The sequence below is a fragment of the Ciona robusta genome, chromosome 14 (genome assembly GCF_009617815.1).
Source record: "Ciona robusta chromosome 14, ASM961781v2".
Classification (NCBI taxonomy): Eukaryota; Metazoa; Chordata; class Ascidiacea; order Phlebobranchia; family Cionidae; genus Ciona; species Ciona robusta.
Genome location: NC_143248.1, coordinates 71 through 916097, shown reverse-complemented (window position 1 = coordinate 916097; position 916027 = coordinate 71). Strand labels below are relative to the sequence as shown.

The 916027-nt window shown below is 36.0% G+C and overlaps 100 protein-coding genes, 8 long non-coding RNA genes, 2 other non-coding genes and 1 pseudogene across 202 annotated transcripts; 62 read left to right on the top strand and 49 right to left on the bottom strand.

Moving 5' to 3' along the window:
- The first annotated feature begins 2068 nt into the window (after positions 1 to 2068).
- LOC149724712 (calcium-activated potassium channel subunit alpha-1-like) lies at positions 2069 to 22997 on the top strand. Of its 7 annotated transcripts, none has more exons than XM_089892016.1 (30): positions 2069 to 2380; positions 3214 to 3371; positions 6612 to 6783; positions 7109 to 7170; positions 7331 to 7424; positions 7810 to 7921; positions 8209 to 8360; positions 9268 to 9348; positions 9749 to 9930; positions 10167 to 10277; positions 10771 to 10959; positions 11298 to 11403; positions 11738 to 11857; positions 12160 to 12269; positions 12567 to 12635; positions 12887 to 12901; positions 13747 to 13833; positions 14320 to 14411; positions 14923 to 14973; positions 15582 to 15641; positions 16868 to 16985; positions 17346 to 17499; positions 17963 to 18187; positions 18587 to 18779; positions 19487 to 19576; positions 19928 to 20058; positions 20322 to 20516; positions 20686 to 20759; positions 21087 to 21236; positions 21772 to 22177. In XM_089892016.1, the coding sequence occupies exons 1-30, from the start codon at positions 2312 to 2314 to the stop codon at positions 22130 to 22132; spliced, it is 3783 nt and encodes a 1260-aa protein (XP_089748142.1). In that variant the 5' UTR covers positions 2069 to 2311; the 3' UTR covers positions 22133 to 22177. The 7 variants fall into 7 exon arrangements, with proteins under 7 accessions (XP_089748142.1, XP_089748144.1, XP_089748146.1 ...); XM_089892022.1 differs by lacking the exon at positions 21772 to 22177 and adding an exon at positions 22277 to 22997 and having other exon boundaries at positions 2071 to 2380; XM_089892019.1 differs by lacking the exon at positions 21772 to 22177 and adding an exon at positions 22184 to 22997 and having other exon boundaries at positions 2071 to 2380.
- Positions 22998 to 23026: 29 nt separating this feature from the next.
- On the bottom strand, positions 23027 to 24960 carry LOC149724711 (uncharacterized). The gene is made up of 4 exons (XM_089892125.1): positions 24728 to 24960; positions 24211 to 24314; positions 24015 to 24154; positions 23027 to 23609 (listed from the first exon to the last, which is right to left on the bottom strand). Exons 1-4 carry the CDS (start codon positions 24806 to 24808, stop codon positions 23410 to 23412), a joined length of 525 nt encoding a protein of 174 aa, XP_089748251.1. The 5' UTR covers positions 24809 to 24960; the 3' UTR covers positions 23027 to 23409.
- Positions 24961 to 25074: 114 nt separating this feature from the next.
- Positions 25075 to 29277, bottom strand: LOC149724710 (uncharacterized). The gene is made up of 8 exons (XM_089892081.1): positions 28884 to 29277; positions 28256 to 28446; positions 27830 to 28019; positions 27316 to 27469; positions 26919 to 27048; positions 26561 to 26670; positions 26078 to 26181; positions 25075 to 25603 (listed from the first exon to the last, which is right to left on the bottom strand). The coding sequence occupies exons 1-8, from the start codon at positions 28950 to 28952 to the stop codon at positions 25316 to 25318; spliced, it is 1236 nt and encodes a 411-aa protein (XP_089748207.1). The 5' UTR covers positions 28953 to 29277; the 3' UTR covers positions 25075 to 25315.
- Positions 29278 to 29408: 131 nt separating this feature from the next.
- LOC149724709 (uncharacterized) lies at positions 29409 to 38948 on the bottom strand. Of its 2 annotated transcripts, XM_089892054.1 has the most exons (15): positions 38807 to 38948; positions 38513 to 38607; positions 36830 to 36900; positions 35248 to 35368; positions 34604 to 34681; positions 34055 to 34175; positions 33393 to 33523; positions 32920 to 33083; positions 32514 to 32643; positions 31987 to 32119; positions 31694 to 31782; positions 31258 to 31332; positions 30870 to 30964; positions 30362 to 30536; positions 29409 to 30092 (listed from the first exon to the last, which is right to left on the bottom strand). In XM_089892054.1, exons 1-15 carry the CDS (start codon positions 38913 to 38915, stop codon positions 29823 to 29825), a joined length of 1857 nt encoding a protein of 618 aa, XP_089748180.1. In that variant the 5' UTR covers positions 38916 to 38948; the 3' UTR covers positions 29409 to 29822. The 2 variants fall into 2 exon arrangements, with proteins under 2 accessions (XP_089748180.1, XP_089748179.1); XM_089892053.1 differs by lacking the exons at positions 38513 to 38607; positions 38807 to 38948 and adding an exon at positions 37326 to 38217.
- Positions 38949 to 39666: 718 nt separating this feature from the next.
- On the bottom strand, positions 39667 to 44290 carry LOC149724708 (uncharacterized). The gene is made up of 6 exons (XM_089892037.1): positions 43142 to 44290; positions 42645 to 42813; positions 42263 to 42425; positions 41966 to 42085; positions 41475 to 41604; positions 39667 to 41228 (listed from the first exon to the last, which is right to left on the bottom strand). Exons 1-6 carry the CDS (start codon positions 44250 to 44252, stop codon positions 40402 to 40404), a joined length of 2520 nt encoding a protein of 839 aa, XP_089748163.1. The 5' UTR covers positions 44253 to 44290; the 3' UTR covers positions 39667 to 40401.
- Positions 44291 to 46171: 1881 nt separating this feature from the next.
- Positions 46172 to 55029, top strand: LOC149724707 (uncharacterized). Of its 10 annotated transcripts, XM_089892003.1 has the most exons (36): positions 46183 to 46607; positions 47096 to 47566; positions 47815 to 47928; positions 47995 to 48108; positions 48176 to 48289; positions 48355 to 48468; positions 48534 to 48647; positions 48713 to 48826; positions 48892 to 49005; positions 49072 to 49185; positions 49252 to 49365; positions 49431 to 49544; positions 49611 to 49724; positions 49790 to 49903; positions 49952 to 50056; positions 50105 to 50212; positions 50263 to 50490; positions 50686 to 50853; positions 50984 to 51112; positions 51578 to 51674; positions 51733 to 51788; positions 51867 to 51997; positions 52058 to 52103; positions 52172 to 52227; positions 52363 to 52461; positions 52725 to 52853; positions 52911 to 53053; positions 53365 to 53494; positions 53769 to 53860; positions 53914 to 53957; positions 54023 to 54078; positions 54130 to 54222; positions 54297 to 54407; positions 54454 to 54569; positions 54621 to 54732; positions 54820 to 55029. In XM_089892003.1, the coding sequence occupies exons 1-36, from the start codon at positions 46241 to 46243 to the stop codon at positions 54895 to 54897; spliced, it is 4533 nt and encodes a 1510-aa protein (XP_089748129.1). In that variant the 5' UTR covers positions 46183 to 46240; the 3' UTR covers positions 54898 to 55029. The 10 variants fall into 10 exon arrangements, with proteins under 10 accessions (XP_089748139.1, XP_089748138.1, XP_089748134.1 ...); XM_089892008.1 differs by lacking the exon at positions 47995 to 48108 and having other exon boundaries at positions 46178 to 46607; XM_089892007.1 differs by lacking the exon at positions 49072 to 49185 and having other exon boundaries at positions 46179 to 46607.
- A 433-nt stretch (positions 55030 to 55462) lies between these two features.
- Positions 55463 to 60337, bottom strand: LOC149724706 (exosome complex component 10-like). The gene is made up of 9 exons (XM_089892038.1): positions 60028 to 60337; positions 59582 to 59739; positions 59255 to 59344; positions 58886 to 59034; positions 58447 to 58612; positions 57959 to 58112; positions 57539 to 57716; positions 57126 to 57271; positions 55463 to 56871 (listed from the first exon to the last, which is right to left on the bottom strand). Exons 1-9 carry the CDS (start codon positions 60250 to 60252, stop codon positions 55570 to 55572), a joined length of 2568 nt encoding a protein of 855 aa, XP_089748164.1. The 5' UTR covers positions 60253 to 60337; the 3' UTR covers positions 55463 to 55569.
- Positions 60338 to 60791: 454 nt separating this feature from the next.
- Positions 60792 to 74237, top strand: LOC149724703 (N-acetylgalactosaminyltransferase 7-like). The gene is made up of 11 exons (XM_089892057.1): positions 60792 to 61033; positions 61320 to 61729; positions 62158 to 62324; positions 62754 to 62970; positions 63410 to 63592; positions 69182 to 69299; positions 69680 to 69802; positions 70494 to 70598; positions 72029 to 72142; positions 72825 to 73049; positions 73303 to 74237. Exons 1-11 carry the CDS (start codon positions 60938 to 60940, stop codon positions 73438 to 73440), a joined length of 1896 nt encoding a protein of 631 aa, XP_089748183.1. The 5' UTR covers positions 60792 to 60937; the 3' UTR covers positions 73441 to 74237.
- On the bottom strand, positions 63588 to 68137 carry LOC149724705 (uncharacterized). Its single transcript, XM_089892079.1, has 4 exons — positions 67149 to 68137; positions 66612 to 66799; positions 64974 to 65141; positions 63588 to 64620 (listed from the first exon to the last, which is right to left on the bottom strand). The coding sequence occupies exons 1-4, from the start codon at positions 67504 to 67506 to the stop codon at positions 64045 to 64047; spliced, it is 1290 nt and encodes a 429-aa protein (XP_089748205.1). The 5' UTR covers positions 67507 to 68137; the 3' UTR covers positions 63588 to 64044.
- Trnap-agg (transfer RNA proline (anticodon AGG)) lies at positions 72481 to 72552 on the bottom strand. The gene has a single exon. It is a non-coding gene; the product is annotated as a tRNA-Pro (tRNA).
- A 4631-nt stretch (positions 74238 to 78868) lies between the features above and the next one.
- LOC149724702 (uncharacterized) lies at positions 78869 to 83554 on the top strand. The gene is made up of 6 exons (XM_089892091.1): positions 78869 to 79018; positions 80412 to 80561; positions 81410 to 81643; positions 82000 to 82179; positions 82682 to 82855; positions 83084 to 83554. Exons 1-6 carry the CDS (start codon positions 78946 to 78948, stop codon positions 83392 to 83394), a joined length of 1122 nt encoding a protein of 373 aa, XP_089748217.1. The 5' UTR covers positions 78869 to 78945; the 3' UTR covers positions 83395 to 83554.
- Positions 83555 to 83655: 101 nt separating this feature from the next.
- Positions 83656 to 89442, bottom strand: LOC149724701 (uncharacterized). Of its 2 annotated transcripts, none has more exons than XM_089892084.1 (7): positions 89210 to 89442; positions 88723 to 88910; positions 87716 to 87908; positions 86918 to 87062; positions 86170 to 86346; positions 84834 to 84910; positions 83656 to 84339 (listed from the first exon to the last, which is right to left on the bottom strand). In XM_089892084.1, exons 1-7 carry the CDS (start codon positions 89315 to 89317, stop codon positions 84028 to 84030), a joined length of 1200 nt encoding a protein of 399 aa, XP_089748210.1. In that variant the 5' UTR covers positions 89318 to 89442; the 3' UTR covers positions 83656 to 84027. The 2 variants fall into 2 exon arrangements, with proteins under 2 accessions (XP_089748210.1, XP_089748211.1); XM_089892085.1 differs by having other exon boundaries at positions 84834 to 84904.
- Positions 85241 to 93925, top strand: LOC149724700 (uncharacterized). Its single transcript, XM_089892099.1, has 7 exons — positions 85241 to 85374; positions 90947 to 91070; positions 91932 to 92122; positions 92396 to 92604; positions 92778 to 92862; positions 93212 to 93339; positions 93587 to 93925. The coding sequence occupies exons 2-7, from the start codon at positions 90969 to 90971 to the stop codon at positions 93811 to 93813; spliced, it is 942 nt and encodes a 313-aa protein (XP_089748225.1). The 5' UTR covers positions 85241 to 85374; positions 90947 to 90968; the 3' UTR covers positions 93814 to 93925.
- Positions 93926 to 93959: 34 nt separating this feature from the next.
- On the top strand, positions 93960 to 94991 carry LOC149724699 (uncharacterized). The gene is made up of 3 exons (XM_089892126.1): positions 93960 to 94100; positions 94283 to 94398; positions 94731 to 94991. Exons 1-3 carry the CDS (start codon positions 94054 to 94056, stop codon positions 94958 to 94960), a joined length of 393 nt encoding a protein of 130 aa, XP_089748252.1. The 5' UTR covers positions 93960 to 94053; the 3' UTR covers positions 94961 to 94991.
- Positions 94992 to 95440: 449 nt separating this feature from the next.
- Positions 95441 to 102776, top strand: LOC149724697 (coiled-coil domain-containing protein 138-like). Of its 2 annotated transcripts, XM_089892050.1 has the most exons (16): positions 95441 to 95599; positions 95782 to 95910; positions 96103 to 96162; positions 96623 to 96745; positions 96889 to 96940; positions 97140 to 97377; positions 97744 to 97954; positions 98229 to 98348; positions 98751 to 98870; positions 99415 to 99495; positions 99787 to 99930; positions 100670 to 100818; positions 101048 to 101244; positions 101519 to 101698; positions 102026 to 102164; positions 102527 to 102776. In XM_089892050.1, the coding sequence occupies exons 2-16, from the start codon at positions 95794 to 95796 to the stop codon at positions 102675 to 102677; spliced, it is 2082 nt and encodes a 693-aa protein (XP_089748176.1). In that variant the 5' UTR covers positions 95441 to 95599; positions 95782 to 95793; the 3' UTR covers positions 102678 to 102776. The 2 variants fall into 2 exon arrangements, with proteins under 2 accessions (XP_089748176.1, XP_089748175.1); XM_089892049.1 differs by lacking the exon at positions 95441 to 95599 and having other exon boundaries at positions 95720 to 95910.
- LOC149724698 (uncharacterized) lies at positions 97591 to 98782 on the bottom strand. Its single transcript, XR_016386473.1, has 2 exons — positions 98698 to 98782; positions 97591 to 97992 (listed from the first exon to the last, which is right to left on the bottom strand). It is a non-coding gene; the product is annotated as an uncharacterized LOC149724698 (long non-coding RNA).
- On the bottom strand, positions 102711 to 105963 carry LOC149724696 (spermatogenesis-associated protein 4-like). Its single transcript, XM_089892107.1, has 7 exons — positions 105753 to 105963; positions 105197 to 105326; positions 104765 to 104883; positions 104371 to 104425; positions 103983 to 104090; positions 103602 to 103767; positions 102711 to 103168 (listed from the first exon to the last, which is right to left on the bottom strand). Exons 1-7 carry the CDS (start codon positions 105866 to 105868, stop codon positions 103020 to 103022), a joined length of 843 nt encoding a protein of 280 aa, XP_089748233.1. The 5' UTR covers positions 105869 to 105963; the 3' UTR covers positions 102711 to 103019.
- Positions 105964 to 106601: 638 nt separating this feature from the next.
- LOC149724695 (histone acetyltransferase p300-like) lies at positions 106602 to 132222 on the top strand. 4 transcript variants are annotated; one of them, XM_089891965.1, is made up of 37 exons: positions 106602 to 108476; positions 108859 to 108906; positions 109199 to 110016; positions 110247 to 110501; positions 110655 to 110738; positions 111035 to 111202; positions 111607 to 111706; positions 112141 to 112362; positions 112623 to 112760; positions 113173 to 113224; positions 113518 to 113625; positions 113991 to 114108; positions 114445 to 114526; positions 114781 to 115046; positions 115377 to 115475; positions 115748 to 116209; positions 116640 to 116802; positions 117371 to 117489; positions 117765 to 118004; positions 119633 to 119721; positions 120164 to 120274; positions 120779 to 120913; positions 121181 to 121402; positions 121680 to 121791; positions 122319 to 122467; positions 122696 to 122834; positions 124600 to 124794; positions 125179 to 125379; positions 125742 to 125906; positions 126383 to 126493; positions 126727 to 126945; positions 127361 to 127462; positions 127777 to 128745; positions 129269 to 129391; positions 130020 to 130160; positions 130549 to 130662; positions 130820 to 132222. In XM_089891965.1, the coding sequence occupies exons 2-37, from the start codon at positions 108864 to 108866 to the stop codon at positions 131360 to 131362; spliced, it is 7377 nt and encodes a 2458-aa protein (XP_089748091.1). In that variant the 5' UTR covers positions 106602 to 108476; positions 108859 to 108863; the 3' UTR covers positions 131363 to 132222. The 4 variants fall into 4 exon arrangements, with proteins under 4 accessions (XP_089748091.1, XP_089748093.1, XP_089748092.1 ...); XM_089891967.1 differs by having other exon boundaries at positions 106602 to 108488; positions 125230 to 125379; XM_089891966.1 differs by having other exon boundaries at positions 106602 to 108488; positions 130023 to 130160.
- Positions 132223 to 132901: 679 nt separating this feature from the next.
- On the bottom strand, positions 132902 to 134869 carry LOC149724694 (uncharacterized). Its single transcript, XM_089891985.1, has 4 exons — positions 134490 to 134869; positions 133970 to 134102; positions 133448 to 133710; positions 132902 to 133159 (listed from the first exon to the last, which is right to left on the bottom strand). The coding sequence occupies exons 1-4, from the start codon at positions 134637 to 134639 to the stop codon at positions 133076 to 133078; spliced, it is 630 nt and encodes a 209-aa protein (XP_089748111.1). The 5' UTR covers positions 134640 to 134869; the 3' UTR covers positions 132902 to 133075.
- A 138-nt stretch (positions 134870 to 135007) lies between these two features.
- Positions 135008 to 136962, bottom strand: LOC149724693 (uncharacterized). Of its 2 annotated transcripts, none has more exons than XM_089891984.1 (4): positions 136692 to 136962; positions 136051 to 136273; positions 135664 to 135821; positions 135008 to 135275 (listed from the first exon to the last, which is right to left on the bottom strand). In XM_089891984.1, exons 1-4 carry the CDS (start codon positions 136848 to 136850, stop codon positions 135195 to 135197), a joined length of 621 nt encoding a protein of 206 aa, XP_089748110.1. In that variant the 5' UTR covers positions 136851 to 136962; the 3' UTR covers positions 135008 to 135194. The 2 variants fall into 2 exon arrangements, with proteins under 2 accessions (XP_089748110.1, XP_089748109.1); XM_089891983.1 differs by having other exon boundaries at positions 135664 to 135851; positions 136692 to 136950.
- A 643-nt stretch (positions 136963 to 137605) lies between these two features.
- LOC149724691 (transcription initiation factor TFIID subunit 1-like) lies at positions 137606 to 166282 on the top strand. Of its 2 annotated transcripts, none has more exons than XM_089891970.1 (42): positions 137606 to 137792; positions 138120 to 138231; positions 138390 to 138500; positions 138815 to 138905; positions 139243 to 139406; positions 139829 to 139989; positions 140310 to 140507; positions 140994 to 141179; positions 141502 to 141642; positions 141993 to 142037; positions 142303 to 142438; positions 142849 to 143041; positions 143279 to 143349; positions 143829 to 143959; positions 144537 to 144703; positions 145180 to 145360; positions 145733 to 145923; positions 146450 to 146564; positions 146827 to 146968; positions 147507 to 147609; positions 148047 to 148146; positions 148659 to 148739; positions 149114 to 149194; positions 149620 to 149742; positions 150156 to 150331; positions 156175 to 156298; positions 156942 to 157097; positions 158022 to 158144; positions 158878 to 159078; positions 159381 to 159595; positions 159935 to 160058; positions 160437 to 160565; positions 161164 to 161244; positions 161609 to 161770; positions 162344 to 162469; positions 162647 to 162768; positions 163277 to 163502; positions 163738 to 163806; positions 164104 to 164187; positions 164639 to 164780; positions 165307 to 165399; positions 165600 to 166282. In XM_089891970.1, exons 1-42 carry the CDS (start codon positions 137688 to 137690, stop codon positions 165845 to 165847), a joined length of 5730 nt encoding a protein of 1909 aa, XP_089748096.1. In that variant the 5' UTR covers positions 137606 to 137687; the 3' UTR covers positions 165848 to 166282. The 2 variants fall into 2 exon arrangements, with proteins under 2 accessions (XP_089748096.1, XP_089748095.1); XM_089891969.1 differs by having other exon boundaries at positions 137607 to 137792; positions 139240 to 139406.
- LOC149724692 (uncharacterized) lies at positions 150665 to 152529 on the bottom strand. Its single transcript, XM_089891986.1, has 2 exons — positions 152340 to 152529; positions 150665 to 151869 (listed from the first exon to the last, which is right to left on the bottom strand). Exons 1-2 carry the CDS (start codon positions 152464 to 152466, stop codon positions 151439 to 151441), a joined length of 558 nt encoding a protein of 185 aa, XP_089748112.1. The 5' UTR covers positions 152467 to 152529; the 3' UTR covers positions 150665 to 151438.
- Positions 166283 to 166600: 318 nt separating the features above from the next.
- On the top strand, positions 166601 to 191138 carry LOC149724690 (uncharacterized). 7 transcript variants are annotated; one of them, XM_089891980.1, is made up of 12 exons: positions 166601 to 167436; positions 167692 to 167848; positions 168103 to 168212; positions 168631 to 168742; positions 169163 to 169344; positions 169681 to 169801; positions 170155 to 170305; positions 170612 to 172470; positions 172830 to 173044; positions 173194 to 173423; positions 173865 to 173974; positions 174251 to 191138. In XM_089891980.1, exons 1-8 carry the CDS (start codon positions 167127 to 167129, stop codon positions 170798 to 170800), a joined length of 1332 nt encoding a protein of 443 aa, XP_089748106.1. In that variant the 5' UTR covers positions 166601 to 167126; the 3' UTR covers positions 170801 to 172470; positions 172830 to 173044; positions 173194 to 173423; positions 173865 to 173974; positions 174251 to 191138. The 7 variants fall into 7 exon arrangements, with proteins under 7 accessions (XP_089748106.1, XP_089748105.1, XP_089748101.1 ...); XM_089891979.1 differs by having other exon boundaries at positions 174038 to 191138; XM_089891975.1 differs by having other exon boundaries at positions 166601 to 166863; positions 167104 to 167436; positions 173194 to 191138.
- Positions 191139 to 192306: 1168 nt separating this feature from the next.
- Positions 192307 to 194768, bottom strand: LOC149724689 (uncharacterized). The gene is made up of 5 exons (XM_089891981.1): positions 194385 to 194768; positions 193649 to 193879; positions 193229 to 193388; positions 192793 to 192866; positions 192307 to 192696 (listed from the first exon to the last, which is right to left on the bottom strand). Exons 1-5 carry the CDS (start codon positions 194671 to 194673, stop codon positions 192311 to 192313), a joined length of 1140 nt encoding a protein of 379 aa, XP_089748107.1. The 5' UTR covers positions 194674 to 194768; the 3' UTR covers positions 192307 to 192310.
- Positions 194769 to 196322: 1554 nt separating this feature from the next.
- LOC149724688 (actin-related protein 2/3 complex subunit 3-A-like) lies at positions 196323 to 197874 on the top strand. The gene has a single exon (XM_089891987.1). It carries the CDS (start codon positions 196754 to 196756, stop codon positions 197291 to 197293), a length of 540 nt encoding a protein of 179 aa, XP_089748113.1. The 5' UTR covers positions 196323 to 196753; the 3' UTR covers positions 197294 to 197874.
- Positions 197828 to 205485, top strand: LOC149724687 (uncharacterized). Of its 3 annotated transcripts, none has more exons than XM_089891973.1 (17): positions 197828 to 197967; positions 198274 to 198373; positions 198761 to 198820; positions 199130 to 199293; positions 199864 to 200005; positions 200249 to 200320; positions 200630 to 200804; positions 201168 to 201244; positions 201480 to 201807; positions 202058 to 202171; positions 202481 to 202594; positions 202867 to 202924; positions 203087 to 203312; positions 203507 to 204065; positions 204114 to 204187; positions 204531 to 204650; positions 205230 to 205485. In XM_089891973.1, the coding sequence occupies exons 1-17, from the start codon at positions 197933 to 197935 to the stop codon at positions 205350 to 205352; spliced, it is 2541 nt and encodes an 846-aa protein (XP_089748099.1). In that variant the 5' UTR covers positions 197828 to 197932; the 3' UTR covers positions 205353 to 205485. The 3 variants fall into 3 exon arrangements, with proteins under 3 accessions (XP_089748099.1, XP_089748098.1, XP_089748097.1); XM_089891972.1 differs by having other exon boundaries at positions 204105 to 204187; XM_089891971.1 differs by having other exon boundaries at positions 203507 to 204187.
- A 6669-nt stretch (positions 205486 to 212154) lies between these two features.
- On the top strand, positions 212155 to 250294 carry LOC149724686 (protocadherin Fat 4-like). Its single transcript, XM_089892283.1, has 59 exons — positions 212155 to 212517; positions 213588 to 213831; positions 214256 to 214426; positions 214765 to 214962; positions 215405 to 215643; positions 215905 to 216103; positions 216315 to 216571; positions 216954 to 220378; positions 221414 to 221574; positions 222445 to 222639; positions 223623 to 223713; positions 224260 to 224433; positions 224954 to 225166; positions 225548 to 225679; positions 225848 to 226000; positions 226906 to 227155; positions 227415 to 227485; positions 227773 to 227913; positions 228272 to 228520; positions 228905 to 229116; positions 229618 to 229825; positions 230227 to 230407; positions 230723 to 230856; positions 231183 to 231296; positions 231706 to 231872; positions 232195 to 232405; positions 232727 to 232887; positions 233145 to 233265; positions 233711 to 233831; positions 234233 to 234398; positions 234767 to 234909; positions 235201 to 235293; positions 235680 to 235785; positions 236065 to 236164; positions 236417 to 236601; positions 237042 to 237283; positions 237461 to 237575; positions 237939 to 238068; positions 238241 to 238388; positions 239026 to 239182; positions 239718 to 239850; positions 240359 to 240475; positions 240724 to 240939; positions 241251 to 241442; positions 241874 to 242023; positions 242720 to 242834; positions 243306 to 243549; positions 243843 to 244091; positions 244288 to 244423; positions 244714 to 244802; positions 245197 to 245418; positions 245499 to 245734; positions 246079 to 246251; positions 246852 to 247130; positions 247480 to 247661; positions 247822 to 248231; positions 248589 to 248703; positions 248898 to 249412; positions 249711 to 250294. Exons 1-59 carry the CDS (start codon positions 212378 to 212380, stop codon positions 249883 to 249885), a joined length of 13866 nt encoding a protein of 4621 aa, XP_089748409.1. The 5' UTR covers positions 212155 to 212377; the 3' UTR covers positions 249886 to 250294.
- A 140-nt stretch (positions 250295 to 250434) lies between these two features.
- Positions 250435 to 256034, top strand: LOC149724685 (uncharacterized). Its single transcript, XM_089892299.1, has 8 exons — positions 250435 to 251595; positions 252144 to 252219; positions 252852 to 253008; positions 253396 to 253478; positions 254017 to 254278; positions 254931 to 255060; positions 255319 to 255436; positions 255710 to 256034. The coding sequence occupies exons 1-8, from the start codon at positions 251049 to 251051 to the stop codon at positions 255846 to 255848; spliced, it is 1512 nt and encodes a 503-aa protein (XP_089748425.1). The 5' UTR covers positions 250435 to 251048; the 3' UTR covers positions 255849 to 256034.
- A 1110-nt stretch (positions 256035 to 257144) lies between these two features.
- LOC149724684 (DNA topoisomerase 3-alpha-like) lies at positions 257145 to 269420 on the top strand. Of its 2 annotated transcripts, none has more exons than XM_089892288.1 (19): positions 257145 to 257257; positions 258198 to 258331; positions 258657 to 258732; positions 259404 to 259564; positions 260048 to 260139; positions 260714 to 260884; positions 261264 to 261543; positions 261723 to 261933; positions 262366 to 262434; positions 262741 to 262857; positions 263288 to 263417; positions 263845 to 263958; positions 264406 to 264571; positions 265126 to 265269; positions 265527 to 265649; positions 266653 to 266760; positions 267296 to 267823; positions 268333 to 268490; positions 269002 to 269420. In XM_089892288.1, the coding sequence occupies exons 2-19, from the start codon at positions 258246 to 258248 to the stop codon at positions 269121 to 269123; spliced, it is 2856 nt and encodes a 951-aa protein (XP_089748414.1). In that variant the 5' UTR covers positions 257145 to 257257; positions 258198 to 258245; the 3' UTR covers positions 269124 to 269420. The 2 variants fall into 2 exon arrangements, with proteins under 2 accessions (XP_089748414.1, XP_089748413.1); XM_089892287.1 differs by lacking the exon at positions 257145 to 257257 and adding an exon at positions 257424 to 257607.
- A 201-nt stretch (positions 269421 to 269621) lies between these two features.
- On the bottom strand, positions 269622 to 274226 carry LOC149724683 (tyrosine-protein kinase receptor TYRO3-like). The gene has a single exon (XM_089892286.1). The coding sequence runs from the start codon at positions 273633 to 273635 to the stop codon at positions 270459 to 270461; it is 3177 nt and encodes a 1058-aa protein (XP_089748412.1). The 5' UTR covers positions 273636 to 274226; the 3' UTR covers positions 269622 to 270458.
- A 785-nt stretch (positions 274227 to 275011) lies between these two features.
- LOC149724682 (ribonuclease MRP protein subunit p24-like) lies at positions 275012 to 276246 on the top strand. The gene has a single exon (XM_089892301.1). It carries the CDS (start codon positions 275384 to 275386, stop codon positions 276002 to 276004), a length of 621 nt encoding a protein of 206 aa, XP_089748427.1. The 5' UTR covers positions 275012 to 275383; the 3' UTR covers positions 276005 to 276246.
- LOC149724681 (periodic tryptophan protein 2 homolog) lies at positions 276157 to 287258 on the top strand. The gene is made up of 21 exons (XM_089892289.1): positions 276157 to 276297; positions 276564 to 276676; positions 276994 to 277088; positions 277500 to 277581; positions 277970 to 278131; positions 278745 to 278851; positions 279113 to 279227; positions 279469 to 279561; positions 279909 to 280052; positions 281557 to 281764; positions 282271 to 282419; positions 282637 to 282794; positions 283488 to 283628; positions 283837 to 283951; positions 284242 to 284357; positions 284781 to 284878; positions 285029 to 285191; positions 285687 to 285811; positions 286163 to 286256; positions 286719 to 286944; positions 287105 to 287258. The coding sequence occupies exons 1-21, from the start codon at positions 276280 to 276282 to the stop codon at positions 287226 to 287228; spliced, it is 2646 nt and encodes an 881-aa protein (XP_089748415.1). The 5' UTR covers positions 276157 to 276279; the 3' UTR covers positions 287229 to 287258.
- A 17-nt stretch (positions 287259 to 287275) lies between these two features.
- Positions 287276 to 300649, top strand: LOC149724680 (E3 ubiquitin-protein ligase SH3RF1-like). Of its 3 annotated transcripts, XR_016386486.1 has the most exons (19): positions 287276 to 287880; positions 288309 to 288528; positions 289073 to 289224; positions 289869 to 289930; positions 290758 to 290872; positions 293362 to 293463; positions 293879 to 293974; positions 294291 to 294474; positions 295084 to 295208; positions 295588 to 295731; positions 296487 to 296569; positions 296754 to 296924; positions 297199 to 297253; positions 297637 to 297751; positions 298147 to 298214; positions 298498 to 298595; positions 299022 to 299111; positions 299731 to 300082; positions 300126 to 300649. XR_016386486.1 is itself a non-coding variant. In XM_089892294.1 (18 exons), the coding sequence occupies exons 1-18, from the start codon at positions 287809 to 287811 to the stop codon at positions 299906 to 299908; spliced, it is 2130 nt and encodes a 709-aa protein (XP_089748420.1). In that variant the 5' UTR covers positions 287276 to 287808; the 3' UTR covers positions 299909 to 300649. The 3 variants fall into 3 exon arrangements, 2 of the variants coding, with proteins under 2 accessions (XP_089748420.1, XP_089748421.1); XM_089892294.1 differs by having other exon boundaries at positions 299731 to 300649; XM_089892295.1 differs by lacking the exon at positions 299022 to 299111 and having other exon boundaries at positions 299731 to 300649.
- A 156-nt stretch (positions 300650 to 300805) lies between these two features.
- On the top strand, positions 300806 to 307799 carry LOC149724679 (NAD-dependent protein deacylase sirtuin-6-like). The gene is made up of 8 exons (XM_089892300.1): positions 300806 to 301302; positions 301913 to 302000; positions 302347 to 302505; positions 302883 to 303006; positions 304849 to 304932; positions 306206 to 306332; positions 306649 to 306761; positions 307162 to 307799. Exons 1-8 carry the CDS (start codon positions 301237 to 301239, stop codon positions 307454 to 307456), a joined length of 1056 nt encoding a protein of 351 aa, XP_089748426.1. The 5' UTR covers positions 300806 to 301236; the 3' UTR covers positions 307457 to 307799.
- On the top strand, positions 307795 to 309568 carry LOC149724678 (UDP-N-acetylglucosamine transferase subunit ALG13-like). The gene is made up of 4 exons (XM_089892302.1): positions 307795 to 307931; positions 308288 to 308450; positions 308858 to 308996; positions 309397 to 309568. The coding sequence occupies exons 1-4, from the start codon at positions 307854 to 307856 to the stop codon at positions 309503 to 309505; spliced, it is 489 nt and encodes a 162-aa protein (XP_089748428.1). The 5' UTR covers positions 307795 to 307853; the 3' UTR covers positions 309506 to 309568.
- LOC149724677 (uncharacterized) lies at positions 309565 to 318293 on the bottom strand. Of its 2 annotated transcripts, none has more exons than XM_089892296.1 (14): positions 318115 to 318293; positions 316632 to 316819; positions 316133 to 316237; positions 315632 to 315763; positions 314890 to 315092; positions 314438 to 314578; positions 313742 to 313937; positions 313097 to 313353; positions 312567 to 312663; positions 311945 to 312080; positions 311524 to 311675; positions 310753 to 310858; positions 310332 to 310409; positions 309565 to 309916 (listed from the first exon to the last, which is right to left on the bottom strand). In XM_089892296.1, the coding sequence occupies exons 1-14, from the start codon at positions 318206 to 318208 to the stop codon at positions 309714 to 309716; spliced, it is 2088 nt and encodes a 695-aa protein (XP_089748422.1). In that variant the 5' UTR covers positions 318209 to 318293; the 3' UTR covers positions 309565 to 309713. The 2 variants fall into 2 exon arrangements, with proteins under 2 accessions (XP_089748422.1, XP_089748423.1); XM_089892297.1 differs by lacking the exon at positions 318115 to 318293 and adding an exon at positions 316881 to 317167.
- On the top strand, positions 315627 to 329333 carry LOC149724676 (uncharacterized). The gene is made up of 15 exons (XM_089892291.1): positions 315627 to 315766; positions 319916 to 319989; positions 320765 to 320882; positions 321837 to 322017; positions 322865 to 323039; positions 323334 to 323490; positions 323984 to 324188; positions 324770 to 324975; positions 325319 to 325351; positions 325623 to 325829; positions 326065 to 326204; positions 326793 to 327041; positions 327504 to 327586; positions 327874 to 328228; positions 328372 to 329333. Exons 2-15 carry the CDS (start codon positions 319957 to 319959, stop codon positions 328837 to 328839), a joined length of 2610 nt encoding a protein of 869 aa, XP_089748417.1. The 5' UTR covers positions 315627 to 315766; positions 319916 to 319956; the 3' UTR covers positions 328840 to 329333.
- A 210-nt stretch (positions 329334 to 329543) lies between these two features.
- Positions 329544 to 345881, top strand: LOC149724675 (transmembrane channel-like protein 3). 2 transcript variants are annotated; one of them, XM_089892285.1, is made up of 30 exons: positions 329544 to 329727; positions 330173 to 330319; positions 330972 to 331047; positions 331565 to 331646; positions 332049 to 332155; positions 332468 to 332558; positions 332992 to 333133; positions 333402 to 333549; positions 333979 to 334022; positions 334199 to 334352; positions 334676 to 334777; positions 335106 to 335223; positions 335687 to 335844; positions 336273 to 336401; positions 336956 to 337086; positions 337790 to 337846; positions 338453 to 338592; positions 338774 to 338867; positions 339125 to 339246; positions 339516 to 339583; positions 340485 to 340568; positions 340623 to 340745; positions 341222 to 341307; positions 341800 to 341888; positions 342231 to 342321; positions 342822 to 342907; positions 343147 to 343233; positions 343692 to 343803; positions 344316 to 344409; positions 344687 to 345881. In XM_089892285.1, the coding sequence occupies exons 1-30, from the start codon at positions 329615 to 329617 to the stop codon at positions 345116 to 345118; spliced, it is 3507 nt and encodes a 1168-aa protein (XP_089748411.1). In that variant the 5' UTR covers positions 329544 to 329614; the 3' UTR covers positions 345119 to 345881. The 2 variants fall into 2 exon arrangements, with proteins under 2 accessions (XP_089748411.1, XP_089748410.1); XM_089892284.1 differs by having other exon boundaries at positions 336956 to 337095.
- A 33-nt stretch (positions 345882 to 345914) lies between these two features.
- Positions 345915 to 354901, top strand: LOC149724674 (proton channel OTOP2-like). 2 transcript variants are annotated; one of them, XM_089892293.1, is made up of 14 exons: positions 345915 to 346213; positions 346352 to 346421; positions 346673 to 346811; positions 347078 to 347231; positions 347686 to 347833; positions 348256 to 348460; positions 348990 to 349093; positions 349612 to 349686; positions 350365 to 350559; positions 351970 to 352109; positions 352383 to 352628; positions 353062 to 353144; positions 353507 to 353742; positions 354192 to 354901. In XM_089892293.1, the coding sequence occupies exons 1-14, from the start codon at positions 346196 to 346198 to the stop codon at positions 354596 to 354598; spliced, it is 2220 nt and encodes a 739-aa protein (XP_089748419.1). In that variant the 5' UTR covers positions 345915 to 346195; the 3' UTR covers positions 354599 to 354901. The 2 variants fall into 2 exon arrangements, with proteins under 2 accessions (XP_089748419.1, XP_089748418.1); XM_089892292.1 differs by having other exon boundaries at positions 345916 to 346213; positions 347686 to 347836; positions 348259 to 348460.
- Positions 354902 to 372839: 17938 nt separating this feature from the next.
- On the bottom strand, positions 372840 to 379092 carry LOC149724673 (proton channel OTOP2-like). The gene is made up of 9 exons (XM_089892298.1): positions 378951 to 379092; positions 378322 to 378526; positions 377066 to 377175; positions 376700 to 376786; positions 375909 to 376121; positions 375172 to 375311; positions 374056 to 374310; positions 373661 to 373743; positions 372840 to 373486 (listed from the first exon to the last, which is right to left on the bottom strand). Exons 2-9 carry the CDS (start codon positions 378480 to 378482, stop codon positions 372874 to 372876), a joined length of 1662 nt encoding a protein of 553 aa, XP_089748424.1. The 5' UTR covers positions 378483 to 378526; positions 378951 to 379092; the 3' UTR covers positions 372840 to 372873.
- A 6627-nt stretch (positions 379093 to 385719) lies between these two features.
- On the bottom strand, positions 385720 to 389800 carry LOC149724672 (uncharacterized). Of its 2 annotated transcripts, XR_016386459.1 has the most exons (6): positions 388779 to 389800; positions 388486 to 388571; positions 388246 to 388314; positions 387766 to 387844; positions 387327 to 387435; positions 385720 to 386840 (listed from the first exon to the last, which is right to left on the bottom strand). It is a non-coding gene; the product is annotated as an uncharacterized LOC149724672 (long non-coding RNA). The 2 variants fall into 2 exon arrangements; XR_016386460.1 differs by lacking the exons at positions 388486 to 388571; positions 388779 to 389800 and having other exon boundaries at positions 388246 to 388369.
- Positions 389801 to 389934: 134 nt separating this feature from the next.
- On the bottom strand, positions 389935 to 417502 carry LOC149724669 (F-box/WD repeat-containing protein 7-like). Of its 5 annotated transcripts, none has more exons than XM_089891915.1 (16): positions 417467 to 417502; positions 405039 to 405100; positions 404209 to 404328; positions 403571 to 403800; positions 400881 to 400948; positions 399525 to 399644; positions 398014 to 398112; positions 397139 to 397280; positions 396517 to 396789; positions 395661 to 395774; positions 395135 to 395249; positions 394161 to 394227; positions 393634 to 393859; positions 391095 to 391305; positions 390742 to 390851; positions 389935 to 390406 (listed from the first exon to the last, which is right to left on the bottom strand). In XM_089891915.1, the coding sequence occupies exons 2-16, from the start codon at positions 405052 to 405054 to the stop codon at positions 390248 to 390250; spliced, it is 2070 nt and encodes a 689-aa protein (XP_089748041.1). In that variant the 5' UTR covers positions 405055 to 405100; positions 417467 to 417502; the 3' UTR covers positions 389935 to 390247. The 5 variants fall into 5 exon arrangements, with proteins under 5 accessions (XP_089748041.1, XP_089748040.1, XP_089748043.1 ...); XM_089891914.1 differs by lacking the exon at positions 417467 to 417502 and adding an exon at positions 405483 to 405604; XM_089891917.1 differs by lacking the exons at positions 405039 to 405100; positions 417467 to 417502 and adding an exon at positions 404381 to 404519.
- Positions 405557 to 407754, bottom strand: LOC149724671 (galactose-1-phosphate uridylyltransferase pseudogene; annotated as a pseudogene). The gene has a single exon (XR_016386456.1). The product of XR_016386456.1 is annotated as a galactose-1-phosphate uridylyltransferase pseudogene (transcript).
- LOC149724670 (NLR family CARD domain-containing protein 3-like) lies at positions 408410 to 417460 on the bottom strand. Of its 2 annotated transcripts, XM_089891908.1 has the most exons (11): positions 416390 to 417460; positions 415916 to 416118; positions 415631 to 415762; positions 415119 to 415488; positions 412673 to 414402; positions 412149 to 412319; positions 411922 to 412080; positions 411540 to 411656; positions 410774 to 410941; positions 410218 to 410373; positions 408410 to 409654 (listed from the first exon to the last, which is right to left on the bottom strand). In XM_089891908.1, exons 4-11 carry the CDS (start codon positions 415402 to 415404, stop codon positions 409574 to 409576), a joined length of 2868 nt encoding a protein of 955 aa, XP_089748034.1. In that variant the 5' UTR covers positions 415405 to 415488; positions 415631 to 415762; positions 415916 to 416118; positions 416390 to 417460; the 3' UTR covers positions 408410 to 409573. The 2 variants fall into 2 exon arrangements, with proteins under 2 accessions (XP_089748034.1, XP_089748033.1); XM_089891907.1 differs by lacking the exon at positions 415916 to 416118.
- Positions 417503 to 417540: 38 nt separating the features above from the next.
- Positions 417541 to 419444, bottom strand: LOC149724668 (galactose-1-phosphate uridylyltransferase-like). Its single transcript, XM_089891935.1, has one exon. The coding sequence runs from the start codon at positions 419305 to 419307 to the stop codon at positions 418255 to 418257; it is 1053 nt and encodes a 350-aa protein (XP_089748061.1). The 5' UTR covers positions 419308 to 419444; the 3' UTR covers positions 417541 to 418254.
- A 1220-nt stretch (positions 419445 to 420664) lies between these two features.
- Positions 420665 to 435340, bottom strand: LOC149724667 (uncharacterized). Of its 6 annotated transcripts, XM_089891894.1 has the most exons (17): positions 435276 to 435340; positions 434394 to 434481; positions 433606 to 433737; positions 433036 to 433453; positions 430449 to 432175; positions 426930 to 427103; positions 426714 to 426872; positions 426333 to 426443; positions 425571 to 425741; positions 425355 to 425513; positions 424982 to 425092; positions 424214 to 424384; positions 423998 to 424156; positions 423622 to 423732; positions 422962 to 423132; positions 422380 to 422535; positions 420665 to 421766 (listed from the first exon to the last, which is right to left on the bottom strand). In XM_089891894.1, the coding sequence occupies exons 2-17, from the start codon at positions 434439 to 434441 to the stop codon at positions 421683 to 421685; spliced, it is 4062 nt and encodes a 1353-aa protein (XP_089748020.1). In that variant the 5' UTR covers positions 434442 to 434481; positions 435276 to 435340; the 3' UTR covers positions 420665 to 421682. The 6 variants fall into 6 exon arrangements, with proteins under 6 accessions (XP_089748020.1, XP_089748019.1, XP_089748022.1 ...); XM_089891893.1 differs by lacking the exon at positions 435276 to 435340 and having other exon boundaries at positions 434394 to 435256; XM_089891896.1 differs by lacking the exons at positions 424214 to 424384; positions 424982 to 425092; positions 425355 to 425513; positions 435276 to 435340 and having other exon boundaries at positions 434394 to 435257.
- Positions 435341 to 435488: 148 nt separating this feature from the next.
- Positions 435489 to 436429, top strand: LOC149724666 (uncharacterized). The gene is made up of 2 exons (XR_016386461.1): positions 435489 to 435762; positions 436221 to 436429. It is a non-coding gene; the product is annotated as an uncharacterized LOC149724666 (long non-coding RNA).
- On the bottom strand, positions 436197 to 446539 carry LOC149724665 (uncharacterized). Of its 5 annotated transcripts, XM_089891901.1 has the most exons (13): positions 445576 to 446539; positions 445196 to 445358; positions 444171 to 444300; positions 442135 to 443876; positions 441618 to 441788; positions 441402 to 441560; positions 441012 to 441122; positions 440115 to 440309; positions 439899 to 440057; positions 439078 to 439188; positions 438484 to 438681; positions 437897 to 438052; positions 436197 to 437457 (listed from the first exon to the last, which is right to left on the bottom strand). In XM_089891901.1, the coding sequence occupies exons 2-13, from the start codon at positions 445286 to 445288 to the stop codon at positions 437374 to 437376; spliced, it is 3309 nt and encodes a 1102-aa protein (XP_089748027.1). In that variant the 5' UTR covers positions 445289 to 445358; positions 445576 to 446539; the 3' UTR covers positions 436197 to 437373. The 5 variants fall into 5 exon arrangements, with proteins under 5 accessions (XP_089748027.1, XP_089748032.1, XP_089748031.1 ...); XM_089891906.1 differs by lacking the exons at positions 439078 to 439188; positions 439899 to 440057 and having other exon boundaries at positions 438484 to 438553; positions 440212 to 440309; XM_089891904.1 differs by lacking the exons at positions 436197 to 437457; positions 437897 to 438052; positions 438484 to 438681 and adding an exon at positions 439378 to 439619.
- On the top strand, positions 446522 to 449664 carry LOC149724664 (toll-like receptor 4). The gene has a single exon (XM_089891909.1). It carries the CDS (start codon positions 446627 to 446629, stop codon positions 449273 to 449275), a length of 2649 nt encoding a protein of 882 aa, XP_089748035.1. The 5' UTR covers positions 446522 to 446626; the 3' UTR covers positions 449276 to 449664.
- Positions 449582 to 465541, bottom strand: LOC149724663 (FHF complex subunit HOOK-interacting protein 1B-like). 2 transcript variants are annotated; one of them, XM_089891899.1, is made up of 24 exons: positions 465332 to 465541; positions 464369 to 464519; positions 463920 to 464032; positions 463436 to 463542; positions 462743 to 462901; positions 461436 to 461547; positions 460720 to 460878; positions 460346 to 460432; positions 459944 to 459973; positions 459236 to 459403; positions 458525 to 458604; positions 457933 to 458119; positions 457322 to 457514; positions 456170 to 456326; positions 455776 to 455855; positions 454683 to 455408; positions 454021 to 454136; positions 453720 to 453809; positions 453059 to 453201; positions 452548 to 452690; positions 452041 to 452219; positions 451282 to 451453; positions 450729 to 450817; positions 449582 to 450373 (listed from the first exon to the last, which is right to left on the bottom strand). In XM_089891899.1, the coding sequence occupies exons 1-24, from the start codon at positions 465440 to 465442 to the stop codon at positions 450131 to 450133; spliced, it is 3795 nt and encodes a 1264-aa protein (XP_089748025.1). In that variant the 5' UTR covers positions 465443 to 465541; the 3' UTR covers positions 449582 to 450130. The 2 variants fall into 2 exon arrangements, with proteins under 2 accessions (XP_089748025.1, XP_089748026.1); XM_089891900.1 differs by lacking the exon at positions 459944 to 459973 and having other exon boundaries at positions 465332 to 465540.
- A 1320-nt stretch (positions 465542 to 466861) lies between these two features.
- LOC149724661 (uncharacterized) lies at positions 466862 to 483490 on the bottom strand. Its single transcript, XM_089892385.1, has 9 exons — positions 483381 to 483490; positions 482892 to 482966; positions 469657 to 469758; positions 469271 to 469361; positions 468846 to 468985; positions 468513 to 468587; positions 468172 to 468232; positions 467795 to 467914; positions 466862 to 467530 (listed from the first exon to the last, which is right to left on the bottom strand). The coding sequence occupies exons 1-9, from the start codon at positions 483488 to 483490 to the stop codon at positions 467228 to 467230; spliced, it is 1077 nt and encodes a 358-aa protein (XP_089748511.1). The 3' UTR covers positions 466862 to 467227.
- On the bottom strand, positions 470545 to 478850 carry LOC149724662 (uncharacterized). Its single transcript, XM_089891910.1, has 7 exons — positions 478828 to 478850; positions 476436 to 476603; positions 475084 to 475210; positions 474783 to 474896; positions 473525 to 474489; positions 472928 to 473293; positions 470545 to 472559 (listed from the first exon to the last, which is right to left on the bottom strand). The coding sequence occupies exons 5-7, from the start codon at positions 474485 to 474487 to the stop codon at positions 471420 to 471422; spliced, it is 2469 nt and encodes an 822-aa protein (XP_089748036.1). The 5' UTR covers positions 474488 to 474489; positions 474783 to 474896; positions 475084 to 475210; positions 476436 to 476603; positions 478828 to 478850; the 3' UTR covers positions 470545 to 471419.
- Positions 483491 to 483524: 34 nt separating the features above from the next.
- LOC149724660 (uncharacterized) lies at positions 483525 to 485688 on the bottom strand. 2 transcript variants are annotated; one of them, XM_089891941.1, is made up of 4 exons: positions 485516 to 485688; positions 485244 to 485306; positions 484823 to 484939; positions 483525 to 484323 (listed from the first exon to the last, which is right to left on the bottom strand). In XM_089891941.1, the coding sequence occupies exons 1-4, from the start codon at positions 485633 to 485635 to the stop codon at positions 484261 to 484263; spliced, it is 363 nt and encodes a 120-aa protein (XP_089748067.1). In that variant the 5' UTR covers positions 485636 to 485688; the 3' UTR covers positions 483525 to 484260. The 2 variants fall into 2 exon arrangements, with proteins under 2 accessions (XP_089748067.1, XP_089748068.1); XM_089891942.1 differs by having other exon boundaries at positions 484823 to 484930.
- On the bottom strand, positions 485654 to 487417 carry LOC149724659 (flap endonuclease 1-like). The gene has a single exon (XM_089891934.1). The coding sequence runs from the start codon at positions 487348 to 487350 to the stop codon at positions 486208 to 486210; it is 1143 nt and encodes a 380-aa protein (XP_089748060.1). The 5' UTR covers positions 487351 to 487417; the 3' UTR covers positions 485654 to 486207.
- Positions 487418 to 488018: 601 nt separating this feature from the next.
- LOC149724658 (uncharacterized) lies at positions 488019 to 491231 on the top strand. Its single transcript, XM_089891937.1, has 4 exons — positions 488019 to 488486; positions 488931 to 489205; positions 489748 to 489898; positions 490413 to 491231. The coding sequence occupies exons 1-4, from the start codon at positions 488426 to 488428 to the stop codon at positions 490673 to 490675; spliced, it is 750 nt and encodes a 249-aa protein (XP_089748063.1). The 5' UTR covers positions 488019 to 488425; the 3' UTR covers positions 490676 to 491231.
- Positions 491232 to 491301: 70 nt separating this feature from the next.
- Positions 491302 to 492021, top strand: LOC149724657 (large ribosomal subunit protein eL14-like). The gene has a single exon (XM_089891940.1). The coding sequence runs from the start codon at positions 491575 to 491577 to the stop codon at positions 491986 to 491988; it is 414 nt and encodes a 137-aa protein (XP_089748066.1). The 5' UTR covers positions 491302 to 491574; the 3' UTR covers positions 491989 to 492021.
- LOC149724656 (protein WWC2-like) lies at positions 491552 to 504795 on the bottom strand. Its single transcript, XM_089891920.1, has 11 exons — positions 504380 to 504795; positions 503873 to 503941; positions 503262 to 503356; positions 499670 to 499726; positions 499481 to 499538; positions 498881 to 499061; positions 498326 to 498457; positions 497463 to 497660; positions 496119 to 496247; positions 495532 to 495773; positions 491552 to 495281 (listed from the first exon to the last, which is right to left on the bottom strand). Exons 1-11 carry the CDS (start codon positions 504543 to 504545, stop codon positions 494725 to 494727), a joined length of 1884 nt encoding a protein of 627 aa, XP_089748046.1. The 5' UTR covers positions 504546 to 504795; the 3' UTR covers positions 491552 to 494724.
- A 575-nt stretch (positions 504796 to 505370) lies between these two features.
- LOC149724654 (uncharacterized) lies at positions 505371 to 516276 on the top strand. The gene is made up of 10 exons (XM_089891921.1): positions 505371 to 505682; positions 505989 to 506143; positions 506474 to 506613; positions 506885 to 507117; positions 507277 to 507399; positions 507676 to 507791; positions 508017 to 508210; positions 514052 to 514237; positions 514462 to 514700; positions 515203 to 516276. The coding sequence occupies exons 1-10, from the start codon at positions 505416 to 505418 to the stop codon at positions 515404 to 515406; spliced, it is 1857 nt and encodes a 618-aa protein (XP_089748047.1). The 5' UTR covers positions 505371 to 505415; the 3' UTR covers positions 515407 to 516276.
- Positions 512198 to 514037, bottom strand: LOC149724655 (uncharacterized). Its single transcript, XM_089891927.1, has one exon. It carries the CDS (start codon positions 513998 to 514000, stop codon positions 512624 to 512626), a length of 1377 nt encoding a protein of 458 aa, XP_089748053.1. The 5' UTR covers positions 514001 to 514037; the 3' UTR covers positions 512198 to 512623.
- Positions 516277 to 516409: 133 nt separating the features above from the next.
- Positions 516410 to 521965, bottom strand: LOC149724653 (tubulin polyglutamylase TTLL11-like). 3 transcript variants are annotated; one of them, XM_089891924.1, is made up of 10 exons: positions 521347 to 521965; positions 520730 to 520860; positions 520065 to 520188; positions 519439 to 519560; positions 518961 to 519062; positions 518613 to 518756; positions 518018 to 518151; positions 517563 to 517710; positions 517062 to 517192; positions 516808 to 516936 (listed from the first exon to the last, which is right to left on the bottom strand). In XM_089891924.1, exons 1-10 carry the CDS (start codon positions 521471 to 521473, stop codon positions 516933 to 516935), a joined length of 1167 nt encoding a protein of 388 aa, XP_089748050.1. In that variant the 5' UTR covers positions 521474 to 521965; the 3' UTR covers positions 516808 to 516932. The 3 variants fall into 3 exon arrangements, with proteins under 3 accessions (XP_089748048.1, XP_089748049.1, XP_089748050.1); XM_089891922.1 differs by having other exon boundaries at positions 516410 to 517192; XM_089891923.1 differs by lacking the exon at positions 521347 to 521965 and having other exon boundaries at positions 516410 to 517192; positions 520065 to 520204; positions 520730 to 520856.
- A 760-nt stretch (positions 521966 to 522725) lies between these two features.
- LOC149724652 (dynactin subunit 4-like) lies at positions 522726 to 528288 on the bottom strand. 2 transcript variants are annotated; one of them, XM_089891925.1, is made up of 11 exons: positions 528097 to 528288; positions 527724 to 527794; positions 527140 to 527318; positions 526608 to 526651; positions 525955 to 526059; positions 525386 to 525590; positions 524959 to 525068; positions 524568 to 524641; positions 524211 to 524364; positions 523850 to 523947; positions 522726 to 523460 (listed from the first exon to the last, which is right to left on the bottom strand). In XM_089891925.1, exons 1-11 carry the CDS (start codon positions 528229 to 528231, stop codon positions 523223 to 523225), a joined length of 1413 nt encoding a protein of 470 aa, XP_089748051.1. In that variant the 5' UTR covers positions 528232 to 528288; the 3' UTR covers positions 522726 to 523222. The 2 variants fall into 2 exon arrangements, with proteins under 2 accessions (XP_089748051.1, XP_089748052.1); XM_089891926.1 differs by having other exon boundaries at positions 528214 to 528256.
- A 1249-nt stretch (positions 528289 to 529537) lies between these two features.
- Positions 529538 to 536486, top strand: LOC149724651 (phosphatidylinositol 3,4,5-trisphosphate 3-phosphatase and dual-specificity protein phosphatase PTEN-like). 4 transcript variants are annotated; one of them, XM_089891930.1, is made up of 4 exons: positions 529542 to 529665; positions 531518 to 531631; positions 533801 to 533899; positions 534295 to 536486. In XM_089891930.1, exon 4 carries the CDS (start codon positions 534337 to 534339, stop codon positions 535630 to 535632), a length of 1296 nt encoding a protein of 431 aa, XP_089748056.1. In that variant the 5' UTR covers positions 529542 to 529665; positions 531518 to 531631; positions 533801 to 533899; positions 534295 to 534336; the 3' UTR covers positions 535633 to 536486. The 4 variants fall into 4 exon arrangements, with proteins under 4 accessions (XP_089748057.1, XP_089748056.1, XP_089748055.1 ...); XM_089891929.1 differs by having other exon boundaries at positions 533798 to 533899; XM_089891931.1 differs by lacking the exon at positions 531518 to 531631 and having other exon boundaries at positions 529538 to 529665; positions 533798 to 533899.
- Positions 536487 to 538017: 1531 nt separating this feature from the next.
- On the top strand, positions 538018 to 549017 carry LOC149724650 (tyrosine-protein kinase Tec-like). Of its 2 annotated transcripts, XM_089891912.1 has the most exons (15): positions 538018 to 538249; positions 538796 to 538891; positions 540040 to 540121; positions 540519 to 540680; positions 541052 to 541507; positions 542438 to 542499; positions 542776 to 542939; positions 543378 to 543515; positions 544324 to 544454; positions 544878 to 545009; positions 545620 to 545737; positions 546251 to 546416; positions 547205 to 547323; positions 548088 to 548233; positions 548343 to 549017. In XM_089891912.1, the coding sequence occupies exons 1-15, from the start codon at positions 538112 to 538114 to the stop codon at positions 548579 to 548581; spliced, it is 2349 nt and encodes a 782-aa protein (XP_089748038.1). In that variant the 5' UTR covers positions 538018 to 538111; the 3' UTR covers positions 548582 to 549017. The 2 variants fall into 2 exon arrangements, with proteins under 2 accessions (XP_089748038.1, XP_089748039.1); XM_089891913.1 differs by lacking the exon at positions 541052 to 541507 and having other exon boundaries at positions 538019 to 538249.
- Positions 548956 to 550653, bottom strand: LOC149724649 (steroid receptor RNA activator 1-like). The gene is made up of 3 exons (XM_089891938.1): positions 550318 to 550653; positions 549843 to 550022; positions 548956 to 549391 (listed from the first exon to the last, which is right to left on the bottom strand). The coding sequence occupies exons 1-3, from the start codon at positions 550639 to 550641 to the stop codon at positions 549329 to 549331; spliced, it is 567 nt and encodes a 188-aa protein (XP_089748064.1). The 5' UTR covers positions 550642 to 550653; the 3' UTR covers positions 548956 to 549328.
- A 10-nt stretch (positions 550654 to 550663) lies between these two features.
- LOC149724648 (elongation factor 1-gamma-A-like) lies at positions 550664 to 552244 on the bottom strand. Its single transcript, XM_089891933.1, has one exon. The coding sequence runs from the start codon at positions 552125 to 552127 to the stop codon at positions 550886 to 550888; it is 1242 nt and encodes a 413-aa protein (XP_089748059.1). The 5' UTR covers positions 552128 to 552244; the 3' UTR covers positions 550664 to 550885.
- A 3792-nt stretch (positions 552245 to 556036) lies between these two features.
- LOC149724647 (uncharacterized) lies at positions 556037 to 556981 on the bottom strand. Its single transcript, XM_089891936.1, has one exon. It carries the CDS (start codon positions 556979 to 556981, stop codon positions 556121 to 556123), a length of 861 nt encoding a protein of 286 aa, XP_089748062.1. The 3' UTR covers positions 556037 to 556120.
- Positions 556982 to 557689: 708 nt separating this feature from the next.
- Positions 557690 to 560444, top strand: LOC149724646 (uncharacterized). Of its 2 annotated transcripts, XR_016386458.1 has the most exons (4): positions 557690 to 558309; positions 558379 to 558435; positions 558490 to 558527; positions 558874 to 560443. It is a non-coding gene; the product is annotated as an uncharacterized LOC149724646 (long non-coding RNA). The 2 variants fall into 2 exon arrangements; XR_016386457.1 differs by having other exon boundaries at positions 558148 to 558309; positions 558379 to 558527; positions 558874 to 560444.
- A 961-nt stretch (positions 560445 to 561405) lies between these two features.
- On the top strand, positions 561406 to 576818 carry LOC149724645 (uncharacterized). The gene is given in 18 exon segments (XM_089891776.1): positions 561406 to 561564; positions 562038 to 562205; positions 562438 to 562528; positions 564762 to 564878; positions 565204 to 565382; positions 565652 to 565754; positions 566177 to 566222; positions 567206 to 567307; positions 567577 to 567766; positions 567984 to 568057; positions 568815 to 568956; positions 569384 to 569552; positions 569957 to 570062; positions 570670 to 570698; positions 570700 to 570853; positions 571201 to 571386; positions 572529 to 572649; positions 572888 to 576818. Coding segments are annotated over 16 exon segments (5220 nt in total). The 5' UTR covers positions 561406 to 561564; positions 562038 to 562205; positions 562438 to 562442; the 3' UTR covers positions 576304 to 576818.
- A 5862-nt stretch (positions 576819 to 582680) lies between these two features.
- LOC149724644 (guanidinoacetate N-methyltransferase-like) lies at positions 582681 to 585256 on the top strand. Its single transcript, XM_089892622.1, has 5 exons — positions 582681 to 582859; positions 583739 to 583884; positions 584073 to 584136; positions 584503 to 584681; positions 584776 to 585256. The coding sequence occupies exons 1-5, from the start codon at positions 582691 to 582693 to the stop codon at positions 584914 to 584916; spliced, it is 699 nt and encodes a 232-aa protein (XP_089748748.1). The 5' UTR covers positions 582681 to 582690; the 3' UTR covers positions 584917 to 585256.
- Positions 585257 to 586405: 1149 nt separating this feature from the next.
- Positions 586406 to 591393, top strand: LOC149724643 (uncharacterized). Of its 2 annotated transcripts, XM_089892617.1 has the most exons (6): positions 586408 to 586619; positions 586978 to 587125; positions 588158 to 588294; positions 588851 to 588970; positions 590144 to 590221; positions 590688 to 591393. In XM_089892617.1, exons 1-6 carry the CDS (start codon positions 586517 to 586519, stop codon positions 590987 to 590989), a joined length of 888 nt encoding a protein of 295 aa, XP_089748743.1. In that variant the 5' UTR covers positions 586408 to 586516; the 3' UTR covers positions 590990 to 591393. The 2 variants fall into 2 exon arrangements, with proteins under 2 accessions (XP_089748744.1, XP_089748743.1); XM_089892618.1 differs by lacking the exon at positions 588851 to 588970 and having other exon boundaries at positions 586406 to 586619.
- A 911-nt stretch (positions 591394 to 592304) lies between these two features.
- LOC149724642 (guanidinoacetate N-methyltransferase-like) lies at positions 592305 to 596337 on the top strand. Its single transcript, XM_089892620.1, has 6 exons — positions 592305 to 592601; positions 592694 to 592982; positions 593672 to 593817; positions 594309 to 594372; positions 595406 to 595584; positions 596056 to 596337. The coding sequence occupies exons 2-6, from the start codon at positions 592709 to 592711 to the stop codon at positions 596194 to 596196; spliced, it is 804 nt and encodes a 267-aa protein (XP_089748746.1). The 5' UTR covers positions 592305 to 592601; positions 592694 to 592708; the 3' UTR covers positions 596197 to 596337.
- A 900-nt stretch (positions 596338 to 597237) lies between these two features.
- LOC149724641 (uncharacterized) lies at positions 597238 to 598760 on the bottom strand. The gene is made up of 3 exons (XR_016386502.1): positions 598068 to 598760; positions 597920 to 597995; positions 597238 to 597701 (listed from the first exon to the last, which is right to left on the bottom strand). It is a non-coding gene; the product is annotated as an uncharacterized LOC149724641 (long non-coding RNA).
- A 2504-nt stretch (positions 598761 to 601264) lies between these two features.
- On the top strand, positions 601265 to 627021 carry LOC149724640 (uncharacterized). Of its 8 annotated transcripts, none has more exons than XM_089892604.1 (25): positions 601265 to 601476; positions 602211 to 602359; positions 606027 to 606235; positions 606382 to 606475; positions 611660 to 612440; positions 612667 to 613361; positions 613654 to 613759; positions 614216 to 614346; positions 614840 to 614959; positions 615246 to 615332; positions 615745 to 615912; positions 616362 to 616478; positions 616675 to 616770; positions 617080 to 617213; positions 617780 to 617844; positions 618068 to 618135; positions 618487 to 618612; positions 618899 to 619522; positions 619747 to 620047; positions 620218 to 620349; positions 620692 to 620807; positions 624561 to 624723; positions 624955 to 625227; positions 626135 to 626263; positions 626590 to 627021. In XM_089892604.1, the coding sequence occupies exons 1-25, from the start codon at positions 601372 to 601374 to the stop codon at positions 626749 to 626751; spliced, it is 5151 nt and encodes a 1716-aa protein (XP_089748730.1). In that variant the 5' UTR covers positions 601265 to 601371; the 3' UTR covers positions 626752 to 627021. The 8 variants fall into 8 exon arrangements, with proteins under 8 accessions (XP_089748730.1, XP_089748731.1, XP_089748729.1 ...); XM_089892605.1 differs by having other exon boundaries at positions 617080 to 617216; positions 618490 to 618612; XM_089892603.1 differs by having other exon boundaries at positions 617080 to 617216.
- Positions 627022 to 629381: 2360 nt separating this feature from the next.
- LOC149724639 (protein Shroom3-like) lies at positions 629382 to 631239 on the bottom strand. The gene is made up of 5 exons (XM_089892619.1): positions 631073 to 631239; positions 630713 to 630872; positions 630204 to 630476; positions 629941 to 630069; positions 629382 to 629746 (listed from the first exon to the last, which is right to left on the bottom strand). The coding sequence occupies exons 1-5, from the start codon at positions 631159 to 631161 to the stop codon at positions 629585 to 629587; spliced, it is 813 nt and encodes a 270-aa protein (XP_089748745.1). The 5' UTR covers positions 631162 to 631239; the 3' UTR covers positions 629382 to 629584.
- A 2484-nt stretch (positions 631240 to 633723) lies between these two features.
- On the top strand, positions 633724 to 641759 carry LOC149724638 (transcription factor HLF-like). Of its 2 annotated transcripts, none has more exons than XM_089892615.1 (7): positions 633724 to 633899; positions 637314 to 637477; positions 637872 to 637938; positions 639063 to 639565; positions 639858 to 639974; positions 640289 to 640440; positions 640899 to 641759. In XM_089892615.1, exons 1-7 carry the CDS (start codon positions 633794 to 633796, stop codon positions 640957 to 640959), a joined length of 1170 nt encoding a protein of 389 aa, XP_089748741.1. In that variant the 5' UTR covers positions 633724 to 633793; the 3' UTR covers positions 640960 to 641759. The 2 variants fall into 2 exon arrangements, with proteins under 2 accessions (XP_089748741.1, XP_089748742.1); XM_089892616.1 differs by lacking the exon at positions 633724 to 633899 and adding an exon at positions 634931 to 635063.
- Positions 641760 to 641863: 104 nt separating this feature from the next.
- LOC149724637 (putative divalent cation/proton antiporter TMEM165) lies at positions 641864 to 643981 on the top strand. The gene is made up of 5 exons (XM_089892384.1): positions 641864 to 642026; positions 642577 to 642728; positions 642947 to 643003; positions 643454 to 643634; positions 643911 to 643981. Exons 1-5 carry the CDS (start codon positions 641864 to 641866, stop codon positions 643979 to 643981), a joined length of 624 nt encoding a protein of 207 aa, XP_089748510.1.
- A 540-nt stretch (positions 643982 to 644521) lies between these two features.
- LOC149724636 (integrin beta-2-like) lies at positions 644522 to 655418 on the top strand. 2 transcript variants are annotated; one of them, XM_089892613.1, is made up of 21 exons: positions 644522 to 644736; positions 645521 to 645650; positions 645955 to 646106; positions 646375 to 646487; positions 646949 to 647064; positions 647483 to 647666; positions 647994 to 648131; positions 648523 to 648669; positions 649004 to 649093; positions 649430 to 649564; positions 650389 to 650500; positions 650804 to 650883; positions 651128 to 651246; positions 651448 to 651560; positions 652334 to 652527; positions 652766 to 652885; positions 653229 to 653356; positions 653730 to 653854; positions 653974 to 654137; positions 654552 to 654708; positions 654761 to 655418. In XM_089892613.1, exons 1-20 carry the CDS (start codon positions 644646 to 644648, stop codon positions 654678 to 654680), a joined length of 2580 nt encoding a protein of 859 aa, XP_089748739.1. In that variant the 5' UTR covers positions 644522 to 644645; the 3' UTR covers positions 654681 to 654708; positions 654761 to 655418. The 2 variants fall into 2 exon arrangements, with proteins under 2 accessions (XP_089748739.1, XP_089748738.1); XM_089892612.1 differs by having other exon boundaries at positions 654552 to 655418.
- LOC149724635 (uncharacterized) lies at positions 655344 to 659059 on the bottom strand. The gene is made up of 5 exons (XM_089892614.1): positions 658595 to 659059; positions 658137 to 658412; positions 657657 to 657841; positions 657007 to 657321; positions 655344 to 655565 (listed from the first exon to the last, which is right to left on the bottom strand). The coding sequence occupies exons 1-5, from the start codon at positions 658946 to 658948 to the stop codon at positions 655421 to 655423; spliced, it is 1275 nt and encodes a 424-aa protein (XP_089748740.1). The 5' UTR covers positions 658949 to 659059; the 3' UTR covers positions 655344 to 655420.
- Positions 659060 to 661076: 2017 nt separating this feature from the next.
- LOC149724634 (nucleoprotein TPR-like) lies at positions 661077 to 685481 on the top strand. 4 transcript variants are annotated; one of them, XM_089892887.1, is made up of 49 exons: positions 661077 to 661300; positions 661464 to 661568; positions 661970 to 662140; positions 662317 to 662378; positions 662597 to 662752; positions 662984 to 663127; positions 663476 to 663644; positions 663889 to 663961; positions 664024 to 664165; positions 664648 to 664740; positions 665049 to 665261; positions 665480 to 665890; positions 666129 to 666334; positions 667034 to 667172; positions 667439 to 667561; positions 667907 to 668068; positions 668886 to 668990; positions 669260 to 669442; positions 669741 to 669899; positions 670172 to 670316; positions 670373 to 670506; positions 671111 to 671197; positions 671517 to 671667; positions 671958 to 672187; positions 672717 to 672821; positions 673146 to 673361; positions 673745 to 673914; positions 674322 to 674484; positions 674731 to 674793; positions 675289 to 675477; positions 675736 to 675834; positions 676068 to 676163; positions 676657 to 676755; positions 677168 to 677348; positions 677749 to 677799; positions 678246 to 678472; positions 678707 to 678862; positions 679219 to 679314; positions 679459 to 679554; positions 679956 to 680147; positions 680331 to 680433; positions 681002 to 681168; positions 681479 to 681572; positions 681961 to 682130; positions 682766 to 682940; positions 683264 to 683418; positions 684289 to 684344; positions 684741 to 684847; positions 685336 to 685481. In XM_089892887.1, the coding sequence occupies exons 1-49, from the start codon at positions 661147 to 661149 to the stop codon at positions 685392 to 685394; spliced, it is 7002 nt and encodes a 2333-aa protein (XP_089749013.1). In that variant the 5' UTR covers positions 661077 to 661146; the 3' UTR covers positions 685395 to 685481. The 4 variants fall into 4 exon arrangements, with proteins under 4 accessions (XP_089749013.1, XP_089749014.1, XP_089749016.1 ...); XM_089892888.1 differs by having other exon boundaries at positions 661078 to 661300; positions 681479 to 681554; XM_089892890.1 differs by lacking the exon at positions 679956 to 680147 and having other exon boundaries at positions 661078 to 661300; positions 681479 to 681554.
- On the bottom strand, positions 685335 to 692109 carry LOC149724633 (pinopsin-like). The gene is made up of 8 exons (XM_089892892.1): positions 691094 to 692109; positions 690658 to 690820; positions 690420 to 690524; positions 688465 to 688588; positions 688073 to 688172; positions 687755 to 687901; positions 687429 to 687518; positions 685335 to 686974 (listed from the first exon to the last, which is right to left on the bottom strand). Exons 1-8 carry the CDS (start codon positions 691286 to 691288, stop codon positions 686852 to 686854), a joined length of 1047 nt encoding a protein of 348 aa, XP_089749018.1. The 5' UTR covers positions 691289 to 692109; the 3' UTR covers positions 685335 to 686851.
- A 67-nt stretch (positions 692110 to 692176) lies between these two features.
- On the top strand, positions 692177 to 694082 carry LOC149724632 (uncharacterized). Its single transcript, XM_089892893.1, has one exon. The coding sequence runs from the start codon at positions 693282 to 693284 to the stop codon at positions 693960 to 693962; it is 681 nt and encodes a 226-aa protein (XP_089749019.1). The 5' UTR covers positions 692177 to 693281; the 3' UTR covers positions 693963 to 694082.
- Positions 694083 to 694650: 568 nt separating this feature from the next.
- On the bottom strand, positions 694651 to 698077 carry LOC149724631 (alpha-(1,3)-fucosyltransferase 7-like). The gene is made up of 5 exons (XM_089892891.1): positions 697129 to 698077; positions 696673 to 696855; positions 696390 to 696545; positions 695676 to 695858; positions 694651 to 695367 (listed from the first exon to the last, which is right to left on the bottom strand). The coding sequence occupies exons 1-5, from the start codon at positions 697293 to 697295 to the stop codon at positions 694791 to 694793; spliced, it is 1266 nt and encodes a 421-aa protein (XP_089749017.1). The 5' UTR covers positions 697296 to 698077; the 3' UTR covers positions 694651 to 694790.
- A 2581-nt stretch (positions 698078 to 700658) lies between these two features.
- On the top strand, positions 700659 to 714799 carry LOC149724630 (uncharacterized). 3 transcript variants are annotated; one of them, XM_089892212.1, is made up of 22 exons: positions 700672 to 700977; positions 701103 to 701309; positions 701527 to 701656; positions 701946 to 703681; positions 704008 to 704178; positions 704236 to 704394; positions 705378 to 705488; positions 705980 to 706150; positions 706208 to 706366; positions 706633 to 706743; positions 707235 to 707405; positions 707463 to 707621; positions 707884 to 707994; positions 708486 to 708656; positions 708714 to 708872; positions 709135 to 709245; positions 709737 to 709907; positions 709965 to 710123; positions 710386 to 710496; positions 710988 to 711158; positions 711594 to 711749; positions 712253 to 714799. In XM_089892212.1, the coding sequence occupies exons 2-22, from the start codon at positions 701190 to 701192 to the stop codon at positions 712334 to 712336; spliced, it is 4602 nt and encodes a 1533-aa protein (XP_089748338.1). In that variant the 5' UTR covers positions 700672 to 700977; positions 701103 to 701189; the 3' UTR covers positions 712337 to 714799. The 3 variants fall into 3 exon arrangements, with proteins under 3 accessions (XP_089748340.1, XP_089748339.1, XP_089748338.1); XM_089892213.1 differs by lacking the exons at positions 711594 to 711749; positions 712253 to 714799 and adding an exon at positions 711216 to 711433 and having other exon boundaries at positions 700666 to 700977; XM_089892214.1 differs by lacking the exons at positions 709965 to 710123; positions 710386 to 710496; positions 710988 to 711158 and having other exon boundaries at positions 700659 to 700977.
- Positions 714800 to 714939: 140 nt separating this feature from the next.
- LOC149724629 (putative divalent cation/proton antiporter TMEM165) lies at positions 714940 to 720531 on the top strand. The gene is made up of 7 exons (XM_089892225.1): positions 714940 to 716027; positions 716430 to 716562; positions 716916 to 717098; positions 717826 to 718001; positions 718189 to 718368; positions 718723 to 718828; positions 719608 to 720531. Exons 1-7 carry the CDS (start codon positions 715938 to 715940, stop codon positions 719676 to 719678), a joined length of 939 nt encoding a protein of 312 aa, XP_089748351.1. The 5' UTR covers positions 714940 to 715937; the 3' UTR covers positions 719679 to 720531.
- Positions 720447 to 723448, bottom strand: LOC149724628 (vacuolar protein sorting-associated protein 26C-like). Of its 2 annotated transcripts, XM_089892226.1 has the most exons (6): positions 723289 to 723448; positions 722885 to 723075; positions 722469 to 722574; positions 721929 to 722081; positions 721454 to 721631; positions 720447 to 721135 (listed from the first exon to the last, which is right to left on the bottom strand). In XM_089892226.1, exons 1-6 carry the CDS (start codon positions 723340 to 723342, stop codon positions 720927 to 720929), a joined length of 891 nt encoding a protein of 296 aa, XP_089748352.1. In that variant the 5' UTR covers positions 723343 to 723448; the 3' UTR covers positions 720447 to 720926. The 2 variants fall into 2 exon arrangements, with proteins under 2 accessions (XP_089748352.1, XP_089748354.1); XM_089892228.1 differs by lacking the exon at positions 721929 to 722081.
- A 3379-nt stretch (positions 723449 to 726827) lies between these two features.
- On the top strand, positions 726828 to 774183 carry LOC149724627 (FRAS1-related extracellular matrix protein 2-like). Its single transcript, XM_089892211.1, has 44 exons — positions 726828 to 727703; positions 727956 to 728396; positions 728731 to 728924; positions 729770 to 729860; positions 730267 to 730527; positions 730841 to 731014; positions 731274 to 731418; positions 732597 to 732772; positions 733022 to 733232; positions 733294 to 733535; positions 734025 to 734682; positions 736481 to 736647; positions 736973 to 737236; positions 739849 to 740017; positions 742833 to 743000; positions 743303 to 743443; positions 744174 to 744380; positions 744560 to 745060; positions 747172 to 747261; positions 756862 to 757008; positions 757558 to 757676; positions 757935 to 758046; positions 758366 to 758491; positions 759216 to 759300; positions 759600 to 759763; positions 760680 to 760829; positions 761903 to 762112; positions 762361 to 762558; positions 763910 to 764074; positions 765350 to 765532; positions 765809 to 765939; positions 766944 to 767096; positions 767323 to 767408; positions 767647 to 767849; positions 768156 to 768387; positions 768702 to 768848; positions 769159 to 769258; positions 769769 to 769958; positions 770183 to 770415; positions 770687 to 770821; positions 771161 to 771287; positions 771692 to 771879; positions 772157 to 772303; positions 772642 to 774183. Exons 1-44 carry the CDS (start codon positions 726936 to 726938, stop codon positions 773170 to 773172), a joined length of 9330 nt encoding a protein of 3109 aa, XP_089748337.1. The 5' UTR covers positions 726828 to 726935; the 3' UTR covers positions 773173 to 774183.
- Positions 774184 to 774577: 394 nt separating this feature from the next.
- Positions 774578 to 778074, top strand: LOC149724626 (atlastin-2-like). 2 transcript variants are annotated; one of them, XR_016386478.1, is made up of 11 exons: positions 774578 to 774986; positions 775583 to 775627; positions 775688 to 775910; positions 775999 to 776189; positions 776369 to 776461; positions 776865 to 777053; positions 777106 to 777177; positions 777262 to 777450; positions 777513 to 777584; positions 777697 to 777796; positions 777940 to 777956. XR_016386478.1 is itself a non-coding variant. In XM_089892224.1 (11 exons), exons 1-10 carry the CDS (start codon positions 774789 to 774791, stop codon positions 777756 to 777758), a joined length of 1311 nt encoding a protein of 436 aa, XP_089748350.1. In that variant the 5' UTR covers positions 774578 to 774788; the 3' UTR covers positions 777759 to 777796; positions 777940 to 778074. The 2 variants fall into 2 exon arrangements, 1 of the variants encoding a protein (XP_089748350.1); XM_089892224.1 differs by having other exon boundaries at positions 777720 to 777796; positions 777940 to 778074.
- A 1375-nt stretch (positions 778075 to 779449) lies between these two features.
- On the top strand, positions 779450 to 787248 carry LOC149724625 (uncharacterized). The gene is made up of 19 exons (XM_089892231.1): positions 779450 to 779690; positions 779808 to 779969; positions 780403 to 780468; positions 780529 to 780757; positions 780899 to 781083; positions 782695 to 782769; positions 782820 to 783014; positions 783068 to 783139; positions 783481 to 783669; positions 783734 to 783805; positions 783941 to 784168; positions 785008 to 785082; positions 785133 to 785321; positions 785383 to 785454; positions 785600 to 785788; positions 785853 to 785924; positions 786046 to 786264; positions 786589 to 786660; positions 786785 to 787248. The coding sequence occupies exons 2-19, from the start codon at positions 779826 to 779828 to the stop codon at positions 787118 to 787120; spliced, it is 2679 nt and encodes an 892-aa protein (XP_089748357.1). The 5' UTR covers positions 779450 to 779690; positions 779808 to 779825; the 3' UTR covers positions 787121 to 787248.
- A 912-nt stretch (positions 787249 to 788160) lies between these two features.
- On the top strand, positions 788161 to 793599 carry LOC149724624 (NEDD4 family-interacting protein 1-like). The gene is made up of 6 exons (XM_089892229.1): positions 788161 to 788327; positions 790481 to 790586; positions 791189 to 791349; positions 791615 to 791812; positions 792521 to 792590; positions 792864 to 793599. The coding sequence occupies exons 1-6, from the start codon at positions 788286 to 788288 to the stop codon at positions 792965 to 792967; spliced, it is 681 nt and encodes a 226-aa protein (XP_089748355.1). The 5' UTR covers positions 788161 to 788285; the 3' UTR covers positions 792968 to 793599.
- A 1251-nt stretch (positions 793600 to 794850) lies between these two features.
- Positions 794851 to 811061, top strand: LOC149724623 (protein diaphanous homolog 2-like). 6 transcript variants are annotated; one of them, XR_016386476.1, is made up of 23 exons: positions 794851 to 795083; positions 795292 to 795462; positions 796842 to 796949; positions 798892 to 799037; positions 800090 to 800234; positions 800885 to 801015; positions 801367 to 801649; positions 801985 to 802103; positions 802414 to 802530; positions 802772 to 802849; positions 803068 to 803173; positions 803294 to 803419; positions 803642 to 804212; positions 804444 to 804637; positions 805090 to 805226; positions 805444 to 805546; positions 805681 to 805822; positions 806053 to 806178; positions 806362 to 806525; positions 806735 to 806873; positions 807289 to 807390; positions 808365 to 808819; positions 809172 to 809377. XR_016386476.1 is itself a non-coding variant. In XM_089892216.1 (23 exons), exons 1-23 carry the CDS (start codon positions 795048 to 795050, stop codon positions 810444 to 810446), a joined length of 3699 nt encoding a protein of 1232 aa, XP_089748342.1. In that variant the 5' UTR covers positions 794851 to 795047; the 3' UTR covers positions 810447 to 811061. The 6 variants fall into 6 exon arrangements, 5 of the variants coding, with proteins under 5 accessions (XP_089748342.1, XP_089748343.1, XP_089748346.1 ...); XM_089892216.1 differs by lacking the exons at positions 808365 to 808819; positions 809172 to 809377 and adding exons at positions 807722 to 807901; positions 810172 to 811061; XM_089892217.1 differs by lacking the exon at positions 808365 to 808819 and adding an exon at positions 807722 to 807901 and having other exon boundaries at positions 809172 to 809753.
- A 432-nt stretch (positions 811062 to 811493) lies between these two features.
- LOC149724622 (coiled-coil-helix-coiled-coil-helix domain-containing protein 2-like) lies at positions 811494 to 812185 on the bottom strand. The gene has a single exon (XM_089892230.1). It carries the CDS (start codon positions 812105 to 812107, stop codon positions 811667 to 811669), a length of 441 nt encoding a protein of 146 aa, XP_089748356.1. The 5' UTR covers positions 812108 to 812185; the 3' UTR covers positions 811494 to 811666.
- A 354-nt stretch (positions 812186 to 812539) lies between these two features.
- On the bottom strand, positions 812540 to 820309 carry LOC149724619 (uncharacterized). The gene is made up of 16 exons (XM_089892221.1): positions 820167 to 820309; positions 819785 to 819889; positions 819317 to 819454; positions 818999 to 819125; positions 818743 to 818875; positions 818342 to 818476; positions 818097 to 818260; positions 817900 to 818035; positions 815501 to 815605; positions 815010 to 815186; positions 814766 to 814949; positions 814515 to 814653; positions 814168 to 814304; positions 813710 to 813875; positions 813488 to 813608; positions 812540 to 813254 (listed from the first exon to the last, which is right to left on the bottom strand). The coding sequence occupies exons 1-16, from the start codon at positions 820307 to 820309 to the stop codon at positions 812995 to 812997; spliced, it is 2370 nt and encodes a 789-aa protein (XP_089748347.1). The 3' UTR covers positions 812540 to 812994.
- Positions 814335 to 814406, top strand: Trnat-cgu (transfer RNA threonine (anticodon CGU)). The gene has a single exon. It is a non-coding gene; the product is annotated as a tRNA-Thr (tRNA).
- LOC149724620 (uncharacterized) lies at positions 818140 to 818581 on the top strand. The gene is made up of 2 exons (XR_016386479.1): positions 818140 to 818281; positions 818366 to 818581. It is a non-coding gene; the product is annotated as an uncharacterized LOC149724620 (long non-coding RNA).
- Positions 820310 to 820494: 185 nt separating the features above from the next.
- LOC149724618 (alpha-(1,6)-fucosyltransferase-like) lies at positions 820495 to 823348 on the bottom strand. 2 transcript variants are annotated; one of them, XM_089892222.1, is made up of 9 exons: positions 823192 to 823348; positions 823060 to 823136; positions 822843 to 822999; positions 822417 to 822525; positions 822000 to 822237; positions 821694 to 821937; positions 821327 to 821527; positions 821019 to 821172; positions 820495 to 820966 (listed from the first exon to the last, which is right to left on the bottom strand). In XM_089892222.1, exons 1-9 carry the CDS (start codon positions 823263 to 823265, stop codon positions 820640 to 820642), a joined length of 1581 nt encoding a protein of 526 aa, XP_089748348.1. In that variant the 5' UTR covers positions 823266 to 823348; the 3' UTR covers positions 820495 to 820639. The 2 variants fall into 2 exon arrangements, with proteins under 2 accessions (XP_089748348.1, XP_089748349.1); XM_089892223.1 differs by having other exon boundaries at positions 821327 to 821461.
- A 2336-nt stretch (positions 823349 to 825684) lies between these two features.
- LOC149724616 (uncharacterized) lies at positions 825685 to 848744 on the top strand. 3 transcript variants are annotated; one of them, XM_089891944.1, is made up of 17 exons: positions 825685 to 825861; positions 826439 to 826582; positions 830195 to 830316; positions 831642 to 831778; positions 833279 to 833379; positions 842142 to 842206; positions 842648 to 842838; positions 843006 to 843071; positions 843272 to 843457; positions 843830 to 843947; positions 844122 to 844273; positions 844412 to 844759; positions 844963 to 845167; positions 845327 to 845441; positions 845622 to 845829; positions 845989 to 846970; positions 847181 to 848744. In XM_089891944.1, exons 3-17 carry the CDS (start codon positions 830260 to 830262, stop codon positions 848027 to 848029), a joined length of 3780 nt encoding a protein of 1259 aa, XP_089748070.1. In that variant the 5' UTR covers positions 825685 to 825861; positions 826439 to 826582; positions 830195 to 830259; the 3' UTR covers positions 848030 to 848744. The 3 variants fall into 3 exon arrangements, with proteins under 3 accessions (XP_089748070.1, XP_089748071.1, XP_089748072.1); XM_089891945.1 differs by lacking the exon at positions 826439 to 826582; XM_089891946.1 differs by lacking the exons at positions 825685 to 825861; positions 826439 to 826582; positions 830195 to 830316; positions 831642 to 831778; positions 833279 to 833379 and adding an exon at positions 833952 to 839989.
- On the bottom strand, positions 827809 to 829872 carry LOC149724617 (small ribosomal subunit protein eS6-like). Its single transcript, XM_089891962.1, has 7 exons — positions 829721 to 829872; positions 829308 to 829439; positions 829140 to 829238; positions 828955 to 829066; positions 828574 to 828723; positions 828193 to 828350; positions 827809 to 827945 (listed from the first exon to the last, which is right to left on the bottom strand). Exons 1-7 carry the CDS (start codon positions 829724 to 829726, stop codon positions 827856 to 827858), a joined length of 747 nt encoding a protein of 248 aa, XP_089748088.1. The 5' UTR covers positions 829727 to 829872; the 3' UTR covers positions 827809 to 827855.
- Positions 848745 to 850684: 1940 nt separating the features above from the next.
- LOC149724615 (uncharacterized) lies at positions 850685 to 853212 on the top strand. Its single transcript, XM_089891954.1, has 3 exons — positions 850685 to 851496; positions 851937 to 852107; positions 852413 to 853212. Exons 1-3 carry the CDS (start codon positions 850921 to 850923, stop codon positions 853127 to 853129), a joined length of 1464 nt encoding a protein of 487 aa, XP_089748080.1. The 5' UTR covers positions 850685 to 850920; the 3' UTR covers positions 853130 to 853212.
- Positions 853213 to 853816: 604 nt separating this feature from the next.
- On the top strand, positions 853817 to 858488 carry LOC149724614 (uncharacterized). The gene is made up of 5 exons (XM_089891961.1): positions 853817 to 855754; positions 855958 to 856033; positions 856210 to 856404; positions 857176 to 857770; positions 857970 to 858488. Exons 1-5 carry the CDS (start codon positions 855716 to 855718, stop codon positions 857983 to 857985), a joined length of 921 nt encoding a protein of 306 aa, XP_089748087.1. The 5' UTR covers positions 853817 to 855715; the 3' UTR covers positions 857986 to 858488.
- A 235-nt stretch (positions 858489 to 858723) lies between these two features.
- Positions 858724 to 860810, bottom strand: LOC149724613 (dolichyl-diphosphooligosaccharide--protein glycosyltransferase subunit TUSC3-like). 2 transcript variants are annotated; one of them, XM_089891959.1, is made up of 7 exons: positions 860634 to 860805; positions 860441 to 860535; positions 860024 to 860216; positions 859804 to 859944; positions 859494 to 859634; positions 859191 to 859419; positions 858724 to 859010 (listed from the first exon to the last, which is right to left on the bottom strand). In XM_089891959.1, exons 1-7 carry the CDS (start codon positions 860703 to 860705, stop codon positions 858904 to 858906), a joined length of 978 nt encoding a protein of 325 aa, XP_089748085.1. In that variant the 5' UTR covers positions 860706 to 860805; the 3' UTR covers positions 858724 to 858903. The 2 variants fall into 2 exon arrangements, with proteins under 2 accessions (XP_089748085.1, XP_089748086.1); XM_089891960.1 differs by lacking the exon at positions 859494 to 859634 and having other exon boundaries at positions 860634 to 860810.
- A 148-nt stretch (positions 860811 to 860958) lies between these two features.
- LOC149724612 (uncharacterized) lies at positions 860959 to 863579 on the top strand. Its single transcript, XR_016386466.1, has 4 exons — positions 860959 to 861916; positions 861981 to 862038; positions 862092 to 862129; positions 862280 to 863579. It is a non-coding gene; the product is annotated as an uncharacterized LOC149724612 (long non-coding RNA).
- A 1369-nt stretch (positions 863580 to 864948) lies between these two features.
- LOC149724611 (large ribosomal subunit protein uL1m-like) lies at positions 864949 to 868403 on the top strand. 2 transcript variants are annotated; one of them, XM_089891957.1, is made up of 6 exons: positions 864951 to 865195; positions 866144 to 866330; positions 866491 to 866713; positions 866931 to 867083; positions 867439 to 867663; positions 868016 to 868403. In XM_089891957.1, the coding sequence occupies exons 1-6, from the start codon at positions 865126 to 865128 to the stop codon at positions 868217 to 868219; spliced, it is 1062 nt and encodes a 353-aa protein (XP_089748083.1). In that variant the 5' UTR covers positions 864951 to 865125; the 3' UTR covers positions 868220 to 868403. The 2 variants fall into 2 exon arrangements, with proteins under 2 accessions (XP_089748084.1, XP_089748083.1); XM_089891958.1 differs by lacking the exon at positions 866931 to 867083 and having other exon boundaries at positions 864949 to 865195.
- On the top strand, positions 868320 to 872984 carry LOC149724610 (ubiquitin carboxyl-terminal hydrolase 39-like). The gene is made up of 13 exons (XM_089891953.1): positions 868320 to 868459; positions 868675 to 868844; positions 869040 to 869133; positions 869367 to 869504; positions 869711 to 869863; positions 870158 to 870261; positions 870437 to 870482; positions 870548 to 870701; positions 871369 to 871436; positions 871625 to 871813; positions 871939 to 872081; positions 872280 to 872415; positions 872587 to 872984. The coding sequence occupies exons 1-13, from the start codon at positions 868430 to 868432 to the stop codon at positions 872725 to 872727; spliced, it is 1566 nt and encodes a 521-aa protein (XP_089748079.1). The 5' UTR covers positions 868320 to 868429; the 3' UTR covers positions 872728 to 872984.
- Positions 872985 to 873134: 150 nt separating this feature from the next.
- Positions 873135 to 876648, top strand: LOC149724609 (uncharacterized). The gene has a single exon (XM_089891948.1). It carries the CDS (start codon positions 873374 to 873376, stop codon positions 876023 to 876025), a length of 2652 nt encoding a protein of 883 aa, XP_089748074.1. The 5' UTR covers positions 873135 to 873373; the 3' UTR covers positions 876026 to 876648.
- Positions 876649 to 876772: 124 nt separating this feature from the next.
- Positions 876773 to 884549, top strand: LOC149724608 (uncharacterized). Of its 2 annotated transcripts, none has more exons than XM_089891951.1 (14): positions 876773 to 876985; positions 877726 to 877893; positions 878079 to 878109; positions 878176 to 878241; positions 878524 to 878840; positions 879016 to 879373; positions 879650 to 879823; positions 880623 to 880757; positions 880880 to 881016; positions 881188 to 881290; positions 881431 to 881496; positions 881554 to 881606; positions 883814 to 883905; positions 884195 to 884489. In XM_089891951.1, exons 1-14 carry the CDS (start codon positions 876884 to 876886, stop codon positions 884304 to 884306), a joined length of 1914 nt encoding a protein of 637 aa, XP_089748077.1. In that variant the 5' UTR covers positions 876773 to 876883; the 3' UTR covers positions 884307 to 884489. The 2 variants fall into 2 exon arrangements, with proteins under 2 accessions (XP_089748077.1, XP_089748076.1); XM_089891950.1 differs by having other exon boundaries at positions 876774 to 876985; positions 883814 to 883900; positions 884195 to 884549.
- LOC149724607 (double-stranded RNA-specific editase 1-like) lies at positions 884532 to 889257 on the bottom strand. Its single transcript, XM_089891949.1, has 18 exons — positions 888989 to 889257; positions 888757 to 888859; positions 888367 to 888534; positions 888060 to 888227; positions 887763 to 887907; positions 887547 to 887706; positions 887293 to 887380; positions 887030 to 887178; positions 886780 to 886899; positions 886582 to 886708; positions 886394 to 886473; positions 886252 to 886340; positions 886048 to 886178; positions 885670 to 885862; positions 885319 to 885536; positions 885123 to 885209; positions 884838 to 885004; positions 884532 to 884736 (listed from the first exon to the last, which is right to left on the bottom strand). Exons 1-18 carry the CDS (start codon positions 889106 to 889108, stop codon positions 884641 to 884643), a joined length of 2409 nt encoding a protein of 802 aa, XP_089748075.1. The 5' UTR covers positions 889109 to 889257; the 3' UTR covers positions 884532 to 884640.
- Positions 889258 to 889402: 145 nt separating this feature from the next.
- LOC149724606 (zinc finger matrin-type protein 2-like) lies at positions 889403 to 896001 on the top strand. The gene is made up of 5 exons (XM_089891963.1): positions 889403 to 889569; positions 894034 to 894121; positions 894477 to 894671; positions 894788 to 894933; positions 895537 to 896001. Exons 1-5 carry the CDS (start codon positions 889546 to 889548, stop codon positions 895666 to 895668), a joined length of 585 nt encoding a protein of 194 aa, XP_089748089.1. The 5' UTR covers positions 889403 to 889545; the 3' UTR covers positions 895669 to 896001.
- A 30-nt stretch (positions 896002 to 896031) lies between these two features.
- On the top strand, positions 896032 to 898966 carry LOC149724605 (natural resistance-associated macrophage protein 2-like). The gene has a single exon (XM_089891952.1). It carries the CDS (start codon positions 896181 to 896183, stop codon positions 897972 to 897974), a length of 1794 nt encoding a protein of 597 aa, XP_089748078.1. The 5' UTR covers positions 896032 to 896180; the 3' UTR covers positions 897975 to 898966.
- A 16-nt stretch (positions 898967 to 898982) lies between these two features.
- Positions 898983 to 900565, top strand: LOC149724604 (AP-4 complex subunit mu-1-like). Its single transcript, XM_089891955.1, has one exon. It carries the CDS (start codon positions 898986 to 898988, stop codon positions 900315 to 900317), a length of 1332 nt encoding a protein of 443 aa, XP_089748081.1. The 5' UTR covers positions 898983 to 898985; the 3' UTR covers positions 900318 to 900565.
- A 75-nt stretch (positions 900566 to 900640) lies between these two features.
- On the bottom strand, positions 900641 to 905327 carry LOC149724603 (carbohydrate sulfotransferase 1-like). Its single transcript, XM_089891956.1, has 5 exons — positions 904644 to 905327; positions 904114 to 904272; positions 903813 to 903944; positions 902338 to 902526; positions 900641 to 902117 (listed from the first exon to the last, which is right to left on the bottom strand). The coding sequence occupies exons 1-5, from the start codon at positions 905090 to 905092 to the stop codon at positions 901814 to 901816; spliced, it is 1233 nt and encodes a 410-aa protein (XP_089748082.1). The 5' UTR covers positions 905093 to 905327; the 3' UTR covers positions 900641 to 901813.
- Positions 905328 to 906187: 860 nt separating this feature from the next.
- LOC149724602 (uncharacterized) lies at positions 906188 to 914967 on the top strand. 2 transcript variants are annotated; one of them, XR_016386465.1, is made up of 3 exons: positions 906207 to 906422; positions 911005 to 913303; positions 914008 to 914967. It is a non-coding gene; the product is annotated as an uncharacterized LOC149724602 (long non-coding RNA). The 2 variants fall into 2 exon arrangements; XR_016386464.1 differs by lacking the exon at positions 914008 to 914967 and having other exon boundaries at positions 906188 to 906422; positions 911005 to 912011.
- The last annotated feature ends 1060 nt before the right edge of the window (positions 914968 to 916027 follow it).

Genomic DNA, 916027 nt, shown 5'->3' with positions numbered 1-916027 from the left:
TCCCTACCAAAATGTAATGTACCATCTTACCCCTGGACTAACAATACGGAACGGAAGTAAATTTCCAATATTATGTTTTATTTATTTACGTTCTGTTTGCTGGTCCTATTGGTACAAATTCAAGTAATCAAAGGATGGTATTACTTTCTTTTCATTAATTGATCAGTAAACAAAGCCGAATCATATTTACTCGACACAGGTTTCAAAATTCGTTCGCAGACTTTTTTTAGTCCTGAAAAGTAGTCTATTCTTGAGATAGGCTCTTTCTATGGCCATAATCAGAGCCATAGAAATACCGAGTAGTCCAACCCATTGTTACGTAAAACACAAATTGAACGGCAATTTGGTTCCAAAATAACACAGTAGGTATAGGGAAAATGTATGTTTTTCGGTAAATTACAGAAAAACTTGGGCCTAAAAACAAATTTAAAGGTTGAAAAATGTAAAAAACATGTGGTATTTGTTTTCTGTGTCAAAAAAAGTCAAAAATTAGAATTAGAAGCGGTTGATTTGCGACATTTTAGTCATTTAATGCGGCTAAATTTATACATTTTTTCTAAAAAATGTTTGGTAAGGTAAATAGAAGCTGTTTTACACCTTCCCACAATAGGAAAACACAAACAAAACTTAACAAGTTCGTTTAAACCCATTGTCAAAGTCACCACTTTTGCTCTATTTTGGACACACATAGACGGCAGTTGGACTACTCGGTGTTTATACGACTCTGGCCATAATAACTACGGTGGTAAATTTTGCTCTCTTGTTAATTACATAACAGATAAAAGATTTGCCTGCCATTAGTTTTTATTATTTTGATAAATTTTAAATTTAATACGTATATTTGCGCTTGAATTTAACAAGCTTAAAACACTCAAAGAAAAATGTGACCTAAATTGTCCGCAAACGATACATGTTCCTGGAAGTAATAACTGACACGCATTTTTTAGATTTATAACAGAGTAAACAAGAAGAAAGGGTTTCCCTTTAACACTTGGATCTAAAACCTGCCTATATCCTATGTACAATCTCGTTAAGTCCATTGCCCTTGGAAAGTAGTTAATGGCCTTCTCCCGTCTTGGACACAGTCGCTATAAATGTATTGCGCGCGGCCCGAGTCAGACGTTGACATGGCTCGACAGCTTTGCTTGTCGCTACCGCCGTGTTGTTTACGCATTGAATCGTTCTCGGAACGGCTTACATTTTTAACACCTGGTGAGCTCTGATCAAAGTAGTTCAGCGTTAATGTGTTGTACTTCTATATGCAAGTTATTAAGTTTTAATTGCAGCCATTTTAAAGACAGTCTGTGTTGCTGAATTCGCATGTTACGTATATAGAATAGAAACTTTGCTAGTTAAGTTAGTTTCTATATTATAAGTTAACGCTTAACTGACGTAGCTTTGCGTCTCAGCAGTGACCCATAGTAAAAACACGTCAGTGCATTACAATAAAGGCTTTGTACTAGTACTAGTCATGTCGAATTAAACAATTTATTCTTGAATTTAAAGCAAAAATACTGTATGGCAATATTTCTTACCCAAGTTATACTTTCTATTGCATATACTTTGTATTGTCTTATTTATTTGTGCTGTAAACCAATTAAGGTTACATGGTAGTTGTGTAAATTAAATAGGCAGTGATACATAAAATTGTTGTTTTGTTTAATCCAAGTCCAAGACCTACAAAACTGGAGCTCAAGTGACAACCTTCAGGGGTCGCGAAAAGTATAACAGTTTTGAACAGTCTTTACATATTATTCTACTAATCGTAAAGAGTCTCAAAATATAGGAGATTTAAAAGGGGTTGCAAGCGAAACAGTTTTGAAAGCTGTGGTTTAGCGTAGTATCCGTATTTGTAAACCTTAAATTGAAAGTGTTTGTCAGTTTAATAAAGAAGCAAAGAATAAAACACTTCATATGTATAAGTCAGATAAAAAAGTTACCAAAAAAGCAATTTTTCTGCAGTATAGGTGATTCATAGTATTTTTACCCACAGCGTGTGTATAACGACTGTCGTTTTATTGCGAATTCTCTTATGATGATAATGTGTATAATCACTAACAATTTTATTACTAACAGGAGTATAGAAATAGGTTAAACTATTGGTGTTTAAATTAGTATAACCTGGTTATAGCATTGCATTAATTAAGCTTATTCTTTCTCAAGCATCAAACAGATGTTTAAGCATTCAATTATTAATGGATTGGATTACTGCAAATGGATGTAACATAGTCAGCTGCATCACAAGGGTTTGACATTTTTATTTTCGCGAATTATGAAATTTTTCTGCTGAATAAAAACACTTTCAAGAATTATGGCAACTGATGTTTTAACGGGCATCTGCAACTGCAGCAGTGGGGATAGTATTACATTTTCTGTGCTGGTAATATATTATTCATGTAAATAGCAGATTGTTTTATAGTATAAGCTACTGAATTGTTGTTAAGTTTGTATTGGAAATGCAGTAGCCCACCACTATATTTAGTCAGTTAAAAAAATATTTCAATAGCACAAAATTCGGATAACAAAATAGTTAAATCTGTTATAACACTGCAGTCAACCAAGTACTGTAAGATAATAAAACATCAAGCAGTGATTTCACTAAAAGGAATCAAATCCAGTTTATGTTTAAAGTCTTAGCTGCTTTTCACTTAGCAGTCCATTTGTTTAATTATCTTTTTACTCCTGAATTCTCATTTATTATATATATATTATATATACATAATTAAGTTTTGGACTATAAATGAATATTGTATGAATAACAAAATTTCAAAGTTTCAAACAGTTGAAGGCCTAGTTATTTTAAAGATAGAACTAACTAATGGCATGGTATAGTGGTTAGCTCGCCTGCCCCTAACCAAAAGGTTATGGGTTCAAGGCTTGCTGCTGCTACTATTGTGGGTGCATTTTTGTCATTGGGCAAGACACTTACTGGCAATTGTTTCACACCACAATACATGGTAGCTTGAAGCAGGCACGGGGTGTATAAAAAAACAGGCATGACGCACAATCATCAATGATATAACAACTGCTCCGTTGCCCCACCATGCGAGGATAAAACAAGTTACATTCATTTAATAGACCTATGGATTGTATAAATTCACAGCCTTTATATTAAAACAGTTTCAAATTTATAACAAATATTCACCCACAAAGTTGCATACATGGTAACTCGCAAAACAAGTCGCCTTTATTTAACATTAAATTTTCTTTCAGTCCAAACAAAGTACAGTTGGTGTATCAATCAGTGCAACATGCGAAGGCACGCGGATGTGGTATGCGTTTCTTTCATCATCGCTTGTTACTTTCTTCGGTGGTTTGTTGGTTATCCTGGTTTGGAGGATATTTAACTACATGTGTTGCCCTGGATACAGGTTTGTATATTTGCACTAGTTATCTGTGGTACATAAACTTTTTGTGTGTTTACTATGTGTGCATAATCAAGCATTGATAAACTTCTCTATTTAAATATTATAGGTATTATAGGTATACATATATAAACTGAGTTAGGATATTTTATGAAACAAATTTATATGAAATATGATTTGGAGTATGTTTTTGTTTTATTAGTTGGCTTTGTTAAGCTACAGTCTGTGTTAGTTTTGATTGACGCGTTCCTCCAGTTTTTATTATTGTAATATTCATGTTTATTATTTGGTGTTGTTGATTGCATAATAATATCACAAATTGTTCATCGTAAAAGTTAGTCAGTTGTTAATTGGTTACCTGAGCGGTAAACAGTATTTAAAGTAGAAACTGCAATTTCTGTCATTTGTAGCCTACAAACGAATCAGTATTTAGTTAAAGTAAACAGGCTACAGCTGTCAGCTGGTTACTATTATTGTTTCAGAATTCATTTCTAAGAAATATTATTGATATACATAATTATGTATTATTTGTCATTAAGTTATCTGAATATTTTGTGTATTTTGAAATATATATATAATATATAAAAATTTTCGATAACATGATTTACAAAAGAAGTTTTAAATGTCAGATCCAAATGTTACATAGGCTGGGAGTTAAATGCCCTATATATTGTTATAGCCTATAACCTGGGAGTTGAAAAATAATATGTTGTGCTGTCTGCTACTTTTGTATTTGGCTGTGAAACTGTTATATATATTGTGTGATAAAAAAATTGCCCAAAATTTATGGTATATATACGCACAACCCACAAAGTTACATATGTGGTAACTCGTTAGCTAGCTCGATGTGTATGAAACAGAACACCCGTGTTATAATGACTGTCAGTGCCTTGCAAGCATAAAGCAAGTTACATTCATTCGTTTATCCGATGTTTCTTGAATCATAGATTAAAAATTATTTGCATTCCATTAGTTGCAAATTAACTTGCTTGATCAATTCTAATCTTATACTTAATGGTAAGACAGCAAATTGAGCAAAAGAATCTTTAACCCTTTGGAGACAAGATTAGTTTTTTCTCCTTTTGACGAACTGTCACTTATTGCTCTCTAGCAACACAGGTGTTGAAACTTGTGCAAGTCAACATAAACATCAGATAAAATCTCTTCGTTATTTTGTGTAAAAAAGTTACTTTTCAAACAAAACCAATTTTAAAAATAACTTTAGCAGTTTTGTGAACACCTGTTTCTGAATGCAATTTTTATGGTCTCAAAGGGTTAATTTAAATTTTGCTGTTGCAATGTTTAGCCCATTTAAATCTAGAATACCAAACTGTGGTTTGTAGTAACTACACAATGTGACCATTTCTATGCCTTGTGGCTTTAAGAGTCACCATTGAAAACGCAGAAGTACAATACCTAATAACTATTGTATTGGTTGTTGACTTCTTGTATGTGTTATAAGTCAAAGTGTAAAAGGGATTTCCCAGCATTTTTGTTTTGTGTTCTTAGACTCTTCTAAGTAAACATTAGTTCTTTAAAATCGCAAAAACAAAAACGCTAAAAGACTCTTTCACACTTATAATACTGTGGGGTAAGATGGGTCAGTTAGCACCTAAATACTATATTTCCCAATGGTGTTTTCAAAGAGCATTATTATTTATTACCATACATATGCACTTATCTTTTGGAAAACTCAAGATGCTCTTTAGGCAATATGCCCAAGTTATTACTTTTAATTGGTGCGTCATTCCCGAATCCCAATTAACCTGTTACTATGTGTGTGTGCCCAGATTATTCACATAGGGTATCATAACCAACTTCAGGGCATTCATGCATACCAATGTTAGGCACCTATAATTACAAAGTAGGACAGCTCAAAAAGCTGCTATCGCTTACATTAAGAAAGCAGCTTTAGCTTTAATCTTACAAGAATTGAAAGCTTGTGTTCTCTTCCATTCAAAAGGCTTTTCAGACCACATACGGCCCAAGGGAGCAAGTTAGGCTTAGTCTAAACTTAAACTAAGATATTGATTTGTTGTTCAAGGTAACGGATGTATTGAAAATGTGTTTAATGTACTGAACTAATGATAATGCATTATTCACAATGTGTTTATCTTAAGAAACTATAACGCCAATACCATAGTGGCAATTTTATAAAATACCAAGGGTGCGACTGTAAAAGTGTGAATAAATTTATATTTTTTTAAAGATAATTTAAGCATAATTTGCTTTTATAATTAGAAAATCTAGAATTCAGGATGTTACATTACAATAACAATATAACAAAAATACATTTTTTCTCTTTATTTATGGTAGCAAAATTGAAAATTAGTTTCGTCTGCCATTATCAAGACTTTATCAGGTTTTTGTTTATAATTATCAGTCTGTTGCAACTTTTATTAAAAATATATTTAGAAAATATTTCTTCAATCACATCATGCCCAACCCTTCATTTAAATTGATCTATCAAAGCAGGATTTTTCTGATAAATTATTTATTCCTAATCGTGGTATTCTACTGTACAGAGTTTAAGGTACTTGCATTGTCGTACAGGTCTAGAGGTATATTGTTATAATATATATTCAGGTCATTAATGACATCTCCATGCACCTTTATTGGCATTTTCGCTCTAAATGTTTGTTTTAACTTCTGACATTACTAAAAATAGTTTTGGTTTTGAAACCGAAACGATTGAGATAAAATTGTATCTTACATTTGGATTTGGTTTGTAACTTTGTACTGAAACTTACCAGAAAAAAACAAAGTGTTATGCATGACACATGTATTAATGACTAAATTTTAAAGTTAAACATGTATATTCCTTAAAGATAATATATGCTGCATTTATGCTCTTAAAGATATTTATACTAATTTCGCTACGTAAAGTTACTAGTTATATACGTTCAGATGAGATCTTGATGCTGCCACCATTATAGGCATGTGTGTATTTTTCATAGTATGTTTTACTCTATACATATATCATAGGTTTTGAAATTTTACACAAACGGTTTTTGGCTGTTTAAAACATATTGCGTTAATTGGCTGTAAACAGTTGTATTCTACGTATGTTTTACACATTATACATTTCTACTCTGTACTATTCCTTAGCCAATATATTTTACTCGTCCAAATAATACAATACATTCCTCATAGTATATATATTGTACGTTTTAACGCATTATTTTTTACACAATATATTCTGTATTATGTATCGAAAAAAAAACACATACAATGTATTTTCCACAGCCAAATAATAATCAAAAGCGAGGATCAGAAAGTGATGGAGGAATCTGAAGATGAAGATGAAAAGAAGGATGAAGTCCAGGGAGGAAGAGCCATGGAAGTTGGCTGGATGACGGCCGTCAAAGATTGGGCCGGCGTTATGATATCTGCGCAAACATTAATCGGCAGAATCCTGGTATTTACATTACAATTAATTTTGAATAATATATATAATATATATATATATATCTATATGTATATTATGTAGTATATAAAAATAATTATGTAATTGACAAAAAATTGTTGAAATTTTCTATTCGAATACAGTACTGAAGTTTAATTTGGTTAAAACAATGAAGAGAAGGAAGTAACAACAAAATGACAGTCATTAAAAACACGCTTTGGCTAACAACTACTTGAATAAAAGTTCCAAATAAAAGCGTGGCTGCTAGAAACCCACAATACAACATGATACAGTATAGCTACCTAATTGAAAAAACCTTGATTATAAATCTTTCTAGGTGGTTTTGGTCTTCATGCTAAGCATTGGAGCATTGATCATTTATTTCATTGACTCAGCTGAGTAAGTTAATATTATCCAACATTTCTTGAATGAGTATTCAATATTTTTAAGTTATTTTTTAGCTCAAATTTTATGAATTTTGATTTATTTTCTTGGATTCATTTAAGTTTTCTCAAAATGTTTTATTTTTATCAATTTATTTTTATTGTTATTTTTTCAGCCCAATTGAGACTTGCAAAAACTTTTTCACTGATAAGACTTTGCAGATTGATCTCGCGTTTAACCTGTTTTTCCTGCTCTACTTTGGGCTAAGGGTAAGTTGAAATAAGAAGGGATTCTCAGTATAAAAATGGTGGCCCATAGGCCCATGTAAATGCTATGACTTTCATTTTAAACTTTCAATATAAATGAAATTCTTTAAATAATCTTTGTTTACTACCAAATTCGATGAGAAAAAAGATGAAAACTTGTCCCATCTTGGATTTTACCCCAACCTAGTATATATTGTTTTATTTTGTGTTTGTTTGTTACTTTCATTTTAAACCTTTCGTTTTAAATAAATCTTTGGAGTGTTACGGTTTACAGATTACATAATTCTGTAAATATTCTTTGTTTACCACCAAAGGAGACGAAAAAGTGAATGAAAACCTCCCATCTTAACCTAACCTACTGTACATTGTTTTAATTTTATTTTATCAGTTTATTGCGGCGAATGACAAGCTTCTATTCTGGTTGGAAGTAAATTCAATTGTTGACTTTTTCACGGTTCCACCAGTCTTTGTGTCGGTATATCTTAACAGAACTTGGTTGGGTTAGTTGTTGTTGTATTAAATTGGCATGACATTCTCAGTGGTGTATTTAGGGGGGTCAGGGGTCTGGACTCCTGTTTTTGTGTAAATTAAGGCATGAAACAACCATGCTTCATTTCACATTTGGTTTTAATGTTAGTTTAAACAATTTTTAAAGAGAGAGATGCCCCTCTATTTGTAAATTTCTTGATACAGCCCTGAACTATTTATAAAACGTTGTTGTTTAATCAACAATATATATGTATTTATTTTAAACTAAAAATAAAAATATTTACCCAACTTTTTATAGGGCTGCGTTTTCTTCGCGCGTTACGACTTCTACAATTTTCGGAAATCCTTCAATTTGTGAACATTTTGAAAACAAGCAACAGCATCAAGCTTGTGAACCTGGTGTCTATTTTCCTGAGCATATGGTTAACTGGGGCAGGGTTTATCCATCTGGTAAGAAGTTTAATTAAAAATAAACTTTAAAGCTTTTAAAATTAACATAACATAGCAAAAAAATGTTGACATAAGAAATAAAAAAAGTCATGTTTTTTGAAACGAGCCAATATCATAGAATTTTAGAAATATTTAAATAACGAAGAATTAGCAGCAAAACAACATCGTTAAAACATGATTTATCTATTTGGATTTAATGATGAAAACACCAAGCCAGGGAATTAAACATAGGCGTCCTTTTAATACGTCCCTTAACATTATTTTTCAAAAAAACTAGTGAAGATCATATTATTTAAACAACGAAGAGAAGGGAATCAACAGCAAAACAACAGTCGTTAAAACATGCTATGGATTGAAAAGAGCAGTTGTAAAAAGCGAGACACCTCTCGTCGTAAATAGTTGTCAAAACCGCGATAAGTCTAGGGTTTATTAAATTTAAATGTCACTCAATGTAAAATACCTAAATTTACTTAACACAAAAACCAGCAGTGCATGAAATTAAACAGAGCATTAGCAGTGCTGTTGTAATTGCTGTAGCGTTGTATAAACAAAAAATCCACAATAGTAACTACTTGTGCGTATTTAATATTCCTAATCAAGGAATTGCCTCCACAAAAACAGGCATGCTGTAAATTGTATATTCTTTTATGCCTACTAACTTTATTAAAGTTATTTACTAGTTGTCACATTATTAACTTGTAATTTGGAAATAGACGAATCATTGCACTATCACCACTGTATAGTGTTTATTTTAAGACATGTTTGTAAGATGGGCTATCTAAATCATATGTATATTGTAATTGTATGGGTTTCCTGGGTACCTTGATATTCCCAGGGCATCCATGCATACCCTGCTTACCCATATTAGGTGCCTATACTTACTATTAATTTTGATGTTTCTCTTCAGGTTGAAAACACCGGGGATCCGTGGCTAAACTTCTCCAACCCACAAAAGATAACTTACTGGGAGAGCGTTTATCTCTTAATGGTTTGTTATTATTGCTGTTTCTTATTTTTATACTGTTTATTGAGTTGGTGATTTTACATTTATTGCACAATTATAAATGAATGTAACCTATTTATCCTTGTGTGCGGGGCAATGACGGTTGTTATATTCCAGATGTTCTGTTTCATACACCTCGTGCCCGCTTTCGAGTTTCCACATATGTAACTTTGTGGGTGGTTATTTTTAAGAGTTTTTTTTATTTTCGTGTTATAATGTATAGCTGGTAATTTAGACAACCCATAAAGAACCCATGGGTTGAAGGAATTACTCTTAAATTTCCAAGGACACATACGCCCATACTAAACTGTGGGCTATAGGCAGGCGTGCTAACCACTGTGGCACAGCACCAACTTATAATTTTTCCTAAAATTCTTTCACTTAGGTTACCATGTCAACAGTTGGATACGGTGACATTGCAGCGAAAACGACGCTCGGCAGATTTTTTATGATTTTCTTTATATTTGGTGGCCTTGCCATGTTTGCAAGCTATGTGCCTGAAATTATTGAACTAATCGGAACACGCAAGAAATATGGAGGAGCTTACACTTCTGTTAGCGGGCGAAAGTACGTTAAGATTACTTTTTTTCAGTTTTCATTTTAATGTTTTAAACATTCTAATTTTAAATCTAACACCAAGTTTAAAAAATGATTAAAACATTTTTTTTGCAGTTAAAAAAAAATTTTTTTTTTTACAATTTTTTACAGTTGAAAGTAAAAAAAAAACAATTATTATATACATATAAAAAAAGTTGTTTTTTTACAAGTTTTACAGCTTTTTGCATCTTTGTTTTCATCCATAGGCATATAGTGGTGTGTGGGCATATTACACTTGAAAGCGTTTCTTACTTTCTGAAGGATTTCCTCCATAAAGATCGTGATGACGTTAACATAGAGGTTTTATTTTTGCACAGGTTTGTAAAATCATTAATATAAAAAAATATCTTTGTAATTTTCCGCTGCTATAGCAAAGGGATTTGTGCGACTGCCTCTAGCCCAGAGTTTATGGGTTCAAGGCTCGGCGCTGCCCCACTTCTGGGCGTATGTGTCTTTGTGCAAAAAAACTTAACACCACCTGCTCCAATCCAGTAGTCCCTTATGTGTTGTCTAAACTGTCGGCCATACTTAAAATTTCTTTAAAAAAAAAATTTTTTTAAATTAAAAAAAAAAAAATTAAAATTTCTAAAATATTATCACCAACAAAATTGCATACGTGGCGCAATAAAGCATGGTTATTTCATGTCTCTTTTCACACAAAAAAGCGAGTTCACACCCCCCGTGACTAAACCCCTGGCGATGATAAGATAACTAATTTTTATAGTCCAGTACTCTAGTTCTAGTCTAAAAAATTTTACTTGTAACCATGCATAGCATTCCTATATTACACCAAACCATTTTATATTACAGCATACCACCTAACCTTGAACTGGAAGCTTTATTCAAGAGGCATTTCACGCAAGTTGAGTTTTTTGAGGGCTCGGTCCTCAATTCTAATGATTTGTCTCGTGTTAAAATGGAAGGAGCAGATTCGTGCGTTATACTCGCAAACAAATATTGTACGGACGCAGATGCTGAAGATGCCTCTAATATCATGCGGTGAATGATTGAAACTTATTTATCTTCATGTGGCGGGAAATAAACTCATTATAAACGGGTGCTATGAATGTAACTTATATTGCGCATAGAAAGGTGGGGGGGAAGAATTATACCTGTTGTAACAAGGGGTAGTGTTTTATACACCTATGACCGCTAACGAGTTACCACGGATGTAACTTTTTTTTTATTTTTGGATGTTTGTTTTTGTTCGTGATTGTGTGTTGTTGCACAAAACCCTAATAATGACAAATGGCAGACCAAACTAAAATACTTCTTTTATGTTACAGATAGACTGATAAAAGATGATTTAATGTCTAAAAATTTGATCTTTTTTTCAGGGTGATCTCCATTAAAAACTACCATCCAAAAGTTCGGATAATCATTCAGATCATGCAGTATCACAACAAGGCTCATCTGCTTAATATTCCAAGTTGGAATGTAAAGGTATTTACTTCAATGTTTTTCCAAGTTTTAACTGCAAATTCATCTATAGTAAATTATAACACACACACATATATATTATATATATATATAGTACTGTGGGATAAGATGAGATACTTTTGGGACCTAAATTCCTTCTCCTGATCGTGCTTTGCACAATTAACACAGATCTTTTGAGTAATGAAGGATAAGGTTTTATATTTCTGTAAATATTCTTTGTTTACTACCAAATGGGACAAGAAAATAAAATAAAAGGTGTCCCATCTTACCCCACCCTTCCATAGAACCAAATTTAAGTTTGTTTATAAAATGTTATAAATTATTGATGGTCATGCAGGGTGGTGATGATGTCATTTGTTTATCGGAACTTAAACTCGGGTTTATAGCTCAATCATGTTTGGCGCCCGGCTTCTCTAGTTTAATGGCAAACCTGTTCTCCATGAGATCAACTATGAAGGTAAGAAAAAAAAAGTTTTGATTACTAACTTACATGGAAAAAAGAGAAGAAAAAAGGGGGTTTTTAGATTGTTTTTCGAATAAACCACCATTTAAACATGCTTTTTACACCTTTATTGACAGGCCGTATAATGAGAAAAAAATAAACTTTGTTAAAATAAAGAAATTGCCGCAGTAGGTTGAGGTACCATGACAATTATGTTGTAAATTTCATGGACTGAAAAGAGTCCAGAGCCAATTTAATTACTTTACCACAAAAAATGGAAATATACTTTACCATTGAATTTTAACTTTGTACTTTAGTTTGATGGAGATTCTTGGCAAAAACATTATCTTGCTGGTGTTGGCTCAGAAATGTACACAGAGTATTTATCGTCTTCTTTCGTTAATTATTCCTTCCCCAAAGTTTGCGAGTGAGTTTATATTTCAACAACTTTAGAAACAAGTTTTTAAATTTATGATGACCAACAGTAAGCAAGTTGATGTGGTGGTAAATATTTGTAAAATGGTTAAAAATGTATACATATATATATATATATATAAAAGTGTGTATATATTATGTAAAAAAGTGTATTTATATTTAAATATATATGTAAAATGGTTAAAACTTAAAAGTGCATATATAAATGTAAAAAATGTATTTATAAAATATAAATACAAATAAGTAAATGGTCACAATTTAGGTAAAAGTCCAAAATATTTGTTTTTAGACTTTGTTACAAAAATTTAAATTTGCTCCTTGTTGCTGTTGAAGTAAAATATGAGAATGAAGAATCAAGGTAATTATTATTATTTATTTATTTATAATATTTTCATACTTTTTTGCAGTCTTGGTTTAAAAAAAGTGAGGAAAATACATTTGTTGGCAATTTGCCGATTTAATATTACTGTATGAAAAAACCTGTTTTGCTAGCTTTATTTTTTAAGTTTTAGAGGTAATTTCCACAGATATATGTAACCAAGCATGGGCAATAAATTTTTGGTTTACGTTTTTAATTTGTTTCATTTATTTTGTTTATTTTTGTGATAGGAGTGGCATTGACCGGTTAGTACAGCGTGTCCGTGGGTTTCTGTTTTCCACTAATTGCATTCCACATCTAACTAATGCTTTTTACCAGGGATACACAAGATTGGTTTATTTCTGCAGAAACCTTTTTAAACCCCCCTAAAAAAACTTACTGCATCTTTTTTAAAAGTGCTAAAATATTCTGCTAAATTTTTTTGAGTAACCTTGGCCTACATGCTAAGCTTCTTTAAAGTTAAAGCAATGCTTCTCTATACGTCTAAACAAATACGTTTTCATTTTACGGCATATGTCGTACACAAACATTATGTATCCCTGGTTATTGCTAAGTATTAAACGCTTGAATGCAAAACAGCTTTTATAAAAATTTGCTTTTTTGCATTATTTACCTGAATAGACCAAAATATATTTAGGCAGAGGAGGTGTTTTGCATTTGTATTATCCCTGCTGGCAAGAGTTGATATATTGAATGCATGGTTTATAATGGGTGCTTGCTTCAATGCTTGTGTATTTTGTGTAGTTATTTCTTAAAATAAAGTAATAATTAATATAAAGGTTTATGTAAACATAGGCGCCAAACTTTTTAAAAAGCTGGGGAGGCAGGGATATTTAGTTACACACGCAATCCTGTGAAAAAAATTTAAATGGTTGTAATGTTTACTGATTAATGCATTGCAAAAAAACCCTAGGTTTGGCGCCTATTTTTAAAAAATGCAATATTTCATATCCTAAACTTTTTCTTATACCATCAAATTTTGGGAATATAACCATTTCTTTTGAATTTTATAACGTTTTTTTCAGATTGGTACATTTGTATTACATTTACTTGGTATAGTATTTACATTAATTTGTTACTAAATGTTTAGCATTTTGATCAATCCGGGAAATCATGTGAAAATACAAGAAGGAACTTTGGGTTTTTTTATCGCTCAATCTGCAAAAGAAGTTAAAAGGTGTGAAATAAATATGTTGCATTAATTTTAACTAATTTCCCACCTTATGTTAGTTGATTCACCTACAAAGCTACATACATTTTCCCTCCATGCGAGGATAAACAAGTTACATACGTGGTAACTCGCAAGCGGACACTCGGTGTATGGAACAGAACACCTGTGTTACGACTGCCGTTTTTTTTTTCGGCCATGTGACGATAAACAAGTTACATTCATTCATTCAATTACGAACTGTTACCAGAAGTAAGACCTTTTATTTTAGAGCCTATATATACTGCATTGAATGCCACAACCCAATAAAGAACTTGAATAAAATGCAGCCATGTAGTTGTAACAGACGTAAGCATAAACTATTGCATTATTGCATGCCCTTCCATAATTTAAAAAATATTTTACCAATAATTTGAAAACGGTTTTGTTGACTAATCCGAATATTGATATAATTCTGTTTAATTAATCATTTTTTGCGAAATTATTTCAACACAGAGCTTTGCTCTACTGTAAGTCTTGCCATGAAGATGTCACAAACCCTGACTTGATTAAATCTTGTGAATGCAAGCGAAAAAAAGATGGTACAAGTAAGTTGTTGGACGGTAATTGTTAGCGTTTCTGCATCCATTGCCATCATGTTGTAATCAGTTTAATCTGTGTGGTGAAAATGATCATTCAATGAAACTGTGTCGAATGATTTACATTAGGTGTGTAAGATCAGAGGCGTATTCAGGGGGGTAGGGGAGTCTCAAACTCCCCTTTTTTTGTTTAATACATAAAATAAACTTTTTTTTGCGACGCACATTACGTTTTCGTGTTTTACTGTAAGAAATGTTTTAAAATAGTGTTGGACCCCCTTTTTGTAAAAAATAAGGCATAAAAACAATGTTTTTGCCCCACCTGGTTTTGCGCGTTAAGTAAAAAAAAAATGCAGGTAAAAATTAGAAAATTCCTGCATATGCCTCTGTTTAAATTTTAAACTAGTGTGGTATGGTAGTGTAATGAATAGAAAGGTGTACATGCATGAATTACATGTGTGAACATAGTGTTATGCATGTATTACTAGTGTGTTGTCATACATGGTGTTGCATGTTGCAGGCAAAAGAACGATACTTTCATTGCTGGGATTATCCAGTAAACCCCTCAGAGGTAAGGTTTCAGAAAACATAATTTTCCACATACCGTACAATAGTATTACATGTGGGTAGCATGTATTTATCACTTAATTTTTGCATCTGATTTAAATTAGAGTCTTTATTTTTTTAATTATTTTTGTTTAGCATTGTATATGTCCCTTTGCATGTATATGTCCTTTGATTCTATGTAGCTTAAATGAGAACACTTATTGTTAGATCTGATTAGTGTTGTTTTTAATATAGTAGGGTGGAAACATGTTTTCTCTATTTTCTCCTTCCATTTGGTAGTAAACAAAGAATATTCACAGTATTTTATTACTTTGGCCCGTGACTCTAAAATAGCTTTGTTAATTGTCAAAAGACAATTAGGAAATATGGGATTTGGGTGCCAACGGTATCCCATCTTACCCCAAAGTACTATACATTGGGTCCCTTTAATTAGTGAATGTCCACTATGTCCACATTATTCACTACATAGTGGACACGGCGAATATTGTGGACATAGCGGACATGCACTAATTAAAGGGATCGCTATACATAGGTGTTTTTTTTCTCAAAAGCTCTTTTTTTGTTTTATGACTTTTTTAATAAGTTTAATTAGTTAGTATGTTGTATACACAGTTGACCCAAGCAAGGTACCACTGTGGGTACCTTATGAACAAAACACTAAGTCATATAAAGGTAAGTATATCACGCATATAATATTCAATCAATAACATTGCTTGATACACTCCATAAACTAAGTGTTGTTCCTTATCATATTCATGTACAATGCTTCCCTGATTATCTAGTTTAAAAACGAACTAATAAATTCAACAGATATGTGTATAGTGTGGCCACTGTTAACAATGCATAACCAGGGGCCAATTAGTTGCTCAAGCGTTCATTTTTGTAGCAGACAATATGTTAATCTAACTTGATGTAACAATGGTAATTATGATGTAATATATAGACCTGTTGCGCAATCCAAGCCAAAATTTCAAAAATTACCACTCACACAAATGTATTTACCATGTTTATGATGAGTAGCTAGTATTAAAGGATCGTAATATTACTTTGGTTGCAATGTTTACTAATAATGAAGGGTAGAAAATTCTGGGGTAAGCTTGCCCACCTTGCCGCACCTGGTTTGGTGCCTAGATATTCAAGGAAACATTGTATTTATATATAGTAGGGTGGGGGAAGATGGGACACCTTTTCATTCTATTTTCTCGTCCCATTTAGTTGAAATCAATGAGCATTCAAAGAGTTATAAAACCGTATCCTCACGACTCCCATATACTGTTGTTAATTGTTTAAAACACAGTCAGGATATTTGAATATTATGTGCTAAAGGTGTCCCATCTTCCCCCATCCTATTATACATTATATAACACAGTCCTTAAAATTAGAATATTACCATTTTAATTTATATTTCATTTGTAACCCAGTATGGATGTATTATGTTAATGTTATGTCTTATATTTGCATGGTGTTAGCATGTATGTAGTAATGTCTGTTTATGTGGTTTGCCAAAACAAAACCTTTTTAAGTCTTCCATGTTTTGTACTTTTTTAATAGTTTTAGTGGGAATTCTTGTATAGTAACCTTAATAATTAGTTATTTTATTAGAAACTGTCCATGTTAATATTTCTTAGGGCAGTGGTTGTCAAACTCTTTACAGTCACTGGACACCTAAATCTGTTAGCAACAAATCTAAATTTAAACAGAAAAGAATGTTTTTTCTAATTTTTTTTTGATAAAAAGTTACCAAAATTTTAGAAATTCAGATTATAGTTTTAAAACTTTTTTAAGTAAAATTTATTTAAAACTTCAAAACTTAGCTACAAACATTTTAATCCAATGTATATTTAATATAAAGCTGAGCCCCAACAAATATTTTAATCCAATGTTTATTTAATATAAAGCTGAGCCCCAACCACCGTCGTACCACAGTGTGACAAGTAAAAGGAATAGTTCGGTTTCTAACAAAGCTAATCCAACAACTGCCAGCAAACAAAGGCCTTCAGATGCATCGCGTATTAGGTTGGTTAATCCAACTGTGTATTTATTGAATTTTATATATTTGTAAAATGCAATATCTTTGTATATATAGTAGGGTGGGGAAGATGGGGCATCTTTTCATTCTATTTTTGTCATTCCATTTGGTAGTAAACAAAGAACAATCAAAGAATTATAAAATCGTATCCTCACAACTCCCATGGACCATTGTTAATTGTTTGAAGATCAAGATATTTAAATATTATGTGCTAAAGGTGTCCCGCTTCCCCCACCCTACTATATATAATATTTGTATGTTAGTGTTTGAAAATTTGGTATTTACTGACCAAAAAACATGTTTTTGAACCAATAAATTTAAGTTATGTCATACTCCTTGTGTTCCAGGAAAGAATCGGGTTCAAGCCACGTCATCCCAACAGCCCTTCCCCCAGTCACATCCGGTCAAGTTCAGCAACACGATGGTGATTCTTCCATGAAGTATGATGTCACAGGGATGTTTCACTGGTGTCCCAACCGTGATATTAATAAGTGTATGCTGGTACGCAAACTATTTATATCTCTATTCAAGAATGATTTCCGACTTTTCCTGTTAAACAGGTCGTTATCGTAATTTAACCTTCATGCGGGTCGTAGTTCAGACTTCGCGTGCATCGTATTTAGCGACCGCTACAAACATTTTCAGACTTTTTGAACAAACTTTATTCTTATGCATGTGTATAATGGGTAACTACTGGGTTGGTTAGGTTACGTGAAAAGACTTATAAGTTGCCTTGGGGTTAGGTAATTGGCCAACTCTCCTTTAAATTTTTGGTTCTTGACAAGGACTTTATCTATCCCACCTGTGTAAGTTTTGAACCCGTAACCTCTGTGATAGAAGCAAGCCCACTAACTAAAAAACAAATTTATTCCACTGTATTTAATAAACGTATGACAAGAAAAACAAATAGAAACAAATATTCAACAAACTTGTTTAATAAACAAAGTTTCCATTTTCATTACAGAGTCGTGATAAAGCTGCAATGACAGTGCTGAGCAGACACATAGTGCTTTGTATATTTGGTGATGGTAAAAGTCCATTGCTTGGTCTTCGTAACTTTGTCATGCCATTACGTGCTTCCAATTTCCATTACCACGAACTCAAACAAATTATTTTACTTGGAGATCTGGATTTCTTACGTCGAGAATGGGACACAGTCTGCAATTTCCCGAAAATATCAATCTTGCCGGTAATATATGTTGTTTTTTAAATGATTAAATGTTAAATATATATTCTCGGCAACGAATTTTCTAAAAATCTTAATTGAATGGATAACATGTTTGCAGTTTGTAAATTCCCGAAAAGATCAATTTTACCGATACAAAACTATGTTTGTTGAATGTTTAAATGATTGTAAGGTATTTATTATCTTCTGGTAAACACACTGTGTTGGAGCAATTGCAGTTAAGTGTCTTGCCCATAGACACATACGCCAACAATGGTAGCAGCATCAAGCATTAAACCCATAACCTCTAATTCAAAAGCAGGCGCCCTAACCACTATGCCACAGTGCTAAGTTGATAAACCACAAAATAAATAAATATTATTTATCAAATTATTATTATAATAAAATTTGTTTTTTTTTCAGGGTTCACCGTTAAGTCGTGCTGATCTACGAGCAGTTAACGTCAACCTATGCGATATGTGCGTGATATTGTCGGCCAACCAAAACTCCATTGATGATCCCTCTTTACAAGATAAGGAATCGATCCTCGCGTCTTTAAATATAAAGTCAATGCAGTTTGATGACAGTATAGGGGTGTTACAAGCAAGCTCGCATGGTAAAATATGTTTAATAAGTAAACATATCTTTTATAACCAGAGCCGTACCCAGGAATTCACATAGTCATGTCTTCTATTGAACTTATTTTTTAAAGTCCCAAAATACAGAATTTAAAACCCTTGTTTTGGTGCGATGTTAAGATGAATTATGGTTTCATTGGACATAAAAGGCTCAAAATAAGACAAGCATATCATAACAACTGTTAAAGGAATTATAAGATAGAATGGTTGTTTTAGTTAAAAGGAATATATCTTACCATTTCATAACCAGAGCGGTATCCAGGGATTTACATAGGGGTTTAACTGTATTTTGAAATTTCATTTTTACCATTTTATTGTTAAAACGCGACTAGGAAATATGGAACTTAGGTGCTAACGGGATCCATCTTAACCTGCAGTAGACAGTATCATATATTTATATATATAGTAGGGTGAGGGAAGATGGGACAACTTTTCATTCTGTTTTTCCGACCCATTTGGTAGTAAACTAAGAACATTCAGAGAATTATAAAACTGTATCCCCACGACTCCCATAGACCGTTGTTAATTGTTTGAAACATGATCAGGATATTTATATATTATGTGCTAAAGATGTCCCATCTTCCCCCCTATATATTCATAAATTTTAGTATAAATGTTGAAAATTAGAGCCGCATAATTAGCAAATAACATTCACCCATATTAAACAATACATATTGTTGTGCAGGTTTTCCCCCGTTCTTACAAAACACCGACAAATCAACGCCAGCAAAAGGAATCACCAGTGGTGCAAATATACCAATGATAACTGAACTAAGTAAGTCTGTTTAATATCCGTAGCACTTGCACTGTATTGTAACATCATTTTGGGGTAATGCACAAATCGTGGCTTAATTCTCAGGTCCCATGGCGTGCCTCATTGTAGGACTTCACCAATATAGAATAGAATGTGCATATACAATGTTGGGGTAATGGGCCAACTCTGGCCTAAACCCCACGTCCCACAGTGTGCCTCACTGTAGGACCTTACCCATATAGAATAGAATGTGCATATACAATGTTGGGGTAATGAGACAACCCTGGCTAAAATATTCGGTCCCATTGTGCCTCGCTTTTTTTACTTTTTTTATTTAAATTTTTAAAAAAAATAATATAAAATTATTTTCAGTCAACGACACAAACGTTCAGTTCCTCGACCAGGACGACGACGACGACCCAAACACCGAGCTTTACCTGACGCAACCCTTTGCGTGTGGGACAGCGTTTGCTGTCAGTGTGTTGGACTCGCTTGTTAGCGCTGTACGTATTATTTCATCATTTATTTCAGTAAAATATGTTTTTGTTACATTTTTTTCGGAAAATATTTGTTTAGTTTTTTTTAGCTTGAGTGAATGTAATGGCTGAGAATTTAGACAACCCACTAAGTTGAAGCAATATTTGTTTGGTGTTTTGTATAAGAAGGACAAGGGTAGCAACATCAAACTTTAAACCTAAACCTCTTTGTTTTAGGCTGACCACTATCCCAGCACCAACATAATTTTTTCATTTAATTTTTTTTTCAGGCCTATTTTAACAGCAACGCATTAACGTTGATTCGTACTTTAATCACCGGAGGTGCTACGCCTGAACTAGAAGCTATATTAGCTGAAGGAAATGCTTTACGCGGTGGCTTCAGCACCAGTGAGACACTTGCAAGCAGGGATAGATGTAGGGTGGCCCAACTTGCAATATTTGATGGACCATTTGCAGAACTAGGGGTAACATTAACATTTTGCATAGAAGCTTTTTTTTTAAAAAAGTTTAGTTTGAATTTTTTTTTCTAAAATCTTTTTAAATGTATAAGCATTTTGCATTTATTTTTTATACTACAAAACGTTTTAGCTGGTAGATTAACATTAATTTTTTTGTGGCATTTTTTATGTACAGAATGGTGGATATTATGGAGATTTATTTGTGAAAGCTTTGCAGACGTACAACTTATTATGCTTTGGTATATACAGGTAACATGAATTGTTTTGTCATAATAACCAACTTTGTAAGTTATCTGAATAATGAATGGTAAGCAGCATATTCATGTTTATAATAAATCAAATTAATTGTAATTGCTTAACCAGGCACGGGGTGTATGGAACAGAACACCTGCGTTATAATAACTGTCATTGCCCCGCCATACAAGGGTAACAAGTTACACATAGCTGTAGCTTGTAAGCTGGCGTGAGGTGTATGAAACAGACCACCCATATCATAACAACTGTTCCCCCGCCACGCGAGGATAAACAAGTTACATGCATCACCACTATCAAGTCTTAGCATTGAAACTGACACAGATTCCGAGATGTAAACGACCCGGTAGCGAACCCTACTTCCAAGCGATACGTCATATCTAGCCCTCCAGATAAGTTCGTGTTGGTTTCATCCGACTTGATCTTCTGTTTGATGCAGTTTGATTATTGCGCCGGTAATAGTTCAATCACGAGGTTAGTTTGAAATGTGTTTTACTCAATTTTAAAATCCATTTTTTGTCTCATTTTTTACTCATTCTTTCTCTATCACAAACATTTTTACTTGCTTACATACAGAATCCATTTTTAATCTCATCTTTTTACTCTTGTTTCAAATTCAACCCTTGTTAAATCTAATTTAAATCCATTTTCACCCTTTATTTTTACCACATCTCGAAATCCACTGTCATCTCTTTTTTACCCTTGCTTCGAAATTTATGTTCACTTTTTTGCTCATTTTTTTGGATTCCATTGTTTCTCTATATAAAATCCATTTTCACTCTTCAGTTTTACTATACCTCAAAATCCATTCCCAATCTCATCTGTTTACTTTTGTTTCAAATTTAACCTTTTTTTTAATCTATCTTAAATCCGTCTTCATTAATTAATTTCCAAGTTCTTTTTCACTTTTCAATTTTACTTCAAATCCATTTCTAACTCATCTTTAACCTTTTTCAAATAATCTCTCTCACTTTTTTCACTCTGTTTCAAAATTTCTCTTTCCTCCCAGCCACCCTGACACCTCAGTCAAATGTTTGCTTCATCCTTTCCTATCTCGTGTAACTTCCCATCCTACATTACACCACACCACAACAACATCAACTTCCCCAACCATCAAGCCACACAAGGAATCATTATCACGAAAACTAGACCGACGCCGCCCATCCACCCCCCTCCCTGAAAGTCTCATCCAAACAACACCAATCGAATCGCCATCGAATAAACTTTACGTCGATACAAGCAAAATATTCCAAAATACATCATCACGACGTTCCTTCACCCCTTTTTCCGACTCTTCTTCCAATTCATCTCTCCTTCCTCCCGATTCACCCCAAAACCGCGGTGATTTCAAAACCTCAAAGCAAATGTAACCAACTCCAACCCATACTAACCAATACTTCATCAATCAACATCGCTTGCAGAAAATCTTCCATTGCTTCATATCATGGACGAGCTATATTGCCAGCTATAGATTTACATGAGGTATCCGTTAACCCAACCAACCCCCAACCTAGACACACCAGATCAAGTAAAGGCTCGTCCTCGGCCACATTAAACAACAACCGACACACACAATCCCGCTTAGCCGCCCCTGCCCCGCCCAGGTACTCAGATGATGACGATTGGGACAACGCCCACCAAGCGACCAATCACACGCATGCAGACAATAATACAAGGCAGCAAGCGCGTAAGAGATCAAACAAGTATGACGTCATAGTAGCGTGATGTGTATAGTACTATGGGGTAAGATGGGATATCGTTAGCATCTGAATCCCATATTTCCTAATCGTGTTATAAACAATCAACAAAACTCTCTTAGAGTTACGGCGCTACGTTCATATAATTCTTTAAATATTCTTTATTTACTACCAAATGGGATGAGAAAAGAGAAAGATAACATGTCCCATCTTACCCCGCCCTACTATATAGTACATAGGTGTTTCACCCGTTTAAAGGTACGGTAATGAAATACACCTTGACGCAGCGTCGTTAACATTATTTTTGTAGGTGTTGTGGTTTTAGAATTTTTCCGAATTAGTCTCTGTTTCTTTATCGCAGTAATTGGTATCTTATGGTACAAAGTACATTATGATTTGCACACACCCCTATGCTGTATATCTTTGCCGTGCTGATCTAGCTGCCTGATAACAGGCAGTCTTAACGTTGTTGTGCTAATCCCGTCTATATTTACGGTCACTTGCTGAAATAAACCAATTGATTTTTGTTACCGTATAACATGCTCGTTTAAACTCAAACTGAATTACTCAAGCATGAATGCATTCTGTATTCGCTAATTGAACCTTTAACGCATTAGAATACTGGGCTGCCAAAAATTTAAAGTATTTGACGGTTAGACTATATTTTAAATATTTAACTGGAAAGATACAAATTGGACAATTAAAAACGTGACTTTTAAAAATTTCGAATATTTTACGAATAAAAATGTAAAATACTTGAACGGTTTGACCAAAAAATGTTTGACCAAAAAACGTAAAATATTGGACGGGTAAAAACGTGAATGGTAAAAATGAACGATTTTACGCTTAAAGGTGTATAAGTGGTTGGGAAAATTTAAAATAAATAAATGGTAAAATACTTGACTGAAAAAATGCAAAATAAAAATGTAAGTAATTGGTTTGGTAAAACTCTATCGTTGCCATTGCTGTAGAATCCCCGCCACTACAGACGGTGAGCGCGCAACTTCTTCACGAACTGCGTTAACGTGTTTTACTTCTTCATGTTTACTCCATTGAGGATCAACTAGAGACTCTTGTTCTTGTAAAACCAACCCGCGACTCCATAGTTTTCTACCACCAGCAGATTCAACGAACTTTTCGTGCTCAATAACTAAAAATGATGTTTTTAGTTGGTATAACAAAAAGGAGGAGTGGGGTAAGATGGGATACTGTTAGAACAAAATTTCCAAATCGTGTTTGAACAATAAAAAGCTCTTTTAGAGTCGCTGGTCCACGGTTATATAATTATGTCAATATTCTTTGTTTACTACAAAACGGAACGAGAAAAGTTAATGAAAACATGTCCTATCTTGCCTCACCCTACTACAATGGGGCCCCGACACAGTTTCATACCTGGTAACTTGTAAGAACAAATACGTACGTGGTAACTGGTAAGCGGGCACAAGGTATATGATCCAAAAAGCTCGTACTATAACGACTGTCGTTTCCACACATTTCGCAATGTTTTAATGTTTTTTTTTTTATAATCCGACCACTATAAGTTTATTAAGTATACCTTCCTGCGTCGGTAAACTACAGCGCACTCTCGTCGTTGTATTTCGCATTAACTCCGGGTTATAACGTCCAATATCTTGTAGGAAAAGCGGTAATGTCGCATCTATTTTATGGGACAGATCTGTCTCTCTTGGGCGACACCTACCGGATAGATATTTTTAGGAAAAAAGTTCTAAAGAAATGCCAACCAACTTTACTTGCGGTATTTTTTCATTTCAAAACTGAGTCCGTTAATGTGTTGTTGGTATCGAAAATACCGCGGACATGACGTAATCAACTTTGTCGTATTATCTTCTTCTACCTGTATAAGTACAGTGGTTAGAACGCCTGTTTGTATATAGCCCTATAGGTTACGGGTTCGGGGCTTGACGTTGCCACTATTATGGGCGTATGTGTTCTTGGGCAAGACACTTGACGGCAATTGCTTCAACCCAGTGGTCACTTATAGGTTGTCTAAATTGTCAGTCATACATTCCAAAGAAAAATCAAAAAATCCCAAAAAATAATTATACACAAAACATGTAAGTGTGGCTTGTAAGTGTAGTAACACTAAAACGCATGTCGTTACCCCACCACGCGAGGATGAAACAAGTTACATTCTTTTACTTTATTTTTTGATTAGTATAGAAGCACCTATAAAACATACCAGTATTTCTAAGTATTAAATGAAACGCATATACATCCGTTTTAGCTTTATAAAAGTGTATAACTTACCTTTTTGCGAGATTTCTGCCATAACTGTAAAGTACTACTGGACAATTTCTCAGGTAAATTCGTTTCTTCGCATTCAAACATAGTCAAATTAAAATAATTTCCAAACTATACCTAACAGTCATGGCTTCAATAACGCAACAAAGGCTATTGTTCGTTATATTGTTAGCATAAGCCATAACTCAACTTATACAAAACAAACATTTTCGCAAAGTGAGGTCTTTAAATTCAACACATAGTTTCTGTACTGCCTTGTAGCTTTTATAAGACATGTGTATTATAACACAGCAAGCTGTGTAGGTGTATTTATTTGCTATGACTTATCATATCAATTGTTATTTAACACCATACACAGTTCCGTAACAATGTAGGATAATGTATCACAATGGTTTAATTGTTTTGTGTACACTGTAAAACTAAGTTCGGTGTGTACCATAATAATACAGTACAATTAAAACATTACAGGTTTAATAGACCAAAAAAGTTTAATTTTGACTTAAACCAACGGTACACATATGTACCGTTGCTTAAACTATGATTAAAGTTGACTTAAAAATATAAGTTTGACTTGAAAAACATGATTAATTTTACTTAGGGTCGACTTATAATAAATTTTCTTGTACAATCGCAATGCATCACCAAACGGGTAGTAGCTTCTCTTAAACCGGATAAATACTTCAGCAACAAAATAGGGGAACTGACACTATACACAAATAAAGCTGTGTACGCTGTTAAAGATATGGAAATTGGAAAAGGTTCTTCTGGTACTTTTATAACATCGTACATAAATATTCCGATTTGTGGAATAGTGCATGTTATAGCTGTCAGGGCTAAATAGATAACTAACTCCATTGAAGGACTTAAAAACTTTGCTGGTGACTGCAAAAAAATTAAATTTAATTTGGTAGGATACTATAAGGCTATTTAAACCAAAAAACTACCCGTTTTCCACAAAAAATCGGTAGGTTATTTAAACCAGACTAAAAACGACAGTCTTTATAACACGGTGTTCTGTTTCATACACCTCGTGCCCGCTTACGAGTTACCACGTATGTAACTCTGTGTGTGATTGTTTCGTAGAGATTTTTGAAATATATAGCTGACAATTTAAACAACCCATAAGTGACCACTGGGACACAAATGCCCGTGTCTTTTGTTCACAAAACTAAATTAAGATACATTTCTGATTTTGTTTAATATAGTAGGGTGGGGTAAGATGATATACTTAACCGTATCCCCAGCACCCCAATAGAGTGTTGTTAATTAATCAAAACACGATCGGAAATAATAGGATTCAGGTGCTAACGATATCCCATCTTACCCCACATTATTATATTGTTACAATTAAATTACCTCGCCCATCTTTTTTCTTCGGTCGTTTGTTTCATTGGATTGAACAACATTATTTGGATTTGTTTCAATTATTCCGGTTTCGTTTGTACGTTGTTCGTTGATGACTGTAGTCACAGACTTGTTAGGTTTTAAATAATAAGGTACTTGCATATAATTGAATACGCAAAATAATAGCTATTATATTGGACTGTCACTTTTCCGTTGAAACGGGTGTTCTGTTCGGACACCTCGTGCCCGCTTACGAGTTACCACGTGTGCAAAAATACTGCTAAAAGAATAAATATTTGATGTGTATCTTTTTATTTTTAACAAAATTATGGCTGATAATTTACACAACCCATTAGTGACCACTGGGTTGGAGTAATTGCCGTTAAGTGTTTTACCCAAGAACACATATACGCCCACAATGGTAAATGTTTGATGCAATTTTATAAGTTTGAAAAAAAATTTTTCATTTAAACAACTCAAAATATTCCAGCTTACCCTTTGGCTTGACGTATTTAAGTGTGATGTCCCTGGGTGTTAGATGGGGAACCCTTAATGTAGCAACAGAATTTACAAGAGTAGCAGCATATTTCATAAATAACATGTTCCTGTAAAATGAATGTAACTTGATTTATCCTCGCGTGGCGGAGCAACGACAGTCGTTATAACACCGGTGCTCTGTTTCACACACCTCGTGTCTGCTCACGAGTTACCACGTATCTAACTTTGTGAGTAATTTTGATTTTCTGTATGACTAGCTATTTCCGTTAAGTGTCCTGCCCAAGGACACATACGCCCACAATGGTAGCAGTCGCTGACGTATTTGACACGACATGTTATTATACAGTCCTCCCACCTTCTGAGTGTTTTGATTTGTTGAAATATAGCTGTAATTAGAAACACAACAGCCAACAACCAACTCGCAGAAACAACAATCAGAAAACTTTTTGAAACTGGAAGATATTCAACCGAACACAGATTGTTATCTGGTGGAAATAAACGTATAGTAGAACATAGTAAGTTGGGATATTGTTAACACCCAAAATTCTTATTATGTAATCTTGTTTTTAACAATTATCCACACGCTCTTTTGTAGATTATACATTTCTTTGAATTTTCTTTGTTTACTACCAAATGAGATGAGAAAATGAGAATAAAAATGTCTCATGTTATCCCTAATCTCTAACCCTAAAAAGCCTAAGTCCCTTGGAGACGTGGCGTTTAAATTATTGAAGAATCTATAATAAGCAAACCTGGTGCTTTACAAAATGCATGCTCATAATACGCAGGGAGACATTTGCAGTGCTCGAAACAGTTGAGTGAAAACGTTGCTATGAGTGAATATACGATTGGAACTCCCCACGTTGCTCCAATAACTAATACTGTTTTCGGTCGTTTTCCATTACGCTGTAAGAATGAATAAATGTAAATTAAATATCCTCGTGTGGCAAGGCAATGACAGGTATTGTAACATGGCTGTCCTGTTTCGTACACCTCTTGCCAGTGACCACTAGGTTGGAGCAATCGCCATTAACTGTCTTGCCTAAGGAGGCATATACGCTCACAATGGTATAGCAACGACGAGCCTTGAGTCCATAACCTCTGAGTTCGAGGCGCAAGCGCGCTATAACCAATGTACCACAGCCCCAGAAATTAAAATTTAGCGTTAGTTTCAACTTTTAGCAACAAGGTTCAATACAATAAATATATATAATAAAATTAAATTAGCTTCATTCATTAACCAGCATTTAGCACCACGTTTCTTACGTTGTTTTCAGTTTGAAACAGTGAAGAATTGTGCGATTGTGGCGTACTTGGGAAATACATTGTTTCCTTTAAACCAAATATTACACCAACCACGCTAAAACAACCAGCCAACGCAATACAAACTGTAAACGACTTTTGGAAGGTCCACCATTCCATGATAGTGCGGTGGGTTGGGTTAGTAGGGTCGAATCTATAAAATATATAAAATAGATTTTGAATTAATGAATGTATAATTTATCTACACTCGCACAGCGAGGGAACGACAGTGGTTATAACACGGGTGTTCTGTTTCATACACCTTGTGTCCGCTTAAGTTAAAGTTTTTTGAGACTGCATTAAAATTGAAAAAAAACTCGTAAATGATATATAAGTTCACCAGAATGTACATACATACAGTATATACATAACAGTGTATAATTTACCTACCTATGATTATTCTGTTCATTGCTTGGTCTTTCAAACACTAACACGAAGTTAAGCATTGTGTAAAATACGAACAACGCTAAAGCTACATTCGCCAGTAATGTGTTAGCCACATGAATGTAAACACTCTTCAATCGAACCAATTGTTTATGGTTTGTTAAAATAGCGATGAGTGGAACCATATTGACAACGATCTGTAAAACAAAAAACACGTTTAATTTTGAAATACAGCATGAAAAACCATGTTAAATGGTGATAGACTCAAGGTGTATTATTGTAGTGGCCGCCTCTAGCCTAGACTGTACAGGTTCGAGACTCGACAGTGCTACCATTGTGGCATGCGTGTCGCCGTGCTGTCCATGGGCAATAAGACACCCAGCGTAAACTAAAAATTGCTTAAAAGCAGTGGTCCCTTATGTTTAAACCGTCATCAGTATGTTACAAAAAGATGTAAAGAAACCAACTAAGTCAATCACCCACAAAGTCCCATACGTGGTATTTGGTATAAGCAAGCACGAGGTGTATAAAACAGTACACCCGTGTAATGACAACTGTCCTTGCCCCGCCACGTAAAGATAAATAAATTACATTCATATTTAACGACTATTTCTTTTAAACAACGTTGTATCACCTGTATCGATGGTAAGATCAACCCGTATTTCAATCCCGCGGCAGTTGAAGGGATACAAGAGTTGTTCATTTGATTTATGTTTGAACGACCAATAATACACTATACCAGTAATATCTGTTAAAAATTACTAAAACTTGTTACTAAAACACGTCTTACTAATAGTACTTTGGGGTAAGATGGGATACCGTTAGTGTATAAACTCCATATTTCTTTATTGTGTGTTTTAACAATAAACAACGCTTTTCTAGAGACGTGAGAATACGGTTATATATTTCTGTAAATATTCTTTGTTTTCTACCAAATGGGACGAGAAACAAAAGTATCCCATTTTACCCCAACCTACTATATAACTAAATTGCCGTCTATTTATTGGCAGTAGAATATTTTTCTACATGTAATTCTATTTAATGTACAATGCTAACGACCCTTTTCTAAAAAATTATAGTATACGTTTAGTTCATTAATGCAACACTTCTATATAATGGCTAATCTAAGTATAAGTATAAAACTAACTGAAACAACATGCGATGTATAAGTTATGTTTATTATAATGACAACACAATATATTCACGTGTGACGTAACAAACGCCTACGATACTATACCACATATAGTATACGAAGGCGTGGAAATGTTATTATTTCCAAACCAAAATAATTTGAATATTATAACAACAAATAGCACTTCGGGGTAAAATGGGATACCGTTTCGAATAATTACCGACAAAAAAAAAGAAAAATAAAACGTCCCATCTTACCTCAGCCTATTATGACATAACTAATTATCTATCTCTTCAAAAACAATAGCAAAAATCGAGTCCAACTATTTGTAAAAAAAAAATATTTGAGCGGACACGAGGTGTATAATGAAACAATAAAACACCCGTGTTATGACCACTGTAATTGCCCCGTTATATGCGGATAAAACAAATTACAAAACAGTTACATTACTACAGAACTACTGGTTTTATCTTTCTTTTCCAATACATGCTTAACAACGTCTTTTTTAAAACTTTTCCACTGGTTTAGTTCTCTGAGTTGTTCCCTTATATAAGCTTCTGTCGGATACCTTCCGACTAAAGCTCCAATCATCCTTAAACTACGGGGTGTAGCTCGCTTCAGGAACATTTTCTTGGATATGAAGATGCATTCTGCCCCATTGCTTATCAATGTCAACTGGAGTTCGGTTCGTTGCATCATTTCTTCCAAACCCTGGACGTAGAATGTCCGGTACAATGTTGTTACGAATATAAGTCTATTGGTCAAGTGGTTAGACCGCCTGCCTTTTAGCCAAGAAGTTACAGGTTCAAGGCTCGTTTCTGCTACCGTTGTGAGCATGTGTGTCCTAATAGAAACAAGCACAGACGGTAGCGCAACTACCCTTAACCCAGATGTTGTAGGTTCAAGGCTCATCGTTGCTATTTTTGTGGGAGTGCAGCGACAATATTAAAACAACTACTCGTACAAATATCTTTACTTACAAACACACATCCTGGAGTTAAAGTTGCTATTTGTGCAAAATGTCGATTTGATGACGTAACCTTCTTCATCAGCGCAAGTTTAGTAGCTCGTTTCCATCGGTCACGTGATGGGATATGGTTTGTGACGGCATAAGGCGTGTCTTCCACTATTGATGCTCTGATTGTTCGAGGTGTTCTGTCATAATATGCATTGCTAAATTAGAAAAGATAGTTTTATTTTTATTCAACAGTTTTGGGGTGTTATATACATGTGGCACTGTGGGCAAAATGGGCCAAAAATGGACAAAAATAGACAAAACAGGGACAAAACATATCCTGATCGTTTTAAACAATTAACAACTGTTTATGCTGGGAGTCGTGGGGATACGGTTTTATAATTCTTTAAAAGTTCTTTGTTTACTACCAATTGGGGCAAGAATATAGATTCTTAATAATATAGAATGAAAAGGTGTCCCACCTCCCCCCACCCTAATATATATATAAATAGAATGTTAGTGAAATAACAAACCGAATAGGTCGTGTGATCTCCGGTATATCTCCCATATCCAATAAACGGTCATGTTGGAAACCACGTTTATTGTTGCCCATCATTTTTAAGGTTTCCTGGAATGAACAAAAGCAATCCAACGTATAATTTATATCAAAATATTTTGGTGTTTACAGAATATAACTGTTTCATATTGGCAACATATTACTTTGTGCTTGTTTAAATCTAGACATTGGTATATATAATAAAAACTATAACGAGGTATTTTCCTGAGTTTCACCACTAAGCAAAACATATATAAGCTGATAAGGCAAAGTTATTTTTATCTCTTCGAAAACGACAGCAAAGATCAGAATAATAAACCAATAAAGAGAAAGGGAACAGCAAACCGAAACTTCGTAATTGTCACCATTATAATTTGTCGTTTTCTTTCTCGAATTTCTTTGCTAATATCTCTGTGGCCGTTTGTGTGCGTTCCACCTGTCTATAGAGTAAGTTGGTAAAGCTATACTTGACAAATCTTATGAATAAATCGCATCTATCCTCACATGTCGGGGTAGCTACAGTCGTTAACATAGGTGTTCGGTTTCATACACCTCATGCCCACTTACAAGTTACCACATGTGTAACTTTGTTGGTGATATTTTGACCTTTTTTAAGTTTGGCTAACAATTCCTTAGAATAGGCTAACTATTTAGAGTTTAGACAATTGCTGTTAAGTGCTTTGCCTAAGGACACACGCACGTGCATCACAATGGTAGTAGCGACGAGCACTAAACCTGCTCCTAAAAGTTGGCGAGCTAACCATTGTGTCACATCGCCGGCATTATGTCCAATATACCTACCGAGTGCGCAAGCATGCGACCAACAAAGGCAGGTTGGTACTTGATTGATTTTCTGTCGGCATGGTTGATTAACTGGTAGCCCAGCGATTCTATTTATTAGAAATGAATAAATGAAAGGATGAAAGAATGAATATAATGATAATGAATAAATAAATACAGTTATAATGAATAAATGAATGAATGTAATCAGTAAAAACTAATGAACACGTAACTATAATGAATGAATACATATATTACACTACAAAAACAATCACTTTCAATTAATACACGAATATACCAATACACCAACTTACTGCTTCTTGTTTTAAGCGCCGATGATTCATTTAAAGTGGGGAGTTTTATTTCGGTGTCGACACTTCTTCTTCGGACGGTTTTTCGACTTTCAGTGATTTGATTTCGATCACCAAGCGTACAAATCACTCGGCACTTTAAATAAAATGGTTTTATGAAAATTTACTGCTTAACTAATGAATCTTAACCTATATTGTCAAACGAGCTGTTATGAGTTTGTTTTTTCTTTATTGACTGACGATTTATAAAACGTATAAAGAACCATCACCGGGTTAGAGGAATAGTCGTTAAGTAACTTGCCCATCGACATGTAAGCCTATAATGGCAGTAACATCGCGTCAGTGGTTATTATGGGTTGTCTAAATTCTTAGCAAAAATATTTATACAAAATAATCACCCACAAAGTTACATACGTGGTAACCCGTAAACGGGCACAAGGCGTATGAAACAGAACACCCATGTTATAACGACTGTCGTTTCCCCGCCATGCCCGCAGAATAAATAAGTTACATTCATTCATTCTTCATACCTCGCCGGATTTTATAATAACAAGAAAGTTTGAAGCGAAGTTACTTCGAACAACCGTCGCCCCTTTACGGAAATATTGATATTGAAAGTTGACGAAAGATGCTGTTGTTAGATCTTCAACCGGCCAATAACTGGAACAATGATAATATAGCAGGGTGATGTTAGACATGACCCACCCAATACGTTGCGTAAGCCATGGGCAGGGTGGGACACCTTTCATTCACTTTTCCCCGTCTCATTTGGTAGTAAACAAAGAATATTTACAGTTTTTATTTTTTTATACCCGTATAGCCTCACGAATCCAAAATATTTTTGTCAATTGTCCAAAACATGATTGGGAAACATTGGATTTAAATGCTAACAGTATTCTATCCTCCCTATAGTGCTTATATATAGTGCTTATATACCTTAATATATGGAGTGAATGGCAGTATTTTATAACTTCTTCTCTTTGCTTGTATATTGGACCTCTAATGATTGCATCAAAGTCTTCCTTGGATACAACCAACAGTTCAACGTCGTCTTTGCAAACGACTGAAGCTGTTCGGGTCGTGTGGTTTAACAACGCCACCTATGTAGATGAATGAATGTAATTTGAAATTTATTTCGTCTTCAGTCACGATAACGAAGACAAGAGAGTTTTCAAAAGCGAAAAGACGGGTAGTAACGGTAAAACAGCAACAGTCGTTTCTTGTCAGTTAAACTGGCAGCCATAGATTAAAATAATACAAAAAAAAATCCCAAAAAACAATCACCCACAAAGTTACATTTATGGTAACTTTGACACGAGGTGTATAAAACAGAACACTAGTGTTGTAATGACTGTCGTTGCCCCGCCACATGAGGATAAATAAGTTACATTCATAGCATCTGCTCATACCTCCCCGAAAACGTCCCCACTTTGTATTTCATTGATAGTCTGAACACTTTCACAGCCAGATTCAACAGCAACACACTCGTTCACCAAACATGTTCCAGACAATATGATGTAAAAGGCGGACGGAGGGTGACCTGGAAGCGATATATGTTTGGTGTTGTTACAGCTTATATAGTAGAGGGAAATAACATGGCGTAAAATGGTCTTGTATAGTAGGTGGGGTAAAAATAATTTCTCGGAGGGTGACCTGGAAGTGGTATATGTTTGGTGCTGCAGAATATATGTTTGGTGTTGTTACAGCTTATATAGTAGAGGGAAATAACATGGCGTAAAATGGTCTTGTATAGTAGGTGGGGTAAAAATAATTTCTCGGAGGGTGACCTGGAAGTGGTATATGTTTGGTGCTGCAGAATATATGTTTGGTGTTGTTACAGCTTATATAGTAGAGGGAAATAACATGGCGTAAAATGGTCTTGTATAGTGGGTGGGGTAAAAATATTTTCTTATCCCATTTGGTAGTAAACGAAGAATGTTTACAGAATTATATAACCGTATCCCAACGTCTCTAAGAGAGTGTTGTTAATCGCTCAAAACACGACCAAAAACATGTGAATTAGGTGCTCACAATATTCCATCTTACCCCACAGTTCTATATATGACGTTACCTTGTTTTATTATAACACGTCTCGCTTCGTAAGCTTGGTAGATCATGACTTGGCACATCTTCAACTGGATATGGACGGGGTGTTTGGAAAATGCATTTTTATTTTGTACCAGGTTGTGGATCTGTTGAGAAAATTCATGGGGATTGTAAAATGTGGAATTTAAGGTGAATTAAAGTGATTAAATTAAAAGTTATTGTGGGCGTATGATGTGTCCTTGGGGAAGAAACTTAACGACATTTGCTTCAATCCAGTGATAAGCGGACACGAGGTGTATGAAACAGAACACCCGTGTTATAACGACTGCCGCTGCCCGCCATGCAAGGATAAATAAGTTACATATGTGGTAACTCGTAAGCGGGCACGAGGTGTATGAAACAGAACACCCGTGTTATAACGACTGCCGCTGCCCGCCATGCAAGGATAAATAAGTTACATATGTGGTAACTCGTAAGCGGGCACGAGGTGTATGAAACAGAACACCCGTGTTATATTCACTTTATAGTTGCCCCCGCCATGCGCAAATAAAACAAGTTACATTCATTCATTCACCATTTTAACATGGCGTTTACTTCTAGCATCTGGTGATATAGCAAGAAGTTTCTTTAGTTTGCTGCTTCCTTTGTTTGCCTGGGAAAAAACGTTATTATTTTATTAAAAAAATTGCTTAGGAAAAAAGTAATTACAATGCATAAAGCGCAGTATCTTAACAGATCACACCTTTCGTTTGTTTAAAACTTTAATGTCGTTTAATTAAATGGTTTATCACGTTATACTGCTGTAGGAATGTAGGATGTAGCGGTCACGCCTTTTATCGATTAAGTATTGTACTTCTTTTTATTTATTTTTTTTATTTACCTTTTTTTGTTTTATTTTATTTTTTAATCCAGGGTAGGGTCCTTGTCAAGGACCTTAGATTTAGGCCACATTTGGCCCATTACCCCAACACCCGGGATGCCCATTTAAGTATTTTATGCAACAGGGGCTTAACTATGCAACATCGCTGGGTTGGGGCAATGTCCGTTAAGTGTCCTGTCCAAGAACACATACGCTTGTTTTATCAATAAGCATGTTATAACGACTGTTGTTCTACCCTTACTTCCCTTCTTGCTTTTGTAAACTTGTCCGATCTTCGTTATCGTGACCGAAGCGACAAAATATAGAAATTCAATCGTTAATTCATTCCAAGCACTTACAATGTATGACGCGCAATAATAACGGGGATTGAAACTTAATTTTTCATTGAAGTCGTTTTGTAAATTCATTTGCATTTCAACCAACGAGAGTTTCTCGTCTTTCTCTTTGTCTTCGACGCATCTGTATATAATTATATCAGTATCAAGTAACTATATAGTAGGGTGGGAAGATAGGACACCTTTAGCACATAATATCCCATATTTCCTGATCTTGTTTTAAACAATTAACAACGGTATATGGAAGTCGTGAGGATATGGTTATATAATCACTAAATGTTTTGAAGCCTAATTCTTTGAAATGTCTTTGTTTACTATTAAATGGGGCGAAAAAGTAGAATGGAAGGTGTCCCGTCTTCCCCCACCCTTCTTATGGTATGTTAGGTTAAAATGGGACATGTATTCATTCTGTTTTATTGTCCCATTTGGTACTAAATAAAACATATTTACTGAAATAATATAACCGTATCGTAATAACTTTGAACGAGCGTTGTTAATTGTTAAAAACACGATCAGCAAATATGATAATTCGATGCTAAAGGCTGTATCCCGTGTTTTATATAATCGTGTTTTGAAAAATTAACAACAGGCTCTCCGTAGTGTATTCCGCCTCTTGAAATACAATGCATTCCGGCGCCTTTAATTAATGCACAGCGCGCCGTCTTGTAATCTACACTCCTGCGTTTCTCGCATTTTGTTCTGCAAGTTACTCAGTTTCCTTGTGTTGCTTTGCCAGTAGTGCTGTAGTTAAGTTAGTGTATGCGTTTAGTTTGTCTTTAATTATTTTAATTGTTTGTTTTAACGAAGGTTGCTGTCGGACTATGTAGTTGCGTTTTGAGTTCGTTTAAGCCTTATTAAATGAATCGTTATTTTTAGTCGTGAGGATACGGTATACAGTAGGGTGGGGGAAGATGGGACACCTTTTAACTCTGTTTCCTCGTCCCATTTAGTAGTAAACAATGAACAATCAAACATTTATAAATCTATATCTTCACGACTCCTATAGACCGTTGTTAGTTGTTTAAAACACGATCAGGATATCTGGATATTATGTGCTAAAGATGTCCCATCTTCCCCCACCCTACTATATATTTAGAAACGTTCTTTGTTTACTACCGAATGAGACGATAAAGAGAATGAAACTATGTCTCATCCTACCCCAGCCAATACTATATAGTAGGGTGGGGGAAGATAGGACACCTTTTCATTGTATTTTCTCGTTCTATTTGGTAGTAAACAAAGAACATTCACTGAATTATAAAACCGTATCCTCACGACTCCCATAGACTGTTGTTAATTGTCTAAAACACGATCAGGTTATTTATATATTATGTGCTAAAGGTGTCCCATCTCCCCCCCACCCCACTATATGTATGAATGAATGTAACTAATGTATCCTCGTGTGGTAGGGAACGACAATTGTTATAACACAGATGTCCTGTTTCATGCACCTCTTGCCCGCTTACAAGTTACCACGACTCGTGTATTATTTAAAGGGCACGTATACGTCTACAATAGTAGCAGCTATGAGCCTTGAACATATAACCTGTAGATTACAAATAGAAAATAGTGCGAATGTACCAACCGTTTTAGGGCGAGGCAAACTTCAACGATAATACGAATGCTTCTGAGTATTCGACGAAATTTCTCAATCGGCTGGAAAAATATTTAGCATTATTATTTACTTTAAACACATTTTTGTCAAGCCATTGGTTATAATACTATAGTACAAGTAGGCTTTCCATGTAACTATATGATAAATTCTGTAAAAATGTTCCTGCTCTATACAGTGCTCGTGTGGTTGGATGATGTCATATATAGCTTTATCATTTATTGCTTATTTTGCAAAGATCATGATGTCATTTTAGGTGAAATTAATAACGTAGACTACAACTTAATTTTGTCGGCTACACATTTCGAGGCATTCGATCGTATGGATTATGATTTGCCCAAGGACACATGCGCCCACAACGGTAGCAGCATCGAACCTCGGACCTTATCTCTGAGCTAGAGGCAGGCGTGCTAACCACTTTGCCACTGCACAATACAGATCATGCTTATGTATGGTCGTTTTGCGTCACCTTTTCTGTCGGTTCTGCCTGCTGTAAAGTTTGGATTTTCGCTTTCTTTGTTCTTTTAAACGATCGGGCATGAAACGAAGTGTTCCTGTCATGGTAGACTCTTAACTTGGATCTTACGCCAGCAGAAACTGACCGACGTCTAAGGTAAGTGTTTTTTATTCTCATTCTTTTATCCGCTTGCGATAAATTGCATTCTGTATCGTGTTCTGAACTCAATGACGTCAACCTGGTTTGTGACGTCATCACGGTGTGTGACGCCACTCCTGCGTCATGTAAATGGCGCGTAATGTCGGATTCAGATGACGTCATTTTATAAACATAAATTTTTGTAACTATGATATTTCGAGCTGCATTTCTTATTCTGAAGACTTGCGAATTAAATATATAGCAGTTAAATTCTTAAGGTATAGAACTGTGGGGTAAGATGGGATACCGTTAGCACCTAAAACAAACATTTCCTGATCGTGTTTTTAACAATTACTGAAACGCTATTTTAGATTCGCGGTGCTACAGTTTTATATAATGCTGTAAATATTCTTTGTTTAGTGCCAAGGTGGAACATCGGAAACATGTCCCATCTTACCCCACCCTACTATGCCGCGTCTAAACAATTTTTCTATTATGCGTCAATTCGGTACATTTTCGTATCTGTAACTGAAATGGCACGCCTGCCCAAAACTTCATACGTACATACGTGCCGTATCCAGTCAAAATTGGATTACAATAACTCGCTAAACAAAAAGCCTATTATTCACCGAGACTAAATATTGATCAAGTTAGAATTGTAAAGGTTTCAATGCTTGTCCAATATTACCTTAATGCTCGCCTACAATACATGTCTACAATGACACTTTGCGTCCAAAAAGTTTCACAGGAATAATAATAAGAATGATAATTTTTATTTGTCGCTTCGATTACGAAAGCTAAGAATAAAAAATGGTTAAAACCAGAAGACAGGATATAGCGACAAAACAACAGTGGCTGAAACACGCCTACGATAAAAACGTATTTGTAGAACTGTGGGGTAAGATGGTATACCGTTAGCACCTAAATCCCATATTTTCTGATCGTGTTTTTTAAAATAAACAATGCTCTTTTACTGCGTGCTTTGCAACCGTTTGAAGAGATAAATAAAATAATATTATATCTGGATACTGGGAAAAGACGATACAAAATATTTAACTTACGCTTAACCCAAAGTCGCGAATTGGTGTTATTCGACAATGGGATAACCTGTGACGTTTCAACCCTCCTTGCCGCTGTCGAGCATTAAGCGGTGTGGCTGGAAAACATAATGAACGAAGGTAATGAATGAATGTAATTTGTTTATTCTCGCGTGGCGGGGCAACGACATTCGTTATAACACGGGTGTTCTGTTTCATACACCTCGTGCCCGCTTACAAGTTACCACGTATGTAACTTTGCGGGTGATTTGAAAAGTAAAAAAAAAGTAAAAAAGCAGAAAGTTTAATAAAACTTACACGACTTGGATGACTGTTGTTTATGGTTTGAAGTATTCGCCACATCTGGAATTAATAACATCTGGTTTTCCACGTCGGTAGATGGCGTTAAAGACACTAATGACGCCATTTTTACCTTTGTTTAAATCTAAACGAAAACGTGTATTACGGTGGGGTAAGATGGGATACCGTAAGCGTAAACAATATCCCCCATTTTATGATCGCGTTTCAAACAACAGAAAAATAAATTAGAGTCGCCGGGATACGGTTATACAATTCTGTAAATATTTTTTGTTTACTACTAAATGCGACGAGAAAAGAAAACATGTACCATCTTACCCCACTCTATATTTCTGAAAGACCTTATTTATTTCAATCTAAAAAAATTCTAACTTTTTTCTGAACATCGAAAGTATCACAACACACTTTACGTAACTATCAGATAAGTAATTTAATTCACATTCATTGTCCAGAGTGAATCCCATTTTGTGTTTATTTTATAACAATGGACATTATGTCGAGTTATGATAACATATCGTTATAAGTGTTAAGGTATGTACGTATTATAAGCGACAATGATAATAAGCGTTTAACGATAAATATACGCTTATGTCAACGTTGTAGAGTTTGCTGTTTTAAACCTCATTCAGTTAAAACGAAATCATAATAAAGCAAAACACTTGAATGTGTTAAGCTTGTCGCTAATAAGTATCCTAAAGCTAGAGCTAAAAGGTCCAGTTTTTATTCGGGAAATGTTATAACGACTGCCACAAAACTACATACGTGGTAACCCCCTAAGCGTGCACGAGGTGTATGAAACATAACACCCGTGTTATAACGATTGCCGTTGCCCCGCCACTCGATGATAAATAAGTTAACTCTTTGGTAAGAGGTATTAACACGTTTTATTAAATGCAATAGTAGTTCGATTTGCAAATTCTAAGTTTACTACAATCCAATACTTCTGATATAATAATGTGAGGTAAGATGGGATACCGTTAGCACCAAAATACTATTTTTTGATTTGTGTTTTAAACAATTGACAACTTTTCGAGTTACGGGGCTACGGTTATATAATTTGTTGAATGTTCTTTGTTTACTACCAAATGGGACAAGAAATAGAACGAAAACTTATCCCATCTTACCCCACCCTACTATACCCACAGTGTTAACATAAAAATATATTTAACATCTTTAATCTCGTGTTATTACACTCACAGTTTAAAATAACAAGCAATATAAGGTACTGCAAAAACGAGTCTAGTATATGTTTTCTATTTACTCGAATATAAAATTAAAATGAAGCATTACTAGACACATACGTTGTGCAAATATATTAAATCAAAAAAAGAATACAAAAAAGTACAAAGTTTTAGGACTACTGGGTAAAGTGGAACGCGGGGCAATATGGGCCCTTTTCTTTTTTCTGTAACAGACCCATTTGATTATAAAAAATAAAAATATTACAAAATTACTCGCACTTTTTTCATATATAACAGTATTCGGTTATTAACTTGCAAAAATCGGTGTTAAGATATGGGAGAACATGTCTCTGACGTCATCGGAAGGTGTCCCAATTACCCCCACCCTACTAAATAGCTAGTTAATAGTTATCGTTAATACATTTCATCATTGTAGTGAATTCCGATGACGTCAGAGACGTCTTTTTCGTCTGTCGTACACAACCTTGTTTTTTCTTGATTTTGATTTTCTTTGTTCAATTCCTGAGATAATGCACTCTGTAAACTTGATGATCCTTTTGCGATTGGTAATTGGATATTACCGTCTGTATTCAACTCTGTTTCAGGAAGATAGGATGGAGCTTTATTTACTTTATCAGTTCTTGGTTGTAGCTTAAAGTTTCTTCCATATTTCTGCTTTTTTATTGGACTGTTAGCCAACAGTTTCTTAGCATTACTTAAAACTTTTTCTGCGTCCTTAATTTCCGAGCACAATTTTTGTGTGACAACAGAACTTCCGGAAACACTGGAGTTTGTATAGACTCGATTTAAATTATGCAGCACTGGTCCCATATTAACAGAAGGTGCAGATTGAGATGGTAAACTATGAACTTGAATGTTATCCAATTTTTCACAACCCAACATATTCAATTCCGCCACCCTTGATGCCAATGAAGCAGCCGCACTCGTTTCATTCACAAATTCTTTGTATCTGTCATCGAACCTAGAGCCAACTTGGTTTAAAAAACCAGGATTTTTTGACTCTGTGTTACGCCTCAATGAATCACATAGCGTAACTTTTGAAACTGAAAAGTCATTCCTTGAATATTGAGGCACGTAACAAGCTTCACTATAGGGTTGAGGTGTTTCTGGTTTATCTTTAATAATTGAACTTTTGAAGTCAAACGGAAAGTGACTTGTGTGTGCGGTGCAATCATTTTCAAGGACAAAGACTTGGGACTCGTCAGAAGTTTTTTGTCTGCCTAAGGAATGAATGTAACTTGTTTATCCTCCCGTGGGGAAAACCACAATTGTTATAACAGGGGTGTTACATACATCTTGTGACACTTAAACCATATTCAAAAATTTGGGGGTAAACATATAATATATTTTTGGCTGACTATTTGGACAACACACACGCGAACACCGAGTTAGGGCAATGTCCGTTAGTACCTTTCACAAGGACACATGCCCACACAATCACCAGAACAATACTGAATCTAACTTACTACTTGTATAACTGGTTGAGCTTGGTATGCATGTCATGTCCGATGTGTTTATTCTTTCAACTTCAGCTTCTCGTAACTTGTTGTTCCAATCTTGAGGAAGTTTCATTGTTTCAACTTCAATAATTATCTCCTATAAGTTGAAAATAATTTAAAAATCCTGGAAGATCTTCAAGTACAAGGTGTAACACATTTCGCAGCTATGGAACTGTCTACAATACATTACAAAAAAATATTAAGAATGAAATAAACAGTCACTGATAATTTCACAAAGTTACATACATGGTTACTCATATGTGGGCATGAAACGTATGAAATAGAACATCCGTGTTATTACAGCTGTCGTTGCCCCGCCATGCGAGATAAAAGTTACATACGTGGTAACTGGTAAGCGGGCATGAGTTGTATATAAAAGGTAACCAAATAACATGTTATAACAACTGTCGATGCCACGCCATGCGAGCAAGTTACATTCATTAATTTAACCTACGAACTTTAAATGACGGTCGATTAACGTACGACGCGTTCCAACATTTCCCGATTAATTTGTGAAATGAATGTGGAAGACTAGATGGTAGATGCAATCTCTCCCCACGACGCACCATTTCAAATATCTACAACAAGATTTTACAATAATAATTTATTTAATTTAAATTACAGACATAAAAAGTGTCAACAGCAAAATGCCAGTTGTTAAAACACACTATGATTTAAAGGTCCAGAAAAGAGCGTCAGTGAAAAAGTGTGACCATTGAACCCAATATAAGGTAAACATTAATATATGTAATTACCTGAAAAGTTGATTTTCCTTTTGTGGGACTTTCTGCAGTTGCCATTTCCCATAACAAAACAGCAAAGGCATAAACATCAATCTTAGTTGTCAGGTGTGAGGGATATTCCAGTAACTCAGGGGCTATATAAGCCATGTAGTTTGAACCAAGCATGCAATAATCCCTGGGAAAAACATCCAATATGACTTGTTCCATAACACAATGGGTAAATGAATTAACCTTGTTTTTAGCGTGTTTGCTCACCCTTAACAACATCTGTAAATTTGTGGGTGATTCTTTTGGGGGGATTTTATTGAATTGTTTTAAAGTAAGGTTAAGAAATTAGACAACCCATAAGGACCACTTGGTAGCAGCAACTGTTGTTAAATTTGCAAAATATTACCTCAGTTTTGCAAAGCCATAATCCGATACTTTGGAACATCCTGATGAATCAATAAGAACATTGGATGGTTTTATATTAAGATGCAGAATGGGTGGTTTCTGGTTGTGTAGGAATGCCAACCCTTGAGATATATCACGCACAGTTTTATAGTAATGAACCTCATCCAAACCTGTAAAGAATTATAAACATGAATTGTGGTAAAAACATGATGGTAAGTTTATATTTATGGGTTGGCTAGATTGCCAGCCATTATAATAAAAAAATTCCAAAAAATATTCACTCACAAAATTACATACATGATAACTTGTAAGTGGGCACAAGGTGTATGAAACCTAAAAACCCACGTTATAACGACTGTCATTGCCCCACCAGGTGAGGTTAAAAGTTATTTTAATCATTTATTCAACTTATAAAGCAAAAACTTTACTCACTGTGTTAGACTAATACAAAACTGGTATAATAAAATAAATATAAAACAGTCTTTCTTCCCCATATACCTTGATTTGCAATGAGATCTTTTAAAGTTTTCCCATGAACCATCTCGGTAATGATAAGAGGGGTAACAGCAGAAGAAGAAACTCCATATAGGCGAACTATATTTCGATGATTAAGACCAACCAGCAACCCAGCTTCAGCGCTTATATAACTTCGATCTGATGTTGTTATCATGCATGATTGCACAAACTTCTTAACAGCCACAGCTTTTCCATTATAAGTGCCACAGTATACATTCGTCAATTTTCCTTCGCCTACTAAATTTGAAGTATAGAAACTCACTTCATGTAATGGTATTTCTATGGATTTACGGCTCGTTTGGCGTCGTTTAAGAACTCTCATTTCAGATTCCAACTTCTGAACCTTTCTTTTATATTTCTCTTTTTTGTTGTTGAGCTTTTTGATGACCCCCATTTGGTAATCTTTGCTTGACTCTGATGCAAGTTGGGAATAAACTGTAAAATTGTTGCTTCTGTCTTGAAGGGGGTTGAATTTTCTTTGTACATCCACTTTTATTACAGGGTTATTTACAGCAGAAAATGTGCCCATTTTTTCAGGATTTCCATTAGTTTTATAGATTTCTGGATTCTCGCATATTTTCTCTGCTGGTGGACAAAATAATTTTGAAGATTCATTTTCAAGATCATTGCAGTCTTTGTTTTTTGAGGTTAGTTCATCAGAATGAGGAGAAACATCACCAATATTTTCACTTGCATTTGGCCGAGAATAAACTTGAACGGCAGAATTAATGATTTCATTTCCACCATTGCCGCAATCTGTTTCACTAAAAGACGTTTTAACTTTTCTTCTTTTACTTCGTTTTCCCAATATTTTTCTCTGCGTTTCTGCTTTACTAGGAACAACTTTTTGTTGATACGATAACGTAGGTTTCAAAAAACCGGTCCCTTTTACAGGCTTCGAGTCCGAATCCCTGGCTTTCTTCAGCATTTTAGAATCAATTTGTTTGAACTGCTTATATTCACAACACAAGTATTGAAAAAAGTGTATGTTAGCAAAACTGTATCGATATAAACACAAGACCGTTACTAATAATACTCGAATCCATTCAACTAAATTTTTAAACTTTACCGGGCAACAGAATTTTCTTAGCATACAAGAGAGCAGAGCGGAAATACTTGACTGCGTTGAGTACAGATTTAATGATATATTATGGTAGGGGAAGATGAGACACATTTTTATTTGATTTTCTCGTCATATTCGGAATTAATCAATGAACATTCAAAGAATTCTTAAGTCGTATCTTCGCGACTCCCATATACTGTTGTTAATTGTTTAAAACACGAATAGCATAGTTGAATATTATGTGCTAAAGGTGTCCCATCTTCCCCACCCCACCCCATCGCATATATAGGTGCTAATTTAAGTTTATGTTTTAATAAAAAAACCATCTGATTTACGCCGAAGTACCGAAGGAGAAAAAGTTTGAACAAGATAATCAACAAGCGATAACTGAAAAAACATTTAGTTCATGCTGGGGTAAACACTGTGATTGGTGACGTCACTAATAACAATGTCACAGCCTCCCATGACGTAACAGAACACTTAGAAGTATTTTCAAGCGAAGAAGATGACGTCACTCCACCACTACTAATTTATCCTCGCGTGGCGGCTCAACGACATTCGTTATAACTTGTTCTTTTTGTACTTTGCATTATTTATTTACACTGTGTATTAAAACCTAACTTTTAATAACGTGCACATTCATTATAGCTATGCATTTATTTAACGCCAAACGTTATTTTTCAATAAAAAATAAATTCAAAAGAATGTGAAATGGTATTTAGTTTTGTACAGTAGGACGGGGTAAAGTGGGACACTTTTAAAATAAATTTTCAAGGGAACCCATTTGATAATGAATCACCCATCTAGTATCTCAGTTTACTAAAACGAACTAAGTTTGCTTCATCGAATGTTAAACGATCGGTTGGTCCTTTGTTGTAGAAAGTAAAGTTATAGTGAGGTGGGGTAAGATGGGACATTTTTATCTTTTCTCGTGCCATTTAGTAGTATATCAATTTTATAGAATTATATAACTGTATTCCCGCGACTTTTAGAGAGCATTGATAGTTCAATAAAAACGCGATCAGAAAGTATGGGGTTTAGGTGCCAACGGTAAATCCATCTTACTCTATACAGTACTAAATACCCGGGATGAATTACTATTCGCATATAGACGTAAAATTGCAGCAAAAGCATCTCGATTCTTGGAACACTCGTGCTGTCATAACTTTCGTTTTAACGATAATTTAATGTTGACTTTTATTATCGTTTGTTTGTTTGGTGACATTTGATTTAAACACCGATGAAGTTAATTATTGCACAAATTCAATTAAGGTGTTCGTATGATTGGCACAACGTTCATTACAGCTTGTTTAGCAATTGTATTTCAAGCATAAATTTATTGCATTTGATTTAACAAATGTTTTTAGTCAAGTTTTGGGAAAAGGTTTGAATTATTTGTTGAAATTTTTACGTTTGTGTTTATTGGGTTCCAGAATAAAATGTTGATGTCCGGTATTTTGTTTTCTTTTCTGATTGTTTCAGCTACATCACAAAGTGGTAAGATTTTTTACTTGTTTTTACTTGTTTGTTTAATATATATTAGGGTGGGGTAAAATGGACACGTCTTTATTCTTTTTTCTTGTCCAATTTGGTAGTAAACAAAAAATAATCGTAGCCCAGCGTCGCTAAAATAGCGTTGTTGATTGTTAACAACAAAATTAGAAAATTTGGAATTCAGGTATTCCATTTCCCCCGCAAATTATATAGTAGAGGGAATATGGGACACCTTTTCACTCTCTTTTCTCGTCCCGTTTAGTAGTAAACAATAAACATTTAAAGAAGTATAAAATCGTATCCCTACGACTCCCATAGACCGTTGTTAATTGTTTAAAACACGATCAGAAAATGTGGGATTTAGGTGCTCACGGTATCCCATCCCCCCCCCCCAATTATGTTTTAACATTGCTTGTTATACAGTGCCGGATGCAGTTGTTGTCCATGGTGAATACGAATTCACTTTTTACAACCCAACTATTGCAAACGATCGTTTAAGCTTCGATGATGCAAACCAAGTTTGTATGGATGGGGGCGGTAGATTGGCTGATATAAAATCACATGATGTTCAAGGTATGATTACAAACCAACTCCAGGGGATGGATTTGAATGAAGATGGTTGGAGTGGTTGGGATCGGGGTTATTGGGTTGGTGGGAAGTGTGAGGGTGGTGTATATGATTGGGTGTGGGGAGATGGGACAGGCATTTCTGTGAATAATACTGCCTATGAGCATTGGTACGGTGGTTGTGGGAGATACGAACCACTTCATAGCCATCCTACAAGTCGAGTTATTGTGTACGGTTTCGATTCATATGGAAGTTGTCAAGTATTGGGAACGTGGGGAGGTACTCACGATAATTATTATAAGAAGAACTGGATTTGTATGAAAGGTTAGTTTGGATATGTGTATTTAAATGTGCTAATGCAATAAACTACATATGTTTTTTGTAAATGTAAGATAATGAGACTCTTAGTGCTTTTATACAACTGCGATAAAACAATGATATTCACTACCTGAATGTAACTTACTTTATCCTCGCGTGGCCGGAAAACGACAATCGTTATAACACGGGTTTAACACCTCGTGCCAGCTTACGAGTTGCCATGTATGTTACTTTGTGGGTGATTATTTTTTTTGTTGATTTTTTGATTTTTTTTATGTATGGCTGATAATTTGGACAACCCATTAGTGACCACTGGGTTGAAGCAATTGTCGTTAAGTGTCTTGCCCAAGGACACATACGCCCACAATGGTAGCAGCGACAAGCCTTGAACCCATTACTTAATGGTTACAGGCAGGCGCGCTAACCACTACGCCACGGCGCCGGACAAACCTCTTAATACTTTGTCTAACAAAACACAACTATTTAAATTCCAGATTTCCCAACAGAAGTTATCTACAATGGATATAAATTCACTTTCTACAACCCAATTAATGCTACCAATCGTTTGAGCTTCGATGATGCAAACCAAGTTTGTATCGATGGTGGCGGTAGATTGGCTGATATAAAATCACATGATGTTCAAGATATGATTACAAACCAACTTGGTGGTTTGGATTTGCATGAAGATGGTTGGGGTGGTTGGGAGCGTGGTTATTGGGTTGGTGGGAAGTGTGAGGGTGGTGTATATGATTGGGTGTGGGGAGATGGAACAGGCATTTCTGTGAATGGAAGTTCTAACGAGAACTGGTATCATGATTGTGGGAGATACGAACCACTTCATAGCCATCCTACAAGTCGAGTTATTTTGTACGGGTTCGATTCTTATGGAAGTTGTACCAATGTATTGGGAACGTGGGGAGGTACTCATGATAATTATTATAAGAAGAACTGGATTTGTATGAAAGGTTAGTTTGGATATGTGTATTTAAATGTGCTAATGCAATAAACTACATATGTTTTTGTAAATGTAAGATAATGAGACTCTTGGTGCTTTTATACAACTGCGATAAAACAATGATATTCACTACCTCTTAATACTTTGTCTAACAAAACACAACTAATATCTCTTAGTGTTTTGGTGTGGGGTGTATGTGGATTAATGCCCATATGCAATGCCATTCTAATCGGTGATAGTTAAACCATTACTTTACAGACATAGATGACTGTGCCTCAACGCCTTGTCTTAATGGTGGGACCTGCACAGATGGGGTGGCTAGTTTCACTTGTGCATGTGTTAATGGGTATACAGGAGCTGACTGTTCGACAAGTAATTTACTTTTTCATTTTCCATTTTAATTGTTTACCTAGCATAGTACTAAACCTTTTTTTGCAGACATAGACTACTGTGCCTCAACGCCTTGTCTTAATGGTGGGACCTGCTCAGATGGGGTAGCTAGTTTCACTTGTGCATGTGTTAATGGGTATACAGGAGCTGACTGTTCAACAAGTAATTTACTTTTTCTTTTTCCATCATGACTGTTTTCTTAGCAGTGCATTAAAGTATTTTTTAACAGACATAGACGACTGTGCCTCAATGCCTTGTCTTAATGGTGGAACCTGCACAGATGGGGTGTCTAGTTTCACTTGTGCATGTGTTAATGGGTATACAGGAGCTGACTGTTCAACAAGTAATTTATTTTTAATTTTCCATCATGACTGTTTACCTAGCAATGCACAAAACTGTTTTTTACAGACATAGACGAATGTGCCTCAATGCCTTGTGCTAATGGTGGGACCTGCACAGATGGGGTGGCTAGTTTCACTTGTGCATGTGTTAATGGGTATACAGGAGCTGACTGTTCGACAAGTACTTGACTTTTTCATTTTCCATTTTAACTGTTTACCTAGCATAGTATTAAACCTTTTTTACAGACATAGACGAATGTGCCTCAACGCCTTGTCTTAATGGTGGGACCTGCACAGATGGGGTGGCTAGTTTCACTTGTGCATGTGTTAATGGGTATACAGGAGCTGACTGTTCAACAAGTAATTTATTTTTAATTTTCCATCATGACTGTTTACCTAGCAATGCACAAAACTGTTTTTTACAGACATAGACGAATGTGCCTCAATGCCTTGTGCTAATGGTGGGACCTGCACAGATGGGGTGGCTAGTTTCACTTGTGCATGTGTTAATGGGTATACAGGAGCTGACTGTTCGACAAGTACTTGACTTTTTCATTTTCCATTTTAACTGTTTACCTAGCATAGTATTAAACCTTTTTTACAGACATAGACGAATGTGCCTCAACGCCTTGTCTTAATGGTGGGACCTGCACAGATGGGGTGGCTAGTTTCACTTGTGCATGTGTTAATGGATATACAGGAGCTGACTGTTCAACAAGTAATTTATTTTTTATTTTTCCAGCTCAACTGTTTACTTAGCAAAGCATTAAAGTATTTTTTACAGATATAGACAACTGTGCATCAACGCCTTGTCTTAATGGCGGGACCTGCACAGATGGGGTGGCTAGTTTCACTTGTGCATGTGTTAATGGGTATACAGGAGCTGACTGTTCGACAAGTAATTTACTTTTCTTTTTCCATCATGACTGTTTTCTTAGCAGTGCATTGAAGTATTTTTTAACAGACATAGACGACTGTGCCTCAATGCCTTGTCTTAATGGTGGGACCTGCACAGATGGGGTGGCTAGTTTCACTTGTGCATGTGTTAATGGATATACAGGAGCTGACTGTTCAACAAGTAATTTATTTTTTATTTTCCAGCTCAACTGTTTACTTAGCAAAGCATTAAAGTATTTTTTACAGATATAGACAACTGTGCCTCAATGCCTTGTCTTAATGGTGGGACCTGCACAGATGGGGTGGCTAGTTTCACTTGTGCATGTGTTAATGGGTATACAGGAGCTGACTGTTCGACGAGTAATTTACTTTTCTTTTTCCATCATGACTGTTTTCTTAGCAGTGCATTGAAGTATTTTTTAACAGACATAGACGACTGTGCCTCAATGCCTTGTCTTAATGGTGGGACCTGCACAGATGGGGTGGCTAGTTTCACTTGTGCATGTGTTAATGGATATACAGGAGCTGACTGTTCAACAAGTAATTTATTTTTTATTTTCCAGCTCAACTGTTTACTTAGCAAAGCATTAAAGTATTTTTTACAGATATAGACAACTGTGCCTCAATGCCTTGTCTTAATGGTGGGACCTGCACAGATGGGGTGGCTAGTTTCACTTGTGCATGTGTTAATGGGTATATTGGTGATATATGTGAGACAGGTAAAAATATATTTATGAGTTGTTATCATCATTAACACTTGATGTTAGATCTATGCCAACCCAACCCATGCAACCATGGAACATGTAACCACGCACATGCTGGATATCAATGTATATGCCAAGATGGATATGTTGGTGATCATTGTGAAACAGGTTACAATCATTTGTTTGTTTGTTCTTGTTTAACCAAGTTATGAACAGATCTGTGCGAACCCAACCCATGTAATAACAGTGGTAGTTGTGTGAGGGCTGTTGAAAGTTTTACTTGTGATTGTCAACCTGCTTTTACGGGACAACTTTGTACTGAAGGTTTGTTTTTATTTCCAACAATCACATTATCTTATTTGTCGATGTTTCAGCTAAATTTGAAGAAAATGATTTAAATGAAAACCTTTTTCATATAAATTATCAAGCCAGCAGTTTGTCGTCGTTTTCCAGATCAAGCGATCTGTGTGAATTAAACAAACAAGCTGGGCTTGTTATTATAAAAGATTTGCAAACACAACAAGTTATTGAAAATCAAACAAGTTCAATGTATAATGGTAAAGAGGTGCAACTGTGGATCGGAGCCAAGAACACGAACGATGGTAAAATATTCATAATTAAGTTGGTTTTATATATACTGTCGCTGTCAGGCATATTTTTAATATTTTGAAGTGTCACACCCTATTAAAGACGACCTGAATGGGACGTTAAAACGTTGGTTAGCAATTATTTTGCTGGAAGAGCCAAAATACAGGTTTAAGTTTGTTTTGTTTAAAAGTTGTTGTCGTTGGTTCCAGGTTGGTTCTGGTTGGATGGAAGTCACATGACCTTCCAATACTGGAGTGAAACAGGAAGTGATGTCATAGGGAGTTGTTTAAAGATGGTCAGCCAATCAGGAAGCAAGGAATTACGATGGCTTCCCGGGGATTGTGATGAAACAATGGGCTATATTTGTGAACAACCAGGTATTTGTTTGAATGTTTATTTATTTAAGTTATTGGTGAAGAATCTTTTCATTATGTTATCTGCTAACCCCTAACAAATAACCTCCCCCATAACCCCTAACTGCCTAAAGTTATGAAATATATTTTGCAGTAAACCTTGTTGATCCTTGTGAAGTGATAGAATGTTACAACAGTGGGACGTGTACAAGTAGTGGGGCTCATTATCATTGTCAATGTGTGGAGGGATATGGAGGGGAGGATTGCGCAACAAAAATATCAGGTATTTACTTCATAATCACACTTGTGACATCATATTCACACTTATTCATAGGACTAACTTTTTTTAAGCTTCACACAAAAGCTGGGGTGACATTGTTAAAATACAGTTACACTCATAGTTGTCAAACATACGGAACCTGATTGATTAATATGGTGAACGCAATATACTTTGGCTCTGTTTGTATAGACACCTAACAGCAGGGTAAAATATGTTGTGACATTGTTAAAATACAGTTTCACTCATAGTTGTCAAACATAGTGAACCTCATTGATTAATGTGGTGAATGCAATATACTTTGGCTCTGCTTGTTTGTATAGACACCTAACAGCAGGGTAAAATCTGGAGTGACAATGTTAAAATGCAGTTACACTCATAGTTGTCAAACATAAAGAACCTCATTGAATAATGTGGTGAATGTAATATACTTTAACCCTGCTTGTTTTTATTAACGTGATGTAACAACAGACCCATCTTCAACACAATTGACCATAGTTATCGCGCTGAGTTGCGTTATTGGATTTCTATTACTGGTTGTCATAGCAACAGTGTTGTACTTCGTCAGGTAAGCAGTGTTTCCAGGTAAATACTTCACCAGTGTTGCGAGTTTATTTTTTCCACAGGAGACAACCTGTTGTTGATAAAACTGTTGGTCAACACCGCAATAAAGCGTTCAAGGGTAAAAAAATTAAATTTAAATTAAATTTTTTATATTTTAATCTAATTTTAAATCAAACTTTTTTATATTTCCCACTAGATGATGTTTTGTATGAATATATTGAAGATGTTTATGTCAGTTACAATATTGAGAAAAACAAACTTTTGGAACGATTCGAAGAGTTGAGTTCTAACTTCAATTTTGGGTTAATGGCTCAATTTGTGGATATGGTATTTCTATATATATGTTTAATTGTTATTTCTATCTTTTATGTCAAATTTTTCTTCCAGCCGAAAAAAGCAGATTTTAAGAAAAACGTTGGCCCGAATAAGATTTGTAAGTTTTTTTTACTTTGTGATTTTGTTTCCATGTTTATTGCTCTAATACCCGAACTTGTTTTTCAGTCAAGATAATTTCCGAGACATTAGAAGGGGCATATGTAAATGAGGGAAATCCCCAGGTAAATGGGTTATCTTTTACCCCGACTATTTTTACCCAATTATTTTTACCCAATTATTTTTAACCAATTTTTTTATCCCAATTATATTTACCCTGATAATTTATCCAAATTATTTTTATTCAAATATTAACCCAGGTTTTTATCGCAAGCCGTGTCGATAGTTCGAAGTTGTGGGATTCGATTATGATGCAACAATGCCGCGTGGTTGTTGGGTTTCCGGAAACAAACGAAAAGGTTATTGTGATGTAACAATAAAAGTGATTGTCGCAATTAAGCATGGAAATAACATTATTATTAATATGCTGCTGTTGCTACTATGCATGATATTATATTAGCTCTTTATTATACGAAAGTTTCTTTTGCAAAAAAACGGCTATTTCCTATATTACGTGATGACTGGTATCAGCAAAAGCAGAATACTAATAATGTTATATCGATGCCCAAAAATAATTTTTCTGAAAGTTCAATTTCTAATATTATGTTATTCTTGTTTCCAGTTTTACCCCGGAGTGAGACTTATTGCAACCTATGGAAGCATCAAAGTTTTAACAGTCGAGAAAAAATGTTTCAAATATTTTTCGATCGTTGAAATTGAGGCTTCGAACCAGACTAGTGAATATGAAAGTGTAAGTTTATTTTTATATTTTTGTTTGTTTATTATAATTATTTATGTTTTTCTTTAGGTTTCTCGTAAGATAAAACTGTTTCAGTTCAAGAATTGGTCTGATTGTGACATCATCAATAGTAGATTTGTTTGGTTCTCAAACAAAGTTTTGGAAAGTTTGTCAAAACTTTCCGATCGTTCGTCAGTCATTGTGTACGGAAGGTATGTAACAATTGTAACAATGGGTGATTGTCTTCTCTTAAATATCATCAACTCAATGTAATGTGTAGGGTTCAACAGCCACCCTTGTAGTTGACTTTTTACAAAAGAAATTTTTACCCATACCGTATTTTTAATGAATGTTTTTTTAGATTTTTTAGCAGCAAAAATTTACATATATCTATTGCCTAGCACAAGTAACAGAATATTTTGTTGCTAATTCCCTCCTTTTTTGTTTTAATTAATTTGATCTTTGCTATTGTATTTCAAAATGCTTGTGTTATTACTTTCACTATGACATCACAATGTTTCAGTGACTCAGCAACTTCATTGTTTGTCGCTTATCAACAACTTACTCGTTGTTTAAAACATGAAAATCAAATCAACATCTTTCAACATGTTGTTCAACTCAGAAAACTAAACGCTGCGTTCTTCGCAAATTTGGTATGTTGTTTTAAGGATTGGGTTCAATGCTAGATGCTGCCACCATTGTGGATATGTGTATTCTTCCAGTTCTTGGGCGAGATACTTAACAGCTCCAACCCAGTGGTCACTACTGGGCTGTCTGAATTAAAAAAAATAATTCTTTACGAAGTTACATATGTGGTAATTCGTAAGCAAACATGAGGTGCATAAGACAGAATACCAACGACTGTCGTTTTCCAAGTTACATTCATTCATATTTATGTTTGTATTTAACCAGTGTTGCACATTCCAGGAATTATACATTCTGCTCCACCAGTTATTAGTTGAACAACACCACCTTGGCAACACTGACCTTCATCTAGCAGATTCTCAGGAGGAATCAAAGTTGTTTCTTTAATTAACTTATTTAAATCGTTAATTGGTAAATTACTTTCCAGATCAACCAGGATTCAACGAGAATTCGATTTTCTTCAAAAGACAGGTAACTATAGTAACCTTGGTGACATATATTGTTACATTACAATCAACTTTATCAATGTTGTTCAGTCAAGCACGAAGTTCACGCATCAGTGACTTTAACCGGTGGTTGTGGACCAACAACGGTAATTATGACATCACAGTCAGCACATGGTATATTGTTTCTATGATCGCAGGTTTGCCTGACTCCTGTGGAAAAAGTCGAAAACTTTTGGACAAAAGTTTTTGTTGAGAATCCTGATTTGATTATCAGTTGTGACAAAACAAAGGTCTGTTGTGATGTCATCAACCCTATTATGATGTCATCAACCTTATTGTGATGTAGTGTTGTTAATTGTTACAGAGTTTGAAAGATTTTGGACTTGCTGGTAAATTGAAACAAATATTGGGAGAAACATCATTGGAATGGAAACCTGATGCGAATTTAATAAAAATAAGAAAGAATAATACCACGGTAATTTATTAACTTAGTTGTGATTGTTTAACCAAAGTATGTTTAGCGTACAGTTGCAATAACATTTTTGGAAACAATGCGGAGTGCTGAAGATTTGATTCAAATTTCGAATATTTTCCGACAATCTTGTGAAAACCTTTCGAGGGTTGTCGTGGTAACCAGGTAATTACATCATACTGTGTTGAGTATGATGTCATAATGATTTGTTTATAGTTGGGAAAGCGTAACAATGGTGGCATTGTCCCAACTAATTGAAAGAATCGAGTCCGAATCAAAAGTTGACATTTTTCGCATCGTTCGTGATCTGAGATTGTTCATCACAATGGTAGGGTGTGTGATGTCATAATGTGTGATGTGATGTCATAATATGTGATGGCTTAATGCGTGATGGCATACTGTATTATTCATCCAGGAACAATACGAGTTACTTTACAAGTGTTTGTTACATCACAATCATGAAGCGAATCTTTATGCCAACTCTATTTGTTGAAGATTTTAATTTGTTCTAATATGATGCAATGTTCAACATTGTCACTGTTATTTTGACATAAACATTGCTGAATATTATTAATTGTTGTTCGAACCACCTATGCTGCGCAATAATATAATTATTTAAAGTTTATTAGTTGGCCTGTTCCTGGTGTGTTTTGATTAAGCAGGGTTGACTGTCGTTGCGACAACCCGCAAAAATAAATAGGTGGTCCATGAACGACTTGCTTTATTCCTGCGTGGCTGGCAGCGACAGTCGTTATAACACGAATGCTGTGGCGGCGTGACGCAGTGGTTTGGGCAGAAGCTCAACGTTTCTAAATTAAATATCTTTTCATACTATACCTGTTTTACAGCTTCTTGCCACCATTTTGGTTGTGTGTGTTCTTGGGCAATAGTCTACATTTAAACATCTTTCCCAAGGACACACACGATCAAAATGGCTACATTCAGCCTTGAACCCTTAACTCCTGTGCTACCACTATTGTTCAAATACCGCAGTTTTATTATAGATACTAATACTGCAGCTTTTTGTTTTCTATTTTAAAACAACATAACACAATAAACACGCTGTTTCTCTTTGTATTAAGAAGCGACCAGATTAACCAATACAAGTAATACAATTAAGCAGCATTAATAAGTTTACAGTCTTTACCCAACACAACCAATCAAATTAGTTTCTTTTAAATTTCCGTTTTCTAAAATCACCCCTTGGTTTTGACTTTTGGAACTTCTTATAATCGCCGTCCGTATACTCGTGTGGGGTGAAGGGTCGCTTTTGTGGGCTAGCTTGTACATTCTTACCACGAGGTGAATGATAGCCACCTCGTTTCCGACCCTTGTAATGGTCGGGCACAAACTCACTTACTCTCTCACGTAACGAACCAACCGGTGTTTCCGGCAAACTTGAAGAATGCCGAGTGTTTAGACCTTTATTCAAACCACCACGTTGTTTGACCAATTTCCTCAAAACCTGTGTTTGTCGTTGAGTATCATGATACGCATCTGATGGAACATCAAGGATCTTCCCGAACGTCTTCGGCTCTTCTTTGACGACCTTTTTCTCCTCTTCCTGTCCGGGAAGCTTCTTCAGTTTCCACACAAAGTTACCCGAGAGCATATTTTTGAGGGTAAGTCTTTGACTGGCATCGCTTTCCGACAAACTTCTCTTTACCTTCCCATCTGCTTCATCAGTAGGCATGTAGATAAGGAAAGGATTCCAACCTGCTTTATTTATCCTTTCAACCTTTTGTTTTATCTCCGGAGTCGCTACCTCGCTTTGCGTGCTCACAATATTCAATGATTTGTCGCCATCTGAAACATTCCCATCTTCACTAAAACTTCCCAACAAGCTTGAATTCTTAACCAACGAATACTCTGATTCCGAACTTTTCATATTCATTGATGAATCAGTTTCCATGCGTGATTGAAATGATAAATCATGTGGGCAGTGTAATAAGTTTGAATAATCATCTTCCAACTTAGCTGGGGCTGGGAACCTGGTTTCAACTTTCTCCAGCCCTCCATTATCTGACTTAAACACCTTATTCCTTGCTTCTACTACAAGTTGATGAACAGCCAACACATGTTGGCGCAGCAATGGTGGGATGGGGTTACAACAAGCCAGAACACCTTGTGCTTCACGTGGTAATATCTCCGCTATCTGCAGCAGCATATGGTTGGGCAACACATACCCACAACTCTCATCCTCCTGCCTAGCGAGTCCATCCCTCCATGCAAATATCAACCTCAGCGCTTCTATTTGCTGCGGCCTGAAATCTTTTTTTCCTCCCCTTCTTTTATGTTTTTCCAGCAGAACAAGATGAGAGGTGTCATTCGTGATGGGTTTTTCATATTTTAAACAACAGATATCACGGCTTTTATCAATTACTTTGTGCAGTAACCCAGGATCCCCAGTTTTAACAAGATCCAACCTCATCATGTCATATACATATAACAGGTAATGAGTGTCTCCCTATAAAAGAAAAATAGAATTACAATGTTTTGTAACATAACATTATAATATAATATAAGAGGGTGAAAGAAGAGACATTTCTGTTTTCATTTTCTTTTCTCAGCCCAAAAAATTTAACAGAATTATATAACTGCAGCCCAGCGGCTTTAATTTTTTAAAAGATTCTTCACTAAAAAAAGAACACCCTTGTTATACCGACTGTTGTTGCCTCGCCATGTGAAGATAAATAAATTACATGCATGGTAAATGATCACCTGTGCATATAGAAGCATCTCTTTAGGTAAAGGTCTAATCCTCCAATCAGCTAGCTGGTACTTCTTATCAGCTTGTACATTGCAATAATGTGTAAGAAGATAATCAAGAGAATGTCTTTGAAGGCCTAATGCTCTTGCTGCTTGACCTGGTATAATGGATGAAGTTACATAAGCAGAAATACAAAATGAAATCTCATGCTGATTGTTTATCTGTATGGCTGACAGTTTAGAGTTTAGACAACCCATTAGTGACCACTGGGTTGAAGCAATTACCAACAAGTGTCTTGCCTGATGACACATATGCCCACAATGGTGGCAGCGACAAGCCATGAACCCACTACCTCTTGGTTCAGGGCAAGCGCTAACCACTATGGCAAATCACCTTGATCTACAAAACAACCATAACTGCTTACCCGTATCGAATAGATTTACAACATAAATCCCAAAGTCACGTTGTAACCAAATAATATCCGAGTCTGCTCCATGGAAAACTTTAATGATGTTAGGATTTGCAAAAACTTGGTTCAAAATATTCAATTCTGCTCTTAATGCAATTGTGTCAACAATGTAGTCTTTCGTTCGTGTGGACACCTGGAAATCAAGTTTTACTCATTTAATCTAAATATTTGAGTGTTTTTTCAAGGTTTTAACACAATAGTAATAAGGCTTGAACAGGTAACTTCTGAATTATAAGCAGGCGGTTAACTACTGCGCTTGGTGCTGGACAAAAAAATAACCTGAAAACGTATATATATTCATGGATATCCATTTTGTTCTACTTCTTGTGAATAACGCCTGCCATGCGAGAATAAAATAATCGCCCAACAACGAACCTGCATCAAGCAAGTTATTCCTTGATACGAACGATATGAATGAGCTTCCAAATCAACAGCTATCTCTGATGCTTCCTTCAGTTCATCCATTAACTTATGTAGTGCATTTACTTCATCAACAAATATACAGGAATCTGGATCTATTGGGCCATACCTGTGTGAAAGTAAAAGGGATGATATTAAAAAGATGAAAACTTGGAATTTCTCGGCAGTTTCAATACAAACATGGCAGTCCATATGTAAGATACAATTTTCATTTGTAAGGTTTCACGAAAGCATTTATGGGTTGTCTAAATTATCAGCCAGCATACCTAAAAAATCCTCTTGAAACGATTACCCACAAAGTTACATACGTGGTAACTCGTAAGCAGGCACAAAGTGTATAAAACAGAACACTCGTATTATAACGACTGTCAATATGCCTCGCCACGCAAGAGTAAATAAGTTACATTCATTCATTAATCCACACACTCATATAAACTACATACTTGACAGGGGTTGGTTTTTCCAGTTGTGAGGACGAGGGTTTAAAATGTTGAAGTTCATATTTATACGGATGATCATATATTGCTAAGTCTCCAGCTTTAGAATGTCGTACTTGTTGTATAAGGTTGGATATAGCGAGTGAATTGCCTTCATTTTCACTTAAGTTGTCTAAAATAACAGATTCTGCTTTAGATTTCAAAACAGCCTATTCTACAAGGCCTCTTTGCTATAATATTCAAAATTATTTATTAAAAGATTTAAGGTTGTTATGCTTGCTTAAAATTGTGAGAAATTGCTTTTTTATGTCTTCGATTGCGGCAGAGAAGATTGAAAAATAGTTAACAGCGTAGTTTGCAAAATATTAAACACATGTTTAAGGTTATGCCCATAATTGTATTACTTCTACTTATAATTATGATCCATACATAATGTAGCTAGTACCTTGTGAATGAATATCAATAAGTTCCTTTGGTAATGGTTGTAATGCATGTGGTTTGGTTGATATCTTTGGTAGGAATGGTGCGTTGGTATTATCAATTGTGTCTTTAAACTTCAATTGTGGTCGCATTATATTGTATGCATGGAACAATCTGTTAAAACTCAATTTTTAAATTACTTGGATTTTTATTTACACTAAATACAAAACACTAACAGTGTCATACACCAGCAGATTGGAAGTCTATTGAGTAATGCACTATAATTTGTTTTGAATCAATTGTAGCAAAGCAACTCTGTGTGAGTTCATCATGTTTTATGTAATAAGTTATTCAGTATACTAAGTAATAATGTATGAATGTTTGAAATACGAACCGAAAAGTTTTACTTTTCCCGCTTTTACCGACTTTATTCCACGATGAAACCACAGTTTGTTGTTGACTTGTGTTCGCAGCAGCAGGAACGCTATATAAAAAGTTGTTATTATAATTTATTTATATTATAAACAACTTTTGATCAAAACAATATTTTATTAAAACTAACACTCTATAGGGAAAATATTACCTGAAAGTTAAAGAAACATTTTAGTAATTTTGTTCGAGTAAAAACTAAAAAACTTGTTTGAGTAAAAAAATAGGTAAAAGAAACTAAAAACAGAAAACTGCAACATAAAACATTGTATTATAATAAGGTTCCACATACACAGGTTCATCTTGTCCATTGTTACCAGCAGTTTTAGTGATTGATTGATGATCCAACATTGCTGTAACTCTCTCCATAACTCCATCATTGCATTCAACCAGTTGATCTGTTAGATCATCAATGTCGTTCAAACCGTCCATGTTGGTTCCAAAGTTGTTCTTGGAAGTAAAATTTCATGTGAATATGTATATATTACATATACAGTTGTATGTGTATAGCCTATTGTTTTTCATGTTTATTGACACAGCCCTATTAAAACAAGTATTGTGCCAAACTTATTTATCCTTCCTTGCATGGCAGGGCAACGACAGACATTATAACACAGGTGTTCAGTTCCATACACATCGTGCCCGCTTACCCTGTATATATAAATTAGTTTATTTTATAATGTTACTGAATTATTCAAAATAAGTAATTACGTATATATTTCACTTTAAACAAATTACTTTGAGTCCTTGATTTTTTAGCAGAGTTCTCATGTTTTTAATCAGTCTTGTTTTCTGTTGCGTAGAAAAATCCCGAAAACCGGCAAAACTTGTGTAGAATTCATGATCATCTCCTGCAGATGGGAGGCCATGGCTTGATTTAATGAACTGCATCAATGAACCAAGACATTGCTTCGAAAATTCATTCACATTTTGAATTTTGGCTGCAGGCTGGTCTTCGTCCATATTTTAATAAATTTTATTTTACAACACTTATTCTTGGATAGTTTGGTTCTGAAAAATTTCTATAACAAAATTTTTAATTTCTATTAAAGATCGTATTTTAAACAACGAACAGAAGGAAATCAACAGCAAAACGACAGAACTTTAAACCCGATTCGTATAAATTGTAAATATATAAATTTTGTCTGGCCTGTTCAAATATAATAAAAGCAATATTAAGATTAATCTCTAAACTGCATGGCTGGCAAAATTAATTAATTTATTCAAAAATTACAAAAAAAACATAAACGCGTGCAAAAAATTGTAAACGGTGATTTCCCTTGAGAGAGGGAGAATACTAACTTATAGAAATATCAAACAGTATAAATAAATTATTTTTTACTTTATAATTTTGTTAGTTAGCAGACTATAATAGATATAAATACGAACTACAGTAATTTTTAGTAAAATCATTTTTTGTTTCACTTTATCTATACTTAAAATTCGCCGTAAAAAGCTAAGCCAAAACACGCAAGCATAGATGTATATTTCTAGATTTATTTATTCGGGGTTTGGATTCAATCGGACAGAGATTAGTCAGTTCATATTTCGTGTTGTTATTTGACACGTTGCTTATTGGTAGTCAGCTATATACATTGTATGGTTTGAGCTTACTTTAAAAACTTCAGCTGCAGTGTCCGCCTGGAAAATGAGATTTAAAATCGCATCAGTTTTGAAATTCGCTATTGCTTTGGCAATTTTCTATTGCGCATTTATTGTACTACCGAAAACATTCAAAAAACAGGTAAGATAATCGTTTTCTATAAGCTTTATATTATACTATAAGCTCAAATACCCACTTTCTCTTCGCTTTTTAAGTACAATGATTTTCGCTATCATATTCAAAGAGATAAATGAAAATTTAGGTTATAATTTGTTATTTAGTAACCAGTTTAATTTTTGCACATCTATAGTTTGGCTTCAGATTTTATGTTATGTTAATTTATGTTTCTCTTTTTAAATAATATGATCATCGTTTTCGAAGAGACAATTATTAAATTATGTTGTGTTAAGATATATTTACGTTGCAGCCCCCACCCCCTTTTGAAAGAATCGAGAACGAACCCCAAGTAAAGCTTCCAGATTCCGAAAGCAATAATCTTGAGTTTCCAGCTGTTGATGGAGTTGAGGTGGACTTGCAAGATGGGAGCCGACATTTAATCAAACACATTAAGTTTGAACCAAATGAAGTAGTAGCACCTATCAAGCCAGTTGTGAAAGAAGATTTTTCGAATTATCCGCAGCTAAACTGGAGGAAGCTTGGTAACTACGAAGAAAGTTTAGCAAGGAGAAACGGGCCGGGGGAATATGGGGTAGCTGTCCATGCTACTAATGATGAAAAGGAAGCTGTGGCAGCATCGATAAAAGAGTTTGGTTTTAATATGGTGAACAGCGACAAGATATCACTTGATCGACTGCCGAAAGATCTGAGGCACGATGAGTAAGTGAAGTTTATTCAGTTTTTTAAAGGTCTTGTTTTAAATGTTTCATTTTGGGACATATGTACAGCATATGTAGTCCTGTTTTTTAAACATTAAACAAAATCTGGGATGACATTTGCTACAATAATAGGTTGTCTAAATTGGCAGCCATACGCAAAAAAAAAAAAGACCACAAAAGTAAATAAGTGGTAACCTGTAAGCGGTACGAGGTGTATGAAACAGAACACCTGTATTAAATGACTGTTGTTGCCACCTCATGCAAGAATAAACAAGCTACATATGTGGTAACTCGTTAGCAGACATGAGGTGTATGTAACAGAAAGCCATGTTATATCGTCTGTCGTTGTCCACCACGCGGGAATAATAAGTTACATTCATACATTGTTTAAAAAATAATAATGTTCAAAGTCTATATTGTTTTAAATAGATGCCGGCACTGGGACTACCCTAGTGATCTTCCAGATATAAGCGTCATTATTGTGTTTCATAACGAGGGTTGGTCAACACTGGTAAGAACCGTGCATTCTGTTATCAATCTAACACCGAAGAAACTGCTTTATGAGATTGTAATGATTGATGACCATAGTAATAAAGGTATGGAATCTAATTCACTCTGGTGAATTTGGAGAGATAATTTGTTTATGTTTGGCCAACACAGCAAGACACTTAACGACAATTGCTCCAACCCAGTGGTCCCTAATTGGTCGTCTAAATTAGCCGCAATGCAAAAAAACAAAAAATAAATAAAAACTGCTTAGTTTTTTTGTAGGCTAATGTTATAATGTAGACCTATGATTCATAGGTGTGTACAAAATGTATCAAATAAGAGAAAATGTTATAAAACTCATGAATGAGTAAGAGTACTAACTTTGTAACTTGCTTAATTCCACGACAGTTGTTATAACACTGGTGTTCTGTTTCATACACCTTGTACTCGCTTACAAGTTACCACAAATGTAACGCTGTGTTGAATTATTTGTGTTATAGCTGACAATTTATATAATGATACAAATCCTTTTTTAGAGCATTTGGGACAGAAATTGACTGAGTACATCCAAAGATTTAACGGGCTTGTCAAACTGTATCGTAATGAGAGGCGTGAAGGTTTGATTAGAGCGCGAAGTATTGGAGCGCAGAAATCCACACCTGCAGATGGTAGAGTACTGGTTTACCTCGATGCTCATTGTGAAGTTGGCTACAATTGGTTGCCTCCACTAATCATGCCTATAGTTAATAACAGGTTAGTGGGTGAGATTATATGCATTAATTCACAGAGAATGTGACAATAAGTTGGATTTATTTCACAGAAATGTGCAATCTTTAAAAGTTTAGCGTCTATGTTGGTGGTTGTTATGTTTCTCTGTTTGTTTCTTGGCAGCTGTTTAGTTCACACACTTACACTACAACTTAAGCTTTGTTCACACAACATTAAGAGTATTAGACATGTTAATTATGTTGTTGCAGTTAAAAGCCATTAACTACTTCCCTAGTCTATTTACCATTATTTTAATTCTTTAACGGTAAAATATTGGCAATATTTATTTAGAATTTAATTTGTTTTCTTCCCCTTTCTCGTCTCTTTTGATTTGTTGGCTGGTGGTGAACCTTGACATTGGGTTGGCATATACTGATAGTAAAACGGCTCAAACTTGTTTGTAACCATGCTTTATGTTTCATAGGAAAGTGACAACGGTTCCGCTCATAGATGTGATCAACGGACAGGATTACACGTTTACCTCCCAAGCTGGTGGTGATGCCAACGGATTTGCACGCGGTGCTTGGGATTGGAGCATGTTGTGGAAAAGAGTCCCGCTCACTAAGGAGGAACACAACAGAAGGAAACACACAACTGACCCATACAGGTGAAGTGATTTTGTATTTTATTTTTATCAAAGTGAAATATAACGAGTGAATTTCATGAATCTAACCCTGGTCTGGTGCTCATAGAGTTGGATTAATTTTTGTGATGCCGTTACGCGATGTACATATATCTGTTGTACAATTGGTTGGACTTGATTTCGTAACACCAGATCCATATAACTAGTCGCGCTGGTTTTCTAAAATAGCTGGGTCACAGGGGTCACAGGCAATAAAATGTGTTGGCTTTTATGTAAGTTTGTATTTTTCTGGGGATATGAAAATCTAGGGGTTTCTGCCCCGCTAAATATCTCAAGAGCAGGCTTGTATACCCTGCACCATAAATAAACGCAACTGTGTATAACCACAGCATAAGAAATAAGCATTGTAGATATAACAGTTCAATAACTTAAAAATTTCAAAAAATTCAAGAAATATAAGATTGTTATAGAAAGTCTTATTCAGTAATTAACTCAGAGTTTCTTACAGCTTCAAAATTGTTAGTTTTCCTTATACAGTTTACACACCATTTAAATTCCTCTGGCCATAACAAGCGTTTTCCTTTCCCTGCCACAGCGGGGTTATGCCACAACATACAACTTGTTGAGTTCGTTAATTGTTTATTCACCGCATGCGTTGTTTGCTTATTCCTCGTCAACTCCATGTTCAAACTTATCAACAATCGATCCGTCGGCGTAACAGCGGAGTTACATCCACTCTCCTCACTCCTCATGGATGAGGAGCAACTTCTTGACTGCTCCGAGCAGGAAAACGTATTGTTCGTCTTCCATCTTCCTCTATAACGATCCTGCTCCGCATCCTTTGATAAAGCTGCCCATGACTTTCTCGTCGACTCCATAGCTTGCTCCGTAGGACTTCTCTCCTCCACCTGGTATCCTAATCTTCCTTGCGCCCTCATCTGGTTGATCCCTGGACACACGACTTCTCCGTTGTCTCCCAACATCTTGGACACAACGTGGATTAGTTGGGGTTTGTTGGAGAGAGATCCTTGTTCGATAGTGAAAGGCAGCAACTGCAAACACAAAGGGTTGCATTAGTATAGCAACTACGATACAAAGCATTAGATTAATTCAATATAATTAGCAAGATTCAGTGTAGTTAGGAAGAACAAAATTAGGTTTATCAGGCAGTTAATGAGCTAAAACACCTTTAGCACATAATATTTAAATATTATGGCCGTATTTTAAACAATTAACAATGGTCTATGTGAGTTGTGAGGATACAGTTTTATAATTCTTTGTTTTTTTTTGTTTACTTCTAAATGGAATAAGAAAATAGAACGAAAAGGTGTCCCATCTTCCCCCACTCTACTGTATCATATTTTTTACCAAAAACACAAATTCGGCAGTTAGCTTTCAAACGAACCTGCAATTTATAAGTCCCCTTTTTCTTATCAAGTACGAGTCTCAAGGCCGTGTTATGCTTAATTATATCCGGGTCCTGGATCACAGTTGGTTCAATAATAACGAGTCTTTCTCCATGTTTCCCACCACAACTTGTGACTTCCTTGATGCTGATTCGATCCTGGTATACCTGGGCCACATATGACGTCGTTAATATGCGTTGATACATTTAACATAAGCGGTGTATTTGGACTGAGTGGAGAGTGGAGTGGAGTGGAAATGGAATTAATTCGCTCAACGTAACTTTTATTTGTGATTGGGGAAAATGAGTATACGGCTATGATTTTCCTGATTTAAAAACGACGAAAACGCGGTGCTTTAAAAACTACTCTCGTTATGACACGCAGCAAATAAAATACGCAAACAAACTATTATTTACAAAATAGGACTGTTAAACCCAAGGTATTATAAAAATTATTAAAAATTAGGATTAAACTGTAATGACATTTTTCCCCGTAGGATAGTTTACGTAACGGTATTACATATTTCCTGATTGTGTTTTTAACTATAAACAACGGTCTAGTAAAGTCGTGATAATACGGTTTTATAATTCTTTGAATGTTCTTTGTTTACTACCAAAGAGGACGATAAAATAGAAAGAAAACATGTTTAAATATAACTGATAACTCGTTTTATTAATTGGCCAAAATGGCGACTAAACCTCCGTTATTCGAAATCCAAAGTACGTTAAACCGGATGCTATGTACTCGTATCCTTATAAGGAGTCATGACGCGTTATTCTCACACCGCATGAAGAATGTTGTTTTAGCGGATCGTAACTTGATGCGGAGTTACTTTAGGTTTTCGTATGAACACTTACACGTTAGTTTTGGGGGGCTTACGGTAGGGTAAAACAATAATGTGACGCGTAAAACGAAAATAATTTTAGATATAGCAGGTTGGGGTAAGATGGTACATGTTTTCATTTTTTTTCTCGTCCCATTTAGTGTTAACATAAAACAGTTACAGAATTATATAACTGTATCCTCAAGACTACCAAACAAACTGGATTTGCCTAATACTGTAGTAGTTTCTATCCATAGCGCGTTTTAACAGCCGTTTTGCATTTGATTCTCGTCTCTTTGTTGTTTTCGATATTTTAATTTAGAATTGTTTATTTGAGTTTTGCGGGTTTAAAATAAGCGCCTTAATTTTTACGGCTTTGATGTTGCTTGCGGCTACGAACTATTTCAGGAATTCGCGCTTTTGGATTAACGGCTTAAATTTGTCGGGAAACAACACGAGTCTGCTTATTACATAAACAAACCTGTACTAAAAGTCTTTTGTGGGGGTTCACCCACATAGAATAGAATGTGCATATACAATGTTGGGATAATGGGACAACTCTGGTCTAAACCCCAGGTCCCATGGCCATGCCTCACTGTATAGGACCTCACCAATATAGAATAGAATATGCATATTTGCATATACAATGTTGGGATAATAAGCCAACTCTGGCCTAAACCCCAGGTCCCATGGCATGCCTCACTGTAGGACCTCACCCATATAGAATGGAATTTACAATAAATAATGGGCCAACTCTGGCATAAATTCCAGGCCCTCAAACACCTTTTCTATATAAGAAAAAAACAGCACAAACCTGCAAGATTTCGTTCTCCAGTCGGTTGTTGCAATAAGCTCGTTTCCTCCTTCCCAACCCGTCGCATTCATCGGATAGATCGTGAAACTTCCAGCCTCCTTTCCTCTTGCAACCGCGCCCTCTACCGGTTGGTGTGACGGGGGTTGTCGGCTTCGGGGGCGAGTTAGCTTTACACGGCTCACGGCGGTCTAAAGTTTGCGAGTATTAAATTACTTGTAAAAAAATTCCGTCTTAAGTTTAGAGTTCTTAAATTGCTTGTAAACTGTACGAAAATGTGTACACACATTGCCCAGCGCCGTGGTTAGTGCGCATACTTCTAGCTTAGAGTTTTCGTGTTTGAGGCTTTATGCTGCTACCATTGCGGGCGTATATGTACTTCGACAAGACGTTTAAAATTATATTTCTCCAACCCACTGTTCACTAATACGTTGTCTAAGTTGTCAGTCAGTCATATTTAAATTATATTGCACACAAAAGTTATTTTTTTATTTAAAAAAAACAAGATTGTATTCCTTTACCAGCAAATAAAATATTTACCTTTCATGCCAGTCATGAAATTAAAATGTCCTTCTCTCCTTCCCCGCTTTAACGTGGGTGAGGTATCGAAACTTGGCGATGCAGGGCTCGCTATACTTGGCACTAACCCATTTTGCTGGGAGAATAAACTGTCCAAAACAACCAGCCTTGCCGCTGCATTCTCTAGCTTTGTAGCGCCAGATGTTCCACCATCAAACAAAAGGGCCACTGGCGAATTCTGCTTCGTATCCGACGTGTTGCCAGTGTAGCCATGGCAGTTGCTATTATAGCCGACCGTTTCATACTTCTGATTTAAACAACTTTTGATGCTAAGGTCTGTCGGTCTTGGTATTGGCACCAACTTGTCTACTTGCGCCATAATATAGGAATATAACCTAGATCTGTGAAGTTATAATTCACCGTAAATGTATATAGTAAAAAATTACCAACGCTTTTATAGAGTCATAAAAATACACCTATATTATTCTGTAAATATTTTTTATTTACTACCAAATAGGGGGAAATACAATCAAAACCTGTCCCACTTTACCCCACCCTACAATATACCTTTTTGTAACCTAAATCACAAATATAGCTGTCAGTTTATGCCAGCCTAATGTCAAGGTACTGTTCGCCACCAACCAACTAACGAAATGCGAATGACTTCCTTTGCATGATTGCCAGAAGGCTGCGTTCCATCGTGGGAACTTAATCTACACTGCTCTGATAGGCATACCAACAATAACTACTCACCAAATACATAACTTCAACTGCTCGTAACGTGCTAAACAATCCGCACACACACGCGCACGCGCACACGAATAATGTAAAGAATTCCACAGCTATTTACAGCAATATAGCAGATTTCACTCTCGTTCTAATTACTGAGTCGAACCAATTGCGTCTGATGCGTAACGTTGCTTCGCACAAGTCATACCATATTTGGTAAAGTGCGTCGGTTGAGAGCGGCTGATAATACCCAGCGACAATTCGTTTAATGCCCATATAAGGATCACGCAATCGTTACGCAATAACGCTTCTAGCGCACAACAGAAACCGCCACCTCCTGCCCACTTACCTACCTACCGTATATAAAACTACTTTCCCCACCACTTTCCTTTGAATAATAGTAGGTGGGGTAAGACGGAACATGTTTCATTCTAATTTCTCATCCCATTTAAACAAAGAATATTTACAGAGTTGTATAACCGTATCCTCGCGACTCTAAAAGAGCCTTGTTTATTGTTAAAAACACGATTAAGTATAATATGGGATTTAGATGCTAACAGTTTCCTATCTTACCCCACAGTACTATAAAACTTCACCGCGTATACACCACACATTACAAGCCACTAGCCAAGCTGGTATATATTGCTCGAAGCGTCTTAACCATTGTGACGCCCATCTCAAATATTCTAACGATCCGCAGAATTAAATCTCGCGCCTTACAAGTACAAACTACATAACATCGTCCCGATGAAGCGTTGCCCAAATACGGCCATCCACTTTGCACCACCATAACTAGCTTATAATATACCGTAGGGAATATCTCTAATGTTTCCTATGCTACCACATATATGCTAACATAATACAGCGCATATCATATCTCTCTTATCTGCCCTGCTGCCTGTCGCGTGGCGTAAAGAATTTCTTTTGTTTGGCTACCAGATAATACGTTCTTGAAATATTACTTATCCATTGTTGCACCGTATGTCCTCGCGCGCTTTGTAATATAATTCTGCTACGACAATTAACACACAATAAATAGAGTATTGATTTACGAACATTCTTTCTTACAGTTAAATCAGGTAAAAATTACTTCGTAGCTTTTATTACATGCTTTGAAAGTTTTGTTTTTAACTCATAAATTATTTTGATAATTAACACTTTGAAGTTATGTCGTTTTTTATTGCCAAACTTAGGAACGGGGTTTGAAAAAAAAAGAAAAAAAAGGGTTTGTTTTTAAGTAATTTATTTTTAATAATTATTTTTACGCATTTCGTGGCACTTGACCCTGGATATTATTTTATGATTAATCTCCCTCCATTCACCAGGTCTCCCGCAATGGCTGGCGGATTATTCGCGATAGAACGTCAATATTTCTTCGATATCGGTCTTTATGATCCTGGTTTAGAAATTTGGGGAGGAGAGAATTTCGAAATGTCGTTCAAGGTGTTGTTATGTTTTATTGATTGACATTTCTATCAGCATCCGCGTGTTAGTGTTTTAACGTTTTTTTATATTTAAACAAAAAATCTTTAAACTTTTTTGTTTTTAAACAAAAATATGTTTTAAAAATAAATAAATAAATAAACGTTTATTAATTTTAAGCCTAGCAAATAACACGTACATTGCCCCTACTTCATATAAACACAACTTCTTATACAGATTTTAATCACCCACACGGTTACATATGTGGTAATTCGCACGACCATTGCCCCACCATGCGAGGATACATAAGTTACATTCATTCAGTATTTCATTTCACATGGTTAAAACAGTTTACATTCATCGATTTATTCTTATATCCTGGACTATAACTTCTTATTCAGATTTGGATGTGTGAAGGCGAGGTATTGTTCGTACCATGCTCACGGGTGGGACACGTATACAGACTACCCGGTTGGAGCGGCAATCCGCCACCCGAATATGTGCCTTCCAATCCAAGTCTCAGGGTCGGTTATTGTTTATTATGGTCGTTATATTTTGTATTAATTAATTATACTGTTTTTATTAATTATACCATAGTTTTATTGCTCGTTGTATATTGACATTGAGTTATTATTCTATTTTGTCTGCTGTATTAATATATAGTAGGATGGGGGAAGATGGGACACATTTAGCACATATTATCCAAATATCCTGATCGTGTTTTAAAACAATTAACAGCGGTCTACGGGACTCATAAGGATACAGTTTTATAATTTTTTAAATGTTTCTAAATGTTCTTTGGTTTTTTTTACCAAATTGGACGAAAAAATAAAATAAAAAGGTGTCCCATCTTCCCCCATCCTACAATGACTAAATATTTGTATTATTAAATATTAATTTGTATTTTATTTATTGTTTGTTAATATATATTATATTTTGCAGCTAATATATTATGCTTAATCGTTACTGTTGAGACACATTGCGCATATTTGGCATCGTCAGTCTTCTGTTCAAATTAATCTCTATTGTTTGCATGAGAATATTGTATATTACGTATTTCGTAGCGCTTGTTTCTGAATGTCATTTCGTTACAAGAATCGCCCCAACATGAGAATTCAATCATTTTTTTCCACATGTCATAACATAATGTTATATTGTCATTTTTTCCACATGTCATTACATTATTATAATATCATTGCCTTTCCCAACCCGCAGAACTACATACGTGTGGTAGAAACATGGTGGGACGAATATAAGGATTATTTCTACGCAAGCAGACCTGAAACATTGAATATGCCGTATGGAGATATTAGCGCTCAGGTATTTATGTTTGTCTCTATGTATATATGTATAGTAGGGTGGGGTAAGACGGGACACTTTTAGCAAACAATATTTAAATATTGTTTTAAACAACTAACAACGATCTATTTTATGGAAGTCGTGAGGATACGGTTTCATAATTCCTCGAATATTCTTTGTTTACTACCAAATGGGACAAGAAAATATGATAAAAACATGTCCCATCTTACCCCACCCCATAAAATGTGCCATGGCTTACTAGTCCAAAAATATATTTATAGCATGCCATTACTTATATTACTTTCATTATAATACAATTCTTCTACACAGGCGTACCATAGTAAACATATATATAATATAACATACACAGACTAAAATTTTAACTTGCGTATTTAAACTTTATATAGCAAAACACATCAATTTGTACTGCTCATTATCATTAACCGATAAAGCATTTCTACTTCCGTATATTTCTACGTTGTCATAGTTCGTTTATTGCGTAATAATAATCGTTATGACTAATGCAGAAATACGTCGTTATTGCGTAAGTCTAAATACGGAACTTGCAGTATAATTATAACCATTGGCCAAGTATTGTTTATAAATTTTTCATTTACGAAACTAAAATAGAATTTTCGTGTTATTTGTCCTCGCTGGGGAAAATCCTATTCTATCGCTGTCTTTGTACAACACGAATATATTCATAACGTTGCCGTTTTATTTCTAAAACTGAAACTTTTACTGTAATTTTTGCACAGTTTTAGCAACGGCGACTTAAAACTGGTTACAGATATTTGTGTAGAACGTTTTGAACGCGCGTAACTTTTAATTAAATGTAATTTAAATGACCCTAAAAGCAAAACTTAAGAATTTTTGCGCAAATTTTAGCAACGATGGCTTTAAACGGCATATACATGTTTGTATATTTGGTTTACTTCGTTATTGCGTGACGATGTAATTAAATTTATTATAAATGTGTCGACTTTTCTGCTAAAGTTATGCCATTTACCATATATGGAAATAAATTCGTGTTGCATTTATGTGAATGTCAAAAGCTGTAGTTTATAATTTCCTAAACGCATGGAATGCTGGAAACAGAACGACTGTTGTGCCCCACCATGCGAGGATAAATAAGTTACATATACGTGGTAACTCGTAAGCTGACACGAGGTGTATGAAACAGAACACCTGTGTTATAAGACTGTCGTTACCCCGTCATACGAGGATAAATAAGTTACATATACGTGGTAACTCGTAAGCAGGCACAAGGTGTATGAAACAGAACACCTGTGTTATAACGACTGTCATTACCCCACCGCGTGGACATAAATCGGTTACATTTATATATTCAAACTTAAAAAACTAAAATGGTTACCCATTTCCCCGCAACGTAAAATAATTTTAACCATAATATACAATTATGTACTTAACACATATATATATAAATACAGGTGAAATACAGACAAGAACACAACTGTAAAAGTTTCAAATGGTTCATGGAAAACATTGCTTACGACATCGTGGAGCATTATCCGTTGCCACCCAAGAATAAAGAGTGGGGAGAGGTATGGTTTGTTAATAATATACATTGTAACACCTCATACAGAAATATAGTAGGGTGGGAAAGATGGGACAGCTTTTCATTATATTTTCTCGTCCCATTTGGTAGAAAACAAAGAACATTCAAATAATTATAAAACCGTATCCTCACGACTCTCATGGACCGTTATTAATTGTTTAAAATACGATCAGGATATCATGTGCTGAAGGTGTCCCATCTTTTCCCACTCTACCCTACTATATTATTACACGTCCTACTAGATATACGTATAATTTGCAGCGCGAGTTTTTAGTAGGTTTTAAAAAGTTAAATTAAACAAAATATTTGAGCAAAATTACATTCGGGCTCGTCCGGGAATTGAACCCGGGACCTCTCGCACCCTAAGCGAGAATCATACCTCTAGACCAACGAGCCACACGGACTTGCTTGTTGAAATCTCGCTTTTAAACCACGGCTCGGCATAGCAGGTTATCGTGTGACTTTTAATAAGATGGGAAATGTTTCAATCACTTTTCTCGACACATTTGATAGTAAGCCATAGAATATTTACGAAATATTTGTATAGCCGTATCCTCATGACCGCAAATAAGCGTTATAAAACACGGTAATAAAACATAGGTTTTAGGCGTATCCCATCTTACCCCACAGAATTATACATGTTGTACCAGCCAAATATTTTTATACAGGTTCGTGGTGTTGATACGAACCAGTGTTTGGATAGCATGGGTCATAAGAACGGTGATGGTGCATTAGAATCAGGTTACTGCCATCGTATGGGCGGTAATCAACTATTCCGACTCAGCGAGGCTAATCAGCTGGCACAGTATGATCAATGCGTCACAATACAACGGGGTGTCGTCACAGTGATGCATTGTGACACAACACAGTTCAGGGAATGGGACCACGATTTGGTCAGTTCAATGAATAAAACCTGTTTTGTAGGCAAAGAATAAATGTAACTTATTTATCCTCGTGTGACGGGCAATGATAGTCGTTATAACATGGACGTTCTGTTTCATACACCTCGTGCCCACTTATTAGTTACCATGTATGTAACTTTGTGGGTGATTATTTTCTCTATGGCTGACAATTTGACAATTGGACAACCCATAGGAACCACTTGGTTGGCTACGATACGTAATCACGAAATTTCGATTTTTGCAGATTAACAAATCAGTTCGTCATACAACGAGTGGCAAATGTTTAGAACGTGGCGAACTTGTACACAAAGTGTTCCTTGCTTTATGCGATGCAAACAAGCCAACGCAACGATGGGAAATCAATCAAATACAATCCAAATAAACCTATACCTACAGCGGCGTCTAGCGGTTACAAAAAGATTCTCTAAATCGAAAAATTGCGTAAACACTTTGTAAAGTGCAATAATTAAAATTCCCAACAAAGCGAAGACGATATGCAGTATATTGCTGAAGCTGTGCTGTTCAAGGATACTTGAAACATGTAGTTTAACTATAGGAGAACGGTAGCGTACATAATTATTTAAATATTTAGCTGATTAATTTATATTTACCATTAGTTGTTATTATAATTGCAGTAAAAAAAAGTGATTTTTCTTTTTTCTCTTGAACAAAATCCCGATATTTAAACGCGTGTATAAATTTAATGTAGAATCAAACTAAGGTATTACATCTTTTTGACCTTTTACGGTAATTCGTATTTACTGGAACATTTAATTTACTTGTACTTGTTTAATCGGGGTAAGATGGGACATGTTTTTAGTCTCTTTTCACGTTCCATTTGGTAGCAAACAAATGATATTTACATAATAGTTAGAACGTATCTTCACGACTCTTAAAAACAGCGTTGTTAAGTGTTCAAAACACAATATGGAAATATAAGATTTGGGTCCTAACAGTATCCCATCTTACCCCCACAGTAGTATATCTTTCATTTGGTATTGCAGTGTTTTATAATATGCGTAGATATATGTTACGAATGGAAAGTGAAATTTAAGTTCAAATGCATGTTGAACTTTGCGTTTTGCACACGGCACACACAAAGAAAAAAATGAAACTTTTCGATCATTCACCTTGTGTTAAACGTTCTTAAAACCGATTAAATGTTGATGCAATTTTTAAGAGTAATGGGCCAACTCTGACCTAAATCCCAGGTCCCATGGCGTGCCTCACTGTAGGACCTCACCCATATAGAATAGAATGTGAATATACAATGTTGGGGTAATGGGCCAACTCTGACCTAAATCCCAGGTTCCATGGCATGCCTCACTGTAGAATCTCACCCATATAGAATAGAATGCGCATATACAATGTTGGGGAAATGGGCCAACTCTGGCTTAAATCCCAGGTCCCATGGCATGCCTCACTGTAGGACTTCGCCCATATAGAATAGAATGTGAATATACAATGTTGGGGTAATGGACCAATCGCTGGGCTAAACCCCAGGCTCCTTGGCGTTCATCACGTCTTTATCTGTAGACACAAGCAAGATACAATTTTCACTGTCTGTCGAAGCAATATAGTGGGGGAAAATGGGACGCATTTTCATTCTATTTTCTCGTTCAATTTGGTAGTAAACAAAGAACATTCAAAAAATTATAAAACCGTATCCCATAGACCGTTGGTAATTGTTTAAAATACGATCAAAATATTTGGATTTTTGTGCTAAAGATGTCCCATCTTACCCCACAGAACTAAATGCTTAATACGTCATAATGTCTCACGATATTGAAACGGCTATCCCAGGTAGCATGAGGCACGTTCTTAATTGATTCCAACGCTCGTGAGATAGTTTAACACGTATACGTCACACGACGGAAATAAGATGCATAACGTCACCACAACTTGACGTATTACACCCAAGCACGTTCAACGTATTTTGCCAAATCCTTAGCGACGTTTTATCCCAAACGTCGCTAAACTGATAATGCATCGTGCTAGGAATGCATGCGTATTGAAAATATCGATTCTATATTGATTGTAATTAGGGGGTCCGTATTTTAAACTTTTACATTTTCGTGATTAAATTTATTCCAAGTTGTTTGCATTTCACGTCAAACTAAATCAGGATTTTCAATTTTATCCTTTGATCTCCCACTTAAGCACGCACGGGGGTTTCAAATCTAATATCATATCATCACATGGCGGGGCAACGACAGTCGATATACCACGAGTGTTCTGTTTCATACACCGCGTGGCCGCTTACGAGTTACCACGCATGTAAGTTTTAGCAGTCCATCGTCTTCGCCACTCGGCCACCTCGTTTTCGATAAAACACTGGATTTAACTGATTTACTTTCGGGAGTTGTTGACAATTCAAGAGAATAATTTCAGTGACATCCCAGTGGTTGATAAGTTTCGGTATGCCGGACCATTTAGACAACCCATTAGTGACCACTGGGTTGGAGCAATTGCCGATAGGAGGACACACCCAAGGTCATATACGCCCACAGGCCACAATGATAGCAGCGTCGAAACCTCTAGCTACGACGCGAACGCTGCAGCCACATTTCTGCCACGCCCCCGGAAATTTTTATTTGTCATCGGATGTTGCAACGATATAACTTTAATTCAAGTCTGCCATGATTGCTTGTCACAATTTATTCCATGTCTCGTTTAATTTAACCCAGACCATGATTAAAGCAACTCAATCAACATTAAGACAATTCGTTTCACTTTTGAAGCGTAACTCCCGGCACCCGGATACAAGGTGTCGGATAACATACGTCATACTGCTTACGTCATATGCAATACGTCACAGGTGCAACAAAGGACAATCGGCGTGATTTTGTCAACATCTCAATAACATAGAATTATATAACCATATCCTCGCGAATCTAATATATAAAAAATAGTATTATGTGCTACACGGCCTTCTATACATATTTGTAGTACGCCATGTGGGCTAAAGGTATTCGTATTACTTCACAGTGTTATGCACTATATAATAGTGGTTTTTACCCATAGCTAAACAACGTGAAAGCCCGGTAGCGTATAACCCCGCAACCCCGCCACGTTGCAAAGAAGAATAATTATAACTCGACGTGTGATGCGTGATTAGACAGCTCACGGTGAGGTAAACTCTGCACGAGAACATCAATCAGTCGCCTTCATGTAACGTTGAAGCTTGTTGATGTTCACTGGACAAGATACGTGAAGATCTATTAGTGGGTTGTAAGTTTGACCCGGCGGGGCTACTATATAGTACTGTGGGGTAAGATGGGAAACTGTTAGCACCTAAATCCCATATGCCCTGACCGTGTTTTTACCTAATAAAAAACGCTCTTTTAGAGTCGTGAGGATACGGCTATATAGTTCTGTAAATATTCTTTGTTTACTACCAAATGGGACGATAAAAGAGAATGAAAATTCCATCCCATATCTCAACCTACTATAGTAACTATAGCGGTATTTTTATAAATGCTGAGGTCAGCACAAAAAAGAGCAGACGTGCGTCAGGGCACACGCAAAATATTTTTACACTCAATGAGCTATATTAAATACAAACGTGCTATGAAACACCACTTGTTGAAACCGAAATACAAAACTTCGGACAAAAATAGTTAAAGTTATTCGTGGTTGTAAAAAGTGGAAGTTCGTTCTCACGTCTTTCGTGCAAGTTTCATATTTTACCGTATATACATATAGATATATATGTAATGAAAAAGTTGCTTTTTCTATATTTTTACTATACATTTGTAACGACTAACCATTTAAAGTATAACCACTAATTCGCTCAAGGTTCAACAGCACTATGAAGCGTATTTTTGCATTGCTTTGTCACGCGGTAGAGTTTTAAATAACGTTATTATAGTGGGGTGGGTCGTTGAGTGGGGTAAGATGGGACATGTTTTTATTTTTATTTCCCTAACCCATTTGGTAGTAAACAAAAACTATTTACCGAATTATAAAACCCCAGCAGCGCGATTCTAAACGAGAGTTGCTAATTGTTTAAAACACGATCAGTATATATTGGACACTATATGACATAGGTGCTAACGGTATTCATTGTGATAATAATTCACTCTTTACCTCGTTTCGTCTAGACTCTAGATAGCATTCCGACGCTTTTAATTCCTGCCGCACGCGCGGAGTAATTTACGCTTTGCTGTGTTGTGTTGTGCGTAATTGGTCGCCGCTTTAGTTTAGCTAGTACAGCAGTAGTTACTCTGGTATAGCGTCTACTTTAAGCTGTGATGTTTTATGGTTTATTATTTGTTTGTATCCATCGTTTTAGTTTCAACTTGAAAAAAATAAGGTACCAATTACAGTATATGTAACCGCTATATAAAGTACACGCTTTACATACTTTTTCACGCCTATCTTACCCCACAGACTGCTTAAGTAAACCGTATTCTTCATAATTCAAGCGATAGTTTATGTCACGTATAAGTTCTACAGTTAATTTCCTCCCATGACCCAGTTAGTTGATTGCATGTGTGTATTACGAATATCAGATCGATTTTTCATGAGTCACGCAATCCGTCACACGACTTTTGCATTAACGTTCGTAAATTCGCTAATTTGACATTAAGGCTTCGGTTTATTACTCGAACCTGCTACATTGTGACGTCATAAGCAAGTGATTATTGCGCGATAATGTCGTTGTCGAGTTCTTTATTAAAGGGAAGTCGCGAGCGGGTGCAAGGCGGGGATTAGTTTGACACGCAACATTGCAGTAGACTGTCTCAATTGTCAGCCCTATATTAAAACAATCACCTTTACAAAGTTACATACGTGGTAACTTCTAAAGGTGGCTGTACACAGTATCCGGCGTGCGAATTCGCATGCGAAGTCGTATGCAAACCCGTGTCCAATTCCGCATGCGGCAACGAAATCCGGACAAAACTGACGAATTCCGGATATTGTGTACAGCCACCGTAAGCCGGCACGAGGTGTATGAAACAGAACACCTGTGTTGTAACGATAGTCGTTACCCCGCCATGCGTGGATAAACAAGTCACATTCGTACATTACGGTATCGCAGTAGACATTACGTAGCTTTGCATATGTTTCTAATAGGTCATTCGTGGGCTTACTGCGTAATAACACGAGGTGACGTCATCATATGTAAAAATGAATGAAGTAAGACGTTCCGTTCAAGTAGTTCGACCGCACGTTTGTTGCCTCTATATAAAGCGAGCAACGAATAGCGATCGGCAGAAGCAAAGATAATTTGTGACGCGTGAATAGCAATTTTGATGTCATATAGATTAACCGATTGCTTACGCTCTTCAAAGTTAAAGTAATTTGAAAATAATTTAAAGCGATATTTGACCTGTAATGAGAAACGGTTGGGTTTTATAAGTTTTACAAATTTTTAGCTGAATGTAATTGCTTTCTTTACGTCGTATTTCCGATAAAGAGACACATTTGCGTAGGTTGTCGTTCAATTGTAAGACTGAACTTGAGTGTGTATACTTTATATAATAGTTCTGCGTGGGCCGTATATGGCCTACCATATACAAGTATATTTTACTAGTCGTCTCGTCTCTATATAAGAACCGAACTGAAGTAAAATATCTTTTAGTATTGCGTGTAACTCAGGGAGTATAGACGTACTTTTTTCATGGATATATTGGGCAATTACAATACTATAATAAGTACCAACATAAATGCACTTTTTAAACTTTCTACAAAGACTTATTGAATTAAATATTTTGCAGTTTATAAGACGTTTTATATATATTTTTTTTGGGGGGGGGGGGGGGGGGGATTTTCTTGCTAAACCGAAATTTTAAAGCCTAAAAAATATTTTATTTTGATTTCATGTTTTTTATGTTGCAGATTTCGTATAAGTGTTAAATATTCAATTTTGATTTAAATCGTCATGAGTCTGACATCCATCATTATATTGTTCGCATGCTGCATTGCTGTTTCTGAACAACGTGGCCTAATGAGAGGTAAGATGGGACGTTTTGATGTATAATAAAGTGGGGTAAGATGGGACATTTTTAGGAATTCGGGTACTAACGTTAATACATGTTACCCCATGGTAATATATTTAGCGATTTTGTGAAAAAAATCGTTCCCCACAGAGTACATATACGTGGTAACTTGTAAGCGGGCACGAGGTGAATGAAACAGAACACCCGTGTTATAACGACTGTCATTGCCCCGCCATGCGAGGATAAGTTACAACATGGTCCAAAACGCCAGGGGTCTTACAAAATTTACAAGCTAGTTTTACCCCCTTACTAAACCATAAACGTTGCTTATTTTATCTTACTATAAAAGGAAATTAAACTTATGACCCGCGTTGTCCTGTCAGCGATTAAACATTCATTCGTAGAAATTATGAATCTCGCTTTCACGGAATTTATCTTTCCGCGAAAGTACGTGATGCGGCCATGATGTTTAGACAGCTGAGCTTGCACGATGTTTATGAAGTGACATAACGTTTGTCTGGACGTGTTGTTTATAGCGCGGACACTTAACGATGTCTGTCCTTTATGCCTAACTTTGGCAACACGTTTATACACACATGCTCAAGCGATAATAACGTGTTTTATGCTACCGTATTACGTTATCTCATATTTATAGTAGGCTTAGGTAAAATGGGACATTTCATTCTTTTCTCGTCCCCTTTGGTAATAAACAAAATCTATTTACATAATTAGATAACTGTATCCTTAAACACCGTTGTTAATTGTTTAAAACACGATCAGGAAATATGGGATTTAGGTGTCGACAGTATCCCATCTTACCCCACAGACTGTGCATATAGGTGCGTTTAATTGGATGCAACTCAACCATGTATGGTATATTAGGTCACCGATCTGTTTTTAGATACTAATTTTAAGCAAGAATGTTAGATCAATAAAACCAGATTATCCCAGCTTGATCCAGATTGTTACGGATTTTTTAAATCGGAAGCTTATTAAACGAACACGTTGTGTCAGATTGAACAATTATAAACATATAAATAAAAACGATTTTGATTATCCTTGTGGGAATGTGTAATCTTACACGATATAAGCATTTCATTTACAGTCATAATATCGGCGCGCCAATGGCTTATACAACAGTAATACATACCATTGCTGTTTCAATTACAGTTTCTCTATGTTGTAAGATATGGGATACACCATTAGCACATGAATATCCTATATTTTCTAATCGTGTTTGACAACGCTTTCACTTGCTAGGCTACAAGCATTTAATTCTGTAAATATTCTTTGTTTACTACCAAATTGGACGAGAAAAGAATGAAAGGATGTGCGACCTTACCCCACCGTACTATATGTTATAAAATTTCCCTATTTTTGCACGTTTTTAATACGATATATTCCACAGGCGAGTGCATGGTCCAACCAAACCGTCGTATTGAGTGCGGGCATTCAGGGATCACTAAATTTCGATGTCTTGCCCAACACTGTTGCTATGACAACTCGATCTTGGGCGCCATCTCGTGTTTTGAAAGCAAAGCTACAGTTACTCCATTAGGTAAACTAAAAATATTTTTTTAACAATTTAAAATTCCACGAGTACACCTGTTTAAAAAGTTTATTATAACATCTATATTTTAATATATAAATATACATTGACGTTAGTTCAAATTTGAGTTCTGTTTTTTTTCCCCAGTGTAAAACTCCAGGTGTATACACCCGTTTGACATTTGTGCGTTTATTGCATAAAATTAAATTAATTTTCGCGATATTTGGTTACGTCTGCTACTATGACTCATTCCCTTTCATCTTTAATACGTCATAATAGCTTCTATCAGCAAACACAGGGTGTGCCAGGAGTGTCTAAGAGTCAATTTATTTTGATAACAGCAAACGCTAATTTGACTAAAATTGCTTCGTAACCGTCTAGCACTGGTAGGAAATGTTTTTATAGCTGGTTTATAAAATAAAGCCCCCACTTTAGAATTACTCGATTGCTACAGACTCGTTTAACATTGCTTTTATTTGGTGTTTTCTAACCGGAGCACTTGATCATTCTGCCGTAGGCAATGTGTTTTACCTCTTTATGTTATAAACCTTAACAGATCATGGTTGCCACTCCCAAGATTTTTCACTGACGATTTTTCACACGCATTTTATCCATAGCGTGTGTTAAACAACTGTCGTTTTGTTGTTGATTCCCTTCTCTTTTAGATTTTAAATAACATGGTCTTTGTTACCATTTCAAAAAGATAAATTATAAATTATTTTATCTATTTTTCGACTAAAGCTCTTTCCCACATTATTTATCCATAGCATGTTTACCTTCGTTTTTTTAAAATAATATGATCTTCGCTACTATTTTCGAAAAGATAATCAACAAATTATGTTATCTTCTGCAAACAGGCCAAGCCCCAGCCGTTGTAACATTAGAGATTCTCAACAACCAAGCTAACGACGAACTGTATTCCCCACAACCCCATTCAAACAATCCAGATAAATCAACTGTTCGGACTTGTTCTGCCGCCCCAATAGATAGAGTTGAATGCGGTTGGTCAAGCATTTCTCGTCAGTCGTGTGAAGCCAGAGGTTGCTGCTTTGACAGATCAGTACGGGGCGTCCCTTGGTGCTTTCAAGCAGGTACATATACATTTCTAGGTGTGGCGACCGCGGTTTTTATCTAAATAAATGAATGAATGTAACTTGCTTTAACCTCGCGTGGCCGGAAAACGACAGTTGTTATATCACGAGTGTTCTGTTTCATACACCTCGTGCCCGCTTACGAGTTACCATGTATGTAACTTTTTGGGTGAACATATTTTTTGGGGGGGTGGTTTCAAACAGATATAGATACAATTTAAGGTGTATAGCAGCCTCGACTTTTTCATTCAATTAAATGTAAACATATTTTAACCGTAAGCGTATTCTAACACCTGTTTTTAATGCCCCGTTGTCTCATAAACAAACGTGTGGTAATGTTTAATTTTTTATTCCAGATTCTTTACTGATCAGCCGAAAAATGAAATCAGTTCTTGAATGCGCATGGGAATGTTCTCGTAAATCGTGGCGTAAAATAGCTGCTGGTTATACCAAGTGTGGGACGAACGTAGTTTGCTGGATGACGTTGATCGGCCAAACACCGGGTTCTTGCGTGTCTGCATGTAAAACTACATACGGTAAGTTGTTCAGCATAAAAAAAGGAATAAATATATTTATTGGGTATAAATACTTTGGTTCAATTGCCATGCTTTTAAACTAACGCTCTTAATTTCTTACGCGTTTTATACATACTGTATTTTCGCGAGTGTCGCTTTGCTGTTGATTTCCTTCTCTTCGGTGTTTAAATACCAAGATCTTCGTCATCCTTTTTAGAGAGTTAAATAAAATACCATTTATTGGTATAGTGAGGTGGGGTAAGATGGGACACCTTTAGCACGAAATATATAAATATCCTGATCGCATTTTAAACAATTACCAATGGTCTATGAAAGTCGCGATGACAAGGTTTTATAATTCCTTGAATGTTTTTTGTTTGCTACCAACATGTACAAGAAAATAGAATGAAAAGGTGTCCCATCTTCCCCCATCCTACTATAAAAACATTCATTAATTAGCCAAACCGTCATGAAAAATAAATTAGAATGATTGGCTAACGTTTAATTTGAAATGTTATTTCAGAAATCGATGTTTTCAAATCCAACGTGTCTGTTTGCCTCGGCCTTGGTACAGAAACAGCTCGATCAGCTTCCACAGAATGCGACACGGACCTTCCGTGTTGGATAGATAGGTTCGGAAACCGGGCTCTACATTGTTTCAGACTTTACCAAATGACTGGTCAAAGCTTTGTCGTAGGTAAGTCATTGGTTTCAATTTTCTACGATAAAAACAAAACTGTACCAAAATTGACAAATTTTCTATAAAACGTTACATAAACGATTCGCCTACAGAGTTACATACATGGCAACTCGTAAGCTGGTGGCACGAGGTGTATGAAACAGAAAACCCTTGTTATAACGACCGACACTACCCCGCTCTTAAATAAGCATTTACTTATTTATTCATTATTTTTACACAAAACAGAAATTCCATCAACTGAAGAACCATTGCTGCCACAAGAGGAGCCAGAACTTCCACTGACGTCATCACGACCCACACCAATCATACAAAGAGAAGAAATAACGAGAGAAGAGCCAGAGATCGAACCGGAGGAACCGGAAGAAGGGAACTCTCCTCCCCCGCCAGAGGAAGAACACAGGAGGACAAATCTTAACGTTGAGATCAGCTCCGGGGGACAAACGGAGAACAGGAGCGTTGGGAATGATGTTCCTCCTTCGGAAGAACAAGAGGAGAGAATCCCAGAGGAGAGGATCGAAGAGGAAAATTCGCGATGAGGAGGATAAAATATTGATTAAGTTTGAATCATCGGGATTAGAATGAAGGGTTGGAGCCCGTATATACATAGCCACTGTTAATTGTTTCATAGATTCGCAACATAAAACAATCCGCTTGGTACATTTGTTGTATTTAAATAAACGATGAAATATTGTCGAATATTCTTGTATCTTATATAGATTATCCGTGGAATATTAATATTCACAGTGTTTTTACTTTATAGCAATCGCCTCTTAACCAGATAACTCTGGGTTAGTCCTTGGGCAAGACACTGAACAGCAGTTTTTGCTACAACCCATCAGAAACTAAAGGGTTGTCCAAATTGTCCAAACATACAGAAAATTAAAGAACAATTATAAAAAGAATAACGACTGCTCACAAAATTGCGGGGACGGGGTGTATCGGAACAAAATACGACTTGTTTTATGTCGACGGTAGTTGCCCCGCCACGCGAGGATAAATACGTTACATATTTGGTAACTGGTAAGGGGGCACGAGGTGTATAGGAACAGAACACCCGTGTTATGATGACTGTCGTTGCCCCGCCACACGATGATAGTAAGTTACATACGCGGTAACTTGTAAGTGGGCAAGAAGTGTATTTTGTATTGAGCGGTGGTTACACGGCCACACTAACTAGTTGGAAACGATCGCACCCTGTTCACAGTGGTTACTGATGTACAATCACAAGGCAACAATATACTTATCACAGCAGTACGAAGCCTAGGCATATACATTATAAGCAAGATAGGGCATATGAAGCTGTATACTACTACTAGCACAGATGCAAGAGTTGCTACAAGGCTTGCTACCTTTGCAGTCCCAATGTTAGATATTGGATCCAGCATCAGGTAGAACATAACAGGAGCTGTACATAGGGTGTAAGATACAGCAAGGAATATCAGCAGCTTGATTGATGTGTGCAAAGGCAAACGTTTTCTGGTCTGAAAAAATGTTGTATATAGTAGGGTGGAGGAAGATGGGACATCTTTCGGTTAGTTTTCTCTTTTCATTTGGTAGTAAACAAAGAACATTCAATGAATTATAAAACCGTATCTTCACGACTTCCACAGACCGTTGTTAATTGTTTAAAACACGATCAGGATATTTTGATATTATGTGTTAAAGGTGTCCCATCTTCCACCACTCTACTATATATTGTATTGTAATAAAAGTAGCTATTATATAGAATAGGGGATAATAGGTATTCATTGTAATACATTTATCTGTATTTATTTAACATGCTGTGGAGTAAGATCGGATACCGTTAGCATAAAATCCAATATTACAGGTAGTAACACGCCTTTAGAGTCGTGAGAATGCGGTTATATAATTGTGTAAATATTCTCCTTGTTTTCTACCAAATGGGTGACGAAAAGATAATGAAAATATGCACAATCTTACCAAACCCTAGTGTACACACGTATTTCGCACTAACCTTTACTTGAGTGACTTCCGCTTCGTATTTCTCATCTTGCGCAACATTTCCATCTTCACTCATTTCGCATTCTGAAACTAAACATAGTTTAATTAATACAGTGCGGTATAACAATGCTATGTTGGAGTAGTGAGGATACGGTTATATAATAATTATGCAAGTATCGTTTGTTTACTATATACGAAACGAGGCGATAAAAAGCGCGCGTCTTACATTCCACGTTAATTGCAATTTGTAATTCTACGTTTTCTTGTGCTTCGTCTGGCCTTGCGTTCGTCTTTTTAGTTCATTCAGTGTTGGCTGTGCAGCCGTAAGGTTCTAGTTTGTGTTTTAGTCGTTCAGGTTTTAATCTAACCGTTTTCTTTCTATACTTGAAAACTGCCTGGCTTAGCCTATGTGATTAGAGAATTTTAATTTCCGTTTCTCTACCAAAGCAATTGTTGTTGGGATTGTGGATGTTCGTGCTAAAGCTGCGTTTCTGTTGGAATCACATTCGGGTTATTGTTCATTAAGGCTTGGCTTGAATGTTGCCGGTTGTTGAGTAGGTTATAGTGTTTTGAGGTTAGATAGTTTATGTTTTCATTTCATTATCTTGTCCCGTTTGGTAGTGAACAACCAATATTTAAAGAAATATATAACCGCTTATCCACACCAGTTGTTAATTGCTTTTCCCATTCTGTCCCACAGTACTATATCCTATGCATTGCTTAATAATTATCACGTCGATTAATCCTTTAGTAATGAGCGCATATAACAACGCGCAAACGCATCTGCGTATATTGTAAGTGATTTTATGCGCAGTATAGTTAACGTGCTTGGCGGTCTACTGCGTTTAATGAGAAGCGTAAAATAGGCTGGTATTGATTGCATCAACCCAGCGGTGACTAATAGCTTGTATAACCTCTCAGTCACACATCAGGAAAACAATCGCCCATGCACAGTTATATTGATAATTCGTAAACTGGCACGAGGTGTATGAAACAGAACCCCCGAGTTAAAACGACTGTCGTTGCCCCGTCATGCGAGGATAAATAAGTTACAAACGTACTGGTAACTCGTAAACTGACACGACGTGTATGAAATAGAACATCCAAGTTAAAACGATTGTCGTTGCCCCGTCATGCGAGGATAAATAAGTTACAAACGTGGTAACTCGTAAACTGACACGACGTGTATGAAATAGAACATCCAAGTTAAAACGATTGTCGTTGCCCCGTCATGCGAGGATAAATAATTTACATTCATACACCCATATACATACAAAGCCTACATATCATACAACACCGTCATTTCCACGGTTACTAATAAAACCGCAATAAGCCATCACCCCATATACCTTTGTCCGTAGTTATTGATGGTTGAGAAACTTGGGCAGTTCTGTAGTATTTTTTCACAGTCATGACCAACAGTATGATAATTATTATCAGTAAAATCAGCCACACCAACCCAGCAATTAACAAATGGCATTTTGTCATCGGGTACCAAAGATTTGAGCAGAGTTCGGGGTATCTTACTGCAAATATATAAATTTTATTGTCACGTAACTACACCTGTGTTTTTTGGTTTGAATATTTAATTACATTTAAGTATGAATGGATGAATGTAACTTATTTATCCCCGCATGGCAGGGCAGTGACAAAGTTTTATTGTCACGAATATAAATCTGTCTACATTTGTGTACTTTAATATTTACTCAACCGGTAAAGATTGTATTTTTGGTTTGAATACCTTATTACATTTTTAGTTAAGTACAAATGATATTTTGGTCTTCGCATATATAGCTGTAGCGGGGCAGTAACGTTTGTTATAACACAGGTGTTGTTTCATACCCCTCGTGCCCACTTACGAGTTACCACGTATGTAACTTATTTATCCTCGCATGCAACGACAGTCGCTATAACACAGGTGATCTGTTCCATACACCGCGTGCCCACTTACGAGTTACCACGTATACGTAACTTATTTATCCACGCCTGAGATGGCAGCGACAGCCGTCATAACACGGGTGTTCTATTTCATACACCTCGTGTCCGCTTACAAGTTACCATAAATATAACTTATCGTTGTTTATTTTAAGAAGTCACCAGAAATACAATAATAGTCGGCGTAATATCCTGGCAAGCATGAGCAATATTCCAAACAGTTCCAGCCACTCAACGAAGGGATGCAATACATGATGGGAAGTAACCAGGTCACTGCAATGCTTAAGTAAACCTTTCGTCGACGAGTCTGAAATATAAAACCGTGGCGTGTAATAACATATAAAGTAGGATGGGTGGAGAAATGGGACACCTTTAGCACTTATGTCCAAAATATCGTGTTTTAAATTAACAAACTCTATATGAGAGCCGCCAGAATGCGGTTTTAAAATTGTTCGAATGTTCCTTGTTTACTACCAAATACTGTATAACGAAAAAAACAGAATGAAAAGGTTTCCCATCTTCTCCCACCCAGCTAGATAAATTACAGTATAGGGTATGTACCAAAAATATGTATTATTGTATTGAGTTATATATGGTACTGTGGGATCAGGGATAAGATAACGTTCGCATCTTGACCGTGCTGTTTATAACAATTATCCTACCCCACCCACGTTGATCTCACCCAATAATTAAAAAAGTAACTTCTTTGTCCTTACGTAGCGGTGCGACGATGGCGGATGAAATACCACTAATTTAAGTTACCAGGTATTTGTAACTTAGAAGGCGATACACACACACACATTGAACACAATAATACTATACATTAATAACAGCAGCGACGCTTTGTTACGTAACTATATCATACCACTGTACTGGGTACGGTATATTTTAACATGTGGCCATCAATAGATATATACACATTAACACATACATATATTGAAAGTCTTTAAATTTTATTACCATGATTCCTTCAGTTATTGATTTAGTTCCTGTGCTACCGCCCATCCTCCCGACAAAGTATGTGCTTGTAGAAATGCCTTTGATCAAAGCGGCCACATTTCCACTGAATGTTAAGAATAAACCCATAGTGAAAGTTTTCCGTAGCGACCACCAAGTCATAATTGAGTTTTGACTTTTATTGTTCGCATCGTACCTGGTGCAGATTAAGTTAAGTTTGGAATATTGGCGGGCTAACAATTTACATTATTAACGAACTGAAAACTTGTTATACAGTAGAGTGGGGGGAGATGGGACACATTTTAACTCCATTTTCTTGTCCCATTCGGTAATAAACAAATTTTTTTTTAAAGAATTATAAAAATATATCACCACGACTTCCAAGGACCGTTGTTAATTAATTAGAAAACGATCAGAATATTTGGATAATATGTGCTAAAGGTGTCCCATCTTCCCCCACCCCACTATATATAGTAGGTTGGGGAAAGATGGGACACGTTTATCACATAATATTTAAATATCTTGATCCTGTTTTTAACAATTAACAAAGATCTATGGAAGCCGTAAAGTTATGGTTTTATAATTCTTTGAATGTTCTTTGTTTACTACCAAATGTGACCAGTAAATAGAATGAAAAAGTGTCCCATCTTTCCCCGCCCTACTATAGTAAGATGAAAACATTCAGTTATAGCGACCAAATCCCCTTTCTGGTCGTGTTTTAAACAATTAACAGCCGTGCGGATCCGGTATTTAAAAATATACAGTAGGCCTACAATATATATAGATGTTCTTCGTTTATTACCAAAGTAAGACGAGACGAAAATCAAGCGTACCATATTACCCCACTGTACACAGTATCCGGCATGCGAAGTCGTATGCAAACCCATTACCGAGTTCCGCATGCGGCAACGAAATCCGGACAAAACAGACAAAACGGACGAATTTCGGATACTGTGTACAGCCCCTTTTAACAAGTAAATTCAAGCCTGCAATTATATATATACATGTACCTGTCGTCCCCAGTAAATGGATAGGGTCGTTCAAACATTAGTAAATAATTTAGCATGGTGTAAAACAACGTAATCCCCAATACGACGTTTGCCATTACCATACTAGTCACGTGGGCGTATACGTAGTTATGACGTAGCTTTTTCCGGTTTACCCATGTCGCTATCACTATGACAATGTTCAGTATTATCTGTAAAGGAAATAAATAATTGAAATACGAACATGAATATGTATGTTACTTTTATTTATCCTCGCATGGCGGGGCAACGACAGTTGTTATAACATGGATGTTCTGTTTCATACACCTCGTGTCAGCACACACAAGTAACAAAGATGGAAAAAGTTTACAAAAAAAGAAAGAATAAAACGAAAGTCGTTATTACTCTCTTTTGAATAAAACAGAATTACACAACTTTTTTTCGATACAAGACACCCTACGAACAATACAACGTAAAAACTTGAATTAAACAACATTTAAACGAAAATTACCTCTAAAAGAATAAAACATGAGAATGCGATGAGGTCCAACCGTTTTTCTCTTGTGCATGTGGCGTTACTGATAACTTCTGTTGCTGAGGTATAAGCTCGTGTTGTCATAATGCACTTTATGCCAAATAAACAATCTAAAATTTAAACACATTGGTCTATTTAACACAGGTGGATTATCTGCCTAAACAATGCAAACAAATCTAACACTATATATATCATTTACCAACCTATACATATATACTACCCTATATCATATATATCAGCTTGCGTACATTGTACAGGATATATAACCCGCAACTAAACCATTCCAGGGAAAATATGGGAAGCGTCGTTTAACCCGAATCAAAACAATATACTCGGACACTAAGGATATAAAGTAGGGCAATAATGCGGATGTTTATTCGTGTGTTTCTGCTATACATGTATGTAACATTACATAGTAGGCTGGGGAGGATGGGACACCTTTTCATTTTATTTCTGCTCCTATTTGGTAGTAAACGAAAGAACATTTAAAGAATTATTAAACGGTATCCTCATGACCTCCATATACCGTTATTAATTGTTTAAAACACGGTCAGAATATTTGGCTATTATGTGCTAAAGGTGTCCCATTTTACCCCATATTACTATATATGTAACATCTACATTTATATATGCCGTAGGCCTGTCCTTGCTTTACCTTAATGGCAGTATATGCATAACACGCAACTAAACCTTCATTACTAGTAAAACATAGGAAAGCCAATGACGTAACTTCTGTTTACTCAACGTAACAAACATAAAACAAGTGGGAATATAAAGCATAGACAATGCATACAACATGCAAAGAATTTTTCTTGTTATACGCCTCTGCAGTCGCCACAATGGCACGCTGCATCTACGTCATACCCGCATATAGTAGTATCGACGTATGTATCGGTTGGGAGTGTATATATGTCCATATGCGTTATGGTTGCGATCAATATAATAACATACGTGTTAATTGTAAAATCAAACAGACGAAGCGATACAGACCTGGTTTATTACATTGGCTCATATTCACGTTAGTTTTACGAATCAGTTTGAATAAATTTTTATATGGTAGGGTGTTGGGACACCTTTTCATTCTGTTTTTTCGTAGTAAACAAAGAACGTTCAAAGAATTGTAAACGACTTTGTATCCTCACGAATCCCATAGACCGTTGTTAGTTGTTTAAAACACGATCCGAGTGTTTGGATATTACGTGCTAGATTTTAACGCTTTTACTCACGTAGTTTACTACCAAATAAGACGAAAAACACTATGACCATCTTTGAAAGAGTATTTTTCACATGGATTGTAAAGTAAAGTGCTGAACGAATATACATCATACTACATGTATTTGTGGTCAATGGTCAACAATTGCAGTAGCTCAAAGAAGTCCCGATTTAGCCATGATTAAAACCAAGATTACCTTATAGGTGTCCGAAAAACCAAGATCTTATGTAGTTTTTTTTATTCTTTCGCTTTAACGCCATTATTTAATCACATTACTGCAACGTAGTTTATTTTGGGGGCATTTAAAAAACTTGCGCCACTTTCCCGAATGATTGCCAAAGGGAAATCCCCGTTAAAACAAGCGCGTCGGCAAAACTTGATGACGTGTGGATGTGAAAACACAGTTTTGAAAAAGCGCAGTGAAAGTTGTTATGTGTAATTTGATTCTGAAATGGTAAGAATTAATTAAGTTACAAGTTAAATATTCTGTTAATCTTTAGATTTTAACTTATCGCCCAAAATATGGAGACTAAACTGACCGTAAAAGAGTTGAAAAACCGAACAGATGAAAACGAAATGGATCTAAGCTTGCTTGGTATAACTAAAGTTCCAGTCAAAGAAATTGTAAGTTTAGCGTTGCTGTGTATGTATAAATAATGTGATGTTGCTATATATGTATAATATCTTTGTCAAAAGTTAAAAGAGTATGTATAGTAGGGTAGGAGAGACGGGACACCATTAGCACATAATACCGAAATATCACGATCTTGTTTTAAACAATTAACAACGGTCTATGGAAGTCATGAGGAAATGACTATTTATTTGAATATTTTTGGTTTACTACCAAATAGGACGGAAAAATAGATTGAAAAAATTACATGGAGCTATACAGAGAAGACGGAAAAATTTTTCCGCTAGGAGGCGATGACAAATTCGTTTCTCTATTTTATGGGGAGCAGTTAGTTTCACGGTTTATACACATAAGATATAAACCCCTAACACTAACCCCTAACTCCTAACCCCAAACTCGTCAAACAAAAAAAACTTGAAAAAAAATATAAAAAAAAGTATTCCACTGTGCGGGACTCGAACCCGGTAAAAATGAAACAAAGAGAGTTTACGACCGCACGCAAACCGCTACACCACAGACTCGACGACAGTAAACACAACGAAAGAGCGTATATAACCGACCTAATGTGGAAAATATGTTCTTACTAGTGTTTTATGTATTTAGAAAGCTATTTTTATTATTTAATTAATTTGTTTTACACTTATTAACACTTTGTAGTGCTGTTTTGTTCGTTTTTCCGTAATTTTTAATTTAAATAATTACCGCCTCTAGCGGAAAAAATTTTCCGTCTTCTTTGTATAGTCCCATGTGAAAAAATTACCCATCTTTCCCCACCAATCTTAAAGTTAATCTGTTATAGGTAATCTTAAAGTTAATCTGTTATAGGTAATCTTAAAGTTAATCTGTTATTTTAGGCAGCTGTTACTAAAGCCAATTCCCTGGATTTGTCGTGTAATCGCATTGTCTTGCTACCTGCTGGGTTTTGTGGAATGTTGCAACATCTAATCAAACTTGATCTGAGCAAAAATCAGCTTGAAAATTTACCGGAGGATATCGGAAAATTGCAACAACTTCAACACCTTGACCTTTATCAGAATAAACTAAAGTAGTCAAATTATTTAAATTAATGAAACTTATTTGGCGTAATGTGGGTGGGGCTTGGGGCGACGGTATTCATTATAACATGGGTGTTCTGATTCATACACCTCATGCCCGCTTAAAACTTAACACTTATCTAACTTTGTGGGTAAATTTTATTTTTATTTTTTTAAATATTGTCTACGAATATTTTATTTTAGTTTAATTTCTAGTATTTATGTATAAAATTACTTTCATATATCATTAATATCATGTTCATTTGTTCTTATTTGTTTCTTAGGAAGATTCCAATTAGTTTTAGTCAGTTGAAGAACCTGAGGTGGCTTGACTTAAAAGAAAATAACTTTGATTCAAGTTATTTGAATATTGTTGGTGATTGTTTGGATGACAAGCAATGTCGTACTTGTGCCGTGAATGTTGTTAAAGCAATGAAAAGTGCGGCTTCTGACCAGGAAAGAAAAAGACAACAAGAACTAAAAATTAAAAGAGGTTTGGTTTCAATTTAAAAGTTAGGAAAACTTTTGTATTTTAAAAAAGATTGTTTTTAAATGGAAACTTTGTGTCGGTACAAAGTGGTAGTAACTACTAGTAATAGAATATATGTTTCTGTGCCATTCTAATCTAAAATGTTCTTTTCTAATTTTTGTAATCTTTTTAACCAGAGGAAGAAGCAGCCAAGAAAAAAGAGGAAGAAATGATTGCACTTGAGAAAAAACGAACAAAGAAATTGGAGAAGGAAAGAAGAAAGTAAGTTTGAATACAATGTGTTTACTGTCATGATCTATTAGGAACCTTACTGTTTGGAAAACCCTTTAGTGGCCACTGGGTTGGAGCAATTGTTGTTAAGTGTCCTTACCAAAGGACACTTACAAGTTACAATAATGGCAGCGACAAACCTTGAACCTGTAAACTCTGGGTTAGAAACTTGCATGCTAACTACTGTACCATGGCAGCAGTCATTTTAGCTGTCATGATTCTGTTTCATTGGAACTTCTTTTAAAAAAAGAACAAACATTTTTTGTTTAAATCTCCCCATTATCTTTTTTGGGTTGCGCCACTGCTTACATCTGTTACATAGCAAACTTTGTGTTTACAGAATACAGTGGGAAGAGGAACAGAAGCTAAAAGAACTTGCAGCTCCTCTGGAGGAAGTTGATAATACTAGGAATGTATCTGTGGAGAGTGAGGTGTTTGAAACTATTGAAGAAACTAAGTCTTCTAAAAGTAAGTTAAAACACGTGTATGTGTCTTCCCAAGCGGGCACGAGGTGTATGGAACAGAACACATGTGCTTTAGTGGCTGTCGTTGTCCCGCCATGCGAGGAAGAAGTTACAGGGTTTATAATATAGATGTTATTACTTTAAACAGATGTAAGGATATTTAAATGGCATTTAGTTTTCATTGTTTGTCCTCTTAGTTTCATTGTTTGTCCTCTTATTTATAGGTTGTATAAATTTAAAATATTTTACAGGTTGCTTTGGAAGCTGCATCATGGCTTTGTTCATTGCAGTAACTGCTGTCACTGTTGGGGTTTATTTTTATTGTGAAAATCATTCTTCAGATCAGAACTGTATTGTGCTGAATCAAACTACTGAAAAAATTTACGATGTTTTGAAAACCTGGCTTAAATCTACTTTGGAAATGTTTAATTTATTTGTTGACTCTTTAAAAGACAAAGTTCAGCATGTAACAAATTAAAAATGATTTTATCTGCAGCTGCTTACAGCTTTATTGTGCAATGGGGTTTTGATGATGTTTAGTTTTGTTAAATTTCATTGATTCTTTATTAAAATATCAACCAAATGGGTGATGCCGTGTTTGTTTTTAACTTTTGTTGCCAAAATATAAAGTAGATTTTAAGTTAATAAACAGTTTTATGTAATTGTAGGTGATAAGTGTAGCATAATAATTCCTTTTAATTTGTGATTAATAAAAATAATGAATTTACGAAGTCGTATGAAAAAAGAAAAATCCAAGAAACAGAGGTATTATAATTTAACCAACGTTCTATAAAAAAAATACCACAAACATAATTGAATTTTAAAGTGTAAAGTGTAAGTGTAAAGGTGTTTTAACTAAATGATGGAATATCAGAATTTCACTTTTTTTTGATACTCTTTGTTTTTCAAAGTAATTTAGGATAAACCACATTCCCTACCATTACTAGGGGTTCGTGGAAAAAAAATGTTGAAAATTTGAATGAATCGAATGAAGAAAGTTTAAGTTCAGAAGATGAGAAAGAAAACGTGGAACTTCCAGTTGAACAAGAATCTTCAAATCATTGTAAGTTGTTTATTTGTTGATTTCAATTTTTAAATGTGACTTATACAACCTCTTGTGACCGGAGTACGACAGTTGTTATAATACAGGTGCTCTGTTTTAGGCATTGCAGACAATTGAGACAAAAAAACAATAGCTAAATTAAAAAACAGATAAAAAAGTGTCTAAGTAGTAAATAAAATCTATGTTATAAAAAATTTGATGTTAAGGTATTCTTTTAGACTGCATTTATACTGATGTGTAACTGTTTATTGAAAAACAGACAAAAGTATCTGTTGGTCATTATTTGTTTACATAATGTATTATATTAATACACTTTGTTTTTTATTTTTCAGGTGTTTTCTTATTTCTTCTCATCACTTTATTTGTGTTTCTCCTGGTTATAAGTTGGGTTTATATTTGTTGTGAGGATTACACAAGATACCCGGACTGCTCAAAAGTAAACCCTGTTTGCGTGGAACACCAAAACCAACCACATAAGATATTGTTACATGGACTTAATCAGTTCCGCAAGATTTTCTATGACAGATATGGACGCCGTATTGAATCGTTGTTTAATTTTTAATGTTATTAAATTTTATGATGAAATATTGCAATTTTGTGTCTCTACCTTTTACAAAGCAAATACAATCAATCCGTAGATACCTATATGTTTAGGTATATATAAGGAAACTGCAGAGTGTTAAAGGCGTGAATGCATATATCTCATTTGTATGAAAATTGGGTCTTCGTTTACATATTTGCGACCTTTGTAGGTGTGTGTAATTGGGCAATACAGAGCAGCTAAAAGCTAAATTGTCAGCAAAAAAACAATTGTCAGATTTACGTCTGAATGAAAGCAACACACATGTATAAATATATGTATATATATATATCCCAAATTTATAAAAATATTGAAATATTATTTTTAGATGTAACAAAACCGCCCAAAAGCTATGTGAAAAAATATAAAAAATGCACGGGGACAAATATTGATACGGTCCGTTGATTCCTATTAGTCGGCTATTTACCGGGTAAATTCGAACGAATTAGTTTTGTTGATGTGTAATTACAATGTGTTCTGTTAGCAGTTTAGCTAATTTACAGTAAAAATTTAAGCATTAAATTAGTTATATGTGCTAGCTATATCGTTATTTCATATTTAAATGAACGTGTGAAACGGATATAACGAGTTATAACTCCGATTTTTAAGCGACCTTTTGAGGTAAATTTTTGAACAAAAATCCAGCCGGTGTCAGTAAGAAAAAATCTACTAAGACATAACTTTTAACCGGTTAGCAACTAAAGAAATTTTCCTTTTTTTACAAGTTAAACTACCCATTCAAATTTTACAAGTTAAACTAGCCATTTTAATTAAGTTAAACTAGCCATTCATATTGTAAGCAGATATTTAAAACTATGAGTAACTCAACAAGTGTAGAAGAACCATTATCAAGCGGTTCTCAAACCGACAGCGAATATGACCCGTATGTGGAACATTTAAGGAGGAAGTATTTACATTCTGTCGCTTCTACAGTGAGTATTTTGTATATATCATTCCAATTATGTTTAACTTGGTTAGAAAAAAAACATCAATTTTTAAACATCAATATCATAACTTTATGCACGAGGCTCAGTGTTGCACTGTAATAGTTTGCAATCACTGGATGGTTGTAGCTTTAAACGAACACAACACTCTTTTTATAAATTTATCATAATAATTCACAGGAACCTTCCACGTTGAATTCAAACTTCACAACCACTGACGACTCTCCTGCAGATTTCGTGGTAAGCAGCCAACTATGGGATTGTGCAAAGATTAACTTTACACTGTTGAAAATGTTGTAACTTGTAACATTATTTTCTTCTAGAATTTGCCGTAGGTATTCTATTCGACTTGTAACAGCTACATCATTTAGTAGCCCCATGTGTGCATTTCTATGAAACGTCGTTTCGAATCTTACTCTTTAATGCCGTGTAGAAAATCTCAGGGTTTGCCTGCTGCCCCAGATTTGGCTCCTATAGTTAGTTTTCATTGTTTATAGGGTTATATTAGTTACAGTACAGTGTCACTACAAACGTTTTGACTTAACTTTGACGGCGCTACATTTTGACTTCGCTCATAATATTTAAAATCATTTTACCTACTATTTATAGGATTATGTTATATTATTGGTTACAGCACAGCTACACACATAAATGGTGTATCGGTACAATCATTTTAAAACATTTTACCCCCTTTTTATAGGATTGTTCACCGTCCTCCTCTTTAACATTAAGTGAAAGATTGCATTACAACCAAGCCATGGATGATTTACGGTTGTTGTTGAGTAAAGGACCAAAGCATGAAGAAAGCTTAACTGAATCAAAAGTAATTGTTATGTTGTATTTAGTTACGCGAGGTGTAGTATGAGTAGTTTGAGTACCCACTTCACTTTAGTGTTTTTATTTAACCAATATAAATTAGGTATATATATGTGAATTAGCCTACTAATATGAATTTTTGTGTTTTAGAAAACTGAGGTAACAGATGGGACGTCAGTCAAACACACTGATCTAAGTCTTGGTATGTAGTTTGTTAGTTATATGTTATGTGCATTAGAATAAGTTGGAAATTTACCAACACGTAATGCGTTAAAAATATCACTGCTATTTTCTAACCTTCTTATTGATTGCAGTTTTATTAATACTGTTTCTTCTATAAATCTACATATTGCTACACAGCTACATATTGCAGTTATATTAATACTGTCCATCATATACAGACCACACACTCACCAATTCAACCACATTACCCACGTTACCATCTGACATTACTACCACCACTTTTGGCAACAACAAGTCACAGAAATCGGTCCGAATATCCCTCGAGCCCACCACACTACAGGAATATTCGCACACAATAGATGGTGTATGGCCAGGCCCTAGTATTCTCAGGTCAGGGAAAGCACCCCGTTCAACTGATGTGAAAGTCATTCATAACGAACTCATGAACATACACAGGTCCGTTTGTTGTTGTAAAGTGTTGTAGTTTGACATAACAATATTTCAATACAAATATGACTGCCTATTCAACAGGTTTGTACTCTAAGCTATTAGTTTAATGAACTTTTTTTACACTTTTTTTATACAAGTTTTTATATAGTTTTTATACAGTTCTACCATCTACTTTTCTTGCAATAAAATAAACATTTGTTTTAATTAACTTAATATGAGTTTGTATTGTGGGTAATGAGTACGACATTCACACCTTTTTTATAACACTTTTACTTGAGTAGTTTCTGCTTGTATCGTTTTTTACTGATTGTCGTTTTTATTTTCCTTCTCGTCATTCTTTTAATGATATTTTTTAACTGAAAAAATCTGCAGAAAATTGAATGAAAAAAGCCAACAGTTAACGGAAGACAAAATGCTCCTTGATGAGCGGGAGCAGGAGCTGCTGTTGAGAGAGGAAAGTGTCCGGATGCGGGAAGATGTGCTTGAGGAGGAGGAGGCAAGTGTGAGGAGGGATCAGGAGGTTATGATGAGGCTGCAGGGAGTCGAATCCGAGGTTCAGGAGAAATTTGAGATTCTGCGAGAAGTAAGTGTTGTTCATAAATCTGGTTTAAATCCAAAGCCCTTTAACAAGGAAAGGCATAGGTTGTTTGGCTACCATGCGAGGATAAATAAGTTACATATGTGGTAGCTCGTAAGCAGGCATGGGGTGTATAAAACAGAACACCCAAGTTATCCCTGCTAGGCGAGGATACATAAGTTACATTCATTCATTATTTCATTTCACATAAAAGAAAAATCACTTCAAGAACTTATTTTATGTATATTTGTTGTTTTTAACTTCAACATTTGTTCCCCAGCATCATACGGATGAAATGAACAGAGTAAGTCAAGCACTGGCTGATAAACTAAAAGATTTAAAACGATTGAAAAGTTCCTTTGATGTTATAAAGAACCAAAACGATGAAATGAAACAACAGGTTTGAGAATATTTTGTTTATTTATGTTTCTGTATTTACAGTTGTGCTAATAGGGTTGAATGATTTTTGTGCAAAGAATTGCAAGCCAATTTTTCTCCATTATAACTTGCAATATCTTGAATACAGGCATTACTTAATTAATACTGATCATTTCATACGTTTCGCTATAGTGACAAATATCGGTATCCGTAAAAGCTAAAAATATCGGTATCGGTGGTAAAAATTGATATTGGTCGGTCTCTACAAAGAAGTCCAGACAGGATCTGGTGCCAAGAAAACATAACAGACAAAAATCAAGTCCAACCAGTTGTATAATAAAAATAAAATATTTATATTTCGCATAAATGACCTCATCAGTCTCCTATCCAAATAAAATCTTAATAAATGTTAATTATTCCCTAGATCTTGGATCTTACTGACCAAACTCAGAAACTACAGACACAGAATGTAAAGTTAAAGAAAAGATGCGAAAACTTGCAACGTAAAAATGAATACAATTCACATAAGAAGACTTCTAATAATGTGAGTGAATATATCTTTGTGTTTCAATGTCCTTTATTTAATAATTTACATTGGATATATATTTAATACATATGTATACACACATATATATATTTACTTTTGTATATATTAATGTAAAATAATGTAAATAATTCTTTGTGTTTTAATAAAAACTAATATTACATAGTGCTAAGCATCCATCAATTCAACAGTAAATAAAAGTATTCCATACATTGCTATTAAATACAGAACAAGAATTCTTGTAATAAATCAATTATGATAGTTTTATATAGTAGGGTGGGGGAAGATGGGACACCTTTAGCAAACAATATCCAAATATCCTGATTGTGTTTTAAACAATTAACAATAGTCTATGGGAGTTCTAAGGATGTAGTTTTATAATTCTTTGAGTGTTCTTGGTTTACTATTAAATGGGATGAGAAAATAGATTTAAAGGGTGTCCCATCTTCCCCCACCCTACTATATCTTTGTTTTAGAATTTTATTACTTATTTCAGTAAATTGATTTAATCAAAAACTCCAAATTAAATGATGACTTTATTCAGGTATTAAGTGAACAACAGAATAGGAAACTTGATGACAAACCTGTGGCTCAACCAACTAAAAGTGTGGAGAAGAATCCCAAAGTATGTAGTGGTTTAGTTTACTGAACTATTGTGAAGTTATAATACAGTTATAATATTGAACAGTAGGTCAGGGTAATAGGGGACCTGTTTCACTCTCTTTTATCGTTACATTTAGAATTTGGTAGTAAACAAAGTTTGTTTACAGAACTATATAACTGTCTTCCAACTAGTGTTACTATTCTAAAAGAGGGTTGTTAATTGTTTAAAACATGTCCCGAAAATATGGGATATAATGTGCTAATGGTGTATTCATCTTGGTTCACAATACTATATATGTGTTTTTGTTTTCAGGTTTGGGGAAATTGCCTCGAAGCTTTGTCAGTCACACTTGAATGGGTTTGTAGCGCTCATTTAAAACCCCTCGCCAATAAAAGTGAATCTGGTGTAGCAGTGTTGCATAGGAGTAGGGAATATATTGGGGATAACTGCTTAAAGGTGAGGAAGATTTAATTTTATGTTTGGCAATCTGAAACAATGTGGACGATAGAGATATCATGGGGTTGTCAAATAATAGCTGCAGTATTTTAAAATTTTGCCTCAGTTAGACTATTTTAGGCTTTAACATTGTGTGTTGTATTAAATGTCAGCCATACAGTAATAAAAAGGCCAACAAAGTTACATACGTGGTAACTTGTAAGCAGGCATGAGGTGTATAAAACAGAACACCCGTGTTATAATGACTGTCACCCCGCCATGCGAGGATAAATAAGTTACATACATGATACATGGTAACTGGTAAACAGGCACAAGGTGTATGAAACAGAACACCTGTTATTGCTCCCAATGAAAGGATAAATAAGTTACATACGTGGTAACTCGTAAGCAGGCACAAGGTGTATGAAACAGAACACCCTTGGTATAACGACTGTAATTGCCCGCCATGCGAGAATAAATTAGTTACATACATGGTAACTGGTAAGCAGGCACAAGGTGTATGAAACAGAACACCCATGTTATAATGACCGTAATTCCCTCCATACGAGGATAAATAAGTTACATATGTGGTAACTTGTAAGCGGACACAAGGTGTATGAAACAGAATACTCGTGTTATAACGACTGTCGTTGTCCGGCCATGTGACGCTAAATAAGTTACATTCATCAATCCAATATTAAACGCTAAATCAAATAAGTTCATATTTACCTATATTTACTGTATTTATTTATATTCTCAGGTATTACCGTTATTGGTTGAAGTGATTCGATATCTACCGTTATTTACATCTCAAGTGAAACATCATCTACCGTACATAAGGTTCATATATTGGTCATTACATCACCTTGAAGACACACACCATGCACTCCTATCTTCTACTGCTAGAAGGTTGGTTGTTACTTGTGTTATAATGCTTAGGCGCCAAACCTGGGGTGGCAGAATGGGCAGGCTTACCCTGGAATCTTTCACACTAAGCTAAGCAGTAAACATTGCAACCAAAAAGATTTGTGTAATAGGAAAACTATTTCTGCCTCCCATGTAATGTAGAAGTTGTCACCTATGTTCGTATCTTAGTTACAGGCTGTCACACAGTATTTACTACATGATGCATTTCCAGGCTTGGTGAAGAGTTAATGAGATCTTCCCCAACGAAACCAACAACAGACATCTCATCCAGTATGATCAACACTACATTACAACATTCACTTACGACTACTGAAGTTAAACCTCAGAAACAAAACTCATTTTTCCGAAGCACAAACACAGAAGTCCGAATGTTGTCTTGTTTCGTTATCTTGAAGACTTTACACCAAGGTTATTATTATTAAGAAAAATTAGGACAAGAATGAATGTAACTTGTTTTTTCTTTCAATGGCTCGAAAGCAACAGTCAATATAACACTTCTATTTCTATTTCATACACCTCGTGCCTGCTTACCAGTTACCATGTATCTTATTTATCCTTACATGGCGGGCAATGACAGTAGTTATAACATGGGTATTCTATTTCATACATTTCGTGCCCGCTTACGAGTTACCGCGCATGCAACTTTCAATTATTGATTAAAACCTCATTCCCATCACATTAGTTGACATGTTGGCGCAAGTATTCGATCAACTGAAACGAGATTTAAAAGACGAGAGAGGAAGAGAAACTTTCCTTGAATACTCAGCCACACAAGCTGTGTTGCCGTTCATGACGTACAAAACTAACAAAGCGTTGTTGGGCAGTGCCGTGGATGTTATGTTACAAATGGCCATGGAATCACGTATGAAGTTTAATCTTAATGTCAAATTATTTTTTGTTATGCCAAAAAAAGACTGGAGACCACTAATTGGACCTAATTTTGGTATTTGCTGTATTTTATACATATTTAATTTATTAAATAGTTAACGTATTGAATTATTACCAATTACTTTGTGTTTTCAAGTTGTTGAATAGTTATCATAGTAAATTTAAAACCAATTCTGAATAAATATTTTACACAAGAAACTGCAGAACATCATCAAACCTGAAAACAGTCAAAACCGGTTTGATGAATGTGATACAGTTAAATACTTGTTGTGGTAAATCCTTCTATTTGTGTTGTTTACAGCGTTGCTTGCATCCTACCTTGATCTATGTAGTTGCGAAAGTTGGTTTCGTGCCGTAACGTCGTCCGTTCGATCGTCAACCACAGATAATTCAACACTTGAAAAACTTAGCATTATTTTGCAGAAACTTTCAAAGATCAAGTAATATTTTAAGCAGCACTGTTTTGCATGGTTCCTTTAACCTGAATCTCTGTTCTATAATATGATACACACAGGGGGGTTGAGCTTATTTAAACATATTTGGCGTTTCATATTTCGCACAATGATAACAACCTCAAAAAGTCTTTTTAAAAAGCTATGACTTCAACCACAATGTTCTCAACCTTTTTATAGTAAAACTGACTCATTTTTTTATTTTTACTATAAAGAATTTTCTGTTTAAATGATTATTTAATACTAACTGACCAGAAATTTGTGTTTTATTAACTATTTAATACAACCAGGAGCAATCAGTAAAATAACCATACTATGTCTATGTTTCACTAATTAACATTTTTCAACAGGGGAAACCGAAAATTATTTGAAACGTTTTCACTTGGAAGAATCCTTCAGGAAAAATATCGCGAATGTGATCCTGATAACTCGTTCCTGTCACTCAACCTACGTTCCATATTATTCAACCTCAATCTGCTAAAAACTTCTACCACAACATAGAAATCCTATATGTAGTGTTACATAGACACAATATATATCATGACATATATTTTTGTAATCGTTGATTTTATAGCCACAAAATACACTTTGAATAGTAGAGTTGGTGGTATGGATAGGGTACAGTGATTATAGAGAATACAGCACTGTGGGGCAAGATAGATACTGTTAGCGTATATTATCCTAAATTTTGTAATCTGGTTTTAAACAATTAATAATGTTCTTTTAGAATCCATATCATTGAATTAAAATTCTTTGTTTGCTACTACATGGGATGTGAAAAAAGAATAAAAAGTCCCATCTTACCCCACCCCACTATAATGTATAGATGCCACTGTTTATTGTTTACTGTGTGAACACAGGTGTCTGTATGGTATGTATGCTCCCTGGTTTCACCGACATTTGTGAAGATTTATTCATTTGTTGAACTTGGATTTCCCTGAATTGAACACTGCTAGTTTTTTGCTCTCTACCAGCTGCACTGAATGGCGAATCTGGATTGGAATTATTGACAAGTCTTAATATATTGGCAGCAATGGCAGGTTATGGTGTCATTTATTTAGAATAATCATTAAAAAAGCTAAGTTTGCTCCAACTCGGTGGTCACTACAGGGTTGTTTAAAATAACAATCACCCACAAAGGTATGTGTGGTAGCTCGTAAGCGGGTACGAGGTGTATGAAACTAAACACTGGTGTTGAAACTATCACATGGGAATAAAGCAAGTCACATTTATTCATTCCTAACTCTTCCATACGCCCTGCTATGCGATTCAATCACCCACAAAGTAACACACATGGTACCTATTAGGGGGCACAACCAAAGGTGTAAGTAACAGAACACCCGTGTTATAACGACTGTCATTGCCCCGCCAACGCAAGGGTAAATAGGTCATACATTAACTTTTTCACACTAGTCCACCATCTACCTTTCTTTTGTTCACTTGACCAAACTTCATTGGATGCTTCATCTCCTTGTAATGGAGCCAACCTGACTGCCAGCTCACCAATGGTTGGTCGAATATTGAACCTGGTTGGATCTTCCATTCTATCAAGGTTACGATGCTCAAGGTGACGATTTATTATCGCGTGTGCCTGGTTTCGTGGTTAAGTCATGTTAAAGGGGATATCATTGTAAAGTTGAAATTTGTGTATTGATAGAAATGTCCAAAAGCGATCTAAAATACCACCAAAGTTTACCTTTTTAGTAATCATATTAAAACTTATTCATCATAAATCAGAACGAATATATTTTTTCAACAAGAATATTGTATCTATTAAACAGTAGGCCAATGTGGTAATAAAATTACTTTTTGTTTGTTGGTGATGATGTTGGGTTCAGTCATGCACTCGGTTATCTTCAAGTTGTTCTTGATTGCATGGGAGGCAGTGGATCGAGCATGCATTGGGAGATGAACCTGACATGGAATTTAGGTTGAAATTGGAGATAGACCTAAGTTACATAAACATGAATTACAAAAAAGGTTGCAAAAAACACATAATTTTTACTTATCTATTCAGAAACAGTAACAAAGATCAGATTAGTTAAAACAACCAATAGTAGGCAATTAGCAACAAAACAACATTCAAAACTCAAAGTGTCAAATAAAAACGCATGGCTGCTAAACCATTCCTCGACATACGACCTCACCAATATGATTATGAATAGAATACAAATAATCAGAGAAATAAACAAACCTGATATTTACGATCTGTGAAATCGACTTCTTGTTCGGAAGTTAGAGTTCGAACCCTAAACGATGGAATAAATATCATTTTGTCTTTTCGGTCAGGATAACAAAGAGCGGGAGAGTTTACAAAAGTAAAAAGACAGGTAGTAACGGTAAACCAACAGTTGTTAAAACATGCTTATTGATTAAAAAAAACGCTGTTTTGGATAAAAGGTGGATTGTAACACCTTATCTTACTCTGAAATATAAACAGTAAATATACATTCCTATAACAGTTCTTACAGCACAAATTATATTATATCTGGCAACGGTTTAAACGTGATGAATATTGGTTGAATATCAAATCAAAATATGACTAATTAATAAACGTGATCAGTAAAGTAACAATTTAGATCACTTACAATCTGTTGGTTAAAAGTGAATAAATGGTTTGAACGAGCAATTCTGCTGCTCCACGTTTGCAATGTATTGTCCCATCTATCATTTCTTTTGGGATGTCAAGCTTTTTCTTTGTAAAGAACTGAAAGTACAAGGTGGATATAACACCCTATGAATTGTAACTTATTTATCCATATGAGGAGATGAAGGTGTATAAGTCCAACTTATTTATCCTTGCATAGCGAAGCAAAGACAGTCTTTTTAAAACGTGTGTTATGTTTCATACAGGTCGGAATTACTGTTAAAAGTTTTGCCTAGAGACATATATGCCCACAATCGTACCAGCATCAAGCCTCGATTTTGTAAACTCTGGACTAGTGTCAGACACGCTTACCAATTTGTCATAGCGTTATCTAAAAGGAATAAAAATTAGATATAATTAAAATTAAACTAACTCTTTCAAGTTGTGACCAGTTCCCAAGTTTAGTTGGCAGTGAAGTTCCATTATCATATGAATGCATCTGGATGTCTTTGGGAAAATACCAAGAAAAGATTTCAGCAACAAGAAACCCGTTTGCTAGATCTCTGAAACAAAACATTGAAACTCAATATAGGTTTTTTAAGTTTATTTTGTATACGTCAAAGTGTTGGAGGTTAGATGCTCGCATTGAAACCAAGGGGTATTGGGTTCAGTGCTCGGTGCTGCTACTGTGTGTGTTCCTGGACAAAACATTTAATGTTCATTGCTTTAACCTAGTGGTCACTAATGATTTAACAAAATTGTCACAAACATAAATAAAAAAATACTACAATACACATGTCCTCAACATATACAGTTGTGCAAATGGCAACTCATAAGCTGACATCTATGTTACAATCTTGTTGTCCCCCCCTCCTCGCAATCAGAATAAATAAGTGACAAATTAAAAACGGCAATTTAAAACTCAATTGCAGTAGAAATTTACTAAAACTTAATCACAATGTTTTAAACTCTACAATATGTTTTTATACCTTCTTGTATTCTTGATCGAATATGTTAAATCTAAGCTTTGAATCCATTTTAAAACTTCTCTAGGAACGCCACATTTTCTTGGGATATCCTTAACAATTGGTTTATTTGAAGGCATTTTAAACTTTTTCAAACATGTAAATTATAAACTCTAACGATGGACGATGTTTTAATCTGATGCACAAACAAACATATCTGAAAAATAATATAAACGTAAATTTGAATGTAAATTTTGATTAAATGCTTTACATTTGTATTACTATATAATGGGATCTAATAAACAATTATTTGGGTAAGATTCTAGTCTTGTTTTAAACTCACCAATCTAATAATTATAGAAAAGAAACAGTTATATATTTTGTCCTGAAAAAGTTTATGTAAATTGATCGATTTTAGCTTTCATGGCAACGAGTTTAAAGTTCCTAGAAACCACAAAAACCACATTAATACATTTTACTATTTCTATTATGTTCGAACAAAATACAAATGGAAAGTGTTTTTTATACGATTGTAACGCAAATACTTTAAAGCTAAATTTGATCGTAATTTTTAATTTTAATCGGTTTAAAGACTGTATGAAAGGAGATTAAATGAAACCGTTATTCCAATTAAATGAATTAAAATCAATGGATTTAAAACTGCCAAATTTTCCCTTGTGTGTTTGAACGATAGATTGTGTATAATAATAAACAATAAATATAGTTTCAGTAACTTATAACTTCGATACAGTTTGTGTGGTTTGAATCATTGGTGACCAAGCAATATTGGGGACAACTCCTATATCAAGCGCGCCACTAGTGCCAAAAATTTAAGAGGCACCTTTGACCCCTTTTATGATGTCCCGGATGTAGAGGTAACAACAGCCGCCATCTTAACGGAAGAATTGGTCGTAGTATTTATGTTTACAATAGCTTAACTAAATAACTATATCAATTTTTACTTTTTTTCTCAAAAAAAGTTGAATATTTAGTCAGTTTATACAGAATATCCAAAGCAGCGTAAAAAGTGAAATTATCGCTTTTAAAAGTATTTTTAGGGCTCGATTGCGAATCTCGTAAAAATAAATCGCTATTACGCCAAATTATACCGGTGTAATAATGAACTGATACCGAATTTAACTGGGTCTTGTCCTTAACGTCCGTACAGTAAGTGAAAGTGGCCAGAAAGTAAGCGGTATAATAAGAATTGAGACAACTTTTAAATTTAATAATTTTTATTTTCGCACGCAGTTAGTTCGCGCTCCCCAGTCGGCGTTTAAGAAATTTTCGAATTTTTTTGGTTTGACAAAGCGAAAGTTTGTAATGTTAAATGTCATTTTAATAGACAGTGTGCCTACTAACTAAATATTTGGGTAATAACAGAACAAAGTTTTATTTAGTTACATTTTTAGCTGATTTAAAAATATTTTTTCTTGGTATGTGTTATATTAATGTACATAGTCATGTAATGTGCACATGTGTAATTTGTTCTTGCCAAGACAGATTAGGACATTTTAGTAGACTATAAATGTATGTAGCATTGTGATTAGGTTTGGTGTAATTTGTTATGTTTTATAAGTTAGTGTAAGCTTTGTAATGCAAAACATGGCTCCTTTATATATAGGTAACTTAATAACAATTGGCAAAGTTCCTAAAATTAAGGGTTTATTAGTTATTACAAAGCTGAATGTTTGGAATAAATTAATTGGTTGAATTATTTCGTACGCTAAAACATGTGGTGGATTCGCGCATATTTTTAAATATCAATGTTTATTTTTCCGACATATTACACTGCAATTCTGTATAGACTGCTAACAAAATATCATGGATTGGTTTACTGATGATAAAACACATTTACTATTTATTATGCCAGTTCCAGATTACATATGAAATTATTTTGCCATGTTTGTAACTTTTTGTTACTTTGAGCATTGTTAAGGTTTTACTTGTTGTTCGTTTTAGATAAATTTTGTTCCTATGTTTCTAACATTGTTTCAACTTAACTTAATCCTATAACTTAATCTGCCATGTGCAACTACTACAAGATCATTTCCACATGTCATAATACTTCTACTTCACTTAATCCCTACTATTTGTTGCAACGCACCAGTGATTTATTAACAACCTTTACTACAAAAATTGTATCTTTTGCTACAAACAAAAAGTAATAATAGAAATGTCAGTGAATATGCCACCAGCATTTCTTTCCTTTATATTCGCGATTGATGTTTGGGTTTTGACATTTAGTAAAACATTTTACTTAACATTAAAACAGTAAAGCCTGCTATGTATTACTTTTAAATAATACTCCACATCGTTGCAATGGAAAGTTTAGGACCTAATGTTTTAGTTTAGCTAGCTTATGTATACCAGTATGTACATTAACAAAATGGCCGTGTTCGTTAACTTTGTGGTGCTGTGCGATATAATTTCTTCCATAGTACACAGTAGTTAATGTAATAATAAGCAACATCTTTAAGGAGTTTGGTGTTTTTTGCTGAACTGTTTTTTATGCATGTTGTGTTTCACCAATTGCGTTTTGTACTAGAAATACCAGTACTATGTTGCAAGCGGTAGATTTTGTAAAAAACAAGCAGATTTTTGTAAAAAATGTAAACTGAGTGCTTTTCACAGGTTTTGTAAATATTTCAACTAATAGTATCCGATAAAACTATGTAATAGACCGTAAGTTTTAATAATGACAAGGATGAATAAATTTCACTTCTTGAAAAACGTTTTGTGATTTCTGTAAGTTGCAAAGTAAGTATGAACAGTGTGTAGGCGTTAAGCTTTTTTAAATCAGGATGTACATAAATTTCAAATGGTAAGAGCTTATGCTGGAGAAGCATATTCTTTTCCATGCGTAACGTTAATAAAGTTATTTGCTAGTTGTCACATTATTAATTTGTTATTTGGAAATAGACGAATCATTGCACTATCACCACTGTATAGTGTTTATTTTAAGACATGTTTCTAAGATTTAAATCGTGTGTGCATTTCTACTAGAGTGGGTACCCATGAATACCTTGATATATCCTGGGTATGGACACTTGCATAGCATACCCATGTTAGGCACCTATAGTGCATTGTATTTGTAAATGTTCTAATTTTAATCTTGTTTTTATTGTAGTAACCATGGCTGATGGTTCACCACCTTCGAAAAGACAAAAAACCTCAGGTAGATTTTTTTTGATAAATCTTAGATTAAATTTCTAATGTATTTATGCTAAAAGTTTCTATGATTTATGACTTGACTGTGAGTGTAGATTTTTTTTATTTTTGGGGGGATTTGCATGTAAAATGTTAATCATTATTTATTTACAAAATAAGGCTAGATTCTATCTTCTCAAAATTAAATATTGTCATTGTTTTTAAAACTTGACCGTTACGTGTTTTGCCAATTATTGATTCACTATTTCTCTGAAACAGTATCAATCTTTTCTAAAATTCGGATTTTTCCTTATTTCCAGATATATTTAGTCTGGAAAATGAACTACCAGAAGAACTCCTCTGTGGTACCCCAAGTGGGTTAACAAATGGGCCAACGGTGTCCACAGCGGCACCTCCGGTCCCCACCACCATCAATAATGGCCAAACCCAACCCACACCCCCCCAACCTCTTCCCACCCAAGCAAACACCCCTTCCATGCCCGCTCCTGCTTCCACAGCTTCAATGCAAAACAAACAAGTCACACAGCTACTGCAGACAGGCAGGGGGTCACCCAAGTACCCAGGAGGGACCCCATCCCCCGTAAACACAGGCACAAGTAGCCCCCGACCGTCCCGTGCCTCCCAACCACAACAAAGCCCCGCCTCTAACTCCTTAATGTCGATGCAAAGCCCCACAGGAGGCTCCAATATTAACAACATCAAATCACCAATGAATTCCTCAATGTCCGTTTCGATCTCACGATCAGGCGGCAACATGCGAACCACTCCCTCCCCTCGTGTCCAATCCACTTTAACATCATCCAACCCAACTATGATAAATGCAAGCTTGCCGACCACGGGTGTCTACAATAGAAACACTATAACTCCTCAGCAAATGACTCAACAAAACAATATGAACCAAGTTCAAAATGCAACCATGCAACAACAACAACAACAGCAACAACAATTACAACAACAACAACAACAACCACAGGTGTTTATAAATGGTCCAATGCGGCCTCAGATGTGCATGGCAACTGTACCAGGTATGAACGTAATGACCAGAGCCGGCCAACCACAAAATACAATGCAGATGCAAACCATGCAAGCCACTCCTGGTGTCACCAATAACATGCAGGTAATTTTAATTCAATTTATTCTGATTTTGTTTGTTTTTTTTTTCACTGTAAACTCTGAATAAATGAAGTGCACAATAATCTACATACTAAATTATATTTAATGATTGCTGCAACAATTTAGAGCCTAAATGCAATGCTAGATAATTTTTAACCTAATTCTTTACCAACCAGCATTAGTATTCTGTACTAACCAACTTTTAACCCCAATTCTGTACTAATTCACGATCAGACGCGAATGGCATTTCCACGTCCCAACAACAATCGTATTCTTGGAAATACCACGATGGTTAACAGCATGGTGCTCGGTACCCAACCCCAACAACCCAACAATATACCAATGAACAGCCAAACTGTGGTGGGATCCAACATGCAGCCCATGCATATAATAAACTCACATGATGGGATGCCCATTCGACAAAACATGTACCAGCAAAAGAATATGAACATGGGGCAACCCCAGTTTAATATCAACAACATGCAACAGGTTGGAATATTCGTTATTTAGAAAAACTTTAAAATAAAAAATCTAAACTCTTTATTAATTTTTTCGTTTTCTGTACAATATTAGCAGCATGTAGTAGGTTTGAATATTAGTTATTGTGAATAAATCTAGTTTATCATTTTTTTTTTCTACTAGAACCAAATGACGAACGTAACCATGCAGCATCCACAACAAAACCCAAACCCAATGATGCGAACGACACAGATGAATCCTATGCAGGTAATGTTTCTGGTCTGGCTAACCCAGAGGTTACGGGTTCAAGTTACATACGTGGTAACTTGTAAGCGGGCATGGGGTGTATAAAATAGAACACCCATGTTATAACGACTGTCATTGCCCCGTCATGTGAGGATAAATAAGTTACATACGTGGTAACTTATAAGTGGGCACGAGGTGTATGAAACAGAACACCCGTGTTATACCCACTGTTGTTGCCCCGCCATGCGAGGATAAATAAGTTACATTTGGACTCACCTATGTAAATTTGCTCTTATCTAATCCCATGCATTTCCCAGAATGTCCAGCAAACAGGAGGAATGGTTCAATCAGGGATGCAGCAAGTTCCACCTGCAGGTAACCGCATGCAATCAAGTGGCGGTGGGGTTGTGGACCCCGAGAAAAGGAAGTTAATACAACAACAACTATTCCTACTGTTACATGCACACCGATGCCTTAAAAATGCAGTAAGTTGATCTTAATATGATATATATATATATATATGCTAAGTTATCAATGATAAACTGTTATAAGCGAGTTTTTATATAAATTGTTTAAGTATATTCAAGTAAATATTCTTTAAATGTTATTTCGTTAAATACTTTAAAAATAATAAACTGTTATATGCTAAGTTTTTTTTTAAATTACCAAAATTCTCCAGTTAAGCCATGGATTAATTGGCACCACTTTCAATAGTTTTATTACTAATGCCAGTTGCCAATAGTTTAAATGAAGGTTTTAAACAAGGTTTGTTTTTTTGTAGTTGTTATCTAAACCCACATTCAGATAGTGTAATTTAAAGTTCAAATATACTTTATTGTATTGTATTTGAATGTGATTTTGCTAAATTTAATAATCCTAAACATTTCAGTCAACGAATGAGCCAAGCACATGTGCAGTACCTCACTGCCGAACGATGAAAAACGTACTTCAGCATATGAATACTTGTACCGAGGGGAAGCAATGCCAAAGTAAGATGTCTTGCCTTCGTCGGTTACAAACTTTTCTTGTTGACACTAATATGATATTTTATTCTGATTAGCATATGGGAACTTACCTTTAGGTTATCCCCCATTGCAAACCAATTCAGTTTATAACCTATATAACTGTGAAGTAAGATGATACAGTTAGCATGATATGCAAAATGCAATATTATCTACCAATTGGTTTAAGAAAACATGTCTCGTCTTACCCCATCTTACTATATTCATTCATTCCCCATATATCTAAATATGTATATAAATATATTGAAACATTTCTTATCTTACCCCAACCTACAATATAATAATTCTGATCTTTACCTTTACAGTTGCGCATTGTGCTTACTAGTGCAGTATGTTCAACTATTCATTCCTCCCCTTTGTTTAAAAACGTTTGTCTTTAATTCCAATCACCACCTTCACAGTTGCGCATTGTGCGTCCTCTCGCCAAATCATCTCCCATTGGAAGCAATGTAAACGTGAAGATTGTTCTGTGTGTCTTCCTCTTAAACAAAACCAGTCCAACTCAAACAACCCGAACGCGATGCACGATGTGACGCATAACAAACCAGGGATGTTTAACAGCCAGATAAACACCGCACTTCAATCTGTCCCTACACCACAGCAGAACCAATCCATGTTTATTGGTAACTATTACAAACTTTATACATTTAACTGGGTAATCAATAGGTTTGGACACCACTTGTGTGAAAAATAGGGCCTAAAATAGTTTAAATATAGTGTGTTATTACCACTGAACTTGTTGCTATGTGTAAAAAGATTCACATAGGTTATCCTAATAGATTCCAGGGCATATATGTTCCCATGTTAGACCCATCTGATTATAACGTTTTGACCTTTATAACTAGCGTAAACTATATATATTTTCAATGTTTTCCTTTGATAGGTCGTGGCAATGTAGGTGAGCCCCAACAACAACCTGGGCAACAAATAACTAAGAACTCCCATACTACCATGGCCCTTGATAAAAATAAAGTGCAAGAAGTTCTTGGCCTTAACAGCTCATGGAAACCTGCTCCTTCTGGTAAGTTTATGTTCTGTATGGGTCAGGTCCTACAGTGAGGCATGCCATGGGACCTTGGATTTAGACCAGAGTTGGCCCATATTACCCCAACATTGTAAATGCACATTCTATTCTGTACGTGTGAGGTCCTACAGCAAGGCTTGCCATGGGGCCTGGGATTTAGGCCACAGTTGGCCCATTACCCCAACATTGTATATGCACATTCCATTTTATATGGTTGAGGTCCTACAGTGAGGCATGCCATGGGCCTGGGCTTTAGGCCAGAATTTAATTCTTATTCAAGTTGCGAAACATTGTTGTATAACTTATGATAATAACAACTATCTAGAGTATTATCTCTAATATTATACTGGAACAAGTTTACAACAGCATATAATTAAGTAAAGACAAGCTAACAAGAATATTTCCGCAGGTGGAGCATTATCTACCCCTAGTTCCGTGCAAAACTCTGAAATAACTTCCACGTAAGTTGACTTGTATTATTCTGTATAGCAAAAGTAGGTTGGGGTAAGATGGGGCAGTAAGCAAAGTCTGTTTAACAAATTATGTAACCGTATCCTCATGCCTCTAAAGGGCATTGTTAGTTGTAAAAACACTATCAGGAAATATTGGATTTTGGTGCTACTGCTTAGTATATTGTGCGTCTATTCGCTAAATAGTAAACTATCCGAACGTGGTTTTAAGTTAAGAAATATGAAATGCCGACTGCAATTACCCTGCCATGCAGGATAAATAAGTTACATTCCTTCATTTATAGATCTGGTCAAGAAATGGCGGGTGTAGGACCCATGGCACAACCACGTACTGTACACCAATGGCATTCACAAGTGAAAGAAGAACTTCGAAATTATTTGGTGCAGAAGTTGTAAGTACACATGTTATTGATGGGTTAGGGTATTGTTTAGGATAAAAGCCATTAAATACAAGGAAACTTAACGTTTAGTGAAAGGCTAAGTTTTTATAGAAATTGCCATAATTATGCTCTTGTAATGTTTTCTTACGTGTCTCTTTTTTTATATTTCATTCTCTGTTTGATATTCAAATTGTCAAGCACAGGTTAAATAGGAAAAGTGTGATTTACATTTATAAGTATTTTCATTGCCTGGTAATTATACCAGTTGTGTTTATTTTAGAACGATTTTAATGCTTATGTGTTTATATAAGGTAACCTGATATATTGTGGTAGTATCTACATTATTATCTAAACTTGCATACTTGTTTTTTTTCCAGAGTTCAAAATATTTTCCCCACCCCGGATAAAATTTCAATGACGGATGTTCGAATGATTAAACTTCTTTCATTCGCTCGTAAAGTAGAGGGGTCGATGTATGAACAAGCCAGCTCAAGGGTGAAATATTGTTTATATTCGATATGTGCACTGTGGGAAAGTGGTTAGCACTCCTGCCTCTGAACCAGAAGTTACGGGTTCAAGGCTCGTCGCTGCTACTATTGTGGAAGTATGTGTCCTTGGGCAAGACAATTAATATCCAATACTCCAACCCAGTGGTCACTTATGGGTTGTTTATATTGTCAGCCATACAGAAAAAAACAATCACCCAATGATAACTTGTAAGCAGACACAAGGTGTATGAAACAGAACACCTGTGTTATAACAACTGTCGTTGCCCCCGTTATGCGAAGATAAAAAGTAACATTCTTCCATTCATTCACTTTTATTTATTAGGAGGAGTATTATCACCTTCTTGCCGAAAAGATTTATAAAATACAAAAAGAACTGGAAGAAAAAAGGCAAAAGAAGCCGCTAGGTATGGGTTTTTATCATTATATACATAGGTGCCCACTTTCCTAAAAACCAGGGTTGTCTTAAGGCGGCATGCTCATGTTAATACCTTTAATTGGTGTGTTATTACCAATTAACCTGTTACTATTTGTGTGTACCCATTATTCACACAGGATATCATAATTCATTCCAGAGTATTCATGCATAAGTACCAATGTTAGGTGCCTATGATTGTTGGCATAATTAACCCAACTAACTTAAATATCTTCCCCACCCCAGGTGCCATGAATGGACCTACCAGTGTTAGCCAACAACAACAACAACAACAACAGCAACAGCAACAGCAACAGCAACACAGATTGGCTGGTGGTTTCATGAACAAAGCTCCTGGTGGTCCAAGCCAACTACGGATGGTGAACCAAGTTAACAATGTTAACTATATGGATCAATCTCAAGTCAACCCAGCCAGTAATATCAACATGCCAACTAATGGTGTTGTAAACAACAATAATCCGAATACTCCACTGTCCGGAACAATACGCCAGGTTAGTTTGTTTGCTGTTGTGTTAATCTAAAGACACAAATTTAAAGTCTCAATTTTGGAACATTTTTACGCGACGCCCCAAGAATAGTTACAAAATTATATAACGGTATTCTTGCAACTTTAAAAGAGCGTTAATTGTTTAAAAAATATTGGATATTATGTGCAATTGTATCCATTTACCCCACAGTATTATATTAGTGAATAAAACAATAGTTAATACAACATTCCATTTTATATGGGTAAAGTCCCGCAGCCTGACACGCCATTGGTCCTAGGATTTATCCCAAGTTGCCCCATTACTCCAGTCAATATAACATTCTATTATTTGTAGTTTGCCCTCGCAATGAAGGAAATTGATTCTTCGAATGCAAATCGCCCTCCTATGACATCACCACCATTATCCAACAGCCCAATGACCATCACCAACCAAGTAAGTATTTAAATGTTTCGAGGATTCTATTCTGTATGGGTGAGGACCAAGGATTAGGCCAGGTTTTACAATTACACGAACAACGTTTGTCCGAAAGTAACGTGGGCGCAAAAGTTAAGATCTGATACTTAAAAAAGATACTTTTGTTTCTATTATTTACACTTACATCTGTAAAAATGGTTAAAAATGAAAAAAGGTATAAATAAGAAAATTTACTTTCAGATATGTTTATGTATAGATTTTGTTTTTAATGTGTACAAAAAAATTCGCAGCAATTTGGGACTACATCATTCTCAAACCAAATTCAAATCCCTGGAATGAACAACCAATGTCCTCCTCTTAACTCCTCCGATCCCAACATCCAACCTCCCAACAACAACTCCATGATGAATGAAACAACGCAAGATAATTCATTCATCCAACGCAGCCAACCAGGGATGAACAACAACTTCCAAAACTCCTTGCCCAACGTTACAACACAACAGCAAGGAAACCAAATGATGGCTGACGGAAACCTACCAGCTACTATGGGGTCAATAAACAACATGAAACCTGCAGTAAACATGCAGACTACTACCACTACCTCTATGATAAGCACCAGTTCAACTGAAACTGGGTCCCCGCTATCGTTTGTAACAATTCCCACGCCCACTAGCACCAAAGTCTCACCAACTCCATTTATAAATAGGAAGCCATCCACTGAAGCAGGGAAATCCATGGGAAAATCCATAAAGGTAACTTATGTAAAAATATTGAAGAATTGATATGCATTTTGCCAACTTAAGTTAAGGCTTTTTAAACTGGGGGTAACAAGCTTTAGGGGTCACCGAAAGTTCACCAATTTTCCACTAAGTATTTCATATATAGTAGGGTGGGGAAGATGGGATACCTTTAGCACAGAATATCCAAATATCCTGATTCCTGATCGTGTTTTAAACAACTAACACCAGTCTATGGAAGTCAAGGAGATACGGTTTTATAATTCTTTGAATTTTCTTTGTTTACTACCAAATGTTACGAGAAAACAGAATGAAACCCTACTATATTAAGCAATTAACCGTGAAGGGTTGTGGAAAAGTACAGTAGATTCAAACTAAAGGGTCACGACATAAAAGTAAAATATTCTCATATCTATAAGTTTTCTTGACCCAATATACTACACAGATGGAACCAGACGCTGATGGTAAACCAATAGGAAGTACAATGAACAACACATCAGCATCTGCCACCTTTATTAAAACAGAACCAAACATCAAAAGTGAATCAACGACAACCACTGTTGCAACTAAAGCTGCTGCTTCTACCAAAGTTCCACGACCTGCAAAAGGTTTGTTTGGTGCTTTTTTACATCTGATATACAATGTATTAAGCTAGGGATGTCTCTGGCTTTTTACCCCTTGATTGCCGTACTTTGGTATAATGAGAAATTACTGTCTCCAAACAAATAACTAGTCAATGAAAAATAAATTTCCTACACACATTCATCAAGTTATAGCCACAAACTGTCAGCTGTTTAAATGTAACTGCAATTTTAACACTGTTATCTCAAGTTATTGCTTAAAAAAAAAAAAACGTGACACCTATACACATAGCAACACCATTAACACATACTTACCCTCACCTACAGTGCTATAGCAACAAAACAAGAGTTATTTAACTTAACTGCATGTTAACAGCGTATTGGGATATCTTGTGTCATTTAACTTCTGCCCAACATTTTCTTTACTCTGTGTTAGACAATATGGTTCTTAGTAGTTCTGCAGTGGTACTATTTCTATTCCTTTTTATTTTATTGTTTTTCCATCTTTAATGTGATTTTACTTCAATTTTGAAAACTTTGTAACTTAACAATGTCACCCCAACCCACATACTTACTTTACCCCACCCTCCCACAGTGTTTCCCCCGAACGAATTACTCCAAGTCTTAATGCCGATAGTTGAGAAATTGTTCAAGCAAGACCCAGAATCCATTCCTTTCCGTTATCCGGTGGATCCAGATAGACTCAATATACCAGTAAGTTGTATTATTTTAAACCATAGGCGCCAAACTTTTTCTAATTCAGGGGAGGCAGGGATAGTTTCACTGTATTATAAATCTACTTTTTTGGTTGTAAAGTTAACTTGTAATAAATTCTGCGAATCTGACCCTGATCTGGTGCTCATAGAGTTGAACGATTCTTGTGTAAAGTAATACAGTAAGAATTTGGTGCGTTGTTACATTTTCGTAGCAGGAAATAGTAAACAGCAGAAAAGTTAAATATTTTCATTAAATGTTGTTTTAATTTTCAGGATTATTATGACATCGTGAAGAATCCTATTGATCTCACAACTATTCGTAAAAAGCTTGAAGTTGGAGAATACCAGGAGCCATGGGAGTTTGTGAACGATGTGTGGTTGATGTTTCACAATGCTTGGTTGTATAATCGCAAAACATCAAGGGTGTATAAATACTGCACGAGGTTAAAGGAGATCTTTGAACAAGAGATCGATCCAGTTATGCAAGAGCTTGGTTACTGTTGTGGTAGAAAGGTGAGATTATGTTTATTGGTGTAATGTTATTGGTTCATGTCAGAATTCACCTCAACTTTTAAAACGGGGGTGCTAAATCATATGAAATCACCCCAGTTTCATTGGTCTAACCCGTGTTATATTAGGGGTTCATTTCACCCGAACTTTTAAAACAGGGGTGATATTATATGTTTTCGCATCTCAGTTTTATAGTTCTATTGTTATTGGTGCCTAGGATGGTATGTCATCATAACTTTTGAAACAGGGGTGACATTTTATGTGTTAGAGACCCAGTTTTGGGTGTGAAACAGCTTTATTCTGCTGTTATGTCTATACAATAGGGATGGGCCGAATCGAATCCGAATCCGAATATTCGGCGTTGTTCGACGCATTTTTAGGTATTCGATCGAATCCGAATATGCGTGGTCGAATCCGAATACTTTCTATTGCCCACGAAATACCACACACATACTACTAAATTCGCCAAAACAGTAATTTCGTGATCGTCTGAATATAAAAAATCTTGATTTTACAACCAACAATTACGCGGGTTTCACATTAGAGTTTATAACGTAACTCAGTTCACACAAATTTCGTTCGAATTTACTCTAAGAAAGTAACGAATCGCAGCGCCTACGAACTACTTAATGGCCTATGTTTCCGCGTATGATTTGGTAATTAAAAGCGAAAAATCGTAAAACTATTTTTATTTTAATATTGCAAAATCTTCTGTAACAGTTATAAATAAATGTTGTTTAAATTTTGTTAACTTGAATTAACCAGTAGCAGTAGTTAATTCTACATCTCGTAACAGTGCAATTCACGAAACTCGTAGTCTTGTGCGGTCTCTTTGATCGTGAACCACGTGTTCGTTTGATCGGAAACCACGTGTTTTGTGGAATTTTTATTAACGCGCCTTCAGACTAAAACCGAACTTGTTCGCGTGCGCCTTTTCTCCTTAATGACGTTATTAGCTTTCGGCCTCCGCCTATTCTTTATGGCGCACTCTCAGAAGCTTAGCTTTATACAATGTCCGATTCCATATTTAAAAATTAACGAAACTATTACAATTTATAAATTTTACATGCCTGGCTACAGGTAAAATACGATAAAACAAAATATGAATTAAATTCGACCGTATTCATAACGAAAAATCTACTGGTCAATACAACGTTTTAACTTTGTACTTCTGGATCCTATAATGGTGTAGAAATCGAGTAAACCTTTGATGGCATGTGGCCAATAGCCGGTGCGTCGCCTTTTATATGCACTGCCGGCGTTGATTGACAGGTTTTTAATTAATTTCTCGGCTCGCAGATAACGCTACGATAGAACGCTACCAATAGAAACGACGCTGGATATGCACCGGTTATACAATTTCATTTGTTTCACCGCAGTAAATTAGTTGAATGACGTCATCGAATATTCGGATTCGATCGAATATTAGACCCTAGATATTCGGATTCGTCGAATCCGAATAGTTTTGATCTCAGCCCATCCCTACTATACAAACTATTATTTTTATTTGGTTTCCGACTAAATTTTGTTATGATTTAAAGAAAGGTTAAATAAGCTTAAAATAAAACTAAACAAAGCATTCATATAATATATATAGTTTTAAAATTTTAAACTTAATTTTTATTTTCTAGCTTGAGTTTATGCCAATGACGTTGTGTTGTTATGGGAAAGCATTGTGTACGATACAGACTGGTGCTGTATATTATGAATATCAGAACAGGTAAGAATGAGCAGCATGAAGAATATGTGTTTTGCCATAATTATAGAACACATAACGTTAGAATTTTATTAACTTTTGGCTAATTTATTTTATAATCACCCACAAAGTTACGCCTGTTGTAACTTGTAAGCGGGCACGAGTTTTACGAAACCGAAAACCTGTGTTTTACGACAGTTATTGCTTCGTCATGTGATAAAAAAGGTTACATACGTGGTAATTAGTAAGCAAACACAAGGTGTACGGAACAGAATACCTGTGTTATAACGACAGTCATTTTCCTGCCATGCGAGGATAATTAAGTTACATACATGGTAATTCGCAAGTAAACACGAAGTGTATGACACAGAACATTTATGTCACAACGACTGTCGTTGCCCCGCCATGAGAGAATAAACAAGTTCCACATGCACCCATACACATGATAATTCCTTTATTTTTCAAGTTCCCCAAAATATGGTTTGTTATCGGATCGTTACGATTTCTGTGAGAAATGTTTCAACGACATCCAGGGTGACCTCGTCTCACTAAGTGATGAACCTGGCCAAGGATCAAAGTAAGTTGTATTTATTTCTTGTGTGTTATCTAGGGTTCGGTTACTTTTACAAATAAAAACTTTAAATTTTTTTAACTTTCTACATTTTAATATTTTCATTTATTTTTTCATCCCATTTTTCAGTAAACAAACACTATATAACCGTATCCCTGCCACTCTAAAAGAGCGTTGTTAATTGTTCAACACATCCAGGCAATTTGAGATATTGTGTGCCCAGTATCCACCTTACTCCACAGTACTATGTATCTTTCTAGTTCAGTACCTAAGCCTATATATAGTAGGGTGGGGGAAGATGGGACACTTTTGGCGCATAATATCCAAATATCCTGATCGTGTTTTAAACAATTAACAACGGTCTATGTTAGTCATGAGGATACAGTTTTATAATTCTTTGAATGTTCCTTGTTTACTACCAAATGGAACGAGAAAATAGAGGTTAAATGTGTCCCAACTTCCCCATCCCACTATGTATATATTTAGTTTCAATATTTAATTTTTTTTTAGTTCGGTGCCAAAACGAGATTTTATGAAGAAGAAAAATGACGTTCTTGATCCCGAACCGTTTGTCCAATGTGATGAATGCGGAAGGAAGCTACACACCATATGTGTGTTATATAATCCACAAATATGGCCGGAAGGGTGGGTCTTTTTAAAGATATTACAATTTTACAGATAAAGCAATTTATTATAAAAAGCGTAAAAAATTGTTAAAAAATTATTTAATCCTAATGTACACCTAAATAAATGTTTTAATTAACATGGTGAAATATACACTGGGAATGTATATTTAAAAACCAATATAAAATTAGGCTTCTTTCTTGTGAAAACGATCAAATATTTAGTTTGTAAAATGTTTTGACTTAAATTTAAAGTAGGTAAAAACTGACTAAACCATATCCCCTCCAGGTTTGTGTGTGACAATTGTCACCGGAGCCGTGGCAGCCAGCGGAAGCCGAACAGGTTCATGGCAAGCAAGTTGCCACACAACAAACTTAGTGAGCACATTGAACACAGAGTGAACAGCTATCTCAAGCGACATGATACAAATAACGAAGCTGGTTATATTCACATTCGTTCAGTCTACAGTGGAGAGAAAACGGTTGAAGTAAAACCTGGGATGAAGTCAAAGTAAGATAGATGTTCTATTGGGTTTATTACTATTCTATATGGTTGCCGTATTACAGTAAGCTATGTCATGGGACCTGGGACTTGGTCCATTACCCAAACATTGTATATGAACATTCTATTCTATATGGGTGAGGTCCTATAGAGTTGGTCTATTACCCCAACATTGTATATGAACATTCTATTCTATATGGGTGAGGTCCTATAGAGTTGGTCTATTACCCCAACATTGTATATGCACATTCTGTTCTAAATCACCTAACCAACTTTTAAACTTCAGGTTCGTTGATTCAAAAGAAATGCCGGAGACTTTCCCCTACAAGGCCAAGGCTTTCTTTGCGTTTGAGGAAATAGATGGGGTCGATATCTGTTTCTTTGGTGTCCATGTGCAGGTAACAACTAATGTATATTACTGTAGTGGTAGTAACAGTGTTTAATATGCAATGTAGATAAAAGTAATTACGCAATACCAAATGTGACCCACCAAGTTTTAGTCGCCAAAATCATTTAGTGGCTGCATCCGGCATGAAAACATGAACGTTTTTTTGCGCAATGTTTTCGCTCATATATATATTTATTGTTGCGTTACATTTCCTGATGAAGTCTTGTCGAAGGGCAGATGAAACAGTTTTAGCCGCTAAAAGATTATTTACATTATGCCTGGTAGCAGAAGTAACAGAATATTTGCTGTTTTTAAACTTTGCAAATGCTATGAAAATTGCAAATTCGTTACACACCAGATAAAAGGATTATATATTATGCCTGGTAGCAGAAGTAACAGAATATTTGATAATTTTAAACTATGGAAATTTGCTGCTATGTTATGAAATTTATTTATATACTAGATGAAATATTATTTACATTATGCCTGGTAGCAGAAGTAACATAACATATACCTTAATACTTTACCTTTCACCAGGAATACGGGTCTGACGCTCCAATACCAAACCAAAGACGAGTGTATCTATCGTATCTTGACTCAGTTCATTTCTTCCGTCCACGACACCTAAGAACGGCTGTCTATCATGAGATTCTGATCGGATATTTTGAATACTGCAAGAATTTGGGGTAAATTAGTTTCAATCTGATAAAAAGTTGTTATTTTAGTTATATATATATATATATAGGCTATAGTAAATTGATTCTAATTTTTTTGTAATTTGCTTTTTTGTTTATTGTTTGAAAGTAAAACTACTTTTTATATTAGATGCATTTTTGTTTGTTTTTTTGGATAAAAATTGATTTTTTTATGTTTTGAAATTTTAATTTTCCTAACTAGACACCATTGTTTTTTAGATACGAGTTCGCCCATATTTGGGCTTGTCCTCCAAGCGAAGGAGATGATTACGTCTTCCATTGCCATCCTCCGGAGCAAAAGATCCCAAAACCAAAGCGATTACAAGAATGGTACAAGAAAATGCTGGACAAAGCAATTGTAAGCGTTAATATTACTTTATATTGTAGCGGTTGCAGAATGTTGTATTGGAGCGGTAAGCTAAGAGGGTGAATGACCACAAGGCGCGGTATTTATACGGAAGATAAACGTGAGAAAAAGGCACTCGAGTACGCGTCGGCGCACACACAAGTGGCGGGCCGCCACAATATTATATTTTGTTTGGGGATGTTTTATAATTTGTTGTGATTTTATTTTGGTGGAGATTGGAACAATTTTAAAGTGTTCAATAAGCTATGTCTAATATACTGTCTTGGCAAATAGGAGGGGTGTTGTAGATAAAGTTAAATAAAGCATATGTGTCTTAAACTCTTAAGTGTTATTAGTTTATGTATCTAATTCTTAAGTAATAATGTGTGTAATTTTTTACCTCATCAATCATTGTATTTGATCATTAATGTTACCTAAACTACCTTTTCTAATGCATAACAGCAGTAAAATATATTCAAAATCGATATAAATGTTACCCACAGTACTATACATTTGGAGTTATCTAATTATCTACATGTTACTGTCTAAGAAAATATTGCTGTATAAAAAATGCACTTTAAATTAGGGATGGGCTGAGATCAAAACTATTCGGATTCGACGAATCCGAATATCTAGGGTCTAATATTCGATCGAATCCGAATATTCGATGACGTCATTCAACTAATTTACTGCGGTGAAACAAATGAAATTGTATAACCGGTGCATATCCAGCGTCGTTTCTATTGGTAGCGTTCTATCGTAGCGTTATCTGCGAGCCGAGAAATTAATTAAAAACCTGTCAATCAACGCCGGCCGAGTGCATATAAAAGGCGACGCACCGGCTATTGGCCACATGCCATCAAAGGTTTACTCGATTTCTACACCATTATAGGATCCAGAAGTACAAAGTTAAAACGTTGTATTGACCAGTAGATTTTTCGTTATGAATACGGTCGAATTTAATTCATATTTTGTTTTATCGTATTTTACCTGTAGCCAGGCATGTAAAATTTATAAATTGTAATAGTTTCGTTAATTTTTAAATATGGAATCGGACATTGTATAAAGCTAAGCTTCTGAGAGTGCGCCATAAAGAATAGGCGGAGGCCGAAAGCTAATAACGTCATTAAGGAGAAAAGGCGCACGCGAACAAGTTCGGTTTTAGTCTGAAGGCGCGTTAATAAAAATTCCACAAAACACGTGGTTTCCGATCAAACGAACACGTGGTTCACGATCAAAGAGACCGCACAAGACTACGAGTTTCGTGAATTGCACTGTTACGAGATGTAGAATTAACTACTGCTACTGGTTAATTCAAGTTAACAAAATTTAAACAACATTTATTTATAACTGTTACAGAAGATTTTGCAATATTAAAATAAAAATAGTTTTACGATTTTTCGCTTTTAATTACCAAATCATACGCGGAAACATAGGCCATTAAGTAGTTCGTAGGCGCTGCGATTCGTTACTTTCTTAGAGTAAATTCGAACGAAATTTGTGTGAACTGAGTTACGTTATAAACTCTAATGTGAAACCCGCGTAATTGTTGGTTGTAAAATCAAGATTTTTTATATTCAGACGATCACGAAATTACTGTTTTGGCGAATTTAGTAGTATGTGTGTGGTATTTCGTGGGCAATAGAAAGTATTCGGATTCGACCACGCATATTCGGATTCGATCGAATACCTAAAAATGCGTCGAACAACGCCGAATATTCGGATTCGGATTCGATTCGGCCCATCCCTACTTTAAATTAAACATTGTATTCACCAGGTTGACCAGGTAGTGCTTGAATACAAGGATATTTATAAACAAGCCAAGGACGATCGCTTACAAGCTGCGAGGGAACTCCCGTATTTCGAGGGCGACTTCTGGCCCAATGTATTAGAGGAGAGTATCAAGGAGTTAGAACAGGAGGAGGAAGATCGGAAACAAGCGGAGGCGAATGAACAAGCTGCTGCTGAAGAGGTGGGTTCATGGTGGTTGTCTGATTGTGATAATCAATATTTTACTCATTGCTGTATCGACTTCATCTTAAAAGTAGACTAAGGTTAAATGCAGACAAAGCAATGTTTATGTACATCTTACATCTGTACCCAAATTGTCTTTTTAGTGTATCATAATTTTACCTGTTATGTCTTGAATGAATGTAACTTGCATGCATGGCTGTGAAAACGACAGTCGTTATAACACGGGTGTTTTGTTTTATACACTTCGTGCCCACTAAGGTACACCTTAAGTGTAGACCAGACTTATATATAGGTTTTGTGACTGTTATTATTATATGACAAGCCGTGGTATATGCTGAGCTAAGCTTTGCATAAAGTCCATCGATTGCCGTTTTTACCACAGGCCTCACGCCATGCACGATTATTCAAGTTCACCCCCCTTCAATCCGAACAGGGCCCCCCAAACTCGAAGAACGATAAAAAACAGAAGACAAAGAAAGCAACCACAAAGAAAGCTTCACAAAGAAGCGCGAAAAAGAAAATCCCACAAGTGGCGAACGATTTGACCGATAAACTTTATCAAATCATGGAAAAACATAAAGAAGTGAGATTGTGTTGATGTAAATAGGGAGTTGCCACATACATTATCAACTGATAACAATGGTTACTTAACGAATCCTTCTTAGTTTATAATGCAACAAAACGCGGCACTGAGGCTTGAACAACATGCAGTAAATGAATCAAAAAATTAGTTTTCAAAAATTCAGTAGCAATTAGATTCAAAAAAAATGTGAATACCTAATAAGTTGAACAGAATCTTTCACTCCATGTTTTGTTTATGTTAAGACTTTATATAACTGGAAGGTTTTGGTGTGTTACCCCCAAAAATTATGTCAAAAAATGTGTAGCCCCCCTGTCTTTATAAATATGTTGAAAAGTTGTTAACCCAGTTTTTTTTCACCCCAGGTTTTCTTTGTTATCCGTTTACAAGCTGCCGACACGATAAGTAAGCTTGGTTCGATAGCCGACCCCGATCCGCTGATGCCGTGCGAGTTGATGGACGGGAGAGATTCATTCTTAACACTGGCTCGCGAGAAACATTATGAATTCTCATCGCTACGGAGGACAAAGGTAAGTGTGGGGTTATAATACATGGTTGTTGGCAGTTGTGCAGCCAGGGGAGGTTTAGGGGGTCACCCCCCTTTTAACCCCCCCAAAAAAAAAAAAAATTTGAACATTTTTTTATTTTAACCCTCCTTCCCTTTTTTTTCTGTCTGCGCCACTGGCTGTGGGTGTATGAAACATGGAAAAATGAACAAAAGTAATTGACTTGTTGTTATTGTGGTAAATATGTACCTTTAAATTTCCCCTGTAACTTTGTGGGTGCTTTTTGTGAAGATTTTTTTATTTTGCAGAATTGATCACAGTTCTTGTATTTAAAAATAAATTGGTTTTGTATATTATGCTTGTAGAATATAATAGATACGTAATTGATACAATTATTATAACCCAGCTAGATATACAAGAATGAAAAACAAAAATTCCTATTTTTGTATATATTAGTTGTAAAATACTTTTGATGTTCATTTTTTGCTGTTATATTCCAGTGGTCAACAATGGCTATGTTGGTGGAACTCCATGTTCAAGGGAAGTTCGATTATACTTGTAATAATTGTAAGAACAGGATAGAAGCTCCATATCACTGCACAGTGTGCGAGGTATGTATATCTTTATATTTGCGGGAATTATCTTTTCTTGTAGAAAATATAATTTTTTAGGCTTTTTTGTATTTTCTAAAAGTGAGTTTCTATAGTAAAGAGTTGTTTGATTTATTTTTAGACTTTTGTTTTTGAACATTTTTTTAGTTTTTTTTTAGTTTTATACATTTTTGGACTTTTTGTTTTAGAGTTTACTCGTTTACAGTTTTTAACCAAATTATGTCTATTTTCAGGACTTTGATCTATGTAGTACGTGTTGGGGTCAAATCGGGCACGAGCATAAGATGGAACAAATGGGTCTCGCATTGGGTGTTGGGTCCCCTGGCCCCGGGAGTGGTAACTTGGAAACGGGGCGTACACGCGCTGTGCAACAATGCATTAACTCCCTTGTACATGCTTGCCAATGTAGAAATGCTAACTGTAACTTACCTGCTTGCCCAAGGATGAAAAAGGTAGTTATTTTATTAAGTTTATTTTAACTTAATAGGCAAAATCGTAACCCAGCTAGAATGGTGGTTATCTTACTACGTTTTGATACTTTAACTTAGAGTTCTAGTCAAGCTAAATGTTAATATAAGTTTCAATTCAAACGTGACATCTCCTATGTAAGATACAATTTTCATTAATTTTTAAACATTTTGTTTAAACTTGTCCTTTTTTCTGGTCAGTTTTAATACTAACTCATGTAAGAAAAAATTTTCTTTTGTTTCTCATTAAAAAAAACACCCATTTTCAGCAATGGGTGTTGTGTATATATAAGTTATCATCGCTTATTAATGTTAATTTTATTTTATTTATAGTTACACATTTGTTGAATAGCTTTGGTGACAATATATATAGGAGTTTACTTACTTATTAATATTACAGATTGTGACACACACGAAGAGCTGTAAGAGGAAAACCATTGGAGGTTGTCCGATTTGTAAACAAGTTATTGCTCTGTGCGTTTACCACGCCAAGATTTGCCAGGTTTGTGATTCACACATTGAATGTATTGTTAGAATTTGGTCGAATAAAACTAGAACCAACTTTGAATAAAAATAACAAAAGTAAAAAAATACATTGGGCCAAGTGTGGCCTAAATCCTTAAGGACTTTACCCATATTGAATAGAAAAGAAAATAGTAGGTATTTCACCTCAGGAACCTAAATGTACTGAACAAAACCGTTTTATTTTGCGGCAAAACATTAAAGAAACTGTAACACATGATTAATGCTCAATGTACAGTCTGGAGGTTTATCAATAATTATCTTTAGTTTTATGTTAAATCTATTTGATCCCAGGAACCTAAATGCGCCGTTCCATTCTGCTACAACCTCAAGATGCGAATGAAGAGACAGGAGAAGCAACATCGGAGACAGGAGTCCTTCCTTATGAGGAGGAGGATGGCCATCATGTCGGCAACATCCGCACAACAAGGACCCCACACACCGGGTGCGGATGTTAACGCAGCCCCCGCTACACCAAAGCAAGAACAACCTGCAACCCCTATCAATAACATGGTGGGGCCTGGAACCCCTGGCTCGCAGCATGGGGGACCTGGAACCCCCAACGCAGGGGGAATGGGAATGGCTAAGCAGTTACCTGGTACCCATTTAGTCTCGCCCCATGGGGGAAAAGGCATGCCGCAACCCACTATGCCCCAACAGCAGATTAGAACGAATGGTCCAATGGGCATGATGAACCAGATGTCCGGTGGTTTAGCTTCACCAATGTCGATGCAACACCAGATACAGATGCCACAAAACCAGATGAACATGATCAGTCCATCGCATCCCAACGTACCAACTTCCTACCAAGGCAATGTTAGGTTTGGTCCCCCACGTGAGGCAGTAATGGCTGCGAAACACGCAGAGGAACTTGCCAGAGCATCAGCTAACTCTGGCCCCCGCGCTACTGCCCCTGTGCAAGGGGGTTTCCCTCGCGCAGTGGGTCAAACGATGACCCAACGCCCAATGATGAACCCCAACACCATGCAGGGGCAGTGGGGCGGCCAACCGCAAGCCACTAACAACTTTAACTTGCGTCAATCCTCCATGGCGAACATGGCAAACGTAGCTTCTACCAACCAGCAGAATATCGGGATTCCCCGTGGGGTAAGTCCCGGTCCCAGCATGCCAGTTATGAAACCGGGGAATTCCGACAAACTTCGGAAATTAATAACGAAGAACCCGGAACTTGCTGCGAGAGTGATTCAACAAACTCGTCAAAACCGACACCAACCCCACCAGAATGTACTTACTGTACAGCAGGTAATGTTAGCCATACATGTTTATATGTGTGTTATATATACTACCTTTGGGGTGATGGGCAATTTCTGGCCTAAATCCTGCCTTTGAAAGTCTGCAAAACTTGTAATAAATTCCGCGAATCTGACCCTGATCTGATGTACAAATAGTTGAACGATTCTAGTATAGTGAAATGCAGTAATGATCTGGTGCTACGAAAACATAACCAACAAAAATCAAGTCCAACCACTAGTAGTACTCATGTGATTTCTGTTGGTTACGTTTTCGTAGCACCAGATCATTTAAGTCTGCATTGAACAAATCGTTATACTAGTATACTTTATCATGGGTGTTTGTATAAAACCGCATTCATGGATAAAAGTATTGTTGGTAAAAATGATAAATTTACTTCATTATACACTTTTAACTCGCATAAAGTTTTTCAATGTTTTGGTTTAACTGTTGGCTAAAAAGTAACAGTAACATACTTGTTTAACTGTTTATTTCATGTTCCACAGTTTTAGTTTAACCAGTTAACATTACACAGGGTGGAGTTGGGGGGAATATGGGTCAAAACATCGTCCACACGAACGCACCGATGGGACAAAACATCCGGATGCCGAACATGAATCAACAAACTGGGAACATGAACCTTCAACAAATGCCACAGGTTTGTGTTTGAAATTGTCCAACTATGGCGTAACTTGCTTTACTGTAGAACCTTACCCATATAGAATAGAATGTGCATATACAGTGTTGGGGTGATGGGCCAACTCTGGTCTAAATCCCAGGTCCCATGACATGCCTCACTGTAGGACCTCACCCATATAAAATAGAATGTGCATATACAATGTTGAGGTAATGGGACAACTCTGGCCTAAATCCCAGGTCCCATAGCATGTCTCATTGTAAGACCTCACCCATATAAAATAGAATGTGCATATACAATGTTGGGGTAATGGGACAACTCTGGCCTAAATCCCAGGTCCCATAGCATGTCTCACTGTAGGACTTCACCCATATAGAATAGAATGTGCATATACAGTGTTGGGGTAATGGACCAAAAGGTTTAATTTCGTGCTGGTTTGACATTGTCTATAAATGGTGTAGCTACCACGCTTCTTTATCCAAATAAATGTAAATAAATGACATTATGTTTCATCCAAAAGCAAGTTTTTAGCACTTTTTGTTTTTCAACAGTCAAAGTTTACAAATCATATTCAAGTGAATATTTTAAAATATAATCTCATTTTACTATTGTTGCAACAACATGGAATAACAATGACTATTATTCCCAGCAGATCCAAGGTCAAATGAACAACGTGCAACATATGCAACAACGACAACGGTGGTTACAACAACAACAACAACAGCAACAACAACAACAACATCAAGGCCAACCACAACAATTCCAACAACCAGCACCCCCATATTCACAGGTGGGAATAACTGATTGTGTTCGATGAATTGTGTTTTTAAACTCCTGGTATAAATGGGTGCCGTGGCACAGTGATTAGCGCACCTGTCCCTAGCCGAAAGGATTACAGGGTCAAGGCCCAATGCAACTACTATTGTGGACCTGTTTGCACTTGTACAAGATACTTAATGGCAATTGCTCCAACCCAGTGATCACTTATGGGTTGTCTAAATTTTCAGCCATACATAAAAACAAAGGAATCACAAAATTACACACATGGTAACTCAGAAGCACAAGGTGTATGAACACCGGTGTTATAACGACTGCCGTTGTCCCACAAGATTGCATGTCATCTTGTTGCTTCAAACACATAGTAACTTGATTTTGTTCGTAACGTTATTGTTTCACAGGCTGTTGCGAACCAACGCATGGTGCCGGGTGCCAACACAACAACTGCCATGCAAATAAGGTTACAACAACAACAACAACAGCAACAACAACAGAGGATAGTTAGAAGCCAGAATGTAAGTTGAAGAAAAGAAAATTAATGTAACTTATTTATCTTCGCGTGGTTGGGCAGCGAGTCGTTATACCACGCTTCTGTTTCATATTTTCATGCCTTTTTTGTGTTGTTTTTCAATTGTGTAATTGAAGGGTTTTAAATAACTTGTTGTTTATTAGATGGGAATGCGAATGCAGAATAACATGGGGCAGATAATGCAAACACAGATGCCACAGAGTATGAACAGTTTAAACCAACCTACCATGATGGGACAACAGGGCGGTCAACCTCACCAAGTTATGATGCAACAAAATGTGGCAAACCAACACCAGCAGATGAACATGCAGGGCATGCAGAGTGGCATCGTGCACCAGAACGTGCCGCCGTCGCGGCCTCCCTCACAACCCATGCCACAGGGCAGGTTGCCACAGATGTCGCCACATGCCACGGGTAATACAAGGACGACCCCTCTTTCAGGGCAGGTGCAAATGGTGAACCAACCTGCTGGTATGATGCACGGAACCATGGGAGGTGCACCTATGGAACAACACTTCAACAACAACCAGCCTATGATGTCTGGCTTCACTAGGACTATGGGTGGCATGAACAACACGATGGGTCATAATATGGTGTTTGCTGATGGCAGCAACCAGCTTTCATCAGGGCAAGACATGATGGCAAGCAGTGATGGGTTGGAGAAGTTTGTTACGAATAATGAATAAGCAATACTGATATCTAGTGTTGCTGGCCACTTATTTTTTCTTCTTTCTTCTAATTTATGCAGGTTTTTCTATCGAACGTCAGAGCAACTCCTGTTTTTCTAAGCCATGATGTTCATTCATTTATGAAAAAGTTTTGTTTTATTTTTTATGCATCTTACGAATCGGCCTGCGAGTTTATAAAATGGCGCCATGTTTTTCTTTGTATAAATAGCAGAATACTGTTGTTGCTTTTGGAACATTTCAGAGCATTTCTATTCTATAATTGTTGGATTTTTATTTTCGCCGAAAACTGTTGCTTGCCTCGCTAGCAGTGAGGATGAACAAACAAGGGATCCCCTGTCGTGGCATGACGTCCTTCAAGTGACTGTTATTGAAAATGATGCCGATCATTTTCTGCGGTTATTTATTTTTGTACAGTGGCTCCCAATTGCACGCCAGGTCGGATGTGATACTGTGTTACACTTTGCTTTTAATCAACCCATTGTACTCGAACATGGATTAACACTCGGAAACATTGGTACTTTCAACTCTATTTATTGGCACCCTGGCTAGAGGTGCTTGTATCCCAACATAATAAGCAATATACAAAAGGCAGCCGAGTTGTTACACTGCCCCACTTCGTTTTTACCAGATATTCATATTTTTTCTTGGTTGACAAAAACGCTTATTTTAATGCAGTCACCAATCTAAGTCAGTGGTGTGTTGCGCAATTTGCTGGCTCCTCTTCATGTAGCCAGTTCGTAACTTGCGTAAAATGAAATCGTGCAACACTTTCTAAACTTTTTTCGTATTATTTCTTTTTAAGATTATATTAAATGCCTGAAATAAAGTGTACATTAAATTGGCAAGGGCCTTCAAAATTTATTGTGTTATTGTTTGGTAATGAAACTTACCAAGTCAGTTAATACTCAATTAAATGGTTTATTATTTTGTTAAAGTCTTAAAACTTAGTGTATGCTAACCGTCAGAATTTCGATTGTATTTAGACGTGTGTATTGCTAATCTAGCAGTTGTTGTTTGGGTTATTTGTGTATGGTATATATCAGTATTGCTTAAATGACTGTTTTTAGAAGTTATCTTGTCAGATCTGAATATTAAAGTTCGCCATTTATGTTTTGTGGGGTTCTACAGTGGACATGCTATGGGACCTGGGATTTAGACCAGAGTTGGCCCATTACCCCAACATAGTATATACACATTCTATATGGTTGAGGTCCTACAGTGAGGCATGTACTATTCTATATGGGTGAGGTCCTTGTCGAGGACCTGGGATTTAGGCCCTACAGTGGGTAACACTATGGAACCTGGGATTTAGGCCAGAGTTGGCCCATTACCCCAACATAGTATATGCACATTCTATATGGTTGAGGTCCCACAGTGAGGCATGCCATGGGACCTGGATTTAGGCCAGAGTTGGCTCATTACCCTAACATTGAGGTCCTACAAAGGGTAATGCCACGGACCTAGGAACGCCCCATTAATCCACCTATTCAAGTTTGCTACCTCCATACATAACTTGTTGAGTAGTATTTATACAACTTTAAAAATAATATAAAACTTTATTCAACATTCATGACAACAACAAGTAAAACAAGTGGTAGAATATATGGCAGTGTTCTGATCAGAGTTGAACAGAATATTCAAATACATAATTGTCTGTAAACAGCACATATCTCTTTAAACTCATGATGTGACCACATATTGTACTTTACGTCACTTTATTGCCAACAGTTGTTTTCTTGGTTTTTTTGAAAGTTCTTGTTCTAATTCACCCACACGCTGTTGCATGCCAAATAACTGGAAATAATAAGCAATAAAAGTTAGTGTAATAAAGGGTAGCAACACTTGCAAGTGTATGTATAAATAAATAGAACTTGTGTCTCCTTGCGTGGTGGGGCAACAACGGTCTTTATAAAAAGGGTGTTGTGTTTTATACACTTTACGCCCGCTTACGAGTTACCGCGTATATAACTAATTTATCCTTGCGTGGTGGGGCAAAGACAGTCATTATAAAATGGATGTTATGTTTTAAAATGCTTTTCCCAAGTTACCATGTATGTAACTTTGTGTATAATTTATCTTTACCTGGTGTTGCAAGTAATCCACTTCCTTCTGCAAACAATCACATCTTGTGCATTGAACGCTCACTTCATATCCCTCGAAATCAAAATCCAAGAAATTAATTTGTTTTGTTTTCTTATCTTGTTTTATGATTTGACGTTTTGATCTTCTTTTCCTTGATTTGTTAACTGTTACAACGCGTCTTTCTTGTATTTCATCCTGTTTGTCTTTTTCTATTTCTTCTTTTATTTTCTCTTTCTTTAGGAGTGACATTGCATTACTAAGCACTGCATAAAAACAGTATTAATTATATAAGATTGTAAAAAGGAAATTTCCGACGTTTTTGTGATCTTAAAGGCCCTTAATCACTAGAACAAAAATGCCGGTAGACTCCTTGCAAATATGTTTAAAACATAGCCTACTTGGCCGCAACATCATATACTGTTACATTTACTTTTTAAATGCAGCAGATTTAAATTAATATACAGTATGTAATTACTAAATAGCACACGTTTCAACAACTAAATTTAGATGCATTACATTAACCTTTTGCACGAGGTGTTCTTTTAACTAATTCTTCACAGTTTGAATTATGATGAAACTTTGTAGGAACTGCATCTCGCTTTAACTTACGCGCTCCGTCTTCATTTGTTTTGAATTGGTTTGGTTCAAAATGATGCTACGGTAAAACATGAACGCATTAAATCATTTATCCTTAAATAGTAGGGCAAGGGAACAAGTTATCACCTGTGTAACTTTTAGGTGGTTATTTTTTGGTGTGTTTTTGGGGGGTATTTTAGATTTTTAAAAAAAAATTTAGACAACCCATAAGGGACAACTGTGTTGGCACCATTTGTGGAGAATGAATGTTCAAATAACTTGACTTGAGCAAAAACAACCCAAATTTGCCCATTTGTTTCAATACTCATAAAGGGACCCCTGGGACCCAAAACTAAATACATATTTATACCGTTTTAACTTCGAATCCCAGAACAAAATATAAATTTACCAACTGTCAATAACTGATACAATAAATATTATGTGGTATTAAGTGATAGGGACCTACCTGGCATACTTTACAATTAGCGCCAGGCTCCCAACCCTCTATTGCGCAGTTTGCGAGCCAGGAGACTCTCCTTTCGCCGTAAGGGAACCTGTACATTTTATCTCCTTTACGAGAATTGCCCGTGCATGTTGGAATAGAACAACCAACCATATTAATACGCTTATGCTTGCTATAATTGTTTACGCAGATATACGATGTATATGCTTACGCAAAAGTGCCGATTTTGCGTGTCACGTGATACCGCTTTACGCGTGAGTGCGTTTGCAAAGACTTTCTGTTACAAGCGTATTTACCTGCGGCGGACTAATGGTCTCTAACTTTTGTTGCACCAACCCGTGTTGTAACGACTATTGTTGCCCCGCCATTGTCGGAAACATAAGTTATATTCATTCATTAGTGTGCCGTATTCTGTTTTTATACAATCCCGCCTAGGCGTTTATAACGGTTAATTGACAAATAGTATTTACCTATATTTATTGCAGCTGTGTATTATTGTGAGTTAATCATACAATTGGTCCTTTAGTAGTAAATCTTGGCATTTATATTTGGCGCCAAATTCAACACGACAATAGTTACAATAAAAAAACATATCCAACAAGAATGCAACAAACGTTTTTCTTTTCACAATTTTATCTTCACATAGATAAACTTTAGACAGAACGCTATGATTATTGTTTTCCACTCGGCAGTTATGACGAATATTTATCACGATTCTGTTTGTTTTTGTGCCAGCAAAGCAAGAAACTTAATTTCCATCTTGTCCAACTTTTGCTCCGTGTACAGTAACTGATGAAGATTGGTATTATTATATGACATTATAATAAACACTATTATTGGTATTATTATGATATTATAATAAACACTATTTGAGCAGGATATGGTTTAAACCTGATAATAAAGTTGTAAAATCTGAAAAATGTTTAAATTGTGCCATTCATTACAGAAAGAAAAAAATCACATGTACATAGGTGGTAACTCGTAAGCGGGTACGAGGTGTATGAAACGGAACACCCGTGTTGTAACAACTGTAGTAGCCCCGCCATGCGAGGATAAATAAGTTACATATGTGGTAACTTGTGAGCGGGCACGCAGTTTATGAAACGGAACAAATCAGTTGGCCCAGTATGCAAACTAAATACGTTTTATTCATTCATTTATTAAGTTTAATTCCTACCTGTTTTCTCATTTCTTCAATTTCTAAATAAAGTTTATGACATTGCTCACAATCCACAATTACTTCACATTTATCAATCTCAAGTTCAAGTGAAGAGTTTATCGTTTCAGCTGTTTCATTGTTTGTTTCCTCATTTTCATTCTGTTTGGTTTTTACCTCTTTGCCATAAGAATGGTCAAATCGGTGAACTAATATATTTAAAAGTTAAAAAAGATGACAACAATAATAAGTTTTGTAGTTTTACAAAATACACATAAAATCTTTTTATGTTATCTATTTAGTACTTTAATTTACAAAAACTTAATTTTGTTTTAGCGTTTTTTGATGATTTGTGTAGACATATTTGTAAACCAATAATAAACAAACAAAATAAAGATTTATAATTACTTTTATTCACAGTGATATAATTAAGTCTATTTCCGCTATTCATTGATTCAGTTTTAATTTTCTGCAAAGCGCGGCGCTTCTTTTTCTTATTGGTGAATTTATTCCGCAGTTGTAATTCTTCAGAGTTAGAATTGAACTGAAATAACGTGGGGATTGCATTTGGTTTTAATTTCTTAAATCCATCAGCTCTGTGTTGCTCATATTGCTCTGATGAGAAGTGGTGCTGTGAAACAACATAATAATAATAACGAGTCAACGACTGTCGTTTTCCGGCCACGCAAGGATAAAGCAAGTTAAATTCATTTATTCAATATTATACCAAATTTTGTTTGTCTCTTTAGTGTTACAGTAACAAAGATTGAAAAAAAACAGCCAGAAAAAGATGTCAATTGTTTATTCTGAGCAGTAGGATTGGTTTTAAAGGTCTGTGACAATAAAATGGGTTATTTGCAAGTAGGTTTTCATTCGTTTAGGGATATTTTATGGTTAAATTGCTTTTAAATCTAAGATTATAATGAAACATAATGAAGTATACACAATATACATGTGCTTAATGGTTTAAAAGCAATAAACAAACAAAAATATTGCTCGATTTTAAACGTTTTACAAATGGCCCAACACCGAAAGGCGGTAATTCTTACCTCACAAAGACGACTTTTAAATGTCGGCGTCCAACCCCAATGTTCAATTCTACAATTGTCAATCCATACTTTGCGTCTTTCTGCATTAACGGGGAATACGAATAATCTATCTCCTTTTCGGTTGTTTCCCGTACAATTTGGTAAAGAACATCCACCCATTGTCAATTAATATGCACAGTTGACTGGAATATATGGGAGCAGGAGAACTTTTATCATTTCGTATTCGGGACCGCTGGTTTGGTATCGTGGCGTCTGGTTTATTTTCGTGGCATCTTTCAAACGCCACAAGTTTTTATAGCTTTTGCGGCTTTTCTTAAAGTAAAATGCACATTTAAATGTTTAGTCAGTTGTAAATAAAGACCATGTAAAACATTTTGAATAGTTCTACCTTTACTTATAACACAAACTTGCCAAACACTTTATAGTCCAAAACAGCCATTAATGTTCATTTTTGCATTATCAAAATAATTTGTGAGTGCTGCATTCAATTTATGTTATACTGTAGGATCATTTATAACTGCGGTAAAGAGATCAGTAAACAACTATTTCTTGTATTGCGCCAGGTGTTTGTATAATTATGGTCCCCAATTTAAACAAGCAAACATATGAAACTTGCCACTACGAGCCTAGTCTCCGTTGTATTTACTATATATTTTTGCAGGTTACGGATTTATTAGTATTTAAAAATAATTTTTAGTCGGAATTACTTTTAATAGCGTGCTTTGTATTTCCTGGCTCCAGCAGAGCTTGTATGGCTTCATAATACTGTGGTGTGTAAACACCACGATTTACAGTATTGGCGCCATTCGCATAAATCAAAATAAAGTGTGTGTACGTTTGTTGTTTGTATACACATGTAGTAGGGGACCGAACGTTAATCTTGCAGTTTATAGCAGGCAATATTACATTTTCAAATATAATATTATCGATTTTTACCTATATTACCAGTAGTTTACAAAACACATCTATTATAGTTTTGACGTTAACTGACCAAAGATGTCCGACTCGGATTCTGACGGCGATAATTCAACAGGGCTTGTTGGCTTTATGTTTGGGAACATTGACAAACATGGACATTTGGAAACTGATATTTTAGATGAAGTAAGTACTGAAGTGCATGTTAAAATCAATATTATGTACAAGCTATGCATATTAGCATATATAGGCCATCGTTTGCAAATCAAAGATGCTCTTTAGGTCATATTCCAATGGTATTACTTTTAATTGTTGCCTTATTACCAATTACCTGTTCCTATGTGTGTGTACCCAGATTATTCACAAAGTGTATTATAACCAACTCCAGGGCATTCATACATACCCTGCATACCCATGTTAGGCACCTATGCAATCATCTAATATATAGTAGGGTAAGATAGGACATATTTATTTATCTAATGTGTAAATCATGCTTGTTGTGTTTTATTTCAGAAATCCAAAAACCATCTTGTCCAGCTAAGCACCCTTGCTGGTTTGGGTGAATTTGTGAATGAAATAACCAAAGATGAGCAGCATAGTGGAAGTACAAGTAATGTGGGGGAAGGTAGGCAGCTGGAGATGCTTGTGTGCATACCATTTCGGAAAAATCACTTTATCTGCTTTATTTCTTGGAAATAATACTTTTGCTCATTTTCGGGCCGATTTTTGTGCCCATTTATAGCCTGTATAATTTCTGTTTAAAAAGATTGGAATAATTTTCAGAGAAAATCAGTTCTGCCCCGGATGCGATTGATTATTCTAATATAAATGAGCTTGCTGATGATGAAGGGACTTCCCCCGATATGAAATTACTGACATCATCATTCACTCACGGTAACTTTTAATCTAATAACATTATTCTAAATTTCTATCATATTTCGGATTCTAAACGTCTGGAAAACATGGTTCGTCTGTCGTCTAAGTAATCACCCACAAAGTTATATAAGTTTTAACTTATAATTGGGCTTGGGGTGTATGAAACAGAACACTCGTGGTATAACGACTGCCGTTGCCCCGCCACACGAGGATAAATAAGTTACATTTATGATCATCTTTACCTATATAAATTGAATATATAAGTGTCTGTATATGTCTTACTTACAACATGACTGAATTATCTCCTAATATAAGTTATATGAACCAAACAGCCAGCCATAAAGATGATGTTGAAGATTATGACGAAGACGACAAAAGTAATTTGTTCCAACCAACGTTCCAACCTGTGGCATCGAATAAAACGTAAGTCCCAAATCATGGTTTTTTAACTGTGTATTTATTTATACGAATTATTGTTGAAAAAATTAGAAATGAAATTAAAATATCTTGACTACTCAGAGTGACGTTCAAAGCTGGCAAAATAAAGAAAAAGATTTCAAAACTAGTTGAAAATTAAAAAATTCTTATTTTTTAACAATTCAAAATTTAAGATGTTAATTCTATAATTTAAACATTATTCAGAAATTTAAAGCGAAAAAAGCTTGAAGATTTTAAAACTTGCAGAAAAATTAAAAATTATAATATTTCGCATATAATTCTGAATTTAAGATTTTTAACTTTAATTTTTCAAATCCAGAAGTTTGAAACCAAATGATGAAATAAAGATGAAAGGAGCATCCGATGACTTCATTCTCCCATCCATCGTGACGCACACCACAAGGACATCGGGCTCTTCACCGGAACGTAAATCATCGGATCCTGAATATAAGCGACAAAGTGGAAGTTTTGATAAGAAGAAGACAGGTATTTTATGTTCAATATATGATGGTGTTATGGTACAGTGGTTAGGGTGCTAGGTTCAAGGCTTGACGCTGCTACTACTAAGACTCTTAACAGCAATTGATCCAACCCAGTGGTCATTGGTCACCAATGGGTTATCTAAATTGTCAACCATACAACAATATAAAAAAAACAGTTACCCACAAAGTTACATATGTGGTAACTCACAAGTGGGCACGAGGTGTATGAACACCCGTGTTATAAAGACCGTCGTTTTTACGGCCACGTGAGGATAAAGTAAGTTACATACGTAGGAAATCGTAACCTGACACAAGGTGTATGAAACATAACATCTGCGGTATAACGACTGTCGTTTTAATGTTGAAATCTTTCTCTTCAGTTTTTAAGTATAAATGATAAAGAAATAAATCAAGAATGATGTTTAGGGTTATCCAAACAAGAAAGGAGAAAGAGGCGAAAAGAGAAACTGCATCAAAACCAGTTATCAGAAGAAGATATTATATTTGAACAAAAACTTAAAGCTCTGGAGAATAAAGTGAACAACACTGATATCCAGGAACTGTTTCCAGAGTTTCGTCCGAACCAGGTTCTGTTTCTTTTGTAATTATCGTAATTCAACCATTTTCAATGCGTCTTTAACTATCCCGTCTTTTAATACGTTGTTGAAACCAGGATTTCAACCTTAATTTAAAGCAGTTGCTATTGTTAAACCTTAACTTTAACCAACAGTCCAACTTTCAACACCTTATAGTCCTTTTAACATTAATTTCAAATTTTATAATCTCTTTTTATAAATACCTATTCAATACAAGCTTGTAGCGCTGGAGCTTATAACTGATTAAAATGTGTTTTTTTTTAATTTTTTGGTTTTTAACTTTATTTTAAAATGTACAACATCCGATGCAGGTCCTTCGGTTTCTCCGTCTCTTTGGAGCACGCAAGCAATCCTCTCTTCCCAACATCTGGAGGAACTGTAGGAGCAGGAAGAAGAAGAGGAATCGAGCGGATGGTTCCAAGGATCAACATGAGGATCCTAAACCTCCTCCATGGGAAGTGGAAGATGGGAGGACACCGAGTAAAGAGGAATGTTTAACCGATGAAGAGGTTAGTGGGATTAATTGTGGGGGGTCAGGATTAATTTTGGGGGTTAGGATTTATTTGTGGGGGGTCAGGATTTATTGTGGAGGGGGGTTAGAATTTATTGTGGGGGGGTCAGGATTTATTGTGGGGGATAGAATTTATTGTGGGGGTTAGAATTTATTGTGGGGGAGGGGTCAGGATTTATTGTTGGGGGTTAGAATTTATTGGACTTTTCTTCTCTAAGTTTATTAATTTTAACAAACTTATCACACCTTAAGGTTATGACTTCATGTTACCCAGTTTTAATTAATTGAACCAAGGAATACACAATATCCGCAACTAATTTTTAAACTTTGATAGAAGTTTTTTACCAAGTTAATGTTTTCGTCTTATTCCCGGCTCCCGTCCAAGTCTGCTCGTGATCCTGAATATTACACACTCTTTTTTCTCTCCAAAGTAGACATGCCTTGTTTAAAATTAAATTCTTACGATGAATATTCATTTTCCTAGTTAACAATGATGAAACCAATCAAAGCCAAGAAAGTAACGAACCAGGTAATTACGAGACATAATGGGTCAACTAAATCTGACATCCCTGAATGGAGGTTCGGACCCGCTGCGTTATGGTATGATATGCTGGGGGTCCCGGATACTGGGGAGGGGTTTGATTATGGATTCAAACTAAAGAAACCTGATGTGAGTTTTGTTTGGGCCAATATTTTTTAAATATTTTTTTGTAAAAAAATTTGTTGTCTAGATTTTGTAAAGTTTGGTTGTAAAGTATTGTTAAACATTTGTTTGTAAGAATTTGTTTGTAATTTTTGTCTCATAAAAAGTTCACAATTTAGCTACAACATCACTTTTTAATATAAACTGTATTCTAACATTAAGTAATCGCGTGTAGCATTTACAAAGTGATGAAAGATATTTTGTAAAATAACAAGTAAAAAAAACAAATTTTCTACCAGAATTCAATATACATTAAGCTATCATTAAATCCTGCATGTAACACATACAGAGTGATGCATTCAATGGTACCAAGTCAATGATTGGAGCTCCAGGTTTCCCATCACCTGATCACTTCTATATGGTATCCCAGGTGAAATGGGAAGATGACATAATATGGAACGCTGACGATATAAGACATAAAGTGGGAAAGGTAAATTTGGTATGATTTTTGTGTTAGTTTAAACACTTTATTGTTTTTTTTCATTGCTACAAGTTACTGTCTTACAAATTACCAACACATTATAAGCCAATGAAGCCTGTTTGTCCTCTAATGGTACGTTTGATGTGATTTTTATGTTATTTTTAATAGTTTAGTGCTTTTTTATCGGTACAACTTTTGTCTTGAAAATTACCGGACCAGTTCTAGGTCATGAAAAACTCTAATATTTATGCTTTCACATTTTATATATATATATATGTTTCTTTTAAATATATTTTTTTTTTTTAGTTTTTTATATAGTTTAAATAAACCACCTCATTTACATTACACTTGTATCACAGAACATACAAACCACTCCTGATTCGGAAGAGAAATATAAACTTAGGGTAAGATTAAGATGAAACATAAGATCTTATTCTTACTTGTACTGTATTTATTATTTCACCCGTTTGTTACATTATTTTATCGTTTTTTTCGCTTAACAATTGGATTTTTAGTATATATATAAATATATATTACATACAGATATATTTTTTTAACTTTTTATTCTTTTTTACTTTTTTAAACTTTTTGTTTGGTCTTGACTCTTGACCCCTCATGGCTGCCAACCTGCCATTGTATGACATCATAATGATATCTATGACGCCACAGGTTGATAGAGCCGCACAAGCAGGTTGGGTTCCGACCAGCACACAACGCACAGCATTACCCCATGGGGTTGGTGGGGTGAAGACACCTGTTACGCTTACTATGGAAAAACCAGTTGGTTTGTTAAAGGAAAATAAAGGTGATTTGTTTTATTAAATGATAAAATAAAAGATATAGTTTATACCAAGTTCATAATATGCCTGGTTAACTATCAACAGTTAAAAAACGCAATTGTTGAAATAAAGTAAAGGTACTTTGTTTAATGTAATAGTGTAAAAAAGTTTAGATGTATTTTGCTTTAATATAATGTGTTAACTTGGGTTAATATTCATGTATTACTTCAACCCAGTGGTCACTAATAGGTTGTCTTTATTGTTATTCATGCATTAAAACAAAATAACCAAAAAAATAACGATCACCCACAAAGTTACATGCATGGTAACTTGTAAGCAGGCATGAGGTGTATGAAACAGAACACCTGTGGTATAAAAGAGAAATGCAGATAAACAAGTTACATTCATTCACTCATTCAACCTTTTATATTCCCAGCTTCAACAAACAGCGATAAAACAGTGAGTTCCATCTTCCCCATTGATAATTATGAGTTAATATACGGGAACTGGGAGAAAGATATAATATGGGACGATCAGAATATGGATACTATACCGACCCCTACTGTGTTTAAGTTTGACCCAAATGATGAAAATATATTTCTATCAATCCCAGAGGAGCCAAAATCTTGGTGAGTTAGTAATATTTAGTTATATTTATTGTTTTGGAATATTTTATTATATTTATTTTTTAGTAATATTTTAATTTAACTGTTCTGAACATTTTTGAATGTCCTCAAATTAGTCTTTTCTCCATAAAGTAAAATCCACACTTTTTACAGATTAATTAAGGGTTAAATAAACAGTGATTAAAGTTAGCGTTTTTATCATATATACAAATACATGTAAACTGATTTATTTCATTACAGTAACAGCCCTCAATCAAAAGATTCTAAAAAAGAAGCACAGAAAAAAGCTAAACTATTACTTGGAAAGTCAGGTAACTGTTTACTTTTATGAAATTGTAAATAAACATTTAATAACAGTGATAGAAGGATACCTCTATCTGTACTGCTTCAAATTCAAGCCCAAAGATAACTGCAGTACACTAAATAATGGCTAGGATAAGCGCACACTTTTTTTCTGGGGACTAATTGCAACAGTATTTTAAATGATAATTATACAAGTCGGTAAATGAACCATTTCCGTAAATGCTGCGAAAATAAAAACAAGTCCCACTTTGCACTAACTATATGTAAGTTGTACAGCTTAAAATCTGACTCTAGTTCTGTTACAACAACTTTTATGGATGGCTGCCAAGTTTATTTTGAAGCAAGAATATTCATTCCAAAATATAAGTCCGACATATAAGTTTCAACAAAGTAGAGTCGGGCCCCCCTATGTAAATTCATGGATACCTCCCAGTTGATGCTTTTAGATTTACGACTTTAAACATAATATAAGTTGTATTTATTGCAGGCAACAATAAGGAGCCTGAAGATAATTTAACAAAGAAAGATGTTTGGAATCTTTCCAACGATAATTTCTACGATCCAAGGAAGGCAGTGTCAGATTCATTGTCTATTGGTTTAATGAGTAGTGTGTTGCAGGTGGGAGGTTGTATGTATTAGTATGATGTTGAATATTGTCACTTGTTTGTTCTTGTGTGGCGGGACATAGACAGTTGTTAGGACACAGGTGTTTTGTTTCATACACCTTGTACCCGCTTGCATGTTACCAAGTTTGTAACTTATGTATCCTCGCATGGCGGGGCAATGACAGTCGTTGTAACACGGGTGTTCTGTTTCATACACCTCGTACCCACTTACAAGTTACCACGTATGTAACTTTATTGGTGAGTTTTTTCTGGAAGAGTATGGCAGATAATTTATACTACACAAAGTATGCAAGGAACTTATACACACCATGTACAATACATCCATGTAAAACACTTATAGATATCCTACTAACCCCCCCCCCATATATATACATTAGTAAACTATCATACCATGCAGACACACATACACATCCATGTTAGTAACTTATCTATCCCACTAACACACACATATACATATAAGCATTCAGGAGAGCATGAAAGTTGTTGAGATGGTTAAACAATACTAAACTATCACCCCTACACACCCATGTTAGGCACTTATACCCCACTAACCCATATGTATACCTCAGCATTCAATACCAGCCATGGAGTTACAGCCCATGTTCTTCCCCACGTTTATGAATCTAACCAAACTACAATTCTTCCACCGACCGCAATTCCGTCGATACCAACACGGGCCGATGACCAAACCAGGTTTCCATAACGTTCACTGTGTTATGAAACATCTGAGGAAAAAGTAAGTGGTGTTTAATGTGTTTGTTTGTGTAAAATAGAGATCGAAATAAACATTTTACAACAAAATTAAATTGTGAAATGGGATATAGTTGTGTTAAACAGTAATTCAACAAGTGAGTGATAATGTAATGTGTGTGCGTGCGTGCGTGCGTGCGTGCGTGCGTGCGTGCGTGCGTGCGTGTGTGTGTGTAAATGAGGATAATTTAATATTATACAGTACTTAGATTACTTAGAGGGTACTGACATCACTTACTGGGTGTTGGAGTAATGAGTCAACTCTGACCTAAATCCCAGGCCCCATGACATGCCTCACTGTAGAACCTCTCCCATATAGAATAGAATGTACATATACAATGTTGGGGTAATGGGCCAAAATGGCCCAAATCTAAGGCCCTCACTTGCTTGCATAAAATAAAGTAGAGTAATAAACGGGACTCTAGCTTGGAAAGTAGTTTAAATTTAATCTTCATCTTCCAGAGCGAAACAGCGGGAGCAGGAGCGAGCAGCATCCGGAGGAGGTGAAGTCTTTTTTATGAGGAGTCTTCATGATCTATCTGCACTTGATGGTCATCTTATATTAGCTGAGTATAGTGAGGAATATCCACCCCTGTTATCACAAGTGGGAATGGCTGTTAAAGTAAAGAATTATCATAAAAGGGTGGGTGGTGATTGAATGTAACTTGTTTATCCTCGCATGACAGGCAACGACAATTGTTATAATACGTTCCTATTATATATCGTTGGATATGAGGTGGTTTGTACGGTCGAAAACGACAGTCGTTTTTCTGTTTCATACACCTCGTGCCTGTTTACAAGTTACCACGTATGTAACTTATTTATCCTCGCATGGCGGGGCAATGACAATTGTTATAAAACGGGTGTTCTGTTTCATACTCCTTGTGCCTGATAAAGTCCTACCGAACGATACACTATACAGTTAAAAAAAACATATTTTTATACCAGATTTGCTCAAAAAAAATAATTTACATTTTGACTGGTAGCAGAAGTAACACAATAACATACCCCCTAGAAACCCGACAAGGACTCCGACCCACCCCGCTACAGATACGGGGAAACCGTCTTCTCCCATTCTTCACCCTTCCTTGGCCCCCTAGCCCCGGGACAATCCCTACAAGCATTCGAGTGTAACATGTACCGAGCCCCGATATATGAGCATCGATCATGCGGAACCGATTTTCTTATTATTCGAAGCCGCCACAAGTAAGATTGTTTTAGATCCAAAATTTTAAGTAAATTTGTTGTTTTTTTAACTTCTTACTTTGTTGAGGATGTTTTTTAACCTGAAACGTATATAAAAATGGTATGTATTATATATATGGGTTATCATGTGAATAGGCTATTATATGTATGAGGCTATCATGTGAATAGGCTATTATATGTATGAGGCTATCATGTGAATAAGCTATTATATGTATGAGGCTATCATGTGAATAGGCTATTATATGTATGGGGCTATCATGTGAATAGGCTATTATATGTATGGGGCTATAGCATATCAGATGAATATTTATTATAAGATTGATCAGAAAAAGTTCTTTATGAACCTCTGTAAATTTGTTTTTGTTTTAAAATTTTTGTTTTTGTTTAAAGTTGTGTTATTTTTTATAAAGTTTGAAAGATTTTTTATCAAAACTGTTTAACAATATTATTAAGAGGCAATAGTCAACTCTGGCTTGCATCTCAAACTAGAATAAATGTTAATAAAGCCACCTAATTCCACCCCCAGCTACTTCATACGCCATGTGCCCTACATATTTACCATCGGTCAGTTATGTCCACTTATGGAGGTTCCAGGTCCCAACTCTAAGAAGGCCACAAATCATGTTAGGGATTTTCTTCAGGTTAGTTCGAATAAAAAGGTTAACCTTTTTATATTGTGTTGGTTATATACAGATGACAAGTTTGTTTAATTAAATTTTTTCATATTTATTTAAGCGGAAGGGACATATTTTGTTTGATTTTTTTTTTTTTTTCTACGCTGAATGAATGATTGCAACTTATTTATCCCGGCTTGGCAAGGCAACAACAGTCGTTATACCACGGGTGTTCTGTCTTTTTGTTTTTTATTTTATTTATTTTTGGTTTTACTTTATTTTTTCTTAGGTATTTATTTACCGAATGTTTGCCAAAAGTTCGGACAAACCAAAGAAAATACGAATGGAGGAAATTAGGAAAGCGTTTCCCAACCACTCTGAGAGTAGTATTCGCAAACGTTTGAAACTTTGTGCAGATTTCCACAGAACAGGTAAGGATAAGATATTGTTTGTTTGGTATTTATTAAATAAAATATAAACAATTATTAAGTGCATTTATAACTATGATAAATTCTGTTAATCCTGCCCTGAACTATAGTGCTTAAAAAGTTGGACGATTCTAATAACCGAATAACTTTCGAATCAAGTGCTACGAAATATGCAACAGACAAAAGTCAAACATGACCATATAATTATAACCACTGTTGTAACGTCTTCCAAACATATTTTAACACAAAAGTAATTCTTGGTATATAAGACTAATCTATTATTATCGATATTTAGCACTAATTTAACAGTATGATATTAATATTTGGCACCAATAAATTAATATTGATATTCATACTCAGTGACGCTGCCAGAAAAAAAAATAAAGGGTGGGGGTTTTAATCAAAAAAATTTCAATTTTTTATTTTATTTTATTATTTTAAATTAATTTTTTAGGGGATTTAAAAGGGGGGTCGCGACACCCTAACCCCCCCGGCTGCGCCACTGTTCATACTAATATAACACCAATACCTTCCCCCTTAGGTCAAGACAGTAACTGGTGGGTGATCAAGAATGACTTTAGATTACCAACAGAAGAAGAGATGCGAGCCATGGTGTCGCCGGAACAAACTTGTTCGTTTTACAGGTTCGTGTTGGTTTATTGCGTGTAGTGCCATTATATAAACATAGTAATGCGCTTTGTGGTTATTGTTTGTTATTGTCGGCTAGTCTCACATACTTAATGTTGGTAATATGCCAACTCTTGCCTAAATCCTAGGTCCCATAGCATGCCTTACTGTAGGACATCATTTGTATAGAATAGAATGTGCATATACAATGTTGGGGTAATGGGCCAACTCTGGTCTATATCCCAGGCCCCATGACATGCCTTACTGTAGGACCTCATCCATATAGAATGGAATGTGCATATACAATGTTGGGGTAATGGGCTAACTCTGGCCTAAATCTCAAGTTTCATGGCCTGTCTCACTGTAGGACCTCACCCGCATAGAATAGGATACCTTCACTAAACCACAAGTCCACAATATACATAATACCTCATTAACCCCCATACCCTCACAGCATGATAGCTGCTGAACAAAGGTTGAAAGATGCAGGTTATGGTGAGAAGACAATGTTGTATCAACCTGAAGATGATAATGAGGAAGAACATCAGTTGAAAGTAATTTTCATCATTATAATGTCAACCTAATAATAACCTAGGCCGGACATTATAATGTCAACCTTTTTACCCATGTGTGCCTGCTATGTGAAGTGTGGTGTAAAATAATTGCCCACAAAGTTACATGCGTGGTAACTTGTAAGCGGGCACGAGGTGTATGAAACAGAACACTTGTGTTATAAAGACTGTCATTGCCCCGCCATGCGAGGATAAATAAGTTACAATCATTTTATCAACCACTACTCACCTAGCAGCACTTGTTATGTAAAACGTATTTTACCACTCATGTAATATAGATCTTATTACTATAACCCAGCGCCATGGTATAGTGGTTGGAGTGGTTAACGTGGCTGCCTCTAACCAAGAGGTTACAGGTTAAATGCAAAACATTTAACAGCAATTGCTATTAGTATTCCTCTACTTGGTAATTGGCATCTATATTTTATAAATACGTGCCCGATAATAGCCATTATAGATACGTGCCCAATAATAGCCACCAATATAATATCCAGGTGGATGAAGAAGTATTGAACGCACCCTGGAACACAACCCGTGCTTTCTTATCAGCTATTAAAGGGAAGTGTTTACTCCAGGTTTGTGCATAGATACTTTAGCGTTGATATTTCAATTTTTCTCAAAAATTAAACCAATTTTTCCACAATTTTGGGAGTATTTACTATGATAATTTTTTAATAATCCATGTCAATTTTTTCATAAAAATTAAAACAATTTTCGTGGGATAACATGCGCCTTGACTAAGACGACATTAAACTCTTTGGGTGTTAATTATTTCTATTGGTCATAAATTGGCAACATAAGCTTGGGGTTTGTTCTTCTCGTGTGTGTTTTTATTGTAGGGAATTTTAATTAAACAAGTTTTCGTACAATTTAATTTTTATCAGTAAGAAATATTTATGAACTTAATATTTACATGCAACTTTATTCTAAATAATGAATTGAACCCCAGGTCACAGGACCTGCAGATCCCACAGGGTGCGGCGAAGGATTCTCTTATGTTAAAGTTCCAATGAAGCCTCAACAATCAAAGGTGAAAATACCCAGCAGTTGATTTACAAATATCATGTTTTCTTTATTATTTTATAAAACAATATAATGTTTATTTTATATTTTTACAATTGTTGTAATGAGACAACTTTGGCATAAAACTAAATCCCAGTTTCTCGGGTGCAGTGTGCTAAATCATCTAACACCGTGCACTATGGTTAACACCCCTCCTCCCAAATTTTTACCAGTTTTTATAAGTAACTTTTATCACCATAAGTAATTAACTAGTTTTAATTATTTTTTATAATAATTTTTTTTCGATTAAAAAAAAAATTCCATGAAAACTTTACTTGTGTTGGAGTTTGTTTTTTCAATGATATAAAAAAAATAATATTTTTTGATTTTTTAATTCTTACAATGAAAGCAATTCACACATATAACTTAACATTCATATTTTTAACCCCTCAGCAAGCAGAATCCGCACCTGCCCCTCCCAAGAAGCTCGTCACAGGAACGGACGCCGACCTTCGTAGATTGTCGCTATCCAATGCTAAACAATTGCTTAAGAAATTTGGTGTTCCAGATGAAGAGGTGAGATTATTGAGCACGTAGTGGGAATATTGAGCACGTAATGAGATTAATGAGCACGTAGTGGTTGTATAATATTATGAGCACGTAGTGGTTTTATTTAAACCATAGTGGTTGTGTTATATTTTTTGGCAGCCTAACTTTTATTTAAAGCTTACTGAATTAGTTTTTACTGAATTAAAATTTACCTGCAACTATTTTTACTTGCCCTGTTTAGCTGCTAATTGTGTTCTATTGCACAACATATGTGATGACTTTCATGTATGAGTTATCTAATATGCATCATTTGGGGTAACTTCCTTCCCTTTAAAAAAATACTTTGTTAAAATATATTTGGGGGGGTTAAAATTTCCCTCCTTACTTTTTTGCTGTAGCACCACTGACCCTATTAGTTAAACACCACATTTTAACAATAGATACGAAAGTTATCGCGTTGGGAAGTGATTGATGTCGTTCGTACGATGTCCACGGAACAAGCCCGAGCGGGGGAAGGTGGGATGAGTAAGTTCGCTCGTGGCACGAGGTTCTCTGTGGCCGAACACCAAGAAAAATATAAAGAGGAATGCCAACGGATATTCGATTTACAGAACAAGTTAGTTGCTTCTTTATTTTGATGCTTTATTTACTATATGCAAGGGAATAGTCAGGTGGTCTAATTATAACATGAGTGTTTTATTTCTTACACAGTGTGCATGCTGGGAAATTACCTCATATCTGACTTCGTGGGTGATTGTTTTTCTATTTTTCTTTTTCTTAAACTAATACAATTAAACTAATATGCCATACATGCGTTCTTACTGTATACATATATATAACCCCAGCAACAAAAACCCAAATTAAAATCCTTTTTTTTTTAAAACAAAAGACAATTGATGTATATATATTCATTTATCCTAACAAACTCCTTGCTTCCAACACCGCACTCTATATATCATTGTTTAATATCAAAACAGCACATACAATATTCGGCATAAAATATCAAAATCTTTATTTCGGAAGTTTGTACTTATTATTCGGAAACATAATGTACAGTATGAAGGTCACCAGATAAAATTGCACGACAATATTTTAAATATAAAATGGTCTGTAATGCTTCAGCACCATAATACGTGTGTTATGCAAGTAATAATATAAACAAAGTTTAATTTGGAGTAGGATAGGGTAAGATGGGACATATTTTTATTTTCTTTCCTTGTTCCATTTGGCAGTAAACAAAGACAATTTACAGAATTAAATAATGGTAGCCATGGACTTTAAACTATTGTTGTTAATTGTTAAAAACACAATTGAAAATATGGGGAGATTTATGTGATAACGGCACCCATCTTACCCCACAGTACTTTATATATAACTTGGTGTGTGGACCATCTTGTTAGTAAAGCTGAATACATCATATTATAAGCGCCAAACCAGGGGTGGCAGGGTGGCAGGCTTAAAAACATCTGCTTGCCATTAATCAGTAAACGTTACAACCAATAAGTTCGATTTGTTTTATATAAATGTAAAAACAATGAAACATTGCAATAGGAATACGATAACAGTAAGCGTTACAACCAATAAGTTAGAACAGGCTCCTAGAAATGAATTAATCGGTAAACATGAGAACCAAGAAGTTAGATTTGTCACATTATGGTGTATCTAACTATCCCGCCTCCCCTGCATTTTCAAAAGTTTGGCGCCCATGCATAATAAAGTCCCTTCATCCAAACATCATCTGTATATTGGGCACGACCACCCGTACAATGGTTACCACAATCAGTGTTACCCCGATCGCTGAGCAAAACATTCCCCGACAAATAAAGCCGGCGATTCGTTCGTTTTTAATCCCTGGAGGGCGATAGCAAGTCATACACAGCGCGAGCCACCCCCCAACAACGCCACCTAGTGCGAATTGTGTGTGAACGAGCGCTTCCGACAATCGAGGTTGTTTGTTGAACGATTGATATTTATCGATGATAAAAACGGCCACTGCGAAAATATTTGCGAGTCCAATCCAAGCACAAGAAACAGCGATTATCATCAATGTTTGTCGATGCGGGTCGCTCCTTGCCACTATATGCATGGTAAGCATGCATATGCCCATCATTACCACCCAGAACATTAGGAATAGAACAACCTGGCCACATCCACCTGCAGTAAACACAATGTTCAATATACCAATGTAATTTGATTTATCCACGCATGGCTGGGCAAAGCAAGTCATTATAACACGGGTGTTCTGTTTCATACACCTCATGCCCGCTTACAAGTTACCACGTTTGTAACTTATTTATCCTCTCATGCAGGGTAACGACAGTCGTTATAACACGGGTGTTCTGTTCCATACGCCTTGTGCCCGCTTACAAGTTACTACATATGTAATTGCCTGTCTTGAACAAGAGTAAACCACAATTAAAATACCATTACAAATGATGCTAATCACAAAAATGCCTAAATGTCTCTGATACAATATTAAGTTTTATGTTTATAATCTGCTCACTCGTGGTTTCTCTAATGTTATCTAATTTGTCAGCCACACATTAAAACAAAAAATACCCAAAAGCGATTTTAAGATCACAAAAACAAAACGCATTAACTTAATACATCCAGTACAAACTGACCCATTAATCCTGACTTAGCTTTAGTGATCTTCAATTTATGAAGTTCAACTTTTTCATCTCCATCGCTTAAACTTTCTTCATCAAATTCATCTTCAACCAATTTCATTGAATCAGATTTTCTGTCCATTTTAATATTTTAATCGAATAAATTTTAAACTAATTTCTAAAAAATGATATTAGAAATTTTCATTAAAAAAAAATCTTTCTAAATTTAAATAAAACTTGTACAAAATAGTTTTTATTTAAAAAAATGTCTAATAAAATCATAATTTAAAAGTATTTTTTCAGCAGCATATGTTTGACCATTTAATAACAATAATTTAGTAATATACTTTGCTTAAATAAAATTCATTTACATAAATTTTTGTAGGAACCTGATAATTTTAAATCAGCTTGTACTAACAAAAACGAATATATATACATATTATACTGAATTTTTTTTTTATAAAAACTTTCCCACAACCAAGTAGTCCAACACGTCACACAATGAACATATTAATTCATTTCTGTTTATTTATTTATTACATTTTATTATTTTAAAGTAGATGATAAACGAAGCTCAAATATTGGCACACTTCAACTCCTATATTGTTTGCGCTCTGTCTGTCAATTGTTTTATTAAACCTATAACCCGTTGCTTATAATCTGCTATCCAGTTACTATAATGAGCATTTTAATATAAAAAAACTTTTTCTCCTGATTTTTATGTAAGCCTATATAATCTGACCATAGTCTGTCAATTGCTTTAGTGGAATATATTTCCTGTTGCCCATAATCTGCTATCTGGTTACTTAAATATACATTTTATTTAATATTTTTTCCCCTTGATTTTAACCAAGTCTAGTTCATATAATCTGCCAACAGTTTGTCAATTGTAACATTAGATACCTGTTTCCGGTTGCTTATAATCTGATATCCAGTTATTTTAATAGAAATTTCTTCAGGTATAATTCTTTTCCCTGATTTTATTTTAGTCAATATAATCAGGCCACAGTCTGACAATCGTTTTACATTAGACCTATATCTAATCAAGTTAATTAAATGGACGTTTCTTTCTGTAATATTATGTAATTCCTTTGTCCTTCATTTTTATTTAAGTCAATTTAATCTGGTAACAGTCTGACAATCGTTTTACATTAGACCTATATCTAATCAAGTTAATTAAATGGACGTTTCTTTCTGTAATATTATGTAATTCCTTTGTCCTGATTTTTATTCAAGTCAATTTAATCTGGTAACAGTCTGACAATTGTTTAACATTAGACCTACATCCTATGCCACTAATCTACTGTCCAGTTGCCTTTATACCCCAATTCCCAACCATGAGTCATCTCAAGTTTTCTTGAGTGTTTAACTTTCACATAAACCCCATACACCTCGCATTATGTAACTTGTTTACTTAGTTCTCCCATATTCAATATAACCATCATCCAACTAAACAAACATAAAAGCCAAACCAACTTAAAACGCGTTACGCTCGTTTCACAGCAAAGTAAAGCACACGTGAGCCCCTGTGTGCCAAGAATATTTGTTAACTCGTCTTTATTCAAGCATATCGCAATCATTCATGCTTATATTTCTGGGATTTATCAAACCCAGAACCATTTCCATACATATTATGTTACTTCTGCTACCAGGCATAATGTAATTAATCTTGTAGCGGCTCAACTGATAATACGTAGTTTACAAATGTTTTTAATACCAGAAAAGCTGCTAAAATATTTGTTCTAATATTCCTTAATGTTTACATAACTGACAGCTCATATAATATATAATTAAATTTCTAATGATTTCCATCTTGGCTGATAATTACATTACCTTACAAAGCTAAACACAAATACACCTTTAATAAAACACATACACATTTAAACTGATGGTTCACATTTTACATTATGTTTTTACTTTATATACCTTTCCTTTATATTTACACTTAACATTACATTATATACCTCTACTTTACATTTACATTATAACATTTCCGTATCATTTACATTATATAGGCTACCTTTACATTATACACGCAACACCTTCATATTATATAAAACGCAACCCCACGCAACCTGATGATTCAACACACGCACAACGCGCCACAAACTTCCACTTCATGCCTCAATAAGTCCACGTAACACTATACCATATGTCTCCTTTACTTTACACAACAGCCCACAATACTATTTACATAAACCCTTTTATTCACAACTCATATATAACCAGCTACTGTCCTGCTTTACTGTATTCCTACTCAAACATATGGCATACCACCGTTTAAATACAGTATATATTGAACTTACTGTGCATGCACATGCTAACAATACAGCATACAGATACAACAATAATGTCAATTCTTAATAATTGGCATAATCACAATTCATATATATCCAACTTCTGTCCTGCTATATTTCTTACGTAAACATATACATAACACTAGTTGAACACAATGTATATTGAATTGCTTCACATTCATACATGCTTACAGTATAGCATACAACACTAGTGTTAACATATGTTGTTCTAATTCCTAATATTAGATACCAGTCATGCAGATAAAACACTTGTAACGTTTTCTCTTACTTAGATATTAAATATTTTCACATTTAATTACAATATACCGTATGTTTGTACTGCTGTACATTCATATATTTTAACAATACAACATACAATCTTGGAGATAGCGCTTGTAGTCAGTTCTATTTAACTTAAATATTGGATATTTAAACAACATTTTTTTAACCTATTAAACTGCTGTACATTCATATATTTTAACAATACAACATACACCAATCTTGCAGATAACACGCTTGTAGTCAGTTCTATTTAACTTAAATATTAAATATTTAAACAGCTAGTTTTCACCATATTAAACTCCTGCACATTCATACATGCTTACAGTACAGTATAGAACCCTACAATGTGGTTGCAATGCCTATCATAGAGGAAATACTGATCACTGTGGTTGCTTCCTGTTTCAATGATGAACTGATATCCATTCCTCACTAAGCCCCAAACCATTTGTTACTAATTATAACTTAATTAAAATGAACATAATAATTAAACAGCCAAATCACTATGATTTAAAACAAAGCTGAGATATTTATTTATATTTTGAAATGCTTTATTTAAAACCAATTAGTTCTAATTTAAAAAAATATAGAAGGGGGGGGGGGGGAAATGGGACACCTTTAGCACACAATATCCAAATACCCTGTTCGTGTTTTAAACAATTAACAACTGTCCATAAGAATTGTGAGAATACAGTTTTATAATTCTTTGAATGTTCTTTATTTACTACTAACCGGGACGAGAAAATACAATGTTTAGGTGTCCCATCTTCCCCCACCCCACTGTTTATATTATTTATACTAATTTTTAATTTTTCCTTTATTATTCCTTGTTATTTATAGTTATGCTAAAGCAACATTTTATATTTAATTTTTTGGAGTTATGATATAGGAATAGTTTTTATAAAAACTGACACTTTTAATATGATGTGATTCATTTTTAATTTACATTTTTTTTTTTGCATCACTTACTGTTTATAGAAATAGTTAAGTCTTGTTATTTAGAGTTGTGATATTCATATACCAATTACCAACATATTATATATCATTATTTAGAAATATGCCAGATCAACATGGTATATCTTGCTATTAATTTTACAATATATCAACCAGTGTTTTATCCAATTATCTTTTTCCATGTTTTTTACTTCATGTTATGTATAGTTATGATATAGGAACAATTTATATCTTAATATTTATTTTCAAATTTTGTTATATACAATTAAGATACAGCAACGGTCTATATTTATTTATTAATCCCCACATACCACACGCAGAGTTCTATCTTCGCGAGACATCCTTTCAACTGATGAAGACAGTAGTTCCGCTGATGACTCAGATTTTGAAGAAATGGGAAAAAATATTGAAAATCTACTTAGTAATAAAAAGTCAACAGTGCAGGTAATCTAAGTGTAAGGAATGCATCTTAACTTTGTGGTGATAAATATTACGCAAAGTTGTCATTACACCTGCCACTAGCCCAGAGGTAATGTGTTCAAGGCTCGTTGCTGCTACCAATGGGCGTATGTGTCCTTGGGCAAGACATTTACCGGCAATTGCTCCAACCCAGTGGTCATTAGTGTGCTGTCTATGGTGTTGCGTTGAAGGAAGAGATTCATATATTAAGCATACTATGATACTAATTATATGCAGACAAAATCCCTCAAAGAATTTGTCTATAGGTGCCTAACAAGGATATGAATGCCATTGTATCAATTATGATATTTTATGTGAATAATATGGGCACACACACATAGTAACAGGTTAACTGGTAATAAAACGCAATTAAGGCTAAATCCCTAAACAATATTTCACTAAATGCGCCTAACATGGGTATGCAGGGTATACATGTATGCCTTGGAATCAATTATGATACCCTATGTGGATAAAATGGGTAAACATATAGTAACTGATAAACAAGGCATAATACAGGGTTACAGGGTATGCTCCATGCACTGGAATGTGGAATCAATTATGATACACTATGTGAAGAAGATAGGTAAATATTGTAACAAGTTAATTAGTAATAACACACAAATACCAGATATCGCATGAGAAAGAGGAACAGGAGCGCAAAGAGTTGATGAAAATGATAAGCGAAGACAGAAGCACGGAATCGATTTCAAGGAGTAGTTCAGGATCGGGGTTACGAATGAAGAAAGAAGAAGAAGGGGCGGCGGGGTCCAATTTATCCTCTATGGTAAAATATAAATGTTTTATTGCACAAAGTACTTTGGTTTTTTGGGATGATTCAGTAACCTCCACATTAAACAGAGATTTTATATCACAAATATCATGAGTATCACAAATATCACAAATATCATGAGTATCACGAATATCACGAACATCACAAATATCACGAACATCACGAATATTACGAATATCACGAATATCACGAACATCACGAACATCACGAGCATCTCGAACATCACGAACATCACGAACATCACAAATATCACGAATATCACGAACATCACGAACATCACGAACATCACGAACATCACGAACATCACGAACATCACGAACATCACGAACATCACGAATAACACGAATAACACGAACATCACGAACATCACGAACATCACGAACATCACGAACATCACGAACATCACGAACATCACGAATATCACGAACATCACGAACATCACAAATATCACGAGTATCACGAACATCACGAACATCACGAACATCACGAACATCACGAACATCACGAACATCACGAACATCACGAACATCACGAACATCACGAACATCACGAACATCACGAACATCACGAACATCACGAACATCACGAACATCACGAATAACACTGCTTACAGTTTAGTTTTGTTTGAAACATCAATGTAAATTAAACCTCAACGTTCAAGTTGATTCAACCAGTGATTTTAGTTTTCACCAACCTATAATGTAAAGTTGACGTGTACATTGAAACTTAGTATTATTAAAACTTTATTACCTGCTAAAATTGACTTATTTTTATTACATCTGCTTTTCTCACACAGGCGCACCCCACTGCATAAATATGTGAACACAAGCAACCAATTTGTTTTTAAATTTTTATTAAAGTTGTACTGATTATTAAAAATTATATTAAGTCTAAAATTTACCCTCAATATTCAACCAGACCGGCCGTTGTTTAAGAATCCGCCGAAAGTTCCGAAACGATGACGGAACGGAATATGTTCGCTCGGAGATGGTCCGCAAACCAGAGGTGGTCGATGCTTATGTTAAGATAAGATCCTCTAAGGTGGGTGGATTAAGGAAGAATGGTTTTGTTTTTTTGGGGGGGGCTGTTGTGTTTGTTTGTTGCTTGGTGGTGTCTTTATATTATGTTTAGTTTGTATCAGATTATATAATAAGATCTTTTAAGGGTGGATTAAGAAAGGATGATTTTGTTGTTGGTTTTTTTTGAGAAGCTGTTTTGTTTTTTATAGCTACCTTCATAGGAATATTGGACTGTATAATAAGATCTTCTGAGGTGTACAAAGAAATACTATTTTTTGTTCTAGTGGTTTTATTTGGCGCGATTTCTTCACAAGCTGTGACTATTTTTTCTGTATTAAGAAGAAACCTTTTTGTTTACCTTTTTTGACCCAATTTTTTAGGAGCGATTTTGTTTTTTCAACTTTGTTGGTATCTTTAGGTTACATTTAAGCATCTCTATTCATGTGGCTTAGTGGTATGACTATTTCTTTGATGACCAAGGAGCAGACACCCTAATAAAGTATATATCATTGGTGCACCAAAAATTAAACACTCTGATTTAAGACAATAATAAATTTAAATTATAACAAATCTGTTTCAAAATTTAACACAAGGAAAATTTATTGTTTAATTTTTGCCTTGAAAACTATAGAGCAGACAACTAAATAAAGTATGTGTCATTGATGCAGCAAAAATTAAACAAATTAAAACAAGTTAAATTAAAACTTTTTGTGAAATTAAGAAACCTGCCAGGAAAAAATTCAAAATTGTTGCAGAATGAAGATTTTATCAAGAAGTTCATGATGATGGATGAACAACACAGAGAGGAAATGAGAAGGGAGAAGAGGAGACTCCAGGAGCAACTGAGGAGGATTAAGAGGAACCAGGAGAAGGAGAGGATAAGTAATGATAAAGAGAAGAAGAAAGAGAAAGATCGGAAGTTAAAAGATATAAAGATGGAGAATATTAAAGCTTCGGTGAGTATTTTGTAGTTCGTATATACGGGCCAACTCTGGCATTAAATCTTAGGTCCCATGGCGTGCCTCACTGTAGAACCTCACCCATATAGAATAGAAGAGTTTCAATATATTTCATACAATATGAATTCCCAGCAAATGAAGTGTGGTGTGAAATGAAGTAACTAAAACACTATTCCGTTTAGAATTCCCGTAGACAAAATTTAGTATTGTGGTGTAAGATGAATACCATTAGCACATAATATCCCATACACCCTAGTCATGCTTTAACTGAATAACAACGCTCCGACAAAATATCCCAGCAAATGAAGTGTGGCGCATGTGGACAACTGGGACACATGCGTACCAACCGATATTGTCCCATGAACATAACTAAGTCGGGGAATCCTCCCGATCAACCGGTAGCCCTCACTGAGGAGCAAGAGGAAGACATGGAGCGAAAGATGTTGATGGACTCTGAGAACCTCATTAAAGTAGACGGGACCAAGATCACGCTGTCCAAGGATTTGTTTAAAAGGTGACGGGTTCTAGAATGAATAAATGTAACTCGTTTTATCCTGACACGACGGGGCAACAACAATTGTTATAACATGGATGTTCTGTTTCATACACCGCGTGCCCGCTTACTAATTACTTTATAGATTATAAATGGCAAATGTTCCAAATCAGTAGTCACTAATGAGTTTGTCAACCGTACAGAAAATAAAAAAAAATTCACAAAGTTCATGCTTATCAATGTATAATCTATATATGAAGTGTATTAAACAACTGCAATGTACATTACCTCTTATTTGTTCCATTATGTGATGATAATTAAGTGACTTACATATACAAATAATATTCCCCCCCCCAACAGCGCCGAGATGGTGCGTCGTAAATCCCTCGTTCTTAAATTCAAGAACCCTGACCCCTCCACCTCCCACCAACTCCCAGCAACCAACACAAGTTTCAATACTTCAAAGAGGAAAAGGAAATACCAGGTCAGCTTTTGTTTGTTTTACGTTTATTTACATGCTTTTATTTAAATTCTAAAATTTGTTTGTTTAAATCTAAAAAAAATATTCTAAAATATGAATTAAATCAGCACTTGTAAGCCAAAAATATTTTATTTGTCTATTTTCGATTATTATTTTGGAAAAACAATCAAATCTGATGTTATTTTTTTATTTAAATGTGAATAATTTTTTTTAAATTTAATTTTTTTTTTCCAAAATTCAAATTAAATCAGAAATATAAGCATAAAATAATTTATTTGTTTATTTTCTATCATTAAAATAAATTAACGAACACTTTCCTAAAACCCCTAAGTAGCAATTATATGTTACACCAAACTAAATTTTCTGCTTTTTCTTACACAGGGTTCAGTCACACATTGCGATTATTTAACACGAATTGCAAAGAAAAAAGAGCGAATTCGTGCCGATCCTACCGTCACTTTATCAACCTTGTTTGAAAGTGTGTTGAACAAAATAAGAGACATTCCTGATGTAAGTTGTAATCTGTGGATAAATTCTTTGTATATTTAATGTCATAGTATGGGACACATGCACTTGATTTTATTAGGGGGGAAAATCTATTTTCCCTGTCACAACTTTGATTTTTTTTTGGGGGGGGGAGGCAAAATCTATTCTCTTTTTATCAGAATTCATGTTGTCTTATTACAGGGGTTCCCTAACTTATAAAATTGCAGGCGAATATGTAAAATAATAATTATGCGACAGGCCGCCAGTCGCAGAAGTTTTCCTCTCTTTAATTGCGGTTTTGGTAACCCTGTCCCATTACCACAAAATTTACTGTCGCCATGATGTCTGCCACTGGTCATAATGTGTGAATTTATAGCTTGTTGTGTAATTAACTTAAAAAATCCATGAAGCTTATGTTCTTCTAGGTCACAAAACAAAAATTAAAATCGCCAAAAAATCCCTTGCTTATATCTTATATCTACATTAATCTAATTAGAATATAATTACAAAAGCTGAATCAAATAAATGTTAACTCTTTAATTAATATTCATAACTTAACTTTACATAATATCGCATATGTGAATTTAATTCATTGTTTGTTAAATTCAACCTCACTCAACAGACCGTTCCCTTCCACGTTCCAGTCAACTCTAAGATGGTAAAGGATTATTACAAGATTGTGGAAAAACCAATGGACTTGCAAGTATGTGATGTTTTATTTAAAATTTTGTGCATTTATTTATAGTAAGATAACATATGTATTACTGGGCGCTGCTACCGCTGTGGGTGTATGTGTCATTGTACAAGACACCTAACAGCAATTGCCCCAACCCAGTGGTCCCTAATGCGGGTCAGGTCTTTGTCTGTCCACGTTGGTATAATATGACAACTATGTTATAACTTGACAGTATAGTGTATTACTTAATGAATGTAGTGCATGGTGTATATGTGTTCTATTCTAGTGGGTCCTTATCTAAGACCTTGGATTTGGGCCAGATTTGGTTACTAATATTAGTTAGTAATGTATAATAGTATATATGAGTTAGTAACATATTTAAATTTCACAGACGATGCGTGAGAATTTACGCCGACACACATATTTATCGCGATCCGACTTCCGTGAACACATAGATCTTATCGTACAAAACTCTCGTATATACAATGGTAACGATAGTCCCCTCACCAAAGCTGCGCAACGTATGCTACAGTTTACTGATGACCAATTCAAGGTAAACCTGTGTACTAGGATAGTGTTTTGTCAGGACACTTAAACCTGGCATTGCTTTCATTGTAGCATGTCCAACAAGCTGTAAAAAAGTTCAAAGTAGTCACCTTGTAGGATATGTTGTAACTGGTAATCAGGCATAAGGTGTATGAAACAAAACACCCATGTTGACTGTCGTTGCCCGCCAAGCAAGATAAATAGTTACATACGTGGTAACTTGTAAGCGAGCACGAGGTGTATGAAACAGAACACCTATGTTATAACGACTGTCGTTGCCCGCCATGCGAGGATAAATAAGTTACATACGTGGTAACTTGTAAGTGGGCACAAAGTGTATGAAACAGAACAACCGTGTTTTAACATGCCCTGCCATGCGAGGATAAATAAGTTACATACGTGGTAACTTGTAAGTGGGCACAAAGTGTATGAAACAGAACAACCGTGTTTTAACATGCCCTGCCATGCGAGGATAAATAAGTTACATAGGTAGTTTTCCAACTATTCCTGCCTACCTTGTAATTAAAAAATTAAATGTTTGTATCTATGCATATCATGTAATATACTTCTAACACCCCAGTTAATGGAGGATAAGTTGATGAGATTGGAGAAAGCCATCAACCCCCTCCTTGATGATGATGATCAAGTTGCTTTTAGTTTCATCCTAGATAACATCCTTACACAGAAGATGATGGTGGTTCCCGATGTGAGGACACCAAAACATTTATTAAACTTTTTCATAACTTAAAATAAATTGAAAATTTTTTTTTGTGAATTTTTTTTTTTCAAGTTTTAAATTTTTTTTTTTGAGAAAATTTTTGCATTATTTTTTTTTTGTTTCAATATAATTTTTTTTTATTGTACCTTAATTTTTTTTAAACAGTCATGGCCGTTCCACAACCCAGTAAACAGAAAGTTCGTGCCCGATTATTACAACGTGATTGAGCGGCCCATGGATTTAGGAACACTTCGTAAAAATGTTCAAAAACATCTCTATCAGAACAGGTTTGTTTAAAGCAGTCGTTAGCTCACTTTTATGTTGCATTTGGAATTTTTGGAAAAGTTAACTCGACTTACAATTTTTTTAAATCTAAAACATTTCTTCTGTCAGTTTGTGCTGACACTAAAAACTAATTAGGACATGTGTATTAGAACAGGTTTTGTTTAAAACAGTGATAACGCTTACTTTTATGTTATTGCACATTTAAACACATTTGCTGGGTTTGGCAGCGATGGCAACAACAGTCATTATATAACACACACATGCCCACAATGGGAGCAGTCGCCCGATGATCATTCTAAAGCAAGGATTCCCAAACTTTTTTGATCGCAACCACTTTTAACCTCCTAAAGTTACCACTTTATGTAACATTGATAAACTCTCGTGACCCCTGAAGTTTGTTACATAACCCAAGTTTGGGAAGCACCGATCGAAAACAACCATTTGTTTTATGTTATGCCTGGAGCAGTTGTTTAACATCAATATTATATCTAAAACAGCTTTTCATTTTAGAGGTCAATTCATGGAGCATGTTGAGCTTATCATGAGTAACAGTATTCGTTTTAACGGAGCGGAATCTAACTTTACCAACACTGCCAAGAAAGTCATTGAGGTGTGCCGTACGACTTTAGATGAATATAATGAACATCTCACGCAACTGGAAAACGACATCGCTGCAGCCAAGAAAGCGGCCGAAGCAGAAGCTGCCGACATAGATGATGTTTCAACCAGTATGGGGGTATGAATGCTATTATTCTTGTGGGGATTAGATTGAATTTCTTAGTTTCAATACATATGACATATAATGTTCACAGTGATGCAGTTTTTTAGAATTTTTACATAAAAGAAAACTTTATTTGTACGACCACTTTCTTAAAAAGGAAACTTGTACATATATATATAGAAATATATAAATTTGAAGTGTTAAATAAAGTAAATTCAGATATTAACTTTTTCCTGTATAATACATACAGGCAATGGACGATGGATTGGAGATAGACGAAGACAGCAATATGTCTATGATGGGTTCCGATGATAAAATGGTGAAAAAGTTGACTTTTTTATACAGTTTAATGTGTTTCTAGCGGCAAGCGTGCTAATCATTGTGTTATAACACGGGTGTTCTGTTTCAAACACCTCGGGCCAGCTTACGAGTTACCACGTATGTAATTTAGTGGGTAATTTTTCATTAAACTGCGCTTGTCAATTAAATTGGTTGTTAATGATTTTTATACATGAACATTATATGATATCCAACACTTGATTCTTTATACGACATCTATGAATTACGATATCCATGCATTAATATACGACACTTATTAACCTTGTTGTATGCCCAGGGCCGAGGTGATTCCGACGTCGACGTGGAAACAACAGACGGGAACGATAATCCATCAGCCACGATGGATCAACAACTTAGTATGGTGGGTTATGCAGGGGCGCGATGCCAAATATGGGGAGGAATTGTTTAACAAAAATTAATCAGAGTTTAAATAGAAGAATGTAACTGCATCACATTTTATCATTTAGTTAAAGTTGCTGACTGTACATTGAGATTCTTCATGTTTGGTATTTTGCGTTATTTTGTATATATTGATTTATTTACATATGGTCTTTTATCAGAGTTTAAATAGAAGAATTTAACTGTAATCATTTCATTAAAACGCTGCTGACAATACATTTTGTAAGTTATGCAGGCCAACTCTGGGATGTTTCTGCACTATATTAATCAGTAAACATTGGAGCCAAATTTGTTGGGATCTTGCATCTAACTATCCCACTTTTAAAGCCATTAATATTTTCATTTTTTATTATTTCATTTAGTGTTTGCCATATTTCTATCCATTTGACTCCAACTACAATGTTTCATCACAGGCGTTTGAAGCTACCGGAGCACAAGGTGATCAAACGGAGATGGAGGAAGGGAAGAGTCGACTCCTGGAGGATTTATTGATGTCTGATGGTGAGATATCCGACGGGGAGAGCGAGGATGAAGGAGATAACCCGTTCGCTAATCGTAAGTTTATGCAATGTTGATTGTCATTTATTTGTTTTTATATTTTTTTAAACAACTGTTATTTTGTCGATACATCCTGTCTTTTGGATTTACATATTTCTAAATCTTTGCTACCTTAATTAAAGAGACAAATAAAGTTTCAATATTGTTTTATGTTATTACATAGTGCGGCAACGTGTATAACACATTAAATAAATGGTCATTCAGTAGAAAGTAGCCATGGAGCAGGTGGCTGGCGGTTACGGGTTCTTTTACTAATAAAGAGTTTGATGAATGTAGCTTTAATTTCTTGGTGGTTGTGGGGGAGTCGTTGGAACACTAACAAGTTATCGCATATATAACTTTTTAGGAATAGGAATGTTATTTAGTATATGGTTGGCAAATTGGACAACCCATGAGGAACCACTGGGTTGGAGCAATTGCCGTTAATCGTCTTGCCCAAGGAAACATACGCCTACAATATTAACAGCGTTGAGCTTTGAACCCGGTACCCTAGATGTTTAAATATTACCACCCATCCACATAGGTTCCGACAGCGATAACAGTGAAGACGGCCGGGATGAAAACACAATTCCTTCAAAACAAGAAACCAAAGTTACAGCTGCTACAACTAACAGAAGTAAATACAGCAATTTAACTTTTACTGTAGTAAACTTTTTTCAACTGATTAAAAACAATTTTTTTTAACTAAATGGAAAAATAATTTGAATATTAAATACCTTTTAAACGTTTTTATTAATAAAACTATTTTTTTTATTCTATATTAAAAAAGTACTACCTTTTTTATTATATTTTTCTCTATTCAAACCTATTATCCAGATGAAGAGTCTTCTGCGTTCGATTCTGTGACCTCATACTTAGATGCTGCGTTGATGCAAGTCAATAATGGCAGCAACATTAACCCCGAGCCCCCTAAATCAGACCCCCCACCCAAACCCGTCGACCCCGCGCTTGATCTTGCGTTAAGTTCCGATGGGGAGGACAGTGTGGCGGTTGGAAGCGGCGAAAGTTTCGTGTCGGTTGGTGGGGAGGTTGTCAGTGACAGTGACTTGTCAGATGACGTTTGAACATAAAGTTACAAGTCCTAATGATACATGAGATTTCTATAGTATGACGTCATGTGACATGAGTACGACGTCTCACTAATTACTAAGTCCCAAAATGCCATGAGATGGTTTCTATGTGATGACGTAGGTATGACGTCAAAGGAGTCAATGTGATTGATCAAGTTGAAGAATATCGAACCAATATATAGTACGGTGGGGTAAGATGGGACCTGTTTTCATTCTCTTTGCTGGTCCCACTTAGTAGTAAATAAATAATATTTACAGAATTAAAACCGTATCCTAACGACTCTAGAACAGCGTTGTTAATTTTTCAAAACACGATCGAGAAATAATAAATTTATGTGCTAACGGTTTCCCATCTTACCCCACAGTACTATATGCACGAAGTTACGATTGTTGAATTATAAATACAGCAAACTGCAATTATCAATGTAACTTAAAGGTCGTTCATTAAAGATTAATGTTACGCCTGGTAATCCCCACTATAATGACGTCATCATACAGCGGATGTTCATAAATTGGTGGAAATGTTCACGTCACAATCCCCATTGTTAACGCTCAATATGGTTTGTGACGTAATAGTAAGCCCATTGAAAGTTGCTTGTATGTTATGTAGGGTTGGCTGGAGGCGCGCAGGGTTTAGATTTATAAGCGAGCTATTTAAGTAATTTGGAAAGCAAAAAAAGCTAGCATGAAAGTGAATTTTTTGTGGGAAATTGTTTTTTTGTCTTACATGAGCGAGGAAGTATTTTTACCGTGTATATAAATAAATAACGTATATATTTTTAACGTATATAAATAAATAAATGAAACTTATTCTATTATCGCGTGGCGAATAAATAACAGTCGTTATAACGCGGGTGTTTTGTTTCATACACTTCATGCCCGCTTTCGAGTTACCACGTATTTAACTTTGTAAGTGATTCTTATTTTTTTGTAGTGTATACCTGACAATTTAGACAACCCATAAGAGACGACGACCGGGTTGGAGCAATTGCCACGAGGGGAGAAATAAAGTAAATTTATAGTAGGGTGGGGAAAGATGGGACACCTTTAGCACATGATATCCTGATCGTGGTTTAAACAATTAACAACAGTCTATGGGAATCATGAAGATACGGTTTCATAATTCTGTGTTTAAATGTTCTTCGTTTACTTCTAAATGGGACGAGAAAATAGAATGATAAGGTGTCCCATCTTCTCCCACCCTACTATATTTATATTTAAAAACACAATATAACATTCGTTTTTTTTAGGTTTCAAGTTTAATTTGTTAAACATGTCTAACAACACGAACTACACAGCCACCCCAACGTCCATGTGTATGTTGATCAGGACATACACCTCTAATGAAACTTTGTTTAACAACGAACATAGCACAGTGATTATCAGAATCTCACTATCGACACTCGTGTTCATGATCAACTCAATGCTTGTTGCTGGTTTGGTCAAAAGTTGGTCAAAGTTTCGCCAAAATATTTATATTTTCGTCCTCGCCATTGTGACATGTGATGCCCTGCTTGGATTGGTGAACGCGGCTAATGGAATACATCACTTAGCAGCTGGAAATATTCTGGATAAATCTGGAGGTACATATGGTGGACTTTTTGTCTGGTACGCTTTCGTAGCACCAGATCCCTACTGTTCAAATGCTGTTATTGATTATCTTTGCGCGGTTGTGCAAAGACATTCGTTATAACACAGGTGTTCTATTTTATACACCTCGTGCCCGATTAGGAGTTACCACGTATGTAATTAGTCAGGAATTGTTTTAAAAGTTTTTTTTAATTTATTTTATTATTATTACACTTTTAAAAAAAAGACGTGTTTCTGTATCATTTCAGCCCGATACCGATACGAAACAGCTTGGTTCTACATGATAAAGTCTTCCATATTTATGGCGGCTGAGGTGTTTACAGCTGGCCATACAGCTTTGATTGCTCTTGCTTTCTCTCGGTATATTTCAGCTCAATCGCATCAACATATGGAACAATTACACAAGTAGGATAAATTAATTTAACTGCTTTATTAAAACGCGGCTGGTTCTGCTTCATACACCACGTGCCCGCTTACAAGTTACCACGTATGTAACTTTTTTATCTTCGCGTGATGGGGCAACGACAGTAGTCGCGTTATAACACGGGTGTTCTGTTTCATACACCTCGTGCCCGCTTAGAGGTTACCAATTGTGTAACTTTGTTAGTGAATATAAATTAGCTTACACAGAAAACTCAATCTTACTCTGTAAATAACAGACGTAACACAGCTCCTGGCAGTTCCTCTCAAATGAACAAGTCTCTTCTTTTATCTCGGAGGAAAAGTTGGATTTTGTCGCTAAATGTTTTCGTTCTCTCCGTAGCGATTTGTAAGTTTTTGAATGTATAAATTACTTTATCCTTCCGTGGCTGGAAAACGACAGTCGTAATCGCACGGGTTTAACACCTCGTGTCAGCTTACGAGTTACCATGTACGTTACTTTGTGGGCAATCATTTTTTTAGTTTTTTTAAAAAAAATTTTTTTATGTATGGCTGATAATTTAGACAACCCATTAGTGACCACTAGTTGGAGCAATTGCCGTTAAGTCCCAAGAACACATACGCCCACAATGGTACCAGCGTCAAGCCTTGAACCCATTACGTCTGGGTTACAGGTAGGCGCGATAATCACTACAATCTGTGTTTTAAACATTATAGCGGATACCGGATACCTAGTTATAGGAAAACCCTTCTATTCAAATACATTCACCATTTTCCAACCAAATTCGTATTCGTTCCCGTTCCAGTTATAATCGGTCTATGTTGGAACTGCACATCAACCTGTTCATGTTTCTTCGATAATGGGAAACTTAGCCGAACAATGGCCGCTCATGATTGCCATCGACATTTTCAATGCAGGTAAGTGTTTATGAATAAATGGAACTTATTTACCTCACGTGGCAGGGCAACAACAGTCGTTATAACACTTCTGTTTGGTTAATACAGGTGGTAAAATAACTTATATATTCAATAACTAAGTATAAAGCAGCAAACTTTTTCTCGTCTTTTTTTTTCTCGTCCGCGCGCCGTCTTTTAATTTACACTCCTGCGTTTCTCGCATTTTGTTCTGCAAGTTACTCAGTTTCCTTGTGTTGCTTTGCCAGTAGTACTGTAGTTAAGTCAGTGTATGCATTTAGTTTGGCTTCTATAACCTTAAATTGTTTGTTTTAACGTAGGTTACTGTCGAACTATATAAGTTGGGTTTTGAGTATGTATAAGTCTAAGTTGATAAAATAGCAACTGATCGTTTTATACGGTGACAAATATTTTACTTTGCAGCTTTCTCTACCCTTCGTTGAAGATATACCACGTAATCGCTTGCGTCATTGCCTTCCTCGTAGCTTTGCTGATAGTTCTCGTTATGTGTGTTGGGACCATACATCGAACTGGGGGGCTGGCCGCCATCTTGCCTTACAGAATTCATCTAAGTTTGCTCAGAAGAAACAGAAGAAAGAAAAAAGGTGGATACATCTTTTGTGTATAGGCGCCGTGGCCGTGGTTAGTGTGCCCGGTTACAGGTTCAAGGCTCATCGCTACTGTCACTTTCAGCGCTGTGTGTTTCTCGACAAGCCACTTAACGGCAATTGCTACAACCCAAAACAATCGCTCACAAAGTTAAATACATGGTAACACGTAAGCGGGCACGAGGTGTATGAAACAGAACACCCGTGTTATAACGACTGTCGTTGCCCCGGCACGCGTGGATAAATAAGTTACAGGATTGATAAAACAACCGTGTTTTATGTTAAAGTTGTATAAATTATAAAAGACACGATTAACAAACACACCAATTACAGATGAGACCGACGACACAGCTGGTGCAATGGCGCTTCATAGAAAACATTCGATACAACTTTCGTACATGAGAAACATGACGCACTTTATCCTATCCGTGTCAATAGTGTACGTGGTTTGCAGGTAAGAAAATGACTTTAATTTGTATGGATAGTAGGGTGGGATAGAATAGGATATGGTTTCATATCTCCTTTTCCGTCACCACTTATCTTATGGCTAAGGAGGGCATGTTTTCAGTTTATTTAAATCTTCCAATTTAGTAGTTAACAATTAATATTCCATATAGCCGTATCCTCATGACTCTAAAGTTAAGAGCTTCGTTAAATGTCCAAAACAAGATTAGGATATTTGGTTTTTAAGCGCTAACGGTATTACATCTGACCATGTCCCTTCTTACCCCGTGTCCCCTCTTACGCCACCATACTATAATGATACATGAACCATCTTACCCCACCTTACAATATAATACATTCCAGATTCCCAGCTAATATTGTTCTTCTGTTGGATTCCCTCCAAATACCAATAACAATATCACCTGTTGGGCTTGCAGCTATTGGAACAATTGCTTTCTCCCACTCGCTACTTAACCCAATTGTGTTCTACGTTACATTACAACCAATGCGAAAAGTAAGTTGGAAAAATGTTTTGTTTATCAATAATTAAAAAAAAGCTGCTTTAGGAAACAAACACACGAAGATTTATTTAGCAGTTCGCACACCAGGTGCTATTTTAGCCATTTAAAAACAGGCCAGGTAAGATGGGACACTTCAAAATACTTGTAATTTTAAAACAATAAGTAAATAGGATTTATAAAGTGGGGTTCATTAATACCACAGGCGGTTCGGCTTGATTTTTTCAGCTCTTTATTTAGTCGCACTTATTTTTTTACTGTGTTACTCTAGCAAATCATTATTTAATTTTTTAACCCCACAGGCGGTCCATCATCTTTTCCAACCATGTTGTACTAGAACCATTGAAACGAAGAGGGGAACCACCACAACTGATCCCACAAACACAAACATAACATCAGCGTTGGCTCAAAACAGAAAGCGTTCACAACTTAGTGCGCGCATAAGTGTAGTGTCCACCATTTCGATTAATCAGAACGAAACTACGTTTTAAACTGGATGGAGAAAATGGGAAACAACATGGCCTGCTATATGCTATGGTGGGAAAAGATGGAACACCTTCACATAGCATCCAAATATCATGGTCGTGTTTTAAACAATTACCAACGGTCTATGGAAGTCGTGAGGATACGGTTTTAAAATTCTTTGAATGTTCTTTGTTTATTACCAAATTGAACGAGAAAATAGAATGAAAAGGTGTCCCATCCTCCCACCCTACTATATTATAGATGCCAAATATAGAGACAAAGACATGAAGTTCATTAATGACAATAATTGACTATTATAGTGAGGTGGGGAAGATGGGGCACCTTTAAGCACAACATATCCCAATATCTTGATCGTGTTTTAAATAATAATTAACAACGCTCGTTTAGGTTCGCAGGGCTACGGTTATATAATTCTGTGAATGTTCTTTGTGTACTACCAATTGGAACGAGAAAACAGAACGAAAATATGTCCCATCTTAACCCACCCTACTTTGAGTTTACTTTTCTGCCTCAATCTTTAAATGTCCGTGTTTTATCGGGCAGTCACATGACCACTTATCACCTATATTGATAGATTAATGTGAAGTCACATCGGTACTACCTCTAACGTTATCACACGCAAGGAAGAAGTAGGTCACACATCCGTTAGTTACTGTGGACTTTCACAGCAGTAACATCTGGTTAACTTTTGTTGTTTTTGCAAGTTTCTAAGACAGCTGATTAAATTAAACAATTAGACTGTCCCAGGGCCTGTTAAGTTTTTGAATACGGGTCACGCACCGATTATAGCACGTCAATAGCCTCTGGCTAAAATCACTAAAAATGTTTTGAAACAAAACATAATATCGCCAAATGAGTTCTCAAAAACGTATTTATACACACCTTATAACCGTGTTATAATAATTTGTGTCCATTTATTAAAGCTTAGCTCTCTCGTTGTTTTGTTTATTATTTAATATTGTAATAGAAATACACAGTGGTTGGCTGATTTTGGCAAATGTTTTGAATTCGTTACCATAAATAAAGTGTCGAAATGCAACTTTGGCTATCTAGTTCAAGTTTTTGTTTATTGCACAAACATGTTGAAATGTAAATTCTCCTGATTGACAGATCTGTTTATGACGTACTCGTGACGCATAAACTAAATTTAATTGACCAATCGGAGAGCTCTGTATTGCATCATATGATGTAATCTAAATCGATGTTACTCCGCCGAATTAAATACAACGAATAAACCTAAATAATATAGTTTTATAAAGTAATTTTAAACAATATAGTAGATACAGTGTGTTTAATAAAGTTTTATAACAAAAAAATGGTAACTTATTGAGGTTTTTAAGAAAATAGGTCGACCGATTTCGCGGAGTACTATCTTACGTCACTTCCTGCCAACGTCAGCTGCGTAAAGAAAGAAGGGCATTTGGTTCAAAACAAGCCATTGTGTTGACGTTTTAGATTACATTGGTGTTCGTTTGGAGTTCGTTTATGTCTGATTTGTAAAAATGCGGAAGAAGTTAAAGTATTCTAGTCTTGATATGCGCGTCGACGACGGCTTAAACCGAGTTTTTTTGATTTGTGAAAATCAAGTAATATGAAAGAGCGGCTATTATATTTTAACGTTCGCACGTTTGAATAAAATTTGCGTGAAATGAAGACGAAAGAAGAATAGAGCTGGGTAAGTGGTCTAAACATTTTAAGTTTTGTTCATAGTTATGTGGTTTACTGTTAGCGTGGATTCTTACTTATAAATGAAATAGGCATATATATACTTTAAATTAATGGTTTACTGTTATGCTAAATGTTCGTTTCAAATTCACTTTTTTGCCTATAATTTGCTTTTATTTCTTCCTATAATCTACTGTTAACTATTTTCTTGGCGCATACAGACAAAATAATATTTTTGGCGCATAATTTATAAGTATTTAGGTATATTTTTACATGAATTTGTTACCTCTTTGGAAGCGTGCCGACAAAATGACTGTTCATATTACCGTATATTTTGCTGTGTGTTGACAAATCATAATCAACCTGCAGGTATCAGAGGTCCAATGGTAATGAGTTTTTGAAGTCTTTTGTTGTTGACTTGTGATGTCTGATTCTTGAAACATACAATGGGCCGCGTATAACTACTGTATTGGAGATTGCGCGGCTTTCTTTGCGAAGAGTGTGTACTAATGAAATGGGCTATTTCTGTATACCTTTTTAGTGTATAACTGAAACTATAGCCAACCCGCTGTCAGGATTTAAAGGTTTGTGTTCTTTCTGCTTCATTTATTGTTCTTGAAGGACTTCATTCCCGATAAAAAAGTCTTCATTCTCGATAAAAATGTGAAAAATCTAAAATTTAAACTTTCATGTTTTAAACCAAGCTTATCGGTATTAATGTTTAAATCTACAGATACAAATAAAGGTTCAAACAGAGCGCGCTTCTTAATGTTAAAATCCGATGGCAGATGATGCAGATATTAGGATTCTAATGATGCGATTGTGGGCGATTTATGATTATTCGATTGATTAATAGGACGAGTCTACATCTGTTTAAGGGATCGGAACCACAACCGCTATTTATTAGGGTTGCAGAAAAATCATGAGAGTGTTATATACGGTGGATCCTATAATTTCAAGCAGGTTAACCTAACCCGAGAGCGCGTGAGCGCCAAGACATTTTCACTGCTTTGTTACTATGTTCTTGCCTATACTAGTTTAAAAACAAGTTTAAAAGTTCTTGTTGTATGTGGTATGCAAGTTACAGAAAAATACCGCTGGTTTCTATGTGTCTTAAAGGTTGGGACTCTTAAGATTTCAATGTTTGCTGTAGTGATGTTTTATTCTTGAGTAGATAGAGATGTAATACGTGTAACTTATTTTCTGAATGTGGGTGACTGCCTTTTAAGAAAATACCAAAACTAACAAGAAATCTACTTAAATCAATACAAAATCAATATTTATTTCAAAATCAATCTTTAGTTAAAAGATCCAATTAATTTCAGCGGGCAAAGCATATTCCATGCAGCCAGACTGCTTTGATCTTGTAAGCAAAGTAAATTTTAATTGTTTCCTTCGTAATAGTTCACTGAAACCGAAGTTATTTCTATGCGTTATGGAATTTAAATGACATCCTGTTATCCCTGTGGTTGATTTGAAATCCTGAAGAAACCAATTTAATTTGTATAATAAAGGTGTTTACTTTGTAGAAATCTATATTAGTTAAAAAGCTTGCTAAAAAACATATTGTCATATAGATTCATTAGAGCGAATCCAATTGTGGAATAAATCCTGAATTTCCAGACAATGGGTTTAAAATTGCTCCTACAAAGAGTTATGTTGTGTAAGACTCCAGAAAACAAGTTGCATGAATTCCCAAGCACAAGATTCTAAAGTTATCATAGCTTAATTTCGTGTGAAGTAATGTTTTTAGGTCAAGTGTTGTCCAACTATTTTTAATGTCTATGCAGAATACTTATGGAGACCAACATTCAAGAGGAAAGCTTTTGGAAAATGTGGCAAATTATTCAGATAACTGGATTTATAAACTTTGATACAATAGAGATATTTAAAATGAAGCCTGTTCTAAAGTTTTTGCTTTATTTTAAGCCTGGTTTCCCTGGTGTTAGTCTTAGATTAAGCTAAGTTGGTAAAGCATTCAAAATATTTCGTAGTTTAAAAACTAGGCTTAGTGCAAACAACTATTCAAAGTAGTTACAGACCACCGGTGATTAGACACGCTGCTCTTGGAAAACAACATAAACTGCGACTTCTTTAGATGGAGTTATAACTACTACACGCTCGGACACGCTCGGGTTCAATTCAAACTTGTCCACAACCTAATTTGGTTCGAGTGGTAAATAGGCGGTAATATTTTGCAAATCCATTTTCATGAGTTACAGAGTTTTTATCGAAAAACTGCGCAACAAATCGTAACCTGGATTTATAGAAGCAAATGGTAGTTGTGTGGAAATCTTTCGTTCTCCTGGTAACAAAATTAATCGGGTATTGTTTCTGTCTTTACTACTTGTACCAATTATCTGGCAAAACAAAATTAGTTCAAAGACAATTTAGTGATGTTTTATGCGCACTTAGTCTAAAAGATGATTAAATGGGTTTATACCAGTAAACTATTATGGCAACAACATTTTTCAAGTGATTTGCAGGATTTGTTTTTCCACTCTGACACTTATGAAAGCAAATATATGTGATGAACTCTTCTCTATTGTGAGTGATGTATATATATCTGTGTATGTGTGCTTAAAGTTAAAGAGGAAAATTTAACAAATTTGATGTAATACAAAGTTTATGAACATATTTTTTGCGAAATATAAAGTAGTTACTATAGGTTTAGTGTAGTGCAAACACTATTTTAAAGTAGTTGCAGAATACTTGCGAAAAGCAATGATAAAAGCGGGAAACAACTCGAAAAATGTGGACGCTTATTGTGATGACTGGAGAAAGGATTCAACGCTTACTACGCTTTCATTCAAATCGACCTTGTCAAAAATGCGATTGGTTCAATTGGTAAACAAATTGGTTGTGTGAAAATCCATATTGTATGAATTACAGATTTGCTAATGTGCGTCATCTGAAAACCTTCGCAATCTATCATAGCTTGGATCCATTGAAGCAAATAATAATCGCTACAAATATCTTTCATGTTGCTGGTAAACATTTGCGTTCACATGTTCAGTATTTGTTATATAATTGTTAAAATGTATAGTTTAAAACTAGGCTTAGTGCAAACAACTATTCAAAGTAGTTACAGACCACGGGTGATCAGACACGCTGCTCTTGGAAAACAACATATACTGCGACCTTTTTAGATGGAGTTATAACTACTACACGCTCGGGTTCAATTCAAACTTGTCCACGATTTAATTTGGTCCGAGTGGTAAATAGGCGGTAATATTTTGCAAATCCATTTTCATGAGTTACAGAGTTTTTAATCGAAAAAACTGCGCAACAAATCGTCACCCGGATTTATAAAAGCAAATGGTAGTTGTGTGGAAATCCTTCGTTCTCCTGGTAACAAGATTAATCGGGTATTGTTTCCATCTTTACTACATGTACCAGTTATCTGGCGAAACAAAATTATTTCATGAACAATTTAGTGATGTATTATGCGCACTTTCAAGTCTAAATGATGATTAAATGGGTTTATACCAGTAAACTAGTATGGCAACAACATTTTTTCAAGTGATTTGCAGGATTTGTTTTTCCACTCTGACACTTATGAAAGCAAATATATGTGATGAGCTCTTCTCTATTGTGAGTGATGTGTATATATCTGTGTATGTGTGCTTAGATATAACGACCAGTTATCACTTTGATCTAAAATTTATTGTAATACGAAGTTGAGCAATTTTTTGCGAAATCTAAAATAGTTACAATAGGTTTAGTGTAGTGCAAACACTATTTTAAAGTAGTTGCAGAATACTTGCGAAAAGCAATGATAAAAGCGGAAAACAACTCGAAAAATGTGGACGCTTATTGTGATGACTGGAGAAAGGATTCAACGCTTACTACGCTTTCATTCAAATCGACCTTGTTAAAAATGCGATCGGTTCAATTGGTAAACAAATTGGTTGTGTGAAAATCCATATTGTATGAATTACAGATTTGCTAATGTGCGTCATCTGAAAACCTTCGCAATCTATCATAACTTGGATCTATTGAAGCAAATAGTAATCGCTACGAATAACTTACATGTTGCTGGTAAACATTTTTGTTGTTGAGTAGTTGTTATATAAATGTTGAAATATTTAGTTTAAACTAGGCTTAGTGCAAACAACTATTCAAAGTAGTTACAGACCACCGGTGATTAGACACGCTGCTCTTGGAAAACAACATAAACTGCGACTTCTTTAGATGGAGTTATAACTACTACACGCTCGGGTTCAATTCAAACTTGTCCACAACCTAATTTGGTCCGAGTGGTAAATAGGCGGTAATATTTTGCAAAACCATTTTTCATGAGTTACAGAGTTTTTAATCGAAAAACTGCGCAACAAATCGTCACCCGGGTTTATAGAAGCAAATGGTAGTTGTGTGGAAATCCTCTGTTCTCCTGGTAACAAAATTAATCGGGTATTGTTTCCATCTTTACTACATGTATCAGTTATCTGGGGAAACAAAATTATTTCAAGAACAATTTAGTGATGTATTATGCGCACTTTCAAGTCTAAATGATGATTAAATGGGTTTATACCAGTAAACTAGTATGGCAACAACATTTTTCAAGTGATTTGCAGGATTTGTTTTTCCACTCTGACACTTATGAAAGCAAATATATGTGATGAACTCTTCTCTATTGTGAGTGATGTATATATATCTGTGTATGTGTGCTTGAAGTTAAAGAGGAAAATTTAACAAATTTGATGTAATACAAAGTTTATGAACATATTTTTTGCGAAATATAAAGTAGTTACAATAGGTTTAGTGTAGTGCAAACACTATTTTAAAGTAGTTGCAGAATACTTGCGAAAAGCAATGATAAAAGCGGGAAACAACTCGAAAAATGTGGACGCTTATTGTGATGACTGGAGAAAGGATTCAACGCTTACTACGCTTTCATTCAAATCAACCTTGTCAAAAATGCGAACGGTTCAATCGGTAAACAAATTGGTTGTGTGAAAATCCATATTGTATGAATTACAGATTTGCTAATGTGCGTCATCTGAAAACCTTCGCAATCTATCATAACTTGGATCTATTGAAGCAAATAGTAATCGCTACGAATAACTTACATGTTGCTGGTAAACATTTTTGTTGTTGAGTAGTTGTTATATAAATGTTGAAATATTTAGTTTAAACTAGGCTTAGTGCAAACAACTATTCAAAGTAGTTACAGACCACCGGTGATTAGACACGCTGCTCTTGGAAAACAACATAAACTGCGACTTCTTTAGATGGAGTTATAACTACTACACGCTCGGGTTCAATTCAAACTTGTCCACAACCTAATTTGGTCCGAGTGGTAAATAGGCGGTAATATTTTGCAAATCCATTTTTCATGAGTTACAGAGTTTTTAATCGAAAAACTGCGCAACAAATCGTCACCCGGGTTTATAGAAGCAAATGGTAGTTGTGTGGAAATCCTCCGTTCTCCTGGTAACAAAATTAATCGGGTATTGTTTCCATCTTTACTACATGTATCAGTTATCTGGGGAAACAAAATTATTTCAAGAACAATTTAGTGATGTATTATGCGCACTTTCAAGTCTAAATGATGATTAAATGGGTTTATACCAGTAAACTAGTATGGCAACAACATTTTTCAAGTGATTTGCAGGATTTGTTTTTCCACTTTGACACTTATGAAAGCAAATATATGTGATGAACTCTTCTCTATTGTGAGTGATGTATATATATCTGTGTATGTGTGCTTGAAGTTAAAGAGGAAAATTTAACAAATTTGATGTAATACAAAGTTTATGAACATATTTTTTGCGAAATATAAAGTAGTTACAATAGGTTTAGTGTAGTGCAAACACTATTTTAAAGTAGTTGCAGAATACTTGCGAAAAGCAATGATAAAAGCGGGAAACAACTCGAAAAATGTGGACGCTTATTGTGATGACTGGAGAAAGGATTCAACGCTTACTACGCTTTCATTCAAATCAACCTTGTCAAAAATGCGAACGGTTCAATCGGTAAACAAATTGGTTGTGTGAAAATCCATATTGTATGAATTACAGATTTGCTAATGTGCGTCATCTGAAAACCTTCGCAATCTATCATAACTTGGATCTATTGAAGCAAATAGTAATCGCTACGAATATCTTTCATGTTGCTGGTAAACATTTGCGTTCACATGTTCAGTATTTGTTGTATAATTGTTGAAACGTATAGTTTAAAACTAGGCTTAGTGCAAACAACTATTTAAAGTAGTTACAGACCACCGGTGATTAGACACGCTGCTCTTGGAAAACAACATATACTGCGACTTCTTTAGATGGAGTTATCCTATTACACGCTCGGGTTCAATTCAAACTTGTCCACGATTTAATTTGGTCTGAGTGGTAAATAGGCGGTAATATTTTGCAAATCCATTTTTCATGAGTTACAGAGTTTTTAATCGAAAAACTGCGCAACAAATCGTCACCCGGATTTATAGAAGCAAATGGTAGTTGTGTGGAAATCCTCCGTTCTTCTGGTAACAAATTTAATTGGGTATCATTTTCATCTTTACTACTTGTACCGATTATCTGGCGAAACAAAATTAGTTCATGAACAATTTAGTGATGTTTTATGCGCACTTTCAAGTCTAAATGATGATTAAATGTGTTTATACCAGTAAACTAGTATTGGAACAACATTTTTCAAATGATTTGCAGGATTTGTTTTTAACTCTGACTGTTATGAAAGCAAATATATGGGATGAGCTCTTCTCTATTGTGAGTGATGTATATATATCTGTGTATGTGTGCTTAAAAATAACGGAAATGTTAAACAAATTTAATGTAATACAAAGTTGAACATGTTTTTGTGAAATATAAAATAACCACAATAGGTTTAGTGTAGTGCAAACACTATTTTAAAGTAATTGCAGAATACTTGCGAAAAGCAATGATAAAAGCGGGAAAGGACTCGAAAAATGTGGACACTTTTTGTGATGACTGGAGAAAGGATTCAACGCTTACTACGCTTTCATTCAAATCGACCTTGTCAAAAATGCGAACGGTTCAATCGGTAAACAAATTGGTTGTGTGAAAATCCATATTGTATGAATTACAGATTTGCTAATGTGCGTCATCTGAAAACCTTCGCAATCTATCATAACTTGGATCTATTGAAGCAAATAATAATCGCTACGAATACCTTTCATGTTGCTGGTAAACATTTGCGTTCACATGTTCAGTATTTGTTATATAATTGTTAAAATGTATAGTTTAAAACTAGGCTTAGTGCAAACAGCTATTCAAAGTAGTTACAGACCACCGGTGATCAGACACGCTGCTCTTGGAAAACAAGATATACTGCGACCTTTTTAGATGGAGTTATAACTACTACACGCTCGGGTTCAATTCAAACTTGTCCACGATTTAATTTGGTCCGAGTGGTAAATAGGCGGTAATATTTTGCAAATCCATTTTTCATGAGTTACAGAGTTTTTATCGAAAAACTGCGCAACAAATCGTCACCCGGATTTATAGAAGCAAATGGTAGTTGTGTGGAAATCCTTCGTTCTCCTGGTAACAAAATTAATTGGGTATAGTTACCATCTTTACTACTTGTACCGATTATCTGGCGAAACAAAATTATTTCAAAGACAATTTAGTGATGTTTTATGCGCACTTAGTCTAAAAGATGATTAAATGGGTTTATACCAGTAAACTAGTATGGCAACAACATTTTTCAAGTGATTTGCAGGATTTGTTTTTCCACTCTGACACTTATGAAAGCAAATATATGTGATGAACTCTTCTCTATTGTGAGTGATGTATATATATCTGTGTATGTGTGCTTAAAGTTAAAGAGGAAAATTTAACAAATTTGATGTAATACAAAGTTTATGAACATATTTTTTGCGAAATATAAAGTAGTTACAATAGGTTTAGTGTAGTGCAAACACTATTTTAAAGTAGTTGCAGAATACTTGCGAAAAGCAATGATAAAAGCGGGAAACAACTCGAAAAATGTGGACGCTTATTGTGATGACTGGAGAAAGGATTCAACGCTTACTACGCTTTCATTCAAATCAACCTTGTCAAAAATGCGAACGGTTCAATCGGTAAACAAATTGGTTGTGTGAAAATCCATATTGTATGAATTACAGATTTGCTAATGTGCGTCATCTGAAAACCTTCGCAATCTATCATAACTTGGATCTATTGAAGCAAATAGTAATCGCTACGAATATCTTTCATGTTGCTGGTAAACATTTGCGTTCACATGTTCAGTATTTGTTGTATAATTGTTGAAACGTATAGTTTAAAACTAGGCTTAGTGCAAACAACTATTTAAAGTAGTTACAGACCACCGGTGATTAGACACGCTGCTCTTGGAAAACAACATATACTGCGACTTCTTTAGATGGAGTTATCCTATTACACGCTCGGGTTCAATTCAAACTTGTCCACGATTTAATTTGGTCTGAGTGGTAAATAGGCGGTAATATTTTGCAAATCCATTTTTCATGAGTTACAGAGTTTTTAATCGAAAAACTGCGCAACAAATCGTCACCCGGATTTATAGAAGCAAATGGTAGTTGTGTGGAAATCCTTCGTTCTCCTGGTAACAAAATTAATTGGGTATAGTTACCATCTTTACTACTTGTACCGATTATCTGGCGAAACAAAATTATTTCAAAGACAATTTAGTGATGTTTTATGCGCACTTAGTCTAAAAGATGATTAAATGGGTTTATACCAGTAAACTAGTATGGCAACAACATTTTTCAAGTGATTTGCAGGATTTGTTTTTCCACTCTGACACTTATGAAAGCAAATATATGTGATGAACTCTTCTCTATTGTGAGTGATGTATATATATCTGTGTATGTGTGCTTAAAGTTAAAGAGGAAAATTTAACAAATTTGATGTAATACAAAGTTTATGAACATATTTTTTGCGAAATATAAAGTAGTTACTATAGGTTTAGTGTAGTGCAAACACTATTTTAAAGTAGTTGCAGAATACTTGCGAAAAGAAATGATAAAAGCGGGAAACAACTCGAAAAATGTGGACGCTTATTGTGATGACTGGAGAAAGGATTTAACGCTTACTACGCTTTCATTCAAATCGACCTTGTCAAAAATGCGATCGGTTCAATTGGTAAACAAATTGGTTGTGTGAAAATCCATATTGTATGAATTACAGATTTGCTAATGTGCGTCATCTGAAAACCTTCGCAATCTATCATAGCTTGGATCTATTGAAGCAGATAATAATCGCTACGAATAACTTACATGTTGCTGGTAAACATTTTCGTTGTTGAGTAGTTGTTATATAATTGTTGAAACGTTTAGTTTAAACTAGGCTTAGTGCAAACAACTATTCAAAGTAGTTACAGACCACCGGTGATCAGACACGCTGCTCTTGGAAAACAACATAAACTGCGACTTCTTTAGATGGAGTTATAACTACTACACGCTCGGGTTCAATTCAAACTGGTCCATGATCTAATTTGGTCCGAGTGGTAAATAGGCGGTAATATTTTGCAAATCCATTTTTCATGAGTTACAGAGTTTTTAATCGAAAAACTGCGCAACAAATCGTCACCCGGATTTATAGAAGCAAAAGGTAGTTGTGTGGAAATCCTTCGTTCTCGTGGTAACAAAACTAATTGGGTATAGTTTCCATCTTTACTACTTGTACCGATTATTTGGCGAAACAAAATTATTTCATGGACAATTTAGTGATGTTTTATGCGCACTTTCAAGTGTAAAAGATGATTAAATGGGTTCATACCAGTAAACTAGTATGGCAACAACATTTTTTAAGTGATTTGCAGGATTTGTTTTTCCACTCTGACACTTATGAAAGCAAATATATGTGATGAGCTCTTCTTTATTGTGAGTGATAATATATCTGTGTATGTGTGCTTAAAGTTAAAGAGGAAAATTTAACAAATTTGATGTAATACAAAGTTTATGAACATATTTTTTTGCGAAATATAAAGTAGTTACTATAGGTTTAGTGTAGTGCAAACACTATTTTAAAGTAGTTGCAGAATACTTGCGAAAAGCAATGATAAAAGCGGGAAACAACTCGAAAAATGTGGACGCTTATTGTGATGACTGGAGAAAGGATTCAACGCTTACTACGCTTTCATTCAAATCAACCTTGTCAAAAATGCGATTGGTTCAATTGGTAAACAAATTGGTTGTGTGAAAATCCATATTGTATGAATTACAGATTTGCTAATGTGCGTCATCTGAAAACCTTCGCAATCTATCATAGCTTGGATCCATTGAAGCAAATAATAATCGCTACGAATATCTTTCATGTTGCTGGTAAACATTTGCGTTCACATGTTCAGTATTTGTTGTATAATTGTTGAAACGTATAGTTTAAAACTAGGCTTAGTGCAAACAACTATTTAAAGTAGTTACAGACCACCGGTGATTAGACACGCTGCTCTTGGAAAACAACATATACTGCGACTTCTTTAGATGGAGTTATCCTATTACACGCTCGGGTTCAATTCAAACTTGTCCACGATTTAATTTGGTCTGAGTGGTAAATAGGCGGTAATATTTTGCAAATCCATTTTTCATGAGTTACAGAGTTTTTAATCGAAAAACTGCGCAACAAATCGTCACCCGGATTTATAGAAGCAAATGGTAGTTGTGTGGAAATCCTCCGTTCTTCTGGTAACAAATTTAATTGGGTATCATTTTCATCTTTACTACTTGTACCGATTATCTGGCGAAACAAAATTAGTTCATGAACAATTTAGTGATGTTTTATGCGCACTTTCAAGTCTAAATGATGATTAAATGTGTTTATACCAGTAAACTAGTATTGGAACAACATTTTTCAAATGATTTGCAGGATTTGTTTTTAACTCTGACTGTTATGAAAGCAAATATATGGGATGAGCTCTTCTCTATTGTGAGTGATGTATATATATCTGTGTATGTGTGCTTAAAAATAACGGAAATGTTAAACAAATTTAATGTAATACAAAGTTGAACATGTTTTTGTGAAATATAAAATAACCACAATAGGTTTAGTGTAGTGCAAACACTATTTTAAAGTAATTGCAGAATACTTGCGAAAAGCAATGATAAAAGCGGGAAAGGACTCGAAAAATGTGGACACTTTTTGTGATGACTGGAGAAAGGATTCAACGCTTACTACGCTTTCATTCAAATCGACCTTGTCAAAAATGCGAACGGTTCAATCGGTAAACAAATTGGTTGTGTGAAAATCCATATTGTATGAATTACAGATTTGCTAATGTGCGTCATCTGAAAACCTTCGCAATCTATCATAACTTGGATCTATTGAAGCAAATAATAATCGCTACGAATACCTTTCATGTTGCTGGTAAACATTTGCGTTCACATGTTCAGTATTTGTTGTATAATTGTTGAAACGTATAGTTTAAAACTAGGCTTAGTGCAAACAACTATTCAAAGTAGTTACAGACCACCAGTGATCAGACACGCTGCTCTTGGAAAACAACATAAACTGTGACTTCTTTAGATGAAGTTATAACTACTACACGCTCGGGTTCAATTCAAACTTGTCCATGATCTAATTTCGTCTGAGTGGTAAATAGGCGGTAATATTTTGCAAATCTATTTTTCATAAGTTACAGAGTTTTTCATCGAAAAAACTGCGCAACAAATCGTCACCCGGATTTATAGAAGCAAATGGTAGTTGTGTGGAAATCCTTCGTTCTCGTGGTAACAAAACTAATTGGATATAGTTTCCATCTTTACTACTTGTACCGATTATCTGGCGTAACAAAATTATTTCAAAGACAATTTAGTGATGTTTTATGCGCACTTAGTCTAAAAGATGATTAAATGGGTTTATACCAGTAAACTAGTATGGCAACAACATTTTTTAAGTGATTTGCAGGATTTGTTTTTCCACTCTGACACTTATGAAAGCAAATATATGTGATGAGCTCTTCTCTATTGTGAGTGATGTGTATATATCTGTGTATGTGTGCTTAGATATAACGACCAGTTATCACTTTGATCTAAAATTTATTGTAATACGAAGTTGAGCAATTTTTTGCGAAATCTAAAATAGTTACAATAGGTTTAGTGTAGTGCAAACACTATTTTAAAGTAGTTGCAGAATACTTGCGAAAAGCAATGATAAAAGTGGGAAACAACTCGAAAAATGTGGACGCTTATTGTGATGACTGGAGAAAGGATTCAACGCTTACTACGCTTTCATTCAAATCGACCTTGTCAAAAATGCGATCGGTTCAATTGGTAAACAAATTGGTTGTGTGAAAATCCATATTGTATGAATTACAGATTTGCTAATGTGCGTCATCTGAAAACCTTCGCAATCTATCATAACTTGGATCTATTGAAGCAAATAGTAATCGCTACGAATAACTTACATGTTGCTGGTAAACATTTGCGTTCACATGTTCAGTATTTGTTATATAATTGTTGAAATGTATAGTTTAAAACTAGGCTTAGTGCAAACAACTATTCAAAGTAGTTACAGACCACCGGTGATTAGACACGCTGCTCTTGGAAAACAACATATACTGCGACCTTTTTAGATGGAGTTATAACTACTACACGCTCGGGTTCAATTCAAACTTGTCCACAACCTAATTTGGTCTGAGTGGTAAATAGGCGGTAATATTTTGCAAATCCATTTTCATGAGTTACAGAGTTTTTAATACTTGGCCATCGAAAAACTGCGCAACAAATCGACACCCGGATTTATAGAAGCAAATGGTAGTTGTGTGGAAATCCTCCGTTCTCCTGGTAACAAAATTAATTGGGTATTGTTTCCATCTTTACTACTTGTACCAATTATCTGGCGAATCAAAATGTGTTCATACATAACTAGTGAAGTTTTATGTGCATTTTCAAGTCTAAAAGATGATTAAATGGGTTTATACCAGTAAACTAGTATTGGAACAACATTTTTCAAGTGATTTGCAGGATTTGTTTTTCCACTCTGACACTTATGAAAGCAAATATATGTGATGAACTCTTCTCTATTGTGAGTGGTGTATATATATCTGTGTATGTGTGCTTAAAGTTAAAGAGGAAAATTAACAAATTTAATGTAATACAAAGTTTATAAGCATATTTTTTGCGAAATATAAAGTAGTTACAATAGGTTTAGCGTAGTGCAAACGCTATTTTAAAGTAGTTGCAGAATACTTGCGAAAAGCAATGATAAAAGCGGGAAACAACTCGAAAAATGTGGACGCTTATTGTGATGACTGGAGAAAGGATTCAACGCTTACTACGCTTTCATTCAAATCGACCTTGTCAAAAATGCGATCGGTTCAATTGGTAAACAAATTGGTTGTGTGAAAATCCATATTGTATGAATTACAGATTTGCTAATGTGCGTTATCTGAAAACCTTCGCAATCTATCATAACTTGGATCTATTGAAGCAAATAGTAATCGCTACGAATAACTTACATGTTGCTGGTAAACATTTGCGTTCACATGTTCAGTATTTGTTATATAATTGTTGAAATGTATAGTTTAAAACTAGGCTTAGTGCAAACAACTATTCAAAGTAGTTACAGACCACCGGTGATTAGACACGCTGCTCTTGGAAAACAACATATACTGCGACCTTTTTAGATGGAGTTATAACTACTACACGCTCGGGTTCAATTCAAACTTGTCCACAACCTAATTTTGGTCTGAGTGGTAAATAGGCGGTAATATTTTGCAAATCCATTTTCATGAGTTACAGAGTTTTTAATACTTGGCCATCAAAAAACTGCGCAACAAATCGTCACCCGGATTTATAGAAGCAAATGGTAGTTGTGTGGAAATCCTTCGTTCTCCTGGTAACAAAATTAATTGGGTATCGTTTCCATCTTTACTACTTGTACCAATTATCTGGCGAAACAAAATGTGTTCATACATAACTAGTAAAGTTTTATGTGCATTTTCAAGTCTAAAAGATGATTAAATGTGTTTATACCAGTAAACTAGTATGGCAACAACATTTTTCAAGTGATTTGCAGGATTTGTTTTTAACTCTGACTGTTATGAAAGCAAATATATGTGATGAACTCTTCTCTATTGTGAGTGATGTATATATATATCTGTGTATGTGTGCTTAAAGTTAAAGAGGAAAATTTAACAAATTTAATGTAATACAAAGTTCATAAGCATATTTTTTGCGAAATATGAAGTAGTTACAATAGGTTTAGTGTAGTGCAAACACTATTTTAAAGTAGTTGCAGAATACTTGCGAAAAGCAATGATAAAAGCGGAAAACAACTCGAAAAATGTGGACGCTTATTGTGATGACTGGAGAAAGGATTCAACGCTTACTACGCTTTCATTCAAATCGACCTTGTCAAAAATGCGATTGGTTCAATCGGTAAACAAATTGGTTGTGTGAAAATCCATATTGTATGAATTACAGATTTGCTAATGTGCGTCATCTGAAAACCTTCGCAATCTATCATAGCTTGGATCTATTAAAGCAAATAGTAATCGCTACGAATAACTTACATGTTGCTGGTAAACATTTTCGTTGTTGAGTAGTTGTTATATAATTGTTGAAATGTTTAGTTTAAACTAGCCTTAGTGCAAACAACTATTCAAAGTAGTTACAGACCACCGGTGATTAGACACGCTGCTCTTGGAAAACAACATAAACTGCGACTTCTTTAGATGGAGTTATAACTACTACACGCTCGGGTTCAATTCAAACTTGTCCACAACCTAATTTGGTCTGAGTGGTAAATAGGCGGTAATATTTTGCAAATCCATTTTCATGAGTTACAGAGTTTTTAATACTTGGCCATCGAAACACTGCGCAACAAATCGTCACCCGGATTTATAGAAGCAAATGGTAGTTGTGTGGAAATCCTTGGTTCTCCTGGTAACAAAATTAATTGGGTATCGTTTCCATCTTTACTACTTGTACCAATTATCTGGCGAAACAAAATGTGTTCATACATAACTAGTGAAGTTTTATGTGCATTTTCAAGTCTAAAAGATGATTAAATGTGTTTATACCAGTAAACTAGTATGGCAACAACATTTTTCAAGTGATTTGCAGGATTTGTTTTTAACTCTGACTGTTATGAAAGCAAATATATGTGATGAACTCTTCTCTATTGTGAGTGATGTATATATATCTGTGTATGTGTGCTTAAAGTTAAAGAGGAAAATTTAACAAATTTAATGTAATACAAAGTTTATAAGCATATTTTTTGCGAAATATGAAGTAGTTACAATAGGTTTAGTGTAGTGCAAACACTATTTTAAAGTAGTTGCAGAATACTTGCGAAAAGCAATGATAAAAGCGGGAAACAACTCGAAAAATGTGGACGCTTATTGTGATGACTGGAGAAAGGATTCAACGCTTACTACGCTTTCATTCAAATCGACCTTGTCAAAAATGCGATCGGTTCAATTGGTAAACAAATTGGTTGTGTGAAAATCCATATTGTATGAATTACAGATTTGCTAATGTGCGTCATCTGAGAACCTTCGCAATCTATCATAACTTGGATCTATTGAAGCAAATAATAATCGCTACGAATACCTTTCATGTTGCTGGTAAACATTTGCGTTCACATGTTCAGTATTTGTTATATAATTGTTGAAACGTATAGTTTAAAACTAGGCTTAGTGCAAACAACTATTCAAAGTAGTTACAGACCACCGGTGATCAGACACGCTGCTCTTGGAAAACAACATATACTGCGACCTTTTTAGATGGAGTTATAACTACTACACGCTCGGGTTCAATTCAAACTTGTCCACGATTTAATTTGGTCCGAGTGGTAAATAGGCGGTAATATTTTGCAAATCCATTTTTCATGAGTTACAGAGTTTTTATCGAAAAACTGCGCAAAAAATCGTCACCCGGATTTATAGAAGCAAATGGTAGTTGTGTGTAAATCTTTCGTTCTCCTGGTAACAAAATTAATTGGGTATGGTTTCCATCTTTACTACATGTACCAGTTATCTGGCGAAACAAAATTATTTCATGAACAATTTAGTGATGTATTATGCGCACTTTCAAGTCTAAATGATGATTAAATGGGTTTATACCAGTAAACTAGTATGGCAACAACATTTTTTCAAGTGATTTGCAGGATTTGTTTTTCCACTCTGACACTTATGAAAGCAAATATATGTGATGAGCTCTTCTCTATTGTGAGTGATGTGTATATATCTGTGTATGTGTGCTTAGATATAACGACCAGTTATCACTTTGATCTAAAATTTATTGTAATACGAAGTTGAGCAATTTTTTGCGAAATCTAAAATAGTTACAATAGGTTTAGTGTAGTGCAAACACTATTTTAAAGTAGTTGCAGAATACTTGCGAAAAGCAATGATAAAAGCGGGAAACAACTCGAAAAATGTGGACGCTTATTGTGATGACTGGAGAAAGGATTCAACGCTTACTACGCTTTCATTCAAATCGACCTTGTCAAAAATGCGATCGGTTCAATTGGTAAACAAATTGGTTGTGTGAAAATCCATATTGTATGAATTACAGATTTGCTAATGTGCGTCATCTGAAAACCTTCGCAATCTATCATAACTTGGATCTATTGAAGCAAATAATAATCGCTACGAATACCTTTCATGTTGCTGGTAAACATTTGCGTTCACATGTTCAGTATTTGTTATATAATTGTTGAAATGTATGGTTTAAAACTAGGCTTAGTGCAAACAACTATTCAAAGTAGTTACAGACCACCGGTGATTAGACACGCTGCTCTTGGAAAACAACATATACTGCGACCTTTTTAGATGGAGTTATAACTACTACACGCTCGGGTTCAATTCAAACTTGTCCACAACCTAATTTGGTCTGAGTGGTAAATAGGCGGTAATATTTTGCAAATCCATTTTTTTATGAGTTACAGAGTTTTTGATACTTGGGCATCGAAAAACTGCGCAACAAATCGTCACCCGGATTTATAGAAGCAAATGGTAGTTGTGTGGAAATCCTTCGTTCTCCTGGTAACTAATTTAATCGGGTATTGTTTCCATCTTTACTACTTGTACCGATTATCTGGCGAAACAAAATTATTTCATGAACATTTTAGTGGTGTATTATGCGCACTTTCAAGTCTAAAAGATGATTAAATGTGTTTATACCAGTAAACTAGTATTGGAACAACATTTTTCAAGTGATTTGCTGGATTTGTTTTTAACTCTGACTGTTATGAAAGCAAATATATGTGATGAGCTCTTCTCTATTGTGAGTGATATATAAATATCTGTGCACCAATTATCCCCCTAAATCATCCAGTCAAGCCAATTCCACCCTGTGGTCATAGGTTATTTATTGATGTTATTTAGTAATTGCGAAAACCTTGATAAAAAGGACTTGAGAGTGGTGAAATGATTGACTGTGTACAGTTACATTTTTTATGTTTAGCGACAATTTTTCGAAGCATTAATTGTTCTTTAGTTTTAATTAGGACTTATGTATTGGGTGTTATTCTGTTTGCATGTATGCTTAGTTGTTATAGTGGCAGAAATATCATTCAGCAAATTTTGTTACATATTTTATTTTAGCCCACCTTGTGTGTTTTAATTTATCGGTTGTTTGTTGTGTGCACCAGATTTTCATGTAATGTAATGAACGCTTTGTCAGACTTTTTTATCCAACATTGCCAGATAGTTTCTTGGCTAAAGTCAATTTGTTAATGCAGAACTTGTGTACTTTAATTGATTTATTTTAATAATTGTTTGTTGTGTGCATCTAATTTTCATGCAATATCACTTTGTCAGATTTCTGTTTTATGTTTATCATTGCAAGATAATATCTTGGCTAAAGTTATTATATCATTTGTTGATACTGTTAATGCTGTGCATTCATTTCATATATTTAGTAACATAACATTTATTTGTAAACCATGTTTAATTGTTATTGATTGGCTTTTAGGTGCGACAAATGACTTTTTATTCAAGTTTAGTTTTAATTTTAGGTTTTTTTTTGACTAACGACTTTGGTTTTATTTATAAACCTTGTTTTTGGATGTATTAATTTTATTTGTAAACCATGTTCAATTTTGATGGTTTAGCTTTTAGATGCGTTTTTTACCAATGACATAAGTTTTATTTAAAAACTTTGTTTGTAAACCTTGTTTGTTTTAATTAATGTTAGGTACGTTTTTGACACAAGTTTTATTTGTTAATTTTTTGGATGATTAGCCGGTAGGTGCGTTTTTGACAGAAGTTTTATTTGTGTATTTTGGTTGTTTAAAATTTTTGTGCATTTTATAGAAATGCCCCAGTCTTTTCCTTGCATGGCTATGGTGTCTAACTATGCAAGGGTTTCTCCTGGTTGCGAGAAACCCACTGCTGTGACTGGAACCTTGACGCGGTGCAGTGGCTTTCCACCAATACCAGTCGACACCATTAAACTAATTAATGCCCAGTATATATTTCCCCTTTTTGTCGTTAGTTTTTTACCAGTTACACCTCTTTAAAACAATGCTCATTAATATGTTTGTTAACAAAGCAGCATTTTTCTCAAAAACTTAGTCTAACGCTTTAAACAAATCCCAATATTCAACTCTCCAACTTTGAAACACGAAAGATTATACACTAATTGAAAGATCAACCGATAACTTTGGTTTTGTTTAATTTGTGAAATTTTATCAAATTTTAATTTTTATCAAATTACGTTTTATTTATTGATGTGGTGTAAACATACTGAAAAATAAAAGTTCCATTTAGAAATTAGTAATTTGTTATGGTGACTTACAAGTATTGTAAAAAAAACGGAGCATAGCTTAATAAATGGGCGCATTTCTATATTACAAAAACCGCTGTTACTTCAGGATATTTGGATATATAGTAGAGTGGGGGAAGTCGGGACACCTTCAGCGTAAAATGTCCTAATTGTGTTTTTAACAATGATCCGTGGTAGACGCGAGAATACGGTTTTATAATTCTTTAAATGTTCTTTGTATACTACCAAATGGGAGGAAAAATTAGAATGAAAAGGTGTCCTATCTTCCCTCACCCTACCATACGAGAGGGACGAAATCCCACATTAATACACCAGTACTTGGTCAAAACAAATATGTCCATCTGTTCTTATTAATTAATCGATCACCTGATTCTGGTTTTTAATTAATAACTTTTCGTAATGTTTCGGACTAATCCGCTGACAAGAATCTTTAATTACTTTTTATTTACAGCCTGCTGGTTGCTTTTAAATACACCCAAACAAATGTATATTATAATACGTATATGCCATGTCTTCACTCGTAACGACGTTTATCAGCCATATGTGCTGTATTTAGTCTTGTTGAGGTATCTTATCTATATATAGTAGGGTGGGGAAGATGGGACACTTTGTCAGACGAGGATTTTTTTGATTTTCTTTTTACGGAATCCCATTTAATAATAACCAGGAAAATAAGGTTACAGAATTATTCGACAGTATTATCACGGCTTTATAAAACGCCCGTCAAAGCTGATTACTGTTTTTAAATATTAAAAAAATATGCAAAATAAAGACAAGGTCTGAATCCCGTGTGATGAAACATGGTAAAAACGGTAGTATAGGGTGGGGTAGGAATGTAACATGTTTTATTTTATATTTTCTCATCCCATTTGGTAGAAAACAAAGAATATTTACACAATCGTATATAACAGTACCCTCACGACTCTAAAAAGCGTTGTTAATTGTTAGAAACACGACCGGAAACTTATGTGTTAACGGTATCCCATCTTAAAACCAATGTATATTCCTATATAATTAAGTATAAACCATGATGTTACCACACGCATATGATATGGTATATAGTCCTGGGTATATATTTGTGGGCCGTTTAACAGCATAAAATAGAACCGGTCCCAATAAATGCCGTACAACATATATATATATATATATGGCTGAGTGGTTATTGGTTTGGTTTTTGTGTTTTTGCTGTTTTGTTCACTTGGCTGTAAATCGGGGCATGCGTTTCTTGTGTCGTCGTATCGTCTGTGACGTCATCAGCCATATTGTAAATGTCATCTTGAGTACTTGTGTCGTCATCTTGAGTGCTTGTGACATCACCGGCCATGTTGTAAACGTCATCTCGGGTACTTGTGTCGTCATCTTGCGTATTTGTGTCGTCATCTGGAGTGCTTGTGACGTCATCTTGAGTATTTGTGACGTCATCTTCACGTTTCCCACCACGAGGCACGCTGTACACGTCATCCTGATTGATTGTGACGTCATTTTGAACGTTTGTTGCTTCACCTATACTACTGTATATAACTTCTTGCTGTCCCGGATTTTGATCTGAAAACAAGAAATTAACTCATTCTATCTTTTTTTATGATTGTTCAATATCTAAACACAAATGTATATAGGTCAACAATTTGTTATCCTTAATACCTGAACTAGTGCCTTGGTAGTCCGGCTCTTGAGTGACATCTAATGTGCTTGAATCTTTCCCGCTGTTCTTTTTCCTAAAAAAACGTTTAAATATTTTTACGCTATTTTTGCATACATGTTATATCTTCTAAAAATGTGGCACAACAGTTGTTAGGGTCGTCACTTTTCGGCCCCTGGGCAAAAAATTAACGACAATTGCCCCAACCCAGCAGTGGAAACTAGTAGGTTGTCCAAATTGTCAGTCATACATTTCATCCACCCACAAAGTAGTCACATACGTGGTAACTCGTAAGCTGGTTGGAGGTGCATGAAACAGAACACCCCTGTTATAACGACTGTCGTTGCTCCGCCATGCGAGGATAAATAAGTTACATACATGGTAATTCGTAAGATAGCAGGAGGGTACGAAACAAGACACGTAACCCTTGTTACCTACCTTAGCTTTATACAAATTATCAATAATATCACTGCGGCCGCCATTCCCAACACTATACCGATCACGAAATAAGGCGGCGTCGTCCCTCCGTATTTGCTTGTTATCGGCATTGACGTCATGTGTGTGATGACGTCGGTGGTGACGTCAGTTGTTACGTTAACTTTAATAAAACGGTGAAATAATTAGGAAAAGCATAGTTCAGATTGTGTATGTCGCAGTGGAAATAAAGAAATATGGGATAAAGACGGAATTGCTATCCCGTCTTACCCCACATTACACCATGTGAACAACACAACATGCAAAACAGTTATAATATCCGCCCTATAATAACAATACATAACTCGTAAGCGGGCACGAGGTGTAAGAAACAGAACAGAGCTACACAGTAAACTATTAATTAATATTGCATTCTATATTCACCTGCTTTTCGCTGACAAATGTAATATCTTTTTTGATGACACGGAATATCATTCCATTTGTAATTGCTTGTAGATCTTATCTCAACACAATATTCATCACCAGATGAGTTGTTTGGCTCCTTATGGTCCCAATTTGCATAACCTGGTGACACCATCGTTCCGTCATCCCAATGGAAACTTGAATTACGCATTCGTTTCAAACCGATGAACCAAGCATCACGATAACTTGTGCCTGATAACAAACATAAAATACATAGTATAACTTTTTATTTATCTTTTCGAATACGAGAGCGGAGATTGTAACTTCTTACTTAATCCTCGCGTAACGACAGTCGTTATTACATGGGTGTTCTGTTTCATACACTTCGTGCCCGCTTACGAGTTACCACGTATGTAACTTTGTGTGTGATTGTTTTTCTGTATGGCTTAGAATTTGGACAACCTCGGGCTCATAATATTTATAGATCAAACAGAATGGAATTAACAGCAAAATGATCAATGTTCGTAGGTTATTTAGTATAGGGTGGGGAAAGATGGGACACCTATATCACATAAAATCCAAATATCCTGATCATGTTTTATACAATTAACAACAGTATATGGAAGTCGTGAGGGTACGGTTTTATATTGTTTTGAATATTCTTAGTTTGCTACCAAATGAGACGAGAAAATACATTGAAAAGCTGTCCTATCTTCCCCCACTCTACTATTCATATATGAGTATACTAAATAAATACCTTTCGGTATCAGTTTCTCCAAAAAAGTTTGAATCTCTTGAGTTTTGATTTGTGCAAGTTTAGCGTCCATTGACTCACACGCAATAGTTGCATTATGGTAGGTAACTCTACTACCATTGTGTATATAATACTTCCATGCACCAAGTTCATGCCAAACTGGTTGCATGTCTTCGCTTCCAGTTGCTCTTGCTCCACCAACCAGAAAAACAAATAACACGAAATACAGTTTATCCATCTGATGGTCCAATACTATAACCGCATCATACACCACCATATACGTTGCAAACATATATTGTTGATCGCACACTGCGACTTAATAAACTTAAATTGCCTATAGGTGTTGTAGCCAAACTTTAATCGGAAGCATAAGACACTATTATGCTCACTTCCGCCAAACAATAGGTTATAGATCGTTTGTTTGAGCGATCATTTCCTTTTATATAATCCAAAATATAAATAGGTAAGTGTGTAACTTAAGTTCACAATTAAACAGGTACGTTCGTTTAAAGTTAAGGCTGGGGGTTGGGAGAATGAATGCAAGTCACAAAAAAATGCAACCGTTAATTGCTCCAATTACAAAAAAACTTGTGGCAAGGCTTTACTTTTTTGTCGCCTACTATGTAGGTTGTTATATATGTATTATCTATGGTTGTACACCCGTGTTATGAAGTACTTCTGCCAAGCGAGTGGAAACAATTAACATTCATTTCTTTAGCCCGTTGTTTGTTTGTACTGGATTGACGTAGTGTTATACTAAAATCTTATACTTATCACCCACAAAGTGTCATACGTGAGTCGTAAGTGGGAACAAAATGTATGAAACAGAACGCCAACTGTCCTTGCCCCGCCATGCGAGGATAAATAAGTTACAGTCGTTTTATTACTTTAATTTCATTATTACACCATTCATTGCAAAATGGTGCTCCCACAACTTAATAATTGTAGATCAAATATTATTTATCCCCTTTTTTTTATTAACTTCAGTATTTTCGCCATATAAAGTTTGGGCAGTTGATTCGCCAAAACAAATGAGGAAGTGCCAAAAGATTAACAGTTGGTATAATTCTGTGTTTTCTGTCTGCACAAAACTGTATTAGTATGAATGAATGTAACTTACTTTATCCTCGCGTGGCCGGAAAACGACAGTCGTTATCACACGGGTTTAACACCTCGTGCCAACTTACGAGTTACCATGTATGTTACTTTGTGAGTGATTATTTTTTTGGGATTTTTTTTCTTCATTTTTTATGTTTGGCTGATAATTTGGACAACCCATTAGTGACCACTGGGTTGGAGCAATTGTCGTTAAGTGTCTTGCCCAAGGACACATACGCCCACAATGGTAGCAGCGACAGGCCTTGAACCCATTACCTAATGGTGGTAATCCTTTAGCTGGTGGCCACCTGAAATTTTTGTTTCAAAATGTTCCTTAGGTCTCCCTGATACCCACTGTATAATTTTGTTTTGAAAAAACTCGGGCGTTCGTGTCGAAAATTAACTTTAAAAGTGCACGAAATCATGCTGCGTCACCGTATTTTCCACACCAGCCGTTATGAATTAAACCAAGGTTGGATTATAAGTCATAGAATGCGTATTGTTACGTTTGATTCCTACGTTAAAACAGTGGGAAAAAACAAGGCTGTAACGTATGTAATATACCACTATTGTGACGTAACAGACCGCGATTGTGACGTAATAAATCGTTAACCTTACGCAAATCAGACGAATTACGGTGACAAAGCATGTTTTCGCGCATTTTTAAAGTTAATTTTCGACACAAACGCCCGACTTTTTTGAAAAAAAAATTAGACAGCAGGTATCAGTGAGGGCTATAGAACATTTTGAAACCAAAATTTCAGGTGGCCACCAGCTAAATGATTACCCCTAATGGTTACAGGCAGGCGCGCTAACCACTATGCCACGGCGAACGTAAATTATATACGAACCTGCTAATTATACAAAGTACAAAGCTTTAGATCAGTTAAAGTGCTGTGCAAAAATAACACAGAGAGCACAGAAACCTACGATGATCATACAAAGAAACGAATGAATTGCGGGCTTGACTTTATACTTAACGTATATTATCAGTGTGCATAGTATAATGTATGCGACTTGATAATTACTTGCACTATTATATACAAACGTTAATGCAAACTCGGTGCTAGTGAAAAGTCTTCCCCCCACCTTATTTGCTAACCACTAACACCTATAACCACTAACTACTAGCCCCTATAACCACCAACCACTAACACTTTCCACCAGCCTATTCTGCTATGTACCGGAGGATTCTTCACTAGTGCCCTGTATTCTAATAGCTTTTATTTCACTCAGATAATTTCATTGTTATTAGATAAAGACAGTGTAACATTATGCCTGCTTATCATTCTGCTCAAACTTTTCAAAAATCCATTGGCAACCTTGCGTTGGTTCCAATTAAGTGTCCAACCAAATACAAAGGCCCGGCACCGCGTCTGCCAAATGATGCCACGGATATCATTGATGAAACGATCGGGTTCTTTCGTGCAAACATCTTCTTCCGGAATTACGACATAAAATCTGACGCAGATCGTACACTTATCTACATCACATTATACATCCAGGAATGCCTGAAAAAGCTGCAAAGGTGTGCCAATAAAGAGCAAGGAAGAAAGGAGTTATACACCTTGGCTGTTTCTCCATATGACATACCTGGTGACCCAGGTTTCCCATTAAATGCCATGTATTCCAAGCCACAAAGCCGTGCGGAAGCCGACCAAATGAAGGCTTACATCGGCCAGCTTAGATTGGAAATTGGTGACCGTTTGCTTGAGAAAGTTATCGACCAGGAAACTGGCAAACCAAGCAAGTGGTGGATGTGTTACTCCAAGAGAAAGTTTATGGAGAAAAGTCTCTCAGCACCTGGAAAATAATAACACTGGTCAAAAAAACAATAAACGCTGATCTAATAGACAGTATAAACAAGCTGCAAATGTTATCGATATATACTTATTATAAATTAACTGGTTATCGCAATCAAAACCTATAATCATATATAGTAACTTGTGTTGATTTTTTCAAATTGATTAAACCGAAATGCTATAGCATAATTCCGCTTTCTACGCCTATTCAGAACACAAATTTAAATTAAGAATTTATAAACCTTAATTCGCAGGTCTTAACCCAGTTGCTCTAAACTGGGGACATAAAATTTGCGCCTTTAGATTGTCAAGACACTAAAAGCATATTATTTCAAGTGTAAAATCTATTCAACGTGTTCTGATGTCGTGTTTAGAAATATTTTAATTACAAATCATAAGCATTATCCATACTTGCTATAAATAGAAATATTGTGTTACATCTTTGCACTTATATTTTGATCCACAAAATAGTTATTTTAATTGAAATTGGAACATTTAGTCGGTTAAAAAATAAAAACTTTTTTCATGGAATGTTTTTGTGTGCCGCTGTATATTCATTGTAAGCTATATACGGAAACAAGCTTCTATTTAGATTTCTATAGGTTGTCGAATATGTTAAGTTTAAATACTTTTGCTGGATGATTGTGAAATATGGCTACATTGATTGAATTGAACAAACATGGATGGTAAACACGATATATTTAATTATTTTATTTTAAATTGACATTCCGTGAAATAAACCTTAAGCATGACAATTTTTTGTTTGAATAAATGACTCTCATTTATTTATCCTCACACGATGAAGAGATTTTATTTAAATAAAAGACTGGCGATGTCATTTGGGCGAAATATATCAGCGAAAATTGCAGCTAGCATGATGAATTGGTAATACAGGAGTGCGTATTCATGTCTTCCGATATTTAAATAAGTTCAACGCTTATGCCCATAAACCACAATGGTAGCACCAGGTTTTCATGTTTATGTTCTCCCAGGCATCTTACTAGTGAAGGCCTGGATAAATGCAAACAGGAGCTTACTGCAGTTAATAAATCTGCAACAAATATTAAAGACATAATCTCAACTGCACTGAATGTAGGTAGCATGTGTACAACTGTTGATAAAATGTTTGATATATTTTGCGGAGTCAATTTAACTAACTTACGATTGTGAAAATATTTTTTCCACTATTTATTTTTGTCATAATAAAGTGGAATTTGAACATAAGTTTTGATACTGGTGTATTGTAATATGAATTGTTATAACTTATCTATCCTCGCATGGCGGGGCAACGACAGTCGTTATAACACGGGTGTTCTGTTTCATACACCTTGTGCCTGCTTATGAGTTTCTGTGGATGTAACTTTGTGGGTAAATAATGTTGGCGTTTTTTTTATGTAATGCATGCCTGACAATTTAAACAAATATAAATTAAAACAATGTTTACTAATATTCAAGTTAAAACAATCCTATTTAATACAGTTCGACATCGTGGGGATTGGAGATAAATATTTTCCTGATGATATCAACAAGTTAAACGAGGTAAGTGAAGTAACAGTTGTTGTAACATTGTGCTATTGTTATGGGGGACGGAGTGGCTGTATGGATTATTTATTGTCCAAAAATTCTTTCTGTTATTTATCATAACATATTTTTTTCTTATGGCATGCAAGTTAGACAACCCATCAGTGACCACTGGGTTGAAGCAATTGCCCTGTCTTGCCCAAAGACACATATGCCTGCAATGGTAGCAGCATCCGGCCTCCAACTTATATTCTTTGGGTTTAGAGGCAGGCGTGCTAATCACTTTGACACGTTGTTTAAAATAATGACTTCTTATTCTAATCGCAGGTCCCTTGTTTACCATGCGTTTTACAAGTTGTTAAAACCCGTAATATATCGGCACCAAAGTCAAATGAAGAGTCGAATCATTCGCCTCGTATGTTACAAATCCATCTTAGTGATGGAAGCAAATGTGTGGTGGGGATTGAACACGAACATATCAACAAAATATGGTTCGTTTTTATGCTTATCTTAAAGTAGTATATTTAAAATTTTGATGCTTATAGGTCAATTTTTAATAATTCTTTTCAACTTCTAAAAAAATGTATTTAAACCAGAAAAGCCACATAATGTAGCTGAAAATAAACATTTTAACTTTTAATATCACTGATATAGTTTCAGTTTTTAACTGAATGTTTGAGATAAAAATTGTATTTACCCATGGGCTGTGACTGACACATTTGCATGTGTCATACATATGTGTGTTTTTTCATCCAGAAAAATGCATCTATTAGTAAATGGCATATAACAAACTTGGTAACATGTAAGCATGCATGAGGTGTATGAAACAGAACACCCGTGTTATACAACTGTTTTTGCCCCTCCATTCGAGAATAAATAAGTTTCATACGTGGTAACTTTGTAAGCGGGCACAAGGTGTATGAAACAGAATACCCGTGTTATAACGACTGTCGTTTCCTGGCATGCGAAGATAACGTAAGTAAGTTGCATTTTATTTATTCATTATCTGAAAGTTCAATTTTATTTTTGCTTCTCATTATGGTTAATTTTGTTATTACCAGTCTAGACACTCCACCTGGTGCAAAAATTCGAATCCACTCGAAAGTTATTGTTAAGAATGGCTTCTTATTGCTGAACCCAATGAACACAGAAGTACTTGGGGGTAAAGTGGAAAGTTTATACAACAAGTGGAAGGCGGGAAAGGTGAAGAAATTGTTGTTTAAAAATATATGAGTGTGTTTTGTCTACATAGTGGCCTGTATACAAACCCATATATTTTAAAACATGGAAACATTGGGTGTGTACATAGGCACCCATCATTTGGAAAACAAGGGTGCTCTTTACAGGAACCACCCAATGATAATGTGAAGATAGGATTACAGTTTTCTTGATCTCTTTTTTGTCACTTTAACCAACATTATCTTAACTTGTTTCAATATTTGATAGGAAGGTTGTGGTTTTGCCCGTGGGAATAATATTGAAGATGAAACTTCCCCACCATTTGTTCCATTTGGACAAGTAAGAAATATCTTCATGTTTAACTGAATATTATTTTTATCCTCGCATGGCGGGCAACAGTCATTATAACACGGGTGTTCTGTTTCATACAACTCGTGCCTGCTTACAAGTTACCACGTATGTAACTTATTTATCCTTGCATGGCGGGGCAACGACAGTCATTATAACACGGGTGGTCTGTTTCATACACCTCGTGCCCACTTAAGACCACGTTTGTAACTTTGTAGGTGATTATTTTTATGAGAATTTGTGTATGGTTTTTTTACATAGAGGAAATGATGATGGTTATTAGCTTATTTTCTCGCACAGAAAATCGCCAAGCATTACAATGCAAACAAACCGTCATTAAAACCAAGTGAAACCTCCAACCCTGAAGCTTCAAGTGGATTTCGGGATCATCGTGAAGCTGCAATTGCTGAAGTGAAGACACAAGAATCTTCAACAAGGGTGTTCGCTGCTTCCGCTTCCCCACAGATCAATATTGGTTTGTTTCTAAATATTTTTACATCTTATATATATATGTGTATGTAGCATACCATAAAATTTTGCGCTTTCAAGATAAACCACAGTAGTTAAAACAAGTGGCAGCTTTTATAAGAAACACACTCTACATAGGCGCCAAACCTGGGGTGGCAGGGTGGGCAGACTAACCCAACATTTTCTGCACTGAGTTAATCAGTAAATATTAGAACCTATAAATTAGATTTATTTCCCAGATTCCCCAACTACTTTTAGCTCAAAAACTGGCCTACTTTTTATAAAGTTTTAAAGCTTTTTTTTTTAAATATCTTTCAGGTCAAAAATCGCTTCTTTATTTTACACAAATTATATAGCTTTTTGTTTCCAGACCAAAGTTCCACTCGTAGCAATTACCATGGGAAACAAGAGAACAGTCGGTACAAAGGACAAGACAACAAACACAAGGTTCAAACTTGTTTAAATTATAGAAAAAGTTTGGCTATTACACCCTTTGTCCTTGGGCAAGACTTAGACACTTAACAACAATTGCTTCAACCCAGTGGCCACTAATGTGTTGTCTAAATTGTCGGCTACACATAAAAAAATCACCCACAAAGTTACCTATGACTGTCGTTTTCTGGCGACGCAAGATAAAGCAATTTACATTCATTCATTAATTGTATTTATAAATTATTTCCAGCCACCAATAAAAATTGATGAGAAGGTTTGTGAACAACTGATGCAAATGGGGTTTGGTAGCCACGAGGTGGAGGTTGCTGTTGCGAGGTCCATGAATAACTTTGAGGCAGCTTTGGAGGATTTACTCGCATCTAAGGAGGGTGGGATAGGAAGGGGAGAAGATGGGAGGAATGAGAGAGGGAGGGGAGGGAGAGGAGATGATGGGAGGAGTGAGAGAGGGAGAGGAGGTGGAAGAGGTAGTAGGAGTGATAGAGGTGGAAGGGGTGGAGGAAGAGGAGAAGATGCGAGATGGAGTGGGAGAGGAGGAAGAGGAGAAAGAGCAGGGAGAGGTATGTATTCTAATGTTTACTTTGGGTTTATTGCAATAGCATTTAGCTACAACTTCTTGGGTTCTACAATCCTAGTAATTATTAGTTTAAAAGCATATCACTAACATTCCTGTGCTTTCTTCATTCATTTCACTGCGTGTTTGTTTCATTATTAGAATCATTCAACTTCATGAGCTCTGTGGTTCAGGGTTAGATTCACAGAATTTATGATCATTAAAATAAATATTTCACTACATTAATTACAACACAGGTGGAAGAAGTCGTCGGCATCGTGATAATGATGATGAAGAACAACATGCTTCAAACAAAAACACAACTTTATTTGATTTTCTGGAAACCAAGATTCAACCAACAGAGCCAAAACGTTTGTATTTCTAAGCATGGTTGGGTTTTTGTGCAATGTGATGTTGAATGTATGTAACTTCGCATGGCGGGGCAACGACAATGGTATAACATGGGTGTTTTGTTTCATATACCACGTGTCAGCTTACAAGCTTCCACGTATGTAATTGTGTGGGTGATTGTTTTTCTGTATGGCTGATAATTGAACAACCCATTAGTGACCACTGGGTTGGAGCAATTGCCGTTAAGTGTCTTGCCCAAGTACACACAGGCCCACAATGGTAGCACTTTTAGTGACAAATAACACGTACTTACCAATTATCCCATGTAGGACCTGAGAAAGCCACTGTGGATACTGAAGATCAAATGCATGATGATGATCATATTATCGAATATGTTAAACAACTAAGTTTGGTTGAAACTGGTGGGAAGTCGGACAGAACAGGTGATTTATTAACCATTGGTGTCCAACCTTTACATTGTGGAGACTGGTAAATATTTTCATTAAAAGATTTTTTCTGTTACTTTTGCTACCAGGCATAATGTAGTTAATCTTTTAACTGCAGTGTATTTTTAACTTTTCGACCCCCATCTGGCAAGACTTGAGTTGCTGAAAAGAATATTTAGATGTTCGTATTCTTTTTTTCACTTATACTTTGTGAAGTTTTTATATTTGTAATGTAGTTATTTTAAATTATTTCTTTTATTTTATCACAGAAAATTCCCGGTCATCTGATGCAAGTTATTCAAACAGAAGACCCCAGAATTATTCAAAGTTAGTATAAATTAATTTGTAACAAAAACTTTATTTTTAAAGTACATGTGTTAATATAAATGATTGTACGTTTTGAGAATGTGTATTTAGTTCTTTGAAATTTTAATTTAAAAAAAAAACAATTTTTTTTTAATATTTGCGTAAAATTTTTTTGTTTTACAGGAATCCACCATTTAATGATCACACCCCCAATGATAAAAGCTCATACAGGCAAGGGTATAGTTTCAATGCAAAGAAAAGTCAGAACAGATTCGACACAAACAGAGATCAATCTCGTCAACAAAACGAACGAACGGATAAGCATAGACTGTGGAATGAAGAAAAATTGTCCGAAAAAGTTTTGTATCCAAAAGCGGTTGCGCCACGATTCACCAAAGACAAATCTTGGGTTTGTAAACTTTATATAGTAGGGTGGGGTGGGGAATTTAAGGGAAAATAGGTGTTTTGTTCCCTTTTATCATCCCATTTGAGGGTAAACAAAGAATATTTTAGAATTATATTTTTACAACTCTAGAATAGTGTTGTTAACTGGGCCTGTGTACATACGTTTTAAACCAGGTTACAAATATAAGTTGTATTCAGTACGAGGACAAACCAAACGAGCAAGTTGATTCGAATCGACAACGACCGCCAGAGATGAACTTTTACCAACTACCTTCGCAACGTAATGGGCAACAACAACAGAAACAACATCAACACCACTATCAACAACCACATAAACAACAACCGCAACAACTGCCACAACGTAATGTGCAAAAACAACCACAGGAACAACAACAACCCCCGTCACAACTTAAAGGGCAACAACAACAACAAAAACAACAACGACAACAGCAACCACATCAACAACGTAATGGGCAACAACAACAACAATATCAACAACAGAAACAACAACAACAATATCAACAACAGAAACAACAACAACAACAATATCAACAACTGAAACAACAACAGAAACAACAACAACAACCACCACCTACAAACTCTGGCAAACAGATGACTTTGGGTGAAACGGCTGAAAGAATGAAATCACAAGGAAGGAAAGTCAATGTTGAACAACATAAGTATAAACATACGCAGCAACAACATGCGCAACAACAACACGCGCAGCAACAACATGGGCAACAACAACATGCGCAACATACGCAGCAACAACATGGGCAACAACAACATGCGCAACCTGCGCAACCTGCGCAACAAGCAATGGAATGCAAGTGGAGCAAGGGTTCGTTTTGCCAAGCCAAATACTGGGAAGATGACAAGGTAGTTTGTGATGCAACTGCATAGTGGTTAGCGTGGCTGCCTCTAACCCAGAGGTTATGGGTTCAAGGCTTCACGCTGCTACCATTGTTCAGCAAGATAATTAGCCGTAATTGTAAACAATAAAAAAGTAATTATCCACAAAGTTACATATGTGGTAACTCGTAAGCAGGTACGAGGTGTATGAAACATAACAGCCGTATTATAAAGACTGTCGTTGCCCCGCCATGCGAAGATAAACAAGTTAAATTCATACACTATTATGTATATCATATACTGTGAAGCTGTCCACCTTTGTTTAACATTGCTAAACTATATGCATTATCATAATATTCATGTGTTGCAGTTTTACAAAGCAAAGATAATGAACATCCATCCAAGCAAGTCAACGGCTGTCGTTGTTTTCCTCGACTACGGGAATTATGAAGAAGTTCAATTGAAAGATCTCGTACCACTCAGTAATATGGTTGGTTGGTTTTAACAAAATTCATCAGATCATAGTTCATGTCTAATTAATATTAAAAAGAGAACTGTATTACTTTTTTTCAACAACGACTGGCGCCAAGGCAGCGATAAGCTTGCCAAGAATCTAGAGGTAACTGGTTCAAGGCTTAACGCTGCTATTGTGGGTGTATGTGTCTTCGGGGGAAGACACTTTAAAAATATTTGAAACAAAGGACAGGTTATTTAGTGACAAAATAGCATTTGTTAAAACTCACTTATAGTCTGGCTGTTATCATTATGGAAGTATGTATTCTTGATCAAGACACATACAGCAATCGCTCTAACCCATTGGTCACTTATTGGTTCTCCAAATTTTCATCTACATAAAAAAAATCACAAAATAATCAGCCACAAAGTGTATCTCGTAAGCTGGCACGCGGTGTATGAACACCCAGGTTATAACGACATGTTGTTTTCCGCCACAGGAGGATAAACTAAGTTACATTAATTTGTTCAATCATAGTTAAAAACCGATTTACAATTTATTGTAAGAAAAAAACGTGTTCGGCGATCATTCTTTCAATATATTATGTATTCATAGGTTAGTCATCCCAATGTGACGTCATATACGGGTCCAATCGCCGGGTTAGAGTTCACGAAAGGTCACCAGGGACCGACAAGATATCCTCAATATAACGACACATACCGTGATAACGCGAGATAATAAAATCAAACGTTTGGCCGTTAGGTGGTGCTCGTGTGTCTTTGCCGTGATTCCTTGTGGCGTCACAAATTCCCCTGTGACGTCATATTTATCAACGCTTCTGAAATGCCTTTGATAATAAAATTTTCGAATCCAGATCATCAATTGTTTGTATCAGCAAAAAAATTAACAGCGTTGACTTGGATACGAATTAATAAAGCTGGAAAAATGTTACAAAAAAAAAACAATTTTGCAAGTGGCCTTTTTATGCCACATGTAAAGAAAACGGTAACTACTGAAGTACACGATTTGTTCACAATAATAACTTTGTGGAAACGGAGCTCAGTTTAAGTTAAATTGAGCAAAACGTTCAACACTCTGTTTGATACAATAAGTTTAAATCAACGTCATTCTGTTACTTCTGCTACCAGGCATAGTACAAACAAATATATCAGTGGCGAAGTCTCGCCGTATGGCAGACGAAACGTTGGAAATACACTATACGTTTTTATACCAGATGAGCCACTGATATATTGTTTTTAAATCAACGTGGAGTTATATTCTCACATAATTTTTATTTCTTCGAATACAGTAGTAAAGATCAAGTTAAATGATGTATAAAGGAAATTAGCAGCAAAACGAGAGTTGTTATAACACGCTATACAAGAAAAAACAACTTGAGTAAAAGCGTGGCTGCTAAACCTACAAAACACACCGCGTTTTATTTCAAGATATCGCATTTCTCTTTGTTAGTTTTGGTATTTGATGAAATAGGAAGCTGTTAGTCAATTGGAACTTGATATGTGTTTCGTAAGTTGAGGTTGTGGTGTAAAGTTTATACAGATATATTACTGTAGGTTAAGATGGGATACTGTTACCAGCCATATTTCCTAATCTGTTTTTAACGACGTGAAAAGAGAGTGAAAACCATCTACTTCCTACTATATCTGCTTAGTTGCATAGTATTGTTGGGACAAACCTAACACAATTGTTTATTTATTTCCTCGATTAGGCTATAGTGACGAATACCAGGTAATTACCAAAATAACAGTCGATGAAAAGCTGGAGTAAAACTTGAGTAAAAGTGTCAGATGAAGTCTAAAGCAAGTAAACTCACAGTGAGTTTTAGTTAATTAATTAAAACAACGAAGAGAAAGGAATTAGCAGCGAAACGAGGCATATCTAATGTTTAGAATATGCTTATTAAATTTTGTGTTTTATATAATTTGAGTTAGGTCGTTATGTGTATACAGGATTTAATATTAAATGGCATAGTATCGTTTTACATAGACGTATAGTTTAAATCAGATCAGACTGAATAGCAACCGGGGGATTTTTATTTGATCTGCACGAATTAAATTTTAATCCAGACGATCGACTGAAATATTCATGAGTTTTAATTTTTGTTTTGACAATTATATCAGCCTTAATTCAGAGTAACGACTACGTTTTGATCGACTTTCGGATAACCCTGCTGGATTTTCCAAACCAGTGACTCACCATCGCATAAGACGTCCCACGGTCCCAGCACTAAACGTCTCCCAAATTAATTGATCGGCTCGCTTCCCCAACTTTATTTACCCGACTATAGGATCCAGCTAAGTAGTCCTTTCCCCACAGCGCTACTGCGTAGTTAAGTACCATCAACTCGATTGGCGAATTTTTTAGTTGCTCCCAATAGAATCAAAGTAGGGAGGAAATGTATGGATAAACTCCATTGTTATTATTTAAAACTCGCTTCTCGTTAAGTCGCTGGTCCCGTCCGCCGTCTTAATGAAGGGCTTTGGTTAGAAGTGCGCTTGTACATAGTGAAAAACAGTAGCTTTTTAGTATATGTTTTGTGGTATGTATTATTGCAGTTACAACGTATTAGTTTGGGGTGATATAGTTTATGTTTTCATTCTATTAAATATTGTTGGCAGTAAACAAGAAATATATGCAGATTTATATAGCCGTATCCGCTCGACTAAAAACACGATTAGAAAATATGAAATATAGTACGTGAAGTAAAATGAATATACCGTTAGTAACAAGATCGAATATTTCCTGATCGTGTTTTGAACAATTATATAGTAGGGTGAGGGGAGATCGGAAACCTTTAACACATAATATCCAAATAGCCTGATCGTATTTTAACGAATTTACAACGGTCTGTGGAAGTCGTAAGGATACGGTTTTATAATTCATTAAATGTTCTTTGTTTACTACCAAATGGAAAGAGAAAACAAAATGAAAAGGTGTCCCATCTTCCCCCACCCTAATATACCAAGTCTCATTTAGAGTCGCAAAGATACTGTTCTAATTCTGTGGTGTATGTTTTGTTTAAAAAAGAGAAAACAACCGGTTTCATCTTATCATACCGTATGTACTACATTGTGTGTTAACGGGTTCCACCTTATACCCTGTTGTATTATACGCCAGTAATAAATATTCCAGAGGTAAGTCTGCGTTTATTTTAAATAGATCTCTTTTGTTACATCGTTTGTAGCCCATGTTTCGCAACTACTGTTTAGTGTATTTATATAAAACTCGACAAAGCGCATGATGTCATGTTCCTTTTGTGTTGGCAACAAATTGTAAGTTACCCCGCATGGGAAAGTATCACTTGGATTAAGGTAATTGCTACCGTGGTTTGCTTCCCAATCACAGCGATATGCCATCAATAACGACTGCTTACGTGGAAATCGAAGTGTTGTCACGCGGCTAATCAATAGAAAGAACGTGTTAAGAAGTTGAACACCAGCTTTCAAGTAATATGCCATATATTTTTGTTTGTATTTTCGCATAAATTACGGTGGCGAAGATCATATATTAATTAAAAAAGCGTAGAGACGGTAATTTGCAACAAAACGATAGTCGTTAAAAAAGTGTAAAAACTTCTCGAGTAAAAGTGTAAAATACTAAACCGGCTAACATTATTCTAATGTTTAAAAAACATTGCTTTATTTTGCTTATTTATTCGGTATTTCCCGTAGGTTTGTCGATCCTTATTAAAATCAATATGAGGCCCATTAAAAGTGTTTCATGTATAAAAGTAGGGAGCCGTCTCTCCACACGTTCCTTAAGTTTTTTCAACTTTCGATCCAGACCTCGTGTTGCAGATCGATCACTGTCTTTGTTTGACCACAAACCGACGTCGAATGGCGAACGTGATTTTTAACATCAACATTTATATTTCTAATGACCCAACACATATAGTACTGTGGGGTAAGATGGGATGAATGCACATAAACCGTGCATTTAAACCCATATTTTCCGATAGTGTTTTCAACAGTTAACAAAGTTTTTTTTAAAGTCATGATGATGCGGTTTGCAACTTAAACATATGCATTAATAAATGAATGTAACTTACAAGTTACCACGTATGTAACTTATTAATCCATGCGTGGAGGGAAAACGACAGTCGTTATAACACCAATGTTCTGTTACATACACCTTGTGCCCGCTTACGAGTTACGAGGTATGTTATAAAACGTCATGTCAACTGCAATACGGTGAAAATATTGTGTTCTGTAGAGCCTATTACAGTACTTTTACACGTTAATATATTTGTTTTTATAAGCGTGATTACAGCGTACAACTTCCTAAATTCCTAAATCCTTTCAATGTTTTCTTGTCCATCAAGCATAACACAGTAAAAGGGAAAGCGATGCTTTTAACACGTGATGTATTGTTACCTACCATTACTATCATCGCTACATCGAACGTGAATAAACGACTTGACGTGGTTCCCATAGCTGGCTATTATAGATATCTATTCAAGAAATTGTTGTTTTAATATTAGAATAATCCAGGGGTGAAATAATGGTAATGGTATGTATGATACTGTAGGGTAAGATGGAAACCGTTAGCACCAAAATCCTTTATATCCTGATCGTGTTTTAAACAGTAGACAACGCTCTTCTTGAAAATACAGTTGTATAATTCTGTAAATATTTTTCGTTTACCACGAATGGGACGAGAAAAGAGAATGAAAACATGTCTCATCTTACCCCACCCTACTATATAAACTATAGGGGTAAATTCATATATTAAACTAGAACTATAAATTTGACCGGTTCACAACGGCTAACATTATTTATCCCTTAATATTAGTGACCGATTTAATTTAAAACGTCGGACGTCTCTCCAATGCTGTTGAATATAAACCCCTCGTTGAAACGTCGACAAAATTATAATGGACGTCTTAAAATTGGTTTCGGTTTAATCTTTCATGATTGAGATTTAAAACGCATGAATGAGTGAGATCTCTTGTATTCATCATCATCGTAATGCATTAGATCCTGTTATAGTAAGACCCGCATGCTTATCTGGTTGAAGACCTCTGTGTTTCGGCTGTGCATGGTGGAAGTATATATAGTAGGGTGAGGGAAGATGGGACACCTTTAGCACATAATATCTAAATATCCTGATCGTGTTTTAAACAATTACTAACCGTCAATGGGAGTCATGGGCTTATGGTTTAATAATTTCTTAAATGTTCTTTGTTTACTACTAAACGGGGCGAGAAAATAGAGGTAAAATGTGTCCCGTCTTTCCCCACCCAACTGTATAGCATATTGAACAGATGGGTATAGTTTAAAGGATAGGTTCGCATATAAGTTCGTAACATAGTTATTGCCAGTATTTTGTTCCTGTATAGCAATGTAGGGTAAGATGGTATACTTTCAGAGCCCGATATCGCATCCTTCTTGATCGTGTTTCTAACAATTAACAACGCTTTTTTAGAATCGTGAGGATACAGTTATATAACTCTTAGTAAATTCGTTGTTTACTACTTAAGTACCAGCGTATCTACTATATATGTATCAGCATACAGTAGCAGTTTAACACGTAAATTAAGCCTACTTAATCGTCGTATTTGATTGTAATGGCGTTTACATGAATACTAAGCCTTAGTATTTGCTAACCAGGTTTTATTCTTTACTTTCGTGTCTTTGTAATTCCAAGCACAATCCAACTCATTGTTGTTAAGCACACAAATACGAAACAAAAGATCCAAAGCTTCCATTGCTTCAGTATGGTTGACGACGAATTACCAGGCCGTTTTAAAGATCGTTATCAAGTAACTTATGTAATATATGAAACAATTTGTACAGTATTGTAGGGTAAGATACCGTTAGCACATAAATCCCACATTTCCTGATCGTTTTTTGAGCTACCAACAACGTTCTTTAGAGTCGTGAGGATACAGATTTATAATTCGTTGAATATTATTTGTTTACTACCAATTGAGACGAAAGAATGAATGAATGAATGAATGAATGAATGAATGAATGAATGAATGAATGAATGAATGTAACTTGCACTCCGCATACATTTTAGTGGCCAAAAGTCATGATCGAAATACGTCCCACAGCGAGCTATGACATGCCGTCCACTTATAATGTTAAGTAGATGATTTCAAGTTATTCGGAAAAGTGGGCGGGTAGACTTGAGGTGTTATTGTTAGCTTAGAATTCAGGTTTCATCAGAAAGTTTGAGTTTTATAGCGATAGTTTTAGGAAAAACCATTATATAGTACTGTGGAGTAAGATGGGACACCTTTAGCACATATTATCTAAATATCCTGATCGTGTTTTAAACAATTAACAATGGTCTATGGGAGTCGTTATTGGATACAGTTTGATAATTCTTTGAATATTCTTTGTTTACTACCAAATGAGACGATAAAATAGTATGAATAGGAGTCCCATCTTCCCCCACCCTACTTAAACGCCATAACCAATTTTTGTTTATCTCTTCGAAAACGAGAGCGAAGATCAAATTAATTAAAACAACGAAGAGAAGGGGATTAACAGCAAAAATGACAGTCGTTAAAACACACTATATGAATACGTGAAATATGGTTTATAAATTCGGTCCTAATAAAACTATTGTTGTTTCAATCTATACGCTTGCTTGTTTCGTTCGCAAACACGAATATACTGTACAGTATTATACGAAGAAAGCAATCGCTTTATATAGAAGAGCGTTTTACAGACGGGGCGGGTAATAAGATTATGTTCCTTGCGTGAAGGGTGGCCAGCTGTAACGCAGTGCGCTGTTTCGTTTCACGCGAAGATTACTTTACATTAACCGAGCGCGCAGTAAGTTATGCTCTAGGACGTTTTACTGAGAGTTGACTTGAAACGCAAGGCGTGGATTTAATTATTGTTCTCGCGGACCACGCAGACGTGTACACTGCTTAGATTCGAGCGCATAATTATACACGATGTTATGCATGCACTGCTGGAATGGTGGTTTGCTAGTAAAGCTGATCTTTTAAGTCATCAGTACGTTCAGTGTAGAAACTGTTTACTAATAAACAAACTGTTTACTGTGAAGTCTTGTAAGTTACAGATAACTGTATAGATAGAACAGGAATTGTAGAGAATTTGTAACTTTTTTTTATTTCTTAATTTATCAATTATGGTTTTAGTTTTTAAACCGAAACGTTTGGAATGAAAGTAGGTTCTTATATACAAGCTGTCAGGTTTATATTAAGGGAATTTTGTGAACTTTACTAATCTTTATTTGTATACATTTAATTATAAATGATTCTAGCTTATAGTAACATACGGTCATGCATATGGTCACATATAGTAGGGTGGGAAAAATGGGACAACTTTTCATTCTATTTCTCGTCCCATTCGGTAGTAAACAAAGAACATTCAAAGAAATATAAAGTCGTATCCTCACGACTCCTATAGACTGTTGTTAATTGTTTAAAACACGATGAGGATATTTGGAAATTATGTGCTAAAGGTGTCCCATCTTCCTCCACAGTACCATATGTATTGAGACGTAAAGATGTATTTACAATTATCTAAAAGTGTCTTCCATAAAATGCTCTGTGAAAAGGTCTAATTAACTCTGATCGATAGTTGGTAGTTTATGCGGCTAAGTGTTGTAACTTTACTGAGATAGATTATAGCGGGTGTTAGAATTACTTAATTAAATATCGACAGCTTGTTTTTATCAACAGGACGTTTAATATCTAAGCTATGTGTTAATGAAGCATGTGTCACAAGTACTTAAAGTGTGGTGGCTAGCGTGGCCACATTATGAAGACCTGCCTTGTGTTAACATTGGGAGTATTGATAAGCATAACCCGAGTGTGGTCGCTTAATTTTCAAGTTTTTGAAGAAGGTAACGCGGATGAGATCGTTGGCAATATTCCACAGCAGAATGGACAAACTTACCGGTAGGATGGTGTTTTACATTATATATAGTAGGGTGGGGAAGACGGGACATCTTTAGCACATAATATCCAAATATCCTGATCGTGTTTTAAACAATTAACAACGGTCTACAGGAGTCGTGAGTATACGATTTTATAATTCTTTGAATATTCTTTGTTTACAACCAAATGGGACAAGAAAAAGAATGAAAAGGTGTCCCATCTTCCCCCAACATACTATATATGTATTCGATAGTTTTTTTGTGTTAGTTGCTAAACACTTAAACATTTTTCCAAACTTTCGTTTTATGCCAAAAATTTACTTTATATAGAATTATGGGGCAAGAGCATGTTTTGAACGACTAACAACGCCATTTTGGCGGCACGGGATTACGATTGTTCGTAAATATTCTTTGTTTATTACCAAATGGGACGAGAAAATGAATTGAAAACACGCCCGTCTTACCAAAACCTACTATATAAAACTATTTCGATCGAATATTTAGGAAATAAAATAAAGTTTTCAGTTAAACTTGTTGTTAATTTTGTATAATTGACGCGATGCCGGCTGTAAATCGCTTCCACCGTGAAGTGTAATTATGATATTGCGTATCGATTCTTGTATTCCCCAACCCCCAGTGTGGTCGTCTTGCAGCAGATGCGACAAACAACATAAATCGTCTATAGGATGGTGTCGTGAAAACTGGGATTTACTTTTCATTAAATATATCGGCCCATAGAAACACTCCGTAAACACCGAACAAATTCATGTTTAACGTCGGTCGTTCTACTGCTAATTACCCTTTCTTTCGCCGTTTTAATTAATCTGGCCTTCGCTACGGAATTCGATGAGATAAATAACAATTTATCCTACGTTTAGATATATGATGTACTAGGGTAAAAATAGGATATGTTTTATTCTTTTTTTCTTGTCACATTTGGTAGTAAACCAAGAACATTTACAAAATTATAACCCTAGCCACGTGACTCTTAAAGAGCTTGTTATACTTGAAAAACATGGGATTTAGGTGCTAACAGTACCCTACCTTACCCACAGTACTATATGTTTTAATATAATCTTATATTGCCAACAGTCTCTCGGAGCCTTCCAGCTTTTTCACACTGATTGAAGCAACCGGGGAGTTAAAAACTACGCAAGGAATTGACCGAGAAGCGATATCCAATGACGTCATTCAACTTATTGCTGTCTCCACGGCTTCAGTTGCTCCAGTTGAAATAAATGTTCAAGTAGTCGATATAAACGATAATGCTCCGATCTTCAACCAACCAGCACATGTTGATGTCGATATACCAGAAAGCACAGAAGCTGGCGCTCAGGTTTGTTAAACAAAACCCAGAGTTTATCGGTTCAAGGCTCGTCGCTGCTACGATTGTGGACGTGTGTGTATCATGAGTGAATTGCCAGCCAAACGTAAAATAATCACCCGCAAAGTTACATACGTGGTAACTCGTAAGCGGGCACGACGTGTATGAAACAGAACACCTGTGTTATAACGGCTGTCGTTTCCCCGCCTTGCGAGGATAAATAAGACTCATTCAATCATTCATTCAAACCTAATTTATTATTTGTTCAAAATCATCCAAAATACTGAATACTTTGTAACATGTAATCCTGCACGAGGTGTATGAAGCCTTCACATTAGATGCGCAATATGACACCCAGGTTAAGACTTGAGTTGCCCCAAGGATAAATAAGTAATCACCAATAATTGCATGTAGTTTAACCTTTCGTTTTGAACAGTATTTTCTACCAACGGCCACCGACCGCGACTCGCCAGCAAACAGTGTTTCCGCAAAGTATTCGATCGTTGAAGGAGATACAAACAAGTTCGGCTTGTTGGTGGATTCTTCCCCTGGTCAGGAAACACTGCTGTTTCTCGTGACCAAAACCAAGTTCAACAGAGAGATACAAGTACGTTCAAAATTAACATAAACTGTAGGGGAAGTGGGATACCGTTAGCACCTAAATCCTATATTTCCTAAACGTGTTTTTACTAATTAACAACGCTGTTTTAAAGTATATAACCTTCCCGTAAATAGTAAATACTCAAAACAAGCATAAAACACATTCCCGTAACCTTCCCGTAACTGGTATAAGCTTAAAACACATTTCCGTAACTGGACGAGAAAAGTTAATGAAAACATATCTCACCTTATACCCCGTCCTACTATATGTGTTTTAATCGCAAACATTGGCAATAAAGGCTTTGTTTAAATATGAAATATTAGTTTAACTTGTTCAATCCTTAGGAAATCTACCACCTAAATATATCAGCAACTGACGATGGGACGCCATCTTTGTCGGGTTATTTGTCTGTTACTATTAATATAATCGACAACAACGACAATGAACCGGTGTTTGATATGAGTGAATATACAGCTACAGTAAATGAGAATGCAACGGTTGGAACTCATATTCTTACTGTACATGCAAGTGACCTTGATAAGGTATCATAGATTGACCATTCAACATACATGTATATATATATATATATTATATATATAACCGACTTGTGTATTAATGTAACTTAATTATCCTCACGTGGCGGGGCAATGACGGTTGCTATAACACGGGTGTTCTGTTTCATACACCTCGTGCCCGCTTACGAGTTACCACGTGTGTAATTTATTTAACCCTGCATAGTAGGGCAACGACAGTGGTTATAACACGGGTGTTCTGTTTTATACACCTTGTGCCCATTTATACGAGTTACTACGCTTGTAACTTTGTGGGTGATTATTTTAGCATATAGCATCAAAACCTCTTTTTAATTGACGCCGATACGTCATTTCTGTTTAACTCTGAGTTAATTTTCTGCTCTCCTTTCTGCTTCATTAATCAAATTTCTAAAGGCCGATTTCATTGAAGCGTGTACGTTATTATCGACAGGGCGCCAACGGAGATGTGAGTTATAGAATCAGCGAACGCTCGGATTCGAACAACTTATTCTCTGTGAATACATTAAGCGGGGTTATAACTTTGCGTGGACAACTCGATTACGAGATTGCCACGAGCCACAGACTCTCACTGGAGGCCTTCGACGGTGGAGAACCAGAATTATTTGGACGAGCATTCGTTACGATAACAGTTGTAAATGTGAACGACAACAACCCCGTTATCAGTTTTAGGTTTGTTAACAAACTTTTAGTAGGGTGGGGAAAGATGGGCCACCTTTAGCACATAATATCCAAATATCTTAATCCAGTTTTAAACAATTAACAACGGTATATGAAAGTAGTGAGAATACAGTTTTATAATTCTTTGACTGTTCCTTGTTTACTACCAAATGGAACAAGAAAGGAGATTGAAATCATGTCCAAAATATTTTTTTAGGTTAAAAAAATTAGGTTATAAAAGGAATACTTGATTAAAACATCAAATTTGTTTAGATTCGTCCCACCTTCTGCCACCATTGCATCGGTGGAAGACGGCGCAGCATCTGGTACGCTAATAGCTTTGGTAACGGCGACCGACCGAGATAACGCCAGATCATCAAATAGTCAGCTTGACTTGGAAATAGTATCCGGAAATGAATTAGGAAACTTCCGTCTGTTGATTGTGCCACGGATTAATATAGGAAGGCTTCAGGTAAATACTATATAGATGTTTAACGGGGAACTATATACGTGTATAAAGAATACACGTATGTAACTTATTTATTCTCGCGTGGCAGGGGAACGAGTCGTTATAACACGAGTGTTGTGTTTCATACACCTCATGCCCGTTTACAGGTTATCATGCATGTATCTTGGTCTTGTACATCCCGTTCATGTGATTCAACATACACGTGTATTGTTAGGTTGTAGGCAAGATTGACGGAAATCAAGTGGACCGGTACAATTTAACTTTCCGTGCGGGAGACAGAGGCTACCCGACCCCGCGGTATTCCTACAAATACCTCGAGGTCGTTGTCAACTCTCCAAACCAACACCCACCAATCTTCACGGCCGAAGTATATCGAGCAGAAATCTCTGAAATCTCACCAACTGGTTCTTTTGTCGTCGCTGTTAAAGCCTTCGATGCCGACAGAGGGATAACTGGACGGCTAACTTACAGGTAAGACTTCTTCTGGTATCATCATAATATAAATATTACGGTCTGTTGTAACACTCTTGAATGAATGAATGAATGAATGAATGTAATTTACTTTATCCTCGCGGGGCAGGAAAACGACAGTCGTTATAACACGAGTGTTCTGTTTCATACACCTCGTGACCGCTTACGAGTTACAACGTATGTAACTTCACCCAATCACCCACATAGTAACATACATGGTAACTCGTAAGCTGGCACGAGGTGTTAAACCCGTGTGATAACGACTGTCGTTTTCCGGCCACGCGAGGATAAAAGTAAAGTAAGTAAGTAAACTTTACTTTATCCACGCGGGGCTTTTGCTATCGTTTTCGAAGGGATTCTAATAATGTTATTATCATTACAGTATCGTGGAGGGAAACATCAACAATTGGTTCAATATAGACCAACACACCGGCCTAATAACCACGAACTCAAGAATACACTTCGAACACATTACCAATGGGCACATTAACATCATAGTAACTGCACAAGACGAAAGTGCTTCACCCAGAATCGCTAATACTTCAGTGATCGTTAGTGTAACAGATGAAAACGACCATCCACCAGTTTTTACACAAGCAGTAACTTCTATTAGCGTTACAGACAACAAAAGTCCAGGTTTATTATTAACTGTCCGTGCGACTGATATTGATACAGGACAAGCTGGAAAATTCGAGTATTCCATAATCAGCGTTTATGACGTAAATAACCGTTACGTCACAGAGGATTTGTTCGCTATCAATGCAACCACAGGAGAGATACGGAATGTGGTTATTTTGAATTCTGAAGTTTCCCAAAGTTACAAGATAACTGTAGAAGCCGCGAACCAGCTAGCAACCATTTGTGTTGTGCATGTCACTATCAACTCAGCAGTTACAACACCTCCTGTGATTTACCCACGGAAATATTTTACAACGATTCAAACAGGTTCATACATGGGGTTTACACTAACTAGAGTAAATGTACTCTCCGAAAACACCGGTGTTCTTAATTTCCGAATGACATCTGCACACACGGGTGTTAGGGTCGGATCCCACACTGGTGATGTCATAATCACTGGTGTTTGGTCACAACCAGTGACGTTTTCGTTTGAAATTGAAGTTTCTGATTCAGCTCGTGAAACTTCACAAGAGCCAGCGACTATAAATGTTGTTGTAACTGACCACGTCTCCCCGATCAGCTTTAAACGATCGGAGTTTCAGTTCTGGGTGATGGAGAATTCACCAAGTGGTTTTCATATTGGAAATATCAACATAAAACAAGAGAATGTTACATACGAGATTTTGGACGGCGATCCGGACGGTGTGTTCGCTGTAAATAACACTGGAGACTTAACATTATCAACAGCGGTGGATTACGAAGCATTGCAGATGTATAATCTAACATTGAGTGCATCACGTTATACATTAAGCTCCACGCTGGAGTACACCACAACACAAATTATAATCCTTCTAAGAGATGAAAATGACAACAAACCAATGTTTCTCAACGCTTTACCAATCAAAGGACAATCCAGAAATCCACTTCTATCGAAATATTCAGCAAACATTAATTTTGACTTACCCACAAACCATGGGAATGTACATACAGTTATATATAATGCAACGGCCGTAGACGACGACTCTGGTGTAAACGGTCTCCTCATTTATAGCCTGCTGGATCCAATGAATATATTGAAGATTAACGAAACAGGAATTGTTTCGGTTGAAAGTATATTTACTGTGGCGAACCCAATGAAAAATCTAGTATTAATCACCACATGTGATAAAGGGTCACCTCAACGTTGCTCCCAACTTAATTTAACAATGAACATCCGACCAAGACTAGGATATGATGTCATCGAATCCAAAATACGTAGAAACTATCACGTGATTCTATCTGAAGATACGAAAACGAACACTCGATTTTTTGATCTGTCGTTACTACAGCCATCGATATGTGCTACACCAGTTCAAGTCGCAAGTCATGGTTCTTTGATTACAGTGGCAACATATAGTTTTATAAGCGGTAATATAGATCAGGCGTTTGCCATTTTCCCGGACGGCCAGCTCTATTTGAAATACAGTCGGCTAAACCGGGAAAATGTTGCAAGTTATGACATAAAGATCTTGGCAAAATGCGAAGCAAACTTCCAAGAATTCGACCAAAAAGTTACAGTCAACATTGAAGTATCTGATGTCAATGATAATCCACCTTATTTCTCGGTTCCAAAATACACTTTCTACTTGTTCGAAAATCAGGAGAAAAATACCGAGATCGGAACGGTTCGAGCGTTTGATTGTGACACTGGTATTCATAGTACTATAATGTATTCAATGATGACTGGGAATAATACAGTTCCACTGCCCTTTGCGGTGAATGCATTCAATGGGAAAATAATCAACAGTGCGAAGTTAGACGCTGAGACTTTATCAAGGTATTGGAACGTGCGCAACAATACGTTTGTGTTTGCGATTCGCGCGACTGATAATAACGGTTCGTACGTCACAAACCACCCAACGTTTCACACTGACGTCACAATTGAAATTGTCGTTCGTGACGTCAACGAATTCGCGCCACAATGTTTGAGACAGTTATACGTCGCGAAGATTCCAGAAAACAGCGTGAACGGCACAACAGTGGCCCATATCACAAGTACAGATATGGATTACCAGCAAAACAACTTTGAATACAAGTTACTACCCTCAGATGCCACACCACCTTTCATAATTGAGCGCACAACTGGTCGACTAATTGTGTCGGATGGGAGGTACTTGGACCGAGAAGTGAAAGAGATTCACACACTTAAAATTCAAGTGTCAGACACCCCAACCCCGACATTATCGAGTGAATGCCTTGTTGAGATTCAACTTACCGATGTTAACGACAACCCGCCTGTGTTTCAAACTAACTCTTTAAGTTGGTCAGTATCTGAATCCAGCCCGCCCTACACTGTAGTGGGCCAACTTCATGCTGTGGATCCAGATGCTGCTGGTTTGAACAATCTTGTCCAATATTCCATGTCTCCCACAAATACAGCGGATGTAGTGAATAATTTTGCTGTAGAAGAATCATCCGGAAACATCGTTCTACTTCGGAACCTTGACCGTGAGAGTGTGAGCTCTTATGACGTCGTTGTGACGTCATCGGATTCGAGTCCAACATCACCAATGACGTCAACCAGTACATGTACTATAACAGTCGAAGATGCGAATGATAATGCTCCGGTTTTCATTGGCCAGATGGAATTCCACGTGACCGAAGGTGAATACGTCACACCAACGTCATTCGGTACCATAGAAACCAATGACGATGACGTAGGTGCCAACGGAATCGTCACATATCGGATATTACGTCAGGAAACGCAATCTGATCAACTTGGTATCACCATTGACCCAAGTACCGGAGAACTTCGTGTTCGCGGAACATTGGACCGGGAAAAATATCTCCCCGATGGACTTTTCCGCATTACTGTACTAGCTACTGATAGCGCGCCATTGATTTCAAACCAACTGTCCAAAATGGGCATTGTTAACGTCATAGTGGATGATATCAATGACGTCACCCCGGAGTTTACGAATGCTGATACCTTCCTTGTTCCGCCAAACTCCATCGCCAATGTTGGTTACGTGGTAGGCAGGGTACATGCCATGGATACGGACGCAGGGGTGAATGGTGAGGTTGTTTACAGCTTGGACACCGAATCCTCTATATTCACCATCAACCAACAAACCGGGGTCATCCGGATTTCGAATCCAATTCAAGGACCTGGGGTATTATACCAAGTTGAAATAGTCGCAAAAGACAAAGGTGATTTAGATATAGCAGTTTGGGGTGAGATCGTATATATAGTAGTTTGGGGTGAAATCGTATAATATAGTAGGGTAATGGGGTTAGATCGTACGCGATGCTGTTCTTTTTTATCGTTTAATTTGGTAAGTAAAAAAACTCATAAAAACTACATAACCGTAACCCAAAATTGCCGCAACCCAGCGGTTCTAAATATAACTTTGTTATATCTGTTAAAAGCACAATTCGGAAATATAAAACATGATATGCTAAATGTATCCATCTTGCCCTACAGTACGACACACGTATGCAATAACCGGTTCCCATTTATTTATTAAAATCTAATTTAGAGACTCTTACACCGACGGTTGAATGACATAAATGCATTTCTCTGATCCCATTGACAAACCGTATTAGTTTTTATTGCTTTGAAATTGGATAACTCGTCAGGACGTTACGCCCGTTGACAGGCTTAAGAAAAATCGAATGTTGATTGAAAATCTTTTCGCTGTTTATCCACTTTTAAGACAATAAGATTTTAAATATTTTTCAGAAGAAGCTTTAATTCTTTTTTATTTGAATGCCCGTTTTATACTATAGCAGGTTGGGATAAAATATAGTAGAGTGGGGGAAGATGGGACACCTTTTTATTCTATTTTATCGTCTCAATTTGTAGTAAACAAAGAACATTCAAAGAATTATTAAACCGCATGCTCACGACTTCCATAGACTGCATGCTGTTAATTGTTTAAAACAAGATCAGGATATTTGGTTATTATGTGCTAAAGGTGTCCCATCTTTCCCCACCCTACCATAGAACAGGTTTTGAATATCTTTTATTGTCTTTTTTGGTAGTAAACAAGCAATATTTATACAGAATTATTTACCCATATTCTCACGACTGTAAAAAAGCGTTGTTGATTGTTCAAATCACGATCAGGAATTTTGGGATTTGTGTGCCAACGGCATCTTATCTTACCCCACAGTACTATATATAGCCATTCCTGATCTTAATTTATTCTTTCCAATAAACTTTATTTCCAATTTAATATCCAGGGACACCAGCCAGGTCAAATACAATGGTATTAAATGTGATTGTGGGGAGGACTGACTCTAATAACGGTCCTGTGTTCGAACGTAGCTCATACACTGCTAGTATAGTGGAAAACATGGCGGCCGGAACAAACCTTGTTACTGTAACCGCAACTGGAAATCAGGTTCGTGTTGTTCAATATAAATTACAAACGATAACATCATATAATAGGGTGGGGGAAAATGGGACACTTTTCATTCTATTTGGTCGTCCAATTTGGTAGTAAATAAAGAACATTCAAAGAATTATAAAACCTTGTCCTCGCGACTTTAATAGACCATTGTTAAGACACGATCATGATATTTATATATTTTGTGCTAAAGATGTCCCATCTTCCCCACCCCACTATATGCTAATGTGTCCCGTCTTCCCCACCCCACTATACGTAGTCATAGGTTTTAGAGGAAATGTAGTCATTTTTAGGGTTTAGCAAAAATAAAAAAATGCTATTTGGGTTTAGCAAAAGTATGTAGTTATTTTTACACTGTTGTTACAAAATATTATTATTAAACTAATGGACCTTTTTTCTGGCTATATCAGGCCAGAGTTGGCCCATTACCCCAACATTGTATATGCACATTCTATTCCATATGGGTGAGGTCCTACAGTGAGGCATGCCATTGAACCTGGGGTTTACACCAGAGTTGGCCCATTAGCCCATCATTGTATATGCACATTCTATTCCATATGGGTGAGGTCCTACAGTGAGGCATGCCATGGGACCCGGGATTTACACCAGAGTTGGCCCATTACCCCATCATTGTATATGCACATTCTATTTCATATGAGGGAGGTTCTACAGTTAGGTACGCCATGGGGCCATGCCAAAACTACAGAATCCCCCTTAGTTTTAAATGAATGAATGAATGTAACTTACTTTATCTTTGCATGGCCGGAAAACGACAGTCGATCGTTATAACACAGGTGTACGAGTTACCATGTATCTTACTTTGCGTGGTTTTATTGGTTAAGTTTTATAACCGGCTCCTCACAGGTCGCATACTACATAACGTCAACCACAAGTAACAGCGAATCCACCATCCGTCCCTTTACAATTCATTACACAACTGGTATCATCAGTAACTTGATGACGTTGGACCGTGAGAACGGTGTGACGTCATACACGGTTCAAGTTGTAGCGGTGGATATGACGTCAAATGTAAACAATCCAAGAATTACTTCGACAAACGTAAGAAAACAATTTGGATTTTTGGTAAAATATGCTTTTAAATAAAGATTGCTTGTTAAGAAAACTTTTAAATCTGAACGAATGTAACTTATTTATCCTCACTTGACGGGGCAACAACAGTCGTCATAACACGTGTGTTTTCTCGTGCTCGCTTACAAGTTACCACATATTTTACTTTGTGGGGAATTGCATTTTCATGGCCGACAATTTTACAACCCTTTAGTTTTAAAAGTCGTTGTTTTCCAATATTGCTTATTCGTTACGTTTCGCAAGTTAGTTTTTGACAGCCTCCAAATTGCAATGATCAGTATTAATTACACTTATTGCTTATTTTCCCTCTAATTATCGCGACGGATACAAAGACGACGTTGATAAATTGAATTCCTAAGACCTCGTGACGTGCAGGTCGTAGGGGAATAACCGCAAGTCGTTAAAATGCGTTTCTTATCATAATCAGGTTGTGTGAAAGATCGATACGTCTTTTGAATGCTTATAAATACCACGCCTCTCGTTGCTTTTAATAACTGAAACCATTTTTCATAATCTGTGTATTTATTTTTAGTCTTCAGGAAATTTACATCACTTAAAAAGTTTTCTTGTGATTTATATCATGCACTTTATATTCAAAGTCAAAATTTTATTTCACACGATTTTTCACAATCTGTTTTTTTATTCTTAATTTTCATAAAATCAATCATACTTAAATAAATAGGTATTTTTTTATTTAAGATGGGATAACTTTCGCAAACAATATCCAAATATCTTTATCGTGTTTTTGACAACTAACAACGCTCTTTTAGAGTCACGAAAACACGGTTATATATTTCTGTAAATATTCTGTATTTCTACCAAATGGGGAACAATAAAAAAGAATGAAAAGACATCCCATCCTCCCCCACCCTACTGTATAAAATATACTAAACATTTAAGATTCCCATAACAATTACATTGTTATAAAACGCCAACTAAAACTTTATTTCCAGGTCGTCGTTTCAATCCTCGACTTCAACGACAATCCCCCATTGTTTGCCGAACCTTTCGTCCAAGTATTTGTAGCAGAATCTGCAGCACAAGGTTTAACATTAACTTTTATTTTCATAATAATAGTCCTGCTGGGAAGATGGGACACCTTTAGCACATAATATCCAAATATCCTGATCGTGTTTTAAACAATTAACAACGGTCCATGGGTCATAAGCATACAGTTTTATAATTCTTTGAATTTTATTTGTTTCTACTCAATGGGACAAGGACATAAAATGAGTAGGTGTATTATATTCTCCCACCCTATAGTATAGTATGGTGTGGGAAGATGGCACACCTGTTAATTCGATTTTCTCCTTCAATTTGGTAGTAAGCAAAAAACATTTAAAGAATTATTAAACTGTATGTTCACAGCTCCTGTGCACCGTTGTTAAATGTTTAAAACACGATCACGATATTTATATATTATGTGTTACATCTTCCCCCACCCTACTATATATAATATTATTTTTTTATTTCTTTTTGATTATGGTAGCAAAAATTTAAAAATATTTAAAACAAATAAGAAAGAATATCGACAAAACAATAGTTATTAAAACGCGTATGGTCAAAAACCTATTTGAATTTAATTTAAAGGTTACGTCATATCGCAAGCTACAGCACAAGATATTGACCAATCGTCTGTTATAACTTACTCATTACAAGAAACAAGCAATTCCGATCTTTTCCGAATTAATCCGAGGAATGCCGAAGTCACCCTCGGGCCAAATGGTCTCGATCGAGAATTACAATCACTATATACGCTTTATGGTGAGTAAATACATATAGCATAAGTTTTTTTGTTTATCTATTTGAAAACAAAAGTGAAGATCAAATTAATTAAAACAACGAACAGGGAATTGGCAGCAAAACGACAGTAGATTATTTATCCTCGCATGGCGGGCCACTGACAGTGGTTGTAATACGGGTGTTCTGTTTTTCATACACCTCATGCCTGCTTACAAGTTACCATGTATGTAACTTATGTATCCACATATGGCGGGCAACGACAGTCGTTATAACACGGATGTTCTGTTCCATACACCTTGAGCCTGCTTTGAATTACCACAGCATGTATAACTTTGAGGGCGACTGTTTTGGAAAACTTGATTATTTTAACGTATGGCTGACATATTAGAGAAGCCATTAGATACCATAGGGTTCGAGCAAATGACAATCTTGCCCAAGGACGCATACGCCAACATTGGTAGCAGCGACGAGCCTTGAACCCGAAAACTATAGGTCTAATTATAAAAACAAGCTAAACAACTTATAGCCGTTTTATTTTTAGTTGTAGCCGCTGATGAAATCCACCAGTCAGTAATGGAGCTCCTAATACACGTTGTGGACGTTGACGATAACTACCCGGTATTTTCCAAATCGGAATATGTATTTTCAATTACTGAAGGCTCTCCTACACCACCTAGCAGCGGTCGATATATTGGCTCAATCAAAGCGACCGATTCAGATGAAACTTCACAAATCACGTATTTCTTTGGCAACGGTACGCTTTATAATAAAAGCAGTATTTGTATAATGTTTAACACCTAAGGTTTCTTGTTTTGCGACAATACGATATATTACAGCAATAGTAGCGATATTTTCAATCTCGTTTTAAGGAGAATAAATGTAACTTGCTTTATCCTCGCGTGGCCAGAAAACCACAGTCGTAACAACACGGATGTTCTGGTTAAAGCACCTCGTGTCAGTTTACAAGTTACTAAGTATATTACCTTGGGAGTATTCACATAGATACACGCATACGCGTGTCCACAAACTAACCGTGCGAATTTTGTATTTCCTTTAAATACTTACACCTAGCCTACCGTACTGTGAAGTTATTTCGACAGGATTGCTATTAGTTAAAAGTTATATTTCGTTTTAGGAAGCGACTTCGGTCGTTTTGTTCTTGATCGGCAAACTGGTTCTATCAGGTTAAATCCGCTTTATACCGGTTCGTTTGACCGGGAAATTCAAGATTTTTACTCGTTGATCGTCCACGCTTCTGACGCCGCAGGTTTGTCGTTTTGTTGCTTGTTATATGTTTATTCAACATAGATACCGTTTACACATATATAAATGAATGAATTAGCGTGGCCGGAAAACGACAGTTATCACACGGGTTTAACACCTTGTGCCAGCTTACGAGTTACCATGTATGTTACTTTGTGGGTGATACATGCAGGGCACACCGCAGAGGCGAGGGCATACATCAACATTATCGATATCAATGATAATTCACCAATATTCCAACACCACACCCCACGTGTGCAAATCAATGAAGACGTCACTATTGACCATTATGTTGCTACAATGCAAGCAGAGGACGCAGATTTAGGTAATTTAATATTTTTAATCCAACTATTTCAATAAAGTAAATATTTTGCATAAAAAACTGCAAAACGTGAAACTAAATGAACACTTTACAAAATAAACTGCAAAACATTAAATCTCAATTTTGGGCAGATTTGGGTAAATTATTATTTTAAAAAAACTTCCTATCAACTACTAGTTAACATGCAGCCCCTAACCTAGAGATTCAAATATTTTACAATATAAAAACATGATTAAATTTCAATGTGCAGTAAGAACTGATGATAAACTTTGATGCAGTTGTAAACATTATTCAGTTTTTTTAAATATATATTTTATTAATTTCTAATGTTTTATGAAATCTATTTTTTATTGAAATTTTGTTTTATTGAATTTTTTAAAATTCCATATGTTTTATGATAATTATTTTTAATCAGTAATCTGAAGTATAATATTTAAATTCTAATTTGAAATAATCCCACATAAGAGACTGTGAATATTGCACCAATATCCTGGGTTTAGTGATAATTCTACATAAACCTTTTGTGATAAGAAAACCTAATAATCCTAATAATAGGCAATTGCTTTTCTAGAGCGTTTAATGTCTAGGATTACTATGGAAAATGCATAACACTTGACCTATAGTAAAGTGTCATAATCTAGAGTTGGTAAATATGTAAATAAATTGGGAATTGGCCATCTGTATACTTATATATAATAACCATTTCTCTAATTTGTGATCCTTATAAGTGGTAGTTATCCAAATGTGGCCTAAATCCTAGACCCCTGATGGCACTCACATAAAATAGAAAAAATGTTTAGCAAAAAATAGGTTGTATGGTACGGCAAGTTAAGCACACAATAACCGAACTGTATAAAACATTTCATCTTATTGCTTATAATAATTCTTAATGTTTATATTCCGAACAGGTTTCAATAGCATTGTTGAGTATTACATAGTGGCTGGGGATCCAGATGGGTATTTCAAGGTTGCCCCCGACAGTGGGGTTATATCTGTCGCAAAGTTGCTCGACAGCGAGCATCAGGGACAATACAACCTTGTTGTTATGGCAACCGATGTGGGACCAATATCGTCACGACAACGAACATATAGTGACATCATAATTGAAGTTCTAGACGTCAATGATAATACCCCACAGTTGATAGTTCCTTCCCAGATGTAAGTTACAAACTTTATTTAAACTAAATGTAGCCTGTACTCCTGGTTTTGTTTTTTTAGCATCATTTTTTATACTGTAACTTGTTTTTCATTGGTTTAAATAATCTGATTTTACTATATTTAAAGGGTAAATAAAAATTATATTGTCCTCTGTTATGTGATTTTTAAAACACTAAAACAAAAAAACAAAAACCAAAATCTTTCACACCATTGTATGTTAAAATATCTTGTTTTTATTCAAATATTGATTTTTTTGCAGTTATATAGGAGAAGACACAGTTCCAGGAGATTCTGTTTTCAAAGTTGGTGCTATTGATGCAGACATATCAGGTATTTCACTTCTTAATTTATCATTTTAAAACATTCCTATTTTCCTTAGAATTACATCAACATTTGTTTAAATACAACTCCGTATGAGTTAATTTAATGGGTATTGTTGGTTAAGCAGCCAAGCTTTAATCTGATACTTTTTGAGCAGTTTTTACCCTCTGTGTATTTAAGATCACTGTAACTTTGCTGGTAATTCTTTCTCTTTTCTAATTAATTGCTCTAATTATTTTAAAATATTTAAAAAGATGAATAATTTATGTTATACACCACTTTTCCGCCCTGTCCAGATACTAACTTTGCATTTTCGATGACACCTGATTACTCAGCATTTTCCATTGACCCATACACAGGTCAAGTCAGTGTTGCCAATGTTTTGAACATAGATATAACAAAGAAATATAATATTTCTATTCAAGTGCAGGAGAGGGGTAAGAAATTAATCCAATTTCATATTTGATTGTGTAATAAGTTGTTTTGGTTATGAAACGTATTTGTTTTATTCAAATCATCTTTTTGTTTTTATATTTTGAGGTCTGTGTTTAGTAAAGTACATGTTTTAGGTAATGGGCCAAACCTGGCCTAAATCCCAGGTCCCTGACAAGGACCTCACCCTTAAAGAATAGAATAAGTAAAGTTAAACACTATTAGCACATTCCTCTGTTTCTTCTTACCGTAGCATCCCTTGGCCCTTTACCCCAATCCTAAAGCTACATATGCCCCTTTTCATAAGACCAGTTTTAATTCCTTTCTTGACTAGCTATCATTTTTAAACCTTTTTATTTCTAGACATTTCCAACCCATTCTCATCGTCACAAAACTTTGAAATAATTCTCCTCGACGCTAACAACCATGCTCCGTTGTTCACTACTCCCCCCGGTGGATATTCTGTGAGAATATCCAAAGATCTCCCAGTGGGAAGTTTAGTGATCAACATCGAAGCAAGAGATATGGATGATGGTTTAAATGGAAAAGTTAAATATAAGATTGTGGGGTTTGATAAACCTCATCAACTCTTCACTGTGGATGCATATACTGGTAAAAAATTATTGTTTTCCTTTTTGTTATATAATATGCGTGCCAATAGACAAAAGATTTTAACCAGTCCAGCACAATGGTAAAGTGATTAGTGTGCCTGCCTGTAGCCAACAGTCAAGACTCGAGACTGCTACTAATGTGGGCTTATGTTTCCTTGGGCAAGACACTTAACAGCAATTGCTCCAACCCAGTGGTCACAAATGGGTTGTCCAAATTATCAGCCATTCTTTGCAGTTTATTAAGATGGAAATTTGTTCAGTCGAAGCTCGTAGAATAGTTTGTTAATATTTTCCAGCACTTTAAATCATATAAACTTGCTAAATGGTTTAAACATACCCATGTTCTTTTTTAGGCCCAACCATTTAAAACTATCTTTATATGCAGGTTCCATTTACCTTGTTGGAAACTTGGATTACGACCAATCCCCAAACCACTTGGTCACCATTGAAGCTTGTGACCAGGGCAATCCACCACTTTGTTCAATAATGAATATCACTGTTGAGTTGGACGATGTAAATGATATGCCACCTGTTGTGTTGCCTTCATCAACCACTGTTGAAGTAATGGAAGGAATTACTAATGTTATTGTTGCCCAGGTAAGGTTAACTATATACTGTAATTCCTGCAGGCAGCTGTGTATTTATTGTGTATGTGTCTTTGGATAATCACTTAACAGCAGACACTAATGGTGTTTAGTTTTGCTGTATGGCAGACAAAACTCATAAAGTTACATACGTGGTAACATGAAGCAAGCACAAGATGTTTAAAACATAACCTCAAGTTGTGACGATTGTCATTCTCCGCTGTCCGAGGATAAATAAGTTACATTCATACATTCATGATTGTTAGTTATAAATGTATGTATACATATATGTTAAATAATTCATCTTTGTACAATACCTTATCAGGATCACTCATGCGAAGATAAACAAGTTACATTAATTCAAATATTAAGTTTTATTCCGTTATAAGAGAGACCCCGTGTATGTATTTTCTGTTTTATGTATGAAACAGAACACTCATGGTATAGAAATTGTCATTGCCCCCCAGCCAGGTATAAATAAGTTTCACTTATTTAATTTTACTTTTATTTCTAGTTGACGGCATCAGATGGCGACACAAGTGAAGGCGGAAATGTTGACTTTCGTAATATAGTTGTGGTGGCCGTTGATAATGATGATGTTTCCACCACTATAAGTGACTCTCCATTCACTTTATCCCATGATGGTGTTGTTATGTTGGTTGGGTCAATAAACAGGGAGGAAGTCCGACATTATTCACTTGTAGTTACTGCTGTAGACAGAGGTAAATATTAAGATTTCTATAAAATTCGTAACTGATAAAAATAAAAGTCCAACGAATCGTATTCTGTATATTATATATGTTTTGGTTAAACTGGAAAAATTGTTTTCTGCAAAAAAAGCAGTATAGTGATGAGAGCAAGACCAGGACCAGATTCGTGACATTTATTACAGTTATTTACTTTCATTGTTTGCTTCTTGAACTTTATCTTTATTAACTTATAGTTAGGGAGCCTACTTGGGTTAAAAAGGCCATTTTTATTAGGTTGTTAGTGTTAGGGGTCCAGGATTGCATTTTGGTTAAAAAGGTGCAATAATCAGTTGTATTGTAAAGATATTTTCATTATTTAATAATCTAAAACTTACTTATTTAGTTATTTTTAAAACAATTGCTTTTTCAACCAGGCCAACCCACATTAACTGGCACAGCGTCTATCATTGTAAAAGTGGGCGATAAAAATGAGTTCCCGCCCGTATTTCAACCCGTTAGTTATCGAGTGAATATCAGTGAAGATGTTGATGTTGGTACACCAGTGGTTACCGTGGCAACCGTGGATAGAGATGCGGGGGATTATGGTGTGGTCAGGTATGGTTGGGTTCCTGTTTAAGTAATGCTTTTAAATATATAAACAATAATAGATGTATATATATTTATATATAATATTACGATATTGTACAATGCCAAATATTACAGCATAAATTCCATAGATTTTAACATTGGGTTAAAAGCTGCTTCAGAATGCTATATAAGCATGCATATTATGATTTGATTTTAGTCCAGGATATTGGGTATGAGACAAGAATAAATAACAAATAAACGATGTATATGACCACTTACATGCCCAACTATTTGCAACTTTTTTTAAAAATTCGGTAACATAAACTGACATTCCCTGTTTAGGTATTCAATATCTAATATTGAGAACGTTCCTTTCGTTATCAATCCAAGCACGGGACTCATAAGCACAAGGTCAAGATTAGACCGAGAAACTCAGGGAAGTTATATCCTTCAAGTTGTGGCAAGTGACAGCCAAGGTACGTAACCTCTTCCAGCTACATATGAGCTGTGGTCTGTTAGTTAATGTCTGTCTTTAACCCAGTGGTCAATTATGGGTTAAATATGAAAAAATACCTTTAAAACACCCCGAAGTAACATACATGGTAACTCGTAAGCTGCACGAAGTGTACAAAAAAAAGTCTGTTATTACGACTGCCGTTGCCATGCCATTCGATGATAAATAAGTTACATACATGGTAACTCATAAGCAGGAAAGAGGTGTATGAAACAGAACAGTGTTGTCACGACTGTCGTTCGTCCGCCATGCAAAGATGAAAAACTTTATTCTTTTTCTTCTTTATAGTTGAATCTAACAGAAGAACATCCACCACTGAAGTGATGATAACATTGGATGATGAAAATGATAATCCACCAATGTTTGAAAATCTTGTTTATGAATTCTACACTCACACTTTAGGTAGGCAGAGTTAATTCATTATAACTAATTAACTATTACTTACATTTTACTTTAATTACATGTTTACCTAATATTCTTATATGTATATAATAGTGTGTATTAACAAATAATTAATAAAACAATTATCCACAAAATTGCATATGTGGTAACTCGTAAGTAGGCACAAGGTGTATGGAACAAAACACCTGCGTTATAACAACTGTTGTTGCCCCGCAATGCGAGGACCACAAAGTTAAATACGTGGTAACTAGTAAGCTGGCACGAGGTGTATGAAACAGAACACCCATGTTCTAACGGCTGTCGGTTTCTTTTTATAACGACTGTCGTTTCGACTGACGTAACTTACATAATAAAATAAAGCAAATTACATTCAGTCTAGTTGTATTTATTTATAATGTTATTCCCACAGTATCACAATGCGGGGTCGTGTTTGCATCGGATGCTGACATAGGTTTCAATGGGGATGTCACTTACTCCATCATTCCAACTCCTACCTTCCTTCCATTCAATATTCATCAACAAACTGGGGTCATAAGAAGCACTTCAACTCTCACCTCACCCATATATAACTTCACTGTAAGTGTTTAGTTTGGTGGTGTAAATTCACTAGCTAATTCACTAGCTTTGCTGACTAGTATATATGACTCTTTTTGTCTATGTATTCTAGCTTTTCATTTTATTTATTTTTTTATCCTAATCGAAGCGACAAATAAATGGCTTTTTAAAATTAAGTAGAAAAAGCATTAGATTTTTCAAAAACTTCTACAAAAATTTAATTTAAATTGATTAATTTTAAATTTTAAAAGAAATTTCAATTTAACTCTTCAATTTCAATTTAAAAAAAAAGCAGTTAAGTTGTAGTTTTTCTATCTAATCCAATTAACAAATGTTATTACAGATTACAGCCAGCGACGGTGGCGTTCCAGCGTTAACTAGTTCTACAAACGTGCTGATCAGAACAACCAATGCAGCTAAACCTGTGTTCACACAATCACCCACCACACCCGTGTCAATACATGAGAATTCACCAATGGATGGGAACATTATTGCCGAGTTTCAAGCAACAACAGCTAGAGTTGGGGCTGGAAATATTGAATATTATCTGCGTGGTAAGTTTCGTTTCCGTCTTATTTTTTAACATGAGAAATTCTAAGCAACAAATTAGAAATGTTTAAATATATAATGTAGGCCTACACCCGGCAGCAATTACACATTTGTGTTTGGCTTAAAATTTCCTAAATGTTTTCTACAAATTGTAAATTTGTTTTCTTTATTATGCAGGTGGTAACTTATACATCTCATTTTCACTGAAATCTTATTTTAACGTGAAAAACTGTAAGCCATAAAGCAAAATTGTATAAAACAACATATATTTTATGTTTAGCTTAAAATCCCTTAAATTTTTTCTACAAATTTTCTTTTTTATAAAGGTGGCAACTTATACAACTCATTTTCACTGGACCGAAACACTGGTCAACTTGTGTTGAATAACAATCTGGATTTTGAAAAAACCTCATCATTTCATCTCATTGTTGAAGCGCAAGACACAGGGTTGCCCCCAGTTTCAAGCTTGGCCAATTTAACAATAAATGTAATTTATATATTTATATATATATATAGATACATTGTTTTTTAAATTATATAAAATATGCATGTTCATCAACAAATTTAATTCATATTCAGTTATATTAAGTTAAATAAAAAGTAAAAAAATTCAATGCTGTTTGGCAAATTCGAAATAAATGTTATTTATTTATGTATTAAATTAAAAAACTCTGCAATTTCAATACTTTTTGGCATTTATAAACATAAATCAAAACATAAATATAAAAATGTAATTTTTTTCAGGTTGTTGATAGAAATGACAATCCACCAATCTTCACCAAACATCTTTACACTGGCCATGTATTGGAGAATGGAGCAACAAACCAAGTCATAACTGCAGTATTGGCATCAGATCTAGATACAGGTACTTTGGTTTCTATTTAAATAAAAAAACTGGCAATGCCATTTATCCCAATTTTATTTGTCTTTATATTGTACAATTTTTATGGACTTGATTTTGTCAGCTATGTATTAGCACTTGATCCTTGCAGGTTCATTTTACCTGTGTGTTTTTTATAATTGAAATATTATACAATGCTTCTACAAACCATAAAGTTACAACGGCAACCCAGTGGAATCACGTTGGAAAAACAAGTTACATACTTGGTAACTCGTAACTGGTACGAATTGTAGGAAATAAAACACCTGTGTTACAACGACTGTTGTTGCCCCGCCATGTGAGGATAATTAAGTTACATATGTGGTAACTTGTAAGCCGGCACGAGGTGTATGAAACAGAACACCCGTGTTATAACGATTGTCATTGCCCCCAATGCCAGGATAAATATGTTTCATTCATTTATTTAAAGGAAGAGGTTGTATGGTGAGGTATTCATTGAGGCGAGATGAAGATTCTGACAAGTTTCAAATCGATCCAAACGTTGGAACCATTAGGAACCTGGTCTCATTTGATAGAGAGGAAAAGCAATCGTGAGTTTAACATCTTGTTGTTCAATTAATGTTTTTTTGCTGCTAATTCTACTTCTTTGTGTTAAAAACAAATGCCACAAGCCAGTAGTCCCTTATGTATTGTCCGAATTGCCATGCATGTATTACTAAAACAACTTAAAAAATCTCTGAAAACAATCACACAAAAAGTTACATACATGGTAACTAGTAAGTGGACACGAGGTGTATAAAACAGAACACCCGTGTTATAACCACTGTCGTTGCCCCACTATGCAAGGTTAAATAAGTCACACACGTGGTAACTCGTAAGCGAGCACGAGGTGTATGAAACAGAAAACCCGTGTTATAACAACTGTCATTGCCCCGCCACACAACAACCCAAGAATAAACAAGCAACATTCATTCATTCACTGCATTTACAGATATTTTTTGACCGTTGTTGCGAAGGACGAAGGTTCTCCTGTGCTCTCTACCACCACTGGTGTTCGTATTATTATTGAAGATATCAATGATGAATCACCTTTCTTCACCAAGCTATTCAGCGCAACTGTGAGGGAAGATGCAGCCATCGGGGATTATGTAATTCAAGTAGGTGTATAGTTGATAAGTTTTTCATTTTACTGTGTGTATTAGGTTTAACATTATCAAAGTCACAAACCACGGGTGTTGTTCAATTTAAACAAATGTTGAAAAATTCTGACCGTGTTGAAAAGAGCATCAGTTAAAAAGCAGGGCTGTGGAACCCCAAAAACATAATTAGCAAATACATAATAATAATAATCACCTACAAAGTCACATACTTGGTAACTTGTAAGCTGGCACGAGGTGTTAAACCCGTGTTATAAGGACTGTCGTTTTCCGGCCTTGTGAGGATAGAGTAAGTTACATTCATTTATACATTCAATACACAAATAAATACAATAATTAATAAAAAATAATAATAATTTTAATAACAGGTGACATCAACTGATAAAGACAGTGAGCAATTCTCAATGAACCGATACCGACTAAGAAACAACGAAAACCAAACCTTCTCCATCAATCCTTTGTCAGGGTGGGTGGTGGTGAACAAATTACTGGATGCTGAAACACAGCAATTGTAAGTTAGTTTATAATTTAATGTAACTTATTTATCCTCGCATTGTGGGCAATGGCAGTTGTTATAACACGGGTGTTCTGTTTCATACACCGCATGCCCGCTTACGAGTTTCCCTGTATGTAACTTATTGGTCCTCGCATGGCATGGCAGGGCAGCGACAGTCGTTTTAACACGGATGTTCTGTTTCATACACCTCGTGCCCGCTAACCAGCTACCATATATGTAACACAATCATTCTATTAACATATGTTATTATTTATTATTCCATCTGATTATAAATACTGTGTGCAGATACCAGCTTGAAGTTGAAGTCTATGACGATGCATGGTCTACACATACATCTATTCATATTAATGTGATCAACATAAACGACAATCCACCAAGGTAGATGCATGTGAACATTGTAATACATAGCGGAACCATAGTATATAATCCTTTTTATACTATGTTGATTTCTACATTCTATTCTATATGGGCGAGGTCCTTAGTGAAGCACACCATGGTGCCTGGAGTTTTGGCCAGAGTTGGCCTATTACCCTAACATTGTATATGTTCGTTCTATTCTATATGGGTGAGATCCTACAGTGAGGCACGCCATGGAACCTGGGATTTAGGCCAGAGTTGGCCCATTACCCCAACATTGTATATGCACATTCCATTTTATATGGGTGAGGTCCTACAGTGAGGCGTTTTATGTATAATTAAATTTGTGAATGTTTATCAGAAATACCACAAACAATAGTGACCACTTTATAATATTGCATAATTAGATTCACAACAAGCAGCCCAGTGGTTGATGTTCCAACACACACCACCAGTGGTACACAGTTGACGATTGTCTCAGCAGTTGACGCAGATGTTGGACCAAGACAAAATGTAAGTTCTGCATTCCACTCTCAATGTTTGCACTTATCTAATTTGAAGAATGAAGTTGTTGTATTCTCTTATCATATCAAACAAAACGTATAAACTTTCTTTATATACAGTTAATATGTCTAATTAACTCGAATAAATAAATTTATTCACATCATATTTTGTGTTGTGGCATAGTGGTTGGCAGGCCTGCCTCTAACCCAGAGGTTACAGACTCGAGGCTCATCGCTGCCACCATTGCGTACATATGTGTCTTTCATAATTATCATATGTTTCACACAGATCGTTTACAAAATGGAAACTCCTAATGACTTGTTACGTATCGACCAATTATCGGGAGAAGTTTTCGCAAACCAAGATTTAACCTGCAGTCTTACACCAGGTCTGTTATTTAAATAAATATGGTTGATGTCTTCAATTAAATGTGGATGACCCACAAAGTTACATACATGGTAACTTGTAAGTGGGCATGAGGTGTATGAAACAGAACACCTGTGTTATAACGACTGTCGTTGCCCCGTCATGCGAGGATAAATAAGTTACATATGTGGTAACTTGTAAGCGGGCATGAGGTGCATAAAACAGTTAATTTAAAATTGTTTTTTTTTCACCAACCCCCTTTTATACACGACAGGATACAAAGACTCGTGCCCCTACACGACCACCACCACTATATCAGCATCAGACACAGGATCACCTCCCCTATCTTCATCTATGATCCTAACCATCCACATCCGACCACCCAACCTCCATCCTCCTGTATTCCAAACCCCAACATCAACTATCGCTCTTCTGAGGACATCACCTATCGGAACTCAAGTAAGATAATAAAAATTAAAAAAATGTTTTCTTTACATACTGTTTAGTAAATGTTAGTATGGATATTTTTGTAAAATTATTTTCTAACTAACAAAAAAACACGTTATATTTTGAATGAATTACATAAGTGGTAACCAGCAGGCACGAGGTGTATGAAACCGAACATCCATGTTATAACGACTTTCGTTACCCCGCCATGCGAGGTTAAATAAGTTACATACGTGGTAACTTGTAAGCTGGCACGAGGTGTATAAAACAGAACACCCGTGTTATAACGACTTTCGTTGCCCCGCCATGCGAGGTTAAATAAGTTACATACGTGGTAACTTGTAAGTGGGCACGAGGTGTATGAAACAAAACACCTGTGTTATAACAACTGTCATTGACCCATACTTTAAGATAAATCAATTACATTCATTCATTCATTCATCTTCCTCCAGGCTGCCACCATCCATGCTACAGATGATGATCATAACTCGATACTTTCCTATCAAATATCAGGACAGCATTCATCTTATTTCACGATCAATGAAACCACCGGTTTAATAACTACAACAAGGAACATTGGTTTCAATTCGAGAAGTAAACTGAATATAGTTGTCACGGCAACGGATAATGGCATACCACCCAGATTTAGTGAAAGGAATTTACAATTTGAAGTCTCAGAAACCAACTCATACGGGTAACTTATTATTTCCATTTGAATGTAACATTATTGTACAACAGTTTTTTGACCTATCTGACACAGTGCCATTAAAAGATCACTATTTATTTTTTTTAAACTTAAAAGTAAAAAACAAAGTTACATTAAAAACTAAATTTATTTTTTTTAAAAACATTAATGAAACAATTGTTTTAGTCCGAATTTTTCCCGCCATCTCTTCACGGCATCTTCATTACCGGAAAACTCAAGAATCGGACGAAAAGTTTTTGTGGCGCAAGCTCTTGACAATGATCTGGGAATCAATGGGGAGGTAGGAAGCATTGGTGGTTTATTTAGATATGTAACTTATTTATCCTAGCATGGTGGGGCAAGGACAGTCAACACGGGTGTTCTGTTTCATAAACCTCGTGCCTGCTTACGAGTTACCACGTATGTAACCTATTTATCCTAGCATGGTGGGATAACGACAGTCAACACAGGTGTTCTGTTTCATAAACCTCATGCCACGAGTTACTACCAATGACACTTTTGTTGATTACTGGCTATTAATTTAGACAACCCATTAGTGACCACTGGGTTGAAGCATTTGTCAATAAGTGTCTTGCCCAAGGACATATCCAGGATAAAACAAGTTTCATTCATTCATTTAATACTACAACTGTTGTTCACCCAGGTTTGGTACAGCTTCGATAATATAGTTGATTCTTCCAAACCATTCTCTATTGATGCTAACAATGGATCGATTGTGACAACACAAGCATTGGATTATGAAGAAGTTCAATCGTATTCCCTCACCATCATAGGTGAATACAGATATAGAAAATAAGTTCATTTATCTTTTTTATGTTTTGACAAGCGAAATAATGTCATTCAGTCTTTTATTCACCTTTATTTATGTATTAACATGGTTTGAAGCTAAACTTAATAAATACATATTGATAAAAAGCTAATTACTCTTTTTTTATTTTGCTTCAGCCACTGACCGCTCGGTGTCACCAAGGAGCACCCACGCCACGCTGATTATCCCGATCACAGATGTTGATGACAACCCGCCGAAGTTTAATTCATCGTGTTATATCGGTTACATCCCCGAGAATTCCCCGCCAGAAACTGTGATAATGAGGTGATTATTATTACTTGTAATATTTTGTTAATTCTGCTACCGGGCACAATGTAAATAGTTTTTCAACGGCTCATCTGCTATGAAAATGGAGATTTCATGATAAAATCTTGCAGTATGGCAGCCGAAACTTCGGAAATACACTACATTTTTGCACCAGATGAGCTGTTGAAGGATTATTTAATATGATGCCCCTACAAGGTTATTTACAGCTATTTTCTGATATACAAATTATTCACAATTATCAGCACGAGGTGTATGAAACAGAACACCCTTTTTTTTAATGACTGTCGTTGCTCGCCATGCGGGGTTAAATAAGTTACATACGTGGTAACTTGCGAGCACGAGGTGTATGAAACAGAACACCCGTGTTATAACGACAGTCGTTGCCCCGCCATGTGAGGATAAATAAGTAACATACGTGGTAACTTGCGAGCACGAGGTGTATGAAACAGAACACCCGTGTTTTAAGGGCTGTCGTTGCCCTACCATGCAAGGATAAATAAGTTACATATGTGGTAACTTGTAAGCAGGCACGAGGTGTATGAAACAGAACACCCATGTTATACCATTGTCGTTGCCCCGCCATGTGAGAATAAATAAACTGCATTCATTCTTTCATTCAATTTATTATTCACAGATTATCAGCAATGGATATAGACACAGGAGAGAACGCCATTATACAATACAGTGTTCACCCTCAACAGTTAATACTTGTGCGGTCGCTTACTGGTGACATATATACTTCACCTGGCACTGCATTAGATTATGAAACACAAAACTCTTTTCATTTAACTGTAAGTACATATTAAAAAACTATTGTGAATTTTTCTGCTTGGATATATGTACTTGGTGCTTGTTAAACTTAATATTTGTGAGTGACTTTCTGGTGGATCTGCATTTATTTATCGTTTCACCGGTTTCTCTTATTTATAAGATTATTATTGGGTTAGGCATTAAATTACTATAACGCCTAATGCATTAGATTTTTGAAACTGTTTTCTAACAAGATTGAATAATTAGGAAATTCCTCGAAAGCTAAGTTGTACGCTGTAGTTTGTCTACAACTATCTAACAAAAAAATGTTGCAATTTTCTACAGGTCACATATTAGTCTGTACATAATTTAATTTGAAGTTTAAATTATTGTAAATGTAAAAGAATCTTCCTGTGTGTTTGTTTTGTAATCATAAAGAACGTTTGTTACTCTATATGAGATCACTGTTTGCCGTTAAGTGTCTTGCCAAAATTCTTTCCATGCTTGTAGTACATACACTTACAGCAACAACATATACATGTTTTATTCAATATTAAACTAAACTTAACATCTCAGGTAACAGCGGAAAGCGATTCCTTAACAAGCCCACCAAGTTCTTTGATCATTCAAGTTACTGGAATCAATGAGTTTAAACCACAATTAGTTTCTTCAACTTTAAACCTGGTGTCTTCTGTCACTGGAAACCAAGGTAATATATGTATGAATGATTGTGACTTGCTTTATCTTTGTGTAGCCGGAAAACGACAGTTGATATAACAAAGGTGTTCTGTTTCATATACCATGTACTCGCTTACAAGTTACCACGTATGTAACCTATTAATCCTTGCATGGTGGGGTAATGGCATTCGTTATGACACAGGTGTTCTGTTTCATACACCATGTGCTCGCTTACAAATTACCACGTATGTAACTTGTGGGTGATTGTTTCTTCTGTAAGTCTGACAATTTGAACTACCCATTAGTGACCACTGTATCTTGCACAAGGTTTTGTCTAAGTAATTATACAAGTAAAGTAATTATGCTATATACATACACAGTGGCGCAGCCGGAAAAAAAATGAAGGGGGAGGGGGGTTTTAATTAAAATAATCTTTTTTGGTGGGTTTAAAAAGGGGGGTCGCGACTCCTTAAACCCCCCTGGCTGCGCCACTATATATATATATATATATAAAGTAAAATACGAGGTATTATATACAGGCAAAGTAATAGGAAGATTGGAAGCCACAGATCCAGATGGCGGACAAGATGGAAAGATTTCCTTTTACTTGGCAGGATGGAGTGAAGGGTTGGGGTTTGTGGTCAATTCAACAACAGGTAGAATTTATAACCTCAAATAAAGTTGGTGGTGTGTTAAAGATGAACTCACATAGGTGCTTCACGTGTTAGTTCATGTTTAAACATTTTGCATGCCATGTGTTGATTTGAATATGTTTGTTATTTATGTAAGTTTTCCTCTATTTTTGTTACCAAACCAACTAAAACATGCCAATCTTTTTAACTCTGTATATGCTTCAGACTGATTGTATTAGCGTTACAAATTATTAAGACATGTGTTTGTACAGGAGATATCTCTGTCAGCCAAGGTGCTATGTTAACACTTGGTGAACAAATAAGTTTAACAGTATTTGTCAAAAATCCGGGGTTGTCAAATTCAAGTGACATCTCACAAGCGTCAGTTGTAGTCACCGTTGTCACTGATGAATGCATTAGAAGTCCTTGTATGAACGGTGCTGTTTGTGAAGACAGGATAAATACTTTTGCATGTGTGTGCGCACCAGGTAAGACAAATGTAACATGAAAAAATTTGTAATGAATGTGTTTTATTCTTGCGTAACAGGGAAACAACAGTCGTTAAACACAATGTTGTGTTTCATACACCTCGTACACGCTTACAAGTTGTCGCAGGTGTTACTTCGTGGGTGATATTTTCTGTATACTGAGCAATTTAAACAACCTATTTGTGACCACTGGGTTGGAGCAATTGCCGTTAAGTGCCCAAGGACACATACGCCCACAATGATATATCAATAATGAGCCTTGAACTTTATTTCCCATTAAGATCAATTAATTTTATCATTTACCCTTACAGGTTACAGCGGTTCTGTTTGTGAGACGGAGATCGATGAATGTTCGTCCAACCCATGTTTAAATGGAGGTTCATGCGCCGATCAAGTCGCATCGTTCACTTGCGTATGTGCACCTGGTTATACTGGCCATACATGCGACACTGATATTGATTATTGCCAAGATGAACCTTGTTTCAATGGAGGTTCTTGCATAGGTAAACTAATGTATGTGGCGTAATATCCTTTGTTGCAGTTTCCACTATTTAAAAGTAGACATTCTCTTGAACTTATTTAATATTCAATGTATGACCCCTTGCTTATACATTATCCTAACTTAAATATAGTTGGGTGGGGGAAGATGGGACACCTTTTTATTCTATTTTCTCGTCCTATATGGCAGTAAACGAAGAACAGTCAAAGAATTATAAAATCGTATCCTCACGACTCCCATGGACCGTTGTTAATTGTTTAAAACACAATCAGGATATTTGGATATTCAGGGCTAAAGGTGTCCCATCTTCCCCCACCCTACTATATATTATTCTAAAGTAAATTTAGTTATAACTTAAGATATGTCAACTTATACTTATAAAGATACAGTATTTAATTATACAAGACATCTTATAATTACTAAACTGCATTACAGATCACATTTTAACCTACACATGCGTTTGCCAATTTGGTACAACTGGAAGAAATTGTGAAGTCAACAGTTTAGGATTTGAACCTTTAGCATATCTTGGCATGCCAACACTTAACAGCCAATCCAACACAATTTTCTTGGAATTTGCAACAGGTTTGTTGAAATAACCTTTTATCCTGTTACCTTGGTGTATGAATGTTAATGTTTAGTGGAAATAAAACACTTAATTAACATTCTGTTACTTCTGCTACCAGGCATAATGTTAATGATCTTTTAGTGGCTTGCTGGTATAAAAACAGTGTATTTTGGAGGTTTCTTTTGCTGATGAAGCTTTGGTATAAAAAAAGTATCATTTGGTATGAAAAACGTATCATTTAGTATGAAAACGTAATGTATTTCCAATGTTTCGTCTGCCATTCGGCAAGACTTCATCAAGGATGAGTCGTTCTACATTACGGAAATACACTACGTTTTTTTCATACCAGATGAGCCGTTGGAAGATTATTTATATTATGCCTGGTAGCAACAAGTTTGTTTAAAGTTTAAATGTTTTGAAATCTTGGGTATTTTATATCAGGTACACAATAATGGCAATCGTGATTCTCATTTAAAATCACCATTTCAAAGGTAAAACGGTTTAACAGGTTAAGTATTAAAATTGCCAATCCTTACAACTGTAAAAGAGCTTTGGGAATTGTTAAAAACACGATTAGGAAATATGGGATTTAGGTGCTAACAGTATCCCATCTTACCCCACAGTACTATAGCTATACCGATACAACGACTGTTATACAACAAATTACCCCACACTAATGTATTGGTGTTAGTTACAACATGTTTCCAACACAGTGTCATCTTCTGCCCTTATCTTGTACAACCATGGTGGAAACTCAAGTGCTTTGTTTGTTGCCATGGAATTATTACGAGGAACATTACGTGTGTCATACAGCTTCAATAATATTAGGTAGGTTGCATTTTAAAGTGTGTAAATGAATCTTCTGTAAAAAGGTAGGTTGCATTTTATAGCAGTATAGAAATCTTTTAACTACCAAGTTACTGCCTGTGCCCGATAATCATATAAGCAATTTGTAGTTTGTTGAACTCGGTGTGTTGTACTTCATTGAGGTTACAAATAAATCTTTTAAAGTGTTTAACTAACTTAATGTGTAACATATATTTGGGAAATTAATATGTTATAGATAAGTTACATTTGTGGTAACTTGTAAGCAAGCACTAGTTGTATGAAACAGAACACCCATGTTATAACGACTGCCGTTGCCCCGCCATGCGGAAAATAAATAAGTTACATTTGTGGTAACTTGTAAGCAAGCACAATGTGTATGAAACAAAACAACCATGTTATAAGGACTGTCGTTGCCCCGCAATGCGAGAATAAAAAAGTTAGATTCATTTGTTTATGATTTTAATCCCACAGAATATACCGACACAGCGTCGGTACGAACCTCAACGATGGAATCTTCCATTCCGTGAGATTTACTCTCAGCCAATCAGGCGCCTCGATTAATTTGGACAATTGTTTGATAACAAACGACATTGCGGGTGATTGTTCCATCACAGTTGCCCACACACCACATGAACCATTGTTAGATTTATCGACACAACCATTATACATCGGTGGGGTGCCTCATGTTCAGGATATATTGGACCATCCTGGTCAGGTAATACAGAAAAACTTATTACATTTTACCAAAAAATATAGATATTCCATATTTATGAACAAGTAAAAAGACATGTTTCATTCCCCCCTTTGTAGTTACATTTGGTGGTAAACAAATAATATTTACAGTAATATATAACTATAGTTGCGACTCTAAAAAAACGCTGATAATTGTTAAAAACACGATTAGAAAATATGGGATTTGGTGCTAAAGGTATCCCATCTTACCCCACTGTACTATAATTTAAGATCTCAATGCGTTCTCTGACTTCAAACTAATAATATCTTGACAAGGTTTCATCCATGGATTACGTCGGTTGCATTCGCTCAATGGTTATCAACTCAATGAGCATTTATTCTGTGTCCTCACATTTTATCGACCAATCAAGCGGTGTCACTGATGGCTGCGTGAGGTCTAACAGCACATCTGGTGTTGGCTGTGTAGAAGATACGTGCGGTGCAGGACAATGTACCGATGCGTGGTCCGATGTAATATGTGATTGTCCTGTAGGTACGGCGGGGAAAAACTGCAAGGAGAAACAGGTAAATTATTGTTGCATTTTAATATAATTTTTAATATATTAAATTAATATAAAGTTTAATATAAGTTATATTAATTAAATATAACTGGTTTAAAATTAATTTGAAAATATAAATAGCGTTATAGATAAATGAATTTACTAAATTATTTAAAATAATAAATTAATTTATTTTAAATGTAACAAAAACTTTCACCCAGATTGGAACTACATTTTCTGGTTCAAATTATCTTTCGTTTGCTTTCCAACCTTCTTATGTCCGTGAAAGCTTGCTAGCGACATCCGGTGCTTTATATAGTGGAGGTAATAGGAAGAAACGAAGCACGCAAGTAATAGGTAGGTCAGGTGTGAGAGGGTACGGGTTCAAACCCAGAAGGTATCAGCTCGCTGTTGCCTTGAACCTAAATGTCTAGTCATGAGCGTTAAAATGATAAATGTTATATAAAAAAAATATAAATAAATGGATAGATGTTATATAGTTACGGTATGATATAATACCAATAATACAAAATTAATATACATAAAATATTACAAAATTCAAATAATACAATTTTGTAAATCAAAATATAATGTATATAATGTAATATACATTAATACAAAATTGTAAAATGAATTAATTTTATCAGAATCTTCTGTTGAAATTACGTTTCGAACACGAATGTCCGGGCTTCTACTATTTATTAACTCAACATCAAACGACTTCATCTCTTTATATGTAAGTTTGAATGTTGTGTTATATTTAAACAACATGTAGTAGGGTGGGGAAGATAGGGCATGTTTTTATTCTATTTTCTAGTGTCTAGTGCTATTTGGTAGTAAACAAAGAACATTTAAAGACTTATAAAACCGTATCCCATGACTCCCGTAGACCGTTGTTAATTGTTTAAAACACGATCAGGATATTTGGATATTCTGTGCTAAAGGTGTCTTATCTTATCCCACGAATATTTACAGGATTATAACCATAGCCCTGTGACTTGTACCAACCATTGAAATTTATAAAAGCCGTAGTATTTAATCAACATAAACTGTTGTGTAACTTATAAATGATCTTTAATTTGAATGTCCCAAACTTATCGTTGAAAGTTATTTTACCATTAATTATTCAGGTAAACAAATCAGACGTTTATTTTCATTACGAAACCAGCAGTGGGGTAGAAGTGCAAAAAGTTGAAGCTTCTGTGAGCGATGGAGCTTGGCATAGTGTTAGGTTGCAAGCCACCCAAGTTGCTGGAGCTGCCACCTTCAATTTGAGCTTGGACGGGATTTCTAAACTTTATGAATCTTTCATGGGGAAAATCACAGCCTTTACTGATCCAAGTCTGGTTCAGGTAGAGTTGAGATAATGGGAATATAAACTGTTTATATTGCTGAATGTATGATGAGGTATTCTATAAACATGTAATTTCAGAATATATACGTTGGTGGCGCACCTGAGACTTTATCAAATACATGGTCACCGTTAAATGGTTGTATTTTACATTTCTTATTAAACAATCAACAACAACCACTAAGTTATGACATCACAAGTGGATTGTTGGTTCTGGAGCAAACTGTTGGTTTGAGTTCTACAATGCCGGGTTGTCGTGGCAACGATGTGTGTGCGTCGAACCCATGCCCACACGATCAATACTGCAACGATATCTGGTAATTCATAAATCTATTAACGTGATATTTGTTATATTAATATAAAAATTAATGTTGCTTCACCACTTCGAAATATAGTATCTTATACACTCACTAAATATTACAACGAGATTTGGTACTTTATAAAATGATTTAGTGAGGAATCTGTTTAAAGTTTTTCTTCTGAATGACAAAAATTAGATAACTTATTAGAGACCACTGGGTTGAAGCAATTGCCCTTGATTGATGTTCTTTGTTTACTACTAAATGGGACGAGAAAATAGGGGTTAAAAAGTGTCCCATCTCCCTCCCACCGTACTCTACAATACTGAAATTTTTATTAAATATATTTATAATATTTAAAGGGAAAAGTTTGAATGTATTCCTCTTGGTGGTTGTGCTTCTTCACCTTGTCTCAACCAAGCCTCTTGCATTCCATTCAACAATGGTAGCTACGCATGCTCGTGTTCAACTTATTATATGGGCAACTTATGTGAGACGTATATACCATGTTTAATGGTGGATTGTAGCACAACAGGTAAAAACACTATGTTTTTTTACATCTTCTTCTGTTACAAAAAAAAAAACATATAAAAGAAGTCTATTGAAACAAAAAGATTGCCTTTTTACATAAGCATATATACTATGTTGTGTATTGTATAAAAACACCATTTTACATTTTTTCTGAAACACCTTTTTACATCCCCAACACTATGTTGTGTGTTTTTATATATTTTCATCTGATACTTGTTTTTACATGTTTTTCTGTTACATAAAAATACTAAAAAGAAGCCCAATGCAATAAAAAAGATTGCTTTTTAGAAGCATATTAAACCACAACACATATCTGCCAATATTATGTTGCAGGTGCAAAAAAAGGTTGCAACACTTTTTACATCTTTTCAGTCACATAAGACTTTTTCCATGCAATATTTTGAAACTAATTAATCAATTATTGTTACATGTGCTTCAGTTTAACATATTTATCGTTTTGCTGCTAATTCCCTTCTTTTCATTGTTTTATTAGTTAATCTCATCTTTGCTTCTGTATTCGAAGGGATAAACCAAATTTATGTTATGTTTTGCGCTACTCAGTTTATATATTACATGTATTTTAATTTAACATGTTTATCCTCAGGAACAAACCAAGTTTGCGTTTCTAATGGTTTACCTGGAGGTACAACATGCGCCTGCAAAAGTGGTTACTTTGATCTGAACGACTCATGTGTCCCTGTATCGGTTGCTACGGCTGGTATTGGATGGTGGGTGTACGTGGTCATTGGGCTGGCTGGGTTGCTTGTGTTTGCACTCGCTATATGGTGTGTAAGACGCAGATACTTCAATTTGGAACAAAAGGGTGAAAACGGAAATCTACAAAACAGGAAGAAACCGCAGACCATTACACCCAAGTTAAATGGTAGGTCGAATAAATGATTAAATGTAACTTATTTATCCTTGCGCGAAGGAAAAACGACAGTTGTTAGACCCGCGGGTGTTTTGTTTCATACACCCCGTACCCGCTTATAAGTTACCACATATGTAACTTATTTATCCTCGTATGGTAGAAAACGAAACCCATTATAACACGAATGTTCTGTCCCGTGCACCTCGAGTCTAATTTGCGATTTAAAACATATAGAACTTTGTGGGTTTTTTTTGGTAAAATATTTGAACAAAAACTTTTATTTAAAACAATACTGATTTTTTTGTTGAAAACATTGATAATTTTTCAGAATATTTAAACGCAAACATTGCTTATACATCAGGTAACAATACAAATGGACGAAACAACTCCAGTTATGAGTTTGACACGATAACTCGAACGCAACTTCCATCTTTACCTCGTCCCGATATTTTATCTGAAGATGTTCTTATAGTAGATGAGGAAGCCTTCAGTAATTACGCCGAGTGTCATAATGATGTTTGTGACGATTCACCTACACCACAGGTTTGTCAACTTTTGTTTTTTCAGGATTCCGAGCTAAATCAAATAAAATTGTTTTATTATTAAATTTTTTTTCATAATAAAAAAAAGGAAAATTTCCTAAAAAAAAAAAAATCAAAACTGTCTTAAATTAAATGAGACCAATTTAATTGATCATTCCCAGATTGCTGACCACAACGACAACATCCCAAACACCGAGGAGGAAGCAACCAAACGTTCGTCCCCCCTCCCCACGTACTCCGTTGTGATGAACAGCAGAGGACCACCCACACTTCCCCCAATGTATGAGAGCGAGCGTGATTCGAACCTCGAACAAGCGTACAAGACCACACAAGGCCTCAACCACGCATATAACACCACACAAGGCCTCAATAATGCATATAAGACAACCACAAGTCCTCCTCTCAGCATTATCAGCTCTTCCTCAATAGCTCGTCCATCTCCCCCGTCTTCAAGATCATCAACAAGCCAACATCGTATCAGCGATCGCATGGGTGCTTCCCCACCACCGAGAATGCCACTGTTAAAACACAAACCACCAGTCCATGCAAATCAACCAACCAACACATTAAGGTAATTATGTATTTAAAACTAATTGCTGCCATTGTAGGCCTTGAGCAAGAAACCTAATGACAATTGCTTCAACCAAGTGGTCAATAATAGTTTTAAATTGTTAGCTATACACTATGAAACACAGTTATGCCCCCAAAGTTACATGCGTGGTAACTCTTAAGCGGGCACGAGGTGTATGAAACAGAACACTCGTGTTATAACGAATGTCGTTGGCCCGCCATGCAGGGATAAATAAGTTACATACGTGGTAACTCGTAAGCAGCACGAGGTGTATGAAACAGAACACTCGTGTTATAACGAATGTCGATGGCCACGCATGATGAATAAGTTACATTCATTCATTCCTAAATATTCCAGACAAACTCCATCCAGAACCCGCCATGTCTCGGGATCAGCTGCGTCGTCAACAACAACAACATCATCAATATCACAAGACAACATTCAACCAGCTTCTATTGAAGATATGGTGCAGGTAGGGTTACAACCAGGGGCGGAAAAACTTTAATATATTGGGAGACGAAAGAGATTTATTGTTATTGAGGTGTAAAGGGTGGGACAAATTTTTTAGGAACCATTTTTCTAATAAAACACTTCCTTTTAAGCCTTATTAACATTCTTGTTCTAAAAATTTTAACGGAGACTTAATATTTCTTATTAACTTCCCAGCATTTAAACGGCCTGGTCGGCCTAACTAGAGAAGAGATTGAACTTTTAAACGAAAACCCCGGGAACCCGCCAAGTTACCCCAGCTCCACCACCGGGAGCGTGATGAGCAGTTACCCCCCATCTGTCGAACCCCCGCGATCTCGGAAACCATCCGCGCTGCAAGGGGGGATCGCTCGTCCCTCCTCGCTTCCTGGAAGAAGGATCGACCGCATCCATCTCTCTGGGAGGAGCAGGACACCCATGATGATGCCACCATCTTATGAAATGAAGTACAAGATCCCTCTTGATCTCCAGCCATCCCAGTTCCTCCAACCTCCGGACACAAGCTCCGACGAGGAGGATTTTGATTCCTTTAAGATCAACTCCGGATGTGAGACAGAGACTCCGAGAGTTGACCCGAACATTAACTTGGAGAAGCTGATAAGTTTAGGTCCGCATAAATACGAAGCACTCGCCGCAGTATTTGCTGATCTTTCGATGCTGCCAAGGATTGATGAAACTGAATCCCTGCCAAGGTGGGTTATTATTATAACACGCACCTAATATAATGTTTTGTAAACTAATTATATCTTGTATCTTATATAATGTTTTCATAACGTATTATAACTTGTATTCTATAATGTTTTGTAAACCTAATATAGTTGGTAATAATATGTTTGTGTTACACTAGTTACCTAAAGCAGGGCCCTTGTTGAGCAATTACACCAGTGGAATAGAGTTTGAATTGTCCGCCATGCAAAGTTATATAAACAATTCTTATGAAATAACAACAATAATAGAGACCTTCACCGTAACATGTATGATTCATTTCAGTAAACACGTCGTGACGTCATCGCCCTTCCATAACATGACGTCACCGACGTCATCAGTTACTTCATACCAATCAAAACACCGGATTTCGTTTTCTTCTGGATCGAACGCTTCCGGGTCTAGAACGTCATCAAGAACGGGACATGGCCAACGGACAAGACAGGAACATTACGTGTAATATGCTACGTATAATATAGTACTGTGTGGTAAGCTGGGCATGTTTTCGTTCTCTTTCCCGTCCTATTTGATAGTAAAAATAGAATGTTCAATGAATTATATAACCGTATCCTTAACGGCTCTTAAGTCGAGACCATTGTCAATTATTCAAAACACGATCAGTAAACACGGGATTTCGATGCTAACGGTATCCCATCTTACCGCACAGTACTTTAACATAAGTCTTCCGCAGTGCAAAGTGCAATGCAGACTTCCTTTTGCTTGACTCTTCATTATGGTTCCGTCTGCCTCTTATTATTTCGACCATACACAGCTTTGTTGCCCTTGCCTACAATTGCATTGTAAACTTTTCGTTATTTTATATTTCGTCCTATGTTATTTTGATACCAAAGATCTAAGTTCACGTAGAACTGTTGTGTTATGAAAACATCAGGATATAGTTCATATATTATAAAGTTACGCTTAGCAGGATCAATTATTTGCACTTACCTGGTAGGGGGGGTCGCAAAATGTGCGTCTGCGTTTCGAATTTTCTTGCGCTTTTTGCAGCTGTAAGAAAAAGGCAATTCGTTTTAAATCCGACGTTCTGCGTGGTCACGATACAGTATTATCACGTTTAGATGTTATGTTAGGTGCCCTGTGTCACAACTTTACTACTGAGTTTCAGGAAAATGTGCAACACGTGTATTGCTGGTGTAAGCTGACATTCGAATGCACTGTAGTTCAATTGACAGTTAAATTGACAAATGTGTTAGAACTACATTATCGAATGTAGAATCATATACGTTATATCGTATTACGTTGAGGGTACAGAAAGGCTATCATCTTGTCGATTCGTTGTCACAATAATGCATGTAGTCACGACAGGGTGTTCTTATCTACATTCAGCAGTTTGACATTTTCTTACCTCAGTTAATATTGGCGGCGAAGTAAATGCAATACTGATGTGGTCAGGATGAGACACTTGTTATTATTTTTTTGGTAGTAAATAAAGAATATTTACAGTGTTATATAACGGTAGCACCGTGACTTTATAGAGCGTTGTTAATTGTTTAAAAACATGATCATGAAAAATGAGAGCTGTGGGTGCTAACGGTATCCATCTTACCGCAGTTTATTATAAGGCTTCGCTCAAAAGTAAGCTTTTGAACGTGGTTTTAGGTTATGACGTTTTTGATTATGCCATGCGTAAAGTGCATGTCAAGTCACGGTCTGCTAGTAATATGGTATATTGCACCAAGTTCTCCAATTGGTCGTGGTTTTATGCAAACTTACTTGACTGCATTAAATATTCCGCGAATTCACGTCATACTGATTATATTTATACAGTCTCTTTTTTCGAGGAAATATATAGAACGGCCGGCGATGACTGAGGTGGGTTTAAACTTTAGCTTTTGTGGCGAAGAAGCCAAGTTATTAACGGAAGCCAACTTCACGAAATGCGGCCGACAAGTGTTTTGTGGGACTTTGGTGTTTTGCGAATACGAAGCAATGATGAATACGTCGCTCAATTTCAACGCAAGTTTGAAGTGTAGCACAGCCGGGCTTATTATCAACCTTGTGATTATGTCTCTTCTGTCGTTTATAATCATAGTCGGGAACGGGTTGGTAATTTATATTATGATCAAGAAAAGACAATTTCACAATTTTCAAATGTGCAAAATGTCGCTTGCTTTTGCTGATATACTTATGGGGCTCATAGTAATACCGGGTAAGTAACTTATGCAGATAATAGTATAGTGATGTGGGGTGAGGTGGGACACGGGGTAATGTGGTACAATTTTTTATTTTCTTTTACGCCCTTAATTCTCACGACTGCTTTAAGCGCGCCTAAGCCGATTACTAACATTAACCAATAAACATGTGTGGGTTAACATTAAAATATACTTTAAATATGAGAGAATATGTGCCCTGGTATTCAATCGTACACCACCATATTATATAGTACTGCAGGGGAAGATGGGACACCTTTAACCCATAACATACAAATATCCTGATGGTGTTTTAAACAATTAACAACGGTCTATGGAAGTCGTTAGGATACAGCTTTATATTTCTTTGAATCTTCTTTGTTTACTACTAAATGGGAAGGGAAAATAGATTGAAAAGGTGTACCATCTCCCCCACCCTACCATACATGAAATTAACCAACTATTTTTGCATGGAAGTAAAGTTACATGCTCAGCCTGTTGACACCAAAACATTATCGACCCGCATATTGATATACATAATGAAAATGATTCCTCCATTTTTATCCAGGCCTTATAGAGAGTATGGTGCTGATGTTTTTCCGAGCAAACCCTGAAGGACTTTCATTCTTGTGTCTCTATGAAAGGTATATATGGTTGTGAATCTTATTATTCTATGTTGTATTATTTACCACGTTAATGTATGATTAAGCTATATAGTAGGGTGGGGTAAGATGGAACACGTTTTTATTCTATTTTTCCCGTCCCATTTGGTAGTAAACAAAGAACATTCCATAAATTATAAAACCGTATCCTCACGACTTTCATAAACGTTTTTAATTGTTTAAAACACGATCAGGTTATTTGGATGTTATGTGCTAAAGGTCTTCCCCAACCCTACTATATACAGTGTTCAACATTGAATGTATGAACGTCAGTTGTTTAACTGTGTGTGGCGGGTAAATGGCCTCTTGCGAAGGCTTTAACTTTATGTTCAACTTTGTTTTGCAAGAACACACACGCCCACAATGATAACTTTGAAGCCATATATCCTCTTTTTCAATGTAAATTTATTTGCGTTCACGTGACCGGGCAACGGCAGACGTTATACCAGGTTTTAAGTCGAAATAGCATGTTTTAAACCTCGTGCTCTATTATGAGTATCACGTCTGTAGCAGCGACGGGGTTAGAGGTAGTCTAGCAAACACAATTACAGTAAGCGGCCCCACGTTTGTGCCACAGAACCGTTCAAAACTAAAACCCACACATATTTCCAAAGGCAATCGCAGGCTCACAGGGGGAAGATCGTTTTATACGGCGGCGCTGCCACGGGATCTGTCGCCGCGAGTTTGTACAGCCTGCTAGTGCTTAGTGGTGATCGTTTCTTTGCTGTTGTTCGTCCGTTCATTTATCAAAGAGTGATCGCACCCAAAAGGGTAAGATTACTATAACTTAATTTTAATGTAAACTCTGGTTTAGAGACAGGCGCGTTAACCACAGCGGTCATGCAACAATCTGTCTTGTTATAATGCTATTTAACGTTTACTTTACAATATATATGCAAATAGGTCACAAGAAAATTGCTATAAATAGCTCGCCCAATGTGTTTTCGCTATATTGCTGTATGCTCTAGTGAGTTATTTATACAACGTGTGCGACTACAGCTACACTACCCTCTTATAGCCAGTCAACTCATGCCTATTTTTAATACAGAGTCATCGCACTACCATATTCCCCAAGACCTATTGTTATATCAATTAACCCGTCCGCGCGATACCTAGCTAACCGCATTATATCCGCTGTTGACTGAAATATTCTTTTAGCACATTGTAAAGATCATTTTAATTGTCGTGTGGATGGTTTCCATTTTCCTGACGTCCATACCGCTGTTTTGGGATGACATCACGTAAGTAAATAACATATGTTTCGTAGTAAACAAGGAATTTCTACAGAATTATATAACCGTGTTATCACTGCGCTAAAAGAGCGTTGATAATTTTGAAAACCAGATCAGAAAATATGGGATTTAGGTGCTAACAGTATCCCATCTTACCACACAATAATATATGTTTCTGTCCGTTTTCTAAGCGTAATTACGTATATAACTTAATTGGAGATCTCTTTATATCTGACTGACAAGTTGACAACCCCTTAGTCGCCCCTTACAGGTTCAATAATTGCCGAGGAGTGTCTTGCCCACGTTTTGGATACATGTACCTTATATCCCAACTTATACAGTTGGGTGGGGGAGATGGGACATCTTTTCATTCTATTTTCTTGTCGCATTTGGTAGTAAACGAAGAAAATTCAAAGAATTATAAAACTCTATCTTCACGAATCCCATAGACCGTTGTTAATTGTTTACATCACGATAAGGAAATTTGGATATTATGAGCTAAAGGTGTCCCGTCTCCCCCCACCCTACTATATATATATTAATACAGTTACCGATTACCGATATGGATGTTCGCTTCCGCACCTTTGGGCAGCCCATGCAACATGATAGCGTCAGTGTTTCCCATCGTGGTGCTCGCTATACCGTACGGGGCGACGGTGGGTCTCACACTGGCAACACTGAAGATTACAACCAGAAACTTGGCAGAGGCAGAAGCGAAACGTGGGATGGGCAGAGGTAGTTTGGTTCGTAAGGAAAGTTTGGTATCCACTCGATTCTCTGCATTTCAAAATAATTCTGAAACAAGACAGGTGACGTATAAATCATTCATGGGAAAATTTTCGTTGATAATATGCATTCATGGTATACTGGCTATCACCCTTGCAAACAAATTGGTGGCTGTGACCGTCTGTTTTGGTTACAGTTTAGATTTCCTGCTAAGATCTATAAATATTAAACCAGGGTGGTATTTATATAACTTCTGTTGGGTCGAAATTCGAAAGTCTTGATCCATTTACCCCGGGTTCATAGGTGAAAACCCATGTGCCACAATGCAGTACTGTTGCAATGTCATATTTTTTGTACAAAAACTATGATCCATACAGTGTCATATATGTATTTGTACCTGTGAGTAAACTTATGTCCAAAGTGGAGCCATTCCTTTTGTATGAGTGCCAACCTATTTTTAACAGAAGCTGTGATACACATATATGTAGTTTTAGCTGAAGCTGGTTTACAAAATCACGTCTTTAAAATAATCTTCATATATAACGTTACTTCGTTGTAATACGAGCCGTTAACTTGTAAGATTGGAACTTGTTTAATTAACTAAAATAATGAATGTAACTTATTCATCCCCGTATATGGCGGGCAACGACAGTCATAACACGGGTTTTCTGTTTCATACACCTCGTGCCTTCTTGAGTTACCATGTATGTAACTTTGTGGTGATTATTTCCACAGTTGATGATAACAGTTGCGATCATGATAACCTTTTTCTCCATGATGATGTTACCGTTCACTATCATGATGCCTCTCATATATTCCACTATCATGCCATGCAGGGAACTGAACTGGCTCAAGTTAGTTGCAAGTAAGCTACATCGGGATTCAACGAGATTTTCGGCGGGGATCGGCAGCGCCAATTCCCGCAAAAATATTGTAACTTTTTGCTGTAATCTTTGGATTCTGTTCTTTCGTTGTTTTAAGAAGTCTGATTTTTGAAACTGTATCCGAATATGTAAAAAAATCATGCCTTTTCAGATAGATAAAAAATTATGCATTTAATAAAAAAATAATAAAAACTATGTCTTTGCAAAAATTAATAACAAATATGTGTATTATTTTACAGGTGAATTTCTCATGGCGAACAGTTGCGTAAACTTCATCGTGTACAATGTACGTAACAAGGACTTCAGGGAAAGCGTGAAAGCCACGTTGCGTTTGGTGTTTAGATATGCATCTTATAGGTAAACCCATGTTAAGTGAATGCAACTTATTCATCCTCGTGTGGTCGGAAAACTTCAACAGCTAAAGACGGGTGTTCTTTTTCATATGCCTGAACACATCCAAAAACATATACGTGGAAACTTGTGAGCTGGCATAAGTGGTTAAGCGGGCACGAGGTGTAGTAAACAGAACATGCGCGTTATAAACACTGTCATGGCCCCACCATGCGAGGATAAACAAGTTACATATGTAGTACATTCATTCAATCATTTATTCATTGATATTTCTAACAGGCGCGATAAACGAAAATCGTCCAAGTTTCGTAAATCAGTTCATCGTATCAGTCGAATCGTCCCATCCTTACCAACAACCACCGAAGTAAATGATGATATGGAGTCTACAACTGCTTATCTGCCGAAGCCAAATAATTAATAATCTTTGGGACTGTGTCTATAAAAAAGAGCTCGAGTCGTAATCAGAAGGTACTGGATTCAAAGCTCGATGATGCCAATCTTTTGGCATGTGTGCACTTGTAAAAACACAGCAGTAATTGCTCCAACTCAGAGATTACTCATTAGTTGTCCAAGTTATCGTTTATTTATTAAAAGGTGCACATTTCTTGTGTTTTACTTTTGAGTCGCCTGACACGCGCGAGGGTAAGTAAATACAATTTGTTTACTGACAAATGGAACGTGGAAGAGAATGAAAACATGTTAGATCCTACTAACATTTAATTAAATACAACTTATTTAAACTTTCAAATTAAAATGTTCCAAAGTAACTGCTTAACTGTAATTTTTGTCAAAGTTTTAAAAATGAAATATTTTAATAGCAGGTTAAAATATATGCTACTAGATAACATCTTGTTGAGTTTAATAAACTGAACGCGTAGCGGTTGAATGCTTCGGCCAAGTTTGAAATTTAATCCCACAGGTCGCCTTAGCGCCGTAACAAAACCATTAATAATTGATTGTAAAGTTTGTGAGTGATCCAAATCTTTATTACGCATTATTCAAGGTCGCAAATAAGTTCACTGTCGTCTTCATCAGATGGTTGAGAAATATCCAAGCGATTCCGCTTCAGTTTAGCAAGAGCTATCACGTATTGGTTTTGATAGAAGTTGGTGTCCATTCTAAATAAATATGGTGTGTTAATGGATACACCATCTGTTATCCAAGTTACATAAATGTTAACTCGTAAGTGGGCATGAGGTGTATCAAATAGAACAGCTGTGTTATAACAACTGTCGTTGCCCGTCATGTGAGGATAAGTAAGTTACATAAATGTTAACTCGTAAGCGGGCACGAGGTGTATAAATACATTGAGTAGGCCATGAACACAGTTACATAAACAGTTGAACGACTGTCATTGCCCCGCCACGTGAGGATAAATAACTTACATAAATTCAATAAAACAAAGTTTGAATGAAAATTAGAGAGATGTAATAACAAATGCATACTAGATTATCATGATTGCACTTAATTAATTTCATATATAATATCTATAATTATAAAGCAATTAGGTTATTTGTTCAAGATATAATATGTTTTTGGTAATAGAACTCTTTTAATTGTTAAAATACAGAAACACGGCTCGCACAGGTTCACTGGTTTGTTCTTTCGAAAACGTACCGATCTCTTTGCAATTATCTCTTATTTTACTAGCTCTCTTGTTTTTATTTTTTTTACCGCGAAATCTCAATATTGACTGTAGGGGATTTCCCTTATTTTGGTTTCATGTTTTGTTCGTACATAGAAAGTGTGGAGGTTACTACGTATATACCGTTTGACTACATTTGTATTAACTGTTACTAGTTACGGTAATTCTTTAGCTAGTGGAAGGTAAAAATTTTGGTCTAAAAATGTTTTTAAGTCTCACTGATACCCGCTCTAATTTTCGCGCATTTTAAAATCAATTTTTGCCACGAACGCCTGACTTCTCCACAAAAAGTATACAACGGGTAACATTAAGGCGTAAGAAACATTTTGAGACCAAAGATTTGAATGGTCACCGGTTAAAGTTTAACCTTTATTTTCCAGTTATGTTTTACAAAGCTGCTTTTATAGTTTTAACTCATCATAGAATATTAATGGCACGACACGCGTCTACTTTTAAAGTGTTGAGTGTGGCTGAGAAGAATGACGCTGCTAAAAGAATATCAGATATTTTATCAGGGCATCAATATCAAGTGGTAATGTATTAAATATTTATTTAAAATCTGGCACTAGTGAAGAATCCTCAGGATGTTACATACTAGTGAACAATCCGGTAATACTGCCGCTGGTGACCAGTGAAAATTTTGGTCTTAAAATGTTCCTTACGTCTCCCTGATACTCGCTGTATAATTAAAAAAAAAATTTGGGCGTTCGTATTGAAAATTAACTTTAAAAATGCGCGAAATCGTGCTGCGTCACATTATTACCGAAGAATCCTCGGTATGTTAGTACATATTAGGCTGGGAGAATTGTTAGAGGTTGGTAGTTAGGGTTAGCAAATAATGTAGGGGGAGGATTCTTCACTACAAACACATTTGGTTAAATGGCCACACTTTCAAACAACATTTATTTTGATGCAACAGCACAGCTTTTTAACCAACACTCTTTTCCACACCTATTATCCATAGCGTGTTTTAACAACTGTTATTTTGCTGTTGATTTCCTTTTCTGAAGTATTTTAATAACATGATCTTCGCAATTATATGTAAACATTCTATATAAACAATAAATGCTTCTTCTGCAACTAACAATATGTATCGACTAACAAGTGTTGTTTTACTTTTAGAGAAATGGGTTTTCGAAATACAACAAGATCTACGAGTTCAGCTACCACATGCTGGGGCAAAACTGCGCAATGTCCGTTACTTCTCTATCTGGCCATCTGCTTAATTACAACTTTGCTGGAATTTATAAGAAATGGTAAATATTTCTGGTCCCTTTAATTAGTGCATGTTTGGTATGTCCACTATGTAGTGAATGTTGTGGACATAGCGGACATGCACTAAAGGGACCCAATATTTCTATCTGATTGTGGCCTTTTATTATTGTATTGTATATATTCTCCAGTAATCTTCACGCCCCTTGCAGTGACTTTTAAACATGTGACTATGTGTTTGCATGTTGTGTTGTGGTGAGAATGAAACGAGTTGTGTTGACAAACAGACATGACGCTCTAAACACGAGACTGTTGTGCTAGAGTGCTTGATAGATAATAATTGATTTAATGTATTGTCAACTTTCAAAGGCATTCTTGTCATCCTCTAAGTTTATTTGATGTTGAAGTGGAAAAGATAGTGACAGAAAACATGGTGGATATCAAGGTTTGTTTTATATGTAACTTTTATTTTCTATTTTAACCATTCTTTTTTACAACAAATTTGACCTGTAAATAGGGATGCACATTACAGAATTTCGAATCCTTTTGTATTCGAATCTAATTACGGGATTAGGTATTGTGTTTAATGATGTCATCACACGTCATCTCATAATGTGTATTAACAACTTTTGAAACTTAATAATTTTAAAAAATAATATTTTTGTGTTTGTGGGACTTTCGAGAGTAAACGTTTTACAACGTCTTTTCATAGCCTGCTAAACGTTTCGTGACGCAACAAACGTGAACAATAGTACAATTTTTGATCATTTAACAGCTCATGACCCAACAAGGCTACTATTGAAGGGTCAATAAACTGACTTATGTGGGTAAAATTATTTTTTTTCTAAATATAAAAAGATTCGAAATTCTAGATTCGAAATTCTAGATTCGAAATAAAGTATTCTAGGATATCCTAAAATACCTAATTATTCTGTAATGTGCATCCCTACCTGTAAAATATTCTGTAAACTGTTCCATTTCCAACCATTATTGTTTATTATAACATTCTGCCTATGGTACATTCATAACTGTAAACTCATTTCTATAAATTTTTATGGAAAAAATCATTTTACCAAATGTTAACATTAGGTGTTTATATATTGTCTTTAATGATAGAGAACATTGGAAAGAGAAGTTCGGAACAGCCAAGCGTTAGTAATTTGGACGGATTGTGATCGGGAGGGAGAAAATATTGGATTCGAAATCATTAATATTTGTCAAAATATTAAACCGAATATACCCGTGTATAGAGCACGATTTTCTGAGATAACTGACAGGTGAATTGGTATATGTTACATTTATTATGGGTGTCGGGATAATAATGGGCCAACTCTGGTCTTAATCAAGAAGTTCTAGCCTGCCTTGCCACAAGACCTCAACTATATAGAATAGAATTATGTGTGTTAAGTTAAAAAGCCAACTGTGTAGCCGCTTACAAGTAACTACGTATGTAACGTTGTTGGCGAAAGTTTTCTGTGTGGCTGACAACTTGGGCAACCCCCTAATGACCACTGAGTTAAAGAAATTGCCGATAAGTGTCTTTTCAAAGGAGAAATACACCCATAATGGTAGCAGCGACGAGCCTTGAACCCATGTTTGTTATAATGTTCCACATTTCTATGCAGAAATATAATGTAGCATTAATTTATTGGTTTCAAAATTTCCTGTAATGTTACACATACTTGCAAATGTGGTGAATGTTCATTTTAAACATTATGGTTATTGCTGTACTCCTATAATCTTCAGGTTTATTTTATTAGATCAATAAAATCGGCGTGTCGTAATCTGCAACAACCCGATCAAAACACGAGCGATGCAGTTGATGTTCGACAGGAACTCGATCTTAGAATCGGTAAACTTTGTGTTTAAACATCATCTTTATTATCTTGTGATTTTTATATTTATCATCCTGTGTGTTTTCATCTGTAGTATCTTGTGATTTGTTATAATTGTATATATGGTGGGGTTGGGAAAGGTGGGACATCTTTTAGCTCTATTTTCTTGTCCCATTTGGTAGAAAACAAAGAACATTCAAAGAATTATAAAACTATATCCTTACGACTTCCACAAACGTTGTTAATTGTTTAAAACTCAAATAGAATATTTGGATATTATGTTCTGAAGATGTCTCATCTTCCCCCACTTTACTATATATATTTACTATCACACATCGTGAAGACAGCCAGTTTTAGGTTTGTCATGCTTTTATTTGACACGGTTACTAAAGTTGTTTTTACAGTGTTTTATCAACTGCTGTTCTGTTGCTAATTTACTTCTCTTCGTTATGTTAACTAACCTGATCTGAGATTAAAAACCACTATGTTGTTATGGTGAGCCCTAAGCCATTCTTGTTGTCTAAAAACCAAAATACTTAGGTTTGGAATCATAAAACTTAATATTTTAATATTTGTTATTCATTTTAACAGGAGCTGCTTTCACCAGATTTCAAACCCTTCGTCTGCAGAAAGTTTTCCCTCATGTTTTATCGGATAAGCTGATAAGTTACGGGAGTTGTCAGTTTCCTACATTAGGGTTTGTGGTGGAAAGATACAAAGCAAGGGAGCAGTTCCAACCTGAAGACTTCTGGAAGATTGAAGGTAAAGATGAACATGAATTTAACTTGGTTACAGTTAATTATTTTCTATTTAACTATTATTTTTTCATTATTACAAATTTAACCTGTAAAATATTCCATTTCTCACTATTTTTACGTATTATAATATTCTGAGTATGTTTAAAGGTATTTAACCTTGTACCATTGTTTGTATACCCTGCGCCGTGGCACAATGGTTGGTGCGCCTGCCTTTTAAAAAGACACACACTCACCCACAAAGTTACATTCGTGGTTACTGGTAAGCGGGCACAAGGTGAGCAGCACTCATGTTATACGACCGTCGTTGCCCTGCCATGCGAAGATAAATGAGTTCCATTTGTGGTAACTCGTAAATTTTATTAAACATAATATTATCCCAATAGTGACCCACACCACCACCCAACATAATGATGATGGGCCTGTCACCAGCACGTTCTCATGGAAAAGAAATCGTTTGTTTAACGAGCTTGCGTGTCGTGTGTTGTACGCTAACTGCATGGAACCCCCAGTTGTTGCCACGGTAACCAACGTATCGAGTCGCCCCCGGAGTAAATGGCGTCCTGTTGCTATGGAGACAGTAGAGTTGGAGAAATTGGCTTCTCGGAAATTAAGGATAAGCGCAAAAGAAACAATGAAAATTGCAGAAACATTGTATACACAAGGGTAAATGTATAAGATGATACTTTTTTTCACTGTGTTAGCGTATTAAACAAAAAGCAAGTCTAGAAATTATAATTATTCGATAATATTTCCATAAAAATATAAATTAATAAATAAAATAAATGGTTATATTCTCAATATGCTTAGAGTTGTTTAACTTCTTATATTCAATTTATTTCCAGATACATCAGTTACCCTCGTACTGAAACAAACATTTTCCCAAAAGATTTTGACCTTGAAAGGTTGGTTGGTGAACAAACGAATCACCCAGCGTGGGGAAACTTTGCAAGAGATTTACTCGCTTTAGAAGGAGGACCACAACCCAGGAACGGACACAAATCTGACCAAGCCCACCCCCCCATCCATCCAACTAAAGCTGCACCTAATCTATCTGTAAGTGATAAGTATCATCATAGTTTCAGTTTGTATGAACCATCATCTGTATCAAATATTCCATTTGTAATTTTAAACTCATTTGTTTGGGAAGAAAATAGTATCATACAGATGGCTATCATATATGTGTTAACTTGTAAGCAAGCACAAGGTGTATGAAACAAAACACCTGTGTTATAACAACTGTCATTGCCCCACCATGCAAGAACAATTAAGTTACATACGTGGTAACTCGTAAGCTGGCACGAGGTGTATGGAACAGAACATCCGTGTTATAACAACTGTCGTTGCCTCGTCATGCGACTTATGCGAATATAAATAAATGACATTTTTTTATTATAATAAAGATAACTTACAATTTCAGGTTCACAACTTATACTTGTATTTAACTTTTATTACTTGATAATTTATGTTTCCACTTTTGCACCACAGGGCAACAATGCAAGGATTTATGAGTTGATTGCGCGCCATTTCCTTGCTTGCTGTCACCGAGACGCGAAGGTAAAATATTTTTTTTCTATTTGATATTTAAAACTATTTTTTGTCAGATAAAAGCAATTACGCACAAAGTTAGATATGTGGTAACTTGCTGGCATGAGGTGCATGAAACAGGACGTCCATGTTATAACGACTGTTGTTGCCCCGCCATACGAGGATAAATAAGTTACATACATGGTAACTTATAAGCTGGCCTAAGGTGTATGAAACAGAGCGTCCATGTTATAACGACTGTTGTTGCCCCGCCATATACGGGGATAAATAAGTTACATACGTGGTAATTCGTAAAGTGTCTTTGTTGCTCCCCAGGGCCATGAAACGACAGTAGACATAATACTTGGTGGTGAGGAGTTTAACGCACAAGGTTTGATGATTATTGAGCGGAATTACCTTGAAGTTTATCCTTACGACCGTTGGAACGGGAAGGTATTAATGTACTGTCCATAAATTTTCCCATTGTATTAACCAATTGCCACTGCATACTTTTTATAAAATATTTTTTATTATGTAAAATATACTGGTCATAAGACTCATAAAGTTACTTTAAAATTACTAAATACGTTTTAAAGGGAGCGCAGCCTAATATGTTTATATACTGTTAGAATTTACCATGAGAAAAATAAATTCTATTCTGGTACTCATCCAGATTAGGTGCTACTACATACGCAGCAAACAAAAATCAGGCCCAACTTAAATTTTTTTTTTATTAAAAATTGTAACCAACAGAATGAACAGATAATAGTTGTATTGAATAAATTATAAACTGATATAGATTAGGTGCTATCACATATGCAGCAATCAAAGATTTTTTTTTATTAAAAGTTTTTAATTTTTTATTGAAAATTGTAATGAACAGATAATAGCAGTTTACAATATTGGAGATGAATTTGAACCCACTGGTATAAACATGCCTGGTGGAAGAACTACAGCTCCTCCATTGTTAACTGAAGCGGATCTTATTGCATTAATGGATAAGCATGGGATCGGTAATTTCATGTTTTAGGATTTTTTAGTTTTGGGCGATTGACAGTCATTATAACAAGAGTGTTCTGTTTTGTACACATTGTGCCCTCTTAAGGTGGCTGTACACAGTATCCGGCATGCGTATTTGCGTGTAAAGTCGTATGCAAACCCATTACCGAGTTCCGCATGCGGTAGCGAAATTCGGACAAAACGGACGAATTCCCAATACTGTGTACAGGCACCTTTAGGAATTACCACGTATGTAACTTATTTATCCTCATATGGCGGAAAAAACAACAGTTATTATAACATGGGTGTTCTGTTTTGTCTATCTGGAAGCTTTTTACTGTGTTTTCACATTAAAATACGGGCATAATCTGTTTTCTAAAGTAAACGCAGGTTTTATTGTTTTGTACATAATGTCATAATGATGTCATAATTGGTTCCCAGGTACCGACGCCACTCATGCGGAACACATAGAGACAATAAAACAACGAATGTACGTTGGGTTAACAAGCGATCAACGATTTCTACCGGGGGAATTAGGGATGGGGTTGGTGGAAGGTACGATGTGGTTTAATTACTTTATTCTATGTGGGTGGGGTGGTTGCTACCCAAACTATTACCTTAACATTTTATATGCACATTCTGTTCTATATGGGTGAGGTCCTACAGTGAGGCATGCCATGGGACCTGGGATTTAGACCAGAGTTGGCCCATTACCCCAACATTGTATATGCACATTCTATTCTATATGGGTGAGGTCCTACAGTGAGGCATGCCATGGGATCTGGGATTTAGACCAGAGTTGGCCCATTACCCCAACATTGTATATGTACATTCTATTCTATATGGGTAAGGTCCTACAGTGAGGCACGCCATAGGACCTGAGAATTAGGCCAGAGTTGGCTCATTACTGAAAGTTTCCGGAAAAAATATTATTTCACATTATGGCTGGTAGCAGAAGTAACATAATGTTTAGACTACGTAAGTTCAAATAAATCACCTCAGGATACAACTTGATGGGATATGAAATGTCACGCCCAGAACTAAGGGCAGAACTTGAAGCAGATTTAGGACGAATCTGTGAAGGAAATGCACGGAAAGCTGATGTTCTGCAACGACATATCGCAAAATATAGAGCTGTGTTCGAAGCTGCAGTACAGAATGCACAAAAGTAAGGAATTGTTTGTTTTATTTAGAAAGTGTTTCTGTTAGTTTGAACAGCCTTGTTATAGTGATTGTTATTTAGCCCACTCAAAGATGAGTAAGTTACATACGTGGTAACTTGTGGGCGGACACAAGGTGTATGAAATGGAACACCCAGGTTATTATAACGACTGTCGTTGCCATGCCATGCAAGGATAAACCAAGTTACATTTTTTCAATCAAGTCCCATGGTAGAATTTGGATGTTAGATTATTGGTCAAACAATATATTAGACTACTTTATATTTTGTCTGTTTGGTTGATATGCAATACGAAAATCTTTCGATATGAATTGAGTTTATTCTTGCATGGCGGGGCAACAACAGTCGTTATAACACGAGTGTTCTGTTTCATACACCTCGTGCCCGCTTACGAGTTACCACATATGTTACTTATTTATCCTATCATGGCGGGGCAACAACAGTCGTTATAAGTTGATAACACGGGTGTTCTGTTTCATACACCCCATGCCCGCTTATAAGCCACCACATAAGTAACATACGTATTTATATTTTTTACCCAGATTAGACGAAGCCCTTTCCTCGTACTTTGGAAACGCGACGCAGGTCCAACCGTCTTTACTTAATCCATCGGGTGCTTCCCCTCCTGTGAGACCATGTCCAGTATGTGGCAAAGATATGATTATAAAGACAAAGAGAGATGGAGGGTTAGTGTCTCTTGTTGTTATTTAGTTTAAATTAAACTTTTTAACAAAAAGTGCCGTTTTGCTGTTAATACAAACGCTGTTGTTTTGATGTTGATTTGCTTCTCTTCTTCTTTTTAAATATTATGATCTTCGCTATCGTTTTCGGAGAGATAAATGAAAAGTTATGTTTTTTTCATACAGATATATCATTTATATAGAATATAAATCTCATTTGCAGAAGCAAATGAATTTAATATTAAAACAAGCCCTATATTCAGCTTCATGATGTCATGCACTGGTTACCCTGATTGTATGAATGCAATGTTCTTCCCAACCTCAATAAGCGAGATTAATGTTGATGCATCAGTTTGTACAACATGTCAGCCATCACCCGTACATAGGTTTGTTTGTGACATTAATTGTTGTTGTGTGTGTTTTATGTTATTTGTTGTTATTGGCCATATTATTGTTTTGTACATTAGCTATATTATTGGCCATATTAGCCATATTATTAGCCATATTATTAGCCATATTATTGGCCATATTATTGGCCATATTGTTGGCCATATTATTGTTTCGTGCATTAGCAACAAACCTTCATGTAGTGTAGACAGCAGGTGGAGTAACATAATTGTATATCTCGGCGCCGTGGCGTAGTGGTTAGCGTGCCTGCCTGTAACCATTAGGTAATGGGTTCAAGGCTCGTCGCTGCTACCATTGTGGGCGTATGTGTCCTTGGGCAAGACACTTAACGACAATTGCTCCAACCCAGTGGCCACTAATGGGTTGTCCAAATTATCAGCCATACATTAAAAAAAAATCCCAAAAAAAATAATCACCCACAAAGTAACAAACATGGTAACTCGTAAGCTGGCACGAGGTAATAAACCCGTGTGATAACCTCTGTCGTTTTCCGGCCACGCGAGGATAAAGTAAGTTACATTCATTCATTCATTCATCTCATATTGCTGGTAAAAACTTATATTTTTCACTTGGATGGTGTAAAATAAAATAATACAAACTTGTTAAACCCTGTGAAGCAATATTCAGGCAACACACATTGCTTAACTGTAGTTATTAAAAAGAAATTTCAAGAAACTTCCTGTAATTTTTTTTGTGGCTATTGTTTATAAATATCTTCGATGTTTTAGAAGTAATAAAGATTATTGTAACTTTTCCACAGTCACTTACAAAGTTACATACATGGTAACTGGTAAGCAGGCATGAGGTCTATGAAACAGAACACCCTTGTTATAACGAAGGTCATTGCCCCCCATGCGAGGATAAATAAGTTACATACGTGGTAACTGCTAAGCAGGCATGAGGTGTATGAAACAGAACACCCTTGTTATAACGGCTGACACTGGGCCGCCAAAAATAAATTACATTAATTCATATCCGCAGAGTTCATGTAAAGATTAAACCCGGGTCGGTTCCCGTTTACTTTAGCTTGGATCAAGTGGTTTGTATCGGGGGTTGCGATGAGGATGTGAACAATGCACTCGGGCTCAGGTTTGTATGTGGATATATACATTTGTGCAATATATGTATGTGATCACACTTATATAACACATTTGTATGTGGTTGTATACACTTGTATGGAACGATTCATAAGTAGTTTATTAAATAAGGTTTAAATAAACTCAATCATAGAAACCTAAAAGAAACAAAGAGTTAAAGTAGTTAAAGACAACTTAACGCGCACTCGAACTTAACTGCTGTACAAATGGCAAATAACACATGCAAACTGAGTAACATGACACATTAGGAAATACGGGAGAAACGTAGGAATGTTAATTAGCAGCGACACACTTAAAGCGGCGCGTAACTATAATAAGAAAGAAGGAATTCAGCAAAGGAATTCACTACATTGTATACCATATTTGTGTTTTGGCTATTTTGTGCCAGGAATTGCTGAATTTTTAAAAACCTTAATTTGTATTCCTGCTTTTTTAACATATGCCCATATATATATATATATAGTGTTATTAAGTTAAGTATAATATGTCTGGTAAAACCATTACATATAAACCGGTTTTGGTTCCAGATACACGAACAATCAACATACTGCAAGTAACCAACATAGAGGTGCAAGTAATGCAAGGCAGGGTAATGCCCACAGGGGTGCGGGATCAAGACCTGGTGCTGGTGGCTCAGGAGGTTTTGGTGGTAATGGCCCAAGGGGTGGGGGATCAAGACCTGGTGCTGGTGGCTCAGGAGGTTTTGGTGGTAATGGCCCAAGGGGTGGCGGATCAAGACCTGGTGGTGGTAGTGGTGGTCACACAGGTGGTGGTCCAGGTGTTTTGAGTTCCAGAGGTTCTAGAGGAGGTGTTAAGAAAGGTGGGACAAGGAAGAAATCAACGTTAGCAGCGACACGAAGCGATGAAAACGTTCCCGCTTGTCAGTGTGGGGAGGTTTCTATTGTTCTTACTGTGAGGAAAGATGGACCAAATACTGGAAGGGAGTTTTATAAATGTGGGAAGCAGAATGGAGGGTGTGACTTCTTTATGTGGGTTGATAATAACAACCAATCTACTCAACAACAAACCAGCTTTACCTCTGGGTTAAATAATAGGCAAGTTTTTATTAGATATCATATGTGGGTGAGGTTATTGTTGATACCCCTGGGGTTTAGGATGAATTTGGCAATTTGGGACCCCCTGGTATATTCTATATGGGTGAAGTCCTACAGTGAGGCAAGCCATGGGACCTGGGATTTAGGCCAGAGTTGGCCCATTACCCCAACATTGTATATGCACATTCTATTCTATATGTGTGAGGTCCTACAGTGAGACATGCTATGGGACCTGGGATTCAGGCCAAAGTTGGCTGATTACCCCAACATTGTATATGCACATTCTATTCTATATGGGTGAGGTCCTACAGTGAGACACAGCATGGGACCTGGGTTTAGACTATGCACATTCTATTCTATATGTGTGAGGTCCTACAGTGAGACATGCTATGGGACCTGGGATTTAGACCAAAGTTGGCTGATTACGCCAACATTCTCTTTTATTCCTATGCTTATGTAATATTTTGACACTAATCAGTTTTACCTTTTGTATTTAATATTAAATCTAGCATAAGAGTATCAGGCGATGTGATGTGTAAATGTGATATTCCCGCAACCCAACGCACTGTACAGAAGGAAGGGGCAAATAAAGGGAGGATGTTTTACACTTGTGACAAACCCAGGGACGCACAATGCGGTTTCTTTGAGTGGTGCGACTCAATGCAAAGTAAGATGAAACTGAATATTTATTTTTATACATTTGTGAAAATTTGTAAACTGCTGGAAATAAAAGCATGTCATGGCGTCGGACAAATTACCAATATCGTATTTTCCTCTAGGTGTATTTCTTACTGTTTTTATTACAGTTTGGTTCAACAGCCACACTTTTTTAACTAACACTCTTTCTGACATCTTCTATCCAATCCATATAGCGTGTTTTAATGAATGCCATTTTGCTGTTGATTCCCTTTTCATTATTTAAATAACATGGTCTTACTTAATGTTTTGAAAAGATATATAATAATAATGTTGCGGTCACTAATCCAGTGGTCACTGATGGGTTGTCCAATTATCAGCCATAATAAAAAAAAAAAATCCACAAAAAAATTTTTAACCGCAAAGTAACATTCATGGTAACTTGTAAGCTGAGGTGTTGAACCTGTGTGATAACGACTGTCTTTTTCCGGCCGCGCGAGTATTAAGTAAGTTACATTCATTTATTCAATGTTATGTTCCAGATACAGCTCCAACTCCCAGTACTTCTTACAATCAGCCACGAGCCCCAAAGCGAAAACGACCCCCCACATGTGGATTATGCAAAGAAGTTGGCCACACTAAGAGAGGATGTCCGAATAAATAACTTTTATTTCTATTTTTTACACTATTGCTGCCAGAATTTTTATATTTGTTTTCTGTTTACACAAACGAAATTTCATTTTAATTCCAATTTTACTATATCGTGATTTTACTGTTTTTAGCCTTTTTTTGGTAAAACTGTTCTCTTTTTTTCGTTTTAAACCATTCTAAACACCTTGAATTTTATCTCTACCTGAGTTTTATATAGATATACCATTTCATTTTTAGTAGTTGTGTTAAAATGGGAATTTTGTTATTGAGGGAAATGCATTTGCAAGTAAAACTGCACACATGTAGTGTATTGGTCACAGTTTTTTTGAAAACTAACCTAATTGAAACATTTTAATCTTTATAAATATGTGCCTATCTTTTCAGTGGGACTTGTGATCTTTTTAATTTTAGTAAACAATATCTTTTGTACAGGGTATAACAGTATAAACAATACTGAAGTTAAATATATGTTTGTTTGTAAACTTATCCTGCCCCCAAGCAACAACACTGGTAAGTTAGATTGAATTTATTTAACTTTACATTCAAAGCATAATGCAGATAATAATAAACATTAGCAACACCAATTTTAAAACGAGTAACTGTTAGGTTGCATATTAAATAATAAACAAAAAGCAACTTTACTGCCACATGCATATTTACATAGCAATATCTTGTTTTACAATCCTTAAACATTGGCAGCAGTAACACTTTAAACAGTAGAAAGAAGTTTTAGTTACAATATTACTGCATATAATACTTTGAAATTGTGAAAATCAAATTGTTTTTCAATATGAAACGCGTTGAATATTATTAGCAAAATAATGTGCAATAGATTTTGTTTAAACAAGTAAATGCAATTTTAATTTAGAAAATATAATGTCATTTATACATATAACAGTATTAATGGAATATATGAAGTTACAAAAACGTGTTATGTATTACAAATAGTATAAATACACTGCGTGTAGTATAAAGGTGTCTAACTTACTGCTTTATAAAAAGCTTCATATGAAAAATTACAAAAAGGCACTAAAAAACTAAAGGCACCAATTTTTGCTATTTAAAATGGTTAGATTGGTCAATTAGATTTGCGGAAACATAAGGTCAAAAGAATAATGATCAACTATAGGTTACATTTTGGGTAATAGAACAATCCAGGCCTAAATCCTAGGACCCATTGCTTGCTACACTGTAGGACCACACTGCTTTTGAATGTGCATATACAATGTTGGGGTAATGGGCCAATTCTAGCCAGAATCCTCGGCCCCATGGTGTGTCACTGGCACTGGACCTCACCCACATAGGAGAAACATCTTACATTTTGTTTCGTTAAATTTGTACAAAGTGATCACAGGTCAACTACTTCATCATCACACGATGTTGCTCTCGTGTGGATTAATGGCTTCATTGATATATTGTCGTCAGCCATGTTATATAACCCAGCTCCTCCTCCTGCCTTTTCTCCCACTTCTCCCACTCCTCCTGGCTCCTCATATTCGCTCCCCGATAAACATGATGCAGATTGAACAATAGGAGTTTCAATATCCTCAGTTGGATTACAAGTTATCTCACTCAAAACTTCAACAAGTTTATCAAAAGTAATCCGATCTTTCACCTGTACAGTCCAGCACGGGAAAACGACGCTGAACCAAACTTTGGAAGGGCAGTGCGCGGGTTTATTAAGCCGAGTTCCGTTTCGTAAAAGTTGATATACCTCGTGGTTACCAACGCCAGGATATGGGCTTTGACCCATTGTAAGTATTTCCCAAACAGTGACACCAAAGGACCAAACATCAGACAAAGGGGTAAATATATTATCAGCCAAGCTTTCCAAAGCCATCCATTTAACTGGCATTTTTGAGATGTGTGTTTGTCTGTAATAACTTTCCGAATATACAGTCCGTGAAAGACCGAAATCTGAAACAACAACTTTGTTATTCTCATCCAGCATACAATTTCTTGCAGCTAAATCTCGATGAATGAAATTTCTATTAGAAAGATACTGCATTCCTTTTGCTACATCCAATGCGAATAAAAGCAACTTTTGAACCGTAAATTTCTCGGACAAACCCGCCGTTCGCATTGAAAACAGATAGGAACGTAAATCACCATTTGGCATGTATGGTAGGACAACTAATGGGGACGCAGGTTTATTTAAATCTTCCGCTGTGAAAGCGATTCCAATCAAGGCCATAACATTAGGGTGGTCCAAATCTTTCATGCGAAGACCTTCTTTTACGAATCCCTCCACTTCTGTATAAGTGTGCCCAGTTACTTTAATTGATTTCACAGCAACATGACCCTGTACTGTTGCAGTCTGGTTGCTGTTATTGTTGCTATTAGCATCAGCACTTATTGTAGCTTTGTACACAAATCCAAATTCACCCTCCCCTAATATTTTACCAAGTTTTAGTCGTTTGTTTTCGATCAAAACATCCTGCACCAATTCTTCCAACTGTTGTACAATAGAAATAGATCCAGTTGAAGACATGGATGTGTAATAAGCATTCTCTGAACGCAGGGTATTACCAGTGGCCACTGGTCCATAAGTGACATTAGGATTAGCTGTCACACTTTGTTTTGTTAACCTTTTTCTATAAAAATGCCGGAACGCGGCCGCCAAAATTATTACAATTATAGCAAGTGATACAACAACAGCTATTATGATAATGGTTGCATCATCTTTGACATTTGCTATGGGACTACTTGTAGCTGAAGTCAGAGTTGTAGATGTAATAATAAATGAATTACTGCTTGAAACTCCACAGCCAGACACAGTACAGGCATACACAAAAGCTGAACTTTTTCCAGGTTCAATTGAGCTTAAAATAATGTAACTTTGTGTTGTGTTACTACACTTATGCTGAGAGAGGCCTAAGACACAAACTTTGTAATACATAGAAGCATTGTTGACCACCATGTTATCAACTGAGTCCCAAGTAATATTTACACTTGTATCATTTATAACTGCAGCGGATACATGGCTCGGACTTGCTGTTGGAATTTCTGGCAGTGTTTGAAAAGTGAAAGTTTTACTAGGATTTGATTTCCCTGCTTTACTGATACAAGTGACACTACAATTGTAGGAAGTGTATGGCATCAAACCTGAAAGCATAATGATGTTTCGACTTGATGTGTAAGGAGTCTTTATGTTCAGCAGGCTGTTGGTTGTAAGTGTTGCAGTGTAACTTGTAATGTCATGACTTCCATGCGAAGGTAAGGATATGTTGACTACGGCAGAATTAATTCCAATTTGAAGTAGAAATACGTTGGGGGTGCTTGGGGGAATAAAAATTGGGACATGGAATGTCTGAAGATTAGAAAATGGTCCTTTTTTCAACCCTGCCATGCCACATATGCGAACACCATATTCCATATTTGTTGAAAGGCCATACAGCATAGCTGATAAATTGTCAGGTGTTAAATTGTGCGTAGTTTTCGAAGAGCTTCTTACATCATAAAGTTCCAATTTATAACCTGTTAATTGTCCTTTAACTGGATTGGGCGATACACGCCAGGTAACATAGGTTATATTTGGTCGAAAATGAACTGAAACATTTTGTGGAGGTATTAAGTTTGTTGCAGGTGAGAAAGTATACGGTTCACTCCATTCTGAATACCCGATATAGTTGTGACATTTAACTCGTGCTGTATACTGCTGTGTTGCATCCAGGTTTCGAACAGTAAACACATTATATGGAGCAGGTACTTCAGTTGATGCAAATAAAGTATTTCTGTCTTCAATAACTCGAACAATGCAAACTTGTACGTCAGAATAATCGACCATCCATTGGATTTCTGCTGTAGAACTTCCTAAAATTACGCTCATAATAAGTGGAGTGGCTGGCACCCTTACAACATACACTGTAGCTACGCTTGATGTAACTGAGCCACGGGAATTATTGGCAGTACATGAAATATCATACTGTGTCACACTATGGTTTATTGCAATATTTACGGCAGGAAGTTTTGGTAGGTATTGTTGGTTTGTTTCGAACTCACCACTGTGTACTGGTGTCCCATCATTCGCAAACATGGTGTAGTCCCAAGTAACCGATGTAATATCTGGAGGTCCTTCAGCAACACATGGGATATTAATGGATGAATTATGCAAAGTTGAATGGATATCTGTAGGCCCTTGAATAATAACAGGGGGCCCTAGTATGGTAACGCTTGCAGCGTGCGATACCACAGTTCTACTTAACCTATCAGTTGCCACACAAGTATAACTTGCCGTGTCATGTCTGGTTAAGCTTTGAAACTGTAAAGTACTTAATAAAGTTTGGCTGTTTTTTTCTGTGTTCCACTGAGTAATATGGTTTAATGAAGATAAACCACGTCCATTCTTCTGCCATCTTATAGATATAGGCTGTGCACCTTCAGCTACACATCTAAGTTGGGAACCAGTGCTATTAATATCCCATGATACACTGCTTGGATGTCTTGATATTCTTAATCTTCCCTCAACACACAAGGGCAGAGCAAAAGCTATGCAGAATATACAACTTTTCATAAGAGAGCCCATAGCTAAACAAACAAATTATGTACCGGTCAATTTCAATCCATATTCATACACTTGCAATTTATGGTAAGTTTTAACTCTTCACACCTGAAAAGTCGTATAGTTCTGTGGGGTAAGACGGGATAGTGTTAAACATAAAATCCCATATTTCCCGATCATGTTTTGAACAATTAACAACGTTCTTTTGGAACCATGAGATACGGTTATGCAATTCCGTAAATACTCTTTGTTTACGACCAAATAAGATACAAAACTAGAACAAAAACGCGTCCCATCTTACCCCAGCCTACTATTACGTGATGTCCCATCTCTCCCCACCCTACAATTTTTTTTTAAAAAAGAATCTAGGCTTACAGTTAAAGCATAACGACTGTACAGGTTTTACACTTTGCATACACCTGGTATGTCTGTTACAGATAACTTACGGCGACAATAAGAAAAAGGAAATATCTCTTCGTCGAATCTCAAGTATTGCGGTTACGTCACGCTACGAATTTATAAAACAGGTTTGGATGCGTTTGGGGGTGCGGTACATAAGTTCAAGCTTGTACTAATGACTAATCTTTACGTGTAAAGTAGAGTAGGGTGGGGGGAGATGGGGCACCTTTTACCTCTATTATCTCTCGTCCCATTTGGTAATAGACGAAAAACATTCGAAGAATTATAAAACTGTATTCTCGCGACTTTCATAGCCCGTTGTTAATTGTTTAAAACGCGATCAGGATATTTGAGTATTATGTGCTAAAGGTGTCCCATCTTTCCCCGCCCTACTGTATATATATACGTTCAACGTAACGACTCCATAATGCAAGATCGACAACTTGTTGGGCAAACATGCGACGAGCGACATCAAGCAAGGGGGAAACGTGAGAACAGCAAGAGCATAAGAAAGCTCATACTGACCTTTCAACACAGAACATGGGAGGGATTTTATGGCATAAAGCACGCGAAAGAGATAATGAACGTCAAAGAAAAGCCTATTTTCACATATTTTGTTATGCTGTTTAGAAACATGTCTTTCTGCGTATAATAAGAATTCGTTTTGTTTTATTCTGGTTTGCGCATTTTTTTATACAAAACAAAGGCACAGGCTTCGATAGAATAGGAATAGATCTGTTAAGTTTGGTAAAAGGGAGTACAAGATTTACTGTGTACTTTACAGCTTTACATCGATGCGCTGGCGAGGCAGCATGTTTGAATATAGAAGTTCTTAAAACGTAAGAGAATCTCTCGCTTTGGATTAAGCCGGAAAAAAGGTTCAGAAGCAATACGTAAACTTACTACGAGAGTATTAAGGGAGAGAGGGCAAAAGAAGAAGGCCGGAAAAAACCCCCACGCCATGTGTGAAGCAACAATATAAAACCTCGTGTTTAGAATCAGCTGATAGATATGTGTTGCCTTTTTTGCAATAGTAAAACGTTTTCGGTAAAAATGGTGTTGTTTATGGTTTAGTAGCTACGATTTAGCACTTTGTTCAAGTAGTTTTCACCCGCAGGTATCTCGTTTTGCTGTTAATTCCCTTCTCTTTGTTGTATCAATTAATCTGAATGAATGAATGAATGTAGCGTACTCTATCTTGGCGTGGACGGAAAACGACAGTGGTTATAACACGGGTGTTAATACACCTCGTGCCAGCTTACGAGTTACCATGTATGATGTATGTTACTTTGTGGGTGATTAGGCTACGTTATTGTATTCGAAGATGTAAATGAACTAATGTTATGTTTTCTCTATAGGCATTATATCTTAGTATGGATCAAACCGACTTATTAAGATTTCAAAAAAAGTCTATGAAATATCGCTGGCAAGCCGGACAGTTACTGACGCAAATATCAACAAATACAAGTCGGGCATTAATGTCTTCGTTCGTTGAAACAGTTGAATATTCCCACCATGAATGCACAGAAGCAACTAGCCGAATATGCCAGCACTGTAGATCTGTTTACTTGCCAGATAATCATGAAGTGAAGCTACAACCAAAAGTTAAATTGACAAGAAACATTCAAAAATCTATGAAACGACAAATTCGTAAAAAGGGGGCTTTGGCACGGAAAGACAAACGGAATTTAAAGGATTATTTTGAGTCTTCATCAAGTGTTAATATTAAATGTAAACAATGCAATAAAATAAGCAAAATTCCCACAAGAACTAGAGAACAAATAAATTCTACAAAGAAAACAGACTTTAAAAGCCCTGCACAAAATTTCAATAAGCCGTCTTTGCCCATTACCCCATGCACTACCCCTACATTGAGTAAATCACAAAAAGCAAAGCGAAAACGATCATCTTCACAGTTAATGTATTTAATGAAAGAACAATCCAGGGAGTCTCCCACCACTGCAAAGTTACATGACTTTCTTTCCTCACTTTAATTTTATTGTAATGAGAATTTAACTATTCTGCCTCCCTGATTAACTGTGTACTTGGAGTAAAAAGTTGTTTTTTTGCACCTTCTTTGTCTGAAAATTTTGAGGAAATTTTCGTCAGTAAAATGTTTTTTGAATAATTTTTTTTTCCTAAATTATTATTAAGGTATAATACACGAATATTGATTACAAAAGTTTTTCGGTTATTCCTTAAAAAAACTTATTATATTTTGCGTTTATATTTCCAGGAGTTTAAGATAATGTGTTGCATTTAGTTGAAAATGAAGTTTAATTACAAGGTTTGTGGATATTGTTGTAATAACACATTTATATAAATACATAACAGTTGCTGCTAGGTGTTATAAAACATAAGTTTGATTAAGCTGTTCCGACCAATTTATTTTCACATCAACATTCAGTGAAAAGAGTCGTAACGTTCCAAACAATTGACTAAACGTAGTTACTAAAAATAAATTAAACAAAAGAAAATAGAAGGCGGGCGCTAACTACTGTACCACGACGCTGGTGTTTGTTAACAAATATTAATTTATTTCAATTTCTCCAGTTTTCCAACTTGGTGGGCACTGTATATCGGACAGGAAATATCTCATTTCTAAAAGATGGTGACACAGTGATTAGTCCCGTGGGGAATCGAGTATCTCTGTTTGATCTGAAAAAGTAAAACCGAGAGTTTTAAAATATAAAGCAAAACATTATTATTTTAAATTGTAATTTCAGCAAAAAAATATTGCTATTTTAAATAATATAATAATTTCACAAAAAATAATACTGTTCTATTTCTGTATTACTAATATTATAATAACTTTACAAAAAAGGGTTATGTTTCCAGCAAAATATTTGACTTTTTTCATTTTTTATATATTTAGGCCTATGTATAATATTAACTTTACAAAAGATATTACTGTTCGATCTCATCTTAAAAAGTAAAATTATAAGCTTGTTAAAACAAACATTAATATTTTGTATTGTTTCAGCAACAAATCTGAGACGTTACCGATCACAACGAAATATAATATCGTCACCGTAGCCGTTGCACCTAATGGATGTAGTGCTATTCTTGTGGATGAGGGTAAGATGGTTTAGTTAACGACAGAATAAATGTAACTTATTTATCCTCACATGGCGGGGCAACGACAGTTGTTATAACACAGGTGTTCTGTTTCATACACCTCGTGCCCGCTTACAAGTTACCATGTATGTAACTTGTTTATCCTTGCATGGCGGGGCAACGACAGTCGTTATAACACGTGTGTTCTATTTCATACACCTCGTACCCGCTTCAACTTACCATGAATGTAACTTATTTATCCTCACATGGCGGAGCAATGACAGTTGTTATAACACGGGTGTTCTGTTTCATACACCTCGTGCTCGCTTCAAGTTACCATTTATGTAACTTTGTGGGTGATTTGTTTATTACAGTTCATTAAAGACTGTTTGTAAAAGTAAGTCTAACTTCAAATTATATTTCCAATTAAAGAGGGAGAAGCGACACTAGTAAGTCTCATCAGCAAATCTGTTTTACATCGACATCACTTCAGGAAACCAATTAAATGCATCAAGTTAGTAGACTAGGATTTAATCCGCTTTTTTGGCAGTTGTTTTTTTTCATATAGTAATATTTTTTGGTGTAATGCAAATATGTATAACATAATTTATTTAGTATTGTTTCCAAGTTTTATGTGTTTATAAAATTGTATATGAGTGAGATCCTTGTTAAGGACCTGGGAATTTAGGATCGATTTGACCATTACCCCAACACCCAGGCTGCTTTTATCTTTGTCCTGGACCCAAGAACTATAATAATAACTTTATTTGTTTGTTCTTTTCTGGTAGCGAAGATTTAAAAATATTTTAAACAAATTTACAGGATATTGCACTCTTGCAGCTTATGATATAGACCAATATATTTAAGGTAGAACATTTCACCCCAATTTCATCTTACCCCAGATATAGCCCCGATGGCCGCAAGTTTGCCGTCACTAAAGATAATCTTGTATTGGTGTACCATGCTCCTGGTATGTCAAGAGATTTGAACCCGTTCCAATTACAAAGAACATTTTATGGAGCGTACGGTGAAACTACATGTATAGATTGGACAACTGATAGCAGGTGTTTGTTTAAGCTTTATATAGTAGGGTGGGGAAGATGACACCTTATCGTTCTATTTTCTCTTCACATTTGTTAGTAAACAAAGAAAATTCAAATATACTAATTATAAAACTGTATCCTCACAACTCGCATACACCGTTATAAATTGATTTAAACCGATCTGTATATTTGGATATTATGTGCTAAAGGTGTCCCATCTTTCCCCACCATACATATGTTCATTTAAACAATGAATGCATATAATATATATATATATATATAGATTGAGGATTTCTTTTTCTACAAAATTCAATTCGTAAAAACAGTTGGTAGAGTAATAAACCAACAAGAATATTTTATATATGATATAAATATAACTCAAGTATAATAGATGCATAAAACATGGATTTTCTGGACAAATTTAATAAATGACAGCCTATATATAAGGTACCATTTTCCATAAACCATTATTCCAACATGTTGAGTCATATTTAGAATTTTCCACTTACTTATTAATGAAGAGCGAAAATTTACCTTAAGCTGAGTAAAGCCTGGCCTAGAATTTAAAAAGCTCTGTTAACCTCCGTACCCCTGTTTTTGATTCTTTTTCTTTTTTATATTTTCATTCATTTAGAGCCTTCGCTGTTGGTGGTAGTGACATGAACACACGAGTGTACGCTGCTATGAAATGTGACAATCTGGTCGTGTATTCACTTGGTGCTCATAAAGATGAAATTATTGGTAAATATATTTTGTGTTCAACAGCCACACTTTTTAGCTAACATTCTTTCCCACACCTATAATTCAAATTATCATCCATTGTTAAAACAACCAACCACAGAGTTACATACGTGGTAACTTGTAAGTGGGCATGAGGTGTTTGAAACAGAACACTTGTGTTATAACGGCTGTCGTTTCACAGCCATGCGAGGATATATAAAAGTTACATTGATTCATTTATGTTGTGTTTAAATCTTATTATAACATTTATTTTTATAACAGGTTGTTTCTTCGAAGCCAATTCACTTGACATATACACAGTAAGTAGAGATGGAACACTTAATGTATGGGAGTCAAATACTGAACTTAAAGATTTAAAAACTCCAAATATTGAAAAGTAAGTTTGGAAGTTGCTCCATTTTTTCTTTCTCTTTTATTTCTCCATTTGGTAGTAAACAAAGAATATTTACAGAATTGTATAACCGTATCCTCACAACTCTAAAAGAGCGTTGTTAATTGTTAAAAACAAGATCAGGAAATATGTGATTTATTTGATAACGTAATGGTATCCTATCTTACTGCACAGCACCATATTCAAATATGATTGTGTGCATAATAACAGCATTATTACATCACAGAGAAACTAAAGAAGAAGATTCTGATGTCACAAATAGTGATGAAGAACAAATTGAAGAAAAGAAATCAAAAATTTTGTACAAAAGAATCGCAAAGTTAGTTAAATATCTTAATATAAACTGTTTCTGTCTGGAAGAATTTAGAGCTAGGCTGCCTAAGCTGGGTGGGCAAGTCTACCCTTCAATTTACTGCACAACTTATAAGTTAGATAAAAAAGTGGTCTATTTACATTCCTGCCTCCCCTGTATTATATACAGTTTGGTGCCCATGCTTCAATGTAACATTTTTAAAGACACACACCGCACACAGTGATATTTAAGGTCACCAAAACAAACAAGCCTGGAAATCTCTTTCCCACTTATAATACATACACCTGGCAGCAATAACATAATAATATAGCCTATATATTCTTAAACTTCTGTCTTAAATCACTTATTTTTAGATATTTTTTCAACAAAGAAGGCGAATTCAACAGCGTAACCAGCACAGCATACCACACAAAAACACATGTGTTGGTCACAGGGTTGGCAACCGGAGCTTTCCATATTCATGAATTGCCCGATTTCAATCTTATACATTCATTAAGGTAAAGTTTATTGTCAGAAATTGTGTTTTGCCTTTGTTGTTATTGGCCAGAAGCCATTACAGCAAGTGTGAGATAACATCGTGCATTATGACGTGTGTCATTGTGTTGTCAGAAACGTGGCAGTTGTTTTTTGGAGAGATTTGGTAACTTTTGGCTTGGGTATAAAACTTATTATTATAATAAAAGCTTGTAGAAGCACTGCAGGGCGTTCTTAATTGAGAGACGCGAAATTCTTGCGTGCGACAGTTATAACATTAGGGGTGGATTTTGAAAAAGGGATGACATCATTGTATATTCACTATATATTAGTTATATATCAGAGGTCACAGCTCCTGTGTAGTTTGCATGCGGTGTACCAGCGGTTTCCAAACTGTAGTTCTGTGGTTTCTAAACTGTAGTTCTGCGGTTTCCAAACTGTAGTTCTGCGGTTTCCAAACTGTAGTTCTGTGGTTTCCAAACTGTAGTTCTGTGGTTTCCAAACTGTAGTTCTGTGGTTTCTAAACTGTAGTTCTGCGGTTTCCAAACTGTAGTTCTGCGGTTTCCAAACTGTAGTTCTGTGGTTTCCAAACTGTAGTTCTGCGGTTTCCAAACTGTAGTTCTGCGGTTTCCAAACTGTAGTTCTGTGGTTTCCAAACTGTAGTTCTGCGGTTTCCAAACTGTAGTTCTGTGGTTTCCAAACTGTAGTTCTGTGGTTTCCAAACTGTAGTTCTGTGGTTTCCAAACTGTAGTTCTGCGGTTTCCAAACTGTAGTTCTGTGGTTTCCAAACTGTAGTTCTGCGGTTTCCAAACTGTAGTTCTGTGGTTTCCAAACTGTAGTTCTGCGGTTTCCAAACTGTAGTTCTGTGGTTTCCAAACTGTAGTTCTGTGGTTTCCAAACTGTAGTTCTGTGGTTTAGCGTATTTGGTAGTTTTTGCTTTTTCTTTCATTGGTGTGGTTTTTGCATTTTTCCCCACCTACCCCAACACAACAACATAATGTATATTAAATCATCTTTCCCCAAAACAGCAGCATCTACAAAGAGGACCCCTAAATGTTTTTGCTCAACATTGGTGTGTTTTTCTTCTATTGGTGTGGTTTTTACTTTTTCTTTCATTCTTGTGGTTTTTGCATCTTTCCCGTAGCATTCTTTGAATATATAGAACCAAAAAGTATCCAAATATATTTTTTTATAAAGTTTAGGAACCGCAGGTGTACACAGTACTTTCTAGTGGGAAATGATGAGTTTTGTTTATAAATTTTTTAAATAAAAAACAGCAGCAATTACAAATAGGACACCTAAATGTAATTGCTTCAACCCAGTGGTACAAGATTAAGGCTTTATGATATAACTGCACTAACTGAAAAAATATTTATATTACAAAACACTGCAAAACATGATTGAATCTTAAAATATAAAGCTCGGAGTGTTTTAACCAAATGACGAAACATGATGCAGTTACATTCTTATATTTAAGCTCTTATTTTGATTATTTTCTGTTCTTTTAATGTTTTGTTGCACTTTCAGTATTTCGGAGCACCGTATAACCGCAGCAGCTTTTAACAACACTGGCGATTGGTTGGCTTTAGCTTCCAGTGCGTTGGGTCAGTTACTAGTATGGGAGTGGCAGAGTGAATCTTATATATTGAAACAACAAGGCCATTATAGTGGAATGACATGTCTGGATTATTCACCTGATGGAAGATACATTGTAACAGGGGGAGAAGATGGAAAGGTGAAGGCTGTTATATATATATGTGTGTTTATTATCAGCTAGGGGCTTCATTAGTACTAAAAATTAGGAGTTTTTATATATATTTATCATGATTATTATTATCGATATATAATCGTATTATTGGGATAATCGTAAATAATTCAATGTTCATTAACATCAGCGTAACATTAGTTGATTAAACCAAACTGGCAAAGGAGAGTCGCTATGAAAAGAGTGATGGTTAAAAGAAGTTGACATAATATAGTAGGGTGGAAAGATGGGACACCTTTTAACTCTATTTTCCCCTCTCATTTAGTATTAAACAAAGAACATTCAAACAATTATAAAACTGTATTCTCACGGTTTCTATAGATCGTTGTTAATTGTTAAAAATACAATCAGAATATTTGGATATTTTGTGCTAAAGATGTCCCTTTTTACCCCACAGTATATATATATTGTTTATGTTAAAACACTAAGTTAGGCCTACTATAGATATTGTTAATCAATCAATTATTGAATCACAGGTTAAAGTTTGGAACACGAGCAATGGATTTTGTTTCGTGACTTTCTCGGAACATAAATCGAATGTTACGGGTGTTCGCTTCACTTCATCTGGTCATGTGATCATATCTTCGTCACTGGATGGCACTGTGAGGGCGTTCGATTTGCACAGGTGGGTATGTTTTTCATTACTAGTTGAACGTGAAAATAAAAATATCATATTTTATCTTTTTTTTCAATGGAAAAAAGATAAATTTTACTAAATGAAAGAAATTATATATATATATATTATAAATACATGCAAATTATAAAAAAAAATTTTTAAGAGATATTATTTATTATAAATACATGGACTTTATAAATAAAGCATCTATATTATTAACAAACAGATATCGAAACTTTCGAACGTTCACGTCGCCCCGACCGACACAGTTCGTTTGCTTGTCAGTAGATGGCAGTGGTGAGCTAGTGGCCGCTGGGTCACGTGACACATTCGAGGTGTTTGTGTGGTCGATTAGAACCGGTCGTTTGCTCGATATTCTTGCAGGTAATATTAGATGATGGTTGGTTGAATGAATGTAACTTATTTATCCTTACGTGGCGTTATAACATGAGTGTTCTGCTTCATACACCTCGTGCCCGCTTACAAGTTACCTTGTATGTAACTTTGTGGGTGACTGTTTTTTTGTTTAGCCAACAATTTGGACAAATTATCACCCTAATATGCTACTTGTGTTTTGGCTCTTCCGGCAAAAATTTTAAGACATAATTATGGATCATAGAAGTATATGAAAAGTATAACCAAAAGTTGACAAATACCAGTATAATAAAACCAGCTTATACCCTAGGCCTAACATATATTGTGCTTTTTTGTTTTGGCTCTTTAATAATTTTGCATGTATTAATACCCAAAGCAGAACAAAAGTATTTGTTATTTATAGAACACCCTAGCATGGCCCACTTTTGTTATCATCTTAATATATATTGTGCTACTTGTATTTTGGGTCTTCTGGCAAAAACGTTGCATGTATTGTCATATACAGCATGTATTATATATATATATATATAAGTATGCAAGTATAATACATTGGAACATTACTATAGAGTACACAAGTAAAATAACATGTTAATTATTGAGTACAGAAGTAAAATAAAATGTTAATTATAAAGTAAACAAGTAAAATGGCGTGTTAACTTTTGAGTACTTAAGTATAACATAGCCTACTTACCCCACCTCCAGCCCACGAAGCCCCGGTATCCTCCCTCGCATTCTCACCAACGGAGTCGATACTAGCGAGTGGCTCGTGGGATCATAGCGTCATCGTGTGGAGAATCGGGGACGAGAAAGGAGCAAGAGAATCGTTCGACGTTTGCCATGATGGTATGTTGTAGTTTATATGTGTTGCTTAATAGAAGCCTTATTTGAAAAACTAGAGTATTTCATGTTGTTATCTTTAAACGTTACATTAATATGAATTAACCTGTTTATTCACATTAGCCATAAAATATCGGAATTATTTTTTAAGGATTGTCACAACATTTTAGTTGTTTGCTGATCAAGTATTTAACATTAAACTTTTTCTCATTAGTTATGGCGATAACGTTCAGATCAGATGGTAAAGAGCTCGCCGTATCAACACTTAACGCGGAGATAACTTTCTGGGATGTTAAGACAGTTACACAAACTGGATCCGTGGATTGCAGGTCGGGGGTGTAAGCTTGGTGTTATTTATATCGAAAAAGAATAAAAGTAATAATCACCTACAAAGTTACTAACGCGAACACGAGGTGTTTGAAGTCAGTTAAATTTTGGGTTTTTAGTTTTTTGAAAACATAACGAAATGCATGTATAATTCACTAAATATTCTTCCAAATTGGACGATAAATAGAATACAAAAATGTACTATTTTATTGATGGTCGTTAAGTCAATAAGAACAAATACCATTATTATTATTAGTAATTATAAAAAATATTTATATCTGATTTCCCACAGGTTTGATATAGGCAGTGGAAGAAGCGAATTAGATAGAGTTACCGCAAAAACAAATTCTTTTGGAAAATCATTCGATACATTATGTTATACTGCAGATGGATCGGCAATTATTGCAGGTACTTTTGTTTACCTTACTTATTCATCAGAAATAAAAGATTCAACATATCCAAAATAAACTGTTGTATCTGTTTGGATAATAGACTGACGATGCCATTTAGGCGAAATGTATATCTTTATATAAATATATACATTATGCACACTTTTCTTCCAATTATATCTTAATTTGTTTTTATAAATACAACTAACTATGAGTTAATTTGTACTGTATTGTGGCTTGTGGGTTTAGCAGCCACTTTTATATAACGCGTTTACTCAAGTAGTTTTTACTTGTAGCGTGTTTTAACGACTTTTGTTTTGCTGCTAATTTCCTTCTCTTCGTTGTTTTCATTAATTTGATCTTCACTATTGTATTCGAAGAGATAAATAGCATTTTTGTTATGAATCACAATTTAAAATACTTTACCAACAATGTATTCTAGGTGGTCGAACAAAGAACGTATGTGTCTACCACGTTAATAATAAACTATTGATGAAGAAATTTGAAATTTCAAGCAATTACTCGTTTGATGCTATGGAGGTAAAAATGTTATTGACAAATATTTTTAGCTGAATTAAAATAAACAGACCAGAAATTTGGTATAATTGCCAATAAAGTTACAAAACAGGGAATTTGTTATTAAATTTTTAGAGGTGTAAACAAATTACATTCATTCATTCACTCATCCAGGAATTTCTTGATAAACGGAAAATGACGGAGTTTGGTCCATCAGCAATGATTGACACAGTTGAAGAAACGACAATCAAACTACCAGGTGTACGAAGTGGAGATATGTGCGCTCGTGCGTTTAAACCTGAAGTGAGGGTGTTCGATGCTAAATTCTCCCCAACTGGTAAGTACTATTGTAAATATTACACTATAGTTTTAGTAGTAGTATGTAGTAAAAAGCTCATAAAAGTATTTCTTGCTGTTTATTATAAATATTACTGTCCGCTTTTTTAGGATTATTTGTTTAAAAAAACATATAAAAGTATTTTCTATTATTTTCTATACTTATTACAGTCCATATTTTTAGACAAAATTATAAAAAAATTCAGTTGCTAATTAGTAAATTACAACCCACGATTTTAATCATTAAAAAGTAAAAAAAAAAGGTCTTTCTTATTGGAAATCCCATGCATTGTATTTCTTTTATATTCTTTTCCTATAACACAGTGGATTGTAATATATTATTACTGATATTTATAAAATAAATAAAAAATGTGACAGTCCACTTTTTAGCAGTAATAAAAAGATTATAAAGTAAAATCTTCGCCATGGCTCCAAAATAATAAATAAGTTTATGATATATTATATATAACTTGTTTTAACTTGTATAATAACACAGGGCGTGAATGGGCTGCTGTAAGCACAGAAGGATTGCTCATATATTCACTTGACGCAAACCTTAATTTTGATCCATTTGATCTTGATATTGATATAACACCAGACAGCATACGACAAGCGGTTGAGGTAAAACTGTTATATACTGAAATAAATTATATTTATCATATATTATTATCAAAATATGATAAATATAAATAAACTTTAAAAAATCTTTTTTTTAATACCTTTATTTCTTATTAAGCCAACATGACATTTTCTAAATGCAACACCAATTAACCACTGGATTTCACCATCTACTAATATAAGGTTGTTATTACATTTTAGATTTGATTCGTTACATAACTAAATACATATTTTACAAAAAAACAACTGCAAAACATGATTGAATCTCAAAATGTACAGACTGGAGCATTTAAACCAAATGATTAAATGTAATACAGTATATACAAATTGATTCGTTACATGTATCACTCACAGAACAAGGAATACAGCACAGCTATTATGATGAGTCTTCGACTTAATGAGAAATTATTAACCAGAGAAGTTATCGAATCGATACCAAGCGATAATAGTAAGGTTTAATATAATTACCAGGCCTTTATAGTTTATTAGTAGGCCAAGTTATCATTGTAGTTATGCTATAATACAGACTACGGAAATTTTTAGTTGTCAATAATTGAAAATATTTTTGACCAAAATGTAGTTTTGTTTCTTTGTTTCATAATATAATATACTTGTTTTATATCTGCGATTCTGACATGCATATAGATGGTCAAATTTTGGGTTTGAGAAATGTCATTGCAGCAAACATTGTTACCCACTATAAAACAGTCAAGTGGTAAATACAAAATTCTTTGAAGTACTGACTTTATGTTATAAATGTCGGGTAATGGGCCAATCCTTGCCTAAATCCCAGGACCCATGGCTTGCCACGCCGCGGGGTCTCACTCATATAAGATAGATATGTATTAAAGATATTGTGTTTTCTATGTTTAATAAATTACAATCATCCCCATTAATCCACCATCCGCAGTTGAACTGATCAGCCAAAACCTGCCAATCAAATATGTTGACAAGATCCTCATATTTCTTGCATCGGAGCTTGAGACATCCGGTCACATCCACTTCATCCTGATGTGGATCCGGTTCCTTCTCACCAAACATGGTCCCGCACTCAAATCTGACTCCAACCACATGATGGCAGCAATGAGACATCTCCAGAAAAATTTGACGCGAAAATCTGACACTATTTTAAAATTGTGAGCGTTTTGTGATATAGTTATTTATCCTCACGTGGCTGGGCAATGACAGTCGTTATAACTGTGTTCTATTTGATACACCTCGTGCCCGCTTACAAGTTAACATTTATGTAACTTGGATAACAGATGGTTTATCCATTAACACACCATATTTATTTAGAATGGACGCCAACTTCTATCAAAACCAATACGTGATAGCTCTTGCTAAACTGAAGCTGAATCGCTTGGATATTTGTCAACCATCTGATGAAGACGACAGTGAACTTATTTGCGACCTTGAATAATGCGTAATAAAGATTTGGATCACTCACAAACTTTACAATCAATTATTAATTGTTTCTGTTAGTGTGGCGATATATTTGTTCCGCATGTTGAATTTGTACCGAGCGCTACTGCGCCGACGTAGAAGGTAAAAACGATATTATAATGACCACCCGTTTTAACTTTAATACCAGAGTTCGTATATAAACATGTTTATATACGGACTCTGTTTAATACGACCCTACGCTGAAAACAGTCCGCACAGAACGTTTACATGTTTAAAAAAGTGCAATAGATATGTGTTGCCGTATAGAAGAGAATAGAACTTTTCAGAAATCGCCAAGGCTCACAACTTTGCAGTACTGTAGTCGGTTAAAAATAGACACTTGATTTAACGGATACAGCTCTCTTGTTATATACAAAAACAAACAGCGACCACTAACGGACCAATGATTTCATTATTTTATCCATTCCAACTTTCGTTCGTATGTGTGTTTGTTACAGTTTGTACTGTAAGGAACTTTATTTGTTGATTGTGTTTTTGTTGTAGATACCACCAGCCGTTTTTATTTAGGCCTACATATATATTTCGACTTAAATATCATGAATTCTGAGTTTATTAATGATTTATTGGAATGTTCTGTCTGTTTGAAACCGCTGGATCAACAGAATAAGGTAAAAATGTTTGGTACAGTTCTACCTTGATTTAAATAAAGATTTTACAAAAGAAACTGCAAAACATGATTAATAAATCTAAATGAACAGCCAGAAGATTTAACTAAATAATGAAGTTTGATATAGTAGTTCAGATTGAACTTATTTTTCTATTGCGAATTTGCGACTATAAACTGATTGAATCTTAAAATGTTCATAGTTACGATTTAGGAGACTAAATTAGTATGTATATACTGTTATACAGTAAGGAGCCTTTTAACTAAATATGAATGGGTGCTAGCGAAGAATCCTGAACCGCAATAACCACCTCTAACACTTCCCACCAGCCTAATCTGTAACGTATCCGAGAATTCTTCACTAGTGCCAAAAAGTGAAATGAAATGCAAACACCGTTACATAAACATTTAACAGCGCAATCCCACCCCCAGGTCCTCCCATGTCAACATACGTTCTGTAAATCTTGTCTTTTTTCCATTGTGCGCTCACACAAGGAGTTGCGTTGTCCTGAGTGTCGGGTCCTCGTTAAACAAAAAGTTGACGATCTCCCGGCAAACATTCTCCTCATTCGTTTATTAGACGGAATCAAATCACAAGAATCTAACAAACCACAGCAACCCGCTGAAAAACCGGAGTTTCGTCGACATTCGGGTATTTTAATCTTCTATTAACTTATGTACATAATACATATTATGTTACTTCTACTACCATGCATAATGTAAATATTATTTTAGCGACTCATCTGGTAAAAAACAAAGTTATTTCCAATTTTCTAACCTAAGTTATTTCCAATTTTCTAACTGAAGTGGCGTATCAAAAATACCTGATGCCGTATGAAAAATAAACTAGGTTTTATACCAAATGGTCCGCTGAAAGGATATTAACTTAACTTGTAACCCCTAACCCCTAAGGCATGGGCTTTAAAATAAATAAGTAGATAAGAGATAGGCTATTGTTTACTTATGCATTTAATCCATTTATATCACAATCATTTTCTCTGTAAAATTTAATGTTAATTTGACAATATTACTACATTATACAGCTATGGAAAGTCTATGTAAACCTTTTTTGTGGCAATTTACACATATATATATAATAATAATAACATGTCTGTTTAGACATTTTACCTAAAAATATTTCTGGCAAGGATTTAATTCATTACAATGTGACCACTCAGTTATTCCTTTTTATTTAGTTGAAGGTATACTAACCTCCTCCATACCCGCAAGTGGTGGGGCAAAGGATGGTGGTAATGGGGAGGGGGGGAGGATAAGTACAAGGAGGAACAACAGACATACCGTGCACGAGCGAGCTGGTAGTGAACCTCACACTACAAGTGGTTTGCAGGTATTTATGGTAGAACTGGTGTTCATTATTATTTTACAAACTGTAACCATAAAATGCCTAAATGGTTAATATATACATATATTGTATATATAATTTAGAATGTGATCAGACAATACTAGTGGTTTACAGGTATATATGATTGAATTGGATGTTCGTTATTATTACCATTATTATTGTCTGATATGCAAACATAAAATGGTTTATAATTATATTTTAGATATTTTTTTAAAAAATGATCAGACAATACTAGTGATTTACAAGTATATAGTAGAGGGGGATTGGAATATTGAATATAAATATACATTTATTATTTGATAACATTTTTATAATGCGTTAAATTTCTACTTTTTAACTTGGGTATTAGTAACTCATTTATCAATAACATTTTTATTGTTTAGGAATGTTTCCGTAATGGTTTGCAAGGTTTTAAAATATATTTTTTTTAAACAATTTGTTTAAACTGTATATATATTACTTTAGTTTTCTAACTTGAATCTTAGTAAAGTTTAATATGAAAATACTTTAATATTTTGAAAATTACACTTTCGTTATGTTTACAAAATTTCCTCTTTTTTTTCTCATTTTCTTGTAAGGTTTTCAAATTGTTTTCAAGGAACTAAATTATTTATGCCTTTTCTTATTAGATTCCCACACAAAGCCGACCTCATGCAAGAGCAATACACAACTATGATTCCCAAGTACCAAGGTAGAATAGACAAACTATGAATATTTAAAAAGCTTAAAACTAATATATAGATATTCGATATATAAAATGTTTTAACGCTATATATTACAGCCCTGGGCCCATGTAGAATATTTGAAAATTTCTTATTTAACTTTATAAACTTTTAAAGTTTATTCAAATTATCTTATAAGATGTTTAGTAGGGTGGGGGAAGATGGGACACCTTTTCATTATATTTTCTCGTCCCATGTGGTAGTAAACAAAGAACATTTAAGGCATCATAAAACTATATCCTCACGACTCCCACAGACCATTGTTAATTGTTTAAAACTTGATCAGAATATTTAGATATTATGCACTAAAGGTGTCCCAACTTCTCCCACAGTACTATATGCGTTGTGGAACAAAAATTATTATATAGTTGTTTATAATTAAGATATAGTTTTTCCAAAATTGGTGTTCAACCCTTATAATATAGCAGTCTGTGTGGGTGGTAGCAATATCATACAATATGAACAAAGACAGTGCCGATAAATAACCGTATCGTGTTACAAGATGTTTCGAATTCCAATAAGATCACATTCACAAAACTACAATCTATTTCAATCGGCTCAACGTTGCTACCATTGTGGGCGTATGTGTCATTGGGCAAGACACGTACTAACATTTTTAACCCAGTGGTCACTAATAGGTTGTCCAAATTATCAGCAATACATTAAAATAATCCACAAAACCTTAATCATCCACAAACAAAAAGTTACATATGGGGTGTTTGGAACAGAACTCCCGTGTTATAACAACTGACGTTGCCCTTCCATGCGAAGATAAACAATTTATGTTATTTTTCAGTGATCTTTCATTTAAGAAAGGTGACCTAATAATGTTGATTAAGAAGATAGATGAAAACTGGACGAGTGGGGAATGCCATGGGAAGATGGGAGTGTTTCCAACTAATTATGTGGAGGTAATTCATTATTTTAATCTTAAACAGAAACTCCACAAAGCTTAGGTTATATACTCATAAAACCAAACATGAAAAACATATATAGTAGGGTGGGGGTGGATTGGTAGTAAACAAACGTTTAACAATTTTTTATAAAACTTTATCCTCACGGCTCCCATAGACAGTTGTTAAATGTTTAAAACATGATCAGGATATTTGGTTATTAGGTGTGAAAGGTGTCCCATCTTCCCCCACCCCACTATATACAAAAAACAATGGGGACAAAGTTAAGGAGTTTAAAGGGGACACAAACATACAACTTAAAGGGGGCAACATATATACAGCTTTGGAATTTTATAGGGGACAAAAAAATGGTTTGAGAAGTAATGGGAGATTAACACATAGGCAATTTTAAAATAAAATTTTATTAATTTGAAAAAAAATTAATTCAAAAAAATATTAATTATGAATATTAATAATTTAATATTCTTCATTATAGTCAGCTAACATGGGTATGTAGGCCTTGAAATCTATCATGAATATTCTGGTTGCACACATAGTCACAAGCAAACTGGTCATATTGCACAAACTAAACCCATATTAATTTTCTAAAATTTGTTTCAACCCATTTAATAGTATAATATATGAAGTACTTTGTGTATATTTGGTGAACTCTCGGTGACCCCTGAAGTTTGTTATACATTGTTTAAACACAAATTACTTGTAATGGATAAGCATAACCTTCCTATACCGCACCATATGTTGGATAACTGAATCTAATTTTACTAAATTTGTGTTTCTGTAGTATATTTCATTTCTTATGCCAATAAATTAGGGATTTAGTGTTTGACACGAAATCAATTTTATTGAAATCAGAAGATTATCTAACAAAATTAATGCTGTTTAAGTGGGGTTGTCACTTACTAATCTATGGTTTATATGCAATAATCCACAGTGTTTGCACTCTAATTGCAGATATGTGATTACAATTTAGAGATGCACATTACAGAATTTCGAATCCGTTTGTATTCGAATCTTATTACGGGATTCGGTATTCTGTTTAATGACGTCATTACACGTCATCTCATATACTATATTAACAATTTTTAAACGTTTCGTAACGTCTTTTCATAGCCTGCTATACGTTTCATGACGCAAAAACTACCCAATAGTACAATTTTTGATCATTTTACAGCTCATGACCCAACAAGGCTGCTATGAAAGGGTCAATAAACTGACTTTTGTGGGTAAAATTTCTTTTTCCTATAAATATGAAAAGATTCGAAATTCTAGATTCGGAATTCTAGATTCGAAATAAAGTATTCTAGGATATCCTAGAATACCTAATTATTCTGTAATGTGCATCCCTAGATTACATAAGTGTATTGATAATAATCCAAAGGATATACTGATATTTAGTTACATTACATTACATTAGCGATATAATTATAATATTACAGTCATTTAGCTAAAAAATGATAACACTATATTAGATTTGTAATAATGTAAAGCTTAGCATATATTTTTTACACTGGTGTTTTATTATTAATAAAGGCTTTTATTTGATATCTCATAATCGGTGGCGCAGCCAGAAAAAAAATTAGGGGGGGAGGGTTTTAATCGAAAAAGTTTCAAAATTTTTTTTTATTTTTTTTTATTTTTTGGGGGTTTAAAAAGGGGGGGTTGTGACCCCCTAAACCCCCCTGGCTGCGCCACTGCTCATAACACAAGACTTAAATACGTGAATGAATATTTGTTTCTGTGTTGTCTGTGTACATAAGATATTGACATCTGGTTTTTACATTTACAGTAAAAGTTATAATGTAAACATAACAGATATTATGTAAAACATAATTTTCATTTCAAATGTTTTCGTTTAAAGCAAATAAACCTGACAAGATGGTTTAGGGTTTTTAATGGTACTGTTCGAAATGAAAATTCTATCATATATATGGGCTCTCATGTTTGTATTAAACTGACCAGAAAACCCATGTTTTATGCACCGCAGTAAGAAGTTTTATGCACCGCAGTAAGAATGTTGGTACTTAAATAATTTCACACACAAAGATTGTGTTAACTGTTCACAATAGGTGTATGAAACAGAACACTCTTGTTATAACGACGCCATGCGAGGATAAATAAGTTGCATACGTGGTAACTTGTAAGCAGGCACGAGGTGTATGAAACAGAACACCCATGTTATAACGACTGTCAATGCCCCGCAATGCGATGATAAATAAGTTACATACGTGGTAACTTTTAAGCGGACACAAAGTGTATGAAACAGAACACCCGTGTTATAGCGACTGTCGATGCCCCGCCATGCGATGATAAATAAGTTACATACGTGGTAACTTTTAAGCGGACACAAAGTGTATGAAACAGAACACCTGTGTTATAGCGAATGTCGTTGCCCCGCCATGCGAGGATTAATCAAAGTTTGATAATAACAATTAATTTTACATAATAATGATGAATGATAAAGCATTCTAACTTAATTTGTTTACCAGATAATCCACCCTTTACCCACCGAGAGACCTTATTGTTTTGCTTTGTATGATTTTGAATCGAGCGATGCAGAGAAAGATAGAGACTGTCTCACTTTTTCAAAGGTAACTGTGCCATCTTACCCCACAGAGCTATGTAATGTCTTGTTATGTAGTTTTTACACAATAATAATAATCCTGTAATTTTCTTTATTTCCGTTGGTATGCAATGAGATAAACTTTGTACATTATGCTTACCTATTTACTTTCTATGTAAATATTTCTAATGAAAAATAATATTAAATAAACAATAAAAATCATGTAAAGTAAATTTTTTTATTCTATTGGTTTAGAATGTGAAGAATTTAGCAGATTAAAAAAAACCATAATAGTTTCAATGTATCGTCTAATAAAAAATATTAATAAATAAAAATAAATAACAATCAGGCTATGTAATTTTTTTTATTACATTTGTAGAGCCCTGATAGTAAATAGAGAGTAAAAATCACGTTGTGTAATCATCTTTATTCCATTGGTTTAGAACGAAAAGATCCTGGTAATACGAAGAGTTGATGAGAATTGGGTTGAAGGAATGTTGAGAGATAAGATTGGGATATTTCCTCTATCTTTTGTTAAGGTGGGTAATATGGGATAGTTACAATACCATTACAACTGTATTGTACCTAGTGTGCAAATAACATACAATACCATTACAAAAATAAAATTACAATACCGTTACAACTATATTGTATCTAGTGTGCAAATAACAACAACAACAATAGTTTAAAATCCTAAAAGTTTCCTGGTTAAGTATGTTTTTGCTGAAAGTGTTCTTGCTATTCACCATGTTAAAAAATTCCCAAAATCCCATTGTTAATACTTATTTTTTAAAACTCTGTTTTTTTAAAATTTATTTTGATTATCTAATAAACCAAATAAACCCTTTTCCCCAGTTAAGTGAGGAAGCTCGTAAGTTGTTCGAAGATCTCCACATCTCGGATCCGCATCCTGGGAGCAAGAACGATGGTGATGGTAAAGATAAAGGAACATTGGGAGCAGCAGCACGGAAGATCTTAAGTAGCAAACCTGGATATAAAAGTAACAAGAAACGACATTCGTTTCCAACATTTCAAGCAGGTGTGTGGTTATAACACGACAAGTGGCGCAGCCAGGGGGGTTAGGGTGTTGTGACCTCCTTCTTAAACCGCCTCCCCCCCCCAAAAATAAAATCGTTTTTTTTTATTAATCCCCACCTCCCCCCCTTATTTTTTTTCTAGATGCGCCACTGAACACGACAAGTTGTTTTATGATATTTTTGTATACTTGCATACCCATGTCAAACCCCTTTAGATACCTGCATATTATGTTAGCTACGTTTGTGCAAATAAAGATAGGCACCAACATGCGTACACTGAGTTTTAACAAGGTCTGCACTCATAAAAATATAAGTTATTCCTGTTCCAAACTGTCTAGCCTGTACTGCCACTACTGCCGCATGTAAAGGTTAGAATAACAATGTTTATGCCAAGCGTTTTTGCCTTTTTGTTAGTTTGTACCTGTCTTGGTTACGAATGTCACGACCATAAACCTTCTGTCTAAGTGATTTAAAAAAAAAGGTTAATTTTAAAAAAAAAAAAAAGATTTTAGTTTTTCCGATAATTTTAATGTATTTTATTAAGTTTAAAACCCGATCCCATTTAAAACCTTTGATGCAACATGTGACACTTATTCACTATCCACCCACAGCTAAAGCATCGGGTGAAGCCGTACCTCCCACCACATACAGACATTCCATGGAGTTAGGAGCATCAGCAAGTATTCCAACTTCTAAACATGGAACAACATCTAATACAAATCCAACAGTGGATTCAGTAAGTTTAACTTTGTATTATTTGGGTATTTTTTGTATATATATATATATATATATCTATAATTTTATTTTTTGTGATATTTATTTGTACTTTTTCCTGTATATATATATCTATGTATTATTTTTATTTTTTTATATACCTTAAGGGAATTTTAGTTTTATACATATATTATATTTGGTATGTCTGGTAACAACAGCAGCTGTATATGAAATGACAATAATATCTACATAACTACATTACACCTGAAACAATATTATACACGAATACACTTAGTGTATAATGTATTATTAAGTACTTGGTTGGACCACATAATAGCATGCTAGGATATAAATAATAAATGTTTGATCCTGAATTTTTCATAATCTTCTCTTTAAATTAGGATTTCCAAAATCCAACAAATCCAAGTCAGACTTCCCGTGTTGATAATACTGTGAGGGGGGGTGGTGGTGAAATAAACATAGCAAGCTCTCCTACAAGTATAAAGATGCCGATGAGGGTTTCTTCCAATGTTCATATACTACAGGTAGGGTTTAAGATGTGCTTGCGCTCGATTTCGTTCACATCGCTTCAAACACGACTTTAAACATCTGTATCTCGGGAACGCGTAACCCGATCGGGCTAATTCTTTCGCCAAAAAAGTTGTACAAATTAAAACTATTCTGCAGTATAAATAGTTTCTATTTATAGATGACCGTGTCACATGCACTTTAAGATGCGATTATTTAAATACAGCTTAATATAGTAAGGATCTGGTGCTTTGAAAATGTAACAATAATCATGTTGGTCTGCCACGTTTTCATAGCACCAGGTTCTTACTGTGTTTCATATAGTTTGGTCATATAGCATAGATATGGATTAAGGTGGGATGTTTCATTTAAATTAAACTTGATATAAATATGGGATATGTAATGTAACTACTTAAGTGAGGATTCGTTTGCAATTCTGTTTTAAATTTTATATCTTAAATGAAATGACCGCATAGCTATTAAGGTGGGTTTATATCATTTAAATACAACATAATATACACACATGTAAATTACCCCTGTTTTTTAACAACTGTTGTTTTGCTGCGGATTCCATTAGCCAGTATTGTGAATTCTAACCTGTAAGACTGTATTACATTCCCAATGATTTATAACGAATCTTGAAATATTATGACTATGATTTTCAGCTTTTATACTCGCGTTTCAATTTATTTACAAGGTCTTAGCCAAGCCAATTTAAATGTTCACCAACGTATCTAAACCTTCATATCTAACCTGTTATACTTGTATTTAGTGTCGTACTGGTAACGGTGATCATGGTAAACCAACTGAACGATCGCCACGTGCGTCAATTCCGTTACCAAGCTCTGGGAAAATGTAAGGAAATCATTATATTAAACAATATATGTATATTTTTAGTTTTTTTTAGTATTTATAATTTTTTACATTTAAAAAATCTATTCCTTTTTTTATTTTTTAAAAATATTTTTTTATTTTATAATTGAAAATTTTAATACTTTTTTATAATTTGTTTTTCATAATAACAATAAATATAATACAGAGTGACAGCTTCATACTCGTACCATGCTGAGAAACCCGATGAATTAGAATTATTGAAGGGTGAAAGTTATCAAATAACTGAGATATGCAACGATGGCTGGTGCAGAGGGGTTCATATCAAGAGTGGAAAGTCTGGTGTTTTTCCTGGCAATTATGTGACAAGCAATATAAAGTATGTTTGCATTATAATTTAAAAGGGCTTACAAACTAAAAAGATATATAAAAATTGGGTTTGGCAAAAAGGGGAGAAAGGGGCATAAAAACTAAACTAGTATTTGTTTATTGATAGAAATGCTCAAATATGTTTTAAAGACCCAACAAAGTTTCAAACAACCAAAACATCTGAATCCATAGATAAATTTAACTTTATATTTTTGTTATGCATCTGGCCCAGGAAACAGCACTTCAAACATATAAACATACAATGTAAACAATATTTGTTGCAGAAGCCAACCAAGCCAATCAACCAAACCTGACAACTCAACACCAAACAACCCAACCGTATGTATTATAATGTCAGTTTATTCTGTTTCTTTAAGCCAATGGTACAAAAACTTTTTTAGAGCTTCAAGTTTTTGTGAAAACCCCCGTATACACAGAGTTTTTATTCAAAACATGTTTAACACCTACGAATAAAACTTCTTCAATCTTTTTTATAACCATAAATATGCAATAACATATGCAGATTTTTTACTTTAAAATCATCTCTTCCCACTTACAAGAATAAACAATGCAATGACATTTTTTTAAAACATCTTCAAAACAATTTTTTTCAAAACATCTATTAACCCTTTTTCACTATTTTTTTACCTAGGGATATTCCTGCAACATCATATATGTTTTTTTATAATCATTTCTTCCCACTTACAAAATATATGATGCAGATGACACAGGATCAACAAGGATCATCCAAACATCCGCCTCCACGACCTAAGGTTCCTCCCATTAAGATCCCAACATCTAATGGAGGATCAAGAGCAGAGTCATCCTCATCATCAGGTTTAGATGAAATTACTTAATAACACGGCTGTTCTGTTTCATACACCTCGTGGTCGCTTACAAGTTACCACGTATGTAGCTTATTTATCCCCGCATGGCGGGGCAACGACAGTTGTTATAACACGGGTGTTCTGTTTTATACACTCCATGCCCGCTTACAAGTTACCATGTATGTAACTTGTTTATCCTCGCATTGCGGGACGACAGTCGTTATAACACGGGTGTTCTGTTTTATACACCTCATGCCTGCTTACAATTTACCACGAATGTAACTTTGTTGGTGATTATTTAAATTAAACAATCCCTTTGCCACTGGGTTTTTGCGGTTAGTTAGTGTCTTGCCCATGGACACATACGCACATAATGGAATCAACAATCATAGTTATATTATACAGAACCTTCATCATCACGTGGTATACGCAGCCCAACATCAGCACGTCAGCATCCCATGAAGAAAGTTCCGGTAACAATCTCGTATTTATTGATTTACATTTAAATTTATCCCCTAAAATACATCGTATATTTTCGTACAATCTGGGGTAATAGGCCAACCCCAAATCCTAGGACCCATGGCGTGCCTCACTGTAGGACCTCACCTATATAGAATAGAATGTGAATATACGATGTTGGGGCAATGGACCAACTCTGGCCTAAATCCCAGGTCCCATGGCGTGCCTCATTGTAGGACCTCACCCATATAGAATAGAAATCGTGAAATCCTCATATAGTCATATATTGGCCAACAGGTTCAAGGTAAAAAGGATAAGAGCAGCAATCTCCTGTTGAAGATGATTGGAGGAGGAAAGAAGTCCCGATCGTCATCTTTACCTACAACTCCTGCAAGGTGAGCTGGGGGTCAAGTTTGGATGGGAAATGTGATAAATAATTATAAAAGAATTTTATATACCAAAAATATTTTTTTTATAATAAAAAATAATTTATATAAATAGATAAATATATTATAGTAATAGTGTATATAACAAAAACTGATAAACATATAGTAGGGTGGGGTAAGATGGGACAAGCTTTTATTATCTTTTCTTGTCCAATAGTACACAAGGAATATTTAGAAATTATACAACTGTATACTCAGGACTCTCACTGTTGGTCTTACAGAATAGCAGACGAAACCTGAAATAAAATTTACTTTTTTATACCAAACTAGCCGAAAAAAAAATACCTTCTTATTACCCATACAAATATTATTAATATGATTGAACCATGATATAAACTTGTTTGAACTTCTGTATTGCTTGGTTTTCCACCTTAGCCCAACAGCATTAAACGATCCGTTCAAAAGTCAGAAAAGTCCGGATACGCAAAAGAAACCCCCTGCTGTTAAACCTCTTACAAGAGACAGGTTGGAATTTTATATAAATATGTAAATATTTAGGTTTTAACATTTTATGTTGGAAACCTATATTATAGTTTAGGTTTTAAAATTTTGTATAGGATTCAATTATATAATTACAATTGTTTTTTTCCCCATTTCCTCATCTTTACAACCCATTGTGCGATGCAAGGCCCACATGCCAATTGTATAAGAAAATACGATTGGTAAGACTTGATATTTGTCTGTTACGTATTTTCGTAGCACCAGATCCTTACTGTATTTCTTTACACAAGAATCGTTCAACTCTATGGGCCCCAAATCAGGGTCAGATTCACAAATTTATGACAAATTAACTTTAAACAAATTTACACATATAGTTCTGTGGTATATGTTATAACTTTTAATATTATCAAGATATTATGCTGTGATAATAGGGATCTTTAATTTTGCCCTTTTTTTATTTATTTTTACCAAAAGTTACCTGAACACTTACAAATTTTTGAATCAACCAAACCTACAGTTTTATGTTTATTTGATAACAATTGATTGGATTGAAGTTTTGCCTGTTTGATTTCAAAGCCCCAGACCCTTACTATGGTTCAATATATAATTTATTCATAACTTTTAATATATCAATATATAAAAGATATTACGCTGTGATGAGTTACCCGGCTAATGGACCAGATGAAATGAATTTGAACGAAGGTGACGTAATAATGGTCCACCATCGTAGACCTGATGGCTGGTTAAAAGGAACGCATCTTAAAACTGGAAAGACAGGGCATTTCCCGAGTACTTTTGTCGAGCGCGTTCCCAATTTATGAGATTATTATTTCCAGTGGTCTTTGCTATTATTTAAGTCACTGTATTTTTTAACACTTTTGTGAACTCTGCTGTAGTGAAGGTGCCATAAGTCAATTCTGTAACATATAGTAAGTTGGGGTAAGATGGGACGTATTGCTTTTTTTCTCACTTCATTTTGTAGTAAACAAAGAATAGTTACAGAATAATACAACTGTATCCTCACGACTCTAAAAAAAGAATACAGAATAATACAACTGTATCCTCACGACTCTAAAAAAGCGTTGATAGTTGTTTAAAACACGATCAGGAAATATAGGATTTGATTTCCAGCGGTGTCCCATCTTACCCCATAGTACTACACATGCAACAATCTTCATCCGTAATAACCGCTACCTCTGAAATGCCATTTAAACAACATACATTTTATGGTACAGTATTCAGAATTAAGAATACCTAAAATTTGATCAACTAAACTTTTTGTTGCAGCTTATTTTATCATGTTCTTTTATTTGGTTGAATTCCAAATGCACAAACCATGCTTGTTAGTTTTGTCCCATGTAAATACTATGTAATAACTTGCAATCTAATTTTTCTTCTTTTTAAAAGTATTAAATACTGTACAGCGCAAGTTTGTTTTGCTAAGCTGCTCAAATTAATTACGTTGTCAAATCCTGTATACGTTTGCTACATAAAGCAACGTGTTGTTAGAAATGATTTGATAACTGAATCGCATAGGTAATACATCCGTACACACTGTATAATGGCCAATGTTTCGACTGATAGATATCTTTGTCCTTTAGCAGCTGTGGGAAGCAAGTTGTTACCATTGTGGCTTAATTTAAACTGGTAGTTTTAATAAAAAGATAATAAAAAGAAAAAGATTAGTAGGGTTGGAGAAGATGGGACACCTTTTATTCCGTTTTCTCGTCCCGTTTAATAGTAAACAAAGAACATTCAACGAATTATAAAACCGTATCACAATGAACAACATTGTTAATTGTTTAAAACGCGGTTTGGATATTACGTGGTAAGATTGTTCCATCTGCCGTTCAGAATCTGTGTCATATGGATGCACCATAGCGTGTTTTAACGATTGTCGCTTTGCTCTTGGTTCCCTTTTCGTCGGTGTTTAAGTAATGTGATCTTCGCTATCGTTTCAGCGAGATAAAACAATAAATCTATGGTATTTTTGCGCCACGACACTAATATGACACGGACCAAATTTAATATAACCCTTTATTGAAAACGGTGTGTGCATATTAAAGCACATTGGATCCCAACATTGCACCACTTGCCACATTGTGCACCACCGGGCGTTTGTAGTTAACCGCACAGTTTGGTTGTTGAGATGTCGGTGAACTATTCTGCAGGTTTGTCTCCATATGAAAACAAAGGCAAATGCGGCTTACCTGAGGTATAGTTTGACACACTTGTGCTTACTATGGCAGAGCTTATGTTTTGTTGGTGATTTAAACTATTTTAATTTCACGCAATTCCTCGTAAAACAACCAACATCTTAAAAGTTTTATTTCCGAATCGCAAATTCTGAATCGTAATAATTGAAAGTTTGGACACTACACCAGTAAAGATTTCGGTGCTAGTGAAGAGTCTTCCCCCCACCTTATTTGCTAATCCCTATAACCACTAACTACTAACCCATATAACCAATAACCCCCTAACCATCAACACCTAACCCCCTAAACTAGGGGTTAGTGGTTAGCAAATAAGGTGGGAAGAATGATTCTTGACTAGCACCAGGATTTCTCCATTACATAGCAGAATAGGCTGGTGGAACGTGTGTTAGAGGTTGGTGGTTGGTTAGGGGGTTCGTGTTTATGAGGGTCAGTATTGCAGTATATATGGGTTAGTAGTTGGAAGTTAATAGGTAGGGGTTTATTAACGATTGTTGGGGGTTAATGGTTATAGGGGTTAGGGGTTAGCAAATAAGGTGGGGTGGGAATTCTTCACTAGCACCAAAGTTTAATCAAGATAAAGTTATTCTTTTAAACTGATTATATTTGTAGATAAAAGACCCTCCTGAAGTAGTTAAAGAAAAAGCTGAAGAGTTGGCAAACCTGATTAAAACCAGCAAACTTGTGGTAGTACATACAGGTACATTGCGTCTATCTGTACATTGTTTATCAAGGATTTTGTTCATGCACTCGTATTACTTCATGATGCTATGATAAAAAACTCGTTGTTTGTTACCTGCTGGGTGTAGCGACTAGCTGACAAGCTTATTTCTTCCAATTAAATGTAAATATGTTTGTTTTAACCATTGTTGTTTTGTCGTTATTTATATATATATTTGTTGGTATTTTAATATATAACGACTGTTGTTTTATTGCTATATCTGTTTTTTCAATTATGTTCTAATCTTTACTACCATAATTGATAAGACAAATAAAAGAATAAAAACCTAGATTGAATAATCTGTATAGTGTCCTTATATAAATAGGTGCAGGGATTAGCACAGCAGCGGGTATCCCTGATTTTAGGGGTCCTAACGGAGTATGGACGTTGGAGAAAGCTGGTAAATCACCGCAATTCGACGTCACATTCGACCAAGCGATTCCTACTTTTACACATAGAGCTTTGGTGGAACTTGAAAGACAAGGTTCGTATTTGATGTGTTTGGTACATTCTATACACTGTGTTATATTTGTTAGAATTTGAATGAATAATTATTTTAACTTTTAAATTAAAAAGTTTACTTTATTCAGGGGAGTATCGAGGAACTCATACAAACTATGTTTTAAACATAAATTTACGTGGACTAAAACCATATTTGTAGCGCAATGAAGCATGGTTGTTTCATGTCATATTTTTCATAAAAAAGAGTTCTAGAACACGTCCAACTTTTTGGTTCCAATGTTTACTTCTTAATACAGTGCAGAAAATTCCAGGGTTAGCCTACCCACCCTGCCACCCCAGGTTTGGTGCCTATAAGGCTGCCGTTCTGTACCAGGCATGCTACAGTAATTTTATTTCCAGGTCAAATACATTTCATCGTTTCTCAAAATGTCGATGGACTTCATATTCGATCTGGATTTCCTCGAGATAGGTTGGCTGAACTACACGGTAACATGTTCGCACAACGCTGCCCACGTTGCAACAAGTATGATAAATAATTTGCGCTAGGAATCCTTATAAGATTAAACTTCTATTCTTTAAGGGTGAGGTTCTTAAGAACCTTGAATTTAAACCAAATTTTGCCCATTACCCCAGTTATACTGCTATACTAAAATTTGATTATTCAGTACTACCACAGAACAGTGTTTAAGGCTTAATGACCCAATTGTAGGTTGTTATTTATTAGGGATGTGCCGAGCCGAGCCCGAACTCAAAAGCTCGTGCCCGAGCGTCTCCTTTTTTGACGCTCGGCGCTCGGCTGAAAACTGGGCCGAGCGCCGAGCCTTTTGCTATAATGTTGCACGCGAGAGCGAAAAATATTAAAAATGAAAAAAGTGAAGCTACTAAAAGATAACGAGACTAGTCAACGTAGCTTTCTCTTTAATTATTTTTCGTTCGTTGTGAATTTGCTCTCTCGCAAGTAACGAATCGCTACGTCAGCGAATTTGCCCGTATCGAATTACAGCAGGTGTCGAATTACACGAGCGCCCAATGTTTTCGTATCACATTTTAAATAAAAAGCCAAAAACTCTTAAACTTTTTTATAATGAAATAATATAAATTGCTGCAACCACGGTTTTGCAACCACAGGGTTTTGCAACCCCTAAGCCACCTTTACCGCAGACACGCACGCAGCCAGAAAGTGCTAAGACGCACACACACGCGTTGCATTCAATATAACATTCCTTCGCTTGGAATTAAAACAATTTTTCATTCAATTGTTACGTCACGTGTCCTATCGCAACGTAACTATTAATTATGAAGTTTTATAATATAACAATCGGGAGGAATGTGCCCACTGCCCAAGTTGGGCAGCCCAACCAACCACGAGATCAAAACATCGTGTATCAGCGTCACATTTTTACACTCTGCGCCAGCGTAGGAAATAAAGAAAGACGCATGCGGTAGCATACATTCCACACGTAACAAACGAAGCAATCGTTGTGAATTTATTCTTGTGAAAAATGACGTAATGAAACTCTGGTTCTCGTGCGGCGCCATCAAACGATGTTTTTTGGCTTCTGTCCAAGCTCGACCGGGACGATACTTTGTAATATCATATTACAATTTATGTTGGTTCCAATTTACTGATAGCGTCGCTCCTCTCTCTTATATTTCCACCAGTTAAAATTCACATAATCGCGATTTACCTGCATTAAACTAATCATCAGAAACAAAAATTATACACAAACTACAGATCGTATGGAAGCGAATAAAACACGATTGTTTTCCAACAATCTCGTTTGTGATGTAACGATCGTAAAGGTTTATTCTGACGTAAATAATCCTTACTTTATCCAAGATGAACATGCGTAGAAACTTGCTAGTTGTGCCACTGGCTGTAACAGTTATAAATATTTTTTTAATTAAATATTTTTTGTATGAATTTTACATTTTGCAACAGTAGGAATTATGAAAAGCGAGACGCGTCTTTAACCGCAAACCACGTGTTCTGTATTATTTTGATTAGCGGCGCTTTTCGGCTGAATAGGAACGCATTCTCGTACGCCTTTCTCCTTGATGACGTCATAGGTGCTCGGGCTCGGGCTCGTGCCGAGCTTTTCGTTGAAGCTCGGCGCTCGGCGAACCCGAGCTTTTTCAACTTCAGCACATCCCTATTATTTATTACCACTGTTGTTGCATTGCCACAGGAGGATAAATAAGTTACATTCATGTATTCATTCATGGACATCTTAAAAAAACATAAATATCTTTTGTTCCGTCAATGGCACTTGATCTGAAATGATTTAAGTAAATTTGTTATCATTTTGTCAGTAGCTAGTACTCAAAACTTTACTCAACTTATTAAAATTTTAAAACTCTATAGAGAATATGTGATGGATCATGTCTCACCAACCATGGGTTTAAAACAAACAGGGAAGAAATGTGCCGAGCAGAAGACTGGGGGAAGGTAGGATGTTGTTTGTGCTGTGGTAATTATCAGGTTCCACATGGGCGCCGATCTTTTAAAATTGCAGGGTAGGCAGGAATACTTACAGGCAAGAAAAGACACACAAAACTATATGCTGATGGTTTTGCATCATTAAAGTTAGATACATGGTAACTCATGAACAAACGAGGTGTATGAAACAGAACGCCTGTGTTATAAGGACTGCTGTTTCCCAGCCATGCGAGGATAAATAAGTTACAAACATGGTAACTTCTAAGCAAGCACGAGGTGTATAAAACAAAACACCTGTGTTATAACAACTGTTGTTGCCTCGCCATGCGAGGATAAATAAGTTACATACGTGGTAACTTGTAAGCGGGCATGAGGTGTATAAAACAGAACACCCATGTTATGACGACTGTTGTTGCCCAGCCATGCGAGGATAAATAAGTTACATACGTGGTAACTTGTAGGCAGGCACGAGGTGTATGAAACAGAACACCCATGTTATGACGACTGTTGTTGCCCAGCCATGCGAGGATAAATAAGTTACATACGTGGTAACTTGTAAGCGGGCATGAGGTGTATAAAACAGAACACCCATGTTATGACGACTGTATGTTGCCTCGCCATGCGAGGATAAATAAGTTACATACGTGGTAACTTGTAAGCGGGCATGAGGTGTATAAAACAGAACACCCATGTTATGACGACTGTTGTTGCCCAGCCATGCGAGGATAAATAAGTTACATACGTGGTAACTTGTAGGCAGGCACGAGGTGTATGAAACAGAACACCCGTGTTATAACGACTGTTGTTGCCCAGCCATGCGAGGATAAATAAGTTACATACGTGGTAACTTGTAGGCAGGCACGAGGTGTATAAAACAGAACACCCATGTTATGACGACTGTTGTTGCCCAGCCATGCGAGGATAAATAAGTTACATACGTGGTAACTTGTAAGCAGGCACGAGGTGTATGAAACAGAACACCCGTGTTATGACGACTGTTGTTGCCCAGCCATGCGAGGATAAATAAGTTACATACGTGGTAACTTGTAAGCAGGCACGAGGTGTATGAAACAGAACACCCGTGTTATGACGACTGTTGTTGCCCAGCCATGCGAGGATAAATAAGTTACATACGTGGTAACTTGTAAGCAGGCACGAGGTGTATGAAACAGAACAGCCGTGTTATAACGACTAGTTTTCTGCCAGGTTAATAGTTACATTCATTCATTCTTTACATCAATCATATTTTATAAGTTTAATTTATTTTAATTCCTGGTCATAGATGCCGGGGCGTATTATGCGACACAATATTAGACTGGGAAGATTCACTACCAACCGACCAACTTAATTTATCCGATAAGTTTTGTAAAGCAGCTGATCTAGCAATTACAATTGGTTCATCACTGCAAGTAGGTTTTGTTAGTTTTTAACTGCTTGTGGCATATTTGGATTTTTTAAACGTTTATTTAGGAAGATGGGGTTAAATGCATGATAGTTGCTGAATAATCCCAATTTATTAAAACAATACTGACAGTTGTTCTAACGAATGTTCTGTTCCATACACCTCATATTGTATAAATTGTAACTTTGTTGGTGATTGTTTTTTAACATGGCTGACAGTTTAGACAACTCATTAGGGACCACTGGGTTGGAGCAATTGTCGTTGTGTCTGCTTTTTTAAAATAAATTCAATACAACAAGTAACTTTTTTCTGCATTGCACTAGATTGTACCTGCAGCCAACTTACCTCTTCTAACAAAGAAAAATGGAGGGAAAGTCGTGATTATCAATCTACAACAAACCAAACATGATAAGAAAGCAGATTTGTTAATAAGAGGGTGAGGTTTGGGACTTGTATGTCTGTAACTTGTTTAACCTCGCATGGCGGGGCAACGACAGTCGTTATAACACAGGTGTTCTGTGCCATATACCTTGTTCCCGCTTACGAGTTACCACGTATGTAACTTTGTGGTTTCTATTTTCCTGCATAGCTGACAATCTGGACGACCCATTAATGATCTGGGTTGAAGCAATGACCAAGGAGCGTTAAATATTTGTCCAAACATACACATATATCCCCACAATGGTAGCAGCTATAAATTAACATATTCCTCGTTTTGCAGAAACTAATGATACTATTTTGTAAATTACACATATTTTAGCACGTGATGCTTTAACTAGCAAGTTAATAAGATGCAGTATTGGTCTTTCTTTATATCAACAATGACTTTTATCCAGGTATGCTGATGACATAATGCGCATTGTGATGAACAAACTCAACATTTTAGTTCCTTCTTACACGAAACCTGTTGTACGTTTGTGTTCGGATAATAAAATACCAGATTCCGTTAATCTGGATACAAGAAAAAGGAGAAAAAGAAAATCAACAGATATTAAAAAGAAAAATGAAACATCTGAAATTATACAAACAGATATTAAAGAACCAAATGTTAAACTATTGAAAGAAACAAAAACAGAAACTGAAAATAAATTCAATCTTGCATCAAGTAATGTGAAAATAGAAAATGATTGAAAAACAATGAGCAAATTTAGTGCTGTTTTATTACTGTTGTTGCAGGGTACGTCATTTGAATATTGCAAACAGTTTGGAATTTTGTTGTTCTGTATATTATATTACTGATAACTACATAGGCGCCAAACCTGGGGTGGCAGGGTGGGCAGGCCAACCCTTGAATTTTCTGCTCTGCATTAATCAGTAAACATTACAACCGATAAGTTAGATTTGTTTCACAGGATTGTGTGTCTAACTATCCCTGCCTCCCCTGTGTTTTAAAAACTTAGTCCTTTGGTTAAGTTTTGGCCTCAATCATTGCCATTTTACAACTACTTCTATTAAACTCTCTTTCCTCTATTAGTTTGGTATAGGCTGTATTAGGTAACTTTGATCTGATGTGACTTTATAAACAAAGATGTCAATCTTCGTTACCGTGGGAACGACTTCTTTTGATGAATTAACTGAAACAATCACCAGTAAACCAGTTCAAAAAGTTAGTTAGTCTATAAATAAATGATGAATAAATGTAACTTAAATATTCTCGCGTGGCGGGGCAATGTCAGTCGTTATAACACCGGTGTTCTGTTTTATACACCTCATGACCGCTTACAAGTTCCACGTATATAACTAATTTATCCTTGCATGGTAGGCAATAACGGTCCTTATAACACAGGTGTTCCGTTTCATACACCTCGTGCCCGCTTACGAGTTACCACGTATGTAACTTTGTGGGTGATTAGTTTGGGCGATATTTATTAGTGTACAAGTTACCATGTATGTAACGTATTATGTATTTTGAATAAATGAATGTAACTTGTTTAACCTCGCATACAACTTATATATCAACAGGTTTTACAAAGTCAAGGTTATGATAAAGTAACCATCCAGTATGGAAGGGGTAAACATGAAGTGGAAAATATTAAGTCATCAAGTTATTCAGTAGTTGCGTTCCGATACAAAGATTCAATTGCTGAAGATATCGCTTCTGCTGATTTGGTTATAAGCCATGCAGGTAAGAATTATAAATATAACAATTTGGAAAATTTTTTGGATGTTTTAACAACGGTTTATTCTTCCTTTATTCGTTGTTTCAATAATATGATCAGCTAACGTTTTTTAAAGAGTTAAAAAAACATTATGTTGTAATGTAACGATATTATATTGAGAACAAATTAATGGAGTGTTATTTTATTTACATTTCAATTTCAGATCCAATTTATGTAATTTGATCTTCACTATCTTTTCAAAAAGTTAAATAAAAATTTATGTTAAAATCTAATATTATATTAGGAAGAAATTTATAAATGTGTTTTTATTTTATTCAACTTTCACTTTTAGATTAATTTAAAAATGATTTTCACTATCGAATATCATATTTCAAAAATTCTATATGTTTGTTATTTACATCCAATTTAACAGGGGCAGGCAGTTGTTTAGAAGTATTGGGCTCTAACAAACCATTATTAGTTGTTGTGAACGAGATGTTAATGGATAATCACCAGATTGAGTTGGCAACCCAGTTGTACAGGGATGGCCATCTATTTTATTGTACATGCAGGTGACATTCATGTAAAGTTTAAATATTTTCCACATAACTTAAGATAGAACCTTAATGTTGTTTATTTAAATGGCTTAAATACATTTACTGTTTGTTGGGTAAAGCAGTCACGCTTATTTGCTTTTTTTATTTTGCAAACTTTTGTTACCGAGACTGAACGGACAAAAAAGTCCCTCATTTATTTAAGGTAGAAATCATTTTTATTGATTGAGTATTTAGTTTTATTTAGGTTTTTTAACTGAAACTCTTTCCCAAACATTTTACCCACACTGTGTTTTAACGACTGTCGTTTTGCTGTTGATTCCCTTCTCTTCTTTTTTAATTAATATGATTTTGGTTACCGTTTACTTAGAGATAAATAAAAATATTATATTAATAAACTAAAATATATTTTCCTCAGCACATTGCTGGAAACTTTGAAATCTATGGATCTTTCTGCATTGAAGCCTTTACCCTCGCCTAAAACTAATGAATTCGCCGAAAATATTGTTTCTTATTTTAAATTATAGCAACATTTTTTTAATGATTTTTAAGTGCAATAACCTCTTACCTAATAAAGAAATTTCACTAGATTTTTTCATGTGTATTTTACTCGGTGAAAAACAAAACAATTTTTTCGGTTGCATGTTTTATGCATATAGTGAATCTTATTTACATTGTATTCTAAATATTTTTTTTTTGATAAAAATAGGAAGTAAATATTTTCATGGTGCCTTTTTATCCGATGGTTCTACCAGGAAATTCTAGCAGGTATTTATTTTGATAAAACTGTGGCCGCCTGTTGTAATCGGCAAGTACTTCTGCATAATTAGCAAGCAACCAGGTACGGAAATGGGCTGTTGTTGAACCTCTGTTGGGTTGGATCGGTATTTGACTGTGCGATGTTTGAACCAGTGTTCTGCCGTCACCAGTTGAAACGCCTGGATGAATGAATGTGTTTATTGCCTTGACTTCTATTATGAATTCTTGAGCAAGATGAATAAATGAATGAATATTTATCCTCACATGGCGGCAACACTCGTTATAATATGATTGTTTAGTTTCATACACCTCGTGTTCGCTTACAAGTTACCATGTATGTAACTTGTTTATCCTCGCTTGGGGACAGTGACTGTCGTTATAACATGAGTTTTCTGTTTGATACACCTCATGCTTGCTTACAAGTTACCACTTACGTAACTTATTTAGCGTCACATGGCGAAGGAACGACAGTTGTTATAACATGAGTGTTCTGTTTCATACACCTTGTGCCTGCTTCTGATCTACTACGTATGTAACTTTGTGTTGGTGATTGTTTCACTGTATGCATTAGTGAATATAACTTTTTATACAAACCTGGATACCAGTCTCCTGGGTGGCAAGTTCCTGGATAAGTTCCATTGCTGTCAATACGAGCTCCAGACAGTGACCCTCCTGAAATTATTGAAGTTGTCGTTTTGTAAAAATAACTTTACTTTGTCAAAAAATTTTTTTTGTAGTAATAACTGTTTTGTAAATAAACATAACTTATTTTGTAGAAATAACATTTTGGAACTATAATTTTTTTTATAATAATAACTCATTTGTAAACAAAATATCTTTATCTGCATATGGCGGGACAGTGAAATTTTAGCTGGTGAAGTAAAAAAGCATAAATGGTTTTGGTAACTATTTTGCTGGTAAAATTTAAAAAAGCATGCGTAGTTTAAGACCTTAAGATTTTACTTGTGAAATTAACAAGAGCGTATATAGTTGAAAGTCTGAATATCCAACTTACTTCGTCGAACAATTCTGGTCAACAAAAACATTCCTGTATCAGCATGAACAGTGTTGTGACAATGGGTCACTGTCTTTCCTCTGTAATGGCGCGGTATGAACCGGATCTGCGTTACAAGCATTAATGTGATACTGTGCGAATAAATTTATGTCATGTGTGTGAAATGTGACAAAACAGGATTTTAAAAACTGTGTTGCATTTCACCTAAATGACAATTAAGAAGGTTGATGATTACAACGGAATGGCGTTCTAGTAGTGTATATAGATTTTAAACCCAGGCAATAAATTGAAGTACTTTGTTATCTGAATTAAGTTAAAGTTTCAGTCTTTAATTTAAATCCCAACCAGTATAGTAATGATAACATTTCAGGTTTCTAATTGCATTTTTTGGTATTTTGATTTTAATTGACATTACCACCATACATCATCAGGGTTTGCCATTAAGTATATACAGACAGTTATGCAGAATCGTGTCGCTCGAGTAAGAACATAAATAAAGGACTTTAGTATCGCGAGCACGTCACTTTTAGACATAAAAGGGTGTTGGGGTGATGGGCCAACTCTGGTTTAAATCCCAGGTCCCGTGGCTTGCCTCACTGTAGGACCTTACCCATATAGAATGTGCATATACAATGTTGGGGTAATGGCCAACTCTGGCCTAAATCCCAGGTCCCATGGCATGCCTCACTGTAGGACCTCACCCATATAGAATGTGCATGTACAAGACATTATCAGGGTTTACAGTTAAGTATATACAGTTATATTACTTACAGTTATGTTGCTATGAGGAGGTACCGGCATAGTGTCCATGTAGTCACCGACTTGTGCGTACCCCAGGGTTCCTTGTGTGTTGTTGTACCTTTCATCGTGGCCGAGGTAGAAGAGGTTTTGAGTCATGTCAATCCCGTCAGTTGTTGCGCTTTCTGGGGAAGCGTTTAAACTTAGTTATCAAGACATATGTGTTCTATTTCATACATCTCGTGCCCGCTTACAAATTACTAGGTGTGTAACTTTGCAAGTGATTGTTTTTTGTTCCATATGGTAGACAAAAATTTATCCACAAAGTTACATACGTGGTAACTTGTAAGCTGGCACGAGGAATATGAAACAGAACACCCTTGTTATATAACTGTCATTTTCTGGCCTTGTGGTTAAAGCAAGTTACATTCATTGCATCCAAGGCCATTTGTACCTGGGTTGTAACCTTGCCATTGAAACTGACAATGGAAGCCATTCTGGTCAACCAGCCTTGTGCGTACGATGTCAAAGTCATTTGGATCAAACTCAGCAACAGCTACAGGGCCGGTGTATCGGTTGTAACTGATCACCTGGCAATATATTTAAAGAGAAGAGTTTGGATTTTAGAAGTGAATAAAAGACTGAAGATGCAATTTAGGCGAAATGTATATCTTTTATTATACAATTTGTTTGACTTTATTCTTGTTTGTTACCTATTTCCTAGCACTTACAAAAGGGTCTCTTTTAATTAGTGCATGTCCACAATATTTACTACATAAGCGAATATTGTGGACATAGCGGATACACTAATTAAAAAGACCGCTTACAAAATACTGATTCTCGAATAAGAGACTGATGATGCCATTTTTGACGAATTTATATCTTTTGGAGAATACAATTAAGCTATAGTGTAACAGGAAAACATTGCTATTTTAATAACTTGTAACAAATTCCTCGATTCTGACAATAATCTGCTGCTCATATAGTAAGAAATATTTATTTTGCCCAAGATTGTATTGTCAGTCTTATTTAAATAAAATCATCGGTAACCTAATGAACATATTTCGTGTTATTACCTGGAAATGATTGACGTGGATATGTAATGGATGCAACAGGAAAGGGCTCATGTTAATAATATGCCATTCTTGTACCTCACGCAACCTCATCTTGTGCCTAAGAAAAATGGTATTAGTTAATTTAATGTTGATAATCAAATACCAAATGTTATATTTGATAATAGGGCATAACATCTTTTTGTGTCTCCTCTTCAATTACTGCAGCGCAGATTATAAAAAGATAAAACGAAAAGACAGGATATAGCGCCAAACGACAGTCGATAGTGCACGCTTATTGTTAAAAACACGTTTACATTTGATCAGTTTTATGAAAGAAATAGTAAAAACGACAAAAGACAAAATATAGCAACAAAACGACAGTTGTTTCAACATACTTATTGTTAAAACATGTTTACATTTATTTAGTTTTATGAAAGGAATAGTTAAAGGAAAAAATACAACAACAAATGGCAGTCTTTGAAAAACGCTTAGGTTCAAACATATTAACTTTCAGTTAGTCATATAAAAGAATAAGAATGTTGTGTTTATACCTGATTTGTGTAGATGTATCAGCAGGAAACAACTCTCTATTTATTGTATGTTCGGGGCCAAACTCATAGATATATTTCCTGACGTTTTGTTCCGTTGCAGTTAGATCTGGATAGTTGCTTGGTAACTGCGGCAGGTTAGATGGGAAATCCCATGTAGGTGCGTCGTTTGCTTCTACATGTATGGTGGCGATTAAACCATTGAATCGATCGAACATGGCCATTGATGGGTTGTTCTGTGGCTTCACTGACGAAAAGAGCTGAAAGTAAAAACACAATTAAATGTTTAGAAATCAAATACTTCTATTAATACCCTATAAACAACAAGTAAATTCTAGCCCACTATTTATTGTGTGGATTTACTGACGAAAATATCTGGAAGTAAAATGATGAAACATATAGTTAACATGGCAAGTTTATATTTGTTAAAAGTCTAACTTAGAACTAATTTAATATAAAAAGCTTATTGTTTGTCCGGTAGATATAACGACCACGCTTCTTTTTTCTAATTAAATATAAATGTGTTTTACCATAAAAATATTTTAATGACTGTCGTTTTGATGTTCTCTTTTACGTTTAAGTAATATGATCTTCGCTATGGTTTTCAAAAGTATTTACTAAACAAATTTGTAATAAAGATCCCAATACCTGGTGCTCCCCCACTCCACACTTGATCATCCAATCAACTCTTCCACCTGGAAGGATCAGGGTTTGGTTCGCACGCGGGAATCTTGGTTGTTTCAAATAAACTCCGTCGAGAGCAATCTCCCTCCATTCGCATGGTGAACCTGATATAGTACGAACCTCAAGCTCCAACGCATGCGCGCCGCCGGCATTCACCATTCTGTTCATTAAGTAATATAACATACATATTTGATGGTAACTGTAGAACATGTATATTATAATGGTTACTGTAGAACTTATATATTATAATGGTAACTGGCAAGGCATAAAACAATTTTTTTTTACTTAACATAAATTATATATAATAATATATAATCGGATTTAATTTTGTTCATAATGTGTTTAGTTTTTTCTATTTCTTCGACGTTTTAAAAAAACATTGAACAAAGCGATATTATTTATCCACAAATTGGCAACAAGGGCCCTTGAACCTTTAATACAGGTAGTCTTGCTAACCAATAGGTTAGAGAGCTGGGTTATAATAATAAGACCTAGGTAAGAGGTCAAATACATTTCAGATAACAAATGGCTGCATACATAAGTAGTGGGTAAACTCTGGGCTAGAAGAAAGCATGCTAACCACTATACCACATGCCGAGTATATGACATCCCACCTCGGCACAGTGATAGTACATACACGGGTACAGGACCACATGTCACCTTAATCGCTTCATTGTTCCTGCAGTGAATGTCATGTTGGGATGAAGTTGTCCGTTCACCGTAAAATAATTCATCCCGTTCATGGGGTCCATCATCCATTCAGCAAGTGTTGAGCCATCAGGAAGAACATATTGGTCATGTCTTTAATGAAAATATTTGAAATTTATATAAAAATACTTATGTTTTAAATTATTATATTTTAAAGCAGTAAATCAACAAAGGATATTTGTATCCTGTTAATAGTGACACTAGTTGCATGAAAGACTTGGGTGTTTGGGTAACGGAACAACTCTGTCTTAGATCCCCCAGTTTTTAAATAACCCTCTTCCCAACAGCTTTTATCCATACATGTTTTAACCACTGTCATTTTTCTGTTGATTTTTCTTACCTGGTATTTTAAATGATATGATGTTTACTTTAAGAAGATAAATAAAACGAAATTTAATATTTACCTAAATTCTGGGTAATCTTGAATTTGTCTTTGCAGATTCCCAAACATAACGGGGATAGATTCTTCACTGTATTGTAGAGTTGGAGCAATAACTAACGGGATGTCGTTCTCGCAGTAGTTGGGACAAGAACACTTCTCCAGTTCCTCAGGTAACTCCCAATATTCATCTTGTACAACTATCATACCAGCCATACCACTCAATACCTGGGGAAGTTAAAACACAATACAATATTTTATTTATTTTCAATAAATGAGAGATATAGAGAAAAGGAGAGATTTCTTTGAATAGCTATTACAGCCATTTTTACTTTAAAATACTTCTATATATACATCATAAAAACTTTTATTAAGTAAAAGCTTATAAAAAACATCTAAAATTTTAAGATAACGACTAAACACGATTACTAAAATCTTTAGATTTATTTATTTTCGGGACATTAGCGAAAATTATATTATTTAAAGATTAAAAAAAGGGAATTAACAGCAATATGACAGTCGATGAAGCACTATGGATAAAAGGTTACAAACGTGGCTGTTGAACTATGTAAGGATATTGCTCTTATGTGAGCTTGATTGAATGTAACTTGTTTATCCTCGCATAAGGGGGCAACGACAGTCGTTTTAACACGGATGTTCTGTTTCATACATCTCGTGTCCACTTATGAGTTACTATGTATGTAACTTTGTAGTGATTGTTTTTTTCTGTTACTGACAATAGTAAATCTATATTTCATGTTTGAAACCTGGAAATTTGAGGAGCCATGAAAATGTGGATGATACCAAAAGGTTCCTGTAGCGTGGTCCTCATCTATGTGGAAGACATATCTTTGTTTCTGTCCTGGTCCAACCTCAAGGAATACATTGTCTGCATTGCCCTGGTAAGTTGGATGAATGTTAGCTTATTTATCCTCGCATGGCAGGGTAATGACAGTCATTATAACACCTTGTCCCTGCTTACATGTAACAACGTATGAATAAAGGAATGAAACTTACTCAGTTCTGCTTGGCAGAGCAAAGTCAGTTATTGTAGTACGGGTAGACCTATTCTGTTTTATACACCTCGTTCTTATTACGAATAACCATGTATGTAACTTTGCGAACATTTTGTAGAATAATTTTTTAAATAAAAAAACAGCAAACGTGATAAATAAATACAAACATAAATAACAGACCGTGTTACAGAACTGAAATTTACAGATCAAAATTTAGTGGTTGATTGCATATATACATAGATCCATGTTTACCTTTGGTGAAATATGCAACCCGTGTGTGTGTATGTTGGTTGTGTTAGGTTTGTGGGGGGTGTTGTGGCCCGTTTCATTCACTGGGTTCGCTCCAAGTCTGTTTCTCTGTAATTAAAGCGTTAGTTAAAAAAATTACTTAAAAAGGTTTGAAATGTTTCAATACAAAACAACATTTCACATTGAAAAAGTATTAGCTTATATAATATAAAGGCCGACTCGTAGCAAAATGACAGCGGTTAAAATATGTACTCTTAATTTATTTGCATGCTGTTTAATATAAGGTTTCGAAATGTTCATTGTTTTTATTCTACAAACATGTTTATGATTTATATGATCGAACTTACTATTTAACTTATAAACTTAACTTGTTCATCCTCACATGGCGGGGCAATGACAGTCGTTATAACACGGGTGTTCTGTTTCATACTTTGTGCCCGCTTACAAGTTACCACGTATGTAAATTTGTGGGTGATAAATAATATATATATTTAGTAATTACCAGTTTCATGTATATGGTATCTCCCCGATGAACCCACAATGTCGGTCCCACCATTCGTTCATTGTAAGTTCTTCTCCACACCGTTAACCAGTCGTACTGGTATTGGTTCACATCTACGTCTAATGTAACCCTCAAACTACCAAAGAAATTGCTGGTTAATCCTTCCAGGTGTTCAAATTCATCTCCACCTTTAAAAGTATTTTCTTCAAACTTTAGTTACTTTGTAACATGTAAGCGCCCAAACCCTACCAGCCAAACACCATATCGTTTCCATCATATTTGTATAGTGACTTGATCGTTAAGTTTGGTGAACTTTATTTAGATTACTGTTATACTGTAAGCATATTGAATGTAACTTGCGCTATTCTCGCTTGCGAGAAAACGACAGTCGTTATAACACGGGTTATGACGTAAGTAACTTTGTGGGTGATTGTTTTTTTTCTGCATGGGCAACAATTTAGAAAACCCATTAGTGACCACTGGGTTGGAGCAATTGCGGTTATTCGTCATGCGCAAAGATACATACGCCCATAACGGTAGCAGCGACGAGCCATGAACCCAAAACCACTGCGTTGATGTAGGCTCAAACCACTGCATTACGGCGCTGAAAAACGACAGTCGTTATAAATTGGTGTTCTGATGACGTAACATCTGATCATTTTAGAATCGCAGTACATTTTCTGCCATACCGGAAATGTACATCACGCACGTTATATTAGTTGTGGAAATAAACATGCAAAAGTCGTGATTGGTAATGTGGCACGAACCTATAACTCGTACTTTAATGTCGTCTTTGCGCATTGATCAACACACGCGTTGCAACACCAGAGAAGACATTACATGTAATAACGTGGGGTAAATGGGACAAAAAAAGGAACAAAATTTCCCACATTTTCTGGTCGTGTTTCAATTAACGACGCTCTTTTAGTGTTGCATGTCTATGGTTTTATATTTCTGTAATTATTTTTTGTATACTACCAAATGGGGTGGGAAAATTAAAAACTTTTTTAACCCTAACGTTCTATTTTACACCCCTATGATTTACGTTCAGCAAACGCACAGTTTTAACAACCTGTTTAAGAGCTGTTGTGGTTACCTTAATTTTGTTTAATGGTTCAAACGGGTAATTTAAATATCTAAAAATACACAGAAAACAAATATAGAACCGCGGATAATATACGTTACCGTTGACACCCAAATCTCATATTTTCTAATCGTGTTTTGAACAATTAACAACGCGCCCAACTGACAGTATGAATTAAATATATATTTTAGCTGTAGGGCGGGGGAAGATGAGACACGTTTTTATTCTATTTTCTTGTCCCGATCGATAGTATACACTCAAAGAATTTTAAAACCGTATCCTCATGACTCCCATAAACCGTTGTTAATTGTTTGAAACACGATCGGGATATTTAGATATTATGTGCTGAATATGTCCCATCTTCCCCCACCCTACTATATATAGATGCAGGCTACATACCTCTTAAATTTACACACGGGTTCGTGTGGTTGCACTGTTGGGTACTGAGGTGAAACACACAGGAAATAATCAAGAATCGAAGAAGATCCTTCATTCTTTATATTCCCTACAAATTTCTGCTAAATTATAAAAAACAATTCTATCTATTTCTTCCAATGCGGTAACGAAAGTAGAATAAAAAAGAAAAACAACAATTAAAGACGGCCAAAAACACGATAAAAACGCGTTAAAACACGCCCTGGTAAAAACTACTTGCGAAAAAGTGTGAGATAAAGCGTGACTGCCAAACCCAACGTACAATAAACTTACAGTGAGTTGTGTATAATTAATTAAAACAACGTCAGGAAAGTAATTAGTAACAAATGACGTTTCAAGTGGCGTCTGGAACGTGAAATAAATCAAAATTCACCCGCTTACACATAATGTTAAAGATGACAATTCACGGTAAGGGTGTTTTTGTTTTTATCAAACATTTGTATATACTTGAATACCATTATCATGACGTGATGTAAGATATCGATCAAGTTTGTGTAAACGAAATAAAAGCTTAAAATCAAAAATATTTTATGTTTACTTAGTGAGACATACAACGAAAATTATTTTGCGCTTATCGCTTCTGAGTTTGAACCGCCGTATATTAGGATGGGACATGTTTTCGTTTCCCCATTTTCTCGTCCAATTTGACAGGAAAAAAGAGAAAATTTATTTAACCGTAACTTTGCCATTCTAAAACAGCGTTGTTACCCCACGATACCAGTGATATCTGATCGGTATTTTCCGTCTTCGTTTTTGCATATTAGTACAAACTTCGTTACCGTCACCGAATTGTTATGCTATGTGTGTTTGTGCGTAAATTACATGCAGAGCATGACTTACAATATAGTAGGATGGGGAAGATGGAACACCTTTAGCACACAATATCCAAATATCCTGATTGTGTTTTAAATTATTAACAATGGTCTATTGGAGTCGTGAGGATGTGGTTTTATGATTCCCGTGTGTTTATTCGGTGCATACTTGGTATAATTATTGCACATAAAACAAAACAAATATTACATAATTCGTGCGCGCTACCCCAATACAAGAATGCAATGTCATGTAAACCGCCGGCATTTTACGGGTTCAAGGCTCGTCGCTGCCACCACAATGGGCATATATCTGTCCTTGAGCAGTCAATAATGGGTTATCTAAGTTGTTGGTCATAAAGAAAAACAACATCCACAAAGTTAAATACGTGGTAACTTGTAAGGGGGACGAGGTGTGTGAACAAGTTTAATTTAATTGTTCAAGTATAAGATGTTGGCAATCCATAGTTTACCATTTCTTTGTATGTTTTAACATAGACAACTTCATACACATTAATTTACCAATCTATATATAACCGTGCCCTCACGACTGTAACAGGGCGCTGTTTACCGTTCAAATCACGACCGGAAAATATGGGATTTTGGTGCCAGCGGTATCCCATCTTACCCCGCAGTATTATGATACCTGTTTATTGGTCTGGACTTCGGTACGTGACAACGGCGTGGGCGATATCTGGATGTCAATGGGTTTGATAGAATGATTTATGCGCTGTGCGATTGGTGGCTGCGCCGGCCATCAAATTTACGAGTTTGCTTTTACATGGGATAGTTGATGCCATACCGTAGGTAACTTTGCAGGGCGGCAAGTGGTTTGCTCGGTCACTTATAGCACTACGTTCGTGGCATACTATCAGGTCTAACTATAGTAAGCAGTGGCTGCCATTTGTTCAATCCAAAAAAAAGTTTAACGTGATTTTGCGTATATTTATATCTAGATACTTAGAGACTTGAAACATCCATTTGACAAACGAGAAGAATGCAACAATTTCCGGCCGAAAATCTAGCAGAGGTATTTTATAGCTTGTTTTTACGAGGTTGTGGGACTTCGTAAAAATTTCATCACGTTTGCTGATAAATATGTTGGAACTATTAACAACTAAAGGTGTATGACCTCGGCGTTGCTACACCTCAATATGCTTGTACAACATTGTTTATGCGCTATAAAAGTCATTTAAAAACAAGAATATTAGTTTCTTTGCACGCAATCCATAGTCAAATGGGACATAAACATACACAAACATACTTATATATATCGGGGAGCTTTAAATAAAACTTCCAGATCCTGAGCAGTCGCTGAGAGTTGAGTTATATATAGTAGGGTGGGGGAAGATGGGACACTTTTAGCACATAATATCCAAATATCCTGATCGTGTTTTAAACAATTACCAACGGCCAATGGGAGTCGTAAGGATGTAGTTTTATAATTTCTTGAATGTTCTTTGTTTACTACTAAACGGGGCGAGAAAATAGAGGTAAAAGGTGTCCCGTCTTCCCTCACCCTACTGTTTACCAAATAGTACCGTGGGGTAGGAGGGTTCATGTTTTTATATTATCGTATACCATTTAGTAGTAAACAAAGATGATTTACAAAATTCTATAACCATATCCCAACGACTCTAAAAGTGATTAATTTTTTAAAACACGACTTTGAAATACGGGATTTAGGTGCTAACGGTATCCCATCTTACCCCAACCTAATATACAAAAAGATTGGTTATGTAAAGGCAGAACTGAAATAACAGTATTAGTTTCCCTGCGTATTCAATAAATGTTTGTTATTATAGCAGGAAGCGGATCCTCCGGTTGAGAGAACTGAGGATACGAATTGTTTTGAAGAACTTAGTTTGAATAACTGGAGTTTTGTCGGGAGAGGGCGTCGTAGAGACTCTATTTCAGTTATCGGTAAGTTTGCGTGGGAAAATAGTTAACTCTCTATTACAAAAAATTAGGCTGGGGGAAAATGGGACACCCTTTCTTTTTATTTTCTCAGTCGGTAGTAAACAAAGATCATTCAGAGAAATATAAAACCGTATCCCACGACTCCCATAGACCGTTGTTAATTGTTTAAAACACGATAGGAATATTTAAATATTATGTGCATGATAAAGCTGTCCCGTTTCCCCCACCCTACTGTTTAATTAAATTTTAAGAAAATTTAAATGATTTTTAAGAAACATTTACAAAACTATGTGCACCTTTTTCATTACTGACGTTGAATTTTTGCCTTCGTATATTTTTGCATACGTGTACGTACACCAAATGGAAAATAGCGGTACTCACTAATTATTCTTTAATTAAAAATTTTACGTTTTTTGCCAAAGGCGTCTAAATGACCAAAGTTTTTTTAAAATTCTGAAACAAAATTTGAATTACTGTTTTAATGAACTTTAAAATTTTCGTTTGTTATGAATGTTTGGATCTAATTACTCGGCATTACAGTATGTATATGAATGGGACATATTTGTAATTATACTAGTTGTAATAAACTGTTTGGGCAGCGATATAAAAAAATATTAATATTTTGGGCAAAATACTGATATACTATAGTCAATAGTGTATTTGCCAGTAATGCTAGAAGTGAAAATACTTATTTTGAAAATAATATTCAGCAATTAAACTAGCGTGGTCTTATACTCACAACATTAGTCGTCAAATATCGGCCAATACTGGTAGTTGAGCAACGATATGCGGTTAGGAAGGGCTTCAGAAGTGTTGCTCTCAATCTTCTGTGAGTTGGGGGTCAATGTCATTCACTTCGTGTTCGGTTCGGGTCTGAGTGGAAAAATTGAGTCGGGCTAGTTCTCAATATAGCAGAAAAATCGGGGCTATGGTTAAGCGACCATATGATCTTTTCAGATCAACTAAGTGGTTTCGCAGACAGCGGAATATCAACATCAAGAAAGCAACGAAGAATGTCCGGAAGTGTCTTTTCTAATCCGGCATTCGAAAGAGGGTCCGGGGACTCGAATGATGACGTCACACCACTGGGTAATAACAAGTACATGATCCAACGGAGAGGAACAAAGATATTTATTCAGTGAGTTGAGTTACCTATCTATCATCGAATGGCGGGGAAATGACAGTCGTTATAACATGGGTGTTCTGTTTCATACACCTCGTGTCCGTTTACGAGTTACCACGTATGTAACTTATTTATCCTCGCATGGCGGGGCAACGACAGTCGTTATAACACGGGTGTTCTGTTTCATACACCTCGTGTCCGTTTACGAGTTACCACGTATGTAACTTATTTATCCTCGTATGGTGGGGCAACGACAGTCGTTATATAACACGGGTGTTTTGTTTTGTAAACTTCTCTCCTGACTTACCACGTAACGTTACAGGAATATTTAAAAAGTATATCCGCTATGAAAGTCAGCAGGGGAAGTTTTGTGATTGGGCGTCTCGTCACGTCCAATGTTATCCACACAATGGGATTCCCGACACAAGCTCACTTTAAACGTACAACCGCACAGCTGTGTAAACACTTGGGGGTTATTGATGTGCTGAGAGAAGTTGATGTATACGTGATATGATACGAAACGGATTATCGTATTTAAATATACTTTTAGTTGCAAAATGATATTTTTGTTGGGGTGGTGTTTCACTTAAATTTACAGTACAGTTGGGTAAGATGGGGCGTGTTTTTATTCGCTTTATCGTCTTATTTAGCAGTAAACGCGAAGAACATTCACAGAATTATATAACCGTAGTTCCACGATTCTAAAAAAGCGTTAATTGTTAACTGTTCAAAACACGATTAGGAAATATTGGGATTTAGGTGCGGTATCCCATCTTACCCCACAGTACTATGTTTTTATTCCTGAAATAGTTAGGATGGAAGCTTTGTCAGTTTTATAAGCGCCAACCAATTGCATTGTCAGTGGTTTCCCGAAACTGGAAGGCGAAGGGCAAATTGAACGAGGGGAGGAAATAAATATTGAAGAAACGGAAAACAAAATGGCTGACTCGTTTTCATGGTTAATGTCAGGGCTTTATGGACTTCATATTGTTCTGCTTGCTTTGGTGCTGAAAGTGACGCAGTTCGTGACAGAGGACGTGAGTGTGATTGTAGTGAGTTTGTGGATCAGGGCTTATTTAACTTAAAATCGAAAATGCAAATTTTTACTAAATTTCGGAAATGAATGTTATTACTAAAATTTTAAAACGCTTTTTGTACTAAAATTTTGAAATGAATATTTTTATTAAAAATCGGACATAATTATTTATGTATAAATCATTTAAATACTCACCATTATATAACACTTTTCACCAATATTCAGATTAATTTTTTAAAAAATCCCTTTAATTTTTTTTTTTTATTAACCATCACGTTATTTCACCCACATTCAGATAACCCCAGCGATCATCGATTATTACTACCTCTTCCTCTACTCGCTAGCAGCGGTGCTCATGATAGGATACCAACCTTTGGTGACGTACTGCTACACGAAGAAGGAACACATCGGGTTCGCGAAGAGCCATCATGTGAACAATAGATGGCTTAAAGGTAAGTATATATAGCAGGGTAGGATGGGGTAAAGTGGAACATGTCTTTATTTTCTAATCGCCCCATTTATAATAAACAGAAGAGTATTTGAGGAATTGTGCAGCCGTATTCTTACGACTCGAAAAGAGCGTTGTTGTTTGTTCAAAATACCGTTAGTTCTAATTCAATTAAAAATAAACCACAATGGAAAAACAGGAACAAATTAAAAAAAACCGTTCACCTTTGTTCACCAATGTTAAACAAGCGCCATGTACATTGGTGTCTGAATTCATATAGTAGGTTGGGGAAAGATGGAACACCTTTTCATTCTATTTTCTCGCCCAATTTGGTAGTCAACTAAGAAAATGCAAAGAATTATAAAAGCGTATCATAACGACTTCCCTAGACCATTGTTAATTGTTTAAAACATCAAGACATTTAGATATTATGTGTTAAAGGTGTCCCATCTTTTCCCACCCTACTCTATATATAACATCACCTATATACACCATAGGTGTGGTAGCAACGTTCGGCCTTGCTATTGTAATCAAGGATGGCCTGGAATTCATTGCATTCCTCGGTATTGATAGTTCCATGTGTCCTGACAAAGCTTTGTACGCTTCGGTGCCAATATTACACGGGTTGTTCATTATTGTACAAGTCAGTTTCTTATTCCATTATTCCAAAGTATTCATTCAAGATTTCCCATCTTTATCAAGGTGAGACGTTTGCCTCAGTAATATGTTATTTTATTAAATTGGTTATAATAGGGTTGGGGAAGATGGGACACCTTTTCATCCCATTTTCTCACCCCCTTGTTACTTAGCAAAGAACATTGAAAGAATTATAAAACCGCATCCTCACGAGATATTATATGCTAAAGATGTCCTATCTTACCCCACAGTACTATATACTGTTTGCATATAGTGCAACAACAGACACGCCTTTAAACCATCGTTTTATCGTTGCTTTCCTACTTGTTCGCTTTTGTAAACTTTTCCGATCTTTGTGAACGCGGCCGAAGAGATAAATAAACTCATTTAAAGTCATTTAGGACGAGGTGTATGAAACAGAACAGCCGTGTTTTAATAATTGTCGTTGCCCCGTCATGCGAAGATAATTAAGTTACATACGTGGTAACTTGTAAGTGAGCACGAAGTGTATGAAACAGAACACCCGTGTTATAACGATTGTCGTTGCCCTGTCACGCGAGAACAAACAAGTTACATTTATTATTTTTTTACATACAATTATTTATTCGTTCATTCAATGTTAACCAACAGAATAACTTGATTCCCAGGTTTGGAGTTATGCACGTAGTGGCCACCAACCTCTCCATATGGACTGCTACCATCATAGACGAAACTGCTGGGGCGTTACTTGGGCATGACGAAGGAACAACAGCAACACCAACTGGACCAACCCCGCATTTAAACCATGATAATGTCTCACATAATGTACCAACTTATCATGCTTATAGCGGTCTAAGAGCTAGAACGCCGTTCAGTAAGCATTTTGGTATTTCAGTCTATATATGTGCATGTGACATTGTGGGCGTATGAGTTCTTGGGTAAGACACTTAGATTTAATTTCTTCAACCCAGTGGCCACTTATAGGTGTCTAAATTATCAGCCATACAGAAAAAAATAACAAATAAAAAATACCCACAAAGTTACATACGTGGTAACTCGTAAGCGGGCACAAGGTGTATGAAACAAAACACCCGTGTTATAACGACTGTCGTTTCCGGTCCCGCCATGTGAGGATAAATAACTTACATTAATTCACTCACGTTATGTTGCGATGTAGATGTACTTGTATATAAACAGCTGAACCAAATTAATTACAGGCGTGACAGGTGCATCGACTTCCCATGGAATAGGTAAACATTATAATATTTATAATCATAAATTATAATATTAAAAATGACTAATTATATTATTGTAAAAACTTGCAAATATTTAAATTATATGTTTTTTGTATTGCAAAACATCAAATCCAAGATCCCATTGCGTGCCTCGCTGTAGAACCTCACTCATATAAAATAGAATGTGCATACACAAATGAAAATTCCAAAACAAGGGGGTCTATTTTGTGCACTCGTGATGTTTATATGTCTGTGCATTAGGTAATAACATAAACCGATTTTACAGATCTTCTGTTTACCGGCAATTGCACTTGCGACCAGGAGTTCTGCAAAACGATATCAGTTGCAGAGTCGTTTCTGTTCCCATTTCTAATCGAGTTCAGTCTTGTAGCGTGTTGCCTTTTATACGTAACGTGGAAGAATGTTGGAAAAGACCCGCCCGCGTGCCAACACATCGTCAAACCAAGCTATAAACTGTACAGGTCGTATCGAGGTGACGTCAAACTTAATGTTATGGCAGTTGTTAAACCTTAATGGTATTTACTTGGAGATAATCGTGAATAGGCATAAAACGCAGCGGTTAAAAACATATTTGCCAACCATAAGAACGATTGGCACAAACATAAATTGTCACGCTATCGGAAACTTCTTTTTTATCGTGACGTGTATCACCTAGTACCGTTTTCGATTTTTATGTTAATATTAACATGTTATTAATATGTTTATAGGGGTTATAGCTGGCTGTGCCGTGTTGTTCGCTACAGTTGTCATTATCATTGTACTTGCCACCACATCGTCTGGTCTGCCTAAGGAACAACGAACATATTACACAGAAAACAATTTCCTACTAATTTATAATGTGTTTATGGTAAGATTTAGTTTGACAAATGTGATTGAATGAACCCCTTGCTTTATCCTCATCACATGGCGAAACAATGATGGTCTTTATAACACGGGTGTTCTGTTTCATACACCTCCCGGCTAAGCGAGTTACCCCGAAAGTGATTGATTTTTTGTCTATATGGTTGACAGTTTAGTCAACATAAGAAACCACTTGGTTTATTAGGGTAATTGCCGTGTCTTGACCAAGGACACATTTGCACAGTGGTAGCAGCAACACGCCTCAAATTCCCGCACTCCAGCTATCAAAGGCGAGCTATCTACTTAATTAAAAATTACAAAAAAGATAATCACCCACTAAGTAACATACATGGTAACTCGTAAGCTGGCATGAGTTGTTAAACCCGTGTTATAACGACTGTCGTTTTCCGGCCACGCGAGGATAAAGTAAGTTACATTCATACATTCATTCATACTTTGGCAAGACGTTAGACAACAAGTTGTTGCAATACTGAATCACAATGTGCGGTTTATGTAGCTTATTATTAAAATTCTACCTTGATAATTTATCTCTAAAAAGAAACACAACATAAACTTAAAAATCGTGTTTGTTTAGGTCACGATCCAATCATTAATGACATTGGCTTGTGTTTGTGGTTTCTATTTGTTCTGGAAAACATCGCACGAGCAGAAACAAGAGGGCGAGGATCTGGACGCTGCTCTGCTACTAATATGCCTGGTTGGGCCGATCCTTGTCGAAACTTTCTCAGTGTTAGCAATTATAGTGGGAGACGACAATAAAATATACGGATGGATTATGAGCCTTGGTTATCCGATTTCTGACTCCATACAATGCGTTGGGCAGGTAAATATACGATTTCTATAAACTAATCGCCTGCCTCTAGTAGGGTGGGGTAGAATGGGACACCTTGAGCACATAATATCCCATTCCAATCGTGTTTTAAACAACTAACAACGGTCTATGGGAGTCGTGGGGATACGTTTTTATAATTCTTTGAATTTTATTTGTTTACTACCAAATGTGACAAGAAATGAGACTAAAAAGGTGTCCCATTTTCCCCCACCCTACTATATAGTAGAACGGGGTATAGGATACATAATTTTAGCTCATAATATCACATGTTTTCGATCGTGTTTTAACAACCAACAACACTCTTTTTGAGTTATGGTACTACAGTTATTTATTTGTTTGAATATTCTTTGTTTACTACAAAATTGGACAAGAAATTTGTTTTGGCAATTTTGTGTGGCATAACAGATTTTAATATATAGGGCACGCTGTAAATATGATATAATTTGTATGCAGGTTATCTTTATATTGTATGGGTTGAAACGAGAGCCACTGAACACAATAGAAACTAAAGAAACAGCGGAAGAAGTTCACAGAAGGTATGGAATATCATTATAGAACATAGCAAACCTGGAGGTTATGGGTTCAAGGCTCGTCACTGCTACCATTGTGGGCGTATGTGACCTTGGGCAAGACACTTAACGGCAATTGCTCCAACCCAGTGGTCACTAATGGGTTAAATTGTCTCACACAGAAAAAACAATCACCCAAACGAGGTGTATGAAACAGAACACCCGTGTTATAACGACTGCTGTTGCCCCGCCATGCGAGGATGAATAAGTTACATTAATTCAATCAACTTATAAATATTTTAATTCTTTCACAGTGTTAGTCACGCAAACGCGTTAAGCACGTTGTCTGAAATAGACGAGGAGGGATACGACTCTGAATGCGACGTTTTTGATGAATCTGTATCAAACATTGGGGGCCGAACGTCTTCGTTACCGTACCAGCACCAGCGACGTGATTCTGTAGCTATGTATGCGGCGAATGTGGCTTCTGCATATTCAAACGTGGAGCGTGGAAGGTCCCGGCATTTCAACAGAGCAGTGAAGCTGAAGGCGAGTATTTGTGAGAATTCGGACGACGAACCAGCACCCGCGGAAACCAACTTTTCAAGCGAAGATTTGGAGCAGAATCAACCAACCGTGGCCGTGGTTGGTCCAATGCGAAACGAAAAGGTGAATGAATGTAACTTATTTAATCGCATGGCGGGGAAGCGACAGTTGTTATAACACAGGTGTTGTGTTTCATACACCTTGTGCCTGCTTACAATTTACCACGTACATTACTTTATGGGTGATTGTCTTTTGGGGGACTTTAGGTATCGGTGCAGCAGGGAACAGAAGGCGGGGAAATCACAACTAGTTCAACTGACGCCAAAGTTATTGAGACCATAGAACAACCGAAACGACAGCATTTGGTGTCGATTACTACACGCAGCGACGAGCAAGATGAAACATCAACTTCTCGCCAACGAAAGAACACTCTTGCAAGCCTGCCACCGAAGAGTTTAGCCAAGTCAGTTAAAATTGTGGCTGAAACGAAAATCCCGGATCCCAACAAAACACGGCTGATGCTTCGGGACATTATTATGTTCCTACTGATCGCAAATGCTTGCTTGTGGATGTTTTGGTCGTTGGAAGGCACAGCTTTTGTAATATACACATATCCATACGTATACTATGGACACAGCGCATGGACAACTATTGCTATGGTATGCAAACCGTTGCTTATATTCTTTCGTATGCATTCAGCCGCTTGTTTATTTGAAATGTGGTCATTTGCATAATAAGTATTCACTCTCATGTTGAAGCAAAGTGGGGCAAGATGGGACATGTTTTTTCTCTTTTATCCTTACAATTGACAGCAAACAATTTTTTTTACAGTTTAGCCAACTGCGTTTTTTATCACAAAATATGGGATTTAGGAGCTAACGATGTCCCATCTTACCCACAGTGCAATGTCTCGCTTTTCCCCACTGTTGTTAATTTACAATTCACTTACACGCCCATGTCACCATAATCGTCACTACCACTTATTTCTTCTGTTAATACAACTCATAATACACGATTAAAACCTCGAAATCTCTTTATAGAATATTCCGTAAACACATAGCTATATATAGCCCGCTTCTCACGGGTTGTCACGTGCAAAGAAGGGCTGTCAAGATATTTTCACTCGGCTGGATGAGATATTTCCAAGGGAACTCGAAAATCAATGTAAACAACGTGTCTCGCATACCTTGTTATAATTAACACACGTCCGAATAAATGTGCCAGAACATTTGTTTTAATCAGTACGAACATTAAAACTGATCGATTGGAAACGTCGTTATAAGAACGCCACGGTCGCTTATTTCAATGTGACTTGTTTTATTTATCGTGGCATGACGGGGCAACGACAGTCGTTATAACACGGGTGTTCTGTTTCATACACCTCGTGCCTGCTTACAAGTTACCACGTATATAATTTTGTGGGTGGTTGTTTTATATTGTGTTTTGTATCATTTTATACGATTGTTTAAAGACCTTGTATTAGGTAGAAGTTAAGCTTTGTTCATCATTATGTCATCTCGAAGATCGACAAAAAGAAAACAACCACGAAGACAGCGAACATTGAATAAGAACGTTCGTCGTTCAAGCCTCCCTAATACATACGTTGCTGCGTTGGAAGACGAGTAAGTTGTATAGTAGGGCGCGCTTTAACTTATATAAAAACACTTTGTGTTTGAGTTTTATTTACCTTGGTAAAGACGGCCTGTTTAGGGCATCGAAAAAACGATACGCAAATAAATGTTAAAAGAGCTCTATAGTTTTTTAAGTGTTTGTAGCGAATCCCGCCTCTTGCAATGCAATGCATTCCGGCGCTTTTAATTTCGCACCGCGCGCTGCATTGTAATCTACATTCCTGCGTTTCTCGCATTTTGTTCTGCATGTTACTCAGTTTCCGTGTGTTGCTTTGCCAGTAGTACTGTAGTTAAGTTAGTGTATGCGTTTGGTTTGTTTTTAATTATTTTACTTGTTTGTTTTCACGTATAGGTCACTGTCGAAATAGTAGTTACATTTTTAGTTCCTTTAAGCCTTATTAAATAAAATAACAACTGATCAGATTTATTGTTTCAGAGACAGCGACGTAGAGTTAATCACAGACGATGACGTATCAGACAACGACCCGAAGGAAATTCTTGAGAAAATTCAAGAACAGAAAGATATCATCGCTAACGTGAGGTCACGACCCTGGCCCATGAAAAAGAAGTTGAAAGTTTTGGAGTAAGTGTGTAAAGCACTGTGGGTAAGATGGATACCGTTAGAATAAAATCACATATTTCCTGATCTCGTTTTGAACAAATATCAACACTTTACAGTCGCGGGGATACGGTTATAGAACTATGTAAATAAATATTCTTTAAACACGTTCAGGAAAAATGGGATTTAGTTGCGAACAGTATATTCACCTTACCCCACAGTACTATATATGAAAAGTCATGTTATGAAGTTCATCTCTGCCACGAAACGCTAAATTGTCATGAACAACACACAACCTATGCGTTCTCGGGCATGTTGACATACCAAGCAAATAATTAGACCGGTGAACCAACTTTATATACTTTGTTTACTCACCGCGTAGCAATACGTTGCAATCAGAGCAAACAAAACGTTTGTTACATATGGGCTTCATATAATACTGTGGGGTAAGATGGGATACCGTTGGCACACAAATCCCAAATTTAATGATTGTGTTTTAAACAATTAACAACGCTCTTTAAGAGTCATGAAGATACGGTTAAATAATTCTGTATAATATTCTTTGTTTACTTCCAAATGGGACGATAAAACAGAATGAAAATATGTTCCATCTTACCCCACTCTACTATATTGCTTCATGTCCCATCTCACCTCACTTTTTACAAACTTCATTCAGGGCAGCGAGACGCTACGTTGAGAAACACGAAGGAAGATTGTCGAAAAGTAAAGAATACAGCGAAGCTGGAAAGGAGGTAAAAACATTATTTTGTGTTATTAACATATATGAGTTTAGAACCCCCGGAGCAGTACATATGTCGTGTCAAGGTGTTACGGTTACGCACTTTATCAAAAATGTTGTGCTCATGTTACCATTCGTATTAAAACGACTGTAATTTCACTCTTAGTTTCTGTTTGTTCGTTTTTTTTTCGGATCTTGATTAGAAACCCTGACCGAAGAAACGAATTAATATTGCTTTATTTTATATAATTCACGTCTTAAAATGTGAAGTAAAAAAGTCCTTATTACCACCGGTTACTTGTTTCTACCAAGCTAATATATATATAGTAGGGTGGGGGAAGATGGGACACCTTTTCGTTTAGTTTTCTCTTTTTATTTGGTAGTAAGCAAAGAACATTCAATGAATTATAAACCATATCTTCACGACTTCCACAGACCGTTGTTAATTGTTTAAAACACGATCAGGCTATTTCGATATTAGGTGTTAAAGGTGTCCCATCTTCCCCCACTCTACTATAACTAATTTCCAGGCATGGCGGAAACTGAAACGAGTAGTGAACAACATTGGTGTAGCGCTTACACCCTGGGATATGAGGATAAAAAGAATTGAAAGTAAGTTCTGTAGCGCCCACACGCGGCTGAGAACAGGTGGTTGCAATGTCTGTGCCTTGGCAAACTGGTTTTATAGTATGCCTGTCCCAGAGGTTGTTGGTTCAAAACTTAATATTGCTACTATTCTGGGCGTATGCGTCTTTGGCCTCAACTCAGTTGTCACTGAAAACAATCACCCACAAAGTTACATACCTGGTAACTCGTGTTATAACGACTGCCATTACCCCGCCACGCGAGGATAAATAAGTGACATACGTGGTAACTTGTAAGCGGGTACGATGTGTATATGAAACCGAACACCCAAGTTATAACGACCTTCATTACTCCACCATGCGAGGATAAGCAGCTTACATTCAATCATGCTGTTGTTGTGTTTAGTCACGCAAATAACTTTCCTTAAAGGTTATTTCGGTTCCGGAGTCGCTTCTTATTTTATTTTCCTTCGTTGGCTTGTTCAAATCAACGTCACAATGGGGATTATTACGACTGCGTTCCTGGTTGTTCCAGAGGTAGAAAAATTATTTAACTCTAGATGCTCATGTAATGTCACAATAAGAACTTAAATATTGTGTAATTAACTGATTTTTTATTGTGTTGCTTAGCGGATGTAACGGGCACCCTTTTATCTAATCATTTTTTTGGTTTTACCCATAAGCGTGTTACAACGACTGTCGTTCTACCGTTATACTGTCCCGTTTCGCTTTTGTAAACTTTTCGATCTTCTTTACCGTTACCAAAAAAAATCTTATATATGGGCTTTCACATTTGTATTAAAACTGGCCCAAAATCCGTGTTTCAACTTAATTTACAAATTTCAACAGATTCTGGTCGGTAATGATTCAGCAACGTATAAACAAATTCCCACCAGCGAAAAGCATGACACGTGGAATTTACATACGATTTGGTCGCTTGGTATGTTTTGCTACGTTTCATATTAACCCAAACATATAATAAACTCTTCACTTGTGGCGCATCCCATATTTCCTCATCGTGTTTTTAACAATTAAAAACGCTCTTTTAGACTCGCGGGGCTACGGTTTTATATTTCTGTAAATAATCGTTGTTTACTACGAAATGGGACGATAAAATATAATGAAAACATAGACCATCTTACCCCACTCTATGCTATATATTGGGGTGGAGAAAATGGGACACCTTTAGCACATAATATCCAAATATCCTGATCCTGTTTTAAACAATTACCAACAATCTATGGAAGTCATGAGGATACAGTTTTATAATTCTTTGAAAGTTCTTTGTTTACTACCATAAATGGGACGAGTAAAATAGAATGAAAACGTGTTCCATCTTACCCCACCACACAACATGATAAACCAATTTGCAGGCGGTCATTTACAACACTCAGTCTTGTTTTACGGCTACTACACCAACGACAGGGTGGTTGGGAACGGCTACAGGATCCCTCTCGCTTACTTTCTTGTTGGTATCGCAACGTTCGCGTACAGTTTTATGGCTTTACTGAGAAAGTGAGTAGAATGTTGGGTTATGGTACTGTGGGGTAAGATGGGGTACCGTTTGCACATAAATCTTTTTCGGTTGTCCATCTTGACAGCCATACAAAAACATAAAAAAATACAAAATATAATCACCCACAAAGTTACATACGTGGTTACTCGTAAGCGGGCACGAGATGTATGAAACAAAAAAAAAACAGAAAACCCGTGTTATAAAGACTGTCATTACCCCGCACGTCACGCTAGAGATAAATATGCTACATGTATTCATTCTTTGTAGAATGGCCAAAAACTCTCGCTTGAACGGGAATTCTTCTTCGGAGGACGATTACACATTCTCGTGGCGGCTTTTCTCTTCTTGGGATTACACGATTGGAAACCAAGAAACCGCTGAAAACAAATCAGCGGCGATTACAACGGTTCTAAGGGTCAGTGAATAAATGATTCATGAATAAATGAAACTTATTTATCCTGGCATGGCGGGGCAACTGCAGTCTATATAACACGGGTGTTCTGTTTCATACACCTCGTGCCCGCTTACAAGTATATGTAATTTGGCGGGAGTTTGGTTTTTGGGGAATTTTGAATTTTTGAAATGTAAACTTTGGACAATCTGTAAAGGACCACTGCAGTTGCTGTTCATTGTCTTGCCGAAGGACATATACGTCAGCAATCCTAGCTGCGTCGAGCCTCGAACCCAAAACTCTAGGCTAGAGGGTGTACCAAAACAGTTTATCAATAGCTTAACACTATTAATTCAACTAAAGTTTTTTACAAATAAAAAGTTGTTTACAGAAGAAACGGGTCTTATGACAAGTCTTGTTTACTGAACTGGTTAATATGTATTTGATTGACAGGAGGCCATTGTGGAAGAGCAAGAAAAAGAGAAGAAAGAAGACAGGTGAAATTATCTTAAAATTGCTTGGTTGCACATAATAAAATTGTTTCCGTTTTAAAATATGGGTTTGTGTTTTTAATTTGCATCAGAAGAATAAAATATAGATGTCACAATAAAGAATGTTAAAATATAAACTAAATAATAAAAAATAATGAAACCTATATTTTACATGTTTCTAGCAAGAGGAATCTTCTTATATTCCTACGCATTGTCGCAAATATCCTCGTGTTGCTGCTATTGGCTGGAAGTCTGTATAGCATTCAGTTTGCCGTGAGTCGCGCACAGGAACTTGAATTGGAAGGAGGGGGGTCTAATTTTTGGGAACAGAATGAGGTGAATGATTTGACTGAGAAATACCTGCTGTCTAGAACAGTGATTTAACCCAGTGGTCACTAATGGGTTGTTTAAATTTTCAGCCAAACATTAAAAAAACAGTCACCCACAAAGTAACATACATTGTAACTTGTAAGCACAAGGTGTATGAAACATAACATCCGTGCTATAACGATTGTCGTTAAGCACCAAACAGCAATAAATTTTCATTCTGTGGCCCAGAATTTAAAAAACATTGCTATATTAAAAATATTGATTGGTATAATATATGATCATACTTGTAAATATTACTTTTTAATTATATTTGCTTCCATACATTTTAGGTCAGTATTGTGGTGACAGCCGTTACAATGATCACGCCATCATTGTTTGAGGTTATTGGTTCAATGGAGAAATATCATCCAAGGAACACATTAAGAATACAGGTAAATATAACTTTGTTATTCAGGAGGTAAATCTAACTTTGTGGGCCCTTAATTGTTACCCCAACACCAAGCTTTTGTGGCCCATTACCCCAACACCAAGGGATTTGGGCCAGATTATAAACATCAAACATCGGCACCTATCTTTTGCATACACTTAACGGCAATTGCTCCTTTAAGGGATTTAGGCTTTTACCCACAAATTTTTAGGATTCATTTGTCTAAACTCTGTGCTGAACAAAGTGTTTCTATAATGCCATGGACTATTATTTGCCACCAACGCCCTCAAATTTCACTTTGTTACAATTTTCAATCCATGTTTTATCTTTAGTTGGCGAGAATACTCATGTTGTATCTTGGCAATCTTTATTCTCTAATGATCGGGTTACTTGGCCATGTTGCTGAAGCCACTGCTCAAATACACCTGGAAGATACGGAGCTTCATTCAAGTAAGATAACTTACTGTTTAAAAGGATTTGGATTTAAATATTGGAATATACATTATATTTATACCGCTGTGGCACAATGGTAGCGTCGCATCTTGTAACCTAGAGGTTGATGGTTCAAGGTTCGTCTCCGCTACCATTGTGGGCGTGTGTGTGTTTTTAAGCAAGACAGTAACGGCAATTGCTCCAACCCAGTGGTCACTAATAAGTTGTCCAAATTGTCACCCATACATTATAAAACTAAAAATTAATCAGCTACAAAATTACATACTTACATAGGTTGTAACACTGAGTCAAGTAAGTGTATAAAACAAAACATGTGGACACTGAGTCAAGTAAGTGTATAAAACAAAACATGTGTGTTACAACTAATATCAGTGCTTCGCCATGCGGAAGTTAAACCAGTTACATTCATTTATTAATAAATAAGTTGAATATATATTTATCTTCCACTAATCATTCACAGGTAACACAACTGAAACTCCAAGAAACCAAACCTTGGTTGAAAAGTTGATGTTTTACCAAGACGTGAATGTTTCTCAAGGTGGCGAATATGAAGCAATGAACAACGGAAGTCGAAGTCCTGGACAAAGAACTGAATGTTGGGAAACTTACGTTGGACAAGTAAGAAAAGCAAGAGAGCATGGCTCTAATGAATAGTCACGTTACATTATAAAAATATTAATATAAAAGTTATTAAATTTATTGTAGCTTGCTTTATCTTGGCGTGATGGGAAATCGACAGTAGTTAAACACAAGTGTTCTGTTTCATGCACTTCGTACCAGCTTACATGTTACTTTTAAACTTATATTTCTTTGAATAAAGTATCATTTAGTAGCAAAAAAAGGGAATTAGTAGCAAAACCACAATCATTAAAACATGCTAAAGGTAAAACTATTTGGGTAAAAGTGTCTAAAATAGCTTGACTGCTAAATCCTAATAAGCATTGTGTTTCAGACCCCTCATCCCTTGCTTACAAAAAAGCTCTAACAACTGTGTCATATTAACTGCTATGCATACGTGTTATAATTCTAATCCATTATATTCATAGGAACTGATGAAGCTATCTGTCATTGATCTCATATCAACGCTGCTTACGATATTAATTGTTGATTTTATCCGAGCTTTGTTCGTTCGTTATGTCAACAGATGTTGTTGTTGGGATATGGAAAGTCAGTTTGTGAGTACATCATATTAACCAATAATTAGTAATTGTAACTTGTTTACATAAAACAATGTTATTTTAATTATTTATCAAGTTTAACTTATTTATTCTTGCGTTGTGAGGGCACTAACAGTCATTACAACACAGGTGTTCTGTTTCATGCACCTCGTGTCCACTTACCATTTACCACAAATGTAACTTGACACATATGCCCACAATGGTAGCAGTGATGAGCCTTGAACCATTACCTTTAGATGAAAGGTAGGCCCACTAACCACTACGAGGCATAAAATAATGTTATTTTAATTATTTATCAAGTTTAACTTATTTATTCTTGCGTTGTGAGGGCACTAACAGTCATTACAACACAGGTGTTCTGTTTCATGCACCTCGTGTCCACTTACCATTTACCACAAATGTAACTTGACACATATGCCCACAATGGTAGCAGTGATGAGCCTTGAACCATTACCTTTAGATAAAGGTAGGCCCACTAACCACTACGAGACATAAAATAATGTTTTAATATAAACCAATAAACAATTTAAAGTTGTTTTTATTATTCACAGCCGGAATACGGAGAATTCAAAATTGCAGAAAATGTTTTACACCTCATTTACAACCAAGGCATTACATGGGTTGGGTCGTTCTTCTGCCCGGTGTTGCCGACTATTAATGTCATCAAGCTCACACTAATGATGTATGTCAGGTAGGAACACCAATTTCAAACTTGCTTTTTTTGTTCTATATGGGTGAGGTCCTTGTCGATGACCTGGGATTTAAACTAGAGTTGGTCCATTACCCCAACACCAAGCTTTTGTGGCCCATTACCCCAACACCAAGCTTTTGTGGCCCATTACCCCAACACCAAGCTTTTGTGGTCCATTACCCCAACATCAAGCTTTTGTGGCCCATTACCCCAACACCCAGGGATTTAGGCCAGATAATAAACATCAATCATCGGGACCTATCTTTTGCATACCAGGGGGCTCTTTAGACAGTATGCCATGTTAACACTTAACGGCAATTGCTCCAACCTAGTTGTCCCTAATGGGTTGTCCAAATTAAATTACATAAAAAAATCCTCCCAAAAAAATAATCACCCACAAAGTAACATACATGTGACTCTTAAGCTGGTCCAAGGTGTATGAACACTCGTGTTTATCGACTGTCGTTTTCCAACCACGCGAGGATAGTTACGTACATACATTGATACATCTACATTCATTAATAGTAATACCTGTTTAATTGATGCGTTATTACCAATATTTTGTACCCACATTATTCACATAGGATGTCATATTGATTCCTGGGCATACATGTATACCCTGCATACCCATGTTGGGCGATCATGCTACCACCATGTATTTAAACCTTGGTTAACCTGTACATTTATGTCACAGAAGTTGGGCAGTGGTCACATGTAATGTTCCGCATCAAAGAGTGTTTAGAGCTTCAAGGTAGGAAACATAATGATCAACATAACTATGATAAATCCCATGAATCTGACTTTTTTATAAGCATGTAGATTATAACTGTGATGAATTTGTGGAATCTGGCCCTGTTCTAGTGCTCATGAAGTTAGGGAATAGTAAAGCCGTTTCTTTAGTAGGCCGTGAATGTAACTGGTGAATTCAGTAAAAATGGTCCTGATATATATAGTGCTCATGAAGTTGGGCGATTCTCGTAACAAAAACAGTCAGGTTCAAGTACCACGAAATATGTAACAAACCAAAATCAAGTCCGAAAAACTGTATTTTGTAGGAGATAAATTTTGTCTAAACTAGCACCATCAGGCTCTTATTTAAAAGGAGTCAATTTAAATAATTATTTTACAAAAAAAACTTTAAAAAAAAAAAAAAATTTAGAAAAAAACTTGCAAAAAAAAACAAAAATGTATCCAATTCCCAATGTACAGTTAGGAAAGTTTGAATAAGGATTTCAAATAAATTTTATTTGAATAAAAGACTGATAGTGCCAGTTTAAACAATACATATTTCTTTACTAAATACAAGTCTTACACACTACTACAATGTTGGCAGCATCAAGCTTCTAATATTTTTCAGATCCAACAACTTTTACCTGTCCATGTTATTGTTCATGTTGTTTCTATCATTGTTACCGACAGTGTGGGTGATAGTGAAACATCCTCCATCGAGCTGCGGACCTTTCCGCAACCGGGAATGGATGCATACCATAGTTACAGGTTAGATTTCAGTATTCAATTCAAACAATTCAATTACATCATATCTTAGACAAATACGTGGTAACTCAAAAGCGGACACAAGGTGTATGAAACAGAACAACCGTGTTATAAGGACTGTCGTTGCCCCGCCATGCGAGGATAAATAAGTTACATGTAAGTAGATTAACCTAAGTTTTTCTAGAAACCTTGGAAAAAGATGTTCCATCTTGGCTGAATGAAGCGTTGGGTTATCTCACTACACCTGTGGTGGTTCTGCCAGCAATCCTTCTGCTTTTGTAAGTAATATTATATATAAAATGAACTAATGAATAAATGTAACTTATTTATCCTTTGTGGTGGGGCAATAACAGTCGTTATAACAGGGGTGTTCTATTTCATACACCTCATGCCCTAACGTTGAGAGTGATTATTTACTTTTTTTTATTTATATATGTTATAATGAGGTTTAACTTTTATATAATATGTTATTTTGTTTATATGTGTTTTGTTTAGCATAAAAATATGTTTTTTTAGAAAAATATCTTTTGTTTAGCATGATCATCTACTATCTACAAGCTGTTGCCCGATCTTCCAAGGAAGCCAACGCGAGGCTAAAACTTCAGCTTCATTATGAAAGGAAGGAAGGGAAGAAGAGTGTTTTCCTGTTGGGTGCAGGTATAAATGTAACTTATTTATTCTTGCATGGCGGGCAACAACAGTCGTTATAACACGGGTGTTCTGTTTCATACACTTCGTGCCCGCTTACGAGTTCCCACGTATGTAACATTGTGGGTGATTGTTTATCTGTATGGCTAAGTATTTCGAAGTCACAGCTGGGTTGAATCAATTTAAAAAGTTAAATCTTGAGCACGAGGTGTATGAAACAGAACAGCCGTGTTATAACGACTGTTAAGGATAAACAAGTTACATTCATTATTTTAAAGGAAAGCGACAACAACAGAAGCAGATGCGATGCGAAAATATTGATTCTGAGTTTAAGCCTTCACTCACAGTATGTTGTTTTGTATTGTAATAGTGTAAGAAACTAACTCTATGTTGTATAAAATTTATATATCCTTTTGTGGTGGGGCAACAACAGTTGTTCTAACAAAGAGACATATGCCCACTATGGTAGAAGCATCAAGCCTTACCCTGTTAACTTCCAGCTAGAGGATATTGTATTAGTTTGGTATATACTAAAACTAGGGCTGTGGAAAAGTTAACCGGTTAACCGCTAACGAAAAGTTCAAGTCGTTAACCGAACTATGACGTCATAGGGCATAAACGTATATCAATATCTGTCTTATTTACACGAAAGGCACGTGTTCGTGTTCGTTGATTGTTGTTTTGCAATAAGACAGAGTGCGCAGGGACGCTGTTGCTTTGATCGTGGACTGCAACGGCGATTACGTCGTCAATCTTGATTGTTAATACCGCAGGCTAACTAGTTTTGCAACATTATATTGGTGTAATACACAACTTAAATGTTTTCCTCAGCCAAGCAGCATGTTTATTACGAAAAAAGCAGGCATTCACACGTGGATTCATTGCATCATAATAGCGATTGTTTGACCTGGCAATTGATTACGACATAATAGCAATTCACACGTTAATAACTGCGTCATAATTGCAATTCACACGTTGATTATTTAGACGGCAGGTGTTTTAAAACAGGTTTGAATTTGAATAAGAAAGCATTACTTTGACCTTAAGAACGTTTGCCCGTGTATTGCAAGCATAGTCCATACGTTCGTCGTAAAGTTGCATTTAAATTCGCGAAAAAAAAGCGATAAACAAGACGCTTTTTTATTATAGGATTACACTTGTATCGGTTAACCGGTTAAAACTGAACGGTTAACGGTTAAACAAAAATAGGGAAAATCCACAGCCCTAACTAAAACATTTTATTTTAGCCCATTATAGAAGCTAGAACATCTTCTCCTGAAGTAAAACCAATAAAAAAAGTCGAAACTACACAAGTAAAGCCATTTAAAAAGGTAATCCTGCTATTATATAATAATGTAAACTTTACTAACTAATATATTGAACAGAAAAATAGACAATCTATTCGTTTGTCAAAGTTGAATGAACCAGAAGTTAAATATGTTGACCACGAAAAGCATAAAGTTCTTTTTGAAGCTGCAGCAAATAGTAATACCTCAGACGCAGACATGGTATGATTGCTTTTATCATTGTATGTGCCTACCAAAAATATGTTACTTTTTTATATGTTTATATAATATTTGTTTACAGTATAGCATGGTATATAACACAGGCCCACAATTAACCCAATTCTTAATTATGCTATTTTGTTTGTAAAAAAAAGGATGTTATGGATGACATAAATTGTCCCTCCATGAGAGGATAAATAAGTTACATAGGTATCTGTTTTAATAAATAATGCTAAATAAGAAATATAATTTTATAACTTAGATTTATGCATTAGGTAACATATATATATATATATATATATATATCTATATATATATGTTGCTGCCAGGCTTAGGTGTATGTTTTGTAAGTGAGATCTTCCAGCATATTTATGCAAGCACAAAACAATTACACCAACAATTTTCTTCCACGTTTACCATATTAATATACATTTGTAAATCGTAATAATTCAATAAACTAATCAACTTTAATTTTAAAGGATAAATGTGACATGGGATCTTCCATGGAACACCAAGTTATTGTTCATAACAATCATCAAAGTAATGACCAAGATAACTATTTTAAGTAAGCAGATAATATTGTTATTACTAATGTTCCAAACTTGAATATAACGTATGTTACTTGCTTTATCTCGCATGGCCAGAAAACGACATTCGTTATAACACGGGTGTTCTGTTTCATAAGCCTCGTACTCGCTTAAGAATACAATGTATGTAACTTATTTACCCTCGCTTGGCGGGGCAACGACAGTCGTTATAACACGAGTGTTCTGTTTCATACACCTCGTGCCCGCTTACAAGTTACCACGTATATAACTTATTTATCCTCGCATGGAGGGGCAACGACAGTCGTTATAACACGGGTGTTCTGTTTCATACACCTCGTGCCCGCTTACAAGTTACCACGTATGCAACGTGGGTGATTGTTTTGTTAAAAAATTTTAGTTTTTCTAATGTCTGGCTGACAAATAATCCAGCTCGCTGGTGCTATAGCAATTTTCATGGCCCTCCAATTTCAATTGTAAATATGTGGTGAAAAATTTTTTTAATATTTTAGCGAACAAAAAAGCTTGAGAAACGAAACTGCACAAATACTCCAGGATAAACTGAGTCGATATTTGGAAGAATCTACTGACGTGTTGGAAGGTATGTAGCTTAATTTGGTGTAAAACAGGCAAAATATGGTTTAAATTGTTCAACAGCTATTATTTGGTAAATGGTGTAAATATAAAAATATGATTTAATGGTGAAAACATTAAAACAGGTTTTTTTTGGTATGCCAAAAATTTAAAGTTGCTAATTTCAAAATTACGGTAAAAAATAATAAAAAAATAAGGTATGGGTTGAGGTAATGGCCAAACCTGGCCTAAAACCCAAGTCTTCAACAAGGACCCTAACCTATATAGAATGGAAAAGTTGTTGGTTGGGCAATAAGAACTAAGGATTAGAAAATGATTGGTTTATTTCACATGAAACCTCCAACTGTAGAATGTGAAGAGACAGGTTCTTCCGTAAGCAACATTGTAAGAACATCTATAAAGCAACAGGGGAGTCGGATTGAATCACCACATCAACAAAGGTAAAATACTATTCACTTATTTACTATGGTCGTTGCTGTTACTTTTAAGTATGTTTCTGAAAAATCGTATTATTAGCAATATTACTTGAAACGTAAAACCCCACACCACAACACCGTTTGTTTTAATGTATGACGCCTACTTTGACAACCAATTAGTGACCACTGGGTTGGAGCAATTGCCGTTAAGTGTCTTGCCCAAGGACACATACGCCCACAACAACACGTCTTGAACCCATACCCTCTTAGTTAAAACCTTGCATGCTAACCACTGTGCTGGTTATTGACTGCTTATTTTAAATAATCTATTAACCGCTTATCTGGTATAAAAATGTAGTGTGTTTCCGACATTTTGTCTGCCATCAGGCAAGACCTCAGAAGACCTCTGTTTTTTATACAAGATGAGCGGCTAAATTATTAATTTACATTATGCCCGGTAGCAGACGTACCAGAATAATTGCTTATTTTAAATTACTTGTAACTTGGTTTTTGGTTCCACACAGGAAAACACCCCCACATGGTTGTCAATTGAAGAATATAAACCCCAACAAATTATCAAGAATTGTCCATGAAACTGGGATTCCTACAGGTAACAAAGTAAAACTAATGTTTTCACATAGATTTTAAACTTTATTAAAAACATTTTAAAATTATTTTTTCACATAGATTTTAAAATTTATTAAAAACATTTAAAAATTTTTTTTTTTACATAGATTTTAAAATTTATTAAAAACATTTTAAAATTATCTTTACATAGATTTATCTTGATTGGTTTACGGATATTTGAAACAAAATTTATTTTTATTCATATAATAATTTTGTTTTTAGGCCCATATGTATTGTTAAAAGATCTGCAAAAAGACAACCATAGCGATACTAGTGAAACACATCAAGGAGAAAATCCCCATCAACCTGGTAAGCTCTAATTGTGTTTGAGCAAATAAAAGAAGAAGTTTATTGAATCAATGACACTTATTTAAACACGGGTGTTCTGTTTCATACACCTTATGCACGCTAATAAATTACTACATATGTAACTTATTGTTCTTCGCATGGCGGGGTAACGACAGTCGTTATAACACAAGTGTTCTGTTTCATACACCTCGTGCCCGCTTACAAGTTACCACGTATGTAACTTATTTATCCTCGCATGGCCAGGTAACGACAGTCGTTATAACAGGGTGTTCTGTTTCATACACCTCGTGCCCGGTGACAAGTTATATAAATATTTAGTTCCAAGCCTCCAACTGTTTTCCAGTTTCTTTTGTGAAAATATTTATTCAATTAACTAAACAATATTTATTGAACCAACGATATTTATTTGATTAACTAACAATATTTATCAAGTTAACGTAACAATATCTGCGTTCCAGCTCCCCCCACCTCACCCATGCTTGTGCGAGTTGACCCCCCAATACCCCGCCCACGAACGATGGATTTACACGAGAAGGTTATTCTACCTGATCAGTATCTTATTGTGGAAAGGTTGGTGCATGAGTTTCATTTGTAAAGTAAACTGGTCATGTTGAAAGGGCATTCCAATGAAAAGACAAAATTTGTGTTCAAGTATTTTACTGAAGCACAACTCAATAGGTTAGTTTTTACCCGTAGCGTGTTTTAACGACTGCCGTTTTGCTGCTAATCCCCTTTTCTTCGTTGTTTTTATTAATCTGATCTTAATTACTGTGTTTCATGTGTAAAAATATGCCAGCCATGTTAAAGATACCAACAAAAAAACAAAGTTTGTATATTGGTGTTTCACAAAAAATACAACTCATTAGAAGTTTACTTAAATCGAGTTTCAACAATTATCATTTTGTTGCTAATTTCCTTCTCTTCGCAGTTTTAATCAATTTGTTTTTTGTTACCATGTTTGAACAAATTTTGAAATAAAATTCATAAAATTTTAAAGAAATTTAGAAAAAAGTTTATGTTAAAATACTAAGCAATGATATATTATGTTTGTATTTAAACACAACGACAATGTTTATTCCCAGATCCCCGATACATGAAGAAAGTGTTGTTCAGTTCAACCGACCACAGTTTATTAAACGACATCATTTCCAATATGCGTCATCATCAGAAACACAGGTAGAAGCTTGTAAATGAATATTTATAATTAAATTTGGGTTTAGATCAGAGCTTCCGAAAATACTTTGCTTCCAACCCTTTTTAATGGCTTTCATTTCTGTTATCTCAAAATCCCTTTTATTCTTGTAAAGTTTTCCGCAACCCTTCATGGATAATAGCTTAATATATGAAGTACTTTGTGTGAAATTGGTGAAATCTCGGTCACCCTTGAGGTTTGTTACCCCAGTTTGAGAAGCCGATAAAAAATAAGTAAATAAACTAAAACACTTTGAAACAGGAACCATCAGAAACTGAGAGTTTGAGCCCACTACGCTATGCTACAACAGATAGGTATCAAAAGTATAGAAAGTCGTTCGCGATACCTAGTGAGGGCAAACCTCATTGTTTTTATGATGGAGACCTCGTTTATACGTCTGACGGTGCAAGCTATCGAAGAGTGTCGTGTCATCCGGACCCTGGAAGATACCATGGGAGTCCCATCCCTATAAGAAGGGAGAGATATACAGTGTTAACAGAGACAGGTTCATTGTCTTCACGGAGAAGTTCGTTTAATACAGTTCCCTTAACAAAAGCTTCAGTATCAAAACAGATGGATTATAAAGACCAAGTGCACAAGCGACGAGGTTTATTGCGGTCGCAAGCTACTATAGATACAGGAGATGATGCAGACACCGATGAAACTGCTGATGGAGAAAAACAAGTTCAGTAAAATGAGGTTCTTGTGCATTGGTGACTCAAGGTTCATGGGAATTATGGAAATTTTGATACTTTTGTATCGTTAAACTTGTGAACAAACTCGGTTATTGGTGCCCTGGCAGTGTTGTATCATGTGGGACTCTTACTTACACTCCACAAGCTTGTCACTGCTACTATTGTGGGTGCATGTGTCCTTGGACAAGACACTTGACAGCAATTGCTCCAACCCAGTGGTTACTAATAGGTTGTCTAAATTGTCAACTATACAAAGAATGGCCTAAATGTTAATCACCTACTAAATTACATTTGTGATAACTTATAAGCTGGCACGAGGTGTATGTAACAGAGCACCCATGTTATAACGACTGCCGTTGCCTCGCCATGTGAGGCTAAATAATTTACATATGTAGTAACTCGTAAGCAGGCACGAGGTGGGTGAAACAGAACACCTATGTTATAACGACTGCGGTTTATCAGTCATAAATCGAATCTTACATATATTTAATTACGGATAAAACAAATTGCATTTCTTTATTTATACAGCAAGACTATTTTTTCTGAAATTTGGGAACAAAGTTTCATGAAAATAATACTAACTGATAATTTTGTGTGAATATATGTTTGTTTTTTAATTGTGGATATACATTAAGAAAACATGTTTTATAAATTGAAGTTGTTAACATTTATTTGGGTTAAACAAAACCAGAAATAAAAGTGATGTAGAAAAAAATTCTAGTAAAAAAATTGAGGATTTTTTACTTTTATGTGGATAAAACTTGTGTTATTGCCAATTTTTTGAACTATGGATTTATTATACCAATACAGGGTGCCGAGTAAGTAGGTCTTTTTGAGAAAAAGTCAATATAAGGAGAACAAAACATGTGCAAACAAATAACAGGCCTAAGTTAATGTTTCACCACAAGTTGTGCTGGGAATCCAGGGATGAAGCTCAAACATCCGTATATATCCTTGTGTGTGCACAGTGCTGTGCACTGTAAATTAAAACTTCTGTGATGTATGTAATCTATATAAATGAGGTTCTGTCAAGTTTTGTGGGGATTTATTTCAAGACGAAGTGAAAGAACGAAAGATGTCAAAATTAATAGAGGTATATATTGTTTATTGACTTACTGTGACCTGACCAATGACAGTTTGTCATTTCCACAAATTGGTGCAAATATCAATGTTGTTTTTAGCTCAATGTAGCAGTATATATAAATTTTTAAACTTATTTTTGCATTTTTAGGAAGTAGTTCATTTGGGATTGGCTGCGGAGAAAAAGAATCAAAATTTTACAAAGGAAAGCCTATCAGCAGGTAGAGTTAAAAAGATTGTCCACTATATCATACTTATTTTGTTATATGTATCACGACTGTTTTGCTGTTAATTCCATGTTTTGTTGTTAATTTACATATATACAAGCATTCTGTTGTAATTGGTCTGATCTTTATCAGTATATTTAAAGAGATTGTATTATGTTTTGTATTGTGCTATACATATGTTGTATCAAACTAAACATTTTTTGTACCAAACTTAATATAAATCTATTGAAAATCATTTGTTGAAGCTTTAGCGATGGCTGACATTGAGGACAAAAGTGGGACAACCAATCTTACAAATGGAACCGTTGGTTCAAACTTGCCCATTGAGAGAGTAGAGGACGGCCATTATGCTTACAGGAGAGGTTCAACTACTGTACATGTTCAGTAAGTTAGTGTGGTGTTGTGTTTAAAGTATAATAATAAAGTATTTTGATGTAAATTACCACCAAATTGCATACGTGGTAACTCGTAAGCTGGCACGAGGTGTATTAAACTGAACATCCGTGTTATAACGACTGTCGTTGCCCTCCTGCCACCAGTGTTAAAGTATTTAAATTTGAAAATCTTCTGTAAAAGTTAAAATGTTTAAATTAAAAATGCTCAAACATGTCTTTTACGATTTAACACATTTGATTCACTGTAACATTCAGGGCGTACGCTGCTTCATCAGCTGGGGATGTGATCGGTCCAAATATATTCACTGAAAGAAGAAATGCTGCTTTGAATCTTTGGTCAGGACTCCAAGCCATGATTGTGGTTATTATTACATTAGTGATCAAAATCTCTGCAACCCTGGCAACATCGGTATGTCAAATACAAAAGTTTTTTGGGTTTAAAAATTTTGACGGAAAATTTTATTAATTTTTTAATTTAAAAAATATTATTTATTAAATATAATCAAATTAAAGTATGATAAAAATGCTATAACAAAAACAATAACAAAAAATTAAAGCATTTTTATCATACTTTAATTTTTTGTTATCGTTTAAAAAGTTTTTATTTTAACTTCTGACATCACTGAAAATGGTTTAGTCTAAACAAATATCATATCATACATATGGGCTGTTATGTTTGGGTTGAAACTGACCAGAAAATTCGTGTTTTATGGAACCATTATACCTGAGTAGTACATATTATAATACTCTTAACTGATTCGTTACCCAATGAACTGTTTTATGCACCCATGTTAAAAATAGAACTTTTGGAGAAAAAAATAAATAATAAAAAATATAAATAACTCGCCCAAGTTATTATTTAGATCACCGAGCGCACAGAGAACGAGTACATGCTCTCCCTTTATGTTTCTGGCTTCCTGTGGTTCACGTACTACATTCTGAAAGGAGTTTTCCGTCAAGCACAAATCAAGTTTTCAAAAACTAACCGAAGCAGCAACCGATGGCTGAAAGGTGGTTATTAAATGTCTTGAAACATAAAATAATCACCTACTAAGTTACATAGTCAGGACCCGGTGCTACGAAAATGTAATCGACAAAGAATTAAGCCCAACAAGCGTTGTACTAGAGAGATATATTTCGTCTAATTGGCATCGTCAGACTCTTATTCAAACAGAAAAAAGTTACACAAAGTAACATACGTGGTAACTTGTAAGCGGGCACGAGGTGTATGAAACAGAACACCCGTGTTATAACAACTGTTGTTGCCCCGCCATGCTAGGATAAATAAGTTACATATGTGGTAACTTGTAAGCGGGCACGGGGTGTATGAAACAGAACACCCGTGTTATAACGACTGTCGTTGCCATGCAAGAATAAAACAATTTACAATTATTCATCTTTAATATAATAAGTGACATTTATTCATACAACAGGAGTTCTTGTATTGTTTGGCTTAGCAGTTGTTATGATGGATGGTTTACAGTTCCTATCTTATCTTATGGTCAACACATCTACATGTAAAGATATTCAGATCAAAATAGCTGTTTCATTCTTCCATGCTTTGTTTATTGTGGTTCAAGTGAAATATCTTTTCAAATATTCAAAGGTTTACATTCAAAACTGCTCTTCTGGCTCACGGTAAGTTACTTCTTGTGTGTGTAGTGCATTATATATATAGTAGGATGGGGAAAGATGGGACATCTTTATCACATAATATCCAAATATCCTGATCGTGTTTTAAACAATTAACAACGGTCTACTGCAGTCGTGAGGATACGGTTTTATAATTCTTTGAATTTTATTTATTTGCTACCAAATGGGACGAGAAAATAGAATGAAAGGTGTCCCATCTTCTCCCATACCACTATATAGTTTATTTACATTTGTATTGTGTATATATAGCAATATTTAAATAGTAATATTTACATGTGTATTGTGTGTATATAGAAATATTTACCTTTCTGTATTTTTTCCATTTTTTTACTAATATCCATACATATAAAATAAATATATTTATCTCCTTCATTTTTGAATAAATGAATATAACTTGTTTATCCTCGCATGGCGGGGAAACGACAGTTATAACACGAGTGTAGCGTTTCATACACTTCTGTTTTATAGGAGAGTATAAATATTACAAACACTTTCTAAAATAAATATATTGTAGCACTGGTTTGATGTACATTATCGCCGTCAACCTGTCATTCTGGATCGCTGCCATAATTGATGAAACTGTCGCGGCGTTGAATAAAACAACCAACCCAGAACCTGGTAAGTTAAACTACCATATATCTATATTAAGCTGGGGGAAGATGGGACACCTTTAGCACATAATATTCAAATATTCTGATCGTGTTTTAAACAATTAACATCGGTCTATGGGAGTCGTCAGGATACGCTTTTATAATTCTTTGAATGTTCTTTGTTTACTATCAAATGGAACAAGAAAATAGAATGAAAAGGTGTCCCATCTTCCCCGCCCTGCTATATGGTAGTTTATGTTCTGAATATTGTTTTATATTTTAGTTTGTTTAGCTTACTATTTACTTAGGAGAGAAATATTGTACGTCTCATTAAATAAATAAATATTAAGTGTTGTTGGCACAGTGGTTACTATGTTAGCTCAGAGTTTCTGGGTTCAAGGCTCGTTACTGCTACCATTGTGGGCGTATTTGTGCACAATTAACAACAATTACTCCAACTTAGTGGTCACTAATTGGTTTTCCAAATTGTCAGCAAAATATTACATTACAATTTATAACTCAATAATATTTATTTGATCCATACAGTCGCCACCACCACTATATCACCTCATCATTATGCTGGAACGAACTCCACCGGTTCAAAAGCTGCTGATAGTCATTGTGAGTATGATGGATATGACAGTTACATTATATGTGAATTTGCTGCCTCATGTTAATTTCAACAGCCACCCTTTTTAGCTAACGGTTCTTTCCACACGTTTTATTCATAGCGCGTTTTAACGACTGTCGTTTTTATAATATTCTGGTAAAAATATAAAGGTAATTGGTTTACTTAAATGACAAATACGTTTTACTGACGTCACAATAAAGGGAAAGCGGGTACGGCTGCAAACATGATCATACAAACGGGCATAATGTATATATTGGCTTAAAATCGACATTTTTGCATCGTCATGCCCGTTGTACTTTGTCATACAATTCATATTTGTATAGGTTGGCGGGGATTGGCGATGCTTATTCCCGCCAAAAAGGGATAAGATCGTCATTGGTAATATTCGTGTTTCATATTGTACAAGCAACATTACATACGCTAGTTAAGAGTTCATCCGCAATGACATATAGTATTGTGTTCTGTTTCAAACACCCCGTGCCGCTTACAAGTTACCACATATGTAACTTTGCGGGTGATTGTTTTTATGTATGGCTGATAATTTAGACAGCCCATTAATGGCAACAGGGTTGTAGCAATTGCCGTTAAATGTCTTTCCCAAGGACACATACACCCACAATGGAAGCAACGACGTCTTTGAGGTTAAGTTTAAATTATTCCACTTGCAGCTGACCCGTGTGCATGTCACACCACTTTCTGCACAACTGTTCACGCCGCTGAGAAATTCCTTTTCCCCTTTGCTATTGAGTTCAGCTTAGTGGCTTCGTCCCTACTGTACATAACATGGGCAAATATTGGAAAGCGGTCGCCGCCGTGCGAGGGAGTCGTAAAACCAAGTTACAAGTTCTATGCCGCATATACGGGTAAGTTATAAGGCCATGGGTGAATGAATGTAACTTATTTGTTCCCCTAGTGGTGGGGCATTGACAGGGACACCGTTAGCACATAATATCCAAATATCCTTGTTGTGTTTTGAGCAATTAAGAACGGTCTATGGAGTCGCAAGGATACGGTTTAAAAATTCTTTGAATACAACCAAATGGGACAAGAAAATAGATCGAAAAGGTGTCCCATATTTCCCCATTCTACCCTAATTACAACTAGGGATGGGCTGAGATCCAAACTATCTACGGTATAATATTCGATCGAATCCGAATATTCGATGACGTCATTTAACCTAATTCACTGTGGTGAAACAAATGAAATTGTATAACCGGTGCATATCACTTTCGTTTCTTTTGGTAACGTTCTATCGTAGCGTTATCTGCGCGCCGAGAAATTAATTAAAAACATGTCAATCAACGCTGGCCGAATGCAGATAAAAGGTGGAGCACCGCTTTTGGCCACATGCCATCAAAAGTTTACTCGATTTTTAAACTATTATAGAATCCAGAATTAAAAATTTGACAGATTAAAACGTTGTATTGACGAGTAGATCTCGTTATAACTACGGTCGAATTTAATTCACATTTCGTTTTTTTGGTAGTATACCTGAACCCTGAAGCCAGGCATGTAAAATGTTTAAATCGTGATGGTTTCGTTAACTTTTAAATATTTGGAATCGGACATTGTATAAAGCTAACCCTCTGCGAGTGCGGCCATAAAGAATAGCCGCAGTCCGAAAGCTAATGACGTCATCAAGGAGAAAAGGCGCACGCACACAGGTTCGGTTTTAGTCGGACGGAGCCGTTAATCAAAATAGCACAAAACACGTGGTTTCCGATCAAACGAACACGTGGTTCACGATCAAAGAGACCGCACGAGACGACGAGTTTCGTGAACTACAGTGTTACAAGAAGTAAAATTAATGTAAAAAAATTAAACAGCATTTATTTATAACTGTTACAGAAGATTTTGCAATGTTAAAATAAAAGATAGTTTTACAATCGTTCACTTTTAATTACCAAATCATACGCGGAAACATAGGCCATTAAGTAGTTCGTAGGCGCTGCGATTCCTTACTTTCCTAGAGTAAATTCCTAACGAACGAAATTTGTTTGGAGTTAGTTACGTTACAAACTCTAATGTGAAATCTGCGTGATTGTTGGTTGTAAAATCAAGAATTTTTATATTCATTCGGCCACGAAATTACTGTTTTGGCGCATTTAGTAGTGTTTGTGTGGCATTTCATGGGCAACAGAAAGTATTCGGATTCGACTACGCATATTCGGATTCGATCGAATACCAAAAAATGCATCGAACAACGCCGAATATTTGGAACCGGATTCGATTCGGCCCATCCCTAATTACAACCACATATTTGTTGAACATAGGGGCTGCGGTCGGTGGATTCGCACTATTTGTAGCTGTCGTTATTGTGATAATTCTTGGGACGACTTCTTCAAGTTTGAGCCCGGAGGATCGAAGTTACTTCAGTGAGATATCAAACCTAGTTGTCTATCAATCGTTTTTGGTGAGTTTTGAAACATACAATTTTATTTATCATTACATACGCGGTAACTTGGTAGCGGGCACGAGGTGTATGAAACAGAACACCTGTCGTATAACGACTGTTGTTGCCCGCCATGTGACGATAAAGCAAATTACACTAATTTGTTCATTTCATATACTTCCAGAAAACACATTATTTTGGAATTTATTGCAATTATTTTTTCATATCAGACTCATATTAAATTACAAGTGCAGTAACTTTTAAATATATTCAAACACTTTACGTTTCTTACAGATTGGTTTAGAAACGAGCATGTTACTTGCGTGTTTCTATGGGTTCTACTTATTCCGTATAATATGTCGACCGTTGGAAAAATCTGAGTTTCTGGACCAAATACTTCTCATCATATGTCTCATCGGGCCAATGGTGTCCAACATATTTTCGTTGCTCGCTGTAATAGCTGGGCCCGATAATAAAGTGACGTCATGGGGCGTGACGTTGGCTGGCCCACTCGTTGATATTCTGCAGTGCATTTTCCAGGTGCGTGTTTGCAATAGTTGCATTTAATATTATGCATATTAATATAATACAGCCCAATTTTAAAGAAGTCCATTATAATTTTGTCGACGTTTCAACGGGGGGGGTTTATATTCAACAGCATTGGAGAGACGTCCGACGTTTTAAATTAAATCGGTCACTAATATTAAGAGATAAATAATGTTAATTAGCCGCTGTGAATCAGGTCAAATTCAGTTCTAGTTTAATATATGAATTTACCCCTATAGTTTATATAGCAGAGTGGGGTAAGATGAGACATGTTTTCATTCTCTTTTCTCGTTCTATTCGTAGTAAACGAAGAATATTTAAAAATTATATAACCGTATCCTTACAACTCTAAAAAACGCTGTCTTTACTTTAAATAAAGTCTATAAGTAGTAGTTAGTAGGTTACACTTATTATCACTGTGTTGTAGATTGTATTTCTTCTCTATGGTTTACAACGTGAGCCAATAGTTTCAGTGTCTTCCAAAGAAATTGCCGAAGAGTTAAAAAAGGGGTAAGCATACCAAGACAACTACATTTATATTACTTGTAGTTTCTTTCTAATTTGGTGGCAAACAAAAAAATTTATAAAATTATATAACCGTACATTCTCACGACTCTAAAAGATTAATTGTTAAAAATTTTAATTGTTAAAAACACGATCAGGAAATTAGGGTTTTATGTGCTAACGGTATTCCATCTTACCCCACAGTATTCCTTACTACGTGGTAGCGGATTAACTTATAGCAGATTCATTGTTGCTTGCATAATATGGTACACGCATATTAACACCGACGATCTTATCACTTTCTGGCCGGAATAGGCACCGCCAATCCCCGCCAACAAATATAAATCGTGCGTCAATTTATTTCTCAGAATCACCGACCATTTAAAAGGAACCAACAACGACGACGGCGATGGCTCCAGTATTGTGTCCGGGTTCGATAACAACGCTTACCTTAGAAGTAGGCGAGCTTCTATCACCTCGGTTGTTTCAGCACTCGCCAACAACCAACCAAGATATCAAACCACTGAGCTAGCTATGAACCATAACACAACGTTATCTGTTCAACCGCAGAACACAACATGCAAAGAACCAGCAGCTGGCAGCGGTAAGTTATAAGCTACAGTTGTTAGAATAATATATAGTAGGGTGGGGGAAGATAGGTCACCTTTTCGTTCTATTTTCTCGTCCCATTTGACTGAAGAACATTTAAAGAATTATAAAACCGTATTCTCACGACTCTCGTATACCGTTGTTAATTGTTTAAAACACGATCAAGATATTTGGATAATATGTGCTAAAGGTGTCCAATCCTTACACTGGGCGTGTTCTTAACAAGTGCTGTTTTACTGCTATTTCCATTCTCTTTTTTTATAGTGGGTTGATACAGGACATGTTTTCGTTGTCTTTTCTCGTTCAATTTTTACTAAACAGAGAATGTTTACAGAGTTGTCTAACCAAAAATTACCCCAAAGTTATATATCCATTAATTCATTCCTACCCTTATAATATTGTGTTAAACAATATGTAAAAAATCTATGTTTTATTTTAACACAGAGACAATAGACACGCCACAGATCGTGATAACGTCAGACGGCGATGAAGAAACTGAGAAACAAGATGTTCAGAGTAATGAAGACACGATACCCGGTGATCTGGAGCTTGAGGTGCCTGCTCCCATTACTAAAGAATCAATTCTAAAAATCGTGAAAGAGACGAGAGTCGCCCGACCAGATAAACTGCGGTGTCGCCTCCGTGATATTGTAATGTTTCTGTTGATCACGAACGCTACTCTGTGGGTTTTCATGTCACTTGATGGAACCGCGTTTGTAATGTATCCATATCAAACGATATTTTTTGGTAGCAGTGCATGGACAACAATTATAATGGTATGTCGTCCACTTAGTATTTTCTATCGCATGCATTCCGCTGGATGCCTCTTCGAGATTTGGTCCTTTGCCTAAAGGCTTCCAATGGAAATGACATGCTGCATCTAAGATGTAGTAGGGTGGGGGAAGTTGGGACACATTTGAACTCAATTTTCTCAGCCAATGTGGTAGTAAACAAGGAACTCCCAAAGAATTATAAAACTATATGCCCAAGACTCCCATAGACCGTTGTTAACTGTTTAAAACACGATCAGGATATTCGGATATTATGCGCCGAAGGTGTCCCATCTTCTCCCATCCTACTATACAACGTTTAATTTAAACATTTCGGTTTTAAATTAAACCTCTTTAGTGATCTTATTTTTAACACAAAATGTGTGAAGTGAAAAACGTGTCTTACTTATGGAACATTTACTTTAAAACTGGCAAACAATCGTTGTTTTATGCACTTAATAAAAAAGTTTCATGTACGCAAATGTATCATAGTAATGTAGCACGTCTTTTATTACGAAGTATATATATGTGTGTAATCATATACTTGTACAAAAATAAACCAATGCAGAGTTAAATGGAGTTTTATTTTATCTTGAAATTAAAAAAAAACTTAGACAAATATGGCATGGTATTCAACAAGTATTTTATTACGAAGTATATATATGTGTGTAATCATATACTTGTACAAAAATAAACAATGCAGAGTTAATGGAGTTTTATTTTATCTTGAAATTCAACAAATATGGCAGTATTCAACAAGTATATATATGGGACATTATATTCAACATATATTCAACAAGTATATATATGGGACATTATATTCAACAAGTATATATATGGGACATTATATTCAACAAGTATATATATATGGGACATTATATTCAACAAGTATATATATGGGACATTATATTCAACAAGTATATATATGGGACATTATATTCAACAAGTATATATATATGGGACATTTTATTCAACAAGTATATATATATGGGACATTTTATTCAACAAGTATATATATATGGGACATTGTATTCACCAAGTATATATATATGGGACATTATATTCAACAAGTATATATATATGGACATTATATTCAACAAGTATATATATATGGGACATTATATTCAACAAGTATATATATGGGACATTTTATTCAACAAGTATATATATATGGGACATTTTATTCAACAAGTATATATATGGGACATTTTATTCAACAAGTATATATATGGGACATTATATTCAATAAGTATATATATGGGACATTATATTCAACAAGTATATATATGGGACATTATATTCAACAAGTATATATATATGGGACATTATATTCAACAAGTATATATATATGGGACATTATATTCAACAAGTATATATATGGGACATTATATTCAACAAGTATATATATGGGACATTATATTCAACAAGTATATATATATGGGACATTATATTCACAAGTATATATATATGGGACATTATATTCAACAAGTATATATATATGGGACATTATATTCACCAAGTATATATATATGGGACATTATATTCAACAAGTATATATATGGGACATTATATTCACCAAGTATATATATGGGACATTATATTCACCAAGTATATATATATGGGACATTATATTCACCAAGTATATATATATGGGACATTATATTCACCAAGTATATATATATGGGACATTATATTCACCAAGTATATATATGGGACATTATATTCAACAAGTATATATATGGGACATTATATTCAACAAGTATATATATGGGACATTATATTCAACAAGTATATATATGGGACATTATATTCAACAAGTATATATATGGGACATTATATTCAACAAGTATATATATATGGGACATTATATTCAACAAGTATATATATGGGACATTATATTCAACAAGTATATATATATGGGACATTATATTCAACAAGTATATATATGGGACATTATATTCAACAAGTATATATATGGGACATTATATTCAACAAGTATATATATATGGGACATTATATTCACCAAGTATATATATGGGACATTATATTCACCAAGTATATATATATGGGACATTATATTCACCAAGTATATATATATGGGACATTATATTCACCAAGTATATATATGGGACATTATATTCACCAAGTATATATATGGGACATTATATTCACAAGTATATATATGGGACATTATATTCACCAAGTATATATATGGGACATTATATTCATCAAGTATATATATGGGACATTATATTCACCAAGTATATATATATGGGACATTATATTCACCAAGTATATATATGGGACATTATATTCACCAAGTATATATATATGGGACATTATATTCAACAAGTATATATATATGGGACATTTTATTCAACAAGTATATATATATGGGACATTTTATTCAACAAGTATATATATATGGGACATTTTATTCAACAAGTATATATATATGGGACATTATATTCAACAAGTATATATATGGGACATTATATTCAACAAGTATATATATGGGACATTATATTCAACAAGTATATATATGGGACATTATATTCAACAAGTATATATATGGGACATTATATTCAACAAGTATATATATATGGGACATTATATTCAACAAGTATATATATGGGACATTATATTCAACAAGTATATATATATGGGACATTATATTCAACAAGTATATATATGGGACATTATATTCAACAAGTATATATATGGGACATTATATTCAACAAGTATATATATATGGGACATTATATTTAACAAGTATATATATATGGGACATTATATTTAACAAGTATATATATGGGACATTATATTTAACAAGTATATATATGGGACATTATATTCAACAAGTATATATATATGGAACATTATATTTAACAAGTATATATATGGGACATTATATTTAACAAGTATATATATGGGACATTATATTTAACAAGTATATATATGGGACATTATATTCAACAAGTATATATATGGGACATTATATTCAACAAGTATATATATGGAACATTATATTTAACAAGTATATATATGGGACATTATATTTAACAAGTATATATATGGGACATTATATTCAACAAGTATATATATATGGGACATTATATTCAACAAGTATATATATGGAACATTATATTTAACAAGTATATATATGGGACATTATATTCAACAAGTATATATATATATGGGACATTATATTCAACAAGTATATATATGGGACATTATATTCAACAAGTATATATATGGGACATTATATTCAACAAGTATATATATGGGACATTTTATTCAACAAGTATATATATATGGGACATTTTATTCAACAAGTATATATATGGGACATTTTATTCAACAAGTATATATATGGGACATTATATTCAACAAGTATATATATATATATGGGACATTTATTCAACAAGTATATATATGGGACATTTTATTCAACAAGTATATATATGGGACATTATATTCAACAAGTATATATATGGGACATTATATTCAACAAGTATATATATATGGGACATTTTATTCAACAAGTATATATATGGGACATTATATTCAACAAGTATATATATGGGACATTATATTCAACAAGTATATATATGGGACATTTTATTCAACAAGTATATATATGGGACATTATATTCAACAAGTATATATATATGGGACATTATATTCAACAAGTATATATATATTTTATTCAACAAGTATATATATGGGACATTATATTCAACAAGTATATATATGGGACATTATATTCAACAAGTATATATATGGGACATTATATTCAACAAGTATATATATGGGACATTATATTCAACAAGTATATATATGGGACATTATATTCAACAAGTATATATATGGGACATTATATTCAACAAGTATATATATGGGACATTTTATTCAACAAGTATATATATATATGGGACATTTTATTCAACAAGTATATATATATATGGGACATTTTATTCAACAAGTATATATATATGGGACATTTTATTCAACAAGTATATATATGGGACATTATATTCAACAAGTATATATATGGGACATTTATTCAACAAGTATATATATGGGACATTATATTCAACAAGTATATATATGGGACATTATATTCAACAAGTATATATATGGGACATTTTATTCAACAAGTATATATATGGGACATTTTATTCAACAAGTATATATATGGGACATTTTATTCAACAAGTATATATATGGGACATTATATTCAACAAGTATATATATGGGACATTTTATTCAACAAGTATATATATGGGACATTATATTCAACAAGTATATATATGGGACATTATATTCAACAAGTATATATATATGGGACATTATATTCAACAAGTATATATATGGGACATTATATTCAACAAGTATATATATGGGACATTATATTCAACAAGTATATATATGGGACATTATATTCAACAAGTATATATATGGGACATTTTATTCAACAAGTATATATATGGGACATTATATTCAACAAGTATATATATGGGACATTATATTAACAAGTATATATATGGGACATTATATTAACAAGTATATATATGGGACATTATTTAACAAGTATATATATATGGGACATTATATTCACATAGTATATATATATGGGACATTATATTCAACAAGTATATATATGGGACATTATATTCAACAAGTATATATATATGGGACATTATATTCAACAAGTATATATATATGGGACATTATATTCAACAAGTATATATATATATGGGACATTATATTCAACAAGTATATATATATATGGGACATTATATTCAACAAGTATATATATATATATGGGACATTATATTCAACAAGTATATATATATATATGGGACATTATATTCAATAAGTATATATATGGGACATTATATTCAACAAGTATATATATATATGGGACATTATATTCAAGTAATATATATATGGGACATTATATTCAACAAGTATATATATATATGGGACATTATATTCAACAAGTATATATATATGGGACATTATATTCAACAAGTATATATATATATGGGACATTATATTCAACAAGTATATATATATATGGGACATTTTATTCAAGTAAGTATATATATGGGACATTTTATTCAACAAGTATATATATGGGACATTTTATTCAACAAGTATATATATGGGACATTATATTCAACAAGTATATATATGGGACATTATATTCAACAAGTATATATATATGGGACATTATATTCAACAAGTATATATATATATGGGACATTATATTCAACAAGTATATATATATGGGACATTATATTCAACAAGTATATATATATGGGACATTATATTCAACAAGTATATATATATATGGGACATTTTATTCAACAAGTATATATATATGGGACATTTTATTCAACAAGTATATATATATGGGACATTTTATTCAACAAGTATATATATATGGGACATTTTATTCAACAAGTATATATATATGGGACATTATATTCAACAAGTATATATATATGGGACATTATATTCAACAAGTATATATATGGGACATTATATTCAACAAGTATATATATATGGGACATTATATTCAACAAGTATATATATGGGACATTATATTCAACAAGTATATATATGGGACATTATATTCAACAAGTATATATATATGGGACATTTATATTCAACAAGTATATATATGGGACATATATTCAACAAGTATATATATGGGACATTTATTCAACAAGTATATATATGGGACATTATATTCAACAAGTATATATATGGGACATTATATTCAACAAGTATATATATATATGGGACATTTATTCAACAAGTATATATATGGGACATTATATTCAACAAGTATATATATATATATGGGACATTATATTCAACAAGTATATATATGGGACATTTATTCAACAAGTATATATATATGGGACATTATATTCAACAAGTATATATATGGGACATTTATTCAACAAGTATATATATGGGACATTATATTCAACAAGTATATATATGGGACATTTTATTCAACAAGTATATATATGGGACATTATATTCAACAAGTATATATATATGGGACATTATATTAACAAGTATATATATGGGACATTATATTAACAAGTATATATATGGGACATTATATTTAACAAGTATATATATATGGGACATTATATTAACAAGTATATATATATGGGACATTATATTCAACAAGTATATATATATGGGACATTATATTCAACAAGTATATATATATGGGACATTATATTCAACAAGTATATATATATGGGACATTATATTCAACAAGTATATATATATGGGACATTATATTCAACAAGTATATATATATATGGGACATTATATTCAACAAGTATATATATATGGGACATTATATTCAACAAGTATATATATATATGGGACATTATATTCAACAAGTATATATATATGGGACATTATATTCAACAAGTATATATATGGGACATTATATTCAACAAGTATATATATATATGGGACATTATATTCAACAAGTATATATATATATGGGACATTTATTCAACAAGTATATATATATATGGGACATTTTATTCAACAAGTATATATATATGGGACATTTTATTCAACAAGTATATATATATGGGACATTTATTCAACAAGTATATATATGGGACATTATATTCAACAAGTATATATATATGGGACATTATATTCAACAAGTATATATATGGGACATTATATTCAACAAGTATATATATATATGGGACATTTTATTCAACAAGTATATATATATATGGGACATTATATTCAACAAGTATATATATATATGGGACATTTATTCAACAAGTATATATATATGGGACATTTTATTCAACAAGTATATATATATGGGACATTTTATTCAACAAGTATATATATATGGGACATTTTATTCAACAAGTATATATATATGGACATTTTATTCAAAAAGTATATATATGGGACATTTTATTCAACAAGTATATATATGGGACATTTTATTCAACAAGTATATATATGGGACATTATATTCAACAAACAAGTATATATATGGGACATTATATTCAACATATATATATATGGGACATTATATTCAACAAGTATATATATGGGACATTATATTCAACAAGTATATATATATGGACATTATATTCACATAGTATATATATGGGACATTATATTACAAGTATATATATATGGGACATTATATTCAACAAGTATATATATATATGGACATTATATTCAACAATATATATATATATGACATTTATCAACAAGTATATATATATATGGGACATTATATTCAACAAGTATATATATATATATATATGGGACATTATATTCAACAAGTATATATATGGGACATTATATTCAACAAGTATATATATGGGACATTATATTCAACAAGTATATATATGGGACATTATATTCAACAAGTATATATATATGGGACATTATATTCACATAGTATATATATATGGGACATTATATTCAACAAGTATATATATATGGGACATTATATTCAACAAGTATATATATATGGGACATTATATTCAACAAGTATATATATGAGACATTATATTCAACAAGTATATATATTATGGGACATTATATTCAACAAGTATATATATGGGACATTATATTCAACAAGTATATATATATGGGACATTATATTCAACAAGTATATATATGGGACATTATATTCAACAAGTATATATATGGGACATTATATTCAACAAGTATATATATATGGGACATTATATTCACATAGTATATATATATGGACATTATATTCAACAAGTATATATATATGGACATTATATTCAACAAGTATATATATATGGGACATTATATTCAACAAGTATATGTATGGGACATTATATTCAACAAGTATATATATGGGACATTTATATTCAACAAGTATATATATGGGACATTTTATTCAACAAGTATATATATGGGACATTTTATTCAACAAGTATATATATGGGACATTTTATTCAACAAGTATTTATATGGAACATTATATTCAACAAGTATATATATATGGGACATTATATTCAACAAGTATATATATGAGACATTTTATTTAACAAGTATATATATATGGGACATTATATTCACCAAGTATATGTATGGGACATTATATTCAACAAGTATATATATATGGGACATTATATACATGGGACATTTTATTCAACAAGTATATATATGGGACATTATATTCAACAAGTATATATATGGGACATTTTATTCAACAAGTATATATATGGGACATTATATTCAACAAGTATATATATGGGACATTATATTCAACAAGTATATATATGGGACATTATATTCAACAAGTATATATATATATGGGACATTTTATTCAACAAGTATATATATATATGGGACATTATATTCAACAAGTATATATATATGGGACATTATATTCAACAAGTATATATATATATGGGACATTATATTCAATAAGTATATATATGGGACATTATATTCAACAAGTATATATATATATGGGACATTTTATTCAACAAGTATATATATATATGGGACATTTTATTCAACAAGTATATATATGGGACATTTTATTCAACAAGTATATATATGGGACATTATATTCAACAAGTATATATATGGGACATTATATTCAACAAGTATATATATATGGGACATTATATTCAACAAGTATATATATATATGGGACATTATATTCAACAAGTATATATATATATGGGACATTATATTCAACAAGTATATATATATGGGACATTATATTCAACAAGTATATATATATATGGGACATTTTATTCAACAAGTATATATATATGGGACATTTTATTCAACAAGTATATATATATGGGACATTTTATTCAACAAGTATATATATATGGGACATTTTATTCAACAAGTATATATATGGGACATTATATTCAACAAGTATATATATATGGGACATTATATTCAACAAGTATATATATGGGACATTATATTCAACAAGTATATATATGGGACATTATATTCAACAAGTATATATATATGGGACATTATATTCAACAAGTATATATATGGGACATTATATTCAACAAGTATATATATATGGGACATTTTATTCAACAAGTATATATATGGGACAATATATTCAAAAAGTATATATATGGGACATTATATTCAACAAGTATATATATATATATGGGACATTTTATTCAACAAGTATATATATGGGACATTATATTCAACAAGTATATATATATATGGGACATTATATTCAACAAGTATATATATGGGACATTTTATTCAACAAGTATATATATATATATGGGACATTATATTCAACAAGTATATATATGGGACATTTTATTCAACAAGTATATATATATGGGACATTATATTCAACAAGTATATATATAGGACATTTTATTCAACAAGTATATATATGGGACATTATATTCAACAAGTATATATATATATATGGGACATTTTATTCAACAAGTATATATATGGGACATTATATTCAACAAGTATATATATATGGGACATTATATTTAACAAGTATATATATATGGGACATTATATTATACAAGTATATATATGAGACATTTTATTTAACAAGTATATATATGGGACATTATATTTAACAAGTATATATATATGGGACATTATATTCAACAAGTATATATATATATGGGACATTATATTCAACAAGTATATATATATGGGACATTATATTCAACAAGTATATATATATGGGACATTATATTCAACAAGTATATATATATGGGACATTATATTCAACAAGTATATATATATGGGACATTATATTCAACAAGTATATATATATGGGACATTATATTCAACAAGTATATATATATGGGACATTATATTCAACAAGTATATATATATATGGGACATTATATTCAACAAGTATATATATGGGACATTATATTCAACAAGTATATATATGGGACATTATATTCAACAAGTATATATATATATGGGACATTTTATTCAACAAGTATATATATATATGGGACATTTTATTCAACAAGTATATATATGGGACATTTTATTCAACAAGTATATATATTCCACATTATATTCAACAAGTATATATATGGGACATTATATTCAACAAGTATATATATATGGGACATTATATTCAACAAGTATATATATATATGGGACATTATATTCAACAAGTATATATATATATGGGACATTATATTCAACAAGTATATATATATGGGACATTATATTCAACAAGTATATATATATATGGGACATTTTATTCAACAAGTATATATATATGGGACATTTTATTCAACAAGTATATATATATGGGACATTTTATTCAACAAGTATATATATATGGGACATTTTATTCAACAAGTATATATATGGGACATTTTATTCAACAAGTATATATATGGGACAATATATTCAAAAAGTATATATATGGGACATTATATTCAACAAGTATATATATATATATGGGACATTTTATTCAACAAGTATATATATGGGGCATTATATTCAACAAGTATATATATATGGGACATTATATTCACATAGTATATATATGGGACATTATATTCACATAGTATATATATATGGGACATTATATTCAACAAGTATATATATATGGGACATTATATTCAACAAGTATATATATGAGACATTATATTCAACAAGTATATATATATATGGGACATTATATTCAACAAGTATATATATGGGACATTATATTCAACAAGTATATATATATATGGGACATTATATTCAACAAGTATATATATGGGACATTATATTCAACAAGTATATATATATATGGGACATTATATTCAACAAGTATATATATGGGACATTATATTCAACAAGTATATATATGGGACATTATATTCAACAAGTATATATATATGGGACATTATATTCACATAGTATATATATATGGGACATTATATTCAACAAGTATATATATATGGGACATTATATTCAACAAGTATATATATATGGGACATTATATTCAACAAGTATATATATGAGACATTATATTCAACAAGTATATATATATATGGGACATTATATTCAACAAGTATATATATGGGACATTATATTCAACAAGTATATATATATATGGGACATTATATTCAACAAGTATATATATGGGACATTATATTCAACAAGTATATATATGGGACATTATATTCAACAAGTATATATATATGGGACATTATATTCACATAGTATATATATATGGGACATTATATTCAACAAGTATATATATATGGGACATTATATTCAACAAGTATATATATATGGGACATTATATTCAACAAGTATATGTATGGGACATTATATTCAACAAGTATATATATGGGACATTATATTCAACAAGTATATATATGGGACATTTTATTCAACAAGTATATATATGGGACATTTTATTCAACAAGTATATATATGGGACATTTTATTCAACAAGTATTTATATGGAACATTATATTCAACAAGTATATATATATGGGACATTATATTCAACAAGTATATATATGAGACATTTTATTTAACAAGTATATATATATGGGACATTATATTCACCAAGTATATGTATGGGACATTATATTCAACAAGTATATATATGGGACATTATATTTAACAAGTATATGTATGAGACATTTTATTCAACAAGTATATATATATGGGACATTATATTCAACAAGTATATATATGGGACATTATATTCAACAAGTATATATATGGGACATTATATTCAACAAGTATATATATATGGGATATTATATTCAACAAGTATATATATGAGACATTTTATTCAACAAGTATATATATATGGGACATTATATTCAACAAGTATATATATGGGACATTATATTCAACAAGTATATATATGGGACATTATATTCACATAGTATATATATATGGGACATTATATTCAACAAGTATATACATGGGACATTTTATTCAACAAGTATATATATGGGACATTATATTCAACAAGTATATATATATGGGACATTATATTCAACAAGTATATATATGGGACATTATATTCACATAGTATATATATATGGGACATTATATTCAACAAGTATATATATGGGACATTATATTTAACAAGTATATGTATGAGACATTTTATTCAACAAGTATATATATATGGGACATTATATTCAACAAGTATATATATGGGACATTATATTCAACAAGTATATATATGGGACATTATATTCAACAAGTATATATATATGGGATATTATATTCAACAAGTATATATATGAGACATTTTATTCAACAAGTATATATATATGGGACATTATATTCAACAAGTATATATATGGGACATTATATTCAACAAGTATATATATGGGACATTATATTCACATAGTATATATATATGGGACATTATATTCAACAAGTATATATATGGGACATTATATTTAACAAGTATATGTATGAGACATTATATTCAACAAGTATATATATGGGACATTATATTCAACAAGTATATACATAGGGGACATTATATTCAACAAGTATATATATGGGACATTATATTCAACAAGTATATATATGGGACATTATATTCAACAAGTATATATATATGGGACATTATATTCAACAAGTATATATATGGGACATTATATTCAACAAGTATATATATATGGGACATTATATTCAACAAGTATATATATGGGACATTATATTCAACAAGTATATATATATGGGACATTATATTCAACAAGTATATATATGGGACATTATATTCAACAAGTATATATATATGGGACATTATATTCAACAAGTATATATATGGGACATTATATTCAACAAGTATATATATATGGGACATTATATTCAACAAGTATATATATATGGCACATTATATTCAACAAGTATATATATATGGGACATTATATTCAACAAGTATATATATATGGGACATTATATTCAACAAGTATATATATGGGACATTATATTCAACAAGTATATATATGGGACATTATATTCAACAAGTATATATATGGGACATTATATTCAACAAGTATATATATATATGGGACATTTTATTCAACAAGTATATATATATGGGACATTATATTCAACAAGTATATATATATATGGGACATTTTATTCAACAAGTATATATATATGGGACATTTTATTCAACAAGTATATATATATGGGACATTTTATTCAACAAGTATATATATATGGGACATTTTATTCAACAAGTATATATATGGGACATTATATTCAACAAGTATATATATATGGGACATTATATTCAACAAGTATATATATGGGACATTATATTCAACAAGTATATATATGGGACATTATATTCAACAAGTATATATATATGGGACATTATATTCAACAAGTATATATATGGGACATTATATTCAACAAGTATATATATATGGGACATTTTATTCAACAAGTATATATATGGGACAATATATTCAAAAAGTATATATATGGGACATTATATTCAACAAGTATATATATATATGGGACATTTTATTCAACAAGTATATATATGGGACATTATATTCAACAAGTATATATATATATGGGACATTATATTCAACAAGTATATATATGGGACATTTTATTCAACAAGTATATATATATATATGGGACATTATATTCAACAAGTATATATATGGGACATTTTATTCAACAAGTATATATATATGGGACATTATATTCAACAAGTATATATATAGGACATTTTATTCAACAAGTATATATATGGGACATTATATTCAACAAGTATATATATATATATGGGACATTTTATTCAACAAGTATATATATGGGACATTATATTCAACAAGTATATATATATGGGACATTATATTTAACAAGTATATATATATGGGACATTATATTATACAAGTATATATATGAGACATTTTATTTAACAAGTATATATATGGGACATTATATTTAACAAGTATATATATATGGGACATTATATTCAACAAGTATATATATATATGGGACATTATATTCAACAAGTATATATATATGGGACATTATATTCAACAAGTATATATATATATGGGACATTATATTCAACAAGTATATATATATGGGACATTATATTCAACAAGTATATATATATATGGGACATTATATTCAACAAGTATATATATATATGGGACATTATATTCAACAAGTATATATATATGGGACATTATATTCAACAAGTATATATATATATGGGACATTATATTCAACAAGTATATATATGGGACATTATATTCAACAAGTATATATATGGGACATTATATTCAACAAGTATATATATATATGGGACATTTTATTCAACAAGTATATATATATATGGGACATTTTATTCAACAAGTATATATATGGGACATTTTATTCAACAAGTATATATATTCCACATTATATTCAACAAGTATATATATGGGACATTATATTCAACAAGTATATATATATGGGACATTATATTCAACAAGTATATATATATATGGGACATTATATTCAACAAGTATATATATATATGGGACATTATATTCAACAAGTATATATATATGGGACATTATATTCAACAAGTATATATATATGGGACATTTTATTCAACAAGTATATATATATGGGACATTTTATTCAACAAGTATATATATATGGGACATTTTATTCAACAAGTATATATATATGGGACATTTTATTCAACAAGTATATATATGGGACATTTTATTCAACAAGTATATATATGGGACAATATATTCAAAAAGTATATATATGGGACATTATATTCAACAAGTATATATATATATGGGACATTTTATTCAACAAGTATATATATGGGGCATTATATTCAACAAGTATATATATATGGGACATTATATTCACATAGTATATATATGGGACATTATATTCACATAGTATATATATATGGGACATTATATTCAACAAGTATATATATGAGACATTATATTCAACAAGTATATATATATATGGGACATTATATTCAACAAGTATATATATGGGACATTATATTCAACAAGTATATATATATATGGGACATTATATTCAACAAGTATATATATGGGACATTATATTCAACAAGTATATATATATGGGACATTATATTCAACAAGTATATATATGGGACATTATATTCAACAAGTATATATATATATGGGACATTATATTCAACAAGTATATATATGGGACATTATATTCAACAAGTATATATATGGGACATTATATTCAACAAGTATATATATATGGGACATTATATTCAACAAGTATATATATGAGACATTATATTCAACAAGTATATATATATATGGGACATTATATTCAACAAGTATATATATGGGACATTATATTCAACAAGTATATATATATATGGGACATTATATTCAACAAGTATATATATGGGACATTATATTCAACAAGTATATATATATATGGGACATTATATTCAACAAGTATATATATGGGACATTATATTCAACAAGTATATATATGGGACATTATATTCAACAAGTATATATATATGGGACATTATATTCACATAGTATATATATATGGGACATTATATTCAACAAGTATATATATATGGGACATTATATTCAACAAGTATATATATATGGGACATTATATTCAACAAGTATATATATGAGACATTATATTCAACAAGTATATATATATATGGGACATTATATTCAACAAGTATATATATGGGACATTATATTCAACAAGTATATATATATATGGGACATTATATTCAACAAGTATATATATGGGACATTATATTCAACAAGTATATATATGGGACATTATATTCAACAAGTATATATATATGGGACATTATATTCACATAGTATATATATATGGGACATTATATTCAACAAGTATATATATATGGGACATTATATTCAACAAGTATATATATATGGGACATTATATTCAACAAGTATATGTATGGGACATTATATTCAACAAGTATATATATGGGACATTATATTCAACAAGTATATATATGGGACATTTTATTCAACAAGTATATATATGGGACATTTTATTCAACAAGTATATATATGGGACATTTTATTCAACAAGTATTTATATGGAACATTATATTCAACAAGTATATATATATGGGACATTATATTCAACAAGTATATATATGAGACATTTTATTTAACAAGTATATATATATGGGACATTATATTCACCAAGTATATGTATGGGACATTATATTCAACAAGTATATATATGGGACATTATATTTAACAAGTATATGTATGAGACATTTTATTCAACAAGTATATATATATGGGACATTATATTCAACAAGTATATATATGGGACATTATATTCAACAAGTATATATATGGGACATTATATTCAACAAGTATATATATATGGGATATTATATTCAACAAGTATATATATGAGACATTTTATTCAACAAGTATATATATATGGGACATTATATTCAACAAGTATATATATGGGACATTATATTCAACAAGTATATATATGGGACATTATATTCACATAGTATATATATATGGGACATTATATTCAACAAGTATATACATGGGACATTTTATTCAACAAGTATATATATGGGACATTATATTCAACAAGTATATATATGGGACATTTTATTCAACAAGTATATATATGGGACATTATATTCAACAAGTATATATATGGGACATTATATTCAACAAGTATATATATGGGACATTATATTCACATAGTATATATATATGGGACATTATATTCAACAAGTATATATATGGGACATTATATTTAACAAGTATATGTATGAGACATTTTATTCAACAAGTATATATATATGGGACATTATATTCAACAAGTATATATATGGGACATTATATTCAACAAGTATATATATGGGACATTATATTCAACAAGTATATATATATGGGATATTATATTCAACAAGTATATATATGAGACATTTTATTCAACAAGTATATATATATGGGACATTATATTCAACAAGTATATATATGGGACATTATATTCAACAAGTATATATATGGGACATTATATTCACATAGTATATATATATGGGACATTATATTCAACAAGTATATATATGGGACATTATATTTAACAAGTATATGTATGAGACATTATATTCAACAAGTATATATATGGGACATTATATTCAACAAGTATATACATAGGGGACATTATATTCAACAAGTATATATATGGGACATTATATTCAACAAGTATATATATGGGACATTATATTCAACAAGTATATATATATGGGACATTATATTCAACAAGTATATATATGGGACATTATATTCAACAAGTATATATATATGGGACATTATATTCAACAAGTATATATATGGGACATTATATTCAACAAGTATATATATATGGGACATTATATTCAACAAGTATATATATGGGACATTATATTCAACAAGTATATATATATGGGACATTATATTCAACAAGTATATATATATGGGACATTATATTCAACAAGTATATATATATGGGACATTATATTCAACAAGTATATATATATGGCACATTATATTCAACAAGTATATACATAGGGGACATTTTATTCAACAAGTATATATATGAGACATTATATTCAACAAGTATATATATGGGACATTATATTCAACAAGTATATATATGGGACATTATACTCAACAAGTATATATATGGGACATTATATTCAACAAGTATATACATAGGGGACTTTTAATTCAACAAGTATATATATGGGACATTATATTCAACAAGTATATATATGGGACATTATATTCAACAAGTATATATATGGGACATTATATTCAACAAGTATATATATATGGGACATTTCGAAAACTCGTTTCCGAAACAAAATTTCGTTTCGAAAAAACGTTTCGAAAACAAAATTTCATTTCGAAAAAACGTTTCCGAAACAAAATTTCGTTTCGAAAAAACGTTTCCGAAACAAAATTTCGTTTCGAAAACAAAACTTCGTTTCGATAAAAGTTTCGAAAACAAAATTTCGTTTCGAAAAATCGTTTCCGGAAACAAAATTTCGTTTCGAAAAATCGTTTCCGAAACAAAATTTCGTTTTGAAAAAAACGTTTCGAAAACAAAATTTCGTTTCGAAAAGAACGTTTCCGAAACACAATTTCGTTTCGAAAAATCGTTTAGGAAACAAAATGTCGTTTTAAAAAACGTTTTAAAACCAAAAAAATACCTAATCTCATACAGATTAAAATACGAGAGCCATATATATTGGAATCGGTATTTATTACAGATTTCTATAATCAGGCAAACGACCATATTTCAAAGAGACAACCAGCAGAATGCATGCGAAAGAAAATACTTAAAGGTCGGCATATCATTAGTATTGTTGTCCACACGCTTGCACCAAAGAAATGGTGTTGGTATAAATGCGTGGTAAACGCAGTGCCGTCCAACGACATATACATCCATAAACAAGCGTTTGTTATCAGAAGAAACATGCTGACGTCACGTAGCACAAGCCTGCCACCTCGCGGATGGGAAACTTTGGATTGCGAGACGATTTTAATGATCGATTTTCGATTGTCAATTTCGTCGTGATTGTTTTCTGACTGAGATTCGGCGGCAACAACTCCGTTGGCTGTGATTTGGGGCAGTGGACGTTCAGTATTTGGCGAATCGACCGAAACTTCACCAATATTGACATTTCGTGAAATCGAGATTCTGCTTGGCACCCTTGTGAGTGGGTTGTTTCGTGAGATCCCGTTATTGGTTGGAGGATGCTGATGAAACAAAGCTGACAAGACATAGTTAATAGAGTTATGGTGACTCCTCAAGTATGTGTGGGCTATATGTTGCATTTCGTCCCCGGGTTCCAGGTCTTCGTCGTCACTGCATTGATTTGCTTCTTGAAAACTATAAAAAAATAAATAAAGTGTTTTATAAAAAAAAAAGAAAAAGAAAAATATTTTTTTTAGTTTTTTATATAAAAATATTTTGTTAAAGTTATACATATGTCCCATCTTACCCAACAGTAATATATACAACGTATCCCATCGTGTCCAACAGTAATATATACAACGTCATTACCTTTTTTTAATCTCTTCCACCGTTTCCTTCGCAAGATCTGTTGTTTCAGGTTCACGTTGAAGACCAAACAGAATCAAAACCACCTTGGCAAATGTAATCTCATTAATAAAAAGCTGAATAAATGTAACTTGTTTATCCTCGCACAGCGTGGCAACGAGTCGTTATAACACAGGTGTTCCGTTTCATACACCTCGTACCCGCTTACGAGTTACCACGTTTGTAATTATTTAGATTTTTTTTGTTAATTTGGACAACTCATTAGTGACTACTGAGTTGAGTTGAAGCAATTATTGTTAAAGGTGTCTTGACCAAGGACACATACGCCCAGAATGGTCGCAGCCATGAGTCATCAGTCGTCTAGAAATTAACAATATATTAAACACAACAGCTTGTACCTGTAATAGACATTGGAATGTGTCGCAAATTGGATAAATCAAAGTCATGACCCAGCGCTCATCCGTTTTATTATCGGTTCCAGCAATCACAGCGAGCAAGGAGAAACAGTTGGACACCAGAGGACCAAGGATACAAATCAATAGAAGAACTTCATCAAGGAGGGCTGAGGACTCCATCACCACTGGACGTTCATTGATATAAAAGATATAGAAGCCAACCAAACAAGCCAGTATCATGCATATCTCGACTGCAACCTATAATAGGTAATCAATTAACCGTATAATCGCATCTTATTATTTAGTGTCCGCACCAAATCACTTAGCAACGAGCTGTACAATTTCAATGATGACGTCATAGTTACATAAATACGTCTTCCAACTTTCCCATATGACGTCAAAAGTGAGACAGCGATAATTATAAAACACTCTCAAACCATTGGTTTTAATCTCTTTGCTCAGTGTATACTGTTATATATGGGACATAGTATTCAACAAGTATATGGGACATTATATTTAACAAGTATATATATGGGACATTTTATTCAACAAGTATATATATATGAGACATTATATTCAACAAGTATATATATGGGACATTATATTCAACAAGTATATATATGGGACATTATATTTTACAAGTATATGGGACATTATATTCAACAAGTATATATATGGGACATTATATTCAACAAGTATATATATGGGACATTTTATTCAACAAGTATATATATGGGACATTATATTCAACAAGTATATATATGGGACATTATATTCAACAAGTATATATATGGGACATTATATTCAACAAGTATATATATGGGACATTATATTCAACAAGTATATATATGGGACATTATATTCAACAAGAATATATATGGGACATTATATTTAACAAGTATATATATGGGACATTTTATTCAACAAGTATATATATGGGACATTATATTCAACAAGTATATATATGGGACATTATATTCAACAAGTATATATATTGGACATTATATTCAACAAGTATATATATATGGGACATTATATTCAACAAGTATATATATGGGACATTATATTCACCAAGTATATATATGGGACATGGTATATATATATATATTAGTTTTTTACCAAGTATGAGTTATTAATAAGCAGCGTATGAAGTTCTGTGAAATAACTTCGATGTTTCAGTTCAACAGGTGAGGTTCTTGTAGCGAGGACAATTATTACAATGACTGTTGCGAACGATGCAATCGAACCCAAGCTTACACCTGTATCAATGGAAATGTAAAGTGTATATTTTAATGCATATAGTGCATATAATATGTAGAAATATAGTATAACATGTATAGCGCTGTATGGGGTAATACGGAATGGCGTTGGCACCTTAATTTTATCTTGTTGTATCGTATTTTCAACAATTAACAACGCTCGTTTAGAGGCGTGGGGATACGGTTATACAACTCTGTAAATATACTCTGTTTACTAACTAATAGGATGCAGAATTAAACATGTCTCATCTTACCCCACCCTAATATAAATCGACAGCGATACTTTGAAATACCCGGTTTGTTGACAAAGTTTTGAAAATAAATATTCAGACGAAACTCGCGTAAATTTCCCAGAAATGTACAAACAATATCAATAATTTAGGTTGTGTTTACTTTAGTTTTGATTTATCGTCGCAAACCGGGGTCACTTCATAGCGTTCCTAAATCATTCGCTGGAATTCACTCACCCGATTTTTTTTTCGTTTTTTATATTTTTTCGATAATTTTTCTCGTAATTTTTACCACGAAAAAGAAGCAATGTCCATTAAGTGTCTTGCTCAAGGACACATACGACAATTAGTTTGGTATCGTACTCACCGAAATATGACCCGAATAGTTGGTAACTCGGTTTCACAACCCCTTCGTATGGTGGAGGAAGCCTCCCGATGTTCCTCCATGTAACGTACAGCATACAAGACGCTACAAGACTGAACTCAACCAGGAATGGGAACATAAACTTCTCGGCAACGTGAACGGTGTTGCATAAAGATGAATGACAACTACACGAATCAGTGTCGACTGCGACCATGGCTAAACATAAACAAAAAATAAACAAAAAATAGTTTATTTTTTTTAAATAGTCGACTGACAATGCCATGGGAGAAATATAAATATTTTATTATACAAAAGTTAGTCGACTGCGACCATGGCTAAAAACGAACAAAAAATTAGTTCATACTACTTGAACAGGGCACTGACGATTTCACTCAAATAAATATCTTTTAAACTAGTGATTGAACATTGGTTTTTTGTCCGTTACGTTTTCGTAGCACCACCAAGAACCTTACGATATTTCTTTGCACAAGAATCGTCCTGCTATATGAGCACCAGATCAGGGTCAGATTCGCGGAACTTATTACAGTGCTAAATACACCAAACAGATTTACCGGCCAAATCAATCTTAATGTCCCACAAAGTTACATACTTGGTAACTTGTAAACTGACACGAGGTGTATACATGTATGAAACAGAACACCCGTGTTATAACGACTGTCGTTACCCCGCCATGCAAAGATAAACAGGTTTAATTCATTTATAAATCATTTTGTTTTACTTAATTTAGTGTATCTTCAGTTCAAGTCGGCAAGTTTAAAATACATTGTTCCCACCTGTTGTGTGAGGATAAGTAACTCCAGATCCGTAATCACTTATATTGGATTCAACATAAGTTGGGACGTGAGACGTTGTGGAGGTTTCTAAATATGGTTGGGGTAAGGTAATACATGTTTCATTCTCTTTTATCATCTCATTTGGTTGTAAACAAAGAATATTTACAAAAATATATACTCATAGTCCCACGACTCAAAAAAAGGTTGATAATTGCTTAAAACACGAACAGTAAATATGGTATTTAGGTGCAAACGGCATCCCATCTTACCCTCCAAGTACTATATATGATACAATGTGTTAAATGTTCAAATCAACCTTCCCGTCTCATCTTACCCCACAGTAAATATTTCCTTTAAACAGCTCACCTTCGGAACGATGGCCGGCAGATGATGGGTTCAACGCTACGACTGTTTCTGTCACGACAGATTCAATCCACGTTGAGAGGTTGGTAGCTATTATAAACATTATACCGGTTCTGTAGAAAGAATAATTATATGTGATATCAAACTGTGGGGTAAGATGGGATACCGTTATCAACTAAATCCCATGTTTACTGATCGTGTTTTGACAATTGCTATTTTAGAGTCGTGAGAATACGGTTTTATAATTCTGTAAATATTCTTTGTTTTCTACCAAATGGGAAAATAAAATAAAACAAAATAAAGACATAAACCATCATTACTATTTGTATGACACTATTTTTGTTTCAAGCCTTTTGGTTTAAAAACCAAAATCATTTTCTGTGATGACAAATGTTTTTAATTTAAAACACAAAACCGAAGTTGACAAGTTAAGCCTGTTACGTCATATCTAATGTTACGAAAATTTACCGCATTATTTGACGTTAATGATCGTTATAAGTGGATTTAAAATTAGGCACAAAAATAAATTATCTATAGTGGGGCGGAGGAAGATGGGACACCTTTTTGTTTTATTTTCTCTTTTCATTTGGTATTAAACAAAGTACATTCAAAGAATTACAAAACCGTATAAACGATCAGGACATTTGGATATCATGTGTTAAAGGTGTCCCATCTTCCCCCCCACGGTACTATATATACGAAAATGTTTTTTACTGACAAACCAACTTTGAAAAATAAACTGTTTTTCGGTATTGTCAAAAGGCAGACGAATATTGAAATAAAGATTATGTATGTTATATATATAGCAGTGCGGGTAAAGTGGGACGTGCGTTTGTGTGTTAAAGATGTTTCCTTTATATTGATAATTATTATTTCAGTGCTTCATTTTAAATGTACTTCGCGAATAATAACGTCATGTATAGTAGATGGATTCAACGCTACGACTGTTTCTGTCACGACAGATTCAATCCACGTTGAGAGGTTGGTAGCTATTATAAACATTATACCGGTTCTGTAGAATAAATAATTATATGTGATATCAAACTGTGGGGGAAGATGGGACACCTTTAACACCTAATATCAAAATAGCCTGATCGTGTTTTAAACAATTATCAACGGTCTGTGGAAGTCGTGAAGATACGGTTTTATAATTCATTGAATGTTCTTTGTTTACAGCCAAATGAAAAGAGAAAACTAAACGAAAAGGTGTCCCATCTTCCCCCACCCTACCTTATTACAAAACTATTTTTAACCCTCACCTGGGGAGCAAAAAGTTGTTTGGAATGAATAGTTTCGTGTATCTGAATATAAACACACTCTGGTTCAAAATAAAGAAGAGATGCAACGCCGATATGACCGCTGATAAATAATGGGCTTCGCATTCTTCGCTGTCATCTACTGTGTGAGATAAAAACTCCATGCTATCCTTCAGTACAATAGCGGTTCCGAATATTATGATAACCCCTGCCGATAAATATATGTTGTAAGAAGCCTGGTAATTGATCAGTTCACTGCACGTGTGTTACGTATCCGCCCACTAGACGTGAATACAAGTTGTAAGAAATATCTATAAATGTCTAACATTATATAAATAAATGGCTTTCGGAATTTACTACATTCAATGCATATTAAGTCGCGAACCGTATTTTTTGTGATAAAACAACAAAAAATCTATGTGTTGTCTAAATATTTCTGCTGCTTTAAATCCTAAGCTAAGTCATAACACAAGTTCGCACTTTCCAACAGCTGCCAAAACAAGAACCACAAATTTAATGGATTAATCGGCGGTCGAGTCCGTTACAATCGATTTTTCGTTAGCTTTTCCACAGGGGGAAAATGGGTTTAAGTTGAAAGCATACCTTATTACAAAACTATTTTTAACCCTCACCTGGGGAGCAAAAAGTTGTTTGGAATGAATAGTTTCGTGTATCTGAATATAAACACACTCTGGTTCAAAATAAAGAAGAGATGCAACGCCGATATGACCGCTGATAAATAATGGGCTTCGCATTCTTCGCTGTCATCTACTGTGTGAGATAAAAACTCCATGCTATCCTTCAGTACAATAGCGGTTCCGAATATTATGATAACCCCTGCCGATAAATATATGTTGTAAGAAGCCTGGTAATTGATCAGTTCACTGCACGTGTGTTACGTATCCGCCCACTAGACGTGAATACAAGTTGTAAGAAATATCTATAAATGTCTAACATTATATAAATAAATGGCTTTCGGAATTTACTACATTCAATGCATATTAAGTCGCGAACCGTATTTTTTGTGATAAAACAACAAAAAATCTATGTGTTGTCTAAATATTTCTGCTGCTTTAAATCCTAAGCTAAGTCATAACACAAGTTCGCACTTTCCAACAGCTGCCAAAACAAGAACCACAAATTTAATGGATTAATCGGCGGTCGAGTCCGTTACAATCGATTTTTCGTTAGCTTTTCCACAGGGGGAAAATGGGTTTAAGTTGAAAGCATACCCACAACAAAGTAAGGGTAATTGAATTAGGAGATTTTGATTTGACCTCAACCACACACTACCTTTTAGCCATCGATTCGTAGATTGGTTGGTCTTAGCAATTCGTGAAAACACGCCCCCACACAAGCTTGATAAGACGTTATAATACAATGTCCACAGAATGCAAATCCCATACAACATGATCATATAAGTATCAACGTCGTTCGTTGTTATCTAAGAATTTTAGAAAGTAGGTTTTTTTTATTACAGCAATTTAAATAAATGAATATAACTTATTTAACCTCACATAGCGACCTTAGTTATAACACGAATGTTCTGTTTCATACACATCGTGCCTGCTTACAAATTACCGTGGATGTACCATTTTAATATCACTTACTCGTGTGGTAATAGCTTCTGATAGCTTTATAACAAGAGTGACGACTACAATTATCATCGCAAGGATTCCTGAGAAAAACGACGACACCCCACTTTTAAGAAAGACGTTGCTTTTAGCTTTAATAATATCTTCCGCTTGCTGTGCATCATATGTCCTGTGGAAAATATGTTTAGTAGAGTGGGGTAAAATGGGACATCTCTTGACTTTATTTTCCCGTCCCAATTTGGTAGTAAATAAAGAACATTCAAAGAATTATATGACCGTATCCTCACGACTCCCATAGACCGTTTTTAACTTCTACTACGTAATGGCATAACGTAAATACACTACATTTTTTATACCAGATGAGCCGCTGAACGATAATCAACTTACTGCACATGTACGCGTGTGTTTCCTCTCCTGTAAACAACATGGTTATCAGCAATGCGCTCGGCAGGCGCAGAAGGCAGTCTTATCCCGGGTGAATCACTTGACATTTTTAAACAGACTTGATTAAGATAAACTAACTCAGTAAGTCTATTATGATAATATAGTAGAGTGGTTTCATTTAGTAGTAAACAAAGAATATTTACAGATTTATATAACCGTATCGCGACTTTAAAATAGCGTTGTTAATTGTTTAAAACACGATCAGGAAATTTGGGCTTATGTGCTAACACTATTGCGAAAATTAAAAAAAAAAACAGAAAAAAATCCTTAAAACAGAAAGACATGATATAGCGTCAAAACGACAGTTTTTAAAACACGTCTACGTTTAAAAACATGCTCTAGTTGATGCCATACAATATAAACCGCTTGCTGTCTAAAATAAAACATTCAAAACTACAATAACGTCACCTGAAACCTCATACTTATATCTATTCGTTTTGATTCACCAGATCTAGCTTGAAACGAATACATTTTGTTTAGGGTCTGGACTTCTTCACAACTGAAACATTATAACACTTGTGACTGTCATTGCCTAAGGGCTCTCCTTTTACGCCGCAATCCGTTTCTACTAAATTGTGTAACCTGAAATCTGGTCAACCAGGTGCAAACACGCGGTATTGGCGCAATTCAACCTAAATGTTCGCTGATGTGAATTGATCTATTTTCCATTTGATCGATATTTTAAATCGGAGACAAAACGAAAATGAATTTGCGAATCAACTTTCAATTTTGTGGAAAGCGGTGACATAACTAAAACGTAAAAGCTTATTAAACGTAATATCGATTGTAACATGCAGTGTATATATAGTTAATATACCAATGCACCAACACGTTCCTGTATTAAACATGACAATAATTTAAATATATTGCTTTGTTATTACTATATATTATTATAAATAAGTTGTAAATTAAAAAAAAAACAATAAATTCAAATTATTTATCCTCCCATGGCAGGGTAACAACAGTTCATTTTTTGGCTTAATTTTAATTAAAAATGTGACTAACAATTGGTCGAAAAGTAGACCTGACGACCCTTTGTCTTGTTCCATTTACGCTGATCGCCGGACAAATTGATCTTAATTTTCAACAAATTGCAGTTAGGAGTCCAAGAGATTAAATATAGTGGGATGGGAGAAGATGGGACACTTAAAATAATTATTGATATTTAAATACCCCGATCTTTTTTCAAACAAATAACAACGGTCTATGGAAGTAATGCGGATACCGTTTGATAAATCTTTGAATGCCCATTGTTACCTATCAAATCCGACAAAAAAATGAATGAAAAAGTGTCCCATCTCCCCCCAGCCTACTGTATTACGTTAAAATGAAACATTCATTTATAAGCTGTATTAGTCATGGTAGGCTTTATTTGTTTAGTGAAACAGCTATACGCTTTTAACTTATATTTCGATCCACACTTAGCTACGATATATTAACTGGCTCTTTTGCACGCCTTTTATCAATAGCGCGTTTTATCGCTTTGTTGCAACTTGCATTCTACTTACTGTTTTAATATTATAATTCTATTTATAGTCCGGCGCCGTAGCACAGTTGGTTAGCGCGCACGCCTAGGATCTGGAGGTAATGCGTTCAAGGCCCTTCCCCGCTACTAATGTGGGCGTATGTGCCCTTGTAGTAGGGTAACATGCTTAGTAACTCGTAAGCTATCTGGCACGAGGTGTAAGAAACAGAACACCCATGTTAGGGTAAAGTTAAAGTCATGTACACTTAACTCTCACCTCGTAACAGGACTCTATTTGTTGCAGGTTTCTTACGTCTTCTTCGATGTACAGTATTACTTTTTAATTTTATCTGAAGTGAGGGTAGGGAAAGATGGGACACCTTTTCTGTTCGGCGCCGTGGCGTAGTGGTTAGCGCGCCTGCCTCTAACCCAGAGGTAATGGGTTCAAGGCTCGTCGCTGCTACCATTGTGGGCGTATGTGGGGTATTTAAGTATTATAAAGCCCCAAAGTTAGTTGGGCTCCCAGTGATCTCAAAGTAACATACTTGGTAACTCGTAAGCTGGCGCGAGGTGCACACCCGTGTTATAACGACTGTCGTTTTCCGGCCACGCGAGGATAAAGTAAGTTTCATTCTTTCATTCATTCACTACTCCCATAGACCGTTGTTAATTGTTTAAACACACTTTCAAGACCCCCAGTATTTTTTTAGAAGATACTTAAATAGGATTTGCTAAAGGTGTCCCATCTCACCCCACAGTACTATACTAAAGATAAAATTTACATACACATGAAAATTAACAAGAAAATTAACAAACAAATAGATTTTTTTTATAAGATTTTTTTTATATGTTTTTTTATAAAGAATGATTTTTATTTTCACAGATTGACAGCCAGGATCTCAAAGTCGAGCGAGGATCTCAAAGTCGTCTTCGATAAGTGCCTTTTAATCCAGTAAGATCCAGAGGTTGAAAATATACCCAGATATCTTAATGCTTGAATGAGGGATGTGATGTTAAATTACTTGCAAGAATTGCTACTTGTTTGGTGCATGTTAGCGTTGGCTAACCATTGGTTCTATAAGTGATTGTTTTAAGTTTTGGGACAGCGAGTGTTTTTTTCATGCAGTTTATATTCTTTATTGGTTTAATTGCTTGCAACCCCTGCTCTTTTATTTTGAAATGAAAATGCAATTACTATATATGTGAATTTATAATTAATTTTAGTCATATTAGTGTTTTGACCAGGCATGGATACTGCGATATACAACGTGTTGGGAAGGTTTATTTATGTTAGGAGTATCCTTGTTAATTGTTTGAAACACGATCAGCATATTTTGATGTTATGTGCTAAAGGGTGTCCCATCTTCCCCCATCACCCTACTATATTACAATATAGCTTGAAAACGAGCAGCGATATATAATAAATTCTGTTGTTCCATTTAATAAATGATCTTCCTGATAAAAACGTTTAATGCACTAACATTTTATCTGCCATAACACCAGGTCATCAACATATGATATTGAGGTTTACAACAGAATAAACATTGGTACAATAAAGTCATTACCAAAAGGTTCATTTAATATTAGTTTAATTATTTTACACGAAGATTCCAACCACGCCCAGGAGGCTGCTTCGCTTGTGGTCGTTGAGGTTTTTTTTACCAGGACCTCTCGCCAGTAGCCCTAGTTATACCTGGGCCTTGATCTTGTTTTAAAAGATCAAGGCACGCTAGGCAGCGATCGACGCCACCCAACGGTTTTCGAAGCGCGTAACGAGACCGCGAAACACGCACAATACACATAATCAAGAACTGCAACCTGGACTGACCGTCTCATAAACTGAACTTACACCTCCCAACACACCATCGTTATACGTGGCTTACCGCGTTAAGAGGCGTACTGTGAGAAATTGGACACAGGACACAAGAAATTGGACACGGCACACACTTCTGACCTGGCATTGGCTGATCCAATGAATTAAGATATAAAAATATAGAAGGGGTGAGCTGTAGCACCTAACCATTCGCATCACATTTGTTTATATGTTTGTATGTGATTGTTTTGGTGTAAAGTGAAGTGTAGAACTGTATATTCTGAGTCACCATGGTTGGACATGCTAGAGCCCCAATAGTTAGTTGGGCTTCCAGAGTTAAGTATTATGAAGCCCCAATATTTAGTTGGGCTCCCAGTGTTAAGTATTATGAAGCCCCAAAGTTAGTTGGCTTCCAGTGTTAAGTATTATGAAGCCCCGAAGTTAGTTGGGCTTCCAGTGTTAGGTATTATAAAGCCCCAAAGTTAGTTGGGCTTCCAGGATTAAGTATTATGAAGCCCCAAAGTTAGTTGGGCTCCCAGTGTTAGGTATTATAAAGCCCCAAAGTTAGTTGGGCTTCCAGTGTTAAGTATTATGAAGCCCCAAAGTTAGTTGGGCTCCCAGTGTTAAGTATTATAAAGCCCCAAAGTTAGTTGGCTTCCAGTGTTAGATATTGCTCCCAGTGTTAGGTATTATAAAGCCCCAAAGTTAGTTGGGCTCCCAGTGTTAATTATTATAAAAGCCCCAAAGTTAGTTGGGCTCCCAGTGTTAGGTATTATGAAGCCCCAAAGTTAGTTGGGCTCCCAGTGTTAGGTATTATGAAGCCCCAAAGTTAGTTGGGCTTCCAGTGTTAAGTATTATGAAGCCCCAAAGTTAGTTGGGCTCCCAGTGTTAAGTATTATGAAGCCCCAAAGTTAGTTGGGCTCCCAGTGTTAAGTATTATGAAGCCCCAAAGTTAGTTGGGCTTCCAGTGTTAAGTATTATGAAGCCCCAAAGTTAGTTGGGCTCCCAGTGTTAAGTATTATAAAGCCCCAAAGTTAGTTGGCTTCCAGTGTTAAGTATTATAAAGCCCCAAAGTTAGTTGGGCTTCCAGTGTGAAAGTATTATGAAGCCCCAAAAGTTAGTTGGGCTTCCAGTGTGAAGTATTATGAAGCCCCAAAGTTAGTTGGCTTCCAGTGTTAGTATTAGAAAGCCCCAAAGTTAGTTGGCTTCCAGTGTTAAGTATTATAAAGCCCCAAAGTTAGTTGGCTCCCAGTGTTAAGTATTATGAAGCCCCAAAGTTAGTTGGGCTCCCAGTGTTAAGTATTATGAAGCCCCAAAGTTAGTTGGCTTCCAGTGTTAAGTATTATGAAGCCCCAAAGTTAGTTGGGCTCCCAGTGTTAAGTATTATAAAGCCCAATATTTAGTTGGGCTCCCAGGGTTACTGCCACATCATTGGAGTGGAGGTTGCATAGAGATTACGAACACGCATAACATCTGTACGAAATCAATTCTCCTTCATTGGCATTTTTGCGAAGAAAAAAAAGAAAAAATTAAAACAAAAACGAAAACGGAGCTCCGCGCAACGTGAACGTAAAAATAAAATGAAAAAGCGTGAACGGGTAAAAAAAGACAAAAAATTACGTAAAAATCGGTACCGAACGCATAAAAAAATAAAAATGCCATTGATTGAGGATTAATACGCACATCATGTATGCAAAAACGTCCGACACCCCATGCAACCCTCTTATCCGCCGCAATGACAACCCCATTTATTTAAAGGACTCAACATCGGCCATTAAGTAAGACAACAGTAGACTGTATATAGATAGGCAACAGTAGACGGTAGACAATATATAATAGACTTAAAACCCAAAAGGTACAATGACACGTGTTGTGTCGGCCCAGCGCGGTGTCCCAGCCCTATTTTACTTAAATAGACAGGCAATAGTAGACGGTATATATATGTATACAATAGTAGATACATAGATTTCAGAGACGTTTAGCCAATAATACACAGCCCAGTAACATATTTTTAATTACAGCAAGCTTGAAGCAATCTGTTTTTCAGTCCTATTTTACGTCACTGTTTATGACGTAATAAACACTAAGGATAACGTCACTTTATTGGCACAGAAATGCCCACACCATGGATTTATCAGAATATAACAGTTTACTTTGTGTGTAGTGTAAGTGTGTATCAATTCATACAATAAACACCACAATCCCCAACACCACCATACCCCACCCCATACAATAAGCACAGCAACACAGTATTCTCTATGGGCCAATACAATAATAATAAATATTAAACCGTGTTATTTGCCGCCACAAACCGTCGCAGTAACTAGTTGTTTACGAAGTGGGGAAACTGCATAAGAACGGATTTGGGAGCTAACTATATCTTGCTTTAACGCAAGATTGATCGAACCGAGTGATCCTAGGAATCACTTTATCCGCCGCAACAGCGTCGACTTTGCGTCGCATTTTCGCGCTTGTTGTCGATTCAAAAAAGGAATGACAACATAAACTGATTATAGAAAAAACATTTATTTGGTTAGTAGTTTTAGGGGACCTAACAGGGGGCTAACATTTTTGTAATTTTTGATCCCTACCCTAGTCGCAAGTTTGGCGCCTAATTGTTTTGCAGTTGGAACCCGCCAGCTTTCGCCGACCGGACTTTTAACCAACCGGCGTGTAAGGGTTTTCGCAAACCAGGACGGTCTGCTGTATAGGCCTGGGTGCAATGACACGTGTTGTGTCGGCCCGGTGCAGTGTCCCAGTTCTGTCTAACTTAAACTTCCTAACAGCGATCCCTAGTTATAGCGATGTCACTTCTATCTATCTCATGCCGACTGTCCGGCCTTGCTGATAAGTGACACCAGGAGTATGGGTTAAAGTTGGAAATCTGACCTGCGCGCACCGTTCTTATGCAGGTTGTTTACACACACACACACATGGAGAAATAAAACCCGAGATTCCCAACCACGTTACATTACTAACGTGTACAAAGGTGGACTTTAAACATTTGGTCTTCCCCACCCCACAGCACACCACACACAGTGTACCACATAAACATTCTATTTTAAACAAGCATTCAATAAAGGGGACTTTTTATGCTACAGCTCACATAAGTTAGTATTTACATCGACTAAGAATAAATCTTAGTCTGGGTATGCTATGGCTCCATCTTCGTTCTTGAGCTTTTCGTTCCATCTTTGTCACTTTTCTGTAAAAGTAATAACACGTTAGATTTGTTACTCATCTCGCTATATTTCATACTAACTTCACCACCAACATGAATATATGAATGAATGAAACTTGCTTTACCTGGCGGGACCGGACAACGACAGTCGTTATAACACGGGTGTTCTGTTTCATACACCTCGTGCCTGCTTACAAGTTACCACGTATGTAACTTTGTGGGTGATTGTTAATATTTTTTTAGCTAATAATTTGGACAACCCATTAGTTACCAATAAAGCATACATATGTAGCATAACAGTTATTTACTACAAACGTAAAAGTTTGACATTCCCGCATCTTGTCTCAGTGCAGCTTCTTAAGCTCGTTTAGTGTTAACATGCGTATTTTGTTTAATATTGTAAACGTGTGTGTAATACGCTAGATTAAATGAACAAGTGCTAACACGATTACGTCGTTCTGTAAATCGTTTGACTTCCGAGATAAAAGTTAAAGCAATCGTTGTATTTACCTTCGTCTTTTCTTCCTCCAGCAATTCTTTCGTTTCACGTAATAATTTTCAAACCATTATATGCTCATAGAACCAGCTGAGTGACGTTGTGTGAACTGTGACGTCATATCTGTGGCGTAAAATTTGAAGTTTAGAATAAATTGAGGATTTAAATATTGCGAGCACAGTATTGATTACTATTAAAATAAGTTGGGGTATAAGACGATAATTGTTTTTTTGCTCGTCCCATTTAATTCGTAAAGTAAATTAGAGAAAAAAGTAAAGACTCTAAAATGGCGTTGGTAATAGTTTAAACATAATTGGGAAATATGGGACATCGTTGCTAAATATCCCATCTTACCCCGTAGTATTTACAATGGGACTGGAATTAATTAAACTCAACGCGAATAGACGACAATGTTTGCAACAGTTGCACAAGTTCGGTATTTAATCAACTTACCGAAATCTTATCAGCGGTTCACGGAGACAGCTTCGTACCAAACTCGTATATAGTGGAGTAGATGGCGTAGTGTCTGAATCTGTAATGTTAAAACAACGATTAGTTTAAAATTAAATACAAAATGTTAAGTTAATTATAAGAGGGTGAGGAAAAACGGGACACCTTTAGCACGTGGTAATAAAATATCCTGATCGTGTTTCAAACAATTAACAACGGTCTATGAGAGTCATGAGGACATTTTATGTTTCTTTGAATGTTCTTGGTTTACTACCAAATGGTTCGAGGAAGGCGTCCCATCTTCCCCACCCTACTATATGATACACGGAGCTGCATTTTATATACGCCATGGCTCCCAATGAAAAGTGTAACAATATTGGCTTACAAACTAACTATAAGACATAAGCGAAGTTTACTTAGCAATACAGAATTTAATTTATTTTATTTTTAAGCACGTAGAACAGCGGATATAATCTTACTCACCCCAACAATGTGGATCACATGTGTTGGTTCTACGGAGCATTTCAAGATGATCCTGCTTCGAACAGAACTCTGTGATGGTAAAACTTGCGTTAATAAAATTCAAGTTTCCCACAAACTTACATACGTGGTAACTCGTAAGCGGTCACGAGGTGTATGAAGCAGAACACCCGTGTTATAACTGTCACTCTTGTAGACATGTAATACACACGCGTACAGTCGTTAAAATATATTTGCACTTACCGGTTATGCAGGTCAACTGTGCGGTAACGAACTTGTGGATATGTCGTTTCGGAGTTAGTATATCATTCTCCTTGTATGTTGGATTGCTGTAATAACAATATCGGTTAAACGAATAAGAACAAACGTGCATTCATTTAACGAAGTTTAATACAATGTATAGAAATTACTGTATTTTCTCTGCAGTCGCGTTATTTATGAGACACGAATAGCCGAAATATTGTCACAAAACGAGCTACGAGCAATTGTTGGCTTCAATAAGAAACACCCAGTTCGATAAAAAAATACAAACTCACTTTTAACGTTGCCAATCCGAAGCTGTATCGGCGGCTGTCACTCAAGGCATCTTTATTCGTGAGCGAGATAACATTGATGTGATTTAAACACAAGACTTCTTGTTTCAGTGTAAATTCAAATAATTCAAACTTTTAAAGAATTATTTTTAAAATATCCAGCTGTAAATAAATGTTAAATATCAATAAAACAAATAAATGCATAATATTGCTCGTATATTGCATATTCAATGCTAAAACAAGCCCTTATGACAACCTAGCTGCCCTCACATAACTACATTATAACTTCGAACTGCTTAGCACCTTTTCGAAAACGTGGCAAACCAAAAAGAACCAACCGATCCCAAAACTCACATGAGCAAAAACGAAAACGTGTTGATCACGTGGGAAGCTGGGGACTGATTGGTTAATTGGTAGGAGCGACGCTGCGAATTGTGACGTAACAATGCCAAATTGTAATTCTCGCGAATGCCAAGCGCACAGTGCTGCCTCTAGTAAAAGATCCAAACTGAGTCTTAAGACAGGATTTCATAAGCAGTATTTCAACATCAGGTAACACCGAATCTATTTATAGTAACAGCGGATTGTGAAAATTACAGCAATAATTATTTTTGCCGGAATTTCTTCAACTTGTGTGAATAAGCAGTAAACAACCAAGCCGCAACATACTGCACTGTTGCGCAATATATACTGCACTGTATGAAATATTAGTTTCGAAAACTATATATTTATATAGTAGGGTGGGGGAAGATGGAACACATTTTCATTCTATTTTCTCGTCCTATTTAGTAGTAAACAAAGAACATTCAATGAATTATAAAACCGTATCTTCACGACTCCCATAGACCGTTGTTAATTGTTTAAATGTTTTAACGACTGTCGTTTTGCTGTTGATTCCTTTTTCTTCGTTTTTTTAGTTAACATGATCTTCGCTATTGTTTTCGAAGACCAGACATAAAGTAAATATATAATCTTTTAGCCAATTTGGCGGCTTAACTGAAATAAAAATGTAGAAAATCGTTTCCTGATTAAGTCTTGCCGGATGACGAAACGTTGAAAATATGCTACGTTTTGTCATACCAGGTGAGTTGCTAAAATATTATTTACATAATGCCTGGTAGCAGAAGTAACAGAACAGATAAAACTTTGTATAAACCACTCGCAATTTTTTTGACATTTACTGCACAAAGCCAACGGTAAACAAACCATATCGCAACGATGAATAAGCTAATGATACCATGCACTCTAGTACAGTTGGAAGCACAAATGGAATAAACCGAACATTCGTCCAAGACGCTAAAACGAATAGTTTTCAAGACGTTTTTTAAAACGCATCAGCAAGAATGGGTGATGAGGTATAAAAATTGAGAAATAAAAAAATCTTAATATTGACACGCGTTTTAAAGCATGGAAATAACACGCTTGAGTTCTACATGCGATGATTTTCACACGTCACGTTTGAAGTTGAAACGTTATTTTGGTTCTGAGTCAAAATCGAGCACAAGTAGTTTGGTTTCTTCAGTCCCGTTCCTGCTACCCACCGCACACACAAGTTTAGTTTGCGACGCTCGTATCCGCCACACCACGCCACCGGAACCACGAGAATCTAACGTAACTAAGTCTCGAACAACCTAGAAATATATTAAGTTTTTTATAATTTATAACATGAAAATATTCTAAGACTTTTTTAAATATACATTTTTTCCTAAAAACATACTACGTTTTAAGTTGGTAATAATTCGTGACACAAACAGTGCAAATTTTATACAGCTTTTTTAGTTCATTTCTAAAGATATAGTAAATTTATAAAACTCTTCTGGTAAAATAATTTCTAAAGTAATTTTTGTTACTTGTGACATATTGTAAATGTAATACAGCAACAGCTGTTCTAGTCAATTTATTCTCCATGCTTGGATTATCTTAAGTTATTGATAAATATATTACAGATCTGTAACCAATACCTCACCTTCCCAGTTTTAACATCCCATAACTTAACAGTTCCATCATCAGAACTCGTAATCACAAATTTCCCGTAGAATTGAAGGCAAGTAACCGCGCTGTGATGTTTATTTGAACCTAGGAGTGATAAATAATATTTTAAAACTTAATAAACAAAGTTGTCCGACGCCGTGGCAGAGTGGTTAGCGCACCTGGGTCTAATCTAGAGGTTACAGGGCCATGCGAGAATAAATAAGTTACATTCGTGGTAACTTGTAAGCCGGCACGAGGTGTACGAAACAGAACATCCGTGTTATAACGAATGTCCCACCAAGCAAAGAGAAACTGGATGAAAAAAGTTACATTCATTGAAATTCTCACCTTCCAAAGTCTTCAAGCATTCCCCAGTTAAAATATCCCAAACTTTCACGGTTGAATCAGCGTTACCCGACACTAATATATTATCCCGTAGTTCCATCCCTGATGTTAACGACTGATGTCCCATCAACGTATGTAAACAAGTTCCTCGCTCAATCTCCCAAACTTTGATAGAAGTATCGAGGCTTCCACTTACAACATAATGGCCGTCGAACTGCAAAGTAACAATATAAGTCCCGCGGCACAATGGTTAGCGCACCTGTCTCTAACCCAGAGGTAATGGGTTCAAGGCTCTTCGCCGCTACAATTGTGGGCGTATGTGTCCTTGAGCATCACTCACAGAGTAAAGTACAAGGTAGTTCATAAGCGGTAGGGATGTGCCGAGCCGAGCCCGAACTCAAAAGCTCGTGCCCGAGCGTCTCCTTTTTTGACGCTCGGCGCTCGGCTGAAATCTGGGCCGAGCGCCGAGCCTCATATGCTATTGCTATAATGTTGCACGCGAGAAAAAACTATAACTATACTGAAAATACTGAAAATGAAAAAAAGTGAAGCTACTAAGAGAAGATAACGAGAACAGTCAGCGTAGCTTCCTTTTTAATTATTTTTCGTTCGTTGTGAATTTGCTCTTTCGCAAGTAACGAATCGCAACGTTAGTGAAATTGCCCGTATGGAATTACAGCCGGTGTCAAATTACACGAGCGCGCAATGTTCCTGTATCTGATTTTAAATAAAAAGCTAATAACTCTTAAACTTTTTTATAATGAAATAAATGAACTGCTGCAACCATGGGGGCTGTTTGTGTTGTAATGACAGATCCCATTTCCGCACACACACACGCACCCAGACAGAAAGTGTTAAAACAGGCGTTGCATTCAATATTACTTTCTTTCGCTGGGAATTGGAACATGTTTCGTTTAATTGTTACGTCACTTGTCCTATAACAACAACTATAAATTATGACGTTTCATAATATAACAATCGGGAAGAAGTTCCCACTCCCAACCAACCACAAGTTCGAAACCTCGTGTATGAGCGTCACATTTTTACGCTCTGCGCCGGTGTAGGATATAAAGGAAGACGCATGCGGTAGCATACATTCTACACCTAACAAACGAAGCAATCGTTGTGAACTTATTCTCGTGAATAATGACGTAATGAAACTCCGGTTCTCGTGCGGTGCCATCAAACGATGTTTTTTGGCCTCTGTCCAAGCTCGACCGGGACGATACTATGTAATATCATATTGCAATCTCTGTTGGTTCCAATTTACTGATATCGTCGCTCTTCGCTTTTATATTTGTATCAATTAAAATTTACATAATCGCGATTTACCTGCATTTAAACTAATCATCAGAAACAAAAATTATACACAAACTACAGATCGTATGGAAGCGAATAAAACACGATTGTTTTATAACAATCTCGTTTGTAATGTAACAATCGTAATGGTTTATTAAAGTTATTCTGGCGTGAATAATCGTTAGATTATCCACGATGGACATGCGTAAAACTTACACCAATGTTTCATTTATTAAAAAGACGTTTCTAATTAAGTATAAATAATGTAATATTGGTCCTAATTTACCGCATAAAGTAGAATAAAAAGTGTGCAAAACCAATATCTAAAGCGTTTATTTCGCTTTAGAGATAACGTTGTTTTTATCTGTATGACAGACCCCTTTTGAACGCGCTAGTTGCACCACTGGCTGCAAAAGTTATAAATACTTTTTAATTAAATATTTTTTATTGGAAATTACGAAACGAGACGTCTTTTTAACCGCAAACCACGTGCTCTGTAATATTTAAATTAGCGACGCTTTTCGACTGAATATGAACGCGTTCTCGTACGCCTTTCTCCTTGATGACGTCATAGGTGCTCGGGCTCGTGCCGAGCTTTTCGTTGAAGCTCGGCGCTCGGCGAACCCGAGCTTTTACAACTTCAGCACATCCCTAATAAGCGGGCATGAGGTGTATGAAACAGAACACCCATGTTATAACGACTGAGTTGCCCCGCCATGCGAGGATTAATAAGTTACATACGTGGTAACTTTAAGCAAGCACGAGGTGTATGAAACAGAACACCCATGTTATAACGACTGAGTTGACTTTAAAAATAACAAAACATTATAAAGTGTAAAACCTATCCAAATAAAAAGAAACAAACATTACAAAATTATGTCCGATTCTGCGAGGTTCACAGTGACACTCTCTATGGGTCCTAGGATTTAGGCAAGGATTGGCCCATTATACTAACATAATGAAATAGTAAAATTGCATTATTTACAAATAAATTAATTCCTGTTATGCCTGGACTTTGTCCGTTTTGGGCTTGTTAATACGACTGTGGCGACGTCATTGATTATTCGTTAGTAGTTTTAATGCGCCAAAAATACAAAATTTTAACATAACAATAATAATTTTTTTGGAAATTTTGTAGTTTTTCTATTTCTATTACAATTACCTGAAGTAAGTATACGTAATTAGTCATTGATTGTGTTAGTATTTATGAGCACAAAATTACAAAATTTAGACATAAAATCACCTGAAGTGAGTAGACACGATTAGTGTGTCCTTGTAAAGTATGCAGACATTCCTCCGTCTCTGGATCCCAGACTTTCACCATGTAATCGTAAGCCCCCGATACAACTCGTTCCCCGTCGTAACAAACGCAACGAACGGCTGCCATGTGACCCACAAGACAATGCGTGCATTCACCCGTGTCAATGTTCCAAGCACGCAATGTTGCGTCACGTGAACCACTAACAACGCTGTGGGTGTTGGACATAAGATTAAGTATGTAGAAAAAAGTAAATAAACAACTTTTGAAAGTAAATAAAAATAAACTAACAGTAGTATCTAATATGTTACTGTAGACGTTTAAAGGTTTAAAGTTGATTCAATTTAAACAAGACACTGTTGGCATCCAACACCAAATTTAGTATATTGACACAAAAATTAAATAATGAAACTTCAAAATCAACTGCAGTATGCAATTCTAAAAACACATTGATTTTCCCACATAACAGTTTACATATGTTATACACCAGGTAGCAACAAATTCAAACTTACATATTATCATGAAGTGCTAAGCATCTTACAGTTGATGTATGACCATATAATGTGTGGACACAAAGACCTGAAAATATATTGACATTAAATAATTATTCCAATATCTAAATATATGTGGTTGGCTCGCCAAACCTGGAGGTAATGGGTTCAAGGCTCATTGCTGCCATTGTGGGCGTATGTGTACTTTGGCAAGACACTTAACAGCAATTGCTGCAACCTAGTGGACACTAATGGGTTGTCTAAATTATCAGCCATATAAAAAAAAAACAATCACCCACAAAGTTACATATGTGGAAACTTGTAAGTGGACATGAGGTGTATGAAACAGAACACTCGTGTTATACCGACTGTTGTTGCCCGCCATGCGAGGATAAATAAGTTACATACATGGTAACTTGTAAGCGGGCACGAGGAGTATGAAACAGAACACCCGTGTTATAACGACTGTCGTTGCCTCGCCATGCAAGGATAAATAAGTTACATACGTGGTAACTTGTAAGCGGGCACGAGGAGTATGAAACAGAACACCCGTGTTATAATGACTGTCGTTGCCCCGCCACACGAGGATAAATAAGTTACATACGTGGTAACTTGTAAGCGGGCACGAGGAGTATGAAACAGAACACCCGTGTTATAACGACTGTCGTTGCCTCGCCACACGAGGATAAATAAGTTACATACGTGGTAACTTGTAAGCAGGCACGAGGAGTATGAAACAGAACACCCGTGTTATAATGACTGTCGTTGCCCCGCCACGTGAGGATAAATAAGTTACATACATGGTAACTTGTAAGCGGGCACGAGGAGTATGAAACAGAACACCCGTGTTATAATGACTGTCGTTGCCTCGCCACACGAGGATAAATAAGTTACATACATGGTAACTTGTAAGCGGGCACGAGGAGTATGAAACAGAACACCCGTGTTATAATGACTGTCGTTGCCCCGAAGTTACATACAACAAACACAATTACCAGTATCTGCATTCCATATTTTCAACGTTCGATCGGTTGACCCGCTTATAATGAGATTCTTCCTCATCTGTGAAGCCCACACCCCCCCTGTGTGGCCGGTAAGTGTTCGAAGGCACTGCAATGTTCAGAGAGTTTTGTTTTTTATATTATACAGTAGGATGGCTGAAGATAGAACACTTTTTAACTCTAATTTTTCGTCCCATTTAGTAGTAAACAAAGAACATTCAAAGAAACATAAAATGTCCTCATGACTCTCATAGACCGTTGTTTAAAACATGATCAGGATACTTAGATACTATGTGCTAAAGGTGTTTCATCTTCCCCCACCCTACTATATATATATATATATTATTTTTTTTAAATATAATAATTTCAGTGTTTGTATTTTTATAAAAAAAAAATTATAAAAAATCATTGTTTTGTAAAATATTTTATAAAAATTATAAAAAAAACATTGTTTTGTAAAAAAGTTTCTAAACTTTTATTGTTTATTTTTTATTGTAGATTAAACGTTTGAACATTTTACCTTTCCAGAAATAGCTGACCAAACTTTAAGTGTATTGTCATCAGATCCACTCACGATTCGTGAGCCGTTAAATTGAAGACAAGTTATCACGTGATCGTCGTGACCCTTTAGTAACTGTGATGCATGAATATAATTATTGTGATGTGAAAATTAAGGTAAAACTCTTTTACAGACTATATAATACAAATTAATATCTACACATAAAAAATGTTTTTAACCTAAAACACTTTTTCTTATAATTTTTTTGAATAAATAAAACCAGCTTAAACAGCAATTGAAATAGAACATTAAAATTTAGGTTTGAAAAATTAATTAGTATAAAAAAAACAATATAAAAGTAAATTCTAAACAAATGATTATTTTGGTATATTTTGCGTCACACCAACCGCAAATAACTTAACATACATTTGGTTTTGGTGTCTTAACTGCCTACATTGATAGTGGTCTTGTTAGTTTTAAAAGTAAAAACTTATGTTTCAGCAGTTATACTTATTTGAGTATAGTCTAATACAGTCTCACCAGGTGTGCACGGACCACCCTAGGTTGCACAAAAATATGCCCGGGGTGCACCAGTACAAAAGTGTATACAAGGATGCATCACAAACTTCAACAATTTTCAGCAATAATATTCAGTTTTGAACATTTTTAACAAATTTAGCCACTTTCCTACAGTTTTTATATGAATTCTATATCTTGTATCACTGGGAATCGAGAAGCGTCATTGGTTTTACGTTAAATCAATCAGGGGTGCATGAGTTCGTCGCAACAACTTTAGGTGTTCACCAACCCAGGAAAGGTTGAAGAGCACTGGTATAATAATCTACATTCTGTTGTAGCAATAAACAAGTAAACATACCTTTGGTGTTTTAGTGTTCCCGCTTCTCCAGTTCGCTTCAATCCTTGCATGGCGTAAGAACGAAGCTTTCCACGTACTTCCACAACCAACGCTGCGTTTGGATTTCCAATTATTCCTCATAATCTTCGTCATGTAAGGTTCGCTGATTCCTTCCTCCAAACACTTCTCTCTCCACATTAAATTATCTTCAGACAAAATCCTCCAGAATTTACAAGTTTGAGCGGCGATTAGAAGATCTTGTGGTTGGAGGAAGCTCAGGACATAGAGCGCAAGCTGAAAAATTGTTTTTATAATTATTTAATACACAATCATACATAAATTTTTTTTTTTTTGAAGATGAATTTAAAGAAAATCAAATATAGTACTGTGGGGTAAGATGGGATACTGTCAGCACCTAAATCCCATATTTCCTGATCGTGTTTTTAAGTCTCAAGGATTCGAAATATGTTCCATCTTACCCCATCGATGAAGATAAAACTGCCTCATACTTTATTTAAATTGTTATAACCATAAACATTAAAAAATTGGCACAAAAACTTAAACTTTCGTATAAGTTGTATGTTATCTGCAAGCAAAAGCTTTGAGACAAAACTCCCACACCATAAACAAGTTCAAGTCCCACCTCCTTGGGTAAAAGTGAAATAAAATCTCGTTGAAACTGAGGTTCAATAACTTCCAACATATGTCTAACTTCATGTGGTTGACACACGCCGATCAAATTCTCCAGAACTTGGATCTTGTCGCGGGCATTCCATTGTAGGAACCTTGAATATAAATTATTGTAGGAACCTTGAATAGTTATATATATTTGTTAAATTACATCAATTTCATTATCAATGAGTCTATTATCGGCCAACGTTTATCCATGCCTAGCAGAGCAAACGCAATCCTGTTCTGTTACATTAGTATTTTTTTCAAACATAACTATATTGTAACCAACTAGAAATTTAAATTTCATTAAACAAGAAACGTGCGAGCATATGAGCACCAGATCAGGGTTTAAATTGGAGAAATTTATTACAGGTTAACTATCACTAAGGGTGTCACTTTATGAAGAAAAGCATAACCAAATTGGTCATACCATCATAACAACAATATAGTCTGACTCTCACATCAATCTTAACAAAGCAACTATGCTTGTAGTCACGCTTCAATGAGCATGAGAAGCATCTTACTAAATATTGTGATTTACAAAAAGTGATTCTCACCTTTAATGATATGGTTACAATTTTAAAACGTATATAGTTATGTGGGTAAAATGGGATCCCTGGATACTTTCATCCTATTTTTACAGGTATTTAACTCTGTAAATATCTTTTGATAACAGCTATATGGAACGAGAAAAGAGAATAAAACGTGTCCCATTTTACCCCAGCCTACTTTTTTAAATTAACAAACAATTTGGTTTTGATTGTAACATATTCAATGACATAAAGTTATTTACAAGTAGTTTAAAACAAGATTAAAACACAAACCAGACATTGAAACATCACCAACCTTTGCAACCATTCATTATTACCAGGTGGTGTTTGGTTAACTTTGGTTGGCGTGGTTGGTGCTGTGATCATCCCATTGCTTTCCACAGGCGGAGCATCACTATATATATATGTGGTTAATTTAAACACAAGATTTGCAGAACTCAAAATCAAAGGAAGCCCAAATCTAAACACCTTTTTGGAGCTCTACTTTACTTTTAGACATATTTTGGTTCAAATTAATTCAATAATATTAATTAAAGATAGAATCAGCTTTTTCGATATATAAATCTGTAGCATATTAGTTTATACAGTAGGGTATTAAAATCCAAGGTCTCATGGCATGCCTCACTGTAGGACCTCACCCATATAGAATAGAATGTGCATATACAATGTTTGGGTAATGGGCCAACTCTGGCTTAAATCCCAGGTCCCATGGCATGCCTCACTGTAGAACCTCACCCATATAGAATAGAATGTGCATATACAATGTTGGGGTAATGGCCAACTCTGGCTTAAATCCCAGGTCCCATGGCATGCCTCACTGTAGGAGCTCATCCATATAGAATAGAATGTGCTTATACAATGTTGGGGTGATGGGCCAACTCTGGTCTAAATCCCAGATCCCATGACATGCCTCACTGTAGAACCTCACCCATATAGAATAGAATGTGCATATACAATGTTGGGGTAATGGCCAACTCTGGCTTAAATCCCAGGTCCCATGGCATGCCTCACTGTAGGAGCTCATCCATATAGAATAGAATGTTGCATATAAAATGTTGGGGTAATGGCCAACTCTGGCCTAAATCCCAGGTCCCATGACATGCCTCACTGTAGGACCTCACCCATATAGAATAGAATGTGCATATACAATGTTGGGGTAATGGCCAACTCTGGCCTAAATCCCAGGTCCCATGAAATGCCTCACTGTAGGACCTCACCCATATAGAATAGAATGTTGCATATACAATGTTGGGGTAATGGCCAACTCTGGCCTAAATCCCAGGTCCCATGACATGCCTCACTGTAGAACCTCACCCATATAGAATAGAATGTGCATATACAATGTTGGGGTAATGGCCAACTCTGGCCTAAATCCCAGGTCCCATGACATGCCTCACTGTAGGACCTCACCCATATAGAATAGAATGTGCATATACAATGTTGGGGTAATGAGCCAACTCTGGCCTAAATCCCAGGTCCCATGACATGCCTCACTGTAGGAACTCACCCATATAGAATAGAATGTGCATATACAATGTTGGGGTAATGGCCAACTCTGGCTTAAATCCCAGGTCCCATGGCATGCCTCACTGTAGGAACTCTTCCATATAGAATAGAATGTGCATATAAAATGTTGGGGTAATGGCCAACTCTGGCCTAAATCCCAGGTTCCATGGCTTGCCTCACTGTAGGACCTCACCCATATAGAATAGAATGTTGCATATAAAATGTTGGGGTAATGGACCAACTCTGGCTTAAATATTAGAATATTGGGTTCAATTCTTATATATAGAACAAACAACCTACCTGTTACTCCCATCTGATACAAGTCTGGTTCTCCGTGTTGAAGTTGTTCTTGTAACAGCTTTGTGTGGAACGGGTGACGCAAGTGGAAGGATGGCGGTTCGTGTTGCAACGATACTTCTGCTGTAGAAGTATGAAAAGTTTAATCAACAAGAAAATTTCTTTAACAAAGACAAAAAACAAACAGGGCGAATGCCAAGTTCAAATTGGAGAAAAAATGGACAAAAGAGAAAGGTTAATAATATGCCAGACACTATATTAATATTACTGTGGTAAGTATGACAAGTTTAATTCAAGGAAAACTTTTGAAACAAATAGGACGGAAACTATATAGGCGAAATAATGGGAATATAAAATACAATGGTACGGACAAAAACAAATCCAGTGAAATGTATAATATCGGATATAGTTGGGTGGGGAAGATGAAACACCTATTTATTATATTTTCTCATTTGGTTATAACCAAAAAACATTCAAAGAATTATAAAACCGTATCCTCACCACTCCCATGGACCGTTGTTAATTTTTAAAACATGATCAGAATATTTGGATGTTATGTGCTAAAGGTGTCCCATCTTACCCCACTCTACTCTTATATTTGACAAATCATTGGACAGGATTTTTTTCTGTTACATTAAATTTCGGTAACACTTTATCCTGCTAAAAAGGCTTTATACTAATAATTATAACTCATACCTAAGTAGAGATAATAATGAGAAGTCTATTCATCAGATACAAACTTAAACAACTGGCCATAAGATGGGTATTAACCTATATATCAAAACCGCCAAGTTTTGCTTTATTCATGGGGTGGCCGGCTATAGTGACTAAAAATCACGTGACAGAACAATCATTATGATGTCATATATGATGTCAAAAGCCATGCCACCCCAACACTGCATAACTTGGCCTCTATAACATATATATATATATTGTTCCTGGCGGCAACTATCTATATAGGGTAATGTTTGCTGCTTTACAAGACAGATACAACATGGATGTCCATGTATAACTTAATAGTAAATATTGACCACCAAAGTTTATGAGTTAATAAATAGCAAGGTATTAATTAATTACCACACTCATACTATACAACTACTTAACATAATAAACTTAAAAATTAGAAAATTTTTATCATAAAAAAGATACATTATATAGGCTACAAAATATATTTATATATTATATACTATAAAAATATATGATTTTATTCAAATAATCAAGAAACATATATATATACAAGGTAATATACTTTTTGCAAATACTATATTTTATAAGTTATACTTGCCTGCCAAGTGAACCATAATAACATAACTAGTAAAGCACCAAGTAGCTAACATATCAACATAAGTAGCTACATACCCATGTATTGACTTGCACGCCTTCTTTTCAGGTGATTTCTCTGAATCCAGTTCATGCTTTCTTTTCATCTGAATAAAACCCAGTGTTAAATCACAACCTAATAATAACATGCAGTATATATATATATATACGTACATATATATGTATGTAATATGTAAGGTATATTTTTACCTGTGAATACCGAAGCCTATGTGTCACTCCATTTATAACACGTAGTTTTTTACTTTCCCTCATGGCAGTCCCATATATGAACCACAGCTACTAAGCCTAAACACCCTTATCTATAAAATATTTATAATACATGAGACATGTCTTAGCAGACAGACTGCACACTTGTTACATGCGCGAGTAGTTGTAGGCCGAAGTTGTAAAGTCTGCTCGTATTCTGTTCTTGCTCGCTGGCGGCTCAACTAACTATAGTAGTATTGACGCTCAGCAATGTACTTATTACTTCGCAACGGCCCATATTTCGATTACTTTTTTGCGCCGTTATTCCTATTCTACAGTTTATCAGACGCAAAGCGCGAGTCTGCATATTTTAATCTAATTTCGCTACAATTAAATTGAGTTAACTCTCCACACACGATGTGGGGTTTGCACCAAATCGCACGAATACATGTTCAATATCGCGCTGAGCGTGCGCGAGATGGAAACACACAAGCGGGAGTGTGTGTGCGTGCACGCGAAGTAGCACCGGCCACGCATCAGCAGACAGCATACATCAACGTTGAAACAACCTAACGTTTAATTCGGTATGTTGCCTGGTCTCACTTACAAACAATACGATCTATTTTAATGCTTAATGCTGATGCCGAAACACACGTGTATTATATTCAATTAGATACATGAAACCAAATGTTTTTATGCATATTACATTGTAGAATATGTTTTTAACCGTAGGCGTGTTTTTTACGACTATATCCTGTCTTTTTGTTTAACTATACTTCAATCTTTGCTACCGTAATCAACGAGAAAAGTAACAGGTAATATTATTATTGCGATAAATGTCCAATAACAACAGTAGTCAAGTGCCAACCCTAACAACAAAGCTGTCACGTAATGAACAAACGTATAACAACGGACCGCGCAGATTAGTAAGTGCATATAATTCCACACGGTACTTGCCGTTGGGTATACAGCTGGCCGATAACAGCTTTCGTTTAATTTCTAACTTCCTACAAACTGAAGATACTTTAACATAAACTAGGAAAGTAACATATAAAGCATATGTAAGCCAAGTAGATGTGTTCTATTACTCTCTAAAGATCTCACAGCAATATCAACATACGTGGTAACTTGCAAGCTTACACGAGGTGTATGAAACAGAACACTCGTGTTATAACTTATAACGACTGTCATTACCCCGCCATGCAAGGATAAATAAGTTACATACGTGGTAACTTGCAAGCTTACACGAGGTGTATGAAACAGAACACTCGTGTTATAACTTATAACGACTGTCTTTGCTGCCCCGCCATTCGAGGATAAATAAGTTGCACTACTTATGTTTAAAGATGAACAGCTGCAATAAGCTTTGACACTTGTTATTATATGATTATATGGCATATGCTACCTATAACAGTGGTTCTCAATATTTCTATATTAAGCTTTGTATGCAATAGTAATCTGGGAGAAGACAGGATACTGTAGCACATAAACCTAATAATTTCTTATCCTATTTTTAACAATACTCTTTTAGTGTTGTAAGGATACAGTTATACAATTCTTTAATTTTTTTGTTTTCTAACAAATGGTATGAGAAAAGAAAATGGAAGCATGGATCATTTTATCCCACCCTGCTATAAAACTTTTTTTGCAACACATACCAAAACTTTTTCATAAACTACTGCTGAAAAATAGTCATATTTTGTCTATTTAACTTCTTATGCACTTTGTGGTAGATACCTGTAAACTAAACATTAAATAAGCAATGGGAATAAATAAAACGTAACTGACAAGACAACAATAACTCCAACAAATGTTCTGCAGTTAAATTTTACAACTATAGTTATAAAAACAAAATTGTTCTGTTGTTCTGTTGTTCTGAGGTAGTTTGCTGGTAACTTCAGTTTAAACATTTGAAAGATAACAGAGTGAGGCTTGTACTGACATGGTAGCATAATAACACAAGGTATTACCTGATACCAGGTGTCTGATATCAAATATTGACATTGCACAATATACGTCAGGGTTTCGAGGGTAGTGAAATAGGCTGGCTAACTTTTACTAATGGAATATTACTTAAAAGTTTTAGCACGTGTTCTATATTACGTGGGTGAGGCCCCGCAGGATAGCACGCCATGGGTCCTAGGATTGAATTGGCCCATTACCCTAAAATCTGTTGCTTCAAATTTGATTTCAGCATGTGTTGGGTAAAAAATATATTTAAGAAATTTTGCTTCTGCAGCATAACAGTCAACCTGATGCTGTACCTAAACAGTAAACACCTAAACAGAAAACAACACCTACATACAACTAACACATGACGATAAATTTCAATATAACTTAAATAAATAATAACGACTTGCTTTCACCAATTATAGTACGATGGTATCTATACAAACAAAGTTTGTTTCATAGACATGCGCGTCTAACTATCCCTTTATCTCCCTGCATAGCTGCATTATTAAAACACTGGCACATATGGCTTCACCATCCATAAGTACTGTATTATGGGGTAAATAACTTACCACAAATTTCCTCGTTTGATCTGAAGAACTTCCAGCAACAACAGATTTTTTTGAGTTTTTTAATCGAACAGAGCCACTCAGTTCGAAGTTTAAACTCTCTGAAGATATTTGTTTCAAGCGATTCATTTGCCCACGCGTTATACGTCCGATTGAAAACACAGAGTTGATGTCGGTGTCCCCGACCGAGTCTGCAAGTTTATCTGACAGTCGTCTACTTCGGGTCATGTTTTCTGGAACAAAATATTAATGTCAGATTTTGTGTCAATCAAGATCAAATACAACAAAATTCGAAACATACAAAATTAAGTCCAAATAATATAAGAGATTAGACTATCTAATGTCTAATTTAGATATATATATATATATATATATATATATTTCATGTAAATAGCATCGTCAGTCTGTTATACAAACAGAATCTGTGTGCTATTAATACCATGATAAAATATAAAATTGGTAATATATTATCATACAATGTATTTTGGCTTTTCTATGATAAAGCATAAAATACCAACACTGCAACACATCATGATAAAACAATAACCTAATAGGCCAAATTTTGCATATATCCCAGGTCTTTATAAAGACCTCGTCCTCACCCATACAGAGAATAGCCTCTTAGTAATATATTATATTACTTGTATCAGAACTTGAATCAGAGGAGCTTGAAGAAGCAGCTGAGTTGGAACTTTTGGAGGACGAACATTTTTCTCGTTTCCCCCGAGTTTCCCTTTTGTTACAATCACCTTCACCTCCACCTGACACAAATACTGTGTTATAAAGTTATATAACACACTATAGGCGCCAAACCTGGGGTGGCAGGGTGGGCAGGTTTACCCTTAAATTTTCTACACTGCCACCAAACTTGCTATAAACAAACGCACGTCTAACTATCCCTGCCCTCCCTACACTCTAAAAATTTTGTCACCTATTTGTATTATACACAATATTTAAACGAAAATACCTTCCTCAGCCAATTATAAATAGTAAGTAGTCTGTTTTAAATAATGTATGGCGTCTTTGTCCCACACTGTATAAGAAACACTTGGGATAGACACGCAGCTGCACATTTGCAGTTATCGTCAAGAGAATTCAATACCAACAGCAGTTTCTATGACGTCATAATCAGAACAGTGCGTCACAGATGATAAACAAGACTTTAAATTTACTATAACTTTTGATTAAAAAAACATTTTTAAAATTGTTTTACACAGGCATGGTCTATAAAATAGGCCATGCATGATAGAATTCTATAAACATATGTTTTAAAACATAGATGTAAAATTAAATAAAAGAGAAAGCATTCATGCTGTTCTTAATCTGTTGTATGGCATTTTTGTGAATTAATGACTCATTTACATTGTATTTAATGAGTCCCTTGTGGACCATGATCTAAATATAACCACAAACATCTGTGTAATTCATAATAAATTTGTGTGAATATTTTCTTGTTTAAATTTAAACTCACGTTTATTGCCGAACATTGTTCAAAAAATCAGATGAACATGATCACCAACCTTCAGCAAACATCTGGAACAAAAGATTTTAAATTAATATTTGTCTTTCATTGTTTAATTTAATTGTTTTAAATTGTCATTAATACTTGTATTTGGTAGTACACACTAATGGTAGAGTGGGGAAGACGGGACACATTTATCGCATAATATCCAGAAACCCTGATCATATTTTAAACAATTAACAACGGTCTATGGAAGTCTTAAGGATACGGTTTTATAATTCTTTTAATGCTCATTGATTTCAACTGAATGGGACGGGAAAATAGAATGAAAGGTGTCCCAACTTCCCCCACCCCACTGTATTATGCACATGTAAACTAAAAATAAAAAGAAATAAAAACGGAATCTATGTCAAGTCACCTGAAGTCCAAACAAAACATTAAAAGTATTTTTACCTGAATATATCAAATGTACGACCTACTATAGTTATTACTCCAAGAATAAAAACAAATTATATCTTGCCCTAATGTCTGTGGATTTAAACACAATTAAGTTAGAGAACAAGTTCAGTTTCAACAATTTGCATAAAAATTAAAAACGAAATGAAATATCGCAGAAATATTAAGTAAATATTAAAAATTAAAGATATTTTGAATTAGCTACCAAATGTAATTAAGAAAATCATAAAAAACACAGTTTATTTTTTGACAAATATAAATAAAAGAACCGATTATAACATTGAAGAATGGGTGATAAAGTTAAGTGGATCCTAACTGTTCAATACGCTTATTATATTTTAGGAGATTCTTTTTTACTTTGTTGTGTGTTTAAGCCAGCTTTTAAGCTGCTTTATATCAGCTCAATTACAAGCTTTCTTAAGTAACATATCTACCAATACACAATGTATGATTTTTCGTTGGTATGCCCCTTTAAGTATCATACTTATCAATAGGCTATGAATCACCACGCATCATAACAATATAAATCATAAGAAATTTATATGGCGGTGTATTGAGATAAATATTTAAAAATAAAAATTAAACAAAATATGATGACAATTAGAAAGAACTAAATAAAACATTTTTAAACAAATTTAAAGAGTATAAATTACTAAAATTAGGAAAATAAATCCATTCAAATAGTTACTTAAAACTCAATAAAACGTTTCTTTAAATTGACTAAACTAGTATAAAATTAGGAAACTGTAACTTAGAAGACTTATACAGTTTATTTTGTGCTAACACTATAATGCACATCTGGAAGAGATTTTAAATTTTCGGCAGCCTTTTCGGGCGTGATGTCTCGCTGTGGTAGAGCTAACATTTCATAACCAACCATAAATTTTTGAACAGTAGCGGACCTTAACAATGGGGGATAATAATGTGCATGTAACTGCCAGTGGCTTGCATCACTTTCAAGCTCTGGCCCAGTTGGTGCTCCATGCCAACCCATACTGTAAGGGAAAGAAACTTTGAATAAATTATCATATTTGGTAAGCAGGAGTTTCATTGCTTCAGCCAGTGACTGTTTTTCCACATCTTCTAGATCTGTCATCCTTAAAATATGACGTTTAGGCAACAACATGGTTTGGTAGGGCCACGTAGCCCAGTATGGAACGACTGCAATCCAATTATTGTTTTCCACGACCGTGCGTTCACCAGATTTCGATTCCCTTGCAGCATAATCAACCAACATCGGAGAACCGTATTTCAGGAAATAACTTTTCTGGGTTTTATCCGAAACACGGGGTTCATTTGGGAGAAAAGAACTCGCCCACACCTGGCAATGAGGGTGGGGGTTTGAACATCCCATTATTGCACCTTTGTTTTCAAATATTTGAACCCATTTGTATTTTGCTGCCATTTCCTTTATAATTGATATCCACTCATTTATAACGTTAAGTATTTCTTCCTTTTTCATGACAGGTAACGTCACGTTTGAATGAGGATGGAAACACATCACTTTACATTCGCCACTAGCTGGTGCCATCTTAAACAATGGATCCTCAGAACATGCAGGGGCGACTACATCACTCATCAAAGCTGGGAAATCATTGTTAAATACATACGTGGATGTATATTGTTCATTCTGCTTTCCACTTGACCGAATGTTTCCTGGACACAGTGGATTCTTTGGATCATATTCAGGAATTTGTGTTTCTTCATTTTCTTCTACTTTCCCAGCCCACGGTCGTTTCAATCGATGAGGTGACACAAGGACCCATTCATCCTTTAATGGATTATATCTGAGGTGCTGATGCTCGTTTGCATTAAATTCCATACTGATTTAAAACAAATAATATAGATAGATATAAATATATAGATAGGCCTATGTAAATAAAACTATATATATATATACAGTATATTTATGTTACTATGGCATATCTGATTTTACCGCATAATATCTTTGACCAATGTATTAGGTCCTAAACTAGTGTTTTTCTTCACTTTACTATGTTCAAAAACACTGTTACTGCACTGAAACCTAGTTATGATGAAAACGCACACAAACGACTACGAAATCTCAATCAATACAAAATCATCGTCAAAGTTTCGGTACAAACTGCAATTTGTAACTAGAATTTTTCACCACTCACAGTACAACCTAATGTTCATCCTTTCAATGTCATTTTTTCTCGCATTCTCTCTCGAATTAATTCGCTAGTGTTGGGGCTAAATCAGTACAAATTTTAACAAGAATAAAATTTAAATAAGATTATAAGTTGTATTTTTTATGTCACAAGTTTTTTCATTTTAGGCCTACACCACAACTTGAGTTATATTTAACAGCGCAAATTATATTATAGAAAAAGGCACACTGTAGAGTTAGATAAAATGTGACTAGTGTTCTGCCACAAACACAAAACGGTAAAACGTTATCTCTTTCTGCAGAATTTGTACACGTAGCCATGCAGTCACGTACAACTGATGTCTTCATTTCCCTAATCCCTGTCAAGTTACCACGTATGTAACTTTGTGAGTCCTAGTTTATATTATGTGACTGACAATTTAAACAACTCAAAAGTGACCACTCGACTGGAGTCGGCGTTGGATACAAACGCCCACTATGATAGAAGCGACGAGCCTTGAACCCATAACGTCTGGTTTAGAGGCAGGCGCGCTAGCCACAGTGCCAGATATAGTAGGGTGGAGTAAGATGGTACATCCCATTAGGGAACAAACAGAATATTTACACAAATATTATAACCGTAGACCCGCGGCTCTAAAACAACTTTGTTAATCGTGTGAGGTCAAATAAATGGGCATCTATTTTTACAATAAGACCCAATGGGTTACATACGTGGTAATTCATAAACAGACACGAGGTGTGTGAAAGAGAACACCTGTGTTTTAATGACTGTCGTTGACCCACCATGCGAAAATAAAACAAGTTTTTTATTTTGCATAAATAAAGATTAGTAGAAACAAAGCAAGGATCAAAGCTGTAAAAACGGTAATTATAAAGAAGAACAAATCTAAATGAAATGATCAACTTTATATTGGAATATGGGTGTAAGCTGCTACAAAACACATCTAAATACAAGGGAATTTATATGAAATATTATACGGTAAGCACGGGAATATGATATCAGTGGTTAACATGCTACAAACACAATATTCATTAAAAGTTTTATCAAAACATGAACAAAATAATTGAAGTATATGAAATAAGGCTTGGAACATTTTATGTAACTATTGCTCGACAGCAACCTACGTGAAAACAAACGGTTAAAAGTAAATAAAGACAAACAAAACGAAATAATTGAAGAAGTAAGTGAAACGATTAGTTGCTGATATATTATATAAGGGTAAAACGAACTTATACGTAATTACATAGTTTGATAGTCCTACATGAAAACAAACAATTAAAAGTAATTAAAGACAAACTAAACGCATGCACTAACTTAACTACATTATAACTGGCAAAGCAACACAAGGAAACTGAGTAACGTGGCAATAGAACAACAAGAGAGAGAGCGCAATTAATCAAAGTCATTTTTGTTCCATCACAATGTGATTGTTGATACATAATCATGTGGGATAATAGTGATTATGACATCATCAAATAAAACAATGGATGGTTAAACATTGAATCGAGAGAAGATAAAAATAAATCATTTCTTTCATCGGTTTTAAAACTTAATGAACAACTCAGTGGTCACTATGATCTTAATATACAACAGTATTCTTAACTGGGTGAATACATTTTGCAAGAGTGAATGCAGAGGGGTGAATGGAATGTTCATGTGCACATTGATAATTAGACACATATTTTGTTGCACACATGATGTTTCATGGTTTTCTATCATAGATGTGCGTTGATATCTTATGTTGGTATAAACAAATATGCTGCACAGTGAAGTTTGTTACTTTATGGAAGGGATGAAATTGAAAGAACTGTTGGAAAACGCAACTAAAATTTAATGATTTTGTTTGAATTAAATTTTGTTCCATCAGTATTTTCTAAACATTTCCTTTAAATATAATTCGTGTGTTATAGTGTTGGGGAAATATAGAAATACGGGAAGAATTTAAAAATCAAGTCATTACTGCCAAAATTCTTTATACTGAGCCAAATACTGATCCTTATCAGTATGTACATCAACTATTTCCTCCAAGACAAAATCCTGAAAAACAAACGATAATTTAGGATTGTTATTTAAAATAGTATATGGTTACAAAATCCATTTACCGCAACCGCAAAGTAAAGGCATATAATATAAGAGGGAGTTTCCCTGGACGCGATATTTATTGTAAACCTCCGTTTTTGAGTTTTTAATCCAATAAAACTGGTTAAAAACATTTTTTTAAGGGAGCAACCGCTCCCTTGTGGAATAATATAGATAATATCTTTACTTTTAATATCTTTACTCTTTAATATATAACGGCAAATGCTCTAACCCAGTGGTCACTAAAAACATAAAAATCCCACAAAAAACAATCACCCACAAAGTTACATACGTAGTAACTCGGGCCTCGGGGGGTGTTATAAGTTATAACGACTGTCATTTTCTGGCCATCCGAGGATAAATAAGTTACATTTATTCACATTCATATAAAAAAGGAGGGCATAGCCATAATAAATACATTCATAATGGATTTCTGCACTGATATGATTATAAGAAAACAGTAAAAAATGGTTGTAATAAACGGATTATTTATTCGAATATACAAGATATATTTGTTAAACCTGTGGAGAATGTAATCGTTGAATTGCTTCTTCCAGTAAACGATTGTTTTCACTTGTAAGATGTTTCATACCAAGATATAGTTTCGATATTTTATCAAGACATTGGAACAATGGTCTTACATGTTTGACTGCAGGACCCTCCATCCATATTTGTATCTAAGCAGTTTAGTTAAAGTTAGAATAAATATGATACACACCAACTCATGTACAATAATATAATGGTAGCCGTAAAAACTATTTGTGGTTGTTACTATTATACAAGCCATCTTTCTATTGCTGAAGTTACGACACCAAGCTGTAATGGAGCGTGGGTAAGCAAGATGTAACAAAGTGCATTCATATTGTAACAATGCAGATTGTGATGCAGAAAAGAGATAAAGATGGCAGATACAATGTACCATTGAATGTGTCGGGGTAATGTAAAGCAAAGATAGGAACAAGTAAATTATATACGCATTGTGATTATATCTAATATGGTTGAGATCAGTGATTTTTTTATCTATAATGACAGATAATATTATGAAATAAATTAAGATTTTTCAAGCATTATTTATACTTTGTTTTGCCGATCCATTATTTTCCTGGATATATCTTCTATGTAGGGGTTCAGGTTCATGTCATTGTACACAGATACCAAACCAAGCTTATCCATCACATCAAGATGAGGAAGAAGGGCTTGTGTCGTTGAATCTGTCATCCGAACACAGATGTTCAATATTTCAATCTAAAGTAGAAACAACATATTTATGTTGGTTAATATATTTGTATCATCCATAGAAACTACAAAGACAGCAACAACATGATTATGATTGTCTACTATCATCACAATATTCACATTCATAGTGAGTAAAGCTGCTTTTTACACAACTAACCACAACATTGGGTGGCAATAAAGCAGGGATGTAGTCTGGGGTTTCTACAATTGTGCAAAAACATTACTTGCATAAAAATAATCACAACCGATGTTTCAATCTAAGATAACGCAAGGTTTGGAACACAATCGTGGGTAACGAGGTGTATGAAGCCACCATGTATGGTGTGCAACACCCGTGTATTAAACCCCTTGGTTTCCCACCCCGAGAATAAACATGAAAGTATCCTAACTTGACAGTGAGCATGAGGTGTATGAAGCCACCATGTATGGTGTGCAACACCCGTGTATTAACCCAGAGTTGCCCCACCATGTGAGGGTAAATAAGTGATGATGAAAGCAGTGATACAAGTGTTCAAACCATATGCAGATCATGATTTACCTTTAACTGATCAATAATAATCTGCAATACATGTTTGATAATCTAACTGAATATTTTCATGGTTCTTACTTTTCCAAGTGGAAGTTGTAAGATTTGCATTACATTATCTGGTTGATCTAAATGATCTCCATACAATACCCAATACTTTGACCATCGATCACCATTGACGTCATTCACTGTTAAATCCTAAATAATTGGAGCAATTAAAACTAGAGTGTCAGATAATATAAAACCAGATATATTGGGTATCATGTGTGCAAATGAAGTTTGTTTTCATGTAAACATTATAGATGCCACTTTGTGACAAATGAAGTTGGAGGTGCATGTCTTACTATTTAGATGTCACAACATTAATTGTAGTATGTACAATAGCTAAGTAAGTATAAGTTGATTAGATAGGAGCGAGATTAAATAACATTCCACTTCTAAGAAGAAAATGAAACACACTAACTTGTGGGTTTGTTAGTCGTTCAACAGCTTCATGTAAGATGATACGATTTTGTGCAGAAAGTTCCTCCTCATCTATTTCTAAGTCACTCACATTAGAAAGACACCAGGCTAACCAGTGTGTAGCATTCTCATCCAGTGGTGCAGATATATCAAGCTGTATCTATATAATGACAAATAATGTTGTAATAACTTGTAAAATAAAATAAAACTTTCAATCATTATTTATACTTTGTTTTGCCGATCCATTATTTTCCTGGATATATCTTCCATGTAGGGGTTCAGGTTCATGTCATTGGACCAAGATTTCAAACCAAGCTTATCCATCACATCAAGATGTGGGAGAAGGGCTTGTGTCGTTGAATCTGTCATTCGCACATCTTCGATCTTTAATCTTTTAATCTAAAATATAAACAACATATTTACGTTGGTTAATAAAATAATATATTTCAAACGTTATTTCAACAAGTCTATTATTATTAGATCTGACAAAGTTTCAAAGGCTTTATAGTGAAAGCTGCAGGAGTTTTGGGGCAAAAATGGTTTCCTACTGACCCAACACTTTTTTAACATTCATGAATTATTGTTTAAAACAAAACTTAGCAAATCATTACCAAAGCAAGATAAAAATATTTTTATTTAAAAAATTAAGTGATATTTCTATGTTTACAAAACATCAAGCGATTTCACCACCTAACCTTCTATTGTTACATCACATAGACTTCATTCAATGAAACAAACATTTTCAATTTTACCTTTGCTTGACTTTTATGCAATCCTCGAAGCAAAGTTTCAGCTGAAGCTTCATCTAAACTTTCCATGTTGAGTTTTAGGTCGTGAGGAGTTGTGAAGGTGTTGAATGCGAACACAACATCAGAGGCTTCTGTGGGATACCTAAGTATTGTCTTTATAAGCTGTGGCATGCACTCTTGAAACCTTTGTGTTATTTTTTCATCGTGGGCTTCATGCACCCAACCTGACAATGTTATCACATCTTGATCTTGTGAAATTAAAGACTTGAGGATAATCTTCTTCTCCTTGTAATCTTTAATCATGGAAGCTGGGAAAATCACTTTTAGATCTTCATATGAAGTGGAGTTACAAATACCATACATAAATCGTGTCACGACTTCCCAATGTGGATCATAGAAAGTGTCCATACAGCTGCGGAATTCTTCTTGTGTCATGAACAACATTAAGTGCAAAGCGGCGTAAAACTCGTGCGAGGTGAGATGGGTGAAGTAACTTCGTTTCTTTCCTTCCAAGATTCTCATTTTTAAATGATGGGACTTTTCAACATAGGTGTGCAGAAATATATCAACAGTTTGTTTGTTGATTCCTACTTCTTCAAAGTCGGCTTGCTTAAACACCAACTTTCTTTCAGCAAGTCCTTTGTATGCAAGGTGAGCAAGTTTAACCAGTTCTTGTCCAATTTCTCGTTCTGACATGTTTGTTTTTACATGATCTGAAGCTTTGTAGTTGGTAAGAGTATGAATGAACACATCAGTCATTGAGTTGATATCACGACCCGATGACACGCTTGAATGGAGACAAGCTACAATCTGAATACAGTTGACTGGAATTGAACACAAAGCATCCAAGTTTGGACGATCTGCCAAATATTTTTCCACAGTTTCAGTATTAGCTTCACCACACATCTGTTTAGTAAGATCCTTCTTTGCAGATTTATCCATACCACGCACCTCAGAAACCAAACCTTGTCGATAATCAGGGTGAAGCTTGTAAAACTGACCTGGTCTTGATGTGATAAATTTCACAGCATTAGGTAGAAGATTACCCATCAACAAGTTCTTGACAAAGACCTCTGGAATTTCCTTGCTATCCAGTTGACACTCATGGAGCCTTTCATTGGCTTGTTCTGTATACAGTTCATCCCATCCATCAATCGAAATAACAACATTTGGATTGTTGTACAGGAAATGAACCAAAGCTTTGTTCTCTTCATCAGAATGATTCCACTCACTCAAGTTGCCATACAGAAGAAATTCCAACAGAGTAACTTTCTTCTTTGGGTTAAATTTCTTCAGTGAGACGTGGAACAAAAACTGTGTATCTGGTTTTACTGATTTATCTACAACAATACAGTTGATCATCATCTTTAAAAGAGTGCTCTTACCAACCCCAGGTAGTCCAACCGCACAAACAATGTTACCATATCTTACTACATGCATGGCTTTGGCTTCAGGTGTGTTGCACTTCTCGTCTGCTTCTTGTTGAGCCACTTGTTTTGCAACATCAAACAGTTCCTCAATCAGTATAGAACCTTCTGGTGTGTACATACGTTGCAAGTCCTCACGTTGGTTTCTATGTAGCTTCCATTCATCATCTAATATTTGTCGGACCTTGGTTATTAAAAGTGGAACAGGCTTGGTGATACGACCTGGAACTGAAACTCCCGCTGGCAAGAGGGTTTCTCCACGAAGTTCTTCTATTATTCTTCTTAATAGCCGTATTAATTTTTCAACTGCAGAAATATTTGACAACCAATAATAAATAAATAATCTAAATAATATAACATGGTAGTTTTATCTCTGATATACACACCAGAAACCTTTAAGTCATTGTCACACACTGTTTCACTTTTCACAGTAACACAGCTTGTGAAATTCTCACTTTAAAAATCTTACAACAGACAACATGACAACTTAACTCTACACTCTTTACCATATTTTTCATTGCTGAATAAGACTACTTAAATGAATGAATGAATGTAACTTACTTTATCCTCGCAGGCCGGAAAACGACAGTCATTAAACACGGGTGTTCTGTTTCATACACCTCGTGCCAGCTTACGAGTTACCAAGCATGTTACTTTGTGGGTGATTATTGTATGGGTTTTTAATTTTTTTTATGTGTGTTCCTGATAATTTGGACAACCCATAAGTGACCACAGAGTTGGAGCAATTGCCGTTAAGTGTCTTGCCCAAGAACACATACGCCCACAATGGTAGCAGCGACGAGCCTTAATTGAACCCATTACCTCTAGGTTAGAGGCAGGTGCGCTAACCAACTGTGCTACTGTGCCGGACTTATACACATGGGAACAATAGCTCGGACATGCGGTGTTATATTTACAGGATATAGCACCAACAGACAAACAATAGACCATTTGACCCCAGACCTTATTTTAAACACAAAAAACACATTTGTGACATTGATACTACCAACCATTAAACATACCGAGTATATCAATAAGTTGTGGTTGGTTGGTTGCTTGTAGTTGGTTGGTTGCTTGTGGTTGGTTGGTTGCTTGTGGTTGGTTGGCTGCTTGTGATTGGTTGGTTGCTTGTGGTTGGTTGGTTGCTTGTGGTTGGTTGGTTGCTTGTGGTTGGCCTTCCTGTGTGAGTTGTTGCTGTGGATTATGGTAGTGGTAGTGGTGGTGGTGCACATTTTGTGTTTGGTGGTGAAGATGGAATTCATTTTGTGTTTGCTGGTGAAAATGAACATCTTCTGGGTTGTTTATCATCACAGGTCGTTGCTGATCATTTGTTGTGCCGGGGGCAGTGGTTGGGGGGGCAGTTGTAGAAAATGAAGCCAAATCTGTTCCTGCCTGTAAAAAATCGTAAAAAGGATAGAAACAGCACCACATTGGATATAAAGCAGCAACAAACTCTGCGACCCACTGCTGCACATAATATATACAAGATAACCAAAACAGAGTTAACATCCAATGAATGAAGATTGTAATTCACCTGAGTGGAGTTAGGAGCAGGTATGGACACATATTGTGAAGAAACAGTAGGTTGAGGTTCACTTATTGAAGGATGGTTGGTGTCATCGTTGCTTGATGTAAAAGCTGCATGAGAGCTTCCTGCTACTTTAGGCTGGTTGAAATAAGGATGTTTGAATAATAAATTTTATATGTTTCTTTAGGATCGCACATTAAAAAAATGGAAACTAACGAAAAATCAGGAATACAGGAATATATTGGTTGATTCATTGTATTAGATTATTTTACATAGCCCTATTTTCGTTACCGTTGTTCTTTGGTGTTTTTTCGTTACGCTAGCATTGAAGCCATTAGGTCACAAACGTCCGAGGGTGTAGTCAGCCCAGCATTTTGGTGGGGGCCAAATGTTTTATGGTTGTATTTTAAGTAGTCAGAAACATAACTGCAGCACATAGCAGTTTTTGACGAGGTCTCGCACGCGAGGGCGATTATTTTTCGGTTGCTCGCATGCTATTAATAAAAATAAAGCAAGACGGTTATTTTTGAGTGCTATTCTTAAAAATTGCTGCGCAAAGCATGTACATTTTCAAAACACATTCGGAAATCCTACTTAATTTGATACAGATTTGGTTTGTTGTTTAATTAATTGGAGTGCGTGGGACAAATTATGGTGCGCATAACCAAAAGTTTGTAAACATAAACATGCACCTGCCATACTCTGCAGATTGGGACAATTCAGAGAGACACTATATAAGGTGCCGTAAAATGTATACAATCTTACTGGTGTTTCATCCTGGGTATTTCTGGTTTCATTTCTTCTCCTTTCCATGGCATCCACTATATTTGATCCTTCACAATATTTTGTTCATCTGTGAAATTTGCGCTGCGTTTACATCAAACGTTTTGTAAAGACCAAATTCACGTTATCCTAGTAACAAGGGTAGCAACTAAAGTTTTACAGTTGCATAAGTTATCTTTTTTGTTGTAACTCAACATTCTATTTTTGTGCCGTACACTACCAATTGTGTGTTGTTTGTAGCAAACTCTTACAGTTATAAAAGACATAATTTTTTTTAATTTTTCGTTTAAACTAAAAAACTATGCGACTGTATGAGTTCTATTAAATAAACGACACATCAGCTGTAAAAATGTTGCTGAAACGCCCTGAAACTGTAAGGGTTCTAGTTCTACTAAATAAACGACCTACACAGTCAGTGCACCGCTTAAAAATAAAATCCTGTTGCTGTCAGTCATATTTCGGTCAGCAAAATATTGGCAAATTTTGGGCCAGATGAGCCAAAACACATGTTTAATATGTCTGGCAGAAACAGAATATATTACTATCATTAAGCTTAAAAACTGACATTTTGTTTAGTAAAGTATTTAACAATGCTGAACTAAATATATTAGATCAGAAAACTCCTGCATATTATAGCAGGGATTCTTGAACAGCACAACAGGGCCATAGCTCACTTGGATTCTATAAATCTGTTTGCGGCACAATAAATTATACTTCAGATAACAAATGCATTTTCCCATAAATTATTGTAAATTAGTGAAAGTTTTTTGGTAACCTTTCAGAAACTATGATCTAGTCTAGGGGACCATTAAGAAAATAAGCTATATAACAGTACTCAGTACACACTACATATGTTGTTACTACTTAAAAGTGGCTGGACACAGACTCTGCATTCGTTACTGTGAATGAATCGCAAGTGAAACGTTCTAAAAGTTTCTTCTCCGCCCGATAAAGGTTTGGTTGGGAAATATATTATGCGTGTGTAAACTAAAAACGAACAAGAAAGAAATCTGTGTCAATTCACTTTAAGTCTAAACAAAACATTAAAAGTATTTCTACCTGAATAAATCAAATGTACAACCTACTAAAGTTATTGCTCCAAGAATAAAAACAAATTATATCTTGCCCTAATGTCTGTGGATTTAAACAGAATTAAGTTAGAGAACAAGTTTAGTTTCAACAATTTGCATAAAAACGAATTGAAATATCGCAGAAATATTGAGTGAATATTGAAAAATAAAAATATTTTGAACTAGCTACCAAATGCAATTAAGAAAATCATAAAAAACACAGTTTATTTTTTGACAAATATAAATAAAGAAACTGATTATAATATTGAAGAATGGGTGATATAGTGAAGTGGTAACTCTAAATATGCTTATAATGATTTAGGAGATTCTATCTTACTTTGCTGTGTGGTTATGACAGCTTTTAAGCTGCTTTTATATAAAGTGTATTTCATGCTTTCTTAAGTATCATACTTATCAATATTACCCATCAATCATCATGTATCATATTAATATGAATCATCATGCATCATATTAATATGAATCATCATGTATCATATTAATATGAATCATCATATTAATATTAATCATCCATCATCATGCATCATATTAATATAAATCAAAAGTACTTTGTATGGCGGTGTATTAAGATAAATAATTTAAATAAAAACTAAACGAAATATGATGACAATAAGAGAGAACTGAACAAAACAGATTTAAAGAATATGAAATTAGGAAAATAAATCAATTCAAATAGTTACTCAAAACTTTATACATTTCTTTAAATTAACTAAACTAATATGAAATAAGGAAAATATTAACTTAGTAGGATTATACAGTTTATATATTGCTAACACTATAATGCACATCTGGAAGAGATTTTAAATTTTCGGCAGCCTTTTCGGGCGTGATGTCTCGCTGTGGTAGAGCTAACATTTCATAACCAACCATAAATTTTTGAACAGTAGCGGACCTTAACAATGGGGGATAATAATGTGCATGTAACTGCCAGTGGTTTACATCACTTTCAAGCTCTGGCCCAGTTGGTGCTCCATGCCAACCCATACTGTAAGGGAAAGAAACTTTAAATAAATTATCATATTTGGTAAGCAGGAGTTTCATTGCTTCAGCAAGTGACTGTTTTTCCACTTCTTCTAGATCTGTCATTCTTAAAATATGACGTTTAGGCAACAACATGGTTTGGTAGGGCCATGTAGCCCAGTATGGAACGACTGCAATCCAATGATTATTTTCCACGACCGTGCGTTCACCAGATTTTGATTCCCTTGCAGCATAATCAACCAACATCGGAGAACCGTATTTCAGGAAATAACTTTTCTGGTTTTTATCCGAAACACGGGGTTCATTTGGGAGAAAAGAGCTCGCCCACACCTGGCAGTGAGGGTGGGGGTTTGAACATCCCATTATTGCACCTTTGTTTTCAAATATTTGAATCCATTTGTATTTTGCTGCCATTTCCTTTATAATTGATATCCACTCATTTATAACGTTAAGTATTTCTTCCTTTTTCATGACAGGTAACGTCACGTTTGAATGAGGATGGAAACACATCACTTTACATTCGCCGCTAGCTGGTGCCATCTTAAACAATGGATCCTCAGAACATGCAGGGGCGACTACATCACTCATCAAAGCTGGGAAATCATTGTTAAATACATACGTGGATGTATATTGTTCATTCTGCTTTCCACTTGACCGAATGTTTCCTGGACACAGTGGATTCTTTGGATCATATTCAGGAATTTGTGTTTCTTCATTTTCTTCTACTTTCCCAGCCCACGGTCGTTTCAATCGATGAGGTGACACAAGGACCCATTCATCCTTTAATGGATTATATCTGAGGTGCTGATGCTCGTTTGCATTAAATTCCATACTGATTTAAAACAAATAATATAGATAGACTTATGTAAATAAAACTATATATATATATATATACAGTATATTTATTTTACTATGGCATATCTGAAACAAAGTAAAGCTATGTTGTAAAGTATAGTCATACTTGTTTAAGCAACAAAAATTAATAAAACTATTTAGTATATTTTTGTTATTATGTTCATTTAGTCTAATCTTGGAACAAAACTTTAAAGTCATTAGTCAACCCATTGTTATATTCATGTCTTTATGCACATTTTTCTTTCAACTAAAACAAATTAATGTTGTATTATTCAATGTCTTTTTCTGTCATATTGTCTGTTGGGTCTTGGGTGTAACGGTAAAGGTAACGTCTTTTGTCCAATGTATCAGGTCTTAAACTAGCGTTTATTTTCACTTTACTATGTTCAAAACATTGTTACTGCACTGAAAACTAGTTATGATGAAAACGCACACGAACGACTACGAAATCTCAATCAGTACAACCTTATCGTCAAAGTTTCGGTACAAACTGCAAGTTGTAACTAGAATTTTACACCACTCACAGTATAACATTATGTTCATCCTTTCAAGATCATTTTTTTCTCGCATTCTCTCTCAAATTAAATCGCTATTATTCGGGCCAAATCTGTACAAAATTTAACAAGAATAAAATTCAATAAAAATTACAAGTTGTATCATTTTTTATATCACAAGTAATTTTATTTTAAGCCTACATCACAACTTGTATTAGTTTTAACAGCGCAAATGATATTATAGAAAAAGGCACACTGCAGAGTTAGATAAAATGTGACTATTGCTCTGCCACAGGCACACAAATACAAAACGGTAAAACGTTATCTCTTTCCAAAGAATTTGTACACGTAGCCATGCAGTCACGTACAACTGATGTCTTCATTCCTCTATCCCCTGTCAAGTTACCACTTATGTAACTTTGTGAGTTTTTTTTCTTGCCCAAGGACACATACGCTCACAATGATAGCAGCGACGAGCCTTGAACCCATAACGTCTGGATTAGAGGCAGGCGCGCTAACCAACTGTACCACGGCGCCAGATATAGTAGGGTGGGGTAAGATGGTACATCCCACCCGCGACTCTAAAACAACGTTGTTAATCGTGTGAGGTCAAATAAATAAGCACTTTTTTTTACAATAAGATCCACTGAGTTACACACGTGCTAACTCATAAACAGACACGAGGTGAGTGAAAAAGAACACGCGTGTTTTAATGACTGTCGTTGACCCACCATGCGAAAATAAAACAAGTTTTTTATTTTGCATAAATAAAGATTAGTAGAAACAAAGCAAGGATCAAAGCTGTAAAACGGTAATTATAAAGAAGAACAAAATCTAAATGAAATGACCAACTTTATATTGGAATATTGGTGTAAGCTGCTACAAAACACATCTAAATGCAAGGGAATTTATATGAAATTTTATAAGATAAGCATGCAATATAATATCAGTGGTTAACATGATACAAACATGATATTCATATGAGTTTTATCAAAAATAAACAAAACATCAATGAAATAATTGAACTTTGGGGGAGTAGATGAAACGATCAGTGGCTGATTTATTAAATAAGGCTTGGAACTTTTTATGTAACTATGGCTCGACAGCAACCTACGTGAAAACAAACGGTCAAAAGGAATTAAAGACAAACAAAACGAAATAATTGAAGAAGTATGTGAAACGATTAGTCACTAATATATTATGTAAGGGTAAAACGAACCTAAACAGTAACCTACGTGATAACAACCCGTTAACTACAGTAGAACTGGCAAAGCAACACAAGGAAACTGAGTAACGTGGCAATAGAACAACAAGAGAGAGAGCGCAAATTAATCAAAGTCATTTTTGTTCCATCACAATGTGATTGTTGATACATAATCATGTGGGATAATGGTGATTATGACATCATCAAATAAACAATGGATGGTTAAACATTGAATCGAGGGGAGATAAAAATAAATCATTTCTTTCATCAGTTTTAAAACTTAATGAACAACTCAGTGGTCACTATGATCTTAATATACAACAGTATTCTTAACTGGGTGAATAGATTTTGCAAGAGTGAATGCAGAGGGGTGAATGGAATGTTCATGTGCACATTGATAATTAGACACATATTTTGTTGCACACATGATGTTTCATGGTTTTCTATCATAGATGTGCGTTGATATCTTATGTTGGTATAAACAAATATGCTGCTCAGTGAAGTTTGTTACTTTATGGAAGGAATGAAATTGGAAGAACTGTTGGAATTCGCAACCAAACTTATATTCCATGATTTTGTTTAAAATAATTCAGGATATTTCAGACGAGTTATAATGTTGTAGAAATAAAAAAAGAGAAAATGTAAAAATCAAGTCATTGGTTCCAAAATTCTTTATACTGAGCCAAATACTGATCCTCATCAGTATCTACATCAGCTATTTCCTCCAAGACAAAATCCTGAAAAACAAACGATAATTTATGATTGTTATTTAAAAGAGAATATAATGTTACATCAACAAAGACATGTTTACTTTATGAATAATACAGTAAACCCCCCCTTTTGAGTTTTTAATCCATTAAAAAAGGTAAATAAATTATTTTTAGGGGAGCAACCGTCCCCCTTGTGGCTGGAATAATATGACAATTAACTTTTGTTATATCATAGTAGATTGACATGGATTTACAAAGATACATCATGTTAAAATAAGTTCAATTTGCAAAGTTCAATTAAAGGGAACTATATTGATTTCCATTGTTATACATGCAGTCTTCACTGTATACTAACACTCATTTACAATGTCTTTAATATAGGATGTTTAAAATAGTTAAATATGTGGCAACTTGTGAGCGGGCACGAGGTGTATGAAATAGAACACCCGTGTTTTAACGACTGTCGTTTTCTAGGAATGCAAGGATAAATAAGTTACATTCATATAAAAAAGGGAGGGCATAGCCATAATAAATACATTCATAACGGATTTCTGCACTGATATGGTTAGAAGAAAAACAGAAAAAAATAGTTGTAATAAACGGATTATTTATTCGAATATACAAGATATATTTGTTAAACCTGTGGAGAATGTAAACGTTGAATTGCTTCTTCCAGTAAACGATTGTTTTCACTTGTAAGTTGTTCCATATCAAGACAGAGTTTCGATATTTTATCAAGACATTGGAACAATGGTCTCACATGTTCGACTGCAGGACCATACATCCATATTTGTATCTAAGCAGTTTAGTTAAAGTTAGAATAAATATGATACACACCAACTCATGTACAATAATATAATGGTAGCCGTACAAACTATTTGTGGTTGTTACTATTATACAAGCCATCTTTCTATTGCTGAAGTTACGACACCAAGCTGTAATGGAGTGTGGGTAAGCAAGATGTAACAAAGTGCATTCATATTGTAACAATGCAGATTGTGATGCAGAAAAAAGATAAAGATGGCAGTTACAATGTACCATTGAATGTTTTGGGGTAACGTAAAGCAAAGATAGGAACAAGTAAATTATATATCCATTGTGATTATATATAATATGGTTGAGATCGGTAATTTTTTTTATAACAGAACCAGCGCAATCATTACTGTTACTATCAGTATCTATAATGACAGATAATATTATGAAATAACTCAATTATTTATACTTTGTTTTGCCGATCCATTATTTTCCTGGATATATCTTCCATGTAGAGGTTCAGGTTCATGTCATTGTGTACAGATACCAAACCAAGCTTATCCATCACATCAAGATGAGGAAGAAGGGCTTGTGTCGTTGAATCTGTCATCCACAATCTGAAGATATTTAATCCTTTGATCTAAAATAGAAACAACATATTTATGTTGGTTAATATATTTGTATCATCCATAGAAACTACAAAGACAGCAACAACATGATTATGATTGTCTACTATCATCACAATATTCACATTCATAGTGAGTAAAGCTGCTTTTTACACAACTAACCACAACATTGGGTGGCAATAAAGCAGGGATGTAGTCTGGGGTTTTTACAATTGTGCACAAACATTACTTGCATAAAAATAATTACAACCGATGTTTCAATCTAAGATAACGCAAGGTTTGGAACACAATCGTGGGTAACGAGGTGTATGAAGCCAGCATATATGGTGTGCAACACCCGTGTATAACCACAGTTGCCCCACCAAGTGAAGACAAATAAGTGATGATGAAAGCAGTGATACAAGTGTTCAAACCATATGCAGATCATGATTTACCTTTAATTGATAAATAATAATCTGCAATACATGTTTGATAATCTAACTGAATATTTTCATGGTTCTTACTTTTCCAGGTGGAAGTTGTAGGATTTGCATTACATCATCATCTGGTTGGTGTTCATACAATCCCCAATACTTTGACCATCGATCACCATTGATGTCATTCACTGTCAAACCCTAAATAGTTGAAGCAATTAAAACTAGAGTGTCAGATAATATAAAACCATATATATTGGGTATAATGAGTGCCAATGAAGTTTGTTTTTATGTAAACATTATAGATGCCACTTTGTGACAAATGAAGTTGGAGGTGCATGTCTTACTATTTAGATGTCACAACATTAATTGCAGTATGTACAATAGCTAAGTAAGTATAAGTTGATTAGATAGGAGCGAGATTAAATAACATTCCACTTCTAAGATGAAAATTAAACACACTAACTTGTGGGTTTGTTAGTCGTTCAACAGCTTCATGTAAGATGATAAGATTTTGTGCAGAAAGTTTCTCCTCACTTATTGTTAAGTCACTCACATTAGAAAGACACCGGGCTAACCAGTGTGTAGCATTCTCATCCAGTTGTGCATCTATACCAAGCTGTATCTATAATGACAGATAATTTTATGAAATAAATTAAAACTTTTCAATCATTATTTATACTTTGCTTTGCCGATCTATTATTTTCCTGGATATATCTTCCATGTAGGGGTTCAGGTTTATGTCATTGTGTACCGATACCAAACCAAGCTTATCCATCACATCAAGATGAGGAAGAAGGGCTTGTGTCGTTGAATCTGTCATCCGCACATCTTTGATATTTAATCGTTCGATCTAAAATAGAAACAACATATTTATGTTAGTTAATATATTTGTATCATCCATAGAAACTACAAAGACAGCAACAACATGATTATGATTGTCTACTATCATCACAATATTCACATTCATAGTGAGTAAAGCTACTTTTACACAACCAACCACAACATAGGGTGGCAATAAAGCAGGGATGTAGTCTGGGGTTTCTACAATTGTGCACAAACATTACTTGCATAAAAATAATCACAAGCGATGTTTCAATCTAAGATAACACAAGGTTTAGAACACAATCGTGGGTAACGAGGTGTATGAAGCTACCATGTTCGGTGTGCAACACCCGTGTATTAAACCCCTTGGCTTCCCACCCTGAAGATAAATAGGAAAGTATGCTAAATCGACAGCTAGCATGAGATGTATGAAGCCACCATGTATGGTGTGCAACACCCGTGTATTAACCCAGAGTTGCCCGACCACGTGAAGATAAATAAGTGATGATGAAAGCAGTGATACAAGTGTTCAAACCATATGCAGATCATATTTTACTCTTAATTGATAAATAATAATCTGCAATACATGTTTGATAATCTAACTGAATATTTTCATGGTTCTTACTTTTCCAGGTGAAAGTTGTAAGATTTGCATTACATCATCATCTGGTTGATGTTCATACAATCTCCAATACTTTGACCATCGATCACCATTGATGTCATTCACTGTCAAACCCTAAATTGTTGGAGCAATTAAAACTAGAGTGTCAGATAATATAAAACCAGAAATATTGGGTACCATGAGTGCCAATGAAGTTTGTTTTCATGTAAACATTATGGATGCCACTTTATGACAAATGAAGTTGGAGGTGCATGTCTTATTATGATGTCACAACACTAATTGCAGTATGTACAATAGCTAAGTAAGTATAAGTTGATTAGATAGGAGCGAGATTAAACAACATTCCACTGCTAAGATGAAAATTAAACACACTAACTTGTGGGTTTGTTAGTTGTTCAACAGCTTCATGTAAGATGATAAGATTTTGTGCAGAAAGTTTCTCCTCATTTATTGTTAAGTCACTCACATTAGAAAGACACCGGGCTAACCAGTGTGTAACATTCTCACCCAGTGTTTCATCTATACCAAGCTGTATCTATAATGACAGATAATATTGTAAAATAAATTAAAACTTTTCAACCATTATTTATACTTTGTTTTGCCGATCCATTATTTTCCTGGATATGTCTTCCATGTAGGGGTTCAGGTTCATGTCATTGAACCTAGATTCCAAACCAAGCTTATCCATCACATCAAGATGAGGAAGAAGGGCTTGTGTCGTTGAATCTGTCATCGGCACATTTTGCATGTTTAATCTTTTGATCTAAAATAGAAACAACATATTTATGTTGGTTAATATATTTGTATCATCCATAGAAACTACAAAGACAGCAACAACATGATTATGATTGTCTACTATCATCACAATATTCACATTCATAGTGAGTAAAGCTGCTTTTTACACAACTAACCACAACATTGGGTGGCAATAAAGCAGGGATGTAGTCTGGGGTTTCTACAATTGTGCACAAACATTACTTGCATGAAAATAATCACAAGCGATGTTTCAATCTAAGATAACGCAAGGTTTGGAACACAATCGTGGGTAACGAGGTGTATGAAGGCACCATGTATGGTATGCAACACCAGTGTATTAAACCCCTTGGTTTCCCACCCCGAGGATAAACATGAAAGTATTCTAACTTGACAGTGAGCATGAGGTGTATGAAGCCACCATGTATGGTGTGCAACACCCATGTATTAACCCAGAGTTGCCCCACCACGTGAGGATAAATAAGTGATGATGAAAGCAGTGATACAAGTGTTCAAACCATATGCAGATCACGATTTACCTTTAAATAATAATCTGCAATACATGTTTGATAATCTAACTGAACATTTTCATGGTTCTTACTTTTCCAGGTGGAAGTTGTAAGATTTGCATTACATCATCATCTGGTTGATGTCCATACAATCCCCAACAAATTGGCCATTGATCACCATTGATGTCATTCACTGTCAAACCCTAAAATAAATAGTTGAAGGAATTAAAACTAGAGTGTTAGATAATATAAAACCAGATATATTGGGTATCATGAGTGCCAATGAAGTTCGTTCTTACATAAACATTATAGATGTTACTTTGTGACAAATGAAGTTGGAGGTGCATGTCTTACTATTTAGATGTCACAACATTAATTGCAGTATGTACAATAGCTAAGTAAGTATAAGTTGATTAGATAGGAGCGAGATTAAATAACATTCCACTTCTAAGATGAAAATTAAACACACTAACTTGTGGGTTTGTTAGTCGTTCAACAGCTTCATGTAAGATGATACGATTTTTTGCAGAAAGTTTCTCCTCACTTATTGTTAAGTCACTCACATTAGAAAGACACCGGACTAACCAGTGTGTAGCATTCTCATCCAGTAGTGCATTTATATTAAGCTGTATCTATAATGACAGATAATAATATGAAACAAATTAAAACTTTTTAATCATTATTTATACTTTGTTTTGCCGATCCATTATTTTCCTGGATATATCTTCCATGTAGGGGTTCAGGTTCATGAGATTAAACATGGAAAATACCAAACAAAGCTTATCCATCACATCAAGATGAGGAAGAAGGGCTTGTGTCGTTGAATCTGTCATCCACACATCTTGCATGTTTAATCTTTTGATCTAAAATAGAAACAACATATTTATGTTGGTTAATATATTTGTATCATCCATAGAAACTACAAAGACAGCAACCATTCAAGGGATGCCATTCATTTTGGATACTGACGCTAGTGGCACCGCCATAGGAGGTGTTCTGTCTCGGAAGATGGGTGGGAAAGAAAAGGTTCTAGCTTACTTCAGCAGTACACTTGCGAGCGCTATTACTGCGTCACTTATCGAGAGCTGCTCGCTGTGGTGAGAACTGTAAAGAAGTTCCGGTGTCCCAAAAAAATCGTTCTCATTGTACAAACTGCGCATGCGCATGAAGTGGTGGTCACGTGATTAGCATTTTCCACAGCGTCGATGAAATATTTATTCCGCTTGCAAGATGCACTTCATTTTATATACATGTGCTAAATGTTGTCAGGAATACCTATTTATGTTTTTTCGTTGTTAACGTATTGAGTGTCATGGCATTCTCGCACTGGTAGATGTTAGATTTAGTTGGAGGTATAAGCACAAATTTTTACGAGTGGCCTCTCTCATCTGTGGTATAAGTCTATAAGCTTTTTACCGCTTTTGTGTTATTAGACCAGAACACTTATAGGCCTACTCTACGCGCGAACCTTACAATTAAACCCAAAGTCCAATCCAGGCACAACCAAACCAATAAACAAACTATTGAATAAACTTTTAACAAATGGAAAAGAAAAATGAAATGATGATTAATTAACAGTTAATGCAGTCATATAAATAAATGCTGCCAAATTTTACTTTTGTAACATAAACGTCACAATAATAATTCGAACGTACGTAACAAAGGTTTGTATGTTGTCATCAACTTTATTAAAATATTAAGCACATTTTACATGTACAGTCAATCCCGTAGTTTATACACAATATGTTTCATAAGAGATAAAAGTATATATTAAAAATAAGGCAGATGAAAAAAATTGCATATTGTTGTATATGCAACGGCGTATTTAGTCGTTGGAGTGGAACTGTTTTTACGAATGTCGTCATCAAGGGTCAAAGGTCAATGGGAACGATTTTTGCGGGGAAACGATTTTTTTCTGACACCGGCCTTACTTGTGGGGAACCAAGTTTGTAATTCGAACTGATCATGCCTCGTTGAAATGGTTGATGGCGTTCAAGGAACCTGAAGGTATGTTGGCTCGCTGGATATCTATGTTGAGTGGTTACGACTTTGAAATCGTACATCGGGCGGGAGCGAAACATTTAAACGCGGACGGTCTATCCCGACAACGATGTCGCCGTTCCGAGTGTGTAGATTCGATTGCTGCCAGAATGGCACAAAAGTCCCAAAGGTTTTCTCTCTGGTCCACGTGAGAGCGATCAATGCAGCGAAATGTAACTGGCTAGATACCTGGGATAATACGTTGGTAAGGGAGTGGCAAAATCAAGATGTTCCAATTTCAAATTCATCACGGCTTAAAAGTCAAAGTCAATATCCACCCTCTAATTTAGGTTTATTTAACTCTGCTACTCGAAAATTACTTTTACAGTGGAACCTGTTGGAGGTTCGCAACGGATTGCTGTACCGACTATGGTATAGCAATATTGACGATGATGATCCATCTTATGTATTGGTCGCTCCGGGGCCTATTCGTCACAACATATTTCGTCATCTGCATGAGTTTCGAACCGCAGGTCATTTAGGAATAACTAGAACCATTTATAGAATTCGACGTCGCTTCTATTGGCCTGGCCTTAGCCAGGATGTAAAGCAGTGGTGTCGCTGGTGCATACCTTGTTCGAGACGCAAGCCATATCACGGGAGACGACGATGGACGTTAAATCAGGATCTTGCAAGTGTACCGATGGAGAGGGTGGCTATAGATTTCATGGGACCTCTTCCGCGAACCAAACGGGGCAACGAATACATTCTGGTGGTATCCGATTATTTTACAAAATAGACTGAATGTTTTCCGTTGCCGAATCAACAAGCCATAACGACAGCTGCAGTTTTAGTAACCCAATTCTTTTCTAGGTTTGGTGTTCCTCAGTTTATTCATTCCGATCAAGGAAGGGATTTCGAAGCCAATGTTTTCAAGGAGATGTGTCGTCTTCTTGGCATCAACAAAACGCGAACCACTCTGTACAGGCCACAGTCAGATGGTTTGGTGGAACGTTTTAATAGAACACTACAAATGATGCTTTCCACGTACGTTAATAATCACCATGATGATTGGGACGACCATCTACCGTATGTATGTATGGATGGATTATGGAAGCTCGGTTCAAGAATCGACGCATTTCACTCCGAACAAATTAATGTTAGGGAGAGAAACTACACTACCTATTGACCGGTTAATTGGCACTTCAACATATATATACTTCAACATATGAGAAAAGCAGCCGTTCGCCAAAAGAGAAACTACGACAAGCAGGTCCAATCTCAGTCGTTTGCTGCAGGGGATTGGGTTTGGTATTATTATCCACCAGCTGGTCGCAAGAAACTTTGTCAAGGGTGGACGGGTCCCTATCCCATCACGGCGAAAATTTCTTCGTGTTTATACCGAATACAAGCTTCTCCACAATCCCGGTCGAAAATTATCCATGTCGATAATCTTCGGCAATATTCTGCCGAAAGGATGCCACGAAATTGGCTCACTAGTGATCTCCCAATACGTGTTGCTTCGCCTCCCAGGGTAAACAATAACTACCGGACTATGATAATGATGTGTATAACTTTGAGGGATATCTAATGCCAATTTTCCGTGTTTTATTATGTCGCCTCCTTGTCTTATGTCCCCCCCTTTGTCTAATGCCGCCCCCTTGTCTAATGTCTCCTCCTTATTTTATGTCGCCCCTTGTCTTATGTCGCCCCCCTGTCTTATGTCGCCCCCTTGTCTTATGTCACCCCCTTGTCTTATGTCGCCCCCTTGTCTTATGTCGCCCCCTTGTCTAATGCCGCCCCCTTGTCTAATGTCGCCCCCTTGTCTTATTTCGCCCCCTTGTCTTATGTCGCCTCTTGTCTTATGTTAATGCTGCATTTTGTCATAATTTATATGATGTTGAGTATACCTTTTTTTACTCTTAATTTTATTGTTATTATTTTTTAATTGTTGTTTGGGGACAAACTGTGTTTCAGATGGGGGGATTGTAATGATATGTTGTAATGATGTGTTCGTATGGTACCTTACTGTTTTATATTTTCATGATCTTTATGTTTTACGTGAACCGTTGTGTTTTAAGAGTCGATCGCATGGTTTTGTTAAGTGACATTCAGTTTCCCCTTGGTTGCGTGATCGCGTGCATGGGTCGATTGGTAATAAAAAGAGATTGAACGTTAGAGTTATATTACATAGACTTCATTCAATGAAACAAACATTTCAATTTTACCTTTGCTTGACTTCCATGCAATCTTCGAAGCAAAGTTACAGCTGAAGTTTCATCTAAATCAACCATGTCTAGGTCCAGGTCGTGAGGAGTTGTGAAGGTGTTGAATGCGAACACAACATCAGAGACTTCTGTGGGATAACTAAGTGTTGTCTTTATAAGCTGTGGCATGCACTCTTGAAACCTTTGTGATATTTCTGCATCGTTGGCTTCATGCACCCAACCTGACAATGTGATCACATCTTGATCTTCATGTGAAATTAAAGACTTGAGAATATTCTTCTTCTCCTTGTAATCTTTAATCATCGAAGCTGGGAAAATCACTTTTAGATCTTCATATGAAGCTGAGTTACAAATACCAAATAAAAATCGTGTCACGACTTCCCAATGTGGATCATAGAAAGTGTCCATACATCTGCGGAATTCTTCTTGTGACATGAACAGCATTAGATGAAATGCTGAGTAAAACTCGTGCGAGGTGAGATGGGTGAAGTAACTTCGTTTCTTTCCTTCCAAGATTCTCATTTTTAAATGATGGGACTTTTCGACATAGGTGTGCAGAAATATATCAACAGTTTGTTCGTTGATTCCCACTTCTTCAAAGTCGGCTTGCTGAAACACCAACTTTCTTTCAGCAAGTCCCTTGTATGCAAGGTGAGCAAGTTTAACCAGTTCTTGCCCAATTTCCCGTTCTGACATGTTTGTTCTTACATGATCTGAAGCTTTGTAGTTGGTAAGAGTATGAATGAACACATCAGTCATTGAGTTGATCTCACGACCCGATGACACGCTTGAATGGAGACAAGCTACAATCTGAATACAGTTGACTGGAATTGAACACAAAGCATCCAAGTTTGGACGCTCTGCCAAATATTTTTCCACAGTTTCAAGATTGGCTTCACCACACATCTGTTTAGTAAGATCCTTCTTTGCAGGTTTATCCATACCACGCACCTCAGAAACCAAACCTTGTCGATAATCAGGGTGAAGCTCGTAAAACTGACCTGGTCTTGATGTGATAAATTTCACAGCATTAGGTAGAAGATTACCCATCAACAAGTTCTTGACAAAGACCTCTGGTATTTGCTCGCTATCCAGTTGACACTCATGGAGCCTTTTGTTGGCTTGTTTTGTATACAGTTCATCCCATCCATCAATCGAAATGACAACATTTGGATTGTTGTACAGGAAATGAACCAAAGCTTTGTTCTCTTCATCAGAATGATTCCACTCACTCAAGTTGCCATATAGAAGAAATTCTAACAGAGTAACTTTCTCCTTTGGGTTAAATTTCTTCAGTGAGACGTGGAACAAAAACTGTGTATCTGGTTTCACAGATTTATCTACAACAATACAGTTGATCATCTGCTTTAAAAGAGTGCTCTTACCAACCCCAGGTAGTCCAACCGCACAAACAATGTTACCATATCTTACTACATGCATAGCCTTTGCTTCAGGTGTATTACACTTGTGGTCTGCTTCTTGTTGTGCCACTTGTTTTGCAACATCAAACAGTTCCTCAATCCGTATAGAACCTTCTGGTGTGTACATACGTTGTAAGTCCTTACGTTGGTTTCTATGTAGCTTCCATTCATCATCCAATATTTGTCGGACCTTGGTTATTAGAAGTGGAACAGGCTTGGTGATACGACCTGGAACTCCCGCTGGCAAGAGGGCTTCTCCACGAAGTTCTTCTATTATTCTTCTTAATAGCCGTATTAATTCTTCAACTGCAGAAATATTTGACAACCAATAATCAATAAATAATCTAAATAATATAACATGGTAGTTTTATCTCTGATATACAGACTAGAAACTTTTGAAGTGATTGTCACACACCATTTCACTTTTCACAGTAACATAGTTTTGTGGAATTCTGACTTTAAAAATCTTACAACAGACAACACACTAGTGCTTTATTCCTAACACAACGACTTTATTCCTAACACACAAACCCATTCGAATAGAATTACAGGTTAAAATAATTACAAACTTTCATAGAAACATAGAACAAATGACAGTAAACTTTAAGCCCATCATGACAACTTAACTCCATAATCTTTACAATATTTTTCATTGCGGAATAAGACGACTACTTAAATGAATGAATGAATGTTACTTACTTTATCCTCACATGACTTTATCCTCGAAACGACAGTCGTTATAACACAGATGTTCTGTTTCATACACCTTGTGCCAGCTTACGAGTTACTAAGTATGTCAATTTGTGGGCGATTATATTTTTGGGATTTTTTCATTTTTTATGTATGTTCCTAATAATTTGGAGAACCTACATTAGTGACCACTGGGTTGGAGCAATTGCCGTTAAGTGTCTTGCCCAAGGACACATACGCCCACAATGGTAGCAGCGACGAGCCTTGAACCCATTACCTCTGAGTTAGAGGCAGGCGCGCTAACCAACTGTGCTACGACGCCAGACTTATACATATGAGAACTATGGCTCAGCCATGCGGTGTTATATTTACAGGATATAACACCAACAGACAAACAATAGAACATTTGACCCCAGACCTTATTTTAAACACAAAAACACATTTTTGACATTAATACTAGCAACCATTAAACATACCAAGTATATCAATAAGTTGTGGTTGGTTGGTTGCTTGTGGTTGGTTGGTTGCTTGTGGTTGATTGGTTGCTTGTGGTTGGTTGGTTGCTTGTGGTTGGTTGGTTGCTTGTGGTTGGCCTTCCTGTGTGAGGTGTTGCTGTGGATTATGGTAGTGGTGGTGGTGGTGCATACTTTGTGTTTGGTGAAGATGGAACTCATTTTGTGTTTGTTGGTGAAGATGAAGTTCATTTTGTGTTAGCTGGTGAAGGTGGAGTTCATTTTGTGTTTGCTGGTGAAGGTGGAGTTCATTTTGTGTTTGCTGGTGAAAATGAACATCTTCTGGGTTGTTTATCGTCACAGGTCGTTGCTGATCATTTGTTGTGGCGGGGGTAGTGGTTGGGGGGGCAGTTGTAGGAACTGAAACCAAATCTGTTCCTTCCTGTAAAAAAACGTAAAAAGGATATAAAGCACCACATTGTATAAAACGCAGCAACAAACCAGCAACAAACCACTCTGACCCACTGCTGTACATAATATATACAAGACAACCAAAACAGGGTTAACATCCAATGAATGAAGATTGTAATTCACCTGAGTGGAGTTAGGAGCAGGTATGGACACATCTTGTGAAGAAACAGTAGGTTGAGGTTCACTTATTGAAGGATGGCTGGTGTTATCGTTGCTTGATGTAAAAGCTGCATGAGAGCTTCCTGCTACTTTAGGCTGGTTGAAATAAGGATGTTTGAATAATAAATTTTATTTGTTTCTTTAGGATCGCACATTAAAAAAAAGGAAACTAACGAAAAGACAGGATATGGTGACAAATGACAGTTGTTAAAACAAGTTTGCGATTAAAAGAACAAAATTCGAATATAATGGTTGATTCCTTGTAGAAGATTATCTTGTATTAGATTATTTTACATAGCCTTATTTTCGCGACCGTTGTTCTTCGGTATTTTTTCGTTACGTTAGCATTGAAGCCATTAGGTCACAATTGTCTGAGGGTGTAGCCAGCCCAGCATTTTGTTTTATGGTTGTTTTGTTTTATGGTTGTATTTTGGGTGGCAAGAAACATAACTGCAGCATATAGCAGTTTTTGACGAGATCTCACTCGAGCAAGACGGTTATTTTTTGCGCGTGAGTACTATTCTTAAAAATTGCTGCGCAAAGCATGTACATTTTCAAAACACATTCGGAAATCCTACTTAATTTGATACAGATTTGGTTTGTTGTTTAATTAATTGGCGTGTGTCGGCCAAATTATGGCGTACACATAACCAAAAGTTTGTAAACATAAACATGCGCCTGCCATACTCTGCAGACTGGGACAATTCAGAGGGGACCCTATATAAGGTGCAGTAAAATGTATAAAATCTTACTGGTGTTTCATCCTGGGTATTTCTGGTTTCATTTCTTCTCCTTTCCATGGCATCCACTATATTTGATCCTTCACAATATTTTGTTCATCTGTGGAATTTGCAGGCTGCGTTTACAACAAACGTTTTGTAAAGACCAAATACACGTTATCCTAGTAACAAGGGTAGCAACTAAAGTTTTACAGTTGCATAAGTTATCTTTTTTGTTGTAACTCAACATTCTATTTTTGTGCCGTGTACTACCAATTGCGTGTTGTTTGTAGCAAACTCTTACAGTTATAAAAGACATAATTTTTTTTAATTTTTCGTTTAAACTAAAAAACTATGCGACTGTATGAGTTCTATTAAATAAACGACACATCAGCTGTAAAAATGTTGCTGAAACGCCCTGAAACTGTAAGGGTTCTAGTTCTACTAAATAAACGACCTACACAGTCAGTGCACCGCTTAAAAATAAAATCCTGTTGCTGTCAGTCATATTTCGGTCAGCAAAATATTGGCAAATTTTGGGCCAGATGAGCCAAAACACAAGTTTAATATGTCTGGCAGAAACAGAATATATTACTATCATTAAGCTTAAAAACTGAAATTTTGTTTAGTAAAGTATTTAACAATTCTGAACTAAATATATTAGATCAGAAAACTCCTGCATATTATAGCAGGGATTCTTGAACAGCACAACAGGGCCATAGCTCACTTGGATTCTATAAATCTGTTTGCGGCACAATAAATTATACTTTAGATAACAAATGCATTTTCCCATAAATTATTGTAAATTAGTGAAAGTTTTTTGGTAACCTTTCAGAAACTATGATCTAGTCTAGGGGACCATTAAGAAAATAAGGGTATTTTCAGTATTTAAGTAATTTGTTTTACACTTATTACCAATTTAAAAGGTTTCTTTGTGTATTTTTTCAAAATTTTAAACTTAATTAGAGCGCCCACTTGTGAAAAAGAGAGTGAAATTCGGATAATAAGTTGTAACTAGAATTTTTCACCACTCACAGTACAACGTTATGTTCATCCTTTCAATGTCATTTTTTCTCGCATTCTCTCTCGAATTAATTCGCTAGTGTTGGGGCTAAATCAGTACAAATTTTAACAAGATTAAAATTTAAATAAGATTATAAGTTGTATTTTTTATGTCACAAGTTTTTTCATTTTAGGCCTACACCACAACTTGAGTTATATTTAACAGCGCAAATTATATTATAGAAAAAGGCACACTGTAGAGTTAGATAAATTGTGACTAGTGTTCTGCCACAAATACAAAACGGTAAAACGTTATCTCTTTCTGCAGAATTTGTACACGTAGCCATGCAGTCACGTACAACTGATGTCTTCATTTCCCTAATCCCTGTCAAGTTACCACGTATGTAACTTTGTGAGTCATAGTTTATATTGTGTGACTGACAATTTAAACAACTCAAAAGTGACCACTTGACTGGGCCGGAGTCGGATACACACGCCCACTATAATAGAAGCGACGAGCCTTGAATCCAAAACGTCTGGTTTAGAGGCAGGCGCGCTAACCACTGTGCCACAGTGCCAGATATAGTAGGGTGGAGTAAGATGGTACATCCCATTAGGTAGAAAACAGAATATTTACACAAATATTAAATATATAACCGTAGACCCGCGGCTCTAAAACAACTTTGTTAATCGTGTGAGGTCAAATAAATGGGCACCTATTTTTACAATAAGACCCACTGGGTTACATACGTGCTAACTCATAAACAGACACGAGGTGTGTGAATAAGAACACCCATGTTTTAAAACGACTGTCGTTGACCCACCATGCGAAAATAAAACAAGTTTTTTATTTTGCAGAAATAAAGATTAGTAGAAACAAAGCAAGGATCAAGGCGGTAAAAACGGTAATTATAAAGAAGAACAAAATCTAAATGAAATTACCAACATTATATTGGAATATTGGTGTAAGCTGCTACAAAACACATCTAAATGCAAGGGAATTTATATGAAATATTATAAGATAAGCAGGCAATATAATATCAGTGCTTAACATGATACAAACATGATATTCATATGAGTTTTCTCAAAACATTAACGAAATAATTGAAGTATATAAAATAAGGCAAACAAAAATAAGCTGCTACACCACACGTCTAAATACAAAGGAAATTCATATGAAATATTATACGATAAGCAGGCAATATAATATCACGGGTTAACATGATACAAACACAATATTCATTAAAAGTTTTATCAAAACATGAACAAAATAATTGAAGTATATGAAATAAGGTTTGGAACATTTTATGTAACTATGGCTCGATGTAACTAAGACAAACAAAACGAAATAATTGAAGAAGTAAGTAAAACGATTAGTTGCTGATATAACAACCAGTTAACTACAGTACAACTGGCAAAGCAACACAAGGAAACTGAGTAACATGGCAATAGAACAACAAGAGAGAGAGAGAGCAAATTAATTAAAGTCATTTTTGTTCCATCACAATGTGATTGTTGATACATAATCATGTGGGATAATAGTGATTATGACATCATCAAATAAAATAATGGATGGTTAAACATTGAATCGAGGGGAGATAAAAATAAATCATTTCTTTCATCAGTATTAAAACTTAATGAACAACTCAGTGGTCACTATGATCTTAATATACAACAGTATTCTTAACTGGGTGAATACATTTTGCAAGAGTGAATGCAGAGGGGTGAATGGAATGTTCATGTGCACATTGATAATTAGACACATATTTTGTTGCACACATGATGTTTCATGGTTTTCTATCATAGATGTGCGTTGATATCTTATGTTGGTATAAACAAATATGCTGCACAGTGAAGTTTGTTACTTTATGGAAGGGATGAATGAAATTGAAAGAACTGTTGGAATACGCAACCAAACTTATATTCCATGATTTTGTTTAAAATAATTCAGGATATTTTAGACGAGTTGTAATGTTATAGAAATAAAAAAAGAGAAAATACAAAAATCAAGTCATTGGTCCCAAAATTCCTTATGCTGATCCCAATGCTGATCCCAATCAGCATCTGCATCAACTATTTCCTCCAAGACAAAATCCTGAAAAAACAAACGATAATTTATGATTGTTATTTAAAAGAGAATATATTGTTGCATCAACAAAGACATGTTTACTTTATGAATAATATAACAACGTATTTAATTTATTGGGAGGATCCATTTATTCTTATCGCAACCACAGAGTAAGGGCATATAATATAAGAGGGACTTTCCCTAGTGGATTGACACGGATTTATAAACAAACATCATGTTAAAATAAGTTCAATTTGCAAAGTTCAATTTAAAGAAACCAGAGTCATTTTTAATGATAGATATGCAAGGGATTTTATTATATGAAGAAGGCAGGGCATATTGATAATAAATACATTCATTATGGTTTTCTGCACTGATATGATTATAAAAAAAAAAACAGAAAAAAATGGTTGTAATAAATAGATTAATTCTCTTTATTCGAATATACAAGATATATTTGTTAAACCTGTGGAGAATGTAATCGTTGAATTGCTTCTTCCAGCAAACGATTATCTTCACTTGTAAGATATTCCATACCAAGATATAGTTTCGATATTTTATCAAGACATTGGAACAATGGTCTCACATGTTCGACTGCAGGACCCTCCATCCATATTTGTATCTAAGCAGTTTGGTTAAAGTTAGAATAAATATGATACACACCAACTCATGTACGATAATATAATGGTAGCCGTACAAACTATTTGTAGTTGTTACTATTATACAAGCCATCTTTCTATTGCTGAAGTTACGACACCAAGCTGTAATGGAGCGTGGGTAAGCAAGATGTAACAAAGTGCATTCATATTGTAACAATGCAGATTGTGATGCAGAAAAGAGATAAAGATGGCAGATACAATGTACCACTGGGTGTTTTGGGGTAATGTAAAGCAAAGATAGGAACAAGTAAATTATATACCCATTGTGATTATAAAGACACCGGGCTAACCAGTGTGTAGCATTCTCATCCAGTGGTGCATATATATCAAGCTGTATCTATAATGACAGATAATATTGTAAAATAAATTAAAACTTTTTAATCATTATTTATACTTTGTTTTGCCGATCCATTATTTTCCTGGATATATCTTCCATGTAGAGGTTCAGGTTCATGTCATTGGACCTAAATAGCAGGTTCATGACATTGGACTCAGATCCCAAACCAAGCTTATCCATTACATCAAGATGAGGAAGAAGGGCTTGTGTCGTTGAATCTGTCATCCGCACATCTTTGATATCTAATCTTTTGATCTAAAATAGAAACAACATATTTGTGTTGGTTAATATATTTGTATCATCCATAGAAAGTACAAAGACAGCAACAACATGATTATGATTGTCTACTATCATCACAATATTTACATTCACATATACTACATCTATGATGTAACAAACACTGGTAGTCCTGATGATGAAATATATTTTTTATCAGTTCAAGGTTTGGAATTACATACTAGTGCTTGTTTACAGCAGTACATTATCAATTTAAATCAAATTGACAAAGTTTTAGTTAGAGTGTCAGGTTTACTATCCAGTAAAAGCACATGTGTTCAAACCATATGCAGATCATAATTTACCTTTAATTGATAAATAATAATCTGCAATACATGTTTTTATAATCTAACTGAATATTTTCATGATTCTTACTTTTCCAAGTGGAAGTTGTAAGATTTGCATTACATCATCATCTGGTTGATCTTTATACAATCCCCAATACTTTGGCCATCGATCACCATTGATATCATTCACTGTCAAACCCTAAATAGTTGGAGCAATTAAAACTAGAGTGTCAGATAATATAAAACCAGATATATTGGGTATCATGGGTGCCAATAAAGTTTGAATGAATGAATGAATGAATGTAACTTACTTTATCCTCGCGTGGCCGGAAAACGACAGTCGTTATAACACGGGTGTTCATACACCTCGTGCCAGCTTACGAGTTACCTTGTATGTTACTTTGTGGGTGATTATTTTTTGGGTGATTTTTTCATTTTTTTTTTGTGTATGGCTGATAATTTGGACAACCCATTAGTGACCACTGGGTTGGAGCAATTGCCGTTAAGTGTCTTGCCCAACGACACATACGCCCACATTTTTGTTTGCATTACATCATATTTTTGTTGATGATTATACAATCCCCAATACTTTGACCATCCATCACCATTGATGTCATTCACTGTCAAACCCTAAATAGTTGGAGCAATTAAAACTAGAGTGTCAGATAATATAAAACCAGATATATTGGGTATCATGAGTGCCAATGAAGTTTGTTTTCATGTAAACATTATAGATGCCACTTTGTGACAAATGAAGAGGTCATACTATGATGTCATACTTGTCAGTGTAAAATTATTTAGATGTCATAACAATAATTGTAGTACAATAGCAAAGTAAGAATAAGTTGATTAGATAGGAGCGAGATTAAATAACATTCCACTTCTAAGATGAAAATTAAACACACTAACTTGTGGGTTTGTTAGTCGTTCAACAGCCTCATGTAAGATGATACGATTTTGTGCAGAAAGTTTCTCCTCACTTATTGTTAAGTCACTCACATTAGAAAGACACCGGGCTAACCAGTGTGTAGCATTCTCATCCAGTGGTGCACCTATATCAAGTTGTATCTATAATGACAGATAATATTGTAAAATAAAGTAAAACTTTTCAATCATTATTTATACTTTGTTTTGCCGATCCATTATTTTCCTGGATATATCTTCCATGTAGGGGTTCAGGTTTATGTCATTGGACCTAAATAGCAGGTTCATGACATTGGACCCAGATCCCAAACCAAGCTTATCCATCACATCAAGATGAGGAAGAAGGGCTTGTGTCGCTGAATCTGTCATCCGCACATTGGTATTTAATCTTTTGATCTAAAATAGAAACAACATATTTATGTTGGTTAATATATTTGTATCATCCATAGAAACTACAAAGACAGCAACAACATGATTATGATTGTCTACTATCATCACAATATTCACATTCATAGTGAGTAAAGCTGCTTTTTACACAACTAACCACAACATTGGGTGGCAATAAAGCAGGGATGTAGTCTGGGGTTTCTACAATTGTGCACAAACATTACTTGCATAAGAACAATCACAAGCGATGTTTCAATCTAAGATAACACAAGGTTTGGAACACAATCGTGGGTAACGAGGTGTATGAAGCCACCATGTATGGTGTGCAACACATGTGTATTAAACTCTTTGGTTTCCAACCCCGAGGATAAGCATGAAAGTATCCTAACTTGACAGCGAGCATGAGGTGTATGAAGCCACCATGTATGGCGTGCAACACATGTGTATTAAACCCCTTGGTTTTTCAACCCCGAGGATAAACATGAAAGTATCCTAACTGGACAGCGAGCATGAGGTGTATGAAGCCACCATGTACGGTGTGCAATACACGTGTAATATCACACAGTTGCCCCACCAAGGATAAATAAGTGATGATGAAAGCAGTGATACAAGTGTTCAAACCATATGCAGATCATGATTTAGCTTTAATTGATAAATAATAATCTGCAATACATGTTTGATAATCTAACTGAATATTTTCATGGTTCTTACTTTTCCAAGTGGAAGTTGTAAGATTTGCATTACATCATCATCTGGTTGATCTCCACACAATTCCCAATACTTTGGCCATCGATCACCATTGATGTCATTCACTGTCAAACCCTAAATAGTTGAAGCAATTAAAACTAGAGTGTCAGATAATATAAAACCAGATATATTGGGTATCATGAGTGCCAATGAAGTTTGTTTTATATAAACATTATAGATGCCACTTTGTGACAAATGAAGAGGTCTTACTATGATGTCATACTTGTCAGTGTAAAATTATTTATGATGTCATAACAATAATTGTAGTACAATAGCAAAGTAAGAATAAGTTGATTAGATAGGACCGAGATTAAATAACACTCCACTTCTAAGATGAAAATTAAACACACTAACTTGTGGGTTTGTTAGTCGTTCAACAGCCTCATGTAAGATGATACGATTTTGTGCAGAAAGTTTCTCCTCACTTATTGTTAAGTCACTCACATTAGAAAGACACCGGGTTAACCAGTGTGTAGCATTCTCATCCAGTGATGCAACTATATAAAGCTGTATCTATAATGACAGATAATATTGTAAAATAAAGTAAAACTTTTCAATCCTTATTTATACTTTGTTTTGCCGATCCATTATTTTCCTGGATATATCTTCCATGTAGGGGTTCAGGTTCATGACATCGAGCCAAGATCCCAAACCAAGCTTATCCATCACAACAAGATGAGGAAGAAGGGCTTGTGTCGTTGAATCTGTCATGCGCACCCTTTTGATACCTAATTCTTTGATCTAAAATAGAAACAATATATTTATGTTGTTTAATAAAAAAATATATTTCAAATGTTATTTCAACAAGTCTATTATTATTAGATCTGACAAAGTTTCAAAGCGCTTAATAGTGAAAAAAGTTTTTGGCCCAAAATGGTTTCCTACTGACCAAACACTTTGAACATTCATGAATTGTTGCTTGAAACAAAACTTAACAAATCATTACCAAAGCAAGACAAAAATATTTTTATTTATAAAAATAAAATGATATTTCTATGTTTACGAACATCAAGCCATTTCACCACCTAACCTGCTATTGTTACATCACATAGACTTCATTCAATGAAACAAATGTTTTTAATTTTACCTTTGTTTGACTTCCATGCAATCCTCGAAGCAAAGTTTCAGCTGAAGCTTCATCTAAACCATCCATGTTGAGGTCCAGGTAGTGAGGAGTTGTGAAGGTGCGGAATGCGAACACAACATCAGAGGCTTCTGTGGGATAACTAAGTGATGTGCTTATAAGCTGTGGCATGCACTCTTGAAACCTTTGCGATATTTCTGCATCGTTGGCTTCATGTACCCAACCTGACAATCTGATCACATCTTTACTTGTATCATGTTTAAGTAAAATTAAAGACTTGAGAATATTCTTCTTCTCCTTGTAATCTTTAATCATCGAAGCTGGGAAAATCACTTTCAGATCTTCATATGAAGTGGAGTTACAAATACCAAATAAAAATCGGGTCACGACTTCCCAATGTGGATCTTTGAAAGTGTCCATACATCTGCGGAATTCTTCTTGTGACATGAACAACATTAAGTGCAAAGCGGCGTAAAACTCGTGCGAGGTGAGATGGGTGAAGTAACTTCGTTTCTTTCCTTCCAAGATTCTCATTTTTAAATGATGGGACTTTTCAACATAGGTGTGCAGAAATATATCAACAGTTTGTTTGTTGATTCTTACTTCTTCAAAGTCAGCTTGCTGAAACACCAACTTTCTTTCGGTGAGCCCTTTGTATGCAAGGTGAGCAAGTTTAACCAGTTCCTGTCCAATTGCTCGTTCTGACATGTTTGTTTTTACATGATCTGAAGCTTTGTAGTTGGTAAGAGTATGAATGAACACATCAGTCATTGAGTTGATCTCACGACCAGATGACACGCTTGAATGGAGACAAGCTACAATCTGAATACAGTTGACTGGAATTGAACACAAAGCATCCAAGTTTGGACGATCTGCCAAATATTTTTCCACAGTTTCAAGATTGGCTTCACCACACATCTGTTTAGTAAGATCCCACTTTGCAGGTTTATCCATACCACGCACCTCAGAAACCAAACCTTGTCGATAATCAGGGTGAAGCTCGTAAAACTGACCTGGTCTTGATGTGATAAATTTCACAGCATTAGGTAGAAGATTACCCATCAACAAGTTCTTGACAAAGACCTCTGGTATTTGCTTGCTATCCAGTTGACACTCATGGAGCCTTTTGTTGGCTTGTTTTGTATACAGTTCATCCCATCCATCAATCAAAATAACAACATTTGGATTGTTGTACAGGAAATGAACCAAAGCTTTGTTCTCTTCATCAGAATGATTCCACTCACTCAAGTTGCCATATAGAAGAAATTCTAACAGAGTAACTTTCTTCTTTGGGTTAAATTTCTTCAGTGAGACGTGGAACAAAAACTGTGTATCTGGTTTCACTGATTTATCTACAACAATACAGTTGATCAACATCTTTAAAAGAGTGCTTTTACCAACCCCAGGTAGTCCAACTGCACAAACAATGTTACCATACTTTACTACATGCATGGCCTTGGCTTCAGGTGTATTACACATCTTGTCTGCTTCTTGTTGAGCCACTTGTTTTGCAAAATCAAACAGTTCCTCAATCAGTATAGAACCTTCTGGTGTGTACATTTGTTGCAAGTCCTTACGTTGGTTTCTATGTAGCTTCCATTCATCATCTAATATTTGTCGGACCTTGGTTATTAGAAGTGGAACAGGCTTGGTGATACGACCTGGAACTAAAACTCCCGCTGGCAAGAGGGCTTCCCCACGAAGTTCTTTTATTATTTTGCTTAATATTCTTATTAATTCTTCAACTGCGGAAATATTTGACAAAAAAATTAACAACAGCTAACATAGACATAATATAAATCAAACAAACTGTTTAGTAAATTAACAGATTTTGATTTAAAGTGATCCTTATTCAGATAAAAAAGATTAAGATAAAGAGAAAAAGGAGATTGCATTGACACTAGTAAACAATGTGGAATGAAGAAATAAACAATTTGGGCGACAGTGTACATACCAGACGCATGTTTATCAAGTTTATTCTTTATATTAAAACAATAACAGGACAGTTACATGAGTTATGTTCTTATTCTAAAACTCACCAAGTGTTTGAACATCAACATTGGTTGGTGGGGGTCGGTTGTAAAAGTAAACTTCATTTGGGTTGTTTATTATCACTGGTTGTTGATCATTTGATCTTGAAGCGGCAACCACAACTCCATCTATTTCCTCCTGTAAAGACAACAATTTAGCTCAAAGGATTAACCCTAAACGAATCCTGAGAATCGAGGCAATATTTTCAATGTACAATTGGAATTAAATTCTAATGCTTGTTTATTTAGGTTGCCATACAATTCCCATTTGTAGGACCCAAAAATCTCAGGGATTGGCAGTGCCTATTCCCACCCTAAATGGATGGGATCGCTGGTGTTAATACGCGCGTATAAATTTTTTTTATGAGCGTTTGCACTGTTGCATCTTAATAAATAGCAGCCAGTGGATGTTCAATCAATCTTACTATCAAATCCAAGAAACATGCTGAATTTGCTAAAATAAGACTACATTAATTACTATGACTTCGCACTGCACCCCAGAGGTAAAAAATCATAGATATCGGAAAGTAATAGGTAGAACAAGATCCACATTCAATGTTGCTTGAAAAATATGGTGTACGCGCATATATGAACACCTGCGACCCCATGGCTTTCCGGCAGGATCAGGCACCGCTAATTATTGCAATTTTGGTGCGAATTCTATAGATTGGAGTGCGCAAAAGGGTAATTGAATGGCAACTGTTTCTCTACACCTATTGCCCCAGAATATATACTTCGCTAACAAGCAAAACTTCAATACAAACAGTAGATCAACCAATACTTTACTACAAGCGTAATAACACATCTGTACAAAGTATATCAAGTGCCCAAGTGGTAAGCATTAATTATCTAATATTCATTGAATTGCTAGGGTAAATTACTAGCGAAGAATGTTGTGACAATAAAGCCTGAGCTGTATATATTAATGTAACTTAAACCTTGGCTTTGTAACAGGGGCCTCTATCCATTTAATAGTGTAGCAGTATTTTAAAACGGCAGATTGAATTAAAATAAATGAATGAATAAAATCTTACTGTTGTTTGAACCCGGGGATCCCTGGCTTCATTTCTTCTCCTTCTTCTAAACACCCTTCGTAACCTTCTGAAGGCATTTCCCAACCTTTCCATGATATCAACTATATATGATGCTTATTTTGTTCATCTGTGTGATTTGCAGAGTTTGCAACGAATGTGTCTCCTGGAATATTATCACGGTATTAAACAAGTTATTTTACATACATGTGCTCTAGCTCTACTCTTTACACCTTGGAACCGATAACAATATATATATCTATCTCTCCCCCATAAATCCAAGTTTGTCCGACCATAGTTACAACTAAACGAACACAAAAACTCAATCAAATAAAGCAGTATAACAGTATCGTACACACTATAGTACCAGGCAGTTTTATCACCTTGTGTTTGCCAATCCAGGGTTTATTACAAGTGTATATCAGTAGGACAGTAGATATTACATATAATCATGGTCACCATAGTTGTCAATAATTATTACACTTCTTTAACGTTTTGTAAAAACTAAATAAACGAATTGGTCACCTAAGTTATAACATGGGTAACAATTAAAGATTAAAGTTGTAAAATTATAAATTTTTGTGCGGGCAGACGTTTGCAGCAAAACTCTTACAGCTATAAAATACATTTGTTTAATTTTTATCTTTTAAACTCAAAAGTTAATTGCGAGTTGCGACTGTATGAGTTCTACTAAATAAAGGACACACCAGGTGTAAAAATGTTGCTGAAACGCCCTGAAACCGTAAGGGTTCTAGTTCTAGTTCTACTAATAAACGACCAACACTGTCAGTGAACCGCTTACAAATGAAAGGTGACTTTCAGGGGACGCCGTTAGTTGCTAGGTTACCGCAGTCTAGCGCCACCGTTTGGTTGCTTTGCACTAATATAATAAACTTTTCATTCTCTGCGGGGAGTCCTAGAAACTCAAACATGCGTTGGCGGGTAAAATTGAAACGATAATACAAAAAATGGAAAATATAAATTCATTTATACCTACACTTGCATAAAATATTGCGTAATTTCCTTTCTTTCTTACGTTAAATAATATGACCTTCGCTATCGTTTTCGAAGAGTTAAAATATACGTTATGTTATAACCAAGCTGAAACAATGGATCAACGATGAGGAATCTATAAGACCGTTAACTTGTCAATTAAAAGGTGACTGACGTATCTATATTATAGTCGTACGGATAGTTCTTGTTAAACCATAGTGGTCATTTGGGAATGGTGTATGATACAGAACATCCGTGTTATAACGAGTTTCGTTGCCCCGCCATGCGAGAATAAATAAGTTACATGTATTTCATGCATTCCTTCGTCTACTACGCCCTACAGCGTGATATATTTAAGCCTTCAAGATATAAGCGTATTTAGGCGGGACCAATATACACGGATGTGGGTGGGGACGCACACCAGTCTAGCGGTCTGTAGCTATGTATATGTGCAGTGATATGTATGTACGACTACTACTTCTTATAGTTTGTGCAAAATTATCCAGTTCATACAAAGTAAGTGGTTCACCAACATGGCGCTCGTCGAATTGTTCAATGTTAAAACTACCAGGTCAGGATATCAACCCGTTGTACAAGGTCCGATGCTTTGGATTGTCTGTTATACCAACAGGAACTTTGCCTCCAGTAGAAATAATGGATTTATCTGGAAACAGTTTAACGCAGATTGAATCTCGAAGCTTCCAGTTTTGCTGTGCATCAGTCAGCTACACAACGTGGCTCAGTTTCGCGAATAATTTCTTAACAAAAGTCGGCAATGGTTCGTTCGATTGTTTTGTTTCATTGAAGAATCTGTCGCTTCAGTTAAACAGTCTCGTTCAGTTGGAAGCTGGAACTTTCCATGGTCTTTACGGCCTTGAAACATTACTACTAAAGTCAAATCTGTTCAAGGAAATTCCCTACGAATCCCTGAAACGGTTGGATAATCTAGAAACACTCGATTTAAGCGGGAATAGTTTCAACAGTTTTGCTTTTGGCGATTATTTCTCTCAAAAAAACAAACCAAGATCGTTAAAGAAACTTTATCTGGCCGACATGGACGATTTAAACATACATAAAGCTCCTGAAAGTTGTTGTGGGGGTTCATGCCGAACTTACTACGAAGTGCTGGATTTTAGACAGTTATATAATGTCAAAATGGACACGGAGTTATTTCGTTGTTACCATATCGATAATTTGTATTTCTCTGACTTTCCTACGCTTTACGAACCATCAATACTGGATGCACTGCGATGTTCACACGTAAACAACCTGCATGTAAATACGGGTGGCGAGCAAGCAAAATCAAGCTCTCTTGTTCTCACAGATGCGTCGTTCAAGAGCCTAACTTACCAAAATTGCAACGAGACGTTTGTTCGACGGATTGGACTTAACTTCGTACGGCTGGTTGAAGTTCGCAAGTTTGTGTTTTCCAACATAAAAGGACTGGAATACATCGACTTGTCTAAGAACCAAATCCACCGAGTAGACCCCGAGGCGTTTGCGAACGTAGACAATCTACGCGGAATAAATATCTCGCACAACAATCTACAATCTGTACCGATGATAAAATACACGTACAATGTAACTTTGATTGAATATATTGATCTGTCATGGAACAAAATATTTCAAGACAAAATTTCTATTGGAATTGTACCAAAGCGTTTTAAATCAATATACAGTCAAACTAAGTCGGTTGTTCTTGCGGGGAGTTGGTTCACTTATGCATTTGCCGATTACGGCGTGTCTGCTTTAGAAAGCTTGAACATTTCACATTGTAAAATTGGCTGGTTCGATCTCGGACACATATCGCAATTAAGCGCATTACCATTGCGGGTTATGGACGTCAGCTATAACAATCTATTGGAAATACCAATTGACTGGTTAAAATATTTGCACCATTTGGAATATTTTGATTTCAGTGGCAATCATGTTGTATATAACGATGAGGTTAATAACGCATTCAAACATCACGTTAATTTGACTTGCATTAAATTTAACCAAGTTCTAAACATCGAGCAAGGATTGAACACGGGCATCATGTTCTCAGGGTTAATGGTAAAACAACTTTACTTCATTCGTTCCAACATTAGAAGCATTTCATCCTCTGCTTTTACTGGTTCTGTTCATTTGCGACTTCTTGATGTATCTTATAACAAGATTACAGGTTTAGAAAAAGATATTTTCCAAACAAACCATTTGCTGGAGGAACTAAATCTTCGCGGGAATCAAATCCGTGTCCTGGATCCTGCCACGTTTTCTTCGCTTGTAAATCTCAGGTCCCTTGACATTGAAAACAACAGATTCCTTTGCAATTGTGACATTATACCGCTTCAACAATGGATCATAGACAACTTATATTTAACAGTGGGCAGAAGTCGCATATTATTAAGAAACGTCACTTGCTTTCTGCACAGTAGTCGTAGTTATGTTGATATTATAGAATGGGATTCGGAAGCATTGTGCTGGAAGAAAGCAACCAAAATTGTCGGTATAGTTCTCGGCTGTTTGTTACTTTCAACTGCTTGTGCTGTATTTGGTTTCTCGGTAAGATTCCAAGCTTTGTTCTGGTATGAGATGATCAAATCGAAAGTTTCCTACCATAAAGCATTACCAAGGAATAGAAGTGACGTTTATGAATACCAGGCGTATTTGTCTTGCGTTCCTGATTCAGTGGACGAAGCGTGGGTGGTACGGCAGTTACTTTGCGCTATCGAGAACCCGCCATACGAACTAACTCCCATGAAACTTTGCTTTCCTTCCCGTGATTTTAAACCCGGTTGTCCAAAAATGGTTTCAGCTGCTAATAATTTAAGATTAAGCAAACACGCGTTGGTCATTCTGTCAAAGGACTACGTAGCCAACAGCTGGACAAGGTTTGAACTGTCCATGGTATCTGAGATGTGGCGAAACAGTGAGCGATCGGCAGAATCTTTGATCGTTGTTTATTTGAAACGACACGGTGAAAGTTTAGTTGGCGTTGAACGACTCCCAGTATTAGGTGTGAGGAGAAACGCTTGGTTGGTTTGGCCGACCGATGTAGCGGATCGTCCATCGTTCTGGATGAAGCTGAGGCGAAGTCTTGCAAAATAAACAAATAAAAGCCTGGTTGGCGTTGTGTAGGAGATGGATGAATGTGACCTGTTTTGTTCTCTGTTTCCACCTCGTGCCCGCTTACGAGTTACCGCACTGGTACCTTGTGTGTAATTTTTGTGGTTGATTTTTTTGCAATGTATGGCTGACAATTTAGACAACCCAAAAGAATTGTCGTCAAGTGTCTTGCCAAAGGACACATGCGTCCACAATGGTAGCAAACATAAAACCCAAGTCTAACTAAGCAATTTCAAATATACAAGTTTTTTTTCCTCGTAGCTTTACCGTATACCTGTATTATTCAAGTATGTTTATGGTTTAATGTATTGACTCAATTAAAGTATCGGTGCATGTCGTACCAATGTAAAATAAATGCTATTTAACCACGACACATAGTAGTTGAGCTTATAGGCGTACAGTACCTTGCACAAATGTCACATGCATAGCTTTCGGGGCTAAGGCACAACGCTTAGGGATTGTAGCGATAAATAATAAATAGCCTTAAAACAAGTAATAATGTCTCTGTGTGGTTGTGTGCGTTAAAAGTCGAGTAAAACTCATAAAACAGCAGTTATTCGGCAATATAGTACTGTGGGGTAAGATGGGATACCGGTAGCACCTAAACCAATATTTCCTAAACGTGTTTTTAACAATTAACAACGCTATTTTAGAGTCACGTGGCTACGGTTCTGTAAATACTTGTTAAAAACCAAATGGGACAAGTAAACAGAATGAAAATGTCCCATCTTACCCCACCTTACTATAAAACTAATAAAAACACGATTGCAATCCATCATATAGAAGAAATAATGTGGTTAATAAGATAGGTTGAAGGTATAAGAAACATTCGTAATATTACAAGATATTAGAAACCGCATGTTCTTGCGCAACTGCTGCTAGCTCTTTGAGAAATTCAGCCAATACGATGCACGCGTACACAGCGTTCTTCGTTTTTAATTCTCTCATTTTCCGTTGCTCTCGTTCTCTTTCTTGCACACGCTGTTTCACGTAAAACAACGAACCCGACTCAGCAGCGCCGTCTGACGGATGTGGTTTGGCGTCCGTAGTTGACGCTGAACTCGCTGATCTATCTCGTCGCTGTGATTCAATTTTGCATTATACGGTCAAATATAGGGATTTAAATTTACATTTTCCCCCTACAACTATAATGACATAGCATTCATTCAAATTAGCAAACAGTCCAGCGCTGTGGCACAGTGGTTAGCACGCATGACTATAGCGCAGCGGTTATGGGTTCAAGGCTCGATGCTGCCACCATTACGCTTCTTGAAAAAGACACTTAACAGCAAACCCTCATGAAGTCTCATTGTATGGTAGAAAAATCTTAGTCCTTTAAGATTGTAAAACAAAATGCAGAACAATCCTTCTCACACTCATAATACATACACATGGCAGCAACAACATATACATATAATACCAATACAATGTTTACCTCTAAAAGTGATTCAAGTTTTGGAAGAAGCGGTTTCCTTTTTCTTTCTTTCCTTCTCACAAACATGTCTCCAAGCGTTTTCGTTTTCACTAAATAAAGGAAAGGTATTTTACCTCGAAAAATAATTGATGTATGGTACTACCTATTTGTACTACTACCATAAAATAATACAATGTTTCTCAATCATAAGTTTATTAAAAAAGTGAAAAGTGAATAGATGGCATCTTGTGTTGGCAATGACAGTCGTTATAACACGGGTGTTCTGTTTCATACACCTCGTGCACGCTTACAAGTTACCACGTATGTAACTTATTTATCCTCGCATGGGGGGCAATGACAGTCGTTATAACACGTGTTCTGTTTCATACACCTCGTGCCCGCTTACAAGTTACCACGTATGTAACTTGTTTATCCTTGCATGGTGGAGCAACACAGTCATTATAACACGGGTGTTCTGTTTCATACACCTCGTGCCTTATTACAACGTATGTTACTTTGTGGGTGAATATTTCCTAAAAAGTTTCAACCACCAGCCTATAACAAAAAGACAAACCTTTAGGAACCGGCATTGGTTTTTCTCGGACAATATTTCGACTACGTGCGTCACCAGAGAGCGGTAGAGTGCCACGAGCGAGGAGATACTTCTGTGCGCGACGAACAAGGATCGTAAAGTCGGAAACTTCTTTGGCGTAATTGTTGATCTTGTTTCGTGCACTGTTCAATACCTGTAATATTAATGGTTTATATTTAAGTTGGGATAAACTTATATTAGAGGCCGTGGTACAGTTGTTTTAACACGGGTGTTCTGTTTTATAAAACTTGCACCTGTGTGTTACTTTGTAGGAGTTTGTTTACATGAACTTTTTTATGAATGGCTAATAATTTGGACAACTCATTAGTGACCACTGGGTTGAAGAAATTGCCATTAAGTGTCTTGCCCAAGGATATATACGCCCACGATAGTAGCAGCGATGAGACTTGAACCCGTAACCTCTCTATAAAAGGCAGGCACGCTAACCAACTGCACTACAGCGTATTTATTACAAAATATCGGGTTAAACGAGATTTGCATGAGATATAAAACTATATGTTGGCAATTTTTTCAAGTTAACAAAACAACTTTATTATTATTAATTTTTAAACTTAGATTGTTTAATGTCATTCAAATTTTTTTAAAACAATGTTTAAAATCCAAACTATACATTGGTACATGGTTGGGCGCCTGCTTCTAACCAAGGGAGGAACATGGTAGCTTTATACGTCTCATGCCCCTTACAATGTTATAAGTTATAAACATATTACACACACATACCTGGTATAACGACCTCACTGAAGGATGGAAAACCATCTGTGTATTAAGTAGGAACGACCTCAACAATGGTTGGGGGTAGATAGCCAACCTTGTTATAATACCAGTCAATAATAAATTCTCATAAAGTGAATTGCTGATCATTTGATCAAGTTTGGCAAATAATGTTCCCATTAGAGGACCTGGTGAGAATATAAATAATTTAATCTACAAACAATATTAATAATACTTTGTTTGAAATGAATAAAAACTGTAGGGTAAGATCACTAAGATGGGACGTCGTTAGAATAAATCCAATATTTCGCGTTTTAAACAATTACCAACACTTTTAGGAGTCGCGAGGATTATATAATTCTGTAAATATTCATTAGTTGCAACCAAATTGGGGGGGAAATGGGAATTAAGACATGTCCCATCTTACCCCACCCTACTATAAACGTTATTAAATATGGCTGTTAGACTTATATTAAAACAAAGCAAGATGTGATCAATTAACAATAAGCTACCCACCAGTGTAAGGTATTCCTTGTAACTTAAGTGGGGTATTCGAAGGAACGGAAACTTCTGTCGGTGTGTAGTCTTCGCATACTTCGTAAAACGATGATGTCATCGATGCTGAGTCATCGAATTCATCGTCTGTGTCATCCATGAAACTATGACACAGCAAAATTTTATGACACAAAAATATGAGATAAAAATGTTTATGCAATTACACTTATGATAAATCTTTTAAATAAATGTTGAAATTTGGTAATTTATCACTTCTGCCATCATTAAAGACAGTTTTAGTTTTTAAACATTTCCGAAAAAAAATCGTATCTTACATATGGGTTGTCATGTTTGTATTGAAACTGGCCAGAAAAAAAACAACTTGAAAACAAAAGTCGTTATGTGACACCAAAAGTGAAATATCGGCAAAGCTATACACACACAGCAGCTGTCTTAATACTAACATAACAGCAAATATCTGATCAAAAAAGGTGTTTAAAAACTTTTAGTCCCTGTTCAAACACCAAAGCACCTGTAATGTTGCAGTTTAGTTGTCTCTTCAAATTCTTTGATGTCGTTTTCCACGAGAAGTTGCTCCTTGGTTGGCTGGTTATCTACGTCATTGGTATTTCTGGAAGATTCACTGATGGTGTCTTCACTGTGGTGACTTGTGTGCTGTGTGTGTTGTGCGCATTAAGTTGTAAAATATAACATGAAAGTAGTAGCAATGATCTGGTGCTACGAAAACGTAACAAACAAAAATCAAGTCCAACCACTAGTTATTAATAGAGAAATATATTTCGCCCAAATGGCATCGTCAGTCTCTTATTCAAATAGAATGATTAAAGCGGTAGGTTTTAATTTCCTATTTTTAACACAAGCCCACAATGGTAGCAGCGATATGACTTGAACCCATAACATCTGGGTTAGAGGCGAGGTGATTGAAATGATACAAGAACTTAGTTTGAACTTACAAATACAGGTATCCAGGAATTTACATAAGGAAGTCCAACTAAATATATCTTTACCAGATATGCAGCGCATTGAAACATCGTTATTTCACGACTTATTTAAGTTAACTTACAAAAAGAAGGAACGGAAACGTTTTATGAATTTTATCAATCTAGACCTGTCTGTGATTATAAGCTGTGATATTTTTGCAAAACAATAATTATGTTAATTGTTATTTCTACCTTGTGATCATGATCGTCATTCCCGTATTGGGGAATGTCCCCATCCGATGAAACTTCGATGCCCGATTCAATGTCGTCATCGATTGATAACTGAAAAATGTTTTTTAATGAAATTTGGTTTTATGTGTTTTTTTAGAAATTTGTCAAAAACTTTTTATCCTGAATTTTTGTTTTATATTCTGTATAGATAGATATGCCTCAATGTGATCTAAAGTTACCACCAAAGTTTAAAAACCAAATAGCTGCTAATATATTAAAAATCATTCCTGGCATAACAAGCCCATACACAACTCCCACTTACTTTATGAAACGTTTTCTTTTCAACTTTTTCTCGTGTAGTTTTTGGGACAATTTCCATCAAACTTCGGAAGAACTCGTCAACTGTGGATTGTGGGTTACTGTGGCCACGTGGTTTGCCTTGGGATGATGAATGTTTCAATTAATATGTTTGTTAGTTACTAAAACAACTTTATAATTATTAACTTTTAATTTTTTCAAGTTACTAAAACAACTTTTTTAATATTAATTTTTAAACTGTTTTTTTTTGGTTATTTTTTTCACATTACTAAAACAGCTTTTTATTATTAATTTTTAAACTAAAACTGTCCATTTTTTTAAATTACGAAAATAACTTTATTATTACTATTTTTTAAACTTAGATTATTTAATGTCATTCAATTTTTTTTAAAACAATGTTTAAAATCCAAACTATACGTTGGTGCATGGTTGGGCACCTGCTTCTAACCAAGGGACGAACATGGTAGCTTTATACGTCTCATGCCCCTTATAATGTTATGAAAAGTATGGAATTTTGTAAATATTTTTAAGTGTTTTGCCCAAGGACACATACACCACAATGGTAGCAACGAGAGGCTTTGAACCTATTACTTCTGCCTCTTACTAAGTTCACTATGATGATTTTAAAGCCAATAACATTATTTTATTCACAATTAGCGAAACTACCTGATAAAGATGATGTTGTTGTTGTTGTTGTTGTTGAATTACTTTCAAGATCCTTTTTCTCTTGTTGGTTAAAATTTTCATCCAAATCAACTTTCTGGTTTTCACCGTGAACAACATTATGAACTTCATGAGTGGTATCACGATGAGTAGCATCATAATGAGTGGTATCACGATGAGTAGCATCACGATGAGTGGTATCACGATGAGTAGCATCACGATGAGTGGTATCACGATGAGTAGCATCATGATGAGTGGTATCACGATGAGTAGCATCATGATGAGTGGTATCACGATGAGTAGCATCATGATGAGTGGTATCACGATGAGTAGCATCATGATGAGTGGTATCACGATGAGTAGCATCACGATGAGTGGTATCACGATGAGTAGCATCATGATGAGTGGTATCACGATGAGTAGCATCATGATGAGTGGTATCACGATGAGTAGCATCATGATGAGTGGTATCACGATGAGTAGCATCATGATGAGTGGTATCACGATGAGTAGCATCATGATGAGTGGTATCACGACGAGCTGTACCATCTGCTGTAGTTTCATGAACATCACATGAAGACAAATCATCGGTCAAAGCACGAGCGGTGATATTAATAGCTTGGTATGCGGCTGATAAAGCCTTCATTGCAGATTCGGAACCAGTTTTTAAATCTGTGGTTTCCCCGTTTGTATGTTCATGTAATATTGATGTTTCTTGTTTCAAGGAATCTGGAAATTAATGTTTAGTTTATTATGAATAAATGTAACTTATTTATCCTCGCATGGCGGGACAGTCGTTATAACACGGGTGTTCTGTTTCATACACCTTGTGCCTGCTTACAAGTTACCACGATTGTAACTTATTTATCCTCGCATGGGAAACAACAACAGTCGTTATAACACGGGTGTTCTGTTTCATACACCTTGTGCCTGCTGACAAATTATTGTTTAGTTTATTATTAATGAATGAAGGAGTAAATGTATATTGTTTAATTTCCAAAATATTTGAAAATATAAGTTAAAAAATAACAAAATGGATAAAATGTTTTTAAAAAAAAACAAATAAAAAAGACTAAATGTCCCAAACAAGATTCACCTCCTCGTTGAAGTAAATTCGAAACCCCTTCATTATCCTCCGTTCCATCGTATTTAACCGACCAACCACAGCAAGCATCTCTGTGTGGGAATAAAAACTTTAAAAAACATTAGGCCTGCTTAGAGGTTACTGTGTATGTAACTTATTTATCCTTACATGGCGAGGCAAGGACAGTTTTATACTCGGTGTTTCTCATTATAGTAGAGAAAAATCAAGGTAAAAAAGTTGGGGGTCAGGCAAAGGAGGGCAGCGGTATATTTAACTAAAATTTTGCAACAAAAAACAACATTAAAATAAATTAGAAATTTTTAAACTTGGGAATTGTTGTTAATTTATGGAAGGCATTAAGAATATACTATAATATGATCAATATATAAACTACAAATAACCGTACTGGCATTGTTGTATGGCGTATCTTGCATCTTCCAAATAATCCATATAACTTGTGTTTAGAGCAAGTTGTGATTTAAGATCAGGCCCAAACTCAGCCATCGTGCTCGGGCTGGTGATGGTTTGCGAGTGAGTGGATGATTCCTTGTCTTCAGGTGTGTCTGGTTGTGTAGGGTATTTAAAGTTGTTTCATAATGCTTTTCAATACATATTTAATAAAGTTTATTTATTATTGTTTATTTATTTAAAATAGAAATTCAGATCAACTATTTAATAAAGCATATTTTATAAAGATTTATAGAAATCTTAAGTTAAGACCATTTAAACATTTGTAAATTAAAAGTTTGATGAGAAAATAAAACAAATTAAAACAAACAATTGCCTTGATTTGGACAAATTTAAATAAACAATAAATTAAGAGTGGATTTAACAAACATGTGTGTGACATAGGCACCACACCTGGGGTGGCACGGTGGGCAGGCCAACCCTGGAATTTTCTGACTTCCATTAATCAATAAACATTGGAATGAAATTTGTTATAATAGAATGCGTGTCTAACTATCCTTGCTTTCCCGGCACTAAAAACTTTAAAAAAATTTGAAAAAAATGCGCCTAAATTGCATGAGAATTACTGGTAAAATAAAAATTGATGAAAATAATTATTTGGCATGTAGTGGGTACCCAGGAATTTGTATTAGGGTCCAACTATGCTTGGAAACAATTTATTCTTTACGGTTAACAGTATAATATACGAAGTACTTTGTGTGAAATTTGCAACATCTCGGAATGAACAAATGTAACTTATATTACTTATTTATTGTTGCAAATTTATTTAATATTTTGATTAATGTGTGAATGTAAATTAATGACTGAATAAGTAGTATGTGTAAAACTGGTGAACTCTCAGTGACCCCTGGAGTTTGCTACATGATCCAAGTTTGGGAAGCCCCGATTTTTTAACAATAAGATTGTTTGTTTCTGTTTGCGACATGCCAAATTTAAACAACTGAACTTTCGCAGTTTTATTCCAATTTATTCCTAGGCGTACATTGATGCATCCCCTGCTACGTATGTTGAAGTTTGAACCTCCAGTTCAAAAATCCGTAATTTAAACAATTAAATAATTATCTGTTTTGATAAACCAATCAAATTAAACCTCCATGCATGTTGATTGTGACGGATAAATCCTCATTAACTGTGTATTGTGAAAGAGCATTTGAATGTTTGATACTTGGGTCATAGGATGTGTCTTGTATATGGGGCGCGTGGTGGGTAGCCATGTCAGCATTGCTCCCATCATTGCTTGGTGTTTCATTGATGTTATGGGGAGATGTGGTTGAACTAGTCGCCTGTGAAAATGTATAAAATATTTAAAAAAATAGTTATAGCATGGTGGGGGAAGATGGGACACCTTTAGCACATTATATCCAAACCACCTTGACCGTGATTTAAACAATTAATAACGGTCTATGGGAGTCGCAAAAATACAGTTTTATAATTCTTTGAATGTTCTTTGTTTACTACCAAATGGGACAAGAAAATATAAAGAAACAGTCTCCCTTCTTCCCCACCCTATTGTATACATGTATATATCTATAAAAATATAAATTTGAGGATCTGGTTCTACATCGACGCTTTCTAAACTTTTTACTTGCAATCTTTTTTAATCCTTTAAATTTCGATGACCGTTTATGCAGCATTTTTTACATTTACAAACAATGTAAGATGCAGCAAAAGGGTTTATGAGTTTATGGCCTACATATTTACCTCTTGTTGCTCATTAGTTTGATTGACAGGTCTCAATATTTGGTCTTCGTTCCCGTTTTCCGAGACTTCCATGGCACAAGCATCGGGTGTAAGAGCAAGGAATCGTGACGCAGATGCGTTATAAAGATCAACGTCCCGTATCGCTCGACGCTGGCTACCCAGGATGTGTTGGCACGGTAGTAGGTGGCTGGGGGTGGAAGTAACTTGTTTATTCTTCGCGTTGCGGGGCAACGACATTCGTTATAACACGGGTGTTCTGTTTCATACACCTTGTGCCCGCTTACGAGTTACCACATATGTAACTTATTTATTCTTCGCATAGAGTGCATGACAGTCGTTATAACACAAGTGTTCTGTTTCATACACCTCGTGCCCGCTTACAAGTTATCACGTATACAACTTTGTGGGTGATTGTTTATTTTAGGTATATTTTTTTAATATATTTAAACCATCCATAAGTTACAACTGGAAGGAGCAATTGTTGTTAAGTATCTTGTGCCAGGAAACGACATTTAGGGCAATTGGCCAATATACATAGTGTAGGTAATGTCAAGGAATATGTATTAACAAAATTAGCTTTAAAATAATTTACCTGAAGACAAGTTGTAACATGAGATCTTCACAATTTAAATCGACCAATGTTCGTATTAGGGATAATGATACTAAGGCCAACTGTAATATAATAACAATAAGTATTTTAAATAACTCATGAAGGACTGTTTGGTTGGGGAGATATGGGAATTTATGCAGAGTTCACCTATTACTATAAAAGCAATATTTGATGAACTTTTGGCAACAATTAGTTATTTAAAACAATAAACCTGATTATTGCTGACTATTTTATTGCTAGAGTTGGCCTATTACTCCTAAAGGTGGCTGTACACAGTATCCGGCGTGCAAATTCGCTTGCGAAGTCGTATGCAAACCCGTGTCCAATTCCGCATGCGGCAGTGAAATCCAGACAAAACAGACAAAACGGAGGAATTCCGGATACTGTGTACAGCCACCTTAAAGAGTAGTTTATGGGATTTTTTTCTTAAATTTGATGATTGAAACCAACATATCCCAAACCTAATTACTGTGTTATTTGGATATTTTATTCTATAACCATGGGACATGCTATGGAATTTGGGAAGAATTGGCCCATTTTTTCAAAGGGTCAAAAAATATTTTGCTAAAACTAGATAATCAACAACAGACCTCCAAAAGCTTTATTGGACTTTTTGGAAAAATATTTAGTAAAGTTTACCAGATTTTTTGCTTGAAACTTGATGATAAAATAAACAAAAAAAACTCAACATACCCTGTTATTGCTTGCGATTCTTTGTATCAATGTATTTATGATGAGCGAACTATCATGCCGATGTGTTAGTAAGAACTTAAGGAAACATCTCATGAGAGCTGGTGCCGTAACTGATCGTAGAAACAAGTTAAGGTAAGCGGTCGTCACCACAACCTCACCCGCTGATGTCTGAGGAGAAATATTTTATTTTAATTTTTTCTTTAATTTTAAGTTTTTTAGTTTTAAAAGGATTTTTCTATCGTTTGTTTTTATTGCTAAAATTTTTTTTTTTTTTTTAATTTTTTGATAATTTTTGCAGTTGACATTGCTTGTTCAATTATCGGCTCGTGTACAAAATGGACTTATGTGAAAATAATGGAATAAATTAGATTTTACATCTCTAATCTATATTTCACATTTTTGTTTCAGTTTAATTATATTTGATTTGTTAACTGGTTGATTTTGATTATTCTGAGTTTCTGATTATCATTCTTGCCCAATATATATCATACTTTATAGTTCAAATTTTAGTTCAATTATGTTTTGCCCCGAATTTGGATGATTCTTGTTAACCAGTTTCTTTGCTTAAAGTAAATTTCAAAAGTAGATAATGAGAACAAATTACACACATGCCAATATACAGGCACTAATATAGTTGTTATTATAAATTAACTGAAATAAGATCCCAGATTTATAGAATTATCGAAAACTTACAACCTGTCCACTTACATAACTTTTATTTTCTTCACTTTTATTTTTCTAATAATATTAAAATAAAAATTGTTTCAGTTTAAAAATAATTTAACCAAAAAAGTAGACTCATTGTACGATGTACATAAATAGATTAAATAAAACTAGACACGTTAACAAATTTGGTCACTAGTCACTACCTAAAAAAACATTCTAAATCATGGACATAGAAGCATTTCCAAAAAGCAGTAGGCCTATTATTTATACTTTTTTTGGTGGAAAATAAGGACAAAACAGTCAACAAAAAGTACGTAAACATCTGGGTGTTTTGAGCATTTCAACAAAATTAAAAACAAAGCATTGGTTTATATGGTTTTGCATGCAAAGTGTTAATACAGAACATACAACTTATATTTAATTGATCAGGCCTTATATTTTTACCTTGTGTAATGAAGGTCCAAACACAGATACAAGAAATCCATTGTAAACAAAATCCAACAATTGTTCACTAACTTGTGGGTGGGCAACCTGGGAAGTATCATGGTATTATTATATGAGATAACCATAGTTACCTAACATATGTATATAGTAAGGTTGGGGTAAGATGGGATATATTTGTATTTTCTCGCTTATTTGGTAGTAAAACTGTAGCTCAAAAAGTGATGTTAATTGTTAAAACCTGATCAAGAAATATGAGAATTTGGTACAAATGCTATCCCATCTTACCCCACAGTAATACATATATAACTGATTAACTGCCCTTGAAGGGATTTTTAATATTTTTTTTAACTGTGACACCAGTAACGTGCATGTACCTCAATTACAGAGTTACAAAACTCGAACGAATTCATGAAATTTGTGAGTTCCGTCACATTTGTCCAATCGCTTCGTTGCAAACAATGCCAATCATCCGCTCGGACTTCCATGTGTCGCGGTAATGTGGAGTACAAACCACTTAAGCCAGTTGCTAGGACCTGTTAAAGGATTTTGACTCAGCAGGCTATATAGAAACCAGTGCATTACATCTATATATACGTTGTATGCAAGGATCCTGGAATTTACAACAGGGTCCAACTGTATTTTGAAACTTTTTCACGGCCTGCGAAACCAGATGAGTGGCGCAATGAAACATTGGGTATTTCAATATTTAAAGCCTTATTTTTTACAAAAACGGGTGTCTAAGTCACCCAACAAACGCCCTGAATACTCCCTTGTTTTTGCTACTCATAAAATAAGCTACTAGTATCAGAAGAATCTTGGCGGCAGAAAACGTAAGACACAATAAATATAAATCAGGATATTTTGACCTTTAGATGCGTTAGTTCATGATGCGCAAACAACAATGATTTTTATAAATTGGTTTGAATCAGCAACATGTTTGTTCTTACAACATTAAATCATAAGCTGTACAGCATATGTCACAACTTAGATGAGAATTACAAATACAACAACTATTAAAACGATTCACAATTTGCAAAATACTAATTCGCACCTAAAACATTATAATGCACAATATATTTATCTAACTCACTGGGCAGAAGTTTGAGTTATTGACGATATATTCGGCCACGCTTTCATTCTCTGATGATAACGCCATACATAGAAGTAACGCATCTCTTGCTTGTTGTCCAACAGATCCTTCTCTGTGAATAAATAGATAAAAGGTAAACACAAAATACAGATGTACAGCCTCGTTGCTGCTACCATTGTGGGGGTATGTGTCCTTGGGCAAGACACTTTACAGTGATTCCTCAAACCCAGTGGTCACTAACGAGTTGTCCCAATTATCAGCCACACAAAAAAAAAAAAAAATCACATAAAAATAATCACCTTCAAAGTACATACATGGTAACTCGTAAGCTGGGGCAAGGTGTATGAACACCCGTGTTATAACGACTGTCATTTTCCAGTCAAGCGAGGATAAAGCAAGTTACATTCATTTAGCAACCAATGTAAAAAAAAACATACTGGGTACTCAATAGAATAAGCTACACCGCTTACAGACTGGTAAATCCCGGGTCACAGATTGGCACAGACTGGTTTACAACTAAGCAAAACGCTTTACTGAAGCAAGGTACTTTACAATGTTTTGTTTTTTTACTGTGACATTAAAACGCACTAAAGGTAAACTTTATTTCAGTTAGCCTTTCTGGAAAACAAACAGAGCCAAAGTATATTGCATTCACCACATTAATCAATGAGGTTCCCTATGTTTGACAACTATGAGTGTAACAGTATTTTAACAATGTCACCCCAGATTTTACCATGCTGTTAGGTGTCTATACAAACAAACAGAGCCAAAGTATATTGCATTCACCACATTAATCAATGAGGTTCCCTATGTTTGACAACTATGAGTCTAACTGTATTTTAACAATGTCACCCCAGATTTTACCCTGCTGTTAGGTGTCTATACAAACAAGCAGAACCAAAGTATATTGCATTCACCACATTAATCAATGAGGTTCCCTATGTTTGACAACTATGAGTGTAACTGTATTTTAACAATATCACCCCAGATTTTACCCTGCTGTTAGGTGTCTATACAAACAAGCAGAGCCAAAGTATATTGCATTCACCACATTAATCAATGAGGTTCCCTATGTTTGACAAATATGAGTGTAACTGTTTTTAACAATGTCACCCCAGATTATGAGTGTAACTAAAACAGCAATGCCTTACATTGGTCAGTAAGATTAAAAAGGTTCTGAATTCTCTGCAATACAACTGCATACATAACATGCATAACTTATGCATGGTGAAAAAGATTAATAATTAACATCATGTAATATATATAGCAACGCGGATAAAGGTACAGGGCGGGCGCAAACAACTCACCTGTGAACGTATTCAATAAGGTTGGAAAACAAGAAGAAGTTGGCCGGGCCTTGTGATTCTGATGCATTGAAAAATACAAGCAACAAACTCGGGTCTCGGTTCACCCAAACGCACAACAGATTCAGCAGCAAAACTATGTGATGGTCGAGCTCTTCAGTTCTGTAGTGCCATCATAGCATGAGGTTTATATATAAAAAAACTTTAGTTTGCATACTAACTGTTGCTGTCATGCCTTTTATAGTACTGTGGGGTAAGATGGGATACCGAGGCACCGAAATCTAATATTTCCTAAACTTTAGTATTATTTTATTTTCTTATTTAGTATTAAACAAAGCATATATGCCGAAATATATAACTGTATCTTACTGACTGTCGTTGTTAATTGTTAATACAGGGATCAGCAAACATGGAAATTAGGTGCTAACGGTATCCCATCTTACCCACAGTACTATACAAACGAACTTTAGTGAATATCAGTTGTTGCTGTCATTCATTATGGCCTAGTAATGTCGGTCAGGATGAAATACAAGTTTGTCTGATTAAGTCCTTCAAATTTCATGTAAAAAAAATCAAAATACAATCTTGTAGGAAATTTTCCATAAAATAAATGACTAATTGATCGTTTTCAGCGACCACAAACACCTGTGTCGCTAGAGAGCAATATGTGACAGCCCATCAAACATTCAACCTTACCTAGGTTGATGGTTTGATGATAATAGTTTCAACATTGGCCCAACCAGCTGTTTATGATGTAACAACGAGTGTTGTGCCTGGCTGATCAACACCTCGTAAATCTTCATCTGGAAAAATAGAATTACTCAGTAAGACTTGTTGCGGTAAATTATAAACCAATTTAAGGAATAAACAGATAAACCATTTCAGTTAAATGAGATACCGAAAATCTAAAACGCAATATAATTAATAAACACCCCTTTTACCGGTCTTAAAGAGGCATACCTATGAAAAATAAAAATTTGTATATAGGGGAGAATGGAAAGATGCTCAAATGTAATCTAAAGGTAGTAACAAAGTTATAAGGAACAGAAGAAAAAATTAAGTGAAATTGAAGGAAAAAAATCCTAGTTTCTGAACTACTGAAGTTTTTTTCTGATTTGTTCCAATTGTAGAACAAGGGATAAAACATTCTCAATACAGAAACAACTTAGAAATAACTTACCAAGTTCAACATGATGTCTTGTTTAAATGAGGATGAATAATTCCACCAAGTGTATAATTTCTCAAACACGTTTTTGGTGATGGCATATTCAAGAAGAGGTCCCATCAGTTGGCCTATAACATGAATAAATGGAAGAGTGTATGAGTGACTATTTTTGTTTCCAATCTGGGTAACTAAAATCGGAAAAGTTTACAAAAGCGAAAAGACGAGAACTAAGGGTAAAAATAAAGTCGTTATAACACGGCTATGAATGCAGCATAAGTCTAAAACTTATTTAATAAAAGGCATATCATACTCTATTTAATTTGACACAATTAAAATTTGAATTACCCGAGAAACAAAAAAATGATGTTCACCACTTTTGTACAATTTGTTAAAATAGAATATAATATATATAGAAGTACATAATAGATTTTTTATTTTTTTAACTTGACACAAATTCCAATTACCTGAGCTTTGCTCTTCTACCAACAAATAAATCATTTGTTCCAATAAATTCCTCACAATATCTACATCATCTATAGTGATATTGTCAATAAACGAATTGTTGCTTCCATCGTATGCATTGTGTGGCGTTGTGGCTTCTATTACTCCATTTACCTGACAATGTCAACATATTATGGTACTTTATACTTTTGTATACATGGATAACTTGTATTTGTCTCTGCAAAACGATAATAAAGAATATGTTAGACTGAAGCGAAGGGAATCAACGGCAAAACTACAGTCGTTAAAGTACGCTAAAAATTTTGATTCATCTCCTAATATACAATAGTAAATGAAGATTAGATTAATTACAACAATGAAGGGAGTTAGCAGCAAAACACACTGTGAAACTGTTAAACCAGCATAGAATGTAGGAAATTAAATTACATAAAACAACATTAAATTTTCGAAACATGAATAATTTATGCAACGAAATATTTGACCTTTCCTTGCATTTTGTCGCAAAATCTTTCCTTTTTTAAAATACCAGATTAAGGTTGAAATGGTCATTATATACAGTGTGATGATTAAAAGTGGGTGGTTTAAATTGTCAGCCATACAAATTAAATAAAAATAAACCCCTACGAAGTTACATACGTGGTAACTTGTCAGTGGGCACAAGGTGTATGAAACAGAACACCCGTGTTATAACGACTTTTGTTGCCCCATCATACGCAGATAAACAAGTTACATACAAGGTAACTCGTAAGCGAGCACAAGGTGTATGAAACAGAACAACCGTGTTATAACGACTGCCTTTGCCCTGCCATGCAAGGATCAATAAATTACATACGTAGTAACTCGTAAGCGTCACAAGGTGTATGAAACAGAACACCCGTGTTATACATGCGAGGAACAATAAGTTACATCAAACGAAAATCAAGCAAGTTACATTTATATTATTTGTTAAAGTAACCACAACTAACCTGAAGCCAGTGAGACTTGAAAGCTTCCAAACAGACTTGAGTAACATCAGGTTGTGTTTGAACACGGTTCTGATTATCTCTCCCTGTTAACTTCTTCTTTAACCAGCTCATAATATTGTACAAACACTTTGCATTGAGTTATTAGAAACTTAAAATATCGATAAAATGTCATACAAAGTAAAATCCACTACAAAACAAAAGTGAAAGTTATTACTATATATAGTACTGTGGGGTGAGATGGATATTTTAGCACATGAATCCCATATTTTCTAATCGTTAAATCATTCTACTACTCCTACTTTTTCATTTATTAGTTATCTGATTCTGAAGTTTTATGTGTATTAATTTTACGTTTGTATTCTTGCTGACAAGACACGCGCTTTTAAACTTTTTCAGTATATTAAAACTGTTTAAAATATACATATCAATATCATGATAACATAAAAGATAATGAAATCGAAAATTTTACAGCTGAGACGGAATATTTCAGTGTTTACGAATGAATTTTCAGCAATAAATCCTCTTTTTTTAATTCTCTCTTTAGCCTTTTTCCTTTTTTATTACGGGAGAGCGATAATTAGAAGTCGGCGCTCCCATGACACGTATGTGGGCTGTGAATGTATTCTAGGTTCGATTCTAATGGTAAACACCACATTCGTGTCTACGGTAGACACGCCGGGCCGAATATTATGACCACCCGGAACAAATTTTATACCACCTTCTGTGAAATACGGTCCGTGCACAGAATACACTTGGTATCTATGCTGGAATAAAGTTTTAATTTTTCGATAGATGGTATTCCCCCATGAGTGTCTTGCCCAAAGACATGGTAGCAGCACTGAGCCTTGAACTCGTCGCTAATGGGATAGAGGCAAGTGCACTAATCACTGTGCCACGCCAAATCCAATGTAGAGCACGTGGTTAAAGTATATTAACATCTGATGACAAATTCTTAATTATAAAGTAGAGATCCATGGTGGCCCAGTGTTGCCATACGTTTTTTTATCTCTTAACATTAAAAAAGAACAAAAAAAACGAAAATGAAAACGAAATCGAAAACGATAATATATTGCATCGCGGCCACACATTGGAAAACGGTGTCTCAAAAAACGTCTAACATTTTACATATATTGTAATATTATAAAAAATAATAAAACTCTACGACTTAGTGATCGTATATACACAGGAAGTTTGCGGCTGTGGTTATTACGAAAAATATATAAACACGAGGTGTCGCTGATGAGCCTTTAAACTTAATTTTGGGCATGTTTTGTGACGAAAAGCTCGCAATATGTTGGAACTTGGAAAACCCGTTTCGCGATGCTAAGCGATTTAAAAAATTACGTTTTAAAGATACACCTGCAACAAAACAACCTACTTTACTAAAACGCAACACAGATTTTCCTGGAATTAAAAGAAAAATGTCTTTCCGTTCGTGTAGTAACTCGTTCGTAACAGTAATTCGATAGTTTAATAACTGAAGTAACAAAGGGAAATGACAAACCCATTCAATTCATTAAACGTCAAATACTCATTCGAATCAACTTAGTTTATTACGCACAAGAACAAAATAAGTCTCGAAAGATCAGTTGACACGAATTGGCGAATACAAAAATAATGCGTGCATGAACTAATACGTTGGGAATAACAATCGTGAACAGTTAATAACAGGTTTCATATTCACAAGTTGGTATAGTAGGTTGGGGAAGATGGTGTAAGCTTATATTTTCTTTTACAGCCTCATTTGGTAGTAAACAAAGAACATTCAAAAAATTAAAAAACCGAATCCTCACGACTCTAAATGAACGTTGTTAACTGTTTGAAACAGGATCAGAGAACATGAGATAAATGTGCTAACAGTAGCCATCTTACCCCACCCTATTAAACAATCCCACACTAGTCCTCTGATTCAAGGACGTCGTACATCTTTCTTAATTGCTTCGATATCGCTGCAGGGAGTTTCCCTGCTGACGTCATCTTGATCCCACCCATCAAAACTTTACTTCTTGGGACTTTTTCTCTTTGTATCTTCTTATCCGGGCCCTTCCCTACTGTCCATTCCAACCACTTTGTAGAATAAGAGCCAGTGAACCAAATGACGTCCAAAGAACGTTTTGTCGAAGTCACAACTTTTGCCAGCAGAGGTCGCTCGCGGTACTTACTCAACGGCTTGAAGGCGACAAACTCGTTCTGTTTCACCTTAAAACACAAGTATAGTAAGGTGGGGGGGGGATTTGGACACTTAAGCGCATATTTTAACCCAGATTTTTAAAAGGTAATAATATTAATCGGCTATGGCGCTATATACGGTCTCGAGAATACTGTAAATTATTCTGTAACATTTTAGTTGTTTATCATTATATTACCCAATGTCCCACTTTTCCCACATGTCCCATATTACCCAACCCCACAATATATTATGACACAACTAACCCCACACCTCATATACACAACAACACGAACCTCAATTGAAAAACTTTCTTCATCGTTTGGAATAATATCCCCCATGTCACGTGACTTCTCTCCTTTCTTCAACCTCGATGTAGAAGTTGGTTCGTCCACGGATTTTAACAAAACTTCATTCTGTAAAAGTATTCCTAATTATTATTTTTTAGATTTTTTTGTGTTTAATATTTTTTTAGATTTTGTTGTGTTTAATATTTTTTAGCTTTTTGTTACCACTGGGGTAGAACAAATTACTGTTAAGCGGGAACGGGGTGAAACAGAACATCTGTTTTATAATTAACGACCGTCGTTTTCTGGCCACGCTATGATAAACAAGTTATTTAAATATTTAACAGTATAACAAAAGTTTAGAAGTTTAATTGACGGTCATTTACCTTATCATCCGTGTCGTTGCTTTGGTCAGATGAATCCAAATCAGCTTCAGTGTATGAAGGTCTGAAAATGATTGGTTCAGTTTTTACAACTGGGTTTATAAATATAGCACTGTGGGGTAAGATGGGATAGCGTTAGCACCTAAACCAATATTTCCTAAACGTGTTTTAAGCAACTACCAACGCTCTTTTAGAGTCGTAAGGTTATAGTTATATAATTCTGTAAATATTCTTTGTATACTTTCAAACGGGAAAAGTAAAGAGAATGAAACATGTCCCATCTTACCCCAACCTGTTATAACTTACAGAGCTTTTTAAATATTTTGAAAAGAATCCAATCTTACGTTTGTTTCGGTGTTTTCGGAGATTTTCCAAAATCCTCAAGTCGTTTCGGCATCTTCCGCACCCGTGATATGGATCTGGAAACACCGTCAATAACTCAATAGATAACTCTAAATACACTAACCAAGATCATAGTAATTAAAACAACAAAGAGAAGGGAACTAGCAACAAAACGAAGGTTGTTAAACCCACTAAGGGTAAAAACTACTTGAAAAATAAGTTAAATATAAACCCGTGGCTGCTAAACCTCAAATACATTATAAGTTAACTCATATGGAGTAGTATTTAACTTGTATAAATAAACAGTGATGTCTCGTTAATGACGTCATAATCACCTTCGCTCCTCGGAAATCGTTTTAAAATCTTTTGTGACGTCATAATCGTCGTCGTCATCAGAATTATTTATGTTCGGGAATTCCCCCTCGCTAACAACGTCATCAGAATAAGTTTTTACTAAAACCCTTTTCCGCGTAACCTGTTGTAACGTCTTATTCAAACATTTATCATAATTATGGAAACAATGGTTAGCTAGCCTGCATCTAAACCAGAGGGTAAAGGGTTCGAGGCTCGTCGCTGCTACCATTGTGGGCAAGTGTCTTTAGGAAAGATACCTAACGCCTCCCACAAAGTTTCAAACGTGGTAACTTGTAAGCGTGCACAAGGTGTATGAAACAGAACAACCTTGGTATAAAGAGTGTCATTGCCCCACCATGCGAGGATAAACAAGTTGCATTAATTCAAAACACCAAACGTAACGCACCCGTTTAGACTTGGCATCAGTTCGAACAACCTTCGGTTCATTTTCCACCGCAAGCAAATCTTCCGCTGAATCGTCGTCGCTGATGTTTAAGCTGTAATGTATTGGAATGACGTCACGTAGTAATGACGTCGCATTGTAATGACATCATATTGAAATGACGTCACGTAGTAATAACGTCACATTGTAATAAACGCCACGATATAATGACGTCACATTGTAATGAGGTCACATTGTAATGACGTCATAATGTAATGATACCGAGTTGAAATTACGTTATAGTGTAAGAACGTCATAAAGATTGAAATGACATCGCATTATGATAGCGTCAGGTTTTAATGACGTCACATTGTACAACGTCACTCATATATTATACGTCACGTGATTACCGCTTGGTGGGCACAGCTCCAGGGCGGCCACGTGATTTCCTTGTTCTTGGAGGTTTCGGTTTCTTAGTTATTTTCGGCTCGTCAGGACTTGTGTTTAAATACCTGTGGTTTATATAAGAATTAAAATGATATGTTTATACAGCTAAGTGGTAAACAGCGAGCGCCAAATAATCGTTTTAAACATTTTTTAAAACAATCGTTTCTGTGTGAATGCATTTTGTGTTTTGGCATAAATATTACAAAAATTTAGAAATTATGTTGTAACGATATCCCATCTTGCCCCAGAGTAATTTGATTATTCAAACCTAAAGCGTCTTCGTTTCGGGTTAATTTGTGTGAAATGGTGGCGCAAAATAATGGAACAATTTATTAGAGCTTTTAGTGGTGCCGTTGGGCAAGACGATAAATGCATCTTCTACTTTGGTGATAATATGCGTGCTATTTACCGTATCCAGTGACGTAGCACTTCTTTGTGAGGTAATAAATAGTTGAAACAAGTTCAACTTGCGGGTTCAGGCGAGTTTTTTCGGTTTATTGCTCGACCATGTTGATTATAATGATAATATGATTTGCAACATCGGCAATAAATTGTCTTGTGTTATTATATGGAATATATATTTTATATTTCGACGTGAACATTATCGTTTACTGCACGTTTATCAGCAATGAGAAATATTGTGAATGTTGTTCCTCGGTTTTGATGTCGTGTTGTTATGTTTCAAAACTGACCAGAAAAATGCAACTAAAATATTTCTTGTGTATTATAAATGTATATAAGAATACACAAACTGTATTACAGCTAATAGCATTAAAACCATGTCTACGAGACTTTTTTCCCGTTGTACTGGAACTGCTTTCTGATTCAAAACCAACAAAAATATCCAAACATTTTGTTATTATTAAAATTTATTCTTATACCCGATTGTCGTCTTTACGAAATTAATAGCGTTCGTATTAAGGTAATACAAAAAAGAAACGGTGATGGGAGGGGAAATGTATATATAGGTAATTGTGGTGATGAGGTATCTTGCAACGCGAACAAAATGGCTCAAGCCATGTATGAGGTAAAAATATAACGAGGGCACAAAATGGGCGGTAATGTTATTTCCATGTTTGTTTAAGTCGGCATGCAAATAACGATGACGTTGCAACGGATAAGTCAAAACTACAAGTCTCCAGTTTGGCAACATGATGTATCTTTGCGAGATTATTCGACCTGAGAAATATTGCGAAGAAAGCTTGCGATAGGCAGCGTATTTGTGTCCATGTTATTATGAAGCATGGAAGTAATAGTTAGTGATTGCTACTATATTGAGGTAAAAGCAAGCAGCTACTGAAGACAATTGTCAGGCAAGCGAGGCTTGAAGAGCGCCATCAAGCGGTTGCGGCTGACAAACAACATAATCCCTGACGTCACAATACAATATAAAGACGATGATTAGTCAAAACGCAAAATGTTAATTCGGTTAGATCGAATAATAAGAAATATTTACAAAAGAATGAACTTGGTATAATAGGGAGGTTGGCAAACCACGTCCATTACTCAATATATACAACTTGTATATAGTAGGGTGGGGTAAGATGGGACACGTTTCATTTTCTTTTCTCGTCCCATTCGGAAGCAAACAAAGAATATTTACAGACTTGTATAACCGTATTGATTTGCTCAAAGCCTAAAACACAGTAAGAAAATATGGGATTTAGGTGCAAACGGTATCCCATCTTACCCAACAATACTATATATGATACAATGTGTTAAATGTTCAAGCCAGTTTGCTCGTCTCCAGAGGCCGACTATTGAACAGGTTAAACGGGGAGGAAAAACCTCTCGGTGACATCATATCTTCGGCCCCATCACGTGGGGATGACGTCAGAGTTTCCGATGACACGTCAGAGGCACGTGACCGGAGGGGTGACACGTGATCAACGATACTAGAACTGACGTCAGGCTCGCTGGAGCAGAACGACCTTGTTGACGAACGAGGTGAACCAGCTATCCCGCTATCGACTGCACTCGAAGCAAGCGGACTTAAAGACCCGGTGTCAGGTTTGCATTCACCAGAAGATGATGTTCTTCGTGTTGGTTGCGCTCCCTTGCGTCGATTCCTCTTCTCCTCGACGTGGTTCCATGTTCCAGTGAAGTCTTCGCTAATTGGGGACTCAGGGTGATCCGATTGTGGGGATTTGTTAACAGAGTAAGCAGGGGCGGGGGGTTCAATGTGCTCCTGGTGGTTATCGTTACCGTGCGCCTTGGCGTAGTAGTTTTGTAGCAGCGGTAAGCAGTTTAACTTGTGTTGGCCGAGCGCTTTTGATAGAAGCTCCTTCTGTGCGAGTATTGAGTTAGTTGTGCTTGTCCTTAACATATGAGCCGCTAACTTCTGCGACTCGATGCTTGTAATGTATTGCTGGTATGACGTAGGTGTGGAAAAAGTTGGAGAATTCCCGGATAATTTTGAAGCAGCTTGGCTGGCGCGTTGTCGACCTTTTGCGGACCATCTGTTGTTGTTGTTGTTGCCATGGTTTTGATGCTGACGGAGCAGATCTTCCTCAATGAAGTCATCCTGGTTAAACATGTCCTCCAGGGAGTAAACCCCGTGGTTGCTGCGGATGGGAGTCGATCCTTCATCGTCGGATTTCTCCTCTAACAGTAAAGCCTCCATGACTGCTGCGGGATCCTCCACCAGTTTCACGCCATTGAATAAATGACTCGGGATTCCGGTTTTTACTCTGCCAGTCACAAGGTCGAACACCTCAGCCAAATCCTTGCGATATCTGAATCCGGAATCTTGGGCGTACCGAGACACTAGTGTATTCTGACGCAACAATAGCTCGTGGGGAATAGCAGTAATGTTGACGGTCCAATAGTTTCCTTTGGCGGTTGGTCGGTACGGGTTCTTTAATACCTAGAAAAAGTTGTTACAATTAAAAGTAGTCAACGATTTTCCACAAGTTCAAACCATATCTCTGTGCATGGTATTTAACAGACAATATAACATATATATGCCAAATATACACTTATTATTATATAAAAAATGTCCACAAATTACATAGGTGGTAACACTGGTGCATTGTAAGCAAGCACGAGGTGCATGAAACAGAACACCCGTGTTATAATCACTATCGTTTCCCCGGCATGCATAAATAAATTACATTTAGTTCATTTACATACACCGATAAGTCTACAGTTTACTTTGCCGGCTATGGATTGACACGTAGGGTGGAAATATCTGCCCCATATGTCGGTTTATTTCAAGCAATGCTACTTAATTACCTTCACGAAACATTCGTTCTGGGAAAGATTGTGTCGCACTGAGTCGCGCCAGCCCTGGTACGAACCGTTGAAGAACGGAAACATTTCAGATATCCTTTTCAAAATCTGTGACAGTCGAAGCTTTTTCTCGGGAGAGGAAAGGATGGATAATGTTATGAGTGACACGTAAGAGTACGGGGGCTTGGCGTAACGTTTGTACCGTTTACCGCTCGGGCCGCTGTTTGAGGTTGGGGTTGAATGGGACGGCGAACTGTTGCTTCGAGATGCATTGGGAGATATAGGAACTTGGGTGGGCAAGTATATCTCTTTCTGATTGTGCACGAAAGGATTAAACACGACTCGTGAACGCTGTTGGTTGATATCGTCCTGTAATATTAAATTTTGGTTAGAAATTTAATCATTAACAGTCATATATAGTACTGTGGGGTAAGATGGATACCGTTAGCAACTACATCCCGCATTTCCGGTGTTTTTGTTTGTGTTTTAAACAATTAACAACGCTCATTTTTTTTACCACTAAATTAGACTAGAAATGTAAATGAAAACCTGTACCATTCTACCCCACTCTACTATAAGTTGAATGATATTTAAACTTACCGTTTTCTTTCGCTTTTTCGGTGGTTGTTGGTTGGCAGCGGTTTGCTGCTGTGCGGCAAGCAACCACTTCTGCAAATAGGCAGGTGGCAGTCCATTCGCAACCATGTTTTGCATTGGTTGGTAGCTTTGACCGTACATCGCTTGCAGGGCGGGGTTTCCGCTTGCTTGTAAGTAAGGACCGAGGGCTGCAAGTTGCTGCGCGTTGAAGCCGCTGAAAGGGGAACTGTTCGGCGGCATCGGAGGGACGAACTCGTTCGGTTTGTTGGGAACAACATCCAGCTTTTTCTGAGGTGTGCTCTGTAGGTTAGGTTTCCACGACATAAGTTTGTCTTCGCCTTCCGATGATTCGGTTGTTCTTCGTCTTTTATTGCTGGTTGTTAAATCTAAAGGCTGATTCTTGTTTGAGGTATCTTTAATATCAGGTGAGACGATCGGGTTATATCGTTGCTCAATGTCGCTCGTCTTTGAAAGGTCTAGAACGGCTGATATGTTGCTCACAGTATTTGATGATGTAGCTTGTATAGTGGTAGACATGGGGATCAGTGGGGGTGGGGGGAGAAGCTCTGGGTATGAGGCGGGGCGGTTGGCGGCCATTGCTGCAAGACTGGGCCAAGGTAGGTTGGTAGGTGATTGGTCGTTCGTACCAGATATTAACTTTTGCATAATTTGTTTTGCTTCTTCTATGTTCACTTCAGGTGTTGGGTTCGTGTAGTTGAGTTGTTGTTGTTGTTGTTCTTGCGATTTGTTCTGTTGGTACTGTAGGACTCGCGCCCAGTACATTTCGAGTCGCTGTTTCAATGCAGAGTTGAGCACAGTTTGTTCGTCGGGAGGAGAAGTGACTTGTTGGATCGTGAACTTAACATCGGAGTTCGTGTGCTGGTTGGCAAATGGAAACACATCTTCGTTCGACCATTTTGATCCAGTGAGAGTAATCACTGAAGCATCGTCGCTGCATGACGTCATCGCTGATGATGTAACGCGTGTTTAAATTACCTCAAATACTTTTTGCGTGGGTTTTAATAAAACACTTTATAATCGCATGAGTCATTTTAAATCGAAACCCCCTTTTTTATATGGAAATCGGTGGTAAAAATAATAAAAAATGTGAAAATATATAAACATAAACTTTTTCCCTTCGCGTCAGATTCAGTACCTCGCTTTTTTATTTGGAAATCGGTGAAAAAAACAACAAAAATATAAATAAATAACACAACAACATTTAAAAATATGTATATATACATAAAAAAATATTTTTTACCTAAGTGCGCCAGAATCGGTGTTGGCACGAGCGCTCACAGCTCGATTCTTGATTTCTTTGATTCGTTGTGATCGTTGGCTTGCTTCAGATATTTTAGGTTCTGATGGCGCCGCACTGTAACATAGATTGCTTAGAAACGACGGCAAATACACGGAAACTGCGATGTTTCAAACACGCAACAAACTTTCAGGCAACACAACAAACATCTAGATATTTTGTTCGACATTTTCTCACAACTCTTGTCGTTAAGTTTCGGCGAAAACATTTCAAACATAATACATGTTAATGTTATATCAGCTACCTCACTGAGTGTTTCTTATTTGCAATCAACGGTTTGTAATTCTGCTGTGTTTTATCAATTATCACATCAACTACATCAGCTTGTATTAAATCGAGTGAAGAACTCGGTTTGTTCGGCTCACCACCACCTGTCAATCAAATATGTCATAATTATTAAATAAATTAAAACAAAATAATTGCAAGTTGTAAAAAAAAAACATTTTCATATTTTGCTAGTTAGAATTTAAAATATATTAGAGTAAGGTAAGATGGGACCTGTTTTCATCTTTTTTTATCGTCCCATTTGGTAGTAAAGAAAGAATATTTGCAGAGTTATATTACCGTATCTTCACGGCTCTAAAACGGCGTTGTTAGTTGTTTAAAACACGATCAGGAAATATGGGTTTCATGTGCTAACAGTATCCCATCTTACCCCACAATAATATATTTGACATGTAATAAATTCATTTAACTTTTCGATTACGAAGATTATATTAATTCAAAACAAAAGAGACGCCGCATAACGACAGTCGTTAAAACAATGAATACAATAATGAGGTAAAGTAATTGTTAAAAAGTAACACCTTACATACAACTATTTCATTAAAACAATTTACAAGTGACGTACAAGTTCAACGCCAACTTCTAAATAATAATAACACTCATCCGGGTACACGGGTTATAAACAAGCCCTCTAATATAGTTTTGTGTGCAAACAAACTAACATATAAGCTAAACTAGCTCGAACTTCTAATCTGCCGGTGTCTATTTCATAGATAGTTTAACTCGTATTTAGAGCGTTGTGTTTGTATTATAATTACGAATATCTAAAACAAATTAGAGGCATGAGATATTGGGAATATGTTTAGCTTTAAATAATTCTAATTATTAACCAAACTGCGGGGAAATTACACAACTTATGTACAAAGTGATATTTATATGGATTTTACGAAATTATTACAACAATTTAAAAATCAAAACACACGCTGTGTCTCAGTACGTATAATGTGTTTTATACATACTCTCCATTATGCATAGTAATTTTAACAAAAGGTAAAACAACATTAACATAATATTACTAAGCGATAAAAACATGCTATTTTATAGTTTTATCAATATCGTTTAAAGTTCGCCCTAAACCAATACATATACTTTACTAATAATGGCGTGTTTTAAGGAAAATCGTATTTGTGTGGGTAAGATGGGACGTGTTTTATTCTATTTTATTGTCCCGTTTGGTAGTAAACAATTATATTAAGGGAATAACCATATAAATATATCGGACTTAGGTGCCAATGGTTTCCATCTTACCCCATAGTAGTATAAGTTTATAAAACCTAATATAATGTATATCTAATATGCAATAAAACTTACGTAGAGCGTTGAGTTGACACTTAAGCTGATGATATTTATCGTGAACTGCAGTCAGTTGTCCAATGCTGTCTTCATCCAGTAATCTTGATAATAATGTAAACTCCGCTGCCGAGTTTGAAGTGCTTTCAGTCAGCAGATCTTCCTCGCTATCCTGGTTATATAGATCTTCTGCAATAAAGAGAGATTTCGTTGAAACAGAGCGATCGGATGTAAGCATGTCAAGACACATCATACATATCCTCGGTAAAGAACATCTCCAAGAAAAAGTCTTACTTTGCTACACAACATATGCGAATTAAGACAGGCGAGGATATCCACGTTTCAATCGCTTACGATTCGTACGAACTATGAGGGTTGACGAAACTTTGATTAGCGAGAGCGCGTATGAGCATTAACCACACGAAGTGAGTCAAGGCGACAAATGATTTATCGTCGATGACCAAACGAGTAGGAAGCAATAATGTTCTTGGCTGGCTTTCGCCAAGCACCGACAAATAGAAGCTTCTTGATCTTAAATTATTTACAAGAGATTTTATCGCAACGCCAACTCGATGATGACGTAATAATCAAGCGTCACGTGTCATTGTCTCACGGCCCGTAGGACAAATAAAACACGATCACTGGGTATTGGCTCACAGTGAGTCACAATGGACCGTTGTAAAATACACAAATGTGATTCCGGACGGTGCCGGATCCGCTTGGCTTGGCAGCAAAATTAAGCGCCTTGAATGAACGGCCGGCCATAGGAAACCGGACTTTGCAAACGGCTGGTTTTATACGCGTGTAGGAAATAGCAGGTCAAGCATTGAAATAGCGGTTACCAAGTATTGACGACCAACAAACCGAAACGAAAGTTATAACTTAGTAATATATATATAATTAAAAAAAAAACATAATAAACTACCGCGAAATTATACCTTACTGTTTCTATTATACTTATATATTGTTTAAGAATAAACGTTACACTGCCTCGCATTAATAATACATCAACCACGCATAACCAAGACATTTACCTGATACGCATGCACCTCGTAAACCACTAACCGCAAGATATGCCCACCACATACCTGTTTGTACTATACATAGGCTTTCGTCAAGGCGCGCTTTAACAAAAAAGAAAAAGGTTTCTCCTCTCTGTGATAGTGAGGCTTGCTAGACACGAAGGCGCGAGCGCGAAAAAATGCGCGGAGTCAAATAAACACAATTTTGAAAGCACAGGTGGTATTTAACGTCAAGGTCACAATTAACAAGATTCGATCCAAAGGTACAAAGCTGCAAAGTCAGTTAGTTAAACAAACGTACGAGACAAGCAAGAACGAGGATAATATGCGACGGGTTGAACATTCCAATTTCAAAATGTAAGAGAGAAAGGAGAGAACGGTCAGCAGTTACGAGCACGCGTGTGGAACGGCTCATATCAAAGCGAGGAGCGCCACCACCTCAATACACGCATCTTAAGCCTTATAACTGACCGTTCGGAAATATGTTACACCCCCTCGGGCCTTAAGACTTTATATCGATAAAGATTTGCTGTAACGCAACCTTAGCGTTGAAGAAGCAGATGAATCAGCGGACATTTCATTCGAAACAACGATTTACTCGGAAACCGCCGGCCATAACGCCAAGTCCACAAACCACGGACACAAAGTGGATCATTTAACATTATATTGCATACGACACCAAGCTACATATATACACAATTACCACATCAATGCATTATGAATGAAAACAAACAGACACGAGATATTTCCCCGAAACAACTTAATGTTTATTGATTAATGTTACTCTGCCCGAATACTTACGATACAAACTTTAATATTATAAAACTTAAATTCCATTTTGTCGCCATTCAAACGCAAGACCAGTAAAACAACAACATTCTTCTTGAATACATTAAAGTCACGCTAGTTTTGCCCTACAAGCCGCATGATGACGTCAGCGGTTTAAAATCAAGAAAGAAAAGCTCGCGTTCCTCCAAGGTGAAAAACAAACTCGGAAAAACAAACCTTGTTCTCCCTAATACACAAACCGTACTTAGGCAAACACAGCGTGCACTGTACCGTGTTTATACTGGTATTAGAATAGGTTTATTGTAACGATGTATATTTATAAACTGACTTTAATTTAAATAGTACTGTGGGGTAAGATGGGATACCGTTAGTACTTAAATTCTATATTTCTTGATCGTGTTTTTTAACAATTAACAACGTTTTTTTATAGTTGTGAGTATACTGCATATAATTCTGTAATTGTTGTTTTACTACTGGGACGACGGCACGATAAAAAAGAATAAAAACGTCTCATCTTACTCTAACCTTTTGAAACATGTCCCACGTTACCCACCCTACTATAGTGTGGTGTCCCATATTACCCCACCATACTAAATAAAAACCTTATATTCAAGTGAATCCTCAAAGGTTGGTAGATTCGCACGACCTTTAAACTTAAAGCACAAATTCCACCATGGTAACGACATACAACAATATCCCTTGTGGTTTCTAATTACTCGCTATACTACAAGCAACCAATAACAATGTTCACTGGATAACTAGTTTAGAAGCATACGCTCGCAACTTTCTACGCGCTAAACAACTGGTTAGACGTCGGTATGAACTAAACTATCCATCAGTAAATAACACATTTTATCTCATGCGTTCGAGGGCGCTTTTTGACCGCCAGCAAAATGAACTAAACTAAACTATTTCGAGCATATGAACTAAACCATAGACCAGTAAATAACATTTGATCGTTCTCATAAACTACTTGAAGAGTCGGTTTAACTGGCATGGCACCCGTGCCCGAATAAGCAATGTGTCCACTTAGTGGTCCTTGTCAAACGCTCAGCTTTATATGCGGGTGAGGCTTAGGTACTAGGAAAGAATGGAGAGCTCAATATTCGCATTTGTTTAATAGCGGTGGCCGGCTGCGGTTGGTCGCGGAATACGGGATTGTCAAAACATTCTACTTGGAAACGATGCGATCATGTTTATTGTAGTGGGGACGCTTTGTTATTTTATCTAGTAGCTGGAATAATGCTAATGAATTATGGATAAGTATAACAATATGTAGGTAAACATGCGGCACAAAGCGGCATCTATACCGCATTTAATCTAAGTTCATTAGAAATTGCACTTTAAGACATAAACACATGAAATATCAAACACGCTTTCCGCGGATTACGAGTTAAAGTGGTAAAGGTCGGTAGTAATGAACGGTTCAAGTTTGGATTTGTGGGAAGAAGTTTGTTAAGTAGACGGCAGAAGATTTGGCCGATTGTGATGAAACAAGCGGGATTATGTGGCAAGATTTTGTTGCGTAATACAATTTCTACTGCTGGGAATGTTCGGTGTAGTGATTACACGTTTAGCTGGCTTTGCGGCTTTCACATTCCAACGGTGACCAGCGTTAAATGGGCGGAACATTGCGTGCGCTGGGCCCCGATAGCCACGGCGGCGTGACCGGGCTGGCTTTAGAATAACCAGAAGTCTTGCTTAAGGCAATACACAGTCTAAGCTAACGGTGCGGAACGGAGAGCTAAAAGGAGCGAAGCGAACTGGACTCCTATAGTTAACTCGACAAGCGAGCATTAAAGAGAGAACCGGTGTCAGGTAAATGGTTCATGCCCAAAGCGGGCTGGGTTTGCGTTCTATTCAACACTGAACAATGTGAATCGCCAAAGAGGTAAGTAGAGAAATAAAATCTTAAAAGTCCCAACATATAAATTACTGGACGATATTCTAACAATAACGGAGTTATAGTTTTGTTGGTTGCTGGAGCGAAGAGTTTCATGAACTGGTGGATTTGAAAAGCACACAAAGGGCAACGGTATGGGAGTGGCACACCTGCTACGCCGTGTATTGGCTCATAACACAAACACAACGAAACTGAGCGTTTTTTTTTTGAAAACTTGTAAAAGTATTGAAGTCTGAATACCGGTGTATTGGTTTAGAATAAAATTATGTTAAATGGCATTTTTAAAAATTCTGCAAGTTTGGCGAATGCGATGTCGACTTCGTAGAAGCGTCGGTCAAAATTGGTGTTGCTTCGCGTCAACAGGCGATTCTCGGAAGTCAGCGACCGCTATTGCTACGTCATAATGCGCATTGAAGCGTGGGCAGCGAAATTTAGGCTTAAAGCGGGAAGAGAAAAACACGCGGTTTTGTGTTTTCTGCCGCCGTACACCCGCGAGGCATGTTAGCAAATATCATCCACTGACCAACGTTCTGTGTAGCGACCGCAATTAATCTCCGATGTCGGTCCGCATTTTTCAATTATATTAGGACAGAGTTGGCCTATTACCCCAAAATGATATAATATGTATGCTGTATTCTATATGAGTGAGGTCCTATAGTGAGGCACGTCATGTGCCCTAAATTTAGGTAAAAGTTGGCCCATTACCACAACATTGTATATGCCCATTCTGTTATATATGGGTGAGGTCCTACAACGTGGTACAGGAGCTAACGGTATCCATCTTACCCCACAGTAATATGTGAATAGATGTTATGACTCGACTCACAACATAAGAATCAAACAACATTCCAGAAGAGGAAACAATTGAACAAACATTATGCATACTTCAACTAAATAGACGTCACAAAATTTGTTTTTTAATATTTATGGAAAATAATCAAATTTTTACGACGTCCTAACATGACGCTTTACGTAGTGAATGTATCACGTGTGTTCGGATTAATCATGACCAAACTAACCGCACTGTGACGTCACACACCGCAAACAACAGGTCTAGTGTTACAATAAAGAAAATTTCAGTCTTCGGAATAATTATTACGATAAAAGTAATATGAGACAAATACAATAGTAATCATATTTGATCGCTAACTCATAGATAGCGGCAAAGATAAATCAAGAAATTGAAAAACGGTAAATATAAGACCGTGGGGTAAAATGGGATACCGTTAGCACATAAACTCATATTTCCTAATCGTGTTTTGAACAATTACCGACGATCTTCCTCTTTAAAAGACGTGAGGATATATAACGGTTGTATAATTCTGTAAATATTTCTTCGTTTATTATCAAATCAGATGAGAAAGAGGAATCAACCATCTTACGCCCAACCTACTATACTGTAGTGTCCCATATTACCCCACCTTATTACACAATAGAAATCACATTAAACGACTTACCCATCGACAACGGGGAGGGGTAAGCCACAAACTCGAACATCTGATATTTCTTCACCATCGTCATCATGACGTAATCTGCATCTAGATGCTTGTGTGACGTCACTTCCTGGTGAAGCTCAACGAAATCCTTCCAGCAACTTAACGGCATCCTTACTTTAAGCTTGGGCTCGTGTTTTTGGGTGAGGTAGAGCGAATACATTGTGTAAACAGCACCTACTCGTACCTGGGGATCGTTGTTATGTGATGTCACACTAAAATGTGTGACGTAAGCGCCAACGTGACGTCACACTAAATTTGGTGACGTCAGCAAAATTGAGCATAAAACGCTCCGCATGTCTTTAAAATGTATGTTTTAAAGATCAAAAATATAAACATCAAAAACGTAAAAAATCAAAATTAAAAAAAATAAAATCAAAAAGCACGAAAAAGTTAAAAAAAGCAAAAACCACCGATTTCCATGTTCGTTAGTTAAAAGCACAAAGGTTTAGAAAACGCCGCGTCATTTTCAATCAAATCACATTTGATGCATATACTGATCAATCAGCATCCCGAAAGCATAATCGTCACTGTTGTAACGTATTTGCGTCAAATGCAATCACAATTCTAATATAATGCAGGTTGAAACACCACTTGTGACGCTCAAGTAGTTTTTCGGCGTGCTAGAGTCGCAAAAACCATTTAATCATGGGGAAAATACGCAATTCCGTAAAGCAGCAAAAAGTCGATATCGCTTTGTGTCTTGCTATTCAATATTATGTAGTGGAGTGAAGAGTATTCGAAGCTAATGCGCGTAGATGGCCAACGACTTATCCAGGTCGTATTGGTATTATCTGACAGCTGGCGGGAAAAACGACCTGCCTGTGAATTGATCCTTATATAAAACTAATTGGGTGTAACAGGCACGCCTTTTAACTGACGAACTTTTCTACACTTTTTTGTTTTAATGACTGTCGTTTTGCTGTTAAATCCTTTCTCTTCATTGCTTAATAATAATATTCTTCGCTAACGTTTCGAAGAGATAAATAAAAAATTCTGTTGCCTTTTACAATAATTCCACAGGGTGCTCCAACTGACAGCTAAGGACTAAACTACTAATGGCTGGCGTAACTAAAAAAGTATAGCTTTTAAAACCAGGTGTTATACAACAATTTGTTAAGATTAAAAAAAATTAAAAAACAATCACCAACAAAGTAACATACGTGGTAACTTGTAAGCTATGGTACGAAGTGTTAAACCTGTGTTATAACGACTGTCTTAGCCCACCAATGCGAAGGTAAATAAGTTACATTCATTCATTCATTCATACCTGAAGACTGTACGGTGGCAATACAAACTTAAGAATAATTTTGAAACTTTCGTCCAAAAATTCTCGTTTTTCTCTCATTCCCTCCCGCCCCGCATGTATCAACGTGAAGTTTGCTTCTCGCCATAGTCTGGAGAACTCTTCGAATCTATAATGAAGTTTTAACATAAGAACCAGATGGAGCAAAATATAATGGCAACAATATATACACGTCGCATTTGTTTTAAACGAAGAATATTTACAGGCCGTAGCCTTTCGACTTTAAAATTGAGTTGTTAATTGTTTAAAACACGTTTAAAAAACACGTCGGGAAACATTGGATATTATGTGCTAAAGTTATCCGTCTTACCCCACAGTACTATAATTCGCAAGCGGGCACGCGGTGTATTAAATAGAACGACTATTGTTTCCCCTCTATGTGAGAATAAAAAAGGTACATTTCTTCACGTACTAGATAGGGTAATATAAGATACAAGTTGTGAACATCAATACCTGATGCTTTTTGTGTCCACAAACTTTTGAAGTAGCGTTTCAACATCGGACAGCATCCCGGTAGCGGGGTAGAGAAAGCGACGCGGTACTCGCTTCTTTTGCAGTTTCATATTTATAAACAATAAATATCCTATTAATGCAAAATCTGAAACAGAACGCAAAATAAAGTATTGCAACAATTATTTGAGGGTAAATTTTTTACTAATCTAATTGATGCTTAGTGAGTAAGATGTTTGAAATAATGACCTCTAGCGCCACCACTCGGCGGCAAAAATAAACAGTAATTGACCGTTGGAGTAAATGAAGGAGAAAAACAAAACAGTGAACACATTTATAGGTGAAATTCAACCTTGTGTTGCAAGAAACTAATTTAAGTATAAAGACTTTAAAGAGAACACTTGATATTAAAATAAATTACGATATAGTAGGTTGGGGTAAAATGGGACATGTTTTCATTCTCTTTTCATGTCCAACTTAAACAAAAAATATTTACAGAATTGTATAACCGTATTCTCAAACACTGTTGTTAATTGTTAAAAACATGATCAGGAAATAGGGGATTTAGGTGCTAACAGTATCCCATCTTACCCCACATAAAATATGTTACAATATGTTCATTAATCAGTCACATAATAGTTTGTAATTTTTAACAGTGTAAACTGTCTAAACATTAACAAATTGAAACTGGGTAAAAGTATTGCCATTAGCAACACTTTGTGATTTTTTTTTTGGTAGGAATTTTGCCAAACCACAATTATCGTTGGAAAAGCCAAAACATAAGTATAATGTTCATGGTATACATTAATATAGACAAGTGTTGAAGTGATATAATATCCCTGGCAGCTACAGTATATAACATGAACAACACTTGTATGTTGCTTTATACAACCCATGGGTTGTTATCATTTCCATCATCTGTTGTTTCAAGGGTGATATCTTGATCCTACAACAACAATAAATGAACAAACTAATGTTATATCTTCAATTCAATGCAAACATGGCAGTCCATATGTTCAACACGATTGTGATTTCAAATGTTTCAGATAAAAAAACTATACGAATTTAAAATAACTAATACACCACATATACGTGGTTACTTATAAGTGGCAAACGAGTATAAAGGCATACAACACATGTGATACAAATTAATTATAACAAATGTTGTTGCCCCGCCATGCGAGGATAAATAAGTTACATACGTGGTAACTCGTTAGCGGGCACGAGGTGTATGAAACAGAACACCCGTGTTATACCTACTGCCGTTGCCCCGCCATGCGAGGATAAACAAGTTACATACGTCACATGCAACTTATTATTAATATTGTCTCTTCGGTTACAACATCAGCAACAACGTTTATAAAAAAACAACAAAGTTTAAGTAAATACTAAATTAAATTTATTCATTTTGAACCTGTAATAACAACTACTGAACAAAGTTTTACCTCAATCCCAGGGTTTTGCTCCTCAGGAGAATCCGGGAACCGGTTTCCCGTTTCTTCTTCCTCCTCACTTTCATCCGATTCTGCTTCCCCTTCTCCCTCCGTTAGTGTCTGAAGATACTTCAAACTTAGCTTGTACTTGTATGTATACAGGGGTTGTACAAGGGGTCGGGTTAAATAAATATATATATAATAATGTTGGATGGATGGATGGGACACCTTTAGCACATAATATCCAAATATCCTGAATTCCTGATCGTGTTTCAAACAATTAACAACGGTCTATGGCAGTTGTGAGGATACGGTTTTATAATTCTTTGTATGTTATTTGTTTACTACCAAATAGGAGGAGAAAATAGAATGAACAGCTGCCCCATCTTCCCTACCCTAATATATTATAACGGTAAACATGCACCCAACTTACTACTGTTTCAGGTTTTTTCCCAATAAAGTGAGTATCCTTGTCTTTTTCCACGGCGCCTCGTATCTGTATGAAATACTTGTCAATAAACCAAACTGGCTAGCCTATAGGCATTTCATCTTTTAAGCTTCGAGAACATAGGTTTAAACTAGTAGCTGCTACCATCCAGCACGTACTTAATGGTAAACCCGAATGATATCTTGGCATACAAAAGTTTTTAAAGATATAAATAAAAAATATGTCATATCAACATAGTAAACAAACATACTACACACCCATTTTGCGTATTTCTTCTCCAAAAAGCTGAGTTCAAACTCATCCACAACAGAATCACCCATACTGAACCATAGAGGGTCCAAAGTTTTGGGGGTAAAGGAAGGGAACGTGGTAGACATATCTTTATTATATTAATATCTGAAACATAGGGTTCTTGAGATCGGCACCAAACTCTAAAAAATGCAGGGTAGGCTGAGGTGGCTAGACACATTATTTGTTGTAATGTTTATGGAATATTACGATGCAGAAAATTCTAGGCTAGGCTTGCCCACCCTGCCACCCCAGGTTTGGTGCCTATATTGTCATGACACATCATATGTACAACTGTGGCAGTGGTAGCACAGTATCATTGAAACAGAATACCCATTATCATAAAAAAAGTTCATTAATTTAACTAACATGGCAGTTTGTGAAGTTTCATTTGTTTTATGTTGGTATCATGATAAATATAAAAAAGGCGCCGAAATATAGAAAAAACAACAGCTTTTGAGTGTTAGGTGCTATGAATTTTATAAGATGTCGCAACAAGCAACATCTAAGATATATAGCCAATAAGGACAGAACTAAAAAGCTGTCACTTCTAATTAGCAAGCTTTTTACACAATCCTTTTAGTTGGACATAAAAATCGTTGCTTTCAGATGGAAATAGCCAAGTATGTAGGAACATATTTTAAGCGCAACCAGTAAAACTTCAGCGCTTTCGAAAACCTGATCCTCCTTTTGCTCGTTTTTTTGCGGACTCGGATTTTATCTTCGTGTCGGATTTCCGTTTCTTTGTCTTTGGAGTCGAAGGAAGTACTTTGAAGAAATCATCTAATCTTCCTTGAGTACTCTTCTGACGATTTTGTAAGATCTTCTTGATCCCGCTTCTAACTCGATCCTCGTTGAACCCTTTTTCCTCAACCATAAATTTAACAATACCCTCCTCATCTGGGTCGTTCCATTTTAGCTCCACATCTTCCGAAGCAGCAACATCCGGAGCAAGGAAGAGTTGCCGCGCATCTTTATAAACCCAACCATCAGGAACTGTGTACTTCTTCAAATCAATATTCTTCAATATTTCGTCAATACTACGATATTGCTTAATAAGATCATACGCCCGTTTTGGCCCAACACCTCTTATATGCTCACAATAATCACATCCGAGTAAAATACACAAATCTACAAACTGTTCGTGCGTCATCTCCATTTCTTCCAATACTTTTTCATAAACGAACTCCTGAATTGGCATTTTTCTCGCTTCACTGAATGTAAGATGTCTTAGAAGTCGGCTTGAATGGAAAGTTAGAGCATCCATGTCTTCTGTAGCCGTCGCATACACCTTACCTGACTTGACAAGCGATGCACATTGAGCTTCAGCCTCCGTCGGCGCCTCAACGACAGGTATCCCCATCAAACGTAACAGCTTCTTACAATCATCCATGTGTTCTCGCGTCACTTTCACCAAACGACGAGAATATTTTTCCACGTCTGCCGCCTCTCCACTTTCCTGTGCCTTTGCAAGTTCTTTTTCAGCTTGTTCCCTTCGTTCTGCTCTCTTTGCCAGTTCCCCTGACTTCATCTGCGGAGGTTTACCATCAAACACAAACACAGGCTTAATGCCATTCCCAAGCAAACGTATGGTGCGGTAAAACAACCCAGCGATATGACTCGTTACTTCACCATCCTCGTTCGTTAGTTGGTTCCCGTCTTGACGAATTGCAATAAGAAACTGATAAACCGCCATCGACGCGTCAATCGCGACTTTACGGCCGAAATAATTCTTTATTTCATTCTCTTTTACTGCAGACGGCGCTTTGTCGCAAATAAGTTTGGAAAGTCCAAGAATTCCCATGATAGTTGTAATTCCTAACCTCAAAACCTGTTATAAAAAAAACTTAACAAATTAGTTAGGAGTGAAATACTTTTAGCACATGTGCCACATGAATCCCATATAACCTGATCGTGTTTTCACTGTTTTGAACCAATCGACAACGCTTTTTAAAGGGCCTGATGATACGGTAATATAACTCTGTAGATATTCTTTGTTTGCTACCAAATTGGACGAGAAAAAGAATGAAAACAGGTCCCATCTTACCCCACCCTGCTGTGTATATTAAAACATTTTCGGCTTCAATTACATTCTAAACAGAAACACACGAACGTAATGTATAAATATTAACCGCTAGGTGGTTTTAAGTTCGCGGCAATTTCGGTGAGTTGTAACGTTTGTAACCACAGGTTGACACAAAATGTTGCCATAATTTAATTTATTATAGAACGCACAAATAACACATTAAAAGATTTTTTGTTTATCTGTTTACATGCGATAGCAAAGATCATATTTAAACAAAAGAGATGAGAGCAAAACGACAATCGTTAAAACACGCGGTGAATAAAAAGTGTGGGAAAGAGGGTCAGCTAAAATTACAGTAGCCCAGCGCATGTTTTTCGTTCAGGCTGTAATTGGGTTATGTAAGATTAATATTTCGTAAAAAAACAAGATTAATATTTTGAGGTTTTACTGAGTTTTGCCATAGGATACTAAAGTTTTGTTCACAAAAATGGTTATCACCTCGTAAAAAGTATATACAAAACATTAAAATACATAAGCTTGACCTTAAAACAGATTTTTAGGTTGATGCGAACACCCATTATGTCATTGTAACATAGACTACCGTTGTGTCTTCACAATCCTATACTACCGCTTATTAAATAAACAGAACAATAAGTATACATAAATTTGTGACAACAATTTACGGCTTAGAGCGAAGAAAACTTTGTCGTGTTGATATTTCTCAGTAAGTTAATAACGTGACGCTGATAAAACGTAGTTTTGTTCTAAACACGGACACTTGTAAGATTAATCGCTTAATGTAGTTGAAAGATAAATATGTATATCTGAGATTGTATGTGGTCTATATGTAGCGATGATTTTAAACAAATTTTCACTTTTGGTTGTGTTTATTGTTACTTTGATTCGGATAACAGGTTCGTACATCAAATGATGCATGCAACTTTACTTAAATGATTGAATATATGTATGTAACTTATTTATCCTCGCGTGGCGGGGCAATGGCAGTCGTTATAACACGGGTGTTTTGTTTCATACACCTCGTGCCTGTTTACTAGTTACCATGTATGTAACTTGTTTATCCTCGCATGGCGGGGCAACGACAATCGTTATAACACGCCCGTTCTGTTTCATACACCTCGTGCCCGCTAACGAATTACCACGTACGTAACTTTGTAGGTCCATCATTTTTTTTAATTTTATATTTTCTTTATGTATGTCTGCCACATTTAAAATAATAAGTTACACCCGCCTTAGCGTTGATTGGCGCCTGTATTTTTTTTATTTTTACTTTGATTGCGTTATTTTTTGTTATTTACTTTTTATTTGAGTTTTTCTTTTTTACTTTCACTTTTCTGCAGTCTCGTTAAGAACGATCCCATACTCGATTCAACCATACCAACTACCGTACCTCAGCATTGGAGCGATCGATACACAAGCTTACTTGGTGGAGGAATTCCAACAGTTCTACATCCACGTGGACGATGATAATGGTGAAGTGCAATTGGAGTCAATGCAATATAAGGGTCGTTACTTGAGGCATAAACTGTGGAGATATTACGTAGAAGAATTCGACGGTTCGGCTACTTTTTGGCCAGATACAAAACATCGGTTTAAACAAAACGAGTTCTACCCTGTGAGTTTTCTGTGATAATTATTTCCAATAATAAATAGTTTATTAAAGCGCGCCTGCGTTCGGTCTGGAGTGTGCGGGGTAGGGCTCCATGTCGCTACCGTTGTGGGCGTTGGTGTGCTTGGGCAAGACAAGGCCACTAATGGCTTGTCCAAATTAGCAGGCGTTCATTACAAACACTAAAAAACAACAAAAATAGTGTTTACCCACAAAAAATAATTTACATACGTGGCAACTCATAAGTGTATGCACGAGGTGTATGAAATTGAACACTTGTGTTATAACGACTGTCGTTGCCCCGCAATGCGAGGATGAATAAGTTACATACGTGGTAACTCGTGAGCAGGCACGAAGTGTATGAAACAGAACACTTGTGTTATAATGACTGTCGTTGCCTCGCCATGCGAGAATAAATAAGTTATATACGTGGTAACTTGTAAGCGGGCACGCGAGGTATATGAAACAGAACACCTGTGTTATAACGACTGTCGTTGCCCCGCCATGCGAGGATAAAAGATAAATTACATTCTTTATTCACAATACAGGGTTTCGTATCATTTGAATCGGTGTTGTTTCCTGGATATTTCCTACACCATCGCGGGGAAAACCGAGTGCTCAAAATAGCGGCTCCCGATGGTTCCGAAAGTTTTAACGAATCTGCATCATTTAAACTCACATTCCCACCTTCAGAACCAGGTATTGTAATGTGTACGCAATACATTACTTCAACCCAGTGGTCATTAATAGGTTGTCTAAATTGTCAGCCACACATAAAAACAATCGCCAACAAGTTGCATACGTGGTAAGTGCTGGTAAGCGAGCACGAGGTGTATGAAACAGAACATCCGTTTTCCGTCACGCGTGGATAAGATAAATAAGTCACAGTCATTCATTCTATATGTGGGTGAGGTTCCTCATTGTATAGCACCTCTAGTGTCAATTACGATTTAGGCCAGGATTGACCCATTACCCCAAAATTACATTCATTCATATAGTAGGCTGGGGGAAGATGGGACACCTTTAGCACATAATACCCAAACATCCTAATCGTATTTTAAACAATTAACAATGGTCTATGGGAGTCGTGAGGATACGGTTTTATAATTCTTTAAATGTTCTTTGTTTACGACAAAATGAGACGAGAAAATAGAATGAAAAGGTGTCTTATCTTCCCCAACCCTAATATATTATCAATCGCATTGTATTTTAGTTGGCCCTGCTGATATTCTACCAGAGTTCCAACCTTGCCCACCAATAGATGCGATGACAACTTCACCTTTGGTTGAAACAACGCATGAACCAACTAACCAACCGACCATAAACACGACAACAACAAATAACATAACAACACCACCAACAAATAATGAAAAATCAACCACAAAACAACCGGATAATGAGACAACGAATGCGCCAACGCCACCAAATGTTGTTGGTGGTGGGGGTATTCTCAACCCAGTCGAACAAAACAGATAATCGAAAGGTTGATCAGATTCGAAATTCCAAACTTTTTTTACCAACACAACTACAACTGTACTGTGGTCGGACACTTTTATCACATAATATCCAAATATCCTGATCGTGTTTAAACAATTAACAACGGTTTATATGGGGTCGTGAAGATACAGTTTTATAATTCTTTAAATGTTGCTTGTTTACTACCAAATGGAATGAGGAAACAGTTTGAAAGGTGTCCCATCTTCCCCACCCTAACTATACCAACAAGTATACATCGATTCTGCGAAAAACAGCTAGTTAAATCTGCTCATTATTGTTCGATTTTCGTGGCTCAGTTACATTTCCCCTATAGCTTTATGTCTTACTTATGCAAACATGTTCTTCGGAGTTTCAATAATCAGAATACTAACTGAACAAATTCTATTACACATAATACTAATTTCAACAATGAAGCGACAGTTGTTTAACAATATTTTATATTGCTACACTTCATTTGAAACTTTAAATGTAACCATGTATATATTGCCTTTATTCGTTGACAAACATTACAAGAAAATTAAAGTCAAATTAAGCTTTACCGTTGTAAATAAACGAATTCGTTTTGTATGTGATTATTTAGTGCAATGCAAAGTTAAGAATTGTCGTGCATATTAATGATATTTTGCACTGTTAGACAAAACAATAACAAACCAAATTTCAACAAAATTTAGCTATAAAAACTATTTGGGCAAAGTCGAAACACTACCAATGTTTATACTTTCTAAGTAATCTGGAAGTGTATATTTAGCCTGGCTTTCTTGTTTTCCCGCGTTTTTATAATATTTCTATAAAGCACCAATCGCAGTGAAAATACGCCACCATGCAAATCAGTGAAGCGAATCCGAAATTTCGCTCTTTTTCGTTGGACGATCTGCAAGATGGTGTATAAGAAGTTTATTGAAATTGGTACGGTTGTTTACATCAACCTAGGGCCCCACGCAGGGAAATTAGCTGCTATAGTAAACGTAGTTGACCAAAACCGACTTTTGGTTAACGGGCCATGCAGCAAAGTGCCGAGATGCGTCGTTAATCTGAAGCAGATCAAGATCACACAATTCAGGATTAAGATGCCGTTTGGAGCTCGCGCCGGGGTCGTCGCAAAGGCTTGGGAAAAGGCCAATATCAACGCTCTGTGGGCCGAGACGAAGTGGGCAAAGAAAATCGAGTCAAAAGAGAAGAAAGCGTCGCTTTCCGATTACGACCGTTACAAATTAATGAAAATCCGGCAGAAGAGAAGTAAGATCATTGCTGCTGAAGTTCGCCGACTCAAAAAAAGTGCAAAATCGCAATAATGTGATTGGATGAAATAAAATTCGCACTTTTAATGCTTGTGTTTTGGTATTTCTTACAAAAAGAAAGTTACAATACCTTTAAATCAGGTTAGGTTAAAACCTTGGTCATTGTTGTGCATACATGCTGTTAAGTGGTTTATTTTATCATAACAAAATTAATAACTGGGCCAACAGTTAACAAGGTTCGCACTCATCAGGGTTATTTGAGGTTTTCGTATTTACTTTCGCTGAATAAGTTAAATGTCCATAGACTACATATCTCCACATACATGGAGGGGTTTCGCCAGTCTCAAACCTATATTTAAAAAATGACATGAAACAACATTGCTATACAGTTGGAGCACTATTTGTACTGAAACTGAAACCCGCTTATTTAATACAGGGCCCAGTGTGATGCAAATTTAAAAATGTAGATCTGCAACATCATTAGATTCATTACAATAGTAGTAATGTATAGTAATACATCTGAAAAAGTTTATCTGATGCAATAGAAAAGTGGACTTAAGGGTACTTCCTTTTAGAGGAACCAATTAGTGACCACTGTTTGTCGGGCGCCGTGGTGTAGTGGTTAGCGCGCCTGCCTCTAACCCAGAGGTAATGGGTACAAGGCTCGAGGCTGCTACCATTGTGGGCGCATGTGTCCTTGGGCAAGACACTTAACGGCATTTGCTCCAACCCAGTGGTCACTAATGGGTTGTCTAAATTATCAGCCATACATAAAAAAAAAAAGAAAAAAAATATATTTAATTACCCACAAAGTAATATACATGGTAACTCGTAAGCTGGCACGAGGTGTTAACTCATGTGATAATGACTGTCGTTTTCCGGCCACGCGTGGATAAAGTAAGTTACATTCATTCATTCACTGGGTTTTAATGTTTAAAACTGTGGTATTCAGCAGTCTATTAACCCACTATTTCACTGCAGAACACATACACCCACAATGGAAGCAGGGTCAATATCATGCTGTTGTTACAAGGCAATAGTTTTAGGCGTATGTGTCCTTAGGCAAGACACTTAACAGCAATTTCTCCAAACCAGTAGTCACTATTGGGTTGTCTACATAAACATAATCCTGAAAAATATTTTCTACAATGTTTGTTTAGTAACTAAAAAGTTAATGGTTACTAAAACAATCGAAGGCATAAGGTGCATGAACCTGAATACTGGCGCTGCAGCCATGTTATAAAGACTCTCGTTGCCCAAGCCCCTCCAACTACATAAATAAATAAGTTACGTACGTGGTAACTTGTAAGCGTGCACAAGGTGTATAAAAAAGAACACTCGTGTTGCAACAACTGACGTTGCCCCGCCATGCAAGGATGAATAAGTTACATACATTTGTATAACTATTTCTACAACTGTGGTATATGGTAGCATTGGCATTTTTTTTAAAATCAGGTGAAAGAACTTAAATCGGTGCTCAAATTAATGTTCAACCCGCCTAGACCCAAATACATATGGTGTCTCTCGTCTGTCTCGCTATTTAACCATTAGTGAGTATTTTTAGGTTAACAAGTTTTAGATTTAATTAAAGGAATGTAACAATTCATACAAACAAGAAGCTATCACTGAATTGGAGCAATTGCTGGTAGGTGTCTTGCCCATAGACAGATACTGTGAGATACACCATAGTAGTGATACCGATAGGCCTTGAACCCAAAACCTCTGGCTAACCCTGTGCCAAACCAATTTATATATATATGCACTCCAATTACATTTAATATATATCATTGACATCCAAATTGAGTGAATGACTAAAAGATAGCTGGCAGCATTGACTCCAGCAGAATAAGACTACAGCTACGCAGCCAGACACACATACAACACACAACATCTATTTATAAACTCTATACTGAATAACCAAATCTAAAACATACTGAATCACTGAAATGCTTACCTTATCTAAAACAGTTTTTATGTAACACATAACCTAGTTAAGATACAACAGCCACGCTTTTATGATCTTAGCTATCGTTTTCGAAGATATAAATACAGTATTCTGTAATATGTATTTACTTACAAGGCACCATTACAGGGGCTTTCCCCGAACGCCCACACTACACCAAAAGTGAGCAGAACTGTTCTGGTGCTATCATTAAAGTAGCAACTTAAATATTACTGTTTGTAATCCGCTGCCTTTGGAATGAATGAATATTATCTATCCGTACATGGCGGGGCAACGACAGTCGTTATAACACAGATGTTCTGTTTCATACACCTCGTGCCCACTTACAAGTTACGTAACTGTGTGGGTGATTGTGTTTCTGTATGGCTGACAATTTGGACAACCCATTAGTGACCACTGGGTTGGTGAAATTGCGGTTAAGTGCCTATAGACCACATATCTGTAGTAGGCAGTGCAAGGACACAAACGATTACAATGTTAGCAACGTCGAGATTCGAACCAAAGGATTGCCAGCGGAGTTTGGATCTTGCAGCAAGTGTGCCAAGGTATATTTTGAGCTTACCACCTTAAAAAGGTGGTCTTGTAATCAGAAACCTAAAAGAAACACGAATTTGTCTTATTATATTTATTTTTCACGTTTAAATATTCGATTCGTCGATTGCACTGAGACGGAATCCCAGTGTCCACCAAACTCGTTCACAGTGTTACCGCCACCTAACGGCGAGGTAGATCATCATTTCAACCTATAGGACAAGGTAAACGACATGGCAATTAGAAGGCGCGGGGATGATCTACAATTTGTGGGGTTTTCGGCGGAATTTTTATGACTACATCAGGATTTCTGTAACATAGTTTTTAGGTTGCTCCGTCGACGGTGAACAATCGTTCAGTTTTCTGGCCGCGAACTCTTTAGTTAGTTCGTGATAGTCTGGCAACTTCGGCCGGGGGTAAGGGTTGGCTAACTCGGCAAAATTTGGCGAATTCGACAAAATAAATTCGCGACTGTCTGGATTTGATAATCGAGCTGTTGACATCATTGATGGGGTGGGCGTGGCTTCGTCTATTACACCAAGCGAGTTGATGGAAGATCCACGACTTATAAGTGAGCTCTTACTCGACGTCAGGGACGTTGAATGACTTCCGTTGCTGCTTATACTCAGCGTGCTACCGGGGAGGGTGGTCGTCGTGGTAACTGTGGTCGTTGTGCGACTCCTTGTGGTGAAAGGGTTGCGATCAGTATCGTCGTAAGGTGGCGTTTGTGGCGTGGAACCAATCGAAGAGACTTCTCCAGTAGAGGAAGGACCAGACGATGAAAAAGCGGAGTCCGAGTTGGCCGATGATGACGAACCAAGTTGGTTGGGTGACGTTTTCGTTGGGACACCGTCTGTAATGAAAGTTTTAAATATATGATAATGTGGGGTAAGATGGATACCGTTAGCACATTTTTATCCCATATTTCCTGATCGTGTTTTTAACAAGTAACAACGCTCTTTTAGAGTGGTGGGGATACCGTTATATAATTTTGTAAATGTTCTTTGTTTACTTTCATATGGGACGAAAAAGAGAGTGAAAACATAAACCACCTTCAAAATGAAAAAAATAAAAATGAAAATAAGTGAAAAAACATAACTTACTTCGATCAGGGTGGCCGTTATGTTTTCTTATACTCCGTCTCACAACTTGAGCTTGTAATTTTGTCATCGAGTTATTACGTCGTGTGAACGATTGTGGTCGTCGCTGGGTGGCGGTAGAGTTGCCACAACATAGCGATGATACTTCGCAACTGACTGATCGACCAGATTGCGCCAAAGTTGTGAGCGCTGTTACCGAGCCATGACTTGAAGCGGACGAAATGGACATACTGCTGGCTGATAAACTGCGGAATATAACGTTTATATCTATTGGCATTATCATCCTTATTTGCTCCAACCTAGTGGCCACTAATGGGTTGTTTAAATTGCCAAAAATATTCACCATCAAGGTTACATACGTGGTAACTTGTAAGCGTGAACGAGGTGTATGAAACAGAACAACCGTGTTATAACGACTGTCGTTGCCCCACCATGCGAGGTTAAATAAGTTACATACGTGATAACTTGTAAGCGTGAACGAGGTGTATAAAACAGAACACCTGTGTTATAACAGCTGTCGTTGCCCCGCCATGCAAGAGTAAAAGTTACATTCATTCAATCAGTTAGTTTATATCCAAAATAGGAAATACCTCCTAAGTTTGGTTTCAATACGGCTGGCAAGTTCCCTCGTATCTTTAAGCTGCTTGTGTACGCTCTCATGTCGCTCCACACGTTTCAATCTTTCGCCAAGTTCACGGTTGTTAAAATCCTTGGCATTCCTGCCAACAAAAACAAGTAATTTTATCGAAACCGTAATATAATTGGACATCGGAGGTAAAACACAGTCGGTATTTATCCTTTACGTTGTGGCAAGCTACGATAAAGCACAATAGTTACGTCACAGTGATGTGTTGTTTACCGAACAATGGTTAACAAGCGCCCCCCCTGAGTTAGGAATGTTATATGAATAAGCTTCTCACACAAACATGTATGACTTTGTATGTTACATCCATTCAACGCAAGTTTTACAGACTTAATATTTTCCACGCGGCATTCGCGCAAAATACGGCGCATTTTTAACCAACTTTTTAGGAAAACTAATTTTAAATATTTTTAAAGAATACGCGTTTGTTGTTTTACCATTAATTCCTACGTCTTGGTTGTTTTAAATATCTAAAGATAAAAAAAATGAATTTTTTTAATGCTAAAAAAAACTTCAAAAAAAAAATTGATTTAAATTTTTTTCCAAGCAAGATAATAAAACAACCATGTTATTAAATTTCACAAAATACACGCCAATTTATTAGCCACGCTGCTTAAACAAATGGTTTCCGTTACTTGCCAACCTCTAACAGACATGAAGTAATAAAAGGGTTGGCAGACGACCAACTGATTATCCCGACTTTAAACCGAGTAAATTTGAAAGTTGAAATTATCTTTTAAAGGTTGGTATACTATAACGAGTAAGGAGAAAATGTTGCTATACTGAACATTTGAGACACTTTGTTATTAGTATTCTTGGAATAGTAGGGCGGATGTACAAAACTAACTGTTTATATATTATTATATGCAATTGTTCATTCTTAACTTTAAACATTTATGGGCATTATTAATATTTAAGATGAATGAAACACTTTCGTGCGTAATTTGGTAATTGTGGAGTTTCTGTATATTTGTATAAAGAATAGAAATTGTATTGAATATTGTATACGTCATATGTATGTCATCATATACAATAGAATCATATACATATATGTTAAATATATACACATATGTGCTATAACAGTTATACTTTGTTCAGATCACAAGTGAAATACCAACAATGTAGAAGAATTCATAAACAAAAAATTAATCGAGATTATGCAGAATAATTTAAACAATGATCACAACTTTTCCACTTTTAATTAAAAGCTTCCGATTGTTCATTAAGATTCAGTCATTTTTATTTGTTGTTATAAATAAAACATTTTTATTTGATTAAAAGTCCCACAAACCTTAGTTCTTTTTCCAACTTCTTGCATTTATTGTTCGCTGACCTCCGTTCGATATCAGAAGATGTCACTCCAACATTAGTTGCGTATAGTTCGTTCAATTGTTCTTCTTTCTCCGATATAAGAAGAAGGGTGTTCGGGTTCCCATCCGCCGAACCCATCTCCTCCAATGATCTTAACTCTTCTCGAAGATGTGCGATCCTGGAAAATATTGGATGAATGTGAATTTATCTTTGCATGGCCAGAAAACAACAGGCGTTATAACACAGGTGTTCTGTTTCATACACCTTGTGCCCGCTTACAAGTTACCATGTATGTAACAAATTTATCCTCGCATGGCAGGAAAACAACAGTCGTTATAACACGGGTGTTCTGTTTCATACACCTCGTGCCCGCTTACAAGTTACCATGTTTGTAACAAATATGTCCTTGCATGGCGGGGCATCAACAGCCGTTATAACACAGGTGTTCTTTTTCATACACCTTATATCCATGTTATTACATTTAATTGGTGCTTTAATACCAATTAATATGTTACTATGTGTACCCAGATTATTCACATATGGTATCTTAACTTATTCCATAGCATACCCATGTTAGGCGTCTGTGAATGCTTTCCATTATAAAAAATCCACATCCAGGCATAGTGTTAATAATCTTTATAAATGTGGAGGTTTCCATTATAAAAATCCACAATACTAAACTTAATAACCTTTTAGCGGCTAATTTGGTGGAAAAAACCTTGGTGTATTGTAGACGTTTCATCCACCATTTGGCAAGACTAAATCAGGAAACGCATAAATTTAAATTTACAAAGATTTTTTATACTATGCCTGGTAGCAGAAGTAACATAATACTTAACTTACTTATCATTAGTGTTTTGCAGTTGGTTGATCAATCTCTCTCTTTCTTCATCATCCGATGACTTACTCGGTAAATCTCGTTGTACAGAAGTTGCGTCAAACACCTCCAATCCTTCATCACTACGGAACGCACTCCTGTTCGTAAAATCAAACTGAATCAATACAAACATGACACATATGTATAGTAGGGTGGAGGAAGATGAGACACCTTTTCGTTCTATTTTTTGTCGCATTTGGTAGTAAACAAAGAACATTCAATAAATTACACCTTATCCTCACTACGTACATAGACCATTGTTGAATTGTTTAAAACGCGATCAGGATATTTAAATATTATGTGCTAAAAGTGTTCCATCTTCCCCCACAGTACTCTACACTTTTTTTTTTAAATTCCATTTTTAGCGACGTAAAAAGTAAAAAAAAATATTTGTTTTTTATTCAATTTTTTAAGTTCTTACATCAAGATGTATTTTTTAACATAATATAGAAAGTAGGTGCTAACAGTGTCCCACCTTACCCCACAGTACTATATACACACATTATGTTAACTTAACGTACCAATGCTTTTTCCAATGTTGATGTTTACTCCTTGCATTTGTAAGATCGACTTCCGCATCGGATAATTCTCTCCTCAACTTAACAACCCTCTTTTTCATCGCATCAAGTTCACTTCTCACCTGCTCGGGGTCGTATTTCGTACAAATCGACCAATTCGAACATGAGGTTTCAGCGCTGTTTACTGTTGTAGAAGATGTGTGTTTAGTTTATGATTACGATTTGGTTTGGTGGCATGGCACAGTGACTACTGATTAGTTTGCCCGATCTAAAACAATCAACCACAAAGTTACAAACGTGAAAACTCCTAAGTAGGAACGAGGTGTATGAAACAGAAGGCCCGTGTTATAACAACTGTCGTTGCCCCGCCATGTGGGGATAAATAAGTTACATACGTGGTAACTTGTAAGCTGGCACGAGGTGTATGAAACAGAACACCCGTGTTATAACAACTGTTGTTTCCCTGCCATGTGAGGATGAACAAGTTACGTTCATGCATTTATTATGTATCGGGCAATGTTTAGAGCCTTTTTAGCTGTAGCAATTGGATATTTGAAAACACAGAAGGTTTTAAAAACAAACTATAACTCAATGTTAACTTACAACTTCTATTCGATTTCGCGCTTTCTGTTCTGATCACTCGGTTTTTTAAATTATGCATCTGCAAGTTGAAGATAAAATGTGAGAAATTAAGGTACAGAGTACAAAAAAGATACATAAATGTATATTTAACAAAATAATAAACTGCTTTTTAGCTCAAACGTTAACCTGATAATTTACAAAATATTCTACCTGCTTTTTTGCAAGTTCAATTTCAACGGCTTTTTCATTCACAGCTTCTTCTTTTAACTAAAAATTACAAATTTTTTTAAAAAAGCGATATATATATATTAATATATATATAATTGTTAAAACACGCTTATGGTTAAAAAATGCTTTTATTTAATTGGTAGAAAGAAGCGTGGTCGCTACATCTAGCAGACAAACAATGAGCGATTTATGTTCAATTATTTTGAAGTTAAACTTCTAAAAATGTGCATTTAAATAATAAATTTAGATTATATTTATATATATATGGAGAAATAGAATATTACATTATGGTGATTTTAGATTGTGTAGTGTTGAAGCCACATACCAGTTAGTGGGTGTGTTATTAATATCCTTATGAGATACTACGGCATTGGAATGATAAGTGGTGCTACAAACATAAGGGGGCTTGGAATTCTCAAGCATACTTCAGCCATCACTTATGGAAGGCATGAAAAAGTAGCTCGGGGAGAATATATCGTTAAAACCACACTATTGGTCTTGTGCTAAGTAAGATGATGCTTTATGTGCGAACGATTCAAAAATACTAATTGTAATGTATGTCTCATAAATAAAACTCAAAATGCAATAATATAATTTAAAAACATAAATTAAATGTTATGTAAAATTCAAAATATTAGGCAAAATGTAAAAAATACTTTAAAGTAAAAACTAAACGCAAATACAATAAAACATATACATAAATGAATCCTCAAAAGGTACAAAAACTAAGCAAACTTTTTACAAATCTTAACACACGTTCATAGTTTCATACAAGACATAGGAATTATTGTCACATTACATACCAGGCAAATATTTCAACAATGATTAATAGTTGTATACAAGTTGTTAAATACCACCAATTGTTAGACCATATATTACAGTCATGAGTTGTAATGTCTGGTCACAAACTAAATATTCTATTTGGAATCTGGATCAAGAATTGCAAATATTTTCCTTTGAAAAAATAATGATCAGGAATATTTATCCTACTGGTTTGCCTTAACTTGCAGTTAGTTTATTATAAAATTAAAAAATTAAAATTCAATTATAGTGGCTACCGTGCATATTAATTTGAAAGTTAAAAATTCAATTTTCCTTTAACTGTATTTCTATTGGGTAAGTTTTTCCTTTAACACTGTAAGTAAAGTAAAGAGGGGTAAGATGGGACTTGTTAGTAGTAAACAAAGAATATTTAAACTAAAAGAGCGTTTTTAATTGTTAAAAACAAGATCAGGAAATATGTGTTTAGGTGCTAACAGTATCCCATCTTACCCCATATTAATATAAAGATAAAAGAAACCAGTTGTAAATTAGAATATTAAGTACACTGGCCCTACTAAGTATACTGAATTGAAAGTTAGAAAAAAAGACAAAGATAAAAGGGACCAGTTGCGCAACAAACAATGTTGTAAAGTCACAATAACGAGAAGAGCGAACTTTCAATTGTGGATGGTGAAACAATCTCGTGTTACAACGCAGGAATTCCTTATGACATCATTGAATAGCGCTCGCATATTATGAAGTAACAGACAATGGAAGATTGTTTAAATTAAGCTATTGAAAGAGCATTGGAATATCAAATTCAAACCATATATGTATGCGGGAAATATGAAGAAATGGTATTTGGATTAAGTTAAGTATAAAGCAACATCGTAAAATGAGATTATAACAGTTGGGTTCCTGGTTAAATAAACCAGGTTTATTTCCAGACATTACAGAATGGTCCAACAATCCCTCATGAATTACCACCTACACAAACAGACTAACTCAACAAATACGTTGAGTATTCAATTACTGGTCAACAATGGAGTTAACAAACACATGTAACGAATAAAAAGCCATTCAGACATTTTTTATCGTTAACTTTTGTTTGTTATTAGTCATCTAGTCATGTCACTCATTGCTGTGATAACTAAATAAACTGTATTTCTATTGGGTAAGTTGTAATAAATAGGTGTTATAACATTTTTTATATGAATGCAACTATGCAAGACATTTTATTTAAAATGTTTTTTAATAATTTTAAATTTGTTTTTAAGAAAATTACATATATTTTGCCGAGCTTAACAAAAATAAACAAACTATAATAGTGGCGAGAGGCAAACCCTGCTAAAACAACACAAGCATAAAACAAATGTCATTGATTTTCCTTTAACACTGTACAGCTGTGATGTAAGAAATGAATGCGAGTGAATTTAACAACGGGAGAACTGGTTATTTAAAGCAGTTTATAAATTTAGTTAAATCGATCCTGGTTTACAACGAATCTTAATCATGTTTTGTTTCTTTTGTAAAATAGATATAATATAAATATAAATGCCTTTTAATCTATCTTTAAATACCTATTTAACTTTAGAAAAATTATGGATCGCCCAACGTAAATGTTTATTCTATTTAGTTATTTAGAGAGAGAGGTGGAATTTTTCTTTGAGTGGACTCTTATGGGCACCACACACAACTAATGCCAGCCAACAAGTTAGAGCCATCGGAAAATTCCACTGACAGTGACAGACTTGATTGTTTATGTTACAGCAGCAAACGGCCAGGGGCTATACAGTTGACTGGGAGTCACCTTATAACACAGGGGCACTTGTGTGATTAGACTGTTTCAACAACTAGGTTTGGTTGTGTGATACCTAATTATAATATTGCTAACCATTTAAAGAAGACTTCTAAAACATTGCACAAAATACTATAACCTGCACCACAATATGTTATTACAAATGGTACAAGTCTAATATTATTACATCAGTAATAACCAATGATATTTAATATAGGTAAAGCACAAGATTTCCAATGTATATTTTTACAACTGCGCACAATACATAGGACAGTTCACAACTTCTACAAAATATTTTTTAAAATCAAATAAATCTAAAACTATTACCTTAGCATACTATTACTTAATTTTCAATAACAAATGATATAAATATATAGACACAAAACAAAACAATATTTTTAACGCAACAATTAAAAAAGGCCCCAAAACAGCGAAAACAAACAAGCCGGAAGGAATTTTTATTACATAAGAATTCAGGCTAAATAAATTTAGTTTATTGAGTCAGCTGTTACTATTGGTCATGCCAATTGAGTTAATGATTTATGGGCTTTTAATATTTGATTTGTAATACAGAGGGGTCTTTATACCAGGTATACACACGATAAATAACTTGAATACGTCATCACGTTATCTCATGTTTGATATTTACGCTGATCTCCTTTATGCTCAGAAGCAATTGAAAGCATTTTCTATTTTAGCTTCCGAAAATATTGAAAAATTAATTTGAATCTTTGAAACTTATTTTGGATTTAAGAAAATAATGAAAAATACATTAAAGGAGTATTGACTTATACAAAAATATAAGTAACTGAATTGACTTACAAAAATATTTGAAAATAGTTTTGGCTCACGAAAATATTAAAAATAGTTTGTTGCTTTGTAAACAAAACAACTCTACTTTCTCTATATATATTTTTTACTTTCTCTATATATATTAATATTTGAAAATACAATAACACCTTAACACCAAGTATGTAGTGCATGAAATGTTTAATATAATAAGTTTATTCCAACCTGTACGTCATGTTTGGTGGATTCTAAGTAATCTTCCAGCATCTTCTGTTGGTGAGCGTGCCATACCTGACGAGGGTCTTCACGCTGGTTTGATTCTGGGAAAGTTAAATTTGTAATAACTTTGAAATGGATATTTGTTAGTGATCAATAAATGTAAAAACTAAATATTAATGAATTTTAAACTTTTTCCAATATTTCAATCAAAATATTTTTCAAACTTATTTTTATCTTTCTTGTTTAAAGCAGCCATGTAGAAATAGGAAAAACATTAGCCCAGCAAACAAGTTATATATATATAGAATAAATTAAATGCTATCAAAACTCAATGTGGCGCCCACTGAACGAATGTAAAGTATAAACATATGTAGGTATGGGGATGAAATGTAAGATCTGAAATTAACAATGATTTTAGAAAGTAAAAACTAGGGTTTGAAAGTTAGAGAGGCCACTCATAACGGCCGGCTAGAAGTAGACTTGCTCTATGACCTCACAGAACACAACTGCTACACCTGGTCACAAAAATGCAAACATCGAATTAAACAAAGTGAAAAATGAGACATGCGCTGCTAATCCGACCCCTGCTAAACATTATCTGTATCACTAGAACTTACGATTTAAATGATCAATGTAATAAACCCCAAACTCCTTGTCTTGAAATTCTTCCCAACCAATCGGAAGTTCTGTACGAGAACATAAAAATAACATTAATGTATGAATGAGTTTCTATATATAGCCCATATATAATAGCTTTTCGGTAACGGTACTAAAGCTCGAAAAAGTTTACAAAATTTAAAAGATGGGTAACTATAAAACTAGTCATTTTAACACGCTTACAGATAACAGAAGTACATACAAAACTTGATCAATACAATATTACTATGCAATGTGAAACCTTTTAAACTATGGGATACTGATTAGAAACCAGCCAGGAAGTTGTTAAAATGATTAAGGAAGTCGTTCAACATACTCTGACACAAACGTTTGGCAGAGTAAAATAACTAAACCATCTTCATTGATGAAAGAAGTTAATATACACATAAATACGAATTTTTTTATAATTTAAAATCAAAGTTTCTTAAAATAATATCTTTGTAATATCAAAAACGAATCTCATTCACCTGTGCTTATACAATCAGCGAAAGTGTGAGGTTTTGTCAATCTGTCTCTAGGGTCGATCCATGAAGTTCTTTGCAAGTTATGATCAATGTAATAAACCCTCCCGTCAAAATCAATGGCTTCCTCCCATCCAGGGGGGAGGGGGAGCTCGCGACATGTATCTCCCATATTTATAATTCCATTGATATCTTTGCTTGGTTAAACTTGATCTTGCTTCGTGTGAATAGATTTATACAATACAGTTGCTGTTGTGTGGAAACAAAGATAGGTTTATTATAATGGGATTCACACTTTTTGAACTTTTAACAAAATCTGGGGTGACATTGTTAAAATACAGTTACACTCATAGTTGTCAAACATAGGGAACCTCATTGATTAATGTGGTGAATACAATATACTTTGGCTCTGTTTGTTTGTATAGACACCTAACAGCAGGGTAAAATCTGGGGTGACATTGTTAAAACACAGTTACACTCATAGTTGTCAAACATAGGAAACCTCATTGATTAATGTGGTGAATGCAATATACTTTGGCTCTGCTTGTTTGTATAGACACCTAACAGCAGGGTAAAATCTGGGAGTATTAAATTGTAAAACTAGGGAACTAAAACACATTATGTCACCCCAGTTTTTAAATTGTGTGACATGCCACCCCAGGCACACCTGACGCTTATTAAATAAACTTAATCAGATGAAGTGAAATTTCAAACACTAAAATAATTTCAAATACTTATTTCTATTAAAAATTTTTTTCACTGATAAAAACATATAGGTCTGCATATCTTAAGCATTAAACGTTGATATATATTTACTAATAGCGACAGTTACTAATCGATTCACTTTTCTGCTACTACATCTGCAAACATTTATTGAAATTCTCGGGCGCGACTTCAACATTTACTTTTAGCATTCTTGGAGATTTTTATGAGAAAAGATTACTAGCGCCGTTAGTGGCGCTTTTTGTTACGTCATAAATACGTCATATAGAGACATCTTTATATTTTGAAAATATAAATAAAATTGCGAAGAAATTAAAGAATGGACATTATTTGGTTGGTTTGGATATTTATTAGCACTGCAAAAGTTTCATCGAGTAATATAGAATGCCCCAAAACACCTGAAATGAAATTTCTTGATGTTTTTAAAAACTTGAATGTCTCTATAAACTGCCCGTTGTGTGATAGTGAAACCACAGAAGCGAGGAAGGAGAAAAGTACTTTGTTGAAAAATGTCAAACTATGGACCACCCTTCTTGTAGCGGGAGACGGTCTATCTCAATGGATTCTCGCTCTCATTGACAGTAAAGTGAGATTTTTGCAACGTTGTGTCTTTTCGCTGTAAATATAAAACCTTTAACTTTTGTAAGAATGAAGGAATAACTTATCATTCATTTAATCTCTCATGGCGGGTTAACGCCAGTCGTTATAACATGGGTGTTCTGTTTCATACACCTTGTGCCGAGTTATACCACATATATGTAACTTTTATAAAACGCACACATGCCCGCTATGATAGCAGTATCGAGCCCCGAACCTATAACCTATGAGATTGGGAAATATGCGCTAACTACTTTGCCACGGCACTGGGCAAATACTTTAATATGTACAACAGAATACTAACCGAGACAATGCTGACAACGCCATCTTGTCGCAAAGCGGTAACGCCGAGGGCTCACCATGTGCTTTCCCATTCAAAGTACAAGACAAAAATATCACTCGATTTCATTTCACTTGTGCAGATTCCGGTAGAGAAGACAGGCGATGCTGGTAAATATTATTAACGTATCACAATACTACAAAGATTATACATTAAAAACTCACAAAGCTTCATAGGTGGTAACGCATAAGCGTGCACGAGGTGTATAAAACAGAACACTCTTGTTATAACGACTGTGTTGCCCTGCCATGCGAGGATAAATAAGTTACATACGTGGTAACTTGTAAGCAGACATGAGGTGTATGAAACAGAACACTCATGGTATAACGACTGCCGTTGTCCGCCAACATTGTATCTATTCGCGATGACTTTGTGCTCCTCGGTAACGCAACAACTTTAAGTATAAAATGTGCAAAGTAAACTCCATCTTATTCTTTCAGGTGTTCCACGCAGCAGGAATTTTCCGATGATGGTAAATGGGGATTCTGTCCCTGTGCAAAACCTCGACCTGGAGTTCGACTGTTAGCGGAATACGGGACGTCGCCTGGAGACCCATGTCATTTCCCGTTTACCTATAAAGGTGGAGAATTATTAATTATAAGTGTGTATACAGTGTTATTGCGCAATCAACATATTCTATAGTGGGGGGTAAAACAAGACATGTTATCAATCCGCTGTCCCATTTCGTGGAAAATAAAAGAATATCCAAAAAATTATATAATAGTATCCCCACGAATCTAAAAGAACGTCGTTAAATTGTTCAAAACACGATCAGGAAATATGGGATAACATGTGCTAACGGTATCCATCTTACTCCACAGTATTAAATTATATCATTCTGTACCCGTCAGGCCGAACCTACGATTCGTGTATAACGGAGCACCGTGGCAGCTGTTGGTGTGGAACTACCTCGGATGTAGACGTGGACCAAAAGTGGGGGTTTTGTCCATGCGATGGTCCCTCGTACTCTGGCACATGGGGTGTGTGGGGTGCTTGGAGCACGATGAGGCCTGGCAATGCATATCACAGATGTCAATGCGGCGAAATAAGGTTTCGAAAAAGAGCCTGCGACCCACCGACCGAGGTATGTGAGTTTTTACCCGTAGCGTGTATTTAACGACTGTCGTTTTGTTGCTAATTCCCTTCTCTTCGTTGGGTTAATTGATCTGATATTCGTAACTGAATTCGAAGAGATAAATAAAAAAAAACATGTGTTGCGTTATATTAACCTGTTTCTATGCAGTTAAAGTTTTTCGTAACTGGCCGCGAGGTGGTGTGCGAGGGCAAATCGGTCGACGCTGAGATATGTTCTTGTCTGCATGAACGATTGACTGCTGGGAAATACAAACATGTACTTGACGTTAGGGTTAGTATATTACTGTGGGGTAAGCTGGGACTGATAGCATATGGTGTCCCATATTTCCGTGTTTTTAAACAATTAACAACGCTTATTTGGGGTGGTGAGGATACGGTTATATTATTCTGTAAATATTCTATGTTTACTACAAAGTGGGACAAGAAAGTATATTAAAATATGTCCCATCTTACCCCACCCTACTATATAAGTGGCCATTCAAATTTGTTTATCCGCAATGCAAGAAATAATTGCAACCAAACGTTTTGTATATTTGTATATATATAGGACCGAACAAAGATTATAGATAATGTTAAGAAACAAAACTACACCGAGCTACGTATTACGAAACTTCAAGTGGAAGATTCTGGAATCTGGATCTGCAACATAGCTGCGTTAAACAGGTATTTGTTTGTATGAATATAAATAATACATTACGTATATTTTACCATATGGTACAGTGGGGTAAGATAAGACATATGGGGTAAGATAGGACAAATTATATAGTACGGTGGGGCAAGATGGGACATGTCTTTATTATATTTTCGTCCTATTTGGTAGTAAACAAAGAATATTTACAGAATTTACCGTTACCGAAAACACGAAATTAAATTCGTTTAATATTTCAGGCACGTTCAAATGCATCGGTTAGCGGTGTACCATCTTAACGTGGTAGACGTGCTGCATATGCAAACTATATACCTTGATGCTGATGAACAACCACATGATAACGGTCGATATGGCATAGATTGGATTACATGGCATTGGACAGCGTGGCAGGAATGTGATCGCTGTGACGTGGCGGGCGAACGACGTAGATATGGTAAGGGAGATAATTAAATGAATGAATGTAACCAGTTTATCCTCGCATAGCCGGGCAACGACAGTCGTTATAACACGGGTGTTCTGTTTTATACACCTTGTGCCCGCTTACGAGTTACCACGTATGTGACCTTTTATCCTCGCGTGGTGGGGCAACGACAGTTATTATAATACGGTAGTTCTGTTGTATCATGCACCTCGTGCCCGCTTACGAGACCACATATAACTTAGTGGGCGATTGCTTTTATGTATGGCTGACTATTTCAACAATTCATTAGTGACCACTGGGTTGAAGCAATTGCTGTTAAGTGTTTTGCCCAATGACACATACGTCAACAATGGTAGCAACGACGAGCCTTGATCGATACGTGGTAACTTGTAAGCGGGCACGAGGTGTATGAAACAGAACACCCGTGTTATAACGACTGTCATTTCCCCGTCACGCGAGGACAAATAAGTTAAATTCATTTATACACGTCATAGGATTCTGTTACTTTTTTTTTTTTTTTTTTTTTTTTTTTTTTTTTTTTATTGCATATAAAGTTTACAACACGATAGTGATAATAACACAACAGCGACAAATTGTAACGAAAACGATTGTAGCGAACAAACGATACTTAAAATTAACGCAAGTTTGCGTTCCACTTCAGTTTGTATTGCAATAACTTGTTATGTTTTATTGCAACAGCCTTTTCATTGGCCCTGCTGCGATTCATTGCATAGATAAACATTTCTATATTTGGCTTCAAGTTTTGAATCCGACATTTGTATATAACAAATCTGGCAACTACAAGCATGCAATTCATTAAATTTAAAACACATTTTTCAAGGCAATCATTGTGAATTCCGAAGAGCTTTACGGTATTGCTTATAATTGTTTTATGGCACAAAACACTGTCCATCCAGGCACTGACGCTTTCCCAGTATACCTGGACATGTTTACATTCACAAAATAGATGGTATATTGTTTCTTTGTTTACACCGCAAAAAGTGCACACATCAGTCTCAATAATCCCGAAGCCATGGAGCTTATCGTTTAGGACGATGGCTCTCAGATTAATTTTAACTTGAAAGGAGCGCAGCTTCGTTTCAAACGTACAGTCGTATAAGTTTTTGTAAATTTCTGACCAGTTCAGAGGTCCCCGTTGTAAGGTTACTTCCCATTTATTTTGTTGTTTGGTCGGCTTTTGTTTATTGGGAGATACAAAATATTCGTATGCGTTTTTGGCTGTAGGCAAATTGTCGCTTATCCCCTTCCTTAGTCTGTCGATGGCAGTTTTTCGTTCCGGTCTGTCCGTCGTATACGTTTCCCAAGTTGTTGGAATGGCTGCAATAAGGCGCTGGTAGTCCGCGTGGTTTTGATTGTTGTTTGTCAACGTATACTTTTCGCATAATATTTTAAAGCTGCAATAGTCCGAGTTGTTGTCTATGATTTGTTGGTACATTAATATACCAGATTTTATAAAATTTTCGTAGGCGATCGGTTTCCGTTTGAAAAGAACTTTTTTGTTTAGCCAAATAGCGCAATTGTAAACTTTGTCCTGGGGCCAAAATTGGGAGACACATTCTCTCCACAATTCGATCGATGACCAGAATGTCGAGAGAGGCGTTTGTTTGGTGATTTCCTTATGCGTAAGTTTTAAATCGGAGGCGGCTACACAAATCATGGTATTTAGGGAGGTAATTTTAGTTTCAATATTTTTCCAATGCGATTCGTGATTTGTATCTAGTAGTTTTCGTATCCAAGAGAAGCGTATTGATTTTGCGTACGCCTCCAGGTCTATCATTTCCAGGCCACCCTCTTTTATGTTACTGCATAGTGTTTTTCTTCCTACTCTCTCCCAGTTGGAGCCCCACAAAAATGTAAACAGTTTTCTTTTAATTTCTTTGAAAAATTGTTTGGGTAGACTGACCGGCAACACGCTAAGTTTGTAGAGTAGCTTTGGTATCGCTAGGGCTTTAATAATCGTAACTCGCCCTAGTAATGAAAGTGACCTTGCCAGCCAAGGCTTAGTTACAGCTTGAATTTCCTTTCCTATTGATTCAAAATTAATTGTAAACAAGTTGGTTTTGTTCCTATTTACTGGGATATTAACCCCGAGGTATTTTATAAACGTGTTTGGCCAAGAAAGACCTTGCGAAGAGAGGTGGTGAGGTGAGTTAGGTTGTTTTTTACCTATATACATGGCATTGGATTTCGCGATATTAATTTTGCAGCCCGAGTGGTTCCCGAATTCTGTTGCTTCTGCAAATGCTGCACGAAAGCTTTTTTCTGAACCATCCAAAAATAGCAGCGCGTCATCCGCAAAAAGTGAGATTTTAATGTCTTGTGAGACAATTGGGATTCCCTTTACGCTTTTATTTCTTTTAATTGCTAGTGACAGAAATTCTATGGCCAACAAAAATAGAGAAGGGGACAAGGGGTCTCCCTGTCGCACGCCTCTTTCAACTCTAAATGGAGTAGACATGTGGTTGTTGTTAATAATTAGGCATTTTGCGTCAACATAAAAAGTTCTTATCCATCTCGACAGATCTTTCCCAAAGCCAAAACTAGAACATGCTGCGTTAACAAAGTCCCAATTTACTGAGTCAAAGGCTTTACGTATGTCTAAAAACAAGAGGGCTCCATGCAAGCCTTGATCAGTGGTGTGATCCCAGACGTTAAAAAGAGTTCTAATGTTGTCTCCTATGTATCTTCCTTTTATAAACCCCGTCTGTTCAGGGGCTATAATTGTAGTGAGTACGTTTTTTATACGGTTGTTAATTGCTTTTGCGGCTATTTTATAGTCAGCGTTTAATAATGTAATTGGCCGGTAGTTTTCTGGGTACAAAAGGTCTTTTTCAGGTTTAGGAATTAGAGTTACGACCCCCCAATTCATTTGACCAGAGAAAGCACCTTTTTCAAATGCATGGTTAAATGCGTTGACTAATGTGGAATTTATTTCATTCCAGAATACTTTGTAAAATTCGGCCGGAAAACCGTCTAATCCGGGAGATTTGTTGTTTTGCATAGTCTTTAGCGCTTCGTAGCATTTGCCGACGGTCAGTTTACCCTCACATTCGTTTGCTTTTTCCGCGTCGAGTCTTGGACACATTAAGCTGTTTGTATACTCTTTTATTTTACTTTTGCTCGTGCGGCCCGGGTTATTACTTGAGCTATACAAGGTTTCAAAATATTCTTTTAGGAGCCGTAAAATAGCCTGCTGGTCCGTTTCTATATTGGCATTTGAATTTAGTCTATTAATGGCCTTTTTCTCCATCCTACGTTTTTCTAGATTAAGAAAATAGGCGTTATTTTTACCCCCATATTCTGCCCATCGAACCCTGCTTCGGACTATTGCGCTCTTACTGTAGCTTTCGATAATATCGTCGTATTGTTCTTGAGTTTGTACAATTTTACCCATCGTGCACTCATCGTGAGGTTGGGGTAGGTTTTGAAGATCCGCGAGTTTATTTTCTAGGTTTGTCTGTCTAGCTTTTATTTTTTTGTTATTTTCGGAGGCGTATTTGATAATATAGCCCCGTATATTACATTTTAGTGCTTCCCAGAGAACTTGGGGGGATACGGCACCATTGTCGTTGTTTATCAGAAATTCCGCGATCCATTTTTTAGTGTTTTCGACGAATTTTGCATCTTCTAGCAAGGACGTATTCATTTTCCAGTAGCCTCTGCCCCTGGGTATTTTATCAAGGTTGAGTACAAGTTTGACGATACAATGGTCCGACTGCGTGCTTGGAACAATTTGGATTTGAGTGGTCTTTTGTAATATTTCGCTTGTGGCGAGAACAAAGTCAAGCCGACTCGCAGTGTGCGGGCGTTTTTGCATGCGGGTGTATTGCTTAGAGTTTGGATGTTTGATGCGGAACACGTCGTATAGCTCGAGGTCATTCATTGCCTGTAATATGGTAGTTTTTGCGCGCCGGTTCCCGTGTTTTTCTCTCCCGCCGGTTTTGTCTAATTTATCATTAAGGACACAGTTAAAGTCACCGGATATAATACAGTTTTCTATCCCGCTTTCCGCTTGTCTTTTTGTTAATAGCGTAAATAGGTTGCCGTAAAACTGAGGGCTGTCTTGGTTTGGTCCATAGACATTACATAGCGTTAACCGCTGGTCAGTTATTTCGAGGTTCATGATTATATATCGTCCGAAGTTATCGACACATACGTCTTGTTTTGAGTAAGACAGTTTTTTTGAAAACAAAACCGCGACTCCTTTGCTTTTAGTTGAGCCATGTGAGGCTAAGATTTCTCCACCCCATTCTAATTCCCATTGCCTGAGACATGATGCTGTTGTGTGCGTCTCTTGCAGGCAAATAATATCAAACTTTTTTTGGCGTAGAAAATAAAAAATACTGCGTCGTTTCCGAGGGTTTTGCAACCCTGCAACATTGTATGTGATTAAACTAAGAGGCATTAAGAACGTTCTACCCCTATATAAATATCGTATTCGTACTCGAAACCACATTCGCACTGATACGGTTTGTCCGGTTCTAGATTTTGACACGTTTTTTTCCCGCAGCTACAGTGGACTAGTGTAGCATTGCAGGCATTATTAGTACAGTTAGATGTCATGGTTCGTTTTGGGATAGAATTTACTGTTTTACATATACAAGTCATTGAGTACCTTTTGCACTGTATGCATTCGAATGTTCCTTCATCGGTCTGAAACTCCGGTTGAAATGTGTGGCAGCAGGGCATTTTTCTCATTGGTAGGTGGCAGGTGGAGCAGTTGGTTGTTACCTCCTTGTTCGGGACAAGAAATTTATCGTTATCGTTGCAGCACGCTGTCGCAATTCTAAATTCCGATGAACATTTCCAGCAGAAGAAGTTGGTGTTTTGGTCTGTTACATAGCTCTCTTCCTCACATTTTGGACATGAAACTGGTATTTTAAGTTCGCTGAGGCTTATCGACTTTGCTTGGTGGAGGTTAATTTCGGTTGGACTTCTTTCCTGGCGTTTCCTTGAAACTTTAGGCATTGGTTCCATTTCGATGTTTTGATTTTTATCAGGTAGTATTGGTTTTAGGTTGTTACTTTCGCCGGAAGCGGCAGTGGTGCTGTGGTCGAGTTGTTCTCCATTCTGCTTGCTTCTCTCCTTTATTTCTCCTCCTGCGGCGGACAATTTGCTACCACTCTTATCGGTTTCGGGGCATTCGGCGTCTTCTTGGTTTTTCTCGTTTCTTTTATTGATAAGCTTTGGATAGTCTTGTTTCCTTTTAGGGCAGTTTTGTTGCTTGTGTCCAGATTTTGTGCAATACTTACACGTTATCTGTTGCCCGTTATACGTGCAGTAGAACTCGTAGTTGTTAATGGTAATATAGCTTGGGATTGGGTTTTTTTCAATATCGGCCCTATCCAGTGTGAGAATTCGCATTCCTGTTAGTAAGCCATTTCTGTCCTTTCTATGTTGAATATGCTTAACTTCTCCGCATCTGTTCTGGAATTCGGATTTAATGACCTCATTAGGGAAAGGTATTGGCACCCATCCTACCGCCACGTTCACTTTATCTGACTCATAAAGTCTCACCGAGTATAGTGCATCTACTTTGATCAGTAATTCGTACAAATCCAATACAGCTTTTCTCGTAGTGCATGTGACATCTATTAGGTTTCCTTTTCTTTCCGTGATTCCGATCAAATTTTTAACTGAAAATTTTTCTTTTTCTATGATTTTGATAACATCTTCTCTTTTGCATTGATCCTTAGTTTTGAAGCTAAGGCAGGTGGGTCTCTTCAAATAACCTCCACCCTTTTGGTGCACAACTTGCGCAAAGCTTGGACCTTTATCCATGCCCTTTGGTGTCCGCTCGCTACGAGCGCTAACGTAGAATCAGTATCATAGGATTCTGTTACACCAGCGAAACCTCGCTCGATGACGTCATAGGGCGCCGTCTACCGTGTAGATCACGCTTACTCCCCGAAGTTAAACGACAACGGTTGATGCGGTTTCATGATTATGTTGCCATCGCGTCATGCACGTCTAGATGTAAGAAGAAGCCCGACCATTATTACGTTGATGCTAATACGGGTAAGTTATATGGTAGGGTGGGGTAGGATGGATACCTTTAGCACGTATTATCCAAATATCCTGACCGTGTTTTAGCAATAAACAACGGTCTATGGGAGTCGTGAGAATACGGTTTATTAATTCTTTGAATTGTCTTTGTTTACTACTAAATGGGACAAAGAAAATAGAATGAAAAGTGTCCCGACTTCCCCCATCCTACCATATGAACAATCTGTTTCTAACAGGCAAGCTACCTGTAGTTCCACATCAAGTCACTCGACAATTGATCCAACAAACCATTGGTTCAAGCGTTAATTTATCATGTACTGATGCCAGCCCCAACTCAGCGGTCGGTTGGCAGTTTATTAATGGTAGCATGGGAAATGTGGTCCACCTTACTAAATATGCGGTGAATAGGAAACAACTGCTGCATATTGCAACTAGCATACGTCAAGATGACTCGCTCTATATTGAGTCAATATCCGTGAGTGTGTCGGTTGTTTAATGCATCGCCTACTCAATACACGGCCTAGGAATTCACCTAAACTGCTCAGAAAATAAGAGGCCTATTGACGCAAACAATATACCCATTGTAATTCATTGTTTCGTCACTGTTTTATAAGTTTAGGTGTATTCCTATAGTATTGCGTAAGTCATGTTAAATATCATTGTGTTTGAATATTTTCAACTTTACGTTGAATAATGTTGCATGCGATTTCTATTTTGATACTGCTTGTTTGTGGCATAAAACAGCGGCCATGCTTATTTCTTTCAATTAAATGTAAATGTACCGTAATATATATAAAATCACCCACAAAGTTACATTACGTGGTAACTTGTAAGCGGGCACAAGGTGTATGAAACAGAACACCCGTGTTACAGCGGATGTTATGCCCTGCCATGTCAGGATAATATTTGTCATTCATTTATAAATGATGCAGCTACTTTAGAAACACCTCAACAATTAACATGTTTCCCATTTCTAGAACACCAATAAAGGATATTACGTTTGTTACGCGGACCAACAACTGGTAGCAAGTTATCGACTTCAAGTTACAAGTGGTTTGTTCGACCTAAATATGTTCCTTGATTCCCTGATATACCTTGTGTTGTTTATTGTAATATTAGTTTTTGTTATGACAGCAATAGCAGTAATAAGGTCAGGGCTGTTCCGTGATACAAAATATTAAATTGTGAATATAAGTATTATATGTAAGGCTATACATTGGAGGAGTTTTTAATCAAGCCAAAAAACATGTGTATTGCACTGTAAGGTAAGATGGGGTACTTTTAGCACATAAATCCCACATTTTCTGGTGGCGTACGCAAGGAATACGCAAAAACGATAATCAAATTTGGAAAACGAACTATGTACAAATAATAGACTACAGTTATAATAGTGATAAAAAAAAACATAAACGAACACAAATAGTGATAAAAGAAAGAAACCATAAAATGTAAAAACTGTGTTGGTGTCAAATTTTAACGTTAACCCCGCGACATTACAGTCTTAATTTAATAACTTCGAACTCTAAAAACCTTAAGTGAAGTAATGTACTACATCTATTTTACCCGAAGTAATGTTTCAATATGGTAGGGTGTGGTCCCGTTTTTTACTGAAGTATCCGACCAAGAATAGGATTCTTGGTTAGTTTCCAATATTTCTGATGAACACTTGGCTTAGAATCACATCGCTGTCAATCGAATCAAGGAAGCCATCATCAAAATAGGATGTATAGTCTATACCCAACTGAGGATGTCTTAAGATTTCTCTCCAACAAAGTGCGCATACTCTATAGTTCGAATAACTTCCACCCTAAAGCGCATTGGAAGCCATTGCTACCCGAGACGGGTTCCGGTAAAATGTGGAGTCAATTGAACCCTAATAACAGTATATTCACACTTTTTTCGGAAGTTATCAAAAGTTGAGTTTTAAGACGTTTTCTGTTATAAACTTATTGGGGCTCCCTGGAGTTGGTACTCTTTACCAGTGAGGAAGTTATTGCAATGCAAAAGAATATAAAAGGCGTGTATCTTGCTGAAACTTCACAAGTTGATAAACAACTATAGAAGATGGATCGAAGACTTCTTACCATTCTGCTTATTGGGCTCGTCTGCTTCGTTGGGCTGGGAGAGAGTTACGGCTATCGTTATTATCACGGAAATAAGAAGGGGAATTGAAAGCAATGTATATACGTGTGACTTTGCATGTTTAATCAAATGCGTACAAAGCAATGAAAAGCATGGAGGGAGGGGGAAACATTTTGTTATTTTGTATAGTAGTGTAGGGTAAGATGGATACGGTTAGCCATAGTCCACTATAAAGATATCTTTAGTGGGCCATGGGTTAGCACATAAATCCCATGTTTCCTCATCGTTGTTTTAACAATTAAGAACTCTCTTTTATAGAATCGTAAGGGTATACAGGTATATAGTCCTGTAAGTATTCCTTTTACTACCAAATGGGGGTAAAATGGGACCACACAAAGAAAATATGAGTATGTACCATCCTACCCCAGCCTCTTTTGTTTAACTTAGTTTCTATGACAGTTTTTGTCGTAATATTCTTCCGCTAAATAGTTCCAACAAAAGCTCCATAAATCCTTGAAAGGAAAGTTCTTCGTGATAATTACAATCAGCAAACTTGGTGACGTAATGAAGGTACGTTTTCCACTTCCGTAGTTTGGTTTTGTATAAAGCAGTAACATCGTCCAAATCATCTATGGACAAATATGCCATCAAACTTTGAAATGAATCAAGGTCGATGGTCAGACTCCTTTTCTTGTTGAATTTGTTGAATAATTCAGCAGCTTTGCAGACAACTAAAACGTCATTACAAACAAACCGCTTGTAATCTTCATCATCGATATATTGATTGTCCCTGCTTGCTGGGAACACTTTCTCCAAGAAGGAAGTTTCTTTGCAATTGGGGTCGGTGAGTATTTTCAGTAAATCTCGATGTAGATTGAATGCAATCTGTGAGGGGATGATGACGTGGTCAATTATAGATTGTCTAAATTGTCGGCCATACACTGCAAAAGTTTCCAAACAAGAACTCCAAAATGACATACGTGGTAACTGGTAAGCGGACACGAGATGCGGGGTAAGATGGGATACCTTTAGCATATAAATCCCTTAATTTTCAATCGTGTTTTTTAATGTTAACTGACGCTATTTTACAGTCGTATACGATACGCGGTTATAATTCTGAAAATATTCGTTGTTTACTATTAATTTAGGGCGTGAAACAAAATGAAAACGTGTCTATTTTACCCCACCTCTAAACTATGGTATCCCATCTTACCCCACCCTATTATATTTGTATTTTGTCTGAACTTATTAAAACCTCAGCTACTGGTTGTAGGAACAGCCGACTCTCCCTTCCACCCTCAAGTGTCGGATAATAACTTCGTATTCTCGGGTCGTTCATTTCAATGAACTTTACTTCCAAGTCTGACGTCACCATCGTATCGACCCCGATGATTTGGAACGATCTGATAAAACATGTTATAGTAAGGGGTAAGATGGGATACCACGATAAAAGGGTGGGGTAAGATGGGATACCACGATAAAAGGGTGGGGTAAGATGGGATATCACGATATAGTAGGGTGAGGTATTTTCATTTTCTTTTATCGTCCAATTTGGTAGTAAACAAAAAGTTTACAGAATTAAAAAACTCAAAAAGCGTTGTGAAATGTTAAAAAGCAGATTTGGAAATATGGGACGTATGGCTAACGGTATCCATCTTACCCTACAGTACTATACAAAATAACGAAATGTTTTCCTACAGTTATTATTACTTGGTATTTTCCCTTCCTGTCATCGCATTCTGCCAAACCATTAAATCAGGAATAACAGCAATGATCGCTTTCAGAGAAGAAATTACTATTTTTCGTTCAACCTCGTCCGCGTCGTGCCCGTTTTGTTTCAACATCTGTTAATATTATTCTGTTACTACCAGGCATAGTGTAAATAACCGTTGAGCGGATCATATTGTATTTAACAGAGTGTATTTCCAACGCTTTGTCTGCCATCCGCCAAGCCAAGGCCCGTTGCTGCTACCATTGTGGGCGTGTGTGACCTTGTGCAAGATACTTAGCCGCAATTGCTCCAACTCAGTGGTCACTAATGGGCTGTCAAAAGTATCAGCTATACATAAAAAAATCCCTCCCAAAAAAAAAAGTGGTCGATTGTTTCAGTAAATGAGAACATGTCTATTTTACCAACTCTGGCTTGGCCGAATGGCAGACTATTGACCGGTAAAATACATTACGATTCATTACCAGAATGAGACTCAAAAGATTATTCACATTATGCATGTTTAAAATCTCACAGTACAGTGCGAATTTTAAAATACGTTGCAGAAAAAGTAGAAAAGTAGAAACATGCGGTAACCTGTTTCATTTCAAGCAAACTTTTGCATCGCGCAGGATCAAATTTTCCTTCTTTATTGTTGACACTGAAGTTGGATAGGTGTTGGGACGTGTCAGAAAAATTGTCAACATCGTATCGGATCGCACAAAGACGGCAGAATGATCCCTAAAAATAAATAACGTATAGTAGTGTGGGGTAAAATGAGATATTGTTAGCACCTAAATCCCATATTTTATGATCGTGTTTTAACAATTAACAATTCTTTTAGAATCGTGAGAATACCGTCATATATTTTGTAAATGTTCTTTGTTTACTCTTTTTTAAATTTACTTTCAGAAAAAAAAACAAATGAAAAAAATTTAAGATTACCTTTGCGTAATAAATTTCCAATGGTTTTAAACTCATGATGACGAAAAACGATCGAATGTCAAATTTGTAACCATTCCATAACAGGGGGGTTTCAATGTATTTCTGTCAAAATTAAAATTAGTAAATCTTGAATGAAACTTACTTTATCCTGGCGCGGCGGGAAACGACAGTTGTTTTAACATGGCATACAAGTTATATCGTTACGCCGTGGGTGATTTAATAGTCGAATTTTTCATTACTTTCTGTATGGCTGACAATTTAGACAACCCATTAGTGACCACTGGGTTGGAGCAATTTTTTTGTGTCTTGTCCAAGGACACACATACGCCCATAATGGTAGCAACGACAAGTGTATATATGTGTAAGACTTGTAAACAAACGTTAAATAAGTCAGTCAAAGAGATTATAACCATCTTTTTCAGTCAGTCATTCATATTTCATTGCCGATGCAAATTTTAGATAAAACAATTCAAATTACCTGCACTACAGCGGGGGTGTCTTTAGTTATTTCCTCAAGTAGGGCAGGGTCGTTAAAAAACTTAATCCCATTCCCCCTACACTCGTGATCTGGTTTGTAAACATAGGAGGGAACACTGATGCCTGGAAGTGCATAATAAGTGATTGTATGAATGTAACCAAATCCTTGCATGGCGGGGCAACGGCAGTCGTTATAACACGGGTGTTTTATTTCATACACCTCGTGCCCACTTACAAGTTACCACATATGTAACTTATTTATCCTCGCATGGCGGGGCAACCACGGTCATTATAACACGGGTGTTCTGTTTCATACACCTCGTGCCCGCTTACAAGTTACCACGTATGTAACTTATTTATCCTCGCATGGCGGGGCAACCACGGTCGTTATAACACGGGTGTTCTGTTTTATACACCTCGTGCCTGCTTACGAGCTACCACGTATGTAACTTTGTGGGTGATTGAATTTCTGTATGGCTGATAGTTTAAACAACCCATTAGTGACCACTGGGTTGGAGCAATTGCTGTTACGCGTCTTGCCCAAGGACACATACGCCCACAATGGTAGCAACCAATTAAGTAGCAATTGAATGAGCATTAGGTGTTTGAAATATTATTTAAACTGACCTGCGTGGTTACCAACGCTTGGCATTTCTTTCATCTCATGGGGAAATATCCAGGTTTGGGGGTAAAAGTCAAAATGTCCCGAAAATAGTTTTGACATTGTTCGAAGCGCTAACGTCGTATCAACCTAAATGAAATATATACTACGCATTTGTTATTTATCTCTTCGAAGACGATGACAAAGATCCTGTGATTAAAAAAACGAAGAGAAGGAAATCAACATAAAAACAACAGTCGGTGAAACACGCTTTGGTTAAAAATGTGGAAAAGAATGTCAGTTATAGCTCGGCTGTTGAACCAAAACAGTTGTTGTTTAATTTCAAGAAAAACAGGCGGAAACACAAAAGCATTTTTAACATAATAAATCATGTCGTTGTACCGCCACCGTATTTTGCTTTCGTAAGATTGCCCGATCTTTGTTGCCGTGACCCGAGAGACAATAATGCATAGTAGGATGGGGGTAAGATGGGACACCTTTCTAATTTATTTTCTCATCCCATTTGGTAGAAAACGAAGAACTATAAAACTGTATCCTCCGATAGACTGTTGTTAGTTGTTTAAAACACGTTCATGATATTTAGATATTATGTGCTTAAGGTGTCCCATCTTCCCCCACAGTACCATATTTCATTCAGAGGTTAACATTATTTTACACAAACAAAACAAACCTTTTTCTCAACAACCGCGAACCCTGGGATATTGTTTACAACGTTGCAACCGTGATTGGTGTAATATCCTTTATCTATATGTTTGATACTTTGTATGTTTCCCCAGTAAATACATTTATCGTTATCGTGGTCTGTTAAATAAATGAACGAATAAAATTTGCTTTGTTCTCGCGTGGCCGGAAAACGACATCCGCCATAACACGGGTGTTTTGTTTCATACACCTCGTGCTCGCTCACAAGTTATTACGTATGTAATTTATTTATCCTTGCATGGCGGGGCAACGACAGTCGTTATAACACGGGTGTTCTGTTTCATACACCTCGTGCTCGCTTACAAGTTACCACGTATGTAATTTATTTATCCTCGCATGGCGGGGCAACGACAGTCGTTATAACACGGGTGTTTTGTTTCATACACCTCGTGCTCGCTCACAAGTTTCCACGTATGTAATTTATTTATCCTCGCATGGCGGGGCAACGACAGTCGTTATAACACGGATGTTCTGTTTCATACACCTCGTCGCTTACGAGTTAACGTATGTAGCTTGGGTTGTTTTAGAGTCATAAAGCTACGGTTATAATATAATTCTGTAAATATTCGTTACATTTTTCGTCACCTTTTTCACAGATTGTAGATACAACGTTCCACCCGAACTCTTTTGCCGCCTCCTTTAAAATTTCCGTCGTGCTCTCGTATGCGTTTATGGTGTTTATTGTCCAATCATGGTTATTGACCGATTCCATTTAAACTGAGGTGTTAGTTATTACTTAAAATTTTCTAAAAGGATCTCACCCTGCTATATAGTACTGTGAGGGAGGTGGGACGCCTTTTCAATCTATTTCTCGACCCATTTAGTAGTAAACAAAGAACATTCAAATAATTATGAAACCATATATACTCACGATTCAAATATACCGTTGTAAATTGTTTAAAACTCGATCATGATATTTGGGATATTATGTGATAAAGGTGTCCCGTTTCCCCACCCTACTATACATTACTTTCTATATAGCACTGTGGGGAAAATGGAATACCGTTAGCATCCAAACCCAATAATTAATGAACGCTCTTTTCGAGTCGCAGCTACGTTTTATAATTTTGCAAATATTCCTTATTTTCTACTAAATGTGACGAGAAAACGAGTGTAGTCAGTGTCCATCTTACCCCACCCTTTTATAACTAACTTTATAATCCATAAACTACTCTCAACATAGCGTTCTTAGTAGCTGTTATTATAATGCTAATTTATGAATGGTGATGTGTATTATATGCGATGTGTTCTTGATATGTGCTGGTTCGGAAGGATGGGGATATCACATGTCTTTATTGATTGAAATAAACCGCGTTTGGCGTTTCCGCGAAATTTAGCAATTGGTATTTTGTAAACAAGTCGATTATAACTGCGATATATTCTGTGAATTCGTCCTGATCTATATGGTACTCTAATGCTCATGAAGTTGGATGATTCTCGTGATCAAGTACTATGAAATATGTAACAAATAAAAATCTATTTCAATGAACTGCATGTAGATAGCTCATAGATTAAGATACAGATATTGTATTTTATTGGATATATAGTAGGGTGGGGGAGATGGAACACTTTATCATTCTGTTTTCTCTTACTATCATTCTGTTTTCTCTTAATTTGGTAGTAAACAAAGGACATTCAATGAAATATAAAACCGTATCCTCATGACTCCCATAGACCGTTGTTAATTGTTTGAAACACGATCAGGATATTTGAATATTACGTGTTAAATGTGTAGCATCTCCCTCCACAGAAAGACTATATGTTTTCCCAGACTGGCATTATCAACCTCATACCACTTGATCCAGGTTTAATGAGAAGACGTATTTATAAACTTATATGCGAAGTTATACACAAGGTTTATAGAAATGGTTCTCAAAAGTAAAGAATTCCCGGAGCCATTTGGCATGAAACAGAACACCCGTGTGATAAACGTCTTCGTTTTCCGGCCACGCAAGGATAAATAATTTACATTCATTCATATTTATTACGTAATGTCAACAAACGATAGACGTAAACAGGCATATTAAGGTTTGTTAATAACGTTTTAGCGGCTCACCTTACAGTATAAAAACATAGTGTATTTCCGACGTTTAAAGTCTTGCCAGGTTGCAGACAAAATGTCGAAAATACACTATGTTTTATACCAGCAAGCCGCTAAAAGGTTATTAACATTATGCCCGGTAGCAGAGGTTACAGAATGTTACTGCGTTTTATTTCCACTACACATTAACATTCATGCGACGAGTTACACAGAATTAACTGCATGCAAAACATGCAACGTTATATAAAGTACTGTGGGGTAAGATGGGATACGGGGTAGGATGGGATACGGTACCACTTTAAACAATTAACAACACTTAGTAATTTTCTTTTGATTCTTACCAAACGGTACAAAAAAATAAAACCACGTACCATCTTACCCCAACCTACTATATTGAAAACAATATCCAACCAAACAACTCTATTCTAATGAACTTTGAATTTTTCCGAAACTGATGAAAACTGAATGCGTCAGCCAGTTAGGCTCCGGTTCTTTTTCTACCTCTCCTCCTTTCAACAACAAAGCAAGAGGAGCGCTTCCATAATGTTCATGTTTGAACCGCATACCAACCCATACATTATCACCAGGTGAAAGGGCGGGGTCGGGCGTGCAATGAACGTAAAACCCAACTTTATTGCCACGACGGAACGCAATGATGCTTGAAAGTTATTCAACAAGTTTTATTCAGTTTAAATTATATTTAAGTTAATAGGAATGAAAATGCTTAAATAGTTGTATTACTAACATAGGCGTCAAACTTTTTGGAATGCAGGGAAGGCAGGGATAGTTAGATTAATCTTTTAATGATTAAAAACAAATTTGGTTCCATTGTTTAATGCAGTGCAGAACCTCTAGGGTTGGCCTATATACCCTGTTTGATCCCCTATGCATACATAACTCTAAAAATACAGGCGAGGCAGGGATAGTTAGATGGGTCCTTCAAGGAAACAAATTGGTTCCAATGTTTACTGAATCATGTAATGCATAAAATTGAGGGTTAGCCTGCCCACCCTGCCACCCCAGGTTTGGCGCCTTTATCATACTAACCTTGCGTCATCAGTATTGTTTGTTGAAGTAAGTTGATCAACAAACTCAGCAGCGTCGTCAAACTTTCCCACAACTATATCGCATGTTGGAAGCTCTATCTATTGTATGGGAGTTTCAATATTTAAAGAAATCGTTTACAGAAGTGTTTACAATAACTGGGTAGCAGGTGTATGAAACAGAACACTCGTGTTATAACAACTGTAGTTGCCCCGCCATGCGAGGATAAATAAGTCACGTTAGTATTCCATTAATTATCCATTGGTTGCGAATGGGTAACACAAACACCACTATTATTGATCTGATGTTATGTAGTTCAAACATTCAATCAGTTTGATATAAAATAAAAACCACTTTATGAAACCTTTGCGTTTATCTGATGTTTAGTTTCCTCCATTGGTAGGAAGGTTGCGTGTATGACGTGCTCCGTTGGGTTTGTGATTGACAGGACGAACTGACAACGTTCACCAGCGCGCAATGTTGATGGTTTGCTGATCCTTATATCAGGTATGTGGTTTCTGTAAAAAAATTGGGTTTTGAAAAAATAATTCTATATTTTTTCTATATTTAGAAATCTGGTATGTTGATTTAAAGCATTACAATGTTTTTATTTACACCATTATTAAAAAAAATCTTACTTTTTCCGTTCGCTTTCATTTAGCCAAAAAAAAAATACTTAAAAAATAAGTTGTTTAACATTTGCAACACAGTATAAACTTACAATGCGATGAGATGAATTTTAAACTTGATGGAAGTTGGACTGTACTCGGGCTTGATAATGTTGTGATCACAAATCTAAATGTAATGTGTTGCAGAGGTTATGGGTTCAAGGCTCATCGCTGCTATCATTGTGGGCGTATGTTTCCTTGGGCAAGACACATAAACGCAATTGCTTCAACCCAGTGGTCACTAATGAGTTGCATAAATTATCGGCGGTAGAGAAATTCAATCACCCACAAAGTTACATACCTGGTAAACTCGTAAGCGGGCACGAGGTGTATGAAACAGAACACCCGTGTTATAAAGACTGTTGTTGCCCCGCTATGCGAGGATAAATAAGTTACATCCATATATTCCCCACAAAGTTACATTCACCATCAATTAAACCTGACCTTGCATCTGAGCGATTGTTTCATAAACATTTGCGATCTTCTTGGAGCTAAATCCGAACATTCAATAATTTGATTCCCTGGTTGGTCCAAGCGCTGAGCAGTTGATGTCACTAAAATAAATTTTATCGACTTATTAATATTTTCTAAACAAGTACTGTTAAAAAACGAATCATAAAAAGTATAAGCCACAAATGGGGTTAAATTTTTTGCATATACCAAAAAAGTGCATAAGTAAGTAATTGATCGAATGTAACTCATTTATCCTTGCTTGGTGGGGCAATGTCAGTCGTTATAACACGGGTGTTCTGTTTCATACACCTCGTGCCTGCTAAAGAGTTACCATGTATGTAACTTTGTGAGGTTTCTTTTAAAAATTATGATCTGTGTTTTTTTGCAAAGAAAAACAAACTTCATAAAAATTTCTTACTTGCTGTGAATTGAACAGGCTTGTAAACATCCGTGTTTAACTTTTCTACATCATCCAGTGCAAGTGTGGAAGATGCGTCGATTGAAACGTCTTTTAAACTCGAAACATCTTTCAACCGTAAGCTTGACAATGCACCACTAAGCGAATCGCCAAACATAGATTTCTTCCCAGGCGAATGCTTGCTGGATGTATATTTCTGTTTCAACTGAAAATAATAAATGAATAAAAAAAAACAAACAGATTGAAAGATTTAGGTCAAAACATTGAATAAAATACTTTAGTCTCTTCCCATCACGATAACGAAGATCGAATAGTTTACAAAAGTAAAAAAAAATGTGAAGTAACCGTAAAACGACAGTCGTAATAACGACAGTCATAATAGTAAAACGACAGTCGTAATAAGTCGTAATGAGAAGAAGCTTATGAATAAAAAAGTAGATAACTTATTTGATAAAGTTGTGACTGATTTTAGTGGTTCTATTACACATATATATAAATTTAAAGAAAAACCTAGATCATTTATATATTAACATTAAGTGTATCCTTGAATATACAAACACATTAACTACCTGCATTGTAACCGACATCAACTCCTTTTTGATCGGCGATTTTCGTGCTTGTTCAACTTTTTCTTTATGTTCAAGATACTTGTAATACTCAAGCAGTTTATTTATCTGTGAGTGAGATAAGTGAAAGTTGACTCAAAGTCGCTGAAAGTCATGCCAGGTTTTAATAGCGGGCATGACATGGATATTGGGGTAATGGGCAACTCTGGCCTAAATCCCAGGTCCCATGGCGTGGCTTACTGTAGGACCTCACCCATATAGAATAAAATGTGCATATACAATGTTGGGGTGATAGGCCAACTCTGGCCTAAATCCCGGGTCCCATGGCATGTCTCACTGTAGGACCTCACCCATATAGAATGGAATGTGCATATATAATGTTGGGGTAATGGGCCAACTCTGGCCAAAATCCCAGGTCCCATGGCATGCCTCATTGTAGGACCTCACCCATATAGAATAAAATGTGCATACAGCATATAAAATGTTGGGGTAATGGGGCAAACTCTGGTCTAAAGCCCAGGACCTCAAAGACCTCACACATATAAAATAAAAAAAATGACATGGGTTTGCAGAGTATGCCCTGGAATATGTGCCTAATACGGGAATGTTTCATGGAATGTATTGGTGTAGCTACACATTATATTGAAGTAACTTACCCGAGGTAAACTAGGATTTGCTTTTTCCATCCATGCGTCATTTGCTGTTAAACAAGAACAAAGAATAAAAATCACAAAATACAAAAAAACTTGACAGGTAATAATATTCTCATTTAGCATTAAACTTCTGGTGGCCTTCTATGGTTATATTATTAACAGGGGCGTATCCGTGAAATTAAAAAGGGTTCAATCAGCTATATTTTAAAACCAATAGTACAGCGAAAAAAGATATAGAAGGCAATAATTTTTTTAAAACACCCGAAGGGCATGACATTATTTTAAGAATAATTTTACTCGATTTCTTGCAATAATGTTCAAGGGACAAGACAAGGCTGTGCATGGATCAAGCGCTGGGAAACAAAAACAAATAATGCTGTTTGGTTATTTTTACCAGGCGGGCTGTCCAACTACATTTGAACTTTTTTTGTTTTACAAGAAGCATGCACATTTAAGAAAAACTAATAGCCTAGACATTAGTACAAGTTTTTTTAACATAAAACAACTGTGACAAAGTTTAAACAAACATTCTTACCAACTTCCTTGTCATCGATACCAACAGACCGTGTCGACCACCGGCAGAATGTACACGATTGATAATAAACAGTTTTTACAGTTGGTTTATTTGAGTCAGTGATGGGGGGGGATATCGTGCTTGTAGCTCTGGTTGATAATGTGTGTAAGCACGCAGGGCACCTCCATGAGTTGGAACACCTGGATAAAAGTTTTGTTGGTGTTTCATGCTGATGTGATAAATATAATGTTATATATAAACGAATGTATGTAACTTATTTATCCTTGCCCCTCATGTACGCTTACCAATTACCCATGTACAGGGCAACACCGGGTTAAAAACATGCATGGCCACTCAGTGTGTCACGCCGCTGTTTCAGTGTGTCGCCTGTAATATTTTCCGAATTGTATAAAGTTTCTTCTTCACTCTGTGACATTCCTATATTCTATGCCACTATTGATTGTAAGTTCACATGTTTGAAACTTGTTTTCATTAATTTTACATTTTTGAGAATAATTAAGTGCCGTTGAGCACAAGAGTTGTGGTACATTCATACAAATAAACAAATAAACACGACATTAAGTATAAACCAAACATTAACTCACTTGTTTTTCCTCGATACAGCCTCAGCTGACGCCAAGCTATCTAAGGCTTGAGGACAGAAGTGAGAATCATCCTGAAAATAAATTCATTATTTTAAGTACTTGCAATACCATAATACACATTCATCCTGTTATGTACGTTTAAATTACCCAGTTGTTGCAATAACTTACATATATACATGCAGCATTCCGGTATAAATTATTATAATTTGCCATATTTTAAAATTCATCAACAATCACCCATAAAGTTACATACGTGAGTAGGCATAAGCGAGCACGAGGTGTATGAAACACCCGTGTTAGAACGACTGTTGTTGCCCCGCCATGCGAGGATAAATAAGTTACATTCATTCATTCAATACACTATAATACGAACCTCGTGCAATAGGTTATGCGACGAACGAAGACCGAGGCAATAAATGCAGAAGTAAAGTCGAGATAAAGACTGGGAATCCTGGGTGTCGACGTCAAATACGTACTGAACCCGGTCTACCTGCAGTAAGCTCGCCATTTCGATGCAGGTAAAATCTTTTTAATAAAATCCAACTGAAGCACTAAACCGTAATTTTGACAAAAAAATAAACTATATGAACAAAAGTGTTGCCAAATAAAAAAATTACAATGTTATCGCAAAACAGAAAATGTGGCATTACTTTGAAATCGTATTTAATACCAGCTCTCCACTAAACAAACAAATTTATTGCTACATCTGATACAAACAAAAGTGTAATTTCTATAGACTTTGGGGTAAACAATCCGCAAAGTTAGCCTCATTCGGTTGCCCCAGAGCCATAGAAATACCGAGTAGTCCAACCCATTGTTACGTAAAACACAAATTGAACGGCAATTTGGGTCCAAAATAACACAGTAGGTATAGGGAAAATGTATGTTTTTCGGTAAATTACAGAAAAACTTGGACCTAAAAACAAATTTAAAGGTTGAAAAATGTAAAAAACATGTGTTATTTGTTTTCTGTGTCAAAAAACGTCAAAAATTAGAATTAGAAGCGGTTGATTTGCGACATTTTAGTCATTTAATGCGGCTAAATTTATACATTTTTTCTAAAAAATGTTTGGTAAGGTAAATAGAAGCTGTTTTACACCTTCCCACAATAGGAAAACACAAACAAAACTTAACAAGTTCGGTTAAATCCATTGTCAAAGTCACCACTTTTGCTCTATTTTGGACACACATAGACGGCAGTTGGACTACTCGGTGTTTATACGACTCTGGGTTGCCCTGTAAAATTTCTATGGTGATGAAATAACTTATGTTTATATACGGACTCTTCGGGGAAATGAGATCTATATGAATCAGAGTCTGTTTATATACGGACTCTGATATGAATGAATGAATGTAACTTACTTTATCCTCGCGTGGCCGGAAAACGACAGTCGAATGAATGAATGAATGAATGAATGAATGAATGAATAAATGAATGAATAAATGAATGAATGAATGAATGAATGAATGAATAAATGAATGAATGTAACTTACTTTATCCTCGCGTGGCCGGAAAACGACAATCGTTATCACACGGGTTTAACACCTCATGCCAGCTTACGAGTTACCATGTATGTTACTGTGTGGGTATATGGCCACATACGTGGTCAATTAGGAACAACATGCTTGTTTAAGTAATGAATTTGACACGGTTTATATATCTTAGCTATATGTAGGATCTTCGCCTTGTCAAATACGTAATTACAAATTGCATTTTTTAAATTTTAATACATTAGTTTGAGCTCTGCTCTCTTGTTGATTTTATATCCTATTATTTCCCGCTATAATGGATGACACGGAAACACTGAGTTGGACAATGAAAATAGCAAGCGCTGCGACTTCCGGATCTATAGACGTATCTTACGTCGTTGGTGATTTATTTATTTTATGACCGTAGTGAAACCGTCATCTCCATATTTAAACGGAAATAGCTTGTCCCCAGGTAGTCCTAGTTACTCATACTTAATTTATGTTTATTTGTCAGAATAATGCATGGTTCAATGGTTGCAAGTGCACATTTACAATATATTATGTTTTAAAGCTGACTGAGTGTGTAGGTATACAGCTTATTTTGCAAGAAGTATATACACTCATATTATAAGAAATGTTTAGTATTTTTAATTTATTTTAAACAATATATATTTTATTTTAAAGCAAAGCAAACTGTGTGTGTATATGTATACCACTTATATTGCAAAAAGTGTTTGTATATACAAATTATACAGAAATGTTTTGTATTTTATTATATGAAGTTTTATACGTGAGGAACATGGCACCCAGTCTGCAAAGTATGGCAGTTCCTGACGAGATCTCGCGCGTGCAAGACGGTTATTTTTCGCGTGCGCGCGTGCTATCATTAAAAATCTGCGTGCAAAGCATGTACATTTTCAAGCCACGTTAGGAAATCTTACTTAATTTAATACGTATTTTTTTCTTTGTTTAATTAATTCGCGTGCGTAGGACAAATTGTGGCGTGCAAAAGCCGTGCATAACCGAAAGTCTGTAAAAAAATCGCGGGTGCACCTGCCATACTCTGCAGTCTGGCATGGCACTATAGCAACAAACGTTAACAATGTACAAAAACAGTTTGTAGAGGTATTGCTGCAAAATTTTTAGCAAGTGAAATATTTTGCAGTTTTGGATATTTAAAGTTATGTAAATAAAAATCGTTTTAACCGTATCAATAAAAAACGTTTTAAATGCATTTTCAATATTCTTCAGTATGATATTGCATCCTTAAAAACAGTAATGAGGTAAATTGCCGTGGTAGGTTGAGTTTCCGTGGTAATTATGTTACGGTGATGTGAATGTTAGGATTGTTTATCTATATGCAACTATAGGGACCCAAAAGCGGTATAAAACTATGATTAGACCAAACAATAAAAAATCGAGACTGCACTTATGATGCATGAGATTTAAGTTTTATTCTTTCCTGTGCAGCGTAGAACCATTTTAATAAATGAATGGTTGATCAAATTCAAGGTGCTAGTGCTAGTGAAGTACCCTTCCCATTAACCCAAACCATAGATTGAAAGTATTGCTTAATCTCTAATGTAACAGAGGATTCTTTACCACTACCGCTTAAACAATCTACTGTGGGGTAAGATGGGATCTGTTAGAACCAAATCACAGATTTAATGATCTTGTTTGTTTTTTTTTATGGGATGATAAAAGAGAATGAAAACATGTTGTTGTTATCTAACCCAACTATAAAGATAACCAAGCACCAAGTGTCATGATATGATATAATAATGTTATCATTTAGTGTTAATCTGTTTCATATTCATGAATTTACTAATGGGGGACCAATTCTGTTTTAAATTTAAAACATTCGATTACATAATGTGCAAATCTGATGTGCGACGCAATGAAGCATTATTGTTTCAGAGAGAGAGAGATGCGGAGGGGTAGAGAGATAGACCGCTTAACCCCCCTGAATATGCCCCTTAAACAAATGTATGAGAATGTAACTTATTATCCTCGCGTGACTGGAAAATGACAGTCGTTTTAACACGGGTGTTCATACACCTTGCGCCAGCTTACGAGGTACCATGTACGTAACTTCGTGGCTGATTGTTTTTCTGTATGGCTGATGTTTTGAACAAGTATTAGTGTCCACTGGGTTGCAACAATTGTCGTTAAGTGTCTTGCCCAAGGACACATACGGCCACATTGGTAGCAGCGACGAGCCTTGAACACATTACCTCTAGGTTACAGACAGGCACGCTAACCACTTTGCCACGGCACCCTCACCTGTTAAAATCATGTTTTAAACTGCGTTGCATTTCTTACAGGATGTAAGATTAATATTTTGGCAAATATATATAAAACACCAACTGTTAACTGCAACATTTGAATACTCCAAAACTTGAACTGTTTAAAGTTTTATTGTTGGATTTAAAATGAAAGTAAGTTTTTTGAATGTTGCTTGTTTATGTTTTATTTTGTTTGGTCTTTAAATAATTGTGTAAGTGTTATAAACATAGGCGCCTATGTTTGAAAAACCAGGGTGCTCTTTAGGCTGTATAAACGCACTAGAATGTTTGCCCTATTTTAACACAGACAAACATTAGACACACATATAATGTATGTATATAAATGCATGTCGTTTATCATAAGATGCAAATATTTCTCATTTAAAAACTAAATGAAGTTTATGAACAATTGTCATTATGGTATAAATGGATCCTATTTTATCCTTGGATGATGGGGCAACAGCAGTTGTTGTAACACGACTGTTTTGTTTAATACACCCCAACTAAAAAGTAAACTGAATATACATTTAATGTAAAAGTGTTGAACAGTAAACGTAGGTTAGTTACTTTTTTCTATATATTGTTTTACCACTACTACACTATCACTGTTGTATGGGTGTTGCTTTATGTGTTTACATTATCGCGACCTGGGCAAAATAATATTTAAATCTATGATGCTTTGATGCCATAATAAACAATGTTTTTCTATTTCCATGAATAAAAGGTATAGGCTATATAGTAGGCTGGGGGAAGACGGGACACCTTTAGCACATAATATTGAAATATCTCTATCGCGTTTCAAACAATAAACAACTGTCTATGGGAGTTGTGAGGATACGATTTAGATTTTATAATTTCTTGAATGTTGCTTGCTTACTATCAATTGGGACGAAAAAATAGAATGAAACGGTGTCCCATCTTTCCCCACCATACTATATATATATGTATAAATTAGTTTTCTTTTCTACAATTTTTTTTTTAATTTGTTTGCTAAATTTTATTTTGTTAAAAATTTGAACATTATTAAAAATTTTTAAAACTATATATTTTTAACCGTTACAAAAGTGATTTGTGTTATAATACACTAAACAAGGTCCTGTATGACATCACATATGAGTCATAACAACCTGTGTTCTACCTATTCCATGTAACATAGGATGATTGTATTAAAAACAATATTAACCCACTTATCTAGTGTGTGGGAGTTATTTTGTTTAGTTAAAAACATAATAGTGTTATTATATTCAAAATCAAATGTTTAACTTAATTCTTATGGATTATCTAAATATTTATGCAAAAGAAGAGTTTTTTTTATAGGTATACACAATAATCTGGTTCATACAGTAACAGGTCAATTGCCAATAAAGCACCAATTAAATGTAATAACTTATATTATATATGACCTAAAAAACAACCTGATTTTCTGGTTTTTTAAAAGATAGATGTACATCAGCACATGTTTATGCTATCTTTACCTGACAGCAACAAATAATACAAACAATTTCACATTTGTTTTGAAAAATTGCTCATTTTATTTTATTCGTTTATATATCCTCTTGCTACCAGGCATATTATACTTGTTTCATAAATCAGCACTTATGATATTTATTTGCATACCATCCTCCTATGCAGGTCATCATCAATCAGGGTGAATTATGATGTCATTGTTGAGTGCCCTGTATAATATGCCTGCCAGCAAAAATATAAAGGCGAAATACTGTTAATATTCACCTTAATATTAATTTTTTTTTTAGAAACTGTTTTTATGTGTTGTTTTTTACTTTTTTTGTTTATGAAACAAGTTGCCTGCCAGCAACAGTATATACACTGTTGTTGTTTGGGTTTATAGAAACTGTTTTTATAGAAACTGTTTATATATTTCGATTTACCAATGAAGTGTAATGCAACTGGTAGCAGCACTATTAATACTTTTATTTTTTGGCTTTACTGTCAGGATGTATTTTATTTACGAAACAAGTATAATTATTATGTCTATTACCTGCAACAGCATAAATGCACTGTAATTACGTGTTTTGATTTAAAATTTAAGATTCATATTTTTTGAAGAAACAGTATATCTATGAATATAAACAATTATTTTAATTCAGATCAAGTATAATAAGCCTATTGCCCACAGAAATAAAAAAGAGTAGAACGCGCAACTGCCCAAAACCGTGATATATTCTTTTTTCTATTCACGTGACCGCCAACTCCGTCCCCATTTCGCTTGGTCTCCATTGTAAAAGATAGGCGCACAAAGGTTTTAGGTGTTTATTTCAAAAACTGTTTATTTCTATAAATAATATTTCTCAATGTCAGCAGTGAAAGCCAATGAACCAATGGAAGAAGTGACGAGTCATCAATCCTTGAACCTTCTTCATTAGTTTTGCTGATTCATTGTTTCAGTGAGTTGAACAAAAGGTCGGTTTAAATAGATTTTTATATTGTGTGGCGTGTTTTTGTATAGTCTTGTTATTTACCATATTTGGGTAGAAATCGTTTTTTTTTCAAGGTTTTTAAAAATTTGAAGCTGAGTTCACCTAAGTTACATAATATAAGGTAACTCGTAAGCTAGCATGAGGTGTATCAAACAGAACATCCGTGTTATAACAACTGTCGTTGCACCCAACACAAACACAAGGATAAACAAGTTAGACTTGTTCGATCAGTCATTAGGATACAGTTCTATAATTATGTAAATATGCTTTGTTTACTGCCAAATGAGAAAAGAATAAAAACACGTATCATCTTACTTACCCAGCCTACTATATCAACTGTGTACCATCTTACCCCAACCTACTAAATCATTTTTTTAGGAAAGTCGTTCATCCACCCAACAGCATCAGTTGTTCATCAAAATGTCGAAGATTAAACGTCTTGTAAGTAAAAACAAGCGTCGTCACATTGAAGATGGATATGACCTTGATCTCACTTATATTTGCCCTAATATATTAGCCATGGGTTTCCCTGCTGAAAAAGTGGAAGGATTTTACCGCAATAATATAGATGATGTTGTGCGTTTCTTGGAGAATAAACATGGAAGCAACTATAAGGTTTATAATTTATGTTCCGAGCGTACGTACGACACCAAGAAGTTCCACGGCCGTGTAGCAGCTTATCCATTCGATGATCATAATCCACCAAGGTTCGAACTGATTAAGCCGTTTTGTGAAGACCTTGATCAATGGTTAGGCATGCATAAGGATAACATTGCTGCCATCCATTGCAAAGCTGGTAAAGGTAGAACAGGAGTCATGATCTGCTGCTATCTCCTACACAGGCGTAGGTTCGCCAAGCCTTCCGATGCACTTCATTTCTATGGCCTCGCAAGAACCAATAACATGAAAGGTGTAACCATCCCGTCCCAGCAGCGATACGTTGGCTACTATTGGCAGCTGCTTCAATCCAGCTTAATCTACAAACCAAAGACATTGCTGCTACACAGCATTCAGTTTGAAACCCTCCCTTTGCAGCACAATGCCAGTTTATTTTTCGTGGTAAACCAGTTGAAAGTGAAGCTCTATACATCTAACCCAGACCTTGTGATACGAGGAGATGATTTCCTTATTTTCGACATGCCGCAACCTCTGCCTTTATGTGGAGACATCAAGATTGAAGTCTTCAATAAACCAGTCATGAGGAAAGACAAAGTCTTCCACTTCTGGTTCAACACATTCTTTGTACAGCATGGAGCGGGTTCAAACCTCAGTGAGACCACTCCTTCTACAGGGAAATCTAACGGCAACGCTCAGCAATATTACCGCTGTTCTCACTTACCCAAGGAAAAAGATATGATAGTGCTGCCATTCAACAAGAAGGAGCTTGACCGTGCAAACAAAGATGAAGCAAATAAACTCTTTTCTGCTAACTTCCGAGTGATTCTCATCTTTAGTCAGATGGATGCTCTTCCCACCGCATCTAAGTCCCCTCTTCTTCAAGCAATATCGGGCCAGAAATCTTCGGCCCTTCAACCCAGTGATCCATACGACCAATACTCTGTCGGAACACCAGTGAATTCCTCCATATGTTCCGACACAGAGAACGAAGATGGAAGTTTATCGGATACTGATGACGAGGATGACTGGGATGGAATCGTGGATGAAAATGTCATCCGTTCATCATTCATGCCCCCCAACCATAAATCCCTACAATAAGCCATCATCCACAGCAGCCTAGATGTTCCTATATATTATTCAGTAAAATTGTGCAACATATTTAAATGTTTTCCTTTAGATTCGTTTGGTCTGCATCATTGTACTTAACTTTGTATTTTTTTTTACAACACCTGTAATTTGGTTGGTCAGATTGACGAATCAATATAAGCTCCTGCTGTGCAATTCCCACACATTCTGCTCCTGCTACCCCCAACCCAATTAATGTCCGGCTATTTCATTTAAATGTTTTTGGAAAAAATGGAAATTTAACTCATTTTCGGATTTTTTTCATTTTTTGGAAATAAATGAAATTTTTGTTTTCAAAATAACAAAACAATTTTTTTTCTCAATTGCTTTTTTTATAGCATTAGCAGAAAAACCTGGAGTTTTATTTTGTTTGCTTTTTTTAAATCCATGTATCTTATTGTACCTCTAATTCATTGTTTTATCTTATTTTGGATCAAAAGTTTGAAAGATGTACCCAGATGTATTTGTGCCTTTAAGGAGCAAGGATATTTACTTGCTATTATGTCGAATCGCTGTTTGTGGATTGGAATCCCTGTTAATTCCTGCATACATTTTAAATGGCGCTAATGGAATTCCTCTCTTATTTAAGCAGAAGTTCAGTGCTACGCCACACACTGCAAATCCAGATATTTCTGTGCTTAATTAATAAGCTTTTTACCTGCCCAATTTTGCAGTTTACAATTGAAAGCACAGCGTACCACGGCAGGCCACAAACCTGTTATTTGTTATTCTATTAATCAAGACTCGTTTTTTTACTTGAACATAGATCGCCTTAATAGCATTGGCATTCAATTGTGTGTGATAATATAATTCACGTTATGTCACAATGTGTTTCAAGCAGCTCAAACACTTGGTGTTAATAACCTATATGAGGAATAGCACTTGCTAACCTACAGGTTCGGATTCTGACTTCACGCTACCATTATGAGCGTATGTGTCCTTGGGCAAGACACCTGACAGCAATTGCTCCAACCCAGTGGTCACTAATGGGTTGTCTAAATTGTCAGCCTTACATAAAAACAATCACCCACAAAGTTACGTAAATAGTAAGTGGACATGAGGTGTATATAACAGAACGGCCGAGTTATACCAATGTCGTTTACCGGAAAGATAAATTAGCTACATTAATATGCTTCCTGGCAATTGCTCAAACTCAGTGGGAACTAATGGGTGTTTAAATTATTAGCAATACTACTAGATCACAAACTGTGGAGCTATGTGGGGAGATTTACCGGCGCCGTGGCGTAGTGGTTAGCGCTCCTGCTTGTAGCCCAGAGATAATGGGTTTAAGGCTCGTCGCTGCAACCATTGTGGGCGTATGTGTCCTTGGGCAAGACACTTAACGGCGATTGCTCCAACCAAGTGTTCACTAATGGGTTGTCCAAATTAACAGCAATATAAAAAAAAATCCAAAAAAATAATCACCTACAAAATAACATAGGCTACACAAAGTAACATACATGGTAACTCGTAAGCTGGCACGAGGTGTTAAACCCGTGTGATAAAGACTCGTTTTCCGGCCACGCGAGGATAAAGTAAGTTACATTCTTCGGTCTATTTTCCCGTCCCATATTTAGTAAGCAAAAAACACTTATAGAATTATAAAACCGTGTTTTCTACGACTCCAGTAGACCGTTGGTAACTGTTTAAAACACGTTGGTAGTTGTTTAAAAGATATGAAAACTTAAATATTGTGTGGTGAAGATGTCCCATTTTACCCCACCTTACTGTATGACATGTTTACTGAGAAACAATATTTTAAATCTTAACTAATCGTTAAATGTAGCGGTAAAATTGTGTATACTTGAATGCCGTTGCCTCAATCGTTAAACAGATTCACAATATTACAAATTCACAGAAAATGCGCTAACATATTTACTTTTACAGTTGCTCAAACGTAACGAGCAAAAATACCTTCCATGTTTTTATATTTCTATGGTAAACGTGCCCATCCATTAAAGCCCAGCTCTCTTGTTATTTTCATTTTAACAATTCGTCAGCAAACAAAGTTATAACTTTCACTTTCGTGATTCTTTTTCAGTATATATTTTTCAGTAAGGGGCTTCTGTATATACAATGCTTGTTTGGACCGTTTTTGTTGATACGCGGTTTTAGGTAAAATTATTAAAAATGTCTTTTAGTTACTATTTGTTTTCGTTTAAATTAAAGGCACTAGTGAAGAATCCTCCGGTACATAACAGAATAGGCTGGTGGAAAGTGTTAGAGGTTGGTGGTTAGGGGTTAGTGGTTAAGGGGGTTAGGAGTTAGTGGTTGGGGGTTGATGGTTAGTGGTTATAGGAGTTAGGGGTTAGCAAATAAGGTGGGGGAGGATTTTTTACTAGCACCAAGTTATTTTTAGATTACTAAACTATTCTTTTTTTTAGACAAAATGGATTTATGTTGGTAATCTTCACCACATTGTATATTAGTATTTGTGAACTATTCTATAAATATGGAAGAAAATGAAATTAAAGTTGGAATGATGACCAAACGATCGCAGCAAAAGAAAAGTTATGGCCCCGTAAACTACAAGGAGCGAGTGTTTGTTCTTACATCGAGTAAACTTGCTTATTATGAAGGAACTATTTATGTGAGTATAATATTTGTTATTTTAACTTGTTGGGTTCAACATCTTAGCGTTCAACATCTTAGCTTTTGATCCAAATACACCATAAATAATCTTGCATTTGCTTTCCAACCCCTTTATTCATACAATGCTGTCGATTTGCTGTGATTCCCTTCGTCGTTGTTGTTTTAATCATATGATCTGTCGTTTTTGATGAGATAAATAAAGTATTTGACATTTATTTCCCATTGTGCATTTAATATTACAACTTGGTGTCCAATCTCAAGCAATTTTAAAACACATACAAAGTTTTTAGTTTAAAACTGTGAAGCAGATCTTCTGGAGATTTTTTAGTGGTTCTAAATTCAAAGGGAACTGAAGTCAAATTTTATCGTTTGTGTTTTGTGTAGATAGTCTTCACTAAGCTGAATTTACAATTTTTTTCGTTCAAAACTGTAGAAATACAAAGTAATAATCATGGGGGCTTCCTAATTAATCATGTGCGGTCTATCTTTTATGGCCACGCAAACTGAGTTATTTATTTAACTTGTATACTGTTTTTATTAACAGAAAAGAGGGAAAGTTAAAGGTAGTTTCCCTGTTTCAACCATTTCATTTGTTGGTCCAATAACTGACCGCGCTCTGAATAGGACAAGTGCTTTTCAGGTAAAAAAATGTGATTCTGTTATTTACCAGGCATAATGTAAATAACTTTTAGCAGTTTATCTGGTATAAAAATGTAGTGTATTTCCGATGTTTTAGCACCCTAGTTTTACAACTTAATAGAGCTATTGGTTTATTACCCTGCTGTTAGGTGTCTATACAAACAAGCAGAGCCAAAGTAAATTGCATTCACCACATTAATCAATGAGGTTCCCTATGTTTGACAACTATGAGTGTAATTGTATTTTAACAATGTCACCCCAGATTTTACCCTGCTGTTCGGTGTCTATACAAACAAGCAGAGCCAAAGTATATTGCATTCACCACATTAATCAATGAGGTTCCCTATGTTTGACAACTATGAGTGTAATTGTATTTTAACAATGTCACCCCAGATTTTACCCTGCTGTTAGGTGTCTATACAAACAAGCAGAGCCAAAGTATATTGCATTCACCACATTAATCAATGAGGTTCCCTATGTTTGACAACTGGATTTGGCTACTGAATAATGTCACCCCAGATTTTGTTAAATTTAATTAAACAATATGACACATTCACACATACATTAGTTTCTGTACCAATTCCTCCTCAATACAATAAGTGGGGGGTTTAGTTGTGAATGACCACCGTCATATAATTTGTAAAGTGAAAGTATTGTTGTCACACACCTGACGTTAGTAACTAGTATTGAAGAATCTTTTTAAAGGAAATGTCCCTAAAATAACCTGAATACAATTGAATGGTAGCTTGTGCTATTGTATCCACCATACAAGGCTGCTACCACACCAAGTTGGAGTATGTAATGTATATATAGTTCATTGTAGTTTTTCCAATAGTTAAATTACCATACAGCAACATTTTTTAATAAATTGTTTAAATATATATACTTTGTTAAACAAAGTATATATTTATTAACGTCACGGATTATTGTTAATTAACGTCAGATGTTTCAATTGAATTACTGATCGAACTACTATATTTTAAGTGCGCACGTCCTCCAGACAAACCCACGCAGGAGAGATTTTAAGCGCACAAGTTAACACCCCCAGTGTCCGCCGTTGCTTTGTTTATTACCAAATGGGATAAGAAAACAGAATGAACATGAACCATCTTACCCCGTTCATTTAATGAACTTTTATTTTATTTTCAGATAATTCATAATGATTGTTATTTATATTGTTGCGCTAAAAGCCTGGATGAAAGAGATGATTGGATGAACGCAATAAAACAAGGTACTACATAGGTTGCATGCACAAGTGAATATATCTTTATTGTACTGCGTTGTGGCACAGTGGTTAAGGAGCTTGCCACTAGCTCAGAACTTCTGGTTCCAAGCTTGATGCTGCTACCATTGTGGGTGTATGTGTCTTCGGGCAAAAAACTTAACAGCAATTTCCTCTAGTGGTCATAAGGTGTATGAGCAGAACACTTGTGTTATATTGACTATTGGTGCCTGCCATAGTAGGCAAAAAAACTTACATTTATTTTACCTTATTTTTTAAAATTCATTTTACATGCCATGCAAAAACTCAGAATTTTTTTTCTTATGCCGTCTTCGAAAAATGTGCTGTCCTAAAACCCCCTTAAACAACCCCCTATATCCACATTTGATTTAGTTATCATTGACAGCTTGTAGCATGCAAAGAAACTTCCTCCACAATCAGTACCACCCCAACATTTACAATGGAGGTATGTGGCAGTGCTGTGGGAAGCCGGAGAAGAATGCCAAAGGTTGCCAAACCAGCAGTGCTGATCATAGTGGACCAAGGTTGAACAAACCGCTCCCTCAAGGTATTTAGTTCAAGTTGAAATGTTTATTATATGTTGTTGCTGTAGGGTGTATGTTGTTTAAGTGTGAAAGAATCTTTTGACGTTTTGTTTTTGTGTTATTTACAAACACAGATTTAAACAGAAACATGTGGTTTATATGTACATGTTGTTGCTGCAATGTTTATGTGTTATAAGTGCGGAAATATCTTATGGCATTTTGTTTTATAATCATGAATATTATTGCGTGGATTAAGTGTCTTTTGGACGAGACACTTAAAAATATACTTTCAAATATAATTTGGAGGGAAATATTAATATGGTTTAAATTAAAATTTCTCTCCAAATCGTGTTTGTAAACTTGGCGAGAACAGTTAAAACCCCTTTATTACAAGATCATTTCCCACCAATGACAAAATACCCTGCTGGTGGTGTTGGGGTAATGGGGGGGTATTTTAAACACGAAGATGAGCCACCCCCTGTTCAACCACGGCAACACCATCATACCCCATTCCCCCCTATGCGTGATTACCCCCAAGAAGACGAGACACCCCCAGCACCCCCTGTACGGGTGGAGAAACCAAACAAACCGGTTGGTGATTCATCTTACCCCTGCAAGTCAAATAATCTCCGATTCTCGTCCCATCAACCTCAGCACCACGCACCATGGCATGCGCAGCCTCAACCCCAAGCCTCAAACCATCATCATCATCAAAACTCACGAGACAATTTACTACTCGAGCCACCCGTAAGATCCTATGGTGCCGGGTCACAGTATAAAGAATCGCTCACGCAAGCACAAACCATTAAGCCGGCTCTGCTTAAAAATTATCTCCCAGTAAAGTTGAAAGGTCAGCAAAATCAAGGGTTTTATTTTCAAAGATAAAGAATGATTTTGTTCGTAAACTTGCGTGGGTTTAGTTTTGATTTCTAAGTAATTCGTTATCATAGTGCATGCAGTGAGACATACTACTTTCATTGGCTTGCGTCGTAGTGGTTAATTCAACCAGGAAGTAAATGGCATGAATTTAATCATCACTGTGTGTGTGTGTATGTGTGCGTGTGTGTGCGTGTGTGCATAGGCGCCAAACATGGGGGGCAGGGTGGGCACGCCTACCCTCAATTTTTTACACTTATTCAGAAAACTTTGAAACAAATTTAATTATTCATGCCTCTCCTGCATTTTAAAAGTTATATATTTGTGTGCGTGTGCATACATGTGTGTGGGAGTTATTAACTTTGTTTGTTTTTTAGTTTTTAAGATACATTGATTTGTAATTGATTGTAGTGATTTAATAATTCTTTTTTTCGCATGCAATTTTCTTTTGTTGTGAAAAATAAAATAAAAATAATTAAAGACATTCATGTAGTTTATAATTTCTATTATATGCATTGTATAATTCTATGTTTTGGTATGATATCGTAAATTATTATTTTGTTATTATGGAATTGTTATAAGTTGTTATTTGTTTAAATTGGTTAGTGACTTTTATCATATGTTGTTATAGATTATTATAATATTATTATTATAGTGTGGTGGGGGAAGATGGAACACCTTGAGCGCATAATATCCAAACATCCTGATCCTGTTTTAAACAATTAACAACGGTATATGGGAGTCGTGAGGATACGGTTTTATAATTCCTTAAATGTTCTTTGTTTACTACCAAATGGACGAAAAAACAGAATAAAAAGATGTCCCATTTTCCCCGCCCTACTATATTATATCATCTATTATTATATATATTACATACAATCATTCATGCATTATATCATTATAGATTTGAAAGTGACACAACAACAAGATGAGACCGATAGCGTTGTTGCTTTGTATGATTTTGAGGTAAGCTATATATTTAAGAACAATATATTTATATATGTATAAAATTTTAGATTTTTTATGATATTTTATACCAAAGTGTTTAATATACTTTAATAAGAAAATATGCACTGAAGGATTCTGCGCAATTTTAAAGTTTATTTTAAAAAAAAAATATTTAAAAAAGGTTATATATATATATATTGTATTTTTTATAAAATATTTTTCATTACTCGTTTTATTTTAAACTTTATACCTCTTTTAAAGAACTGAAAAAAATTTAAATAACTTGACTCTCAGCCCCAAGAAGCTGGTGATGTAGGATTAGTAGCGGATGAGGTTTACACTGTGTTGGAAACAAGTCGACCACATTGGTGGAAGGTTCGCAACAAACGAGGGGAGGAGGGGTACGTGCCGGCAAATTATGTGAAGTATCGGACGAAAGATGGTTTAGAAACAATGAGGTGAGAAGCATGTTTATAATTTTCGGTTAAAAATAACTTGTTTTTGGGTCAAAAATAACTTGTTTTTGGGTTAAGAATGACTTTGTTTTTGGTTAAGAATCATATTTTATGATTTTTGGTTAACTAAGTAGTTTAAGGGTTAAGAATATGTTGAAAGTTTTTCGATAAAAATCTATTTCATGTTAGTGGATGATTAGTTAGGATTGCTCCTCAACATGTGCGGTTATCTTTCAGGAAACCAGAGTGTTCTGTATGTTATGTTTGTTGGTCAGTTTTAATACAAACATAACAGCCCATACGTATGACACGATCTTCTATTTAAACGTTTCAAATTAAAAATTAAAACCAATTTCAGTGATGTGAAAAGTTGTTCAACTAGTAGTCATGTTTGTATTGAAATCTAAATTTAATTCATTTTGTTTATTTTTTTACCCACAGTTGGTTTCAGCGCGATATGACTCGACAACGAGCCGAATATTTATTAAAGCAAGATGGAAAAGAAGGGAATTTTATCGTTCGTAATTCATCCCAGCCCTCCGTGGTTTATACTTTATCTATCGTTACTAAAGGAGGACAGTAAGTTATAGGGCTATGATTTCCTGATGTAACTCATTTATCTTGGCATGGCGGGGTGTTGTTTAAATATCATTTTAAAAAAGGGGGCATTCGTGTTGAAAATTAGGATTAAATATGTGGCAAAGTCTTGCGTCAGTGTATTTTTCCATAGAAATAAAATAATGAACAATTTCGAGCGTCTTTATGCTTTAATTTAAATTGATTTTAGCATAGAGACGTTTGTGTTTCTATTTACAAATTGGGATTTTTTTCATGGTATGCCCCTTCAAAGTTTCATTGTGTTTATACCGGATACAAAACAATGATTATGCAACTTACTTTATAACAAAGGGTACCGGGTTCAAAGCTTGATGCTGCTAGTGCTACCATTGTGGGATTTAAATTTAATTAGAGGTCAAACAACCAAGTATTACAAGTGGAAGATAAACCCACAAACTTCTGTACCTGATTCTTGTCTCACTATTTCCTATAACTTTGAGCTGTGTGGGTTATTATTTCTTTGATATTTTAACATTTTACTTGAGTAAAGAAAATGGTTGAGCCGATAAATAAACATATAGTAGTGTGGGGAAGATGGGACACCTTTTCTTTCTATTTTACTGTTCCATTTGCTAGTAAACAAAAAACATTCAAAGAAATATAAAAACCATATCCTCACGGCTACCATAGACCGTTGTTAATTGTTTAAAACACGTTCATGATATTTAAATGTTATGTGCTGAAGGTGTCCCATCTTCCCAAACACTGCTATATATTTTACAAAAAGTTGATTAAATCACAACTTACAATTTATTCATATTTTGCACAGAATTAATGGACCAGCTATCGTGAAGCATTACCATATAAGAAAAAATCAAAATGATGAATTTTATCTTTCGGAAAAACATTTCTTGCCAACTATAAAGGAATTGATCAACTACCACAAACATAACGCTGGAGGTGTGGACATAATGTTTACATCTTGCTATACATCAATATTTGATTAAGTTGTGCAAACAACAAACCAAAACTACATTGTGTAACGTTGTGTAAATAAGTGACTGTACAGGTTTTATGCTGTTTTATAAATGCAGCCACAGCCAGGAAAAGTATTGGTTTAAAAAACGTTGAACTCTTTTTAATAAATTCCTCTTTTTGCCAAAAACTGCCTTTCACACTTTGATTGATGTACTTTCGTGAGAAATAACTAAACCTTACAAAACAATATGATGTTTATTTTAAAACTTATGGTATGTTATGAAAGGCCAACCTTGGATTAAGTTAAAGCATAAATCCCATAACCCCAACAAAGACCTCTTGTAGTGTGTGAATACACAATACAATATTATTGAGACACACAATTAAAATCAACTTTACATACAGGTTTAGTTACGAGGCTACGGCAAGCTCCAGTATCAATAGCGGGGAATTCCCAGCCAGCCACCCATCTGTTCAGCAACTCACATTGGGAGATTGATATCAACGAACTACAGTTCATGAAAGAACTTGGAAGCGGTAGGTTAATATTGTGTTTATGGTGGAACAGTGGAAACATTGTTTTTATTGGTTTAATTGGTTAATTGTAGTTTTTCTTTTAATTTCTTATTGTGTTAGTTTATCTGATGTTTGTTACTGTAATCAAATAAATGTATGGTATTTATTATTAACGCTCTTTTAGAGTCATGTGTTCACAGGTAAATAAAATTCTGTAAATACTTCTTTGTGTACTACGACTACCAAATGGAATTAAAAATAAAATGAAAACTTGTCCCATCTTACCTCACCCTACTGTATTGTAATATCCTATATTACCCCATCCTACTATACGTGGCATCCCATCTTACCTCACCCTACTATATTGTGGTTACTTATATTACCCCACCCTACTATTTTGTAATATCCCATATTACCCCACCCTACTATATTGTAATATCCCATATTACCCCACCCTACTATATTGTAATATCCCATATTACCCCACCCTACTATATTGTAATATCCCATATTACCCCACCCTAATATTTTGTAGTATCCCATATTACCCCACCCTACTATATTGTAGTATCCCATATTACCCCACCCTTATATCGTGATATCCCATATTACCCCACCCTACCAAACACAGGACAGTTTGGTGTGGTTCAACTTGCATCAATACGTGGCAAACAACTGGTTGCTGTGAAAATAATGAAGGAAGGGACGATGGAGGAGGATCATTTTATTGAAGAGGCCGAAGTTATGACGTATGTGTTTGGATTATTCTTGTTTTATGTCGATCATTATATTGTTTTGTTTATTCTGGCGTAGCGATGCTATACTAAAAGTTATGTGTCCTGCTATGCACTCAACATGGGTACCAAAAAACAACAGCCCAGATTTTCTGCACTTAATTAATTAATAAACATTGAAACAAAATTTGTTCCACAACCATATGCATCCAACTGTCTCTACCTAAGTTTGGTGCCTATGATGCTAGAAATAAAAACAGCGACCAGAAACCTCAAAATTTTAGCAGTTGGCGTCATAAATTTTCTGCCATTGCAGTTGTTATCACTGCGGGGAAGTTGCTTTAAGTTTGTGTCTTGCCCAAAACTTACAATGTGTGTCAGTTTAGCATTCAATTTTGATTCAACACTTTTGCCCAAGTAGTTTTTACTCTTAGCGTGTTATAAGAACTGTCGTTTCCCCGCCAGTCATGTACGAAACCACCGATATTCATTCATTCAACAACTTGATATTTATCTTACTTTGTTCAGTAAACTGACCCACCCGAACCTTGTTGAGTTATACGGGGTTGTCGTGAAACAGCGACCGATCTGTATTGTCACTGAGTTTATGGAAGAAGGTTGTTTGCTGGATTATATTCGGAAACATACGCACCTACAGAACCATCCGGAAACTTTACTAGATATGTCTTGCCAGGTATAATATATATGCTACCTACTATAGGCACATGTACATTACATTTGCTAGGAAAATGTACAGGGGGTATACACAATAAATTTACACAACATTTGCTAGTTGCTACCATATGTACATATGCACCACATTTGGCACCAAAGGGAGTTTCAAATTTTGAAAGAAGTCAAGCCAATGTTTGCTACTAGGGCAAGACAATTGACAATAATTTCACTTTAGCAACACAAGACATAGTTTAAACTGAAACAGATATTCCGGCTTCCTGCAAATAGATTTGACCAGAACATGTCAGTTTTTAAAGTCAATTCCAAAGATATGTTTTGTGATTCACTTTCGTGATATACCAAATTTCACCCAAAACACACTTTCATTTTAAAACCTTTTTCCTTATTAAACAAAGTAAACTGTTAATCAAACATAAGGGCTGAAAAATTATTGATAGAATGTAAAACAGACATTTTATATCAATAACACAATCAATTGAAAGTAAATATAAATTTTATTTTTAAATCATGAATGGCCTAACATGGAAAATAAAATATTTGAATCTTGTCAATCTATGAATATGCATTTGAGTTGCCACGTATGTAACTTTTTGGGTGATTGTGTTTTGTTTTTTTTATGTATGGATGACATTTAGACAACCCTTTCTGTTCTATGTGGGTGAGGTCCTGCAGCATGGGACACCATAGTGCTGGTTAAGCACTCATAAATGGACCACTATACTGACTAAGAGGTGTAATAAAGCATTCATGCATAATATATATCCTTACATGAGCTTTATATTCCAGATATGTTCTGCTATGAAATATCTTGAAACAAATAATTTAATTCATCGTGATCTGGCTGCAAGGAATTGCTTGGTTGGGAAAAACATGTTGGTGAAAGTAGCCGACTTTGGTCTGACCAGGTACATTGTGTGTGAATGTATGTAACTTATTTATCCTCACATGGCGGGGCAATGACAGTCTTATAACACGGGTGTTCTGTTTTATACACCTCGTGCCCGCTTACAAGTTACCACGTATGTAACTTATTTATCCTCACATGGCGGGACAACGGCAGTCATTATAACACAGGTTTTCTGTTTCATACACCTTGTGCAAGCTTACAAGTTACCACGTATGTAACTTATTTATTCTCGCTGGTGGGGCAACGACAGCCGTTATAACACGGGTGTTTTGTTTCATACACCTTGTGCCCGCTTACGAGTTACCTCGTATGTAACTTATTTATCCTCACATGGCGGGACAACGACAGTCATTATAACACAGGTTTTCTGTTTCATACACATCGTGCAAGCTTACAAGTTATCACGTATGTAACTTATTTATTCTCGCTGGTGGGGCAACGACAGCCGTTATAACACGGGTGTTTTGTTTCATACACCTTGTGCCCGCTTACGAGTTACCTCGTATGTAACTTATTTATCCTTGCAAGGCGGGGCAAAGACAGTCGTTATAACACAGGTGTTTTGTTTCATACACCTCGTGCCCGCTTACGAATTACCACGTTTGTAACTTATTTATATTGGCGGGGCAACGACAGTCTTAAAATGCATGGCGGGACAATGACAGTCGTAAAACACAGGGGTTCTGTTTTAAACACCTTGTGCCCACCTATGTAAATTTGTGAATGTTGTTTTTTCATGTATTTTTCATAACATTCCACCAGATATGTTCTTGATGATGAATACACCAGCTCGCTTGGGAGCAAATTCCCCATCAAATGGGCGGCCCCGGAAGTTTTGAACTTTACTAAATTTAGCTCAAAGTCGGATGTTTGGGCATTTGGAATTCTAATGTGGGAACTTTTTACAGGTAGGCGTGTTGCAAATCTTGATTTTTATCCTTACCTTGTATTTTCCACCATGAAGCCCATTTTACTCTAAAGCTTAGCACATGTGTTATTAATTTTAATTTTTTACAGGAGGCAAAATGCCGTACAGAGCATTAAGCAACACTGAGGTTGTAGAACGAGTTGCCGTCGGTCATCGGTTGGAACGACCACAAAGTTGCCCTCATGATGTTTATCTACTTATGTTGAAAACATGGGACATGGAGCCAGAAAAACGGCCGTCGTTTGAAATCCTTTCAATGGAAATTGAAGATATTGTTGACGTTGTGAATGCAGCGTGCATGCCAGAGGGAATGTACGATGTGGAGTGAACAGAAATAGTTATGCAGAAAAAAGGTTTAAAAACTTTTAGCGTCTCATCTTGTACACCGGTGTGTATTTTACATTCACTGATAAAGTCTTGACAGATGGTGGACAAAAGTAAGAAATACTATGTTAATTCCAGATGAGCCGCTAATAGATTATTTACATCATGCCTGGTAGCAGAAGTAACATAATCAAGTTTGAACCAGCATTTCTTCAATTGCACTTTTACTGTGTTTTGTGCAACTAGATTGCACATTATATTTCATTTGATGTTTTAAGGTTATTATTTTTTATGTTGGTTTCTTAATGTTTATTTTTAATTGAACTCCAGCAAATGATTGCTGGGTACGTAGAAGGTACCATTGTTATTACTGTGCAATTAAGCGATTAGATTTATTCAGTGCAATTTGAAATCAATAAATCCTGGTTACTAATTGAAAACCTTGAATATATAAAGTCTTGATTGGTAGGAAATATATATATTTAAGTGCAGAGGTAATCGATCAATTCAGCAGAGCATTCAGCAGTTGTTGTAGTGTTATTCGCTACTGCTGCAGGAAAAAATACTAAACTACTAATTGTTTAATGCATATTAGAGTTGTTTAAAATGCATTTTCAATTTTCTTGAGAATGATATTGCAACTTCAAAAACAGGCATGAGGAAAATTGCCGTGGTAGGTTGAGTTTTCGTGGCAATTATGTTGCTGCTTTGATGCGAGGTGAATTTCAAGAGTGAAATGTTTTAGATGACTTTAGTTTTTTAGATTCCTTAATTCACTGATTAATCTTTTGACTCCAACCATCCAGTTTCGAACCTGCAACAAATAACAAGATCAATCGTCATTGTGTTGTATGTGTCCTTCAGCAAGATACAGCAATTGCTCCAACCCAGTGCTCCCTTAAGGGTTGTCTAAATTATCAGCTACATATACAAAAACAATTACAATTACTAAAACTCGTAAGCGGGCACGAGGTGTATGATACAGAACACCCGTGTTAAAACAACCGCCGTTGCCCCGCCATGCGAGGATAAATAAGTTACATTCGTGGTAACTCATAAGCGGGCACAAGGTGTATGAAACAGGGCACCTGTGTTATAACGACTGTCGTTGCCCCGCCATGCGAGGATAAATAAGTTACATTCGTGGTAACTCATAAGCAGGCACGAGGTGTATGAAATAGAACACCCGTGTTATAACGGCTGTCGTTTCCCCGCCATGCGAGGATAAATAAGATCCATTCGTATAAATTTAGGAACTTTCTTACTTCTGACACATGATTACACATTAATTCAACATGAATATCCCAAGCTTGTTGGTAATTATGGCCAAGTAATTCTTTAGTTAACATTTCCATCTTTGTAACCACATCCTTTGACACATCTCCTGCATCCATGCTGTTTTGTAGAAGTTCAAGTTTCTTTCTTATATCTTGTGCACCCGATGTCTAGGGTAAACATGCATTGTGAATATGAATGTAACTTGCTTAACCTCGCATGGCGGGGCAACAACAGTCATTATACCCTGGGTGTTCTGTTTCATACACCAAATATTTTAGTGGGTGATTGTTTTTCTGTATGGTTTTCCATTTGCACTAATACATAAACGCCCACAATGGTAGCAGCGACCAGCCCTGAACCCATGCCATCTTGGTCATGCCAACCTTTATGTCAGGGCACTGGTCAAGTGTAGTTATATGTCTCACATAAGAAAGCATAGGCTGGTTGTACTAAAACACATACCGTGCATTGCTCTTCACAAATTTGTGTCAAATTTAACAATTCACCGACAATATCCACAGGTTCTAAACCATCATCATCAGCATGTTCAGGTGTTTTATCATCTACAGTACTTGTGATGCCACTTGATACGTTCTCGGGCAACATAATCGTAACTTTGCTGTTTACGTCGCTTATAGTTGGTGTAAATAATGGCACAGCTGAAGTCACAGCTTTCGTTTCATCAGTCAGATGCGAAACCCTTTTATTCAGTAAGTTACGACGTTTGGGTGCGTTTGCATAAGCTAGTTTTGGTGGATCATTCCATCCAGGCCCACCAGCCTCCATTTTAATCCTACTGCTTAACAACCTGCCATAAACAAACAAACCACCACTTTAAACTGTTACCACTTTTTACTAGATTTCAATATTTAAACAGTTGCACAAAATATTGGAACATATCAAAACGCGTATTTACCATTATACAACGAACGAAATAAAAATTTGAAGGCATTTTTAAATCACCATTTTCATGCGACATTTTCACAATTAACCCAGCGGTTCAAATAACCCAATTTTTCAAACAGTAAAGTTATTTATACATTTTCCCGTCAATGTAGTTTCTTCCTTCAAAATCACCCTCGCATGCGAAGAATTCTTTGATAGTTTTCTCATCCGCTGCGTTGTCTAAGTCGAGCTTCGACCATTTGTAACTTTCGTAATCTGTTTTCCAGTCTTCACACAACTCAAAAGCCAGTTTGTCGCCCAACCAAACCCAAATGCCGTCAATGTCAAATTTTTTGTCTTTTTCCAGAACTAAAACAACTGCAAAAGCATTTTTGCGCATCTTTTCCAGTCGTTGAAAAGTACCACCGATTAAATTGGACGCCATAAAATCCTGTTTAAGTTGATCAGAGTATTGGTATTTGCCTCTCCAGATCGAGTAGGTTTCTTTGGGAAAATTTTCGATGAAGTACTTCCATGCAACAGGGGCATCCTGATTAGAATAACATCTCTTCCAAGCATCCATATCGAATGTGGGTTTTGGAGAATCAGCCCACGGGTCTTTCTTTTTCTCTGGTGCCGGCTCCGCTGGTGCAGCAGCTGGTTTAGAATCCCCTGCTGCTTTTTCTTTCTTCTCGGCTGGTTTCTTAGGAGTTGGCTCCTTCTTTGCCGGTTTCCCAGATATTTCGTTGAACTTTTTGGAATCGAACTGCGCCATCTTCGTACAAAGATTGACCTCTCCGAGGACGGACTTAAATTCTGGCTGATTGATCAAGGTAACAAACCAGCGGTTAACGTTCCCGAATGGGGCGCGGAAATCTGGGTCCATTACATTTTTGTACAACATAATCAATGTACAAGCCATTGAAATATCTGCTTGGGTAATTCTTTCACCAACTAAATACGTGCGGGTAAGCAAGTGGTTATTTACCATTTCCATGAGTGATTTGACGTCCTGCTTCGCTTTTTCTGTAGCTTGCTTATTGTATTGCATTATACCGAGCGTTGGGAACACCCACGTGCACGCAGACGGCAAGAACTCGTTGTCGGCGATTCCAATCCATTGCAGAACCTCAGCTTCGTTATTGTTGCCTCTAGTAACTTCATTCCCAACATAATACGCAATCGCATTTGTGTCAAACAATTTTACATCTCCGTTTTCGTACGCCGGCACTCGGCCCAACGGGAACTTTTTCAGAAAATCTGGGCATTTGTTTGTTTCGCCGGCAACGAACTCTGCTAACTCCAACTTCACCCCGCTGTATTGAGCTGCAATTTGGATCTTTTGTGCGCGAAAATTGTCTGGGTACGTATAAAGCTTTGCGGACATTTTTACCAGCTTATACACGACACTTTTGAACAGAAAAAAATCTTCAAGCGTTGACACGTGTAACGTATTGAACACGGATGAATGGTCGAAGTCGGATCGACAGAAAAACGCAAAAAGTTTGCGCAATCCAGTGGTTCCGTGTTTAAATATAATATATATATTTTTTATTTATCTCTACGAATACAGTAACAAAGATCAGATTATTTAAAACAACGAACACAAGAGAATTAGCAGCAAAACGACAGACTCTATATACATGCTACGGGTAAAAACTACTTCAAAATTGTCAAAATTCATAAATTCTTGTTTGTTAGCACAAGTATAAATAAGCATGAGATGTAATTAACGTTTAATTAACGAAAAATTAACATATGCTATTTTGCAGACTTGTTTAAAAATGTATATTCGTTATCGCAGAGAATATTCTTGTATTGCACCATAGAATACTGAACATAGAAAGCCGACCTCATTGTTGTTGCATTATGACGAAATTTTCGTTACGGTTGAATGACACTCATTCCTATAATTACGCTTAGTATTGGAACAATACGTCAATACGTGCATATAATATTAGATTAATCGGTTTACATACAGAAATACTATGGCTCCTTCTCATTGTTCGGTTCCGGGTTGTTGCTACAGTCATAGCAGATCAAAAGTATTAAAGGAAAGTTGCAGGGCTCTTTTTTGTATAAGAAGACCCGAATTAGCCAAAGATAACGCTGAGCGTTGCCATCGAGAAACACTGACTAATTTCATCTTGTCAATGCGTGATGTGAAGGGGGGAGATGTGATTAACGAAATGTTGAAAAAAGAATCGTAAGTTTACGTTTATTTATTTTCTTGGTTAAACTAATGAAGTAAAAACAACCAGACTAATAAGTTTTGTCATAATCCTATTTAGGGCTGCCATATGTGAGAATCACTTTTTAGAAAGTGACATTATAGTGAAAGGTGTAAGAAAACAGCTTAAGATTGGTGCAAAACCAAGAAAAAATTTACCGAAGGTATCTGGACAATTTACTGGTTGTCCAAGAAAAGAGCCAGCAGTGCGTGAAGATCTACCACAAAAACTCAGATACAGTTGTGTAGCTGATTTACAGAAAGCAGCAAACAAACTGTCAGAAAAAGTGAAAGGTACAGGTTTATTTTATACATAACAAACAATCATTTCATTAAATCTGCAGTTAAAGTGTTATGGAATCTTTATTGTGTTTTTTTCTATAATATGTAATTATATTATGAATCACTAAATTTCAGAACATTGGATTTATTATGCCTGGAAGTCATTTTTTATTTTGGAATATAAAGAACAGGACACAATACTGCCTCGAATCCGGTAAATCAATACTTTGGTTGATTCTCTTTTTGAAATTATTTTTATTCTAATTGTATGTTTTTAGAATTGAATTTGATTCTAATGCTCACATCACTGCTGTAGCATTGTCTGGATGGAAAGTTTCCAATGCCATAAGTCTTTTGGGTAATGGTCAACTTGACACTTTGTACAATGTGCTATGTAAGTATTGTAAAAGCTAAATTTTAGAAGAATTTTGCTTATCACAACCTATGTTCTAGGTGAAGCAGAACGTCTGACCTTGTGCCAAGGCATTGAAAAACATATCAAGGGTTCTTTGGAACACCCACAGCTGGTATGGGATGGGAACAAAATTGAGACGTCAAATATAATTAGGTCATCTAAATGCAATATTATAGGTAATATGTGTGTACTTCTAAGATACAAGTTAAAGCAATCTCACTATGATTGTTTCTTCATTTGATTCTTTAGTGTCATCGCTTCGTGATGTTCCTGTATGTGTTGAGTGCTCAAAGTATGCAAATGTCCAAGATGTTCAAAGCCAAGTTGAAGTTGACAATCAAATACATGAAACTATTAAGGTTTGTGGTTAGGATTATTTTGTTCATTGATTCACTGGGTTTGTGTTTAGGTTGTCTATGGAGAAGAAGAAAAGAGTCTGAATAATTGGCACAAGATGTTTTACAAAAATCAAATCAGCAATGCATCACTGTCTATACATGCAAGGAGATATCATCCCGATGTAGTGCGTTGGGCACTTGAGTTATACTGTCGCTCTCCTGCTGCATATGAGCACATAAGAAGTAGCAAAGCTCTGGTGTTGCCATCAATATCCACTATAAAAAGTTACAGGTACAGATTTAACTTATTTTGCCATTCTAACATTTACTATAAAGAATAGTTTAACAAGGGGTGTGATAACTTATTTTCGGTAGAAATTGCATACCTTCAACATCTGGGATCAGTTCAATTGCATTGGCTGAAATTGAACGCGTGGCAAAAGATAATGAAGAGCTTATAGGTTACCTTACATTGGATGAGATGAAAAGTAAGTTGCTGCTGTAAGGTGTACTCCATGTGTATTATTGTCATGTATTTTTAGTACGAGAAAATGTTGTTATTCGCGATGGAATGTTGGTGGGATTTTCAGAGCTACAGCCACTTTCAGACAAACCTACTTTAGCAAGTCACATACTAGGTATTCTATGGCATTATACTAATATTTCAACAAATTCAATATGTAATTTTTTTAGTGTTTTATGTAAGAACTGTGAAGAGAGAAGTGTCTATTCCACTAGCTTGGTATCCTACAAATGTTACACCGGCATATCAGATGGCAATTATTTTTTGGGAGCTCTTGAATGAATGCGAAAAGCGGGGTCTACAGATCCATGCTGTTGTAGCTGATGGTATGTCAGTTAACAGACGCTTTTTTAAACTTGTTAGTGGAAGTTCCACAATTCCATTGGATCAGCCATTCACTGCTCCAAATCCTCATGCCCCAAGTCGACCGATTTTTCTCTGCTCGGATCCATCTCATTTGCTCAAAGTAAAGCATATTTTCAACTTATATGATTCAGTGTAGTTAGTTTTATCTTTACAGACCACAAGAAATTCTCTCTTGTCCTCGAAACCAGGTGGTACAAGGTATATGAACATGAGCGGCTTTGATGTACTGTGGACACATGTTATTGACCTGTATAAAGAAGATCAAGCTTCTGAGATTCTTTCAAAAAGTCTCCTTACATCAGAGCACATTCACCTCACCCCTTACTCAAAAGTAATCTAATTTAGGGTATCACTGTAATTTTTTTAATTTTTAATTTGTGCAGATGAGAGTTAACCTGGCAAGAGATGTTCTCAGCTGGCGTGTTGGCAAATGCCTTAGTACTATGGTGGGAGCGCAGGGGACATCAGAATTTATTCTCATGTTTGCGAAGTAAATATTCTTCGTAGTCTTATTATTTTTGTGTAGCATTTGTCCCAACATCTAGTTTTAAACCACATTTGAAATTAACTTTACAGATGGTTTGATATTGTCAACTGTAATGCATCGTGCCCTATACGTGATCCTAAAGACAGCAGACTTTTATGGTTGCAAGATAACTTTGTGAAATGTTTGATTGATTGGATGGTAATATCGTGTTATTGTTTCACTGAGGTGTTTAGGACTTACTGAGATTTATTTCTTAGGTTGATGTCAAAACGCACCATCGTGGGGAGGGTAAAAGGCTTATGGCAAAACCTACGTTAGAGGGACTTATATTTACCACACAAAATTTCATTTCTTTAACAAAACGTTTGCTGTCAAGTAGTTCATTGGAATATGTATGCTTGCATTCTTTTACTCAAGATGTACTTGAAGCATTCTTTGGAAACTTGGTATGAAAAATGACGTATTGAATTGCGATTAAAAATATTCTCAACTAAAGTTAACAAAAGTTTTTATTTTTAAGCGTCAAATTGGTCGAAGATCTGGAAACCCTGATGTTTCACAGGCTGCATATGGAATTCAGCATATTACTGTTCGGAAGGTGATAAAAAAAGTCAAGGGTTTAAATGGTAGCACTACTTTTGGCAAAGAAAATGCATGGACAGAAGTTAGTGATATTCCACTCCCAAAACGCCCAAGAAAATGAAAATGCAAATTGGTAACAACAGTATTTTTAACTTCTTTACATTTTATTTAGTTCTTTTCTAAGACTATGTGTTTGCCGGTTGCAGGTTTTAGACAATCTTTCAAATAACTTTTTGGAAAAAGCATAAGATAGTAATCGTATAAATAAAGTAACAAGATAAGTTGTTAATTTTAAGACAACATTATTTTCTACCTCACTTCGATCAACTATTCGGTCAACAAAGTGGCTGAATGTAACATCGTGTAAAATTTTACAAGTAATCTTTTTAAAGTCTACAGATGAAATATCACTGCACTGCTGTTTCACCAAGTTATATGTGTACAGCAGAAGATGGTGGTATTCTGTTGATGGATTCCTTAATGATCCAATCCTTTGTTCAAGCAGGGGTATCATTGATCCTGATGGATTTGTGGTGCAAAATGAATTAATGACACTGTAATCGTTTTCAAATTTTTTAGATGCCTTTTTTAATGTGAAGCCTCCAATATACTCAATGACATCCTGTTCTAGTTCTGTAATTTCAGTCTGTAATACTGTGCTTTCTTTTTGTATTGGCTTTACAATTTGCTTCATCATACTCAAAATTGCCACTGATGCCTGCCCATTTTCTATTTTTGATAAAAAAAAACTTGAAGCATTTGTACAAATCAAAGGATATTGTTTTATAATATGTTCCTCATTTTTATTTTTTGCAAATTCCATTATCCAAGTTGTTACTTTTTGTAATCCAAATTGTGAAAGTGTAAAGTCGGGGTTCAGAACTTGATTAACATACGTTATGTCTTCCTCTCTAATAGTGGGATCAGGAGTCGTGGATTGCACTGATGACGATAAATTACTTTCAGTATCCACGTCGGTAAATAGCAGTTCTACAATAACGTCCTCTTGTACATCCATTAGGACCAATACTGCACCAAATATTAACTACTACTGCTGCTGTTGGATGCATGAAATACAGTGCGTTAATGTATTTTTAACACCGGTAACAGTTTATTAAAATAAGTAAATTAGTTTGAGTATAATTTCGAAGCTACACGGAATACTATAACATACCAACAGGTAAAACCATAGTCCGTATATAAACATGTCTGGGTCAAACGATATTTATTGCAGACGGCTATTCTGGCAATCTCATTCTGCTGAGTGTCACTCAACCGTGACCGAGACAATGGAGCATGGTCGGTTGGCTTTCTATGTTCAGTATTCTATGATTGCACCTATACATCTATTTGACGATCTTTTCTGTGCACGTAGTGACAATACAAATTCATTTTTCGTCAAACAGTTTTTTTTCCGTGATTTTTCCGCATGTCTTAATCAATATTAATTCTCGCATAGTCTTTATTCTCATGACGAAGTAAAATCAATGTGCATAAATTCATGAATTTGGAATAAATTTAAAGACTTATAATCGCTTACAATATAAATCCAAATCACGAAACATTGTGCGTTTAGTTTGTTACGTCACAATGTTGAATTGACGTCACATTCAGGCCGCCATCCAACCCACGAAGCTGATTGGTCAGATATCCCAATTAGTCGCTGCCTCGCACCAGCTGATTGCTCCTCGCATAAAACGCCTCTTCTTAAACGAGTTACTGCCACGTTTCAGTTTAGATGAAGTTGGTTCCACACCAGGTTGCAAGTTGGAAGGGTTGAACAAGTTTTATGGCGAGACTTGAGTTAAGTATTGTTTCATTTCATTAGTAGTTAATATGAAATATTATACATTATTACTTTATACTATAATACAGTAACGCTAATGTATCACGTTATATACAATAACATTATGTTACAAGTTTTGTGCCTTGTTTAAATTATTCCGAATCTCGACGGTTCTTTATTACGTCACACGTTATATCTCGGTCCGAAATCGCTGCGTTCTGTTACGTCACAAACCGACATAATCGTTTCGAATTCGCATTCTACCGCTCGCGTTAATGTTATGTGTCGTCATAGGTCTCGTTACGTCATAACTGAACAACATGCGATTTTTCTACGCTTTCGTTTCACGACGATTTTCTTTTTCATGGGGCCCCATGCGCGTAAAGGCACATTACTTGTATATTCAAATTTTATTTTCGCTATGAGCGCGAAGCAAGAAGATTAAAGAATTGGTAAAGTATAAATCACAATTGGCATTATTACGTACATAAGCTCTTTTCTAGAAACATCGATGATGTGACGTCACGAAGTGGTGATGAGGCAACAGAAGAACCCACTTCGTAAGTTCATTGTTTCGTCAGAAACTTTTGTGTCAACATGGCAGGTTTTAACTTTAATGATTTCTGCAGAATGGTATGTGACGTCACAGAGGATCAAGCGGACCATGGCGTTATGGCAGAATGAAGGTATTTATGACGTAATAATATTAACCAAGTGGTTTAACGATCATATTTTTGCAGAAAAGTCAGCGAATAAAGCTGTCGAAGAAAAGCGCAAGGTATTGTATATTATCATTGTTTGTTAGTTTATTGCTAAAAACGGAAAAGGCAGAAGAAAAATGTTGTTAACATACAATTTATATATTAAAACTTGGATGTTAACAGTGTCTCACCTTACCGCACAGAACTATATTAATCAGGTATAGCAGGGTGGGGAAGATGGGACACCTTTTCATTCTATTTTCTCGTCTCATTTGGTAGTAAACAAAGAACATTCAAAGAATTATAAAGCTGTATCCTGACTATCATAGACCGTTGTTAATTGTTTAAAACACGATTTGGATGTTATGCGCTAGTTTTCCGCATTCCCTATAAGCCTGTTACGCAACTATTAATGTTTTGCAGGCGAAGAACAAAGACGAAGACGCCGATAAAGGATACACGGTTTGAGGTTTGAGTATTACAAGTATGAGTTGTGTGTTGTATGTGTGTCTTGTCTGCGCTGCTGTATTCTTATTCTGCTGGACCTAATGTTGCCAGCTATTTTTAGTCAGTCACTACTATAGTGCATTTTGCATGTCTATGAAATATATACAATGAAAATATGGCGATTATCTTGCTGGATCAGATTTTGTTGTTGTACACTCTATTGGGTACTTCGTCTACAAAGGTCGAACCCTTCAGCGATTCTGTATTGTCCTGATCGCTTGGTGAGAACGCTGTGTTGGTACACAAATACTCGAGTAATATCAACACGCCGTATAATATGCGCGTAAATAATAAGTACATAATTTCCTATTAAATATTTAATAAAAATAGACTTCTCCATCTCTGTAAATAAATATACAAACGTCATGTAGCGTGATTGGGACGATGGCCACGTCACAATTACGCTACGACGTCGATACGGTGGGTCAGAGCATTGTCATGACCCTGCGTTCGGTGCGGTTACGTCAGTTTTGATTGAGTTACTTAACGGTCAGGTTGTTGCGTGGGCGTCGCCGCAAGTGATGCTACGCTACATATTTAGGTCACTATCGGCAGAGTGATGCTACGCTCCGTTTAGGTCACTGTCAATGCGGTTCGTAACAACCTGATACAGTTTCGTAGCGGTCGATGCGATGCGTAACATCCGGACGATATTATATTGTGTGAAGATACGACGAGAGTATCGCGGTACCAACATGGCGACTTACCTTTTGATTGCTTGGGACATGTGGAGCTGTTGTTGGCTTCGACTCCTTGCGGTCGGACATTCAATATGGTGTACACTGCAGATGATTATCCTTCAGGATGTGAACCATATTTTATTTGTAGATGTTTCAATGATTATGTTCGCGTTAATTACTTTTTGACTGCCTCCCCTTTTTGTATGATTGAGCTGTTGTGTTTGTTGCATGTTTGGCACATGTATGTCACTGCACTCGTTGTACTATTTCTGTCTTTTTGTTAGTGTGTTCTTTACTATTTTTGTCTGACGGTTAGTTTAACCTTGCTTTGGGTAAGGTCTATCCAGCAAAGGGTTTCTCACCAGAGTAGAAACCCACTACCATTGGCTGGGGGCTTGTCGTGCCGTAGTGGCTTTCCACCAACGCCAGCCACATAAACTATAAAGGTATTTTAATCCTAGTATTTTAATCCTGTTCCTATTTTCCAGAAAGATAATCAACGGCGAAAGATATTTTAATATTAACGTTTTAGTAATGTTGTGTGAATCGTTTAATAAACTTTAATCAAAAAAACATGAATCTGTTTTAGCGTTACCAACAAATACTCCCTTTGCCAAATAATTCTCTTTTCCTCGTTGTTTTAAAAAAATGGCCCAAATATTTCCAACCAGCAAACACAAATCATTTCTACAACCTTTAAAACGTTATATTTAGGTTGAAAAACACCAAATTAAGCGTTGATTGTATAGTCCAGGGTAAAACGTTTTGTTTAGACGGTTATTTTGGCATGAAACTCCAGCTTTAGTGTGGTATATACAAGTATAAGCATATGTGTATAAAGTTTAAACTATATAGTAGGGTGGGAAAGATGGGACACATTTTCATTCTCCCATAGACCCTTGTTAATTGCTTAAAACACGATCAGGATATTTAGATATTATGTGCTAAAGGTGTCCCATATTCCCCCACAGTACTATATATACAGTGTATAGATTTGCGTACTCCGAGTAATAAAAAAATGATTCTGTTCCTCGCGAGCCAAGTAAACTTCCTACATTAGGAACCCGTTAGTAACATAGCCCTTTGGACTTTGTTTAAGTTACAGCGCAAATAAATAACTCGACGAGAATATTAACCGTATACCCTATCTGTCGATAAAAGAAAACAAAATATTCGAACCGCTGCGCGATTAACGAAACATATATATAGTATAGGGTGGGGAAAGATATGACACCTTTTGATTCTATTTCTCGTCACATTTGATAGTAAACAAAGAACAGTCAATGAATTATAAAACTGTATGCTCACGACTCCCATAGACCGTTGTTGAATATTTAAAACAAGGTCAGAATACTTGGATATTATGTGCTAAAGGTGTCCCATCTTCCCCCATCTTACTATATAGCTTAAATATTCAATGAATGAATGTAAATTACTTTATCCCCGCGTGGCTGAAAAACGACAGTCGTTATCACACGGGTGTTCTGTTTCATACACATCGTACCCGCTTACAAGTTACCACGAATGTTACTTGCACACATACGGCCACAATGGTAGCAGCGGCGAGTCTTGGACCCAACAAATTTAAAGCGTTGATAATTGTGCAAAACACGATTAGGAGTTATGAGAACAGTATCCCATCTTACCCCAATAACGATATCCATCTTACCCCACAGGGCCAATTCATGGTGTTTATACGACTCTATCATGCCTATCTGTATATCATAGGGGATTGCCTTTGGAGAGATAGCTGTTTCGCTCCGTTGAATATCGTTTTGGATGGCTGGCTTTGAATTGTTATCAACAAACCAGCCGTTACCAGGAATTTGCAAAATTCGCGTGTTGTTCGAGCTATTGCATTGCGTACACATTACTACTATGACTGGTGTTTTCTCGTGATAAGTCAAGTTGAAGATACGTCTTTAAGGTATGTATATTTATATACTAGTAATCTGTCGTAGTTAATTATATTTATTGCATTTACCGATGTACGTCCGACGTATGTTATAGAATAACAATAAGTTTATTTGTTTTCTGTATGCGTGTTAAGAGTGTATTCTATTTGTATAAAACGCGTATGTATAACGAATGTTATTTTACTTGCATATGTTATTCTATAAATGAGAACTGCAAATGCATTTGCATTTTTCTCTTTATTTTGTTTGTTGTTTTTGTGGAACACAGTAGTTGAACAATACGAATTAAAATTAATTTAAAACTGATAGCTGATTTATATAATGAATAATCTTACTGCTAACATAATTACACTAATTCATATACCCCTAACCTAATAAACCCCTAATAATAATAACCCCTAACCCCTAATAATAATAATAACCCCTAAACCCTAATAATAATAATAACAACCCCTAAGCTCCAACCTCCAACACTTTCCACCAGCCAAATCTGTAACACACCGAAAGATTCTTCACTAGTTCTGAATAACCTACAAAAATGATTGTATCGCTGATGTAGAAATGATGTTCCTTATATTATAGACCCCACCAACAATGGTAACTTTATGTGAATGAACTGAAGTCTTATAATTTGTGGAACCTAACGCATCAGGTATTAAGTTAATTGTCTTAACTATAAAATATAATATGCTTCTTTTCATTTTGTTGAACTTGCTAGGCTGATTAATTAAATAAATGTACAGAAAAACACTGATGGGGTTGCATACATAATAACTTGTAAGTAGGTATAAGGTGTAAGAAACAGAACACCTGTGTTATAACGACTGTCGTTGAGGATAAACCAAGTTACATTTACTCAACATTTTAAAATGTTTGTTTTTTAGTGAAAATGACTTCAATAGCTTCAGTAAAAAAGAAGTTACTGAATGGTTGGGAAGTAAGGTTGGGACTTAATGGAAGAGTTTATTATTACAGGTATGTGTTGTGAATATTATAAAACGTATTTGTTTTTATGAAACATAGTTGTTTTATTAGCGTGATTTTTGTTTTATTTCTCTGTGTCCATGTTAAGTTTCAGTGTGTGTGTTATACATGTGTTAATTTTGGCGTTGGCGCATCGCTTTTTTTATTTCACATTGTTGTTTATAAGTTGTTAACCTATTTCAAGTTCATTGTAAAGCTACCTTGTGTGCAATGTACCATGTGGTATTGAAGTAATAGTAACGATTGTGACAAATAGCTTCAATGATGATGTAACAAACCGTATTTAACATTACCAAATGGTGCTCTTCCGCTTTTTACAATAATCGTCCAATTATAACATTCTTTTCGGTGGTGCCCTCGATTACGTTATTTACATTTTTGAGGTAAAGAATAAACTGGTTGATTGTGGTTGAGTTCGTTAGCGGTCTTACATTGTTTAAATATGAAACCTACAGTACCAATGTTTGCTAGCTAAACAAATCATAGTCTGTGACCACAAATATCATTTCTTGTGGTCTATCTACTCTGTATGATCCTTTGTTACATTTAATTATCTATTCCCACAACCCCTTTGTTCGCTGTTTATTTAATATGTTATAAAATACTTGAAATGTATTGTACAGACATTGTACATATGATACAAAAAATCTTTGTAAATATGATACAAAGAACTAATTACACTTCCAAGGATTATATTGTTGTATTAATATGAGTGTATGGAATATAAGACGCATCTTAAAGTAACATATGGTGGCAACCACAAACCAATTGTATTCCATAATACATAAATCAATTCAATGCATAAAATAAACTGTGTCAAGTGTCTTACTACAATACAATCAATTATTTGTTTTGCCATTAATTGCATAAAAGTAATAAGGATTATTTTCCATACAGTAGGAAGATGGGACACTTTTAACTTTATTTTCTTTTTTTTATATATCTCTTTATTATATATAGTTGTAAACAAAGAACATACAAAGAATTAAAAAACTGTATCCTCATGACTTCCATAGACCGTTATTAATTGTTTAAAACACGATCAGGATATTTGGATATTATGTGCTAAAGGTGTCCCATCTTACCCCACCTCACTATATAATTATTTATGTTTTGACTTTTGACGAACCTGAATATTCTTTAAAAACTGATTGTTTTAATAATGTATTATATATAGCATGGTGGGGTAAGATGGGACACCTTTAGCACATAATATCCAAATATCCTGATCCTGTTTTAAACAATTAACAACGGTCTACGGGAGTTGTGAGGATATGTTTTATTATTCTTTGTATGTTCTTTGTTTACTACCAAATGGGAGAGGAAAATAGAATGAAAAGCGTCCCATCTTCCCCCCACCCCACTGTATATCTAATAACTGTTATCTTAGGTTCCTTAAGCCTAATTTTTTGGTCGGTTTTGATACAAACATTGCAGTCTATGCCCATATGTTAGATTTGATTTTCATTTTAAATATTACGGTTAAAAAACTTAAACCTTCAATTCTTAAGGGATGTAACAAGTTATACTGTTTATTTTACTATTATTTACTTTTAGCATGAATGAATATGGTTTTAGTTTTTAATTTAAAATGTTTGAGATAGAAATCATATGTTACTTGTGAGCTGTCATGTTAGTATTGAAAATGTTCAGAAAATATAAGAAGTTAAATATTTATATTTACAAACTTAAAGATAGTTTCTTTAATATGAAACATTGAAATGAAAATGGTATCTTACATATGGACTGCCATGTTTGTATTGAAATTTAATGTCATTGTCTCAAAAGTGATCTTCATAAATCTTATAAAAACAATAAAGCAAGCTACTTTAATGTGCTCAAGTATTTGAAATACTTCAATTCATCCCCCACGGTTACTACTCATTATTGTCCTTTATAAAACATGGTGATTTATGGGAGAATTCATATTAACTTTCACTCTTTACTACCCAATAGTAATTTGGTTTTGCAGTTGTTTATTGTTTGTTTTTGTTTTACTATGTTTTGTTTGTTATATAGGCTGCACTGTGTAAAGTAGTTACATGATCTTATCGTTTTTGGTTACTGTTAGTTTAGTTTGATTTAATCATGTTTTTATCAATTTTTTTAAAATATTTTTTTTAAGTCAAAGTTATGTATTGTTATTAACATAGAGTAATTTAACAGTTTTAAGCTGTCCCATCTTACCCCACCCTACTATATATTATCATGGATTGTTTCACAGTGGTCACAGTCACACGATACAAATACTCCCCCCGCCCGAAGCCTGGGACTGCGAGTATAATCTTCCTTATGGTTACGAGATGGCGGTCGATTATTCGGACCGAGTTTACTTTCTCAAGTGAGTGGTTGATGTAATAATTATACCAAGCATTTCCTGTGTTTTTATAATGACCACTGGGTTGGAGCAATTGCCGTTAAGTGTCTTGCCCAAGAACACATACGCCCACAATGGTAGCAGTGCAAGCTTTGAACCATCAACCCCTGGGTTACAGGCAGGCTTGCTAACCACAATTTGGACAACTTATTAGTGACCACTGGATTGAAGCAATTGCCGTTAAGTGTCTTGCCCAAGTATATATATGCCCACAATGGCAGCAGCATTGCTTCATGCTGTGTTGAATTTTAATAATTGCATCCGTTTTAACAACCATCCACATTTCCAGCCACATCGCACAGCGAGTGTCGTACAACGACCCACGTGTCGGCCAAGATAACGAAGATCAGGGTCTCACAGAGGACGTCCCACTACCCCGACACTATGTTATTAAACGTGATGAACAACTTGGCTTTGGATTTATTGCTGGCAGTGAGAAACCTGTTATTGTGCGTTCTGTTTCACCAGGTTTGATTTTTTACTAATAAATTTTGGGGATATATATTTCTATGTGTATATATAAATAGATAAAGTTTTAGTAGCCTTGTTTGTCCATTCTTTTTTTCTCATTTTCGGTGGTAAACAAAGAGTATTCACAGAATTATGTACCTGTGGCCTGTAGTGATTCCAAAGCGCAAAGTTTTTAATATTTCATCTGCCAAAAAATACAACAGACTATAATTAAACTGTGTGTACTTGTTTATCCCGTAATTAATTAATATATTAATATATTGCAGGTGGTCCTTCAGAAAATAAGTTGCAGCCTGGTGACCAGATCATTAAAATTGGCAGCGAGCACGTAAAAGAGTCGGCTCGGGAGAGGGTTATTGATTTAATCAAGTATGACGTGCTTCTGGTTTTGTTTAACTTTATTGTTTATTAATTTTAATACAACAGGGTATTTGGAATGTGAGCAAATTCTTCTTTATACATTAGTTAATGAAATATTAAGTAACATAAATTAATTTGTATAATAATGTTACGTTATCTCTCTCGTCTCTGTTACTAAGCATATTGAAACAAAGTTGCGTCAAACGCTGATAAAGTTTTACAGAATGCAAACGAAGGGTTAACATTTTTGTATATCAGTTTTTATGTTTTTATATATATACCTTTTTTTTTAAATTATATGTATATATATATACATACCTTTTTTATGTATACCATTTTTTAAATGTTTATAGCGTTTTATACCAGATGAACCCGTAAGTATAATTAACTTATGCCTTGTGGCAGAAGTTACATAATACACTGCATTCCAGGTACAGTACAGATGAAGTAGACCTTACTGTGTTACAGCCAAGCAGGGTAAGACATTGTTCGTTGTAGTGGAAACAACAATGAGTGTGGATTTTTAACACAATTAACATGAATGTACAGATTAGGGGGCGTAGGGGATTCAGTTTCATCTTGCTATACAGAAAATATAGTAGGGCGGGGTAAGATGAGACAACAATTTGGTAGAAAACAAAGAATTTTTGCACAACTGTGTCCTCATGAATCTAAAAGAGCTTTGTTAATTGTTAAAAATACGATCAGGAAATATGGGATTTAGTTGCTAATGGTATCCCATCTTACCCCACAGTAATATATGGTTGGTAAACTACACTGTGTACACATCCCGCACACAAACATAATATATACAACTATAATGGGCACGTATATCTCGGTATCAAATGTATTTCTTAAAAATTACTTTTGTGTTTGGTTTGTTATAATACATTTATTGAAACAATACTTTTAACTGAATATTTTGAAATTAAAATTATTGGTTAAATTTGACCTGCCTAATTAAGCTATTAATTAGCATTTTTAATCAATATAGGAGCATACACATATATATGTATTTGTTTGGCCATTATATTGTGTTGTTACTTAATTTTTGTATTTACTATTTATGTTTTTATCATTTTTCAAGTTATATTTACGTGCCCATTTACTTATTTGTCATCTTTATATCGAACATATTAAATTAGGAATGTTGTTGGTAATGATTAACTTGTGCAGAGCTTGTGGACAACATAGTTGTTACAACATAGCACGGTTGCAGTACTAACTTATAGTGTTTTAAGGTTTAGTTTTGAAAGAATGTATTTTAACGTTTCTCTCCTTTTTTGGAAGAAACTTCTTTTTGAATGATTGTAACTTGTATTTACTTATTTATCCTCGCATGGAAGGGGCAACAACAGTCTTTATAACACGGGTGTTCTGTTTCATACACCTCGTTCCAGTTTACAAGTTTCCATAAATGTTTCGTTCCAGATTTATTTTTTTTTTAATAAACATACCAGGTTGCAAGTTCTTCTTTCTTGAAACCGGGACGCAAATCGAAAGGAATGAATCGACCGCGTGTCAGGTTTGCTGATAATGATGCAACGAGCACCGATGTCAAGGTAGGATAGGTTGAATCTAACTGATTTATCCAAGATTTAGGTTTTGAATGAGTGTAAAATTATAAAAGTGTGTGTAACTTGGCGTTTTTCTGAGTAATCGTCGGCAACAGTCATTATAACATGGGTGTTCCGTTGTATATACCTTGTGCCTGCTTACAAGTAACATGTAACTTTGTGGGTGATTGTTTTTAATCCGTGTATTTTATCATTCGTTGTGTAAACATTTTTATTAAATAACTATTAATAAAAGTTATTCTTTATTTTAACAGAGTGAGACATACAGCAAGTTGTTATGCAGGCCAGGGGTGTTGCGTGTTGTATTAGAAGTTGGGGAAACCAGTTCATTCAAGTTTGATCTGGATACCACAGCTGGGGATATTGTGGGCGCATTGTGCGAGAAATTGGAATTCAAAGACACTTCGTTGTATTCGCTGGTGTTGAAACCACCAGATGTAACAGGTAAATTGTGAATGGCATGTTTTTACAACTCTAAAAAAAGATTATAGTCTTAAACTACCATTAGAGTCCTAAAAACTCATTTAGACAATAGTTGCGTTAACTAGTTGTTGTGATAGTAAGGAGTTTTGATAAAAAACGGGTTTTATTAATTAAAATATTTTATTAAACAATATCTTTATTAAAAATTAACGTGTAGTTCCACATTATGTTTATACAGATGAAGCGAATGGTGCAACGGATGTGAATGAATTAAATGAAGTGGTGTTGGCTCCGTGGGACCAAATATCAAAGGTAAGATTACTGTGTACTAAACATACTGTGTATTAAACATACTGTGTACTAAACATACTGTGTATTAAACATACTGTGTACTAAACATACTGTGTATTAAACATACTGTGTACTAAACATACTGTGTATTAAACATACTGTGTATTAAACTTACTGTGTACTAAACTTACTGTGTACTAAACATACTGTGTACTAAACATACTGTGTATTAAACTTCATATGACAGTCGTTACGTTGCCACATTTTTGAAACAGAAACTAGAGGGCTTATATAAACAAATCACCTGTTCCAATACAAACATAACAGTCCATATTTTGATAGTTATGCTGGCAGTCATTTTAACTTTTGACATCACCAAATAGTTTTGATTTTAGACCATAATGTTTGAAATAAAATATTTCGTACCTATAGGCTGGCATGCTTGTGTTGAAAATGAGCTTCTATTGTCTCATTATTATAAAAGCATTCTCAAGAGATTAACTGCCATCTGAATTTCCGTATAATTATTACCTCGTAAACTGGTACGGGGTGTATGAAACAGAAAAAACACCCGTGTTATAACAACTGTCATTACCCCGCTTCGCGAGGTTAAAAATAAGTTACATACGTGGTAACTGGTAAGCAGTCAAGAGGTGTATGAAACAGAACACCATTGTTATAACGATCGTCGTTGCCCCGCCATGTGAGGATAAATAAGTTACTTTCATTCACCATCGAATCCAGTTAAATATTGAAATATTCCACGATTACGTTACAGGTCGTCACAAACCCTGCTGTCAAACATCACGAATGTTGTTTTCGTTTAACCTTCGTTTCCAAGGATATTCACAAATTATCGCGCGAGGATTCAAAGTCGTTTCAGTATCATTACCAACAATCTGTCAATGATGTTGTCTCAGGTGAGTGGAAAATATTGTTATCTTGAAAATCATTGTTTATTGTTTGTTTTTGTTAAGTTGAAAAATATCTTTTTTGGAAAATAATGTTTTTCTTTGTTTTTTTTCAAATTATCAATTAGGTTTTTTTTCTTGAACTGCAATCAAATGCTTGTATATTCCCAATAAACAATAAACACCTAGACATAATCATTAATCACATTCTGTGTTTTCCTATTTCTTTTGAACTAAAATGAGGTAAAAGTAGAATAAAAGTAGAATAAAAATTAGAAAAAACAAAACAAAAAAAATCAGAAAAAAACTAAAAAAATAAATTAGAAAAATTACATTTGGAAAACAGAAAAAAAATTAAAACGTAGAAACAAAATTTCCCAAAAAATAAAAATTAGAAAATGTTGTGGCATTTGAATCTAACTGTATTGTCGCCCAGGTGTTCTATACAAGGGGTGTATGTCGACAGACGAGTTGTTACGCATGGCTGCTTTCCATATGCTTGAAACTGTGATGTCACAATCGCACGTAACGCTTGAAACAACTAAATGGACCGGAAAGAAAAAATCGTTTCAAATCCCGAATAAAATTACGCTTAAACAGATTGAGTAAGTTGTGTGTTAGGGGTAACGGGTTTAAGGCCCGTCGTTGCTACCATTGTGGGCATATGTGTCCTTGGGCAAGACACTTAACGGCAATTGCTCCAACCCAGTGGTCACTAATGGGTTGTCTAAATTGGTAACTGTACACAATAAAAATCCATGCAAAGTTACATACGTGATAACGTAAGCAGGCACGAGGTGTATGAAGCAGAACACCCCTGTTATAACGACTGTCATTGCCCCGCCATGCGAGGATAAATAAAGTTACATACGTGGTAACTTGTGAGCGGGCACGAGGTGTATGAAACAGAACACTTGTGTTATAACGGCTGTCGCTGCCCCGCCATGCGAGGATAAATAAGTTACATACGTTCACTCATCCATTACAAATAAAATATTGATTTTGACAGAAAGGATTTTGGTTTGCACAACTTCCTTCCACACAATATGGTGGCCATGGTCAATTCTAATCATAATAATAAGGAACACAGGAAGAAGCTGCAGCAATATTTGAAGGTTTATTACAACTATTAAAACTCGCACATGACTGTTATACCACCGTGGGTAATGGGTTCAATGCTCCTCGCTGCTACCATTGTGGGCGTATGTGTCCTTGGGCAAAACACTTTAGGGCAATTGCTCCAACCCAGTGGTCACTAATGGGTTGTCCAAATTGTAAGCTATACAGAAAAAGACAATCAACCACTAAGTTATATATACGTGGTAACTTGTAAACGGGCACAAGGTGTATGAAACAGAACACCTGTGTTATAACGACTGTCGTTGCCCCGTCATGCGAGGATAAATAAGTTACATACGTGGTAATTTGTAAACGGGCACAAGATGTATGAAACAGAACACCCGTGTTATAACGACTGTCGTTGCCCCGCCATGTGAGGATAAATAAGTAACATACGTGGTAACTTGCGAGCATGAGGTGTATGAAACAGAACACCCGTGTTATAACGACTGTCGTTGCCCTGCCATGCAAAGATCAATAAATTACATATGTGGTAACCTTTTCAGTGGGCAGACGGTGTATGAAACAGAACACCTGTGTCCTAACTTTCGTTGCCACAAACACAAATAAATCATTTTCATCATAAACCATGTATCACCCCAGACAAGTTACGTACACCATGTGATTGGAAACCACGAGCCCCACCCCCCTCCCCCCCACATCACCGACCCCCCATAAACCCGGGGTCGGAACGGAGAACGCTCTACTTAAGTTAAGGATGCAATATTTGAAGATATTGCTTCCCCAACATTTGTATGGGGGGAGGTACTTTGATGCCACTATCATGGTAGGTTGGTTGCGGTAACGCGACAAATCTTGTCTAAATCTCAGCCCCTCGTCCTCCAGGACCTCACCCGTACAGAATAGAAGAAAATAGGCTAGGTTTATACTTCTAAACACAAGTTTTGTAATTATTTGTCATTTTTTTACACTAGTGCGAAGCTTTGATTAAATAGTTTAGATTTTAATAAAAGTTTTTTTACACCACTATCTGCAGTTTGAAAATACAATCAAAATTTTAAGCTAAAAAATTATGTCAAATATAAAAAATAATAAAATCTTCTTTTTAATTAAAAAAAAGTTCATAAAATAAAAAAAACAAGTTAAATTTATAATTGCTTCATTGTTTTGTAGGCACTACCTGAATCTGACATCACGTTATTAGTCGGTCACCATTATGGTGTGAGTCAACTTGTGAATTCGAAAACCAAGATGTCGTTCATGTTCGCTGACTTCACCGTCGTTAAATCTGTTGAAGTTGCACCTTGTTTGCCCGATTCAAGAAAAACAAACGTTCGCGTAGATTTTAAAGACTTGCCAGTGAGTTGTTGTCTCTGCAAAAATTCTTAGTATTTATAAAAAAAAGTTAAGATATGTTAAAATAAATTTTTAAAAGTTACCCAGAGGTTGGGGGTTTTAAGGCTCGTCACTGCTATCATTGTGCGCGTATGTGTTCTTGGAGAAGACACTTAATTTTGCTTCAACCTAGTGGTCACTAATACATACAGTAAAATAATCACTCACTAAGTTACATACCTGGTAACTTGTAAGCGAGCACGAGGTGTATGAAACAAAACACCCGTGTCATAACGACTGTTGTTGCCCCGCCATGCGAGGATAAATAAGTTACATACTGGTAACTTGTTAGCAGGCGTGAGGTGTATGAAACAGAACACCCGTGTTATAATGACTGTCGTTGCCCCGCCATGCGAGGATAAATAAATTACATACGTGGTAACTTGTAAGCGAGCACGAGGTGTATGAAACAGAACACCCGTGTTATAATGACTGTCGTTGCCCCGCCATGCGAGGATAAATAAATTACATACGTGGTAACTCGTAAGCGGACACAAGGTGTATGAAACAAAACACCCGTGTCATAACGACTGTTGTTGCCCCGCCATGCGAGGATAAATAAGTTACATACGTGGTAACTTGTGAGCGGGCACGAGGTGTATGAAACAGAATACTCGTGTTATAACGACTGTCGTTGCCCGTCACGTGAGGATAAATAAGTTACATACGTGGTAACTTGTAAGCGGGCACGAGGTGTATGAAATAGAACAACCGTGTTATAACGACTGTTGTTGCCCCGCCATGCGAGGATAAATAAGTTATATACGTGGTAACTTGTAAGCAGGCACAAGGTGTATGAAATAGAACAACCGTGTTATAACGACTGTCATTGCCCTGCCATGCGAGGATAAATAAGTTACATACCTGGTAACTTGTAAGCGAGCACGAGGTGTATGAAACAAAACACCCGTGTCATAAAGACTGTTGTTGCCCCGCCGTGCGAAGATAAATAAGTTACATACGTGGTAACTTGTAAGTGGGCACGAGGTGTATGAAACAGAACATCAGTGTTATAACGACTGTTGTTTCCCCGCCATGCGAATATAAATAAGTTACATTCATCATATTTTCCAATATTATTTCACAATACCCCGATTTTCCCCCAGCCACTGGTTCTTGCCATGCACCCGGTATCTGCTCAAAACTTTGCGTTCATGATATCTGGATATTGTCGTGTCCACGGGAACAATGAGATGATGTTGACTTTGCCGATCGCTGATAATTTGGGTGGGTGGGCTGGTTATAAAGTACTCTATTTAAGTTGGTAATTTTGTAAACTTGTAAAGTATTTTTTAAGTAAAGTATATTTATATATATAATTTTTATAACATGTATATATATGTTACATTGTATATTTATTCAAGTACTTTATTAAGTATTTTATTTGATTTAAGTGTTTTATTAAACTATTTTCTATGCATTGTAAAGTATTTCAACTATATTAATCTCCCCCCCCCCCTAACAGCTCCTGAATACTTTGGTTCCCACAAAGTGAAACCTTCGTTATGGAATTACCCCCCAAACCACGCATCACAAGCTGTGTTCTGCGACTTCTCGGAACCGGTAACATCGACTTTAATCTGCCAAGAAATTCCCGACGAAGTCCGAGCTATGTACCAACAAAGTTTCATCGAACGGGAGACGCATCAAACTTCACACACGACGGACGATGAAGGGGTGGCCACGCCCAACACCGATCTATCTCCGCTGTCGTCTGCATCGTCGATGACATCATCAGCTATGACATCATCATCATCACCGTCGTCAGGTATAGGTTCTGTAACATCGAAGAATGATAAGCCAACATTGGATGAAGTTCCGGCAGCGAACGACGATAACGAATGGGATGAGCTGATGGTGGCATTGTACACCGATAATGAGCTGCCGCATTCACCTTTAAGTCCTCCGGAAACAAATAACGAAACATTGGATGATAATAAACAACAAATAGTCTCCGTTAGCGATCAAGAAGACTCCTTCGTTGAAAATAAAGATGTTGTTTCCAGCATGGAAGATTATGTTGTCACACACGATAGGATAACACCTCCTGAAAATAATGCGGAAGTAATTCAGTCCTTAGAATGCAATGGTGATAATAATAATGGAACTATTGAAGAAACAAGCACTGAGTTTGATGGAAAAGATATTTCTAAAGACATCGCAGTAAACATAACGGAGGAAACTACTTATGTGTCACCTACTTCATCAGTTGGTGAAACACAGCAAAAAGATGAAGCTGTGGTCGTTAAACGTCCGCGATTTTCATCGTTTAAACCAAGCAGTCACGAGAATTCTTTGTCACCTGACCCCATGTTGCAAGAGAACGCGATAACAAGCGACCAGTTACAAGCTCGTATTGATCCGCTGACACTGGATGTCGCTGGTGCTACGTTTGACATCGAAAACGAAGAAATTGTGACGTCACCTTTGCCAGTTACTGATTTAGCGAGAGATTTGCAGAAGAAAAAAAGGCGGTCGTGGATTTCTGTCAGCGCGAAAAAGAGCGAGGGTAAAAAAAATAAATCTTTTATCCGAGGATTGTTTTCACCGTCAAGATCGTATGCTTTGAATAGGAAGAATGAAAGCGAAACCAACAGCGCGAAAAAATGGAAGTTCGGAAATATTTTTAAATCTTCACCAGAGCGCGGATCTCGCTTCTTCTCATTTAAAGCTTTTAGTCGCCGTAAGCGAAGCCACACACTCAACACGTCTGCAACAAATTCACCCGAAGGTAATCAAGTTTATTCAGTTTTCCCCACAGAGGAACCCGGGCAACTCCAGCGATCATTTTCCGTCGAAAACGTGAGTTTACGACCGCGTGCTAAACCAACCAACCCCAGACCTGTAAGTTTCATGACGTTTCTACCGCTCAACGGGAATGTGGAAAATGTTGAGGACGATGAAACAACACCCGCTTCCGCACCTCCGGAGATGAACGATTTTTCTTCCAAGGTTAAGGAATCAGAAGATCTTGAAATTGAGCGTAAATCTGCTCCCGCGAAACCACAACGACCATCCTTGCAACATTCAGTAGATGAAGTTGCCGAGATAATCATCCCAACTTCTAAGAAGAAGAAGCGGGCTCCCATGTGTCCGGAGGATGTTGTTTATCATGCGGGAAACGAGGACCAAAAGTTGGGTCGCGATTCTGTGAAAGTTGAAGATTGTGACGTTACTGTGCACGAGACTTATGTTGAAAATGTTGTTGAAACACCTGTGCAACATAATGAAAAACAAAACGAAATAATAAAGCAAGCGGTGTATGAGAATGTGGCAGTTGAAACAACGGTTGTTGTTGAAAAAGTTCATGAAGAAATTGTTGATGAAGAAAAACAAATTGTTGAAAAACAAGATTTTGTTGAAGAACCCAGTTATAACGTTACAATGCAGCAATCGGAATCACTCGATATAAACAGTTTCGAGGTCGATCTGGATGACGATCTTACGATTGATCCAACGTTGAATGAAGTTACAATGGGAAGAGATGAAAGTATTTTGGTCGAGGAGATTTTCGCGTATCTAGACGCACCCGTCGATAAATCAAGTTACAGTTTGTCGAGTGATGGTAGTTCAGGTGAAGATCGACAGCTTGATTTATGTGAGGAACACGATACTAAAGAACCTGATCAACTAGTTCAAACAACTGTACTTGAAAAACCTGTGGAACTTGTTGAAAAATTTGAAAATCTTGAAACAGCCGTTGAAAAACCAGAACAACAGAAAGTTGTTGAAAGTGCGGAATCTTTTGTTGAAAAAGAAGAAACTGTCGGACAAACTGAGTTTTCTTTTAAAAAAGTTCCAGAAGAAGAACAATTTGTTGAAAGGCAAGAGTTTGTTGAAAAAGAAAATCGAGTTGTTGAAACGCCCGAATCCTTCATTGAAAAACAAAATGAAATTTTTGATGAAGAAAAACTTGTTGAAAGTGTAGTTGATGTTAAAAAGCCGCAAGTTGTTGAAACAGCTGATTCTGTTTATGAAAAACCTGATTCTGTTGTTCAAACGGAATTTAATGAAAGTCAAGAAATTGTTGTTGAAAAAGAAACAGAAATTGTTGAAGAAAACCCATTTGTTGAAAATCAAGAATCTCCTATTGAAAATTTTCACGAAGAGAAAGAATTTGTTGAAAAAGAAAACCAAAATGTTGAAAAACCTGGAATTATGGTTAAAAAACAAAACGAAATTGTTGAAGAAAAAAAAGAATTTGTTAAAAGTCAAATAATTGTTACTGAAAAGCTACTAGTTGCTGAAAAGGATAATATTGATCAGGAAGAACAACTTGTTGAAAAACCTAAACCGTTTGTTGAAAAAGACAAGAAGTTTAATCTTGAAAAACAAGAATTGATGGAAAATCATGAAACTGCTATTCCACTCGTGAATGGTAATAAAGAATTAGTGGGGAAGATGGGACAAACGAAAGTTCACGCAAGTTTGGTCGGCATTCAAAGCTCCGGTGATATCCCATGTGACCATTCACTTGATGGAAAAGATTGCCAGGAAATCGACGCCAATAATTCTGACGAACAAACACCGCGACGCGCTAATGACGTCATAAACGGCCCATTCATTTCCGCCAAACAAGTGAATTCAGTCAATACCACTACGTCACAAACCGCGGAATTACATGAAATAATCGAAAGTGAAACTGAAAAGCGGAATTCCAAACCGACGAATGTTACGCCCCACGCAGCAACGTTACGACCTAGTTACCACTCCCTAATTTCGCCAAGAATTTTCCAACATTCTAAAGAAAGAAAAGTTTTCTCCAGCATCAAGCCGCCTGTAATGAACAGCCAACGCAAAACCAACGGGACAGGACCGAGGAAAATATCCAGTGTTTCTGTAACACGTCCTGTCGTGCCGCCCAAACCTTCGTATTTATAATATGTGTGTAGTAGGGTGGGGTAAGATGGGACGCGTTTTGGGGTAAAGTGAGACACGTTTTACTTAAATAGCTATTTCCCCGCGACTTTAAAAGAGCGTTGTTAATGGTAAAACACGATCATAAAATATGGGATTTATGTGCTAACGGTATCCCATCTTACCCCACAGTTCTATATTGTAAATAGCTTTTCACCGAATTGTTCATTCCACGTTTTCTATTATCATGCAGTTGATGCGCAGAAGTTTTCATCCATTTCATCACAATCGGTATTATGACGTAGCAAATTCTATAATAACGTTGCAATTTTTACCTCTTTATAAATTACACATCTTCACACGCTCCCATGTTCAACACAGCACTGTTCCAGTTAATTTTACCTACTTTTCTCCAATACCTGTATATCTTCAGATACGACACGTTCGAACAACGAGACATAGGTTCTGTATCATTAAGGTTCTAATGTTTTCTTCACAATTATATTGTTTGCAAATAAATCCACGAACAATTAAATAAACGTGTGTTTATAGCTTATAAATATAAGTTATCGACCTTTACGTATGTCGTAGTTTAGCCTGCCCGTTCGTCTTGTTTAATTTTCACGTGGGTCGTAGTTTAGCCTTTTTAAGGGTGTCGACTGTCGTAGTTTACGTTTAGTATTCACGTTGGTCGTCACTCCAAAGTTGTTTAAGAAAACCAACACATATAACGTTACCTACTGAGAACGTTCATAACAACCATTTTTTATTTATTATAACTTGCAATATCGGGAATACAGTTATTATTAATTTTGATTAATACTGATCATTTTATATGTTTCGTTAGAGTGTCAATTATCGGTTTCAACGGAAAAAGATCATTTCGGTCGGTCTCTACTAAATCCAGACGAAGCGTGTGGAAAAAATATTTTTTTAGCAAGAGCGCCGAGCTGAGTGATGATGACGTTTTCAAGGAGAAAGGCGTACGAGAATCTTACCTGATTAATCGAAAAGCAACGCTAATCAAAAAAAACATACAGAACACGTGGTTTACGTTCAAACGCTGCTTGATAAAGACCGCAAGAGAAGACGCGTTTGTGAATTCCAGTATGGCGAGATGCGGAACTCGTATAAAAAATGATATTTGTAATAATTGTTAATAACAGAAGTTTTTTACGGGAGTTAATATAAGCAAGCTACATTGCCGCTCACTTTGTATTACTATCTTTTCTCCTATGTTCTAAAGAACAGCGTTTTTGGCTTCAAGCCAACGATTTCTCGTGCGGTGCTGATCGTGGACCGCAGCGCACCAACGTTCTGCCCCGATCAAAGCACGATTGCCGCTACGCTCATCTGGTGCGATTCTTTACTTTCCAGAAAAAAATTCACAACGAACGAAAAATAATTAAAGATAAAGTCAAGCTCATTTTAGTTGCTTTTCTATCTTCAATTTTTGTATTTTTCGCTCCCGCGTGTATTTTTCTAATGAAAATTGGTTATCCTTGGTTAACACGACCATGAAGCCCTGCTGCGCTTGACGGATTATTTTTAATTAACGTCAGCTTAACCATTTGAATTACTGATCGTAACGTTATTTGCACAAGTGCGCACGTCCTCCAGACAATCCCGCGCAGGAGAGATTTTAAGCGTGCAAGTTAGCACTTCTATTGTTTATTTTTTGGGGATGTTTGGCACTCGCTGGCACCCCAGTGTCCGCCGTTGTTTATAGGAACATTGGGAATCTAAATTTGACAAAGTTTTCAAGTAGGGTTAAGCCATGTTTCATCTAGCATTTAACGTAAGACGAGCTGTGTATTAGGTTATACTAGGGTGGGGCAACATGGGACATGTTTTCAGTTTCTTTTATTGTCCCATTTGGCAGTAAATAAAAAAGTTGCCAGAATTAAATAACCTTGTCCTCACGGCTCTAAAGGAACGTTGTTAATTGTTAAAACACGATCATAAAAGATGGGACATTATGCGCTAATGGTGTCCCATCTTACCCCGTACACTATATTGGACGTTATCTATTTTTATTTAAACAATTAAATAATAAACCAATCTTACTCATTGTCTTTGTTTAAATATTTAGAAATTTTGTTCAATCCTTTGACTAAAAGTGGAACAAAATACATAAATACATCGAGAGTAATTAATGGGATATTAAGTCAAACATTCAGTTTCATAGAAAATAAACCGGTTTCAAGAAGGGCATGCGATATTAAACGATAATTTTGGTCACTTTACTCGTTAATAATATAATATAACTTAGTTTTTGGTGCGTCACATATTTTAAAAGGCGATAATTATATTTAGCTATTCCAACCAAAATGATGAAACTGAAATAGTAACATCGTATGAAAATAACTTTCACAGCTTTATTTATCTATAGTTGCAAAACGTGGGACCGGTTGTGCAAAGTGCTGCTATGTATTTCGGTTTATGACTCGTGACGTCGAGTTACACGCGTATAAGGCCGACGTGACTATACAACTTTTGTTTTATGAATGGGCCGGCAAAAGTGTCCATTCATCAAATCACCAGCGCTGTCCCGCCTAAATATAACTGGGTTTTCTATTTCCAGCGCCCGGCTGTTGTAAATATACCTTCCGACCCATCGAACTGAAAGTATGGTAAAAATACAACAACCATGCCAGGTTAATCATGAAAGTACAAAGTCGAAAATACTATAACATGACACGTGATAAAAGTGCTGTTTATAATAATTAATTATGTTTGACGGTTTGTTATTACACGTGTGTTACGTTGACTAGAATTAGATTTCTAATTATTGTTATATATATATATGCTGTCTCTGTGACTTTACTTGCATCTTAACCGAAACTTTCGATGCTCGTTGCTGCTACCATTGTGGGCGTATGTTTCCTTTTCGGCAAGAGATTTAACCGTATTTGCTCCAACCCAGTGGTCACTAATGGTTTGTCGAAATTGTCAGCCATACAGAAAAACAATCGGCCAAAGTTCCAAACATGGCAGCATAGCCAGACACGATGCGTAAGTAAGCGGGCACGGTGTTTGGGGTAATATGGGCCGAATTCGATCCAAACCCCGGGTCCTCGACCTCACCCATATAAAAAGTATGAATCTGCTTTGTAATGTAGAAATTAAATCCATACGCGCATGTTGTCCACACTTAACGTTTGTTAAACAACGTCCGTAATGATAAATAACGTTTTTACTGTCTTTAGATATGAGCTAAATTAAGGTTGTAATGACGTGTTGCATTCTGACGCAAATAACACAGCTGCTTAAATATAAGTGTGCGGCGGTTCTCTGCATTGCACATTTCGTTGACGCTTAATTGCAAATGTTTCAAACCATTAATACTTTAATGATTTCCGCGTCTCAAACTGTTCTGGAAAGTTGGGAATTTTGTGGGATTCGTACGTGATGTTTGTATGCATTCGGGTGTAGTGTCACTGTGTTAGCATATGAGGGGTAACTGACAGGCAGACACGTGAGCGTGATTGTGTATTACGTGTTTATCACGTCATTAACAACCTGTAACTTACCGTTTATGGTCGCGTAACTATTTTTAGCGTTCTGTATGTTATACTTAGATAATGTATGGTTATGATTTTAAGTTTCGTTCTAGTATATAGGTGATGAGAAACGCGTAAGTCCCCGCCTTTCTGTCGCCCCTATTTGAAATTTACAACAAAATCTACATGTGCGCGTTATACAAGTATGCGTCATCACTCAATAGAGTGGGTGCTATACAAATATACGTCATCGTGTGTTATTAACGCTATAGTAATCATATTTATAACAACGGTCAGTACATTTGTACTTTGTGTATCGCATTTAAGTTTATACACACCAAAACAAAGTTTGCAATCAGATATTACTCAGTTAAAAGCAAATCGTAGAAAATGTACGTTCATAGTAATTGCGTGATTTAACGTTTTACGTGCGTTATAAAGTTCAATCTAAACCACTTAATAAATCACGCTTTAATAAAGAAAACTTGTATTTCGCTAAATATGGTTTATTAGGGCGCGTGCATCGTGTTGCGTAAGATCGTTCCAGGATGTAATTAACATTCGCAGGCACGCTTTATACAAGTGTCTGTGATCTAGTTATAGTGGGGACTCGAGCAACAATTAGTTTTATATCGACCATTCGTTTGCTTTGTGATAATTTACCTGTACATATTCGGTTTCTTATCGAAAATGAGATATCTGCGTAAAGCAATGGATATCATCTTTGTTTCAGTTAATGCGCCCACGGTGTGACGTAACTTTGCGTCGGTGTTTGCGTGCGCGTCAGGATCGGCGAAAATACCCTCACGCACAGATAATAGTATATATATAAGACCGACTGCAGCTTTCCAGGCATTCAAACGAAAGACAGTTAAAGTGATAACACTAATCGTGAAACTATTAAGCAGATAATGTCAGTATCTCTGAGAAATCTACTCATTGCTATCTTTGTTGTAACGCTGAAAGTGGTTGTGGGGAGAGCAGTGTCTTTGAGAGGAATGGCGGGTTTATCGTTAAAGAAACGAAGCACATGTGAGCCGACCACGTTTCAATGCTATTTCTTGATTGGGGACAAATATGGGGTTCCAAGTGGAAACAAAATAAGATTTCAAACAACCGTTGACGACGGATCGTGGACTTGTCATCGTTATATCGGTTGCAGCCCAGCTGGGGTCCAATCAAGTGCTTGTTCGGGTGGAAATCAATGCTACATTGTTAACCGGATGGACGCTACAGGAATTACAAGGAGTATTTCAATATACGGGACCCTTATGCACACCAGTGACGTGAGATACACCACGCTGGCCATGAGGTATCATAACTTACTCGGAAAAAACGTTCTGGCTTCGGCACTTTACCCGGGTTACGTTTTCCATGAGCAAGTAAACCAGCTGACGGTTCGAACGCCCGGCGCCTATACGGGATCAAACGAGGCGAAGCTTATCAGGGCGACCTAATGGAACATTGGATGTTTACTTCGACCACAAATTAAAGTTCATGAAATTATTTCTTACTTATTGATATGTATTGTACTCCCTTGTGATGCTCTGGTACTTTTTTATATTTTTACCTTTTCTTGCACGTTTTTATACTTTCTATAAAATTGCGTATTTTTTTTATTTCAACCATAGTACAGACACTCGTACTTATGGTTGCACGGATTATGCAAAGTGATTTTAATAAATAGTGCAATATTTTACGTGTCTAAGTATATATATATATGTCACAGGCTGCGCACGAAAAAGGGAATGTTTTTAAAGTATGAATACGACCGATTCAACCAATAGTATAGTGGGTAAGATGGGATACCGTTAGCACAAAAGCCTCATTTCTTAATCGTGTTTTTAACAATTAACAACGCGATTTTAGAGTCGTGAGGATACGGTTATATAATTTCTGTAAATATTCTTTGCTTACTATACCAAACGGAACGAGAAAAGAAAATGAAAGATTTTCCATCTTACCCCGCCCAGTTATACCAATGTTTTGTCTGTCATACGACGAGACCTCACTTATAAAACAACAATCAAAAGACGTATAGATTCAAAATAGTTTAAAAAAGCTGATAATAGCGTCATATTTTCGTTCTTTTATCAAGCGGAAGAATACAGAAAGTTTTGCCTTGCGTCATAGTACGGTTGTTAGCACGCCTGCTCTAGCCCAGGGTGTACAGGTTCAAGGCTCTTCGCTGCTACCATTGTGGGTAAATGTGTTCTTTGGACAAGACACTTTACAACAATTGGATGATTATTTTTATATTTGGTTTTAATGTTTTGCAGAAGATTGTGACAATCCATTAGTGACCACTGGGTTGTTTCCTCAGTCCAACCCACTTTATCAAATTTAATCAGCAGATAAAAATAGTCTGACCATTTGCGTATTCAATCGAGCTAAAATTTATAGCAAAAACAAAACACCCTCTTTTTATACATAATTTTTTGTAATATTACAGATTCTTAGATCATATTTTGGAATTTAAGTCCAATAAATTCGTGATATATTTTTAGACAAGTGAACTATAAGTCATATTTTTTAAAAATAAGATATTTATGTAAATTCCTATGACGCGAGGCCACGTGGAAAATTGACGTCTGTATCAAAGTTTGCAACAAAATGAAATGGAATTTTGTGTGTTGTATATAAAAAGGTATCAGCCGAAAAGTACCTTGTAAGTTGCCAATTATAGTTACTAATATCAAAGTCTATAGTGACTTGCATGGACTTTGCTACTATATCTATATATGGCATAAAATGTACAACGTCGAAACTCGTTCTCAGTTTATCGCAACGCACATTTTGGATTCGGATATTTTCGTTCGGATATTTAAAGAAATGACCTGCTTAAAATATATCACCCACAAATGGACGAAAATAACCTATTCAACGTAGGTGTTAGAGAAACCTAAATATGGCTGAAACAATCTTTAACCAAGGCGAGGATTGCAAACCGTCGTGGACATCTGCCGGTGCTGATTATAATGAGAAAGACACCCATCTAGAAATCATGGGGAAACCTGTTATGGAGAGATGGGAGACGCCGTACATGCATTTACTTGCTACCATTGCTTCTAGTAAAGGTTGGGATACATTTTATCATCATATTATTATACTTATATATAAAAAAATATAACTAGGCCCTTTTTTTTCTAAAACACCTTCTTTTACAGTTTTACACACCTGATTGGTACACCTTAATATAAAGATAAATTACCTAACTGTTAAATGTTAAAACAAAGAGCTAAATGTAACCGGTCCCTTTAATTAGTGCATACCCGCTATGTAGTGGACAATTGCGGACATGCACTAATTAAAGGGACCCAATGTAGCTACTGCAGTTTAATCGGAAAATATTTAAATTAAAATCCTTTTATTCCAAAAATGGGGGGGGGCACTCCCCAACATCCCGGTGCTATTCGCTGATCACGTAAAATACCAACATTAGATATTAAAAACTAAACAGAATTACAATGATATTACATAACCAATAATGGGTGGTACTATAAGGTCACTTTATTTAGTACATGTCCACAGTATTCACTACAGTGGACATAGCGAACATAGTGGACAAAGTTGACATGCGCTAGTTAAAAGGACCGGAACTATATGATCGGTTGGAATGGGGCATGTTTTAATCTACTGCATGTCCGCTATGTCCACATGACTCCACAATATCACTACATTGTGGATATTGTGCACTTAGCTGACATGCACTAATTAAAGGACCCGATGTTTTATTTCCATTTATCATTTTGTTTGATGGAATCAAAGAATATTTGCAAAATTTTACAACCGTATCTTTACGACTCTAAAAGAGCGTTTGAAATTGTTAAAACCGACCTGAAAATATTGGATTTAGGTGCTAAAGTTATTTATTTTACCCACAGTTCTGTATATATACTTTCCATTAACAAGATTTATAACAGGATTACAGTAAGTTACTATGCTGTATAAAACAGGTGGGAAAGTTTTAGAGATTGGTTTTGGAATGGCAATCGCAGCGAGTAAAATTCAGTCACGTAAAATATCCGAACATTGGATAATTGAATGTAACGCTGGCGTGTTTGATCGGCTTCAAACATGGGGCAAAGATCAACCTCATACAGTAAGTTGTGTTTTGCAATATGTTCATATGAATATTAAGAAACTGTAAGAAAAGTGAAAATGGTAAATTAGAATCAATTATTATATATATAGTGATACTGAAAAAACAACTTAACACTAAAGGAGAAAAGTCAAAAATTCTAATGTAATTTTAAAGTATATATAAAATACTGAGAAACTTTAACTCAGGTTGTTCCATTAAAAGGAATGTGGGAAGAAGTTGTTCCAATATTACCAAGCGGTCATTTTGATGGTAAATTGTAATAAGTTATGATGAATGTATGTGTGGTATAATAAGAAACTGCAAAACATTGAATCGCAATGTACAGTCAGGAGCTTTTAAATGATGAAATGTGATACAGTTGCAAACATTGAATGAAAGTAACGACAGTCTTTATAACCCGGGTGTTCTGTTTCATACACCCCGTGCTCGCTTTCGAGTTACCATGTATGTAACTTTGTGATTGATTATTTTAAGTATGGCTGACAATTTGGACAACCCATTAGTGGCTGCTGGAATAAATATGAAGTATGAACAATGTTTTAGGTATACTGTATGATACATATCCAGGTATACTGTATAATATATATCCAGGTATACTGTATGATGCATATCCAGGTATACTGTATGATACATATCCACTATCTGAGGAAGACTGGCACACTCACCAGTTTGCTTTCATCAAAAATCACGCGAAACGTTTGTTAAAGCCGGGTGGTGTGCTCACTTATTGTAATCTTACATCATGGGGGGAATTAATGAAGAACAAATATACCGACATTGAACAAATGTTCCAGGTTTGGTGTTTTATTATTTTATTTTTTGTCAAATTTTTTAAAGTTGTTTTTTTTGTATTTTTTTGTAAATGATTTGGATTTTTTTCTTGACCAGGAAACTCAAGTACCCCACCTAGTTGAAGCAGGGTTTATGAAAAACAAGATCACAACTCAAGTTATTGATAATAAACCACCTCAGGATTGTAAATACTATTCAACGTCAAAAATGATCGGACCTACCATTATTAACGAGTAATGTATAGTAGGGTGGGGTAAGATGGGGCAGGTTTTTGGGTAACATGAGACACTTGTCATTAATTTTTTATTTAGTATGGTGATAAACAGAGTATATTACTATAATCGTGTACTCACAACTGTGAAATACCGTTGCAAATTGTTGAAAATACCATCTTAAAATGTGGGATATTATGTAGTAACGGTATCCCATCTTACCCCACTACTATATTGTTATTTTCGCCTTTGATTGTGGTAAAGTTCTTTACAAAACTTTCTTTTCGTGTTTTTGATAAATTTCGTTGTAAAATGTTAAGTTCGTTGCAATACATAATTGTTTTTCTTTTTTTCAAATACGATAAGTTAGAATGGTTAGATCAACTCAATTGAAACAATATTCAAACGAAACAGAATTTAGCAGCAAAACGACAGTCGTTAAAACACGCTACGGGAAAAAATTAAAAGCGTGGCTACTAAACCCACAATACAGTATAAGTTAACTCATATTAAGTTGTAATTTATAAAACTAACTAAAATGTAACTGTAAGAAAACTGCGCTTATAAAGAAAACGCGATACAACTTCAACCCAGCAGTGTTTGTTGTTTGGCGCCTAGGATCGCTTGCCTCTAATTAAAAAAGCACATTCATACCCGGCGTATGATATTAGTGTTGTAAGTTGCCGCCACTCGAGGATAAAGTAAGGTACATTGAGCCACCTAAAATAGTAATATATATATATATAAGTAATTCACAACCGGTGCATGAGGTAACAGCGCATAATGTTAGTAGTTGCCATGCAAGGATGATTAGGTAATACGCTTGTAACATACTGTACTGTTTAGTCATCAGCCACATCACATGACAAGTATAAAGTGAAATAGACTATTATGGTAAACGATACTTACGTGTGAGGTGGGGTAAGACGGGACACGTTTTCATTCTTTTTTTATCGTCCCATTTGTTTTTTTTTAAAAACAACAATTCCAGAGTTGTGTAACCATATTCCCACGATTCCAAGAGACTTGGTAATTGTTAACATTATCAGGAACTATCAAATGTAGGTGCATCCTATCTTGCCCCACAGTATCCTATAGTAGGGTGGGGAAGACGGGACACAGTTAGCACATAATATTAAAATATCCTGATCGTGTTTCAAACAATTAACAATGGTCTAGGGGAGTCGTGAGGATACGATTTTAAAATTCTTCGAATGTTCTTTGTTTACTACCGAATGGGACGAAAAAAATAGGATGAAAATATGTCCCATCTTCTCCCACTCTACTATATGTATAAATGAGTATGAATGTTCTTATATAAGAAAATAATCCTCGTTGCCGTGTCGATTCTTTCATTAAATATTCATCGCTTTACCGTCCGATGTTTGAGCTTTGGCTACTATGGCTGGCGCTTTAAATACGACCTTCTGTTTTTACGCAAGAGTTCAACGACCCAGAGTGACCTCACGGTATAGTGGTGCGCGTGAGACAGGTCTGACGCAATTTCCGGTGTAGAGTAATCCGTTCTGTCCACAGCTTTATTGTACATATTGATAGGGTAGGCTACAGTTGCAGTTAAGAGTTTTGCCCAAAGTTCATTGGTGTACAGTACAAGCAAGAAAGTTATGAAAATCAGCACAACTTATTATTCAATCTACATTATTAGTTTAATCATTGCTTCAGTTACAACTCAAGCTTTTTCTTCACGATTAGAAGTTTCATACCAAGGTAAAGTAGCCAAGTTATCTAATGTAATTTTTGTTTTAATTTGTTATTAAACCGGTTTAAACATCAAAATATTTTGATCTTAGAGTATAAATATTGGCAAATATAACCGTGTCGTTACATTTAGTAGGGCGGGGTAAGATTGGACATGTTTTCATCCCCTTTTCTCGTTCCATTTGGTAGCAAACAACGAATATTTACAGAATTGTATAACCCTATCCACACGAAAGTAGGTTTGTTATTTGTTCAAAACGTGATTAATAAATATGGGATATTATGAGCCAGCATTGTCCCATCTACCACAGTATACTTGTACTACGTGAGGATATACAAGTTACATTCATTATTTATTACTGTGTAGTGAACCCGAGGTTCCGTCGAACACCAATAGATTTCCACCACGCTATAGAATGTCACCAACCTGAAGTCATTATACTGGGAACATATGGGAAGTACGGTTGTTACTGTGGGTTCGGTGGAAGTGGGACACCTGTGGATGCAACTGACAGGTAATATTGTAGGGTTGGGTAAGATGAGACAGGTATCATAATAGTAGGGTGGGGTAAGATGGGACATGTATCATTATAGAAGGGTGGGGTAAGATGGGGCATGTATCATTATAGTAGGGTGGGGTAAGATGGTCCATGTTTTCATTCACTCATCTCGTCATATTTGGTAGTAAACAACGAATATTTACTGAATTATATAACCGTATCCTTGCGTTCAAAACACGATTAGGAAATATGGGATTTAGGTGCTAACGGTATCCATCTTTTACCCCACAGTATTATATGCTGGGTGTATGAAACAGAACACTCGTGTTATAACGACTGTCGTTGCCCCGCCATGCGAGGATAAATATGTTGCATACGTGGTAACTTGTAAGCGAGCACAAGGTGTATGAAACAGAACACCCATGTTATAACGACTGTCGTTGCCCGCCATGCGAGGATAAATAAGTTACATACATGGTAACTTGTAAGCGGACACGAGGTGTATGAAACAGAACACCTATGTTATAACGACTGTCGTTGCCCCGCCATGCGAGGATAAATAAGTTACATACGTGGTAACTGGTAAGCTGGCATAGGTGTATGAAACAGAACACCCGTGTTACAATGACTGTCATTGGCCCGCCAAGCGAGGATAAATAAGTTACATACGTGGTAACTTGTAAGCGGGCACGAGGTGTATGAAACAGAACACCCGTGTCATAACGACTGTCGTTGCCCCGCCATGCGGGATAAATAAGTTACATACGTGGTAACTGGTAAGCTGGCATAGGTGTATGAAACAGAACACCCGTGTTACAATGACTGTCATTGGCCCGCCAAGCGAGGATAAATAAGTTACATACGTGGTAACTTGTAAGCGGGCACGAGGTGTATGAAACAGAACACCCGTGTCATAACGACTGTCGTTGCCCCGCCATGCGGGATAAATAAGTTACATACGTGATAACTTGTAAGCGGGCATGATTCATTGTTACACTCATTCTAAACTTCATTTTTTATCCAAACTCGATTTCATATTTGTTGTAGATGTTGTCAGTTACACGACCTGTGCTATGAAGAAGCGGACGAGATGGAAAAGTCGCTGAAGGAAAAACTTTTTTCGTTGATTGGGACAATCATGAACACTTACAATAGTTCGTGCATCGATGGTCAAGTCGTTTGCAGTAAGCCGTTATTGGTTATTTAAGTTAGGGTGGGGTGGGAGGAGACGGGACACCTTTAGCACATAATATCTAAATATCCTGATCGTGTTTTAAACAATTAACATCGGTCCATGGGAGTTTTGAGGAAACGGTTTTATAATTCTTTGAATGTTCTTTGTTTACTACCAAATGGGACGGTAAAAGAGAATGAAAACATGTTCCCACCCTACTATGCATACCGTGTTTTTTATTTATCTTTTTAAATATAGCAGCGAAGATCAGTTTAATTAAACAACGATGAGATGGGAATTAGCAATAATATTGTCGTTAAAACACATTATAGGTAAAAACTTCGTCAGTAAAGTCGTCAGATAAAACATGACTGCTAAACCCACAATACAGTATAGGTTTACTTAAGTTCAGTTTGGTACATATATTATTTTAATAATAACTTTGAATCAATGTAAATTATTTATCCTCGCATGGCGGGGCAACGACAGTAGTTATAACACGGGTGTTCTGATTCATTTTTGTCATACGCAATTCATTAAGTGTGTTTTATTTATTTGTCCCCCAGTGGAAAACTCTCCCTTCAAAGATAAAGTTTGCAACTGCGATAAAGATGCAGCGCGTTGCTTATATCGGGCGAAACCATCATATAATTCAACGTATTATGGTTTAGATACTACGAAATATTGTAAGTTATTGTTGTAAATATTGCAACTTTGATTTCACCCTATTTTTAGAAGCTGTTTCATTTTTTGAAAAATGGTGGTATCTTTAAGTTATCATTTCAGCATTTATATAAAAATTTTGGTTTTCTTTGGTCTGTCCCTTTAACTCCTTAGGGACGAGTAGTGCAAATATGCATTTTGAAACAGGTGTTCACATAAAAGTTCATAATTTTGTTTATAGTAGGTAAAATTTCTTACAGTTGGTTTTATTTGAAAGAGGAAGGAATTATCCACCAATATAACGTTTGAAAAAGGCATCATAGCATTTAAAAGTTTTTACCAAACTTGATTTGAAAACCGTAATGTATTTTTTAAGAAGATGGTCTATATTCTGCCCAAAAATCAAGGTTTTAACGTCATTCTGTCCAATAAAAGCGATTTTATTTGATCTCTATGTTGCTCTGGGGCTTCCCCGTCTAAGTTACCGGTTAAAAATGTGGTTTTGCGTAAAAACGGCTATGTCAGCTGTTTTTGCAAGTTTTTTAGGTATTCTGAAGCAATTTTTACATAAATTATGTTTTTGTGTGTATTATCTAACTTCATTTTGCTTCTGCATGTTGTTTCTACCTTTACATTCATAATAAATCGGTTTTGGCAAGTTTTGTTACGATTTTAGCGAAAATGAACTTTCAAAAAATGACGTCATCAGGTTATAAGTGACGTAATTGACCCCTTAGACGTCACCAATTCAAACAATCATTTTAGTTAGGTAGTAAACAAACCAGGAATCAACTTTGCACTAGATTCCTTATGTATTTTTTACCTAAAAACCCAAATTACACATAAATACAAGATTTCTGATGACGTCATTCAAAATTTGATGACGTCATCAAAAAAATCAAAATACAATCTTGTAGCAATTTTTCCAAAGAACAAAAGTCTAATTGATCTTATTTCGCCAGCACAAACACCTGTGTCGCTAGAGAGCAATATGTGACAGTCGGTCAAAAATGAAAATTTGTTAAAATATATCTCGTCCCCAAAGGGTTAATAGTATACAAATCTAATGGGTACGGTTATATACTTCTGCATACATATTTTTTACCTATTACCAAATGTAACGATAAAAGATAAAAACATGGACTGTCTTATCCCACCCTACACTATTTTGTTTAACATCCCAATCCTACATATAGGCCAAGGAAGAAACATGTGGAATGAGAGCGTTGATGGGAAAGACGTTTCAAGTGACACAAACTATTTTATAGTGGAAGGTGTGTTGTTGTCATGCGATGGTTTTAACTTGTGTTTTGTTATATACACTTCGTACCTGCACACTAGTTATAAATAAGTTACCACGTATGTAACTTATTTATTCTCGTAGCGGGCCAACGACAGTCGTTATAACACGATAAATAAGTTGCATACGTGGTAACTTGTAAGCTGGCACGAGGTATACGAAACAGAACATCCGTGTTATAACTGTCGTTGCCCCGCCACGGGATAAAGTTTTATTCTTTCATTCAATAACACGAAAGGGCGATACAGAAAATTGTACACAAAATCTATATAATATATTAGGGTGGGGGAAATGGGACTATGTCAGGCGGGACTTTTTTAATTTTCTTTTTACTGACGCCCATTATAAACAAGTTACAATCGTTCGTGTTCTTGCCTTCTTGGGACGATCTATACCTGCCAACGAAATTAATTAAATATTTACAAATTGTATTTTTTTAGAGAATACGACAACTGAGGAAACATTAACTAATTATGAAGATGCGAAAAACAAAAGCGATGACTTCATATATGAAATTAAAGATCCGGCACCGTCGGATTTAGACGTTGATGTTGAAATGGATGAACAGAATGTAATAAAAAGTTCAGTTGTTTCTATCTCGGCGTTAAGTTCTCAAAACGAAATGAATTCTGATGAAAATAGAAACAAAATACACAACGGTTGCAACGCAAGAACATCATTACCATTGTTAACTTTCAATTTAAGTTTAATCGTCACTGTGTTTATGTTGATTACTTTTTAACGTTGGCGATCATATGGTGCTGTGGGGTAAGATGGGATTATGTCAGAACCCGATTCCCATATTTCGTAATCGTGTTTTTAACAATTAACAGCGATCTTTAAAAGCCATGAAGATACAGTTAAATAATTTGCAAATAGCATTTGTTTACTACCAAATGGAACTAGAACAAAATGAAATATTCCCCTTCCTACCCCACTCTACTATATATATTGTTTTTAAATAGCCAACTAAGTTTTATTACTAGAAAAATTAGACAAATTATTAGGTTCAGTTTGTATGCAATTATCGTCTAGCTTATTTTACCCACAAGTTCAACACCATAGCAGCATTGGGATTTGTTATCGGTGGATATTTTTATTTGGTGCACCTTTGTTAAATTACAATCGTTTAAAATTCGAAGATGATTATGACTATTTATTCGTTTGGATCCGTTTAATTAACGATATATTGTAGGGTGGGGTAAATTGGGTCTCACTTTTTAGGTATCCATTCAATGACAGACGAAAGTAAACATTATACAACGGTATTATCATGGCCCAGAGGGAACAGCAAGGGCGGTTACTGTTGATAAGTATGAAAATACGGTGTTGAACGAATACAACATATTTTTAATAGCTTAAAAAACAAGAATAATAAGATGCGAGTTTGAAACATCAATTTAGTATCGTAGTTTAATATAAAACAGGGCGAAACATTTTGTATAGTTTGATTTTGTATTATAAAATCAGTTTTAGTTTTGCGGGTGTGGTAGTAATTTACCGCTAACTCGTCTCGCCTCGATCACATTCCGGCGCTTTTATTCCTGCTGCCCGCGCCGAGTAATTAACGCTTTTGTTGTGTCGTGTTGTACGCAGTCACCAGTTAGTTTAGTTGGTACTGCAGTATACTTAGGTTGTATAGCGTTTACTTTAGGTTCATTATGATGTATTATATCGTTATTATATGTTTGTAAATATCCATCGTTTTAGTTTGTTAAACCCAAATATAATAAGTTACTTTATCACAGCGGGAAAAACTGTTACATGTACAAAAGCATTGTAAAGTTATATATTTAGAGAGATAATTCAATATAATAATCTTAAGCCCTTATAAAACTATCATTAAAAAATATCATTTCTCTTTTTCTTTGCAATCTATCTTGACACGCGTTCAACCAGTATTGCGATTTACATTGGTAAAACGTATCTAAAGTTTGGCGTGCGTCCCGAACTTGTGAGCCACACTGATGATTTACTTTGTACTGTTGCTAAAGCGTGACGAAAAAACAAATCGAATTACTTCGATTTCTATGGGCTGTGGTGACGTCACTATACGAATTGCTGCACTTTGACCGAACTCACATGTTGTGAAATTCGAAACCAGCGCAGCTAAAGTATCGAGAATAGCGTTGATAAGCAGGCATAGATAATATTTACGAATAGCCACAGGTTTCTTGGGACTAAAATGTCTATGAGTGCTAGTAAAGAATCCTCTCTTCACGTTATTTGCTAACCCCTGTAGCTACCAACAACCTCTAAGCTCTAAAACTTCCCCTTAGCTGAATCAGGTTACAGAGAATTATTCCCGATTGGCCATTAATCTATTCATACTGTAACATACATGATAATAAATCGTAAGTGAGCATGATGTGTATGAAATAAGACGTTATAAAATCTGGTACCTGTTGTTCCAGAATAAATCATACATTCTCTTATTATTCTACAGTTCACATATTTCATCATGAATAAAAGTATTAACATTTTACACAAGATTGTGTCAGCTGCAAAATACTCAAATCAAGTGAGAGATAAATTAATCGGAACTGCAGCGCGAACAATGTCGACCTCGCAGAATAAAATCTTTAACCAAGGCGAGGATTGCAAACCGTTATGGACATCTGCTGGTGCTGATTATAATGAGAAAGACACCCATCTAGAAATCATGGGGAAACCTGTTATGGAGAGATGGGAGACGCCGTACATGCATTTACTTGCTACCATTGCTTCTAGTAAAGGTTGGGATACATTGTATCATCATATTATTATACTTATAAACCATCAGTACATCATAATTATGGTGATGCTTAGTTGGGAGTATGATGCTTGTGTTTGGAATATATCATTTTCTAGCCTTTATATTTCTACATAGTCGTCAAACATAGGGAACCTCATTGATTAATGTGGTGAATGCAATATACTTTGACTTTGCTTGTTTGTATAGACACCTAACAGCAGGGTAAAATCTGGGGTGTATTTTAAAATACAGTTACATTTATAGTTGTCAAACATAGGGAACCTCATTGATTAATGTGGTGAATGCAATATACTTTGGCTCTGTTTGTTTGTGTAGACACCTAACAGCAGGGTAAAATCTGGGGTGACATTGTTAAAATACAGTTACATTTATAGTTGTCAAACATAGGGAACCTCATTGATTAATGTGGTGAATGCAATATACTTCGCCTCTGCCTGTTTGTATAGACACCTAATTCACCAACCTAACCCTAATAGCAGGGTAAAAGCTGTCAGTTTAAAATGATGTAACTTTAATTTCAAAAGTTGGGGTGACCTGGCACTTAACATTATAGTGAAAACTTTTGCTAAGTAAATTTATAAAATCACATTTAAACCAGTATATATATGCCTATGGTTTTTTGTGTGTAAAATACAACAGAATTACTGAATGATATACTTTACAAAACAGGTGGAAAAGTTTTAGAGATTGGTTTTGGAATGGCCATCGCAGCGAGTAAAATTCAGTCACGTGCAATATCCGAACATTGGATAATTGAATGTAACGCTGGCGTGTTTGATCGACTGCAAACATGGGGCAAAGATCAACCTCATACAGTAAGTTTAATGATTAATATTAACTTAAGTTAGCTATTCATCGACTAGTGCAGTCATTGCCAATATATTGATTAACTTTTAATATTTAATAAATGATATATATCTGAGTAAGGTTGCCAAATAGGGAGGTCGAGTTAAAACATCACATTTCCTGTTTTGCGAAGGATAAATCGTTCTTTTAAACAGTTACCAAACATTTAAAACCCACAGTGAACTTTTCGTACAACAAGGTACTTGCAATAGGGCTTAATACTGATGGATTGTTTAACTTCTGGTAATATAGACGACATTATAAACCATTAAACCCTATAATGGGACGTAGATAATACATTAAACAAATGTAAAGTATAAACATGGGTGGGTATGAGTAATTAAAACTTGCAGAAAAAAAGCTTTAAATTTAAAGATGAACAAATTTTCATAAGTTACATTTATTTATATCTATTGGTAAATGTAATTGAAAATATTTATTGCGAACATTTGTTTTCAAGGTTGTTCCATTAAAAGGGATGTGGGAGGAAGTTGTTCCAATATTACCAAGCGGTCATTTTGATGGTAAATTGTAACAAGTTATATATATTACATGTGTGTGCTATTTTTGTAATTAAAATAATGTGTTAATACGTACATGCATTCCAAAACCTTAGCGATTTTAAAAAGTAGACGTAGAAAAATTGATCTTATGCATTTTTGGTTTTAAGTATACTGTATGATACATATCCAGGTATACTGTATGATACATATCCAGGTATACTGTATGATACATATCCAGGTATACTGTATGATGCATATCCAGGTATACTGTATGATACATATCCAGGTATACTGTATGATACATATCCAGGTATACTGTGTGATACATATCCAGGTATACTGTATGATACATATCCAGGTATACTGTATGATACATATCCAGGTATACTGTATGATACATATCCAGGTATACTGTATGATGCATATCCAGGTATACTGTATGATACATATCCAGGTATACTGTATGATACATATCCAGGTATACTGTATGATACATATCCAGGTATACTGTATGATACATATCCAGGTATACTGTATGATACATATCCAGGTATACTGTATGATATATATCCAGGTATACTGTATGATACATATCCAGGTATACTGTATGATACATATCCAGGTATACTGTATGATACATATCCAGGTATACTGTATGATATATATCCAGGTATACTGTATGATACATATCCAGGTATACTGTATGATACATATCCAGGTATACTGTATGATACATATCCAGGTATACTGTATGATACATATCCAGGTATACTGTATGATACATATCCAGGTATACTGTGTGATACATATCCAGGTATACTGTATGATGCATATCCAGGTATACTGTATGATACATATCCAGGTATACTGTATGATACATATCCAAGTATACTGTATGATACATATCCAGGTATACTGTATGATACATATCCAGGTATACTGTATGATGCATATCCAGGTATACTGTATGATACATATCCAGGTATACTGTATGATACATATCCAGGTATACTGTATGATGCATATCCAGGTATACTGTATGATACATATCCAGGTATACTGTATGATACATATCCACTATCTGAGGAAGACTGGCACACTCACCAGTTTGCTTTCATCAAAAATCACGCGAAACGTTTGTTAAAGCCTGGTGGTGTGCTCACTTATTGTAATCTTACATCATGGGGGGAATTAATGAAGAACAAATACACCGACATTGAACAAATGTTTCAGGTTTGATGTTACGTGTATTGTGTGTCTAAAAGCTATTTTATGTCAAACAGTTGTTTTGGTTTCGCATATATCTTGTTAATCCTGTTTTCATCTTGTTAATTTTAACATGGGTGTTATGGCACAATGATTAGCGTGTCTTCCTCTGGCCCAGAGTTCAGAGGTTACAGTTTCGAGGTTTGATGCTGCTACCATTGTGGGTATATGTGTCCTTGGGCAAGACACTTAACACCAATTGCTCCAACCCAGTGGTCACTAATTAGTTGTCTAAATTGTTAGCCATACATAAAACAATCACCCACAAAGTTACATATGTGGTAAGCGGACACGAGGTGTATGAAACAGAACAGTCGTGGTGCTGTCGATGGCACTCCACGCGAGGATAAACAAGCTACATTTATTCATTCATATTCAATTATGTTTTGTAGAATCTTTTGTGAATTTTTAAATGATTTGAATATTTTTCTTGACCAGGAAACTCAAGTACCCCACCTAGTAGAAGCAGGGTTTATGAAAAACAAGATCACAACTCAAGTTATTGATAATAAACCACCTCAGGATTGTAAATATTATTCAACGTCAAAAATGATCGGACCTACCATTATTAACGAGTAATTTTCTATTTCCAAACATGCTGTATTTTAATGCCCTACTGTAATTTGTTTTCGTTTTTACAATTTTTTTTTTTAATTTTAAAGTTAATAAAAGTTCATATACATGACATTTGTTGTTAAAAATAAAGCAATTGATTCGTTATTATATCGTAATGGTTTTGGTCGCGGTACAGTTACTAAGCGTGTTTGCCTCTAACCCAGAGAAAGTTAATTCAAGGCTTAACGCTGCTGCAATTGTAGGTGTATGTGTCCTTTATGACGGCAATTGTTACAACACGATGCTCACTAATATCCAAATTGTCAAGTCAAATGGAACGGGAAGAGAAAACGAAAACAATTCCCATATCCCCCCCCTACAATGCATGTGTTCTGTCCTACCATCTGTACATTACGTACACATTTTACACATTTGGTGAGGTCACTTGTTGTCGTTACATTATTTCCACATAAAACATTTCATGTTATCGTTACCACTTACCACCTGCTGTTCACCGAGTAATTGGGTTTGAAGTGTGTAAGTGGTTTATTCGCGGAAAATAATATACGCACGGTGGCGCAGACGAGTCGCACCGATGGTGCATGTGTCAGCGCTGCTACCATTGTGGGCATATGTATCCTTGGGCAAGACACTTAAAGAGTCTGGACCACGCTCATACAAGTTGGTTTTAATTGAAAATTTACACTTAATAAATACTATCTGTGGTATTTTTTTGTGAAAAAAATATTTAGTTTGGCCAAAAAAACGTTTTAAAAAGTGCCAAAAAATTCGCCTATTGTTGCGTCACTCGCGGGCACTATGACGTAAATTACGTCACGATCTTTTTTAATCGATCAGCTGATTTAGGCTTTGCTGTTTGCAGCAAAACAGAGTGTACCGTCGACATAGCATTTTTGTTACTTTTAAATTAAGAAATATGCGTAGGTAATGCCGTGGCCTGATTTTAGTTTAAAATTAATATTTTTTAAAATTGTTTGTAAGTGTATTACAGTATTACGCTATTTAAATTTGTCAGTTAACAATAATGTAAAAGTAGTATTTCATCTGATGAAGTGACATAAGCGAAGATCCTAGTCCACTAGCAATAGGTATTGAGCCTTTCCAGTTTGAACCTGTACTTTCCGCAAGTGTTGGGGAAGTAGACAGGCCAAGACCATGGAAAATAAGTGAAGCTGAGCAAATCAACAACACAATTTGGTGGGTTGACCAAGAATAGCATTTATTAAAAAATGTGACATTTAATAAGTCTGTTGGCTAAAGTGTTGCACAGTCTTTTTTCCTGAATTGGTTGAAATTTGTGTAAACAGATATGTGTTGGACATATGATATTCTTGACTGAGACCCGAGCATGGAATACAAATTTAGTGAAATCAATTTACTCTAGTCTAGTATTTATTGTTGGCCTTCATACCAAAAAGATGGTCAATCACATGTTTATAGTGTTTATTTTGTTTAGATAGTATCGCCACACAGCTGATCAGAACTTTGTTCGATAGGTACGGGAATGACTGGAAAAGGAAAACAGAAAGGTTCAACATTATAGGGACAGTTCAACATTATAGTGACAAAGAATTTTTCATCATTCAGTTTTGAATGGTCTTGTTTCATACAAAATGTGATTCATGCAAGAGTTATGTTGTTTTAAATTAAGTACATTCAACATTACAAGAAATACATATTTAAGTATTGGATTATTTTCATTGTTTTAAATAAAGAATACTTGTACCAGATGGTGGATCTGTTCTTCTGTGCTCTCCAAATACATGCTGCTTACTTGATCTGAACAAGTTTCCTTGCATATCCTAATTAGAACATATCATAGTAAAGCAATCTGAAGTAAAATGTGCACTACAAATATGAGATGACCAGCATACCAATGTAATGTTGCTTGCTTTTTCCTAAGCCCCACTCTTCCTTTTGAAAATGAAAACACACACATATCTATATTATATACACTTATCGCTTTACAGTCATTCTTGTCTTGCTATTTTAAACACAGCACCTATCAGGCATGATTACTCGGCTTATGGTAAACTCCTATATGGTAACTTTAAACTCCTATATGGTAACTTTAAATACAGATATAAATATAGTCTATGCCATATAGGGAAGAAACAAAAAGAATTTAAAATCTGAACCCTAGAAAGTCACGAAAACTAATTCTCCACTAAGCTTGGTAGGCTATTTTGTTTGGTTATACGCTGATCCCTAGGAAATAGCTTCTAATAAGTTGCTGAAGCCATAGGTATTGTTAATACCTTAAAAAACGTTTTGATTTGCTTATCTATCAAAATTGCACCAATAAACGATAAACCGCTGATAGGCCGGGTTTTCCCCATAAACGAAATATTGCATTGTGACGTCACAGTGCCCGCGAGTGACGTTTTTTACAACTTTGAAATTTGATTTTTTAAACGTTCATAACTTTTAAATTAAAGCGAATTTTCACAAACTGGCTGTGAATTTAGCATCAGTAGACATAAAACTTTATTCTTATGCAAAAAACTGCGCAACCATGAGAACCGTGGGCCGGACTCTTTAACGGTAATTGCTCCAACCCAGTGGTCACAAATCAATCATCTTAATTGTCAGCCATACCCTAAAAAATACCCACAAAGTTACATACGTGGTAACTCGTAAGCGGGCATGAGGTGTATGCAACAGGACGCTCGAGTTAAAAGGACTTCCGTTTTTCTGCCATGCGACGATAAATACGATTTATTCAATCAATTGCTTAAGCTCTGCGGTTTCTGTTATGTATATATAGTAGGGTGGGGTGGGGTAAGATGAGATATGGGGTAAGATAGGATACTCATTTAAATGTCCCTTCACAAGTAGCCATTTAATGATGGACGCCCAAATAATTAACAGTAATATTCGACAGTATTAACGCAGTCAAACAAAGTGCGCGATAAAGGCGGTTACGGTTGTATTCAAATTCGACGTTGAACGAATACAACAAAACAATTGATGTATCTTGCTCAAGAACACGTACGTCCACAAAGATAGCAGCGACGATCCTTGAACCATTACCCTCTTGGTTAAAGGCAGGCCATAACCACATATCGTTCATTCACGAATTTAGGCAAAGAGATTAAAATCAATGGGGTAAAAAACAGAAAAACAAAACCAATAGTTTTAATCTTTTTTGGTATCTATGGATAAATACGAAAAGAACTGTAAGTGCAGTGACGTGCCCAACAACATGAAAAAATGTAAATTTCGTGTTGAATTGACAATTGATGTTGTTAGATTGTAAAATTAAGGAGAAAACTTGGTTATGTGAATTAATTTTGTACGGTGCGAATATTTAACGTGCTTTTGTAATGCCTTTTAAATTGTAAACACCCTTGTTATAATTACGTTGCCCGTCACGCGAGGATAAATAAGTTAGCTTATATTCATTCATTGTTTATTTTGTAAACGTGTTGTTAATTGCTCTAAATTTGAAGATACAGTTTTACTGCAGCCTTAGGAAGTTATATAAAGGTATTGTTTTTTTAAAGACATAATGTAGCTATATGACATTCTTAGTTGTTATTGAATTGTTTTAGTTCTGTGTTTCTGTCATTGGCTTTATTTATATGACTTATTTTTGAATTTGTTGATACAAGTTTTTATATTGGAGATAATTCTCTGGTATATTACATATTACAGATTTTAGGGGTTAGGGTAAGAATATGTTACTGGCACCTAATATTGTAACAGATTTTTTGGGGACAATTTTGGTACGCATTAGGCCAATGTAGAAATTCAATTTTAAGTGTTTCGAAATAACAAAGTGTATATATACATAAAATGGTTGTTTATTTAAATATAGATACTAAATATTAGAGTAGTCTTGTTATTATGAATAGATTATTGTTCTATTTTAGTTTCAAATTCATTTTGTTCAGTTATTTCAATGAATCTTTAGAAATAGTTATAGTATGGTTTTGTTTGTCAAAAGTTGAGCCTAACTACTTCCCTGTGTTTCTATAATTTAAAAAGGCGCGTGTGTCGAACAAAACTATTCATCAATATTAGTGAGACCTAAGAAACATTTTAAGACCAAAAATTAACTAGTCACCAGCCAACGGATTATCCTGGTTCCTGAATCTAATGTATAGGCCTAGTTTACAAAGGAAAATAATGCTTGTTTTGACACAGTATAGATTCACACGTTGATTGTTTGCATCATAATATTAGTTGATCAAAATTTGAATTGTTTATAACTTAGTATGAATTGATTGGCTGATTATTTACATCACAATAACAATCGGGGGCTCATAATTTGGAACGGATGAGTGTTGTAACTGATTTACAGTTGCAGTACGTTTACGTTTGCGAACGTTTTATAGTTTTAACATTGTTTTATCAAAAGCTTGACAATGTTGTGTTGAAATTTAGACGTGATTAAACGAGCCGTAGTTTGCGTATTGTGATCTGCTAATTTGAACCTTGACTATTATAAATAGAACAGGTGTTTCAATACAAACAGGACGGCCCATAATTATGTATGATATGATTTTCATTCCAAACATTTTGGTTGAAAAACTTGGGCCCTCTTCAATGATTCAAGAGATTGAAATTAAAATAGTTAACAACAGGTTTTTTTTTTGTTTTTTTTGTTGTTGTTTTTTTTGAGAAATGTGCTGGGAACTTTCTTACTGCCTTGTTTTGTTTATATAAAATTTGAGGCTTGATGTATGAAGGTTGTTTTGTATATACAACTAATTGTTTAATTATGCGTGGCAAATCCTGTTTATCTAATTTAAATCACAAAGTGGCAAGAATTATGTGACCAGCAATTTGTGGTGTCTTATTTCAAACAGCTAGACTTCTCGTCTTCTCATGTTATGTTATGTGTTTAATATATAAAAAGTAGTTAATATAATTTCAGCTTACTGTATTCATTCATTTATTTACCAAATAGGCCTATCTATGGTACAATTAGTATAAAATTAAATAGGACATCATTACAACTATAAGAACGTTGTTGATTGTTTAAAACATGACTAGGAAACATGGGTTAAGCTAAAGGTCTTGTTAGATCTTACAAAAGTACTTCTTATTAAATGATGTTGAATTTTTTATGATATTGAATTTCAGCTTACTCTATTTATTTGTTTTACTCCATATTTCTGGTTCAAGTAAAATATTCGTAACATAATGAGTGATTGAAATATATTATGTGAGATGTCAAGACGAGAACGGATAGAAATAACATTACATGGTGGCCGCCCGTGGGGTTTCTCTATTAAAGGTGGATGGGAAAGCAATAAACCACTCGTTATTTCTAAGGTAAGTTTACAAAAAACATATATATTAATTTATATGTACAATGTATATGTATATATCATGGAAAAAAATAACAAATTTTGTTTTTTATGCCGAAATATATATAACATATATATATATTTAAGTTAACAAAACCAAACAGATTTCTGCAGAAAAGTTTTATTTTTCTCACATTCAGAATTTTTCCAATTTATAATAAAATTCATAATAATTTCGGGGGAATTTTGGAACTTAAATATAAATTTCTAACACAGCAATATACTTGTAAAGTTAAAGGTCCGGAAATAGTTGGTATAATTTTCATTTTAATACCAGTATTACTTCCTGTGCAAGCCTAATTGTTTCCTTGTGTCACAGCTTCCAAAACTTTTTACTGGGGACTCATTTTATTTCCCAAACTTTTTCGCTACCTTTACAGTTACTGGTGTTAGTGTGTTGCTAGGGCTAATGCTATACAATACATGCCTCATTTAAGAAAAATAGTTTTTAAGAAAAAAAATCGCTAATACGCCAGTTTTAACAACTATAATTTCCTTAACATTCTCTGTTCATCTTTATGCTCTACTATTTAACTAAATTAGCAGTATAAAGAATTATATATTTATAATATATGTATCATGGGTGCATATAGGAGGAGGGTGGGATCACCCTTTGAATATTGTTTTAAAAAAAATAATAAGCTCGTACTCTTTTTTTTGTTTGTAATTTATTTAAAAATTAAAGTAACTTTGTTTCAGTTGGAGATTGGAGGCAAAGCTGAGGGTGGGGGTTTATTTGTTGGGGATGTCGTTCATAGCATTAATAATGTTTTACTCAATGGGATGAGGGATGAAGCAATACAACTTGTGAAAGCTTCCCAACAAAACCTTGTGATGGAGATTGAAAGGTACGGGCATTACATATAGTAGGGTGAGGGAAGATGGGACACCTTTTTATTCTAATTTCTTATCTTATTTGTAGTAAACAAAGAAAAAATTCAAAGGTTCCTAAACCCCCCGACTTCCATAGACCATTGTTAATTGTTTAAAATGTGATCAGGATATTTAGATATTAGGTGCTAAAGTTGTCCCATCTTTCCACACCTATATAAGCTATATATATCAAATCAATTAAATAGCTGCGAAAATTTTCAAAATATATGGTGACAAATCCAAATAAATCTGTGACAGACTGTGAGACTTGGACTACATTTGATTTGTATGCGACAAAATTCTGTTTGTTTTGTTTTATTTGCGCATCATAAACATGCTTTATGGAGAAGGGGTAATTTAATTCTGGTAACAAGTGATTCTAGTAATCAAAGATACACAATGTACGCTGATCAGTCACTCTGCCATGGCGTTTGCTTGTGATTAATCTTGTGCTTTGGTTTATAATATTTTAGTTTTAGTTCACAAAATGTTTGTAATAAGTAAATATGAGACTCTTTTAAATCAAAGTATTTTACCAAAATACAGAAATATTCTATAGCGTTGCAACTGTTGTGCTTGAATGTAGTTAAACTTGCATAAAAACCGAATGCTTTTATGACATTTTATGGCGGTATTACAGAGTAGTACTATTGTTAATGTGCTGACTTGGTTATTTCTTGGAAATTTGTGTTGTTTAAAATTGCAAGACAAGCTTTCAAATTATGCAAGCCCAACTTTTGTCAAAGTTAGTTTTCCTGTTATTAATATTAGGGTGTATGTGTCCTTGGGCAAGACACTTAATAATAATAACAATTGTTCCAACCCAGTGGTCTCTAATGGGTTGTCTTAACTGTTATCTATACATTACAAAAAATATCCCCTAAATCAATCATCCACCAAGTTACATACGTGGTAACTTGTAAGCAGGCACAAGGTGTATGAAACAGAACACCCGTGTTATAACGACTGTCGTGGACCCGCCACTTTTTATTTAAAGTAAAATATAGTAGGATGGGGTAAGATGGTTCATGTTTTTATTCTCTTTTCTTATCGCATTTGGTGGTAAACAGTATTTACAGAATTATATAACGTCGCTTCAGGACACGCAGCATTGTTAAAAATTCTTGCAGTGTTCCATCTTACCTCGCAGGCCGCAGTTCTCTACATGTATGATAGAGACAGAGTCTATATTATATATAGGCTATAAGCTACATATGTATATACATATTCTTTTACAATCATGGTTTGAATCCATAAATCACTTAAATGCAATCATTTTTAAAAATACACACAAATAAACAATTAATATTTTTCTAATTCTTTAAAATTAATGATTCCTATGCTGATTATGCAGAAGTGTTATGGTGACGTTTTAACAGTTTACTTGAAACCCTTGTACCTTTCCACAACATTGTATTGATGTGTAATGCTTTATAACTTCCAACTTCACTGCGCCAGTCGTTGTAATTCCAACGTGTGTATTTAGTCCATGACGTCATTATTTACCCAAGAAATACATTCGTGTGTGCGAGGTATTAGTTGAATATGGTTCCCATGTGATGTGTTGCTTTGTTATTTAAAGGCATTGTAATGTTAGGTAGCTGGCTGAATGTTGTATACATATAAATTTCTTTGTAGACAGATAAAACGTTGCAAGTTTTTAGGATGTTTTTATAAAAAGATGGAAAATTGTAATGTTTTGCAGCCAATTGGCTTTAAATGTTATATATAAGTTGTTTTATATAGACAAGTTAGCTATTACAAGTCTTTTTATAGAAAAATGAAAAATTGTAATGGTTTGTATTTAGTTATGCACAACATTTTTATAATTGTTTGTATATGTTACTTTATAAACAGGTTATATATTATAAGTTCTGAATACGTTTTATAAAAAGATTTAAAAGTATAAAAGCTATTGAACCGTGCCATAATATCTATTGTTACCTCATAGATAAAATGTGTTACGTCACAACTAACAATGTGAATTGAAATTTTCGTAATAATGAACTTTTACTTGAATTCTATTCTGGACATAATGCGTGGTTGTCTACGTCATACATAGTTATGAATTGTATTGTTACGTCGTGAGGCGTAGCTTTGTATGTAAGCTGCTATGTTTGTTGGATATAACACACGTTGTTGGATGGCAACTTGTTATGTTTTCAATGATATGTAGCCAGACATATATATGGCATCATAAAGTTAGTTAAATATTAACTAAACCGTGGAAAGTGTCGTCATTATTCTTACAGTTAGTCTGTGTACTTATGTTTAAGCTATTCCCGTCATAAATACGTCATAGAACTAATATGTTATGATTATTGTTATGTGATTGTGACGTAATGGATGAATGGACGCATCCTGATTGTTTACGTAGCACAAGTGACATCATATTCGATGTATATAACAGGTAAATTTAAAAAGTTTTTAAGATATAGTAGGGTGGGGTGAGAGGGTCCATGGTGTTATTCTCGTTTATCGTCCCATTTTGTAGTAAACAAAGAATATTTACAGAATTGTATAACCGTATCCTCACGACTCTAAAAGAACGTCGTTAGTTAGTTGAATTAGATCAGAAAATACGGGAATTCAGGTGCTAGCGGTATCCCATCTTACCCCACACTACTATATGTTAACATGACAAATATATTTTTCTATTTATCTTTTCAAATACAATAACAAAGGTCAGGTTAATTTAAAAAAAAAAAGAAGAGAAGGAAATTAGCAGCAAAACGACAGTCGTTAAGACACGATGTGGGTAAAAACTACTCGGGTAAAAGTTTTTAAATTGTAGAACAAATCAGCAATTATAGCAATCTTATAAGTAAGACGTTTGTTGTGAATCCGAACCCCGATACATTATTTTGCTTGCGTGTTATTGAAACCAATTAACAATCAACCAAGTTATTTGCGCTCGTGGGAAAGCGTCGCGTTAATAATCGCCATTGTTGGCAAACCAAGTTCCATTGTCTCGAACAATGGACGCCACCAGCGCTGGTTACACGAACCGTAACATTTCCTATTTCCCAGTGATAACACTTCATATTAATTTATTTATGTTATGTATTGACATTTTTTGATCATTAATTATTTAAATAAAACACTGATGGCATCTAGGCGAAATATGTAACTTTTATTATACAATTGTTTAGACTTGATTTTTGTCTGTTACGTTTTCGTAACACCAGATCATTTTAGTATTGGTAAAATTATAATACCCAGTGTTCTAAAATTTGTTAGTTTAAAATGACGTCATTGGAATTTCTAGACGTCATGAAAAAAATAAAAATTTGAACCGCACACACGTCGTCTTTTTCGTTAATGGTAGAGCGGTTGTTAATGTTTCACTACAAAACTATAAACCACATTTTAACATTACGTAATGTTTCTGCATGATTATAAATGCAGCGATAGCGATTCAACAGCAGTCGTCATAACACGGGTGTTCTGTTTCATACACCTTGTGCTTGCTTACGAGTTACCATGTATGTAACTTTGTAGGGGGTTGTTTTTTTTGTATGGCTTGCAGTTAAGACAACCCATTAGTGACCACTGGGTTGGAGCACCGTTAAGTTTCTAGCCCAAGGACACATATGCCCACAATGGTAGCAGCATGTTTAATACATCTATTGTTCCTTACAGGGGTATACCACCTGCTCACCCCTCGTATCCCCTACGTCATGAAAGACACGATTATTACATCACCAAACCTAGTTATACGTATCAAGAGGCACCCCGACGTACAATCGAAAACGAATACGATTCGTCAAGAGACGAGCTCGTGACGTCACAATCGTCACTTCACCGTTTTGATGATGATTACACGACACCTGATGTCGCTACAACCCAAGGTACTTAACTTATATAGGGGTAAGATGGTCCATAGTAGGTTGGGGTAAGATGGGACGTGTTTTCACTCTCTTTTTCATCTTAGCCCACAGTAATATAGAAGGCATAGAAATATAATAAATGAAAACCCTGGTTGATTTTATTGCAGCTCCTTATCCACCAAGTGGTAGGAACGAGCGACTAGAACAACCCAGCACTTCTGACGTCACACAAGGACCGCCAGTCAAACTACGAGCTCGAAAGTAAGTTTCTAATTATGGTATATTGTTATATATATGGGTGGGCCCTGTAGTGAGACAAGCCATTGGGGCATGTGATTTAGACCATAGTTGGCCTATTATCCCAACATTGTATTCTATATGGGGGAAGACCTATAGTGAGGCACGCCATTGGGTTTGACATTTAGGACAAAGTTTGCCCATTGCCCAAACAACAAAGCTGTACTGCATGGACCTCACCCGGCGACAGCAGCTTTAATGTCAATGGATGGGAGATCCTCCCTTGACAGCTCGAACAAGCTTACATGTTCCGTCTTGCCCACTTTAATTATAACATTCAGTTACCACAACCGAATTGTACATCAAATGAACGTATTATTAAATGAAACGTCTCCAGAAAGTTTTAATTTACTTTCCAAGCGAATACAATAGCAAAGTCACTCGCATAATATTGGCCTTTACACATTGTGCCCAATCATTAGGTATTATGACATCACAAACCATTGTAAGGAAAATATCGATTAAGTCGTACGTGTTAAGTAGCCTTGAAATACTTGTTACTCGGGAGACTTTGAGTTTCGTGGCGCAATTGCTAGCGTGGTATTTCAAGTAGGCTCAAGCGGTTTCAACCCACGATAATTTAGCTATGTGCGTCACAATTGCCTTGCTATGTCATGTGAATATGTAGTAGGTTCCGGGTAAGATGGGACATCTTTTAAATCTATTTTCTTGTCCCATTTGGCGGTGAACAAAGAATATTCAAAGAATCATAAAACTGTATCCTCACGGCTCTAAAATTGTTGTTAATTGTTTGAAACACGATCAGAAAATGTGGGATTTAAGTGCTAACGGTATCCCATCTTACCCCACAGTACTATATGTTATACCCGTCGCAAGTACGGTTTATAACTCATTGAATATTGGTTGTTAAATCGTAGTCTTAACCGTGTATCGGATAACAACTCTTACAATTCCTTTTATTCTGAATGTTTAATTACCCCCGGCCATTACACGCCTTTTTCATTAGCACTCGTTTCACGACGAAATGAGAGATTATTTCACCCCTATTCATGCTGCTTGTTATACCAACATAATTGGCAAGTGTACGAACCATTGTGAGAAAGTGTATTATGTTATTCTTTTATTTAACGTGGTGTTGAACGTTTTAAACAAGCGACTAGTACAATTGGTTTGTGAGAGGCCAACACTTCAGATTTTGTTGTTTCGCCAAACAATGTCGCGTTTCTTCGTTGACTTAAACAGATCCCACGTTACTGGTAAGAACAGCAGTGGAACAGTATTACCCGCATGGCAGATTTATTATCCCAAGAAACCTGCAAGGGAAAGTATGGAAGCGGTGTATAAAGTAGATTAGTGATTAGGTATGTCTTTGGATTATACACGGACTATTGGACCGAATATACGCGTCACTCGTGCTAGGAGTACATTGTGTAGACACTTATCAATTGCCAGGTAATGTATTACAATGCATTTATTACATTTATAGGAATTATGGTATAATTTTGTATTTTCCTATTTTATATTATAGTTCTGTAGGGTAAGATGGGATACCGTTAGCACATACGTCCCATATTTTCTAATCGTGCTTTGAACAATTAACAACGGTATTTTAGAGTCGTGAGGATAAGGTTATATAATTCTGTAAATATTTATTGTTTACCAACATTATATTTAATGTTTTCATACATATGCGATTGACATTACAACATAATTTCACCCGTTTTAATTCGACCTGCTTTAAACTCAAATCAAAGTTATTTTATCCCCGCTTAAAAGATTCCGCGCACGATTGTCATTACGTGTAATTCACCGTAAACTGTTGGTGTCTTATGTTCGCAATTATAAAGCAAATTCTGCCCAATCTTTTGTCTGCTGCTGAATAACAAGACTTGGAATGTTACGTTTTGGTGGTTTTCAATAAATTCAAGATCTTGTTACTGTTAAGACATCTATTCTTGTGGTCGTCACTCTGTTAGATTGCTGGAAATTGATACCCAACTCTGTTACTAAAAGTATCCAGACCAAAACCTTGATTTTTATTGAAAATTCAAGTTAAACCATCCATACTTGCGAAGTTTTGCAAAAAATCAACCAAAACTGTTTTTTTTTAATAATCTGTTAAAAAATTTGACATTTTTTAAAAATGTTTTGAATAAAGAAATTAAAAGAATAATTTTTGAATAAAATCAAAAACAAAAATTTTACAACAAAAAGTTTTTTTTTCTATTTTAGAATAATTCTATACCACTTATATTTTCAACACTTGATGGATAGCGAAACCACACGTTATAACCCATGTATGGAATGCGACGATCGATATTTTGAACCTCTGTGGATTCCGATCGTGTTTACCTTGCAGAACACACATGGCGTCGCGGTGACTGCTGATAGAAAACTGATAAATATGTTGATAAAAAAATGAAAAAAATAAAATAATTATCAAAAGCTGATACAAAACGAAATACAAATGATAAAAAAAAGCTTAAAAAAAATCTAAAATTCTTTTATTTCCAACGATTATGACGTAATAGTATTGTGCGAAACAGCGGGAAACCACTTGAGAAAAAAACAACAGACGGTTTTCATCTCATACCTGGAAACTGGTTTTATATAGTAGAGTGGGGTAAGATGGGAGATTTTTTTTTATAAATAAAAATAGTTACAGAAATATATATCCGATTTCTCGCGAGTCTGCGACTCTAAATAAGAGTTGTTAATTGTTGAAAACCCGTTGGGGAATATGGGATACTATCGGCTAACGGTGTCCCATCTTACCCTACAGTACTATAGTGCATATCTAATATATATATAAATGACGTCGCAAATATATATGTATACCACCTAGCTACGAGATGTATCATTCAACTATGGAACCTGAAATACCACATATTACATTAGTTGTTATAATACCGTAACTTCGATAATTTACTCCATACTACGTCGGATAAATAAACTGTCGGCATAAAATTGACACTTATGTGTTGTATTGTAATCAACATTGAAAGGCCTTTGATGTTGTTTTCTTTAACAAATACAGCGTGTCGCCGGCAATGATGAAAGTCATTGCCTGTTAAGCTGTGTGGTAGTGTGGGGTAAGATGGGATATTGCTAGCACATAATATCCCATATTTCCCAATCAAATTATCAACGCTTTTTAAAGTTGCGATAAGACGGTTTTTATAACTCTGTAAATATTTTCTGTTTACTTCCAAATGAGATAGGAAAGGAGAATCAAAAGGTGTCCCATCTTTCCCCACCCTACTATACGTTCTGTAAATCCCAATTCGCACTGTAGTTCCTTGTTTATGATTCATCTTGAAATTATTTTGCGCTCGGGTTTAGTTTCGCACTGGAACAAAACATAGGGGTGTCATATTGCTGAAACATTGGTTTATATTTGTACAACATATTGACGGAATGATCGTATAACATCTGTACAGTATGTGTTGCGTGTATCTGTATGAGTGTGGCCACATATTTGTCAGCTTTAGTTCAGTCAGTTTCAGTTGATATGAGGAAAGCAATAGTGAAGTTAGAAGATATATTAGGATAGGGTAAGATGGTCAATCGTCAATGTTTTCATTATTTTTCGTCCAACTTAGTGGTAAACTGGTAATATCTACAGAATTATTTAACCGTTTCCTTACGTGTAAAAGGCGTTATTAGTTGTTAAAAACGAGGCTAGGAAATATGGGATATTATGTGCTATCATTATCCATCTTACCCCACAGTACTATATACATCATTTCGATTCGAAAAAGTGAGATACTGGCTGGGCATTGAGGCGTGTTAAGGCAAACAATCGTAGCTTAGTCGCCTCACAGACCGACAGACATATTACTTAGTTGTATTGCCCACGGCAAATGCAAAGTAATGACCTTAGTCCAGACTGTTGAGCGGGAATTAGAGCTTTAATTGCGTTTGGATTTGTATTAGGAGCTCCTGAGGAACCCGCAATGCTCTATCCTGTATTATATAGCTTGTTAATGGTAGGGGGGCAAAGGAGAAGCAGAAGTGTGACCGCAGGAGAAGAGACGATTTTATGTGATTTGCCCCATGAGTCAGAATTGTTGAATAAACGCTTAGAAAAACACAAGTGAGACGAACGTCGGTGTCTGGTTAGAAACGTCTGCGTTCATGTTTTACTTGTTTGGGGAACGTTCGAATATGTTTAGTTGGAAAATATGGATTGTAGGGTGAAGTAGACGAGCGTTCTGCTTGGTTAGCGTCAGTTGAATGTTTTGTAACTGTATATCAGTATGTATTGTAAACCATATGTATTTGTCTCTACAGTTATAATAGCTATATAGTTGTTTCTACATAGTTAATATAGTTATAAAGTAAACAATAAGCGAACATCTACGATTTCGTTTAGCGCTAGTCGATTGTTTTGTTGCTGTATATTTACAGCTAGTGTTTTGTAAATCCATTTCTTTTCATCTGCCGTAACGATAATTAGTTTCAAAACCTAGTGACGTTAGAATGGTCGCTGCAAGCGTTTAGTAAATAGCAGTAGACGTATATTAAATGCGCGTATACATATTAACTAACTCACCAAGAATGCTTTAGTTGCTCATAAGCCGATTATCACTTAGTATTATATCGCGTATATGGGCGTATATGTGGTAATACATGTGGTGAAGGTTTTTGGTTTGAGTACAAACGCATGTGCTTATGTGTGACGTATATTCGCGTCATAGGAAACCGTAGAATTCAGTGGTTCACTACATCATTGTCAAACTATGTTTAAACTGAATCTAGTTACGCATGCTTTTCTAAAACTAACTAATTTTGTCTCGTTTTAACTTTTTGTCTTTTTTTACTATTAAAAAAAATATTTTTGAGCTTTTTTTTCTATTTGAAAATTATTTTACATAACTTTTATTATGATGTTGTGTGTTTGTCTTTGCATTTATTAAAGTTCAATTCTGTAAACCTGTAGAATATATCTGACATAATACTACAACTGTTTGGGAATATATATGTAGCAAGGTGGGGTAAAATGGGACATCTCTCATTCTCTTTTCATAAGATTTAAAAAGAGCCCCGTAAAACATAATAAGGACATGAGATGTAGATGCTATTGGTATCCCATCTTACCCCACCCTACTATAGAACTGTTTGAAAAACCACATATTCATATTCCAATACTAGCTTTTTAATGTCGCATCCACATCCATTATACAGGGCTAGGGACAGAGGGGTTCCCACTGAACGACCGAGATCGTGGCACGCATCAAAACATCCCGATGATACAACATATATGCATGACGATCGTAAGAACATGAGATCACCTGGCTACCCTGGTAGTCCCGCATCACAACCAAGATTCCACCTTCTATCTCAACCACAACGGAGGTCTAAGGGCTGGTACGAGTCAGGAGATTTGAAATCAGCGATTCGGGGCGATGTGAACGGGTCAAAAGATTCTCTCATATCAGAACACTCGCAACATTCTTATCGCAGCGGTCGGTTGAGCGTCTCAAGCTCCAGAAGTTCCGGCACAATGTCTAGCTCGCGTGGAAGCTTAGATAACTTGGATAAACCGCATCGAGCGGATATCGGCTCCAACCGAGCAACGAGTAAGCGAAAATCTCCGTCAAAACCCGTCGCTGGTATTGTGACGCAGCAGAAAAACGTTTTCGAGAAACTTTCGCATCATCCTCCGTACGAGGAAGGTGTTCGAGTTCCGGATGCGGGAAGAAGTAGTCTCGCAAGGAAGTCACCGTTCCATGATAATGAGCCTCGTTATAGCAGGGGTGAAAAAGGTGACGAAACTTTAACATCGCCCCCTCACGCTCGTAGCGGGGGTGAAGGGTTGGAAATGGAGAATTTACCGGAGTTTAAATATTGTGATGCGAAAATCGTGAAAACCAATCATACTCGTGATGTACCTGACCCTCCTGCCCGTGATATATCAAGCGTGCAAGCCATGAAGAATTATCATGCGAGAAGTCATGTGATGCAGGTGAGTATTCAACTACAAAGTTACTTGGACTGCTACTATTGTGTGGGTGTGCCTAGTGGTCATTAATGGGTTGTCCAAAATCATCCACAAAGTTACATATGTGGTAACTTGTAAGCGGGCACAAGGTGTATGAAACAGAACACCTGTGTTATAACAACTGTCGTTGCCCCGCCCACTCAAAAATAAACAATCCACATTCATTCTCTCAGTGATGTTTGTTTCATAGGACGACCAACACACTTCCACCCACAATTTACCATCAAGTGAAAAAACGAGACAAGAGCGAGTATTTGGTGTTATGTCCGTTGGTAATTCACGTAACGTGGTGACCACAAGCGTTACCGTGTCGCCTAACAGTGAAAAACACGACATAGAACGATCGCCAACGTATCAACATTTAAGAGACGCGACAAGTTATTCGGAAATTGCGACACCGGATCAAAAAGTTCAAACAACAGGGGAGTATGACAGGTCCCCAGAACACGCTCGTAGTGGTTCAAACGAACTATCTGACCAGTCTGACCCTTTCAAGGGAAAGCACAAATATGGGGTGATTTGGAAGACACCCCAAACGCACCGTCGAACTAAATCTTCCGATTTTAGCAGTGTTTTACAAAACTGGTCATCGCAAAACCAGCAGCCGAAGTTATCAGTTAGCAAATCTAAGGACGACATTGTAAATGTTGACCAAGCTGAAGACTGGAATAAAAACGTCCACAAAGAACCTAATGTTGCAACAAACGACAATCTCCCTTCTATTCTACGTTCCTTACAACATTCCAGTGTTGGCCAGCGACAATATAAAGAACTTGAACCGAAAACGAGCGAGAATTATGAACTACTATGGTTTTCTGAAAGTCCGAGGCCTTCTGTTGAACCAGCTGTTCAAAATAAAGTGGAATCTGGAAAGAGGGACAGCAGGTGATGTTTTTATTATTAATTTCAAAATAAAAATTTAATTTCAATAGGTAAATATTTTAATTCATGTTATATATATATATATACATGTTTTCTTACACGGCAACACTTATTTTTTATATTTTTAACTTAATAATTTATTTGTCGTTATAACACTGGTGTTCTGTTTCATACACTTTGTGCTACATTTGAGTTACCATGTATGTAACAGAACATCTGTCTTATAACGATATAACAACTGTTGTTTTCCCGCCATACAAGGATAATTAAGTTACATTCATTCATTAATTCACAGGAACTGGCCCACTGGTTACAAGGAGGTTGATCTTGATAATCAAGACGACGCGTTTGGAGCCCCAGATGAAACGTATTGTAATAATATTAAAGACATGTCGCGCAAGGTAAGACGAATATTTTCGAGACAACTTTAGCGTAATCCAAGGTCCTATTACGTGACTTGCTACAGGACCATAAATGGGAATTTTATGGTCGCAGGCTCCTAACATAAAAATGCATGCATGGAATCTGTTATAATACTCTACGTGAATAAATAATCTGGGTACATCGTACACAATTACATGGTAACAAGGTTAATTAGTAATAAAGAACCAATCAAAGGTAATAACTTAAGGATATGGACAGGTTTTGCAAACGAAACACAAGCTGTCAATGTAGACAGCCAACCCTGGAATTCCTAAATTGCATTAATTATGTATCTTATAAGTTAAAGTATTGCTTGTCAGGTTTATGTATTGATACAGTGAGAAAATTCCAGGGTTGATCTGCCTACCCTGCCACCCCAGGTTTGGCGCCTATGCCCCCAGAAGACTATTTATAGATTGATAATTTTATCCCAGGTGTTACGAGTGACTTCATTCACTCGGAAAGATTTGACAGCTTCCCAATCTTACCAGTCATTTGAAGATAAACGAAAGCACTTTCTGTTCCCGACACAAAAACAATCTCACCCAGCTGTAATACATTCCAGGTTCAGAGAATTTCTTCCAAATTTTGTTAATGTTTTATTTAAGCTATAACTATAGGTGTCACAATTTTAATTACGGATACCATCCAGGCCCTAGGGTAACATTGCTTGTATTTAAATAAGATACTGACGATGCCATTTAGGCGAAATATATTTCTCTATTAATAACAATTGGTTGGACTTGATTTTTGTTGGTTACGTTTTCGTAGCATCAGATCATTGCTGTAATGTAGTTTAATTTATAGCATGAAACATAGGTAACTAACTTCATTGATTAATGTGGTGAATACGGTGTAATGTCGCCCTGCCCATTTGTATAGACACATGGTAACAGCAGAGTAAATTCTGTAGGATACCCTTGTCTAAAATCTGGATACATATAGACTTAGTAATGGTTAATTGGTAACAAAGCACCAATTAAACAGGTAACACCTTCAGGATATGGCCTAAAAATCTGATAGGCATCCTATGTTCCAAACTCTTATTTCCAATTCAGATCCCGTTCCCATGGCAACGAGATTGATGAAACCAGTCCGCAGATCACAAGCAAATGTGCCGACAATAAAACGCCGAATGAAACGAGGCCTCGTCCAAAATCTGCGGGCGTTCGTGCTAAGTAAGTTACCCAGCATGAAATACGAATGGATGTAATTTATTCATCCTCACATGGCGGAGTATCGGCGTTCCTTATAACAAGGGTGTTTTGTTTTATACACCTCGTGTTTGTAATTATTTCTGGTTATTTTTTTGACAATATATAACGGACAATACAAACAACCCATTAGTGACAACTGGGTTAGAGCAATTGCCGTTAAGTGTCTTTACATACGCCAACATTGGTTGAACCGCATGATTTTCTTTTCTTAAGTTGCATGATCCTTAATTCCTGCATGTTTCATCAGGCATGCCCCCGCACACCGCACCACTCCACCTTGTCCTACTTATTACAGTAGGAAGGCAGAATCTTTGCCTCGTAATTTGTTGCCAAGGTAGTTCTTGTTAATTATTTATTTGTTTGTTACTTCTATTACACTACTTCTTTTAGACTTCAATTAATTACCCATAACGCTATGTTACTTCTGCCACGCACAATGGAAAATATTATTTTTGGCTGTATTTAAAAACATTTATTTTATCCCGACATTTGGTTCAACAAGAACGCAGTTAAATCTAGTATAGCCCTCTATATAAAAGGTTAATTTTCTTTCTTCACCACTTGGCTATCTATATACAAACCATTGCATTAGGCACGAAAATGTTTAAACTTTATTTCATATTATTCTGTGTGCAATTTCCATAAGTGACATGAATATCCTTGTTTATAAACTTAATTCTACATTGCATAATATTCTACCAACACACGTTGCGTTCAAACATAATATTAATAACAATATTACTTAGTTACACATCCGATGAATCAAGTTCACCAAATATGGTGCTTTCGCCACAAAATCGGAGAATTTCGATCGACGTTAAACCTGAGTTGACACCGACAAATGCAGGGAAAGACATTGAAAAGCGGAAAGCAGTTTTTGAATATATTTCCAAAGCTAAACGTGGGGGCGAAAGGTAAGCATGTTTTCTATTTTACAGTGATCGCCTGGTTTTTTCATTAAAGTTGATATATAGTGGTGTGGGGGAAGATACCCTTTAGCACATAATATCCAAATATCCTTATCGTGTTTTAAACAATTAACAACGGTGCATGGGAGTTGTGAACATACAGTTTTATAATTCTTTAAATGTTTTTTGCTTACTACCAAATTGGAAGAGAAAATAGAATGATCAGGTGTCCCATCTTCCCCCACCCTACCATACCAAAACATAACATCAATTCATTTAGTTGTTTCAATAAGATAGCGAAGATTAAATCAAATAAAACAAGCAAGAGAAGGGAATTACCTGCAAAGCTACAGTTAGTTCTTGTTCGAACCTGGCAATTTTTACTGACTTGCCACCAAATTCAGTTTTCTTTTTAAAATAAAATAAGAAATACAATGTTTGTTTGTACTTGACAGCAACCAGCTTGGAGCATCTTACGTTTCCTCAACGAGTCTTTTCACATCACATAGCGATGAAACAGATAAACATCGGACCAGGGACAGCGTGGATATGAGTGAGAATAGAAAACCGAGGTATTTTTAATAAAAAATGGTTTTCATAAAAAACTCTTGAATATTGCCCCGCCATGCGAGGATAAATAATGTTACATACGTGGTAACTTGTAAGCGGGCACAAGGTGTATAAAATAGAACACCCGTGTTATAACGACTGTCATTGCCCCGCCATACCAGGATATACAATTTACATACGCCCTTTCATCCCCTGTAGTAGCAGCCACCGTTCCACCCCCCAGCCATATATGGAACACATTGGTAGCGTGAGGAAGAAAAGTAACTTCAAGGAAACACGCGCAAAGTTTGACAGGCAAGTTTTATAATAAACATAATATAGACATCATATCATAGGCGCCTAACATGGGTATGCAGGGTATGCATGCATGCCCCAGAATCATTTATGATACTTTATATAAATAATAATCCACAAGTACATATAGTAACATGGTAATTGGTAATGTGGTTTTTCAAGGTTTTAACTTTATTCTGTCATAAAAAAGCAATTCTATTTTATCTTTAAGTAGCTCAGGAACTTCCATTCTAAGTTCCTGTTAAAAACGCGATGTTTTATATAAATGACTAATCCTTAATGACTGATGACTGAGTTCGTTTCCTCCAGAATCCCGAGAACAAAATCGACTTCATCTTTATTGGAGGAGATTGATGAACCTCGTAAGAGGAGCCGATCCTCCGTGAACATCCATGAACAACACGCCAACATCCATGACACAGATGATGCGTTGAACGCGACAGGTGGTGGGCTGTTTGGTTCTTGGATGTGAATGAACTTATTTATCCTCGCATGGCGGGCAACGACAGTCGTTATAACACAGGTGTTCTGTTTCATACACCTCGTGCCTGCTTACAAGTTACCACGTATGTAACTTTTTTATCCTCGCATGGTGGGGCAACAACAGTCGTTATAACACAGGTGTTCTGTTTCATACACCTCGTGCTTGCTTACAAGTTACCACGTATGTAACTTATTTATCCTCGCATGGCGGGGCAACGACAGTCGTTATAACACAGGTGTTCTGTTTCATACACATCATGCCTGCTTACAAGTTACCACGTATGTAACTTGTTTATCCTCGCATGGTGGGGCAACAACAGTCGTTATAACACAGGTGTTCTGTTTCATACACATCATGCCAGCTTACAAGTTACCACGTATGTAACAGTTTGTATTCTGTTGGTTCATTTCGTAAGCTGACATGAGGTGTATGTAACAGAACATACAAGTTACAATGACCGTCATTTCCCTTTCACGGGGAGTTTAAAAATATTAAATTTAAATTTAAATTCCTTTATTTCCACAGCCCCAGTTATAACAAGCGAACACAGCAATAGTGAGGAGCTTCACAAACCAACCCGTGAGGATGAGGTAACATTATTTAGGTTTCGGATCAAAATATAATCTTGTAGAAAATTATCCAAAAAACAAAATGACTAATTGATCGTTTTCGCTACCACAAACACCTGTGGCGCTAGAGAGCAATATGTGACAGTCGGTAAAAAACGAAAACCTTGTTGTGTTTAATTCTTCTACTTAAACTTGAATTAATCTTTCCTCTATTACACAAATTAAACATATATTTCCACCACAGCGTATACCTCTGATGGAAAAGATCAAAGCTCCTCCTCGAAGACATCCAAGACATAGATATTCTAACAGGTATTTAATGTTGCTTAAACACTATGTATGGATGAATGAATAAATGTATTTTTTATATTTGTTTATTCTATGTGGGTGAGGTCCTTGTTGTGTACCTGGGGTTTAATCCAGAGTTGGTTCATTACCCCAACATTGTATATGCACATTCTATTATATATGTGTGAGGTCCTTGTTGAGGACATGGGATTTAGACCAAATTTGGCCATTACCCCAACACCCAAAAGTCCCTGAAAAATGAAACAACGTAACTTGTTTATCCTCGCATAGCGTTGGCATTGCCCCCCATACCAGGATTAATAAATTACAATCACTTATATATTGCCCATATTACCAAGTTCCATCCACCCACAGCAGCAGTGCATCATCGGCCACCACCATCAGCACTTTATCATCTTTCTCTTCAACATCGTCAACTTCTATCGGGAAGATGGCTGCGTTGGGGGAAGAACATTTCCCACCACCACATGAAGCAACGGGGTGAGTGTTGTGTGTAACTTGTTTATCCAGCAATGACAGTCGGGTGTTGTGTTTTCTACACCTCGTGCTAGCTTACAAGTTACCACATATGTAAATTTGTGGGTGATTCTTTTTTTGTATTGCTCACAATTTTGACAACTAATTAGTGACCACTGAGTTGAAGCAATTGCCGTTAAGTTTCTTCCACATATGTTACCATGCATGTAAATTTGATGATTGTTTTTTTCAAATTCCTATTTCTCGTCATAATTTTCATTATTTTTCATACGATTATATTTATTTATAGAACCACTGCTTCTGTGCCTTCCTCCGATGTTTGCAACAAATCATCAGATCCAATAATTACTTCCAAGCAGCCCGATGTAAAAGTTACCGCGATCGACACAAAAGTACTAAATACTGAACCAACAGTCGCAGAAAATGAGCCAAAAGTTCCAGATAATGAACCCAAGGTTGAACCCAAGGAGTCGGAAAACGAAGTAATAGTTTTGGAAACAATCCCAAAGCTTCCAAAAACCGAAACTGAACTTTTAAAGGACGATTCAAAAACTGTTCCCGTACAAAAAAGCTCAAAAAAATCTTCCCTGGCAATTGACACCGGCACTTATAGAGTCGCACGAGGAAAAAAGAAAACAAAAGATGAGAAAAAGATTCGCTCTTCTCTCGAACTGCAAATTAATTCTCCTGTAAAGTCCCCCAAAGATGATGAGAAAGTAGTCACAAAAGTCCGATCGTCTTCATCTAATCGTATCATCACCCCAAGCCACAAGCTCCCTCCACCCCCACCCCCACCTCCTAAACAAGTGGATGAAAAAACTGAAAAACTTATTCGAAGATTTTCCGAGCGCAGGAGATCCCAGCACTTTCCCCCTCCCCCTCATTTACCCGGCAAACCTCCAACAAATGTCATGTAAGTTAAAATTTACCAAATTATATTAAATTTTATTCATTCTGTTACCTATGCTACCAGGCGAAACATAAAATAATGTTTTTTCAGCTCATTGGGTATAAAAACGTTAAAATATTCCAACGATTTTGACCGTCATTCCCAGCCTTCAAGGTTTGACGCAACCATATTTTTTTACCTTATTTTATTGTTAACTTTTCATTCACGAAAAAGTTTCTCTTTTTTAGAGAATTATTGGATGAAGAATTGAAAGAAACCGCAACAACAGATGCAACAGTGACGTCACAAACGCTACCTGTTGCCCATAGCAACGGTATTTCTACCCCACCAACCATAGACACCTACAATGAAGTTACATACTTATTAGACACTGATTCCGACTCCAGTGCGACACCTAGCGATAGGAAAACCGACGGATATGAAAACGTTCACGCCGTCGGGGAACGCAAGGATTATGAGAATGTATTTACCATCGAAGCTCCACCGGAAGATGGCGGTAAAGAGCAGGCTGAGAAGTCTCCAGTTAAGGTACGAGTTTATAAACGTAACTTATTTATCCTCGCATAGCGGGACAACGACAGTCGTTATGACACGGGTGTTCTGTTTCATACACCTTGTGCCCGATTACGAGTTACCATGTATGTAACTTTGTGAGTGATTATTTTCTCCGATATATTTCTTATAATATTTTACCCCAGGTAACCCCCGAAGTCTCCCAAGAACCCTTGTTACCCGATGTAACATTATTACCCGAAGTCCCCCCTGCTATTAATGACCAACATTCTTATTTAACAACGAAGATAATGAATGGTGATAAGAAGCTTGCACAGGTATGTGTTGTTCATCTGGTGCGGTGGAACAGTGGGTTAGCATGAATGTTTCTAGTCTAGAAGTTATGGGTTCGAGGCTTGATGCTGCTACCATTGCGAGCGTATGTGCCCTTGGGCAAGACACTTAACGGCAATTGCTCCAACCCAGTGGTCACTAACGGGTTGTCTAAATTTTCGGCTATGCTGAAAAATAAACATACATGGTAACTAGTAAGCGGACACGAGGTGTATGAAACAGAACATCCGTGTTATAACGGCTGTCGTTGCCCCGCCATGCGAGGACAAATAAGTTACATTCATTCATTACGTTTGACGTTTGACTAACCCCTATATTTTATCCAGTTCCTAACAGCAAGCAACACAAAATCCTTCATAAAAGGAATTCTTCCAACGAACGAAATCGCTGACGAGGGAATGAGATATCGTAGAAGGAAAGCCCAACAAAGCCATGTTCAAATGTAAGTTAATTTATAAAGGGGAAAAGGCGGGACGTGTTATCATATATAGTAGGGTGAGGTATGATAGGATGGTTTTCATTGTTTTTTTCCGTAAACAAAGAAAATTTACAAAAATATAAAACCGTATTTTCACGACTCTAAAAGAATGTTGTTAAAACACGATGTGGAAATATGGGATATTATGTGGTAACAGTATCCCATCTTGCCCCACAATATTATATGTTGTATTCATTATGACGTAGTATGATCATGAAGTGCATTGTTTATCGGTATCTTATTACACTGGTGGTGTTTTGAATACAAACATAGTAATGAAAATAATGGTTTAATAATTGTCTTCTGATCAATCATAATTTATTCATTTACGCAACTGGTTTACCAAACAAAAGACATAACGTTAATTTAATAAGGAATTACCATAGTGTTTAGGAGGTTGAGTTTTTCTGCTGTTATTGGAATATAGGTTGGTGTTTGTTTACTTTAGAGTAATTTCACATATGCATTGAAGTGGTTAGATCACTGATGTTTTCTATATTTTCGAAACACATGTTGTATATGCTTTCTGTTGTAATTTGACCTTTAGATAATTACTACTTGTCTGATTGGCATGATTACGAAGGGCATTGACGTATGTGGACCTTATGCGCCTGTCGAACTAACGTGTGGTCTAGATTAACTTTGTTAAATGGATGAGCTTATTTATCCTCGCATGGCGGGGCAACGCAGTTGTTATAACACGGGTGTTCTGTTCCATACATCTCGTGCCCGCTTACAAGTTACCACGTGTGTAAGTAGTTTATCCTCGCATGGCGGGGCAACGACAGTTGTTATAACACGGTTGTTTTGTTCCATACACCTCGTGCCCGCTTACAAGTTACCACGTGTGTAAGTAATTTATCCTCGCATGGCGGGGCAACGACAGTTGTTATAACACGGTTGTTTTGTTCCATACACCTCGTGCCCGCTTACAAGTTACCACGTGTGTAAGTAATTTATCCTCGCATGGAGGGGCAACGACAGTCGTTATGTTCTGTTTCATACACCTTGTACCCGCTTACAAGTTACCACGTATGTAACTTTGTGGGAGATATTTTTAGGGGATTTTTTAATTAGTAACCACTGGGTTGGAAAAATTGTCGTTAAGTGTTTTGCCCAAACACGCATACGCCCATATTAATGATTTATTGGATTATTGTTTATTTTTATTAACACAACACACGAACTTGAATAACAAAACCTAACCGTCACGATGCAGTTTTAACTGGAAACCTATTTCTTATACTTGTTTGCTATTTTCACAACGATTGAATACAACTTAAACACACGCTGTCACCAGTACGTGTGAATTAAACCTGCTAATAACGTTACACCTGAAAACGTGAGTGTAAACGACATCACGTTTAATGCATCGCTACATAGTTAAGTCACGCCAAAAGTAATCTTGGGCTATAAATGACGTCACATGCCGATTAATGACAATCGTATCAACAACGTCACACCTTTTACCAAATCGCTTGCTGTTAATTTATCGCGTAAATTTGCACCTTGTGCCTTCTGTGTGACGTAACAGAACGTATTATGACGACGTTTATATCCTGTCTTCGTATTTTTTTTACCGAAATCGAAATCGAAGAGACAGATAAAAGTTATGATAATACTGGGGGCCATTTCAAATCGACGTATTGTTTTAAAACAAAATATCAACGTAATATTTTAATATTCACATTACCACTACACTAGTAAACAAGCACAAAATTTAGTCAGTGTTACTTTTGTAAATTAAATATTATATTTCATACACGATGTTATTTAATGCAATATGCGCGTTCACTTAGCTGAACACGGTTGGGAAATACGGGATGTTATGTAATAACAATAACCATCTTACCCCACAGTACTATATGTTATTTGTTGCAATAATACGTCCTCGTTATGGTTTGTGACAACCGTAATTGGTTTTGAATATATTGTGTTGGTATTTATACCTTTTATACATGACTGCATCACAGTGCCAATTATTCGATCATGTTCGGCTATTATGACGTAACAATTCGATTTACACAACACGTTTTGACGCCAGTGGTTTATGTGACGTAAGATGTCAATCTTAATAAAAAGAGAGCGGTGATTTAATGAATGGCCACGTAGAATAAAACTTTATCTGTAGAATATTTGTGAAAATATATATTATACAAATTCACCCTGCTGTTAGGTGTCTATACAAACAAGCAGAGCCAAAGTATATTGCATTCACCACATTAATCAATGAGGTTTCCTATGTTTGACAATTATGAGTGTAACTGTATTTTAACAATGTCACCCCAGATTTTGTTTAAAAAAAATGTAAAAAAAAAACTTTTGTAGAAAATATAAAAAATAAATTCGTGTGAAAAACATGAGGCCAATGCATGTGTGTGGCCAAATAGAATCTGCACTTACGTGTCCAATAACATTGGTTTGTAGCAAGGTGATGATTTGACACAAATTACTGCAGCTGTCACTTTAGGTTTGACACGCGGTTACACCATGTATGGCTTGTGGCTGTTGACAGGTTGTTTTCATGACGTTATAATACAATATATCGGCGCCGTGGTAGAGTGGTGTCTCGAACTCTCAGGGGTTACGGGGTATAAAACAGAATATCCGGGCACGAGGTGCATGAAACAAAACACCTGTGTTATAACGACTGTCGTTGACCCGCCTTGCGAGGATAAATAAGTTACATTCATTCATTCATTCTCAGTAAAGAGGAGAATGTACGTTGGAAGTCCAAAGCAATTTAAATTACTTTCAATGGCTTGCCACTTACTACTTGAATGTCCAATGTCAAATTACATTCAAACGTCTCGTTTCTACTTTAAACTTGGCTTTGAAGTATTTATAATGACGTCATACCATGATTGATTTACCCACAAGCTTTAGTTTATTGATCCCGCGCCGTCTTTAAAGTCAAAGGACATAATTTAAAATCGTTTTATGAGATTACCGCAATTCGTGTCTATTTTGTATTTTAGAGTTAGAATTAAATTTTGATGTTGGACCAGTTGCAAATCACGAGATAGCTTTTGTATTCGTCGTGTGTTCTGGTTCCTTAATGCACAACCAAATTGTGGAATTCCTTTATTATTTAAAACTGTCCAGTCTCGTCATCAGACATTTTCCAATTTAATGCCCAAGTAGAAAATTACCAACTTTTCCATTCCGTTTTGTTGTTTTGTTCAGTAAGCTGTTGCATAATGAGTGACGCGTCGCGTATTATCCTAAACCTGACCGGCGGTAATTGGTTCGTCTTGTCTGTGTCTGTGTTACGGCGCGCCTTGCAACGAGAAAGTTGTTGGCGCCACGGAACAGCGGTTAGTGCACCTGTCTCTTACCCGGAGGTTATGGCTGGTGCAACCATTGGCTTATGTGTTCTTGGGCAAGATACTCGATCGCCCCAAACCAGTGACCCCTTTATAAATTGTCAGCCATACATTTAAAAAACAATCACCTACAAAGTTACATATGTGGTAACTTGTAAGTGGGCACGAGGTGTATGAAACAGAACACCTGTGTTTAACGACTGTCGATGCCTCGCCATGCAAGGATAAATAAGTTACATACATGGTAACTTGTAAGCGGGCACGAGGTGTATGAAACAGAACACCCGTGTTATAACGACTGTCGTTGCCCCGTCATGCGAGGATAAAGTTTTATATGTTTGTTCACATATACCATCAATCAATGTAATTAACTTGTTATATTATTCCACAGCACTGATAGCAAGAATAACGACACGCTACCCGCATCATCTAATTATTACAAGACCTCAGCTTCAAAAGCAAAGATCTTAAACTTAATCAAAGAAAAGATTGCGGACGGTGAGATCTCATCGGAGGAAGATCAAGACGACGTGGAAGACATCAACTCGAAGAAGGTAACGAATCATACATGTCTACTCATGGTAGGGTGGGGGGAGATGGTACAATCTATTTTCTCGTCCCATTTGGTGGTAAACAAAGAATATTCACAGAAATTATAAAACCGTATTCTCACGACTTCAAAAGAACGTTGATAATTGTTCAAAACACGACGAGGAAATATGTGATATTATGCTCTAACAATATCCATCTTACACCACAGTATTTTCTAACCGACTTGTTCGCAGATGGAACTTGTGTTAAGCATCAAGACAAAGCTGGATGAACTTGACAGCATGAAAGATTTACTTCAAGTTGAAATGCGCGAGAATGAAAGCTTGGGAAGACAGGTCCTTAAGAGTGTACAAGATGTTTGCACGGATCGTGAGGAGGAAAAATACAACAGCTTTGTTCATGATGTTGATATGATCATCAATCTGCTTCTCTCGCTGTCAGGGAGGATGGCGCGCGTGGAGAACACGATACAGATGTTACACCCGGACACTGAGGACCAAGAACGGGTAAGATCATGATATTAAATGGGGTTTTTGGTGTCTGGGTTCGGTGGTGTGCCAAAGTGTTTAGCCATGTCTCTAGCCGAAGGTATGGGTTCGATCCGAGGCCCGTCGCTGCTACCAACATTGTGGGCGTATGTGTCCTTGGGCAAAGACACTTACCGGCAATTGCTTCAACCCAGTGGTCACTAATGGGTTGTCCAAATTATCAGCCATACATAAAACAATCACCACAAAGTTAAGCTAGCACGAGGTGTATGAAACAGAACAACCGTGTTATAACGACTGTCGTTGCCCCGCCATGCAAGGCCAAATAAGTTACATACGTGGTAACTCCTTAGCGGGGATGAGGTGTATGAAACAGAACAACCGTGTTATAACGACTGTCGTTGCCCCGCCATGTGATGATAAATAAGTTACATACGTGGTATCTCGTAAGCTAGCACGAGGTGTATGAAACAGAACAACCGTGTTATAACGACTGTCGTTGCCCCGCCATGCGAGGATAAATAAGTTACATACGTGGTAACTCCTTAGCGGGCATGAGGTGTATGAAACAGAACAACCGTGTTATAACGACTGTCGTTGCCCCGCCATGTGATGATAAATAAGTTACATACGTGGTATCTCGTAAGCTAGCACGAGGTGTATGAAACAAAACACCCCTGTTATAACGACTGTCGTTGCCCCGCCATGCGAGGATAAACAAGTTACATACGTGGTATCTCGTAAGCAGGCATGATGTGTATGAAACAAAACATCCGTGTTATAACAACTGTCGTTGCCCCGCCATGCGAGGATAAATAAGTTACATACGTGGTAACTTGTAAGCGGACACGAGGTGTATGAACCAAAAAAAACGACTGTCGTTTTCGACCGTACAAACCAACTCACATCCGATGATATATTACAGGAACAGCTTGTTGAGAAACGACGCAAGTTATCGGATCAACACGAAGAAGCGAAGCAATTGAAAGCGAACATCGATCGTCGGCAGAAAACTGTGTCGGAAATTCTCGCTGGTTATTTTAATCAAGAACAGGTGTGTGTATGTTGTACACATGATGTATTTCATTGACTGAGGTTTAGTTTTTGATATTAGGGTGAATAAAGTACTGGTCAATTATAACAAATATTGTATAGTCAAAACAATAAAAAAAATGAAAATTTTGTTTAGCACAGCGGGGTAGGATGGGCAAAGAAAATTTACGAAGTTATGGAATGTATGTACTAACAACATCCCATTCTGCCGCACGTTTTTTTAGTTTGCGAATTACGAGTTACCACGTATGTAACTTTATGGGTGATTGTTTTGGGTGATTTCTTTATTGAAAGTACAAAGTTGTAATCGACGTATATTTGTTGTAGTTTGCGGATTACGAACATTACATCAAGATGAAGTCGGCACTTATAATGGAGCAAAGGGAACTTGATGATAAAGCGAAGTTAGGCGACGAACAGATGCATGATTTGATGGAGAGTTTGCCTGACGACTTGCAACAGAAACTACAATCGCTTATGAACGAATGAGAATTAGAACCGAGTTGATTTCGGTTTTGGTCGCCAACTATATAGTGTTTAACGGGTTTAAAATTCCTTGCTTTTTAAAATCGTATACTTTGACCATACATTGTATATCTGTTATTGTTACTGGGCCTTTGAATCTTATGTTTTTTTTGTTAATTTTAAGTCATTTTTATTCTTTCTATCCCTGTTTAACTGCCAGCCTTACACCGGTGGGATGCTACACTTGTATTCTGTTCCATGCGGCCAAAGTAATAAAATAGCTTACTAGTTCAACATGACTCTTGTAATTGAAATACTGTTGCTGTCAAGTTTAAAATAAGTCAACAAAAACAGTTTAGTTCGAAAACACGGATTTTCTAGTCAGTTGTAATCAAATGTTTCTGTTAAAAAAAGATGTTTTTTATATGGATGGCTGATCAATTAGTCACAATTGTTATTATGTTGCGTCATAAATTATACGCGTCATCCATCGTTATTTAGATTTCGAAGCTTGGTCCAAAAAAAAATAACAGAAAATTTTTGTTTTTTACCGTCTTGCAATTTTGAAGTTGTTGCAGTTAAGTCTAGACTTTATTTATCTGAAACGCTTTGTCGAAGAACGTTTACATCGGCGCGTCATTCATCAAGACGTAACGATGCAGAACTGCACCGGCGGCGTGGAACATAGGTGGTTAGCGCACCTGTCTCTAAACCAGACGTAACGGGTTCATCTTGGTTGTCTATTTTGGCTTTCTTCTTCTTTGAATAACTTTGGTTTCTAAACGCCTAAAAAAGATTTCGTTTTATTTAAGAAACAAACAGTGATCAACTATGGATTTTCTAAACTATATATACTAGAAATTTTGTAACTTAATTTAATACTATTAACACTGTGTTTAAACACCCCCCGCCACAAACAAACAAAACAAATCGCCCATAGTGGTTCCGGCAAACACTTTCTCGCTGGTTCTTTGTCGTGGTGCAGTGTCTTTAAAACCAAACCCAACGTATAACTGCCATATACTATATATATTAGGGTGGGGAAAGATGGGATACCGTCTTCCCCCAGCCTACTCTATACGAGTGAATGCAACATGCTTTATCATCGCGTGGCCGGAAACGACAGTCGTCTTGCTATATTATATTCCGCTTTTAATTTCAAATGTTTTACATTCTTTGCATTAACGTTATATTTATAGATAATGTCGTAACGAAACCGATATATTGGAGAAACAATCGATTTAATTATTTTTACACGACATGAAAGGAAGTAAACGCTGGTGGAGACGGGTGACTTACTTTTCAATAACGCTTGACGTTCGAATAACTAATATGACAGAGAATCAACGGCAAAAAATGCGGAAATTGTGAATCGTATTTCAAGGTCTTGCTGCTAGCTTGTTTATGTGGATTCCTTGTGCTGTAACCCATATGTAAGTCTATAGGAGGGTGGGGTAAGAAAGGGAGTTCATTCTTTTTTCTCGCCGCATTTAACATGCTCAATGTGGCTCAAAGGTCCCACTAAAATTTAAAAAGCGAAACAGGTTTTGAAAATATCGTGCGAAATTGAACTGCGGAATGAAAAATGCTGGCGCGGCGCAAATTTAATTTTGAGCATCCTTCATCGATAACAAAATGTTGGCTTATTTCTCCCTGATGATACACGCTGTATCCCCCAACAAACCGTGGTTTTTGGTTAGAGTTGGGGATTTACGTTGTTCTGCAGCCTCGGGCGTGTTTTCGACAACAACACGAATATATTATAAGACTAAATCTTTAGGCAGGTTATGTAAAACTTGCTGTGTGGTAGATTAAGCTTACGTGTTATTATCGCGTTTCTAATCGTGGTCTGTAGATTGAAAACTGTTAACCATGAAAATCTAAATCCAATAATCCACCAGCAAGTTACATAAGGTGAATTTGCACGAGGTGTATGGAACCGAACACTCGTGTTACAACGACTGTCGTTTTCTGAGCAAGCGAAGATAAAATATATAAAAGAAACTGCATTTAACTCTGCATTCATTCACTTCTAGTGAAAGAAAAGTTTAAAATGTTAAAAACCAAATTATTTTCAAAATTCGGACGCTTGTTTTTTACCTATATTATGTCTTGCAAACTGCTACAATGTAGGCGTCGTAAAAAGTGGGCGTTGTCCTACGGTCCCGCCACCCCTATAACTCACCGATCCATAACGGTATGATTTCGTATCGCGTGTTTTGACAACTTTCAACTGAAAGTTTTTCTAAACATCAAAATGTCTTACAATATTTTATCTTCTACTGGGCAAGACAATTTCCAAACAATATTTACTTTCCATGTAGTCTGTGGGGTAAGATGGTACACTATGGGGTAAGATGGTACACTGTGAAGTAAAACGGGACAATGTGGGGGTAAGATGGGACACTGTAGGGTAAGATGGGACATTGTGGCAGAAGATGGGATGTTATGGGGATAAGATGGGATGCTGTGGGGTAAGATGGGATACTGTGGGGGTAAGATGGGATACCGTATCAACTAAATCCCATATTTCCTAATCTTGTTTATAACAATTAACAAAGTCGTGAGAAAATGGTTATTTAATTCTGTAAGATTCTTTGTTTACCACTCCAGCTCATACCCTTTCCTGCTATACTTTACATATAACAAAAGTATTTTTATAGAATGTCATTTTATTTAACACGAAATAAATAAACAAAAAACACAAGAAATAACGAAAAATGAATAGTTTGTTTTTCCTTCCATCTCATTCCACGTCATGCCCCGCTGCTTCGCTTCGAAAACTCCTTTAAAAGATTTCTTCTCTCCTTCAATTTCTAGCTCGGGTTGTAGTCGCTCCGGTCTCACAATTTGTTTCTCATTCGTTCATAAGCGATTGTAGTTTCTGTTGCAAGTCGTCAGGCAAACTATCCATCAAATCATGCATCTGTTCGTCGCCTAACTTCGCTTTATCATCAAGTTCCCTTTGCTCCATTATAAGTGCCGACTTCATCTTGATGTAGTGTTCGTAATCCGCAAACTACAACAAATATACGTCGATTACAACTTTGTAGTTTAAATAAAGAAATCACCCAAAACAATCACCCACAAAGTTACATATATGGTAACTTGTAAGCTAGCACGAGGTGTATGAAACAGAACACCCGTGTTATAACGACTGTCGTTGCCCCCCGAACAAAGATAAATAAGTTACATTCATATTACATGCCTCACCTGTTCGTGTGTTAGCTTTAATCGTAACAGTCGTGTGAATGCAACACTCCTTCTGTTTATGTATTGTCTCAATTGTTGAGCGTCTTCTAATTGAGCTGATAATTGGTTTCGCTTCAGCAAAAGAAGTTTCTGTTTGAAAAATTAAATAATGAGTTAATAACTTTATTTTGTCGATTCGGTAGATAGGATTCGCTTACAAGTATTTTGTTAGGTTTTGCATTTACAAAATTATTTAAATTTTTCATTATTTTTAGTTAACCTACCATTTCGCGCTCCTGTCCTCCCGGATGTAACATCTGTATCGTATTCTCCACGCGCGCCATCCTCCCTGACAGCGAGAGAAGCAGATTGATGATCATATCAACATCATGAACAAAGCTGTTGTATTTTTCCTCCTCACGATCCGTGCAAACATCTTGTACACTCTTAAGGACCTGTCCTCCCAAGCTTTCATTCTCGCGCATTTCAACTTGAAGTAAATCTTTCATGCTGTCAAGTTCATCCAGCTTTGTCTTGATGCTTAACACAAGTTCCATCTGCGAACAAGTCGGTTAGAAAATACTGTGGTGTAAGATGGATATTGTTAGAGCATAATATCACATATTTCCTCGTCGTGTTTTGAACAATTATCAACATTCTTTTGGAGTCGTGAGAATACGGTTTTATAATTTCTGTAAAAGTTCTTTGTTTACTACCAAATGGGACGAGAAAATAGATTGTACCATCTCCCCCCACCCTACCCTACCATGAGTAGACATGTATGATTCGTTACCTTCTTCGAGTTGATGTCTTCCACGTCGTCTTGATCTTCCTCCGATGAGATCTCACCGTCCGCAATCTTTTCTTTGATTAAGTTTAAGATCTTTGCTTTTGAAGCTGAGGTCTTGTAATAATTAGATGATGCGGGTAGCGTGTCTTGTTTATTTGCTCTCCTGCAAAAATAAGTATTTCTGATTAATCCACCATTACTATACACGTACGACATAACCTAACGTTTTAAACCGATATCCAAGATCACATAATTAAAACAACGAAGAGAAAGGATTCAAAAGCAAAACTACAGTCGTTAAAACTAATGCAGGTTGTTGTACCAAGGTTTTATAAAATGCTGTTCAATACAATTTGAACTCACCTTAAAAAGTTGGATCGTTTTACTTCAGTGATAGTTGACGTCGCCGCACAGCACTGCGCGTATATCACGGTGCCCGTTCTAGGTGCCATAGTAACAAATTGCTCAGTAAAGATTTCAAACTACACAACGCAAATCTGCAATAAATGTATTGTTAAAAGTTGCTGCACAACATCAGCTATTACTCAAACCAAGCTAAACTTGTTCTAACGCTTGCTGTTGCATGTTCAAGTATTTATACGCCGAGAGTTCTTGCTAAAGAAAAAGTTGGTAGTGTTGGAATTTACTTCGCGTGCGTCGGGTTATCGCCCGCTTGCTTCTCTTGCATTTGTAACTCTCTCGTCTTATCTCATATTTTCCCGACAAGTGAACCTGTCCGATCTAAACGTTTGCACGCGAGCTGTAGCGCCTGTCTGCTTTGCTTAGGATCCGTTCTAATTTGTTTACATAGTTTGACTCCCTGTTGTCACGCGAGTAGCTTTTAGCACAATAACTACACTATCACAAGGCAGCTATGGGCAAACACTGTAAGTAAGTCGGGGTAAGATGGTACACCCTTTCATGCCATTTTATTGTCCCATTTGTTAACAAGCAAATATCATTCAAACAGTTATATAACCGTATCCCCACGACTTTAAAAGCACATTAAAACACGATCAGAGAATACGAAATATTACGTGCAAACAGTATCCACCTTACCCTTACTGAACTAATGTACAATAACTTATGTTTTCTCATTTCATTCATAATAACTGACTTAGGGTGTTGTATAATTGGCCTTTACGGGATACAGATTAACTTTTGATTTGATACCAAGAGAAAATCGTTAAATAATTTAATAACATTAGCTTTAAATTCTCGCGTACCTTTAGCCGTTACGCCCATTTCATAAGTGACCATTTGGTTTTAATTGTACTTCATGATTACCATATACGTCGTATAATTATTATCTTGTTCAAGTAACTGGCTGATGCCAGGAAATACTTTCGTCTGCTTGAAAATCGCCCTCACTGTCGATCTGTAAGATAAGAATATAGCGCTGTCATGACAAAAAGGTTTTAAATCCTAGTTCGCGTAAGGGTGTGAACTATATCTGCAGCAAGCTGCGATCACAACTCAGTTGATTATCGAACTCGATGTCAATGTAAAAAAATCCACTTTCTTTAAAACGTGATTGTTTCGATAAAATTGTGCGTCATTGATTAAGATAATATAGAGTAGGGTGGGGGAAGATGGGACACCTTTATCACATAATATTTAAATATCCTGATCTTTTTTCAAACAATTAACAACGGTCTATGGGAGTCGTGAGGATACGATTTTAGATTTTTTTGAATGTTCTTTGTTTACTACTAAATGGAGAAAATAGAAAGTAAAATATATTTCGTATTCCCCCGCTGCTGCACGCTAACTTAGTCGTGAGTCTATAAACTAAATTATTATAGTAAGATCTGCAACATAACGTTAATGTAAATTTAAAGATAATTCCATGTTTGCAATTTAGCTTCAGGCAACCATGTAATAGCAGGGCGAAGCTGTATTCTGGAAACCGCATTGAGCGAAACCCATCAGTTTACTTGGTATATGTGTTGTATGTCATTACAGTTTCGGGTTATGTTACTTACTTGGAATAAATAAGACGAAAGAGTAATGATAATTAGGTCAATACTTTCTTATCAATCAGAACCAATTAATATAACTTCACAACAGAACGCCCTAGATTGAAAGCAACGACAAAGACGAAGCCTTATCGTCTAATCTAAGAAACAAAGTTATTATACTGACAAGTAGGGGCTTAACTTATTTTTATTAACATTTTTTTTATTATATTTAAACCCCCCTCCCCCCCCCACAAACAACACAAATTGCCCACGTTGGTTCAGGCAAACATTTTCCACTGCAATGCGCTGGTACCTTGTCGTGGTGCAGTGGCTACACTATATACACACGCGTATAACTACACTATACGGGTTCAAAGCTCGTCGCTGCTACCGTGGTGCGCGTATGTGTCCTTGGGCAAAATACTATTCTATTGACTAAAAGTCACAAATGTATCTTTCAAAATCCCGTTGTTGAGTGTTTTTGATCCAGAAAACAAATTAGGTGCCCAATTTTTACGCTTTCGAACCTATTTACTTGGTTTTGCCATGGCTTTGGTCTGCGGTTCTTGTAACATTTATGGTAGATTGCTACACACATGCCTTTCCACTAATATGTCGGTTTCATTGTACCGATGTAGCAGAGATTTTAACAAGAAGTTCTAGACCCAAGAACCCGCTTATAAATTAACAGCTGTCACCCAAACCCAAACGCCCGACAGAGGCGCTCTACGCTTGCATAAAGTATTTTTACATTGCGGCAATTAAGTAGAGCGCTGCAGTTATGTAGTGTCATTGATTTAAACATGAGCTGTATAGTTTTAAATTTGAATACAGGTTTAAGTAGTTTAACAGCCACATATTTTAATACAAACAGTTTTACTAATAACTAGCTAAAGGAATACTTAATTAATAAACATAAATATATTGCAGTGTCAGCTCTTATGGTAGAGTAATAAAATAATAGAGTTCGACTCTTGTTATCCATAGCGTTATAAAAAGTGAAAAGAAGAATAAAAATTATGTTCTGTACATTAACTAAGCTATTCTATATATATTACATATAACGCAACCATTTTCCAGTAGCAGTAATTAGTTAACATGAAGATATAATATTCAAGTTATAATGGAGTTAAGCGCAAGTGCAAACGATGAAGAGGAACTCTCTCTCACGCTTCAGTTCTTGTTGGAAAACCCAGCGTTGCTTGGTCATCAGGATGTAAATAATAATGGTATGTTTTGTTCATGCTTTCTTAAAAGATAAAATGTACACTGGTATTTCATCGCTGCTACGGCAAAGTGGTTAGCGTGCCTGCCTCTAACCTAGAAGTTACAGGTTCAAGGTTCACCGCTGCTACCATTCCGGGAGTGTGTCTTTTTGCAAAACATTTATAGGCACTTGTTTAACCTAGAGGTCACAAACGACTAAAGCTTGGTTTCAAAGTTGTTAACTCAGATTTTCGTTTTGTAAGGTAGTTTGTCTTATAAACTAGGCAAACCTCAACTTTTGCTCATATTATTCAATTTATTTTCTATCTGAGATTTTCCGCACTTGTGATAATGAGATACATGAAGTCTGCTTTCACTTGATGACCATTCTTGTGTTTATTGGCAGCAGTTTCCCAAAGTGCAGAGACATTTCAGAATAAAATGTACCAGTTGGTATTTTCTCATTGAAAGTAAATGAATAATAAGTAATATTTATAAAATTAACTTTAGTTTTGTCTTATCTCCCAGAGCAGTCTTTGGTTGAATTATCATTGATTTATAATAATCCCAACAACAAACAACGGTTTATATACATTCTTGATTCACCAGTTGACCATACTGCCAACAATTAAAACTTGTGCGTTTCATCTGTGCCAGTCTAATAAAGAATGAACCGCAAACATATTTTCCATAAATGGAAGAGGAGTCTATTGTACAAAACTACATATTAGGCTCATTCGGCAGAAATTAGATTTATGCCAGAGTTTGCCTATTACCCCAACACCTAAGAAACCTTATTTAAGTTTTTCATGCAATTGATGTAACTCTGTCAAACAACCACAGCACACTTAAATTACCGATATCTTTGACCTTTGGTCTGATTCCCAACTTGTTTTAAAGTGCAATACCACAGCATCTGTTATGACGGATATTTATTTTCCAATATTGATTCCACCTTTTCTTTGTGTGACAGTTGTTCAGTATTGATATCCAGTGTAAGTGTAATGTTTGTATTTGTCATAAGGTCTTCCAGTAGATATAGTTGTTTCTCTCATCATGGTACCTTATGTGAATTATCTCATTATGTTAGTACTGGTTAGGATAGTTATCTGTTATCTGAATATTTGTGACTTTAAGAGCAAGGCTGCGAACTTATAACCTGCACAAATTACACCTGATGTTGCGTGGTAATGTACAGTAACTAAAATGCAGATATATATCTGTATTATACTTGTTTTATGGACATTTTCTGGCAACAGTTTTTCAAACTTAATATTTGATTAAGTGCCATTTGCTTTGATAAAGACCAACTGAATATGACGTTAAAACATATAAATTAGCACAATTTTTGCCGGAAGAGCTAAAAATACAAGTATAAATGCAACATGTATTATGCTACTCGGTGTATATGGTGAGCATTTGGTTTAAAAATAGATTAAATGAGGTTTCAATGTCAGAAATACAGTAATGATCTGGTGCTACGAAAATGTAACAGGTAAAATCAAGCCCTACCAATTGTTTAATAACAGATCACAGATGTATATATTATATATATTTCGCGGAAATTACGTTTTTTCGTACCAGATGGGCCGTTGAAAGATTCTTTATTTGTATAATAATTTTCCAGCAAGACCAGATGTTTAAAACAGCACTGTTTAGGGATGCACATTACAGAATTTCGAATCCTTTTGTATTCGAATCTAATTACGGGATTCGGTATTTTGTTTAATGACGTTATCACACGTCATCTCATATACTATATTAACAATTTTTAAAACTTAATAATTTAAAAAAAAATTTTTGTGTGTTTGTGGGACTTTCGAGAGTAAGCGTTTCGTAACGTCTTTTCATAGCCTGCTATACGTTTCATGACGCAAAAACTACCCAATAGTACAATTTTTGATCATTTTACAACTCATGATCCAACAAGGCTGCTATGAAAGAGTCAATAAACTGACTTTTGTGGGTAAAATTATTTTTTCCCATAAATATAAAAAGATTTGAAATTCTAGATTCCGAATTTTAGATTCGAAATAAAGTATTCTAGGATATCCTAGAATACCTAATTATTCTGTAATGTGCATCCCTAGCACTGTTATGTAGGGCTGAAACATGCTATTATATCTATCCTGTTTGTTGGGTTTGAATCCTCGTAAAGTAGACTTTTATGGAATCTACACTTGTTTTTTAATGTAATTCATGGTTTTACACATATTATATTTATATCTATATAACTCAAATAACATCACTATATATTAAAGTACAGTTTAAACAAATTTATTTAGATTCAAATAACAGCATTGAACTACACAGTTTTGCTATGATGAAAACATTAGAACCATATTCAACCATATTATATATTTAGACACACTGTCACTACGACTGCTATATCTAATAGTTTGCGAATATATCCCCCACGTTACCTGCAGACAAGAGACAGCAATTATCATATTGCAGATATGGCGGGAAAATGTGCATGGATTGTTTAGTTTTGGCGCGGCGCCAGGTGATATTATATTTCCTTTCAACAATGGGTTTAATGAAGGGTTGAAACAATGGCGTTCGCTATTTGTGATACGATTCCACCTACGTGTTATGAATCAACCATGGAATTTCAATGCATTATGTAAATATGATTGGCAGGCATTATACACAAACTGCTATATATTGATATGAAATGAAAGTTTGCATCATTTTCGTGCCTTAACAGAATGAACGTTTACCAAGATAAGCAGTTTGTGAGTCTGACTAGAAACAGTTTTTGTTCAAACCAGTTCAGCCAACATAGTTACCAATACTCAGCCCACAGCTGCCAGCATTACCAATGCATGCGGACGCACCAGATGGCACCAGGTTTATGGGATCAGACAAATTATAGAAAAGAAGTTAGAAATAAATGTTCGGGTGATTCCTTACTACATGATCAATATACAAATAGATCCCGATGTTTTGTTCCATGTAATATAATTATTTCTAAATATTTCAATAATTTAGACCAAAGTGCAAAAACAGAAAGGCTGCAGACCCCATTGTTTAAGTATTTTTTTACATTTTTTTCTGTTTACTTTAAAATAATCCATAAAACCTGTCATTTTTACAGCTTAAATTTGAAAATTGCTCCGCTTAGTTTGTTTTATGTTTTCTGCTTATTACATTTATAACAGATGTTAAACACTGTTTGTCTACGTGCAACAACCGTGCTAACGGCTGCTGTTTTGACTTATAACCTATATTTTTGTTCAAGCTCCGCTACCGTATTCGGAGTGACAAATACAAGGTTTTGTTATTATATTATGAATATTAATTTATTATTTATGCAGTTAATAAAACAAAACTGCTTTAAATTAAAAAAAGTCCAAAAATCTATATTTTTATTATTACAGAATACTTTTTGTTTTATTGCAAAGTATACCATTATGCTATCATTGTTTATACAGATGAAAAATGCGAAGAAAAGTGTGGAGAAGCGAGCGAACAGACTGACCTTGCATCGGCCTACCTTGGACCACAGATATGGAACGATATGCTGTTGTCAGATGATCTGAAACTTGAACCTGTGGACCTGGATGATTTATTGAAGGAAAATGACGTAAATGGAGAGGTGAGGATTTGTAATATATTATATAGGATAGTTATTGTTAAGTAATCCTTTAACTAGTGATCGGTAAAAATTTTGATCTCAAAATGTTCCTTATGCCCGATACCGAAAATTTTGGCGAATAAAAGTCAAGAGTTTGCAGAACCGCTTTAGTAATATGCGGAACATGACTTTTATCTCTTCGAAATCTACAGTGGAAATTAGGCAAGACACTTTGCAAACATTGCTACAAGATTAGAATCAAAGGTTAGAATGGGGGCCATGTTGGTTTTAAGTAGCACCCTGGATGTTAATAAGCCAACTCTGGCCTAAAAGTCCTATGTAATATCCTGCTGCAGGACCCATATAGAATAGCTATATACACTCATATATATAATATACCCTTCATGATTTCCAGACAAGTGAGTTTCAGTTCCAGATGTCACCAGCATCTTCATGTGTTTCAACCACCAGCTCATCTGCAGGTAAATTATATTACAAAGCAAATCAATTCTTAAACCTAAATATACTATGGGGTAAGATGGGATTTAGCACTTAAGTCCCATGTTTCCTAATCATGTTTTTGACAATTAACAATATACTGGTGTGGGGCAAGATGGGATACTGTTTTATATTAGCATATAAGCCCCATATTTCCTGATAATGTTTTAAGCAAATAACAAGTACTCGAGATTGTATGTAGGAACGTTCTTTGCTGATATGTATTTTGTCATATAGGAAATACAAAATTATAATATAAGACATATATATATATATTTGATACAACTTTATACATAAGCATGAATTATATGAATTAGTAGAATTTGTTACAAAAATAGAAACTATAATTGCTTTATTTACTTGATAGATCTTACATTGTGTGTAAACCGTGTGGTTTTATATCACAATTCCACTCAATTGTTTCATTAGTGATATCATATTGACAGTTTCATGATATGTGTGTCAACACTTATAGCTCGCATTAAACTAAGTTGAGAGGTTTATTAACTACAGGGCGATAACAGAAGAATGAATTTAATTTGACCAGTTGTTTGTACTTGGGTGGCTTGCATACGCCTCAGGCATGTTAAGTCATGTTAGCGCTTATAATCACGTTAAAGAGACTCTAAGATAAATAAGTTAGACCCCAATAACAAGTCACTTATTTTAAATTCGTTCAATTTTTGGATTAAAACTGACTTATTTTTTATGAATTTTATTATTAAAAAGACGTTGTTCGCCAAATACGCATACGAACAACAATGGTACCTCGAAAAACATGAATGCTGATGAGAACCGTTAACGGGTTTGACTGCCTGATTTTGCCAGTTTCATAACCGCATGAACGATAGGCAGCAGCTTTGGCAAACTTTAATAGTCGCCGTTATTGTTACTGCTGCCATGGAAAGTATAGTTTAATCGTGTTTTGGCGCGAGTGATAAAAACTCGCAAATACCGTATTTTCCTAATTTCTGCAAAACGAAGGATGTCATCATAAACGCGGCCTCTTTAAAATCGGCGCCTCTGATTCCAAACATGTTTCATCTTACCCCAACCTACTATACAATTGGCCTAATTGTTTATTCAGGAATTTATATTTGATTTCCAGAACCTCAGGATTCGAGTCAGTTGTACCAGGACATGCCTGGACTTGTACCCGAGCAAACATTCAGTGCAGCCACATATAACCAGCAGTGGATCCACAACTCATTCAAAAGCTCACAAACACCGTTGCAAAACCTCCCCAGTAAAGTAGATTATACACAGAATGTTTACGCTAGAAGTCCAGATCACTACCCTAACTATAAGATGGAAAGCAACAAGCTTCGTGAGCAACAGATGGCAATTTACGCCGATATAATGGCGGCATCACACACGATCAATATTCCACCTTCGCCAACAATGGAAAAACAACAACAACAACAACCATCAACGTCCCATGCAACAGAAGCATCGGATACAACATCGAATGACAACCATAAGCCTCCCACGTACAAGTATAACCCCGCTCCATTGATATCAATACCACCGATTGAAATACGATTACCGACGCCGGTTAAAGTGGATTTCACGCCGAGCTCGGCAGATGTTCTTATTTCGACCCCACAGTCGGTATGAAACATAATCAACTATTTATATATTGTAACTCCTTATTTTCCATAACACACATAACAGCAATTGTTCCAACCCAGTAGTGGCCTGTTAAACGCATTCAACTTATTTATAACACATTATTTTCCACTGCATAGTTTTGCACAATAATATATCTGTGTTTATATGTTTAAAATATTTCCTAAAAATTTTTAAAGGCTTATCTGGTATGAAATAGGTTGAAAATACACCATGTTTTCATACCAGATGAATTTAGAATACGCCTGGTATCAGGGTAACAGGATATTTTCAGGAAAGTGGTGAAATCAATGAATTCAATCCATGCACACGTCAGTTCACGGATGATGAATTGAAACCAAAACCGATGGTTCGCAAATCCCGGAAAGTTCACGTTTCATCCGACAGTAAGGTACTTTCAGATAACTTGTTTTATTAACTTTTTTTTTAATTTTAAAATTTTGAGGGTTTTTTTAAATTTTAGAAATTTAACTTTTTTTCTGTTTAGATTTTTTGTTCCAATTGATGTGTCATTGTAATTTAATGTAATTTTTTTTATGAAAAGATTTTGTTTAAATTTTGAGCAACATTAAAATTTATGGCAGGAAGTCTGTTTTCCTATACATGTCGTATAAAGTTTGTATTTGAAACTTTCCTTCAAATTGATTTTTTAATGATGTTTAAAACCAAAATTGTTTGAAAACACTTTACTACCTTGTATGGAAGGATGTAAAATACTGGAATCGTCGCAATAAAAATAACGTGGCAGCAAAACGGTCACGGGAAGCGCGGAGAATTAAGGAGAACCAGATCGCGATGAGAGCAAACTTTCTTGAGAAGGAAAACGAGTCGTTGAAGATGGAAGTGGCTGATCTGAGGTGGGTTGTTTAGTCGGTGGTTGTACTTTGTTAGTGGTGCATACTTATCAATGAACATCGTATTTTATATGGGTGAGGTCATGTATAAGCATTGCCCACTTTAAAAGAGCATTGTTAATTGTTATAACATGACCCTAAAAGAACGCTGGTATTTGTTCAAAATACAACTTTTAAAGAGCGTTGTTAGATGATAAAAACAAGATCAGGGAATATGGGATTTAGATGCTAACGGTATCCCATCTTACCCCACACTACTTATTAGTAATTATTTCTATATATGTTTCATAACACACCCCTCTTGCCAAGTGTGTTTGGCAAGCCTGGTAAATATTTCAAACGTTGCGCAACAAAATAAAGTTAAAGTACAACAGGCTTGGAATCAAAATATTCTGTTTTATTTTTTATGTTTCCTAATTCTTCACCATATGCTTAAAGTAAAACATGAATTTAATCTTTAGATCTGAATTAAAGCGAGTTATGAACACACTGCGGATTTACGAGAAGGAAATCATCCACTAATGTATTGCCCTGTACAAATTATTCTGCTTTCAATCTGTTGCATCTGATCACGAAGACATGATAGTGTTCCACTAATTGTAACTTTATTTTGTGCCTACTTTTTCTGCTTTGTACAAATTATGTGTACGTTGCCACAGTTCAGAAATATGTATATATCGTCAGAAATAATGAGCTTAATGTGTTAAGAATATTAGTGACAATAGGCGCCTAACATGGGTATGCAGAGTATGCATTCATGCCCCGGAATGAATTATGATATCTATGTGAATAATCTGGCTGCACATAGTAACATGTTAATTGCTGATAACTTAATATTCCAAATACCCTGGTTTTCCAAAGGATCAGCGCTCATGTAAGTAAAACTTTCTCAGCCCAATTTATTCCATAATTTTCTTGCAATCTTTTCTTGAGTAATTGTACTGTTATAATTCCATTTAAAGATTTTGTTATAATTTATTTTAACTCTTTTTTTTTCTATACCTATATGCTTGATTAGGGTATATAATACAACAAAACTTACATGTTTATATAATTTTGTTAAAAATCTCAAGATCAAAAGTTTTTAACAACTTTCACGCTTTGTATATTAAGCTCACAGCAAAACAAGAGCCACAAAACACGGATGTCGTAAACCAATCAACAGTTTACTGAAAATGAAAATTTTTTATTTTGAATGTGAGATATTTTTTCTAAATAGGCGCCTAACTTAATGTAATTAAGTTACATTCATAACATAATTATTATTTATCTCTTTGAATACGATAGCGAAGATCCGATTAATTAATACACCAAAAAGAGCAGAAAAACGACAGTCGTTATACACTGATATAAACCACTAAAGTGAAAGTGTCGAAAAGCTGCTAAACCTACAATACAGTATGAGTTAATTCATATTGAGTCAGTTATGTCGCTTGAAGTTTTCGTCACTACGTTTGGGTTGGTAGTAACATCAGAATTAGGAGACAAAAGTTTCCTGATCGCTGCAGCCGCTTCTATGCGATATCAAAGCAAGATAACGGTGTTGTTGGCTTCGTTTGTTGCGTTGATATTTATGTCCTTACAAGCAGGCGAGTGATATGTATTGTGTCGTCATAGTTTATGTTTTGGTAGCAGTTCTAGCTCCAACTGCCCCGTGGCGAGTATCAACTTTCATGAGATTGCATTTGAATTAAATGTACGCATATAACTTGTTTATCTTTGTATGGTGGGGCAACGACAGTCGTACACACCGTGCTCGGATATTATACTTATAGTAGGGTGAGGAAAGATGAGACACCTTTCAATTTCATTTTCTTGTCCCATTTGGTAATAAACAAAGAGCATTCAAAGAATTATAAAACCGTTTCCTGACGACTCCTTAAACCGTTTTTAAATGTTTTTTTTTTTTAATGGTCAGGATATCTGGGTATTATGTGCTAATGGTGTCCCATCTTCCCCTACTATATGTTTTAACACCGAGCCCATATAGCAGTTCGTGTTTAAATATGCTACATATCGGCAAGGTCAATAACATATAACGAAAGGAGAAAATATACAAATGGAAATTAAGTCTCGACTTGTGGCGCCTTTTGCCTCATAAAACATCTATGAAAATAACAATAAAACTTTCATTCGCAGTCGTAATCGCCAATTTAACTGTTTCGTTCACACGATTCGGGAAAACGGTTTTCATCAAATACATTGTTCACATTATCCTTGGTATATTTGGCTTTGGGTTGTTACGAGATGCAAGGTTAACTACGGCTTGCGATACTGAACAATGTGACCAGGTGAATATTCACATGCGTGTATTAATTATGGTCTATGGAGAATGCGCCTAATTCACATATTTTCTAACGATGTTTTTAACAATTAACAACGATCTTTTAGAGATGATGTATTTCTGGAGGCACTTTTTACTTATTGCTAAATGGGACAAGAAAAAAGAATGAAAACATGTCCCTTCTTGCCCCACCACACAATACGTTAACTTAATTTTTTATTTTAGGGGGAAATTGAAGTTAAAAGCGAAAATGGGAACTTTTGTGTTACTGCATTTTGGAAGGTTGTATAATCTGCTTTATATTTGCATTGAATGAATGTAACCTATTTATCCTCGCATGGCGGGGCAACGACAGTTTTTATAACACGGGTGTTCTGTTTCATACACCTCGTGCCCGCTTACGAGTTACCATGAATGTAACTTTGTGGGTGATATTATGATTGACTGGTTTCAATTTATAGCCCATGATTAGAATAACGCTTACTTTTTTAGCCTTATATAGTAGGGTGGGGGGAGATGGGACACCTTTTACACATAATATCCAAATATCCTGATCGTGTTTAAACAATTAAAACGGTTTATGGGAGTCGTAACGCTATGTTTTTTAATTCTTTGAATGGTCTTCGTTTACTACCAAATGGGACGACGAAGTATATTGAAAAGGTGTCCCATCTTCCCCCGTCTTTATATATGTTGTACAATACATGTTTAAACTCGTGTTACAAATCCCAGATCTTCATGCTGACTTGTGTAGCAGAGATGGGCGATCGCTCACAAGTAACAACGTTTCTTTTGTCCACCTGCAAAGACAACGCTAGTTTACTCATTGGCGCCGCGTGTGGCTACTTACTATCGACTTTGCTTGCCGTTTACGGCGCTAATGAGCTTACAAAACGATTACCTACGAAAGCAGGTATGCTGGCGTAGAAAATAAATGTATCTTTTCGCATGGCTAGAAAACGAGTCGCTATAACGCGGGTTATCTGTTTCATACACCTCGTGCCCGCTTACAAGTTACCACGTATGTAACTTATTTATATTCGCATGGCGGGGCAACGAAAGTCGTTATAACACGGGTGTTCTGTTTCATACACCTCGTGCCCGCTTACAAGTTACCACGTATGTAACTTATTTATCCTCACGTGGTGGGAAAACGTGAGACATTGTTTTAACAAATATTGCATTACAGCGACCCTGCTTGGTGGAATCATCCTGTTATCGACATCAATATCAAATCTCATGATGTTGGAGAAATATTAATCTAACGGCGGTTTTATCATAGTATACTAAAGCGTACTATGGTTCTCTTCTGTGTGCTTGGGGTCACGAGGACTTCAGATTGACGGTATTTGACCCCTTACCCCAAACACCCAGGGATTTCTGAAGCCAGTTTACGACGCGGTCCGGTCAAGCCGGCTGGCCATATTAAACTAAACAATGTTTGTTTACTTTTATATTTTAATGCATATTGTCCCTCGCATGTGTTTTTATATGCAAATTATTAAGTCAGCTGTACGTTAAATCACAATAAATAAATACTCCCACAGCTTTGCAAAGTTACATACGTGGTTACTAGTAAGCGGGCACGAGGTGTATGGAACAGAACACCCGTGTTATAACGACTGTCGTTGCCCGCCATGTGATGATGAATAAGTTACATTAATTGATTCATTTAAGCGCAACCGTTGAGTAATAATTATCACCTGATACTCATGCATACGTTGTCTCGTGTTTCCCGGAAATATTGTGGGTGGTTTGGAATACAGGACGCCTATACGTCAGGTTATAACAACAACATATAGGTTGTGTATCCGCACACACAGGTTTGAACAACGCAGAGTTGTGCAATTGTAAAGATAGGTTACAAGTAGAATTATAATTGAAAAGAAAACTTTTTAAAGGAATATTGTTTATTTTGTTGATAATGGCAAATGTACTACTGACTATTTTACTTATATTAAGCTGTGGGTTCAGTTTTCCGAGTGGGGGGAATGCGCAAAGTAATCTGACTGACGGTAAGCATTATATATTGTATTATTGGGTAAGATAAATACCGTTAGCGCATAATAGAATTTCGTCATTGTGTTTTTAACAAATAACAAAACTCTATTAGAATCGCGGGCTACGGTCACATAAAGTTTTGGAAAATCGACTCGTGAGCGTTGTCATAATTGTAGTATTAGCTTGTTGCAGCTATAGTATACACACTGCCAGCTTCGGAAGCAATCACGCATGGCTTGAAATATAATATTAACAACCACAATTTAGCCGTAATATTTTGCCTTAATTACTTTTTGTCGCGGAAAGTTCTTTATATTATAGGAATACGGGTCTATTAATATCTTTCTTATCATTGGTGTATTACTGGTGGTTTAGTCCCGTGTATTTAGGCAGAAGTAGCTGTTTTATTTTTGACACAAGTTATCACTCCACAAGTCTACGTTATGTAAATTTTTACTGCTCAACCCCTTTGGCGACCATAGAAATTAGATATCTATGTTCATTGTTGTCGCATAATGCATATGATTGTGGCGATTTGGCGCCAAATAAATTGAATGAATGTAACTTGCTTTATCCTCACATGGCGGGGAAACAACAGTCCTTATTACACGGATGTTTGTTTCATACACCTCATGCCCACTTACGAGTTACCACGCATGTACTTTATTCTTTTTTTTATCCTTACATGGCGGGGCAACAACAGTCTTCTCTTACACGTTAATAAGTTACCATGTATGTAACTTTGTGGGTGATTGTATTTACTGTATGATTGAGAACTTTTCTTATGTTTTTAAAAAGCTGAGATCGGTAAACAGTGTTCCTCTGCACAACTATCATGCAAACAATGCATTACAACAAACCCCAGGTGTACGTGGTGCAACGACAACAGGGTACCGACAGCTATTCGCAAGAACTGCAAACTAGACAGGTATATGTTAATAACTTGTAACAGAAACAGTAGCCTAATATTTCGGATAAACAAAAATGTTATTTATAAATGTTGTTTCTAACAATACGTGGTGCAACAACCACGCTTTATAACTAACGCCATTTCCCACACCTTTTCCCATAGCTTGTTTTAACGATTTTAGCTTTTGAGGTTTGTGATTTCCTTCTGTTTGTTGTAATAATAATATGATCTTCGCTATCGTTTTTTAAGAGATAAAAGCTATGTTAAGTATGCGAGATTTGTTTAACATTTTTCCCTAAATTTTTTAAACTTTTCCCCTCAGAGAAAACAACCAGACATGCAGCGTCGGTGTCAACTCCCCACAAACATTAATTAACAAAACTATTAATGAAGAATTCACGGCAGAAAACAAGACAAATGTGACGCATCCAATACAACTGAGACCACAGGAAATATCATTGAAACTGAGAATAGGTTTGTCATGTTTCATTTTTTCCAAAAGGGTTTGAATTGTTTATTTATTGTGTGTTTTAATAACTTTCACTTTGCTGTTGATTTCCTTTTTTTTGGTTGTTTTAAATAATATGATCTTCGCTATTGTTGTCGAATAGATAAACAATAATTATGTTTTATAACTTGCAAGATATAGTTTCCCCATTGGTTAGGTGCTCGCCTTTAACAAGTATGTTCTCATATAATTATCTGTATCCAATGTTCAATATTATGTTTCCTCAACCACCAGGCCAACCAACCAAAGTTAACATCACGTTTCATAAACTTATTGACTTCCCACTTGATTTGTATTACGTCATGGACCTTTCATTATCGATGCGCGACGACCTTGCCCAACTTAAGGTAGGCTATCAAGTATCAACATTATTAATTTATATAGGGGCTGTTGATAGTTAATTAATGTATAAATGTAAATTAATTAATAAATAAGGACTTTGTGTAAAATTAGTGAAATCTTGGCGGCCCCTGAAGTTTGCTACGTTACCCCAGTTTAAGAAGCCCGGTTCAAGAACAAGTAGAATGTCTGTTAATGTTAACGACATGCCAAACTTAAACAAATGAAGTTTTGCTGTTTTGTGTATCACATCTTATCACATCTGTTTATTACTAAAGTGCTGCAACCTGCAACAAAATGTAACTTTTTATGACACTGGTGTGCCGAGGTACATAATTCAGAGGGCCAACATTAAATTGCACCTAGTATGTTTCTATAGTTCATTAGTTTACGATAATATGTATATTGCATTGCATTAGTGTATATTTGTATAGAAATATTTACTTAATTAAGCAATGTTTGAACTCAGATTCTTGGTAGTTCTTTGATTGATGTTCTTCGTAATGTTACCGTCAATACACGACTTGGGTTTGGAACTTTCGTTGATAAAGTCATTGCTCCATTTGCTTCAGATAACAAATACATGTGAGTATTTACCTTTGTACGGAACAATAACAGTCTGCTCATAACCTAGAGGCCAAGTTCAAAGCTTGATGCTGCTACCATTCTGGGCATTTCTGTTCTGGGCAAGACATTTAAACGCAATTGCTTCAAACTAGTGGTCACTAATGAGTTGTCAAAAAATTGATACATACAGAATTAAAAAATAAACAATCACCCACTAAATTACAAGTGGCAACTGGTAAGCGGGCACGAGGTGTATAAAACAGAACACTCGTGTTATAATGACTGTCATTGCCCCGCCATGCAAAGATAAATAAGTTAAAGTTACATACGTGGTAACTTGTAAGCGGGCACTAGGTGTATGAAACAGAACACCCGTGTTATAACGACTGCGTTTACCTGGCATGCGAGGATAAACAAGCTACATTCATCCACACAGAGTTAAGGACGCTTGTGATTCAGTGAGCACAACATGTGTTGAACCCTTTGGTTTCCACCACCAACTCAAGATGTCATCGGACACCACCAAGTTCAAACAAGCTGTTGAAGAAACCATCATCTCCACCAATATTGATGAACCGGAAGGTGGTTTTGATGCCTTGATGCAAATAGCTGTGTGCCAGGTGGACATCTTGCTTATTGTTGTGTTTTTGTGCAACAACTACTCATATATTAATATGCGCTGAACCTGCAATTTCCTACACTGCATTAATTAGTAAACATTACAACCAAAAATTTATATTGTTTTTGCAGGAACTATCCCTGCCTCCCCTGTGTTTTAAAAACTTGGCTTCTATGGTTTTAACTGGCACTCTTTCCCACCTTTTATCCATAGCGTGTTTTAACGACTGTCAAATTGATGTTTCTCCCTCTTTTCGTTTTTAAACCTTATAATTCAGCGTGCTTTGCAACCACTTATGCATATATACTAGCTTAAAATTCTTCACAAGGATATTATTGGTTGGAGGAAAGAATCGTTAAAAGTCGTTTTGTTCACGTCGGATGACTCGCCACATATTGCGTTGGATGGGAGACTAGTTCGAATTTTGAAACCAAATGATATGAAATGTCACATGGACTTAATAAAGGTTAGTACGCAATGTTAAGTTATAGAAAAACAAATTAAATGCAAAAACACCCCTCTGTTTACTGTTTAGGTTGTTTTAGTATCTAACACTGTACACTACATTATATGAGTCGTGTTTTTAAGCAAACTTTTCTTCCAATTCCAACTTGATTTGTTTAAATTGACTCAACATGAGTTAACTTATACTGTATTGTAAGTTTAGCGGCCAAGCTTTAATTGACACTTTTATTCAAATAGTTTTTACCCGTATAGAGTGTTTTTATTTGTCGTTTTGCTGCTAATTCCCTTCTTTTCGTTGTTTAAATTGCTAAGATCTTTGTTACTGTATTCGAAAGAATAAACACAAATTTATGTAAATAAATGGTAACTAATTTTATGTTTTAATTCCCCAGTCCTCTGACCCCAATAAGCAGATATGGGAATATACAGAAAGCAAAACACAGGATTACCCATCACTTGGCCAACTTAAACATGTACTTGAACAAAATAAAGTTCAAACTATATTCGCTGTCACACAGAAAATGAGGTCGATGTACGAGGTATTTATGTTTAACTTTATGTGGTAGTTTTGTGATTAAATAAGAGACTGACGGTGCCATTAAGGACAAATATATCTTTAAATCAACAATTGTTTGGACTTGATTTTTGTCTGTTACGTCAAGTTGCGAAGTTTAGTCTTTCAACTCTTTTTTGATTACCTCTACCTAGTTTAACAATTGAAAAACAATATCCTTAATATTATATTTTAATCTGGTTTTAACTGTTGAGTTCGACTACTTTATATTTATTCTGTTTGTTCATTGTATAATATGATATTTGTTATGGTTTTATATTATGATGTGTATAGGTTGACACTTCAACATTTCGTTGCAGGATATTCACTCTCTACTTCCCAACGCGCACATTGCAACGTTGAACACAGATTCGAGCAACATTCAAGACATTATATCAAGCTCGTATGATGTAAGTTGTTTGTTATGAATGTTTCAATTTTATTTTTTATTTTACTTTTATACTCATTACATCCTATGGGCTGTCGTGTTTATATTAAAAGCGTCCAGAAAATCCGTATTTTATAATTTTTTATATACAGTAGTGTTGGGAAAGACGGGACACCCTTTCATTCTATTTTCTCATCTCATTTGGTAGTAAACAAAGAACATTTAAAGAATTACAAAACCATAACTGTACAACTCCTATTGACCGTTGTTAATTGTTTAAAACACGATCAGGATATTTGGATATTATGTGCTAAAGGTGTCCCATCTCCCCCACCTATTATATATGATGTTCTTGCAGAAAATTCGAAGTCGTTTTGCTTTCAATAAACCGACTGCAGTTAAAGGTTTGGACATCAAACACCGAGTGTTGTGCCATGGAACGGATACTTGGTCAACCAGTTTGTTGTGTGAGAATACTAAACAAGGACAAGAGGTTGGTGTTAAAACATTTGGTTATTTTTACATTGAATGAATGAATGAATGTAACTTCTTTATTCTCGCATGACGGGGCAAGGACAAAATACTTGTGTTATAACAACTGTCCTTGCCCCACCATGCGAGGATAAATAAGTTACGTATGTGGTAACTTGTAAGCGGGCATGAGGTGTATTAAACAAACACCCGTGTTATAACGACTGCCGTTGCCTCACTATGCGAGGATAAGAAAGTTACATACGTGGTAACTTGTAAGCGAGCACGAGGTGTATGAAACAGAACACCTGTGTTATAACGACTGTCGTTGCCCCGCCATGCGAGGATAAATAAGTTACATACGTGGTAACTTGTAAGCGGGCACGAGGTGTATGAAACAGAACCACCGTGTTATAACGACTGTCGTTGCCTCACTATGCGAGGATAAATAAGTTACATACGTGGTAACTTGTAAGCTGGCACGAGGTGTATGAAACAGAACACCTGTGTTATAACGACTGTCGTTGCCCCGCCATGCGAGGATAAATAAGTTACATACGTGGTAACTTGTAAGCTAGCATGAGGTGTATAGCACAGAACACCCGTGTTATAACGACTGTCTTTGACTCATCATGCGAGGATAAATAAGTTACATACGTGGTAACTTGTAAGTAGGCACGAGGTGTATTAAACAAAACACCCGTGTTATAAGACTGTGGTTGCCCCGCTATGCGAGGATAAATAAGTCACATACATTTAGCAATCACTGGGTTGTACTAATTATTTTTCTTGCGTTTAAAAAAAGCTTTTATTAAAGCATTGATGATGCCGTATCATATATTGCAGGTTATAATAGAACTGGAAATCACTGCAAATGAATGTCCATCAAGTGGGAGCCAGACGGATGTAATTAAAGTTACTTCCGATCAGATTAGTGACGTGGCCACCATTAACGTGGGTGGGTACAACATTATGTAACTTGTTTATCCTCGCGTGGTGGGCAACCACAGCCGTTATAGCACGGGTGTTCTGTTTCATACACCTCGTGCCCGCTTACAAATTACCACGTATGCAACTTATTTATCCTCGCATGACGGGGCAACAACGATCGTTATAACACAGGTGTTCTGTTTCATACACCTCGTGCCTGCTTACAAGTTACCATGTATGTAACTTATTCTGATTAGAATTTTACCATATCTTTATTTAATCTCATTGTATGATCTTTATTTAATCTCATTGTATACTCCTTATATTACAGACTACCATTGTAAATGTAGTTGCGAGGATGAAATAGCTTCGAACAATCGATCTCTATGCAGCTTCAATGGAGATTTCTTGGTAAGAACTTGAATAAACAATTAATATAAATAATAAAATATCCGGTGTCGTGGCAAATTGGTTAGCCCGCCTTCCCCTCAGAGGTAATGGGTTCAAGGCTCGTCGCTGCTACCATTGTGAGTGTATGTGTCCTTGGGCAAAGACGCTTAACAACTATTGCTTTAACCCAGCGTTGACTAATGGGTTTTCTTAAAACAACACTAGTGTAATAACTTTAATGATAACTACCAATATTATGATACAGTGTGGAATGTGCAACTGTGACAGTGGTCACACAGGATCGTATTGTCAGTGTGAAGCAACAACAACTATTAATATGAATGTGAACTGTACTGACCCTAAATCACCAAACGGGATATGCAAGTATAAACATTTGATTTGTGGATTCTTTTCACATCTTTTCTGTATTACTGCATAGATAATTAATCCATAGTGTTTTTCACTTGAAAATTATTAGATGTTATTTTAAAACAATAAACGTAAAAAATAATGGTATTTCATAATATAAATTTAAAAATTTGTTTTTTATAAGCAGTAAATTTAAAAAAGAGTTATTTTCGACAGTAACAATGGTATGTGCGACTGTGGAGAATGCATATGCAGCCCGTCATACAACGGAACATTTTGTGAATGCAGTTCTACTGGTTGTCCTTCTGCAAGTGGAAGCATGTGTGGTGGTAAGCTATGTATTGATGATGGTCACTTGGTTATCCTCGCATGGCGGGGCAACGACAGTCGATATAACACGGGTGTTCTGTTTCATACACCTTGTGCCCGCTTACAAGTTACCATGTTTGTAACTTATTTATCCTCGCATGGCGGGGCATGACAGTCGTTATAACACAGGTGTTCTGTTTCATACACCTCGTGCCCGCTTACAAGTTACCATGTATGTAACTTATTTATCCTCGCATGGCGGGGCATGACAGTCGTTATAACACAGGTGTTCTGTTTCATACACCTCGTGCCCGCTTACAAGTTACCATGTATGTAACTTGTTTATCCTTGCATGGTGGGGCATGACAGTCGTTATAACACGGGTGTTCTGTTTCATAAACCTCGTGCCCGCTTACAAGTTACCATGTATGTAACTTGTTTATCCTTGCATGGTGGGGCATGACAGTCATTATAACACGGGTGTTCTGTTTCATACACCTTGTGCCTGCTTACGAGTTACCACGTATGTAACTTGTTTATCTGTTCTATTGACCTCAAGTGATTGTTTTTATGTACGGCTGACAATTTGGACAACGCATTAGTGACCACTGGGTTGGAGCAATTGTCATTAAGTGTCTTGCCCAAGGATACATACACCCACAATAGTAGCAGCCACCAGCCTTGAACCCAATACCTCTGGGTTGGAGGCAGGTGTGCTAACCAACTGTGCCATGGCGCCAGAACAAGTCTGGATTCTGTGATTAATTAGACTTCACGATTATCATATTTCCAGGTTCTGATAAAGGAAGATGTGAGAATTGCTACGGCAACAAGCAGTGTGTTTGTAACACCAACGATGGATGGTATCTTGACCAATCAGGAGAGTGCACATGTAATAATCGTTCATGCATGGCAGCGGGGAGTAACGTGACATGTTCGGGTCATGGCACATGCGACTGTTCTACTTGTACCTGCTCCGAAAACATAGTAATTCATAATTAGGTTATCATATATGTAATTTGTAAGCGGGCACGAGGTATATGAAACAGAACACCTGTGTTATAACGACTGTCTTTGCCCCGCCATGCGAGGATAAATAAGTTACATACATGGTAACTTGTAAGCGGGCACGAGAGGTGGTTTTCAGACTGAGGACAAATAAGTTACTTATACACTAGGAAAACCTTATCTACCAAATACATCACTTATTTATTTCTTTACCCAGTTATACTGGGAAGGAAATCATTGCAACCGATGCATTCACCCCGCTTGTAACTTACTTAACATAAACGCAACATGTGATGATGAACAACTACAAGCGTGCGCAAAGTGTATTTGTTACAAGGTTGGTATATTTATACGATGTGCTGCGAGTGCATGCTAAGGTTGTACTGGGTTATGAAAAAACTGTGGAAAAGAAGTTTTGGGAATATAATAATTGCTTAATATAAAAAAGATCAAACTTCTTAACCTGCCAACACCTTTTTTTATTATTTATTAGTAATACCAAATATTCATTTTACTTAAATACATGCCCTGAATGTTATGGTCTATCTGTGGAGATTTTTTACAGTGGCGTACCCAAGGATGGATAATACTTGAGATGTCTTACTAAATCTTTATTGCCCACTAAGTTAAGTTACTTTTATAGTAAGTATTTTTAATATATGTTTGCATTATTCATACAGGCTGAATCAGATTGTAAGGAAGTTTGTCTGGATAAAGATATCCGAACACGCGTGTTGTCTTCTGTTGCGCAATGTGACAAATGTAAAGAATCGTATACAGACGCGTGCAAACATTGTTTAAATGATGAGTAAGCATTAATGGATAAGACACTTATTATTGGATTTGGTTGGAAGATTGACGATGCCATTAATGCGATATATATAACAGTATAGAACTTGTTGGTCATATATTTCATAGCATCGGGTTCAAAGCTTGACGCTGCTACCATTGAATTTGTGGGCATACGTGTTCTTGAGTAAGATACTCAAAAGCAATTGCTCCAACCCAGTGGTCACTAATGGCTTGTTTAAATTGCTAGCTATACAGAAAATACAATTACCCACAAAATAAGTAGTAACTCATAAGCGGGCACGAGGTGTATGAAACAGAACACCTTTTTACCCCTAAATTATGCGTTAGATTAAACAATCAAGTGATTTAACATTCCATTCTTCTAACAGTGATCGACACGACCCAGTACATTGTCAGGTGAGTGACGGCCAATGTTCGGTCACCTACAACATATTGTGGCATCCATCGCTTAAAACATATTATCTGCTCGTTAAATCAAGGAACTCAGATCTTGGTAAATATTTTTAACTACGAGAAAATTTAATAAAATATGTGATTATATTCAATCAAATATACATCTTAATTATAGTCCAAAGAATATATAAGGAATATATCTGGTTGCTTTTGTTGCAGATTGTGAATACCTGAACCCGTTGATCATAGCCTTGCCAACCATTGGAGGCGTGTTGTTGACCAGTATGATCGCGTTACTTGTGGCAAAAATATTGAAAACAAATTACGACAAACGGAAATATGAGGAGTTTCAAGCGGATGTCAAGAAAAGTAAATGGACAGAAGTGAGTGGTTGTTGGGTTTTGATTGTTAGAGTTTGGTTTGTGCCACTGATAGGTTGCCATCAGCCATACAGAAAAAAAATTTCCCACAAAGGTACATACGTGGTAACTTGTAAGCGAGCACAAGGTGTATGAAACAGAACACCCATGTTATAACGACTGTCGTTGCCCCGCCATGCGAGGATAAATAAGTTACGTACGTGAACGTGGTAACTTCATAAAGCAAGCCACACTTAATTAAAATATACCAAACAATAACTTTCTCTTTTTATCGTTAGGATACGGTAATATGATTCTAAAATATTCTTTGTTTTTTACTAAATGGGACGAGGAAAAGAATGAAAACGGGTCCCATCTTGCCCCACCCTAATATATTTTAAAGTATATTCTTTCAGCATCACTTAATTATTCTTGCAGTCGAACAACCCAATCCACCGTGAAGCGAAACAAACGTTCGTTAACCCGAGATTTATTGGAAACATCGATGATCTTTCCCCCAGCTCTACAAATACGCATGAAGAACTTGCAAAAGAAATGCAAATATAAACAACTGATATCAAATGTATACCCTAAGGTAATTCTGCAAAAACGTAAAATTAAAACAGCCTTAAAAGTGAACTTAATAGGATGTCACAAAGTAATATGAAGCTAATTGTCTAAATAATCCAAAGTGATGGAACACCCTTTACCTTTTTTTCTCGTCCCATTTGGGACGTTTATTTATAATGATTAAACTTTATCAAAAAGTTAGAACATTGAATTGTAATATGTTTTTAACTCAAAGCAAGTTTTAATAACTGTCTTTTTGTAATTATGTGTGTTTTCCTAATCTTTACTGCATAAGTTTATTAAGACAAAACGTTATTATTGTGACATATTTTTTGTATTATCTTTGTAAAACACAGTATGTATTGAACTTTCTTGATTATGTTGCTTTATTTTCCCCTTTTGACCGTAATGTCTGCTTGTTTAATGTTATTATATTGTATATAGTAGTCTTGTTTAGTGTTTTTTTGACTAGTTATTTTTATGGGCTTACATGAATACTTAAAAGCTTGTTTCCAAATACTCAATAATATTCTAGATTTGTTTTTGGTAATTTATGTTCTTTGGATTAGTTACCACGTATGTAAATTTGTGGGCGATTATTTTTTGTTTTTTTATTTATAAACCATTGGGCCAGAGATATTTTTCTGCTTGTTCAAAGAATTATTTACATAACTATTTATTTTTAAAGAAACGCATTTACAATAACGCCGAAATAAAATATGAACAACAAATCTTTTTCAATGCAATTTAGTTTTGCGTAAGTTTCGATGTGTGCTCGATGGTGGTGTCCGCCACTCCTCGTTGAAGTAACGATCCTCGTAATGTTCCCACTTGTTGGAGTCGTAACTCAACCTGATGTCGCTCAGGTCGCCGATCGAACATCTGTTGGAAGGATTGAATTAGAAACGCTTTTAAATTAAATGCATTTAACTTATTTATCCTCGCATGGCGGGTCAACGACATTCGTTATAACACAGGTGTTCTGTTTCATACACCTTGTGCCCGCTTACAAGTTACCACGCATGTAACTTATTTATCCTCGCATGGCGGGTCAACGACAGTCGTTATAACACAGGTGTTCTGTTTCATACACCTTGTGCCCGCTTACAAGTTACCACGCATGTAACTTATTTATCCTCGCATGGCGGGGCAACGACAGTCGTTATAACACAGGTGTTCTGTTTCATACACCTTGTGCCCGCTTACAAGTTACCACGTATGTAACTTTGTGAGCAATTATTTTTTGTATTGCTGACAGTTTTTAGCCAACTCATTAGTGACCACTGGGTTGAAGCAATTATGGTTAAGTGTCTTGCCCAAAGGACACATACGCCCACAATGGTAGCAGCATTGAATTCGTTGTTTTCAACGCAAACGTTTCTACGTTTTAAAATTAGCACGGAGCCAAATGTTGTCACAATATGATGCGCTTATTGTTATTTTTACAAAATCGGAATTGTTATTCTGCAATGACGTGTTAGAACGCGTGGGGTAAGATTTTAAATTAACCCACATCGGCGCCTAAAATCTCACCAAAATAGAGGATTGCAAATTTATTAAAAAGCTCCACATGAGTTAAACCTGACAAGTTTCGGTTGTTTGTTATTAAATTGGTTCAACTGTCACAACACCAAAGGTTTCATCGATTTTTTCGATCTGCCTTCTATTGTGACGTCACATGCGCCACATTGCATTAAGCCCTTAAGTCGAACTGAAAAGCTTTGGTTGTCCCTTATTAGAGGACTTTATTTAAAAAGTCGGAAAAGCTGACTTTTTGTTTAAGCGAATCAATACCACATTGACAAGTTACGTTACATGTGAACTTGTGGGGTAAGATGGGTTACCGTTGCCCCACGTAATATCCCATGTTTCTTAATCGTGCTTTGAACAATTAACAAAACCCTTTTAGAGTCGTAAGGATATGGTTATATAATTCATTAAATATCCTATTTTTACTACCAAATGGGACGATAAATATGAATGAAATCACGTCCTATTTTCCCCAACTATCTACCTGTTTGTATACCATTATTAATATTTGTTTTTATGCATCCTATATATATTTAACCGGTACGTTGGTTATATTAGGCGCATTTTAGTAAACCATATTTAGATCGGAGGGAAATTCCTTCAACTCTTGTTTAGTTTGTGACGTCTCGCTTATAAAATCTGCTTTTCGCTCACCTTTAAAGGTAATTTTCAAAACGAATGTCCGCGTTTTTTGAAAAAAATATACAGCGGGTATCAGGGAGACCTAAGGAATATTTTGAGACCAAAATTTTTCATTGGTCACCAGCGGCAGCAGGAATATTTTTAGTTTCACCTTTTATCAGCAGTTTGTTGCAGTGTTTCCATCACTCGTTTCTCAAACGCTGGGGTCATCGCCCCCTCTCTACGCTTCAGTGAGCCGACCAATGAGGTGAGAGAAGCGGATCGAATTTTCAAAATCCGACAAATCTCGGGTCGGTTCCTTTCAACAGTGGAGGGCGTGAGACTTTGCGCTCGTTGTGCCGAATGGAGGAAGTTGGTGTACTTGACGTTATCCACTGACGCAATCTCCCACGGCGTGGCACCAGTCACACAATATATAGCAAGGATAGCCAGCGACCAATTGTCAGAGGCGGGGGATGCGATGTACCTTTGTAGCCAAAACATAAATCACTATTTTTTTCTGCAAAAACTATACAGAGAAACTTTTATGAATAAAACAAGGAAGAAAAAAGCATCAACAGCAAAACGACAGTCGTTAAAACACGCTATGGGTAAAACCTACTTTTGTTAAAAATCTAAATAAATACTTTTGACAAGTTGAAGTGTTGAAAAAAGCGTAGCTGTTAAATCCAATATGAAATAAACAAATATGAGTTGTAGTTAATTTAAACAAGAAAGATAGTTGCCAACTGAATGGCTATCATTAAAACACGCTATGGGTAAAAACTGCTTAAACAAGAATGTCAATTGAAAGCGATGTACCTTGTAGCGTTTACTAACTCTGGTGCAGTGAAAGCTTGTGAAAAGATTTCCGAGTTTAGTTCCCTTTTCATGTCGCCCACTGTATACTCATGAAACTCAGTCGGCGTGCAAGTGTTTCTACGTATTGAAGATGGCCTTCTTTTTAGGGGGGAGTTGTTGGGTGAAAGACAGACGCTGATGTCTTCCTATAACATAAGCATAACATATCTAATTAAATATACAGTTAAGGTGATGCCTACGCAAACTAATTGTAAGTCTCTATATGTGATTACAAGCCCCAAACTCCAAATCCTTAAAAAAATATTATATATATTATAGCTATACACATTTTTATGCGTTTATTAAACATAGTAGGGTTGGGTAAGAACATGTGATGGTGTTAGATGTAAATGCTAACGGCATTCCACCTACAAAGCACTTTTCACAACAAATTATTCGGGGATTTTAAAAGAAAGCACTTTATTTTAAATTGAACTTTACCTCTTGGTCGATTCGATCCAGATTTATTGAAGGTCGTCGCTTACGTAGGAATGACGTAAAGTGACGTAAATGATGCCGCCATGACGTATGTTGGGAGCCATTCATGCTCCCTGGTTTGGAATTCATTTTCACGCACGATCCGATATTGTGGGCTTTGCTGAAGTTACATAGCTTAATGTTGCATCGGCTTGTGCAAGACATGAGTATATTCTCGGGTCGCAAGTCACCGTGTATGATGTGGATCGTGTCGTGGAGGTAGCTTATGACTTGGTGAAGCTGGAAGAATAAATGTAACTTGTATATGTGGGGCAATGTCCCACTTGATAGTAAACAAAGAATAATTACAGATTATAAGATGCCCATATATCCTCACCGAAAATATGTGGTAACTCATAAGCGGGCACAATGTGTATAAAACAGAACACCCGTGTTATACCGCAATAACTTCCACAACTCACTTGCCGCATGATACACTTCGTAGCTTCATCTGGAAGTCCTATATCCTTCACCACAAGATGTCGCAAGTTACCCTCCATGACGTATTCCATGGCATACTGGTAGCACGTGGTAGATGATGGCAACACCCCCATAAACCTAACTATGGCAGGATGGGAAGATACACGCATATGGCATGTAATCTGTCGCTCAAAAGTCTCACGGTCTCGCATGGAAACTCTCTTGGCCGCCAGGTGTGTGCCCCGTTTCACATCTTGTACCAGCAGTACCCCTGTGCCGTATCTTCCACGTGAAAGCTCCGTTATTGGGTGAAGGTGTTCGTAACCTTTGTACTCGTATGCTTTGGATTGAAACATCTTTATAATGCTGGGGTTAGCATCCACGCTTTATCTGACACTTTTGTTCAAGTAGATTTTACCCGGTGCGTGTTTCAACGACTGTCGTTTTGCTGCTAATCTTCGCTATCGTTTTCTAAAAGATAAATAACAAATTATGTTATTAGTTTTTCGAATCTCCTATCTTTATAAAACTAGTAAATTTGTTATAATGCAGTATATACATAGAGACGTATACCATGCACTGCGTTGACTGTCCTTGTATTTTATCCGACTTTAAAAAAATTAAAATGTATTCAAATAACTTTAGTTTCATAATAATAATTATTTTCCGCGTCTGACTTTATATACTTATATTACTGATTATAATTAAAGCACTTAAACAATTCAACAATTCTATGAATATTTAATTCAATTCTATGGTATAAACATTTGAAAGTCATGTGTTCAAAAAGTTTTCTTGTTTAGTGTCTTAACACCCGGCACCTGACACCAACTCGTCTTTTAACAACGTGTAACAACCTTCTATACCGACCCTCACCTATATATACATGTAGATACAACTGCGTAACAATCCCCTTATTTAACCGCCACACGCGTTTGCAAGCTGCTGACGTCATGTTTTGCGCACCCGAGGTAAAAAATCATTGAAAATCTAGTTTTTATCGAATTTGTCAAAATCACACCAATTTTCCGCCTACCTGCGCGCAAAGAAATCAAAGTAAAGAAATTGAATTAAAACCGAAGAGTTTGAACCTCGCGCGGCTTAATTACTCCGCGGGATTTTTTTCTTTATTTTCTCCTTTCAAGAACTCGTATCGATTGCGAAGTGAAATCAATACTCCAACAAACATCTCCTAGAAGAATTAACCAAGAAATTAGAACCGCGAGACATGTGTGCATGCCTAATTAGTGTATACCATGCCGATGCTGGAACATATAATGGGGTGGGGAAGATGGGACAGCATTTCCGTCCAATTTTTCGTCCCATTTGCCAGTAAACAAAAACATTCAAAGAATTATAAAAAAACGTGCCCTCAAGACTTCCATAGGCCGCTTTTAATTATTTAAAACAAGATCAGGATATTTGGACATTATGTGCTACAGCTGGTGTCCTTTCCCCACAGTACTGTATTAGAGTTGGCCATCTTTATAATAAAAACGCCTATTTATGGCAGGTTATTTGAATAAAAGTCGTCGAATTTTATTGACTTTGAATTTACATTATAGCGCCGAACTTTATAATGAATTTATAATGCATATACTGATTAATATTATTTAAATTCAAATTAGATCTGACGTTATGAAATTTAACTTTTCGCAAATAATTTATTAAATAATGTCAGATGCACTTTGCAAAGAATATAAGGTACGCCACGCCTGGTAAAAAACAAGGCACGAATAAAAAATGACAATTACTATATTCATGCTAGAGTAACGGGGCAACGATAGTTGTTACCGCACGCACCCAATTTCATTGGTACATACACCTCGTGCCCGCGTACCAGTTATGTTTTTTCGAAAACATTTCATTAGTGACCAATCGGTTGGAACACTGTCCGCTGAGTACCTGAGGGCACACATGGTCACATTGTTATTGGCATTGTAGCAAATATGCTACGGTTACGAGGCGAGCGCTACAATCGTATAGAGTACTGTGGGGTAAAATGGCATACCGTTTGCACCTAAATCTAATATTTCCTGGTGTATGTATTCGGGGACACAAATACAAATTTATGTTATGACTTGCTGCATCGCCCATTAAGTATGTGACTATTGGTCAAATTAATGTATTTCAACAATAACGTTTCGTCTGGTTTTACAAGTTTGGTGACCATCTTAAAAGTGGCGTCAACACGATTTGGAGTCACGGTAAACAGACGACATGGCGTCTCTAACGCCATGACAATTGACAACTGTATACCATGTGGCACACAGCGAAAATCGGCGGCATATCTTTAAATTGGATTGCGTGTTTTGGTAAATTAAAGTTTTAGTTAGGTTTATTTGGTTTACCAGCCACGCTTTTAAAGAAACGCTCTTAATTACATCTTTTAACCCATAGCGTGTTCTAACAACTGTCGTTTTGTTGTTAATTATAATTTATAATTCCCTTCTCTTTGTTGTTTAAATAATATGATCTTCGCTATTGTATAATTAATATACTTATCGTGTTTAGATATATTGTTACTAATGATTTGTGCCATTAATGCGTCACCATGGACGAAGATTTATTGCTTCAAGTTTTCTCTAAGGAAGATTTAAGTTCGTTGTCACAAGAACAAAGCTCCAAGTTTGAAAAACATTTGAAATCCAAGCAGGAGCATGCTGTGGCATTGGAAGGAAAAATACAGAAGCTCAAAGCTGACTATGGTTTGTTATTAAAATGCTGACTAAACAGTTAAACTGAAATGTTTATTAAAGATGCATAATAAAGGACACCTGTGTTGAAATATAAACTGTAAAATTATATATTTATTTTATAAAGCGGATATTGATATATATATACAAACATATTTTTTTCTTACTTGATCAGAACAAAAATGTTACGACCTGGACAAGAAGTTGATTGAAAGCGGAACAAGGTTGAATAATGAGGCTTCGATGCTCGCAAAGTCAACTGAGCAATGCAAGAGTCTTGGTGGGAACTTAGTTGTTACGAATCACCCACAAAGTTACATAGGTGGTAACTTTAAGCGGGCACGAGGTGTATGAAACAGAACACCCGTGTTATAACGAATGTTGTTGCCCGGCCATGCGAGGATAAATAAGTTGCTTACGTGGTAACTTGTAAGCGGGCACGAGGTGTATGAAACAGAACACCCGTGTTATAACGAATGTTGTTGCCCCGCCATTTGAGGTTAAATAAGTTACATAGAGGTAACTTGTAACGGGCACGAGGTGTATAAAACAGAACACCTGTGTTTGAATGAATCTGGAAAAATGGTTTCAATTCGTTCATATTGAAAACATAAAAAAAACATTTAAATACATGCTTTATCGATACGGATCATTTGATATGATAACCGTTTGTGTTTTTAGAAACTGCCAAGTTAGAATCCGAGCGTAAATGTGAAGCATTAGAGCAAGAGGTTCACGAAGCCAGGATGAAAATAACTTCGTTGAAACGAATAACGGAGGGATGGGATGAAGAGCGGATGAATCTGCAACATGTGATTGAAAAAAGAGATTTGGAAATTACAAGATTAAATGGTAGTTGATTGTTTTTTATATATGTTTTTTTCTTTATATATATATATATATTTAATATTTCATTGAGTTAATTCTATTCTAGGTTTCATTTTATTTTAGTTTATATTTGATTCTATACTAGATAAATAGTTGAAGATGACACCCATTTATTACCATGGACCTAATTGTTATTTTAGACGAATGGAAAACACTTTGTGACAGAATGAGTGAAGCCATTTCAGTGAAGAATGAATTGCAGGTAATTTATCTTTGAAAAAAAATAATAAACTCCACAAATCTTACCCTGATCTGGTGCTATAAAAAGACACAAGTCCAACAAATTGTTGTATTAGATATATATTTCGTCTAAATGGGATCACTAGTCTTTGCAAAAGAAGCAATGAGCACCAGATCAGAGCTAACTCCGTGGAATTTATTGAAAGTTATTTCTTTTATTCTTTACATTTTAATTTCCAGATAAAACTTGATGAATTATCAAGTTCAAATGTCACCGAGCATTATCATTCGAAGAGGGTGGAACAAGAAAACGAACTTTTAACGAACGAGAATCAACTTATTAACCAACAATTAACCGAGAAAAATAATGAACTGCTTGCTTTGAGGAAAGAAAAGGTAAATTGTGTAGAATGTTGGCAGTAGTAATGTGTGTCTGCTGATGTGTTAAAAAAGCTGCTATATTTTGGAAGAAATTTTCTAAGAAATGATCAAAGCTTCATTTTATGTATTATGTATGTGTTGTATTATATGCAGTAATACCATTCATATTTATACATGCTTGAAAAATATAGCAGAGTTGTGACATATTTCCAAATAGTTTCTTATATTTATCAACATATTGCACAGGGCGATGAAATAGTATCGCTGCAGGGAAGATTGGAGATGAACAGAAACGAAAATCATCAACTTAAACAAATTGTTACTAATCTTAAAACCAATGAAACTACAATGTCCGACAAACTCAATCAGATGCTCGAAAAATCCACCAAGGTTGCAAAACAAATGGTTTTGTTATTCTGTTGTTAAAAAAAGAAGAAAAAACACCCTGTTCCCAAAAAAACATGTTTAGACCTTATTTTACAATAAACAGTAAACAGTAAACACAACAATATTTTACTCTTCTACCAAAAACAAACACATGATAACACCGTCTGTTTTTATAAAAAAGGAAAAACTGCAATTATTAAATTAGATTTGTTTCATGGAAATGAGGTCCAACTATCCCCTGCCCCCCCCCCTGTATTTTATTCACCTGCGACCCTTTTGTTTGAAGCTATAGTTTCTGCCATACTATGAGCATTATATACAAATTACAACAAATATCTTCATGAATTACAGGCAGACGAGGATCACCGATCCATGGAAGAACTTCATCGTTGTGAACTTCAATCCCAAACACGCTTAGCTGAGTTGTATAAGTCGTCCGCTGAAGATGGGGAGAGAAAGGCAGAGGAGTTGTTGTCCGCTGTTGAAGAATTGCAAAGTATCGTCAAATCAGAAGCAGAAAGTAAGAAACGTTTGGGTTAATTTATATTTAATGCATAGCTTACCATTGTGTAAATTATTCTAAAAAATTAATATTATATTTAATTAAACTAATCCTGGAAAGCATGAAAATGTATTGAATAAACCTTAGTATAAATGGCAAATTTAAAAACAAAGAACTAGATATCAAGCCTTTATTTTTAATCATATTAAAAACCTTAACATAACAGCGCTAACAAACTAAAGTTTGAATATTTTTCACTCAGGAAATGATATTTTACAAGCAAAGTTGAACGAAATAGAAACCCAAAACACCGAACAGACCATTCAAATAGAACGGTATGTTTAATATTTGTTCCTCCGTTCAAACATGAGCTTATACAGTTGTTTTCTTACCATAGATTGAAGAAAGAATTAGAAACAGCGAATGATATGATCACTGCCAGCAAACGAAGAGAGTTAAGTCACGATGAGTTAGCGGAGATGTGCCCAACCGCTGCGATGACAAGCAAGTTTATTAAATCTGGGATGACACTGACACAGGTGTGTAACTTGTGTGATATGAATGAATGTAACTTATCCTCGCATGGCGGGGTAATGACAGTGGTCATAACACGGGTGTTCTGTTTCATACACCTCGTGCCCGCTTACAAGTTACCACGTATGTAACTTGTTTATCCTTGCATGGTGGAGCAACACAGTCGTTATAACACGGGTGTTTTGTTTCATACACCTCGTGCTTGCTTACAAGTTACCACATAGTAACTGTATAAATATTTTACAAAAGAATTGCAAAACCTGATTGAATATCAAAATATACAGTCCAGAACATTTTAACTAAATCATAAAATGTGATGGAGTTACATTCTTCTATTTAAACTCTGAATAATTTATTTTCATAATTTCATGCTGTTTCAATGAGTTATAAAGATGTGGGTTTGATATTATCAGGGGGCTTATCTGTATTTGCTGTCTGTAGGCAGTTTCATATTTATATACCTTAACTGTTACATTGTTATCTGTAGATATATTCACAATATGTTGAACAATCTGATGAGCTTGAGGTTGTAAAGGAAGAAAATAAAAGATTGAACGAAGCCATGGATTCTATATTAGAGGTGCTGTGTCTAAATACAATTGTATAAAGTAATACAGCATACATAGCCACAGTATTGTGCATGTATATGGGTCTGCATGCTGTGATAGTAGCTTTACTCGTTGATATACACAACATATTTTTAACAAACTTGGAGGCGACATTGTTAAAATACAGTTACATCCATAGTTGTCAAACATAGGGAACTTCATTGATTAATGTGACAAATGCAATATATTTGGCAAAAAGCTTTAAAAAAACTATGGCAAAGAAAACTAGTCAGTGCATATTGTTTCTTTAATTTATCCTGTCTCTAATTTTCTTCTTCAGGAATTGAACGCGAAGGCTCCAATATTGAAACGTCAGCGCGAGGATTATGAGCGTGCCCTCACGACTATCAACCAACTGACCTCGCAAACCGATGAAGCAGCCATGGAGTTCCACCAGTTGAGACAAGACGCTGACGATGCAAAACGTAAAGCTGGTCATCTGACTCGGGAGAATCAACGTTATAATAAAGAGACGGCCGATCTTTCAAAACAAGTGAGAACTGCTGTTCTTTTCAAATAAATATCCTTTTTTAAATTCATTCTGGAATTTAGGGGACTGTTGGAAAGGTCCAGGTTTTTGCGACACATTTGAATTTGAAATAAAGATATTTTATTTTCTAAAAATATACATACTTACCGATTACCGTGACAAAATTAATAAAAAAATTGTTGTGTGTTTTGTTGTGTTCTTACTTTTACATTTTCTACCAGGTTCGTTACTTGCTTAAAGAGGTTGAAGAATTGCGAGGAAGAAGAGTCAACATGTCTCCTCAGAAGATCGGAGATAAATCGCTCCTTGTCGTGAATGAAGATGGATCGTGTAACGATGTCAGCAGCTCTTCCGAACTTATATCGCAAACTCTCGTCACTTTCAAGGACATCGGAGAACTCCAGGAGCAAAACAAGAAGTTGCTGAAAGTGATCCGGGAGCTGAGTGATAAGCAGGAGGAGGCGGAGGTGGAGGGGATCGATGTGAGGAGCAGGGAGCTTCAGGAGGAACTGGAGGTTGTAAAAGATGAGTTGATGCATTTGAAGGAGGACCGAACACGACAGTCGTTGTTGGTGGAAGGGATTGTTAGACAAAGAGATATGTATCGCGTGTTGCTTGCACAAAACCCACAAGTAAGTTGAGCTTAAGGTTAAATGGGGGAGGACCTCACTCATACTGTAGGACCTCATTCAATAGAATGTGCATACTAGATATACAATGTTGAGGTAATGAAACTCTGGCACAAACTAAACTTAGGCTCACTTGCTTAAAATAGAGTAAAATAAGTCTGAATCCTAGAACTCATGACATGCCTTGCTGTAAGACCTCACCCACATGCAATAGATTTAACAATATTGGATTTCTATGTAGAGTGGATTGCCCCCTAGTGTTCTCGCAAGCCCCTCGCTTCTCATTGACCAATCCATGATGAACGCAACATCCATCTCCACCCCTGCTACTCCAGGGAAGCCAACCACCCCCCATGAGACTGGATCCCCACAAACCACCAAGAAAGCTTTGCTTCAACTTCAAGATGAATACGCCGAATATAAAGTAGATGTCATCAAGAATAATAAGTAAGATTTTAATATTTTTTTTACCTTAAACTATTAAATGACAAGTCACTGGTGAGGAATAGTAGATCAGTGCTCTTCCACCGGTGTGCACGGTGCACCCTAGGGTGTACCAAAATATGCCAGGGGTGCACCAGTGAAAAAGCATTACTGGGAAATGTGAAACTAGTCTTCTCTTTAACCGCAAGCCACATGTTCCCAATTGATTTTGATTAGCAGTGCTTTTCGATTAAACAGGGATGTATTCTCGTACGCATTTCTCCTAGATGACGTCATTAGTTTTACGTTAAAGTAATCAGGGGTGCATGAGTTTGTAGCAACAACTTTAGGGGTTCACCAACCCCAAAAAGGTTGAAGAGCACTGTCGTAGATGATGGAAACATACACAACAACTGTAAACATCTAGGAGTGATTGCAACATTGTTACGCAATATACCACGTGGCGTTGAATAGTAATATACTCTTTTTGAATGGTAAAATATTGATGCGAATAGCATAGTGTAACAACCAACCTTCTACAGCAGATAACAAGCTTACGACGATATGCTTTGTTAACTTTGTTTTCGCAAGTAAATATGCAAGTACTTACGCCCACAATAGTAACCATGCAAATAGGGTAATATCGTGACATAATAGCTTCAATGCTAATGTAAAGAAAATATTCTTCTGCCTTCTATTCATTTTCCCAAATATTTAACACAGGGTGTATGAAGACAAGCAGGAAGACCTTCAAGCTAAATTATCCGAAGTCCGAATATCCAACGGTAAACTGGAGGCACAGGTGGAGTTTTCCAAGGAGAGATACGAGATGGTTAAAAAGAATGAAGAAAGTTCTAAAAAGGTTGGTTTTCTTTTGCTATGGTTTTTATGTACAGAATATAATATAATGCATAGTACTGTGGGGGGATAGGGTATCGTTATTATTCTGCTAACAGGCAACTGATCCAAACACTGTTCGTTGTCCAAGTTTTGAATCAATAATAGTTTTTTTACCTTAAATTTGCAGGGAAGTGGATGATATTTTATTTATTACATATATATATAAATACATATATGTATTTATTTTTGTATTTTTAACCACAAACAACATTTTTTGTTTGTTTGTAGGAATGTGATGTTTTGCGTGAAAAGAACAAACAACTATACAGCGCCATGCAACAACATGAACGTACGATAAGTAACCTTAACATGGAGTTGCATTCGGCTCAAGAACTCACCATTAAATATCAGGTGATTGTTCATATTTACATGTTGTAGCCGATCTACAAGTGTAAATATATACTTGTTGTCTTTTTGTTCATAGAATGTTACATATGGTAATGCATGTGTGAATATATATATATATGTGTTAATGTATGTACACACAAAAGTGAAGATAGGATTTTACGTAAAAATTTGTGTTTTAAACCTTTTGTACTTTTAATCGACTGATGTGACCCCTTGTTTTCTCAACACTTATATTACTCACTTTAATTTACATAAAAATATTGGTGTCCCCCCATATTTTCAAGCTTGCACCCATGGTTACTATGTTACACTTAACTGTTTTAATTTACATTAAAAAAATCCCCACAGTCGAGATGCGACTCCATTAAGAGTCAGCTTGACATCAGCAAGAGATGCGAGGATCGGTTGAACGCGGAGAACCAATCACTACAAAGAGAGCAAAGCAACTTATCTATGTTGTTGAGCAACTTGCAGAAGATGCAGCAAAGCATGGAAGGACAAGCGTTTGAAGTAAGACTTGCAATGATTATAACACGTTCTATTCTATGTGAGGACTTTGTTGAGGACCTGGAATTTAAGCCAAGTTTGGCTCATTACCCCAACAACCAAAGATTTGGGCCAGATTAGCCTTGTTGTTGTATAAGAATGAACCAACTTTCCCGGGTCCCATGGCATGCCTGACTGTAGGACCTTACCCATATAGAATAGAATGTGCATACTGCATATACAATGTTGGGGTAATGGGCAACTTTGGTTTAAACCCCAGGTCCCATGGCATGCCTCACTGTAGGACCGCAGCCATATAGAATAGAATGTGCATATACAATGTTGGGGTAATGGGTCAACTTTGGCCTAAATCCGAGCTCCCATGGCGTGCCTCACTGTAGGCCCTCACCCATATAGAATAGAATGTGCATATACAATGTTGGGGTAATGGGCCAACTCTGGCCTAAATCCCAGGTCCCATGGCATGCCTCACTGTAGGACCCCACCCATATAGAATAGAATGTGCATATACAATGTTGGGGTAATGGGCAACTCTGGCCTAAATCCCAGGCCCCATGGCATGCCTCACTGTAGGCCCTCACCCATATAGAATAGAATGTGCATATACAATGTTGGGGTAATGGGTCAACTTTGGCCTAAATCCGAGCTCCCATGGCGTGCCTCACTGTAGGCCCTCACCCATATAGAATAGAATGTGCATATACAATGTTGGGGTAATGGGTCAACTTTGGCCTAAATCCGAGCTCCCATGGCGTGCCTCACTGTAGAACCTCACCCATATAGAATAAACCACATATTTATCCACATATTCAACACCTAGGTCCGATCACAACTCCACAGTCGATTGGAATCCCAGGATCGTGAGTTGATTGTTTTGAAACAAAGGGTTAATGATGTCACACAGGAGAAACAAGATGCTGTACAGGTATGGGGCTCGTAAAGTTTTTAAATAATTTTTTTCAATATTTTTAACCTGTTAAAAAAAATTATATATTAGTTTTTTTATTAACTGTTTTGTTACATTGGTTTTAAACAATTAAAAAAATTGGTACATATATGTTTTAAACATGATGTTTTTTTTTAATAAAAAAAAAAAGAAATGTTTTGTTTGAATTGTAATATTGGCATTGTTGGTATTAGTACTTTAATGTCAATGGGTTTGTTTTTTACCCAATTTTATTATTTTACTTTTAGAGCATAGAGAAACAACTGCAGGTGTTGCAAAAGGCGCTCGAAAATGAGAAGATGAATTCAAACAAGTTATCGGAAGATTTGAAACAAACGAAACTTGACCTTGAAACTTTGGATCAGGATAAAATGGAAGCTGAGACCAAGTTACAAATTGTTGAGGAGAGGCTTGCTAGTTTGGGGGGGGAGGTAAATGAATTATATTGTTTGTTGAACGAACATATATTTGTGATGAATATGATGCGGGATTGCAAATAGGACGAAGTTTTCCAAAGCTCGTCGCTGCTACCTATTGTGGGCCTATGTGTCTTTGGACAAGACACTTAAAAACATTGCTCCAACCTAAATTGTCAGTCTTACAGAAAATAAAAATATACGTGGTAACTTGTAAGTAGGCACGAGGTGTATGGAACAGAACACTTGTGTTATAACGACTGTCGTTGTCCCGCGATAAGTTAAATAACAATCATCCATACACCTCCATCAGGACACAGATGAGGACACCACATCACTCCTCCAGCTGCGTAGAGAGATCAAACAAAAGTCGGACGAGATCATCAACCTCACTACAAGACTGGAGAAAGCTCGTCGTCACGCTGACCATTATAAAGAGGTGGCATCGGCTTCCGAAGATTCACTCAGACAAGTAAGTTTTTTATATATGTTGTTTTTGAGGGGTAGGATGGGACATGCTTTCATTTTGTTTACGGATCCCATTAGGTTGTTTATATAATCTAATTCTCACAACTTTGAAAAAACTGTTGTTAACTGTTCAAAACACGATCAGGAAATATGGGATATAATGTGGTTTTATTAAGTATTATAGCAGGTGACTTAAATAGCAAGTTAATAACATGAAATAAACATTGTAAAGTAATTGTTGTTGTTTATCTTTACATAACAACACACCACACACAGGCTGCTTCATCCAACAAGGAGCTGATGACCACACTTGAAACTCGACTGCAACAATCAAACGAACAACAAACCAAACTTGAACAGGACTTAGCCAAGCTACAGGAAGAACACCAATCGCTAAAGATGGAGAAATATACAATGACTGGTAAAGTATAAATTTAAATATTAATTACATAATTTTATTTTACAATAAAACTCCAGGCGAAGTAGAGCGCCAAACAGCAGACCTCCGCAAGCAACTCGTATCCGTGCAATCAGAGTTTGAATCTTCCATGCGAAGAACAACGGAGGCGATCACCAATGAACGGATCGCTCGTGAGGATAGAAGCCAACAGGTGATGTTTATAATAATGTGTTACATGTATGTATGTATTACTTATATTGTTGAATAAATCTATATATTCTGTTTATTTGGTCTTTATAACAATGTAAATAATGTTACTTATTACTGCTGTATATGTATTGTTGTTATTGTATGCTTATATATATCAATATACACCTTTATATTAGATTTCACTTATAACATTATATCATTCTGAATATTCAATTTAACAATTTATTCTTTTGGTTAAATTAACAGTTAACAATTTCCATGTATTTGTGGCATATGAATTTACTATTTTATTAAATTGTGTTTACCAATTTCTCCCAAGTTCACTAAGCTTAATCAAAATAAACATCAATTCTTATAAACGTATGAAATACTTATTAATATGCACAGGTATTATGTTTCGCTTAACGCATTATATTATTTTGAATATTTAGTCTCTATTAGTTCTTCTAAAACTTTGGTTCTTGATAGATGGTAAATAACTAAACATTACTTCTAAGTTCTAATAAATATATTCATAGCTTTCTACATAACCCAAGCTGTTAGATGAATATACTGTATCGATAAATTAAACACGACTCTTTGTAACATATTCAATACACACGTAGGTGGCGAAAGCAGAAGAAGCAAACGATAACTATCAACGTGAGATGATCCTTCATTCAAACGCCATGAAAGAACTGATTCAGATTAAAGTAAGAATATGTCGTGTAATATAGTAGGGTATGGGAAGACGAGACACCTTTAGCACAAAATATTGAAATTTCCTGATGGTGTTTTAAACAATTGACAACGATCTATGGGAGTCGGGAAGATACAGTTTTATAATTCTTTGAATATTCTTTTTTTACCACCAAATGAAAGAGAAAAAAGAATGAGAACCATCTTTCTCTAGCCTACTACGAATAACATTTCTACAAAACAGGAAAATTCTAGATACATTTCTCTTTTTTATTAATCATCACATTCCTATAAAAATATGATATTGACAAAAAAAACGTTTGTCCAAAACAGGAGAAATTGAAATCGAGCGATGCCGAGCATCAAAAACTTCGGTTGGAATTATCGGCAGCTGAGAATTCATTGAAAGATAAAGAGGAAAGTTGGAAGTGTGTGGAGGAGAAACTACAAAGTGAAAACCAACAACAAGTTGTCAGAGTACAAGGTGATTGTTGTTGTGTGGTGCTTTGGGGTAAGATAAGATGCCTATAACACCTGTATCCCACATATCTTGATCGTTTTTTGATCAATTAAGAACTTTCTTTAGAATTTTTTTAGGATTTTTTGCATCTTTTTATGTAAGATCTTTAAAAAAAGTAACAAAAATGTCAACTAGTCAAAGTCTTGGCTCCGAACGTAACATCTCCCCTAATTATTGCGTAGCATCATGAAAGATTTTGAAAAAAAAGTTAAAAAATTGAAATTAAAACAATCAAAGTTTTAACTTTCTTTTAGAAATTGAGAAACAAAACGAAACACTTCACGCACAAATACAAACCATGAGTGGCCAGTTGGTGGAGCTACAGAGCAAGGTGTCAAAAACATTAAGTCCCCAAAAACTTTACCCCTCTCGCGACCCAGTGGCTGCAGCAGAAGGTGGGGGGGCTGGGTCGTCCAACCAACAGCTGCTCGATGTGATCAAGTTCTTGAGGAGAGAGAAAGAAATATCGGACACTAAGTGTGAAGTGGGTGTTTCAAATGTGTATTTGTTTGTTTATATTAGTGTATATGTGTACGTATTTATGGGGGTTTGGTAAACTGGCCCACTGTTTAGCGCACCTGTCAGTAACCCAAAGGTATTGGGTTCAAAGTTCCATGCTGCTACTATTGTTGGCGTATGTGTTCTTGAGCAACACAGTTAACGGTAATTGCTCCAACCTAAATTGTCAGCCACCAAGTTACATACATGGTAACTCGTAAGCGGGCACGAGGTGTATGAAACAGAACACCCGTTTTATAACGACTGACGTTGCCCGCCATACGAAGATAAATAAGTTACATGCGCGGTAACTTGTAAGCAGGCACGAGGTGTATGAAACAGAACACCCGTGTTATAACGACTGTCGTTGCCTCACTATACGAGGATAAATAAGTTAAATACGTGGTAACTAGTAAGTGGACACGAGGTGCATAAAACAGAACACCATTGTTAAATAAGTAACATGTTATTTTACTGTTGATTTCAATTGATAATATTCCCCATATACACAACAGTTGGTCCAAGCAGAAGTGGTAAGGTGCAAACACCAGCTGCAACATGCAGATGAACAAATGAAACAACTACAAACACAACTCTCTGATCAACAACTTAAAGTTGAGGTATGTATGTTTTGTTACAAACTAATTTATTCATTTTGTTTCTAATATAATAGAAATACACCAAAGATTGTTGTTGCTCAATACATGTTTATTCCATAATTGATATTCCATGTTTGCAAGCAAATTGCATTTTTTATTTCAAACATTTTTATGCAAACAATTAATACCAAGGATAATAGTCATAACTATTGGTATATTATAAAATTAAAACTTTTTTTAAGTTATAAATATTTTGTTCACAAAAGAAACAGACTTGGCAGAATTAGTGGCAAATTTAGATGTAATTTTTAAAAATTGTTTATTTACCTTTGTTTTAAATTGCAGGAACAATCATCTAAACTATCGGAGCACGAATCGTTGAAACGCGAGATCTCCCATCTCAGGTCGGTGGAAGAGAGGAACAAGATGTTACAGGAGGAGAGGGATCAACTTGATGTTGATCTTCGATCAACCAATACCAGGTTGTCAGGTCTACAAGCCGATCTTGCCCCACTGCAAACCAAGAATCGAGAATTATCGGCTCATTGTGCCGCACTACAGGTAAGGGGGGGCTGGGGGTTTCAAACTTATATTTAACTGAAAAGTTAAATTGGACACAATTGTTAAACTTGGCCCAGCACAGAGGTGATTATTCAGCTGCTAAAGTCGTAAATAATCAATGCTTTTATTTTAATTTGTTTTTTAATAACTTATTATTTAATTTAAATTGTTGGGTAATATTAAAGAAAACTAAAAGTGTTTGAAGCTGTAAATAAATAGGATTGTGTTCTGTCTGTTAGAAAACTAGTAAATTTGCATAACAGAAATGAGGTTATCTTTTTAAAAGATATGGTTGTTACTAATATTGACAATATATCTTAAAAATACCTCCTAGAAAGTTCACTTATTTACAAAAAAAATACTTGTAATTTTTGTTCTCTTAGACTGAGAAGAAAGCTTACGCTGACGACGTCACACGATGGAAGGAGAGAGTCCAGCAGATGACGCAATCACCACGACGACAAGATCCTGAGGAATATCGGAGGTTGATCAACGAGAAAACAACGCTGGCCAAAAATCTTGAGACAATGAACACGGAACTAACGGAGCTTAAGTATGTGTTGGTGGTGGGATGGGGTGGGGTAATGGTCTAACTTGGGTGTTGGGGTAATATCCTAACTCTGGTATAAATCCCAGGTCCTTGACAAAGCTTCGCACATAGAATAGAAAATCTTGATAGAATTAATACAGAAGTTAATTATGTTTATCTATGATTGATTGTTTATTTTATCTTTAGGTTAAATTAGTGGCTGTTAAACAACAGTTGTTAAACCAGGGATGGCCTGTCGTAAATACCGTGTGTAGGGGTTTTATAAGGACACAAAACTCACATTTGTAGCAGAGTCAAGCCTTGAACCTGGCGTCCTTTAGTTATGATAAAATCCCTGTTAAGTGCTTGGCAATTAGAATGGTTGACTTATATTATATAACAATGCATTTAATATTCTACATTTTTCACAGATCCGAGTGTTCTGCATTGAAAGGTCAAATACGCAACTTACAAACCAACCTTCAAACGACTAAATCGAACTCGACAACCTTGGAGGGACAAGTTGCTTCGAAGGAGGACGAGATTAAGAATCTCAAAGAATCCGCTGAAAAACAACTGCAAACCATGAGCAAGGTATGATGTATTAACAATAATTTCTGATGTCGTTTAACTGTGGGGTAAGATGGGATACCGTTAGCACCTAAATCACATATTTTCTAACGTTGTTTTTAACATTTAACAAATATCAATTATATAATTCTGAAAATTAACTTTGTTAACTATCAAATGGAACGAAAATGAAAATGAAAACACGTACCATCTTACCCCACCGTACCATCTGTTAAATACCATTTACCCATATCATGATATGTTCCACAGATACGAAAAGTTGGAAGGAAATTTAAACTTCAATACGAGGAATTGCTCGCCAAGCAGCAGAAGGTTAGTTTACTTAGTTGTAAGGAAACTTTCACCCCTCAACCCAACACCCAGGGTGCTTCACTTTACCAGATGTTGATGTCATCATTACAAGATAAAAGATAATACATATTTATATCATGTTAACATGTTGTTGGTCTATTTCGAACCCCTGGGAGGTTCGGCACATCCCTGGGAGACCTCTCCAGGTATTTAGATAAACGATGACGTCACCTTTAGTATCTATCATGTGTTTGTATTGTTGTTCTTCCTTGGTTCTAGGTGTATGATCACGTTTTGTGTATTTGGTGACGTTTAAATTCCTATATAGCCAGTAACCTTATGTTTATATTATATAGTAGGGTGGGATTTATAAATCCAAATCCTTACAACTCCCATAGACCGTTGTTAAATTGTTCAAAACATGATCAGGATATTTAGATATTATGTACTGAAGGTGTCCCATCTTTTCCCACCCTACTATATACCATACGTTGTTATTGTTGATAATTGTTCCAGATGGATGCGGAGGCAAAAGCTGCTGGTGATGCGGTTGCCGTGGCAGCGGAAGATTCGGATGCTGTGAAGAGAGCAGAGGAGAGATGCTCCAAAGCTGAGGAAGATAAGATGAAAATAGAGGAAGAGGTTGGGAGGTTGAGGGAGGAGAACCAACTATTGAAGTCAAAGCAAGAAGAAGTTGAGAAAAACGTGGGTGTTTGGGTTGGGGTTTATGGGAATGTAAAAGTAAATTATATTCTTATGCAACATGTTTACATGAAGTATTTCTTGTTTGTTGTGTGTTTATTGTGGTTTGCTATTTATTAGTTCCTAAATGATGCAGAGATGATTTGATGTAAATTTGTGTTAATTTATCTATGTTTATTAAACAATGAAAATACCTGATTTTTAATGGCTATCTAGTTTAGTAGACTTAACTTTTTTTATTCAAGTTTATTATTTTTCAAGGTTTTGAAAACTGATGATGAATCGAAAGGTTTGTCGACGGAAAACGAAGGATTGAAGAACGAAGTGGAAAGTTTGAAGGTGGCCTTGGATGAGAAAAAGGTTGGTGGTTATTGGTGTTTGTATGTTTGTAAATATGGTGTTTTATTAAACAGGATTCCACTAATCCATATTTTGGGTTTAAATGCAAATTTTCTACCAAAAAAGTCTATGTTTAACCAGCAATAAATAATCAAAACTATTAATAATATTCTTAAACCTACATCTTATTAACTAAGGTATTTCAAAAGTTGCCGAAAATGTGAAATAAACTTTTCATATTTTGTACTTTATAGAAGCAAGTGGATGAAATATTAGAAAAGGAGAAACGCTTCAGCACTTTGTTAAGTTTGGCCAAGTCACAAATAGAAAAGTTGAGAAAGGATAATCAGGTACGTATCAATGTGATTGAAAGCTTTCTCTTATACATGGAGGATGTCCCTATGGACCTGAGACTCAGATTTTGTCCATTACCCCAACACCTAGGAATTTAGGTTAGAGTTGGCCCATTACCCCAAACTACTTTTCAATCAGTTGTGAAAGAAAGTCCCGTTTTCTGTTTAGACCCCTGTCTTGTCTGTACTTAGGTGTTACTTATTGTGCAGTTGAATGTTCGCTACTTATTATTGGAAAGACATTGATTATTATGCTGCAATAAAACAATTTAATTATACACGAATATCACAAATATAGTGAGCGTGGCATGATTGGAAATTATGGTGCTTACAGTTTAATGCCGATGTTAATTATGTGATAGTTCGGCGTGGAACTATTCTGAACATCGATATTCATTTTTACTGTCATTTTATTTGAATTGTCATAATTTAATAGATAAGTTTCAATCTAGTTTGGATTAAAAATTCTTAAAAGTTGATATTTCATTAGGAATCAAACAAAGAAAGGGAGCGACTGAATAATGAGCTAAAGAAAATGGAAGCCGATCGAAAAACGGAGTCGGATCAACGAACTGAACTTCAAAATAAGGTGAAAATATTTAAATATAAAAGATGCGGTTTAAATAATAGGTGAAATATTTCCTACAACCCAAGTTTCCATGATATGCCTTGGTTTTTTTTCGTAGTTTTTTATACTCGTGTATTTTTACCCTCGGCGCAACGTACAATGTGCTCCCCCTATGTTTTGCAGTGGTTCCCTTGCATATATACAATATACATATATATTTATATTTTTACTGAGCGGCCACATCATATGGTGTGGTTAGGAATACAGTTCACCTTTACCACATTATATTCAAATAATGGAGTCGTGAGGTTATAGTTTTATAATTCTTTAATATTCTTTGTTTACTACCAAATGGCACAAGGAAATAGAATGAAAATGTGTCCCATCTCCCCCCACCCTACTATATATATAATCCCTATATAAACCATCACAGATAGAGGAATTACAGCGGCAACTACTAGAGGGTAGACATCCAACACAAGTACCTGAGATTCGAAAAACAAGGTCGACCACGCAGCGGCAACGTGTCAACCAAGTCACCCCGATGCGCGTTACACGGACCGCGCGTGTGATGCCCGAGCCACAACAAGAGGCACAGGATGTGGAAAGACCAGGTTTATAAATTGTGGCGAGTTTTTTAAACTGATCTTTACTTCTAACACTTTTTTTCTTTTCAAGTTTTCTTATTTTGTTTCATTTTAGTTTTTTCTAAATATTTCACTTTAATGTTTTCCAAATTTTACTTAAAAATGAAGATTTTTAAGCAATTTCGCTAGAGGTCGACAGTTATATGCGATGGTATAATGAATGGTACATACACTCAACAGTCTACATTATGATACGACATAACATCTTTAACGTCTTTATAAATTTAGTTACAATCTAGAAATAAATAACACAAACAACAAAATATCAACTCAACCATAATAAAACTAATTCTTAATTTTGTTAAAACATTTTTAAACCGATAAGTGATATTTAAAGTTGTCCTAACGATAAATGTTGATATTCCAGTTGTGGTATCCAGTGTTCCACAAGCCGCATCATCTTCAACGCAAGCTGTTGGTGAGTTGTGTGGCCACCTTTTCACAACAAGTGTGGCCACCTATAGTGGTATATATAACGCTACCTTTTTTAACAAGTGTGGCCACTGTGGGTGTGCGGCCACCTTTTTTAGGGGCCACTGTGGGTATGTGGCCACCTTTTTTACACCTCTTTATAACAAGTGTGGTCACTTGTACCTATACTGGCCACCTTTTTTAACAAGTGTGGCCACTTTTATGCCAAGTATGTTGTGTGGCCACCTTTTATGCCAAGTGGCCACCTTTTATGCCAAGTGGCCACCTTTTATGCCAAGTGGCCACCTTTTCACAACCAGTGTGGTCACCTCTTTGTAACCGATGGGGCCACTTGTATAACAAGTGTGGCCACCTTTTTTAACAATAGGCCACCAGTATGTATCTTGTGCAAATAAATTATAACAGTTCAAATGACCAACTTTTCCTCCCCAGTCTCCCAACCATCTGTTGTATCGGTGCCAGTTGCTCCAGCAATCAGTCACGCCACTGCGTTCGTGCACCCCATGAGCCCTGCGAGGCAACAGCATGTTGTTAGTTCCGGCAGTTCAACACTACCCACCCAACCACAGGAACAAAGGGATCCAGGGAACGAAGGGAATGAGAATGATCAAGCCATCGTCTCTTCATCTGATGACCAAACCAACCAATCTAATGACCAGGTTAATTGTGAATTCTGACAATGCCGCTTAGACTGAATATATATATGTTTTATTATACAAATACGAGTCTGCATATTATTTGTAATGATGTTGATATTTTGCGTGAACCGCTGTGTTTTTGAGAGTCGATCATTTTGTTAAATGACATTCAGTTTCCCCTCGATGGTGTGATCGGCGCATAGGTCGAATAAAGAGATATTGAACGTTACATATTAATGAACCCGATATCGACAGAACCAGCCACACGTTGCTTCATCCAGTGTCGTGGTAAGTTCCGCTTCACAATCCGACGCTCCATCGTCCACGGGCCCCCATAATGTAGCAACCACAGGGGCCACAAGTAGCACCGGTGTCTCGCTCAACAACCCAACAGCAAGGCCTTTCCACAATGTGAGTGCCGCATATTGTAAAATACTTTCCACATCACATGTTATTGGACACCATTTCTTGCATACTATATTTTTTTCCATGTTTTTTTTTCTAGTTTGAAGAATATATATATATATATATGTACCTTCATTTTTCATGTTTTTTTTATTTTTTACACAAGTGTTATAATTAGTTCCATGTTTTTTTTCTTCCAGAGAGGAAAAAGATTTTGTTGCCAAAGGTTAATGGCTGTAGGAATTCGGGGGAATTTTAAAAACATGTTTAGTATTTTTTTAGATAAATTCTTTATATATATATATTAATATATACACAACATTTTTTGTAATTTGTTTAAATTTATCTTATTTTTCCTCCAGCAAGGACAGAAGAGAAGTCATGATCACGTTGAAGATGTTGCTCCTTCTTTAACATCCAGAACATCAACTCTTCCAGGCAGCAGCAGGGAGGCACAGGTGGAAACTATTCCCTGAATTTTTATCAGGATTTTCACACTCAACTTTTTATTTTTGAATTTATAATTTTTGTTTTAATTTCTATTTTTTATTGGATTTTTTTGTTGTAATTTTTTTTTAAATACCTCGATTACTCATCACCAGGTGGCAGTAGCACCGTTGCCGAAACGACAACGGGGAAGTCCCGACCAATCGAGCGAGAGCGTTTCCACGGTGACGGTCGAACAACACGATTCTGAGGTTCGTGGTTTAGTTGGTTAAGTTATTGTTATAATTATACTTAATTTTTAATTTATTTTTTCTTAGAACTTTTTGTTATGTTAGTGACTTTTAATTTGCTTCGAAAATTTTTGTAAACATGGATTTTTTATTTCTGTTTATTATTTAAATTAAAATGAGAGAGAATATTTAGTTAGTGGAGTAGGTTTATATAACATTTTGTTAACATGGGTTTAGCCAAAGTAATTTTGTTCAGGCTTACAGTGAATGGTCTAAAACTCTGAATCTACTTAGATTTAATGTTCATGCACGACTGACATGAATCAAATCCAACCAATTGTTGTATTAAAGAAATATATTTCGCGGAAATAGCATCGTCAGTCTCTTATTCAAACATACGATCATATGAAATATTGAATCAGATGTCAGTTTCGAGTGAGAATAGAAACTTACCTGGAGGGAAAGTGAAGTTGATACGGAACAGAACTCCAAAGATCGAGACAAGAAACTCATTTTTCCGACAATTTTCGCTCGTTGAGAATAAAGGAGACAGGACAGAGCTTGAAAATGAAACAAATTCAGTTATTACGATCAGTGATTCAGAATATGCAGGGGTACGGTGGTAGTTGTGTGTTTGGATGAATGTGTGCACTTGGTGGGGCAACGACAGTCATTATAACACGGGTGTTCTGTTTTATACACCTCGTGCCCGCTTACGAGTTACCACGTATGTAAATTTGAATTTTTTAATAAAATTGTTTATTTTTATAACATTATAATGTTCTTTATGACATCAGAGCTTGATCAGTGATGCACGACAACCCGACCAATCACAACAGAACGATGTTTCGGAAAATTTGGATGTTGAAAATAATGTTCAAGATGAAAATGAACTGGATGGTGATATTTGTGGAGCTAACTAAGTTGTTGTGTAAACTATATTGGTATTTGTGTAAATCATCTTTACAATCTATAACTGCAATTTTTGAGCCGAGTATTAAAAATTCGAAGATTGCCGTGCGTCAATAATGAGCATAAACTGCATGAATGGACCTGTGTTTGTTCACCTAAACAAAGACAGTACACACATTGATCGTGAGAATAAAGTGTTGAATACACATGTCTGCATGGTTTATATAAACACACCGATGTTAAACGCTACATCTGTGGTGTATTGAGTGGAACCTGTTGCTCATTTTGTTTACGATACAAGTTGTACACCACCATCACCAAATTACGATTCAAATTTGTTTTACCCCCCCACTGATATAGATAGTTGGATTTATCAACAGCTGCCCACACCACAAGCGAATGTTTGGAATAAACGACCAACAAGGTCGGACAGAAAAAACTGAAAATGGCAAAACCATTGAGGCATAACATAAATGCATATGTTTGGGGAGGGGCACCACACATATAAATTTGATACAATAAGAAAACACTTGTAACTTAACCCCCTCTAATATAGATTACCCCCAAGATGACGACGACGACACGGAGTCTTCCCTCCAAGTAGCGAGCTCATCCACCCGTCAACAAGAAGTCGCGACGTCCTCCCTTGATCCTGGTGATGCGGAGGAAATGATCGTTATTTCCAGCGAGGAGGAAAACTCGGAAACCGACTTCGAAGATCAGGTTTTTGACTTAATACTTTTTTTACTTTTTTTTTCTTTCATAAAAGTTATCATTTTTCGCAAGAATTTTAACGAAATTTTATCTAAAATTTTCATAAAAAAATGTGAAAGAATTTTTAAAATTATGTTTCAGCATATTTGTGGAATATTGTTCTGATATATGATTACTCTGTTCCTGACAAATGTACTTTCGAACTTACATTTTTCATAATTTAATTATTTTTACTCTTTTCTTATTTTTTTAAACTTTATTTTCACAAAAATTTTTAAAAAACTTTAATTTTTCATGATTTTCTCTCAAAAATTATCAGCCGGATGAAGAGATGGTGAATGAAGAAGTTGATGTTGAGGCAGAGGATCAACCGGATGAGGAAGATGGGGATGAAAGTAAAGATGTTTTTGATGGTTGATCAGATATTTTGAAACTTTAGTTTAATCACCAACTAGTTTTGTGGGTTTTAGCCTGACAGATCTGAAACTAGAACCTAACAATAATAATAGGACAAATACCACATGTAATAACACTTGAATATTTACAACTATTCTTTGGGGTCTAAGCCTTACAGATTAAACTTTCCAAAGCTAATGTTCATCAAGGGTCTGGTGCTACGAAAAAGTAACAAACAGAAATGAAGTTCAACAAATTGTAGAATAAAAATTGATATTAAAAGTTTGTGTTTATTACGAATCCTTATCATAAAGTAACAACTAATTCCACTGCTAATATTTCAGTGACATACAAAATACACTGAAGTATTGAAGATATTTAACTTTATACTAATCCCCCATGCAGGCGATACAATTCCAGCGATCACAGTATCCAACATATCCAGCGTCGAGCAACCGACTTTCCCGTCATCGAGTCTACCGTTCCTCGTTATTCAACCGGAGCCATCAGTTAGACCTCGGATACCAAGCCGACCTGGACCTGCACCATTGACACCTGGAATTGTGATGCCTTCTGTTAGTTTACTCAATATCGTTGTAACATATATTCTATATGGGTGAGGTCTTTGAGGGTCTGCGATTAAAGCCCGTTTTTACCCATTACCTGAACACCCAGGGGAATAAGTCAGAGTTGGGTTTTAGTGTTGTTTATGTAAATTTAGGATGATAACATATTCTTTATTCACCAAATATTAAATACTCCATGTTAGATAACTGAAGGTTAGCCGTTTAGCGTCATATAAAACATTTTCATTGTATCTTTGATATAAATAATCCAACAATGGATTCTTCTGCATCCTTGCATAGTAAAGGATTGCACTTTACACAAAGTTTCTGCTGTACATCAGCACTCTTCAACCGGCCCGCACGGTGCACAAGTGCAAAGGGTATGCAAGGTTGCATCACAAACTTCAACAATTTTCAGCATTAATATTCAGTTTTGAATTTTTTTAACAAATTTAGCCACTTTCCTACAGTTTTTTTTACATGCATTTTATATCTTGCATCCCTTGGATTGCGAAACGTCATTAGTTTTACGTTAAAGCAATCAGGGGTGCATGAGTTCGACGCAACAACTTTAGGTGTTCACCAACCCAGGAAAGGTTGAAGAGCACTGTTGTAGATTACTATTAAACACCTTATACCTCCAGATCACAGAGGATGGAGACGGTATTGTCCCGTGTACCCCCACCTTAATAACCCATCGTCACGACGAAGGTTACCATGCGATTAGCTCTCCCCGTGTACCCCATGCAGGGGGGCAACCCATACGGTTCCGATTTGAAGATCTTTCATCTGGTAATCTTTTCGAACCTGTCCCTGGAGGTACGAGAGATATCTCATGTTTTTTAAAACAATTTGTTGTTTTTTTGGTATTTTTTGCAATTTGAATTTTTTAGTTTTTTACAAAACTTTAATTTCAGCCATGAATTTGATATTGTCTGTTTTTAGCAGTTTTTACCAAATGTTGTTGTATTTTACTTTGTTGATTATTCTTTGTGGGAACTTCTGTTTTTTTACAGAATCTGTTATATTTTTTATTATATATATATATATATTGGTTAGTAGAAGAAGAACTTTTTTTTGCTTATATATATATATAATATATACCAATAAAAAGACAATAATCAACTCGCCCGCTCCACCAGGTGTAGGAACAGTGGACAACACGCTGATGGATCTCGCTGGTGCTGGTGAAGACAACCGCAGCGTACCAACAACACCCGTCCCTCAATCCACTGTAATCGCACAATCATCTATTAGTAATGTAGATACAAGTGATTTGTTGCCTTCCACTTCAGGGGTATGTAGTGTATGCACGTTCTATTTGGGTGAGGTCCTACAGTGAGGCACGCCATGGGACCTGGGATTTAAGCCCGAGTTGGCCCATTACCCCAACATTGTATATGCACATTCTATTCTATATGGGTGAGATCCTACAGTGAGGCACGCCATGGGACCTGGGATTTAGACCAGATTTGGCCCATTACCCAAACACTGTATATGCACATTCTATTCTATATGGGTGAGTTCCTACAGTGAGGCACGCCATGGGACCTGGGATTTAGACCAGATTTGGCCCATTTCCCCAACATTGTATATGCACATTCTATTCTATATGGGTGAGATCCTACAGTGAGGCACGCCATGGGACCTGGGATTTAGACCAGAGTTGGTCCATTACCCCAACATTGTATATGCACATTCTATCTTATATGGCTGAGGTCCTACAGTAATTTAGACCAGAGTTTCCCCATTACCCCAACACCAAAGCCCTTTAATGTATGTCCTCTATGGACCAGTGTCATCAGCATATATTGATATATTCAACCTCGTTTTGGTCTGAGAGGATTTAGATTATGAGTCCTAACATATCTAATGTAATTAACCAAAGCTTGGTGAGTTCTGTACCTTATGGTTAAACCCCCACACCAACTGACCACTGATATTGTTTTGTGTTCAGCTGTCGCACAATATTACACAGTTGTTTAAGACACCTGCTTACCATTTTAAATCAAACTTTTTGTTAACATTTAAAAACCCTTTTTTAAAGTTTGGTTTTTCAATTAAAACACGTTTCGTAATGTTTCGTGCTACAGTTTCTTCCCCCCTAGTACAACATGTATTTCCTTCGTACACACATAACACTAGTATGTACCCGCATATATCGCAGAACGCAGCAGTCAGCAGTAGCATACAAGAAGAAGAACTAGATGTAGAAAACGACGAGTAAGTTGTTGATGTTATTTATGTACTTGGCTGTTATAATATTATGCGGACGAATGTAACTTGTTTATCCCCGAAGATTTCTTCCACGAAACACCATCTTTATAACTCCATCGCGAAACTAGCGACAACATTAGAGAAATAATAATAACTGTACACAAATGTAGCCAAAAGGTATCACTCACAAAGTTACATACGTGGTAACTCGTAAGCGGACACGAGGTGTATGAAACAGAACACCCGTGTTATAACGCCTGTCGTTGCCCGCCATGCGAGGATAAATAAGTTACATATCTCACAATGCGTCATCAATATATTACTTTGCAGATCCTGTACCACAATATGCATTTGAGTCACCACACAGTTGGCTCGTAGTTTAAACATACATTCTATTAATAGATTAGAAGCAAGTAACGCACCCAGCGTTGATAGGGCGAATGAATTACGAGAAGCATCAACCATCCCAACCAACACTATACGTGGACGTCGACGATTCCGTGTTATTGGTATGTGATAACATTTTGCCGGCTGTCAATCAAAGTTGATAAAACGAAAATATATTGGGGATATTTAAGTGGGGGTTCATTATGACGACTGTTATGTGGTTCCTAATGGAAGTGTATGGATTTATATTTTATTATGGAGGAAAATGAGGAATGTTCTGTTGTATTATGATGTAGTAGATTAGGCTTTGATGGTTTGTACTTTCATTCTTCTTTATCATCCCCGTTGGTAGTAAACGAAGAATTTAGCACCGAAACCCCCCTATGTCCTGATTTGTGTTTTAAACAAACAACAACAATCTTTTAAAGTCGTGAGGATACGGTTAAATAATTCTGTTTTTTGTTTTCCACTTAATGGACGAGAAAAGAAATGAATACATACGTGGTAACTTGTAAGCGGGCATGGGGTGTATGAAACCGAACACCCGTGTTATAACGACTGTTGTTATCCGCCATGCGAGGATAAACAAGTTACCACCATCCACCCACAGGCGCTCCACGTACACGAGGTCGAGGAGCAAACTCGCCTTCGACGTCAAACCAACCTTGAAAATCAACCAACCAACCAACTGCTGCTTCTAATGTAAATATTCCGCCTTGCTTGTTCTGCCATGTAAATAAACGACCACTTGCATTAGTCGTGTTTTGATCGCGTTATTTGAACCATGGCCAGGACATTTTTGAATGCGCAAAGTGATTTTGGGTAAGATGGGACACCTTTAACACATAAAATCTAAATATCCTGATCGTGTTTTAAACAATTAACATCGGTCCATGGGAGTCGGGAGGACACGGTTTTGTAATTCTTTTAATGTTCTTTGTTTACGTCCGGGGCCGTTTATCGTAGGCTTATTTATCCTTAGGCAAGACATTTAACGGCAATTGCTCCAACCCAGTGGTCACTATTGGGTTGTTCAAATTATCAGCAATACATACAAAATAAAAGTCTTCAAAAAATAACCACCCACAAAGTTACATACCTGGTAACTCGTAAGCGAGCACGAGGTGTATGAAACATAACACCCGTGTGATAACGACTGACGTTTTCCAGCCACGAAAGGATAAAGCAAGTTACATTCATTCAATACTAACATTCCCCCTCACCCTACATTTCCTAACGGTGACCATCTTACCCCAACTCAGCTATAAACAATCAATATAACAAACACAATGAATAATAAGTGTCTACACCTCTCGTGCGACCAAGGCATTGTGTTTGCATTAACTACAGGATATTGATCGATTCACCTACATTGGTTTCGTTGTCGAATGTTTTGCCAAAACCAATAGCATATATAAGAAGTGTCGTGTATTTGTGTCTCAGCTGCTGTGTGAATAAGCGCGTGTTGATTCTTATTTATAGTGCAGTAATAAATATATTGTTAATTATAGCTTTAGAAAAAGATTTGAAAATACGAGTAATAAACACAACAACATATATTATAGTAGGGCGGGGACGATGGGACACCTTTTCATTTCATTTTCTCGTCTCACTTGCTACTAAACAAAGAACATTAAAAGAATTACAAAACCGTGTCCTCACGACTCCCATAGACCGTTGTTAATTGTTTAAAACACGATCAGGATGTTTGGATGTTATTTGATAAAGGTGTCCCACTTTCCCCACACTGCTATACAGTGGTCGTCTTGGTTATTATTTAAAACACGTCATGTACATATTCGCTCCGATGTATTGCAGGAAATCAATTCATAAAGCTGTGAACTACTTAATATGACACCAACATTGTCTGGGGTTGTACCGATAAGCCGTGAGACACTCATGCTTGTGTTTGCCTTTCTTGTGGTGGTGGTGGTTTCATTCTGTACTTTATTGGTTTAAATAGTCCCCATTAAACGCGGTTTGTGGATGATCAATTTCTCATGTTTGTTCATGGTAGCTATTTACAAGCTGCGGATTCTCATTAAATAACTTCGCACATGAAGTAAGAAAGACCCAATGATGGAAGGCTAAGCGGTGTATGCGTGCCCGTGCAAAGCTGGAGGTGTTTAAACTTCGTTCGACACAATGGGTTGACCGGCTTCCGTCGAGCGTTGTCTTTGTTGTGTTGACATTTCCTCTGCCCAAGGATTTCTTCCACGAAACACCATCTTTATAACCCCATCGCGAAACTAGCGACAACATTAGCGAAATAATAATAACTGTACACAAATGTAGCCAAAAGGTATCACTCACAAAGTTCCATAAATGGTAACTCGTAAGCGGACACGAGGTGTATGAAACAGAACACCCATGTTATAACGACTGTCGTTGCCCGCCATGCGAGGATAAATAAGTTACATACGTGGTAACTTGTAAGCAGGCACGAGGTGTATGAAACAGAACACCCGTATTATAACAACTGTCGTTACCCAGCCCTGCGAGGATAAATAAGTTACATTCAAAACTTCAATAACAGAAAGAAACATTTGAATTGTTGTTTTTGCGAAACGCGTATTAACGTAATGTCGGCCATTATTTTTACTGCATGGTAATTCTCAACGTCATGTAGTTTTATTTGGCAACTATGTACGTCAGTAGAGGCTTGTTAGTTTAATAGCGTTGTATAGAAAGTAACAATGATACCTGTTTGTTGAGCCCAATGTATATTAGAGGATTATAAATGTTTGCTGTCTTCGCAAAAAATACTGGCACGGCACCAAGGCCGTAGTCGAGCTGCAAGAAACGTTAGTAAGTTTGTACATAGCGCGTATACGTTATTTATTAATAATTTTAAAATGGTCGGGGAGATGAATTAGTGTTCTAACGTTAATAATTACTTTCCATGCGAAGAAATTCACCCATTTTCGAATCCGATTTATTTTATCATGTATATAATATTTAAATAGAAAGTTCGTTATACCAAATAAGGCGAGAAAATGAAATGAAAAGGTGTCCCATCTTCCCCCTACCTGCTTGTCTGGATTAATCGCGTTGTAGAGCGATAAAACCCCATATGGAGTCCAACATATAAGAAATGCAGATATCATGACAAGAACCATCTTTGTAACCTTATTATCCGCTTGCCGGTTGCTGCTTGCGCTGCTCTGCCTTGTGGCCTGGGTTTTGTAAAAGTTGTTTTAAAGTAAGAGCAATACCTAGTTGAGTCGTGATTCTATTTGTTGGCAAGTAGGCCAGTCTCTCGTAAATATATGTATAGCAGGTCAAAGTAAGATGGTCTCTGTTTTGTTTAATTTGTTCAGTTTGGTGTAAGAGACATAGAGACTTACTTGTTTGAGAAATAAAACGATCTTTCCGTAACAAATGATAATCACCAATAATGGAATGAAGAAACAGAACACGAAGTAAACGAAAATGAAGATACGTTCACTGGAATAGAAGAAGGAGATATGTCATCATTGAAACGGTTGTATAGTGGGTGGGGTAAGATGGGACATCTTTTCAGTCTATTTTTTTCATCCCATAGTAGTAAACAAAGAACATTTAAGGAGTTTTACACCGTATCCTCAAGACTCCCATAAATCGTTGTTAATTGTTTAAAACACGATCACGACATTTGGATATTATGTGCTAAAGGTGTCTTATCTTCCCCCATCCTTATATTGTTAAAAGAAAAAAAACAATTTGTTGGTTTCAGTTGTTGTTAGTAAAATGTAATAACCTTTTATTTTTGCTGAACCAGTTTGGCGCACAGCTTGTCCCAAGTCCTTCAGGCACATAACCATCCAACCATATTAACCCCGGTGTGCTCCACATTACTGACCACGTCCAAGTGAAACCGATCCCTTTCAAATATATTTTGGTTAAAAATAGGATGGGGTTAGGATTCTGGAATCTGTTTTTATTCTATTTATCGTCACATATGTTGTGAACAAAGAATATTTACAGAATTAAATACTCATAGTCCCGCGACTCTAAAGGAGCGTTGGTAGTTGCTTAAAACACGATTAGGAAATATGGGTTTTAGGTGCTAACGGTATCCCATCTTACCCCACAGTACTAACGCTTATAATGTGCCAATAAAACAGAAGTTTAATTTCAATGGTTGAAACGCCTGGTTGTGACGTGCGTGCATTAAAACAATATTTGTTTGCGAAGTTTTAACTTTTATTTAAACTGGTAAATGACATTTGCTGTACACGCATTCTGCCGTATAAACATTATACTCTCTGCATTATATGTTAATATCATATTGGACGAGAAAAGAGAATGAAAACACCTGAATCTTTATTTATATTAGTTGCTGCACATCAGCTTTAACTTCACCTATTTATCATGTTGTTGTTTTACATACAACGGTGGCACCTCTGGTTTACACACGTGGTGCAACGAATGTGTTAAATATGTAAAGCGCGTTTTTACCATTTTAAAACGCGGTTTAAATCTAACTGGAGCTCCAGTTGAAATAAGAGGCTGTAGATCCTGTTTTAGGCGAAATATATCTTACAGAATACAATTTGTTGGACTCAATTCTGTCGGCTGCTTATTTTGCAGCACTTGGCGTTTATAGTTTGTGTAAAATTAATTGAAAGATCACATTCGACCATGAAGATATCTTTAACTGCCATGTTTACCCGCTAACCTATTTTCGCGTTTACACCTGTTTATCATCGATTTATCGACAACAATATACGCTTAGACATCTGGAAATTACCGGGCGTTGGTAAAAAAAGCTGCAATTGACATCATCAAAATGTTACACATTTTATGTCAATATTTTAAAGGCTAACGGTCATTTTGTGTATTTAGTAGGGCGGGGGAAAATGGAACACATTTTTATTCTATTTTTTCTTTCCATTTGGAAGTAAACAAAAAACATTCGAAGAATTAATAAACCGTATCCTCACGACTTCTATAGAACGTTGGTAATATTTAAAACAAGAACACGATATTTAAATATTATGTGATAAACGTGTTCCATCTTACCCCACTCTACTATGTATACACACACACCTATATATATGTGTTCATAGATGCCTTCTTTAAAGCTACAGCATATTAATACAAAATTGATTTTGTAATCACTTGTGATCGCTATTGTGACTATTTAATCAATTAAATGGAAATATTGAATCGATTTATGGTTAAAGTCCAATGAAGAGGTGGAATGAACATTTGATTCATATTTTATTTATGATACGGGAGCTTACTTTCATTCGTTAATACGAAATACGTGTAAATATGGGAAGGACTCGTGTTTCATGTATAGAACGTTACAGTGGGCACATGAAGCATGACATTGCGTGTTTTGTCACCAGTTTATTAATGGTCGATACGCGCATCATATTCAAATTAATTTAATGTAAAAGTAAATCACCTATTTCCCGCATATAGTTTGTTCAATAACCCAGACAGTTACGTAGTATTTGTATCTAATGCGAACAAATAACATTTAGTTCTGTGGGGTAAGATGGGATACCGTTGGCATCTAATATTCCATATTTCCCGTTCGTATTTTTAACAATTAACAATGGTATTATAGAGTCGTGATGATACGGTTATAAATTTCTGTGAATATTTTTTGTTTATTACCAAATGTGGCGATTAAATAGAATGAAAACATGTCCCATCTTTCCCACCCCAGAATTTAGTATACAGTATCGTTGTTTCACTTACCCAGCGCAGCGTGAGTGTTCGTTAGGGTGAAGGGCCCATATGGCTTGCATACAACAAAGTAACGTTCAAACGCCATGACAGATATTGACATAAGCCCGCAAACACCTTTGTAATATCAAAACTTCTTATAAAGATATTTAACTGGTGGCAGGATATTAATTTAAATAATTTGATTTGACGGATTTTTAATTTAATTTTACAAAAACTAGCTGTAACCTATTTAATGCTAGTAATTCACCTGCTACTGAGACGATATATCCTTCAAGGATACAAACCGTTTTCCCGAAGTAAAAATAACCAGCGCTGTTGGAAATCATGCCGATGAAACCGCCGACCAAACCGCTTAAAAAGTCGGCGATTGATAAGTTGATTATGATGTAGTTTAAAGGTTGACGAAGTTTCTGCTCGAAAATAAACGTTTCGTTACTATATATGTTTAAGTTTGTTTTGAAGTCAAAACAAATTACGTTTGTAATGTTGGTGGGGTAAGATGGGACATGCTTCCATTCACTTTTATCGTCCCATTTGTTGTGAAATATTTTACAGAATATGTAACTACAGCCTTACGGTTCTAAAAAACGTTGTTAATTGTTTAAAACACGATCAGGAAATATGGGAATTAGTTGCTAATAGTATCCCATCTTACACCACCCTACTATATACAGAATATATACCTTGTTTTTCATCGTAGCAATTATCACGAACCCGTTGAGTGAAACTGCCAGCAGAAATATAAACGTCATATAGACAGCAAGTATCGTGTAGATGTGACGTTCAGCAATCAAAATGTGCTTGGGAACCCAACCCATTTCGTTTCGTATGTAAGGGTTCTTTTCATAACATTCAGTAGTTGTTTCAGCAGTGGTCATGTTATATAGCTGTCTTATAGGAATCAAATCAGTAATATCAGCTACAAAACTTGGATCCTCGTTCGGATTATCCCGACTTATATACAAGAACAACTTTGGAAATAATTGATTTTCTTACTGCCAATAAACCAACCCGCATTATCAACGCTGAAGTACAGGTTTCGAATCAGCCTGTCCGTTCTCTCAAGCTTACTCATCAATAGAAAACATTGCCAAAAATGCTTTTAGTTTTTTTTTGATAAACGAGAACCTGTTTTTACCTCATTTCTCTCAATTTAAAATCTCGTTTCAAAAGCAAAAATTATTTATTTCCTTTGCGTGCGGTGTATTTATAAATCAAACTTATTGATCACATTTTCAATATTTCTCTCTGTAAAGTCATCCTATACAATGTCAGTTAAATCGTATGGTTGTAATTTTTCTTTTGAAATCCGTTGATTCACCACCAACCGTATTCCCGGTACCATTCATTATTCGACTGTATATTGTACATATAAGGCGGATCCGGCTACAATATCTATTTCATCAGTTAAACCCCCAGTGTATATCCTAGACTACTTTGATATAAGAGCCGATAAACTATTTTCAAAACCAAACTTAAACCGAAACTAATTTAAGTGATAACTTCATCACTTATATTCGACTTTACTTGCTCTGATAAATCGCCACATCTGGAACGTTCCCTTCAATAATTTATGAAGCAGCTAATGACAAAATGTGTGGCCAATGCTTCCACCTATGACCTTATATAACTTTGTTAATATCTTGGGGAATCTGGAATAAAATGAACTGACAAGTTCACAACCCATAACAAATTTATCTAATGCAATTTTCCGCCGCCTGCCTGAGCTTTTCCAGCGGTTCTATTTTCAATTTTCAATTCGTTGCCTTGTTGTTGTTTTTACAAGTAAAATATTTTCTCAAAAAAGAAACGCGAAAATCGCAAATAAAACAATTTTATTTTAACGCATTTACATTTCAACGCCTTCTCATTTCGCCCCTGAAACACGGGGATATAAAACAGACCGCGCGTATTTATGACTGTCGTTGCCCTTTTTGCGGACGAGAATAACAAATTTCATTAAATTAACACGCATATATTCTCACCGGAGTTGCCAATAGTAAAACTCCACACAAGTGAAAAGGTTTAACTGAAATAGTTTGGACACGTGCACATACTTTTGCTCACGCGATTTTTTAAAAAGCTGTTTCGTTTTTGTTGTTGCAGGAAACACACAAGGTGTCGCACAATCATATAATACCAGTTGCGCCTGATGTTGTTGTTAAATAATACGACTGTTTGACATTCAATCTGTATATATTAAGTTAAATTTTGAATAAACTTTAAAAAATTTGTTTAAACTCATCAGTAAATCGCGAGTGATTAACGTTTACGTTAAAAACAATTATTCGCGACGTGTTTGCTTATACCCCCATTCTGGCGATACAACCATATGATAGTAGATTGCCATGATCACGTATGCTTACAAGACTTCGAACCTTGATGTGCGTGGTAGGTAGCGCGCAACTTGCAATTCATCAATACATGTTTGCTGGTTCAATAGTTTTAGTTTAACTTTGTCTTGCAAAGGTGTTTGCTCACAAACCGTAAGTCGTTATAACACGGGCGTTCTGCTTTATACAACTCGTACCCGCTTACGAGTTACTGCGTATGTAACTTGTGTATAATTATTGCATTGCCTTGTTCGTTTTTTTGTACTGTGTTATTTAAACATTCCAAAAGAGCGTTTATTACAAGTTGTAGTTAGATATTCGATGAGAGAATATGGCCAAATGCATAGGCGCGCTAACCACTCTACCACGGCTAATTATTGTAGTAGTAAACGAGAAAGCCAAAGTTACGAAATTTGTTAATTTGAAAGTACAATAGTAAAGAATATTCCTCTTCTAGTTCTCTTATTTACGCATTTATATTTGGTTATAGAGCTGTAATAACATTAGCTGCCAGCGTTTAGCAATATATTTGAACTAAATGTCTCAAGTTAAGGAATCATGGGACAACCTTTACGGTTACTTGCTCAATAAAGACCAGCCCGGTTCAATTATCGATAAATACGACAGATATGCGGTTCATTATGATAAAGATCTTGGGAACCTTGGGTATGGATTGCCTGCTGAGGTTGCGGGGATTGTGGCGAATAACGTTAAAGGGATGAATGACCTCAAGATTTTGGACGTTGGTGTTGGAACAGGACTCTTGGGTGCGAACCTCAAAAAGCTTGGCGTGGATTGTGTTATAGATGGTATTGATGGGAGCCAAGGAATGCTGGATGTGGCTGCTAAACTCGGTGAAGTTTACGCCACTCTTAAACGTCACATGCTCACTATTGATAATCCTTTACCTTTCCCCGATGTATATTATAATGTTTCGATGTCGTCCGGATGTTTCAGCCCTCAACATATTGAAAGCGAGATGGTGGAAGATATGATACGGGTTGTTAAAAAGGGGGGTTTGGTCATCGTGACGTCACGTGATGACGTAGAGTTCGCAGCATACAGAGACGAAATGGAAGGAAGGCTGAAGAAGTTGGTCGAAGATGACGTGGTCAAAATGATCGAAACTGCAAAGCCGGATTTTTTCGCCTTTAATTATTATAGAGATGATCCAAGCACTCCAAGTAGTGGCAAGTGTTGGGTAATGAAGAAATTATAAACTTTGTATTGTTGTCAACTGTATATGGTATGTGGTTCTATTGAATAAACTGTGTACAATATTGTAAAGACGGTATTTGTAAGCCAATAAGCGGTGACGAAAAATTTAATAAATTATCAATTTAACTGAATGTCTTTTTTTCGCGCACGCGAGTATGAAGCAAGTTACGTTCATTCATTGAACATCAGCAGTGAGAATAAAGTGTTTGTTGAATGAACAAACAACGAGCTATAGTTTGCCGAAGCTCACTCGCTTGCGCTAGGCAAACAAAAGCTTAGTTTTGAAGAAAATGGATTAAACAGTAAATATAATGCTTATGTTTTTTGTCTATAACTTGTCCCTCTTTTTTCAGTGTTTTGTCGTTTTTTTTGGAGTTTGTGATTTTCTTCTTTTCGTTGTTTTAATATAAACTTTACCATCGTTTTCGAATAGATAAAAAAAAACTTGTTTATGTTTAAAATATTGGTTGTAGGCGTGACTTATATATCTGTATATCACTAACGTTGAATTTCTCGCAATGCTGCTTTTGACACTAGGAGCCGATTAATCTGAACATGCCAACAAAACAGCTGTTTATAAATTCACCGGTAGATATAAATACACGGTGAAGACAAAGCGGATATGAAGTATGGGGGAAATTAATTGCCCTGAGTAAATTCATTATGAAACAATTTACATGAACAGTAAATATCCGCACCGTGTTTATAATTTGTTTTGCTCGGTAAGTTTAAAACATGAAAATAATACAAAGATATTTAAAGCTGATTATATAGAAGTCTATGAATAGAAAAAGTGAAAATTGTTATAAATTGATAAAAAGGTTTAGTTTCAAAGCAAATGTGATTTCCAACGAAATAAACAAATAAAAACAATAAAAAAACACACAGAATATATGGTTGTTACTATCCACTTTAACGGGTAACCACTCGCCCCAGATTTCGGGGAGCATATTGAAAAGTGTTCCGAATCAGGGGAATACCCTTCACCGTACCAGAAATCGCTTAAACTTTCAACAACAGAAGGGGGAGGGCTCGTTTTTAACTTTTCACAAACCCCACAAAAACTTTGTTCTCCAGTCTTTCTACTTTCAGCCAAACCTTTTATGTCGTCATAGGACCTCCCAGTGGGGATTTCCCGAGACCAATCCCCCGAATTTCTCCACTGTAGGAATTCCCCGTAAAGTTTGTCGTCATTGTCTAGCTTTATAAGGTAGCTCGCTAGCGCCTCTACCGTTTTAAAATCATCGACATGTATGAATGAATTGGGGGGCGAAACAAGCTCATAATCGCTCCGTGTTGGTCCCATAACCACCGGTACTGTCCCGCTGAAGAAACCATTCATCCAATATTTTTCAGTAATGTAATCTTTACAACGAGAATTCTCAAACGCGAAGTAAAATTTGTATCTGCATTGAAATTCATAAATACGTGAATATATAGTAGGGTGGGGGAGATGGGACACCTTTCAACTCTATTTTCCGTCCCATTTGGAAGTAAACAAAGAAAATTCAAAGAATTATAAAACTATATTCTCAGGACTCCCATAGACCGTTGTTAATTGTTTAAAACACGATCAGGATATTTGGATATTTTGCGCTGAATATTATTTGGATAATATGTGCCCCCACTCTACTATATGTAACTTGTTTATCCTCGCATGGCGGTCAACACCCACAGATGTGCATTGTCACTTATGAATAATAATATTACTGACTTGGAAATAACTTCAAACTGACAGGGTTGCGTACATAATCTTTTCGTCCCACATTTTCCAAATATGTCAATATCTATAAATTGTTTCAACTGTTCGATAAGATCCCTTCGATCGGATGCGGCGCAGTTAGACACAGCCCAGACACCAAACAAACTTTTGGCTTTGACCATCTCTTCAACACTTCTAATAAAAAAAGGGGGTGGGGTAAGATGGGATAATGTGGGGTAAGATGGAATATGATGGGGTAAGTTGGAATATAGTGGAGTAAGATGGGATAGGGTGGGTAAGATGGAATATGGTGGGGTAAGATGGGATAGGGTGGGTAAGATGGAATATGGTGGGGTAAGATGGGATATGGTGGGGTAAGATGGGATATAGTGGGGTAAGATGGGATGTGATGGAGGTAAGATGGAATGTGGTAGGGGGTAAGATGAGATAGGGGGGGGGGTAAGACGGGATAGGGTGGGGTGGGTTTTCACTTTCCTTTATCGTACCATTTGGTAGTAAATGAAGAATATTTACCCAATTTAATAACCGTATCCTCACAGCTCTAAAACAGCGTTGTTAATCGTTTAAAACACGATCAGGAAATATGGGATATTACGCGCTAGCGGTATCCCATTACCTCACGTCAGGGCAATAACACTGTAATTAATTATTACAACTAATTAAACTATTAATTAACTAATTAATTAATTAATTAATCTAACATACTTATTAGTAACTGGTATTGGAACTGAGTAGGACATTAAAACATCGCTGTCAACTCTGTAAGTCATCGTCCAATTAAAAACACGATTGAAATTTACTAAACTTTTATCAAAGACGTATCTCGTGTTCCATGGTGGTTCTGCACACATCCAAACCCATCTAAAAATACATGTTTATACTTTTTAACTTTTTTATATTTTTAATTTTTTTTTTCGATTTAAAAAAATATATTTACAAATTTTTTTGTCTCACTTTTTCGACATAACAAAAGCCGAGTTATTCTTACTTTTGGTTGCCCGTTCTAGCAGGCATGCCCAGCATCGAATCTCGTAGTGCTGCGCAGTGGAATATCACCGCATCTGCCTCCAACACCATTTGTTTATCATGGGTGACATGACATCCATTACACTGGATGTCCATTATATTACCGAACGCAGGAACATACACAACAATAAGTTTCTCGCCCTGTCTATAAGAAGAAAAAAGGTTTAAATAGACGTTTAATAATTATATGTTAACGTGGGGTAAGATGGGATACCGCTAGCACATAAATCCCATATTTCCATACGTGTTTTGAGCAATTAACAACTCGTTTTTAGAGTCGTGAAGATACGGTTTTATAATTCTGTAAATATTCTTTGTTTACTATCGAATGAGACGAGAAAGAGAATGATAACAAGTCCTATCTTACCTTAACTATATTGTCCCACCTTACCCCACCCTGTCATAACATTATATTTACCTGACTATGCTTCTGTTGAAAGGTGTTATCGGTTCGCCTTGTAACCCATGCACCCAAGACTCGCTGATTAACACTGATTCAAAGATAAACTTATCTAGGAAAATGACAACGATGGAGTAAACCACAACAGTCAATATAAGGTAAACTTGCTTCCGTGAGATTCTCATTTTGTATCTGTTGGTGAGGTGTATATATGGTAGGGTGGGGGGAGTCGGGACAATTTTAGCACATAATATCAAAATACCCTGATCGTGTTTTAAACAATTAACAACGGTTTTCAGGATTCGTGAAGATAAGTTTTTATAATTCTTTAAAAGTTTTCTGTTTACTTCCGAATGGGACGAGAAAATGAAATTAAAAGGTGTCCCATCTTCCCCTGCCCTAATATATATAAATTCGTGGTCTAGCTTTGCTTGCGAAACCCAGTTAATACGAGACTTGGATAATATGTAACAGCAAAAAGGTTAAACACAGCATTTTGTCTGAACTCAAATCGCTACCCGGTCGCTAACAGTATGGCTGTCATTGCAACTTACTATTTCACAGACCTTTATAACTTTTCCACTGCTTTTGTAGCGATTGAGTGTGTTTCGAGCACAGATATATATTAAAGCTTTTTTTAAAAATAAGTTTAACTTAATGCATAAAGATCGAATATTAAACAGTCGTGTTGCGTAACTATTACATCTGGCGTAACTGTGTTTTGTGTTTTTGCGCACATGTTTCCTGCTATAAAAGCCCTCCTATTTTCTGTGTTTAGAGGGCAGTAGGAGCTCTCTTACACTCTTGCTGTCCTCACGTTTGTCCCTAGCCTGATGGCGCTCGTTTGTTCGTCTAATAATCTGAGTTGTCGACCTAGCGTTATGGAGTCTTTACGTTCACTACTAGAATGTAACATAACGATAATTTCCGCGTTTTAACAACACAAATAATATCGTCCTGTACCATGCTCAAAACACACACATTCCCTGCTATTAAACCAAGTATTATGAAGCGAACAAACAGATAAAACAATATACCGGTATATAAAAGCTTCTCTCGTTCCATGCCATTAAACCTTTGTTAAAGCACAAGGCTAATATAAAGTTTATTGAACAAACTAACTTTACGTGCTGTTCGTTTGTACTTTAGCCTAGCTTTCTGTTACAGACAAAACTGCGACCAGTGTATACAGTATTTAACAAACTTATTATAGCTATCTATACTTCGGGTTCATGTAAATTTTATTATTATACCGGCATAACAAACGACGGAAGCTTAAAATTGCCATGAGAGGCTTTGCGCATGGCTGGAAAATGTTAAACAATCTGTACGAATTGTACCAGCAGTGTATTAATATACATAAGCGCCCTATTTCGCTGAAATGCATTCACGGCTCATAGATTCTGACTGAGGTTCTAACTGGATGTTATAACCAGCGAACCCATGGCGAAACAAATACAATACATCAATAACTGCATGCGGTGTCATGTAATAACTATATGGGCCAAAGTAAATACGAAGAAGCGACGCGTACTATAACTGTCTCGAATCGCAAAGTGAAATATCAATTTTGTTTAGGTAAACATCAAATTTCTAATTTCGTTGCAGTTTTTTGTTGTTTTGCTGTTAATTCCCCTTCTCTTCGTTGTTTTAATTAATCTGATCTTTGATATTGTATTGAAGAGTTAAACAGAAAATCCTGCTATTGCATGCACTGTAGCATCTTACACAAGTGATGAAATATACATGAAACGATTGTGTCCAACTGTTTCTTTCCCATTGCATTTGTAACAGTGATAGTCCGCGCTTTACCATCTAATGTATATTTCATTAACGTACCGTGGGTGCTATCGAAGGCATTTCCTGTCTCATATTTGCAAATACTTATACCATAGCCTCCTTGATTTATATACTATATATTGAACTTATATATATACTTTTTCGTGCCTTCGAGTTAGTTGTATTTTTGTTCACTAAATCCTCGAATGTACGTTAGTTTGATTTCAATTGTGTTTCTTGTTCACTATTTGCAGTGCACTATTTATACAAGTTTGTTTTACATACATGGTAACTCGTTAAATTCACCAGCGACGATTAAGTCACGGGTCTCGGGTTTGGTCAGGTTTTTCCAAAATATTTCTTCTTATTGATTTGGGCCTTAAAGTGACGTTTGTCAGCAGGTAGCGGCCTTCCGGGTGACTGGTGGCATCACATACACCAAGTTTGCAATGTGTTAAGAACACGGTATAGCCACACCTACTGATCGACTGCTCCAATTAGAGAATAATATTTTCTCCGGAAAGTTTTCCAGTCGGTCCGTATTTAATAAAATTCGTATATTGTATTTGTCCGACCTACAGCGCATGCGCAATAGCGCCCGTTTCAAAATAAATGTTCGAAACAAATATATCACGACACCGCCTCTCTCCCCGGGCAAGAAGCGATTTTGTGGCCAGTTTCGTTGCACTATTGCAAGTTTCTCTTTGTCTATTATTGTACGTATAATTGATATCCAATCAACCGATGTGTAGTACGTGGAACCGGTTCTCGTTCAAAACATCTTTTGCCACAACTACAATGCGTAGACCTGATTATCCCTTCTGAACGATATACAATGTGGTCTAAGCTGAATTCTGCTTGTTGGCTTGGTCACCAACTCTTTGCTTACCGCTGTGGCATAGGTGCGTCCGCTCTGCACACTGTCTGAGCACGGACTCTGGTCTGGATAGAAATCGTGATTTCTATGGACTTTGGTCTGGAGAAACCGCTATTTATCCTAATTATATTACGTGCTTACTCATTACAGCTGTGCTCTCTTGTTAAAGAAAAAAATGTTTTTATCAGAGTCGTATAAACACCGAGTAGTCCAACTGCCGTCTATGTGTGTCCAAAATAGAGCAAAAGTGGTGACTTTGACAATGGGTTTAAACGAACTTGTTAAGTTTTGTTTGTGTTTTCCTTTTGTGGGAAGGTGTAAAACAGCTTCTATTTACCTTACCAAACATTTTTTTTTAAAAATGTATAAATTTAGCCGCATTAAATGACTAAAATGTCGCAAATCAACCGCTTCTAATTCTAATTTTTGACTTTTTTTGACACAGAAAACAAATAACACATGTGTTTTACATTTTTCAACCTTTAAATTTGTTTTTAGGCCCAAGTTTTTCTGTAATTTACCGAAAAACATACATTTTCCCTATACCTACTGTGTTATTTTGGAACCAAATTGCCGTTCAATTTGTGTTTTACGTAACAATGGGTTGGACTACTCTGTATTTCTATGGCTCTGGTTTTTATGGGATCGGGAGAAAATTCTACAAATAGGTTTTTACGACGTATATTAATATTGATAATTAATATTTTTTGAATTGTTAAAATTATTTCAGAATCGGTATCGCTGGCGTAGTAGAAGTAGAAGGTATCGAAAATGGCTGCTATAATATCTGTATTTTAGGATAACCTTGGTGTGAAATAGCAGAACCATAGATACCTAAACATATATGTTTAGGTATCTATGGCAGAACTTTGTATTTACAGCAACACTTTTACAGTTGATGTGTCGGTTTCCAGCGGAGGATGTACAGCCACAAGTAATTTCTGAGTTAAAACGAAAAATTAAAATAATGAATTGTAACTGTAAGAGTTTTGCTGAAACGTCTGCCCGCACAATAAAATGATAACTTATAACAAATTTTAAATTTTAGTTGTTACCCTTGTTACTAGGATAGCTTCGGTGACCAATTCGTGTATTTGGTTTTTACAAAACGTTAAAGAAGTTTAATAATTATTGACAACTATGGTGACCATGATTATGTGTAATATCTACTGATATACACTTGTAACAAACCCTGGATTGGCAAACACAAGGTGATAAAACTGCTCGGTACTATAGTGTGTACGATACTGTTGTAATGCTTTATTTGATTAAGTTCTTGCTGTGTTTGGTTCGTTTATTTGTAACTCTTGTTTAATACGGTGATAAAATATTCCAGGAGACATCACGTTCGTTGCAAATTTGCAACGAACAAGCAACGAACAAAAAAACTGGTTGTAAAGCATCAGCGAATATAGTGGATATCATGGAAAGGTTGGTGAATGCGTTCAGGAGATGGAATGTCTTGGAATGGATGATGAATGTTTACAGATGGGTGTGGGGTTGGTTTAGAGGAAATAACAATGCACTCACGGATCAAACAACAGTAAGATTTTATTTTGAATTCTTTAAACAAATCTGATACTTTTGCCAAGCGCTACACATTCCCAAGTTAGATACATTATAGCAAAACCAAGTTACATTAATAGATACAACACAGACTTTATTTTTTACAAAACTCTGCGTTACTAATTTACTGAGCAATGGAAGGCTAGTTGATAATTAATGCTTACCACTTAAATATAAGTGTATTGTCTTCACAGGATGAAATAGATGAGGTTGTGGTTGCCACTCCAAGAACAAATGATCAACAACCAGTGATAATAAACAACCCAAATGAAGTTAACGTTTACAATCAACCCCCACCAACCAATGTTGATGTTCAAACACTTGGTGAGTTTTAGAACATAACTCATGTAACTGTCCTGTTATTGTTTCAATATAAAGAATAAACTTGATAAACATTCGTATGTTATGTACATTGTCGCCTAAATTGTTTATTTCTTCATCCCCATTGTTTACTAGTGCCAATGCGATCCCCTTTTTCTATTTATGTTAATATTTTTTTTGTTATTTTTTAATGGATCACTTTAAATCAAATTATGTTAATTTTTTAACAGTTTGTTCGATTTATATTATTTCTATGTTACCTATTGTTTATTTTTGTCTAATATTTCTGCAGTCGAAGAATTAATACGGCTATTAAGAAAAATAATAGAAGAACTTCGTGGAAAAGCCCTCTTGCCAGCGGGAGTTTCAGTTCAAGGTCGTATCACCAAGCCTGTTCCACTTCTAATAACCAAGGTCCGACAAATATTAGATGATGAATGGAAGCAACATAGAAACCAACGTGAGGACTTGCAACGTATGTACACACCACAAGGTTCTATACGGATTGAGGAATTGTTTGATTTTGCAAAACAAGTGGCACAACAAGAAGCAGACAAGAAGTGTAATACACCTGAAGCCAAGGCCATGCATGTAGTGAAATATGGTAACATTGTTTGTGCAGTTGGACTACCTGGGGTTGGTAAAAGCACTCTTTTAAAGATGATGATCAACTGTATTGTTGTAGATAAATCAGTAAAACCAGATACACAGTTTTTGTTCCACGTCTCACTGAAGAAATTTAACTCAAAGAAGAAAGTTACTCTGTTAAAATTTCTTCTGTGTGGCAACTTGAGTGAGTGGAATCATTCTGATGAAGAGAACAAAGCTTTGGTTCATTTCCTGTACAACAATCCAAATGTTGTTATTTTGATTGATGGATGGGATGAACTGTATACAAAACAAGCCAACAAAAGGCTACATGAGTGTCAACTGGATAGCAAGCAAATACCAGAGGTCTTTGTCAAGAACTTGTTGATGGGCAATCTTCTACCTTATGCTGCGAAATTTATCACATCAAGACCAGGTCAGTTTTACGAGCTTCACCCTGATTATCGACAAGGTTTGGTTTCTGAGGTGCGTGGTATGGATAAACCTGCAAAGAAGGATCTTACTAAACAGATGTGTGGTGAAGCCGATCTTGAATCTGTGGAAAAATATTTGGCAGATCGTCCAAACTTGGATGCTTTGTGTTCAATTCCAGTCAACTGTATTCAGATTGTAGCTTGTCTCCATTCAAGCGTGTCATCGGGTCGTGATATCAACTCAATGACTGATGTGTTCATTCATACTCTTACCAACTACAAAGCTTCAGATCATGTAAAAACAAACATGTCAGAACAAGCAATTGGCCAAGAACTGGTTAAACTTGCTCACCTTGCATACAAAGGACTTGCTGAAAGAAAGTTGGTGTTTCAGCAAGCCGACTTTGAAGAAGTAGGAATCAACGAACAAACTGTTGATATATTTCTGCACACCTATGTTGAAAAGTCCCATAATTTAAAAATGAGAATCTTGGAAGGAAAGAAACGAAGTTACTTCACCCATCTCACCTCGCACGAGTTTTACGCCGCAGTTCATATGATATTGTTCATGCCACAAGAAGAATTCCGCAGATGTATGGACACCTTTGATGATCCACATTGGGAAGTCGTGACCCGATTTTTATTTGGTATTTGTAACTCCACTTCATATGAAGATCTGAAAGTGATTTTTCCAGCTTCGATGATTAAAGATTACGTGGAGAAGAAGAATATCCTCAAGTCTTTAATTTCACTTAAAGTTGAAAATGTGATCAGATTCTCAGGTTGGGTGCATGAAGCCAATGATGCAGAAATATCACAATGGTTTCAAGAGTGCATGCCACAGCTTATAGAGTTGAATGCTCCTAGTTATCCAACAGAAGCCTCTGATGTTGTGTTCGCATTCAACACCTTCACAACTCCTCACTACCTGAACCTCACTATGTTTAGATTAAATGAAGCTTCAGCTGAAACTTTGCTTCGAGGATTGCATGGAAGTCAAGCAAAGGTAAAATTGAAAATTAATGTTTCATTGAATGAAGTCTATGTGATGTAACAATAGCAGGTTAGATGGTGAAATCGCTTGATGTTCGTAAACATAGAAATATCACTTAATTTTTATAAATAAAAATATTTTTATCTTCCTTTGGTAATGATTTGTTAAGTTTTTTTTTAAGCAACAATTCATGAATGTTAAAAGTGTTGGGTCAATACTCAGAAGGAAACCATTTTTGCCCAAACTTTGTTAGATCAAATAATATTCGACTTGTTCAAATAACAATTGAAATATATATTATTCTATTAACCAACATAAATATGTTGTTTCTATTTTAGATCAAAAGATTAAATATCCTCCATGTGCGGATGACAGATTCAACGACACAAGCCCTTCTTCCTCATCTTGATGTGATGGATAAGCTTGGTTTGCTATCTATGTCCGATGACATGAACCTGAACCCCTACATGGAAGATATATCCAGGAAAATAATGGATCGGCAAAACAAAGTATAAATAATGATTGAAAAGTTTTAATTTGTTTCATATTATTATCTGTCATTATAGATACAGCTTGATATACTTGCACCACTGGATGAGAATGCTACACACTGGTTAGCCCGGTGTCTTTCTAATGTGAGTGACTTAACAATAAGTGAGGAGAAACTTTCTACACAAAGTCTTATCATCTTACATGAAGGTGTTGAACAACTAACAAACCCACAAGTTAGTGTGTTTAATTTTTGAGCACGTAGTGATCATATAGATACTTTTTCTTCGAACAGTTGTTGTTGTTATTTGGGCGATTTTTTTTCGCACTTATCTCAATTCCTAATTCTAGTATTTATTCTTTAATCTATTGATTGAAATCAAATCATAATATATATTTAGAATTTTTAGAATAAATTTTCAGATTTATAACCGCATAATTAGCGTGTGGCTGCCCGTCAAGTGTGTGTGCGCCGAAGCGTACACGAGTGCTTTTTCCCTATTGTTATCTTCCGTTTAAACACTGCGGTTCTTGTTCCTTCGCTCTTTTAGTTTACCGCTCGCAATAAATCATTATGCAGCCGCCACAATATAAATAATATTAACCTCTAACATTACCTATAATACTGTGTGATAAGGTTTGTCCAAATTCACAAAAACGAACGTTTTTAAGCGACGACAAGGTTAACTAGTGTAAGTTTACAATAAACACATGGTACAGGAGTTGTACAAAGCGTATTTACACATATTCTTTACCAATCACTCAATCCTCATACGTCATAAGTTTCATTAGTTATAACACATGTATAAATACATTCTGCCAACTGCTCCACAGTCACCAATGGCGACTAGAACCCGTTTTGTTGGTTACTTCTGGTTTGTTTTTGATCGAGCTCAGTCGACCGTTGTAGTAAAAGGATTAATTAATACTATGCTAATTAAAACGTGCTCACTCATTAGATCTTTGATCTCTTGTCATCTTAGAGGTGGAATGTTATTCAATCTCGCTCCTATCTAATAAACTTATACTTACTTAGCTATTGTACATACTACAATTAATGTTGTGACATCATAGTAAGACATGCACCTCCAACTTCATTTGTCACAAAGTGGCATCTATAATGTTTACATAAAAACAAACTTCATTTGCACTCATGATACCCAATATATCTGGTTTTATATTATCTGACCCTGTAGTTTTAATTGCTTCAATTATTTAGGGTTTGACAGTGAATGGCTTCAATGGTGATTGGTGGCGAAAGTATTGGAGATTGTATGAAGATCAATCAGATGATGATGTAATGCAAATCTTACAACTTCCACCTGGAAAAGTAAGAACCATGAAAATGTTCAGTTAGATTATCAAACATGTATTGCAGATTATTATTTATCAATTAAAGGTAAATCATGATCTGCATATGGTTTGAACACTTGTATCACTGCTTTCATCATCACTTATTTATCCTCTCGTGGTGGGGCAACTCTGGGTTAATACACGGGTGTTGCACACCATACATGGTGGCTTCATACACCTCGTTACCCACGATTGTGTTCCAAACCTTGCGTTATCTTAGATTGAAACATCGGTTGTGATTATTTTTATGCAAGTAATGTTTGTGCACAATTGTAGAAACCCCAGACTACATCCCTGCTTTATTGCCACCCAATGTTGTGGTTAGTTGTGTAAAAAGCAGCTTTACTCACTATGAATGTGAATATTGTGATGATAGTAGACAATCATAATCATGTTGTTGCTGTCTTTGTAGTTTCTATGGATGATACGAATATATTAACCAACATAAATATGTTATTTCTATTTTAGATCGAAAGATTGAACATCATTAATGTACGAATGACAGATTCAACGACACAAGCCCTTCTTCCTCATCTTGATGTGATGGATAAGCTTGGTTTGAAATCTAAGTTCAATGACATGAACCTGAACCCCTACATGGAAGATATATCCAGGAAAATAATGGATCGGCAAAACAAAGTATAAATAATGATTGAAAAGTTTTAATTTATTTTATATTATTATCTGTCATTATAGATAGAGCTTGATATAGATGCACCACTGGGTGAGAATGCTACACACTGGTTAGCCCGGTGTCTTTCTAATGTGAGTGACTTAACAATAAATGAGGGGAAACTTTCTGCACAAAATTGTATCACCTTACATGAAGCTGTTGAAAGACTAACAAACCCACAAGTTAGTGTGTTTAATTTTCATCTTTTCATCAAGTGGAATGTTATTTAATCTCGGTCCTATCTAATCAACTTATACTTACTTAGCTATTGTACATACTACAATTAATGTTGTGACATCATAGTAAGACATGCACCTCCAACTTCATTTGTCACAAAGTGGCATCTACAATGTTTACATAAAAACAAACTTCATTGGCACTCATGATACCCAATATATCTGGTTTTATATTATCTGACACACTAGTTTTAATTGCTCCAACTATTTAGGGTTTGACAGTGAATCGCATCAATGGTGATCGATGGCCAAAGTATTGGGAAGTGTATGGACATCAACCAGATGATGATGTAATGCAAATCTTACAATTTCCGCTTGGAAAAGTAAGAACCATGAAAATATTCAGTTAGATTATCAAACATGTATTGCAGATTATTGTTTATCAATTAAAGGTAAATCATGATCTGCATATGGTTTGAACACTTGTATCACTGCTTTCATCATCACTTATTTATCCTCTCGTGGTGGGGCAACTCTGGGTTAATACACGGGTGTTGCACACCATGCATGGTGGCTTCATACACCTCGTTACACACGATTGTGTTCCAAACCTTGCGTTATCTTAGATTGAAACATCGGTTGTGATTATTTTTATGCAAGTAATGTTTGTGCACAATTGTAGAAACCCCAGACTACATCCCTGCTTTATTGCCACCCAATGTTGTGGTTAGTTGTGTAAAAAGTAGCTTTACTCACTATGAATGTGAATATTGTGATGATAGTAGACAATCATAATCATGTTGTTGCTGTCTTTGTAGTTTCTATGGATGATACGAATATATTAACCAACATAAATATGTTATTTCTATTTTAGATCGAAAGATTAAACATCTTCAATGAGCGGATGACAGATTCAATGACACAAGCCCTTCTTCCTCATCTTGATGTGATGGATAAGCTTGGTTTGGGATCTGGGTCCAATGACATGAACCTGAACCCCTACATGGAAGATATATCCAGGAAAATAATGGATCGGCAAAACAAAGTATAAATAATGATTGAAAAGTTTTAATTTGTTTCATAATATTATCTGTCATTATAGATACAGCTTAATATAAATGCAACACTGGATGAGAATGCTACACACTGGTTAGCCCGGTGTCTTTCTAATGTGAGTGACTTAACAATAAATGAGGGGAAACTTTCTGCACAAAAACTTATCATCTTACATGAAGCTGTTGAACGACTAACAAACCCACAAGTTAGTGTGTTTAATTTTCATCTTAGAAGTGAAATGTTATTCAATCTTGCTCCTATCTAATCACCTTATACTTACTTAGCTATTGTACATACTACAACTAATGTTGTGACATCATAGTAAGACATGCACCTCCAACTTCATTTGTCACAAAGTGGCATCTATAATGTTTACATAAAAACAAACTTCATTGGCACTCATGATACCCAATATATCTGGTTTTATATTATCTGACACTCTAGTTTTAATTGCTTCAACTGTTTAGGGTTTGACAGTGAATGGCATCAATGGTGATCGATGGCCAAAGTATTGGAGATTGTATGAACATCAACCAGATGATGATGTAATGGAAATCTTACAACTTCCACTTGAAAAAGTAAGAACCATGAAAATATTCAGTTAGATTATCAAACATGTATTGCAGATTATTATTTATCAATTAAAGGTAAATCATGATCTGCATATGGTTTGAACACTTGTATCACTGCTTTCATCATCACTTATTTATCCTCTCGTGGTGGGGCAACTCTGGGTTAATACACGGGTGTTGCACACCATGCATGGTGGCTTCATACACCTCGTTACCCACGATTGTGTTCCAAACCTTGCGTTATCTTAGATTGAAACCTTGGTTGTGATTATTTTTATGCAAGTAATGTTTGTGCACAATCGTAGAAACCCCAGACTACATCCCTGCTTTATTGCCACCCAATGTTGTGGTTAGTTGTGTAAAAAGCAGCTTTACTCACTATGAATGTGAATATTGTGATGATAGTAGACAATCATAATCATGTTGTTGCTGTCTTTGTAGTTTCTATGGATGATACAAATATATTAACCAACATAAATATGTTGTTTCTATTTTAGATCGAAAGATTAAACATCTTCAATGAGCGGATGACAGATTCAATGACACAAGCCCTTCTTCCTCATCTTGATGTGATGGATAAGCTTGGTTTGGAATCTGGGCCCAATGACATCAACCTGAAGCCCTACATGGAAGATATATCCAGGAAAATAATGGATCGGCAAAACAAAGTATAAATAATGATTGTAAAGTTTTAATTTGTTTCATAATATTATCTGTCATTATAGATACAGCTTAATATAGATGCACCACTGGGTGAGAATGCTACACACTGGTTAGCTCGGTGTCTTTCTAATGTGAGTGACTTAACAATAAGTGAGGAGAAACTTTCTGCACAAAATCGTATCATCTTACATGAAGCTGTTGAACGACTAACAAACCCACAAGTTAGTGTGTTTAATTTTCATCTTAGAAGTGAAATGTTATTTAATCTCGCTCCTATCTAATCAACTTATACTTACTTAGCTATTGTATATGCTACAATTAATGTTGTGACATCATAGTAAGACATGCACCTCCAACTTCATTTGTCACAAAGTGGCATCTATAATGTTTACATAAAAACAAACTTCATTGGCACTCATGATACCCAATATATCTGGTTTTATATTATCTGACACTCTAGTTTTAATTGCTTCAACTATTTAGGGTTTGACAGTGAATGGCATCAATGGTGATCGATGGTCAAAGTATTGGAGATTGTATGGACATCAACCAGATGATGATGTAATGGAAATCTTACAATTTCCGCTTGGAAAAGTAAGAACCATGAAAATATTTAGTTAGATTATCAAACATGTATTGCAGATTATTATTTATCAATTAAAGGTAAATTATGATCTGCATATGGTTTGAACACTTGTATCACTGCTTTCATCGTCACTTATTTATCTTCACGTGGTTGGGCAACTCTGGGTTATTACACAGGTATTGCACACCTTACATGGTGGCTTCATACACCTCGTTACCCACGATTGTGTTCCAAACCTTGCGTTATCTTAGATTGAAACCTTGGTTGTGATTATTTTTATGCAAGTAATGTTTGTGCACAATCGTAGAAACCCCAGACTACATCCCTGCTTTATTGCCACCCAATGTTGTGGTTAGTTGTGTAAAAAGCAGCTTTACTCACTATGAATGTGAATATTGTGATGATAGTAGACAATCATAATCATGTTGTTGCTGTCTTTGTAGTTTCTATGGATGATACGAATATATTAACCAACGTAAATATGTTGTTTCTATTTTAGGTTGAAAGTTTAATCATCTTCAATGTGTGGATGAAAGATTCAATGACACAAGCCCTTCTTCCTCATCTTGATGTGATGGATAAGCTTGGTTTGGAATCTGGGCCCAATGACATGAACCTGAACCCCTACATGGAAGATATATCCAGGAAAATAATGGATCGGCAAAACAAAGTATAAATAATGATTGAAAAGTTTTAATTTATTTTATATTATTATATGTCATTATAGATACAGCTTGGTATAGATGCACCACTGGATGAGAATGCTACACACTGGTTAGCCCGGTGTCTTTCTAATGTGAGTGACTTAACAATAAGTGAGGGGAAACTTTCTGCACAAAATCGTATCATCTTACATGAAGCTGTTGAACGACTAACAAACCCACAAGTTAGTGTGTTTAATTTTCATCTTAGAAGTGAAATGTTATTTAACCTCGCTCAAATCTAATCAACTTATACTTACTTAGCTATTGTACATACTACAATTAATGTTGTGACATCATAGTAAGACATGCACCTCCAACTTCATTTGTCACAAAGTGGCATCTATAATGTTTACATAAAAACAAACTTCATTGGCACTCATGATACCCAATATATCTGGTTTTATATTATCTGACCCTGTAGTTTTAATTGCTTCAATTATTTAGGGTTTGACAGTGAATCGCATCAATGGTGATCGATGGTCAAAGTATTGGAGATTGTATAAACATCAACCATATGATGATGTAATGCAAATTTTACAACTTCTGCTTGGAAAAGTAAGAACCATGAAAATATTCAGTAAGATTATCAAACATGTATTGCAGATTATTATTTATCAATTAAAGGTAAATTATGATCTGCATATGGTTTGAACACTTGTATCACTGCTTTCATCATCACTTATTTATCCTCTCGTGGTGGGGCAACTCTGGGTTAATACACGGGTGTTGCACACCATACATGGTGGCTTCATACACCTCGTTACCCACGATTGTGTTCCAAACCTTGCGTTATCTTAGATTGAAACATCGGTTGTGATTATTTTTATGCAAGTAATGTTTGTGCACAATTGTAGAAACCCCAGACTACATCCCTGCTTTATTGCCACCCAATGTTGTGGTTAGTTGTGTAAAAAGCAGCTTTACTCACTATGAATGTGAATATTGTGATGATAGTAGACAATCATAATCATGTTGTTGCTGTCTTTGTAGTTTCTATGGATGATACAAATATATTAACCAACATAAATATGTTGTTTCTATATTAGATCAAAAGATTAAACATCCTCCATGTGCGGATGACAGATTCAACGACACAAGCCCTTCTTCCTCATCTTGATGTGATGGATAAGCTTGGTTTGGAATCTGTGTTCAATGACATCAACCTGAAGCCCTACATGGAAGATATATCCAGGAAAATAATGGATCGGCAAAACAAAGTATAAATAATGATTGAAAAGTTTTAATGTATTTTATATTATTATCTGTCATTATAGATACAGCTTTATATAGTTGCATCACTGGATGAGAATGCTACACACTGGTTAGCCCGGTGTCTTTCTAATCACAATGCATATATAATTTACCTGTTAACAAATCTCTTTGCTTTACATTACCCTGAAACAATCAATGGTACATTGTATCTGCCATCTTTATCTCTTTTCTGCATCACAATATGCATTGTTACAATATGAATGCACTTTGTTACATCTTGCTTACCCACGCTCCATTACAGCTTGGTGTCGTAACTTCAGTAATAGAAAGATGGCTTGTATAATAGTAACAACCACAAATAGTTTGTACGGCTACCATTATATTATTGTACATGAGTTGGTGTGTATCATATTTATTCTAACTTTAACTAAACTGCTTAGATACAAATATGGATGAAGGGTCCTGAAGTCAAACATGTGAGACCATTGTTCCAATGTCTTGATAAAATATCGAAACTATATCTTGATATGAAACATCTTACAAGTGAAAACAATCGTTTACTGGAAGAAGCAATTCAACGATTACATTCTCCACAGGTTTAACAAATATGTCTTGTATATTCGAATAAAGAGAATTATCTATTTATTACAACCATTTTGTTTTCTGTTTTCTTATAATCATATCAGTGCAGAAAACCATAATGAATGTATTTATTATCAATATGCCCTGCCTTCTTCATATAATAAAGTCCCTTGCATATCTACCATTAAAAATGACTTTGGTTTCCTTTAATTGAACATTGCAAGTTGAACTGATTTTAACATGATGTATCTTTTTAAATCCATGTCAATCTACTATGATATAACAAAAGTTAATTGTCATATTCTTCCAACCATAAAAAATGTCGCATCCAGGGAAACTCCCTCTTATATTATATGCTCTTTACGCTGTGGTTGCGATAAGATAAATGGATTTTGCCCCCCCCCTCAATAAAATAAAATTTATATGTTACTATATTATTTATAAAGTAAACAAGTCTTTTTTGATGCAACAACATTCTCTATTAAATAACAATCATAAATTATCGTTTGTTTTTCAGGATTTTGTCTTGGAGGAAATAGTTGATGCAAATGCTGATTGGGATCAGTATTCGGCTCAGTATTTAAACTTTTGGCAGCAATGACTTGATTTTTACATTCTTCCCCCATTTCTATATTTCTCCAACATTATAACATATGAATTATATTTAAAGGCAAACGTTCAAAAAATTCTAATGGAACAAAATTTATATTGAACAAAATGATTAAATTTTAGTTGCGTATTCCAACAGTTCTTTCAATTTCATTCATTCCTTTCATAAAGTAACAAACTTCACTGTGCAGCATATTTGTTTATACCAACATAAGATATCAACGCACATCTATGATAGAAAACCATGAAACATCATGTGTGCAACAAAATATGTGTCTATTTATCAATGTGCACATGGACATTCCATTCACCCCTCTGCATTCACTCTTGCAAAATGTATTCACCCAGTTAAGAATACTGTTGTATATTAAGATCATAGTGACCACTGAGTTGTTCATTAAGTTTTAAAACTGATGAAAGAAATGATTTATTTTTATCTTCCCTCGATTTAATGTTTAACCATCCATTGTTTTATTTGATGATGTCATAATCACCATTATCCCACATGATTATGTATCAACAATCACATTGTGATGGAACAAAAATTACTTTGATTAATTGCTCTCTCTCTCTTGTTGTTCTATTGCCACGTTACTCAGTTTCCTTGTGTTGCTTTGTCAGTTATAATGTAGTTAAGTCAGTGCATGCGTTTAGTTTGTCTTTAATTACTTTTAATTGTATGTTTTCATGTAGGACTATCAAACTATGTAATTACGTATAAGTTCGTTTTACCCTTATATAATATATCAGCAACCAATCGTTTCACTTACTTCAATTATTTCGTTTAGTTTCTTTAATTCCTGTTAACCGTTTGTTTTCACGTAGGTTGCTGTCGAGCAATGGTTACATAAAATGTTCCAAGCCTTATTTAATAAATCAGCCACTGATCGTTTCATATACTTCCCCCAAAGTTCAATTATTTCGTTGGTGTTTTGTTTATTTTTGATAAAAGTTATAATGAATATCATGTTTGTATCATGTTAACCACCGATATTATATTCCCGTGCTTACCGTATATTATTTCATATAAATTCCCTTGCATTTAGATGTGTTTTGTAGCAGCTTTATCACTTGCACCAATATATCATTTTAAAGATTGTAATTTTTATTTAGATTTTTTTCTTCTTTATAATTCACGTTATCGCCTGGATCTTTGGTTTGTTTCTTATAATCTTAGTTTTTCCTTTCCAAAATAAAACATTTAATTGAATTATCAGAAACAACTTATTTGTTCTCGCGTGTCGTTATAACACTGGTGTTCTGTTTCCTACACCTTGATCAATATTTGTCATAAAAATATATTAATGTATTTGCCTGTGGCTAAAAAAGTCTTAGAAGTATGTATGTAATTTACTTTATCCTCGCGTGGCCGGAAAACGACAGTCGTTATCACACGGGTTTAACACCTCGTGCCAGCTTACGAGTTACCGTGTATGTTACTTTGTGGGTGATTATTTTTTCGGGAATTTTTTCATTTTTTTATGTATGGCTGATAATTTGGAAAACCTATTAGTGACCACTGGGTTGGAGCAATTGTCGTTAAGTGTCTTGTCTAAGGACACATACGCCCACAATGGTAGCAGCGGCGAGCCTTGAACCCTTTACCTAATGGTTACAGGCGCTAACCACTACGCCACGGCGCCGGACAAGTCATTCGTAGTGACTTATATATGCCTAGTTGTGTGACGTTATGTATATTACATCAATCCCATTATCTCCCATTCCGTCCATTTTAACATACAGCCCGTATCACGCAACTACAAGAAATTTGTGCACTTGTTATATTCAAATGTCCAAGTCCCCCAGTGTGTATGGCGTTTACCTTATCTAAGAATTTGAATGTCTGTTGTTGATTGCTGCAATGAGTTCATGGCACGGTGGTTGGCAACTCTTGTACATGGGTTACTGGTTCGAAGCTTGCCGTTGCTACAATTATCAGCGTATTTATCACTATGTTGTACTTGGTTCCCAGCCACGCAAGGATAAATAAGTTACATTTATTTAAATACTGAAATTTTCGTATCATTGTAAGTTTGAATGAATGTGATGAATGAATGTGTAGCGGTTGATTGTGCTCTAGCACAGATTTAATGATATAAAGATAGCTAAATTTAACACTAATGCATAAAGATTGAATATAAAGCAACGTTGTATAGCGAAAACAAAAGCATGACAGGAATAGAATGCAGTTTCGCTGCTTTCGTAACATCTACTTTCCCGTCATTCTAATCGTGATAATAAAACAATTACCCAGTTGTGTGTATGCCAGGCGAGGCAATTGCCACATGCCAATGACGCGTTTTATTGTTTTGCTACACGTGTTTTTCGTTATATAAACCTTCACTTTCCTGTACTGTGAGGCAGTACGGGGCTTGCAATACCCTGCTGTTCTCACTTTGTCTCTAAGCTCGATGTCGCACTTTCACCGCGTAATAAATTGAGATGCGCCGTACAAGTGTCTTACATCAGTGTCGTGCAATGCGTTGTCGGAGTCGGATAGCGCGTGCGTCGGGGCAGGATGGAACAGCGTCGTCGCGAGGTTTCGGAGCGCGAACCCACAACTTCAACATTAGCCGCCCCCCACAAATGTAACTTACTTTATCCTCGCGCGGCCGGAAAACGACAGTCTTTATCACACGGGTTTAACATCACACGGGTTTAACACCTCGTGCCAGCTTACGAGTTACCATGTATGTTACTTTGTAAGTGATTATTATTTTTTGTTTTTTTTTCTTCATTTTTTTATGTTTGGCTGATAATTTGGACAACCCATTAGTGACCACTGGGTTTGAGCAATTGTCGTTAAGTGTCTTGACTAAGGACACATACGCCCACAATGGTAGCAGCGATAGGCCTTGAACCCATTACCTATTGGTTACAGGCAGGCGCGCTAACCACTACGCCACGGCGCCGGACTTATCTGTTGTAAACATATATATCATGTAAAAAGCACAAACCCAAAGGTTACAAGTTTGTGGCTCGTCGCTACCAGTTTATATTTCAATAATAGTCAGTGTGTAACCGAGTAACTGGTTAGTAAAGTGTCCAAATCTTATGTTATTGGCACAGTAGGCTAATGATTCAATAGTAGAAAGGCCCAAACATGGTTGCTAAAGTTCGCGCTCCGAATACTAAATACTAGGATTACATTGGTGTGTCGTCTCGACGTCACCAATGATATATAAATTTATACATAACATGATACATGAATGGGTGAATGTACAAATGCATGCTGTATTTTAAGTTATATATCTCAGCGTTGTTATATATTATATATATGACTTAGTGTGTGTGCCAAAAAACATATGTATTAATGTATATCTTTTATTCAGGTGGTTTTTAACTTTTTACCTGTAGCATGTGTTTGTGTATAACGTCATACCGACTGTCGTTTTGCTGCTAATTCCTTTTCCTTACTTGTTTTAATTAATAAGATCTTGTATTTGAAGAGATAAATAAAATTATTGTCAATGTGTTATCTAATATCTTGTTACTTTAGTTTGTTCTTTGCATCATATATCTTCTTGTTTTCTTTTGTGATATAATTAATATTTGATAAAAACGTTTAAACAGGTAATTTATTGAAAAATAAAATGCGGATTTTATTAATGTTGATTCTCAATGGAGTTTTATTGTTCGTGGTCCCAGCATCGTGTGAAGTACAAGCAGGCGATCCTATGATGGTAAGGACGCAAGGTTAAGTTGAAATATTGGTGATAGTGACCCTCATTATCTGCTAACCCCCAACTACCAACCTCTAACACTTCCCCCAGCTTAATCTGTAACGTACCAGAGGATTCTTCACTGTCCTACCCAATTATTATCGAAATATTGTTATTGGGTTCAACAGCTACGATTCTTAACTGGCGCTCTTTCCCACATCTTTTACCCATAGTGTGTTTTAACGACTGTTGTTTTGCTGTTGATTCTCTTCGTTGTTGCAATAATGTAATCTTCGCTATCGCTAAATCGAACCAATCTATTGCTATTGACCTATGTTGCATACTTAAGTATGCATTTCCCTCAAGAAAGCGAATTTATATCAAGCTAAGTTTAATCACTCAAATAATTCCGTTTGACTCCAGGATATAAAACCCATTAGAGCCGACCAACCTAATATTGTACGAGATATGGTCGGTGATGAGAGATGGGAAAGGGATGTTCGTGGAGATGTTAAAGATACAAAGCTGCATGATTCACCTGTTAATGCTGTGAAAAGTATGTTTATATTAAATATGCATTGAAAATTATATTTATTTATATAATTGGTGCTTTAATATATTGATATAAATAAATTGAATATATATGCTTAAAGTATATAAACTAAATATGCCCAAAGTATATTCATTTTAAACAGCTTTTGTTATCCACTCAACTAAAACAATACCTTTAGATTACTTTTGAATCATATTTGACCTTGTTTATATGTCGTTTATTGTTAGTTAGTTAAAAAATAATGTTCGTTTTATTTTCTGTAAATACAACTGACAGGCAATGATGAGTTATTTGCAAATGATGAGTTATTTTCTGTAAGGTACAACTGACAGGCAATGATGAGTTATTTGATTCAGGTCCCTACAGTTTGTACAGTGTTGGGTTCGTCCATGCATTCGTCAAAGCAATCATGGTTATAATCGTGTCAGAAATTGGAGACAAAACATTTTTTATCGCGGCCATATTTGCCATGAAACATGCAAGGTCGACTGTGTTTGCTGGAGCTATTGCGGCGTTAGGACTGATGACGTTTTTATCAGGTACTCAAAAACTTACCAGTATCTAACCAAATCTTAAATTATGGAAATACTAAATAGAATTATATATATATTATGTATAGTTTTTTGGGGAATAAATTGATTTGCTTTGTTCTAATTTAACTTTAGTTCCAGAAACTTGGAAATAATTTATTTGTTTATTTTGTGTTAAATATGGTAAACAAAGCGAAACAAAACACATCATATTAATATTACTCACGTTACTTGAATCAACAAGATGAGCAAACAATATTGTGTTGTTACAAACTGACTTTGTAACTGATAAAGATATCAGATGATTGTTTTTATTTCACACCTGTGGCCTATTGATCAATAATTATACATTTATTTTGTCGTATATAAATATATTATTTGCATGTTGCTGATTTCAATATTACATTAATCACTAAATGTACTAAATACCACATTCAAATTAATGCTGTTTGCACTTTGTAAAATGACATTAATATTTAATTTTACACACAAATATTATCCTAATAAAGAATAAATCAAACGTAGTACGATATTTCTGAATTTCCAATAAAATACACGTGTGGTAAATAAACAGAGGGAAATGTTTGGTCAACATTTGGTTTTTGTTTACCAGTCATTTGTAAGGAATACACATGTGTTATAACGACTGTCATTGCCCCGTCATGCGAGGATAAATAAGTTACATACGTGGTAACTTAATTTAATATCACATTAATACTTTGTTTTTGTTCACCAGTTGTGATGGGGTATGCAACCACCATAATACCGAGGTCGTATACGTTCTATGGATCGGTTATCCTGTTTGTGATCTTCGGAGCAAAGATGTTGCACGAAGGTATCTCGATGAGCCCGCAAGGATCGCAGGAGGAGATGGAAGAAGTCCAAGCCGAGTTGAAGAAGAAAGACGAAGAGGTGACATCGGTGTTTATATCTTCAAATACGGTATCAATGATCATGTTAATTAATGTACTGAAGAGAAGGGAATTAGAATTAGCAGCAAAATGATAGTCGTTTATCATTACAAAAACTACCAATGTACCATTGATAGTTACTTAGCAGTTACTCTTTACTTTAACCAGAACACATGCATTCTACTCAGATTGAACGAGCATCGGAAGTAACCCAAGATGTAGAAACAGGAATCATAAGAGGGGGGTACAAAGTTCGGAAACTACTTGGGGTATTTTCCCCCGTTTTAATCCAGGCGTTCACGTTAACATTCCTAGCAGAATGGGGGGACAGATCGCAGATTACAACTATTGTACTTGCTGCTAGTGAGGTTGGTTTGCTTGTGTGGTTTCTTGCCATTGTTATAAAGTAATTAACTTGAAAACTACAGTTCGTATCAATTAAATTATATCGATAAGTCTTAAAACTTGCCGTGACCGTGGTTAGTCCACCCGCCTCAAACTTAGGGGTTTCGGGTTCAAGGCTCACCGCTGCTACCATTGTTGGCGTATGTGTTATTAGGTAAGACACTTAGCAACAATTGCTCAGTATCCATATCTCAAGTATACCTTTTTTTGTGATTTTAACTTAATTATGAAAGTGTTTGACATCTATGTATTTCCCTTGTTATTTATTATTAGGTATTTCATTAATTAGTTGTTAAAATCTGATTCTGTTTTATCAGGATGCCCTCGGTGTGTTAGTTGGTGCAGTGATTGGGCACGCCTTGTGCACGGGTATGGCTGTTATTGGGGGGAGGATGATAGCGCAGAAGATATCTGTTAGAACAGGTAAAGTAATTACATTTTATTATTATTTTTTACCCGTGGCATAATTTGTGGAGTATGTGTCCTTGGGCAAGATGCTTAACCGCAATTGCTCCAACCCAGTGGTCACTAATACGTTGTCCAAATTATTAGTCATATAAAATAAAGTTACATACATGGTAACTTGTAAGCGAGCACGAGGTGTATGAAACAGAACACTCGTGTTATAACGACTGTTGTTGCCCCACTATGCGAGGATAAATAAGTTACATACGTGGTAACTTGTAAGCAGGCACAAGGTGTATGAAACAGAACACCCGTGTTATAACGACTGTCGTTGCCCCACCATGCGAGGATAAATAAGTTACATACGTGGTAACTTGTAAGCAGGCACAAGGTGTATGAAACAGAACACCGGTGTTATAACGACTGCCGTTGCCCCGCCATGCGAGGATAAATAAGTTACATACATGGTAACTTGTAAGTGGGCACGAGGTGTATGAAACAGAACACTCGTGTTATAACGACTGTTGTTGCCCCACCATGCGAGGATAAATAAGTTACATACGTGGTAACCCATAAGCAGGCACGAGGTGTATGAAACAGAACACTCGTGTTATAACGACTGTTGTTGCTCCACCATGCGAGGATAAATAAGTTACATACGTGGTAACCCATAAGCAGGCACGAGGTGTATGAAACAGAACACTCGTGTTATAACGACTGTCGTTGCCCCGCCATGCAAGGATAAATGAAGTGACAATCTTTCTTTCAACATCAAATCCCAATTACTTTTATTGCAGTGACCATAATTGGAGGGGTGTTTTTTATTTTCAACGCCGTATTCTCTTTGTTAACTGGCCCGGGATCTTAGTCCACACATTACTGCACATAAGACGCGTATTGAATGCAAGCCAGATGGTTATGACAGTTGCATAAAAGCTGAGTTCTCAATTAGATGGTGGCTCCATATGCGACTATTTAAAATGTTTTATTTTGATATCAATTTATATGATCCTTGTGCAATGAATCAAATTAGATTACGGTTGGTTTAGGTTTTAAAAATACCTAAATATTGTTATTTTGAAGACTACAAAATACCAATGTTATTTATTTGCTAGTTCAATTGTCACAAAGTGTTTTTTCAAGGGTAATACTAAATAGTTAAGACATAGTTCAGTATATAATATGTATATCTAATAATTGTTTATTTATTTTCATATATGTGAAAAATTGAACACTACTTTTTAAATACCTTTCTACAGTTCCTATTAAATCATATGAAAGGAGCATAGGCGCCTAACATGGGTATGCAGGGTATGCATGCAAGCCCCACAATCAATTATGGTACTTTATGTGAAGAATCTGAGTTCACGTAGTAACATGTTAAATTGCTCCAATTAAAGGCATGGGTGTTTGGCATAATGAGCACCCTGGTTTAATATCACCGTATGTAACTTATTTGAAAAGTAGTGTTCAAGTAAGGAAACCTCATATTTGAGTATTTGAATTGTGATGTTTTTACCCTGGTTTTACTAAAGATAAGCTCGTATGTATTCCAGCATATATGTTTCCTTACTATTTATAATGGATAATACACACTATGGTTTTGTTGCCAAGTTAGAGAGATGTTTAATATGAATTTGTGTTTTCTTAGTTTATTTGCAAATTATATTTAATGTAGATACATGCGAAAATAATTATAAAAAATGACCCAAAAATTGAAATTCTTGTATTATAGCAAAACTTGGATGTTGTATTACACCAAGTTAAAGTCCAGCATTGATGTGTTTTTGGTTGAATTAATTTCAATTGCTGAAATATTTATTTACCAGTATGCCACTCAAAATTGACCAATCTGACATTGCTTGGCCACCATAAGGTTTGAAAAATCAATGTAAATTAGCAGAAGTGTATTGCACATATACAGGGAGTTGCAAGCACAGGCACCAAAGTTTATAAACACAGGGAGGCAGGAATAATTAGACACAATCCTGTGAAACAAATCTAACTTATTGTTTGTAATGTTTACTGGTTAATGCAGTGTGGAAAATCAAGGGTTGGCCTGCCCACCCTGCCACCCCAGGTTTGATGCCTATAATCACAAGTTACAACACAAGCATTAAAATCTGGTGAGTTTAATTGGGAAGTTTTCGCTAATCATTCTGTCGTCTTCGAACACAATGACAATGTTAAGTTCGAACTCGATCTTAAAGTTAGGTGTGTCAACTGTAGGGCAAGCAAACATCCTGGGGAAGATCATGAAGATAGGGATGCTCAGTCCCCTGCATACATCACCACAACCAATCTCTATGTTCTGGATCTCAGTGGCTGTTCGACCAAAAAGTATTTGAATTGTGATGTAATTGTTAACATTGTGATTTAGTAATTCCTTTTTCTATTTTTTTTGCTGCAGCCCAAATACTGCTTAATATTTAGGCCACAGCAAAGCAAGAGATAATCATCTGTTTCGCTGTGGCTCAAATGTTAAGCACAATCAGTTATTAGTGAAGCTTAAGGAACCCATTTTTAAAAGTAATTCTAATTTTTTTTGTTAAGAACAAAACCTACAATTTATGCACATTTCTACTTTTTAAATACTTCCCAAACACGATTCATTGAACCTTCTCTTCAAATATTTCTACCGACCTTCTTTAGCAAAACCATCCGGACTTCCCACAGTTTCCACTCTCATTAGTTGCAACTCGATTGAACGGATCGGGTTTTCCGAAGCTTCGACGACAAGTTCCCCTGTCATTGGTTTGGTGAGGCAACAAACACTGGAATCCAATCGACCACGGACCGAGAATCTTGGGATCTCAGCTTGCTGGGAATAAAAAGTTTCAAGAATAGAATGTGTTATTTATCCCTTTGATTACGATTGTGAAGATCAGATTAATTAAAACAACGAAGAGAAGGAAATTAGAATCAAAAATTGTTAAAACAAGCTATGGGTTAAAACTATATGAGAAAAGCTTAGCTGCTAAACCCACGATACAGTTTAAGTTATATTGTACAAACATGACAGTCGTGATGATATGTACGATTGCCAAACTATTCTTGGGCTATGACGGAACCTAACAAATAAATAAACCCCAATTACAGATAATGAAACATAGCTTACTGAATTTGCATTCTTTATAGAGTTTGGATTAATGTTAAACTTTATAGGTTTGTTATTTGCTCTATCCCCACTTTTATACTCAATATAAATCTCAGTTTCTTTTGTGAGATCCTTGTTTAGTAATGGTCGTTTCAACAGGCACTTGATGTTGTACTGTGATAGGAAAATACAAGTGTTGGAAATTATAGAAATTACTCACTTCTTTGTTGTTATTATTCTAGGTAGGTGCTGAGGTCCTTTGAGGATTTAGACCAGAATTTTATATTGTTACTACTTTAGCACTGCTTGGTTTAGTTGCCACTGTGGGTAAAATTTGTATTGGGTGGAAAATACAAAACTAAATGCCTATAATATAGCAGTGTATAATGTAGTTTAACACAGATACAACTTTTGGGGGTGGATAGTTAGGGTTTCCGCATATTAAAAGAATAATAGATGTAACGCATTAATTGCCCTATCCAGTTTAAGGTTTTAAATGAGTTTTTTTTCCATTGAACAAGTTAGAATCGGAACTGCCCGAATATAGTTGATGTATTTCACCTGCACAGAGATGTAAACTCCCCTATAAGTTTCCAGCAACCATTTAATGCTTCCATGGGGTTTTAATGGAATTTCAAAAGGAAAGCTTTTCGTGCCCGCTGGTATTCTGCATTTAAAACATAGATGCGTTGATTTTTATAATGAAAAGTAAAAGAAGTACGAAAACAAACATTTCTCTAAGTGTTTAAAAATGCCAATAAATATTCAACAAATATACTCAGTAAATCTATCACCCTGATTGTTTGTACTGAAGCTAATTCATGAAAATAGGAAAAAGTGAAACAACAAGTGTTAACAATTGTTTGTATAATATAGAATACAAACATATTATCACTAGAAAAGTTGCAACTGTGTATCATTATAAAGTCCAAGAAAGTTTTTATTAAAACTGAAATTAATAAAACAAAATTTATTACTTTCCCTGTCTTGCAAGTTCAATAGAATGTCCAAACAATGATATTGGTTTCACGCTGTTGTACATCGACTCTAACCTCCCAACACTTTTCGCGCTCAATGTTAAAGCTGCGACACCCTCAGCAATAAGACTCACAGATTGGTAAGCAAGTGAGGTCTTGGATTCAACAATAATAGCTCCAGTAACCGTCTCCTGCAACGCAAGTATGTTAACTCTAAATAGTAAACAGTGTATGGAATACGTAAACTACTTTCAAATCCATCTTCATTTGTTTTAATTAAATGCAACTCAATAAATAGATTATATACTTTTATAGATACTGATGGTGATAAATAAAATATACGTTATGTCACTTTATACAATTCAACGCTACGTTACTGAACAGCAAATTCTATATAAACCCACCCCTTCGTGATAAACTTTGTTTGGTCTGTTCAGCTTGATTTCTATGGTTGCCATGTTCGTTTTATCCAAGTTATCATACACTAACTTTAAAATGATCAAAAACAATCAACTAAATCGTTCACTTCGTAATACGGGTTTTTCCCTCTCCCAAGCGGGACGTTAAAACTTGAAAATAAAGCCGCCTGATGTCAGCAAAGAGCAAAATAATGCTGCTGCGCGTTTTACACAATATATCAGACTAGGACGTTCGGCAACGTGATTATTTTCATTATAGAATAGTAATTAGCTTTTTTACAATTTTAAGCATTATTTACAAATGACGGTTCTACAAATACAACTAATTTTTATACAGGCGCAATTCTACATGAAATTGTCAAACTTAATTTGTGTTTTAAAATGTTAAACAATTAATAGACTATACATACATAGAGTAGGCAATGTATTATCTAACATTCTAACAGTTTGTTTGAAATTCGCCCGGGTTTATATATTTTATACTCCTCGTCTTAAAATACACTTAAAACATAAAAATATAAAGTCATTCATTCATAAATTGAGGATTTTAAAAGAAAATATTAAAGTGTTCTCAATCTGTCAGTTTATACGCGTTCGGTGCGTGCTTGTCCCCGGTTAACCCCGTTTTACCCCAAACCTATCAGCAAATAGTGAACCAGGATTAACATGGCGACTATGGGACATTGCCTGTGTACATACCTACAACTATAGTTAAGCCATTTCGCTGATATAATACAACGATGTCCAATATGTTAAGATCTCGTATTCAAATACAAGCCAGGTCCCCAACGTATGTGGCCAGTGCTAAGTTAAGCCGAATGCAAACGGAAAATAAACTTTGTCACTTTGTTGGTCGCAGTATTTTTTTTACAAAATCCAAATAATCCGGTTTTGTGTCATTTTAATACCACAACTTTATTTTTTATCTTTACGGCATTACATGCGACCAGGTGTTCCAGTTCGATGTTTACAAACGTAGTCTGCCCGCTCCGCCAACGACCTACAAATGCAAAATCCGAATTCTACGTACGCCACTTTTTAATTCTAATGCAAATACATTACGGTTTCACTGAAAGTAATTTAACACTCGTAGGTGGTGGAGCACTGCGGGGTAAAAGGGGATACTGTGGGGTAAAATGGGATACTGTGGGGTAAAATGGGATATTGTGGGTAAAATGGGATGTCGTTAGCACCTAAATCCCAATTTCTTTAACGTGTTTTTAACAATTAAAAACGCTATTTTAAACTGGCGGGACTAAGGGTTTATAATTCTGCAATCATTCTATGTTTTCTACCAAATGAGGCGATAAAAGAGAATCAAAACATGTTCTATCTTACCTCACAGTACAATATATTAACCATATGATGCCCCCTGTTATTGGATTTCTTTGTAATCACTCACTTGTTAAAAGAAGTTACCAAATCACAGTTACAAATACGACCCACCATTGGTACCGAGATACAATATGAACAAACCAACAAAGTTGATTGATATTTATATACGGTGTGTGCTGTTATGGCTCATACACTGTTTATCATATGTTCGCAGTGAATGCAGGTTTTACAAAGCATGTTGTGATTCTCTTTCTTTATAATTACTAAAATGCTAATCTGACTATATATATAACGTTGTAGAAATATAATAAAACGGTAATGACCTAACCACCGTGAAATGTTTAATAAACACATGGGGCTGCTGGCTGCAAGTCATTAGAAATACTTTGGTTATAAATTTGAACTATCAGCTCCAAAACATAGCTTTAAGAATGTAAGTGCCCGAAATATTATTACGAAATACTGGATACTTGAGTGTTGTTTTGATAAACCCACCGAAATATTAGTGGTGGAAACATTTATACTGAGTATGTATGGGAGCTACTGTGGAGAGACAATCATGAAGCGGAACTTGAAGTCTTCTGTTCTGTTGTCGCCGTTTGCGATTGAAAAGGATTAGCGCTGCCATAATACGACGAAGGAAGATTGAAACAACAATTCTTAGTTCAAAACATCGAACCCTGACTCACAGTTCGAGGGAACCGCTTTCGGGCGATTCAAGCTTCGGCGGCGGGGATTGGTTTCCTGATTTGCGGCGCGTTCCTCCGCAATTAGTCGATGTTCGGTCGGTGATCGGATCAGCATAACCGACCCTGGAAGAGACCCATAAACAACAGTAAGTGAGGCTAATTGCCCGTAGAATGTTGGGGTAAGTCTTTGGGGAAGATATATGTCTATTAGTTACCGAAATGCCTATTTATGATATAAGTTACCACCCATATGTTATGGAAACACGAAGAACATTTCTTTCAAAGGGATGTTTTTTGGTTCTTTTTAATATTTAATTTTTCCTTTTGCAAGTTTAATGTTAAACAGTCGAAGACCAATGTGACCACTTGCGACTTATCAAAGGCGTTGAATGATCATATAAATTCAAACTTACACATAAAAACCACTGCGAAAGATAATTTATACAAAGCCCCACTTTAAACCATACGACAATACATAGACCACCATTGTGGATTGGAATCGGATTAATCAAAACGTGGGAGTTGAATCTAACTTATTTATCCCCGCATGGCGGGGCAACCACAGTAGTTATAACACGGGTGTTCTGTTTCATACAACGTGTCCGCTCACTAGTTTGACTTTAACCCGGAATAATCAAAGTTTGGGAGTTCTTTGCATTGATGAAACTTGGATTTGCTTTCCCACACGTTAAGATTCAAAGTAAACGGAAACGGATGTTAGCCTTTACCAGCCAGATAAGAGTTGTGTATCGCGGTTAACCTAATCGTGGGGTAAATACACTCTAATTGTGACTCGCTGAATCGACAGAAAGATTCTGTTCTAATGTATTTCTCTGATTTTGTGGTGGGTTAATGGACTCATTAACCGCAACGATTGGTTTTCTCTATTTGTGTCGGCGTATGCTTGAAATCAAATTCAATTGTGCCCGTATGAGAGAAGGAAAGAAAAAAGCGCTAGGTAAGAGAATGGTAGAAGAAGGCAAAGATACGATGTGGTTGTCTCGTTAAAGCTGGAAGTGAGTGCGGATTTGAACAGATAGAGTTGAGAGGAGTTTCGGTTATGAAGTACTTATGGTGCACCAGGCACTACAACTCTGCTGATAAGATTTCTGCGGCGATGTAAGTGCTGTAGTTTGCCCGCTTTCAGCTGGACGACTGATCGCCCGAGGTCGTTGGTGCTTATTTGGATAGCGCGTCCATTATACTTCGTTATAATGCAAAAGTCGTTACTGTGTTATGGAGCCAATGAATCGCAAAGTAACTAGCACAGCAATAGTCAATCAGCAGCTGCAGTGGTAATACTTTAACTCAGTCACAAGGCAAGGCCATTATTTGCTAACCTAATTACGAGTTGTCGCGTTACAGAATTAGAGAGAGATTCTCTCCCCGCTTAAAGCGTGGGCGCTGCGTGCCGATGTTACGACGCTTGTGTTCGTTAGTAAACAGAGGCGCCCTTTGTTGAAAACGTTTTTACATCTCAATATTTATTTAATTGTTATAATAAGTTGTTTTATTTCGGCAGGGAGTCAACATATACGGAAGTCCCCACATAAGTACGTTGTAATTTGATCGTGCTACCATTCACGACAATTTGTATTGCGCAAAAGAATGGCTCCGCTGTGGCGAGAGAGATCGGCGGCGAGATTAATTTCGGCGGCGATTTGGTGCTTGATTGCCGGCGGGATCGTCGCGCAACACCCGCCAAGTCTCAACCCACCTGACCATATAGTACGAACTGTAGGCAATGTTAGAGCACCTTATGGCCGCTCAAAGTTCATCAGCCCCGATACAGACCTTAACATACACGTTGAGGAAGGCGACCACTGTTACATATCGGTTCTTCCCGAAGCCTCAAGTCAACGACCCGGTTTCATTTCACCCGAGAGGTTTCCATGCAACTTCGGTCCCGAAGACGTCAAGTATTCTCATCTTGGATCACGGAGTCCAAGTGAAGACCACATTCGCCTCCAAATTCGCTACGACACCGTGTCTGACACGTATGTGATTCCCATCAAGCTGAAGGTGGAGGTTCTGTTCATTCAAAGGGTCGTCATCACCAACTTATATTTCCTCACCGTCCCTGAGCTCCTGGGGACATCGGAAGAAATTGATGGGGACGTCGTCGGTTTTACTTATGATGAAGCAACCGAGCGATGCCAGGTCGCCACTCTACCCGGCACCACCGGCCTCCCGCGGTATGGACGCTTGCTTAACGATCCTTCCAACGGTCGAATGATACCTTGTGATGAGTTCCTAACATCAGGGGTGCGATACCAACATACAGCGACGACAAACTCACCAAATAAAGACCACATACCTATGGTAGTAGAACTTCTAGACGAGGAGGGCAATCTTCTCAGTCAAGAATATTTTCAGGTTAGCGAATATTGGCTTATAATCGTATTGTATTGCTTAGTTACATGAATCGATGTAACTTGTTTATCCTCGCGTGGTGGGCCAACGACAGTCGTTATAACATGTTCTGTTTCTAAAACCTTGTGCCCGCTTACCAGTTAACACGTGTGGTTTTGTTTACTCACACGTCACACACTCTATCTGTAAATTACCATAAAAAAAGTTCCGTGCCTCCACAAACACCATATGCTTAACATACGCTTTTATTTCTAGATGGCCGTGAAAATTGTTCCTGGGTTGGAGAACACCCCACCAAAATTAGACTTCGCATCCTCTATCATGATGGAAGTAAACCAGTTTGTGATGACGGCGTTCACCAACGAGATGTTGAGAGCCACAGATGTTGAATCGAACCCCAAAGATCTGATCTTCAACATCACTTCCCCTCTTCGCTTCCAGCAGGGGGAGATAGTGAGCACGGAGGATCGGAACCAACCAATCACATCTTTCTTTCAACGTGACGTAGATGAATACCTCATCGCATACAAACCTCCCAACGTCGATTCCGACGTCCAACGAATGTTTGAGATCGAGATGCAAGTCGTGGATCCGGATGGTGCCGTCTCTGATCCTTTTAGTTTCATCATCATGGTCAACCCAATGAACACATTAGCCCCAGTAGTGACTCGGAACACGGGACAACTGCTTTATCAGGTAAATTGAGTTATATTGGGGTGGGGTAAAATGATACATGAGTTACATTGAGTTACAACGTAATATTACGTAACTTGTAAACAACCAATAACATAACTATTGTTTGACAAATAAATCCACATCATTGTGAATTCCACCCGAACGACATGAAGATCCAATGATTTGAAGAACGTCCTTGGCTTACTATAATTCGTAGAGAATTCTGCGGTTACGTTGTATGTGAAACGCTAATAGACCTGTCTTCTGTTCCCCTCGGGCGCTTTGTGCGGAGTCTTGTGTTTACTTAATACCAACTGAAGGTTTCCGAAAATAATCTCCAACTTTGCGCTAACAGGGTCAATCGAGAGCTTTATCAAGTTCGCAAAATCTAGAAATATCGGACGAGGATAATTTACAAGATGTACGAGTATCTGTGCTACGTGGGACTCGCCATGGTACCTTGTCCATCGGTAATCGTCCTTATTTCACGCCCGCAGATCTCAACGCTGGTATTGTGTCGTACCAACACGATGGAACAAATACATACAGGTATAGGACCTTAGTTAAAATGTTGATAAAAAATGAAATTTCTGACTCGTGTTCATATATTTTTATATATAGTAGGGTGGGGTAGGATGGACCTTGTTTATATTTTTTTTCGCCCCATTTGTTAGTGAACAACGAATATTTACAGAATTATTTACAAAAGGAAATATGAGATTTAGGTTTTAACATCATACGTCTTACCCCACACTAATACATTGTATAACGCAGCTCTACCATTATAGGTATTGGTGTAAGCGGATCTTATTTCTATCAGTCCGTTACTCATTAACAAAGTAATTTTGGTGTCTTCAGGACTATCTGTCTGCCGCACAACCGTCGTCAAGTGCGGTGTATTTAGTTGCCCCATGTTTATTTGGGAACGGGGATGTAATGACGGTCGGGCGACGATATGACGGCTTGGTTTAACCTTCAGTAGCAAGCCGCACTCAATATACATTAAACGGCATCCATCGCTTTCTAACCAAGTCCCCGCCCTTAGTTGACAGATACACCACAACCTAACCACGCTTACCGTTAACCCGATAAGCGATGTTCATTTATCGCTGTCTTACTAAACCGACCGATGACGCGACGACTAAAATTAGCGAATTATTTCAAACAGAGATTCGATGACGTAGGTGGCGTTTGTGGCAAACGATATTGCAGCGTTAACAAATATATTATATTAGTAGGGGTAATATGGGACGTCCTTTTATTCTCTTTTTCCGTTCATTTGGAAGTAAACAATAGAGCGTTGGTAATTGTTTAAAACACGATCTTACCTACCAGTATTACACCTCTTTTTCAAGTGATGTTAAAATTAAAATTGCATCCCTGTTTTTTTGCAGCGATAACATAATCTTCCGAATGACGGACGGATCGAACGAAGTTGAGTTTCTGTTCCCGATCACCATAGCTACACTGGACAACACACCGCCGGTACGTACATGTTAACGAGTTGTTTAAAACTTGTGAGGCCTTTTGTAATTTTCTTTGTTTATTACCAAATGGGACGAAGAAAGTTTGAAAACATTTCCCATCTTACCCCAACCTACTTTAACGGATTTTATTTTTATCATAAAATCTTTAAGGTTTTTACAAAACATATTATCCCAACAAAGCAAACGCTTTATAAACCTGTTGGTTCCATTAATATGAACAAGCAATTATTTAAAACCTAGGACGTAACAACCACGATTCTTAACTGGCGCTCTTTCTCACATCTTTTACCCATAGCGTGTTTTAATGACTGTTGTTTTGCTGTTGATTCTCTTCTCTTCGTTGTTTAAATTAATTTGACCCTCGTTATCATTTTTAAAGAGGTAAATAAAAACTATATTCACAGACGCTAGACACCAACACTGGGCTCACAGTTAACAAAGGGGAAACGGTGATGGTTACGAGTTGGGTTATTAACGCTGCAGATGTCGACTCCGATTCATCGAAAACCAAATATATTTTGGAACGACCATTTTCCAGGGAAGGAGAGTTTTTATTGGTTGTCGACCAACCGCCTGCAGAACTTGAAGCTTGGTCGCTTAGATCGGATGCGAGGTGGGAGAAACCGGTGACGCAATGGTTCCAGAGCAATATCACGAACATGGAGGTTTTTATATCTATATTTGTGCAGAAGTATTTAGTAAAATATATTATTTGTTTTAGTTAGGGTATTATCAATAAAATTCGGTGGAAAAGAAAAGCCTTTGTCCTCATATCACCCAATGTTTCCAAACACGACATAAATTAAAATATTAGTTTTAAAAGGCGACAGAATCTATAATCTTAAGCAACATTTTTTCCTACCATATTTATTAACGTTGAACTCTAATCTCCCCCCGTTATGTTTATAAGACGAATATGGTCCATTTATTCCCAAATTAACCATAAAAAAAGTTTAATTCACGCCGACACCCCCACAGTTATACTACCGACACATCGGCCCGCATTCGACCACCGTCGTCATGGATACGCATCACTTCCGCATCCAAGATTCAAACGAACCCCCCAACCAATCACAACTCTTACAATTCATCGTGAAGATTCTTCCAGTTGACGACATTCCCCCCAACTTATACGAAGGAACCCCATTACAGGTAACATATTCATGTTTATACTTTATTTCAATTGTATGCTTCAATCAACAAAAAACGTCACTCAAACGACAATTTTTATAACGAGTATCATTTGTTTTTAGAGGTTATAGCTCTGCATGTATTTGTAACTGTGCTGGGGTATTTTAATGCATATATATCCGTTGTTTAAGCTTATATTTATCTTAACTGTATTGCAAAAAGCAAAAATGTCTATATTTTACGATAAACGAATCAAATACGTCCATACACTTCACCCCAGATGAGCGTCCTTGAATTCGAACTTACCCCTTTCAATCGTAAACTGCTCCGCTACACCGACCAAGACACTGACGATAAAGATCTTGTGTACAGAATAACCCAAGAACCGATCGAACTAAGCCCGATCACCCCGCTTGAAGATACCGGTAATTAATCAAACATTCCCCCATGTGTGGCCTTGGCTGTTGGGCGCCGAATCCACGTTTAATCTTATCCTTGAGTGGCAAACAAGAAGCCATTGCTTTGAAAATTGACAAATGAGGAATTAACATTCCGGACCAAAGGCGCCGGTCCTAGCCGTCCTTTCACCCGCACAGCGTGATAAACGATTTGACGTGCTGGACCGAATCCTTATAGCACGTGCCGTCATTGCACCTCACAACCTGCTACCAGTTTGCTATTTGTGGGGTAGGATGGATACTGTTAACACCTGAATCCCATACTTTTTAACAATTAAAGCTCCTTTAAAGTTGAGGGGAAACAGTTATAACATTTTTGTAAATTCTCTGTGTTTACTACCAAATGGGACGGTAAAAGCACACGGAACACTCTCCTTCCCCTACTGCTATATTCACAACTCGCCTTTACTGAAACATATTTACGTTGGTTCTTCCTGAACGTCACGTGGCAGTCACGCTTGGCTTCTCACAACGCACAAGTTAAAATTACAGCCAAACCGCAAGTTAGCATAATCGGTCGCAACTAAAACTTTGGTAAAAACGTTTTAGGTAAAAATGTTCTTTTTTTGTCACTATTAGCAAAATTGAACTGAGATTAAACTGACTGTCATCTTATCTGATCCGAATCGACTTTATTGACACTGTAATTAATTAATAGAACACGCAGTTCAAACATAATTTAGCAGTAGGTACATTTGCTTACAGTTGTCATTTATATTGTTTGCGTTGCAGGGCTTGTGTCTCACTTATTCATAGTTTCATATTCCCCCTAATTCCAACCTATCTTCGTTTAGATATTGTTGTTCCAGTCAATTGACTTTGCCATTCTGCTTTACCTCATTCTTGTTTAGAAACAAGCAGAATAAAATGAACGAAGAGTGAAAATCTCTCACTAAATAATCGCTTTATTCCCTCTAATTGCCCAAGATAGATGAATGCAACGCACACAATAATCCAGTCAGTTGTAAATCTTTCCGCGTCCCCATTACAATATTAAACACACTTTTGTTCATTTTCTAAATCCCTTCAACTCTGAAAGCTATTTTCTTACAACTCCCGTGCAACTCTATACGCCTGACCTTTATGCCATTCCCCGCACTTTTTCCTAAGCTCTAAACATTTAATCAGTCTTTATAATCCGCCAGGTAAGATCGTGCTGACGGAACACCCGGACACGGCAGTTACAACTTTCACACAAGCACAAGTAAACCATCACAAAGTCGCGTACAAACCACCCAACACCGAGTTGGGAATAATCGCACGAGCGATGCAGTTTCGATTCGACGTATCTGATGATGCTGGCAACGTCTTACCTGACCAGGTGAGTTAATTATTTAATATTTACATGCGACGAGTTATTTTTTGGCAGTCATTACTAAATTAACGGGAAACTGTTAGCTTTACGATAACTCTCGGGCGCGTGGCCACAAAGTTACATACGTAGTAATAACTCGCAAGCACGCTCGATGTGTATGAAACAGAACACGCATGTTATAACGATATAACGACTGCCATTGCCCCTGACATGCGAGGATAATTAAGTTTCATTCAATTCCACATTTTATTCCAGATGTTCACCATATTTCTGCGGCCAGTTGATAACAAACCACCCCGCATTGTGAACACTGGCTTTTCTGTGAAAGAGAGAGGAACCACAGTCGTTACCCCTGAAATATTGGACGCAACCGATGAAGACACGGATGAATCCGTCATCTCATTCGTGATGACGTCTCTCCCTCAACACGGAGCTTTGCAATACGAATCTACAGCTATGAATCTGGGTGAGAACACAAAAATTTAAAAAATAAATAAAAATATATTTAAAAAAAAATTGTATTAAAGGTGGGGCATTCACGAAATCTGACATCACGAATTTTCACATAATCTTCCAACACGACGGTAGTGAATCACGACGTGATCAATTTTCCCTGGAAGTATCGGATGGAATGCACACGATACCGATAGTTGTGCGGGTTGAAGTTGAACCGGTGGATGACGAACAACCACTGCTCGCCAAACGACCCGGGACTGTCGGGTTCGCCATTGAAGTTCAAGAACGTGGTTTCGTCACAATCACCAGCGATGTAAGTTTAACTTGTTGGGGTAATGGGACAACTCTGGTCTAAACCTCAGGTCGCATGGCTTGCCTCACTGTAGGACCTCGTATAAAATATAACTTATGACGTAAACGAGCGAATCTGAAACGACACGTGATCTGATTTCTCTCGCATTCGGTGAAACTTGAAAGGAATCTTTGAAACTAAATATGTTTTTGACCAAGAGATTCTTCAACTTGTTGGCACCGAATGGACTACATTCTTAATGATCCTGAAACTCAAAACTTGATTTTTTAAAAAGTTTGTTTTGAACTTCAATGACGTTTAAAACCTAAACCAGAAAATAATCTAATTAAATGTGTTTCAAATTTCATTGTATTTTAAAGACTTGGTTAAAATTGTTATTTTAATAATAAATGGCGAATTTTATGAATTCAAACCAGAAAACATAATTATTGTTTAATGAATTTTTATTATTTAGGATTTATTACGGTTTAAATTTTATTGCATTTTTAGGTTTTGTCCGCTACCGATTCCGACACCAACGACCTGATGTTGACGTACCTCGTCACTGCAGCCGCCGCTAAGGGGGCCATACTTGTTAGTGGGGAGCCGGCCACGAGTTTCACACAAGAGAATATAAGGAATGGGGAAGTCTCGTTCGAACATGCGGGGGGAGAGATTGGGATTGAGGCGGATAACGATTCGTTTCAACTCACGTTGTCTGATATGTCGGATGAATGGAATGTTGGGGGGAATAGAGTGGATAACGTGGAAGTTGCGGTCACTATACTACCTGTAGATAGTGAAGCTCCAGTTGTTCATGTGGGGGAAGATTTTGTTGTTGAGGAAGGTGGGAAGGGGATGATAGAACCGATCCATCTGGATGCGAGTGACGTTGATACCATTAATGATGAAATTTTATGCGTCATCACCACACAAGCGAGTGAAGGGTTTGTTGAGAATATAAGTCCAGCTCCTGGTTCGGAGAAATCAAGAGCAGGAACTCCCATTAGCTCGTTCACCATCGGGGATATAAAGGCAGGGAATATTTACTTCGTACAAAGTGTTCATGACGGAACCGAACCGCTGGAGGATCGGTTTTCCTTCATGTGCCAAGATGGAGCGCCGAATCTATCTGGATCCACCTTCTTCAATATCGCGATTAATCCAGGTCAGTGGATTCGTGTTCTATATAGTAGGGTGCTGTTAATATACGGTTGAAAAACTCAGTTAATAAAAGTCTATATAATCCTATTTCTCGTCCCAATTTGTAGAAAACAAAGAATATTTACAGAATTATAAAACCGCATCCTCATGATTTTAAACGTTAGTTGGTAATTGTTAAAACACGATTAGAAACTCCTTGATATAATGTGCTCGCCCCACATAACTATATGCATGGTCTAAACAGCTAGTATGTGTTGGTAGTTTGTAAAGTGGTCGAATGAACCTATGTTTTATTAAGTGATACCCACGTTACGTTGAAGCCATTTCACTTGGCTCAAATTAGCCGTGAAAACTTTCTAAAAATACCCAAACACCCCGCGTAACCATGACGTTGTTGAAAACATCAATACATCTATATGAGCTGCCTTTGCACGTGAACCTCCTGTTTACACATAACTGCACGGTTCAAATGACTCGGTTTCCAAGCGTACATAGGGGTGTTGTTACAAGAGGTGGAAAAAAACACGGAAATGATAATTTCCTGCGGATAAAATATGACGTGAACTAAGTGTGTGGTTCCCTAACATCTGTGCGCATTCCATGGAAGATTTTGAATTCTTTTGAAGTCGGATACGTTTATTTTAAGTTGGATTGCGTTGTAATTTCCTGCGCGAATATCTGTCAACGTTTGGAATAAGTAAAGGTCACTGCGTTACGATGAGACAAAACCACCGCGTATTATTGTTCGTTGAAAGTATCCAGTTACAGTTTATTTAAAAGGTCACCACAAAAATAATGTTAAAAGGTCACCACAAAAAATAATGTTAAAAAGTCACCACAAAAAATAATGTTAAAAGGTCACCACAAAAAATAATGTTAAAAAGGTCACCACAAAATCATTACAATTTCTAATAAAAGTTGCAAACTCTATAATTCATGTAATGTTCAAGTTCAAATATTAACGAATCAAGTTTTGTTTTTGTAAATTGTCACTTAATATGTTTTGCCATTCGGGTTTAAAAGTTTGTAACTTGACTTCGGTTTAGTAGGGGGGCAAGGATAGTTGTGAAACGTATCTCTCGTCGTTTAGCAAAGATTGGCGATGGCCAGACACCGAAGGCGTGAAAATCTGTCATCGTTTGTCTTTAAAACAGGGAGTTTGTGTGCGTGCGACTTTTACAACATCTGGTACAAACTGCTTGGCTTGGTCGTCGATAAAATCTCCTGATAAAATTATAGGAAACTCTTAAACACTGAGTCATAAACCCAACATATAATATTTGACATTAAGAAAGGTTGCTAAAATGCCAAAACCTTGATAACAATTTTGAGTCCGCTTTTGCTTAATGTTATCTTATACACCCAATACCTCATGGCTCCAAATTCCCAAACCAATGACTCCAAAACGTACTGTGTCGTCATACATACGCTTCTGCTTCCAATATAACAATATTTAGTCGCCTATTAAACAAGGAAATTTGTTGTGATCACTTCATATTTGTTTACAATTTTCGAATTCCTTACAGAATGCAATTCGTTGGAAATATTTTTTGGCGGTACACGTTTCGTAATGCTTGCATTAAATTGAAGTTCATTTATAGGGGGTAAGATGGGACACCTTTATCACATAATATCCAAATATCCTGATCATGTTTTAAACAATTAACAACGGTCTATGGGAGTCGTGAGAATATAGTTTTATAATTCTTTAAATATTCTTTGTTTACTACCAAATGGGACGAGAAAATGGAATAAAAAGGTGTTCCATTTTACCCCAACCTATTATACACCATTCCCAACAGTGAACGACGAGACACCTCGTCTCCACCATACCGAGTTCGTTGTTGAGGAAGGAGGAGATCTTGTTGTTGATCTTCCCCGGCTTAATGCTGAGGATGATGACGTACCTGAGAACCAACTGGTCTTCACGATCACTCAACCTCCCCAGAACGGGAAGTTTATGAGGACGGTAAGAAGTTTTATATCTATTGAGGGTTTTGTTAAAATTGGAAGTTTGGAGAATATACCTTTAGAATTTTTTTAACTTGTGAAGCTAAAAACATAGTTGATCGTGAATCGTGCTTTTGATTGATATGCTGTTGGAAAAAATATAAACCAACCCCCCGTGATCGAATACATGCTTCACATAAGGTATATGAAACAAATCTAGTTTATTACTTTATTGTTTAATGATAAAAAAGTTGCACTTCTAGGGTAAGCCTGCCTACCCTGCCACCCCAGGTTTGGCGCCCGTGCTCGCATATCTATCATATTAACACAATGTTCATATGCAGAATGTTGGTGATGAACCGGTTGAAATTAGCAGTTTCAGTCTCGCGGATGTTGCAACTGGCACGGACATAATATACCGACATGACGACACGGAAACCACGGACGACAAATTTGAAATATCGGTGTCCGACGGCGAGCATGAGGTGTCTGAGATTATTTCAATCTTGATTATTCCCGTTGACGATGAAACGCCAAGAATGACAATAAATAACGGAGTAGACGTTGAGCTAGATTCCACCGTCATTGTAACAAACAATGTTCTGATGGTGAGTTGGCATAGACCGTATCAGTGTTGTTTGGGTGTTTTGTTGTACTTAAACAAATATATTATGATATAGATATGTTTCATATGGTTCCTTATAAGTAGGGTGGGGTAAGATGGGACATCGTTCATCTTTTTCGTCTGGTTTAGTAATAAACAAAGATATTTTTTTTTTAGTAATAAACAAAGATATTTAGAGAATTATATAACCGTACACTCAAGACTTTAAAAGAGGGTTGTTACTTGTTAAAACACGATCAGGAAATGCTTTCGGCGCCAACGGTGTCCGTCTTACCCCACAGTTTAATACCTCATGTTTTATTTGGTATTGACTTCCTCTAGTTTTGCCAGGTGTTCTTAGAGTCGCGCAACCATTAATATTGTATACGCACGTAAACACAGCTTTTCTGTGCTGTTTCAAGTTGACATGAAAAAAACATACCGTTAAAGTTTGATTGCAACTTCATTACGAAATTTAAGAATATTTTGTGATGTGTTGGTGTCCATGTGCGACCAGCCATGCGTGGAGCTACAGGATTATTCAGTTAAAACTATGAGTCAACCTTGCGGCAAACTTTAACGTTAGAAGAAAATATCTTCTCTCTGCAGCACAAAGCGTTCGTTGTTTGCAGCTTTTGACGCGTAAATAGAAAGCAACCGTGCTAAACATACGAGTATGAATTATAGCCGACGTTCTCTTCTAAATAATTCACGCATCGTTGGAGGTTGGCTTGATCGACAGTTGCTGCGATCGTCGTTTTTTACATCGGCACGTGCCCTCATTGACGCTGCGTGTGAATAATTAAAGAGACGGCTTCAATTTTGACCGGATTAGACATTCTGTGTAACATTAACAGCACGGGTTGGAAGAAAGCGTGTATTAATAGCTACTTGTGGTCATGTATAGAAAATTAAGCTTACAAAATTGCCGGGTTTCACTCGGGCTATCTTTGCATTAAACCGGCGTTAGTTACGATATATACGCAGAGTAAAATATTGTCCTTGTACCGGTTGACAGCAGATAACAGCTGGCTCGGTTTCCGGCGTCTCCAAGCTCTATCTCCAAGCGAACCTTCCCATCTGATAGCAAGCTTAAATTTTCCAACATAATATTTTATTATCATTTCAAATATGATACTGAAGATCATATTAATAAAAATAACGAAGAGAATTCACACCAAAACGACAGTCGTTAAAACACACTATGGGTTACTGTGGGAAAGAGTGAGTTAAAAGCGTGGCTGTTGCGCCCGACTAGGAAATAACTTCTAGTGAGGTTTAAGTTACCATGGTTCGCATCGTCGCAATTCAATGGAGTTCCAGCGCCAATCGCTACAACCTCAGTTTTCACCTCAACCTACCGTGGACGTCCCACACGCGCTTTTTAAACTACCAGGCATTTCAACACCGGGTCTGCATGGCTTACTATAATATACATGTAGATGGTATAACGTTGGATATTGTGCACTGTATAGTAGGGTGGGGTTGGCAAATAATATCCCATGTTTCCTGACCGTGTTTTACAAAATTAACAACGCTGTTTAAGAGTCGTGAGACACTGGTATATAATTTTGTAAATATTCTTTTTAACTACCAAAATAGGACGAGAGAAAAGAAAAACCCATCTTACCCCACCCTGATATTTATAGTGTCTACATAATCGATGCGGTTGAAACATGTAATGATCGTCTCGCCATTTCATAAAATACCATCACGATGCCATTTCCACACAACCGATACTTCTGTTGTATTTGATTGACACCAGCACTCGTATTGTCCATCTAATTACTAGTTGACCAAATTTTCCGCTTCGATGCCCAGCTGATTCCAAGATGGAGGGTGTGAATTTTTCCCATGAATAGACAGGCCGACTATTTTCAAAACAATAATATTTCAGTCATACACCGTGACGTACCGTATCGCGTGAGAGGCCGAGATATCTTTCACATTTCCATACAACACCAGTCTGTAGGCCGATGTGGCGTTTGGACAAAATCGACCGCAATCCCTATAATGATAGGTCTGAGATCCGTGGCCTCTGTTTTTATTTCAAGCTTGCCCGGCTGTGTTTGTTTTGCGCCGCTTTCGCTTGACAGTGGGCTTGTGGCAGCGAACTCAGGATTATTCTTCAGATTCCTGTGGTTGACGCGAGCCTGGAAATACATTTTATGATTTTTGCCACCGGATTGACGATGACCGTTTTTTAACCGACTTTTGAATTCCTTTATAACTTATAAGCGACTCTGCACCTGCGATATCGGATGCAAAATAAACATTTTATGAAACACATTGATTCTAACATGCGCATATATATAGCTTAAACTTTCTTCGCAATGTTAAGAATCAGATAAAATACGAAATACGCGGCAACAGGTGCGCTTAAAGATAAAAACACAATGCTGATGTTATTCTATCACTAAGAAAGATAGAGACCGTTAGCACCTGAATCCAATATTTGCTAATCTTGTTTTAAACAAATAACAACACTTTTAAGAGGTCTGAAGAGACGGTTTTATAATTTTGTAAATATCTACCCCATCATACTATATTGATATTATCCCATCTTACCCCGATATTATCCCATCTTACCCCACCCTAACACAATGTATCACCTAGGCAACTGACTTGGACTCTGATGACGCATCACTTACCTACGTCATCACGTTCCCCCCACAACACGGGGCGCTTAACTTAACGTTGGATGGTGACGTCACACCGCTAATAATGGGCAGCAACTTTACGCAAGATGACATCGACAACGACCGGATATCATATACACACACAGGTGAGAGACATTCAATGTATTTTACTCCCACATACAACGTAAGAATTCCTATTCTATATGGGTGAGGTGAGACACCCCATGGAACCTGGGATTTAGATCAGAGTTTGCTATTGCTAATATTTAGCATACAAGAAGTAAAGATAATTTCCAATCGCAATATTAAATATAAACCTTAAGTATTCAGGTTCCCCATCGTATCCCATATGTATACGCAATACTATAAGTTCATGAAGTATCTAGGTCTTGCGTGTCACTGATTATTCAGCTTTATCATTTGATCGCCCGTTTTAACACAAAGTAAAACTAATATTTGTTTTCTGCGTGACACCGACGTCGCGCGCCATCAAATACATTAGGTTCAAATAGGGACGAATGTTATGATAGATATTTGGGTGGTGAGCCTCGTTCATGGATTGTGATCATTACGTAACATAGTAACGAAGATCTGGATATCGTTGTATTGTAGCAACGATGGGAAACCCCTTCGTATTTATAAGATACCAAATCCTGCGTTGTAACATACGGTTATGGGTCCCAAGCTAAATTGTCAACCATTCAAAATACACGCACAAAGTTACATACGTGGTAACTTCTAAGCGGGCACGAGGTGTATGAAACAGAACAGCCGTGTTTTAACTACTGTCGTTGCCCTGCCATGCGAGGATAAAGCAAGTTGCATTTATTAAAAAACCCGGTGTATTTGCTGTTTAGTGAAATTATACGACCTTTACTGATGGGAGAGGTCTTGGCTATATGGGATAAAATGTTCAAATGCGAAACGCTGTCGTCCGTATGTCTCCCACGCCACGTGATCTAAGATTGAGACCAGGGTTTTCCATTTTCCTAAAATGAACCGATTCTGTTTTTCATGTCTAACTACTTGGCCAAGACATTTGCAGGCGGCAAATGCTTCTGCAGATTTAGTATGTTGAATACACGGAGTCAACACCCCACCCAGCTAATATAGTGTGACAAAGTATGGGTTAGGTCTCTTTAGTAAATACCACGGTTAGACTTGTGGTTGTTGTTAAAATACCAGCTGCATGGTTGAGTTACCATGGCGCACGTAACTGAAATCGTATACACGAGTCACTAGACGCTCTGCAAATCATAGAATAATCTCTTTACCCTTCATGGCACCCACCGATGTTAGCACATGCGCACTCACACGTCTGCAAAAGGTCCAACTACAATGAACTCAGGAAAAACTTTTCTCGTGTCGTCTCTTTGCAATACACACGAGTGTATTAAACCTTCAGTAATGAATGTAACACCTTAATGAAGGTATATAATGCAATAAAGTTATGTTATTTATCTCTTCGAACACGATAGCGAAGATCATATTATTAAAACAATTCAAGAAAGGGGAAAAACGACAATCGGTCAATCGTCGGTTAAAATTATTATTAAGCGACTTTTCCACGTGGCTATCAGCAGGCAGCCGGTGAATAAACACACTTGTACGCTTCGTCCTTAAACTAAATAAGTATTTATCATGAATATGCGTGACTTGAACGTTGTGTTTAGATCCTCAGTTATCTTATAGTGGACTTGACAATCCACTTACCGGGCTAACATCCGGTAGGCAAGATTAAACATCGAGATCTTAGCTTCAATATTTCAACTTGCGCTCTCTTGGCTTTTAGCGGCAACGATTCACAAGCAGACATTACTTCGTAGTAGGTTGGGGTAATATGGGACATGTTTTATTTTGTCGTCCAATTTGGTTGTAAACAAAGAACGTTTACAGAATTATATCACCGTATTTTGTCACGAAAGTTATATTTATTGTCTAAAACACGGTTATGAAATATGGTATATTATGTGATAACGGTATCCCATCTTACCCCACAGTAGCATATACGCAACTCGTAGAAGAGTTATCTCTGCAGACACAAAGACAGGAGCGAAAAGTAATTTAAGTTTTGCGTCGACTTCCGTAATAATGCGCTTGTTTAAACAAAAGGATTATGCGGATTTGCAAACTGATAGAGGGAAGCCAAACAAAAACATTCACTTTGTTTCGCTTTAACATTTCCACTATTGATGTATTACGTAAACAAAATTACTTTTTTTCGCACGAGTATATGTTACCACATAACCCCCCCCCCCCCACAGCGAAGCAGCGGCCCACACGCGTCACAATGGTCGGTAAACAATCGATTAATTATAACGTCACAGTACCCGAAGAATTCTTCGCTTTTAGCTTCGGAAACAATAGTTCACGAACGGGATTGGTTTACCGGTGACTTCGCTCGTCTAATTCGAGCATTTATAAGTTCGGCCTATTTAATATGTTGGTTGGAAAATGTTTGAAATCGTTGACTATTAACCTTGTGATAGCAAAATACATTGTAATTTTATCTGAATACACGCAGGTAGTTTTTACCGGTAGCGTGATGCGTATAACGACTGTCGTTTTGCTGTCAATTTTCTTTCTCTTCGTTGTTTTAATTAATTTGATCTTCGCTACCGTGTTCGAAGAGATAAATCAAAATAATATTTAAATTACGTAATTCCATCACCGATTAGTTGAGCTATACCTCTTCTAGTGGTTTGGAAATCTTGGGTTCAAAGATCAGAATACGCCGAGGGCATTAAATGTGGAAACCACTTCTTGCCACATCTGACATTCTACCTTCCAGTTGTGACTGAAACTTTCGGTTCATCATGTTCTAATTAAATTGTTCTGCCGTCTCGTTTCAACATCAAATGTTTGGTGTGCAATATGTCTTTATATTTTTTATACGATATGACGTTATCAAACATTTTTTTATGACATCATCAAATACGTCATCAAGTATAATATCCACAGGGCACGAAGGGGTTCGTGACCTCATCAAGTTTGACGTCACTGACGGTTTCAACCCTCTCATCGACCGCTACTTTTACGTCAACGTCGCTTTTATGGACATGTTGTTTCCTGACGTCATAAATAAGGGGGTGACGTTGAAAGAAGGGGGAAGAGTTACATTAACTACAGGTTGGTGGCGATAACGATGTTCCTTGAACAAGATACTCAATTCCTCCAACCCAGTGGTCACTAATGGGTTGTCTAAATTTTCAGCAATGCAGAAAATTAATTACTCACAAAGTTACATACGTGGTAACTAGTAAGCGGACACGAGGTAAATGAAACAGAACACCCGTGTTATAACGACTGTCATTGCCCCGCCATGCGAGGATAAATAATAACGTTCATTATACTATAAACAAAATGTTTGCTGTCTGTTGGTGATGTATATACCATACGGGCAAAGCGAACAACGTTTTTCTTTTCCCCAGATATTCTCAGCACTGCTGATTTAAACAGCGCCGATGAAAACCTTGCGTTCAGCATAGCTCAAGAACCGTCACGTGGTCATTTAGAATCCAGTGATCGACCCGGTGTTCCGATCACTGCGTTTACACAGCTTGACTTAGCAGGTAAGATGATACGAAACTGTATTTATGAACCGCATATTCGGTTTCGTTTCGTTGTTAACAATCGGCCACAAGTTTAAATACATAGTAACTTTTAAGCTAGCACGAGGTGTATGAAACAGAACAACCGTGTTATAACGACTGCTGTTGCCCCGCCATGCGAGGATAGAGCAAGTTACATTCATTTAGTAATCCTGCAGAAAGTGTCTCATCGTTCTCCGCCGTCAACCGCAGTCTAATCTTTCATTGACCGCAGGCGAGGCAGCTGAGAAGAAGAATGATCTTTGTTATTGCAGCCGAGCTAATAAATAAACGTCAGCCGTTCCCCTTTCATCTTATATAAACACTTATTACGGCAAACTTGATGACGTAAATCGCTTCGTTTATCTTCGCTTTACACGCTTATTAAGAGCAACCTTGATAACGAACCTCAGGTTTAATACACAGTTGGAACACCGGGTTTACTTTGCCAATTGAGTATATAAGGTTGGGGTAAGATGGGACATATTTCATTCTTCATCCCATTTGGTGGGAAAAAGAATATTTACAGAATTATAGAACCGTATATTGAAGATTCTAAAAGTTCGTTTTTGATTGTTAAAAACACGATTAGGAAATATGGGATTTAGATGTTTCCTATCTTGCCCCACAGTACTATACAACATTTGGGACGTTTATTCCTTCTTTAAGTAACAGATGCTATAAGACTAACTAAGCCCATCACCCCCTGTAGGTAACAAGGTCCAATACGTCCACACCGGTGACGACGAGGTAAAGATGGACAGCTTCGAGTTCGAGGTAACCGACGGTTTCAATCCGGTCTACAGAACCTTCAGGGTGTCCATAGCCGACGTCGACAACAAGAAACCGATCGTTACGATTGTCGGCATCCGTGTTAAAGAGGGGTCGACCAAACTTATTACCCCTTTTGAACTAAAAGGTAACTTTTTGATAAAGTTTAACACAAATGTTACAAAAAGATATCATTTTATATCTAAACTTTAGATTAGTTTTGTAAAAATCATAGAACTATATACAAATAAATTGTATTTGCTGTAAAAATATCACTTGTTTTATTTTAATCCGCAGTTGTAAGATAAACGTAAAATATTTCCGCAGTTGAGGATTACGACACAGTAGATGCATTGTTACGTGTTCACATCACCCAAGCTCCCGTCCATGGGCGGATATTGTTGAACGAAGTCACAGAAGTTCGGGAGTTTACCATGGACGACTTGAACGAAAACCGAGTGTCGTATTCTCATGACGGATCAGAAACTGTGGCCGATTCATTCTCGTTTACTGTAACTGATGGAACGCATGAGGATTTTTACGTCTTCCCCTCAACCGTGGATAGCACAGACCAACCACAGCGAATGGATATTGAGATCGTTCCTGTGGACAACGGGGTACCTCAGATGTTGGTGAATAGAGGAGCGCCAACTGTGCGGGAACTGCCAAGCGGCGATCGTGGATTCAGAATCACCAAAAAGTCGCTTAGCGCTGACGACAGAGATTCTGACGTCAGTTTACTTACATACGTCATCACGAAACCACTGGAGCATGGAAATATCGTCAACGTTTTAAACGAGACGGGTCCCATCGAAACATTCACTCAAGGTGAGTGTTTACATGTTATGCTGTATAGTAAGAGTGACGTACACCGTGTGTATTTACGATACCAGGATTAAATATCGAACAAAATATCGGCGGTAATCCGACGACAAAAAACCTGTTGTGTGAAAGTAGGTCGAGAACGTAAAGTGGGTGACGAGGGTCCATGGGAGCGAAAATCAAAACAAACTTAATAATACTGACTTGCGCGTAACTTGTTTAATGATTTGTATACTATGGTGTAAGATGGGACACTTTTGCACATAATATCCCATATTTCCCGTGTTTTAAACTGTTTACAACTCACATGTCCCAACTTACCCCACCCCTACACGTCCCATCTCACCCCACCCTACACGTCCCATCTTACCCCACCTCATACCTCCCAACACAAGGGTTACCACCATTTAATGCATGGCATTCTGCATGGAAACCTCAATTACCGGCTCCATATCAACCGTGTTGCTTTATATAGTTCGCGGTAGATTAAGACGACTCCACAGGGAACGTCATATCCGGTGACGCGGCTGTGTTTCAATGTCCCATCTTACCCCAACCTACTTGCATTTTATTTTTGGATTAATGAGCCAAAACTCCCCTAATACGGAACAGAATACTTAACCACCCCCCCCCCCCCATATTACACCAAGTGCATTAGTTGGTTTCATCAATATTTACCTTACGTGAGATAGTAGGAATCATCCACAACTGCCGATATCCGCTTCTATATAATGTTTGCTAACTGCGGTGTCCATGGTAGTCACGCATCTGTCCAATGTCCAACTTCTGTATTATAATTAAAACTATCTTGGTCCTGATATAGAATTGACATTTAAAAACATCATTAATCACACCGCATGTCACATCGGCTGTATTGGTTTCGTATTAATATGTTGGATTTAAATGAAATGTTTATTCGGTAGCGGCGGTCGCATAATTAGATGAAGTTAGCACGGTGTAATAATTAAAAATAATATAAAGGTATTTCGTCAAACTATTGAAACTTTTAACAACATATTTCTGAAATTTCTATTTCTATCGAATAGATTTCCGAAATAACTTCTTAAAAAATTCACTTCCTTTAAAAAAATTGCCTATTATTGAAGACGTCATCAATAAATTTATTTATTCAATTAACTACGAAACAGCCGCGCAAGGGTGGCCAGGTATATACGCAAATATCTATATTAAGTTGGCAGTAAGTTTCCCTTATTATACAGAGAAGCCGGCGGCAATAAATATAGGATACCGTGTTGACTTTGTCCACACAACAAATACAAGTAGCGTGCCAACTCTGTGTCATTGGTCACCACTCGACACCTAATTAAACATGGGGTGTTTTCGCCAACAAACTTAGCATGAAATTAACTGGCTGTTATGCAGTCGATAACCATATTATAAATATATATGTATATATATCTTATTTTTATTTATTGCTTCGGATAAGATAACGAAGATCAAATTAATTAAAACAACGAAGAGAAGGGAATTAGCAACAAAACAACAATTTTAAAACACTACGGCTAAAAACTACTTGAGTGAGAGTGTCGAATAAAAACGTGGCTGATAAATCCAACATACATTGGACTCACAATAAGTTATTAAATTAATTGAAACAACGAAGGAATAAAAAGTAGCAACAAATCGGCAGTCGTTAACACGGAACTGGTCAAATAAAAGCGTCGTTGAAACGTTTCTTCAGTTGCTTTGAATTTAAAGCCTGCGTTTCATAAATGCCCACCCGCTCCTTATATGGCATGTGGCTATTTGTGTATTATGCGACATAGAATTAATTGTTCCACGTCACGTGAACGTTGTCAGCCAATCAAAGGTGTGTTCGTATATAGAGCTTGGCTGAGCGAGTTGACTTAATGATCCCTTGTAATATATCTTCACTCTGTGACTGAAATTCGTTGAACGATCAAAAAAGAATCTAATCCCATTCGCACGACACTGGTGTCGAACGGCGTCCGTTCAAACCGGCGATGACACGACGACTCCTTTGGGATTACAATGTCTTTGATCAGTTTATTGGCAAGTTAAAGTAATATAGTCGCGACTACGGTTTATTCCTACGATTGGTTCCTTTTGATGTTAATTTAACTTTTTCGTTGCAGGAGACATTGACGCGATGGCTATTTATTACATCTTGGATTCCGACACGAACGCTACGAGCGATTCATTCACTTTCAAAGTTCAAGATCAAGGTAACGTGTCAATCATGAAACTGATTTACCAATTATCTTGGTTTAAAACACTTGTAGGCCAACAGGTCGTGTGAGGTTATTTTAGGCGTTTAGAAATCGATTAAAATAGTATATTACGCCCATAAAGTTTTAAATTTCGATCAGAAACTATATTTATTTTGGTTTAAACACTTGGGTCGTAGGAAACGAATGTAGTTTCTGAGTGAAAAGTTAAGTCGTGTCCATGTCTTTACAATTAAAAAGCATTTAAGCGTTTAAAATAGATTAAAACGGGATTTTACAAATTTAAGTTTTCCTTTGTACAACAACTTTATTTTGACGCGATTTATTTTTGAAGTTTTGGAGATAGTTCGTTTCCTAATATAGAACGGTTGTTTGATGTATGCGCTTCTAGTTTACCTTCACGTTAAACTACTAATCCTTGTTCGACTTTCTGGCAAATATTCCAACAATAGACACAACCGCTGGGTACACAACACCGACATATATGTCGCCCTCTTATATTGACATTATCATCTGCGGTTAATACCGGGCTAAGTAATGTCCGTTTGCGGTCGCATTAGCAAGCTTTTATTTTGAAAGGATATTTTTCTCATTGAACTATTTTACAAATGTTTTTCTTCGGTTTTGTTCTTTTTCGATTTTTTTCTAGATCGTCAGCTTAAACTTCTCGAAAGTGAAACATCTGTATTTGTTCATAAACTTTTATGGCACAAACATTTACATTACCTTTACAAAGTACGCGATGTAATTACAGCTCATTGACATCAAAGCAAGATCGTAAATATCAAAGATAAAATGCGAACAAAAGGTTTTAAAAACCTTAGCAAAATGTGTGTTTATAAAATTTGTAATTCGTTTCAATAAGTATAGAAACGCATTCTATAAGCGCCCCATGTAATCTTCCGCGGTTGCCATAAGTCCATAGTGCGAGTCCTTTCACTTGTCAACGACATAACGTCAGTTAACCAGACCCATTTCAACCATGGCTTGTATAAGTGTTGAATGACATTGTTATCATGACTAGATTGCGCTCCATCACCAACTCATGGAACCAACGATTGCCACGCCCGGTATCCTATCAATACTCAGCATACATCAACATTAAACAGGATCGCGACCTTTGAAACAGAACATATATTAAATACGTGGTAACTCGTAAGCGGGCACAAGCTGTATGAAACAGAACACCCGTGTTATAACGACTGTCGTTGCCCCACCATGCGAGGATAAATAAGTTACATACGTGGTAAATTGTAAGCGGACACGAGGTGTATGAAACAGAACACCCGTGTTATAACAACTGTCGTTGATCAGCCAAGCAACAATCACTTATTCGCTCACTCTTGATTTTGCTTGTCATGTTTTTATCATCTTATCTGCTGAGTCACTTTTACGTCATCAAGTTAGTATGGCACACCAGTATTAGCAACAGGTTAATCAAAAGCGCAAACACTTCTACATACAGAGTGGCGCCAATGACCAACGTTATACCGCTGATAGCTTGGAAGCGACTGAAAACGTCGGGATAACGAACTATGTTTGCCTTGCGATTCGTCAAGCTTATAGCTAGATGGCTGCGACTGACGCCGCTCCAGTTTCAGCGCATCAACGTTACGGTTTTAACGAAATTTAAAGCCTGGTTGTTTCTAGCGATGTATCACTGCCGTTATTAGAAAACTTGGCATTACCCGCGTTTTTCAAAGTTTAAAAATATGTAATTGTTTCGGTAGGCGCCCGTATGTATGTTTATGTATACGTTGACAATGAATAATCCTTCAGTAAATCGTCGTGGATTACACGCGTTCGTGGTTAGCGAGTGACAACCATACATACGTACATGCTGCCATGGGTATTAACTTAGCGCTTACACAATCGTTCATGAAGTTTATATTGTGGTTGAATTCAAAGAACCTTCAACTGCCGTGAAATAACGAGATTTGTAAGCAGTTTGTTTGTTAGCTTTTTTGAAATTAATATTTTTTAATCACATTATAAAAGAATTTTTATTTTTATAAAACTGTGGTTTATTTATAATAGGTTGGGGTAAGATGGGACGTGTTTCATTTCTTTTTCTTGTCTCACTTGGTACCAAAGTTGTTTAAAGCCCCCGCTTTATTTCCCACGACTGTTTAGTGTAGTTTAGATTCGCATGAATTGTATCTCGTGCGCCTCACACGTTGAGTTATCAACCGAACTCCGCATCTCGAATTTTTAATCTAATTACCGAAGTAAACAATTACTTGTGTATTTGCAAATGGGGAATGCGGGATAAGTCGCACGAAGATTTGTTTACCGGTCCTGTGAACCTGCCTGCTGTTAAACCCAACACTTCACGTTCAACGGCGTCTACTATACCACTAATTCGATTACATAATGGGCGTGGCCCACTTAAAATTCCCACCGAGGAATCGTATTATGCCGCATCTGCAAAAGTTTGCAAAATCAAAATATTGACTAAACTTTCCAAACAATTTTTTTATGAATATTTTAATGGCGAAAGCAAACGTTAAGTTTTATATAGGAATGCTTTTTTGTTATTTGTTTCAAAATTGTCGCCAAATTATATCCAATACCGCCAAGATTCTGCCATAGTAGTAGCTGTAATTGTGTTGTCAGAACCCAACCATGCGTAACTATTGTAACTGTGACGACACAAGGCTTAGTTTCGCTACCGAATCTATGGCTGTTGTGCCCAGTGGGCCTGCGTTTTACGGCAGGGTAGACAGAGATCAAAGCACGCAGATTTCCTCGTGTTTGTATAGCACACGCTTGGGCTCCTACAGTCCACTATACAATGGTTAAAATCGCCAGAAGTCTTTGTTATCAAAACCGAGATTCGAGATTTCATGCTTTGGTTTTCGACACGAATCCAACCAGGAAGCAAATCTAAACAACCCGATGCCGATGTGCTTTTGGTTTCCATCTGAACCGAAGTAATCACGACTTTCATTAAATCCACATTAAAAAGTCGAAATATCTCAAAACATTCGTACATACTTTACAAAACTCGCACGCACTTTTCGTGCTAAAAACATTTTGTTATAACGTTACTATGTACAAAGGCATGTGTTTTGTATATTACTGTGGGGTAAGATGGGATACCGTTAGCACCTAAATCTCATATTTTAATATCGTGTTTTTATCAATTAACAACGCTCTTTTAGAGTCGCGAGGATACGGTTATATAATTCTTTGAATGTTCCTATAGTTTACCACTATATGGGACGATAAAATAAAATGAAAACAGTCGTACATTTTTCACATTTTCGCAATTGTAACAACGGATCGTTGGCGACTTACGAACAACGCAGCAGCGCCACGTAGCGGATTGCGATCATTTCTCCCAACTTTACATTTCACATCGTAAACTCCCAACCTACTACAGTAGTGGCTGATGGTATCGCATTATTTTTACTGGTGGAAGTTCAAAGTAGATCCAACATTTGCTTAGTGTTTGGCACCCTCATGTTGCTGGCCTACTTTACCATCTGTGACTCCCAAGATTAAATATATCCGGCTGTTTCATTAGATCAAAGTAAATTGACATACATGGCTTTTACTTTTACTATCGTTATCTTGGTGGTTTAAACCCGTGTTTTTAACTTGTGAAATAGGCTAATTCTGCATCCAAAGAAACTCGCAAACTATTTCAATAAAAATTATCATTTCGATAAATAGGTCAAGTATTTTTCCGCTGAAATAAATTCCGTAAAAACTGTTTTCCCACAGTGTTTATTAAGTTTGGAATATTTTTATGGATTTTCCCTTCATTGATATTAACTACGTCACCACTTCAACAATGACTCGAAACTACCATAGTGTTAAGTGGCTGTTGACGGTATACGTCATCGCGATTTACGTCACAATCCCGGCTGTTCCGTTTCGTGACGTAAACAGCGGAAACCGTTAACGCTCTCGAATAAAATATCTTTATTTTGAGGTGAAAATGTTGATTTTGTAACCCGAGAAAGTGCAAGAAACGTCTCGTTATCCGATGTTCGACCCAAACTTGTTGCTTACGGGTGTTGGGTTGAAAACAAGACCGTAATAATAACACGAGTAATTTAGATTTGTCTTTACGTTATAGAAATTTGATTAAGCACGAAATGCTAACAAACCTCATTGAATGTCTGTTTGTTCGTCTGCTGGACAATACTGTCCAAGCACTCAGGCCACCGGAAACCATATCGACCAGTCGCCCGCTGTGCAGATATTTAGTACTGTAGTGTAAGATGGGTACTGTCAGCACAAAATTTCTAATATTTTCTAATAGTGTTTAAATTAACAACGCTTAATTAGAGTCGTGTGGATACTCTTTGTTTACCACCAGATAGAACGATAAAACTGAACAAAACATTGACCATTTTACCCCAGCCTACTATGCAGGGACGAATTGACCAAATATGCAGTTAAACTTTTGAATATAAATTGCAGCTAAAATGCTTTTTAAGCAACCGCAGTGTAAATATAGTAATGGGTCGTATAAGTTGTTCCATATTCCTCCATTTACGATGTTGGGGATTTCTTTCAACGACTTGCACAACAAGAATCTAAAGTTCGCGAAACAACGGAACTCGATACGTTTTGCAAATACAACTGGTTTCGTTATGAGATTAGCGCTTATAGGTGGTCTGATGCATTAATCTATACCAAGTTCACATTCAAACGCAACTTTGAGCATAAAACGTGTCGTAAATATCCTCAATTGCGTCACGAAGTTGTAAAAATAATAGAAATTGGTGATGTGTCAAAATTACAATATCGAGTGTCGTAAATGAGAGAAGTTTCAAAATATTCGTCGCGAAATTGGCCAACTTGTTCAACTACCCGTATCTTGTTATTAAATGCTGATTTCTATTTAGTTTTGGAGGACCGCCACTTACATATTACATGCCACAAATTACAGGCTCCAGTGGTGATTGCCACCTTGGCAGAGAAAACCCAAACTTGCTCGGTGGGGCAGCCAGAAATAAGGGCCGTTATAAAAGTGTTTAAAGTGTTTTTTTTCTTAAGTACTTTTCTTAAGGAAAGAGTCGCTAACTCCTAACTGCGCCACCACCCATACTTATACCCCGGTCAGCATTACCGGGTTCCAAAGTATAACCCCCAAAGCAACAAATGGTACAACGTTGTAAATGTCACTCTCCTGCATCAAATAACGACTTATGTGGTTTGTGGGGTGAAGAATCTGCCTTCCGTGCAAAGCCCGCCACGTATTGTGTGGGGAAAGTAATCCAACCAACTTTGCAAAGCCTGGAGTGCTGTCTTATGTATCGCACTTGAACTCTACCATCAAAGCGATATCTCTCTATAGTGGTTTGTAAATACTTACACCTCAACCGCTGTGTCGAACAACCGTCACAAAAGTCATGAAATATAAACTGGCGCCGATTCATGAACCGCGGTGGGTTTGATAGGCGTGCGAACTTTTTTTCCTCAGGCATCACCATGCTTTGTTTTTGCACTTGTTCTAAATACACCGCGTAATATTGTTGTGTTAATATACTGGTGGTCATTTATATTTCGTTTAAATCTATATACGTTCGTATATACATAACCAAGCTATCCATCTTACCCCATAACACTATATATGCCACGTATAACGTTGTTTACATTAGCACACACACGTCACAGCAGGTGTAGACACACGTTAAGTCCACAACAAAATCTCATGAATTCTTTCTCGCTTTGTGATGGCACGACATAGTTGAGTCGACGGCTACGATCGCAACGAGGAAGTGAATTGTTGTGGCAACTGCACGCTTGTCTAGATAACTTAGAGACTTGCCGGAATCTTATGTTTGGGCCAAGTAATTCAAGTTAACAACAACCATGTTTCAATCTGTGCTCACTGTTCAATCGAAGGACGAGTGTTCTGAAAATACGGTGTAGATTTTGTTCCACGAAGGGTAAAAGCAAATGTACATTTGATACCGTAATCGGGTCTCGTAACGGAGCAGTTACTTCTCATTACTCGGACGATTTCCTACTTGGGACAGTATTTCGGGTCATATTTACTCGCAATTACCTTGTTATCACTAACCTCAGAGTTAAATCACACGCGTGACCGGTAATGGCGACGTTTAATCCGGCGAAGGCTCGCGAAAATTGTCGAGGTTATTACAGAAGCGCCCAAAGCTGACCTTAGGGTATTGTCTTGCTCGAAATCTCTCCCTGGTGATTTATGTTTTGGAAACTTGTAGAATATTTTTCCCCATCATGATTTCGCTACTTACCACTTTAAAGGCGAACCTTGATGTCAATATTGGTTTCAATATTCTTATTATGTTGGGTAATTGTTTGGCAGCAAACACTGGCTCGTTAGTTAACAATATTTGTTGCATATTTCAAACCAATTAGACCACAATCATCCCAACCTGGACATACCGAGTTTGGTGAACCAGACCACATCATGTGTTGGCTCACTTATGGATAATTAACGTGGAGTGAATTACCATTGGAAGCCATTACAAGTTGATGAACAATTCGCTCAACATGACCATAAATAGAAGTATCTTCGATCCCCGCATTGCTGGACACGCTTCAGTTTACGTAAGACGCGGCGCAAGAGAAACCGCAAGATTCCCACCACCGCTAACCGCAACATGTAGTCACCCAAACAAGCCATGGGTTGGACACGGTTCAAATCACTGCACGGTTTCCCTGCTCGAATACCCGCCCCTGCCCTCTACCGCCCCTGTGTAGGCTGTAGTCGCATTACAGTTTAGTGAGACCGCTGGTTTCTAAAAAGACATTGAACATATTTTAGTTGATGAAGCCTCAGTAAAGCATTATGTAATTGCGAGGAATTACGGTTTAGCGTTTAGTTTGATGTGGTATGACATATGATAGTTTCGATATTAATGTATTTTTCTATGTGGGTGAAACTGTTGTCGATGACCTGAGGTTTAGACCAGGTTTGGCTCATTACCCCAACCTTACCACAATATAGGTTGCACCTACTAAAATATGCTGCACGCCATTCAATGTACATCAAACCGTAAGCCTGAACAAACTGTATAATGTGTAAATAAAGTCCGCAAAGAACGATCAAACTCATTAACGGGGGCACGCATTATATCATACATAGTTTTCAATCAGAGTAGAAGTGAAACCATATTCCCCTTTCAAGTTTATTCCCAGCTAACCAGTTTATCTTCAATCCCCCAACCCGTTGACTTTGTACTTCATGTTGGATTACCATTTAATCTTGAAGCAGATGCTTCTCGTGCCTTCGTAACATTGGGATCAACGTTAAGTCGCTTGTGGCTCCACTGGGCGAAACATTCCATGTCGCGGCCTCTTTAACACTTTATCTTTCCAACACAATCTTCCACTACGATGCCCTGGTTATTCTGCCCTTTATACCACAGGGGTTCACAGACGTCAAATTCTAAGCCTTTAATGAGCTCTTATCAGCGCTATGGTCATTTTGGACGCAAACGGACACAACCACGCAACTGTCGCCATACTGGATGTTAAATCAGCGGTCTGCTAATCCCAACAACTTACTTGGACGCCATGTCCCATTCACACTCGTCTGCTTCTAAATATCGTATGATAGCATTTGTAAGCGAAGGGTTTAGCAACCCGCCTGTTAAAGTGTTGCAGCTATATTTAACAATTAGCAAGCTGACTCCAATCTTCAGTTATCACTCGTATAGGTTGTACAGCGGGTTTATGAACGAGTACGTGCGTGCCGATGTCCAGTTAGTCACCGTTAAATGACCGGCTCTTTTAAAACCGATCTCTCAAATAGTTGTTATCATTTCAACACCTCGCTACCCCGTGCAGTTAACATATCATCGCCCTTACATGATATAAATGACGCATCGGGATGTTTTGATTTCCGATAGTTGACGTAAGATGCTCAAACTATTTGTCAAACCTGGTTCCGGTTGATTTAATTTTATTGTCACGTGACGAATAGACATTTCATGTCACTTTTATTTTGATTAAGTTGAGATTTTCAAATATAACACTGTGGGGTAAGATGGGATACCGTTGGCAACTAAAATCCCATATTTCCCGATCGTGTTTTAAGCAATTACGCCAACGCTCTTTTAGTGTCGTGAGGATAGGGGTATATATTTCTGTAAACGTTGTTTATTACTTGCAAATGGGACGATAAAAGTGAATGAAAACGTCCCATCTTACCCCACTGTACTAATTATTGGGCAAACATAAACAAACATCCGCATGAAGTGTAATTGATAAAGTAACATCGATGTTTGATCATAAGCTTGTGACTTCCACTATCTACATTATCTACCGACACATAATTTATGTTTATGGTTCGTAAACTTGTTTGGAATTCCCAGCGCGTTCATCACTCAAGATATTACGTTGTAACTGGTCGTTCAGTTATTCCTGGTCATTCACCGTGAGTGTGACGTAACAAGCCCTATTACCCGTGAATGTGACGTAGTGGTTAGTTGAATGTGAATGAGTTATTCTGAGTGATGGCGGGTTGAATGGAATTGTTGATGTGGAAGATTGGGGTGGGATGGGACATGTACAGTAGATTGGGGTGGGATGGGACATGTTTACATTCTCTTTCCTTATTATATTAGGTAGGAAAAAAGAAATATTTCAAGAATTATATATAACCGTATCCGTGCGACTTTTTAATTGTTCAAAACAAGATCAGAAAATATGAGATTTGTATGCTTACGGTATCCCATCTTACCCCACAGTAACATATGTGGGACGCGTGCGTTCAATCAGGTTGTTTAGGAAATGGCAACAAAACACGCGAACAGTTTAATGAGTTTGTTTCGTCCTAATTATTGAACAAGGCACTTGATAAGAATAAACCCATTTCAACTTTTTATGCGCCTTCCAGGCACCGAACTTTCGCCGGTTTAAAACAACACTGTATCCGTAATTCGTTAAGCCGTCAATTTCCGCAGTTGTAATAAAGCTGTTTCCTTTCTTTACGGGCGAGTTATGACAAGGGCCCTCAATCGATTTGCCCGCCGGCTTTCGAGTCCGCTTAAGCGGCAGATCAAAGTCACCGATCCCCGATATTTTTAACAAGGCGGACACTAAGAGCGCGACGATGGCACTTTATATTCCGAACATTATTCATTGTGTATTCGGTTATTTCCTCGCGTGCAAATATCTGCACTTCAATGAGTTAATGCGGCGCTGTCTTCATTAATCTGAAACATTGGTCGAATTCCACTCGGCGGTTTCGCTAAAACAAATACTTCAAGAGTTTTAATCAATATTTCAAGAAACAGGAACGACAGACAAATGAACTTTCTTTCATGTGTTTTTGTAAAACATTTCTACCATTGGTATTTCCATTTTTTCCCTTACAAGCGAGTACCTTATGTTCTAATTGAAAACAAATAAACTATTTATTACATAAAGTATTGTGGGCGAAGATTGAAGGCCTTTAGCAACTAAATCCTATTTTTCCTTTTCGTAAACCGTTTTATAATGCTGTAAATGTTGTTATTTTGCTACAAAGTTGGACGGGGAAATATAATAAAAACGTCTTCCGTCTTACCCCGCCCTACTATGTGTAAATTTTACTTACATACAAACGTATTTTGATTAACTTACGTATAAACATGTTTTAACTTGCAGGTGGAAACGAACTCACGAACCAGAAGTTCCGTTTCAACTGGGCATTCATCTCGCTCGAGAGCACCACCTACCGGATCGGTGAAACGGACAAAGAGCTTGTGGTGGAGTTGGTTAGAAGGGGTTATCTCGGTGAAACGGCGTTCGTAGGTTAGTAGATCAAGTATATAGTGTTGCTTCAAGTTATATTACTGCGGGGTTTAAAGAATTACCGTTAGCTCATTATTTCCAATATTTCCTGATCGTGTTTTGAACAATCGACAGCTCTTTTAGATTTGCGAATCTTTTTTAAGGATTCAGTACGTTTCATTCATCATGTTTGTTCAAGCTTGGGGTAAAGTGGATATTTCCTGGGTCACTTATTGCAAGTTTGCTAATTGAGCAACCTCGGCAACAATTTGGAAATTTTCTCTCGATTTTTTTTTACTTTTAAATTTTTTCGTTCTTAGTTTTAAGAAAAGAGAATATTTGTAAAACCATGTTCATGAAATATGGGATTTAAATGCTAACGGTATCCTGTCTTATCCCACGGTACTATAGTTTTCTTCCGTAATTTCTACTTCTTATTTTTGAGCTAAAAATCATTATTTTGTTTGAAACTTGCATAAGAAACATTTTTACCATCCATACCCCCACTGCTGGTGTATCTAGTCGATATATTTCCGATTAAAAATTTAAACAAAGGTTAATCGGTTTCAGGTATTGGGACTCGGGATGGTAGCGCGAAATCTTCCGAAGATTTCCGAGTTCGCTCGGCAAGTCAAGTCCAGTTTAACCCGGGTCAAACTAGGGCGACATGGAAAGTTCAAATATTACAGGTGACGACGATGTGTTTGTTTTTATAATTACACAGCAGCTGAACCACAATAATCAATTGGAACCTTACGACTTTTGCCTTTTGAGTCTTCATCATTACTTATAATCCCCATATATCATACATATAAAGTTACATACGTGGTAACTTGTAAGCAGACATGAGGTGTATGAAACAGAACATCCGTGTAATAACGACTGTTGTTGCCCGTCATGCGGGGATAAATAACATATTTTCCATTTATTCATTCACACGTATTCAGGACGAGAAATACGAAGAATCCGAACACTTCTACATCGAACTGAGTGAACCGGTGATGGCGATCCTGGAACATCCGAGCAACGTCACAATCACCATCACCGATGCAGAAGACGGTATTTATACAAATTATCTATTTTTATATTTTAATGAAATATTAAAATTTAACTTTTTAAACAAAACTTTTTAATTTTTGGCACTTTTAATGATGTGGAAGTTGTTTATGTATCTAGAAAAGATTGATGGACAAAACATTTATTTTAGTTTTAAAATTGCAACAAATTAAGTTAGAAGCTTATGTTAAAGCAGTTTCAAACAAAATCTTTATTATTTCCCTTGCAAAATAATTACATTAGTGTTTGACGGTATATATATTTTATATATATATTTTTATTCATTTTAAAACGAATTATTCATACAATTATCGCTTCTTAGAGTCGACCGTCTTCATCCCCCTTGCAAAATACGTGGTAGCGGAAGACAGCGGTGAACTTATGATCCCTGTGCGTAGGTCTGGTGACGTCACTAATGAACTGATGGTCATTTGTTATACAGAACCAGGTAGGGTTTGCCAATTATCAATTTGTTGTCTCTTTGATTACGGTAACGAAAGTTAAAGAATATAGTTAAAAAGAGGTATATAGCGATAGAAAGAATACGAGGTACCACCACGTACAGACATCATCTACTAATAATAACAAGAAATACCTTCACGATGCAGTTTCAAGCTGGGTTTGCCCATTATACCCAGATTATATAAATATTATGTTTAAAGTAAAAATATATCCAACACTAATGTTTGTCCTACATATTAACACGGTGGCGTTTACGTTTCGTTCATAAAATTGTCTCCCAACGAAACAAGAATTTTATCACAAGTAAAATCAATTGTGGTTGGTCGCGCGTGTTTTGAAACTGCAGAGCAATAAGTAAGATACAGACACTTATAGGAAACCGACTGTCATTGTGCATTCTATGTCGGGTGACTCACTTCATAGTTTGTTTATTTCACCGTTCAATACCCGCCACTCTTATGCTCTAGGCCATGCAACTTTGCTTTACAATCGAACGTATCTTCGGACAATTCTCCAGAACATTTAAAAAGTCGGAAAACAAGATTATACGTCATTATGCGTATACGCTGCCTATAATCCGAGCTCGTGCCAGCTTACAAGTTAATACGAATGTAACTTTGTTGGTGATTGTTTTATATATTGCCGACAACTTAAACAACCCATTAGTGACCACTGGGTTGGAGCAATTCATAACAAACGTTATGTTACAGACACGGCCACAGGAACCATCCCAACCAAAGTTCTTTCATATTCCGATTATATTAGTCGATCCGAAGACCACAACAGTCTGATCACGTGAGCATTTATTTCAAACAAATTTAAATATTGTAATTATTTTTCATCTGGGAATTGTATAAGATGACCTATTTCATATTCGGGGCAAAGGTGTTTTTTCATGCAAGCGATTTTCATGTAACAGCGTGTTCTGTTTCATACACCTCGTGCCCACTTACCAGTTACCACGTATATAACTTCGTGAGTGATTGTTATGTAGCAGCACTGAGCTTTGAAGCTCGTCTCTTCTAACTGTGCCACGGCGCCGTTTGAAATTCTTTGTATATCATGATATTAGCACCAACAAATATCTTCTACAGATTTGAACGCGGGGAAACGGAGAAGTTTTGCCGCATCGTTATAATAGACGATTCGCTTTATGAGGAGGATGAAGCTTTCAGTGTAAAACTTGTGTCGCCAATGGGGGGAAGGCTGGGCAACTTCTCTACATCTGAGATTGTTATATCTGCTGATGAGAATGACGGTAAGGGTATCATAGTATTGTGGGGCAATATGGGATATAATTCCTAATCGTGTTTTGAGCAATTAATAACTCTGTTATAGTCGCTGGGCTAGGGTTATATAAAGTAATATCTCGCTGTAAATTGCGTATGTTATCACTTTGACAGTGCGAGGGTGGCAAAGTACTTTCGTTGATGCCCCCGGATTTAAATTCATGTTCGCCGCTTTGTCGTTATTCCAAACCAAACGCCGCTTAATCCAAAACTCAACACTGAGTTTTACAAGCGCTTAACGTTGACGTCACTCAGTTTCGTGACGCCGACTTACAACGGGGACAAAGGCGGCTTGGCGATGAAGATTTTCCCGCGGTCGCGTCAATTTATCCCCGATCCCCAAGACCCACCCTCGCCTTAGCAGTAATGCCAACCGCCGACACTGCGGCGTCTTCACACAGCATGCCAAACCCGGCTTGTAGAGAAACCAATGTTGATTCTATCGACGTTGACGCATCCTCGCTGCTATTTTTGCTCGTTGTGGTCACGATAAGAATCCTCGACCAAACACTTAAAACGCAGTAAAGTCAGTTAAGATTTCTCAAAAATCCATCAAAGACATTAAACAAACCGCCAATATCACACGTCGTCCATCTTAACGGTTTGACAAAAAGCTCCGAAAACGAAACCGTTGTTAACATTCAGTTGACGTGTTTATCTCTGACTCGCAAACCGTTTCCCCACAAGCTTCCAAATCAATTTATTTATATTTGCAAATCCAGCCGTCGTAGTGCGGAATTCTCAGTCTAAATATCAGGCAACAAACGTCGGGACCAACCATCAGTTTAATTTGTATTTTTGTTCAAATGTCAATCTTTTTGGAAACTTTACACTCTTAAGCCTATTAAAAAATAAAAATATAAAAAATGATAAATCTTTCCGCAGAGCCGTTGTTCTACTTTGATAGCGCCACCTATGCAGTGGATGAAGGTGCTGGTCACGTGGACGTGCGTGTGTGGCGAACCGGAACCGATTTGTCGCAAACTGCCTCCATTACTGTCCAATCAAAAAAGAGCAACCCGGAGTCAGCCAGAGGTGAAATAATCCTTTCATAATATTTAGTTGACTAATTCAAACCGGTCACCTTATACATATATACATCATATCACACTAATCTATTTGATTTAAATTTCCTGTTTTCGCTGTAAGTAAAAACCCCCAACCCAGAATTTGAACTGTAGCTATGAACGTTTGACATTCGAAAATAAACGCAGGTGACCGATCGAGTGACGTCAAAGAAGCGAATTTTTCTCGCGATAATATTGTTAATATAACTCGTGTCAGGTCCAGTTTAATCCGGGAACTCTTTAGTAGCGAGTTTTTCACACTAAAAGTTCATTTTAATTTCCACCCTGTACTCTATATGTCTGTCATTCCAATATAAGTGCTACTACTTCGACCCGAGCGCAAATATTTTTAGCAGACATTTAATGTTTACGTGGAAACCCTTTACGTCCAGCTGCCACAACAGAGCAGGCGATAAAATGACGCCTCATTTATGCACAAGCACTTGTAAGTGCACTTGTCTTCACATTTTACTCAGCTATGTCTGGAAAGTGGAAACTTGTGCGTTCATGTTCCAACTGAAATAGACAAGTGGATGCGGGTTACTTGTTCATGGCATGTCGGTTTTGAAATAGAAAGTTTGTTGTTTGCGTCAGCCCCTCTTAACCGAAGGTGGCTGCTCTTAACAGGTTTCCGTTTTAAACTAAACCTCACTGACTTTTCGACCTGACATTTGGAAGCTCCCCATGCACTAAGCCAAACAATTTACTCCGCTTCACCCAACAAGAATGTGAACTTTTACAATTCCATGCTTTCTGTTTGTAATCTACCAGCTAGCGTTAATTCAGCTACATTTTCGTAATAAAGTGACGATAGATTAAAAAGTTCAGCTTTTATATTGAACGTCTATAAGTGCCGACTTACGTATTAGCCCTGGCTATTGTAGTTAAATGAATAAGTGGAAAGTACGTTCATATATTCAATTAACACCCCTCCCCGTTTAAAAAGATTTTATTATATTCACTTTTATATGACACAACCAATGTTTTGCTTTAATTTACTTTTTGTCAAATAAAACTAACATAATCACTATAACTTTCCAGCGAACGAGGATTACGTTGGGATCAGCCAAACTCTTGAATTTGCACCCGGTATCACCATGCAGATTGTGAGTGTGGTGATACTTGATGATCTTGGTAACCCAGTATTGGAAGGCGAAGAAACATTCGATCTCGTCCTCCGGATGCCAATGGGAGCAATCCTTGGTGATCCTCAAGTCACCCAAGTCACCATCAACGACACCGAGTCCGATCGTGAGTGTTTCTACTTGTGGTCACTGATGGGTTGTCGAAACTGTCAGTCATACATAAAAATAATCACCCACAAAGTTACATACATGGTAACTTGTAAGCGGGCACGAAGTGTATGAAACAGAACACCCGTGTTATAACGACTGTCGTTGCCCCGCCATGTGAGGATGTACGAGTTACATTTGTTCCTTCTTTCATGTCTGTATATTCTTACAACACACAGGTTACAACAAACCGCCCTTGTATTGCAGTTCCAATTATGGAGTTCGCTGAGGCAACTTATGAAGTGAATGAAATCGATGGATCCTTGTCAGCTGTCATCCTGCGCTCTGGCGACCTCTCGCAGTCATCCAGTGTTAGATGTTACACCCGCCAGGCGACAGCAGAGGTCATGATGGATTACGCTGAGCGGCCGAACACTGACGCGTCTATTGTTCGTTTCGAACCAGGTATGACGTCAATGATAAATACAGTATTTCTATTGTCTATGGTTCGCATAACTAAACACTCCCGAAAACTGTGGTTCAACATCTGCCAATTAAATGTATAAAACGGGGATTGTCTCGAAAGTTCCTCATACACTCAATGTTTTCTTTGATGTGTATCACACCCCTCATAAACTTTATGGGATAAATAATTTCCCGGCGTTTGAACAGCTGCTGGGGAATCAACGCGTTCTGTTTTCTTATCAGAATAAAGTCTGCGTGGGGTTTCGTAATATTTTTAATTTTTTCCACGTTTAAAAAAACCATACTTTTGAATACCTGTCACGAAAGTTTTTTAAACGAAAAAAACTGCCAAAAGTTAAATAATGAAAATTTAAATCTTATATTAAAATGCAGGTTAAACTGCATGTACATGATATGTTCAAAACCAATTGTTTCACGGTATATTAACTTGTAGTTAGCCCGAATTCATAGCAATTGAACCCCAAAGCCTCTGCTATCTATTCTATTTACACTTGTAATTATCATGGCCCAAGTAACGATGAACGAGCGAAATTTATCAACCGCAAAGTTAAACACGTTTTATTTGGAGAAGTGTCGGAAAGTTTGAGAATAATTGATTAAAGGTCACATCGTTTCAGCCGCAGACACAACGTTATTAAAATTAATAGAAATTTCATATTGTTTTAAGATTGCTTTGTTGACGATATTCATCTTACTGGTTTAACTATTGAATGTAGGCTACAAAACTAATATCTTTTACAACGAGACGTTTTAGACTTGGGCGAATTTTAGTTATTTATATTCTTTTCGTTTCGTCTAGACTCTAGACCAGTAAAATATCAAATAGAAAATTGTGTTTAAACCACATATTAACGTACAGAAGGTTTGGCATCGAATCCACAGTTGAAACATCTGACCCCTGTTTATTTAACCTCAAACAAACCATCTTATTTTTGATGGCCGATTATCATATTTGGTTTCTGTTTGTATATAAACGTCTCCCGTCTGTGTTTTGGGGTTTAGAGCAAAGAAACGCGCTGCACGCCATGCGTCCAATGCTTAACAAAGTAACATATACGCCATGCATGTCTCGCCATTTGCCTTCTTACGATTTTTAAATTTAGCTGCTTCTAGTATTTAATCCTACTAAATCATTTACAAAATTTTAACTTAACTTTTAAAAAAAATCGATAATTTTTGACCTAGCGACATTTTAACTGATACAACCTCTTTTCACAGTAACTGGTAAACTTTTCCGAGCATATTCTATTTACGAAGCAATATGTTTAGAGCCAGATAAATGTTTAGCTAAAAAAATCGATGGGCCGTAACAATTATTATTTTGTTTCAGGGCAAACCGAGGCCCGATGTGCTGTAGTAATAGAAGACGACGCGATCCACGAGGAACCAGAACAATTCCGTCTTGTGCTTGGCTCCCCCATCAGCGATATTGCCGGTGAAGCCAGGGTTGGAGACAAAAGCGAAACTTTGATCAAAATCAACGACGACGCGGATCGTGAGTTCTTTTGTATTTCCTTAAATTCGGAAAAGTTGTTTTTTTAGATGAAGTTATTTGTTTTTTTCAAACAAAGAAATAAATAACATAGATGCCATTCGCGCCAAGGCTTAATCAAAACCTACAGCAAGTGTTATAATATAAGCCTAACGAACATGTAATGTTTTATTTTTCGTGAACTAATTTTGGTGTGAACGCCGGCTGACATTTTAAACGAAGTTTTTAACACCTTATAATGTAATATATCTATCATACAATCAAACGCGTAATAATGCATATATCCCCTATATGCTGTGCCACGTATGTGTTATACGTGTATAGACTTAAAGCAGAAATAACGCGGGTTCCGGAGTTCTCATGTTGCAAGTCTAAAGTAAATGGAATGAGATCGTATTTAACATTCAATCAGTTTGTCTGTAGTTGAAGATTAAGCGTGGTTTGTTACCAAGCAACTATTTTCACCTTTGTCTAATCACCATAAATATCATAGGTGTTGATTTATTCAAACAATACTCGCTAATTTGGTGGCCGACAGTTGTGTTATACATCACTGTTGTTGGTAACTTGGTATTTTTCTGCGACTTTGATTACAATTGGTTTCCACAAATTGCGTTTCAACATCAGAGAGCGCGGTGTTCGTTGTATTTGTGCGGTTTTTATCAAAAACACCGCAAATTCCACCTGTCTTGGTCTAATTGACCGAAATATGCGGTATTTTAACCTCTCTGTCGGAATTCCGTGCCAGACGATGTTGTTTAAGAAACACTTGGTTGGCTTACCTGATATTGTAGCAAAGTCAGCCGTCTTATCTTCCTTCAGCCTTGTTTGCCCACCAAGTTAGCGAGTAATACATTCCCCTTTAATCATCCAAAAGTTCCAAAAATACCTCGTTATCTCTGCAAAGCTATCTCTAAATTAAGTTTGATTTATTTGAAAGCAAATTAACAAAATGTTTCACAGCCAATAACCGTTGAGGTTTGTGGTTAGCTTTACAATATGTTACGTCAAATCACCGCATCATAGAATTATAGTTTGACGTGTACGTGATGCTTCTGAAGCCATGTTATAATTCCGTTTGTCCAAGGCTTATCGCTGCTACTGGTATGGGCGTATGTTCCTCTGTGCATGTAATTGCACCAATCCAGTGGTCACTTACGGGTTATCCAAATTGTAAGCCATACATAACCGTGATATAACGACTGTCGTTGCCCTGCCATGCGAGGAAAAACAAGCTACGTTCATTCATTAATTTATAAATTTATTATTATATTCTAGGGTCCATCATCGAGTTCCCGACCACGACATTCGAGGTGACTGAACCCGCAACTGAGGACAACGTAACAATAATACGTATTCCTGTCATACGGAAAGGCGACACGACAAAAACATCGTCCGTCAGATTCTTCACAAAGGATGGTAACGCGCGGTCAAGTGAAGACTACAATCCTGTCAGCAAAGGTTTGTTTCACTTCATAATGGATTATGTTGTGGCGTTTTGTGACTTGTGATTTAGTTCTATTTTAATTCAAGTAAAATACTCAATTGGAACTCTACGGTTACGATGCGTGTTTACACATGTTTTCGCATGGAAATTTTTGAATAACATTTCAACATAACTTTAATTTGTTTGTTATTTTCTCGAAAACGACAGCGAAGATCATATAAAAAAAAACAATAAATTAACAGCAAGACCACCTAATGTCTATGATTGAAACTTAAATAACTTTCTCGCAGAGCTTCTGTTCGAACCTGGTGTCGACGAACACGTGGTGGAGATAGAGATCCTTTACGACGACGAGAAAGAAATTCGTGAATCTTTCACCGTGAGGATCGATCCCGATGTAAACATGGAAGCTCAACTTGGGGTAAGTTCAACTTACCAAAACTTTAGATTATAATTGGTTGTTACTTGAGTTGTCTAGGCCCAGGACACTGATGCATTTTTTTTTTCTATGGCACCGTGGCGGGCCAACCCTGGCCTAAACCCCAGGTCCTATGGCGTGCCACACTTTTCTATTCTTGCGTTTTTAAGATTGGTCGTTTTTATCTTGGTTTGGTAAATCTTAAAATGTTCCTTACTGTATACATAACTATACAAGCTTGATAGTATAGTAGGATGGTAATGTAGCTTGTATTGTTATCGATGAGGAAGTGTTTACGGTTCTGGGGTTTAAAACAATAAACATGAGAAGATATAAGTGAAGATATCGCCCGTTAAGCAGATGTTTAAAAATTACTTATTTCACGAACCTGGGATAATGTGTGAAATATTTATTTATAAAGTCAGGGTTTGGACATCAAAGTCGGCTGTTTGTTGTTGACTGGATTTAAATTACACCGCCTTGTCGGGAATCTGTTTAACTTTCGTTTATATAATGTGGAAAGTGGCGCAAGTACACAGGTGTGGTGGAGTAAAGTGTCAATCATTTCGTGCAAAGTGAAAAAGTTGAAATGGTTTGGCCGCGTATTCGGTTACGGTAATGGGTTTAATGCATTCTAATTGTTAGTCATTGTTTAAGGGTAAACACGATCATGAAAGATGTCGAAGTAAAAATATTAATTCAAAGCCAGAAACGTTGAAACTGTATCAGTTAAAAACGCTAATTGAATTTTTCAAGTTTGCGAATATTTAAAAGCAGGTTTCTCAAGGTTTCCGGATATTTTATTTAACTCTACGTTTTACGCCTTATAGCTTTTATATTCTCACTTTCGTTGCTGTAACGGAACAAGTATAGTGGGGTAGGATGAGACATGGGGTAACGTGGGACACTTCTTTAAATTTATTTGGCCACAAAGTGTCTGAAAGATAACATTCGTTGCCCCGCCATGCGAGGATATATATACTACATTTATTTATATTCCCAAACAGAACCACAAAGCCATCATATACATCAACCAACAACGTATACTTGCTGACGTAACTTTCCCTTCCGTACCTTCGGTTATTTCACTTCTTGACTACGATGACATGGCCGGTGCGACAGGACAACCTTCACCGGGATACCCAGTCATTTGTGTCTCGGTGAGTTCGCATTCATTTTACAAACTTCAACATAAATTCAAGATTTTTAACAGTTTTATAAATTTTATTTTTCTTTTGATTAAAGTTTGAATCTGTAAAATACTTTTTCTCCATTTTTAGTCATTTGTGTCTTGGTGAGTTTGCATTGATTACATGAACTTTTAATTCTTATCACATAGACATTTGATTTCGGTTTAAGATGTAATATCCATTTTTCCATTATCAGCCATGCAACCCGAAACACAGCAATTACAGAGAAGTCTCTTCCATTTGTGACAGTGAAGGATTGGACGATTCGGCAACAAAATTCAGGTAATGATTGAATATTTGTGACTTACTCATTACGAGTTACCACGTATGGAACTTTGTGGGTGATTGTTTTGTGTATGGCTGACAATTTGGACAACCCATTAGTGACCCCTGGGTAGAAGCAATTGCGGTCAAGTGTCTTGCCCAAGGACACGTAGGCCCGGTTACTGTCTTTTATTATTCGCTTGCTGAAAAAATTTAAAACTTAACTATCTAAGTTCAACTTTACGTTTGTGTATAGGTGGCTTGTGGCTGCTCCTAGTGGCGATGATGGCGTCACTCAACCCCTCCGCGAGGTGGCGCAAAGGACCTTTTTTACCGACGTCAATAGAATTACGTTGGATAGCATTTACTTCAAACCAGGGAGTCGAATCTCATGCGTGGCTCGCGCAGTTACGATAGAAGGAGACGTTGGTCTTGAATCTACGTCACAACCTATTACAGGTACATGCTGCTTGCTGTTTAAATGAATAAATATGCTAAGTTACCATTTGTTTTAGTTCCTATTATATTTCCTTTCTCTGTCTGACCTTGTTGGTCATTCATTCTAAACATTCGTTTGTGTTGTGACTGTGAGGAGATGTCAATCCCACCACAAACTTTACAGAATGAATGTAACTTTACCAGTGCGTGAAAAAAATAAAGCATTTCATTATAAAAAGTAAAAATAAACTTAAAACTAAACATAAAAAAGAACTTACAACAAAAAAAGAAAACTTTCCAAAAACTTACAACAAAACTTTTTGACAGTGAGTGACGACAGCGAAGTATGTCCGCCACGTTTCCCCAACTCTGTTGGAGCGGAACCTTTCTCTGCAAAGATCCGATACACTGGCCCTACTGACCCAACCCACCCCAACCTTATCAAAGTAACTGTGACAATGCCGCACCGAGACGGAATGTTACCAGCCATCAGCACGCGACAACTCACCAACTTTGAGTTCACGTTAAGTCAAGATGGTACAAGGGTGGGGAACCATAGGTTCGTACTTTGATATTTTGTAATATATTTTATAATGCAGAAACTTTGGTATTTTTCTAATGTCTCAGAGGCTTTATTATTACAAATTCGGTTGCTTATGGCTTACCTGATTATAGAAATGCCAGTATTGTATAGATTCCATTAGTTTCGTATGTACCAAATTAATTGGCAATTTTTGGTCTAAATCCTACCTAGCATGACCTGGCTTGTTAAAGAGACCATCAATACCAAACAGAAGAACTTCCAGTTTTAATAATTTGAAACAATAATTTGAAATGTTGATGTGCCTCCATTTATATTATGCATTATTACAGGTGTTCCAACATAATCAACTACAACGAGATAGCCACACAGTATGGTTTCCTCAGTGAAGCAACCCGTAACCCCAACGTTATTGGAGAGACTTACCCCTACCAATATAATACAGAGTTACGAGGGAATAACACACTGAGGTTTTATAGGTGGGAACAAATACACTATATTGTATATAGGAACATAATAAGGCATGCCCAGGGCAGAGTAACTTAGACGCTTAACACCTTTTTAGTATATGTAACCACCATTGTATCTATCTTTGGGTGAGACATTTAATGTCAATATTTGCACCCATTGGTCACGTATGGGGTGACCAGTAAACATAATTAGTAATTACCTGCAAGTTATCTACTTTGTACTTAAAACACGGGCATAAGGTGTTTAAATTCGGGCAACTTGTAATATGTTTTGGGATTAAATGACATTCATTCTTTCCATCATTTATTCAATAAACAGAAACCTGAACCTTGAGGCTTGCTTATGGGAGTTCACCACCTACTATGATATGTCAGAGCTTCTCAGCGAGTGTGGGGGAAATATTGGGACAGACGGACAGGTTGGTGGAATACATAATGTTTCATGGCTTTACTATGTGCTGCGATGTGCCGAAATGTTCAAAAGATCTTTGTCCTTTCCGAGTTCTGAATTTTTCTAGGAACAATTTTAACCACATAAAATATTAAAAATTTGTAATCTGTTACACTAGTGCGTTACTGCTCCAGCCCTCAGTAACCCTGATGGCTGGTGTTAAGATATATAAGTATACCCTTGGTAGCAACTTGTAACTATAACAGTTCTGAATCCTTTGATCAAATAATCTTACCAACAGATAATTCTTTCGCAATCCTAACTATAGAACCATGGTTGCATAGATGTTGTTTTTCTCTTTGCAAAAAAGTCAACGTCACTTTCACTTATCATCACCCACAAAGTTACATATATGGTAACTTATAAGCGAGCACGAGGTGTATGAAACAGAACACTTGTGTTATAACGACTGTCGTTGCTCACCATGCAAGGATAAAATAAGCTACGTTTATACTAACCAAACATATGTTCTACTAAGGTGTTAGATCTGGTCCAATCCTACGTTTCCCTCCGTGTTCCTCTCTTCGTATCGTACGTCTACCATTCCCCCGTCGATACTGCATGGTTGCATTCCGATCAACAAACCGAACTCCGTCTCACGTTTGTTTATGACACTGCCATCTTGTGGGAGAAGGGAATTGGGACTCCCCCTGAAGCGGAACTACAAGGTAAGATAGAAATATTATATGTGTTTGTCGGGAGCTGAGGTTTACACCGGAGTTACCCCAACACCAAGGCTGCCTATGTACGATGTTCGTTTCCACATTACATACGTGGTAACTTGTAAGCGGGCACGAGGCGTATGAAACAGAACACTCGTGTTATAACAACTGTTGTTGCCCCACCATGTGAGGATAATAAATTACATTCATTCAACATGCTTTGCTTCCAGGATACCTTTACCCCACAAGCATGAGGATTCGTGACGATGGTCGCTTGGTTGTCAACTTCCGCACGGAGGCGAGATTCCGAGGTCAGTTCGTTGCCAGCCACCCCAGCTCGGACAATGTTGCCATGGTAATGAGTGCGTCACATCCGGAGTTACAGATGACCTTGAATAACCTCCGGAATGAAGCGACATATAATAACCCCGAGCAGAAATGGTCGTTCGTGTCAGATTATGCAGTACGTATTTTAAACAATTATATTTGTGTGCAAAACATGTTTAAAAGATAAGTGACTGTTATTATATCACCTTGGTGCTGCCATGATATTGTATTTGTGGAGAGATATCATTCCTTTGTTAAAAATGTTAAAATATGAGACCGTTTTATTCATACAGTGTTTTAACGATTGCTGTTTTGCTGTTGATTTCCTTTTATATGTTGTTTAAATAATGACTTTCATTATCGCTTCTATGGGAAAAATAAAAATTATATTACAATGTTCACTGTAGGTTCGTGATTATTCTGGCACGTACACGATCAAGTTGATTCCGTGCACAACAACGGCTGATCAATCATATGACGTTCCTATCGTGTGCAATCCACGTGAACCGTTGTCGTTCGAGATGGACATCAGGTTCCAACAGGTAAACTTAACTATGGGGTGATGGGGCAAGTGCCTTATGTAGGACCTCACCCATGTACAATGTTGGGTGATGGGGCATCTCTGGCTTAAATTCCTCATCTTATCGCAGTTTGTCCGAGGACCTCACACACATAGCATGTGCGTGTACAATACTGGGGTATCTGTCTAACTCTGGGCTAAATCCCAGGTCCCATGGCGTGCCTCACTGTAAGACCTCACCCAAAAACTTCCAACCAATAGTAATGCTCAAAATCCAATGTTTTTTAAAAAAACATCGGCCAAACTAAAACTTTAATTTTGTTTTTATTAAAACAAGTTAATTTTAACAAATATACAACAGGTGAGTGACCCCGTGGCTGCCGAGTTCAGTCTTAACACCGACTTCTTCCTCCTGAGCAAGAAATCACTTTATTTGAGCGATGGCTCGATGGGGTTTGCCGAAGACAGCGACGTCGCTTTTGTTGAAGGTTTGTCGACTTTTAACGATTTTATGAAAACCTGGTGTCAAGATATGGATACTGTTAGGGCATGCTGTTTTCGTAGCTCCCAGTTTTTATAGAGTTGTCCATAAGGTTTTTGTAAATAAATGAGCGGCAACTTTTTTATCATCCCATGACGGGAAACATCAATCTGTATACCACAGGTTTTTATACCTGGTAACGATTTAACAATTTTGTGTGTTATTGTGTTTTCCTGCATAATATAACAGCTCGGACACCATATCCACTAAGTTAGAAATCCCTCTTGAGTGTTGTGTTTGTTGGTACACACTCCATAATAGTAGCAGCATCAAGCCTCGAACCCAGGATCTTATGTTTACGATGCAATCTTTACATATCATAGCAGATACTAATCCACCATATTTATAAAGGAGCTGAAATATACGGACGTGTGTTGGTGGACCCGGTTCAAAACCTCGGGGATTCCTTCGACGCTCATATTGAGAAGGTTTTCATCTGCAGTGGGAGAGACGGTTACGTTCCCAAATACAATCCAACGAATGGTGAATACGGTTGCCTTGCAGATGCGCCGAACCTCAGGAATAGATTCAAAGTCCTGGTAAGACGTCTCACCTTGTACGGGGTGGAAACATAGTTAGTTTATTTAGTTTGGTCTTCTGGTAGTTATCATTAACTTCATCAAACCGAACTTTTTTACTGCTTTGTTTGCTATTTGTCAGAAAATTAAATAATATAAATAGAGTTTAATAAAAACAAAGCATGAATAACCTCACGTACAAAATGAACTATTTTAAGTTTGTTGTAATATATAGCTTACTGGCTGGATAATTTGGCTTCATATCACTTTATTGAAAATTAACTTCTAACATTTCCAGGACAAGGAACAGCCCGACACGCAAGACACCGAAGCCAACAATGTTCCTTTCAACGCCAAACTCGCCATCGACGACAACGAAGCTTTGCAGATAGTCAGGCAAGCTGGCACCGATGGTTTTCGGATGGATTCCGCTCCATTGTTTTCGGTAAGTTTAAAAATTATACTACGATATGGTTTTGTAACTCTGGCCTGTAGTGAGTGAATGTAACTTATTTATCCTCGCATGGCGGGCAACGACGTACGTTATAACACGGGTGTTCTGTTTCATACACCTCGTGCTTGCTTACCAGATACCACGTATGTAACTTATTTATCCTCGCATGGTGGGACAACAACAGTCGCTATAACATGGGTGTTCTGTTTCATACAAAAATTTCATTTTTCGGTAGGTTTTAAAAAATGTGTAAGTTTTGAACACCTCTTTGCAAAGAATAATTTTTAAAAGATTTTAATCGCGTTTTATTTATTAAATTGATTTCCCAGGTTACAGTTGGTCGGGAATGGTACATGCATACTATATACACAGTGAAGGGAACGGATAATCGAAAGAAGCGATCCAACATTCATACTTATCATTCACTCGTCCGTTCATCACATAGCAGGCAACGAAGAGCTGCTGCGGAGATTGCCGACACCATCGGGGAAGAGAAAGACAGAGGAACCCAGATGATGCACGTTAAACTAGATCGAGCAAGTCCGCCAGTATTTAGGGATAACTCACGGAGACCATCTGGGGTGACAACAACAGATAGCAAAGCTGGTGGCTTCCCATTGCTGGCTGTGATTATAGGGGGAGTCTCGCTTCTCGTTGTTGTTGTGATGGTGGTCGGGGTTGTTTTGTATAAACGGCGGGGACCAAGTGAAGCAACTCCCGCCGCCGCTGCCGCAAAGACTCGTTACACTGGAGGTAAACATATAGTGACGAAAAAGAGTGGATCCGGTACGAAATCAGCGGTGGTGGCCGGAGCAACAAGCAGTAGCGGTTACAGTAGCTCCGATGGCTCCGAAGTTTGATTTCCAATGAACTAGAATAGGAAATGACAGAAGTTTCAACCTGGCTTTCAATTCGCCTAAAAATCTGTAAAAATCTAAGCTTCAAAAGCCGCGTGTTTCATACAAAACTTGACCGCTATCTACCTGCGAGCATGTTGCTATTTATTGACGAAGACAGAGAATCCGAAGTATTATAAAGTTTTGTATTTTTGACGAGACCGCTCCGTTATGTACCAAGTACAACGGGCGGCCTTATAGAATTTGTAAATCGCTGCTTTGAACCCACAGCGATGAATACGTCAGCATAAAGTGAACATTTTTTATGGCCCTGTGATTTTGCAACTCGTTGTCAACTGAATTATTGTTAGTGGTAAATTATTGAGTGTCGACCCTGGAGGTCGAGTTCGCTGTTCGCTTCGAAATGCCGTGCAAGCCGAAGGTACGCGGTGAGATCGCCCCTTATTAACCCAAAGGTTCGATAAATGACCCGTAAACTTTATTGCACTAATGTACAGTCGTATTTTCTCATGTAGAAATGTCCGCGACTTTAGTTTCTTTACAGCACTGTCGTGTTCCACTGACGATGCTGTTTAACACTTGTAGAGATACTCAAAGATACTACCCCCCCCCCCACCTCCCCTTTAAATGGTCTAACAAGAAAAGTGTACGTCGGCCTGTATTTTACCTGTTTCTGCGCCCACTGGGTCTGTTTTTTAGTATTATTCTACTGTTTGTGCAAAACGCTTGCTGCACAGTCACAAAACTTTGCGTTTTTTACTTCTATTAATTTTAAAACCGTGCTTCAACATACTAACTGCTAACGTTGCCAGCGTATTAACAACCTTCGCTTAACTTCCGTATTTAAAGCTTCACTCAAACTTGTATGAAACAATCTCCTTTTTAAACCTCCGAATTTTTGTTCAAAAACATCTAACTTAGTTATAACTTAGACGTGACTAAACTTTCCTATTAACGTTGGGATGACATTATAATTGATATTGAGCAAACAATAAATCGATCACAGTGCTGTTATCTTTTGGTTCTTGTTGGTTGTGTAAGCAATGAAGCCATTGTATGCAGATGTTTTAGGATAACAAGAGGAAAAAATGTTGTCCTAAACTACATTAAACGCAACGAATAAAAGGGGTTTATTTATATAGAAGGCTGGGGTAAGATGGGACACGGGGTAAAACGTGCCTTTAAAAGATCTACTTTTACGGTTATCTATTTAATGATGAAAAAAAAAACATTACAATAATATTCGACAGTACTCTCACAGTGAAATGAAGTGTGCGACAAAGGCGGGTACTGTTGTTATGTATTAAAATATGGTGTGGAACGAAAACAACTTTTTGGGGATCAAATGACATTGTTATGTTCAATACATGATGTCATTGGAAAGACTTTGGTATTGTTGAAAGCTATGTATTCTTGGGCAAGACCCTTAACGGTAATTTCTTCAACCCAGTGGACAGTGGTCACTAATGGGTTGTCTAACTTGTCAGCCACACTATATAGATATAAAATAAAATAAGTTTATTCCACAGTCCATCTAATCTTTGTTTTTTTTTGTTTTCCATCATGATTTACTCTTTCCCAATCCTGTGCTTACTTATAGGAGTAAAATAGAATTCCTTATGACATGCACAGTGAAATTAGAACGATTAAAAATATTTGGACAGGATGTAGCGGTGTTTTTGATGTACATTGAAGATCCTTTTCATATGGAAATATCTGCAGGGAACTGTTCGATGTTGCTTGCACTGAGTTTGTTGTTAAATTCTGTACAAATCTACAACTTACCAGGATTGATTCATGAAAAGGATGCACAGCATGTAGGAGTAATATACTTAACTTTACCAATTAGTTCAAACATTGCAACCATAAAGACGCATATTAGCTGTCCAAAGGACCTTTTTACAAATTTTAAATATGGAACACTTCTCGACTATTTAACATTGTGCTGCATAACAATATATACTGCTAGCCTGGCTCTTATGTTTTGTATATTTGTGATGAATTTTATGTAGTTAATTCATGTAGATGACCCTGTTACACCAATTGAGCAATACTTCGCCTTCATAGTATAAAATGTACATTCTAGTAAAGTCTGCAGTCTTATTACGGTAGCAGCTTGGAGTCAAATGCCCATGCTCTTCAGCTTAATGACACAATGGGGCGCCTGACTGTAACCCAGAGGTACTGGGTTTAAGGCTTGTCGTTGCTACCATTGTTGGTGTATGACGTATGTCTCCTTGGGCAAGATACTTAACGGCTATTGCTCCAACCTAGTGGTGTGGGAAATACCCGACATTACAAATAAAAACTGTGGGAAATACCCGATATTACAAATTCCCCATCTTCTCCTTGCTTCATAGATTTCTACAGTTTATTAGGTGTTTATAACATTTTTTATTTGGTATCTGCGAAGAGAAAACACCATGAAGCTTCTCATCTTAAATGTTTAACCAAAGAGGTGAGCATAATTTATTGCTGTGCAGTTTATGGTATCGAAAAATACTAAATATCTTTTCAGGGTCTGATGTATCTGGTACGAAAGTGGGAACATCCAGATCATGTTTATAAAGACGAAACAAAATCCTTGAAAGAAGTTGTAAAATTAGATGATCATAGAAGCGTTTCTCTGCAGCAACAATTAATGCAAAAATTGTCTAAAGGAAAACGTTATTTGTTGCCTCACCCTGGGATAAAGGTTACTAAATACAAGGATGGTAGGCGATCCAACATTAAACTTTCAGGTGCTGGTTTTACAGTTAGTTTAATATAGCATAAATTTATACAATACTGCCCCATTACACTTACAGTCTTATTTTTACAATGGTACAGATTTGGACAAAAACTTTCTTGTTGGAGTGGATGACTTGGCCAAGTGTTTGTTTTCTGAAGATAGTTTGGTTGTAAAACAACTTGATGGTGAACCTTGCACTGGTGAGGATCTTATGAGGCTTGTAAGGGCAGTTATAGAAACAGGAAAAATAAAAACTGATCAAATTCCCCATGTCCTCGCAATAATGAAGGTATGGAATAGTTGTACGCTGGTATACTGGTTTATGGTGATATTAAACCAACTGTACAAAGTTGAGAATAAATATTTGAGCAATTTAGTAAAGATGTTTTGTATGGTAACCTGTAAGTAACTGTAAGCATTAAGCAGCATATGATCTATGTATTATGTTTTGACTAAAATATTCTTTAGTGGATTTCTGCTTACAAGCTCAAATACATGGTTGCATTTCATGGAAAAATTAATGAAATTATAAGTGAGTATGGCGCTGCTATGGAGTCCAAGGTAAGAAAGTGAACCAAATACAAGATAGTAAAGATAATTGTGTAGGCGAGTGTTTAACTACAATGAAATTATTTTATTTAATTTAAAGGCTTCTTTTTGCACTAAATCAATAATACCAATAAAACCTGCAAGTTAGGGGATTTATTTTACATGTGTAATCACATGTACACCTGTAATAATTTTATGTGAAATGGATTGCTAAAGTACATTCTATGTAAATTAAAATTTTAGAGAATGAAAAAAAAGACAAAGCTAAGTCATTCATTCAATATTATTTTTATCATGTCCAGCCAAAGATACTACCATAATAATCAATAGCTTGCATGCTGTTTAAGGTATGAATTGATAAGAGCACTCATATACACCTATAAAACTGTATTTACTTACAAACGAAATATCACAGACAGGGGAAAAGTACATTGACCCAAAGGTGTTGGAACAGTTTCACACTGAATGCCTTGAGAATGCATTGCAACAATTTGAAAGCGATATTGTGTTAGAAGGAGATGAGAATTTGAAACACAGGAACGTACTGGAAGTACATTTAAAAGTGAAATTTGCCCAAATTAAGCGAAAGAACATTACATGGAAGGTATTACCTATACACATTTTAATTGAGTAACATCACAACTGTATCTTAATAGAAAAAAGAGAAGAATTACATTATGCGTAAAGTTGTTGCTTGTGGAGATGTGTACATGAAGGAGATGGAAAAGGTTAAGTCCTCGTAAATGCGTAACATTTTAAAGATAAAATCAATCTCACACTTGTAATATTTTAAAAATCTTTTTTTTCAACAGATTGCTGGTGGCCGTTATTCAGAGGATGTTGATGCAGCACGAGTGGTTGCCGAAACAAAAGCAATCGAAGCGTTTAAAACATCAACCAGTGACTGCAATCAGCACTTTGTGAAGGAGTGTGAAAATAAACTGCATGAAGCTATTCAAACAAAACATGAAGAATTTGAAAGAGCAACCGCCAAACGATTGGTAAATTTACTTTTATGTTAATTATATCTTAATATGTTTTTTAATGCTTACTTTATATGCAGAAAACAGTTGATGAAAAATTAACAAGTTTGATAGCTGGGTTTAAAGGGGTTTATCTGGATTCAATGACTGGGGTAAATTTTATATTGTATGTGCATTTATTCCAAAGAATTTGTATAGAATAACTTTTTGTTTATAGTTTTTAACAACTGTGCATGAACGTGCATTTATAAGATCTATGATCAGATTCATTGAATCCAAAACTGCAGGAGAATTACCTTATAATGAAGAAACATTACAATCTTTGATAGATGAAATCTTGGATTGTTTTCAAAGATACGTGCCAGTAAGTGAAAATGAGTTACAACAGTTTAAGATTACATCAAGTTTAAAATTGTATCAATATGTTGATAATATCAATCTTGTCATAATGTAATACATTTATAACTGAAAAAAATCTTAAAAAATTCTACCACACATTTAAACAAGGATTCAGCTGCACAACCAACAGAAGAATCAGCTACACAACCAACAAAAGAATCAGCTACACAACCAACAGAAGAATCAGCTACACAACCAACAGAAGATTCAGCTACACAGCCAACAGAAGATTCAGCTACACAACCAACAGAAGAATCAGCTACACAACCAACAGAAGAATCAGCTACACAACCAACAGAAGATTCAGCTACACAACCAACAGAAGATTCAGCTACACAACCAACAGAAGAATCAGCTACACAACCAACAGAAGAATCAGTTACACAACCAACAGAAGAATCAGCCACGCAACCAACAGAAGAATCAAACAAATCAGGTCCACCAGTTAAAACATTTATGACTACTTCGAAATCACAAACCTTTATAAATATACACAGTAGGTTTTTCTGTGAAAGCCTACACACAATGCAGGGATATAATAAATAGAAACACTAATCTTCAATGAGCGTTCAATTTTTATGATGTTGTAATGATTACAGTAATAATGTTACTTGATTATATTTTGAATAAATAGATATCAGTTATTTAAGTGTTTAAATAGTCATTCTATTTTATTCCCAAGTTGCCACACATGTTACTTGTTCTTGTTGTACTTCAGGTTCATACCAAATGAATATGAAAAATTGCAACTTTGTAAACTCTCCTCTGGGTAGTTTAGGTAACAATCAACAGCCAACCACACAAACAAACAAAGATTCAGGCAATCCAGGTAACCATTTTGTACATTTGTATATTATGAAGCACCAGCACCTATTTAAATGCGCTCTCCTTTCAAACTTAATCAGGTTCTGGTAATACAAATATACAAATAAGCAATGTCCACATGGAGAGTTCTGCTCTTTTGAGTAATGATTGCACTATTGCATCATCAACACAACCAACCAAGGATTCAGCCACATCAGGTAACTTTAGAAATCTAAAATGTTGCTCTAACATTCCCAATTATGGATAAAATATTGACAATGGAATGTGACAAATAAACTAAAACAATTAACATGTAATAAATAACTAGGCCATTTGAGAAATGGTGGGAAAGTATCTGGAAGTTGGCTTAAGACGACAGCAAACACATGTTCGATCCATGTTGCCGGGCGGCCTTCTTCTATACATCTGTTTTCAGTTTCAAACTTTAGGATTATTAAACATTATCATGTTTACAAAATTTATTTTAAACACCACTAAAAAAATTCGTTTAAGAACAATTTGTGGTGGCCGGAAATTTTCTGTTTAAATGAAACTATTTAAGGATCCATGGTATCATGCAATACCATTATAAAATTATGTCAGTTGTGTTTTTACGGTTTAGACTTTGTTGTACCAATTGCGACGATGACCGGGAAATTTCCACAAATTGACTTAGAAAAGCTTGAAGAAATACTCTACAACTACCAGGACCATCCTGTTGCCATTATCAGTGTGTTTGGGGAACAACGATCGGGAAAATATTTTCTCTTGAATTTGTTATGTCATTATCTATTGGGAAATCAGGTGCATGCTTTTTGGAACTGTTTCAAAAAGTTTTATAGACAGAAAAACACCTTTAGAAATATTACCTAATACTATTGTAGTCCTAGATGACTAAAATGACACATTTTTTGTAGTCACCCAAATGGCTGGAGCAAGAAGATGCCAGGTTAACAAATGTTTTCCCTTTGAACGGTAAAGGTTCTAAGGCACTTACAACTGCTAGAATCCATATAACCAACAAACCATTCATGCTGAAATATGATAAGGAATAGGTTAAATATTAGATAATAAATTTTTTTCCAATTTTATTGTAAAATTATTGTTTAGGGCCATGCATGTAACTTTATTGGTGATTTTATACAACTGCTGCAATTTTTTTATGTCTTAAGGAAGTAGCTGTGTTCTTGATGGACACTCAAGGATCTTTTAATGAGGATATGACTGCAGGAGACTGTTCTGTATTGTTTGGATTGAGCACTTTACTAAGTTCTCTCCAGATCTACAATTTACCAGCAGGGTTAATAAAAGAAAATGATGTGCAACACGTAGGGGTAAGGAATGGTACATACATGATTTTGTTACCAGTTGCAATAAATTGTTATGTTCCCACAGTTTTATCTTTCCCAGTTTTATTATTAACACCAGCCAAAGAAATATAAAATAATTCATGAGTTCCCAAAATATTAAACTGTTGATTGCATTCGATTCCATATTTTAACCTGAGAATTGAAATATCAACAGTTCATACTCTCTCGCATGAAATCCTCTTCATTCGGTACCAAGTAGAATTGTTGCCGAATGTTATTGGGCTTGCATGTTATTAAACTCTTATCATTATTACTGCATAATTAATCGCCATCCAATAAACCAACACCATCAAGATGTTAGATTAGAGTCACTGGGACTAACAATTTTTTATTAGCTTAGTGTTCAAATATGAGGTTAGTCAACAACTAAAAACTAAAGGAACTTACTACTTTATAGAACTTTGCAAGTCAAGCCAAGGATCTAATAAAGAGTGAGGGATCTGCTTCACCTACAACTTTATCAGTGAGATTGAACAAATACAAGTACCATTACTTTTAAAAGTAAAATTAAACCATATTTCAGAGCCTTTTGATTCTGGTACAGAACTGGCAAAGGTCAGATTATGATTATGGCAGCAAAGGTGGGATGGAATATTTGGAAGAAGTTATGAAAGCGGATCAAGATGAAAACAAAGACGCATGGAAGATGATAATGGAGAGTTTTTCTGATGTCAAATGTCATTTGTTGCCACATCCTGGGAAGAAAGTTGTGAAACAGAAAGGAAGTGATGATTTTAATGTTAAAGTTGCAGGTATGACAAATGTGACAGCTTTTTGACTTAAAATCCTAGCAGTTGTGTTTGGCAAGTAGAAATATTCAACCTGCATTTATTTGATTACTAGGTTGTATACTGCCCCATTACACTTACAGTCTTATTTTTACAATGATAAAGATTTGGACAAAAACTTTCTTGTTGGAGTGAATGACTTGGCCAAGTGTTTGTTTTCTGAAGATAGTTTGGTTGTAAAGCAACTTGATGGTGAACCTTGCACTGGTGAAGTTCTTATGAGGCTTGTAATGGAACTTGAAAAGACGGCAAGAAATGGTGAATTACCTGAAGTAAACACAATACTAAAGGTATAAAAGTGCCCCATAAATAGGTTACATACGTGGTAACTTGTAAGTTGGCACGAGGTGTATGAAACAGAACACCCGTGTTATAATGACTGTCGTTGCTCAGCCACGTGAGGATAAATAAGTTACATACCAGATAACTTGTAAGCGGGCACGAGGTGTATGAAACAGAACACCCGTGTTATAATGACTGTCGTTGCTCAGCCACGTGAGGATAAATAAGTTACATACCAGATAACTTGTAAGCGGGCACGAGGTGTATGAAACAGAACACCCGTGTTATAATGACTGTCGTTGCTCAGCCATGCGAGGATAAATAAGTTACATACGTGATAACTGGTAAGCGGGCACGAGGTGTATGAAACAGAACACCTGTGTTATAACGACTGTTGTTGCCTGCCATGCAAGGATAAATAAGTTACATACGTGGTAACTTGTAAGCGGGCACGAGGTGTATGAAACAGAACATCCGTGTTATTACGACTGGCGTTGCCTGCCATGCGAGGATAAATAAGTTACATACGTGGTAACTTGTAAGCGGGCACGAGGTGTATGAAACAGAACATCCGTGTTATTACGACTGGCGTTGCCTGCCACGCGAGGATAAATAAGTTACATACGTGGTAACTCGTAAGCGAGCACGAGGTGTATGAAACAGAACGTCCGTGTTATACCGACTATCTTTACCCCGCCATGCGAGGATAACCAAGTTACATACGTGGTAACTTGTAAGCGGGCACGAGGTGTATGAAACAGAACACCCGTGTTATAACGACTGTCCTTTCCGACAACGCGAGGATAAATAAGTTACCTACATGGTAACTTGTAAGCGGGCACAAGGTGTATGAAACAGAACACCCGTGTTATAATGACTGTTGTTGCCCGCCATGCGAGGATAAATAAGTTACATACGTGATAACTTGTAAGCGGGCACGAGGTCTGTGAAACAGAACATCCGTGTTATTACGACTGGCGTTGCCTGCCATGCGAGGATAAATAAGTTACATACGTGGTAACTTGTAAGCGGGCACGAGGTGTATGAAACAGAACACCCGTGTTATAACGACTGTCCTTTCCGACAACGCGAGGATAAATAAGTTACCTACATGGTAACTTGTAAGCGGACACGAGGTGTATGAAACAGAACACCCGTGTTATAATGACTGTTGTTGCCCGCCATGCGTGGATAAATAAGTTACATACGTGGTAACTCGTAAGCGAGCACGAGGTGTATGAAACAGAACGTCCGTGTTATACCGACTATCTTTACCCCGCCATGCGAGGATAACCAAGTTACATACGTGGTAACTTGTAAGCGGGCACGAGGTGTATGAAACAGAACGTCCGTGTTATTACGACTATGATTGCCCCGCCACATTAATATTAACTTATTGCTTTTTGTCCAAGTTTAAAAAATGTTTTATCTGGTTCTGAGGTATCATTAGCACAGTATTCAAGTTCATGGGTTAACAAGAAGTCCCGTTATTGTACAATGCGTTTAAAATCAAACTATGTATATTTTTTTGTGAATAATTTTATAATGGTATGTGCCCTATCATTATAACTCTGCTCTCTTTTCTTAAAGTATAACATGAAAAAACTCTTTATTTTAAGGTCAATGATATTGTTGAGTTTCAACATAAAATCGATGAAATTAAAAGTGAATATTTTGCTACAATGAAGTCCAAGGTAATCGATGCAAAACTAAACTACTGTAAACTTACAACAAACCAATATAGACAGGGGACAGATTCATTGACCCAGCGATGTTGGAACAATTCCATGATGAATGCTTCCAGAATGCATTGAAGCAACTTGATGATCGTGATCAGTTTGAAGAAGATCAGAGTTTGAAATATGAAGCACGTTTGGTCAAAGATTTAAAATGTTTATATGAAGTTATACTTTGTTACAACAACAGACGAAAGTATTTTGTTTTTGTTTGTTAGTAATAGATGGTAGTAATGCAACATGATAACTTTGTTAGATACAAGAAAAAAGTGAAATCATGGATAAAGTATGTGTTGCTAGTAATATCTGCATGGAGGAAATGGAAAAGGTATGAAGCAAAGACTCATAAATACAGTGTGTTTAAATGAACAGTTTGATCTTTAGATTTGTTTTCAAATCAGGGTTGTCCAGGTTTTTTATATTGAAATGAAATATCAGATATGACAAGATAACCAGTTGAATCTCATTTCTTATAATTGTATATTGCATATCTATAGCAGTATTTGTTAAGATTCTTAAAGTTGTCTGAATAACATTATACTACTTACTGCTAAAGAGTTAAATAAAGTGAATCAATTGCACAAAACTAATGCATTAAAAGAAATTTTAAAAACATTAGAAAAATTAAGCTTATTATTTTAAATAAGCTGTTAGGATTGTTTTAATCAGATTGCTGGTGGCCATTATTTAGAGGATGTTGATGCAGCAAGCGTGGTTGCCGAAACAAAAGCAATTGAAGCGTTTAAAACATCAACCAGGGATTGCAACCAGGACTTCGTTAAAGAGTGTGAGGACAAACTGCATGAAGCTATTCAATCTAAACATGAAGAATTTGAAAAGCTTAACGCAAACCGATTGGTAAATTTATTATTCTGTATCAAAACACTATGCCTCCTATATGTAATCTGTAAATTCTTTGCAGGAAACATTTCAAAAGAAGTTACAAAGTCTGGTTGCTAGGTATAAATTTGAGTATAAAATTGAGATGGATAAGGTAAGTATATTATAATAGGATGTGAAAAAGCAAGCAAAGTGGTGTCATAGCTGTTTGTGTATTTCATTATTTTAATGAATAAATATTTTTTTTAGAGTTCTTTCGACTGATGTTTTTTATTTTTGTATATTTTAGGAATTAAGAAAGGATGGGACAAAAGAAGCTTTAACAGCTGCACATCAACTAGCATTTAAAAGATCTATGGTTCAGTTTATTGAATCTGTATTTGGAAGAGTTTTAATATGTCAAGAAAAACAACTAAATTCTTTAATGGATGAAATTTTTAAATGCTTTCATGAATATGAAAGTAAAGGGGGGTTGCAGCAACTTAAGGAGGAACTTTCCACTGCTGCAGCTCCTAAGGTAATGGATTTTAATAACAGAATGAATGAATGAATGTAACTTGCTTTATTTTTGCATAACGGGGCAACGACAGTCGTTATGACACGGGTTTAACACCTCGCGCCAGCTTACGAGTTACCAAGTATGTTACTTTGTGGGTGATTATTTTTTTTGGGATTTTTTCAATTTTTTATTATGGCTGATAATTTGGACAACCCATTAGTGACCACTGGGTTGAAGCAGTTGCCGTTTAGTGTCTTGCCCAAAGACACATACGCCCACAATAGTAGCAGCGAAGAGCCTTGAAACCTTTACCTCTGGGTTACAGGCAGGCGCGCTAACCACCTGAATTGCATTTATCAATGCAGGTAAAATGTATAAGCATTTGATTACAATATTAGCATATTTGTAACTTAGCCAGTTTGTTCTATTACTCCAATCCAGTGGTTTATAGTAGTATGTAAAATAAAGAGAAATAAAAACAATCACCCACAAAGCTACATATGTGGTAACTTGTAGGCGGGCACAAGGTGTATCGAACAAAACATCCGTTTTATAACGACTGTCATGCGAGGTTAAATAAGTTATTCTTTAAATGCGCTGATTTTAGAACAAGGCTGGGAATCCGCTCAACTGTTTTCGCATTGGCATCGAATTATTACAATTTATGTTGGGATGCATAAAAAACACTTTTTTTAATGTTTACACTTTTAGGCATGAATAAAGGGGTATTTTTAATCAAACGTTTGATTAACCTTTAACACTGCTAAATTACTGGATAACTAACATATAACATAGTCTTGAGTTCATGGCTGAATAGGTGTTCAATGTACAAATATGAAAAACTCCTTATTTTTTAGGTCCATGATATCATTGAGTTTCAACATAAAATCGATGAAATTAAAAGTGAATATTTTGCTACAATGAAGTCCAAGGTAATCGATGCAAAACTAAACTACTGTAAACTTACAACAAACCAATATAGACAGGGGACAAATTCATCGACCCTAAAATGTTGGAACAATTCCATGATGAATGCTTCCAGAATGCATTGAAGCAATTTGATGATCGTGATCAGTTTGAAGAAGATCAGAGTTTGAAATATGAAGCACGTTTGGTCAAAGATTTAAAATGTTTATATGAAGTTATACTTTGTTACAACAACAGACGAAAGGTATTTTGTATTTTGTTTGTTAGTAATAGATGGTAGTAATGCAACAATACAACTTTGTTAGATGCAAGAACAAAGTGAAATCATGGATAAAGTTACTGCTGTTAGATATATCTATATGGAGGAAATGGAAAAGGTATTAAACAGAAAAGCTTTTATAAATTAATTATTATTAAAAGCAAAACCGATCAAAGGAAATCAATAAGAAACTAGGTGTTCAAAAATCTTTGGGGTTTTTATTTTAAATTCGCTGTTTTACGGAAATAAATTATTTTAATCAGATAGCTGGTGGCCGTTATTTAGAGGATGTTGATGCAGCAAGCGTGGTTGCCGAAACAAAAGCAATTGAAGCGTTTAAAACATCAACCAGTGATTGCAACCAGGACTTCGTGAAAAAGTGTGAAAATAAACTGCATGAAGCTATTCGATCAAAGCATGGAAAATTTGAAACTGGAAATGAAAAGAGAAAGGTGAATTTATTATTTTATTCAAAACCCCTTCACCATCTGCATGTAACCTGTAAATTCTTTGCAGGAAACTTTTCAAGTGAACTTACAAAGTCTGGTTGCTAGGTATAGAAATGAGTATGGGATTGAGATGGACAAGGTAAATATTATAATTGTTTGTAAGAAACCAAACAAAGTGGTGTCATACCTTTTTGTGTGTTTGTTTATTTTAATAAAAAAATGTTTTTTAGGGTTCTTTTATACTGATTTTATATTTATAGGAAATTAAAAGGAATGGGACAAAGGAAGCTTTAACAGCTGCACATCAATATGTGTTTAAAAGCTTAATGGTGCGATTTATTAATTCTGAATTTGAAAAATGCCTGCCATGTCAAGAAGAACAGCTAAATTCTTTGATGGATGAAATTTTTCAATGCTTTCATAATTACGAAAGTAAAAGGGAGTTACAGAAAGCTGAGGCAAACAAAAAACTTAAAATGGTATGATATATTTCGATACATACATATAAGTGATACAGTTTATTTTTTTAACATCCAAATTTAGATTTAAATTGATACAGCATGCCTAGTTGTATTATTAAACTTTCAAGCGCGCACCTAACATGGATACTAGCGTCGTAATTCGATACTTACTCTAATCACTGTAGATGTTGGGTTAATCACCCACTCACGAAGTTGAAACAGTATAAGCAAATTATTTTGTACACTAAGTTGATAAGCCATGGAATAAAATATAATTTACAGCTAAAACAGTATATGCATATGTAATAGAAATTAAACAAAAACAAAACATTTTTAAACCAGGAACGTATGGAAAGAAAGCTTGATGTATTTTACGGTAAATTGGAAGCAGACTACTTACGAATAATGAACAAGGTAAAGCAAAGTATATTGTTTATAAAATCCTACAATGTTTGTGATTTTTAAATCCACAATTTACTTTTGTGTAATGCACAAACATATTGTACTGCTCATGGCTATAAAAATGAACTGTACATAGGAAGCTGGTGATGCAAGTGAAGCAACTCTGAATAATCTGCACGAGAAAATCGTATCTTTGGTAACTGCAGAATTAAAAAGGGCTGTTCCTTTTACAAGTATTCAAGAAAATGCAGTTGAAACATGTGAAAATAAGTTGAGGAGACAAAGATGGAAAGTAAAAGAAGCAGGTTATACCAACAGCGGTGCCTTAAAGCGGTCAGAACCAACCGGCCTGATTGGTGCTGCATTTGCAGTGTTAACTGATGCTGTTTTCGGTACAAAAGCCCCACCTAATCTTTATGTAAATACATCAGATCTTCCATCCCTTCGTATGTTGGAGGTTCTTAACCAGTAGTGTGAATGTTACCATGTTACATCATATAAATATATTCATATGCTCGGCTTCTGATATAACATGTTGGTCTGCTCTATTTGTCCATAACTCTATAATTACTTTCAGCACATAATATCCAAACATCCTGATTGTGTTTTAAACAATTAACAACGGTCTATGGGAGTCGTGAGGATATGGTTTTATAATTCTTTAAATGTTCTTTGCTTACTACCAAATAGGACAAGAAAATATCCTCGTGTTAACTATATTTTTCACTATTTTGTTTTAATTTTGTTAACTCCCGTTTTTTCATATATCACTGATCAATCAAGTTTCATAAATTATTACTAGAGTGCAATAACTATATATGATATGTCATTGCTGTGTAACTGATTGATCAGTGATATAATGTTTTAGCGTTTAAATCACTGTGAAATTTAAAAAAAGTTTTTTTTAATGCTTTTCTCCCATTTTGAATAAGGCAAGCGAATATTTTACCGAATTCGTTATTTTGGTATTTGAAGAGTTAAACGCGGTAATTTCTTACACCAAACTCTGACAAAATATGCTTAAAACTTGTCAAAGAATGATTTCCGATACCAAATATTTTCGAACATTTGTTTTTGGCTGTTTTGGTGTGAACCATGGTGTTGGAGAATAATAACTAAATAAATATTTTACAAAAAAACTGCAAAGCTTGATTAAATCTAAAAACGTACAGTCCTGAGCAACGGACCCATTGTAATGCGGACAGGAGCTGGCAGGGAATATATTTTCTCATCCGGCTATATGTTTTTGAACTTCCGCCCATCCAGTACTTAAAAGCGAGATTTTCCAACCGCGGTTCATTCTTGTCAAACTGAATGCAGATCGACAACTTTTATAACATAAATCACGTGAGTATAAACGAAAACACGGGCAGGTTGGGAATTAGTTTTCTAACGTACGTGCCCGTTCATTACTGCTATGCTCTCTTTATAAAACGAGAGAAAAGAAAAAAGTAAAATCAATGACGCGTAACGGTAACTTCTCATAAAGATCATATTAATATCGAACAAAAGTAAACGCGAACACAGGATTTTTGACCAGCGCCTCAATTTTACTTTGTGTATTTTATAGATTATTGTCTTTATATAAACAAAAGGAATAAACCTATGTAAAACTGGTGGATTGTTGTTCAGCCACAATGAGCCAACCAACCAGAGAAGGCCCTCCAAGATATTCGGTCGTAAGTGATAAGTTTATATTTGTGGTGCTTTGCTTTAGTTGTTTTTTCATAGGTAACATTTGTGCTTTAAACAACAACCATTCTTAAATGTTGTATTGCCACTGCTGTCTGGGTCATTAAAACGTTTCAAAAACAAAATTGTTCTTTCAGTCAAATTAGCATAAGATACCATCTGAACAACAATGTTAATTAAAAGTTTAGTTTATTGAAATTACAAACATAATAAAACGTCACTCAGTGCTTCCAAACACATCGTTCCACTTGAACCCGATGTACTGTGAATTGGGGCTTGGATAAGACTTATAATGCCAATGATACCCCCATATATATATATGTGTGTGTGTGTAATTAAACAACAAATCTGTGTAAGAGTGCAATTGGAGCTAGTGAGGAGTTCCCCCCCACCTTATTTGCTAACCACTAACCCCCCTAACCATCAACACCTAAGCACCAACTTTTAACACTTTCCACCAGCCTATTCTGTTATGTACCGGAGGATTCTTCACTAGTGCCCACATTTTGTCAGAAACTGCGATATTTTTTAGACTGATTCTTAACCCGTTAAACTAAAAGAATGGTTATGTATGTTCTAAATATTGTTAACAACAATTACTGTAGTGTTGGTCCTTTTGTAACAAAATGGCCTATATTGCTAACAGTAATTAACAGACGTATATTGTGGTACAATTAGTGTGCATTTTTAATGTTTACAAAGTATTCAAACTAGTTGCCAAAATTTTTATTCTGAATTCTTACTAGATTTACCTAAGTTGTGTAATGCCAGATTTTATTTTTCTTAATTTAAATGTTTTTTCATTCTGATTTATAAGCTAAGGTTAAAAAGGTGATGTTAGACTTGTTAGTCAATGTAGGTTTGATACTTCTGTTTGTCATAATTACAATTGTATAATTATCCAGCCAATGGATAATCTTTTGCTCCAGGCTGTAACTTGGTATACGAGGTTAAATTCTCAATTGTCGGATATATTTAAAGACCTAAATTTTCATAAATGAGTTGTAATTTGAATTTCTATGTAAACCGCATACCGAGCCCAAATGTGTATAAGATAAAGTTGATTTAGAAGTCAAGTTATATATATATATTTTTGCCCTAAGGAAAATGTCGCCACCCAGTGACTGAATCAACAAATTCAATTGAAAGTTAATTCGGTTTTATTCTTGTCAGGCCTAGTCTTCCCATGTCTTTTATATTTCAACAACTGTTGTTTTGCTGTTAAACTCTGCGTTGTTTCAATGATATTCATTATTTGATATTGTTTTCGAAGAGTTAAATAAAAATTATGTTATGTTATTCTCAAAAAGTTAATAATAAATGTATAAATATTCAACTATATATTGAACACCACATGTATTTTGAAGGTTATTTATTTTTATTTATTTACATTCAAAACTATACTGTTAGTGTCAGTGTTCTAAATGTAAGTAACAACAACCAGCATGTGATCATCAACTTAAATTATTAATGAACCAAATATCCCCTCATTTGTCACTGGTCTGGCTGTATTTGTGCATTTAGCTACAAGTTGTAAATAATATACAGTATTGATTTCAAGTTTTTAACCGTTTGTTTGAAAACAAGAGAAAATTGAATATGAAAGTGAACAAACACAGATTTTACTACCATTATATATGCTGTCTTATTCTTCTAATGTTACGTAATGTTTTCCCACATGAACTTTAGGTTTGTATTGTAAACACACCAACCAACAAAGTGTGACGGATGTTTATCATAGGTGTCTGACATAGGTATGCAGGGAATCAATTATGATACCAAATTACCCATCATAACTTATGTGAAGAATTTATGTACACATATAGTAGGGTGGGGGAAGATGGGACACTTTTTTATTCTATTTTCTGGTCCTATATGGCAGTAAACAAAGAACAGTCAAAGAATAATAAAAAAAGTATCCTCACAACTCCCATGGACCGTTGTTAATTGTTTAAAACACGACCAGGATATTTAGATATTATGTGCTGAAGGTGTCCTATCTCCCCCCCCCCCCCCCCCCCACTATAGTAACAGGTTAACTGGTAATAACTGATTAAATAAAGATAACAACTTTAGTATATAGCTTAAAAACACCCTGTTTTCTATGCTATTTACAATTACTTTATTTCCATTACTGCAGTTGGAACAAACAGACACAGAAGCACCAAGTACTGTAGCACCCAACCCACCAGATTATGATGTCACAACTGTTTCTATGACATCACAACCAGTGGAGACCCCTGAAGGTTGGATGATGGTTTTATTTAAAGAAGTTATTTTATTGTTTCAGCAGTTTTTTGTTGTCATTGTATTAATTGAGACTTTGGCACCAAACCTGGGGTGGCAGGGTGGGCAGGCCAACTGTGGGAATTTTATTACAAATAATAAATCAATTTATGCAAGTGTAGGTACAGTAATAGATATAAGAATATTAAAAGCTTCCTTTCCTGTATGATATGTAGTCACTTGAAGTGTATTAAATAGGGCTGAACTTGAGTTTGTGTTGCTCCTTGACATTTAAGAGGCGCACCAAGTTTTAACAACAATGGTTCTATGCTGAGCTCATTCTAAAGTTGATTTAAAATAAAAAGGGTTTCCAATAAAAAACTTTTTGTGATTTAAAACAAATTTTTGTGAAAAGTTTACTAGGGTAGGTATTTATGTAAGTGACCACAAATCTAAAATTACCAAGGATTTAATGACGGCAACTCCTTTCCTGCTTCACATTGTTGTTTTAGTGCAGTAACAAGCTTGCGAATCCCTATAAATGCAACTGAATGCAATCGCGTACACCCAGTTTGAAGATCCCCACAACCCTGGTGTAGATAACAACCTTTAAATTACTTAGATGTTGCGGCATTTGAGCAAAAGATGAGTGCAGCCGTCGCCCAGTCCCTTCCATCATACGAACAAGCCACCAGTCTACCAACGTATGAAGATACACAGAGACAGAAGGAGAATGAAGCAAGACAGGAGATGCTCAACATATTCTTCAACTTTGATGCTGATGTAAGATGAGATGGTTCTATGTATTAGTATTGTAGGCGCATAAAATACTGGCTCCATGGTTAGTGGGCTTGCTTCTAGAGGTTATGGTTCATGGGGTGGGGGTATATGACTTTGGGCAACACACTTGATGGGAATTTCTCCAACCCAGTGGTCATTAATGGGTTGTCTCAATTGTCAGCCTTACATAAAAACAATCACCCACAAAGTTTCATACACGGTAACTCGTACAAGGTTTATTCTTTATTAATACGAAACATATTCACAGACGGACAACGATGAGATTTACCTTGATGGTTACGTGGTCGGCAACGACTGCATGTTCATGTTAGCCTTTCTACTTGCCTTCTTCTTTAACTGGCTCGGATTTTTCATCGGTTATTGCATTTTACTCAATCTATCAGGAAGATACGGAGCAATGTCGGGGTTTGGGTTATCCGTCGTCAACTGGCTTATGTACCTCAAGGTAAAACTACTTTTAGGAAAAAAGTTTTAATGGTAATGTTGAATACAAAGATGACAGCCAATATGGTTGTGTATTTCATTTCAAACATGTCTGTTTAAAAACCAAAACCAACTTCAGTGATAAAGTTATGGACGTTGTATCTTACAAAATATATCGTCATGTTTGTTCTTCATCTTATTGCAGTATTATGGCCAAAGTTTAGGTTTGTAGTTTAATTAATTTGTCCATCCCTGGTATTACCTCAATCATTCTTAGTTTAAAGTTCGTGGCATACAAATGTAAACATTTAGTGTCATTTCCTACTATTGGTATCAATACAGTTATGTTGCAACTCTAGTGTAATCGTCCATAGCCATTTTTAAAAGTAAAATCAATAAAATATATTGATTGTATATTTGTCATATACAGGACAAGTAGCAAATAGGCAAACTTGTGTATTTGTTTGCATTATTGTCCAGTTAGGGTTGATTTAATAAAGTTCCATGGGTTTGCGAAAATTAATTATGTTAACTATAACTAGGTTTATATTTTTTTAGAATATTTTGAGAATGAATTGCTTTTTTACAATTGGAAAGTCCAGGGGTTGCTGCAACCTTGGAAAATACTCAATGTAGGCTTGCTTGCTGCACCATTAAAATGGACATAATTTGTTAATATGTTATTGTCTCTAACCACTGAGCTATAAATATCCTTTATTTTATATTCCAGTACACCCACCAAGACCAGCGTTACTTTCATGATGAAAAACTTTTCATGTGGTGGTTCTTCTTTCTTATTGGTATAATGGTTCCTTATGTAATATATCTGTATATGGTAATCTTATGTACCCTTGCCTATATTTGTAGCTATATTAGATATCATGTAGTCATTTCCACCACTCCCTATAACAATTGCATCAAGTATATTAAACTGTAAATATGATGGCAATGTATCACAAAGCATTTCACCACAATGTATGTAGTCCATTACAAACAGCGTTAATGCTTGTTCTGCTTAATCCTTGAACAGCATCTACCACATACTAACCACACATTGACCTCATTATTCGCAGCTGTCGTTTTATTCATGAAGGGAATTCTAAACTGGATGAAAGTTCGAAAAATGCGGAACTTGTCACCGGAGCAGCGACAAAGCGCCAGACTGTTCTTTTACTAAAAGCCCCAACGTTACAGCTTATTATAAATACTTTAATAGTACCAATCTAGAAATGGTAAATAAGCAGGCTGCTTGGAATTAAAATGATAATTTAAGATTAAATTTATGCTAAAGCTATTTAATTGTAAATATATCATTGATCTGTGATATAATAGGTATGACTCATTTACTCGCTTCAAAATAAGGTCTTTATGTTAATTTTACCCAGAAATCATGTTTTTGATACAAGTTTTAAATGTTAGATTATCTAAGCAGAAATAGAATATAATTTAATGTTGTGTATTTATTTTAAGATTAATCTTTAAAAGTGTTCATTGTACTTAAAGTAGAAACTGCGTCATCTTTGTTACGAATGTATAGAAGTTATTGTCCATTGTACAGTATTACTGCATACGGGTGCAATTACTTGCTCACAAGTATTTTGCTTTGTTCAACAATAATGGTGACTTTTAGCCCAATTCAAATCTTCTGTTCTCCAAGTGTATTCAAACTGGCCCATCCAATGTTTGTATTTCACTTCTATGTTTTGACTCTAAATCAAACCCTGTTTTGGAATATTTACACTGAATGCGCTATTCGAATTGTTCCTGAGATTTCAATATGTTGGTGTTAATACAGAATACAGAATATTATCCTTGAACCGGTAATGTGCACAAATAGGTTTGTGTTTCATTAAAGTTGTGTTGTGTAAAAGACAGGTGAATTTGATGGAGGTGATTTTGTGAGAATGCACTCGAATGTTTTCTTTTTTTGCACTAATGCAATTTAGTTACAGGGTTATTTTGGGAATATAGTTTTAGCAAATACCTGACTGTGTGGATTTTTTCCAAACAAAATCTGGCGCTATGTTCTTAAGAACCCCAAGGTATTTTACAGCGACACCTTGCGGACAGGGTGAAGCAATGAATCGAAAATTTATTTTCATCTCAAACGCCCAAGTGTTGAAAGATATTTGAGGTTGAAATAAATAAAGAAAACGAAAGTTTTTGCGGTAAAAATATGTCATGTTAGTAAGAGTATGAGGTGTATGGTACATTACGTTAAAATATGTGTGTGTTTTATATTCATACCCATTTTAAGAGGTACCGTATACCGTAATAATGTATAACAATGAAATTATGTTTCAATGTTCGTAACCTAAACCTTACAATTTAGAAATTAAACTTTAAAAGAAAAACAACCACATTTTGTTCTAATCATTACTTTACGTTATTGACAAACTGAAACGTCTTGTTTATAAAGTAATTTGTTATGAACATGTTGGTATTCTATTGTATTTCTGTTTATAACAATATCAGTGAACCATCATTTTAGTTATATTTTCATGGATATTAATATAATACCGGTCTGTATTATATGCACACATAGAATCTTAAAGTCTTCGTATTTTAAACTTGATAAACAACAAACTAAATCCGTATCAAAATAAAGTTGGATTTTTTAACAATGATTGGGATTGTATTTTTCACCAACTTTATAACAATTGTATACACACACATAATATATACGTTTTACATGCCCAAGATTGCATGAAGAACTGCCATATTGCCATTATTATGTAGGTTGTATTATACTGTGTGTCTGTGTAATACCTTAATGTGTTTAATGTTCCATAAATAATATTATCAGCTTATCGAGATAATCCAGGTTTAATAAAAAATGAACATGTTTTATGAATAGCTTGGTTTCACACGAACAATAAGCTTAGCATGCATGTACTTAATACCTGAAGGTCTACATAAAAAACAGTTAGCTTCACTCATTTTATTAATTTACATTTTGAGATTCCATCATCTTTTGCAGTTTTTATGTAAAATAGTTATTAAGTTATTCCGCACCCATTTCATTAATATTGCTCTGAATGCAATAAGTTAAATATTTTCAACAAATGTTCATTGTTTATCACAGGGAATATACATTACTTCAGTAGTTGATTAGGTTGTTCAAAACATTCGCATTAAGTATCTTTACTCTGGAATAACGTGTGTGTATGGTTGGTACCATATAACACATGGAATAAACTCAAGTTAGAAAACCAAGGAAATAATTGAATTATTGGAAATATCATCAACCCACAAAGATGGACAAGTTCGATACGAAGCGAAAATCCAAATTCGTAAGTTTTTCTGAAATGTGGAATAGGTGTTACAAAGTATGTAACTGACAAAATCATGTATTTGTAACATCTAAAGTTTTTCTATTGAACCAAATGCGCTACTTTTCTATTTTCCCTAAAAATGTTTTACATATATCTGGTCTATATTATATTCCAACATTAAATTATTTAACTAATAGTTTTATTTATAAATATCGTTATTTTCCAGTTGGATCGCTTTGCTTCATCAGCCAACACAAAACCTAAGAAAGGTAAAGACAAATATGCGTATAAGACGCCTTCAATATCTGAGGACCATCCTACTGATAACATGATCCCTGATGTGGTGGCCACCAAACTATCCGAGAGGGAAGTCCTCACGCTGTTTGAAAAAATGCTGGTAATTTGTTTCAATGTTTTTTTCAGTAAAACGTGAGGCCATAGGCAGCAAACCTGGGAAGGTACGATGGGCAGGGCTACCCTGGAATTTTCTGCACTCAGTAAACAATGAAGCCTTAGATTTATGTCACAGCATTGTGCCTACTTCCCCTGGATTTTAAAATGTTTGTCGCCTTTTAGTTAAGCACATCAGCATGAATTTGTGATATTTTAATTTTATGTAGGATCTATGAAAATTATGTGTAGCCTATTATAGGAATTCCGCATATTGTTCAGATTCTTCCTAAAAAATTCTCTTTAGTCGTTTTATTGGTGAAAATTTCACTGAACAAATAGGTGTATTGGGTATACTTACATGAATTAACGTTTGTAAATAATCTATGTTTTTAACATATTAACGCATGGGATCTGTTACTGTGTGTTGTATATTCATTAATATAAACTTTATTTCAACTCAGCCTACTTTTGTTTAATTACAAAATCTCACAATGTTGGTATAACCTGTCAATCACCACACCGTGCTATCATAATGGCAAATATTGTACATTTTGTTGAATGTTTAACACATTAGGATGTTACATATATATATATATATACACATTTATATTATTTAAACATTTTCTTGAAAACAGCCAGTTAGAAAATTCCTAGATTCCGCCTTGGTTGCCAACACACATATTGACAAGTTTCTGTAAATTTATTTTTCACGTCAATTTTACATTTTATGCAATGCCTTGAATGTTGAGGTATTACACTCCATGCCTATATTGCTTACGTCTGTCTTCATGCAGACAAATTACGTCAGATGAATCATCCAAATTACCAACAACTAATATAGACCTTACATGGAACTCATGCTATGTGTAGTAGAATGTTATGCACCTATAATACAAGTTGCGTTGAAATGAACGATCAAACCATAGAAAGTTAATGGCTGTGCCCTAATCACTTTTTTGTGTTTAATATACATAATATAACTTTCTTTGGTTAGTCTGTTAAAATCATATTATATATATATATATGACATATGTAGATATTTGTTTTAATATCTAAAAAATACATTACCCATCACAAAGCAACATTAAATGTCATCCAACAACGTAGATGCCTGATCTATATTAAACCTTTAAAGGCCATGTTTGGTTTCAAACCATACGTCAATGTAGCAACGGGTAATTGTCAGACAATGAAATATATTTTCTTACTTTACAAACTAAGAACAATTGTAATGTACAACTCAGTTTCTCTCTAAATAATATTTACAAATAATAATAATAGACACACCAGCAACATATTAATATCATGTACAATATGTTAACATTATGTTTCAAGTCCCCCATACATATGTGTGTGCGTTGTATTTACCATCTCATGTTTCAGGACGATATGAATTTAGCTGAGGAACGAAAGGAGCCGTTACGAAGCAAAGACTTGGAGATTAAACGTAGCATGGTTGTCCAGTGGTTGAATAAAACAACTACAGTAAAGGTAACAATACTCTTCACAACTTTTATAACAATATATTATACACCTGACTGCTGACTTTATGCCACAAATTCTCTACACTGGTCATTGTTAACCTTATTTATAAAGGGCAGGTTACAGCATTGTTAAACACTTGTGTTATAATTCATGCTGCACAACTTGTGTATTTCGTTCAACTTTTGATTTAAACTTGTAGTCTTTATTTTGTAAAATATTGCTTCAGTTGTTCGTGACTTAATGCCCATGATTACTTCACAGATAAATAAGTTGAAGTCGTTGGTGTTGCCCATCGTAACCTCGTTTAACTTTGGCAAATTATAGCGGTGTTAATCACTTGTTTGTCTTTAAATACCTGTTTCCTAGTTTGTTGTTAATTATTGGCAATTACGCAATATTTAACCTGGCGTTGGATCCCACCCATTCACTCCTGTGTAAACATTGGTTTCCAATATTGATACTATTTATGAAGTACATGGAAAGGACACCCACATTTTATTGCTTGGAACAAATCGTTACCACCCTGCTGTTTATTCCATTACATTCCTGTGTGAATGGAGTTACTGTTGTTATTATTTAGCATGGACTCCTATCTTTTATTAAACTAGGGTGGATTTTATAGTTTAGAGCGTTCCCCCCATGTTATTGCCCTTTAATTAATACATCACTGGTATATCTTAAGATACCTAGATTATTCACATACGATACCATTATTGTTCCCGGTCATGCATACCCGTGTTAGCTTATGTATTGAAGCCATGTTTGTTGTTTATAATACTGGCATAATATGACATTACAACATTTTGACAGCTTGTTTAAATAACAGTTTTGATCAATCTGTATTTAAACAAAAGGAAACCATAATATAACAAGCAAATGTAATATAAATTTATTACAAGAGAAATAAAAATGCAATAAATTAAACAACACTTCAATATTCGCATACCACCTGTACTTTATATGGGGGCACTATAATATATTTGGCCTTATTTAGTTTATAGCCATAACACCACAATTGCCCACACATGGTGTAACTACCATAGCTAAGGTTCCACGATTGAAGGTTTGAAACATAAAATATCTTCCCACAAGTCACAGGAAATTATTTGAACCCAGACATTGGCTCTTGGTGGTGTTTATCTTATTCAGCGAGTTTGAAACTCAATTGAAACACACGTCATTGGTTTAATGCACTGCATAATAAAATGAATCACCACCTCTGTAATAAAGGGGGTTCAAACTTTATAATGTCATACCACCTTAAAAAGTGGGTGCAATATTTGATTACTGCTATGTACATAATAACATAGATAGCCCGCCCATCCAAATATCTAATATATGGGTTATTTATTCAATATAAGTTTTTAAGCATATTTTGATGATGTGAATTTGTTTGCTACAAAACAAACTTTGAAATCATAGTTTTATTCAATTTCACACAAAGCAAACAATATTATTTTGCAAGTTTAATGAGAGCAGCAAATAGTTTAAGCTAGAATTATATACTGTATGGAAAGATGTTTTCCTTACACTCAAATTACTGTATTGTTTAAAGTTGTCGCTATAACACTATGTTTACTTATTATTTAGTAACTTTGATGCGTTTTGTGAATAACTGACCTACATTGTCATAGGTTTTAATTATTCTGCAATAAAAATATCATAAATTAATTCATGTTAGTCTGTTTTAACACATGTGTAACTAATGTCTTATAAACAGGTAAGGTGTCGTAATAGAACACCAAAATGACATGTCAATCAAAAGTTAGTGAATAGAATTTCATTTCAATTTGTTGCAGAAGTTAATTATGACACCAGCCATTATAAGGATTGCATCTACAAATGTATATATTGTATATATATATATTAATATTATATTTTTGATAATTGAAAATGTGAACAAACACAATGACATGCAACACCCCTTTCACCACCAACCATCTTACAGGGAGAACAAGCCATGACCCCCCAACAGTTCATCTACAACATGCAGAGTTTGGTTCGTAAAGAAGAATCTTATCGTGGTGAAAGTAGCCGGGAGTTGCTACAAGTGTTGGAATCGTTACGTGTTTCACTAAACAGCAACCCACTCAGGTTAGCTTTGTATGCTTGGTGCATGGACACCTAACATGTGTGTAGGGTACCCATGAGTATCTGGTAAGCTGGTATGAATGCATCAACGACTTAATACCTCACAAACATGTCTTAAAACAAACACTATACAGCCGTGATAGTGCAATAATTAGTCTAACTAGCAAATAATTTTAATAAAGTAATGCATGGGAAAAAATGCGGCGTAAACCTTTACCTTTTACTCGGTGTCTTGACTTTGTAAAAGATTGGGCCAAGATTGCTTGGTACCCATGGTATGTACACAAACCACTTAATACCAACAAGTATGTCTGTTTATATTGTTTGGTTGGCAGTTCAAGTTTGCTCAATAACATCGTTATAAATAGATCGTCTGGCATTTGAAAAACATCGTAGTTAGTTACAGCTTCTGCTTTGCCAGGATGCTTCTGGCCACATCTATGTTATAGCAGGGTGGGGGAAGATGCGACACCTTTTCATTTTGTTTTCCCTTTCCATTTGATAGTAAACAAATAACATTCAAATAATTATGAAACCGTATCCTTACGACTTCCACAGACCGTTATTAATTCTTTAAAACACGATCAGGTTATTTGGAAATTATGTGTTTAAGGCGTCCCATCTTCCCCCACCCTACTATATATTAATACATTATCATTTAATTATATCATTACCATTACTATGTATGTACATGCATAGCTATGTTAGCTTATGTTTGTACTGTGTTAGCTTCCATATATTACTTTGTTCAACATCATCATTAATTATGTTTGTTTCCCCTTGAGGTCACGTGTAGCGTTTGTCACTTGAACATAGCATTGTAAATCAATACTGTATCTAAATAAGCACCAAACCTGGGGTGCCAGGGTAGGCAGGCTAACCCTTTAATTGTCTGCACTGCATTAATCAGTAAACATTACAACCAACAAGTTAGATTAATATGATTGTGTGTCGAACTAGCCCTGCCTCCCCTGTGTTTATATAAAGCCTATCCATATAATAGACCACAATTGAGGTGTTATAACTCCAGTTAATAATATGATGTTAATTTCCAGTTGGGTTCAAAACTTTGGACGGGAGGGTCTTGATATTTTGCTACGAATTCTAAACGATTGTTACGACAACAATTACACATCAGAAATCCATAACAAGATCAAACTGGAAATCATTCGTTGCCTCAAGGCTTTCATGAACAACAGGGTAATTTATTTATTCCCTTGTTAAATAAATCATTTATGACACAGCACGTACTTTTATATGGCTGATGTAATTGCGTGTAATGTAATATTACAAGTTCTCTGCCTTGTAACCACGGCTGTAATAAATATAGTCTATGCCCTATGGCACATAGATACAAATATACACTAATATATATATATATATATTGTGCATACCTGGTAGTAAATGCATAGGTTTTGTAGATAGTGTAATATTGTAAATGTCACCTTGTTTGACATTTGTACTGTAATGACTGAAGGAACTGAAATTAACATGAAATTCATAGAAATATCGGTGTACAATTATAACGCAATACTGTTTGTGTTTTCCAAGCTTTATTAATTTTTGAAATGAAAATTATGAACACTTAATGTTTCATCTTTTAAAAACAATTGATGTATTTTGGCTAAACAATAAAGATAAGCTGGCACTTGGTATTTTGCACCCCAGTATTATACACACATTTTATTTCTATGTTCTTTTACATATTATGGTATATTTTATACTCAGTATGTTTGTTTTATCTGCCTTAGTTTTAGTACGGGATCCGCACATAGTAATACTACTGTATACTTACATAATATATATATATATATATACTACACAGTTTATTTTACCCATCCCATCTTTAGTACGGGATTCGCGATATGTTTGAGAAAGAGAACGGGATCGTCACGTTGTGTCGAGCCATCGACCCCAAGAACAAAATGATGATGACCGACACCGTTAAGCTTGTGGCGGCTGTTTGTTTGCTGGAGGATGGGTGAGTTGTGGCGTAGATGGTATAGATTGTTGAGTAAGACGTACTATATACCTCTATATATCTTTAATACAACAATTGGTTGGTCTTGATTTTGGTCTCTTACTTTTTCGTAGCACCAGATCCTTGATGAACATTAGCTTTGGAAAGTTTAATCTGTAAGGCTTAGACCCCGAAGAATAGTTGTAAATATTCAAGCCCAGAACCTTGTATCGACAATTTGTAGCCATTATGTGTTATTTGTCCTAAATCGACGTATTATAACTCAATCTGCGAGTAAAATGTTGACAAATCACGAATTGTATTCCATTATTTACTTTATACCAATGGTTTATTCCATTCTAATGCATTCAGACACGACAAAGTACTTGAAGCGCTCACGATCTGCCACGAGAACGGACTCCTTCTCCATCAAGGATCGATCACGGAGTTGCAGAAACAGAACGCTGTGTTACCCGTTGGTCCAACGAGGTTCGATGCCATCATAGAAGGGTTGAGGGGTGGCGAGAAGTGGCCGCAGTTACGAGTGGCGTGTCTACAGTTGGTTAACGTGCTGGTGTGCACGCCTGATGAGTTAGACTTCCGAATGCACCTTCGTAACGAGATCATGAGAGCTGGGCTGATACATATATTAGAGGTAGGTTTATGTTTCAAGGGTATACTGGGTATTGTGGAAACAGTGAGTGATATGAACAATGTTTAGATAAAGGTTTACAGTTTCGTGGTAATTCCCAACTCTGCTATATATCTCAGGTTCCGTTGCATTTTATACGATTTCACTCTTACTTAATGTGAATGCTTGCAACAAACTTTTTTATATAAACTAGATACATGCCTGTAACACAATTTTTAGTATTGTGCCAAAATAATCGAGGGTTGGCATGTCCACCCTGCCACCCCAGGTTTGGTGCCTACTGTAGATACATTACTTACATAGGTATATTGGTTGTGAATTCATATTCAATTCCCCAGGATTTAAAAAAGAGTCAAAACGAGGAGCTAAAGATCCAACTCCGAGTATTTGAGGAACATCGTGACGGCGACTTTGATGAGTTGGTCGGTCGATATTATGACGTCAAACAAGAATTCCAATATCCTTCATATATTGTTTTGTCCAAGCCACAATGTATTGCTTAGAATTAATAGCAGACGAACGCTTGTACAATAAAAGATAAATTTTACCAAAAGAGAAAATGTCAAGTAATCGATTCAATAATAATATAATTATTTTTAAATCTGAATCACATTTGTGATTTTTATATAAATTTAGGAAACATTTTGTTAATTTTTTTTTCGAGTTTTACTTCTTGATCCAAAATATCCCAAAACTTTGTTTAAATTTGCCACAAAATTAATTTCCCCACATTTTAACCAAACTTTCTCCTTAACAAATATCTTCACGGATTCTTCTGAGATATTCGAGTTTGTCCAAAACACGTTAGCAGGAACACCAAGCGAACCTTTCTTCTTATCCGTGCTGCAACATTTGTTGAGCATCCGTGACGATGAATGGGCGAGGTAGGCCACGCTTTATAAGGTTTACGTAACCAAGCATTTAGTTACACCAATTTTGTTGCAGTTGGAGCTTGCAGCAATTTCTTTATTTGTTTTGGCCGTTTATGGCATTTTTTAGTAGTTTTACAGCAGTTATTATTTTACTAATAAAATAACTTAATCTTAGACAAATGGAATTTTTTAAACTGTTTTAAAGTAGTAGTGTGGAACAGAACAATTACCTATAATACCTTCCCACCCACAGACCACAATATTACCGATTGATTGAAGAATGTGTTTCACAAATCATCTTACATCGAAGTGGAATGGACCCAGATTTTGGGTGAGTTGAATATTACTGTGGTTCTTGTGTTTGGGTTTCTATGGCACCCTGTCGCCATCTAGAGGTTACATATTGCAGGCTACACAAAACTGTAGTCGCCGACCCAATGTTACACAAATACTTCATATATTATAATATTAACGTAATCAAGTCATTGTATATTGTTTGCTCTGTATCAATATCGGAGAAGACATATCTAAACATCACTTTTCTCCCAGCTATCGCAGGAGGTTTGAGGTCGATGTTGATCCGCTTATCGATCAACTTGTTGATAAAGCCAAGGTGGAGGAAAGTGAATACAGAGCTACGGAAAGCCAGAAACAGGTTTGTTAATATAAGTAACAATCAAAACTATAAGAGATATCTTCCCATTGTTCAAATGGGAAGAACCTACTCATGTAGAAACACATGTATTGCTCCAACCTAAGTTTGCCCATTGTTTAGTTTGAGCAAGAGTTAATAGCACGACAAGAAGCGGAACTTAAGTTCAACAAGAAAAACAACGAGTTGATGGAAATTGAAAAGAAGTTGAAAGAACAAGAAAGTTTGATCGTGCAGCTGCAAGAGAAGGTGAAACATTCATCCCAACCATCTACGTTCCCTGCCTAATTAATCATGGTGTCCTATGGCATGCCACACTGTAGGACCTCACCCATATAGAATAGAATGTGCATATACAATGTTGGAGTAATGAACCAACTCTGGCTTAAATCTCAAGTCCCATGACATGCCTTACTGTAGGACCTCACCCATATAGAATAGGAAACATTCTAAACTTATTTCTTCCACCAGGTTAAACTTGGTGGCCCCCCACAAGGAAGTTCAGCCGCTCCCCCTGGATCCATACCCCCACCACCACCCCCTCCTGGGGGAGTTCCCCCTCCACCCCCACCTCCCCCACCCCCAGGAGGTGCCCCGCCTCCTCCTCCACCCCCTCCTCCTCCTCTTGGAGGTGTTCCACCACCCCCACCCCCTCCAGGTGGGGTACCACCCCCGCCCCCTCCTCCGGGAGGTGCTCCTCCTCCTCCCCCACCCCCGGGTGGTGGACCACCGCCCCCTCCAGGAATGCCAAGAGCCCCAGCCGCACCCCGCTTACCAGGTGGCATGGCCCAGAAAAAAGTCTTTAAACCTGAGACAGTAATGAAGCGAATGAACTGGAACCAGATGAAATCGAACGCGATCCAGGAGAAAAGTTTCTGGGTATCCGCGAAGGAAGAAATATTTGAGAGCCCCGATCTCTTCACGAGGCTCATGGCGACTTTTGGGCAAAAGAAAGTCACGAAGAAGGCAGTAGAAGTGGAGAAACCACAGAAAAAGGTTAAAGAACTGAAAGTACTCGACTCGAAATCCGCCCAAAACTTATGTGAGTTTTTACATTGATTCAGATTCCATAAATTTCCAACATGTTTGGTATGGTCACCACATATCTATATATCATAATTATGAAGTATATTCTATCAACAGAAACTTCTCTGCGAGATATAAAATAACCCTTTATTTACCTCAAACCATTGAATTTATAACATTTATTTAAAACAACACTTTTCTCCAAACTCTAACAATATTAACGCAACCAATCAACTTTCCCACCCAGCAATCTTCCTTGGAACGTTGAAAGTTCCGTACGCGCAAGTGAAGACCATGATACTTGGTGTAACGGACGATATGGATGAATCACTCATCAACAATCTACTGAAACAACTACCTGAGCAAGAGATGATATCAGCGGTGTCCGAGTATAAGAAACAATACGATGACTTGGTGGAAGCCGAGCAATTCCTTTGCACCGTGAGTGTTTAATTAAATCTATTTTAATTTTATAAAACTAACAATTCGAAACTGGTAGTTCGTTGCCCCCATGTGGTTACTTTACCGATGAGAGTTTAATATTATAACTATCAAGCTAGTGACATTTTTGTAGAACCCTAGATCCTAGTTTTACACCTTAATCATTTTCACCCTGATGTTAGATGTCTATACAAATAACAGCATTAAACAGATGAAGTTCCCCATGCTTTAGTCGTTGGGCTTAAACCTCACACTGTTGAATATTAGGACAGTTGGCCAATATTAAATCCTGGAAAAATTGATATTTTGAAGGCTTGTTTCCCACAACCACAAGCAGTAAATACTAAGTTGAAATATTAACTGGGAAATATTCTTTGTATACTACCAGATTTGTTGATAAATAAAGAATAAAAACATATTATCCCACCCTACTATGAAACCATATTTTCTAGATAAGTGAAATCAAGCGACTTCACCCTCGCTTGCAGCACATTCGGTTCATTCGTCAGTTCGATGAAATGGTGAGCGACATCAAACCGGATATCGTGGCCGTCACCGCAGCTTGCCAAGATATCATGAAAAGCAACAAGTAAGTCAGTGTATTGTGGGTGTTTATGGTCAGTTTTAAATATAGCAGCCAAATGTTTCTAAACAGGGGAGGCAGGGATAGTTAGACAAACAAACCTGTGAAACAAGTCTAACTTATTGGTTGTGTGCAGAAAATTCAATGGTTAACCCGCCCACCCCGCCACCCTATGTTTGACAAGAATGATTTTTCCCGTATATTTTAATCTTGTGCTTTCAAGGTTCAAGAAGTTTTTGGAGCTGGTGTTGTTGATTGGTAATTACATGAACTCGGGTTCAAGGAACGCACAAACACTTGCGTTTGATATCAGCTATCTCACGAAGGTAAATTGAAGTTTTTAATTTTCCAATCCTTTCAAAATAAATTACTTTAAAAACAATTATGATTTCCCGCTACTTTGTTGCATTTTGAAAAAAAAACAGAAAACATTGCAATCGTCCGCTTATCTATTATTCAGTTAAAAGACACGAAAAACACGGAGAATACGTTCAACATGCTCAACTTCCTCGCTAGCATGATTGAAGAACAAAAGGAGAAGCGATACAGTGAAGTTCACGGATTCATCAATGATTTCAAGCATGTTCCTAAAGCACACAGGGGTAAGTTGTGTGTTTAGTGCGAGGTAGAACCAGTGGTTCAGCCACCCCCCATATTTGTCAAATTTTTTAAATTTCAAAAAAAGGACTTTTTTACTAAATCATACAGACTACAAAGGTATATAAAACAAATAAGAAGTCCAGCCCATGGTGTCGGGTAAATACTGGTGAATGTTAATATTTGGTGTAACATAAATACATAATCATCAATAAACACCTGTATTATGTTTTAGTATCTGGTGATCAACTCACGAAACACATGAAGCAAATGGAAGCTGGTTTGAAACTAATGGAGAAAGATATCAAAGCTTTGGAAAAACCAAAAGATCCAGAAGATAAATTCTCAGAAATTTGTTCGATATCCTTTCAATGCTAAAAATTTAATAGCACAACCATTTTAAATTATTTTTATTTAACAATAATATTAAAATTGTTTTTCAAAAATGTGTTTTGTTCATTTTCTTGACTGTATGTCAAAAAATTGCAAATAATGTATTGTTTAAATGAGCATTTTTGTTAGGTTTCCTTAGCCTTCCATCACAGCTTTGTTAAGAAAGCTATGGAACAATTTTCATTGTTGCAAGACATGCATGAGAATATGACGTCATTATTCGCTTCCGTCGCCGATTTCTTCTCGTTCAATATAAAGAAGAAACCAATGGAAGATTTCTTCCAAGAGATGAATGTTTTCAGGGAGGATTATCTGGTAAAAGATGAAAATCAATGAAACTGTGTTTAATGTGGTGGAAAAACTAAATAATAATAAAAACTTTTAAATTTGTATTTAAATCTACCACTAATTTATTAACAAAACTATTGCAGCCAAATGAGTTTTACTCTATTTTGTTTTGTATTTGATTTATAACTTCAGCAGAGTTTGGTTTTCAAATGATTGTCACTTTTATTTTACCGCAGCGAGCTGTGAAAGAGAATCAACAGCGAAAAGAACTTGAAGAGAAACAGAGGAAGGCAAAACTTGCAAAAGAGAAAGCAGAAAAAGAGAAAGAAGAGAGAAAGAAAAGAAGGCAGCCCGCAGGTTTAGACCTCGATGCAGGTGATGGTGAAATACATGCTTGGTGGATTCATTACATATTTCAGTTGTTTAGAAAAACTTCATATCCATTTACATGCCATACCGGTTTGATTTCACAGACAAACTTTAAAACAGTTTTATTATGTTTTTTTTTATAATAAAATTGTTATAAAATAAAAATATTTTTTTATGTTAAACAAACAATATAAATGTCATTGTTTTTCATGCTTTTCAATTTTAAGATGAAAATACAGCATTTTGATCTGTTTCATGTCCATGCTTATACATTGCTCTTTGTGTTAGTTTTAAAGTATTTATTTTTAAAACAATAGAATTTGTTGATGAGCTTAATGCCCAGTCAAAACACTTTATTGTTTTTTAATATTATTTAGAAAAATAATTTTCATTAATTTTATATTTTTCGTTTCGACCACAGAGGGCGACCAAGAGGGGGTGATGGACAGTTTACTCGAAGCTTTGTCGTCTGGGAAAGCTTTTAAGAAGGAAGGAAGAAGAAGAACGCCGAGGAATGATAAAGGTGAACTTTGTGTTAAACTTTGAAGGTTGAATATTATTTTCTTGATTTAATTCAGTTTTATTAATTTAGCTTTGATTAGCCATGTTGCAACTTTTTATTTTGTTTAAAATATTTTATTTCACAGATTATCACAATATTAAGCAAAGCAACAATATAGGTTGTATAAAGATAATAACCATTTTATTTAAACGGATGATCTTATGTTTAAAACCAAAGTATTTAAACCTTTTTATACCAATGGGTTTCACACTCAAAACTAAATCTTTATTACCAAGAAGAGAAATTTAAGATTTTAAAAGTTTTTTTGTTTGCCTAAAACTCGTCCACCCAGATGAGGGCAGGCGTGCGACATTAAGTCCGGGCCAAACCATGGCCCACTTACGTGCCCAACAAGGGGCCCGTGCGTCCCTAGGTGCCTCGCGCAGTATTGACCGTTCCAACGCACAAAACATGTTGCGTTCGCTGAACCAAGCTCATGAATTCGAAGCGAAAAGCAAAAGTTATAAAGGGGGTAGGAACGCATGGTTGTACAAATATATCACGTGTAGTAACCACATATATTAAAACACAAGGTTCCGTCTTCAACTTTACCAAGAAATATTTACAGCATGAATTAATACATTATTAAGTTTTACTAAACAAATAATCTAGAAAACTAAACAAATCACTCTGATGTTTTATTTTGTTGACGCAGTCAGTTGTTAGTTGTATTTATAAATGGTACAAACGGCCAACTCTGTCACAATTCCTACTTTTCTGGCTTACCCTACTGTATGACTTTACCCATATAGAGTCGCATATATATATAAGGGGATTTATTGTCGAATTATAAAATGATCCTCATGCCTGCTGTCAAGTCCAAATAGATACGAAATACCTGCATATGCTTACTGTTTTACTTTTGATTCAAAACACCCATATAGCAATACTTAGCAACCTATGTTTAACAAACCAATTGCAAATTTCTCCGCTAGAATTACGAGAGCGCCCTCCCAAATTACCTGTGAGTAAAACTGCCCAAATATTTTCGCAACATATGTTTCGCCCAACCAACCAATGTTGCTCCTTGTCGCTTTTACTTTGTGTTCTTTTTGCACGACCATGCACAATATCGAGTGTTTTATGTTTTGTTTATCCTTGTTGGGTTGAGTTATCGTGTGATATAACTTTAGCATGAAGCCAACACCACAACGTATCATCATCATCTCTATCACTGTACAAGTTTTCCAAATTTATTTTCTCCTTCCCATTATATGGATTTTTCTATTTCTTACAACTTTCAATCAATGTCAAATATCTCAAATGTTTCTTCCGTGCTTCCCCCACCCCCCCTCCCCACCAGCTAAATGAATTTATTTTAACCCAAACCAACCAACCAAGCATGCCCCCCACCAGCATGTGGAAGGAGACGAACAATCTTACGTTGAAGGTGATTGATTTATTTTTGCAACCGTGGATTTATTTATTTTCTATGATTTCCTGCTGTAACTAAATTTATAAGTATTTTGTTGTAAATCAAATTTTAAAAAGTTTTAAATAAGTTTTACGAATACTACTTGGCATTTTTAGCTCTTGTCGCTCTTTTATTTGTTTGTTTTTCAAAACTAAGTTGCAGGTTTTAAAACTAAAGAAAGAAAATTAAACTTATTTAATAATAAAATATTAAAAATTCGAGGAAAAATCCACATTAAAAAAATAGAATTGGTCGATAACAATAACACCTTAGTGTTTGTATCTCACATTATATGATGTCACAATAGGCAATATTTCCAAACCAACAGTAACAGCGAACATCGTGAGGAATCGATCGCGTTCCCGTGGCAACACAACAACTTCGCTGAGTCGTCTCGCACAAGGGGAGGATCTTGAAAGTGTGTTGCAGTCGACCACCGAGTTAGAAACAACAACTAACGGCATCGACACAGTCGCTGAAGCGGAAACGGTGGAGAAACCCCTCACGTTCCGGATGTTACGAGGATCCGACATGCCCAGTCTACCATAGAAACAACATATCATCGCAGTTTTACATGTTTAGCTGAATCATTTCATTTTTTCTCTAAGAGAATTGTCAAAATCTGATTCAACATAACTTTAATGCGTTCCCATATTCAGCTATAATGATTTCTCATTGTTACTATCCTGCTTTGCTGTAAATATGTACAAGATCTCTTGTAGACGACCAATGTTGCTCAAGACTAAATTAATCATCATTTTTTTGGTGTGGAAACCATGTAGGATGGCGTATCAACAGAACAATAATAGGTTTTCAAATTATTTTCAACATTTGCTGTTTAAAAGTTACAAGACGCAACGAAACTTTTTACAATCGAGAAAACAGAAATACATTGAACACCATATTAAAATTAAGCGTGACGAAAACAAATAGGATTTCAAAAAACTGCTTTCGAAAAAATTTGAAACTTATACGCCTTCCATGAAGTATAACAACCGTCACTAACATTACATGAAGGAACCTTGTGATATTATGTTTATAATAACATGCACAGCATATAACAGCTAAGATCTCTCACTAACTATGGCTTAACAGGAGATAACTCGAATATCAATGTCGTTTTAACAGTGTTTAAGTGGCCAACAAATCTGAATTATTGTAAAGCTTTAAAAATTTAAATTTTTGTAAATTTGGATTTTACAAATTTTTATGTTACTTTTTTTTATTTAAGAAAATAGTTTGAAAACTTTCATTGGACTTTAACTGCCCTGAATGCCCCCAATGTTGAATGTTTCCAAATATTTGTTAAACTTTATATTAAATGACAGGCGGAGATTTTCGAGCTTTGGAGAGATCCCGATCACGTCGGCACTTAATGAGTCCCTCATCAACGACAGCGATCGATATTTCACTCGATTCCGTGACCGCGGATGATTTAACTGACTCACCTGTGTTTAAACCTTCCAACGGACCCAAACGAACCGTCTACCACTCGATGGAGGAAGCAACGAACGCGAAAACATCATCAGTCGGCCAACGGCGGGCCCGTAAACCGATCGGCGGAAACGCAGATGATTTGCTCGCGCAATTAAACGCACTCTAGCGCCCCCTAGCCTTCACAACGATATAATGCTTTGTATGCTCACTGCATAAATACCAAATTCAACATATTTTAGCATTGTGTGTTTCAATTTTAATGTAGTGTTCCCCCTTGTTATATTTTCATACATGTCGCCTTGCTGCCTTAATCTAACCCAACACATCTAAAGGGGATCTTATTATGCAAAACAACATCATACATATAAACCCCACCAGTGCTATATTGGTAATTATGTTCACCACACGTGCCCAACAATTCTGTTGCAACAAATTCAATTTACATTCAATCCTGTGGTAAGGTATTTAGAAAATTGATTTTTCTTTTTGTTAGGAATTTTTCGCATCGGTTGTTTAAAACAAATCCCATCTTTTACTTTTTATATTCCATTGTAGTTAGCATGTGCGTATACAAAGGCATGATCACCTTGTATTTTAATGACAATCATTTATTAATTCTCGCCAAGTGCTATCAGTCTGGATAAACAACTGAAATACAAATATATTGATATGATTATGTCTAGAACCCCCAGCAATCAAACAATTAATGTAACGTTAACATGATTAAGATTTTTTACCAGTTTTTAACTTCCGTGTATATAAATAAAAATCCCCTATATTGTTCTGTGATTTTATTGCGAAAAAATATAAACTTTTGATAGGGGTGTTAGTTTACACATAGAAACAAAAACATGTTCATAGGTCGTTGTTACTCTGAATGACTCATTTTGTTGCTAGTTTCCTTCTCTTGGTTGTTTTATTTTGATTTTCTTTCTGTATTCGAAGAAGTGAACACTTGTGTCTATGCAACTGGGCAAAGTTTCTCATTTGCTCTGAAACTTTACCTAGCAAACCATGTGTGTTGAGGATTCTATATACACGTATGTGTGATGCAAACCAACTTAACATTCTGTGTTGGAAGGAAAACTTTTTTACATGATCAGTAGGGGAGGCTGCTATATCAAAGTTAAGCAGAAAAAGTAGTTTAATAGCCTGTGAAATTTTTTTGTTTCTGGATGACTTTTTGAAGGAAGTATGAGAGAAAAGACCAAACTATTCAAGATACATTTATTTCAAAACCGTGAGTAATACAATTTCCATTATAGTTTGGCAAAATTTATTATTTTATTCCATTCGTACAGAAGTACATGGCCAATCTCTTAAGAACATCAAAGAAAAATAATTATGTGAAATTGTTATAATACAAGAGCAATATCGAGTCAAACTTTATGCAACGCCATAGTTCCTTTTACATTGTTTAAGCGCGTCGTTAAACCCTTCACAAAGTGAAATATCGCCTTGGTTTTGCGCACAAGCAAGAAATTGTTGTAGTTCCCAACTACACACTTGTGGCTGTTGTTGTTGTGGTGGTTGTTGTTGAAACTGTTGTGGTTGTTGTTCCTGGTATGTCACATCTGGTTTGCTTTCGCTACTACCATGCCCACCAAACAAAGCACTACTGACTCCATGACCAACCACTGACCCTATGGCCACCCCAGCTGCTGTGCCAGCGATTTGTCCCATCATGCCCGGTCCCTGGGAGGCTGGGGCCGCCATCTGTGTAGGGGGGGCAGGAGCTGGTTGTCTTGTGGGGGGTGGGGGGCGATAGCTTCGTTCGGGGGCTGGCCTTCTCATTGGAGAGGGTGAGCTTCGTCGTCCTCGCGGCATTTTACAGTAATCCTATATATAGTAACAGACAACGGTGTAAGCTGTAAAACACGTTAATATTATACGCTTTTAAAATTAAAGTAAAATATCGATTTAAAAGTATGCCAGGTTAAATTCTACAACTTAACTGACTGTATTGCTTATATACAACCATTTCAACACGTCAAAGTTATGTAACCTTCTCGCTCGTTGACAGAAGTTATGTTACATCATAGAAATCTATTCCCCATTACAATTCTATTTCATCATGCTAGAGTAATGTTGTTTCTATGAATTTGGTAGGAACATATTTCACGGACAAACAATAAAGCGTAAACGAAACATAGACTACTCGTGCCTTTAGTCTTCGATATCGTGTCCCACACGCGTCAATATCTCCTCGACATTTCCTTTACCTCAACGATCAAATGTATGGTTTTCATCACAAATATTTTCGGATAAATTTACAATGATATTTAAAACTTCCGAGTGATACATTGTTATGGCACTTAAACTCACAGAAAGTTGATTGCACGCAAGAAAAATAATTATAACCAATTACGTGATACAGGACACACATTGGTTAACAGCATATTGATCACGATGTATACAATGGGGAAGATGGGACACCTTTATCACATAATATCCAAATATCCTGATCGTGTTTTAAACAATTAACAACGGTCCATGGGATTCGTGAGAATGCTAATTAATAATTCTTTAAATGATCTTTGTTTACTACTAAATGGGACTAGATAATAGAATGTCCCCCTCCCCTCTAACTATATACTATATAGACGACATTCAAGTCGTATCAAACATTTTAAAAATCATTTGTAAAATTGTTAAGAGTTTAAAAACATCATTTAAACGTTTAAATTAAATGAAGCAAAGCAAGTTGGAATATTCTACGAGTCCAAGATTTCTTCTTCTGTGTAAATTGCATCTGTGTCCGATCTATGAAACCCCGCCCTGCTATAAATATTGTTCCCACTCTTCTTGACACCGAGTTTAATACAATTACTCCCCCTTGATCGGTCGGTTCGACACCGTCTCTTCAATATGTAGACCAGCGCCAGTAAAACACAACAACATAGTATTGTAATGATGACGGCGACCACGGTATAATGGGATGATTGGCTGTTGGGACAAGCCACCAACTCCGGTCCTGACAATTGCAACAAATTATTGTTTATCCTGTAACGTGGTGGGACAACTCTACAAGTTACCACATATATGGTGGGCTGGGGTAAAATGGGATAGCCATTGAACCAAATACCTGGGTTTGCCGTATCAGTCTAAAACTGTGTCGGTCCATGACTTTATTATATGGATGTTATGTGCTAACTGTTTCCCATAGTGCCCCATGACGACTATTGTTGCTAAACACCCACCCATTACCTGGTGTATCATCTTCCCCGCAAGTAAATTGTTCGATCGATGTCTGTGATGACGTTTTCCCATTCATGCGTGATGGAGTTTCACATCGAAATCTTACATCGGCCAATGGGTTTTCAAGATCCTGCAAGGCAGTGGTTTAGGAATACGGTCGAGATGTTGTTTGGGTTTTGAAACAAAATTAAATGACCCGCTCAACCAACAGGTTTCACACACCGACCTCACCTTAGAAATCCAATTGACAAACCATGTTAGTTTACAATCACATTTAAACGGGTTCTGCCACAGCTCCATGTGTGTTATACTTGGACCGAGTGCTTTAAAAGTCCCGTTTTCGATCGTCGTTAATCGGTTTTCTGACAAATCCAACACTTCTAGTTTCCCTGTGTTTCTATGTTGACACAAATCACTTAATGAAGTACGGCGGATAAACTACACCATATACAGTAGGATGGGGCAAGATGGGAAATGTTTTCTCTTTTATCGTCACTTTTGGTTGTAAGCAAAGAATATTCACAGAATTATATAATCGTATCCTCACGACTCTAAAAGAGTGTTGTTAATTGCTAAAACACTATTAGGAAATATAGGGTTTAGGTGCTAACGGTATCCCATTTTACCCCACAAAACTATAACTTGTTTTTTCCATATAATTTTTCCTCAAGTCATATTTCCCTGCTCACCTGAATGCACCGGGCACTATACGAGTGAGGTTGTTGTTTTCCAGTGTAATGCTACCAAGTGAAAAACAGTTTGCAAAATCGTCCTTGTTTATTTTTGTGATAAAGTTGTCGCTCAAGTCAAGTTTCAATAGATTGCTCTGTGGAATATGTTGCATGATATGACGTAAGGCGCTATGGCTTAGTGGTAAAGCGCCTGTCTCGTAAACAGGAGATCCTGGGTTCGATCCCCAGTGGCGCCAGCTTTTTAATCGATTAGTAGAATGAATAGCAGATATAACTCTTATAGTAATTTCCGCATGCACTGCTGTTTAAAAACGTTTCAATTAAAAACACGTTATAAAACATACCATGTGTCTTATGCCTGCGGGAACGGACGTCAAACCAACTTTTTGTAAACCAAGATTGATAAGTTGCAGATTATCAAAACATTCACCTTGAAACGAACCACCCAGAGGGTTTGGGCCAATAAAGAGTTTCGTCAGCAACCTGGTGGAAAAGATATATTGGCTTTTGTCGATATCAACGTTTTCAAGTAAAAGTTTTGTTAGATGGCGTCATACAATAAAGACATTTAGTTATAGCAACCAATATAAGTTACCTGTTATAGAGAAACAGCCGAGGTGCCAAATATTGTATTTGGTTGTTGTAGATCCTTAGCTTTCTCAGCATCGGGAAATTCCTTAGGAATCTTTTAGTTATTGAAGTAAGTAAGTTATGTTCGAGACTCAACACCGTCAAGGATTGAAAGACGTGGTTCCCAGTTAGTGTGCTGATACGGTTTTCTGTAACGTTAAAGTTATATAAGATGGTGGATGATTCCATAGCAGGGGCGGGCATCTTACGTTTAAGATCCAACGAAACCAATCCTTCGATGTGGTCGAGTTCGTCTACGTTTAATACTTCAAGCAATCCGTTTGTTGAAACCAAACAATGGGTTCTTGCGTCAATGTTGGTTGGTAACTCAGTGTTGTTGTTTCCCATGCACGAAGTGAGAGGGAATGAATAGTCCGGTGCAGGGTCTGTGGAGTGAAGTGGTGAATGCGCATGTCTCTAACCCAGAGGTAATGGGTTCAAGGCTCGATGCTGCTACCATTGTTGGCGTATGTGTTCTTGGGCAAGACACTTATCGACAATTGCTCCAACCCAGTGGTCACTAATGGATTGTCCAAATTATCAGCTATACAGGAAAACAATCCCCATAGGTGGTAAACTTGTACGCGGTGTATGAAACAGAACAACCGTGCTATAACCAGAGTCCGTATATATTTTCCGGCAGAGAATAAATAAGTTGTACATCCCTTCCCGGACATTCAAAACCAAATGAACCACTTACGTGAATTAGCGGCCTTGTATTCGACTCTTGAAGTAAAACAACCGCAATGTGTCGGGCAGATGTATGACGTTGTATCCGGTGGTATTGCTGCTGCTCCGCTGGTTTCTTTTGTAAATATAAGTTGTGATAAAATATACCAAGATGCAATTGTATGTAGTATGTTGACTACTTTAAAAATGTCTTTTTTGTTGATTCCAATTAGCATTAAAAAATATGCCCATCAAACTCAAACACAATATATTTACGTTATCAAAATTATCCAGCGTCATAATACGAATATTATGATATTACGATAGTCCCCAATCATTTTCATTTCTATGCTCTAGCGCCACCGGCACCGGGAGTTTCGATTTTCATTTTTACATTTTGCGCGTTCTGGTTTCACTGCGTTCAAGTGGGACTTGATTTCTAATTAATAAACTACGAAAGATCGAAACAAACTGACGACAAAGATGGAATACAAAGGAAAGAAACTGAAGCAAAGATGGATTTACAACAACACCGACCACAACTTTACCGTCAGGAAGTGGAAAATCAAACGAAACATTCTTAGCAGTTGCAACCCCTTCGACTACAGTGAGTAACATTTCTCTTCTTCAAGGATTTGAACCATGGTTGGATTATGTTTCTTACTTCCATGCATTTTGTATAAGACACTCGAGAATCAATAAATGAACCGGCAGCCATGGCATGAAGACCTTATAGATGAAGCCTCATGCACTAAATGTATGTGCTCTGTTCACAATGCAAGACAAAAAACAAACATTTTCAAAAATAATCAACTTAGCTGCAAAAGCTGAAAATGCAAAGGTTGCCAAGGTAACGGCTCAAAACCAAGAACAAATGCTTTTAATAAAGCAAAGACAAGTAAAGCTACACCGAAGCCAAACAGGAAACCACCTGTAAGGAGGGGACAACCACAAACTAGCTGCATCAATACACAATCACAAGGTGCATGTATCAGATGGGAAACCTGGACACAGACCTAAAGATTGTCACCACTTGTATCTACTGTGGAATTCAAGGACATCTAGAAATTGCACGCTTAAGAAAATCTAAAGACAAAGGAAATTTTACCAGAAACAAGAAACTGACAGCAACGATTACAACGATAGTAATCTTTCCACCACAACTGTCAACTTCAACAAACATCAGCTGTAAATGGAATCTTGTTCTGAAGTCGCACAGAAGCAGGTGACAATTTTTTATTGGAGAAACGATGGGAAGAATTGGAAAGACCAACACTACGACCTATTTATGGGAGATATGGATCCCATCATAAACTTCCAGTACCTGGAATTTTCTCTGCACAATGTACTAGAACAAGAAAAGGTGGTAAGGACAATCCACCAACAGGTATGAACTTAGTTGTAACAAAAGTACCGGGATTAAACCTGATAGGACGTGAGGGTATTGCACAATTACATTTGTCCATTGACGCAAAGCTATAAACATAAGTTTACAAGAAGAACCAAAATGCCCCAAATATTCTGCACTACAGCAATCCTGTGAATAACAATGTAAAAGTTCGAACAAATATTTAGGGGCGAGCTATGACATTAAATTTAAGTCGATTGCTAGCCCCATTTTTTGGGAATCACAAGTTATCGCGTGCCTATGTTGTGGGTAAAGGGCAACTTAAATAATTTAATGAGTACTGAACAGTGAACACTAGTAGTTTTAGGGCAGGCTGCATCAATACGTATTTGGGGCGATTACTCAGTCACCGTGAATGAGCAGTTGGAAAGCCATCGGCATTCCACTCCCCGAAAAATTAATGCAGAAACTGGGGGGCGGATATGGCTTCAACAAAATATGTTTAGCGGATGCGAACAACCAAATTCGACTGAGTAACAAGATTCATCGGCAGCCCCAAGCACGCCCAGGGGGGTGTTACTACAAAACGCTTACCTTTTGGAATAAAATCAACACTTTAATTTAAAGAAATAATGATCCAATTAACTTGTGATCTTGGGGTTACCGTTTAATTAGATCATATTCTGGTGAGTGGACGGAATTATAAGGAAATGACAGAAACTTGATGAAACAAGTGAAGGAGAAAGGACTAAGGTGTTGTAAAGAAAATGTGTTTTTGCGAAACATCAGGTAGAATACTTGGGATTTCCCAGCGATAGCCGAAGGAAAAAGGAGATGCATTATTACAAATGCCACCATTATACCACTTACACGTGGGGGTGTATGTTGGAAATGGAGAAAAACAGAACAAACAGCGTTTCAAGAATCAAAACAATTACTAAGTATCGATTTAGTGTTGGCCCATTTCGATCCCTATTGATAAGCATGTGACGGTTCTAATGTAAGTATTTGTTCCATGCTATTTCATCAACTTATATATTGCAATAAACGACAGAAGGTCACAACAACCATCATAAAATCACCTGTATTTTCCCCACATTCTCCAAGTTCGTTTGGTTGCAAACCAGAATGATCGGCATGCAGCATCTTCCCGTTGTTTTGGCTTGGTGCGGAACACCTTAGTCTCATGTTTACTGATGAACCGCTCTGGCGTAATCGCTGCGGGCAAAGTAGGTAAGATAGGAAACCGAATATTAAGTGGCTTGACTCACAGACTCACCATTTTGAACCAAGGGAAAACCCAGGCCAGGTCGCAGTCGCAATTGATCGGGTTTTCCCAGAAGTTAAGCGTCAGGTCGTGAGTGAGAATGTGTTCGAAAACGCCGGAGGGAAGTCGTGTTATTCGGTTTTCTGATAGATCCAACCACTCAAGATTATAAAGACCTGTTGTGACGTTAATATCAAGTAATAATATAATTTATAAATAATTTAATATATCTACACCATGTACATGTAATACTCTACCTTTAAATGCTTTCCTTTCTATAGTTTGTACGAGATTGTTGGAAAGAATCAACGTCGTCATTTCCGCAGCTTTTGTGAACGCGAAGTTATGGATGATCGTTATGTGGTTGTTGGAGAGATCAAGGAACTCAAGATCTGTTTGGGAGAAAGGGTGGCGTTATATATTTATGATGATACGTTGTATAATTCCGTATAACTACCAAATGAGGCGAAAAAAATAAATTAAAAAGTTGGACCATCTTCCCCACCATACTAAATAGATAGAAGTTGGTTATACGACCGGCACAATACAATATTTCAGTGGCTAAGACCATAGTAACGTGGCAAGACACCCAACAAGTTAATATTACAGCGCGGTGCTTCCTAATAAATTATTTTCAATCGTCGACACGCGAACTTACATTTTGCTTTCTTAAAATCCGTCGATATTTCTGTAAGTTTGACGTCACGAAGTTCAAGTCTACGTAAGTTGGTTGATCTGTTCAACCACGTGAGTTCAACTTTCGACAAACTGCTGCGTTCAACGATTAACGACTGGGAGAAAATATTTTTGTTACTGAGGTTCATCTCTTGAAAAAAACAATCACCAACAAAGTTACATGTGTAGTGACTTTCGTTTTCCAACTATGCGAGGATAAATAAGTTGCATTCATTCACCTCCAGTGACGTCATGTCGGTGACGTCAGTTTCCCCCAATGACGTAATCGAATCTTCCGACAATAATAGTTTGGTAACATCAGGAAAAACGTTGGTTACTTCCGTCACGTTTTGTAGTTGCTTACCGCTGAAGATAAACAATAACATTGATAATTAATGCGATGACTCTTTTCGCCTACTTTCAGGGAAGCGCCAAGCTTCAACATCTGGTGAGGTTCATGCGGTTGCACCCTGGGTGTTGGGGTAATACGCCAACTGTAGCCTAAATCCCATGTCTTCTGGCTCACCCTATAAACAACACAATCAACAAGATCTCACCTTACAGTAATACTCCCAATCGACAATGATGACGTAGCGCGGTGTAAGTTCAAAGGACCCTCCCCTATTATTTCTAACACTTCTAAGTTCGTGAACACTTCCAGGTCTTGTGCGAAGAAATCGCTTTGGTTTCCCATCCTATTAATGTAAAGTACCCATGTATTACGAGGTATAGAAAACCCAATTGATAAAACGGTTCATTCCCCATATTTAACTTAAATTAGTAATGGGTCTTGTTTTAAAATAGGAGATACAACTCGAGAGACGAACGTGAATAACCCCCTTACAGGGTTATTAGTTATATTCGCTGTATTACCACCGTATATTTAAACACTTTCGAATATTCAAAACTTTGTGGCATTATATGTGCTTTGTATTCAACAAATGTAATACGATCTTCAGTTCGTGATGTTTACAATATCCACGTCCGGTGGCGTAAACACAACGAACATACAACACGGGACTTACTTAACCAAGAGGTCTTGCACACGAGAAACTTCATCTCTGTTTGAATCGATGAATTGCGTCGAGTAATACGTACAGTTTTGCCCCCGCGGTTCAATCACTTTTTCTCTAAATACAAAACACATTTAATACTATGGGGGAAGATGGGATATCGTTAACACACAATGTCCCATATTTCCTAATAGTGTTTAAACAATAAAACGCCCTTTTAGAGTTGTAAGGATACGGTGATATAATTCTGTAATCTTTTTGTTTCAATTTTGTCTCATTCAATAATATGCATCACAATTTATTTAAAAGGAACTGGAGTCACGAAATGCGTAATCGATAAAATCAAGCCCTACAAATTGTATAAAATAAAATATAATATAATGAGTTCACTTACTCGTATTCATTTAGAATTTCCGACCGAACAACCGAACATAACTTGCCTAAAGCAGAAGCTTCGCTTGTTTTCGCAAAACCAAGTTTCGCTTGAATAACTATTACAACAGTCAACACCAAGCAACCTGCCTGTTTTCGAAGCATCCTGTTATACAAGTAAACCTAACTCACGTTTGAATGTTGCGTTTAGTTAAGCGTCGTGCTGCTATCGTCGGCTCAGTTGTAAAAAGCGCCGGCGGCTGTGAATTTCATTTCCCACAAAACTATTGACTCCTTTCTCGGGAAATCTCAACGGTTTGTTTGTAAGATAAATACCAATCTCGAAATAATTTGCAATTTTCAACGAAGTTATGTAATATAAACCGCTGTGTGTGGGAACTATTCGTAATTGAAACATCACACGTGCATTTAAATATTGGTGTAGTGTAATATATTAGGGTGGAGGAAGATGGGACACTTTTTCAAACAGGCAAATTATATTTTTAAATCGAGTTGGCCGTTTTTATCAAGTATAAAACGTGGCGGTAATGCTTCTACACTGTAACTTGGATATAATTTCCAATTTCCCCCAGAAAGAAGTTTCCCATGGTAACTGCCATTGAAGTAACCGTTCCACTGCTGATAGCCGGTTACCAACATCCCAGGTTCCAAGGAAAGTTCCCCCTCCACATTATGGCTGTATACGACTCGGTGTAGATCAACTGGAAAACCAGCAACGCCGTATTCCGCATCCAATGAAAGCACTCTATCCGCAGCATTCAAGTTTAAAGTTTGCATATACTCGTATGCAAGGGTTCCAACCTATTTAGTCCATGGTTTAGCTGAAGCTATTACGGTATAATGTTGAATATACCTCTGATGATAAAGTACAAACGATGAAGTCGCACATCGATAGAATGTTGATTTCGTTTGCAATCTGAACCAATCCATACGGTGTATCTCTCGTTTTTTCATCACTTTCACGTTCTGTAAACTTGCGCTGACCAATAAACTCGTATTCTTTGTAACTGTATCAAAACAATCTTAGAAAGATATCTTCCCAATTTAAGACTTTTGAAAACAACTTAAATGTGGTTTAACTTCGGTCAGTGGAAAATATCAGTTGCGGCAAAACTTTCATCATTAAATACATGATGTTCCCGTTTATATAAACACAATTACTTGAGCGTTTCGTTCCAGATTCCTGGATCATCTGTCGCAAGGTAAACTCTTCGCTTGACTTTGTTTATCGAACCGTCAATAATTTGTCTCATCTCATATTTGTCATACCATTCATCCACGTGTTTCATGTATTGACTGAAAAGATGGAAGTCCGCGTGTTCATCCTCTGAGGTGAGCTTGTCAGATCTTCGTACGTGTAATCTTGGAACAAGCACGAATTAACTTTGGTGTCATATGCAAATATATAGTAGGGTGGGTGGGGGTTACTGTTAACACCTATAATATCCCGATTTCGTGAATTCCAAATAGCCAAAATATATTTATATCTGTATACAAGTTTTGCGAATTAGAAATAAGACTTACGTACCCAACAAGTGGTCTTGTAAAGTCGACTTTTTCCACCAAGTTATTGAACCCCTCATTCAATTGTTGCGTTGGTCTGGTAATGTAGCGGACGAGTTGCCCGGCCAACCATGCTCGAGGTTTTCCATGGAAAAGTTCAATTGAATTCCACAGGTCGTCGGTGAACGCTGAATAACGATGAGGCCCCGCAACAGCCATGTGCTCACTTAAGAGATACGATAGCTCGTTTTCCTTTAAATCTTTGTGTGCTGCGTCATAAATAATACAATAATGGTTCAGACTTAATAATATAGATGGTTACGTCACTCACATGTTACTTCCTTCCAATCACCGGGTCTTAACGAGCAGTTTTTACTCAACGGTTGGAAAAAGTTCTTCAATGTTAGTTTGCCATTCAAATAAACACAACCGACAGGGTAAGTGAACCAAGTCTTGTTATTGGAAAGCGCCATGAAGAATTGGTGCAGCATGTTATGTACCATGCATCCGTAACCGCAACGCTCAGGGTGGCCGAACAACTGCCCACGTTCGTTGCATTTATTTGGGTTCTAAATACAAACAGTAAGAATTCAACCGGTTAAAAATAATCAGGCGCTAATTTATCACTAAGTTACAATGCATGTGTGGAATATATACGTGGGTGGCGGCATATATAGTAACTTTAACTCAAACCAACCATAGGTTTTAATTACAACTTGCATGTGTTGTCATTATATAAAGCTATTACCTGGTGGCTGTCAATCAAATCCGAAACTATATTGGTTGTTTTATTTGCTACATCAACTTGCCACGTTATGTCCAACGATTGAACGTTTTCGACTTGAATTTCCAATGCCCTGAAAATGTTTTAACGATATTTGTCGTTCACACTCAGCATAGCATTATGTTGGGGGGTCAAGAACATTTAAACGTCATATGTGTTTCGAAGAAAACTTCAACTTTCGAATAGGAAACGACATTGTGTGTATAAGTTTAAATACAACCGTTGCAAATGAAAGTACCAAAACTCTAAAAAAAATTGCTATTGGTTTGGCAAACGTACCATCATAGCACTTATTGGGTAATGTGTCAACCCTGATCTAAATCCTACCGACCCCAGCCCCACAGCATTGAACCCCCCCCCCTTACACCGGTATATACTGCGTGTAATTACCAAATCCTATGAAGCAGGTCTTTCTCAGTCTGGACAATAGATCTCTTGCGATCGTTCGATGTTAAAACTCTTTCAAACTCGAATTCAGTTGCGTACCACAGGTTCTGTAACTCTTCTCTGATTTCCCGAGCATATTTCGCCCTCTTTATATGTGTTGCTGCAGATTAATAAACGATGATCTATTATAATTATACCACGATCATGTCACATTGCTTACCTGTAGGAAGCTTAACTGATACGACGGCATTTATTTCAGTTTTCTGCTTCGTGCAAGACTCGTTTTGTTTTGGAAACCTAAAATTTTAAAATCTGTTTTACTTTTAAACTCATCTCACATAAACTGACTTACGTTTTATTAATAAGACACTGGATCACGAATACAGACATCGCTACAAAAGCAACAACTTTTGCGTTTCTCCTCATACTCGTATTGTTCGCAAACGTTGCAACGTAAACTTACAAATTAAACTTAGAGAGGCCTCACTATACATACGTACCATGTAAAGAATCCGGATGCGCGTGTTTTCCAGATGTTTGAATGCGTTTCCTACATCGACACTTAGAGGGCTGTTTCCCTAGAAATAGCAATACTGTCTCTGGTTTGCTCAACTTGTTTGCAGACGTACCTTGCCATGCAGCACTTGGTAAACCAATCCGTTACTTTGTAACCACACCACAATATTGACCAAGTAATATAGACAGCTGTTAATATATTATCCGTATTCAAATGCGGGCTTTATATTTTTAAAGTATGCGATGGGTGTTTACTTAAAGTATTTGGCAAAGTTTGAACGCACGAATGTTAGATTTAGTAAAACAAAGAAAATATTTACTATTTCCACGAAAACCAGCAGAAACTGCGTTAAAAATGAAAGGTTAAAATTTCCACAAAACACATATGGAATCACCCCAAAGTCCGTATACGTGAGAGTCGTTTTGTTTGCATTCAAAATGCATACGAAACTGATATTGTAATACGCCAAGATACACTTGAGATGTCGTAGGTCGATTGGTATATGCGTTTGTTTAATGTGTTAATAAAAACTTGTATACCGGTGCCGCAAATATATCGTCTCATGTTCTATAGAAGCCACAACCATGGTTATAATGTATTTGTAGAACAATCCCAAGACACACATTGACCGATAAGGTATATTTGCTCGATAAACAAGCAAGATGTAAACAGATTTAAAACACCACCACTGCTACTTCGATCGTGAAAAAGAAATCAAAATGGCTGCTAGGACCGCTACGTCACAGTGAATGTGACGTAATAAACAACATAAAAATTAGTTTCACAACTTTAATTTCGGGGATTCAACCTAAACAACGTGTAATAATAAACTAAGCCAAATATAGACGTTACATTGGTGGTATACCTTTCAAGGTTCCTATACCGCTGGGGTCTAGTTAGTACAGTGCCCAAGTTTCATGGTAGTAGCACGCGTAGAAGGTATTGAAAGTTGCTGCTATAATTTTTCTATTCTAGGATCACCTTGTTCCACCAGTGCCTGTAAACTATAAGTAGAATGTGCCTATTAAACCAGCAAAAACTTTGTCTGGGCTACAAATAACATACTAACTCAGTTCTGCTGACGTGTAAACGTCGTTTCTGGAACTTTTTCAACGGAGGGTCGTGATAAATTTGAACCGGGCTGTCATTGTATTTGTTTAGAGCTGTTGCGCATGCGCAGTAGCGTCCGGTACAAATATTTTAATCGGAACGAACATATTACGACACCGGTGTCGCAGAAAGCAGGTTCCCACTGGCCACTTATAACTTATTTTATGAAGAATCGAGAACTTCGTTTCCGACCAAAAAAAAACAGTTGTTAGATGCGACATACTTCTTAAGTTTATGTTTAAGGATTTATCTTTTTAATAGAAATTTAACCTGTATTTTAACTTAAACTATACATTATGACGTATCTCCAATGACCACTACCGTTAACACGTCATCAACAACGAAAAAGGACAACAAAACCTAAACTTTCACATTAAATAAACTAAACTGTATAAAAACATAAATATATGATTCGTTCGGAGCCAGGTTGAAAGATTTCCGATAAAATGTACCATGTCTACGCTGGGCCAATGGGAACCAGATTTCTGGGGAACCAGATTTCCGCGACACCGGCCACGCGAGGATAAATGCAGTCGTAGCTTTACTGTTAGCACAAAACCAACCTTTCCTCGGGTCTAGAATTGTGTTCGATTTTACCTCAGTGAAAAATGTAACTTGTTTGATCGCTTGTTTAAATAATTGGAAGCAGATATTACTTTCCTGGTGGTCGTCGCCAAAAGCCCTAACCCTCAATCCGTAAAAGCAACTCCCGTATGAAATATCGTTGCTATCTTTAAACGCACAATTGTTTTAAAATAAATTGTTCTTTGCACCCATTGTTTCTGTTTATAACTTGGATTATCAAAAAATAATAATGCTGGATTTAGTGAGGATTTATGTGGCTGATTCTTTAAAGAAATCGGGGCTTCCCCCACGGCCAATTCCAGTTATTTATGTTTTCGTTTAGTTCAGCCTGCTAGCTGCTACAACCACAGAAATAAAAAAGGAATAGAACGCGCATCTTCAATGTCGGCAAAGGAGAGAGCCTGATACACTCCCTCTCTCTTTCGCGGGTCGTTCCCGTTTACCATTGTACTCAATGGAGTCGATGACGTTTTATGTAGTTTTTCTTGTGTTTTGACTTAATTTTAAGTAATAAACTTTAATAGTTTTTTTTTTGAAATAAACAGCTAAAACGTCTTAAAACTACTATGCGCCTATCTTTTACAATGGAGACGAAGGGAAATGGGGACGCAGTTGGCGGTCACGTGAATAGAAAAAAGAATATATCACGGTTTTGGGCAACTGCGCGTTCTCTCTTTTATTTCTGTGGCTACAACACGGTTAGAACAGTTTACATCGTGAAATGAGGTTGGTACTTACTACTCAGCACTGTAGAGATGGAATATTGAACTACGGATTATTCAATGGCCATTATTGGTTGTGTTTTTAACGGTAAGAATTAATTTATTACAAGTTCTTAAACAAAGCTACTTTAATAGGAAGATATACCAATGTTTACATAATTTCACTTGTAGGAGTACTAGCAGAGTGGCAGGCAACTCATTTTTTTACCTACATAAGTTAATGCTGTTACTTAAATTATGAACGTAGTTTACGCCACCTGACATCTTAACATCGGACAGTTACTTTAACGGCAAATAAAAATATCGGCATAAGATGTAGTTTGCCATTGGGTATACGGGGGAATTAACATTATCCCTCAAACAAGTTTGTAAAATATTTAAGGTTTTTTGTTCCTTTTTTGAAATTCGTGATTTTTTTACTTCTATTTTGGTTCGGCCATCATAGAGTATAAATGTTGCAATAAAACAATTTTTTAGCTGTGGCCTCGATTAGCTACAAATGTCATTACTTACGGGGAAAATAACAAAATAAACTTAATTGATGCAAGAATGTTTTTCATTTAATTACGACGATATTGTGCTAAGGGGGGCAACTGCATTGTAGCCTTCTCTCTTTGTAAGAGAAAAAAGCTTTTTTTTATGTTTTTTTTTAATTTTTAATGCAGAACTCGAACGATTGGTCTTTCCAAAGAGACAGATTTCGTTTGTTATGTGAAACTTTGCCATAATTTGTTTGCGCATACTATTTTGAGAAATAAAATTCATCCGAAGTTGGGCAGTTGACGGTATTTATCTTTGCCCTGTACATTGTAAGTCATATTGTGTTCTGTATATAATCTATTATGCAGAGCAAACCTTAAGGAAAGCATAAAAGCTGAAGAGATGATTTTTCAAATAAAAGTTAACTATAGTAGTATAATACCCAATGATATTTATGTACCACTATTCATAGGCTTCCAGTTAGGGGTTTCGAGGGTGCCTTGTCATTCCCATATTTAAAACAGGGATGGGATATTGTGTTTTGTCACCCCAGTTTTACAGGTCCTGCTGTTAAGTGTCTATAGAAACAATCAGGCCCAAACCCTACTCGAATCATACCATTCAATAAAGTTTGTTTATGTTTCAAGCTGTGATTGCATTTTAATTACGTCATCCCAGATTTTTGTTAAAATGTGAATCACGATGCCAATCTTAAATCACCGCTTTGTTTTGTGCAATACTAGAGTTGTTGGGTATTACCATTCAATATTGGTGCTGTAAAGGTTAATTTATTCAATACAATCACAACATGTTTTACTTTTTGGTATATACCTTACGGGTTATTCAAATATAAGATACCGATACAATAACAGGATAAAATATGGAAAATATATTCGAAGGTCAGTCATTCGCACTTAATAATAAATTATGAGAAGTATCTTGTACGAAAAGTATTGTAAGAATACCAAATTTGTGACAAAAATGTAAACTTTATTTATAGTTATTATCTATTTTCTGTTATTACAGGTACAATATTTATCAATTGATGTTCGAACAATACTTATTATCATTCAAACAATAGCAATTTCCATAATATATATAGCAATACGGCAAGGAAACGAATGTTTTGTAATAAATTCTCTTAAAATTAACAATGATTTTAAACTGTCCTGCCTGTATTTTAATTTGTTTCACCTGTTGTGCGAATTGCTAAATAACTCCCCGTGTGTTTTGTTGTATTTTTTTGAATTGTTGTCAATTAATAATGGAATAATAATACTAATTCGTGGTATTATCCAAAAATACGATGTATCAGGGTATATGCATAGGTATTATCCAAAAATACGATGTATCAGGGTATATGCATAAGTGCCCCATCTTCCCCACTGCACTAATTCAGATTAAGACACTTGACACTCATTTGATTTTTTATCTGGTGATTTGTTCGGTGCCTTGGTTGGCTTGAATAGACTAATAGTTTACACCTGTGTTATAACGACTGCAGTTACCTGGATATATACATATATAACTAAAAAGCAAGAATGAGGTCAAGATGTTTCATTTCTAATTTATTATTTTTCTGTTTGGTCGAAATAAACGACTTTACTGTGATGACACAGATTGCGATTGTGACGCACGTAAACTGGAGAGACGTCGCTTCTTGTGAGCTTCTGCCTTCTTCTCTTTTTGTTCCTAAAAGAGAATGGGAGTTAAACAAAACACTTCCTAAACTTTATGCTTACAAAAATAGGAAATCTACAAATGTATGACGGGGACTGACTGAAAACAACCGGCAAAGTTTTCAGTTAATTAACCGTCAAATAGTAATCTGGCAACACTGGGAAAAAACCATACAAGTATATAAAGACTTGCATAGTGGCAAATGTGTGCCTAGTTACAATGAATGAATGTTATCACACATAATTTGGACAGCACTCACTTTGAGTCGTTTAGCGAGAAGCTTCTTATACTCAGCTTCCTCCTGAAGACCGCGTTCAGTTCGTCTTCTTTTGATCGCAATACGATGTCTCTTTCTCTGCACACTTTGTGGCGTCACGAGTCGCTGGATCTTGGGAGCTTTCGTCTTTGGTGGCTTTCCTGGGGGGATTAAGAATTAAACTTCACTTTGGTATACATTGGCATAACTAGCAACAATAAGCAGTTCGACGCCAAGGTTATTGAATTTAAATCCATAAACAGCTAATCAAAAAAACTGGTTGTTGGTGCATCAGATACTATCTAGTGAGATACGTCAGCATTTATAACATCAGCTCACAGTTATCCATCATATGCACCATGTACCAACCCAACAAACAAGTACCTTCTTTAGCTGGTAGTGGACGTCGCACCACATACTTTCTCACATCATCATCCGGTCCCAACATGAACAACTTGCGGATTTTACTCGCACGTTTTGGACCGAGTCGTTTTGGGATTGTGTTGTCGGTGAGACCGGGGATCTCCTTCTCACCTGGTAGGTTAATCAGGTGTTAATCATGAAGTAGGACGCAAAACAGTGGTTGAATTAGTAAATGTAAGGCGGAGACTGACAGTGAAACAACGAACAGTGTTTCCTGTTAATTAGCCGCCTTAATAATCTGGCAACACTGGGAAAACTGTGTTAATAATGGTTCATAACGAACACAGTGGCAAAACAAGTGCGCCGATTCACCAAATTTACACAAAGTGATATTCCCCTCACCTCTCTTCACAATAACCAAACTAAGCACACTGAGACCGGCATCAACGATGCAACCTCTGACAGATTTACGTTTACGTTCGCCAGTTCGTCGGGGACGGTAACATGAGTGGCCCTGTATAATGTATTATAATTAATAATGCAAGCAATGGGGCAAATATAACTCAACATGTTGTATATTAACCAACCTTTCCAAGTAGCAATCGAACTCTACCAGCAGTAAGCACACCCTGTTTCATCGGGAAGCCTTGTTTATCATTACCTCCAGTGATTCGAACTATGTAGCCCTGGGGAAAAAAATATTAAAACTTTTGATATCAAATAACATGTCATGTTATCAAGTCCAATCCACTAACCTTCCACTCGTCTCCCAAGCCATCAGCGGACACTTCTTGTGACATACGTCGGTCGTAGAAGACGCGAAGTTTTTGTTCATCGTCGACTTCGAATACTTTCTGACACCCCGTTGCGGGGAAAGATATGTTCAACTGCAAAATATGGTTTCTGTCAAATATTCTGCTAATTTAAACTTCTTGCTTTTATCAATGTAAACGGTCCTTCTGGTAAATGGATAAAAGTAACGGTCTATCCAGGCAATATGTGTTTCTAAACTGTCGACGAGAGTCGAGTTTTATCCGAATTAATCTGCTTTATTCTGTCAGTATTCTTAAAATAAAGCCTAAATGTACTTGAAGTAAAACGTCGTCTGTCGAAAAAATGCAAAGGTTTCCCAAAACTGTTGTTTATAATCAAATAAAAGTAGATTTACCTTCATATTTCACCCCAAACTACTGAACGCTAGACATCACTGCGTAAAAAGAACTGAAATCTCCACGCCATAACCAAAAGTCACAACAGTGTTGCCAGCGATATTTTCTATTACCTAAAAATAAATAGCTGTAAAGGAAAATTTTACGTATATTTTACCACAAAAAATATCTTATTTTTAAATTTACAAGTAAATTTTATTTTGATTAATATAAAAAATAAATCATCTGTTAAACCATTGGGGAGTATTTTGCATGCCCACTTTTGCGTATCGTCGCAAACTTACTTGTGTTTATGGTTGTTGTGAGGTTTGGGTGGGCGTCGTTCTGCATAAATATCAACTGAACAGTTGCAATGTTTTGGCCCGTATTAGTTAGTGATTCAGTAAAAGTTAAGTTATATTCATTTTATTGTTGTTTACCAGCATATAAATATGAATAGATATATTAATATTCCAACTTTATTTCAATATTAGGTGTCTTAGTGCAATGCTTATGAAATCGTTGTTGTTGCAATATATGGATATGTTGTGTTAAGATCATGGCGTTGGTAACTGTGCAAAGAGATTCAAGCGCTTCAAATTCACCAGCATCGTCAGTGAGTTGTTTATGTTTTGTTTATTTAATCAAATACTTTGTTTGTGATGCAACATTATTGTTGTTCCCCCAACATTGCTATGACTGTATTTTTATTAAAAATATGTTTTTGGGAGTGATTGGCACGCCTGGTGCCAATACAGAGGTAATCGGACCAAGGCTTGTTTATCTCTGGGTAAGACACTTAACCAATCGCCTTAAATTGTCAGTCATGCAGAAAAACAATCCCACACACGGTCACATACATGGTAACTTGTAGATGGTCGTACGAGTGATACGAAACAAGTTTTTTCCAACACATGCTACACCTTTAGAAAGTTTGTTTGAGTTTAAAATCACGACACTGGTGAACAACCCTGTTTCATATGCTAACCACTGAGCAGCCGTGTAATCCATCAACAGAGGATTCTTCACTAATGTTGCATGGCATTCTACATTGCAATAGTCTACCCACTTGGTGTGTGCGTATTCTTATATAGGATTCCCACACATAGCTTCCCAATTCACCATGTTTGTTATGTATTGTATTTGTTCACACACAAATTATTAAAACATTAAACTATGGACACAAATATAAGTAGGTAAGTTGTAAAGAATTAAATCAAATTAAGGTTTAAGCAAGTCAAACCAATGCCTCGCTTAAAACTTACGTCAATGATTATTTTCTTCCAAGAAATTTAGTGGATGTTCAATTATCGGTTGATGCCAACAACTCTCGTATTAAAATCCAACGCAACCAATTCTCGCAACCAGCAGTAAATTCGATGCTATCATATTTAATATTCATATTTAGTACTGTGGGGTAAAATGGGATATTGTTAGCACTGTAGCATTCAAGCAACCCCTTTTAGAGTTGCTGGGATATCACTGTAAACTTGTATTTAGTTTTGTTCACTTTTAAACCAGATTTTTCGTACGGCATATAATAATCTTTGTTTAATTGATTATGTTTCATATTACATGGACAGGATCCATGTATTATATAATACTAGTGATACCATGGGTGACCTAGAAGCTGCCACCACAGGAAACATGGATTACTATCTTCCTTCAATTCAAACAACTTATATCGCACGACACTCATTCAATATCGCACTCTTATATACTAGGGTTGTAATACTGTTAATAATATAGTTGCTCAACTTGCTCTGATATTAAACATACATAATTACATATATTATTAACAATGCCATTTGTTATACAGGGCAAGGATAAAATGAACAAGGATTTAAACGATGATAAAAAATTCAAACTAGTCTGTATTGTTGTTTTATTCCCAAAATATTATTGTGTTTTTAAATAAATTCACCCAATGTTTTCCAACAGTGTGAGGAATTGAATGAAATGAATGACGAAGAATTGAACGACGAAACTTTCCATGAAGACGTGGAAGATAAAGATGAACTCCAGGAGATCATTTCACCGACACGGTCGTCTAATGCCAAAAAACTCAAGCGACAAGGGTGGGTTGTTTAGTTGCGTTCACACCAACGACACAAACGCCCATAATGTGGCAGAGATGAGCTTTGAACCCATTACCTCTGAGTTACAGGCTTTTACAAGCTTAAAAAAATTCCCCACCCTGCCATTTATTTTACAGCGGGAAATATTGTAAAATGCTCATCCACACGACACACATACTTTTAAAAAGCAATATTAAAATACTTACCACGCTACAAAGTATAAACAACTTCCCCTTAGAAGGGTTAAGTTTACCCAGTGTGTTTACATTTCATCGTCCAAGCTACTTCACCAACTATTACACCATTGTTTGATGGTTCGTTGGATTGTATATGGATTCACTTCTATACAAACTTATTGGCCAAACTACTTTACTAAGGTTTATATAAGTGTATGTGTAAAAGTATATGGGTGTACACTGCTAATTAGTAAAGACTTAAGTTAAAACTTGTATTAAAGGACCTTCTACTCCTCTATGTTTCAAACAGACAACTTTGTGAACGTCATCATGCCGATCTTAATGCGCGTTTATTACCACGACCGTTCAGTAACCAATCGACCATGTTTGGTTAGTAGCCGCCATTTGATTGAAACACCGATGTTACATAGCGAGTCATGCCCGGCAACCACCATAATATTCACCCCGTGTTTTACGACCATTTCTCTTACGTGTACAGGAAGCTTGAGCTGTAACTTAGGTGTCTATGGATCAAACAATAGCTTCATATTAACAGGAAACACGACTCCCCTGCGCGCAGATGCCTCCCATGACTCACGACACTCCACACCTTACATTGTCTCGATCGTCCTTATATATGCAGCCATCACTTATTTACAAAAGTCAAAATTACCAAACGCGTCGCAGTTTTATCTTGATTAAGTTTGCATAAAATAAGCAAAAAAAAAACAAAACAATACATCAAGACAGAAATTTTGCAAAAAATACAAGACATTAAAATTTAAAATAAATACGCATTTAGATTACCCCACCCACAGTATATTCTCGCCGCTAATGGAAAACGCATTGTTTCGTCTGATTTATTGTCCTATTTATCTACTTATCTACATCCGCTAGGTGGCGCTAATGCGCTTGATATAATAACGCAGTGTTAGTTACGCATAAATAGATTTATATGTTACGTGCTTACATGTCAATTACTAGTTTGGTATTCAAGTTAATTCTGTTGTCATTATGTTGAGACCAAATATGTTGTGTTTTTTTTTCATTCCATACTCCGTATGATACGAAAGTAACAAAATGAAATCCAAATAGAAACCGATACCAGAAGTGCGCTGATACTTTCAAATGTTAAGCTTCGTGTTGTTTCCTACAACCGTGCAATTAATTACCCGCATACGTGGAGTTAAATAACTTGTTAGCGGGCACGAGGTGTTTTGCGTGTTATAACGACTGTCGTTGCACCGCCATGCTTACATTTCTCTTTGTTTACCACTTGTTTAAATTAGCATTCAATTTACATCTTGTTTACCAACTGTTGCAGGAGCGTGAGTGAAAACTTCTTCGCCGTCAAAGGAGCCGCGCTTATTTTACCACGTCAAACCAGCTTGGCTGTTAACCTGCCAATCGTCAAACAATTTGGAGGTATTTCAGCTCTTTTATACGACTTGCATATTCGATAAATGCGAATAATGTTTATACCGTTTTCACGGATTTCAATTTTATACAATTGTAATACTTTGATAAATGAATGAATGTATGAATGTAACGTATTTATCCCCGCAACGTGGGCAGTGGTAGTTATTATAACACGGGTGATCTCGTTTTAATGTTAATACCGCTTTCGACCGCAAGCCAGTTATTAAAAATGACAGCTTGAATATAATATATGCTTGCATGGCCGCATGATGAAACCTGGTGGGTATTATTGCTATGTGTATATTTTGAATAGCAACGCATCATACAGGGTCTATATAAACCTGAACCTTCACAGTATTAGGAACACAATTTACGCATCTATAAATGCACCATGTCAGTGTCACGTGATACACCCTGTCACGTAGTTTACTTTCAATCCCTTAGACAACCCGGAAGTTTTACCAGGGCGTTCAGTATGAAAAACGACCAACTTTGAATAAATGTAAGATAACCTTTCGTTTGTTCGACTCCAATATCGCCGTAACTTTTCCGCGGTGGAATTTTACTCGATTGATTTTACAATCGTGAGCCAGGTATAAAATATTTATAGCAAAACCCTACAGCATATCTTCCATGGTAAAACTACATAGCCGACAACTTCTATGTTCACCTCCAAACCATTAACATGTATTCCCGCAAACTCTTCATTCTCATATTCGAACCTTATAGAAATGACGCAACGTTAATACGACTGACAATCCCTTTACGCCCAACGGATTTACATTTTTGAAAAGTTTTCCTGCCCTGTTTTCGGATGGATGTTAAACAGTGTTTCCAGCATTATTTCTCGCGTGTTAAGTCTGCTAACAAGCAGTGTTGCTCGTTTTTATTTTACCCAAACAAACCTTAACCGCCGGCAACACTCAACCTCATGTATAGGAACACCCCATAGATGGCAATCTTCATGCTTACAAAGCATTAACTTTAGCACGTCGTAATTCGAACTCATTATTATGCTAGGAATGTAGCGATGGCCGAACCAACTATACGAGCACGAATGTTTATATGGAATATTTATGGTGGCTGTACAACGCAATAGGTTGGGGTAAGATGGGACATGTTTTTGATAGTATACAAAAAAGATTTACAGACAGGCGAGACAGTATTATATAACCGTATCCAAACACGATCTGGAAAAATAGGATTTAGATGCCAACGGTATCCCATGTCGCCCCACAGTGGTATACCTATTAATGTTAATAGAATATTGGCAATCGTGTAAACGATCGACTTGCACAAGTTTGAACACCACCATACAACTAAACCACTAGAGCTGAACAAACGGTAAAAACAACATTAGCGCCAGTTTACCTCAACACGCGCGTGTGTATTCGATACACAACACGAACTTTGTTATTAAACGAACGACGAAGGGAATAAGCAGCAAAACGATTGTTGTTAAATAAAACTACTTGAGTAATAAAGTGGCCGCTAAACCCAACATATATTAGTCTTCGTCATCGCCCGTTCCGCTTTACTGCGCAAACCACGTGGTCGACGAAGCCGCACCATAGTTGGTTCTACACTCGATGGTAAGCCCACCACCCAAGGGAAGACCTAATTCGGTTCAAGGTGGGCTCAGGTTTGCATCATTACTCTAATGTAGCAACGCTCAAGGTATTATGAGGTCTAAGCCTTTGAACCTATGCTGTGTTTCGAACAAGCGGATTAAATTGTATTTCCAACGACACAGTGAAGCTGTTTAGTCCTCACACGTTGGTGACTGTAATGTTGTACACCAGCACCATATTTAGGCATTTATTATTCTTAAAAGTTTGTTTTAGAAAGTGTTTTCGCTCACCGCTGCACTTGGAACGCCTTGTACCGATTACTCATACTTGCCAGGAAGCATCAGAGCAATATATTACTTCGTATGCTACGTCATGGCCACGTGACGGGGGACTTCCCCGCGCAGTGGGAAAACAAAGACTGAAACAGACAAAGCGAAGTTTCGCAGTTGGTTGTGTGTGTTCGGTGTACGGTTGTCGCGCGTTTAGTTATTTATGGAGGTTTGTTGTCGTTGATTAAGTTTCATTCTAAGTTAGCACGAGGATGATATGTTACATTCATGTTTTCATACTTTCATTATGTGTGAGGTCCAGTATAACCAGACAGTTGTCTATGTCGTTGCACGAACAGCAAGCCAGCTATAACGTAACCATATGTGTGGTGTAATATTGTTCAACACCTGCTATCTACGTTCGATGTTGGATTATATTCGTTTAATTGTTTCGACCTTTGTAGCCGTGGCTCATAATTAATACGATATGGTCACCAGTGTCTATACTTTGTAAAACGTCAGTTATTAACTTCATGGTTTTAGCCGCAAGCCAGCCAACTACGACACTTATAAATTATAAATCGTTTCAATACGTTATGTTTTATACCAGAGTCCGTATATAAACATGAGTTATTTCATCACCATAGAAATCTTACAGGGCAACCAAATGGGGCTAATTTCGCCGATTGTTTACCCTAGCAACGGGAATTTTAAAACAGATTTTTCTGCTAAGTCGCAGTTTATTTATACAACTCAAAACCTTCAAGTCCCTTTTAAGCTTTAATAAATTTAAACAACTACTTGAAAACTTGATTTTCTTTAATCTGCATCCCGTATTTGTATTAAAAATATAAAATAGTATAAATTTAGCTATATATGTACATATTTATATTATGTCTATGACCAATTTAGCCCCATTTGCTGTGTGCTATGTGATTTCTATGGGCGACATGAAATAACTCATGTTTATATACGGACTCTGTTTTATACGTATGATGTTACCTCAGTAGTAATTCGGAGGCCTTCACGTTGTTAAGGTGTGATTTAATTAAGTTTAGTAAGTTTAAGTTTAGTAGTATGACTGTGGTAATTATTATGAATAGTGTTGTCATTCGTGATAAATCATAGTGCTTCAAATATAGGTAATACAACGAGTGTAAAAGACACGTGCAGTACATTTGTTGCAGTTAATGTTAAAGTAAAGTCGTATCTTTAACATTACGTTGTGAGTTGTTTGATTCTGTCCAAAACTTAGGTCCATGCAAAACGGGAATATATATATTAAGCACGATATTACAGATCCCATATCACGCGTAGACCATTCATTATCATTATGTCGTCATCATTGCTTCACAAAGCGGTCATTTATAATGATTTATTACCTGTTATAGTGGCCGTTTTAACGGGTGTAATCGGCACAAGTACATGGCGCTTAAAATAATTAAGATTGGATTGTCTTCTTCCTAATTGTCAGCTGGTTACAGTAAAGTGCTTTCATGTAACATTCGTAGCGGTGATTTTACGCGCAGATCGGACGAGTGTTATTTACACACGAACTGTCGTATGTCACTTTCAGCGTTGGTTTAGTTTTTACAAGTTTGTAACCTTAAAGCTGTTCCAATATTAGAGTAGGTTGTAATGGGTAAGTCATGTAGTGAGTTATAAGTGTCTCAGTTCTGTTTTAAGAACAAGTTAGTTGGTTATTACTTATAGTCAGCCTTTTACATTTGTATTAATATTACTCAGCTACCATTTGTTGTTTTTAACCGTGAACCTATAGAGCCAGCTATAAGCTAACCGATGTGAGATAAAACCATAAAATCAATTCCTAATATTGCGTCGCCATGGTCGGCTAATCGTTGTTTGGCCGTGAATTTAAACAAACACTTTAACCGTATCCTCTCGTGCTTAACCCCTTTAACAGGGGTGGAGTGGGCGTTGAGTTGGTACGAGTGGTGACAAGTGATGGCGACATTCGTTTAGTTCCTGTGTTTGTTTACGATAAATTAATCCGGGGCAGCAAGATCTGGTTGCGATCCTTCAACCCATTTGTCCATGCAAAAGTATTGACAGTGTAGTAGGGTGGGGTAAGATAGGACATGTTTTCATTCCCCTTTTTATCGTTGCATTTAGTGGTAAACAAAGAATTATAAAAACCGTATCCCCTTGGCTCCCATATTCGCTGTTAATTGTTTAAAACACAACCTATTAAGTTGTCCCGTCTTCCCCACCCTACTATATACATGATGCACCGAGCTTTACTATCCAGGTCATACCACACTTCACTCAAACATTCGAATTTTAGTCGCGGTAAATTTAACATCGGGTTAGTTTTTATATCTCAGCGCAAGTTAACCTACAATTCCCATGAGCAAGTAACATGTTATTAATGCGCCAGTGTTCGTCATAGTGACCTCTATGACGCATAGCTATCATAGAACACCCCGGGGTCTTAAACCAGCGAAAGATTTTCAGCTATGTTAGGAATTGGGACAGCCTGCCTCGAAGGTCAACGCTTAAGCGGGCGGGAGAATCGTTCAGTTTTTCCGATCCTGTGTTTAAACTTCAAACTATATGAACAACTGCCGGCAGATTAATTTCCAGATAAAAAATCTGAAGATAATTTGTCTGGCAGCTTTTCAAATAGATTTAAAAGTTGAAAATCTATGTTAAGACTCCAGTTTTAGTAAATTTCGAATTATTTACATTGCTTGGTGAGGTTAAGGAGAGTTAGCCCCCCCCCTCCTCCATATGCACGGCGAAACCACTTCTCGTCTCGGTGTCAACACTTTAGCACGCAGCAGAAACGTTTATCGTTTCCTCTCGCATTGCTATGGTACCACCAACGTTAGATTCCTCTACCAACCGAAGCATCAGGCCGTCCACGCTTCATCGATCGCTACCAAGTCAAAAAACTCGCGTCCAAATCACCGCCAGTTCGACCGCGCACGTCGGGCTGCTGAATAATTTACCGCTCGCTTTTAGTTCAAGGTATCATAGCGTAGTAATGAAATATAGGCGACTGCAGTGTTGGATGGGAACTGCAGGTGAATGAAGGTCAGGCAGCGTAATTTAAAGTCAAACAAATACAAAGTGTTATATAATACGGTGGGTTAAGATCGGTGACGTTAGCACATAATATCCCATATTTCATAATTGTGTTTTAACAACTAACAACGCTCTTAAGATACAGTTGTATAGTTTTGTAAATATTCTTTGTTTACTACCAAATGTAACGATAAAATAGAATGAAACATGTCCCATCTTTCCCCGCCCTACTTTAGCCTCACTATAAGTTGATACAGCCATAGCAACAGGGATTATGTTTAACCTTGAAAGGTCGTATAAGCTTAAGCGCATCTGGTATTGTTTAACGCTGGTTGACAGCTACTATAGTAGGCTTATGCGTGTGATGTAGGTCACTAAGTAACTACTTTATATGGGTGGCCCATGCTTACCGTGTATTGGACAGTATGTATGTGGTTATGGTTAGCTTAATGTGTTTAAGTGTATATACGACAGATAGTCAGAATACGCGACCAGACAGCAGTTTAGTTAACTCAGCTTGCAAGAAAGATTTCCAATTCGTCGAAAAACCTAACTTATATTTTCCACAAATGTAAATATATCAACATTTTATCGAGAACATTTCGTTCCATGGATGGTGTATTATTACACGCATCCGTGCCGTGCTTACGCCACATGGCTAGTTAGTAGTTACTAGTTATGCATATTAGAAACGTGAAAGGTCGTTCAAGCCTATCAACCCTGTATTGTAATTACGTCAATACGTACGAAACCCAATCAACTCTGTTTAACCTCTAATATAAGGTGCTACGATGGGAAGATGGTTTCATTCAATTTTATTGTCTTGTTTGGTAGTAAACAAAGAAGTTTACATAATTATAAAACCCGAATCCCCACGACTATAAAAGCGATGTTAATTGTTTAAGTTGTCCGACACGCGTTTAACTTTACATGCCCCCCTGTTACAATGTCCGGTGTAAATTCCCAGACTTTTAACTTCTGTCTTGTGATAAATATAAATATGTGACGTAGGCGGTATGTCATCACGGTAACTTGGTACGTGTTGTTTGATAACTCGTACGTTGCCCAGAGAGCATCAATCTACCTTAGTGTTAAGCTAGTTGTATGTGGTTTGTGTATAAGGTTTCCAATACTGGGGGTTTAAGGGCAAAGTTGGGTTTATTATGTGAGTTGTATATTCTGTTGGTCAGGAAGTTTTACAAACAATTAGTTTTCAATATATTTTAAACAAAATGTGCTGCTGTTTTTCATTGATGAGTTTTCAGTTATGCTCATCGTATTGAGTTCGTGGAGTTGATTGTATAAGTTGTGAGAGATATATAAGTTTTTATATTTGGCTTCAAGCAATAATTTATATTTCAGTATACAGTGCTAATAGAACGCTGTTCTGTGTATAATGTTCGTGTAACAAAGACTTGGATATTTTTGTTTCAAAACCGAATATTTACAACGGATGAAAGTTGTGTTGCCAACCTGTTACTATGTGCTCGTGTGCGGTAGCTATTCCGGGTATTCCCCGATCCACACAATACATCAGGCAACCCATGGTCGACGAAAACAGGAATTATCGAACTGGCAACACTGCTTCAGGGGACGCAATGCATGATGAGGATGGCGGTAACGTTGTCGAGGTTCAACCAGTGTTGCCATGGAGAAACTCCCGTCATTCCGACGTGTCGATGCGTGTCATGCTTAAAACACACGATAGCCAGTTTAAGTTGCCTGCAGGTATGAAACCAGTCGAACTTGTAGTTGTCGCGTCAACACCACGTTGCCGGTGATACAGCTTTACCGTGACTTCATACTAATTAACCCGTTGTGCTATAAATATATATATTCAATGTACATTTGTACAATCGGGTTCAAAATTCTCCGTGTTATGCTCGTTTAGTTATGTTTGAATATAATTAGGTTTGGAACAATTTATTTATAAGTTACACCAACATACATTCATTCAAGCGTTACTTGAATCAACCAGCCTTCTGTATTACCCCCATGTGCCGCATGTGAGGCTTACGGGTACAGACACGTAAATTTAGGTGCAAACTTAAACACAGGTGTGCGTGGAACTGCCTCAATCAATACAAAACGTATTATTTACTTTTTGACCGACAGAAAGTAATTTCGTCTCCCATGAGCGCCCCCCCCCCCCAACAACTGTTTTATAAATAACATATTTTATTTATCTTTTGAATATACGATAGCGAGGATCAAATTAATTGAAACAACGAAGAGAATTAGCAGCAAAATAACAGTCCGTAAACACGGTATGGGTAAAAGGTGCGTCAGTTAAAAAGCGTGGCCGTAGCGCCTAAGATAGTTTCTACGCCCATGCAACGTCATAATGCAATTTAAATTACGTCACAATCCATGCACTCGAAACCCTTAATCATCAAAATCGACAAAACTTTCCAAACTTTCTGGAATTTCCGCTTCGGTGTGACGTCATCCAATTAAACGGATTTGACTCCAACGCATAATTACGAAACAACTAATTTAATAATACCCATAATTTTTATGGCTGCAATAAAATTTAATCGTCTTATTTGTAGCAATAATGAGCAGTTTGTCACAGACAGTGTAATATACGACGATGAAAATGTTTTAAGTTTAATTTGAACTAAAACACAGAATCCAAATTAGCAGCTTCTAAAATAGTAGAGTGGGGTAAGATGGAACACATTTCATTATGTTGTATCGTGTCATTTGGTACATTGGTAGTAAACAAGTTTTTACAAAACTATATAACTGTATTCTTTAAACTGTTTAAAAGCGTTGTTAATTGTTAAAACGATTATGAAATATGGGATATTATGAGCTACCGTTATCTCATCTTACCCCACATTACTATATATTGTAAAATGTTTGTATTTTGGCCTTGCCGTAACCACTGAGTTGATATTCACCACGTTCATGTTTTGAACACAAAGTTTCCACACTGGTTACGCCTCATGTCAGTTATATTTAACACACAGGTGCCAAAACACGTGGGAGAAATAATACACAGGTTACCAGATTTATAAATAAACGATTATTAAAAGTGGTTATTGGGTCGCTATGACGTCATATACCACGTGATATCAGAAATCGTGTTGGCGTTTATTACGTAGATAACTAAGGTGTAACTTGGTGTCATCTATTTTAAACTAATGCAATATACTACAGTGTGTGGTTGGCTTACTGCATATGTGTGGTGTTTGGATGATGCTGGTTTAACTTACATACCTCCGTTTGTGGTTTAAACGCCGCATAAACCACATATCCAGCTTTGCTTTGCTTTGTAATGAAAGTATTTGGAGAGCTTTTGGTTTACTTACTCGTGGAAGACTCCATGTTATCGTAGTTTAATAAACCAACCGACCGCGGGTTATTTGCCTCTCGTTTTATTCCGTTGTTAATTCAACTCGTATTTATGTGTCGCCATTGTCGAACCAGCATTCGCGAACACTAAGCAATCACAACTTACGCCACGGTTTCCGAGTGCCGGTTGATTGTATTTGTCTACGTCACAATGCGCAATGTGACGTCACTACCTGTCGGTCTCGCGCGTAAGTTCGTCGGGCGTTTCTAGAACAAACATTGGGTTTACTTGGAAACGTTTTGATGAAGTTTTATTTTCAATCCCATCCCACCAAATATCATGTGCTTGTTGTATGCACATAATGACGTGTAAGCGGAGTTAAATGGCTGGTTTGAGGAGTTGGCCTACAGGCTTTCATTCGTGTTCTAAAATAACACGAGTTTATCTGGAAAATATTACTTTTATTGCATATATTCAGTTTGATTAGATAATGCGTCAACTCTTACCCTGGGCCCATGACATTCCTTTACCCATAAATAACTGCCTTGTTCTAATGGATAACCTCATTCTCATCTCCAGGTGAATTGCAAACGCATCTACACGCGATCTTTCACCATCTAAGGCCGCAAGACAGCATTAAGTTGGTGGGTATTCACCATCTCTACTTTAGTGTTCACTCATTTAAACCTTGTAATTATATTCTTATGTATAAGAAGCTGCAAAGACAAATCCAAAACCACTTTGTCACATGCCAGACACTTAACTATATGCTTGATGGTAATTAAAATATTTTTAATTAAGATTCTTTTGATTAGTTTGGTGTGGTGGCAAAGTGGTTAGCGCGCCTGTCTGTAACCCAGGGGTTGTAAGTTCAAGGCTTGGCGCTGCTACCATTGATGACGTATGTGTGCATGGGCAAGACACTTAATTAATTTAACTCATAAATGGGTTGTCAAAATTGTCAGCCATAAAGAAAATGATCATGTACAAAGTTAGAAACATGGTATCACGTAAGCAGGCACGAGGTGTATGTCGTTGCCCCGCCATGCAAGGTTAATAATTACACCCCCCCCCCCCCCATACAGGCTGTAAGATTGGAAAGTTGGGTGGAGGAACACCGGAGGTACCTCGTGATCGTGACGACCACCGGGAGGCAGGACACCGAGGAAAATATTATCGTTGGTTGCGACTTCGCTACCAAGGAAAGCACTTCGTGTACGATAGGCTTGGTGTTGCCCATTTGGTGCGACACAAGTATACAACTCGATGGGGATGGGTGGGTTAAACATATTTAGGCGGTTTAATCAATAGGTTTTTCGTTACGTCATTTTAAAGGAAAGTAAATTTGATTTTTAGTTTGTTTTTCCAGAGTTGGCGTACATAATATTTCGTTGCATAGTTTTAAATTGCTAATAACTCCTCATCCAAACATTTTTATTTCAGAGGATTTAAAGTTTTATCTCATGAAAAAACTCACACGTTCAAACCTGTATCGGTTCAAGCTATGTGGTAGGTACCTTGTGTGTGCCCAACCCAGAGGTTATGGGTTCAAGGTTCGTCGCTGCTACCATTGTAGGGATATGTGTACACCTATGGGTGCACTGTCATTGTCCCAACATACAGGGTTCAACAAGCTACAAAAATTTGGATGGATTTCCAATATTCGATATTGTTATAAACACACAAAGTAGCTTACATAATCCACCCAGGTCGGCCCTACAATCGTTACATCGGTGCAAGGACACAGCTTTGCGACATAATTATTACGAGGGGAGTCTCTACCTTACATGGACTTGCTTCTACGCGAGCAGAGTCGCTTCTAACCGAATAAATATAAACGAGTGGGAATACAGCGAGGATTTATGGTCAAGGAAACCAAACTATTTTGAAATGAAGTAAGTTAGCCATCTATTGGTTTTGTAGCAAAACAAATAACATGTTGTATAATGGGAAAGCACGTACGTTATGTTACAGCAAGGTTTATTCTACTTTAAAAATGTTTTATTAAATCCAACATTGTTGAAATTAGATGTTTAATTCATTATACTCGTGCCCGGTTCACTTCCTGTCTATCGTTGTAGGCGAACACGGCTTCAATAAAATATTTATCTCATTGTTGCTCCAATAATCGGACTCTGTATATTTAGTAACGCTTGTTGTATTCTGGTATGATGCAACGAGAATCGTCCAACAACATGAGTGCTGGATCAGGACCAGATTCATGCGATGGTTAAATAGTTTGCATTACTTCATGTTTATTCCAACAGAGACATCAATCGTTTAACGGTGGAATCGTTGATAAGAAGTCGATTAAAACAAGTGATGATGACAATGGATCTCGACAACTGTACTTGTAAACAGATACGATTGGAGTTGGAGAAAGTGGTGCGTTAACACTGGTTGCTGCAGATACTACTTTTGTGAAATCTTCAAAGTTAATATTATAATATATGAATTAGTTTGTGTAACAAGGGTAAACTCACGGTGACCTCTGTTAGTAAAACCATTTAAATAATAAAATTCGTTTACGCCTCATAAAGAAACAACCTTCCTCCATAGATTGACATGGACCTCACCAACTACAAGCGATACATTGACACTGAAATGTTGACGGTCCTCGGCCAAATGGATTGTTCGTCCAAGATCTTGGATTATTTATACCTGGGGTCGGAATGGAACGCTTCCAACTTGGAGGAATTAACACAAATCGGGTGAGATTTGATGCTGGAGTAACTCAGATTTGCCCAAAATGTTTAAACTAAACGAATTAAAGATATCCCCCCAGAAAAATGTTAAAACTGCTGGTGAAGTTTTTATTGTTTTTTTTTAAATAAACGTTAATGTCCCAGTATCACCCACATCTTGAACGTGACGCTTGAGGTCGACAACTTCTTCCCTGATGAATTCACGTACAAGAACATCCGACTTCATGACATTGAATCTTCCAATCTCCTTCAACATTGGCATGCTACATGGAGGTTCATCGATGAAGCGCGACGATCGGGGGGGAAATGTCTCGTTCATTGTAAGATGGGGATCAGTAGATCCTCGGCGACGGTTGCCGCGTACTTAATGAAGGAACGACTTTGGACGAAGAAACGCGCGCTTGAGTTCACGGAGGAATGTCGGTCGATCACGCATCCCAACCCATCGTTCCTCGAACAACTCGATGAATACGAAGGGATGGTGTTCGCGAGGTTTCAACGAATATTTATTTAAATCTGTAAATTATAAAACTTGCGTTTTAAAATGATAAGAAATCAACGCAAAATTATTAAACTTTCAAAATATCGCTAACATTACTGTAAGAGCTAATCCTGATTTTGACATAAACTTAAAACAAACAATATTTATATCCTAAAGTTTCATAAACTTTCCTAAAACCTTAATTTCCTTCCAGTGCGAACCGCCACAACAAATTGTTTCGTTCACGATCGGAAAGCAGTTTATCCGAACCGAGCCTCCCCGATGATCATCCCGTGACGTCACCGCGCCCCCCACCTGCCGTTCAACTACCTGACGACGTAAACGTTGCGTGCGAGGACAACCAAGATTTCGATCTCAATCGACGGTTGTTGGACATTGCTTCGTTATCTGTGCCCAAGGTATTTCAACTTAAAATATCAGTTTAAACAAGTATTTGAAAGAAAGTTTGTAAAAAAATGTAAAATTAAAATGGAATTTTTATGTAACAATGCAATTAAAAGTTCATTTTTTTAAATTTACCCAAAATATTGGGTTTACTGAGAGGTTGCAACTTCCAGGTGTCACGACCAAAGTCATGGTCACCAGATGAAGGGCGAACATGTTACAACCCCTCCCACGCACAACATGACAACTTATTAGATCGGACAACCAACATGGGGGGTGGTGACTCAAGTATGTGATGACTGGTTTATTTATTCGCAGTTTTTTTTTCAAGTTTTTAAACACTTTTACTGTTCAATGTAGATATTGTTTGTTATTGACGCCATTTAGTTGTGTGGCTAATACACACAAATGCTTGAGCAACATATTACAACTGTGCAAGCATGGCGTAACACACAACATTCCCCACAGTTTACCCACAAAACACGTCGGAACCCGGTGAGATCCTTATCGCTCCTAGTGGCGACCAGGATCGCAAAGCGAAAGCCAACCAACGCCGTGAAGATTTTAAACGTGCTCACTCACGCCGTCATACGGAAGCTACGGCCACCGCTAGAGGGCCTACCATGCAATTGGACGACTTGGCACAAAGCGAAGATAGCGTGTTCGTGCATGATGGGTGGGTGGTGGAAAAATCTTTTAATTTAACAACAAAAACGTTGATAATTTACCACAAACGCAATCAAATATCTTCATTTTTATAAATAATAAATAAAAGTTATTTATAGAAAAAAATCAAAATGCACCTTTGTAAATTATAATATTCAACACCCCGCAGAAACGGTCCTTTCGTCCCCGCCAAAGCATGGCCACGCCCTACAACTCCACCCCCTTCACGTGGACAAGTTCGAACGTCGTCTCCCGCCGCTATATCGTTAGATAGGACGCCTGTGTCGTTACAAGTGGAAGAACAAGAACTTCATTCATCGATGGTGTCACCACGTAATAGTCCTTCATATAAAAAAACATCAACCGTTGATATCGACTTGCTAAAGTCGCGTTTCTCCGACCCATCGCCCTCCGACCCCATAGACCCCCCACCCCCCCAACCATCTGATATTCCACCACCGGCCATCAAAGCCCCGGTTCCCGTGCGACAGATCGTCGCCGTCATCGAGTCGCCGATCGAAGACTCGCAGGAAATCGCGAGCAAAATCGCCGCCAAAGTCCAAATACCTCCCGAGGTCGAACCTTTTATTAAAGGCCACCACAAGTCCCCCTCCCTACCCCCCAGTGAATTAACTGATCCCCCACAACCCACCCCATCAACCGACGCCCCCATGTCCCGTGCAAGGTCTTTCTCAGAGAACCAAGCAACTTCTGTGAAGAAGTTGGTCACTCAGATCGAAAGTCGATATTCTCCTGATGTTTCACTGCCCGAGGACGAGGGTTGTACCATCCTACGTACAATGTCAATGCCTTCTTCTAAAAGGAGGAGCATCTCTCCTATACCTTCTTCATTCGTTGCTCTGGACGAGGATGCGGCAGAGCAAGGGGAAGCCCCCCAACCCGATACCGGTAGTTCGTTTTACATCGGGGAGCAAGAACCTAAACAAGCGTGGGGTGAAAACAACAATAATAATAATAATAATAATAGTTTTGTCGGCATGATTGTTATCAACGATATATCTGATCAACTACTTGCTGACGTCACCAAATCTAATCTTGATGACGTCATAGTTCCGTCACCACACAAGAAAGTGACGAAACCTGATATTCGAGGTTGTTTTCCACCAGAAGTATTGGATAATATACGACAGGTTAGTAACTTGTGGTTGTTGGTCGTTTGCAAACATTGGACTTCCAATGTCACTGAGGATTGTTTAGTTCTATTTAGTTTGAGATGAAACTGTATCCTGCATACGGGTTGTCGTGTTTGTGTTGAAAACACATCCACGTCTAAACCTGAGGTCTACATGATGTGTTTTCACACTAAGATAGTTAACTAACCTAGCAATATCACATTGCAGGTCGATCTTGATTCTCTGCGGTCGCATGTCGACACCAAACCGCCCACCCATGCCAAACAACGTGGTTTGGTAAGTCAGATGGTGCGCAAACTAACCGGGAAAGCCCCCAAGTCGAAATCGTCCCGGCCTGCTTCACTTAACATGACAAAGAAGAAAAATTCGAACAATATTTCAAACAAAATGAACAGATTGTTGATGGGTGGAAGTGACTTCCAAGCAACTGGCGAGCGGTTGGCTCGTCATTCATATGAACCAAACAAACATTCAACCGATGTATTTGACCGCGTGGGTTCAGATACTTCGCCGGTGTTTTCGCCATGCCGAATCTACCACGACCCCAGGCACCAACACTCAGCGCAATGCATTGATATCTCGATATACGCCGCCACGCCATACCGACCACACAGTGGGTCTCCACCAACGAGGATGTCGCTTGGCATCAAGGATCGTCGTGTGCGTCGCTCACAATCGGAACGAGTAGGAATCGCGACCCGACGTCGCTCCACACATTACACGATGATCAGCGAAACAGGGAAACTTCATCACGCAACAAGATCCTACAAATCCCAACCGGAGCTAACCGACCCCCCCACCCGTAGTAGTCCACCTCTACGCAGCCCCCTTCCTGTACGTGAGATAGTTCGCACTCTTGAAGCGAAGAAAACAACCTCCGTTCATCGAAGTTCTTCTTTACCGCCGACCAAACCGAGACAACGAATGATATTTTCCACATCAAGTAATGAAGTATCAAAGTTGGGAAGTTTAAAAAAAAATCTTCCTCGTTCAAAGTCGACGCCGTTTCTTGGGTTTAATTCCAAAAAGACATTAAAGCAGTTTAAATATCTTTAGCGTGAATAACATTGTCTTGAAGTGTGGCTGGCCCAATATAGGGGCTTTTACCCCCAACCCCACTGTACAAGATGCTCAACACAATAATATGCAGAACATCAACCGTTGCTTCCAATGTGATTGCCTTTTATACTCAAGACCACCCGCGTGTAACCTGCCATACAACGACCTACGTGCTTATAATCAAACATATAATCATTAATCCGGGTTCCTGAACTCAACAATCGCCGTTGGGAAGCAGAGATTCTACAAAGTAATTGCGAATTTAAGTAGTATAGTAGGGCGGGGTAAGATGGGACACGGTTTTATTCTTTTTTATCGTCCCATTTGGTAAACAAGGAATATTCAGGGAATTATAAAAACTGTATTCTCACGACTCTAAAATAGTGTTGTTAATTGTTTAAAATACGATGAGGAAATATGGGATTTATGTGCTAACGATATCCCATCTTACCCCACCCTACAATACATGATTGTATCCAATGTTGAGTCACTTCACGAAACAAGTGTTGCACAAATCTCCCAATAACACCACGTGTGGCCTGCATGTGTTCCAACAGTATTAACCGAATCAGCGGTGACTTTTTATCAATATATTGATAATTAACCGTAATATATTATATCTATGATGAAGCACTGACACTTCGATTCCCGACGGTTCCCATTTTGCACACGACCCTATTTCGCGCTTCGGAATAAAACATAGAAAATCGCACTCAAGTTGTTCCATGCACCATGTTATGCTTACATATGTTGTAGCTTACTAACAGAGAGAACCAACGCACAGACAGAGAGAACCAACGCAATGGTAAGAACATGCGTTACAACATATAGGAATATAATCGGTTCTAAAAACGCAGACTTCGTAAAACATATATTTGTACCGTAGTTGTAAAATACTTCGGCCTAAAATAGCGACTGGTAAAAAACTCATTGAACGACATGTACTTCGTTTGTTCTTTATTTTTATTGAAATATATTTGTATATGAAAATATCCCACCTTTAAAAACGTTCCAAATATTTATTTAATTATTCCAATAGTTCGTTCGCCATTATCACCACCCGGTCGTTACAATTATCTCAAACCATTATTTTCGTCAGAGAAGTTTTGTTTTCGTTGCCGCCACAGATTCAGTATTACCTCATAAAGGCTATTGTTTACGTATGAGGTTCAATCATTCAATGGAACAATCTGGATTGTTACGTCACAACCGGCATTGTTGCTTCACCTTCCAGATTGGTCGCCTCCATCGCAGTGATTGTGACACTCAGTATTTCTCGGAAAACAAACTTTCATTACCTGGAAGTCGATTTAGAAAGTGCCCGTGACGTCACAAGGAGGGCATACGTCACCATACGTCATCAGCGTAATTAGCCAATGATTGCCGACTGTCTCGCCTGTCTAACTCACAAGTTCAAACGTTTATTACAATTTAATCGTTTTGTTTGACGCTTTGCAGAAGTAAAACTTTTACGCGAATGTCTAAACCCCGATCCAGTTAAGAAACCGAAACCTGTTCGTTATATCTTTATTTTTAAACATCCGCGTCCACACAGACTATGCATGAACTTAAGCTCGTTTTAAATTAATGAATTTGTATTCAGTTCAGCCGTTTATAATTGTTGCCTGATTACGTAGAGATTCCACATTAATAACGCCCTACCCAACGTTGTAAGGCATTACAAGTTACATTAGCGGGTGACTGTAGCGCGCAACGAATTAGTTTTTTAAAACCGTGTAATTCATGCGCTCACTTGCAATTAACGTTGTATAAACGCAACTTACAACCAAGTGACGCGATATACTGGTTATTAAAGAATGTAAACGTCCCATTGTGTCATTTGCAAGAGTGGAATCCACGTAGATTGGACAACCGGGGCAAAAATAAGCCGGCCAAATAATGTGTTTTAGTTTTTACGCAGAACTTGGATAATTGTAAAACCCTCCCGCCCGCCAGCTGCATTTGAATATAAACTCAGGGCGAAACGCGCCCGTTACACACAATCCACGTTTCCTAAACAACAACTGTTTGTGGGTGCAAATAAATAAATATTTCCGTTGAAAATATCATGCAATTATTATTATTTGAGATTCGCTTTATATTTTGCAAATTGGTAATTTTAATATCTTGATATATGTGTATTGAACAAAACATTTTTTTGTTACTATACTCCACTTCATAAAAAAAAATCGTTTATTGCATTTTATATTTTTTTGTTTGCAGATTGTCCAATTTGCATTCACCGCGTTTTTCATAACAAACGGTTTCGGTGATTTAGTTTCGTAAACTCGCCAACTATGGTTATTACCAGCAGATGGTCAAATTGCACAGCTTCTAAACAAGTCTGTAATTTGATTTATTTTTTAACGCGCAAATGTTGGCCAATATACTCAGAGACCTCTAAAGCGATAATAAGCGTATTACGACCAAGGTGTCACAGGTCGCATTGCTTCCTGGAACCTTGAACGTTCCTGCAACAAACGTGGTTTTCCGTGAAAGTGCGTGAACGTCGCCACGCAAACGTCACCTGCCTGCTTTTACCATGCGACCACTTTCCACGAAACGCCGCCGATAATTACAAGTTACTTCATTGTTATTTGGCATCTCTGACACAAAACCAACGGCGAATGGCGACGAGCATTCATTCGGTGCAGAATCCTCGAGAGGAGTTACACGTGCACGTGCATGCGGTGTTTGATTGAGTTTATTAGAATACGAAGGAGATGAACAACGCGAATTAATTATCTTAATATATTCTATGTTTTAGACACCAAGTTCAAGTTTACAGATTTATTTCAGATAATTTAAATAAGAAACGTTTGCTTGTGTAAGAAATGCGGAGAAACCGAGTGAGCGAGAATTCAAACCGCGACCTTGGAATATAAAACATGAATTCGTTTCGTTCGTTTAAACTTAAACTTCCCCGACATTCAACTGCTGATGGAAAGATTGAAGAAAATGAAGATTTGAACCAAAGTTGTGGATTTATAAAGCAAGGTGACAACTTTGGTGGGGACTCGGTTGCAAATGTTTCGAAGCCGCTTCCTCGTAAGCGAAGCTTTAACGAAATAAACGAAACATCTTGTCACAACACCGACCGCGTATTCCCAACAACTCCACCGTCATCGCCGGACGTTTATAAGAAAGTTGCGCTTGAACGAAGTTTTATTCCCGGTTTCGAATATAGGGGTCCGAACTACGAACCTGAACTTTGTGCTTTGCTATTGCCGGGCAAATATAGAAGCATCGGCGGCGAAAATCAAGAGAAAGAGAAACGGTTTCTCTCCCCAGTAACAACGGACGAAGAAGATGGATCGAACGTTGATTCTTCAGCCAAAGAAAGGAAGCCAACCACTGGTTTAATTCGGCAAGTGAATGAATACGATCAAAAAGCTGAGGTTTTTAAATGCAATTTCTGCGAGCGGACATTTTCGTATCTTTGCCACCTCAAAGTCCACGAACGAGTAAGTTATTCAGTATTTCACCCGTGTAGCCATCATGTTTCGCATCGTATTCGCCGTATACACAATTAGTCGAACATGCGGTGGTATTCCAATTTCCTTAAAAACATTCGACACTTTGCCGGCGGCACGCGCTGAGTGATTATAACGCTGTGTATGTAGTCGCCAGTTAAGTTTACTTTAGGTTCGAACACCAGTAGATACTTTGTAACATTATTTTTATTTGTTTGTAGATATTTATATTTAGTTAGTTAGATAAATCTGAACAAATGCTCAACCACGCTCAGTATAAACATATTCCTCGTAAACGTGTGGTTGAAAGGCTGTAATTTGTTTAGCTAACAGTAGTCGTTATAACACGGGAATAATAAGATAGTTGTATAACTAACTTCAGTAAAGATTTCAGGCATATTTCCTATAAATCTCATCAAATCAATGCGCAGGTCCACACTGGTGAAAAACCATACGTTTGTAAGTTTTGTTCAACTCAGTTCAGTCAACTTGGATCGCTGACTGTCCACCTTCGAATCCACACCGGTGAGAAACCTTACAAATGCAACAACTGTGCGAAGAAGTTTCGACATATCAACAGTCTAAGACGTCATCAGCGACAGGTTAGATTGAGTTTTGTTTGTTGGTTTAACAACTTTTAACCAACGCTATTTTTCACACTGTATACCTATTTAGCGTGTTTTTGACGACTGTCGTTTTGCTGCTAATTCCCTTCTCTTCGTTGTATTAATTAATTTGATCTTCGTATCCGTATATTCGAAGAAATAAATAACAATTTATGTTTCTGGTGTGCACCATAAAACACAATCATAAGTTCTAACTTTGATTTAATTAAAGTCAGACCTATACCGGAAACGTTTTCACACGTCGCCCTGTTGAAATTATTTAACGAGTTGTTTGAACGCAGGTCCACGATGGAATCCTAACGAAAACTTTGCCGAAAGACGCCTCGCATAAAATGGTAAATTTACCTGGAGGATGGAGCCCGCACAAAGTAGAACACCGCCCAACCAGATATAACATTGACGGCTATAATGGTTCGATGTCCCATGTTTCCCAATCAAAGCTGCCTCTACATTTGCCCTCCTTGCACAGTAATGCTGATGTGAACCTGGCGAAGTTTATAAGCAGTCTACAACTTCCATACAATCCTACACCACCGATGGCATACAAGTTCAACCAAACTACGAACCATGAGAGTATATTTAAATCTATTGACCGACTTGTTGGGAATTCAAGCGCACATCAAACATGGGTCGCACCAATGAAACTTAATTGTCCAAACGTTGGGGAAAACACACGAACCATCATAACACCGGGTCGGCTACCATTAGTCTCAACGTATTGTGTGGATAAAGCTAAGTCAACAACATCAACCATAAACAACGCAAACGTGACATTAGGGTCATCAGATGAAGGATATTGTGGAGCAACAAGCGACGAAGAGGAGAGGAGAACGAGGAGCAATAATGAGGAAATGAATCCTCCTGAAACACGGGGTGGTCAGAATATTATTGCCACGAATCCTTGCAATAGTTTCGAAGCTCGGAAATGGTCAGAAGATTCAGGAATTGCTTTGCAAAATAACTCAGTCAACCGAACAGACAGTTTTCCCGATCTATAACGAGGGTAACATATGACGACGCACTTATTCGTTCGTTTGCCACATTTTGCTTGTGTTTTAATAATAAAGTTTGCACGCTTGAAGCTCTGCTCAAAGAGTTAGATCTATATTATATTACTAAACGGCCCAGTAGTTTTGCGGTCTTATTTTTCTACGAAATCCTCTCTCCAAATTACGCTTGCAGCAGAGTTCTGCAATAACAACTATTGTGTACGAATCTATACGTAGGTCATTATTATTTATAGCTCCTTAATATAAAAGCAGGTAAAAAACTAATTCCACTGTTCTGGCTACAAGTTATGCTACAATATAAATTATTCCTAAACTTAATTTAATGACGGATTAGTTTTTCAAAGTACTTGTGTTTAAATATAGGCAAGTCCAGACTTGCTTGGGTCGCAGTATTACAAGGAATACTACAGATATTTCAACCAAGCCAGCAATCACACACCTAAATCAACCGGAACATTTCTTACGCCATGGACTCATGATAGGTCGTATATAGGATTGCGACGTTATGTAACTTGTATGTGATCAGTTCAGTCACGTAAGGTATACGCAATTGGAAGAAACTGTGGTAAGACATTCACAGTATACCTACAGTGCTCATTGCCGCTTTAGCGTGGTCTGAGATTGGGCAAACGTAATAACATGTGTACGAATTCGTCGTTTAACTTGGCCTATATATCCAACAGAGCAAATCGCATATCTATGTTAAACCTTGCTTTGGTGTTAAATTAGAAAAAGGCAGTCACTGACAAGAGGAAAGGCATGGTTCAATTATTGCTGTCAAATGTTTACCTACTGTTGCTGCGTTATGCTATGGCGAACTCGTGACCGTGATTAACCCCTTGGGAGGGCTGCAAAGATACATCTGCAGTGTGTTTGCAGTTTAAGTGACGGTAATGGTATTATTATTATTGACAACATTTATTGCGCACTTTCAGTTTACGAAAGGAGAAAGGCGATTAGTCACCTCATAAAGTTGTAAAGCTCACGAGTTATGCAACTTGTTGATGTAATTAAATAGATGTTCAAATTATATATATATAGGACAGACGCGGTGTCTTGACGTTTTCAACAAGTTTTGCAAAGTGAGCAATTTATTTTAAGTAGCAGGACATTTTTTCTTGGAATTGTTTCTCTCCCTGCATTCTACATAAACATAAAGATTAAGCTAACTCAGTATGTTGCTGGAGGTCAAAGCTGTTTAATTTATGAGACTGCTGATGTGATGGTGTCATGGTAAAACCTATTTTGTTGGTAAATTACTTATATATAGGTTTGTGTGATATCGCATGCAAAATCCGGAAGTTTTAAAAATTGTACGAAGTAACCAGCATTTTAAAATATGTTGTTGTATATATTTATAGTTCTGCATTTAAATGCCAAGGGATTTTATGTGAAGCTCTGAGTTGGTGGTTAGGTAATCTGTTTAAACATTAATTGATTTAATGATTATAATAAGTAGTATGGTAACTGTTACCTTGTGATACAGAATGTGTTTTTTTGCTTCAAGAATATTAAATTTATAAATAAGCAATACCTTATACAATTTGCTGTTAAAATTGCTCATAAAAATACATGCAGATTAAGAATGTATATTCTCCTGATTTTTTAGCAGCTGAAATTTTGAGTCATAGTTTTCTGTATAAATATCATATGTTCGGTAATTTTAATCAGGAGACCTGTTATGACTCATAAAAGAATGTTTAATTTTATGATTTTATTATTATGTGTTGTAAGCATGCTGCAGTTTAATGCATCATTGCATCATTTACTTTTACCAGCATATAAAGCAGATTAAGTTAAGTTTTAACTATTAGAGGTTATTGAATTGAAAAACTTTGCACCAAACTGTTGTATGCGTGGCTACTATGTGTTGAATGGTTTGTGGTTTTAAAGTGAACATTGGTTACAAATGTGAAGTGGTTTAAAGTTTCACAAATAGTAGATATTTTATATTTATTTATGTTTTAGTTTATCGGCAATATTATTTAAAACCTTAAATTTTAGAAAGCAGGTAACATTGGAAAAATATTTCAGCAATTTCTATTGACAATGGGAATTATCTACAAATAACAACAAAATACTGATTAATATTATTTATTCTAATTATCATGTTTGACCTTGTTGTTTATGTTTGTTGTCATGCAAAACCTAATTACGTCATTCCGTTGTAACTTATAACTGTCCCCATTTACTAATGAATCTTGCAAGTGTTAAATTGTGAAGAATTTATAATTTTTACCAAATATGTTTATAATTAGTTGTATATTTTTGTCTATGTTGATATTCGTTAGTTTTCCCGTATACCCTTTGTAGTTGTTTCATTTCACATTTACACATAGTGGCAATTTATACAGCATTGTTGCAATGTTTATTATATTACGTTGTGTAAATATTGTGGTAAATATTATATGTGCACCAAACGCTGTGGAGTATGCCAATGTTAATTAGGTGTTTATAATTGAACAGCTGGCTTGAGAGTAAAATAAGGGGATGTTTCAACTTATACAATAAATACCTGTTTGTTTTTTAGTTCCATAAAAATATTGCTGTACAGTTTATTGTAATAAAGATAAGATGAGTGAATCGAAAGGAATTCCCATCCGCCATATAAGGGTGAGTTGTATTCAATGTTCCAGCTGTGGTGTGCTGTCATGTACTTCTAATATTACTTGATGTACATAACATGGTGGAATTTAATGGAATGGACTTAATTTTTCTCTCTACTTTGGGTAGAATTATAATTAATAAATTCAATTTAATTCCGAAACATAAATATTAAAATCATTGTTGGCTTAAATGAATGTCTTCCGTTCCAGTTGAACCATTTATCTGAGCTCCCCAATGATTACGGTACGACACCCGGTGGAACGTTCTACTCAACAACACCAGGAGGTGAAAAAACAATTTTTATATTTATAATATTCTACAGTGACAGTGTGAGTGTATATGAACTTGCATATTTATATTAAAACTAGAAAATCTGTGTTTGTTGTCCCATTATATTATTTTATCGTAACCTTAAGCCTGTGTTTTACTTTTATAAGTTTTCATTATTTCAATACTCTTAGGCACAAGGATTATTTACGATCGGTCGTTTTTATTGAAATGTCGCTCGTCACCGATGGCTAACACTCCCCCAAGCAACTTGCCCGACATCCCGGGGGTAACGAGCCCCGATAAGTCGCCAACACGACAAATTACCAAGATAAAAGAAGAAGAAGAAATTGCCAACAAAGATGGTTCAAACGGGAAGGAGAATGGGGGTAGGTTATGGTTGGTTGGTTTGTGTGCGGTTGATCATTACACGAATTATGTGGAACAGAGCTCTCCAAACTTTTATACTCGCGAGTCGCGACCCCTTTTTAATCTAAAATTGGTAAACTCGGGGTGACCGAGGTTACCCCAAGTTTGGGAAGCCCTGTTGTGGATATTCTGCATTAATAATACGTAGCAATGCAGCTTCTTCTAACAGCATGTTGTAACTATGTAGTTGGGCCAGATTAATACCTTTCAATAACCTATGTTAAAACTCAGGGTGTATTTTTACTTGAGCAGAAAAAGGTTTATTTATTAGTTTACCAGATATAACTTGTTAAAGTGTCGTTTAAATTATCAGTATTAATATAGCAGTGTAACACATGGTTAATCTGAATATCAGACATTTTATATATATTACGACTAAACATTGCATCATCTTTATAAGATATTTAGCTTTGTATTTAAACCGTTCCATACAATGGTATATTATCTGTAGGAGTGACTTGCGTTCATATTTATAAACAAGTTGGTTTTTATATTTGTCCAGCTCACTTGTGGCTTTACACATAGATATATTTATTTGAAAATTGTATATTACATATATAAGCTTTTTTTTGATTGTTTGCATTGAAATCTGTTGTAACTAGTTTGTGTTGAAACTTGTTTTTTCTCATGCTCGCTGCATCATTTAATTAATGAAATCATTCACGCAACCGAATCCCATGTTATGCTACTGTTGATAATTTGCATGCGTTGTCATTGAGATGCATGCGCAGGTCAATATACAAGATGGAACATACACGCCCCTCCCACGCCCACCTTTCGTTACGACCAACCATTGAATGGGCCACTACAGCAATACAGACAGCGTAGCCTTCAGCAGCAAAGACAGGCCATTGTAGATAAAGCTCTTGACCCCGGTTTGATATATGCGTTGTCAGGAGCTGCAGGTCCCATGATTAACCCTGATCATAACGGCTACTTCCCCCCATATTACGACAACAACAATAATGCTGGCGATGGGTTGTGGCAGATGAACTCCGCTGCCCCGACACCCCCCGTCCCAACCAACCCATTCCCGATGAGTCAGTTGTCCTCATGGCGACGATCCAAACTCAACCAAGCCATAACCAACGCTGTTGCGCAATCCATGCAGCCATTACAATATAACCAAGCTAATGGTGGCATGCGAGGCCGTGGCAGGGGGGTGCCACACCGCGGGGAGGTGCCACACTCTATGCCCATGGTAGAGAACCTGTGCGAGCCGATGCAAAAATTATTCATGTCTCAATACGCTGAGCAAGCTCGCCACCCACCCCAACCTTATGAGAAGCTGAATCGAACCATCGACGAAAACTCTAATGTTGTCCCGTAAGATAGCCGAGCACCATGATACTTCACAAACTTAGTTTAGTTGCCACGCCACATTATTCTTTATAGCCTTCACAGTTAAACCTGCATGTTTTGCTTTGTTGTGTTGCATGTTGTTTCTAACTTTGTGTGTTACATTAACCCCCATTATAATAAGCTACATTACAAGGGATGAGATCGTTTGTATATTCTGCCACAGATTCCCACAAGGATGAAGAACAATTCGATCTGGAAATATAAGATCTTCACTGTTTACGACCTTTCAAACAATTTAAAACTTGTCGACCGCGTTTATTTCTGCACAACAATGATGGCAATTGTGCCACAACTTGGATATTTGGATTTGTTTGTTTGCGAAGAAACAGTAATTCTGTATTTGTTGCCTCGAAGCATTTGTTCGTATCATTATAATGCAACAAATGTGAGATTATGAAGTTATGGCTGCCAGTAAGCTATGCATCAGATAACTGAGCAACGCCTTAGTTTGCAACATCCTATTGAACTTGTTGCTTTTGGTTTCAAACGTGTTGCGTTAAAATGCTTCAATTCAGCACCTGATCCTAATTTGTTGTTTTCTGAAGGGAATATGTTGTGTTATGCTCCTGAGTGCCCCCGTGTGGATTACCACCAATGTTTTTGTTTCGCAGTTGTCAAGATGGTTCACCCAAAAGTTAATTAAGCTGTGTTCATTTACAATAAATTGCCGGCAAAGTTTGAATGATCTGTTACAAGGTATAATGTCAATTAATCTACACAAGCTCATCTTTATATAATCGCTCTCGCTTTGCGTTGATCGCTCGTTTTGCGTCACTGCGTTAAAACTCTAACAAAGCCTTAAGGATAGCAGATGAACCGAAATAAACTGTTTATTCTGGATTTAAACCTTAAATAATGGGATGAATTCATCCCATTATTTATTTCAACAAGGGCTTTATTTCAAGTTTTTAACAAAGTTTTAAATTTCGTATGTGTTATATTTTCGATGCTAAACAGATTCAAACAGCATCGAGAACGGCAATGAGTGTTGCACGCCGCGCACAAACAACAATGTATTCTAAACATTAATACCAAGTATACGTGACACACAAAATAAGTCCCCGTAAAATTGTCGGAAACAATTTGTTGCGACCGCATCAACGTAGCAGGAAACTGTACGGGTAACCTTGATATTTCTGTCGGAATATTGACATCAGCAAACTCAGGAAGAAAGCAACCAACACTAACCCTCCAATCGCCATGACTGTGGAAAATATGGGATCGTAAATATTTGTAAATTAAGGTTAGGGTTCATTTTAAAACACGCGCACTATTTTTTTAAGGAGGGGGACAATTATCTTTTAATGGGAAACCAGATGTGCGACAGGCGACAGCCTATTTTTCAAAAGAACCCAAAAGTATGAGGTTATTCAGCCATACTTACTTCTACGCTTGGAAATATCAACTTTAGGTTGATGAGCCTCGTTGAGTAAGATGAACCCACCAACAATAGCTGCGTGTATCAACATTATGATGTGTGTTTCCGCTACCAGTTGTCCCTGGCTACTCCCGTGTATGTAATGTATCGCACCATTCTGTGGGTTACGATGGTAGTACGGCGGGCCACGTATGTGATTCCACATCTGACCAGATGTCATCGCTAACACAATGAACTAAAAGATAAGGGGAATTAAAGGGTTCTGTTCTTTTTGTTTTGGAAGATAATTTCATTCACTTAATAACTTACAATAGACAAAATGCTCCAAAAGGTCTTATTATAAAAGAATTCCAGGCTGTTCCTTCTAACATAAAGTAAACCACCAGCAAGCGAGAAAAGTAACACGAGCACCACCGTGCCTGTGTAGTTGGGGGGGCGGAATATTCGAACCTAAAAATTAAAATATTAATTTTAGATTTTTTGTGAACTTTTTTATGGATTTGTTTTTGTGGAATAATGCTATCATGAATGAATGAATAAAATTTATTTCGTCTCTTCGGTCACGATAACGCGAATTATAACATGTAACATTGAAACATTAAGTTGAATTAGTCATTACCACAACTTCTGTTCGTTCAGCCATCCACTTAGCGAGGTTATCGGCATGGAACCCAAGTCGTTGTATATCATACGTGTCAGCTCCCTTCCTCTTGCCTTTGGGGGGGAAATGCATGAAGGCAGGAGCTGAGTTTAAACCAAGCTGAAATCAAATCATTTGTCGTTATATTTATGCTAATGTGAAATTCATTAAACTATGGGTGTAATATGTTGATTTTTACCGATTGGAAAACTTCGGATCCTTCGTCGAAGTCGACAACAGCGAAGAACAACGAACTTGTGTAAGCAGGTGAAAACCTGTACGAGTTCGCTAATATTGTGAACTCATCGTTGGCTTCTCTACAAACGCTGCAACCACGTTTGGGGTCGAGTGCGGTGAACATTACAATCATGGAATAATTACGTGGTTTGGACCTGTGTGGGAATGAATAGACTGGCTGGTTCAACAATGTTGCAGATGATTAAATGCAAAAGTTTGTTACTAAGATTACTTGTATAATGTGCAGGTATTATGATCCTGTAGCTTGTTGAATAGACACCACTGATATGTTAAGTAATCAAACATCATGAAACCTAAGTCTTTTTTATATATATAACTGCCAGATAGAATATTTCTTAATGATAATAATCTAAATTACTTGACATAAGTTGAATATTTGTTTGAGTTCATTTGAATGACAGTCCGTCGGTTGCTCCACTCAGTCAGTTGTTTAACTTTCTCATCCAGTAAATCCTGAAAAAAATATTGTCACAATTATACAAAAGGTTATTTCAAATACAATCTACGTTTCGTATGATCTTAAACAATTTTATGTCGCACAAAATACTAACTTGTTTAGTTTTGCAGCTGCACAAACTGAAAATTGCCAACAGAAACGTGACAACCAATATATATTTAACCATAATTCTGTCTTTTTTATTCGAAACCTGTAAAGTTATAACGTATTGCGTTTGTAAGGTGTTTCTACTAATATTTATTCCATACAACAAGACTCACTTGCAAAATGCAAATGGCCGGATAAATCGCTATACGTGTTAAATCGCGAACCACAATTTACGGTTTTACATTTATTGTGCACGTAGTAGCGATTTTAGAACCTCTTTGGCAACGTAAGTTAGCATACAGATTTAAACTGTTGTTCTTTGCCAAGAAGATTAATCAATGAGAATAAAAAGCAGAAAGTGTTTTAAAGAAAGTCTGGTATATAAATGATAACTCGGTGACGTTGAGATTAAATGTAAAACTGGTCGCTTTTTGTTTCATGTCTCGCGGTAAGACTTCACTCGTATAGAATAGAAGCAATGTTAAAGCTAAATTCGCGCATGAAGTGATAATCCAAAATCGCGAATCACTGTGAGCATAGCTTGTTACGTCACAGTATTGAACTTACGTCACAATCAGCCCGCTATTTAATCCTTGAAGCTGATTGGTTAGATTGCTCACGTGCCTAACTGCATCGCGCAAAAAAAGCCTTTTTCTTCAAAGCTACCACGTTTCAGTTTAGATGAAGTTGGTTCCACACCAGGTTACAAGTTGGAATGTTTCAAGAAAACTTGAGTAATATTTCATTTCACTGGTATATTGTGACATGCCATTTACTATAACATGTATTCTATTATAACCTTGTAATACAATACAGCAATATCATCCCACAAGTTTTGTGCCTTTCATTTGTTACTCTATTATTTCATAGTTTTAATTTATTTTGAATATCGTCGGTTCTTTATTGCGTCATTGACGACGTCACAAGTAATATCTCGATTCAAAATCGCTGTGTTCTGCTACGTTACAATCGTTTGAGTTTCGCTCTTTACCTCTCGCGTTATTGTTACGTCATCAAATTCATTACGTCATTATAGCAGCTGGGAGCGACTGTTCTACGCTTTCGTTTCGCGATTTTTTTTCATGGGGCCCCATGCGCGTTCTGCGTCGACGCAAGGCACATTACTTGTATATTCTAATTATATTTGCGCTATGAGCGCGAAGCAAGAAGATCAAAGAATTGGTAAAGTATAAATCACAATTGGCATTATTACGTACATAAGCTCTTTTCTAGAAACATCGATGATGTGGCGTCACGAAGTGGTGATGACGTAACAGAAGAACCCAATTCGTAAGTTCATTGTTTCGTCACAAACTTTTTTGTTTTAAAAGAAGTTTAACGCTATAGTTTACAGAACATGGTATGTGACGTCACACAGGATCAAGCGGCCACGGTGCAAGAGAAGAATAAAGGTAATTATGACGTAATAATATACAAACCGATTTTAACGATTATATTGTTGCAGAAAAGTCAGCGAATAAAGCTGCCGAAGAAAAGCGCAAGGTATTGTATATTATCATTGTTTATTATTAGCGTTGTTGCTAAACGTTAACAACCAAATAAGTTTAAACGTTATCAATTGTAAAACGATGAATTTGTGACGATTACAAAAGTTGTTCTATCTGTGACGTAACCATTACATTTGTTTTGCAGATGAAGAACAAAGACGAAGACGTCGATAAAGGATACACGGTTTGAGGTTTGGGTATTATAAGTATGAGTTGTGTGTTGTATGTGTTTCTTGTCTGCGCTGCTGTATTCTTATTCTGCTGGACCTAATGTTGCCAGCTATTTTTAATCAGTCACTACTATAGTGCATTTTGCATGTCAATGAAATATATGCAATGAAACTATGGCGATTATCTTGCTGGATCAGATTTTGATGTTGTACACTCTATTGGGTACTTTGTCTACAAAGGTCGAACCCTTCAGCGATTCTGTATTGTCCTGATCGCTTGGTGAGAACGCTATGTTGGTACACAAATACTCGAGTAATATTAACATGCAGTACAATATGCGCGTAAATAATAAGTACATAATTTCCCATTAAATATTTGATAAAAATAAACTTCTCCATCTCTGTAAATAAATATACAAACGTCATGTAGCGTGATTGGGACGATGGACACGTCACAATTACGCTACGACGTCGATACGGTGGGTCAGAGCATTGTCATGACCCTGCGATCGGTGCGGTTACGTCAGTTTTGATTAAGTTAACGGTCAGGTTGTTGCGTGGACGTCGCCGCAAGTGATGCTACGCTACATATTTAGGTCACTATATCAATGCGGTTCGTAACAACCTGACGCAGTTTCGTAACGGTCGATGCGGTGCGTAACACCCTGACGTTATTATATTGTGTGAAGATACGACAAGAGTATCGCGGTACCAACATGGCGAATTACCTTTTGATTGGGACATGCGGAGCTGTTGTTGGCTTCGACTCCTTGCGGTCGGACATTCAATATGGTGTACACTGCAGATGATTATCCTTCAGTATGGGAACCAGCATATTTTATTTGTAGATGTTTCAATGATTATGTTCGCGTTAATTACATTTTGACCGCGTCCCCTTGTTTGATACATTTGAGCTGTTGTGTTCGTTGCATGTTTGGCACATGTAGGTTACTGCACTCGTCGTATTATTTCTTTTTGTTGGTGTATTCCGTGTTGTGCACATTGTCTATGGGCGTCGTTTAATCTTTTTGTCTATAATATATGGTTTGGTTTTACCTTGCCTAGGTATGGCAAGGGGTTTCTCACCATAAAGAGTAGAAACCCACTACCATTGGCTGGGGGCTTGTCGTGCCGTAGTGGCTTTCCACCAACGCCAGCCACATAAACTATAAATGTATTTTAATCATGTTTTCTATTTTGCAGAAGCTTTCCCATTAAATGTCATTACTTCGTTGACTATGTAAAATTGCAAAATAAAATATCATATTTTTCTTATTCGTGGTTTAGTTGTCTGACGTCAAAGAGTCTAAATACGTCATGAAGAGAGATTTCAAAGAATGACGTCATTACGTGTTCGCCGCGTATTCGAATAGTGCTAGTTGAAATAAAATATAAAAACCATGCCACACTGTTAAATGCATGAAAGCAACCGGTATTTTGTTTAGGGGTAACGTTTGAGAAGTATGAGACAACTGTGGGAGGAAAAATGCATGCTATATACAGATATACATACATAGCATACAGGGCAGACATTTTGATATTTTTAGTGTTGTCACTAACATACATTTTAGATTGTTTATAAAACTAAACCATGTTGTGTCCGGCGCCGTGGCGTAGTGGTAAGCGCGCCTGCTTGTAACCATTAGGTAATGGGTTCAAGGCTCGTCGCTGCTACCATTGTGGGCGTATGTGTCCTTGGGCAAGACACTTAACGGCAACTGCTCCAACCCAGTGGTCACTAATGGGTTGTCCAAATTAACAGCAATATATATATAAAAAAAACCCTAAAAAATAATTATCCACAAAGTAACATACATGGTAAGTCGTAAGCTGGCACGAGGTGTTAAACCCGTGTTATAACGACTGTCGTTTTCCGGCCACACGAGGATAAAGTAAGTTACATTCATTCACATTCATGTTGATTATAGACATAGTAGGGTGCAGAGCCATAGAAATACCGAGTAGTCCAACCCATTGTTACGTAAAACACAAATTGAACGGCAATTTGGGTCCAAAATAACACAGTAGGTATAGGAAAAATGTATGTTTTTCGGTAAATTACAGAAAAACTTGGGCCTAAAAACAAATTTAAAGGTTGAAAAATGTAAAAAACATGTGTTATTTGTTTTCTTTGTCAAAAAAAGTCAAAAATTAGAATTAGAAGCGGTTGATTTGCGACATTTTAGTCATTTAATGCGGCTAAATTTATACATTTTTTCTAAAAAATGTTTGGTAAGGTAAATAGAAGCTGTTTTACACCTTCCCACAATAGGAAAACACAAATAAAACTTAACAAGTTCGTTTAAACCCATTGCCAAAGTCACTACTTTTGCTCTATTTTGGACACACATAGACGGCAGTTGGACTACTCGGTGTTTATACGACTCTGGTCGGGTGGGGTCAGAGCCATAGAAATACTATAAGTCAGAAATACTATAGGTGTTTCTACGACTCTGGGTGGGGTAAGATGACAAAGTTTTTTCTTGTCCCATTTTACATAATTATATAATCACTACCCAGTGAGTATGGTATAGTACTATACATATATTCGTTTTATTAATCATTTTAAACTGGACGTACCCGTTCATTAGAGCTTTACTCTCTTGTTTGATTTCTATGTTGGAAACGTGAAGCTAGTTATACGATTTCTATGGCGCCTATTTTGGTTCGTTTTTAAAATTGTTGATTTTTAATTTATTTATTTGGATAAATATCTCATATTGCGGTTGTATTCGTTAAGTTTGGAAGCGTATTGAATAGTAGTACACCCCAATAACTAGTACATTTAGTTTTATTATTTGATCAGCGGGTAAATCATAAAATGAACTCAGTAAATATATTGAAGTTTTGCAGCAGGTGTAATGCAACATTCCGCTCAAAATATCAAATCGGTGAGTCGGATTTTAGTTTTTGGTGAAGAATTCGTTTCAACTAAAACTTTAACCCCAACAAACCTGTAACGTACCGGAGGATTCTTCACTGTCCTACCCAATTATTATCGAAATATTGTTATTGGGTTCAACAGCTACGATTCTTAACTGGCGCTCTTTCTCACATCTTTTACCCATAGCGTGTTTTAACGACTGTTGTTTTGCTGTTAATTCTCTTCGTTGTTTAAATTAATTTGACCCTCGTTATCATTTTTAAAGAGGTAAATAAAACTTATGTTAACACTTTCGGCGCCGCACTAATTTGAACAATCGGACACTGGGTGCCACACGAATTTTGGATTTTATTAAATTTTAAATAAGCCATGAATTGCAATTGAAAGTTGCAAATTATACAACAGTAAGCAACAGGAATCCAAGAAACAGTGACATATCCATGTTATCCCGTTTGTGTGGACGTATAACATCACTACCAATGTATCCATAACTTCACTTTTCTTCAGAGCCGTAAGAATAAGAATTGGACAAAACAAAACTTCACAACATCATAATTGTAATGATCAGACACTAAATCATTGAAGTTTGAACCATTATCCGTAATTATTCCAGCAGTGGCAGCAGTGAAACATTGTAAACTAGTAATATTGCGTAAAATATACTTGAAATCGTCAGAAACAGCTGATCGCAGAGTCACAAGCTAATTAGGCGAAAATAACGTAATCTCAAAGCAGACGTTCGCATTTAGTCTCAATGCAGCCTAGATCGAGCGTACGTATATATACGTGGTTTACTATTAGTTTAAATGCAACGCGGCACTCGTAACAATGAAAAAATGGTAAAACGTATATATACGTGTGATGGCACCGCGAACCATTGTTACTTAAACGTATATATACGTAGATTGGCGCCGAAAGTGTTAAGGAAACAATCAGCAATAATTTTACATCAAAGGCCCAACGTTGACCCGACCCCCCGCAGCGAACCTCCATACCAACCATCGAAACCAACAGTTAAACAGAGCGAGTGCGGAGATGAGAATCGCAAACCTGACGCAGAAACAAGGCCTCGTTCGTAACGATGTTTCAAGGGTGTTACCGCTCACTTTTCGAAAAGGAAGAAACCTCGAGAAATGGAAAGAGTGAGTTTGTGTAACTTTTAATTTAACAAGATCAACTGAATTTACATCAAGCTGTATTTAAGTGTTGCTTAGTATTTGTGCTTTTTTATACAAGCAAATATTGTCAGGAGTTGTTATATTCTGCATAGATTTTCTATCTTATTAAACAAATTATTCACAGGCGTCAGAAACCTCATCAACTTAAATTTGAAAAAGAAATTGAAATAACTGACAAACCTGTTGATGATGTTTATTTGAATGAATTGTATCGTCCGCAAATTAAAGGCGTTTATGAAACTGTGAAACTACTGAAGAAATACACAGTACTTGATTATATTAAACAAGATTCTGTGGTTTTGTTGCAACTTGACCTTGTTGAGAATTATGTTGGGAAAGGAAAAAGAGTGAGTATGATGTCATCGCTATTATTGCCGGGTTTACGGTATTCCAGTGAATCGGAGAAACATTAATATCGTAATGAAGTTGTTTGTTTAAAATCTAAATTCACTAAATTTTCTGGAAGCTTTTGTTTTATAAACCCAGGAATCCTACCATAGGTTGTAACAAGACTTTTAATACTGAGGCATCCTAATTGTTTATTCCTGTTTTTCAATGTTTTAGAAAAAGCTTTTAAGTTTCTTTGACACCGTTGACTTGCCCCACCCAACCAACATCAGGAATAAAGTTTGCCTTTTTACCGACATTGAGGAGCAAGTTGAGCTTGCGTTGGATAACGGGGCGGTGGCTGCGGGAGGGAACGAGCTTATTTATAAGGTGTGTGCAGGTCGGGGTGGGGGTCGGGGTGGGTGTGGGGGTCAGGGTGGGTGTGGGGGTCGGTGTGGGTGTGGGGGTCGGGGTGGTTGTGGGGGTGGGTGTGGGTGTGGGGGTCGGGGTGGGTGTGTGGGTCGGTGTGGGTGTGGGGGTCGGGGTGGGGTGGGGGTGGGTTTCATTTGTTCTTGCATGAGGGGCAACAGACCAAAATTCTAAAACTCAGTTATTTGTTTTAACAAGCCAGTGATAGTTTACAAGTTAACGCATTTCTGCTGATTTTTATAAATCTCCACAAAGTAAAACCTTCACTGCATTCAGTTGTTTGACTACTTTTCTCACAAAATCTTTACATCCGCAGGTTTTGAGCAACAAAGTTGTTTGCGACGCTTATTTGAGCACACAAGTGTTCAGCGAGAATGTAATTCAATCGCACAAAGGTCTTCACGACAAACTTGGTCGAATGAAACCGAGCAAAAAGTGGGGAACGAGCGATGATTTCGTTGAACACTTGAGGGCATTGGTCACAAAAACTATTTACCAGAATTATTCGAATGGTTTAATTTGTAAATTAAAAGTTGGGAGGGTAAGGGGTTAATTTAATCATGTTTGTTTGTTTGCTACGAAGTCTTATGTGTTAAACCCAAGCATTGGTATAAGCAAACTCTCTTAACACAAACTTGGAAAATAAATATGTCGGTCGTGTTTTTATTTCACAACAATAGCAATCTTGGACATTTTACCAGCAAAAGAAACAGAATAAAAAAACTTTTAAAAAATAATCACCCACAGCCACAAAGTAACCTGTATGGTAACTTATAAGCGGGCACGAGGTGGAACAGAACACCTGTGTTATAACGACTGTCGTTTTCCGGCTTTTCTTATTTACTTTATTCAGAACAAATTTAAAAGATAAATAATATGATTATATTGAACAGTTAAATCAAACAGCAGAAGAACTGACAGCAAACATTGAATTTATGATTCGTCATATCACGTCCAAAGTTCCCGTTGCAAGAAAGAAAGGAACAAACGATAAACAACTTGTGGAAAAAGCTTCAATATCGTGTTTCACTGAATTACTAACAATGGATATTACTCAACTGTTTCCCGAACCAACAGAGGAATCAGAGTTTAATTAACTTTCGCTGGGAATTAAAAACATTTATTTCTGGTTTAATTTCTTACTCAAAGTTTTTGTCACTGTCTTAGATATTCCTTAAAATTTCTTAAAATCTTGAAAATCTGTTTCACTTTCAAATGTTTTTGTTAATTTGAAAACCCAAACATTGTCATCATTTTCCACACATGGTTTGTTTTACAGAACCTGTTGTTTATAAGTTGTTGTAATAATGGAAAATAATGGCACAGCTCATGTGAAGGTACGTCAATATAACTTGTTTATAATTGTTGATGTTGTTTTGTATAATTTAGACAACCCATTAGTAACCATTAGGTTGGAACAATTGCTGTAATTTTCTCCAGAACACGTGGACCCATTGCGCAGCATCAAGCCTTGAACCCGTGACCTTTATTCACATTCATTTTACTCTTTAAATGAAAATCTTTGTTTTATATTTTCAATTAATATTTCCAGGGAGAGAAACGGAAGCTGGAACCCGACGAGGAGACAGAGGTCAAGAAGAAGTCGGAAACATCGTCAGATAATTTGGTGGAGGCTTACTCATCAGATGATGAGTACGAACATCTTAACGAACCCAAAGTAGATCGGAGCAGAAGTTGTCCGTACCTTGATACTATTAATAGGTGGGGGAGACAACATTTGACACCATAGTTTTAAATGAAATCACTCGCTTGTTTGGAGGGTCTTATTATTTTGTTCCTATATTTCTTACAGTGTGGTTCAAATACATTTTTAAACATTGCTTAAAGTTGGATCTTTATAATGTTGTTCATATTGCTTCACCTTATGTATTGCTAACAACCAATTCCTTTGTTCAGAAGTGTGTTGGATTTTGATTTTGAGAAGTTGTGTTCTGTTTCCCTCTCCCATTTAAACGTATACGCCTGCCTAGTGTGCGGGAAATACTTCCAGGTTCGTTGGATTGCATTCGTAACAGCTAAATAATGAAGGTGTTGCAACACAGCCATATGGTCTCATAGTATACCAAAGTAGTGAAAACTTCTGGGCTTGTGTTTTGATTTTAAAGTGACATTTATGGTTGTCAAACATATGGAACCTTATTCATTAATGTAAACTATAATTTGTAGCTTTGTAGTTGGTAAAGTATCTGCCCTGTTTCAATATTATATAAACCCCCCATACAGGGAAGAGGGCGTAAATCACACGCATACACGCACAGTGTTGAATGCAACCATCATGTGTTTCTGAACCTCTATACACTTAAGTTCTATTGCTTGCCGGACAATTACATGATCGTGGATTCTTCACTGGAAGATATAACGGTTTGTGTTGTCATCTTTAGCTTGATGTGAAATATTAATATCGATCAATTATTTCTGATTGTGCAAAGACCTTTCTGGGTTTAAAAGTCGTAAAATTTAAATAAAGTTCCTCGTTTGAGAAAAGTCATGTTTGAGACGAATAAGAAGATTCTTTACGTTGTATGAACACCATTTTATTTTCTTATACTGAATATTGAACTTTGCAGTACGTGTTGAATCCCACTTTCACCAAGAAACACATCAAGCAATTATTAAATGACTCCAAACTCATGCGTGCGTACGACGGCACAACTTATCTACCAGGCATTGTGGGTTTGAACAATATTAAAGCTAACGATTACTGTAATGTAATCTTGCAGGTGAGTGTTTTAATATATTCCTTAAAGTGACTGTTTTCTTTAATAAGGTCTAGGTTCACTGGCGCTTGTGTAGCTCTATTTAGGCAAAAAAACATTTAAAATCTCAACTTTTAAAAAGTCCTTAACATGTATTTGTCCCTCATATTATAAACAGAAAGTTTGTGTTTGTTTGTGTAGGATTATGCTCATGTATGTTGCAAATAAACCCAAGTGTGAATGTTTCTAAGTTAATGTTGAATGTTATTATTATTATATAATTTCCCCACCCCATTATATACATATATATATATACAGGCTCTCTCCCACGTTCCACCGTTACGAAACTATTTTTTACGTGAGCAGAATTACTCTCATATCAAGCGGCCACCCGGTGACATTATGATCTTACTTTCTCAGAGGTTGGTCGTAGTCGTAACATTAAACTAAAATCTCTCTTTTTCTTTTTTTAAAATTTATATTAAAAAGATAAAAACTTTTCCTAATAAGATGATGTGACAAAAATGTTAATTGTTGTTTAAATATATTTATAGACCTGCTTACCATTGTAATTATATATTTATTATGTTTTCTCAGGTTTGGAGAGTTGATTCGAAAACTTTGGAACCCGAGAAATTTCAAGGTGATTTTTACAAGCTTTTAATAAATGTTGGCACAATTATGTTTTATGGAATTATTCGACCCCAGGCGCACGTTTCACCACACGAGATGCTGCAGAGCATTGTTCTTTGTTCACGGAAAAGGTTCCAGATAACGAAACAGGGCGATCCACTTGATCTGTTAACGTGGTTTCTTAACTCTATGAATGTTGCTTTGAATGGGAGTAAGAAACGCACAAGTAGTAAGTTTTGGTTGGGGTTGTGTGTTATGTTGTATAAGGAGATTAGGAGAATAATTAAAATATGAGACCAATGTTTTATGAGATATTTCTTACAGAAAACTGTTCTTTGGATTTTGATTTTGTCGATAACTTATTACATGGGACCAAATAAACAACGTGTTAACGATTTCCTTTCTTCTGAATATGTGACCTTAAGTGTCATATTCATATTTATGTATTGACACACGTGATGTATTGATCGTGTGATGTATTGATCGCGTGATGTATTGATCATGTGATGTATTGATCATGTGATGTATTGATCACGTGATGTATTGATCATGTGATGTATTGATCATGTGATGTATTGATCACGTGATGTATTGATCACGTGATGTATTGATCACGTGATGTATTGATCATGTGATGTATTGATCATGTGATGTATTGATCATGTGATGTATTGATCACGTGATGTATTGATCATGTGATGTATTGATCGCGTGTTGTATTGATATATGTGATGTATTGATCGCGTGATGTATTGATCACGTGATGTATTGATCACGTGATGTATTGATCACGTGATGTATTGATCACAGGATGTATTGATATACGTGATGTATTGATCACATGATGTATTGATATACGTTATGTATTGATCACGTGACACATTTTTATACCCCAGGCATCGTTAACAAAACCTTCCAAGGTGAAATGAAAATTTACTCGCGGAAGATTCCGAATCCTGAAACTGTACGTTTATGTTTAATATTAATGTAAATATATGTGTGGTTATTGTGGGTGTTATGTAAATTATGTTTGATTAAAAGACTGATGATGCTGCTTGGTGGAATATACAGCTCATACAGTAAACTATATGTTGGACACCATTAATTAAAAGACATATATTTGTTTTTTATTAAAACCGGCTTAATCTTCAGCCTGAAGAATTGAAACAGAAGCTTTTAAAGGAGGATGAATATCAAGAGAAGATGGAAAAATCCCCGTTTCTATATTTAGCGCTCGACTTACCCGCTGCTCCTCTATATAAAGATGAGTTGGAACACAACATTATACCACAAGTTCCGCTCGCTACTTTGCTTGCCAAGTTTAATGGAATGACTGAGAAGGTGGGTGGGACTTGTTGGAAGATTCAGGGACGATAATGAAAAATGTTTTTGACACAAGAAGCACGGACCATATTTCTTATTGATTCATGGTTGTCGTTTAACAAACTCCCATATATATGTTGCAGGAATACAAAGGCAAAAGGGATTCCACAATGAAGAGATTCGAGATAACCCGTCTTCCCCCATATCTTATATTTTACATCAAACGTTTCACGAAGAATTTGTTTTTCATCGAGAAAAATCCGACCATTGTTAACTTCCCAGTCACGTAAGTGGCGGAGACTTGTTATTCGATCAAAACTAGTTTTATTTCTTTCACTGAACATGAAAATTTTTAAACTTATGCCAGTCATATATCATCAATTGAACGGGTTTTTGTCTAGAAATGTTTTGTTTCTTTATTAAATTTAAATCGTAGGCATACGTAGGTGGTGTTTGTATTATAACTTACCTAACGCATGCATAGGAACATAGATTTAGAGGAATTGGTAGCAGCAGATGCTGACGTACCACACACATGTTATGACTTGATGGCGAACATCGTTCACGATGGCGACCCGAACGAAGGGAAGGGGTCGTACAGAGTTCATATTTTACACCAAGTAAGTTCCGAGAAATATTTGATTATTTATATGTATTTTGGATTCAACAGCCACGGTTTTATTTGTCATTTTTACCGATGTGCGTTTTAGCGACTATCGGTCTCCGCTATCCAACTTTAACCGTTCATTCATAAAACCCTTTAATGCCCACAATTCTGCGCATCAACTTAGGGTTCCAACCAATGGTACGAACTACAAGACCTTCACGTGTCAGATATTTTGCCACAAATGATCACGTTATCTGAAGCATATATCCAAATATGGGCGTTGAGGACAGACAAGAGCAAACCACCCGCCCCCATGGAAGTTTGATGAAACTACCTTTGTTAAACAATGTGAATATAAAGTTTTAATAAACTGCCCAACTATTATTGTTGTAATTGCTGCAGTTTAGTTTCGCTGTAAATGTAACTATAACACGGATGGCCTTCGCAAGACAGTATCTGCGACTATTGGTTTATAAACACAAACAATCTACATCCCGTCATACTGACAAACAAACAAAAGTTTTTGCTGATTGGTTGCGATCACAAACCGAGTAACTTTTCCCGCAAATAAAGTTTGTTCACATATATTCAGCCATTAAAAAAAGCTGCAACACCAAATTTGAATATATTACCCGCTCTTTGCCGCGCACTTCGTTGTACCGTTAGGATGCTGTCGAATGTTACTGTAATATTTGTTTCGTCTATCATCGAATGGGTAATCGTAAAGGAATTTGTTTATAAATGCTTAACTTAATAAACGCGGTATCTCTTATCCTACCATATGTTAGAAACAAATAATGCGCATTATGACGCGTGTGGAACCAACTAAATAACGTTTTACCGGATCGTATGTTGCATTGAAACATTATAAACAATCCGCTATTTAGATTTGTCAACCTTCACAGCGTAGGTAAGAGCAATATATATACGGATGTGGGTGGGGGCGCACACCAGTCTAGCGGTCTGTAGCTATGTATATGTGCAGTGATATGTATGTACGCCTGTTATTTCTTATAGTTTGTGCAAAATTATCCAGTTCATATAAAGTAAGTAGTTCACCAACATGGCGCTCGTCGAATTGTTCAATGTTAAAACTACCAGGTCGGGATATCAACCCGTTGTACAAGGTCCGATGCTTTGGATTGTCTGTTATACCAACAGGAACTTTGCCTCCAGTAGAAATAATGGATTTATCTGGAAACAGTTTAACGCAGATTGAATCTCGAAGCTTCCAGTTTTGCTGTGCATCAGTCAGCTACACAACGTGGCTCAGTTTCGCGAATAATTTCTTAACAAAAGTCGGCAATGGTTCGTTCGATTGTTTTGTTTCGTTGAAGAATCTGTCGCTTCAGTTAAACAGTCTCGTTCAGTTGGAAGCTGGAACTTTCCATGGTCTTTACGGGCTTGAAACATTACTACTAAAGTCAAATCTGTTCAAAGAAATTCCCTACGAATCCCTGAAACGGTTGGATAATCTAGAAACACTCGATTTAAGCGGGAATAGTTTCAGAAGTTTTGCTTTCGGCGATTATTTCTCTCAAAAGAACAAACCAAGATCGTTAAAGAAACTTTACCTGGCCGACATGGACGATTTAAACATACATAAATCTCCTGAAAGTTGTTGTGGAGGTTCATGCCGAACTCACTACGAAGTCCTGGATTTTAGACAGTTATATAATGTCAAAATGGACACGGAGTTATTTCGTTGTTACCATATCGATAATTTGTATTTCTCTGACTTTCCTATGCTTTACGAACCATCAATACTGGACGCACTGCGATGTTCACACGTAAACAACCTGCATGTAAATATGGGGGGCGAGCAAGCCAAACAAAGGCACATACACCTTACAGATGCGTCGTTTAAAGGCTTAACTTACCAAAGTTGCAACGAGACGATTGTTCGTCGTATTGGGCTCAACTTTGCGCAAGTAACTGAAGTTCGCAAGTTTGTGTTTTCCAACATAAAAGGACTGGAATACATTGACTTGTCTAAGAACCAAATCCACCGAGTAGACCCCGAGGCGTTTGCGAACGTAGACAATCTACGCGGAATAAATATCTCGCACAACAATCTACAATCTGTACCGATGATAAAATACACGTACAATGTAACTTTGATTGAATATATTGATCTGTCATGGAACAAAATATTTCAAGACAAAATTTCTATAGGAATTGCACCAAAGCGTTTTAAATCAATATACAGCCAAACTAAGTCGGTTGTTCTTGCGGGGAGTTGGTTCACTTATGCATTTGCCGATTACGGCGTGTCTGCTTTGGAAAGCTTGAACATTTCACATTGTAAAATTGGCTGGTTCGATCTCGGACACATGTCGCAATTAAGCGCATTACGATTGCGGGTTATGGACGTAAGCTATAACAATCTATTGGAAATACCAATTGACTGGTTAAAATATTTGCACCATTTGGAATATTTTGATTTCAGTGGCAATCATGTTGTATATAACGATGAGGTTAATAACGCATTCAAACATCACGTTAATTTGACTTGCATTAAGTTCAACCAAGTTCTAAACATCGAGCAAGGATTAAACACAGGCATCATGTTCTCAGGGTTAATGGTAAAACAACTTTACTTCATTCGTTCCAACATTAGAAGCATTTCATCCTCTGCCTTTACTGGTTCTGTTCATTTGCGACTTCTTGATGTATCTTATAACAAGATCACTGGTTTAGAAAAAAATATTTTCCAAACAAACCATTTGCTGGAGGAACTAAATCTTCGCGGGAATCAAATCCGTGTTCTGGATCCTCCCAGCACGTTTTCTTCGCTTGTAAATCTCAGGTCCCTTGACATTGAAAACAACAGATTCCTTTGCAATTGTGACATCATACCGCTTCAACAATGGATCATAGACAACTTATATTTAACAGTGGGCAGAAGTCGCATATTATTAAGAAACGTCACTTGCTTTCTGCACAGTAGCCGTAGTTATGTTGATATTATAGAATGGGATTCGGAAGCATTGTGCTGGAAAAAAGCAACCAAAATTGTCGGTATAGTTCTCGGCTGTTTGTTACTTTCAACTGCTTGTGCTGTATTTGGTTTCTCGGTAAGATTCCAAGCTTTGTTCTGGTATGAGATGATCAAATCAAAACTTTCCTACCATAAAGCATTACCAAGGAATAGAAGCGACGTTTATGAATACCAGGCGTATTTGTCTTGCGTTCCTGATTCAGTGGACGAAGCGTGGGTCGTGCGGCAGCTACTTTGCGCTATTGAGAACCCGCCATACGAACTAACTCCCATGAAACTTTGCTTTCCTTCCCGTGATTTTAAACCCGGTTGTCCAAAAATGGTTTCAGCTGCTAATAATTTAAGATTAAGCAAACACGCGTTGGTCATTCTGTCCAAGGACTACGTAGCCAACAGCTGGACAAGATTTGAACTGTCCATGGTATCTGAGATGTGGCGAAACAGTGAGCGATCGGCGGAATCTTTGATTGTTGTTTATTTGAAACGACACGGTGAAAGTTTGGTTGGCGTTGAACGACTCCCAGTATTAGGTGTGAGGAGAAACGCTTGGTTGGTTTGGCCGACCGATGTAGCGGATCGTCCATCGTTCTGGATGAAGCTGAGACGAAGTCTTGCAAAATAAACAAATAAAAGCCTGTTATTGTAGCAGATAAAAACAATATGGTAATCAATTAAAATATACAAACTCTGTTCGATTTTTCCGTTTTCATGTTTTTTTTACCGTATACCTGTATTATTCAAGTATGTTTATGGTTTAATGTATTGTCTCAATTAAAAGTATCGGTGCATGTCGTACCAATGTAAAATAAATTCTATTTAACCACGACACATAGTAGTTGAGCTTACAGGCGTACAGTACCTTGCACAAATGTCACATTTAAGCTTAAGCCACAACGCTTAAGGATTGAAGAAATAATGTGGTTAATAAAATAGGTTGAAGATATAAGTAACATTTGTAATATTATAAGATATTAGAAACCGCATGTTCTTGTGCATATGCTGCTAGCTCATTACCCAACAACTGTTCGACGAAAAAAAACAAACTTTGCGATGTGCTATTTTATACGTATCTTATTTTCTTTAAAGTTATTAACGAACGTGTCTATTCATTAGAGCCATGCTCTCTTGTCTTTTCAGATTCTACCCACGCCCTCACACAAATCTGATGTTGTTGGATATTATATAAACAAACATATTAAACGTTAAATATACAACCCATACTGACTCATGGTATAAATAATTTGCTACTTTGTCAGAAGACATAAAAATGCATGTAAAAAATATTTTCTCCCCGGTAGCTTTCTCCGTAAAATCATAGAAATCTTATAAATTGCCATGTGGGAAATAAAAGTAGACGAAACATTTTTGAAACGCGTGAATATTTTGCTGTGGCTTGTAATTGTCGCCAGATTGTAATTGGGTGGCCGAAAATATATTAAAGTTTCATTTTTGTTCAGATTTAGTAAATATATAAGTTATAATGGCGGACCAGGCGAGTGTGTTGTACCCGTTCGTCTACAGATATTTACTAGATTGTAAATTTACAAAACTGGCAAAAACTTTTAAAGAAAGAACAAAAACAGTGAGTATTTTACTGTATGTAGGATGTGTTTAATAGTAAACCGTTGTATATTACTTCGCATAATTGTTAAATTGTAGAATATGTTAGTCCCAGGAGAGATTTTGTTTAAAACTTCTGGGATTACGTCATTAATTTCCTGATGCATTTCAAAATAACATTTTTTACTTGCCGTGGATATGTACATTTTACTCCTTGATTTTAAAATATTATTTAGGCTCGCCCTACAGAAACATCCAACAAAAGGCAGTTTGCACATTTTCGTGCCTCGTAAGCGTGGGCCACGGCTGAAAATGTGCGGGCCTCACTGGACATAGCGGATAAAGTGGCCCAAAATGGCCCATAGTAAACTGAATATAACAGCAAAAAATTGTGCTTTTATTTTTTTGCATAATTAAAACAAACTGTAATGTTAGTATATTATAGTTTTAAACATATTGAATTTATTTAATGCGGCAATTAAAAATAACACGGGTGCTGTGTCCTAGAAAATACCAAAACTTCCATCATGGCCTAAGATACTTTAAACAGACCACATCACCGGGAGGGTCCAGTGCCCTAGAAACTAAATAAAAATAAGGGCCATGGCCCAAGACACTCCAGGGTCACGGGCTCCGGAAAATAAAAAATTGGGGGCACAGTGAACACGAGGGCACGGTGCCGTGCAAACTCTTATTGCAATACATGGCATCAGGAGCTGCAGTTTTAATATTTTAAGTTATTAGTTACGAATGTTGAAACAGGGTCCACCTGATGATAATCATGCGACGTTGCTACAAATGTACGGAGATTGGTTGAAACAGACAAAGTCAAACAAAAGTGCAACAGAGCCACCTAGTGCCAAGAAACGAAAAGCCGACCCTGAATCTTCGAGCGAAAGCGAAGCATCGTCCGCTGATGAAGAAGAAAAGGTTGATGAAATAAATATATTTGTTGAGATGTTTCTTTTATTAAATTTATGAATATGTTTGAATATACTGTGTTTGACAACGTAGTAAAAAAATCCAATAATAATGAAACGAAAGTTAAAAAACCAAACGCACGTTGTCCTATTTCATGTAGTTATTCCTAAAAGTAATAACTTTTGCTTTTACAGGTAAAGCCCAAAGCAGCTGCTGCAAAAACTGGTAAGTCATCATTTGATAATAATATTGTGTTATTGACGACATATTCATCATAACATTAACCACCAGATGACGCAACAACCTCTGATTCGTCGGAAGATTCTTCGGATTCTTCATCGGACGAGGAAGAGAAAGGTCAGAAGTTTGTTTTATGCAATATACCAAATACATTCTATATAATAATACATGGAATAACAATGGTTGCTGCACCAAGTACCATTAAATCAAAAATCAAGTCCAACAAGTGGTTTAGCAAAGAGATGCAGAGTATTTATATTCTACCCAAACAAAGTTGGAATGGAATATTGACAGACTCAAATACAATTTATTACATTAACAATAATCATTTGATATCAAATTATATATAATATGTATATATACCAGTAAGTATATTTTAGCTTCCCCTATTTTATTCAGATAAAAAAAAAGGCCCTGCCAAACCACTTGCTCCTGCTACAAAACCTGTTTCAAAAAAAGAAGAATCTTCGTCAGAAGAAGAAAGCGATTCGTCAGATGAAGAGAAAGTTGCGAAACCTGCAAAGCCGATCGTGTCAAAAAGTAAAGTTGTCGTGAAGAAAGATGAAAGTTCGTCATCCGATGATTCAAGTTCAAGTGAGGATGAAAAACCTCCAGTTAGGAAAGAAGTTCCCGCATCCAAGAAATCCAAAGAAGAATCATCATCTGAGGGATCGAGCGATTCAAGTGAGGAAGAAGAGAAACCTAAAGTTACCATGGTGATTAGTTATTTTAGTCTGGAAATGAATATATTATTTATAAATACATCTACTTAACTTCCTCCATCACGAAAGTTTGTTTTTGAACCGAAATGAAAATGGTATCATACATATGAGTTAAAACATATGTTGTGAAAACTGCCAGAATTAGCAACTGTTCGCGAACATTGTTTAGGTGATGAAGAAAGATGATGCGTCGAAAAATACCAAAGTTGTTCCGGCTAAAACTACGAAGCCTGTCGCGAAAAAAGCTGGAAGTGATTCTGATGAATCATCCTCAGAAAGTGATGACTCATCAGATGAAGAGGAAACGACTCAGCAAAAACCTGAAGCGAAAAAGAAGCCGGATGCTGAGTCGTCATCGGACAGCGATGATGAGTCATCAGGAGATGAAGTCGAGGAAAAAAAAAAGAAAGTTTTCACCAAGAAGTCGTCGAAAACGACTCCCGTGAAGAAAGAGATTCAAAAATCACCGAAGGAAGAATCATCGAACAGCGATTCGTCATCTGACGATGATAAAGAGGAAACATCTGGTGGGTGGGGGTATTATAATTGTAAACGCTTCATGATGGTGTATTATCACATTATTGTCATTAATTCTATCACACAACACACATGTAAGTTCATAAACATGAATTGTATGTGCTTTATATGCCTGGCAACAAAACAATGCATAGAAGAGTAAAAACCTAAATCCCATATTTCATAATCAAGTTTGGATACCGTTTTATTCTGTAAATATTCTTTGTTTACCAACAAATGAGATAAGAAAACCACACTCTGCTATAAACTGTAATACTTCTCAACAGCAACAACGGCCAAAGTAGCGAAACCAGCAACCACGAAGAAAGATGAAAGTTCAAGCTCGAGTTCGTCGGGAAGTAGTGACGACTCAAGCTCGGATGATGACTCGGCAAAAAAAGTGAAGAAGAAATCGAGCGTGGCGAAGGCAGCGATTCCCCCCCCAACTACATACGATGCAGGTGATGGTTGTTATGTATGTATGGGTTAGGTCCTGTAGTAAAGCATGCCCACTGGCGTAAAGTTACGGAGTTGCAGGGTTGTCTGGCAACCCTTTGATCGCTATTATGTCGTAATCAGTTGCCAGGTTCAAACAACCGCTATTATGATGCAATGAAACCATGTGTAAATCCCTACTAATTCGTAATAAACATGCTGCTTGGCTGAGGAAAACATTGTATATAAATATAAAGCAGTGTTGGAAACGATTTAGGCAGTTTATTTCCGCGATATTTCGTTCTGGAAACCTACTATTTCTGACGGACGGGTCTTCGTTTGTAAGATAACCACACACTTGTGCGGGCTTGACGAAAGGCGCATACAACATAGCTACTGTGATGTCACTCGCCAGGCAATCGGATTCGACCGTTTACGTTTGTATGAGCGTTTATAAAGCACATTTAAAGGGTTGCAAACCGAAAACAAAGGATTTTCTTTTTTCATGGTTTTTGCAACCCTTACGTTTAGTAAAACTTTTTTTAGCAAAACTTTACAAAACTTTAGGTGTACCATCTTTATGGGTGAGGTCCTATAGTAAGGCATGCCAGAGTTGCCAATCAGCCAACAACGTCTAACCTGTGACAACTAATTGTCGGACATGGGTTGTCCAGAGCCTCAGGTTCCCTTATGTTGGGTTAAGGACAATAATATATGTAATTTAATGAGTTTAAGCAATTGAATTTATATTTAAATATACTTCTATATTGTAATGTTGGATAAAGTTTTATTTTTAAATTTAAAATAATACTCTCCCCCCCCCAGTGAAACCAGTAGCCGTGGTGAAGGGACAACAACAAGCAGAGGAAACCAGCGAGGATGATTCGTCGGAAGAATCGAGTTCGGACGATGAAACGGAACAAACAACTGCTCCGAAGAAGAAAGTGGCTGTAGTGAAAGGTGGGGCAATATGGGGTGCTTCAAGCCTGGTGTTGCGTTGCTATTATTGCCTTGCCCATTGTTTTATATTATCTTTTAATCTAAACTTATCAATGGATTGTAACTTCTTATATTGGTGATAGAAACAGCCACGAAAGAATCTTCAAGTTCCAGCAGCAACGATAGTAGCGACGATAGCGATTCTGACGAAACTGAAACACCGGCAAAGAAAGTAAAGTTAGAGAAAGGAATTACCAACGGGAATCTTTCTCTTATAAAGGTGATTGTGTTTTGTAAAAGGTTGTTACATAATTACCTTCGCAATTATAATTAAACTTTAGTATGGAATAAAAAAGATTTCTTGCTTCATGATTCAAAAGAATATAAAATAAAATTCGATAAATTATTTTATAAAATGAAAGCAAAAGTGTATTTACTATTTATGTTGCAGACACCCCAAGCAAAATCCACACCGAAACAAATTAAGAAAGAATCTTTAAACACATCAATTGTAGCTGGTGCGAATGATGTGAAGAAAGCAAGCAAACGAAAAGGTGAACCAGCACATAGTCTTAAACTTTCTTAGTTTTTTTGGAAAAACATTCAAAACTAGGTACCACAAAACATATTATACATGCATACATATTATTGCTATACTTCGCTAAAAATTAAATTAAGTTTTTGTTTAAAAAAGGGGTCACTGATGAAAATTCAAGCCCCGTGAAGAAGTCGAAAAACAAAAGCGCAATAGACGTCGAAGGTATAAAATATATTGTAAATTTATGTTGATATACTTGTTAATATAATTACTTGACAGCCACACCAACTACAACTCCAGGAAAAGCTAAAACACCAAAGTCTGGTAGAAAGGTATTTTGTTTGTTTGGTTTATGTGGCCAAGTGGTTGCAAAGTTTTAGATAAATTGATAAAATCAAAAGTGGCCGAATCGTTACCCAACGTATATATTAACATAACCCCACCCCCCCCCCGTCGTTACCCAACGTATATATTAACATAACCCCACCCCCCACAGTCGTTACCCAACGTATATATTAACATAACCCCACCCCCCACAGTCGTTACCCAACGTATATATTAACATAACCCCACCCCTCCAGTCGTTACCCAATGTATATATTAACATAACCCCACCCCCCACAGTCGTTACCCAACGTATATATTAATATAACCCCACTCCCCAGTTGTTACCCAACGTATATATTAACATAACCCCACCCCCCACAGTCGTTACCCAACAAATATATTAACATAACCCCACCCCCCACAGTCGTTACCCAACGTATATATTTACATAACCCCACCCCCCCGGTCGTTACCCAACGTATATATTAACATAACCCCACTCCCCAGTTGTTACCCAACGTATATATTAACATAACCCCACTCCCCAGTTGTTACCCAACGTATCTATTAACATAACCCCACCCCCCCAATTGTTACCCAACGTATATATTAACATAACCCCACCCCCCAATTGTTACCCAACGTATATATTAACATAACCCCACCCCCCAATTGTTACCCAACGTATATATTTACATAACCCCACCCCCCGGTCGTTACCCAACGTATATATTAACATAACCCCACTCCCCAGTCGTTACCCAATGTATATATTAACATAACCCCACCCCCCAATTGTTACCCAACGTATATATTAACATAACCCCACCCCCCAATTGTTACCCAACGTATATATTAACATAAACCCACCCCCTCCAGTCGTTACCCAACGTATATATTAACATAACCCCACCCCCCCCAGTTGTTACCCAACGTATATATTAACATAACCCCACCCCCTCCAGTCGTTACCCAACGTATATATTAACATAACCCCACCCCCCCAGTTGTTACCCAACGTATATATTAACATAACCCCACCCCCCCAGTCGTTACCCAACGTATATATTAACATAACCCCACCCCCCAGTGGTTACCCAACGTATATATTAACATAACCCCACCCCCCCAGTCGTTACCCAACGTATATATTAACATAACCCCACACCCCAGTGGTTACCCAACATATATTAACATAACCCCACCCGCCAGTCGTTACCCAACGTATATATTAACATAACCCCACCCCCCAGTTGTTACCCAATGTATATATTTACATAACCCCACCCCCACAGTCGTTACCCAACGTATATATTAACATAACCCCACCCCCCACAGTCGTTACCCAACGTATATATTAACATACCCCCCCCATTCATTACCCAACGTATATATTAACATAACCCCACCCCCACAGTCGTTACCCAACGTATATATTAACATAACCCTACCCCCCCAGTCGTTACCCAACGTATATATTAACATAAACCCACCCCCCACAGTCGTTACCCAACGTATATATTAACATAACCCCACCCCCCACAGTCGTTACCCAACGTATATATTAACATAACCCCACCCCCACAGTCGTTACCCAACGTATATATTAACATAACCCCACCCCCCACAGTCGTTACCCAACGTATATATTAACATAACCCCACCCCCCACAGTCGTTACCCAACGTATATATTAACATAAACCCACCCCCCCCAGTTGTTACCCAATGTATATATTTACATAACCCCACCCCCACAGTCGTTACCCAACGTATATATTAACATACCCCCCCCATTCATTACCCAACGTATATATTAACATAACCCCACCCCCACAGTCGTTACCCAACGTATATATTAACATAACCCTACCCCCCCAGTGGTTACCCAACGTATATATTAACATAACCCCACCCCACAGTTGTTACCCAACGTATATATTAACATAACCCCACTCCCCAGTTGTTACCCAATGCATATATTAACATAACCCCACCCCCCAATTGTTACCCAACGTATATATTAACATAACCCCACCCCCCACAGTCGTTACCCAACGTATATATTAACATAACCCCACCCCCCAGTCGTTACCCAACATATATATTAACATAACCCCACCCCCCAATTGTTACCCAACGTATATATTAACATAACCCCACCCCCCAATTGTTACCCAACGTATATATTAACATAACCCCACCCCCCCACAGTCGTTACCCAACACCCCGTTCCGAAGAGTTAAAGATGAAGAAATTGAAATCAACCATAAATTTTCGAGCAATTCTTTTGATACAAAAGTAAGGCAAGTCACTTAAATAACAGACAAGTGGTTGAAGGTGAAATACTAAAGCTGTGGAGGATACAAAATGTATTTGGAAACCAATATTTCACCCGCCAAGACTGTATGATTAGCAAAATAGTTGCTTTTAATAAAATATAATAAATTCACCAAACTAAATTGTATGTAGCAATGTAAGCACTGTTTTTAAATTTAATGTTTAATAGATTTTATGATAATAGAAAATATGAGTTGTCCAAAGCAACCACACATTATCATCTTTTGAGATAGTTTAACGTTCTCTTTGCAACAGAACGACTCGTGGGGAAAAGCAGCTCACGAAACCCTCAAACACACCAAAGGAAAAAGTTTTCGGCACGAAAAAACAAAGAAAAAGCGCGGCAGCTACCGCGGAGGAAACATAGATTCAACGACGGTTAACTCTATTAAGTTTGATAGCGACTAAAACTTATTTCAATTCAATTGATTGGTTTGGGTTTTACCAGGTCTAGCACCATTAAGGACCTAATTTGAGTTTAATCATCAAGATTGTAGGTTTTTGTGTTTTTGATTAAATGTAACTCTGTGGGCAGAGTTAACCAAACATATTCAATATTTGTCAGCATTTGGTTTTCGACATAAAATCCAAGTTTACAGCAGAAACGAAATTTATTACATAGGTGGCAGTAAAAGCAAATTCAAGTTACTACGGAATCATAAAAACATGATTAACAGATAAAAAGTAAAATCACTTTGATATTAAGTTGAAATGAACATGTCAACCTCCGATGGCTTCCCAACCCATTTACCGCAGCTAGATTTCCCAAACCCTTTTAAGAGATTGTTTTTCACTACCTATGATGGAAAGTTATTGTTACAAGTTTACTTAATGTTGTTGATGCAAAACCTTACGAGGCCACAATGTATTCACCCAAGACCCAATTAACAAGTTTCACCTGGTATTCCTTGGACAAACTTTTCAACTCAGCGTAAGTTTCTTCTTTATAACTTGGAAACCTTGTTCGTTGTGAAAGTTCCTTTTGCTCCACCAAGTGTAGAAAACGTTTAAACATTTGTTTCTTACAAAGATCCGAAACGGGTTCGTCCCCTCCTATTTGTTGGCCTGTGGAAACAAATTTATATACATTGAATAAATCGACGCGGGTGTTTCATGCATTGAATGCCAGCATTATACCAATGTTAACCAAAACATCATGGAATAATAGCAGCTGCACACAAACCTCTTGAAGTGTTTATAACTTGCGGTGAAACATCCGGCATCGACCAATGGACGCAAAACGTGGGGGCTTTCTTGGCGACTCTTTTCACTTGGAAAAAAATTAAGTTGTTAAACTGGTTGCGGTGCTGCTTAACAACTGAAGCAAGAAGATATTTTAAACAAAACGCATTAGTAAGCAAATAAAACATCCTACATACTTGGATTGCAAACAGCAGCCAATAATGGCCTGTGTACGCGGTATGGTGAAGTTATTTGATATTCGTCGGATATTGCTTCGATTGCTTCCTTCGATCTCATGAAGACGGCTCGGTTGAAATGTTCAACGTGATATAATGAACCAAGTATAATACTGGATAGATAAACCGGTTCAATGTACATGGATAGTAGAGAACCTTGGATGCCGACCACGTTCCATCTGTAATAAACAACTTGTTATACCTCATGCACACTGCCGGGGTAAGTAGTTTGTGTAACATGGGTGAACTCTCGGTAACCTCTGTTAGTTCCGCAACCACTAGACAAACTCACGGCAACTGTTGTGTTCTTACTTAGCGATCTTATCACTACATGACATCGTAAGCAGTCGTTCCCCTCCAATCACGGCATCCCATGTTTGTTGCATATTTCCTCGGTTATTTTCATCAACAAGTTTGTCTTCCTCAACAGGTATCGTGCCTTCCCCATTCTCTATCTTTGTACGAAGCTGACCACGAGATTTACGATTTGGGTGATTGTCGCCGTCTGTTTGGATATTTAGTTTGTAAAGCATAGGGTAGCAAGCTGCCTTGGTATTTTGTACACTGCATTAAAACATTACAACCGATAGTTAGATTTGTTTCACAGCATTGTGTCGTGCAAGTCAGTAAGTTGTATTTAGAAGAAAATGCCAGTTAACAAACGCAAAGTGCAATCAAATCCTCGCCAACCTTTTGTTTCATGCGGGGAGAATATCCTTGCATCTCCACAAGGTGAGGTGTTGATGTAAAGGTGAAAATAAACATCAGGTTTCACTTTGTAACCTCCAGTTGGAAGCTCCTCAAATATGGGATCTGTTGTTCTGGTGTTAATATGGTATTAGAATACGTGTATTTGAGGTGAAGAGTTGGCAAGGCATATTCATTCATACTTACTGTGGTAATGAAAGCAATTGTTCATAAAGGAACTTCCTCAAGCCGCGTTTTGCTACAATCTCCGCATGGCAGTCAAACAAGGCTGAACCCTAACGTGGAAACGATTAATAAATGTTTTAATAACTCCATAAATATAAGTTACCTGATCTGATATGTATTCCCCATTTATGCACTTTGTACCGGTGGCCACCGATACTACAGTTCCTTCATCAATATTTGGGTCTGTAAGTGACATTATTATATTGTGTATTGTGACTGGTACTGGCAGACATAGTTTAGTATTGGGTTTTCAGCATTATTAACTATTAATTAATTTATTATAATGTTTACCCATCTTTCTTGTCATTACAACACCAGCGAGTACTTTATGTTTTGAATAATCCTGTTCTCCACATAAACCTTCGACGATGGAATTGAACTTTTGTTGCACGAGTTGAAACACAATGTCTGGTAGTTTCTGTAGAAGTTGAAGCAATTAATACATAGTAGCACCCAAGGACAATTTCTATTTAAATTAATTACCCTTACCCCAGCATCGACCTCAATACCATCCATGTTGCTTTTCACAGCTTGTTGGTCAGGGGAGGCCATGTCAATTTCGTAAACCTCTCGTAGTATTCGCATGGCCACACCAGCTTTCGCGAGTTTCTAATATAACACTTTAAGTTAATTTAATGCATTAATGGCACAAAGACTAACACACAAGGAGTTAACCCCCATTGTAACTCCTGCATATGACCCTGAATGCAACATATACGCACAACGCACGCGACCCCACCTTATTCTTGCCTTGCCCCTGATAAGCCCTCCCATTTAAACAAACTTCCATAGTGAAGTAATGTGACTTCTGATCACCAACTCGATCCACACAATTATATTGAATCCCTGGCCCGACCATCTCGTTTAATAATTGAACCGGATTCTTCCCTAAATATGGTGGGACAAATTAAATACATAAATAGATGAATTTATTTAAACTGAAAGTAACAAATTATTTTTCAGCAGAAATAAAAATAAAGCTTTTTAATATAGTTTACTTACCTTGTGAGTTATGTGTTGGTGAAACCGATTTGAAAACTTCCTGTTGAGGGGTTTGTGTTGGTGGTTCGGCCACATTAACCAATGGAGGCTGCATGAAGCAAAACAAATTTGCAAGTCAACAATGTTTTCTAATTTGCCATAAACTTATACTGGTAAAAACTTGTCTTTGTTTAATTTATAAAAAAAAACTGGCCTTTTACGTGTTATATAGGATACTTAATAAAACAATAACATGTGGTTAAACATATTTTTACCATTGGGTGTTCTGATATCTCTGCTCCTGACATGGGACCTTGCACAAAGGAAGTTGGAAATTCACTTTCAATGGCATCGGATGTAAAGTCAATGGTCGGGGGGAGATTGGGGATGAAACAATTGGCCACTAGGTGGGGGTTCTCGAACTGGATCTGACGACTGTGGGATCAGTGTTATGATTGAACAATATGTTTGTAAGAAGTTGTTTCATTTACCTCAACGCAGCTTTTGCAGCTTCATGTTTCGCCATCTTCTTGTTAACTCCGCTACCCTTGTATATTTCACCTCTAAACACAACTTGGAAAGTAAACCGAGTTGATGTTCCATTGCCAGTCTGCTCTATTAAGTCGTATTTTAAACCTGGAATGAAACAAATTATTGTCAAGTTACTTAAACCGACAATTGCAATACAATTATTAGTCTAAATACATTTGTCTATACAGACAAGTGGGACCTAAATATACATTATGAATTTTACTTAATGAACAACGCATATGTCACAATGTTATAACCTGGTTGCAATTCATTTAACAACATGATCGAATTCTTTTGTTGCGGAGGACATTTGCTCTTCTTCTTCTTTTTTGCTTTTAATGGAGGCGGAGTAAATGCTGGGGATTTACGTTTAGTAGGGGGAGCCCCCGCTGGTTCCTCGAACGAAGGTCGTTGAAGTTCCAAGGCTGGATGTACGTTAGTGGGTAAACTTAGTTGTTGAGACATTATAACATTAACTTTTGGCTTGACAACATGCTAGAATAGTTTCTCACTCGACCATTGTTATACCAAGTAACAACAACAATAGATAATGAGAATATTAACCCGTAAGTTCTTCATCAATTGTAGTTGGAACACTTTGTTCATTTGAAGCTTTTTCTACAAAATCTTCTTTTTTAACAACAGGTTCCGGCAGGTTGGACAAGACCGCTGTAGTAACTTCTTGCTTTACAGCAACACTGGTGTTCGGATCCATTATGTCAGCGCTTTCCACTAAACATGGTCATTGTCGGTCAATTACAAGCAATGTTGATGTAATGAATATTTATAAGGTTTATTTTAACAAGGTGTTTAATGATTTAGTTTCACTACAGATCTTACATTGTTTTGAACCATGGGTTGATATAATTCACCGACCCAAACCATTCTACCTGACAAAGCACTGACAAATTGGCTGAACAAACATGGTGCACAAGCATAACACTAAATAAGTACCGGGTGTTTCACAAATATAAGTTTCAATCGTGGTCAGGAGTTGTTTCTTGTTGCCTTTACTAGAAAGATTGTTTTGCTTCAAAATTGCCTTCAGTTCTGCAACCTATCAATATTAAAACGAAAGTAAATACACGTTCATTCAATACATGTCTCATAAATAATAAACCGACCAAACCCCATTCACATACTTATAAAACACAAACTAACTATAAACGACATAAATACTTCGCACCTTCATGTTTCGATACTTTTCCATGTTCGTCAACGTGATTGTGCGATTATATAATGACAAGCGAATTATTTTTTCCGCGAATCTGGATTTTCTTCGTGTCCTAGCAACTATTGACAACATTTGAATGCAAAACCAACATGTTTTTAAAACACCTCGAATACGTATTAGTTCCTCCAACGCGTTGCATCATCAGCTGTACACGGTTTTGTGGTTAATGCTTACTACATTAAATACTTCGCGTTTTGCAAGTTTATCTACTTATAAACAAATTGAGTATTTTTTAACAAATTCATTTTTTCTTCTTTACATCAAAACTACAGTTCTGCATATTAGCATTTCTCCCCGAATGTGTTAAACAGTCGCCCGTGTTAGCAACATACCGTAGAAGTAACAAATTGCAGGGTCGCAGTTTTGGCAAAAACACCGATGAATATGTTAATTTATTTTGGTAATTGTTTTTGATATAATTTAAGATTTAAAGATAAAAGTACCATAAAATCATCTTCAAAGAACCTGGGTGTCGTTGGTTTGATTGAGGAATTGCTTACACAGTTGACATGTCTTCAAATCCTTCTTCAACGGTATTTTGTTAATAGTGTTTTTACTCGGCTGTATATGTGTTAATCAGCTAATGTTTATCACGTGTGCAAAAACTTCACATAATGGTGGTCAAATGTTTTGGTTGGACCAGGTTATATGTGTGGGTTTATTAAAACATTGTTGTGTACTGGTACGATGTAAACCCTTAAAAATGTGCAGGTTGGGGGAGGTACGCGTGGTCCAGACTGGAAAATATGTCGTGCGCGGAGGAGAATTTTCAAAATTGGTTAAAAAATCCGCGCAATTTTCGCGGTATTACTAGCAATCCGCACAAAAATATAATAAAGCGCGTAAAAATCGCTGCAAGACTTGATAACTTTTCCTGTTTGTAAATGCGCTTGGATAGAAACTAAACTAAACGGCTGAGGTTAAGAACTAGCTGCCTTTTTCTTACGTTCTCTCACGACGCTCTCTCTCTTGTGTGTTTATGACTCTATCAGCCAACATGCGGGTAATCCTGTCGCTGGTGACCAGTGAAAATTTTGGTCTCAAAATGTACTTTATGTCTCCCTGATACCCGCTGTATAATTTTTTTTTGAAAAAACTCGGGCGTTCGTGTCGAAAATTAACTTTGAAAATGCGCGAAAACGTGCTGCGTCACCGTAATTCGCCTGACTTGCGTAAGGTTAACGATTTATTACGTCACAATAGCGATATGTTACGTCACAGTAGTGACATATTACGTACGTTACAGCATGTTATAATCGTGTTTTTCGCACTGTTTTATGTTAGGGAAAACCCCAAGTCCTAACCCTTAACCCAACCCTAACCCCTACGTTTAACCCGTAACCTCTAAATCCAAAAAAACTAACAAATTACGTAATCTGTAACGTAGAAATCAAAGGTTGTAATACGCATTCTATGACGTCATAATCTAACCTTTGCCGGCTCGTGTGGAAAATACGGTGACGCAGCACGATTTCGCGCATTTTCAAAGTTAATTTTCGATACGAACGCCCGAGTTTTTAAAAAAAAAAATTATACAGCGAGTATCAGGGAGACGTAAGGTACATTTTGAGACCAAAATTTTCACTGGTCACCAGCGACAGGATTACCCAACATGCGTATGCCCACAGAAATAAAAGAATAGAACGCGCATCTCCAATGGCGGTAAAGGAGAGAGCTGATACACTATTTTTCTTTCGCGAGTCGTTCCCGCTTACTATGGTAGTCAATAGAATCCAGGGCGTTTTATGTAGTTTTTCTTTGTTTTTTTGAAAAATAACTATTTCCAAGTATATATATATATTTCTAAAAAAACATTTGTTTGGACGTTTTTAAAACAAATTATTAAATGTTTAAACTTCTTAAACAAGAGCTAAACTTTAAGCGTTAACCTACCGAATAACTAAATTGACCTAAAAAACTGGAATAGTTGTACCACTTAGCACTTACATATTAAAGGCTTGTGAATGTTAAACGAAAAACGCACCTGATTTTTCGGCGGGAATTCGTGGTACAAACTTGGCACTGCCTTTCCCAAAGTTGCGTGTAAAATAAATGTAGTTTGCCAATTAAACAGAATAAGGCTGTAATAAACCACCTAAATATGTTCGCTGTTGTAGTGCTGTATATTTACAATGTTTTTGTCAGCCAAGCAGCATGTTTATTACGAAATAGTGGGGATTCACACGTAGATTCATTGCATCATAATAGCGATTGTTTGACCTGGCAATTAATTACGACATAATAGCAATTCACACATTCATTATTTGCGTAATAATAGCAATTGTCCCCTTGATTATTTAGTCCGCAGGTGCTTAAAACAGGTTGGATATTTGCCTTTTCACAATGCGCGTAAGTAGAAATCGATTTGAAAAAATACTTGTACATGCTTAAAGCAACGCTTGTATTAAAAAAAGCTGGGAACCATTGTAGTAAGGAAATAAGGAATATAGCATAAAATGACACGCTTCACTAACTTATGTGAATTAAAATAATGCTTATGACAATCCCTAAAAAATATTTGCGATCGTTTAGTTGGAACTTAAATTGGTGCTCGCGTACCACATGGGAGACCTTTGCGTACCACAGTTCGAGAACCACTGGTTTATAAGCATAATTACATTTCCTTCAGTATATTCCCCAGTTGGCCGACTGGTCACCAACACACGAAGACGTACGCAGGGATGCAGATTATTCTAGGATATCCTAGAATACTTTCCTTCTAATCTTTTTGTATTTATAACAAAAAACGGCCAAGCTGAAACGTATAGCAACCTTTGAAAAGACTAGGGATGTGCCGAGCCGAGCCCGAACTCAAAAGCTCGTGCCCGAGCGTCTCATTTTTTGACGTTCGGCGCTAGGCTGAAAACTGGGCCGAGCGCCGAGCCTTATGCTATAATGTTGCACGCGAGAGCGAAAAATATTAAAAATGAAAAAAAAGTGAAGCTACTAAGAGATAACGAGACTGGTCAGCGTAGCTTTCTTTTTAATTGTTTTTCGTTCGTTGTGAATTTGCTCTCTTGCAAGTAACGAATCGCAACGTCAGCAATTTGCCGGTATCGAATTACAGCCGGTGTCGAATTACACGAGCGCCCAATGTTTTCGTATCAGATTTTAAATAAAAAGCCAAAAACTCTTAAACTTTTTTATAATGAAATATTATAAATTGCTGCAACCACGGTATTGCAACCACATGACAGCCCCCTTAATCGCATACACGCACGCAACCAGAAAATGCTAAGACGCACACACACACGCGTTGCATTCAATATAACATTCCTTCGCTTGGAATTAGAACAATTTTTCATTCAATTATTACGTCAGGTGTCCTATCGCAAGGTAACCATTAATTATGACGTTTCATAATATAACAATCGGGAGGAATGTGCCCACTGCCCAAATTGGGCAGCCAAACCAACCACGAGATCAAACCATCATGTATCAGCGTCACATTTTTACACTCTGCGCCGGCAGATGAAATAAAGGAAGACGCATGCGGTAGCATACATTCCACACGTAACAAACGAAGCAATCGTTGTGAATTTATTCTCGTGAAAAATGATGTAATGAAACTGTGTTTCTCGTGCGGTGCCATCAAACGATGTTTTTTTGGCTTCAGTCCAAGCTCGACCGGGACGATACTTTGTAATATCATATTACAATTTATGTTGGTTCCAATTTACTGATATCGTCGGTCCTCGCTCTTATATTTCCACCAATTAAAACTCACATAATCGCGATTTACCTGCATTTAAACTAATCATCAGAAACAAAAATTATACACAAACTGCAGATCGTATAGAAGCGAATAAAACACGATTGTTTTCAACAATCTCGTTTGTGATGTAAAGATCGTAAAGGTTTATTCTGACGTAAATAACCGTTACCATATCCGAGATGAACATGCGTAGAAACTTGCCAGTTGCGCCACTGGCTGTAACAATTATATATATTTTTTTAATTAAATACTTTTTGTATGAATTTTACATTTTGCAACAGTCGAAATTACGAAACGAGACGCGTCTGTAACCGCAAACCACGTGTTCTGTATTATTTTGATTAGCGACGCTTTTCGGCTGAATAGGAACGCATTCTCATACGCCTTTCTCCTTGATGATGTCATAGGTGCTCGGACTCGGGCTCGTGCCGAGCTTTTCGTTGAAGCTCGGCGCTCGGCGAACCCGAGCTTTTTCAACTTCAGCACATCCCTAGAAAAGACGCTGCAAAACGTTTTCTCTCGAAAGTCCCACAAAACAAGAAGCCGAATGTATGAAAGCGTTACAGTAATCTGATGTGCATTACTAGACGTACGTCATAATCGTTGCGCGAGAGAACGTAAGAAAAAGGTTGTCAGTCCTTTAACCTCAGCCGGTTAGTTTATACTGTATTTCTTTGGTTCGGTTCCCTTACTTGTAAATTAGGAGGTTAACAATTAAGTTTCAAGAATCAGACAATCCGCGCAAAAATCACTCGTCCGCGCAAAATCCGCGCAATTTCGATCTACAAAAAAAAATTCTCCGCGCAGTTTGCAAACTTTCCAATCTGGCGCGTGGTTGCGGATATTTTCTTAAATATAGCTTAAAATTAAAGATTGTTGCATTTAAGTTGTTCTTCTCTTTAACCATTCTAAAGGTACCTCAAAACTAATTCTACCTCCAATATTTACGAAGGTATAACCAAAAATATGATTTCTATTCTGCGTGGTTGCTGCTAGAGGTGGCCCTCCAGCAACTGAGACCTTATTTCTCTGATCAATTGAATTAAAAATTGAATTTTTAGTTATAACTTTAAAAGTATTGGAGATAGAATTAATTTTTAACTATTAGAATGGTATTATTAAGATAAATCATTTAATTTTAAGCTATGTTGAAGAAAATATCCGCAACCACCCGCACATTCCAAAGGAACCCCGATGTAAACATCGTTTATATTGTTGTCTTTTTATTTCCTAAATTTGCAGTCATTATTTAAAATAAAAATGTTTATGTCTCCTCACCCAGTATGAAGACCACAGGAGGAAATGGGACAAAACCGAATACGAGAAACTCGCAAACGATCGACTTCGTGATGATAATGACGCCACTGACAGTAAGGGTGGAGTTTGTGGGTTTCGGGTAAAGAGTTATTTACCCCATGTTCGTAGAATCCATGCAAACCTGCGTGTAAAATATATTTCCAAACTATGTTAAAAAATCACCTATTTTATACAAATTCTGTTTATGGTTCAACTAATTGTTGTGTGTTTACAAACTATGTTGTGCATACCTTCTGGTTTGTAAACAAGTTCCCGGTAAAGTGATCACAAACAACGCGGGAGCTCACATAATTATTAATCGGAGAATATTCTTGTCTATGCTGTTTCTGCAGATAAATCACAATATAATTCACCTAGTAGTCTGGACACGGTTTCCCTTATATTTATATCTTTCCTTTTTACTTCCAGGCACCGAAAAGCCAGTGAAGCGAGAACTGTTGAAAGCTCGCGATTATAAAGTTGACTTGGATTCTCGACTCGGAAAATCGATTGTGATCAGTAAAGCCACCCCTGCTGCTGAGAGTGGAGGATATTATTGCAATGCGTGTGATTGTGTGGTGAAGGATTCAATCAATTTTCTCGATCATATTAATGGAAAGAAACGTACGTTTTAAACATTAGGATTGATAATATATATAGAAAACTATAATCATGGTATTTAAAATAAAACTGTTGGTATCATTCATACATAAGCCAATGATATATCCGGTCAACTTTAGACCAAAGAAACCTTGGTATGAGCATGAAAGTGGAAAGATCAAGTCTGGATCAAGTTAAACAACGTTTCGAAAACAATAAAAAGAAAAGGGAAGAAAAGAAACGACAATATGATTTTGAAGAAAGAGTGAAAGAACTGAAGGAAGATGTTAATAAACATGTTTCAATATTTATGATGTTGTATATGTGTTTTATATATATGAATGAATGGTGACGTGGCATAGTGGTTAGCGCGCCTGCCTGTAACCATTTGGTAATGGGTTCAAGGCTCGACGCTGCTACCATTGTGGGCGTATGTGTCCTTGGGCAAGACACTTAACGGCAATTGCTCCAACCCAGTGGTCATTAATGGTTTGTCCAAATTGTCAGCCATACATAAAAAAATGAAAAAACTCCAAAAAAAATAATCACCTACAAAGTAACATACATGATAACTCGTAAGCTGGCTGGAGGTATTAAACCCTTGTGATAACTACTGTCGTTTTTCCGGCCACGCGAAGATTAAGTAAAGTACATTCATTCATATATTTAATAATTATGTGGTTTTACCAAACATCTTGCTCTGTTAGATTTATAGTCCTTGTTAAATTTCCCGCATGATGTCTTAAAATTTATATTTTAACTGTTATTCTTTCTATTTACCAACTAATGGAGAAATGTCAGCTTAGCACAAATTAGTTGTTGAATGTAATTTAAATGTAATTTCAATTTTTAATTTAAATGTAATTTCAATTATTATCTTTACAAACAGGAGGAAAGAATAAAAGCGTATCGTCGGGAAAAGAAAAAAGAGAAGAAGCGCAAAGCAAGTGAAATGTCAGGAGACACAGACATTGCTGAAATGATGGGTTTCGGGGGGTTTGGGGGGTCTAAAAAGCGATGAAACTATATTTTGTATGCATGTTTTACTCACATTTCAATCGTTGTCACTAAAGACACAAGTAGTTCTGGTCCCCCATTAACTAAATATATGATGATGGACGATGGTCGGGTTTTGCTGGCTTGGCATCAGATATGAAAAACATATTTTTTCGCATAAATTTGTTGTAACATCTTTGTGATTTCATAAATGGCGAGGGAATTGTTGTTAACTGGTTGAGATGTTTTTCTACATAAACTGTGGCGTCAAACATGTGTAGAACACAAGTCCTCAAAACGAGAACGAGTTAAGTTTCTGTTTTCGATTTTCAAATCAGAAATAAAAAAGTCAGCACGATTTGTTTGTGTGACGTCAATCGAACTCGTGATTCGCAAACGAGAGAATTAAAAGAAAAAGGCAATCCATGATACTCAATGAATGCCAATGGTGACAATACATATTCGTCGTAAAGCTGTGTCAGCTGTTGAGCTTTTTTCTGCTTTTTTGGGTTAGTTAGCTGTTAAATAAATAGGATAATGCGACACCGACCGCAATCGCCAGATACGATTTCTTTGGATTCCGATTTGGGTGGTGATAGACCACGAAACATGGGAAGCGCTACTGAAACGCAGCCTCAAGCAGAAAGCTCTGACGACCAGATACGCGGTGACTTGTCCACGCCGATCGTGGCAACTTATTTCGAGGAACGGATTATTGTTCCTAAAAGCAATGCAGCCGGGGAGGATGACAACTTTAACTGCGGTCCTTGTTCTTCTGACATGCCTGCTTTTTCAATGCGGAAGTTGTGGGCATTTACTGGGCCTGGCTTTTTAATGAGTATTGCTTATTTGGACCCTGGAAATATCGAATCTGACTTACAATCGGGGGCTATTGCTGGTTTTCAGCTGCTATGGCTTCTCCTGTTGGCTACAATCATGGGGTTACTGATGCAACGCATGGCAGCAAGACTTGGGGTGGTAACGGGCCTTCACTTGGCTGAAGTTTGCAACAGGCAGTATAGGAAAGGTCCCAGGATTGGTTTGTGGTTGATGATTGAGTTAGCAATTGTGGGTTCGGACATGCAAGAAGTAATTGGGTCGGCGATTGCATTTTCATTACTTTCTGGTGGTCGAATACCATTGTGGGCCGGTGTGTTGATAACTGCTTCTGATGCGTTTGCGTTTTTATTGCTAGATAAATATGGTTTGCGGAAACTTGAAGCTTTCTTTGCTATTTTGATTGCTATAATGGCAGTTACTTTTGGTTATGAATATATAGCTGTTGCACCAGATCAAGGTGAGGTTGTGTTTGGGACATTGGTGCCACATTGTTACAACTGTGGGGCCGACCAACTTCTACAAGCTGTCGGTATCATAGGTGCTGTCATCATGCCACACAACATGTATCTACATTCAGCACTTGTTAAATCTCGGGAAGTTGATCGCAGCAAACCTCGTAAAATACGGGAGGCAAACTTTTACTACCTAATTGAATCCACAATTGCTTTGTTTGTTTCTTTTATTATAAACCTTTTTGTTGTTTCAGTTTTCGCTGAAGCTTTTTATAATTCTTCATATGAACACTTAAACGCTACTTGTCAAAATGCAACAAATATTCCGAAAGCGACCGAAATGTTCCCGCTAAACAACATGACTATCAACTCAACAATTAGCGTTGATATATACAAAGGTGGGATTCTTTTGGGTTGTTTCTTCGGACCTGTTGCCTATTACGTTTGGGCCGTTGGCATTTTAGCTGCCGGACAAAGCTCTACAATGACTGGAACATATTCTGGTCAATTTGTGATGGAAGGATTTCTTGATCTTCGATGGAGCCGAACAAAAAGAATCTTACTAACCCGCTCGATTGCGATCGGTCCAACACTACTACTTGCTGTGTTTACCGATATACACCACCTTACAGGAATGAATGATTTGCTTAATGTATTACAGAGTCTACAATTACCTTTTGCGTTAATCCCAGTTTTACATTTCACGAGTTTACCGTTGTTGATGGGTGAGTTTGCCAACAATGTTGCATGGAAAATTATTGGTGGATTGATATCACTTGTGGTTATGGGGATTAACTTATATTTTGTGGTTGTTTATATTGGTAGGATACCTTACACTGCACTCATTGTTGTTGCCATAATTATTGCTGTCTGTTACGTTTTCTTCGTTGCCTACTTTGTGTGGATGCTCATCACAGCTGTGGTAAAATACAATTGCCTTGGAAACCAAAAGTATTTGATTCAACATGATGATGTTATTCCGTACGATGAACAAAACCCAAACCAAATCGATGAAACTAATTCAATAAATTCTAAATAAACTTGAGCCAAAGTAGTTGAATTTAATGTGCAATTTTTGATTTGGTAATTCATTACTTTAATTAATTGCTTAAACCTTTGTGTGTTGTATTAAATCATATCTTTTGTTTCAAATGTTGTATTAAATTATATCTTTTTTTGGCCAAATTAAACCCACAAAGTTTGGCCAAATTAAACCCACAGTTTCCTCCAATATTAATGTTACATCAACATTGTGCATTGTATGTTTTCATAGTCAGTGAACTATAAGCTCTTGCCGTATGTTTCCTACATTATATTGTTTCCTAACTAAAATGTGTCTTATAATACTCTTATATTCCTAAGTAAGTAAACTGTGATCTCCATGAATGAGTTGAATAACATTTGCTGCGTTTATTTCTTTCGTTCATTTCAATAAATTATATCCTTTATTAGAAACAAAATAAAGTTTGCACATTCTGCTCATCATTGGAATCGGCATCATTGTAAATATAAATGTTTGTTTTGTCATTTTTAATGTGATTTTTCTAAATATAGCTTTACATGTGCAGTATGCAAGCTTCATGTAATAAACACCAGCCAGCTACAGCACAATACATCAACATGGCCCATGTATTTTCATTGTAAGCGAACTATAAAAACTGGCACGTGTTTCTATATTGTAAAGTGAGATACAATTCAAACTAACTTTGAAAGTTGATAATAATCAATATTATTAAAAATTCATGTCATTGCAATGTATGTTATATATGTATTATCAATTCTTACAAAACTAAATATGTTCTTTCTATTTGCCATAAAATTTTGTAGATTTGTGAAAAAAATCTAAACTGAATTTCTGTTTAATTTTTACATTGATTATCAATTCTTACAAAACTTTTGTTATTGTAAAAACATTACATTCTGTAGCAATAATTGTATTCATAAAATAATTAAACAAGTAGCTTGTAAACCCAACAACAAGGTTTGGTGCTTTAACTCTATACTATTCTCACTAAATATTAATTCCTGTAGGTTCTGCCAAACTAGGAAAATGCTAAATGCTGTTTTTATTTTAAACAACTCCGCTGATGTTGTTTTGTTCAAACCGCTGTTACATTCTAACAAAGTTACCTCACCCGACGTATTTAGCAAACTGTTAAGAAGTTGCCGCTTACGTTTGCCGCCATGCTTAACACACGAGGATCTACATTACGTCAACATTGAGCGAGACAAAGTGTTTCTTGTCGTCGCCACCGATTCAGCTTTAACATCGGCGTATCTTGCCCTGGAGTATCTGGAACATCTGTCCGATGTCTTAAAGGACTTTTTCGGAGTCTTGACCGAAGAAAACTTGCGTTCCAACATCGGACTTGTTCACGAAACATTTACCGAGTCCACAATGTTTGGGATTCCTTTCATCACAGAATCTGTGAAGATAAAACCACTTTTGTGCAACGCTGTCAAGAAAACAAACAAATCAAAGACAGAATGGTTGACATTCGTCCCCGACAACATATTCGGCACTGTGCATAGCACACGGGAAAAGCGACTTGCTGCGAGTGATGCTTCAGATAAACCAGTTTTACGAACGCCCGACAACGGTGAACTCTTTGTGGATCTTATTGAACGAATGTCGGTTATAATCGGCCACAACGGAGTTCTTACCAACTGCAGCATTGAAGGGCAGCTGCATGTCAAGTCATATTTACATCATGCTTGCGATTTGGAAATATTCTTCAACAAACCAAACGACAACGATTTTAAAATGGATAAAATTCTCACGAGCGCAAGTTTCCATTCGAATATTGTAACCACCGAACTTCCTAAATCAATCAAAACGAAAGCGCATCCGGGTTTGCTGCGTGCCATGGCTTATCACGTGCCCAACGTCGCGTACGAATCGTCATTACCCTTCACCATGTACTCGGCTATACTGCCGCATGTAGAAGAGAAAATGCTGACGCTCAGTCTTAAGATACATTGCTCGCTACCCGTCCGCCATCCAGCCGTGAATGTACTCGGTTTAATTCCCATCCCTAGCAACGTTATGAATATAAACGGAGTCTCCAGCCTTCTAAACGTCGACTTCAAGCACGACCACAACCGCTACAGCTTCACATGTCCCATTTTCCCCGGCGATTCTCATCACAGCATCACTATTAAGATGGCGGTGTCGTCATGGTTACCGTGTATGTTGTTCGAACTAACGCGAGTAATCCTACAGTTTGAAATCCCGATGCTTTGTCAATCAGACATGAAAATATCCGGCCTTAAAGCGAGCCATGGCGCTCTACCAAACACTCATGTAATAAAGTGGGTTCGATATATTACGCATGCCAACTCGTATGAGTTTCGATTACAAGGTGATTGGTACCCGACGTAGCTGGTACGCTGTAATGCAATGTTTGTTCCACGTTTCCAGTTTGTTTCACTAGACCCTATATATTTACTGTCGGGTTAGGTTGGTTGGATTGTGCAAGATTTGTCGCTTAATGTTTGAACCATTGTTTGTGCACACGGCACGCACATCGGCGGTTAAATACTGTTGTGCAACGACCTCGGAATCTCTTATTAAAACATACAATAGCGTGTAATACTGTAAATACACTAACCCTTCGATATTTAACATAAGCATCTGCTGTCGCTGCCGTCTTTCCCATCAACTATAACAACAGCTTAAAACGACATTTTCATAAGTTACCACTCTACCACCGACGCCGCTATATATTGAAGATCAAACATATGGCGTCAAACCATGAAAAACAAAGTCTTTTAATAATGCGCCCATACACAAGGGAAAAAGAGCATATACGTATGTATATGTACACATATATTTATATATTATTCAGCGATTCTTGGTAGACATAACCAGTTAACAGCAATGTGATTGAGTGTTTCATGCACAGTGTCAGTGCGGCATGCTTGCTTGTCGTTTCACAACATTATTATTATTATTGTTGTTTAAACGAAACAGAAGTGAAAACCTTTCACTGTCGCATCTTATACAACTGATGTTCATAGATATCAGTTCCCATTGTTTAACTTCCAATGCATCGCACCAGGCCACCACTAGTTTGGCTTCATCATAGTGATGTTCTTTTAGTTCACCACGCCGACTTTGCTTTACTACATACGACGTAGATTTGGGAAACTTTTGATCGTCTGTGACTCTTTCCACCTTAAGCTGTGGTTCCATACTTAATAAAGTCGTCAGCACCATCCCCTCCACCACCCCTTCGTAACCACTGGTGACGCAGATACGAAACTCGTTGCCGCCACTAATATGAATGTGAGGCATCTTACATTAAGATTCTTATTCTGTTGTTGACTGTAAACGGTTCTTTCTAATCACTTTGAACAACTTGTCAGGTTTGCTAACGAAGAATAAACAGCAGTAATCTACTTTATAAGGTAAAGGCCCAGCAACACTATGGTGACATCATCGTGTTTCGTGAAAGTGGGACGACAAAACAAGAATTGTGTTATTAATAGCGTCATATTACGTAATGTGTTGCACGATTGTGTTCTTTTAAAACATTTATTATGACCACGTTTGTTACAAAAGTTACAACTATGCTTCAGCTTGTATTGACATATTAGTATGTAAGGGACATGCCCGAATGTTTCACACTGGAGCGATAAAAAGGGCGTTTAACATTAAAGGCATCAAGCTGAGTTTGCAACAAATATGTTCACTGTACTGCAACTGCCTGCTTAATGTAAAACTGTAAAATCTAAGTTTCATTGTTAGGATGTTTAACTTGGTAAGATTGCGAACATGTTTGTGTGGTGTGTCGTCGTTATTACACCACAGATATTGTCAGCCCATAATTACATCTGTTAGTAAGAAGATGGGACACTTTGGCAGACGAGACTTTTTTAAATAGAATATAAGTTATAATTTAAATCCTTTATTTCTGTTTCTGATGATATTTTCTTATAGCCAAACATTATCATCACATCCAAGCATATTTCTTGTACAGTAAGAGCATTTAAATATTTTATCTGCGTCCGCCATTTTCCCAGCTGTGTTTCACCGCGCCTGCTCGTACCGTAAGTTGAATTGTCAGACGTCGCCGTGTGTTCGCGCAACCACTTCGTAACGTTCGGGTGTTTAGCCAAACCAACAAAGCGGTAAATACTTTCTATAAACTTGTGTGGGTTTGCTGTTATATCTTCATATCTGAATAAATATTCAATTTAGTTGGCATGGGAGTTATGGCTTGTTATAGCTTGGCCATTCATAGCTAACAAATGACGCTACGCACGGTTTTGCGTCACATATGTGAAAAAAGAAAACTCATATGTAGATGTGCCCCCCCTTGAATTGCTGCAGATGTTGTCAAGCTACATTATAATGTCATATATTGTACAGACGGTTCCCCCGTATAGTTTTCGCTTACCTTGCAGTTACCGCTATTCCCGGCCAATCCCGAGTCTCATGCTCCACAGTGCGGTGCATGCCACATGTGTGGCCAACAGCCTTCATGCTTTCGTTGGCGTTAAATATTCGCGCCCTAGATTCGAAGACGGCTCTCGGGTCGCGAACCAAATGCAACACTTTCAGATCCAGAACCGGGTCGTCAAAAAATCTACTCAGAAAAATAAATAGTAGGATGGGGGAAGATGAAACACTTTGTCTGATGAGACTTTTTTTTTCCTTACTATTTAATAATAATCCGGAAGTAATGTTACAGAATTATTCGACAGTATTATCACGACTTTATAAAACGCGCGTCAAAGCTGATTACTGTTTTAAAATATTAAAACGTATGTAAAATAGAAACAGTAGATTTTGAATAGGTAAAAACTGCCAAATGGTAAGTTGCCAATTTTGGTAAACTAGTTTTAGTTTTGTAAAAAAACACTGAGATATAAGCATGAAGAAAATAGGCAGGGTTCAATATGACTTTAATTTGAGATGAAAACAACAAAAAAATATCGGTTTAACGTTATATATATGAAGTTTACATGGCAAAGAAACTAGCACAGCCTGTTTAACTCGGTAGGTTATAACTACAAATTGCAGAATACTGCTAATGAAAATATATTTCAATTTAGAGTCCCATCTTCCCCCACATTGTAGTTTTGTAAGTTTTCATTGCCAAACTTTGAACGATTTGCTTTTAATTTAGTAATTTACACCTCATGGGGTTATCAACTATAAGATACTGTCATAATAAAAAGATAATCTTTTGAAAATAGATTCGAAATTTGGTCATTTTGCACTTGGTGATAATTTATGAGAAGTGGCTTGTGCCAAAAACAGAGTAGTAACACCCAATTTGTAGCAAAAATAAAAACTTTATCAATAGTTATAACCAATTTTCTGTTATTACAAGTTCATACACATTTGTAGGATACAATATTTATCCATTGATGTTCGAACATTACCAATTTTCGTTCAAACAATACCAATTGTTACGCAATAACATAATGTATAGGTAACATGTTAAAAACTTTAGCAGTAGGGCAAGAAAATGAATGTTCAGACCTAATTTTTAAAGCGTACAGTATTATTTCGTGTTATTTACGTATATTCCTTATAATAAATACACCTATTAATTAAAATTAACAATAATTTTAAACTGTCCCATCTTATCCTGTGTGTTTTCAAATTTGTAAAATTACACCTGTTGTGCGGATCGCTAAATAGCTCCTCGTGTGTTTTATTATATTTTAATAAATTGATGTCAATTAATAAAGGAATGATAGTACTAATTCGTGGTATTACCCCAAAACTGCAATCTATTTTAATTTTGGAAATATTTGGCAATATGTGCTTAAGTGTCCCATCTTATCCCATTATAGGCCACTATAATATATATTGAATTGAACGACGATGGTATGGGAAATTATAAAGCTGACAAATGATCACCTTTTCAACCAAAACAACTTATAGATTCTTAGTGTTTTCACGACCCTTAGTTCGGCGGTTTCGCACGCCCTTGTTATTTTTGACCAGTCTGTTATTCCACCGTTTGTTGACGCCAGTGCTCTGCTGTTGCGACTGAAAGTTAAAACAATAAGTTGGGAGGGAGTTATATATCTTTAGGGTGAGACTACTCTCTATATAACAGCTATATATTTGGCATTTTACAAAAAATCCATTATACAATCTTGGTTGGTAGCCCCACAAACAACATGGCACATTCGACACATTGTATTCCATAATTTACCCAAAACAAAACCCATCTTTGCGGCAATTCTCGACGTCACGTTTGAAACTTTGGTGACTACTGCTGTTAATAACGTCATCGTACAGTGACGTCATGCCGGTAAAGTTACACGTAAAGATTTTATCCAAGACTTCCAACTTTCTTTGTGATCCATATTCTCTGCGATTGAATAGAATTTCTTTGAATGGAATGTTTACACAGGAAGCATTGAGAGGAAGACGATTTTACGTTTGTCGGTTTATCCAGGGAAAAGACAATGCCAAAATTTCTAATTCTTTACGACACGTACATACAATATAAATTTACCGCTCAATAAATATATTACGTTTGTTATGTAATTATTAACTGGGTTTTATCATTGTATACGAAGCAAACCATGTTGGTATAAAGACAAATTATATATTTTACATCAAATATCCTGAGGTTACGTTTGGCAACATACGACACCGGCCCATTGTACCCATGCATACACATATATACATGTATAGCTTCAAAATACATCGAGCAATTACATAACAAATACAACTTACCCGAGCAGGAAATATAAAGGTTCAAAGAAGTAGAAAACATTGGGATGTTGGTTGAATATTTGGCCTGTAAATGATGAGCCTGACCTCATACTGGTAACGATAATTAAACCTATCTTGCGTTTGGTTGAAGTGTTAATTATTGGTGAGGCAGTTTCACTTTTGAATATGGTAGTAGTTTTTGGGGTTTTACTTTGCATTATTTTTGTTGTAGGGCGGTGTGAACCATTTTGACGATCTAACTGCAACTGATTGTCCAATATTTTGGCAGTATCCTTATCGAAAACAGACTTTTCGTTGCTTGCTTTTCTTTCATGCAAAGTATCCAAAGAACCTCCATAAGAATCGTAAACCTCTGTCACTGTGCTGGTGTATAGAAATACATAACTGGCTAAACAAAGGCACAAAACGAACACACAGCCAAAATAAACGGACTTTAACTTTCTGGCCATATATCGACTTAATTACCAACAGTTTACCCCTGTAATGAAGTATGTTGCTGTACCTCAATATATATATAGGGTAGGGTTTGATATATTTTTTCCACATGTAGCGCCACAGAACTCCTACTTTTCTAAGCTAATATTTGATAATTTCATAAACGTTGAATGGAAAACATTCAACGATTTGTGTTTGAAAAAGAATGATATAAGCGACACATATTTTACTTAATACTTACAATGCAACATAATATTAATAATAAAACTTATTTCAAAAGTAATGGTTTAGGGAAGTTGTCAAGTGATTATTCCAAATAAAAACAAGTCCTTTCAAAACTGTTAGAGTAAAATGTCATAGATCCATATATTAATGGTGGTGATTCATACGATATAACTTGGGTGTAGGCCTATTAACAAATTATGCGAATTAAGATATCTCTAGCAGGCCGTGCTTCAATGTAACTCGTTTTGATTCAGATGTATATAATTTTAGCGAGACATTACCCTTGGTACACGTTAAACTGTATGGAGCAGAAGTTATAACGCGCTGATTGGGAGTAATCAATTAAGACACTTAATTCCATTTGTACTGAAAACTTTAAACATTTTAAAAATATATAATATTCACAAATTTATATTTTTGCCGGTGTCGCGGAAATCTGGTTCCCAAGAAATCTGGTTCCCATAGGCCAGAAAATCCTGTTTTATGAGGAATTCAAAACTATGCTGGTTGCGAATAAAAATACCAGTTGTTAGATGCGAAGTATTTTATACTCTAATTCTTTTTAAAGATTTATCTTCTTAACAAAAATGTATGCTGTATTTTAACATAAATTATACATAATGCCGTATGACCAATGACTACTGCCCGTATCACGTCATCGACAACAAATAAGGGCGACAAACCTTCATTTTTACATTAAATAGAATAAACTATCTAAAAACATGTCTACATGTATTTAAGTTAACTTCTGGGAACCAGACACCGGTGTCGCAGAAATCTGGCTCTCCTGGAAAACTGGTTACATTTTATAATCTGATTTGTTTCAATCAAATGTAGGTTTTAGCAGAGTCCGTATATATGTTTATATACGGACTCTGGGTTTTAGTGTTTTTTACGATTGCTGCTTTGTTTTTTAAATTTTAACCAATCAGCTTCCGAGCAGCTTTTCCCGCGCTTTTAATGTTACTGAGTTTTTGAGCGGTTTTCTGGGAATTGTAGCAAATATTTTGTGACTGATATCGTCAGGGAATTCAAGGAAATATTTTGAAACCAAAAACCACAATCTCTTCAGGGAAACAATCCAAAACTTGCTATCTTTTAATGGCATCAAGGTTACGGGTAAATACATTCAATTTATTAAATTGTGTTTAGATTTGTCGTAACGAGTGACCAGGTAATCCTTTAGCTGGTGGCCACCTGAAATTTTGGTTTCAAATTGTTCCTTAGGTCTCACTAATACCCACTGTATACTTTTCTTTTAAAAAAACTCGGGCGTTCGTGTCGAAAATTAACTTTAAAAGTGCGCGAAAACATGCTTCGTCACCGTAATTCCTTTGATTTGCGTAAGGTTAACGATTTATTACGTCACAATCGCAGTATGTTACGTCACAATAGTGGTATATTACATACATTACAGGACGGTATAGCCCAAAGTTAGTATGGACCAAGTTAGGAAACGGCGCTCGTGTCCGCCATTACGGAGCCCACAGAGCGTGAATCGCCTATACAAATGCATGGTTGGCATGTGTTTATTTAGTTCTTGTAAGCGATACAAAGCTAGAAAACACGTATAGCGGTTGTTTTAACATTTAAAATATAATTTCTAATATAAATCTTGTTATATACTATTAAATCTAGGAATTAATGTGAAGTAAATTAATATTTTGACTGGTTTTCGCCGTACAGTGTGGTTTAACAGGGTACTTTACGTTGGCGATTAAGACTAGCATCAATCAGCTTAGTTTACATATTAGTATATGATCATGCCTACGAATCTACAGAGCCATTCTTTACTACATTTATAATCCAACATTAGTGGACATGCAGCTCCAAACTGCTTAAGTACTAGCAGATAAGGTGTTCGCGTTTTCCGATTTCATAAAGACCCGTAACGCAAAAAAGGTAGCTTACTAATTCAAGCAGAGGACCAAAAATAGTAACTTAGTATTGTTTTCCTCAATGTCGCTTCGATATTGGGCAAATTTTACACAGATACCTTAAGTTTCGTTGCCGGGTATACGTGTTAAGTTTGTGAGCCAAAAAGTAAAATCACGGCAATTTACATGCAAAACTGCAGCTAGATACACCAGTTTATGGTAATGTTATGCGTTTGTATTTATGGTAATGTTATTTTTGTTTGTATTTTTATATTTTAAACATGTTCTTTTTATGTTTTTGGTTAGTAAACCTGATATTTTCTGTTTTTTTACTCTTTAATCGATTGAGTGTTCAATAAAAGTTGATTATTTTTGTAAGTTTATTATTGTGATAAGATATAACATTAGTAGAAAGCCATTTTTACGCGCAGAAGTGCTTGGTTTTTAAAAAATCGCAATATTTAAACGAAAAACAGCACCCAGCAATGATAAAATGCTATGCCGTGGGCTCCGTAATGGTGGCGACTATGACGTCATAGATGCGAGACAATGGATAACAAGACTCGTTGTTTTACAATCCGTTTCCTAACTTGGTCTATACTAACTTTGGTATAGCCTTGTTTTTTCTTCACTGGAATCAAACGTAACAATACGCATTCTATGACGTAATAATCCAACCTTCGTTTAATTCATAACGGCTGGTGTGGAAAATACGGTGACGCAGCACCATTTCGCCCACTTTTAAAGTTAATTTTCGACACGAGCGCCTGAGTTTTTTTTAAAAATAAGTATACAGTGGGTATCAGTAAAACCTAGGGAACATTTTAAAACCAAAATTTCAAGTGGCCACCAGCTAAAGGATTACCAGTGACGGTGCGTCTGTATAATCAACCTATCGGCAATTATATGATGATATTTACATGTTGTAATGTTAAGTTTTTTAAACACCGTAATCAACTGCCAGCATAACTCATACCCTTTCTATTAAATGCCGCACACGTTAATGACGTTATATGCGTGATTTTACGTGTTTTACATATACCTACTTTCAGCTTACATGTTGTAATGTCGCAACCTCTACGTTTTTATAAAATCGACGCCACTGATGAAATGTATGTAGTGTACTGTCACGTTTTTTATGCGTGGATGGGTTATTAGTTGAAACTTTTACCTTGCTGTTAGGTGTTTAAACAAACAAGCAGAGCCAAAGTATATTGCATTCACCACATTAATCAATGAGGTTTCCTATGTTTGATAACTATGAGTGTAACTCACTGGCGTTGATTCTCGGCGGTGCCGGGGAGGCGCACTCCCCTGGTTTACGCTACCTGTATTATTGCGTAACAACGCATTATCACGATCAATGCAAAAGCGAAATAAAAATAACCGTTCGGTTTACGTTTGCGTCGTACTTTAGCCTTATATTTACCATGTTTTTATTGCTAGGGATTCATTGCGTCATTATAGCAATTGTTTAACCTGGCAATTGATTGCGAAATAATAGAAATTCACACGTTGATTGTTTGCGTCATAATAGGCATTTACACGTTTATCATCTAGCAGAGGTTTAAAAACAGGCTGAATGTTTGCGTTTTTTAAATAAACCTTTACGTGTAAACCTTTTGTAGTTTAGCCTTCACATGCATAGAAATTTAGCCGGTGTATCGTAGTTTAGTCCTTACGTGCGTCTTGTTTTAGCCTTCACGTGTGTCGTAGTTTAGTCTTTACGTGTGTCGTAGTTTAGCCTTCACGTGTGTCGTAGTTTAGCCTTCACGTGTGTCGTGTTTTAGCCTTCACGTTCGTCGTAGTTCAGCCTTTACGTGTGTCGTAGTTTAGCCTTCACGTGTGTCGTGTTTTAGCCTTCACGTTCGTCGTAGTTCAGCCTACACGTGTGTCGTAGTTTATCCTTCATGTGTGTTGTATTTTAGCCTTCACGAGTTCACGTGCGTCGTAGTTTATCCTTCATGTGTGTCAGATTTCAGCCTTCACAGGCGTTGTAGTTTAACCTTCACGTGCATCGTGTTTTGCCTTCACGTGCGTCGTGTTTTAGCCTTCACGTGCATCCTAGTTAAGCATACACTAACCTTTTTTTCGCCCCCCTAAGATTGGTTTACAACGTGAAAAAATCGACGCCAATGGTGTAACTGTATTTTAACAATGTCACCCCAAATTTTACCCTGCTGTTAGGTGTCTATACAAACAAGCAGAGCCTAGACAATAAGGTACAACCTATTTCAAAGTTTGTTTATTTATATTTAACTTAATAAATGATTGGAGCAACTCTGCGGAATGAATTAGTTAAGGAAAACACAATGAACGAAATAACAGTACACTACATGCATTAAACGAACGACTGATGAATTTGTGGTTGCATCACCACACGTGGCATTCACGGGCGAACAATGCCGTGTGTGACGTATAAAGACGATATTCGTCTAGAGCCAAAGTATATTGCATTCACCACATTAATCATTGAGGTTCCCTATGTTTGACAACTATGAGTGTAACTGTATTTTTAATTTTTAACAATGTCACCCCAGATTTTACCCTGCTGTTAGGTGTCTAAACAAACAAGCAGAGCCAACCTTTGAAAAACCAGTACGATTGTTACGTCACAAACGAGATTATTGGTAAACAATCGTGTTTTATTTGCTCCCATACGATCCATAGTTTTTGTATAATTTCTGTTTCTGATGATTAGTTTAAATCAGTGCTTCCCAAACTATGGTACGCGAAGGCCTCCCAGGTGGTACGCGAGCACCTTATTAAGTTCAAACCAAACGGTCGCAAATGATCTTTTAGTGATTGTCGTGAGCATTATTTTAATCCACATAAATTACGTACAGCGTGACATTTCATGCTATATTCCCTACACCGGTGTTCCTAACTTTTTAAACTTAGGCGTTGCTTTATGTGTGTACAAAGTATTTTTGCAAGCCTATCTTATGCGCATTCGTGAAAAGGCAAATATCCAACCTGTTTTTAAGCACATGCAGGCTAAATAATCAAGGGGACAATTGCTATTATGACGCAGATAATCAACGTGTGAATTGCTATTATGTCGTAATCAATTACCAGGTCAAACAATCGTTTTAGGTGTCTATACAAACAAGCAGAGCCAAAGTATATTGCATTCACCACATTAATCAATGAGGTTTTCTATGTTTGACAAATATGAGTGTAACTGCATTTTAACAATGTCATCCCAGATTTTACCCTGCTGTTAGATGTCTATACAAACAAGCAGAGCAAAAGTATATTGCATTCACCACTTTAATCAATGAGGTTCCCTATGTTTGACAACTATGAGTGTAACTGCATTAAACAATGTCACCTTAGATTTTACCCTGCTGTTAGGTGTCTAAACAAACAAGCAGAGCCAAAGTATATTGCATTCACCACATTAATCAATGAGGTTCCCTATGTTTGACAACTATGAGTGTAACTGTATTTTAACAATGTCACCCCAGATTTTACCCTGCTGTTAGGTGTCTATACAAACAAGTAGAGCCAAAGTATATTGCATTCACCACATTAATCAATGAGGTTCCCTATGTTTGACAACTATGAGTGTAGCTGTATTTTAACAATGTCACCCCATGTTTTACCCTGCTGTTAGGTGTACCATCTTTATGGGTGAGGTCCTATAGTATAGCATGCCACAGACCTTGTATTTAAACCAGAGTTGCCCAATCAGCCAACAACATCTTAACCTGTGACAACTATAAGAATAAACTCCAGATTCCTGTACCTCTTCATTCATTTATCTACATTTGCAATTACTACTATAACTCAAACAAAACTAATTTGGCCTTTTTAAACAGTAAAACCACTCTAATAGAAAGCTGTGGGTAATTATACCATGCTACAATAGAATGGACAACGACCCATGTATTGACCATCATCATGCAAAAGCTACACAACTTGTGAAGGTAATTTGTCGTTTATATCCTGGGCTGGACTCGAACCCAGTACCTCCTCAACACTTGATGCACACGAATTAGATGCCCACTATAATACCCAATACAAAACAGGTGTTTGCACTTGTATGCACAAACATGGTAAACCAGTAAATTGTTATTGAGTTTATGATAAAATAGTTAAATGGTGACGTCAGAATTTCAAGTATGATGTAATAATACTTATATTATTACAATACAACTGTTCGATTATTACGTCATAAGCCACCAGAATATACACATATGAGGTAAGGTAGTGTATATGGTTACGAAATATGCGTTTCTTTATTTTTGAAGTTAATTTTTGACATTAATTCCACGTATTTTTTAAAATAAATATACAGTGTTTTATTAGTGAGGGACCTATGTAACAGTTTGAGTTGTATTGATTGATTTAGAGGATATAATAGTAAAGAGCCGTCGTGAGTTAATCCGAGGTTAGATTATTACGTAATAGAATGCGTATTGTTCATTTTGATTCCTACGTTACAGATTACGTAATTCGTTATGGGTTGTTGGTTGGGAGCTAGGCTTCAATATCTTAAAACGCCACTGTATTAAAGTATTTATAATTTATCTGTTTACCCTCTGTGTGATTACCTGTTTTAATATTATGACTTGCATGTTTGATCTAAACATAACATTTAGTTGAAAACAACATACGCCCACAATGGTAGCAGCGACGAGCCGGCCCTGAAACTGTTAAAAACTCTTTCCACGTTTACCTGCTCTTGTACGCCCTCTGTTGTATTTCAGCATGGCAAGTATAATCCGCTAGTTTTGGTGGCGCGTATTTTAAATCGGCGGAACGTAAACGTTGTGAGGATAACCCAGAAGTTCATAAAAAATAAATTAAACAGATTAGTTGTAAAGTTTGTTAACTTTTTACAATGTTGTAAAAATTAGGTTTGCAAAGTATTTTGTTCCCTAATGCTAAACCTAATGTAAACTGTGTACTGCCACACGTCGTGGATATTTTTTTACCCACAATTCCATAACTCCGAAACGTCAGAAATAAAACGTAAGTATATTTAATCTAAAGTTTACTGTTTGTGTTTTTTCCACTAGTTGTACTTGTAGCTGTTAAATGTTGTTCAATGTAACTCTTAATAATTCCGATTCAGGTTTTTGTTCCCAATTGGTAAACTAATTGCTATCTCCATGCTGCCGCATGTGGTATACATACAATTTACCCACAGTTCAAAATGTGGTCGGCAAACAGAGATAAGAAAGAATAGAACGCGCATCTCTAATGTCGGTAAGGGAGAGAGCATGATACACTCTCTCTCTTTCGCGACTCGTTCCCGTTTACTATAGTAGACAATGGAAGCCATGGCGATTTATGTAGTTTTTCTTCCTTTTTTTTACTTAATTTAAGTTTATAGGGAAAAATACCCATTTCCAAACATATATATATATTTCTAACAAAAACGTCTGTTCGAACGATTTTAATTAAATTTATAAAATAATTAAATTTCCTAAATAAGGGCCAAAGTGTAAGCATTAACCTACTAAATAACTAAACTGGCCTAATAAACTTGAATAGTTGGTATAGTTTTTAAAATAAACAGCTAAAACTACCACGCGCCTATCTTTTACAATGGAGACCAAGCGAAATGGGGACCGAGTTGGCGGTCACGTGAATAGAAAAAAGAATATATCACAGTTTTGGGCAATTGCGCGTTCTACTCTTTTTTATTTCTGTGGGTCGGCAACATTCCAGTATCTTCCATTGATTGTTTCACTTAATGTTATTTATATTACTGGGCGGGTTATAGCAATACCTAAATTTTATTGTGCGTCACAATGTGTTTATATTTACAATATTAACGATCCAGAAAATTGGTTGACAAGGTTATGTAAGTATTTATTAATTTTGTTTAATATATTTTAAGAAATCGGCCTAGTTAGTTTGTTCCCCAATTTCAAACCAATTATTAGCTCTATGCTGCCAAATGTGGTGCACGTACAATTTACCCACAATTCAGATATCTCGAAAAGGTTGTGTCAGTTTCTTCCATTATTTAATCCATTTTAATCTGCTTTGGTTATTTATATTACAGCACATGTTGTGGAAATAATTAAAATATATTGTATTGTGCGTTATAATATATTTGTAGATATGATATAATTTACAATCCAGAAGACTGTTTGGGAAATTTCTGTAAGTATCTTAGCATTATTTATTCCGCCTCGAATACGTATATTTATTCCGCCGTAATCTATTCCGCCTCAAATAATTATTTATTCCGCCTCGAATACGTGGTCGGAAAGATTATATTTAATTGTCTAAAATAAACTGCTGATATTATTCATATTACAGCAAGTTATAGGTATTTTTTTATTTGTTTAAGTATTTATATCTGTTTAGCTTATGTGTAATTTCCCCAATTTAAAATTATATTTAGCATGAAACAACTCTAAATTGACTAGGTGTAAAAACTTAGTCATTTTGGACACTAATGACAAACCAGCAGTTAACTCTAGGCAGCAACATCGATTAGTTCAACTGGCGCCATCTTGTTTCCAAAAACAGCGACGTTCGCAATGAATTTAAACGAACTTGTTTTTGTTTGCGATTTCCTTCTATGGAAAGGCGTATAAATAGCTTATATGTATCTTATCGAACATAGTTTGCAAAAAATATACAAAACTACCCTCATTAAATAACTAGAATGTATTTACCGCTTCTAAATATTATGCTGCCACATGAAGTGTACATACATTTTACCCACAGTTCAATTTCCCAAAACGGACGCTTGAACAGATTTTTAGTTTCTTCCGTGTTTTAAAGCATCTTAATCTGCTTTAATTAATAATACTAGAACACGAGTTATAAAAATATGTTTAATATATTGTGTATTATAGAATCTAGATACGGCATTATCAAGAACAAAGGATCAAAATTCCAATGGGGGAGCACGTATTAAGCTAATTAACATAGTACCCTAGCCTATTTACTACGACGGTCGACTGAGCTCGATTGAAAACAAACCAGAAGTAACAAACAAAGCGAGTTTCAATCATTAATTACTTATTAATTTGACGTTTTTATACCTTTATGGTTTATAAGCCTAAGCTTAGTCAAAATTAATATATCGAATACACTCGATTAATCAATGTACATTGTAAGTATGAATTAGCGCCTTAGGCAAATAGAAAAGTAATCGGTAATTACTCGCTAATTAGGTTATATGCAGTAGGGTTTATTAAATTATGTTTAGTTTAAAATTCCTTAAAAAGAGCAATCATTTAATTAAAGATTAAGATACATGTTTAATTTGGCGCATTTAATTAAACAGTAAAGTAATCGTTAATTAATCGCTAATTATGCGGTTTTAATTCTGAAAATTTAGTCTAAAAATGATAAATATATATCATGATTTGATTTCAATAAAGAGATTAAAGAAAAAATGCTAGAATTTAAGAATTGAGGCAAGTGCGGAAAAAGGTTGCGCAAAATGCTTCCACACGTGGTATATTTCCATTTTACCCACAATGCATATTTCCTAAAAACGTCACCGAATAGATTATGTTAATAACTTCTATTGTTGGGGTAATAATAATATTATTTATAAAACAGCACAAGTTACAGTAATGTTTGAAATTGTTTATTTTGTGTTATACATTTACGAGGATGTTAAACACTTTTTCCATTTTACAACAGCTTTTTGGCAAACCAAGCGGATAGAGCGATTGCTTACAATTGAACAAGAGGTGGCGTAAAAGAGGTAATGGATTGAATTATGTAAGGGGACAACGGGTATGAAAAATAAGAGCGCTTTATATTAGGGGTTACTAAGGGTTAAGTCGTTACAAAGCATCAGGGTTTTAGGGTTAGGGGTTAGGGGGTTGGGGTTAGGGGGTTGGGGTTAGGGGTTAGGGGTTAGGGGTTAGGGTTAGGGGTTAGGGGGTTAGGGGTTTGGGGGGGTTGGGGGTTGGGGTTGGGGGTTGGGGGTTGAGGGTTGGGGGTTGGGGTTGAGGGTTGGGGTTGGGGTTGGGGTTGGGGGTTGGGGGTTGGGGGTAGGGGTAGGGGTAGGGGTTGGGGTTGGGGTTGGGGGTTGGGGGTTAGGGGTTAGGGGTTAGGGGTTAGGGTTAGGGGTTAGGGGTTAGGGGTTAGGGGTTAGGGTTAGGGGTTAGGGGTTAGGGGTTTGGGGTTTGGGGGTTAGGGGTTGGGGGTTAGGGGTTAGGGGTTAGGGTTAGGGTTAGGGGTTAGGGGTTAGGGGTTAGGGGTTAGGGGTTAGGGGTTAGGGGTTAGGGGGTTAGGGGTTAGGGGTTAGGGGTTAGGGGTTAGGGGTTAGGGGTTAGGGTTAGGGGTTAGGGTTAGGGTTAGGGGTTAGGGGTTAGGGTTAGGGGTTAGGGGTTAGGGGTTAGGGGTTAGGGGTTAGGGGTTAGGGGTTAGGGGTTAGGGGTTAGGGGTTAGGGGTTAGGGGTTAGGGGTTAGGGTTAGGGTTAGGGTTAGGGTTAGGGGTTAGGGGTTAGGGTTAGGGGTTAGGGGTTAGGGGTTAGGGGTTAGGTTAGGGTTAGGGGTTAGGGGTTAGGGGTTAGGGGTTAGGGGTTAGGGGTTAGGGGTTAGGGTTAGGGGTTAGGGGTTAGGGGTTAGGGGTTAGGGGTTAGGGGTTAGGGGTTAGGGGTTAGGGGTTAGGGGTTAGGGGTTAGGGGTTAGGGGTTAGGGGTTAGGGGTTAGGGGTTAGGGTTAGGGGTTAGGGGTTAGGGGTTAGGGGTTAGGGGTTAGGGGTTAGGGGTTAGGGTTAGGGGTTAGGGTTAGGGGTTAGGGGTTAGGGGTTAGGGGTTAGGGGTTAGGGGTTAGGGGTTAGGGGTTAGGGGTTAGGGGTTAGGGGTTAGGGTTAGGGGTTAGGGGTTAGGGGTTAGGGGTTAGGGTTAGGGG

What these genes read in the sequence shown, in the direction of transcription:
- LOC149724712 (XM_089892016.1), top strand. Translation starts at nt 2,312, where the DNA reads ATGGCAACTGATGTTTTAACGGGCATCTGCAACTGCAGCAGTGGGGAT. An exon ending in TTCCAAGTTGGAATGTAAAG is followed by an intron (nt 11,404 to 11,737) that starts GTATTTACTTCA and finishes ATGGTCATGCAG; the next exon opens with GGTGGTGATGATGTCATTTG. An exon ending in TCTGCAAAAGAAGTTAAAAG is followed by an intron (nt 13,834 to 14,319) that starts GTGTGAAATAAA and finishes ATTTCAACACAG; the next exon opens with AGCTTTGCTCTACTGTAAGT.
- LOC149724711 (XM_089892125.1), bottom strand. Translation starts at nt 24,808, where the DNA reads ATGTTTGAATGCGAAGAAACGAATTTACCTGAGAAATTGTCCAGTAGT. An exon ending in GGCAGAAATCTCGCAAAAAG is followed by an intron (nt 24,315 to 24,727) that starts GTAAGTTATACA and finishes GTACTTATACAG; the next exon opens with GTAGAAGAAGATAATACGAC. An exon ending in GAAATGAAAAAATACCGCAA is followed by an intron (nt 24,155 to 24,210) that starts GTAAAGTTGGTT and finishes TCTATCCGGTAG; the next exon opens with GTGTCGCCCAAGAGAGACAG.
- LOC149724710 (XM_089892081.1), bottom strand. Translation starts at nt 28,952, where the DNA reads ATGAACAACTCTTGTATCCCTTCAACTGCCGCGGGATTGAAATACGGG. An exon ending in TGATCTTACCATCGATACAG is followed by an intron (nt 28,447 to 28,883) that starts GTGATACAACGT and finishes TTTGTTTTACAG; the next exon opens with ATCGTTGTCAATATGGTTCC. An exon ending in TGTTTCAAACTGAAAACAAC is followed by an intron (nt 27,470 to 27,829) that starts GTAAGAAACGTG and finishes TCATTCTTACAG; the next exon opens with CGTAATGGAAAACGACCGAA.
- LOC149724709 (XM_089892053.1), bottom strand. Translation starts at nt 37,634, where the DNA reads ATGACGTCATCTGAATCCGACATTACGCGCCATTTACATGACGCAGGA. An exon ending in GTTTGCCTCGCCCTAAAACG is followed by an intron (nt 35,369 to 36,829) that starts GTTGGTACATTC and finishes AATTATATACAG; the next exon opens with ATGCGTCGAAGACAAAGAGA. An exon ending in GGCGCTTAAAACAAGAAGCA is followed by an intron (nt 31,783 to 31,986) that starts GTAAGTTGGTGT and finishes TCTAATAAATAG; the next exon opens with AATCGCTGGGCTACCAGTTA.
- LOC149724708 (XM_089892037.1), bottom strand. Translation starts at nt 44,252, where the DNA reads ATGCTAAGAAAATTCTGTTGCCCGGTAAAGTTTAAAAATTTAGTTGAA. An exon ending in TTAATCGACCGTCATTTAAA is followed by an intron (nt 41,605 to 41,965) that starts GTTCGTAGGTTA and finishes TTCAACTTATAG; the next exon opens with GAGATAATTATTGAAGTTGA. An exon ending in CTCAACCAGTTATACAAGTA is followed by an intron (nt 41,229 to 41,474) that starts GTAAGTTAGATT and finishes TTCATTCCTTAG; the next exon opens with GCAGACAAAAAACTTCTGAC.
- LOC149724707 (XM_089892003.1), top strand. Translation starts at nt 46,241, where the DNA reads ATGGATGGGGGCGGTAGATTGGCTGATATAAAATCACATGATGTTCAA. An exon ending in AGGAGCTGACTGTTCAACAA is followed by an intron (nt 48,290 to 48,354) that starts GTAATTTATTTT and finishes TGTTTTTTACAG; the next exon opens with ACATAGACGAATGTGCCTCA. An exon ending in AGGAGCTGACTGTTCAACAA is followed by an intron (nt 49,006 to 49,071) that starts GTAATTTATTTT and finishes TATTTTTTACAG; the next exon opens with ATATAGACAACTGTGCATCA.
- LOC149724706 (XM_089892038.1), bottom strand. Translation starts at nt 60,252, where the DNA reads ATGGACGAAGACCAGCCTGCAGCCAAAATTCAAAATGTGAATGAATTT. An exon ending in TAAAAAATCAAGGACTCAAA is followed by an intron (nt 59,740 to 60,027) that starts GTAATTTGTTTA and finishes TTTACTTCCAAG; the next exon opens with AACAACTTTGGAACCAACAT. An exon ending in GGGAAAAGTAAAACTTTTCG is followed by an intron (nt 59,035 to 59,254) that starts GTTCGTATTTCA and finishes GAGTTTTAACAG; the next exon opens with ATTGTTCCATGCATACAATA.
- LOC149724703 (XM_089892057.1), top strand. Translation starts at nt 60,938, where the DNA reads ATGAGATTTAAAATCGCATCAGTTTTGAAATTCGCTATTGCTTTGGCA. An exon ending in AAAGATCTGAGGCACGATGA is followed by an intron (nt 61,730 to 62,157) that starts GTAAGTGAAGTT and finishes TGTTTTAAATAG; the next exon opens with ATGCCGGCACTGGGACTACC. An exon ending in TGATGACCATAGTAATAAAG is followed by an intron (nt 62,325 to 62,753) that starts GTATGGAATCTA and finishes ATCCTTTTTTAG; the next exon opens with AGCATTTGGGACAGAAATTG.
- LOC149724705 (XM_089892079.1), bottom strand. Translation starts at nt 67,506, where the DNA reads ATGGCGCAAGTAGACAAGTTGGTGCCAATACCAAGACCGACAGACCTT. An exon ending in TTTCATGACTGGCATGAAAG is followed by an intron (nt 66,800 to 67,148) that starts GTAAATATTTTA and finishes CGCAAACTTTAG; the next exon opens with ACCGCCGTGAGCCGTGTAAA. An exon ending in TGGAGAACGAAATCTTGCAG is followed by an intron (nt 65,142 to 66,611) that starts GTTTGTGCTGTT and finishes TATGTGGCCCAG; the next exon opens with GTATACCAGGATCGAATCAG.
- LOC149724702 (XM_089892091.1), top strand. Translation starts at nt 78,946, where the DNA reads ATGAGTCTGACATCCATCATTATATTGTTCGCATGCTGCATTGCTGTT. An exon ending in ACAACGTGGCCTAATGAGAG is followed by an intron (nt 79,019 to 80,411) that starts GTAAGATGGGAC and finishes TATATTCCACAG; the next exon opens with GCGAGTGCATGGTCCAACCA. An exon ending in TGGTCAAAGCTTTGTCGTAG is followed by an intron (nt 82,856 to 83,083) that starts GTAAGTCATTGG and finishes TACACAAAACAG; the next exon opens with AAATTCCATCAACTGAAGAA.
- LOC149724701 (XM_089892084.1), bottom strand. Translation starts at nt 89,317, where the DNA reads ATGACAACACGAGCTTATACCTCAGCAACAGAAGTTATCAGTAACGCC. An exon ending in CAATAACTGAAGGAATCATG is followed by an intron (nt 87,063 to 87,715) that starts GTAATAAAATTT and finishes TTTATATTTCAG; the next exon opens with ACTCGTCGACGAAAGGTTTA. An exon ending in CGGAAGTCACTCAAGTAAAG is followed by an intron (nt 84,340 to 84,833) that starts GTTAGTGCGAAA and finishes ACATTTTTTCAG; the next exon opens with ACCAGAAAACGTTTGCCTTT.
- LOC149724700 (XM_089892099.1), top strand. Translation starts at nt 90,969, where the DNA reads ATGGAGACTAAACTGACCGTAAAAGAGTTGAAAAACCGAACAGATGAA. An exon ending in AAGTTCCAGTCAAAGAAATT is followed by an intron (nt 91,071 to 91,931) that starts GTAAGTTTAGCG and finishes CTGTTATTTTAG; the next exon opens with GCAGCTGTTACTAAAGCCAA. An exon ending in TTGGAGAAGGAAAGAAGAAA is followed by an intron (nt 92,863 to 93,211) that starts GTAAGTTTGAAT and finishes TTGTGTTTACAG; the next exon opens with AATACAGTGGGAAGAGGAAC.
- LOC149724699 (XM_089892126.1), top strand. Translation starts at nt 94,054, where the DNA reads ATGAATTTACGAAGTCGTATGAAAAAAGAAAAATCCAAGAAACAGAG. An exon ending in GAAAAATCCAAGAAACAGAG is followed by an intron (nt 94,101 to 94,282) that starts GTATTATAATTT and finishes TACCATTACTAG; the next exon opens with GGGTTCGTGGAAAAAAAATG. An exon ending in ACAAGAATCTTCAAATCATT is followed by an intron (nt 94,399 to 94,730) that starts GTAAGTTGTTTA and finishes TTTATTTTTCAG; the next exon opens with GTGTTTTCTTATTTCTTCTC.
- LOC149724697 (XM_089892050.1), top strand. Translation starts at nt 95,794, where the DNA reads ATGAGTAACTCAACAAGTGTAGAAGAACCATTATCAAGCGGTTCTCAA. An exon ending in ACACACTGATCTAAGTCTTG is followed by an intron (nt 96,941 to 97,139) that starts GTATGTAGTTTG and finishes CATCATATACAG; the next exon opens with ACCACACACTCACCAATTCA. An exon ending in ATAAGAAGACTTCTAATAAT is followed by an intron (nt 98,871 to 99,414) that starts GTGAGTGAATAT and finishes GACTTTATTCAG; the next exon opens with GTATTAAGTGAACAACAGAA.
- LOC149724696 (XM_089892107.1), bottom strand. Translation starts at nt 105,868, where the DNA reads ATGCCTTCAAATAAACCAATTGTTAAGGATATCCCAAGAAAATGTGGC. An exon ending in TCGATCAAGAATACAAGAAG is followed by an intron (nt 105,327 to 105,752) that starts GTATAAAAACAT and finishes GTTTTGTTTCAG; the next exon opens with AGATCTAGCAAACGGGTTTC. An exon ending in ACTGGTCACAACTTGAAAGA is followed by an intron (nt 104,884 to 105,196) that starts GTTAGTTTAATT and finishes TTGTACTTTCAG; the next exon opens with TTCTTTACAAAGAAAAAGCT.
- LOC149724695 (XM_089891965.1), top strand. Translation starts at nt 108,864, where the DNA reads ATGGCTGATGGTTCACCACCTTCGAAAAGACAAAAAACCTCAG. An exon ending in GAAAAGACAAAAAACCTCAG is followed by an intron (nt 108,907 to 109,198) that starts GTAGATTTTTTT and finishes CCTTATTTCCAG; the next exon opens with ATATATTTAGTCTGGAAAAT. An exon ending in CCACAAATATGGCCGGAAGG is followed by an intron (nt 120,914 to 121,180) that starts GTGGGTCTTTTT and finishes TATCCCCTCCAG; the next exon opens with GTTTGTGTGTGACAATTGTC.
- LOC149724694 (XM_089891985.1), bottom strand. Translation starts at nt 134,639, where the DNA reads ATGGTTGGTTGTTCTATTCCAACATGCACGGGCAATTCTCGTAAAGGA. An exon ending in CTAATTGTAAAGTATGCCAG is followed by an intron (nt 134,103 to 134,489) that starts GTAGGTCCCTAT and finishes GTTTTACCGTAG; the next exon opens with CATCATTTTGAACCAAACCA. An exon ending in AAGAACACCTCGTGCAAAAG is followed by an intron (nt 133,711 to 133,969) that starts GTTAATGTAATG and finishes GTTTTTATGCAG; the next exon opens with TGCTTAGTAATGCAATGTCA.
- LOC149724693 (XM_089891983.1), bottom strand. Translation starts at nt 136,850, where the DNA reads ATGGGTGGATGTTCTTTACCAAATTGTACGGGAAACAACCGAAAAGGA. An exon ending in TTAAAAGTCGTCTTTGTGAG is followed by an intron (nt 136,274 to 136,691) that starts GTAAGAATTACC and finishes GTTGTTTCACAG; the next exon opens with CACCACTTCTCATCAGAGCA. An exon ending in TTATATCACTGTGAATAAAA is followed by an intron (nt 135,852 to 136,050) that starts GTAATTATAAAT and finishes TAAATATATTAG; the next exon opens with TTCACCGATTTGACCATTCT.
- LOC149724691 (XM_089891969.1), top strand. Translation starts at nt 137,688, where the DNA reads ATGTCCGACTCGGATTCTGACGGCGATAATTCAACAGGGCTTGTTGGC. An exon ending in TCAAACTAAAGAAACCTGAT is followed by an intron (nt 141,180 to 141,501) that starts GTGAGTTTTGTT and finishes TAACACATACAG; the next exon opens with AGTGATGCATTCAATGGTAC. An exon ending in ATGTTAGGGATTTTCTTCAG is followed by an intron (nt 146,565 to 146,826) that starts GTTAGTTCGAAT and finishes ATTTTTTCTTAG; the next exon opens with GTATTTATTTACCGAATGTT.
- LOC149724692 (XM_089891986.1), bottom strand. Translation starts at nt 152,466, where the DNA reads ATGGACAGAAAATCTGATTCAATGAAATTGGTTGAAGATGAATTTGAT. An exon ending in AGCTAAGTCAGGATTAATGG is followed by an intron (nt 151,870 to 152,339) that starts GTCAGTTTGTAC and finishes TGTTTACTGCAG; the next exon opens with GTGGATGTGGCCAGGTTGTT.
- LOC149724690 (XM_089891975.1), top strand. Translation starts at nt 167,127, where the DNA reads ATGTCTAACAACACGAACTACACAGCCACCCCAACGTCCATGTGTATG. An exon ending in ATAGTGTACGTGGTTTGCAG is followed by an intron (nt 169,802 to 170,154) that starts GTAAGAAAATGA and finishes AATACATTCCAG; the next exon opens with ATTCCCAGCTAATATTGTTC. An exon ending in CATTACAACCAATGCGAAAA is followed by an intron (nt 170,306 to 170,611) that starts GTAAGTTGGAAA and finishes TTAACCCCACAG; the next exon opens with GCGGTCCATCATCTTTTCCA.
- LOC149724689 (XM_089891981.1), bottom strand. Translation starts at nt 194,673, where the DNA reads ATGTTTGCAACGTATATGGTGGTGTATGATGCGGTTATAGTATTGGAC. An exon ending in CATTTGTCAGCGAAAAGCAG is followed by an intron (nt 193,389 to 193,648) that starts GTGAATATAGAA and finishes GTTTTATTAAAG; the next exon opens with TTAACGTAACAACTGACGTC. An exon ending in ATAATTTGTATAAAGCTAAG is followed by an intron (nt 192,867 to 193,228) that starts GTAGGTAACAAG and finishes ACGTTTTTTTAG; the next exon opens with GAAAAAGAACAGCGGGAAAG.
- LOC149724688 (XM_089891987.1), top strand. Translation starts at nt 196,754, where the DNA reads ATGCCTGCTTATCATTCTGCTCAAACTTTTCAAAAATCCATTGGCAAC.
- LOC149724687 (XM_089891971.1), top strand. Translation starts at nt 197,933, where the DNA reads ATGGCTACATTGATTGAATTGAACAAACATGGATG. An exon ending in ACAAGTGGAAGGCGGGAAAG is followed by an intron (nt 200,006 to 200,248) that starts GTGAAGAAATTG and finishes AATATTTGATAG; the next exon opens with GAAGGTTGTGGTTTTGCCCG. An exon ending in TCAACCAACAGAGCCAAAAC is followed by an intron (nt 202,172 to 202,480) that starts GTTTGTATTTCT and finishes TATCCCATGTAG; the next exon opens with GACCTGAGAAAGCCACTGTG.
- LOC149724686 (XM_089892283.1), top strand. Translation starts at nt 212,378, where the DNA reads ATGAAGACCTGCCTTGTGTTAACATTGGGAGTATTGATAAGCATAACC. An exon ending in TATTGATGCAGACATATCAG is followed by an intron (nt 227,486 to 227,772) that starts GTATTTCACTTC and finishes CGCCCTGTCCAG; the next exon opens with ATACTAACTTTGCATTTTCG. An exon ending in TTTCTTGGAATTTGCAACAG is followed by an intron (nt 242,024 to 242,719) that starts GTTTGTTGAAAT and finishes TTTCCAACACAG; the next exon opens with TGTCATCTTCTGCCCTTATC.
- LOC149724685 (XM_089892299.1), top strand. Translation starts at nt 251,049, where the DNA reads ATGACGTTTTTGATTATGCCATGCGTAAAGTGCATGTCAAGTCACGGT. An exon ending in CTGTTTTGGGATGACATCAC is followed by an intron (nt 253,479 to 254,016) that starts GTAAGTAAATAA and finishes ATATTAATACAG; the next exon opens with TTACCGATTACCGATATGGA. An exon ending in CTGGCTCAAGTTAGTTGCAA is followed by an intron (nt 255,061 to 255,318) that starts GTAAGCTACATC and finishes ATTATTTTACAG; the next exon opens with GTGAATTTCTCATGGCGAAC.
- LOC149724684 (XM_089892287.1), top strand. Translation starts at nt 257,458, where the DNA reads ATGTTTTACAAAGCTGCTTTTATAGTTTTAACTCATCATAGAATATTA. An exon ending in AGACTTCTGGAAGATTGAAG is followed by an intron (nt 260,885 to 261,263) that starts GTAAAGATGAAC and finishes TTATCCCAATAG; the next exon opens with TGACCCACACCACCACCCAA. An exon ending in GTGGTGCGACTCAATGCAAA is followed by an intron (nt 268,491 to 269,001) that starts GTAAGATGAAAC and finishes GTTATGTTCCAG; the next exon opens with ATACAGCTCCAACTCCCAGT.
- LOC149724683 (XM_089892286.1), bottom strand. Translation starts at nt 273,635, where the DNA reads ATGGGCTCTCTTATGAAAAGTTGTATATTCTGCATAGCTTTTGCTCTG.
- LOC149724682 (XM_089892301.1), top strand. Translation starts at nt 275,384, where the DNA reads ATGGATCAAACCGACTTATTAAGATTTCAAAAAAAGTCTATGAAATAT.
- LOC149724681 (XM_089892289.1), top strand. An exon ending in GATTGGACAACTGATAGCAG is followed by an intron (nt 278,132 to 278,744) that starts GTGTTTGTTTAA and finishes TCATTCATTTAG; the next exon opens with AGCCTTCGCTGTTGGTGGTA. An exon ending in AATCTTATACATTCATTAAG is followed by an intron (nt 280,053 to 281,556) that starts GTAAAGTTTATT and finishes TTGCACTTTCAG; the next exon opens with TATTTCGGAGCACCGTATAA.
- LOC149724680 (XM_089892294.1), top strand. Translation starts at nt 287,809, where the DNA reads ATGAATTCTGAGTTTATTAATGATTTATTGGAATGTTCTGTCTGTTTG. An exon ending in CAAATCCAACAGTGGATTCA is followed by an intron (nt 295,209 to 295,587) that starts GTAAGTTTAACT and finishes TCTTTAAATTAG; the next exon opens with GATTTCCAAAATCCAACAAA. An exon ending in CCAATGTTCATATACTACAG is followed by an intron (nt 295,732 to 296,486) that starts GTAGGGTTTAAG and finishes ACTTGTATTTAG; the next exon opens with TGTCGTACTGGTAACGGTGA.
- LOC149724679 (XM_089892300.1), top strand. Translation starts at nt 301,237, where the DNA reads ATGTCGGTGAACTATTCTGCAGGTTTGTCTCCATATGAAAACAAAGGC. An exon ending in GGTGGAACTTGAAAGACAAG is followed by an intron (nt 302,506 to 302,882) that starts GTTCGTATTTGA and finishes TTTTATTTCCAG; the next exon opens with GTCAAATACATTTCATCGTT. An exon ending in CGCTGCCCACGTTGCAACAA is followed by an intron (nt 303,007 to 304,848) that starts GTATGATAAATA and finishes AAAACTCTATAG; the next exon opens with AGAATATGTGATGGATCATG.
- LOC149724678 (XM_089892302.1), top strand. Translation starts at nt 307,854, where the DNA reads ATGTCAATCTTCGTTACCGTGGGAACGACTTCTTTTGATGAATTAACT. An exon ending in CCAGTAAACCAGTTCAAAAA is followed by an intron (nt 307,932 to 308,287) that starts GTTAGTTAGTCT and finishes ATATATCAACAG; the next exon opens with GTTTTACAAAGTCAAGGTTA. An exon ending in CTATTTTATTGTACATGCAG is followed by an intron (nt 308,997 to 309,396) that starts GTGACATTCATG and finishes TATTTTCCTCAG; the next exon opens with CACATTGCTGGAAACTTTGA.
- LOC149724677 (XM_089892296.1), bottom strand. Translation starts at nt 318,208, where the DNA reads ATGAAGGATCTTCTTCGATTCTTGATTATTTCCTGTGTGTTTCACCTC. An exon ending in TCCACGTCAATCATTTCCAG is followed by an intron (nt 312,081 to 312,566) that starts GTAATAACACGA and finishes ATATATTGCCAG; the next exon opens with GTGATCAGTTACAACCGATA. An exon ending in ATGGCAAGGTTACAACCCAG is followed by an intron (nt 311,676 to 311,944) that starts GTACAAATGGCC and finishes ACGCTTCCCCAG; the next exon opens with AAAGCGCAACAACTGACGGG.
- LOC149724676 (XM_089892291.1), top strand. Translation starts at nt 319,957, where the DNA reads ATGCAACAATTTCCGGCCGAAAATCTAGCAGAG. An exon ending in GAACAATAGATGGCTTAAAG is followed by an intron (nt 323,491 to 323,983) that starts GTAAGTATATAT and finishes TATACACCATAG; the next exon opens with GTGTGGTAGCAACGTTCGGC. An exon ending in GCGGAAGAAGTTCACAGAAG is followed by an intron (nt 327,587 to 327,873) that starts GTATGGAATATC and finishes ATTCTTTCACAG; the next exon opens with TGTTAGTCACGCAAACGCGT.
- LOC149724675 (XM_089892284.1), top strand. Translation starts at nt 329,615, where the DNA reads ATGTCATCTCGAAGATCGACAAAAAGAAAACAACCACGAAGACAGCGA. An exon ending in CCAGCAATCCTTCTGCTTTT is followed by an intron (nt 338,868 to 339,124) that starts GTAAGTAATATT and finishes TCTTTTGTTTAG; the next exon opens with CATGATCATCTACTATCTAC. An exon ending in AGTTTAAGCCTTCACTCACA is followed by an intron (nt 339,584 to 340,484) that starts GTATGTTGTTTT and finishes ATTTTATTTTAG; the next exon opens with CCCATTATAGAAGCTAGAAC.
- LOC149724674 (XM_089892293.1), top strand. An exon ending in TCAACTACTGTACATGTTCA is followed by an intron (nt 346,812 to 347,077) that starts GTAAGTTAGTGT and finishes TGTAACATTCAG; the next exon opens with GGCGTACGCTGCTTCATCAG. An exon ending in AAAAGCTGCTGATAGTCATT is followed by an intron (nt 349,687 to 350,364) that starts GTGAGTATGATG and finishes TTCCACTTGCAG; the next exon opens with CTGACCCGTGTGCATGTCAC.
- LOC149724673 (XM_089892298.1), bottom strand. Translation starts at nt 378,482, where the DNA reads ATGGAGTTTTTATCTCACACAGTAGATGACAGCGAAGAATGCGAAGCC. An exon ending in AACAACTTTTTGCTCCCCAG is followed by an intron (nt 377,176 to 378,321) that starts GTGAGGGTTAAA and finishes TTCTTTCTACAG; the next exon opens with AACCGGTATAATGTTTATAA. An exon ending in TTATTAATAACTCATACTTG is followed by an intron (nt 374,311 to 375,171) that starts GTAAAAAACTAA and finishes TACCTATTATAG; the next exon opens with GTTGCAGTCGAGATATGCAT.
- LOC149724669 (XM_089891915.1), bottom strand. An exon ending in GCGTGCAAGTCAATACATGG is followed by an intron (nt 399,645 to 400,880) that starts GTATGTAGCTAC and finishes ATACTTCTACAG; the next exon opens with CAGAAGTATCGTTGCAACAC. An exon ending in ATGCTTGAAGACTTTGGAAG is followed by an intron (nt 390,852 to 391,094) that starts GTGAGAATTTCA and finishes TATCACTCCTAG; the next exon opens with GTTCAAATAAACATCACAGC.
- LOC149724670 (XM_089891907.1), bottom strand. Translation starts at nt 416,437, where the DNA reads ATGGAAAGGAGAAGAAATGAAACCAGAAATACCCAGGATGAAACACCA. An exon ending in TAATGGATCGGCAAAACAAA is followed by an intron (nt 412,081 to 412,148) that starts GTATAAATAATG and finishes GTCATTATATAG; the next exon opens with ATACAGCTTGATATATCTGC. An exon ending in TACAACTTCCACTTGGAAAA is followed by an intron (nt 410,942 to 411,539) that starts GTAAGAACCATG and finishes TTTCTACTTTAG; the next exon opens with ATTGAAATATTGAACATCTG.
- LOC149724668 (XM_089891935.1), bottom strand. Translation starts at nt 419,307, where the DNA reads ATGGAATTTAATGCAAACGAGCATCAGCACCTCAGATATAATCCATTA.
- LOC149724667 (XM_089891894.1), bottom strand. Translation starts at nt 434,441, where the DNA reads ATGGAAAGGAGAAGAAATGAAACCAGAAATACCCAGGATGAAACACCA. An exon ending in ATACCCAGGATGAAACACCA is followed by an intron (nt 433,738 to 434,393) that starts GTAAGATTTTAT and finishes TATTTCAACCAG; the next exon opens with CCTAAAGTAGCAGGAAGCTC. An exon ending in TACAACTTTCACCTGGAAAA is followed by an intron (nt 424,385 to 424,981) that starts GTAAGAACCATG and finishes TTTCTATTTTAG; the next exon opens with ATCGAACGATTAAATATCAA.
- LOC149724665 (XM_089891901.1), bottom strand. Translation starts at nt 445,288, where the DNA reads ATGGAAAGGTTGGGAAATGCCTTCAGAAGGTTACGAAGGGTGTTTAGA. An exon ending in TGTTGATGTTCAAACACTTG is followed by an intron (nt 443,877 to 444,170) that starts GTGAGTTTTAGA and finishes ATATTTCCGCAG; the next exon opens with TTGAAGAATTAATAAGAATA. An exon ending in AACGACTAACAAACCCACAA is followed by an intron (nt 439,189 to 439,898) that starts GTTAGTGTGTTT and finishes CCAACTATTTAG; the next exon opens with GGTTTGACAGTGAATGATAT.
- LOC149724664 (XM_089891909.1), top strand. Translation starts at nt 446,627, where the DNA reads ATGTATATGTGCAGTGATATGTATGTACGACTACTACTTCTTATAGTT.
- LOC149724663 (XM_089891899.1), bottom strand. Translation starts at nt 465,442, where the DNA reads ATGAGCTGGTTAAAGAAGAAGTTAACAGGGAGAGATAATCAGAACCGT. An exon ending in TTGGACCTTCATTACACAAG is followed by an intron (nt 459,974 to 460,345) that starts GTAAAAATATAA and finishes TAATATTATTAG; the next exon opens with AAAAATAAAAGTGAAGAAAA. An exon ending in GTGAAGAAAATAAAAGTTAT is followed by an intron (nt 459,404 to 459,943) that starts GTAAGTGGACAG and finishes ATTTCTCCTCAG; the next exon opens with ACATCAGCGGGTGAGGTTGT.
- LOC149724662 (XM_089891910.1), bottom strand. Translation starts at nt 474,487, where the DNA reads ATGACGTCATGCAGCGACGATGCTTCAGTGATTACTCTCACTGGATCA. An exon ending in CGAAAAAGCGAAAGAAAACG is followed by an intron (nt 473,294 to 473,524) that starts GTAAGTTTAAAT and finishes TTAATATTACAG; the next exon opens with GACGATATCAACCAACAGCG. An exon ending in AGAACGAATGTTTCGTGAAG is followed by an intron (nt 472,560 to 472,927) that starts GTAATTAAGTAG and finishes AACTTTTTCTAG; the next exon opens with GTATTAAAGAACCCGTACCG.
- LOC149724661 (XM_089892385.1), bottom strand. Translation starts at nt 483,490, where the DNA reads ATGAAACTGCAAAAGAAGCGAGTACCGCGTCGCTTTCTCTACCCCGCT. An exon ending in GTGGACACAAAAAGCATCAG is followed by an intron (nt 482,967 to 483,380) that starts GTATTGATGTTC and finishes CGGGAGGGAATG; the next exon opens with AGAGAAAAACGAGAATTTTT. An exon ending in AAGAAAGTTTTTCAATTGAG is followed by an intron (nt 467,531 to 467,794) that starts GTTCGTGTTGTT and finishes TTGTGTTTTAAG; the next exon opens with GTGAAACAGAACGAGTTTGT.
- LOC149724660 (XM_089891941.1), bottom strand. Translation starts at nt 485,635, where the DNA reads ATGTCTACCACGTTCCCTTCCTTTACCCCCAAAACTTTGGACCCTCTA. An exon ending in GGAAAAAACCTGAAACAGTA is followed by an intron (nt 484,940 to 485,243) that starts GTAAGTTGGGTG and finishes CTAAGTTTGAAG; the next exon opens with TATCTTCAGACACTAACGGA. An exon ending in AGCAAAACCCTGGGATTGAG is followed by an intron (nt 484,324 to 484,822) that starts GTAAAACTTTGT and finishes TTGTTGTTGTAG; the next exon opens with GATCAAGATATCACCCTTGA.
- LOC149724659 (XM_089891934.1), bottom strand. Translation starts at nt 487,350, where the DNA reads ATGGGAATTCTTGGACTTTCCAAACTTATTTGCGACAAAGCGCCGTCT.
- LOC149724658 (XM_089891937.1), top strand. Translation starts at nt 488,426, where the DNA reads ATGATTTTAAACAAATTTTCACTTTTGGTTGTGTTTATTGTTACTTTG. An exon ending in TACTTTGATTCGGATAACAG is followed by an intron (nt 488,487 to 488,930) that starts GTTCGTACATCA and finishes ACTTTTCTGCAG; the next exon opens with TCTCGTTAAGAACGATCCCA. An exon ending in AACAAAACGAGTTCTACCCT is followed by an intron (nt 489,206 to 489,747) that starts GTGAGTTTTCTG and finishes TTCACAATACAG; the next exon opens with GGTTTCGTATCATTTGAATC.
- LOC149724657 (XM_089891940.1), top strand. Translation starts at nt 491,575, where the DNA reads ATGGTGTATAAGAAGTTTATTGAAATTGGTACGGTTGTTTACATCAAC.
- LOC149724656 (XM_089891920.1), bottom strand. Translation starts at nt 504,545, where the DNA reads ATGGGAGATACATGTCGCGAGCTCCCCCTCCCCCCTGGATGGGAGGAA. An exon ending in TTACATTGATCATTTAAATC is followed by an intron (nt 503,357 to 503,872) that starts GTAAGTTCTAGT and finishes TAACTTTCCCAG; the next exon opens with AATCAAACCAGCGTGAAGAC. An exon ending in ATTGAAACCAAACTTAGGAG is followed by an intron (nt 495,774 to 496,118) that starts GTATTTCCTATT and finishes TATATTCCGCAG; the next exon opens with TTTATCAGCCAGCAGTATGT.
- LOC149724654 (XM_089891921.1), top strand. Translation starts at nt 505,416, where the DNA reads ATGGACATTATTTGGTTGGTTTGGATATTTATTAGCACTGCAAAAGTT. An exon ending in CCTGCGACCCACCGACCGAG is followed by an intron (nt 507,118 to 507,276) that starts GTATGTGAGTTT and finishes GTTTCTATGCAG; the next exon opens with TTAAAGTTTTTCGTAACTGG. An exon ending in GGGCGAACGACGTAGATATG is followed by an intron (nt 508,211 to 514,051) that starts GTAAGGGAGATA and finishes TCAGTATCATAG; the next exon opens with GATTCTGTTACACCAGCGAA.
- LOC149724655 (XM_089891927.1), bottom strand. Translation starts at nt 514,000, where the DNA reads ATGGATAAAGGTCCAAGCTTTGCGCAAGTTGTGCACCAAAAGGGTGGA.
- LOC149724653 (XM_089891922.1), bottom strand. Translation starts at nt 521,473, where the DNA reads ATGGAATCGGTCAATAACCATGATTGGACAATAAACACCATAAACGCA. An exon ending in AAGCGTTGGTAACCACGCAG is followed by an intron (nt 519,561 to 520,064) that starts GTCAGTTTAAAT and finishes ATGCACTTCCAG; the next exon opens with GCATCAGTGTTCCCTCCTAT. An exon ending in TCCTACAACCAGTAGCTGAG is followed by an intron (nt 517,193 to 517,562) that starts GTTTTAATAAGT and finishes ATCCCCTCACAG; the next exon opens with ATTGCATTCAATCTACATCG.
- LOC149724652 (XM_089891925.1), bottom strand. Translation starts at nt 528,231, where the DNA reads ATGGCGAGCTTACTGCAGGTAGACCGGGTTCAGTACGTATTTGACGTC. An exon ending in CAAATCCTAGTTTACCTCGG is followed by an intron (nt 526,060 to 526,607) that starts GTAAGTTACTTC and finishes TCTCACTCACAG; the next exon opens with ATAAATAAACTGCTTGAGTA. An exon ending in TGATGTCGGTTACAATGCAG is followed by an intron (nt 525,591 to 525,954) that starts GTAGTTAATGTG and finishes TATTATTTTCAG; the next exon opens with TTGAAACAGAAATATACATC.
- LOC149724651 (XM_089891931.1), top strand. Translation starts at nt 534,337, where the DNA reads ATGTCGAAGATTAAACGTCTTGTAAGTAAAAACAAGCGTCGTCACATT.
- LOC149724650 (XM_089891912.1), top strand. Translation starts at nt 538,112, where the DNA reads ATGGAAGAAAATGAAATTAAAGTTGGAATGATGACCAAACGATCGCAG. An exon ending in GATGAACGCAATAAAACAAG is followed by an intron (nt 540,122 to 540,518) that starts GTACTACATAGG and finishes TATCATTGACAG; the next exon opens with CTTGTAGCATGCAAAGAAAC. An exon ending in AATGTGGGAACTTTTTACAG is followed by an intron (nt 548,234 to 548,342) that starts GTAGGCGTGTTG and finishes AATTTTTTACAG; the next exon opens with GAGGCAAAATGCCGTACAGA.
- LOC149724649 (XM_089891938.1), bottom strand. Translation starts at nt 550,641, where the DNA reads ATGGAGGCTGGTGGGCCTGGATGGAATGATCCACCAAAACTAGCTTAT. An exon ending in TTTGTGAAGAGCAATGCACG is followed by an intron (nt 550,023 to 550,317) that starts GTATGTGTTTTA and finishes TGTTTACCCTAG; the next exon opens with ACATCGGGTGCACAAGATAT. An exon ending in TGTGTAATCATGTGTCAGAA is followed by an intron (nt 549,392 to 549,842) that starts GTAAGAAAGTTC and finishes TATTTGTTGCAG; the next exon opens with GTTCGAAACTGGATGGTTGG.
- LOC149724648 (XM_089891933.1), bottom strand. Translation starts at nt 552,127, where the DNA reads ATGTCCGCAAAGCTTTATACGTACCCAGACAATTTTCGCGCACAAAAG.
- LOC149724647 (XM_089891936.1), bottom strand. Translation starts at nt 556,981, where the DNA reads ATGGATGTACAAGAGGACGTTATTGTAGAACTGCTATTTACCGACGTG.
- LOC149724644 (XM_089892622.1), top strand. Translation starts at nt 582,691, where the DNA reads ATGGCTGAAACAATCTTTAACCAAGGCGAGGATTGCAAACCGTCGTGG. An exon ending in TACCATTGCTTCTAGTAAAG is followed by an intron (nt 582,860 to 583,738) that starts GTTGGGATACAT and finishes TGTATAAAACAG; the next exon opens with GTGGGAAAGTTTTAGAGATT. An exon ending in ACCAAGCGGTCATTTTGATG is followed by an intron (nt 584,137 to 584,502) that starts GTAAATTGTAAT and finishes ATGCATATCCAG; the next exon opens with GTATACTGTATGATACATAT.
- LOC149724643 (XM_089892617.1), top strand. Translation starts at nt 586,517, where the DNA reads ATGAAAATCAGCACAACTTATTATTCAATCTACATTATTAGTTTAATC. An exon ending in CCTGTGGATGCAACTGACAG is followed by an intron (nt 587,126 to 588,157) that starts GTAATATTGTAG and finishes TATTTGTTGTAG; the next exon opens with ATGTTGTCAGTTACACGACC. An exon ending in CGATGGTCAAGTCGTTTGCA is followed by an intron (nt 588,295 to 588,850) that starts GTAAGCCGTTAT and finishes TTTGTCCCCCAG; the next exon opens with TGGAAAACTCTCCCTTCAAA.
- LOC149724642 (XM_089892620.1), top strand. Translation starts at nt 592,709, where the DNA reads ATGAATAAAAGTATTAACATTTTACACAAGATTGTGTCAGCTGCAAAA. An exon ending in GCAAAGATCAACCTCATACA is followed by an intron (nt 593,818 to 594,308) that starts GTAAGTTTAATG and finishes TTTGTTTTCAAG; the next exon opens with GTTGTTCCATTAAAAGGGAT. An exon ending in ACATTGAACAAATGTTTCAG is followed by an intron (nt 595,585 to 596,055) that starts GTTTGATGTTAC and finishes TTTCTTGACCAG; the next exon opens with GAAACTCAAGTACCCCACCT.
- LOC149724640 (XM_089892603.1), top strand. Translation starts at nt 601,372, where the DNA reads ATGTCAAGACGAGAACGGATAGAAATAACATTACATGGTGGCCGCCCG. An exon ending in GTCAAACTACGAGCTCGAAA is followed by an intron (nt 606,476 to 611,659) that starts GTAAGTTTCTAA and finishes TCCATTATACAG; the next exon opens with GGCTAGGGACAGAGGGGTTC. An exon ending in AACCAACCCGTGAGGATGAG is followed by an intron (nt 617,845 to 618,067) that starts GTAACATTATTT and finishes TTTCCACCACAG; the next exon opens with CGTATACCTCTGATGGAAAA.
- LOC149724639 (XM_089892619.1), bottom strand. Translation starts at nt 631,161, where the DNA reads ATGGCACCTAGAACGGGCACCGTGATATACGCGCAGTGCTGTGCGGCG. An exon ending in AAGACATCAACTCGAAGAAG is followed by an intron (nt 630,477 to 630,712) that starts GTAACGAATCAT and finishes ACTTGTTCGCAG; the next exon opens with ATGGAACTTGTGTTAAGCAT. An exon ending in GAGGACAGGAGCGCGAAATG is followed by an intron (nt 630,070 to 630,203) that starts GTAGGTTAACTA and finishes TTTTTCAAACAG; the next exon opens with AAACTTCTTTTGCTGAAGCG.
- LOC149724638 (XM_089892615.1), top strand. Translation starts at nt 633,794, where the DNA reads ATGGAGTTAAGCGCAAGTGCAAACGATGAAGAGGAACTCTCTCTCACG. An exon ending in AACCACCAGCTCATCTGCAG is followed by an intron (nt 637,939 to 639,062) that starts GTAAATTATATT and finishes TTTGATTTCCAG; the next exon opens with AACCTCAGGATTCGAGTCAG. An exon ending in ATGGAAGTGGCTGATCTGAG is followed by an intron (nt 640,441 to 640,898) that starts GTGGGTTGTTTA and finishes TTTAATCTTTAG; the next exon opens with ATCTGAATTAAAGCGAGTTA.
- LOC149724637 (XM_089892384.1), top strand. Translation starts at nt 641,864, where the DNA reads ATGTCGCTTGAAGTTTTCGTCACTACGTTTGGGTTGGTAGTAACATCA. An exon ending in ATACTGAACAATGTGACCAG is followed by an intron (nt 642,729 to 642,946) that starts GTGAATATTCAC and finishes TTTTTATTTTAG; the next exon opens with GGGGAAATTGAAGTTAAAAG. An exon ending in GTGTTACTGCATTTTGGAAG is followed by an intron (nt 643,004 to 643,453) that starts GTTGTATAATCT and finishes TACAAATCCCAG; the next exon opens with ATCTTCATGCTGACTTGTGT.
- LOC149724636 (XM_089892613.1), top strand. Translation starts at nt 644,646, where the DNA reads ATGGCAAATGTACTACTGACTATTTTACTTATATTAAGCTGTGGGTTC. An exon ending in TTATATCAAGCTCGTATGAT is followed by an intron (nt 649,094 to 649,429) that starts GTAAGTTGTTTG and finishes ATGTTCTTGCAG; the next exon opens with AAAATTCGAAGTCGTTTTGC. An exon ending in AAGTGGAAGCATGTGTGGTG is followed by an intron (nt 651,561 to 652,333) that starts GTAAGCTATGTA and finishes TCATATTTCCAG; the next exon opens with GTTCTGATAAAGGAAGATGT.
- LOC149724635 (XM_089892614.1), bottom strand. Translation starts at nt 658,948, where the DNA reads ATGTTTCAATCCAAAGCATACGAGTACAAAGGTTACGAACACCTTCAC. An exon ending in GAGTTAGTAAACGCTACAAG is followed by an intron (nt 657,322 to 657,656) that starts GTACATCGCTTT and finishes TTGGCTACAAAG; the next exon opens with GTACATCGCATCCCCCGCCT. An exon ending in CAACAAACTGCTGATAAAAG is followed by an intron (nt 655,566 to 657,006) that starts GTGAAACTAAAA and finishes TCCTTCCAACAG; the next exon opens with ATGTTCGATCGGCGACCTGA.
- LOC149724634 (XM_089892887.1), top strand. Translation starts at nt 661,147, where the DNA reads ATGGACGAAGATTTATTGCTTCAAGTTTTCTCTAAGGAAGATTTAAGT. An exon ending in TGCTCGAAAAATCCACCAAG is followed by an intron (nt 663,128 to 663,475) that starts GTTGCAAAACAA and finishes CATGAATTACAG; the next exon opens with GCAGACGAGGATCACCGATC. An exon ending in AGATGAAAATGAACTGGATG is followed by an intron (nt 680,434 to 681,001) that starts GTGATATTTGTG and finishes CCTCTAATATAG; the next exon opens with ATTACCCCCAAGATGACGAC.
- LOC149724633 (XM_089892892.1), bottom strand. Translation starts at nt 691,288, where the DNA reads ATGACCACTGCTGAAACAACTACTGAATGTTATGAAAAGAACCCTTAC. An exon ending in ATATATCGTCTCAGTAGCAG is followed by an intron (nt 690,525 to 690,657) that starts GTGAATTACTAG and finishes GATATTACAAAG; the next exon opens with GTGTTTGCGGGCTTATGTCA. An exon ending in CGATTAATCCAGACAAGCAG is followed by an intron (nt 687,519 to 687,754) that starts GTAGGGGGAAGA and finishes CGTTTCTTGCAG; the next exon opens with CTCGACTACGGCCTTGGTGC.
- LOC149724632 (XM_089892893.1), top strand. Translation starts at nt 693,282, where the DNA reads ATGTCTCAAGTTAAGGAATCATGGGACAACCTTTACGGTTACTTGCTC.
- LOC149724631 (XM_089892891.1), bottom strand. Translation starts at nt 697,295, where the DNA reads ATGAGAATCTCACGGAAGCAAGTTTACCTTATATTGACTGTTGTGGTT. An exon ending in TTCAACAGAAGCATAGTCAG is followed by an intron (nt 696,856 to 697,128) that starts GTAAATATAATG and finishes TTCTTCTTATAG; the next exon opens with ACAGGGCGAGAAACTTATTG. An exon ending in GCTAGAACGGGCAACCAAAA is followed by an intron (nt 696,546 to 696,672) that starts GTAAGAATAACT and finishes ATGTATTTTTAG; the next exon opens with ATGGGTTTGGATGTGTGCAG.
- LOC149724630 (XM_089892212.1), top strand. Translation starts at nt 701,190, where the DNA reads ATGGAAAGGTTGGTGAATGCGTTCAGGAGATGGAATGTCTTGGAATGG. An exon ending in AACAACTAACAAACCCACAA is followed by an intron (nt 704,395 to 705,377) that starts GTTAGTGTGTTT and finishes TCAATTATTTAG; the next exon opens with GGTTTGACAGTGAATGGCTT. An exon ending in TACAATTTCCGCTTGGAAAA is followed by an intron (nt 706,744 to 707,234) that starts GTAAGAACCATG and finishes TTTCTATTTTAG; the next exon opens with ATCGAAAGATTAAACATCTT.
- LOC149724629 (XM_089892225.1), top strand. Translation starts at nt 715,938, where the DNA reads ATGCGGATTTTATTAATGTTGATTCTCAATGGAGTTTTATTGTTCGTG. An exon ending in TGAAGAAGAAAGACGAAGAG is followed by an intron (nt 718,002 to 718,188) that starts GTGACATCGGTG and finishes CATTCTACTCAG; the next exon opens with ATTGAACGAGCATCGGAAGT. An exon ending in TTGTACTTGCTGCTAGTGAG is followed by an intron (nt 718,369 to 718,722) that starts GTTGGTTTGCTT and finishes CTGTTTTATCAG; the next exon opens with GATGCCCTCGGTGTGTTAGT.
- LOC149724628 (XM_089892226.1), bottom strand. Translation starts at nt 723,342, where the DNA reads ATGGCAACCATAGAAATCAAGCTGAACAGACCAAACAAAGTTTATCAC. An exon ending in GAACTTGCAAGACAGGGAAA is followed by an intron (nt 722,575 to 722,884) that starts GTAATAAATTTT and finishes TTTTAAATGCAG; the next exon opens with AATACCAGCGGGCACGAAAA. An exon ending in GGATGGTTTTGCTAAAGAAG is followed by an intron (nt 721,136 to 721,453) that starts GTCGGTAGAAAT and finishes TTGGTCGAACAG; the next exon opens with CCACTGAGATCCAGAACATA.
- LOC149724627 (XM_089892211.1), top strand. Translation starts at nt 726,936, where the DNA reads ATGGCTCCGCTGTGGCGAGAGAGATCGGCGGCGAGATTAATTTCGGCG. An exon ending in GATGGAACAAATACATACAG is followed by an intron (nt 728,925 to 729,769) that starts GTATAGGACCTT and finishes GTTTTTTTGCAG; the next exon opens with CGATAACATAATCTTCCGAA. An exon ending in GGAATAGATTCAAAGTCCTG is followed by an intron (nt 771,880 to 772,156) that starts GTAAGACGTCTC and finishes TAACATTTCCAG; the next exon opens with GACAAGGAACAGCCCGACAC.
- LOC149724626 (XM_089892224.1), top strand. Translation starts at nt 774,789, where the DNA reads ATGACATGCACAGTGAAATTAGAACGATTAAAAATATTTGGACAGGAT. An exon ending in ATGTCCTCGCAATAATGAAG is followed by an intron (nt 776,190 to 776,368) that starts GTATGGAATAGT and finishes AATATTCTTTAG; the next exon opens with TGGATTTCTGCTTACAAGCT. An exon ending in ACATGAAGGAGATGGAAAAG is followed by an intron (nt 777,178 to 777,261) that starts GTTAAGTCCTCG and finishes TTTTTTCAACAG; the next exon opens with ATTGCTGGTGGCCGTTATTC.
- LOC149724625 (XM_089892231.1), top strand. Translation starts at nt 779,826, where the DNA reads ATGGACACTCAAGGATCTTTTAATGAGGATATGACTGCAGGAGACTGT. An exon ending in CCACTGCTGCAGCTCCTAAG is followed by an intron (nt 784,169 to 785,007) that starts GTAATGGATTTT and finishes CTTATTTTTTAG; the next exon opens with GTCCATGATATCATTGAGTT. An exon ending in ATGGGATTGAGATGGACAAG is followed by an intron (nt 785,925 to 786,045) that starts GTAAATATTATA and finishes TTATATTTATAG; the next exon opens with GAAATTAAAAGGAATGGGAC.
- LOC149724624 (XM_089892229.1), top strand. Translation starts at nt 788,286, where the DNA reads ATGAGCCAACCAACCAGAGAAGGCCCTCCAAGATATTCGGTC. An exon ending in GCCCTCCAAGATATTCGGTC is followed by an intron (nt 788,328 to 790,480) that starts GTAAGTGATAAG and finishes CCATTACTGCAG; the next exon opens with TTGGAACAAACAGACACAGA. An exon ending in ACCAGTGGAGACCCCTGAAG is followed by an intron (nt 790,587 to 791,188) that starts GTTGGATGATGG and finishes TAAATTACTTAG; the next exon opens with ATGTTGCGGCATTTGAGCAA.
- LOC149724623 (XM_089892216.1), top strand. Translation starts at nt 795,048, where the DNA reads ATGGACAAGTTCGATACGAAGCGAAAATCCAAATTC. An exon ending in GTTTGTTTGCTGGAGGATGG is followed by an intron (nt 801,016 to 801,366) that starts GTGAGTTGTGGC and finishes TAATGCATTCAG; the next exon opens with ACACGACAAAGTACTTGAAG. An exon ending in TGTTCCTAAAGCACACAGGG is followed by an intron (nt 805,823 to 806,052) that starts GTAAGTTGTGTG and finishes ATTATGTTTTAG; the next exon opens with TATCTGGTGATCAACTCACG.
- LOC149724622 (XM_089892230.1), bottom strand. Translation starts at nt 812,107, where the DNA reads ATGCCGCGAGGACGACGAAGCTCACCCTCTCCAATGAGAAGGCCAGCC.
- LOC149724619 (XM_089892221.1), bottom strand. Translation starts at nt 820,309, where the DNA reads ATGCTTCGAAAACAGGCAGGTTGCTTGGTGTTGACTGTTGTAATAGTT. An exon ending in AGAAAGGAAAGCATTTAAAG is followed by an intron (nt 818,261 to 818,341) that starts GTAGAGTATTAC and finishes ACGTCACAACAG; the next exon opens with GTCTTTATAATCTTGAGTGG. An exon ending in AGAATGTGGGGAAAATACAG is followed by an intron (nt 815,606 to 817,899) that starts GTGATTTTATGA and finishes TATTTACAAAAG; the next exon opens with AAACCAGCGGAGCAGCAGCA.
- LOC149724618 (XM_089892222.1), bottom strand. Translation starts at nt 823,265, where the DNA reads ATGAGGAGAAACGCAAAAGTTGTTGCTTTTGTAGCGATGTCTGTATTC. An exon ending in GACCTGCTTCATAGGATTTG is followed by an intron (nt 822,526 to 822,842) that starts GTAATTACACGC and finishes AAACATTTTCAG; the next exon opens with GGCATTGGAAATTCAAGTCG. An exon ending in TGATTGGAAGGAAGTAACAT is followed by an intron (nt 821,938 to 821,999) that starts GTGAGTGACGTA and finishes TTTATGACGCAG; the next exon opens with CACACAAAGATTTAAAGGAA.
- LOC149724617 (XM_089891962.1), bottom strand. An exon ending in GCTTGGGAGACGAGTGGAAG is followed by an intron (nt 829,239 to 829,307) that starts GTTAGTGGATTG and finishes TTTTTTCCCCAG; the next exon opens with GGCTACATAGTTCGAATCAC. An exon ending in TTCGATTGCTACTTGGAAAG is followed by an intron (nt 829,067 to 829,139) that starts GTTGGTTAATAT and finishes TACATTATACAG; the next exon opens with GGCCACTCATGTTACCGTCC.
- LOC149724616 (XM_089891945.1), top strand. Translation starts at nt 830,260, where the DNA reads ATGGCGTTGGTAACTGTGCAAAGAGATTCAAGCGCTTCAAATTCACCA. An exon ending in GATTGGAGTTGGAGAAAGTG is followed by an intron (nt 843,948 to 844,121) that starts GTGCGTTAACAC and finishes CTTCCTCCATAG; the next exon opens with ATTGACATGGACCTCACCAA. An exon ending in GAGGAATTAACACAAATCGG is followed by an intron (nt 844,274 to 844,411) that starts GTGAGATTTGAT and finishes TTAATGTCCCAG; the next exon opens with TATCACCCACATCTTGAACG.
- LOC149724615 (XM_089891954.1), top strand. Translation starts at nt 850,921, where the DNA reads ATGAATTCGTTTCGTTCGTTTAAACTTAAACTTCCCCGACATTCAACT. An exon ending in ACCTCAAAGTCCACGAACGA is followed by an intron (nt 851,497 to 851,936) that starts GTAAGTTATTCA and finishes ATCAATGCGCAG; the next exon opens with GTCCACACTGGTGAAAAACC. An exon ending in TAAGACGTCATCAGCGACAG is followed by an intron (nt 852,108 to 852,412) that starts GTTAGATTGAGT and finishes GTTTGAACGCAG; the next exon opens with GTCCACGATGGAATCCTAAC.
- LOC149724614 (XM_089891961.1), top strand. Translation starts at nt 855,716, where the DNA reads ATGAGTGAATCGAAAGGAATTCCCATCCGCCATATAAGG. An exon ending in TTCCCATCCGCCATATAAGG is followed by an intron (nt 855,755 to 855,957) that starts GTGAGTTGTATT and finishes CTTCCGTTCCAG; the next exon opens with TTGAACCATTTATCTGAGCT. An exon ending in CTACTCAACAACACCAGGAG is followed by an intron (nt 856,034 to 856,209) that starts GTGAAAAAACAA and finishes CAATACTCTTAG; the next exon opens with GCACAAGGATTATTTACGAT.
- LOC149724613 (XM_089891959.1), bottom strand. Translation starts at nt 860,705, where the DNA reads ATGGTTAAATATATATTGGTTGTCACGTTTCTGTTGGCAATTTTCAGT. An exon ending in GCAGCTGCAAAACTAAACAA is followed by an intron (nt 860,536 to 860,633) that starts GTTAGTATTTTG and finishes TATTTTTTTCAG; the next exon opens with GATTTACTGGATGAGAAAGT. An exon ending in AAATATTCAACTTATGTCAA is followed by an intron (nt 860,217 to 860,440) that starts GTAATTTAGATT and finishes ATTCCCACACAG; the next exon opens with GTCCAAACCACGTAATTATT.
- LOC149724611 (XM_089891957.1), top strand. Translation starts at nt 865,126, where the DNA reads ATGAACTCAGTAAATATATTGAAGTTTTGCAGCAGGTGTAATGCAACA. An exon ending in AACCTCGAGAAATGGAAAGA is followed by an intron (nt 866,331 to 866,490) that starts GTGAGTTTGTGT and finishes AATTATTCACAG; the next exon opens with GCGTCAGAAACCTCATCAAC. An exon ending in GGAACGAGCTTATTTATAAG is followed by an intron (nt 867,084 to 867,438) that starts GTGTGTGCAGGT and finishes TTACATCCGCAG; the next exon opens with GTTTTGAGCAACAAAGTTGT.
- LOC149724610 (XM_089891953.1), top strand. Translation starts at nt 868,430, where the DNA reads ATGGAAAATAATGGCACAGCTCATGTGAAG. An exon ending in TACCTTGATACTATTAATAG is followed by an intron (nt 868,845 to 869,039) that starts GTGGGGGAGACA and finishes TCCTTTGTTCAG; the next exon opens with AAGTGTGTTGGATTTTGATT. An exon ending in GGAACCCGAGAAATTTCAAG is followed by an intron (nt 870,483 to 870,547) that starts GTGATTTTTACA and finishes ATTCGACCCCAG; the next exon opens with GCGCACGTTTCACCACACGA.
- LOC149724609 (XM_089891948.1), top strand. Translation starts at nt 873,374, where the DNA reads ATGTATATGTGCAGTGATATGTATGTACGCCTGTTATTTCTTATAGTT.
- LOC149724608 (XM_089891950.1), top strand. Translation starts at nt 876,884, where the DNA reads ATGGCGGACCAGGCGAGTGTGTTGTACCCGTTCGTCTACAGATATTTA. An exon ending in TTAAAGAAAGAACAAAAACA is followed by an intron (nt 876,986 to 877,725) that starts GTGAGTATTTTA and finishes ATGTTGAAACAG; the next exon opens with GGTCCACCTGATGATAATCA. An exon ending in GAAAGTGGCTGTAGTGAAAG is followed by an intron (nt 880,758 to 880,879) that starts GTGGGGCAATAT and finishes TATTGGTGATAG; the next exon opens with AAACAGCCACGAAAGAATCT.
- LOC149724607 (XM_089891949.1), bottom strand. Translation starts at nt 889,108, where the DNA reads ATGTTGTCAATAGTTGCTAGGACACGAAGAAAATCCAGATTCGCGGAA. An exon ending in AGATATCAGAACACCCAATG is followed by an intron (nt 887,381 to 887,546) that starts GTAAAAATATGT and finishes TGCTTCATGCAG; the next exon opens with CCTCCATTGGTTAATGTGGC. An exon ending in GTATTGAGGTCGATGCTGGG is followed by an intron (nt 886,709 to 886,779) that starts GTAAGGGTAATT and finishes CAACTTCTACAG; the next exon opens with AAACTACCAGACATTGTGTT.
- LOC149724606 (XM_089891963.1), top strand. Translation starts at nt 889,546, where the DNA reads ATGTCTTCAAATCCTTCTTCAACG. An exon ending in TGATAATGACGCCACTGACA is followed by an intron (nt 894,122 to 894,476) that starts GTAAGGGTGGAG and finishes TTTTACTTCCAG; the next exon opens with GCACCGAAAAGCCAGTGAAG. An exon ending in TGAAAGAACTGAAGGAAGAT is followed by an intron (nt 894,934 to 895,536) that starts GTTAATAAACAT and finishes CTTTACAAACAG; the next exon opens with GAGGAAAGAATAAAAGCGTA.
- LOC149724605 (XM_089891952.1), top strand. Translation starts at nt 896,181, where the DNA reads ATGCGACACCGACCGCAATCGCCAGATACGATTTCTTTGGATTCCGAT.
- LOC149724604 (XM_089891955.1), top strand. Translation starts at nt 898,986, where the DNA reads ATGCTAAATGCTGTTTTTATTTTAAACAACTCCGCTGATGTTGTTTTG.
- LOC149724603 (XM_089891956.1), bottom strand. Translation starts at nt 905,092, where the DNA reads ATGGCCAGAAAGTTAAAGTCCGTTTATTTTGGCTGTGTGTTCGTTTTG. An exon ending in AAAGATGGGTTTTGTTTTGG is followed by an intron (nt 903,945 to 904,113) that starts GTAAATTATGGA and finishes TTTAACTTTCAG; the next exon opens with TCGCAACAGCAGAGCACTGG. An exon ending in AAGTTGTTTTGGTTGAAAAG is followed by an intron (nt 902,527 to 903,812) that starts GTGATCATTTGT and finishes TTTTCTGAGTAG; the next exon opens with ATTTTTTGACGACCCGGTTC.